Below are 1,153,433 nucleotides of genomic sequence, written 5' to 3' on the forward strand. Positions count from 1 at the left end.
CTTTTGAGTCTTGTGTTTGAATGTCAAATTTTCTATTCAGCTGTGGTCTGTGGTCTTTTCATCAAGAATGCTTGAGGCTGGCACAGTGGATAGAGCACCGGTCCTGGAGTCAGGAGTACCTGAGTTCAAATCTGGCCTCAGAACATTGACACTTACTAGCTGTGTGACCCTGGGCAAGTCACTTAACCCCAATTGCCTCACCAAAAAAAAAAAAAAAAAAGAAGAAGAATACTTGAAAGTCCTCTATTTCATTAAATATTCATTTCCATCCCCCCCCCCCGCAAAGATTTATTTTCAGTTTTGATGGGTAGGTTATTCTTGGGTATAATCCTAGGTCCTTTGCCTTCTAGAATATATCTTACACCTACTCCTTTAATGTGGAAGCTGCTAAATCTTCTGTGATTCTACCTGAGGTTTCACAATATTTGAATTGTTTCTTTCTGGCTGCTTACAATATATTCTCCTTTACCTGGAAACTCTGGAATTTGGCTATAGTATTTCTGGTTTTCATTTTTGGATCTCTTTCAAGAGGTGAACTGTGGAGTCTTTTGATTTCTATTTTACCCTCTGCATCAGGGCAATTTTAGTTTACAATTTCTTGAAATATAGTGTCTAGGCTTTTTTTGGATCATCATTTTTCAGGTAGTCCAATAATTCTTAAGTTATCTCTTTTTGGGAAAAGGACCCACATGTACAAAAATATTCATAGCAGCTCTCTTTGTGGTGGCAAAGAATTGGAAATTGAGGGAACACCCATCAATTGGGGAATGGCTGAACAAGTTATGGTATATGAATATAATGGAATACTCTTCTGCTGTAAGAAATGACGAGTAGGCAGATTTCTGAAAAACCTGGAAAGACTTAAGTGGACTGGTGCTGAGTGAAGTGAACAGAACCAGGAGAACATTGTAAACAGTAACAGCAACACTGTGTGATGATAAATTGTGATAGACTTAGTTCAGGTTTTTTCATGCTACTGTTTTCAGAGTTAATTTTAGGGGTTTTTAAGTTTCCAATGCTTTCAAGGTGGTGTGATCTGGGGAGAGGTGTGGTTTGTACTCTCCTGGTCTGTCCTCTGGTCTTTACTCAGGAAGGGTCCTTGTTCTCCTGTGCTAGTACTCCTCTTTGCTTTAGAATTGTGACCAGGGCCCCTGTTCCCTTGTGACCAACCACCAGCATTCCTCTCTGTCCTGAAACTCTCTGGGCTAAGAACTCCAGAAGCTGCCACTGCAGTGTGGTTACTGGGCTCACCCCTATCTCGGTGTCCCACACCTCTCCTGCTGACCTCCTAAGTGGAAGTGGATAAGTTCCCCTTTTGAGGCTAGTTGAATTTCAGTTGGTTGTTAGTGTCTGCTGCTGCTGCTGCCACTGAGACACAGCTATTTCCCATGCAGGAAATATCATACCCCTTCCTTCCTCACCCTCTGACTGCAGCACCAGGAGCTGTCCATATGTGAAGCTCATCTAGAGCAAACACCAAGGTGAAACTAGAAGAATGTTACTCCTACTGTGTTGAGTGAATAAAATTGTCCATGAACTCTTTCTACAAGTTTAAAACTAACGGGAAAATGGTCTCTTAAACTCTTACCTGATCATGGATTGCAGTTCCGTCTTTGCCCCCCTGGACCTTATTGCCACTGAATTGTCAAATTTTCTGGAACTCAGATATACCTCTGCCTCTGGCTACTGTTTTCTGAGGTCTCCTCCAGCTCCAGCTCCTATAACATGGGATTCAGGCAGAAAGGGGACATTCTATGAAGGAGTGTTCCAGGGCTCTGAGACAAGGGGTACCTTGAAATTTAGAAATCATTTTAGGATCAATAAAGGGAAAGAGATTCATGCTTCAGCTTGAGTCCAGCGGTCAGTACAGACTTCTTGACTGGGCATCAGGGAAGCTTTGGAGGATGGGGGTGGGCATGTGCCCATTCTATAAGGTTGACAACCCTGTCCCATCTCCCTAGCTCTAGAATGCCCAGAATGGTGAGGTAGTTCCAGGCATAGAGTCCATGGTCACTTTGAGGCCCACAGTGCTGGACAGTTCCCTTCACCCTGGTCTCTGCCCTGTGCCCCTTTCTCAGCTAATAGCCTTGGCAGGGGCGGGGGACACACATGGGCCAATGGGCCCCATGTCTTAATCCTGGGAATCCTTTTCTTTAACAATCCTTATCAATTCACCACAAAAATCCCAGATACTGAATCGACTTTTATCCTCCTCAACCTCTCTGCAGCCTTTGACACTGTCAATCACCCTCTTTCTTCCTCATGATACTCTCTTCTCTCTAGGTTTTCATGATACTGCTCTTTCCTGTTTTTTCTTCTACCTATCTGACTACTCCTTCAGATCATTTGGAGGCAGTTAGATGGTACACCTGGTCTCACTCCCTTATTAACTGTGTAACCCTGTGCTAGTCATTTAACCTCTCTCTGCCTCAGTTTCCTCATCTGTAAAATGAAGGTAATAATGGCATCTACCTCACAGGGTTGTCGTGAGGAGTAAATAAGATAATATTTGTAAAGGGCTTAGTAAAGTGCTTGTGCTTGATTAATGCTTGTTTATTTTCCTTCCCCAACAAGCTATGGGGGTCTCTCAAGGTCGGGCCCTCTTCTCTTCTCCCTCTATACTGTTTCATTTGGAAGTCTCATCTACTCCTACAAATTAAATTATCATCTCCATGCCACTGACTTCCAGATTTCTTTATCTAGCCCTAGCCTCTCTCCTGACCTCTACTTTCAAACATGTGGGACTAGAAAGAGCCTGTGGATATCCAGTTTAATTCCATACTGTCATTTCTTGAGTTCTTTGCCCCCTTACCAAATCACTAATATTGCCCGGCTAAGCCTCAACCTTGCAATACTTTGACTACCCAATGCCTTTGCTCCTACACATAAACTGCTGAACAAAAGTGGAGAAAATCACTGAAACCATACTGACTGAGTTCACTACAAATTTATGGCTCATAAGCTCAACTGGGCTCCTAGTGTCATTTGGCAATTCTATCCCTTCCAATTAATTCACTATCTCATTCATTGCAGTAGCTCTTCTAAACCTTTTCATCCCTCCTTAAATCTTCCATGCCTTCCCTCCCACCTTCTTAGCTGAGAACCTTGCTTCATATTTTATAGAAAAAGCTAAGTTCATTCGCCAAGAGCTTCCTCTTCTCTCCCCCTCTTCATCTCACATCACCCAGATGCCTTCTGCCACTATCTCCTCCTTCACCCCTACCTCACATGAAGTCATAGCCCTCCTCCTTGTCAAGGCTAACCCCTCTACATGTACAAGTGATCCCACTCTATCCTATCTTCTCCAACAGATTGCTGTCTCTCTCATTCTCACTCTCTCATTTATCTTTAATCTCTTCCTGTCTATGGGCTGCTTTCCTACTGCCTACAAACATATTCATGTCTTCCCCATCCCGAAAAAAATTCTTCACTTGATCCATACACCAAAGTTACTGTCTCATGTCTCTTCTGACTTGTGGCTAAACTCCATGAGATGGTCATCTACAATCAATAAGTGCTCCTACTTCTTTCCCTCTCACTCTCTTCTAAACTTTATATAGACTGGCTTCCAGTCTCACCATTCAACTGAAACTAAGGTCCTTTTCTCTTTTTTTCTTTCTTTTTTTGCAGGCAATTAGGGTTAAGTGACTTGCCCAGGGTCACACAGCTAGTAAGTGTCTAAGGCCGAATTTTAACTCAGGTACTCCTGAATCCAGGGCCAGTGCTTTAACCATTGTGCAATCTAGCTGCCCCCTGAAACTAAGGTCCAAAGTTATGAACCAAATCTAGTGTCACTTTTTCAACCTCCCTGCAGCCTTTGGCACTCTCTTGTCTGTAGGTGTTCAGGACACCTCCTCTCTCCTGGTTCTCCTCCTCCCTATATGACTCATCTTTTTCCATTGCCTTTGCTGCATTATCATCCAGGCCAGGCCTTCTAACAATGGCTGTCCCACAGGGCTCTGTCCTGGATCCTCTTTTCTTCCTCTATATGACTTCATTTGGTGATCTCATTAGCTCCCAGTGGATCCAATGATCATCTTGAAGCTGATGATTCTCACATCTGTTCATTCAACTCTAACTTCTCTGCTGACCTTCAGTCTCACATCTCCAATTGCCTCAAACTGCATGTCACCTATACATCTTAAACACAACTTGTTCAAAACTGAACTCTATCTTTCCTCTTAAACCTCCCTCATTCCAAATCTCCAAATATTACTTTCAAGGGCACCTCCATTCTCCCAGTCACCCAGGCTCACAACTTAGATGACATCCCTGACTCCCTCACTCTCACTCACTGCCCCCATATCCAATCCGTGGCCAAGGCCTGTCAATATTTCTTTTGAAATATCTATCATATACTCTTTCCCCTCTTTCTCCCCTCTGACATTTCTACTACTCTGGTGCAAGCCCTCATCACCTCACACCTGAAATGTTATAATAGCCTACTGTCAGTCTGCCTGACACAAGTCTTTTCCCAGCCCAGTCCATTTGTTGTTCAGCTGTCAGAGTGATTTTCCTAAAGTTCAGGTTTATGTCACTCCCTCCTGACACCCTACTCAATAAAATCCAGTGGTTCACTATCATATCCAGGATCAAAGGCAAAAATCCTCTGTTTGGCATTCAAAGCCCTTCCTAACCTGCCTCTACAGTCTTCTCACACCTTACTCACATACATCACATTCAGTGATGCCAACCCTCTTTGTTCTCCTTGAACAAAGCACCTCATCTCCTAACTCCAGGGATTTTCTCTGGGTATCCTGCATGCCTTCCTCATCTCTGCTTCTTGGCTTCTCTGGTTTCCTTCCAATCTTAGCTAAAATCCCACCTTCTGGAGAAAGCTTTTTCTGATCCCCCTTTCCTGATCATTTCCAGTTTATCCTGGATATTGCTTATTTGTACATAGCGCTTTGCAAATTATCTCTCTCATCAGACAGTGAGCTCCTTAAGAGCAGGCAGGAATTTTTAAAAATAGTATTTCATTTTATTTTTTCCAATTACATGGAAAGATAGTTTTCAACATTCATTTTTGTAAGATTTTGAATTCCAAAATTTTCTCCCTCTCTCCCTCACTTTCCTCCCCCTTCAGAAGCCAGCAAGAAATCTGATATAGGTTACGATCATGTTGAACATAATTCCATGAACATATTTCTCTGAGAGAAGACTTGGAACAAAGGGAGAAAACCACAAGAAAGAAGAAACAACAACAACAAAAGTGAAAATAATATGCTTTGATCTGCATTCAGATTCCATAATTATTTTTCTTGATGTGGAGAGAATTTTCCATTATGATTCTTTTGGAATAGGTAGAAATTTTAAAAAAAATTTGCTTCTCTTTATATTCCCACACTTAGTACAGAGCCCAACACATCATTAAGTGTGTACTAAATATTTTCTGACTGATGGCTTTCCTAACATCTTGTGGAAGCTATTTCGACCTTTGATAATAGAATCCCTCTCTCCTCCTAGTCCATCTTCTATCTTTGCTCCCACAATAATTAATATGCTATTTCTGTAGATATTCGAGGACACAAGGCTCTGAATGGCTGACCCTTGGCTTCAGACTTTTACTGATCCAGCCTCTGCCCTCAGGTGAGACAAGAGAAAGTATAATAAGTAAAATATAGTCCTTATGCCTCTCCAATGGAAAGTGGCTTAGGCTAGTGGTGTCAAACTCAAATAGAAACAGATTACTGAGGGCCTCATATAGACTTAGAAAATCACAAACTAACATTGTCTTTGTTGTACTGTATTTTTATTTATTTTGTTAAACATCTTCCAATTATATTTTAATTTGGTTCAGGCTGAACGCCAGAGTTTTGCTGGTTACATGGGGTTTATGGGTGAGCTTTATGCTCCTGTGCAAGACTAAGAGCCAGAAGGGAACTTAAAGCTCATCTAGTCCAAACATCTCATTCTAATTTTCAACATTTGTTTTCATAAGATTTCTAGTTTCAATTTTTTCTCCTTCTCTCCCCTCCCTCCCCCCTACCCAAGACAGCAAGTAATTGGATATAGGTTATATATGTACAATCACATTAAACATGTTTCTGCATTAGTCATGCAATGAGAGAAGAATCAGAGCAAAAAGGAAAAACCTCAAAAAAGAAAAACAACAACAATAACAACAACAATAGAAATAATATGGTTCGATCTGCCTCCAGATTCAACAGTTCTTTTTTTCTGGATTTGGAGAGCATTTTCCATCATGAGTCCTTTGGAACTACAACCATCTCATTCTACAGATGAGGAAGCTGACAACCAGAGAAATTCAGATATGTGCCAAACATCACACAAGTGGCACAAGGAAGAACTGGGATTTTCACCCAGGTCCTTTGACCCCGGATCTCCCCTTCCCCATCCAATGCCCATGCTGCCTTCACTTTCTTTCCAAGAGATTTAGTTATCAATTTTCCTCCCTTGTTTAACATTAAACCATATATCATTGGGACAAAACTGTCAGCCCATCTTCCCTTTTCTAATTCTTTTTTTGGGGGGGGGAGGCAGGAGCAGGGCAATGAAGGTTAAGTGACTTGCCCAGGGTCACACAGCTAGTAAGTGTCAAGTGTCTGAGTCCAGATTGGAACTCAGGTCCTCCTGAATCCAGGGCTGGTGCTTTATCCACTGTGCCACCTAGCTGCCCCCCCCTTTCCTAATTCTTGATTAATTTCTCCTCTTTTCCTATAAGCAAGCAGCTCCAGGAGGGTCATGACAGAGAAAGAGAAACAATTGTGATTTTTCAGTAGAAAAACCCAATACAATTCACAGACCCAGTGGAAGAAAGGGCCTTCGAGGATATCTAGTCTAGTACTTCGTTTTCCAGAAGAGAAGACGGAGGTCAAGAGAGCTCAAGTGACCTGCTGCCCATCACACAGGCGGAAGTGACCGAGCCAGGATTTGGACTAACATCTTTCCATCATATGAACTCTTTCCATCATACCACGTTAGCTCAAGTGTGGCTGGTAGTGAACAAACCATCTGCAGAGGCAAGCTGAGAGGCTCTCTGTTCAGACAGGTCCTGGGGAGACTTCAATTGACTCCAAAGTTCTTTCCCTGCCTACATAAACTGGTCACATAAAATTTACTGGTGCATTGATGAATACCAACTGGCATTGTGAAGGGCAATAAAGAAATAATTGGAATGTCAAAAGATAGATCACAACTCTTCTCTACTCGAAATTTATAGAAAATGACCTTTAGTAGAGCTAATTACTTAGGTGCAAAAAAAAAAATCTGTTATTAATAGATCTACTCCCTTTGGCTCACAGTCTTGCATTTAGTCATGTGATGCCTCCTCAAAATCCCTACTTTCATGTTTCATTCAACTCTCAACTCTTTGTAACTCTGGCCCTGAGAAGGAGAGGTGGAGAATCCCCTTAATGCTAGTGCTTTCTTTTTCTTTCTTTTTTTTTTTTTTGTGAGGCAATTGGGGTTAAGTGACTTGCCTAGGGTCATACAGCTAGTAAGTGTTAAGTGTCTGAGGCCGGATTTGAACTCAGGTCCTCCTGAATCCAGGGCCGGTGCTCGATCCACTGCTCCACCTAGCTGCCCCCAATGCTAGTGCTTTCTTAGTCTTGTTTTCAATTTATATATCTTTACATAAATATATGTGTCCATACCTTGTTTTTAACCTACTTGCTTGCATGTTATTAACCCCATTAGACTGAGTTTCTTCAGAGCAGGGATCATCTTTGGCCTTTATTTGTATCCCTCGTACTTAGCACAACAGTTGGCAAACAGCAGGTACTTAATAAATACTTTGTTCTTTTGCTTCTTTGGGAAGCCTCCATTCATGAGGCCAATGTTTCTTCCCTGGTGAATTCAATAAACCCTAAGACAAGTTTGATGCTCTGGGATCTGATTATTCCTACTTCACCCACATCTGTCATCCAGAAAATGTCTGCTGTTCAAGGACCAGCCTAGCCAAGGACAGAAGAACTCATTACCAGCAAGATGGACGTTAGGTGATAAATTTGGGGGGCACAAGTGACTAGTGCAAAAAGAAGATTGAAGGTGCTGCAAGTTCCATGATTCTTAGTCCACGAACATTAATTTAGTGACTGGTATTGCTTTTAGAATGTTTTCATTGATATCTTTTGTTTTTATATCATTTACATTTCCCAATGTATCCCTTCTCCTCTTCCCAGAGGGCAATCCCTTATAACAAAATTTAAAAAGAAGGGAAATCAGTTTAGTAAAACTTATCACTAGGTCCAACAAGTCTGCTGTTATATGCCACATTCCACATCCATAGATCAAAAAAAAAAGTTAGGGAAACTACTTTCTCCTATCTCTTCTCTGAGGTCATAGTTCATCATCATAAATTCATAGCATTCCATTTCGATTGTTTCATGTTGTTCTTACTTCTTGTACTTACTTCTCCATGATTGTAGTCATTGTGTATGTATATGTATATATTATATATGTAAGCATATACACATGTATGTGTGTGTACACACAAATGTGTGTATATTATAGATATACATATATATATATATAGAGAGAGAGAGAGAGAGAGAGAGAGAGAGTTCTCCTTACTTCAGAATATCGTTGATTTCATGCTGAAAGGGACCTAGTCCAACCCTCTATGTCATACAGATAAGGCCAAGCAAAGTTGTGTGTCAAGCCCAAATTTAGATAAAGAGTATAGCATCAAAGACAGGATTTGAACCCAGGTCCTCTGAATTCAGAGCCCCTGGTTTTACATTCTCCTGTGGTATACTTCACTTTGCATCAGTGGGTGATTCAGTAGCCATTTATTAAGCACCTACTATGTGCCAAGTATGCTACTAAACACCTTGGATACAAAGAAAAGCAAAAAACAAAACAAAACAATCCTTACTCTGAAGGAGCTCACAGTCTATTTGAGTAGACAACATACAAACAATTATGTATAAACAAGATATATGTGGGATAAAGTGGAGATAATCCATAGAGGATTTCCTATGTGTTTTCATGCTTCTCTAGAATAAAAATATTCTATTAAATTCATGTACAACTTGTTTATTCATTCCCCAGTCATTGAGTATCTCCTTTCTTTGTTTTTGTTTTTGTTTTTGTGGAGCAGTAGGGGTTAAGTGACTTGCCCAGGGTCACACAGCTAGCAAGTGTCAAGTGTCTGAGCCCAGATTTGAACTCAGGTCCTCCTGAATCCAAGGCCAGTGCTTTATCCACTGCGCCACCTAGCTGCCCTGAGTACTTCATTTCTTTCCACTACTTCGCTACCACCAAAAGTGAAGCTGTAAGTATTTTGGTATATGTATACCTTTCTTTTTGCTATTGACCTCCTTGGGCAGTATAACTGCTGCCATTCTTAGAATGTGATCTTTGTCCATTGACTAAGAAGTTGACATACTGAAGAAACTGAATTACAACCATATTGACATTTTCAATTTAAATGAAACCAGATGACCAAGCATTGGCAGCCAAATGTAAAAATGGCTCACAGATTCTCCTTGGAGAGGCAAATAATACAACTGGCCAAATCAGTTTCATTGTACAGCCAAAGGCAATAAGGAACAGATAAAATCATGGGGCATTTGGTCATTTTGTCTCACAGCCCTTGTGATGAATATAAGCAAACAGACCACCAAGAAAATAATTGTAGTTTATGCACCATTCTCCACTGCTGAGGATGAAATAGAGAAATTCTAGGAAGAATTTGAAAAGAATCTCCAAATTGAGTCAATATGTATTTTCATATTTTGTGATTCTAGTGCAGAAGCAGATAAAGGGGGGGATAGAAAAAGCTATGTTGGGAAATGTGATTCAGGATAAAAAATCAAGAGACTGACCAGGTGTGCAGTCTGTTCTTCATACCTGGAATGTAATCTGTCTGAACTGCCATCTCTTAGAATCCTTAACTTCTTTTAAGGCCCAGCTGCCTTACCTTGTCTCCTGCTTAAAAATCTGTCCTGGTGTTCCCAGTCATTGGTACTTTCTTTTTCCTAAGGTCGATTTTTATTTAATTATCTCTATATATGTGGTCATCACCCTACCCCCAGGAAAATGGAAGTTCTTGAGGATGATTGCTTCATTTTTGCTTCTTTTGGTCTTTCCTGTCTTTGCATCCCTAGTACCAGAGGTATGGTGGTATAGTGAATAGACAGGTGCCTAACAAGACTTGAGCTCTGGCACATATTGCTTGTTGATTACAGTCAAGTCACTTAACATCTCAGTGTTTTAAGGTAACTCTCAAAATCTACAGGTTGCATGGAAGACAATTACCTGCTCCTCTTTATGAGAGGGAGTTTTCTTGCCTGAGTGCCCGAGTACTGCCTATATAGGGGCAACTAGGTGGCACAGTGGATAAAACATTGGTCCTGGAGTCAGGAGGACCTGAGGTCAAATCTCACCTCAGACACTTACTAACTTGGTGACCCTGGACAAGTCATTTAACTCCAATTGCTTCAAATATCTGGGGCCATCTCTAGTCATCCTGATGTATATCTTGCTACTGGACCCAGAAAGCTCTAGAGGAGAGAGTGAGACCCTGGGCAAGTCACTTAACCCCAATTGCCTTAAATATCTGGGGCCATCTCCAGTCATCCCGATGTATATCTTGCCACTGGACCCAGATGACTTGCATGGCCCTCATTCACTTAAAAATCCAATTCAGTGCAAGTCATGACATCATCTCCTGATGTCACAGTCCTCTTTGAGAGTGAAGGATAAACAACAGCACCAGCTGCCTATACCAATGAAATCATAGTTCCAGTCTCTATGCCTTGCAAATCATCAACATTTAATAAAGGCTTGGTGAGTTGAATTCATTTGAATTTGAAAGACTATTTAGAATTCTCTCATCTGTATATGTTAAATGTTTTCTTTGAAAAGAGAGTGAGAAGGTATTGAGTATGCCAAACAGTCAACATCTTTAAAAATGAAATAGACTTCCTTGCCAGACAGAAAAAAACCAGTTAGCAAACCCAAAGGTCATTTTCCTTTCGGTTATTGGTGTGTGATTGGATCATTAGTTATTTACAGCCAAGGTAAAAGTAGGCACTAAAATGGATGGTGGAATGAAAATGAGAAGACAAAAACATATGTACCCACAACAGATCCAGCCTATGCTATTCAAACAAACCTTTGACTTTAGAAAATGGGAAATATACAAAAGTAAAGACATTGACTTGAACCATCACCATTTCTTAGAAAAGCTTAAAAGATGTAGATGACTCGTCACAATCAAAAAGTCAAAAGTGTCTAGAAAATATCTCAGGCAACAAACACATAGTCTCATTTCCAAGCAGGGGCATGTGGCAGCCAGAGGCCACACAGACTCAGAATCCAAGCTCATTTTTTACTGGAAATTTTCTTTATTGTATTGTAGTAGTATGCGGTCTTTATTAAATAGCATGTGGGACAATTCAGGTTTAGGGAGTTGCTGATGAATGGTCACATATTGGAATTGTTTCATGTCTATTAAGATAGAATCAATTTCATCTATGATATTGTTCAGTACTTGTTGTGTCCTGTGGTTTTTTTGTTTGTTTTTGGTTGTTTTAATGAGGCAATTGGGGTTAAGTGACTTGCCCAGGGTCACACAGCTAGTAAGTGTTAAGTGTCTGAGGCCAGATTTGAACTCAGGTACTCCTGACTCCAGGGCTGGTGCTCTATCCACTGTGCCACCTAGCTGCCCCTATGTGTCCTATGTTTTTAATGCTCTTTTTTAAATAATATTTTCTCTTTCCCCACTTATGTGTAAAGACAATTTTTAACATTCATTGGTTTTTTCAAGTTTCAAGTTCCAAATTCTATCCCTCCCTCTAATCCCCCTTCCCTGAGACAATAAGGAATCCAATGGAGGTTATACATGTGAAATCATGTAAAACATTTCCATATTAGTCATTTCATAGAGAAAAAAAACAGTAAAAAGACAGAAAGGAAGTGAGGGACACACGACAGAGAGAGAGAGAGAGAGAGAGAGAGAGAGAGAGAGAGAGAGAGAGAGAGAGAGAGAGAGAGAGAGAGAATGCTGCTTTGGTCTATATTCAGATCATATCAGTTCTTTCTCTCGAAGTGAACAGCATTTTTCATCATGAGTGCTCTGGAATTGTCTTGGACTTTATATTGCTGAGAATAGCCAAATAATTCACAATTGTTCATCTTAGAATATTGCACTCACTTCACTTTGCATAAGTTCATGTAGGTCTTTCCAAATTTTTTCCTGAAATCATTCTGCTCATTATTGTTTATAGCACAGTAATATCCCATTAAAATCATACACCACAATTTGTTCAGTCATTCCTCAATTTATGGGCATCCCTTCAATTTCCAATTCTTAGCTACCACAAAAAGAACTTCTGTAAATATTTTTGTACAAATAAGTTCTTTCCCTTTTTTCTTCTCTTTGGGATTGCTGGATCAAAGGACATGCCCCTGATGCTCTTCTAGAAGGGCATATTTCCCAAGTATAAATAGGATGTGTATAGAAGAAATTCATTCTGGAAGTGACTGAACTGTTAAGGAATTTAAGTTTCAATATCTCTAAGAGAAGATTACAAAAGAATTAAAGATCATGCATAGTGCTTCTCCTTTGGGGAGGAGGAAGATGACTGAGATGACATTGACCACGACCAATCCATCTACCTGCTTTCTCATCTCTACAAAATCCTATAATTACAGTCTATGTGTGTATCAAGAATATCCTGATGGGGGGCATCTAGGTGGTGCAGTGGATAAAGTACCAGCCCTGGATTCAGGAGGACCTGAATTCAAATCCGGCTTCAGACACTTGACACTTACTAGCTGTGTGACCCTGGGCAAGTCACTTAACCCTTATTGCCTCACAAAAAAAAAAAAAAAACAACCCACAAACGAAAAGACTATCCTCATGAAAACACAAGAAAGGAAGAAGGCTTTGAAGATGATTGTTCGTTCCAAATCACAATTGTTGAGTTAAAAAGATTACTAAGGAGCAACTAGGTGGCACAGTGGATAGAGCGCTGGCACTGGATTCCGAAGGACCTGAGTTCAAATCCAGACTCAGACACTTGATACTAGCTGTGTGACCCTGGGCAAGTCACTTAACCCCAATTACTTCACCAAAAAATAAAATAAAATAAAATAAAAAGATTACTAAGAGGAGTAGGGGACATGAAAGGCAACATGGAAGAATGGAGTGAAAGCCAAACTTAGAATCAGGAACCTGGGAGCCAGGTTCAAGTCTTGCTTTTGACACACTCTGGATGTGTGACCCTGGTAACCTCTCACTAACCTGGTATAAGACTAAGTTTCAGAGAATGTGCTGAACAACATTGGTAGAGGTAGTTCCTTATCAAGAACATCATTTCTATTGTTTTAAAATTAAGGGGGCAGCTCGGTGGCGCAGTGGATAGAGCACCAGCCCTGGAGTTAGGAGGACCTGAGTTCAAATCCGGCCTCAGACACTTAACACTTACCAGCTGTGTGACCCTAGGCAAGTCACTTAACCCCTATTGCCTCACCAAAAACAAACGAATTAAAAAAAGACAACACACATGACTTGGTAGAATAAAGTGCATCCTTGAAGGTATTTCTCATGCTTTCTCATGGGAGCTATCTCCCATATATATATATGTTTAAATTATACAGACTTTGTGACAAATGAGACTCCGAAGCTGGCTTTGCTCAATGATCTGCTAAGTATTCATATCAAATGAGATGCAAAGAATATGTTTACCTAACTTCCTGTGAAGTTCTAGCCAAAAAAAAAAAAAGATTCCTTATGGACACTCTGGCTTTCAAAAAGTTCCAATTCACAGATGACAATTGGGGTAGTTAAAAAAGAAAACCTTTGAGCTAGGGGACTCTTCTAGATGTCTAAAAGTGGTTTTTCATAGATTGCCTGTGCTCTCTATTTTGGAATCCCAGATATGGAGTGTGTGTGTGTGTGTGTGTGTGTGGGGTAGTCTGAGTAGAGATGAACCAGTTCTCTGTCACAGGAGGAGAAAGGCAACAATAGGATCTCAATCTCTGGAAAGGGAAGGATACAAGTGGGTTTCAATTTCAGGAGGTGGAGTTTCCTGGACTTGAACGTTATGATCTTCAGACGCAGCAGGCAGAAGAAAATATTTCAGCAATGATCTCATGAGAAGTCTTACTTGGATTTGCCATACACAGGTCATGCTCAGCTCTTATCTGTCTTCCTAGTTGAGGGAAATGAAGTCTGAGTCCTTTATCACCCTCATACTAGGGCAACTTGCAAATGTCCATGGGCTTTATTGAAGAGTACGATAGATTATAAGGATTGTACTTGGAGAGAGACTATGAGTGAACATAGACAAATGAGCCAAAGGAATGAGATTGGATCAGACCTGAGAAACTGCACAGTGCTCCCCATGCCAAACATGGCTGCCATGAAGGCTTGCATTTTTAATAACAGTATTCCTCTGGAAATCTCAAATGTCTCATGTTTTCCATTGGGTAAGTTTAATTGCATCAACAAAGAAAGGAAATTTCTTTTTAGTGTAACTGGCTTTATGACTATTTTGGGAAAGCTTCTAAGTTTCAAAGACTGGGACAACATTATCTTCAGAACACAACAAAGCCATCTCAAGTCAATTCTTGGTCCAAAAGGCATCAGTCTAGTTATCTCCAATGGAAACTCAAAATAAATGAAAAATGCACATTGCCCTGACTGTTACATGCAATGTGAAGGGGTGGATCTATGTACAAATCATTGATAGACCCTGGGGATCGTGCTTGGAGATGGACAATGAGAAGACTTGGGATTGGATCAAACTTGAGAATTTGTATGATGTTTATAAAGCCAAACTTTGCTGCCATAAAGGTCAGCAATTTTAAAACCAATATTCCTCTTAAAATCTTAGATGCTAAAAAATCATGAAACATCAAGCTATTGGTAAAGTCATATGGAAAAGTGATTGAAGCAACTACATAAATATCATTGAAGACATACATAGCTGGATGAGGAGGTGGGCCAGTCCTGAAGCAAAAATAAAATAATAGCTTGCAACTAAAATGGTGCTCTTGGGTTTACACACACACACATACACACACACACACACACACACAGATGTGTCCCACAAATCATTTGCATTTTTAACTTTTAATAACAAAGCTAAACTAAGACTTTGGGGACATCATGTTCTCAAAGAACTAAAGGAAAGCCCTTGAAACACTGGGTAGATTCTCTAGTGAAGAATAGTGAAAGTACATGGACAGTGACAACTGGGGATGGGATGAACCAATTGTAGTATATAAACATAATGGACTGGGGAAGTCAGATGGCACAGTGGGTAAGTCAGGAGCATCTGAGTTCAAATCTGGCCTCAGAAATTTGACACTTACTAACTGGATGACCCTGGGAAAAGTCCCTTAAGCCCATTGCCTCACTAATCATAGTCATAATCATGATCATAATCATAATGGACTATTAACAAGAATAAGAAACTACAAATATGAGAAATCCAAAGAAATATGGAAAGACATATGAAATGATTCCAAAGAAAGAAATCAAAATAAGGACAATTCTATGTAGACACTGATTATGATAATACAAAAATGTATAACTGGAATAAAATTCCTCTAAAGTACAGAAGAGAAAAAAAGATCAAAAACCAGCATGAATCACAGCATCACAGCAGACTTTCTTAAAGTTAGTATACACATTTTAAAAAACCAAATTATAAATAACTTGGAACTTTTTAATGGCATAGATTGGAATGAGATGAGGGTGAGAAGATTTAGAGAGGTTATATTCTGTACTAGGAGAGGGAATGCTAATGAAATTAAGGATGCATAAAAAAGCTAAATATGCTATATCCTAGAAATTATATATATATATGTACACACACATGCACATATATATATATGTATATAACTCTCAGTGTCAAGGAACGTCATAGTAGCACAAAATTAATTCATTTAATATTCAATTCAAAAGTGTAATATGAACTATTATTAAAGTTATATATTAAAATATATTTTATATATCTACCATATTAATGTATAATGTTAATTATATGTTATATACTACTATATTGTATCATATATGTATTATATACACATATATGTTTGTGTTTACATATATATTTTTTGCATGCCATGAAAGATGAAATCCATTATATTTTAACATGAAATGATTGATTATCAAGATTGGAGACATTTCTGAATTCAACTTGTGCATATAGTCAAACTACTGACTTGTTAGAGAAAAGATTAAAATCAATATGCAATTGTTAGAACCAAATGAAAATAAGAATCTATGGTGTGCAAGCAAAGCAAGATAGTAGAAAATTTTTGAGTATCATTTCATGACAAAGTGAAAATGGCAGCCATCAGGGTGGGAGACAAGTTTGCAGGAAACTTGGTGAGGTATCCAACTAAGCAAAGAAACCCTAACTCTAACCTTAAATTCATTATCAGTTCATCATTATGGATGTCTGGAAGGGTAAGAAATTTCAAAGATTATTATAATGAATTCCTTTCTCTATCAATTACAGTAGAGCTGCCATATTTGGACTCTAACATTATGGTCCTGGATGCTACCTGAGGAGGTGATACTATAGAAAACCAAGAAAAGAAGAACAACTGGACTGGATCTACTATTCACCAAGGAGGTCTTTGTAAGATGTCACAATGTTGAGATTTTGATTCTTAAAGAGGGAGGATACAAAAAGCTTCAAAAACATCCCAGACTTGATCACAACCCAAAAAAAGCAATCAAGAAAATGCGAGCAACTACCATAGACCCGTTTCCCCCAGTCTGCATAATTTTACAAGAATAATCTATACACTTCAAGGACATCTTTGATGAAGGGAACAGGCAACATCTTGTAAACAACATTCCACAGAGGACCACATCTTTACAGACCCACAATTGACTGAGAGATGCAGAGAATGAATTACTCCACTGTGCTGATTGTTTGCAGTTTTTAAAAACCCCAACTTTTGACCTGTCAGAACAAAATGGTGACAAGGTTCTCTTTATTTCTCATGTATTTGTAAAAATCATGTAAGATTCCTTGAAAGGTGTGACAACAGAGACAACCTTCTTCTACAACACGGTGATGATGATTAGTGTAAGACCAGGGGAAAAAACCACCCAGATGCTATGATGAAGTGAGAGCAAAGGATATCTTGTATGATCCATCAATATCTATATTGTCATGAATTCTAAAAGAAGGTCCTACGCTCATTGGATGGATCTCTTATGGAAGATTATAAGAGGACATAAGCAAGAGTCACATAAAGTAGGAAGACATGGATGGGTAGAAATCAATATAGCTGAAGGGAATACCCATACTGAGGAGATCAAAGTAAGCAAAGTATTAAGCACCTATCATATGCAAGGCCCTGCGCTGGATTGGAAGGAAAGAAGGAAGGAAGGAAGTGAGCATTTATTAAGCACCTACTATGTGCTAAGCATTTTACAATTATTATCTCATTTGATCCTCACAACCACCCTGGGAGGTAGGTTCTATTATTATGCCCATTTTTAGATGAAGAAACTGAGGCAAAGTGACTTTCCTGGGATCACACAGCTTTTAAGTGTCTTAGGCTGGATTTGAACTCAGGTCTTCCTGATTCTAGTCCCAGAGCTCTAACCACTTCTCCACCTGGATGCCAACCAGATTTAGTACTCCATGATAGAGAAAATAAAACCCCTTCCAGCAGGTACCTAGCATAGTGAACAGAAAATAGCTTTGATGTCTTTTACATGTGAAGAGAAATTCTTTCTTTGCCTCAGCTTTGGTCCCATAATATCCTGAGGCATAAGGTTTTATTACACTGATTTTTTCTTAACATAGCATTGCTAATGGAATTACCCAGGTCTCTCTGCACTGCAGCCAGGGGAGGGAAGTAAATGTCCCCAGGGGGCAGGAGAATCTGAGCATGAGTGTATATTGTATGAAGAAATAGCTGCTTCTCTCCACCCCAGATGTAGCAGAAGAGTCCTTACCATAACCAAGTGAATAATAGTGTTTTACATTTTCATAGGTTTCACACTTTGTAGTAGGCTTTTATATTCTTTAATATCATCTGAGCTTCAAAAGAACTCTAAAGTAGGCAAAGCAGGTTTCACACTTTATAGTAGGCTTTTATATTCTTTAATATCATTTGAGCTTCAAAAGAACTCTAAAGTAGGCAAAGCAGGAGTTATAATTGATGGGGTTTTGTTTTGTTTTGTTTTACAAATGAAGAAATTGAAGCTCCACACAAGAGGATCTGTGATCTCATCGATTTGAAAAGTCCCTCCAATAGCGCAGATTGCCACCCTCCCCTAATTGAGATGATATATGTAAAGTGCTTTCCATGTTTAAATGCTGGGTGTTATTAGGAGGTCTGTTATTATTATCTTATCCCTTCCCTTTCTGTTGTTTGTCCTTCATTCTCAAAAAGGACCCTGACATCAGGAAGTGATGGCATGACTTGCACTGAATTGGATTTAAGTGAGGCAAGGTCACTAACCTCACTCTCTCCTCCAGAGCCATCTGAGTCCAGTGGCAAGATATATATCAGGATGACCGGAAATGGCCCTGAGTGTTTGAGGTAATTAGGGTTAAGTGACTTGCCCAGGGTCATACCACTAGTAAGTGTCTGAGGTGAGATTTGAACTCAGGTCCTCCCAACTTCAGGGCCAGTGCTCTATCCACTGTGCTACCTAGCTGTCCATCTATGCCCCACAAGGGGTCTAGTCATTATTCTGTAGATCTTCTTTGCTTCCTCATGACATTATGAGGATACTCTGTCTGTCATCCCTCAGCTTGCCATATCAGCAGTCATCTCTCCCTATCAAATGTTTCCATGATGAAATCTCTGACTCCAGTTTTTCTATGGAGTTCCTCATTTCTTCAGTGTGGCAGCCTTTTCATACCCACCATGTGACTCCATGGTTTTGTCCAGCCATGTGGTCTCCATTCAGTCCATCACCTCTCCATTGGACAATGGGACACTACACCAACTTTGGTCTTCCCTTGCTCACCTCTAGGCCCCCAGAGTACTTCCTGGACATTTTCAACCATACCTCCACTTGGGCTATGGCCTCCATTCTTTGCTCACTAGAAAATCAGACTCTGCTCCCTTACTTTGCAGCTCCCCTATTATTGTTGTTATTGTTGTCTTCTCCCATTTGAATGTAACTTCCTTGAAGGCAGGGACTTTCTTGCTTGTACAGGTATAGCCAGTGCTTACCACAGTGACTAGGACATAATAAGCACCGTATAAGCACTCTATCATCATAGTTATCTAGATGTTTAAATGTTGTTCTTTTTAATGATGATATCTAGCATTTATATAGTGCTTTCACCTTTGCAAAGCACTCTACAACGGTATTATTATTATCCCCATTTTACTGATGAGAAAATGGAGACTGAGGGAATTTAAGTGACTTGTGATCACATGGCCAGCAATGCATGGGATTGGAACTCAGATCTTCCTGACTCCAAGTACTACACTCTATTGTGTAACATAGTTGTGTGTCATCTCTGCTTCTCTTTTGCTTTCTGTCTCTGTCTCTCTTTTCTCTGTCTCTGTATCTCTCTGTTTCTCTGTCTCTCTCCCTCTGTGTCTCTGTCTCATCTCATCCCCCACCTCCAAATCCTCATCATTGTCTTAATTTTTCACATCTCCAAAGAATGTTGTTTTCAAGGTCATTCAACCATGTATGAATGGTTGCCCAAGGTCAGAGAAAGTTAGCAGCAGGACCAGAACTAGAGTCTAGAATCTAACTCCTAATCCAGCACTTTTCCCTCTGCATTTTAGTTTTTTCCAATAACTTGAAAAACATTTATGAAATGCCTTCTATGACCAAGGTACTGTACTAGGCAGCTGGTATTCAAAGGTAAAATCAAGGGGCAGCTAGGTGGCACAGTGGATAAAGCACTCACCCTGGATTCAGGAGGACCTGAGTTCAAATACAGCCTCAGACACTTGAGACATACTAGCTGTGTGATCCTGGGCAAGTCACTTAACCTTCATTGCCCTGCCAAGGGAAAAAAAAAAGAAAAAAAGAAATGATGAGCAGGATGCTCTCAGAAGGACTTATTAAAAAAAAAAAAGTAAAGCGGCCAGGGGGCAGCTAGGTAGCACAGTAGATAGAGCACTGGCCCTGGATTCAGGAGGACCTGAGTTCAAATACAGCCTCAGACACTTGAGACATACTAGCTGTGTGACCTTGGGCAAGTCACTTAACCCTCATTGCCCTGAAAAAAAAAGTAAAAAAAAAATATTCCTGCCCTCCAGGAACTTCCCTTCTACTAGAGAATGCAATAGATAAACAGATAAGTAAATGCAACATCATTGGAGGAGGCAGATCCCTAATAACTGTGGGAGGTGGGAAGGTGGAGGTACAATCAGAAAAACCATCCAGGGGCAGCTAGGAGGTGCAGTGGATACACCACAGGCCCTGTATTCAGGAGGACCTGAGTTCAAATCTGTCCTCAAACACTTGATACTTACTAGCTGTGAATTAACCCTCATTGCCCTGCAAAAGAAAAAAAAAGAAAAGAAAGGAAAAGAAAAGGAAAGGAAAGAAAAGCTATCCAGTAGGAAATGGCACCTAAGAGGGACCTAGAAGGAAGCTAAGGATTCCAGAAGGGGAAGGTCAAATGTAGCCCGCTCCCCTGGCAGTCAATATTGTCAGTTTGTATTCAGCTGAATTCCCCTTCTTTTAGGCCCTGGGGTTGTCTGAGCTGAAAGACAGACAGCTGTGTTAGGAAGGTGCTGGAAGCTGACAGACACTCACAGCTGTTAGGAGTACTTGAAAATTCCACAGCTATTTAAAGAAGGATGTTGCTGGTCAAGTATATTTGGTTTAGTGGTGTGAGATTGATTGATTGTGAAGGGAGGCAAAGAGGGAGAGAGAAAGAAGGGGAGAGAAGAGGAGGAGAAAGGGTGCAGTTTGGTTATAGAAAAAGGATTGTAGATGGAGAAACTGAGTCCATGTACAAATTAGGAGTATGAATGAGAGGTCGGGAGGGTAGGCACAATGAGCCAGTCGGTGTAGCAAGTGTTGGTGAAAGCTGTATTGCAGAAGCTGGTGCATGACTTTGTAAGGCTGTGGAGAAAGTGGCTGTTCTGAGATGGTATGTGGCTCTGGGGCACAACGCCAACCCATCCAAGTGACATCAGTACTTGAGGAGCAGTGATGGAGACCCCTACCAGAGGCTATACCTGAATGGCCCAGTTCTGAGTCCCCAATACTCTCTGGAAAAGGGCCTCCCGCCCTTTGTAGCAGGAGCTTAGAGTATGAGCTAGGGAGCCATAGGGGTGATATTTGTAATCATACCCTCCTTAAAAAAGGGGCCAGTAGCTTACCTTTGCACCACTCTCATAAGCAAAAAAGACAAACTCTCCTTCCTCTCCACCCTGGCCTCAAGTGATCTTCATGGAGCACTCTAAGGTTTGCAAAGTACTTTATAGACATGATCTCATTTGATAACTCTATGAAATAAGTTCTGCTGGTATTGTGATCCCCATCTTACAGGTGAGTAAACTGAGGCACATAGCAGTGAAGTGCAAGGTCACAAATAGAAAATGTCTGGGATGAAATTTAAACTCGGTTCCTCCTGATTTCAGCTAATAGTGCTCCATTCGTGTACCCTGAATGCCTGTTCTCTAAGCCTGGGAGCAGAATCTGGATGACTAGCATCACCTTCCTGTCTAGTTGAGTCCCCAAACTCTCTCAAAGTCCCGCAGTGACTCTTGCTTGCCATCCTTTGAGATCGCCTTCTCATCAGCAGGCACCGGACTCCATTAAACCCTTATGTTGTGGCAGAGGCATTTAGCATCTCCCTATGTGCCTTCCCCAGATGCACTCTCAGGCACATGCCCATCTCTGGACACAGTTCATGCACCACAGAAAACTGTTTCCAGGTGGAAGGAAACTTAAGAGTCACCCAGCTGAACCTCTTACCAGATGCGAGTTTCTTTTCTGCAACATCCTTGACAGGTAGTCATCTGGTCTCTGTTTAACTATTTCCAGGGATGGAGAAGCCATTGACTTATAAGGTAGAATAAACTTTTAGGCAGTGAGGTGGCGCCATTGTGCACAGAGCGCTGGGCCTGGAGTGAGGAAGACTCATCTTATTGAGTTCAAATCCAACCTCAGACACTTAGTAGCTCTGTGACCCTGGGCAAGTCATTTAAAATCCTGTTTGCCTCTGTTTCCTCACCTGTAAAATGATCTGGAGAATGACATGGAAAACCATGCCAGTATCTTTGCTAAGAAAACCCCAAATGGGGGCCATGAAGAGTGGGGTGTGAACAACAAAAATTCCACTTTTAGGAAACTCTAAAGATTATGAGTAAGTTCTTCCTTACTTGGAACAGAAATGTCTCAGGCTAATCCATTGGTTCTAGACCTGCCCCCATCTACTACCTCCTCCAGGTGTATCTCACCCAATATTATTAATTATCTCCACAAATGGGGGCAGCTAGGTGGCACAGTGGATAAAGCACCAGTCCTGGATTCAGGAGGACCTGAGTTTAAATTCGGCCTCATACACTTGACACTAGCTGTATGACCTTGGGTAAGTCATTTAACCCTCATTGCCCTGCGATAGATAGATAGATAGATAGATAGATAGATAGATAGATAGATAGATAGATAGATAGATAGATAGATAGATAGATAGATAGATGTGAGTTAATGATGTTAGAGGGTTCAAGGTGGATAGGGCAACTGGTTCCATAGTAACAGCTTTATACTTGGTAAATATACTCCCAGGTAACCAGAATCTAGATTCTAATGTCTTTAAGGCTTTATATGTGATAAACTAAAATGCTTGGGAGCCTGACACATCAGGATAGCAGAGACATCAGAGAATCATTAGATAGTTTTCTAATGATTTGGGGCATCTGAACAAGGGAAACTGCTGTATAGAGCAATAATACTTTCCGACTGATCCAGATAACATTTGCCAACAAAGATCCTTATTTCTAAAAATATAAAAACTTTTAAAATTGGACAGGGCACTGGACTAGTCAAGGTGACTGGGGTTCAAATCCTGCCTCAGATATTTGCTAGGTATGACTCTGGGTAAATCACTTAATCTCTCTGTGCCCCATTGTTAAAAATGAAGGGTTTAGCCTTGATGGCTTTAAAGGTTGCTTTCAACTCTAAATCTATGAGTCTGTCTCCCATTCTACCTCCTTTTCCCTGTGTCCTGTTCAGATTATGTCCATTTCTCTTCTTCTCCCCTGCTCCTCATCCCCACCCCTGAGTTTTGGAGGAAAGAATATTTTGAATTAAAGGTTTGGATGATAGAATAATCCTCAATAAAGAATTTAGACAGTTAGACTGGTCTGTACTAAACACTAAGGGTCTGAAACAAAGATTCTTCAGTAATGTTATAGGGCTGTGAGTCATAGATAATCACAGACACTGAATAACTGACATTGATGATCACCCAAAGGATGATAGAAAGATGCCGGGGTGAATGCAAACAGGTGGCAGCACACTGCAGATGAGGAAATTGCATAAAGAATGTAATCAGGAAACTGTGTGCCTATGAAAGAAGGCTAGGCAAAAAGAAGAAAGAGGGGGGACCCATGTACTCTATTGGTATCCATGCAACATCAAGAGATCTAAGACCAGGGTTCTTTTTTATTATTATTATTCTGAATAGAATTTTATTTTCCAAAATATATTTAAAAACAAAATTTTAACATCAATTTTTAAAAACTTTGTGTTCCAAAAAAAAAAAAACCCAAAAAAACTTTGTGTTCCAACTTCTCTTCCCCCCTCCATTCCCACCCCCCACCCACAAGAATTCCATCAATTCAAAATAAGTTATACATGAGTAGTGATGGAAAAATTCCCATATTAGCTAGTTGTGAGAGAAAACAGTCAAAAAACCCAAAACTTCAGATTAAGGAATTGTCAAAGAAGAAATGAAAAAAAAATTTTTTTTAATGTGTTTTCATCTGTTTTCAGATACTATCAGTTCTTTCTCTGCAGATGGGCTGCAATCTTCATAACTCCCTCAGGGTTACATTGGATCATTTCCTTGCTGAAAACAACCAACCACATGCTTCCCAGCAGATCATCCCCCACTATTGCTGTTATTTTGTATACAGTACATTTCACTCTGCTTCAGCTCATGTAGGTCTCTCCAGGTTTTCCCGATAGCATCCTTTTCATCATAACCTCTATATAGTACCTTAAGCTTGACAGAGAATCTTCTTCACAAAAGCCCAGCAAAGTAGGTACCATACATTTTGCCATTATAATCAATCATCATAACTATTTCCCTCCATCCCACTCCCTTCCCATGACATTTACTCTATCTTCTTTTTACCTATTCCTCCTCAGAGGTACCTTACTTCTGACTTTCCTCTCCCTTGCTCTACACTCCCCTTTTTCACCCTTCCTTCCTTGTTCTCTTCCCCTCCTATTTTCCTGCAGGGTTAAATAGATTGCTCCTCCCAATTGGGTATGAAAGCTATTCCCTCCATGAGCCCACTCCAATGAGATCCGGGTCCCTGAGCTGATTCTGTGTACTAAATTTTTCTTCCTCCCTCCCTCTTCAACCCTCCCTGTGAGATCAAGCAATTCAATATGTCATACTGGTGCAGTCATGCAGAACATCTTCATCTTCCTTGAAAGTGTTTTGCTTTTTACTGCTCTCTCCCCCAATCTGCCCTTTCCTCCTTCCCTTCTCCCCCCCCCTTTTCTCCTTCCCCCCACCAGGGCAAAAGTATATTACTATACCTACTTAAGTATGTATGTTAGTCCTTCTTTGAGCCAATTCTGATGATATTAAGGTTCACTCACTCCCCAACTCCTTCCCCCTCTTCTCTCCTCCATAAGCTTTTTTCATTTCCTTCATGTGAAATACCTCTCCCCAGACCATCTCGTCCCTTCTCCTTCCCCCAGTTTATTCCTCCTACACCTCAACCCTATTTTAATGATGTCATCATGGATTAGCTAGGTGACACAGTGGACAAAGTACCAGTCCTGGACCCAGGAGGCCCCCCCAAGCCCCAATCCAGCCCCAGACATAAGACACCCCTCCCCATCTGCCCTACAAAGAACAAAACATAAATGCTTTACAGATATCATCCCTTCATATTCAGTTCAGCCCTGTCTTCTGTGAATTTCTTGTGAAGAATTTTTGTTTTGTTTTGTTTTTTGGTGAGGCAACCGGGGCCAAACGACTTGCCCAGGGTCACACACAGCCATCAATTGTCAAGTGTCCGAGGTCACACCTGAACCCAGGTTCTTCTGAGTCCAGGGCTGGCACTCCATCCACTGCACCACCCAGCTGCCCCTGAATTTCTTACTGAGATAGTTCTTATGATTTCAAAGTATTATCTTCCCATGTAGGAATGTAAACAGTTTGGTCATTTAATATTCCTCTTGAAGTCTTTTTCCTATTTACCTTTTTATGCTTCTCCGGGATCTTGTATTTGAAAGTCAAATTTTCTATTCAGTTCAGGTCTTTTCATCACAAATGCTTGAAAGACCTCTTTCTCATTGAAATCCCATTTTTGCCTCTGAAAAATTATACTCAGTTTTGCTGGGTACGTGATTTTTGGCTGAAGTCCCAGTTCCTTTGCCCTCTGGAATATCATATTCCATGCCCTTCGGTCCTTTAATGTAGAAGTTGCTAAATCTTGTTTTATCCTTATTGGAGCTACACAGTATTTAAATTCCTTTTTTCTAGCTGCTTGCAGTATTTTTTCCTTGACCTGGGAGTTCTGGAATTTGGCTATAATATTCCTGGAGGCTTTCCTTTTGGGATCTCTTTCAGGAGGTGATCGGTGGATTCTTTCAATTTCTATTTTAGCTTCTGCTTCTAGAATATCAGGGCAATTTTCCCTCACAATCTCTTGGAGGATGGTGTCTAAGCTTTTGTTTTGGTCATGGCTTTCAGGTAGTCCAATGATTTTCAAATGATCTCTCCTAGATTTATTTTCTAGGTCAGCTGTTTTTCCAAGGAGATATTTCACACTGCCCTCTATTTTTTCATTCAGTTGGATTTGCTTTACTGTGTCTTGGTTTCTCATAAAGTCACTAGCTTCCATTTGCTCAATCCTAATTCTTAGGCAGTTATTTTCATCAGACAGTTTTTTAATCTCCTTTTCCATTTGGCTTTTTAAACTGTTGACTTTTTTCTCACGACTCTCCTTCATCGCTCTCATTTCTCTTTCCATTCTTTCCTCCTTTTCTCTACATCTTCTTTCTATTTCTCCTACTTTCTCTTCAAAGTCCCTTTTGAGAGCTTCCATGGCCTGAGACCAGTTCATATTTTTCTTGGAAGCTTTGGATGTTGGAGCTTTGACCCTGTTATTATCTTCTTCTTCTGAAGTTGTATTGTGATCTGCCTTACCCCCAAAGAAGTTTTCGATCGTCTTCTGCTTTCTCTGCCTGCTCATCCTGGCTTATATTTCTTGTCTTTTAACTCCTTTAAATGTGGCGCTACTTCCAGGACACACTGTTCAAGCTACAGCGTGGCCTGGGGGATGGTTGGGCTTGTTCTCAGCCTGGGTGGCCTCGCTTTCATTTGATTTTAAATTCTCCACTGTGGGGGTGGGGGCTGCTTCTCGGCTCCACTCTTGTTCTCAGCTTCAGAGGGTCCCAGGTGTTTTGGGTTGGGTGGGGGGGCAGGCTTTAATCTCACCTGGCCTGTTCTCAGGTCCGGAGATAACCTCAGGCCTATTTACTAAGAAACCAACCAGCAAAGCTTTCTGTGGTGTGGTTCTCAGCTTCCAATGAGACTGCTCCCCTGCTCCCCTCCCCCACCTGGGTCTCCCGCCAATCAGGATTTCTTCCTGGTTGCCCACTGGGGTGAGACAGTCTAATCGTTCCCCCCAATCCACTGGTACCCCTGCACTTACCCCCCCAGGCCAGCCGTTCAGTTCGACTGCTCGGCCCCAGAAGACACTGGTGCTGCAGCCTAATCAGAGGCACTGGGGCAAATTCCTCTGGCGGGTGTCTGGTGTGTCGGCTCGATTGTGGGGTTAGGCTTTATTCGTAGCCCAGCACAGTCCCCTGAAATCTATCTATAGCTGGAGAAAACTCTCAGCCCGTATTTTTGTATGTTTTTCTGCCCCAAGTGTTCTTTTATTGTTATTTTTGGGGTTATTGTATCAGGAACTCTGTGAGCTTAATGTCTTTCCTCCACCATCTTGGCTCCGACTAAGACCGGGGTTCTTAACCTGGGGTCCATGGACTCCCAAGAGTTTCAGTTGGGCAAATATGTGGAGGATGGATTGGAGAAAGAACAGAATGGAGGCAGAAAGACTAATTTGGAGGCTATTTCTTTTCTTTCTTTTTTTTTTTTTGCAGGGCAGTGGGGGTTAAGTGACTTGCCCAGGGTCACACAGCTAGTAAGTGTCAAGTGTCTGAGGCCGGATTTGAACTCAGGTACTCCTGAATCCAGGGCCGATGCTTTATCCACTGCACCACCTACCTGCCCCCTAGAGGCTATTTCAATGGTCCAAATGAGAGATGATGAGGTCTTGAACTAGGTAGAGGCCATGTGAGTGAAGGTTAGATAAGAGATAAAAGAGATGTTGAGAATTGATTGGATATAGAGTTTGAGGGAAAGGAAGAATCAGGAATAACACCAGAGTTGCAAAAATAATGGGTGACTAGAAAGATGACGGCACCTCTGGATGATAGTCGCAAGTCAATGAGCTTTAATTAGTTGCCTTCTATGGGCTAAACACTATGCTAAGTTACTGGGGATACAAAGAAAAAATAAAACAGGGGCAGCTAGGTGGCACAGTGGGTAGAGAGCTGGCCCTGGATTCAGGAGGACCTGAGTTCAAATCCGGCCTCAGACACTTAACAGTTACTAGCTGTGTGACCCTGGGCAAGTCACTTAACCCCAGTTGCCTCACCCCCCAAAAAATAAATAAATAAAACAGTCCCTGTCCTCAAGTTGCTCAAGACAGGGTGAAATGTGACTATAGCCTGAATAATCAAAAGGGAGAGTCTCTATCTAGAAAATGCATCCTCTAGTCCACCTCCTTTTCATGAGACTTCCAAGGTGGAGAAATATACATTTCCTTCATTATTTCTTTTACTCAACCAATTTAAATAAACCACAATTCAGATAATTTGTTCTGTAATGATAACTGACATCCGTATGTCACTTTCTTTACTCAATATCATTTGAGCTTCACAACAACCCTCTGAAGTAGGTATTGCTATTATTCCCTTTTACAGATGAGTATACTGAGGTTAAGAAAGTTTAAGTGATTTGTCCAATATCACACATCTAATGAAAGTCAGGACCAGAATGTGAACTCTCATCTTCCTGATTCTGGGTCCAGAATTTTCACTTTGCCACACTGCCTCTTCTGTTACTTCATTCCATCCGTGAGATCCCAAGATATTTCGGAATACCAAAATGCACTGTTTCTTCCAAATCCCACTTCTAAATCCAAAGCTTACATAGCATGAATAGCTCTGAGGCATCTCAACTTTTTGTTCAGATTCAGCCTGCAAAAAATGCTGCCAGGTACCTCTGCCTAGTTTCAAAAACCATTGTGTGGGTACACCAGGAACAGATGGTTTTATATAAAGGGCCTGGACACAATTCTTGTGCCATTCTCAACATGAAAGAAGACCTATTGAAAGGTTGGCCTGTTTTCTGAGGAATGATCCAGACAAAGAGTGGACAGGCCAAGTTGGCCAACTGTGTGCCCCTATACTGACTATTCTAATAGGTCCATGTAGCCCCATGGTATCCTATCTTCTATCTAGGCCTGCTATTCACTGGGAATATTTGTAAATGGGAACCTTTATGGCAAATATTCTGAAAAAGTACTGTGATGGGGGGCGGCTAGGTGGCGCAGTGGATAAAGCACCGGCCCTGGATTCAGGAGTACCTGAGTTCAAATCCAACCTCAGACACTTAACACTAGCTGTGTGACCCTGGGCAAGTCACTTAACCCCCACTGCCCCGCAAAAAAAAAAAAAAAAAAAAAAAGTACTGTGATGCCTCAGGGAAAGACTTTGGGGTGGTGAGGAAGAAGGGGAAGCAGAAGGAGGAATTAAAATACAAACCAAGGATAAAATCAACCACAAGTCAACAAGCATTTATTAAGTACATAATAAATGCCAAGCACTTCTAGACATACAAATACAAGTAAAAAGAAACATACTCCCTAAAGAAGCTTCCATTCTAATGGGAGAAGACAAATATAAAAGGAAAAACAAAAGTGGGGAAAGAGGGAAAAGGTAGCTGTCCCAGGGAGGGAGAGAAAGAAGTCTACAGAATCAAGAGTAGGACTCAAGGGGCAAACATGGCTGGCCTGGGTACTTTCCTTAAAATAGACACTCTGGGAGAAACTGACCAATCAAAGATAGAGACCTCAAGGGCGGAGTGATCTTTTAGCATGAGAAGGTTTCTGGTTGAGAAAGAGTTCCAAGAGATGAGATCAGAGTCCCGAGAGGAATGAAGGAATGTACAGAAACCAGACTCTAATAGTCAAGATTTAATCTAAGCATGGTCCCTTCTTGCTTCTCCCCTACCAGGAATTACACTGTATTTGTTTTTGCATATGTAGTGGGTGTGTTCTGGCAGTCTACCATACCCTTCAGAGTTTCAGAAGGGTGCCCTCTGAGGGGCTGGGTCTCTTTCTCTATTTCCATGAGTTTGATGTCCCATCAGCTATTGTTCCCCGCTCAGTTGCATTTGCCCCCTTGACATCAACAAACTTGTTACAAAGAAATCTTTACTTCAAAGGATGTTGAAATGGTCCCTTTCAACTCTCCATCTGTGATCTGATGACACAGCGACTAAATGACCTCTAAAATCCTTTTGAACTTGAGTTATGCTCCTATGATCTAAAAGTCTGGAAAATGAACAGTTGAGAAATTTAGACCATACATATGTAGGTACATGCACGCAAGTGTATACATACACAGAGTAGTTCAGCAAGAGTAAGAATGTATTACTTAAGTCACTGAAGCGTTGCCAGCCATCCAAACACAAGGGAAGACATCATATGTGGCTTGCAGGATTTAGATTCACCTGCCATCCAATTTATGGAAGGCAGTCGGTGTGATGACAGAGGATTCACAATACCAAAATGGATTTTAAAAGAGAAGCCCTCCAGGCTCCTTTGCTACATGTAAATCCTTGATGGGACCCATTTAAAATGAACATGCTCATTAAAGTATACTGTTTAATGAGAAACTAAATGATGCTGCTTATTTGACTCACCGTGTTTATTAGAATTGTTTATGGAATTGCAGCAATGCATCGGTCACTAACTGTGTTCTTCATCTGTCACTTTATGGATTACCTTTGGAATGGGATTGGAGTTGCCTGTGACTGGAAAGAGAGTTCTCACAATTTGCGTAAAAAGGAAAAAAAAGAGCTGTGAGCTCCTCCATTCAACATGTATTAATTTAACCCTTTTCCCCCTGGCAGGTGTGATAACATCTGCTCTCTGTCCCAATGGTTTAAACTGGCCATGGGTGAAGATGATATTGCTGCTCCCATTGTTGACAATGGTAGGAGACAATGACCCTTGAGTTGTCTTTCTCCTATCACTGGGAGCCCCAGACGTCAAAGTATTATGGTGGAAATGAGGTCCAGAGCAAGAGAGGTATTCTGACCTTGAAGTACCCCATTGAACATGATATTGTTACCAACTGGAATGACTTGGAGAAAATCTAGCACCATACTTGCTACAATGGGCTCCATGCGGCCCCTGTGTTGTGTTGGCCCATTAGGTTTTAAGCTTCATTTTTGGACAATTTTCCCATTACACTCTTTGACAAAACCCAGTCCTTTTAGAGGCATTTGCTGTGGACAATAGGGAGCCCAGATTGGTCATGCTCTTACTTGTGGATCCACATCTGCTGGAAGATAGACAGAGAAACAGTCTTTGCCTCTTTTTGTATCTCCCATGCTTATCACCATACCTGGCCTATAATGGACACTTAATAAACATTTATTGAAATGAATTGAACCATACACAGAAACATCCCTGAACTCCAAAGCCAACAGAGAAAAGATGACATAGATCATGCTTGAGACCTTCAAGACACCAACCATGAATGTGGCCATCCAGACTGGAGTGTCCCTGTATGTTTCTGGTCATACTATTGGAATGATGATGGACTCTGATGATGGTATGACCCACACTGTGCCCATCTACAAAAGTTATGCTCTTCCCTAAGCCATCTTTTGTCTGAATCTGGCTGGCTATGACCTAATAAACTTCCTCATGAAGACCTGGACAGAGAAAGTATATGACTTTAGTAACATGAGTGAGATAGAAACCATGTGTGACCTTAAGGAAGTATTGTTATGTTGCAGAAGACTTTGAGCAAGAGATGGCCACTGCCGTATCTAGCTCTTCTCTGGAAAAGAATTATGAGCTCTTTGATGGTCAGATTAGCACCATTGGCAATGAGGGGACCAGATGTGTGTAGGCTCTTTTACAACCATCTTTCCAAAGTATCGAATCCTGTGGTATTTGTGAAACTGCCCAATCATGAAGAATGATGTTGACATCCATAAAGATCCACATGACAATACCACATTGTCTGATGGTATCTTCATGTTTCCAGGCATTGCTGGCAGAACTTGGAAGGGGATTATAGCTTTAGTCCTTCCCACAATGAAAGTCAATATCATTGGCCCCCCTGAATGCAAATTCTCTGTCTGGACTGGAGGCTCCATCTTGGTCTCTCTGTCCATCTTCCAGTAGATGTGGATCAGCAAGTAGGAGTATGAGGAATTTGGGCTCCCCATTGTCCACAGCAAATGCCTCTAAAAAGATTGGGTTTTGTCAGAGTGTGATGTGAAAATTGTTCCAAAAATGAGATGAAATCTGGTATGGGTTTGTTTGTTTTATTTCTTTATTTGGGAGGAGGGGTCCTTGACTCAGATGTGGAGCAATCCAAGCAAGGAGGAGGCAAACAGCCCCAAAGTTCTAAAGTGTGTCCTCAGGAATCTGATTGGACATTTGCAAAAAATGGTCCTTCCCAATGTTGTACAATCCATTGTTGCAAGGAGTTACTTGCCTCTGTGAAGGCTGCCCGGCTGTCCAAAAAGGAGCTAATACTTATTACATGAATCCAGACAAGGGAGGGGAGGGATGGAGTAGTGCTGCTTCCCTGTAAATTATGTAATCTTTTTGTATGTTATACTCTAAAACATGTCCCTTTTTAAAAATTGTCCATGGGGCAGCTAGGTGGTGCAGTGGATAAAGCACTGGCCCTGGATTCAGAAGGACCTGAGTTCAAATCTGGACTCAGACACTTGGCACTAGCTGTGTGACCCTGGGCAAGTCACTTAACCCTCATTGCCCCACAAAAAAAAAATTAAAAAATAAATAAAATTTTTTTAAAAATTGTCCACAAAATCGGAACCAAAAAAATGAACCATTTGAACTCAGACTCCAGAGCCATAATGGCCCCCTACTTTCCCTCCCTGCCTCCTAAATGGAGATGTAAATGGAGGCTTCTCAGGAGTTCAATGGTATTGACCAAAGTACTTGGGAGTGGTGAGCAACCTTACCTGCAAACTCACTTAAGAATTTGTGAATTTAGAGCTGGAAGGGAACTTCAGAGTCCATCAAGCCCAAGCCCTTGATTTTACAAGTGAGGAAACTAAGGCTGAGAGTCAAATGATTTGCCCAGAGTTATACAGGTAATAAGTGTCTGAGGGGGCAGAATTTGAACTCGGGTCTAGTGTACCCACCACCTGGAGTCAGAATGCATCACTAAAGAATTTGTATAAGTAAACATCTTCCATATGCTGCCTCTAATCTCTGGAAATAAGGAATTACATTTCTATGTTTGAAATAGGAAAGGACATCAGTAGGAATGGGGTGGGGAGAAGAAGGGCTGATCTGAAGGGCTAAAAGGAAGGAATCATGATTTGTGATCTATGGAGCTAAAGATCATGAGCCTCCTCAAAGAGGGGAAAGGGATAAAGCAGGGTAATATACTCGGTCTGGCTTGCAAAAGGAAATGATTCCCATTCTTGGTGATCTACATCAGAAGTAGAAGAAACATTCACATAGCACTCATCACTTCCTGGTATATAGAGGGAGAAAAAAATGAATGCAGTGTCAGATTTTATATTCTTAGGCTCAAAGATCACTGCAGATGGTGATTACAGCCATGAAATTCAAAGATGCTTGCCCCTTGGAAGGAAAGCTACAGGGAATCTAGACAGCATGTTAAAGAGCAGAGACATCACCTTGCCAACAAAAGTCTGTCTAGCCAAAGCTATGGTTCTTCCAGTAACTACGTATGGCTGTGAGAGATGATGGCCCACGAGGAAAGCTGAGCACCACAGAATTGGTACTTTTGAAATGTGGTGCTGGAGAAGATTCTGGAGAGTCCCTTGGACAGCACGGAGGTCACATAAGTCAATACTTCAAGAAATTAATTCAAGCCATTCACTGGAAGGTCAAATACTAAAGCTGAAGCTTAAATGCTTCAGTCACATAATGAGAAGGTGAGACACACTGGAAAAGACCCTGATGTTGGGAAAGATTAAAGGCAAAAAGAAAGGGGGATGCAGAGGATGAGATGGAGAGAGAGTGTCATGGAAGCAATGACCATGAGCTTGGATAGATATATGTGTGGATGCACGTGTGCATATACATGCATACGTATATCCACACATATATAATACACACATGCATATGTACATTTACATATGCATACATTGTATATAATATTTGTATGTGTATATATACATGCATGCATATATACACACATATACATGCATTCACATGTGCATACACACAATTTTATATGTATAGGGATATGTACACACACATACACATTTTATATATGCATATATGTGTATGTGTATATATTCATGCACATATATATCCACACACATACACATGTGCATGCATACAATGATGTATTTATAAGTATATATACCTATGCATATATATGCATGTATATATCCATACATATATATAATACATGCATACATACAATACATGCATACATACAATTATATATGTATAGGTATATATACACACATACACACATTTTATATATGCATATATGTGTATAGATGTGTGTCTATGTACGTATACATATATATATTAGAGAGAGAGAGAGAGAGAGAGAGAGAGAGAGAGAGAGAGAGAAGGACCAAAGGTCTTGGGATTCTATGTCACAAAGAGTCAGACATGACTGAATGACTCAACAACAACAACACAAATGTGCCCGGTCCTGGATTAAGGACTTTTTATAAATATTATCTCATTGATACCCATGATAACCCCAAGAAGGAGGCATTATTATCACCCCCATTTTACAATGCAGAAAACGGGCAGAAAGTAGATGACTTGCCCAGAGTCACAGAGCTGGTAAGTGTCTGAAGCTAGACTTGAACCCAGACTCCAGGCTCAGTCAGCACTGTATCCACTGCACCCTCAGCTACATGGTCAGTGAAGCCACAAAGAAATAATGTAGGTTATAAGATATATATCATGTACATGTGATAAACAAATACAAAACCCAGACTTTGACATCAATGGTGAGGTTATAATACTGTATAACTAAGTAACCAAGGTATCTTCACAAGAACTCCTTCTTGTTAAGGCTAAAATTCTAGCTAGTCTGTCCAAAATAGCTAATGAGTGGTCGCCAACAAATTATAAGATTTAGCAAGAAAGAGTTAGGCTTTTGAGCATTTATTAAGGAGAATAAGAATTTGGTAAAGAGAGAGAGAAGGACCTACATTCATCTATCTATTAAAGGGAGAGCGCATTTCCGGCTCCCTTCTCCACCGGAGTCCTCAGGAAAAAACGAGTCAGAGCTCCAGGCTCCCCCTTCTTCCTCCCACAAGCAAACATCACTTCCTGACGACAAAGAAAAGACACATGGTCTTGCCCTCAAAGACCTTCACCTCATGGGCGGAGCTCTTCTACAGTAAGTCTCCAGCAGGTGGCGTCATTTCAATCTTTACACTCTCAAAACTTGTATTCCTTCAGCATGTTCCTCTTTTGTGACCACTTCGGTCCCATTGGTGTCTGGTTTCCATTCTCTTTCACCCTTTCATGGTCTTTTTTCCCCCTCGGATTAATATGTTTCTCAACAACAAGGTGATGGGAGGTCAAATGGGGCTGAGTTTAAGAGACTCCACTAAACTTACAAGCATCTGGGAGAACTTGGATATGTTCTGATGGCCCATGAGGTAGCCAGAGAAGGGGGCTGAGAGAGTACAATCAGACATACCTTACCCCTTTGATTTCCAGGCCAACCAAAAGACTGGACCTCTACCTTAATTTCCTGGTCCCCCAACAACTAGTACCACTTCCAAATTGAAATTATCTACTGTGCATATATTCTCCATATGCTTACATGTGTTCATGTCTTGCCCTTGATAGAATATAAGTCCCCTGAGGGCAAGCACGGTATAATTTTTCTCTTTGTATTCCCAGATCCTAGAACAGTGCTTAGCACGTAAGAGAAACTTAACAAATGCTTGGTTAATTTCCATTGCTCTGGTCCTCAATGCCTACCAAAGCCTTCTTCCAAAGCCTGGCTTCATGTTTCCAAAATACTTTGTGGGTGATGAGGAAAAGATGATCATTCAAAGATGTATGACAAAGGAGAAATGTCCCACCCACTACCATGTTGGCTCTCTAGGACAGAACTCCATTTGTTTTCTCTTATTCATAGCTGTCTGTGCTGGCAGGTTCGTGGAGGTGGGGCAAGATTAGGTGCTTATTTCACTTTATTAACAAGGCATTTCTTCCACTTTTGTGCTTTCAAGGTATTTTTGTTTCCACTTTAAAATTGTTTTCAACCAGCAATTTAGATTTTTCAGCAACAGAATCATTAGAAGTGAATTCTCTCCACTGTTGGTTGAATGGAGCAGCCTTACCTGTCTCTACATTATTAATGCCTTCTCAGTCTTTCAAAGAATACAACATCACTTTTATTTACAGAAGCAATACCATTTGTAGTAGTTTCTTCCTTCTCCTCCTCCTCCTCCTCCTTCTTCACCACGGTGTTTTAAGGTCTGCACAAGGCTCTGAAGATCTACTCCTACTTCATCCAGGCAGAAGGACTCTGCAGTATCTATCCCAGAATCCCAGAGTGTTAAATCTAGAAGGGACGTTAGGACCAAATAATCTGAGATTCAGATCTGGAATGGACTTCTGAAAGCTCATTCTAAAGATAAAGATACTGAAATTCAGAGAAGCTCCCTAAGGTCACACAGGTAGTAAACATCAGAGGCAAGATTTGAGCACAAGACCTGTGACCCAAGAACCAGTAGTTTTTCTTCTGTACCCTGAGCTAGAAGGGATTTTATTAGTCACCTATAGGAAGCAGCATCTCATGATGACTGGATGAACTTGAAATCAGGAAGAGAAGCAGTGTGGTATAATGGGTAGAGCACTGAACCTGGAGTCAGGAAAATCAAATCTTTTCTCAGGTACTTATTAGCTACATGAATAAAGTAAGTCATTTAACTTTTCTGGACCTCAGTTTTCTCATCTGTAATCAATAAACTTTAAGGTGCCATCCTGTTCTAAATTTGTGATTTTTTAAGACCTAGGCTTAATCCCATTTGTTAGCAGTGTGACCTTTTAGTAAGTCACATATAACCTCTTTGAGGCTCAGTTTCCTCTGCTATGAAACAGAGATGACCATATTGGCCCCAAGCATACAGAGCAGTGAGAATTAATGAATGTAAAGCACCTTTTAAGCCCTAAAGGACGACAGAAATGTTAGTTATTGTTATTTTACAGATGGGGAAAATGAGGCCTGGGGAGTTAAGTGATTTGCCTAGCAGGATCCTACAGGACATAAAATAGTGTATCACTTCTCTAACTCCACAAACCAGTGCTCTTTTTACTCTGTCATAAGAGACCCACCTCCTCCCTTTTAAACATATGAGTGTAGGTGTTAAAGTTAGCCTCAGGCTCCCCTAGCAGAGCTTCCCCTCCCCCTCAGCTTCAGCTGCAGGGGGCCTCTGAGCCGGGCTAAGCTGTGGGCATGAAAAACCCCAGGCCCTGTGCATGGCACAGCAAGGCCCGTACACACAGAAGAGATGTGCACACACACACATACAAAAAAAAAAAATCTGAGGGATACTGGAGTTGGCTTCATCCAGCCCCCAGCTCAGGCGCGAAGCACCGGGCTCGGCAGGCCTGGGGTGACCAGCCCTGAGTATTGTATTGGTAGCAGTCAGATAGCCAGCCAGTCAAACATCCACAGATTAGGCCCCCACTTAGATTAAAACCCAGTCAGTTTAAAATATTTTGACATGAGGATATGAGGTTCAGAGAAGTGACTTGTCCAGGCTCACACAGTCGTAGGGCTGGGAGGGAATTTGAGATTCTGACTCTGTGCTTTTCCCCAGTTCCTCAAGCCAGAGGCAGTGGGGCATAGTAGAAGGAATACTGGAATGGGACTTGGGAAGCCTGGAGGTTATGTCTGGGTTCACAGGTTCATAGAGCCAAGGTTGACAGGAGCTATTTAATCCAATCCACTTATTTTACTGACACTCCCACCCCAGGAGTAAGGGAAATGTGGTAGGTGACTTATGCAAGGCCACACAGGTTATAAGAAGTTGAGTCAGGATTCAAACTCAGATCCAATGACAACAAGGCCAATGTTACAAGTTCAGCACTCATTCTGGCATCTTCTAGTTGTGTAGCCCTAAACAAGTCGTTTCACATTTCTAGGACTTTGGGGACAGCTAGGTGGCGCAGTGAATAAAGCACCAGCCCTGGATTCAAGAGGACCTGAGTTCAAATCCATCCTCAGATACTTGACACTTACTAGCTGTGTGACCCTGGGCAAGTCACTTAACCCTCATTTCCCCACAAAATAAAAACAAAAACAAACAAACAAACAAAAAACAAATTTCTGGGACTTGGCTTGTCCTTTCATAAAATGGAGAAAATGCTCATTGTACTGCCTGCCTCAGTGTGGTTGTGAGGAAAGCATGCGGCAAGCTTGCAAATGCAACATAAATAAATGTGAGTTGTCATTCTAATGGTTTGATGGATGCAAGATGCATTGATTGGTACTGGTATTAAGCTTCAATATTCGTGAACTTTCCTTCCCAGCAACAGAACCTGATTCTCCCCATACTGAAGCTACTACAAGCAAGTCAGTTCACAAAAAGACTTAGAAAAAAAAAAGCTTTCTGGCCTCTCTTGTCTGTGTTATCACATGGCTAGAAGAAAGAGGAATGAAACATGATAAACTGTTCTCTCTAAAGCACAAAACTGGTTGAAAGCCAAAGTGGACACAATTTAAAATGTTGGTAAATTGGGAAAGGATGTTAGACATCAGATGAAGGCTCTCTAGATGGTTCCAGAATGAGGTGAGAGTCTCATGTGGGCGATTATGGTCCAGCCAGGGTGTCGGTTTTCTCAGTCCTTTTTAGCTATATTTTTTCCACGTAATTGCTTTTCCCCCAGTGGCCAACTTACAACTAAGGAGTAATTTAAGCACTAGGAACCTCTGGTCAGAATGTGTCATCCTTATCCGCTTTCTGTCATTGCTCAGAGGCTAGATATCTTTCCTGTCTGTACTCTAAGAATGTTGGAATGAGTATTAATATCAATGCATCAACCTAAAAAGTGGGGCCAGCCCCTTAACCTCTTTCTGTTTATTTCTGTTATTCCTTTTATTTATGAAATGCGGATGACAACTAGTACAATGAAGAAGATAGACAAGGCCAGAAGTCAGGAGAAATAGGTTCTAATCTTAGCTATGCCACCAGTTTTGTGAAATTGGGCAAACCAGTCAAACCCACCAATCAGATATCAAGGATTTACTAAGCATACACTAAATGCTGGGTACTGTGCTAAAAATTAGACATAGAAAAAAGGAACAAAAACATAGTTCCTAACCTCAAAATGGTCACATTCTAAGGGGGGAGAAAACATAACAATAGCTATGTTTGTAAAAGATACACATTGTAAGAAGATGAAAAGTTCTCTGCTACAGGAAGCACTAAGGGGGAATGGGGAAAGTATCTCCCTGCCGTTGTTTAGGGAAAAGGGAGAAAGTAGGAGAGAAGGCATGGTGGAAAGAGGAGCTATTAATTAGGTACTCTCTTACACCTATAGCTGAAGTGCTATCAGTACCTTCTAAAATCACCACCCTGGGCCAAAGCCCAGATTGTCCTGTTTTAGTTAAGACTCTGCCTTCATCTAAGAAATGAGAAGAGGAAACAGTAAATAAGTCTTGGCAAGAGAGGGGTCCTGAATTAGTAGGGAAACTTGGGACATGGGTCTTACTTTGCTTTTTTTTTTTTTTTTTTTTTGGTGAGGCAATTGGGGTTAAGTGACTTGCCTAGGGTCACACAGCTAGTAAGTGTTAAGTGTCTAAAGTCGGATTTGAACTCAGGTCCTCCCGACTCCAGGGCTGGTGCTCTATCCACTGCACCACCTAGCTGTCCCCTTACTTTGCTTTTAAACAAGATTTGTATGATCAGTATTCCACCATCTGAGGATGTTCCTTCTCTGACAATTCTCGGTACTTATGGTATCTGAGGTCCTAAATTTTTTATCTATAACTACTACTTCTTCCACTATGCTGGGCATGAATCTACAAGATCACTCCCTGAGTGCAAGCTCTGGCAAGAAGAACTGAGAGACTATGAAAACACTGAGCATTTAAGTTGGGTGCACAGTCTTCACCACTGGGAGCTTGAAAGGCTAGGAAGAAAGAGCTGAAAAAAAAGGGTTATTTTATAATTCTGCCTTCAGCCCTGTCTCTGGCTTCCAGCTTAAGACAGGAAGGGATTCAAAGGCAGAATTAGCTGATACTCCAAGAGAATAATTTATGAAATTACCTAATAATTTAATTCAATAAACATTTATAAAGTACTCATTATAGAGCAGGCACTGAACCAGGTACTGATAATACAAAGACCAAAAAACAAAAACAAAAACAAAAGTCCCTGCTATCAAGGAGATTATATTCTACTGGATGGGTAAAACAAACATGCCCATTCAGACAGACAATTAATCAACAAGCATTTATTAAGTGCCTACTGTGTTCCAAACATTTTCCTAGTTGGTGGGGTTACAAAGCAAAAACCAGTCTCTGCCCTCAACTTGCTTATCCTCTACTGGAGAGATAAAATAGGCACGCGGATGATCAGCAAACATTTATATGATATGCTGAGCAAAGTGTTCATTCCTGAAGGTACACAGGTAAAAACAAAATAGTCTGCCTTCGAGGAGCTCACAAATATGCAAATACATGCAAAGTAGATACAAAGTAGATGAAAGTGATTTCAGCTTTGGAAGAAGGGAGAGCATTAACTTTTATTGTTGTTGTTGTTCTGTCATTTCAGTTGTTAATGCCCTCTGCATTTACAACTAATATAGGGGCAGCTGGGTGGAGCAGTGAATAAAGCATCAGCCCTGGATTCAGGAGGACCTGAGTTCAAATCCATCCTCAGATACTTGATACTTACTAGCTGTGTGACCCTGGGCAAGTCACTTAACCCTCATTGCCCTGCAAAAAGAAAAAACAAAACCAACAACTAATATAGATGAAATATAAGGTGGTAAATATTAAATTCGGGTAACTAGGTGGCACAGTGGATAGAATGCCAGACTTTGAGTCAGGAAGACTCATCTTCCTGAGTTCAAATCCAGCCTGAGACATTTTCTAACAACGTGACCCTGGCCAAGTCACTTAACCCCGCTGGCCCCAGTTTCCTTATATGTAAAATGAGCTAGAGAAAGAAATGGTGAACTTCTCTAGTACCTTTGCCAAGAAAACCCCAAATGGGGTCATGAAGAATCATACATGATTGAAAAATAACTAAACAGCAATAAATATTAAGGTCACTCTAGCTATATCAATGTCCCTTTTTTAAGAAAAAAAAAAGTCACCCCCTACTGGAAACATATCTCCTTGAACTAAGCATACAACATGGCTTCCAAATTTCTTGGTAGAGTGGTTGGATTTAGTGTTGAGTCGACAACGTGGCCTCTTGCATAATAAGGAAGTCCAGAGCACAACTATCACAGAATGTCAACAAAAATAGCTCATAAATTATCTATAGTAATGGACCATAGGACATATTAGAGGCCTCACAAATATGGAGAGAGACTATAAATATATATTTTTTCAAGATGATGAGCTGGGCAATTGATGGTTTTAAAATGCAACTGGGAAGTCCATCTTAGTTCAGTGTTACTGCTTTTTAAAAAATGAGGGAGGGGGCAGAAAAATAGAGCAAACTTAGGAGATTCAAAGCCTGAATGTGCTTCCAGATGGGCCCATCTTGTTGACTAATGCACATTTTTTTCAGACATCATTTCTTCCAAAATATTTGCTCTCTAGAAACCATTTAAGTAAGCTCTGTAGCTGATTAAAGCAAGACCAAAACACATTTTGCTGCCGATGGGGTGGCTTCATTTGTATTTTGTGAAAGTATAGTATTAGTACAGTAAGGAGGATGGGAATCAAATTACAAAGCCTCCACTCGTCTATGAAAGCCAGGATCCCATTCTTCTTGTTGACAGTATAATTTGGGATCCCATACCCATAATGACTTAAAGGGGCCTCATCATTCTAGAAAAACACAAACTCCCTTGGATTTTTTCTTAAGAGGGGAAATAATTATTTCAGAGAATCTCTCACTTGCCTTTCTGTGATTACTGCTTCACATTGTCTCCTACCAGAACCATTGCTCCAGGGACATCCTAATGATCCTACATGGTCCAAAGGGCTCCAGCTTACACAGACATTCTGTTCCTCTCAGAGAATGAGTTGGGAATATCACAGCTGCATAGAAACAAAGGGATTTGTAAAAAAGGAAGACTAGCACATTTCTCTACCACATAATGGTCATTTCAGACAAACCTGCCTAAGCAGGTAGATAAAGAAAGGAGAAACAGCTTCTGTAAAGGACAAGGAACAAAAGTTAAGCATATTCACACATCTTACAGCTTTCTTCCTCAAAGGATCCAGGATTGTTTTAATTGGTTCCTGGGGCATTTACCAAAGTGAGAAGGTGCATTGTAAAAATAATGGAGCCTTAGAGAATGTATGGACAGATACGACCTCATAGGAGCAAAGATTTAGTGCTCAAAGGGGACTTAGAGGCTAGCAAGTTCAACCCTTTCATTTTCAACATTTTCATTTTCTAGAAAGGGAAACAAATGACTTGTTCAGGGTCAGAAAGCAGGATTTGAATTCATGTCCCCCCCCCATTCAAAGTTTAATATCTCATCTTCTGTACCACCTAATTACCTTCAATTGGCAGCAGCAGAAGAGTTATGGGCTTATTCTTTTGGGAAAGTGGAGAGAGACTAGACATATAATTTGATCCATATAAGGGACTCCTAGTGCAGAACTTCTTTTATTAGTCAGAAGACACAATGAGTTCAAAACAAAGGTATTTTACAGAATTTAAGTTCCTTTAGAGTAGTGATGGTTTCATTTCCTGTATTTGTATCCCTCCCTCCTAGCATGGAGTTTGTTATACAGTGGGTGCTTAATAAATCTTTTGTCGCCTGTTTGAATAACATACTGGCAATAGAACATCCCCTCCCCCAGTAAACCTGGGGCCATGCTTTCTCACAAATACATAAACTGTCAGTGGAGAAAAAAGGACAAGAATAGGGATTACATATGGGGGTATACACAAAGGGAAAACTGTGGCCAGGGCAACACCCATCTCTGACACTAAAAGGCTGCAGATATCCCTTGCTGATATCATCATGCAGCTCTCTCTGCTGTGTTGAGAATATTATCTCTGATGGGAATTGCTCTGACGGGTTTGTGATCATTCCTAGATGTCACCACTGGGCTTATGATTAGGCAACTTCTCTTTGTTACCATCTTGTGGATTTTTTTTACTTCATGGCTACATATATAGTATCCAATGTGGCTGCAGTCTGCTAAAGTACAATGGCTAAAAAGCCTCTCTCTGATAAGGTCAGGCTGGCAGCTCTTTTGATATATAGCCACCATAACTAGGTAAAGGCAAGGAACAAAATTCAGGCAGAACATCTCCAGACTAAGATTAAGTCTTACCTGGCTCTGGACCCAGAAGATTTTAGTTCCTAACTCACTTTCCTCTACTAGCAATATCAATATTACTATCTATTCTCTGTCTAATTTAGGATTAAGAAAGTCCTGTTACGTTGAGGCAATTCTTAACTTGCCAACCTGAATTATCTTTCAACCCATTCTAATAACCCCCCAAAAGTATTATGGGTTTGATTTCCAGTTTCATTCATTCCCCTACAATCATAGGACTAGAGCAAGTACAAACCTCAGAGACTGACTAGTCCAATACACTTGCTCATGTTACAGATGACTAAAGTGAGACTCAGGAGAGTTAAGTAACCTCTCTAAGGTTACAAAGGAAGCAAATGCAGAGATGGAATTTGAAGTCACTTCCTCAGGTTCCAGAGTCAGAGCTCTTGCCAAATTACCTCTAGTCTTCCCACGTAAATGAATCTAAGCTATCATAAAAGTTAAGTTCTGAAGACTAAGTCATTGTCTTCCTGGCTGGACATATGCCTGCCTTTATTCCATGTTTATTGTTCTTGTGAGTAGTAGCAGCTGCCCCACTGGAGACCCAATTGGCTAGTTGCAGTTAGGTAATGCTGCTCTTTACCTCCCCCCTCCTATCTTTTCCTCTTTTTTCCTTCTTTCCTTCCCTTTTTCCTTCTTTCCTTCCCTCTTTCCCTCTTTCCTTCCTTCCTTCCCTCCTTCTTAGCTTATTCAAGCATTGCACTAAGCATTGGGGAATACAAAGATATCTAAAAGACAAGTCTCTGCCCCCAAGGAGCTCACATTCTAATGGGGGAGACACAATGCAAAAAAATTCATGTACATGCAAGCTACACTACAGGGTTCATGGGAGGCCATCTCATAGGGGAGGCACTAAGGGCCAGGGAGGCCTCTTGCAGAAGGTGAACTTTATGCTGAGTCTTGAAGGGAGCCAAGGAAGCCAAGAGATGCAGGAGAGGAGGAAGAACATTCTAGGCATGGTGGAAAGGCAGAGAAAATATTTGAAGCACAAAAATGGACTATTGTGTGTAAGGAACAGCAAGAAGACCAGGAAGAAGACAAAGACGAAGACGAAGAAGGAGAAGGAGAAGACAATGACGACCTCAAGACCAAGACCAGGATCACTGGATTGTAAAGTCCTTGGAGAGAAATAAAATGTAAGAAGATTGGAAAGGTAGGAAGGGGCCAGCTTGTAACAGGCTTTAAAAGCCAAAGATAGCTTTTTATAGTGGCTCCTGGAAGCCATAGGGAAGCAAAGGAGGTCCTTTAGGAAGATCTCTTTGGTGGCTGAGGGTGAGGGTGGATTGGAGTGGGAGGGACAAGAGGCAGGGACACCAGCCCCAGGCTATTACAACAATCCAGGTTTGATTACCGGAGCAGTAACCTACTGCTTAAGCATCACAATGAAACTGCTTTAAGGCTCTCAATGGCGACTTCATGCAGCAAAAGAACCTTTGGCTCATCATAGAGCATAGGACTCCAAGTCAGGAAAGCCAGAATTTAAATCCTACCCCGGATATTTACAAACTGTGTGCCTCTAGGCACATGTCTTCATCTCTGCGTGCCTCAGTTTACTTCTCTGTAAAATGGAGATGATAATGGCACCCACTTCCCAGGGTTGTTGTGAGCTTCAACTGTGTTTATGCACATAAAGCGCCATCTCACCTTAGTGATTAGACCATGGCTATTGCCTGACAAGGTTGAAGTATAAGCTGTTACCACTGATAAGTGCAATGTTCTTGATAAAATTAATAGCATTGTACTTTGCAAGGGAATAAATGATGCTGTGGTTGCTGGGACCATTGAGCCAGATGAGCTGAGAAGGAAAGGACCTCCTTGCTGTCTTGGGATAGAATTTAGAAGGGCCCTTGGAACAAAGAACAATCTCCTCCCTCCAGGGGCCTTTCAAAAGGAAACATAAAGCTGGGGGTAGCTAGGTGACACAGTGGATAAAGCACCAGCACTGGATTCAGGAAGACCTGAGTTCAAATCTGGCCTCAGACACTTGACACTTACAGGAAACAAAAAGCAAACAGGAGTTCCTTGACAGAATTTCACTGCTGACTTCTTTTTTATTCCTCTAAAGTATTTTTGAAAAGAAGTTAAAAATGTATCAAAGGCAATGCCAGGACAGCCAGATTAACTCAGAGTTTTACAAAGCGACTCTTAAGTCTTCCTTTGGAGGGCGTTAGAAGGCTCAGAGGATCTGAAACCTCCCGTCAGGAAGACCCGAGTTCTAATCCTGCTTCAGATACTTTACCAGCTGTGGAATTCTGAGTAAGTCATTTAACTTCAGTCTGCCTCAGTTTCCTCATTTGTAAAATGGGGATAACACTAGCACTTTCCTTCCAAGGGTTGTTGTGAAGACAAAGTGAGATAATGTTTGTAAAGTGATTTGTAAACCTTATACTGCTATATAAATGTTCACCATTATAATTGTTGTTCATTTAGAGCATCCTATTCACAGGAATATCCCTGTGAATAAGAGAGAACCTGCACTAGATTGACTTTGAAGCAAGCCGCTATGATGGGTCTCTGCTTTGGTTTTTCTCCTGTGTGTTTATATGGTCAGCTAATACACTGATGCTCACAAAAAGTACCAAGAGACCAGGGGGTATGTAGACTCTTTCTCACAGTGTCTCATGAGTCTGTAGCTGAATTGGCATTTGATATTTAGCTTGGCTACCATTATCTCAATCTGAGGGTAGACCATCATGATTCAAGGCCATTGGTCTCAGTGGAAGCTATACTTCGAATAGACCCATCATAGACTATTTCTATCATCCAAATCATGTGTCCCATGGGGGCTAGTAACTGACCTTGCTGACTTACGACTTGGCTGACTTGTTCTCTCCAAAGTTACTGGTGATCTCTTTCTACTTTTCCCCCATCTTCACCATTCTTGAACTTTCTATAGGATCCACCACTGTTGATCACCATCTCCTCCTGGGTACTTGCTTTTCTATTTTCTCCTGCTTTTCCTCCTGTCTTTCTTGGTCTGACCAGTCCTTCTTGATCACATCCTTCATTAGATCAATATTCATGTACCCCATCCTAATTGTGCCAAGGCTCTACTGGAGCCTCTTTTCTCTTTTATCTCCATGCTATCTCACTTGATGACCTTATCAGTTCCCATGGGTTTAATGATCGTCTCTAGGGGGCAGCTAGGTGGCACAGTGGATAAAGCACTGGCCCTGGATTCAAGAGGACCTGAGTTCAAATCCAGCCTCAGACACCTGACACTTACTAGCTGTGTGACCTTGGGCAAGTCACTTAACCTTCATCGCCCCCCCAAAAAAAATGTAAAATGCCTATTCATTAGTTCTGCAAACAGTGTGATTGTCTCTATGCAGTCAACCCCCAGATCTAAATATTCAGCCCTCATCCAGTTCCTGAGTGTGAGTTCTTATCACCAACTTCCTATTGAGAATTTTGAATGAGATGTCTTCCAGGCATCTCAAACTCAACATGTCCCGAACACAACTCATTATCTTCCCCCTGCCTCCCCCAAACCCATCCCACTTCCAGACTTCCATGTTTCCATCAAGGATACTTCAACCTTGTCAGGCAATAGCCGTGGTTCTAATCACTAATGTGAGATGGCACTTTATGTGCATAAACACAGTTGAAGCTCACCCCTTACTCCTTCATTCCACATTTCCAATCAGTTGCCAAATCTTGTTATTTTTACCTCCAGACCATTTCTCAAATTAATCGCCTTCTCTCCACCACCTGAGCTCAAGCCCTCCTCACCTCTCCCTCTTGCCTCCAATTGATCTGTCTGCCTCAAATCTCCCCACTATCATCCATCCTCCACACTGGTGCCAGAATGATTTTCCTAAAAGACAGGTCTGACCTTGTCAGTCCTGTAGTCAGTCAGTCAATAAACATTTATTAAGCATCTACCATGTGCTCCAACAAGTGCTGGGGGCATAATAAAGAAAAGCAAAAGACAGTCCTTGTCCTTGAGGGCCTTGCAATCTATTGAGGGAGATAATGCATATATTCAATAAATTCTAGGTCCCTATTACTTCCAGGATCAAATATACACTCCTCTGCCTGTTATTTAAAGTACTTCACTTTGTGGTGGCTGAGAACTAGAAAGTGAGGGAGATGTCCATCAATTGGGGGATGGTTGAATGAGCTGTGGTATATGATTGTAATGGAATAGTACTGTGCTATAAGAAATTATGAGCAGGATGATTTCAGAAAAACCTGGAAAGACTTACACAAGGGGCAGCTAGGTGGCACAGTGGATAAAGCACTGGCCCTGGATTCAGGAGGACCTTAGTTCAAATCTGGCCTCAGACACTTGACACCAGCTGTGTGACCCTGGGCAAGTCACTTAATGCTCACTGCCCCATCCAAAAAAAAAAAAAAGATTTACATGAACTGACACAAAGTGAAGTGAGCAGAACCAGGAGAACATTGTGCACAGTAACAACAATATTTTATGATGAACAATTGTGAACAACTTAGCTATTCTCAGCAATACAATGATCCAAGACAATCCCAAAGGACTCATGATGAAAAATGCTATCTGCCTCCAGAAAAAGAACTGATGTCACCTAAATACAGACAAAGCATACTATGTTTACTTTCTATTTCTTTCTTTCTTAATTTCTTTCTTCCTTCCTTTCTTGAGTTTTCTTGCACAAAATGACTAATATGGAAATGTTTTTACATGATCACACATGTATAACCTATATCAGATTGCTTACCATCTCAGGGAGGGAAGAAGGGAGTGAGAGAGGTATAGAATTTGGAACTCAAAACAAAAGAAAAATCCAACAAATGTTTAAAAAGAATTTACATGTAATTGGAGGAAAATAACATCTATTTTAAAAAATAAATAAAGTGCTTCACAATCTGATCCCATAATGCCTTTCCAGTTTTATTTTACATTGCTCTGATGCATTCCACAGCTCCACAGCCCAGCCCAATGGGCATTCTTTTTTAAAAAAATTTTGGGGGGGTTTGTTTGTTTTGGAGGACAGTGCAATGAAGGTTAAGTGACTTGCCCAGGGTCACACAGTTAGTAATTGTCAACTGTCTGAAGCTGGATTTGAACTCAGGTCCTCCTGAATCCAGGGCTGGTGCTTTATCCACTGTGCCACCCAGCTGCCCCCAATAGGTATTTTTATTCACCTTCGCTCAGGAATACACCGCTCCATTCCAACCATCTCTATTCCTTTGCATTAATTATACCCAGGCCTGGAATGCAATATTCTCACCTCCAAACTTAGGAATCTCTGGTTTCCTTCAGGTCTCACTTCAAGGACAACTGCTGCATAAGGCCTCTCCTGCTACCCACCCCCCATTGCTATACTACCTCCTCTGCCCACGTCTCTGCCAAATTGAACCTGGTTTGTATGTACTTATACATGTAGCTGCTCTCTCCTTAAGGGAAGGGACCATTCTGTGCTTGTCTTTATATCTTCAGGGCTGACAACAGCCCTGTTGATTGACTGAGACACCCTATACAACTTGTGGTTTCACACTGAAATGTTTCCATTGATTTCTGGTTTGGGGGGATTTGGAGATTCTTTGGGGGACAAAACATTAAGATGAAGGGGGAGGACAGAAAATGAGGACTGAATTGTCCTTAAGGATTCTTAACTGTTTCCAATATTTCATTTGCTCAGTCAGGGATTTTGAGGTATCTGGTCATGGGAGAAAAAGTAAGAATAAGAAAAAAAAAAGTTAAATATCTAAACAAAACAAAACCCAGCTCTTTAAGCCTGGGGAAGAGAAGGATCTCTTCCCCCCAACCCCCATCACCACCACCATCAAGGTACATTGTGGGTAAGATTAAGTTTGATTTTCAGTAACATAGACAATGGGCCCTGGCTTAGAGAGCATGAGATATGAGATTGCAGGAAAGCCTCGTGACACACAAACACTCCCCTGTGATATGACACTTTTAGCAATTTATGTATTTGTGGCCAGCATTTCCCCCTTCCTGGCTCCTTTTTTTGTTTTGTTTTGTTTTTTTGTGGGGCAATGAGGGTTAAATGACTTGCCCAAGGTCACACAGCTAGTAAGTGTCAAGTGTCTGAGGCTGGATTTGAACTCAGGTCCTCCTGAATCTAGGGCTGGTGCTTTATCCACTGTGCTACCTAGCTGCCCCCTGGCTCCCTCTTTTAAATGAAAAAACCTCTGAGAGCAAATGACACCTCCAGTCCCTAACTCCTAAATGTAAATTAATTTCTCAAAATCCTTTCCCTGGACTGGAGAGGTGAAGAGAGCAGGCCTATAACCTGGATGGAGCTGGGAAAGGGAAGGGAGGAATCTATGACATCAAAGAATTGAAGGTGAGAAAGTCAAGATCACATGGAAAAAAAAGGAGAGGGGATGACAAAGATGAACTTGGCTGCTCTCCCAAATCTCCTTATTTCTGGAGCTGGAAGAGGAGACCATTCTTGGGGCCACACGTCTGGGGATCAGCAGCTCATGTGAAGAGAAAGCTGGCCAGAGTTTAGGTCTCCCTCCATGCGTAATTACTGTTGGATGAGATCCCACCCAAGCACATAAATAACCATACATACACTTCCTTCCTTGGTATCCTTTAAAGCAGAGTTTTGTAACCTGAGATCCAAGGACCATGGGTAGATTTCAGGGCATCCATGAATTTGGATAGGGGGGAAAAACTACATCTTTAATTTCATGAACCTATGATTAAAATTTAGCATTTCCTTCTGCTATGAATGTGAGTCCCAAGCATTATTCTGAGAAAATGTCCATGGGCTTCACTAGAATGCCAAAAGGGACCATGACCCAAAAGAGCTTATGAATCCTTGCATTAAAGTTCCTCCATCTCTTTGTTTTGCTACTACTACTACTACTGCTGCTGCTGCTGCTGCTACTGCTACTACTGCTACTACTACTACTAATTTTTATTTAAAGTTGTGAGTTCCAAATTCTATTTCTATCCCTCCTTTCTTCCCTTCCCTCCTCCCTCCCTGAGGAGGTAACCAATCAGATACAGGTTATACATACTCCATCTCTTTGATTCTGACCTTTTCTCTCTCTGTCTAGATAGCTCAGAATCCTCTAGATAGTATCAGGAAGAAGATTTCTTCTTCAATAGGGATAAGAGGAAGAAGAAAAGGCAAGTTTTAATTGGCTGAAAAAATAAAATTTAATTATAAAAAGGATAATGTTGGGAAGGACTTGGACAGGAAGCCCAAATGATGACTCAACCCTGATTTTCTGCTTTCTCACTTTCTATTCTGGTGAAACGGATCCATGGATCAGCTTTGATGAAGTGCCCACTATGTCCCAGGTGATGTGATAAGTGCTGGGGCTAAAAATGCAAATATGAAGCATCCCCAGCTTTCACCCACAGGCCCAAGGTGATCAAGCCTGCAACAAAGTTGGCTCCAGGTATAGGCAAAAGCAGCAAGGAATGACTTCTCTGATGTTCATTCCTTAGGCTGTGCCCGACTACGGTTCTGGTGTTGTGTAAAGCCGTGCTTATCAATTAAATATGCACTTCGAGAAGAGAGCACTGTGGGAGCACTTATCACCTGGGTGACCATTATCTCTCTGGGCCTTCCTCTTCTGTAAAATAAATTCTATCCCTTCCATCGCTAGGTCTGTGGTTTTTTGCATACAAAGTAATATCTGCCTCCTAGGAAATAGAGAAATCACACAATATTCCAAGAAGTCTGGAATAGGATTGGATTTTTTAAAGATGAAAAGAGAGAGAAACACCACTAAAGATTAACAGCCAGCATTGCAGCATAAATCTGAAGAGCCCACTGGGGTCATTAGCTGTCTGTAAAACCCAGCATGTCTTGTTGCAAAGAGATGCAAGCATTTTCTGGTGAGTACAATTTAAAAAAATGTCTCTCCACCATCTTTCCTGATTAAAAGAATTCCAATGGAGTGAAAAGGTCTGTCCCCTTTTTCTTGCTTGCCAAGCATCCCTATTTATAGCTTCCCGAAATTGGCAGGTCTGGAGGAACAGAGCACTTCAAAATCCCTTTACCAGCTCTACAAAGCCATTGTTTTCTGCAGCTCACCCTTGGATTCCTGATTCCCATGGGGGCAGAGGGGAGGGAAGATGGGGAACATTCAAAGGCTGTCTCACTTCATTCAAGCTAGGCTTGCAGGGCAGAAAGGTAGGGAATTATTCCTGAATGGTGACATTGACCCACAGGGATTACAATCCTGGGAAGGGGAAGAATGCTAAGGGGTGGGGGACATCATAGGGAGGCACTACACTCCCCCACACATGGTCCTCAGCTCCACAGCCAGACTAGCAGCTCAAACGTGCAGCAAGCTCCACATTCCCATCCTAGTCCTCAAGACAGTTAAGACATAAACTTTTTTTCTTTTCTTTCTTTTTTTGGGGGGAGGGGCGGGGCAATGAGAGTTAAGTGACTTGCCCAGGGTCACACAGCTAGTAAGTGTCAAGTGTCTGAGACCAGATTTGAACTTGGGTCCTGGTGCTTTATCCACTGCGCCACCTAGCTGCCCCAAGGCTCAGACTTATATAGAGTCCTAAACAAAATATAGGCCACTGCCCCATCATCTAGGGTGTAAGGCACCAGAGTAATCAAAATCACAGAAATCTGGAGATTCTCTGAATGGCTTAGTAAGGCAGACACCCAGGAAACAAATCCAACTGTGTGATGGGAAGCATGTAGCTGGGAAGTTGGGGTAAAGCTCAGTCTAGAGTAGGGTGAGCCTTCATACACATGCATTTTGGAGGCTAGACCCCTACCCATCGAACAGATTTTTACCAGCTCACAATGTATAACCTCAACTTCTGAAAGGCATCACCGCATCATTAATTTAAAACTAGAAGGGTCCTGAAATGCCATTGAGACTAATTCCCTCATTTTACAGATGAGGAAACTGAGGTGACTTGCCCCTGGGGTCATGGAGGTAGCTAGTAAGTATCTAAGGCAGGATTAGAACCCAAACCTTCCTGACTCCAAGGTCAGTGCTTTATCCACTCTACTACATTGCACTCACAAGGAGAACTGGTTTCATCACAGAATAGATTCCTGCTTATACTCCACCTATTGCTGAAAACTCACAGGAGGAACTTTGTGCATGTCATCTCTGAGTGGGGCAGCTAGGTGGCACAGTGAATAGAGCACTGACCCTGAAGTTGGGGGAAGCTGAGTTCAAATCTCACCTCAGATACTTACTAGCTGTGTGACCCTGGGCAAGTCACTTAACCCTAATACTTTAAACATCCAGGGCCATCTCCAGGAGTCCTGATGTATATTTTGCCACTTGACCCAGACAGCTCTAGAAGGGAGAGTGAGATTGGTGGCCTTGCACAACCTTCTGTCACTTAAAGCCAATTCAGAGCAAGTCATGACATCATCCTGATGTCACTGTCCTCTTGGAGAATGAAGGACAAACAACAACATCTTTGAACTTCTCTTCCCAGAGAGGGAGGGGAGCTTCTAAGACAATGGGACAAAAGACGAGAGGTTGTTTGCTTGGGTGCCAGGAGCCAGAAAAGTTTTTTCTTTAGGGTGATGATGATTCTTTATTCATCTATCTGATCCTAGCTGTCCACAATGAATTACCAGCATCAATCTCTCTAACAATATCAGGCTTCAGAACTTGCAGGCCATATGTTCATGTCATTGCCTTCAGTAAATAGATATTCTAAATATGCATTGATCTGGCATGTTTCATGAGTATTTATCAAAATGTTCCCTTGTCTCTTCACACTTCTATTAATAATAATAATAAAGAATAATGCTGGATGCCAACCAGGCAAGGAGATTCCCAACTCCACATTTAGGCTGCAAGTTTAATGAAGGTTATTTGTAACCATTAGGAAAAGAAAGAGAGCAAGAAAGGCAGTTTTTCTGGAGGACAGAATCCTGTCTCTTTTATAGCCCTGTCCACCACCAAAGCCTAGTAAAAGAGAGGGAGAAATCCAGTTTTGCTTGATATGATTCCAGCAAGAAATATATTTTTTTCAATGACCTGGGGTGGAATGAACATTATTTATTTGGGAAACCCTGGGTGTTCTGCTGTTAAATTATGTGCACACCATATTTGGGCTCCTATTCCCTCTCCATTCCCCTATTCCAGAGAAGAAATTTAAGACCTTTTTCTTCTCTCTCTCCCCAAATGATTTCTTTCTAGGTTGCCACAGTCAACAGCAGTCATTCTGAACTTTTGAAACCTTGGGAGGAATTGTAACCTGAAGATGGCATGTCTAATATATGAAACCACAAATTATTTACCCATTTGGATTTTCTGAAGGACAGACATTTGTTTTTCCTACCACTTTTGCAAAGGAGAAAAATAATCCATGCTTCATAGGGCTTTTCCAAATATGCCGATACATTTTCACAACAGGCAGCAAGGGTGGGGTATCTTTTTGACAGTTCCCTTAATGTTCTTTTGATTCTGAGTATTACTGCATTCAAAAGGGTTTTTAAAATAAAATCTATGTTTCTTTTGGAGGTTTTGGAGACTAGATCAATGTAAAAGAACAGGTGTTTTGCTGTAACCTTGAATGAATTTGATTTTTTACTCTTTTTTGTGGAAAAATAGATTAAAATCTAAAAATTCCAGCTCTCTCTCTGATGCTAGTTCCTGACATAGTGAACCTACTCTTATAGGTTTTCTCTGTGTCTTGAAATTATTTTGCATATCCCTTGTATTTATTTTCTTGTGTTTGTCTTGTATACCTATGCTAGAATATAAGCTCTTTGAGGACAAAGACTGTTTTGGTTTTGTTCTTCATATAATCTGTCAGCAGAGAAGTTATGTCTTACCATCAGGCTTCATACAGTCATTCACTCTTCCTCTTGAAATTGCTTTCTATAGTATTTTACCTGGGCTACTTTCACAATTCCCCCTAGCACTAACAGAACTAGGTTCCCAGAAGGTAAATGACTACTGCTATTCTACCTAAGAGGTCTAGGAGTAACCCTGGAAGTCATTGAAGTTTCTAGTACTATCTTACATGAGCCCCCATGGGAGTATTTCCTGATAATTATCAGCCAGTGTTAATTGGCTTTTAGAAAGGGTATTTATTGTATAGGCATAACAAGAATAGTTGTTACTAAAACATCCCCCTAAAAAAAGGTCACCTTGACTCCTTGTACACATAAGGTCCCTGGGAAGGGTGGGCTCAAAATGAGAGAGCACAAAATGGCCAAAGGCTAAATTCACAGCTCTGAGTTATTGGAAGTCCTCTGCATCTTCATAAAGTCCTCACAAAATGTCCCTTAGGTATATCTCCTTGCTGACCTCAGAAGCTCCTGAAGCTACCTTTCTTCAGTGTGTCCAGTTTGGCCTCAGCATTTCTCTCATTTTCCAGTTTAGATGATGACCTCAGTCACTGCTGCTTTGGGGACACTGCTACCAACACCAGCGGGACCTCTAGATATTTTGACCTACCAAAGTTCATAAGATTGTCACCTTGACAGCGAGGGTCAGAGGAGAAGAGAACACATGTCTCTCTTCAAGAGCAATTCCCTCTTAGGAATTCTTTGCAGCTGGATTTGATCACTACTGAACTGGCCAGCTCCTAAAATGGTCAAATTCCAAAACTGACATCCTGTTTTATCCATGGTCCCACAGGACGTAGCTGATTCTCTTTAACCACTCACAAGATATTTCCTATGTGGCATCATCAGTTTTTATCTAATGACCCAAAGTCCTTATAATTTTTTTTTTTTTTTTTGGTGAGGCAGTTGGGATTAAGTGAGTTGCCTAGGGTCACACAGCTAGTAAGTGACAAGTGTCTGAGGCTGGATTTGAACTCAGGTCCTCTTGAATCCAAGACTGGTGCTTTATCCACTGCACCACCTAGCTGCCCCCCTATAATCTTTTCTTTTCTTTTTTTTTGGTAGGGCAATGAGGGTTAAGTGACTTGCCCAGGGTCACACAGCTAGTAAGTGTCAAGTGTCTGAGGCTGGATTTGAACTCAGGTACTCCTGAATCCAGGGCCAGTGCTTTATCCACTGCACCACCTAGCTGCCCCCCTCTATAATCTTTTCAAATTGATTAAAGACTTAATTCACACCAAGTTTACTTTTGATTGATTAATCAAATCTAAAGTCTGGGCCTTCTATAATTAATTGGATATATACATTTGTATGCGCATCGTATTTATTTTCTTGTGTTGAAATGATATCTCTCCAATGGAATGTGAACTCCTTGAGCATAGGAACTACTTTGTCTTTGTCTTATGAAACAAAAAGAGAAATAGTGAACTAAAATGGTGTTTAGAAAAATCTAACTTACACAAGGGAAGCATCGTGGTGGACTTGTGACATTTGCTTTCCAATTCCTCTAATGTTTGGGCTGACTCTATCGAGTGATAATCTGAAGAATAAAAAGACAAAGATGTAGAGGAGATGAATAGACAAGCAAAAAGAAACAGAGCCATAAAGACAGAGAGTATCCTGCCTATGCCTGTCTTTATTTCCCTGCCTAAAGTTCACAAACTATTTGTCTCAGATGAATTTTCTCAGGGCAGCCCTCAGTTTCACCTCAAAGTAGCCCTTCTGACACATGGTCCTCAAATACATGTATGTTCTCTTGCCCACTATAGGCTTAATGTACATGAGAAACATATGTCATTGTGCATAATTTATGTAAGAACATGCAAATGAGTCACCAAATAGATGCTTCAGGAAGTCCAGTACTGGATTCCTCCCACCTTCGACTGAAACCCCCGACAGAGACTTGGCTGCTGAAAATTCCATTGGGCTGATCTATCCCACATACAAACCAGCAGCCCACACACAGTTCCTGTCTCAAATATTATTTACGATTCCCCACTTCCTTTTGAACTACTCTGTGAGCAGCTAAAAGCACGAAGTTCATAAACAAGGAAGAAACCTCCTACGATGGCATGCCAATCCTGCCTTTGCCTCAGAGTAACTGGGAAGAAAAAAAAACACCCCGTTGCTCTCTTGGTGCCTTATTTTGTTAACCTGTAGAACGTACTCTAACTGTGACACTTTAATGGTTGGGTGAGCTCATGGATAAGAGTGGGCTCTCTGGTGATTGGGATTGCAACTTCTTCCTATTTGTCCATCCTATGTGATGCTTGGTCAGATCTTCCCATAAATCTCCACTGGGGGCTTCACCCAACAAACTGGAAGCCTAACTAGACCTCGATATCACAAGGGGGTGATGATGGAGTTTGTTGGCCATCCAACCCGCTACATGACATGTCCATGCACCTTTTCCAATTACATGTTTCTTTGATGATATCTTTTGTGTGACTTATCTTTCAAAATTCTTTAATGAAATTACAGGCTACACTTCTATTTTCAAGTTATCATTGAAGGATTGGTTTAGGAAAATCCCTTTAAGTTAATTGAGAGAAAAATATTTCCCAAGGGCAAACCTTATGGAGAGCAACGTGACAATGTTCAGTTGAAGGCCCCCAAAAGGGTCAGACTTTATGACCCAATGATTCCATGGATATGGAATTGTTTATTCTAAAAAAAAGGAAAAATGAGAACCAACCTGTGTAAAGCCGATAGCAAACAAACTGGCAATGACCCACATGTCCAGCATTTGGTGAATAGCTAAATAAATTATATGTTAATGGAACGGAATATTATGGTATCACCAAAACAAATGCCATGTCGCTAAGGAAAAATGCAAAAACTGGTATGAAGTCATACACGAGCAAAGCAGAACCACAGCCGTATATATGTTGACTACCACTGTATAAATGTGTACACAATTATGTATGTACACATACACAAACACATACATGTACAACTGTAAATATACATATATTTACATTACACAAAACAAGTTGCATAACTTTTTTCTCCTAAAAACAGAATATCATGAAAAAAAGGATAAACACAATAGTTCCAGAACCAAAGAAGAACTAGACATTTCCAGATTCCTTGACTGGGAGGGAGGACGTTTTTGCCTTTCTTTGTATCCTTAGTGTCCCTCAGTGCTTAGCAGAGTGCTTAGCACATAGTGTTGACTGATTAACTGGATATTATTCAGAATCTTGTCCCTGAGCAAAGCCAGAAGTCGGTCTGCTTTTGGTACCATTAGTCAATTTAGGCCTCTTTCATAGTCCACCCACTCAACAACAGACCAAGGCTTCCCTAGTCCATACCAACCAGGGTCTTTGTCCAGGGTAGCAATAAGATTAGGCCCCTGGAGTTTTAGGTGTCAGAGTTCCTCTGACCTCTGATAGCCGGGCCTGGAGACCATTACTGTGACCTTTGGGTAGGGAAATGGGCAGATTGATAAATTCTACCAACTCTGGTGCCATCTTGTCATCCCACTCCTTCTCTGTGGCTATGGATGTACCAGATCTTAGGCAGCAAGAAGCACAGGCCACATACCCATAGAAGCCTTGGAGCCAAAAACATGACAAACTCTGTAACACACAGAACCCAGGCGACCCTAAAAGCAACATGCAGAAACCACATAGACCCTCATTCCAGACTGCTGGGTCTATTCTACCCATCCATACCTTCAGCCTCCCCTGGCTCTTCCCTCTTCAACTTGATGAAACCTGCAGAAATTGGGGCTTGTGTTCCAAAAAATACACCAGCACCTTTTCCACTATTGGTGGTAAAGTCCTGAGACACTTTTGGCCAGTATGTTGGCTATGAATATCCTGGGAAGAAGTTCTACAGGAACCAGCCAGGCTCAAGATAGGTGCTTGCAGCAGCCACTGGAGGGTGGCAGCCTTTTCAGGCAGGGTCTCATAACTACAAGGCTCCCTTCTGTTGGCCCGCCTTCCCACCAGCTGCACAGTGCCTGTCTCCTTTTATTCTCTCCACCACACTGACAATACCCTCTCAGATAGAACAACAAGGAGTATGCACCTCTTTTGAAGGGACAGCCACAAGGAAGAATTCCAATACCACCACGGTTGGGGTGAAAAGGCTGAATTGAAAACCTGGTCTCAAGTTGTTGTTGCTCAATCATTTACTTGTGTCTGACTCTTCATACTGTCCGTGGGGTTTTCTTGGCAAAGATACTCGAGTGGTTTGCCATTTTCTTCTCCAGCAGATTAAGGCACACAGAAGTTAAGTGACTTGCCCAAGGTCAGATAACTAACAAGTGTCTGAGGTCACATTTGAACTCAGGTCTTCCTGACTCCAGGCCCAACCTTCTGTACACTGAGCCACCAGCCTCCTGGTCCCAAGTTACTATCTATAAACACCATAGCACTGCTTTTCACTGGTTTGTCTAGTAGGAATTCAGTGCTTATTTTAGTAATTAGCAGTAGTAAGTGATTCTCAGATCCCCATGAGCTTTGGGGAAGCCAGTTGCTAATTAATGCTAATTAATAATAGTAATAGCTAGCATTTATATAGTGCTTCAAGGTTTCCAAAGTGCTTTACAATTATTATCTCATTTGATCATCACAACCACCCTGGGAGGTGGGTGCTATTATTACCCCCATTTTATAGAAGAGGAAACTGAGACAGATAACAGTTAAGTGACTTGCCCAGGGTCACACAGCTAGTAAGTGTCAAGTGTCTGAGGCTGAATTTGAACTCAATTCTTCCTGACTCCAGATCCAGAGGTCTATCCATTGTATCACCCAGCTGCCTCATCATTATACTTTTTTTTTTTTGGCAGGGCAATGAGGGTTAAGTTACTTGCCCAGGGTCACACAGCTAGTAAGTGTCAAGTGTCTGAGGCTGAATTTGAACTCAATTCTTCCTGACTCCAGATCCAGAGGTCTATCCATTGTATCACCCAGCTGCCTCATCATTATACTTTTTTTTTTTTTTTTTGGCAGGGCAATGAGGGTTAAGTGACTTGCCCAGGGTCACACAGCTAGTAAGTGTCAAGTGTCTGAGGCTGAATTTGAACTCAATTCTTCCTGATTCCAGATCCAGAGGTCTATCCATTGTATCACCCAGCTGCCTCATCATTGTACTTTTTAAGAAAATGGGTGGAACATTTCAGTCATTCCGCCCCAAGAATTGTAGACACTGATCTTGGTGGTTCTCCTAAGCAAAGGAGTCCAGAGCTGAGCTCTGTATTACATCTGGATGCCCAGCCTTAGGCACCCTCTCTCTCAGCGTGGAGGGTTAGGAATGAGCTCCTCCAGTAGAATTGAGGTATACAGCTCTAGGCTAGAGGGGAAATGTAGCTTTATCTTCTTGTGATTCCAGAATGCATCATGGGTGAACCTGGGAGCAGTGTAAGCCATGATCCCAGGGCCAACATAGATGCCCATAAACACTGGTCCCCCAGTGGCCATAACACCCATACACACTCTGTACAAACACAAAGTTACAAAGACCACGTGGCTCCCAGTGCCACAAGGGCTGCTGCCATATTCCTTCCCATCTCACCTGTCTTCTCTGCATACACTCTGCTGACCACCATTCCCAGGCCATTCTGACCAAAGGGAAGACTACTAAACACCTCCCATGCACCAGGCTTGGTTCTTTACAACTATGATTTTGTTTGATCCAAGATGAGGCAGGATAGCACAGCGGAAAGAGTCAAAAAGTCTATGCTCAAACTCTTATCCCACGTGCCTTGGGCAAGTTCACCTCTCTGCTCCTCAGTTTCCTCATTTACAAAATGATATCGTTGGACTTGATACTCGAGTCTAAGGTCCATCAACTTCATCCTCACTTTCTAGAGGTATTTTTGCCATCACCATGGATGCCATTCAACTGCTCCACTCAGCCCCACCCCATAGGACTGTCCCAAGGTCATATCTGGGGGCTATGTCAGTTACCACCCCCATCTGCTGGCTCCATGTCCTTCAGCTTCTCAAGTACTAAACTGGCACATTGGCATTTAGCTTATAAAAAGGTTTATCGGGGCAGGTAGGAGGTGCAGTGGATAGAGCACCGGCCCTGGAGTCAGGAGTGCCTGAGTTCAAATCCAGCCTCAGACACTTAACACTTACTAGCTGTGTGACCCTGAACAAGTCACTTAACCCCAATTGCCTCACTAAAAAAAAAAATAGGTTTATCACTGAACTCCCCACTGGTCCCTCTTACCACTCCTCTAACTTTCCATACCAGAGTGACCCTCTCTGGTCAGCTTTGTGATTATACTCCCTATATGTAGTCTCTCCTTATTAGAATGTAAGCTCCTTGAGGGGAGGGACTGGCTCTGCTTTGGTATCATTTCTGTAGTGTGGTTAGCGTCATGGCTGGTGCCTACAGTAAGCATTTTAAAGCTTTTTCATGCATTTATGTACGGCATTTAGAATTGGCTCTGGGATTTAGTTTTGGCAACACAGCCCGCAAAGATACTGAAATATGATCTGAGTTTATGAGATTTTGCATGATTTACAGAACTGTTCAGATGTTCTACAATAAGAAATTAATTGGGTCTGGGTCTTTCTTGGGGAAAATCCCCACTGCTTTTATCTGTCTTTGGGTTGAGATAATTGCTAAAGCCCATGCTGGGGCAGCTAGGTGGCGCCATAGTAGATAGAGCACTCAGCCTGGAGTCAGACTCATCTTCCTGAGTTCAAATCTGGCCTCAGACACTTACTAGCTGTGTGACCATAGACAAGTCACTTAATCCTATTTGCCTCAGCTTCCTCATATGTAAAATGAGCTGGAGAAAGAAGGGGCAAACCACTCTAGTATCTTTTTGTTTTGTTTTGTTTTGTTTGTGAGGCAATTGGGGTTAAGTGACTTGCCCAGGGTCACACAGCTAGTAAGTGTCAAGTGTCTGAGGCCAGGTTTGAACTCAGGTCCTCCTGACTCCAGGGCCAGTGCTCTATCCACTGCGCCACCTAGCTGCCTCCACTCTAGTATCTTTACCAAGAAAACCTCAAATGGGGTTAAAGAGAGTTGAATGTAACTGAAAAATAACAAATAAGGCCATGCTGAAGATCTAAGCAGGTCTTAACCATTCTAAATTAAATTCTGGGCCTCTATCCTGGTGTTCCATGCAGGGTGGATCCCAACAGTAGACATAGAAAGTATTACTGTTATTAGACTCTCCAGTCAAAAATACCCCACTCCCCAGCCTGATTTAGTGTGTGTAACATCTTTAGTAATAGCATGCCACCAAATGGGCGTGGCATTGTTTCATAGAAGGGTTGTTACATTTGATTAATCATCAAGAAGCCTTTATTAAACATCTATTGTGGGGCAGCTAGGTGACGCAGTGGATAGAGCACCAGCCCTGGATTCAGGAGGATCTGAGTTCAAATCCGGCCTCAGACACTTAACACTTACTAGATGTGTGACCCTGGGCAAGTCACTTGACCCCAATCGCCTCACCAGAAATACAAAACAAAACAAAAACCCCATCTATTGTGTATAAGTGGTAGTTTGCAAAGAACAAGCAGTTCCTTCCCTCAAGATGTTTACATTCTATTTCAAGGAAAAAACATAATGGATAAGTAAGAGGAAGATTATTTTAGAAGGGGGCAGGTACCAAGAGATAAGGAAATCAGACGAGGTGTTTAAGTTGAGCCTTAAAGGAAGCTCGAGATCTTACTAATCAAAGCTGACATGGGAGTAGATTCCAACCAAGCGTGAGGGATAGATGACCTGTAAAAAGAAATATGGAACTAGGAAAAGGCAGGAGGGAGATGGAAAGCCGAGCCTGGAATACAGCAAATAGACCATTTTGTTGGAATATAGAGAATATGAAGGAGAGTGATTAAATTATCTGATTAACTCAGTGACATCCACTCGAAAATAGGGTCTTATCGGAGTAGGACATAGGAGGAGAAGAACTCAGGAATATGGACATTTTCCAGGACAGGTAAGATGCTCTGCAGGAGGCCCTGGACAAGTAGGCTCACAACCTAAGGACACAGGATAATAAAATAAAGATGGAGGGGGACAGCTAGGTAGTGCAATGGATAGAGCACTGGCCCTGAATTCAGGAGGGCCTGAGTTCAAATGTGACCTCAGACACTTGACACTTACTAGCTGTGTGACCCTGGGCAAGTCACTTAACCCGCATTGCCCTGCCAGAAAACAACAACAAACAAACAAATAAACAACAATAAAGATGGAAGAAGATGCCAAGAAATTTTAAGATGGCCAAAAAGTAGAGAAAAGATGGGGTCTCCAATGTTCAAATTTCACCTACAATGTAATTCTTGCCTTAGATCAGCTTTGTTTCCACACAAATGAAGGAGTTAATTTAACTTATTAAAAAGCAATTATTAATTGTTTACTATTTTTCATGCAATATAAGAAGTTCTGGGGACACAAATACAAAAGACAAATGGTTCCTGCCTTCATGGAGTTTAGATTCTAAGAGGAAGAGACAACACATAAAAGGGAGTAATTGGAATGGTATTGTCCCTTTTTAAAAATAAATGTGAACACTGATATTTAAAGCACCCAAGGGACTTGAAATTGAGTTCTCACAGACAATAATACCTCAATACCAGGTCTATTTACTTCCATGTCCAATAATATTTTTATTAATCCACACTGCTTCTTACTGTTAGAAAGTTTCACTTGCTGCATCCTTACCATCCCAGGTGCCATCCATTTCCCAATTGTCCACATGGAATTAAACCCCCCAAATCAGCAAACTCACTTGTATGTCTGCACTTATCTTGACAATTTCCAAGTTTCCAGAGAGCAAAGGTCAAATCTTTGATATTCACTAGAGCACCTGACAAATGATAGTTGCTCATTTAACCCAGCCTTCCATCCAACAAACCAGCCATCAATCAAGAAAGCCTTTCTTTTGATAATTCTTATAGCCAAGGGGTGGTGGCAATTATCTAGATGGTTCAGGTTATAATCCCACTTTGGGCCAATCATTGAGTTCCTGGCTTTAATGATCTCAGTACCTACAGGCAGCTAACATAAGACTGGACAGCCATCTCTGTCTTCTGGGTAATTGTCTCAACCACTTCTATGGAATACAAATAGATACCAGACCTCTCTCTTATTTCACCCATTATCCTTAGGGGACTGGATGTCACATCCCCACTTCCCCACCCTTCAAATAAAGGAGAACAGAACTGAAAGCCCAAGATGTCAACTCCATGAAACCCTTGGAGTAGACTTGGGGTCAAGGACGCAATGGAGAGTTTTCTCATTTCCTGGCTAACAAGAGTGGCATTGCTTTTATTGGCTGGGTAAAATTCGGTCTGGGAGTTATAAAACAACTCAGCCAAGTCTATACAAAATCCTGAAATATTCTCAACTCTGGAATTCCATTCTTGCTGGCTGTTTTCTCCTCAGGGGTCTTGACAATCAGGTAATATCCTGTAACTGCAAATAGATTTCAGGAAAAGATTGATTTGATTTTTTATTTAATCAATAGGGCTCAAATGCAGTTTTGATTTACTGGTTTTCAAGGCTCTTTCTGAATTTATATTAGGACAGAGGATTACAGGAAGTAAAGGCTGTCACCACTAATGGATGCCACTGCACAGAACTGTAGCTGTAGTAGTCTGTTTTTTTTTTCTTTCTCCTTTCTGGCTGTAAAAAACTTTCATCTCTCCCAGTCTTTTATGTTTACACAACACGGGAAAGCTTTCCTCCAAGTCAATATTATTGCCAAAGATTTTGTTCCCAAGTAGCTAGATTCTGTGTGTGTGTGTGTGTGTGTGTGTGTGTGTGTGTGTGACCTTTCAAAACAAATGCTTAGCATTTTAAATAATCCCTGAACAAAAGACTAAAACAAAATGCAAGGGTTTATTTACAACTGAATATGGAGCATTTTCCTGTTTTCCTGACTATCTGGGTGTGGTTTTCAAAACACTTCAGCTCCCCTGACTTCACATGCTTCACACCAACATGTTTACAGGTTCTTAATATGGTAAGGAATGCTATTTTGAACTTTTCCAAACAGTTTATGGAATGTCATCTAATGGATGAAGACACACACTGTTAACCCACTTAAAAGATTCTTTTAGAGGCAGGATGGGATAGGGAAGCAAGTACTCGATTTGGAGTTCCAAGTCTTTGACCTGCCTTGACAAGGGATTGTGGTAGGAAAACCATTTAATATAATTAAATTTCCATTTTCTAATCTATAAAATGAGACTAGCTAAAGACACTCTGCTTCTCAGACTAGGAAGGGAGTTCAGAAGTCTCTACCTTAAAATTTAAATGAATGAGTGAATGAATGAATGAATGAATGAATGAATGAATGAATGAATGAATGAAAGAAGCTTCTGCCTGAAAAATCATTCCCTACCAGCCAATCAGCCTTCCCTCAGAAAGGGGGAGCCCTCTTTGTTCTAAACCATATCCCTTCCATTTGGAGAGAGCTCTACTTGTGAGAAGTGTTTTCTACATGTAATTTTCAAAACCATCATCCTGATTGACTATCTGACACTTTTCTGTTCATTAAACAAATACTTTGGTGGGGCAGCTAGGTGGCGCAGTGGATAAAGCACTGGTCTTGGATTCAGGAGGACCTGAGTTCAAATTTGGCCTCAGACACTTGACACTAGCTGTGTGACCCTGGGCAAGTCACTTAACCCTCATTGCCATGCAAAAAAGAAAAAAAAAAAGGACAAAAAATACTTTGGTGACCCTTCCTTCCTTCCTCCCTCCCTCCTTTCTTTTGTTTCTTCCTTCTTTCCCCCCTTCCTTCCTCCCTGATTCCCTTCTTTCCTTAATCCCTTCTTTTCTCCCTTCTCTTCTCTCTCCTTTTCTAACCACCTCCCTCCTTTCCTTCTTCCCTTTCTCCCTTTCTCCCTTCTTCCCTTTCTCCATCCCTTCTTTTTCCTTCCCTTCCTCCCTTTTTTTTCTGCTTCCCTTCCTCCCTGTCTTCATTAAACATTCCTGGTCCTGCCTTCCTCCTACCCTACCTTTCAAATTAAAAAAAAAAAAGAAAATTTAAAGCAACTTGTAACAAATATTCATATGCAACTTTTTCAAATCCCCACACTATCCCATGTCTGGCCAAGTATGTCTTATTGTTTGTCTTGGGACCATCACCTCTTTCCAGGGGATGGAATATGGTTTTACCAGCCCTCACTAGGTATGTTCCATCCTTGACCTTAAAACCCTAAATTCTAGGCCACCATCCAGAAATTTCCATCCCATTTGCAGATGCCATTGTCTTAACCAGTTGTTTGTTTTGAGGATCAGCTAAAATCATGCTTATGAAGTATGATATAAATCTCTAAGTCCTCTAAGAGCATTCTCCACCGCCACTGTGTAGTCTTTAATAACCCTTTCCAGGCTCCTGATTGTTGCAGACCACATTTTGGAAGCATGGAGGGTCATTCTCAGCAGAGGAGCATTTTGTCATTTTTCATAAAGCTTCCCTTTTTATAAGGTAACAATATCATCTCATTTTTGCCTTGATGATTTCATAATGATGAATATTAATAACGGCTCCAGGTGCTGTCTCTTCTCTAGGAGGATTGTCATGTGGGTACTTTGGCTAAAGGCACATTTGGAGATTTCTGAGCAGGCTGAAAATGAGAATGTAATGAGAAAGCCAATATAGGGGGAGAGGAGGGAGAGAGGGAGGGTGGAAGAATAGGATGACAATGGGTATGAATACAGGAATCCTACAAAGTGACTCTGCTTACTTGGGACCAAATACTCAGAGGATTCCTTGACCCATTTGGGCTGAGTTTTAACCTCAAGAAGACTAAAGTGACTGGATGAAATCAGAACAAATGAGGAAAAGAATATTCATTATTGGGATGATTGAAAATAGGGAGACCCCATGAGTGTTCTGGCATTAAATATTTTACACATATTGCCTTTTCCAGTGACCGATGCTTTCAGAATATTGCATATTGATTCCATGTTGGCAGACACATGGCTGGGCACTCTCCCTTTTCCTACTCCTATAACGTGCCTTCACTCCAATGTCTCTGATTATCATGGATTCCAGGCTTATGCAAACCATAATCCAGGGTGCCCTCCCCTAGCATCTATACCCTTTACCCTCATTCCACTGCTCTATCTCTGCATTCTTTGCCCCTCTGGCTGCTCTACAATCCTGAGCAGGTGCTATCGTACTCTATTTCAGTGATCCAGGCCCCTAGCCATCCCCTAGACCTCTGGGTGCCCACTCCTATATCCATCACACCTGCTGCACCTTGGCATTCCAACGCCCCACTCTAATTATGTGCTGGTAAATGTTTAACAGCTAGCTCTCCAGGGGGGAGAGGAAAATGTACCCACAACCCACTTTTCAGTTTAATCTGCATTATTAACTTTTCACTTCATCACTTTAAGTCTCAACAATCAACAAAATGATAAATGAAGCCCTGATTTGTAGTGTTTGCCAATTTCTGAGGTGTAAATGCTCACATCGAAAATGAGTTGGCTCCAGCACCTCCCTACCCCCTACCCCCTACCGAGCTTTCATTTATAACCTCATTCTGTGGTATTAACAGACATTCATGAAACCCAGTGACTCCATCAACTACGGCATGCCTAGAAGCCATGAGACAAGTTGGGTTTCATCCAGAGGAAATTAATTACTCATATCCATACCATCCTTGGAATGGCAACAAGGAAATCAAAGAATTCTGACCTAAAGGTCAAACTATATATCTCGACTCTTCTAAATAAATGAAATCGTTTTCTTTTTCTAAGATCTCCAGAAATGGGGTGTTTACCTCCCTTTCCCTATTCCCCAGGAATAATCAAGACAAAGCACTTTGTAAACTTTAGGGAGCTATATCAGTGTTAGGTATTGTTGCTGCAAATATGCTAAAATAAAGCAAGGCTCTTCCCTCCCTAATTTCCCCCTTCAAAATAAGTATTTTAAGTCTTTTCAACTAGAGATACTTTTCACCTGAACAGATGAAAGTTATGTTAAAAGCCTATGTCAGTACAGTCCATTTTCCATTCAGTCACTGCAGCAATTTTCCTAAAGCACAGATCTGCCCATGTCACCTCCTACTCAATAAACTCCAATGATTCTCTATCATGTCCAGGATTAAATATAAAATCCTCTATTTTGTACTCAAAGCCCTTCTTAACCTAATCATCACCTACCTTTCCAGTCTTCTAATTCCAATACCTTAATTGCCCTACTCTTCAATCCAGTGACAGTGACATTTCTCATATCTGGGCATTGTTTCAGGCTGTCCTCCATTTCTGGAATTGTCTCACACCTCACCTCCATCTACTGACTTCTCTGGTTTCCTTCAAGTGCCAGCTTGTAACGATTGGAATAACGCCACCTGCTGGAGACTTACTGTAGAAGAGTTCTGCCCACGAAGTGAAGGTCTTTGAGGGCAAGACCAGGAGTCTTTTCTTTGGCATCAGGAAGTGACGATGGGTAGTGGGAGGAAGAAGGAAGAGAGTAGCGCTTGGTCTGACGCTCTTTCCTCTGGACTCTGGTGGAGAGCGGAGCTAGAAATGTGCTCTCCCTTTAATAGATAGGAATCTAGGCCTTTCTCTCTCTCTTTACCAAATTCTTATTCTCCTTAATAAATGCTTAAAAGTCTAACTCTTGCTAAAGCTTGTAATTTATTGGCAACCACTCATTAGATATTTTAGACAGTTTAGCTAGAATTTTAGCCCTTAACAAGCTAAAATCCCACCTTCCACAAAAAGTTCTTTCTAATCCACCTTAATTCTAGAGCCTTCCCTCTACTGATTATTTCCTATTTGTCCTGTTAAAATTCTACACTCAATATACCAGTAAATTTGGAAAACTCAAAAGTGGTCTCTGGATTGGAAAGGATCTGTTTACATCCCAATTTTAAAGAAGGACAATGCCAAGGAATGTCCAAATTACCAAACAGTTGTGTGATAAGTCAGCAAGGTTGTGCTTAAAATTCTGTAAGCCAGGCTTCAGCAATAGGTGAACTGAGAATTACCAGAAGTTCAGGCTGATTTTTGAAGAGGCAGAGGAACTAGAGACCAAATTGCCAACATGCATGCATTTATGGAAGAAGCAAGGGAATTCCAATAAGCATCTATTTCTGCTTCATTGACTATGCTAAAGCCTTTGACTGTGTGGATCACAACAAAATGTGGCACATCCTCAAAGAGATGGGAGTACCAGATCATTTTACTTATCTCCTGAGAAACTTGTATTAGGGTCAAGAAGAAACAGAACCAAACAGGAAACAGTTGATTAGTTTAAGATTGGAAAAGGAAAATGACAAAGCTGTATATTGTCACCTTATTTATTTAACTGATATGCACAGTACATAATGAGAAATGCCAGGCTAGATGAATTAAAAACCAGAATTAAGGTTGCCAGGAGAAATATTAATAACCTCAGATATGCAGATACCACTTTAATGGCAGAAAGTAGGGAGAAATTAAGAAGCTTATTGATGAGGGTGAAAAAGGAGAGTGTAAAAGCTGTCTAGAAGCTTATCATAAAAACTATGAACTCGGCAACTGGTCCCATCACTTTCTGCCAAATAGAGAGAGGAGAAATGAAAGCAGTATCAGATTTTATGTTCTTGGGCTCAGAGATCATTGTAGATGGCAATTGCAGTCATTAAATTAAGAGATGTTTGTTAAAAAAAAAAAGATGCTTGTTTCTTGAAAGGAAAGCTATGGCAAATCTGGAAAACATACTAAAAAACAGAAACATCATCTTGCCAAAGAAAGGTTCAAAGATATCGTATGGTTGTGAGAGTTGCACTATAAGGAAATCTGATTGCCATGTAATTGATGCTTTCAAATGGAGATGACTTTTGAGAGTCCCTTGTTTATTTTTTTTTGTTCTTTGTTTTTTGGGGTTCAGGTTTTTTTTTTTTGTTTGGTTTGGTTTGAGGGTTAAATGACTTGCCCAAGGTCACACAGCTAGTAATTGTCAAGTGTCTGAGACCAGATTTGAACTCAGGTCCTCCTGAATCCAGGGCCAGTGCTTTATCCACTGCACCACCTAGCTGCCCCTTTGAGAGTGAGTCCCTTGGACAGCAAGGAAAACAAATCAGTCAATACTCAAAGAAATGTATTCAGGCTATTCACTGGAAGGTCAAATACTAAAGCTGAAGCTTAAATACATTGGCCACATAATGAGAAAATGGAACTCATGGGAAAAGACCCTGATGTTGGAAAAGATTGAAAGAAAAAGAAACAGAGGAACTCAAGAAAATGAGTCTTCTGGACTCCAGGCCCAGTGCTCTATCCACTGTGCCGCCTTGCTGTCCCATCCATACTGGGTTCTAGGACCACCAAAATGGAGTAGTCCCTGCTCTTAAAAAACCTTATATTCCATTGGGGAAGAGATAATTATACAGAGATAAAGAAATATGAATAGGGGCGGCTAGGTGGCACAGTGGATAAAGCACTGGCCCTGGAGTCAGGAGGACCTGAGTTCAAATCTGATCTCAGACACTTGACACTTACTAGCTGTGTGACCTTGGGCAAGTCACTTAACCCCAATTGCCCTGCCAAAAAAACAAAGAAATATGAATAAAGTCATTTGGGGAAGAGGTATGAGAATTGAGAATGGCTTCCCATAGGAAGTGGTCCCTCGGTCATGATCCAAGGGAAAGTAGACATTCCATGATTAAGGGATCATAGACTGAGAACTAGAAGGGACTAGAGAAGTCATCTAGTCCAACCCCCTCCTTGTATAGAAAGGGAGGCCCAAGAAAGCTAAGCAGGGTTATATAAGTAGCGAAGCTGAGACTGGATGCCAGGTCCTCCCATTCCAATTTCTGTTTTCTTTCATAGGGGCTTAGGGATTCCAAGAAGTAGGGATGAAGAGGGAGAGAGCAATCCAGCCATGGGATATGCAGCCTGCATAGATGGGAGGTGGGCTCATATGTACCTGCAAAAGTGAGAAGGCGACTTTGGCTGGATCATAGAATGCATGAAAGGCAGTCATGGGCCATAAGCCTAGAAGGTTAAGTGGACACTAGATGGTGAAGGCCTTTAAATGCCACACAGCAGAAGAGTGTTATTTTATTCAAAAGGCAGTAGGAACCCACTGGTATTTCTTGAACAAGGGAGTGATGAATAATTTGCTAGCAAGATATTCAGGTATCCCTAAAGAAGTATTTGCCTTCCCATCCTGGCTTAGGATGTGCTCTGGGTAATGGGACTATGATCAGCCTCATCTGCTCCTCTTTCTCAGTCAGGCTGAAGCACCAGTGACCAGGCCAATGCCCAAGCTGGACTTTGTAAATGTAGGCTTCACAGAGGTCTACTCAGGGAGTACTCTGGCCTTCAAAGGCATTTTCAAAGTTCTTTGGGGTGATTTGAGGATTAATCTTTCTACATCCTGCCGTGAACTTGGTTTGTGACCGAACGATTTTTAATATTGTGTTCATAAATTAGGAATAGAAATCCAAAGGCAATAAAATGCAAATGACCATATTCTCCATTGCTCTTGTCCCCTAATCTGTTATTGACAGAAGATGCAAATGCAGAAGCCGGAGCCAAGAGGCTGACTGAGCCTGAAATGTGCCACATTTATTCAGCAGAGGTCAATGTGCTTCAGGGATTCAGGATCTGCCTGGCAAAAGCCAATTGTCAGGACTCTACAACAGCTGATGGCCAGGGCCTCACAACTTCAGACACAAGCCCACTAGGGGGGAGTTCAGAAAGTGTTGTCGAGAACACAGCTGGCCCTCACCTTATGCATAATGTCATCACTACCCAGATGTTCAGTGAATCCTGTGGTTAAGACCTGATGCTTGGGATCCAGCCCAATGCATGAGACCTTCCCCAGAGACACATATAACACATGAGGATGCAGGCCCACATGCCGGGCAAGCTGCCCAGGCAACTGGACTTCCCAGAGCTGCCCTGCTGTGCCACAGAGATCTCTCGCCTGGCTCACTTCTCTCCCTCCTTCCAATCTATGAAGCTACATAGTCACATCATAAAGGTCAGTATAGCACCAGCACAGAATCCTGGGAGAGCTTTGCTTTTTTTAAGCTGACTGTAAGCAGCTGGTAATGCACTGAAGGAGGGAGGGGGAAGGAATGGAGGAAGAAAGAGAAAGGGGGAGAGGAGGAAGAAAGGGAAAAAGGAAAGAAAAGAGAGAGGACACAAAGAAAGGAAGGGAAATAAGGAAAGGAAGGGAAGGGAAGGGAAGGGAAGGGAAGGGAAGGGAAGGGAAGGGAAGGGAAGGGAAGGGAAGGGAAGGGAAGGGAAGGGAAGGGAAGGGAAGGGAAAATGTGGCATAGCAGATACAGCACAGAATTTGGAGTTAGAGGACCTTGATTCACCTCTGCTCTTGGCTGCCTGTGTGACATTGGGCAAATGACTTTACTTCCCTGGCCCTCAGTTTCCCAAACTCTAAACTGATGGGAATTAGCTTTCAAAATCTCATCCAGCTCTCAATCTTTCATCCTACAATCTCCCTCTAGGGTTGCTGGGTTCTTCTTCTTTGATTCTGATAGCAACAATAAACATCATTTCATAGCTTAGATCTGGAAGGGACATTAAGAAATCATCTTAAAAAAAAAAGAAGAAGAAGAAAAAAGAGATCCAGTCCAAACCTCTCACTTTACAAGGGCAAACTGAGGCCTAGAGAGTTTAAATGGCTTGCCCAAGGTCACAAAAGTCGTCAGGAGAAGATTTGGAATTTGAACACAGGTCCTCTGACTAACTACAGTGACAAGGGAAGTGACTTGCCCAGAGTCACACAACTAGTAGCAATAATAGCGCTCATTTATATAGTAGCATTTTAAGGTTTACAAGTGCTTTGCCACACAACAAATCCACTAGACTGGAAGTAAGGTAGTTACTATCCCCATTTTACAGATAAGAAAGGTGATTCTTGGAGGAGTTACTTAACTTGCCTGAAGTTATACAGCTATTAGACCCTAGATCTTCAAACTTCCAGTCCAGTCATCTTTTCATTCCAGCACATTATATTTTCGTTCACTCATACGCCTCCAATCATCATAAATTCCAGGTGTGTCCACATCATGCTTTTGCATTCTCCTTCCTCAGCTCTGCTATACTTCACCTTCATACCCACCTATTGCATGTTCATGAATATCCAGAACCTTATTTTGCTGGTCCCCACTACTTAGCCCTGGGCTTGGAATCAGGAAGAGTCATCCTCATGAGTTCAAATTCCACCTCAGACACTCACTAGCTGTGTGACCCTGTTTGCCTCGGTTTCCTTATCTGTAAAAATGAGCTGGAGAAGGAAATGGCAAACCACTCCAGTATCTCTGCCAAGAAAACCCTCATTGGGGTGAGGAAGAGTCAGATTCAACAGCAGTTTAGGTTATAGGCTGGATTCAGTAATCCTACCTCTAACATTAACTAATTATGTGATCCTAGGGAAATCTCATTACCTCTGTGCCTAAGGCAATCCTTTAAGACTTATCTACTAAGTCTTAAGTGGGTCACAATCTTTGGTGGAGGGAATCTGCTGCTAACCAAACCACAGATCTTTTGTGTATTCATAGTTTGAAAGGTAGTCTTCTGAAGCAGTCAGAGATCAGATCCCACAAACCATTAGACTTAACCTTGGCCTTCACTGAAAGGAGTTAATCTTTAATCGTTCTAAATTACATGCCAAATGGATCTCTACTTTTAGAGAAATGTCTAAGTCCTGTGCTCCTAGCAGATGTCTTTCAAGTTAAAAAAAAATAGTAATTACAGCTCTGACTGTAATTTAAGGTTTTATAAGGACATTCTAAAAAAGCTCCTAAAAGGTAAAGATTTCTTACAAAACCAAGATGAGGAGAGAAATTAATTTGAGGAAACATCTGCAAAAGTTTTCCTACTCCTTCAGAATTTCAGGAATGTTTATGTAACTGATTCATCTCTGAGCAGATGAAATAAAGTGCTATGAATTATGCAGGGTTCTATAACTGAAAACTGAAGCCCTTTAGATACAATTTAAGCAAAACATTTCAGGGACTGTGGGAACCGTATGGTTCTTGTTAGAAAGTAATGCACAAGGCGGCTTGCATTAAACTTTTAGCAGCCATGCATTTTTAACCCATCTTTAAAGAGCATGGAGACCTTTAAGTTGATTATTCAGTTTATTGAAAGATAAAATAGATAAGATGCATCCAGTTTAATATTAAAGGGAAGAAATAATGACTTTTCATGTATGCTGTGATGGCATCTAAACCATAGAATTGGAATTGAGTGTAATAATATTTATTAAGCACTGCAAGGCATATGGAGGAATGGTAGGCGAGACAGCTCTCAGAGAATAAATATTCCTGCAGTGTGATATTTAAAAAAAAAAAAAAGGAAGGAAGACCTATATCCTCTTGTCTAGAAACTCACAAACTAAGATCCATAACAGCACAAAAGCTAAGGCATATGAGCCAGCACCTCCAACCATTCATTGGGCCATGCCCTTGAGTTTAGGATTGTGGATTTACGTAGGAAGGGACTTCGAAGGTAATCACATGCAACCCCTACATTTTATAATTGAAAAAGTGGGGTCCTGAAGGCTTTAGTGACTTGCCCAAAGTCTCATTGGTAGCAAGTGACAGGGGGAGATTGGAACACAGCTCCCGGGACTTCAAATTCAGTACCACTATAATATATTACTTTTAACTTCCTTATTTTTTTTCCTGCTCTCTCCTTTTCCTGCCTCTTTCTCTCCCCTAATTCAACTGCCACTTTTGTGCAGATGACTTCTATGTATTTCTTTCTGATCCTGACCTCTTCTGAGCTCCAGACTCATTTCTTTCACTGCCTCAAGGATATCTCTATTTGTCCAATTAGAAGTCCCATTGGCATCTCATACTCAACCTTCCTCAGAGTTCATTATCTTGCCCCCCTTTTATTTCATTCTTGCTACCTATGACACCACCATTCCCCAGATCCCCCTTGTTTGTAATCTTATCAAAAGCACCTATCTGTCCCCCCACCCCCACCCCCACCCACTTAGCAGCCACTTAATGAATGGTCATCATATAACACTGGAATTCAAGGGAGTGGATGAGACCCAAAACCAGGGATAATAATAGCAACTCTGCAGTGACAAACTCACCTCAAAGGGCCACCTCGTTAAAGCTAGAGGGGACCACAGAGATCATCCAGTCTAAACTCCTCATTCTGCAGACTAGGAAACTGAGGTTCCCAAGAGAAACATCTTGCCCAAAGTCACAAAGATCTGATATGACAGAGGTGATGTTCAAACAGAGGTTCTCTGACCTAAATCAGATACTATCTTTACTGATCCAGGACAGATCTACTCAACACCTATTCTCCACTACTGAACCCCATAGTTATCTATTGAAAACTTGTTCTGTGACAAGCCATAGCTGGCCACATGGTAAAATATGTGTATATACTTACACACACATGCACATTCCCTTTTAAATGAAGGTGCTTTTTATGCCCACATTGTTCATAACTGATTCCCATCCTCCCCCCTCCCCATTTCTGCCTCACAAGCTGTGAATCAGTAGGCCTTGATAGGAAAAAAGAAAAAAATCATTAACCCTCACTTGACACCAAAGAATAATTAGAAGGTAAGTCAAATAAATAAAATGTTAAAAGTTCAAATGGGATAAATGTGGGTAGTGAAAGTATTTTGTACCTCTAAGTGCAGAGGGACCATATATCTCTATCATCATCGTAGAGTTAGAGTTGGAAGGACCCTTAGAAGTCATCTCATCCTGCCCCCTAATTTTTTTTTTGGCAGAGCAATGAGGGTTAAGTGACTTGCCCAGGGTCACACAGCTAGTAAGTGTCAAGTGTCTGAGGCCAGATTTGAACTCAAGTCCTCCTGAATCCAGGGCTGGTGCTCTATCCATTGTGCCATCTAGCTGCCCCCATCCCCTAATTTCACAGATGAAGAAACCGAGGCCTCTCAATCATCAGTCAATATTTATTTTATTAAGCACCAACTATGTGCCAGATATTGTGCTAAGCACTAGGGATACAAAAAGAAGCAAAAGACAGTTCTTACCCTCAAGGAGCTCACAATCTAATAAGGAAGGGACAACACTAGGCAAACAAATATATACAAACGAGCTATATACAGTATAAATAGGAAATCATTGGCACATGGAAAGCACTAGAATTAAGAGGGGTTGGGGAAGGCTTCCTATAGAAAATGGGATTTTAGTTGGGACTTCAAGGGAGCCAGGGAGGTCAGTAGTCAGAGTGAAGGAGGGAGAGTGTTCCAAGTACACAGAATGGTGAGAGAAAATTCAGAATGGATTAAAGAAGACGTGTCAGATAGCTGGGGAGGAGAGAAAGATTGTGAGCCAGTTACTGAACTCATTTAGATAGGAAGGGGAGTGACTTGGGGATGTGTAGATCACAGCTTCCAGGCTTTTTGGATCAGGTGGTGGATATGACTAGAAGAACCTCAAAGGAGAAGAAGTTACTTTGATGGAGGTAGGGGAAGGACTTGGCAGTGGTAATGGGGAGCATTTTAACTCCCCACTTTGGCCACAAAGTTGAAAATTAGGGAAAGTGCAGCCAGTACTGGAAAGGGTGGCCAGAGAGGTTAGGTTTTCAGTAATAGCTAATAGATGGGGCAGGGGGGGACAGCTAGGTGGCTCAGTGGATAGAGCACCGGCCCTAGATTCAGGAGGACCTGAGTTCAAATATGGCCTCAGACACTTGACACTTACTAGCTGTGTGACCTTGGGCAAGTCACTTAACCCTCATTGTTCTGCAAAGAAAACAATAAATAAAAATAGCTAATAGATGGAAGGAGTGGGGGAGAAAACGATTTACGATGAAGACAGATTTGTTGCTTACAACACAGGCATTCCAGAGAGCAAAGTTGGAAGGGCTGCCTAGTATTTGGTTGAAGCTTTGGGGTGGGAGGGTTGAAGGGAATGGTAACAAAGGATTAAGGTGGAATGAAGTTTGGATAATGATTTACAGAACTTCAGAGTCGCAAAGGTATGACCAGGGTGAGAATATTTATTATCGAGTCAAGGATACAAGTCCTCTGCCCTCAGAGGATCCATGCAGCGGTAAATGGCCTGCAGTTGAAGAGAGGATTGTTCTTCTTTGCTCCAGAGGTCCTCCCCATACCAGTTAGAAGACTGGGCTGGCAGCAGGAAGCGCAAGTGGCCTTGTGCTGCCATAGATGGAAGTTTTTGCTTTGGGGCAGATGGAAGATGCTTACCTGGCCCCTAGCAGCCTTTCCTTGGGGGACACGCTGCACCTGGAAGGAAATGGAAGGCACTGGGAGCAAGCAGTCAAAGGGACATTTGCCTCCTCTTCTAGCCTAGAGAGGCAAAGGGACTTACAAATAGGTAGAATCATTGCTCCTCAGATGGAACAGACCTAAGAAGTTATTTACTCCAACTGCTTACTTTATAAATTATGAAACTGAACCTCAGTCATGTCACTTACCTAGGATCACAAAGGTTAAATACTACAGGCAAGATCAGAACTCAGGTCATCTGATTTAAGAGCTAATGGTGGGGCAGCTAGGTGGTGCAGTGGATAAAGCACCGGCCCTGGGTTCAGGAGGACCTGAGTTCAAATCCAGCCTCAGACACTTGATACTTATTAGCCGTGTGACCCTGGGCAAGTCACTTAACCCTCATTGCCCCGCCAAAAAAAAAAAAAAAGAGCTAATGGTCTTTTCCCCTATGCTATGCAGCTGCCCAGTTATTAGAAACCCCAACCCCTGCAAAGACCATCTCAAATGTTCCTTCTTCCATGAAATCTTCCCTGATTCCCTATTCCAGGGGCCCACGACACTCCTCAGTGAGCTCAATCAGATGTAAATGGAATTGGGAAATATTTAACAAAATAAAAATACAATACTATATAAAAATCCCACTTATGACCTTTGGTGTCTGTATGACCTTAGAAAAGTCACTTAGCCTCCCTAGGCCTCAGTTTCCTCACCTGTAAAGTGAGCTGGTTGGCCTTTGATGTCCCTTCCAGATCTAAATCTATGATGCTAAGACTGGGGTAGAACAACTTGCTATGAAATAATAGCAGCTCAGATTTACAGAGTGCTTAAAGGTTTGCAAGGCACTTTACATGTGTTATTTATCTATTATTCACAACAATACTGGGAGGTAGGTACTCTTTTTACCTCCATTTTACAGATAAGGAAGCTGACGCTAAGAAGTCAAATGACTTGCCTAGGGTCACATGGCTACTAAGTGTCTGAGGCAGGATATGAACACAGGTCTTTGTGATTCCAGGACCAGTCCTGTATTTCCTGTATCCTCTTACCTTTTTGTTGTTGTTGTTGTTGTTGTTGTTGTTGTTTTGGTGAAGCAATTGGGGTTAAGTGACTTGCCCAGGGTCACACAGCTAGTAAGTGTCAAGTGTTGGAGGCTGGATTTGAACTCAGGTGCTCCTGAATCCAGGGCCAGTGCTCTATCCACTGTGCCACCTAGCTGCTCCCCTCCTACTTTTTTTATATGGTGCTTTGCAAATCTAGGAGGCAGCAGGGGTACCAGATGCCTTGGAAAGGGCAGGGAGGTATCCACAAGGAGAGGTAGGTCAGTGTCCATGAAAGACAAACAATCTGGTTGAAAAGCACATATCGCTCGAATTTGGCTGTCAGATAATCAGCACCATCTCTTTCACAGAGATGAAGATCCATTTCTGTTTGATGTAAGAACATTATTGGTTTGTAATGGGAAATGTTTCTGGGGCTGTGCCTTAAACAAAACAGTTCTGCACAATCGGGGAGCCCCAGATGACAAAGATGAAAAGAACAAAATGTGATGCTGCTGATGGTATCCAGAGAGTTGAGAGAGATGATAGCCCTTCAGGGAAAAGGTTCAGTTGCTGAAAAGAGGATTTCCAGCTAAAACATAAAAGTCATAATGAAAAAAAAGGACAGTCCAAAATGTGAAAAATATAGCCATACATCAAACCACTTCCTTGCAATCTGTCCATCTTGTCTAATACAGTAACAGAAAAAGTAGATAGGAAGCTGTTCTCTGTCAAAAGCCAAGGTCAAAGAAACACTGGCATGAGGCATGTGCTCCATCTTCTAAGTCATTCATGTTTTTACTGTTCTTCTCAATTGGCTGTGCTGAAGCTTCACCAGTGATAAATTTTTCTCTTTAACAAAGTTGTGGGGTTTTTTAATTGTAAGCTTAAGAACTATCAATTAAAAATGCACGTCAAAAATAAGGAATAAAATGATACATAAAGTTGTGAATATATTATCCTGCTCATGTTTCACTAGGTAGAATTGTAAAATTCAGGGGTAGCTAGATGGTGCAGTGGATAAAGCACTGGCCCTGGATTCAGGAGGACTTGAGTTCAAATCCAACCTCAGACACTTGACACTTACTAGCTGTGTCACCCTAGGCAAATCATTTAACCCTCATTGCCCCACCAAAATAATAATAATAATTTAAAAATTCTTAAGTGAACAAAAGGTACACACCCTCATCACCTTTCATAAGAAGTCAGTGTTGGAAGGGATTCAGGGGCTATTCAGTCCAACATTTCCCTCATTTCATCTTTTTTAGGCATCCCCTAAAAGCAGTCACCCAGCCTTTGCTTAAAGACCTCCAGGGATAGGTGCTCTTGGGAAAAAAAATAAATGTATCAATAAACATTTACTGGGGCAGCTAGGTGGCACAGTGGATAGAGCACCGGCCCTGGAGTCAGGAGTACCTGAGTTCAAATCTGGCCTCAGACACTTAACACTTACTAACTGTGTGACCCTGGGCAAGTCACCTAACCCCAATTGCCTCCCTTTAAAAAAAAAGCATAAAAAACCCCATTTATTATGTAGTTATAATATACCAAGCACTGTGCTAAGCGCTGATGATATAAGAAGCAAAAGACAGTCCTTTCCCTCAAGGAGTTTGCAATCTAACGGAACTACACATTCTACATTGGAATTTGGTCCCTCATATCAAGTATATATCTTCTGCCCTGAAACATCTACCCACTGCTCCTGGTTGTACCCTTGAGGCCAAGCAGGAGAATGCTAATCAGTTTCTTCCTATTTAATTTATGCTTGCAATTGACATGCTTGTTCTTACATTTCTGCCGATCTTTTCTGTCCTTATTTCATAAAAGTCTTCCCCCGTTTCTCTGTAGTCTCTAAACTCATTATGTGAAACTTCATGGTATTTCTCTTACATTAGCATATCACAATTTGTCAGTCCATTGTTCAGTTGTTGGACAAAATCAGTTGTTTTTAAGGGTTTTGCTATTAGAAATAAGGTAGCTATGGATATGTGTTAATAATAATAGCTAGCATTCATATGGCACTCTAGAGTTTACAAAGTATTTTACAAAGATTATCTCATTTGATCCTCACAACAAACCTTGACAACAATTATTATCTCTATTTTACAGATGAGGAAACTGAGGCAGACAGAGGGTAAGTGACTTGCCCATACAGCTAGAGCTGTATTTTGAGTCAGATCTTCCTCAATCTTGGCCCAGTGTTCTATACACTGTGCCATCTAACTGCTGTTTGTTTGTTTGTTTAAAATGGGTCTCTTTTTTACATTCCATGATAAAATCTTTACAATGGACCTATTAGGTCAAAGGAGATGATAATAATAATAATAATAATAATAATACCATTTATATAACGCCTTAAGGTTTGCAAAGCAATGTTTACTGTATGTCAAATACTGTGCTAAGTGTTTGGGATAAAAGTAGAAAAAACAAGATAGTCCCTGTTCTCATGGAGCTCAAATTCTGAAGGGGAAAATAACATAGAAAGGTCCAGCTTCAGGGCAGATGAAAAAGCCCACCTAATATGCCTCAAAGAGATCAAAGAGGAAAAGGACCCAAATGTACAAAACTATCTATCATGCCTCTTTTTGTGGTAGTGAAGAACTGGAAACTAAAGAGACGCCCATCAATGGGGAATGACTGAACAAATTGTCACATATTAATACAATAGAGTATTATTGTGATAAAAAAATATTAAAAGGATGGGTTCAGAGAAACTTGGGAAGATTTATATGGACTGATATTGAGTGAAGTGAGCAGAACCAAGAGAACAATTCAACAGCAACATTGTAGAGACAAACTCAAAAGACTTAAGGAGGAAGGAAACAAACATTTATGAAGTGTCTACAAATGCCTTACAAATATCTCATTTGATACACATAAAAACTCTGGGAGATGGGTGTATATATATCTATATTTTATAATTCACATTTTACAGCAAAGGAAACTGAGGCAAACACAGATTAAGTGACTTGTCTAAGGTCACACAGCTGGTAAATCTCTGAGGGCAGATTTGAACTCAGGTTTTCCTGATTGCAGATCCAGAGCTCTATCCACTGTATCACCTAACTGCTGATCTATGCCATGACCAACCATGATTCATAAGGAGTGAAGATTAAGCCTGCTACCCATTTCCTGACAGAGAGATGATGAATTCAAGATATAGAATGAGACATACACACACATATATACATACACACATATACATAGGTATATGTTGCTACATGTATTTAGCTAAACAGCAATCTATATAGTAATAAAACCAGACCTAAATAACTGGAGAAATATTCATTGCTTCTGGGTATGCTGTCTCATTACAATAAAAATGCAACACTTACTAAGTTAATTATTCAATGCCATAAAATCAAACAACCAAAGGATTGCTTTATTGAATTAGAAAAAAACCAAACCAATGACAAAATTCATCTGGAGGAACTAAAGGTCAAGAATCTCCAGCGAATTAATGAAAAGAAAGGGGAAAGGAGGTGGCTTAGCAGTACCAGACCTCAAATTATACTGCAAAGCAGAAATCATCAAAATGACTTTATGGTGTTTAAAAATTAGAGAGGCTGATCAATGCAACAGATTAGGGACACAGCATAGAGAAGCAAATACACTTAGTAGTCTGATGGAAAATAGACCTCAAAATTCAGGTTCTGGGAAAAGGGCTCACTACTTGATACCAATCTGGCACAAATTAGTTTTAGACTAACACCTCACACTATATACCAAATTAAGCTCCAAATAAACCGGTAATCTAGATATGAAAGCTCATATCATAAACAAATTGTAGGAGCAAGTAAAAAAAAATACCTCTCAGATCCATGTAAGGGGGAAGAATTCATGATCAAACAAGTAATAGAGTATCGCACAAGATAAAATGAATGATTTTGAGTATGAAAAAATAAAAAGGTTTTATACGAACCAATCCAATTCAGCTACGATTAGAGGGGAGAGCACTTGTTAGGGATTCTTTGTAGCAAGTTTCTCTGAAAGGTCTTATTTCCAAGATAAAAAAGAAACTTAGTTAAATTTAAAAGAATAAGAGCTATTCCCTACTGGATAAATGGCAAAGAATATGAGTAGGCAATAATCATGGAAAGAAATCCAAGCTTTCCATAGCATGTCCCAAATAATTAATGATTAGACAAATATAATTTAAAGCAACTGACTTTCTATCTAATATTCATCAAAGTGGCAAGATTGTCAAAAAAAGGGGGAAATAACAAATATTGGAGGGACTGTGGGAAAACAGGCATATCGATGCCCTATTGGTGGAGCTGTGTATTAGTCCAGCCATTCTCAAGAATTTGGGAAGCATGGAAGGGTTGGGAACTGAACTACTGAAGGTAGTACCTCCACTAATGAGATTGCTGACCCGTTGAAGTCTTAAAGAACTGAAGAGTCCAAGGTCTGGAAAGCACTAAACCAAGTTGATCTGAATGAGTCTTTTCCTTCAATGATCAGTTGCTGCCTAGTCTTTATACATCTGAGTTGATTTTATACTTTTGGGAAAACAATAGTTAAGAAATACAACAGAATGCTTAACCAGAGGGAGCAATCAGGAGACAAATGAAAACTCAGAGCTCTATAATAAATACAACATTATCATTGAGTTCATCATAGCCTTCAATCATTATTAATTTTCATTCTAACTTTATTAAGCCAAAATTTAAGTTCAAGTATTGTCATAGATTCCCATGCATACAGAATAATCAATAGTATGAACATTTCTTGTCAAGTTGTATCCAGAAGAAATGCTTTATCATTTGAACTCAAGTTCTTACCCAATAAGTTGTTGTGGACTATTAATGATAATTCACATTTCCATACTGATTATTTAATCACTGGCCATTTATTCAGCACCTACTTTGTACCAGACACGATGCTAGTCTATGAGAATATAAAGAAAGGGGAAAAAAAAAACCCACTGTTATTCCCACAAAGTTTATATTCCATCAGAGGAGATGGCATGCACATCTCTAGGAATATATGGAACATACACAAATAAATATACAGCAAATTTATTGGGGAAGGAGGAAAGGACTCTAGCGATGGGTGGGGAATCACTTTGAAGTTTGTGAAACACTTCTTCCATAAGAACTCCGTGGGGGTAGTTATTATTGCACCTGTTTTACAGATAAATCAATAGAGGTTAAGTGACTTCTCCAAAGCATCGAAGTCAGAGGTGGGATGCAAAGCCAGATCTCGTCCAGTATTCTGTACCCTGCACCACAGTGCCTCTTCTCATACTGCTGGAACTGATCATGTCTCTTATTAAAAATCACTCAAATTGGCTTGATTCTCTTTTGGAGAAATGACTGGGGTTTTTTGGCTAGCAACCAGTCAAGTCAGACAGACTTTAATCAAAACACTTTAATAGTGACCAAAATAGTCACAGTCTGCTCTCTCTGTTCCCAGAAAGATCCTTGGTGGCATAAAATTTAGCTTCAGAACATTAAAAGGCATTACAGAGACTCTGGAACAACTGCCTGAAACCAAACCACTACCAAGATTTACTGCTGTTGCCTAATAAAATAGAAATTAAGCAACAATTACAACAGAAGGTAAATCAAATGAATGTAGTGGTGCTTTACCTGAATATTAATTATGAATTAGGAGATTCAATGATCAGACTCAGGCAGGATGAGTTTTATTGAGGCTAGAAAAGTGAAATGGTGAGGTTGCACATTGGCTCCAGAGTCAGGAAGACCTGAATTCAAATCCAGCCCTGAGATATTTACGAGGTGTGAGACCCTGGGCAAATTAAGTGTTTGCCTCAGATTCCTTAATTACAAAATAGAGATAATAATAGCACCTATGTTCCAGGGTTATTGTGAGGATCAAATGAAATAGTATTTGTAAAGAGCTTATTATAGCAGCTGGTACCTAGTAGGCACTTAATAAATGCTTATCTCCTTCCTATCAGTCACAACCATATTATTAGGCAGTTTTACTTAACTATTTTCAGCTAATATACTTTGTACAAGCAACTAATGAGCAAGGAGGGGATGTGGAGAGGCCTGTTGTGTCCAAAAAATATATCAAAATTAAAATAAATAAAATGTAAGTCCTTATCAGTTATGGCTGTTTGATGAGTTTTTTGGAATCTTTTCCCAAAGAAGGTTTCCATGGGAGAGGGCATGAAGACCCTGGATATCTGTGTGTTGGGGAGGAGGGAAGATTATGTTGGAGAAGGCCAGGGAATTAATCAAGAATAATAATGGATTTAATGGACTCAACTATGGCTCTCAATCTTAGTGAACTGAGTGTCTCAAAGTTCCCAGGATGGAGGAGCTGGCTGACGGTGGGCTATTTGTACCCGGTCAGACCCCATGCAACAATGCACAGCTTATACAAGTCTTGCCAATGTTCCCAACTCTAGCATAAGGTGACTTTGGAAGAAGGCATTAACTTCTCCAGATCATTAGCTCCAAAGTCTCCCAAGATAATAACAATTCCAAAGAAACAACAAATAATTTTAGATTGCATGACTTCATTCCTATTTCTACCTCCATCATACTGCCTGCTAAGGAAACCTACAGACTCTCTTTTCAAACAAGACAAAGAGTACTTAGGATGTGTCTGAGATGCACAGTGAATTTGAAGTAAGAAGACCAGGGTTTGAGATCTACCTGTGCTTCATATTAGCTGTGTGTCCTTGGACAAGTCGCTTTACCATTCCAATCCTTACTGGGTGCAAAAGGATGATAATTATGCATGCACTACCTTCCTTATAGGGTTGTCATGAGAATCAAATTACTGAACACATTTACAATGCTTTGGAATAAAAAAAAGGATCCAGTAATAAGAACTATTATTATTATTATTTGCCTGGTTTAGCCAGTATAAATCTCAGTTGTTTGTTGAGTTCATAACTGAAAAAATCCCATCCTGCTCTGAAGCATCCCTAAGTCTGCCTGGCTACTGTGGCTAAAGAAGACTCAGCAGTATTATTTTTAGGTGCTGAACTGACAAAGGACTTCAGCTAGCACAGAACATGAGTACCTAGGAAATTCTCTTCAGTGACAATGATGAGCTGTGTGTCTCCAAAGGGCAGTAAGAAGCAACTGCTGAGTTTGTAAAATTCTCTCTGTGTGTGTCTCTGTATGCATGTGCCTGTCTCTCTGTTTCTCTCTGCCTCTCTGTCTCTTCATGTCTCTTTGTGTCTCTGTCTCTTTGTTTCTCTATCTCTCTGTGTCTGTGTCTCTGTCTCTTTGTGTGTATGTCTCTCTCCCTCTCTTTCTCTGTCTTTACTCATTCAATATCAGAAAATGAAATTCAACCAGACAAAAAAGAATTGCCAGAGGGGGAAAATACCTGTCAAATGACAAGGTGACTTGTTTAAAGAGCAATAAATACCTATTCTGCACAAAATTTTCAACAATTGGGGAAGAATTATCAAATTCCTTTTATGAGATAAATGTGACCTCAATTACTAAATTAAAGTCAGAATAGAGGGAGCACTATAAACAAATATCTTTAATTAATATTGATGCAAAAAAATTTTAAATAAAATTCTAGCAAAAAGATCACAGATAAACACGCACACATCACACACACACACACACACACACACACACACACACAGGATGCACAATGGCCAAGTTGCATTTATACCAGGGAAACAAATACAGCTCAGCACTGAAAATATCATCAATGTAATTAATCATAATAAAAGCCCAAATACCAACAACCCACATTAAAACAGCAATAGGCCTGAAAACAATCTTTGACATAAAAAGGTCATTTTAACTTTATTTTTTAAAATGCTTGAAACTTTCCCAATCAATTTGAGGCAAAACAAGGATGACCACTTCCCTATTATTGGTTAACATAGTTCAAGAAAGAACTCAAAGAAAGAAATCAAAGGCAAAAACTTTGACAAAGAGGAGATGCAATTTTCCCTCTTTACAGAAATCATGATAGCTTACTTCAGTGAAGCAATAAACATTTATTAAGCTCCTACTATATGCCAAGCAGTGTGCTAAGCAGTGGGATATAAAGAAAGGCAAAAATATAGTCCCTGCCCATTCTCAAGAAGCTCATAGTGTAATGGGGAGACAGCATGCAAACAGTTATGTCCAAACAACATAGAGGATAAATGGAAGATAATCAACAGAAGGAAGTCATTAGGATTAAAGATTATGAAAGGCTTCTTTTAGAAGGTGGAATTTTAGCTGGTACTTGAAGAAAGTGAAGAAATCTAAGAGGCAGAGATAAGCAGGGAAATAATTACAGGCATAGGGTTGGAGGCAGGCAGTTAAAATGCCCAGAACCAGGAGATGGAATGTCTTGTAGGATGAGTGGCCAATGTCACTGGATCACAGAGTATATGGAACTAAGTAAAGTATAAGAAGACTGGAAAGGTAGGTGGGGGCTAGGTTATGAATGGCTTTGAATGCCAAAGAGAGGATTTTATATTCGATCTCAGAGGTGGTAGAGAGCCACTGGAATTTATTGAATAAGGGAGTAACATATTCAGACCTTCAGACCTTTAGGAAGGGTAATTTGATAGTTGAGTCAAGAATGAGTGGAGTGGAAAGAGACTTGTGGAAGAGAGACCAATTAGCTGGCTAATGAAATAGCCCAGGCAGGAGGTGATGAGGTCCTACACTAAAATAATGGCAGCGTCACATGTACAAAAATATTTGTAGCAGCTCTCTGTGGTAGCAAAGAATTGGAAGTTGAGGGAATGCCTATCAATTGGGGAATGACTGAAGAAGTTGTGGTATATGAATGTAGTGGAATACTATTGTGCTGTAAGAAACAATAAGCAGGAGAAACCTGGAAAGATTTAAGTGGACTGATGCTGAGTGAAATGAGCAGAACCAGAGGAACATTGTACAAAGTAACAACATTGTGTGATGATCAACTGTAATAGACTTGGCTCATCTCAGTGGTGCAATGACCCAAGGCAATTCCAAAGAATTCATGATGGAAAATGTTCTCCACATTCAGAAAAAAGATCCTTGAATTCTGAATGAAGATCGAACCATACTCTTTCTACTTTTTTGTTGTTGTTTTTCTCTATTTCAAGGTTTTTCCCTTTTGTTCTGATTCTTCTTTCATAACATGACTAATGCAGAAATGTGTTTAATGTGATTGTACATATATAGTCTATATAAGATTACTTTATGTCTTGGGGAGGGGGGAGGGAAGGAAGTGGGGAGAAAAACTTGGAACTAAAAATCTTATGAAAACAAATCTTGAAAACTATTTTTACATATAACTGGAAAATAATAAAATGCTTTTATGATTTAAAACAAAACAGAAAAAATAATGGCAGTGTCAGAGGAGAGAAGGGGACATTTATGAAAGACGTTATAAAGTTAAAGTTGACAAGACTTGATAAATTGAATACAAGAGGTGATGGATAGAAGAGTTGAAGATGGCAACTAGATTTTGAGTCTGAGTGATTGGAAAAATGGTAATACCACCAATTATAATAGGTTAATTTGGAATGGGAGAAGTGGTGGTCTAGAATAATGAGTACAGTTTTGGACACACTGATTTTAAAATGTCTGTGAGACTAAAAAAAAAAACCAAAACCAAAACCAAAAAAAAAAACAGGGGCAGCTAGGTGGCGCAGTAGATAGAGCACCGGCCCTGGAGTCAGGAGTACCTGAGTTAAATCCGGCTTCAGACACTTAACACTTACTAGCTGTCTGACCCTGGGCAAGTCTTTTAACCCGAATTGCCTCACTAAAAAAAATGTCTGTGAGAGATACAGTTTGAAATGTCCATATGACATTTGGAGATGTGAAACTAGAGGTCAAGAGAGAGTTTGGAACTAGATAACTAGATATGTGAATCATTAGCACAGAGATGATAATTAAATCCATGGGAGCTAATGAGATCACCAAATCAAATAGTATAGAGGGAGAAGGAAGAGGGCCCAGAACAGAGCCATAGGAAATAATCAGCATGAGAAGGGATGACTTGGATGAAACTCTAGGAAGGGAGACTAAGAATGAATGGTCAGATAGGTAGTAGGAGACCCTAGGGTTGCTGAAAACTAGAGAGAAGAAAGTATAAAATAAGTGATCCTCAGTGTCAAAGGCTGCAGAGAGGTCAAGAATGATGGGAAATGAGAAAAGGACATTGAATTTGGCAATTAAAGGATCATTTGTAACTTTGGAAAGAGCAGTTTCAATTGAATGATGAGACTCAAGCCAGACTATAGTGAATTAGGAAGAGATTGAAAAGTCAGGTGTTGAGGCATTGATTACAGATAGACTTCTCATGTTGGCACCAGAGAAAAGATACCAGATTCAGCTAGCATGAATGGGTAGATGAAATAAGATTTCTTTGAAGATGGGGGGAGACATGGGCATGTCTTTGGGCAGTGGGGAAGCAGCCAGTAGACAAGAGGAGATTAGAGATAAGTAAGAGTGGGGATGACAGAAAGGGCAATCTGTTGAAGAAAACAGGGTTGAATAACATCACTTGTGCATGTTGAGGGCTTACCCTTGGCAAAGAGAAAAGCTACCTCTTCAACGTGAGATAAGGTCAAAGGAGGATATAATGATGGAAAACATCTGAGTGATGTTAGATGAGGAGAAGAGGAGAAGAGGGAGCTCTTGGCAAATGGTCTCTTTTTTTTTCTGTGAAATATGAGGAAAAGATCTTATCTGAGAGAATGGGGAAGGGAATTATGGGTTATAGAAGATTTGAAGAAGGAGGAAAAGGTTAGAATAAGTTGCTATGTAAAATAGTGAATTGATTAGAGAGGTTAAAAAGAATTTGTCTTACTGCAATGAAAGCCCAACCACAATCATGTAACATAAAGCTGTAATAGACACTGGCAACATAGTTTAATTATTTTCTCCAGCTTCATGAGCAACACAGGAGCAAAAGCAGTGGGTAGCCAAAGTAATCCAACACTGAGTCTTGGCAGAGCAAGATTGAAGATAGATTAAGAGGACAAGAGGACAGTGTAGTGTTGACTGGTTCAGTAAGGCATCACAATGGGGAAGTGAGGAGAGTGTAACCCATGCAAGAGAGATGGCCTAGGAAAGAACTGAGGGGTCAAGGGTTTGCAGGTTATGGTAAGGACAAAGAACCCAGCGTGGGATTTGAAATCAGAGGGAGAGGTAGAACGGCAGATTTTAATCAGATAAAGAAATTTCAGAGTTCATGAATGTGAAAGTGATGCATTTGTATTTGGTCATGGGTACCAACATCTCTGTGTGTAGCAGAGGTAGAATGGAGGAGTAAGTCATGGGAAATGAGTAAGTTGAGGAATGATTGGTTAGAGTATTTGAGAGAGCATCAATATGTGTTGAAGTCCCCTAGTATGTAAAATGGGAGTAAATGGGAGGAGTTGGAGAGGAAAGATTGTGAACCAGGCACTGAACTCATTGAGGAAAGAAGGGGAGTATCCTGGAAGTTTGTAGACAATAGCTATCAGAATTTTTATCACCTCAACGAAGGAGAAGTTACCGACTGATGGTGGTAGAGGGTGAGCTTGGAAGTAGCATTAGGGCATAAGGAGTATTTCATCTCCCCTACATTGACAACTGAATGTCAAGGCATGAGCAAAAGTGCAACCAGTGCTGGCCAGGGAAGGTGTCATCAGGTTGGAGCCAAGTCACAATGAGTGCCAAAAAAAATTTTTTTTAGGAAAGAAAAAAATTTAATATAAAAGCAATTTTGTTATCTATGGAACAAGAATTCCAGAGGACACAGTCAGAGTTGGTACTTTTAGAATGGGACATTATTGGTGGTGGGAGGATGGGAATAAGGGATTAAGTAGTGGGGTTTGAAGAAAGATGGCAAAGGGGTTCAGAATCACTGAGATGGTGAGGATACCTCAATTTCCTCAATTGCAAAATGAGGATAATAATAGCAAAATAGGGTCATTGTACAGATCAAATGGGATAATTTTTTTAAAAGAAAAAATACTTAGCACAGTGCCTGGCACATAGTATTCACTATAGAAATGCTTATTCCCTTGCCTTCCCCTTCTCTCTCTCTTATTTGCTTAAGAATCTTTTCCCTATCCATAGCTATCCAAAGTACTTCCTTTAACTTTTCTCCATATTTTAACTTAGAATTTTAGATTATTGATCTGTTTGGAACTTAGTATTGTATATGGTATGGGTCATTGGTTTAAACCTAAGTATTTGCCAAACAACAGTGTAGGAGTTCTTACAGAATAGAAAGTTTTTCCTTAGTTATTTATGCTCTTGAATTGATTCAATCTATCATTTTTTCTGATGCTGGTTATCTCCATTGATCTACTTGGACATTTTAAAACTCCTATATCAGGTACTTTTTGAAGATTACCATTTTATAATAGAGTTTGAGATGGGGAAATGATATTAAACCTTCTTTCCTACATTTTCCCCATTATTTCCCCTGAGATTCTAGATTGGTCTTCCAAATATATCTTGCTATTATTTTTCTAGTTCTGTAAAATAGCTTCTAAATGGTCTTATTGGTACAGCACTAAATCTAGAAATGAATTATAGTATAAGTTAAATAATTTTAAATCTTTTAATTAAATAAAATTAATCATTTTTATTATGTTCTTGTGACCCAATCATAAACAATGAATTACTTTGGTTTTCCTATATTGCCGTAAGAATGCTAATTGCATTTATATAAATCTTAGGTGTCGTGCTACACTAACTCTTAGATAATATATGTATTTTGGAGTTATTTTCAATGAGATTCTTTTTCTATCATTTCCTCCTTGTTCTTGTTATAACTGTATAGAAATGATGTTGGTTTTTGTAGATGTATTCTGCAGACTACTAATTTATGAAAGTAATTTATTTTCTCAATTAATTTCCTAGTTGATTGTCTGGGACCCTTTCTTCCTGAAAGAGACAGAGAACAGAGTCTCCTAGGTTGGCCTCTTCCTGCTTGCAGTGAACAGATAACTCGGGGCCACTCCATTTGGTGGCAATCTCCTTGGCTGGTCTCTACCTGCTAGTAGGGGATCCTTCCAGTCTACAGAGAAAAGAGAGATGCCCCTATACTGTGTGATTGTTTTGTCTCCTTGTTTGGTCTCCTGGCCTCTAGAGAAAGGTGTGAAAAGTCACTCCTTTGGAGAAAAGTGGTTCATCCCACTGGACCTCTCACCAAAGCCACCTAATTTAGCACTGAGAAGACTCTATCCTGAGGCCATACCCATAAGGATGTTGATAATCCTTTGAACACTTTGTCAATGATTAACAAACATCTTCCTGATCATATCAGCAGAGATGAAGTGACTGGCCCATGATCACTCAGTTAGTAAACGTCTGTGGTGGGATTTGTGACTTCAGCAGTATAAAGAATTGCTAGTGTGGAAACTCCCTCCACCAGTGCAGATTGGCAACTCTTTCTTAATTTATAGTCTAAGAATTGTCTAGAATACAGAAAGTTTAAGAGCTTGCCCAAGGTATTTTCTATCAGAAGGAAGACTTAAACTTGGGTCTTCCTGATTCTAAGACCAGCTCTTGAGTTACTAAAATTCTGCCTTCTACAGGAAGTCTTTCCAAATCCTCCTTGATTGCCTTTGTCTTTCCTCTGTTGATTATTTTCAATTTATCCCATTCTTTGTACATAGGTTTATTTGTTTGTTTGTTTTGGTATTGTGTTGTATTATTTCATTGGATCTCACAACATTGTGAGACCATGGTAGGCAATATTATTATCCCCATTTAGTAGTTGAGGAAACTGAGGCAAACAGAGGTTAAGTGACTTGACCAAGGCCACATAGCTAGCAAGTGTCTGAGGCTGTATTTGACCATAGGTGTTCCTGACTTCAAGACCAGTGCTCCATCCATTGTGTCAACAACATTATGCCCAAATGGGAGAGAAAACATGCATATATAAGCATTTAAACCATTTTATCACCCTGGGACTCAGTTTTCTCATCTATAAAATGAGAAGATTAGACTAGAATCTAAATAAAGTTTTATTTTATTTAAAAAATTGAAAATCATGTACTGGCCCTGGATTCAGGAGGATCTGAGTTCAAATCTGAAATCAGACACTTGACCCTTACTACCTGTGTGACCTTGGGCAAGTCACTTAACCTTCATTACCCCACCAAAAAAAAAATTAAAAATCATTCTCAGCTCTTGAGAAACACAAAAATAACCTGGACTAGTTGGCCCCTAAGGTCTCCTCCAGTTTTAATTCTATGATCCTGAGAGGGTATGGAGAGACAAATGTAGTGTACAGAAAATTTCCTAGGAATTAGACCTGTCCAACAGTGGATGGGTCACCTTGGAAGGATAGTTATCCTTTCCACATTGTAGGAGTGAAGGGAGTGGTGCCCCCACAATGTGGAAAATTCACATAAAATTGTGTGGTGCACCCCTTGTACCAGAGAAGTCTGAATTATTATGGTATTAAAAGATAAAATATGTTGATATTATACAAAACATATATTGTATGCATTTCTGAATTTGCAAACTTTTTTGCGTTGTCTGCTTGTCTTCACATGTCATCTGCAGCTTCTGCAAAACTCCTGAAAAATTCCCATTTAAGATAGGATGGAGGGAAACAGTTAACAATAGTAACTGTGAAAAAGAGAAAAGGAAATATTTATAGCAACTCTTTGAGGTGGCTAAAAATTGGAAATCAAAGGAATGTCCATCAATTGGGGAATGACTAAACAAGCTGTGGTATGTGATTGTAATGGAATATTATTGTGCTATAAGAAATGATTTCAGGGGGCAGCTAGGTGGCGCAGTGGATAGAGCACCAGCCCTGGAGTCAGGAGGACCTGAGTTCAAATTTGGCCTCAGACACTTAACATTTACTAGCTGTGTGACCCTAGGCAAGTCACTTAACCCCAATTGCCTCACCAAAAAATTAAAAAAAATAATAATTTAGGGCAGCTAGGTGGTACAGTGGATAGAACACTGGCCCTAGAGTCAGGAGTACCTGAGTTCAAATCCAGCCTCAGTCACTTGACACTCAGTAGCTGTGTGACCCTGGGCAAGTTGCTTAACCTCAATTGCCTCACTAAAAAAAAAAAAGAAATGATTTCAGAAAAAACCTGGAGACTCATATGAACTGATGTATAATGAAGTGAGCAGAACCAGGAGAACATTGTGCACAGTGATAGCATTAATGTTCCATGAGCAATTGTGAATGACTTAACTGTTCTCAGCAATACAATGATCTAAAATTATCCCAAAGAACTAATGATGAAACACACTATCCGCCTCCAGAGAAAGAGCTGATGTTGATTGAGCACAGACTGAAGCATGCTATTTTGTGCTTTCTTTCTTTTTTTAACTTGTCTTTTTGTATAAAATGACTAATATGGCAATGTTTAAAATAGTTGCACATGTATAACCTGTATCTGGTTGCTTGCCCCCTCAAGGAGTGGGGAGGGTAGGGAATGAGAGAGGGAAAAAATTTGGAACTCAAAACTTTAAATAAATAAATAGAATAGAATAGAAAAAAATTCCCATTTAATTTCTTTTTCTTTTTCTTTTTTTTTTTTTTTAGTGAGGCAATTGGGGTTAAGTGACTTGCCCACGGTCACACAGCTAGTGAGTGTGTAAAAAGTGTCTGAGGCCGGATTTGAACTCAGGTCCTCCTGAATCCAGGGCCGGTGCTCTATCCACTGAGCCACCTAGCTGCCCCTAATTTCTTTTTTGTTGTTGCTGTTGTTGTTTTGTTTTTTTGTTTTTTGTCGAGGCAATTGGGGTTAAGTGACTTGCCCACGTTCACACATCCAGTAAGTGTCAAGTGTCTGAGGCTGGATCTGAACTCAGGTCCTCCTGAATCCAAGACTGGTGCCCCATCCACTGCGCCACTTAGCTGCCCCCAAAACTCAGATCAACTTTTTTTGGGGGGGGGCAGGGCAATGAGGGTTAAGTGACTCGCCCAGGGTCACGCAGCTAGTAAATGTCAAGTGTCTGAGGCCAGATTTGAACTCAGTTCCTTCCGAATTCAGGGCCAGTGCTTTATCCACTGTGCCACCTAGCTGCTCCCCCCCCCATTTAATTTCTTATGCCAATCTTCCATATATTGAAATCTTGATGGGGAAAGCCACAATGTAAAAGAAATAACTAGTATTGATGCTCCCTCCCTGGAGGTCTTCAAACAAAGGGAAATTATAGCAAGGATTGTTCAGATATTGGTTACATTTGGGAGCCTGTCAAGTCCTTTTCAGCTATGAGATTATGTAATTCTGTGATGTATTTTGTTATGTGTATGGTCTCTGTGCCAAATACTGGGAGCAATATGATGATCAATCAGATAAACGCCCTGCCATTATAAAGTAATACAGCAATAATGTTACCTTCCCATAGCAGTGCAAGAACAGGCAGGTAATGCCATTATCCCACCCGCAAGTCACAGTACCCAATCTCTTGGTAAGGAACCCTAACTCAGCCCATCTTTCTTCTTTCAGATTTAGAAGCAGATAAAGAAATGAATGAATGAATTAAAAACAACAACAACAACAATTATTAAAGGAACAATGTCAAGATCAACAAACCTTTATTAACCACCTACTGTGTACCAGGAACTGTTCTAAGTGCAGGATAGGCAAGAGCCTTCCTTGCCATGACTTCTAATGAGTCCACCCACCTTGATGAAGAGTACAACGCTCCCTGGTAGGCATTTCTCTCAACCCTCGGTGGGATAAAAGGGGAAAAAAGTCCAAAGAAATAGAAACAGAAAAAAAAAATTATAAGGCCCAAGTTTTCATGTCCCAAAGGTAGGAACATGGAAAGTCATGGGGCTCTCAGTAAGTTCTTAAGGTACTGTCATCCTTAATATTAAAACCTCCTCTTCATAATTTAAAATTGAAATGGCAGTTTTCAGGATTAAAGTTGTAAAGAAGAACTTTTCTTAAGCATCATCTCCAAACATAGATAGTGTTTTCAGATAATTAAATATCAGCTATATTAGATAAAGCACGAACCCTGGATTCAGGAGGACCTGAGTTCAAATGCATCCTCAAACACTTGACACTTACTAGCTGTGTGACCCTGGGCAAGTCACTTAACCCTCATTGCCCCCCCCCCCAATAAAGAAACATGTGCTGTGCTGGGCTTAGATAGTATTATCTTAGCTGGAGATATTGTCATTTCACCTCTAAGCCTTGGTTTTCTCATCTGTAGAATGGGGATAAAATATTGTACTACCTACTTCCTGGTGTAATTGTGATGAAAGTATTTATAAAGCATACATCAGGTGCTATATAAATGTCAGCCATCAACATTATAGCATTGAATTTGGTTTTGGGTTTTTTTCCTCCCTAAATAACTAAATATAGAAATGGGATTTTAGAATTCCTAATAATGTATGTGATTTCAACACTAAAAATGTAAGTAGGTCAAATATATAATGAAGCTTGCCTCTTTTTTGCTGGATATATTTGACTTTATTTTTAGTCTAGGATATTCACTGGTCAGACACTGCCCAGAGCGGGCCATAGGAGTTTGTAACCTGTGCCTCTCCCAGTCCTTGACTTGCCCTCTTTGTTTATCCAACTTCAGCTCAGGAAGGTTAACCTATCAAGAAGAAAAGTAGGTTCTACATCCTAACAATTATTGGATGCTGCCCCCACCCCAGATATTCTGGGGCTCTAATCCAAGGGTACTTCCCAGTATGGAGTGGGGGAGTCAATAAGGTATCCAGAGTACAAACATGATGAAGACATGCAACAGGTCATTTTATTCCCACACGAAACAGGGAATGCTGAGCAATAAAGAATCGTAGAATGATTAGAACAAAATCCTGTTTCTTATTACTATGAGGATGATCATTTGAGAGGCTAATATTATAACCTCTTTGGGACAACTGCAAACAGGTTCTTTATGAGAGCTGCTAATTAGCTATTCTGCATTTCTCCTCTACTGAGCACAATCTAGCAATAACCAGTGGGTTCTCTCTCTCTCTCTCTCTCTCTCTCTCTCTCTCTCTCTCTCTCTCTCTCTCTCTCTCTGTGTCTCTCTCTGTCTCTCTCTCTGTGTCTCTCTTTGTCTTTGTCTCTCTCTCTCTGTCTCTTTCTCTGTTTGTCTCTGTCTCTCTTTCTCTGTCATTGTCTCTTTCTCTGTGTCTTTCTCTCTGTCTTTCTCTGTGTCTCTCTGTCTCTGTCTCTGTCTTTCTCTCACAGCTGAGGTGACCCTGTCCTAGGCACAGGCTTGCCTATGATCTCATCACTTGGGGGCTCTCTATACAATTCCCTGGACAGTTCATCTATTCATCCTGGCACCTTGAAACTGCTAGGAAGAAGAGGGAGAGGAGACCTTTAAGGCTGGCATTACCCCTCTAGTACAGCCATGGAGTTCTGGTTTAGCAGCCAATGAAAAGACCTTCACAGCACAACCCCCTGAGTCATCATGAATGACAGGAAGGGTCAGAGGATGAAGTGGAGATGGGGGAGGGATTCTCCACTTTTATGCCCTTTCCTGGAATGTTGGCTGAGCATGCTATAAGGAAGGGGATGGGGGACAAAAAGTTTGATACATGCCTTTATTTTTGACACCACAAGCGCTTCCCAATCTACTCCCCACTTCACCCCACTTATTCTCCCATTATAAAAATAAAAGTAAATTAAGGCAAACCATTTGACAAAAATAATGTGTCTGAGGGGCAGCTAGGTGGCACAGTGGATAGAGCACCAGCCCTGGATTCAGGAGGACCTGAGTTCAAATCTGACCTCAGACACCTAACAATTACTAGCTGTGTGACCCTAGGCAAGTCACTTAACCCCAATTGCCTCACCAAAAAAGAAAGAAAGAAAGAAAGAAAGAAAGAAAGAAAGAAAGAAAGAAAGAAAGGAAGGAAGGAAGGAAGGAAGGAAGGAAGGAAGGAAGGAAGGAAGGAAGGAAGGAAGGAAGGAAGGAAGGAAGGAAGGAAGGAAGGAAGGAAGGAAGGAAGGAAGGAAAGAAGGAAGGAAGGAGAGAGAGAGAGAGAGAGAGAGAGGGAGGGAGGGAGGGAGGGAGGGAGGGAGGGGAGGAAGGAAGGAAGGAAGGAAGGAAGGAAGGAAGGAAGGAAGGAAGGAAGGAAGGAAGGAAGGAAGGAAAGAAAGAAGGAAGGAAGGAAGGAAGGAAGGAAGGAAGGAAGGAAGGAAGGAAGGAAGGAAGGAAGGAAGGAAGGAAGGAAGGAAGGAAGGAAGGAAGGAAGGAAGGAAGGAAGGAAAGGAAGGAAGGAAGGAAGGAAGAAAGAAAGAAAGAAAAAGAAAGAAAGAAAAAGAAAGAAAGAAAGAAAGAAAGAAAGAAAGAAAGAAAGAAAGAAAGAAAGAAAGAAAGAAAAGAAAGAAAAATAATGTGTCTGAGAGCACTGGTAACATTCTTGGCCCTTGCACTTTTCTACCACAAGGAGGAAGCATAATTCATAATCAGTTCTCTGGGATCGATTGGCCATTCTAATTCATCTGAATTTGCCAACCTTTCCTTGACATGATTTACATTTACATTAGTATAATCCCCTTTATATTATCATAGACACTGTGTATGTTGCTTTCTGAGTTTGGCTCTAATCGCTGCTTTGGTTCACAGAACCACAGAATTGGCCCAATTGAAGGGACCTCAGTGACCATCCAATCCAGCCTGTATTTGAAAAAGAGTCCTCCTTATACTTTACTCAACAAGTGCTCATCCAACCTTTGCATGGAAAGCTCCATTAAGGAGGAAACATTCATGACTGGAGAGAGCCCATTTCCATTTTGGATGGCTCCAATTCCTTAGGAGAGCTTCTACCCATTGCTCCTGTTTCTACCTTGTAGCACCAAGGTGGCACTGCACAATAAGATCTGGCACCTTTCTGATCCCTTCACCTCTGTTTCTGAGAATCCTTGGCTTCCCTCAAGACCAACTCAAATCCCATCTTCTGCAAAGGATCTTTCTGAATCTTCCCAAATATTATATTCATTCTCTCTAAAGTCCTTCTCCATATGCTGTATCTATCTTATATGTACGTTCTGATTTACACATTCTCTTCCCCATTAGAATAGAAACCTCGAGAAAGCATGAATTTTTTTTTAACCTTTCTTTGTATCTCTGGCACTTAGCACAATGCCTGGCAGATAGTCAATAAACATGTAATAAATGCCTATGGTGCACCAGACTCTAGGGATACAAACAAGGAAAGGAAAGATAATCCCTGCCCTCAAGGAGCTTAGAATCTAATGGAGGATGGCAGTATATAAAGGAAGCTGATTGGGGGGATGTGCACGAGAGGATGCTTAGCCATAGAGGTAGTAGAGTCTGAGCAAGCCCAGCAACTGATGGGAAAGGGAAGTTTGGGGAGTTTGTTGCTCTGCCCTCCAGTCCTTCAATTGGAGGCAATTGAGGACACTGAGGAGGTGCTGAATAGCAATACCTCTGTGAGGTAAGATTTCTGCTGAAGAGTTTATCTTGGGAAAGGCAGGATGTGTATGAAGTTGAAACCAAATCGTGTAATTGATGGGAAAATGAAATTGGTGAATAGTAAATGCTTGTTGGTTGACCTGAGGCTTGCTTTTGTACCTATTGAGGCAGCTAGGTGTCACTGTAAATAGAACACCAGCCATGAAGTCAGGAAGACCTAAGTTCAAATATGGCCTCAGACGCTTCCTAGCTGTGTGACCCTGGGCAAGTCACTTAACCCTCATTGCCCTGCAAAAAAAAAAAAATCAATGTATATATATCACTAAAATTCATTCAATATTCCATGTTTTTCTGGATCCCTCACATATGTATTTTTTCTTATGGCACTGTATTAAATTATATTCATAGACCACAATTGGTCCGTCTATTTCCCCATTGATACACTTACCCTTACTTTGTTTCCAGTTTTTTCCCACCACAGAAAGCAGCATAATGAATATTGTGGTAGATGGGAGGCCTTTCTCATCTTTGGCCTCCTTGGGGAATATGTCTGGTAGAGGAATCACTAGGTCTAAGGGTAGGAGCTTTTGGTGACTTTTCTTCCATCATTCCAAATTGTTTTCTAAAACATTTGGACCAACTCACAGTTTCCTCAATTTGTTTTTACTGAGTTCCTGAGGCTGCCACCATTAGGGGAAACAGGGGGTTCGGGTGGGTAGAAGGGGTGGCAAAGAAGGCCTAAAATTGCTTATGAGAAAACCTAAACCTTTCTGATTTGTGCTTCCATCTTTACATGTCACATTTCCCCCCTAGATAATGCCACATTTCTTTTTCCATAAAGCTCTGATAATAGACATTTGTGGTTGTTTGTTTGTTGTTTGTGGTGGTGGTAGTCATTAGCTATGTATCATGGTAGATATAGCACTATTTCTAGCCTCAGAAAGATCTGAGTTCAGATACTGCCTCATTACTAGCTGAGGTGACCCTGGTAAAATGATTAAATTTGTCTTCCTCAGTTTCGCTATATGTATAAAATAGAGATAATAACAGACCCCACCTCCCAGGGTTGCTGTGAGGATAAAAATGAACTAATATTTGCAAAGATTTTCACAAACTTTAAAGCATATTATATCAAGGCTGGTTATTATTATAATTTTACAGAATGAAAAATGTCACCCAAATATCAGGACTTTCATTTGAAACATAAAAAGGGACTCCCACCCCCCCAACTCTGCACTGCATACTGATTCAGGAAAGCCAATTTAACAAAAAAGCAAAGGCTATAGGATTAGGCATGCTACCAAAAGTCCATCAGGGAAGGAAATCTTTTCACCAGGAAAAAATGACTTTGTGTCTTCTATTTTCATCAGCCCGTCATTATAGGAGTTTGAAGTCAGCTTTTGGAATTCTGATTTGCTCAATGGCAGCCTTAGAATTCAAAACAGGAGTCCATGGATGCAGACCCAAATTACTCACCATAGTCCAGTGAGACAGTGAAACTGACTGAAAATTATGGTGTGTTCACGTACCACACACAATGGGAAAATATCTTTTGAAAGAAAGCTGATGGAAAATTCAGACTTTCACTCAATTGCTAACATAAGCCGACATCTTGATTTTTCCCCTTGCTATGAATAAACGTCTTGGTCATTTATCTACTGGGCTCAAGAGCTAGTTTTCTCCTTGGAAACAGATGGTGTTCAGACCCATCAATTAAGGTCTCCAAGCCAGTGACTATTCTGTCAAGTTAATACTTTATCTGCCATCTTCATGACTTATCTTGCCATCCTCCATAGTGCCAGTTAATTCTTGGCCCAGTTGTAAGGATCTCTTTCTTTGACCTGGTTTTCCCCAGTTGCAGAGAAAGTATAAGATCAGAGGATATTTGGCTTTTATTTTCTAAATGCCTCAGCTGGTTAGCTCTTTAGCTTCTATTATTAAGACTAAAGTCTTAGATTTAATCCAAAGTTTGATCCTAGTGGTATGGAGCAGTAGACTTGGAGTTGGTAGGCCTGGGTTCAAATTTCATCTCTGATATGTAATAGCTAGGGGACCATCAGCAAATTCACTTAACCACTAAGAGACTCAGTTTTCTCACCTGTAAAATGGAGGAGACAGTTCCTCTATAGCCTACCTCACAGGCCTAAATGAGAATATATGTGTTTGTATGTATATATGTATATGTGCATGTGCACATATGTGTGTCTGTGTATATGTATACATATATGTGTATATATGTGTGTGTATGTGTGTGTGTGTGTGTGTGTGTGTATTTTTTTTTTTTGGTGAGGCAATTGGGGTTAAGTGACTTGCCCAGGGTCACACAGCTACTGAGTGTCAAGTGACTGAGGCTGGATTTGAACTAAGGTACTCCTGACTCCAGGGTTGGTGCTCTATCCACTGCGCCACCTAGCTGCCCTGTATATGTATATATAAAGTGCTTTGCAAACTTTTTTATAAAAGCCATTTGTTGGGGCAGCTAGGTGGCGCAGTGGATAGAGCACCGGCCCTGGAGTCAGGAGGACCTGAGTTCAAATGCATCCTCAGACACTTGACACTTACTAGCTGTGTGACGCTGGGCAAGTCACTTAACCCCAATTGCCTCACCAAAAAAAAGAAAAGCAACAACAACAACAACAACAAAAGGCATTTGTTATTCTCTTATACTGTCAATATTGCATAGATGAAATTGTAGGCTGTATCCTTATCACTAACCAATTCAGTCTATCAACAAGAGGAGGCAATGTGATCTAATGGGAAGACCACTGGCACTGACTCTGGTCTCAAAGGATCTGGGTTCAAGTCCCAACTCTGATATTTACTAGCTGTGTTATCCAGGGTGAGTCCCTTAACCAACTTGGGCCCAAGTTTCTTTATTTGTGAAGTGAGGATGTTGGACAAGCTAGTCTCTGAAGTCCCTAGCTCTAGAACTATGATTCTAGGACCCCAGTGCCCATGGAGGACTTCATGGGAACCCCATAAAAGGAAGAAACCCCTTCCTTCCCATGAAACTCTAGCCCCCAGTAGTTGTATCACATATACTCTCTAAGAGGAACCACTTTCCTCTAGGGATGATCTGTACTTGTTAGAGACTATGCCCATTTCTACTGATAAAGGATGACTAAGTCTGGAGGGCTGATTGATTTCAATTGATATTCAGTTGAGGAAGCCTACTGCTAGGGGCTCATCCACAAAACCACACAATACCCAATCAGCATCATCCCTAGAACCCAAGGGTCCTCTGGAGACCCAACCTACCAGTGTGAATGAGGGTTGGGAGTGTGAGCTGAGACCCTCTGGTATACATAAACATCTAAACAAAGTGATTTCAAGGGGGTACAGAGTACTAATAAAGAAGGGGAGCAGGAAAGGCCTTTTGTTGGAGATAGTCCCTGAGCTTTGCTTTCTAGGATGCTAGGAATCCTAAGAAGTAAATTTTATAAGGAGTATATTCCAGATATATGGGAGACAATCTATGCAAAGTCATGGAGGTGACATCATAAAATGTTATGTACACAAATTAACAGCCTGAGAAATGTGAATCCATTTTTGCAATCACTTTACCTTTCAGCAAAGTGATTCTTGAAGACCTGTCATCTACTCCATTTTGTCAGCCAGAGGAAAATTATAGTAAGCCTTATAATCTGCTATTAGAATGGTTGCTCTATAACAAGCATTTATTAAGCACCTACTATATACCAGGTATTAGAGATATAAATACAAAGAATAAAACAATCTCTACTCTTAAAACACATTCTAATACAGAAATAATAAGTATATATAAAACTATACAAAGTTGGTAAATGGAAGGTAGTTGCGGGGTACTGACAGGGATCAAGAAAAACTTCCTGGAGGGAGCTAGGTGGCGCAGTGGATAAAGCACTGGCCCTGGATTCAGGAGGACCTGAGTTCGAATCAGACCTCAGACATTTGACACTAGCTATGTGACCCTCGGCAAGTCACTTAACCCTCATTGCCCGAAAAAAAAACCAAACACTCTTCTAGAAAGCAGTGCTTGAGCTACATCATGAAGGAAGTGAGGGATTCTAATGAAGCAGAGATAAGTAGAAGTGAATTCTAAGCATGAGTGCCATTCCTGAGTAACAAAGAGAAGGCCACTTTGGTTTCAATCACAGAGTGTAATGGGGGGGGGGGGGGGAAGTGACCTTGACTAAGGCTGGAAAGCTAGATTAGGGCTAGGTTCTAAAGGATTTTAAAAGATAAAGAAATGTGTGTTGTCTCCAGGGGAATAAAAGCACTGGAGTTTATTGACTAGAGGAGTGACATGGCCAGATCTGCACTTAAGATAATAACTTTGGCAGCTCTATGAGGATAGTTCAGAGTGTGGAGAGACTTGAGGCAGGGAGAAAAATTAGGAGGTGACTGCAATCATCTAGGCTAGAGGTACAGAAGGAAGGTCAAAACTAAAGTGGTAGCTGGATGAGTTGTTAGAGAATGGTTAGGTTGTAAGAAATGGAGAAGGAAAACACCAAGATTTGGCAACTAATTAGATAGTTGGTATGAGAGAGGGAAGAGTTGGGCATGATACCAAGTTTGCAATCTGAGAGATTGGCTGAAGGGTGATGTCTTTGAGAGAATAAGGATGCTTGGAAGAGGAATGGATTTGGAGGAAAATGTAAGCTTTGTTTTGGATATGTTGTGTTTTAGATGTCTTTTGGACATCAGATTGGATATATCTGATAGATTGCTGGTGATTCAGGGCTAAAGCTCATAGGAGAGAAATGGGCTAGATATAGAAATCTCTGAATCATCTATCTGCATACAGATGATCATTAAAACCATGAGAGCTTATGACAGTTATCAAGGCAAGAGGAGTGGTAAGAAGTTTTGAGAAAACGGGTAGTTATCTCCTCTCAATAAGGATATAACAGTCAATCATACTCCTCCTGACCAAACAAAGGTCTCAGATCCCTTCCTCCCCCCAGGCTAACAAAATCACATGGTTCAAGGAGCTGTGGTCTCAATAAGGTCTGCTCCAGAGTTGTGTCCATATAAGGAAGTATAAGGTCCACTCCTGAGTTATGTCCATATAAGGAAGAGGGATGGGAATACTGCTTTCCAATTAGCTAGTTTTGCGCATAGATTGTAACCCTTGAGTAATCGGATCAGTGATGAAAAAGGGGAGGGTCCATTTGCCTTAGGTACTAGGGCCTGTGAGCCCCTTTTCTTTGCACCCACTAGCTACACACTAGGGTGCCTCCTTTTCACGAGAAGGAAATAAAAGAGCCTTTGTCACATCGCTGACAAAGTTCCTGAGAATTATTGAGAAGAGGATTGTTTTCCCCCTTATAGAAGTGAAGTCCATCCAAAACAGAATCTTTTTTTTTAATAGTATGCTTTGATCTGTATTCAGACTCTATCTCTGGATGTGGAGACCATTTTCCATCATGAATTTTTTTTTCTCAACAAACATTTATTTTATTTTCCATTTACATGTAAGGGTAGTTTTCAACATTCATTTTCATAAGATTTAGAGTTCCAAATTTTTCTCCCTCCCTCCCTTTCCTCCCCCTCCACAAGATCACAATCAGGTTATATATGTACAATCCACAAGTGTTCTTTCTATAGCAGTGCATAGTATGCTTCTTCATTAGTTCCTTGGGATTGTCCTAGATCATTGTACTGCTGAGAGTAGCTAAGTCATTCACAATTACTCATTGAACAATACTGCTGTCAGTACGCACAATGTCCTCTCAGCTCTGATCACTTCACCATACATCAGTGTTCATTAGTCTTTCAAGGTTTTTCGGGGATCATCCTGTTTGTCATTTCCTGTAGCACAAGTCCATTCCACTACAATAATATAACACAGCTTTTTCCATCATTCCTCAATTGATGGACATTCCCCTGATTCTCAATTCTTAGCCTCTACCAAGAGTTGCTATAAATATTTTTGTACAATTTTCCCCCCTTTCTCTTCTTCATGATTACTATTGTTAACTGTTTCCCTTCCATCCTATTTCCTTGCCCATGATATTTATTCTATTATCCATCTTCTTTCATCCTATCACTCTTCAAAAGGGATTTGCTTCTGTCTGTCCCCTCCCCCACTCTGCCCTTCCTTCTTTTGCCCCTCTCTCTTTATCCCCTTCCCCTCCTATTTTCCTGAAGGGTTATAGAGATTACTCTACCCAATTGAGTGTGTCCCTCCTAGAGCCAATTCTAATGAGATTGAAGTCTTTGAGCCAATTTTAATGAGTGTTAGGCTCATTTACTGCCCAGATTAAATAGATTACTCCACCCAGTTCGGTGTGTCTATTAGTCCCTCCTTGAGGCAGCTCTGATGAGTTTAAGATCTTTGAGCCTTTTCTGATGAGTGTAAAATTCATTTACTGCCCTGCTCCTCTCCCATCTCTTCCCCCACTCCATAAGCCTTTTCCTGTTACTTTCATGTAGGATTTCGCTTCTGCCCTTCCCCCTCCCTCAATGAATTCCCTTCACCCCTCAATTTGACTCTAAAGATGTTATCATCTAGCTGAGTGACACAGTGGACAAATCATCACCCATGGACCCAGGGGGATCCCAGCCAAAACCTGGCCTCAGACACAAGACAGTTGCCCACTGTATGACCCCAGGTATGTCCCCCAGCTCCAATTTTTTTTTATGGTTGTCTAGGGTCTTGTATTTGAAAGTCAAACTTGCCATTCAGTTCAGGTCTTTTCATCACAAATATCTGAAAGTCTTCTTTTTCATTAAAGTCCCATTTTTTCCACTGAAAGATAATGCTGAGTTTTGCTGGGTAGGTGATTCTTGGTTGTAATCCCATTTCCTTTGCCCTTTGGAATATCATATTCCATGCCCTCCAGTCTTTTAATGTAGAAGCTGATAGATCTTGTGCTATCCTGACTGGGGCTCCACAGTACTTGAATTCTTTCTTTTTGGCAGCTTGCAATATTTTCTCCTTGACCTGAGAGCTCTGGAATTTGGCTATAATATTCCTAGGAATTTTCTTTTTGGGATCTCTTTCTGGAGGTGATGGGTGGATTCTTTCAATTTCTATTTTAGCTTTTTCTTCTAGAATTTCAGGGCAATTTTCCCTGAGAATATCTTGGAAGATGGTGTCTAAGCTCTTTCCTTGATCATGGTTTTCAGGTTGACCAATAATTTTCAAATTATCTCTCCTGGACCTATTTTCCAGGTCAGCAGTTTTCCCCAGAAGATATTTCACATTGCCCTCTGTTTTTTTATTCATTTGGATTTGCTTTATTGTATCTTGGTTTCTCATAAAGTCACTCACTTCTATTTGTCCAATCCTAATTCTTAGGCAATTATTTTCATCAGAGAGCTTTTGTACCTCCTTTTCCATTTGACTTTTCAAGCTGTTGACTTTTTTCTCATGTCTTTCCTGCATCACCCTCATTTCTCTTTCCATTTTTTCCTCTACCTCTAATTTTATTTTATTTTATTTATTTTTTTTTTGCAGGGCAATTGGGGTTAAGTGACTTGCCCAGGGTCACACAGCTAGTAAGTGTCAAGTGTCTGAGGTCGGATTTGAACTCAGGTCCTCCTGAATCCAGGGCCAGTGCTCTATCCACTGTGCCATCTAGCTGCCCCTCTAATTTTATTTTCAAAGTCCTTTTTGAGCACCTCTATGGCCTGAGACCAATTCGTATTTTTCTTGGAAGCTTTAGATATAGGGGCCCTGATGTTGACATCTTCCTCTGAGGGTGCCCCTTGGTCTTCCTTGTTACTGAAGAAACTTTCTATGGTCTTCACCTTTCTCTGTTGGCTCATCTTGCCTTTCTTTTACTAGACTTTTAGCTCCTTAAAGTGGGGCACTGTTTCCAGGCTGCAGTATCCCAAGCTTAAGATGTCCCAGGTGGTATGATTTAAGGAGAATCAGGTTCTTCCCTCGACCAGCCTGTTTCCTGGTCCTAGATGACCCCAGACCAACTTGCCAATCAACCAGCTTTGTGTGTTGTGGTTGTTAGCTCTGATGACCTGGGCCACTTCTACTCGAGCCTACCACCTGGTTCTCAGTAGGGGTGTAAAATCCAAGTTCTGCCTTAGCACCAGCATAGACCCCTATAGTCTCTCCCCTGCCCAGGGCTCAGCCCACTCCCCAGACTGTGAGCTTAGTTCCAGATGACACTGGTGCTTCAGCTGATTCAGAGGCTCTGGGGGTCTCATTCTGTGGTAAGGACTTCCTGAGACTGGATCTGTGTCAGGGTGACTGTGGGGTTGGGCCCGACTCTTGTATCAGCACAGCAGCTCCCTCCTTCTGACCTTCCAAGCCGTTCTTGGTTAGAAGATGATTTCAGCACATTCTTCTGTGAGTTTTGCTGCTACGGGCATTTTGCTATGACCTTATTTAGATGTTTTTTGAAGCGATGGTGTCATGAGTTTGGGAGCTCAACTGCCTTTCCCCAAAACAGAATCTTAGAAAACACCAGTGGTACACTAGTAAATATTTAACAACTAGCTCTCTTCTTGTCATTTTCCCCATCAGTTTCTTAAGTCTAGATAACCAACAAAACAATGAACCAAGCCCTGATTTCTTAAGAGTAATTGCTTACAATGAAAATTTAACAATGGGCTTCCCTGGTTATAGCTGACTTCAGCAAACCACTGGACATGTTCATCATTCTGATGAGCCAGCAGAAGAGTGGGAATGAGTAGTCACAAAGATAGGAGTAGAATCAGTAAACAGTATAATGATATCATAAAATGCTAGAGATGACGGTATCCAGGAGGAAAGAATGGTTGTTTCAAATGCAGCAGGGAAGTCAAGGATAAGAACTGAGAAAAGGCCATTAGATTTACCAATTAAGAGATGATTGGTAACTTTGAAGAGGCCATTTCAGTTGAATGATGTGGTCAAGAGCCAGACTTGCAAAACTAAGGAGTCAGAGAAGAGAAAGCAAAAGCACTGACTTCAGACAACTTTTTCTAATTTTTCTGAGAAATAGAAGGAAAATATCGAATTCTAGCTTAAGGGTATGGTGGATCGAATGGAGTTATTTTTTAAAGGATGATAGAAAAATGGATATATTTGGATGCAGCTGGGAAGGAACCAGTAGATAAAAGGAGGTTGGGTATTAGAGAGGGAAGGAGGGTTGATTGAGGTTGCAATCTGCTGAAGAATACAGAATGGGATGGGACCAAGGGCACATGTAGAGAGAGAAAAGAACATGGTAAGGAGAAAGATTATGTCATCTTTTGGTTAGTTATTAAAAATTAGCTTGAGGGAGCAGCTAGGTGGCACAGTGGATAAAGCACCAGCCCTGGATTCAGGAGGACCTGAGTTCCAGTGTGGCCTCAGACATTTGACACTTACTAGCTGTGTGACCTTAGGCAAGTCACTTAACCCTCATTGATTGCCCTGACTCCCCCCCCCAAAAAAAATTACCTTGAAATGATAACTATAATGTGAACTTGAATACTTGTAGGTATGTTCCAGTGAACTAGAACCAATGGTACAGGAAAAAGGAAATCTGAACCTGGCATCACAGGACCCATATCCAGCAGGAAGATGGAGAGCACTTGAAATGTTGTACTACCTGTGTGACCCTGGACAAGTCCTTTAACTTCTCTGGGCTGCAGTTTCCTGATTTGTAAAATGAGAGACTTGGACTAAATGAGCACTATGATCCTTTCCAACTTTAAATCTACACTATGATCCCATGAATCTTTGTTGTGTCTTAAGATACAAATAGCATAAGGTTGTTTTGGGGCCAGGGTTGAGGGGAGACTGAATGGAGGGTCTAGGTGTGTGATTTTGTCTGTATGGGGATCTCTCAGTATGGAAATTTCCTCCATTAAGGTCCATCTGTGATGCAGTCTTGGTGAGCTGCCTGAGCCCCTTAGAAAATCCGGTCCATGGTAATACAGCCCCTGTGTACCAGAGACAGGATTTGAACACATGTCTTTCTGATTTTGAGACTGTCCCTCAACCAACTTTCAATACATTATGTAATGGTAATGCTTTATCATTACTGCATATGATTCTTATCAAGTAAAGTCCAAAGCTGTAAATGTGTAGGCTAATTAGGGACATGTCTGTTTTCTTGCATCAGTCAATTAGTCCCATATCGAGATGTCTGTGCCCATTACTGTACATAATAATCCGCCTGACCCCAAGCTTCCCAGGCTTAGCGTAAAAAGTAAATCAGCAAAGTCAATGAATGACTCAATGAGGCCATCAATATTTCTTATGCTCTGATGTCTTCTTGTAACTAGGTAGTCAACGTGTAGCCTGACGGCTGGCCATCTGTACAACTTATTTAACTTCTCCTGTGAAACGGCCTTAGTGCTCCTTCCTTATTTATGTGAGTGAGTGAGACAGCTTCCCTCTCCATTTTAGCTCAATCTTCAGCCACTGTTTTGTAGGCCAAGAGCTGTAATGATTGCAAAAGAAATGTTTGCTGCTTCGGATGGAGCTATTAAATGAAAATTGTTCCCAAAGAAATTCTTATCTCCTGATGGGGTAGGCGAGTTGCTATAAATTATGGAAAAAGGAAATTGCTAATGGGGTTTGCTTCTCTTTTTTTATTGGAGGCATTGTTTTATCACAGCTGTCAAGGAAAGCCTACACCTATTTTGAAAGCCTTTTACAGCTTTGAATTAGAGTCAAATGGGAAAATAAGGGGCTATACAATTAGAGTAGCAAAGGGGGCTGACAGGTTTGGAAAAGGAAGGCGGGGTTTCGCTATTACCTTTCCACTGACAAATGGAACTGTCACAGGAGGGTGGGGGAAAAAAGCACCAGGAGAATAAGGGAGGGAAATTGACCAAAAGGTTCCCTGGAAATCAGGTAAGAGGATAGAGTGTTGTAGCCTTTAGAATCAGTTTATCCCTACAGGGAAGGAAAAGAGGGCTGCAGAGGACTCTAATTTGTTTCAGCTAAATAACCTCTTCCAAACAGCCACCATGGACTCAAATATTTTTCTTTTAAAATCTGATAAAAGAGAGCTATTTTACTCATCATTTTCCCCATAGACATTGAGAATATTCAATTGGCAGCCATGTACGATATAGTCATTGTTAACATGAATTCTTCAAAGCCAGACCAGCAGAGGGAGCCCAGGTTTAATGGGTGAATTCCTAGGTTTCTAAATCGAACCAGTTTTTCCTTATTCCAGGGCTAGTAAGAGAGAAATTGCATGGAATAGCCAGTTTCTTTACTTCTCAATTCTCTCTTCTTCCAACTTCCTGTCATCTTCTGCCATCTATGCCTTCAGCAGTGCCATCATTAGGGGCCTGATAGAGAAAGGGCAAGGAGGTGAAGCTCCAATACTTCAATTTGGCTCCATATTGGTCATTCTGATCCTAAGGTCATTGATTTAGAACTAGCAGGGACCTTAAAAGCTCATCCCCTTCATTGTACAGATTAGGAAACTGAAATATAGAAAGATTCAGTGATTTATCCAAAGTCACGCAGATAGTAAATGACAACACTGAAAGCTGAACTCAAGTCCTATGATTATAAATCCAATATTCTTGCCATAATATGACAGGTAGGAAATAGCATAGCAGGGTGAAAATATTGACTCCAAAGGGATTCTTGGTATCTATCTATCTATCTATCTATCTATCTATCTATCTATCTATCTATCTATCTATCTATCTATCTATCTATTTATCTCTCCCCATCTATCTATCTATCTATCTATCTATCTATCTATCTATCTATCCATCTATCCATCTATCCATCTTTCTATCTATCTATCAATCTATTCATTTATCATCTATCCATCTATTCATCCATCTATCCATCAGTCCATCATCTATCTCTCAATCCATCCATCTATCTATCTATCAAAGCCAAATGGAAGAAGGATTAAGATTAAATAAGATGTTATCCTTTCCCTGCAGGTCCTCAATATCACTTTCCTGGACAATGACATTAGTCATTTGACCTTTTACATCCCTTCCTTTCTCTCTCTCTTCCAATCTACCCTTCCTACTGTTTTCATATTAAACTCCTTTTAATGTTTTTTTTTTGGGGGGGGTTGTATTTTTTGTGAGGCAATTGGGGTTAAGTGACTTGCCCAAGGTCACACAGCTAGTAAGTGTCAAGTGTCTGAGGACAGATTTGAACCTGGGTCCTCCTGAATCCAGGGCTGGTGCTCTATCCATTGTACCACCTGGCTGCCCCTAAACTCCTTTTAATGTATGAGTTCAATCATATTACTCCTTTTCTTGAAAACCTTCAAAAGTTCTCAATTATCAGATAAAGCCAAAATTTTTAGTTTGTCAATGAACACCCTCCAGAATCTGCCATAACCCTACCCTTCCAGGCTTATCTCATGGAATTCCTTTCCACCTATGGTATATTCTTGCCACACTGAACCATTTTTGTCCTCTATCTACATTTCATGCTTTCCCACCTCCATGACTATACTCATACAATTCCCAAAGCCCCTCTGCTTCTCCTATTCCTACTTAACCATAAAGGTCCAGCCACCCCATCCCAGAAACCTTCCATGAATTTTCCCCAATTGTAATGATCTTTCCTTCCTTCCTTCCTTCCTTCCTTCCTTCCTTCCTTCCTTCCTTCCTTCCTTCCTTCCTTCCTTCCTTCCTTCCTTCCTTCCTTCCTTCCTTCCTTCCTTCTTTCTCTCTCTCTCTCTCTCTCTCTCTTTCTTTCTTTCTTTCTTTCTTTCTTTCTTTCCTTCTTTCTTTCCTTCTTTCTTTCTTTCTGCAGGGCAATAAGGGTTAAGTGATTTGCACAAGGTCACACAGCTAGTAAGTGTCAAGTGTCTGAGGCCAAATTTGAACTCAGGTCCTCCTGAATCCAGGGCTGGTGTTCTATCCACTGCCCCACCTAGCTGCTCCTGTAATGATCTTTCTAATACATGTATGACCACAGACAAGTCACTCGACCTCCCTATACCTTACTTTCCTCATTTATAAGAGTAAAGGGTTAGACTTGTTGTTCATCCTTCCTTTCAGAGAGGACTAAGGACATCATAGGGTGATGTCTTGGCTTGTGTGTGACTTGGATTTAAGTGAGGCAGAACTGCAGAAGCATCAGCCTCACTCTCTATTCCAGAGTCATCAAAGTCCAGTAGCAAGACAACAATCAGGATGTCTGGCAATGGCCTGGGATACAATGGATGACATTGGCATCTTCAATGTAGATGGCCCCTAAAGTCCCTTCCAGATCTAGGTCAATGACCTTGGGCAAGTTACTTAACTTCTCTGTCCCTCAGTGTTCTCTTCTTTAAAATGAGGGAGATGGACTAAGATCTTTTCTAGCCCCAAATCTATGATCCTATGATACCAAATTACTTTTTTGAATTTATTTTTATTTTTTAGCCTTGTTATTTAGCATTTCGCTTCTGAGATCTTGACATCCTGGGTGCTTCTCCTTCTAAATGAATGTTCCAGCCATTTGGGAGATAAAGTCCCACAGACCCCTGTGATAATGGCTTATAAGTAGTTACCACCCATTAGACTGAGAACTTCACTCAGATATTAATAATATAGTGTTTATGATTATCACTAATAATTTAATAACTATTATTTTATTATTATTTTATTCCCTGCCCCCCCATACCTAACACAGTGCTCTGCACAGAGTAGATACTATTGGTTGAATACAATTCAGTGAATTTGTAGAATTTGATTAAAATAAATGATCAGTATGACTTGAACTGTGTGAGAGCTGTGTACTTATATTTTAAATGGAGATAAAGATCAGACTTCAAAGAGCAAAGCCTTTACTCAGAGTCCTGGTCAATATTTCTATTTATAGTAAAACAATAGCTAAGTCTTCCTGAAAGCTATTGTTAAGATCATAATGACATTAACATTCTTTCTTTAACAAAGTCTACATGGAAAGAGACTTTACAGCTTAGCAAATACAACCCCCTACTTTCCCTCTTTAGGAGAACTAGGAATGCTAATTCAAGACCTCATCACCTTTTGTCCTTACTATTGCAATCATTTCCTAATTGTTTCTCTGCTTCCAGTCTCTCCCTCTGCGATCCATTCTCCATTCAGCTGCCAAAGTAGCTTTTCCTAAAGTTCAGATCTGACCATGTTACTCACTCCTTTTCCCAACAAAGTTCAGGGACTGTCCATTACCTCTAGAATCAAATAGATACTTCTCAGCTTGACTTTTAAAGCCCTTCATCATCTGTCTTCAGTCTACCTATCCAGTTTTATTTCACATTACTGTTCTTCAAAAAGTGTCTTCTTGTCAAATTGGTTTCTGTCTCATCCTTTGTTTCTTTGAATTTGTATGGGCTATTCATCATGTCTGTTGTGCACTGCTTCCTCACCTCTGCCTCTGAGAACACCTGACTTCAAAGCATCAGTTCAGGTGTTGCCTCTTACAGGAAGCCTTTCCTGATTTTGTGTGTTGCTCCTACTCTTCCAATTACTTTGTATTTCCTTATCTGTGCAAATGTTGTTTGCCCCAGAAGAGTGTAAGCTACTTGAGGATAGACATGGTTCATCTTCTTATTTTCTTTGTATCTCCTGGCATAGTGCACATAGCATGTGCTTAATAAATGTTTATTGACTTAACCTTAATTGGGATCATAGTATAAAAGCTCCGGAGCAGACCATCATATCAATTCCCAGTCATTTCCAAGCCATTCCAAGTCATCCTTCTTATTCCCCTCCCAATGGAACCCAGGCTCTGACCATGGGATCCTGATTTATGAGAGGTAAAATCCCAACTTATCTTGTCTATAATGAGGCCACCAATTTCGCAGCTGATTCCAGTTCCAAAATATGACACCTTCTATCTGCCTCACCTCCCCTTCCAACTCTCTTTAATCTGCTGTATTCCCTCAAGCAGCCAGGTGGCAGTTAATGGACAGAGTGCTGGGCTTGGAATCAGGAAGATCTGAGTTCAAATCTACCCTCAGAAATTGACTAGCTGTGTGGTTCTAAGCAAGTCACTTAAGTTCAACACATCTCAGTTTCCACAACTCCAAAATGGAGATCATGATAGCAGCTACCTCCCAGGATTGTTGGGAAAATCAAATGACAATATTAGTGCTTGGCACATAAATGCATATTCCCTTCCTCATTAGAATATAAGCTCTTTGAGGTTAAGAACTATTTCTTGTTTGTATTTGCCTACTTAGTGCTTAGGTCATTACATAATAAGGGGTTAATAAATGCTTATTTCATTCTGTAAGAAACATTTGAGACCACCTATCCAATGTCTTTATTTTACAGATGAATAAACTTGGTTCCAAAGAGGACAAAAATTGCCCAAGGTCATATAGGCAGTAAACATCTGAAGCAGGATTTGAACCCAGAATCTCTAGCTAAAGAGTCAGTCCTTTCTTCCCTGCTACATTAAATTTAATTAAATTGGATTGAGAAAAATTAAACAGAGACACACATATACAGAGACAGAGACAGAGAGGGAGGAGGAGAGAGGGGAGTAGGGAAGAGAGAGTGAGAGAGAGAGAGAGAGAAAGAGAGAGAGAGAGAGAGAGAGAGAGAGAGAGAGAGAGAAACAAAGAGACACAGAGATAGATGCAGAGAGACAGAGTACAAAACAAAGAGAGACAGAAAGGGAGACAGAGACACAGAGAAACAGTGACAGAGGGAAACAGAGAGGGACAGAAACACAGAGGCAGTCAGAGAGAAAAAGAGACAGAGGAACAGAGACAGAAAGAGACAAAGACAGAGTTAGAGAGAGAGAGAATGTGCATATACGGAATATATACAAGTTGTTCAATCCAAGGTGGCTTGGGAGGGAGGGCACTAGCAGCTGGAGGAATCAGGAAGAGATTCATGCAGAAGATGCTGCTTGAGCTAAGTTTAATTTAACCTTCTGAAGATACAAGATGGGGAGAGGGAGGGTATGAGACTTAAATGGGATCGTATGAGTCAAGCATTTCGTACACCTTAAAGCACTGTGTACATATCTGCTATTGCTTTGATGCTGACATCTTATAGCAGATGTGATGCGTACATAATTAATTACAATAATAAATGATAATGTAATGATATATTAATAGTTTAAAAGGGAAGTGCAATGAGAGACGCGAGGGCCACGTTGGCATGTCACCATCCTATCGGGAAGAGAGAAAGGCCTTGTGATGATTTCATTTCAGAACTGGATATTTACTAAACCTAGAGATAAAATCGTACTTTTTATTACACAAAGATTTTCCACAAACTTCAGGTCCACCACTCTAGTCCTTCGGACTAAAGCATTTCTCTATTAGCCTATAAATTGTCTGATTTCTGTTTCAGTCCATCTTTGGGGCCAGACAAGCCACCCCAGACAAGATTTCCCCATGCTTTTCCACAAGCTCTCAAGTGAATTTAAAGAACAAAAGGCCAAAAAAAAGTAAACACTTCTTCCTGCTCAGGGCAAGGCCTCAGCTTCTCTGTATATGCAGTAATTAATGACAGTTTTATAAGGAGTGACATTAGAAAACCAGTGTTCCTTATTATTTACTATGGTCATGTAAGCAAATGTCAAAGGTTATCAAACCAGGATATCTGTGTTTAAAGGAGGGCTGATAATAAGACAAAGCTAGCTTACTTATCTGGCTTCATTTCCCAAGTGGAGGGAAGTCTGCTAAAATAGGCTGCCAGAAATGGAAAGAACCAAGTAGACCCAACAACCAAACTGAAGAGCTCTTGGAATTGGTTTGTTTGGGACTGGTGGAGAGAAGCAAAGGATGGTCCTGTACGTGGTCTCTGTATCTCTGGCTGTCTGCCGATGTTTCTGTGTCTCTGCTCCTGGCTCTCGGGCTCTCTCACTTTGCGGTTTTTACTGAATCTATGGTTTTATTGATTTAAGGAACTTCCAGTGATAAACTTCTCTCTGCCAGGGCAGAGCGGCATCTGCTCTGAGATGTGTGATCTTAAGAGAGTGGCCTTGGGGGGCAGCTAGGTAGTGCAGTGGATAGAGCACCGGCCCTGGATTCAGGAGGACCTGAGTTCAAATGCATCCTCAGACACTTGACACTTACTAGCTGTGTGACCCTGGGCAAGTCACTTAACCCCAATTGCCTCACCAAAAAATTAAAAAAGGAGATAGATTTAAAGGACTTGACCAGATTCACACAGCTGATAGTGAACCTGATCAATCCTGCCACCATGTTACTTTGCTTCCATTTTCCAAGTTAAAGCAACTGGATAAGAAAAGAAGACTCTCTGGTGCTCCACACGTATTTCACTACAGTAACGTCCTCCTACTGTCTCTGGATACTTTTCAGGGTTGTCTCCAGGGAGTGTCAGACTAACATTTGGGTACCATCAGGCATCCTTCATGATTTTCTAGATCCTTGCCAAAAAAAAAAAAAGCCAAGTGACATAACGGGAAAGAACATTTTTCAGGCCAGGACCAATACTAAGAATAACAATCTATCAGGATTAATTTGTGAGGTCTGGATCACTTCTACCTACAGATAAACAAAGGTGCACACAGTCATAGATTGGTTACTCGCAATGGACCTCTGAAGCCATTCCTAAAGGAAGCCCCATTATTAATATTAATTATAATATACCCAACAAGGTATCCAGTGTCTGTCTGAAGATTTCCAACTAGGGGGAGCCACCAACTCTCCAGGCGGCTGTTCCACTTTTGGAAAGGTCCGATTGCTAGATAAATTTTCCCCATGCTGAATCTCTTGGCAATTTCTATCCATTGCTCCTGATTCTGCTCTTTGGGACCAATTCCTCTTCCCCGTGACAACTCATCAAATAGTTGAACACAACTACCATGTACTCCCTAAGTCTTCTCTGGGATAAGTATGTCCCCCTCCTTCTATGGATTCTCATATGACAAGGAGGAAACACATTTTTCCACCTTAGATATTTACTAGGTATGTGACTAAGCCATTGAATCTCTCTGTGCCTCAGTCTCCTTTTCTGTAGAATGGGAGCGTTGAACTTGATTTCATCTAAGAACCATTCCTGAATCTGTGAACCTGTTATCTCTGTTATTCTTCTCTAGACACTACAGCTTATCAAAATCCTTCTTAAAATTCTGACACTTTCCCATCCCCCCAACTGAACAGAGAGCTCCAGATGAGGTCAGAGGATTGTGGGCCCATCATGGCCTTATTCTCTTTTTCTTTCCTTTTTTTTTTTTTTTTTTTTTTGATGCAGTTGAATTAAGTGATTTGCCCAGGGTCACATAGCTAGTAGGTATATGAGATCAGATTTGAACTCAGGTTCCTATGACTCCAGGGCTGGTACGTTATCCACTGCACCACTTAGCTGCCCCTCATTGCCTTATTCTCAGAGACTCTTGCCTCAATGCAGGCAATATAGCATAAGCTGTTTTGATTGCCACATCCCACTGCTAGCTCCTATGGTTTTGGTCCAGGTCATGAAGAGTTATGAACCAAGCAGTATGTAAGACTAAAAAATGTGAAATTATTGACCTCTCAATGGCTCTCCAAAGTCCTATTCATATTCACCAAACCATAGACTTCATAGTTGTACCAAGGTTATGAAAACTTTAGCAAAGAGGAGAAGGAAAATAAATTCCAGGCAGAGACTTCATCTCCTTATATCCCAGAACAGGCTTTTGTGGGCAAGGGACAAGCCACCTTGAGAGCACAGGGAACTGTAGATGCATTGTTATATATCTCTACTTTATATAACACTAAAATTCAAATGATTTTTTCCAGGTTAAATGTAGGCAAAGAGAAAAGGAAAGTGAATACTAAATTTTTGTGATAGAAAATGCCATTTTTTACATTATTGAATAAGTGAGAAATGATTTTTAAAAAGTAATTTGGCTTAGCAGAAACTTTAATTCCAGATAGCATCTACAGAGTGCTGAAAGATTACAACAATTTGAGCATCTGAGTCAGTTGAGACAATATGGACACTGATCTGTTCATATATGGCCAATAATGTGTAGGTCTCAAAACGCTATGATTTCATTTTAAAACACCTTTTTTCTTTTCTTTTTTTTTAAAGGACCATACTGCTAGTGTCAGCTTTAAATGAGTTGTAAAAAATGCTTTAAACATTTATACATGAAGCATAAAAAATAATTGGTAAATTTAAACTAAGGTAATGCTATATTCGCAATGACATTTATCGACCTTGCTTCTTGCTGCTTCCCTTGAAAGTAGGTTTTTTTTTTACTCATCTTTTACATAGGTGTGATCTGACTCAGATTTTTAGCAATAGAGATAGTCAGTCTTTAAGATGGTGTTTCTATAATTACAAGTGGAAGTAATTTCAATATTCAAAATTATTGTAGGAGGAGAGTCGGGAGCAATAGCTATCAGTGACTCCCTATTACCTCTAAGATAAAATACAAATGTCTTGAACTGGCATTGAAAATCCTCCATAATTTGACTTGAACCTATCCTTCTCTAAGTTTAAGTAAACTTGGTTACTAACTGTTCCATGAACTCAATGGTCCCTGAATCTCAGAAATGTAAGAGATCTCAAAGACCGATTGCTCCAAACCATAACTAAACACGAATCGCCTCTTTATTATTGTGCCCAACAATAATTCATCTTTGGATAATCTCTAGTGAGGGGGAGCTCACTACTTCCCAAAGCAACTCATTTCACTTTCAGATAGCTCTAACCCCTGGAAAATTTTCCTTTATATTGTGAGAAAATAATTATTAATAAAGAATATCTAGGAGAAACCCAGACTTCTTAGTGTTAGCAGCTCTCTCACCTTCCCCAGAAACTGACCTGGGATGAGCCTTCAGCTTTACAAAAGGAATGCAGATTGACCTTTCTGATTAGCTAGGGGAGGAGGCACACCTGGACCACCCCCCAAGTCATGTCAATCGATGGAGCTGAATGACTGAATGACACTAGCCAATTATCTTAGATCAGTGTGTGGTGACCCACCTCTACCAAAAAGGATAAAAATTCCTGGGGACATGAGGGTAGCTCTCTTACTCTCTTACCTTGGGCTCACTCTCCCTGGTGCCCTTCCTGGGACTCTTCATGCTGGGTATGTAACTGTTCGGGCCTGTAAGGCCTGTAGCTAGTGGGGAAGTCAGGCAGACACTTGGTTAATACTTTAGTAATATGTGATCTTAATAATAAATAATTACTGCCAAAAGTGGTACAATAGGGGGCAGCTAGGTGGCACAGTGGATAAAGCACTGGCCCTGAATTCAGAGGACCTGAGTTCAAATCCGACCTCAAACACTTGACACTTACTAGCTGTGTGACATTGGGCAAGTCACTTAACCTTCATTGCCCTGCAAAAACAAAAGTGGTGCAATAGCCTTTAATTTATGAGTAGCAATATTTTTTGAAATATCAGCTAGTCCCACAAATTTCAAATGATTTCAAATAACACAATATTAATCCAAAAGTATACCTTCCCAAAACTTTCACCCATTTCTCCCAGGTCTGCCTTCTTGGGCCAAACTTATTCCTTCCTCCATGTGATGGCCTTTCAAGTACTAGAGAAAAGGAATCAAATTCCCACTCACTCTTCTCTGAGCTAACCATTCCTAATTCTTTCAACTGATACTGTGAAAGTGCAGAATGTCCCAAAAATCTTAGTGCAGTTTCAAGCTATTAAAGCTTAAATAGACTCTATCTATTAAAGCTTAAAACATCACTAAAACTTTTGGGAGACATTGTATTACCTCAAAGCCCTTTGCCATACTGGTTACCTTACTTTGGGCACTTCTCAGCTTGTCACTATCATTCCACAAATGTGGTACCCAGAACTGAATACAAGATCCCAGGTGTGAACCTAACCAGGAAAGAAAAGAACATGACTCTTGTCTCCTTAGTATTGGATGCTATGCTCCTCTTCAAGCATTCTAATATCACGTTAGCTTTTTTGGCTACCAAATCATACTGTTGATTCATAATCAGCTTGTGGTCCACCAATAATGCCAGATTTTTTTTTTCAGACTAAGTTCTGTTAAATCATGTCTTACCTGTTAACATAGAATTTTGTGACCCAAGTGTAAGATTTGACATTTCATCTCATTAGATTTGGCCCAACTTTCTGGTCTTTTTAGATCCTGACCTTGACCTCCAGAATTTTAACTCCTCACTTCCCTCCTCCCCTCTAGCTTTGTGACACCTGAACATCTGGCGAGCATGCTCCCTTTATCCAAGTCATGGGTAAAAATGTTGAAACAGCCCAGAATCAAGTAGAGATTCCCCAGGGCACTTGGCTAGAGACCTCCTTCAAAGTTGATATTGAACCATTAATGACAACTCTTTGGATCCAGCCAAACAACCTATTTTAAATACACCCAATTTTCTTATCATTTAATCAACATCACAACATCTTTTCCTCAAGAAGAAGATGAACTACTTTACTACATGCTTTGCTAAAGTTTAGCAAGATCCAACCTTTTGGCATTTATACATGGCAACCACCTTGCCCGCATGTCCTTTCTCCTCATCTGTCTTTCAGAATCTAAATGAATGAATGAAAAAGCACTGCTCAAGTATTTACTATGAGCTAAGCACAAGGGATAAAGACAGATAAACAATACAGGTCCTGATCTTCAAAAGCTCCCATTCTAATAGCAGAAAACTAGGAGGGTTTAACTACAGGGCAGACAGAAAGATCCAGTGATCCTTAGAGGGCAGCAATAAGGCAGATGGCAATGAATTTTTTTTAGTGCTATTCCCAGTGATAAAAGTCATATCTGTTTCTGATGTTGAAGTGTTTCATGATGCCAAGAATTTTGGTGGTGAGAACTTTGTTTTTCTGAGTGTTTAGACATTGCAACCGCTAAGGAAGTGGAGGCTACTGTAGCTAGAGGAAATAGTCCCCTCAGTGATGGCTTCATGGACCATAAGAGAAGCAGAGATGATTGCCTGCAAGACAACATTCTTCTACTGGGCATGGGGAACAACCAGTGCAAATGCATCAAAGTGGGAGATAGAACCTCATGTTTAGGGAACAGCAAGTAGGAATGTATGAGAGAGAGTAACCTATAACCAGCCTAGTAAGATAATAATGGAGCCATATTGTAAATGGCTTTAAATGCCATCAAAAGTTTATTTTTTAACCTGGTAGTAATAGGGAACCACTGAATCTTTTTGAGGAGAGGAGTGACATGACTAGATCTGTGATTAGAGAATATTAATTTAGCAACTGGGGGCAGCTAGGTGGTGCAGTGGATAAAGCACTGGCCCTAGATTCAGGAGATCCTGAGTTCAAATCTAGCCTCAGACACTTGACACTTACTAGCTGTGTGACCCTGGGCAAGTCACTTAATCCTCATTGCCCTGCAAAAAAAAAATTAGCAACTCTAGGAAGAAATATCTGGATAGTACAGAGACAGGAAGAGGGAGACCAGTTAGGAAAATATGGAAAAAATCCAGGAAAAAGGTAGTAAGGGCCTGAACTAGGGTGGTGGCTGAATGGGTAGAAGGGGGAAGGGGGAAGGGGGAAGATACAAGAGATGGTATAGGTGTAGAAGCTACAATATTTAACAATTGATCAAATATGAGGTTCTAAGGTAGATGCAAGAAGCAAAAATATCTTTCTATAATATGATAGCTATAACTAGGGATGTGCTGGACCTAGATTGAGCCAGCTAGAGAGAACCTATTGTTAAATTTACAGCATGAGCATTTACACCTTGGAAATCAGCAAACTCTACAAATCAGGGCTTGATTTATTGCTTTGCTGGTTGTCTAGACTTAAGAAAGTGATGGAGAAAATGTTTCTGATTCAGATTAAACATAAAAGTACACCCTTGTACATCCCTCCTCCAAAAAGCTGGTTGTTAAACATTTACCAGCACACCCACTTGGATGTGTCTAATAATATTTTTAAAAACCTAAAAACTCTCTCTAAGCTTATATATTAATTAGAATTTATCCTAAGGATATAGTTTCATACAAAGTGATAGAAGGACTTTTTAAAGTGAAGCATTACATATGTCTCCTTTAATAATACTGACATTAACCAGGGTTGGCTCAATAGTCCTTAGAATTGCTCTCCCTTCTCTAATAAATTCCCTAGTCTGATACATTTCCCCAAGATGCTCTTTTTAATCTTAGAATTTCTCTTTGTTTCTTTAAAAAAAACACATACCTCCTCCCTCCATTTATCATCTGTCTTCAAAGAGCAGCTACAGACTGTACTGATGAAATTGGAAAACACTAGATGAGTGAAAAAATGTCCTTATTCTCCTCTTGAGAAAATGGTTGGGTAAAGTCAAAAGATCAAACAGCCTGGCCTCCGTAGAACTAAGCAGACATGATTATCCTACCTCCTTATCTAAAATGAAAACTTTTCCCAGACATTATTCATTCTGCAATAAAAGTCACCCTGTCTTCTTGCTCTATTTCAACTCTTGCCCAAAAGAGGTCCATACATCAAGGAGCTATGATTTCATGGGGGCGGGAACTCCCCAAACTGATGTCAATCACAACCCATCTCTAATTCACTACATGAGTTACACCTAGTCTTAGTGAATTGCCTGAGGTCCAGAAAGGTGAACTTGTTTTCCCATGGTCACACAGTTAAGTGTGATGATCTAAATTTGAACTCAGGTCTCTCTGTTGCCAAGTCCAGGGTTCATTCCATTGTATCACATGACTCCCATGACTTATAAGATAAAACAAATAACACGTACATAGGAGGTCACATCCAAATTTTTCAACCTGGCATTCAAATTCCTTCACCATCTGGCAGAAAAATATTTTGTCCAGACTTCAATTTCCATCCTCCCTGACATAAACTTTATCCTCCAGACAAATAAGGCTAGTCCCTGTTCTCCAAAACCACCTTTGTACTTTCCTCCTATGAACATTTGCTCAAGACACCTGGAAAGCCCTTTTCCCATTGCTACCTAAAGAAATCCAGTTCATCAATCTCTTCTAGGCTAGCTCAAATGTCATCTGTTCCATCAGGAAGCCTTCCTGATTCCATGCCCCCCACCCCCCAAGTCAGAACTGTTCCCTCCCTCCTCTAGACTCCTGGAACAGCCCTGTGTCCTTTCCATACAATGCCTCTTGTGTGCTCTCTTGTGTAAGCTGTGAATGCCTCACCTGCCTCACCATATGGTAAACACCTTGAGAACAGGGATCATATCTTGGATGATTTAAAATCCCCCAAAATGTCTTTCACAGAGCTTTTGGAATATGAGGATCTGGGTGTAAATTCCAGTTCTTTTACTTACTACCTATGTGACATCAGGAAAATAGTTTAACCTCTCTGAGACCCCCATTCTCTCATCTATAAAATAAAGTTGGTTGGATAGGATAACTTCTAAAAGAAAGGTTCTTTTTGGGGGGGGGGTCAGTGAACTTATTATATATTTGTATATATGTTTGTATGTATATGGATATGTGTGTATATGAATATATATGTTTGTGTATGGCTGGATTTCAATATAATTAGTTTCTCTGTAGTCTTATATATTTTACTTTTTGAACTTAAAAGCATTATTCTGAGAAAGGATCCATAGGCTTCACTAGATTATCTAAGGAGTCCATGGCACAATACAGGTTGATGACCCCAGCCCTAAAGTCTAAGAGAAATTATTATTTCTCTCATATTAATAATCAGTTATTGAATTAGGATTAAGATTTTTTTTTTCAGAAAGCTGAAGGTTGTTCAGAACATTGAACTGAAGGAAATTATTGATGGATGAAATTGCCCAAATACCCCTGGGGTAAATGCTTTTCCATACTGGGTGGGAGACCTCACCCAACTAAAGAAGTTTATAAAGAATTTCATCTACTCTGAGGTGAATTTCAGTCCATTGTGTTCTACTCAAACTTGGGTGGGGGTAGATGGGTTGTCTAGATTGCCTGAGGCTGGGGGTGATCTGGAACCAAGAGTGATCAAAGTCCTATTCTCCAGCCTTTCATTAGAATAGGTCTACTTCTCATTATAATATTCATTCTTCGCATTAATTGTTAACCAATCAGAGTTGATTTCCACTCTCAGGAACACCCACTCTTCCAAGGGCCTATGAACATTGAGTGGGTTCCATGAGGGATCTTCGAATTCAAGAATGCCACTGACCCACTTTATAGAATAATTAATAAAATGATGAATTACCCAGAAATTGTGTCTCCCAAACTTTTTATACATTACAAGTCTCTTCCAAATAGACTGGCCCAAAGTGTTGGAAGGATGGAAATAGAGGAGCATAGATTTACAGTTAAAAAGGACAATTAGAAGTCATGTAATCCAAACCTCTTAGTTCACAGATAATGAAACCAAGGGCTGAGGAAGTTATGGAACTGTTCCAAGGCCACAGAAGTCAGCCAATAGGTCACTAAGCATTTATTAAGCACCTCCCATGTGCCAGACATTGTGCTAAGTAAGCACTGGGGATACAAAGAAAAGCAACAGTAAGTCCTTGCTCTTGGGGAGTTCAAAGTCTAATGGGGGAGATGAACAGGATACTATCAGAAAAACCTGGAAAGACCTACATGAACTGAAGCAGAGTGAAATGTACTGTATACAAAATAACAGCAATAGTGTAAGATGATCTGCTGGGAAGCATGTGGTTATTTTCAGCAAGGCAATGATCCAATATAACCCTGAAGGACTTATGAAAATTGCAACCTATGTACAGAGAAAGAGCTGATAGTATCTGAAAACAGATGGAAACACATTTAAAAAAATTTTTTTTTCTCTTTGACAATTCCTTAATCTGTAGTTTTGGGTTTTTTGACTGTTTTCTCTCACAACCTAGCTAATGTGGGAATGTTTTCCATGACTACTCATGTATAACTTATTTTGAATTGCTTGAGTTCTTGTGGATGGGGGGTGGGAATGGAGGGAGGAAGAGAAGTTGGAGCACAAAGTTTTTAAAAATTGATGTTAAAATTTGTTTTTACATATATTTTGGAAAATAAAATTCTATTAAGAGAAAAAAAGTCTAATGGGGAGACAACATACAAACAATGATGTACAAACAAGATGCATACAGGATAAATTAGAGCTAATCAAGACAGGGAAGGCTCTAGAATGGGGGGGGATAATTATCAAGTAAGTCTTCTTATAGAAGGTGGGACTTTAGCTGGAACTTAAAGGAAACCAGAGAAGCAATGGGGAAGAGAAGAAGAAGGAGAGAGTTCCAGACATGGAACATCACTGGTAAAAATGAAAGGAGTCAGGGGATGGATTATCTAATGCAAGGAACAGTAAGAAGGCGAGTTTCTCTGTTCGGGGAATAGGTGGGGGCAAGTCAGGTATAAGAAGACTGGAAGGACAGGAGGGGTACAGGTTGTAAAGAGCTTTGAATGGCAAACAAAGGATTTTATGTTTGATCCTGGAAGTGGTAGAAAGGCAGTTTTTTGAAGAGGGAGGTCAGACTTTAGAAAGATCAATTGGACAGATACAGTGGTCCAAATGTGAAGTGATGAGAGTGGTGGCAGTATTGGAGGAAAGAATGGGTTATAAGCAAGAGATGTTATGAAAGTGAAATACAAAGGATTTGACAGCAGATTAGATATGGGTGGGAGGGGAGTGGTGAGAGAGTGAGGAATACAGGATGACACCTAGGTTGTGAGCCTGAATCACTGAGAGATTGGTCACCCTCAACAGTAATAGGGGATTTAGGGAGAATAGGGAGAGGGTTTGGAGGGAAGATGAGTTTAGCTTTAGGTGTTTTAAGTTTAAGATGTCTATGGGATGTCCAGTTCAAGATACCCAATAGGTAGTTGAAGATGCAAATCTGGAGGTTAGGGTTGAACACATATATTTGAGAATCATCAGCATAAAGATGACTCTTGAATTCATGAGAGCTAATGAGATCACCAAAGTATTTTAGCAGAAGAAGTGAAAAGGATCTAGTACAGAAACCTGTATGACACTCATCATTAGTTGGAATGACCTAGATGAAGATCCATCAAAGGAGGGAGGAAGTGGTCAGACAGGTAGGAAGAGAGCCAAGATGGAATGGTGTCCCTGAAAGCTAGAAAGAAGAGCATCCAGGGGGGCGGCTAGGTGGCACAGTGGATAAAGCACCAGCCCTGGATTCAGGAAGACCTGAGTTCAAATCCGGTCTCAGACACTTGACATTTACTAGCTGTGTGACCCTGGGCAAGTCATTTAACCCTCATTGCCCGGAAGAAAGAAAGAAAGAAAGAAAGAAAGAAAGAAAGAAAGAAAGAAAGAAAGAAAGAAAGAAAGAAAGAAAGAAAGAAAGAAAGAAAGAAAGAAAGAAAGAAAGAAAGAAAGAAAGGAAGAAAGGAAGAAAGAAAGAAAGATAGAAAGAAAGAGAAAAAGGAAGGAAGGAAGGAAGGAAAAAAGAAAGAGAAAGACAGAAAGAAAACAACAAATAGAAACACCAAAGAAATAGATTTTTAAAAAGAATAACAATCAAAATTTAAAATGATATATGAAAAAAAGTAATAACTGGTAATGTTTAAATATTTGATGAATGAAATAATCTAGTTCTTTGAGTATATTGTTGATATCACATGTTTGAAGTTATAAGAATGACTAAAACTTTGGGTCTCCTGTAGCCACTTTATGAATGTGCATTGGTTTTAAGGCTCTCCTACTTCTTATGTTCATGATGTTAGTGGTGACCACATTGTTTTTTCATGTGTCTCAGTTTGTGGAAACCAGCAGTGTAGCAAAGTCTGATACTGAAGTCAGGTTTTATGTAAGAATTTTGAACTAATAGGGCCCAAGAAATAGTTCTGGCATACATCTGTAATTAAAGGAAGGGAGGAAATTCCAACTGGCATCCTCAAAATTAGGGAAACCTATTAAATATTTCAGAGGCTACAACCATGTGGTAAATTTATGTTATATGAAAGGAGACCCATTTTCACATTGAACTCTATCATAAAGTCAGATATGCCTTCTCAGAGAGAAAATGTCCTAATGGATGGAACTAAAGAGTTCTGGTGATAAAATAGTTATGGAATGGTGTCCTCATATTAGAGATTGAGAATTGTAAGAAAGCTAAAGTTCATCTAGCCCAAGAATTTTAAAACTTGCTGTCATGCACCCCTTTGCCAGTAATCTGGTAAAGGATTTGTTTGTTGTTATTTTTTGTTGTTGTTTTGTATTTTGTGGGGCAATGAAGGTCAAGTGACCTGCCCTGGCTCACACAGCTAGTAAGTGTCAAGTGTTTGAGGCCAGATTTGAACTCAGGTCCTCCTGAATCTAGGGCCAGTACTCCATCCACTGAGTCACCTAGCTGGCCTTGATAAAGGCTTTGAATTCCACCTTACAATAATATTTTCAAGTACATAAAATAAAATACATAGGAAACCAATTATATTGAAATATCGTTTTCAAAATGTTTTTTTTCAAGTTCATGGACCCCCCCCCCAGCTTTAAAATCCCTCATTTAGCACAACTTCCTTATTTTGTAGTTGAGAAAACTGAGCCTCAAAGAAGCCAAGTGACTTATCAGAAAGCTAGTGACAAACAGAGCTAGCATTCAAACTTAGAGTCTTAGCTCAATATCCAATTTCTTTTCACTATACCCACAAATATCAATAACACCAAGCATGCTGGGAATTCTTTGTAATACTCTCAGAAGTCCTCCATTGGGCTATCTCCTGTTCCTCTGTTCCCCATTCAGGTCACACACCTGCCCATGGATCCTCTGAACTTGGATCTCCCAACCCTTGCTTTTTTTTCTTCATATTTATCATTTCCAAAGAACAATAAGGTGCTACCTAACATACATATGATGAAATAGTCTAGGCTAAAAAGTCCCTTAAGGTTGGGTCACCCCTTTCCAAAAAATCAAGGAGATTCCTTTTTTAATCAATCCTATAAAAAAATTTGCCTATACTGAGTTAGAAAATGTATAGCTGGAGTTCATGAGTTAAAGTAGTGGTTCTTAACTTTGTGTTATGGATTCCATGGACACTCTGGTGAAGCCTCTGGAGCCCTTCTCAGAATAAGCCTTACAAATACAAAAAATACATAGGATTACAAAGGAAACCAAAAGGAAACCAACTCTATTGAAATGGTTTGGAAAATACTTTTTTTGTTTGTTTGTTTTTTTGCGGGGCAATGTGGGTTAAGTGACTTGCCCAGGGTCACACAGCTAGTAAGTGTCAAGTGTCTGAGGCCAGATTTGAACTCAGGTCCTCCTGAATCCAGGGCTGGTGCTTTATCCACTGTGCCACCTAGCTGCCCCTGAACTTTTTTTTAAAAAGTATTTTCCAAGGGGGCAGCTAGATAGCACAGTGGATAAAGCACCAGCCCTGGATTCAGGAGGACCTGAATTCAAATCTGGCCTCAGACACTTGACACTTACTAGCTGTGTGACCCTGGGCAAGTCACTTAACCCTCATTGCCCTGCCCCCCAAAAAAGTCATGAACCCAAGGGTAGGAACCTCTAGGTTAAAGAATACTAAGTAAAGGAAATGTTTCAAAAAAAGGAAACCGAGGCTCTGAGAGGTGTGCAATTTGTTCATGATCAGTGGTCAACATAGCTTGTAAATATCTGAATTAGGACCCAATTTCAGCTCTCCTGACACTAAGACTGGTATTCATCTATTCTCTCCACAATCATTTTATAAGGTCCCAATAATGAGTAAGCGTTGTGTTTAATACTAGGGATACAAATACAAAATGAAACAGTCATTGCCCTCAGGAAGTTTCTGTTCTGTTAGGGGAAATAATGTGTGCATATATTATTTGGGAGAAGGGAACACTAGGAACTGGGGGAATCCAGAAAAATCTCCCACAGGAGCCATCACTTGACATGAGCTTTGAAGGGAACTAGTGATTCTAAGAGGTGGAGGTATGAGGAGGGAAAGCATTCTCTACATAATACTTTATCCACTCTGACGTGCTACTTCTCATTAATTAAAATAACCTAAAAGGGACTCATTAATCAGTCTGAGCCAACTCTCTTTTATACTTATGTATGGACAAAGAAGGAGAATGAACTGGGAGAAACCAACCTGAATCAGTACTCTGAGGATCCAGGATTCTGATCAGTGTGCTTTCTCTCTTCACTGGTGCCTGGCACAATCCTCCTTTGACTTTATAGAGAATCTTCAAGAGCTATTGTTGACCTTGAAGTCAAACCAGTAAGGAATAAGTTTCTCTGAGCATGATTAGGTTAGTTCTTAAATGACAGGCATTCAGTCCATCACTGAGCCCAAGCCCAGGTTCTACGTAGGATCCACCAGAACTTCCATTCCACCGGCTCAGCCTTTGAGAGCTCAGAGTCATTGCAAGGCCATGATAAGGCTTTGGAGAAGGACTTTAGTAGAAGGGAATTGAGCAATTGTGGAATTCTTTGTATGCTCTTCAGTTGTGTTTATCATTATGTAATTATATTGTATAATATCCCATATTATTATGTCTTCTTATACCAAACAGAGGTTGTGAATAATCGATAAGTATATATTAACCATCTAGTAGCCAAGGCTCTCTGCTAGGCACTGGGAATACAAAGATATAGAATAGAGTCACTGCCCCCAAAGACCTCATACACTGTCAAAAGAGATAACATGTATGCATATAAATAAATACAAAAAAAAAGGCAAAACTTGTCTGTTTAGAAAACTAGCAGGTGGGGAAATCAGGATATAATTGAGAAGGAGACAACTGAGTAGAGTTCTGAAGGAAGCAAGGGGCTCTGAGATTCAGACATGAGGAGGGAGTACATTCCAGACAGAGAAGACAGACAATGCAAAAGCATGAAGGTGGGAGATGGAGTAGTGTTTAATCTAGTTTAGCGGAACTCATAGACTGTGAGAGGGGGAACTAATGTATAATAATGTCATAAATGATAGATTTAGAGCTGAAAGGGACCTTAGAGGCCTTCTATTCCCATTCCTTTATTTTACAGATGGGGAAACTGAGGCTCAGAGAAGTTAAGTGACTTTCTTAGGGTTATACAGCTAATAAATGTGGAGCCCACTGACTGCTCTCATACTTGTTACAAATGTCACAGGAAGGATTTGAACTCGGATCTTTCTGCTTCCAATGCCAACTCTCTATCCACTATGCAGCACTAACTCAGGTTGTAAAGGTAGATTCAGGCCCAGGTTGTAAAGGGCTCAAAAAGCCAAACAGAGAAGCTTATATTTGTTCCTAGAAGAAGTAAGGAGTTTATCCCTGTCCTGGGAAAAGTCACTATTTAGTTTGTCCCAGTCTGGGACAAATCACTATTTGACTAGTGTTCTTTTATGTTAAATGTTCAGCACAGTACTTCACCGGTTTGCTTTTTTATCATTATTATTAGATGATGAGAATTACCCCCTCAAGTTATCTAAAAGGAAGGTGGTGAGGATAATCCTGCTTAGTCTCACCAGGTGGTAGGGGAATAATTCTGGTTCTATCCTCATCTTCCCCCCAAAGATGGGGCCAAAGGCTGCTGAGCACTGCTGAGCACTGGAGGCCTCTGCTTCCCCCAACAAAAGATGGCACCCTGAGACTGGGATAGAAATAGGCTCTAAATGGATGTCTATTCCACTCGATAATGACAACGACATTGCCTGTTATTTATATTGTAATTTCCCGAACTTCTGGCATTGACTTTTCTTCTGTAGCATGCAATTCTTTAGGCTGAAAAGATGGAAGACTTTCCTTTAATAATTCCGAAACTTACCCCCAGCACAATATGCCATAACACCTTCCTATCCTCCTTCTATTTATTTTGGCTGCAAGGCTCAGTTTGACACTTCTCAGTGAATTACGTGACTTCAAGCACTTGTAAGAAACAATACGGATGACTGCTCCACTTTCCAGACTTTGTTTCTCCTCTTCTCCAGCATCTGAGCACTTTGGCCAGTAACTTTTCTAAGTGAGTTATTTATTTAATGGGTGACTTTTTTTATTTTTTGTGGTCTGCCACGGTGGGCTTGGTGGAACTTGTGAAGGAATGAAAATTGATCAGTTAGTTCCTTTTCTTCTTAAGGGCCTCCAACACAGGGACAAAAAGCCCTGTGGATTCAGCAGATGCCTGGTCAACTTGGGACAATCCAAAAGGAGACACAGCTTAGGGGTGTGTGGGGGAGGAACTGGATAGGAGTTACATGCGCCCATCTGTGGGTAAGCCATTCTCCGGGCCCGACTTCCCTCATCTATGATCTAGGATTATACAATGCACTTTTCTGTTATAAGCATCAAATGAGAGAGTGCGTGGAAAACATTTTTCAAACCTTAAAGCAAATAAAAATTAGGGCTTCATGTTAAAATATAAAATCTCTGGTCTCTAGAGAAGATAGAGGAAACACCTCCCTTCCTTCCTTCCTTCCTTCCTTCCTTCCTTCCTTCCTTCCTTCCTTCCTTCCTTCCTTCCTTCCTTCCTTCCTTCCTTCCTTCCTTCCTTCCTTCCTTCCTTCCTTCCTTCCTTCCTTCCTTCCTTCCTTCCTTCCTTCCTCCCTTCCTCCCTTCCTCCCTTCCTCCCTCCCTCCTCCTTCATCTCCCAAATCTCCCCCAGGCTGGAAGTACAAGGACCATTCATTCTCTGTGCCTGATTTCACTCCTAATCAGCTGGGAAACTTTGACCTGCTGCATTCCAAACTTAGTGGGAACACCTGACTGCCTTCAGTCCTACAAAAGCTCACAACTCCACCAGAAGCAGGGATCACTACCGGTATATACCACCATGCCCATCATCTCCCCCCCTTCTTCACAAAGGTGGGTGCCTATGAGTTCAAAATCTTGTTTACACTGACTTCGGTAATGGAGTGACTTGGTTACTTTTGCTAACCTGTATTTTTCTTTCTCTTCCTTTTTTATTCTAAATTATAAAGGATGATACCCTAGATAAGAGAGAGGGTGGAGATATATTTAGAAATGAAGGTGATATAAAAAAATAACATAATATTTAAAGTCTAATAAAATGTGTCACCTTTTGGAGGCCTACTGAATAAACCCATTTTCAAAAACCCTGGGACTATATTAGCCGCTTTTCCTCTGCAGATTTGTCAGTCAACAAGCACTTGTTAATTGCTTAGAACGTACCAGGCCTTGTGCTAAGGACTTGAGATGCAAAGAAAGGCAAACAGAGGGTCCCTTATCTCAAGGAACCCACATTATAATGGAGAGACAACATGCAGTAACTGGGTGCCTAGAAGGTATACGGAGCAGCTTGAGGGTGAGGGGAAAAGCGGAGGCATTGGCAACAAACAGACCCGGGTCAGATCTTCTGCTGAAGGTGGTGTTTGAGTTGGCTCCAGAAACACGTCAAGGGATGAAGACTCCAGAAGTGAGAGGCCAGAGCATTCCAGGCCTTTAGAATCCTAGAAGCCCAAAACAAAAGCTCTGAAAACTGCAAGAAATCATTGATACCAGCTCTCCTACCTTAAGGAGAACCAACATGGAGGGTTTTTTCCTCTTAAAAGTAAGAGGCTGGGGCAGCTGGGTGGCACAGTGGAAAGAGCACCGGCCCTGGAGTCAGGAGTACCTGAGTTCAAATCTGGCCTCAGACACTTAACACTTACTAGCTGTGTGACCCTGGGCAAGTCACTTAACCCCAATTGCCTCACTAAAAAAAAAAAAAAAAAAAAAAAAAAAAAAGTAAGAGGCTCAAGGGGCAGCTAGGTGGCGCAGTGGATAAAGCACCAGCCCTGGATTCAGGAGGACCTGAGTTCAAATTTTACCTCAGACACTTGACACTTACCAGCTATGTGACCCTGGGCAAGTCACCTAACCCTCATTGCCCCGTAAAAAACAAAACAAAACAAAACAAAACAAAACAAAAAACAAATTGAATAAGCTCCAGGAGCTCCTGATACAATCACTCTAGGTTGTCTCTAGTATAAAATACAGAATCTGCAGCCTCACATTTAAGGCCCTTTGCAGTGTGGCTCACTTATTTCACATTAATCTTGCTGTCCCCCATAGAGCCCAGGCTCTCTCCTATGTTTGGAATATCTCCCTCCTCAGCTCTGTCTCAGCATCTCCTTAGGGGCATTCAAAGTCCAGCTCTGGTACCACCTCCTCCCAGGAGGAGTGGGGTGGGGTGGGGCCTTTCCTGCTCAACTCCTGGCCCTGTGCCTGCCTTTCTGGACTTCCAAATCATGGCTTTCTGGGTGGTATCATCCTGGACCTTCCCTCAGTCCTGGGGCCTCCTCCCCCTAGAACATTCTACCACCCTAGGGGCTCTGCTCTCTGGAACATCCCTCCATAAGACCCATGGTCATTGGTAGGGCTCCTCTATTTTGGGAAGGAGACCAGGCCAGGTCCTGGCTTGTCTTCCCCCATTGGAATGTAAGCTTCCTGAAGGCAGGCACTGTCTTTCTTTTTGCTTATATCTTTATCCCTACTGCTTAGTACCGTGCTTGGCACATAATCAGTCCTTAATAAATGACTTGTTTCCGTCCCCCCACTTCCTTCCTTGTTGAAATTACCTTGTATATACTTTATCTCCGAACATAATACATCCCTCCCAACTCCTCTATTGAGAAGCTCCCAGAGGTCAAGGATGGTTTCATCTTCATCTTTGTGCCCCCGGGGCCTGGCACATACTAGCATTGAATCAATAGTTCTCAGATTTTGAATTGAATGGAGAGGATGAGCCACTGGTGCCTCTACATCTTTTCTTTCCATTCCAAAGATGGCACCAGCCTCCTCCTGGTTTTGGAAGCAGGAACCTTGTGCCCATGTTTCTTGTAACCTGGGCAGGAGTGTGGTGAAAGAATCCTGGCTTGAGAGTCAAGGGACTCTGCCAGTGACCAGCATGTCACTCTTCTGGGCTTCAGTTTCCTCCTTTATAAAATAAGAGGGTTGGACCTGAGTCCCTTTACACACTATACTTTGGGAATTCTAAATTTAACATGAAGTCTCTGCCTGTCCAGGAAAAAAAAAATCACATCAACTCTGAGGTGCCCAATTCAGAATCAGAAGGTTTGAATTCCAGTTCTGCTAAGAGCTCTGTGACTTTGGGCAAGTTGCTTAGTTTTCCCTGTGCCTCAGTTGCCTCTTTTGTAAAATGAGAGAATTAGAATAAATGACCTTTAAGGAACCTTCGAGCATTATATCTACACGCCTATGATGAAGTAACTGTCAAAGTCCTTTCTGATCCAAGATTTTCTAATCTATATAAACCTATTTCTTGTTTTGTGTTGTTTTTCTGACTGGGGCCCTCCATCTCCCCCAGGCCAGAATTACAGCCCCCCACTCAAAGGCTTGATTGCACTACTGTTTGTCACAGAAACTTTGACCTGCTCCATATCCAATTGGGGTCAATTTTCCCCTTCTTAGGCAGCCCTCAGTGATACCCTGCCCTCTCAGGGGTGTGCCATATTGATGCAAGACCTAGTCAAGACATTCCATCAGCCCAGTCCCCTTATAGCACAGAACTCCCAAGCTCAAGGGATCCACCAGTCTCAGCTTGTTCAATAGGAAGGATTATAGCAATGTACCACTGGTTTGGTTTTTTGGTTTTTGTCTTTTTTTGTGGGACAATGAAGGTTAAGTGACTTGCCCAAAGTCACACAGCTAGTAAGTGTCGAGTGTCTGAAGCTGGATTTGAACTCAGGTCCTCCTGAATCCAGGGTCTGTGCTTTATCCACTGTGCCACCTAGCTGTCCCTACCACTGTTTTTTAAAATACATTCACATTTTTACTCCATACCATTTCTTGGAGATAATGATTTCATTAAGTTTATTACCTAGTAATGGCATTAACATTAACATTCTCTTCTCTTCTCTCTGTCTCTTTGTCTCTGTCTCTGTCTCTCTGTTTCTGTGTGTGTGTGTGTATCTCTCCACTTCCTATCCTTGTTTTCAAATTTCAAGATCTAGAGTACAAATCTATGTTTAGTTCATTCACACTATTCTATTAGTTTAGAGATTTTCATCTTATTTCTTCCTGGTCCTCACATTTCCAGTCAGAGGAATCCTCATTTGTTTTTGTTTCTGTTTTTTTTGTCCTTGGAGATCATCCCTTCTGCCCCCTTCAGTGGTAAAACTAGGGTAAGGTGACTGTGCTTTTGCTTCAGGGAACTGAATGTAGAGGGTACTAAAAGTGCTAGTGTGCAACTAATTAGCTAAAGAATTCCTTAAAGTAGGAAGCTACCAGATGCCTACTTCTTACACCAGGTATGACAGCACTTTCCACCCCCACCCCCATATCCCTGTTGGATATGGGCTTTAAAGGTTGACCTGAGGGCACAGTTACTCCTAGAGAAAACAACACTGAAGCCATGACCCCTCTCTGGCTTATCTGATCCAGCTGTGTCCTGGTTTTGTCCAAGAACCTGACAATAAGGATCCTTTCATTCTTTTCATTTGTATCTTCAAAGCCTATCACAGTACCTGACGCATAGTAGGCACTTAAGAATTGTTGATTGATTGATGTCGGGCAGGGAGGGGTGAGAGTCACTTAGTGGGTCTATTTTGTTGTCTATGGTTTTCTATGATCCTATAATATATCCCACTCAGAGATTTTCTCATTTCCCGGCTGGTGTGGACCAGATGCCTTTTTATTTAGCAAGAACTGCTAAGTCAAGAAATTGTGATGCCCCACTCGTTGGGGTCTTCAATCTGCCCATCTGTATTAAGAAGGGGGGAAAACATTGTAGTGATGTATGCCCCAAAATACAAAGAGAGAAGCTCAATGTTCTGAGCTCTCCAGATGCAAAATTTATGAGTTAAAGCTGGGGCTGCTGCTGTAAGCCAATGAACAGAGTTTATGACTACAAAAATCACTCCAGGCTATTAACAAACAAATTGATTAATGAAAACTGCCAACAATAAGTAATTTCACAGAGATTATTGCCTCACTCACTCTACTGATATCAAGGCAGATGCATCTTTCAAGAGACTAAGATAAAAGCCAAAAGTAGGGGATGAGGAAAAGAAAATTCATCTTTTGATATAGGATATAAGGGGTCCTGCTGCACTCTGGAAATCCCACGGTGACCGAAAGAGACTGAAGGAGACTGAAATCACCATTTACGTGGTGACTGAAGGAACTGAATTTAAGGAAATAAGCCTTCATCATCATTATTATCACTAACAATTACACAGTGCTTTAAAATTTATGAGGATCCATCCGTGTATTATAGTATTTGATCATCACAACCTTACCGGGACGTACGTGCTTAAACAGCACCACTTTACAGATGAGGAAAATGAGGTTGAGAGAGGTTATAAGTGACTTGCCCAGGGTCACACGGTGAATACATTTCCAAGGGACAATTTGAATTCAGGCGTTCTTGATTCCAAGTTTTCCGTGGCATATACTGTGCTGACTAGCTGTACCAGCCTGAGACAGACTTTTAAAAGAAAGCCAATATATGGCCTGTGGCATAGTGGAAAGGGAGCCAAATTTGGAGTTGGAGAAAAGAGCTGAGTGCTAAGGGGACCACAAGCCCTGCAGCTTCCTCACCTTGTGGCCCTGCGCAAATCGCTAGGTGACCTCAAAAAGTCTCTTCCTATTTGAAATTGCTGCTCCTTTCACTTGAAGCTGGTTGTGGTATAACCAAGCATCTTGTAAATTAGGAGTTGGGAGAAACCACAAGGGTGATAGAGTCCAAGCACTTTTTTTTTTTTTTAAATATATGAGGATGGGGGTGGCTAGGTGGCGCAGTGGATAAAGCACCGGCCCTGCATTCAGGAGTACCTGAGTTCAAATCCAGCCTCAGATACTTGACACTTACTAGCTGTGTGACCCTGGGCAAGTCACTTAACCCCCATTTCCCTGCAAAAAAAAAAAAATATATATATATATATATATATATATATATGGAAATCTCTAGGATCAGGGAGGGAGTAACCTCCTTGGGATTACACAGGAAGGAAGTGGCAAGGTAGGATTTGAACCCAGGTCCTTGGACTCCAGAGCTACTGCTCTTTCAACTGAGAAGAGTAGAATTGCTTCACATTTTGGCAAATCTCTGGCTTGATAGAAGACATCAGGGTACTGATAACTATTTCTGCATTCAATGTGTTAGCTGTGTGATCCTGGGTAGGTCATTGGACCTCTAGAAGATTCGGTTTCTTCTTTTTGTTTTGAAAAAATATAATTATATTTTTTCATAAAAATATCATTTATGCTAACATGTTTTTAATGAATTAATAAATCCATATTTTTAATTGACTAATTTTCATTTCTAACATGGTAAATATCAATAGATATAACTGGCATCAACAAAAGCTCTCTGGGGTCCTAATGATTTTTAAGAGAGTAAATGGGTTCTGACGCTAAAAAGTTGAAAAATTGCTTTTCTAGAACATCATCTGGGAACCCCAGACTATTCACTTTTACCATTTTGCAACTTCATTATTTCCTCACAAAATCTACCTTCAGACCTCGTTGAAATGTGTGTGTGTGTGAGTGTAAGTGAGTAGGAGTGTGTGCCTATGTGTGGAGAACTATATTCACGATGGATAGTGACACAGTGGAAGGAGAGCCAGCCTCAGAACCAGGTAGACCTGCCTCTGCTACATTCAAATGTGGGACCCAGGGCAAGGATCTTCTTCACACAGCTCACACAGAAGGTATTGACTTACACTGGTGAAGGGAGTTTCTGCACCTAGGATTTCCCAATGAAATCACAGGTGTAACTCCACACATACACAAAAAGATTCACATACACTTAATACACGTATTAAGTATATATGTATCGCTATTTATATACACACTTATACATATACACATGAGACAGAGGGGCAGCTAGATGGCACAGTGGGTAGAGCACCAGTCCTGGATTCAGGATTACCTGAGTTCAAATCCGGCCTCAGATACTTAACACTTACTAGCTGTGTGAACCTGGGCAAGTCACTTAACCCCAATTGCCTTACTAAAAACAAAAACACGAGACAGAGACACACAGAGCTAGACAGAGACAAAGACAGAGAGACACTCAGAGACAAAGACAGACAGAAACAAAGACAGACAGACAGTTTTATTCCAAAGGACCAGGCTGAGGCGTCACAATCTGTAATGTGATATAGCAGGAAACGAGTCAAAAGACATTCAGATCAAATGGGATCAGACAGTTGCCAGCAGCCTGATCCTTGGAAAGTCACTTCCCAGCGTCAGTCTGTTTCTTCATCTGTAAAATGGAGATAATATTTGTATGATCTACCTCACAGGATTGTGGTGAACAAAATACTTTGGAAACTTTAACATTCTGTGTAAATGTGAGCTATTATTAGTCACCAATCTTTGTGTGGGAGGTGGGAGAGGGGAAGAGCACCTTGTGGAAAATAACATTTTTTTCTAAACCAAGTTGGGGAAGGGAAGAACTGTTCTCTCCAAAACCAGTCATTTCCTCTGTATTTTGTTATTCAGATGAAACCCATTTCCACATCTGTGAGGAATATCACTCCAATAACTTCTGGAACTTGGCATTGGTGACATGTCAAAGGCTCGTTTATTGTCATTCTTGGGAGAATGGGCCACCCCTTGTCCATCTGGTGGGTGACCACCAAAATGAAGGCTCACAGGCCTTTCATCTCCTAGTTCCTAATGCAAATGTCCCCTCTCCCTTTTCACCATTATTCCAATTACTCAAGGGTTACAATCTGCGGGCAAAAACTAGCACTATTTCTTAGGCAATGGGGGAGGTGATACAGGGACAATTCTTCAATTCCTCCCTTATATGGACACAGCTCAGGAGCAGATCTAACTGTGACCAGCCCAGGGTTTCCCTGAATCATGTGATTTTGTTTGCTGGGGGTGGGGGTGAGGGGAGGAGAAGCAGACCTTTTTCCTCAAACAGGTCTGGACTGAGAGGAGACCAATCCCCATTTCCTCACATCTCTGTCATGTTAATAGACAGAGAAACATTTGTGCCTCTGTACTTTAATTCTTAGAAGCGAAGCCTCAGTTTTTTCATTTATAAAATGGACACAATACCTACTCCACAGAAAAGTAGAAAGTGAAGCTCTCTGTAAGACTGATAGCTCTAGGGGCAGCTAGATGGCACAATGAATAGAGCACCAGACCTGGAGTCAGGAGGACCTGAGTTCAAATCCGACCTCAGACCCTTGACACTTACTAGCTGTGTGACCCTGGGCAAGTCACTTAACCCCAATTGCCTCACCAAGAAACAAAAAAACAAAAACAAACAAAAGATTGATAACATTATATAAATGTGAACTCTGATTATTCCCCAGAGTTTAATACTTCTGGGGAGAAAAACAACCAGAGGAAAATAATATCTCCTTTTAAAGCCAGTTGGGGGAGGGGTTTTGGTAGGAAATAGCCTTCTCTTCTAAACCCAACCTTTCCTCTCTCATTTGTTATTTCAAGGAAGCCCATTTCCAGGTGGAAGGAATGATAATAGTGAAGAGAAGCCTTCTTTACTTTGATTTAAAAAACTGAAACCTCAATTTTCTTACCTGTAAAATGGGGATTATGTCTACTCTAGCTACCTCTCTGGGTAGTTGGGGAATGTGAGTGAGATTTCTCCACCCCTTAGATGTAAGTGATTTAACTAAAATTGTGATTTAATATATTGAGATATGTTTATTAGTAGCTTGTCGATAATAATGGATTAAGTGAGATAGATGTTAGTAGGGCTATACAGATATCACATTGAAATGGTTCTGCAACCACACATAATTAGCAGCTAAATCCACAACTTTAAAAGGTCTACTACCAAGGATAGTAACTCCTGAGCCAGATAGACCAATCAAAAATAGTCACCTACTGAAGTGGGTAGGACCACATACAGAACCACATACTTCATTTGTGGCTGCATCTGTTGTTGGTCTTCCTCAATATTTTGCATGTGTTTTGTGACTTCTTTTAGATGTGAACTATTTTGATTGCATTAAGTGGTTTTTCTAGCAGATATGCCCTACTTTGATTAAGCTGTGTGCCTAAAATTAGTAGTGTTTAAATACTTTACAACCCTGTAGGGGTATAAAACCCTGCGGATCCCTAGGCTCGGGGTCTTTGGGTCCTAGACTTGAGACCAGCTTTATTGTGAGACAGGATCCCTCTCTCAATAAACCTATTTTCTTTTTTTTTTGGCCAGGCAATGAGGGTTAAGTGACTTGCCCAGGGTCACACAGCTAGTAAGTGTCAAGTGTCTGAGGCCGGATTTGAACTCAGATCCTCCTGAATCCAGAGCCAGTGCTTTATCTACTGCACCACCTAGCTGCCCCCAATAAACCTATTTTCTACAGCTTGCAGACTTCGCTGTTTCTTTTTCTTAGAAATTTTTGTGACAGGAACAAAGTGCTTTGTATTCACTTGTGTTTTGTTTTGTTTTTTTGCGGGGCAATGGGGGTTAAGTGACTTGCCCAGGGTCACACAGCTAGTAAGTGACAAGCGTCAGAGGCCGAATTTGAACTCAGGTACTCCTGAATTCAGGGCCGGTGCTTTATCGACTGCACCACCAGCCATCCCTGTATTCACTTTTTTTTTAAGTCTTATATTTATTTTATACATTTTGTGTACCTCTTTTTGTGTGTGTATGTCAGCTCTAATAGAATATAAATTGGGGCTGTTTCCTCATATTTGAAATGAGAAGATGAACTCCAAAGTTCTTTCCAAGTCTAGTTCTACTTCTGACCCTAAACCTTTGTCCTGAAGTGCATCCCTGGCAGCACGCCAAGCACATAGTAGGCCCCTGATAATTATTGAGTAGCTTGTTGATTGATTATAAACCCTAAAGCCAAATGAGAATCAAATCCCATTACACTATAAAACTCTAAACCTTCAATCCCAAAGAGGGATAAATGCCTTCACTGTGTCTATAGCACTTTGCACATCTTCAAGGGCTATATAAATGCAAGCTATTGTTATTGTTATCAGTAAGCCAGGTATAAAGGTGAGCTATTATTATTCCCCCAAGGTCAGTGGAGGAGGGACCCAAAGGAGAATACCAAACACCCCCTTTCTAAGTCTTCCTTCCTTCTCTAGTTTATTATTCTAATGAACTCCAGAACCCAGTCCCAGGCATGTTAATGGAGAAGCCAGCCTGCTCCTTCCCATTAGCCTGGGAGGCAGAAGCACCCATCCTGGGCCAGCTAGCTTCACTGATTAGGTGTGTCAAGAAGACAAAGGCCCTGCTTTCTCCCCTCTTCCTGGTGTTTTTCCTAAAGTGTTCCTCCCAACTCTGGCAAAAGCTCCCAAGAACCTAGAGGGGGAAGGGGGTGGGGAACAGATCAGGATCATTGTCAGGCTGATAAAATAAGGAACAGTCCAAAAACCTGAAGCCCAAATGAATACCCGGAATGCAGGTTGAGTCGGAGGCTCCCAGTCTGTGTCTGGGCGTGGGGCCTTGATGGAATCTTGGCCACTGGTATTTGTGACTGCGTGGAATTCCAAAGGACAGCCAGACTAATGCATAGTGGGGAAAAAACTTTTACTTGCTGCTTTTCCCCCCTTCAGGTCATTTTACAGTCGAAGTTGTTAAAAACCTGGATGATAGTCATGATTTCTGGCTGAACTCTAGCACCAGAACTCGGCCTAATGTGTGAAAAAAAAAAAAAAAAGGTAGAGACAATTACTCCTTTATAAAGACTAGTGGCTTTTACTGTTGGGGGAAAAAAATCTGAAATACTGTTCTTAAAGTATGAGATTCAGTTCTTCGTTCCCTTTCTATAATATTTTTGGCTTTGGTTCATTAACTTTCTTGTGACTTTCTGCTAAACTCCTATCAATAACCACATTAAAACATCAGAGCAAGTCCAGGCAGGCCATATCATCAAGTCAATGTACAATGACTAAGTAATTCTATGGGAAAGGTCTTTTGAGCATCTCTCTGCAATACAGATTAGAAGAGAGAGATAGAACAGACTTCTCTGTACCCTTCTCTTCTTTGTTCTCTATGAATTAGTTTAGAGAAATATCTTATAGAAAGCTATAGGTTGTAGCTTTAGCGATAGTAGGGACCTTGGGGGTTGTTGTAGGCTGAGACTAACCCAGAAGGACTGCTGGGTTGGGATTGGAAAAAAATGAATGGGGGCAGCTAGGTGGCGCAGTGGAGTCAGGAGGACCTGAGTTCAAATGCGGCCTGAGACACTTGACACTTACTAGCTGTGTGACCCTGGGCAAGTCACTTAATCCCAATCGACTCACCAAAAACAAAAAACAAACAAACAAACAAAGCATTTATTAAGCTCTTACTGTGGGCAAATCACTGTGTGAAGCTCTGGAGATACAAACAGAAAAGGAAGGAACTCACTCTCTAATAGGGAGATATAATATGTTAAATAAATGCCAAGTGCAGGGAAGATGGAATGGGCCTAGAATCCTAAAGGTTAAGTGGTAGGGCCAATGCAAGGCCCAAAGATCCTTAGGTTATATGAGTAGGACAAAGAACAGTATTGGGAGACTGCACGACACAGAAAGGACTGTAGGAGCAAGGCAGATGGAACAACATGCTGGTCAGTCCATCATCTCATTAGAAATAATGCCATTGGGGCAGCTAGGTGGCGCAGTGGATAGAGCACCGGCCCTGGATTCAGGAGGACCTGAGTTCAAGTTCAACCTCAGACACTTAACACTTACTAGCTGTGTGACCCTGGGCAAGTCACTTAACCCCAATTGCCTCACTTAAAAAAAAAAAAGAAAGAAAGAAAGAAAGCCACTGTTGACTCCCACCCAGTCCAAGTCCTGTGAGCAGTAAAGAGGCCTAGGCAAAGAAAGGAGGCAAAAGGGAGAGCTTCCCCACCCACAATGGGTCTTCCTAGCACCAAGCCATCTCAGACTCGATGAGACACTCAGAAACCACCTAACAGTTAACAAAGGGAGATTTACTTAGCCTAAGCAGGAAAAGGCTATTCAGCAAGGGTACAGCATTGATTCAGTTGAGTGTATCTTTCTTGGCTCTGTTGTTGGCTCTTCTGGTCCACTGGTCAGAAACCTGAGAGAGGACAGTAATTCCTACCTTCTCTTGGGCTGTTTATTTTTTTAAACTATGCCACAAGGAATCCACATCAATGGCCCCAGCTATGGTTCCCTTAGCCAATGAAGTTTTAAGCACAATTTTAATACCTTTTAAAGAAAAACTAGCTTAAGTTCAATGAGAGATACCGTCATCTAACCCAATCCCTTCTTTTTCCAGGTGAGAAAGAACTTATGATTTGCCCAAAATCGCATAGGTAAATCAGTAATAAAGTCAGGATTTGAACTTGGGTCCTCTCTTGGACTGATACTTACTATTTCATTTGTATCTACTGTGTCTATCAAGTCTTAAGTTCACTTACTCATTCCTCCATTCATTCAATCAACAAAGCTTTGAATGCCAATCACGTACAAGGCACTGGTGAGGGGAGGAGTGCAGGATAAAAACTGAAGAAGACAGGGTCCTCTCCCCTCAACTCCACCATTATTCCACACTGACTTCCAAGGTTCTGCCTCCCCACAAATGACTACTGCAGGTTCAATCGTTTTCACAGAAAAATAAAAATAAAATGGCTCCAAGGTATGGAGTTCCCCATTCATGTTCTCCAGTCTTGTGAGCCTTCCCTGGAGGGCATCTGATCTATTCTTTCCTCTAGTCACTGAAACTGTCTCTAAGACCTAGTGAAGAATTTCACTGTCTTTCCCTCCCTGGACTTAACCAGGTGTCAGCCATGCATCCTTTCTGCCAGGGCAGGGAAAGGACAGGCCTTTCAAGTACTGGGAAGTCCCAGAAGGAGACTGCCAAGTGGGCATTTCAAACCAGATGTCTCACAAGCACTTCCACCTAAATATGTCCAAAAGAGAACATCTTTCCCCCCCCCAACTCATCCCCTTTCCTCATTTCCCCATTTCTTTCAAGGGTGTCATGGGAAATAGGTGGTGGAGATCCTTAGGTATGCCTCTTCAGAGAATTACAACTCTTGCACACAAGCCAATTAGAATAAAATGGTCTTTTATTTGGGTGCTTAGAGAAAGTGACCAAGAGGGATATCAAAGACTCTGCCTAGAGGGAGGAGATGGCTTAGAGACATATTTCTATGAGACACCTTTCTCCCCAACTGAAAGGGAGTCCAAAGCCTTTACAGAGGACAGATAGGGGAGGGGGAGCAGATGGGGTGACCAGCTGACTATGGAAAGTTCCCTTTAGAGATGGGGAAAGCTCAAATGAGGAGTGGGATGGGAAAGGCTTGAACGAGGGGTGATGGTCCTGACTTCTGGAGTTATCTCTGTTCCCTGGTGCCTATCAGGCAGCAGCTATGCCTAATGTGCTTATCTCCCTTCCTTCTTAGGGGTGTTCCTCCTTTAGTTTAGCTTCTCAAGGAAAACACCTCCGAGTTAGGCCAGACCTTTATCAAGGGGACTACCATTCTTCCAGTCTCTCTGGAAATATTGGAGCCGCCCTTGGCTCTTCCCTTGCCCTGACCCTCCTTATTCAAGAAATCCACATCTAAATCTTGTTTATTCTACCTCTCTAGCTTCCCCTATACATTTTCCCTTCTTGCCACTAACTCAGATACCACCAAGTTCAGACCCTCCTCATCCCTCACCTGGACTATTGCCATCTCCTCCCAATTGGTCGCCTTTTCCCCAGTCTTCCACTCTTCCAATCCATACTCCACATGGCTGTCAAAGAGATATTCCTAAAATACTGGTCTGGTCATGTTACTTTCCTCCTCCAGTGCCTCCCATTTGCCCCTAGGATCATATATAAACTCTTCCTTCTGGCATTTAAAGCCTTTCAAAGTCTGGCTCCAGCTTACCTTTCCAGCTTGTTCTCACAGTATCCTCTGACTCACTCTACTTCCCAGCCACATTGACATGAGCTGTTCCCCAGGCTTGGGGTGCTCTCCTTCACCTCCCCTTCTTGGAATCCCTTGCTGACTTCACTATTCAAAGGCTGCCTCCTACAGAGACCTTTCTTGGTTTCCCTGGTTGTCATCACCCCCTTCTTCTGGGAATGATGACATTTATTTACCTGTACTTATATATATATATATATATATATATGTACTTCTTGGAACAACTCCATCCCCCATAGAATGTAAGCTTCTTGGGGGCAGGGACTCATTTTTCTGCTTGGTCTGTGTATTCCCAGAGTGACTTTCACTTAGCAAGAGCTTAATAAGTGCTGTTTGAACTGAGCAGAATTCGCATAGAAGGCCATATTCATAGGTCATAGATATAGAACTAGAAAGGCCCATAGAAGCCATTCAGTTTAAATCCTTGATTTTATAGATAAGGAGAGGTTGAGAGTCATCTAACCACTTTCAGTTTCAGTTTCCTCATCTATTAAAATGGGGATAATAATAACACCTACATTACAGGATTCATTGTAAGGATTAATAATAATAACAATAACTAGCAGTAAAGGTTTACAAAGTACTTCACATACATCTTATTTGACCTTCACACAAATCCTATAAGGTAGAGATTATTATTATTATTATCCCCAAGTTACAAATAAGGAAACTGAGGGTGAACCTTTAGGTAGAGAGGTGACAGAATGCATTGAAATATATATATTTTTTTTATGTAGAAAATGCAGGAATTTGTTTTGCTTGACTATATTTGTAATGGTTTAGTTTTTCTTGCTTTCTCAATGGATGGGGGAGAGGGAAGTGGAATGGAGTGAATTCAGAACTAAAAATTAGATTAAATTAAATTAAAAAGGGACAGGTAGGTGGCACAGTGGATAGAGCACCAGCCCTGGAGTCAGGAGGACCTGAGTTCAAATCCGGCCTCAGACACTTAACACTTACTAGCTGTGTGGCCCTGGGCAAGTCACTTAACCCCAATTGCCTCACCAAAAATAAATAAATAAATAAATGAAAATTAAATTAAAAAAACAAAAACAAAAACCTAAGGCTAAGATGTTAAGTAATTTGCCCAGGGTTGAACAGCTAGTAGATATCCATGGCTGGATTTGCACTTAGATCTACCTAACTCCAGATCCATTTCTCTACCCACTTTGTTACCTAGGTACCTCAAAAGAGGACATATTACATCTGCAAAGCCCCTTGCAAAACTTACAGTGTTATATAAATATTAGTTATTATTCTTGTTGTTAATTATTGCCCAGGGACATACATCTAACAAGTGTCTACAGGAACTCAAGTTTACATGACTTGAAGTAACTTGACCTCAAGTTTACCAGGTTCCCATTCCAGTCCTCCAAACACTGTGAAAAGAGGCATCAATAAAAATGTTCCCCAAGGTGCAGCTAGGTGGTGCAGTGGACAAAGCACTGGCCCTGGACTCAGGAGGACCTAGGTTCAAATCCAGACTCAGACACTTGACACTTACTGGCTGTGTGACCCTGGGCAAGTCACTTAGCCCTCATTGTCCCGCAAAAAAATAAAATAAAACAAAATAAAGACCAAAATGTCCCCCAAAACTTTCAGAAATCACCTTAGTTGAACTTATGCAAGTGGGAGGGGAAAGAGACCTTAGGAGCCTACGGAAAACTTTCTTCATAGACCCAGCAAAACCCAATCCATCCTGGCTTCCCTCAGGTGGACCAGGTATTGATTTCATTACTGACTCTGGGAAGGTGTAGTTTGATCTTGGCTAATAGCCAAGGCTTTCTGGCACATGCCTGCAGTGTCGCTTTGAAAATATGACTATGGCCTTAATTAAGTTTAAATCTACTGGATTCATATTTTATTGAGTCACAATAATTGAAAGGCAATGAAAAAGGCAAACTTCCCGCAAGGAAGATATGTCCTGGAGAACAGGATCTGTAAATATCTAAGAGTGAATAGGGGTGTGGGCAGGAAACTGGAGGAGATTCCATTATTCATTGGGTCATGTAATCTTAACGCACACTCCTTGCCAGAGGGAGACAGCCGGGCTCTTAATCATTCAGTAATGCACTTCCATTGCCTATTACAGATTTGTCAAGTGACACAAATGAACTGGAGTTTATCCGTTTTCTCGACTGAGGCTGACTATATTTTTCACCTGCGGCTTAAGAAGCCCCTCTAAGTAAGAAAGGAACACACTTAGGATGAAGACATTCATTCCAAAGACTCCTACTGGGACAGGCGGCTCTGAGGAGACCCTGACAGACAATTCCCAGTCCTGTAAGACTGGTTGTTTTTTGTTTTTTGTTTTCTGGTGGTCCCTTTAACAAAGTATAAACAGAAAGAACCATAACATTCAAAGGATTTGCACGTTTCAAATGGGAAAGCACTTTTGATAAAACCTGATTTATATTTTTTGGCTCAGGGTGGCCACACTCACTTTTCTGATTCCAGGTGGTATTTTCCTTCTGTGTTGTTTCTGTCAGTGCAGAAAACATTAGTTTCAACACATCTGGGGTTTATCACGGGGAAAACATAGAGTTTGTGGATTATGCAAAGGAACTTTTAAAAATTCCAGTTGACCTCTCTCTACTACTCAATATGGCGTTCCTAACTGGAGTTTCTCCCCTCAGACCTGTGGTAGAGCGGTTCTGAGCTCCTATTGGTCTGATCAGCCACAGTCAGACACACTGTACCTTGACTCCAACATAGAGATGTTATTTTGGTCCTCTTCCAGAACCAAGGACAACAACCTCTCCCTCTCTTGTATGTTTTCGATTAGATACATAGATGCATAGAGCCAGAAGAGACCTTAAAAGTCATCTAATTCGGGGCAGCTAGGTAGCACAGTGGATAGAGCACTGGCACTGGAGTCAGGAGGACCTGAGTTCAAATCCGGACTCAGACAATTAACAATTACTAGCTGTGTGACCCTAGGCAAGTCACTTAACCCCAATTGCCTCACCAAAAAAAAAAATCATCTAATTCAACTTCCTCATTTTACAGATGAAGAAACTGAGGCCCAGAGAATTAAGAGCCCGACCCAAATCCATACAAGTAGCAAGTGTTTGAGCGGGAACCTCATGTGTGCTGTGGAAATAAAAGCTGATTTTGTCAGCTAGTTTAAAATTAGTCTAAGCAAGACACAATTAGGAAAATGTCTTCTGTAAGTTGCATTTCCCATTTCTACAACTGTCCCTCATGCCTGGAATACATTCCTTCCCCTTAAATTCCTAGTTTCCATCAAGCTCAAGTCAGGCTACCTACCTCCCACATGAGGCCTTCCCTTCTCTCCCAGCAGCTAGTGCCTCCCTGCTGAAATTACCCTTTATTTCATGAGGTCAAGAGTGGTTTCATTTTAGTCTTTGAGAATGCCAAATAAAATCCTTATAGTCTAATTATTATTATTTTTTTTTCGGTGAGGCAATTGGGGCTAAGTGACTTGCCCAGGGTCACACAGCTAGTAAGTATCTAGTGTCTGAGGCTGGATTTGAACTCCGGGTCCTCCTGAATCCAGGGCCAGTGCCCTATCCACTGTGCCACCTAGCTGCCCCAGTCTAATTATTTTTTTAATAGAATAGAAAAAAATAAAATAACCAGATGATATATTCCAACACCAAAATACAATTGCCTTTGAATCATCTGTGGTTTAAATCAATTACCAGACTATACACTGGGGGGGGGGGCAAGAGATTTCAAGCTGAAAAGGTCATTAAAGATGATTTAATTTCATTCCCTTATTATATAGAACAGAAAACTGATGCCCTCAAAGGATAAGTGATTTGACAAAAGTCACACAGTTGAAGTAGAAGAGTTGAGATTTGAATCTGTTTTCTGATTCCAAATTCAGGGTTCTTCCCATTATATCCCATTGCAGTCCATGGAGGCTATGTTGTGTTGATCACTATATACTAAATAGCTGCTGGCACAGTACCTTGAATTTTAGAGGTAGGTACAGAGTAAATAATGTGTTGGTTGCTTAGGTGGATGGATAGATGGATTTGATGGGTGATTAGATGGATAGGTGAATGTTTGAATAGATCAAAGGAAAGAAGGAAGGAAGGAAGGAAAGAGAGAGGGAGGGAAGAAAATGAAGGAAAAGAGAAAGAAAGGAAAGGAACAAGGAAGGATGGAAGGAAGGAACAGAGGGAGGGAGGAAGAAAAAAGGAATGAGGGATGGAGGGAAGGAAAGCAGAAAAGAAAAAGGGAGGGAAGGAAGGAAAAAGAAAAAGGAAGAAAGGATGGATATATAGATGGCTAGGTGGATAAAAAAATGATGGATAGATAATGGATGAGTGAATGAATAGCTGGGTGGAAGTATGATATAGGGATGAACAGATCAACAAATATATAGCACAAATAATTATCCTGTGTTAGACATGGTTAAACAGAGAACTGAGGGAAGGAATATATCTTTTCTCAGATGCATTGTTTTAAATGGGAAAACAGAAAGCAGACCCCAGATTTCTGAGATAAACCAACTGACAGAAAGAGGCTTTACAAGAAAATGCATTCACCCTCCAAACCCCAAGAAGACTTTAACCGGCCTCCATTTTTAGGATTTACAGTGGAAAGGAAAACCTACAAGAAACAGTCCCCTCTCCCCCAAGCCAGCCTGGATATCAAGTGTCAGCTCTGGATCATGTGAAACCTAGAGCAGAGGCGAACTAAGGCAAGAAATGAGCACCAGACCCAAACTCACCTTGTGGCCATCTACAGCTAGATGACCTGAATGAAGACCCAGATCAGTGACCAGCAAAATGGGCATTGTGGGTAAAGGGAAAGCCCAAGTCCACCCCTCCAACACATTTCCCTCCAATGCAGAGAATAATTTATTCAGAAAAGCCAGCTCTCTTTGCTGCTGAGCCTCTGATTTATGGACAGTGCATCTGTTTCATATAAAGTGCCCCAAGTAGAACAACAACCTATGTCCTAGCAAAACACAGGACTATTTTCATAAATCATTTCCAACCTATCAGGTATCTTGCACTGAATTTCTCTTCAATCCAGGGAGATTTTCTCCTTCCTTAGACGGTCATGTGTGTTTGGTGCTAGAGGGGAAAAAAAAGAAAAAGAAAGAAAAAAAGGAAGAGCATTTTAAGGCTTTGGACCATTTTATAGACACTAATACCTACTGTCCTATTAAAGCCAGAAATCGAGTTCTTTCCCCGCAATTTGACCCCAATGCAAAGCTCATTTTCCACATTTCAATCAATCCCATTTAGGAGGGGAATGATATCCATGCATATTATTCTCCAGTGGTTTCCATTTTCAGGAGCAAATCACCATATGCTGTAGGAGACATAATGAGGCACTTGTTAAATGGGAAATTTACTAAATATTTCATTACCAATGATCGGTGGGTGACCTCTTGGCAGACTGCATGTTTCTCTAAATCCTCTGTTTTCCTGAGGAAGCTCCCTCCTCATCAAATGAACTTGCTGCTGTCTCTTCACAGGCAGAAAAGATAATTGTGATTGAGCAGGAAATGACTTTTCAATGGAACCTACACAAAAGGATACAATGAGGGCATTGGAGAACTGGACAATCCTGCTGCAGGCACAAGCGTCTGTTACCATCCCATAAAGCCCATGTCACCCTTTTAATGAATTAGCTACTGTGCTCATTAAGTGTGAAATTGGGGTTTTCTCCCGCTCCCCCCACCCCCCGCCACCAACTGAAAGATAATTTGAAGAAATCAGATTATGCCACCCACCAGAGGATTCTGGGTCTGTTGGCAAATTCAAAACCAGGGACCCTCACCCAATATTTCAGAGAAAGGCACCCTTCCAAAGGAGTAGTTAGCTGTAGGCAGAATTATGATGACCTGCATCTCTTGGTGACACTCAGGATTTTAGAGCTATGTACCCTTTGAGAACCTTCCCTTCACTTGGCAGATCCCACAAGAGGCAGAGCAGTATAATGGAAGACCTGGGCTGGAATCTAGGTCCCAGTTACGGGACCTTGGGAATTCAGATCCATAAATAAGGTGGGGCCACCAGGCTATGTCCCAAAGTGGGGAATATGGCTGGGTAGAGGAAGCTTTTTTTTCTTCCCAACAATAGTCTTCTGCCCAGGAAGAGAGGGGGACTCCAGGTTCCTAGCACTCCATTTAAACAATTAGTGTTTTTCACCAATTCCTAGCATAGGAAGCAGGCAAAAATGGGGGTCTTCTGTGTCTCCCCAGCAGTTTCTCTAAATAAGAGGATGTTATTATTTGCACCATGTGAGTTACAGATTTGTGGTAAGATGTCAACTCTCTTGGCTTCTCACCCCATGCAGGTCAAGTCAATTCACCTCAAGGCCAGGGTTTCATTGCCTTCCAAGGTGACCCTTCACTAATGTAACAAATGGAAAGATGGCCACCACTGTGAAAAGAGCCCTGGAGGGCAGCTAGGTGGCACAGTGGATAAAGCACCGGCCCTGGATTCAGGAGGACCTGAGTTCAAATTCAGCCTCAGACACTTGACATTTACTAGCTGTGTGACCCTGGGCAAGTCACTTAACCCTCATTGCCCTGCCCCCCCAAAAAAGAGCCCTGGAGCATGAATCAGAAGGCCTGGGTTCTAATTCTGCCTCTTTCACTTCTCAGGCTATGTGACTTTGGGCAAGTAATTGAATTTCTCTTAACGTCAGCCTCCTACTGCACAGGGGAGAGGGATGTTCAGGCTGATGATAGAGATCCCCTCCAACTTAAAGACTCAATGATTCTGTGAATTTAATACCCACAAAGCAGAGGGGCATGGGCAGAAGAACTCTCTAATCTGCTAAGCAGCACCCTCCTTGAGCTGATAAATAGACCCTGAGTACCTGAGGGATAGCTGTAGGCAGTCAGTGGCCCTGTTTAGCTCAAAGGAGTCTGGTAGAGAATCTCAGTCTAAGTGGAAAGGGATGGCAGCCACACAGCTTACAGGGGGCATGAATGCCATTTTGTGAGAGATATTTGGATGAAGATGGGGATGAGAGAGGTTGTCCCATCATCCTAGGTCAGGCCCACATCATCTCCCACCTGGGTTATTTCAATCATCTCCCGACTGATCTACCTTGCCACTAGCCTCTCTCCTCTCCAATGACTCCATTGCTCTCCTTCACAGTCAAACAGGATGACCCTCTGTGCCTGGAACTCATCCTATGCCCCTTTGGTGGAAAGTCCCTCATGGGTGAAAGGCACTGACTTCCTACTTATGGTCTTTATCATCAAGGCTCAGCTGAAAGGCCCCCTCCCTCCTAAAGCTTCTTCTGATCCTCCAAGCTGAATGCACTCTCCCCCCTCTTCAAATTTCCTTTGAGCACTTAATATGGATTTTTCATTTGCCACTTTCACATTGTACCTCAAAGCAGAGCTATTAGTTTATATGCCATATTACCCCTTGTTAGATTATAAGCCTTGTGAAGGGTGATGGTGGGGATTTTTTCATCTTTGTTTAGCACCTCTTGGGGAGTTCTACCTGGTGCTATGCTCCTGTCCCAGCCCTGAGCCTTGTACAGAATGGGCACCTAATTAATTAATGGTGGCAGAATTGAACTGAATGGCTATCAGTCCTGAAATCATAAAGGTTAGGCATCCACCCAATATAACTTTATCGATGGCCGGAGCAGCACTTATCCTTCATTTATTATTGAATAAACAGACCTGCACCAGACCTGTACTTATGTTTCATTTATTATTGAATAAACAGATCCTTATACAGGTTTGCCTAAAGAGCACAGACTCATGGGCAGTTGTTATGACTGTGTATGGCCAAGTACCTCCAGACTCAGTCATTAGCTATCCCACAGTGTTGTGGCATTGTGGAGAGTACTGGACTTGGAAGCAAAAAACCTCCCTCCCTCCCTCCCTCCCTCCCTTCCTTCCTTCTCTTTCTCTGTCTCTCTCTGTCTCTGTTTCTGTGTCTCTCTGTCTTTCTGTCTCTGTTTCTGTGTCTCTTTGTCTCTCTCTTTCTCTCTCTCTTCCCTCACTTCCTCCTAGAGATAGGGGGTGACTAGGTGGTGCAGTGGATAGAATGCCAGGTCTGAAGTCAGGAAGACTTACCTTACTGAGTTCAAATCTGGCCTTAGATACTTACTATTTGTGTGGACCCTGGGCAAGTCACTTAACCTTGCCTGCCTCAGTTTCCTCATCTGTAAAATGAGCTGGAGAAGGAAATGGCAAACCACTCCAGTGTCTTTGCCAAGAAAACCCCAAACAGGGTTCTGGACATGACAGAAATGACTAAACAACAACAACAACAACAACAAAGTGATAGGCTCAATGGAAATAAAGATGATGCAGAAAAATCTCAGCTAAGATTTTCTCCCAAGCAAGTCATTTCCCTCCCAACCTCATTTCTTCATCTGTAAAATGGGGATTAAAAATCACACTTAGGGGGCAGCTAGGTGGTGCAATGGATAAAGCATCGACCCTGGATTCAGGAGGACCTGAGTTCAAATCCGGCCTCAGACACTTGACACTTACTAGCTGTGTGACCCTAGGCAAGTCACTTAACCCTCATTGCCCTGCCAAAAAGAAAATAAATTACACTTACCTCACAAAGTTGTTATAAGGATCAAAAGGCATCATAAATGTAAAGCAGACTGAAAGCCTTAAAGTGACATATATGTATGTGTGTGTGCATGTCTTTAAGTGCATTTTTCTTTTTTTTTTCTTTTCTTTCTTTTTTTTTTTTTTTTTGGTTAGGCAATTGGGGTTAAATGACTTGCCCAGGGTCACACAGCTAGTAAGTGTCAAGCGTCTGAGGTCGGATTTGAACAGTGCATTTTTTCTATACCAGCATATACCAGTAACCTCAGCACCAGTGTGATAGAAATATTTAGTCATTATAGTCTCATGTAGGGGCATTCGTGATATACTTGAGTCCTATCAATTGGAGAATGGTTAAACAAGCTGATTATAGGAGGCAGCTAGGTGGCACAGTGGGTAAAGCACTGGATTCAGGAGGACCTGAGTTCAAATCCAGTCTCAGACACTTGACACTTACTAGCTGTGTGACCCTGGGCAAGTCACTTAGCCCTCATTGCCCTGCCAAAAACAAACAAACAAACAAACTGATTATAATGGTATATTATTGTGCTATAAGAAATGACAAGCAGGATGATTTCAGAAAAACCTGCAAAGGCTTCCATGAACTGAAGCATAGTGAAGTGAACAGAACCAGGAGACCATTGTACACAGTAACAGTAATATTGATCAGTGAAAACTGTGAATGACTTGCCTATTCTCAGCAATACAATGATCCAAGACAATCCCAAAGGACTAATAATGAAGCATACTGTCTGCCTCTAGAGAAAGAACATTGATTGAACACAGACTGAAGCATGCTAATCTTTACTTTCTTTTTTTTTCTTTTGAGTCTTCTTGTACAAAATGACTAACATGGAAATGTTTTACATAGTTGTACATGTATATCTTCTATCGGGGGGAGGGGAAAGAGGAATAGAATTTGGAACTTAAAAACCTTAAATAATAAAGGTTTTTTTTTTGTTTTTGGGGTTTTTTTTTTTTGGTCTAAAGACTCAGATCAGGGATAATGCTGATGAAGATTCCACATACATGTGAACCAGGTAAGGTGCTAAAGAGACAGTCCCTGGAGAAGCTGGGGAGCTTAGCATCTACAGCAACATAGACAAATAATCTGGAAAGTGTGAAGGGCGTGGGCTCTAGATAATCTATAAATTCCCTTCCATCTGCAAAACACTAAGATTCTTTGACTATGGGAGACCGACTTTTCAAAAGAAAACTTCTACCACTGAGGAATTACTGCAATTTCCCCATTTATACCCACACATACACATATACACACATGTGCATGAACACACATGCCATGATATATGCCCTATCTCTAACTGGCAAATTCTTTCATTTTTTATCCCAGTTTCTAACACTAAAAATATAGGAGATTGTTTAAGATAGCATTAAAGCACTGTTGAGAGGCTTAGCTCTGGAGACAGAATACCTGGGTTCAAATCCCATCTCTGAAGATTAATACTTATAGGACCTTAGTGGATAGAGCACTGGCCCTGGAGTCAGGAGTATCTGAGTTCAAATCCGGCCTCAGACACTTAACACTTACTAGCTGTGTGACCCTGGGCAAGTCACTTAACCCCAATTCCCTCACTAAAAAAAAAAATACTTATAGGTCCTTGTTTGAGTCACTTCACTTCCTGGGGCTTTTGTTTCCTCATCTGTAAAATGAGAAAGTTGGATAAGATGGTCTTTGGGGTTCCTTCCATAAGCCTATGAGGTTAATGGCTTAGATTATCCTATAACCTGCCTCCAACATTGGCACATTCTCTTGGAGTGTGCTGTTGATCATCCAGGTGTCACCTCAATAGGTTAGGCACATACTCAAAAATATAATCCTTGGCCTCTCCTAATAGTCCATGACAAATCTATTATCAGTGAAGTGAACTAAATAATGGGATCCAATTTCTATTTGGGACCTCTACCACCTCTTTTAGTAATGAGTTCTTGCCAACCAGGATGTATTAATCACTTGCTAGGAGCCAGGTTCTGTGTTAGGTCCTGGGGATGAAAATAAAAGGTAAGACATGAGCCCTCCTCTCAAGGAGCTCCCAGGTTAATTGGGATTGGGGAAGCATCATGCAAACGACCATGTACAAGTAAGATTGGAAAGTTTCAGAAGGAAGGCACCGTGATTAGGAAGGATTAGGGTGGGGGCAGCTAAGTGGCATAGTGGATAAAGCACCAGCCCTGGATTCAGGAGGACCTGAATTCAAATCCGGCCTCAGACACTTGACACTTACTAACTGGGCAAGTCAACCCTCACTGTCCCAGAAAACAAAACAAAATAACAACAAAACAAACAAACAAACAAAACAAAGGAAGAACTAGGAAAGGGTTCTTGCAGAGAATGGGGCTTTACCTGAGATTTTAGGGAAGCCAGAGGAGCCAGGAGACAGGGATGGAGAGGGAGGGAGTTCCAGACCTTGAGGACAGCCAGCGAACACGTTCAACTGGGAGATGGAACGTCTTGTGATGGGAATGGCAAGAACATCAGTGTAACTGGATTGCAAAGAGAATTAAGGTATGAGGGGACTGGAAAGGTAGGAGGGGGTCAGGTTGGGAAGGTTTGTGAATGCCAGAGAATTTAATATTTGATCCTGGAATGAATAGGAAGCGACTGGATTTTTTTGAATAGGGGAGTGGTATCTTCAAATCTGTTCTCTAGGAAGATCAGTTTGACAGCTGAGCATAGGAGAGGCAGGAGAGGAGAGAGACCCAAGGCAAAGAGAGCAAGCAGCAGATGGTTGTAAAGTTGTGAGGTTCTTGCTTTTATCTATGCTAAAGTTCCTTCTTTCTAACTCTGGGGGATCTTCCCTAGATCTAATAGTCTACAATTTGAAAAAGATATTCATGCTCTCTCCCTCCTGGATGATGTTCTGTATTCTTCTCACATATCTCCTCAGCCTTTTCCTTACCAGACAGAGAAGTCCTAAGCTTTTAAATCTTTTCTCAGAAGAGAGCTCCTTTGTTCCCTGCATCATTTTATTTGTCGGTCTCTGGACCCTCTTGAGCTGTGTTATGCATTACTTGCAGTTTAGCAAACAGATGTACATGTAATGCTTCAGATTCAGAAACCCCATCATTTTGTACACTGACAGGATAGCAATTTGAATTCGTATTTGGTGCTCTTCTCACTGCTATCCAGCATGGAGTTTTGTCAAAGAAGCCAATCGGGTTAATGTCTTCAAGGAACAATCTTTCATAACTCTTAGATAACTTTCTGGGGTTTTAAGGATGTAGCACACTAGCCACATTACTTAGAGATGTCTTTAGTTCCTCCCTTATCAGTTTTTTGTTAAGGACAGCGTCCTACATACTCTAACTACAGGGTCCATTGGCCTCTGGCACAGATACACCTTAGAGAAGAGAGATAACATCAAGGACTAAACCATTGCCTTACTTTGCAACACAGAATAACCATCACAAATACTTCAGTTCTCATAAGATCACAGATTAAGAGATAGATAGCTAGATAGATAAATAGATGACAGATAAATTATGTTAGAGGAACAGACATACAGATAGACAGAAAGATAGATGGATAGAAAGATAGATAGATAGATAGATAGATAGATAAATAGATAGATAGATAGATAGATAGATAGATAGATAGATAGATAGATAGATAGATAGATAGATGGATGGATGGATGGATGGATGGATGGATGGATGGATGGATGATCAAATAATGTTTAAGAAACAGACAGATGATAGATAAATATTAGAAAAACAGCCGTACAGCTAGATAGGCAGAGGATAGATTAATGGATAGATGGATAAATAGATGATAAATAATGTCAGAGAAGTACACAGATAGGGACAGACAGACAGATAGATAGATGAATGGATGGATGGATAAATAGGAAGATGGAAGGATGAATAGATGGATGGATGGATAGATAGATAGATAAATAGAGGAGCATTTTTGAGTGTTGACTATGTCAAGCACTGTACTAAGCAAGTAGACACACATGAAACAAAACAATTTCTGCCCTCAACAAGCTTACATTCTAAACGGGGAAAATATCATACAGATGTCTGTTGGGAAAGAGAGGAGGGAGAGGGAAAGGAGACCATAGGAAGCAATGGGGAGGGGGGGGGTGAGCTAGTTCCTGGAAAATATAGCTAAAAGTTCACCCAGCAGAGGCCCGGGGGAGCCAGAGGTGGAGTGCAAGTTTTCAGTGGAGTGAAGATGGCCAGGGAGTTTGGCCACAGTGAAAAGACTAGAAAATAACTTTGAGTTGTCATCTAATCCAAACCCTTCATTTTACAGATGAGGAACCAGGGATTTAGACAGGTTAAATCACTTGCCCAGGTAGCCAGTGGCCATTCTAAAGCCCCAGATAATTAGTTGGCAGTGTGCTCCAGAATACAGAAATTCCTCTGGGATGTACAAATGCAGACTCATAAAGAGATGGGCCACTCAGGAATAACAGTCCATATAGAGCATTGCAGGCTGAGAAGTCTCTGGCTAGCTCTTTGTCCTTCCTTCTGTCAATCACAATCAAATCTGTAGGAAAGCCATGAAAAGGTCCAAACTCTAACAGCAGCCCCCAAAACCCTACTTCTCGCAGGTATTTTTTTTTTTAGCTCATTATAAACAACACCAGCATGGGACAGAGTCTGGTATCTTTATGAGGGCCGCTGGTAGCAAGGACTGCTTTGCCAGCCCCATGGGTCAGCCGCCCTGCCTCCCTTACTATGACAACACTGCCACCCTTTTAGTGGGAAAGGATCAAAAATCAGAATCCTTAGTCTCAGTGGCTAAGGCCAGTCAATGAAGGAATGATAGAAAGCTGAATTCAGTTCATAGATCATGCTGCTTTCAAAGGACACCTACTGCATTGCTACAGAATGGTCTTTATTCTCTTCATCTTTCCTGAAAGAGACAATCAAATCCATGAAAGGACATCTGATTTAGTGTATAAAAGTCATGCCTGACTTGTGGGCAATTCCCTTGTCATTTTTCTTGATACTTTTTATAAAAGAATCATCCCAAACATATCTTGTTCAATAATGTTATCACAGGCTTTGGGACCATCATAAACATATTCATCAGCTTCATCATGAATGTGAGAAATGGGTAGTTGTCTCCTCTCAATGTGGATATAACAAGTCAGTCATACTCCCCTGACCTGTTTGTAGCACAAAGGTCTCAGATCCCCATCTCCCCCTCAGGTTAGCAAGGTCACATGGTTCAAGGAGCCCTGGTCTCAATTAGGTCCTTTCCAGAGTCCTGTCCATATAAGGAAGTATAAAGTCCATTCCTGAGTTATGCCCATACAAGGAAGAGGGGTGGGAATACTGCGTTCTGATTAGCTAGTTTTTGCGCATAGATTGTAACCCCGACCAGTGATGAAAAAGGGGAAGGTCCATTCGCGTTAGGGACTAGGGTATAAAAGAGGGCCTGCGAGCCCCCTTTTTGGGGCACCCACTAGCTGCACACTAGGGTTCCTCCTTCTCATGAGAAGAAAACAAAGGCTTTGTCACTTTGCTGCTGAGTTCCTGAGAATGATCGAGAAGAGGATGGATTTTTCCCTCACCATGAACCTTATCATCATCATCGGATTCCAAAGTGTGTGGGGCCACAGAGATCATCCGGCCTTGCCTCTCCCATTTTACAAATGAGGAAAATGAGACCTCCATGGGAGAATTTCAAGTCGACAAACATTTATCAAATACCTACAAAATGCATGACAACAAGAACACAGTGTTTAAATTATAATAAGCAGATAAAGTATTCAAAGGTACAAATGAATATGAACCAACCATGGAGAAGGAAAAGAATTTTAGGTCCACATTTGCTTTCCTATTTCCTTGTTCATGAGTCAATGATACCAAGCACATGAAAGGGTTTCATAGTTCTGTAATACAGTAGGGAAAATACTGGATTAGACCCATAAGGAACTGGGTTCAAATCCTGCCTCTGACAGTTATTAGGACTATGACCTTGGTAACACGTTCCTCGTCTATAAAATGAAGGGGCCAATCTAAATGACCTGTAAGATCCCTTTCAGCTTTAAATCTATCATCCTATGACCTCTTGAGGTTCTCTGTCAGTTCCCCACCAGTAGATATGGATGAGTTATTCTGAAACGGGAAGCTGTATGCCATGTTTCTTTCAGAACTGGAAGAGAAAGTCATGATGAGCTGATATAAAATCCAATTTCTAGCTAGATGTAGATTCCATTTCCAGAACAGAGAGCAACTGTGTTGTCTCTTTCCTGGGACCAGGTCTAAAGACAGGTAATTCCAGTTAGTGGATAATCAGACCACAGGAATTAACTGTCTCTAAACTTTGCCTGGGGAAAACAGAGTCTCCTATTGTAAGGGATTAAGAAATGAAAAACAAGCCACATGGCAATAAAAGTAATACTCTTCCTTTCTCGCACTGAATATCTCTTTATTCAAGTGTTCAGGCATGTTAACAAATTCTTCCTTCCTCCCCCCCCCCATTGTTATTCATTCTTCCTTTTAGGGAGAGTGAGTCACTGAGTATAGCTTGTTTCTCCGGAGGCCATACAAGGCCATCTCTGTCCAAGAGAAGTAGTAATATGGAATTTAGCAAATAGGCCCTTATTGTAACTAATTGTCTTTCTACAAACTCAGCGCCCTTCCAGAGTTTAGTCTGCTATTTTGTATTATCTGCATGGAGGCGACCTCCTTTGTGGTTTTGCTCTGGAAACTTTTAAATCCCAGTCCAGCTTCTTGGGAAAGGCAGGAAGGGTCCATCAAAGAGCCCGAAAGCCCAAAAAGTGTATACATACCATGCCCAACAAGTTCCTTGACAGCAAGAATGGTTCCATTTTTGTTTTTGTGATCTCAGTAGCTGGCATATGACAGGCACTTAATGAATGCTTGTTCCTTGACAGGTCACTTGAAGTCCCAGTTCTACTTGGAAGCAAGTCAATTTACCTGTCTGAGCCTCATCTGTCCAGTGGAGGTAACACAATTCTTATGGCTGACTTCACAGGGCTATTGAGGGGAGAAAGTGCCACTATCAGTGTAGCCAGGCAATTGTATTCAGCTCTGAGGGCTACAGTCTAGGAAGGGCATTGATTGAAGGGGAGGGCTGGTGGAATGTTGAAAGCCTTCAGTCTGCCCCTATGCAAGGCTTGGCTGAAGATGAGAGGGATGCTTATCCTAAAGAAGACAAGATTCAGGGATGACACCATAGCCACCTTTGCTGAGAGAGGATTAGATTTGTTTTGTCCAGAACCAGAGGTAATGAGAAAGGAAGTTTCAGAAATGCACATTGAGGCTTGATTGTCCGGATTGAGTAGAGTTGTTGCTTCTGGAGGCTTGGAGCTACTCCTCCTAGGAAAGGGCCAGTTAAGTATGCCTTTCTGTTGGCCCTAGGAGGGGGTCTCTAAGGCTCCTTCCAGCCCTAAAACTGCTGTGATTCCAGGAATGCAAACTGATTTAAATATTAATCACATTTTAATATTAATATGAATTAGCCTGAACACAGCAGAACTGTCCAGGACAATGGAGAGCGCCTTTTCCTATTCTTCCCACACTCTCCCATTACAGAAGATCAGTAATGGTGGATGACCTTGACCAAGTAAGTAAGAAAGAAGATACTGTTTGAAACCAGACAGAATTTGCTCCCAGAGAGGACTACACCCTTCTCCCCTCCCTCCCTCCTTCTCCAGATGGTCAGATTCAGCCCCTTCTGTAGAAAATCATGAATGGAGGAATCTTTTCCAAATGCATTTCCTAGAAATTGGGAAAAGTTCCCTAACCTTACTTTTGGCCGTCTCAACATTCCCAAATTTCATTCAATAAGCATTCGTTCATTAAGCTCCTATGACAGGCCAAGCGCTGGGCACTGTACATACAAAGACAACAACAAGCCAATCCCATCCCTCAAGGAGCTTATCTTCTGCTGGGGGGAAAAACCACATGCATTCTGATAAACTCTTTGTAGGAGGGGCTTCTTGAGACTTAACGTCTCCAAGGGATCTGGGTCTGCCAAGAAAGCAAATCCAAGTTGAATGTGTCATTAAGACAAATAATCTTCATGAAGATGGGCAGAATTTTCTCAGGAACAGAATATCATGTGGTTCAAAAAAAGAAAAAAAGCTAACCCTGCAATAAAGTAATTAGGATAGAACTAGTCCGGTGTGGGTGAAAAATATTTGTTTTCCTGCTAGCTTTCTCAAACCCCAAGAAAATAAGGGCCTAAAATTTCATTCCATTCAATTCAGTTTAACCAAATTTTATTAAGTGAATTTTCTGGGCAAAGTACCGTGTTAGGCACTGGAGATATCAAAACAAAAACAAAAAATAGTTCTTGTCCTCAACTTCTCCTTGGGCTTAGAGGCATGAAAAAGTGTATGACCCAGGCAGCTAGGTAGCACAGTAAGTGGATAGAGCACCTGCCCTGGAGTCAGGAGGACCTGAGTTCAAATTCGGCCTCAGACACTTGATACTTACTAGCTGTGTGACCCTTGGCAAGTCACTGAACCCCAATTGCCTCACAAAAAAAGGAAAGGAAAGGAAAGGAAAGGAAAGGAAAGGAAAGGAAAGGAAAGGAAAGGAAAGGAAAGGAAAGGAAAGGAAAGGAAAGGAAAGGAAAGGAAAGGAAAGGAAAGGAAAGGAAAGGAAAGGAAAGGAAAGGAAAGGAAAGGAAAGGAAAGGAAAGGAAGAAGAAGAAGAAGAAGAAGAAGAAGAAGAAGAAGGAAGAAGAAGAAGAAGAAGAAGAAGAAGAAGAAGAAGAAGAAGAAGAAGAAGAAGAAGAAGAAGAAGAAGAAGAAAGAAGTAGTAGTAGTAGTGCATGACCTGGGCTCAAATCCCCTCTCTGCCATTCTGTATCTGTGGGACACTCAACTCTCCTTCCTAGTTTCCTCATTTGTAAAATTAGGTGGGGTTGGATTAAACAGATGACCTCTAAAGTCCCCCTTTTTTTTTCCTTTCTACAGGGCAATGAGTGTTAAGTGACTTGCCCAGGGTCACACAGATAGTGTCAAGTGTCTGAGGCTGGATTTGAACTCAGGTCCTCCTGAATCCAGGGCCAGTGCTTTATTCACTGCGCTACCTAGCTGCTCCCCTAAGATCCCTTTTTACTCTAAATCTATGATGCTCATGCAAAGTAAGGGCATAGCTAGGTGAGTAATGCACAGGGTGCTGGACCTGTAGTCAAGAAAACCTGAGTTCAAATGGGGCCTCAGACAGATACCTCAGTGGTTAGATCGATCCCTCTCGAAATCATTTTGTATTCATTGGTCTTTGTACATTTTGTATCTCCCCAGTGGAATGCAAGCTTCTTGAGGCAAGAACTGTTTTGCTTTTCTCTCTATCTCCATACCTAGCACAGTGCCTGCAATGTTACTAGCTGTGTGATGCCGGGCAAGTCACTTTACCCTGTTTGCCTCATTTTCCTCATCTGTAAAATGAGTTGGAGAAGGAAATGGCAAACCACTCCAGTATCTTTGCCAAAAAAAACCCCAAAGGGAGTCATGAAGAGTTGGATACATCTGAAATACTCAAGAACAACAACAACAACAATGCAGAGTAATTTAGGAGGAGAGAACTCTGACAACTGGGAATATCAGGGGATAGAAGGAAGCAAGAGTTTCTACAAAGACATGTGGGTCAAGTTTCCCAGCAGAAGAGGCAGGGCTTCAATTTGCCCCGATGGAGCATCCCCCACAGAGAAATCATAGACCTTTCCGAGCTCCCGGACCATATTAAGTCCAGATACAGTGAAAAGAAGATTGGCTTTGGAGTCAGAGAATCAGGATTCATATCTGTCCTCCAACATCACCAAGCTGTGTGACCTCTCCAAATCACCAAACCTCTCTGAGCCTCAGTTTCCTGAGCTGGATACCTTCCAGCTCTTTATCTATTATGCTGTGATCCTTTGTCTATAAAACAGAGCTTGGAACATTCCTCTAATGGTTAATATACCAAATCTGCCAGGTTTTTATGCCTGAAACTTTCCTGCTACAAATCCACTCAAGTTGTAAAAAAGCCTCTGGTAAATGGTGTGGCTGACTCTCCTGGAAACGAGTGGGAAAAGTCAGTCATAATTCAGAAACCTCAGTGCCATGGGCTTAGAGAAGAGGTGGCAGGCACTTCATGAGAATCCAATGCAAGGTAATATAGGCAGCAGGATGAGTCCTGATCTTGGTACGCAGGGAATTACATACATAAACAGAACAGAATTTGATTTTATGCCACACTTCACTTCCCCAAAGTGTCCCGATGAGCTTTATAAAAGGACGGGTGAGTTAGTCAATCACCGGTGGCAGAATGTGTCTGGAGATGAACAAAGCCATCACAATGGATGGAACTACAAATCACTCGGGGGCCTTGGACAGTAGAATTGGTTCTTGGGAGAGAGGTTATGTTGACCAGGATTCCAGATGAGGGAAATGGCTGATTTCACAAATATTATGAGATATACTCTTACCCAGTAAACCACAAGCTGTTGACTTGCCTCAATTGTTAGATCGATCCCTCTTGAAATCACTTTGTATTGATTGGTCTTTGTACATTTTGTATCTCCCCAATGGAATGCAAGCTTTTTTGGTTTTCTCTCTATCTCCATACTGAGCACAGTGCCTGCTATATAGCAGAAGCTCATCAGAACAGTACGTTGAGACCTATAGCATTTTCTTATCACCCATGGTCCAGGGGACACACCTGTCCCCCATGAGGCTCCTGCCCATTCTCACACAGACTGGGATCAGTCCAAGCAGAACTCAACATCTAAAAGAGGGAGGTGAGGCTGTTCCACAATCTGGATGATTGTGCCCTCAACCCTGCATAGGACCCCAGGGGAAATTTTCTAACTAAAATTTAAGTAAGGCCTCTGTCTAAGGTCTCCTCAAAGCAGATGAATAGGGTCCATTCTAGAAAAGTTCAACATACAAATAGGAGGTATTAGATACAGAAGAGCTATTTTTTCAACCTCAAAAGAAATGTTTAAAACAAAAAAGACTTATAAAACTCCAGTGATACTTGTTTAACATATAAACTATAACGAATCACCCATTGCATTCTTTGGAAAGGTAAAATCTCGGGGACTCCTAATTAGATTTCACCCTCTCCCCGGGCTCTACTGTTGGAGCACCAGCCCAAGGTCCAGGTTTTCTAGCAAGGTAAAGTAGGGTTCATGCTCCTGGGGGTGGCCACCTCCTCCAAAACAGATGTCATTGCAGGAAGTACCCTCTTCTGTACAATCAAACACTGCAGAGCTCTCCAGTTCCCAACATCCGCACCAAGCCTCGAAACTCCCATCTCTTACAATTGCTCTTTGAGCACCTGTGCTCAGAGAAAAACAATCCGAATTAGAAAAGGTAGCCAGGGACCTTGGATTCAGTCCGAGACTCACCCAGACAAATGTGTGTCCTCAATGATATAGCTATTGCTAGGGGGAAAGAAGGGCACTGAGGTTTCCCTCCACCCTCCTGCTGAAAGTCTGAGAAAGAGATGATGTTGGCATTGTCTCAACAAGGGGGGGGGAAGGAGGAAGGAGGGAAAGAGAGAGGAAGAGAGAGGGAGGGAGAGAGGGGGAGGGAAGAAAGGAGAGAGTAAGGAGGGAAGGGAGGAGAGAGGAGTAGGGGAAGAGGGAGGGGGAGGAAGAGAATAAGATTTGGGGAGGGGGAGGAAGAAGTGGTAGTGGGGGGAAGGGGGAAGAGAGAGGGGGGAGGGAAGAAGGAAGGGAGAGAATAAGATGGGGGAAGGAAGGGGGAAAGAGAACAAGAGAGGAGAGAGAGAGAGATTGTCAGCTTTTCTGACTTGGTCCCTGATCATCTCTGACACAGCCTCCCTTATCAAAGGGACCAAGGAACCAACCGGGTTTTTGTTTCTAACAAATCCCTTTCAATAACATCCTAATAGTTTTGTTTGGACCTAATTACTGTTGCTTCATTTCTTTCCTGCAGTGTGATAGGCTCACAGATTTAAAGTTGAAATGAATGTTTGAGGCAGTCTGGTTCTGCTCCTTCATTTTACAGATGAAGACACTAGAGAGGGTAAGCAGATTGCCTGAGGTTCTACAGGTGGTAAGTAGCAGACTCAGGACTTGAACCCATGACCTCTGGCTCCAAGTACAGCGCTCTCTGAACTACCTTCTGAATAGTCAGTCCACTGTCTCCACAGATACTGAAACGTATTTAAATGGGATGGACACTCAGAGACAGGCACATTTGGAGAGTAACATATGCGGTATTTTTCTTTCTCTGGCATGAGCTGGGTTACCTTATTCACCCCAAACTCTTTTCAAAGACATTCATATGCTGTCAAGGTGGAAGTTAATAAGCAATATATCTCCATTCTTTTTCTCTGAATCTTACATCCTGACCTCTGAAATCCAGGGGGAGGATGATTAAGGCTGGCAAAATTACACAGATAGAGACATGTAAGGAGGCTGTGCTGGGAGGGAGGGGGGTGAGGTGATGGGGAAAAGTGATTGACAAAAGCCACCAGGGAAAAGGAGAACAGAGGATCCCTGAGATCTGGTGGGTAGTGTGACAATTAAGTACCTAGAAATGGTCCATCACATATACATGTAAAACAACTGTATACATCCAGCATATATATATATATAATACATATTTATACATGTATAGTATATATAGTATATGTTCAACAACATACTTCAAAGCCATATTGGTTACTTGCTGATTAAAATGAGAAAGGAGTAGATGGGGGCAAGGAGAGGAAGGAAAGAGAAGAGGGGAGAAAGGGAAGGGAGGAGAGAGACAGAGAAAGAAGCAGAGAGAAGCACAGACAGACAGAAACAGAGAGGCAGACAGACAGACAGACAGAGACAGTTAAAAAGAGACAAAGACACAGAGAAGGGGAGAATGGGAGGGAGGAAGGAAGATCTCCCAACTAACTTTGACTTCCAATCTTTCCTACCTGTGAGTGGATTCTATTTAACAAGAATTTATTAAGCACCTACTATGTACTGGGCATCTTTGTAGAGTCTGGTATATAAAGACAAAAAAGAAATTGTCCCTACCTTCTAAGAGCATACATTCTCTTATAGAGATACAAGATGTTCACAAATAAATAAATGCAAAGCATAACCAAAGCAATACAAAGCCATTTCAAGATGGAGAAATCATTAATGATTAGGGGGAAGAGGAAATGTGGGAGGTGGCTGCCCTTTGAAGGAACCTAGGAATTTTATGAGGCTGAGGAAACAAACAAAATGTAATCGTCCCTGCCTTCAGCAGGATTACTTTCTACTGGTGGAGAGACACAGCACATAGATGTTTATTTTCTCTGGAGATTGAAGATGCTCTAAGGTCTGAAGAATGGGAGAAACATCTGAGAAAGAATGGAAGAAAACTGAAGACAAGGGCCATTGTATGAGTGGGTTCTGGGATGTGTCCAAGAGGCTACAAACACAAATCACCTCAATATCTCCTGAGTGTTTAAGAGCAACTTTGGAAAATTTATGTCTCAGTTACAAAGACTCTCAGGAGCCTCCTGAAGCATCTGTCAGTCAATGACATTCTCTTGAGACCAATAGTCTAAAAGCCTCATCCATAATGGTGGTAAGGAAGGAGACTGAGCAAAAAGGATGGGAGCAAATCCCTGAACTTTAGATAAGAGAACTACTTTGGATCAATACAAAATGCCAGGGGCAGCTAGGTGGTGCAGTAGATAAAGCACTGGTCCTGAATTCAGGAGGACCTGAGTTCAAATCCAGCCTCAGACACTTGACACGGACTAGCTGCATGACCCTGGGCAAGTCACTTAACCCTCATTGCCCCACCAAAAAACAAAACAAAACAAAACAATAAAAAATGCCAAACGACTGGGCAGCCACCACATTGGACCTGTGTTATCAAGTGACTGGCTCAGTTCAGTCCTCATGAGCATAAGCAGTGTGTGCAGCTGTCCCTGTCCCCATGTAGACTCTGGAGCATGTGCAGATATTCTGTAACTGATGCTTTTCTGCTAACCACGTGATGAAGAAAAGGACTTTTGATTGGTTGCTGAGCCAGAAATGGGATGCCTTCGAAAACTATTAATTGGCCAACCCTTGCTTCCTGGATGTATTTGAGTGAGAAGACAAGGTCTGCTACAGGCTTTCTATGAGAAAAGATGCCCTGGACCTTTATCTTCTTACCTGGGCTGTCATTCTCTGAGCACCCATTCACAGACCTTCCAGAGACCAGATTTTTATCCTTGAACCTGATGGCCAGCTACAGGAAGAAGAGGCCTGAAGGGTAGAGATTGCCCCTTTGGGTATTATATGTAAAGCACTTTGTCAACCTTAAAGTGCTGTGCAAATGCCATGAGGATGATGGTAGTGGTGATGGTGGTGGTGGTGGTGGTGGTGATGGTGGTGGTGGTGGTGGTGGTGGTGGTGAGGATGATGATGCAGCACAGAGTTCCAGCTCCTCAGCCCACTCAATGAGTCCTCCTATATGACAGGAAGTGCTTCTCCATCAAGCCTCCTCAATGGGATGCTACACTCTGGCTTCATGCAATGTGGTACAGCCATTAGCTCATTGGTTCTAGAGTCAGAGAACCTTAGTTCAAATCCTACCTTTGCCACTTGCTAACTTTGTATACAGGTGGTCATTTGGTACCAAAGAGAGGTCCATGTGATGAGAATCTAGGTCAAGAGGCAGAAGAGGAAGCTGTCTGCTGGTACCATTTTGGGGGATTGGAGAATCACAGAATCATAAGCTTGAGTATCCAGGATAACTTGCCTGTGACTATGTTATCAGTAAATCAAAAGATTTTGTCTTATCGGTTTCTATAGCCTATATATACACATATACATATATAAACACACACATATGTATGTGAGTTATATGTATATATATATATGGATATATGTGGAGATATGTATGCACAACATGCATACATTCTAATTTTCAAAGTCTCTAGCTGCTTTGCATTTCACTTTGCCAACAAAGTTTAAGCCTGCAGGTCACCTTGGCTTAGCCCACACGCTGCATGCTCAGCTGATGGGCAAATTTTTCAAATCATGAGCACTTGCTCTGCTTCACACAGCAAAGTATGCAGATGGGGAAAACAATCTCACTTAACCTGCCAAAAAGGAAGGATGCCTATAGGAAAAAAGATGGCGCAAACAAGGTTGCTTGGCTACATTTTGCTGAACACCATTTTTCTCCTGGAGGGAAAAAATGAAAGGTTGTAGCTTTAACACTCAAGCAAATATTATGGGTATGTGTATGGCATTCAGTTCAACTCAATAAGCATGCTTCCTTTTTAAGTGTTTTATTGATGTTCTTTTCTGTTTCTATGTCACCAGCATTTCCCTAGCATTCAACAAAACTCCCCTTCATCAAAAGTACAGCTAAGTGAACAAATCAACACATTGGCCATGTCTGAAAAGGGTACACTGAGTTCCATAGTGAAAGTATTGCTCTTTGATCTGGGGACTTAGCATAGGGATGCCATGTGCTTGATAAATGTCTGTTGATTGATTGATCAATCAGTCCTCTGAAACCACAGCTGGATACTGTATTGATCAGGCTTCCAAAGTCTTTCAATGTTTTCCTTTACATTTTTGTGGTCATCCTGTAAATTGCCTTTCTTTGCATGTCCAGAGTTTAACAAGGTGCTTGGGACATAGGAAGTGCTCTTAGTGAGTGCCTCTGACACTTACTAGCCCTGTGACTCCATTACAAGTCTCTTAACTTTTCTCAATTCCAGTTTCCTCATCTGTAACATGGTCATAATAATAATAGCACCTATTTCCCAGGGTCAAAATGGGATAACATTTGTAAAGTGCTTTATAAACCTTAAAACACTATATGAACTATTCTCAGCCATTCAATGATCCAAAACAATCAACAAAGGACTAATGACGAAGCATGCTCGCCACCTCTAAAGAGAGAACTGATACTGATTGAATAAAGACTGAAGCATGCTATTTTTCACCTTCATTCTTTCATTTTTTTCTATTACTTGAGTTTTCTTATACAGAATGACTAATATGGTAATGTTTTACATAATTGCATATGCATAACCTATATCTTATTGCTTACCACCTCAGAGAGGGGGGTGGGGAGGGATAGAATTTGGAACTCAAAACTTTAAATAAAAGTTGTATTTTTAAAGCACTATATGAGGGGGCAGCTAGGTGGCGCAGTGGATAAAGCACCAGCCCTGGATGTAGGAGGACCTGAGTTCAAATCTGGCCTCAGACACTTGACACTTACTAGCTGTGTGATCCTGGGCAAATCACTTAACCCCCATTGCCCCGCAAAAAAAAAAAAATCACTATATGAATGCTAGATATTATTGTTGTTGTTGTTGTAGTTAACTCATTTTCTTCTTACTTCACCCCGCCTCAGTTCATTCAAGCCCTTCCAAACTTGAAATTTTCATATTCTTCATTTCTTACTATGTAATCACAATCCATTTTATTTATATTGAAGTAGCATAGTTCACAGCCAAGGCATAGATCGTGGAAAGCTGGGCTCAAAATCAGGAATACCTGAGTTCTAGTCTTGCCTCTAGCACATAATGCTGTGTGACCCTGGGCAAGTCATCTAACTGCCTAGTGCCTCAGGCAGCTCTTTAAAATGTTAAGCACTAACTCAGAATTATTCCACATTTGAAGAAGGAATGTATTCACTGAGAGTTCCCTATACCATGGAAATCTCAAGTCTTGTTAAAAAACAAAACAAAAACCATCAAACACTCATATATCCTAAATATATGTGCAGCTCTTCCCCTGTTAATGGGTGGCTGCTTTTCTTCTGGTTCTTTGGTGCTTATAAAAATGCTTGTATAAATATATTTGTATGTATTGGACCTTAGCTCCAGACATTTTCTCTGGCTTTCCCCTAGGGCTACACCTCCTGCCTCTCTGGCTTCCTTCTAGTCCCAGTTAAATCCCCATCTTCTACCGGAAGCCTTTCTCAACCCCTCTTAAATCTAGTGTTTTCCCTCTGATAATAATTTCTTCTTTATCTTATATATAGCTTCTTTGTACATATTTGTTTGCTTGCTCCCTCTCCCTTGAAGGCAGGGACTATCTTTTGCCTTTCTTTGTGTCTCCAGGACTTAGTATAGTGTCTGGTATACAGTAGGTGGTTAATAAATGTTTATTGATTGAGGGACCTCTCATTTTGTCTTTGACCTCTTTGTGATAGGGATGCTTACAACTAGGTACATCACTGAGTTAAATGGTAGGTATACATTATTGACTTTTTTTAGAATGACTCCAAATTGTTTTCCATAATGGCTGGGCTAGTTCAAAGCTACACTAATAGTGTATTATCATGTTCGTCTTCCCACAGTTCCTCCAACATCTACTATTTTCATCTTTTATCATCTTTGTCAATCTGATGAGTGTAAGTCCCACAGTCCACTAAGGATTAATTAAGTGCTTAGTAAGTACAAGGCACTTATTGAAACAGAATCAGGAATTGGGCTTATATTCTCTTCCTTTTGTCTGGTCCATGAAGCCCCTCGGGACCAAAGATTTGCTGGAGTCAGCTCAAACTAGCTAGGACAGCCAATGATTAAATTTTCCGTGTAACCATTTGAACCTCAAAAATCAGCAAATACTGAAAATCAGTGCTCGATTCATCATTTTGTCATTTGTCTAGACTTAAGAAAGTGATGAAGAAAATATTAATGATACAGATTAAACTTTAAAGTGGGTCATCAAAACAAAACAAAAAGGGGTGGGGGGCAGCTAGGTGGTGCAGTAGATAAAGCACCGGCCCAGAATTCAGGAATACCTGAGTTCAAATCCAGCCTCAGACACTTGACACAACTAGCTGTGTGACCCTGGGCAAGTCACTTAACCCTCATTGCCCTGCAAGAAAAAAAATAGCTAAAAGTAGGTCATGCTTTTCAGAGAGCCAGTTGTTAAATGTTTACCAGCATGCCTTTGCTTGAAATTTATTGTAAAATAGCAATCTGATTTATGGACTTGGGTCTTCCTGGCTTTGAAGGCAGTTCTATAAGGTCATGGGCGACAAGGTCTTTCATTTTTGTGACCTGGGAAAGTGCTTCTTACATAGCATGTAGCTTAATAAAAGTTTCTTAACTGATTGACCCCAAGTATTTTTCCGCTGCCCTTAGAATATGTGGCCACCATCTGTGAAATACCTTCCACCATATACTATTCGTAGTGACTTCTGTTTTTTCTCTTCTCAGCAGACACCTCTCAGGAGGGGCACATTGTAATGTGCAGAAACTTGCTCCAGTTCTGGAAATCCAAACATATTGCTGAAAATAGATTCTGAAGTCAAAATTGGGAGATTGCACATATTTCCTGGCCTTGGGTTTTAGGAGGAAAAAGTGGAGGCAATGGCTGGAGAAAGGTGTCTCAATGGACAGTCTAGAAGATTTGTCTTGCGTAGTATTTTCCAATGACCCTAAAATCTCAATAATTTTGGTCAGTTATGAGAAGAAATGTTCTTTTTTTTCCCTGCATAGAAAGGATTGCCAAGCAAATGAATAGTTACCGGGGGTGGGGGGCGGGGGGGGGGGGGGAAGAGAAAGAAAAGAAAATTTTTTAAAGGAAAGAAAAAAAAACTACCCCACCTCAGACTTTTCAATCAGCCAGACACTTAACAAGCATATATCCACATTCAAATAATTGACATGCCAATTACAAATCCTTTCTACACATTCATTTAACATTCTCTTAATGTCCTTTATTGGAATACTTAGATTGCCTTGTTCTCATTACAAATGTTCCTGAGAATTCAAATTGTAGCTTTCATTTACCTAATGATCTAAAGTTTGCAAAGTACTTCACATCAATCATCTCATTAGAACAACACTGTGAGCTCTGCACTCATAGGTATTATCATTCCCATTTTATAGGCAAGGAAAGTGAGCTTCACTCATGCCCACACATCTAAGAAGGGTTTTGGAATAATATTCAAATCCAGGTCTTCTAGATTCTAAGTCCATCCCTCCATTCACCATGCTATCTCAAAAATGACTAAAATGTTTGCTTTTTCAAATATTCAGTAACTCAGACCCTCCACTAATTGCAAGTCAAGATGTTAACCTCTAGATGTCATTGGTCCTCTTTGAGAATTGAAGGACAAACAACAGCAGCAGCAGCAGCAACAGCAACAACAGCAATTCAGGTTGATTTTCCAGCCCTAAGGGTCTGAATTCCTGAAGTCTGATTGTGGTTAAAAATCTGAGGGAGCAACAGTGAGATTAGACTGCTTTTTACCCTTACATCCATCTGCTCCTTCCATTCCCACTGTCTTTAGAACATACATGCAGTGACACAGCTGCTCTGTTGTGTCTCAGTCCCACAGTCACAGCCAGTCATGTTAATCACCTAAATATGGTTCTCATTGCTATTCAAGCCTGTGACATTATAGCCCAGGTATTACAACCTACCCCAATTTTGATGACACATTGGTGGCTTTATAATTCAATATTCAGATGATAATACAGACTAGGTTAAGGGGAGGTAAACTTATTATTTTCCCCGTCTTTCTAGGTGAGGGCCAGTTCAAGAAAACTCACAGAAAGAACAAAGGCAATTCTGTAATGTAACCAACCGTCTGTTACAAAGCCATTTCAAATATGTCTTCCTCTTAAATCAATATAAAGAATTTCAAAAGACTGAAAAATGCATAATAGTGAGATGATTCTCTAAAATATGTGATACATTCTTCTTCCCACCCTCTTACCCCAATTCCTCTTCTATCCTCACTACCTCTCAAATCATAAAGTAATAAAACTTGTAGGGACTGCTAGGTGGTGCAGTGGCTAGAGCACCAGCCCTGGAGTCAAGAGGACCTGAGTTCAAATCCAGCCCCAGATACTTAACACTTACGAGCTATGTGACCCTAGGCAAGTCACTTAACGCCAACTGCCTCACCAAAACCAAAAAAAAAAAAAAAACCCAAACAAAAAAACCTTGTAGTAGGCTTGCCTGAGAGATATTCAGAATAGAACTCATATTTCTCCAGAATGTGAAGCAAGAATTTAACTACTAAATGATAATTTGTAATTTATCAATCACCAAATGAAAGACACTCCTAATTCTTACCCTGGACTATGTATATATTCATATACAAGATATTTTCTCTTGTTAGGGAATTGCCCCTACCTAGGGCAATACTGCAAGTCACAAAACATAGAGATTCTTGGGAAGGCATCAGACACAAGGAAAGGGGGAGAGGTCCCTTGATTCTTTATAAGTTTGGGTGCTAGACCTTTCTCTGACCTTTATTATGTGAATAATGTTTTTTAAAGGTGTCCATATTATTTTTATTAATGTTATATATGTATGTATCTATCTATATCTATATATGTGTATATGTATCTATATCTATATCTGTATCTATCTATCTATATATATATTTGCAGGGCAATGAGGGTTAAGTGACTTGCCCAGGGTCACACAGCTAGTGTCAAGTGTCTGAGGCCAGATTTGAACTCAGGTCCTCCTGAATCCAGAGCCAGTGTTTTATCCACTGTGCCACCTAGCTGTCCCAATATTTATTATAATTTTAAAAGATAGCTCTATTATGTCAGTGATTTTTTAAAAATGACTCTAAAAATCTATGCTCTATTCCCTCTAAAAAATAAAAGTTTCATTTTAAAGTCAGGGATGTTTTAACACTGTCTCAGGATTCTCATTCATTTATTCATTCATTCATTTGATCATGTAAGGATTATATAGACCATATATCAGTTCTGGGGTCCTTATTTCAACTCCCACTTACACAGACAAATTGGGTCCTTAGACCCAATTAGAGGACAGCTATATCTCCTCCTCAGAATTCTAAGGGTATGCCTGAAGGGTTATGAGGTTCTCCTAATACTTTTGGCTTGAGTTCCAGCATATTTGCCTTCAATTGAATCACTGTTTGTATTTAGTATTTCCTTTACATCATTGACTGATCCAGTGATTAACACCCATTATCAATTTAACCAATGAAATCTGGTACTGTTTAAGAAATGGATCAGTGGTGGATCAGTGGAATAGATTGAGAACACAATGCACAATGGTAGATGATCATAGTAATCTGATGTTTGATAAACCCAAAGATCTAAGATTTGGGGGCAAGAACTCACATTTGATAAGGATTTCTGGGAAAACTGGAATGCAGTTTGGCAGAGACTAGGTATGGACCAACATCTCACACCATACACCAAGGTGGGGTGTCAAGCTGAGTATGTGATTTGGAAATGAAGGGTCATGTCATGGACAAATTAGGGGAGCATGGAGGATTTTACATGTCATATCTATTGATAAGGAAAGAGTTTGTGATCAAACAGATAGAAAGCACTGTGGCAATTAAAATGGATGATTTTTATTACATTAAATTAAAATGGTTTTGAACAAACAGGACCAGTACAGCCAAGCTTAGAAGAAAATTTGGAAACTGGGAAAATATTTTTACAGTAGTTTCTCTGATAAACGCCTCATTTCTCAAATATATAGAGAACTGAGTCAAATTTATAAGAATGCTTGTCATTCCCCCAATTGATACATTATCAAAGGAAAGGAACAGGTAGTTTTCAGAAGAAGACACGAAAGCTATCTATAGTCATAAAAAATGCTCTAAATCACTGTTGATTAGGGAAATGCAAATTAAAACAATTCTGAGGTACCACCTCACACCTATCAGATTGGCCATGGGGAAGCTACGTGGCACAGTGCATAGAGCATTGACCCTGGAATTAGGAGAACTGGAGTTCAAATCCTGTCTCAGACACTTGACACTTACTAGCAGTGTGACCCTAGGCAAGTCACTTAACCCTGATTGCCTAAAACATCTGGGGCCATCTCCAATCATCCTGATGTATATCTTGGCTCTGGAGGAGAGAGTGAGACTGGTGACTTTGCACAGCCCTACCTCACTTAAATCCAAGTCACTGCAAGTCATGCCATCACCTCCTGATATCATGTACAAGCAACAACAAACATCAGATTGGCTAATGTAAGAGAAAAGGAAAATGACAAATGTTGGAGGGAATGTGGAAAAATTGGGACACTAGTATACTGTTGGTGGAGTTATGAACTGATCGAATCATTCTGAAGACCAATTTGAAATTAGACCCAAAGGGTTATAAAACTGTGTATACCCTTTGACCCAGTAATACCACCATTAGGTCTATAGCCCAAAGTCATTTTTTAAAAAGGGGATCTGTATGTACAAAAATATTTACAACAGCTCTTTTTGTGGTGGCAAAGAATCAGAAATTGAGGGGATGTCCATCAATTGGTGAATGGCTGAAGAAGTTGTGGTAAATGAATGTGATATGAGCAATTTGTACAACAATCAACTGTGAATGACTTAGCTCTTCTGAACAATACAATGATCCAAAACAATTCTGAAGAACTTAAGATGAAAAAATGCTATGCAGCTCCAGAGAAAGAACTGATGGAGTCTAAATGCATATAAAAACATACTTAAAAAAAAAACTTTCTTAATTTTTCTTGTTTTGGGGGAGGGGGGTAGAGGAGGAGGGGTATGTGCTTTCTTTCGCAATATGGCTAATACAGAAATATGTTTCACATGACTTCATATATATAATCCATATCATATTGCTTGCCTTCTTGGGGTGGGGACAGGCAGAAAGGAAGAGAATTTTGAACTCAACATTTATTTATTTTTAAAATTCAATATTAAAAGTATTTTTTCCAGTTACATGTAAAGATAGTATTAAACATTTGTTTTTATAAGATTTTGAGTTCCAAATTTTTCTCCCTTCCTCCTTTCCCTTCCCCCTCCCCAAGACAAAAAACAATCTGATATAAGTTATATATGTACAATCACATCAAAATTTTCTGCATTAGTCGTGTTGTGAAAGAAGAATTGGAACAAAAGGAAAAAACTCAAAAAAGAAAAAAAAGTAGAAACAGTATGGTTTAATCTGCATTCAGATTCCACAGTTCTTTTTTCTGGATGTAGAGAATGTTTTCCTTTATGAATCCTTTGAAATTGTCTTGGAACATTGTATTGATGAGAAAAGCTAAGTCTATCACAGCTGATCATCACACAATGTTGCTGTTACTGTGTACAATGTTCTCCTGGTTCTGCTCACTTCACTTAGCATCAGTCCACTTAAGTTTTTCCAGTTTTTTTTTTTCTGTAATAAGGAGATTGGGATCAAACTTAAAGCAGATACTACAAAAATTTGCCCCACCAAATTCCCTTCCAAGTCTATCATAACCAATTGCCTTACTCACCACCAAAGACTTATGATAATTCATCTTCCTTGATCAAACATATCCAGGAAAAAAAGAGAAATCAAATCAGACTGTTAGTGCCCCCCCCTTTAGTACATTTACTTTTGAAAAGTTCTTTTCTTCACCATGCAAGAAGTAAATAAGCATTGGCATATAATACTCAATGCCTCTATTCCATGTCACCAGGAATTTCCCAAAGTAGGCTTCCCAAATGCACATGATCCAGGACAGGGCCCTCATTGGCCTGTTCCTCATTACAACTATATAGAACTTGTGAAGCTTTATAGATATTTTACATACATTATCCCATTTGATTTTTCCCACCAACTCTATGAGACAGGCAATGTAAAAATTATTTATTAAATTTTGCAGGGTAGAGGTTAGATGGTACCCATGGTCACAGAGAAACCAAGTGTCAGGCAGAATTCTAATCCAATTCTCCTCAGGAATTATTCTGACAACATAAGATTTGCTCAGAGATAAAGGATTAAAAATGGAAACAATACTATTGAACAAGTTGGTAAAGCAAAATATCACTGAGCAATTTAAAGGAAGAACAGTCTAGAATCATAAAATGAGTATGTTCAGAGAAATGCACTCTACTTTAAAAATGATTTATTTATTTATTTGATATTAAAATTGTTTATTTATAGTTTTGGGTTCCAATTTTTATCCTTTTCCTCCTTCCCCTCCCCTTTCCCTGAGGTGGCAAATGATCAGATATGGGTTATACATGTAAGATTAACTCAGTACTTATTAAACATATGCATTAACTCATTTGAGACTAGGAAAGAGTTACCTAATCGCTATCACTCCTTTATAAAGTGTTTTAAGTCAGAGATAAATGTTATCTGTAATTAGCAAATCAGCTGCATTTATGGATGATTTAAAAATAATTGAATTAACCATCACTTTTTTACCTTAAGTAGGTTAACATTCCCTTACAGATTGCACTTATGTTAATTTTCTTAACTAATTAGATGACAGATGACAATGCAAATTGAAATAGACTAACCTATTTCAGAAACATCACAAATTATAGTTTATCACATCAATTTATTTCTTTTTTCCATTTTATTTTATTTTGCAACTAGCAAGCATCTTTTTCTACCTTTTACTCTACCAATTAAAAAAAAACCAAACACCACACCAAATGTAGCAAATATACCTAATCAAGCAAAACCAAGCCCTACGTTTTCCATATCCAAAAATATATGTTGAACTCTCTGATTGGGCTCCCTGTACCTAAAATTCTGTTATGAAAAATATATGTCTTGGGGCAGCTAGGTGGCACAGTGGATAAAGCACCAGTATGGGATTCAGGAGGACCTGAGTTCAAATGTGACCTCAGACACTTGACACTTTCTAGCTGTGTGACCCTGGGCAAGTCACTTAACCCCATATATATGTCTCATTCTGAATCATAAATCTATTACCTCTCTGTTAGGAAATGGATAACATCCTTCTTCACCGGTCCTCTGGAACCATGGTTGACCATTGCATTGATCAGAGTTCTTAAGTTTTTCTTTCCTTTCCCCTTGTCCCATCTCACCAGTGTTTTGTTTCAGGCTACCACCTCCCTCAGTCTACCCTTCCTTCCATCAGCCCCACCTTCCTTTTGTCCTTTCCCCTTTTTTCTACTAGTTTTATCCTCCCTTCTAATAGCACCCCACCCTTTTCTTTCCCCTTTCCCCTTTTACTTCCCTATAGGGTAAGATAAAATTCTATACCCAACTGAGTGTTTATGTTATTCCCTCTTGGAGCCAAAGAAGATAAGAGTAAGGTCTAAACAATGCTCACCCCTCCTTTCTTTCCCTCTATTGTAATAGGTCTTTTGTGCCTCTTCAAGTGATGTGATTTACACCATTATGCCTTCCCTTTCCTGTTCTCCCAGTATAATCCTTTTTGTAACCCCTTAAGGTTTTTTTTGTTAATATCATCATATCAGAATCAACTAATATCCACACCTTCTGTCTGTGTGTACTCTTCCTATCTGCCTTAATAAGGAGATTTTTCTCAAGAGTTACAAGTTATCTTCTTCCTTTGTAGGGATGTAAACATTCTAACCTTATTAAATAACATGTTTTGTTTTGTTTTTTCACATTTTACCTTTTTAGACCTTTCTTGAGTCTTGTATTTGTAGACTGAATTTTCTGTTCAGTTCTGGGCTTTTCATTAGGAAAGTTTTAAAGTCCCTTATTTCATTGAATGCCCATCTTTTCCCCTGAAAGATTATTATTAATTGTTCTGGGTAGTACATTCTTGGTTGTAATCCCAGTTTCTTTGCCTTCCAGAATATCATATTCCAAGCCCTCCCATCCTTTAATGTTGAAGCTGCTAGTTCCTGTATAATTCTGATTGTTGTTCCTTGATATTTAAATTGTTTCTTTCTGGCTAATTGTAGTATTGTGTCCTTTACTTGATAATTTTGGAATTTGGCTATGATATTCCTTGGAGTTTTCTTTTTAGGGTCTCTTTCAGAAAGTGATTGGTGGATTCTTTCAATGATGTTTTTTTTTCCCTCTGGTTCTAAGACATTGAGGCAGTTTTCCTTGATAAAGTCATGAAATATGCTATCTAGGCTCCTTTTTTTGATCATGGTCCTCAGGTAGTCTGATTATTCTTAGATTGTCCCTCTTTGATCTTTTGTCCAGGTCTGTTGTTTTTCTGAAGAGATATTTTACATTTTCATCGACTTTTATATTCTTTTGATTCTGCTTTACTTCTTCCTGTTTTCTCATTGAGCCTTTAGCTTCCATCTGCCCAAATCTAATTCTTAAGGAATCATTTTCACCAGTTTTTGTACCTCTTTTTCCATTTGGCTAATTGCATTTTATAATGAGTTGTTTTCCTCAGTCAATTTTTGTCCTTTCCCCAAGCTATTGATTCTCTCTTGCATAACTCTCATTTCTTTTCCCAATTTTTCTTCTACCTCTCTTATTTGGTTTATGAAATCCTTTTTGATCTCTTCCAAGAGGACTTTTTGGTCTTGAGACCAATTCCTCTTCCACTTTAAGGCTTCACATGTAGGCATTTTGACATTGTTATCCTCCTTTTGATCCTTCCTACAACCATAATAATTTTCTATGGTGAAGGGTCTTTTCTGTTTCTTATTCATATTTTAGCCTCTTTTGTGCCTTTTAAAGTTGAATTCTGCTCCTGGGGTATAGCATGCACTGTCCCAAGTTTTGTTGTTTTTTTTTTTGCTGGGGGTCGCTGGCTTTCTGTTCTGAGGCTTCAGCTGCTTGCAGCTTGCTCATTGCACTAGAGTGGCCCATCTTAGTTGGGCCTGTTGGGTAACAGATACCCCAGCTGGCCAATTGCCTTCTGCATTGGGGCTGGGGGCCTCACAGTTGGCCTACTGTGTCACTAGCTTGCTGAGTTAGGTCCGAGGGTCTTTAGCTACTGATCTGTGCTATGATCAAGAGCCTTTTGCTGGCTTGCCCAGACGCGCTCTTCACTGAGCTGTACTCCCCTTTTATCTAAGTGAGACAGATCTTTCCTAAAGACTTTCTCGGTTATCTTAAGCCAGAAGATTGTTTCACTCCAACTTTTTGCAGGTTTTGCAGCTCCAGAATGTCAAGAGGCTTAATTTAATGTTGTTTCTGAGGGAAATTTGGGAGAGCTCAGGCAGCTTCCTGGTTTCACTCTGCCATCTTGGCTCTGCCTCTTAAATACTTTCAATATCTGGTTCCAAACTACCTTCATGAGCTGATTGTATTTCACTCCTTAAGTTTTTCAATAATTGTTTGTCTTTTCAATGTTATTCTTATTGCATAAGTTGTTTTTGTAGTTCAGCTCAATTCACATTGTATCTGTTCATATGTCTTCCTATATTTCCCTGAAACCATCTCTTCATTTCTTATATCCAATTAATATTCCATATATTCCTATACCATAATTTGCTCAGCCATTCCCCAGTTAATGGGCACTTCCTTAGTTGCTAGTTCTTTGTCACCACAAAAAGAGCTGCTATAAATATTTTTATATATGTGGGTCCTTTTCTTCTTTCTTTGATCTCTTTGAAGAATGGTCCTAGTAGAGGTATTTCTGAGTCAAAGAATATGTATCCTATGTGGCATGAGGGACACATTCCTGAATTTAGCACATCAAAATTAATGAAGTTTTTATAAATTGCTGCCTGTCAGATGGCAAGAGCGTGGATGTAGATAATTAACCCATGAAAATCATGGAATTACAACCTAAGGAAATAGATCATCTAACACCTATGTGCTATTACATATTTCAAGTCTTTAAGGATAAGAAAGAAATTTATTTTGCTGATTTAAAATTCATGGCTACCCTGAAAAAATAAACATGTTTGGATGAAATATTCACTGTAGTATAAACATTCTGACTTGTCCAGGACAACCAAACCTCTTAAGGCCAAGGATTTGAATCTGGAAGAGATCTTAGAGGTCCTGCTGTCCAAATCCCTGATTTAACAGTTTGGACAACTAAGACCCAGAGAGGCAAATGAATACACTCAAAGTCACCTTCAGAGCAAATGTAAAAGTTGGGATTTGAACCCAGGAACCTAGGTCCAAATCAGGTGTTCTTTTCATCACATCCCATGACTTCTGGATGAATTTGTCCCTCATCACAATATGGAAAGTGATTTAAAAAAAAAATGAGAAACTCATGTAGTTAAAAAGGGCTAGTCTTGAAGTTGTAAAAACCCAAATTCAAGTCCTATCTCTAACACGGAGTAGGCATATAACCCTGGGCAAGTTGGTTAAACCCTCAATGCCCCCATACGGTTCTCTAAGACCATAAATTATCTGGCTTCACAAGTGGAGTTTCTTTATTGAAGTTCCCCACACTAATTAAATCACTGATTTGCTTCTTACTCTAAAAATTTAAGAGATAGATGAATATGTTTGTATATTTAATATAAAAATGCATGTAAAATATTCATATTTTTATGTAAGGATACATATTTGTACAGGAGAAGGAAATGTCAAACCACTTTAGTATCTTTGCCAGGAAAACCCCATGGACAGTATTGGTGTGCTATGGTCTTTGAGGTCATGAAGATTCAGACCTGACTGAACAACTGAACCACAACAACAACAGCATATACTTATTTGAAATGTATATATTTATATAAATGTACTTCTATATTTTATACACTCATAGGTAATTATATATTTCCACCCCTCATATTTTGGGAGTAGAGGGTAGACTCATGATTTTATTGGCATAGAAAAATCATACCAATAAATGTGTGTGTGTGTGTGTGTGTGTGTGTGTATGATGGATGGATAGCTAGGCAAAAAGATGAATAGACATAGAAGATAAAAAATAAATAGTAGATAGACACATACATGCATAAATACATTTTTGTTGTTATTTAGTCAATTTCTCTCATGGCCATCTCTTGGTGAACCCATTTGGGGTTTTCTTGGCAAAGATACTGGAGTGGTTCACCATTTCCTTCTCCAATTCATTTTATAAATGAAGAAACTGAGTCAAACAGGGTTATACAGTTAGTATCTGAGGTTGGATTTGAATTCACAAAGATGAGTTCTCCTGACTCTAGGCCCAGCACTCTATCTACTGTGCTACCTACACAAATGTAGATCTATGGATGCATAGATTGATTTGTTAGCAAGGACTTTTGATTTCATTGGTGTGGCAAATTCCGCGTGAGAAATTGCTTCTCTAAAACTATACAGCAATTTATAGCATAGAGAGTTGTCTGGTGGATCGAGGAGTTAAATGACTTGGCCAGGGTCACACAGCCATTCTATTTCAGGGCAAGACTTGAATCCAGGACTCCCTGACTCCCCTCTCTGTTTACTCCACCAAGCTGCCTCTCAGCAGTGACATAACAATAAATAAAGAGATTCTGCTATATTCCAAAGCTGCTTACTGTTTAGCCACAGAATTAATAAGAAGACAAGCTGACAGATCCATAGCACTTTGAGGCTGTTGAAGCTCTTTAGACATATTACCTCATCTGCCAAAATTGACAAAACTGAGACTTTTCATAATCTGATATCTGGAATAATTTTTCCACTTGGTATTTCTTTTAAAATGACAATTACAAGGATATTCCTCATGATAAATGCCATAGACACAAGCATCAAACTACAAGATTTATCCCCCCACTTCCAGCTCATTGACTGCTGTTAATCATCTCAAAACAAAACAAAACAAAACAAACATTACACCAACCTTTTTTCAGTCTAAAGTGTGAATTCATAAGAGCACAAAGGCAGTGATGAAAATTCCAGGCACAACACTCTGACAGCTGAGTAACATCAAGAATGATGTCCTGTTGTGACCAGATATTAAAAGTTTAATTCTTTACTGTGAATTTCCATGGATTCAGACAATAAAATGAGCCATTCTCCGGTCCAAGGTTTTGATTGTCCTTCCCTTGGGAAAGCATCCATCCTTGGTGAAGTATTCTTTTATGTTGGCACGAGACAAATCCCCCATGATTTTACTATAAATTTGAAAATCAGTCTCTTTAGAGGGGATCCAAATATCGTTATTAGATTTCAGCATAAAGATAATCTAAGATTTTTTTTTTGTCTTTGCTTTCCTTCAACCCACTTCTACTTATAAGGAGAAGGCAGAGGTGGAGCAGGGGAGTGAGTTCCTGGTAAAACTGACAAGTTCCCCAATCAATCTGATAAAATTATAGAGCACAGGCCATTGTTAGTCCCTGGTCAAACTGAAGAGAGCCCCAATCAAACCAATGGTACTCAAGGATCTCTTTGTGATTGACTGATTGGAGAATCAAGCATTGCACCTTATATCCTATAAAAGAAATGGATGATTCTCTTTTTAGTTCTCAGCTCTGGGGGACTCACTCTTTGTCTTTTCTCTAGCCCCTTTTTTCAAAGTATAACAAAGGGGGGAGATTTCTCTCCCCTCTCCCCAACAGGAGCAGTAGTGCGAGCAGCAAAAGCACATGGCAGTGGGGCAGCTTGGTGGCACAGTGGATAGATCACCAGCCCTGGATTCAGGGGGACCTGAGTTCAAATCTGGCCTCAGACACTTAACACTTACTAGCTGTTTGACCCTGGGCAAGTCACTTGACCCCAATTGCCTCACCAAAAAAAAAAGAAAAAAAAAGCACATGGCAGGGGGAGGTATGTGCTCAAACATGCTCTGAGAGGGGAGTTCAAGAACATGTTTCTCATACTAGCCAGGCAGATGGGTCATGCAATGGATAGAGTGCTGGACTTGGAGTCAGAAAGATCTGAGTTCAAATCTGACCTCAGATACTTACTAGTTGTATGACCCTGGTCAAGTCACTTAACCCCAATTACCTCCCCAAACAATGATTTAAAAAAAAATTTTTTTTTTTAGTGAGGCAATTGGAGTTAAGTGACTTGCCCAGGGTCACACAGCTAGTAAGTGTCAAGTGTCTGAGGCTGGATTTGAACTCAGATACTCCTGATTCCACGGCTGGTGCTCTATCCACTGCACCACCTAGCTGCCCCCAACAATGATTTTTTAAAAATCAGATCTGATATTTGCAAAATGCTTCAAAAACCTTAAAGAGATACATGAATGCTTGCAATTATTATTTTGTAATGTTTCAGTTGCCTCCTGCCTCTTCTACCACAGGTGTGTTCTTCGTGGAAGGGCCTGGATCAGTCACCTCTGGTTCTTCAGACTATGCCAGCACCCCTCGGTTTAGGATTCTTTTAATGTATTGTTTCCCCTGTCAGAAAGTAAGTTCCTTGAAGGTAGACTGTCTTTTTTTTTTTTTCAATTTTCATTTGTGTCTCAGGCCCTGGCAATTAGTAATAGGAAACAATTAATGGATGCTTATCGACTGACATTGGGCTCATAGCCCTCCCCTAGATTAATCTAGAGCAGTCTCCAAATGTGGGTGGGAGATTCCCCACAAATCCTACACAGGCACTCAACATACAATATCATTTTGAGGGTATTAGAAAACTTTTTTTTCTTTCATTCTATAGGCAATGCACACATGCTAAAGACTTACAGGAGCCCATGAACAAATATAGATGTGTAAGTCATTCAAATCATCCATCTGCTTTCCTACAGAAGGGCAGTGATTTTGCCTTTGCAGTTGGGGAAGCCCATGTCATTCTCATAAGTCCCTCCCTCATTCATACAATGGCCTACAGCATTGCTCTACATTTCATAAAACCACTCTATGGTCAGGCTCCACCCCAAAAGCTAACAGGCTTTGGATCTTGCTGAGCAAGCCAACCCGTTCTTGACAGGCTCCTACTCTACAGACACTGCACTGGCTTTGCACTCCAAGTTGGATGCATGAATTGTATGCACTGTCTTCCTCCTTCAAGAAGCAGATATCAGGGAATATTAAACTTAGGAACTTTTAAACTTACACTTACCCATGAGGCAGCTCTCAGAACTGGTGCTTCCCAAGAGCTCTCCCTTTTCAGCTGGACAAATGGATTTTGAGATCATGCTATCTGAGGGATTCGAATACATTTCTCCTCTACACAAAAAGATGCAAAGGGAGGATGAAAGAAAATAGGTGTTTATTAAGTACCTACTATGTGCCAGTCGCTGTGCTGAGCAGCTTTACAAATGTCTTAGTTGATTGTCACAACAACCTTGATTTGGGTCTTGGGAAAAATCACTTGACATCAGGCTTTTTCATAATATGACACAATCATTTTTTACCTAGCAGAGAGCTAATTACCATTTCTAAAAGAAAAAAAAATATCCTGAGGCCTTGGGATGAAAGGTGTGGTGCCTCACACCTTCATTTCTCTTATGGGCTACATTTCCTTTTTCAATATAATCATCCAGAGCTGCTAGAGGGAAGTATGGCCACAGGTTGCTATTGCCTCCCCTTTTTGTAGGTAAAAACACTATGGTCAAGTTGGCTACCTATTTGAAGATGGTGGCAAAGAAATAAAGATTCAAACCAATCTAGCCAAGAAGCATTTATTAAGCACCTACTGTATGTAAAGAGATTGAGATGAGGAAGAAGGGCATCCAAGAAACAACCTAGTTATCATGAAGGAAAACCAGGCGAGAGCAAGGATTGGTTTTGGTTTTGCCTTTGTTGTTTCAATGCTTAGCACACAACTTGTTGTATATGTTCATATATACTATATTCAAAGGGATCTATGATCTCATCATTTCAGAACTTCCCTCTAATAATCAAATAGACAACCCACTCATGGCTGCCCATCTTATACTACTCTCTCACCTTCGAAAAGTTCACCACCAGGAATCCACCCACCTTACTTTCTGCCAACATAGTATGGATACCACTGGTATACTATGCCTGTCCATCTGTCATCCCTCCTTCTTACCACATTGATCAATCAATCAGTCAATAAACACTTATTAAACACCTACTATGTGTGAAACCCATCTTCTCTTCCTATCACACGACGTATTTCTTGATCACCTCCTTTACTCCTGTTCTTTGAAATCCTTCATTGGCTTTATATTGCAGCCTGATCCCCCCCCCCCCATATACTTCTCCATTGCCCTCATTGTACTCATCTTTAGTTCTGTGGTGCTTATATGTCTCACTGCCATATAACTGCCTGGCATCTAGCAGGTATTTAATAAAGGTTTGTTGAATCGTTGACTCCTTCCCCACTGAGATGAGATCAAAGAAGCTTTCTTTATTTTATGAAATATCACTTGTTTCATTGTCCAGATTGATGTTATCTTATTATATGATGATATAGTATATTATAAAATGTAATAATATGGTCAAATAGGTTGCAATCATGTATAGTTGAAGGGAAAAAAATCTTTTAACCCCCTCAACAGATCTGGATTTCTTTACTTTTCAAGAAATGAGAGGACAGTACAGAGATCCCTGGTCCTGCACTTCACTAACTAAAAATCAGTGGCCTTCTGGCTCAAAGCCCCATTGGTATTTCTTATGTCCTCCAAGGGAAGGCAAGATACAAAAATGTTGATATTAGGCAGACTACTGATCTCAGCTGTGTCTTTTGCTTAAGAGGGTAGTAGACATCATAGGGTTCCAAGCTTTAAAGGTAGAATTTTGTGGGCAGGAGAGGAGAGGAGGGAAAGGGAGGAGCAGAAATCAGATTAAAATTGATAGGAAGGAAGACTGTTGATAAAGAAATAATGGGGAGGGGCAGCTAGTTGGCACAGTGGATAGAGCACCGGCCCTGGATTCAGGAGGACCTAAGTTCAAATCTGGCCTCAGACCCTTGACACTTACTAGCTGTGTGACCCTGGGCAAGTCACTGAACCACAATTGCCTCACCAAACAAACAAACAAACAAAAAGAAATAATGGGGAGCACTGGAAAAATTAGTGTAGGAGAAAATATCAATACAGAGGCAACTGTTCCCTGTACATTAAGTTCAGGAAAGAAAACCAGACATCCATGATGTAGTGCATCTGTCTCGCTCAAAAGTTTATTAGAGAAATACAAAATGACACACTACAAACCAAATCTCTCTTGGATATCATTCAATGAGAAATGAGAAATGGAACCCAAAAGCAAAACCCAGACCCATACACCCCCAGGAGCACACACCCCTCCTAGAAATAAAGTGGGTACCCATTGATTAGGGAGTGGCTACATAAACTACATTGTACAAATGTGAGGAAATAGTATTGCACCACAAGAAATGATAGGAAGAATTCAGAGAAATATGAGAGGACTCATACAAATGATTGCCCACAAATTGAAAGTCTGAAGTCATCTCAATTCACACAATGACTCCAGTGCTGCAAACCAAAGCAACAATAAATGGCAGGCAAACTCAATTCATTGCAAAGATCAGTGTCAGCCTCAGGGTATAGATCATACTGCCTTCCTTTCAATAGAGAGATGGAGGACTATGGGAGCAAATTGGTTACATATGCATCTGATTTGGTCTTTTTTTTTCTCCATGTTTTTGTTTTTGTTGTTATTGTTATCAGGGACAATTGGAAAAGCAACATGGTATGGTGCTTAAAGTGCTAGCCTTGGAATCAGGGCTACCTGGGCTCTAGTTCTGCCTCAGAAATCTGTGAGACCTTAAGCAAGTAATATAATCTTCCTGGCACTCAGTTTCCTCATGTGTAAAATGAAGTATCTGGAAGCAGAATTGGGGTTAGAAACCGAGGCTAAAGGTAGAATCGATGACCTCTAAACTCCCTTCCAAACCTCAATCTATGATCCTATGAGTCTGTGAGAGGGAGGAGGGTGGGGATAAACTGGAGAATTGTTATTGTTGTTGTTGAGCTATGTCCGACCCTTCATGATTCCATTATGGCGTTTTCTTGGCAAAGATACTGGAGTGGTCTGCCATTTCTTTCTCCAGTGGGTTGAGGCAAATAGAGGTAACTGTCTGAGATTGGATTTGAACTCATAATAATAGATGGTCTGTCCCCCTTTATATGTTTTCTTCATTCCAGTTTTGACTGGAGGCTAGTGTCTGAGATTGAACTTGAACTCAGGTCTTTCTGACTGCAGGCCCAGTGCTCTATGCACTGAGCCACCTAGCTATCTTCATACTGGAGAATTATTGTGGTATAAGAAACAAAAGGCATCAGCATGACTTTTAAAATAAGTGGATCCAGAACAACCCCCATGAACCTCTGTCACCAAATTTCCAGAATTATAAACTCTCTTTTTCCAAAGAGACTTTTCACAGTGGTTGCTGAGTAACTTGTTATACCCCAAAAAACTAGCACTAGAAGATCAAATAAGGCAGGCTCAGATGCAGCTTGCTCTGAATTTATAGTGATTTTAAGGGGGAAACTCACAAGTTTTTTGTGGAATAAATTCAAACCAAGCTCACCCAGTTCTATTTATATTACTCTGTTACTAAATAGAGAGAAGCCACCACTCTGCAATATATTATTCTGTTTCTCTTGATACATTGTATAACTTTTTAAAGATCAATACGTTCTTATAGGTCTTTCCAGTAAAATTTATATGTAACAATTGTAGATTTATCTTTTGATGGAAATAAAATTTTCTATGGTAGTTACTAAAACATTAATAGGAGTAGAATTTGTAGTTTTCAACTCTAGAACCACAGAAATATCACCAAATCATTTTTGTTACTGATACTTGGGTCAGTATTTCCAGGATTTGTGATGATATTGTCATGAGAATTCCCTCCATTGAGGCAAATCCCTGTAATGGATTGTATTAGAGAGTTGCCTGAGCCTCAGAGATATTACATGATCTGCCTGTAGTCTTAAAGTTACTAAGTGCAGAATTTGAACCCAGGGCTGCCTGTCTCCAAGGATAGCATTTAATTGGCTAAAAATAGAGGTGTCAAACTTTCTACTCAAAGCTCCAATCTCCCAAGAGCAGGCCAAATCAGATTAGAATAAACAAAAATAAAAATGCAATAGAACATAGATAATGTTAATCTGTGATTTCCTAATCAATATACAGCCCCTAGGGATCCCTATGTACCATTTAGTGGCCCCATTTCTATTTGAGTTGTTTGTTTTGTTTGTTTGTTTGTTTTTTGCAGGGCAATTGGGGTTAAGTGACTTGCCCAGGGTCACACAGCTAGTAAGTGTTAAGTGTCCGAGGCTGGATTTGAACTTAGGTACTCCTGAATCCAGGGTTGGTGCTCTATCCACTGCGCTACCTAGCTGCCCCCTCTATTTGAGTTTGACACCCCTTGCACTGTACCATTCTCTTTCTCTTATGGATAATTATTTATTAAATATCTCCATTTTAGTATGCTGAAAATGAGAAGCAGTGTGGTGTAACTGATTCTTCTCTAAAATGGAAAATGGATAAATGTAAAGCTATTGGCTCTCTCATTATTTCCTAGACAAGTTTAACCCATGAAAAACCATTGCTCAATGAGCACAGAAACCCCTTCAGACAATAAGCACATTTCTCTTACTAAGGAGAGAGACTTTATAGACAAAGGCACAGGTTAGAGTACAAGCTCATTTGCAAAATATTATGGAGGAGGAGGGTAAGGACTAAGAGCATCATAAAATGATTAATAAAGACTTTAGAAGAAAACAAGGCTACCAAGAACTTGAGATGAGATTTAGGTAAGTCAGATAATTATTTCTAGTTACAACTGGAAGGAAGATAACATAAGTATAAAGGGGAACAGACCATCTACTGCTATGATCTATTTCCATCAGCAACAATAGTGAACTCTAGCAACATATTTGGACTCTACCACTGGGATACTCAATGTAAAGAAATGAGGGGCAGCTAGGTGGCACAGTGGATAGAGCACCCATCCTGTCCAGCCTCAGACATTTGACACTAACTGGCTGTGTGACCGTGGGCAAGTAACTTAACCCCAACTGACTCCTCCCCCTTCCCCCCAAAAAAGAAAGGAAGAAATGGCAAAGGCACATAAATGAGTAAATTCATGAAGATTAACTGTCTGGACCTGCCTAAGAATATATACAAACTATATTTATACTAGATGGAGAAAACACATTTTGGGGGGGGAGGGGGGCAAGGCAATGAGGGTTAGGTGACTTGCCCAGGGTCACACAGCTAGTAAGTATCAAGTGTCTGAGGCCAGATTTGAACTCAGGTCCTCTGAATCCAGGGCCGGTGCTCTATCCACAGTGCCACCTAGCTGCCCTGGCAAGTCTTTTTTTTTAAGTTTTTTAAAAATTGCCTCACCAAAAAAAAAAAAAAAAAGACTTGCCGCTGACTTCCATGAATGGACATTCAAGTGGGGATATGACATTTTGTTTGTTTGTTTTTTTTGGGTGGGGCAATAGGGGTTAAGTGACTTCCCCAGGGTCACACAGATAGTAAGTGTTAAGTGTCTGAGGTCCAATTTGAACTCAGGTCCTCCTGAATCCAGGGCTGGTGCTCTATCCACTGCACCATCTAGCTGCCCAGGATATGACATTTAAAAGCTAAATGAATCTAAGATCATTTAGGGAAAGAGCACTAATGCTATATTGCCAATAATGTTATCGAATTATAAATCATGGAGCACGACAATGAGCTTTTTCAAATGAAAACCACAAGTACCCCAGAGGGCCATGGAAAGAGACATGAGGGTGTCAGCAGATGGAAGCATGTTATTAAAGTCTGCTGACAGCTCCATCCAATCCTGGTGTGGGTTGTAATTTGCTATCACTTTACAGGTAAGGAGCTATATCCATCACACTTTGGTTCTTTGGTGGATGTGTGACTTCATTGATGTGGGTACATCTGCCATCCATACCTGTGAGAAGGGGCATTAAAACATCATTAAAGAGGGCACCACTGAAAAAAAAAAAGAGGGCACCACTGGAAAAGAAGGCAGGCTGAGAGAACAAGGGTCAACTGGCAGATGCACAATGAATAGAGTGCTGGGCCTAGAGTCAAGAATACCTGAGTTCAAATCTATCCTTAGACACTTAATAGCTGTGTGGCCCTGGGTAATTCATTTAACCTTTACCAGCCTCAGTTTCCTCAATTGTAAAATCAAAATAATTATCACACCTACCTCCCAAGGTTGTTGTTAAGATCAAAGCACTTAATAGTCATCACATAGTAGGCACTTAATAAATACTTATTCCCTTCTCCTTCCCTTCACTCCCAAGTGGTTTGATAGTATTTCCAACAGGTTACAAAAACCAGAGGAAGACCTCCAGAATGTTAGATGGATCTGGTATAGAAAATATACAGAAAAACATGAACAAGAATTGGACAAGAAATGGATAGGCTGTAATCTGTATATGTGGAGGGAATATATACTTAGTGAAGTCACAGAACCACCAAAGCACCAAAGGATGGTGAATATAACTTTGTGTCTAGAGCAGCAACTACAAATTGGGAACTAGACCTAGTTCATGCAGAGCTCTAGCTGACTTTAGGGTGAAAAGCACAGCAGGTAATAGAAGGTGTTTGTTTTTCAAAGAGGCAGCAATGAATTAACTCACATAAACTTTACAAGTCTCATAAATGTTCCCAAGACGTTGGCAAAATTTTAGATGAAGGTGCAAAATGGTCCAGAAACAGGCAATAAATCTCTCACTACAGTTGTCTTAGGTGAACTAAAGATTGTTCATTTTGGCTATCAATCTAGGTTTTCCATTACTAGGCAATTACAATGTTTGCATTGAATTTTCTTTTAAAAAATAAAGTGAATTGGTAGTGGTAGTTGGCCTAGGATAAAATCCTTACCAATATCATATCTGATAAGAATATGACCACTGTGATATTTAAAATTAAATGTGTAGTCTCCTTATTTCTGTCCCATTTGGGGAAAATTAGCTGGGATTTCTAATATATTTGTTACTTATAAATTAGAAGCTTTAGCACCAGTTTTGGGGCATTAAGAATTTATTAAAGCATACCAAGTATTAGTAAAAAGAGAACACCTGGGTCAGAAAGTTAAGAAAAGGTCTATGTAGCCTAGAGCTCCAGCCTGGCCTGCTTCTTCCTCAAAGTCCTCCACCATGAGCCTATCCAAAAGACCAAAGACTACTCAAAGCTTTCTCTGCGTCTGGAGGAGAGGCAGTCCTTACACACTGCTTCAAGCTAATTGGCTAGAATCACCCAAATCCACTGGTTCACTAGACTTGAGGGTGGTCCATGAGCAGAATGTGCGGAGGTCAGAGAACCCACCCCCTGAGAGCCAGCATCTCAAGTAGGTGTGGTTTCAATCAAGTCAACTTCAAGTGAGTCAATTAGCAAAGTCAATCCAATCAATCTTAATATAATCCCCTCAAACAAGGGGGAACTCTGGGCATTCCAAAACCCATTATTTTCTCACACCACTGAAGTTCAACAGCTCAGAGTATAAGATGTTCATTGGGTAGGCTAAGGGGGACTTTTCATATAGGTTAAAGAATGTATAAGATACATGGCATAGGGGATAGAAAATGGTATTTGAAATTAGAAATTCCTGGGCTCAAATTCCCCTTCATACAGTTACTAGCTGTGTGACCCTGAGCAAGTTGATTAACTTTTTCCTCAGCCTCAGTTTCCTTCTCTGTAAAATGGGGATAATTAGTAGCACCCACATCATAAGGTTGTTATGATAATCAAATGAGATAATATATGTAAAGCATTGTTGCAAACTTTATGACTCAATAGTAGTGTTAGCCATTAAGTATTTGACTGATTAAAAAAAAAGGCCCCGGGGCAGCTAGTTGGCGCAGTGGATAGAAAACAGGCCCTGGATTCAGAAGGACCTGAGTTCAAATGCATCCTTAGACACTTAAGACTTACTATCTGTGTGACCCTGGGGAAGTCACTTAACCCCAATTGCCTCACCAAAAAAAAAAAAAAAAAGATCTATGACTTCAGCTTCTGGGGGAGAGGTGCCAGGTATACTAAGCTTTTAGCAATTTTAGCTACAGCACTCTTACCACAGTACATCCTTGGTTAGCTTCCTGCATAGCATTAAAAAAGATTCTCATTGAAAAGGAGGAGGAGAGGAGGAGGAGGAAGAGGAGGAGGAGTGAGAGGAAGAGGAAGATAGGTAGAGAGAGAGAGAGGAAGAGAAGAGGAAGGAGAGGGGAGAGAGAGAGAGAGAGAGAGAGAGAGAGAGAGAGAGAGAGAGAGAGAGAGAGAGAGAGAGAGGAAAAGGAGGAGGGAGGAAGAGATCTATGGTATTTGTGGTTATGATGATATAACTCTCTACACTCTTCATTGTTCTAGTGTATATAGGATCAAGGTCATTCTGAGCCTCTGTGCAGAGACCTAAATTTCCAAATTTCCAACATCAATACTGGGGTAGATACCGTTATAATCAATGATCATTCATTGTTTTACTATGTCCAGTATTACTGAATGAGAATATATTTGTTTAAGCTTATGCAGGAGGATAAGGAAGTTTGTACTAAGATAAAGATGCTTTAGCTAAAATCCCTGAAGGATTAGTGTTTCTCTACTTCTTCCCTAAAAGACTCAAGTCACAGACTTTTTCTTTCTTTTTTTTTTTTACAGTCAAATAGTGTCTAATATTACAGTGGAACAGAGTGTATGTTGTGTGTATGTGGGGGCAGAGGGTGGCAGAGTTCAGGAAAGTGAAAGAACGGAATAAGCATTTATTAGGCACCTACTATTTTCTATGCATTGTGTTAGTACTTTACAAATATTATCTCATTTGAGTGGTTGAGAAGGGAATGTAAAGAAGGGGTTTGTTTTTTGCATAGATGTTTATTTTATAACAACAAAGTGTGAAATATCATTCTAGAGAATCCACTATTGATACTAATAAGTCACTGATCAATCCTTCATTGAGGATCTCAGTGATTTGAAATAGTATATCATCTCAGCAGCAATAGAAAATACTGGCTCAGTGTCTGACAAGTCCAGGAATGTAACTTAGTTAGAGAAGAGGCTCCTATCTGAAAAGAACTTCTGGGAAAAAAAAATAAAAGTAAATTTGCAGCAATTAGGTTTAGAGCAGTAACTTCTACCATATTCCACTATTCCAAATCTATACTTAACATGACTATATATCTAACAATACTTATAAAAGAACACATCAAAAAAAAAAAAGAGAATTTCATATTTATGACTAGAAAGAACATTCTTACATAAAGCATAGAGGTGATAATTTTTGGTTAGCTAAAATATAAAGGCTTTTGTGTGAGTAAAATAATTCCAGATACAATAAGAGAAACTGTAAAATGGGATTTAAATCTTTCAGTCAGTCAGCTAGATGGTGTAATGGATAGAGTGCTGGACATGGAGTCTGGAAGATTTAAATTCAAATCCAAATGTGTGACCCTGGGCAAGTCATTTAATCTCTGTTTGAATCAGTTTCCTCAACTATAAAATGGGAATAATAATAGCACTTGCCTTTGACAGTTGTTGTGAGGATCAAATGAGATATTATCTGGAAAAGCTCTTAGCCTAGTGCCTAGCACTTAGTAGTCACTTACTAAATGCTTGCTCTATTCTCCTTTCCCTCCCAGTCAAATATCTCTGATAAAAGTCTGATATCCAATGGAGAGTATACTGGCTCTAAAGTCAGAGGGACTGGGTTCAAATCCTATTTCTTATTCTACCTGGGTGACTTTGGACAACTCATTTAACCTCCATGGCCTCAGTTTCCTCATCTGTAAAATGAGGAGGGTTGGACTAGGTGGCCTCTGAGGTTCTTTCTAGCTCTAAGTCTATGAACATGTGATATACAGGGAATTAAGACCAATATCTAAGACTAAGAGTCATTCTCCCTAAGATAAGTCATCAAAGGATTAATGAACAGTCTTCAAAAGAAGAATTGCAAACTTTCAATGACCATATAAAAGTATGCCTCATCACCAAATATGATGGAAACAAATCAAATGAAATCAAAATAACTCTAAGGTTATCTCATACCCACAAAATTAGCAACGGTGCCCCCACAGAATGGTAATCATCAATGTAAAACAGTCTGTGGAAAGACAAATACACCAATATACTGCTTATGGAGGTATGAGTTGCTTCAAAAACAATTCAGGGGGCAGCTAGGTGGCGCAGTGGATAGAGCACCGGCCCTGGAGTCAGGAGTACCTGAGTTCAAATCCGGCCTCAGACACTTGACACTTGCTAGCTGTGTGACCCTGGGCAAGTCACTTAACCTCAATTGCCTCACTAAAAAAAAAAAAAAAAAAAGAGGAAAAAAAAAAAAACAATTCAGAATTATTCCAGAAAAGCAACCTAACATGTTTATCCATTGAACCCAATGAGCTCCTCTTCCCCTACTGATCATTTCCCCAAAGGAAGAAAGAATGATCCAACAGAGAGCAAAACTTTCATAGCACTTCCTCTAGCAGCATAAAAAAGTAGATTAGATAAGTAGATGATAGATAGATGGTAGGTGGATAGGTAGGTGGGTGGGTGGGTGAATGGATGGATGGATAGATAGATTGATAAATCATAGATAGATAGATAGATAGATAGATAGATAGATAGATAGATAGATAGATAGATGACAGATAGATGGTAGGTAGGTAGCTAAGTAGATAAGCAAATAGAAAAATGGATGTCCATGGCATAGCTAAACAAACTACTATGTGAATATAAGAGAATACTGTTTTGCAATTTTAAAAAATGATAAAGTGGAGGAATGTAGAAAAAAAAAAACATGAAAGAGTGGATAGAGCATTGGAGTCAAGCAGACCCAAGTTCAAATTCCACCTCAGATGCTGAGCAAATCACTTAAACTTTTTGAGCCTCAGTTTCCTCATAAGTCAGGACCCCAAGCACTGTCATCTGACCTCATTGATATAAACTGGATCTTGCCTAGCCAATAAATTCTGAGGATTCCTAGGTCTTTCCATAAGCTTTGTACTTGAACTTTCTCTTGTGTGTTGTTGCCCACCAATTAGAGTGTGAGCTCTACTTGTATCTTGATGCTTAGCATATAACCCTAACCCTACCGGTAAGCACTTCCATTCATTCACTCATTCATTCACTAAGAGAGTAAAAAGGCACTGATCTTGGATGTCATTGAACAACATTTTGAAAAAGCAAAACTGAAAAAAATCAGAAGGGATCAAGATAAGAAAACACTTAATTTAAGTTTAATTCCAACCCAATCTGTTTTTAAAAGTCAAGAACTCTCAGAAATGGGCAATGGAAAAAAGGAAAGTCATGAACTCTGATTATCACCATTTCTTAGAGAAATTTAACCTGTATTAAACAGTCATCACAGTGAGGAGGCCAAAAGAGGCCAGAAACCAGGTCATCCAGCAAAAACAAATGAGTTTCTAGTCAAACCAAGATTTGACAGTCAAGGATAACGTCAATACAAGCTAAACTGCAAAATGTTACCCAAGAGGAAAATGGAGGATCATGAATAATATTAACTCATAAGACTACAAAAAAAGTGAAGGGGAAAAATAAAATTTGTTGTAAATGTAGTGCCAGATGCCAAAAAACAACAATAACAACAACAACAACTGTATTTGCTCTCAAGATTATTTTTATATATGAAAGTAGAAAAAGAATTATAAATGATCATGAAATGGAATATTTGCCAATGTTTTTATAATTATTCTTCTCATCGTCCATGATGGTTGAACTACCCCATTGCGTTATAAGATTCCAGTAGCCAGAAATGGAATTTAATGAAATAAAATTGGGAACAGTGGCCAAATACATAAAGAAAACTGTGCAAGAGATGATACAAATTTTAAGCTTTTAGGGATCGATTTTCAAGTTATTTCAAGCAGAGATGATTGTAGGAGAAAGAAAAGATTGCAAAATACGGTGGATGATCGACATATTGCTCTAGCTCACCCTGACCTTCCTTAGCACCTCTAATGGCAACTAAGAAGCCAATTATTAACGGCCACTGCTCTATTTTCTCATCTCTCTGGAGAGGTAGATGTAGATATCTAATATAGTTAGCCCGATTCAAGTTCCAATTCTGAAACAAACTGGCTCTGTGACCATAGGCAAGTCACTTAATGTGTCAGTGTTCTAAGCGATTCTATAAGTTTCAGAGAAGGTGAAGATGGGTTTATACCGGGAATTTCTTCATTTAGTAGTTCTCCTTGTGAATAGACTCATAGAACTAGGCCCTACCTCTAACCTTTGTCTCTGTAAAATCTTTATGGGAAGGATTTCTACACATATGGTATCTGTGATGAAAATATGAATAACAAGGAGGCGGGCTTTTACTAATGGTTTTCCATAGAACAACAAATCTTCAGTCACAAAAGAGATTGGGAAGCATAGAGAATAAAATAAGTTATGCTTATTATTCTCATATATATATTTTAAATGTATTAAGCATTTAGATTTTTTTCTCCCTCTCACTTCCTCCTATCCCTCAGAGAGGAAAAAAGAAAAAGAGAATCTTCTTATCATACAAGCATAGTAAAGCAAAACAAATTCCCGTGTTGGTCACATCCAAAATTGAATTTCTCATGTAGTAAATCAGCCCATCATTTCTCTGTCAGTAAGTGGGTAAAATTCATCACCCGCCCTTTGGAAACATGATTCATTAAAATGATCAGAATAAAGAGTCTTTCAGAATTGTTTGCTCTTGCAATATTGATGTTATGGTACAAACTGTTCTTCTGACTTTGCTCATTTCCCTTTGAGTCAGTTCATATAAATCTTCCCAGGTCTCTTTTCATTTCAATGCACAATAATATTTCATTACAATGATATACCTTCAGCTACTCACCAACTGATGGACATTCTTTTATTTTCCAGTTCTTTGCCACCATAAAAAGAGCAACTATAAGTATTTTTTGGTGTCTTCACACATTAGTAATTTGTTAGGCACCTAAGTCTCAGTTTGTCTGAGGCAATGCCCATTCAATTACTAAAGGCTATTTAGAAAGGCCTAGGTCATCCTCTGCATACCAGACCATCATCAGTCATCTTGACTTTTGTCTGGCTACTGGATTTCAATGACTCTGGAACACAGACTGAGGTTGTGAGTGCACAATTCTGCCTCACTTAAATCCAATTCATGTGCAAGTCAAGACATCACCCATGGTGTCATTGGTCCTCTTCAAAAATGAAGGGGGAACAACACTGCCAATTTTCCAAACATAATTCGACATAGCTTTCCAAATTGATTGGACCAATTCACAGCTCCAATAACAAGGCATTAATGTGCTGGTTTTCCCATGGCCACTCCAACATTTCTCATTTTCCCTTTTTGTCATCTTTACCAATCTGATAGGTCTAAGATGGAACCTCAAAATGGCTTAAATTTCCATTTCTCTCATTATTGGTGATTTGAAACATTTTTTCATATGACTTCATACAGCAAGAATTTCTTCCTCTGAAACCTGTTTGTTCATATTCCTAGGTCATTTATCAATTGGAGAAAGGCTCCCATTCTTATAAGTTTGAAGCAGTTCCTTAAATATATTAGAAAAGAGAGACCTTTATCAGAGAAATTTGCTGCAGTTTTCTCCCCTTGCTTAGCAATTTATCTTCTAATCTTACCTATAGTACATTTTTTTTTGTGCAAAGTCTTTTAAAAATTCTATATGATCAAAATTGTTCATCTTACCTGCTGTGATCCTCTCTGTCCTACTACCTGTACATCTGAAAAGCAATTTCTCCTATCTTTAATTTTTGTTAGGTTCTATATCTATTTGGAGCTCATCTCAGTCTAATATATAAGCTGTTGGTCTAATTTCTGACTTGCTATTTTTTAGCTTTCCCAATAGTTTTTACCAAAGAATGAGCCCTTCCCCCTACTAGCTGGGATCTTTGGATTTATTCATGCAAGTCTAATAGATGAGTTTTCTTCTGTATTTTTTTAATATTCAATCTGTCCCACTGATCAGTCTCTTTATTTTCTTGTTGTTTACTTGTTTTTTAGTCATTTCAAAGTTCTGCATGACCGCATTTGGGGTTTTCTTGGCAGAGATAATGGAGCAGTTTGCCATTTCCTTCTCCAGTTCATTTTTTTTACAGATGAGGAAACTGAGATAAACAGATTTAAATGACTTGCCCAGAGTCACACAATTGTCTTGAAAAAGATACTGGAGTGGTTTGCCATTTCCTTCTCCAGCTCATTTTAATGCTGAGGAAACTAAGACAAATGCGGTTAAGTGACTCGCTCATAGTCATACAGCTAGTAAGTGTCTGAGGAAGATTTGAACTCATGAACATGAGTCTTCCTGACTGGAGGCCAAGCATTCCATCCATTTCACCATCTTGATGCCCATTTTTTTTTTTTTTAGTGAGGCAATTGGGATTAAGTGACTTGCCCAAGGTCACACGGCTAGTAAGTGTTAAGTGTCCGAGGCCGGATTTGAACTCAGGTACTCCTGAATCCAGGGCTGGTGCTCTATCCACTGAGCCACCTAGCTGCCCCTTGATGCCCATTCTTAACAGTTCATACTACCCCCAAATGGATTGAACTGTTTTGGGAGTTGGTGGATTCACCATTGTAATGAATGGTGTATGGGGAATCGATTTACCATTATATATGCTGACTAGTGCAATGTAAACACTAGATAAATTAGACTTATACTCATTGATGCATGCAATCACTCTTTGTTCATTAATGCTGGATGATCACTTGCCAGGGATAGTAGAGAGGTGATTCCTATTTAATAAAGTCCAAACCTGAACTAGATGATAACTGAGGTTCCTTTCAACTTTGAGGTACCCAATCTTGGGGACCAAAGAAATAAAATGATTGGACCAAAATCACAGAGCAAGTAAGTGATAGAACAGGGATTTAAATGCAGGTCTAATTCCAATCCTAGCTGAAAAGATGGGCTTTAAGGGGCTTATTATACATTTAACTCTAAAGTCTATGGCCAGGTACGTGGTACTGAAGTCAGGAGGACTCGAGTTCAAATTCAGCCTCAGACACTTACTAACTCTATGACCCTGGGCAAATCACTTAGCCCTGTTTGCCTCAGTTTCTTCATCTGTAAAATGAACTGGAGAAGGTAATGGCAAACCATTCCAGTATCTTTGCCAAGAAATCCCCAAATGGGGTCACCAAGAATTAGACAAGACTCAATAACAACAACTAATGTCTTTGGTTCTATTTTTACAATGAGCTGAAAGAACTTCACCTGAAGGGTGGTGCCCCAATTAACACCTCCTCTGGGAACGAAGTTCCTTTCTATGAAGCCACCCACTTAAAACAAACAAAAAAGCTTTATGAGCCATGCAAAACAGAGCTGCCTGAATTTGTCTCTCCATGACAAAACTACCTCTGGGCACAGCTTCTCAAGGTCCCACGGGGCTCAGCTCTAGGTAATGAGGGTTAACCCCAGACAAAGTTGTGAAGTCTCCAAAGTTAGTCTTTGGCTCCTGGTATCTTTTATATCCTCCTTTCAGGGCCCCTAACTCTTCTGCTTTCTTTAAGCTTTTTTTTCCTGAATTAGGCAGGGGATGATCCAAAGTTACTTCTGCTTAGGACCTGTACTCACTCCTGTGATAAAGCACTGGTCCTGGATTCAGGAGGACCTGAATTCAAATCCAGCCTCAGACACTTGACACTAGCTGTGTGATCTTGGGCAAGTCACTTAACCCTCATTGCCCAGTAAAAAAACAAAACAAACAAAAAAACCCCCACATCTTTCATACTAAAGAGTTATCTATCAAAGATGTGAATCTGAAACATTTTTATCTCTAATTATTACATGGGTTGGCATAGCTAAAGAATTCATCACCCAGGGGTCTGCCAGGTGCTGATGAGCCTTCTTAAAGATTCAATTGCATCCAACACAACAGGCATTAATTACACACCTCCTATGGTCCATGCACTGTGCCAAGTGTGAAAGATACAAGGACAAAAATTCTAATAGTTCCTGCTCTCAGGGAGCTTACATTCTAATAAAATCAATTTGTCTCCCATGCATTCTGCTAGCCCAGCCTTCCAGAGCCCAGGATGACCTCCATATTTGGCATACTGAGATGTCTCTGACTAAGGAAAGGAAAGCTTGTTAGCATTATAAAAGGATAGTTGAGGGGGGAATGAGGACCCTGAAATCACACCAAGCTTCCATTGGTCCTGAAGGTTGGCATTATTCATCTTCTTTCCTTCCTCTTCATCTTCAACATCATTCTCATAGAATCACAAAGAGGTGGGTGGAGAGCGAATAAGTATTCATTAAGCACCTACTGTGTACCTGGCACTGTGCTAAGTGCTCTATAGATATTATCTTATTTGGTAGTTGAAGTAGATTGGAGAAAGTCTCAGAAATCACATGGTTATCATTGTTTTCCTGTCTAGGAATAAAGTTCCTGTCCTATACTTGATTCATATTATACCTGGTATAAATTTTTGTTATTTCTCACTTTGGAGGGAAGTCTTCTTTCGTCTTTCCTTCCTTCCTTCCTTCCTTCTTTCCTTCCTTCCTTCCGTCTGTCTTTCATGCAGGGCAATGAGGGTTAAGTGACTTGCCCAGGGTCACACAGCTAGTAAGTATCAAGTGTCTGAGGCCGAATTTGAACTCAGGTCCTCCTGAATTCAGGGCCAGTGCTTTATCCACTGCACCACCTAGCTGCCCCCTGGAGGGAAATCTTAGGCCAGAGATATAACAAGAATTGAGAACGGGCAGCCTAATCCCCCTAGTTAAGGGAAAACTTCCTTATGAGTGAACCTGAGACAAAGTAAAATAGGGGCCATAGTGATTGCCCAAGATCACATAGGAGATAAGAAGCAGAAGCAAGATTTGGATCCAGATCTTTTATTCCAAATCCATCATTTTTAAGAGATGAGAGAAGAGAAAGTAACTTGACTTATTATTTAGAAAGTACTTTGAAAACACTAATATAATGTTCTATCCACTGTGTCACCTAGCTGCCTCCATTCCTATTGTCATTATTATTATTACCTGAAATGTAGAAGATGAAGGGCTTCCTAAAATAAACAAGTCCAGATTTTAAAATGATTCCTGTTTCCATCAGTCACTGGGTCAGGAATGAATGCTGTCCATGCTCCAGCCGCAAGGTAAAAAAGGGTAAAACTAACCTGAAAGATGCAGAAATTTCAGCCTTTGGAAAAGGACTCATTTTTAAGCCAATTTCAGCCTGTGGCATAGACTAACTCAGAATCCTAACTTAACAATTAAGATTGCTGCGCCTTCATAAGAGCTAAGCTCGGCAACTTCCAGCTTCATCTAATATCCTTGGGGGAGAAGGGGGGGTGGGGACGGGGCGGGGGCACACAATCAGACACACTGAATTTCCCATCTGGTTGCCAAAAGAACCAGTAATATCCAATACTCACGACTCAGGCTTAGGGACAGTGACTTCTAATCCTGGCTCAGTCACTGGTTTCTTGTGATTTAACTTTGGATTTTCTCTTTGTAAAGTGTGTGTGTATATGTCTGTCTGTCTGTAGTTTAGGAGGGGATCTGTTAATACCAACCAAAATTAGTACAAAGTTACCTGGAGGAATAATGAAAACAAATTGCTATTTTTTGTAGAGTTCATTTCATGGGAAAGTCTGATTGAAGGAACTTGGTATGTTTAGCCTGGAGAGAAGAGAAGACTTATTAGGACCTTGATGACTGCCCTCAATCACTTGAAAAGCCGTCACCTGGAAGAGTAATTGGCTTGTTCTGTTTGGTCCCAGAATGCAGAACTAGGAACCATGAGTTTAAGTTGTGGATTGGAAAATGTTGGCTTGCCATAGGGAAAAACTCCCCTAATCATTAGAGCTGCCCCCGAGTAGAAGGAGCTGCCTAGGTAAGGAGTAGGTTGCCCCTTTTTGGAGGCTTTTAAAAAAAGCCAGGAGGAGGGGCAGCTAGATGGCACAGTGGTTAGAGCACTGGCCCTGGAGTCAGGAGTACCTGAGTTCAAATGTGACCTCAGACACTTAACACTTACTAGCTGTGTGACCCTGGGCAAGTCACTTAACCCCTATTGCCTCACTAAAAAAAAAAAAAAAAGCCAGGAGGAACCCTTGTTGCAAAAGCAACTAGCTGGTCTCTGAGGTCCCTTGCAGATTCTATGACCTTGACTTGTATCTGATCAATAATAATTGTTTTCATTTTCACTTGGGCTTCTCATCTGGGAGGAAAGGGGGATGATTTTTCCAAGTTCAAGGGTTGCAAGGTTGCTTGATCCTGCTGAGTCACTTCACAACCATCACCCCCTGTTTACTAGTCCGTCTTCATGATAAGACAAGGATTTGCTTTATGGAACCATTTATTCACACTCTCGGTGACTTTAACTACTAGAGAAGTCTATTAATAGGCTCCATAAAGCAGAGTTTTGAGTACAACAATATGATTATAAAACCGGACTTCATCTCACACATCTTAAAATATTGTGAAAATAAATTAGGGAAGGAGGTGGCAGAGAACTCTCACCGTAGTTGTGCCTTAATTTCTAAAAGACCATATTTACATCTTGCTGTCAGCTCAATGAAAAAGTAGCCTGCACCGTGTAGTGGCTAGAGTCCTGAACCCGGGATTAGGAAGACCTGGACACAAAGTCCACCGAAGACACTTAGCTGTGTGACTATGAATAAGTGACTTAACCCCTCTGAGCCTTATGTATAAAATAGTGATAATCATATCTGTCATATCTAATTCGAAGGCTCATTGTGAAGTTCAAAGGAGATAAGGGAAATAAGGAACTCATTGATTTCTAACACTAAGTATCTCTTAGCTTTGGACATTTTCACTTGATATCCCCCATGACTGGGATACTTTCCCTCATGGCTTCATTCAGCTCCCACTTTCTACCCAAAACCTTTCCCAATCCCTCTTAATTCTAGTAACCTCCTCCTGTTGCTTATTTCCTGTTTATCCTGTATTAACCTTCTGAGCTCATACTGGTTTGATCAGCCTCAGTAAGGCACATTGTACCTTGACCCCAACATAGTGATGTCATTTTGTTCCTCTGAGAAGGAAGGACAATAACCAACCAACGAGCCAGCCATTTATCCTTTATATAGCTTGTTTGTATGTAGGTTTTCACATATTGTCTCCTCCATTAGATTGTGAGCTCCTCAAAGACAGAGATGGTCTTTTGTTTTTCTTCTCCATCCCTAATACTTAGCACCTGGCATATAGTAGGCACCTAACAAATGCTTACTTTTGGAATGGCTGTAATGGGCGTGTCTGGCTCATGTCCGGACCATCTGAGATGGCTCCTCTCTACTTGGAGGGTGCTGGGAAGCTGCTTTTGGGAGAACTGATATGTGAAAGGAAAGGTTCTTGGAGGGACAGGGACATGTGTGCACCTTGTGTAACTCACCATTTGCTAACCAAGTGATGCAGGGGAGCAACTCTGCTTGGATTTGGAGGTATTCAGAAAGGATCATCAGCTTCAGCTATTTCTTTGTCTCTTTGCTGCTCCTTGTCTGGGGGATCAAAGTGCTTCCTTTATCCAGTGAAAGATGATGAAGATCTCAGGATTTTCTTCTCCTCTGAAGCTATATGGCTCACTAGAAATAGGACAGTCTCAGCATGTTCGTTCAGTCATTTCTATTATAAGTTAAGGAGTGGAGTCTCTGATCTGGATCAGAACCTGGAAATAGGACTCCAGGCTGGGTTTTATAGCCAAAACAGTGAAAACATCCCAACAAGCAAGGAGTCGCTTTTGGGAGTGACCTTAGTGGCCCCACCTAGCCAAAGGACACAAAGAGCAAAGATACAGGCTTTGGATAGAAACTTGGTGGGACTAATGGCATGTGAAACTGAGGATGCTAGGCAATGGCTCCTAACAAATGGGAGGAACATAGGTGGTGAGGACTCTAGCCAATAGTAATTAAGAAAGGATATGCTCAAATCCCTCAGGGTACCCGAGACCCCTAAGGAGAGATATAACAGGTCTGGCCAAGAGATAGTGGTTTCATGGAAGACACATGATATAGCATAATCATTGTCATCATTGTTATAATTATTACAATAATAATAATTACCATCATGCCAACTAATGGCATAAACCATTCTGGAAAGTACAATCAGATGCCTCAGCAACCCTTCAAAGAAACATAGGATGGGATTCAGAGCATTTTATTTCATTGGGTTTTACTGAATCATTTTTGAAGTGTCTTTTTTTTCAGGGCAATGAGGGTCACACAGCTAATAAGTGTCAAGTCTCTGAGGCTGGATTTGAACTTACGTCCTTCTGAATCCAGGGCCGGTGCTTTATCCACTGTACCACCTAGCTGCCCCCCCTACTGATCATTTTTAAAAACATTCTAGTCATCCCCCTGTATTCCTCTCCCTGACTCTCTCCCCCAACAAACACTCCCATTACTGTTAAACCACTGACCAAGTTTGATGATGTATACAATATTCCACTATTACATGGCTCTCAGGAGCAAACTGAGCTTCCTCTTACATTCTCAGACCAGGATTGAGCCTTAGAATTAATAAGGGTTCCACAGCCTGGCAATGCTGCATTTGTTTGCATTATTGTTATTATTAGGTATCTTCTCTTGATTCTGCTTTCTTCACTCTGCATCATCACTCTGGAGCTAGAAGGGACCTCAGAGGCCATATAGTCCAACCCCCATCATTTTACAGTTAAGGAAACTGAGGCCCAAAAAGACTTGATAACTTGCTTGAGGTGACCCAGATAGTAAAGGTGACCAACAAGATTTTAACCTGGGTTCTCTGTCTCCCAAACCAGTGCTGTTTCTGCTGTATAACACTATCCACCATGCTTCTCCCAATTCCTCACATTTGTGCTTTCTCATGGCACAATCATATTTAATTATATTTGGACTCCACAATTTGTTCAGCCATTTCCTGAGTCAGAGCATTTTCAGTGAAAGTTGGCTGATCTCCTCCTGTGTGTATAAGCTTCAACAATCTCTGATGCCATCTTGCTATAAGGGGCTCCATCTCCTGATGGGCACTGCCAATGGCAGGATTGGCCAGACTGTGAAATCTACAAAAGAAAATTCAGGGACCAATAAAAGGGATCTTAACTGAAACCAAACTCCTAACTCTTCTTGGGTCTGGGAATTTTTTGGTTACAGCTGAGAAAGCATCCAAAGGGATAAGGATGGGCCATCGTGATAAAAGGAGAGGAATCAGAGCTTTCCCTGGGTGGCCTCCATGCTACCCAAAATGTTCCAGGCCAGTGGAAGCCTTGATGAAGATGACCATAGTGGTGATGATATAATAGATTAACCAGTCTTCAGCTAAGCCACAGCACGGCAAATTTCTTATTCTGCTCCTCCGAACCACTTACATAGTCTGAACAGGCTCTTATGGTGTTACTTAGATGATTTTTTCCCCACAGTTGCTAATGAAAAACTTAATTTGGCTCTTCTGCTATCTATTATAGCAGCAGAATGGGTTAATTTAACAGCTCCAAAGAGGTTGGTTTGGTACAGATGCAGTTTAGACATTCTCAGGAAGCAGGCTGAGAAATAACAATAGCTTATACATATAAAGCACTTTACATTTTATGAAAAATTCTACTCACCATAACCATGTTTTTGGTTTTTGGTTTTTTTTTGGGGGGTGAGGCAATTGGGGTTAAGAGACTTGCCCAGGGTCACACAGCTAGTAAGTGTCAAGTGTCCAAGGCTGGATTTGAACTCAGGTCCTCCTGAATCCAGGGCCAGTGCTTTATCTACTGTGCCACCTAACTGCCCCTATAACCACATATTTTAAGGCTTACTAACCCCATTAAACAATAACAAGAACAGCAACTCTGTGATTTCATCTTTGAGGGAGGGAGGAACTATCTCTACCAATGCAGACTAGTACTTTCTATGCCACTTGTGGTCTCTGAATGCTGCCTGGGGTATTGAGAGGTCCAGTGATCTGGAATCTCACTGATATGGGCACTCTCTCCATCAGCAAAGAGTGTAGTACTTTCTTACCCTATGTAATTCTTATCCAGATCTTCCCATAAGCTGTACTCAAGGAGTCAACCAAAATCATATTGGTTTTCCTCTAAATTTTCTGGTATTGCATAGATGCCAATGAAGCTTGCATGCTGTCTAATAAATAAATGCCTATCGAATTAGTATGAACATGGTGTTGACATGAATAGAGAAATTGATATGAATTGGCATGGAATAGTGGAACAACTGTTGGTTCTGGGATCAGAGGAGCTGTGACTTGTCAGCAATAGCTCAAGAATATCACAAGAAGATAATGATGTGTGCAGAAAGGAGACCCTTTAACACTGGAGGCCTAAGCTGCCTTGGCCATTTAAGTTCCTCACATGTGTGCATCTTTACTTGTGAATTCTTTGAACATCCACTCTTCTCATTGTTCTTGCTGATTCTGTGTGCATTTGTTGGAGAGTGTACCCTAGGTTTATGAAGGAACAGGATTTGTTTTTATCTTTCGTATTATATCATTTTATTAAATGCCTTGCTTTGAGCTAATTGTGTTTTCTAGCTGACTGTTAAAAGGTAAACATTGGTGGGGGCTTTTACTCTATCATTTGGGGATTGCAGACCCACAGGGTATTCTGATTCTTGGGGATCAAAGCTTCAAGTTTGAGTTGCAGGGATCAGAGCCCAGAAGGGAAATATACATCTTTATGCTTTCAAGGAATTTCTAAAAAAAATATTTTTGAAATGTAAAACATTTGAACCACTAGTGGTCTTCAAGATGCATCTCAAATGCCACCTCCTATAAAAGACCTTTTCCAATTCCTCCAGTTGCTAATATTCCTCCATCCAACCAAATTGCCTTGTAATTATTTTTATTTACTTATTTGTTGGACAAGGAACCCTCCTCTACAACTACCTTCCCAATGTAAGCTTCTTTAGGGCAAAGATTGTTTTCTTTTTTTCTCTAGCACACGGCCTGGTGCATAGTGAGAGCCTAATAACTGTGGAATTGAATTAAATTGTATAAGTAAAACTGTATTCAATTCATGTACTCCCTTCTCTAATGATCCCTTCCATTCAATTCAATCCAACCAATATTTGTTAAAAGCTAATTTTGTGCCCTTGTACCTTGGGGAAAAACTTATGGGAAATTGTATTCTTCACAGGTTTTCCCTGGTTTATTATGTAAACACCTACTATGTGTCAGAGAAATAAAGACAAAAAGAAGCAAAGCAGCTTCTGACTTGTAGGAGTTTATAGGGGGTCAGGACTGGGGATCTGACATATACACTTACAAGTAAATAAAACATAGATAGGAGGTAGATACAAAGTAATTTCATCTACAGGGGGCAGGAAAGGCCTACTGGAGGAGGCAGCCTAGGAGCAGAGCTTTGGAAAGGAGCTGGGGATTCTGAGACAGAAGGGAGTGCATTCTAGGCATTGGGCACAGGCAGTGCAAAGGTATAGAGAGGGAAGATTTGGAGTGTTATGTATGGAGAACAGCAACTGGGCCAGTTGAGTTGAATGGAGGAGCAGATACCATAACATTTAATAAGTGCTTGTTAATTGACTAAGGAGGAATGAATGAAGGGAAATCACATGGAATCAGCCTGGAAAGTCACATAATTCTGGTATAACATCATTTTGGGTGCTTGTCCATTTCTAATATTATCTTTAGAGAATTGCTTGCCCTCTGTAAAGTCATTTGACCTAATACTGGTTTTTCTTGGAATTAAGTAAGAATGCTAGATGGGACAGGGAAGGACTTCTGCCCTTATTTGTTTATTTTGTATTTGTTTATGTGTCTATGCTAGATCTCCTTATACCCAGAAGAAATTGATCTTTTTTTAAAAAAATATATTTTTAATATATTTTCTCTCTCCCCAATTCCACGTTAAAACTTTGTTTTAAGTTTTAAATTCTAAATTCTATCTTTTCTTTCCTTTCTCCCTTTCTACAATGGTAAGCAATCCGATATAGGTTACACATGTGCAATCATGTAAAACATTTCATATTAGTCATTTGATACAAGAAGACCTGAATGAAAGAAAAAAAAAAAGAAGGAAAGTGGGGAATAGCATGCTTCAGTCTATAGTCAAACAATATAATTTCTTTCTCTGATGGTGGATAGTATACTTCCTCATTAGTTCTTTGGGGTTGTCTTGGATCATTGTATTGCTGAGAATAGCTAAGTTAGTCATTCACAGTTCTTTGTTGTACGATATTGCCTGATACTATGTACCATGTTCTCCTTGTTCTGTTCATCAGTTCATGTAAACCTTTTCAGGTTTTTCTGAAATCATCCTGCTTGTCATTTCTTGTAGCACTATAATATTCCATCACAATCATATACCACAGCTTGCACTCATTCCCCAATAAATGGTCATCCCTTTGATTTTCAAAACAATTCAGTCTTTCTTTTTTTTTTTTTGTGGGGCAATGAGGGTTAAGTGACTTGCCCTGAGTCACACAGCTAGCAAGTGTCAAGTGTCTGAGACTGGATTTCAACTCAGGTCCTCCTGGATCCAGGGCCGGTGCTTTATCCGCTGTGCCACCTAGCTGCCCCTCAATCTTCTTTTGAGAAAGAAATAGTTGTCTTTGTGTTCCCGGAAAACAACATATACTGCCCGATGCACAATGGGAATTTAATAAATATAAATATTGGATGCTTTAAGTTGAATTGGATTAATTTGAATTCCACTTAATTATAATTATGATGATAATTTATATAGTGCTTTGAATCAGTGGTATCAAACTCAAATAGAGATAAATCTCTGAGGGTTATATATTAACTGAGAAAACCACAAATTAACATCATTTATGTTTTATAGTGTTTTTATTAAACATATTTTTAAATATTTCCCAATTACATTTTAGTCTAGTTGTGGCCACACTCAGGAGTTTTGTGGGACTTGAGGCCTATGTACAGTGAGTTTGACATTTCTTCTTTAAGGTTTTGCAAAGTACTTCAAAAGCATTAATTGATTTTATCCCCCCCCCCACCCCCCACCCCAAACCTTGGGAGATAAATAGCCATGCCTGATGCTTAAGGGCCTTCACTGGACACTTGCATTCCTGAATCTTGCGGAAAGCAATATACATTTTTCCTCTGCAAGTGTACCAAAGGACTAGCTCAGTGTTCCATTTTCATCCTCTTAGCCCATATCTGCCATTTTTTTTTAACCTAGGTTCCTTTTTATGGAAGAGTTGTCAGGGAACCGTGTTCTTTTATATTTGTATTTTCAGCACTTAGAGTGCCTGGAGCATGGAAAATGCTTGAGGAATGATTGCTGATCAACTTATTTTTATCATAAACATCTTTCTAGTCTTCTGTAACCTTTCAGAAGAAAACATGGGGGCTGTAGCAGGATAATGAAAGGGCACTAGGTTGGGAATCCAAAGACCTGAGTTCCTAGTCTGGTCCTGTGGTTGCCTGCTTCTGAGACCCCTTCCAAACTTTGAGATGTGGCAGTACTTTGAAACAAATGATGCTCTGAGCTGGGCCACTTATTGCCTGTGTGACCTTGGGTGAGCCACTGAAGTTCTCTGGGCTTCTGGAGATTGGTCACAAACTAAGTCGCTGAAATAGCTCCTTTGAGAGAATAAGCTTGAAAACCATTGAGGGAGTTCTGTCTTTCATGATCTATGTGACGTTTTGTGAGACAAAGAAGTAGATTTGAAGTCAGAAAGACCTGACCTCAAATTCCTCTTCAAATACTTAATTAGTCATGTGACTCTGGATAAGCTGCTCTATTGTTGTGCCTCAGTTTCCTCATTTATAAAATGAGCTGGCTTGGAATCATTTACCTCTAAGGACCCTTCTAGCCCCAATTTTATGACCTCATAACCTCTACAGCTAAAAGTTCTTACATAGGGATCTACTTATCTATCTATCTATTCATCTCTATCTATTATCTATATATGTAACTATCTAATCTCTTTATCCATCCATCTAGCTATCATCTATTTCTCTATCCATCTATCTGTTCATCTATCTAATCCCTTTTTATATCTATTATCTATCTCTAATCTGTTTGTCATCTAGCTGTCTGTCTGCTTATTGATCTATCAGTCTACCTGCCTCCCTCCCTCCCTCCCTCCCTCTCTACCTCCCTACATATCTCTTTACTTGCTATCCAGCAATACCTGAAGGACTTATTTGGGAAATCTCACTTTTGGGGGTAGATTTCACACCATGAATAATTTATAACCTTAAAGTTGCCTGAGGCTTAGAGGAGTGAAATTTTAGAGTCGCCTGAGGCTCAGAGAGGTTCTTACTTTGCCCAGGGTCACACAGCTAATAAATCTAACTTCAGGTTTCTAAGCTCAAGTCTTTAGGATGCTAGAATCTCAAGCAGTAACATTGACTAACAGAGGTGTCAAATATGTGTAGCAGGAGTCCCACAACACTTTCCAGTGCAGCCCAACCCACAGTAAAAAGTAATTCAGAAAAAAAAAATTTTTTAAAAAGTAATTCAGAAATAATGAACAAAACAAACAAAAATACACAGAAACATAGATAATGTGAATATGTGGTTTTTGAAGTCAATTTGAGCTCCCAGTTTGTTTAGGCATGGGTTAATGCCTCCCATTTTGAACTGAGTTTGCCCCAGGCACGTGCCTCCCAAATGGGGCAAGGCACAGGAAAATGAGATCTTGTATAGGTCGTGGCTGTTCCTTCCTCATCTAAAACTACTGTGTATATGAAAAAGTTAGTCGTTGACACATTTATTCAATAACCTGAGGACATTTGCACTTTCATAGTTCCACAGACTACAGATCTCCAAATATTTTGTAAATATTTATATATTAATCTTCATTACATTCTAGTAAAGAACTCCTATCTCTAGTGCACAGATGGTGGATGAGAGGGAAGCTGAAATCGAGTGATCCCTCATTAAATCTAAATATCTTCAAAATTCCTGCTAAAAACTTTTTAAATCTTGTGACCCTGGGACAACTAGGTGGTGCAGTAGATAAAGCACTGGCCCTGGATTTTCAAATCCGACCTCAGACACTTGAAACGTACTAGCTGTGTGACCCTGGGCAAGTCACTCATTGCCCTGCAAAAAAAAAAAAAAGGATCAGGAAAGACTTCCTCACAAATAAATAAAAATAAAAGAGTGTGACCCTGAGCAAGTTCCACAAACTCTCTGTACTTCAGTTTCCTCATCTGCAAAATGGGGATAATAATAGTACTACCTCCCCAGGTTGTTGTGAAGATCAAATGAGTTAATGGTATGTAAAAAGTTTTGCCAACCTTAAATGCTAGCTATAATAATTTATTTTACTGCTGCTGCTACTACTGCTGTTGTTACTGCTGTTGCTGCTGCTGCTGCTACCACCACCACAGCTACTTCAAGGACTCAAAAATCCTTATCAAATCTAGGAAAAAATACAAATTCTTCAGCCTAGTACTTAAAGTCCTCTACAAGCTAATATGTTCCTTTTGAGATTTATTGCATACTACCCCGCCCCCCTTCTTGTACCCACTAGTCCACTCAAACTGAATTGCTAGCTGTTCCTTGAAATGCACATACCATTCCGCCCCCTGAGTGTTTTTGCCCCAACTGTCACCCCATATGTGGCATGCAAGCCATCCTTACTTTGATTCTCAGAATGTCCACTTTCCTCCAAGGCTTAGTTTAGAAGCCACTTGCTCTGTGAAGACTTTCCTAGCATGCCTCATTGAAAGTGTCCTCTCCCTCCTGAAATGAAAGTATACTTACTTATCTAAGTACTTTTGTAGGTTCTGCCCATCTCCCAAGTAGAAGGAAAGTTTCTTGAGGGGAGGAACTGTTCTTTATTTATTATTATTATTATTATTATTATTATTATTATTATTATTATTATTATTATTTTGTATCTCTGGAGCTCAGCGCGGTGCCTTGCTTGCACAAAGTAATTGTTTAATAAATGTTTGTTGAATAGAATTGAACTCACCCTGCTTGAAAAAAAATACAGCTAAAAATAGAGCCTGTGCCTCTGCCAATGATTCTACCTTGACTCTGGCCTTGTATAATAGAAAACTGGCTGCAAATCATGGCCAGGGGAGGAAAACTACCACTGGCATTAGGCTGAATCTGACCAGAAAATTTTCCATTGGAAGATTTCTTCCAGAGGAAGCCATCTCCAATTGTACAGAGTAGCTTGGTGAAAGAAGCACATTTCCCCTTTGTTACATGCACATAGCTCATCCAGAATGTGTCCATCGAACATTCTTGGTAAGGTTATGCAGAGGGCCATTGTCAGATTTGGCAGTGTGGTGCAGTAGAGGGCATCAGGAGTTTGAATCTTTCCTATGACATTGGCTAGTTGTGTAATCTTGGGGAAGTCACTTAATCTTAGTTTTCTCAGCTGCAACGTGGAGATAAAAATATCTCCAGTACAATGTCACAGGGCTATGGTAAAAATCCAATGACATAAGGTATGTGAATATACTGGATTTGGAAGCAGAGGGTCTGGGTTCAAATTCTTGCTCTAGAATTAACCTAGGTGACCTTGGGCAAGTCCCTTACTTTCATAAGAAGGGATGAACTAGTTGGTCTCTAAAGTCCTTTCCATATCTAAATCTATAATGCCTACAAATGGGAAGCAGTGCAGTGAGGTAAAGAGAAGGATGCCTCTGAAGTTAGAAGACCTGAGTTCAAATTCAGCTTCTTATACTCCCTATATGACCTTGGGTAAGCAACTTAGCTTCTCTGGACCTCAGTCTTCTCATTTGTAAAAAGATAGATTTGGGCTTGATGACCCCTAAAGTCATCCAGTGTTTAGCATTATGCCTGGAACATAACAAGGACTTAATAAATGCTTATTGACAGCTAACCCTTAGGTCCTCTCTGACTCTAGACCCATCACCCCATGATTCTACTCTGCATTATAGAACCTCAGAGGTCATCAAATCTACCCTTTACACATAAGGAAACCGAGGCATGAAAATCTGAGGGTTCTGGCATCATAGGTTTAGAGTTACTCCCTCTTTTATAAATGGTTAAGAGACTGGCTCAGAGTCACATGGCTAGTAAGTATTGAAGGGGGATTTGAACCCCAAAGTCTTTCTGTTTTTGCAAACTTCAAAAAGCTATTTAAATGGCATCTCAAATTCTTTGGACCCAGAGCTGATCAGGATACTAAATGTGAGTCAAAAGTTGTCTACTTTGCAATTCCACTTCCCATCCCACTTTTCAGATGGGAATTAGTCAGAGGAAGTATTCCCATTGAGGAAACTGGGAAGGTAAGCCAAGAAAGAGGATGGGGGAAGCATTTGGAAACATCCCGAAATCAGTGCCCTAAAATAGGCAATCTCATCTCAGTTACTTTTTTAAAAAATATGCTTATTGTTCTCCCCACCCCCCATCTACCTCCCTCCCCTATCTCTTTATCTGGCTGCCCATATTCTGGTTTGTTTCCACTCCCTCATTCATTACTGTTTCTTTGCCTTAGATGAAAACTATGCCTGGAACCTCTCTGTTTCTTTTCTCCAGTCTGGTTCAGTTTTTCCTGGCTGCAGAGACTAAGGGAAACCAGGAGAGGGCCAGAGCACTGTGGAAGTAGGAAGCAGCCCCAGAGGGGCCTTCTGACTCCCTCAAGCTAAAGCAGTGAGGTCAGGCTAGGTGAATGTTTCTAGAACCCAGTTCTCAATTCTAGTGACAGGCAACTGGAACGTTCCCCAACGACATGAAGGAACTCAAAAGAACTGGCCAGTCTCTTTTTTCATCAAACACATGGGGGAAGATAAGGATTTAAAGGCAAATTATTCCCGGCCTTGATTTTTCATTTTCACTCTGTCTTGTTTTAATGAGGTCCTGCAAGTTGCCTAATAAATATGGAAATGTGTGCAAAGACAGTATTAATTTTGTATTCTAAACCTGAGGTGTTGACATAACATTGGAGTACTAGAATTTCACTTTTCAAAAAGGATTCTTTTACTTATTTGCTGTTTATAAGGATCATAGATTTAGAGCTGCAAGGGTCTTTGGGTGGTTGTTTTGTCAAGCTCCTCATTTTCCAGATGAGGCAATTGAGGCCCAGAGAGGTAAAATGAGTTTTCTGAGGTCAAAGAGGTCATGAGTAACAGGGCTGGGATTCAGACCCAGCTCCTGCTATGCAATACTAAAGTCAGTATTCTTTCCACTGGACCAGCTCCTATTACCTCCCATGGATTTATAATTACCATCTCTATGCTGATGGTTCTCAAATCTACCTTTCTTGCCTCGACCCCTCTGCTGACCTCCAATCTTGTATCTTCAACTGACCTTCAGACATCTCAAAGTAGATGTCCAGTAGACATCTTAAAACACATTCAAAACCTTGGTCATTATCTCTCTTCCTAAATCTTCTCCTACCTTGCCTATTATATTTTTGTTTGTTTGTTTGTTTTGCAGGGCAATGTGGGTTAAGTGACTTGCCCAGGGTCACACAGCTAGTAAGTGTCAAGTGTCTGAAGCCGGATTTGAACCCAGGTCCTCCTGAATCCAGGGCCAGTGCTTTATCCACTGTGCCACCTAGCTGCCCCTACCTTCCCTATTATTGTAGAAAGCAACACCACCCTCCCATTCCTCAGGCTCCCGACCTTGGAATTAGCCTGGATCTATCTCTCCCCCTGCATCTAAGCTGTTGCCAAGACCTGTTGATTTTTCATTTGTAACAGGATATGTTCTAGAATACGTTCCTTTCTCTCTTCTGATCCTGCCATGGCTCTGCTGCAGATCCTCATCACCACATACCTTCAGTATTGCAATAGCCCACAGGTGGGTCTGCCTGCCTCAAGTCTCTCCCCATTCAGTCACCAAAATGATTTTCCTAAAGTGTAGTTCTGACCATGTCACTCCCTCACTCCCTAAACTCCCATGGCTCCCTTTTAGCCTCAGGTATCAAATACAAAATGTTCTGCTTGACATTCAAAGCCCTTTATAACCTAGCCCCCTCCTACCTTTCCAATCTTCCTCTACCTTAACTCATCACCTTGTACTCTTTGCTCCAGTGACACCAGCTGTGCCAAGAACAAGACACTCCATCACTCAGCTCTCAGTCTTTTCTCTGACTGTTCCCTATGCTTAGAATGCTCTCCCTTCCTCAACTCTGCCTATTGATGTCCCTGGCTTCTTTTAAGTCCCTACTAAAATCCCATCTGTTACTGGAAACCTTTCCCAATCCCTCTCAATACTGTTCCCTTTCCTCTTTAATTATTTCCCATTAGACCTTGCACATTGTGTGTTTGCACATTGTCTCTCCCATTAAATGGCAAGCTCCTTTCTGGCCAGGGACTTTTGCCTCTTTCCATACCCCAGCACAGTGCCTAGCATATACTAAGTAGTTGCTTAATAAATGTTGCTTGATTGATTGGACCATGCAGCTAGGTGGTGAGGTGTAAGACTTGGAGTCTGGAAGACTGATGGTGGGATTTGAACAGACATTTTCCAGCTGTGTTACCCTGGGCAATTCACTTGAAATTTCTAAGCCTCAGTTTCCTCATTTTAAAACAGAGATAATAGTGTTTTGGGGAAATAGATGGGGGTTTGGGATCGGGCTTCTTAGGAATTTCTCTTTAAAGAATTACACCCTCTTGCACACAAATCCAACTAGAATAAAATAACAGTTTATTTAGGATGCTAGGGAAAGGAAACCAAGAGAGAAATCCTTGGACTTCTCATGGGGAAAAGGCATGGCACAGAGGCGTGGCTCTGAGATACCTATCTCCTCCAGCAGGAGATAGGCAGATACTTTTATAGAGGACTGATGGGGGTGATCATCTGACTGTGGAAAGTTCCCTTATTGGGGGAGGATCATTCCCCACTGCTGGTGGCTGGAGGAAGTTGGGTGAGGGGTGGCTTTGGATCTCTCAAGCCATCTCCCCCCCACCCCATGCCACAAAGACAGCAGCCACACCTAATCTTATCTCCCCAAGGGGTGGGGGAGACTGGAATGAAGGCTGGTGGTCCTGAAGCTAGCTCAGTCCCCATCCTGTGCCGCTTATCTCTTTAGGTGTGTCTGTCCTTTGGTTTAGTTTCTCAAGGAGAAGGTTCTTTTGATTTACCCCAGAACTTCTGGGGTACCCGGGGCTATTCAAATGAGGTACCCAGGCCCAGAACAATAGCATCTACCTTACAGAGTTGTTGTGAGGATCAAATGGGTTAACATATGAAAAATGGATTGTGAGTCTTAAAGCAAAACATAAATACTCACTAGTATTTTTGGACCACTCAACGTTGTCTTTAGGGTTTTTAGTACAAAAAAAAAAGTAAGCATCTAAAACCAATTATGTCCAAAGGTATCGGCATTTGTACTGCTGAAGCTCTAGGTGTCCCTATGAAACCATTCCCTCTTCGGTATTTTAATCTTTTCTCCAATCTCTCCAATATTGAAATGTGATAGTCTGCCCAATTTAGGGGTTTCTCGTGAGTGAGGGGTCAGGTCTGAAATGAATCACTTCTGGTTCCTTGGGATTTTTTCCAGGGAGCTCTCTCTACGTTGGCACCCCTCACCAGTGCAACAGAAATGAGTTATATAACACTGAAGAGTCCTGTATAGGCAACGATTCTGCAGCAGAGATGAAAAAACCTGCCAAAGATGATGGGTGAATGGTAGTTCGGGGGACTCTGCCAGTAAGACCTGAGACGGAGGGATGGTTAAAAACAAGATCGGTGACTGTCTTTTCCCCTGCTTACATTACAGCCTCCCTTTGCCTCATCTCCAGAGTCCTGGGACACTCATTAACAGCCATGAAAGCATTGTCTCTAAAGATTGAGTAAACCAAGGGTTCCAAAGAGCAAAGCCCGGGTTACAGGGATGGACAGTGGTTACACAGAGAATAGCAGAATTGCTACTAAACGGAAAGAGTTTATAAAAATCCAAGCTCCCATCTCCCCCCAAATGTATTTCTTCATTAGTCTTCCAGCGTCTCGGTAGGATATTGGATCTGGATCTGGAAGGGCCTTTAGAGATTTGGTCCGACCCTCTCATTTTACAACTGAAGAAATGGAGACCCAGATAGATGAGTTGTTTGTCCAAGGTCACACAGTAATCGCACATAGCCAAGTCAGGATTCGTACTCGGGTCTTCAAACTATGATTCAGAGCTTTCTCCACCGCTCTTGGAGACTTTAAGAAGTCATTTACCAACATGTGACTCTCATATGAAGCCCAGATGGGCTCGCCTTTGGTCCCCAAGGAGAACCACACCCCCGGGGATGGAGAGGAGAGCAGAGCCCAGACACCCGCCAAGGCCGGGGGCCTCGGCCACCCGGGTCCGCCTGCCCCTAAGGGCAGGGGATCAAGGCCAGGGGAAGAGGTGTATGGAGTGCGTCCGGTCCTGAGCCGGTGGGGCAGATCAGCTGGCTCAGCCTTCCCCGGGCCAGCCCTGCGCAGTCGGTCCCCACGCCTCCCCGGCTGGCCTCGGGGAGTCAGAGTCCAAGCGGGAAAGGGAGGGGCGGGCTGGGCCGGCTCCCTGACTGGCAGCCGGGTTGGCCACTGGCCAAGGGAGGTTAATAGGCTCAGGGTCGGCGTGCCTGCGCTCTGGATCTCGGTCTGCCTGTCCAGCGGCGCTGGGGGGACCCAAACCCCGGCCGCCGACCTTGGCCCAGACCAAACCCTATTCCAAATCGTACAGGTACAAAAGAAAAAAAAAGTTGAAAACAGACACTGAGCGTCGGGGCTGGGGGAGGAAGGAAAACCACAATCCTCTCCTAAGTTGCTGGACCGAAATATTGGGGGGGGGGGGAAGAGGGGGGCGAGTTTGCGCCTGGGAATGGAGCGGCGTTAGGACCCAGCGGGAAGAACTTTGGAATCTCCTCTGAAGGGGAGGGGGCAGGGAAGGAGTTAGCGGCTTCAGGGCGCAGGCGCGCGCGTTTACTATCGCCGGTCGTGGAGCTCGGTGGGACGGAATAGAATGAAATGTAACAAAACAAGCTGAGCCTTTGTAGCTGTTTAAAGGGGCCGCGGTCCCTTCACTCCCGCCTCCCGCCTCCTTCCCCTGCGACGTGCCCTGCACCTAGAGCCGGGCTCTGGGCTCTGGGGAAACTGGTCCAGCAAGGCTAGATCTTTCTGAAGCCCACCTCCGGAGGCAGCGCGACCGAGAAAAGCGTCCAGGAGGAAGACCACCGCGCAGAGAGGCAAGAGAGGGAGAGGAGGAAGGCACTAGCCCAGAGTGGGCTGCGGTCCCTGGGCGCCCCGGGCCGGCTTGCGCTGCGTGGATCTCGGGGGACTGGAATGCAAACAAAGCTGGCCGCGGGCAGGGGCGGGAGCCCGGAGGCGCTGAGAAAGTTTGCCTAAGGATGGCTTGAGCTGGGGGAGGGAGAGCCGGCAAAGTTTCTTTCGTCTGCTTCTGGCTTTGGGGGTGTCCTCTGGGGACATGTCCCTTCAGCGCCCCAGCTGATCTTCGAGGTTGGGGCCGCCGCTGCTGCTGTCTTGGGCCACCTGTTTCACATTCCTCTGTATCTGCGGGTCCGCTCGTGTGTGCGTGTGCACTCGAGTGTGTGTAGGGGGGTCGGGGGTCGGGGGCGCCACGCGCGTGGCCAGCACCATGTCGAAAGTCATCCAGAAGAAGAATCACTGGACCACCAAGGTGCATCAGTGCACCGTGAGCCGGGGGCCCCAGGGCGAGCTGGGGCTGACCGTCCTGGGGGGAGCCGAGTACGGCGAGTTCCCCTACGTGGGCTCCGTGGAGTCGGACGCAGAGCTGGGGCTCGCCAGCGGCGGCGAGGGCAGCAGTCTCAGCGAGGGCGAGCTACTGCTGGAGGTGCACGGGGTCCGCGTGTCCGGCTTGCCCCGCTACGACGTGTTGGGAGTTATCCAGAGCTGCAAGGGGTCCGTCACCTTCAAGGCTGTCAGACCAGGTGAGAAGCGGGCGCCGCGGCTGCTGGTGCCGGTGTGGGCACCTCCCCCACCCCTCCCCCCAGTCCCTACCTGGGGGTTGCGAGCCCCCCCGCCACGGGGGGGGGGTGCCTCACGTCTCAGGCCACTCTGCCCAAAAGTGGAGCCTGACACCCTGTCGTGCATCGGAGAAATCCCAAGTTTTCATCAATGTTTTAGAGGAGGTCTTACTCTGCCTGGGAGAACTTTGCGGGGCTTGGCTGATGAGCTTGGCTGAGCAAACCTGTTATCGTGCCCCAGGTCCAAGTTAGCAGCAAGGTGCTCCTTAGCCTCAGCCAGGGGGGGAGGGTAGGTAGGGATGCTGAGACTAAAGTACGCGATTCCCAGCAAAAAGTGTAACTGAGGGACGGCGTTCTTCTTCCTCCAATATGCACGATCAGAAGGAGGGGCTACCGTGTGTCCATCTTTACCTTCACTCCCCTTCCTCTCCTTTCTGGCTCTCTGTGCCTTGACTGTCCAACTCAGAGCCCTGATATCCGGTGAGGGGTAGTTTAGCTTCTCCTTATCCAGCCTCTTCCTCCCGCCTCCCCTCGCCCCCCCCCCCATCGCATCCCATTCCCCCCCCCCCCCATCTGCACAGGATTGTTCCCAATGGTCTTGCTAGTTAAAGGGTTTTTGGTTTTGTTTTTTAAATTTTTTGTTATTCCCCCAGAGAGGTCTTTCCTTCACATTACAGATTTCTCCAGTGTGGGATGGTTTTCCAAGACCATGTCTATTTTGGATTATTTCTCTGGCACATTAAAAAGCATTCAAAGTCAAAGCCTGAGGATTTTGTCTCTTGGGGGAAGCGCGGGGCTGTTTGTGCTTGGGGGTAGGTCAGGTTAGCATAAGGTGGAGGTGGTTTGCTGGAGAATGTCAGTAATCCTTTGAAAGACTGGAAAGGGGGCTTGTGGTACCTGGTGAGGGAGAGAGTCTAATGCCCTCTGTGTGCCCCTGAGTCAGCTTTTAAAGGAGCCCCGTTCTCAATTCCTCAAGGACTGACGTTAAATTGCTTAAGAGGGGCCCAGCCTCGGGACTTAGTGTGCAGTTTCGGAGTTGATCTCCAGAAGCTGCCCGTCTCCGAGGGGTAGGACTGTGTAACTCGGAAGGGCAGCCAGCCACCAGACTCCCTTGGGATGAACCGTCAAAGGAGATCGGCTTCTACCCCAACGGTGATGAAAACTTCCCCCGTGGAGATATGACAGCCTGCTTGGCTAGGGGAGGCTGGTTGCAGAGCAGTCTGTGGAATGTATGCAAGGAAGGAAGAGCCTGGACTGGGATGGGCAATTCCTCTTCTTTTTGAAAGAGGGTTTATCCAGATGAAGGGAGTGGCTGGGAAGGGAACATTGCAGCCTATTTCCCTCTGGATTTTTGAAAGAAAACCCTGCTCTGCATAAAAACCACTCCCTCCCCCCTCCCCCCCAATCTCCCCATCCCAGTATCCATCTATCCCCCTGGAGACCCGGTTAAAACAGATTTTCCTAGTTTCAGTGACACAGCAGGCTTTGAATGCCAGGAAACCTTTCCCCATGGGGAGTTATCCAGGTTATTAGGGCTAGAGAAAGTCCTGAAGGAAGGACTGGATTGCTGCATTTAAAACACTCCCGTAGGTGATGCAACTGCCTGGAGGTGATTGGGTTAAAAGGGAAAGGTGGACACCCTCTTTGACTGAGCTGGCCTGGGGGCCCCCAGCTCCTCCTCACTTTGCAAATTGCTGAGTCAGTCTTTGTGGGCTTTCACTGATGCCCTGGGGACAGGATCCTCCTGTGGGCCTTTCTCCCAATCCTGGAATGTTTAAGGCTGAAGGTGGCAAATGTCTGTCACTGCCAAACGTCTGTCACGGGGGCTGCCACAGGGAAGCCGTATGCAGAGCTATTTCTGAAGTTTGCCTAGGTCGCTTCCTAGGGGGGTATTTTTCTGGTGGTGCTGGGGTGTGGGCGTGGATGCTTTAGAATGAAGCTGTCTGCAGGGAAGCCTTGGATGACTTGTGAAAGCTAGTGTTTGTGCCATCTTCATGCAGGCAACAGAGTTGGCATAGCTGCCTCATTAAGACATAAAGATGGTTCTGAGTCAGAGCAGCAGTAATCCTCCAAACAAACCCATGCTCCTCTGCTGGCACACAGGAAGGGGAAGCGTGACAGTGGTGTCGCTGCGTGCCCTGGTTTGGCCATGCTCAGGCTGACTGGGTCATACTGGGGGCTAGCAGTGGGGAAATATCAGAGGTTCATTGGCAAAGAGGGTGGGGAACAGCTGTTCTTGGGACACCATTCTGGTCCCTGCAAGGACTCAGCAAAGTTGTCTGTGGTCTGTTCAGTTTCTGAGCAGAAGATGTTTTGTTTCCTTCATGGTGAAGGAGAGATGCTTGACGGACCGAAGCCTGGCCAAGGTGGAGAAGAGCCTAGTGTGAAAGAAAGGCTAAAAGTGAAGAAATGATGACCCTTAATTAATGTCTAAGCAACTAGGGCAAGAGTAGAGAACTACTGGATTTGACATTGGAGGGCCTGGCCGAGAATGCCTTTTTGAATTTAGGACCTGTGACCTTGGGCAAGCTACTTCATCTCAGTTGGCTTCTCATACCTCATCTGTAAAATGGGGGTATGGGAAAAGATGCCCAGGAAGGGCCATTCTAGCTTTAAGTCTTAAGAAACTAGAAGTTGGGGAGCCGAAGAATCTTTATTCCTTCCTCTTCTCATAGTCTAATGGAGATGAATAATCCTGGTGGAGACTTTGAGGGTGGGGGGTGGGGAACTGCATAAGGAAAGGGGAAGCCCATTCAATGAGAGTAAGTCATATTCTAGGAACAAGGTAAAAGAGAGATACTGAATCTTGTAATAACCTGAAGTCTAGAGCTGAATCTTGGCTAGGTTCTGAAACAGGGAAGAAGTGAGATGTAAATTTATACTTAGATATGTACCTATCTCCCCCAATAGAATGTAAGCTTTTTTAGGGCTAAGATTGTTTTATTTTATTTTTTATTTTATCTATCTATCTATCCATCTATTCATTCATTCATTCATTCATTTGCTTATTTACTTACTTATTTTTAAGTGAGGCATTTGGGGTTAAGTGACTTGCCCAGGGTCACACAGCTAGTAAGTGTTAAGTGTCTGAGGCCAGATTTGAACTCAGGTACTTCTGACTCCAGGACTGGTGCTCTATCCACTGTGCCACCTACCTGCCCCAAGATTGTTTTATTTTTATCTTTTCTATGCCCAGTACCCAGCCTAGGGCCTGATGCATAGAAGGTGCTTAATAAATGCTTATTGATTGAATGTCAGATGGTAGAGGGATAAAGGAAGCTCATGGCCAAGGAGGAGGAGTAAAGGATTTAAATGATGGCATCATTGACTTATGGAATGTTAGAGCCAGAAGGAACCAGAGAATTTATCCCACTGAAGCCCTGGTTCTACAAGGAAGGAAGCCAAGGCCTAGAGATGTGGCCAGAATCACAGATTCTGAGTTGGAAGTGACCACCCAGACCATACAGTCCAACCCACATCTGACTGAAAACCCTCCCCAAGCCATCACCAACAACTCATCCAGGGTGTGTTAGAGGTTCCCTGAGCATCCCTTTGCTTGTTGTTCAGTTGTTTCAGTAATGCCTGACTCTTTGTGACCCCGTTTGGAGTTTTCTTGGCAGAGATACTGGAGTGGTTTGCCATTTCCTTCAGCTCATTTTACAGATGGGGAAACTGAGGCAAATAGGGGAAAGTGATTTGCCCAGGATCACACAGCTAATTTGCATCTGGGCTAGATTTGAACCCAGGTCTTCCTGCCTCCAGACCTCTAGTGCTCTACCTTAACAGGGCTTCAGGTCAAGTTCACTAACATATTTTGCCCCCCACCCCACCCCCCTCATTTTACAAAGCCTGTGGGTAGAGGTGACTTGGTTAAGGTCACCTAGCCCCTACACCATAGTTCCAGGATTAGAACCCAGGTTCCTTGGTATCAATAACTTAATCAAGGTCACCCAGAGCTAGGACTAGCACCTGTGTTTCGGTTTGTGGATGACATCGTCTATAGGTATGACAGTTGGTTGTCCAAACCATTGGCAGGTACAATCCCAGATGTAGCTCATTATGTTTTAGTGGGTGGTATTGGGACAGGAGCAGATTAACACTGCTAATTCTGCTCTGCTTAGGCTGCCAGGTGATTAGTTATCCCTCCTTGTGTATGCACTGGTCCTGGGATGGGAGGCCATTTAGACTCCCCCTGGGTGGAATATGAAAGCTGGCCTGGGATTTAGCTTTTTTTTTTTTTTTTGGTAGAGCAATGAGGGTTGAGTGACTTGCCCAGGGTCACACAGCTAGTAAGTGTTGAGTGTCTGAGACCAGATCTGAACTCAGGTCCTCCCTGCGCCACCTAGCTGTCCCGGATTTAGCATTTTTTATGGTACTATCTAAGATGGGTAATTCAGATGATGTCACTGAGAATTTGCTGGTTATGAGAGATGATAAGCTTTCCTTTGGTCCTGGATTCCTGATCTAGAGATCTGTATATGAGACAGGCTAGAAAGCCCCTGACTTGAGGTGGAGGCTGGTGTGACTCCAGTGCTATGAAAAGAATGCCCTGGACTGCCAAAGAACTAGGTTCAAGTTCTACCACTTAGGTCATGGAGTCATAAATCTAGCACCTTCTGAGCTATGTGTCAAACCAGACCGAGGCTCTCATGGCCATTCCCACATTTTATGGATTAGGAAATAGACCCATGGAGGTGAAGGGACTTATCCAAGATGAGACAGGGAGTGAGCATCAGAGGTAAGATTTGAATCCAGGTCCTTTGCCTGCAGGGCTTGTGCTTTTTCCCCAGGATATCAGTCTCCTTTTTAGCATGGATCATAGATGAAGGCTGGAAGGCTTCTTAGGGATCACCCTTCCAATTTTATAGATGGAAACTGAGGAAACCAAGTTGAACTGGTTTGGTCAACATCATACAGATAGTTAAATGGCGATGTTAGCATTCAGATCCAGAGCATCAAAACCCAAACTCAGCTCTCTGCCCATTGCACTCCTCTGCTTCTGTTGACTGAAAGAACTCTGCCCATTGGACTGCATTGCCTCTTTTGACTTCACCTCCACCAGTCTGTTTCCTCATCTTGCAAAGGCTGAATTAGCTTGGATGATCACCAAGCGTAGTTCTACCTTACATTCTAGTGTTGTGTGGGTGCCAAGAAAAATCCCCAAGCCCACAAATCCCCAGACAAATCGTAGACTTTTTTTTCTTAATACTCATAGAGTGGCATGATAGCAGATTCTCCAAATGGTCTTTTATAGGTGTGGGGGGTGGTCACCTATTTTCCCAGGGGACTTTGTGGTTTTGCAAAATATACAGGAACTGAAACTACCCTCCTTGATGAAGTTCAGAATAAGCATATTCCACAAACAGAAGAAAACTCTTCCTCGACCTCATATCTTAATTCAGTTTGACACACAGGGATTTTTTGTCCTGTGTGTTTATGTGGTTTAAAAAAAAAAAAGCAACATTGAAAAAGATGACAATATCTCCGTAGCAAATCAGGTGAGCGTCTCATGTTAAATACCATGTCTTTTCACCCTCATTTTCTTATGATCACAGAAAACTATTTCAACACCTGTCCTTTTTTCCCCTCTTTTTTTTTAAATTAGGTCTCAAGTGTGTGTGTGTGTGTGTGTGTTGTTTGGTTTTTTTTTTTTTTTTTTTTTGGCAGGGCAATGGGGATTAAGTGACTTGCCCAGGGTCACACAGCTAGTATGTTTAAAGTGTCTGAGGGAAGATTTGAACTTAGGTCCTCCTGAATCCAGGGCCAGTGCTTTATCCCACTGCATCACCTAGCTGCCCCTGAAGTGCTTATTTTAGAAGCAAAACTAGCTAAGTTTGTGCCACTGCTTTTCTTTTCTGTTGCATTGGCTGCTTGGTATTGGAGCTGCTTCTTCACAGAATGATGGGTTTAGAGCTTGAAGAGACTTTAGAGGACATCCACTCCTTATTTTGTAGAGGAGGAAAATGAGGTACTGGGAAGGTAGGTGACTTGGCCAGGATCACACAGCTAGTTTATGTATCTGAGTAGATATTTGAACTAGTGTCTTCTGGACTCCAAGTTCAGTACTCATTCATTCCACTGAGCCATCTAGCTGTAGTAAAAGTAGGAGCTGCAGATAAGACTGCCAGGTCTTGGAGGGCAGGGATAATTTCATTTCTCTCTTTATATCCCTACAGGGTCAGCCATGGTAGAATGGATAGAGAGCTGTGCTTAGTGTCAGGAAGACCTGAGTTCAAGTCCTACCTCTGACAGCTAACTGGCTGTAGGACCCTGGGAAGTGAATTCTCTTAACCCCTCTATGCTCATAGCAACTTTCATGAGTTGCAGAGCTGGTGCCAACACACAAAGGCCCCCACTGGTTTGAGGAAGCCTGATTAGATCCTTATCCTTGGGCAGCTAGGGGCAGGGAGGCATTCTGGGAGCTTGGGGCACTTTTCTCCTTAAACAGACTCTTGTCTATGATATTGGTGTGAATTTCTAAATAGTGTAACTTGTCTGCCTTCTGATTCTCTCTACTCTTCTCCCCTTCCCTACCCCCACCTTATTTCTGAACAGATTCCCCCCCCCCCCCAGCTAAAATTTCTCAAATCAATCTGTTTGTAGTTAGTTGTGATGCCAAAAGATCAGTTTCTCCTGAGCACTATTTTTGGTCTCTCTTAAGGAAACTGCAACTTTAAAAAATACCAGGTACCAGGACAGGTAACCTGGCTTTGCTGTAGTTTGTAATGTACTTTTTACCATAGGCTGTGGGTTTGTTTGTTTGTTGTTGTTATTGTTTTTTTAAATGTTAACTTGACCTTATGGTGAAGCTGTGATATTGCTGGCTGTGGTATCTTCTGGCATCCATTACACAGACAGTTGCAAATGCCAGAATTGATTATATGTGCCAATGAGAGCTTAAAGGATTGCCTCACAAGGCTGTATGTGAAAATGTTCTGACATCTCTTTACCACAGGCAGACTGCTGCCTTCACAACTAGGTTTATCTAATGGAAAACCTCACCCTTGAAAAAGCTAGTGTGTCCATTTGAGTGTGTGTATACGTGTAATCTATACACCGATTTTACGTATGGGAAGAAGACAAATGATAGAATCATAGCTCTACTGCTGGAAGCGACTTCAGAAGCTATCTCGTCCAACCCACCCATTTTACAGATGAGGAAACAATGCCAGGAGACGAATAAGATGGTCAGATTTTCTGCAGGTTGGTGTTAATGTCTTGATAAATTGGATATCGCATCAACTAATTCCCCCCTTCCCCCCACCCCCTTCAGATTAAATGTGAATCCTTAGACTTTACTGAAATGTTGTTCTCAATTTCTGTGCCATGGGCCTACTTTTATGTGTAGAAACTGCCTTGAAATGAGGTCCTTTTTATACTCCATTAATCCTCCTCAGATGAGAAGGCTAAGACACACCTGCTTATACCACTGGTAGCTAATGTAATAGAACCCACATTGTACTAGAAGATCTGAGCAGAGGTTGAATTAGGGTGGGGCGACTGGGGCTTTGCCTCTGGGCACAGATTTAGAGAGTGCCACCTCCTAGAGTCTTTTAGCTGCTTAGAAACAGGAGTTAGTTGCTAGTTAACAGATTCTTGTTAACTAAAATGGAAATTATCAGATAGAAAGTGTGGTGACTCAGTACTCAACATCCCCCACCCCCCCTCTCTCCACCCACACACCCCAGGCTAATGAACGTTCTACCTTAACTGAAGGCAACTGCCTGCCGTTTGTCCCAGGCAAAGTTCATGGTACTCGCCTTAGGTATAATTCTTTGTTATGGCTCCATTCTCATCTTGGATATTATCACTAACTTTGAGTGCATAGCTTCTTTATCTCTTTCATTCTCCTTAATTCTAAAGGGAGTAGGTTGGATTTGATAACCCAGAACCTCCCCATCAGCTCTATGAAAATGGAAAGTCACTGAATTCTGGGTAGTGAGCAATGTTTGCCTCAGTTTCCTCATCTGTAAAAAAAGAGCTGGAGTAGGAAATAGCAAACTACCTCAGTATCCCTGCCAAGAAAACCCCAGATGGGGTCATGAAGAGTCAGACAAGGCTGAAATGACCAAACAACAGCAACAAAATGTAAAGATTTTGACATCGTTTTGGTGATTGGAGACCCGAGCTGATGGATCCATTAAATCACATTAATACTGAATTAATTCATACTCATATCAGTAATAGATTTGGAATCAGTGGACCTGGGTTCAAACCAGCTTCTGACACTTATTCCCTAAGTGACCTTGGGCAATTCATGGAAAGTATCAAGGACTCCCATTTTCTCATACATAAAATGGCGGGTTGGACTCAGTAAAGTCTAACTAAAGTTGCTTTCAGCTCTAAGTCATGATCCATTCAGTATCACGTGAAATTTAGAAGTAGGTCCTTGTTCTGAGTTTTTGTGTCTAGGCAGTACCTCCCAGGTAATAAGCTAGAGGAGAAGGCATCATTAGCAGCCGGGGGCCTGGGAAGGCTTTCTGCAGAAGGTACCACTTGAGATGAGATATGAAGAAAGTCAGGGATGCCAACCAGTAGAGGGGAGGAGGGTCTGCTAGCATTTTTTTTTTTTTTTAGTGAGGCAATTGGGGTTAAGTGACTTGCCCAGGGTCACACAGCGAGTGTTAAGTGTCTGAGGCCGAATTTGAACTCAGGTCCACCTGACTCCAGGGCCAGTGCTCTATCCACTGTGCCACTTAGCTTCCCCCATCAGCTAGCATTTTAATCTAGGCTTCTCACCGAGGGCTCTCCTGATGTGGAGGTCCAACTCTTCCCACTGTGGCTGCCTCTGTTCAAGGGCTCAGATGGGCACCCAGTTCGGGCACCCAGGTTGGGCATAGTCTGCTGAACCGTGCTGATGAGTCTTCTCAAGACCGACCTGTGTGTGAAAGTCTGGGGGTGTGGATGTTCTGGGCCCATGGGGGATGGGACGGCTCAGCTGATCACCCCAGTAATGATTGTGGTATGTCAGCAATGTGCAGTTTGTTCTGGAGAGGCTTAGCAGTGATAACAGTTCTGTGGAGTGCGGCTGGAATCCATGGGGTGCCCCTTTCCAAGTTTGAGAGAGTGGCTGTTGGATGACTGGTGGGAGCCCAGGCCTCTCTGTTTCTATCTCCAAGAGGATTAGAATGAGTTACAGGAGATCTAGGCATCCTCACGGTGAGGTGAGCATCACCACCCTCTTGTTAAGACAATGGGAAGCACTTCTCATTTACTTACAATATGGGGGATCTTTCAGCCTGTCATGAGACAAGAGCTGATCTAGGCTGTCTCCCTCTATTTGGACAGCAGGACGATGGTGCAATAGAGGACAATTACCGTGGAATTATAAGCAGTGTTTCAAAATTATTGCTACTTGAGATGTCAGCAGCCTTGCTGCTCTGTATTTTTCTAAAAAAGCATCCATGCTTTCAACTTCAGAGGCAGTACATAGTACTGAGAGCATTCGGTCTATGACTTCTTTTGTTTGTTTGTTTGTTTGTTTTTTTAGTGAGGCAACTGGGGTTAAGTGACTTGCCCAGGGTCACACAGCTAGTAAGTATTAAGTGTCTGAGGCTGGATTTGAACTCAGGTCCTCCTGACTCCAGGGCTGGTGCTCTATCCACTGCGCCACCTAGCTGCCCCTGGTCTATGACTTCTTGGACTATGGATCCATCATGTGGCTCCTCAGTGTCATCATCTGTAAAATAAGGGGGTTGGATTAGATGGACCTCTAAGATCTCTTCCTGCTCTAAATCTACCAGGCAATTCAGCAGATGGAGTACTGTGCCTAGAGTTGGGAAGACCCGAGTTCAAATCCAGTCTTATATACTTGCTTTGTGATCCTATGCAAGTCACTTAACTTTTATTGGCCTCAGGTTCTTTTTAAGTAAAATGAAGATAATAATAGCAGCTACCTCCCAGGGTCACTGTGAGGATCAAATGAGATATTGGTCAAATCTTTGGGAACCTCAAAGAGTTATTATGTAGGCCTCAGCCACATTATCTTCCTGTAAATATATCGACAGATTGTTTAGCTGGTAGATTTTTGATATGCTCATTGTGAAAGCATGTGCCTTGAAGTCAGAGAGATAGTGGATCCAAACCCTGTCTCTGCCCCTCTCTGTTTATGTAACCAAGGGCAGGTCCTCTTACATCTTTACAAACTCAGTTTCTTCATCTATAAAACAGGGCTATCCCATCTCTAGTACTTCCTTCATAGCAAGTACATATGGTACATAGGACTCAACTTGATTTTTTTATGCTCAGCTGAGAAAATTTATGTAAAGCACTTTATGACTCTTACCATAGCATTTAAAATATCAATTGGCAGTATCATTCATCTTGTTCTCATCTTTTATTATTTATGATTATTTCATTCTTTTTATTCTATAGTCTGTGAAGTTCAGATAAAAACGATCCTGGGATATGTTGCTTTTCTGTTTTTTAAAAAGAAATTGTTTGGCAAATTGTTGTATCAGGTAGATGTAGTGATTACCCTTTACAGCTGAATAAAATCCGTGGGGATGCCAGGCACAGACAGCATGCCAAAGATAATATGTATACCTCATCCTCTTCCTGAATATATATTTAAGGGTGGTTTTTTTTATCAGTTTAATTACAGCCATAAACTAGGTTTTTATTCTCACATTTTCTCAACAGTTTCTTCCTTAAATTTTTTTTCCCTTTCCTGCTTATTATTGTGATTATGATTTTACTGCTGACTGTGAAGTGTGTGTGTGTGTGTGAGAGAGAGAGAGAGAGAGAGAGAGAGAGAGAGAGAGAGAGCTGCTGAAACAGGTTACTAGAGAGGTTGTGAAATTTCCTTACCTAGACAGAATTTAATTCATCTGCATGATTCTTCTAATGTTCTTCCAGGAGTCAGAGATTAGATTTGTTTTCCCCCAGCTCCTATGTAAGTACCTTGTATTTCTGTAGGAACACCAATCTTTTGCATACACCAAAAAGGTCAGATTCTCCAAAGAGGATGGACCAATTGCCCTTGTTTAAGCAGCCTGAACTGTCCAGTGAGCCTGAGGTTCTGCCCCCAGCCTCCAATTCTCAGGAGCATGGCCTCTGGGGACAAAGGGTGTCCAGAGCATTGGTGAGGTCAGTAAGGGACCTCTTGGCTCCCAGACTTGGCTGACCTGCAGGTATCCTGATTCCCATTCCTTAGAAAAAGCTGTCAAGTCAGAATTAGAGGTAGGCAGGTGGCACAAAGGATAGAATGCTGGCCTGGACTTAGGAAGGCCATAGTTCACATTTGGTCTCAGAAGCTTACTAGTTGTATGACCCTGGGTAAGTCATTTAACCTCTGCTTGCCTCAGTTTCCTCAACTATAAATAGGGGATAATAAGAACACATAGCTCCCATGAAGTGAATTGATATTTGTAAAGTGCTTAGCCTTGTGCCTGGCACATAGTAGGTGTTATAGAAATGCTTATTATCTTCTCCCCTTCCCTATCAAGTGGCATTGGTTCTGTAGCCTTAGGACTTAGACTGTTTTGCCAGTATGCAGAGTCAGGAGTACTCTCTATCCCTACTTCCTATGTATCCCTTTAGTGGGGTACTTTATATGTTATATAAAATATATATATATATATATGTATATATATATATAAACACACACACACACACATATACTTGTATGCTACAATCACACACACATATTGCTATACTTGGAGTCAGGACCACCTGAGTTTGAATCCTGTTTCAGATGCTTACAAGCTGTTATCCTGATCAGGTCACTTAACTTCTCTCAGACTTAGTTTACTCATCTGTAAAAATGAAAGCATCTTGTCTCACTGGGCTGTTCTGAGGATTACATTTTATATATGTGTATGTATAGAAATGGGGCAGCTAGGTGGATAGTGCACTGGGCTTGGAATCAAGAAGACTCATCTTCCTGAGTTCAAATGTAGCCTCAGACACTAGATATGTGACCCTGGAGAAGTCACTTAACCCTGTTTGCCTCAGTTTCCTCATATGTAAAATGGAGCTGGAGAAGGAAAGGACAAACCACCTCAGTATCTCTGCCAAGAAAAAACCCCCAGTGGAATCACAGAGAGTTGGACACGACTGTACAACAAAAATGTATAGAGCTATATACAGACACATATCTATACTGTATGTGTACACACATATGTTTGTATATTTATATATGTAGAATACTTTGTAAAACTTCCAGCATTATATAAATGTGGACAGTTATTATGATTACCCTAAACCCAGAGGTAATCCACAAGCTATTCTGCCCTGGTTAGGCCCCTTAGCCATGACATAATGACAATATTCCTATGGTATAATAGCAATCCTTTTCACTTATAGAGTTCTTTGAAGTTTGCAAAGTGTTTTAATATACTATCTCATGGGGCAGCTAGGTGGCACAGTGGATAGAGTATCAGCCCTGGAGTCAGGAGGACCTGAGTTCAAATCTGGCCTCAGAACTTGACACGTACTAGCTGTGTGACCCTGGGCAAGTCACTTAATCCCAACTGCCTCACCAAAAAGAAAAAGAAAAAAAAAAAGAAACATTATCTCATTTGTGACCCTCACCCACCCTGTGATGTAGGTGTTACTATCATCTTTATTTTACAAAAGTGACTTTCCCAACGTCAAACAGCTAAGAAGGGGGCAGGTTCAGGATTTGAACTCCGATCTTCTTGAGTTCAAATAGGGCATCCTGGGGCAGCTAGGTGGCGCAGTGGATAAAACATCAGCCCTGGATTCAGGAGGACCTGAGTTCAAATCTGGCCTCAGACACTTGAACTCTTACTAGCTGTGTGACTCTGCGCAAGTCACTTAACCCCAATTGCCTCACGAAAAAAAAAACAACAACAGAAAAAACAAATAGGGCATCCTAAGCACACCATTATTATGATGCTTCTCATTGCTATTGGCTTTAGGCAGTATAGTCCTACAGAAACACTGGGCAACACCACCTTATAAAGTACTTTCAGGCTTACTGTGTCTATGCAGTCTTCACCTGGGAGCCTTCTGGAAACTGAGTTCTTCTTAACTTGATGAAAAGCTTGTTGGCTGAAAGATTCATAACTTATTTTTAAGGGAAATTAAATATACACAGCCATATGTCTGACTTTTGTATAATGATTTAAGATGGGTGTCTGCCAGTGAATGGAACTGTAAAGAAAAGCCCCACATTAATTGGGCTGCGAAGCTTCTAGGGCCTGATTTTGGCCAGATGTGCACCCTCGATAAGGTCAGCATTTATGTAACTTAGATAAGAAGGCCCAGGAATGTATCTTCTCAGCCTGATTTCAATATGATCAGCATTTCACTACCTGGATTTCTGGCCAGGCTTCAGAAGCCACATCTGATAGAGAGAGCAGACTTCCTCCTCCAGCTATCGGCCTGTTTGCATCTCTGTGACTCTGTTAGGAATTCAAACTTGAAACTGGCTTGTTAAAAAATAACTCTCTGGTGCTGTAGGAAATGCACATCTTGGGTTTTGTTGTTACCATTTAAAAAAAAATAGGAACATCTGCATAGAAGGTATTAATGGTCTTTCTTTGCCATCAGATAGTAGCCATCATGGGTCTTCCTATGAATGGAGGTGCCTCTTTAGAGTTACTCGGAAGGCAGGATCTCAGGGCTGAAAGTTCTGGAAAGAAAGGACAGGACATGCTTAGAAAGCAACACTCCGATATTAGCTGGGACTGGGGAGTGTGCTCTTCACCCGAGGTGACACTGAAGAGCAGATGGTGGCTGCCCCGTTTTATTTGCATTAATATGTGCTTAGAAAAGCTCCCGGGCTTGTGACTTCTAGTCTGGACCAGGGTTATTGTTGAGTCCCAGCTGTGTTGTCTCCAAGCTGTTTGACCTTGCACAAAGCCTCTGTCTCCTCCTGTAGAATGGGATAGTGATACTGGTACTACCCATCTCAGGGTTACTGTGAGGATCAAATGAGGTAATGTACAAATAATATACTTGTACATACTCTAAAGTACTACATAGGTAGAAGTAGTTATAGTTTAGCAAATCAACCAAGCATTTATTAAGCACCTACTATATGCCAGACAATGTGGTAGGCACTGGGGAAACATAAAAAAGAAATAAGATATGTTATTTTAGTTTTTGAGGGGCAATAAGGGTTAAGTGACTTGCCCAGGGTCACGCAGCTAGTAAGTGTCAAGTGTCTGAGGTTGGATTAGAACTCAGGTCCTCCTGAATCCAGAGCCAGTGCTTTATCCATTGCACCACCTAGATGCCTCTAAGATATGTTATTTTAAACAGAAACAAATAAAGAAAGATCCTTTGCTCTTAAGGAAATTGAATTCAAAGTAAGCTATCATTATTAAGTACTTAATAGGAGATGGTGATGCAAAGACAAAAGAAACAAAAATAGTTCCTTTCCTAGGTGCAGGCAATTCAAAACCAAAATTGAAACAGTTCCCCACATTAAAGAACTTCCGTTCAATCAGGGGATACAACAATTTCACATATAAGTCTTTGGAAATAAATGGGGCAGGGATACAGTGTTTTATTGGCATGGATAAACCCTCCTGGGGCATGTCATAACCCCTTCCTACCTTCTTATCCTATGAAAGGCTTAGCTGTGTCAGTGTGTATCTATCTATCTATCTATCTCTATCTCTATCTCTATCTCTATATCTATATCTATACCTATACCTATACATCTATATATCTATCCCTTTAATGGAGGCAGCAAGGCAATATGGGAAGAGCACCTGTTCTTAAGGTAGAAGACCTGAGTTCAAACAATGATTGCTTTCATGATCTCAGGCAAGTCACTTTGCTTCAGTTTCCTCATGTCTAGAACGAGAGGGTTGAACTCTCTGGGCTTTGATATTCCATCTGAGCCCATATCTGTGATCTATTCAACATTCTAGAGGGCTTTTTATATATTGCTCTCTCCACTGCGCCACCTAGCCATCCCCTCACTGGTAAGACTTTCAAAGAACCTCAGAGGTCATCTAGTCTAATTTGAAGCTCTCCAGGAATTCCCTCAACAACATTCCTGAAAATTTACCTTTCTGTTTCTGGTGATGGTGGGAGTGGGGGGACCTACCGCCTCCTGAGATAGCCTGTTCTGCTCTTGGATAGTTCCAAGGAGTCCTAGAGTAATGCAGGCAACAGGCTACAAGTATTTTTTTTTTCAGTCTTAAAGGTAATTTTTTTCCAGTTACATGTAAAGATAGTTTTCAACATTTGTTTTTGTAAGATTTAGAGTTTCACATTTTTCTCCCTCCTTTCCTTCCCTCTCGCCTCCCCCAAACAGAAAGCAATCTGATGCTATATAAGTGTGATCACATGAGGCATATCTCTGCATGTCATACACAACAAGCATTTAGGGAGTCCTTACTATATGCTAGGCACTGTGCTGACTGCTGAGATACAAATATAAACAAAAAGAAAGTCCCTGCCCTCAATGAGCTTAGTTTCTTTTTTTTTCTTTTTTTTTTTTTAGTGAGGCAATTGGGGTTAAGTGACTTGCCCAGGGTCACACAGCGAGTAAGTGTTAAGTGTCTGAGGCCGGATTTGAACTCAGGTACTCCTGACTCCAAGGCCAGTGTTCTATCCACTGCGCCATCTAGCTGCCCCGATGAGTTTAGTTTCTAAAGGGGGTAGTCAGTACATAAAGTCAATACATTCAGAAAGATGGCCCTACAGAGACAGGTTAGTGAAGTCTGGAGAATCAGAAGTACATAGGGGAATGAAGCGTGGCTGGTCTGGGCCCATCTCCAAAATGGAGACTTCTAGAAGGAACTCACCAATGGAAGAAGGGGACTAACATGGCAGAAGGGAAGAGCAGGGTAAGAAGACAGCTGAATCATGGTGGCAAAATCTAGAAGAGAGACTCAGAAACACAGCCAAGAAGGGATGGAAATATGCAATTAGTCCAATGCTGTTTGCAAATAAAAGCATTTGGAGGCACTTCCCATCAGTAGCAAATCTTCCTTTCACATGGCTCATACACAGACTCTATTAGTGGCAAACACACTCTGAGGAGACGTAGATGTCCCCTATTCATGCCTCAATTGTTGTCCTCACTCTTTAATCCATCCGATAGTTTTATTTTCAACCATATTTTATTGTTGTCTTTTGACTTTCTGTCAAAGCCATTTTTTTTCATCAACTCTGTCCTCTAGGTTGCACCTTGCCTTATGACAAAGAAAAATACACAAACGCATCTGAGATAGAACCCTTGCCTCACAATGTATGCACTATTATGTCCTGGTAGTCTCCCACCTCTCATGTTTACTCATGTCTTCTCTAGTAGTCCTCTATCTTTAACGGATGCACAGGACGCTCCTTACTCTAGGAGAGCATTCCAGGTTAAATTTTGTTTTGTCAAGTACTCTTCAAAGAGGAAACAAGACACCCAAAGATGACAAGCACAGTGGGATCTTCTGTTCTCCACACCTTTAGCAATGTGGCTGTAGGAAAAGAGCATATATAAGAACATGGGTGATGCATGCATAAGCTGTTGTCATTAAGCTTTTATAGAGATGAGAAAGCTTCCATATGATTGGAGACTGTTCTTTCTATAGAAGCATTGACCATTACCTTTTCCATCTTTCTTGGAATTCCACACTCTTAGACACATCTTAAAAACACTCCTTGGGAGCCTTTGAAAATGGCATCTTTTCTGAGTGTATTGGTTAAGTTCAGCTAGGCTTTCTGGCTTCTCCCAAGGCACAGTGATGTGGTGAAAAGAGAACAAGGCTTGTTGGGTTGAAGTCTCAGCTCTGTCATTCATTACCCAGCTGACCTTGGGCTAATTGCTTAATCTCACTGGGCGTCATTTTTCCTCTTTTGAAAATTGAACAGGTTGAAGTAGGCAAGCTTTCTGGTCTTCTCCATCCCATAAATGCCATCTATACTTCATATATCAGACTCTGTACCCGGAAGATCTAAATGGGGGTGGTTTGCTTCTTGTTGAAGTTGAAAATAATAGATCATTATAAAAATATCAGCAGGTCTGTTTCATTTCATACCTGTTTGTTTCCTTCCTTTACATTTCACCTAAAAAATACCCCAGGGATGGTCTGACTTGGCTGTATCCCAACCCAAACTCATTTGGAAATGACTTGGTAATCTAATCTCGTGTTAGTCTTGGCTGCCATGGTTCTTGTCAAGGAGATTAAAGGTTTGCTGCCTGCAGTGGTTTGGGGATCTTTGGGCCTACTTGTTGTGGTGATTCCTGGTTTCAATTCAATGGCACATACTAAGTGCCTAATAAATGTTTCTTTTTTTTTTTTAGTGAGGCAATTGGGGTTAAGTGACTGGCCCAGGGTCACACAGCTAGTACGTGTTAAGTGTCTGAGGCTGGATTTGAACTCGGTTCCTCCTGACTCCAGGGCCGGTGCTCTATCCACTGCGCCACCTAGCTGCCCCATAAATGTTTCTTGATTGGTTGAATTCAACCAGCATTTATTAGGCACTTACTGTAAAACTTGATGTTCCATTGTCCTGGTTCTGGAGAACCCTCTACTCCAGTTAGTTGACAAGCATCTATTAGGCACTTACTGTATGGTAGGCACATGGAGATGAAGCATTGATTTTGCTTTGTAGAATGTTTATGGTAGTCCTTCTTGATTTAAATCTGGGACTGAAGGAGTCCTCTACTTGTTGGGTGGGCATAGACCTCTAGGGTTTTACTTTGGATTGGGGCTTATTTTGCCTCTTCTCTCTTGGTAGGAGGAAAAAAAAAACTAAACTGCTTTTATTCCCTGTGACTTTGGACAAATAACTTAGTTTCCCATGGGCCTCAGTTTCCTTATTTGTAAAAATGCCCTAGTTGGATGACATAGCCTTTGAGGGCCCTTTTAGCTTCTTTGATAAAAGTTTTTGTAAAAAACTAAAGCTGTCAAGTGGAGAAGTGGAAAAACTGATGAATCTAGAATTGGAGCACCTGGGTTCAAATCCTGCTTATAGCTCTCAGTATCCATATGATCTTGGGTGAGTCACTTGCCTTCCCTGGGTCTCAGTTTCATCATCTGTAAAATGACGATATTGGACCCGATGGCTTCTCTCATCCTTTCAGACTCCAAGCCCGTGATCCCATTTGTTGTGGACATTGAACTTTTCTAGGCATGGCTTAGTCCTCTGACCCCTCTTCCCTGTATTAGCATAGCAAAACTTTCATCAATTGATTGTTGAAAACTTAAATTTGGTTTGGCTCTTCCATTTCAAAGTTCTCCTCCCTCTCACACCTGGGGCATACTTTTCATCTCAGGGCATTGTTCCAGAGTGTGTCCCTTGCTGCCTACATCATTGAAAATGGCCAGAAAGCTATAATGAGAACCCTTGAGTTAGCATGGAATTGGCTTCTGACAATTGCTTAAAACTACACAGGGTTGGGATATATAAGAAGAAGCTTCATTTCGAAGGTATTTTCAGCCAGGTTATCTTTTAAGTTGCTGAGCTGTAATTCCTTCAGAAGGATGAGTGTCTTGGCTTTGCTGTTCACAGAAATCTGGCCAAGCAGATTCAAAATGTTGACAGATCTCAGAACAATGGGAACCGAGCTGGAAGGGACCCCAGAAGTCATCCAGGCCAAACTTCTTCTGTCAAGACTCCCAACCAGTGGTCACCTACTCAGCCTTGGCTTGAAGATATCCAATGAGCAGGAACTGACCACTTTTCTTTCCATGTTTTGTAACATCTTGATCCAAGGGACAAATAAATCCAGGGGCATGGAGAGGTCATAGGACGCCCCAGAAATGCCTGAGTATTCCCTTAATTCTACAAATCACGGGAAGGAAAACTCTGCGTGGCCTTTGATCTGAGAGCTGTTCATTGTACTTGTGTTGTGAATGAAGAAGAAACATGGCCCAGATTCTTTATAAAATATGAAATCATTTCTGCCAGAAAAAATCAGATCATAAAACGTTGAGCTCTGTCCAGTGAAAGAGTAACCTGCAGTTATTCTAAGCAAAATGACTCTTAGGCCAAAACAAGACCAGTTGGAAGGAGTTTTGCTGGAGAGAAGTTGAAATAGGATCGTCCATGGCAACGGGCTCTGATTGGAGGGAGATTCTCATGGGGTTTGGTGAAAACATCATGAGTCACCCTCTTGTTCGAGGCTTTTCTCTTTTAATCTAGTAAAGGCTTGAGGAAGAAACATGGGGGCATAAGTGTGGGAGCAACTGCACAGTCAATGGCTGTGTTTCCCTTGCCAGGAGAAGAAAAGTCATGAGTATCGGTTAGACAAAGAGATATGTACGAGGTTTGGGGATTGTTGGGGTTGGGTTTTTGGTGTTTTTTTTTAACGCCCTGAAGACCTGAGTAGGCCAGCCAAAGCCAAGCGGGCAGCAGTGGTGGCCACTAGTGACACCAAACAAAGCCATTCTGAAACATGAAGCGGGGTCCACCCCCTTGGCAACAGCCTATGTAACCCCAGAAAGCTTGTCACCCTAAGAAAGGATTCAGGTGAGTGAAGTGACTTTGTTGTTCTTCTTTCACTTTTCCCAGGGGGTGAAAGCCAGTGTTTAGATGGATGGATGGATGGATAGATAAATATAGGGATAGATTGATAGATATAGATAGCTATAGCTATAGATATAGTACTTTGAGGTTTACAAATATGATGTCCTTTGATCCTCAAAACAACCCTGGGAAATAGATGCTATTATCATCACCCCTATTTTAGATGGAGAAACTGAGACAGATGAGATTACATGACTTGCCCAGGGTCACCCAGCTAGGAAGTATCCAAGGCCAGGTTTGACCTTGGGTCTTCTTGCCCAGGGCCCTGTCCATGAGTCACCTAGTCATCTCTAAATAGAGAAGGGGAATAGGGATGGGGATGGAGCCTGTGGTTCCTGTGGTGCAGTGGAGATGAATAATGGTTGAAATTTAGTCAGGGAAGTGTCACCTTCTATTTTGGTGTTTGTATTTCCATTTAAATGTCTCTATTCTACCCTTAAGATATACATGGAGTATCACAAACTGCTTTTATCAATCTATGTTATTATTTTAATAAAGCATTTTCCATTCATAGAAAAAGCATGACTGATCCTTTCTGATATTTCCTTTTCTCTCCATGGATTAGAATTTACCTAGTGAGTCTTTGGACCCATGAAGAGATACCATTCATTCATCTGATAGCAGCTATCAGACAATCAAAAGCATTTATTGAACCTCTACTGCATGTAAGGCATGTAAGACCCTGTGGTAGGCACTGGGAATACAAAGACAAAAAAGAAATAACAGCTTCTGCCCCCAAGGGGCTTCCATTCTCTCTCTTTGTATATTAATCTATAGATTATATACAAAATAGACCAAAATAGTTTTGAGAGGAAAGAAACCAGTAACTTGGGGGAGACAAGAAGAGGCTTAATTTAGCTGTAAATGTTGAACCAAGTCTTGAAGTAAGTAACCCCAGTAAAAGATCAGACGTGTGTAACCACAGTTAGTTCTTAGGAAGAAAACTGAGGTTCTAAAGTGCCGATCTTGCAGGATCAGGCCACTGAAACGTATGGCACTGCCACGGATGTGAAAGGATCGAGATTTCTGGGGGCAAATATCATGCCAATGGAAGCACGCTCAGGACACTGGTTCTGTAGGAAACAACAATAATCCCCCACCCAAATCAACAACTGTTTGGAGCCTTGAGGCTCTCAGCCTGATGCCCAGCCTTGACCATTTTGAAGGGGGATTTCTTGTAAGTGCTTTGAAGACATTGGGAAACTGAAGGACGGAAATTTCTCATTTAAGGCAATACAGTGAGAAAGGGCAGGAATGGGTCACTGACTCCAAGGGTCCTTCAAGTTTTCTTAGTCTGAGTTACTTTGGTCCACATGGATTGAAGATGAAAATCTGACATCCGAGGTGCTTTGGTTTTCTCTTGTATCCAACTTCAGCCTCATACATGTTTTTATGATTATGATGGTTGTTGAGATATACTTGAAGTGGCCTTGTCAAGTCAAGGAGTATTTATTAATTACTGCGTGCCAAGCCCTATGCTAAGCTTGCAGATTTTGGCCCATCCATTCTCCCATATCAAATATGGGGGGAGGATTCTTGAAAATGCTCCCCAAATTCTATCCTTTGAAACTTTTTCAACCCCTGTGGCCTTCTCTGATTGGCGAGTTCTTCCCTGGAAACCCTATTCACAAAAAGTACCCATAACATCTCTGCACACTCCTAATTCTGCTTAGCTGTAGACTTTCTGGCCTGCTTTTTACCTTGTGCCCATGAGGGTACCCCTACCATCAAACTTTCCAACTCTCTTTTATACGTGCTCTTCCCTATGCTTGCATTTGTGTTCTCGAGGTTGAGTATAGTGCCTGCACACAGCAAGAGCTTACTTAGTGCTTTATTTAATCTATCTAAATCTCAGCTGTATAGCTTCGAAGTCTTTGTAGTTGTTCACCACATTTCCTCAGACACTGATGCATTCGAGACCTGCTTCATGTTATTTTAAAATCTTGGTGGCCCCAAAGTATCCTTCCGTTTCTTCCTCTGTTAGTTCTCATTGTTAATCTCGGGCAGCCCACCTCCTTTTGTGTTCCCTTGTATCCTCAGTCCTCAAGTGTGTGGAGAACAGGCTGTTGCCTGTTTGTGCCCACTGTCCCCCAAGTCTAAATTTTATCTCTGGGTATCTTTCTCCACCCAGCTTCCAAAGTGACTTTTCTAAAGCCCAGGTGTATCCATGTTTCCTTCCTCAACAAATGCCAGTGGCTTCCTGTTAGCTCCATGATCAGATGTAAAGCCCTTTGGCATTACAGCTTCACAACAAAGCCCCTTTCTATCTATCCTGTCTTACTTTCTACTGCCCTTCACACATTCTACTCTCCTGCCAAACTGTCCTATGTACTATTCCTCTCACATGACTCTTAGCTCTCGTTGACTGTTGCAGAGCTTTGTGGTAAAGATGACCGCTTGCCTCTAACCAGGGAGAGTGAACTCCACTTCAATGCAGGGGCGTAAATCAGAATTTCTTTAAATGTTTGTATTTTGTTGGACATAAGATAAATCTGTCTTCCTGAGAGGTGGTAAAATTATTCTCTTGGGGAGAAGAGGTGTATAGGAAGGGAAGTCGTGGGCTGTGGAAGAAACATGGTATAGTGCAAAGAACACTGGACTTGGCATCAGCAGACCACAGAATTTGAGTGATGAAGGGCAGCTAGGTGGTGCAGTGGATAAAGCACTGGCCCTGGATTCAGGAGGACCTGAGTTCAAATTTGGCCTTAGAGACTTGACACTTACCAGCTGTGTGACCCTGGGCAAGTCACTTAACCCTCATTGCCCTACAAACAAACAAACAAAAGAGTTTGAGTGATGAGGGATCTCAGTATCTTTAGGTCTATATGTTAGGTCCAACACATAGTTACAAGAAGTGCCTTCCAGCATACCCAGTAAATGGGTATGTATTCAGCCTCTACTTGATGTCCTTCACTGATGGGAATCTACTAGCTCCTGAGCCTTCCGTTTCCAGTTTTCCATGGGGTCTCCCGCTTTCCAGAAGCTCACCCTTGTACAGAATACTTAATTTCTCTGAATTTCAGCTTCCTTATCCATGGAAGATAATAGTTAGAATTTTTACCTTGCAGGACTTCTGTGAAGATCAAATGAAGCTATGTAAAGTCCTCTGGGTTGCTATTCAATTTTATTTTTTAGAAATCCATTCTCTTTCTAAAGGCTACGAACTTCTTTTTTCAGACCTCAAAGAGCTCCCTCACCTTTAGCCTAAAGGGATCAAAGAAAGAGGAAAAGGTGCCCTAGGTACAAAAGTTTTTGATAGCATCTCTCTATGTAGTTGCAAAGAACTTGAAAGTAAGGGGGTAGCCATCAATTGCAAGAATGGCCAAACAAATTATGGTATGTGAATGGGAAGGAAGACTATTGTCCAGAAAGGACTGGGAAGACTTGTGTAGACTGATGCAGAGTAAAGGGAGAAGAACCAGAAGGACAAGTTATACTAGAGCTTCACTATTGTAATAAATGCTGGAAGACTTAAGAACTCTGCCCAATTCAGTGACCAACCATGATTCTAAAGGATTGACGATGAAGACTGTTGCTTGCCTCATCATAGAGAGATGACGAATTAAACATATAGGATGAGACATGTTTATTTGACATGACCAATATGAGAAGTTGTTTTGTTACAAAGTTTTCTTTTTTCTGTTTTTTTAAGTGAGTGGAAGGAAGTGGAAAGGAAAAAAAATAAATGCTTGAAAATTGGAAAAAAAATGTTTACTTTTTAAAAGCCCTGTTGGCCATTAACAATTGAGTTCTCTGGTATAAATTGTAATAAAAAATGGCACTTTCAAGGCATCAAAGGTTGTTTATTGTTAATGATGATGATGTATTAATTGATACTAGGGGTCAGAATTGTGGGGAGAAAACCCCTAGATTGTGAACAGTGTTGCAAAATCCTGGGAAATAAGCTGGATCTGGGGAAACTTTTTTAGCAAGTGGGCAGATTTGAAACAAGGGAGAGAACTGAGGATGCATTGATAGGGGAGAGGAACTGGGAAAGTAATAATCAATGTTTATATCATGCTTTCTTCATAATAATCCTGTGAAGTAGGTAGAGATACTTAGCCATCAGGGTCCATTGATGGGGGCTTAAGACTTGCTGAGTCATAATTAGATGAGCCAGTCAGTGCTGAAAGCTACAGATCTTTTTATATGTGTTCAAGGGAAGATCCCACGGGCTAGCTAAAGAGCATGGAGGGGGATGGCAGAGTCATCGAGGAAAAGGAATACCAAGACAATATACCAACCCTCTCATGATAGGGCTGAAGCAAACACTTCCAAAGTAGGTCTGGGAAAGGGACTAGATAAAATCAGGGATGACACCAGAGCTCTCAAGTCCATGGAAGGAGGAAGGGAATCTACCATGTTCTTCGCTCATTGTTTTTCTAGAGTATGGCACCAACCATTCAGAAAAGTACCAGGGACAAAAAAGAAAAGAAAACGCAGGGTGTGGAAAGACACACACACACACACACACACACACACATATGCACACATGGAGACAGGGAGACAGGGAAACAGAGAGACAGGGAGACAGAGACAGGGAGACAGAGAGATGCTGCTTGGGACTGGAAGCTCAGTTGAAGGAAACTGCATAAGAGGCTGGGTGCCCAGATTAGTCACAGTGATCCTGTGGGCAAAGACCCACAAATCCTTGCCAAGTCAGCAGGTCAATTGACTGTGAAGAAGGCAGTTTCAACCCAAGGCCAAAGGGGGTGGACCTAATCTTGTTTCTGTTTCATATAACTCCATCCTTCTGACTGATCTTGTTTTGTTGTAACTGGGTGGATCTTGGCTTGGACCCCACGCAGGAAAGAGCCTTACCCAGGGATCCCATAGAGTTTATGGAGAAAATCATCTAAATGGGATGATGGGTGGTGAGGTGGGAGGGAGGAGGAGCTTCATGTAAGTTGGGCTAGCAAGAAAAGACAATGACTCCAAAGGATAGAGCCAGAGAAGAGGTCCATTGGCTAAAAAAGGGGGGTGTAGACATGGAATACCAGGAAGGGACCATATGTCCAACTGACTTTAAGGGGAATGGCTAGGTACTGGGAATAAAAAACATCATCTTGAACAGAAGAAAAAATTCTTATGGAAAGAATTCTGGTCCAAGTTGTGATCCCAGTGAGAGAATAAAGCAGGTGTGGTACAGTAGAAAGGGTGTGGAGTTTGCAGTCAGAAGACATGGGTTCAAACCCTAGTTCTGGACTTAGGCAAGTCACTTAAAGTCTGGCCCTCAGTTTCTTCATTTGTGAAATGAAGGGGTGGGACTCCGGGACCCCTATGCTCCCTTCCAGCTCTTCTTCTATGAGTGTATGACCCCATGAGATCAGGTCATTTCAGAATTTATGGGAATACTAGGTGAGAAGCAGACATGAGGGAGCCCAAAGTATGGGGTCTATCCTGTGCCTGGGGAAACCAAAAGGCTGGGTCCCAGACAGTGCTCTTCTCTGCTGGTGACCTCCCTCTGCTGAGCCTCCTGGCTCTTGCTGGCTCAGCATTCCTGTAGACCATAAACCCAGGCCAAGCTGATTGAGCAAGGGGAGATGACGTCTGCTTTGTGTAATTGGTAGAAATTATCCAAGCCCTAGAATGACCCCCCTGGGTGCCATGTACTGCAGTGGAAGCTGCTAGGGATGGGTACTGCTGGACCAGAGAATGTGGTAAAAGGGTGTGATCCCCATGAAATTCCCTCCTTGTTATTTCCTGGCTGGGTGTGCATCAGAGGGGATGAGGCGGTCCCCTCTCGGGCACTCCGTCTCTGACTGCTCGGCCTTGACGACAATCAGAGGCCTTTCTTGAACCTTTCCTGAGCTGCCTTTATTCCTCACAAATCTGAAGAAGGCAAGAGGAAGCTGATAAAGCAAACACTACCGAATTGTTGAATCCTTTCCTTACCTCTTGCTCTGATTCATTTGGATCTGCGATCTCACCCATTTGGAGGGTCCCTCTCTGCAATAACCCATTCCAGTCCCCTCTTGCTCACCTACTTCTTCCCATAAGTTTGCCACAGGCTCCATTCTAGAGATGTCAGGGGAGAAGTGAGCAAGGTCTCCATTCCACTGGATGGATATTTTGATGTATTTGATCAAAATGTCTGTTATTGGATTTTCTGTTCTTATAAACTTTTTTTCCAATCATTTATCCCTTGACTGATTCTTTTCTTCTATTGAATATAGTTTCAAGTGAGGCAGTGTTGCATAGTGGATAGAGATCTGACGTGGGGGGGCGGGGTGGGGGGAGCCATCAGAGGATCTGGGTTCAAGTCCTGCCCTGGGCACTCACTGGCCAGGTGAGTCTGAACAAGTTGCTTGACCCTTAATTCTCTAAGACTCGAAAGTGTAGAGAAAGTGTTTATCTGCATTGATTGAGGGAGTTTCTTCATCCTCCTCCTTGGGTTCCCTACACCAATGAAATTGCAGGTCCTGTCCCTATCTTATATGTTGGGTTTTTTTTCAGCCACCCGTTCCCTCTGCCCTTCTCTTTTTTTCCCCTGTATTTACCCCACTGTTAGCCTGCCTCCCACAGACCTGGTGATATTACCCTGCCAGTGCATGCTACAATCATAGCTGCCTTCCTCAGACCTTTGTTCATCTACTGGCTACAATGGTACTGTTTGTGAGAGCTGAGGTCACTTGGTCCCTGGAGTTTGCAGGGAAGCTCCTAGCTACCAGATGGAACCCTGGAGTGAAGTCGGGCTTCCCTCTGAATGCACTTGACCATTAATGACCCAGATTGGACCTGCGGGACTGGAGGAGGACATCTGTCTTCTATTCAGTGTTGATTGCCAGGTAGACTGCGTTTAAGCAAGCTTGGAGTCTCCTTGGAGAGAACCCTGACAGAGACACTCTGTTTGCCTGCCTGATGCCCCACCCTCCACATGCCCAAACAGAAGTTACAGCATCACCGAGTTTTTAACAGCTGCCCACTTCTTTCTTCCTACATGCAGGTTTGGAGAAGGCGGGGCTCAAGGAGGATTATGGGAGATGGGGAAGGCACTGGCTCTGTCTGTTTCCCAGTGAGCTCTCCAGTTCTTCCCCAGGGAACAGGTGGAATGAGACTTGTCTTTCACCTTCCTTCCCCCTCTGTCTGCAACCATTTGTTTTCCTTTCCTTGGCATGACTGGGTCTCTTCTCAGACGAGCCTGGCCAGCTCCAGAGCCAGCAGCATTTATCTAGCCTTCCAGGTGAGAAGATGGGGAATGTTTATGGCTAGGAATCGGCCTCCCTCACTAACAGCCGGAAACACTAACCATGTGGCTACCTTGCTACTTCAGATGACTTCTGATTTCTGGAGCTGAGGGTGTCCCTGGTCTGGGCCTTGTTCCATATGGTCGCCATCTTTGCATTATAAACTGGCCCACCTGCTCAGTCTTATTTTCGGGAATTGTGTCTCTCCCCCTTCACCCCTTTAAAAATCTGCCAACTTTGACTTTGGGCTTGGTTGGTGGTTTTTTTTTTTTTTAGTGGGGCAGTTGGGGTTAAGTGACTTGCCCAGGATCACACAAGCTAGTAAGTGTTAAGTGTCTGAGGCTGGATTTGAACTCAGGTACTCCTGACTCCAGGGCCAGTGCTCCAAGCCTAGTGTTCCATCCACTGTGCCACCGAGCTGCCCCGGTTTTGTTTTTACATTTGAGATATTTTATCTTTTTTTTTTTTCTCACATGTGAACAGGACTGGGATAGTAGAGGGTTTGGCAGTCAGAAGATCTGTTTAAATCTCAGCTCTTTTTAAAGATAAGTACTTATTAACTATGTGCTATATGCCAGGCATATGTGAGACAACTAGGCGGCTCAGTGGCTGGAACACTAGGCTTGGAGTCAGGAAGACCTTTCTTTAAATCAGCCCTCGGAGGGCAGCTAGGTGGCGCAGTGGATAAAGCACCGGCTCAGGATTCAGGAGGACCTGAATTCAAATCCAGCCTCAGACACTTGACACTTACTAGCTGTGTGACTCTGGGCAAGTCACTTAACCCTCATTGCCCGTAGCAAAAAACAAGCAAACAAACAACTAAATAAATAAATCAGGCCTCTGATACTAGTAGCTGTGTTAGCCTGGGCAAATCACTTAATCTCCGTTTGATGTCATTGGTCCTCTTGGAGAATAAAGGATGAAGAACAACAGAAAAGGCTACAATCTGCTGGAGAAGGAAATGGCTAACCATTCCTGTATCTTTGTCAAGAAAACCTCATGGACAGCATGGCCCATGGGCTCATGAAGAGTTGGAATTGACTGAAAAACATATGCCAGGCACCGTGCTAAGTGCTTTGCAAACATCATCCCGTTTGATCTGAGGTTCTGCTGATGCTTATTAGCTGTGTGACCTGGGAAAACTTACTTTCTTTCTAGGGCCTCAGTTTCCTCATCCATAAAGTGAGGAATTGGACCTAATGCCCCCCTGGTCCTTTCCAGTTTTCAATATATGACCCACAATTCTTCCTGTTAGGCTTTAGGGCGCTAAATATTTACATAATGCTTTGGGGTTTGTAGAGCATCTTTTCAGGCATGTGAAGGAGGAGAGGTTCACAAGATCATGCATCAGACTCATTGCCCTTAAAAATGTAATTGGGGGGCAGCTAGGTGGTGCAGTGGATAGAGCACCGGCCCTGGAGTCAGGAGTACCTGAGTTCAAATCCGGCCTTAGACATTTAACACTTACTAGCTGTGTGACCCCGGGCAAGTCACTTAACCCCCATTGCCCCACAAAAAAAAAAAAAAAGAAAAAAAAAAGGAAAAATGTAATTGGGAAATGTTTAACAAAATAAAAATACAATGCAACATAAATGATGTTAACTTGTAGTTTTTTAAGTCACTATACCAGCGGGGATCTCTTTCTATTTGAGTTTGACACCACTGATATCCTGCTTTTTCTTTCCACAATCCAATGAAGTAAGTACTAGATATGCATTATTATCTCTAACTGAAGATGGAGAAAAGTTAACTATAGCTAGCTAATAGTAGGGGTCAGAGATGGGATTTGAACCCATGTTCAAAATCTTGAGTCCAAGATTTTTTCTGCTCCACCATTCTGGCCCAATTCTAAGTCATTGGCTTTTTTTCCCCCTTCTTTTATGCGATTGCCCTCAATCATTTACTTGGAGTCTGGATTTAATCACTCAACTCAAGAGCTAGGTAGGAATGATGATAGGGAGGACTTCAAGACAATTCAGTGATTCTGGCAGAGGGAACATCAGTCCTTGGGCTAGTGATAAAGATGGAAGGATAACTAGCCCTCCAGAGGCTAGTGCAACACATGATGGTGGCTTTCATGACTTTTCATGATAATTGGCCAAACAAATGACCAGAAAGCAAAGCAAACCAAATGAGACAACTGACCTACAAGGGAGTACGACTTATCAACTAATGTGATGTTCTTTATTCCTCTATTTCTGAAGATGGCAAAATGCTGGCCATAGTCACTCCCATGAGACTGGTCAAGAGGGATGCATCCCCTCTTCTTAAAGGAGGAAAGGGGAGAAGGTAGAGTCACAAAGTATGTATGATAATATAGTAAGCAGATGAACCCAGGAAAGGTGAGAGACTCAGAAAAGCCCGAGTCTCTTGTCCTTTTCTCATGTGACTGAGATAATGATTCACCCTGTGCCTCTACTACTTCATTGGAAAAATGGGGCGATCATTTCTGCCCTGTCTGACTCTCTCGGATTATTGGATCATAGATTTAGAGCTAGAAGCAGTCTCCAAGGCCATCTAGCTGTTTCAAGGGAGAGGAAGAAAAAATAGCCTCTAAAATGTAAGAAAGCTTTGAAATCACAGGTCTTTTTCTTTTTTTTTAGTGAGGCAATTAGGGTTAAGTGACTTGCCCAGAGTCACACAGCTAGTAAGTTTCAAGTGTCTGAGGCCGGATTTGAACTCAGGTCCTCCTGACTCCAGGGCCAGTGCTCTACCCACTGCGCCATCTAGCTGCCCCTTCTGTGTCCTTTCTTCCTAGCTCCCCAACCCCTTCTGGCTCGGAAACTATGAGTCTCTGACCCTCTTTCCTCCATGCCCTTTCCTCAACTACTTCACAATAAGAAAAGACCGTGACTGGAGCTAATGACCTAAGGATGAGGCACACAAAGAATTTAGAAGAGATGTTAGGATGACCTTTCCCCCTGTGTGCTATTGATCTGCAATACATGAAGCACTGGAAGATGCTCCCCAGTGAAGAAATGAAAGCTTGGTCTGCCAGGGCCAGAGTCAGCCCAGCAAAACATCCTTAGACAGTCTGATCACCTTCGCTGAAGGGGAAGGGCCAGGATTTTGCTTGTTCTCCCCTTGCCTCCTTTGGGAAGAAATGCTTTTCTGTGTGTGGTTACACACCAAGTGGGGACTTCTTCAGCTCGTGTGGCCTAGGCAGAGCAGACAGGAGCCACTTAATGTGCCCTGGCTTGGGGAGAGCTGTCTCCCAGCTCTTCTCTGTAGCAGCAATTCCATGGGTTCAGGAGTTTAGGAATCACTAGGTGGCTGCTGGCCGTGCCCTCGGCTGCCTGATTAGGGGGCGATGAAGGAAAGCTTTGGTTGTGTTTTTCACAGGTTAGTATCTGACTCTGGATGCCCAGGCCTCAGATAATGCTCTAGGAAAGATCTGCCACTCACAGAGAAACATGCTTCATTGCCTGGGGTGTTTGTCTCCGCATTCCTTTCAAAAGCCGAAGAGCCTGACCTGGAGAATGCTACTGTGAGCCTCTCATTTTACAGATGAAAAAATGGAGGTCCGGTTTGAACCTAGACACTCTGATTTCAGACCAGCCTTCTCCCCACCCCATCATGTGACCCCAGGGCTTTGATTGTCTACTGGTCCCTTCTACCTGTGAAAAGGGAGACATAAAGAAAAAGTCAAATCAATCACTTGGTGGGGGCATTTGCAAGGAGTTCTGGTAAAAAGGTTTGGTTTGGAGAAAGTAGAACACGTTGGGCTAACCAAGGGTTGGGGATTCTCTGAAGACCTTGTTTCTCATTGCCTGCCCCCCAAGATGAGGGAGGATGAAGGAAGGATTGTGACAAACCAAGAGGATAACCTACCCAATGACTACATTAATGTATAAGAAAACAGCTGCTAAAAAGCATCAGTCCACAGATTAAATGCAGGGACGAATCTTGGTTTTGAAAGGGAGATGGTAAAACTTCTTTCTCTCCTTGGAGTAGAGAGGTGGTGGGCCATGGGTGCCAAGTGGCACATGTGCTCTCAGGTGTTGCCAGTTCATTTTGCTTTATCTGTTTTTCCGTGTTTCAAGGGAGAGTTCTTTGGTAGCTGGGGTATGTATGAATGGCAAAAGGCACTTTTTTTTAGTGAGCTTTTTTTTTCTGCTTTTATTGCAAGCATATAATATTAATTGGCAAAACACTGAATACAAGCTTCACTATCATAAAATCAAAACGTTAATCAATATTCCAAAAATATTGACTTTTTTAAAAAGAGTGACCTGTAACTAATAATGCTCTGGTCCAGATGACTCAATTCAAGATCTGATTCTTCAAACATCTAACTTTTTTTTTTTTTTTGGATGCGGCAATGAGGGTTAAGTGACTTGCCCAGGGTCACACATCTAGTAAGTGTCAAGTGTCTGAGGCTGGATTTGAACTCAGGTCCTCCTGAATCCAGGGCCGGTGCTTTATCCACACCTGTCCTTCATTTTTTTTTTTTTTTAGTGAGGCAATTGGGGTTAAGTGACTTGCCCAGGGTCACACAGTTAGTAAGTGTTAAGTGTCTGAGGCCGGATTTGAACTCAGGTACTCCTGACTCCAGGGCCGGTGCTCTATCCACTGTGCCATCTAGCTGCCCCCTGTCCTTCATTCTTGAAGAAGATCAGGGTGATGTCATGACTGGCAGTGAATCGGATTTAAGTGAGTCAGGGCTGTGCAAGGTCACCAGCCTCACTCTCTCCTCCAGAGTCATCTGGGTGCAGTGGATTGGACAACTGGATATGGCCCCAGATGTTTAAGTCAATTGGGGTTAAGTGACTTGCCCAGTGTCATACAGCTAGTAAGTATCTGAGATGAGATTTGAACTCAGGTCTTCCCATCTTTAGTACCAGTGCTCAATCTACTGTGTCACCTAGCTGCCCTCTACACCACCTAACTGGCCTCTAAGACCCTAATAGTCCTAAATCTAATCCTTTCAATAGCGTGTTTTCCTGATCTCCTCTTCCCTCACTGCTCTGAGTATCTTAGCACCATCATACATATTCTCCTTTCCTCTCTTTGCAAAGACTCTCTCAGTGTGATATGTCACAAGTTTGGGGGGAGGGGTCACAGAACCCGGGTTCACAGCCTGGGATTGCCACTTATTACCTGCACAACTTTGCACAAATCACTTAACCTACCTGGGTCTCAGTTAACCTCATCCCATAAAATAAAGGGCGTTGGATTTGACGACCCCGAAGGTTCCTTCCAGCTGCACTTCCATGACCTGTATTACTTGCCACACATACCCAAAGTCCCTGCTGCATATGGCTGAACTAAACTTCTCACCCTCCCCATACAACCACCCCTCAATCTACTGCCTTCATTCCTTTGCTCACGGAACGACCTCCTTCTTCAATGTTCCTCAGAAAATCTGACTCAGTTTTGCAGGCTCAACTGAAATGCCCTCTTTCCTTCATGGAATCTCTCCAGGTCCCACAGCTCAACTTCCCAGCCACAGCCTTTCCTGCCTTTGAAGTCCCTTCACATTTTTCTGGTATCTCTCTAATGCCACTTATCACAATCTGCTTCGCATTACTGTGACTTGGGAACCTGCCCTATCTTCGCTAATGGATTTTCAACTACTTTGGAAGATAAAGAAATGAAAGTTCTTCTCTCCCTGCTCCCCAGCCCCTGGCCTTGCACATAGTAGGCACACAAGGAAATCAGAATCCAGTTTCCAAGCTAAAGTTAGGCCTAGAGGAGAGTAGTGGGGCAGCATCTTGGTTCCAGTTCATAGACTAGAATAGACTAGAAGCAGAGAGGTAGGGACTGGAGTGCCTTAATTAGCCAGCTGTCTCTCATGGTGTCTTCTCCATCTTCTCCAGGTCCAGGTAACAGCATTCCTATTTCTCATTTGGTCAGTCAGTCTGACACTAAGCAAACCTTTATTGAAATATCTCCTAGAGGCAATCAAAGGGGTTTGGAAGCCATCTGGATTCCTGTCCTGTTTTATTTTATTTGGGGGGACAATGAGGGTTAAGTGACTTGCCCAAGGTCACACAGCTAGTAAGTGTCAAGTGTCTGTCCGGATTTGAACTTAGGTCCTCCTGAATCCATGGCCAGTGCTTTATCCACTGCACCACCTAGCTGCCCCTTCTGTCCTGTTTTCCTTAGTGCCACAGGGGTTTTCTCCCCATCTTGCACAGTTCTCTCCCATCTGATCTCATCCTCCTTTGTACCTTGGATGGGGTGGCTATGCAGGCCTGGTTTTGCTTCTGGAGGTCTTTCCAAAAGGAACAGCATACCAGTGAGATAAAGAGGGAGGGAACAGAGCTGGGCTTTTTTTTCCCCTCTGGGTAGCTTTTATTCTGATCCTGTTGTTGTAAACAAGTGAAAACTGCTGTCGATTATCGGAAGAGAGAGCGGATGGTCTCTATGCTTTCCTGACTTGTTCTGCTTGGTGTCTTGGAGCTGTTTAAAAGATGGTAGTGTTGGCAGTTAGGTGGCGCAGTGGATAAAGCACCAACCCTGGATTCAGGAGGACCTGAGTTCAAATCTGGCCTCAGACACTTGACACTTACTATCTGTGTGACCCTGGGCAAGTCATTTAACCCTCATTGCCCTGCCAAAAAACAAAACAAAACAGAACAAAATAAAAGATGGTAGTGTATTAGAAAAGATTTAGATTCAGAGGTTCACTGGGTTTGGTGATGGATGTCATTTTATTGATCCATTCTCCTTCCGCCATCTGAAGAAATTAAGAGGTCAATGACTTATTCACAAAGTCACATCCAACTTCATTAGCTGTGTGATCTTGGGCAGGTCACTTGACTTTTTTTTCTGCCACAGTTTCCTCATCTGTAAAATGGGGATAATAATATCACCTCTTTCCCAGGCTTGTTGTGAGGATCAAGTAAAGATATTAATAAAATTCATTGTGACTCTTAATGCCCTATAGAAATGCTAAGCCATTATTGGCAGTAGTGAGTAGTAAAGCCAAGCTTTATAACTATGGCTTCTAATGCTAAAGTTGTCATTCTCTTCAAATATTGGCCATGTCATTTTCTGCATGTGTGACCTAGAGCTGGTAAGGAGCTCTAGACAGTTCCAAAGAGGGAGAATGAAGGGTAATTGATCGGCAGCTTTTATATTTCATTGGTATCCTTTGGGTGTCAAGAGGAGGAGAGGAAGACCTTCCTTCCTTCCCCCTCCCCCTCAGCATGGTTGCATGTAGATTGAAGACACACGGAGTGGGTGTCCAAGAGCAGGGCTTAATTCATACCTCATAAAATATCCCATTACCTCTCTCTGCCTCAGTTTCCTCATCTATGAAGTGAGAGAGTTGGACTCAGCAGCCTGGAAGGCTCCTTCCTGCTCTTGTCTATCCTTCTGTGAGTGTTTGGGTGACCTTCCCTGCCCTGAGTCTCAATGTCTTCCTCTGCAAAATGAAGTTAGAGGGCCTCAGACACTTGACACTTACTAGCTGTGTGACCCAGGGTAAGTCACTTAACCCTCATTGCCCTGCCCCGCCCCCCAAAAGATGAAGTTAAAGGATTGGATGATCCCTGAGCTCACACTCCTCTGATCCTTTGAATACCTAGAACCAAGGTCCTCCTCCTCTTCTATCATCAGCTTCAGCAGAGGGACCTTTGCCAGGTAAAGGCCTTGGAAAGGAGAGTCTGTGGGGGTGGAGGTGACGATGGGTGCTGTCCAGTGGGTCAGGCCGAGGGGTGTTGGGCCTGGACTGTTCTGGGCAGTACGACGTTTCAGGCCTTTCCTTTCCCAAAAGACAACACAGTATTATTATTCTGTACCTGTTCCTTCTGCCCCTGAGGAAAATAAAGCCAAGGTTACCCATCTGTAGCCTCTAAGATTCTAGTTGGCTAATTTTTATCTCGCCTCTCATCTGCCTTGTTTTTTCCTCATTTGTTTCAGCCTCCTCTATATTAGCATCCCTTCAGCTCTTTATAAATTGTGGTGAAATGTTGCTTCCTCTCAGCATCACAGAAGCTTGTTGACAGCAGCTGCTTAGAATGCAATTAAGGAAATTTGCCCTCAGTCTTTTCCTCTTCTTCTTTTTCCAGGTTCATTCGCAACATTTTCCCTTTTTGTTGGAAATGGACTGTGTGTGTGTGTGTGTGTGTGTTTGTGTGTGTGTGTTGCAGGGTCAGAAAATCTGGAGTCAATTCTCTAGATTTCAGGAGCTCATCATCCTTCTCTTGGATCATCCAGACCTTTTGAATCTTCTCTCCCCTGATTTTTCCACCTGCCAGTTCAACTTTCTTGCTGATCATTGATGGGAAAGAGGGAATGGAAAGCAGCCTGTCCTTGGGCCATCTGTCTGTCTCTCTACCTGTCCATCCATCCATCCATCCATCCATCCATCCATCCATCCATCCATCCATCCATCCATCCATCCATCCATCCATCCATCCATCTATCCATCCATCTTTCTGTCTTGTCTGTCTGTCCATCTATTTGTGTGTCCATCTGTCTATCTGTCTACATGTCTGTCCATTTATCCATCCATCCATCTATCTTTCTATATTGTCTGTCTGTCCATCTATCCATCCATCCATCTGTCCACCCATCCATCTTTCTATCTTGTCTGTCTGTCTACCTGTCTGTCCATCCATCCATCATCTATCTATTATCTTGTCCATCTATCCATCCATCTTTTTATCTTGACTGTCTGTCTACCTGTCTGTCCATTTATCCATCAGTCCATCTATCTGTCTGTCTGTCTATCTATCTATCTATCTTGTCTGTCTGTCCATCTGTCTATCTGTCTACCTGTCTGTCCATCCATCCATCCATCCATCCATCCATCCATCCATCCATCCATCCATCCATCCATCCATCAATCCATCCATCTTTCTATCTTGTCTGTCTGTCTATCTGTCTACCTGTCTGTCCGTTTATCCATCCATCCATCCAGCCAGCCAGCCAGCCATCTCTGCTTGTCTGTCTGTCTGTGTTTATATTTTAAAACCTCTGTTCATGGACCCCAGGTTAAGAACCCCAGATGCATCTGGCTTTTTCCTGAAGGGCAGGACAGTTCTGGTTCTATGTGGAAAGTAATAGTCCTTGGCTTTGGGGTGGAATTCCTTGTCCTGAAGTCCCAGAGGATGTTAATATTAGATTCAAAAAAATCCTGATATAGTATGAGCCAGTTCAGCTTAATATCCCATTTCGGAAAATGGGTCAGCCTTCTTCCAAGCTCATTGCCCTCTTTCTAATCAAGTTCCTTCAATCACTCCTCGGATGGCAGGGACTCAAGGCCCTTCACCATCTGCGTTGCCTTCCTCTGGATACTCTCCAGTTTATCAATGTTCTTTTCCAAAAATGTCCTTCCTCAGTTGATTGTTTTCTTTCCAGAGCTGGGAGGGAGAGCTAACATTTTGGACGGCACAACCAGGAGCCCAAAATATCATGACAAGTTAGGATGTTGGGCCAAACTGAAGGAGATGAAATTCGATAGGAGTAAATCATGAAGCTTTCCTCTTAGGAAGTTAACTTTTTTAATAAGATGCAAGCACTGAGCCAGTCTAAGTATTTTGCATGTTCTCCTGGCGGCATTAGTAAGCCACCATCTTTGAGGTTCACTCTTTAGGTCACTTTCAATTCAGCAACTATTTATCAAGCGCCTACTTAATGTGCTGGGGAACAACCAGAATTTCATTTACAGCTGTACATGTCCTATCAGGCTCTTTTAAAAAGCAGCTACTGCATGCCCAACAAAGATGTGAGCTGCTTAGCGTGATGAATTTATAATTCCAAAGACTGTGTTTTAATGTCATCTATATTATGGACTCGTAATTCAGCAGATGTTTTAAAACTGATAGGCATTCTGACGAAATATCAGTGGAGTGCTGGAAGAACCAAACTAGACTAAAACTGATGTGTGGCTATCAGGCATGGTGCCCAGACACCAGTGGGGGGCAGCTAATTGTGTTGATTCTGGGCTCAGGAAACTTCCGGGTGCTTGCAGGGTCCTATGTACCCTTATTTTTCTTAAGGATTTTTATTTATTTGGTTTTGTTTTATGGTCTAGATCTGTGATTTCACTGGCCCGAAGCCACTTCTGGTTTGGGAAACTCTTCTGATTCTGTGGAGCAACTCAGCAGTAACATATAGTCTTAGGGAACTGTCTAGGCATGGCTTGCTCAAGATCCTGCTGCCCATAGGTATCAAAGTTAGGACTTCCTGACTTAGAGGTTAGTCACCTATCCCACTGCTGCCTGCTTTAAAAAACAAAACAAAATACATTTTCTTTAAGTCAGCAAAAGTACATTTGGGTACTTTGGAGGTCGACTTCACTGTCGAAGGGATGTCAAGCACAATGGCCTGAAATGTCCAAATGACAGATTTTCCTAGCAGGTTTACCTGTGGGTCATCAAATCTACTGAGGTTGCACCCAAGCCTAGAGCATGAAACAAGTATGGCTACTAGCCTTTCTCAATCCAAGCTTCCCCTGCTTTTGTTTGGTTTGGTTTGGTTTCGGTTTTTTTGGTGAAGCAATTGAGGTTAAGTGACTTGCCTAGGGTCACAGAGCTAATAAGTGTCTAGTGTCTGAGGATGGATTTGAACTCAGGTCCTCCTGAATCCAGGGCTGGTGCTCTATCCACTGTGCCACCTAGCTGCCCCTTTTTTTTTTTTTTGGTGAACCCTGCTTTTGTCTTTTAATTATGTAGAAAGAGCAAAAGATGGCTTGTGGATGGAAATTTTTTGATGAAACTGAAGCCTATGGAGATTAAGTGACTTGTTCAAGGTCATACAGGTAGCTAATATCAGGGCCAGTATTTAGATCCTGGACCATAGATCCAAATCAAAGACTTTTTTTTTTTTCATTTTCTTTACTATTGATTTTGTTCAGCAGAAGGACAGTTTCCACTCTGGAACTTTTAGAATACATGAACATAATGTAAGAATTGAGAATCGCCTCAGTTCCCAAAGAATTAATTGAGAAGAGCCCAAACGTTAAAGGTTTGGGAGAAGTATCCTATTTCTCATAGCTTCTTGTGTTGGGGCTTGTTGGGTTTGAGCTAACTCTCAACCAAAAGAGACCCACTCTATTCTTCAGGCCACCTCAGGGGTCCAGGATCAAGCCAAACATCTGTGGGATTGACCTACTTCAAAGATTCTTAGGACAGAAGTGAAAAGTTTTGCCTCAGCCTGTGCTACTCCATCTCTCATCTCCATGCCTTTGCCACGGCCATGCCCTCTGACTGGCATGATTCGCCCCCTCATCCACGCCTTGGTTTTTCCTGATTTCCCAAGCCTCATGCAGGAGAGAGGCCTTTCCCCAGGTCCCACAGCAGCCTTCTCCTGAGATTGCCTTCCATCTCCCATGGTCTGGGTAGACCAAGTTATTCACAAGCTCCCATTAGAAAGGGGGCTCCTTGAGGGCAGAGGCTGTTTTTGACCTTCTTTGTTACCTCTTTGCTTTGCACAGTGCCTGCACTTGGTAAGTACATAATAAATGCTTGTTGAATGACTCCCCCCCCCCCTCATTTTGGGGAATCTCTGTGACAGGCTTATGGGAGGAGGAGAGCAGGTGCACAGGATGGACACATGGATTATGAGAAAGACCCAAGTTGTATTCCTGCCTCAGACACTTCTCAGCTCTGGAATACTGGACAAGTCACTTAACTTCCCTCACCTTCCACTGTCTCATCTGTTAAAATGGGGATAATAATGATACCTTCCTCCCAGGATTGTTGTGAGGCTCAAATGAGATACCATAAGTAAAGTATTTTGCAAACTGATAAGATAGATGGCAAATCCACTGGATGATCTTCTCACCTAGCTTTCCCTGTCTCCATTTGTTTCCTGAATGCCAAAATTTACATGTACTGGGGAGGAAAATGGGGCCCACAGAGCCTCAGCAGAAGCCAAATTCATACCAAGTGGAAGATGGAGCTGTTGTGGAGTGGTGGCCAAGCCTTGAAAGCTCTCTGGTGCTCAGAATAGCAATTCCAAGGACCTGGAAAACCCCTTTCCTTCCATTTCCATCTCATTAACTATCATGTATATTTGTGCATGTAAAGTATTAGAGCAGCAGAGCACTCTGTTTTGTGGTGAAATTTATCACCCCCTTTCCCAAATAAACTTGGGGAAGCGATGGGCCAAATCCTCCTCTTTCCTTGCTGCCATGCTTGGCTTCCTCTTGGTTTAATGGAGCCTGGTTTTCATTCAGAGTCATTCATTGAGGAATGAGGGAGAGGAAGGAAGAGGGGAAAAGCCCGAGGAGGAGGAAGCAAGGGAAATTGATCTCTGTGGCCCCACTATTCTGTAATCTTATTAAAGGAAGGGGGAAGTAGCCCTGATATTTAGCATTCACTGGGCTTAGTCATTTTCTCCCTTTTATTTTGTTTTTATTATAACGAATGAGTGCAGTTTACAAAGGAGCTTTAAAAAAAAAATGGGTCTTTTTTGTTTTGATCTAAACCAGGAGATCTTAAGTCATTTTGCATCATGGATCCCTTTGCCGGTGCAGTGAAGTCTATTGGCTCCACCTCAGAATACCATTTAAAAATGCATAAAATAAAATACAGAGGATTATCAAAATATATTTTTTGAAAGTTCATAGCCTCTAGGTGGACAGCTCCTGATTTAACATTGAGGTTTTAGAAATTGTGTACAGTGCTTATGTAAAATGCCCAACAGCTCAAATGGTTTTATGATCACATTCTTTTGGGAGTTTCCTCTAAGTATGCAGACGACGCCCATGCCTGCCCATTTGCGGGGGAGGGGACTCTTAGGGTCATGAGCTTATGGGGCCAAACTCTTCTTTTTTTTTTTTTTTTAAAGTGAGGCAATTGGGGTTAAGTGACTTGCCCAGGGTCACACAGCTAGTAAGTGTCAAGTGTCTGAGGCCGGATTTGAACTCAGGTCCTCCTGAATCCAGGGCTGGTGCTTTATCCACTGTGACACCTAGCTGTCCCCCAATTTCGTCCTTCATTCTTTTTTTTTTTTTTTTTGCAGGGCAATTGGGATTAAGTGACTTGCCCAGGGTCACACAGCTAGTAAGTGTTAAGTGTCTGAGGCCAGATTTGAACTCAGGTACTCCTGAATCCAAGGCCTGTGCTCTGTCCACTATGCCATCTAGCTGCCCCTCGTCCTTCATTCTTGAAGAGGATCAGTGACATCAGGGAGTAAGGGAAGGAAGGAAGAGTAAATTAAACTGGGAGAACAGATTCTGGAAGGATTCACACTGGTCAGATGGCTCCTTGGGGGTAGAAAGCTACTGTCTGTGTCTTTCAAGAGAAGATATGGAAAAGTCCAATTTTCAGAGACTTAGATTTGTTTTAAGGAACTTCAAGAAGGAATCCAAGTCTGGAACATGAGGAAGGAATTTGAAGATGGTCATGATGGTTTCCCACTTAGTTCTTAGCAGAAGGAGCCCAGTTTTAGATTAGGTGTTCTGCTTCCCCAAAATGCATTAGCTCCCGTATAGGCCAATGATATATCAGTGAACATACTTATATTATAAGATTTTGGTTAAATGCTTTGGATGAATTCTGTGGGAAGGGTAAGGACCATTGGGAGCCCCAGACTCCTTTGTTTTGTTATTTTTTCATCCATCTGTAATGAGTAATTATAGAAATCTACATTTGTGGCCCATCCCTTGCTAGACTAGGAACTCCATGAGGGCAGGAGGCCTGTCTTTTCTTTAGATATTTACCCCAGGACCTAGCACAATGTTCTGCACACAGGAGGGGCTTAATCAAGGTTTATTGAATGAAAACACAACTTCCTTTTGAAATTGTAAATGTATTCTTTTTTTAATTAGTGCCCACACCCACTCAGGGAGTTAGTTATAGCTTCAAACAAAGATTAAAAAAGAAAGAATGGGAAAAAACAATGCAGCAAACAATTTCAGCAAAATGTATCAGCATATCAACTATATTTGGGAGTATAGGCATTATTCCATACCCATAAATACAACCTTTCCCCTCAAAGGAATGCACCGTACTCTACTTTCTAAATTACTCTTAGACAGTTCAACTAAACTACTTTGTCATGACAGCTGACAATTTCACTTTCTCCAGGCTCAAGGCAAAAGTCTGTAGGGGTAATTTAAGACAGTTCAATCTGCCAACAACTATTAAGCACTTACTGTATACCAGCCACTGGGGATACTTAGACACAAACAAACAAACTAGGGAGACTATACCAATCTGCTCGACCTGCCCTGCCCCTTCTTCTCCCTGGAGTTTGAGAAAAGCTCTGAGATGTTTTTGACTTTTCAGAAATTTGATTGCATTTTTATCTTGTTTTATACAATTTCTTTTCATCTATTTCCTTTGTCATTTTCATTGCAATCTGCATTCTCTTTTAATTTCCCATTATGCTTTGTGTTGGTTTTTTCCCTTATTCCCCCTTTCTTCCCCCGCCCCCCCCCCTCCCCTGGTAGTTTTCTTCTCTTGCTTCTGATATTTTAGCAGAAAGAGAAAAATCAACATAAGAGGGAGGGAAATTGTTAGCATGACCCTGAGAAGGGGACTTAGAGGGTTCAGATGCAATATTTTCAACAGAATTTGAAATAGATACATTTCTTCTATCCTGCTCGCTTGTGAAATTCCACACAGCCCAATACCCCTGGTACTTAATTGTTGTTATAAATAATTTAAACTGAAAGTCACCTCCATAGAAAAGGGCCATTTTAATCCCTTCTTGGCAAAAATATCTTTCCTTTCACCTACTTTCAGCCCTGAGTAGAAAAGCCAGTTTCCAGCTATTGTAAATGCCCAAATCACAGGTGAGCATCTTTGTTCTTTGGCCTCCAAAGTGTTTGCCTTTCTTTTGTTCACTATCTGCCCTAGGAATCCAGGAATGCCAATGAAGGGATGCTTTGTTTCTAAGCTAAACACTGAAGTTAATGTTCTAACTGGAGAGCGCTGATGACAGTCCCTTTCTTGAGAGGGAGAGACCCTGGTGCTGGGCGTTTGTTTGCATTTATGAGGAAGGTCTTTGGGATGCTTGAGCTTATTGATGTTTGTAAAATAAAGCTGCGGGACTGTTAGTCAAATGTGGACTTGGTGTCTAGAAGAAATGAAGTAGGGATGGATTTGATTGATTAAATTGATAGTGAGGCATCCCAAAGAATTACAAGACTCAGTGACTCAGTTTCCTAAATTTTATTCGAATACTGTGAGGCCACAGGGAGATACCAAGGAGATAAGGGTCTCAAATAGAGAGAGGAAAATGGTTATATTTATAGTGAGAAAAGTGGGTTATCTACTTGCAGGAGGTTCATGGGAAGTCTTATCCTAATTTAGACTTCCTGGGGCCCTAAGATATCTTGAGGCGGGCACCTTTTTCCTTGGAGGTGTGTTTTGGCAGTTTACATATCATGAGGTGAACCTAAGGACACATTTGGTCCTTTCTGTGCATTGTCCTAAAGACATGCTTAAACTTGTCAGACCCAGAGGGTCTCTGTGTTTTTGATTATATCTTTATTTAAAAACTGGTCTGTCATCTAGGAATATTAATGGCTATTAATGCTTAATGGGTCCCTGGCTACTGTTTCTGTTGATGGTATTGGTTGACAGGGACTCAAATCCTCTTGGTTACTGTAAGAACACAAACCTAAGGTTCTCTGTTAACCCTTTTAGCTACTATTGCTCTTAGGTTATCTGTTAACCCCTTTTTAGAGCTCCGGGGTCTTAGAGCTCAGATCTTCTGTTGTCTGTTAATCCTTTTTAGCCTCCTACATCACGTGGACTATGTATGGTGAGGCCCTGGTGTGGGTGGCCTTGATTTTGTAGATTGGGAGGGTGTGTAGATAATACATAGCTCTTTAGAGGAACTGGGCTGTTGGGCTGGGAAGTATTTAAATGAAAGTGGCAACAAATGGCCTAACTTTTGCAGAAAGCATTTTGTCAGCCCTAAAGAACATGGAAGCATCTGTCATTATTCACCAATCCCCTCTACCACCACCCCTCCCATACAGATAGCTAAATCACCCCAGTTCCAAGTGACTTCTTAATAGATAAAGAAAATCAGTGAATCATAGATTTAGAACCGGAAGGGACCCCAGAAGCCTTCTAGTCCACCCTTGTCATGTTATAGAGGAGGGAGATTAGGGTTAGCCTAGGCCATGTGGGTTAATTGACTTGCTCAAGGTCACACAGCTAGTAAGTGTCAAGTGTCTGAGGCTGGATTTGAACTCAGTCCCTCCTGAATCCAGGGCCAGTACTTTATCCACTGCGCCACCTAGCTGGCCCTGGAGATGACTGAGATATTGTACATAATTTAAGTATTTTTACGTGTCAAGTCAACAAACAGTTATTAAGCATCTAATAGGTTTTCCTCCTTACCACCCCATCTCACTACTTTTTGGCAGCTATGTGGTACAGTGGATAGAGCAGCCCGCCTGGAATTAGGAAGACCCACGTTTGAAACTGGTATTCAAATACTTACTAGGTGTGTGATTCTGGGCAAGTCACTTAACCCTCTTTGCCTCTTTTCCTCATCAGTAAAATTAGGATCATCATAGCACCTGCTTCCTAGGGTGGTTGTGAAGGTCAAAGGAGATAATAATTGTAAGGCACTTAGCCCAGTGCCTGGTACATAATAAGCAGTATGGAAATGTTTGTTGTCATCGACGTTGCCATCATTATTTTATTATTTTTAAGCTAGGGATACTGGCTAGAGTTGACCTTGGAGTCAAGAAAGAACTTGATTCAAGTGCTACCTTGGAGCCTGTCTCTGCCTCCTGGATTCCCTAGATCCCTTCAAGACTCAGCTACAATTCCACTTTTTACAAGAAGCCTTCCCTGATCCCCTCTTCATGCCAGTTGTTCATCCATTTCAGTCATGCCCATCACTCTGTGACCCCTTTTGGAGTTTTCTTGGCAAAGATACTGAAGTGGTTTGCCCTTTCCTTCTGCAGCCGATTTTCCAAATGAAGAAACTGAGGCAAACAGGGTGAAGTAACTTGCCCAAGGTGTGAAGTTGGATTTGAACTCTGGAAGATGAGTCTTCCTGACTCCAGGCCTGGCACTCTATCCGCTGCAATGCCACTTAGCTGCCCTTTAATGCTAGTGCCTTCCATCTGAGAACTCTAGTCCAATACTCTCATTTTTACAGAGGAGGAAACTGAGGCCCAAGGGAGCTAAGGACCTCACCCAGAATCCCACAGTGGAGGTACAGAGCTGAGATTTGAAGCCAGGTTCCCTAAAAATAAATACATTATATCCCATAGTTCTCAGGCCTTGGCAATGCCTCTATATCTTTTTCATGCTAAGTTGTTCCTATCTCAAAGGTAGCCCAAATAGGAGGCATGTTTTCCCTGAAAAGGAGTCTTCTGCCTTTGACCATCACCTTCAGAGTCAACAATGAAAAGGCACTTATGAAATGATAGGGTGCTGAGTTCTTTTTTTTAATATCTTCTTTGTGTGTGATTTGCTATAGGACAAAATAAAGTAATTTTAACTAAAGTATGTAAGTGACCTGTAAACCTCCTTCCACGAATTGTAGCAAGTGATGGGAAGGCATTGGCAGGGACTCCTGGGAAGCCAGATTCCTTGAAAGTTTACTGCTTTAGTGTTAGAAGTTTCAAGGCTTTTTGGACTAGATGAAAAGAATCTTATTCTATAAAATCTAGTGTTTTCTGAGTTTGGAGCTTCCAGAAGGCATTTTAGGAAGGGGCATGGAAAAGCCATCAAAATCCTGATCTACAAATGAGATTTGTCTGTGAAGTCTCCTCTTAAAAACTATATAACTGGGGGCGGCTAGGTGGCGCAGTGGATAAAGCACCGGCCTGGGATTCAGGAGTTCCTGAGTTCAAATCCGGCCTCAGACACTTGACACTTATTGGCTGTGTGACCCTGGGCAAGTCACTTAACCCCCATTGCCCTGCCAAAAAAAAAAAAAAAGTAAAAAAAAAACAAAAACCTATATAACTGAGCAGCTCTTACTGAGTTATCCACCCTGTTGATGACTGATGTCTTTGGGGGCTTTCATAAGCAGCCGTTTTCTTTGTCCTGTTTTAGCTTCTCTTCTGTGTTCTGTCTTCCCCCTTTATGTCACAAGCTTTTTGAGGGAAGGGGCTGCTGCGTGTGTGCGTGTGCGCGTGTGCGTGTGTGTATGTGTGTGTATCCTCAGCACTGTGTCTAACACATAGTAGGTGTTTTATAAATGTTGATTGACTGAATGATTGGTGTGAATCTCACCAAGCAGCTTGACATTCAAGCAAAAAAGAATTCTTTCAAATAAAATCTGCCATTGGTTGCACAGAACTGTATAAATCTCTGCAAACTTTGGACCTGTGGACCAATGTGACAACAGCAATAAGCATAACAGCAACACAGGATGAGGTTCAGATGGAAATGGTCCTGGGAGTAGTCACTCTTTGGTTGTTATTCTTTCAGATTTAATGTCCTACGGATGATCGCATGTGTGGATAAAATAACTGCTTTTTGTAGCTGAATAAAAATATGAGGGTGTAAGTTCCTCCTTTATAGGATCACGTGGCTCAGGTCCAGGACCTGACAGGACAACAGGGGTGATATGCACCATAATACCTCCTTAAACATGGGATGGGGTGCACAGCTGGTAAGTGGCAGGGGAGGAATTTGGATAGTCCCAGGTTGAATCCCCACACCCAGCGTGCTTGCACTAGGCCACATTGCTACATGACTAACATTTTTCTGGTTTGGATCTTGTAGTAAAGATTCACACAACTCTGGTTACTATAACTCTGGAAGGTAAGTAACTGGTCAGTGCTCTTATGGAGGGGTGTGTGTGTGTGTGTGTGTGTGTGTGTGTGTGTGTGTTTATACACCTACTTATCCCAAATTTGAAACTCTTCCCAAGGATGTGTGAGGGAGGAACCAGATGCAGTGTAGGCTACAGGGGGCTCGCCAACACTGGACTTGGGGATCTAGCTAGATCTCTTGTTGAGGTTGGCCATATCAGGGTGTCAACATCTTTTTAGCTATGCAGAATTGTGCTTGGGGGCAGGTGGGGGAAGCAGCTGGTCCAAGGGAGGCTGCTAAGATGACATCATCTGTTACCTGGTCAGACTTGGGCAGAAGCAGGTCAATGATGTGTCCCTTGCTGCTGTAGCTTCCTGTTGGATGCTGGGACACCATGAAGCTGCCAGGGTGGGTTTGCCCCATCCACCCTGACCTGGGAGGCATGAGAGAGGGTCACAGTGTTAGCAGTGGAACGGATCTCGGAGGTCACCTAGTCCATTTTTATAGATGAAGAAACTGAGGCTTAGAGGAAGAACTGCGCTGCCCAAGGGCACATGGGGATGAAAGGGGAGAGATGGACCTGAAACCAGATGCTCCATCTCCTGGTTCTGCGTTTTCCCCACCACATGACTCTGCCTTTCTTTATAAACTGCAGGAATGTCTTGCTGTACCCAGCAGGGATTCCTTAACCAAGAGCAGGAAATGTGGGTGTTCTCCACCCAGCCCTGACAGACAGGAATGAAAAGGAGCAAGCAAGAGGAAGTCGAACAACTTCGTTCTCAGACAGACTGGGTGGGTAACGTTTGAATTGGATGTTTGGTGGTTTGGTTTGTTTTTAAAGCTTTTCCATTTACAGTGATCACTAAGTATATACAGGTGATGGCTATATCTCAGCTTGCCCTCTGCCATTTCTCTCTCAATCTGGATTGGAGGAATTGGACAGGGTTATATCACATTTCAAGTGAATCTATGGTTTTTCTGCTCCCTTCCAATAGGCACCTACTAAGTGATAGGCATCTCTATAAAGAGGTATTATGGTATCAAAGCTTTGGAGTCAAGACAAACTTAGTCCCAATTTTAACCCCTCCTGGCTGTGTGGTCCTGGGCAAGTCATTCCTTTTGTAGTGTCCCAGGAAACTTCCCAAGACAACATGTTCCCAAGAAGGTACCAATGACTTGCCTTGGTGGAAGGAGCTTCCTCTTTTGGGAATTCTGAGTACCAGGAAAATCCCAGGTCCCATCCCCATCATTCCTAGTCACCAAGGGCCAACAGTCCATGCCTTAAGGGAGCTTCCACAGAGGGGGACACCAAAAATAAATGGATGAAGTGTTTCTTGTTCTTGTTTCATTGGTGTCAGGCCTCCTGGTATGGAAATTTCCTCTGCTGATATTTATCAGCCCCTTGGTGATTTTCAGCCTTTAGATGGGGGCCCAGATGGTAGGAGACTTAGTGTGCTCTCAGGTTTGTGTAAAAAGCAGGGTGTATACTTGGGTCTTTCTGCCTCTGAAGTTGTCCTTTTATCTACCAGACCAGACACTGAAATAAACAGACATGATATTTGGGGAGGTTGAGCACACTAAGAATGAAGGGAATCCCCACAGATTCCCCATAGGAGGGGCACCTGAACTGAGACTTGAAGGAGGTTAGGGATGTAGTAGATAGAGAGGAAGAGGGGAGGGTGCATCCTAGGCATGGGAAGCAGCCTGATGAAGCAGTGGCTCAGGAGTGGGATGCTGAGGTTGGGGAATAACATTGCTCAGTATGAATCTCCACTTTCATTGGCTTGGTATTCTTGTCACTGAGGCACATCCCAGTCCCCATATGATTTCTCATGTGTACCACTCTTATCTATATCCTTCCGTGCATCCATCACGCCAAATGTATCAAATGTGCTGGGGGCCTTTCTCTAGTTCTTCTGAATATCTCAGAGATAAAGACTTAGCACTGGGACTGGCTGTCCTGGGACAGAGCTGGAAAGGGCCATCTGCTCCATCCCCCTTGATTAGGAGCAGGGAACTGGGGAGCAGAGAAGGGATGCTGCTAGCCTAAGGTGACAGACTTAGTAGGTGGCAGGACTCAGACTTTCAGAATCTGAAATCGGTTTGTCTGACCCCAGATCTGGTGCTCTGTCCACTGTACTGCACAATTCATCTCTTTTCCTCTAGTCTCTTGTTCTTGATGCATGACCTTTTTTGGGTAAACTCATGTCCTAAATGAAGATTTTAATGGAAGGAAGGAAACAAACATTTAGTAAGCACCTACTGTGTGTCAGCATGGGGCAGCTAAGTGGCATGGTGTATAGAGTGCTGGGCCAGAAGTCAGGAAGATCTGAGTTCAAATCTGACTTCAGATACTTACTAGCTGGGTGACCCTGGGTAAGTCCCTTCACCATGTTTGCCTCGATTTTATCATCTCTAAAATGAGCTGTAGAAGGGGACAGCTGGGTGGCAGCTAGGTCAAAAGCACTGGCCCTGGATTCAGGAGAACCTGAGTTCAGATCCGGCCTCAGACACTTGACACTAGCTGTGTGACCCTGGGCAAGTCACTTAACCCTCATTGCCCTGAAAGAAAAAAAAACAACAAAAAATGAGCGGCAGAAGGAAATGGCAAACCACTTCACTATCTTTGCCAAGAAAACCCCAAATGGGGTCATGAAGAGTCAGACACTACTGAAACGACTGAATAACAATATGCCAGCATCACTGGTACTGCTTGTCTGGCCAGTGGCATCTCAGACACTGAGGAGATATGTATTTTTCATCCATGTTGTCTTCTAAGTATAGATGTTTGATGAATCTAGGATCATAAGATTTAGTACTACAATGGAGCTTGTAGGTGTGAATTAACTCACTAATATTTTATTGTTTTGGGGGGTTTTGTTTTTGTTTTTTGTTTTTGCTGGGCAATGAGGGTTAAGTGACTTGCCCAGGGTCACACAGCTAGTGTCAAGTATCTAAGGCCGGATTTGAACTCAGGTCCTCCTGAATCCAAGACTGGTGCTTTATCCACTTCACCACCTAGCTGTACCAACTCACTAACATTTTAGAGGTCAAGGGATTGTTTTGCTTTGGACTTTGTATCAGTATCTAACACAATGCTTTGAAAATGGTGGGCACTTAATGCTTATTGATTGATTGATTGACCAATTGGCTAAGGGACCTTAGCCATGATGCAATCCTATCTTTTTGTTTTCTAAGTGAGAAAAATGAGACCCAGAAAAGGTTAAGTGACTTGCCCAAGGACTCACAACCAGTAAAATAGTCAGTATTTGAGCCCGAGTCCTCTGATTCCAAATGCAGCTCTCTTTCCAGGGGCTCAGTTTATACTGTGCAAGACACAAGGTGCAAGGATCATGCAATAGGAGACAGTGCTTCTGCTCGGGGGGATATTATGAATTCAATTCTGACATTGCCTTCATTCACCTGGACCCGGAGAAGCTAAGAGCCTTTGTCCTACCTTAGTGTGGTTCCTTAATGTCTTTGCTTGTGACATGGTTCATTTCCTTCAGGAGTGTGTGTGTGTGTGTGTGTGTGTGTGTGTGTGTGTGTGTGTGTGTGAGTGAGAGCGAGAGCGAGAGCGAGAGCGAGAGCGAGAGAGAGAGAGAGAGAGAGAGAGAGAGAGAGAGAGAGAATGAATTAGGTGAAGAAAGAGGGATGTGAAAAGGGATGCTTTCTAGAAGGAGCATGGGAGCCCTAACTGTCCTTGCTCCTCACTGCCATCACTACTTTAGGACTAGAAGGGCCTCTCATGGTCCCAAAGGGCTTCTTATATTTTAGTCTATTTTATGGGTCTCTGAGGCCAAACTAGTTTACTTTCTCATGGCTGGTTCTTGGACATTAAATACCATGTTTGCCTCTAGTCTAGTATTCAAAGCTTTTCTAGCTCGTAGATTCTTTTGTTGTTGTTTTTTGCTTTTTGGTGAGGCAATTGGGGTTAAGTGACTTGCCTAGGGTCACACAGCTAATAAGTGTTAAATGTCTGAAGTTGGCTTTGAACTCGGGTCCTCCTGACTCCAGGGCCAATGCTCTATCTATTGCGCCACCTAGCTGTCCCTAGCTCATAGATTCTTTCAGGTGGTTGGCTTGGTCTCTAAGCTCTCTGGCTTGTCAGGTCCATGCTGGTGGTTAGGTGGTACAGACACTAGAATCCTGGGTTTGGGCGCAGGAAGACCTGAGTCCAAATCTAGCCTTAGAGATGTCTCAGCTGTGCTCCTCTGGGCAAATACTCTGCCTTAGTTTCCCCAACTGTATGTTCCTGGAGGTGTTCTCTCTCCTTATACTCTGCTTCCTCTCCCATAGTACTTTGTTAAAACCTCCCCAGTAGCAACTGTCATATCCTGCCATTGTTTTATAGCTAACTGTGTTTGCATCCTCTCTTACTAGACTTTAAGCTCCTTGAGGGTAGGACTTATATCCAATGACTCCATTATATAGATAACAATAATACTAAAGGGCATTTGAACTCAGATGAGCTACAATGGCCAATCCTGGGCCAGGACAAAAGATGAAAAACATTTCCCTCCTTTCACTGGATGTGGGGCTAGAATGTTGCTTACTGTCACATGGGATCACTCCATTGGACAGTTTTCCTTGATCCCTTTTCTTTGCTACAAGAGAGGGTTTAACGGGGTGGGGGTGGGGGCAGGCACAGGGGAAAGGATAATTTTCCAAGTGATGCAGTGAAATAAAAAGGGGGTATTTATTCTTTTTTTTAAGACAAGGGTGTGTGTCTTAATCCTATTTTTCTCCCTTCCATAGTGTAAATGCTTTGCCTATAGTAGGTGCTTAATAAATGCTTGTTGAATGATTAAATAAAGGTCTTAAGGCATACTACCCAGTATCACCAAAGGGTGGATTTACAGTTTCTTTAAATATATATATTTTTTTAAGGCAATGGGAGTTAAGTGACTTGCCCTTGGTCACACAGCTCGTAAGTGTCAAGTGTCTGAGGCCAGATTTGAACTCAGGTACTCCTGAATCCTGGGCTGGTGCTTTAACCACTGCGCCATCTAGCTGCCCCCCAGTTTCTTTAAATATTAAGGTAACTAACATAGATGAATAATTGCAAATGGGGATATAGAGCCCAAGGTAGAGAGTGATTAAGCAGTTGGAAAAGGTTACTGAGAGGTTGTACCATGTTAGAAATACCAAAAGCTTCTGGTGACAATATATTTCCTCTGCCCTGTACCAACTTACCTATGATTGTTTCATGGGTTTCCATGGCCAAAACCCAAACCAGACTATTGGAATGACTGCTGTATGCATTTTGGGAGAGAATTATAGAATTCCTTTTGAGTATTTGAGAGGACCTCTGACCGAGGGGAAGTGGATCTCACTACATAGTCTAGGCCCTGAGTTTGCTGCTTTTCTTCTGTTGACTTACTTTATTTTTATCCTGTCTGGGGTAGGCCTTTTTCAGAAGCCTCTGAGCAGAGAATATACCCAAGGGAAAAGGGGGTGGGAAGAATGTGACCCTCTTGTCTATCCTTGTCGACTGTACTGTTTTTTGTTTTTTTTTTTTTTTAAGTTATAATTAACCTCAGGCTTCTTTGTGACCAGATCTTCCCATCTTTTAGCTTGTTCTAGGCCCCAGTGTTTGGGAAGATTTGTACCACTTACCTAATGATGACTCAGGTAATGCCTGATGATGTCTGTATGCCTGTGGGCATCCCTTAGCAGGGGATCAATCTCCCACATGGCTTACACTTGCTCTTGAAGCAATCGCTTATCTCTCTGGCCTTTCAGCACTTTGGAGAAATGTGTTGCTTCTTCCCACGAGAGCAAAGACAAGGCACCGGGAGACTCAGTGACTCATTGAAGGTGGGTCACCCAGCGGGTCTCTGCCAGGATGCAACTCATTCTTTGCCCCTTTAGCGCAGCTGTTTACTCCTTTAACTTTCTGCTTTAAAACACACACAAGGGGCAGCTAGGTGGCGCAGTGGATAGAGCACCGGTCCTGGAGTCAGGAGGACCTGAGTTCAAATCCAGCCTCAGACACTTAACACTTACTAGCTGTGTGACCCTGGGCAAGTCACTTAACCCCCATTGCCTCACTAAAAAAACCCAACAACCCCCCCCCCCCCACTCACATATATATATATATATATATATATATGCATATATATATATATATATATACACACACACACACACACATATATATTCATATGTATACACACATATATACATTCACACACACACGATGCTATATGCAGTCACAGGAAGGTGGTTAGTTACTTTTTCTGTGTAAATCTGCATATGGGACGGAGCAGGAAGACCTGGGTTAAAACCTTGCCTATTTCACCCATTAGCTGTATGGCTCTGGACAAGTCATTTAACCTCTTTCTGTGCTTCTCTGTAAAATGAAGGAGAGTGGATTTGATGGCTTCTAATATCCCTTCCAGCTCTAAATGTATGACCTTATAATCTGATGCGCCTAGATTCATGATGCTGAGATCAGAGGACAGATGAATGAATGGCTCCTCCACTGGCATGGCCACGCTTAAAGAGGGAAATCATCTTGCCATTCCCCATCAGTGCAAGGGCTTTTAACCTTTTTCTCTGTCATGAACCTCTGAAACCTATGGATCCCTTCCCAGAAGGATATGTTGTCACCTCTAAATTTCAATTAGAGATTGCTGAAAATAAAGATGTCATATTTTCCCTTTCAAGTTCACAGACCCTCTGAAATCTATCCATGGATTCCAGGTTAAGAATTTCTGCTCTAGGGGGCAGCTAGATGGCGCAGTGGATAAAGCACCAGTCTTGGATTCAGGAGGACCTGAGTTCAAATCCAGCCTCAGACACTCAACACTTACTAGCTATGTGACCCTGGGCAAGTCACTTAACCTTCATTGCCCTGGGGGGGGGGGGGAGAATTTCTGCTCTAACCGGGTTTTTTGGTTTGTTTTTGACATGATAATTTCAGTCCTTAAGCTGTGAAATGGGGGCCAGGGATAGAATTCTGGACTTGAAGTCTGGGAGACTTGGGTTCAAATCTTGCTTTAGGATTTTTATTAGCTATGTGACCTTGGACATATCACTTAACTTAGGAATATTATACAATATTGACCTCACAAAATTGCTGGGAAGCCCAAAGAAGATAATGTATGGAAACTATTTTTTAAACTTTAAAGAACAATATAAATTCCAGTTATTATTTTTGCCATGTCCTTCTGTCTTGTGGCTTCATATGCACATCCTTTGACTATCCAGGGAGATTCTAGGCACCTGGAAGTCAGGAATCACTGTGTTTCATACTTCTTTTGTGTCCACCACAAGGATTAACACAGTCTGTACTGTACTGATGTTTTAAAGTTTTAATCAACTTTAGCCTTTTTGTGTGTGGCAAGCTTGGCTAATCTTTTTGCTCACCAAGCATGGGAGGGCTTGTGCCACTCACCTAATGATGACTCAGGCAATGTGTGCTGATGGCTGAACCATTCTAGGGGCTTAGTTAATACTTGTTGAGTACTCTGATTGCCTCATGGTTCTTTGAGATGGTAACAGACTACTGTGCCAAGTGGTGACGTGCTGGGCCCATGTCTCTCTCTGAATAAAATTACTGACAAGTGCTAGAACACATCCTTCCAAGGAACGGAGGGAAGCTTGAGAGGGACAGCTGAGAATTGGATCTTTTTTAATGTGACTTCAGGTGATTATCATATTCAGACTTAGAACCAGCCATTTGGACAACTGGGGAGGGAAGCTGGAAAGAGCATACCACATCAACTTTGTCATTCATGAAAGTAATGTAAGAAGTAATTAAAAAGTCAGTTGCGTGGAAGGAGGAACTAATTATGGTAGTGACTTCTACTTTGCTAAAGGAATTGTCTTGAATTTTTTGCATCTTCTAAATTTTGGTCCCCTTGAACAAAGCTTCACTTGTCTTACCCTCAGTAATGCTCTAATTTTCATAATATGAATCCCTGTGTCTCCATTCAGAAGAGATGAGTATATTGAATGAAATAGTAACACATCCTTATAATATACTAATTGTATCCCTTTTACCACAGGGTCTGGCACATAGTAGGGATTTAATAAATATTTGTTGATTGATGGCTACTGTAATGTCATTTTGTTAAATCAACTCTTGTTATAGAATCTTTCTTTTTCTATCTTCTATCATCTACCTGTTTCTCAATCTCTCTATCCTCTCTCTTTCTTTCTCTCTAAAACTCCTTTTCAATGTAGATGAGTAACTTATCTGTAATTGATAGATCTCTAGAGGTTCCTAGGACCTGGAGAGAGTATGAGACTTGCTTAGGATATATGTCAGAGATAGGATTTGAACTCTGTTCTTTGTGCCTTGAGCCTGACCCTCTATCCACTGAGCCACATTGCCTCTTTCTTAAATTGACTATACTGATATAATTCTTAATCCAAGTCTGTTCTACTGAGGTGGGCAACACCATGGATGTCCAGACTCCTATTAGGTGGGAAGAAGGGCCAGAAATTCAATGGGCTTGGCATTTCCCATCCTCCAAGACTTGATGCTCACTTACCTGCCCAGCATTTGGTCACATTATGCTGTTGCTTCTTCTCTGCATTCCATCCAGACTGGCCTCTTTGTTGTTTGTTCTTTGAACTTGGCATTCCATTTCCATCTCCCACGTCAGTGCCTCTGCCCAGGCTCTCCCCAGGGGCTGGACTGACCTTCCTCTTCATCTCTTCCTCTTAGAATCTCTAGCCTTCTTCTAGGATCAACTTCTGGCTCATCTCCTTCAAGAGGCCTCTTCTGATCCCCTCGTGGTTAATGCTCTCATTTTCCTCACATTAGCATGTATTGATGTACTTTTTATTATTATTATTAATATTATAGCCCACCAAGTAGAAAGCAAGGTCCTTAAGGAGAGGAACTGTTTTGCGATAGAGTAGAAAGGGTAATGGCTCTGGAATCACAGGACCTGGGTGCAAGTGCTGCCTCTGACATTCACTTTGGGCAAGTTACTTAACCTCCCTTGGCCTCAGTTTTCCTTATATGTCAAAAGAGCGAGTTGGACTACATGGCCCCTGAGGATCCCTTCTAGTTCCCAAGCTATGATCCTCAGCATCTCCTCCAGGCTCTTGCGCACACAGTAGGTATTTAATAAATGCTTATTGGTTTGAATTGTTGGGGATAGAGGTCGTGCTCATGTTGCTTCTCTTCCACTTCTTCTTCCACTTGGGAGGGAACACCTTGACCTGCAGAATCATAGGTCACCTGTTGAATTGGATGTTTCCTTGTGGATAGAAACATGTGACTTGGCACGTGGTACAGATTTGTTGGGGCATACACAAACCTCTTTCCTTTCTGCTTTGCATATGGAAATGCTTGTTTTATTGGATGTTTGTGAAGTTCAGATACCATCTTAAGAAATACAATCATAGACCTTTCTAATGCAATCATAACTCAAGGGGGAGGGGGCTTTGTAGACCAGGGGAGCCTTATAGAGATAGTTTGGGTCTTTGACATGCAGAGAGGTGAGGAAATTCACCACCCAATGGCACAGAGATTCACCTCCCACCTCCTATATGGCAAACTGGACTGCACCCAGTATTTCTCCAAGTTCTTCTGTCAGGGGAACAGGGGAATTCTGTGGGCTTGTTCATTCATTGCCCAGAATCCATTGTAACAAGATCAACAGCACTGGTTCTATGGGTATGGCCGTAGCTCTGTTCCCCAGATGTCATCTCTAGTGTCATGGGGTTTGTTTTGCCTATTTTTATCTGCTGTTGAGGAAAGCTTTTACAAAGTAAGCAGAGGTGTTGCTGGAGATGAAATATAGCCTTGGCATTGGCATCAGGAGAATTCCAGATGGAATAGCCCAGGTACCTCTAAAAACACCCCCGGAGTGAGCAGGAGGACATGGTTTGTCAAATTCCTTCCTGGATTGTAGGCTCTGCCCAAATCCATTTCTTAAATAAAAATGGATTTTTTTTAACACTAAAATTACCAGTGTAGCCTGGCCCAAAGTATACCAGGTATTTAAAAGTCTATAGTTAGGATTCATCTTAAAACAGAATTCTTATGTGAATTATGCCTTAAGTCTAGTTGCACTTGTATAGCCATAATTATAACTCATACTTCCATGGTTTGTCATTCCCATTGTCTAGAGGAAGAAACAGAGTCCTGGAGAGATTGTGACTGACCCAAGGTCACGCAGCCAATCAGTGTTGGAACCCAGATACAGACCAGGGCTCCTGCCTCTAAAAACCCAGGGCCCTTTATCCCATACCATACTGATGTAGCAGGAACTGGGGTTGTACTTTATTTTGTTGTTGTCCGATGTCATTTTCTCCTGTGATCTAGGTTGGGTTGAAGAAATGTCTCAGCACGGTCTCTGAAACTCGAAGCATGTGTTTGAGATGGGCCTGACAGCTAAACTCCTGGGGTTGTAGAAGCTTCTGCCAAATAAGGACGGCTTTATTTTACTTTTTTTAAAACTGTGGGGTAATGCTTTGGCAGACAAGCTTGTTGGATGCCAGGCATCATCAGGCTGCACACTGTTTCTAGTGTCATGCAGCTCAGACCAGGAAATAGATGGATGGTAGGAAGCTGGTATCCCCTCCTCTCAATCATCTCAGAGCTGGTTCTGGTGGTGGATGTGCCTGTTTTTGTCAGTGATATGTCTTCAGCTCCAAGCTTGGGCACATTCTTGGGTCTTCTTTTTTCCTTCTCCCTACCCTTCAGTTAGTACTTAAGTCCTATGGACCTTGGATGGGGTCTCCCCTCAGTTTGCCAAGGGTTTTGAGTCGATGAAGGAACTGGAAGTGCTTAGCTTTCAGAAGAGACACATGGGGGATACCTTTTAGGTGTTTTCAAATAACTGACAGGCTATTGGGTATGAGTGGGATTAAACTCATCTAGCTTGACACGCAGAGGGCAGAACTAGGAGCATTGGGTAGAAATTAGAGAAAGAGTTAGGCTTCAGAGAGGAAAAAAAAAATTCACAATAACAAGAACTGTCCCAAAGTGCACTGGGCTGACCTTGGAGACAGTGGCCCCACCCCCACCCCACCCCCAAACTCCCCCCCCCCCCTCAGGTCCCCTCTCACATTGGATGCCTTCACTCTTGCTGGATGGCCACTTGGTGGTGGGTATGTTGTAGATGGGAATCCTTTTTTCAGGAATGGCTAGATTGTAACCTGTAAACTAGTCAGTATCTGAGGTGGAATGTGAGGTCTTCCTGACTCTAGACCCAGTGTTCTATCCATTGAGCCACCTAACTGTTGCCAAAGAAAAAAGGATTTTGAGAAGGGGAGAAAAGAAATGTGGCTGTGGCTTGACTACTAAGCTGAGGAGGGTGGGTAAACCAATTGGAGGGTAGGAAGTTGGATCATGTTCCACCCTCCCACATTTGCCTAGTAAGCTTTTCCTGTCTTGTTTTGGTTCATAATTTCTTCCACTTAACCCATAGGTAAAAGGAGAATGAATGAGTTAATATTTTTAAAAATGTTTTAAGCTTACCCGGAGAAAGGCATTCTATAAATATAGAACAATCTAAAAGACCTACTAATATTCCCCAGAGATAGGTGGGGCCTTGCACCTGGACCTCAGAACCCAGGCCAGGCTCTGATTTGAGAGTGTATAATTAAGTGGAAAAGGATGCTCTCAGGCTAGGGATGCCTAAAATTAGCTCTTCCTTTAATCTATTTCTCAGGTGTGGGGGCATCACAAATACCATACACCTCAGAGAGAGCTGGGCTCTTGTGCATGTCAGCCCCTTGCTCAGTGGAGGGAGTGAAACCTGGAGCTAGAGCATGTCATGAGCAAGGAGGGGTTACAAGAAATTAACAGGGGATGGGGAGACGATCAATAATCTTACTTCAACTTCCCTTTGAAGTGTTATTTTATTTTAAAAAATATATCTTTTTATTTATTTTATTTTTAGTTTATGGAATAAAACAAGCATTTCCATAACATAGTATAATAATAATAAAAAAAAAGAAACTGCAAATGTTCAACTCACTATTCCTTTTATTTTTAAATTTAAAAAAAATTGTGGATTTTTTTTTTTTGGTGAGGCAATTGGTGTTAAGTGACTTGCCCAGGGTCACACAGCTAGTAAGTGTCAAGTGTCTGAGGCTGGATTTGAACTCAGGTCCTACTGACTCCAGGGCCAGTGCTCTATCCACTGCACCACCTAGCTGCCCCTATTCCTTTTAAATATATAATAAAATGATCATGTAATTTCCCCCCTTTTTTTTAATCCCTCCCTCCCCCATAGATGGCTACCATTAGACACATACATCATTCTATACATAGTTCTATTTATCAGTTCTTTCTCTCAATGAGAGAGTTACTTTGGGTTATTTGTAGTTACTTTGGGTATTTGTAATAATCAAAATGACCTAGTTGCTCAAAGTTGTTTTTAAAATAATATTGCTGTTACTATACAGAACATTCTCTTGGTTCTGCTCATTTCACTCTTCATTATTTTGTGCAAGTCTTTCCATGTTTTTTCTCAGATCATTATTTTATGCTGTTCTCCTTTATAGTCCCATGATGTAGGCAGTGAAAGTCAGATGACTGCCAAGGGCAAACTGAGGCACAAAGATCCACAGTGACTCATTTAGCTAGCACTGCCTTGACTAAAACCCAAGTCTCCCAACTCAAAGGCCTCTGTGATTCTTCCTTTCCATCAGCGGTTCTTGAACTGCTGGTGTCCATGAGCTTAAAAACAAAACAAAACAAAACAAAAACCATTGATAATTGTGTTTCAATAAGATTGGTTTCTTTTCTTTTCTTTTGGGGGGTGGGGCAGGGCAATGAGGGTTAAGTGACTTGCCCAGTGTCACACAGCTGGTTAGTGTCAAGTGTCCGAGGTCGGATTTGAACTCAGGTCCTCTTCCTTTATCCACTTCAATAAGCTTGGTTTCTTATGTAATCCTCTGCATTTTATTTTATGCAGTTAAAACATCATTGTGAGACCTGGTCCACCGGCTTATTAGAAAGAGTCCCAGAGGTAGATGACACAACAAAAGGTTCTTTAAAAGCCCTGTTGTACCCCCTCCCTATTCTTCCATCTAAGCCTTGGAGGAACTCCAAGGTCAGGTCAACAACTTGACTACAGATTTGGAAACTTGCCCTGAAGTGAAGTGACTTGGTCACATGGTTGTAAGTGATCCAGGATGGATTTGAACTCGGGTATGCTAGAGTCAGCTATGTGGTGCAGTAGATAGGACACCAGGATCGAAGTCAGAATGATCTGAGTTCAAATCCTGTCTTGGACACTTACTAACTTTGTGACCCTGGGCAGATCACTTAACCCCTTTTCCCCTCAGTTTCTCATTTGTAAAATGGGGACACATTGGAGAAGGAAATGAATGGCGGACATTACTGAACTGCTAAGTTTAGCACTCTCTCCAATGGCCACAATTGAAAAGGAAGGGTGATCTGGGAGATCTGGCTTTCTGAAAATGTGATTCATAAAAACAATGCTCCTTTGGAACTACACCTAGGAATGTTGACTTAGAGATGGATGAATTTTGGGGTCCAATCCCCTATTTTTACAGAGAATGAGGGCTGGGATTCAAATTCACTAGGAGTCCTCTGATTCTAGGTCTCTTTTGAATTGAAAATTCATTAGAAACATTTTAGCTGTTATTCAGCCATGGAGGAAAACAAAGTGACTTATTTTCAAGGCTAACAACTAGATTTCTTCCTTCCTTCTAGTATCTGCCCCCCCACCCCCCACTTCCCCCTTTATGAATTTGCAACATAAACAATACAAATGGAATTCGCAACTCTTCATGGCAATTTGAAGGTTTCTATGATGTAACCTTCATGTGTGCTTTTCTAGGCTTGACTTAAGTCTTGGGATCATAGATGGAGGCTTTAGATTCCTACTCCTTCTCTCCCCAGCTTGACTTTACAGAGAAGGAAACTGGCGATGTCCAGATGACTTTGCTCAGTTACCCAGGACTGAAATTTGAAATCCAGCATCCCTCTTCACTGCATCTTTTTGCTGCTGAAGACTGTGCAAATCTTCAGACACAATAATTACCAGAAAGACAACTTCCCAGATCATTCTTCTCTCCCTTTCCCTCTGTGCTACCTAGGTAGAGAGAGCACTGGACTTAGAATCTGGATGTTTGATTCTTTCTCCAAGTACCAAGGACTACGATTTTTATTATGAAGCTAAAATAATAAGGCATTTAAAGGAAGGAAAATCAAAGTAACTCTTCTTCTTCTTCTTCTTCTTCTTCTTCTTCTTCTTCTTCTTCTTCTTCTTCTTCTAAAATTAGCACTCCCTATACTCTCCTCCCCAACATTATTTTGCCGTGTATTATGTCTTTTCCTCCATGCCTTTGCACTCGTGGAATGCATTCCCTTGTCACCTCCACCTCAGAACCCTTAACTTCTTTTTTATAGCACATCTCAGGCACCTTCATGTGCAGGAGACATTTCCTGATTCATTTTTTCTCCGTGCCTTCTCTCCCTTAAATTTACTTTGTATATAATTAATAAGAACTGACCTGTTTGCTCATCGTATATTCCACCCTTACCTCCACCCCAGAATGTAAGCTCCTTGTGGGAAGGGGCTGTTTCATTTTGTCTTTGTTCCTTATCACCTAATTAAGTACTGACACATTGTAGCACTTAATAAAATCTGTTGAGTTGTCCAGTATATGCATTCGTTACTAGATTTAGCAAGCATTAATGGTTAACAGATTTAAGTGTATTTTGGATGGTTAATTCAAAGACCATTTTATGAGTCTAGTAATTATAAATTGAGTCGTAGCTCAAGTGGCCTTTCACCTTAATAAATATCATTGACTTTCATTTATTTCAGCTGTGTAAATTTCACTGAAAAGAAAAAAACGGATAGAAATGAATTTTAAAAGTAAATGGAAAGGTCGGTCAGATTAATCAATGAATCAACAAGTATTTATTGAGCATACAAATGAGATAATATAAAGGAAAGTACTTTGTAACCGTAACCATCTGCAGCTGCTCCTGTGGTGGTTTGTTATTATTAGCCTAGCATTGTGCTAGGTGCGGTGGGCTCTAATCTGAAATGTCAGACATGATCCCGGACCTTTCCCAAGCTCTCGTCTTTAGGGAGAGCCAAGCAGGCGTTTCAGCCTCCAGACCTAGCTTACTGTTATGTTCGTGAAGTGAGGCAAGGAAAGCCGGGATTGTCAAACTCTGCCTCAAGGCATCCTGGGAGTGGTGAGAATCAGGACTCCGCTTAGGTAGCAGATCCATCTCCATGCCGGCCCCCAGAGCTTCTTTCTGCTCTGCTCAAAAAGGTGGTGAAAGGGAAATAATGATGGGAAGCCTCAGGGCTAAGCCCACCACCCAAATGATCTTCCTGCCTCCTTTCCCTCTCCCTCCCCTTTTCTCTACATGCCCATAACTGTCTGTGTAATGATAACGGTGCACGTGGATGTATTAGCTAGCTCCTAATAAGCACCTACATTTGTTGAGGTTTGCAGAACATTTTTACTGTATCATCTCATTTGATCTGATCTCATTTGAACCTCACAAACACAATAACTAATTTTACCCATGAGAAACTGAGGCAGAGAGAGTTTAAATGACTTGCCCAGGGTTACAGAGCAAATGAGTGCCTCAGGCCAGGATCTGAATTCAGATCTTAACTTCAAGTCTCTCTAGTGCTACACCTTCTATGATACCTAGCTGACAGACACATATAAGGGGTTCCAAAATCTTGGCCTACCTAGTGTTAAGGCCTAAAGCTGCACTAAGACTTTTGGGACACATGGTCTATTTCTGCACACATTTCTGTACCCATCTTTCAGGACCATGGAGAGATCTTCTCTTCCCCCCCCCCCAATTGGGGTTAAGTGACTTGCCCAGGGTCACGCAGCTAGTAAGTGTCAAGTGTCTGAGAATGTATTTGAACTCAGGTCCTCCTGACTCCAGGGCAGGTGCTTTATCCACTGGGCCACCTAGCTGCCCCAGCAGTCATTTACTATGTGATCTCTATCTCACATTTTCATTTGATAATAATACTGAGACCTAGAATTACAATGAAGGAAAATGTTGGCAATGATTCTCATATTTGTTGTGTATATAAAAAAAAGAATTGTGTCTATTATTGAATTAGATTCTGTATGACAAGCCCTTTAGAGGTGGATTGGCTTTAGAAATTGTGCAATTAATTTAATTTATTTAAAATTTTCCCTAATTAGTCTAATTCTTTCATTTTATTTTCTTCTACTCTTTGTGGTGGTATTATTTTGCATCGCAAAAGTCTCCTGTTATTCTCCCTTCCCTCATTTAAGTAAAGCCTATTCATAAACCAATTTTGGCTGTCGGTATATGCAAGATTCTGCATCCATGGTTCACCTCTCTATTGAGAGAAGGGGTGTGTATATTTCTGCATCTGTTTTTTTTTTTTTAGGACCAAGATTGTTCATTGCAGAGAGCTGCCTTTTTGTGCTTTCATCAACATTGTGTTTATTGTCCTGTTGGTTTTACTTTCTTCACTCTGAATCAGTCCGGTCACTTCTTCCCATATTTCTCTGAATTCTATCTAGTTGATCTTACAGCTGAGACCCAAGAAAGGTTAAATGACTTGTCCAAAGTCACAAGCAAAACACTCTCTGAGTCAGTACTCAAACCCAGGTCTTCATTCTCCAAACCCAATCATACCATATAATTTCCATCATACCACGCTGGTCCTACCTTCCACTTTAGGGAGGGAAATGTGTCCATTTTTGGAATGACTTAGTGGATGTATATGGTCACAAGGGATGGGTGAGTGGTTGGAATTCCTGGTCACATGCTCAGGGGCATAGGATAATAGGAATTTTGACCTCTAGAAAAATATCCCTCCTTTGGGAATTATTGCTCTGTGTGAGGTGAAGGCAATGAATCAGATGGAGGAGGGAACTGGAAGTTCCCCTTTTTTCTAGTTTTCTAGAGCAGTAGAAAACACTACAGGGGGGCCTTTGTCTCCAGATGTGGAAGGTATTGGTTTTAATGTGAAAGTGCTGGGCAGTGCAGGACTCAGTGTTTTTGATGGTGACCTAACTCCCCAGGGCTGACAGTTTGCTCTGGGATCTTTCTTTCTTTCTTTCTTTCTTTCTTTCTTTCTTTCTTTCTTTCTTTCTTTCTTTCTTTCTTTCTTTCTTTCTTTCTTTCTTTCTTTCTTTCTTCCTTCCTTCCTTCCTTCCTTCCTTCCTTCCTTCCTTCCTTCCTTCCTTCCTTCCTTCCTTCCTTCCTTCCTTCCTTCCTTCCTTCCTTCCTTCCTTCCTTCCTTTCTTTCTTTCTTTCTTTCTTTCTTTCTTTCTTTCTTTCTTTCTTTCTTTCTTTCTTTCTTTCTTTCTTTCTTTCTTTCTGTGTCTTTCAATTGTAGAAAAAAGTGCTGTCAACTTGGAGGCAGATTTGTTCTCCTCCCTATGAGAGGGGCTGTGTTGACTGCCAGAAAGTCAGGACTGTCAAAGCCTGCTGAAAGAGAGGATTTTGAATGAAGGACATGAAGGGCTGGGGATATGTGAGAAGCAGCTTCAGGCTGTGTCACTTTAGGATAAAATGTCCTCCAGGAATTAAACCCAGGGCACCAGAAGGTCTGTATTTGAGAATCTTAGCATTAGATCTCCAGTTATCCCTTAATGCTAGTGGATTGTACACTCCCTGAGGGCAGACTTTCATTTTGTCTTTGCATCTTTCCCCCACATTTACCTTGTTAGTGCCTCTTAAAGCTTAATCTAGATATACTTTTGACTTGAATATAATAGGACATCTTGTAAAATAGTAACTTTAGGATACTTAGATTGAAACCCATTAACCACACCCTCCTTGTTGGCCTGAAGTTAATTTGAAGGAAGACCTTGTTAACTACCTGAAGTTCAGTTTTCTCATCCATAAAATAGGAGTCCTAAAAGCAGCTACCTCACAAATGTTATTATGAGGAGCAAATGAATTATATGCAAATTTTACATCTTTCTTGGCTGTTGTTACTTTTTTTTTAATGCTTGTACCTCATTTTCTAGATTTGGAAGTAGTTTATCCAATGTCACAATGGATCCTGAGTAACCCAACTTTAGAGATCAATTAACTGAGGTGACAGCTGACAGCCTGAGAGAAGTAACTTCTGTGTTCATAGACTGACTTTTAATGATTCCACACTAGAACCTAGGTCTTGTGACTCTGGGGTGGGGGCAGGGGTTGTCAAACCTCTAGTAAATGTGTGAGCCAGGATTTCAACTCAGGTCTACCAGTCTCTAAGTCCAGCACTCGATGTACTCCACTAATTTCAAGTGGAATAGAATTCTGTTGATGGGGAATGAATGGCGATCCAGATTTTGTGGTCTGAGTTGTGGTCTCTTCCTTGCTCCATCTCTTTCCTCTCATCACTTCTTCCCTGAGGGATCTCTTCCTCTAACTTCAATTTGGCATGTGTGTTTGCATGAAGACCTATCATGCTGTAATCAAGAGTGCTAATCTTTTTTAAAAAATGTTTCTCAGGAAAGAAATGAACTCAGGCGCATGAATGGATTTCCTATTTGACATGGTCCTATGCAATGAAACTTGAAACATGTCCTTGAAATGTGGTCAAGCCCATCTGGGTTAAATCTTGTTTTTTTCCCTCTCCTCTCTGTTCTCTGTCTCTTCTCTCTCTTTTTCTTCATCTACTTCTCTTTCTACTTTCTCTCTCATCTCCTCCCCCTTGCTTTTACCCATTCTACTATTAAAATAAAATTCATCTGTCAGGCCTTTGAGAAAGAAATTGGTGCACAACGCTTGGGTACTGGCCAGTATTTAAAATATAGTGCTTTCAGTTTCTGTGTCACAGAAGTGGCATCATTGGCCATGTATGGTGGTACCCTGGTGAAGAGAAATCATCTCTTAGCTGAATGAAGGAGTAGCCTAGGTCATTCCTCCTCCCCCATTTCTCTCCCATTGGGTAAAACTCATCTTCCTGGTAAAGCTAGAATAGAGGTCTGTTTAACAATACAAAATAATTGGTCCAAAATGCAAAACAAAAGCAAAAACAAAACGCAGAAAGAAAGAGAGCATCAACAGAACATTTAACCACGTGTGGGAAAAAAGCAAAAAGGAGTAAGGAAAGAGTTATAAATAGGGTGGTTTTGTTACTACTGTGCTAAATTTAATACAGACTTAAATATTCCCTACAAAGTAGAAGTTCACAGTTTTACAGAGAATCATCTCTTTTTGTTGTTGTTCATTACATGTCAAAATGCTCGTGTTGGTTAAACTCTTAATAAAAAGGAGAAAACATTTTAAATGATTAGATTATAGTTTATATGCAGCATAGAGTAGACACAGGTGAGACACCAGGTCTGGAGTCAGGAAGACCTGAGTTAAAATTTGATCTCAGATACGTATTAGCTGTATGACCCTGGGCAAGTCACTTAACCTCTGCTGCCTCAGTTTTCTCATTTGTAAAAATGGTAAAGTGCTTAGTATGATGCCTGGAACAGAGTAAGAGCTTATGAATTTACTATCATCAGGTGCTTCTCGAGGGCAGGGATTGTTTTATTTCTATATCTATGTCCCTAGTGACTAGCGCAGTACCAGGCAAACATTGGGTGTTTAATAAATACTTGAATGAATGAATCAATGAATGAATGCTTTAGTTTAGAACTTTAAGGGATTTTAGGGGGTTATTGAGGATAATGCCCAAACAGATGAATGATCTCTTTCTATGACATTTCCAACCACACCTGTACATCTTGTTCTTCCACTAGTTTGCCACAGGGGTTGGTTCCATCCCATGCCTTCTGCGTCTTCCTCCAGTTCTCTTGGCATTGGGAGCAATGTCAGTGATGTACGCAGGCAGCCCATCAATTATACCTCTCATTCCACAAGACCAGCCCATCCACTTTTTCTATAATACATGTCTTTAATGGTAGCTCTAATGCCTTCTGTGGAATCATGTATTTCTAATGTGTTGCTGCCTGTTCATACCACCCATGTACTTCCGATGCTCTCCTTTGGGTATCAATCAACTTTATTTCTCTAAAGACCATAGTGTTCTATCTATCCCAAGTGCCTCATTTAACAGATTTGGAAACAGAGATCTCCCAGTCTGGAAAAGTGGCTTGCCCAAGGTCACTCATAGTACATATCAGAAGGAAGATTTGATCCCAAGTTCTTGGATTCCCAAACTAGAACTTCTCCTGCCTTTGTACCATGTTGTCTCCCCCTGGGAGCAAGTGAAGTGGCTGAGATAGTCGAGCAATGACATTTTGTTGGGTTCCATTTGTTGTGAACTTGAGTAACTTTCCCCCTCTTTAAAATAAAGTTTTAGTCCTGAACTCTTTCAGTGAAGTTCTTTTGTGGAATTTGATAAATCCAACTCCACTTTCCCCCTCTAGTCCCTGTTTGTGAGGGTTTCGAGACTATGAGGAAGGAGGCATTCTCTGCAATTTATGTGCATGGCTTTCAGGGAGCTGAGGAGAATCCACTTGGGTTAAGTATTGGGAGACAGCCAGAAGGGGAGAGCAGCATGCAGGCCAGTCTCTCCTTCTCCCTCTTCTCCTTCCTCTCTCCCCCTCCATCTCCCCCTCCACCTCCCTTCCCCTTCTCCCTCCTGCCCTGCTCCCCCATGATAACGACTGGCATAGATCAAAGGACATTCAGCTGTCTTGCTCTTCCTTTTAATTCTTTTTTTTTTTTTTTTTTTGCGGGGCAATGGGGGTTAAGTGACTTGCCCAGGGTCACACAGCTAGTAAGTGTCAAGTGTCCGAGGATGGATTTGAACTCAGGTACTCCTGAATCCAGGGCCAGGGCTTTATCCACTGCACCACCTAGCTGCCCCCTTCCTTTTAATTCTTATAGTTCCTTACATCTAGTAGGTGCTTAAATGCTTGTTGAAAGAATGAATGAATGAATGAACCCTTAAAGGTGTTACTCTTCACTGCTTTTTTTCAGGCCATTGATGACTTTGTTACTGTCTCAGGAAAGGATCCTTAACCCCACCCCACCCCCCTCTTTCTTTTGGTCTGCACTACCTCAGGCAGCCTCATGAAGCCTCCTCAGAATGTCAAGTGAAGTCAGCAAGCATTTAGTAAATCGGTTAAGCTCTTGGCCTTACTCCTCCCAACATAAGAGAAAAAAAAATTCCTTAAAACTGAACTATGCAGGACCTAGTTAATCCACTCTGTTTTAGAAATCCTGTCCTGGGGCTTAGCTGTCTTGATTGGAGAGTGAGTTCCAACTCTGCAAGCTCACAGTATATAGACCAGACCATGCTTCACCTCCCATCCAGCCACACATCCCATACCCCCTTTTTGGTCCCCCCGCCCCCCTCTACTTCCCGCTCTGTGTACAGTCATCAAATCTATACCGATATGAAACAATGCATAGCAGCCAGGTGGTGTAGTAGAGTAAACAAGATCTGAATTCAAATTCGACCCCAGACACTTGGACAAGCCACTCGACCTCTCTCTGCCTCAGTTTTTTTCTTCTGTGGGATAATAATAGCACCTATCTCACAAGATTTTTGTGAGGATATTTGGAAAGGTCCTGGCACAATGCATAGTTCTTGGTGTAAGGTAGGCACTTCATAATGTTTGTTCCCTTCCCTGCTCCTGTCCCATGCCTGCTCTCCCTTTCCTTGGTCACCATTTCTCTGAGTCTGTTGTCTTCCCTTGTTACAATGGAAGCTGCATGAGGTCAGGGACTTTGTCACTGAAACAAGTGTCTAGTGCTTAATAACAGTGCATGGCACAAAAACATGATGCTTTTCCAATCATTCATTCCTCTAGTAAAAAGGCAGCTAGTTACCAGGACTCAGTTTTCTCACTTGAAATTAAGGAAATTCAGGGGCAGCTAGGTGGCGCAGTGGACAGAGCACCAGCCCTGGAGTCAGGAGGATCTGAGTTCAAATCTGGCCTCAGACACTTAACACTTACTAGCTGTGTGACCCTAGGCAAGTCACTCTAACCCCAATTGCCTCACCAAAAAAAAAAAGAAAGAAAGAAAAAGAAAAGAAAAAGAAAAAAGAAAATTAAGGAAATTCAACTATGTGATCTTTTATTTTTGGTGTGGCAATGAGGGTTAAGTGATTTGCCCAGGGTCATACAGCTTGTAAGTGTCAAGTGTCCAAGGTCCGATTTGAACTCAGGTCCTCCTGACTCCAAGGTTGGTGCTCTATCCACTGCGCCACCTAGCTACCCCCATATGATCTTTTAAAAGATCCTTTTCAGCTCCATCATTCTATGATTCAATTAAAAAAAAAGTTTTGCTGATGCTCTTGATTTTTTTAATGTTATCATTTCCCAGTGTGCCTCTCTTCTTCCCAGAGAGCACTCCTTTGTCACAAAGAAAAACCATTAAGTAAAGCTACCCATCACAGGGACCACACCTGACAGCAGAAGCAACATTCCAGCCCTGTGATCTCACAGCTTTTCTGTCTAGAGGGCTCATAGGAGTATCTACCATGATTCTAGCATTTCCACTTCAGAGATATGTGACCTCGGGCAGGCTCCATGACCTCTAACTCCCAGCTCTAAATCTATGATGCTCTGTCCTTTCTTGGGTTATATTCCCAAGTAATGGCAGATGTTTTGACAAGGAACCTGGTGCCAATTTTGGACGTGAGTTAAACTATTGCTTTGGGGGGAGCAGCTGAAACGTATACTTGTTTCCTGTTGAAGAAAATCCATAAAATATGTGCTGTTAGGTTGGGAAGGTTCTGAGGGTGATGATGAGCCCTGGTGGAGAGCGTAGCTAGTCAAGTGAGCAAACATTGATAAAGTGCTTACAGGGCTAAGTGCAGGCGAAATAAATTCAAGTAGAAGAGGGGCAGCCCTCTCCTTGCCTTCAGAGAGCTTACATTCTAAGGGACTGGAGGGGGACATTTCTTTAAAGCAAGAAGGGGGCATAGAGGAGTCTGGAGATTGAGTAGAGAGTGAGAAGGTTCATGTGGCTGGATTGGTCATTTCCACAAGAAGATCTTATTCACCAGAGGAGGGGGCTGCGGAGGCAGCAGGATCTCTCTGGGCGGGGAGAAGGCTGCTGGGCAATGAAGAAGTCTGGAGAGCTGGGGTAGAATTGGGAGGAGGGAAGGAGTGAGCATACCTAGCCTTGCTGTGGCAGGAAGACCTTTCTCATCTATGGATTGATTGCCAGTTGCTTCTGCTCCTTCCTGAATGCACGTGGAGAAGAGCTGACTACAGATGACTACGCAAAGAGTTTCTTCCTCTAGCTTGGCTAAGCCCTCCTGGAAGCTGGGGAGATCAGCTGGAGTTGGAGGGGCTTAATGAGGCAAGGTGCATCAAAGCAGAGTTTCCTTGGGGAGTCCCAGAGAAGCGAAATCCCCCATAAGCCCTTGGATTTGCATGATTCATAGAGAGGCTGATCAGTGGGGATGAGGGTGTGAAAGAGTTTGGGAAAAAAAAAATCTGCCTTCATCTACTTAGTGATAAGGCTGTGTGATCTGGGGGAACTGGAGGGAGTGTTTTGTCTGGGGAAATAAAAGCAAACAAAGCTACCTATTCTTACCATAAAGCCATGGCTGTGATGTGTAGCCATCAAAAGTGAGCAAATTGGGGCAGCTAAGTGGTGCAGTGGATAGAGCACCGGTCCTGGAGTCAGGAGGACCTGAGTTCAAATCTGTCCTCAGACACTTGACACTTACTAGCTGTGTGACCCTGGGCAAGTCACTTAACCCCAACTGCCTCACCAAAAAACCCAAAAAACTCCCCCCAAAATCAAAAAATGAGCAAATGAAAAAAGTGATTTTCTAGGTCCTAGGGTCAGGGTTATAGACTTAGGGTTGGCCATCTACCCCAGCTCCACCATTTTACAGATAGGAAGACTGAGGCCCATAAAAGATGAAGTGACTTGGATAATTTGTGTCCTTGTATCCCCAGAACCTGACATGTTTGTTGAGTTGTTTCAGTCCTGTCCAACCTCTTTGTGACCCTATTGGAAGTTTTCTTAGCAAGGATTTGCCATTTCCTCCTCTAGCTCATTTTACAGATGAAGAAACTTAGGCAAATGGGGATAAGTGACTTGCCCAGAGTAACTCAGCTAGGTAAGTGTCTGAGGCCAGATTTGAACTCAGGAAAATGTCTTCCTGACTCCAGGCCTGGCACTCTATGCACTATGGCGCCGTCTAGTGGCTTTACATGCCACCTGACATGTAGCAGGTGCTTAATGAATGAGTTGAACTGAATGAATAAAAATATTTTAACAAATATTTTAGCCATGAAAAAATATAAATATCTAGTAGATAACATGTACTAAAGTAAATTCATGATGAGTAATAGTCAATATTTAAAAATGCTGGTTTGATTTTCCAAATTCCTGTAAATAGTAAGTGCCAGACCTGTATTTTGAACCTGGGCTTTCTCAATCATAATACTGTTGTATTAGAGGTTGGTGGCTCATTCTCTTGTTATAGAGGTGCAATTGTGTTCTCCTGATGTAGGGATGAAATTTGGAGCACCAGTAGAATTCAAGAAGCATTTGCTTCTTTGAACAGTTTGGGAACTCCATAATTTAACTGGTCATAGACCTTCAGCTCTTGTTAAGTTATTTAGAGTCTCAATATTCTCTAGTCTAGACTGAGGCCCAGGAATGATGATTTTTACTTTGAAAGGAAATGGGAACCCTCCTGATTCAATTCAATTCAGTTTAATAAGCACTTATTAATCACCTAGTTTGTGCAAGGTCAGAAGACGCTGGCAATACAGAGACAAAAATGAAGTAGCCTCTATCCACAAGGAACATATTTTTAATGAGGGAATTGTTCTTATTCAATCATGTCTGATTCTTTGAGGCCTCATTTGGAGTTTTCTTGGCAGAGATACTGGACTGGTTTGCCATGTTCTTCAGGTCATTTTACAGATGAGGAAACTGAAGCAAACAGGGTTAAGTGACTTGTCCAGGGTCACAGAGCTAGTGAGTATCTGAGACTGGATTTTTACTCAGGTCTTCCTCACTCCAGGCCCAGTGCTGTATCCACTGAACCATCTAGATCAAAGCTTCTTTTTTTTTTTTGGCGGGGCAATGGGGGTTAAGTGACTTGCCCAGGGTCACACAGCTAGTAAGTGTCAAGTGTCTGAGGCTGGATTTGAACTCAGGTACTCCTGAATCCAGGGCCGGTGCTTTATCCACTGCGCCACCTAGCCGCCCCTAGATCAAAGCTTCTTAAACTGTGGGTCTCTACCCCACATAGCGGTCGTGAAAAATTTGGCAGTAAATATTTGATTTGTATACTTATTTTATATATCAATATACCCGGAGTTGCATAAAAATTTCTTGGGTGAAAAGGGGTCACGAATGGAAAAAGTTTAAGAAGCTCTGACCTAGATGCCTCTCAAAGACTCAATCAAGGATCCTCTATTATAGAGCCCCCTTTGTGTCTGGCAGTGTGCCAGGCAATGGGAAGAAAAAGACAAAATGCAACACTCCTTGCCCTCAAGGAACTTACTTTCGCTTGGAAGGAATAATAGGAACAGACATCTGAATATATAAAGAACTACAAGATAAATTGGAGGCAGTTAATTACATACAAAATGAATACAAATTATTTTTGAGTTGAGGGGAACAATGTAAACTCTTGGTGGAAATCCATAAAGGTGTGTGAATTAGTTTAGACTTGTGATTTTATTTCAGGATGTGTGTGTGGGGGGAAATGGGGGAGGGGAATTTCTATTACTGAAACTCTACAGACTCAGATTAACAGCTCATCTGGGGTTTAGAGAATCTTCTCTTGCAATAGAGATTTTCAATGACTTGCAATCATAATATTTTATTTAGGGGTGGTGTCCAAACCTGGGATTTTATTGGTGTAAGGAATTCCAAGTGGGGAATCACCCTTCACCAAATTTTTCTGTGAATCCTAGTCTTAGAAAGCTGCTTAGTGCTGTGGCTTGCCCCTGGTCACATAATTATCATGTGTAAGAGACTGGGTTTGAATCTAGGCTTAGCGCTGTGCCTGGCACACCGTAGGCACTTAATAAATACTTATTGACTAACCGACTTATTAATCTATGCTGCCTTTCAAATGGAAGGATGTAGAAAGTCATGTAGAAAGGTCAGCTTGTATTTATTTCTCCATCTGAGGAGTAACACTAATGACACCAACTTCAGGTGTCTATCAGTAAGCATTTATTAAGCACCTACTGTGTGCTAAGCATCAGCTAATATGTTTGTTTGTTTTTTAACCTTCTAGGAAAGAGAAGAAAGGTCAAGTTATAGGGTGATCATTATGGGAATCATAAACTGTATGGCATTAATTTGCAGCAGTGGGGAGCAGGGGGCAGGATTTACCCAAATCATTTGGTACCATCTTCCATCTTTTTAAGAATCAGTACTACTCTTAAACATTTCATTTACTAGAAGACGAAATGAGTTTTCTCTGCCTGTTGTCTCTGATGTTCATTTAGACTTAACAAAATTGATTTCCTCTTATTTCTCTCCATTGTGGATGGGAAGGGGCCTCCATTGGCTTTTTATTGGGGGAGTTACTGGAAAGTCTTGGACTCTGATCTAGAGCAGTGTGATGTCCATTAAGACAAACAAAGCAGATTTGATTATTTGAATCTGGAACTCCTAATCATGAAAAGATAATGAGGGGGGCAGCTAGGTGGCACAGTGGATAGGAGCACTAGTCCTGGAGTCAGGAGTACCTGAGTTCAAATCCGGCCTCAGACAACTTACACTTACTAGCTGTGTGACCCTGGGCAAGTACACTTAACACCAATCGCCTCACACACACAAAAAATCTAGTTAGAAAAAGATAATGAGGGGAAAAGGGAGGAAGGGAAATAAACATTGATGGTTACTTTTAGCAAGCCAAAGCATGAAACTATATCTGAGGGAGAGAGAACCTAGGCGAAAGGCACAGAGCACCAATCTCTCAGGGGACTTCCCCACCCTCTGCTTTTCTTACCTATTTGGAGCTAATCTGTAAGACAGCACTTTTGTTATAATTGCAGCAAGAAACAATTTATTGCAGCATAACCATGAGCAGTGGGGGGTACCGTGGAAATTGTGCTGAATTCCAAGTCAGAGGGCCTGGGTTCAAATCTTGGCTCTTCCAACTTTGTGATCTTGACCCTAAGTTTCCTTAGTAGTGGGGATGGGATTGTGTTTGTTTGTTTGTTGGTTTGTTTTGCGGGGCAATGGGAGTTAAGTGACTTGCCCAGGGTCACACAGCTAGTAAGTATCAAGTGTCTGAGGCCAGATTTGAACTCAGGTACTCCTGAATCCAGGGCCAGTGCTTTATCCACTGAGCCACCTAGCTGCCCCAGGAATGTGTATGAGAATGACAAAAGGAATTGATAAAATTAATTTTAGAGGAGAAGGCTGAAAAATAAGAGAGGGTTGTACTAGACCTTTATGTTTTCCTCCATTCACTAACTGTAATTTATTATGAATAATAAATTAATATCATTAATCTAATTTATTCTTAGTAATAAATTAATATTATTAGTCTAAGTTATTTTTCCATTAAAGTATAAGAGATCATTTGAACTTCTTGCAAACTAAGTTGATATAATCACCACTACTCCATCAACCCCAGATGAATAGAACCACTTGGAAGGCAGGGGCTATTTCTTTTTTTTTTTTCTTTTTAACCTAGAATACTAACATGCCCTAAAGGAATGAATGAATGGATGGATGGATGGATGGATGAGTGAATGAATGAATGAATGAATGAATGAATGACTGTAAAAGCATTTATTGTTTCTTGTACACAGGTATTGTGCCAAGTGTTGAGAAAACAACCACAAAAGAGAAGTAGGTAGTTAGTGCCCTCAAGGAGCTTATATTCTAATAGGTGAAGCAATGCGTTTATATAATGCAGTGCTATCTAGGGAGGGATGTCTTGGTGTGGTAAGTCAATGGATGGTGAATGGAATCCTAGAGTAATCCACTGATCATCATGTCATTTTGGGGGGGGGGGGGGGGCAGTGTGGGTTAAGTGACTTGCCCAGCATCACACAGCTAGTAAGTGTCAAGTGTCTGAGGCCAGATTGGAACTCAGGTCCTCTTGAATCCAGGGCTGATGCTTTACTCGATGCATCACCCAGGTGCCCCCATCACATCATTTTCTAGAATGATTGTATGATTTGGATTGTTCTTCCTAGAGTAAGACGTTGAAAAATGCTAGGGGCCTACCAAGAACTGGCTTTGAGTGAGTCTTGAAATAAGCCAGCAGTGTTAGAAGGTAGAGGGGAAGAGAGAAAGAATTCCAAGCAAAGGGTCAGAGAGCCAACAAGTAGACCCCTACTGCTGGATTGCAGAATGCATAGAGAGGAATAGAGCATGAAGCCACTTAGAAGGTTAGAAGGGGACTGATTGTGAAGGGCTTTCTGTGTCAAACAAGGAGCTTTGTATTTCATCCTGGAGTGAATGAGTGGGTATGGTAATAAAACTTTTGGAAACTCATCTTTACAATCGTGTGGAGGCTGCATTGGAGTAGGGAGAGACTCAAGGCAATGAGACAATTGCCCTAGTCTTAGTGCTAAGGGTTTGAATTAGGGGAATTGCTATGTGAGAGGAGAGAAGGGCTCATCTGAGAGATGTTCTCATATGGTTTTGATTTCTTTTGTTACATCTATGTGTTTTTAAAGCTATTCATTTCACATATTTTCAAGATTATGAGTATTTGATATGGTGACATCTATTGAAAAGGTTACTCTTAAATTTTTTATGGCCCAATGTTATCTCCAGATGATTTGAGGCAACAATTTGATCTGTAATAGTGTTTCAATTTCAGTACAGATTAGTTGTTGAATTTTCCAGGATATTGTGAGGTTTGTATTTGTAAAAAGGGGGCTTGTCCTTTCTTGGTTTATGAAGGATAGCAAACTATTGATATATAATTCTGGCAACGGGGACTTGTCTCGTTGGTATGTCTATGTCTATGCAGGTGCTAAATTTTTGCAAACCAAATTATTGTTATTTTGAACAGTTTTTTTCCCCCTGCATAATTTGTAGTTTTATTTTTACGAGACAGATGAAAATATTCCTGCTAAGTCACTACCTTACTGTGAATGAATTTAGAGGGAGAGGAGTAACATGAGGAAAGGGAGGGGGAAAGGAAAGGATGGAGATGGTGCCATGTCATTATTTTTTTCCCTTTCCATTTAGAGTAAGTCCACAGGATAGGCAGTTTTATTTTGTTGTTGTTCTGAATTCCCAGTGACCATGAAACCCCATCCCCCATCCCCATACTCCTATCCCTCTGTCCAGACAGATCTCCACCTGGCCATCCTTTCCCTGACCCCTTCTCACCAAGGGATGTCAAAACCTCCAAGAGGAATCTTCAAAATGTGAACTCTGGCTTGGTCACATGGAGCTCAGTGACACAGCTCTGGCAAAGCAGGAATAGAAGAAGGAGAAAGTGTTATTTAGTGGATTCTTGTCTAGGATAGGAGGAGCTGACTGGCACAGTGACACTGGCCTCTAACTCAGATGAGCTTGTCTGGCCACAGATGGGTTGGGAATGAGGTTGTGACCATGTGTGGAACATCAATCAATCATGGCTACCATTAGGCACACACATGTGTGCATAGGTATGCATGCATGTGGTACTTCCTATGTGCCGTGCACTGTGCTAGGTCCTATGGATTCAAAGAGAACCCCTGGCATTGAAGGACTTACAGTTTAGTCATGTGCATCTGTAGATATCCATGAACATATCCAGAGCTTCAGAGGTCTGTTGCACTTCTCTGATTTGATGAGACCCAGCGTCTTGGGATATTCCCTTTGGATTTACTTAGAGGACCAGCTTGCTATGGTAGATGAAGTCTTGAAGAACCTGGGTTCCCATGGACTTTTGAGACAAATTGCTTGACCATGAGGAAGTCCCTTCATCTGAGCCAGAGGCAGCTCTCTAAGAGTTATTGACTGAGTTACAGAGGGCTCCATTGGGAGGGTGTGGGAGGTTTATATTGGCATGGGTGGAGAGAGATAAAAATCACTAGTCCTTGACCTTGTTCTTAACAAAGGATTCCATTTGGAGCTTGGGTCAGTGCCTTTTGCTGGGTATAACATTGCATGGAAAGTTTGTATTGAATGTAACATAGCATAAAAATACTGCTGACTTAACATCTTACACAGTGTAGTTAGGCTGTGTTCAGGCCCATGGGATGACTGGGGTATCTGTTAAAAATTGCTCTTGTTCCTATGAGAAAAATGCAAAAGAAATATGGTGGTGGTGCAAGCAGTAGTTGGAGATTTAGTTCAATTCAGCAAGCATCTACTAAGTGCCTACTATGTGCCAGGTACTAGACCAGATCAGAATTAGGTCATCCTTGCCCTACTGAGTCTGACCACTGGGTCTTTCCATGTCATGGGCCTGTTCCATGTTGTCTATCCCATTAGAACATGAACTTGAGGGGGAGGGAGTTTTTGCCTGGCACATAGTAGGTGCTTAATAAATAATAATAATAGCCAACATTTATATAGTGCTTGCTATGAGGCACTGTGCCAAGTCTTTATAATAATGATGCTTGTTGATTGGTTAATTAATACCATCTCCAACAGATGCAAAATAGTAGGGCATAATTCTCCTGCTATCAGCCTTAAGTTAGTAAGATGCCTGTTTCTCTTAGTCACTGGTATGAAGAATCTAATATGGAGCATTACACATAGTAGGTACTTAATTAGTGTTTGTTGAATTTCATTCTTCAAAGTTCAACTTCCCCCATGAGCCGAGTAGACTTTAGGTCAAAATACAAAATGTCTTAACCAGTGCAACAAAGAAAAACCACATTTTCAGACTCTTCCCCAGCTGTAAGCCTCTTTTCGAAGTGGATTATCGGAGTGGATTTCTTCAGTAGCCACAATAAGCTAGTCTTCCTCAAATAGAAATAGCTGGGCTGAAGTGGAAAGCGGCAAGGATGTCTCTGTAGAATGGTTGCAGCTTGTTAGGAAGTCAGCAGAGACTCATCTTTTCTGCCTGACTACATTTCCCCATGCAAATATCACCATCCTTCTTTTTTACATGAAGGTTTTATGAAGTTCCCTACCCATGTCCCCCAATGGCTCTTTATGCCCATTTTATGATATCTTGGTGTCTTCCTGAAGACAAATGAGGCCAAGGACTGGGAGCCCTTGGGTCCTCAATTAGCCCAGCTTACCCCCAGTTTATTGATCTAACTGGAATTGAACATGATTATAGTAGAAAGAGAGCTGTCATAAGAGTCACAAATCCTGGATTCAAATCCTGGTTCTGCTACTCATCCGGGGGAGGTTCACTGCAATTCTCTGGGGCTCCGTTTCTTCAACCGTAATATGGGGGGGAGTTAGACTAGAAATTAGGGGTCCTCTCCTTTTGGGGGGCAGTCTGGTGAAGCTTCTGGACCCCTTTCTCAGAATAATGGTTTTAAATGCATAGGATTACAAAGGAAACCTATGACACTTAAGATACAGTTATCAAAATATTAAATAAAACAATCAAAACTGAAGACATTCCCAGTCCCCCAGTGTAAGAACTTCAAGATTAGATGAACTTTTAGGTTGCTCTCAGCTCTATTCTATGATCTTATACTGTGAAATCAGGCAGCTTGATTGGGGGAGGGGGGGCCTGGTGGGGTGAGAAGAGGGGGGAGGGAGGGGAGGTAATGGTTCTTTTGTTTCAGAGACCTCCTGTCCACATTTATTTATGTTTTAAGGAAGGGGAAAATCATCACACTCAGAGCATGAGATTCCCAAACCCAGTAAATGTTGATGTCTGGGGTCCACCTTGTTTTCTTAGTTCTGTGATGATTTTACATCCCGTTGTTCTGAGAGTGACATCAAAGCATAGACACTGAGTGTGAAGCTAGTAGGGATGTGTGTGTGTGTGTGTGTACATGTATGCATACATGTGTGTGCACTCACAGCAGGGTAGGCAGAGAAGAAGGAAATATGCTTTGTATTGTTTCTGCCTCTGAAGATTCGGGTTTTTCCCCATTTTGTCGACCATCTGTATCCTCACCCAAACAAACAAAATTCCATCAGCTAAGCACCCAAATATGTTGTGAGCGCTGGGAGTATTTTCTTTCGCCTTCTCTGCATTAGAAATGACTAACGAGGGCAGTTTTTTAAAACAGATCATTGACTGCCGATCTGCTACTTCAAACTGTTGCCAACCCCAGAAACGAAGAGGCAAAGAAATCGCCAGGACTTAATTTGATTGATATTGAGTCGATCAGAGCAAGTTTAGAGTTGGAATGTGTCTTCGAAGTCATTTTATCTAACCATGGCATTTCATATTACTGATCATTTTGTTTTTACAGAGTGGTCATTTTCTGTTACCTCCCCTTCTCCTCCATTGAACTAATTAACTATAGTTAGAAATACAATCAAAATAATAGCTCACAGTTATATAGAACTTTCTGGTTTGCAAAGTGATTTCCATAGGTTATCTTTTTTCCTCCTCATGTGAGGTAGGTACCATAGTCTGTCCATTTTACAGATGAGGAAACTGGGACTCAGGGAATTCCAGTCACTTATTTACAATTACAGAACTCTTGTGTCTAAGGCAGGGTTTGAATTTAGGTCTTCAAGTAACACACTTGATCCACTGGAAAAAAATCCAGCTTGGTTAATGAGACTAGCACAGCAAACACATTTGATAGTGTGGGCCACCTGCTCTTCCCATAGTCCTTCACTCATCTCCATCCTCTGGGAAGGTGAGGAGAGCCTTGGGGCTAAAAGCAAAAGAATCATATGATAGGAAAAAAGGCCTGGTTTTTGGTTTCCTTGACTTTGCAGGTTTATCCTGACTCTACTCCTTGGGTCTGGACTAAACTGTTCTAGCATGCAGAAAGCTCCGTTTCATTTCAGCGGGGTTATTTAATAACCTTCTGCTCTGTGTTGGTTTTGCCTGGAATGCGAATGGAGGAATGAATAATGCCAGGATGCGAGTGATGTAACCACTCATCATAGAGCTAACAATAACCTACCCTAGGTGGAAATTTAACTCCATGATCCCCAGACCTGGTTAGTTAGCCCAACAGACCTGAGCTTCAGAATGACCCAATTCCCTCTGGCTTGTTCTCTCTCTCTCTCTCTCTCTCTCTCTCTCTCTCTCTCTCTCTCTCTCTCTCTCTCTCTCTCCCCTCCCTCCCTCTCCCCTTTCTTCCTGCCTCCCTCTTTATTCTCCTCCCCCCCCCCCCTTTCCCACAATCCCAATTCTGAGGCAAGCTGTGGGAAACCAGTGACTCCAGAGGCTTGAAAACAAAAGCGCCAACTCTAACAAATTTGATCTAGCCCCAAAAATGTTATTAGTGAGAATTTTGAAAATATTTTCTTACAGGATTATTCCCCCAAGGTTGTTAAATCTGAGCAAGCTCCAGACACATCAGGCCTGACTTTTTACCCTCTGGTGTTGGAGTGCTATGTATGAGAGGGCCTGAGTGTGGGGGCTGAGGCAGAAATAGGCCTCTGGAGGAAATGGAGTCATTCCAACTTAGGTTATAGCCACCATGGGGACTTGTATGCCTTCAGAAAGGGGTTGCCAATCTCTGTAGCCCAGAGGAGCTTTAATTGACTCCTGGAGACATTTTAAAAGTTATTATTTTTTTTTTTAGAAGGGGAGGCAGGAAATTTTTTCTATCCCTGGTGATTTTTACTCTAGTTAAAGTTTCCCTAACAAGGGTTGGTTGCCCAGATAAACGTCAGGTTACCCAAGACTCGCTTTCAGAGGTTGGCATTTGAAAACCATTTGACTTGGCATGTTCAGAAGTATCAGCAAGGTAAAATGTCTCAGCTGCCAGAAACGTTCTTATCAAGACTTCTTGGCACCTCTCGTTCAACCCTACAGACCGTCACTTGTTCACCGGAGTGGAGAATGTGGCGCCATGCACCTGTTTCCCTGGATACACCCGTAGGACTGGTTTCTCCAAGGAAGCCTTCCTCCCGAGTTGTTTAAACAGGAGGAGCTTTTCAGCCTTGGCAACTGAGGACAAACAGGAGCCTGGGCTCCCTGGAACAGGCTCTTCTCCGTCCTTCTCTCCATCTCTGTTCGGCGTCTTTCACTTCTCTCTAATCTCCCTGATGATGGTGCTGCAAAGTTGAAACTGGATTTTATCGGCAGGCTTGGGTTCTACTTGATCATACTGGGGAGATGAAGGAAAGAAAAGTTTCACTGAGAGATCAGTAGTGCCCCAAGAGGATGCCCCTTTTCGGCTTTCTTCACACTGACAGCATCTGCTTTCATTAGTTTTATTAGGAAGCCTGCTTGTCAGTGGCCCCTGATGGAAACCCTTTCTTCCCTGGGCTAGTTGATTTTCCCTGAGAGCCTTAGAGGCTTGTAAATGAGCAGAGTTCTGAGAAGCCAAGACTTACAACTGGGAGGGATTTCAAATCAGCTTCCTTGTCATTAACATAGTGGAAAACTCAGGTAACAACAACAACAATAATTGTCCCAGTAATACTGATAATGATACAATAACAATATGATACAATAAACAACAACAATACCATAATGTAAAATAATATAAAACAATGTATAACAATGATAATATAATTGACAGCAATAACATAATATACAATGACAATAATATAACATATGCTATAACGTAATATATAATAACATAATACTAGATGGCAATAATAATATACTAGATGGCATATAAGAACACATAATTACAATAACATACAAAAATATATGATAACCACAATAATAGATAATAACAATAATAACATATAACAACAACCGCAGTAATAGTACAAATGAATAGAAAACTTTAATGTGTCATCTCATTTGCTCCTCACAACCACCTTGTGAGTGGGTGGTTTGATTATCCCTGTTTTTCAGGAACTGAGGTTCAGAGGACCAGGAAGTGTTTTAGATCAGATTTGAACTCAGGTTTTTCTTGAGTCCTATGTGCTACCTAGCTGCCTTTGCAGTCTTTGGTCACTTCTTCTTTTTTTTTTTTTTTTTTGCGGGGCAACGGGGGTTAAGTGACTTGCCCAAGGTCACACAGCTAGTAAGTGTCAAGTGTCTGAGGCCGGATTTGAACTCAGGAACTCCTGAATCCAGGGCTGGTGCTTTATCCACTGCGCCACCTAGCCGCCACCTAGCCGCCCCCCAACTTCTTAGCCCTAATGGACAGATTTAGGATAAGGGTGGGGGCGTGAGATTGACCAGAAGATTTAAAGTAAATAAAAGAAAGGGCTTCCTGATCAATTAGTAAATCAATCAACAAGCATTGATTAAAGGCTACTGTGAGCCAGGCACTGTTCCATGTGCTTCAGATACAAAGGCAATGCTGAAACAATCTTTGCTCTCCATTTTACACTCATTACTTTCTTTCTGATGCCCCAAATGCTATTTGCCTCCTAAGGACATTTTGTGTTCCTTGATAGAATTCAACTCCTTAAGAACACAATGCTGGGGGCAGCTAGGTGGCATAGTGGATAGATCATTGACCCTGGAGTCAGGAGGACCTGAGTTCAAATCCTGCCTCAGACACTTAACACTTACTAGTTTTGTGACCCTGGGCAAGTCACTTAACCCCAATTGCCTCACTAACCCCCCCCCCCAAAAAAAAAACCCCACAAAACAACAGCATTATATTCCAGGGCCAGTGCTCTATCCACTGTGCCACCTAGCTTCCCCAATGCTATATTTTTTATTGTTTTTTGGTAAGGTAACAAACATTCAGCAGGAACTTAATGAATGCTTGTTTGTTTGTTGATTGACCCATTTACACAATATATATCAGCAGGAACTTAATGAATGTTTGTTTGCTTGTTGATTGATATATCTTGTACTTATATAGTTGTTTATTGTTCATCTCCCCTTTTAGAATTTTTCTCCCCAGCTCCCTTGTCATTCGAAGGTCTTTTTGCTGAGGATCATTGATTAGTATTAGAGAAGCCTACATTTAGAGCTGGCTGGGACATTAGAGGCACCCAGACCCTCTCATTTTATAAGAAATGGAAGCCCACTTCAAACCAGAGGCTTGTCCAAGGTCACACACATAGTAAGTGGCAAAGCTAGGATTTGAATCCAGGCCCTCTGACTCAGTGTTGCACTCTTTCCAAAGTAGAATGTCTCCTCATATTGGGTAATAGATCCATGATGCAGGTTGGGATTAGACTAAGTGACCCATCTCAGATTAGGATCCTTGTGTTTTTGCATAAGTGCATTTCATTCTGTTAGAAATCAAGAGGAATTTAAAGTATTATTAGTACTGGAGCATAAAGCAATTTAATTGAAATTTAAAGGAAAATAATTGGGGAGGTAGGCAGCACAGTTGGTTTATTGCCAAGCCTGGAGTCCGGAAGACGTAAGTTTAAATCTGGTCTCTGGCATTCATAGCTCAGTGACCCTGGGCAAATCACTTTACCCTGTTTACCTCACTTTCCTCATCTGTAAAATGAGCTGGAGAAGGAAACGGCAAACCACTCCAGTATCATTGCCACGAAAATCCTAAATGGGCTAACCAGTAAGGGACACTACTGAAAATGACTAAACAACAACAATTTAAAGGATTAGATGAAGTCTATAGCATTCCTATGAGGAAAACCCTTTGTTAGTCAGTCAACAAGCAGCGTGGAATACTAATGACTATGCGAAAAGTAGCATTTATACAGTGTTTTTTTCCCCACAGCAGTATTGTTTATTTATTTATTTTAAATAAACACTGTTTTGTTTTTGTTTTGAGTATACAGTGTTGTTTTAAGGTTTCCAAAATGCTTTTCTACTATTTTCAGATTTTATACACACAACAACCCTGGGAGGTAGGTGCTATCACTACCCCCATTTTGCAGATGAGGACAATGAAGCTGTTTTGAAGGGTTTTATTCAGGATCGAAACTCTTTAAAATATGAGCTCAGTTTATTCCCAAACTTAATTCCTCCCTTAAAGTCTTTTTTATCATCATAGTGTAATGGTGACCCTACCTTCTCCAAGGCTTTTGAGCACTGGAGGTCAAACTTGCACAGAGCCTACCCAAGCTGGAAGGGCTTTAAGTGTGGGCCTACAAGTGGAGTGTGTGTGTGTGTCTGTACACACATATACTTGGCAAACATTCCAAGTCTATTCACAGGTTGTGTTTGCCTCACAAGGTCATTAGAATTGTTTTATATTTTTTGGCTCAGATTTTTTTTTCTTCTTCAAATATATACTCCTTCCTGCACTTCCTGTTCCCATTGCAGTGCAAAAGTATCAGAAAAAAACAAACACTTCCTTGTAATATTGGTTTAATTGTGGTGGAAAACAGGAATTATGAGTCATAGGGTCCAAATTACCAGTAAGGCTCAGGAGTTCAAAGGACATCCCAAGAGGTGGCTCAGCCCTCCAGTGAGGCTGCTTTCTGACAGCTGGGTGTAGACAAGGTTAATAGAATGGAGTGAATTTGATAGTTTTAAAGTGTAGCTCTGGTTTAAGGAAATGGCCAGCCACTCCAGCATTTTTGCCAAGAAAACCCCAAAAGGGGTCAGTGAGAGTTGGGCATGACTGGAAAGGACTGAACAACAAATATCTGGCTGATATAAGTTCCTCGAAGGCAGGGACTGATTTTTTCCTTTTGTTTTTCTACCACCATTGTTGGTTTGGATAGGATTTGAATGGGGTAGACCCTTTTGGGTGGGGTAGAATGGAGAGTGAGCATTTTGTAGCTCTCCTACTCACTTATCTTGTATCTGGAGGCATATTTTAGGTAAGTTTCTTTGTGTGTTTGGCTAGACTCGTATTCTATCTTTTTAAGTCTCAAATTGCCTAGCCCCGTGCTTGCTGTTTGAAGACAAAGGGCTTAGGTTTTAATCACATCTGTGCCAGCTTATTAGTTATGCGATTGTGTGGGACAATCACATAACTTCTCTGGGCTTCAGTTTCCCGATCTGTGAAAATAGAGATGATTGGACTATTTGTTGTTGTCGTGTCCTACTCTTTGTGACCCCATTTTTGTTTTTGCTTTTGCTTTGTTTGGCAAAGATACTGGAGTAGTTTGCCATCTCTTCCTCCTGCTCATTTTATAGATGAAGAAACTGAGGCCAACAGGGTAAAGTGACTTGCCCAGGGTCACACAGCTAGTAAGTGTCTGAGGCTGGATTTGAACTCATGAAGATTTGTCTTCCTGATTCCAAGGCCAGTTCTCTCCACTGTGCCTCCTAACTGCCCTTTGGTTAGACTAGGAGACATCCTGATATCCCTTTTAACTTGAAATCTATGTTCCTGGTAGAAGCTCAATAAATGGTTCTTGAATGAATGTGTGGGAGGGGAGTGGGAAAGAAGAATTTTCTGGAAGAGAGTTTGTTTACATTGTTTGGATTTTTAAAAATATCTTCCTAAAGTTGAGTTATTCACATTTCTATTTACAGATGTATGTGACTAAATGTAACCTCTTTAGGATAATAGATTTCTAGCTGGGTCAGGCCTCTTAGTTCAACCCATTCATATTACAAATGAAGAAGGGTCCAGAGAGGGAAGTAACAAGTCCCAAGGTCAGAGGTCAGATTTCAACCCAGGTCTTTTGATTTCAGAACCTGTGTTCTTTTCACTCTATTACACTACAAAGTAAGAGGGGAGATTTAAAGAGGCAGTTCCCATTCAGGCCACAAGAAGATGCTCACATCCATAGGGGCTCCTGGATTTGTTTATTAGCAATGTCATCTTTGCATCTTACGGAATTTGTTTTGAAAATGATGACCAAATACCCTGGTAACCTGATTGTTCTATTCAAAACATCTTATCAGAGTTGCAACTAGGGTGGGGCAAAAGGGAGTTTGTTCTAAGGTGTCAAATTTAGAGGGAGCTGACAGCACTTGCAATCCTTGGGGAGCATAGAAAAAGTAGTGCTAAGTATCTTGTTGCCAGTAACAATTATAGCTAAAATAGAAAGCTACTAGATGGTGGGGCTGGAGTGAACTCATTGCCTAGCCTGCCTGGGGCTTCTGTGTTTGTACACCCCACCCCCCATCTTGCCTCCACCGCTGCCCCCTTCCCATTCTCCCTCCCTGATACAAATCATTCATCTTGTTTGTCTTGGACACAAACATTTCTGGCACATATTAAACTGAAAATAATCAACAGAGGGAAGGCACTTGCATTAAGTTGATTTGTTCAGTTTTTAAAAAGTTTTTTCCAACTCTTAGTGACTCCTTTTTAGGGTTTCCTTGGCAAAGTGTGGCTTGCCATTTCCTTCCCTAGCTCATTTTACAGATGAGGAAACTGAGGCAAACAGGCTTAAGTGACTTGCCTAAGGTCAACCAGCTAGTAAGCTTCTGAGGCCAGATTTGAATTCAGAAAGATGAGTCTCAGGGGCAGCTAGGCGGCACAGTGGATAGAGCACCAGCCCTGGTTTCAGGAGGACCTGAGTTCAAATATGGCCTCAGACACTTGTCATGTACTAGCTGTGTGACCTTGAGCAAGTCACTTAACCCCAATTGCCTCACCAAAAAAACCCAAACAAAAACCAAAAAAACAGTAAGATGAGTCTCCCAACTGCACCACTTAGCTTCCTGGCCTGGCTCCCTGACCCTGGACAAATCACTTAATTTCTCAGTGACTTGGGTAACTCTAAGACTCTTTTTTTTTTTTTTTTTTTTGCAGGCAATGGGGGTTAAGTGACTTGCCCAGGGTCACACAGCTAGTAAGTGTCAAGTATCTGAGGCTGGATTTGAACTCAGGTACTCCTGAATCCAGGGCCGGTGCTTTAACCACTGCGCCATCTAGCTGCCCAACTCTAAGAGTCTTAAATTGGAGAGTGGGTGATGACTTTTATTGAGAGAGAGCATGTTTCACCAGGAACTCACTGGTGAAATAAAAAATCAGGGCAACAGAAGAAGCCCCTAGCCTGGATTTCTTGATATGGTTTCTTGGCATCAACATAAATTTTCAAAGCAGAATATTCAAACTCTAAGTGGAATTAGGTATAGCTTGATGACCTTGCCTCTTAGGGACATTATAAAGTATCATGTTTCATGTGGATTTCTTGTCTACTCATGTGTCTTGTTTCCACTTTTTAAATTTAAATTCATTCATTCATTCATCCTTTCTTCATAGCAAAAGGTTCAAAAGCAGCATTTGGCTTCTGTAGATCCTGGAGGCAGAAATTTGAATTTCGACTCAATCCCTTATTTAACTATGTGACCCTGAACAAGTCACTGAACATCTTTCAGCCTCAGTTTCCCATTGGCAAAGTGGAGATAACCTCATAGCTCACTCCATTAATGTGAGGGTCAATTAAGATAGTGCAGAGCACTTGGGCAACTTAACTGCCGTCTAAAAGTGGTTCTTCTCACCTCCAAAATAGAAGGAAGTGAATTGAATGTGAGGCTCAATTTCAAGTTGCTAAAAATGAGATTTCTGTTTCCTGCTCTGATCTGGAAACTTCAATCCTTAACACAAACTTGTCATTTAATGCTTTCTAGAGATGTTTCACGATAATCTTTGAGGAAGTAGAGTTTAGATACATGTTCATAAGTTTATGTCAAATGGGAAGTAACCCTGTCCAACCCCCTCTATTTACAGTTGACGAAATCAAGGCCCAGGGGGATTCCAAGAGGAGGAATTCCAACCCCAGGTTCTGTCTCCAAAGGCTCTGCCATTTCTTTTGTACTAATAGCCTTTTCTCCTTCACCAATATTCAGGGTGTTCATTTTATCTTTCTTTCTTTCTTTCTTTCTTTCTTTCTTTCTTTCTTTCTTTCTTTCTTTCTTTCTTTCTTTCTTTCTTTCTTTCTTTGCAAAAATAACCCAATTTTTAAAAAATCTTAGTTACATCGATGGCTTTTTAAAAAAAATCTATAATATACTCTCCATTTCTGTTCCCAAATTTTGGCTGCTACTCTTTTCTTAACTCCTTGTTCTTATATTTTCAAGAACTATTTCCTGACTCTTACAGATCTTCACTGCCTTCTGCCTGGGTTCCTTGTTCCTCTCTGGCCTGCCAGGAAAGCATGCTGGGGAATAATTTTCCATAACAATAAGGAGAAAATAGTATTTATTTATAAGGTGCCCAGAGCCCAAAGGCCTCAGGGCAGCAAACTTAATACAATATAGAAAATAAACCAATTTTACTTGGCATTTAGCTGTAAATTGAAATTAATTCAGATAAAGTACCTGGGATGAAAAAAAATGTGTCCCAGAATTTGGTTACTGCCTTGTGCTGTCACTGTGTGGCAGTTTAGATTTTACATCAAAGGCACTCTTGTATAAACACCTTAGACACTTGCTTTCTCCAGCAACCTCCCTTTCCTTTCTTTTCCTTCCCTCACTTTGAGGAAAAAAATGTTTCACTCCTTAAAATTCTCTCTCACATGTTCTTTCTCTGTAGCTGATTCTCACTGGCTTTCATTTTTCTGCTTGCCTATCTTTCTGTGCTTCCGTGTGTGTGTGTGTGTGTGTGTGTGTGTGTGTGTGTGTGTGTGTGTGTGTGTGTGTGTGTGTGTGAGAGAGAGAGAGAGAGAGAGAGAGAGAGAGAGAGAGAGAGAGAGAGAGAGTGCTGCATATTTAATAAATTTAAGACAGTTACTAACTTCAGGTTTTCTCCCTACCTGTGCTCAGGTCTTCCTAGCATAGTCCCCCTTCCTTCCTTCCTTCCAACTTACAGTAGAATAGCTTTCTACAGTGTAACTAAAGAAAGAGTCAGAAATCCGGATGCAGGGAATTTGGAATATTCAGACTTGGGAAACAACTGATGAAATGGAGAAAATTCCAACTGTCAATGAGGCCAGAGGTCAGCATTAAATAACCAGAGTCCAGTAATGACTTAAAAAAAATCATGAGGGCTTCCTTCTCCAGTTGGTTCACTCTCTTTTTTTTTTTTTGGGCAGGGCAATGGGGGTTAAGTGACTTGCCCAGGGTCACACAGCTAGTAAGTGTCAAGTGTCTGAGGCCGGATTTGAACTCAGGTCCTCCTGAATCCAGGGCTGGTGCTTTATATACTGCGCCACCTAGCTGCCCCTGGTTCACTCTCTTGAGGAGAAATGCTAACTATGATCATTATTAGGCATTTATAACAACTCTGTGGGGTAGCTGCTATTGTTACACTAATTTATAGAGGAGAAAATTGAGACTCAAAAAGGATAAATGACTGGCCCAGGGTCACATAGCTATTAGGTGTCAGAGGTGGGATAATCTACTCCAGGGGTATCAATGGGGGCCACTAAATGGTACCTAAGGTTCCTTGTAGGTCACATAGGGACTGAGAAAACCACTCATGTTTATATCTATTGTGAGGAAAATGACTCCTCAGTAATTTTCTGGAACTCAGCATTGGTGATGTGTCAAAGGCTCATTTATTGTCATTCTCGCGAGAATGGCTCACCCCATGTGCAGCTGGTGGGTGGCCAAAAAATGGAGGCTCACAGGCCCCTTTTATCCCCTAGTCCCTAACATGAATGGATCCTCCCCTTTTTCATCATTGGTCCATTTACTCAAGGGTTACAATCTATGCGCAAAAACTAGCTATTCGGAACACAGTATTTCTTACCCAATGGGAGAGGTGATACAGGGACAATTCTTCAATTCCTGCCTTATATGAACATAGCTCAGGAGTGGGCCTACTTGCAACCAGCTCAGGGTTTCCCTGAACCATGTGATTTTGTTTGGGGTGGGGTGGGGGGGAGAGGAGAAGGAGACCTTTTTCCTCAAACAGGTCTGGAGGAGTGTAATTTGAATGGTGACTACTACATTCTTATTGAGAGGAGACCAATTTTCATCTCCTCATATCTATCTATCTCTCTCTAACCCTTCCTTCCTTCCTTCCTTCCTTCCTTCCTTCCTTCCTTCCTTCCTTCCTTCCTTCCTTCCTTCCTTCCTTCCTTCCTTCCTTCCTTCCTTCCTTCCTTCCTTCCTTCCTTCCTTCCTTCCTTCCTTCCTCCCTCCCTCCCTCCCTTCCTCCCTCTCTCCCTCATTCCCTCCTGCATTTGATTAGGTTGGGCTGCATTCAGGAGTATTATCAGCCACCTCTGTACTCCAACACTATGTTCCAAAGCAGGCAAATTATAAGACTTCTTCAAGTTTTAATATTTTATTATACCCTGGAGAGGACTTGCCCTTCTTTGTCTGGTTTTGCTTCTCAAAAAGAATGTCACCCATCCATAAATCCTATTCTGTCCTTGCTGGCTCAGGGCACTTTCTATTTCCTGTCTGCTTGTGTCCCACTCAATCCTTCTGGTACTTTGACCAGGGGACCAAAAGCAGCACCCATAGCTCATCTGTTTCTACACCACTCAGGATTTCTTTCTTCTGTGCCTGGAATGCACTGCCTTCTCATGTCTGTCCCTTAAAAGTCCTTGTTTCCCTCAAGGTTTAGGCGTTGCCTCCTATACAAAGCCTTTCTTGACTCCATCCTCCTTAAGACTGGACAGGATATATAAGCACAGGAATATAAGACAGAGACCTAGTTATTGGACTCAATTGTTAGAGCTTTCCCCTCCCTCAACAATCTTATTTTTATTTATTTATCTGTGTCCATGCTGTAGAAGATAAGGGATCTTAACCTGGGAGTCCATTCATTTTTTTCTAAATACCATTTTGTTAACTTTAATTCAATATACTTGTTTACCTTTGTAATCTTTTGTGCATTTAAAAACAATCTGCTAAAGTCTCTATGGGTTTTGTGGGACTGCTGGTGGGGGCTCCATGACATGAGATTAAGAACCTTGCATTGGTCATTGAGGACCAGGCTAGCACACTGCAGGCCCCAAAGAAGTATTGGGTTTTTTCATTGTTGAAAAGAGTAAAAAAACAAAACAAAAACAAAAAATGACCAAGATTTGACATAAAGACTGGGATCAATTGTACAATACAATATGCTTAAAATGGCATTAGTTCTGGCTAGGATAACTTTGTAAAATAAGATTGTTGGTAGAGAATTCCAGCATACTTGTGTTCTTTTACTATTCTATGTTATTGTAAAATAATTTGGACCAGAAGGCAACCGATGGAACTGTATTATGAGACTTAGAATCACATCATACTTATAATCCCCAGATTTGCCTCTTAATATTTGTCCTTTGTGTCATTCTCTCCACCCCCACACCCTAGCTTTATAGTTTCTTAATGATTAGTGTTGTTGTAGGAACATTTTTTTCTTCCTTGACCATATGCATGTTCATGTAAGTGATAGGTGGATATGTGTGTATATATACACACAGACAAATGTATGGGTATGGTGTCCCAAAAGTCTTAGTGCACTTCTAAGCTTTAGTAACTTCAGGAGTATAACTGCTACAAATTTATAAAATACAACATTTGCAAGGCTTCTTACCTATACTTTGGAAAATTTGATAGATTTCTTATTTGACCACCATCTTGTATTAGACATTTCTCCCATCAATTTTTCAATTTTGTAGAAACTTTTCACCAGCGATTGCTCAGTGAATAGAAGGAATGCATTTGTAATCCTAGCTTTAGGATCATCCAAAGAACAAAGTTTTGATGCATCCCCAACATTTTTTATGTGACCCTGTAAGAAAAAAATCTGATGGAGATAAGTCAGGAGACCAAATGGGCTAAGCAAGTTAATCCAAAGCATTATGCATGTGAAATGCATAATGTCCCATATTGGTTTTTTTGTTTATTTGTTTTTATTTGTTTGTTTTTTTTTTTCCCCGGGTCAATGACCCTTAAGTGATTTGCCCAGGGTCACACAGCTAGTAAGTGTCAATTGTCTGAGGCCGAATTTGAACTCAGGTCCTCCTGAATCCAGGGTCTGTGCTTTATCCACTGTGCCACCTAACTGCGCCCCGTATTGTTAAAAATTAAAATAAAAAATTTATTATTCAAAATTCACAAGATTAAATAAGAGAACAAGAAAGGTACCTAATTAAACTTTAAATAATGGTTTTTGTAAGTTTGTAGCATTTATACTTCTGAAGTTATTAAAGTTTAAAATGGGCCTCAGACTTTTGGGATGTTATATAAATAAACATTTATACTTATATAGGAATTATGTAGTATCCATAAATCATAAAATCTATGCATCATAAGGGAGAAAGCACTACAGCTTCATGGGGAGTGTGAAGGTACGAGGAAGGAAACAGCACCTGAACTGCGCTATGGGAAAAGCTGTGTGTGCAAACAAACATATGTGTGATTATAAGTACATGTTTCATACACATATGATATACACAGCACACATAGCTATCTATGAATAACACAGATATGAAATATATGTGTGAAGCATGCAAATATGATACATGTATGTGCCTACACTTACATATGCACATATGCATGCACAACTACCTACCTACACACACACCACATATATACATATGGATCACTGGGATTTTCTAGCTGGAAGGAACCTTAGAGATAATCTAGTAGCACCTGCTTATTTTAAAGGTGGAGAAACTGACTTAGAGAGCTGGTGACAGCCGACAGCCACACAGTAAGTTAGGTAGCGGCAGATCATCCACCTTCTCCTGACTCCTTGACCAACTGTGGCATAGAATCCGTTCTGCCTCACAGAATCCATAGCTTCCCCCAAAGCCCAGTTTAGGTGCCATTGCCTCCCAAGTGGCAGCCCCCAAGCCCTACTCCTCTTGAAGGTGCAGGTTTTCTCTCTCTTAAGTTAAATTATTTCATCATATACATACTAGTGTGAGTAGTCTGTCTAGAATAAGCTCTTCAAGTTTGGGCGGAGTCTGCTGTTTTTCTCTTTGATTGCCTGGCACCCAGCCCTGTGCCCTACACATAGTAGGTGCTTAATCAGTGTTTGTTGATTTGTTTCAGTGTTTTTATTAATTCTTCTAGCTCCACTGCAAGGGGATAGAGCTCTGATTATTGTCTGCGGTTATAGACTGATTGCCAGTTGTCAGAGGGAGTTTTTGTTTCTTGACTCACTTTTATAACTTCATATTCCTCTCTTGGGCTGAGCACTCTTGCTTTGTTTGTTTTTGTTTTTATGTTTGCTTCCCAAACAGATGGTATTAAGCATTAGTCTGAATGTGGCAATCCTCATGTTCAGCATCCCATGTGCTGTGATTGAATGCTTGTCCGAGCTCTTAGAGTAGATAGTAATCTGTGGGGAAATTGCATTCTTTCTGAATGCTAGCGATTTCTTTTAATATCCAGAATCCCCCAGGGAAATCCATTTCCTAAAACTTTTTTCCTTGCTCGGGAGAGAAGCCGATGACATAGGTCCAAAGTTGATTGTCACCCAACTCAGAATCAGTGGCCATCCTGGCTAATAACAGTGGACTCTTTGCCCCTGAACACTGACATAGGGTCATTTTGACTCTTACTGAGTGAAAAATGGATTGGATATTTTTCCCTTTGTTTCAGTTTTGTTTCCAGGTACAGTACTGAAATAACCTCATGATAATTTTGTATGAGAAGATATTACAGCTGTGATTTAACCTGGGTTAAACCTAGTGCTGTCATCTGGTATTTCCTCTACCAATGCAAGTTGGCACTCTCTCTCCAATTCAGGGTATGAACCAGTTACTTGGGGCAGAGTGAGTTTAAGCAGCTCACCTGGGATCATGAAGACGGGTCTTCTTGACATCAAGACCAGTTCTGTGTCCATGATGCCATCTATATAGCTTGTTTTGTATTTATTTATATATTCTTGTCTCTATCAATCAATCAATCACTCAATGTTTATTCAATTCTTACGATCTGCCAGACACTGTCCCAGGAGATGAAGATAGACAAAAATGAAATGATTCCTGCCCCCAATCAGCTTACATTCTATTTTTTTTTTAAGTGGGGCAATGAGGGTTACACAGCTAGTGTCAGGTGTCTGAGGCTGGATTTGAACTCAGGTCTTCCTGAATCCAGGGCCGGTGCTTTATCCACTGCACCACCTAGCTGCCCCATAGCTTACATTCTTTTGTTTCCTCAGTAGAATGTAACATCCTCACAGGGAGGTGACTACTTAAGAACTGAGTTGCCTCGATTCTCAAAGGATTCAGTGGGAAGGAGCAGCACACTGAAGTTTTAGGGGTCTGTCATCTTGGGGGAGGGACTTTGATTTGTGGTGTTTTAAGATCTCACCCTTACAGGGCCAATCCTATTCTTTAAGGCCACATCACTGCTCTTTATCTAGAATCGAGTCAAATATATTTTGGACTGACCTCATCAAGGATATGGATGGCAGAAGCCACACATCCTTGATGAGTCTCCATATCTGTCCTGTGGTATTCCATTTCCTTTTCCATATCCATGCCTGGCTTTCTCCAATGCCTAGAATACTGTCCTTACTCAACTCCATCTCTTAGTTTTTTCTAGCACCCCTCAAGACTTAGCTCAAATCCCACCATCTCCTAGAGGCCTTTCCCAGTCCCGCTCAGCACTAGCGCCTTCATTTTGAGATTACCTTCCATCTAGTAGCTATATATCTTGAATATGGCTAGTTATTTGGATATTGTTTTCCCTATTGAACTTCCTCAAGAGCTCATCGAGACCTCAGGCCATGATTTGTCTTTCAGCACATAATAAGCACTTAATAAATGCTTGTTTACTCTGACCTGTCTGACTACCTATGCTTTGCCTCTTTACCAAAAGAGCAAAACCAGTCAATGGAGTCTCAGTGTTGCCTCTCTTCTTATTATAAATGACTGCATAAACTCGACAAGCTTCAGAAATGTAATGCCTGTGGTTGAAGCTGGATTAGATGTGTATGTTCCTATTAGATTCCACCTGCAACAGATACCTTGACCACTTGCAGCCACTTTATCTGCCCTGTGGGCCAAGGTCCAGATGCTGTTCCCTGAGCTAGTAGGAAATGAATTTAATGAGCAGCCTGGCTCAGAAACCTTCCACCTTGGTATTAGATGTGCTGTTGTGTCCTCAGCTCTGGCATCTTTTATTTATGCTGCCTGCCTGCTCAGATTCTAGACTGTTCCCTGGCCTGGCTGCTGAGACCTACTTACCCAGCTGAGTCCCTGCCTCCTGAAGCCCTTTTCCAGTCTTGCTCTTGAGCTAAGGTGCAAACTCCATGTGGCCTAAAACCAGTGTTTCCCTAGGTTCAGCTTAAGTCTTCCAATTTTACTCAATCTCTAAAGAGAACAATACTTAAACAAAGGAAGAACAGACAGATGTAGTTAGGTGTAAGGTAGAGAGATTGATTACAGTGGACAAGGTAAAAACTTAGCCACTAGGGCTGGGGCCCAGGGCCCAAGTGGGACCAGAAAGAAGGGTGTCTGAGATAGCATTCCAAAGAGTACTTTTATTTTGCCTAGGATTTGGTTGGATTGGTGCCCAGGTGTTTGGGGGTGGGGTAGAGATTCTAAATCTGCAGGAGGAAATTAAGTGGCTTTAGGGGAAGGGATGTGGGGCCAGGGAGCCAGGTTGGTCATCAGCTTGCCTAGGCACTAGGCACTAGGGCAATGCTGAATTTCTGATCAACATAATGATCCAAGATAATTCTGAAAGGCATGATAAAAATGTTCTCTATCCCCAGAGAGAGAACTGATAAACTGTGAGTACAGATTGAAGCAGACTCTTTTGTATTTTTCTTGCTCTTTTTTTTTTGACAACATAGCCAGTATGGAAATATATTTTACATGATTTCACATGTGAAACTTATACCATGTCACTCGCCATCTCAATGGGTGGGGGAGGGAGACGACTTAGAATTCCAAACTAAAAAAAAAAAAAGAATGTTACACAATAAATTTACTTTTTAAAAAGAGGGTTAAATTTTTTTTAAAAAAGTCCTACCTATAGGGGCAGCTAGATGGCGCAGTGGATAGAGCACCGGCCCTGGAGTCAGGAGTACCTGAGTTCAAATCCGGCCTCAGACACTTAACACTTACTAGCTGTGTGACCCTAGGCAAGTCACTTAACCCCAATTGCCTCACTAAAATAAATAAATAAATAAATAAATAAATAAACAAACAAACAAATAAATAAATAAACAAACAAACAAACAAACAAATAAATAAATAATCCTACCTATAGGAGGTTTTTAAAAAAAATTCTTGTTTGTAGTTTTGCCAGTTGAGATTTCCCTCATTTCTTCTCCATTTATACTCAGTAACTGCAGTGTAGATGGCATAAAAGCACCATAAAGGGTAAGAAATGCAATTTCTTTAACTTCTATGACATGCTCACTAGTGTTCTGTCTACCTACAGTTATCGAACACATGGCCTTGACTCAGAGTACTTTCTAACTCTAGCCTCCTTCAATTCATTCTGGGAAAGTTTCTGACTTTTAACCCACAGAAATAAATTCTTTTTCTTTTTTCATTTTTTCTAAAGGGGCATGACATATCCAAGGGAGAGTATGAGAACTCATAGAGGATGTGAATAAATAAAAGGCAGTTTATGTGGTGAATTGTCATTTAACCATTTTTTTAAAAATAGAAGATAAGTAATCTCCAGAAGTTTGAAAAAGAAAACACTTTCTTTGAGGCCACTGGAGATAGGGTACTTAGTGCAGCCTGTCCATGAAGTTTTGTGGGTGTTTTTTTGCAGGGCGATGAGGGTTAAGTGACTTGCCCAGGGTCACACAGCTAGCAAGTGTCAAGTGTCTGAGGCAGGATTTGAACTCAGGTCCTCCTGAATCCATGGCCGGTGTTTCATCCACTGTGCCACCTAGCTGCCCCATGTCTATGAAGTTTTGATTCTACCTAGTTGGTAGAATCATAACTAGGGTAGAGTGATAGGGATTTCCCTCCCAGGCATCAAAATATACTAGGTGCTTAAAGCACTGGAACTCCTTGGATGCAGTTAACTGAGGTTAGCACCTTCTTAACAATATAATTAGTTAAAATTGGAAACCTCCTGGAATCTCTATCCCAGGTGGTCCTCTCCTCACTTGGCTTCCTCCCCTGTTGGTGGCTTCCCCTGCAATGGCCTGAGTCTCTCTCTTTTCTCTATGGGACCCTGTCCTAGATTCTCTTCCCCCATGGGGCCTCATGTCCTGAGGTCCAAGGTTTCATCTAATGGAAGCCTCCTTTCCTCTGAAATGAATTTGTCTGTAATCACACAGCTTATAGATTTAGAGCCAGAAGGAACCTCCAAGGGCATCTTTTCCAACCCCCCTCTTTTTACAGAAGAGGAAATTGAGGCCTGGTGAGTTGATTTAGAACTACCTTTTATGCTGCTCTCATTAGGAGTTCTCGGTCTCTCTCTGTCTATTCTCTCTGTCTCTATTCTCTCTGTCTCTGTCTCTTTTTGTCTCTGTCTCTATTTTCTCTGTCTCTCTGTCTCTCTCTATTTGTATTTGCTTCAGGCTTCACAATTATTTAGTTGTTTCTCTGGGCCTTAGTATAAATAAACAATGAGCAGGAGCAGGGCACTAACTCCAGATGCTTAGAATTTGTCCTGTAGCCCTATTGGTAACCTGTCGTCCAATTATTTCCCTAGAGTAAGTACAAGGCATCTTGAAATGTATTATTTCCTGACCCCAAAGCATGTGTGGACTGGGTGAGAATGTGCTTCTGACTCCTAACCCCAGGGCCCTATATCTAGAGATGGAAGGGACCTCATGTAGTCACTTAACCCAGGGGGTTAAGGGGCCCCAAATCCCACAGGTAGTCAAGCATCAAAGGTGGGATTTGAATCTGTCTCCTGACTCCTAAGCCAACGTGCCTCCCAGTACCCCAGGCTATGTTGTCTCTGTAGTTGCCAAGGGTATAAAGTATCCACATAAAAAGGCAGTCCCTGGAGAGTGTCCTCTGGGGAAGGCCTATCACTTTTTTTTCACTGTATAGTGTATAGCCTGGGAAACAGAACAGGGTTTTAAAAAAAAATCCAAACAGGAAAAAGTGGACCAGTAAGTTCTGTTTATCTTCATTCACAAAGCTGTCATAAAATATGCTTTTTTAAAAAAATTAAGTATGTAAGAAAGTCTTATTAGTAATGCCTTATTTTTTTTTAATTGGTTTGTAAGAAAATCTTATTAGTTACAGTTGTTTTCCTGCTGCCTTAGCATCTGTTAAATTAATGAGTTAAACATGACAGGATATCACAGCAGGAGAGGGTTCCTGCTATTAACCTCGGTCAGTGGCGCATCCTTGGTCCAGTCAATGCGGCCAGGCCTCTTTGGTACAAAGGGTGTGTAGGAAGTGAGGAGCCCTTTCTTTTGTCACCGAGGTGAGTGTTTTCCATTGTGCCTTGTCATTCAGGCACAATAAAATGACTGCGGTGATGTGGCTGATCATTTCAGGAAATGTGTGACGGGGCTCAGGGGTCCTGGAAATAAACTTGATGTCATGGTTTCCCTCAAAGCACAAATACATCCTTCAAGCCAGGGACTCTTAACCTTTTCCTGGGGAAACCTACAGAGCCCCTCTCAGAATAATGTCACATGCATAAAAGACAATACAAAGGAAACTTATTATATGGAAATGTATTTATCAAAATTTTTTTTTTTTTAAGAATCAGACACGAGTTCACAGATCCTAGGGGAAGAAACTCTGCTTCAGACCTTTGTGATTCAGGTTTCTTCTAATTCTTCTTCTTCTTCTTCTTCTTCTTCTTCTTCTTCTTCTTCTTCTTCTTCTTCTTCTTCTTCTTCTTCTTCTCCTTCTCCTTCTTCTTCTTCTCCTTCTCCTTTCCTTCTCCTTCTCCTTCTCCTTCTCCCTCTCCCTCCTTCTCCCTTCTTTCTTCTTCTTCTTCTTCTTCTTCTTCTTCTTCTTCTTCTTCTTCTTCTTCTTCTTCTTCTTCTTCTTCTTCTTCTTCTTCTTCTTCTTCTCCTTCTCCTCCTTCTCCTTCTCCTTTTCCTTCTCCTTCTTCTCCCTCTCCTTCTCCCTTTCCCTCCTTCTCCCTTCTTTCTTCTTCTTTTGTGGGGCAATGATGGTTAAGTGACTTGCCCAGGGTCACACAGCCAGCAAGTATGTGGTTGTTACTTCTAAGCACATTATAAACTCTGCCATCCAAGTAGTTGATGGACAATATTTATTGTTATGAAAGCTGTTGATGTTTTCACATTATACATATTATTTCTGGTTTTAAATAATTAGGTTTGTTTTTGATCATAGGAACATAGTTTTAGAAGTGCTCTGGGCCTCCAAGTCCTTCTAGGTCAATTCCCTCTTTTTATAAGTGAAGAAAATGAGGCAATGGGAGCACCAGGCTAATGGATTAATGGATTGAGCAAAGAAATGCAGGGATTGGTGCTTTTTGAAAGAATATCATGGTAGGTGGGATTGGTGTGACCCTCAGATGTGTTTCACTTTTTTCATGGGATTATAGATTTAGACATGGAAGGGATATTAGGACATTTAGGCAAATCCCTGGATTTCACAGATGAAGAAACTGAGGCCCAAAGAATTTAAGTACCTTGCCTAAGATAGAGATTAATTTATCCAATAGAATGTAAACTCCTTGAATATAGGGAATGTTTCATTTTTGTTTAGGTGCTTACAATGATGCCAATCCTTTGAGTCTACATTCAATGCCCTTTCCATTGGAACATCCAGCCTTCTCCATGGGCCTATACTGCCTTTTTCTTTAGGCAGGAGGGCATCCCAAGCATGTGGGAATGGAAGGCTTCACTAATGATTCTCTTAAAATGATGTTACATCTCCCCCAGGCACTTTTCCAAGGATTTGCTACCCAGACTATCAAAAAAATGGATCTTTGTATCTCACCAAATTCTCTGTACTGCAAATTGAATGTTTGTACTTTTTCTCACATGTAACTTATGTTCAACAAGAATTTGTTAAGTGAATGTGTGCCAGTCCCTAGCTGTGTGATAGTTGCTGAGAACATAAAGGGGGAAAAAATTACATGTTTCCTGCCCTCAAAAGGTGGGATGGTTGGGGAGGAAATGTGAGATGTTTCCCAGAGGAGCAGAACCCAAGGTCGAACATAAAAGAAGAAACCCTAAGAAAGTGTTTTAAGAAAATTTGAGGAGGGAGAGGATATTTGTAAGGGGTCATGTGGATCTGAGATAACTTAAGGGAAGAACAGATCCCTGAGCTGAACCTTGAAGCTTCCTTCAATTTGGAGAATTCTGAAAGGCAGGTGTAAGGATGGAGTATAATTCTAGACATGGAGACCTTTGCCATTTGAAAATGACTTGACTCATAGCTAAGCTTCCCTTAAAGCTTAGATCAAATACTATCTCCTACAGGAAGCCTTTCTTGATTTCCCTAGTGGTTAGTGAATGCTCTTTCCCCAGGAAATTGCTTTGAATCTCGTTTGGATTTAGTGAGTGAATGAGTGTGTGTGTGTGCGTGCGCGCGCACATGTTGTTTCCCCTAAAAGAATGTAAGTTTCTCAAAAGTCAGTGCTCTTTTTTATTTTTTTCCTCCCTTGTATCTCCAGTACCTAGTATACACCCTAGCACATGTAGTGGGCACTTAGTCAATGCACGTATGTTGGTTGGTTGTTGTCCTTTGTTCTCTAAGAGGACCAAAATGACATCACTGAATGCATTTAAAGTGCTTTGCAAACCTTGAAGCACTTTGTAAATATCAGTAGTTATTATTTACTAAAATAAGATATTGGGGGTGGCTAGGTGGCACAGTGGATAAAGCATTGGCCCTGGATTCAGGAGGACCTGAGTTCAAATCTGGCCTCAGACACTTGACACTTACTAGCTGTGTGACCCTGGGCAAGTCACTTAACCCCCATTGCCCTGCCAAAATATATATATATATTGGTCCAAGATTGCAATTGGGGGGGGGGGCAGGGCAGTTGACCCGGGCTGGGTGAATATAAGGACCCCTCATTAAGGGGAGGGGGAACATGTACCATTCTCACCTGAAGCTATTTCATCAGCATTTCACATTAACAATCTTTTTCTCTCTAGACAATATAAATTACTGTGCTTAGCTAGAGAATTCTTGTTTCTTAAGCCAGAAAGTTGGATGGAATTAGGAGGGGAAATTAAGTCTTTTTTTAAAAAAGACATTAGGGATAAGAGCTAGGATGTGCTGTTTTGATATGAAGCAAATCCTATAGTAAACACGCATACACCAGCATGCCACAAGTCACAGAGATTTCCTGTCGATGATCATGTGGTCAGCCCATCACAGCTTGATTTGGCTGGTGAGCTTGTTCAGATCCCCAGAGACAACCTACCTCCTCACACTGTGTACAGTCTGGCCAACCTCAGGAAAAAACTGACTTCCAAACAATTTCCTGGTGGGCCAGCTGGTGAAAGAGGGGATTTCCTTCACTCAGCTCTCATTCGCAGCCAGAAATTTAGTTAGGGTCTATTCTAGGCTAGCAGTTCTCTCTCTGGGCCCCTCAAAAGTGATCTGGCTCTTTCTCGGTGATATCTGGAGCCAAAGTTTGTGTGAGTCACACCCAGATAAAACAGTGAGATTGAGTCCATAATGATAGTTACACACAAAAAGAGAAATAGAAAATCATTAGCATCCATGAGAAATCAGGAAACAGGGACCACAAAACAGGGACCATAAAGTTGTCCTAAAAGTTGGTCACTGTTTTTCCGCCTGAGGGAAGTGACATCTGGCTGGAGATTAGAGATGATTTCATTCCCTTCTAAAACCAAAGGGACTGACCTAGGGAAGAGCAGGTTGGAACATTTTCATGTATTCCAAGGCTGGTATTAAATCTATCTGGATCATGGGGGATGTGACCCAGGGCCACACTGCTGAAATTAATGTCTGTGAGTTTGACATTTATTCATTCAAAAAATATTTATTGAATGTCTCTTATGTGCATAACACTCTGAGAACATAGGGAGGAACAAAAAAGGGACTTAGATTTTCTGCTGGAAAAGATCTTAGAAGTCATTTATTCCAACGGCCTCATTTTACAGGTGAGGAAACAGGCAGAGAAAGGTTAAATGCTTTCCCTGAGGTTACACGGGTAGCAAGTGGGAGAGGCCGCCTGACCACTTTTTTTTTTTAACTGGTTTACAAGTTTTCCTTTTTTTTAGCAAAATGAATATAATCATCTCTGATTGAAAAAGTGAGAAGGAAATCCTACAGGATTTTATTGATGATTTGATGATAATAGCTAATGTTTCTATTACATATTGAGGTTTTGCAAAGCACTCTCTATATAGGTGCATCATCTGAAAACCCTCTCCTTTTAGAAAATTAGGAAGCCAGGGGCAGCTAGGTGGCACATTGGATAGAGCACCGGCTCTGGAGTCAGGAGTACCTGAGTTCAAATCTGGCCTCAGACACTTGATACTTACTAGCTGTGTGACCCTGGGCAAGTCACTTAACCCCAATTGCCTCCCCCCAAAAAAAAGAAAAAGAAAAAAAAAAAGAAAAAGAAAATTAGGAAGCTCAGTGGTTAGAGTTTTAGGCTTGGAGTCAGACTGGAGTTCAGACCCTGCCTCAAACACTTATCTTTGTGACCAGTAGCAAGTCACATAAGCTCACTTGTAATCATCAGTTTCCTGATCTGTAAAAGGGGTTGATTGGATGGCATCCAAGGTCCTTTCTGGTCCTTAATCTCTGATCCTATGATCTTCAGAACAGACCTGTGTCACCGGTGTTAACTATTTTAACCTTTTATAAATCAGGAAACTGAGGCTGAGAGTTAAGTGACTTGCCCAGGGTCACAAAACGACTGTCTGAGGTAAGATTTGAACTCACCTTTGGTAAATTCACTCTCTGATAATAATGTATGTCATTGGAATACCAACTGCTCTTTTAAGTAGAGGCACTTTACTGTATTGAGTCTTAGTTCCTTTCACTTTGAGGTTAAGACGTTATTCTATCATGAATGCCTGTCTTGCAATGTTACCTCTCAGGAATGCACACATACAGAGGTGTGATGACCTGAGTTCTAGTCCTGCCTTTGGCACCAACTTTATCTTTGGGTTCTGCGGGTGAAATTCTCCTTGTAGCTCTAGGCCCAGGCCTCATCTAGGTGATAGGTGACAACCCCCGTATGGTTCTTAGTGATCTGAGAGTGGACCATCCCCAAGGTCCCTTTGGGCTCTTATATTCTATGGTTGGAGGATTTCTAAGGTTCCTTGAGGCTCTAAACACTCACACCGTGGGACTAGAGGCTCCTGGAAGGCCTCTTGTACCTCTCAGGTTGTCATTCAACATGTGCTGGGCACCCTAATGAGAAAGTCAAGGGAACATCATGAAGGAGAAGTGACTGGGCAGCAGATCAGGATTCAGGAAGAAGTCGAAGTTCCCTTGAGGACAGAGACTCTAGAACTCAATGTGGAAATGACTTCAGAGTCTTCAAAGTCAGAACTGGCCCCTTCAGCCCTGTCTTGAACTCAGTTCACAGTATGGGAGAAGAACGTTGGCCCCCGAGAGCAGGGCTTGTTTCTGTTTTGATGCCTCCTCCAGAACCTGGCCCAGAGGAGGCACTTCATAAATGCTTAAACTGAACTGAGGGACTCTGATCAGATCCACTCTGCAAGTGGAGAAACTATTTTACTTAGGCTGTTTCCCCTCGGAGGTTTGTGTGTCTAACTTCGATCGCTTATCAGAAATGTTTGGTTGTTTCTTTCAGATCAGACATTCCACTGGCAAACAGGCATTTGGGCTCCTGGAATTTGGCCTCCTCCCTGGAGGGTGCAAGGGGCACAATGAACCAGGGAGATTTCTCCGGGTTTTCTGCGTCATGTGGTCTGGAGTAACCTCACACTGTCCCAGAGAAGAATCTCAGTTTTTCCTTAGGGGCTTTGTTGTTGTTCAGTTGTTTCAGTTATGTCTGACTCTCCTTTGACCCCACTTGGGGTTTTCTTGGCAGAGATATTCGACTGGTTTGCCATATTCTTCTCCAGTTCATTTTACAGGTGAGGAAACTGAGGCAAACAGGGTGAAGTGACTTGCCCAGGGTCACACAGTTAGTATGTGTCTGAGGCCAGATTTGAACTCAGTAAGATGAATCTTTCTGACTCTAGGCAAATGCTAGCTATCCTTTGCCTGTTTTGCATAATACTATTCTTTTTTAGATGAGCAGTCTGTGAAGAGCTTTGCCTTCAGTCATACCAACCCTTAGTAGCCCTCCTAAACTCTGAGCCCAATTCCTGCTCTCACAACTGGGTCAGGTCCCCCAGAGCAAGGATCAGTCTCCCCCTCAGTGCTCTAGGGGAGATGGAGGGTCTGGTATGAAAAATATCAAGGAGGTCTGTGTCACTGGATCACAGAGTATTGGAGAGTGGTTAAGTGTGAGGAGACCAGAAAGGTAGGAAGGGACCAAGTTACAAATGACTTTAAAAGCCAAACAGAGGGTTTTGTATTTGAACTTGGAGCTAAGAGGGAACCACTGGAGTTTATTGGATAGGGAGGGTGATGTAATCAGACCTGCACTTTAGGAAGATCACTTCAATAGCTGAGTAGAGGGTGTACAGGAATGGACAGGTGGCCACTAACATTTGTTAGAGCTCCAAAATTAGCCTCAGAAATAAAAGAGGTAAATACAGACACCGGTAGTTAATTTTATTAGCGGTAACTTACATCATAATGAAGACTGCAGCCATTGCTAAAATAAACCATTTAGCAACAGAGAATGATTTGCATATCAACCTAAACAGATCGACCCTCTTCTACCTCCTTCTCCCAGGTTAATTGTTGTTGTTTTGTTTATTTTTGTGGGGCAATGAGGGTTAAGTGACCTGCCCAGGGTCACACAGCTAATGTGTCAAGTGTCTGAGGCTGGATTTGAACTCAGGTCCTCCTGAATCCAGGGCCAGTGCTTTATCCACTATGCCACCAGCTGCCCTCCCAGGTTAATTTTTAAGAATGAGTTGCAGAACAACTGTCTAGCTTCACTGGTAGAGAGTTTCCACCATGGGAGTTCCCAAACATACCACTCAATAGACTGGATCATTCAATTTCATGGGTAATCAGTCAATCAATCAATGAACATTTATTATCCAATCCATTGCCAAATCTTGTTTCAGTCTTTCCTATTTGTCCTGTTCTTTCTATCCCCTCTCCCCTCCTTGATGTTAGAGTCTCATCACCTCTTGTCTGGACAACTGCAGTAGCATTTTATGTCCTTTCCTCAAGCTTATTCCCACTTCAAACCATTCCCCATTGCCCATGCCATTCTCCTCCTAATAAATATCACTGGATCTCTGTTACTTCCAGTATCAAATATAATGACCTCTGTTTGGCATTAAGCACCCTTCACAACGTGGGCCCTTCCTACCTTTCCATACCTCCATGCAATCTGTGCTCCAGATATACTGACCCCATTCCTGGAATGATCTGCCCCCTTACCTTTACCTCTGACTTTTCTTGGCGTCCTTTAAGACTCAGCTCAAAGTCAACGCTTTCTTTCTCTGTCCTTCCAGTTGCCCAGTGCCTTCTTCATTTAGATTATATGCACCCTTTTGCTTTCATGTGTCCCCTATTAGAATGTGAACTCCTTAAGAGCAGTGATTGTTTTGGCCTTTCTCTGTATCCTTGGAATTTAGCTGAATTCCTGGAACATGAGTGCTAATAATCAAATATCTGCTTGACTCTTGTATTCTGTGTCGTGTCATCACTTCCAGGAGTCCCAATTCCAAACCATCACTAACTGGTGGTGTGGTATTGAGCCTGTTGGAGCAGTTCTCGTCACCTTGGATTCACAGGTGTTATTCTAATTTGAGCCTCAGTTTAAGATTCTTCATCCAAAGTGAGTAAAGTTCAACACCCCATTTTGTGTTTCCTGAAAGCCCATCTTTATTCCCAGCCCCTTGCCCACTACCTGGCACAGAGCAAATGCTTGGTGAATTGAATTGAATAAAAAGTTCAGTTCATATAGGAGAGAGTCTGAGTGAGGTTTGCCAAGGGAAGGATTCCCCAGCAGTACAGATTGTTAGAGACTGTAACAGATTAATGAAGGGACTCGTAAAGCTTCCTCCCCTTGGGGTGCTCATGAGGAAGATTGATGACTGTTTTTCAGAGATGACTTAGGTTGGGCACAGTCTTGCCGGGAGGCAGGCAGGAGTGGGAGTGAGGGACCTCTCTCTCTCTCCCTCTCTCCGTTACTCCTTCCCCCTCTTAATACAATTGGGAAATGGTGGTGAGAGATTTATTTTCTGCATTTTTTAAAAGTTAAAAATGTATGGCTCAAGTTCTGGATGGGGTAGAGATTTTCCAAAGCTTAATCAGGAAATATCCACGAAAAATGAACATAAATGTAATGGCTAGCCACAAATTTAAACAAACATGTAAAATACAGGGAGAATCCGACTCTAAACAGCCTTTAACAAGGCATAACTAAATGAATGGACACAGCAGAGAAGCAAAGAGAATGCTTTTGTTCTTCCAGATCTTTTTACCTTTGGCTCCATTTTCCCTTCCTCTTGAAAATATCTCCATCATATCTATCATCCATATATAGATCTATGTATATTTGCACATATGTACATACACATATATAATAATACCAATAGCTCACGTTTTTATAGCATTTTAAGGTTTGTAAAGCACCGAACAAACATTATCTCATTAGTTCAGGTTGTTTACTGGTATGTTTCTGCTTATTTCACTCTGTATCACTTTATTTCGGTCTTTCCACAGTCTCGTGTATACTCCAGGTTTACTACATTCTATAGTTAGGTTTGAGCAGTGGATAGAGACTCATCTTTTTGAGTTCAAATCTAGCCTCCAACACTTAATAGCTGGGTGACCCATGGTGAGTCACTTTACCTTGTTTGCCTCAGTTTCCTCATCTGTCAAATGAGCCGGAAAAAGAAATGGCAAATCACTCCTGTGATCCCAAATGGGATCATAAAGGGCCAGACAGTACTGAAAAGAACTGAATGATAGTAATAACAACACCATAATATTCCATGAGTGGAATACTCTCCTTCCTCGGCTCCCTCTACTGATTTCACAGGCTTCCTTTAAATACCAACTACAATCCCATTTTCTGCAGGAAGCCTTACCCAACCCCTCCTACTTCCAGTGCCTTCCCTTTTTAAATTATTTCCTATTTATCCCATATATAGCTTGCTTTGTATATATTTACCTGTTGTCTTCTCCATTATATTGTCAGCTCCTTGAGGGCAGGGAATATCTTTTGCCTCTTAGTGTCTACCAGTCACTTAGCACAGTACCTGGCACACATATTGGTTGATCTCTCACCTAAGATACTAGTTGTGTGTTCTTGGGCAAATCACTTCACTTCTCTCCTCCTCAGTGTCCACATTAGCAAAATGAGAGGATTGAACTTCATGACTTCTTTTTTTTTTTTTTTTTGCGGGGCAATGGGGGTTAAGTGACTTGCCCAGGGTCACACAGCTAGTAAGTGTCAAGTGTCCGAGGCCGGATTTGAACTCAGGTCCTCCTGAATCCAGGGCCGGTGCTCTATCCACTGTGCTATCTAGCTGCCCCGAACTTCATGACTTCTAATGCTGTTTCCAAGTCTAAATCTGTGAACCTGTGATCCAGCCATTTACCAGCAGGTGGACGTCAAGGTTGTCTATAGTATTTTGCTATCACAAAAAAGGGGGCAACTAGGTGGCACAGTGGAGAGCACTGGCCTTAGACTCAGGAAGACTCATTTTTCTGAGTTCAAATCAGGTCTCAGAAAATTACTAGGTATGTGACCCTGGGCAAGTCAATTCACTGTGCCTCAGTTTCCTCATCTGTAAAACGAGCTGGAGAAAGAAATGGTAAGTTACTCTAGGATCTTTGCCAAGAAAAACCTAAATGGGGTCACAAAGTCAGACAGAACTGAAAAAGACTAAACAAATCAAAAGACTAAACAAATTGGAATGTTTTTGTCTTCAAAGGTCTTGGGGGCAGCTAGGTGGCACAATGGATAAAGCACTGGCCCTGGATTCAGGAGGACCTGAATTCAAATTCAGCCTCAGACACTTGACACTTACTAGCTGTGTGATCCCGGGCAAATCACTTAACCCTCATTGCCCGCCCCCCCCCCCCCAAAAAAAATCATTGGTAATTTTAAGGAGGGCAGTTTCAGTTGAATGATGGAGGAAGAAACCAGATCTGAGCATACCAAAGGTCCTTTCCCCCCTTTTTAAAATGTATTTGGTAGTGTAATCACTGGGTCAAAAGGTTTTGTGATTCCAGAAAGCACTCCATTTACCATCGTTTTTGCAATACAAAGTAGCCTTGTAATTTCAGACAATAGATTGAAGCATCAACTGTAATTTCTCCTCCTCTCTCCTCTTTCCCCATTGACTTGTCCTAGAATCAACAACTTGTGTGTGTCTGCAAATGGTCTAATAAACAGTCTGCTCATCAAAGGCCTTTAATGATGTTGGATGTTTATGGTGTGTTTAACAGAGAACCACTGGGCTCTTTATCAGGCCAACCCACCAACCAGTCAGAGCAGGCACATGTAGCAAAAGAGGACTAAGGCACAGAAAGCAGTTCTCATAATGGGCGTGATCATCAGCAAACACATGTGGTGGGATTTCCCCTCTCACAGGGAACTTGTCCTAGAAGTTTTTGCCCAAATCTGTAACTAGGGTGGGGTAGCTGGATATTTGTGCCTAGTCACTCAATTTAGAGGGTGCTGACAATACTTGAAACATTTCAACAACATAGAAATCGGAACTTGGCACCTGGGAGCAAGAATAACTTGTTAAAATAGGAATTGACTGAACTCTTTCCTGACTTCATCTGGTTCCCCCTTAACTCCCTCCCATTGCCTTAACAGCAGTGGTCTCACACCTGTCCCCCAGAGCCTCTGTCTTCCCCTCGTGTGACAGGACTTCGCCATGCTTATATGTGATTGTAGAAACTTAATACCTTTCATTCCTGGTATGGTTTGTGGTCCTTGCCTTGGGCACAGTAATCTTCCAGTTCTAACTGTGGTTTTGCCTTAAGCAGTATTGTTAGAATTTTCATCTCAAATTCTCACATTTGGGCCAGGATGTCATATTTTAAATAGGTTAATGTTCAGTGGACATTCTCATCCGTTGACAAGACACTCCTCCAACTGTATACCCTCTACATAGGGGGGAATGCCAAGTAGTTGAAAAAAGGAGAAAACTCCCAGAGTCTTCTATTAATCAATCTGCAAGTATTTATTAATCACCTACCATGTGCCAGGCATTGAAGGGGGGGGGGGGAGGGATAAGAATAAAGAATGAAACAATGCCTGTCCTCAAGGAGTTTACATTCAAAGAGGGTGGTGGAGGAAATGATGACAACATTTAAACAAATAAGTACAACCCTTTTTCTTTCTCTGTTTTAGGCAAATTTGAGTAATTTCTAACAAGATCTAAAGATCTTGAAAGTGTCTTCTCTAACCCATAAACTTGTCTTCTTTCTTTCTTTCTTTCTTTCTTTCTTTCTTTCTTTCTTTCTTTCTTTCTTTCTTTCTTTCTTTCTTTCTTTCTTCCTTCCTTCCTTCCTTCCTTCCTTCCTTCCTTCCTTCCTTCCTTCCTTCCTTCCTTCCTTCCTTCCTTCCTTCCTTCCTTCCTTCCTTCCTTCCTTCCTTCCTTCCTTCCTTCCTTCCTTCCTTCCTTCCTTCCTTCCTTCCTTTCTTCCTTTCTTTCTTTCTTTCTTTCTTTCTTTCTTTCTTTCTTTCTTTCTTTCTTTCTTTCTTTCTTTCTTTCTTTCTTTCTTTCTTTCTTTCTTTCGTCAGTGCAATGAGGGTTAAGTGACTTGCCCAGGGTCACACAGCTAGTGTCAAGTGGCTGGATTTGAACTCTGGTCCTCCTGATTCTAGGGTCGTTGCTTTATCCACTGCGCCACCTAGCTGCCCCCTACCCTGGCTTCCTTTATGACTCAACTCATTCTATCATCTATAGTTGGACTTTTCTATTTAAATTATTATTTTCTAATTACATTCTGTTTAAATTACTTTCTAAACTTATATTGAATTGCTTGAGTTCTTAAGTGGGGGAAGGAAGAGAATTTGAAACACAAAGTTTTAAAAATCGATGTTACAGGGGGCAGCTAGGTGGTGCAGTGGATAAATCACTGGCCCTGGATTCAGGAGGACCTGAGTTCAAATCCAGCCTCAGACAGTTGACACTTACTAGCTGTGTGACCCTGGGCAAGTCACTTAAGCCTCATTGTCGTCCCCCCCCCCCCCATCGATGTTACAATTTATTTTCACATGTAAGGTGGGGAAAATTCTAAATAAACAAATTAAACTAAATTACTATCTATTTACTTTTCCTATAAATACCTAAAGAAATTTACATATAAATACATAAATAATAAATATACCTAGTTATTGATATCTTAATCTCCCTCATTAGAATGCACATTTCTTGAGGGTAGGTATTTTTGCCCATCTTTGTATTCCCAGTTCTTGGCACTGACTGAGTGCTTTAATAAATGCTTATTGACTGACTGACTACTTAATATGTCTTGTGTCTGAATGGTTCCATGCTGCCAATTAGAGTATCTAGAAATTGCCTTTCTGATCTAGTGGAAACCTGGATGTTGTATTGATCATTGCATCCTAGATTAAGCTTGAGAAAGGGACCTCAGAGGTCCCCTAGAACAACCCCCTCATTTTCCAAAGATGAGTGTCAGAAAGAAGAGACTCATCTAAAGTCCCATAAAGAGTAAGAAGAATGAGCTTCCAGACCTGGCCCTCTGAGTCCAATTCAACACTCTTCCCACTAAACTATGGAGTCATATTTGCCATACTATCTCGTATAAAGTAAGCATAAGCGAGAGTTTTTAAAGGCATGTTTTGTCCCACTGAGTCAAACACCTAAAAAAAAGGAAGTTAAGCACTAAACTTACGTGAAGTCTCCAAATGCATGTTTCTGGCTCATGACAAAAACACGAGCATGCTAACTTTATCATCCTCTCAGTAATACTTTCAGCAGGTCCTGGCCTCTTCATCCCATAATGTAAATCTAACCTTGGAAGGATTTTTAGAAGGACAGTTTATCTAAGGAGTCTTCTCATAGAGATAAACTTTAAGATTAGGGCAGTGATGACTAGCAACTTCTGACCTTAGGGGAGCGATCGAATCCTACCTATGGGATCTGTGAATTTTGTTGCAGTAACAAGGTCATCCTAACAATGCCCCTGGACATTAGCCTTGGACACTGATGCTAACTTGGGATACTTTGGAGAAGACAAAGATTTGGGAGTTTTCAGCATGAGCTTTTTTGTATGAACAGGAGTAGGGAACAGGTAGAATTTCACAAGTAATTGTAGTTCAGTGGTTGACCCCATTTGGGGTTTTCTGGGCAGAGATACTGGAATGATTTTCTATTTCCTTCTCTAGCTCATTTTACAGATGAGTAAACTGAGGCAAATAGGGTTAAGTGACTTGCCCAGGGTCACACAGCTAATGTCTGAGGCCAGATGTAAACTCAGGAAGAAGAGTCCTCCCCACTCCAGGTCTCCACTGCACCACCTCGCTGCCCTTTTCACAGGTAGCTTTTATTTTTTTAAATAGTGCTTTAAGATTTACAAAATACTTTACATTTGTTAATTCACTTGCAATTCACAATAATCCTGTGATGTAGGTGCAATTATTATCCCCATTTTGTAGATGAGGAAACTGAGGTTGAGAGAGTTTAAGTGACTTCTCCAAGTGTCCACACAGTTAGTGTCTGAGACAAGATTTGAGAGCTCAGATCTTGATTCCAAGTCTCTGTTTCTCTGTCTCTCTCTCTGTCTCTCTCTCTGTCTCTGTCTGTCTGTCTGTCTGTCTGTCTGTCTGTCTGTCTGTCTCTCTCTGTCTGTCTGTCTCTCTGTCTCTCTGCAATTGCTAGCTGCACCCCCCTCCCCCTTTTCCTATTTCTGTAGTTGCTCATAACCTCCTTCCTGACTGAGAGGCATAGGGAATATAAGCATTCTGCAGGGTCTGCTTAATGTTGGAGAAGCATTTGACTCCATAGGACAGAATGTGCCCTTGAAACGTCCTTGGTCTTGGTTACTTCTCCAAATGGACTTTTTCAGTATATGACAGTCAAGAGGCACTTCCTCCTGTGAGTTCCTTCGGGCAGGTCCCTTAACTTCTCTGAGAATCTTGTTGGTTTTAAATTATGTTTTCCTTTCATTAAATATTTCCCAATTACATTTAAAACTTTTTTTTAAACATTCATTTTTTAAAATTTTGAGCTCCAAAGTCTTTCTCCCCCTCCCCCCTGCCCCCTCCGCCACCCATTGAGAAGGCCAGCCATAGGAAATCAATTATACTTGAGAAGTCAGGACATCAAGTTTAAGAAGAGAATGATAAAGGACCACAGACTCCTGACTCTGAAAGGGAACTCACCAGGCTGTTGTAAGGACTAAATGGAATGGGGTTTTCTAGGAACCTGTGGCATGCTTTGTAAATGCAGGGTCCTTTGCTGTGTTTTAGATGGTTATTTCTTCTAGGGTGTCATTCAAAGAGAGAATAGAGACTTGAAAGAAAGGCCTGGCTGAGATTTCAACTTTCATGTAAATTGCTCAGAATTCTGGACCCTAATTCTGTTTAGTTATATAGTCCTTCCTGTATGATAATAGAATCATTTTTGAGACTCATTTTGAATTTAATTGACAAGGAAAATTAGATAAGGTTTGAAGTAAAGGACAGATGGTCTACAAATCAGTTTTCTGTCACTTTGTTAATTATCAAATAAGTAGAAAGGCATAAATTTGCTAACCACATATGCCCTTTGTCCATCTTTACCACCCCCTCCCTAAATAGTATTTTTCCTGAAGATATCTCATGCCAGTGGCATCTGTATTTAAAATAATTTGTCATTTCCAACATTCAGTTAAATGACTTGCCTTCCAATGGAGAAACATGAGGTGGGGGAAAAAAAAATTCATTGTTTTGCCCAGAGGCTAAAAAGATAGGCACACCAATGGTGTAGGTTTCATTATATAAGAACTCACATTGTTATTACTTTTGGATTTGAAAAAGGAGATTTAAAATGAGAAACCTAGATTTCTGGTTTTTTTTTTTAAAGTAAATTGGATCATTTTCTTGTAGATTAGAATGATCAAAATTGGAACTGGAGGATACTTGCAAAAACATTTTTGCAGGGATTTCCTTTCCAAGGGTCTTTCTCCTGCTTTCTCCCTTTCCCACAATTCAGTCCAATTTAATTCAGCCCAACCCAAACCAACCTAATCAAATCCAATCCAATAAGCAATTATTTCGGTGTCTCCTTGGTAAGCAGCCCAGTGTTAGATACTGGGGATTTAAGACCAAGTAACAAGTCTCTGCCCTAGGGGACTTCCCATCTCTCCTCTTTTCCCTTTTATTGTTTTCTCTCATTTCTTTTTCCTCACTTTTAAAAGAGAGGTGCAGACTTCTTCTATTTATTTATTTATTTTGCTAGAGCCCATCATTTCTAGCTATTTATTTGCTGGACAAGACAACCCAAGGCCAAAGTACCCTCTGACCCTGTGGGAGATCCTAGGGTTCTTTGAGGATATGAGGTGGACATCTCAGTTCTAACCTATCAAGTGAAAATTAAAATTAAAGTATCACAGATAATGGAAGGAGTCAAAAATGACATGGGCTCAAAAATGACATGGGCTCAAATCCTTACTTGTCACTTTCTCCCAGGGAAGTCATTTAGTCTGGGTCTCCGTTTCCTTACCTGCAAACTGTTGATGGGCTCAAAAAATTCCTTCCAGTTCCAAATAATTTGATCCTACACAAGAGATTGGAAAGATCATTTACTCTGACCTACTAAGTGGTAGGTCAGAGTAAATCAGCAGACACATATAAAAAGCCTACTAAGTGCCAGATACTTTACTAGGGGCTGGGGACACAAAGAATGACTCCTCTGCTTCCCTTCTGCTTATTCCAGGCATCCCTTCTCTATAGCTGCATGATCATCCATCCTCCTCTTGAATAGCTATTTGTAGAAGCCTGTTCCACTGTTGGATTAGGTGTGGAACCAAAATCTGCCTTGCAGTATCGGTTCTATTTCCACCATTGGAAATGAGAGAATAAGTCTCCAGAGGCAAAACAAGGGCAGGACAAGCAGACCTTTTTTTTCCAGAGCCCCAAATTTAGAGGGGCATTGACTGCACTTTCAATCCTTTATTAGAATAGGAACAACTGAGTTTAGTACCTGGTTATAAAACTCAGTTTGAAATATTCCCCGGGGGGCAGCTAGGTGGCACAGTGGATAAAGCACTGGCCCTGGATTCAGGAGGACCTGAGTTCAAATACAGCCTCAGAGACTTGATACTTACTAGCTGTGTGATCCTGGGCAAGTCACTTAACCCTCATTGCTCTACCAAAAAAAATATTCCCCATGGGCAGGTCAGCCAATGAATGGCTGTGTCTTTGGGTTTAGACTAAGCCTCAAGTTTACTTAAGTCCTAACTTCTTTTTTCTCCTTGAGCATGATAGCCTAGGACTTCCCTGTCTTATGTCTGTACACTTACCTGAAAGTGACTGCAAACTTCCTATTTACCTCCATGTTTATTCCATTAGAAATCTGGAAAATTAAAAGTTTATTTTCCAATCAAGTCATTGGCGGGGGGTGGGGGGTGGGGGGGTGGATTGGAGGGGGAGGTAACACCTAAGTCCTTCATAGGCTCACAAAAGAAAGTGTAGGGTCAGAAGTGGCTGTGGAGACTTCTGGTATTTCTGGTATGTTCTACTTTACCAAGCCGACACTCTTGGACCTGAATGAAACAAGGACATTATTATTTTTTTTTTGAGGGGAGAGGGAGTTTATTTTGGCCCAGCTGTTTAACTTGGTCCATTTGTTAATTCCTTATCAGTAACCATAGTACACTGGTTGAACATGAACAAAGGTTCCACTGTTTGTTTGTTTGTGTTTTTCTTTTTGGAAATTGAGGACTCTGTCCTTCATTCCTCCCCCCCTTTGTTTAGAGTTGTCCCTTCCTGTTCAAGGTGGTCTTTGCCCCACTGAAGCTGGGCACATTGCCTTCTATTGTTGTCGCCTGTGACCTTTGGCTCAATGATTCATGAACAAATAACACACACACACACAAGTGCCACCTGGACAGAAACCGCCCATTACACATTACCTTGGTGACAAGGGAAAATGACCAGATGAGAAAGAGGAAGTTCCAAGGTACTTCAGGTAAAAGCTCTTTGGATTTTGTTGTGTCCTTCCTCCTCATGGTGTGGGGCCATCTTGAGATTGGAAATTTAAGCAGCAGGATCAAAAAATGTAGGTATAGGAGGATGGAGCCATTTGTGTGGCATGCAGCTTCTCCCAGCCCCCAGTACAGGGCCTAGCATTGTCCTGTCTTGTACTGAAGGCCAAGGAAGGAAAAGGTTGGGATGGCCAAGTCCTGATCTTGTGATGTTGCCTCAGTTCCCATTTCTGTAAAATGGGAGAGTCAGGCTAGAGGACCCTGGACGTCCTTTCCAGCTGTAAATCTCTTATCCTCTCACAAAGTTGCAGTGAGTCTGGCTCTTGTTTTGGGAGACAAACGAGGGACAGAAGGCTGGTAATATTGAAAGGGTTCTCACCTAAGAAACTTGTTCCAGGCACTTGGGTAACAAATATCCTTCCCCCAAAGAATTTCAGAGCCCTTAAAAAACATAATAAAACAGAGGATCATAGATTATAGCATAGCAATACGACATGTTTTTATATCAAACCTCGTGCCTGGCCTGCATTTTGCTGTATTATGGGAACTTCTGCTCTTGTTCATCCTCTTCCCATCTTTGCTTAAAAAAAGCCTTCAAGCTCCAGTGGTCTTCTCAATCAATCAATCAATCAGTCAGTCAGTCAGTCAATCAATCAATCAATCTATCTGTCCAAAAGAAGGCCCTTAGGCCTTCCATGTGCTCAGCTGGGGATAGAGACAAAAATGAAAAGTCCCTGCCTGGAAGGAGTTTTCAGTCTAACCAGGGCAGATGTTATGTTACCAGAAGCTTTCCCTGCTTTCTATAGCCAGATGTGACCCCCTTCCTCCCATGACCGCCCCCCCCATCTCCCATGACCCCTCTCCTCCTCCCATGCACCCTTCCCCGCCAAGCCCTTCCAATTTTCTCTCACATTCCCACTCCACTTTCTATTATGGTTAATTTTATTAGTACCTAATTTCCCCCTATTAGATTGAGAGCTCTTTAAGGGGAGGGACCATTCATTATTTATCTTTAAATCACCTCCTGTTTCTATTGCTGCAGGACTGGATGCACACTGGTGGTGGTTCCAGCTTGAAGTACATGCTGCTCTATTAGAGAATGTAAATGAAAACATAAATGAAAATAATGGAATAATGTAAATCTTTTTTGGGGGGGGCAGGGCAATGGGGGTTAAGTGACTTGTCCAAGGTCACACAGCTAGTAAGTGTCAAGTGTCTGAGGCCAGATTTGAACTCAGGAACTCCTGAATCCAGGGCCGGTGCTCTATCCCCTGCACCACCTAGCCGCCCCGGAAGAATGTAAATCTTAAGACTCTGTAGAAATGTTTATTATTCAATCAACAGACACTTATTAAGCAGCTTTTCTATGTCTGGTATTGTTCCCACTACTTGGGTTAGAAAAACAAAGCAAGAAAAAAAAAAGAATCAGCCCCTGTCCTCAAGGTGCTTACATTGAATATAGGAATAATGATCATGATCAGACATATTATAATCATGTGATTATAATCAATGAGCAACTATGTATTCAAAGTATCATCATGTACGAATACTGCTTCCCATCCATTGGCTCTAAAGTGTTGAGGTTCAGGAGAAAGAATGCTGCAACTGGAGTCAGAAGATGTGGGTTCAAATCCCATGTCCGCCATTTGTGATCTGTGTGACTGTGAAGTTCCTTCACTAGCCTGATCCTCAGTTTCCTCACGTGTACAATGAGCCTTTAGGTCCATCCTAGTTTTAAATATGTGATCCCTTGTGGGACCTTGGACCTGACACAAGCTCTCTGGGCCTCAGTGCCTTATCTCTATAATGCTGGGCTGAACTCCAGGGCCCCTGGGAGCTCTGTGACCTGAGAATAGAATTAAGGAGTCGGCTTGTACTGGAGGCCACTTTTATCCTTACCCCTGTGCCTGTATCACCAGATTCTCTATTGAACACTCTTCTTCCTGTTCTCCATATGGGAACTTGGTTTTCTCCCCACATTTCTTCATTAACATGCCAAACATTTTTTAATCTGAACACTTCCCTTTAGTTCTCTGCTAGCACCCCCAGACAGGGTTGGAAGTCCTCACCCTGACCCTGTTTGGCTGAATGCCTCTGTAATGATTTCTATCCAGAAAATGATGGCTTCTTTAGAATCCCGATGTGGTGGAGATCCGTCTCCGTGAGATACGCTACCTTGATTTCTGTCCAGAAAGTCCTGAAGATGCAAGAACATATTTTAAAGTGGCAGGTCTAATTTTTAAGCCTCACTCCTAGTGTTCTGGGTGAAATCATTGTGGGGAGACCCAATCTCATTATTGAAACCTGGCCCCTTTCTGGCTTAGAGATTCTCAATAAATTCTCCAGGAGTCAAGATTTATTTTCAAGGAAGGCAAGAATGCCTGAATAAAGGGAGTGACCCCAGATAGTGGCAACAAAGCAGCACTGGGGAGGTGATTAATAAGGCATTTAATTATTTTTAAAAAGATGTTTACATTTTATTGCTCTTTTGTTTTTATTTTACCTTCATTCCCAAATAGATCCTTCCTCCCTTCCTGTCCCCAGTGAACTGTTTTTGTGACAAAAAATTGTAAAAAGTGGAGAAAAAAGGAAACAGGCAAAAGTAACACATCAACTGAGTCTGAAAGTATATTCCCTGTTCCACACCTGTGGACCTCCACCTCTCCAATAAAGGGAGAGAGTCAGTCACTCGGTAAACACTTATTAAATGTCTACTATGTTCCAGGCACTGTTGCTATATGTTTGGAATACAAAAAAACCCCAAAAGATAAAAGAATGCTGAGCCTGGAGTCAGGAACCCTGGAATTCAAATCTAGCCTCAGACACTTACTATCTGTGTGATCCTGGGCAAGTCATATCACCCAATTTGCCTCAGTTTCCTCATCTGTAAAATGAGCTGGAGGAGGAAATGGTAAACCACTCCAGTATCTTTGTCAAGAAAACCCCACAGACAGTATTGGTGTGCGATGGTCCACAGGGTCACAAAGAGTTGGACATGACTGAACAAAAGCCATGCTCAACATTCAGCTACATCAGGGAGAGCTCATGCATTATGGAGAAGCTCACTCTGGCCCTGGTATGCATCTGGCAATCTCACCAGCATGACTGCATGCGAGACTCCAGCCTCATGCAATCATTTCTTTGTATTTACCATGAATGTCACACATCCCAAATGTGCTCTGTTGCACATTTTTTGTTAGTGTTTCCCAGGAGGAAAAATGCAGTCTTTTCCAGCAGTATTTGATGCACCTGAAATTCATTTTGGAAATTGCTGGTGACTGAAAGTATAAGTGGATAGCAGTTGAGGACAGTATCTCCAAAGTAGCTCTCTATGCCCAACACACACACACACACACACACACACACACACACACACACACACACCCTCCTCCTCCCTTGAATCAGGGGTATTTCAGGAGGGACACTCTGGGGTTTGGAATACCTCCCCAAATCTGTTTGGACAATTTATGTTCCTTCTTTCAAGAGTTTAGTTATATGCAACACATTTTTGTTTTTTGGGGTTTTTTTTCAGGGCAATGAGGGTTAAGTGACTTGCCCAGGGTCACACAGCTAGTAAGTATCCAGGTTCTGAGACTGGATTTGAACTCAGGTCCTCCTGAATCCAAGGCCGGTGCTTTATCCACTGTGGCACCTAGCTGTCCCTACAAGACACTTTTATCAAGCATCCCTTTCCACCATTGGTCCTCCAGGGCTAGAATGCACCTCTTTTTCACCTCCTGCTGGTTTCCTCTACTTTGGGCCTTCTGATCCCAGCCAGTTGTTAGTGCTGAGGTTCCTTTCTTTCTTTCTTTCTTTCTTTCTTTCTTTCTTTCTTTCTTTCTTTCTTTCTTTCTTTCTTTCTTTCTCTCTCTCTCTCTCTCTCTCTCTCTCTCTCTCTCTCTCTATCTATCTATCTATCTATCTATCTATCTATCTATCATCTATCATCAATCTTTTTTTGGCCAGACAGTGAGGGTTAAGAGACTCACCCAGGGTCATACAGCTATTAAGTGTCAAGAGTCTGAGGCCAAATTTGAACTCAGGTCCTCCTGAATCCAGAGCTGGTGCTTTGTCCACTGCACCACCTAGCTGCCCCCTATTCTTGCATTTTAAATATTGATAATCACTTAATTCCCTCTGTTAATACTGATTTTCAAAAAATACATTATAATCAAAAGACTCATTGCAGCCTCACAATACCTTGTGAGGTAAATGTGGCCAGTATCAGCATCCCTACACCTGGGGGAAACCAAAAGAATGATTTGCCCAGGGTCACAGGCTAATTAATATAAATGTTGGAGGCTGGATTCGAACTCTCTTTTACACTGTGAGTGACTAATGAATTTATTAAATAACTGAATGAAGAAAGTTTAATAGATCAGATCTTGTTCTTAGAGTTATTGTCTTTTTTTTTTTTTTTTTAGTGAGGCAGTTGGGGTTAAGTGACTTGCCCAGGGTCACACAGCTAGTAAGTATTAAGTGTCTGAGGCCGGATTTGAACTCAGGTACTCCTGAATCCAGGGCCGGTGCTCTATCCACTGCGCCACCTAGCTGCCCCTAGAGTTATTGTCTTAATGATTGTCAATACCTTTGGACCCTACTTTGCAAAACCTCAGTATTCTGTACTGTGAATTTAAGCAACTGATAAATGATAAATTAAAAGCCCTGGCTAATGGGACATCTCTCCAAAATCAAGATAAAACATCTCTGAAATTAGAATATAAACCAGCAGGAAAATATGATCTGATAATTAAATCTGATTTAGACTCAACTGTTCTGAGACCTATTTATCTTGCAAGCAAGACACTTTATATCAGCTTTCTACCACTTGTACCAAAGCCACATTGTAGAATTTGGGGCTGGATTTCAAAGTGTAACCAAAGTTCACATGTTTGCGTTATCCATTCAATTAGAGATTCCCTAGGATTTTATTACAAGAGGGAAACTGCAATGAAATTCTTCCTTTACTCACAACCCATTATTTGATCTTTTTATTGCCAAATCTGATGACTTTTTCTCCATCCTCATCATCCTTGACCTCTCTGAAGTATTTATCATTGTTGATCACCTCCTCCTAGATACACACTCTGTCCTCTTTGGGTTTTATTTCTCCCTCTCTCCCCCTTCCTGCCCCCTCTCCCTCTCTGTCTCCCTCTCTCCCTTTCTCCCTTTCTCCCTTTCCCTCTCCCTCTCATTCCCCCCTGTCCCTGTCCCTCTTTCTCTTTTCCTATTTGTAGCCTGCTTTTCATTCCCTTTGCTGGTTGGTTATCCATCCATGTCACATCCACCGACTTTGGGTGCTCCCCAGGGCTCTACCCTAGAACCTCATCTTTTTTCACTCAATGTTATTTCATTTGCTAATCTTATTTACTCCCATGTCTTCACTTATCATCTCTATAAACTTAATTCCCAGATCTGTGTATCCATCCCTCATCTCTCTCCTGAGCTCTATAACAACAGAAAGCTAGCTATCTCTTGGACATCTTGAATGGGATGTCCTATAGGCATCTCAAACTCGATATGTGCTAGATAGACTTCATTATCTTCATAACTTCTGCCCCCTGAACCCTCACATCCACGTAAATATAGCTTTCCTCACATAGCCCAGCCGCAGGTCAGGCCCTCACCGTCTCTATCACTAAGCATGCCTTAGCCCAGTATGTTTTTCTTCCTCTGAAGAGTAGTACACCAAATTTAATAATGTTGTAAGGACTGTCTGAAAAGTATTTGTTAAGACCTAAGGATAGCGAGTCTTTCCCGTATAAATGAAGTGACAGGAGATGATGTGTGTTGACAGGAAAAGAGGGAGCCAGGATTTTACCTGACACATCTTGTATAGCTCTAAGAGATAAACCAACTGTTTGCTCCATTGTTTTGTGGGATTGCCTAATGTTGCACAGAAACAGAGGTTAGTACTGTGTGTTCTAGAATGTTTGGTTTGGGTCTTAATGACCATCTTGGAGGTCTTAGAGAAGTTACCTTTTTCTCTGGTAAATAAAATGGTTTTCCTTAAACCCTAAAGAAGGACACACTGTTCTTTTAAACACACACACACACACACACACACACACACACACACACACACACACACAATTCATATCTTGGAACAAAGGGATGAGATGATTTCTTCTTTGTAGATGAATTATCCTGAAGAAAACCCCTCATCTTTTTAGGAGCAAAGAATGGCTTTTGCCACAAGGTCTATAAATCTCCTCTTTCCTCTATCCTGCATTTTGATTTCAACTGTATATAGAATCATAGGTCTGGAGCCAGAAGTAACTTCGGAGGGCATTTGTGCCAACCTCTTCATTTTATAATCATGGAAACTGAGGTCCAGGGAGGTAGAGTTAATTGCCCAAAGTCATGGACAGCAAAGTGGCCCAGTGGGTTGAACTCTGGACCTGGAGTTAAGACCTGAATTTAAATCCTGCCTTAGATACCTTTTTTTTTTTTTTGGTGGGGCAATTGGACTTAGGTGACTTGCCCAGGATCACGCAGCTAGTAAGTGTCAAGTGTCTGAGGCCGGATTTGAACTCAGGACCTCCTGAATCCAGGGCCAGTGCTCTATCCTCTGCGCCACCTAACTGCCCCTGTGCCTTAGATACTTATTAGCTGTGTGATTTTACTTTTCTTGCCTCAGTTTCCTCATCTGTAAAATGGGGATAATAATGGTACCTACCTCCCAGGGCTATTGTGAGGATCAAATGAGAGAGTCATTATGTGATTTGCAGACCTTTCAATGCTATACGAATGTCAGCCATTATGATGAAGATGTGATAATGATGATGGTCAGTGAGCTTTGAAGTTAGATCTTCTTACTCCAGAGCCAGTGTTTCTGTGAACAGTTTGCATCCATGAGTACAGTGTGTTAGGTATTTCATGGTCAAAATGCCTCCCTTGGGGATAGGGGCACCTTGAAGGACAATTTTCCAGAAAGCTGATAATTAAGCAGCAGTGCCCAACCAAGTAAACATCTGGGCTACAGACAGAACTGGTTCTGAAAAATAGTAGGTACATCCACGGAGCTGTAAATGCCATTTTGTCATTATAGAAAAAGTAGCGATGCCCCATGTTTTGGGGCAGCATGGTACAGTGATCTTTCCATCTGGAAAATTGCATTCAAATTTGGCTTCAGACACTCGCTGTTGCAAGACTTAACCACCAAGAGCCTGCAGGTTCTTTTTTTCCCCCACTCTGGAAATCATGACATCACTCACCTCTCAGTGGACAACTGCAAAATCTGTTTATTCTGTCCTAATGTAAGCAAGACTCTTTCTCTCAGCTTTTCACTAGTGTGCTAAAGCCACATCAGAGAAGTTGGAATGGGATTTAAGGGTATATCCAAAGTTCTCATGTTTGCATTATCTGTGCAATTATAGAATCCCAGAGATTCTATTAGAAGAGTAAAACAGTCCCAAAGCTGCCCCAGAATCACTGAGAGGATCAAATGAGATGATACTGCAAATCTTCAAGGGCCAAGTGTCAGTTACTGTTATCATTGTTGAAGTTTCTGCTGAGCTTAGGAACCAATTTTTTACAGTTTTATCTGACATCCCCTATATTGTCTGTGTCAAGCCAGTGAAAATAGAGTTGGGTTGACCCTTGGAAATGAGCCAAAGTGAGTACCAGTCAAATGCAGGCCTGGGAATTGATTAGGGGGTGGGATGGAGCTGGTTCTATGATATGATAACATTTGTGTAGGCCACGCCCTTGCACAAACTCCCTGGCTGCTCCCATATTAGAGAGTTGCCTGAATCACTGGAGGTCAAGGGAGTTGCCCAGGGTCACAGGACAGCATTGTTTGAAGGGCAGGATTGGAAACAAGACTTTCTTGATGACCTCATTTCTAACAGCCTTGATGGTTGGGAATGAACTTGGCAGTCTCCTGGGAAGTGTCAGTGCAAATGTTATTACTCTCAATTGATAAGTGATGAAACTGACGTTTGGAAAAACTGAGGTCTGAAGAAGTTGGGACTTGGCCATAATTACTTAGCTAGGAAGTAAGTGCCTGATTGAAACCCAGCCCTCTCTGCTTCAAGTCTACCACTTTTTCTGCGATGGCCACATGATTCTGTCCTGAAGCAGCTAGATGGTACAATGGATAGGATGCTGAACCTGGAGACTGGAAGACCCAAGTCCAAGTCCTATCACAGATACAAGCTGTGTGACCCCAGGAAAGTCTGTCAACCTCTGTCTCATTTGTGAAATGGTATAACAATAGCACCGTCTCCCAGGGTTGTTGTGAGGTTAAAAATGAAATAGTAATGATAAAGTGCTTAGCACAATGCCTGGCATAAAGTAAGCACTATATAAGTGTTAGCTATCATCATCACTGTTATATTTGTAAAACATTTTGAAAACCTGCTGCTGCTGCTGCTACTACTACTACTACTACTACTACTACTACTACTACTACTACTACTACTACTACTACTACTATTACTGCTGCTGCTGCTTCTATTGCTGCTACTACTATTGCTGCTACTACTACTGCTACTACTACTACTACTGCTGCTACTACTGCTGCTACTGCTGCTGCTACTGCTGCTGCTACTGCTACTACTACTACTGCTACTACTACTACTACTGCTACTATTGCTGCTACTGCTACTGCTACTACTATTACTACTTGGGTATAAGGATTTCCCTAATGCCCTATGTTGTCGTTGGTCCTTCATTCTCTAAGAGGACCATGACACTGGGGTGATGCCATGACTTGCACTGAATTGGATTTAATTGAGGGAGGGCTGTGCAAGGTCACCAACCTCACTCTCTCCTCCAAAGTCATCTGGGTCCAGTGGCAAGATGTACATTAGGAAAACTGGAGATGGCCTTGGATGTTTAAGGTAATTGGGGTTAAGTGACTTGTCCAGGGTCACACAGCTAGTAAGTGCCTGAGGTAAGATTTTAACTCAGGTCCTCTTGACTCCAGGGACAGTGCTTTATCCACTGTACCACCTAGCTACCCCAATGCCCTATGTGGAGGAATGGGGTAGAATGTTGTAGAATGGAAAGCAAAGGCTAAATGAGGTTGGGAAAAGTAGCAGGGACAATGTGAGCTCTATACTTGGTGGATTTGGGACCTGGTTTTAGGTTCTTCCTTTGTAAAATGAGGGTGTTGTGCCCACTGACCTTCAAGGTCCCTTCTAGAGCTGAAGCTATACTGCAAGGCCAAGCATCTTTCTCCTTCCTCCCCTTACTTGGTGGCAGGAGTGAGTGGTGCAGGCAGCTGGCATGTTGCTTGCCTTGGAAAGGAGACACTGGTCAATAGCTTTGGGGAGCAGGTAGGGGGTTAGGTCAGCCAGATGGGCACCCCTTGTCTTGGCTTCTCTTCTGTCCACTCCTGCTGATGCAGTGTTACCTCAGGCTCCACAACAAATAGCTTCTCTTAACATGCTAGGAAGCTGGGCTGAGAATGGAATAACTAATGATGTAGAACTAAGCATTGCTTGAACACTCATCATGAAGAGCACTTTGCTTAGTACTAAGAGGGGAGTTATAAGAAACCAAACAGATTCATTGTTTCTGTAATAACATCTATAATTCGTTGTGGGGGTGGGAGGAGGCACACTGTGAATTTGAGTATAACCTTGGTCAATTCATTTGACTTTAATTCAATGAACTTATCTGGTCCTCTATTTCCTCATCTGTAAAAGGAAAGAAGTAGACTTTATAACCTTCAGGTTCCCTCCCAGTCTTTAGATATATGATTCCATAAATAGGAGGTGTTTCAAAAGTCTTAGCACAGTTTAGGGCTAACTGCACCAAGACTTTTGGGACACCCTAATGATGTAATAGCAAAAGAGGGTTCCCATGCTTTAAATGACACCTTGTAAAGTGAAGGAGTCATCTGACTACCTGGCTGGAGGAGGTAGCCGTTGGAACTTACCTCAAGCCAAGGGAGTCTTAACCTTTTTTGGTGTCACAGAAGCCCATGAAGCCCTTCTTGGAATTACATTTTTTAAATGCACAGGACCCCAATTGATAAAAGTATGAATAGGCAGTTTTCAGAGAAAGAAATCCAAGCTGCCAATGGTCATATGAAAAAAATACTCCAAATGACTAATGATCAGAGGAATACAAATTAAAACAACTCTGAAGTACCAGTCCACCCCTATCAGATTAGCTGAATTGACAAAAAGGGAAAATGACAAATGCTGGAGGGGCTGTGGGAAAATGCGTACTTTAATGTATAATGTTGGTAGAGCTATGAACTGGTTCACTCCACATTCTGGAAAGCAATTTGGGACTATGCCCCCATAGCTATTAAATTATGCTTACCCTTTAACCCATCCATTCCACTACCAGATACTCAAAATGGAAAAGCTTCCATATATACAGAAATATTCATAGTAGCTCTGTTTTTGTAGTAGCAAAGATCTGGAAACTGAGAGGTTGCCCATCAATTAGGGAATGGCTGAATAAGTTCTGATATATGAATGCAATGGGATACTATTGTGATTTAAGAAATGGTGAGGGGGATGGTTTCAGAAAGACTTGGGAAGACTAATATGAAGTGATGCAAAGTGAAATGAGAAGCCCAGGAGAAGAATTTATACAAAACAATAATCAACTTTAATCAACACAATGATCAACCCAAAGGACTCATGATGAAACATACTACCTGCCTGCAGATAGAGGATTGTCTACCTACCCCTACCCTCCATTCCTATCCCCCCTTTACCCCCTCTCTCTCCTCTCTCCTCTTCTTATCCCAGAGATTGCTTTGGATCTTCCATTCACAGCAAAATTTCCAGAAATTCAAAGTATGTGAATACTTACTAATCAGCTAAACAGCATTTTAAAGGGAAGTTGATTATGTTAAACAGTCAATAATGAAATGAACTGGAAAACCAAAATTTACTTAAAAAACCCTAAAACCAACCTTGTCTCTGTCCTTATTCCTGTCTCTTCCAAGTGCCCGGGTTTTGCCTTCTTCCCCTGTATCCACTGTCTTTTCTTTCACATTCATCTTTCATTTTATTTTCTATACCTCTTATGGACATAATTTAGAATAGAAGTACACTTTTAATATTTAATCAGACTTTAAAAAATAAATATGATGGTCCTTTTCTAAAAGGTAGATTTTCTATTTTGTTAAGAACCAAAATGGGGTGAAAAATTTTTCAGTGTCTTGAGAAATTGATTTTTTTTTCTAGTGGGTCATTGACTAATGGTTGAAAATCGATTAATCGGGCAGCTAGGTGGTGCAGTGGATAAAGTACTGGCCTTGGATTCAGGAGGACCTGAGTTCAAATCCAGCCTCAGGCACTTGACACTTATTAGCTGTGTGACCCTGGACAAGTCATTTAACCCTCATTGCCTCACAAAAACCAAACAACCAAAACCAAACAAACACCGCCCCCCCCCAAAAGAACATACATTAGCCACCATAGAGAGCCCAACTTTCTATGTGGTTAAGGGATGTGAATTAGCAAAGGAAGGGGGGAGCCTTCCAGGTGGTGAGCAAGGCAGAAACCAAGACCCAGAGGTGGAAATCAGCAGGTTAGGGGACCATAAGCAAGCTCTAGTTGATAGAGGGACCCAGCTGGGAAGCAACCAGGGACAATGGAGAAGGCAACAAGGGGTCACTTGCCATAAGGCCTAAAATACACAGCCTAGGAGTTTGGACTGAGTTCAGTAAGCTTGAAGGGAGTGTTAGGAGTGGGAGAGCTGAGAAGAGGAGGGTATTTTGAGAAAGGTTATTTTGGCATTGTTCCTTTTACAAGGCTGGGAATTTGGCTCAGCAAAGAGAAATACATTTTTTTTTCAGACTCCCAAATTGGTCACACCTAGAGAACTAAACAGACAAACAGACACACAGATAGCTAGATAAACAGATAAATCAATCAATGAATCAATAGATGGAAGGATGGATAGTTAAGATAGATAATGCAGCCCCATAGTGCCTAGAAGCCTTTTCTTTTTCTCCTTTGTGCATTCTGGGAAATAAGAGATGGAGAAATGGAACTTCCCCTTGCATCTAAATGTACGGTGTGACAAGTCAGCATTCCATCTATTAAAATAGAAAAAGACAAAATCAAAAACAAATGAATTCACTTCTTTCAGGAAAAAGCTGATGAAACTTCATTTGGTAAGAACAGTGAGAACTCAATGATATTCTCCAATCAATACTTACAGCATTATTTGGTTTCCTGGGTGATGCCCAGGTGGACACAGCTCTGCTCTGCAACAGCATAAATGCGATGGAAAGAGGGAATAATTTACTAACCCCTCTGGCCACCTCCATCCAGTGGTTCCCTAAGAACTTTTATGCGTCTTTTGGCAATAAGGGAGTTGGGCAGCAGCAATGATTTACCCGACCTATTTTCAACATAGTGCTTTTGTCCTTGACTCTTAATGAGTTTCCCTCTTTTCATTTTGCATCTTATTGTTGGGGAGTGGGGAGGGGGGGTTGAAGAAGAGAAGAATGCTTTGATGCCTTGAACTCTGCTGTACAGTGATTTGGGACTCTGTGTTCCCCTAAAATGACCTGTTTAACTATCAAACAACAGCCGGTCTGCTAGTTATTTGTTGCCAAACAGCTCAGGGACAAGAATGCCCCAATCCTGGGGCCCATGGAGGTGTTTCCAAAACATATTCAGGGCCAAGCTGAAAGCTGTGAAGCCCCACATTTTGGAGCTCCATGGACAGAACTGCAAAATGGAAATACACAAGGCTAAAAGAGATGCCTTCAATTATTTAAAGTGTCCTTGAGTGAGGGAATGCTTCAAGTTTTATTTCTGCCATCTTGGGAGTAAAACAGGCTTTGAATCCTATGGGCATATGATCTGAGATTGAGAACTAGAAGGTAACTAATGGGCTAGCATATATTTTTTAATTTTTTTGGTGAGGCAATTGGGGTTAAGTGACTTGCCTAGGGTCACACAGCTAGTAAATGTTAAGTGGCTGAGGCTGGATTTGAACTCAGGTCCTCCTGACTCCTGGGCTGGTGCTCTATCTACTACACCACCTAGCTGCTCCTGGACTAGCATATTTAACCTCTACATTTTACAGATGAAGAAACTGAGGCCCAGCAAGGTGAGACAACTTGGTCAAGGTCATCTAGGTAGTAGTAGTATATATGAGAAAGGGATAAGGGCTTAGACCTCTAATTTCATTGGCATAGAGATCTCTTGGATAAGGAAAATCCCTCTACAAACTTAGTTTCTTGGCTGCCCAGAGTACTTCGAGGTTAAGTGACTTGTCCAGGGTCACACAGCCTGGATCAGAAGTGGGCCTTGAACCTGGGTCTCCCTGACTTTGAGGCCAGCTGTTGATCTGCTATACAATGCTGCTTCTCACATATTACGTATTTATACATACACACACACACACATATTGATTACTTTTAGAATAGAAAAATCTAAAAGAATGGGCATATCTTTAAGGAGGAGAAATGAGAAATAGAAAATGCTGTCAGTTACCTGATCTTCAGCACATCTTTTTGAAATCCAAAGAATTTAGCTTTCAGAAAACATATGGGCTCTGAGCCCAGCACTTTATGACTACCCAGAATAACCTAAAGGGATGATTCACTAGCCATGCAGCTGCAAAGTTCTCTTTTAATTAGAAAGGAAGCACCTGTGTTTTATTACTCCATCAGTTCCCCCTTCCCATTCTGGGCCTTTTGCAAGATGGAAAAAAAAATACCCCAGTCATGCCCCCCAACCCCTAAACCTTGGGGTTTTAATTTTCCACCAAAAAGTTGCACTGAGTCTCTCTAAAGGAAAAATGTATAAATCACATGTCCCTCATATGTGTGAGAGAAGGAACAGTGAAGGGCAAGAATTACAGAGAGACAGATGATTGAGCACACTGCAAGGCATTTGGCAGAAGGCCGACTATTAGAATTCCCAGTGAGTGTTGGAATTTGGGCGTCTGAATTGTCTGTTTTAAAAATATTGAACAGAAATTAATGTTAAACTTTGTCAAAGCTGTTTTGAGCTTTTGACGCAGATGCAAAGAATGAGGCTACCACAACTTTAATCCAAGCAGGAAAACATTTCCAGGTGTTTGGTTGCACAATCAAGGTGCTCTCTTATGACCCTTTGAGGTCATCAGCCATTGATGAAGATGGAAGTCATGTGACCCTCCACCCCTTCTCCACTCTCCATTTAGCTAATATTTACTAATCAAGGTTGAAAGTGAAGTCTAAACTCACATTAAGACATTGGATTCCTTTTCTTACTCATGCATAAATGTTCCTCAGTATTATCTGGAAAGAACAATGGCCCTAGGGCTGGAGGATGTGGGTTCATTTTGTTGTTTGGTCCTTTTCAGTCATCTCCAACTCTTCCTGACCCCATTTGGGGTTTTCTTGGCAAAGATACTGGAGTGGCTCACCATTTCCTTCTCCAGCTCATTTGACAGATGAGGAAACAGGCAAACAGGGTAAAGTGACTTGCCTAGGGTCACCCACCTAGTAAGTGTCTGAGGTCTGATTTGAACTCAGCTCTTTCTGCCTTCAAGCCCACTATCCATTGCGCCACCTAGCTGCCCTGTGAATTCTTCTATGGATTCATATCTTGCCTCTTTTATTGACCACTTATGTGAGCTTGGGCAAGTCTCTCTCTGACTCTCCGTTTCTTCATCTGTAAAGTGAAGGGGTTGGACACTCAATCCTTCATCTGTCTTTGATCTGTGCTCCCGACTTTCCAGCCTTAATTCTTCACCATGCCACAGTAGCCTCCTCACCCTGGAAGTTCACTCCACTCTGTAGCCCTCTCACCTTGGATGATCACCTTGCCTCTGGGACCCTTTCCTCTGATTGGTCAATTCCTCTGTGAATCACCAATCTGGGGCCCAGATGGCGCCGCCCCCCCTTCAGTTTCCTCCCTCTCTTCGCTCTGCTCCTCATTCTCTCCCCTTGTTTCTTCATCCTGCCTGAGGGTGAGGAACCTTCTCTCCCCACTCCCTGCTTGTCCTCTTCCCCCATTTGACCGCGAATTCCTTGAGGACTTGGACTGTTTTTAACTTAGCTGTGTCCCAAGTTCTTTGCACTGTGCCTGCCATATAGTAAGCACTTGAGAAATGCTGTTGAATTAGATGACCTCCTAGTTCTATGATTCTGTGCTGCACAGTTTGTTATTGATGATTCAATCAGGAGATTGTTATTGTTATTGTTTGTCCTTCATTCTAGAAGAGGACTGTGACATTGGCAGGTGATGTCATGACTGGCACTGGGTTGGATTTAAGTGAGGGAGGGCTGTGGAAAGTCACCAGCCTCACTCTCTCCTCCAGAGCCATCTTAGTCCAGTGGTAAGATATAAACCAGGATGACTAGAGATGGCCCTAGATGCAGTGGGAGACCATGGCCTTTTTAAGCTAGGACCAGAAAGGACCTTCTGTGGCATTCTAGTCTATCCCTCCTCCTATGACACATAAGGATTTTGAGTCCCTGAAAGGTGAAATGTCCTCTTCACAGTCACTGTGGTGGTAGGTGGTTGGAGTCCGGATTAGAATCTGTGTCCGCCAAGCCCAAATGGAGTAAGTTTTCTACTCCAAGTGTCTCAGACACGTGTGCGTTTTGGTCTACTGGTTTCTTTATTTAAATGTATCAAAAAGTATTCCTTGCACATATAAAGTGTCTTTAAGCTTGAGAAATTAACCTTGGAGACAAAAGGGGAAGTCCAGACACAATTAGTTAATTTTAGCAGAGCCGATGAACAGATTCTAATGAAGACTGTGGCCATCAAGATAAACCACCAAGCAGCCAGGAATAATTTGCAGAACTAGACCAATAACCAGTCTGGACAGGCTCAGTTTTCCTTCCACTTCAGCCTTGTGTGCTACAGCCTACTCAAGAGAGAAGCTGGTGATCTCAAGCTAGAGAACATAGGGTTATGCTGGCATAGATTTCAGGCTGGAAAAGATCCAGATGTCATCTAGTCCAGCTTCTTCATTTTATGGATGACCAAAGAGAGGAATTTACTTGCCCGAGGTCATAAATAAGAGGTAGGATTTGAATTCAGGTCCTCTCCTTCCAAATCCAATGCTAATGCCCTTTTGGCCACATCTTATTGCTGCCCCTTTGATTGCATAGTCTGTTTGGCAAATTGAAATATTCTTACTTGCAGTTTTCTTTCTTTCCCTGTTGAGGGATTGTCTTATACCCTGGCCTATTTAATTTTGAAATTCAGCTTTTACTTTGAATCTCCCATGGAAGTCAAAGACAAGAAGCTCCCATATGATTAGTCAATAAACAGATATTTATGAAACACATACTAAGCATATAGTCCCTGTGCTTTATGAATGTTATCTCATTTGATCCTGTGAGAAAGGTGTTATAATTAAGCCCATTTTATAGTTGAGGAAACTGAGGCAAAGGTGGTGATTTTCCCAGGGTCACTTGGCTTGTACGTGTCTGAAGTTATATTTGAACTCGAGTCTTCCTGATGCACTCTCCACTGTACCACATAGTTGAGGGAGATAATATATAAATAACTAGGTAGGTGGGCTCAGTGCATAGAGCCCTGGGCCAGAGTCAGAAAGACCAGAGTTCAAATTTGACCTCAGACACTTAATACCTGTGTGACCCTACACAAGTCTCTTAGCCCTGTTTGCTTCAGTTTCATCTTCTGTAAAATGAGCTGGAGAAGGAGATGGCAAACCACTCCAGTATCTTTGCTAAGAAAACCCCAAAAAGGATCATGAAGAGTCAAACAAGATTTCAAATAACTAAACAACAGCAACATACAAGATACATTTACAAAGTATAGGAAGATACTAGCAGTTGGGAGGACTCGGAGGATCACCCTGAAGAAGGCAGGATTGGAGCTACATCTTTGAAATATTCCCCTTTTGTAGTAACAAGTAACTGGAAACAAAATAGATAGGTCATCTATTAGGGAGTGATTAAACAAACTGATACACAAATACAATGGCTTTCTGAAGGAATGGATGAATACAGAGTAGCTGGGGAAGACATCACCTGATACAAAGTGAAATAAGCAGCCCCAGGAAAACAATAGACCTCTTTGGCCACTAGGAAAGAAGAATAACAGGAAAACAAAGGAAAGGGAGGGCTGACAATGAAAATGACCAAGTTTGGATCCTTTGTCACCAAGGTGGGGGAACATTGGATTCATGGAAGGTTGGGTATATTATTAGTTTTAGGCTTTTTCCTCTGTCATTTTTTCTTGTTTGTTAAGGCTTGAGTATCTGTTAGGAAGGAACTTAAGTGTTGTAAAAAACCAAAAGTTACTGAGAACTCATTTTAAAAAGTAGACTCCACATGTCTTGCATATCTTGCTAATGAGAGATAGAGTAGCTAATGAGAAGTGTGTGTTACAAGAGGTCTCTGTTATTTGCAGTTTGTGTCTTTTTGCTATCTCAAAAGATATCCAACCGCTTGGGCTTTTGTTTTTTTACCCTTTTTGTAACTTGGGCTTTTGTTCTCCCCCTTTCTCATCTGCTCACACAAATCCATGCTTAGCTAAGCTGGCCATCTCTTCTGCACCCTGATAAGGGGCTGGAGAGGCAGTCAAGCCTTTGTTCACTGTCCAGAGTCTCTGTGTTGCCCCACAACCCCCATGATGAAGTAGGTGTTTGCTAATATTGGGTGAGACAGGAATGAGAGGTGGAATGCCTTGGCTTGCAAGGGGATTTGGTGACAGCAAAATTCATGTGAATCTGTAGTCTCAGAATCTGTGACCTGCCCCATCGCCCCTTGATGAATAATAAGCTGCCAGCTTCGTCAAGGGCTACAAATGATAACTGTGGCTATATACCCAGGACACAAGTGCTGCATTGAATGTCACTGATGCCTATAGCGGGTAGGAATAAGAAATAGCTTTGGCTCTACCTGAGAGGCTGTTCAGTGTGTGGCCTTTCTGTGCCTTGTAGTAGAGTGTCCATTCATGGCAATCTAATTAGGCTGAGACATAATAAAAATGCCTGTAATTTGTTCAATGCCAGCTCTTTCACTTTTGTCTTTGAATCTCTGGCGCTGAGCATATATGCCTGGTATTTATGTAGTAGCTGCTTAAGAAATGCTTGTTTATTCATTTATAAAAACTCGAGACCATAGGATTTAAAGCCAGAGGACCAAGATAGTAGGAAATAGCAATGGATTTGGAGTTAGCTGTCTTGAGTTTGAATCTTGTCTGTGGCAATTACTCCTTGAGTGACTTCAGGCCAGATATATAATGGCTCTGGCTCTGAGTTTCCTCATCTGTAAAATGGGGGTTTAGGGTTGTTGTTGTTGTTTGTCCTTTGTTCTCAAAGAGGACCATGGCATTGGGAGGTGATGTCATGACTTGCAATGGATTGGATGTAATTGAAGCAGGGCTGTGCAAAGTCACCAACCTTACTTTCTCCTCCAGAGCCATCTGGGTCCAGTGGCAAGATATAGATCAGAATGACTGAAGAGGGCCCCAGATGTAATGTGAGACATTGAGGATGTAAAGTAGATTATCTATGAAGTCCCTTCTACCTCTGAATGCATGATCTTGTGGTCATCTCGTCAAATTCTTCATTTTACAGATGAGAAAAGTGAGGTACAGAGCTGTGCATTGTTAACTGTCAATAAGTGACTATGAAATACTTGAGTAATTACTGTGAGTTAGGCATTGGGGATACACATAATGGCAACAAGAATGGCACCTACATCCCAGGCCTGGTAAGGATCAAATTAATTAACTCAATCAGTAAACATTTATTAAGTACCTGTTACATGCTAGGCACTGTGCTAAATAAACACTGGATGATACATAAAGAGGCAAAAGACAGTCTCTGCACTCAAAGAGCTTCTAATCTAATGAGATAGTATTTGTAAAGCACTACAAACATGATAGTGATGCTGCTGCTGCTCATTTTAGAGGTGAAGAAAATGAGGCTAAGCTATTGGGACTTGTCCAGGGTCATAGTTAGACAGTGTCTGAGGCATGATTGGGGTTCATTGTCCTCCTGACTCCAGGTCATGCCTCTCTCCACTGTACCACCTGGCAAAGAAATCAAGGCCAGTCAGTACCTCCCTTTTCCCCCCACTGCATTAAAAAAACTTAAGTAATTGTCCATCAGCTGCTTTTCTCTTAAATTGTACACAAACTTTGTGACTTGTTTTTCAGAAAATCATTGACTTTTTTTTTCAGGGCAATGAAGCTTAAGTGACTTGCCCAGGGTCACACAGCTAGTAAGTGTCAAGTGTCTGAGGCTAGCTTTGAACTCAGGTCCTCCTGAATCCAGGGCTACTACTCTATCCACTGTGCCACCTAACTGCCCCTGAAAATAATTGACTTTTTTGAGGGGGGGGGGTTGGTTGTTTTTTTTTTTTTTTGGTGAGGCAATTGGGGTTAAGTGACTTGCTCAGGGTCCCACAGCTAGTAAGTGTCAAGTGTCTGAGGCCAAGTCATTGACTTTTATTAGATCTGTCCTCATGTGGGGCCTATACATTAAAGTTAGTGCAGGCCAACTTCCCTAAATTCAGTTTCACAGTTCTTGTATTTCCAACCAAAGATAGGACTAGCACTGTCCTGGATCTCCCTGCACCCTGCTCTCCCCCCCAACCCCCCCCTCCACTATAAAGGAGAGTCAGCACAGTAATAATGAGAGGGGGCATCATTAAATTTTGCTGCTCTCTCAGCTACTGTTGACTCCAGATCCTCTCATGCTTTAAAGCAAATGACACTCTCCACTCTCCTGTTAGCTCCTTATCTGTAGGTAGCAAACCGGCAATTACAGGGGATTCCTCCTCTCTGGGCTCCTTTGCTGCTGCTCACTGGGGCATTGGAGGTCCTACTCTTTTCCCACTGAATGGAAGGTAATCGAATTGTAAAGTGCTTTTGGCCAGACCACAGCAGTGGGCCTCACACTTAGCCAGTAGCCAGCAGAGCATTTAACAGCATTAGGTGACTCCTGCCATTCCCACCCCACCAACAGTAGCAAGGAGAAGCCTTTCAAATGCTGCTTTTGCCCATTGATATGGTGGAGCTGCCATAGGATCATGGAAATAACATGTACAGGGTGTGAGTTCCTGGGTCCCAAAGTAGCATATGCTTTGTGCATGCTTATGTGCGCATATGCACACATGCATGTATATGTGTGTATGTATATATGCATGCATGCATGTAGGGAGAAGGAATGAATGTCATGCTTGGAAATGTTTTTGTTTGCATGTATGGGTTCAAGTAGGTCTTTCCACAGTGACAGGTCCCTCCAAAGTGAAAGCTCATGGCTGCTTTCTTTGTCTGAAAATGTTTTTCCATTTTTCTTTGAGGAATTTGATTATGTTCAGTACAAAAAGGAAGCACATGTTTTCTGAGGAGAAAAAGTCCAGTTTCTCTCTCTCTCTCTCTCTCTCTCTCTCTCTCTCTCTCTCTCTGTGTGTGTGTGTGTGTGTGTGAATAAATCTTATTAAGAAGGAATGGGCTTTGTGGCTTGGCATCATTCATTGGTTCAATTTGATAAAAGCATTGATCATGTTCCAAGATCTCTCATGATGTGCATCCAACAGAAATGTTGGAATCATGGTCCCTTTTCCTTTCCTGTTCTCCCCAGGACAGTCTCCTCCTTGATATTGCTATTTGTAGCATGAGAGTGAAAGGAATGCTGGTTGGGGGAGTCAGATGACCTGACTTTGAATTCCAGTTGTGGTTTTTTTCCCCCCCTTTTTGTAGGGCAATGGGGGTAAGTGACTTGTTCAGGGTCACACAGCTATTAAGTGTCAAGTGTCTGAGGCTGGATTTGAACTCAGGTCCTCCTGAATCTAGTGCTGGTGCTTTATCTACTGTGCCACCTGGCTGCCCCCATTCCCAAAGGTTTCTTAGTTAAAATAACACCTTCTAATTGTGTATACATTAAATAATTTTTTCAAAGTCTTTTCATATAATCTGTTTGATCCTCATAAAAAAAACCTGTGAGACAGGGCAGCTAGATGGCACAGTGGATAGAGCACTGGTTCTGGAGTCAGGAGTACTTGAGTTCAAATCTGGCTTCAGACACTTAATACTTACTAGCTGTGTGACCCTGGGTAAGTCACTTAACCCCAATTGCCTCACTAAAAAAAAAAAAACAACAAAAAAAGCCCCCAAAACCTGTGAGATACATGTGAAGTTACCACCACCACCACCACCGTTACCACTACTACCACCACAATGACTACAACTATGACTTTGCGACTGCGACAGCTACTGCTACTACTTCTGCTACTACTTTTTCTCCTTCCCAGATTAGGCTACCAAAGCACAGGGAATTAACGACTCAAAATGGTGGTTGGAGTTAGCGAGAGGGAATTCTCATATTAGTATAAGACCCCCTCCTGGAGCTACTTCCCAACTTCCATTCTCTTTGGTGGGCTGGGGCCCTAAAGGGCAGTCAGATTAGTCTCCACAGATTTAGGGGTAACCCTGAAGGATCCAGGGTATTCCTCTAGTACTATCACTCACAACCCTGCTCCTGGTGTGGTCCCCATTGAGTATCAGCGCAAAGCTTCTTAAACTGTGGGTCTTGACCCCATAGGGTCACATTACTAGATGTGGGAGTTGTAAAAAATGTGGCAACAATTAAAGGTTATGTATACCTATTTTATATACCTATATACTCAGGGTCATGTAAAAATATCTCCGGTGAAAAGTGGTCACAAGTAGAAAAAGTTTAAGAAGCCTTGAGTTAGCCAACCAGAATCAATTAGCTTTTAGAAAGGGGTATTTACAAAGTAGGTATATGGAACTCTGACTTTCACTAGACCAAGTTTAATGTTTAATGGCTTATCATTTCCAAGAAAGTATAGGAACTGATTATCTTATCTTTACTCTGCCCTTATTGGTAGCTTTCTACAAGAGTGAGCCTATTCTATGTTTAATGGGAAATACCATCTGTTGATCTGAAGGTTTCACCTCAGAAAAGCTTCTGAGTGGGTGAGTGAGTGAGTGTGTAGCAGCTCTTTATTTAAAACAAAACAAAACAAAACAAAACAAAAAGCAAGGAGCTCAAATTGAGCCAGATGTGATGTTGCTAGAAGCTATCGCCAACTCTTGATGAGACACATGTGGATCATCCAATTTGTGGATTATGTGTGGCAAATTTTTAATCCCAGTGTGGTTTCCTTCCACTTGCTTCTGATTTGCCTACCTTGGCAGTCAGTTACTATGGGCTAAGGGGTTCCTTCAGACATTGAACACCTTTTAAATGACAGTTTAGGGGGGAAAATCATGGCATGGGCATGGGGAAATTTGTTTGTTCTCCTAATTCTGAGTCTTAGATAGTCACTAAAATTGTTTTGGTTTTTGGACTGACCTATCTGTAGAGAGGCAGATTTATTTTTATGTAGGTAGATTTTTTAAAATTCAGAATTCATTTAATAATTTAAAAATATTTTTTATATTTCCTTTATTTTCCAATACCTTATATCCCTTTCCCCTCCTTCCAGAGAGCAGTCCCTTATAACTAAGAATAAAAAGGAAAAAAAAATGGGAAAAAAGCAGATCAGTCAAACTAATCAACACAACACTAAAAATATATGTTGTTTTCCACTCCCATAGTCCACCTCTGTAAAAGATAAGAAGTGCATTTTCATATATTTTTTCCATGACCAAACCTGACCATCTTAATTACCTAGTTTTGAGTCTTTTTTTTTTTCTGTTGTCAACAATCATTTATAAAGGGCCTCCAATGTGTAGCAGGCTATGATAAATGCTTGGGTTACAAAGACTCCCTGACTTCAAGAAAATGTCATTCTTCTAGGTTAAAAAACAAACACAAAGTTCTCAGGGAAAGTACTTAGCATCTTAGAAATCAAGAAAAGTCTCAGGTACCCGCATAGAATCTTACCTTTTAAGCTCTAAGGCAAGATAAATGTTATCTAACCCCCTGTGTTTTACAGATAGAGGAAATGGAAGCTCAATGAGTTAGAAACTGTGGCTCCCATATCAGCCTGCACAGCCACACTTTGGATTGTGACTCTTCAAGGCACTGATCCATGGTCGTCCGCGACTGGTGGAAGCCTACTACTACACAAAGTTACACATGTAGTACGGATCAGAGCCAGGATTGGAACCCATGTTTTTGGACTGCAAAGTCAGTGCTATTTCCAGTGGACCCAATACCTTGGGTCAGTGTGGCATTTCATCTAAGCTTGGAAAGAAATTAGGCTCCCTAAGAGGATGAGGGAATGTGTTTGAAATTTTGGATATTGACTGTATCAAGTTATGGAGCTGGGAAATGGAATGTCATATAGGGAGAAGGGCAATCAGTCCCAAGGATTATATTTTATCCTGGAGGGCTTAGGGAGACAATCAGGCTTCTTGACCAAGGGAGTGACAAATCTAGTTTGTGCTGGGGGCTATCAGTTTGGCAATTGTGCAGAGGATGGATTGGAGACAGAGCCAAATTAGAAATAAAGGTACCCATTTGGTAGCCATTCCAATAGATCAGGTGAGAGATAAAGCCTGGACCAAGGCTTTCCAGTTAGAAGACTGGAAAGGATAGGTGAGAGAGATGTTGGGGAGAGAATATTGGCAAGACTTGGAAGTAGATTGAATATGGTGTTATCAGATGGTGAGTAGTTCAAGATGGCTCCCAGGCAGCAAACTTGGAAAGATGGTGGTAACTTCAAAGGAAATCAAGAATTTAAGAAGGAGAATCTGTTTGTGAGGAAAGATAACAACTTGTTTTAAATATTGACTTATGATTGAGTTTGGCATTTCCCAAACTGTTTTCTTAGCGTATTGGTCTTTGGCATGCTATAAAGGATTCTGGGAGAAAACGTCAATGTTATCAGTGTTTCCCACTCAAACATATTAAATTATCCACGTATCAAAATTACTAGGGGTGGCTAGGTGAAACAGTGGATAACGAACCAGCCCTGGATTCAGGAGGACCTGAGTTCAAATATGGCCTCAGACACTTGACACTTACTAGCCTTGAAACACTGGGCAAGTCACTTAACCCTCATTGCCCTTCCCCCCCCCAAATAAAAAACCAACAACAAAAAACCCCAACATTTATAGCATTTTTTTAAAGGGAGGCAATTGGGGTTAAGTGACTTGCCCAGGGTAACACAGCTAGTAATTGTCAAGTGTTTGAGGCTGGATTTGAACTCAAGTCCTCCTGAATCCAAGGCCAGTGCTTTATTCACTGTGCCATCTAGCTGTCCCCATTTATAGCATTTTAAAAAAATCTATGAGACATGTTTATATGTTCTTTCCCTGGTTAGATTGTGAGCTCTTTGAGGGCAGGTATAGCTTTGACCATCCTGTGTGTCCTGACTGCTTAGTACGGTGTGTGGCATATAGCAGGTGCTTCATAAAAGTTTCCTTCCTTGACTTGACTTAAAGGGGTCTCTGTGTTTGAGTCTGGAATCCGACAAGGTCAATTGCTCTGGGCCTGTTTCATCACTATTTTGCTTGGGGACCTTCAGTGCTGGAGAACATCATAGCTGCTCAAGCAGGCCATTCCTTTTTGGGATAGAGCTCATTGCTAGGAAAGATTTCCTGGTATCAAGCCTAAATATATCTTTCAGAAGCCTTTACCTGTTTCTTTCAGGTCTTTCCCCTGGAGCCAAATGGAACAAATCGAAGCCCTCTTGTGTAAGACAGCTTTTCAAATACTTCCAAAGACAGCAATCATCCGCTCTCTGAGTTTTCCCAGAGGCCCCTTCTCATCCTCTCTCTCCCAGGTTTTTTTTTTTCCTCCTTACTCAAACATAAGTAAGATGAAGGAACTCGGCCATGATGACCCTTGAGATCCCTTGTGCCTTCAAATTTAGGGTTCTTTTTTTTTTTTTTTTTGCTTAAAAATTACCTTGATTGGGTGGGTGGAGGGAGCAGCCTATGTTCTCAAATACTTTAGAGTAACATTGTTTGGGTTCTGTCCAGAGTAGTTTGGGGCCCTATGGTTTTCTTTTTTTTTTTTTTAAGTGAGGCAATTGGGGTTAAGTGACTTGCCCAGGGTCACACAACTAGTAAGTGTTAAGTATCTGAGGCTGGATTTGAACTCAGGTTCTCCTGACTCCAGGGCCGGTGTTCTATCCATGGCACCACCTAGCTGCCCCTGGCCCTATGGTTTTCAGGAAGATCACCTTAGCTTTACCATATTGGGGGCAGCTTGGTGATGAAATTGCTCAGTGGTTGAGCTTAGAGTCATGTAAACACCTGAATTTAAAACCTGCTGTACTTGGGCACTTGCAAGCTGTGTGACCCTGGGCAAGACACTTAACTTTTCTGGTCTCGCTTTTGTGTACCTTCCCGTAGAATGAATGGGTTGGACTGGGTGGCCTCTGAGGTCCTTTCCAACTCTAAATTTGATTCCATTTCAACTCTGTGCCTCTGTTTCCTCCTCTGTAGATCAATGACCCTATGTTCCATGGTCTCATTTGCCCTCCTCTTTTTACCATGATTTTGTACAATTAGCTACTTCTACCAGTCAAAGGCTAGGAAAGACAGTTATTGTGTTGACAGGATTGACTTTCTTTATTTTCTACTGAATGGTTTTCTATCTTGTATACCTTATATTTTATCTGGACAAAAGCATTTGGGAACTGGACACTTTCACTATGGAACACTTAATTTGTTTCCGCTTTGAAAACCTCAAGGGTTTCTTTTTTTTAAGGACCCCCTTCTCTCCCAAGTTTGACTCCATTCATCATCACCCATTCCCTCCATTAGAGATTCTTGTACTTAGTCTGACTGCCAAAGTCATTAACAAACATTTATTTTACTGTCAGCCATTCTACCTTGTTCTTTAGGGAACACCAACATAGTGGTCATCCTCCAGCTTGGCACCCTCAGTTCTGAAATAAAAGCAGGGTGTCAGGGGAGGAGGGGCCCCGGCCATTGGCAGTGGACTCTGACAACCCCCCCTCTGACTCCTTTAAGAACATTCTGGCTGGAGAAGATCATTTTGATACTTGGCAACGGGCTCTTGGTTGTCAGTGCCGAGGGAGAGGAATTTCATACACATGAATACAATTTGATAAAAGTCTCCTGAGAAGGGATTCCAAGCAAAAAGGGTTAGCAATATGAATTCACAGACTGTCCTTGGAAATGATGATATACTCAAACTTGACTCTGCTGTACACTGGCTTGGCATCTTACCAGGCTTTTTCTGTGTAGGAAACAGGTAATTGTATCACGCTGAGGAGCAGGCTTGCTGATTTTTTCAAAGCAAAAGCTGCCCCTTGCATTTAGGGGAAAAAAATGTGATTTATATCAGCATAGTTTCATAAGAAAGAGCTGATTGCCACCTTTCCACCCCACTCATTTATTCTGTTCAACATTTACTAAATGCCTACTGTATGCGGGATTTTAGAGATGAGGCAGCTGAAGACCTGAGAGCTAAGTGACTTTCTCAAGGTCACATAGATAGTACCCATCAGACAAAGGATTTGAAGTTGTATACTTAGGAGCTCCAGAGCTAGTGTCTTTTCTACTGTAGCTGACTTCAAGTGCTGACTTGCTTGCCCCTTGGGACTTGTTCTTGAGTTGTGTATATGCTGTTTCCCTCTGTCTCCAGAAACCTCCCTCCCCCAGTCGAACACAAGACCTTGAGGGCAGGTCTACCTCTAACAGAACTGGGGGCCTAGAGTACCTCTATAAGAAACACTTGGTTTTTTTGTTTTTTGTTTTTTGTTTTTTCAGTGAGGCAATTGGGGTTAAGTGACTTGCCCAGGGTCACACAGCTAGTAAGTGTTAAGTGTCTGAGGCCCGATTTGAACTCAGGTACTCCTGACTCCAGGGCCGGTGCTCTATCCACTGCGCCATCTAGCTGCCCCATGAAATACTTGTTGACTGGTACCCATGATTTCACAGTGAGTAAGTGAGAAAAATCCTTGAATCTCAGCGCTTCTGCATGCATATTTAATGCTATGCCTATCAATAGCTGATTTCCTGATTGATCCCATGGGAAATTATTTCAGGATGTCTTGGGCTTCATCTTTTTGACTTTCTGTACCCTATGTACCTATTTATTTATTTATTTAATTTATTTATTATTTATTTTTTGTGTGCCTATGTCACTGTGAGAAAGAGTTAGGACAGGGAAGTTCTGGGAGGCAGCTAGGTAGTGCATTAGAGTATAAAACCTGGAGTCAGGAAGACCTGAGTTCAAATCTGGTCCCAGACACTTACTAGCTATGTGACACTTGTCAAGGCATTTAACCTCTGCCTGCCTCAGTTTCCTCATGTGTTAAATGGAGATAATAACAACTGTGTCCCTTTCTTGTTGTTCAGTCATTTCAGTCCTGTCTGACTCCTTGTGGCCCCATTTGGGGTTTTCCTGGCAAAGATACTGGAGTGGTTTGCCATTTCCTTCTCCAGCTCTTTTTACATATGAGGAAACTCAGGCAGATGGGGTGAAGTGACTTGTCCAGGGTCACGAAGGCAGTAAGTGTCTGAGGCTAGATTTGAACTATAGAAGATGAGTCTTTCTGACTCCAGGCCAGATACTTCACTCACTGTGCCACCTAGCACCTACCTCCCAGGGTTGTTCAAATGAGATAATTGGAAAGCACTTAACATGGTGCTTGGCACATAGTGTCACACACATATTATTAGTTAACTACAACTATTATTATTGCTGTTATTGTTATTAGTACTATTACCACTAATACTCCTTGCCTATTGTTGGTAGTACTGCTACTGTTTACAATATATGTAATTGATTACCTGTGAAAACTCCATATAAGAGAAACCAACACTTTCTCCTCACCAGATTAAAGGGGGAAAAAAGGATCCTTCTTTTTACATTTGAGTGAGGTTGGCCTGCAGAGTTGGTTATTTTTTGTTTGTTTCCTAATGGACAAAATCTGTCAGAGTCACATCTTGGTATTTTGCTTCTGGCTAGATTTTTCCCATGCTAAACACACAATTCTCTGTGGTTCCTTAAAAAAAAAAATGCAGGCTTAAAAAATGCACACTAAAAACATGATAGGTTTTTCTATGTTTCCCTAAAAAGCAATGGAGAGGTAAAGATTCAGTCCACAGGATATTATCAGAGAAATGTACAACAACAACAATAAAAACAAAAAAGGAAGAAAAAAAAGATGGGCCCATCAGTATTGAGAGTAAAAGACAGACTCATTGATATTCTATGCATGTCTACTGGTTTCCATGGTATGTCAAGAGAATGCAGTGCTGCTGGATGGACCCCTCTGGTGAGATTGTCCCTCTGTTGGTTATCTCTACTTTATCCTATCTATATCTTGTGTAAACTTAGTCCTTTACATGTTGTCTCCCTCATTAGACTGTGAGAGAGCCTTGAGAACAGAGACTTTCTAACCCTAGTGCTTAGCATAATGCCTGGCACATGGTCAACGATAAATGCCTGTTGATTGATTATTAGAAGGTTTTTCTTCCCTTGAATTGTCCACTGGTGCCTTATTATCAACAGTATTGCTATTTCAAGCTTTGAATGGGGTGGTGATGGCCCCTTAAACATATTAGAATTGTTGGGAAAAAATGGAGGAGAAAAAGTGGAAAATTGCAATGGAACACCTCAGGAAGTAATGAACTGCCCAACACTGAAGATTTCCAGGCATAGACTGGACGAACATTGATTGTACACGTTGCAGAAGGTCCCTCCATTTTTGAAATTCTGTTGTTCTGGGAAATCCAGGACAGCTTAGTAGCCTGACTCCAGGCTGACACCAAAGCAGATTCCATACTCTGGGTCTTCTTTGTGAGTATTGCCAGGCACCAATCATTGAGGCAGTTCTTTTGAAAAAAGGAGGAAGGGGCAGCTAGGTGGTGCAGTGGATAAAGCACTGGCCATGGATTCAGGACTCCCTGAGTTCAAATCCAGCTTCAGACACTTGACACTTAACTAGCTGTGTGACCCTGGGCAAGTCACTTAACCCTCATTGCCCTGCAAAAAAAAAGAAAAAAGGAGGAAGAGTGGAGCAATGAGAGGCACACTGAATTTGGAGACAGCAGCTGGGCTCTGGTCTTGGCCTTGCTACCTCAGTAGACATTTAGTGAACCCCTCTCATGTGCCATGCATTGTTGTGCTAGACACCAGAGATGCAAAGACACACATAGAAGTTCCCTCAAGGTGCTTATACGTGGACCAACCCAGAGAAGTCTAGAAAAATAGTCAACGTGTGTGTGTGTGTGTGTGTGTGTGTGTGTGTGTGTGTGTGTGTGTGTGTGTGAGAGTGAGATTCCAGGCATCAGGAACAAACAGCCTTTGGAAAACCAGGGTGGTGGAAGTCGGAATGGAATGTCTGGGGAATAGTAAATTGGTCAGCTTGACTGTAATACAGAGTGTATAAGCGAGAGTAGCATGCAATGAATTTGGAAAGACAGGTGGAGACCTAAAGGTGAAGGGCCTTCAATGCTGGCCACTGAAGTTATGGAAGCAGGGCAGTGAACTACTCAGGCCTGTGCTTTATGATATCCATTCCTTGAATTTGAGGAGCATGGATTGGCCAAGGGAGAGGATTGAGTCCTGGAGACCAATTCAGAGGCAACTGTCCAGGAGACAGGGTACAAGGGTCTGGAGTAAGGTGGAAGTTGCATGGGGAGAAAGAAGGGAGTGGTTGTGAGCTGTGTTGATGTGGACACTAAGAAAGTGGCATGTTGTAGTGGTTTGGGTATTGAACCATGAGTCAATTCAATTCAAAACATTTATTCAGTGCCTACTATGTGCCAGGCACTGTGCTGTCAGGAAGATCTGGGTTCAGAGGTCATCTCACCCAAGGTAGCTGTGTGATCCAGGGTAAACCTTTTCATTCACGAGGGCCTTCGTTTCCTCATCTATTACATGGGTGAATTGTACTTGCTGGCCTTTCCAGCTCCTTATCAATGATCCTGTGATCCTGTGATTGGGCTACACACTTGCAGAATCTTGGACAAGTCAGCTCAGTTTTCTCACCTGAAAAATGTCTCCAAGGTGCCTTCCTGTTTCACGTGTTTGATTGTAAGATGCTTCTAGCTCACAAAGTGGATTTAACCCCTGCTGGCTTGTTTGCCTGTTTTTTGTTTGTTTGTTTTTAAATTAAACAAGATCTTCCTTCTGAAAGTTTGCTTCTTGAATTAACCTGGGGATGGAGAGAGAAGGGCCATTGTTCTCTGCAAGCTAATTTCGTTCCTGCTGGGATAATTTGGAGAGTAAGTGTGGGCTTAGGTATGGGTCAGATTTAGACTTTGATGTCCTTTGACATTTTACTTTAGAGTTTAATGAAAGTCACCCTTTGTTTTTGTGATTGAGGCCTGGGGAGGGGCTCTGGAGGCCACTACAATGCCAACACTGGCGGGGGGGGGGGGGGGGGCGGCATTATTTCCTCCTTCCCTTCCCCCGCCCTGGTCCCTCAGAGTGGAAGGCGTTTCCTCAGTAGTCCATGAACACACCCAGCCTCAACTGACCTCTACACCTTGGCTCATGCCCTTTTTCCATCTGGAATGATCCCTCTGCTTGTCCGCACCCTCCCCATTCTTCATGTCTCAGCCCATCTCATCTAGCAGGCCTCCCTTCCAGCCCACAGTGATCTCTTTCTTTCGGAGTTATTGCCTAAAGTACTCATAGCAACATTTCATTTTTAATGCATGGTGGTGTTCTTCTGTAATCTCCAGTTTGCTCATTTGCTGTCTAAGAGCTGGGACCTTGTCTCTCTCACCCGCCCAGGTACCCAGTAAAGGCCTGACACTGGTGTAGGTTATGAATCAATACTTAGTGAAGTAGAATTGAATGGAAAGGAAACATGAGAGCTAAATTGATTGAAACAGCAATGGGATGACAGCATGGAGTTCTCTTTGCCTCCTTCACTCATACTCCATCCCACATTTATATGGCAAGCCAGGTTGGTAGGAATTGGTGTGGTAGGAAAAAAAAAAATTAGACCAAGAGTCAGGGGAATCCAGTCTGTGGATCTGTCTCTGCTACAAACCGACCCTGTAACCTCAGGCAAGGGACAATCATCAGAGACTGAATTTCATCTTCCCTTGTCTGTAACTTGGATATGTATCTATTTACATCCTATCTCCCTCTCTACTATGTAAACACCTTAAAGGCAGAGGCTGTTCCCCCACCCCCCCACCCCTATTTTATTTCTGTCTCCGATCATTAACAAAATGGCTGACACATAGTAAGCACTTAGTAAATGCTTAATGATTTTGGATTGACTGACTTCAGTTCCCTGTGCCTCAGTTTCCCCATCTATAAAATGGGAGTGTTGAATAAGATTGTCCATAAGGTTCCTTCCAGATCTGATGCCTCTGATTTTACTGACTCAAAGTGGTGGGAAGGGACCAGCGGGAGGGTTAGGGCAGGGTACGAACATTTTACACCAACTAATTTTGTATCTGCCCCTAAACAAGCAATCCTATTTATGAGTACTGTCAGTAAAAGTATCAACCAATGAAATAGAGCTCAGTTTTCCCTATAATTTTCAGACAACCTTTATGACAGCCTTGTAGTTGTTTCCTCTTTAAAATCTGGGCAAAGGTCCACCAAGTATTCTATCTTTTGACCTTGGTTTTTTGTAGTTCCAAGTAAAAAGAATTAATTTTTCATGTAATATAGTGACTTTAAACAGCAACAGAGATGGATCAGCTGTCTTTTTTTGTTGTTGTTGTTCTTCTATTTTCATTGTTGTAGCCATTTTTTGCATTTCTTCCCTGGTTCAGCTTACTTTACTCTGTATCGTATCTTGTAAATCTTCCCGTGCTTCTGAATTTTCTATATTGCCATTTAAAAAAAATGCAGTAACATATTCTATTAATATGCTACAGTTTATTTAGCTATTTGGTCATTGAGGGGCATCTGCCCTATGTCCAGATCTTTGATTTTATTTTCACTTAAGGAACATGCATGGTCTTCACATTACAACAATTAAGATCATCTCATCATCAGAAGTTGAAAATAAGCACATTTAGACTTGATAGAAAAAAAAATTCCCAAGAAATTACAGCTGTCTAGGCTGCTCTAGAAGCTGTCCACCCCTTCACTGAAAATCTTTAATGAGACCCAAAGCAGATGGCCTACCTGTTGGGGGTGTTGGATGGGGCTGTTTGAGGCATGTGGGCAGAATAATGCTTAGAGGGCTAGGCTTGGATCCAGAGGACCTGAATTAGAATCCTACCTCTCTCTCTGACACTTGGGAATGTGATCCTGATGAGGCAATTATCCTCCACCTGCCTCAGTTTCTTCATCTGGGAATGGCAAATTATAATAGCACTTACGTCCCAGAGCTATTGTGAGGATCAAATATATAAAGTTTTTTGCAAACCTTAATGCTCTGTATATATGCAAGCTATTTTGGTGATGTTATAGAAGAAATTCTTGTCCAAGTAAAGGTTGGAGCCTGGGCTTCTCCTTTACTTCAGTTAATTACTAACTTGGCTCAGTTGTTCAGGTACTCAATTTCTGTCTGCTTTGGCTTTTCCCTTGAGGTTAATAGTAAAGTACTCAGACTAATATGTTCATCTGGTTTGCTCTCATTCACAAAAGTAGAGTGTGGGTGTGGGCAATTATCTCAGGCTCATAACAATGTCTGGAGCATGCTCAGTTTCTTGCCTTCAGGTATGAGGCACAGAGAGAAACTTCTGTGGTCACGCCCCATTCTCATACTTGGAAAGCTTTCTCCCGCTGAGGATCCCAATTTGGAATAAGGGGGAGGGAGACCCAGGCACAGGTAAGAGAGAACAGAATCTGCATGTTTAAATCGGACATGATTCCTAAAAAACCAAAGCTTTTTCTATCCTCCTTCAGGGAAGGGAATGGGGTGGGGGGGTGATGGAAGAATTGGGGATACTGCCTTTGGCCTCCCTGTGCCACCCTTCTTCAGTCAGCGTCTCCCTGCCTTGGCTTAGCCTGATTGTCGATTTCATTGCTAGGGAGCCATCTTGGGCATTTGGTTTTTATTGTCTCTCTTGGAGTGGGGTTCTCCCTTCCCAGACTGGTGGCAGGCAGTGATCTCCTCACCAGTCATGGAAAGACCATTCAGGACCTGTCAGGTACCCTGGAGCAAATGGCCTTCTCACCTGCCTGGAAACCTGAGAAGGCACAAAACTCACAGACAGGGGTGGGAGGCTTTTTTTCCTTCTGCCAAATCTTTCTTCTTCTTGGGTTCTGATAGCAGCAAAACTCCTACTACATGCTTCTCATCTTATGGTATAATAACCAAAGCAAATCTAGGAATCCTGGGAATTTTTTTTTTAATAGAGCATTGACTTTGGAGTTAGAGACTCTGGGTTCCAACTATGCTTCTGTCACTGAGTACATGTGTGACCTTGGGTGGGTTATTTTAGTTTTTCTGAGTGTCAGTTTCCTAATTTATATAGTGTGAGAGTGAGATACAAGCTGTGGGATCTCTCCTAACTCTAAATCTGTGCTCCTCTGGTCTCATTTTAACCACGCTCTGTGATCTGTACTTGTAAAATGTCCCAAAGGAATTTATCAATGGGAAGAACTGCCTTAGTCACATTCTCCAGTCTCCTCCAAAAACCAGGAGATGTGCTATCTGTTGAGGGAAAACAGCCAGTAAACTTTCTTTATATATTGAAGAGTTTTCTCTTCCCATGCAGTGTTGGACCAGAAGGAGATACATGTGTGATGAGATGATGGATGTAGCAAAGGGCGGCAGTGTAGTGCAATAGATGGGCTTTAGAGACCTAAGACCCTGGTTCAGATTCTCTTCTTCATTACTCATGTGACCTTTTGCAAGTCACTTAACATCTCTGGGCCTTGATTCTTCCTCTGTAGAATTGGGGGAGTACTTTATAGCACTATATAAATATCACCACCACCACCACTACTACTCCTAGTTGTTGTTGTTATTTTCAATCTGTCTCCAATGAGGGCATCAAACTCCATTATGTACAACTGGAGAAACATTCATTCTCAGGACAGATGCTATCGATTAGAATGTTGATAAGGTCTGGCAGGTGTGGGGGTAACTTGTTAATCCTCAGGCTTTCCTCCCAGGTAGGAAGAATGCTATTGGGTGACATCATCTTTTCAGTGGAAGGGGTGGTTTTGTCCTTTAGGGAATGAGAGCTCCATGAATGATCCATGGAAAACAGGACATTTTGCCATAAATATAGACCATTTTATAATGACCTGGAAGAAGCCATCCTTCCTGAGGTCAGGCTAGAGCCAGGATTCTTCACCTTGTTATACATCATGGACCCACTTAGCAGTTTGGGGAAACCTATGCACCTTTTTCTCAGGAGAATGCTTTTAAATGCAGAAAATAAAATTACTCAGGTCACAAAGAAAGTCAATTCTACTGAGATACAGTTAGCAAAATATATATTTTTAAAATTCACTTTGTGGTTCCCAGGTAGAAGAGAAGGCAGTGCTTCATACCTGCATAGCTGGAATAGAAGGGTGATCTGGGTGTAGTGATCATTCTTTCCCAGTTTAATTTGATTAAAAAAAACAACACAGTGGTGATTGGAGAGAACTTAAGGAGTTCAGAAACACAAATTTGGGGTGGAGCATCATTCTTCTTTGACTTGTGGATTGTCATTGGGAGGGGAGTGGATCTCAGTTTGTTTTGGGGGAAGGGTTTTTGTTTGGCTCTCTGAGAGGGATGGGTGAAGGGAGGTGAGTGGCTCTTGTCTGTGGTTGGTCCTTTCTCTCCAGGCCTGCCTTCTGCAGGGTAGGGGCTATAGGATGACCTGAGATTGGGGATGGATGATCCCTCTGGACCACTATGGATATTTCCTCCTGAACTCCTCTCTATCACTAGGAACATCAGGGCTCCTTAAAGCACCTTTTGGAGAAGGTAGAAATTGACAGGAATATCAGCTAAACAGGAGAAAATTCGATACTGAATTAGTGAATTATGTATATGTCTGTGTGTATCCTATTTGGGGTTTCCTTGGCAAAGATGCTGGAGTGGTTTGCCACTTCCTTCTGCAGCTCATTTCTCTACTACACTGTGTGTCTACGTTTCATTCTGTCTTCCTACTGACATCCATAACTAGGAATGGGCAGCTGGAGCTTTTATTCCAGTGTGTCAACACCTGGGGCACCACATACTCCTTATAGAGATCTGAAGACCTCACATTTTGTGGTGTTCTGTGTGGTGCTAAATGAGGTCAAGTTTAAAAGTGCTTTACAAAGTCTAAAGCCCCAAGTACATTTTAGCTGTTAATGCTTTCTTTATGCGTGTGTGTGTGTGTGTGTGTGTGTGTGTGTGTGTGTGAATGGCTGGTGGGTAGGAAGATGACATAACCATTGAGCATTGAGGAGCTACTATGTGCGGAACCTCCTTTCAAATATTGTGAATGAGACCAAAGAATAATACTGATCCAATTTCAGTTTTGATTCCATTTACATTCATTTTCTACTTCTCAAACATTATTTCTCACTTATACCTCTACAGGCTTGTACAAGGAACACTTAGGACACTTTGCTAACATTTACTAACACTTGTTACCTCCTCTGTCCATAGAACTCTGCCTTGGAATAAAGAAGTTCAGTTATGTAAAACCAAAAACACGTTGGCCTTATCTGACAATCTGTCTCTCATTCCTCACCTATTGCCCACCACCTCTCTCCCCAAAGGGAAGAAAGCATAAATATCAGTTTTCTGGAAAGTTAACTGAAAACAGGGTGCTAACTCAGCACATAATAAGTATCCCCTCCAAATCTGGGTGATCTGCAGTGTGTGTGTCTATGTTTGCATACACACATGTACATATATACACATATATTATCTAAGTATACATATGTATATGCATATATGCATACATGTGTGTATGTATATCTATATGTATATGTGTATATATGTATATAATAAAACAAAGCATGGTGTTAACACAAGTACATTTTGGTTTCCTTAGAATTTTATCTACTTAATTACTCTCTTTAATTCTTTGTGTGTCTAACTACAAATAAATATACATGTCTAACCATAAGAACTCCCATTCCCTTAGAAGCAGGATTAGGGTCCAAGCATATTTTAATTCCTTTACTTTGCAATAATACATCCACAAATAATAATACATCATGTGATTTGGGCAATTAATGCATTTTGGAAGGATGATTTTTAATTCACTTTCCTTAATCCGTTTCTAGCCCTGATCCAATTCTGCAAGTCAAATTCAAAATGTAGGTGAATGTGGAAGTGTGCGACAGGCTATGTTGAGACTCTTGGGGGGTCTTTGGCGACCTACAGCAAATTACCGGAGAGGCCCATACCCTTGATATAAATGAGTTTTACTACCTAAAGGAATGAATATAGTTTCCCCTTGCAGTTGTGTGCCTAGCTAACTCTCCTCAGTCTTCTCTGCTAGTGTGACCTTGGCCTGCTTTGTACTAGCAGGGTCGTGTCTGAAAAGGCTGGTCTTCACATATGCGATGTTTCCACATCTCTCCTGATTTATGAAAGGATCTCATGTTTTCTCTGAAAGTTTACCCACCTTCTCTGGCTTCCTGTGATCTGTTTTCACTTCATGCCTAACCTAATTTCTGCAGATGAATAATCATAATGGATGGTTGCACAATACTGGGAAAGGCCAGGGAGGGAAAATGCACGAGAATAATAGTTAGAGCTTTTGATTGGTCAGATTAGAAGGTGTTAGTTCATTTTTTTCTTTATCCTCATTTATTAAAATTTAGGATCATATATGAATATGATATGACATCATTTTATCTATATGATCAATATTTTTTTAAAAGCATCTCTGTCTCTGGGCCTTTGTAGAGGTTGTCACCTCTCCCCTCCCCCAACTCCCCACAAATTTGGAGCATACTCCATCCATCTTACTGCCTCCTCCTTGGAGCCTCTCTCCATGATTCTCATATTCCCTATTTAGGCCTCTCTTCTTTTAGAAATTGCTTGGTATTACTCTTTTGTTTTGTCGTTGTTGTTTTTTAATGATTTATATTTACTTAGCCGAGTGTCCATCTCTCAATAGAATGGGAGCTCCCTGAGGGTAGTGATTATTTGTTTTTGTCTTTGCTTTTTCTTAGCCCTTGACAGAGTGACTTACACATATTAGCTGCTTAATAAATGTTTGCTGAATTGGACTGAATGATTGTATTTTTGTATTTTGAATAGGAAGTTTAGGGTTTTTTTATTTAAAAATCCCTGCATAATATTAATGCTTTTTATTTTTTTTTTGGTGGGGGTAATGAGGATTAAATGACTTGATCAGGGTCACACAGCTAGTAACTGTCAAGTGTCTGAGGCCTGATTTGAACTCAGGTCCTACCTCATAATAACACATATTATTGAAGCCAATCATAGGGTAAGATGGATGATGGACTTTTCCTCATGTAAAAATGAGTTAGGCTAGAAAGAGAACACTGCGTACATGTATGTGTATACACCTTTGATAATTCAAAGTGTTGCTATGACACACAAGTCATACAACCTTTCTGAGCCACATCAATAAAAACCCACTACACTCCCAGGGTTGACTAATGAAACACTTTATGAGCTTCTAAGTTCTTTACAGATAATAGCCTATATACTTTTGTTTGCATGTGTGTATGTATATACGTATGTGTGTATTTATTTAATGACCGCAAACCTACCTTTTCCTCTGCACGGCAGCAGATGGCAATAGATTTAATGGGGATTGAAGATCCATTTGGAAGTACAGGATAAAATAGCTTTCATCTCCCTCCTCCTCCCTGCTCACAAGCTTCTTGGGTGAGCCTTGGGTACTTTAGTGACCATGAAAATCTCATGGAAATGAGCTCTTTTCTTTTAAAGGATATTAAAATTACCTTCCAATATTCATTCTCTAAAGTATGGGTCAGTGAGCTGATTCCCCGGTAAAGGGCACAACCTCCATCTACTGGAGTAGGGCTAAACTACAGAATGGTGACCAGGACAGCATACAATGGGAATGGGCATGCTTTATATATTCAGATGAGTGATACAGGGGCAAAAAAAAAACTGCTGTAAACTGAGGAGTGAAGAAAAAGCAGTGACTTGGGGGAGTTGGATTTCATCGAAATATAGTTAAACATAAGCAGTTTCAAAGTGAACTTGACTGCATTGACATTTAATAGCATTTATAATAAACCATTGAAATAATGCTTTACCCTCAGTGAAATATTATTTGGATAGATTGAGGTCTTGATTCCCTAAGTTATTTTTTAATTATGGTTGGATTTCATGGGAGGAAAAGACCTGGCAGAAAAGTAAGGAGAAAAATCACCTGTATCCTCTAAGAAAGGTTAAGTAAATTGGTCCATCATCTCCCTTCTTTTCTGACTCATGGGCTAGATTTTTGTGTTCAGAGTTCCCATCCCTAAACACTAGGCATTCTTTGCCTGTTTGGATATGTCTTCTGTTACATTTTAGGATTTGAATAATTAGCCCTTCATTTAGTATAATGAGAAGACATTTTCCTTTGCTTTACATCATGTGACTGTAAGAAAGACAAAAATGGTGTTCTTGGTGTGTACCATCATGCTAAAATATTGATGATTCTTAAAAGGTATGAGGGACATTCTGGGATGGAAAAAATTGGCAGTGATGAAAACTCCTTTATAACTACTGTAATCGTTACCTTTTTTCCCAGGCCATTGTGTTGATTTAGATATGTGTGTTATGTACAAATAATCATTCTACCCTCTGTTTTAGCAAGTGAATTCTGAGTGATGTGCCTGTTGTTTGGGCCATGGAACATTAGTAAAGTTTTGGTGGTTGTGAATTGGGGCAGTGGGGGAGGGGTGAGTATGTAGGGAAGGAAAGTGGTTATGTTCTAGAATTACAGGTCTTCATGAAATCATTGATTCAGAGCCAGAAGCCAGGGTGTATTGCAGCCAGCTTCAAGCTACTTGCAGGAGACAATTGTGAAATTTTCACTGTGAGTATTTATACTTCAGAAATTGGCTAATACTATAAATCTGGTTCAAGTTATTGTTGTGGTTTTTTGTTGTTGTTGTTGTTGGTGGTGGTGGTGTTGGTGAGGCAATTGGGGTTAAGTGACTTGCCCAGGGTCACACAGCTAGTGTCAAGCGTCTCTGAGGCTGGATTTGAACTCAGGTCCTCCTGGATCCAGGGCCACTACTCTATCCACTGTGCCACCTAGCTGTCCCTGAGTTATCGTTTTGTGGATCGTGACTGATAAAATGTTGATTATGCAGATTAAATATAAAAGCGTGTACTATGTACATTTTTTCCCCCCAGAGAACTGGTTGCTCTACATTTGCCAGCATACCTTTAATGAGAAGGGGGCTTAGAGACCCTTCAGTCCATGACTTTTATTTGATTGATGGATGAGGTCTTTGGAGAACCTCCGGTCCCACCTCTTTATTTGATGGATGGGAAAACTGAGGCCCAGACAGGTGGAGTAACTTGTCCCATGTCAATTAGACAGTAAGTGACTTGGAATTAGAAAGTACTGGGTTCAAATTTTTACCCATTTTGCATCAGATTTTGGGCTCTTTAGACCCCAGTTTCATCATCTGTTAAATGAAGCAGTTGTACTAGCTGGATTCCAAAAGATCTTTTAACTCTAAATATGTGATCGGTGAACCTTGCACAAATCAGTACCGGTGCATGACCCCACTTGTGTTTTCTCACCATAAGCAGGAAGTATCTGTTTGATGCTATTTATCTGGGCCCTACAGCATTAACATTTTCTTGGGATTACTGAGGGCACCAGCTATGCTGTTCTGTGTTCTTGCCTATCTTGGAGCAGTGTGGAGTAATTAGGAAATTCTAGAAGCATCTAGCTATACATTCAGGACTTTCTGTTAATTTAGCAGCTTTTCAGGGAGGTGTTAATTGCTATTGTTGAATATTCTTTTTCCTTTAATTTCACCTAGAGTTTGGTTATTGGAGAAGTATTTCCACTGATAAAAGTAGTTCGAGTTGAAGGCATTAAAGGAACAGAAGTAGACTGTCCTTAGCATTAATATGGAAGGAAATTTGGCAGGGAGTTTTGATGAGATGTTCACCATCTAAATGACTTCATTTTGATTTCAACTATTAACTGCACACTTGGCACTTAAAACTGCAATGAATTCAGATTAAGTAATTCCTTTGATAGTAAGAAAGCTGCAGGGTAGAGAGATCATTAATCATATCAAGATTCTTTGCAAGGATTTGAGAAAGAAGCTTAGTTTACCACTTAAAAACAAAGGTTATATCTGCCCTAGCTTCTTCTCTGGAGTGAATTTGGATAACGGAAGTCTGGCCTTTGTCAGTGTCAGCTTTGAGGGGAACTTGTGGAGATGTCTGTCGGATGATGAAGCCGTGTCTGTCATTAGCCCATACCAGTACCTTTGAATAAGGCATTTATTAGCACCATACGGTCATGCCTTTTGCGTGCTATGGTTTCTTTCTTTAAAAAAAATTTTTTTAATGGTTTCTCTCTCTTTCTTTCTCTCTCTCTCTCTCTCTCTCTCTCTCTCTCTCTCTGTCTGTCTCTTTTGTGATATGGTTTCTTATGACAGAATGTCAGAGGAGAATGGAGCCATAGAGTCTGTCTCCTCCATTTCATCCCTGTACAGGAATCCCCTCTGTGACATCTCCAAGAAGTGGCCATCCAACCTCACTTTGATAACCTTCAGTGATGGAGAACCCCCTGCCTTCGGAGACAGCTCATGTCCCTTTGGAATAGCTCTAATGCTTTACATCAAGTCTAACTTTGTTTCTTTCTAATATTAGGGGGTTGGGGTGGGGAAATGACATTGTGTTTACCACTTGGATGGGGTCCTCTGGGTTTTGAGTCCCGATTCTGGGATGGCAGATGGCTTTGAATAGACATTTCCTGAAAAGAAATGGTCATTTTCATGCCTGACTGTTACTCAGATAGTATCTGTGTGGCCTCATGAATCAGTGGTTAGAAGGAGAACACCTGGCTTTATAGTTAAGATTATGCCAAGAGGGTTTTTGTTTCCAAAATCCTGTGTACAAAGTAGAGGAAAATTTAAGAGAAAAATGTTTATGGTCATAGCAAGATCATGAGTTGAAAGGGACTTCAAAGGTCATCTAAAACAATTCTTTCATTTTAGAGGCATAGGGTAGTTAAATGTGTTGCTGAAATATATGTAATAAGTATCAGGGGAGGGATTTGAACCTGGCTCTTTTGACTGTACCATGCTGCCTCATTCTTGGGTCACTTTTTACATGAGCTATATCCCATAGCTGTAGCCATCTCTGATTGTGGTGATGCCCGGGTCCCTTTTTGAAGGCCCAATGGCTAAGGGTTCTGTTTGTATGCATGTTGTGTATTATCTTGACCTCACGAGGATGTCCCCATGGCAACAGTCAACATTGATATTGCATGTTTTCATGAAGCCATAAATCCAGCATGGCATAAGCAGCCACAATGGGCAATAAAGGCTGGTTGTGCAATTTCAGATGCCAGAAGGGCCTTTCCCAACTTTTACACACGCTGTTCAGGCTGCCATTGTTTGTGAAGCCGGAGGACCCCACTCAGGATCTTGGCACCAGGAAGACTCTGTGGTTTATTTTATAGGGTAGGCAGTGTTGCCTGGATGTAGCCAATGCCTAGTTAATTCGCTTATTTTTTAGTCAGAGACTGTTTTTCAGAGTTATTCAGATTCTCCCTTGCCTTTACAAGGACTCTCACTTCATTCTATTTCCCCATCTTGGAATACTCCCTAAATGACAAGGAAACCTCTACTTAGTCCATCAGCTTGGAGAATGATGCTGATTGGCCTCACTCGTTGTAGGAAGTGTTTGGGATTCCTTCTAGTCACCAAATCTGTGACTTTTTTTTTTTTTTTAGTCACGCATGCTTGTCAGGATTCTTTAGGTGGAATGACAAGCTTCTGCAATTAAAAAAATATTATTTTAACAACCAACCTAAACGTGCCTTAGCATGTACTCTTCTTCAGTTTAGTAAACAACAAGAGTTCAGCCAGGGTGTTTAATTAAATGAAAACAAACTTGCTTCTACAAAACAAATCCCTGGTATCCATTATATGATACTTTAAAAATGTATTTATGTGATCACAGAATTATGATCTCATCTGGGGTCTGGAAGGGACCCCAGATATCATCTAGTCCAAACCCCCAGCCCCATTTCTGATGAAGGTGATTTGTCAGAGGTTTTTTTTTGTTTTTTTTTGTTTTGTTTTTGTTTTTTTGTGGGGCAATGAGGGTTAAGTGACTTGCCCAGGGTCACACAGCTAGTGTCAAGTGTCTGAGGCTGGATTTGAACTTGGGTCCTCCTGAATCCAGGGCCGCTGCTTTATCCACTGCGCCACCTAGCTGCCCCCTATTTTTTTGTTTTTGTTTTTCTTTTTTGTCAGAGGTTATACAGGCAGTAAGTGTAAGAGCTGGGATTCCGAATCAGTTGCGATAACTCTAAATTCATCCCTGTTTCCATTGCATCTCACTGCCTGGGGTGACAAGGGAACAATGTACAATAATAACGGCGGAAGTTAGTATAGCTCTCCTAAGTTTGCAAAATGCCATGCACTTGTTTATTTGAGTCTTGAAATGACTGTGTGAGTCAGGTCCTGTAGATATTGTTTCCACCATTTTGCAGTTGAGGAAACTGAGTCTCAAGGAGGTTATGCAACTTAGCCATGGTTATTTAGCTTTTATAGTAATAGTAATACTAATAATCATGAGAGCTAGCATTAATATAGTATTTTAATGTTTGCATAGCACTTACCCACACTATTTTATTTGAGTCACAAGAACCTTGTGAGGTAAGTGCTATTATTACCCTTATTTTACAGATTAGGAAACTGAGGCTGAGAGATGTTCCATGACTTGCTGGGGGGAGGGAGGTGGTCACACAGTTAGTGATTGTCTGAAAAATAATGTCTTGATCCTACAACATGATCTAGTACATTTTTTTAGAATCTTTTTTTTTTTTTTTTTGGCCATCTGGTGCCCTGTTCATCTCTATCCACAATTCACAGCGATACCTGAGAAATGAATTAAGGTCTTTTCTCATTCTACCCCCCTTCCCCAATTTGGGTTAAATCAGTTCAACAAAAATAGTTCCTGCTGTTCCCATTTGACATGTGCTCCTTGCTTCTCCCTTCTGCAGAGGTAGAGGATGAAACAACAAAGTTAATGGTTTCATTTCAATCAATAAATGTCAGCTGGAGGTGGGGATGACCACGATTCGTGACACTCCTGTCTGTAGAGTAATTACAGAAAAATGAGCTTCCCTTGGAGCTCTGTGGTCTGAGAAGCCTCAGGGAGGGTCCCCACTGACAGCCCATCTGGCTTGGGCTGGAACACCGGAGGCTGTGGCCTGAGGTTCTCCATGCTAATTAGGTATGCTGACTTGCTGCAAGTTGGGAATCTAATGGAAGATGGGCCTTGTTCCCAGTAGGGTGTGGTGACGCCTCTTCAGAAGGACCGATTTGTAGCTGGGCTTTGGGGATCAGGGCACCTGAGGGCAAAGAGGGCTCTTGGGTTTGCTCCCCATAAGGAGAAGGTAAAATGTTCCTTGTCATCATCGTCGTCATCATCATTGGCCTGTCTTCATCCTCAAATGAGCTGTTTGGATGGAAGGGACCCCAGATGATCTTTCTGGCTCTAGATTTTGTCATCTTAGGACCTCTATAACCTCCTTCTCATGAGCAACGCACTGCTACAGGTTTGGAGTCAGTGCATCCTCAAAGGCCTCAGTTTCTTCATCTGTAAAATGAAAGAACGGGATTAGGTAAACTCTTGGTTCCCTTCCACCTCTAAATCTTTGGTCCTATGCTTGGTTGTAGTGCAATACAGGGCAGATCTTTGAGTGTCAGAAGAGAGCTCCTGGTATGAGAACATCCCTTCCCTTCCCTCCTCTCTTATTTTCTCCCCTCCTTTCCTTCCCCCTTCTCCTTCCCTCTTTTCTCCTTTTCTCTCCTCCTTTCCCCCTACTCTTCCCTCCTTCCATCCCTCTTCTGCCTTTCCTTTTCCTCTTCTCCCCTCCCCTCTCCTCCATTATCATCCCCACCCTTAGTGGACCCTCCCCTCCCCATTCATTCTTCCAAGTTTGGCATTGGGAGAGTAAGGAAATTCTTAGCAACCACTCCATGTAGAATAGCATCATGGCCCTTGTGCAGGAAGGAAATGTTACATACCCCATATTGTGGGGACGTGTGCTTTGAGGTGCCTTTCCATTAGTGAGGATAGCTCTGCAGTGGTCAGTCTGTATTTGTTCACTAGTGGTGACCAGGCAGCCTTCTGGGGTCAGGGATAGGATTCATGGGAATACATACAGTCCAATGAAACTGACAACTAGCGCTCACACCCATCATTTTGGTAGAATGCAAGTATCGTGAGAGAGTTCTTTTTTTTTTTTTTTTTTTTTTTTTTTTTTTTGAGATATTTTATTTTTTCCGTTACATGTAAAGATAGTTCTCAACTTTTGTTTATACATGCTTTACAATTTCAGATTTTTCTCCCTCCCTCCCCTCCCTCCCCCCTCCCCTAGACAGCAGGTAATCTGATATAGGTTATATCTATATATATCTATACATATACATATAGATATATATATACACACACATATATATATATACACATAATAACATTAATCCTATTTCTGCATTAATCCTGTTACAAGAGAAAGAATCAGAGCAGTGATGCAAAACCTCAAAATAGAAAAAAAAAACAACAGCACCCAAAACAAAAGAAATAATATGGTTCAATCAGCATCTATACTCCACAGTTCTTTCTTTCTTTTTTTTTCTTGGATTTGGAGATCCTCTTCTATCATGAGTTCCCTGGAACTCTTCTGTACCATTGCATTGGTGAGAAGAATATAGTCCATCACAGTAGGTCAACACCGTGAGAGAGTTCTTAATTTTGCTTGGTACCCCTGGCACTGAGTGAGTGTGTATGAGTGTGTATGTATGTGCGAGTGAGCGAGAACATACATTGGAATAAGTGTGCAGGCCCAAATTTGTTTCTGAAGGAGTTACATAGGCCTCAAAGGGGTTGCATGACTTGCCAGTGTCCAGTAGTTCAATTCGATTTAATAAAACAGTTATTGTTCTAAGTATCAGTGGCAAGATTTGAACCCATGCCTTCCTAATCCCACTATGACTTGTTGCCTCAAAGCTTTGAACAGAGTAGCTGGTTATAAATGCTTTTTGAACAGAAAGAGAATCTTAATGTAGTGGAAAGAGCTAAATGGATTTAGAGTCAGAGGATGCGGGCAGCTAGGTGGTGCAGTGGATAGAGCACTGGCCCTGGATCCAGGAGGACCTGAGTTCAAACCCAGCCTCAGACACTTGACACTTACTAGCTGTGTGACCCTGGGCAAGTCACTTAACCCCAATTGCCTCACCAAAAAAATAAAATTAAATAAAAATAAAATAGAGTCAGAGGACCTCAGTTTGATGCCACTTGCTACCTGTGTGATCTTGGTCAAGCCACTGAATGTCATTGGGATTCAGTTTCCCCACTTGTTAAAAATTGGGGGAGGGTTGGATTCTATAACCTTCCAGCTCTAAATTTATGATCCTTTATGTGGCCCTGTACTAGTTATCTCCCCTCTCTCGGTCTCCATTTCTTCATCTGTAAGTCAAGGAGGTTGGATTAGACAATGTCTAAGCTCTAAATTTGCCATCCTATGTGCCTTATTACTTGATCATTCTTACCAATGTTAGCTGTCTAATTGGTTATGTTCAGTACTTCGTGCTTGAGCTGTGATATGGCCAGTGATCAGGAACCATATATATTTTTTATTATGATGAGTTCCTCCTGAAATACAGCCCATGATGTTGTAATTACGATAGACTGACATTTATTGCCAATTATTGATACTGTATTAGAGTGGTGGTAATCGCTGCCAGAGCACCGTACATGGGATATTAATGGGTGTGTATGCTGCTTTTGATCTTTTAATGTGATGTGTCCTCAGAATGCCGAGAGAAGAGTAGATACTCTGGGCATCCCTAGTCCATTACCGCAGTGGCTGAGCTTCTGATAACGGGGAATGCTACTGAATCATTGTGAAGTTTTGATAGCAGTACAACACAGAATGAAGATAAAAGATGAACTGGCTTAATATTTAAATTGGAGGGACTATTATCATACAGCCCTAAATTTTAGAGCTAAAATGGACTTCGGAGACAATGGAGCCCAACCTCTTTGTTTTAGAGATGAGGCACAGAAGGTTAAATGACTTTCGTAAAGTCATACAGCTAGTCAATCAGCCAAAATTCAAACCCAGAACCTCAATTCTTCAAATTCAGCTTTATATCCTCCCTCCCTCCCTTCCTTCTTTTTTTCCTTCCTTCTTTCCTGCCTTTCCTTCTTTCCTATCCTTCCTCCTTCCCTCCCTCTCTTTTATCATTCCTTCCTATCCTTCTCTCCTTTGCTGCATTCCCTCCCTCTCTCCCTCTCTCCCTTCATCTTTCCCTCCCTTCTTCCCTCCCTCTTTGTGGTTGTATTAATGGAGCAAACTCCCAGGGAGGAAATTCCTTTTACTCACACTGATCATTAACTTATCTACAATTTATAGTCTTTTTGAAAAGTATGTGAGGGTGCTAACATGTTCATTCATTGACTTGCTCAGAGCCACATAACCAATATATGCCAGAGACAGACTCAAACCCAAGGTCATCCTTACTATGATACCTGCCATTTATCCACTAACCTACACTGGCTGGTGCTTAATCATTGTTTCCTGAGTTGGATTGAATTGAATTTCCATATTTTCTTCATTGTTTTACTCCACTTCTTGCCATTTATCATTGGTGTCTCCTCATTAAATGGCACCTGAGAAAGGCAAAAGAGATTTAAAGACTGGGTAGAATCTAGTAAAGATTTAGCATGTTAATGTTGGTTGAATGCATCCAGGAGGTCATTCCAGAAATAGATCCCATTAGGTTGTGTTTCTTTCTTTTTTTTTTTTTTACTTTTATGGGCAATGAGGGTTAAGTGATTTTCCCAGGGTCACACAGCTAGTAAGTGTCAAGTATCTGAGGCCGGATTTGAACTCAGGTCCTCCTGAATCCAAGGCCGGTGCTTTATCCACTTCACAGGTTGTGTTTCAACTGAACTGTGTCCACCATTGAACTCTAGTGGTGGTGACCTTGTTTCTTAACCAATGGAAGCAGAAGCTCATGACCTCCAACCACAATATCAGCATCACTGGTGCCTTGGGCATCCATCCATCCCGTGTTTCTGGCAAGCACCACATTTACTTGGCAAATGCTGTCATCTCTCATTTTTTCTCAGTGATGCTCATCCATATTGTAGCTTGTCTATGGAAAACACTTAGTTTGACAGCTACTCATTTGCCTCATTAGAGGTGGCACCCTGATTCTATTTCTTCAACACGTGGAGAAAATTTTGGAGATCCCAACTGTTTGGCACCTGTCCTGGTTCTAGTGAAGCTTCCATGGTGGGCAGTGTACATCTGGGCACTTTCTGAGAGAGACTATGGAATGTGTTTCAGGGTAAAGTTCAGCAGGAAGCCGATCGAAGAAATACTGATTATAGCAACCTATGCATCTTTGCTACTGTTCGGTCGTTTCCCCTCATGTCCTACTCTTTGTGATCCCATTTGGGGTTTTCTTGGCAGAGGTCCTGGAGTTGTTTGCTGTTTCCTTCTCCAGCTCATTTTACAGATGAAGAAACCGAGGCAAACAGACTTCAGTGACTTGTCCAGGGACATACAGATAGTGCCTGAGGCTGGATTTGAGGTCAGATCTTCTAGTCCAGCACAATTGAGACAGATTGAAATGCATGAAGATATGATTCCTCAGTCCCATGCTCCTCTGCCCAAGCCACATGGGTGATGCTCTATCTCCAGGTATTTGTTAAATATTGGCTGGTGAAATGATAGGAATATTCAAAAGATGGTGGCCAAAAATAGCAGCCTTCTTGGATGATGTAGTCAGTATAAAGCAGGGTTTACTGGGCAATAAAGAATTCTCTAAACTAGTCAGAGTCTGATCCTGTTTCCCACTGGAGTAAAGGACCTGCCTTTGTACTGGAGTCACTATATTTAAAGTGCAAGTCATTTCCCTTGTTCAGTAATTGCACATTTTAATTATGTGTAATTGAAGTAATCTGGAATCTGCTCTGTCTTCATTTTTACCCTATGTTTCAGCTGCCCTTACTGGTCTAGCATGCATTTTGGTCTCCTTGCCACCAATTTCCATCCCAGTTCAACATCCACTCAGCTGTCAGTGATCTTCCTCAAGTGCAGATTTGATTTTCCCATCCCCATAATCTTCAGTGGCTCCCTATTACTTCTAGGATCAAATATAAAGTCCTCTATTTGGCTTTCAAAGCTCTTCATACCACCTCCCTCCTGCTGGACTTTCTTTTTCCCAATTTACTCTTTGATCCAGAGACACAGACCTCCTTGGTATGCCAACACAAAACATTCCATCTCTGGACACCAGGCATTTTCACTGGCTGTTACTAAGCCTATACTGCATTCCCTCTTGATTTCTACCTCTTGGCTTCCTTCAAGTCCTAATTAAAACCTCACTTCCTACAGAAAATCTTGCCTAATCCCCCTTAATTTGAGTACTTGCTCTCTTTTGAATATTTCCAATTTAAACCATTTATAGCATGTTTATATTCTGTTTCTTCCATTGAATTGTAAGCTCCTTGAGAGCAGGCACTGTCTTTTGCCTCTATTTGTATCCCCAGAATTTAAGAGAGTCGCTGACTCATGTTGCTGTTCAATCCTGTGTGCCTCTGTATGACTCCCTTGAACCACAGTCTGCCAATACTGTCCATGGAGTTTTCTTGGCAGAGTTGTTTGCTGTTTCCTTCTCCAGTGGATTAAAGCAAAGAGAGGTTAAGTAACTTGCCGAGAGTCACACAAGTGTCTGAGACCAGATCTAAACTTGGGTCTTCCTGACTCCAGGCCCAGTGCTATATCTACAAAACCATCTAGCTGCCTCTGCTTGGTACACAGTAGGTGTTTAATAAATGTCGATTTACCACCTAAGCAATGTCTTCTATGAGTCCTTTCCTGATTTCCACTGCTGCTAGTGCTTCCTCCAGCTGTTCCAAAATTATATTGTATTTCCTTGGCATATATTTGTCAGTTACTTATCTTACTCAATTTCCTCATCGATAAAATGTGGGACCTGGACTACATACCTTCTGGGGTCCTTGTCAATTTCTATCTCCATTCTCTCATCCAACCTGGAACTTAAGTTCCTTGAAGACAAGGGCTTTACATTTTAGTCTTTGTATTTCCAGCATCTGGCACATAGTAGGTGCTTTTGTTGATAGATTGGTTGAATTTGTCATTAGTACCATTTCCCTTTTCCCATATTTTACTTTTAGCTTAGCTCTCCATGTGTGTGTACTGTGTCTCTGTTTCTTCCAGAGTACCTGAGGCTGGCTCCACCCACACCTAGCTCCATCTCAATTTAGCATCCCTGTTTGTATCTGTAGTGAAATACTGCAGGAATGTATATGTGTGTGTGTGTGTGTGTGTGTGTGTGTGTGTTGCTGCTGCCACATGTTGATGCAGAAATCTAATTAGCAGATCACTTCAGCTTCCATTGCTTGCCTCTTTCTCGTGTGATGGGCTCCTTCTCCTAATTTATCTCACTCCTTACTTTCCCTGTTTTTTATTATTTTCCTGCTGAAAATCTTTGGCTGTGCTTTTCTGTTCGAATCTCATTTTGTTCTTTTCTGACACACTCTCACCTCTTTAGGGAATGAGTCTGAAAGAATTTCCCTTTGTTTTCTTTTTAGTAGACTGGGGAATTAAAACGACATAAAGCTCATTTTTCCCTGATACTTTCCTGATTTGAGCAGCCACATTAAAGAAATGACCTGAAGCTATTTATGTGCATTATCACCATTGGGATACAAGGTAGTGTTTGCTTCTGTTGTCTCTCTCACCCTTTATCCCCCAAGAATGGGGGAAAAGAGAGACCTGTGGGGTCTGCACCCCCCAAAAGCAGATGGTTGTACAGAAACCCCACCAGCCCTCACACAACACACAGGGCTTGTGCCCCAAGTGGGTACTTTGGTGCCATTGCTGAACCCGGCAAGCCTCACTTGAGAAGTATTTTCTCCCAAGTCGTGAGTATTCTAGGTTCTGTAACTGACACATTCCATTTAGACTGGGTGGTCTATTTACATTCCCAATGGGCTGCTACGAGTCTTTGGGCAACTCGCCAGGCTTTTGGTGGAATTCCAGAAAGACTTCATTTCATTATAATTGCATCAAAGAATTATTTATTCAACAATTATTAAACCCTTCCTAACCTTCGCCCTCTGAGCTGCAGAGCAGACAACAATCGCTCTCTCTTGGTGTTTTTGGCCATTTTGGAATGCTGACTTTCAGGGGAGATTCTGAAGGTTGTGTTATGGAAGTTTTAAACTCTCTCTCTCTCTCAGACTGTGTCTGCCTTGGGAAATCTGCCCTTTTATTTCCCCCCTTTTCACATTTTATTAATGCCTTATTATTTTTTATACCATGTTCAGATCCCCAAAAGCCACATTCCCTTACATATTCAATCAATTGCAAGCATTTATTAGGCACCTACTATGTGCAAGGCGCTTTGGTGGGCACTGGGCCTACAAAGATAATGGTGAAGCACTTCCTGCCTTTATGCAACTTACAATATGGGGGTGGGAGGATTATATGGTATCTTAGATGTAGAAAATAACTCCTTCAATTCAGATGTAGGCAGCCGGTTGTAGTGGATATGAAATCAGGAAGATTTGGGTTCAAAGTCCCATCTCAAATACTTATACTAGCTGTGTGACCCTGGGCAACTCATTTGACCTCTCTGTGTCTTCATTTCCTAAAATGACCTGATGACCTCCAATGGCCCTTCTAGTTATGACCCTATGATTTCCTGATCTTATTCTCTAGAAATTTACCTCCTAAGATTCAATTCACCAAGCAGTTATTTAGGGTCTGCTTCAATTTAATGAACATTTATTTAGTATCAGGCTCTGCTGGGCTAGTCCCTGTGGCTACAGCAACAAGAATGAAAAAAGCCTTGCTCTCAGAGAACTTTCATAATCCGGGGAATAAACAGTAGCCTACAATCTCATCTCCAACAACCAGCTCGCCAACATGCCACCACCACCACCAACCACCAGTGCCAAACTACACTAAGTATGCCAGCACGCTCTAAAAACCATATGTGGGTTTCTAGAGCATTATTTGAGATTCTGTTAGCACAAATTTCAGCTTTGATAACTATATTAAATCATCTGAATTTCATTCTACCCCATTTCCCGACTCCTCTATTCATTATTGATCCATGGTGTTTTGGGTTTTTTTTTTTTGTTTTTGTTTGTTTGTTTGTTTTTTTAGTGAGGCAGTGGGGGTTAAGTGACTTGCCCAGGGTCACACAGCTAGTAAGTGTTAAGTGTCTGAGGTCGGATTCGAACTCAGGTCCTCCTGACTCCAGGGCCGGTGCTCTATCCACTGCACCACCTAGCTGCCCCTCGGTTTGTTTTTGTTTTTGTATTTCTGGGCTGTTCTTAGGGGGGGATAGTGGTCTCGGCGGTCTTCAGTCACCTCAGCTTGGCTTATGCAATTCCAGCATTGGAATGGAGAATTTGGTAGTTGCAAGGCTATAGAAATGGCTGCTATCTTACAGACAGTTGACCGTTGACTTCATAGAAAGTGGTTTCAGTTTGGATGATGGAATCATAGATTTTGGACTGGCGAGGGCCTTAAAGGCCATCTAGTGCAGATGAATATACTGGCACTGATAAAGGTTGAGTGAAATGTCCAGGGTCACTCAGCTAGTATCCAAGGCAAGATTGGAACTCAGGTCTTCCCGCCTCTCAGCCCCGTGTCCCACCTGGTTGTCTCACTTCAGGATGGTATGCCCAGGGTGAGGGCACTGAGCTTTACTAAAGACAGCCAACATAACCTTAGGATGTATACAGAGAGATTTGGCACCCAGGGCCAGGGAGTTGTCTCTACTGCTCTACCGTTCTCTGATTCTCACATCTGGAGTCACAAAACCATACTTGGATACCACCCTATGGGAAGCATATTGTGAATTTAAGAGAGGAGCAAGGATGCTAAGAATCCTCAAGACTCTGCCATATGAGAATCAGTCAAAGGAACTCTGGGAAGTTGGAGGAGTGCCATAGTAGCTTTGAAGGCCTATGGGACAGTTAGGTGGCTCACTGGATAGAGCACACTGGCCCTGGAATCTGGAGGACCTGAGTTCACATCCAGTTCCAGACACTTACTAGCTGTGTGACCCTGGGCAAGTTACTTAACTCCATTGTCTCCAAAAAAAAAAAATCTTTGAAGGATTATTCTAAAGATCAGGGTTTAGTTTTGTCTTACTTGGCCCTAGAGAACAGAACCAGGGGCAATGGATGAGATTTGTGAAGGGGACAATTTTGACTTAAGAAAAACATTTAGAGCTACTCATATGTGTCATGGTCTGCCATCAGAAGTAATGGGCTAGGAGCAGCTAGGTGGCACAGTGGATAAAGCACCGATCCTGTATTCAGGAGGACGTGAGTTCAAATCCGGGCTCTGACACTTGACGCTTACTAGCTGTGTGACCTTGGGCAAGTCACTTAACCCTCATTGCCCTGCCTTCAAAAAAAAAAAAAGTAATGGGCTATCCTTGACCAGAGTGGCTAAGGCTGGATGACAATTTGTCTGGTAGGTTGTGGAAATAAATAGTTGTTCAGGTATGGATTGGATGAGATAGCCTCTGAGGTCGCCTCTGTCTCTGTGTAAAGATATGAGTCAAAGCTTCCCAGGATTTTCCCTTAATGTACCTCATTAGGGAGGAAATGAGGACTAGTGACATTTCCTCTGCCACCACCCTAAATCTAGGCATTTATTGCTCTCCTGGGTTACTAAAACAGGTTTAGCTGGTTTCCCCATTGTGATCTATTCTGCCCATGACTATTGCAAAAGTGTTGCCCCCCAATACTGGTCATGTTTCCTTCACATCCTCTGCCTATCCCATCTTCATTTATACCTGAAGTGACCTCTGGTGACAGTGTAGAAGTAATCCTTGACCAATGCAGCTTTTGCACTGTCCCCTTGTTTAGACCTCTGTGTGTATGTTTTTCTCTGTATCTCTCTTTCTCTGTCTCTCTGTCTCTGTCTCTGTCTCTCTGTGTCTCTACCTCTCTTTACTGCTGCCTCTCACAATTCCCTCTTCCTTTCAGAGCTCAGCACAACCACCACATCCCACAGTATGTCTTCCCAGCATCTAGTGCCTCCTCCCCATTGCCTTGGATCTGTTTTATGATAATTTTGCATACACTTATGAAGGGAATGTATCATCATCATCCCTGATAGAATGTGAAGTCCTTGCAGGCTGGGACCATTTCATTTCTGCCTTTATATTTCCAGAAGCTGAGCATAGGAGAGGCAGCTAGATGACACAGTGGGTAGAACATTGGGCCTGGAATCAGGAGGACCTTCATTTAGATGCTAGTTGTGTGACCCTGGGCAAGTCATTTACCCTCTCTCTGCCTCAGTTTTCTCAACTGTAATGTGGAGATTATAATAGAATTTGCCTCTCAGGATTGTTGTGAGGTTCAAATGTGATAATATTTCAAAAGCACTTAACACCGTGCTTAGTAAATGCTTATCCCCTTCCATCCCCTTTCCTCTGTCACAGCCTCTATTTTATATCTTCCTGTATATTTCCACATGATTTTCTTGATAGATTGTAAGTTCCTTGAAGACCGGGAACTTTTATCCTCAGTACCTAGGACAGTGCCTGACACATTGTAGTCATTTCATAAATGCCGGTTGATTAATGCATTAATACAGCATCATCAGGATTTTGGTGCTATGCCTCACTGGGTACCCTGGTCTGCTGGGGATGTCAAGTGAGTTATAGCAAGATCTGACTCATCAACACAGTCCTGAGGCAGGAGCTGGAGATGGGCATGGGCAGATGTGTGGCAGGCAGATGGTGCTGGCAGCTGCTTATTCCCTAATTCTTTATTCTTCCTAGGAAGGGCCAGATGGACACCTGGATAGTCCCAAGCCACCTCAGCATCCCAAATTCCATTTGGGACCAATAGGCTTTCTTAGAAAGTCCTTTCTTACATCTTCCTTCTGCCCATTGGTCTCCAGTGCCATGTTTGTTAAATTCATTCTCTCTTCTCTTTGGTGTCCCTTCAGATATTTGATGACAGGGTCTACAAAGCCTTCTCTTCTCCACACTAATCATCCCTAGTTCCCTGAAAGACCATTGGTTTCTATTGTAGCTACCTTGTTTTTGGTGCCTAACTTTGATTTCACCACTTCCTAGTATGGAAATTCCTTCCATAGGTGAAGATCAGCCATCCCTCTGAAACTTTCAGTCTTACTGGGAGGGAGGAGGGCACTGACTGAGAAGGCATATGACTTGGCCACAATCACACAGCTATTAGGTGTGGAAAGGCAGGACACTCATCCAGCTTTGTTTCAATCCCTAGCACTCGTTGGCTCTCAGTAAATTCTTACTGATTCACTAATAATCCTAACACTTGGGTAGTTGAGTGGTGGAATAAGGAAGAGTATAAAATTTGGAGTCAGAGGCCTTGGATTCGAATCCAGGCTTTTCTGCAATGTGACCTTGGGAAGGCTCTGTGAGCTCTCTCTTCATCAGCTTCCCCATGTTCAAAATAAGGGCTTTGGATAAAATGATATCTATGGTTCCTTCCATCTTCTAATCTCGAATCCTCTGGTCTTTGACCTCTTTCTTATTCTTCATTGTCTCCTATTGTATGACTTATTTATCATGAGCAACATTATTGAATCATTAAAATAATGTTGTCCAATATAGCATCTTGGTACTCTCAGAAGTGTTCATTTGGTGTATCCCAGGGAGAAGAAGGGGCTAGGTAGGTGGTCCATCAGAGGGATCCCCTTTGAAGGGAAAGAAATGGATGAAGACTTGATCCCTTGACAAAGACTCCATGGTAAATGACTTTTTCATGCCACATTCAGACCCAGGTTTTCAGTCACTGAAGTCATAGCTTCTACTTTGCAACAAACTATGTTGTCCTTTAAGACCAGTGATTGATTTCAAATTTGCTTGTGATGCTTCCTTGGAAGGTAAATTGGTTTCAAACAATCTCTAGGGGGTATCAGCACATATGCTGTTCTGCATAGCTTCTCCATTCAGGAGGATTATGACTGTGTAAATGATTATTTCTGGTAGCGAGAAAACAGATGATGGAGGAGGGAGAAATAGGAATGTTGGTCTTTAGCAACAGCAGCCAAGATATCTGTGAAGGATAACTCAGGGACTGACAAGACACAGCTGAAGCTTCTCACGACCTGACCAAGGATTCTGCTTTGCTCCCAACGATTAGTATGGGGCAGGGGGCAGGAGACCACACTCTGCCACATAGTAGCTGTGTGACCTTGTACAAGTTAGCCTGTTTCCACATCTTTAAAATGAGGATAATAATGTCTGTGCTGACTCCCTCACAGATAGCAATTGTTGTGTGGAATGAAGGAATACAGTGCTATAAATGCAGAGTCAGAGGACTTAGGTTCTCTGTGGCTTTGCTATTTTATGAATGAGAGGTGACATGGAACAACACAGAGAACACAGGAAGATGGAGTTGGAAGACAGCTGAGACACTATCTGATCCAACCCCATCATTTAACAGATGAGGAAACTGGGTGGGGGGCAGCTAGGTGGCACAGTGGATAAAGCACCAGCCCTGGATTCAGGAGGTCCTGAGTTCAAATGCAGTCTCAGACACTTGACCCTAGCTGTGTGAACCCGGGCAAGTCACTTAACCCTCATCACCCCACAGAGAGAGAGAGAGAGAGAGAGAGAGAGAGAGAGAGAGAGAGAGAGAGAGAGAGAGAGAGAGAGAAGGAAGAAAGAATAAGTGCTAAGTGTTAGGAGCCAAGATTTGAACTCAGCTCCACTGAGTCTTAAGTGTCTGAGGCTTTATTTGAACTCAGGTCTTCTTGATACTGGGTCCATCACTCTATCCACTGTACTACCTGACTGCCACTTCCTTGGACTTCCAGTCCTGAGCCAACTCCCAGTCTGGTTAGATTACTCTGGCTAATGGTGTCAGGGCTTGGCTGGGTAGGGTTGACATGCATTGTATTAGGGGAGGGCCATCAGTAGCACATGATAAGCCCTTTTTCCTCTGAGTCACAGCTGAGACATGAGTTGGGCACCATGGACCAGGGCCACACCAGGAGTGTAGAATGCTCTGCTGCCCCTAAGCATGAGGATCAACCTGGATTGGACCGCTGGCACCTTCGGAGGCATCTCTGACACTGCAGTATGGAGTAAAGATAGAAAACTACTAGGAATTTGGAAGCTTGACCCATGATCTTCTTGGTCTAAGGAGCTCCTGGGAAGGGAACTTCCTCCCCCAATGTTGATTGGCATCTGCTCTGCAATCTGTGGTCTTAGGTGAAAGGACATGCTTAATTCAGCCCCTCGCAGCTCTGAGGCTGGCCTTTTTTTTTTATCACCCTTACCAAACTCCATATTTTGAGTCTTCTTTCCCTCTTGCCCTGTTCCAGTTTGTATACATTCTGAGTGTAGTCCGTAATCACTGTTTTGATTTTTTCAAGGATAGTGGGGCTCTAGTGGGAACTATCTGGACCCACCAATATGTGTGTACCAGCAGCACCTTATACTAGAACAGTGCTTTGCAGGTTACAGAATTCTTCAGCAAATGGCATCTCATTGGATCCTCACAGCAGCCCATGGCACAGGCAGAAATTTTGTGTTGTCCTGCCCCACCCCCATCCTTCCCTCAGTGAAGATGCCCTAATCAAAGTCACATAGCTTGTAAATGATGGAGTCAGTACTCTTCTTTTTTTCTTGTATGCTAAATGTTTTATGTCTAACATGTTCCACTCATATACAACAGTATCGTGTTTGAGTTATTTAGCTTTTTAATTACTCATTTGCAAAATGAAAGTGTTGGTCTAACTGTTCTCTAAGCTTCATCAGAGTTAAGTAATTCTAAAAAAAGAAAAATTAGTCAAAGAAACCACCTAATTTTTTCCTTGGTTGAGATGAATGGAGATGTGGACTAGGAATGAAAGATGTCCTTAGAATTTTCTTTTTCTGACCTTTCCCCCTTTTGCCTCTCCTCTGAATCCCTCTAAATCTATAGCTACATAGATAGATATAGTGGAAGGAGCAGATGATTTAGGGTATCAACTAGACATGGGATCATGGGTAGGTCTCTTCATTTCTTGAAGTTTATTTCCTTATCTGTAAAACAGGAATAGTCACGTACTTTGTGTCTCACAGTGTTGTAGGGAGAGGATTTTTTAAAGCTGGGAAGCCCTTCCTATGAAGTGTGAGCATTTAGTGTAACTAGAGGGCGCTGGGGATGTTGATAAGCACCAGTCTTTCTATCTGTGCTGTCCTCTGGGAGTTTTCCAAACTGCTTCTATCCTCTAGATATGATGGAGGAAGCTAGGTGGATTTAGAGTCATGAAGAGCTGAATTCAAATCCTGCCTCTGACACTTGGTAGCTGTATGACTCTGGGAATGTCACTTAATTTCTGCTTGTCTCAATTTCATCATCTGTAAAATGAGGTAAATATAGTACCTACCTTTGCAGTGTTATTGTGAGGATTAAATGAGGTAATGGATGCAAAGTTTTTACAAACTTTAAAGTGCTTTATAAATGCTATCATATTATCCTCAACACCCTCCTTCTCTTCTTCATTATCATCAACACCACCATCATTGTCATCCTCCATGGGTCTGTAGTTGAAATGCTTTATTTTTCTGGGCCTCAGTTTCTTGTTGAGGCAGGAAAGGGAAGGGGTTGAACCAAATGATTTCTAATGGACTTTATTTAACACTCAAGTAACTACAATTATTTGAAGTCCCTCCTTCCTTGGTGCTATGGAGGAAATGACAGACCCAGGGAGCTCACAATTTTGGGGGTAAGAAGAATGAACTGGAATGAGTTATTGTTTAGTTGTTTCTAGAGGTGTCTGACTGTTTATGACCCCTTTTGGGGTTTTCTTGGAAAAAGATACTTGAGTGGTTTGTATTTCTTTCTGCAGCTCATTTTACAGATAAGGAAACTTGGCAAATAGGGAGAAGTGACTTGCCTAGGGTCATACAGCTAGTAATTGTATGGGGCAGCATTTGAACTCACCTCTTCCTGACTCCAGGTTGGACACTCTATCCACTGTGCCACATAGCTGCCTAAAATTTGAGTATATGGTAATAATAATTAAAATCACAAAAGCTAGTATTTAGATAGTGCTTTAAGGTTTCAAAGTGATTTACCTGTATTATCTCACTTTATCCTAGCAACAACTGGTGGGTGCAATCATTATTCCCATTTTTCAGATAGGAAAGCTGAGACTAAAATAGGTTATTCCCTTAAGGTCACACAACTAGTAAGTGTCCCAGGCAGAATGGGGATTTTCATCTTCTTGACTTCCAACACCACCATGCTACCCATTGCTCTACCAAGCTGCCTTTGTAAGGAACATACAGCTGATTTCCTTAATCATCATCATCATCATAGCTGACATTTACAGAGTACCTCAAAGTTTCCCAAGTGCTTTACACTTTTTTCATTTGATGCTCCCTACCACCTAATAAGGGAGGTGTTATGTAAAGCATTATCCTACCTGTTTTCTTGGGGGATTGAAATGTTTTGTTTTATTTTTCATCCATGTACCTTGTACACAGTAGGTGCTTAATAGTGGTGCGTGAGTGCGTGCGTGCATGTGCTCGTGTGTGTGTGTGTGTGTGTGTGTGTGTGTGTGTGTGTGTGTGTATGTGTGTGTAGTGGGGGAGGAAGATTCAGGATTATTCTCTCCCATCACTCTACCCATGTTTGAATTGTATGAAGAAACCCAAATTGCAGAGGGATTTGCCTATAATCACACAGCAAGTACCAGAATTCAAACCAAGTTCCCCAGAATCCCCACACAGGGCTCCTTGATAAATTATAGCCACCTTTACCCTCTCAGAACACTCTGTTCCCTGAGGATTCTGGTTAAGTCCATTTTTCTACTATAAATAAGCTTCATTTTATTTTCATGTTGACATAATTGGCTTCGGACAAAGCCTCTTCTCACTGACAGTGGCAAGGCCTGTTGTGAATCGGTTAATAGCGTTCACATCCATGTACTGCTTGTTTGTTCAACGATCTCTTTAACATTGATGATTAAGGCAGGAAAGCATGCAGAGATTTGATCTGTTCAAACTGAGGGGAAATCCCACGCTGATGAAATCATCGATCTTGGAAGTGTATTGTAAGACACAGTGTGAGGCTCAGTGGGGTGACAGATACAGAAAAGACCCATGTCTCAATCTGTGTACATGTAACCTCCCATTAGAATATAAGCTCTTGGAGGCCAGATTTTTCTCTCTTTTGCCACTGTATCCTGGCACATGATGTAGGCTCTTGGACAGTGTTTGTTGGGTTGGATGCTGTGAATGGGCCCCCAGGGCCTGTAGAGGCTGAGGCAGGCGAGATTGCTTCTCCTGGCAGGGATGTCAAGGTCATCCAGTGCTGTGGCATGCCACGCAGGGCCCTGTTTTCCTTTAAGTTCTTCCCAAGTTTGAGTTTTGCTTCGCATCTCCCCTCCAGGCCCTGAGGCTTTGCATCATGTTCCTTTCTTGAGTCAAATTCAGAATTGGACAATTTAGTTAAATAAGCTGGAATACCTCAGAACAATTTGGAGTTGGCAGCCATTCATCTTCTCTTTGGATCGGAGGGGCCGAGCAATTACTCTTCTTGATGCCCGAGCCTATAACTTTGCTGCTCTGTTCCTTCTGTCCTCTCACAAAGCCCCCTCTGTGTCTGGGCTGCTGGACAATTTGTCCCATGCTCAACGGGCCCAACAAGCCGACCGATTTTCCTCAGCTCTCTGGCCTCTTCCTTGGGACTCTCGCTGCTCTCTGACATCCAATGAAGGGATCCCAGCTATTGCAGGGCACAGGATTGTTGATTTAGAGCTGTGGGAGATCTTGGAGATCACTGAATCTCATTCCATCATTTACAGGGAAAGAAACTGGGGCCCAGTGAAATAAAGTGTCCAGTTGGAGGACCCACCACCTGGAAGGGGCAGTGCTGGGATTGGAGAGGAGGAATTGAACGAGATGGCCTTGGCTCCTTTGGATCCAAATGCCCCACGCTACCACTGCATGGTCCATTGCAAAGTGTTTGTTTGAGAGCCTTAGAAACCCATTTCCCTGAACATCCCTGGGCCTCAGCTTACTTCTCTATAAAATGGGGATAATACCTGACGTGGCTACCTTATAGGATCCAGTGAGAAAAGGTACGTAAAGTACCTTGCAGACATCATGGGTTCACTGTCATTTGGAAGATCAGTTGGATATTTTTCTTAATAAGTCATGAATGTGAAGTCTAAATAGGAGAGGCAGGGTGGGAGGACACTGGCTTCAGGGTCAGCGGACTTGGCTTCAAATCTCATCTCTGATGTTTACTGCCTATGCAATCTTGTGGAAGTCTCTTAACTTCCCTGGGCCTTGACTTCTTCATATAAAAAATGAAGGGGTCGACAGGATGTCTATGACCAGAGGTAGCTAGCTGGTTCAGGGGACAGAGCATTGGGACTGGAGTCAGGAAAACCTGAGTTCAATTCCAGCCTCAGACACTTAATAGCTGTGTGACAAGTCACTTAACCTTTATCTCCCTCACTTTCCTCAACTGTAAAATTTGAATAATAACAGCACCTACCTCCCAGCATGATTGTGAGTATCAAATGAAATGATATTTGTAAATCACTTAGCACAGAGCCTGGCACATTGTAGGTGATTAATAATCCCTTCCCTTCCCTTCCCTTCCCTTCCCTTCCCTTCCCTTCCCTTCCCTTCCCTTCCCTTCCCTTCCCTTCCCTTCCCTTCCCTTCCCTTCCCTTCCCTTCCCTTCCCTTCCCTTCCCTTCCCTTCCCTTCCCTTCCCTTCCCTTCCCTTCCCTTCCCTTCCTTCCCTTCCCTTCCCTTCCCTTCCCTTCCCTTCCCTTCCTTCCCTTCCCTTCCCTTCCCTTCCCTTCCCTTCCCTTCCCTTCCCTTCCCTTCCCTTCCCTTCCCTTCCCTTCCCTTCCCTTCCCTTCCCTTCCCTTCCCTTCCCTTCCCTTCCCTTCCCTTCCCTTCCCTTCCCTTCCCTTCCCTTCCCTTCCCTTCCCTTCCCTTCCCTTCCCTTCCCTTCCCTTCCCTTCCCTTCCCTTCCCTTCCCTTCCCTTCCCTTCCCTTCCCTTCCCTTCCCTTCCCTTCCCTCCCCTTCCCTTCCCTTCCCTTCCCTTCCCTTCCCTTCCCTTCCCTTCCCTTCCCTTCCCTTCCCTTCCCTTCCCTTCCCTTCCCTTCCCTTCCCTTCCCTTCCCTTCCCTTCCCCCACCCCTTTTTCCTGATGGCTTCTCCTGCCTGTTATTTAAGGGTGGACACTGTCTTACTTGATTTCCCAGTGTACTATGGTTGGGGTCCACCTCTCTGTGTTCTGGTTCCATTCTCTCCCTTCCTTCCCCTCTTCCACCCCCCTCCCCAACTCCATCAAACACATACAATCAACTTTTCTGTACCCCAGGTAGGTACAAATATTCCTAGTTGTGCCCCTGGTCAGGAAGACAAGGACAAACCTTACCCATCAAGTAATGGTAACAATCCAAGGCCCAGCCCGTCTCCTCCTGCTACTCCCTGCCTGGAACACCCACAGAAGGCACATCATCTCTGGGTTTTCTCCACTACCTTTCACTGCAGACTTTGCATCAACACGTTTGGAAAGTTTCATGAGCCATTTTGGCCTTGGAGTCTCTGGTGAATTGAAGGCACTGACTCAGCTCTCATTAAGCATTGGCTGCCCCAGAGGGAAAACTCTTGTTTATTGCAATGCTTTATTTTTTTTTTTAAAGTGTGTGTGTGTGTGTGTGGGGGGGGGCACTGATGGCATAGAAGCAGCAACAGAGTCATGTCTTGTTGACTTTCATCCCTTAGGGGCTGGGCTGGCAAAGACAACCCAGAAAGGAATCTGGAGAAGTGGAGGGTGGCATTGTGGAATGAAACAAATCCAGACCCCACCCTGTTTCCCTTCCCATCTTCCCCCCTGCCCCTGACTTTTTTCAGGCATTGTAAAGAGTTTTAAACTAGCTGGCTACTGCGAGGAACCGGGCCCTAAATCACTCCAAGGGGCATTCCTTAGGGCCCCGGTCATAAGCAGGCCTTCCAGCTATTTGTAAATTCTCTGACAGGCTCTAAGGAAGGTGCAGTATTTAAACTGTCAGAAAACTAATATGCAGCCATACTGTGTAACACATTTATTTGGTCCCTTTGGGAGTTTCTGGAAGAAAAAAAAAGGCATTTGGTCACATTACTATTTGTTCAGTTTATTTTTATTTCTTCTCTCTCATCTTTGGCCCCATTCTTGTAATGGGTATATAGATGTTGGGGGGTGAAGGGCAGAGAAGGGGTGACTAATTGGTGCTTTCTCCATTGAGTAGCTAATGGGCCTCTGTTCTTGCTTTAAGAGCCTACTGTTTTAAAGCTCTTTGCCTCTTTCCTTGGTGGTTTTATGCAGCCTGTCAAGAAGTGGAGGTTCTGTCAAAAGTCTAGGTTAATAAAGCCCACTAGCTGGATGGGCTATGACATTGGATTGGCGATGCACCAGGTGCACCAGAGGAGTGAGTGATGGACTAGGCTAGCACTCAGCCAATATTTATTTAGCAATTACTATGTGCCAGGTACTAGTGATGTAAAGAAGAACCACTTCTGGATCTGGTACCAGGGGAATGGAAAAGATAATGATCCTCCAAGTTGCTGCTTGTTGCCCTTTAAGATATCTAATGACATTTAAGGATCATCATTTTATTTTTCTTTTGGGAGCTGAAGTTTTCTTGGTGTGACTGTCTGCTGTCACTCACTCCCTGGAGTCAGACAGCATGGGTTCAAATCCCACTTCTATTGTTTAATACCCCTATGCCTTTGGGCAAGTCCCCTTATCTCTCTTGGTCTCAGTTCTAGTTCCAGTCTTCAATTCTAGAATCAAGGTATTGGACTATATGGTACTAGGATCTTCCTAGCTCTAAATCTATAATCCTGTTGCCCCTCCATCTCCAAATAATGCTGGTGGGTATTGCAGTGGAGAATAAAATTGATCCTTTCCACTTCTTCCTCCCAGTTGGATAAGGAGAGATGCTAACTCCTTCCCAAGTCTTACTTATCTCTTTTTAGGAAATGGTTGAGGGTGGTGGTGTCAATTCAAACAGAAATTGATCCACTTGGGCTCCCTTTGACTTAGAAAACCACAAATTAACAGAAATATAAACAAATGCACTATATTCTTGTTTATTTTGTTAAACATTTCCCAATTACATTTTAATATGGCTTGGGCTTTACAAAGAGTGTGAGTTTGACACCTCTGGTTTAGGTTATTATCTTTTCTTTACTCATACCTGTCTGTTCCCTTATAAGTTCTCTTCTCTCTAAAGATTAAATCAGCCAAACCCTCTTAAAATGATTAATTTGTTGGGGGGAGGTTGTTTTGTTGTTTATTGTTTTGTTTTGTTTTGTTTTTTTTGCTGAAATACTAGGGCAATATTATAGCCCTCCAGCCTATGTGGTCCTATCTTCTACTGTTTAATATAGTTTATATCTGACAAAGTTATTAGTATGATCACAATAGCTCAGAGCTCCCAGTTAGGACAATTCCTAAAATTCATATGGAATTGTTTCTTTCTCTTATCACTTAAATTGCTGTATTTCTTTAGTTAATTAGTCATATCTTTGCTTTTGAAGCAATATTAGGATGCCAGAAACCTTTAATCAAAAGAAGCAAGCAGAGTATTTTTGTTGTTCAGTTGTGTCTGACTTTTCTTGACCCCTTGGACCATAGTAGCCCAGGTCCTCCTATCTTCCAATATTTCTTGAAGTCTGTACAAGTTTTCATGTTGGAGAAGCATAGAAAAGAGAAATTGAGGGAAAAGCAGACCTTTGGGGGGGAACTTTTCTCATTCTTTGAAGAAGTGACTAAAAGCAGTAGCTTCATCATCAATCTTCTCTTCCAAAATGCCAACAGAGGCCTAATGGCCTACTTTGATTTCTCTTTTCTGCTTGAGCTCCACCCTCTTTTTGGTTGCTTTGATTGGTTGTTGTTCCTATGTTGCTGATGTTTTCCAGCTTGACTCATTAAGCCCTTGAAAGGACTGGTAACCTTTTCTCAGCTTCCTCCTCTTTCACCCTCCCATCTTTCCCAAAATGCATGTCATTTTCTTTTCTTTTCTCTCTCTCTCTCTCTCTCTCTTTCTTTCTTTCTTTCTTTCTTTTTCTTTGTTGTTTTTCTTTTCTTTTCCTTTTCTTTTCTTTTTTTTTGGCAGGGCAATGGGGGTTAAGTGACTTGCCCAGGGTCACACATTCTTTTTTTTTGAGGGGCAATGAAGGGTTAAGTGACTTGCCCAGGGTCACACAACTAGTAAGTATCAAGTGTCTGAGGTCGGATTTGAACTCAGGTCCTCCCGAATCCAAGGCCGGTGTTTTATTCACTTTGCTACCTAGCTGCCCCCTGCAAAGGTCTTTTTCAAAACATACAAGTATGATTCAAGCCTGCCTTTTGGCTCCAAGGTCTTGATAGGTCAGTTTGCTTTTAGGGCTGAGAGAGAATGAGTACCCTTTTGAATTATACGTCCCAGAGTGCCAGTCACTTCTCAAACTTTTGTAACAAAGAAACAACAAAAAAAATCATAACAAAGCACATGCAAAAATATCTGGACCAGGTTAATATGTTCCCATTTGTGTCTCTGCTAAGGCATGCAAGACTTTATCCTGAAACAATGTGAACAATACAAAACAGAGTGTATCTAATCTGCTGCCACAATTGTAGCTACCATAGCCCTGCAGACAGTACGTCCCCTGGCTGGTTAGAGAGGAGGATTCCTTAGATAAGGGAAGAATTGAGTCCCTTGTGTATTAATATTCTCAAGTTATCTGGCATTTTTTTAAAAAATCTGTTTTTATAAAAAAACTGACCCTCCTCTGTCTTTCCCCCCTGAAGTGCTCACTGCCCACTTTTTAGCTGATGACAGCCAATTAGTGGTGTGTTGTAACCAGGACAGCACTCATTAAGTCCCTGGGAAAAGTGATCTGATATGACTTCAGTGTGAATTGAGAATGAGTTTAGCAACCCCAGTATCTAGCTTTATGCTCACATGAGTGTTTGTACTTTAAGGACACAGGGATAGACTTTGAAGGCAAAGAGTTTGGGGGGGAGTCTGACTTCCCTGAATTCATCCTCATATAGGCCATATTCCTTGTTCTCTGAGTTCAGCATGCTTTGCTTCTGCCTTTCAGAAACCTCTGTATTCAAGGCTTAGATCACCTTCCCCGTCCTCTGGGAAGCCTTCCTTGATATCCCAGCTGAATGTGTGTGCTCCCTCCCCATATTTCGGAACACTATCTTTTGCACCTGTTACTCTTCCATCTTATAATACTATTTCAAACAATACAACTTATTAATAATTAATATAAAAGCTTGGTCAGTGCCAGGTATGTATATGCATAAGTAATCTCTTGGCCTCACCAGTGAAATATAAGCTAAGTGTCTCAATGGATAGAGCACTGGGCCTGGAGTCAGGAACTCTTGGGTTCAAATCTGGCCTCTGATACTTATTGTGTGACCCTGTGCAAGTCACTTAACCATGTTTGCTTCAGTTTCTTCATCTATAAAATGAGTATAATGACAACACCTGCCTTCCAGGTTTATTGTACGGATGAAGTGCTTAGCATAGTGTCTGGCATCTAGTAAGCACTCTATCAATGTTAGCTATTATTATCATTTATTTTATGTCCACAGGACCGCTTTGCACCCAGTAGCTAACTACTTGTTGGAGTGGAGTAGACAAGGGCCCTCCCTGCCTTGTAGAAAACTACTCATTAGCTTCCAGCCACTCCCAGCACAGAACCCTTGTAAATGTTTGCATGCGACTTGGATCCTGCCTGATTTTTCATTTTATTTATTGAAGTGCCCTGTCAGCATTTTTGAAATTAAGCCTGCTCCCCTAATAAGTGTTTTACTGATCATTGCAGGCATTTGTCAACATTATGGGCTCCTGTCCACTGTGGTCATAAATGTGAGGTGTCCTCACTAGAATAAATGTTTTTTTTTTTTTTTCCAAAGGGGACATGTATTTAATGGAGAGTGAATAACATGGGCTAGAAAAGGGCACACTTGGGTAAATGGCTGCGGCAACTGTTGGTAGGAATGGTGGGTCTGGAGCACAAGCACACATGGTCTGATGGGATGTGGCAAAAGGAGTGATGCCTTTGGTTCAAGTGGATGAGACTCGAGGCTAGAGGACCTGGGTTCGAATCTTGCCTAAGCCTGACCCTGAGAGAGTTAGTTAGTTGCTAGGGACCTCAGTTTCTTTCTCTGTTGAGTGGGGGTATTAATATCTGTAGCATTTAGCTGGGTAGGAGTCACAATATAAGTGAGAGGGAAGGAACTCTTCTATTTCTGCCTTTGTCTTCTCAGTGCCTAGCACAGTACCTGGCACATAGTAGGTACTTAATAAATGCTTGCTCAGTGGATTGTTTTGGACCCAAGTTGCCCTGGCTCCAAGCCCCACACTGTCCCAGGGTTATATCATCCTAGCTCTGAAGCTGGAAGGGAGCTCCCATTGAGTCCAACCACTTGTTTTGCAGATGAAGAAACTGAGGCACAGAGAAGTTCATGCATTGCCTTAGGTCCCTCAGCTAAGATTTGAAGTCTGATGCTCCTGACTAAATGCCCAGAGCCCTTGCTCTACTGTCTCTCTATTATGACTGTATCCTGTGTATAGGACGCCTACTGCTGACAGGTGATTTGGCAGACCAAGCCCCACCCCAGTGAACACTTCATATCCCAGGGTTGGTGGCCCACCCTTCAAGGCCACCTTTCCAACAGAAGCCCCCAGGAAAGAGACCCCTGGATCAGCAAATGAGAAAGCAGGAGAATCTTGGTAGAGATGCAGCTCAGGAGAAGTGACTCTCAGGGCAGCCATCTAGCCTCCCCCATCCTGAACCAGAATTATCTGGATTGTTTGTAGCAGAATGCGATTTAGCACAAAAACACCCTGGGACTGCACTGAGCTGTCCTTGAAGCCTGTGCTCTGAGTCTACAGAGCATTGGAGGTTACCTTTTAATGATGCCATTGGGGTATTCCAGGAACCTCAACCTTTTGGGGGTGCTGTCTGAGAAGGGTGGGGCTTATTCTGAATTCTCTTTCTTATGGAATGAATTTGCATCTCACGATGAGTACATGAACTTTGATAGGAAGGAAAAAAAATTATTTTCCCTAGAACTCTAGTTGAAATCGATAATTTCTTTCAGTTATTAAAAATAGGATTCTCAGGGGGCAGCTAGATGGCGCAGTGGTTAAAGCACTGGCCCTGGATTCAGGAGTACCTGAGTTCAAATCCGGCCTCAGACACTTGACACTTAATAGCTATGTGACCCTGGGCAAGTCACTTAACCCCCATTGCCTAAAAAAAAAAAAAAAAAATAGGATTCTCAGAATTCTCAGACTTCCCTAGACTGACAAAGTGATCTAAGACGGTAAGAATCACTGATTAGACTCAGGTTCCAAAGTAGCACGCTAATGTGTCACAACCCCTGATGTGTGAGAACTGTAATAATAATTATAACTGACATTTATGTAGATTTACAATGTTTGCCAAGTTCTTTTGGAGCTTAGTTGGTCATTGTAAGAACTCCAGAAGGTAGGTACTTCAGTTGTTTTAACTCCCATTTTATAGATGAGAATATTGAAGCTTACAGTGATTAAATGACTTTCTAGAATTTTTATTTTCCCAAATTACATGTAAAAACAATTTTTGATATCAGTTTTTTAAAACTTCATGTTCCAAATTGTCTTCCTCCCCCCTCCCCGCCAAGAACTCAAGTAATTCAATTTAAGTTATACATGAGTAGTCAGATTAAATGACTTCCCAGGCTCCCACCACTCTAGCAAGTATCCGAGGCAATTTAAACCCTAGGTCTCTCCCATCCTCAAGTCCAGTGCTATATTTCCTGTGCCTCTCTTATCTGTTTTAAGCTCATAAGGATATATCTAAGCTAAATGCTGTGAAAGATCAGATGGTTCTGCCTTATTATCAAGGAGATTAGGGAAGTCTTCCTGGAGGAGAGAAGACATTTAACATCTACCAGAATTGAAGAAAGGATTCCCAGGCCGGGAGCGGTGTGGACATAAGTCTAGATGTGAGAAAGCTGAGCATGTGAACAAGGAATCCTCAGTGTTCTAGCCCAGCTGATTAGGACATTTGAACTGGACCTTGGAGGATGGTGTGGGATGTGATGAACAGTACTGGAGGGAAACACGATCCTGGGCATAGGGAGCGACCTAAGAAAAGACATGGAAGTGGGAAACCATTAGGCTGATTTTGGGACTAGGAGTCAATAATACTATATTTCCTAGTATAGTGTTCTTTTTAGGCAACAACTTGGATATAGGCATTCAAACACAGGCTTGCAGATGTCATTTATCTGAGTGAAAGAAGGAAACTCCAAGGCTGTCTGGTCTAACTTACCTGAATTGAATTGAACTGCCTTCTATGGACAAGGCTGTGTGCTCCATGCTGGATAGTCAAAGGAAAAAATACCTACCCTCAGGGAGCTTTCATTCTTCAGAATTAGAATCCTCTGAACTACAGTCCTGACTCAAGTGATGATCCCCTCTCCTTAGGTAGCCCTCCAGGCTGGGCCACAGCATATGCCACAGATGCTGAGAGAAAAGCAGCTTCTTCCTGAGGCAAGTCATCCTATTTTTGACTGATTCTAATTGTCAGCAAGAGCTTCCTTACATTAAGTGTGAGCCTGCCTCTCCACAATTTCCATTCATTGCTCCAGGTTGCCCCCTCTGGCGCTGTGGAGAACAAATCTAAGTCTTCTACTAAGCGACAACCTTTCAAATACCTGAAGACAGCTCTCCTGTTCCCTCTTCCCCAGCATGTGTGTGTGTGTGTGTGTGTGTGTGTGTGTGTGTGTGCGCGCGCCCCCCCCCCCCTTATTTCAAAGATAGACCAATCCCATTTTTCCAGGTGACAGACACCCTGGGCCAGGTATACCAGAAGGTCCCCAGCCCAATCCCTAGGTGCTAGGAAACCCAAGGGAAGGTTATCTTGCCAGATTTTCTAGAGACCCAACCCCCCAAAATACATACAAAACTCTATCCCTCCTTCCCTCCTTTTCCTCTCCTCTCCCTAGTGGAAAAGAAGCAAGCTTCAGTCTGTGTTCCATCAATATCAGGTTTGTTTGTTTGTTTGTTTGTTTGTTTTGTGGGGGACAATGGGGGTTAAGTGACTTGCCTAGGGTCACACAGTTAGTAAGTGTCAAGTGTCTGAGGCCAGATCTGAACTCAGGTTCTCCTGAATCCAGGGCCGGTGCTTTATCCACTGAGCCACTGTAACGATTGGAATGACGCCACCTGCTGGAGACTTACTGTAGAAGAGATCTGCCCATGAAGCGAAGGTCTTTGAGGGCAAGACCAGGAGTCTTTTTTTTTGGCATCAGGAAGTGACGCTGGCTAGTGGGAGGAGGAAGGAAGAGACTGGCGCTCGGTCTCACTCGCTTTCCTGAGGACGCTGGTGGAGAAGGCAGCTAGAAATGCGCTCTCCCTTTAATAGATAGGAATCTAGGCCTTTCTTCTCTCTTTATCAAATTCTTATTCTCCTTAATAAATGCTTAAAAGTCTAACTCTTGCTAAAGCTTATAATTTATTGGCGACCACTCACTAGATATTTTAGACAGTTTAGCTAGAATTTTAGCCCTTAACACCACCTAGCTGAACCAATATCAGTTTTTTCTTTGGAGGTGGCTAGTATGCTTCATCATTAGTCCTTTAGGGTTCTCTTGGATCATTGTGTTGCTGAGAATAGTTAAGTCATTCACGGTTCTTCATCAAACAGTATTGCTGTCACTGTGCACAACATTTTCCTGGTTCTGTTCACTTCACTATGCATCAGTTCATATATGTCTTTCCAGGCCTTTCTGAAATCATCCTGCTTGTCATTGCTTAAAGCACAATAATATACCATCGTACACCACAGCTTGTTTAGCCATTCCCCAATTGATGGGCATTCCTTTGATTTCCAGTTCTTAGCCACCACAAAAAGAGCTGCTAGAAATATTGTTGTACAAATGGATCCTTTTCTCTTTTTTGGGATATCTTTGGGATACAAACCTAGCAGTGGTATTGCTGGGTCAAAGGGTATGCACAGTTCTATAGCCCTTTGCTCATACTTGTAATTATAGTATTGATCCAATTATGATTTATAGAATAAACTGGGTGGAGAGCAACCGTCCACCTGATCTCTTTTATTTGTAGGCCGGAAATATCAAGTCAGATAGAACAAGGTCAGCTCAATATAACAGAAAGAAACATTTATAGTTTGTGGAACTGGATTCAAATCCTTTCTTTGACCCTTATAATTTGTAAAACTTTGGCAAATTATTTTTATCTCCCTGGGTCTTAGTGCTCCTCCCCCTTCCCCCAGTTCTCTACGTACATATATACATATACATGTATGTTGTGTGGTGGTGGTGGTGGTGCCGTGGAAAGAGTTCCAAGTCTGTACTCAACTTCCTGAGTTCATATCTGGCTTCAAACACTTACTAGCTTTGTGACCTTGAGCAAGTCACTTAACCCCATTTACCTTAGTTCCTTCCTATGAAAAATGAGCTGAAAATAAAAATGACAAACTGCTTTAGTATCTTTGCCAAGAATATCTCAGCAGGTGCTGGGCAGCCTCCCCCCTTCCCTGTGGCACCTTGCTTGGATTGGGCTTTCTGGAATCCTATAACTCGTATACACAATTCTTTATTACTGTTTTCATTGGTTGTTCCTTTCTCTGATACAAGGCTCCCCAGACTCCTGTTCCAGATGAGGGAAATGAGACAAGGTTGTCAAGGGAATTTGGCCTAACGATTTAGTCATCCAGCTGAGACTGGACCGTTGTGTGGCCTCCTGGAATAATTTTATTACTGAGTGACAAGTGTATGTTGTGTGGCAAGGTAACAACAATTTCCCCCTTTCTATGTTCTTCATGGGACTTTTCCTGCTCAGGTGTTGGCTTCCTGCTTCTGGCTTCTTTTAGCCAACAATAAACTCTTTTAGTTCCTTGGTTTTCTTGTTTTACAGTCATATGATTTACATATGATGTCACTTAAGGAATTATTTGTTCCAACCTATAAATGAACTGAGAAGAATTGACTAGGAACATTTTTTAAAAAATAATGATACTTTTTGGTTTTGGGGTGTTTTTTAGTACCATAGTAATTTCTTTGTATTATGATTGTCTTCTTGATCCCTTCTTTGTATGCAAGAGAAATAGGCAAACGCAGCCAATTAAGTGATTATGCCTGTGGTATTCTGCACGAGTAGTCCCCCGCCTTTTTACAGAGATATATGTGTTACCATTTATCCTCCAGAACCAAGCTTAGCATTGCAAGTCATCTGAGTTTAGTGGATTTGTTTCTGTTGTGTTTTAGTTTTATTTCCACTTAAATCATTATAGGCATCTGCCTCTTGTTCTACTGGGCCTGCTCATTTTGTACTATATTTGGAGTCTCCCTGTCTTTCAATGAATTCCTCATGTCTCTAATGTCTTCTGGCACAGTAGCACTGGGATATAAGGAGGCAACACAGCTTTCCTATCCCACGACTTAGCTCTTTCTAAATAGGTGATACCTACTTTATTTGCAGGTTTCATTTTGTTTTTAAAATTATACTATCACATATAAGTGTTGCTATACAAATAGTTTGGGATAGGCACAGGAGCTATGATTTCACTGGTATCTGTAACTCTGGTTGAGAAAATTCCTTCTACTACCTGTGATCAGAACCTTTGATAGAACTTAACATGTTAAAAGGCAGCTAAATGGTGCAGTGGATAGAGTTCTGGGCCTGGAGTTAGGAAGGCCTAAGTTCAAATTTGACCTCAGACACTTAATAGCTATGTGATGCTGGGGAAACTCCTGAACCCTGTGTTTGCCTCAGTTTCCTGTACAATGAACTGAAGAAGGAAATGACAAAGTTCTCCAATATGTTTGCCAAGAAAACCTTGAATGGGGTCATGAAGATATGGACATGACTGAAAAATGACTAAACGACAATAAGAAAAGATTGTAAGATTTAAGGGCACATTATTCTTCACTTGATTTGGCACATAGTAGGTACTATGTATGTTTATCAATTGATTGATTGAGTTATAATGGAAAGAACAATATCTTTGGAGTTGATCTGAATTCAAATCCCATACCTACCACTTTGTGACTTTGGGGTTCAATATGCTCATCTATAAAACCATAGGATTGGACCAGATGACTTCTAATATCTGCCCCAGGTCAAAAACTATATGCCTGTCATCTTTCTTTCTTCCTTCCTTCCTTCCTTCCTTGGCAATTGGGGTTAAGTGACTTGCCCAGGGTCACACAGCTAGTAAGTGTCAAGTGTCTGAGGCCGGATTTGAACTCAGGTCCTCCTGAATCCAGGGCTGGTGCTTTATCACTGTGCCACCGAGCTGCCCCCCCCCATCTTTCTTAATCATTTCCGTTTAACTCAACTGCCATCAAGTATTTACCCTGTGTCCCTCTTCCAGCAATTACTACTCTATTCCGATGAGCTAGCCTTCTGCTTTTTAGCTGCTGAGTGTCTTCAAGTTGCTGGTGCTCTGATGAAGGGGGGTGTTCAGAATCCCATAGACATTCATTACTGTAGTGCTGTAATGACCAGAGGGAGGTGGTATATTAAAGCTCAATGTGGTTATTATGTTGGGAGGGAGGACACAATGCCCCTCTGGGTCTTCAGGAGGCCAGCAAAAGCCTAGAAAGCACAATATTCCCTTTTCTTGTCCATTGAACTCGAATGAGCTTTTCATCCATGAGGAGGGCAGATCCATGAACGCTGTCGCCCCAATTCTAGTGGCCCAATTCGGGTAACTGGAGGGATCCAATCACATCCAATTTATACTGGACACAACGTTGTGTTACTTCTCCTACAGTAGACCTGTCAGCTAAAGGGGGAATTGTGAAAACTGACTGTGAGAATGAAGAGATTCCTAAAAGGTCCGAGGAGGCAGCGATGGCATACATTGCATCCTACAGAAAGATCTTCTATCAAAGCTGGTACTATTGTGATGTGATACACAAGAGGCCAGAGGGAAAGGCCCTGAGCATCCTGGTGGTGAGGCTGGCTCACTGCATCAGGAGATCTTGACTGACCGTCTTTGGTTTATTTGGGAATCCTGCCAAGGGAGAAAGATAGGTGTGATTCAGAAGCACCGGCTAGCTACTCCTTACTGCTGCTCATTAACTTTCCTGTAACATACCTATTAAACACTGGCTATTCCTATAAGCCCACTAGAATGCAGGTGTGTGCCATGAAGCAACGGGTAAGCTCACTTCCCTCCATCCATCCATCCATCACCTTGGGCTCAGCTCTGCAGCTCTTGCTGCTGCTGCTGCTGCTGGTGGGGAAGAGATCAGGAAAAGCCTGCAAGCACAGGGTGGCCAAACCTACGTGCAGTGCTGGAATGGGGTCTTTCACAGCCCAAAAATTCTCACTGGATGCCTAGCACCAGAAGGCAAGCTCCCTGACTTGATAGCAGAGTTTTGCCAGTGATCGACCTTTGCCTCTCACCAGAGGGATGTGCAGCCCAAACAAATTCCTTTGTCTTAAATTGAAAAGGGGGGAAAAATCACCTGCAAAAATGTGGTGAAGACTGGGGTGGAAATTCTAGTTGTATTGCTTTTAACACTGTAACCTTAGGTTAATTTAATTTATTTTAAATTAGTTTTATTTGATGGTCAAAAGTTAAGTTTCTCTTCCTCCCCCTCTCACTGCTAGGGATTGGCCCATGTAGTAAATATGCAGTCAAACAAAAATAACTCTCTAAAACTAAATTACAGAGTAAGTTCCATTATTGTAGCAGTAGTTCTTGTTCAGTCATTTCAACCATGCCCAACTCTTTACATCCCCATTTGGGGTTTTCTTGGCAAAGATCCTGAAATAATTTACCATTCCCTTCTCCAGCTCATTTTACAGATGAGTAAACTGAGGCAAGTAGGGTGAAGTGACTGGCCCAGAGTGACACAGCTAATAAGTGTCTGAGGCCAGATTTGAACTCAGGAAGGTGTGTCTTCTTTACTCCAGGTCCTGCGAACTATCCATTGCTCAGGAATTTCCTCATTAGGAATTCCCTTAAGTAATGCAATGATAGGACCAGTCCAAATCAAAGCAAAACTACTTGTCTCATGGAGTTTTTGGGAGGGAAACATGTTACATTGAAGCAATTTAGATATGGGAGTTATAATCATTTTACAGATTATAGTAATCTATTCCCTGGCACCATGTTGAAATGATAGAGGGACATCCCTGAGCCCAAGTTCAAGGATATTAAGAATACCTGGGTTCCAGATCTCTTGTTGACACCTGTTAGCTGTCAGGGGACAAGTTATTCAGCCTCTCTGTCGACCTGGGTCATTCTCTTAGGCCTTAATTTACATGTGAGTTGCTGATGTGCATCATAGGAATCTCCTTTTGATAAAACCACAGAACTATAATGATTGTAATCATCACCCCTCACCTAATCAAATCTTCAACAGAGTTGTTATCAGGAACAAATTATATAGTGTATGAAAATGCTTCTTAAGTATAAAGTATGGTAAGGCTGGAGAGAGAGAGAGAGAGATTGAGAGAGAGAAAGGGAGAGAGAAAGGGAGAGAGAGAGAGAGAGAGAGAGAGAGAGTGTGTGTGTGTGTGTGTGTGTGTGTGTGTGTGTGTGTGTGTGTGTATTTGCTTGCAGGAGCATGCATATTTATTTATAAGGAAGCAACTACAAGGTGCAGTGGATAGAATCTCAGACCTAGAGTCAGGGAGACCTGATTTCAAATCTTGCCTCAAGCACTTCCTACCTATATGCTCCTGGGCAAGTCACCTAACTGCAGTTTGCCTCAGTTTCTTCATCTGTTAAATGGGCATAATAATAGTGTCTACCTCCCAGGGTTATTGTGAGGATCAGATGAGATATTTGTAAAAGCACTTACCAAGGCTTTATAGAAATGCTAAGTATTATTAAACACTAGTTACTACCATATCTCTGAAGTTATTATTAATTTTGGAATTAAGGTCTAGGTTCACATGGCCCAACCAGGTCTCGGTGTCTCTCTCTCCCTCTCTCTCCCTCTCTCTCCCCCTCTCTCCCCCTCTCTCCCCCTCTCTCCCCCTCTCTCCCCCTCTCTCCCCCTCACCCCCCCCCCATTGTACATCAGCATCTTTTGAAGAGGCAGGATGATCTCTTGGGGGCCTTGGAAAGAAATGTTGACTTGGGGATTGTCGTTCAGTTGTTGAGTTGGACTAGATGATATCTCAGCTTGATTCTAAGAGATTCAAGACTCTGAAATGGGCTTGCTGTGGTGGACTGGAAAGGGTCTAATCGAAGGGAATTCACTGTCTCACCATCCTCTAAACTGTTGGCCACATCTCACTTTCATCATTATCTATCATTGGCTCTTTATCTATTTCTGCATCTCATTCTCTATTCATTTGGAACTGTCCTGTGGACAAGGACATTTTCCATCTCTCTCCACACCCTATACAAAGACAGCCCTGAACAGGGATTTGTTGGGTTGGGTTGCATTGCCCTGACCTTAGTTGTCTTTCTAATGATGGGAAGACTGTAGGAGAACTGGACAGACCATTTCCCCTCCTATAGCAGGAAACCCAGCCCAGGATCAGGGGTAACTTGTTTTCTGTCACTGTGAAACATCAGTGAGCTGTGGGCACTGGGAAGACTGTAAACACAGGTGACAGTCTGTGGGTAATAGTCATCACCAGTTGTGTCTATGGCCACAGGGCACTAAAGGACACCTTTTCCTCTACTTAGTAAGTGCCCATTTTAACATCATTTAAGGCAAATAATGGCCATATTCCTCCCTGCAAGTTGCTGAAGGTAATTTATGGCTGGGCAACCCCCCCCTCCCCTCTCCCCAGACTCCTCTTTGCTAAAGGGTGGTCAGTCACAGTGGGGTTGAAGAAGGGAAATGAGCATAAATGAGCCTGTTCCCTACATCCGCCTCTCTTTTCCCAAGGGCCTGCATGCTCAGCCCCTGCGACCTTGAGGAGTAACTGTATCCCAGAGAGATTTCCCATGTGGCTCTCACCTGGGGATACTGTCACTATATCACATGTCCGCAGCTGCCCTGGAAACCTGTTAACCTGGGGATCCCAGCAGCTCATCTTCAGAATTTCTGGTTACTTCTTGTGGTTACTTCTCATGCCTCATTGAATTAGGATTGAAGACACTGTAATGGTATAAATTAAAGGCATCATGGTGCCTATTGTGAAGTGCACAGGGGATCCACTTAAGGTCAAAAAGACCTGGGTTCAAGTCCTCTGTCCTACCTGGGTAACTATGGCAAAGGTTCTTAATCTCTTAGTGCCCTGGACAATTCTATGAGAATATAAATTATCGAGAAGTTGTTCTGCATCAGTGGAGGGAGTATAAGTTCTTTTTATGTAAGGGCTGTTTTTGAAGTGCCTAGCACAGTGCTTGGCACATAGTAGGTATTCAGTAAATACTTGTTGATTGATTGTCCGTAGGGATTCACTTTTCTTATGAATATTGACAGATGTCATGCATCTAGAAAATAGGAGAAACATGTTTAATTTCAGGTGTGCTTAACTTTAAGATGACAACATGGAAAAATGATTTGAAAATTTGAAAATCTTTGGATAGCAGAACTGTAAGAGACATTCAAGATGACCTCCTTTTTCAGTCTCCATATTTCACACAGGAAGCCCAAAGAAGTGATAGACACACTTTAGGTCAAACAGTGGGCAAAGTCAGGATAAAGACCCAGATCCCCTGACTCTCAGGCCAGTTCCCTTTCCACTAGCAATTGGCATGTATTCTTTGACCATTTTTTATGCACTGTGCTAGACATATGAGACATACTAAACAACAAATGAAGGTTCCTGATCTCAAGGAAACGATCGAATTTTGGGAAGAAAAGGAGCTGACATAAAACAGTAGTGAAAGACAACAAAGAAGTTCTGAACTATGCCCAACAATGTATGTTTATTAAGTGTTCAATTGTGAGGACTATTTTAAAGACAGTAGGAGTTTGAGGCAACAATTTATAAGCATTTATTAAATATGTACTTTGTGCCTGATGTTGTATGGGGATACAAAGAAAGGCAAAAAGTTTCTCCCCTCAAGGAGCATATAGTCTAATGAGGAAGACAACACGCAGACCACTATATACATAGGAGATATATACAGAATAAATTTAAGGTAATCTCAGAAGAATGAGCTAAAAGTAGAGGGTTTTACTTAACTAGGGTTGGGCAGAAAGGACTTTTAAAACTGGCCAGGACAGGAGAGGTTAAAAACCTTTGCCATGTTCACCCAAGTAGTACATATTAGAGGCAGGACTTGAACCCAGATCTTTCTGACCCCAAAGTGGATTCCCAACCTGCCATACCCTGGACACTGACATTTAGAGATACTGTTCACACTTTTTTCTCCTTTCTTTCCTCCTTTCTTTCCTCCTTCCTTCCTTCCTTCCTCTTTTTCTCTTTTTCTCCCTTTTTCTCCCTTTCTTTCTCTTTCTCTCTCTCTCTTTCTCTTTCTCTTTCTCTCTCTCTTTCTTCCTTCCTTCCTTTCTTTCTCTTTCTCTCTTTCTTTCTCTCTCTCTTCCTTCCTTCCTTCCTTCCTTCCTTCCTTCCTTCCTTCCTTCCTTCCTTCCTTCCTTCCTTCCTTCCTTCCTTCCTTCCTTCCTTCCTTCCTTCCTTCCTTCCTTCCTTCCTTTCTTTCTTTCTTTCTTTCTTTCTTTCTTTCTTTCTTTCTTTCTTTCTTTCTTTCTTTCTTTCTTTCTTTCTTTCTTTCTTTCTTTCTTTCTTTCTTTCTTTCTTTCTTTCTCTTTCTCTCTTTCTTCTCCCCCCTGTCTCCCTCCCCCCCTCTTTTTTTTTTCAGAATACAAATGACTGAATTTAATAACTAATTACTATGAACACTTAAAATTGGAAGCCAGCAAATGTCGGGCTTCCTTACCTCCTAATTCTCTGGCAACTCCCTTGCCCCCCCCCCCCAACTCCATGAGTGCTTCCCAGCCAAATCATATTCTGTTAAATTTAGGACTCCGGAGGAGGGGAGCACCAGATTAAATTGTCACAGAAGACTGCGTGTTGGAGCTATTAGCCTTGAATGATGGGTGGGGGTTAGATAAACAGAGGAGAGAGGGAAAGGCATCTCAGGTCAGAATACCAGGAGGGAAGGCAGTAAGCATCCCCTGTACATGGGACCTTAGGAAATCAGCCTGACTGTCAAAGAATGTGTCTCTGGGGATGTAAGTCTGAATGGATAGTTCAGGATCCAAGAAACAGGAGCCTTGAAAGGCAGGCAGGATAGTTTAGACTTGACAAGGTAGGAAACAGGAAATCATCGAAGAATGTTGACCAGAATATTATGATGATAGCTAACAAATTATATAGTGTCTACTATATGACCAGGCATTATAATAACTAAGCATTTTATAAATATTATCTCATGTAATTCTCACAACAATTCTGGGAGGTAGGTGCTATTATTATTTTACAGATGAGGAAACTGAGGTAAAGAATGATCAAGTGACTTTAGAAGGGTCACACAGCTAATAAGAGTCTGCGACCAGATTGGAATTCAGGTCTTCTTAACTCTGTCTGGTCTGTATCCACTGTGCCATGTAGCTGTCCTGTCTGAAATTTATTTTTTTTAAGTGAGGCAATTGGGGTTAAGTGACTTGCCCAGGGTCACACAGCTAGTAAGTGTTAAGTGTCTGAGGCCAGATTTGAACTCAGGTCCTCCTGACTCCAGGGCCGGTGCTCTATCCACTGCACCATCTAGCTGCCCGATTTTTCTTTTAATGCAGTGATATTCATTAAGTAGTAACCTCCCTCCCAAATTAATTAATTAATTTATTATAGATTAACATATATTAATGTGATAATCGCACATACCAATGTGTAACCTGCATTGAGAGAGTTTTCTCCCCTGGGGGTTCCCTACATTAATGAAATCATAAGCACAGTCCTGGATCCCTATCCCTTTTCCTCCCTCTAGCTCTGTCTCATTCAGAGAGCATGAAGTCTCAGACCTTCCCCATGTAGTGAAAATGCTCAGTTTTTTCAAAAATCCCTTGGCTGAGGAGTCTGATAATTCATATTCTGATCTCACCACTGCCCTCACCTTCTTTGATGATTTTGGGCAACTTGTTTAACTTCCGGTGATCAGTTTCCTCAATGACATGGTGAGGTAGGCTGTGATTTGGAATCCCCTTGGGTTCCAAAGTTGTTTCTCTCTAATGATATTGGCTACTTTTTTCTAGAAATGAGAGGTGACAAATATGCAGATCTTTCTTGTTGAAATCAGTAAGATAAAATTTAACATGGATAAGTTTAAAGTTCTGTATTTAGTTTAAAAATAAATTGTATGAATACAAGATAGAGAAATGACCTGGTTCCTTCACTGTCTTGGATGAAGGGTGCATAGGTCGGGTAAACTTGGTCACTAAAGATTCATTTTTTGACAATATACCATTCCATGAAATTCTTTTTAAAAAAATAAAAGGCGGGCTAATGAAACAAAGTCCTCAGCATTGTGTATCTTTGAGAATCTAGATTGTGACACGATATAATTAAAAACTATGTAACTTGAAAAATTCTGGTTGGAAGAGGAAAAAAATATTTAGCTAACACTTAGAACTTTTAAAATCTTCATCTTGTCTCTGCAGATTTATTAATAGCATCACACAGCCAAGCAAAGTCAAAAATCTGTTGGATTAAAAATTAACTGAATATTCCTTTGTATAGAAGAATTCATGTATTGTTTCCATAACAACTCGCTCATGTCACCCAAGTGAGACAGGACACCTCTTCTCTGATGCTTCATCAATTACAGCATCAGCTCCCATTGTGTCAACATGGATAAATAATGACTTCAATTAATGGAAAAGCTTCCATTTGTCATGAACTTTGGCTAGATGGTGATTAGTATACTTGGGATCAGCACATTGCTAAAATTATGTATTTGTGGAGAAATGTGGGAATAAAGTCTGTCTAACATCAGATGTTCGCTACTTAATTACCCAGAGACCCAGCTCTAAGGCCATTTGGTTTCGACCTTTCCTTTCTTTCCATATAGGACATTTTAGACCTAACCGAAATTGCAAGAGGAGAATGAAGTTCAATGTGAATCAGTCTTTCCAGGTTGCCACTTCTCACCCCCAGAAAAGAGCTTTTCTTTCTTTAAACATGCCCATAACACATTTATTGCTCTTGTGTCACAACGTTTGGCCTTGCATTACTTATTTGTGTGTATGTCTTCCTAAGTTATGAGCTCCTCAGAGGTATAGAAAATAGATTATTCATATTTTCATTCCCCTCAGCTTGTGCTACTTTGCCAATTGTATACATTATAGGAGCTATGAATGAATGAATGAATGATTCATTGCATGAATGAATGAACCAGGGTTTATAAATATCTTCTAAATGTAGAGTCCAGTCAAGATAACTTTAGGTTTATAATATCTAGTTATGATAAGAAATTCAACGTGAAAAGCATCTCCAAATCTGTACTTTCCAAAGAATGGGTGAGGAAACTCAGACAGCTAGTACCACAAAGCATTTTGGTGGTAGTAGAAAGAATGGGGATGGGGGGCTGCTAAGTGACGCCATAGTGCACAAAGCGACAGGCCTGGAGTTAGGAAGACTCATCTTCCAGAGTTCTAATCCAGCCTCAGACTAGCCTGGGTGTCCCTTGCTTACAAGACATTCTGCTCAATACTGAAGGTGACCCTTGGTTACAAGATATTCTGCTTAATACTAAACAATACTGTGTGACTTTGGGGAATTCCCATAGCTTCTCTTTGCCTCAGTTTCCCCATCTGTAAAATGAGGGGATTGGGTTCAATGACTTCTAAGGTCCCTTGAGCTCTAGTTTTTTTTGAACACTTGAGCCTTGTTACCATGAGCCTGTTTCTTCAGGTTCAGACTTTTTACCTTACCTTTTGAGCATTGGTCCTTCTCACAGCATCATGACCCCTTTTATAAAATCTGTAAAAGCTCGAGTTCCAGCAGTCTTTGATTGTGTGGTTTTTTGGTTGGGTTTTTTTTTTTTTTTTGTAATCACCTGATGACAAGGTGACCTTGTCAATCTCTGTGTGAAGATCTGTGTAGGAGGAAGAGAATGTCAGACTGTACCTTGTTTGGTCTAAATTAGATTAGGCATCCAAGTTCATCAGTTCGCTGCACTGGTGCATCCTTTCCATAATAGGACCCAGAATACTAATTGTGATACCATCTGTCATCAAGTCTCAAATTCTGCCACTTAGAAGCAAATGTTACAAAGTGAGAGGGGAGTTGAGAAAGCTGATGTGTGACATAGTCCCTACACATACCATAATTCTGGGCACAGAGCTCTTTGCCAAGGCTGGTCTATACCTCTCCAGTGACCTTCCTTCTTTCAAATCCCTGGGTCATCATGCAAGGTACATCACTGGTATGAAGACAGCCCATATGTCAGGAGTCTTATTGTTGCCCATTTTTAGATCAAATATGTCTTTTTCTTGCCCCAATGCATGGGTAATGTGTATTTCAAGTACTATTCTACTGTCATGGTAGTGGCATAAGATTTTTGTTTATTCACAGGATTGAATGGCCATCTACCCTCCTGTCTTTTTTTTTAGATTTTTTTTTCCCCCCCAGGAAATCCTGAAAATTTTTTAAGGGACCATATTTTGAGTAATTTACCCTGATCTTTCTGGAAACAGGGGGCATTAGATAATGCTCTAGACTTAAAGTTGGAAGAGCTGAATTCAAATCTTTCCTCTGTCTCTTTCTACAAGTCTGACTGTGGGAAAGTCACTTAACCTCATTCAGACCTAGTTTCCTTGAGTCAAGTCAACAAGCATTTCTGAAGATTTACTATGTGCTAGATGCTATTCACCAAGGATATCCAAATACAAATGAAAAGACACTTAGTCCCTATTGTCAAGGAGATTTCTCTATGTGATAGGCATTATTATTCATCCTCATTATTATTATCATTAATAATAACACCCACTTTCAACAGAGATTGAAGATCAAATGAAATTTTACATACATACATACACACACACACACACACACACATAGTCCTCTGTAAATCTTGAATCACTACATAAATATTAGAGATTATTCTATGCACATAGGTCTTAAATCAAGCAGCAAACATTTCTTAATCTCCTACTGTGTGCTTGGTACTGTGGCTACAAAGATAGAAATGAAACCACTCTTTTTCCCCCAGGATGTTCATGGCTATTGAATACCTCAGTGTTCAGGAAGCCAGGCAGAGTAGAAAGCATTGGATTTACCGTGAGAAGACCTTGCTTGCAGTGCCAACTTTGTTGGTTCCTAGCTGTGTGACCTTGGGCAACTCACTTTACCTCTCTGGACTTGTTTCCTGAGGGCTTTGGACCACATGAACCCCAAGTTCTTTTCCCAGGTTAACATTGTGTGTTTCATAAATGGTGATGGAGGCTATACTCCAGTTGGTCCAGTGTCTCAGTTTAAAAGGCAATTAGGGGTCAGCTAGGTGGCGTAGTGGATAGAGCACTGGCCCTGGAGTCAGGAGGACCTGAGTTCAAATCCGGTCTCAGACACTTGACACTTACTAGCTGTGTGACCATGGGCAAGTCACTTAACCCCAATTGCCCCCCCCCCAAAGGCAATTAGAAAGGACTGATGAACTTTATCTTCAGGATCAAAATTGTACATTAAAAAAAGGAACTTGGGACCTTTTAATAAACTTATTGTTTTTAGTTTTGTTTTATTATTTTTTAAATTTCATTTTATTTTTTGTTTTGTTTTATTTTATTTGTTGCTGATGCTATTGATAATAGTTCACTCTTAGTTAGCCCTTTACTCCTAGATAAGTAGTGGAAATTGTATTTTCCCCATTTTTTGGGTGAACCCCTGAGTCTGAGAGTCCAGCTTTCCTCATAGTCATCCAGTCCTAAGCAGGGTCTTGAGTGCAGGTTTCTGGACCTCCCTCCATAAGAAGGGACTCTCCATTGCAGACAGTGCTTCTCAGGGAACTTCTTTCCCACAATGCCTTGCATACATTAGGTGCTTAATAATTTGTATTGGAATTTAATTGATAAGAAGCCTATTCTTGGAGAGTATCTCCTCTGGAGAGGAAATAATACAAAAAGCAGAGGCATAGTTTTTAAATCCAATCTAAAGACATAGGTGACAGGCTGCGGTGAGGAAATGTTCTTGTCATTCCTGTTGCTAACATCGTTACCCAGTTGCCCTTTTGCAACCTACGAGTTAATATTTTTCTCTAGAAGGCCAAAAAATTCAGTTGACTTTTCTCTCACCATTTGAACTAACAGACATTTATTATTAATGTGCAACCACGTCCATTGAAAGGTCATCTGATTGGAGAGTCATAGACCTAGAACCAGAAATGTGGAGAAGGTATTGTGCTACACCTAGGGTTATATTGGTGTTTGTGCACACATGCATGCACATGTGTTCATATCTAAAACATTGACAAATAAGCCAATAGACAATATACACTTTCAGAAAGGTAAGAGTCCCAAGCACGGGGGCATCATGAGAGGCTGATATAGGATGGGTTATTGGAGCTGTGCTTAGAAGGAAGTGGGGCTTCTAAGAGGACAAGGGGAAGAGGAAGAGCAGTCTGGTTGTGGAGGATACAAGTGGGGGGAGCAGGGAGGTGGAATATTGAGCTCTGGGAACAAGTCAGACTTTTGGACCCAAATGTAGGGTGTCTGAAGGAGGATAATTGTCAAATGTCTAGAAAGAGAGATTGGAGCCAGGTCTTGGATAGAGGGCTTTAAACACCAAATGGAGCAGTTTGTATTTTATACTTGGACCAATAGGGAGCCCATGAAATGATGTGAAATTAATATGAAAGTACAAAATATTCTTCATGCACTTCACATCTTACCTTGGTGCATTTTATTTTTTTAACTTTTGGTGTTGAAAGAGGTAAATGTTTATCCCTTTTGCAACTGGCTTGGAGAGAATGCTGAGAAAATCTTCACCCACGACTGCTTTAAAAAACAAAAAACAAAAAATTTCTTCCTCCTTGGCAAGTGAATTCATCAGCTTTTCAATGAAAACTTTAAATGTAGAAATGAAATGACATGAATGAAACTGGATATCCCACAAGTTGGGGGAGCCTTCCTAAGAAAACAATGATTTTCTTATGTGGCCAGCCATGCCTCTAAGTTACTTTCAATTCATTTTAATTACAGATTGCCTGTCAGCCCCTTTTGAAGTGTCTTATTATCATAAGTCAAACGGTAATGGGTCCTTGGGGAGTAGAGTAAATGTACTATAGTGCTGGGCTAGTTTTACAGGCCATAGGAGGTCTATGGAAACATCTCCATAGTACCTTGTAGAACACTGCAGGTGGTACAAGAGATCCCAGGTTACTTTCCTGAGCCCTCCAACAATCCCCCACCTCCCCTTTAATTCTTCCACCTGTTTCCTTTTTAAAATTGCTTTATCTGAAGCTATATTCACTAAAACATCCATTTCTCAAGAGGTTGATAATTTTAGAGCAGGTGTGCTACACTGAATGCTAATTTGTGCCACCTCCTCTTCCTATCTGGGGACCTCTGATTTGGGGGGAAGGGCTAGTAGGGGACTGTGATCCTGGTCTTGTTCTACAGGCTTCTGTGATCACAGAGTGAGATAGTGCACTAGGGAGGCTCGGGGACTCTAGTGGTCAAGTGGGTTTTGTGGGGGTGGACGCTGCTACCAGCTATAGAAAAATCCAGAAAACGTTTCACAGGGTAAAACCAGATGCCCCAACAACTAGCTTGGAGATCTCTGGTGTGAAGCTTCCAGATACAGCAGGGAGTCACAAATATTTAAGTCCCTGTTATAGACAAGGGTTCAAAAACAAATATAACACAGCCTCTGGCTTCATGGAGTTTATCATCCAGTAGAGGAAAGGGAAAGGTTGTGCACCATTGACTAGGATATGACAGATGGTGCACAGTAGGAGCATAGGCAGAGAGCACCGTCCTAGTTCTGAGGATGAAAAGGTCACTTTGGGGGTTTCCTTGGTGGGGCACCTCATCTACCCCTCAATCCATTCTGAAGTGCCTATACCCCTCTCTGTGACCTGCTGCTATAAACATCTCCAAACACCGCTTCTCATTTTACACACGAGGAAATTGAGGCCAGAGGGACAAAGTGATTCTCTCAAAGTCATACCGTTAGTGTTGAAACCAAGAGCAGCCTTTTGAACCTAGGCCTCTTGCCATGGTCTAGAGCCACCCTTCACATAGCATGGGGTTTGAGGCCCAGAACACCCAAGTGTGAATCCTGCCCAGTGCATTCTTCCTCTTGTTTGTTGTTAACAGCTAGCATTTATATAGCACTTTGAGATTTACAGAGTATTTTATATATGTCAGAGTCAAAAGGGCATTTATTAAGTGCCTACTGTGTGCTGGGCAGCAGGATAGGAAGAAATACCTAAGGCAGTCACTGACCGTAAGGGGGCTCACAATCTAACTGGGGAGCCTACACATAAACAAGAAGCTGGAGGTGGGGGAGAGGAGGGCTTCCTGTGGGGTCGGGTGGGGAAGGGATCCGGAGCAGCTGTGAACTTCAAAGTGGATCTTGCCTCGCAGAATGATGGGTTTCTGGAGAGACTGAAGTCCAGGAAAATAGATGGGTGGGACATGGGTTTTCTCATTTGATTATTTTTTTTTATTATTATTCTGAATAGAATTTTATTTTCCAAAATATATGTAAAAATACAATTTTAACATCAGTTTTTAAAAAACTTTGTGTTCCAACTTCTCTTCTCCTCTCCATTCCCACCCCCCACCCACAAGAACTCAAGCAATTCAAAATAAGTTATACATGAGTAGTCATGGAAAAATTCCCATATTAGCTAGTTGTGAGAGAAAACAGTAAAAAAAAACAGTTGATTCTTACAACAACCCTGGGAAGTGAATGCTATTCTGAGCTCCTAGAGGAAGAAACTAGACAGAGATTGGTGAGATGATTTGCCTGGGGTCGAACAGCTACTATGTTTCTGAGACAGGATTCAAACTTGGGTCTTCCTGCCTCTTAAATCCATCCCTCTTTGCACAGCACCAGCCAGCTGCCTACATGCACTTAATTAGCTGTGTGACCTGTACGAGTCACGTAACCTTTCTTAGCCTCAGTTTCCTCCAAACGACATGTGGAGGTGCCAGCTGGGGCTGAATTAATAAACTCTGCCAAGTTTCTTCTTCCTCCATATATCTGTTGTTAAGATCAAATGAGATAGCATAAGAAAAAACACATTGCAAATGCACAGAGACAGATGCAGAGACACAGAGACACAGAGGGAGGGGTGGGAGAGGGTGGCTGAGGGGGTGCTATGTATGTAAATTGTGAAAACCATTCCTCACTCATAAGAAATCACAGATCTTTCAAAGCATAGAAATAGACACTGGAGTCCAATGACCAGGTATTATAATGTTTTGATTGTGTTAAGGTCGACAGTGATAAGCATTTATTGTGTGGCCATGATCTGCCTTGTATAGATAAAAGATATTCCTGTATCAGTGACAGGCAGAGACAATGCAGCATTAATGTATGCCAAGCCTGCTTGGAAATCAGGAATGAATAAATGAATGGATGAAAAATATTACTTAAGAGACCTGGATTCAAATCTTGCCTTTGACACGCAACCTTGACAATTTTGTGACTAGTCATGTCATGCAAGATCTCAGTGCCCCAGGAAACTCTCAAAGACCATAAATTACAGAGAAAGTGATGATTTGCATTGGGAGAGGGACTTTCCTCACTAGGAGTTCCTTACAACCCCTTCATAATCTCATAATCTCCATCTCTGTGTCTCCCCACCCCCACCCTCCCAATTCTCCCTCTCCCAGTCTCTGGGTCTCTTGTGGCTGTGTCTCTCTTTCTCTCCTCTCTTTCTTCTTCCCTCCCTCTTCTTTCTCTATTTTCTCTTTTCTCTTATTAGTAGGGACATTTTCAAGTCTCCATAACATTAAAGAGACTAAGATGCTGCTTCAGACTGGGCTATGGAAATACAGATATTTTTTGATGACTAACCAGAATTCATGGTCTAGGGAGAGCAGATGTTCATTTCTAGAAATTTCTTTGAGAAGAGAAAAGCTAGTATGGTAATGGAATCTATTCAGGTCAGAATTACAGGATCTTGGAGTTGGCAGGGACTTGGAGACCTCCATCACAATCTGAACCCAAACCAAACCCCCGCTGGAAGATATGGCTTGGCAGTGGTCACCAGCCTTTTCTCGAAGACCACCAAAGACATGCCAACACCATTTCCCAAAGTCACTTTCCGATTGTTCTAATTGTTAGGAAGGTCCTGTCGTGGTTTGAATATCAAGCCTATATTTACCTCGTCACATATCTCCCCCATTATTTCCTTCTAGGGCAATGCAGACCAAGTCTTAGCTCTCTTCTAGGCTCATCAAATACTCAAACCCAAACATCTTCGAATAGTCTCATGCAGCATAATCTGGTTTTGTTTTTGTCTTTGTTTTGGGGCAGTGAGGGTAAAGTGACTTCTTCCCCAGGGTCACACCGCTAGTAAGTGTCAAGTGTCTGAGGTCAGATTTGAACTCAGGTCCTCCTGAATCCAGGGCCAGTGCTTTATTCACTGCGCCACCTAGCTGCCCCCCCTCCTCCCCATGCAGCATAATCTGGAGGCCTTTCACCACCCTCTCATTGCTTCTAGCTTATCAATCGTCTTTCTAAAATATGGCACTCAGAACTGAAGACAATACTTCAGATATGATCTGGTTGCTCATAGGGAAGACAACAAATGAAAGTCTTCAAAGTAGCTTCCACTGATCTCCAAAAATGGGTTTTAAGCTCTAGCTGCAAGACTTTTTTACCCTGATGGGAGTGTGAGAGAAAGCAGCTTAGCCAGGTGGAACCAGTCGTTCCTAACTGAGAGGGCGGAACACAAGAGTTCCATCTGTGTCACGAATTTCCATCCTGACCAGTGTTAACAATTTGGGGTTTTGTAGGCATTCAGTCATCTGCCTTCGATTTCATGTTGCCATTGACGTTGGGGTTGTTGAGTTTTAAATCCCCATGTGGAAGAATCTGTCTTTGATTTGTGATTGGACACGCTACACTTGCTTAGCTGATAGGATTTTTGTACTTATCATAAAGAAAAAATAAAAATGCCTTGAGTGATCATCTGGCAACTTTTTATATAATCATCTCATTTGGTAGCAATGCTCAGGGAAAAAAAAAAAAGGGCCAAACCTCAGAGCCCTAAAAAAGGGCAAGATGTAATGTTTAAAAAGTCAGAATGTGCTTAGGTTCCTCATCCCCCGCTTGGCTCTCCCATCCCACCCTTCTTCCTCCCATCCCACCCTCCTTCCCCCCATGAAATGTCATAATAGCTCACTTTTATTTAGGAAACTTTTTATAGATGCCTTTTGTCTTTTACGCTGCAGTCATATCTGTATACAATTCCTCTGTCTCCTCACCCCAAGAAAAATAACTCTTGTAAACAGAAAAACAGTAAAGCAAATATGATTAATAAAAGGACCTTGCCAACCCAGTATATATAAACTTATGTACCCCAAATCCCTAATTTTAAGAATACAAAATCGAGGGACAGCTAGGTGGCATAGTGGATAAAACACTGGTCTTGGATTCAGGAGGACCTGAATTCAAATCCAACCTCAGATACTTGACACTAGTTGCATGACCCTGGGCAAGTCACTTAACCCTTATTGCCCTGCCCCAAAAAAAAAAAAAAAGAATACAGAATTGTATTTTAAAACTTTTTATTTCCTGGACCAAGATTGGTCATTCCAATTAACCTGAACTCTTAGCTTTTGTCTTCATTTTCCTTTACATCCATCACCGTTTATATTGTTCAACTGGTTCTCCTGTCTTCACTCAAATTGGCTTCTTAGAGGTTTGCACAAGTTTCTCTGTTGTCCCTATTTTCATTATTTCTTGGAGACAATAATATTTCACTATCTTCCTGTACCAGAATTTGACTATTCTCTAGTTCATGTGGATCCATTCGGTTTCCAATTCTCTGCCCCCAAAAAGGTACTAACAAAGATTTTGTTTTATATTCAGTTTTCTTTCTGTTTTTGACTTTTAGTATATGCCCAGTAGTGGGAGAGCTGAACTAAAGATCACAAATAATTTATTCATCCCCCCCCCCCATAATTTCTAGTTGTTTTCCAGAATACCTGGCTATTGTTCAGTTGTTTTTCAGTCCTGTTTGACTTGTCTGCTACCCCATTTGGAGTTTTCTTAGCAAAGATACCGCATTGCAGTGGTTTGACATTTCCTTCTCCAGCTCACTTTACATATAAGGAAACCGAGGCAAACAGGATTAAGTGATTTGCCCAGGGTCACATAACTAACAAATGTCTGAGGTAGGATTTGAACTCAGGTACTCCTGACTTCAAGCCTAATGCCCTATCCACTGTGCTACCTAGCTACCCACAATCATTTCAACATAGCTATAAATTCCATCTTTTACCATCTTTGCCAGTTTAAGAGGTGTAAACTGGAAGCTCAATGCTGGGTTTTTGATTTTTGGTTTTTCTTTTTCTTTTTTTCTTTTTTTTGCAGGGCAATGAGAGTTAAGTGACTTGCCCAGAGCCACACAGCTAGTAAGTGTCAAGTGTCTGAGGCCGGATTTGAACTCAGGTCCTCCTGAACCCAGGGCTGGTGCTTTATCCACTGCATCACCTAGTTGCCCCCCCCAAGCTGTTTTTAATATGCATTTCTTTTGTCATTATTATTTAGTACATTTTCAAAAATCTGATTATTGGTCATTTACTGACAGTTTCTTTTGAAAACTGTTCATCTTTTGACCATTTATCTGCTGTACCAGTAGCTCATGGCCATATAAATGGGCTTAAATAACTTCTAAGTCTTTCCTAGTTCTAAATTTACAAACACGTGGCCCCAGACCAAACAAAATGAGGATTGGTGGAGAGTTAGATGAGATTCATTGTTCATCTGTTACAACAAACCTGTGGGCCCCTTCTTTAGAAATTTCAGTAAAGCTTTAGAAAAGTTCACATGTGAATATTTCCTTCAAACAAAATGTGGAGGAGACTAGCTGGAGCTGAATTAATAAACTCTGTCAAGTTTCTTCCTTCACTGAGTATGTGTGCGTGTACATGTGTCTGTACATGTGTCCTCAAGTACCTATGTGTCAATTTACATAGTTCCCAAGGTAAGGAATCTTGGGGTTCTGTGCTTGTGGGTATTATGGAACTTGAGGGAGCTGGTCCTTATCTCAGGGGAAAGCCTGTTGTCATTAGCCAGTGGTTCTACGGTGTTGATTTGTAACTATATAGGTGATTGAACAAGCAATTCTGATGGTTATTTCCAATGAACCATTTTGTTGAGTTAAACAAAAATTTAAATTGCCATACTTTTTCAAGGATACTGAAAACAAACCAAAAAATACTACCAACATAACAGTTAACATTTGTAACGATTGGAATGACGCCACCCGCTGGAGACTTACTGTAGCAAAGCTCCGCCATGAGGAGAGGGCATCTGAAGGCAAGACGTGTGGCTCTTTGGTGTCAGGAAGTGACGTTTGCATGTGGGAGGAAGGGGGGCGAGGCTGGTGTTCTTGCTCTCTTTCCTCAGGACTTGGTGAAGAAGGGAGTGAGAAATGTGCTCTCCCTTTAATAGATAGATAAATCTAGGCCTTTCTCTTTCTCTTCACCATATTCTTATTCTCCTTAATAAATGCTTATAATTTATTGGCGACCACTCATTAGATTTTAGATAGACTAGCTAGAATTTTAGCCTCTTACACATTTATGTCATACATAAAGGATTGCAAAACACACATTATCTCCACATATTATCTCATTTGATCCTGGAGCAACCCTTTGATGCAGGAGCCTTTATTAATCCCATTTTATAGCTGAGGAACCTGAAGTTTAGAGAGATTGTGACTTTCCCAGGAGCACAGAGCTAGTAAGTGTCTAAATCAGGATTCAAACTCAGGTCATTTTGATGCCCAGTCCAGTACTGTAACCACTACTCTACTTAGCTGCATCAAAAAAACTAGAAAGAGGGGGCAGCTAGCTGGTGCAGTGGATAAAGCACCAGCCCTGGAATCAGGAGTACCTTAGTTCAAACCCAGCCTCAGACACTTGCCACTTACTAGCTGTGTGATCCTGGGCAAGTCACTTAACCCCCATTGCCCCGCAAAAACAAAAACAAAAACAAAAAACACAACCAAACTAGAAAGAGTCGGTGACTGTTGATTGGAGTATGGCTGAACTACTTGTGTGGCATTCATATAATGGAATATTTTCCTGCTGAAATAACCAATGACATGTATGAGAGGACTTATGAAGAGATGCAGGATAAAGAAAACAGAATCACAGGAACAGTGTATGCCATGACCTCGGTAAGTGAAATGAATGAGAACAACACTGAAATGCAGTTAAGTGAGTCTCCTCTATTGCTTTGAATATACTCTATACATATTTTGTATTTACTTATCTTTACTCATCAATTAAGCACCTATGGTATATCAGGCACTGTGTGGGGTGTTTTTTTTTTGTTGTTGTTTTGTTTTGTTTTGTTTTGCGGGGCAATGAGGGTTAAGTGACTTGCCCAGGGTCACACAACTAGTGTCAAGTGTCTGAGGCCAGATTTGAACTCAAGTCCTCCTGAATCCAAGGTCGGTGCTTTATCCACTGCAGCATCACCTTGCTGCCCCAAGGAGCTTAAATTCTAATAAGGCAAGACCACATGTATATGGGGACTCAGAAGAATATGGGGAGAATGGAAGGGACCCACGGAGTCCTTTTTCCTGTTGGTAGATGAGGATAATGGAGGAACTGTAGGCAGCATGGGGAAGAGGTGGCCAGCATGGAAGCCTGTTTAAATATGGAGAAAGGTCACCTCTGAGGGCCACCCTTTACTTCTAGTAGAAAGAAATCCCTTGATAATAGGTATTGTTTCATTTTCCCTTCACATCACCAGTTTCTAGGGCAGTAGATGTAGCAAAATTAAGTATTCTAAATACATGCTTATAGAATGAATGAAAGATAAATTATAATGAGAAATCTTGATATTGGAGGGCTGATGAGGAAATAAACCTTTTTCCTTAGGAGAGAGGTGGAGGACTATGGATATGGAATGTGGCATGCAGTTGTTTTGTTTTTTTTTTGTGGGGGGGGGTTGTGTTGGTTGGCTTTGTTATTAGGATGGGTTTGGTGTCAGGAAAGGGGTTGTAGAAAGGTGGGAGGTGTGTGTGTGTGTGTGTGTGTGTGTGTGTGTGTGTAGAGAAAATGACTTTATCCCAAGATAAAAGCCAAGAGGCCACAATGAAACTTAAAAACAGTCTCACAGAATGGATATTGCCTTCCTCCTGTGGTTGGTCACACCCCTACTCTGTTTTGTTAAGTGGCCACACAGTTTAAGAGGCAGATCCCTAATGATACCCTCCCAATTCTACAAGGCTGGGCAGGGCCTCTGGAGAGGGTCAGATAAGTAAGGAAAAGCAGGGAGTTGGATGGGCAGGTTGGAGTGGGTGAATGAGTCTGTGGTTGGCCTCTAATTGGTAGGTGAGCTTTCCAGCTTGAAAGAGGTCAAGAGTGATAGGAGTTGAGTAAGCAGATTGCCATTTAATTTGAGATGGGAGAGGGGAGTTTAAAAGGGAGCCAGCCCAGAAGGGAAGAATTGGAAAGGTCCTTTGCCAACTCACTGCCTTGTGTTTTGTGCACATGGATTAGAAGAATAGAACATAAGAGGTTGTGAAACCAAAAACAAAAAGGAAAGAGAAAGAGAAAGGAGGGAAGAAAAAGAAGGAAGGAAGAGAAAGGAAAAGAGAAAGAAAGAAAAGGAAGAAAGAAATAGCCATTCTCTACATCTTTGCCCCTGGGAAGCCTGTGGGGTCTCAGGTCCTCTGGGAAAACAGGAAGTTGTTATACGGGAGCGCTCTGCCAGAACCAGCAGGAAATCATTTCAGGTAAAATCTAAGCATTTCTCTACCACAGCCTGGGTTGTGTACAAAAAAATGCCAACAAGTGTGAATTTATCTAGTGATGAAGTGATTTCCTGCCCTGTTTCTCTTAGTATATTTTAGACCAGGGTGTTAGCAAAATGGAGACATCGTCATCCTTTTAAGGTACGTAAAAAATACCAAGATGCCCTCCCCAAACTTGATTGTAACTTGCTCTTCAGGAAACAACAGTTCCATAATTCATAGTGTTGTGAATTGTTTTGATGTCAGAAAAATGAGACTCTAATTTGGCTGAGGCAAAATAGCATGGGGGGAAAAACCACAGCAGGAAACTCCTACCTAGTGGATTAAAAATGAATGTACTTGGCCTATCGATATTTAAATAGTTTAGGACTGGAACTGACTCCTTGTAAAATATCTACGCTCAAGTCCAAGAACAAGTGGGACCTGATGGGTCAGTTTCCCACTGGGCCTTGAGCCAGTTTTGAAGGACGGCTGAAATGACTCAGTCGCTGATCCTGCTGGTTCCCGGACAATCTGGAAACTTTGTCATATAATGAATGATCAGATTCCGGGCCTGGGTGCCAGCGTTCATGGCCCCACAGTGAGCACACTGTGTGAACACCTGCATTGGCTCCTGGCTAAGCTCATGGAGGAGAGAGGGATGGGAGACAGAGAGAGATGGAAGGTGGATGGAGTGAGAGGCAGCCAGTGTGGGATATGCCTACCCTAAGGATTCAGGGGACATGAAAAACCTGGCCTATCATCATTACACGTCTCATCAGTGAGTCTGTCAACAAATGTTTATTGTGGCCAGTCCTTGAGTTAAATAAACATTATGGGGAAAAAGAGCTACATACAGAAAGAACATCTCATCTCTCTCTCTCTCTCTCTCCTTTCCCCTTCCCACTGGCTCCATGCTTAGCTAACAAAGTGTCAGGGGTCATCTTTTTGTGTGTGTCCCCTGCATCTGGCCAAGTGCCGTGCATACATCAAGAATTGAATAAATCTTTGTTGAATTGAATCATATTGTACTGATAGAATCCCTTCGTTGTCCCATTGGTAAGGGAATGATAACATTTTAATTTGTTGAGTGGTGGCAGGAACAAAACAGTGTTAAAGATGGAGAGAATTTGTGGTTGTATTTTTGCCTTGGATCTTAGATGGGGTAAAGAAGGAAGTGGTGGGTCAAGGGAAGAGGAAGGTGAGTCCATGTTGGACAGAATGCATAGCAGATCCTAGACTAAGATGGTGTAATGGATGAACTAGTATGGTAGCTGTGGAAAACATACTAGACCTGGGTTCAAATCCTGGCTCTGGCACTTACTACCCATAATGACCTGGGGCAAATCACAAGGCAGCTTGGTATATTAGATACAGTACTAGATTTAGAATCAGATCCCGCCTCATACATTTACTCATTGTGTGACTCTGGTCTAGTCACTGGACCTCTCTGGGCTTCTGTTTCCTCATCTGTTAAAAAGAAGGGATTGGGGGCAGCTAGATGGTGCAGTGGTAAAGCACCAGCCCTGGATTCAGGAGGACCTGAGTTCAAATCCGGCCTCAGACACTTGACACTTACTAGCTGTGTGACCCTGGGCAAGTCACTTAACCCTCATTGCCCCAGAAAAACAAAAACAAAAACAAAACAAAAAACAATAAAAAGAAGGGATTGGTAGGGCAGCCAGGTGCCATAGTGGATAAAGGAACGGCCCTAGATTCAGGAGGATCTGAGTTCAAATGCAGCCTCAGATTCTTGACACCTACTAACTGTGTGACCCTGGGTAAGTCACTTAACCCTCATTTCCCTGCAAAAAGAGGGGGTTGGACTCAACCTCTAGGTTGGCTTCCAGCTCTGAATCTATGATCCTAGGTCCTCAGTTTCCTCATTTATAAAATGAGGGTGAGACTTGAGAATCCCTAACGTTCATTTCAGCCCTGTCTATGACCCAGATGTTTGGAGCTGTTTGTAGCAGTGATGAATTGTCTTCAGCCCTCCATACTCCCACCCTCCCCCTTTGAGCTAATGGTATGCATCCACAGTAAAACAGCTGGCTGCACTTAGTGGTATAGCCTGAGGCTGTGTTAGTGATGCTGGCGAAGGATTTTCCAGGGAGATATGCAGGTTTTACTCTTCTAGCAGAAAGCAAAACCTGTTGAGACTCTGAAACTATGTCTTTTAAGATTTTTAAATAGCATCAACTTAGTTCCACCTGCTTGGGCATATTTCATACAAAAGGGAGGCAGGAGATCCAGCCCCAGTTCTGTCACTGGGTTGACTGTGTGACCTGACAGATTGCTTATCCTTTCTGGGTCCAAGATGGTTTCCTCACTTCTAGGGATGCTTCAAGCTCTATGATTCTATTAAAATTGCTTTTATCTTAGGAAGGATTTGTTTTTTTTGAATGTAGAGCACAGACTTGATAAGAATACCAGTAAATTGCTGAGTCGGTCAACATAGCACTTACTATGAACTTTACAATGTTCTGGGCAGCTAGGTGGTGTGGATAAAGCATGGGGCCTGGAGTCAGGAAGGAAGAACAACAAAAATCCTGTCTTTGATATGAAGAACTCTCATTTTCCTGGGGGGAGGGGTACATAAGAGATATATACCGAGAATAGATGGGAGGTGATCTTGGAGGGAAGGCTCTAGGAGGTTGTGTAGGCACAGGGGAGAGAAGACTCACTGGGCCAGGCTTCCTGCAGAACCTGAGATTTGAGCTGAGTCTAGAAGGAGGCCCAAGAAGGCAGGAGCCTGAGACAGGGAGAAAGAGCAGTCCAGGCATGGACCCTAGATAGCCAGTACCAAGATACAGGCAGGACATGGAGTCATCCATGAGATTAACCACAATCCCTGAACCTCAAGGAGTATGCATAAGCAATAACTCACATGCAAATAGCTAGCTCTGCACTAGATTCCTGTACTGCAAACAGCAGACAACAGGAGGGAGGGCCCTAGCAGCTGGGGTAGTGGGGAGAGGGAGAAAGGGGAAGACCACCTGGAGACTCCCTCTTGAGAGTTTGAAGGCAGAAATAAAGCAGACTTTGCTCCAGAGGAAAAGCTTCCTAAATTTAAATTGATTTGCATTTTCAAATTTTACATGAGATCTTCTATCAGGGTAAGTTGCATGATATTAAAATATGAGAGAAGACAGCCTGCTCCCCCAGGGCTAACAGCTGGATTTGTTCCATGTTTATTTTTAGTAAAGGCAATGACGACCACAGGCACGGGGCAGCGGGAGGGCCGCCCCAATGGTTGACACGTTGCACAGTCCAGTGCTGAAAGATGAGTGAGGATGGCACTCTGGGAGATTTAAAAGTGATGTTTTCTGCCCCTGCAGGGCTTCTCTTGAAGTGTTCTCTCACTCCCCTAAAAGCAGCAGGTTTTCCGAGACATGTTTTGGCTGTGGCAGAGCCCAGCTGCCACGCAGACCCAGGATGGATGCATGGCCTGGGATGCAGGCACATGTTGCCTTAGAAATCACATCTGCCCACTTGTGATTGACATAGGGAAGCTGCTCCAAGACACGACACATGTTTCATCGGGACTGAAAACACTACTGTGCGTGCAGGCTGGGAGAGCAGAAACCTACCATGGGAACCTGAGGTCATGTAGTAGAAGTCCTGGTGAGAGACAGACTAGGCTAGGGGACTGAGAGCTCACCTTGCAAGGAGGAAGCCCTTGGCTCAGGTCCTGACTCGGTAGGCCCCATCACTCTGGTCAAGTGCCTGAGGCAGCTTCTGCATGGAAAGAAGATGCTTCTGCAATGCCATGGTAGCCCCCTATTTCCTTATCCCAGTTGAAAGCAAAGTCTAGTTTTTTAAAAAAAAGTCTTAGAAAACCTTTCTCAAAATGTACCAGAGGGAAGAGCCTGGCCCGAGGTCAGGCCAGTCATAAGGAGTAGAGCTGAGATTCAGACCTAAGTCCTTTTTTTTTTTTTTAAATCATAAAAGTATTTTATTATTTTCCAGTTACATGTATAGATAGTTTTCAACATTTGTTCTTATCAGATTTCTGGTTCCAAATTTTTCTCCCTTCCCTCCCCCTCCCCAAGACAGAAAGCAATCTGATATAGGATATAGGTGTCAGACCTAAGTCCTTTAACTTCAAATCTTGTTCCCTTCCCACTAGACTGTCTTGTAGTAAGGATGCCCATCAATCAATCATCCATCCCCAAATTTCGAATGAGCCCCTGATTTGTGCCCATCTTTGTCACGTCAGGGGGATCCAAGTCCAACAGGGAGACAGCTTTTGTCTGTGGATAGGCACATTTTACTCCCGACGTGAGACTTCTGTTGATGTGTGTAATGTTTTCTCACTTGGGTAACATAATTACTCTTTAATGAGTTAGCAGTGAAACTGAAGCTTGTAAATATTTGGAAAATCAAGCAGTCTCGAATCCATACATCTCCATCTTTCTTTTCTTTTTTTCTTTGGTGAGGCATTTAGGGTTAAGTGACTTGCCCAGGGTCACACAGCTATTAAGTGTTAAGTGTCTGAGGCCAGATTTGAACTCAGGTCCTCCTGACTCCAGGGCTTGTGCTCTATCCACTGTGCCACCTAGCTACCCAATCTCCATCTTTCTTTCTTTTTCTTTTTCTTTTTTTCTTTTGCAGGGCAATGGGATTAAGTGACTTGCCCAGGGTCACACAGCTAGTAAGTGTCAAGTATCTGAGGCCTGATTTGAACTCAGGTCCTCCTGAATCCAGGGCCAGTGCTTTATCCACTGCACCACTTAGCCGCCCCAATCTCCATCTTTCAAAGAACAATTTTGAGGGACCTGTTTTATGTTGAGAATGAAAATGTCGTTTAAAGCCTGAATTAAAATAAATAAATAAATAAATAAATAAATAAATTAAAAAACACACATCCTACAGCATCTCACTTATTTCAGAGATTGATTCTATTTTCAATCACTGAATGACCAGTCCTAGGTTTTTCCCACCTGGCCATTTGTTTGGCAGGATGCACCAACAAAGCTGCCTTCATGGCCCCCCTTCATCTCTAGTGTTGGCTTACCATCTGCCAGTGGGATGAGATAGATGCCATCTCGCCTGCCATCCTGAAACAGAGAGTTGAACTTCCAAGTCTGCCTGGTGTTTTATTATTTTCGTCCACCAAATGAAATGCAAAACTGAGATAAAAAGCAAGAGTGGACGGCTCTCCCTAAATCAGCGTCTGTGGGTCTGTGCACCTCTCACTGGTTTAGGTTGGGTTTTATGGATGGGAAATAGTGGGCATGTCTTCCCCTCTTGCTTTTGCTTTAACACCCTGTTGAAGCCCAGGTACTCTGGGCGCTGTTATTACTGTGGTGGACTGTGATAGGGCCTGTGACTCAGGGCTCTGTTTACCCAGAAACTTGGCGTGGTCCCTGGTAATCTCTGGTAAGCTGTTCAGCTCTCTTATCAGATTTAGGAAGCATTGACTTATTAAACTGACACTTGCTGGGTTTTTATTAATATCTGCCTGACAGAAGCGGTGTGGCCTCAATGAGGAACAGATGTGAGAATCCAATTATGATTAGAAAACATGAAGGTTTGGCTAGTTAAGGATGCTGAATCCCCAAACCATAAATTCTTTCCCCAGTGCCAATGCAGCATCTGCAAAATCAGGATTGCTGTTACTGGAGGAAAAAAAAAAAGCCAGAAGTGAAGGAAAATGTGGCTTAAGGATGTCATGTTTGGTCAGGGATTTTTTTCCCCCTAAATACCTTGATATTATTATATTAATTCATTATAATTCAATAGAATTTGATCTCCTTGGTAACCATATATATATATATACATATACATATATATTTTTTATGTTTTTATTTTTTTGGCGGGGCAGTGGGGGTTAAGTGACTTGCCCAGGGTCACACAGCTAGTAAGTGTCAAGTGTCTGAGGTCAGATTTGAACCCAGGGTCGGTGCTTTATCTACTGAGCCACCTAGCTGCCCCAATCCCATATATTTTACCTTATGCATTTCTGAACATTATTCTCAATAAGTTCAGAGCCTTTCTCAGACTTCCCAAAGGGTCCCCGATAAAACATAGGTTAGGAATCCTTGAACTAGATGGTCTGTGTGGTTTCTCATAGAGTTGGTAGCCTGTGATTCCATGTTCTTGTAGTTTAGTCATTTCAGTTGTGTCCAACTCTTTGTAACCCCTTTTGGTCTTTTCTTGGTAAAGATATCAGAGTGTGCCCAGGGTCAAACAGCTAGTAAGTGTCAAGTGTCTGAGGCCAGATTTGAACTCAAGTCCTCCTGAATCTAGTGCCACCTAGCTGCCCCGGCCTGTGATTTTTTTTTTTAAATTAAAAGCATTGCCAGAATAAAGGTTTTATTGAGATTCTTACATTGATGATCAAAGGTGAAAATACAGTCTTTTCCCCTTCCCACCTCCACCTCTGTGTAAACCCTATATTACAGGGCTAACTTAAGAAGTATCTATTCAGCAAATATTTAAGCATCTAATTGGAGCAAGCCTTATTTCTTTTTGTTTAGAAGGGTGCAAAGATGAACGAATTCAGATTTTGAAATTAAAAAAAAGATATTGGAGTGCTTTGTCATTTCCTTCTCCAGCTCATCTTACAGATGAGGAAACTGAGGCAAACAAGGTTAAGTGAATTGTCCAGGGTCACACAGCTATTAAATGTCTGAGGCCAGATTTGAACTCAGGAACATGAGTCATCCTGATTCCTTGATTGTTTGTTATCTCATAGATCTAGAGCTTGAACCACTCTGAGGCTATCATTGATGTGACCCACCCTAGATTGTTAAGTGTCTGAGGTAGGTTTGAAACCAGAACCTCTGAGTATAGCATCAGTGCTTTTTCTCCTGTAATAACACTGGAAACTCATACTTATTTATTTTTTTACAAATGAGGACACCGAGGCTCATCTGTTAAGAAGTTTAACATGAGACTCCTGAGGAAAACTCAGTACCTAGCATGTTATTGATTTCTAGACATTGACTGGCCATTTCAGTTTCTCTTACATTTTATCCTTTCCTGAAGTGGAAGTGATGTCACTACTACTACTACTACTACTACTACTACTACTAAAATAATAATAATAATAATAATAATAATAATAATAATAATAATAATAATAATAATAAAGGAGAACGCAACTTAATTCCCATCTCAAATCCTTGGATAGATGGTCATGGGTATATGTCAGGCATTAAAGTATACATCAGCATTACATTTTTATCACCTGAGAATAAAATCCAGGAAAACCTACATAAAAATGTGAATATTTAAAACAACAGGTAAAAATAAAGATTTTGTTTTAAGATTTCATTCTGTTTTATATGTGGGCAATTTGCTGTCTTTATCATCAAGGAGAGAAAGCATGTGAAAGAGAAAAGAAGCAATTCTTTAGAAGCATCTTAGAAATGGTGGCACTCAGTGCTGAGCTAGTGGGTTAGTGTGTCTTTGAGGGATGGGGGGCATGGAGGATAAGGGGAAAGCATTGGACATCTTCCAAGTGAGAAGAGCTGGAAGAGATCTTAGACACTGAGTTTATGGATGAGCTGTCTCATCCAGGGAAGGGAAGAGACTTGGCCAAAGTCACATTGATAGTCTGTTGCAGTAGTGAGACTTCTCTCCCAACAACCCCCTCGGCTGTTGGAAGAAACCCCTGATGCCTGGCCTATTGCCCTCAGGTTTTCTTCTTCACTCCTTTTCATTTGCCTTCCTGCTTTTGTGGTCAAGTGATATAGCCCTTGAACAAGATAGTTCCCAGACCTTGTATAAAATAAGAATTTATTTACTTTCTTGAGCAGCAGCATTCCTTCAACTCGGAAAAAGAAACCAGTCATTCATTTCTAAACTTCTGAATGACCTGGAGGTAGAAGGGAAAAGGTTTCCTTTGTAGCCAGCAGACACTCCTGGACTCTGTCATTTATATTGGTCCCCAAGGATGAGTGAAAAGTTCAGACAAATTCTCAGTCAAGCCTTTTACAATGGACAGTTCCTTTCTAGTCTATTCTTTGTAGAAATCGATAGCCATTCTTATTTGCGGAGAAGAGGACACAGACTCTCCAATCTACATATTGGTTGGTGGAAAAGCTTGACTCAAAGGCTGACTAACATGTTCTTACATATTTCTTCAGGCTACTGGCCTGAATAAACACGCTTCAGAATGACCTCTTCCTCTTGGGTCTTGATAATTTGATAAATGCAAGGACTTCAAAAACCAGTCACCTATGGGCCCATAATAACACTTTATCTTTCAGTTTTGTTTTTTCCCCCTCTGGCCTTAAAGATTGGCATCGGTGCCAAGTGGATTTATTGACACTCATTACCTCCTAGAGGGGTTTGTCTAGTCATAGCTGACAGTGGTCGTAAGGTCTTGAGAATTACATGAAGTAGTGTTTAGGCTTGCCATTATTTAATTTTGCTCATTTCATTGACAGATAATTATGATGACTGGGGGCATTCCTCAGAGTTAACATTCACCTTAAATAATTGTATCAGCTGATAGGGATGCAGGGGCTGCTGGGAAGATCATATCATTTAATTAAAACAGGAACAAACAAAGTGCTTAATGTAATTTGGGGGGGGCGGCAAACTAGGGTGGAGAAACAGAAGGGATTCATTCTGGCTGAGTGTACAGTGGGGGCGGGGGTGGGGTATCTATATGTGTTACAGTGGGTGCCAAAATTGTAAATATAAATCCTTAAATCTGCCAAATAATGGGCTATAAATGCTCAGTGTCAAATAAGAATGTGCTCATTTACATTTAAATAGTTTAGATTTCTTGGGGAAATGTGTCCTGCATGCTGCAAAGAATTGCAATATTAATGCAAACATTATTTGGGAACAAAAGTAAATATCACAGTCAGAGTTATTAATTTTTTTGTACCAAGTTGTCTCTGTTCAAATATTGACATGTTATAAATGGCCTTTATCATGTTTACATGTTCAGTGTCTAAAACAGACAAGATTAGAAACCCAGAAAAATGCATTGCAGAATTGTAGAAAATGCCGGGGCTTGGTCAGAGAGAGAAATGGTTTCCATATTGCTCTATCAATAGGTCCTGACTGAATGGATTCTTTATTGCTATAAACAATAAGGACCATTTCACTTTTGCTTTTCTATCTCCAGTGCCTAGCGTCATGCTTGGCACATGATTGCTTCTTAATAAATGCTTATTGAGTGATTGGAAGGTCTTTTAATACAAACTTCCCACATAGGTGGCTCACACTGCTTTCTCCCAAACTTGAGAATCATTGCTAGTGCATCCTTTGACAGCATGATTCTCCTAATTTTGCAGCTCATGCTATCTATGGTCAATTCAATCAGTGATTCAGTGCCACTCTCGATTTTATTGTGGTAACCAGTAATATATCTACTATTTAGGTTTCATTGGATCTTATATTTAGAACTGGGAAGGGGGGCAGCTAGGTGGCGCAGTGGATAGAGCACCAGCCCTGGATTCAGGGGGACCTGAGTTCAAATCCAGCCTCAGACACTTTAACACTTACTAGCCGTGTGACCCTGGACAAGTCACTTGACACCAATTGCCCCACAAAAAAAAAGAAAAAAGAACTGGGAAGGATCTCAAAGGTCTTCTACTCCAATCCCTTAAATGTACAGATGAGGAAACTGAGATATGGGGAGGTCAAGTGATTTGACCATTGGTCCCACAGCTGAGATTTGGGATTTGAACCCAGGTCTTCCTGGCTTCACATTGTGCACTTGACCCAATACACTATACTGTGTCTCAATTTAAATTCAGTTCTCCAGGAGTTTACATTCTACAGGTGTGATCTAATATAGCCACAGATATGTAAATGTAAATTATATACTGTAAAGTCGCTATCTAGCTGTACTGTCTAAAAATCTAATGAGTTGTCACCAATAAATTAGAAGCTTTAGCAAGAGTTTAGACTTTTAATTATTTATTAAAGAACATTAGGATCTAATGATCTGAGAGAAAGGTAAAAATCTAACTATTTTTTAAGAGACCCCATCATCTGACCTGCCATAGCAAGGTTAGGAACAAAAAGGACCCAAGGCTTCCTTCCTCCTCCCAGAAGTCTCGTGTCTAAACTGGAAACATCAAAGGTCACTTCCTGACTCCAAGGAACTGACGTTCCAAGCCACATGGCTTGCCTTCAGACGCCTTCTCCTCATGTCAGAGCTTTCCTACAGTATCTCTCCAGCAGGGGACGTCACTTCAATTATCACAATACAAAGTAACCCCAAGTATTTATGAACTAAGAAAAAATAATTTACAGAAGGCAAGAGCACTAGAATATTTTTTAGGGGTGGTTAGAGAAGGAGGAAATCTGCAAGGTTTTCATGTAGGAGGTGGGTGCAACCCACATTTGAGGTGGAGATGAGAAGGGAGGACATTTGGAAGATTTCTACTCCAAGCAAGTCCACATTCTGTGCAGTGTCTCTCCACAGTTGGTACCTTATGAAATCTCCCACCTCCATGCAGATGAGGCAGGGAGAGACCACCTGTCAGCCAGCCTTTAACACCATCTACTCATCTTAGCCAAAAAGGTGCTCTCACTCTCTTTTTTGTGGGGCAATGGGGGTTAAGTGACTTGCCCAGGGTCACACAGCTAATAAGTATCAAATGTCTGAGGACTTATTTGAACTCAGGTACTCCTGAATTCAGGGCCCGTGCTTTATCCACTGCACCACCTAGCCTCCCCCATGGGGGCTCTCTCAAGAGAATGTATTCTTCAGAGGCCTGGAGAGCCCAACCCAATCCAAACCATTCAAAGTCAGCTGGGAATCCTCTCAAATGAGTGGAGAGGAGTGGAAACCCCCAGCTTCCTGGGTTTCTAAACAAAGATTATTTCCTATACAGCAAATCACAAAAAGTACCACTGGGTGAAAAAAAGGAATCAGGATCATGATTCTCTATTATATATATATATATATATACGCATTCCCATTGGGAGAAGAGCCTTCAGAAAGGTGCCACATTTGATTCTTTCCAGTAGGGATTGTTTCTTTTCTTTTTCCTTCTTCCTTTTTTGTATTCCCAGCCTCTTGCACAGGTCTTGCCAAGAATAGTGAATAATTATCAATAATTATAATAATAATACATTTAAAATAATAATAAATAAGTGCTTGTATTGAACTGGGAGGAGGGCAGGGCATTCTAAGCTTGGTGAACAACCTTACAAAGCAATTGAGGCGAGAAAGGGAGGAGGCCATGTTTTAGAGCAGCAAGAATTGTTCACTTGAACATTAGATGTTTTGGCAAAGTGATTTATGGATGTTAGGATGGGATTATGACCACAAATGCTCAGCCACTCCTTTTCCTATCCCATAACTAAATATTTGTCTGCTGGGCCACATCTTGCAAACAAAGGGAGTTGACACAAAAAGTCACTGTAGATTTTGCGTGATGAGTTATCAAAGGGACACTTAAACAAGACCACAGCCTCTTAGAAAGCAAAGTTGGCTCAGTATTGAAAGGAGCCAAACTTCACAGCTTTGTCTTCCTATTTGTTAGGTCCAAGAATGTGGGAGGTATGTAGGCCCCTCCCCCTGCCCTTGAACCTTGGCCTCCTCTGTGCAACCTTCTGCCTGGCCCCAGTGGTGGGAGAAGTCTAATGTCCTGTATATAATTCCCTTTTCGGAGAATGTGTCTTAGAGGATGAGTAATGGATACATTTATTTAGGAAATGGTTTCAAAGTGGGCTTTTAATCTAGTCTGTCCTTCGGGGCAAGAATTTTTTTTTTTAATCCCTCTGGCTTCTTTGGTGCATTTGTTACCACAGTAATCTGCCATCCTGTACATCTTTCTTTTTTTTTTTTTTTAAACAACAGCAGCAACAATAACAACAAAGCACCTCAAGACCAGGAGCAATTAAATGCTTTGAACTTGCTATGGGCCAGGGACTGTAGAAAGTACTTCACACTTATTATCTCTTTTGAGCTTTACAACAACTTGAGGGGATAGGTGTTATTATTACACCCTTTTTATAGATAAGGAAACAAAGGCTGACAGAAGTTAATTAATGGACCCCAGGATTACCCAGCTAATAAGTGTCTGAAGCCAGATTAGAACTAAGGTCCTTCTCATTCCGGGTCTAGTGCTCTCTCCATTGTGACACCCAACTGACAACTAGTATCTTTCATTGATAGATGAAGTTTCCACATCAGATGTTCCCTATATAGATGGTGTCACACAAGCAGACAGGAATAAAACCAACCCACAAATAAATGCTTCTCCTCTTCCTCCTCCTCCTCCTCCTCCTCCTCCTCCCTCTCCCCCCCCTTTAATTTTTGCAATTGAGTCAAGGATTTTGAGATCTTGAAATCTCACTCAAAGAGAAAGCCCCTGGGACCCTTGCCTGCTGACAAGTGTGGCATTGTCTGCAGAGGCAAATTTTAATTTGGTTTTCCTGGTGGGGGAAAAAATCCTCTCTGTTGGATGGATTTTTTTCCCCATATTATCAGATGGCTCAGCCCAGGTTTACCTCATACTGTTAACAATTAAGGCCCTTTTGACTGAAGGAAGCCCTTGAAGAAATATGCTGCTTTTGGTTTAATGAAAAGGGCCAAAAAAGGTGCCCAGTTAGCTGTGGAGAACTGTGCTGGTTATTAATATATAAAGAGATCCCCAGTGGCTTCTCCCCACCCCCATCTCTCCAATACCTTTAAAATGGATCTCCTCTTTTGTACTGGGGGAGAATTCAAAGGTAAGGCGAGGAGGACAGCTGTCCCTTCCAATTAACATTGGGTTAATTCATATATTGCATAACCAAATCCAGTTGTACATTTCTCTTTGTGAGCCTATCATGGTTTCTAGAAAGAGGGACTTGGGAAATATTTGGACCCAGTTGCCAGGGAAAGGCATAAAATTTCTTTCTGGAAAGATAATCAGGTGTTTATTTTTAAAGATAACATTTACTGATGGATCCATAGATGATTAGAAAGATCTGAAGGGAAATTAACTTAAATGTTAGAGAAATGAGCTTTAGTGAAGTGGACTTCCTAGCACTGAAATGAGGCCAGCCCACCCCTCTTACCCAGGAGTCTCTTGGTGATGTTATGCAATATTTCTCCCATCTCCCCAACCATGCAACTGATGCCTGTCGGGGATCTTGTAAACTTCAACATCCTTAGAAGCTTGGAATTGGCATTGATTATTCAGGGACTAAGGAGTCTTCTATTTCCAGTATAAAAGATGCTAACAACTTTGGCATCTGTCCCTCTCAGTTCATTTCTGCTCCTTAAGCATACGTATTATAAGGGTTAAAGATACTCTAATGCTCAGTTACCCCTGTTTTTGTATCTTAACTAATTGAATCTGTACTAGATACTTGTTTGTTAAAGTGGCTGTGTTTTCCCCTCTATAGGGGAAGTAGAGGGAAGGGGGTGAAAAGATGAGTTTATCAAGGTGTGATGGCAAGCCAAGAGTTGAAGTCAGAGGGTCAAATGAATCATTTTCAAGAAATCATGTAATCAGGAACCTCAGAGAAAACAATCAATAAGGAATTGATGTTTAATTGAAGAGGAAAATGCTGACATTCCTGGTAACATAAGAAAGCATGATATTTAGCAGTGTGGCTTAGTTACCACTACATCTGACCTCAGAGTTAGGAAGATCTGGGTTTCAGTTCAGCAGGTGGATTGTGTGACCATGGGTAAGTCACTTAATCTTTTAGTAATTTCCTCATCAGGAGTTTCCTATGTGAATAGAATCAGAGGTCCAAGAAAAATGGATGGATGGATTAAAAAAAAAAGTTAAGAATTATTATCTCCAGGGCCATTTGGGAATAGAAGATAGTTTACTTGACATGTAACTACTGGGTAAGAATGTAAACACTATTCATCAGGGTAACATAAGATTTCTCTAATGCCCTTTACATTAATTAATTAATGTAAATTAATTAATTAATGCCCTGGACATTGTTGAGGAGGTTGGTGGTGGAGGATGAAGCTGTTGGAAGTGGGAGAAGCCTGGCTAAGAACAGGGTCATTGGTGCTGTCTAAATCAAGGTTACCCGAGGGAAAAGCCCCAGCCACTCTTGCCCAGCTATGGTAGCTGTGTCAATAAGCATAGTTTTTCATTTTATCTTTGTATCTCTCAGTGCCTAGCATTGACACCTTGCACATAGTAGGTATTTTATTAAATGTCTGTTTCATTGGATAGCTGTATATTTCTGGAAAAATTTGGGGGTGAGAACTAACTACTGGATGTCAACTGGGGCATCTTTAGATGGAAAGATCACGCCTCCCTATTTCTAATTTTAGAAAGGCCTCATTCCTGCTCCTTCATCATAATTTTGGCTTTGTTAATAGTCATGACCGCCATAGACATATTGCCTCATTTGGACAGTGATGTATCTCCTTGGAAACTTATTGGAGAAGTTGCCTGTTGCCACATGAATGAAAAGTGATAGGGGTGAAATTTGAATCCAGGTCTTTCTCAACTCTAAACCTAGCACCTATTTCCCACAGTCTCTCACAACAAAACTGAACCATGTAGTGGGAATAAAATTTCCATTTAATACCTCCCTTAGTGCTCCCTTACTAAGAGTAAAACCTGGAGGTGACTCACTTCCCCTCTATGACCCTCTGTCTCCTTTATCTTAAAATGGAGGCTGTTGTCAAATTCTAGTAATGGCTGCACAGTGACTTAGAAAACCACAAACTAACATGATCTTTGTAACATTAGCATTTCTATTTATTTTACTAAACATTTCCCAATTATACTTCAATCTGGTTCCTCTAGCTAGCCAGGATCCTTTGGAGTAGATGACCTGTAAGCTGTCTCTTACAGTTATTAATCTATAATACTTTGTCCTTTCAACGATTGTCTACCATTCCTTAAGGTGGAGAAGTATAGTATGAGAAGCCTGTAGTATAGAGAGACCCCCACTTCTCCAGATGTCTGAGTTCTAGAAAGGCAGCTGGGTGGTGTAGTGGACAGAACACCAGGCCTACAATCAGAAGACTCATCTTGTCAAGAAAACCCTAAATGGGGTCCTGAAGAATCAGACACAAGTGAAAACAATTGAACAGTAATAACAGTTCTAGAAACTTCATTAACCAGTAATACAAACTTGAGGCATCAAACCTTGGTGGAAAGAGTTTTTTGGATGAGAACCATGGGTCTAAGTGACCCTGGGCAAGCCACTTAACCTTTCCTTTCCTTTACTTCTTCATCTGTAAAATGGAGGTAATAATCCTTGCATTCTCTATCTTGCAAGATTATTGTGAGGAAAGCACCCGATAAACCTGAATCTGCTACATAAATGTGACCTGTCATAATAATCAAGCTAGAAAAGCCAGGAGGAACAGGCCTCTTTACAGGTCTGTAATGCTAGCCCTGAAGCTGTGCAAGAGTCATTCTTTCTCTTGTACAAGTCCTTAAGTTTTTTTTCAGAATGTATTGATTCTTCATTTACATATGCTTCTAACTGCCTTGACCTTCTGGTTTCTCAGAGCTTAGTTGATTAAAAGCAGTTAATGAGATTTGGGAGGACTTTGTTGAGTAGCATCATTGACAGTAGTGGAGAAAAGATAGGGGAAAAAAAAGTATTCTAAGTCACAGTTTAGCAACAGGGGTGATTTTGAATCATCAAGAAAAGGTTACATTATATTCAGTGTGCTTTATTAAAAGAAAGTATAATGCATTTCAAAAACATTTCTGCCCTTCAGTGGCTACTTTTTTTTTTTTTTAATGAAGTAATGGGACTGTTTGGGACAAGCTAGAAATTTGGAAAATTCATTTTTGAGAATGCTATGTTGCTTCCAGTAGAGGTTATACAGATTAAAATATGGTTACTATGATATGAAATAACCACCTGGATGTGATCTCTCTCTAAGTTATTCAGTAAGATTTAGGAAGTATTTCTTGAGCCCCTGCTGTGGGTAAAACACTGTGCTTGGTAGGTTCTGAGGGAGAGAGAAAGAGAGAGGGGAGGAGAGAGGAGAAGGAATAAAATCTACTGACTCTGATGAAAAAAAAAATGTCAGTTTCAGCCACAATGACCTGAATCTAATTAGAGAAAGATACATCAAAAGATCCTGAGCTGATAAATGTCAAGTTGGTTGGGTCTTTTGAATTGGTTACAAAATGTGCTAAGGGTTGAATGAAAAGGGATGGCGTCCCATGATACCAGGAAAGGACCAGAAGAAAAAGAAAATATTCACAGGGTGCATTCATATTTCCCTAAAGGTTCTGTAGGCCCCCTAGTCATACACAATTAGCCCTGGGTCATAGTATGCCTCTTCTGGCTGTGGAATGAATGGAGCTGAATAAATTAGGCAAGACAGAGGGGACCACTTACCTATTTCTCCATTATTCCCTTCAATGACACCTTTTTCTTCACCCACTTCTACAGAGGTTCATTTTTTATAGTTTATTATCTTCCTGGAAATAAAAGTGTTTTTTGCAGTTACCACAATACTTTGTTGGGAACAAAACAAAGTAAAATCCACATTAAAAAAATACATTTCTCTTTTCTACTCTTTTTTTTCCTCAGAAAAATCTTAGAATCAAAGTTTTCAGAGTTAAGCTTATTTTAGAATGTCTAATTTAACTTCATTCCTCCTCTTGGATTTTTCATTCTTTATCTGTTAGTATTATTTCTGTGATCTGACCGTCTTTTTATTATGTCTCATTTTAGGGGGAGGAGAGAAAAGGCAGAATAAGTTCTATAAATATTTAGGATTACTGAGCTGGAAAGGACTTCAGAGACCTTTTTAGTCCAACCCCCTTATTTTATTAGATGAGGAAACTGAGGCTTAGGGTGGTTAAATGATTTGGGCAAGATCCCACAGGCCATCAATCAGAATAAATATCATCATGACAATTACTGCCATTTATATAGCCTGTTAAAGTTTATATCTTCTCATTTGATCCCTAGCAGCTGTTAGAACTTAAAGGTATTCTTGGAATATCCCCCAGTGATTGGCTTGGCCAGAGAGACAAGGCACAAAGGCTGCCTATTATTCAATTGTTAATTACTTCTTGTAACCAAGGGGTTTACTTGTTTATGATGAAGCTCTATTATACTCAAATGGACTTGGTTGCTTATCTTTGGGAATGTTGCCTGCCTGGATAAGGGTGGTAACCTATCTATGCTTGCTAGATTGCCTTCGATCTATTCTATGTGGGCATACACATATGTAATTTGTGTCTTATATGTACCTGGTTCTTTGAATGTTATCACCCTCCTTAGAAGGTGAAGTCCCTGAGGACAGGGTTTGTTTCTACCTTTCTTAACATCCCTAGTACTTGACATAATGCCTGGCATATTGTGGGTGCTGAAAAAATGTTTGTTGACCAATTGATTTTGGAACCCTTATGCATAAGCCACCATTTTCTATTGGTCAGGAATCAGTTAAATATGCAAAGATGTTGGGAGACCTTGGTAAACATTGGTTCTCTTAGCAGTAATAGACAAACAATAAATAGACATTTATTAGGCACCAATATGTATTAGAGGCAGCTCAATAACTCAGCGCATAGAGCACTGGGCTTGGAGTCAAGAGGACCTGAGACTGGCCTCAGACACTGAGCTGTGTGACTTTGGGCAAGTCACTTAACCTCTATTGGCCTTGAAGACAGCTAGATGGCTCAGTGGAGAGAATTCTGGGATTGGAGTCAGGAAGACCTGACTTCAAATCCAGCCCCAGACACTTACTAGCTGTGTAACCCTGGCTAAGTCACTTTACCTCTATTTGCCTTAATCCACTGGGGAAGAAAATGGCAAACTACTTCAGTATTTTTTGCCAAGAAAACCCCAGAGATAGTATTGGCATGCTATGGTCCACAGAGTCACGAAGAGTCAGATGTGACTAAGCGATTGAACGACAAATGTTCCAGGCATGGTGCTAATTCAGGGGCATGCCAAGTTGGAGCATACACTTTATCAGAGATGGCCATATGCATAGCAAAATCATCCCAAGGTGATTTCTTTGGGGGAAAGGCAGATGGAGGATCAGCAAAGGCCTCATGGAGAAAATGAGAAGCAGTTTGACACGGCAGTTTGAAGGTCAGCTGGCCTTGGACACAGCCGGCCTGAGACACAGTATCTCTGTGACCGTGGACAAGTCATTCCCAGACAACACTCTTAGTATTGCCATGTACTGGATAAGTTACAAATCCACATCAGTGGATGTAGTTTCTATACCTGAAGCCTTCCAACAGTGATGAAGTCGCAGGTTGGAACAACAAAGAAAGAACCAAAGTCAGGATGATCTTTTTATATCTGCAGAGGTCTCTTCTTGCTAAAGAAGAATTCTCTTTGACAGAATAGAGTCCTGACAGGGAGAGGATTTTAAAAATGTTCTTTCTGCAGCAGAAGGGGAGAATGAGGCATGGAGCAGAGTATTGGGAAGGTCATTCATTTATTTATTTGGGCATCGCTCAACATTGAATGTGAGTTTGCTGAAAAAAAACAACAGCTTTGGAGAAGAACATCAATTAAGAAGAAATTTACCTTTTTCTGTTATTCTCCATCTGTTTAGAAATTATTTCTTATGGACCTATTTAAAGATTAAAGATACCATAAGGTATAGGAAAAAAATTATTACCCAAATTCACATTTTTCATATACACTCCTTTTTCTGTTTATAGTATGGATGGAGGTGCTTCCCCCAAGGATCTGGTGTTTGTTAAGTTCAGAATTTAGGAAAAAAAGAAAAATGTTTTATAATCCCCATAATTTTTAGATTTGCGTTTGAGAATACTGGCTCTGGAATCAGGTTGCCTCATCTTTGTGAGTTCAAATTTGGTCAGAGACACTTACTAGCCATGTGACCCAGGGCAAGTCACTTAATCCTGTTTGCTTGTTTCCTCATCTAACAAATGAGCTGGAAAAGGAAATGGTAAATCACTCCAGTATCTCTGCCAAGAAAACCACAAATGGCATCATGAAAAGCTGGACATGACTAAAAAATGACCGAACACCACCTTTAGTTATCATTTGCCTTCAGAGATTTAGGACTGAATGACTTGTTTCAACTTCTGTGGGATGGAGACATATGTTTGTATCGTTTCCCATTTCATGCTCTTGTCTTTTGTTCCATGTTGGAAGTCAGTCACCCAACTAACCACCTGGCAGTTCTTGGAGTGCCTAGTCTTATACCTAGCCACATCCTGGAAAATTAGGTTAATGGAAATCAGAGAGAACAGTAATTTTCCTTGTGCATGAGACAAAGAATTTGCCCAATACAATTCTCAACTGGATGTGTTTAAAAGGTGTTGGCCTTCTTGGAAGTTTCTGCTTTTCAGAAACTATTATTGTTTAACATCAAAGCGCCATATCGATTCTGAGGTAGGGCTGAGTGGAAGAGAATGAGACCTCTTTTCTAATTAAGTACCAATGTCGACAACTGGGAAAAATGGATTCTGAAAATAATTAATAGCTAAATTGGTAGCCTAATGGCTCCTGCAAATTAAAACTTCAGCAAATATCAGGTATTATGGTTATGTCATGGCAGGGTCATCTAGGCAATTCACCACCTCTGCTCCTTCTCGCCTCTGACATCCTCCAGGCTGTAATTAATACCTGTGGGCCCAGGGCTGCCCATACACAGCCTTGTTTTATACTCCTAGCTGAGAGCAAGCAAATCTATTAGGATCAGACAGAAGCCCTTGGACCACAGCTGCCACTGACGTCTTCTTATCCCTAATGCTCATATCTCTGACTATTCCCAGTGAAACCCTGGCCTCTACATGCCTAGACTTACAGAATAGTTCAGGAAGTCAATATTAGTCTGTCATGGCTGACTTCTCTGGATTTTACCCCATTGTCTCCCAGACTTGTATATAGCATTCTGTATGGTCCTTTGGAATGCACAATCTCCCTTACCTTACCTATCCATGGTGCTGCCAGTTTTGATCACTCTTGGTCAGTTGTGAGCTGTTCCCACTTTCATCCATTATATTATTCTGGCCTTGGGTTGATGATGAGCCAACCTTTTGGTATTAGAGTAGCTGTTCACACTTTTAGCTTCAGTGAAATATTTTAATATGCATGTGCAAATGTAAGAAGTCATTTTATTTCTTTTAATTTTAAAAAAATTTTTCTTTTTATTTTTTTAGTGAGGCAATTGGGGTTAAGTGACTTGCCCAAGGTCACACAGCTAGTAAGTGTCAAGTGTCTGAGGCTGGATTTGAACTCAGGTCCTCCTGACTCCAGGGCCGATGCTCTATTCACTGCCCTACCTAGCTGCCCCTGAAGTCATTTTATTTTTATCTTGCTTGCCTGATTGTTTTACGACTTGTGTATGAGTATAAATCGATCATCAGAAATGAAAAGATGAAATGACAGTCCTGTTTGATAGAAGCATGATTCAGAGTTGGACAGGCTATTAAAGGTCATCTCATCCACACCTCTTCCCATTTTATAGATGAGAAAACTGAGTCCCAGAGGGATGAAGCATCTTCCCAAAGTTCATGCTCATCCTTGGGTTTTTGTTCCCTTTTTTGTGTATGTTGATGAACAGCAAAATCATCTAATTTTAACTTTTCCATTTCTCTTTGGTAGTTCATAGGCTTTGGGGTCTGGGGATTTGGGTTCAAATGCTGCCTCTTTCACTACCCATGCAACATTGGACAACTCACTGCCCTTTGGGTTGGGTGTAAAAAGGAGATTGGATGAGCTGGTGTCTGAAACCCTTTCCCCTCTAGATCTATGAGCCAAGCATATATCCTGGATGCTTAAGAGAGCCCCTGACATCAATTGTATCAGGAGAAGGGTTACATTTAAAGAAACATATTAGTGATAATATTAATAATGAGCAGAATAGAGAAGTATTTGATATAAGCTTGATATACCCTCACCTGAAGCTTTCTCAAATTCCTGAACTTGCTGGTGTACTCTCTGTCCTCAGATTATCTTGTTTATATTTATCCATATATGTGGTATAAGTACCATTAAAGTATAATCTCCTTGAGGGCAGGCTCTTCCTTCCTTCCTTCCTTCCTTCCTTCCTTCCTTCCTTCCTTCCTTCCTTCCTTCCTTCCTTCCTTCCTTCCTTCCTTCCTTCCTTCCTTCCTTCCTTCCTTCCTTCCTTCCTTCCTTCCTTCCTTCCTTCCTTCCTTCCTTCCTTCCTTCCTTCCTTTCGTTAGTGTATACCTGGCTGGCATGATACCTTAACTGTATTCATTTCCTGAACACTTTTTGAGTTGGATTGAATTGAATTGGTTGGTAGAAAAATCTCTTAATGAAGTTGATAATCAGAAATGTGAATACCAAGTTTTTTTCAGCCCTAAGGGTAGTGGTGGGGGTTGGAATAAATGCAGTGGACATAAAAATAAATAGGAATTTTATATCCCACTATCTTTCTGGGAACATAAGGATCAAAAGACAATAATGATAAGAATGATACTAGTCAATATTTAAACAACACTGTAAGAACTGCCATGCATTTTGCTTCCCTTATCTCATCTGATCCTCACAACAGTCCTGTGACTAAGTTCTCCATCTGATTTTATTTCCTTATTTTATTTTATATTGCAAATGGAGAAACCGAGGCTCACAAGCTAAGTAACTTGTCCACAGTAGTGCAGGTAGTAAATGTTAAGGGGGAATTGAGCACATATATTTTGCCTACAATTCTATCCTCTCTGCTAAGTCATTAGTAATGGGCCCTCTTAGATCCCCAACCCCACGGGTCTTTTGGTGATCCTTTAGGTCACCTGGACTTTTGCTTCCTCCGTTAGACTCCTTGAGGGAAGGGATTTGTTTTTGGCCTTTCTTTGTATGTCTCCTGTTTATCACTATGCCTGGCACATAGTAGGTGTTTACTCAATGCTTACTAACTAGATCATTCTTCTAGGATCTTGGGATTTCCTGATTTTGAATCATATAATATCCTGAGGAGGACATGGAAATTAAAAGAAGTGGTTCTGAAGTTGAGATCCTCAGTGCCAGGACAGCCCCATCTCTTCTTTTTCAGTTCTGGGATCGCCACATTGTCCACCCACTGTGCTTGTCCCATGTGTCAATGTCTTCATTTTTTAGACAGCCATCTATCTATCTATCTATCTATCTATCTATCTATCTATCTATCTATCTATCTATCTATCTATCTATCTATTGGTGGGGCAATGAGGGTTAAGTGATTTTCCCAGGGTCACAGAGCTTGTAACTGTCAAGTGTCTGAGTTTGGATTTGAACTCAGGTCCTCCTGAATCCAGGACTGGAGCTTTATCTACTATATCACCCAGCTGTGTCCTCCCCCCCCCCCCCAGCCATTTAACACTCTATGGAAGACATTTCCAGGGAATCCCTCCTGCCAGGTAGAGAATTCCTCTGCCTTTAGCTAATGCAAGCCTTGCCACTGGCCTACTGAGATAGCAATAACAACCCACTGCTTTTCTCCCGATTTAGCCAAGGATGATGCCTCCACAGAGATGTCTCACACTGCCACTCAAGCTCTAAGGATTCTCATTTTGCTCTCGAGGTCAAAACTGGAAGAATTGTGTTGTAGAGATGGTGTGGGTAGAGCTCCCTGTAATCGACTCCGGCAGTTCATAGAAACAAATCTCCATTTCCCAAATTGATTGCAGTTAGCAGAACCCACTGTACCAAACTCAGTATAATGAAGACCGTTCAGAGGATTCTGCTTTGGTGTGATGTTAATGATATTCTGGTGTTTTTGAGATAGCAACTATTATTGCATCCCATTGTGCCTTGTTCTCATTTTCTAGGGAGGAGTTTACTTATGCACTGGTAAGGATGTGATTTGAAGAAGGGAGTCAGGGAGTAAGGTTTATTTTATGTGGCGCACTCTCTCTCTCTCCCTCTCTCTCTCTCTCTCCCTCTCTCCCTCTCCTCCCTTCCTCTATTTCTTTACTTTCAGCAACCTTCAATTTTAGTAGGATAAGATACCAACATAGTTGAGTATAATAAAAATAATATTAAGGGATAAGTCCATTATAGAGGTGGAGAACAAAGTCATAAGCATAGTCACAGCAGCAGAGACTTTAGGCAGTAATAGATTTCAGAGACCCCCTAGTCCAACTCCTTCATTTTTTTTTTTTAGTGAGGCAATTGGGGCCAAGTGACTTACCCAGGGTCACACAGCCAGCAAGTGTTAAGTGTCTGAGGCTGGACTTGAACTCAGGTACTCTTGACTCCAGGGCCGGTGCTCCATTCACTGTGCCACCTAGCTGACCCTCCCTCATTTTTTCTTATGAAGGTTCTGCGGCCTTGGGAATTAAGTTGATTTACCCAAGGTCAGGCAGGTAGTCAGGGGCAAAAAGAAGATGGAATTCAGGTCTTCTGAGTCCAAATGCAGCACTTTTCCCACTGGTTAGAGATGTTTCATCTAAGAACACCTGTTCCTAGAAGAAACAAAGGGGGGAATGTGATGAAATAATGGGATTTAGCAGATACTCAAAGACCCACCTGGAGATTAATCAAGACTGAATCAAGTGAGAGTAATTGACTGCTGATTAAGCCTACTTCAAGTTAATTGGATTGTAATCACACCTGCCTATCCCTTAAGAAGGTATTGTTCTCAGAAACTAGACTGTGAAATCAACTTGAGAACACCTTCAAAGACAATGGCTTTGGATGACGCCAATCAATCACCTTGAAGCAGTGTGTAAGGACTGCCTCTGTTCCAGATCTATAAAAAAGCTTCTACAAACAGCTTGAGGGAGAGTTCCTGATTAAGACAGGCTGGTGAAGGAGTTCCTGATTAAAGCAGGCTTGTGGAGGAGGACTTCAGGAAGAACCCAACCAAGCTGGAACTCTAGGCTAGGTAGGAATTCTTTTTCCTAACCTTCTGAACTCTTTGTAAATATCTGTATGTTCCAATAAATGTTTAATGCCCAAAGACTGGTACTGAAGCCTTTCAATTTTTGGTGACCACAATTAAGATTTTAAACATCACAGAGATTTAGTCTACACGGCCTTCAACGTGATTCAGTTTCTTCATGGAGAAAAGAAAGTGAACAAGTTGGCTTTAAAAAAAAATCACTTTCACCTTTCTCTGTCATTTACACTGGTCTCTGCCTATGGTAACAACATCTAAGGGTTGGTCTTGTTGATTCCATAGCCAATGAAACATGCTTGTCCCAGGCCTGTTGTAGGGAACGAGTAGAATGAGTTTGTATCTCAAGGGATGCTGAACAAGATCCTTAAACTCGCATGCCTGGCAGAACTCCATCCCCTTTTTCTACTCCCCCCTATAACTTGTGTCCAATGGGCTCCTGAATTATAATTTTATGCACAGCAAGTTGCCCATGTTTCTCTCAATAGCAAGCACTCCTCTTGCTCTTTTGCAAAAGCAAACACACACACACACACACAAAACTTGCTTGTGGAGGAGTAAAGATTCATTTTTGTTGAGTTGTTGATTTCTTGGCACTTCCACTAGTAAACCTCTTTAAAGGTCAATGAGCTAGCATGGATTGTGGTGACAGCTCACCTCAGTGCCTCTAAGAGGATGCTTCCTGAGATGTATGTGAATGCTTATGTCCTACATATGCTCAATGCATGTATATACAACCATTCACAACATTTTATGAATAGCCAGCAGTTTACTCTTTCTCTTTTTTTAAAGTCTAAGCAGTGCCTTAGCTTGACAATCAGTGACTGAGTATGAGCTCATGACCAAGACCATCATATACATCAAGTCAAGTTCAAAGATTTCATCCTCATGTGTGCCGTGCTATGAACTGTACCTCCAGTCTTAACCTTCCATTTTGTTTTAAATTTTATTTTCCAAATTACATGTAAAAACAAATTTAACCTTCCATTTTGTAAATGTTTTCTTTTTTTAAAATAAAAGTATTTTATTATTTTCTAGTAACATGTAGAGATAGTTTTTAACATTTGTTTTGTAAGATTTCAACTTTCAAATTTTTCTCCCTCCCTCCCCTCCCTCACCCTTCCCTCAAGACAGCAGGTAATCTGATATAAGTCATATATGTATAATAACATTAAACATATTTCTGCATTAGTCATCTTATAATAGAAGAATCAGAGCAAAAAGTAAAAACCTCAAAAAAGAAAAACAACAGCACCAAAAACAAAAGAAATAATATGGCTCAATCAGCATCCATATTCCACATTTTTTTTTCTGGATTTGGAGACCCTTTTCCATCATGAGTCCTTTGGAACATTCTTGAACCATTGTATTGGTGAGAAGAATCTAGTCTATCACAGTCGATCAACACATAATGTTGATGATACTGTGTACAATGTTCTTCTGGTTCTGCTCATCTCACTCATCATCAGTTCATGCAAGTCCTTCCAGGTTTCTCTGAACTCTTCCTGCTAATTGTTTCTTATACCACAATAGAATTCCATTACAATAAATATGTTTTCTAATATAAATTTTTGTTGATTTTTTTGGTGTTTTTAGGACACCGTTATTTCCTCTGTTATTCTTTCTTCTCCTCCTCCCTGTATTAGAGATCCAACCCCATGTGTCCCTCCCCTCCACAATAGTATTGTTTTAAAGACAAAAAAGGGGGGAAATTAGCCTAACTGATCAATACATAAAAAGTATAAAATATGTCCATTGAGTAACGCTTGTGGACCTCACACCTATGTAAAGGGCTGTGGTGGGAGATCCTTCTCCTATCTCTTCTTTCAAGACTTCCTTGTTCTTTACAATTTTGCAACATTCATTTTTGAATTTTCTTTCTTTTTCTATTGTTCCATTCCATTTCTATTGTCATTATGTGCATTGTTTTATTGGCTATCCTTTGCAAATGGGTTGTATTGGGCAGTGAGGAATGGAGGAGATGTGAGTGGTTACATATAACCCAATCCTGTACTGGAAACGGTAATGTCAAATACAAACCATGTCGGTGGGTCTGCTAACCCATCCTTGATCACAAAGTACAGTGTGATCTTTTGAACTATTTCAGGAAATGAATATTTATTCCATCAAGGTAGACTACAGGGTAGACTAGTCTAGAGTTTAACTGGTACTTCTAGAGTTAGGGATTCATTTGCAAATATTCTTAGAAAAGGAAATACAGAATAAAAATCCATAGTCCTATAACAGTGCTTACTGGCTTTAGACTTCCTTCACTTGTAGTTCACGTGTGGAAACTTTTACCTTTTTCCCTATTAATAAAAGGGGAGAATTAGATGATAGTGTGACCCCTTGTATTATTTGCCTGTCTTCTATCATCATTATGCTTGAATTTCATTTAGCCATTTTTTTAAATGACTTTTAAGGTTTGTTGTGTTTCATTCTATTGTCTGTTTCCTATCTTTGTTGGGCTAAAAAGCTCTCATAGGCCATTTTCTCCTCTTCATCGCCATTATTTTTTCTTTTCTATGAGTCTTGTGATTTCATTGGTATAAAGAGCTTCCAGTGAGGAAAGACCCTCTGCCAATACAAATCAAAACCTCTTCTTCACCTTCTATCCTTGCAGTCTGATAAGGCTGACTTCCCCAGGGTCACCAAACCAGTTTGTGTCAGGTCTTGAACCTAGGAATTCCTGGGGTTTGCTCTCTATACACAGCCAATCCAATCTAGCCTCTTTCATCACTATAAAATAATATTTATTAAATCCATATGCAGCTAATATATTGCTGGCTGTATGTAAATCAAATTCAATATCATTGGGCAGAGTTCATATCCTTGACACATTTACGGTGGCCCAGCTCATTTATCTACTAGATACTTACTTGGAAAGCTGAAATTGTTCCTGGGCATCAATTGGCATCAATTTTGGAAAGCTGTGAGAGAGAGTGTTCACATTCAAGGACACTGTAGGGTTAAATAGGAGGCCTGCCAAATGAAAAACCCATCATTTTTGGTCCCTCTGCCAAAGGTATAAGGCCTCGAACCAAGTTTTTGTGGCTGTTTGGGGTCGGTCTAATGCTGCCTTGTAGTGCTGTGCTGTACATCACTGCTGCATAATTAGCGCAGGAATGGAATTAGCAGAACATAAACGTGAAGCCATAACTGATGCTTTCCTCTGCAAATCCCATCCAGGCTGAATGTAATAAATCATTCTGAACTATCGTGGTGTACGTATTTGCAATTAGCTAAATGCAGTGCTGCGCACAGTATATCTAAATTAAATTCAGGCCCAAAAGAAATCAACATCTGATATGCAAAATCCAAATAATTTGAGTTCTATTTTTGGTACTTAAAATGTATAATTTTGGGTGACTAAATACAGAGTGTGCTTTAAAATAAATTGGTTTTATTTGATTCTGAGAAGATTTTAAGTTTCTTGAATGAAGTTTCAGGTGTATTTAGGTATCTGAAGGTTTAGAGAGTGAAGGTATGGGGTGGCCAGCAGCTGAGCTCAGTAATTTAGCATTTTTGCAGGTGTTCTCCCCCTCCCCCTCCCCCTCATCTCATGACTAGGAATCCTGTCAAGGTGTAGATCACCCAGTCAGTGAATAAACATTTCCTGAGCACCTACTGTGTGCCAACCACTGTGCCAAGTGCGGGGAATAAAAATAAAGGCAAGATAGTCCCTGCCCCGGAGGAGCTAAGAACAGAATCTAACAAAACAAATATAACCAAACAAAACAGGATAAATTGGGGGGGGGGGAGATCAGCAGAGGGAGGGCACTAGATGGGAAAGCCTGGATGTAGAAAGTGCAATGTGAATGAAGCTGGGAGTGGAGCTGAGGAAGGAGAACTTTCCAGGCATGAGGGACAGGCAATGAAAGGAGCCAGAATCCAGAGATGACATGTCTTGTTCAAGGAACAGCAAGGGGAATACGGTAATGGAAGAGTAATCGGTGTGTGTGTGGGGGGACTAATATATGAAAAGAGTAGGAAGGCAGGGGAGGGAAGATTGGTTATGGAGGGCTTTGAATACCAAACAGAGGACTTATATTTGATGGACGTGATAGGGAGTGATGTGGTCAGATGTGCAAGATTCCTGGTAGCTGAGTGGAGGATGAGTTGGATTGGGGAGGTCAATGAGCAGGGCATCTAGGTGTGTACCAGGGGGGTGATGGCATCAGATGTGTTAAAAAGGTGAAACAAGCAGACCTCGGTAACATCGGATATGGGAGGTGAGAGAGTGAGTGAGACTTTGAGGATGAAGCCTAAATGATGAGCCTGGGTGGCTGAAGGGATGGCCATACCCTCAACTGTAATAAGGAAGTAGGAAATGATGGGAAGGGGTTTGGGGTGAAAGATATGCAGCTCAGTTTTGGATATGTTGAGCTTGAGACATCTACAAGATGTCTAATTCAAAACATATATTTAAGAATCAATGAATCTGTGGGACCTGATAAGATCACTATAGAGGGAAAAGAGAGAGAAGAGCCTCCTTCTTAGTGGTTGGCAGGTATGGTCCGAGGATGATCTAGGAAGATATCAAATAAGTTGGTTGAGAATCAGGTATAGTGGAGTCATGAAAACCTAGAGACAACAGCATCAAAGAGGGTGATCACGTGGGTCAAATGCTCCAGAGGTTAAAAAAATGGTGATGGGGAAGAGGTTCTCATGTGACTTTGTGCCAGCTGCTGCCCTCCATCTCTTAGAATCCTTCAGGACTCAGATTACATGCCACCTTCCCTCTAACACCTTCCCCGACCCCCGCCAGCTGCTTGGGCCTTCTTTCCCCAATCATATTTTTGTCTTTTTGGTATGTACTTAAATGTAAATTTGCCTTCCCTGGCTGGACTATAGGTTCTTAGGGTTTGGGTGATGGGACATTTCCCTTTTTCCTTCATCTTCTAGTGCCTAGCACAGTGCTTGGCACAGAGCCGACCATGAATAAATAGGTACTGATTGTTTCTTTGCTCTAGCAGCCACTGTGTTCCCTCCTGTAGGTCTCCTTGACTTTAGTAAGATATGCCCTCCCAAGATGCCCAGTTAATGAAGCCCCGATACTGGGCAACTAACTAGTTACATACAGGACTCACCTCAATTAATCAGAGCCAAGATGAAATGGAGCTCCTGTTGCTTCTAAAAGATGTGTAAATACTATCTTTCCCCTGTAAAAGGATATTGTCACATCCCGGGGGATGTAGGGAAGTCACCCAATGGGTGTTAGGAAATGCTGCGATGCTGTTCTTGTAGGTGAGAGATGCTCTAACTCAGAGATGAAATATGTGGACTTGAGAAGCCAAAATCCAGTGAAGTTTGCTCAGTCTGGAATCCAAACACTGATGGCAAATACTGGTGTGCCTTGCTTTAAGAAAACTCATTATGTCATAGGCCTCAGAAGTCCTTTATTTCATGCAAGGTCCCCCAGAAGAGAGAAATGATGGGCTGGTCATATAGGGAGAGTATAGAATAACTAATGGATGGCCTGAAGGCTGTGTCAAAAGCATGAGTGCTGAAGATCCTCTCTCTACTCAGGATGATTTTCAAGGTGATTTAGACAAAATGGATGAAGAATGGGTGGGCTGGATGGGGAGAGTTTTCTGTGGTTGGTGGAAGGGCCAGTATCCTTGCAATCCTAGAGCTCCCCAAATAATCTTGGAGTTATGGCCAAGTGCCAGGTGAGCCTGTGTCTCACCATGGCTCCATTTAGATAGATGTAGTTTTGTTTTGTTTTGTTTTGTTTTTTGGCAGGGCAATGGGGGTTAAGTGACTTGCCCAGTGTCACACAGCTAGTAAGTGTCAAGTGTTTGAGGCCGGATTTGAACTCAGGTACTCCTGAATTCAAGGTCAATGCTTTATCCACTGCATTATCTAGCTGCCCTGATAGATGTAGATTAAAAAAAAAAAATTGGTCCTTGAAGGGAAGCGTAGATAATGATCAACTCCTGGAAGCCAGCCTTCTTCCCTTCTCTCTTCCTCCAGTCTCTGCCCCTCCACTCCCCTCCCCTCCCTCACTAACAGAGGCCAGAGTAATTCAATCTCTCCCCCCCCCCCCCAGTATTTTTGTGGAGATTACTGTACAAAACTCAAAAGGTTTCTGTTTGCATTCAGGCGTTTGTGCATATGTTTACATATATAGGACCTGATTGTATTATATCCAGCCTTGTATGTATTATGTGGCTATTTTGTCTGCTAGGCTAGAAGGTCCATGAAGCCACCTGTGTCTCTCTCATATGGTATTTCCTACAGAATAAACAATTGGTGTCTAGTCATTGAATGAATGACAATATACAAAGTATATTTGGAGCCATATGATGGGTAGGGATAGGAGAAGCGCCTGACTCCTCTACTGATGCAGGTTGGCGCCTGTTCTTTAGTTTATGGTCCTAGGAAATTGTTTGGGGGCACCAAGACCATGTAAAAATTTGACAAACCAACAATACATAAAGCCTTATGGACGATGTAGCCTGCTAGGGTCACAATCATCCAATGATTATCATAGAATCCCAGTTTTAGAAGGGACCTCCAGGGACATCTCACCTCACCTCTCCCTGAAGACCTAAGAGGAGGATGTCCCACTATTCCAGGCCATAGCACTGGTGCTCTTGGGAAGTCGAGTTGGTCTTGAGAGGAACTCAACATTCAGTTTGCATTTTGGAGTGTGGTATTTTAAGGAACAAATTGGAGCTTGAGTTTCCATCCTTCCAGGAGGCAAAGCCATGCCGTCATTGCCATATGTCATTTTGAGGGTTTTCCCACTTGGCCAGCTCAGGAAGAGAAGTGGCTCAAATCTCCATCTGTCTTCATCATTTCACACACATCTCAGCCTCACTTGTCACCAACAGAGACTCAGCCTTTGGTTGACCCATGGAATGTTGAGATGGGAAATACCTCTGAGTTCATTCAATTCTCCCCTTGGGAATCCAGTGGGGATCCATTTTGCCTTGGGTTTAGTGGTTTCTAATGTCTTGTCTAGATCAATTTATGGCTTGTATTTCTAATCAACAGTGTAGTGGATAGCACTGATCATCTTTCCTTGAACATTCATCTTTAAAAAAAATCTTTTGCAAGTTTCATTTTTTTTTCCATCCTGGGCACAGTGACTGGCGCAGCCATGCAAAGGTGCCCAGAAAGAGATAATAGAGTCTTCTCACCAGGTAGGGTTTATTTATTCATGGGGGGTATGGGGGGGCAGGATGGCAGGCTGTGCCCCAGGGTGGGAAATTGAGAGGACCTAGGTTGACAGCACTTGGACTTCTCTAAGGAAGGTGTTTTCTAGAGGAGAAAGTGAGGCTGATGAGTTCGTACAGCTCTGCCCCACTCATGGCCAGCTTATGCACAAGGCAAGACATGATGTCACTGGTCCTCTTCCTGAATGAAGGATGAACAACAACAAGGAAGGTATTAGTGGTAGGCCGGCTTTGCTGGGACAGAGCCCAGTGATGGGGTGGTGAGACGGTCAGGGGGAGAGAGAAGGCTGGCATGAGCTTAGAGGAAGGGAGGGAGCCCCAGGCTTGGGGACTCACCAGGAGCGCACACTTCCAAGTGGCAGGACTAAAATGAAAAGCTGAATGAATGAACAGGCACTTAGGAAGGTCTTACTATGCATAAAACACAAGGCTAAGTGCTGGGGTTACAAATCAAAGAGCAAGACCATCCTTGTTTTCACCTATATCTCATTCTAACTGGAGAAATAATACAGATGGAGGGTTTCAAATGCCAATCAACTAAAAAGGTCTCATGATCCTCAGGGTGAGACATCGAGACAGATGGTAATGCCCATGTGCCCAACCCAGTAGAGGTTAAGTCAACAAGGATTTATTAAGTGTTTACCCTGCTGCTCCTTGATGAGGCTGCCCTCTCTGGTGGGTTTAGGGCCAGCATGCTCCTGGAAGGACAGTCCTTTGCTTGGATTGAATCATGACAGCAGGAGTTAGTGCTTGGGAAGGGCCAGTTTGGTATTGCAAGTGACTATGTTTCAGAAACCTGGTTGAGAGACAGAAGGCCTGGGAATCAGGGGATGTGAGTTCTAGTGTCTGTTGAGACATTAACTCTGGGTTCCAGAAAATGAGGTGGTTGAATAAAGTAATCTCAGGGGTCCACTGTACTCCCGCCCTCCAGACATCGGCTTTCTTGGCCGTCAAGTATGAAGAAACAATGGTCCTGAGAGCCTAGTTAGCTAGAATAATTAGGAAAATAGGAAAGGATGAATGCTGCTCCCCAGCAGCAGCCTCATGATAGAGAGGAGAGAGAGAGGGGAGGGAAAAAAGGGAGAGGAGAGGAAAGAGAGAGAGAGAGACAGAGACAGAGACAGACAGAGAAAGACAGACAAGAGGGAAGGTGACAGAGACACACAGAGCATTTATTAGCATTTTTTTATGCTCTTAACTTCCTATATATGATATATAGGCACTATGATAAGTACAAGGCATATGCCAAGTCGGGTATTCCTGTTAAAGGAATTTATATTGTGATAGGGGAAGATGGCACATAAAGAGGAGGCTAGAAAAGGGAGGAGAGTGGTATCTGTGGGGGTTGGCATGTTATGGCATGTTATGGCATGTCATGGGTAGTGTTCTGGAGGCCCGGGCCCTGGAAAGGTAAGGTAGAAACTGACCTATGCAAGCTGAGGTTCCCAAGGCCATAGCCTTAGGTCTCTCTACTGACAGAGACACTCCTGGAAGTGGCAACACTTGTTTTCTAGTTTCTTCCTTCTTCCTTCTTCCTTCTTCCTTCTTCCTTCTTCTTCCTTCTTCTTCCTTCTTCTTCCTTCTTCTTCCTTCTTCTACCTTCTTCTACCTTCTTCCTCCTTCTTCCTCCTTCTTCCTCCTTCTTCCTCCTTCTTCTACCTTCTTCTTCATTTATTTTTATTTTTTCCTCAATGATACATAAACAATTTTTTAACATTTTTTAAAATTTTGAGTTCCAAATTCTCTCTCACTCTCCTTCCCCTTTCCCTTCCTTGAGAAAGCAATTTGATGTAGTTTATATGTGTCTATTTCTCTATTGCATTTTAGTTGCTGAAGCATCCACAAAGTGACTTCAGCATCTTTCCCTCTCCTCTCCCCTCCCCCACCTTCCACTACCACCCTTTCCCCAGCTGTTCCTTTCTGAGATGCACATATAGTGTGAAAACCTCAACAGTGTTCACATATGCTCTCTTATTCTGATTGTGTATTGGATCTATCCTTAATGTTCCGGCCAAAGTCCCTCTGGTTGATAATTTCAGCTCAGGCCTCTGCGGCTAGTCCTGATTTTTGACTGTTTCTCTCTACTGAAATAACCTCCCTTTTAGGTGTCTTCCCCTTGAGGGGTTTACCTTCCTTTTCTCTGAACAAATCTCCTTTCTGCCCCTCTTTTACTCTCTGATGGATGGATTATGGACAGGACACGTGACACACAGTGGTGTTTGTAGCACTTCTTGCATGAGCCTCAGTTGTGAATATAATTAATGTCCTTGTGAGAGAAGTCTACATTTCCTGATGATTTAAGTTTTTTCTTAAAAAAAGAAAAAATCTGGCTTAATTTATTTGGGGGGGGGGGTAGTGCTAGAAAACCCAAAATCTCCTTGAGTGTGGTCTGAGTAAGTCAGCATGAATGGAAGGGAGGCAGAACAGCCACTGTTGACTCAGGATCTGGGCTGTCCAGGAGTTGGCTTGTATTAGTATTACCAGTCCCACCCCATGGGGTGTGACCCAAGGGCCAGGCAGGGTGGAACCTCCTGGGCCTGGGTCCAGAGTTGGCTCCTGGCAATGCCATTATGGAGAACCACTTAGAGGTTGAATGTGTGCCTCAGACCACAAGGCAGTGACTTTTCCTGTTGATTGGGATAAAATTTCCATATGGAAGTTGGTGACATCATCTGGAAATCTTTCTTCTGAATCAGTGTCGTCAAATTCTGTTTTCTTTTTACTAATAAAATCCAAAGAAATGATCCATCTACTTAGGAATGAGGATTGCTGCTAAGTTTCCCCCCCTCCCCCCTTTTAATCCTCTTAATAATCCCATTGCCTGCCATGCAGTTCTCTGGTAAAATGTTTTGTTTTGTTTTTTTTTTTTGGGGGGGGGGCTGCTTCTCTATCAATCAAATCCATGAGCAACGTTTGGAGCTCAGACCCTCTATGAACATAGCACAGAAGCTCAGAGGAGGAGGAATCTTTAGAGATGATTTACCATAATTTGTAAATTCAACAAGAAATTAATCTACGCATGTTTCAAAATTGGGCATCCCATCTCTGCAATGAAGGGGAGCTTTATGAAGCCACCTGCCCATTTTACTTTGGGGTAGCTCTGATTGGGAAGAAGTTTTTCCTTGCTGAATCTGCCTCTCTACAACATCTACCCATTGCCTCTGCCCTATGAGGTATGGTAAAATAATGGAATTTGAAGAACTCTCACTGTTTAATTTGATCATTGACAATGCTATACTAAGGATTAGCAAAATTCCAGCAGTTCAACAGCTAAAGCAGTAAAAGAGTCCAGAGACAACCAGAGTCCATATCAGAGTCCAGTTTCCCTGATGACATCTCAACACTCAAAGAAGACAATATTTCAAAGACTTTAAATGAACAGTTTGTTTTTTTTTCCTTCTGTTATTATATATACCATCTGTAATATGTATTCTCTGTAGACATTGTCAAGGTGTAGGTTCATGAGGGACTGCCCCTCTGGACAAAATTGCCCCTTTCTCCCTTTCCTATATTGTTATTAACATATTGTTTGTTAGCATAGGGTATTATATTCTGGTGGGTTTTGTTTTGTTTTGTTTTTACTGTTTCATCAAGGAAACACTTGGTGTTCCTCGGGGAAACAAAGGGGGGAACGTGGTAAAATAATGGAATTTGGCAGATGCCATGGGGTCTGACTTCATTAAGTATTAAGTACCCACTTAAAGGTGATTAGATTTTAGCCACACCTGGCCTGCCCTGTTAGACCTAGCTTAATTTGGCCAACCCTGAGAAGGAGTGTCCTCAGAGGCTGTGGACTGCATCATCAACAGGGAACCAGTCTCAGCCACACTACTTGAAGGACCTCCCCTTTGGGGGAGGGAGAAAAAGGTAGAAAAAGGGACCCCAACAGGAAGTGATTCTATGTCCATCTCTCTCTGGCCTTGGAGTAGCATTCAGAGCGGACTAGATTCTGGTTGCTGGCTCCCATAGAAATTATGACCCCCTGGTGGTGAGTTATATCCAGCTCTTTGAATCAGCTGAGCTGAAAGTGAGTTTGGATTTGAGACAGCCCTTGCTAGAGCCAGGGAGATTATCCATTTTTCTTTTTCCCTATTCCCTTGTCCTTGACTTTATTAATTTCACCTTTGCTGTGTATTTTATTCCCATTAAATAAAACCTGATTTGTTTGTGGAAATGAAGCTGTTAAGTTCCTTTCTTTCTTTCTTTCTTTCTTTCTTTCTTTCTTTCTTTCTTTCTTTCTTTCTTTCTTTTATTTTTAGTGAGGCAGTTGGGGTTAAGTGACTTGGCCAGGGTTACGCAGCTAGTAAGTGTCAAGTGTCTGAGGTCAGATTTGAACTCAGGTCCTCCTGACTCCAGGGCTGGTGCTTTATCCACTGCACTACCTAGTTGCCCCTAAGCTCCTTTCTTATTGGCCTGGGAGAAATAACTAAAAAAGGTAGTCCAGAGGGGAGGGAGCTTTGGACCTAGAGCACCCTCATTATTTTCTGAACCCCAATATTTGGTGAGCCACCTAATTAACTCTCCCTATATTAAATTTGTCCCCTAGAGAGGGCAAGCAGAATGAAATCTAATCCTTCTCCTTTGACTGACCTCCAGGTTCTTGAACATGGCTCTTGTGTTACCCATCAGCCTTCTCTTCTCCAGTCTAAACATTCCTAGTTCCATCTCTTGTTCTTGGCAGTGTCACCTCAACAATAACTTCATTCTTCAAAGTATAGAGAAAGACACGAGAAGACACGCTATACCAGACTTGGTTGTTACTAAAAACAGAGATCAGTTGCCTAAGTGGACATTAAGACCAGGAGGGAAAGTACCAATTCCAGCGTTGCATTTCTGTGGTCATGGAGACAAGACCAAAATCCTGCCTCTTCCACTGGCTACTTATGTGACCTCTTGGGCAAGTCTTTTCTCCTCCCTAAACTTCTGTTTCCCCATCTGTAAAATGAGGAAGATGGACTCATTTATGACTTTAAATTCTATTCTAGAAAAGGGAAAGGAAGCAAAATCTGACTTGCTCCTTAGAGTTTTTGTGAACATCTTTCCCAGAGCCCATAAATTGTACATGACGATGGTATTCTTAAACAGGTGCATGAGAGGTGGAGAAAAGACAGGGCAGATAGCTTTCATCCGCTCACATCAATGGTGGAAAGCCATCACTTTTATTACCTTTTTGGAATTCTTCCTATAATTCTTAACTAGACTTCAACCACAGCCCTCTGGTGGCTGTTAGTAGGTGAGAGAAATGGAGACTTAACTCTTGCTGAAGAGGGTGACGAGCCCAGAAGTATCTAAGCAAGATATACAGAGACAGATCCAGCACAGGATGCTGCCAAGTTATACACAAAAGAGCAATGATTATTAATAAATAGGAAGATGATGAATTTAGTCATAGATTAGCAGGATGGAGAAATTAAAATAGACATTAAACTTTTAAAGTAAACTTTCAATGCTTAGCACAGTGCCTGACACACAAATTCTAGTTGACAGACTTATTTTCATGTATTAAAGGAAGTTAATTTCCTGGTGTCCTTTCTATGTTATTTCATCTCAGTCATAAAGTTTGACCCTTTGACAGATTTCTGTCACTGTCCCCAGCAGTCAGTGTGCTCAGTGGCACTGTTTTGACCCAGTTAAAACCACATTAGTGGGGGCAGCTCGATGGTGCAGTGGATAAAGCACCAGCCCTGGATTCAGGAGTACCTGATTTCAAATCCAGCCTTAGACACTTGACACTAGCTGTGTGACTTTGGACAAGTCACCTAAACCTCATTGTCCTGGGGGAAAAAAAAAGTTAAACCCCAGCAGAGTTGGTTTCAACTAAATTAGTTTACAATAGTTAGACTTGTTTAAGTAAAATCCTCCTCTTTCACCATTATCTTCATTTTACCTGAAACCGTTTTTCTTCTATAAGACACAGATGACTATTTATAGGCTCATAGGACCATAGAATTATACTTAGAAGGGACATTGTTTGACATCTTGTTCAATCCCCTTATTTTATTGATAAGAAAACTGAACACCTTTAGCCTTAAAGCAGGTGGGCAGCTAGCTTGAAATGCTGGTTTAATACGTATGTATGAATTAGGATCCTGCCTCAAACATTAACTAGCTGTGTGACCATTGGCAAGTCACTTAGCCTCAGTTTACTTATTGGTAAAATGAGGATAATAATAGCAATTACCTCACAGCATTGCTGTGAGCACCAAGCGAAATGACTAAGATGGAAAGTCTTGAAAACCTTAAAGTGCTATATAAATGCTAGTTATTGTTGTTCTTATTTTTGTGAAGTCACTTGCCCATAGTCACTCAAGAAAAGAAGTGGAAGAATTGGAATTCAAACCCAGATCTTCTGCCTCCATATTCAGCCTTCTTTTTCACTGTACCAGAATGCCTCTCATACATAAGCATCATTGCAGTGGCCCTTGAATCTCATAGAATGACATTACTTTCTGCTTGGCTACACCTTTTTAAAGACTGTTTTTCTTTTTTAGTACAATAGATTACCCATGATAAAACTTAAACAAATAAAAATGCAATAAAATTGGAGGAAAAACTGAGTTTATTAAATGAGAATATTTATGAGATACTTAGTAGACTTTGAGTGAAAGCTAGTCCATGGTAGGTAGATAAAAAATTATGCAAAGCACATGCATAGGTTGTATATGGAGTAAAAACTACTTTGAACTTTTCGAAGGAAGGGAGTCATTTAATCTGTAGGCTGAAATTGATGGGTGATGGATTGGTCTACATTATGCCCAATGAGGCAGGTAAATTTTCTTACTTTATGGAATTTTCAGGAATTTTAAGGAGTGCCAATAAGAGCAGGCCTTCTTGATATTGGTGACAGATTTGCCATCCATCACTGGGCTAGGAAAGAAAGGCAGAAGAGCTGGTTAGTAGCCTGCCCTTTACCCCATTGCAAAATTCAAAGGACCAAAGGTGCCCAGATGCTGACTTTGGCATTTCACCTTTGATCTTGAATGATAGGTCAGTCAGTGAGTCAACAAAGCATTTATTAACCACTTACAATGTACCAGGAACCATTATGTAAAGACAACCCCTCCTTTCAAGGGCTAATTCTCATAGGGGGAGACAGCATGTAAAAAACTAGATACATAGAAGATATATACAAAATTATTGGAAGGTAATCTAAGGGTAAGGGTGGGGGTTTGAGGAAAGATGGACAAAAGTGTCCTGCAGAGAGGATGTGAGGCTTAACTGAATCTTGAAGAAAGCCAGGGAAGCCACGAGGTGGAAATTCTAAGGGAGAATATTTCATGGGGAAAGAAAATGAAAAAGAACAGCTTTGTGATGGTTCTTTTGGGGAGTGGCTTATCTGGCTACATTTTACAGGAGAGAAATTTCCATAGATTTCAGTAGTGAGAAATACTCTTGCCCTGATTGAGAAGATATCTATATCTCTATCATTTAATGATATTTGACTTTTCTCCACCAAAGATGTGTATTGGGGCCCATCTGTCTTCAAGTCATACCTCCTCCCTTAACTCATTCAGAGCTAAATATGTTATTCCTGGACCTTGGGCTTTTGATCTGGAAATTCTCAGGAGGCTGGTATTGTCTGGATCTGTCCTTTTTTTTTTTTTTAATTTAAAAAAAATTTTTTTTTCTTCATTATTTTTGTTTAACTTAAAGGCTAAAGTTAGACATCCTGGGGAGCTATTTTCCTTCTGTTCTTTGGCTTGCTAATGCCTGTTTCTTATCTATTTTCTGTCATTGCCATGGGATCTTTTGACTTGTCTTGAATTATTATTCAATTGGAAATATTGGATATTTGACATTAACTCTGAATATCTTGACCCATAGTTGCCCTTTATGTCCCATTTTAGTTAAAGGCTAAAGTAGAAAACATCCATGCCTTGCTCTTTCTTGTTTGAGACATTTGGTTGTCTTCATAATTGCCAAGCAAGAATGTCTAGACTTCAAACAAACAAACAGACAAACAAAAAACCCCAAAATAAACTCCCAAAAAGCCTAAATGTGGTCACATACTTGGCCTAGTTGTATCCTAGAATACATGATTAAGAAAAAGGACAGCATGGGAGTGTAGAGTTGATAAGTTCCTTGAGAAAATCAAGAAGAACAGAATTCCCTGCATGTTGGAGGATTTTTTATTTTATTTTTAAAAAACCTTTCAAAATAGGAACAGCTGGGGCAGCTAGGTGATTAAAGTGCCAGCCCTGGATTCAGGAGGACTAGAGTTTAAATCCAGCCTCAGACACTTGACACTTGCTACCTGTGTGACCTTGGGCAAGTCACTTATCCCTCATTGCCCCACCCCCCCAAAATATAAAAGTAGAAGAAAACAAATTTTAAAAAAATAAATAACATAGGAAACAGCTGTTGATATCCAGGTGGGAAGCTTTGGCTTAGAAAATGGGCATCTTCTCATAGTTGACTTAGATTAGGTCAGGTTGTAAAGTCTTTGAAAACTGGAAACTACCATATAAATGCTAATGACTATTGTCATCAACAAGCATTTATTAAGACTTGCTATGTGCTGGACACTGTGCTAAATGATAGTCGTGCAAAACAGTGGTCCTTGTCCCCAGGGTGTTTCTATCCTAATACAGGAGCTTATATGGTGACAAGGAGCTTATATGAGGACAAAGAGTTGTACTCAACAGATAGATACGGAGTAGATAAGAGGTAATGGGAAGAGAGAAGGCATTAGTGGCAGGGGATGGGAGATTGGAAAAGTCCCCCAACTATTTCCTGAGTCTTGAAAGAAAACAAATGGCAAGCCACTCAAGTATCTTTGCCAAGAGAAGCCTAAATGGTGTCAGCAAAGAATTGGAGCTGACTGAAATGACTTAACAACAATAAAAAGATATGAAAGTGTAGGGTGAGTATGAATGAGGAATCAAGGAGAACACCTAGGTTGTGAGCCTGGGTGACTGGGAGGATGGTGGTACCCTTGACAGTAATAGGGAACTTGGGAAGAGAGAAGAATTTAGGAGAATGAAATGCTTTCTGTTTTGGACAAGTCGAGTATACAGAACATCTAGATTCAGGTGTCCTAAAGACATTGGGACATATGACCTCACAAAATAGGGATTTCCTTTGATTTTGTTTTGTTTTGTTTTCTAAATATACCTTTGGGTTATATTCATCTTCAGGACCCACCTCCTTATACTACTTTGAAGCTAAGGACATTGGAAGTGTTCAGGCAGAGGCTGAAGGACCATTTCTCAAGGGCCTTGTGGGAAGGGAGTTTGGACCAGATGTCCTCTATGGGTTATTGATTTCAAGCCAGAAGGGCCCTAAAGGAGTCATCTATTACTGTTCCTCTCCTCTTCCATCATGTCATATCTACAGAAACTGAGGCCCCTCTTGACTGTCCCAAGGTCACACAAATTGTAAGAAGGAGTTAGGACCAATACTCAGGTCCTTCGCCTCTCAGTTTAATATACTTTCTTGAGTATCATATTTCTTGTTTTCACTTCTTAGAGTCCTTTCTTCCTGTTTCCTGTGTCAGCTTTTCCTCTGGGCATCTTCTAGGAGTGGGAGAGGAAAGTCTCTGTTCCACCAGGAAAAGCTGAAATGCAGATAAGACCCTGTCAGATAATCAAATACATATACTCAGCACCTCAGGGTGTTAAGATGACAAGTTAGCACTTCAGGGACAGTGATTTCACTGATGTGGGCAATAATCTTGTCCAGTAGAGCAGATTGCAGCATTTGTACATGGTTTCACAAGTTGTTCTCTCCCCGCCTCCCTCCTCCCCCCAATCATGAGGACTCTCAATTACCTCCTAGATTTTTGTTCTGCTCTTGCTGCTGTGGCACCTTCCCATCTCCTTTAGCATCATGGGAACGTGGAGAAAGAGCTGGAATGGATTTCAGAGACCATTTAGTCCAAGCTAGTCATCTAACACAACACATGAGAAACAGAGACCCAGAGTGGTTAAAGGATTTTCCCTGAGTCTTAGAAATAATAAGTATCCAAAGTGAGATTTGAATACAGGTCCTCCTGGATGTCCATTGTCCCATATGCTACTTAACACCTCTTGCTCTTAGTTCAACATTACCAGAAAGGGGAGAAATATGATCAACATGGCACCATCCTTGTCTCTGAAAATGACATGCTAGTATGCTGTCCCATTGTTCGACTTACCACCCCAAGGATTCTTAGACCAAAATTCTCTTCCCTTCACCCTACTCCCCCAGTTTTGTTGTTGTTGCTGCTGTTTGTTTATTTTTTTTGGTGAGGCAATTGGGGTTAAGTGACTTGCCCAGGGTCACACAGCTAGTAAGTGTTAAGTGTCTGAGGCCTAATTTGAACTCAGGTCCTCCTGAATTCAGGGCCAGTACTCTATCCACTGTGCCACCTAGCTGCCCCTACTCCCCCAGTTTTGATGTCAGGATGTCAGATTCAGGGTATTCCTTCCCTTCCCTTCCCCATAATCTCATTTATTATAATATCACAATGGTGCTGTTGGTACAGAATTTGGAGTATTTTGTTTTTCAAAATGTCATATCTAAGAATTATTTATAAAGAATAAACTCACCCCAGGCCATGCCTCTGCTTGGCTGGCTCCCTTCTCCCTTGGGTGAATTCCTCCTAGGGCTTCTATTTTGGGGAGGGGCCTGGGCTGGCCAATCTTTGTTCCCCTGTCAGCTGTGTTGCTGATTGTCTGGACTTTAGCACTCTCTTAGTCTCTGTTCTGAGCATTGAGCCTTGTGTGCTCCCACCCTCATCTCCTAGCTCTCTTCTGGGTGTTCTCTTCCCTTAATAGACTGAGCTTGTGGAGGGCAGGAGCTGGGTTTTTTTTTTTTAATTTTGCTTCTATCTGTATCCCCAGATCTTAGCACAGGACTAGGCACATTGCAAATGCTTATTCCACACTCCTTTCCTTGTCCTTACAGGCTTTAGGGTTTCCAAAGCGTTTTAGATCCGTTGTCTCCCTTGATCCTCCCAACAGATGAGGAAACATAATATGGCGACAGTAATACAGAAGGCGCTCATAAGAAGAGTTGGGAGGGACCGTGGAGACTGTCTAGGGCAGCTCCCTTAATGCTGTAAAAATGCCATTATCACAGCACTTTAAAGAGTATAAAGGCAGAAAGAGTGCTCCACAAGTCCAGGAGAAGCTACTACAGATTCCAACTGAAGGGAGTTTTGGGAGACACCCGGTGTAGCCCACAGAGACTATTTGGACCAAGTGAATGAATCAGGAGGTGGGCCTGCTAGAAATGCAAATGTGATGAAGAATGGCTTCTGTTCAGTGTATTTAAAAGGAGACTTCAATAATGGTAGAATAAAGGAGACAACATAATTAGGTTTTCAGTTGGTTTCTAATTTATCATTTTTTTTTTTTAACAGCATTTTGAGGTCCGGGTAGAGAAGAGATCACAACTTAGGATCACAGAGTCCAAGCGCACAGGGGCTTCAAACTTCATTCACTTCAGCTCTTTCATGTGTTGTCTTCCCTATTAGCAATGTACACTTCTTGAGGGCAGGTCACCTCAATAACCTGTCTTTCTTTTTCTGCTTGTATTTTTATTACTGGTGCTTACTATGTGCCTGGTACATGCAGTCAGTGCTTAATAAGTGCTTGTTGCCTTCCTGCCCTTCCCCGTCATATTATAGAAGAGAAGATGGATACATAGAGAGGTTGTGACTTGCCCAAGGTCATCAAACTTTGAAGGAAGAGAGTGGAAACTGGAACCCAGGTCCTTTGATATTCTTTTCACTCTACATGAAGCATGTCTGTCCTTTCTTCTCCTCTATCCCAGCTATATTTTTTTAAACCAATGGACAAGTTAGACACACAGGGGTCTTTGAGTAATAAAAAGAAAATTAAACAGAGAAAAGAGTTGAAGGCAGAATGATGCTAATTTCCATGGTTAATCACCAGTGACAATATTATGGACTATCTACAGATAGCCACTTAGATGAGAAATGAGAGATGTCCCAGTTTCCCAGTTAACAGAAACTTCAAGCAAGATTCTTATCTAATGCGGATGAACAAAGAGTATAAAAGAGGGTTGTTTTTGTCATTGCAGAAAGCAGCTTCATTTATAATCTTTCTATTATTTCCTGGGTTACTCCTGGCTTCCTCATGACAAGTTTGGAGACCCCGTACTGGGTGCTAGGGGCAGGGAGAGATTCCTTCTAGCAGCTGACTCAGTCAGGGCATGGAATCTTCTTGGCTAGATTTAGGCTGCATCTCATTGATTTCCTGGGTTGTCAGGGACCTTCCTCAATACCTTTATTTACATTCTCTTCTTTATACTGCTGATTAGTTCAGATTCACTTCCTCAGTTTAGCTTAGTAATCAACTCCTGACAGGTCTGTTGGCAAATTGGGAAGAGTATGGGTCTTGGCTTGAGTATGGACTCTGTCAGTGACTCAATGAGGCACTGGGTCACATTTGCTTGGTTTCCTCACCTAGCAAATATGGATAATCCTATGTACCCCACATACCTTCCCCCAATTGTTTGATGGATCAAGGGAAATGATTCATGGAAAATGCTTTGTCAACTATAAATTACCAGTATGTTTAACTGAAACACCATTCCTTTCCCCATAATTTTTTCTTTTAAAATGTATTTATTGTTACCTTTTCCCCTCCATTTATGAATGTATACTTCCCCCTTTTCGACCCTGTGATCTGTCCCCTTTTTCTTGTGGCTGTTGTCATTCAGTTGTGTCCAACTCTCTGTGATCCCATTTGGTGTTTTCTTGGCAAGGATACTAATGTCTTACCATTACCTTCTCCATCTCAGTTTAAACATGAGGAAACTGCAGCAAACATGGTTAAGTGACTTGCCCAGAGTCACATAGCTAGTGAGTGTCTGTGGTCAAATTTGAACTCATGAAGATGAGTTGCCCTGGCTCCAGGCACTCCATCTACTTTGCCACCTAGATCCATGCCCTTATAATGAAGAATTTAAAAAAAAAAAAAAAAGAAGAGAAAAGAAAAAAAAGGAGGGGAAGAAATCAGTTCAGGAAAACTTACCAACAGTGCATACATTATTCAACACCTGCTGTAGCCCCCCACTTCTGTAAAGAATCCTTTCTATTCTTTTACTCACCAGTCATTAAAGCTATACTCGAGAAAACTGACTTCATGCAAGGTATATTCAATATCCAATGCAATGTGTAATTTTGTGATGAAGAATTGAAGAATGTTTCAAAATCTAAGGTCAGATGTTGAGTCACTTTGACCTCCCTGGCTCCCAGTTCCATGTTAGGATAGGAAGGGTTTGCCCTGTGTTGTCCTGCCAGATCTCTTCCAGCCCTGACATTCTCTGCCTCGATGGGCTTCTAAGGTAGATTTCTTTTCTTTCTTTTTTTTTTTTAAGGTAGATTTTCAGAGAATTTTCCATCATAGTCCATTATTGCAGCCCAGGCAGATTTGGGATACATTGAAAGCTTTGTTGCCGAGTGATTCTACTCTTCACTGTGGTCATCTATGTACAGTAACAATTTCTAATGATTAGAGCTATCCCAACGTGAAAAGGGCTGCCTTGGGAGGCATTGGGCTCTTCACTTGAGTGCTTCAAGGACAGACAGGATGCAAAGGACAGTTTTCTGCCCCTTCTGGTTGTCTGTACCCCATTCCTCTGTCTCAAATTTATATTGATATATCTCTATGCATATTTCATTTAGTGGAATACAAACTTCTTCTAGTCAGGGGAGGTTTTTTGGTTTTTTGTTTTTTAAATCATTCCTGTATCTTCATTGCCTAGAATTCTTTTGTGGGTAGGAGTAAAATCTGGACCTGTGATTCCATCTAGGTAAGAACTCTTTTTTATCAATATAGATCTGTAACTTCCCCAAAACTTAGAGGCTTAGAGAGAGCCACATGAAGCGATAAGTGCCTTGTCAGAGACAGGTTTTTAGTGACTCTGAAACTGGGGTCTTTCTCACACCTGGCACATAGTAGGTGCTTAATAAATAAATTCCTGAATAATAGATCATAATAATAAGTTGCACTTTCATGTGCGATCATCGATTTTTATTATACTATGTTATGGAAATCCTTGTTTTGTTCCATAAATTAAAAATAATAAATGCTTGCTGAATTCCATTGAATTGAATGGAATGAAAGCATATGAGCGCTTGTCTGGTATGTTGTAGAAGGTATTCTTGCTTAGGGAAGGGTTGAACTAGTCTCTTCTAGCTGTGAGATTCCAGAATTTTCTCTGGCCTTGAGGATAGCATGGTATAGGATAGCAATCAATCAACAAGGTTTTGTCAAGTACCTATTTATGACAACTCTTTCCCCTCCTCCCCCACCCCCACCCCCGGGGGCAAGAAGGGTTAAGTGACTTGCCCAGGGTCACACAGCTAGTAAGTGTTAAGTGTCTGAGGTTAAATTTGAACTCAGGTCCACCTGAATCCAGGGCTGGTGCTTTATCTACTGCACCACCTAGCTGCCCCCTCAAGCACCTATTTATTACGTACCAAGCAGTGAACAACACATGTTCCCATCTTCTCTATCCCATTCTCTAAGAGAGATTCCTGAGTTGTCTGCGCATCTGAGTGAAGTTAAGTCTTGAGCTGCCCCCTAATGACTCACGTGAATATTTCCCAGTCACTTAAAAGATTTCCTACATTGGCTTACCCCAGTTACCCCACAGGAATCTTTTAGCCATGAACTTCTTGTCCAGACCAGCCTCCATGCTCAGAACTGAGTGCTCAAAAAAGGGCTCTTACTCATACCTCAAAAGTTTAGGCCAAGGCCTTGATTGACTAAAGCAAGCTTCTTTTCAGCCTTTGTCAGATTTGAAAATCCTGTATGTGTCTCTCTGGGATTGGGTGGCTCAGGAATGATGCCATCCATCCACATGGTTCACAGAGGTCATCCTTGACTGTTACGACTTACTTTTGCCTCCTCTTTGTGCCAATGCCAATTTAGCCAAGTTGATAAGATGCCATCTTATCTGGCTACTGTATGAATTGTTGGCAAAATATACTGTCTTTCTTTCTGACATTTAAAGCCTTGCCAAACAATTTCAAACAGGTTCCTATCATAAAATGAAATGTATTTCAATGAGATTAACCCTTGCAATGACAAACAGATTTGGCTTTGAGTCAAGGGGTGGGGGGATTACCAGCTAACTGCAGGGCAGTGAAGAACTTTCTAATCTGAGTCTTCATTTGATTTTTTTAAAGCAGCTTTTGGCAGAAGCTTGTTCTGTGAAAATATTTTTCAGGCAGCTACAAAGAGCTCCCTTGTCCCTTTTGTCTCCCATTCCTCAATTATACGAAAGGCTGTAATTAAGAAATCAGTAAGATTAAAATGTCAAGTAAATCTCTCTCTCTCTCTCTCTCTCTCTCTGTCTTATTCTCTTTCTCTCATTCTCTCTCTCTGTGTCTCTGACTCTCTCTTTGTGTCTCTCTCTGCCTCTTTGTCTGTCTGTCTGCCATTCTCTCTCATTACCATCCAGTGCATTCTGACTTGAACAGACTAGGAATTTTGGCTTCCATCTGGTTGGGAGATGAATTTCACTCTCACAATTCATTAACTTTGCCAAGTTTCACACTTCTGACCTTTCCCCATTTTCCAAGGTCAGATGCCTTGTATACACTAACCCTTTCATAGATCCTTTTTATTTGATGTAGGCAGCATTGGTAGAAGTGACCACCAACCTACCTTCCTTGAATTGGATATAACTGATAGTAGTGATGGTTGGAGACTGGGGGGGGCGGGCAGGATTGTGTACTTCAGGAGAAGAGGGACCCAAATATAGGCAGGAGACTTTAGCGTTCAGTTGTGGACCTCTTTTCTCATTCTTGGAGATGGGCTCCTAGCAGGGAAGCCTCTCTGAGACTGCCAACTGGGGAGAAGGCTGGATGGTATAGCTAACTGCCACTGACTCCTTTCATCTCTTTTACAAAGTTAGCCGATAAGAAAATCAATGGTCCTTGTGGGATTCAGCCACAGAATGTTGCCAACCAGGGTCCCCAAGTCCCTTGTCCTTTGATTACACCTAGCCTCTGTTAACCCTCATAATTAAGGATGAAAATCTAAGGAATATAGTCCTGCTGGCCTTATAGGCACTTAAGGAATCTTTGATGATTAGATGCATGAATAAATGAATGAATGAGTGAATGAATGAATACCTACATAATCACATCCAGAAATATGGGCAAGGAGAGATAGAAAGTGAAAAAGTATACATTGGAAAGAGAAGGGAGAGCAAAGAGAGCATTAAAACACAGGAAACCAAAGAGAGAATATATGTGTATATGTGATATGTGATGTGAAATGTGTGTGTGGAGAGAGAGACAGAAAGAGACAGACAGAGAGACAGAGAGAGAGAGAGACAGACAGACAGACAAATGGGGAGAGGTTGAAGGGGCATACATCTGTCTTTCTGGCTTTTAATATTGACCCCAATTTGACTCTTCTTGAAGGTGTCCCAGATTCTTCTAGCCAGCAGTGATCCCTCTCTGATGATGACAAGGTTAACAACCATCTTTTTAATAGATCTTGCCCTAGCAAATACTTGTGATCTCCAAGCTACTGGGAATGAAAAGCTTTCAAAATATAGAGAACTAGTGGATAAAATCAAAATCATTTGGGAAGAGCACAAGGTCCTTTCATTTTCATTTTCCTTTCTGCCTCTGAAATTGACCCTAGAATGCTGCAACAGTCAGCACAATGTTAAATATAATGGAACAATAGCGGGAGTGGGGGGTGGGGTGGGGTGTCAACTCCTAGGGGGTCACATATCTTTTTCTATCTAACTACATTGAGGAAAAGGTGCCCAAATGAGATGAATAACAAAGCATGGTATTTATATACTGAACTAATTTGCCTGGAATGACAAAGCTAATAGGTTTAGAGGTAGTAATCGAATCCAGGTCTTGCTGACTTGTCCCCCACTTTCTCCCATGAACCAAATACTCATTGTGTTTTGTCTATATCTGTGTAGATATAGATATAGATATCTATAGCATTAGGGTATCGATATAGATAGATATAGATTTTTTTTTTTGAGAGGCAGTGAGTGTTAAGTGACTTGCCCAGGGTCACACAAGTAGTAAGGGTCAAGTGTCCAAGGCTGGATTTGATCTCAGGTCTTCCTGAATCCAGGGCCAGTGTTTTATCCACTGAGCTACCTAGCTGCCCCCTTGTGTCTCTCTCTTTCTCTCTGTCTCTCTGTCTGTCTGTCTGTCTGTCTGTCTGTCTCTCTCTCTCTCTCTCTCTCTCTCTCTCTCTGTCTCTCTCTCTCTCTCTCTCTCTCTCTATATATATATATATATATATATATATATATATATATATATATATATATATTTTTTTTTTTTTTTGATGAGGCAATTGGGATTAAGTAACTTGCCCAGGGTCACATAGCTGTTAAGTGTCAAGCGTCTGAGGCCAGATTTGAACTCAGGTACTCCTGACTCCAGGGCCGGTGCTCTATCCACTGCGCCACCTAGTTGACCCTGTCTATATATTTTTAATAGGCATTCGCCCTTAGCCCTGTATTATATTGTTTATGAATCTGGTTCCCTTTACCAGATTTTAAATTCATGAAGGTATGGTTCCTCTACCAAAGTCTGATTCTGAGATTTCATTACCCTTGAGACAACCCTGGCTAGACCACTCAAATCTTTGGCCAGTTCTGCCAAACTGAAAATGCTGCAGAGAACAGTCCTACTGTGGCTATGGTCATGCTGGGATTGTCACACAGACTGTCCCTGAAGACAGCATGGAGCTTTGTGGGAATGGGAGAAGGAGGAAAGTATACTCTTTCTGGGGAGGAAGTATGTGCCTCAAAGGTGGGCAACCAATGGCAAAATATTGCTAGCCTCTGACTAGTTACCCTTCCCCTAATTCACAGCAAGGAGTATCCATATTGATGAAGTCACACATCTTTGAAGTATAAATCTAATAAAATACAAAGTTACGACCAGGCTTTTGTTCTTTGTATATCTAGTACCACCTAGTGAATAGCCAGCCTCAATATAAGCCCTTGATTTCAAGAGGGAGGATCCTTGTGGAATGTAGTCAGAGACAAAAACACCACCGGGTCATGGGAAACTGCTGTGGGTGACCTGAGAGCGCTTTCCCCTTGGCTCAGGAGCCCATGTCCCATTAACAGGTTCTGTGGTGTTTCTCAACACTATTGTGATCATGAATTCTGTTTTGCCAAATCTGCCATTGTTTCCCATTAAGTTAGAATGCACACTTATGCTTGGGAACTTTTAAAGGTACACACTCATGCACGTGTGTGTGTGTGTGTGTGTGTGCACGCGCGCGTGCACACGTGTTTCTCTTTTCTAAGCAACTGAGTTCAAATCCTGACTTTCTTACTTGCTGTGTGATTCTGGACAAATATTTTAACCTTCTCCCACTTTAGTTTCTTCTGTAAAAATGCAAATAATAGCAACTGTCCCATGAGCTTGTAAGGATCAAGTGAGATACCATGTATAAAGAGTTTTGCACACCTTCAAGCATTATAGGAATGTTATTATTAGTCATCACCAGGAAAGAGTATTATTAATAATGATGATGATACCAATAACATAAAGGTTCTGGGGTCAGACTTCTAAGATCGCTTGAGCACATGATTTGGGAATGTGTCTAATTTAGCACACTGTGACTCTAGTCATTGGGTCCTAGATGTAGATATGGAAAAGATCGTACAGTTGTTGTTTTTCTTGTTCGTGTTTCCATTTGCCTTTATATCCCCAAAGACTAGTACACAGCTGGCACTTTATATAACTGTTCTCTTGGACTGGATATAGTAAAAATTTTTCATTTTACGAATGAGGAAACTGAGGCCCAGAGATGTGAAGCTGCTTCCCTGAAGTCATAAAAAGTGTAAAGTCCATTGTCATCCATAAAATAACATTCCCCACGAGCTTTTCTGAGATCAGCAAAACTTCCTTCATTTTTATTGGGAGGATATGAACTACATGAAATTAATTTTGGTTTTCTGAACTTAGTTGCCTGGAGGAAAACAAGGGTCACTGTTCATTGTATTGGCCCTTCCTTCCTCTGTCAAGGCTGTAGAAATATGAGATAGGCTGGGTGATGGACTGTGAGTGTGAGAAGGCTTCCTTTAATGAGATATCCTCTAGTGGTGTTTTATTAAGAGGTACATTGATTGAATGACTCTTAAAAAGGGAGACCAGAGGAATAAGAAAGAGGATGCCTGGGTCAATACTTAGCAATTTCACTGAGGAAGGAATAATGGCATTTACCATGTGAAAACACTCCTTGTCCTTTAACAAAAAAGTTTCTCTTCCAGTCATTTTGGAGGTTTTATTCCCTTATGTGGAGGAATGAGATTTTTGGATGTGCCCACCCCCCCCCCATGTCCCACTCCCCATGGGACTAGCTAAGAGATTTACTGATAAAATCAGCAACTGTTTAGGCTTTTAAGTATTTATTAAAGTATATTAGAGATTAGTGGTCCAGCTAGATGGTGCAGTGGATTGAGCACTGGCCCTGGATTCAGGAGGACCTGAGTTCAAATCCGACCTCAGACACTTGACACTTAACTAGCTGTGTAACCTTGGGCAAGTCACTTATTCCCAATTGCCTCACCAAAAACAAACAAACAAAAAGCCCCCTCCCCCCCCCCCAAAAAAAAACAAAGAAAGAAATTAGTGAAGAAAGAGAGTGAGCACAGGTCTCTGAAAGAATGGAAAAACCTAGCTCAGATTTATGTAGGATAGATAGGGAGAAAAATCAGCCTTCACCCAGCAGCTCATGCTTCCAAAGAGACAGAGTCCCACCCGGTTCTCCCGGAAGCCCCCTGTGGAACCAGAAGAGGGGCAGTCCCTATACACAGCTCCAAGTTAATTGGCTGGTAACATTCAAGTCCATGGATTGACATGATTTGAAGGTGGTCTGTGAATTGTGACATGACTTCCAGACCCTGGGATGACTTTAGGAAGGTCACTTCAAGTCTTTCTTGGCAGGGGGTGGCGCCCTGGTTCTCACACCCCATTGAAGGTATGTACATTTAGCTTGTAGCCACTAGTGAAAGGGTACAAGATTTAGAGTCACATCTGTTTGACTACTTAGAGCAGTGTGAACTCAGACAAGACACTTCCTTCTCTGGACTTCACATCACCTCTAAGGGCCTTCCCAGCCCCAAATCTTCTGTAGATATAAGTACTATGGAGGCCTACCATGAGGTGTTTGTAGATTTACACAGATGTTCTTAGAACATGCACTGGAGTTCAAAATTTCTGGTAGCATTTATTCTATTACTGAGTTTTTACAAATACCCAATAGAAAAAATTTTGAATGGATGAAAAAGTTTTTTTAAGTGCTTACTATGTGCCAAGCACCGAGGAAACATGTAGAAAAGCATGGCAACCCTTGCTTTCAAGGAGCAATTGGGAGCGAATTGTCCTCATCTAAGAGTCCATTGGTCCACAAAGAAGTGCTTACTATGTGTCAGGCACTGTGCTAAGTATTGAGGATACAAGGAGAAATGCAAGACATTCCTTGCTTTCAAGGAACAATGTAGAGAGAATGTCAGTCAGTTGGTCAACACACATTTATGAAGTACCTACTATGTGTCAGGCATTGTAAGTGCTAGAAATGCACACAAAAACGTAGAAAGATGACTTCTACCCTCAAGTTGCTTAGACAACACTTGAAAGGAAGCTGAAAGGGGGCTGATGGGAGGAGGGGGGGGCAAATGAGTCAAGAAGTCTGGTGGGAAATGAAGAGAGATGGTTGGGGGGGGCTCTTTTTCAATGGAGATTCTGAGAGGATTCCTCCAATCAGAGTGAGGGTCTTAGAGGCAGAGGTTATTAATTAGGTGTGAGGTCCATGATTGAAGTGAGGTGTTTCTGGGCCATGATGGAGGAGATTTAGTGACCTGTGATTTGTTCTGAAGCATTTGAAATCAGGAAAGGAGAAAAGGCAATCAGCACAGAGCATACTCTTGGCAATTTCTCCATCTAGTGTTAGCAATGTTTAATTTAAGATTCTTACGTCCCTCCCCTACTCCTTCCATGTCTTCAGGGTTTAATCACAAAGTTCTTAACCCATAGTTTATTCTGGGTTTGGCTCTTGCCTCAAAAAATACTGGCTCTAAATCTGCTGGAAACAGAAAATGGCTGGGGGAAAGTAAGGTGAAAAATGAGATCTTGGAGAGACCAGCATTGCACGTGTTAATTTCCCTAGTACCATGGTGTTGAAGTCAGTCTCATTCAGTAGCTATGGAAAAGGCGCCCTCTGGTGGGAAACTGTGGGCTTCTTTCAAATTAGTTCTCCATTAATGATGGTATCATCATTATGCAATATTGAAATAAGCTTCTTAAAATGAGCCAACATGGAGGCTGATGTATTAGCAGTGGGCACAGGCCAACTCTCTGTGTGTTGTGCTTTATTCTTGCTGCTTTAGACAGTGTGACACAATGGGCAGAGGAACAGTCTTAGAATTAAGAAGATATGAGTTACAATCCCACCTCTGACTCCTTTTGTAGATTTGGGGCCACTGACTTCTCTGGGCCTTGATTTTCTCCCTTGGGAAATGGGAATTTGAATATCTGTAGAACCTACTCTCACTGTGATGTTGTGAGGCTCATATCATCTAATGTATGGAAAGACCTTGGCACATTTGAAAATGCCCCATAATTCACATCAGCTGGAAAGAAAATGGCCAACTCCTCAAGTTTTGCCATTGGGAACTTTTCCATTTTCCCTTTCAAGAAATATTTATTTAGTATTTACTCTGTGTAAGCCATCATATCTGAAGTTATTCAGTTGAAAAATAGACCTCTTCTGAAGCTTGTGACTTGGTGAAATGCTTATAATAAAGATAGTTTTTATCACTCTCCATTGGAGAGATGGGTTGAAGGAGTTTGTACAGGGGGCAGAGCCCTGCATATAAAATCAGGCTCCCCCCCCCCCATTTATTCATCAGTTTTTCTGGAAATATTTTTTTCTTCTCTTTCTCCTTTCCTTTCTTCTTTCTCTCCCTCCCTCCATTCCTCCCTTTCCTCCCTCTTCCTTCCTTCCTTCCTTTCATTTTAAAAATATATATATTTTAGCTCCTATGGAGAGGAGAAGGGAAGGAATTCAGGGGTATATTTGGGCAAAAAAAAAAGACATCAAAATCTATTAAATAATAAAACATATTTTTTTTTCACTCACCTGTGACTTGTTAGTAATCTTAACCTTGGTCCATAGTGATAGAAACTTATTAGTTTTCATGACATCATTTCCAAAGCCAGGAGGAAAGAATTAGCGATTTGTGAAACCTGCTTCCAGATGAAGCATACTGTGCCCCCCAGCACCATCCTAGAGGAAAATTTTCCATTTTGTCAAATGGATTCTCAATTATCTGACAGTTTTGTAGATCTGCAGTATAGGAATGATTGAGGCTTGTATTTTACTAATGGTCCCAAAGCCTTTTAATTCAGAATGTTTTCAGAATTGTTATAGAATGACTGAACTTTTTAGTGTATTTTTACTCTCAGGCATATTTGATCGTATTCTGGATCTTTGGAAATTTGTAACATCTGTTTATCTGTATCCATATCTGTATCTATTTTTTAGAAAACTTAACTTGTGAGTTCTTTTGCTGTAGAGAACTCTAAGTAAGGAAACTCTTTTTAGAAATACAGATTGGGATCTGCTCTGCAATTTATAGCATTAGGCAATTGAGAAGTTAAAGGACTTATCCAAGGTCACACTATCAGTAGGTTATCAGAGTCACAGCCTGAGCCTGTTTCTTCCTGACTACTCTCCATCACAACCCAAAGCTTCCATATAGCTTTTCCTTTATATGACAACTTGCTAGGTTTTTGTTCACTTGTTTAGTCATAATGGTGATCCCATTATGAAGCTTTCTTGGTAAAGATACTGGAGTAGTCCAGCATTTCCTTCTCCAGCTCATTTTACAGATGGGTAAACTGAAGCAAATTGGGTTAAGTGAATTGCTTAGGGTCACACAGCTAGTCAGTGTCTGAGGTTAGATTTGAACTCGGGTATTCCTGATTTCAGGTCTGATGCTCTATCCTACACCACCTATCTGCCCCCAGAAGAGAAACAATGAACCTTGATGTTTAACAATTTGAGCTGCTTTTTGTTTTGGTATAAACATCCCGGAATCTTTCCCATGTTGTAACGTTAAAATAAGAGTGGAATGTAAAAATGCTTAAATTCAAAACTTATTTATCCATGTGTTAAAATACACGTTGCAATGTCTAGGTTGGTATAAGTAATTGAACCCTCTCTTGAGAAGAGCATAGATTTAATACAACTTGTAGACTTTCCTGTCTGTGCCTGGTGTATAGTGGAGAGGTTCTGGTCAGCAGAGATCTGAATCAGAATATCTTGCTTTGAGCCTCTATTTATCTCTAAAATGGGCACAATAATTCCAGTCCCTTCTGGACTGGAATCACTATTTGGAAAATGCTTTCAACAAAGGTGGACATCAGAATGCCACTTGCTAAATCTGATTTTAAGCCGACTGCCCATTAGTACTGTGTTTGCCTAATAATTGTTCTTAATCTTCACCAGCATCTTGCAAATAGGTATTTGGAGTAGTGACTCATCTAAGAATCAAATATTGACTTAAACAAAATACTTTCATATTTGGTGAAAAAAAATTAATCACAGCTCTACTTTCCCTTTTCTTCTGGTGACAATACCAAAGAACCATTTCTTACTTTTGTTGCTGTTGCGTCCTGTGGAGCATAAGAAAGATTCTATGTTTCTGATGCTCAGGTGCCTTCCTGAGGTGCTGCTCTGCCCTTTCAATGGTGATTTGTCAATTTCTTCAGCAAACTAGTCACATCTTAGGGAGCTTGAGGAGTCCTTTGACTGCCTTGATAAAGAAGTACCATGATATATGGCCTTTGGCCTCCTTTCCATGGAACCACCAGCAAATATTGCTAGTTACTGCAAGCTTATAATTAATGACTACTTGTTTTGGCTTAACAAGTTGCTTGTCATTTTAAAAGATATGTTTATTTTTGAAGCACTAAGGAGTCAAAATGGTGCCCTTCCTTGTGTGAACAAAAGCGTTCAACTGTGGATTGAAAAAATGGGCCGAGATCCCAAGGGGCTACTTAGTCATCCAAGTGGACTCATAACTTGTGCAGTTGAATTTTTCATAGGAAGGGGACAAAGGCTATCAAATTAGGGAATAAATCTCCTGATTCACCAGGTAATGGGGAATCTTAAAAAGGAAACCTTCCAGAAACCTATTTTTAAATCATCAGGCACTGAGAGAAAAATGATTGTAGATACCAGAGACCCAAGAATTGAACAATGAGCAAAAAGGGGGAAAATGGAGTTGAAGAAATATCATACTTGGAAAAGTGTTGATTGCCTCAGCCTGTGGCAAAGGAAAATGTCACCTCCTGACCCTTGTTGTCCTGGTCTAGACCCTCTCACAAGCTAATTGGGACCTTCTTGTGTCAACCTGAGTCAAGCATCAATCAATTTGTTCATGTTTAGATGGAGAATGAGGCTGCCAACATCAGGACTGGTCATGTCATGGGGGCATGATGGAAGAGGTCATATCTTTAGCCATGTGTGCTGAGGCATAAATTTAGTAAGTCCAGAAGAAAGAGGCTTGGAAAGTAACTACTCTTGGCATTTAAGAATTCTTATGCTGCTGAGGTAAATCTTTGAAATGTCAGTAATTAGAAGGAAAACAAAATATGTTGAAGAGACAAAGGAATCTTGTGAAAACTTTCAAGGGAGAGATTTTTTTCCTTTTCTTAAATGAAAAATTAAGCTAAAGATTGGCTTTTGTATGACATACAAATGTGCGTTTATTCCCAATTATTTTGTTTTCCTGATGTTTAAAAATAGCATAAGCACACAACTCTTCCATTGTCTACATATATGTTGAAGAAGTAATCCATCATTTCTACATGATAAGTCAATCAGTCAACAAACATTTATAAGGTGTTTACAGTGTGCTAAACATTGGGGATACAAAAAAGGCAAAAATGTAATCCCTCTCAAATAATTCCATTCTACTGGGTGTATTTTATCATATAAATATTCCACTGGATGCGTGATCTCTCTGATGCAAGCATTCCCTCTAACCACACAGATTGCACCCCGTCCATTCCTGCCCATCCTGTGACTTTGGGTTATTCTTCCATGTTTGCAACCATATGGGTTCTGCCCAATATACTAAAGTTCTTCATTGCTTGCTGATGGAATCACCTAGATATTAATGGTGCAAGTGGGCTCTCTTTTGGTTATCACTCTTCCTGTGTGATTGGCTCATCTTCTTTTTTGATCATAGGTTGCTTTAGTGGTATCCTCTAAACCACTTCTCTATTGTTATTACATAATTCACAAAGTTACTACTCACTACGAGTTAACCATAATACAATTTTTGTCTTTAATGGATTCTACTCTTTTAAAAATAGCATTTTTATTTTTTCCAATTGCATGCAAAGATCATTTTCAATATTCATTTTAAAAAAAGATTATGAGTTCCAAATTTTTCTCCTTCCTTCCCTCCCTCCTCCTGCTCCCCAAGATGGCAAGAAATCTGATATAGGTTATGCATGTACTGTCATGTAAAGCATATTTCCACATTAGTAATGTTGTGAAAGAAGAAACAGAACAAAAGGTAAAACACACACACACACACACACACACACACAAAAGAAAGTGAAAATCATATTCTTTGATTGGCAATCAGAGTCGATAGTTCTTTTTCTGGATGTGGAGAGTATTTTCCTTCATGAGTCATTTGGAATTGTCTTAGATTATTGTATTGCTGAGAAGACCTAGGTTTATCAGTTTATCATTGTTGCTGTTACTGTGTACAAGGTTTTCCTGGTTCTGCTCACTTCACTCAGCATCATTTCATGTAAGTCTTTCCATGTTTTTTGAAATCTGCTTGCTCATCATTTGGTATAGCACAATAATATTCCATCACAATCATATACCACAATTTGTTTAGCTATTTCCCTTTTCATGGGCATCCCCTCAATTTCCAATTCTTTGCTGCCACAAAAAGAGCTTCTATAAATATTTTCATACCTGGAATTTTATCTTTTTGATTACATTATATTCCAAACTTGGTCTCCATATTTTAATGAAATAATGAAGATTCACTGTAGCTCTGCATGATCTCAGGTGAACTGATCACTGCCAGATCTCAGTTTCTTAATCTATAAAATGGTTGGATCCAGTGACCTCTAAAGTCTCTTCCCATTGTAAACTTCTGATGCCATAGTCCTTTGAAAGAATAATCCTTTTACCTGAAAATGAGTTATCTTGGAAGTGGAATTTTATTCATCATTTCCCCTTTTAATCCACCAAGCAATTTTGTTTCCTGATCATAAATAGTTTGCTCTCCCTGCCCTCTGTGTCCAAGGAGATAGAAAAGGAAACATCCATGAAGGTGGGATGTCCCATTTGTCAAAACCACATACACCCTGCATGGCAGCTTATGCCTGCTGTATGAATGAAACAGAACCCCCCCCCCAAAAAAAAAAAAAAACCACCAACATAATATAAACAAAACAACTTGAAATCCAGGCATGGGTTTGATGGGAGAGATTGAATGACCCTTTGTTCATGGATCCCCCAAATGTCTTTCAGCTGCTCCTGGCTGGAGGCAGCTTAGATGGATGTTTTACATTAAAGCTGTGGTTAAGTGGAGGGGTACTGGTTTCTGCCGCTGTCTTAATTTTTCCCCCTTTCGTTCTGATGGCCGAAAGCTGGCATTAATTACCGTTACGGTATGCCTGCCCAGAACCAAGAAAACGAAACATTTGAGTCAAGTCAGGAAAAATCACTCCAGATGCACACGATTATGGTGGAGACATCAGCCTTTGTGAAGGTGATGTCAAATTCATAAGCCAGTGGGCGGGCTCCAGGAACATACTCGCTTTCAGTTTTCTGAACTAAGGTCCACACAGTTTACTGAGTCACAGCGGGCTTACAAACCATGAAAAATTGTTCTTGTTTTCATGATGGCCTGTCACTTTGTCAACAGTGATGCTTGTATAGTTTCATCATTTCATTCTGTTCAGCAGTTACTTATTGGCTGCCCATTGGACATAAGGCAGGAAGACAAAACCCCATTCAGCCTTGGGTATCACCAGCTGCCTAAAGGAAATACTATATTACATAGTACAGAGCAAGGATGGCTTTTCTTGGCCCCTCTTCTTCTATACCTCCCAGAGAGAAGAGTGGTATGTCCAGAAGATGCTGCATGAACGCAAGGTCTCTTTCTTCTCCTCTTTCTTTCTCTTTCTGTCTCTGTCTTCCTCCCCCCTTCCTTCCTTCCTTCCTTCCTTCCTTCCTTCCTTCCTTCCTTCCTTCCTTCCTTCCTTCCTTCCTTCCTTCCTTCCTTTCTCTTTCTTTCTTTCTGTCTTTCTCCCTCCCTTCCCCCCTCTCTGTTTCTTTCTCTGTCTTTCTACCTCCCTTCCTCCCTTTCTTCCTTCCATCCATCCATCCATCCATCCATCCATCCATCCATCCATCCATCCATCCATCCTTCCTCCCTCCTACCCTCCCTTCCTTCCTTTTTTTTTTCTTTTTTGGTCTTTCTCTCTGTGGTGACTAGCACAAGTAATGGAACATTGCGTGGTAGAGGGTAGAGAGAACCTCGGATCCAGAATCAGAAGTAATGAGTTCACATGCCACCTCTGATGCTGACTGTCCATGTGACTTTAAGAATGTCACTTACACCTGGATCTCCATTTCCTGAAATGTACAATGTAAAGGCTGGACAGGATGGCTGTGGAGGTCCCCTTCAGTTCTTGATCTATGATGCTATAAAGTGAATTATAAGGATATATTCTGAGAGATGGTTTTAAAAAACCTATTATTTCATGAAAGTCACAATATAGTTTGATGCATTTGATGTCAGATGACCTGGGTTTCAATCCTGTCCCTGTCACTTGTTACTGTGTGACACTGGGTAAGTCATTCTCACCCCATGGGCCTTGGCATCTTCATATTTTTGAAGAGGCAACAAAACCAGGTGCTCTTTAAGGTCCTCCTTCTCTCTCCTGATGTGTTACTGTAAGGCCAGGATTCTTTGACTTTCTATGGAGGATATACTTACAAGGGCTTTGGGATTCATATTTAGCAGCAATGACTCACTAAGACATCAGTATACTCATTTCCTTGACCCAAAGGTGAGTCTGTTCCATATGCATTTTTTTTTTGGCCGGGCAATGGGGGTTAAGTGACTTGCCCAGGGTCACATAGCTAGTAAGTGTCAAGTGTCTGAGGCTGGATTTGAACTCAGGTCCTCCTGAATCCAGGGCCGGTGCTTTATCCACTGCACCATTTAGCTGCCCCCCATATGTATTTTAAAAATAGGGTAGGTTTAGAGTTAGGGTTTCTGGTTCTTTAAGTTCTGTTGCACCTATTGTTAGTTATACATATTTCCTCTCTAGAGGATTTAGTCCCTAAATGCCAAGTCCAAAGACTGTCATTTCATTCAGTTGCACTAGAGAAGCACAAAAGGCATTTGAGTAAAGCAGTCAGATGTGAATGGTTTCTTCAGAAGGTGATTTGGAAATCATGTGGTAGACGGGCTGGAGAAGAGAGAGGCTAGAGGCAAGGATTCCTCTTAGGAGAATGTTGCTCAAGAAGTAATGGAACCTTAGCAGCATGGGTAGAAAAGGGATGGGATAGATGTGAGATAGCATCCATTTCATCATTTTCAGTTTTCTATCATTTCACACTGTGGAAATAGAAGGTTTTAGAGTATAACTAATCTCCACCTATCTCAAGTCCTGTGAAACTTATGAAAAGAAATGGCAATCAGGACTTCCCATGAGATATACCCACTAATGAATTAGAGAATTCTGAACTGGGTGGGCCATGAACTTTCATACAGGGTCAAAATTCTTATAGTTTGTTATTCCAACTCTGCCATTTATGATGAGTATGTCCGTGGACAAGTTGTTTAAATCCCTTCTAACTCTGTTTTTATTCAATCTTTCAGTCATATCTGACTCTTTGTGATCTCATTGTGGGGTTTTCTTGGCAGTTATTAGTTTGCCATTTTCTTCTCCAGCTCATTTTACAGATGGGGAAACTGAGGCAAATAGGGTGAAGTGCCTTGCCCAAGGTCACAGTTAGAAAATGTCTAAGGCTGGATTTGCACTCAGGAAATGAGTCTTTCTGACTCCAGGCCCTGCATTCCAGACAGCTGCTCCTGTTGTAGGACCATAAAAGAAGGGACCTTTTACAAATGGTGAACCTGGGGCTCATATAGATATGTAAATGTCTGAAGTAGGATTTGAACTCAGGATTTCCTCACTCCAAGTCTAGTGCAGTCAGTTCACATACGTATGATCCTACCAAGGAAGTTTCCTATGTAGAAAATCATGTGTTCTTTTTATAGAACACATCAGAAAGTTTCTTTATGCTCTTTTAAATTTTCTTATTATATCTTAGTAAGAGTGTTCAAGACCATCAAAAGCATTGAATAGGGGCAGCTAGGTGGCGCAGTGGATAGAGCACCGGCCCTGGAGTCTGGAGGATCTGAGTTCAAATTTGGCTTCAGACAGTTAACACTAGCTGTGTGACCCTAGGCAAGTCACTTAACCCCAATTGCCTCACCAAAAAAACCCACCAAAAAACAAAACAAACAAACAAACAAAAAAGTACTGAATAAGAGAGTCTGTTATGGTTTGACTATAGGACACAGATCATTTAGTGTTTATGAAAATGTCCCAAAATTTCTGGAGCAAGATCTATTTATGCTTTGGAATTTTCTTTCCCCTTATGATTTTCTCTTAAGATTTATTCCTTGGGAGATGTGATTCTTGTTTGTTATTCCTTCAAGACTCACAAGTAATTCCTATGAAAGGAAATGTACCAGTATAAAAAGGGATCCTGTAATTAATTAAAAAACATAACTCATTAAAAGTTAGTGGCTTCAGTATAACTAAGGTAAAAGAGGCAAATGGAATCCTGAGACTTGAATAGCTTCAGGCAATCTAGGACCTGAAAAATTTGAAATAATGAAAAACTTGAAATGATGAAATTGATTATCAAGACATTTCCCCCTCTTTTCATAATGAAATTAAAGTTCAGACAGGTTAAGAGGCTTTCCACTTGTCACACTGCTAGTGACTATCTGAGGTAGAATTTGAATTCCCATCTTTCTGAGCCCAAGGCCTATACCATAGCACCTACCTCTCAGTGTTTCTAAACCTGGTGTGACAGTTTTATGTATTTATAAATACCAGTTTATCTTATAGGGAGTCTATGCCAGAGACCCATAATTTTGTAGGCTGAAAAATTGTGTTACTTCTTGTTTGGGGATAAAATTTGATTGTTAGAGTCATTTACTCTTTCTTGGACTCTTTACTTTTTTAAAAAAATTATAGGAAATGCTTGGGCAGTAGGCATCTGTATTTATTCTTTTGTGATATTCACAGGACCTGGTACTTACAAAGTACTTGATAAACAGTTGGTAATTAATGGATCTCTTAATGCTAAGTGGCTACCCAGAAGTCATGGCCTTGAGAATGTGGTCTCTAGTTCAGAGTATAAGCCATAGTTGCAAAAGGAATTTTTTTTTTTTTTTTTTGCGGGGCAATGGGGGTTAAGTGCCTTGCCCAGGGTCACACAGCTAGTAAGTGTCAAGTGTCTGAAGCCGGATTTTGAACGCAGGTACTCCTGAATCCAGGGCCGGTGCTTTATCCACTGTGCCACCTAGCTGCCCCAAAAGGAATCTTAAAAAGAAAAATGGAAATAAATCTTCCCATTCAAGTTAAGAGCAGTAAAAGAAAGCTCATTTTAGATAGAACAATAGGTAGATAGGTAGTTGGGGGGTGGGGAGAGGGAGAGAGGGGGAGAGGGAGAGAGGGAGAGAGAGAGATGATGGATCTATCTATCCATCTATCTATCTTATAACTGAAAAGTACCATTTCCTGGTATATGCTAGAGAGGGGTCAGTAGAAATGTCACTAAGGACATTTTTGATCATTTTGACCTGCTTCCCCTCTAAAAATCACTTGGACCAATCAGTCAACAAGATATTATTTAACATGCCCATTATGTGTTAATCAATGTGCTGAGTCATATCATTTCTCTCTACTTTTTTTTCAACTGTCAGCAATAATACTTGCCTTGTCTAATGCAGCATGCTATTGTTTTGTTTTATTATTGTTTTAAAAACCACCAACAACAAATGAGATCCTTATAATGCCAGGCCTTTGAAAAATATAAATTTCCACCAGAAAAGAAAAACCTTTATTATTACTATTATTATTAGATGCAGGTCATTGTAATCATGCGGGAAAGCAGCCATTTACTTATCCAGGGGCAACAAAATAGGCATTTCTCTTCTTTCAATCCTTTCCCTGAATGCATGTCCCTCCCTTCTTTGCAGAGGTAGGGAACTGTGGGTATGGAATGCTACATTCCCTCACAGACTTCTTTCCCACATTGGTTAGTTTTGATGACAAGATTTTCTTCTCTTTCTTTTTCAATCTTTTTTTTTTTTTTACTGAAGTTGCTTTTCTGGAAAGGGTGGAGGGAAGAGAGGTAGTTAGAAATGAAGTTAATATAAAAGCAAAAAGATTTCAATATCAAGCATTAATTAAGATTTTTAGAAAAGAACAAAAAAAGAAAAAAACACCTTGCCTGGAAGGAAAATGAGTACTGTTGGGTTCATAAGAAATGAATAGAAGTCTAACTAAAAATGTAAAGATGATTTGATTTCCTCTCAGAGGAAGTCCCTAAAAGTAGAATTATTTTTAGCATTATTATTTTTTTATCAATACTTTATTGTTTTTTGGAGGGTTTTATGGTGAGGCAATTGGGGTTAAGTGACTTGCCCAGGGTCATACAGCTAGTAAGTTGTCAAGTGTCTGAGGCCAGATTTGAATTCAGGTCCTCCTGACTCCAGGGCCAGTGCTCTATCCACTGCGCCACCCAGCTGCCCCCTATTTTTAGTATTAATTATACTTAATTGATATTAATTTTTAGATTCAATCCTATTTAATTGATATTTAAAATAATTCTACATATATATAAATACTTACATATGCATGCATATATACATGTGCGTATATATATGTATGTGAGTATATATTTACCTGTTTATATGTGTGTATCCTTCAGACTTATCTTAAATATTCCTCAGTGAAGGAAAAAAAAAAAAACCAACAGCTTCCTAACATTGAAAGGAATTCCAAAGTGGACTGGGATGTTTTGCCAGGTAAATGATTCTGCCTTATTGGGTGACTTCAAAGAGGAACTGATGACCACTTGGGTAGGTTGTAATGTCAATTCTCTTAGGTTTATTAGAGGTTGGATTAAATGCCCCTTTCAACTGTGAGGTTTTGTGATTCATATATTAAGAAAAAAATACTATGGAGTTCTCTACATCCAACTTATAATGTTACACATTACACGTTGATGTTACACATTAATTTACACGTTAATGTTATCTGATAGATGATACCAACTGGTCTTTGGTATGGGGCATGTGATGGGAACTAAAAAATCAGTCATATAAGAGAATTTTTCATTTTCAGAAATAGGGACAAGTCAATGACTTTGGAGATACTTACATAGCTCTGCCAAGTACACACTTACAGAGTGCAAATCATCCATTAGAAAATTTTGTCTAGTGATAATTAAGACTTCTTTTTGGGCCAATCCATTCCAACAAGGTTTAGTACCTATTATGAACCAAGCATTGTACAAGAAATGGAAGTACAAAGACAAAAGGGAAAATGATGCCTATCTACAAAGAGCTTTCATTGTTCAGAAGGGCATTATATATAAATAGTTCTGTTTCTATTTCACAATTTGTGATGTTTATTTTTACTTCAATTTTCAAATATTTCCAAATGTATCCCTTTGTTTCTCCCTTCCCAGAGAGCAATTTTCATAACAAAGGATCAGGTGGGAGGAGAAGGGGGAGATAGTTCAGCAAAACTAGCTGAAATAATGGATAAGTCTGATATTGTATTCCCTGTTCCACACCCATAGTCCTCTTTATACAAAATGGCAGAACAGGATGCTTTTTCAGAGCTCTTTTTTGGGGCTAGGCTTGTTTGTTATACATCAGCAACTTTCTGTTTTGATTGCTTTGTTGTTATTATTTCCAGTATTGTTATCATTGTGTATATATTTTTTCTTGTTTCTACTTACTTCACTTTGCATTCTACAATTCTATCCATGCTTTGCTGTCATCTTTATCTTCATTTCTACTTTGAAAGGAAATAATATCACTTATCTTCAGGTTATTTTTATGTGAAAATATTCTTGGGGATGGGATGGTATTATTGCTAGTATTTTTTTCCAATTGTGTTTTGGAAAGTGAGTCATGATAAATCTAGGTGTTAGTGATTTGCTGAAATCTCAGAGGATTTACAGCAAGATGTCACTGGAAAGTTTGTTTTGCATCTGTGACCGAAGAGATTAAAATAAATCAAATATTGGACTCTACCTCCACTCCCAAGCCCTCAGTCATTTTCTTTGTCTCATTTTCCAAGGGACAGTTGTTCCTTTAACCAATAGAACTAACTGTAGCTTTATCTAGAAAATCATTAGTGTCAATCGGAAGCCTATTTCTGTAGGATCAAAACCTAATTGCCAATGGGTACCACTTTTGTAACTCCATGCTAAGTTCTCCATTGTTTCAGAGCTAGAGAAAAGTAGAGCTTTTTTCTTTTTTTTTCTTTGTCAATTATTTAATAGATGTGAATAAAGTCATTTCATTCCTTCGCTGAATTCATTATGTGGAAACCCGAAGGAGTGATTAGTTTTCCAGAAAGTATTTTAACTGGCTGCAGTTTGATTACAATAGGTTGTTTTATGTTCAAATAAAGCAAAAAAGATAAAAACTTGATTAAGGCAAATGGCCTCATTACCACTCCTTGAATCTGACAGAGCCTACTCATAGTAGTTATATTAATTTCATTGCTGCTGTTAGAGCTTTCCTTTTATGCAGAGGTCACTCACCTTATCACACACCTCTACTTCATATGCCAGGAAATATTATTGGGTGATGGATTCTCGCTTTGCCAAAGAGATAGTTAGAACAGCAATTGGATGACTCGATTGCCAAGAGATTCTCCAAAGAAGCAAACTTTGCAGATATTAGAAGAGTAATTTTTAATGTTCTATGTAGCTCATAGGGAGCTAATGCACTAAGTATGAGCTTCCTCCCCCCCTTTTTTTCCTTTCCTCCCATGAATATGAGCAGAATAATGAAATTGAGAATTTTAGATGTGGAAAAAATTTTTAGGATCATCTACAGTCATCTGATTTCTTCATAATTTACAGTTGAGGAAACTGATGACTGGTAAATTAAAATGACTTGCCTAAGGGACAACTAGGTGGCATAGTGGATAGAGCACTGGCCCTGGATTCAGGAGGACCTGAGTTCAAATCTGGCCTCAGACACTTAACACTAGCTGTGTGACCCTGGGCGAGTCACTTAACCCCAATTGCCTCACCAAAAATAAATTAATTAATTAAAATTAAAATTAAAAAATTACTTGCCTAAGCTCAGATGCCTAAGAATTTGCTATGACTAGAAGCCAGCTCTCCTGGATCCTGACTCCCACTATGTCTTTTTTTTGGGGGGGAGGCAGGGCAATGAGGGTTAAGTGACTTGCCCAGGGTCACACAGCTAGTAAGTGTCAAATGTCTGAGGCCGCATTTGAACTCAGGCCCCCCTGAATCCAGGGCTGGTACTTTATCCACTGTACCTCCTAGCTGCCCCTCCTACTATGTCTTAAGAGTATTGAAGGGGGGAAAGGTTTTTGTCCACTGTGGTTGTTCATATTCCGCATCTAGTCCATTATATCAAACTATCTCTAGCCTTCCATTTTTCCATGAACTTCTAAAGCTTCTGTTCCTATTGAAGTTGACAGACAACTATCATTTAGAAATCAGTTGCCCGAGTATTCTCAGACCTTTGGCTTGTTAGGAGAAAGATAAAAATCACCAAAATAGTACCAAACTGCAAAAGTGAAATTTAGGAGAAAATATGGTGAGAAATGTAGTTCTAACTTGACAAACTATTGGGTCAAAAAGATGGGAAATAGTTAGAAGAACAGGCTTTGTTGAACTCAATGCCCACAAAACTCCCAATTGCCCCAGAACCAGATTAGAATGTAATTTCAAAATGTTTTTTTTTAAATACAATACAACATAGATAATGTTGAGTTGTGGTTTTCAATGTCAATATGTAGTCTGTTTCTATCTGAGTTTATCACCACTGGTAATTGGCATATTCTATCTCCATTTCCTCCAGAATGTTGTAGAGGATTCACTAAATTGAAAAGGTCAGAAGAGTCTATGAAGCTCAGCCAAAAAGACATCTTTCTAGTGGTCATGTTTAGTTTGTGTTCTTTTTTTTTGGTATGTATTGGACTTGGTGGTCACTGAGATCTCTTTCAACTTTGAAATTATGTGATTCCTTAGTAACGAGAGAAATGTAGCATCAAGGGCCACACAATGGATGGAAAGATACAGAGAAGACAGTATCCCATTGTACTTATTGGTTTTTTCTCTTTACTATAAGAAATATTTGATAAGCAGAGTGTGGCATTTAAAACTATATGTGGTCGCCTTATTTCTGTGCCAAGTTTGGGGAAAATTAGCTGGGGTTTCTAATATATTGCTACTATGAAGAATTCCTTCCAACATGATGTCTTTCATGCTTATGATAATGCACAGAAGATTTTTTGATAGATGCAGCTACAAAGATAATTTGGTTTATGATTATCTGAACTCTGATGCCTTTTCTCCAAGATTACCTGACCCCTACTCTTTATATATCTTTTATGTACAAAGTTATTTGTCTTCCTCATTAAAATGTGAATTCTTTGAGGATCATGAACTGTTTTTGTATTTCGTTTTTATCCTTGGGTCATAGCATAGTAGCGGGAAATGTAGTAAATATTTAATAAATGCTTGTTAAATGGCTCTTCCTTAACCCATTGAATGTAAGAAGCCTGGTTATCTCAAAGAGATGTATGGCCAAAAAACGATGTGTGCCAATCATGATGCAACATGTGGACAGTTTGTCGGTTACCCTGTTATCAAATTATTGTATTTGAATGTAATGGAAAACTGTGATGTAAGGAATGATGAAGGGGATGAATTTAGAGAAGCCTCAGAAGACTTGCATGAGCAGCTGCAACAGGAAGTGAGTAGCAAAAACCAGGGTTGCATTTATGCAGTAATAACAACACTGTAAAGCCAAGTATACAAGATTCCTAAGAGTAACCTTGACTTGAAAGGAATCCCTAGGTATAACATGCCTGAAAAGTGGTCATTGGGTCTTTGCTTGACGATCTTTAGGAGAGGAATCCCCAAACCTCTCGTGGCTGGTGACCTGTTCTGCTTTTGGACAGCTCAACTTGTTAGGGAATTTTTCCTGCCATTGAGCCTACGTGACCATTTCATGATTAGCTAAGCCCTCCTGGGCCACACTGGACAAGTTTTAGGTATATGTAAAGGCAAAACTTCTTTTTAAAAAAACATTAATTATGTCATTTAGAAAGTCCTCTGAATTTAAATGACTAAAAGGCATAAGTGAAGTGTCTCAGAGTTGTACCTCCATATTAGAAAACAAGTCTGGACTGGTGTCTGGGGATATAGACAGGAGAAACTTAGGAGCCCTCTTTAGAATTCTCCTGCCTTCTCTGACTCCAATCTTGAACAAAGTGCCCCAACTCTGAGCATCTTCTCCACTTCAAATGAAGGAAAAACATCATTCACCTCATCTACTGGGCTGTTCTCTGGATTAATGAGTTAATCTGTGAAGCGCTTTGCAGAGGGAACAGTGTTAAATAGGTACTGCTTAATTAGCATTAAATATTTTAGAAAGGAGAAGGCAAATATCCATAGCTGCTAATTAAACAAGTAGAAAGATGTAAGGTTCATTTCTGCTCTCCCTGTTCAGCTCAATTAAACGAGCAGAGAGAAATAAAGTTGCAAAAATGGCCAGTGGGCAGGAAGAGCTGAATGGAGTCCCAACCACATGGATGTTCAAATTCCTTCTGTGAAAGCAGAGGTCTTTCTGTAATGGCTTAATATTATTTAGATCTTCATAACATGAGGCCCATCTTAAAATGGTTGGGTTGTCAAGGAACATTACCTCTGTTCCACCCTTCAGTAACATAGCCTTCCAGAGATACTCTTCATCATGGCTTATCTGATCCAGCCTATCCCAGAAAGCTCTAAAATCCAATGAAACAACCAGCATGGTTTGGTAAAAAGATTGCTGGGTTTGGAGCCGTAGGACCTAAGTTCAAATCCCTATTCTGCCAGTTACTAGCTTTGTGACCTTAGATAAGTCATTTCACTTCTTAATTTCTTCATCTAAAAATTGAGGGTTGGGTTTGATAACTTCTAATTAAAATTATTTTCTGCTCTAAATTCTAATGATGGCTTCCTTTATTTTGATGGTATAGACACAGTGGTAAAGGCCCACCATAATACAACCAGAGAGAAAAATACACTGTGAGACCTTAGAAACAATCCTGGTCACCCTTCTATATGGTTCTGTAGTTATTATGCCTTGAGAAACTGGACTGATATACTTCATTATGCCCACATACTCAGTCTGTTGGTTGTAGAGAGACTGCAGAGCCACAGGGAATACAAAGCTTCCCTGTGGAAGCTTTATTTTTTTATTTATTTATTTATTTATATTTTTTTTTTGGTGAGGCAATTGGGGTTAAGTGACTTGCCCAGGATCACACAGCTAGTAAGTGTTAAGTGACTGAGGCCGGATTTGAACTCAGGTACTCCTGAATCCAGGGCTGGTGCTCTATCCACTGTGCCATCTAGCTGCCCCTATTTATTTTCTTTTTTAATTTATTTTATTTAATTTATTTTAATTTTATTTTGCACCATATTTTTTACAGAGTTGACCAGTTACAACTGTTGTCATCCCAGCTTTTTCAAAGACAGCCTAGAAATGTGATCCTCCACATATTTTAAGAATTCACTTGGCTGAACCCAAAGGGAAAAATACATGGAGTTCTGTGGAAATGATGGCATCTCTCTGAGCACTCTGCCTTTGGCTTGATGACATGTCTTGCTTATTTTCCTGTCGGCTTTCTGGCTTCTGCTAATGCCCACATGAGCCAGGAATGAGATTCTTGACTAAGGTTGGTTTCCAGAAAGTGAATGAGTGCACCAGAGGTTATTCACTGCTAGATGGGCTCCTTAGACTTTAGCAGTCTCCAAGGGCTTTTCTGAATTTCAATTTAGGGGAGAAGCTAGGACTACTACCCTCTGGAGAAATTTACTAATAGAAGCTGCCGGCTGAGATTCACCCCTGATCCTTGTTTAAGGAAGGACAGCTTCAACTGTTCTTGGATTACTGTTCTAGAGGGACTTGAGGATTTTGGAGGAAGCTAAGTGGTGCAGTGGATGGAGCTCTGATCTGGGGCTCAGGAAGACCTGAGTTCAAATGTCACCTCAGGAACTTACTAGATGTGTGACCCTGTGCAAGCTGATTAATTTTTCCTTGCCTTAGGCTCTTCATCCGGAAAATGGGGATAATCATATAACTTCCTTCCCAAGATACTTGCTAAGCCCTTCCCAAGGTCATAGCAAACCTCGAAATGTATTATAGATACTCCCTATTCAAGTGGCTTTTACCCATTTAAATGCAAATATCAGTTCCAAATTTGGAGATTGGAAGAAACCATAATAGGTGGGTGTTTAATTAAGAAAAAGAAAAGGACCCTTCTTCTTTTCATCTCCTAACTCTTTTTGGCAGTCCAGGTTCCCCCATCCTATCTGATTTCTGGGGAATTAGGCCAGAAGGGGTTAGGCAAAACACCTTTTGTGGAGCTGCCCATACTATTTAAAAATAAAATGAAAAATGTGGGTTGCTATCACATCAGTCCAGTCCATTATTCATTTCTTGCTGCTCCTGCTGCACACCTGACTTGTTTTTACCAGTACTTGGGAGATCAGTAAAGCGTTGAAGGAAAAGGGGCCATGACAGAGATCACACACCCTACCAAGTGGTACCGAGCAGAGAAAACAATCAATATTATCAGCCACTGTCCCAGGCATCTGTTTTACTTGATTACTTTTCACTTGTACATTCCAGATTCATTCTCTTCCAGTTAACAAGGAGCAGGCTGGCTGACAGAATAAAGACTTCTTTTGCAAGACTGCATTTTCTTTTTGTGGGCCGTAAGAAACTCCTCTCTCCCCCTTCTTAACCATTCCAGTTTTTGGTTTTGTTTTTTGTTTTTTATTTTTACAAGAATGGATGCTAACTTAAAAGCATTTCATGAAGTCGGAAATAAAACCTTAAGTAATTGGCATAGGAAATGGTTGGACAAGAGGGAAAGGCTCTAGGTTGGGGGGGGGGGGCATGTTACAACTTAGGCTTTTGAGCTACTGGAAATAGCCATGGTTTTACTCTGCCCCCCTCCACTCCATGGTCTTACTTTAAAAAAATCTTTAACAATAGCCCTAGTGAGCTTTCCTTCCACCTCCTATGTTTCCTTCCTTCTTCCTCCTATGAAAGGTCCTTCTCTTTTTAAAATTTCCTACCCAACCGTTTTGATCACATTTGCTGTTGGCTAGCTTGGATGATCTTTGAAGTTGAGTTATTGTAAAAGTAATACTGAAATCGTTGGTTTCAAAATAATCTTTTATATCTTCCCTACCACCTACATCCAACCTTCCCATGCAGTGGTTTATTCTGACTCTGGTTGTAAGGGTGAAAATCTCAAGAGTAGCTGATGGTTTTAAGTTTCCATAGGTTGTTACTCCTTTGTCTTTTTGAAATAGGTTTTTTTGTTTGTTTGTTTATTCAGGGCAATGAGGGTTAAGTGACCTGCCCAGGGTCACACAACCAGTAAGTGTCAAGTGTCTGAGGCTGGATTTGAACTCAGGTACTCCTGACTCCAAGGCCAGTGCTTTATCCACTGTGCCACCTAGCTGCCTGTGAAATAGGTTTTTATTAATACTTTTTGTTTCTCCATTTCTAAGATTTCCCCTGCACTTAGGTTACATTTTTTTTTTGGCAAGGCAATAAGGGTTAAGTGACTTGCCCAGGGTCACACAGCTAGTTAAGTGTCAAGTGTCTGAGGCTGGATTTGAACTCAGGTCCTCCTGAATCCAGGGCTGGTGCTTTATCCACTGCACCACCTAGCTGCCCCCCACCCCCACCCCACCCCTGTTTACTTCTTAATAACATTATCAAGGACATTTCCTTTGGGGCCCTGAGGGCAAGCACTTCTGCCTTGGCCATTTCCCTCTTCCCCAAGGCAGAAATTAATAGCTGTCATCCCCCACCCTTGTACTCAGTCCTTCCATCTAAAGATTCATTCTTAGGGTGAAAGACTCAAAAATTCACTTTCAAGATTCTATAGTTTCTAATTCTAATAGTTTCAAGATTTTATAGATTACTGCCTTTAAAAAAAATAGCTTATTATCTATTTCATCAAATATTTCCCAGTTACATTTAAAGCATTTTAAACAATCATATTTTTTTTAAAAAAGTTTCAAATTCCTCCCTCCTTGAGAAGGCAAGCAATTTAAAATCAAGTATACATGTGAAGACATGCAAAACATTTCCATGTTAGTTATGTTGTAAAAGAAAACAGACAAAAATAAAACAAGAATAAGTAAGTAAAAAAGTGCTTCCATCTGCATTCAGAATTTATCAGTTTTCACTATGGAGGTGGATAGCATTTTTCATATGGGTCCTTTGGAATTGTCTTGGATCATTGTCTTGATCAGAATAGACAAGTCTTTGGACTTAGTTTCCTCATCTGTACAATGAGGGGGTTGGACTAGATGGAATCTTAAGTCCTTTATAGGTCTAAATCGATTGATAATTTTAAGCCTGGCAGTCCGTTGAGATGATGTACTAACAGACTTTATTTCCTATGCATAGTTGTTTAATACAAAAATCCCAGGGCTGGTAGTAGTTCCAATAGAATGTAAGCTTCTTGAGGTCAGACCCCCACGCCCCCACACCTTTTTTTGTCTTTGTATCTTCTATATTTAGCACATAGTAGGGATGCAATAAATATTGGTTTCACCTCTTAGGTTTCTACTTCTCTGTGCTCTATACACAGGTTACTCCCCAGTTGCTTTCTCATCACATTTGTCACTTGTTTAATATCTTCCCCCAAAAAAAAGAAAGGAAGGAAGGAAGAAAGGAAAAGAAACAAATGCAGTCACAGCCAGCTTTTTGTCATACCATCTGGCAAATTCTTGTTTGAACAGTACCATTTCCCACTGAGATTGAAATCAAGACCTTTAGAAAAAGGACGCTTTTGAAGTCCTGATGTTGGTGAAGAAAATCAAGCTGGGGTGCAAGACCTCTCTTTGGTTGACTTTCTCTTCCAAGGAACCCTGGCTCCATTTCATCCCTTTCACTCTCATGATGCTCACTTTTGCTCCAGATGCAGCTGATCACTTATTCCATGGTGCTTGTTTTATTCTCTCAGTCTCTTCTTTGTTTGAGAAACATTAATATATCAATGACCAGGGATTTTGTAGGTGTGGGAGGCACAAGGCAACTGAACTATAGGGTGTAGTCTTTGAGAGTTCACTGAGACTCAAGTTGGGGAATGTGCCCAAGGTGACTGAGCCCAGAATCAAATCAAGGTCTTCCGTAATTCCACACCAGCTCTTGTTGCCTCTTTTCTTTTAAACTATTAAAGTTTAACTTAAATAAACTTTAAAGTTTATTATTATTTAAGTTTAACTTTAAAAAACTGCACTAAGATTTCTGCATGCCACATAGAGATTTATTCATTATCATACATTAAAATGTCAATGCCCTGGACATAATAAATGCTCAATTAACAGTTGTTATCATTGTGGATGGCAATAATAATTGCAAGGTTTGATATTAATAACAGACCATATTCAAATAACAGTTCAATTTGTGTTATTTATTAAAATACAGAAATTACTCCATATTGATCATTGCACTGGCAAGACTCATTCCTTAAAGATGAAATTTATGTACTTTTAAAAAATTCTGATTCAAGTGTTTTCCTTTGTTTATAGATTTTTAGCCCTACAGCTAGGAGGGAACTCAGAAGTTGTCTTGTCCAACCATTTCATTTTTTACAGACACTGAGAACCTTGAGGCTGAGCAGTTAAGTGACTTGCCCACGGTCATACAATTATTAAGCTTTAAAAGTAGAATTTGAACCCAGCTCCCCTGACTCTAGTGGTTGTTCTTTCCATGGTGCCATGGTGCCTGTTGGTTGCTGTAGAGGGTCATTTTTTCATCAATATTTCAAATTGACAAACCATTGCAGAGTTATTTGAAAATGAGAAAACCCACTTATGAGCCTGGAAATTCTTTTCTCAAAGTCCAGCTGAAGAAGTTGAGGTTTTCAAAGTACAAGTCTATAGTGTTGCTAGCAGACTCTAGAAGAAAGACTACTTATAACCTCATGCTGCCCTACATTGATCACACCAGTGTCTTTCTCAAAATCCCCTTGGAGAAGTGGTGGTTTTTTCCCCACTTGGTCCATGTAAAGGTCTTACGAAATGCTAGCTCAGTTGATGTTTATGTTGGAGATGGTGTCTAATGGGAAGAACACTAGAGTGCATCTCCTAAGGCTTGGATCCCAAAGCTGGCTCTGCTCTTACCTCCAAGGCCTCTCTGGGCTACAGTTTCCTGATCTGTTGATTTAAGGAGTTGGACACAGCAACTTTCAGGGACTTTCTAAGCTCTACATTTCCTATATTATGATTTGAGTCAATGGAAGTGGTAGTGTCTGAAGGGAAGGATCAGCAAGAAATTTATATATGTAGTTTTATAGTGTACTAAGTATTTTTTTGTTGCTGTTTTGTCTATCACAAAATTGCTAGTGGATATAGAACTGGCCTCAAAGCCAGGAATACCTGGGTTCAAATCCCCCCTGGCAGAGTGACCCTGGCCAATTTATTTAACCTCTCAGTACTTTAAGTGTCTAAGACTGTATGTTAAAAGTTACAATCACTGTAAATAAATTTTAGAGAATACTAAAAAAAAAGTGCCAATCTACACTGGTAGAGTTTCCTGCCCAGGGAGTTCTCTAGACCAGTTGTGCCAAGCTCAAATGGAAACTGGGGCTTCTAATCCATCCATAAAGATCCTTGTGGGCCACATATTGACTTAGTTTTAAAATGTATTATTATCAATATTTCAATGTATTTTAATTTATTTTGTTATTTCCCAAGCACACCTTCAGTTAATCAATCAATCAATTAATTAATTTTAATTCAGGGAAATAATTTAATAATTTAATTTGGTTCAGGCTGTACTCAGGAGAATTGCTGATGATGTGGTCTTTGGCCCCTTTATTGATACTCTACACTAGACCAATGAAACCATAGGCCTGGATGGGACTTTCTTTTCCCCATTGTTCTCCTTGAATGTGTCACAACGATATGACCAAATAAGATTTCTTTCACACGATAAAACGGGGAGGGAAGGGTGGCCAATTGCTGTAGCAAAGAGTTCCATACTAAGATTATTTTTACTTTTTCTTTTCTATTAGTTGAAAATTATCTCTAATGGGATCAAAAGGGGAACTTAAAAATAATTTTAGATAGAATAAAATCAATAATCATTAAGTAACTGGAGAAGAATTAATGACTCCTCTCTACCATAGCTTTCCCCTTCCCCCCTTTTAAACTAATGTTCTCCTCTGAGACTTGTGTGGGAAGGACACTGTTTCAATTATTTTATTCCAAAGCAGCACTTTCTGTGCTTTTCTGAAGAGACTCAAATAGGACCAAGAGATTTATTTTCTCTTGAGGACTCTTGAAGGCAGAAAGTGTTATCTTCTATCCCCCACCCCCCTTTTTAGAACTCCACTTAATAAATTACTAGGGCATCAGGTGGTTAAGGATCCACTGTGTGTAAAGAACAAGGTGACCTCATATCAGAGATCAGGAGCCTTCAAAATGGCTTTTCCAGAGTTAAGTTTTGTGGGCTAGTCAGGGTGATCCTTTGCCAGGGCAGTGCTAAAGCCAGTTGCCAAGATGGCAGAGCTGGGAGAGTTTTCATTGGGAAAAATAGAGCTAATTTGAGTAAGTTCAGTCTAACAGACATATGGGATGTGGCTTCTCAGTTCCAGGCAGCAGGCAGCAGGCAGCATACTAGATGAAAGGATTGGGGGTGGGGGGAGAGGGAGACAACATAAAAATAGTCCTGCCCTCAAGTATCTTATTTTCTGTTGATCTGAGAATAGCATGTATACAAGGCAGCTAAGTACAGTGACATTTAGGGAAATCATTTAATCTCCCTGGGTTTTAGTTACATCATAAAGTGAGGGGTTTGAACTAGGGACTAGGAAGACTAGGAAGTCTCTGAAATCCCTTCAGATTCTAGCACTATGATCTTTGAATAAAACAATATAAAATATATATATGAAAAGCAAGTTTTAAAGGGGTGATAGAGAATAAAGAAAGGATTCAAGCAGGAGGTGCCATTGAAGGAAGTTACAGCTTCTACGATGTGGAAGAGGATATGTAGGGTGTTCCACACATGGGGAGAGAGGTAAACGGATAGGGAAGGGTGGGTAGTCAATGTATAGGCACTGATGTAAGAGATAGAATGTCATCTATAGGGATAGCAAGTAAAGTATATGAGAGCAAGTAATAGGTAATCAGTTTGGAAAGATAGGTTAGGGCTAACTATGATGTACCTTAAATACTTTCTCTTTATATGAAGCTAAGCAATTAATTCAGTTTAAAGAAAAGTCTGTTTTTAAGGAAAGTCAGTATGCCAAAAAAATCCCAAAAAAACCCTGACATATCAACTAAATAAAATAGTACATGTTCAGTAACCATTATATTGATGGACAGATTCAGAGCAGAATTCTTTGATTGTTTTTTTTTTAAAAACCTTAAGTTTTTATTTATTTGTTATTGATGGCTTAAAGAGGCAAGCAAGTACAGAAATTTAAGCCTATTCTGTTAAGAGCTCCTACTAATTGAAGAGCAATCAGGGATTAAACACATTTTTATGGTAATTAATTTTTTAAAAATGCATAGCATTTTTTGTTCACAAATGAACCCATATTCAGGTTTACTTTGGGAACCTATTCTTTACATATTTTCTATAATTTATTTAATTCTGTATGTGGAGCCTTTTGCAGAAATTTTATACTATTGGGACCACAGAAACAGCTGTAGGGCATGTAAAAATATAGGATGATGAAATTAACCGTATTAAGAAAGTTTTAAGGTTTCAGACTTCTTTGAAGAACCACCATGTTTTGCTGACTTTTGCAGAAGAGTTAATCTTGGGGGTCTAGGCTAATTTATTCAGGGTTTTTAGGTATGTATTATTCTAGTCTTTTCTTTCCCTTCTATTTTTCTTTGAGTTGTCTTGCACCATTGAAATTCAAGGATCATCTCTGTCAGCAGTTTCATCAACTGTTCTATTTTCATTACTTTCAGGAATTTTCTTGTTTTATTTCAGTGTATATGGTATTCAGAATCCTTGTATTTTTCTGGAAGGCCAGTAATTATGACTTTGTCTTGAAGAGTCCTTTTGGTTTTTTGGTTTGTAGAAGATTTATATTATATTCTAATATTTCCATTTAAAAACATTAGTTTTATTTTCATTTCTTTAAATTAAAAAAAAATGCATGAGCCTCTCTGCACTGTCCCACAGCTTTTCACTCTTATATACTTTATTTCTCATATTTGTTTTCTTGAATTCTTCTAGCAGTTTAATCTCCAGTTTTATAGCTATCACATTTTTCTTTGAATCATTTTGTCACATTTCCATAGAAGTCTGGAGCTTTGGAGACACTTCTATGCTTGTTGTTGCTGTTGTTGTTGTTGAGGCTGAATTGTTGTTATACTCTTGTTCTTTTCTTCAGGAGAATTTTCTTTTCTTTTATCTTATAGTATTTTTTCATAATATTGCTGTTTCTTTACTGCCTTTTTTCTCAAAGTTTTTTTTCCTATTTTTCACTTTCCCTACTCTTTTTTTTCCCCTTTTGGTGAGGCAATTGGGGTTAAGTGATTTGCCCAGGGTCACATAGCTAGTAAGTGTTAAGTGTCTGAGGCCGGATTTGAACTCAGGTCCTCCTGAATCCAAGGCGAGTGCTCTATCCACTGTGCTACCTAGCTACCCCCTTCTTTTTAAATTTAAACAAATATTACTTAGCATGTTGGTGGAGGTTTTGAAATGATGTAGAGCAGCTAGGCTTTGTCCTGATCCCTCTCTCAGCCTTTTGTTGAAAGTGTTTCCAATTCTATTCTTATCCTATTCTTTCTTGCCTCTCTTTGTTTCTTCTTTTCCATGATGTAATTGCCTATGGAGAACAGTCTCAAGGATGATATTGAGTTAATCTCCTGACTCTGTATCTCTCATGGGTCAGCATAAAAAGGATGGGCCTGGACACCTTGGTGTATAGTGCCTGATCTTCTGTTTTTTAAGTAGCTGGAGTGGAGAGACTTCTAACCAGGTCCTGAATCTCTTGAAATGGGCACCACCCAAGAAAAATCAGGACGGGGGGCACCTAAAGATAAGTTTCAGTGAAGGAGGAATGGTAGCACACTCACCTCTCCCCAAATTACTCTCATGCTGGTAAATGTGTTTTCATGTCAGCTTTTCTTTAGTTTTGCAATTTGCAGTAACATAGGCTGGATGCTTCCTTTGAAGAAGTGACACAAGAAAACCTTTAGTTATGACAATCTCTTTTTAAAAAAAAAAAAAAGTCCTGATTGAATACCATGCAGCACAAATGATGGTGCATTGGGAAGTACACCTCATAAAACACCATCTTTCTGAAGGTTCTGAAATCACTTTTCCACACTTGAAAAATGATGTAGGCAAAATCTCGAGAACAAAACAATTAAATGATCATAAAGTTGGGGGAATGTGTTTGAGTAAAGCTCTGAATATTAATAAGGCCTTGATGGATATTTTAAGTAGTTTTTTCATCTAGTCACTAATGATTCTTTTATTTTTTTCCCCTTTGCAACTGTCACTAGAATGTCAAGGAAAATTAATTTTTAATGTGCCGTTGTCATATCATTTTCCAAAATGCCTCCTTGATTGAGTCCTTGTGGGGGTTTGTGTCCCTTCATGATAAATCAGTTCTGCAGTTGTTCTTGGAATGATGACATCATTCTTATAAGTTATGACCCCATTCACCATCCCAGTAACATTCTCTAAAGTGCACCTGCCTCAGCCGTCACTTTCTTTTATGTATTGTTTCCCCTTATTAGAACATATGCTTCTTGAAAGCAGAACTGTTTTTGAATTTGTGTTTTTATTTCCATCTTTCAGCGACGTTTATTGTTCAGTCGTTTCAGTCATCTCCAACTCTTCATGACCCCATTTCGGGTTTTCTTGGCAAAAATACTAGAATGGTTTGCCATTTCTTTTTCCACCTCATTGTACAGATGAGGAAACAGACAAATGGGGTTAAGTGACTTGCCCAGGATCATATAACTAGTAAGTGTCTAAGGCTGGATTTGAACTCAGGTCTTCCTGACTCTGTCTGTGCCCTCCACTCTATTCACTATGCTCCCTAACTACCTTGCTTTTTTTTTTTTTTTTTTACACATAGTAAGTTCTTAATAAATGCTTTTTCTTCTATCCATTGATTTCATAGGTATAGCCTGTAAGCTTTTGGATAATTAGATTTATATTTGGAAGAGATGTTAGAGTTCAACTTTTCCAACCCCCTAATTTTACAGATGAGGAAACTGAGATTAGAGAGATAAAGTAACTTGCCCAAAGTCACATAGGTGGTCAGTGAAAGGACTAGACCAGAAACGAAGTCTTCTGAATTCAGCGACCTTTCCACTATACAATACTGTCTGACATTTCTGTTCTAAAATGCTTGGGAAGAGGGTTCATGCTGTGACATTACCTTCATCTAATCAATAATAATAATATCAGAGGCATTGTGGCATAGTGAGTCAGGATTGGACCTTTTCATTATAATGACCTCGGTTCAAGTCCCATTCCTGACATATTTTGGTTGTGTGGCCCTGGGTAGGTCGCTTAACTTCTCCTGTTTCTAACTTCTTCAGAGTTCTAGACAACTTTCCAAGACTGTGAGTTGCAGAATAGTTACTGATCTACACTGGTGGAAGTTTCTTCATTAAGATTTCTCTATGTAAATGAAACCACAGATGGGGGATATCTAACGACAATAACATTGTCATGATAGCTCTAGATCTGGAAATGTTCTTAGAGGCCATATTTTATTTTACAAATCAAGAAACTAAAGCCCAGGGAGGTTGTGACTCACTCAAGATGACATAGGTTATCAAAAAATAGGATTTGAACCCAGGTTTTTTGCACTGTACTATTAATAATACTTATCATTTTTGTAGCACTTTACAACATTCAAATGGAGGGGAAAGCAAAATAGACCCTCTCTTCTCATTTCTGTTCAGTAAATTGATACTGTTTGCTGGAGAATAGAGCCTCTCAGTAATTTGATGAGATCATTTCAAAAAAATCATTTTTGTTAGACTCTCATTTGGAATTTATTGTTTAACTTCAATGTTTCTGTAACAGTATCAGATAAACTTGAGCAGTTGAATTTTTCAGATTCTAAAATGACCATCATGGCTCAAGCCAAAGCTCTTTTGATCTGTAGCCCACATTGAATTGTCGCAGGCGTGATTGCAGCATCCCTTGCTCCGAGATGCCAGACGCCACTCTCTTTTGTCAAATAGCGGTCTTGCTCAAGTTCATGACTGAATCGAAATGATTTTTTTCCCTCCTTTTGGAAAGAGACGCACAGCTCCTTCCTAAGAAGCCGTTTAAAGAGCATCTTGTCAGAACAATGCCAAATCGTGCCCATTTCTGCAAAGGTCGGGGCAGCCAAGCCGTCATCAATCCGAAAGGGGGCACATCAGAGAAGACAGAGTGGGATACACAGCTTCCCTGTGGAGGGAAGCTGACTCCGTGCCAAGCCCTCGGCCTGGTTCTCCAGCTAGAAAAGGCTTCTGTGTGCGTGCATGTGTTAATTCGCCAGCAGCCCAGCAGGGAGCGGAACAGCTTTGTTTCAGGCTTGAGAACCTGGTCCTGAATCACTCCTCAGCTGCAGTTTGCAGCCATACTCAGTAGTCTTGCAGGGAGAACTGGATTTGGGAAAGGGCAGCAAAAAGCCATCAAGAGAGATTCTGCCTTGTTTCTGCCCCTAAAGGCCAGGATCTAAATAACCAATCTGAACCAGTCACATTTCTAGAGATTTTTAAAAAATAAATAAATAAACAGAATTACCAGAAACAAACAAACAAAAAGCATTTAAAGAAAATAAAGCACACATTAAAAATAGAAACACAAAACATTTTTGTAACATATTTAAAACCTGATTTCTTTATTTTAACACAATAATAACTAATGACATGGCCAAGTATCAGGAGTATACTGATAGATGTTTAACAACCAGCTCTCTAGGAAAAAAAAATGTACCATGACATTTTTTTCAATCAAGTGTTTCTTCCCCACCCCCCCCCCCCAATATACATGTGCACATGTGCACACATGCAAAACAAAACTTGCAATAAATAGGCATGGTCAAGCACCCTTGGAATTTTAAATTTTAATATGCATTATTATCGTTTTCTCCATCCCTTTTCTAGAAATCAACAAAACAATACATCAAACTCATATTTGTAGTGTTTGCCAATTTTTTTTTATAATAAACAATTTTATTTAAAGTTTTGAGTTCCAAATTTTATCCCTCCTTCCCTCCCTCCTCTCCCCCCTCCCTGAGGTGGTGAGCTATTGCTAATTTCTAAGGTGTAAATGCTCTCACTGAAAATTAATCAATGGGCTTTCTAAGAGCCTGGCTCCCATATACCTACCTCATGGGTTGAATAATGGAATTAGAGAAGGAAAGATCCAAGTTTGAGTCCTGCCTTAATTATCTATAAATTCCAGTTATTTTTGTCTTCTGTTCTCCATTGTCCCCCTGCCAATATTTCTCCTCTGTGTAACAATATCTTTTTGTTGTCACTGTTATTAATCATATAGATGAATAAAGGATCTATGATTTTATCAGTATAGGGAATTACTAGGTTAGAAACTCCCTCCAGCTTTGTAGATAGAATTCATCTATGACTCCCTAATTCCATCTTATTGAGTTAGTTGCCTGAGGAGCAGAGATATCCAGGACTTGCCCCATGTGTGACAACATAGCTAGTGCCAGATTTGGATACAAGTTTTCCTGACTTCCAGTCTGTGTGTTATGCCACAACTGCCTCTTCTAGGTCAAGTAACATAACCTAATAGAGTCTTTGTGCAGGATGCTGATTGTGTCATCTTCACTCTGTGTCACTTTCTCTATTTATTTGTTTTTACTTGGTCACCTTTTCCCAATGTTTATGAACCCTGATAGTTGGGATGTTTCCCCTTATAAATCACCCTAACTCCTCACCCTGTGATTAATTTCTTATATTGGCTGATAGCAGCTGGTCCCCATCCTCTGCGAGGGTGCTCTTCATACTGATGTATTCATCTAGTTTCCCATCTCTTTTCCTACTTGTGACTCTCAGTTGAAGTGTTTTATGTTTCACCAAAGCCCTTTACAGATGCAGCCTACAACTGGACACAGGTCTGACTGATGCATGGGACAATCATCCCATGATACCAATGTATGTTAATCCTAATTACAAAGTTCTATTACTTCAGAGTTTTCTTTTCGAATTTCAGAGTTACATTGTAAGTTTATGGTCCCTTTAACTACCACTGAGACTGCTAGATCTTTTTCTGTCATATTTACTAAGAAATAGTACCTTTTCTTCCTGTGGAATTCATTTTCCATCCTGTAGGTGGCACAGCAGGTAGAGTGCCTGGCCTGGACTCAGGAATATTCATCTTCAGGCTGGCCTCAGATACTTCCTAGCTGTTTGATCCTGAGCAAGTCACTTAACCCTGTTGGCGTCAGTTTTCTCATCTATAAAATGAGCTGGAGAAGGAAATGGTGAACCACTCCAATATCATTGCCAAGGAAACCCCGGATAGGATTGCAAAGAGTCAAACATGATTAAAAAATGACTGAACAACAATAAACTTTATTGAACTATGTTCCATTCCTGACAATTTCATCAATTTAGGAGATCTATTAGAATCTCAAACCTGCCTTTTAAGAGGATAGAGAAAACTTCATGAGTAACCATTACCCTTGATCATGGTGGAAAATACTGAAATGAAGTAGAATTTGATGGAATTAGTTGCATGAATGCCACATCCATCCCAATTCCCTTCTCACCCCATTTACCCACCGTTTTTCACTCTGTTCCATCTGAATGTTACCATCCCTTAACAATGAATTATAACTGCAAAACTTTTAATTCCTTTAAGTTATGAAGACCTAAATGGCATGAATGTGAGACATGGAAGAATTTAGGAACTTGGCTAAATTTCCCACATTCTGAGAGGTTTTTACTCTGTTGAAGTGATGGCAATAAGGGAAAACAATCTGGCCTTTGAAGGAAGATTAGCTGGCTTGCTTCATTTTTTTCTTATGATTTTCTCTCACCCACCCCCCAACATTAAATTCTGTACAAGCCATTAATAACATTTCAAAAGTTATATTGCTGGCATATCATACCAGTGTTGGTAAAAGTGTGCTTGGCACAATGGATGATTCTCAAATCATCCACTTGGAAACTTGGAATCAGAAGACCTGGTTTTGGATCCAAGCTCTGCTATGCACTTACTGTCTAGGTGACCTGGGCTAAGTGTTTAACTGCTCTGTCCTTATTTCCTCTTCTGCAAAAAGGAGGTGGTTGGATTACACCATCTCTAGGGACCATTGTATCTCTGGATTCTAGGGTTTGTCCCTCATTTTGTAATGCCTTTCTACTTAGCTTCATTTGAACATAGAACTGTGTGTGCGTGCATGCGCGCGCATTCATGCTCACAAGTGATTGAAGTTTTATTAATGCCTTTTGTTTTCTGCACCATGATCATTTATTGATGCCCCATCTTTCCTCTTCTCTCTACCCTTCATTCCACTGAACCCTCCCTTGTGAAGGAAGGAAGGAAAGAGAAGAAGAAAGAGGAAGGCAAGAAATAAGGATAGAAAGGAAAGGGAAGGAAAGGGAAGGAAAGGGAAGGGAAGGGAAGGGAAGGGAAGGGAAGGGAAGGGAAGGGAAGGGAAGGGAAGGGAAGGGAAGGGAAGGGAAGGGAAAGGGAAGGGAAGGGAAGGGAAGGGAAGGGAAGGAAAGGGAAGGAAAGGAAAGGAAAGGAAAGGAAAGGAAAGGAAAGGAAAGGAAAGGAAAGGAAAGGAAAGGAAAGGAAAGGAAAGGAAAGGAAAGGAAAGGAAAGGAAAGGAAAGGAAAGGAAAGGAAAGGAAAGGAAAGGAAAGGAAAGGAAAGGAAAGGAAAGGAAAGGGAAGGGAAGGGAAGGGAAGGGAAGGGAAGGGAAGGGAAGGGAAGGGAAGGGGGAAGGGGGAAGGGAAGGGAAGGAAAAAGGAAGAAAGGAGGAGAGGCAGAGGTGAGAAGAGACTACATTCTAGGCATTGGGGACATAGGAAATGGCATATCATGTGTAAGGGACAGTGAGTAGGTTGTTTTGGTCTAGACAATTGAGTGTGTGAAGTAGGGTAATATGTCATAACTTTGAAAATGAAGGTCAGAGGCAGATACTAAGCAGAGACAGTGGTGAAACATCCTATTCCTGAATACAAAAAAAAAAAAAATCTTAACTGACCCTCTAACCTGATAGGGTCTAGAAAGGTGTGAACATACACACGATGATAAATGTCTTCTCAATTATTGAGATGAGGGGACAAAATGACAGAATAATTACGATGGGCAACATTAAAAAAACACACACAACAAAAGAACTTTCAGGGTCAGGTTGGTGGCAGGATTTGGATCATGAGTCCTGGGTCCCTTTGATTTCTGATTGCTGCTCCCTGGAAGTGACTAATTACACCATTATTAATTGCTGTCAGTTCTGAGTAATGTTGAGCACTTTCATTCTGCACATTTGCATTAGGCACATTAATCATCAGTAGGCAATGGATGGGAGTGCTTACGTCTAAAGTAGTCTTAAATGGAAAAAATGCATACTGAATGAAGACAACTCCATCCACCTGCCATTGCCAAGCTTGCGTGTCAAGTAGAAACAGCTGATTAACCATGTGTTGTCAGCTGCTCCAGAAGATATCAGCTTGTGCCGAATGAATGTAAATATGTGTTATTTGTTTATGTTTTTCAGGTAAGAAATTGCGTTTCTGTTCCACATGGCTGCCTACGGTACGGGACAGATGCTGTCATCTTGTGTTCGTTTGTAAGCTGCCAAATAATGCGAAATATGCTAGTGGCAAAAATTAGGGATTTGTATCGTAAGTAAGCACCTGCCACCTTTGGGGGAGGGGTGTTGTGTATTTCCCAGCACAGTGTTGGACAAAGTCTGGAGTTTCCGGTTATGTTGAAAGAGCCTTGCCCTCATTTCCCGCAGTCTCCCAGTAGAAATGAAAGTACACAGGTAAACTGTTAGCTCCTCTTATAGCTATTGGTAAATATGACGGGCATATAATTTTTGGTAGAAATCTCTCTTGTCCTTTACTGTGGTTATATGCATATCCCACGACATGCTACTGTCAAAGGATTTATACTCCACTGAGGGAATCCAAGATGAGGACAGATAAATGAAACATATATATGAAATATTTTCTTTTTTGGTAGGAGGAGATGATGAGTGTTGTATCTCATAAATAAAGAAAGAAATATTTGGAGCAAAAATGATGCTGTGGAAAGTGTGAAATTAAATTTAACCAACCCAGAACATTTCTAGATGAAGTTATAAGGACAACAAATCAGTGGAAAGTAAAACATTTCTTTTACACACTATCTTCATCATCTCAGACAATGGAAGAACCACTTTTGGACCCTACTTTCTCAGTTCCTGTATAAGAAATAGAAGTAACACTAATGGAGATGAATCTGGGGAAAGCCCCTGACCCTGAACAGGCACATACAGAATACTTCCATATTGGAGGTGATAAAATTCTGAAGGCACTGGAGGTTTGGTTCTTAAAAGAGAGGAAGATGCTGAACTAATTCTCTCTCTCTCTCTCTCTCTCTCTCTCTCTCTCTCTCTCTCTCTCTCTCTCTCTCTCTCTCTCTCCCCCCTCCCCCCTGCCCCTCCTCCCTCCTCCCCCCTCCCCCCCGATCACAGACATTTTTTATTTTTTAAAAAGCTATGGAAATGGCATCAATAACTAATGACCCATATGTTTCCATTCTTATCTTTGTGAGAAGTTATCCATGCATTTTGAGAGAATGATTGATGAGAATATGAGAAGGGAATGAACAAGCTTTCACTAACCAGTTTCTACAGCAGGCCATATCTTCACTGCAACACATTTGACTCAAAAGTATAGAGAATCCAAAATCCCACTGTGCTTGTTGCTTGATAATTTTTTTTAATAAAACATTTGAATCAGTAGAACAGAGTCCGGCCTTAAAGGCAGTCTTCTCATAGGGTATATCCCTTGTTTGTTTTTAAATCCTAAATGATTCTTTGACTCAATCACATAAATGCTTCTCTGATTATCAATACCAAAGGAGGCATTAAATATGTGCGCTCCAAAAGGTTTTACGACTCTCATGGAAGGTGTCTGATACAAAATCTAAGTCAAAGAGAAATTGCCTGTAGTTGGGGAGGTCTTCTAGATTCCTGTTTGCCCATAATATGCTGATTGTACTAAATTAAAAAATGCTACAGACCTTCCTTAATTAGATTTTCAACCACTTAAAAGATTTGCCTAACAGTTGGCAAAAGAAAAACCAACTAGATGAAGCCTGCCCACATATTTTGGTATGAAATTGGATTGGTATTTGATTGACTTAATCTATATATACATATACTTCGGACGAATACTAAAGATACTTTGTGAGTTGGGTCCGTGATGAACTGGGAAGATGAAACTGACTAGATTGAATTTAGGAAATTCTGTATTACTTTTCTTTGCTTCATTCTGACACATAAGCCTATCATTTAATATCTGTATACCTGTGATTCATGTAATGTTTCAAACTGAAGAATCTAAAATGTGGGTGACTTAAATTCAAGGTACCCAAATAGAGATGGATGGTGGGAATGAATACATTGAGGCATTTTGCCAACAATGACTAGTATCCAAAAAAATATGGTATAAATAGAAAACTCAGGAAATGAATGATCACAATAGAAGGTTGACAAGATAATAGGAAACATGAGTGCTCTCCTAGTGACCCTAAAGATTAAAAAGGCCTAGGGGCAGCTAGGTGGTTCAATGGATAGAGTACTGGCTCTAGAGTCAGGAGGACCTGAGTTCAAATCCAACTTCAGACACTTGACACTAGCTGTATGACATTGGGCAAGTCACTTAACACCAATTACCTCTCCCCCCCCCCCCGAAAAAAAATGTAAAAAATAAAAGGCCTAGAGGAAGACTTCAGGGATATTGGACAGCTCTTCCATGGAAACTTTATAAAAGGACATGGGCACTTTCCCATGTCATGCATGTCACCATGTACCAATATGACTGTGTGTCTATGATGATGAGACTATTCTCCAACTCAATGTTGAAATCCTCAATGAATATGGGGCTTATCATCAATTTGTTTCTGTCACATGCATGTTTATGGCTTGGACTATTGCCCACAAAATCATGACCAAAAATCACCAATGGATTTTTCTGCTTTCTAGGAAAGAAACTCTAGGAAAAGGTCACAAAGGGGTAGTGTCTTAATGATATTAACAAAGGTGAATGTCTATTTGCAGGGAAGTGGAGTTCCCCTATAGCTTTATGAATACTTGGATACAAATTCTACCTCAGACACATTACTTGTGTGACCCTGGGCAAGTCACAACCTCCCTCAGCTTCAGTTTCCCCATCTGTCAAATTGAAGTAATTATAGAACCTTCCTCACCAGCCTATTGTGAGAATCTAGTATGCTAATGAACATGAAATCCTTTGGCAAACCTTCAAGAGCTATTTATTCTGTGTTGTGAAATTGGCCAAAGGGGCTGTCTTGCATGGGCTCTTCCAAGTGTGGTATTTATTTACTTCAAAACACACTTTTCAAATCTGTGCTCAGATTTTATTTGTGCAGATGTTTTGCAGTTTGTTTACCAACATTTCTAAGACATATTGTTGATCAGCAGGTTTCTTTAATTAGCAACTACTTTCTCAAACCAGTTTCTAAGGTCTGATGGACTATGTTACAAATTGTATAGAATTTTGCAGATGGAGGAATGATTATAGGTACATACAAAGTCAGCAGTAGAAATCACATGGATTCACATTACAATAGGAAGTTCAGTAGAAAGGGAGAGGGCACTGACTTTTTTGGTGTTTTAAGTTATATTAATTTATGAAGACATCAAGTGGCTAAATGGATAGAGCACAGGACTTGGAGTCAGGAAGACATGAGTTCAAATCTGACCTCAGATAGTTACTAGCTGTGTGACTCTGGGTATGTCACTTAGTCTTGTTTGCCTCAGTTTCCACATCTATAAAATAAGTTGGAGAAGGAAATGGTACATGCTGTTTTTTGTTTGGTTGAGTTTTTTTGTTTTTGTTTTTGTTTGGTTTTTTTTGAGCAGCAATGAGGGTTAAGTGACTTGCCCAGGGTTACACAGCTAGTAAGTGTCAAGTGTCTGAGGCTGAATTTGAACTCAGGTCCTCCGGAATCCAGGGCCGGTGCTCAATCCACTGTGCCACCTAGCTGCCCCCTGGAGAAGGAAATGGAAAACCACTTCAGTATGTTTGCCAAGAAATCCCCCACTATTGTCATGAAGAGTCAAACGTGAATGAACAATAAACACCATGGAAAAAAAAGGAACAGATCACTGGGTAGAGGAGGGGTGGGGACAGGGGTGGAGACAACACATAAACTTTACATTGCCAAAAAGGATTTTCTCTCTATCCCTAGAAACCTTTGGAAGTGCCCAGAGCTTCTTGACTAGGGGAATGAAGTCATTAGAACTGTGCTGTAGGAATATCATTGTGGTAGTTCAGGAGAGGGTGGGTTGACTGGATGAGAGGCGGGAGACAGGGCATCCAATAAGTAGACCCTTGCTGTAGACCACGTGAGAGGCAACCCATTTGTGGATTCCTCTGCCTGACCACAGCCATTTAAGTAAAGTGCTGGTGTATCATGATTTATGTGGTGTAGGTGAGGCGATTGAGAGACTGCAGAATGCCACTATCACCTGTTTCAAAACCCTGCAAGCTAGCCATTGGCTATGGAAAGTCTTGGAAAACCCTTCCCAAAGTTTGATCTCCCTCCCTCCCTCTCTCTCTCTCTCTCTCTCTCTCTCTCTCTCTCTCTCTCTCTCTCTCTCTCTCTCTCTCTCTTCCTCTTCTCCCCCCCCCCCCCCATTTATTAAGGGACTGACTAAAAAGACAAAGTGATCTTTGCAGTTAGGTGTTTATGGACAATAATCCATTGCTCATCCCAATAGAATAATCCCAACAGAGCAGTACTTTTGTACCAAACTGCATAGTCCTCGTTCATTACCTAGGATGGAAACTGGTTATTAGGAATAAAATGCATTTCCTAGAGGAACCTAATGGAATCTGTTAACAGAAAGTGACTATCTTTAAAACACATTTGGGGGGCGGGGTTCTAGATCTGCTATTTCATTGGCTTAGGGTATCTTCATTCCTACCCCCAATCTTTTCACCATGTAAGCCAGCAACTTGTCTGTTGTTAATTAGAGTTGCCTGGGCCCACAGAGAGGGGGAGCAACTTTCCCAGGTGTGTCAGAGACTGGACTTGGATCTATTTCCTGCCCCATAAACCTGCCCTCTATCTCCTATAATGTAACACCTCTATTGCTGTTTGTTTCCTTCATTTGCAGACTGACTTTGCACCCAGATTAAAACTTCCTAGCTTCAGAATTTAGACCCAGAACCGGACCTTCTTACTGGCATCTTGGTAACTCAAAAGGCCTCTCTCAAGTTCTCAGAGGGTTTGGAATCATTCCTTGTGCTAGGTTTCCTAGTATCCTAAAGTAGCAACTAGCCATTGTCAAGTTTATCTTTTGTCTCTTCTGAGATGGTTCATTTGTAATGTGTCCAAGAGTGTTTGCAAAGGTATTTAAAAGAATGTATTTTTAGATATATGTGTATTTATATGTGCTCATACATATATGGAGTCAGAGGACATGGATTGAAATCCTGCTTCTAATAGTTATGAACTGTGTGACCTTGGACAAGTCACTTAAGATCCCAAAGCCTCATTTTTCTTGTGTGCAAAATGGAGGATTGAACTGCATGTTCTCAAAGGTCCTGCCAACTTCTAGGTCTATGATACCATAAACCCATGGTCTTCTTCTTTTCCTTTATTTTTTTTTTCCAGTGAAGGAAGCTTTGCAATCTGAAATTACTTTACATTTGGTTTCTGCTAGACTTTCCCGTTATTTAGTTCCAAAGGAATTGGGCATGTATATCCCCTTAAAAGCACTCCCCTTCCTTCAGGAATTATCCTAGGTCATTGACTTGGTTTGTAAACAGTAAAATATGGAATTTTAAATGCTACTGAAATATAATTTTGAATCTTGGGAACAGAGGTTATGTAGATATGACAATGTATTTAACCCTCAAATGAAAAATAGATGACATTTGGCCAGGTGTTTCCAATTTCTTCCATCTTTCAGCTTTCTGGTGGTCTGGTAGCAATAGAGAAAATGTACTGAGTCCAGACTTAATTTAGAAAAAAAGCTAGCTTGCTCTGTCACTGGACTGAAAGGGAGAGGAATTGTTGTTCAGTCATTTTTCAGTCACTGGTGACCCCACTTTGTGAACCAAGTTGGGATTTTCTTAGTTAAGATACCAGAAGGACTTGCCATTTCCTTCTCCAGCCCATCTTACATATGAGGAAATGGAGACAAATAGGGTTAAGTGACTCACCCAGGTTCATTCAGCTAGTAATTGTCTATGGCAAGATTTGAAGTACAGGCTGGTGCTCTTAGCTTTGAAACACCCAGCTGTGGAACGTAGAATGGAGCTTAAATAAGCTCCAAGACTGGGAGGAGACAAAGTCAGAGTTGGGATTGGGACAGGCTCAGTTAAAACTTCTGTTTCCAAGGCACCACTTTCTCCTGTAAGAAAGCCATAATGGAAAAACCTCATCATCAAGTTAGGCAACAAGATTCTGTTTAGCACCTGTTGTGAGGAGCTGGATTGAGACTTAGAAAAATAGGATTGTCCTTCCCTCAAGGAGATTCCCTTTTTCTTGGGGCAGGAAAGGTAACAGAAACATGAATAGTTATTCTGATGTGTGTGAGGGGGGAGGGAAACTAGCTGGTGAAAGCAGGAAGAGCTTGAAGTGTATGGACCCTCCTTGAACAAAATTTTGAACTAAGTTAGGAGTCAGGCGCAGAGGTGAGGAGGGAAAGCACTCTGGGCTTGGTGGGCAGCTTGGGTAAAGTCATGGAGGTGGGAGATGAACTATCGGAAAGGAAATAGCAAGCAGGCCAGTTTGGCTAGAGTATGGAGTGTGTGATAGGGAGTAATGTGTCATCGGTCAAGAGTGGTAAGTTGGAATCAGCTTGTTAAAGTATTTGAATACCTAAAAGAGGGCTCTGTAATTTCTCATAGAGAAGATTGAAGCTTTTTAAATAGGGCAGTGATATTGTCAGACCACTATTTTCAGCCTATCAATTTTGGGAATTGTGTGGATTGAAGACTGGAAAGAATGAATTCAGGGAGACCAACCAGAAGGCTTCTGAAACAGTCTAGGTAACAGAAGACAAAGGCCTGAATTAGGATAGTTGTAGTGTGAATAGAGAGAAAGACATGAATTTGAGAGATGATGAGGAGGTAGAATTGACATGACTTGTAACTGATCAGATGTAGGGGATGAAAGAGAGAGAATAACTGAAGATGATTCCCAGTTTGAGAACCAGGGTGACTGGAAGAATGGTGGAACCCTTTACAGGGATTGGAGCAGCAATAGGGAGGGTGAATTTAGGGAGACAGATGCGTCCTGTTCTTGATGTCTATGGCACATTCAGATGGAAATGTCTATAACTGGTAGTTGGTGATGTGCGTCTGGGGAAAGATGAATGCTGGATCTGTAGGTAAGGCCACATACCTGTGGTCTGATCACCATCTTCCCTTCCGTAGACATCTATGCCTGTGGTTTGGTTTCCCAGTTGAACAGTCAGGAGAAGAATTCACTCAAATATTTGAGTAATTTTTGTTTGCGTCCTTGTACTAGATGCTACTGATTCATTCAGAAATGAAGATGAAACACTCCAATTTGGGACTGGTTAAAGATGTAAGCACTCTTCAGACCTTCACATCTGCCATCTATCCCTATTAGCCACATGTTCATTACTAGGACAGATCTCATTTTCCTAGCAATGCCACTTTCCTTCTGTTATAGTTCTTTTTAGCTTGTATTTGCCTTCTTAGGATATTCTCGTATGAAGGATGATTCATGATGGAATCACAAAGGCATGTAATTTTAGACCTCAAATATCATCTAGTCCCAAACCCCTCATTTTCTAGATGAGAAATGTAGTGAACTGACTTCCTCAAGGTGGGAGGCAGGATGAACAGGTACTGAAATTGGACTCAGAAAACTTTTGACCTCTGCAGCTTGTCTCATATAACCTTAGGAGGTCTCAATTTCTTCATCCATACAATAAGGATGTTTTTATGATCCCTCAGGCCCTTTTCTAGTTCTAGCATTCTGTGATCTTATATAGCACAGCTAATTGGATCCAGTGTAGCCATTCAGACCTAGCACAAGCATCTGGGTCTCCTGGCTCTCCATCCCAATGTTCTTCCCATCCCAATATTCTTTCTACCCTAGGCCATTGCTAAAGATTATTGTCACTGACAGAGAAAGACCTGGTTCATCTAGTGTTGCTTCTCTCTAAAAGCTTCTTGGACCACTGGACCCAGGCGCAATAAGTTAGATTGAGTGGTTGACCCTGGAATGGGTCCAATGTTGAGAACCTCTGGGAACCCATGTCCAATTTCCAGCCAGTTATTCCTTTTGACACATTTGTCAGTCATAGCACTGCTCAGTACCTTCTATTCTTCCTCATGACATTGGGTGAATAGCAATCCCATGCTATACATATCTAATATCCATCAAATCTCAACAAAGATTGATAAGAGAGGCATTTTTCAGGTTTGCTGACTCTTTATTTTCAGACATAGTCAAATTTCATTTTTCAACACATTAACAATAGTCAATTTTATTTCCATCCATGTTAGATCAAGGGAGTCAATATGAATTAAAAATACTTACTTTTTTAGAGCATAGATCTTTTGAGACAAATAATTGAGTCCCTGGCCATGATATTTCCTTATCCTATCAATCTTAGATCTGAACTAGCTGTGCTTACCAGAAACAAATGGCCATTTCTCATATCAACAAATCCTGTAGCTATCATGCTCTGGACTTCATTAGATAGTCATAGAGATATTACAGTCAGATAATGACCAAATTCTGATAACATTAAGCTTTGGTGATGATTCATGACATGTGTCATAGAGACTTGATTAACATTGAATTTTATGAAGGAAGAACACAAAGGCAGGGTTGATATATTAACTGGATTTTGGCAAAAGTCATTACCCCTTGAAACATTGATGATTGCTGGTCTTCATTGGAACAAATCAATTGTTAATAATCTTAAAAATTTCACTTAGTTCTTCTAAAAGTAGACATTAGTCAGCCTTCTTAGCTAATGTTGAGGTTAGCTAGCATTTGGACAGTAGCCAAAACACAGACATGCAATATACCAGGGCTGAACTAGCCATCATATATCCTCATAATTACTTTGCAGCTGTGGCAGACTGTTGAGACAATTTTTCCTTCCAGAGGTTTATTTACAAACCCGGCCTTTATTGGTATCAATGCTCTTTAGACTAGTTGAAGTATGAGATGGATGCCAAATTGTATGATTATTTAAATAGAGACTATGTGAGGAAACACTCTTCTACTTTAAATGTCACCAGATGCCTAACTACCACTGCCTTTTGATTCACAAGATCACAGAAATTTGGGGCTGAGAGGTGAACGCAGAAGTTATTTAGTTCAACTCATATTCTGTAGCAAAAACATACAAATCCATCTATACAGATGGCCAATGAGACAATTCTTAAACATTTCCAGATAGAATCCTCTACAGAAATACATTCTCATACCTAATAGTCCACATAATTAGCAAATGTTAACCTAATTCCCCTATCCTTTTTCTCTCCATTTTTAGAGGCACTAGCTGGTTATTAACCTCATTGGTTGTAGTGACAATATTTTCATTCAACAAGTATGTATTGGGGGCCTACTCTCTACAAGACAAAGGTGATATTTTCCATCTAAGTACTTGGCCAAAGGAAGAGAGTGTGATAGAGCCTCAGCAATTGACTGGGAGAAAATACAGGCATACATTTTCTTTTATTTTAAAAAATTGGAATGGAAGGCAGATGTTGCAAAAAATGTAATTAGGTCTTTAGAGTATGTGGCTGAGTGTTAATTCTTAATTGGACATAAGGCTTGAAAATGTTTGGCAGTAAAAAATAAATTATCAAGCATTTTTCTTTAACTAAATCATTCTGCTGTACTGATATATAAGTGAATGTCAAAGTGGGAGGTTGGGGTTACATGCTTATTTGAATTTTCTTGTCTTTGTTGCTAAGCACTTGATTTAAAATCTAGTCCAGCCTTCATGGTGCCTTAGCTGTGGTACTGTATTTACAGTAGGCTGGTTCAGAAGTTTCCCATGAGGACTATGGTTGTGGCTTGATTCCCAGTGTTCACAGGGCTTGGCAGTGGAGATTGCTCTGCCCTGATCATGAAAATTCTAAGAGCTTACTTTCAGATAATGTAAGCCCAGATTTATCTTGATCAATGGCTCCTCTCCACATAGTAAAGACTTAAAAATATTTCTCCTTCTCCTCCTTCTTCATTGTAGCCTTTAAATAGTTTTTTAAGGTTTGCAAAGCACTTTACAATCATTAACTCATTTGAGACTCACAACAGCCCTGTGTAAGGGGCTAAAATTCTAGCTATACTATCTAAAATCCAATGAGTGGCCGCTAATAAATTATAAGATTTAGCAAGAGTATTTAAGTGTTTAAGTTTTTATTAAAGAGAATTAGGATCAGAGCAAAAGGTAAAAATCTAACTATTTCTAAGAGACCCCATCATCTGACCCACCATAGAGAGCTCAGGAACAAAAAGGACCCAGCCCTTCCCCCTTCCTCCCAGAAGCCTCCTGTGAAACTGGTAACATCCTCCCCACACAGCTCCAAGCTAATTGGCTGTTAGCCTTGATTGACAGTACCCACAAGCAAATGTCACTTCTTGACACCAAAGAAAACTGCATGGCTTGCCCTCAGACTCCTTCCCCTCATGGCAGAGCTTTCCTACAGTAACTCTCCAGCAGGTGGCATCATTCCAATCGTTACACCAGCAAGATAGGTGCTATTATTATCTCCATTTTACAATTGAGAAACTGAGGCAGAGAGACTAAGTGATTTGTCCAGGGTCACACATGTGAATTTCAACTTATGTCTTCTTGTCACTAAGTAATCTTCTTGCTAATATATTTATATTTAGATAAAATAATTTCACATTTTTCCAAAGCTTTTTTTGTTTTGTTTATATAGGACTTTATAACATTGTGAGCAAAAAAGATTAATACTGTGGTACTTATTAACTCAGAATAACTGATGGGCAGGAGGAGGAAGGTGGTGAGGTGGAAGAATGGAAGGACCATTAACAAATAAACAGTTCCTGAGTACTTAGTATGTGCCAAGCACTACGCCTAGGCACTGGGGGCAAAGTAGAATGAAAGAAAAATGAAAATTAAAGGTGTTTAAAACCAAAGGCAGACTGGTTCTAAGTGCACTCAAGTGTTGTTTAGTAGACCTCTTTGGAGGACCTGCTTATCTATTGATAAGTGATTTATAATTAGCATACTAGGTAAATTTGATGAATTCATGTAGCTGGTACTCTTCTAAAGAGAAAACAATCCCTTGTAATCTTGTTTACTTTATTAATTAGCTTAGAAAACTGCTTTCCATAGATAATGCAAAACTAAACTTTATCCTTCTTCCTGACCGAATTATCACTAATTCTGAATTAGCATGGTCAGAATTAATGAGCTTTTATCATCCATTGATTTTTATCTTAATGGATGAGTATTAAGCAAGAAGAATTATAATTCTATGAAGAAGAAGCAAAAGGGAATATTGATAACAAACAAAGTAAACATTTGTTTTAATGCTGGGGATTTAATATGCTATCCGATTTTTCTAGAACCATTTTTGTGTTATGGCTTCCTTGAACAGCCTGGGGAAACCTGGTAACCCCTTCTCAGAATAATTATTAAAAGCATAAAATAAAATACAAAGGATTACAAAGAAGCCCTGAAGTTAGTCAAAATGTATGTAATTTTCTTTTCTGGTCCAAGTATAAGAGCTCCTTGAAATCCACACATGCCCTCCAGACCTTCATGCCATTGTCAGATTTATACACTGCCCCTGTAGCCCCTTCCTCTGATTGGTTGCTTCTTTCCAAAACCTCCATGTTAAGAACAACACCCAGTCAGCCATATCTTCATTCCTCTCTTGGCTCTTGGCTTTCTACCCTTTCTTTATTGAATATATTTACTCTTTCCAGCTTCCTCAGACCCACTTTCAGCTCTCTTTTATATGTAGTCTTCCCCATTAGAATATAAGCTCCCCGAGGTCAGGAACTATCTTTCTTTCTATGTCTATATGTGTTCTCAGCACTCCTATCTGGCACATAGGAAGTCCTAAATAAAAGCTTCTTTAGTTGCCTAATAAAATACTCTGTACATAGTGAATTTGTTTTAACTTGAAGTTTTACAAAAGGCTTTTCTTACTATCAGCCTTCCATAGGAAGTTTAATATTAAGGCATATATTTTCTTGTTCTGTGTAATTTTTTTTTTTTTTTTTTGGTGAGACAAGTGGGGTTGAGTGACTTGCCCAGGGTCACACAACTAGTAAGTGTTAAGTGTCTGAGGCTGAATTTGAACTCGGGTCCTCCTGAATCCAGGGCCGGTGCTCTATCCACTGCGCCACCTAGCTGCCAATGTTCTGTGTAATTTTTTAAAGGTGATGGTGTCTTGGCTGAAGATTCCACTTCAAGGTAATGATGCATTTACACAGCAGAATATCTGTTAGCTACTTAACTGGGGCACTCTCAAAGTCGGTTTATTTTCCAGGATTTGGGGTGGAGGGATAAAGGGGAATTACTGGGTATTTGGGGGCAAGAACTACCCCTCCTGTTCATACCTACCTTGTAAATATCCTAGATATGTCTCCCCTGTTTTCTTCCCACCTGAAACATTTCTGTCATCAAAAAACTTGTTTCAGGGGAGGAGAATGGTGAATGTATTAGGCAAAGTTACCTATGCTCATAATGGAAGCTGCTAAAATATGGCAGCATTAATTTATATTCTCTAGTTGGCAGAGTTGGAGGGTGGGGACTGGGGAAGGGTCACCTTTTTCTCCTATCCCATTATTATTTCCCAGGGAATATTTCACTCATTTGAAAAGATAGCCCAAGTTGTTTGTGTTTTTTTTTTAATTGCTTGCAGTAAATAACTTAGTTATTTGTTTAACTGTAGATTGTGTTTATGCATTTAAGTATTCAGATTTGACTCCCAGATAATACCTGGTCCTCAAGAGGTTCATAGGGATATAGGCTGTAGGGAAGATGTCAGCTGTCTTGCCATCTTGGAGAACACCACCTGGGAGATCAGAGGAGGCTTCAGGACTATGTATGTTATTGGATGCCATGGCATGGTGACTTGACAAACTGGGCGATAGATAATTCTGCTGCTAGGTGACTGCCTTTGGAGATTTGGAAGGGCTTCAAAACTTGTTTTCTTTGTGCAAGAAAAGATGGAATAGTAAGAGTAATTCACTGTCAGAGAATTAATGTCTTCACCAAATTGAAAAGTGAGTATCCTGGGTCCTGAATATTGCATTCCCTTCTATCCCCATTCTGACCTTAATTGAATTCAATAGCACAGTTTCTCATTGTGGAATATGAAGTGAGGGTGTTTTTTTTTTTTTGTGTGTATATATATATATATATATATATATATATATATAAACAAAACCCAACAACATTGAATTGCCTTATTCTCCTGGTGACATAGTCTAAAACAGATGGAAATGGAGAGCTAATCAAGTAGAAGGCCAGTATCTTCTATTCCATATTATATACCTTGCTTTTAAAAAAAGACACAATTCATATGCAATGCTAACTCATTAAAGCTAAACTAGGTCTGTTTAATTTTACCCTTCCCTACAAACTCATCTCAGCAGTGAAATGCTTGAATCCAAATAAGATTCTGTCATATCATCCCAGCTTCAGAAAATATTTGGGAAACAATTAGCCTGTTAGCCCATTAAATATTTCTCCTTTGATCGGTAATTAAAGTGATTTTCAAAGAACGTAGCAGCGAGAGGCATTTAGAAAATCTGGCCAGAAATCAAATTTATCGAACAGTAGAGTTTCCCACAGTGGTCTTGAAGGCAGGGGCATTTCTAAGTCAGGAGGTTCGAGTTTGGGGAATGTTGGGTTTCCCACCTCCTGTCCTTTGGTTCAAAGCTAAATATTTTGGCTGGGGATACTTTGCTTCTGGCTTTCAGTTGGCTGGAATGAAGTTTGACACCCACCTTTCTAGCACCTCAATACAGATCTTCCAAAGCCCAGAATTGATAGGAAAGGGAACTTTATTGTGTTTCAATCCCTAGTCACTCTTGTCTAGAGAACTCTAGGTTCTATTTAGAAAGCCCTGGGCTCCTGCTCTTTGCCACTTGCTATGTGGAAATGAGCCTAGCATTCTTTTTTTATCTCCCAGCCTCATTTACTCAGATGTTTGGCCAGCTTTTCTGGTTTCTAGCTTCCATTTTAAAGGAATCGCTTAGGAAATAACCTCAGCTTTCAATGATCAGGGAGATTGTCAAAAGTCTATCTTTTTGCCTAAATTGATGACCGTTCTGCTAGGATTTCTTCTTTTCTCTGTACAAATGCTCCCTAGGCATGATGGCCTAGTAGGTTTCAGACTTGGGCATTCCTGAGAAGAAAGATCATCAAGTCCCCCCAGAATCTACCCCGTTAGAATGGTTGCTTCAATCAAGAATTATGCACTTGGTGTTAGGAAGACCTGAGTTTGAATACCACTCAGATACTTAACTTGCATGACATTTGATGAGTCATTTAAACTCTCTTAGACTCAATTTCCTCATATGTAAATTTGGAGTAATAACAGTACCTACTTCCCAAGATTATTGTGAAAACCACAAGATGACAAAACCCTTTGCAAAACTTCAAGCACTCTAGAAATGCCAGTGATTATTATTTGGTGGGTCCACGGTTTCATCAATGTGGGTTCCTCCTCCAGGGGCATATTTGATAACTTATGTACTCTTCATTATCCTGTGTAGACCTTGTTCATGATCTTCACAGGGGTGTCCACACTCTAGAGGTACAGGTGCATAGTGGGGAGAGGACTAGACTTGGGGATCAGCAAGACTCTGAACAAGTCACTTGCTGTCTATAAAATGGATATCTATATGAAAAGCCCCTGCTTCACTCACGGGGAGGGCGTGAGGATACTAGTGGTTAATATTTGTAAAATGCTCTGCAAATATTAAACTGCTGTATAAGTGTTCAGCTATTATTCATAATTACCCCAGGTCTATTTCTTTAGCAACTGTGGCAGGCTAGCAATGATTGGCAAAATTAAATCATCAATCACAATCACAGGATCCAATGAGATAATATTGGTAAAGTACTCTGCAAACCTTAACATGCTCTATAGATGCAAGATATTATTATTTTGGGAGTAGGAGGTTTTTGCTTGTTTTTCTAGGGATACTTGTCCTGTGCCTAGATTGTATGGTCATGCTGATGGTTGTCTCAAAAAGACATGGTGGTTTTAGTGGAATGGAAGCTCAATATAGAAATCACATGTATGACACCATAAAGTCTGTTCTCGATTAAGAGAAGTCTGGCTGTTGCAAACAGGAAGGTGATAGTTCCTTTCCACTCTGTTCTAGGACATTGATATGCCTGAGGGCTTCCCGAGGAAGGCAGCCAGGATTGCCAAGGTCCTTGATTCCATGCCATATGAGGGTCAATTGAAGGAATTGGGCTTACTTCATTTGGAGAATACTTAAAGGAGACCTCATACATTTCTTCAAGTATTTGAAAGGCTCTCATAAAATAAAGTGACTTATTCTGTTCGGCCCCAGAAGAGAGAACAAGGACTCACATGTAGATGTTTCAGAGAGACAGATTTTACTCCATGTTGGAAAAAACAATTGAAGGAATTCAAACACGGAGTGAAATGCCTTAGGAAGTATTGGGTTATCCCTCACTAATGGTCTTTAGGCAAAGACTGGATGACTTTTGCTTGTAATATAGTAGCAAGGATTCCTTTCTAGGTGTAGTGGACCAGAGGGCCCCTAAAGTATCATCCTTCTTTGAAATTTTGGGGTTCTGAGCATGAGTACATTCACATTTGACTCACACACTATGCTTATAGCTTTAAAGCAGAAAGGAGGTTTAAGGCTATAATCCTCATCATCAAAACATTCTTGGGTAATGTTGACTTGAACTTTCCATTCAGGGTCATTGACAAGCCTAGTACCCAGTGACTTGCCATGGGTCAAGTTACACTCAAGTGATTTAAGACATTGGGTGGACTTTGTAGCTAAAATCAGAAGGCATATTTCAACCATCTTCCCCTTTGGACCCCTGGCTGTCCATTGATGTGAGTCTTTTTAAGGATGAAGGAGGAGGGAAGGAGGGAGGGAGGGAGGGAGGGAGGGAGGGAGAGAGAGAGAGAGAGAGAGAGAGAGAGAGAGAGAGAGAGAGAGAGAGAGAGAGAGAGAGAGAGAGAGAAGGAAAGGGAGAGGGAGAGGGAGGGAGGGAGGGAAGGAGAGAGAGAGAGAGAGAGAGAGAGAGAGAGAGAGAGAGAGAGAGAGAGAGAGAGAGACACTGACTTACAGGTCTTCACTGTGATGGTAAGTCTTGTTGCTATGGTAACTACCTCTCTCCTCAGCATGCCTCACCAACAGGAACTTATGCTTTTGACAAGGCAATGTGTATCTGTGGTGTTATGTGTCCACATTCAAGTATACAAGCAAAGGCCAGGGAAAAAGGTTTATTATCTTATTCCTCTTCTTCTTTTTCTTTTTTTTTCTTTTTTCTTTAAAATAAGTTGCTATCCATTATAAATCTTAGCTCCATCTGGCCAGACTGATCTCAAGATGCCTTAGGATCATAGTTCTATAGCTGGAGTGATAATAGTTTTTAACAGTAATAGCCAAGATCTCAGTAGCACTTTAAGGTTTGTAGGCCACTCTACATATATGATCTCATCTGATCCTCAAACCAAACATGTGAGGTAAGTTAAAAAAACAGTAAACAAAAGCCATTTTATGGATCAGAATGCTGAGAGATGTTAAGCTACTTGCCCAGGGTCATTCATTGGTTGAGTGTTTGAAGGACAATTTAAACTCAGGTCTTCCTGGGTAAGAGTCTGCTATCTTCCCACTATGCCATCTTACTGGCAAAGAGCCCCCAAACCAGCCAGTGCAGCCCTGCCATTTTACACTTAAGGAAGCAATCTTTGAGATTTTTTTCCCAGGTCACAGAATAAATCAGCATTAGTTGTAGGATTTGAATCTAGGCCCTCTGACTTCAGAGCCAAGGCTTTTTCCACTGTGCTGTGCTCCTAGTGCCCATGCCAAGTTTCAGATTCCTTTTTAGAAAAGAATATAGATATATAACCTATATCAAATTGCTTGCTGTCTTGGGGAGGGGGGAAGGAAGGGAGGGAGAAAAATTTGAAACTAATAATCTTATAAAAACAAATGTTGAAAATTGTCTCTATATGTAACTAGAAAATAAAAAATAATAAAATATAAAAAAACCCACAAAACCAATAGCCTAGTACAGAATAGATACTATATAAATATTAGCTCTAGTTATTGCTATTATTGTCTCTTAAACTCTTTGCAAACCTTAAAGTGCTTGTATAATTGTCAGTTAAAAAAACCGAAATGAATGTATAGAAATACTGACTTTTTTTTGGTGTTCATAGTAAAATTCTAATATTTTTTTTTAATTAAAAAAGACTCAGGAAAAGATCTTAGTCAATCTTGCCCCTCTGCTCTAAATTAAATACAATAAGTAATAATTAGATTTGCTTGTGTTATGATTTTGTGACTCAGTATATACTATGACTTCTAGTCTAAGTGTTTACCCCAAATGGCTAATAGAATATACATTTTGTGTTTTGGGACTTCTGAATTTGTAATCTTTTCCAAAGCTGCTAATTTCCCAACAGTGGAAAAAGCCAAGTAAGTAGAGGTGTGTGCCTTGGTAGCTCTTGTCAACAGTGGTTAAAATAGTTTATTCAATTATAACTATACCCTCCATAAAATGCAGTTCATTTCTTGTAAAACATTTATGGAAGGAAAAAATTGTTTTCATAGAATAAATCACATGACTATGTTCATGTTCCTTGGAAGAAATAGAGACAAAACAAAGATCTTTCTATTTATTTCTCAATTTATTTCACAAAGACCTTTCTATTTTTCCCCCCTCAAACCTGTTTTTCATCTGAGGGATACCACTATTCTTTATGAAACACCTGTTAAGAACTTGACATTGTGTTGGGGATTTGCAGGCTAGATTAGAACCCAAGAGATGATATGAATCATAGACTTAGAGGCCATTTAGCTCCAATTCAAATTTTTCAGCTGAAAAATTGAAGTGGGATTAAGTGATTTGTCCAAGGTGATACAAGTGATAAGGCAGCACTGGGGCCCAAGGTCCTCTGACCTCTGTCCATTATATCATACTGCACCCTCCTCCCCCACCCCCCCACCCCGTCTTATACCTAATGGAAGAATTTTTTTTTCTTTTCTTTTTTCTTTTCTTTTTTGGTGAGGCAATTGGGGTTAAGTGACTTGTCTAGGGTTACACAGCTAGTAAGTATCAAGTGTCTTAGGCCAGATTTGAACTCAGGTCCTTCTGAATCCAGGGCTGGTGCTTTATCCACTGCACCACCTAGCTGCCCTGAAAGAATTTCTTTAGGAATGACTGACCGATGATTACTGATTCAACCTCTACCAAATCAGCAACTCCTCATGGTGACCCATTCCATTTCCAAGCCAATATAATTGTTAAAGTTCTCCCTTAAATAGGGTTGAAATCTGTTTCCCTATAACTTGTACTGATTCAGCATGATTTTTGCCTTCTAGAGCAACATAGACTATCAACTCTTAGATTTTCAGGTCAGCTGTCATGAACTTCCTCTCCTCCCTTCAAGTCTTCTCTTTTTCAGGATCAATACCCTTAATTCCTTCAACTGCTTCTCATATGGCATCTACTCACAGCTTTTGAAGGTTTCTATACCCTTCCACGCTGTAGTTGCCCTTCGCTGGATGTGGTCCAGTTTGTTCATTTTCTCTTAAAATGGGGCACTTGCAAGTGAACATAGAACTCCAGATATAGACTGCCATGCGCCTGAGATTTCAGAAAGATTTCAAATGGTTCAGAGGAAATATAGACAGGAACCTCTCTGGGTCTCAATTTCCTCATCTGCACAATAAGAGAGAGTTGGAGTCAGTTTCCAGCAAGGTCTCTTTCTACTCTAAATCTCTAATTCTACAAATTGAAGCATTGAAAGGAAGTGACCCAAACCCATTTCTAAGTTGATGACATATTCCAGAGCTAACGCTCATCTGTGCTGGTGGTTTCCAAATAAAGTGATGGGTAATATTTCCTCAGCAAATCCCTACTTTGACAAAGGATGACTTGCCTGTCATCGACTTGAAACTCTCTAATCCAAGTTTGACAAATCTATGGTATATACAACTGTTGCTGCTGAAACCATATCGAAAGAAATATTATTGATTTTGTTTCTCTCTTTTTTTTTTCTTCTCATGATGCACTTGTCAGTGATAGTCCTCAGACCTTGTGCTGTTCTGCCATATTCTCATGCACTTCATATAGTAATATGACAGTGGTACATGACCAGAAATTTGCTACTGCCTTGGTCCCAGGAACCTTTGGATGCTCATAGCTAGTTAAAGAAACAGGGAGAATTCTAAAATCAAGTACATTGCTCCTTAACTTAATTATACGATCTCTCCCTTTTGTGGAAGCAAGACTTGATAATAAGAAAAGTACTCTTTCAAAAAGGGTCGAAAGCTTTTCCATGGTTGTACTTTCAGAGAAGACACAGATCATCAAATATTGTCAGTGTTTAAGGGCAAGATCCAGATGTAGCATTGATAGATACCTGTGTTCCCTTGGAATGATTTTTCAGGAAAGGCAAATTGGTACATTTGGTTATCTATTCTAAGCCTCAGCAAGTCCTTTACAGTTCTCTAAAGAGTTTCTTTCAGCAAGGCTGTAGACCCATTCATTCACTTTTCTTCCACATTTTGTCTTAATAGAGGACAGGCTCCTCTTTGGGAGAGGAAGCTTGTCGGCACTTTGAAGTCTGTTTGCCTGACGTCAGTATACTTTCCTTACACAACCACTTTATTGAGCTCTTATTATTTGTGAAAAAATTCTGGGAAGATGAGGGTAGTGAGGGACAAAGTTAATTAGGACATGGTCCATACTGGTTATTAAATCTCTTCTCTGCATGAGCCCTTGTCCTTGGTACTGGAGATATAGAGACTAAAATGAAGTGGTTCCTGTGCTTCAAGAGAGTAAAAAAACTACTATAAACCACATGTCCACAGATAAATAAATTAAACATTTGTACAAAATAAAAAGAATATCAGGGGAATGCAGTACACTTAATATTCTCTGATCAGATGTGTTCTGATATTTCTTTCTATCCCCCCGAATATGTCTTGTATGTGCTCCATCAGTCTAAGTTGATTGATCAGATAAAAGGCATGCTTCAGACTCTGGGCTGAAGTAAAGACAAAGCAATGATTGGTTGATTTTCAGGTCAGAAAGTCAAAGGAAAAGAACTCACACTCAGTTGAACAGATTGTAGTTTTAAAAAAGCTTTTTTTTTTTTAAAGCTTATTTTGCTGATTTAAATTAAGGGATTTTTTTTTAACCTATGGGAAACCTTAGTGTTGCTTCTAGAGCTGGAAGGGCCATCAGAGGTCAGCTAATCTAACCCCCTCATTGACAGATTGGGAAATTGAGGCTCACTGCATTGAAATGATTTCCCCAACCTTCTTAAGGTTGTGTTTGACAGTGCTAAGATTTGGTCTCAGATTATCTGAATCTCCATTCATCTAGCTCTCTTGTCACTTACTTAGCCAATCATGCCTCTTATTGGCTGCTGCTTTCACCAATCATTCCATCATGGTGCCTCTTAATGTAAAGAAATGAGAAGTGGATTATGGGGGCTCTAGTCTCATCCCTGCTTCTATCTATAATCTTTATCAAGTCCCTTGTTGAATGTGACCTTTAACAGGTCAACTTTTCTTTCCATTTTTAAAATGAGGGGCTGAGGAGTTAGTTCAGTAGAGGGGAAAGAATACTGGCCACGGATTCACAGGATTGAGGTTCGAATCCTACCTTTGATACTTGACTCCTCCCCGGATCTGAGTTTCCTCATTTATAAAATGAGAGGGTTTGACTAAGTAGGGAAGGGAATAAGCATTTATAGAGCACCTACTGTGTGTCAGGCATGCTGCTGAGTGCTTTTTACAAATATTAGCTCATTCGATGGCATGTCCTCCATGTTTCGTTCCAGCTCTAGGTCTCAGGTCCTAAGATTGTTTCATCCAGACCATATCCTGAATATTAGCACTGATTTTTTTCCATTTGTTAAAACAAATTTTTTAATTTAAATCAGTGAGATGTGATGCTATGGTCATCTGATCCTAGCTATACATTGAACATTCCCACCAATTTTTTCCCACTGTTAAATAAGTCTCTTTCATTTAAGTTAGTATGGATGTCTATTCCCTTCAGACTTCCAGCTCTAATGCCCTGTGTTTTTACATCAAATTATCAGGCCTATGACCCATGAGAATCTAGAACACCTTTGGGGGAAGCTTGGTTCTACTCCATCATCATCTTCTTCATGGATGGCTCAAGGCTGGCTTGCTAGGAAGAATGTACTGAGGGCTTATATATTGTCCCTAATATCTCATCACCCTGTATCATTTGAGTCTTGGGTACCCTGGAGGAGAGAATAAATTGTACATTTTGCATTGCCAGGTAGGCAAGTATTCATGAAAAAATATAAAAGTGGAAGCAATGAGGAAAGAAGGAAGGAAAGAAGGGAGGGAGGGAGGAAAAGAAAGGAAGAGTGAAAAAAAGAAAGGAGGGAGAAGAAAAAGAAATGAAGGATTTAGGAAGAAGGAAGGAACAAAGAAGGAAGAGTGAGAGAAGGAAGATGAAAGAAGAGAGAAAGAAAGCAGGAAAGAGAAAGAACAAAGGAAGGAAGGAAGGATGGATGGATGGATGGATGGATGGATGGATAGTTTCAAGGACCCAAAGCTTAGAGAGGAGTGCAGAGTCCTGCTAGTTCTGCTACCATGTGAATAAGCTGACCTGTCATTTTGTTAACCTAATTGCTTCTCCCCACCTCCCCCGTATACTGCACTTCTAGATAAGTGACTGGTAAATCAATCCTGTATGTAGAAGAATTGATATTTTTTTGCTCTTATTGTCCTTTCCAGGACACTTTTTCAAAATGAAATATATTTGATCCTGCAGCACCATTTGTCCTGGGATCCTGAAGCCCAGCTTGGAGCAGTATTACAATTTCCGATGGGGCTCAGAGCTTATTCGTTCACATCTTCCCTGTCTGGCTCAGAGATGCCTTCTGTAGTCTCAGGTGCTTCCTTGGACCCTTAGCAGCCCAGAGCCTAGCCTCTGGTGTCTTGTATGTAAAGAATCTTGGGTATCAGGCCCAAAGAAGGTAACGAATGGTAATCCCCTCCTTTGACAAACTCACAGGGGCCTGAATTTTTTATTTTGATATATTTTCTTGCAAGTTTTTAGTTCTCCTCTCTCTCTCAAGAGTTTCCAGAACAGAGAGAATCTATCATCTATCTGCCAAGATGGGGAGCAGGCCTTCCTGTCCTTTTGATGGGCATCTTAGCAATGCGTCCAGCTTCTTTGGGCTTTGGTTCACTAAATTAATGCCCTAGACTTGAAATGTCCTTCACCAAGCCCCAACCTGGTTCTCACCTTCTCACTTAAACTGCCCCCAAATCTTGCTCTGAAGCCTAGTACTTTACTATAATGAGCTCACATAAATATTTCATTGATACAATTATCTTTGACTCAAAATGAGTCCACAGCATGGCTTCTGCCTGATGGAAATGCTAAATCAATGTCTATTCCCAAGGGGTGGATTTTTTGAAAAATCTATTTGTTATATTTTGTTTTTAAAACATCTACATTTCCCAAAGTACCTTAAAACCAAGAAGAAAATGGAAGAAAAGAAAAATAGCTCAGCAAAACTAACCAAAATATTGAAAAAATGGTATTATACAAACTATTCCTTACCCATAAGCCCCCACCTCTGCAAAGAAGCAAAAAGGATGTCCCTTTTTATTAATACAAAATATATACAAATATAACAGGACTTTCTCAAAAGTGGATATAAGTGGGGATAAGGGGTCGGGTAACCCAGGTTGTTGGTTTACAATATCTTGTTATACTAAATAAATTTATATTTATATTTTTATATATATATATACATATACATACACACACACACACACGTGCACACACACACACACACACACACATATATATTTGGAGGAACTATGAATTTCTGGGGAAAATCAGGAAAGGCAAATGTAGACAGTGGCACTTGGACTGAGCTTTAAAGGGAGGTAAGGATTCTAAGGGGCAACTCGGTGGCTTAATGAATAGAGTATGGAGCCTGGGATCAAGAAGTTTCTTCTTGAGTCCAAATCTGGTCTCAGACACCTACTAGCTGTGTGACCCTGGGCAAGTCACTTAACCCCATTTGCCTCAGTTTACTCATCCATAAAATAAACTGGAGAAGGAATTGGCAAGCCACTCCAATATTTTTGTCAAGAAAATGCCAAATGGGGTCATGAAGAATTGGACAAGACTGAAATGACTGCATAAAAGCAAAAGCAAAAGGATTCTAGGACAAGGCTTGAGGAAGGCATCTATTCCAATCATTGAGGCATATATAGCCTGTGAAAAGATTTGGAGGAGGAGAAATGGAAGTCATATTGTAACACTTCTATCAGTCCCCATGCTTAACAAATATAAATTTGAAATTGCAAGCTTGAAGAATAGATAGTGATCAAGTGCAGATTAAGCCCACAAACCTTTTGCTTCTTAAAAATGAGCCAGTGAAAAAGTAGATTCCACAATGATGAAAATGAGGAGGCTACAGGAGAAATCCCCAAATCACCTTACTTTGAATAGCCTCAATGGAGGTGCTCCCATATATGGATGGCTGCTGTTTTGTCCTCTCCTTAAAATGATATTCCCTTGAAAAAATGTCATCCCTCCCCACAAGAAATTGCTGATTAGACTTCGTATTCTGAAGCCATTTATCTTTGTGTTTACATTTTGAGGGCAGACCTGTATCCCATGCTATTTGCACATTTGTTTTCCTCCTGATTCTGTCAGCTACTGATGAGCCAGTTGCTTTGGTTTCTCAGAGCTAGGGTAGAACCTAGATGCCTTGTGAGATGAGTTTGCTGTGGTTACAGTGCTGATGTGGAATCTGTCATCCCTTATCCACTTCTGGGTGAATTGGCAGGTGGCACTAAGGAAAAAAGAGACTCAAAATCCTTGCCCTTTCTCTACTGCAAAGGGCCAAAAATACATTTAGAAAGTCCACCTTGAAGATAGTTGGTTCAGATAGAGTATGTTGGAGGTCATCTAATGCAACCTATTCATTTTATAGATGGGGAAACTAAGGCCTCTAGAAATGAAATGGCTTATCCAAAGCCACAGTTATTAAGTGGCAGACATGGGATTTGAATGGAAGTCCTCACACTATAAATTCAGGGTGCTGGTGCCTCTTTTCTTTGAAGATCTAATTCTGTTTCTTTGGCAGGTATTTTTAGTGAATTAGATTCTGATGGCCACACCTAATGATTACCACAACAATGGGATGGAGGATTTATAATTTTCAGACAAAAATTATTCCACAGAAACCTTTTCCTCAGAGTTTCTAAGATTATAGACCCAGAGCTGGAAGGGTCGTTTCATTAAAACCCTTCATTTTGCAGGTGAAGAATCCCGAAAGCTGCTAAAGTTAAGTGACTTGACTCATATTGTGCATGTTGGTGGTGAAGTAGATAGGTTTACCAGATTTGGAGTTGGGAAGACCTGAGTTCAAATTCTGCCCTGGAAACTTTAAAGTTCTATGACCCTGAAGAAGTAATTTTACCTCTCAGCTTCAGTTGCCTCATTTGTAAAATGGGTTGTTTTGAGGATCAAATGATATAATGCACATAAAGAGCTTTATAAAATTTAAAATGTTACATAAATATTAGCTATCACCATCATCTTCAGCCTCATTGTCAATTATTTTCATCATCAGTAAGAACTGTACCCAGTTCCTTTGAGGACAGAGTCAATTATCTTTCCACAGGAATGTGTTCCCTATGGTTCATTGCTAGCCATAGGGCTCCTATATGGTCCCTACCTCTAATTTGCTAAAGTATTCAGGTATTTCAGGGGATCTGTGCATCTTAGCAATGTGGATGTTCCTTTTGTTCATCACCTCCATGCATACCCATCCTCTGGGACTCTTGGAACTATGTCTTCCCATAATTTCTGCAGAGAGGATTCGGCCAACGTGCTGCTAAGCCTTCCTCACTATCCCATGGCTTCATGAGAATATCCATGGAACATTTGGTTTGACCTCCTGTCACCCCTAGCTCTTTTCATATGATCACCTCTCATCTTTTGTCAATCATACATTTCCCTGATGACATTCATCACTTAGAAATTTCTGATATGAAAGGAATTAATCATTGTTATATGAAATTCTTCATGGTGAACTCATCTGTTGCAGGACCCATTTCCACATCCATTCTATCAGGTTTTGTTTTTAATGATAGCACCCTCTTGAGCAGGTAAGGGGATGTAGTCTCTGGGCTCTCTTCCTTTTCCAAAGTGGTCCCTAGACAGATGAAGTACGAGTACTACTGGAACGTTCCCTCGTGATCATGGAATGTAAGTACAATCAACTGAAATCCCAAGGAGATGTTGCTAAAAGAAAGAAGTCCCAGGAAATATGCAATGTTCCTTCCTTTTCAAGCTCAAAAGTCTATTATCAAAGTCCCCAGTGAGTGGCAGTGTTTGAGGTGTTTGACCAAGAATGTTGATTTTCTTCAAGTCTTGTTTCCATGGAAATGGCTACGGCTTTGATCAGGTTTGTCTGGAGGGGAAGCAAATGAAAGATGGTAACATTGCCTTAGAACAGCTGAGAACAAGCAGGTTGAAGCCGGTGCTGTGCCCACAAGAATAGATAGGTCTGGATTGATTGTCCTTTGGATTCATGATCCTCTAAAGAATTGCCCTGTTGGGCTTTGCCTCCTAAAACTTCCAAGAGAGATTTGGCCCAAATGTGAAAAGAGAGAAACTGAACTGAGGCAGAAAGATGCTTCTGTGATTCTAGTTGCTAGCTTTCTTGAATGGAACATGAGGTGTGGAGTTTATAGAAAGTCCCCAAATGGCCTTGTCTTGTGCTCATTTTCATTACTGTCTCTACATTATTTGCCACTGTTTATTACCTTTCATTCTTAGTAGCTTTCCTTCACCTTCAGGGCCAAGGTGCTCTTGTGATTCTCCTACTTCTCTGACCTTTCTTTGTTTCATTTGTTAACTCTTCAGTCTCCTCAACCTTTTAAGGGTATATCTCTTCCAGAATTGTCACCTTGCCTTCTCTGGTCTTCTAACTCTGTACTTTGTTCATTGGCAATTTTATGTCTCCAGCGAAATTTCATTTCTATCCCCAATGTCACCTTAGAGCTCCAGCATCATATTTCCCGTTCTTGGTTGGAGGCAGATGAACCTTGGGTGAATTACTTAACATTGTTAAACGTCACTTTCTTAATTCATGACATTGTAGCATTGGTCTAAGTGATCTTTAAGGTCCCTTCTTGCTCTAAATATGTGATCCTCTGCTCCTAGAGCACTTATCATCCTCATGCCTCAGCTTTCTCATCTGTAAAAGAATGGGTTGAATTAGATGGACTCTGAGATCACTCCAGTTGTAGATGTGTGTGTATATCTCTATCTATCAATATATGTATATACATATAAATGTGTGTCTATGTCTATGTCTATATCTATGTCTATGTCTATATCTATGTCTATATCTATATCTATATCTATATCTATATCTATATCTATATCTATATCTATATCTATATCTATATCTATATCTATATCTATATCTATATCTATATCTATCTTCCTTGTTCTGTTCCCTTTCCCATTCGTGCAGTGAACTCCTCATTTCCCACCCCCATCTCTATCTGTTGCCATTCCTGCCTTTTTGGGGTCCCTATTCTGGGTACCACCTCCTACATGAAGCCTTCCATATGAAAGTAATCTTTTCTTCTCAATATATTTAGAGTGCTTTGCCTTACCCCTCTTTATACTTTATACATTCTATGCTCCTTTGTATCAGTAATTTGGGCCTTCCTAACCTATCTCCTTATATATTATTTTCCTTTACTTCAATTCAATTCAATAAATGTTTATTGAATTGAAACGTTCTTGAGAATAGATTCTATGTGGTAGCTGACCGCCTCAGTTTCCTCATTTGCAAAATTGAGATAATGATAGCATCTGACTCACAGGGTTATTAGGAGGATAAAATTTGTAAGTCACTTGAATACCAGTTTTTCTAAAGCTAACCATCACAGGCTGATAGTAAGTAAGGATTGTACCATATAAGAATTGTTTTAAGGACTTGGCAGAATTTTGTCCATAGAGAAGAAAACAGAAAATGTATGGGAGCTATCTGAATATTTTTGATGGGCTTTCATATAAAGGAAGGATTTGGCTTGTTCAGATTGGGCCCCTGAGGACAGAATTAGGACGTTCCAATTAGTAATCAACTGGTTTTTATTAGGTATCTACCATGGACCAGGGATTATGTTAGACACTAGAGCAGTGGTAAAAGTTGCAAAGAGACAAATGTAGACAGTTAGCACTGTCCCAAAGTGGAAGGAACTGCCTCAGGAGGTGGCAGGTGGGTCTCCCTCACTGGAGGTCTTCAAGCATAGACTATAAAGTCACTCGTCAGATATTCTGACAATGGGGTGCTGAGTCAGGTGTGAGTTGGATTAAATGGCTTCTGAAGTCCTTTCCAATTCTTGAGTTTCTGTGAATCTGGCAAAACCTTCTCCATCTGGCTCCTTTTTTCTCTGCTTGCTATTTCAGACCCAAATTAAGCAAATACTGTTGGTGTATGCCAGAATTTCTGGTGCTTTTTCTCATGAGGGTCACTGGAGAGGAGGAAGATTTTGCAGGGAAACATTTTTCATGTCATCAGCTAGGCCCATCAGAGGCAAATGCTGTGAGTAGTTAGCCAAGTATGACCTATATCTCAAATTTGTGGGGGTGTGTTTAAAAGTGGAGAATGGATTTGATTGTTATTGAATGAAATCAATGATTTGTTTCAGTCTCAAATCTGGATATCTGGCTGGTATTCTTAGTCTTCCACCCATTTCTATTTTTGTGGTAATTCCCCAGAGTAGCTGATTTCAAGATCAACTGATTCCCTGTGAAAAGGAAATAAATAGTTGAACAGTTAAATAGGGCAAAGGCTGAACATATTCATAAATCATGTGGATAGTTAACTCAATGAGATTCAGTCAACAAACTCTTATTAAGTATCTCCTGTGTCAACCTTCAGCAAACCTCAGGACCAAGCAATTCAGGGCTTAGGAATCAGAGCTTCCTTGATATGACTTTAGTCAACCATGAGTTTGGCAGTTTCCATGAAGGGTTTTTGGGGCTCGGTGAGAAGGCAGCAAGAGCCTTGACTTTCACTGTTGAGTGAGCCACCCTTCTCCTAATTTGGCAAAGCTTCCTTTACAACCAAGTGAACTGAAAAATGCTTCGAACTCATTCTTTCCACATGGAAGCTTGCTTGAGTTTTCCTCCTGACTGATGGAATGCTTCAGCTGGCTGAACTGCTGCCCAACTGGAGATTCAAACCGGCATCAGTTTGAAACATACTGTAGAATCTGTTTCATACAAATCGCCCATAGGAACAATCAGCAAACATTTATTATGTGGATCTCCAGGAACAGCAAAATTGGCTACTTGCTGTTCTCAGTACCCAACATTCCATTTTTTTCCCTACATGCCTCAAATATCTTTCTTCCTCATTTCTATCTCTTGGAATTGTGTCCACCATTTTGTATCGTTGGACAAGCAGGTCGAACACCCGGGCCTGAAGTCAGGAAGACTCATCTTCCTGAGTTCACATCTGACCTCAGACACTTAGTAGCAATGTGACCCCAGGCAAGTCCCTTAACCCTGTTTGCCACAGTTTCTTCATCTGTAAAATGACCTGGAGAAGGAAATGGCAAACGACTCCAGTATCTTTGCCAAGAAAACCCCAAAATGGGGTCACGAAGAGTTGGACACAACTGAAATGACTGAACAACAACAATGACAACATTTGCATAGTTTCGATGACATTGCTTATTAACCAGCAATTGGTATCGTTCAATGGAAAGAGCTTGGCTCTGAAATCAGAGGATTTGCATTCAGATCCAATCTCTGATACTTAATAGCTATGTGACCTTGGGCAAATCATTTAACCTAGCTAAGAGCTCAGTTTCTCCTCATTGTTAAAGTGAAGAGGTTCGACTAGATCACCTGTGAGGTCCCGTCAATCTTTTACTATGCCATGATTTTAGCTTTTAGAGGAAATTACTTTTTACTTCTTGTCAACTTTGTAGAACTTATCAGTGTACTACTGTTTCCATGCAGTACAGTATCCTAACAATGGTTAGTTTGTACTTAGTACTTAATCTATTCTTGTTGAATTGCTATGCCTATGATATGCAAGGAGCTGTGTAAGGTTTGGAGAATTTACAACAACAAGAACAACAATCCCTATCCCATCCCCAAGGAACTTATAGGAGAATTGACATCAGAATATGAAACACGCAGAGTTGGCATCTACAGTGCTATGAGATATGTCCAGAGGGAAGAGATAACTAAGAGCTAGGCTTTATTTGGAAGTTTGTGGAAGAGATGGTGCCTGATACGAGCCCTCAGGGAAGGGATAAGTTTAATTTGGATGAAGGTTCAATGGACAGGGAAGGAATTCATTCAATGCAGGGGGCATGGTGGCTGAAAAGGGAAAGATCATGGAAGAATCATTAAAACTTAGCATGATGGGGGCAGCTAGATGGCGCAGTGGATAAAGCACCAGCCCTTGATTCAGGAGTACCTGAGTTCAAATCCAGCCTCAGACACTTGACACTTACTAGCTATGTGACCCTGGGCAAGTCACTTAACCTCCATTGCCCTACCAAAAAAAAAAAAAAAAAGAAAACTTAGCATGATACAGTTAGAGCTAGAAATGACATTATAGATTATTAGTCCATTCCTTTCATTTTGTAGATAAGGAAACTAAATTTCATCAAAGTAAAATGTGCTGCCCAGTATCACACATTTGAACCCAGGTCTTCTCAATCCCAATACAGCTATTTTTCTACTCCGTGAGGGGATTGGACCATCAGATCATAGATGGAGAACTAGAATGTGTCTCCAAGGCCATTTTGTGTGCCTGTTTTACAAAAGAGGAAGCTACGGGGCAGCTAGGTGGCACAGTGGATAAAGCACCGGCCCTGGAGTCAGGAGGACCCGAGTTCAAATCTGGACTCAGCCACTTGACACTTACTAGCTGTGTGACCCCGGGCAAGTCACTTAATGCCAATTGCCTCACCAAAAAAAACAAAGAAAACAAACAAAGAAACAACCAAAAAAAGAGGAAGCTGAGGCCCAGGAAAAGACAGCGACTTGCCCAAGGACACCATGTGGTAGTGTCTGAAGCAAGATTTGAACCCAGTTTTTCTGACTCCATTGCCTTGATGCCTTGGACTCCCTTATATTCTGCTAATTTAGAACTATTGCACTGATGATGAAGATTGATGATGAGGATAACTGTGGTTGGGCAAAGTTGCTCTGACCCTGTGTTGTCTGTGCTGAGGCACCAGTCAGAAGTCTGAGGGAAGGTCTTTCCTGCCCTTTCACAGGATGGCTTTTGAACCTAGACTTCCAGAAAGCTTTGGCAATCGCTCAGGTCTTAGTCCTCCCAGCCCAATTAAGCCAAATCCATAAGCTTTTATTAAGGACCCACTGTGTGCCAGGGCTAAACTTTGAGGATGCCAAATCAAAAAACACAAGAAAACAACAACAACAAAACCCCAAACAGGCCTTATAATCTAACAGGGGATCCAATATGCATGTCTGGCAGATAATTCCAGGCCTAACCTATGTGTCATGCATTGCTTAGTCTCCCAGGCTTGGAAGCCAGGCAGTCCTCATCATTTAAGCCACACCAAGTACACTTTTGATACTCAAGTGGGGCATGTTGAATGCCAACCATATTTCAAATAAGAGAAAAATGTCTGAGTTAAACCTGTTTAGATTCTTAACTGTTCTCTTGACAAAGCTGTTACATACTTTTTTTTTAAAAAGGATTTGCCAAATGAAATACATGAAATGAGCTCTCTTTCTTCAATCCTCATTTAAGGCAACAGGACTGGTCTTCAGTGTTGAAAGATTCCACCGCTTGTTGAGCCACTGAAAGGAAAACATTCCAAGCAGAGTGTGCAGGAGGCCTGATGGAAAGGTTGTTTTGGCTCAGAACAGCAACCATTCTGTGTTCCTCATGTCTCTGTGTCTCTTTCTTGGTCTTTCTCTTTTCTTCCAAAAGACATATGGCCTGTTTTCAAAAATCAGCTCAAATGTGCCGAACATCTCATGAAAACAAACGGAGAGGAGGCAGAGGTGTGTTAATGTTGGTGAGTGCATGAACCAACCCTCTTTTCACGGCTGGGTTTCGTGGTTCTCTGTACCTAAAAAGAGACCGGCTTTCTGAACATTTTAAAGGCAGTGACACGCAGTGAGCTAACCAGGAGCTTGCAGGGGCTCCCATATCCGCTCCCATCATCTTCATTGCCTCAGCTTTGGAGATTTGGTTGAAGGGATGTGTCAACTTGTAGACATTTTCTTCAGCTCTTTTTTCTTACTTAGAAAAGTTCGAATCACATAGTTCCATGAACTCCAGGAATATCAGCCACCAAAAAAAAAAAAAAAAGGAAAGAAACAGGGCTGGGAGAGGGGCTATTTCATTGATCATAAATCTAGAGCTTGGAAGGGACTGTCTCAGAGGTAAATCCTTAATTTACAGCTAAGGAAATTGAGGCCCAGGAAGATTAAGGGCCTTTCTTGGAGGTCAGTCAACACAGGGAATTGAAGTGTTTTATCCAGTTTGGATCCAGACCCACTAATTCCAGAGACAGAAGTCTTTTCCATTGTGAAGCCCAATTTGAGTGTGAATCTTTTGGCCTGCATTAATTTCCAATGGCTGACTCAAGGAGTCTTTTCTGTACTAACAGTTCCTCCAATGAGTCATTACATACCAAGATGTCAAGACTTTTTATCATCTTGCCCACACCTGTTTTTTACCAATGTATTTTTTGTATGACCCCATGACAGAAAATGCCTTGTCAGTCACAGAGTCTAGCTATCTGAACTTACATGGATGCTGATGTTAGGGAAGATGTGGTGCTTCTATCTAAGGCCACACAGACATTGAGTGGCAAAGCCACTATTCTAATCTAGTTTCTTGACCAAGGCTCTCTTGAACCAACCAACAAACCACCCAATCAAACAATCAGCAAGCATTTCTTGAACTCTGAACTCTTATCATGATCTAGGCACTGAACTAAGCACCAGGGACAAAAACTCAAACCTATCCCTACCCTCAAGGTAATTACATCCTTTCCATTCCTACTCTTTAATCAGCTCCAGAGACAATGAGTAGCCCAAAGAAAACCTTAGGAGTTCTCTCTCAAATATCAACCTCCCAGTGCCTTGCTCCATCTAATGTAGCTATGCTGATGTGACTATAGCCTTTTACTAAGAAAGGAGGCTCTCTTCTCTGAGTAGCTCAGTAGGTGTGCCTTCCCTGATGAAAGACCATATGAGGCCCATGATTTTCACTTGTCCCCATTGGTCCTGAAGCATGCAAAGCAGGGTGGGTTGGGAATGAAATCATGGCCAGTTGAGTTTGTAGGTTTATTGGGAAGAGACCTGCCACTCAACTTTGAAGAAGAGGAAGATCCATAACTAGGCATCTCATGTTTAGTGAATCGAACTAACCCTTCATTCAGGAGCAAAGCCTTTTAACTAGAATTAAAGATTTTAATCACTAAGGAAGCATTTTCTCTCCTTTCTGTCCATTCCCAATAACCAAATGCTGTTGGGAATTCCAGAAGGGGTATCTGGCTGGGGTTCTGGAGCTCCTTAGTGAGTGATCTTGGATGAATGAATCAACAAGCATATTAAGTCACTACTATGTGCCAGATGCTGGGACAGAGTGACAAAAGCAGACAGTCTCTGTCCTCAGGGGGCTTACATTCTATCAGACTGCCTTCTCCTCTCTAGGTGCCACCTTCTCCGTGAAGTGAGTGGGTCACTGTAAACATCCTTCTTGTGTACCATTAAGTCAAGAAAATTAGCTTGATGTTTGTGAGCCTAGGATCCTAGAGTTAGAAGTGACCTCAGCGGGCACCTAGTCCAACTCTCTGATTTTATAGGTGAGACAAAGGAGCCTCTGAGAGGCTGAGTGAAGGTCACAGAACCAGAGAATGCCAGAGGCAGGATTGACAAGCAGGTCCTTGGGGCAGTATCCTGAGGCCAGGAAGACCCTAGTCTAAACCCAAGCCCACATACTTACTAGCTGTGTGACCCTGGGCAACTTAAGTTGCTTAACCTCTGTTTGCTTGTTTCCTCATCTATAAAATGGAAGTGATAACACCTACCTCTTGGGGTCGTTTTGAGGATCAGATGAGATAATATTAAGTGCTTAGCACAGTAGCTGACACATAGTAGGTACTATATAAATACTTATGCTCTTCCCCTTTCCTCTTCCCCCTTCCCAAGTCCAGCACCCTTTCCATTGTGTCATGCTGTTCTCTGTCTGCAAAGAGTATAATGAGCTTGTTGGGAGATGACTTAGCTATGTGAATTAATCTAAAAACAAGTCCCCTATGTATAATGAATGCTAAATGTGCATCATTTATAGGATAACTTGTGCGGTAAATATGAAGATTGTGAGCTATTTGAGAACAGGGACTTTTTTTTGTGTTTGTTTCCCTAGTCATCAGCACAGTGCCTGGCACTGTGCTTAATGAGTGACAGTAGGTACATGACAACATGCTTCGTGACTTAATTTATATCAAACCCATACACAATGAGTTGTGTGTTTTTATATATATATATATATATATATGTGTGTGTGTGTGTGTGTGTGTGTATGTGTATGTATGTGTACACATTTTATACATATACACAGACCATGTACATTCATATACTATATAGAGATATATACATTTTTAAAAGTTTGAAACCTTGACTTCATTGGATGCCTACTTGGAAACTCCATTCACTGAAGTAGATCCACAACTTGTCTATAAATTGCAGTTAGAGCTTTTCTTCTGACTCTGATAAAGTTAAGTGACTTGTCCAAGGTCACTTAACTTAGTGACCTTGTATGTGTTACACATGTGACTTAAACCCAGGTCTTCTTGTGTCCAAGGCTGGCCCTCTATTCATGATACCATGCTGCTTTTGGTATAGCTGATACTTGTTATATCTGCTTTTTATTTTTCAACATGTGAGTGCATAGAAAGCCATGTATAGTTATTTTTGGGGTGGGACCTGGATCTGTAATTTCATTATGTTGACTAGGAAGTTCCCTGGTGAGAAGACTATCCCCCTCTGGCAATGCAAATGAAAACTACTATGAGGCTTTCAGCCTATGGAGAGTTGCTTGGAAGCTTATAGGAAGCAGTATACTAAGTGCTATGTTTGTGTGTGTGCAACTGCATATGGGTGTATGCATATGTGTGAATGTGTGCACATGTGTGAGTGTGTGTGTATGCCTGTGTGTGCGTGCATGAGAGAGAGAGAGAGAGAGAGAGAGAGAGAGAGAGAGAGAGAATGAGTTCCAAGTACTGAACAGAGAGAGGGGATTGGGACTAGACCTGTGATTTCTTTTGTGTCAGTTACTTTCAGAGGAGGAAGCCACCTCACCCAGTGAGGGTCTGAACCATTACTGCCATTTAAAGGAGCTGCCGAGAGCCCTAAGGGGTCTGCTGGGTTGTCTTGGTTCTTACTATCATGTTAGCCTGGGTCAAGCCATGCCCTGCTGGCTTTGAGGCCAGTTTTTTACCCACTAGACCTTGCTGTCTCCTGTTTTTCCAGTCTGTCCATCAGTCTGTCTGTTTGTAGTAAATAGTGTATGTATAGTCAGTGCTTAAATACACAAGGTATTCCAAAGATCTTAGGGCAGTTACAGGCTATTAAAGCACTTTGTGTTTTAATTCATGTACCCTATATGTATAAACATATAGCAGATGCTAAACCATATGCTGGGGGTAAAATCACATAAAATAACAAATTCCACTGTGCCTAAGCTGTGCTCTGAAGGTAATGTGGGGGTGTGGGTGAGGGTGAAGAGAGTGTTATTGAGCTTCCAGTTGATGCTTTTGGTATCTGGGTCTTCCAGCTGACTCTGGAATTTAAAGATAAGGGTCAGAACACAGACTTGGATTTGGAATGGAGCCCACGCTGTATCAGAGGACTAGGTCTCCGGCATGCTTTGCCGCTTCATCTGGAGGGGTCATTAAGTATTCCAGTGGGCTCCCGGGAGCTATTAAGAGTTGTGCTCCACTTTTGCTTGCTTGTGTCAGCAAGGGCCAGGGACTGTCATTTCTGAGTATTTGGTCCTTTCAGAAACAGGCATTCATTTGAGAAAGTAAAGATTGTTTTGGTTTTTTTAATCTTCTCGGGAAAGCCAGGTAAAGTCAGAAATCATGTGTGTGCCATCTGCCCATGGCTCCTCAGTCTCTCCTTCTGCACCCCCAACCCCCCAGTATGATAAACCGTGTCAGTGTTTCCAGGAGAGTGATCAAGGGAGGTTCAGAAAAATTAATTTATCTGGGAGTTTGGCTTGGCCTCGCTGCAGAGTTAAACAGGAAGATTACAAATGTGGACTTTTACAACTTTTCCCTGATTCAGAAGAACAGGGAATGTTTGGTGAGATGGATTCATGCACTGAAACCTTTCAGAGGAGAATTTACTGTGGATGGATTGGTAGAGGGGAGTTATAGTCAAAGCAAATTCTCTTCCAAAAATAACCCAGAGAAAAGGAAATGTATATCTACATTTCAGGAGTGTATGCAGAAGAGAGAGTGACTAGATCTTTTGAATGCCTTGAACCTGATACATAGCAGTCCTGGAGATCAGGGGGCCTTCATAAAGCATGATCTAAGCGTGTCAGTATCATTGCCTCCATCATTATAATCACCATCCATGCATATGAGCGCTTGATGTTACTTCTTTCTTCAAGAATGCCTTTGATGTTGTAAGATTGCTTGGCATTCCCAGTGGTGGGGATGTGGTTTGGATCTACTGTAAGGTTTCCAGATTTGAGAATTTCTTTACTTTGACCATCATTTCTCTTGCAGGTTTCTTGGGGTTGACTAGCAGAAGTAACTTATAATGATAATTATATAAATTGGAGAGGTGGCTCAGCAGGAGCAGTTAGCAAATTGGGCTCAATTCCGGGAAGATGTATGTTCAAGTCCTGTCCCTGACACATATTGACTTTGTGACTCCTAGTGAGCCAGTAACCTCCTCAGCATTCCAGGAGACTCTCTGAGGTATAGAGGAGACACCAAACTCTAATGGTAATGGGACATTCCTTCACTGAGATTGCCTTATATCTTATGAGGACACAGATTCAGCCTCTTTTCTTTCTTTTTTTTTTTGGCGGGGCAATGGGGGTTAAGTGACTTGCCCAGGGTCACACAGCTAGTACATGTCAAGTGTCTGAGGCCAGATTTGAACTCAGGTACTCCTGAATCCAGGGCCGGTGCTTTATCCACTGCGCCACCTAGCTGCCCCTCAGCCTCTATTCTTAATTACATAAATGAGAGGAAGCATTTATTAGTGAAGAGAGGCTGGCCTCCAAGAATGGATGGGAGTGGGTTGGGGATATACACATGTCTAGTCCCCTGATGTAGATATACAGAGATACATGTATATATGTGGATACCCATCTATATGAAACACACATGTATGTTATGCATATCACACACATATACACACACACCCTGTTATCTCACTGGGACTTCATGAGAATACCATCAAATAGGCTTGCCAAACATCCTATTTCCTATCCTGTGGCCCCAAATTCTTCATCTGGAGCTGGAAAGGACCTCAGGTATCTACCTGGTCTAACACCTTCATTCTGCAGATGCAAAAACTGAGTCTCCTAACTTCATATCTTTTCCTTTTTTAAGGTTACAATTAACTTTAATGTACATTGTTTTTTTAAATAATATTTTATTTTTCCCAAATACATGAAAAAACAATTTTAACATTAATCTTTTATTTAGTTTTTTTAAACATTCATTTAAAAAAAATGAGTTCCAAATTTTTGTCCTCCCTTCGTTAAGACTGTGAGCAATTTTATATTGGTTTTATATATATATATATATATATATATATATATATATACATATATATATATATATATATATATATGTGCAATCATGTAAAACATTTCCATATTAGTCATGTTGTGAAGGTGGAAACAGACCGAAAGAGGGAAAAAAGCACACAAAAAAATAGAGTGAAAAATAGTATGCTCTAATCTGCGCTCAGACTCCTTCAGTTCTTTCTCTGGAGGTGGATGACATTTTTCGTCATGGGTCCAAGAAGATGGGAATTGTCTTGGATCATGGATCATTGTATTGCTGAGAGTAGTCAGGACTTTCTACCTACCACTCTTTGCCGTATATTGCGCTGCCCTTAACTCCCTTCTAGTCTGTTACCCTGTGCTTGTGCCTCTGATTCTTCATCTGAAAAATGAGGGGGTTTGACTCAATGCCTTCTAAGGTCCTTTCCACTTCTAGAGATCAGGGTCCTCTGATCTTCCAGTGATCATTAGATTTAGAGTCTGGAGGAACCAGGCTCTAATCCTGTCCCTGGCAAGGCAGTTAAACCTCTATCAGGCTCCATTTCCTCACCTGTCAAATGGAGAGAATAATAGCCTCTACTTCCCAGTATTCTTGGGAGGATCAAATATAATACTGTGTACAAAGTGCTATAGAAATGTGAGTCATTGTCCCCCTCTTCCCCCACTTTCTCCTCCTCAGTTGCCTCTTTGCCTCTATAGTGTTCACATGATTCCAATATTTCTGCTAACCCCAACCACACCCTAAAATTGAACTTCTCTCTCAGAGTGTACATGCTCAAATGTTCAGTAGGCATTTATTTTCTGAATCCCTCACCAGCCTTTGAAAAGTCTTTGGGGGGGGTGGGGGTCAGCTAGGTGGCACAGTGGATAGAGCACCAGCCCTGGAGTCAGGAAGGCCTGAGTTCAAATCTAGCCTCAGACACTTGATACTTACTAGCTGTGTGACCCTGGGCAAGTCACTTAACCCCAATTGCCTCACCAAAAAAAAAGAAAAGAAAAGAAAAGTCCTTGGGAATAATGCTATGCAAGATACAATCACTGAGAGAATTACAAACCTGTCCAAGGGCCATTATGAATTTCTTGAGATTGCCTTTTTAGCTTGTATAGATTATTTGCTATAATAGACCCCAGGCACTAGAAATTTGAATTTCATAGTCATGTATATTCCCTCTATGAGGGTCCTTAGACCAGCCAAGGTGATACAGAATGAATGCCTTGATGGCTAGAGATGCCAAGAACTCTAAGGGTCACAAGTAATCCCTATATTTATCAGTGCCCCCCTATTCCAAGCAACTCTGAACGCCTCATTCCCAGAGGGAGTAACCCTGTGGGTGGTCTTGATTTTTCTTGAACTGTTGCTCTTTTTAGTGTATCTGTCTTTAATTAGAATTTCAGTAAAGATCAAATATACCTATTATCTTTTCTTTATAGACTGCTGAATTCGAATAGTCCTAGGAGCTTCAATAAGGCCATCTCAGAGTGTTTTCTTTTATTACTTAAAATAACATTTCAGCAAGGGTTAGCTATGGTTTCCCCATTCCAAATAAACCCTAATGAGAACCCAGGCTGATAGAATGCCATAAAAATGCAAATTCTGTTGTGTTTGAGAGCCACAGTGAATAAGAAGTATCTCTTCACATTGGAAAAGGGCACTGTCCAGTCTCTGGGAGAAAGTAATAGGAGATTTCGCTCTTCTGATCTTTCACCTCAGCCAAAGATTTTCAACTTGTGGCCAAGTAGAGCCAGTTTCAATTGACTGGAGATTTGGGAACGTTGGAGCTTAGTCTGGGCAGCATTGAATAGTAGCAGCCAGAGCCCAGAAATTCAAGTTAGGATAGGTGAGTAAGTCACAGGAAAGCTCATCATTTGCCACAGGGAGGGCGATTAAAGACTAGCGGGAGCCTACATCCCTGCAAGAGGGTGATACTCTCTCTTTTGTGAAAGTGAAGTGCCTCTTTATTTATATTTTCAATAAGTTTTGTTGTTTTTGTTGTTCTTGTTGTTGTTCTTGTTTTTGGTTTTTTGCAGGGCAATGAGGGTTAAGTGACTTGCGCAGGGCCACACAGCTAGGCTGAACTTGAACTTAGGTCCTCCTGAATTCAGGGCTGGTGCTTTATCCACTGCACCACCTAGCTGCCCCAATAAATTTTATTGTCATTTTTATGTGATTTTTTTTTTCTGTGTTTTGTTCCTCTGTGACAGTCCTCACCAGAAATCTCCTTCATTGTAAGGAAGAAAGTCCAATGAGCAAAAGCCCCTGATACAGTAAGTGTGTAGGATGTGGTCCGTGCTGTCTACTGGGAGGACTTAAGTAGGTTTCCATATTGGTTTTCTAGCACCAGCATTTTCAAATGGTCATTTTTGGTTTCCCTTGAAGTGGCCTTTTGATTTAGATTGTTGGAGTCATTGTGTGAGAGGCAGCCCCAAAGTCAGAAAGCTATGACTTTCATGTCTTGCTTCTGATATATCTGATTCTGCATCCTTGGGCCAGTCCCTTTACCTGTCATGGTCCCAGGCCTTCTCCACAGTTATTTTATGCATTGTTCTTTTGATTCATCTTAGGCTTTTAGATCTAGAATGGGACAAGGGCCCTCGGCGTCCATCTCATCTCATCTTTGAGGAAGAAGAAACCAAGACCCAGAGAATTTAAGTGACTTGCCCAAAATCACATAGGTAGTTGTGGCAGCTATGTGGCGCAGTGGATAGAGCACCGGCCCTGGAGTCAGGAGTACCTGAGTTCAAATCCGGCCTCAGACACTTAACACTTACTAGCTGTGTGTCCCTGGGCAAGTCACTTAACCCCAATTGCCTCACTTAAAAAAATAAATAAATAAATCACATAGGTTGTCAAGAGAAGAGGAGGGATTTGAATCCAGGTCTTTTTTTTTTAAATTCTTAATCATACTTTTATTTTTTCCAGTTACATGTAAAGATTGTTTTCAATATTAATATTTATAAGATTTTGAGTTCCAAATTTTTCTCCCTCCCTCCCCAGGATATGACAAGCAATCTGATATAGGTTATATCATATTTCCACATTAGTCATGTTGTGAAAGAAGAATCAGAACAAAAGGGAAAAACCTCAAGAAAGGGAAAAAACACAAAAAGTAAAAATAGTATGATTCATTCTTCATTCAGATCCCACAGTTCTTTTTCTGGATATGGAGAACATTTTCCATCATGAGTCCTTTGGATTTATCATCAAGGTATTTTCACTGTAGGTCCAGGGATCTTTCTACTGTACTGAACTGCCTCTTATTTCACAATTCTTGGTGTATGGTAGGTGCTTAATAAATGCTCATTGATTGATTGATTGACTCACTGAAGGCAACTAGATGGCTTGGTGGATAGAGTGCTGGATCTGCAGTCAAAAAGACCTGAGTTCAAATGGGGCCTCAGACACTTACTAGCTGTGTGACTGGGCAATGACTTAACCTCTGTTTGCCTTAATCCACTGGAGAAGGAAACAGCAAAGCACCCCAAGTGTCTTTGCCTAGAAAACTCCAGGTACAGCATTAGTGTGCTATGGTTCACAGGGTCACAAAGAAACATGACTGAACAACTGACCAACAACAATGAATTTTTGCAAATCTTTCCGTATTTCTCAGAATCCCTTATCTTTGTCATTTCCTACTGCACGATAATATCATTTCACTCAATTTCTCTGCCACAGTTTATTCACTTGTTCCCCAATCTGGGGTACCCCTTTCCCCCAGTTTTTTGATACTATGGAAAGTACTGCTATAAAAACTTTGTTTCTATTGGACCTTCTTGGGGGTGTTGTGGGGGTGGGGAGTAGAAAGGCACAATTACCATCCTTTTCTGAAAGACAAACAAACAAAAATGTATTTCCATGTGGGCATGCATGCACAGAGACAGCCCTGGCAACTGATTCAAATGACTGTGTTCAAGGAGAATATTGAAGTGACCTATAAATAACATTCCCAAATTAAAAACCATATAAGCTCCATTGATTTCTTCATCAGATGTGTGAGCTCTTGTTGCAAAGTTACAAGAGTAATGTGCCTGGGCAGAACTTCTTAGAAACAAGGCAAATCAGAGGAAAGGATCAGGAGAGTGACAAGAGACTGAAGTTTCACAGAGGCTTTTAGAAGGAAGGAAGGGAGGGAGGGAGGGAGGGAGGGAGGAAGGGAGGGAGGGAGGGAGGAAGGGAGGGAGGAAGGAAGGGAGGGAGGGAGGGAGGGAGGGAGGGAGGAAGGAAGGGAGGGAGGGAGGGAAGGAGGGGAGGGAGAAACTCAGGGAAAAAGGGAGAAAGGAAAGAAGGGAAGAAGGAAGGGAAGGAAGGGGGGAGAAAGGAAGAATGTAAGGAAGAGGGAGGAAGGAATGATGGAAGAAAGGAAAGGAGGAAGGGATGGAGAAAGGAAGGAAAAGGGGAAATTAGGAAGAAGTTGAGAAAGAAGGGAGAAAGGAAGAAGAGAAAATGGGGGGAGAGAGAAAGGGAAAGTAGGAAGGAAGGGAGGGAAGAAGGAAAAGAGAAAGGAAGGAAAGAGAAAGTAGGAAGGAAGGGAAGAAGGGGAAGAAGGAAGGAAAGAGGGAAAATAGGAAGGAATGGAAAGAAAGAGGGAGGGAAGAAAGGGATGGAGGAAAGGAAGAAAGGGGCAAGGAGGGATTAAAAAAGGAAGGCAGGGGGAGGAATAGAGGGAAAGAAGGAAAGAAAATGCTGAATTAAGTGAATTAAGTGATTCCTGGGTTCAAAGCACTGTACCAAAGACACAAATAGAAAAGTTGGACTAGTCCCTGCTGAAAATCTATTGAGGGGTGACAACAAATATGACATTTTTACTGCAAATCCAATGAAAAGGCCCCACGGTCCTTAGGGTGTCTTTAATGTCATGTTCATTAATAAAACTGCACCCATTTCTGATGCTGCATCAGTCAGCAGTGCCAGGGACTTAAGTGGGGAGAATAACCCCTCTTTCCTGGGGCTTCATTTGCTGCAGCTGCAGGAGCAGTTACCAGATCTCAGGTCTCTCCAAGCGGGGCTGCTTCCTGGGATTAGACAGAGCGGCCAGATTTACCTGATTTTGACTGCACAGGGAGAGAAGAGGTGAGAATCTCTCTCTGTGAAAGTCTACTGTGCATCTGTCTGGGGCTTTGCTGTCATTTTGATACCAACACTGTACCCCAAAGCTAGAAAGTGGTTTCTAAATGACCCATAAATGGGTTGGCTACAGGATCTACAATCACATCTGGACATGGGCCGGGACCATTTTAATTTCACTAAAGCTTTAAAGTTATTTGACAAGACAGGTAAATGTTTTCTGTTGTGTGTCCCCATTGCCTAATACAGTGCCCTACACATAACCCTTGCTTAATAAAGCCTTGTCAGAGAGGGGATGGACACCAGGTATAAAAGGAAACCCAGCCAATGGCTGAATTTGTTTTGCTTGACAAAACTATATTTATTCCTTACAAATGAGCATTTTTAGGGTGGCTAGGTGGCGCAGTGGATAGAGCACCAGCCCTGGAGTCAGGAGTACCTGAGTTCAAATCCGGCCTCAGACACTTAACACTTACTAGCTGTGTGACCCTGGGCAAGTCACTTAACCCCAACTGCCTCACTAAAAAAAACCAAAAACAAAAACAAATAAGCGCTTTTATTTTTGTTTTGGGAGAATTGTGAGTGTGGAACAATAGTGAAAACAGCATCCATTAAACATTTTAAAGATAAACTCAAGAGAGCAAAAGTATATTCAAAAGTAAAAACAGGCAGACGGATATTGCTGCTGACATTAAATTTGGTCTAGGATAAAAAAATTCCCTACTTAATACAGATCCATAGTTTCATATCCAGGAATATTTTTTAAAAATCGATTCAACAAGTATTTATGTTAGCTTTGGAAAAGTACAGGTTTTGTTGTCATCCGGATTCAAAGTTGGTCCTGTTAACAACAGTATAACCTTCAGCAAATCACCTCTTCTTCATGGGTTTCTGTTTCTTCATCTATAAAATGAAACGTTTATACTGAAGTACTTCTGAGGACCCATTCAGATCGAAATCTATTATCCTATTAAGTGTCCATCATGTGACAACTAAAAAAAAAAGAAAAAAAAGTTTAGGAAAAAAAATGCCCAGCCTGAATTTCTACTGCTTACAGTATAGATCAAGATTGCTTTTTTTTCTTTTGGTTTTGATTTTTGTTTGTTTGTTTGTTTGTTTGTGGAGTAATAAAGTTAAGGGACTTGCCTAGGGCCACACAGCTAGTATGTGTCTCAGGCTGGATTTGAACTCAGATCCTCCCAAATCCAGAGCTTGTGCTTTATCTACTGCACCACCAAGCTGCCCCCAATTCCACAATTTTTCACCTTTTCCTAGAATCCTGCTGCTGCCCAGGACATTCAAGGGGCCCTTGATCCATGCCCCTTATTTAGAGTCTATGTTACCTTTAAATTCTACTAGGTAGATCCTCAGTGCACAATCTAGTTAGCAGCAGCATTATTATGCAGAATATTGGAGCAATTGCTGGGATGTTAATCTGGCCTCTGAATCACTGACTTGGGTAGTTCACTATTTGAGGTTTCCAGAATAAACCACTTCCATTTCCACCCTAGTCCAATTTCAAAGACCTGACCCTGTTTGTTTGTATAATTCACTGGAGTGTTTCACCACCAGGTCCTTGGGAAGTTCCATCTATTTGCAAATCCCCTGGCCAGTATTTGTACAGTAAACATGAAGGCTATGATTGGAGGCCAAATGTCTCTTACAAGAATGTAAGAGAAATATGTGCTTCACTTTATAAAAACCAAATAAGCAAATACTGAACTGCGACATCTACACAGTTTCTGACCTTCAAAGTCAACCCATGTGTCTTCGAGCCAATCTCTTCAAGGCTCACATGAGGATAGATAATGCTGTTTGAAGCCCTAATGATGTCATCTTTGGCAGGCACAGATCTAAGGGATGGTATTTAAACTAATATTTTTCCATCCTCATTCCCTTCTTCAAGTCTCATTTTCTTAATTCTTTTGGCTGTGTCTAGTGGGATTCAGAGCTTCCCATTCATTGCCTTTGCCCCATATTCTACATATTAATTTACAAAGCAATACATTAGATGGTCCTGTAATGGAATGCATTAGTACATGCAAAATTGTAACTGATTGATCACACTGCTGTGGGCAAGGAGGTGAACCAGGGTCCACTATGACCCTCTATTTCAAAGGTGCAGGATTCACCTGCACTATTCCTTCCTGTGCTAATTTATAGGAGATATTTTTAAAAAAATAAATCTATAGTTATTTTCCAATAACTTTTTGCTCCTACAGAATCAGTCCTCCCTTTGTCAGTTAGTAAGCATTTATTAAGCACCTACTATGTACAAAGCACTGTATGAAGCATTGGGGATACAAATAAAGGGAAGAGCTCAAGGAGCTTACAGTCCAATAAGGGAGACAAAATGCAAATAACTATGCACAAAGAAGATATTGTTCAGTTGTTTTGCAGTCGTATCGACTCTTCATGACCCCTTTTGGGTTTTGGGTGTTTGGTTTTTTTTGTTTGTTTGTTTTTTGTCAAAGATACTGGAGAGACTCACCATTTCCTTCTCCAGTTCATTTTGCAAATGAGGAAACTAAGGCAAACAGGGTGAAGTGACTTGCCCAGGGTCACACAGGTAGTAAGTGCCTGAGATCAGGTTTGAATCCAGGAAGATGTTTTACTGACACCAGGGATGAAGTCTATCTACTCTACCCACTGAGACACCTAGCTGCCCACAAACCACGTAAATACAGGATCCATAAGCAAAACCAGTGGATGCAGCTACCATATCTAATAGGGCGTGTAACATTCAACATCCATAGCCTCCCACCTTTCATCAGTGGAGCGCTGGGTCCAAGATTAGTTATTTCATCTGATTTCCAATGTTTTCTTTACCATTGTTTTAATTGCTGTTATCATAATCCTTGTCATTATTGTGCACTGAGGTTCAAAGAGGTAGGAGACTCCCTGATTTCTTCCTGGTTATTTTACTTACAAATTGAACCAGCAAGCATAGAGTAAGCACCAACAGGCTGCATTGTTATGCATGAGATGCCAGGGCTACAAGAACCACAAAACAAAACAAAAAAAGCCCAAGCTCTTAAGGAGTTGGCATCATACACTCTACAAAGTAGGCATGGTTTTTTTTCATATTTTTGGAATTTAAATGCATTCATTAAGTGGAAATATTATAAGATACCGTTGGGCTTGCTTGTAAACACGTGTAGCTAACACAAATCTGAAACTATCCCTCACATATCATTTCCACAGCTGTCACCAGTCTCTAAGAATCTTTATCTCAGTTGTTTTCACCAGGATTTTCCCAGGGGTCCCATCCTAATGTATGAACTAGGTGGTCCATGAGTATTTTCATAGCTGCCTTGTATGAAATTTGCATATGATTTGCATATAGCTCGATTTGCATGTTTCCTCTCAGGAAATGTTCTGATTAGAATTTTACCTTTGCTTCCAATAAGGTTACTTCTGGATTCTATTGTCTCTTTTAGTCTTTTGCTCACATTCCCATTCTGGGACCCATATGTCCTCATGTTAGAAATGTCTAACAGCATCCGGGAATCCCTGGACTGGTGGGGGCTGGGGAAATGCAAAACTCCCCAGAAATGTTTAGGCACCATGTGGAGGGCTCTTTCTCCATTCAAGAGGTAAAAGGCAAATTGAGCTCATTCCTCTGAAGGGGGCTGCATTTGAGTCCTTTATCTCTGAGGCTCAGGCACTCCAGGTTCTCTTAAGCAGAGACATGTTTGAATTTGTGAGGTCCTATCTTAAGAGGTGAAGAGGACAGGAGGGTTACATAAGGAATATATGTAGAGGACTTGGATGTGTTTGGAGTTTTCCTAACTAATCCCAAAAGTCTCAAAGAAGAACTGTCTTTGAACATAGTTGGAGAGGAAGTAAAATTGTTCCATATCATCCCTGTTTTATTCTTCTTTCCAGACTCCCTCCCCAACTTCAGATGCCGCTTGCCTTCTTTTTGTTTTTATTTTTTTATTTTCAATTTTATTAATTTTTTTTGATAGTTCTTTTGTAACAAAGTAAAATAACTTAGTTTAATAATGCAATAACCTTATCTAAAAATGCATGGATAAAGTCACATCTATGTACCTTCTCCCTTCTATATTTTTTCTTTATTTTATTTTATGCGGGGCAATTAGGGTTAAGTGACTTGACCAGGGTCACACAGCTAGTGTTAAGTGTCTGAGGCCGGATTTGAAATCAGGTCCTCCTGAATCCAGGGCCGGTGCTTTATCCACTATGCTACCTAGCTGCCCTCTCCCTTCTATATTAAAAAAAATAAATAACAAAAATCTATTTTCTCTCACTCTATCTCATTAGGTGGGGCAAAAAGCTTACCCCCTTTTCCATGGTTCCCTATGGTGGCATGGAAAAGAAGGCAAGCTTCAACAGCAAGGATAATAGTGGCTATTTTTTTTTCTTTTCTTTTTTTTTTTTTTTGCGGGGCGATGGGGGTTAAGTGACTTGCCCAGAGTCATACAGCTATTAAGTGTCAAGTGTCCAAGACCGGATTTGAACTCAGGTACTCCTGAATCCAGGGCTGGGGCTTTATCCACTGTGCCACCTAGCTGCCCCCCAATAGTGGCTATTCTTAAGACATGCCTTTAAAGTTTGCACACTATGCTGTCTCATTTAAATGCTATCGCATTTGATTCTCTTGACTCTGTGATGGAAGTGCTTTTATAATCACCATTTTTCATATGAGGAAACTGAGGCTCTAATGAATGAACGAAGAAAGATTTGATCTCATGTCTTCCTGACTCCAGGGCCAAGGCTGTATGTCCCCTGTACCACCTAACTGCCACATTTGTTTGTATTGGATCTCCATTGAAGTTTGAATCCTATGGACCCTTCTAAAAATAATGTTTTTAAAAACACAAAATAAAACAAGACAGATCTGGTGGTACATATCTCTAGTTCCTACTCATGGAAAGACAAGTTTGGGAGATCCTTTCAGCTAAGGAATTCTGAGTTGCAGTAATACAAAAGCCATTTGGGTGCCTGCAGTGGCTGACACCAATAGGTTGAGGCCCAGGACGTGAGAGAGGGAAGGTTATTGGACTGCCTTCCCTAGTTGTGAAAGCTTCCATGTCAATACACTGTATAGTTGGGCCTGTGTGAGGCCATTGCACTTCCAGCCTGGTCAAAGTAGTGAGATTGTTGTCATCACCATCACCACAACCACCATCATCATGATCATCTTCATCCTCTTTCTCTTCCTCTTCATAATTACAAAGGAAAACACATCAAAATGCAGTTATTTATCAATCTACTTATCTTTCAAACTTCAATTAATAACCTATATGAACCTATATGAATATGGGTGCCGCTTTGTTTTTCAGGGCAATGAGGGTTAAGTGACTTGCCCAAGGTCACATAACTAATAAATGTCAAGTGTCTAAGGCTGGATTTGAACTTGGGTCCTCCTGAATCCAGTGCCAGTGCTTTATTCACTGCACCACCTAGCTGTCCCGGGTGCCACTTATTAATATGTCCTATTCACACTCTTAAATTTCCCCCTCTCTTTCTTATCCCACATTGAACCTCACTTGTCATGTGTCCCCACTCCATTAGGGTCATATTGTCTGTTAAGTAAAAGTTAATTGGCAAATATATGTTTATGAAGTATGCTGCCCTCAGGTAATGTTGGGTTTTACATAGGGATCTTCTGGAACTTTGATCTTAACTCAAAGGAGTCAGCATTGAAAGGTACATGATGAGTCATTGTGAATGATATTTGTAAGACTTTGGAGAGTAAGAGGAGGACCAACACAGGATGGGAGAAAGGCAGTTATAGACTGATAGAGTAGATTTTAATTCCCGGTACTATTTATTTATTTGTTTGTTTGTTTATCTATTTATTTACTTATTTGTTTGTTTGTTTGTTTATTTATTTTTGCAGGGCAATGGGGGTTAAGTGACTTGCCCAGGGTCACACAGCTAGTAAGTGTCAAGTGTCTGAGGCCAGATTTGAACTCAGGTCCTCCTGAATCCAGGGCTAGTGCTTTATCCAATGTGCCACCTAAGCTTCCCCACAATTATTTAAAAGACTATTAAAGTGATGCTTGGAGAATATTTGGAAAAGGATGGGGTGACTGTCAATATACTTTATCTGGATTTTAGCAGTGTGCTTGATCATTTCTTGTATTGTTTTTATGGGAAAGATGAAAGATGTGAGCTACATCATGTCATCATCAACTTAGACGGGATGTCTAAGGCCATGTAGTTCTACCTCCTCATTTTACAGATGAAGGGAATGAGACCCAAGAAAGTCTATTACTTGCCCAATGTCTCCCACATAGACTCCGAGACAGGATTTGAACCCAGGTCCTCTGGAAAAAATCCTGATAAAACCCCAGTGCTCTTTTCTCTCTGCTGTAATAGCACAGTTAGTAGACTGAGGTTTGTTCAAATGGATTGACCCAGTGAATTTGATGTCAGCTTAGAAGCAGTTCTTCAGTAGAGTGCCCTAGGTATCTGTGCCTAGATTTGTGCTGTTGAATTTTTTTATCATTATTATAATTTTTAAAGGATAGAGAACATGTTTATCTAATTTGAAGATTTCACAAAGATGAAATGGATAGGGAACATAGTAGATCATACATTCACATTTTAGAATGATCTTATCTGGCTAAAACTTTGGGTTACATCTAAAACAATGAAATGTAATGGGAATAAATATCAATTCTTCCATTTGGATTAAGAAAAAGTTAACTTTATAAGTGAATTTTCATCTCCTATAAGTTCCTTCATACCAGATGAGAGAGCCCGTGTGGTGCAATTAATGGTGAGTCAGCTTTTGAGCTTGGAAGGCGTGGGTTCTGGTCCCATCTCTTGACTCATCTGGGCTCTGTGAGCCTGGGCAAGTCACTCAATGTCCAGGGCTCAAAGCTATTCTCTAAGATGCTAAGGTTTAGAAAAGATACCAACCTGCATCTGTCTCATGCGTCTTCCATCTCTTGCTCTCCATGGACACCTTTCCATATGCCTGTAAACATTCTCAGGTCTCCTGGATCCTAAAAAAAGCCTTTCTTTGACACATCTGTCTCATCAGCTACTAATCCATCTGTCTCTTCCCCTTTAGTGAAAAACTTTTGTAAAAATATATATATATTTTCAACAGATTCTTCTTTCTTCTTACCTATCCTTTTGTTAACCTCTTACTAGCTGGTTTCCATTGCTACCATCCTACTGAAACTGCTCTCTTGGGGCTTGCCAGTGACTTCCTAATCAAAATAGCCAGTGACTGTTGTTGGGTTCTCATCATCCTTGACTTTTTTTTTTTATAAAAGTATATTATTATTTTCCAGTTACATGTAGAGATAGTTTTCAACATTTGTTTATATAAGATTTCCAATTTCCAATTTTTCTCCCTCCCTCATCCTTGACTTTCAGTGTCTGCATTGCTAGAATATACTTGGAATCTGGGCTGGAATAGGCAGCCATTGTGATGCCTTCTACCTTTCTAATTCTACGATTATGTGATTTGGAATTAGTGCTTAACTCACTATCCCGCATACAGTAGGCACTTAATGAATGTTCTGGATTGACTATCATTTTGTGAGGGGACAGGGTATAGACTGGGAAGTAGGTGGGAAATAAGACATGCTGTAGCATGACTGTTCCTAAGTTTTTTGATATATCAATCAAGGGGCAACTAGGTGGCGCAGTGGATAGAGCACCAGCCCTGGATTCAGGAGGACCTGAGTTCAAGCCCGGCCTCAGACACTTAACACTTACTAGCTGTGTGACCCTGGGCAAGTCACTTAACCCCAATTGCCTCACCAAAAAAAAAAAAAAAGATATATCAATCAATCAACAAGTATTTACTAAGGGTTTACTATGTGCCCAGCACTGTGTGAAGGTCAGGGGTGCAAAGACAAAAATGAAAGTGCCCCTGTCTTCATGGAGTTTATACTCTATTAGGGAAGACCAAATATGCATATATGGGGACATACAAGTTATATGCAGCATTGATACAAGATGGCTTAAGGAAGAACTTTGCGGGCAAAGATGTTCCTTTAGTTTGTCTCCCCACCTTAGAAGCTCCCCATAGGCATGTACTCCTTGCTCCTCACATCCACATAAAGCTTGAGTGAGTGATTCAGTTGAGCTGTAGATCATAGGTACCCAATTTTTCCCATATTATTCAATTAACACATATTAACTTCATTAGAAGCTATTTAAAAATATCTTCAGGTAAAGGCAATTTGTGAATTTCTTTGCCTTAATATCTGTTGGCCATTTACATTTTTTTCCATCCGTGAAGGATTTACTATATAATGCTTTAGAGTCATTAAAAATGTTGATTCCTGCTAATTATCAGAGCTGATACTCAAAAGAATCACAACATTAGGCTGAAATTATATGTGGTAGGATAGCTTAATTTATCAGCAGATAGAGTACAGCCTGATAATACTAAGCCAAATATTAAAAAAAAGAAAGTCATTGAGATACATTTCCCAATATTTCCTAAGATGTCCACTCCATGAAAATGGTAATGGAGAATCTCGTGGTTAAAATTTAAAATATCTTTTGAAGGGGCAGGGTTGCATATGGGCATAGACCTCTGTCTATGGAATCAGGAAGATTTTGACTAAGTGTATTAGCTGTGTGACTTTCCATAAGTCTAAGTCCCAGGCAGCTCCACTGGACTAATCTGGTGGGTCATAGATGAGCATCTGCCCTTAAAGCCTTCTTGGTGGTTTGGATCCATTGGCTACAAGAGCAAAGTCTGTTCCATTTAAAACATCTTGCTCAGTTCTCCACAGGACCTTTGGGAAATAGACTTAAGTGGTTAAATAGGCCTTCCCCTTATCTCTTTATGGAACTGTGTCCCTTGGTTGTAGCCATTGTTGCATGATAATTGGAGTTTTTTGTTGTAAATTCAAATACTGTTTTTCAGCAGTACTTAGCTTATTATGTCAGGATTATTCTGTGATAACCTGCCAAGATAGCCATTCCTTCAAGTGCAAGAAATGGCATTTATAGTGTCCACTGTGGTCTTGAGGGGTGAGAAAGTTATGTTTTGGGTCTGAATGGGGCCAATTCTTTTTTTAGGCACCTAAAGAAATGTTATTATACTCTTTTGAGAACCCACATCGGCACTGTTCGTGTTCCTTCCAAACAAACTCTCACCTATCCCTTCAAAGTCAAGTAAACTATTTCACTTGTCTCACCTAAGCCAATGAGAAGACGTTCTACCAAGCCCCTTTTTATAGCAGACCACTTCCTTATTTAATTCAATAAGTATTTAAGTAAAATCACCAAGTGTTTTTAAATTCCCATGATTAATGGGACTCTCCCTTTCCCTCTGTATCATAGAATTTTAGTATCTTGCAAAACTCAGCTCAAATCCCAGAAGGAAGGCATTTCAGAAAACTATGTGTGGGAGAAGGAAAGCTTTTGTTAGCTAAGCCTTTATGGAAGTCAGGTAAGGTGGGAGGCAGGGGTGAGGAGAGGGAGAATTCCAGACATATAGGGGACATTCAGTCAAAATGCAAGGCATCGGGGCAGCTGGGTGGCACAGTGGATAGAGCACCGGCTCTGGATTCAGGAGGACCTGAGTTCAAATCCAGCCTCAGACACTTGACACTTACTAGCTGCATGACCCTGGGCAAGTCACTTAACCCCCAATGCCCTGCAAAATAAATAAACGAACAAATAAATAAATAAATAAATAAATTCAAGGCATCGAGAGATGGATTATCTTGCAAAGAACAGAAAAGAGAAAGGTCCTGATCATACCTGAGCTTCAAGATTATTTTTGGCACCTGTGTGAAGGATAGATTGGAGACAGAGAGACTGAGAACTGGAAATCCAGTAATGAGGCTATTGTCTTAGCCTAGGTGAGACAAGATCAGGGTCTGAAATATAGTAATGGCTGAGTCAATGGAAAGAAGGGTCCATTGGAATAATTTTGTGGAAGTTTGATTTGATTTGGCAACTAACTAGGTATGGGAGATTAAAAAAAAAAAGAAGAAGAGTTGAAGATAATTCTCAGATTTCAAGGCTTCTTCTCAAACATAGGATTTTAAGCAGAGAAGAACCTTAGTAGTTATCTAGTCTAACCCTTTCATTTTCCATTTACGGAAATATTGACCCATAAAGGTCCAGGGACTTACTCAAGGTCATATACTTAGTTGGTTGAAGAGCTGGCATTGGAATTTCAATTCAATATGTTCCATACTCCCAAATCCATGTTCTTTCTACTGTATCATGATGTCTCTAATACTTCTCTCTCCCTCGCTCTCTTGTCTCTCTCTCTCTTTCTCTCTCTCTCTTCGTTCCTCCTTACTCTCTCTTTCCTCTCTTCCTCCCCTCTTTTTCTTTTCTCCCAAACTTCCTGTTGTTGTTCAGTTGTTCAGTCATGTCTGACTCTGTTTGATCCCATGGATGGTTTTGGAATGATATAGTTCATGGAATGCTAATACTGTCCATGGGCTTTTCTTTGCCAGTGGATTAAGTCAGTCAGAGGTTAAGTGACTTGCCCAGGGTCACACAGCTAGCAAATGTCTGAGGTCACATTTGAACTCAGTTCTTCCTGACTCCAGGCCCAGTGCTTTATCCACTGAGCCACCTCGCTCCCTCCCAGAATTCTTGTGCCCTTAATTAAATAAAAGGGAATTTGCCCGGGGAAATTTTTAGAATAAAATTGACATAAGTGAATGTTCATGTTGTATACTCTAAATGTAATTGTTTGAGGATTTTATCTTTCCAGTCTTGCCCATCAGTCTCTGTCTTCAATCAGTGCTAGTACTGTAAAATCCTCTCTGTACTTGAAGATGGGTAGCAAATTAATAAAAAAGGAATTGTTTGACCTATCTTAATTCTAAAGACAGATGAAGAAATATACTGCCCTCTTTTTTATACATAAAGAATGCCACAGGGGCAGCTAGGTGGCACAGTGGATAGAGCACTGGCCCTGGATTCAGGAAGGCCTGAGTTCAAATTCGGCCTCAGACACTTGACACTTACTAGCTGTGTGACCCTGGGCAAGTCATTTAACCCTCATTGCCCCACAAAAAAAGATATATATATTATATATATATATATATATATATATATATATATATATATAATATATATATATATATATATATATATATATATATATATATATATGCTACAGGTCTAATCAGACTTGTGCTCTGTGTTGGATGGTTTTGCTTAAGGTTTCTTCTCTCCCAAGAGTAGGTTTTATGGGGGAAAGGAATGTGGTATAAAAACAAAGGGTATCAATTAACCTTTAAAAAAGAGAATATAAATGCAAAGGAAGTCTTCATTCAACAGAAAAATAAAGCATAAAGGAAAACTCATTTCAGTTTACTTTCAGAGAACAAAAAAGCATGTCAGGAAAGAAAGGCTTAATTACTATAGTTTCTCCTGGAAGTCTTTAATTGTGAATAAAAGGTTTCTAATTATTAATGCATTCATTGTACAACTCATTAGACCATGCTTTATTTAAGAAGATAGGCAGTGCTGCAGTGGCTTATGTGAACGTAGGTTAAATGGAAGTGTCGTGGTAATGTCTTCCAGAGGAGTAAACAAATAGTGTTCAGTTGTGATTGGCAAAGAGCTGTGGCCTATTGTTGAAGTATTTTTTAGAGGTTACCCTAGCAAAGGAAACTCTCATAGATCCAGAAAACCCTGAATTTCAAAATTTACTTTAATTAGTGACTCTTTTTATTTTGCTGGTTCTTTTTTTTCCTCCCCAGAGTTCCAAGATGTTGTTTTGTTTTTTGGTGGGGCAATGGGGGTTAAGTGACTTGCCCAAGGTCACACAGCTAGTAAGTGTCTGAGGCTGGATTTGAACTCAGGTACTCCTGAATCCAGGGCCAGTGCTTTATCCACTGTGCTACCTAGCTGCCCCCCAATATGTTTTTGAACATAAACACCCAACCTACCAAAACAGAATGACTTGATCAACCTTGTTCACTTAAAAGGACAAATAATGAAAGGTACCTCCCTCCTCTTGGTAGAAAAGTAAAAGGCAATAGATGCAGAATGTTGCATACATTGTCTGATTGGCTCATTGTATTGGTTAGTCTTGCTTAACATTTGGTGGGGGGGGAGTGAAAGTTTACTGGACTACTTCCTTTGCCTCAGGTGTACTTTTCTTATGTGTCTCAAATATCTTTTCTCACACTCTTCTTTGTTAAATTCTTTTCCTTTCTATAACCCATACTAGCCCCCTTAGCCTTCAACTTGTTCTTTAAATTTGAGCTCAAACAATATATAAGATCTTTTCTGATTCTTAACCCTCCTGGTAATTCTTAATGTTCTCCTCAATTTTACAAAGCACTCCGAAACTTTTTAATGCCCTTATCATATGTTATTGGTATTTGTGCAATTGAGGAAAGACTACAGTATATGGGTGGACCTTCCCATACTGTTGAAGTTCTATCAGAGGACATGGACAAGAGTCATAAAAGATGAGAGGGCATGGAAGGGCTGCAATTTATATACCCAGAGGGTGTACCAGCACTGGGGAGATCACAGATCCATTCATAATGATTTTTTTATATCCTAGCCACCTTCTGTAAATCTGTAAGCTCATTGAGGACAGAAATAATGTCTTAAATAAACTGTGTATATTCCCCAACCCTAGGACAGTATTCTAGATATGATGGATGCAAATTATGGCTACTTTAATGAGCAGATGGAAGTCTTAATTTCACTCCCTATCTCTGTTTACCACAGGAGACATATAATCTAACTCAATTTCATGAATCCAATTTTCATTTTTAAACTCCTTCTTTAAAAAAATGACATTTCTTCCATTTGCTTCAGAGACATCCCATCAAGTAATCTAATATAAGAATATCCTCAGATGTGACAATCCATGTTTTAGCACACCTAGAAATCGATGGAAATAAGTATTTTATCACATGTTTCCTTTCAAGGTGTCAAACAGCAATTCAATAACCATTTATTTATCACCTACTATGTACAAGATCAGAGACAGACTGGCATAGTGGTCTACAGAAATGGACCTGGGCAGAGACCTCTTTGGTAAATCCTGTGGACTCCTGGAATGATGTTTTCAGATACATAAAATAAAATACATAGCATTATCTAGGAAACCAATGATATTGAAATACTATCAGATAGATGGATTGAGAGAGGATTGGGTAGGTGAATGATAGATCACACAGGAAGAAGGGAGGGAGGGAGGGGAAGAGAGAGAGAGAACACCTAGGTTAAGAACCCTTGCACAATGAATTACAAAAGATAGTCAAGATTTCACACTGGGACTTCACATTCCACTCTAGTGAAATCACAGATCTGGGTGAAAAGAAATACAAAGCAGTATACTAGGCACTGAGGATACAATGAGAAAAATGAACCAATCCTTTCTTTAAAAAGCTTAAATCCTATTGGAGGGACACAATGTAAACAATAATAGATACAAAGTACATTAAACATAACAAATTTCAAGAAGATTTGGATGTTAATAGCTGGAGAAGGAGGGGTATCCAGAGATCATGTGAGGTACCTGATATGCATCTTTTTTTGGGGGGGGGTGAGGCAATTGGGGTCAAGTGACTTGCCCAGGGTCACACAGCCGGTAAGTGTTATGTGTCTGAGGCAGGATTTGAACTCAGGTCCTCCTGACTCCAGGGCCAGTGCTCTATCCACTGTGCCATCTAACTGCCCCCTGAAAGAAGCTGCAAGCTTATAAAGGACAATTGAGAAAGGACCAATCCCATACTGGATATGAGGCAAAGGCATGGAGATCTGGATGGAGTGTGGTATTTGTGGAATGGCTAACAGGACAGGTTGGCTGGAACCGAGGGAATATGTGAATGATATTAACATGAAATGAGATTGAAAACATAGGAGGGAGGCAGATAGTGGAGGCCCTTAAATGCAAGGCTGAATAATTTGTATTGTATCTGAAAGGCAATAGGGAGCCATCTCCATTACAGATTCTTTCTCTGCACCCCTGGAAGCAGGGCCATTTTGGAACTTTTCCCCTCAGGATGCCTCCTTCAGTGTCTTTTTTTCTCAGTCTCTGCTGATTCCCGACTGGCACCTTCCCTGCCAGTCTGCCTTGAGCTCTGCAGAGCTTCTCATCTGGGGGTTGTTGGCCTGGAGTCTGGGGAAAACCCATTAGCCCATTTTACTGGTTTTCCAGCCAAGAGAGCAGAACCAGGATGGAGAATGGAGGTCCCATCTCTGGGATTCGAGCAGAAGCTGCCATAGCAACCAGGAAACAGGAGCCTGAGTCAGCTGGAGTGCAGTTCAAGGAAGCTGGTTGCCTAGGTAGGAGGTCTCAACAGAGGAGGAACACTGTCAAAAAAGGAAGAGCTTGTCTGGCTAGAAAAGAAATCATGAAAATATCGGAGGAAAGTTTCAAGTACCAGTCGGAGGGCCCTTCAGCATAAAGCGATAACCCAGGTGTGAGAAAGATAGCATTTGAGGTAATGAATAGGAATGGCGATTGGTGGAGAGGAAAAAAAAAAAGATAAGCAGTGCACGGAAAATGTAAGAAACTCATTCTAAAAATTACCTTGAAGGATGCAAGCAAGATTAGGCAGTTTCTCATAGGACAGGAATAAACAACAGCAGCCATCAAGTACCATAATGATCTAGCAAAATAGCTAAGGATCTCACTGTGCTTGTTAGCTACCTACACTGCCCCAGATCCAATTTAATATAAAGATGGCTGCCCTTTGCTGGGACACTATATTGTACAGCTTAGAGTTTTTTATTGTTAGTATTGTACAATGGCAGGGGGATGACCAAGATGATGGCCTTCTAAATTTGCTTCCACTTTTATTATATATATATATATATATATATATATATGTATATATATATATATATATATATATATATATATATATATATATATATATATATATATATATATATATATATATATATATATATATATATATTTGGCAGGGCAATGAGAGTTAAGTGACTTGTCCAGAGTCACACAGCTAGTGTCAAGTGTCTGAGGCTGGATTTGAACTCAGGTCCTCCTGAATCCAGGGCTGGTCCTTTATCCACTGCGCCACCTAGCCGCCCCCTTGCTTCCACCTTTATAACCTTACAGTCTGGGAGAAAGGTAGATGATATGGCATCCTAGCTAAAAGGATGGCTTTGGAATCAAGAAGACCTAGGACCAAGTCACACCTCTGAGGCATACTATAGCTGTGTGACCCTGGGCAAGTGAACTAATCTCTCAGTGACCCAGGCAAGAAAATAAGTGGGATATAGTAGGAAAAATAACTACTTGTGGCATCAGAGGATGTGAATTCACATTTCTACCACTGTCATTGATTACCTTTGTGACCTGGGATGATCACTTAACCTTGCTCAACCTCTATAACATGAAGTGGTTGGACTAGATGATGTCTGATCTGTATTCTAACGCCAAATCTATGAACTTGTGATTCCAAAGGACCGGAGAGATCTGCATTAGTGGAGGAGATTTACATGTCTGGGAGTCATGAAACCACAGAAGACAAGAAAAAATGTCAACAGAATTCTGTTTGTCATAAATGCTTGAATATTTGATCTTTATTAATTTGCAATGTATATATGTGCACATATGTGTGCGTATATAACACACATGCACATAAATTTTGCACACAAATGTAAAATTTCAAAATTTGTATATATGTCATGCATGTACACATATGTGCACATGCTGTTATACTGCAATTGAATCAAGACTGAATATATAGTATATATGTGCAGCTAAGTCGCCCACCGGATAGAGTGCTGTGCCTCTCTTCAGGAAGATTCATTTTTCCTGAGTTCACATCTGGCCTAAGATACTTACTAGCTGTGTGAGACCCTGGGCAAGTCACTTAACCCTGTTTGCCTCAGGTTCCTCATCCAGAAAATAAGCTGGCAAAGGAAATGACAAACCATTTAAGTATCTCTGCCAAGAAAACACCAGATTGGGGAACAAAGTGTTGGACATGTCTGAAGCAACTGAACAACATCAACATTAATAGTCATTCTTTTTGGGGGGGGGTGGGGGGAGCAATGGGGGTTAAGTGACTTGCCCAGGGTCACACAGCTAGTAAGTGTCAAGTATCTGAGGCCGGATTTGAACTCAGGTACTCCTGAATCCAGGACCAGTGCTTTATCCGTTGTACTACCTAGCCACCCCAATAGTCATTCTTAAATTTTTAATAGCAACAGATGTATATGTGTATAATATGTATGTGTATGTGTATATATGGATATGTATATATGTGAGTATATATGTATGTATATACATGTATATGGCTGTCTATGTCTATGTATGTATATGTGATACATAGTTAAATAGATCAATAGACAGATTCCTAGATTCCTTCAGGTCTGGTTGCTACCCTACCCCCACTTTTTTCCAGGGTAAGGAAGGACAAAGAAGGGGATTTGTGGTGGGTCCCATATTTTGCATGTAAAGTGTACCCATCATTGTATTCTCAAAACAGCTGAAGTAGTGTGAGAGTCACGCAATTAAATCACAAATATGGAATGTGTAAAATTAGATGCTGAATTAATTAGCTTTAACTTGGTATTTAGATATTCTGAAATGTGCTGCTTAGACTCTTGTTTTAATAGATATTTTTGTTGCTCAGGTTGGGGCTCTAGCTTCCATAAATTGGCAAGTCGAGGAAAATGGGTGAAAATGCCAGTTTTCTGAAATGATGTAGGTAAGAATATTCCCACAGCTTTCATGGTGGTCTCCATCCGCTCCCAGGTTGGGATCATCAGGGCTCTGGCTTCTTCAAATGATGGCATTCAGTGAGAGCAGTCAGATTCTGCTCTGGCCTTTAGAAACTGAGGCATGGAAGGGGTGAGCTTTGAGGGAAAGCAGCATAGCCTCAAACATCTTGTGTCAAACCAATCCCCTAGAACTGTTCTTGGTATATGAGGAATTGGGGGAGCAGTGGTTCAGAGGTGAAAATTCATCAGCCCTTAGGCTGTGGAAATTAAGAAAGAGTTGGTGGGCTAGGAATTGTGCTCCATGTTATTTGGCTTGATGGGAGAGTAGGGAGATGAGATTCCATGTAGGGGACAAAGAGGGGCAGTGTGGTGGAACAGAAAAAGGACCCAGTTTAGAACCTTTGGACCAGGGTTTGAATCTACATTTGTATGATCTCAGAAAAGACCTTTAACTCTATCTGGGCAGTTTCATCTTTCAGTAAATGAACAAATTGGACTAGATGACTCCTAAGATTATCAAAGGCAAAAAGTGTAAACTGAATAGATTATGCAGATTAAAATTTAATTGGGGGGCAGCTAGGTGGTGCAGTAGATAAAGCACCAGCCCTGGATTCAGGAGGACCTGAGTTCAAATTTGACCTCAGACACTTGACACTTACTAGCTGTGTGACCCTGGGCAAGTCACTTAACTCTCTATTGCCCCACCAAAAGAAAAATGTAATTGGGAAATGTTTAACAAAATAAATAAAAATATTGTATGACATAGATAATGTTAAGTTTGTGTGTGTGTGGTTTTTTGTTTTGTTTTTTGGTTTGGTTTGGTTTGGTTTGATTCAGTTTTTGTTTTGTTTCTGGTCACAAGGATTCTGATACGACTAAGGAACTCCTTCTACCAAAGCAAATCAGCTTTGGTATTTAAGAGATGGCTCTTGTTGTTATATTTAGAAATGTGTTGGGCTGGGAGCCAGGAAGACCCTGTTTCAGAAACCTACTAGCTGTGTGATGCTGGGCAAGACACTGTTAGTTATGCCTCAGTTTACTAATTTATACAGTGGGGATATTACTAGCACCTTTCTCACCTAATTGTTATGAGAATCAAATGCATATATATATCTTGCTTTACAAACTTGAAAGTACTGTTTTTATTAATTTCCTCCTTTCTCTCATGTATATATGTATACATATACACATATGCACACATGTATATGTGTAAATGTATATCTATGTATCTTTGTGTATGTGTAAATGTGCACACACATATACAAGGTACTCAAGTAAAGGTTTGGATAGAGTATTGGACTTGGAATTAGAATGATCTGAGTTTCAATCCTGCCTGAGACCCATACTAGCTCTGTGACTCTGGGCAAGCCATTTAACTTCCTCAGCCTCAACGCCACCACCAACACCACCACCACCAACAACAAAAACAACAATAACACATACCTCTCAGGGTTGTTCTAAGGATCAAATTGGAAAATATAAGTAAAGTGTTTAGGCAAAATCCCACTTCCAGCACTTACTAGATGTATGACTTTGGGCAAAGAATCACTTTTGTGATGACTGTCAGTTCCAGGAGGTAGCTTTCATTCTTGAAAGCAACAATATGGGAGTGCAAGCTCAGACAGGTCCTGCCAACTCCAAAGCATTCAAACACAAGCCTAATGATGGATTCAAAGTCACTTACCCAAGATCAAGTATAGAAAAAACTCACTCTCTGATTGGCTCTGGGGTGGGGTTGAATTTCCTGGCCTCAGTAATCATCACAGACACTGGGCTCAACCATATGGAGAGGGTGCCATCTTTGACAGTGGCAGCAGTATCTATAGGAAAGAAATCACAGAGGTTTAAAGCTAGGTCTTGATCGGTACAAATAATGACCCTCCTCTCCCCCCCCCCCCCACCAAGTGCTCATACTAATTGAATTCCAAATGCATATTTCCATTGGAGCTTGGAACCAACTACCATATTTTACACAATGATAACTTCAAATAGTCTAAGTATGAATGTATTCAACTACTCACTGTTCACACTGCTTGGGAACTATCTGTTACCATTAGCAAAAATAATCAGTGAACTTAGTTCCTGGAAAATACTCCAATGAGAAAGAACTAGAGTTAAAATCATTCATTCAGGAAATATTTATTAAGGATCTACCATGTGCTAGGCATTGTGTTAGACAATGAGATATGAAGACAAAAATAAAAAATAGCCCCTGCCCTCAAGGAGCTTATAGTTTATCAGGAAAATAATTTGTGTGTATATGTGTGTGTATTCGCGCGAGAGCACGTGTGTACAAAATAAATACAAGACAATTTGGGGAGCAAAACATGCAACTACATGTGGGAGAAATCAGGAAAGATGTCAGGGAGGAAGGGGCTCTTGAGTTGGGCTTTGAAGAAAAGTCAGTATTCTAAGAGGGGGGGTGGAGGTAAGGAAGAAGTACATTCTAGGCATGAGATGATTCCTAAGGCAAGAGAAGGCTGCTGAGTTGGTGGAATTGTGATTAGGCTAGATTGACTGCAATGTGGAACAGAGGACGGAAAAGAATGTGGGGGGGAAAGTCCTCTAAAAATAGGCTGGATTCAGATTGTGAAGGGCTGCGATGTCATACAGAGGGGTTCTACTAGATCATATAAAGGGGATCCACTAGATTCTAGAGGAAATAGGAAGCCGCAGAAGTTTATTGAGCTGGGGAGATGCATTGTCATATCTGTGATTTAGGAATATTTGTTAGATAACTGTTTAGGACAGGAACAGGAATTCTTAGCTTTTTTGTTTGTTTTTGTTGTTGTCGTTATTTTTGCATGCTGTGGGGCCCTGTAGCAATCTGGCCAACCCTATGGACCCTTCTCAGAATAACCTTAAAAAATTGAAGGAAATGCAAAATTTTCAGTTAGAGGGTAGTAAAAATAAAGATGGAATGTTTATTTTCTGCACCCAGGTCCACAGATTGTCTGAAATCTATCTATGGACTCCTTGCATGTCAGCGGACCCCAGATTAAAGACCTATGACTTAGAAGATGGATTGGAGAAGGGAGAAACTGGAGGCAGAGAGGTTCTTTGGGAGTTTCTGACCCTAATCCAAGTGAGAGGCAAAAATAGAATGATTTCACTTGTTGACTGTATGATTGGAGAGACAGGGGTACATGGGAGAAGCATCGTTGGAAGTAGAATTGATAAGAGCTACTATTCCATGGGAGTGATTTCAAAGGTCAAGGAAAAGTGGTATTACTTCAAATTTCCACTCTGCCATCTCTATAGTCCTTCAGTTCAAATATGTTTATAGGGATAGAAAACCTATTGTTGCCATTTCCTCTGTTCTTTAAAAACAAAAAAGAAAAAAAAAACAAATGATGTAATGAGTGAAAGCACACATCATTTGGTGAAGTGTTCAGGGTGGTTAATCACTTAATAAAAATGTTATCAGATAGCTCTTCAGGTTTTGTCTTCCTTCTGAAGACACTGGTGTGCGGGTCTCCCCAGGATTTTGTGTTCATAAATAGCTACACTCGTGGGTGGCAAATTATATTAATTTTTAACTTTAGTGACCTATTATTGTATGTAATGCTTCAAGGAGGATAAATCCAGACTGTGAAAATCCTAAAAGACAAAATATTTCCATTTCTATTTCAATCATCATTTAGTTCAGCTTTTATCCAGATCCTGAAACATAATAAAATGAAAACACACAAGCACCTTTCGATTTAAAAGTCAATAAATATGAATCAGGCAAGAAGGCTTTTGGGGAGCCTAATGCTTTTGAGATGAGACTGAGGCAGCCAGTAGAGAGTCCTGCAGGCCCTCCTGAGGGTGGCCCTAACTACATGGGTGGCTGGGCAGAGGCAATGGAAGGCTGTGGAGAGCAGCATCACACATCCTTAGCATCTTGACACTCACTGTCTCTTCTGCTTCATTGCTGTGAGGAAACAACTGGCAAAAACATCAACTGGGACTGTGGGGAATGACAAAGGGAACAACACCTCTCTCAGCCTCAATTCCCTCCTCTAGAAAAAGGAGACAATAATAGTATCTACCTCCCAGGGTTGTTGTGAGAAGCTCAAATAAAATTTGTAAGATGTTTGGCAAACCTTAAAGCACTATGTGAATATTAACTACCACCACAACTATCCACTATTACTATTACTACTGCTACTACCACAAGTAACACCACTACCACTACTACCAGTATTACTACTATTACCAGTACCAGAACAACTACTACTTCTACCTCCACTGCCACCACTACTACTACTGTAGCTGCTATTACTATTACCCTACTATTATTTTAAAATTGTTATTTATACGTTTTAACCTCAAAGGCATTTTCAGATATCATTCCACACCCCCATATACCCCTAATTTTTAGCATAAAATTACAATAATCTGTCCATCAATAGCAACAATAACTAGCTTTAAGATTTGTAAAGCATTTTCCAAATATTTTATCCTCACAATAACCCTGAGAGGTAGATTTATTATTTTTCCATTTTACAGGTAAGGAAACTGAGGCAGCAGAGGTTAAGTCACTTGCCAAGTGTCATACACCTAGAAAGCATTCAAGGCATTATTTGAACTTAGTTATTCCATTTATTAGGAAATTATTGCATAGAAGTCACTATCCCAGGTGCTTGGAATACAAGGACAAAACCCCAAATATTTCCTACCCCCAAGGAGCTTAAATTCTAGTGGGAGAGACAAGCCTCATAGATGAGATGGAAGATAATATTTCTAACCTCATTGGGTTCTTAGGAGAATCAAATGAGGTAACATATGTACAATGCTTTGCAAACCATAAAATGCTTTATAAATGCTAAGTGGTGGTGGTGTTTTCATTATTATTATTAATTATATTTGGTTAGGGGGAATCAGGAAAAGCTTCATGTGAAAGTGGAATATGAACTACATTTTGAAGGAAAAAAGGGTATCTTTTTATTTTATCTTATTTTTTAAAAAGGGTATCTTTAAGTGAGAAGTGGACAGGGGAGTATAGTTTAAGCAAAACTGGCTAAAACAGCAACCACATCTGCTCAGTTATTTGCTGTCTGATGCCCATCATTACCCTCTTCCCAAACACCCCCAGGAAAGGTTCTTAGATCCAGAGCTGGAAGGCTTCTCTGAGATCATCTAGCTCAGCTCTCTCATTTTACAAATGGGAAAACTACAGTGCAGTGGTTTGCCCAGGGTTACACACGTGGTACAGGCAGAATTTGAATTCAGACCCTTTAACTCAATTCAAGTATTCTCTCCACTGTCCCACAAAGGACAGTGGCACGTTTCCTCATCTGACAGATAGATTTGACATCATTGTTCTGCATTCAGCGGGGGCTTTTTGGAGGAGTCTGTCTAGGGATAAGAAAGAGAAGCATCAGAGCTTAGAAAAACCGCTCTCCTTCTTTGCATGTAGCCGGTGGGCTGCTTCTGTGGGCCCCCTTGGCTGCCACACTCCTTCCATGTCTCTGTTTCCAGTGGTGGGGAAGTCTTCTTTCCTGTTAGCGGAGATCTGTCACTGGCATCCTCCCGACAATAGAGTAGAGAAAGGCCGGTGATTGATTACCAGGTGAAAAGAAGTCTGGCATGGAAGACATTGCAGCTACATGCTCCCAATTCATAGAACTATTGAAGATGGCATTTGTAAAAATGGGAGCCAAGAGATTGTCTGAAAGAAAGTGGGACTGGGACACTGGAAACGATGCTCCTCTTCAAGGTATGACAGCAAGAAATACAACCTGGCTGAAAGGTTGCGGCCTCTGCTCAGCTGCTCACTTACTAGATGACATCTGCCATCAGCTCTATTATACTTGTTGACATTCTGCTGGGCTTGAGAAGCATCCGTGGATGGAGGATGGGGAGGGTGGGAGGAAGGGTCCAGTCTCTCGCTTTGGATGCATGGAAGGTGAAAACAGGAAGAATGGGTCCAGATGTGTCTCTCTTTAGCTGAGTGGACTAGAAAGAGTACTACTATGTAACCCAGAAAACCTAGATTTGGGTTGTCGACCCAAGAGTTATGGGCGGGGGTGGATAACAATGGACTTTCAGAGTCTTGTTTTCTTCCTCTACAGAGTATGGAGATTACTTACACTACCCATCTCAGGGGTTCATTCATTGTGAGAGGAAATACTTTATAAATAAAATTCTATTTCTTTGAGTCACTTGTGTGGGATAGTAGATAGAACACCAGCCCTGGAGGTTCGGACCTGGGTCCAAATCCCACTTTCGATCATCACCTTCCTGGGCCTTGATTTCCCCATCTATAAAACAAGGAGTTGGATTAGATGTCCTGTGGATTAGAAGATGGTTAACCTAAGACTATACATATTAAACTTTCATCAGTTGATACTAGTTTCCCTTACTCTGAACCTCCCCCCCCCCCCCACTCCCCGAGCTTCTGGTCTCTGGGAAGAAGTCTTTTCCAATTCCTAAGCAGGCTTCTTTTCTCCATTCCTACTCTGCTTCCAAGTTACAAAACTTCATCTGATATTTATAATTATGGCCACTGAGGAATACTAAACTGGTCTGGTCTGGTCTGGGAAGTTAGGGGGTCCATGGGATAGCGCACTGGACTTAGAGTCAGGAAGACCTGAGCTCAAATACAGCCTCAGACACGTGTGTAAGTAGGCATCACCTAAACTTTCTCAGCCTCAGTTTCCTTATCTGTAAAATGGGGGTGATAATAATAGCACCTATCTACCAGGCTTGTTGTGAGGATCAAACAAGATCATATTTATATACTATTATCTAGTGCAAATTGATATATTTATAAACTTTAAAGCTCTATAGAAATTCTAGATGATGAGGAGAAGACAACATTTTTATTATACACCCACGTAACTGATTAAATGTTTCTGGTTTCGCCACCTGAGCATTAATGTTCTTAAGGGTAATAATCTTTTTTATTTGTTTAAAAATTTCCCCACATTTATAGCCAATGGCTAACAAAAGAAAAAAGGGATCAACCTGTACAATGGTTCTGGTTCAGAAGCAAGAAGGCTTTGGGTTAGATTGTATAGACAAATCATATTCTCCTTGGAGGGCAGGGCTTTGAATGCATTGAATGTTTTCAGATTTGAGCAGACATCGAAGCATAGTGATTCCCCTAACATTTATTTAACCAGAAAGTTTGTTGGGGTTATCTTAGTGTGGGAAAAGGGCTCCTAAAACAATGTCTGTGGAGCAGGTATATAAACTGTAATGTCTGTTCTAGATGGAGACATAAACTTTAATATAAAGTATTTCTTTTTTCCTTGGAAAATGTTTAGATCATTCATTTCAATGGAAAATAAAATAACCAATGGTAAAAGTGTTAGAATTGTGTTTGTTTATCTTTGTCTCTCTGTCTGTCACTGAAGTCTACACAGTGTTTCTAGTTCTGCTTAGTGTATTTATGTATTTGTGGTTTGACTTATTAAACTGAGTTAAAGATATTAGTTATTAAAAGTGTTGGACCACCAGGGAAGCTGAGGCTTCTGGCAAGAGGCGAGGAAAAAAATCAGGAAGAAAGGTGCTCATCTCATCCATTAAGTATTTATTAAGCACCTTCTGGATGCAAAGCACCAGGCCAGATGCTGAGGATGTGAAGACAACCCCAAAATCTATCCTCTCCTGCCAGAGTCTCACATCCTCTTGTCACAATGTCCCCTTTAGTGGAGGGATTGTTTTATTCCTCAGTGACTTAGACAATGTAGGCACATTGGTATGGGATTAATAAATGCTTGTTGGTTGATTTCCCTTGGAAACCAAGACTTAAAGCTGCCCTTTCTGCTCATTCCTAATGTTCTTTAACCAGTCAGTCAAGTAGCTTTTATAAAGAACTTCCTGTGGCCATACTCTGTTAAGAGCTGGATCCAGAGAAAGGCCCAAGACCGTCCCTGTTCTCAAGGACCTCACACACAATCTATGTATGAATAAAACATATGTAGGATAAATTGGAGATATTCAATGGAGGAGGCTTTATTCCACCAATGAAATGGAAACACAGTCATTCTGTGGAGTAGGGATTCTTAACCTGGCTCTGTGAACTTTGGCGTTTTAATATGTGATTCCCCTTCAATCCTATGTGTTTTAGTTTATTCATTTTAAAACATTCTGAGGAGTCCGTTGGCTTCACTGGACTTCCAGAAAGGTTCCTCAAACAAACAAAGAAACAAAAAAGATTAAGAACATCTTCTCTGAGGGAAGCTACCTCTGCATGGCTGCCATCTTTTGCCATTGCCTCGGTCTTCCTATCCTTTTGATAATTCATCCCAGGGCTCTCCAGTGGCCAGGTTGAATTACATCCACAGAATCATGCACATTGATGAAGCATCCCCAAGGAAATTTGAACTAGAATATTCCACCCTAGTTGCTCTGGGAGTATCTGAAGAGACCAAGGGCCAATTTCTGTTGGACTAATGGAAAGCAAGTGCTGCTTTGCTAGATGTAATTCATCTATTCGAATGCACTTGAATGCAACAAGCATTTGTTAAGTGCCTACTATGTGCAGGGTGTAGCACTACAAAATAGGAGGGGAAATCATTCCTGCCTTCAAGAAATTTATACTCTATTATTCTATGTCATTTAATTTTGTGTCAATTCTAGGCCATTTCAATTCTATTTTAGAGGCTGCTAGTTGTCACGTTTGTCAGAGCACTGGGCTTGAAGGCAGAAAGACTTGAGTTAAAATCCAACTTCAGACACTTACTAGCTGTGTGACCCTGAGCTAATCATGTAATCTCTATTTGCCTCGGTTCCCTGATTTGTAATATGGGGATAATAATAGCACATAAACTCCCAGAGTTATTGTAAGGATCAATAAGATTTGTAAAATGCTTTGCAAATTTTGGAGCACTATGTGTTATACAATAATAATAATAATAATTATCACCATCATCATTATTAATTCATGCATTACATTCCTGTTGAATGCATAACATCTATAGGTCAAGGTTGCATTCAGGTTTTCCAACAGGCAGGCAAATCTTTGGGCCTCAGTCGATGTGAAGGTTCCTAGGTCACTGCAGAAATCACACCTTCATCGGAGGGAAATTACTATGTGAGTGCACAGCCTATACATAACTGAGGAGAAATTAAACAACAGAATCAAGGTGGAATATTAGAGCAAGTAGCACCAAAAATAAAGAGGGTTTTTTGTTTTGTTTTTTTCCCTGCCACGATCTGGGCCACTTATTTTGATGAAAAAGGGCTAGTTTTTGACTCTTCATCAGTGTGGCCGTGGATGCCATATTTTAAAGGTGAGCAACAGAAAAGGAAGAAGGCATTCCAAAAAGACTTGCCTATTGACACCTAGGAGGATCCCCAGAGGAACACGGCCCCAGTGCAGTATTTGATGAGCATTGATCTTCCAGCAAATTGGAGTTGATTTCTTGGTCAGTAATATACACCGTGTTATGAAAAATGCAAGAACAAAGTCATTTTCAATGTGACTTATCAGACAATTTCATCTCGTTATAAGTTATAGAAAAATAGCATGCTAAGGATTATCACAGCTCTGACTTTCTGATATTGTACCTGACCTACACCCTCCCTTCTCTTCCCTACCCCCACCTTCTAGATGCCCTTCCTGACACTATCTTCCCCCATCCTTAAAAAGTGTTGACTGCCTTACTTGCTTATATTAGCATATGTGTACCTGGCACACAGTAAGTGCCTAATAAATGCTTTCTCTATGGCTCTTTCTTTGGAGAGAACTGTTGGCTTTTATTCATCAACACCCTCTTTCTCTATATGGGGTACAAGAATGAAATTATAGAAGCATCAGGTAATTTGTCCCAGCTCTGCCCCCTTACTGTTATGTACTTGGCCAACTCATTGAACCTCTTTAAATTTAAAATTTACTTTCTTCCCTTAGAAAATGAGAGTGCTAGATTCTATGGACCTTTCAGGTGCCAAATCTGTGAATAAATTCTAAACTCCTCTAGCTGACTTTCAAAGTCCTTACTAATCTTTTTTTTTTTTGGGGGGGGGGGCTATGGGGGTTAAGTGACTTGCCGAGAGTCACACAGCTAGTAAGTGTCAAGTGTCTGAGGCCAGATTTGAACTCAGGTACTCTTGAATCCAAGGCCAGTGCTCTATCCACTGCACCACCTAGCTGCCCCCTAGTCCTTACTAATCTTTTTCTTCCCAGTCTTTTTAAACTTAATCTTGAACTATTCCTCACAAAATAAAAGCCTCTGGTGTCAGCCAGCCCTAGCCCCTTGTTTATGCATATACTTGGCCCTTTTCTTGCTTTGTGTGGTTTTCTTTTCAGCTCCCTTTTCATATCATGCCTTCCTTACCTTCCATATAATTGGCTTGATCCTCAAGGCTTAACTCTTGTCTCACCTACTCTATGAAGCTTTCCATAACCATCTCTGTTGACACTGATCTCTCCCTTTTTGAAAAGCCCCGTCGGTCATCTCATTCCAAAGGACTCATGATGAAAAATGCTCTCCACTTCCAGAGTAGAAGTGATGAGATCTGAGTGAAGATTGAAGCCTAATTTTTTTTTCCACTTTCTTTATTTTTCTTGCCTTTTTTTTTTAACAACATGGCTAATAGGGAAATATGTTTTGCATCATTTGACATGTGTAAGTGATATCATCCTGCTTGCTTTCTCATTGGGTGGACTGAAGGGAAGGAGAGAATTTGAAGCTCAAATTTAAAAAAAATATATTAAAAATAATAAATTTGGGGAAAAAAACACAAAACAAAGAAAAAAACAAAAAAAGAAAGGTCCTGTCTCTGAGCTCTTATAATGCTACCTTGTTTGACTGTCTCTTGGCTTGTTTCCATATACTGTCTGACATGGTTGTATTGAAGAAAATGAGATAATATTTTTAAAGCACTTTATAAATGCTAGCTATTATTATATTTGTTGACTTACTTTCCCAGAAAACTTCTCGGTTATTTCTTTCTTACATGCCCTTCCAGTGTCTGGTGCTGAACATGGAACAAGCTCTACATAAATACTCCTATAATTGAATATAATTGAATACACATGGCAACATCCCTTTGAATATCTCTTTAGCAATGAAGCCTGATATGTTTATGTTTCAGGGCCTAACTGGGATGTGTCATTCTGTTTTGTCATATGCAACATCATCCCTTCAGGAAAAACCCCATTGGTTCAGTGTATCTCAGTTGAAAAATATAAGGGATGCTGTGGCCATCTGTTTTTTGTTACTCTTGAGGACCCTACAAGAGTATTGGGGCAGAAGCTACAAATGGGGCATCCGTGGTAGATAAAAGGAACATTTGCTTTACAGGGGAGTTTAATACCAAATTGTATTCTCCTCTGGAGGACTTTTGGTTTCCTAATGTGTGGTTTTAAAAAAAATATTTATTTTATTCTGAACTTAAATGAAGCAAACATTTCCATAATACAGTAGAATAGTATTAGAGAACAATTCCTCCCCTTCCCCCTCCCTGAGGTAGCAAACAATCTGATATGGGCCATACATGTATGATCATGTAAAACATTACCATACTTGTCACTCTGTACAAGCAAACTAAAACCATAACAAACAAACAACTAAATAAATGCACAAATAATTAAATAAACAAATAAATGAGTGAATGAATGAATGGATGGATGGATGAAAAAATAAACAAACAAATAAATAAGTAGATAAATGAATACTACATGAATGGATAAATAAAGGAATGGATACATGTAAGAATATGAAAAATAGCATGTTTCAGTCTGTTCCATCAATATCACTTATTTCTTTGGAGGTAGATAGTATGTTTCATTAATAGTCTTTTAATATTTGCTTAAAAGACTAACATTGAACATCAGTGCAGCCTACTAAACTTGCTTAGAATCTATTTACTTTTGAAATAATTAATTTCAGTGAATAAAGTATTGAATTTTTTTTCAATCAGAGCCCATAGGTCCTCATCAGGATTCTTTATCCATTTATTCTCTTTCACTTTTTCTTTTAGTTAGTGTCTGCTCTGTTGTTCTTTGGTTTTGTTTTGTTTTAATTTTTCCAGATATCTTTGTATGCATCATATTTGTCTATTTTAACTGCCTTGTGGGATTCCATTTTGTTGCAGCTAAATTTATTCAAATTTTTTTTGACATGTGCTTTCTACATTGTGCCCCCCCCCCAACTGCATATACTACTGCTATGAAATTATTTGCACAGTTAGCTCTTTGTTATCTTGTTTTTGATAAAACTTTTAGGGTATATTCCCAATAATAAGATAATTACATCTAAGGATATGATTACTTTTCTGGTATTTTTACTGTGCACTATCAGTTTGCTTTCCAGAAATTTTGTAAGTCTGCAATTCTATCTTTTCTGCCACAGCCTCACCAGCATTGAGCTTTGTTGTCTTCATGTTTGTCCATTTGATGGGTATAGAGTGGCAACTCAAAGTCTTGTTTTCAATTTGTGTTTCTGATTATTAGAGGCTGAACATTATTGTCAAGTGATTATTGCTGCTATGTTTCCTCTAGAAGACCTTTGGGAGGGTGGGAAAAGAGTTGACTTTAGTTGACTTAGGCACAGCCCTTTGAGGATAGGGTGAAGGGCACATAGTTAGTCACTTTTCTTCTTATATTTTTATTAATTCAAGCCTTGTTCTGTGTATTTCAATGAAAATCTTAATGTGTAGCTCACACATGACCTAGGATGTATTTCTCAGCTAACTTTTCAGAGAGATTTTCTGTCACCTCTTTTTTCATTTTCTTATGGCTTGGCAGAAATTACTTTGAGATTGATGACTGCAGCTTTCTAAATTGATTTATTCTAAGCAAGTATGCACTTCGTTCCTTGAAGTTTTGTGGCCACAGGGGTTCCACTTTTAAAGTTGATGTGTTGTCTGTCTTAAATTATACTTAAAATCAAACCATATGGAAGTTTTAATTCACTCTTCGATCATTCATCCGCATGAATATTGTAATTTTATTTTTGTTCGGCCCCTTGAATTTTACCATGTCTCCCTTCTGATGGAGCTTGACAGACGGCTTCTTGTTTGTTAGGTAGATCAGAAGGCTCTGCTGTACAATGTTACTCTCTCCCCTAATTTCAACTTCTTTCCCTTTGTACCATATTGCATACCCTGCTGCTTCAGCACCTTGCCAGGGCTGCTTTAGAATGCCAATGGTGTTTCCCTGCCTCTTGTTGCTCTCCTGGATCTAGAGCATAATCACATTGGGAATGCACATTATGGAGTCTGTGAGAATTTGAACTTTATTTATTAACACTCAAATGCATCTGTTGGAGGGTAGTGATGAGATTAATCCTCATTTTTAATATTTGATTTGAGACCGATGAATAGCAGGAAGCTTTCACTAGTATTTAGTACCAGACTATTGATGGATGTACCAGGCAGGCTCACAAGAGCCTGCATTTGGGGACAGGGTGGAAGAGATCTGTCCAGGTGGGAAAATGACAACAAACCACAGCAACATGATGTGGAGGTAATAATGAAGTGTTGAAATAGTGGGGAGATCATTGGAGAAGAAGGATGAGCAGAAAGGTCAGTGGATAGAAAGAGAATAAAGTGTTCATGCCTAAAGAAGCAGGATTTCAAAAACTACTCCTTCTGCAATGTCAAGAAGGCTAGAGGTAGCTGGGAAATAACAACAACAACAACCCTGGGGCGGGGTGGGGGGGAAGGTAGGTGCTATTATTATACCCATTTTACAGTTGAGGAAACTGAGGCAAACTGACTGACTTGCCCAGGGTCACATGACTCATCAGTGTCTGAAGCCAGATTTCAACTCAGCTCTTCCTGACTCCAGGTCCAGTACTCTATCCACTGCACCATCTATAAATGCAGACTATGTCATCATTGTCCATTTTATTGAATCATTAAATCATCAGATCACAGATTGAGAACTAAAAGGAACCTTAGCAATCATGGAATCCAGTTGTCTAATGTTAGAGAGGAACACACTGAATTCCAGAGAGTTTAAGTGTTTTGCCTAGGGTCACATGGCTAGTTAGCATTTGAGGTTCTATCCAATATACCATTCCCTCCTTTTGCTGATGAGGAAACTGAGAACCCCATAGCTTAGGAGACTTTGCCAAGTGTCATACAGCTACTAAGAGGTAGGACTGTGTTTTAGTTGAAGCGAAGCTATCTATAGCTATGTCTATCTAAACCACCCATCTCCATATGACACCTATATCATCTCTATCTCTGTCTCTATTCATATCCATATCCACATCCTCTATATTTATATCATCTCTACCTGTGTCTATATCATCTATATTTGTATCATTTATATCTGTATAATCTATATTTATATCCATATCTTTATTATCTATATTCTACATATCTATAATTCTATTTATATCATTTTTCATATTTATAGAATATATCTATATATGTATCTATGTGACTATGTATGCATAGGTGTATATATCTTCTTACCCACATTCATTTACATACGAGAAAATTATGTTTCTAAAATATATTTGCCAGACTGTAGTCTCAAAAGCTTTTCCTGGATTTGGATCATGTCCATCATCACTGAGAGGTATGAAATGTCACCATGTTATAGTCATTGGCTTCTTTTATGAAAGCACATTCCTGAACTTTGTCATCTAAAGTGCTCAAGTGATCAAAATAATGACCTGTCAGACCTAATGGGATTTTCTTCACTAGAATCTTGTATCTGAGCCATCTTATGTCCAGTGCCTGAGGGAGAAGCCATGAGCCAATGAGGGAGATGATTTGTGGTTTGACCTCTGTTTTTCTTATCTTGTTGGCCAACATACTTTGAGAATCTCAAGATCTGTGACTTATATGGACCAAACCTTTACAAAAATTTTATCTGGCACCTATTAAGTTCTAGGCATTATTTCCGAGACAAAAATGAAATACTCCCTGCCCTGAGGGGGGGCTTACCTTTTACTAGGTAGATAAAATATGTAAATACAAAGTTATCTCAAAGAGGAGAAAGCAAGCATTTTGTAACCTTTTAGGAGAGTCTTGGAGGAAAGACCCCATTTAAGAAAGAGGTGGCTCCTAAAATGTATTGTAAGGACCAGCACTTCAAACATAAAGACCCCCTGTGCAAGGGTGTCAATTAAATATAAAGTAAAGGTAACTGGACTGTTCAGAGAAATCAGGAAATTTGGTAGAAAGGGAGATGAACATGAAGTCTTCCTACAACATTCCTGCATTGTTACAAGACATACCTAAAGTCCACTCAGCTAATTCCTCAGTGGAGAACCACATTTCCTATTTTAGTTAGAGAACCAGCTGAGTGCTTTGCACATTGTGCTCTGGTGGAAATGGCATTGGCTTGGGAGTTCAAAGACTTGGCTCCCAGCCCAGTTCTGCCCCCTGCATGACCTTGAGCAAGTCATTTAACATCTCTAGACCTCAAATCTTCTGTAAAATGAAGAGGTTGGACTGGATGGCCTCTGAGGTCCCTTGCTGCTCCAAATCTATGAACATTATGCATTATATCATGGCTGTGGGAGGTTTAATTGCCGCTGTTAAAACAACACAGTTCTGATTTGCTGCTATAGGTCAAACTGGCCTTCCGGCAAGCACTGGAAGTTTTAAATATATGGTCAGAATATAATTGCACAGGTATAACCTATGTCTAATTGCTTACCATTTCAGGGAGGGAGGAGGGAAAGAGGGAGGGAGGATAGCATTTGGAACTCAAGACTTTAAAAATGTTTTAAAAATTGGAATACACACACACACACACACACACACACACACACACACAGCTTGAAGTTGGTAACATCCTATAATGTAGGGGTGGGGGGTGGCGCTCAACTTGGAGTCAGGAAGACCAAGTTTGAATCTTGCCTCAGGTACTCACTAGCTGGGAGACCTTGGGCAAGTTATTTGTTTGTTTGTTTGTTTGTTTGTTTGTTTGTTTGTTTGGTAAGGCAATTGGGGTTAACACAGGGTCACACAGCTAGTAAGTGTCAAGTGTCTGAAGCTGGATTTGAACTCAGGTCCTCCTGAATTCAGGGCCAATGCTCTATCCACTGCACCACTTAGCTGCTCCCTGGGTAAGTTATTTAACCTCTCCAAGCCTCTTTTTCGTTATCTGTCAAATGGGCATAATAATAACAACTACTTCACAGGGGTATGAAGAGGCTCAAATGAAATGACTTAGTTCATCAATTTTAACGTGCTTTATGAATGCTAGTTATTTATGTTTTCCCTATTGCCCCTGTTGGCATCAGAAATACTAGAATAGCTATTGTAGACCTGAAGAATAATGAACACCATGATGTACACTGGGGGCGATTAACTATGAAACATGTAAAGGGTCAAAAAAAAGGAAAGCATCAGTGCCTCTAACTGGATTCAGTCCAAGCATAGAATCTGTTTTGTGTGTGTAAGGAGGAGGGGCAGATATTGGATTTGTATGGACACTTCTTACCTATCTATACATATCATGCTCTAAGAGCTATCTTGTATTTTGTGTTACCTATGACACAAAGGTTATGTTATAGGTTATGTGATAACCTATGAGGCTATCAGGGCAAGAATTATGACCCCATTTCAAAGATAAAGATATTCCAAATCATTCAAGATCATATCATAGGGCATAGGGCACATGGGGCTGCTAGGTGGCCCATTGGATAGAGTTCCAGGCCTGGAGTCAGGAAGACTCATCTTTCATCTTTCCTAGTAAGTGTCAAATATGACACTTACTAGCTGTGTGACCTTGGGCAAATCACTTCACCCTGTTTGCCTCAGTTTCCTCATCTGTAAAATGACCTGGAGAAGGAAATAGCAAACCACTCCAGTATCTTTGCCAAGAAAACCAAAAATGGGGTCATGAAGAGTTGCACATGACTGAAAACAACTGAACAACAATAACAAGATCACACAGTACATCAGCGTCTTCAGTGATGTAGATTGCATCCCATCTGTGTCTAGCCATCCCATTCAATTCCAATTCATTTACTCCTATAAGTTTGCCATGATGGAAAATACAAGTGGAAAACTCTGGCTATACACCTAATATCAAAAGAAATGCATCATTAACTCCCTTTGTGAGTCTGGTCAGTGGGAATCCATTCACCACATTTTATCACCCTGAAATGACTGGAAACCCTCAAATATCTGGACTCTGGAACACCAGTCCACAAGAAGCTTTCCAGATGCTCTTAAAGCTGTATTATTGCCCCTCTTCTTAAGTCCTGCTTTGGTACCTCATCCTGGCATGAAGTGTCCTGTGTTCTAGTAGGTAATCTAGTGAAGGATGAGCTCTGACAGATCCTGACCATGTCTCCCTTCCGATGACCAAGACAAGTTTGGAAGGTCTCATCACCAGGCAGATCACAAGGTCATAGACTTAGAAGCAAACTTTTAGAGGCAACCAGATCCTGCCCCTTCATTTTACAGATGGAAAAAACTGAGGCTCAGAGTGGTTGTCATTTGCTCAAAGTCTCACATGTCCTAAATGAAGTGATTTGAGGCAGGATATAACTCCAGGTCTGCTCTGTCTACTGCCCCCTCCAGCCATACAAGCCATGAAGATTCTATCCTAGGGCAATGATAAGTCATGAGGGCTTCTCACCCATTTTGGCGAGGGGCATCCTCCTACAGATGAAATCATGGGGCTCCTCGAAGTATGTTAAGAACCACAAGTACCTCCTCCCATTAGGAGAATAGCACGTATTCTCATTTTCACCTTCACAACTTCCAACACCTCCACGTCAATCCATTTTTTTCATCAATTTCTTTCGCCAACAAAGAAAAGAAAACAATCTATTGATGTAACCTGCAGATACATTCCTTTAATTCTCAACTTTGTTTGGGCAACCACTATCATCCACACAGGGTCATGTAAGAAAGAAAAATGTTTTCCGTTGTTTACATCACCAATTTCCTCATTTTCAGCTTAACTAACAAACAAAGCTACAATAACTGAATATCCTTCTGCTTGCCTGGAGGAAGGGCTTGCCAGAGCATGAATTTGGCTGGACTGAGAATGAGACCCAGGTTTGTTTTAATGAATTATTATTGTGGTTCAGGTTTTTTTTTTTCTTTTTTGCACTTAAAATGTAAAAGACAAAATCTTTGTAATGAATCCTACAGCACAAGTTGGTTCTCCACTAAGAGTTGGCCAGTGAGCTTGTTCCATGCTATTGGTCTGCTCAGAATTGTTTCATTCTTCTAATAAAATATTTTGGGAATTTTGCATCATGGAAGAATGTGTCCATTCCAGGGCTAAACTTTCCCATAGTACCCCAATCCAACACGGTACCATGGACTAGGGGTATGTTAACCTAGAGTACAAGAACATTTTCTCCCAGTCTTCCTATCTTAATTAATCCAGTGTTTCCAAAGGGAGAAGTCTGTCCTTGTATCTTTTTCAATGAGAGGTCCAGTTTGGCCAAATTGCCTGATGATTGTTGAAAAGGGGAATGGGCCATAAACATTTCATCCCTCTTGTTTTGGAATAGGATCCACATTAGGGTGCTAGCTGAAATAGGGCAGTACTTACGGATATATCTAGGTTATAAGACATGACTGGACTTCATTTTCAAGTTCCATCCTCTTTCATGCCCTTTTTCTGCCTCCCTCTATAATACCTCCTCTGTTCTGAGGGTGCAGTAATAAAATGTATCACAAACAGCCAATGCATGCCTTGCCTACCTGTTTTTCTTTAGGTCCTTATAACCATTTCAACAAATATTTATTTTACAGTCTTTGCTTAAATACTTTCAATGGCTCCCTATCATCAGTTCAGTTAGTTACATATTATTGTCTCCTCAGCTTGGCATTTATAGCCTTTTTTTTTTTTTTTTTGTGGGGCAATGATGGTTAAGTGATTTGCCTAGGGTCACACAGCTAGTAAGTGTCAAGTGTCCATGGCCATATTTAAACTCAGGTCTTCCCGAATCCAGGGCCAGTGTTTTATCCACTGTGGCACCTAGCTGCCCCCTATTATAGCCATTTTCAATGTGATCCCTGCTTACCTTTCCAGATTGATTACAAAGGCTTTGTTTCAGCCAAGCCGGCCCACTTGCTATTCCTTGAACTCTGCATCTTTTCTTTTCTTTTCTTTTTTCTTTTCTTTTCTTTCTCTCTGTCTCTCTCTCTCTCCCTCCCTCCCTCCTTCCTTCCTTCCTACCTCTTCCTTTTTTTTTTTTTTGTTTCCTTGCTCTTCCATCAACTCCAAACCATGCCTGGAAAGCTTGGGAACCTCTGCCTGTTCAGAATCACTCTGTTCTCTCAAATCCCACCTCATGATTCCCTTCCTAATGGAAACTTCTGTTAGTTTTCCTAGGTGCAAGGGCCCTCTCTTTCCTCAAGCTATCACATGTATACTCTTTAGTTTACCTTTCATATTCCCAAAGTAGGGTGTAAGCTTCTTGAACACAGGAATTGTTTTCTTTCTTTGTACCTCTGCTCCTCTTAGCAGAAGGGGTGGGAAGGAAAGGGGACCAAATAAGCATTGATTAAGAACCTACTATGTGTCATTTGATCATAGATACTTAATAAATGCTTGTCTGTATTATGAGGATCTGTGCTGGGTACTAAGGATTCAAAGTAAAAACAGCCCTACTTCATGGGAAGCATGCTGTGTCTCTTAAGAAGGATCCCTTCAAAGCAATGACTGGATGTAGCCCTATCAGCAGCAGAGCTGCTGCAATTTCTGAAAGGGAAGAAGAGATAAGCCTGAGGGGAACTAAAAGCCATTACAAGGGAATTAATTTTCAAAATACCTTCTTGGTTTTCATAATTCAACTTGGCTTGGTTTATAATCCTATAAAGAGTTGTGAATGCATAGAAAATAAATGACTTTTTGTGGTTAGTCATTTCCAAAGTAAAGGAGAAAAACCCTAAACTTAAATAAGTGACTCTCTGAGCAGGGGTGACATCTCATACTTCTTCCATATCCCACAGTGGTAATCATACAGTAGGTATTCTGTGTATGCTGGTTGTAGTTGAGCAAAAGCTTTGGGGAGTTCAGCATACCCAGTCATGGCTCTAGATAAAATTAGAAATCCTCAGCAAGTTCTGAAACAGGAAATGAGTTTTGAAAATGGAAATTATTGGGGGCAGCCAGGTGGTGCAGTGGATAAAGCACCAGCCCTGGATTCAGGAGGACCTGAGTTCAAATACTTACTAGCTGTGTGACCCTGGGCAAGTTACCCTCATTGCCCTGCGCAAAAAAAAAAAAAACCACCAACAACAACAACAACAACAAAAACAAAAGAAAACAGAAAAGAAAGTGGAAATTATTTTGTTAAGGAACCTGTAGCCGCCATTATTGTACCTATTTTATAGATGAGGAAACTGAGGCTGGGAGAGATTAAATGATTTGCCCACAGTCATACAATTGTTAAATGTCTGAGGTAGGATCCAAATTCAGGTATTCCCAACTCCAAGTCCACTGGACCAAATTGCCTTTATTTTGTATATATTTTGTATATATTGTATGAATTTATATTTTTATATCTTATATTCTATTACTCCCCCATCAGCCACCCCAGTAGAATTTGAACTTCTAGAATACAGAGACTGGCTTGTTTGTTTATTTTTTCTTTGTATGCTTAGTACCTGGCACATAGAGGTGCTAAATAAATGTTCAGTTGGATGGAATTTTTTCTCCTGTCTCAGTTTTATGTGAGAGAAATGGTACTTCTATCCATTTGTGAGCAGATATGTAGGAGATTGGCTTGTATTTGTGCCACATTGCTGTGGTGTCATGAAAAAACCACTGAACTTGGGGTCACAAGCCCTGGTGTCTATTCCAGGTCTATCACTTCCTGTGAGACTTTAAGTTTTTTAATCTGGAAAAGAAGGGATTTGGACAAATTCATCCCTGAGGCTCATTGTGGCCCAAACCTACTATCTTCTAATCTTACTGTATCCTTCCCTTTCGGGCATAGGACAATCCCGGGTTCCCTAAAACTTAGGCCTGTGCCCTATGCTCTTATTGGAGATGGTCCAAGTACCAAGACAATGATGGTCATTTGTATATGGGAAATGGAGCACACTACAGCATCTTTGGACAATGAATGATAAGAGGCACAAGCCAAAGTATGGATCAGCCCAATGTCCCAGGCCAGGAAGGCTTTGTAAGTGACTAATTGGAAGTTCTATGGACAGGAAAACTGAGTGTGAATGCAAGTTAGGTACCCCAGACCTGAGTGAAAACTTCCAAGTTCCCTTCATTGATAGATCATGCTTTCTCCATGGCTTATTCTGCACCTATATTTGGGATTTAGACCTTTGATAGTGCTACAATGACATTATAATTCCATCGTTTCCAATACCTGTGTATCTTTCAATTTCAGAAGCTGCATTTTCATAGCTAGACACCCATCTCCATGTTTGGATATTTTTTTAGGGAATTCCTTTCCTACTCTTTCCTTTCTCTCTCTTCTCCTTTCCCTTACTCATATATCTCTCTGTTTAGAACCAGAAGGAACAGGAGTGTGATGGAGCCAGCTCATAAAGGCTGGTGCCCATTGTTAAATTTTCAATTTGAACATTTATACTTCAGAAATTGGCAGCTACAAATCATTGTTCTTCTGATTATCTATATTTAAGAATATAACTGGAGAAAATATTAATAATGCAGATTAAACTTGTGTGTTCTGTACACACTGTGCATTCCTCCCCCTGCCCCTCCAAAATCTGGTTGTTAAATATTTACCAGCATATCCCTGTGAACAGGGCATCATAAATATGAATACATATTCTCAAAATCAGAAGCCTGAAAGTGGACATTAAAGCAGGTTGATAGAGGCAGGATGTCAGTAATGGGGCAATGTTGAATAATGAAGTGCCAGTAAGTTTACCTGAGGATCAGATAAACAAAGCAGCAGGTTTAAATGAGAGTGTGTTGAGCTTTAAGATTACATATTAGAGGGGCAGCTAGATGGCGCAGTGGATAAAGCACCGGCCCTGGAGTCAGGAGGACCTGAGTTCAAATCTGGCCTCAGACACTTGACACTTACTAGCTGTGTGACCCTGGGCAAGTCACTTAACCCCAATTGCCTCAACCAAAAAAAAAAAAAAAAAAAAAGATTACATATTAGAAATATCATTGTTTTGTAATTAAAATGAATCAAGAAATGAATGATTAGCCATTGAGGGATATGCGCCTATGTCAGCAATGGAATTTCATTTCTGGGAGAGTTTCTGGATACCTAGGAAGGCAGGAATTTTCTGATTGCTTATCTGGAGTCTTAATTTAGGGTTAGAGGAGAAGCCAGTCCAAATACTTTTCAAAAAAAAAAAAAAAAGATTTCTTGCTGTCCTGGGAATATATAAAATTAGGGGAAAAAAGCAAGATACCCATCCTCTCATCCCCCTTTACAATAACATTGTTTTGTGCAGCACTATTAAAGTTTACAATCCAGCTGGTGCCTTCTCTCTGTTGATAATAAGAGCACCTACCACCCAGGGCCGTTGTGAGCATCAAAGGAGATACTATTTGTAAAGTGCTTAGCATAGTGTCTGGCACATAGTAGGTGCTATATAAATGTTAACTCCCATTGTTATATAGCCTCAGACGTGTCTTAGATATGTAACCTTGGGCAAGTCACTTAACCTTTGTCTGCCTTATCTCTAAAATCTGGATAATAAAAATGCCTCCTAGGCTGGGATGTTGGGAAGATCAAATGAGATCTTTGTAAAGTGCTTAGCACAGTGCTTGACACATAGTAGGTGCTATGTAAATGTTGGCCACAATTGTTATTATTCATTATTCCTAATTTATCCTCTCTATATCTAGCTTGTACATAGTTTCACACACTGTTTCCCCCCATTAGACTTTGAGCTCCTCGAGAAAAGAGACCATGTCTTTTTGCCTTTCTTTATATCCTTAGCCCTTGACATAGTGCCTGGCACACAGTAGGCACTTAATAAAAGCTTATTCATTAACTATTCACAGCCAGGAAGAAATCAGCACTTTTCTTAGCATGATGTTGTGGAGTAAGAGTACAGAACATCTGGAGTTGAGTCACTGTCATTTGCTATCTCTGTGACCTTGGACCAGTCATCATTCTAGTCATCAGTTTCCTTTATTTGAAATGGGTATGTTAAGGTCCAACATGAAAAAGTAATTGAGCAACTATTTATACTTATGCTGTCAAGTCTAATCATTTGTTATAGGTAATCTTTTATTTTCAATTATACTAATGTATGCACTCCAATAAATTGTAGTATATAACACTGTGTTAAATTGACAGATATATGAACATTTATGCATTATGCCTTCCTCAAGAGAGATTCAGGTTTATTCAATTTATGCCAGCCACAAACAGTACTCTTATATACATAAAAATTACATTTAAGTTAACAAATGATTATCTTTTCTAGGATAATAGATAAACAGTACTCTTATTTCATAATTATGCTAATCTTTCTTCCCTGCCCAAGATAGTAGTTTTTAACTGTGAAATATACATATATAATAATAGCTAAGATTTATATAGTATTGAAATATTTGCATAGCATTTTACATAGATCATCTCATTCATATGTATGCACATATATGCATATATTTATCTACCTGTGTTACATTTACACACATACACAGACACACAGATAGGTATAGATCTTAAGGATAACTCCTATAATTCTGTCCCTACAGGCTCTAATCTGACTGCCTCTTAATTGGTCTTCTTGCTTCCAATCTCACCTCTCTTCAATCCAGCCTTCTTCATAGAAGCCAAACTAATCCTTCTGAGGTGCCAGGCTGATCATTTCACTCCTGATTGCTCAGAAACATTTCTTAGCATCCCATTGTCACTGGCATAAAACCAAGGATCCTCAAAGGGTTTGAGGGATACAGTTGGAAGAGCATTGGACTCAGAGTCATTTATTGTATAAACCCTTCTGTATAAATCTCCATCTTACAATTCCCTGTTATCCTTCATTTGTGGGAACTCACAATGGATATTACATTTAAAGGAGCCTGAAGACATAAGGTATTTCTTCACACCATATCATGGTGCCTCCTAGTGTGTAGCTGGCCTAGGTGCTGAAGGTCAAGTACAGCACTAGAGAAAAAGTCACCTTTGCCTATCTCACAGTCCAATCCTCTCTTCTAGTAATGTTCTTACCATGGGAAAATAAGTTTTCAAAGACTTTGCATGAACATTGTGGCATTATGATTCCTTCCAAGGAAGGAAGGCAAGAGCGACAGTCCCTACTAATGTTTATCTCCACTATTGTCTCTCACATTAGAATTCAAGCTCCTCCTTGAAGGCAGGAATAGCATTTTTCCCCCCTTTCCTTGTATCCCTAGGCTTAGCATAATCCCTGACTCATAAAAAGCACTTTGACACTTAGTGATTTGTTTTTCTTTACCTCTCTAAGCATTTTTAGAACCCTGTTCATGAGTTAGCAGAAAGAATAATAGATTCAAAGTTAGGAGACTTGGCTCTGAAAACAGGGGCCAATGCTTATTTGCTCTGTGACCATGGGCAAGACACTTAACTTCTATGAAACTTAGTTTTTTCATTTCTAAAATGGGAAAATACTAACAGTAGTACCTGTCTTCAGGAAGTTATCATGGAATAAATGAGTTTATTGAAAAATGAAACAATTTTTAAAATCTACACATGTTATACACATCACAGGTGGTATTTTTGTTTGTTTTTGTTGTTTTTTTGTGAGGCAGACGAGGTTAAGTGACTTGTCCAGGGTCACACAGCTAGTAAGTGTCAAGTGTCTGAGGCCAAATTTGAACTCAGGTCCTCTTGAATCCAGGGCAGGTGCTTTATCCACTGAGCCACCTAGCTGCCCCCTTCAACTCTCTATAAAATTAGGGTCATGATAGCATCTAAAAGCAGCTAGGTGATATAATGTGAAAGAAAAAGAATATAATTGGAATGTCTCCTAAAGCTCTGGCAATGCTTCAGTATTGTGGTGATATTTCTTTTTCCTTTTGGATGAGCAGACAAGTTTATTGGTGCTGATTCCAGCAGGCATTGGAACAATAATAGAACTATGGAAGGTGAAAAAGGCATTGAAAATGACCTTTCAATTCACAAGACTAGACCCACTAGATTCCAAGGATTCCTACATCATGCTTAATACATTCGTCTACCAATCCTTGTCAGAAATTCACAAATATTTTATAACAAAGTGTCCAGGCTGGAAAAATATGACTGTAGAAAAGATTAAAGAAGCAGCCACATATATCTTTGAGGCAAATGAGGAAAATAGGGATAAACAAGTGAATAGAGTGCCCATCTTGGAGTCAGGAAGACTTGAGTTCAAATCTGACCTCAGACACTTACTAGCTAGTTGACAAGTCACTTAACCCTGTTTGTCTCAGTTTCTTCATCTGTCAAATGAACTGGAGAAGGAAAAGCCACTCTAGCATCTTTGCCAAGAAAACTTCATAATGGTGTCATGAAGAGTCAGATGTGATTGAAATGACTCAACAACAACATCAACAAAGTATTTGCCTTCCAGGGTTGTTTATGAGAATATGAGAATATTTTAAAGCATTTTTCCAACCTTAAAGTGTTCTATATAAATGCTAGCTATTGTTATTATGGGTAGGAATAATGATTTAGACCACTTTGTTGTTGTTGTTGTTTTTTAAATAAAGCTTTTCTCACATCTGCCTCATTTTTGGATTAAATTCATTTTTTCAAAACTGAAAATTAGGCTAGAATTGTTTTGATTCAAAGAAGTTAGGAAAGGTTAATTGGCATGTAAGATACTGAAGATCAGGGATTGTTTTGCTGTTGTCTTTATATCCCCTTGTAGCCATCACAGGGCATGGAACATAGAATGTACTTAATTAATGTATCTTAATTGATTGGTTGAAAGGTTCTCATTGTACAAAGACATATTTTTTCCTTAAAAGAAATGCCTTAAGAAAAGCTCCATCAGCCTTCTTAAGGGAACTTTTAGCTATATTTTTGAGTAATCTGGACCTAATGTTGGAAATACCAAAATCTTCTGAAAAGTGAGTGGGGGGAAAATGACAGAGCTCCCAGCCACACTTGGAATTGAATGAATTAAGTAAATGAATGAAAAAAAAATTACTATGTGTCTGTCTCTGTTCAAAGTGTTGGGGAGGGCGTGGTACAAAGATTAGAGAAGAAATAATCCATGTCCCCAGAGATATTACATTCCTATAGAAGGCAACATCCTATAGGGGGAGAGGTAACACTGGAAGGATTTTTATTCTAAGAAGGTGGAAAGTAGGGTGAGCAGGCAGATTGTGGAAAAAAGAAAGTATTGTGAGGAGGCAGAAAGGTGAGATGGCCTGAGTGGATGGTTGGAAAGCTTCATGCGAAGTAAAGTTGAAACACCATCTGGTATCCAGGGCCAAACAAGAAATATGGTGGGCTGTGAGCTACTGTGCATGTTCAAGTGTCAGCTAATTAAGCAGGGTCCTAGGGAAGGAGTTCCAGAGGTGGATGGATTAACTTCTCAAGGGACTGAGTCATGGATTCTGAAAGATCCCCAAAATGGAGGTTCAGGTCTCAGGTCCATCTGTTTGGGAAGGTTCTGGTCCAAGTGGGAAGGAGCAAATGAGGGGCTATAGGCAGATGGTGAGATGGAGTAAGTAAATGGTTGGATGGAATTTGAAGCTATTTTTGCTGTACACATGTTGTTTATAGTAAATATCCCTAACAAATGAGCACATGCTTCTATCTCTAATGAAAAAAGTTATTAGACAACAATGCAGAACCAGGGAAAAAAGGAAGTTTTCTATGCTTTAAATTTTCCCATCTAGGAGAATTTGAAGACAAAACTTGGATTACAAATTGGGTTCATATATAATAATATAGCATGTGTTTCTTTTTAAAGAGAACTATGATTCCCTTTGTATTATTTAGATACGGAAGAGAATTTGAAAGTGGGATGGCTCATCTTGAATCATTCTACTTACCAAAAATCATGACATTAATGATGGAGTCTGTGAACAAGCCTCCCAAGGCTTTAGCATTACCAAAGTCTCTGTCTTTGACAGCTAGCTTGGGGGGGGGGGTCATCCTCCTGAGATTAATGAATAAATGAAAAAAATGCTTTTATTAAGAGTTTACTGTATAAAAAGCCTTCTGGTAAGCACTGGCCATACCAGCACAAACGAGAGACATCCCCTGCCCTCAAAGAGTTTATATTCTATTAGGGAAAGACAACATATAATCCACTAGGAGTGGGGGGCAGGGGTTGTTTTAGTTTAGAAACACAAAGGGGTGATTGGAGCCATTGGACAATCCATTATCATACTCTTTCCAGAAATACCGCTAGTGTTTGAATATTGTTGTTTGACCTTCATTTTCAAAGAGGGGCAATGACACCATAGGTGATGTTTTGACATGTATAAATGATTTTTGAGTGAGGCAGAGTGTATAAAATCATCAGCCTCACTCTATCTTCCTGAGTCATCAAAGTCTATTGGCAAGACAAAAGTCAAGGAGACTGGCAATGGCCCAGGACGCCCTGGATGACCTTGGCTTCTTCAATGTCTGAGCAAGCTCTGAGTCATCTTAAGTCACCTTATGACCATTGAAAAATTTTTCTCATATGGCTGTTCCACCAGGAGAAGTCTTCACATGATTGGGGTAGACAACGCCTAACTCAACAATGGGTGTGTGTACTTTCAGTTACCGTTACCTGGTAATTGTAAGCATTAGAAATGATATTGTCCTTTATAGATGGCTCTGGGAAATTCAGGCAGTCCATTTTTGTTAAAGCATTTCGTTGCTCCTTCTCTGTAGAACCATTGAACTTCTTTAGTTTTTATGATCTGAGATCTGGAGCTATCAATGCCTCCTCCCCACCCCTTCCCCTCCAACCTGCATTGTTATTTTAATTGCCTTCTTTTTCTCTAATTTTTTTTTCTTCTTAATTGTGAAGAGGCCTTGTGTATAATGAGATGCTTCATTCCAAATAACATCAGGTTTCATCACTTCTGCTGACAGGAAATCATTTATTCTGTAATTTACATGCAGCACTAGCCGTCTCACTTGACATTTGTTTCTCTATGCACTCATTGCAGTGTCTGAGACGCAAACTGAACAGGCTTTCAATTTGAGCAGAAATATACATACACACAATTGATCTATTTTAGAATTTACATATACATATATCAAGATGGATTGGTGCTTTCCTTATTTTCTTTCACTCCCATTGAAAAACAAACAAAACAATTATCCCCAACCCCAAGGAATTATTAATTTATTTGTAAAGGGGGGGGGTGACATGTCAGAAGCCTGTGTCAAAGTTTAAGTGATTTGTGTCCATAAGGTATGTTCAGTAATCATAATCAAGCAAGTAATAAGGCATTCAAAATGATTGAAATTTTTTTTTCCCTTCAAAACTATTCTGTTCAAAACCCTCCAATCCTAAGAAGAACTGTAGTATATTTTCTAGGATGGAAAGTGATGGTGTGATTTTTTTTTTTAAGAGCATCGATCATTCTGTTTTTAAAGAAAACATTGTAGCCTGTGACTATTGAAACTCAGAACAAGATTTAGAAGAACTCCTAAGGAAATAGAGCCCTGCCTTCCACCACTACAGCAGCCTCTAGCACACATCAGTTTTCAGCATGGTCACATGGTTTTTCATTAGCTTTCACGTCTATATGTTTTGGTCACAAATCTTAATTCCTGGAGTTAAGGGCTTGAGTCTTTGGTGTCAGATAAATGCCTCAACTGTTTTTGTAGCAGTTTACTGTGGAAAGCAGGATATCTTGTCTCCCACAGAGATGTTTGCTGATTTTTTTTAATCATTAGCAAATGTTGATTTAATCAGAGTGTGGGTTTTTTTTAACTTTCCATCAAAACAAAAGGAATCATTGGCTGATGACTGTTGTCAGGATTCTTTCTGATTCCCAGTATCCTAACTTGGCAGCTGTTTGAAATGTAGATCAAGAGATAAACAAAAGCAGGTTTTGCCTTTGGAACTGATAATTAAAACAGTAAATATGGTTGAATATGGTGGAAAACAATAACTATGCTATCAGAGTGTCATTCAACACTAAGGAACTAATATTTTATGCTTTGAATAAAGAGAAACAATTTTTAATTGGGTGGCACAGTGGATAAAGGATAGTGAGTTTAAGCCTGGCCTCATCTCTTCCTAATTATGTGACCCTGGCTGAGTTGCTTCACCCTGCTTGCCTCAGTTTCCTCATCTCTAAAATGAGCTGGAGAAGGAAACTACTGTATCATTTTTGTGAAGAATACCCCAAATGGGTTCACCAAGAGGCAGACATGACTGAAAAATGACTGAACAACAAAAATAATTTTTCATTGGAATTTATTCAACAAATGCATCAAATACTTTACGTGTCTACTATGCAACAAGGCTTTAGGGTAACAGTGATGAAAAATGACAGTCTTTGCCTTCAAAGAACTTACAGTCGAATAGCCTTTACATGGGTGCTGTGTACCCACTAGACTATTTAAAGGAAACAATTGATTCTTCTGATTATCTGCAGAGAATCCAGTGGTGTGATGTGTCATTGTGATCAAGGTAGAGTGTGAAAGGGACAGTACAAAGATTCAAGTAAATTTCTTAAAGAAAATCTGAAGAGACCTCTTTTAGTTGAGGGGATTATTGGGGAGACAGGAAAGGCTTGATAAGGAAATGGCAGCCCAGTTCAGTCTGGAACAAAGCAAAATAATTTTTACCAGTAAGAAAAGAGGAAATAGGGCATTCCAAGCATTTGGCTGGCATATGCAAATAAACTGAGGTAGGAGATGGTAGAATAGTGTAAGGGGTTAAAATTCTAGCTAAACTGTCTAAAATATCTAATGAGTGGTCGCCAATAAATTATAAGCTTTAGCAAGAGTTAGACTTTTAAGCATTTATTAAGGAGAATAAGAATTTGGTAAAGAGAGAGAAAGGCCTAGATTCCTATCTATTAAAGGGAGAGCACATTTCTAGCTCCCTTCTCCGCCAGCGTCCCCAGGAAAGAGCCCGAGACTGAGCGCCAGTCTCTCCTTCCTCCTCCCACTCGTCCGCGTCACTTCCTGATGCCTGGTCTTGCCCTCAAAGACCTTCACTTCATGGGCAGAACTCTTCTACAGTAAGTATCCAGCAGGTGGCGTTATTCCAATCGTTACAGTCCCCCCTGTTGTTCCTCAAGAAACAAAATTTTTCCTTGACGGAACAGTAAAAACAATATAATAACTATTGCTAACTAATAATATGTGAACAACAATATAGAAAAGGAAGAGAGGAAAGTTTGTCCAGAGGAGCGATTTTTTGTCCTCATGAACCGACGCTGTTGACATGAGTCTTGCAAAGGGAGGGCCTCTGCAGAGAATACATGTTACAGATGGTGTATATTATAACAGAAAGAGAAAAAAAACAACAAAAACAACAAATCAAAACTGTTCATTTAAAGTCTCTGAAAGTCTTTTCTTAGATGTCCTCTAGTGTAGTCGTGGAATGGAAGTCTTTTCAGGGGTTGATGTGTGGATGCTGGTAATCAGCCAGAAAAATTTCCTACAAAATTGAGCTTAACACAACTTTAAAATAGCTTTGTCAATAATCAAATCAAACAATGAAAGTTCTCAAAAACATGTCAAGGGAATTCAGAATCTTAGTTGTTACACATGAAACATATAATAAAACAAAAATTGAAACATTCTTAAAATTATAATATTACTATTTAATATTATATAATATTACTATAGTCCCCCCCTTATGGAGGGTAATTGAGAAGACAATTGCTGTGATATTAATTTTTCAAAATAATTTTTATCTTTGTTTCATCACTTTTTGCATCATCTGCCTAATCATCCTCATGCCATTATAGAAATTTAAAAATCTAATATAATTGGTAACAGGTGTCAAGGCCAAATTCAACACTGTATTTATCATGACACCTGAGATAATTATGGGGGTTACCATAAAAGAACAGAGAAATGATGGATATGAGCATTCCCACACTTGAGCAATATGTACTGCCCATACAGTATGCCAGGCTTAAAAATAGGTGGATGGAATATATGTCCATGCCACCGAACATATTGGAGGAAACTGAGTCAGACTTAATCAGATGCATGGGATTGAGATGTCCATGGCATCAGGCATATAGGAGGGAGCATAGAAGCCAGGCGTAGAATAAGATGGGTGGGATGAATACTTCCAGCCATCTGTACAATATTGTGGGGAAAAATAAAATATTAAACCAAGAGAATCCAACCTCAACATTAGTCAAAAGCCGTTCCCTCGGCCATACCTTGACTTCATGCATGTCTCCCCTCATGTGACAATTCAGTGTCTGCTCTTGCATGTATTCCTCTTGTGATTGGATGGCATCTTGGCCAACTGGCATCTGATAACTCAGAATAAAGGCAATTAATGTCTTAAATGATAAGTTCCCATAATCCAAGTCTCATATGGGATTTAAAAATTGAGGATAATAAATGAGTGCAAAAAATGTGAATACATCTTGACTCAGAACACAATATATAATTATGCAACAATTTCAAATAATACCCCCTTTTTTTTTACTTAGTATACAATTACTTTTTTGAAAAATCTGAACATATTTAAATAAAGTTAAAGCACAACACAATCTCAAAGACAACTTTTACAAATGTTCCCCTCTTTTTTTTTTTGGAATATGCTTATCAAAAATAATACTTCTAGAATCAATTTACACTTGCCATGGCAAACAATTTGCCAGGGAAATGCTTTAAAGAGTTTGATCAAATAATCAGTTGAGAAAAAAAATAACAAAAACAAACAACTCAGAATATGGGAGCACAATACTCCTAGAATTAACATGTATTATGAAATCTAAACCATGTTTCAAATTAGATAGATGAATGAATAGAAGAAAATACACATGGAACAATAAAATACAGTGAAATTCAAACTAAGGAAATCTAAATGAATATGAACTTAATATCAATAAGAGTATTATAAAATATAAACTTGATCACAGACTATAAAAAGCTTTTACAAATATTCTCCTTGTTTTAGAAACTAAGTATAGAGACACAATCTCAAAAGCATTAAATCTCTATGAAAATAAACCCATACCATTAATTTCAAAATGTATATGTAATAGTCTAGAAATCCTATGTAACCTCTGACTGATACTATTAATAATCTGAGTGAATTTAGAACACTTTTGATTCCGATATCTAAAATCCCCATACTCATATCAATACCTTGCTTCTTACTTCTACATTTCTGTAAAATATATATACTTCCATGGCAAAAGAAGCGGAGTCTTGAACTATGGTGATGATTGTCATTCTTATTCAGCTTAAGTTTTTCTTCTTTAACCCCTCTATATTGTCTGTCAGTCTTTTCACCATACAAATGCTTTATAAGATTACTAATTAAAGACAAAAGCAGGTTAGCAAAATTATGAACAAAACGGGCATATGTGGAACTTAAAGGGCTTTCCTAAGGTTGTCTTCAGAAGCACAGCCAGGCTGGGGAAGGGCTGAGCCTGAAGCTGCAAATGTAGTTAGAGAAAGTTGCGCATGAGCATTAGATTTCTGGACTTCCCAGGCCAGGGAAGCAATGGGCTTGGCCATGGGAGGAGTAGAGGGTGGGGTCTGGAGAGGAGGGGAGGGACCAGCGCAATTTGAATCCGACTTGATTTTGAACTCAGGCCTGGATTCCTCTTCCCCCACTTGGCCTCCAGGTGCTAGGGGATTAAAAGCTTCTAGAGGGTGGGTCATTGCCTCCAGGCATGCAAATTAAAGCAACAATTACTGTTAGAACTGGGAAAGAGCTGCGGGAATCTCTTCAGGTTTCTCTGAAAAAGCATGGTTGGGAGAGGGAGAGATATTTCCTTGTGTGAGTAAGTTGCTGGCTCTTTAACAAAAATAAAAAGAAAAATAGAAAATCCACAAAACAAAGCATTAACATGATCTTATCTCCCATTTGTCTGGTTAAACAGACTAAAATCAAAAATAGGGTAATTAGGGAGTTTAAAAGGTCCATTCGAAAAAATTTAAAGGAAAACACAGCCAGTGCGCCAGTACTTAGCAGTTAAAGGGAGAGGGAGGGGAAATTTCTTACCCAACCAGAAGATCAGAAGAAGACTGAGGTTCAGCTTTCCTCTTCGTGGTCAGCCATCTGTAAGGGGTTAAAATTCTAGCTAAACTGTCTAAAATATCTAATGAGTGGTCGCCAATAAATTATAAGCTTTAGCAAGAGTTAGACTTTTAAGCATTTATTATTGAGAATAAGAATTTGGTAAAGAGAGAGAAAGGCCTAGATTCCTATCTATTAAAGGGAGAGCACATTTCTAGCTCCCTTCTCCGCCAGCGTCCCCAGGAAAGAGCCCGAGACTGAGCGCCAGTCTCTTCCTTCCTCCTCCCACTCGTCCGCGTCACTTCCTGATGCCTGGTCTTGCCCTCAAAGACCTTCACTTCATGGGCAGAACTCTTCTACAGTAAGTATCCAGCAGGTGGCGTTATTCCAATCGTTACAATAGAATCAGGAAATAACTCCTAATTCATTTTGGCTACAATATAGATGCAGGAAGGGAGAGTGATATGAAATGAGGCTGGCAAAGTGGTTGGAGCTAGATTGTAGGTATCCTTCAATGTCAGGGTAACTATTTTGTATTTGATCCCCTGGGCAACAGGGAGCCAGTGGAAGTTATAGAGCAGGAAAGTGTCATCATCATACTTGCATATTAAGAATGTTATTGTCAGATTGTGAAGGAAAGATTGGAGAGAAGAAACATTTGAAGTAAGGGAGTGCAGTAGGGCGACTTTCATTAGGCCAGGTGAAAGGCATTAAGAGCCTGACCTGGACAGTAGTTATGTAAGTAGACAGGAGGGGATTGATATGAGAGTGATGGGAAACAGGATGAAGCAGCTGATTGGACATAGGTGGTGAGGATTCGGGAAGAGTCTATAATGACTCAAAACTTTCAACTTGCTTGGCTGAGAGATTGGCAGTGCCATCAGTAAAATAGTCAAGTTTGGAGGATGGGAAATTGATAAGATCATTGATTTAGAGCTTGGAGGACTCATGAAGACCTATCTTTGCATTTTACATGGCCAAGAGGGGTTAAGTAACTAAGGTTTACATCTTGAAGTAAATGGCAGTCAAGATTTGATCCCTTGTCCTCTTGATCCAAATCTAGTGCTCCTCCCACTGTACCACCCTGCCAAAATGATCAATTTACTATTGAGTTTGAGGTACCTGGGGGGCACAAAGATGGAGATGTCCAGTAAGCAGTTGTGAATATGGGACTGGAGTCCAATATGGGATCGGAGAGATTATAGGTCGATATATGGATAGTCATCTACATTGAGAAGATAATTAAAATCACAGGATTAGATAAGTCTGCCTACATCTAGTAAATAGGGAGATGATAATAGCAAAAATTAATATAAGCTTTTAAGGCTTGCCAAGTGATTTACTTATATTATGTCCTTGAAAAAGAGAGCTTCTGCAAAATTTTGCAAGTAACAAGATTAGAGGTCTGCAAACAGAGTTTGATGAGCAATTAAAAAAGAATTGAATGACATGAACAAACAGCAAGATAAAAAATAAGAGCGAGCCAGGTCTTGAAAGCCAATGGTGAGAAGAAGAATCCAAATAAGGGAATAGTCAAACATATCAAATTCTATAGAAACATCCACGATCGTTCACCTAGGCAGAAAGCATTGGAAGTGGTAGGATTTGAACTCACAATCTCTAACTCTAGAGTTTGTGTTCCTGACCAGAATGAGAAGGGAGCAAGGGATTTTTGCTATAGGAGTTGTGTATTTTAGTTATAAAATTCCGATGACTTTTCCTTTTAGGATTTCATTTGGGAAGCCATCCACCAAATTCATACTTTGTCATCTAATAAATCTGGACATTTTTCATTTATAAGTTATTGAAATATAGTATCCAGACTTTTTTAAAAAAAAATTGGTTTTCAAGGGTTTCCAATGATTAAAAAATTATTTTTCCTTGACTTGTTTCCCAGGTATGCTATTTTCTATATCTATCTTATATTTTTCTCCCTATTTTTTCAGTCTTTTGATTCTGTTGTGAAATTTATTGCGTCTCCGATGGAGTCATTGATTTCTATTTGGTCTAGTCCAGTTTTCAGGAGCATTTTTCTCTGAGTAAAGTTTATCACTTTCTCTACTTAGCTACTCATTCTTCCTCTTCTGATTCTCTCTCTTTTTTTTTTTTCTCTTTTTTTTTTTTTTTTTTTTGGCAATGGGGGTTAAGTGACTCGCCCACAGTCACACAGCTAGTAAGTGTCAAGTGTCTGAGGCCGGATTTGAACTCAGGTACTCCTGACTCCAGGGCCGGTGCTTTAACCACCTGATTCTCTCTTTAAGAGCTTTATTTCATTTTAAAAAAACAAACCTCTTGCTTCATTTATCATAAGTCTTTATGTAGTCCTTATGGGGAAATGATTTTCTTTTTCTTTTGAATCTTAAATTTGTAATGAAGTTAGATTTTCCATCATTTCTAATACTGGATGGTGTTTTGAATTACTTAGCTTTCTATCTGGATTGGAATTCTTTTCCAGAGTCAGGCTCCAGCACTTATATACTTTTGGGTAGGTTGGTCAGTCCTGCTTAGTCTTGACTTTCTTTGGGTCCCTTCTGTGACTTCTAGCTCTTGAGGGGAGGGGGGAGATAGGTGAAGGTAAGCCGGCAGCTAGTGCATAGTGGATAGAGCACTGTACTGAAAAATGAAAAGGGCCTGATTTTAAATCCTTCCTCAGACATTTATTATCGGTGTGACTGTTCACTTTCAGCCTTAGTTTCCTGAGGATAAGAACGCAACCTCCCTTCAAGGGTTGTCATGAGGAAAAAAATGAGACAATATATGCAAATCACTTTGTAAACTTAAAGTTCTGTGTAGATGCCAGCTGCTTTTCAACCCTTCTCCTTAAGGTGTGTAGTGCTGGATGTCTAGAGCCTTCCCTGGCATATTAGGATGGAGTGGTGAGGACTACAGTGCTTCTGCTCCTGGGCCGTGCCAGTCCGAGGACACATTCCCATCCGATTTGGGTTCTGGTCATGGTCTGTGTCTGTGGCCTTCTTGGGGGGAACCCTCCACTCTTTCTTCCTTTTACATGTCCCATGCAGGTACTGGTGCCAGCTTTGCTGAGAGGGGACTTTTTCCTCTGCTTCTTATTGACTTTTTGTGACATTCTGGGGTGGAAGAAATCACTTGCGGGACTTTCTCATCAGACCTCATGATCATTATTCTTGTTCTTCTCAAAACCACCCATTTTAGCCATCAATTTTGTCAAGCCTAGGCCTTGCATTGTTCTCTAATTATTTATGGATCTCTTCTCCCCATTGAAAATTCAATAGCTATTAGAGGGGTTGAAATTGCTTCACAAGTTTCTATTAATCACAAAACAAGCAAACAAGTATTTATTAAGCACCTGTTGTATGCAGTGACTATACAAGCCTCTGGAGATACAAAGACAGAAACAAAAGAGGCCTTGCCTCCCTAGCTTGCATTTTATCACTGAGCATCATATCCCTCACAGTGCCAAGTTTACATTCTGTAAGGATATTACATATCCCTCAAAGTCTATGGCATAGAAACACAGTAATGCCTTTTGAATTGAATTAGTCATTCATTAAATTCCAAGTTGTCACATTTCCAGTATTATTCTGCACAGATCAGGATACACGACTTCTGATCAGTGAATCAGAGAATACATTGGCGAAACATCTTTAACAAATTCCTTATTCATGGAGCTTGGAACCAGAAATGCCCATGTGTGGGCTGCCCATCAGCGTTCCCATGCTCCCATTGCCAATAAAAGCATAATGGGGGTTTGGGAGATGCCAGATGTATGTGGCACATGATTTCCACAGGTAGGAAAAAGTATTAGCTTCAGGAGAAGAGATTCTGAGAGAGTCCCCCCTTGCACTGGCAATATCCATCACTCCCAGGTTATGTCTGGTTCTTTGGAAAAATGGAGGAACCAACTCTCTGGTGCAGGACCAGTCGAAGGTTTGTGCCTCATGGCCCCATTATATGGAAATGTTCCTTTGGCCTTATGGGGCAGAAGAGTAGATGTCTTCGTAAAGATATCTCAGAACTTTGCCCAAGGATCAACACTGGATTTTGGAAGAGGGAATGTACCTGTTTGGGGAATCTTTTTTGAGCTGCTGACATGATTTGCTTCCGTCCCAAATACCATTGAAGGCTTTCACAATGGACTAGATCTTACACAGAGTGAAAGTGGTTCAAATAGAGCTTGATTGTTTAAAAATCGGCATTTTAGCAGCTCAGTGAGCTTTAACTGAATAATAAAGCTGGGCTTTCATTCCAGTCCTGACATATTGATATGGATGCAGTCCATGATAATGTTATTGAAAGTCACCCTGATATTTTTAAAAGGAAAAGTATAATCCCTGAGAGGATACACAAAGTTTCTCCAGATGTCATGCCTTTAAAAAGAGTTTTAAGCTAGCATCAACTCACTCGGTGCTGTTTGAAAACAAATTATTTTTAACATTTAATATTTGTTGAGCCTTTACCTGCAAGTGTGGGTCTATAGTCAGTATAGCCTGTATTTTGTGTGGGTTCCACATGTCTCTGAAAGTCCTGAGACCATTGACTGGAACGGTTAAATCTGGAAGTATTTTCCTCAAAAAGATCTTATTTTTACTTCTCAGTCCAATCCTGTTCAGAAAATTGTTAACATTATCCTAACATCGTTCTCCTCACCCGCTATCATTTCATGAGAGGGAGGAGGAGCTGTTTAATAAAAATTGTACTTTAAGTGCCTCCAGATACAACTTTTACAACTGAAAATGATAGAGTGGTTTGTTATTAATTTTAAATTTGCTCAATATGTTAAGTTCTATCTGGGACATTATAATAAAAATACAAGTAATTGAAACAAGCTTGATTTAGCGGAAACCCGAGTGCTGTAGTCATCTAATATTCCGCCTTATCTAATTAATCAACCAGCCAACCAATGGGTCTTTATGGAGAACCTCCTACATAATCGAATACTTTGGGAGGCCAATGGATCATAAGGGAGTTTGCAGAGTACTAGAATAAGGATACTTTGCAATCTGGTTGTGAAGACAAATCTTGTATACATATTCAGAGCTGAAATGGTCCATAAGGGCTGTTTTATACATGGGAAAACTGAGACCCAGAAGGATTAAACACCTTGTCCAAGGAGACAAAAGTAGGGAGCAGTAAGAATATTTGGATGCAGAATTCAGCCTTTTCCACTGTGCCCCACTTTCCCCTCTGGCTCAGAGCCAATTATGTAAATAGGAGACATTATATAAGAAAATATTCAGTTCTGGGGTATGGGCATTCAGTCCAGACAATAACAATTCAGTCCAATCCAGGGAGCATTTGTTAAGTGACTCTTATGTGCCAACTGTTGTGTTATGTGCTGGGGATATAAGGACAAAATGCAAAACAATTCCTGTCCTCAAAAAGCTTACATTCTTATGAATAGGTAACATTTATAGAGTGACTTGTGATCTGGAAAGCTCTCCTTGTACATCAGGTCAACCAGTCAATCAAGAAGCATTTATAATGATAATAGCTAGAATTTAACAGAGCCCCAAAGTCTTAGTGAAACTGAGAATGCCTCTACTCATTTGTGACTCCATCCACTATACTTGTAACTTACCAGATCAAAATTGCCATCTTCTGGCTACCACTCCTCTATCTGTGTTGTCGCCCTCAAGTAGATGGTGATGATAGCTAGCTAGCATTTATATATCATTTAAACCTTATAGAAGTGCCTTCTATACCATCCCATTTGACCCTCAGAACAATCCTGAAAGGTAGGTACTATTAGTATCCCCACTTTATAGATGAGGAAACTGAGGCAGACAAACATTAAATGGCTCACTTAGTTACTGTTAAACATCTGAAGAGGGATTCGAATTCAGGTCTTCCCAATTCCAGCTCTCTACCTACTATGCTACCTAATTGCCTTGGTTCCTTGATTTCAGAGACAATAGTGAGTTTTGTATTTGTACCTTAGCTTACCAAAGTTCTTCATGCATACTTGTTGTTATTGTTGTTCATTCCTTCGTGTACATGAATTAAGTGCATAGTAAATGCTGTTCATTCTTCTATCCATTCTTTTTTTTTTTTTGTGGGGCAATGGCGGTTAAGTGACTTTCCCAGGGTCACACAGCTAGTATAGTGTCAAGTGTCTGAGGCTGGATTTGGAACTCAGGGACTCCTGAATCCAGGGCTGGTGCTTTATCTACTGTGCCACCTAACTACCCCCAATCCATTCTTTAAAAATGCTGTATTTTATTTTTAACTTATGAAATACAACAAGCATTTCCTTAATATAGTAGAAAAAAGAGGACTACACATAAAACTACAACTCTATTACATACAACTTGCTATTTTAAAAATATATGATAAAATTATCATGTAAAATTTTACCTTTTTTCTTCCCTTCCCCCACTATCCTAGAGATGCCTACCATTAGACACAAATATGTAGTACATATTATACACATATTTTACATATACATGTAAAATCATTCTATGCATACTTCTATTTGTCAGTTCTTTTCTTCTTCTGCTTTAAACATTTTTAGTTGTATATACTATTTTTCTTGGCATACAATCAACAGCAAATAAACAACACATAATAACAATATCTACCTCAGAAGGTATTAATGGCAGCATGTTGTGTTATTCTCTTAGACTCCAGAAGTCATTATCTTGACCTGAAACCTGGCTGTCTTCTCAAGTTTCCTATTACTTTCTTTTTTTTTTTTTTCAGTGAGGCAATTAGGGTTAAGTGACTTGCCCAGGGTCACACAGCTAGTAAGTGTTAAGTGTCTGAGGCCAGATTTGAACTCAGGTACTCCTGACTCCAGGGCCGGTGCTCTATCCACTGTGCCACCTAGCTGCCCCTAAGTTTCCTATTACTATTAAGAGGACCACCATCTTCCTGGTCACCCAGGCTTAGAAATTCCAGTGTTATCCTTGACTCCTCATTCTCAGCCACTCTGTCCAATCTCTTGTTGTCAATCCTTTGTTTAAGAAAATAACGATGATGATGGGGGATACTGTCAATAATCGAGATGGAAAAATTGGAAACGGATTTCATACGCTGATTTTCCACCAGTTCAAAAGACTTCCATAGGCATGAGAAATTTGAAGTAATGTCTGTGTGGTTTGAGTAGAAGGACTTTTTGTTTGTTTTGTTTTATAGGTTTCAATTACACATACAGAGATGATTCCCAGATGTATACATTCCACCCTCATCTCTCTCCTGTATCCCAGGTCACACATCTCTTAAGATCCTGTTGCACTTCTTTTTCAGTGTTTCCTTGGGTTCCCCCAACTCAACATATCCAAAACACAACTGATTTTCTTGTCCCTTAAACCTGTCCTCTCCCAAACTTGCATATAGCATTTCAGGACACTACCATTTGAATTCCCCGTCATCTAGGGTCTGTAACCTCACTGTCATACTTGGCTTCCTCATGGGTAACACTTACTAAGTCTTGTTCATAGCATTTTGGAGTCCTCACTATCTCACCAGGACTGGGTGTCAATGCCCATTTGAACAAAATGTTCATTTGTAGAAAGAACTTTGATGAATCCTAAAGTGTGAATCTATTGCTTGCAGAGTTTCCTAATCCCATATGTGCCAAATGGAAGGGAGGCATCTTTGGGCTGCTTTATTTAGAGCCTGATCTGGTGTTTCCTATTCCCCATAAAAGCTGACTTAATACCTAGCCCTAACAATTCACATTTTTTTTTGGTTGTCATTGCAGCTTTTCACTAACATTTCTGTAATTCTACAAAGCACTTAACGCACATTGTTTCCTTTTCACCTTGTAACCTCCCTGTTCGGTCCCATTAACCATGACCTGTTTGACAGCAGGGACTGTCTTTTTCTTTCTTTGCATCCCACAGCACTCAGCACAGTGCCTGGTACATAGTAGGCACTTAAAAAATGTTTATTTTCTGACAGATGGACTGATAAATTCTATTGGGATTCTTATCCCAGCTTCCTGATAAGGAAATCAGAACTCAGACAGGCGGGATCACTAAGTATCCACTCCTAGGCATCAGAGGTGGGATTTTGACCCTACATCTTCTAAATCTAATGCTCTAAACTCAGGGTTAGGGCCTAAAGTTGAGAATTTCAACTGAAATGAGGAGAAATTGGCCATTCTGTGTCTGCAGTAGTTTAGAAAATCAAATTCGGTTCCTTTTATAAGAGGATCCAAGGCCGACTTTGAAAACAAATACAAGAGTTCACTTCCTTTTCAGTATGCAAACTCTTCAATGCTTGAAAGTATAACAGGAACCAAACAGATGCTTGGAATATAGCATCACATGTGGTTTAAAAAGCTACTCCAGCGCCTCAGCAGCAGAAATGCTAGGGAGTGGAGGGAGGCAAGCTGTTCGAAGTCCATAAAATAAGTGTAGCTGTGATGGCACACGGACTTTTTTTTTTTTTTTTTTGGTCTCTCTTGAGGAACACTTGCAATTAAGCAGTTTCAGAACTGTACTTTTCTTCTTGGATGCCAGCTTGATGCCTTTATAAGGATTCTGTGTGTTATGAAACAGTAATCTGAGAATGGTCGATGAGGGGAACCTGCCCTTCCACAATCAGGGATCTCATTTTTCTGGGCCCTCATCTCTCTTTGTAGCTCATAGCCATGGAAGAGGCCTGGGATAAAGGCTACTTGTTCTCCAAAATCCATAACTATCTGTAATCTCTCTTTCGCTCTGCATGACGTCGCACCGATTTCCCCGGATAAATGGTACCACTATGGAAATGCATAATTTTTCCCCCCATGATGCTGTTTTCTATTTAATAAATGTCAGAACTCTGCTTACAATGGATCCCTTTTTGCCTCCCTGATTGTATAAGGGGCAGCATTCCCAAGCCCCTTCCCCCTGCCCTGCATGGGCCAGCCTGGTCTATCATGACCTGATTTATTCTATATACTGCTATTTCAGGCATCACACTTGCCTCCAGAATACATGTGAATCTAGCATTTCACTGTATTCAGTTCAATTTTTTTTTTAATGTAAAATGAGCATCGTTATCCTATGTTTCCCTCAATTTTTTATGGTCTGGAGCAAAGTGATAGTGTCTCTTAGCACCATCCTGGGACTCACCATTTTTTTTCTTCTCCTTTCCTCTTGGTCTAACACCCTCTGTTTGCCATACTCCAGACTCCCACGCCTGTAGAATGCAGATGAGCTGAGTCCCAGAAAGAGAGCCTCCCACTGGTTAGGCCATCATGGGAGTAGAGGAACGTGCTGGAGGCAATAAAGGAGGCTTATAAAGGCCTTCCTTTAGTAACTCTTGCAGCTGTGCTCATGCTTCCAAGCAGGAGACAATTTTCACCTTTTGATAGGGACATAAAAGGAAACAGGGGAATGGCAAGGAGACATTTTCTGGGTTTTAAATTTCGCTATTCAACATGACAAAATGCATATGATCTACTCCACATGCAATCCACTCCACATCCAATCCATGCTTAAAATGGTGCCTATCTGAAATTCCTTGACAATAATAACAGTTACCTCTGCCTCAAGCAGTTCGGCTTTAACATTTGGAAACAAACAAACAAACAAAATGCAGTGGAAATGACAGGATTTGATGGCGCTGTTTTGTTTTGTTTTATTTTGAAGTCAAATAAACGTTCATTTCATGGCCTAACACAATTTCCTGCCCCAGTCCTTCAGGTGGTATTTAAGAACAGATGAGATATAATATATAATTTTGGCATTTGAAGAATAAGAGAGGAATCAAAAACTTTATTCTCTACAGTAAAATAAAAATAGCGAGTTTAAAAATATGATATGCCCTGATGTAGGTGAATATCATTTAAATATGCTTTCGGATGTTCCCAGATAATATTTTTTAATGTTGATGGAGCCATTGTTTTGAGGCTGCAAGCAGGGGTCTTTTGTCACCTACAAGTACAAAACTGCCTTATTCTCAATCTGTGCTCAGAGGGCAGATAACCAATTGACTACAAGTATTGACTCTAAGTTGTACCTGAAGTGGACTGCTAGGTGTCACAGTGGGATAGGATGCTGGGCCTGGAGTCAAGGAGACCAGAGTTCAAATATGACCTTAGACACTTGCATTCTAAGGGGATTTTGGGCAAGTCACTTATCCCTATTGCCTCAGTTTTCCTCATCTATAAAATGAGCTGCAGAAGGAAATCGCAAACCGCCCTGGGATCTTTGCCAAGAAAACACCATATGGGGTCACAAAGAGTCCTAACATGATAAAACCACTGAATAACAAGGACCTAAATGGCTCAACATTTGCCTTTTGACCCCATTCTTTTTATAGCCATAAAGTCATGGATTGAGAGCTAGAAAAGGCTTTGGAGCTCCTCTCGTCTGAGCTCCTCATAGCTGAGGATTCTGAGATCCAGAAAGATGAAGGGACTGCCCTGCCCCAAGTCACATAGGTAATAGGTAACACATGTGGTATTTGTAACCTAGCTCCTCTGACTCCATTAAACCACACTGGGGGGTCTTCTAGGTCCTACCTGCAAGATAAATTCATCTTTCTGCACAAGTGGCAATCATCAACACTGTGAACTCACACCTGTGCTGTAGTTGAAGGTTAACAAAGCCTTTTCTGTGCAGCAGCCCTAAAGCAGTATGTGGTGCAGATATAATTATACCCATTCTACAGAAGAGAAAACCAAGACTGAACATTTAAATGACTTCTATCACACAGTAGTTTCTGATGTGACATCAAATCCAAGTCTACTGACTCAAAGACACTTGTACACTGTGCAAGACTTTTGGGGGGGGGGTACAGGGAGATAAAATATATATTTTTTTTAAAAAAGACTGCTTAGAGTTAGCTAGTTGGCACAGTGGATAAAGCCACAGGCCCTGGATTCAGGAAGACCTACGTTCAATTCAGCCTCTACACTTGACCACTACTAGCTGTGTGACTCTGGGCAAGTCACTTATCTACCCTCATTGCCCTGCAAACAAACAAACAAACAAACAGATAGATAAAGACTGCTTCTCTAAGTAATCCCATATGTAGCCTGTTTTGATCTTTTCCCCCCTAGATATTGAGTTTTATTGTGAGCTTAAAAAATCTTACAGAGGGTGTTTGTATATTTCCAAGCACATAGAACCCATTATTTCATCAGAATGAGAAACTCCCTCCTTTGAAGCACCCCACAACTGTCTATGATGTAGTAAGTGAACTTCTGCCATGTGTCTGGATTTTAGCAAATTAGTTCCAGAGAATGACTTGAGAGATATATAGAGATTAAATGATTTGCCAAGGTCCCTCAGCTAGTTAAGCATCAGAAGCTTTGTTGGAATACAACTTTCTTGCCTTGGAACACCAACAATTTATTAAGCATTTATTAAGCAACTACCCTGTAAGACATACCAGTGATACAAAGACAAAGACAAAAAACTGTCCCTGTTCCACAGGAAACTTGCATTCTAATAGGAGATGCAACATGTAAATAGATAAGTACACAGGTAATAACTGGAAGGGAAAGAAGAGAAAGAGGAAGATGAGGAGAGGGAAAGAAAAAGAGGAGGAAAGGGGGAAAGGGGAGGAAAATAAGGAAGAGAGAACAGTTAAGTAATGCTTTCTGTAAAATAGTGTTGTCAAACTCAAATAGAAAAGGAAAATTTAAACTAGAAAACTACAAATTAACATTATCTATGTTATATTGTATTTTTTTTTCTTTATTCTGTTCAACATTTCTCAATTACATTTTCTTCTGGTTCAGGTGGCCCTCCAGAGTTTTGCCAATTCCTGATGTCTGTGAGACATGAGTTTGATGGTCCTATAAGACATACTTCTACTGTAAAACATGACACGCAAGCAGGACTTTGAAACTGTGGAGTTAGGGAGGGAGTACCTTCTAGGAATGACAACTGGCTTGTACTAAGCCACAGAAAAAGGAGATGGGAGTTGAGTTCAGCGATCAGCAAATTAGTGACTCTGGCTACAACATTGAGGAAAGGAAAAGAAGTTTTGTGTAATAAACCAGGAAAAGTGAGCTTAGAAAATGCCAAATGGTTCCAACATCTTGGGAATGTGGCTTGGTTGGCAGTCACCTTATGACGCTCTATGGTAATTAAGGAGAATGGCCTTAGATGGGAGCCCTTCCATTTCTGAATCAGTTTGGAATCACTTTGCCATCAGTTTCATCTTTAATTTCAAGACTTTTGTAGTAATAAAGGACAAAACAGATCCATGCTAAACAAATGAGTAAATGCTGCTGTCAGTCCAGCAGTTACTGTTTTATTACCACTGAACACATCCCTTTCTAAAAGAAGTCTTTCCTCTTTTTCCTGCCCAAACCTCAAGGATGATCCATCTGCCACTCAGATTTTAGATAAATATATGAGCAGTGTTTGCTGCCCCCACCCCACTCTCATGCTCTTCAAACTCTTCTACAGACCTCACTCTGACCATTCCTCTCCCCTTTTGTGGTCTTCTCCCATTGGTTGAGTTCCTCCATTTTGAGGAAAGGCCCCATGACCAGCCAGACTTCATTTTTCTCCTGACTGTGGTGCCCCCTTCCTCCAACTGAGCACTTTTCAGCTCCTGTTTATGTAGAATCTTCCACCACTGGAGTGTAAGCTCCTTGAAGGCAGGAACTGTCTTTTTGCTTGAATGTATATCCTGAACACTAAGCATAATTACTAAACAAATTCTCATAATAAATAAATGAAAACCTGCCCCCCTCACCCCTCTCCCCCCCACCCAACCCCAAGTTTTCACATGCTCCAAGGAGTAAAATGTGCTCCTGATTTGGGAAGCTGTCACTGCTACACTACCATAGGAAAAGGAGTTTCAGATGGATTGCCTTTTGCCCATTTCTCAGGATTCACTTGTTCTGGTTTGGCCCCTTAAAGGCCTCTGCTTTTATTTCTCAGTTACGACGCCCTTTGGCTTCAATCCTTCAGATCTGATGAGCCAGCCCTCAGTCCTGCTCTCTCCTAAATCTTTCAGTAAAGGACGATGTCATTGAGCTGGCAAATGAACACATTCTAGAAGAAGAGAGTTTTCTGATCAGTGAATGGATGGTGAAAAATGTTTTAAAATAGTGATGCATCATAGGACATAGGCGGGATCCTTTTATATACCTTCCTTATGGCTCGTAAACTTGGATCTGGAAGGGATCTCTGGGAGAATCTAGTCCAACCCCCTCATTTTATAGATGAGAACCCTGAGCTGAGAAAGGCAAGTGATTTGCCCAAGATCCCACGGTTATTAAGTGATGGAACCGCGATATCGACACATGTCCTGTAACACCAGATTCTGCCATTAATACGAAGGACAACATGATCGAGATTGATTTTATCCATTTCTTAGGCGGACGATATTGGCATTTAGCATTTTTGTTTGTTTGTTTCTTGTCTTTGGGGGGGCAATGGGTTTTGGGCAAATATTTTGGTCTTGATCTCTTGACTTCTCACTTGGACTGTTGCAGTGATTTCCAATTGGTTTCCTTGATGCCATCTTCTTTCCTCTTCAGTCCATCCTGTCATCAGCCATCATATTGATATTCCTGCAGCACAGGCCTGACCTTGCCACTCTCCTGAAACTCCAGGGGCTCCCAATTGTCTCTAAGTGAAACTTCCAAATTCCTCTGTTCTGCACTTAGAGACCTTTGCAATTTCCATTTATTTATGTATGTATTTATTTATTTATTTAGCAGGGCAATGAGGGTTAAGTGACTTAACTTAGTGATCACACAGTAGTAAGTGTCAAGTGTCTAAGGCTGGATTTGAACTCAGGTCCCCCAGAATCCAGGGCCAGTGCTTTATCCACTGCACCACCTATTGCCCATTCTGAAATGCTCTCCCTCCTCCCCTCTGGTTTCCTGAATGCCTAGTTTCCTTAAAGGGCCAGGTTTTCAAATGCCCCACTTCCCATTCAAACTCCTGACCCTCCCAAGTGCAACTGGGTTCTTCTCTCCCCCCACCCCCACTTTTTCTATTTGCTCTGTGTTGGGATTTCCCAATTTCAGCTCATAGGCTGGTACCCTTCGAGCCCAACACAGTGCCTGGATATATCCTAGAAATCTATTCTTGTTGTTTAGTTGTTTCAATCGTGCTTGACTCTTCATTAAACCCATTGGGGGTTTTCTTGACAAAGACACTGGAGGGGTTTGCCAGTTCCTTCTCCAGCCCATTTTACAGATGAGGAAACTGAGGCAGACAGGGTGAAGTGACCTGCTCAGGATCACATAGCTAATAAGTGTCTGAGGCCAGATTAGAACTTAGATCTTCCTGATTCCTGGCCCAGTGCCCCTATCCACTGTACTATCTAGCTGTCCAGCCAGACATCCTGTTCAAATACTTAGTTTATTAGATTCCTTTTGTATTTACTTCTCTACTTCCTATTGTTTCCTCTTAAGAGCCTATAAGCTCCCTAAGGCAAGAATACTGTGTATCTATTCATAGCATCTGTTGTAATGCTGAGACAAAGCAGTTGTTGAATAAATGTTCATTAAATGAGTGAAGGAGTCAAGGAGTTTTATCAGTGTAGGCTGTTCATGGTATGAAATATCCTTTCACTGATGTGGCTCATCTTTATTTATTTATTTATCTATCTATCTATTCATTCATTCATTCATTCATTCATTCATTCATTCAGCGGGGCAATGGAGGGTTAAGTGCCCAGGGTCACACAGCTAGTAAGTGTCAGGTGTCTGAGGCCGGATTTGAACTCAGGTCCTCCTGAATCCAGGACCTGTACTTTATCCACTGCACCACCTTAGCTGCCCCTGCAGCTCATCTTTAACTGATAATCTCAGAGGGAGGCACTGAGAGGCTTAATGACTTATCCATGGTCACATAGCTAGAAGCAGGATAGTGGAGATCCCGCCTGCCTGCCTGCCTGCCTGCCTGCCTTGCCTGCCTGCCTGCCTGCCTGCCTGCCTGCCTGCCTGCCTGCCGCCTGCCTGCCTGCCTGCCTGCCTGCCTGCCTGCCTGCCTGCCTGCCTGCCTGCCTGCCTGCCTGCCTGCCTGCCTGCCTGCCTGCCTGCCTGCCTGCCTGCCTGCCTGCCTGCCTGCCTGCCTGCCTGCCTGCCTGCCTGCCTGCCTGCCTGCCTTCTTTCCTTCCTTCCCTCCCTCCCTCCCTCCCTCCCTCCCTCCCTCCCTCCCTCCCTCCCTCCCTCCCTCCTTCCTTCCTTCCTTCCTTCCTTCCTTCCTTCCTTCCTTCCTTCCTTCCTTCCTTCCTTCCTTCCTTCCTTCCTTCCTTCCTTCCTTCCTTCCTTCCTTCCTTCCTCCCTCCCTCCCTCCCTCCCTTCCCTCCCTCCCTCCCTCCCTCCCTCCCTCCCTCCTTCCTTCCTTCCTTCCTTCCTTCCTTCCTTCCTTCCTTCCTTCCTTCCTTCCTTCCTTCCTTCCTTCCTTCCTTCCTTCCTTCCTTCCTTCCTTCCTTCCTTCCTTCCTTCCTTCCTTCCTTCCTTCCTTCCCTCCCTCCCTCCCTCCTTCCTTCCTTCCTTCCTTCCTTTCATTCATTCCTAGTGCCTGGCACAGTGCCTAGAATATATTAGGTGCTTAATCCATGCTGGTTGAACCTGGGTCTTACTGATTCTCCTCATGTCTGTGTGTGGAAATTGATATTTGGGACATTTCTATCTTTAAATTCCTTTAATTAAATACTTTTCTTCAATTTAATTACCTGTGAAAGCAGTTTAATGTGCATCCATAAATAAATTTTCACAGGACATGTATGCACTGGATCTTTCTTCTTTCTTTTCTAAGAGATAAACTACTAAAAGTAAATTTCAAATGTAGTGTCTCTTCGCGGGAGAGAAATTTCACTTTCATTTTGAATGATTCTAAAATTTTACTATGTGGTCAAATGAAACCCATTGTTTTATTTTCCATTGTATGAAAGGATGATTCTTTTGCTCTTATCTCACTTTCCTCCTTTTATTTTGCCAGGATGACATTCTAAGGATAGAGTGGTGGGAAAATAAAAGAAGAAGCAAAAAATTAAACATATTTACTATTTCATTTTCCATCAATTTCATCATGCTGTTGATAGATTTTTTTCAAAATTGCAAAGAGCAGGGGTCGGGTACAATGCATCCATGCACAGAGGCTTTCTGTCTTCCTGCAAAGTGCTGAATGCAATTGGGCTAACATTGCTAACATTCTGGCTACATATTTCTTATGGCTCTACTTGGTAGAGCCAGGATGCAAATATGTTGACAGCCTCATGACCAGAGACTCAGAGACCTAGCACCCTAAGAAACCTTTGGTTGGCAAACAACAGTTGATGATTGATGATGCATGTGTAGGTGATGGTACTTTGTGTTGGGGAGCATTATCTGAAGACATCCTATGGCAGAATAGGCTAATTTTTCCTTATCAGGGTATTGGAACTCTTTTGAGCTTTACTTGGCCCAAGGCTTGGGTTAATTATGTAACTTTCTAGATGCCCAACCATCAAAATGACCAGGATATAATGGCAGGCTTCCCTTGGGCTCAGAATGTGGAATAGCAGCATGACCAACAACAGAATAGGAGAGCATTTCTCAACTAAATCAAGTGTATCTGGAGTGAGCATTGCTTTCTTGATCTGAATGTCCTTCCTGTTATGGCTAAGTAAATTCTTTTTTTAGTTAACTATTCCATAGACCGTGAGTGTCTCATTTCATTCCAGTTCTAGTTGACGGCCTGGTGGGCCCTCATCTACAAGACAGAGCCACTCTGAGGCACTGGACCTACTTGTAGATGTTGACAAGAACTTGGCATAAGAGCACTGTTGGCTTTTCTACACAGTCAAAGTCTGGCTTCCAGCATCTTGGGGTCAGGATAGAGAAAAAATAGTGTTGGTTCTCTTACAGTCTATAGAAATTGTAGTCTTATACACCGTGATATAGTGACATACGATGAAGGAACTGGAAACCTTGACATGAAATGGTGAATGAAAGGCACTGAAGATGTTTAGCCTGGACTGGACAAGAGAAGATTAACGAGAGCTGACATGTGCAAGGGGGATTGACCCCAGAGGGCAAAACCGGGAACAAAGATGGAAGTGGCAAAGAAACACAATTGGCTCAGTGTCACTTACATCTGTCCCCCAGTAGAATGTGTTACCTTGGAAGGGTTGTTCTTTCTCTGTTCATTCTAACTTTTCACAGGCAGGATTTTCATTTGTCCTCAGTAGCGTAGAAAGAATGACAGGTATAGGTTGGGCTTAGGGACCTCAGGCTCCTTTCAATTGGCAGCTTCTGAAGCCCAGGGTCTCCCTCCTGTCCTCTAACATCTTGACTTTGTCTGTCTAATTAGGTTTTTCTGAGACGTACTGTTTCTTCAGTGTTTACTGTCAAGAGCCTCAGCAGTGGACTGTTTCCTTGTTTCTTAGGGGAGCTTAGCTGTGATAGTAAGCAAGATCCATATCCTTAACTCTAATGGCTTGTGGGGAATCTTCATCTCTCCCTAAATAAGATGTTCTCCCACCCCTGACATAAAAAATTATAAGAATTTGGCATCCTTAATGCTATGTAACTGACATCTTGGACTCTCCAGCATCAAGAATGCATCAAGGGGGCAGCTAGGTGGCCCTGGATTCAGGAGGACCTGAGTTCAAATCCGGCCTCAGACACTTGACACTTACTAGCTGTGTGACCCTGGGCAAGTCACTTAACCCCCATAGCCCCCACAAAAAAAGGGGGGGTTTCTTAACTCTTTATGTGTTCTGGTCCCTGATTGGGCAGTCTAAGGAAGCCTATGAACCCTTTTTCAGAAGAATGTTTTTAAATGCTTAAAATATGATATGCTGTATTACAAAGGAAACCAATTCTTTTCAAATACAGGTGTATGTACATGTATATACATGTATACTTAAATATATGTGTGTGTATATGTTGTTTTATTTAAAATATGGTGGGACTAGGCTGTGTTTTCTAAAATATTACTAACTTATAAAATCAATGGCCATAGCACCAGTTTGGCAGTAGGCATTTCTTATTAATCAATAGCATATATTAATAAAGTATTGGCCACGTATCTCCCTGACTTCCCACTAGACTCAGGCTTCTGGCCTATACAATGACATACCCACTGTGGAGAATAAAAGAGAGGTCCAGGAAGAAGAGATAAGAAAGAGCCCTTCCTGTGCTCTGGAACTTTTATTCTTTTTCTGCTAGAGGAGGGTCACCACACACTGATCCCAGCTAATCGGTCAATATCATTCAGCTCCATTGATTGACATGACTTGGGGGAGTGGTCTAGAGATCAAATCCCAACCATCTAGATGTGCTTCTTCCCATAGCTAATCAGAAGGACCAATCTGCATTCTTTTTGTTAAACTGAAGGCTCATCCTAGGTTTGGTTTCTGGTGAGGGGGGAGAGAGCAGCTAACATGAACACATCTGGGTTTCTCCGAGAAATTCATTATTAATAATTAGTTTCTCACAGTGGTGTGTGTTGTGTGTGTGTGTGTGTGTGTGTGTGTGTTGTGTGTGTTTGTATGTATTTAAGCTCATGAACCTTAGATTAAGAACAAGTAGCTAGGTGGGTACTGTGGATATATAATGGGCCTGTAGTCTGGAAGACTCACCTCCCAAGTTCAAATGCGCCTCAGACACTCACTAGCAATTTGACCCTGTGCAAGTCACTTCACCCTTTTGCCTCAGTTTCCTTAACTATAAAATGAACTGGAGAAGGAAATGGCAAACCACTCTAGTGTCTCTGCCAAGAAAACTCCTAAAGGGGTCATGAAGCATCAGACACAACCGAAAAGCAACTCAACAACTGATCTCAACTGATTTCACATTTTCTCTCCTCGTGTGCTTTTCTGTTTGAGCCGGCCTGATCTATGGACCCTTGCGGATCATTCCCACCTTTTAAGTCTCTGTTGTGCACAGGCTGCCCACACCTTCGTGGTGGGCCCCCTTCCACCTCATCAACTCCTTCCTTCAAGGCTGCCTCTTGTTCTGAGCTTCTAAGTTTCCCCCAGTTGTCAAATCCCTTGACAAAACTGGTTTTCCTCCCAGATACTCCTTTTTCTTGTGCCTCTTGAGAAAAACAGTCAGTCCTCTTCTGCTGCAAGGCATTGTGTGCTTTCTGTTCTTTGCAGAATTCAGGCTACTGGAAAGTGTATTTACGCTGACTATCAAACTAGGAAGCAGTGTGGTATAGTGGGGGCAGAAAGGCTGCCTAGAAGTCAGAATGGTCCTGTTTCCAGTCATGGCCCTGGCCAAGATCATTCACTTCTCTGTTCCCCAGTCAACTTTCAAAGACTCTTAAGTTACCTTACCCCCCAAAAAACAAAGCAAAATAAAACAAACAAAAAAAACCCAATCTTGCCCATCTGGCTTGATAAATAATTGTAGTTTTGGTGAAAGAAAGAAAGAAAGAGAAAGAAAAAAAGAGAAGAAAACTCAATCAAGTATTGCCATGTTGTGGCATCATAAACGGTCCCTTGGAGTGGGAAGGGCCAAAGTCAGCCACTTGCACAACCTGGCTCTTTGGAAGCTCTTAACCAATAGAAAGATTGTGATGGCTTAGCTCTTTTTCTCTGGATAGGAACTGATCTTAGCAGATCTTGTCATTTTTATCCAGGGGGTCAGTAAAGGGCTGTACACCTTTATTCCCACCAGGCAACCATTCCTGGGCCCAGCTGAAGCCTGGGTCAACTGACTGGTGGGCAGAAAAGGGAAGAGCTAAGGGAACACTAGTGAATATGCTTAGAACACAAGCTACAAGTGGGGAAAGTTAGAGATCCTGGTAAGTCAGCTCTTCTCTATGTTTACTTGCAGAACTGAAGCACTACTTTAAGCCAAGAAGCAGATTTTGAAAATATTTTTCCATTTCTGTTTTGTCAAATGTGTTTCGTTGGCACATTCTGCAGGGGCTGGTTCCTCTAAAGCTTAGCAGTGCCGTCTGTTTGTTCAAGTGGATTTGGGCTGTCACAACTCAAACACTAGCCCTGCGCATTAGAAGAGAAGCTGCCTCTGAGATGTACTCAAGTGTGGACTCAATCTCCAGGTTTTATTGAACAAACGAAAGATGGAAGTATTTTTTTCCTTTTTTTCCCCCCAGTTTTTCCTTAGATGTTTTCTTCCAATTCCTATTTGAGGAAAAGCTTTTTTTTTTTTTAACTTTTCTAGAAAGTTTCCCTTCAAGCAAAAGGAAAGCCGATGTTAAGCCTACCTGCTTTGATCAAGGACAAAGAAGGGAAGAGGCCCAGTGTAGCCAGTTGGTTTTCATCCTGATGCCTAAATGAAACATTTGAAGACCGTTGTGGCTATTATTAAATCATTCAACCAACTAATGGATTGCATTGATTTAATGCTGGCAAAGTACTTTATAGAAAAACATTCAGATAGATAGCGCTTTAAGATTTGCCAAGAGCCGCACAGATATTATGCTGAAGACAGCCCTGGGAGATTGTTGTTGTTTGTTGTTCAGTCATTTTTAATCATGTCTGACTCTTCCTCATCCTGTTTGGGGTTGTCTCGGCAAAGATACTGAAGTGACTTGCCATTTCCTTCTTCAGCTCATTTTACAGATGAAGAAACTGAGGCAAACAGGGTGAAGTGACTTGTCCAAGGTCATATAGCTACTAAGTACCTATGGCTGGATTTGAACTCAGGAAGGTGAGTCTTCCTGACACCAGGCCTGGAACTCTATCCACAGTGCCACCTAGGTCCCCCTGGGAAGTAGGTGATGTTTTTATCCCCCATTTTACAGATGAGGAAACTGAGGCAAAAAGAAGTTAAGTGACTTTCCAGATACACAGCTAATAAGTATCTGGCGCAGAATTTATTTCAGTTCTTCCAAACTCTAGCTTCAACTCTCTATCCACCGCCCCACTGTGTTTACAACCACTCTGTGAGATAAGTGCTGTTACTATACCCATTTTATAGATGCAGAAAATGAGGCAGAGAGACTTCATAATTCTGGGTCACCCAGTTACTAAGTGTCTGAGGTAGGATTCATACTCAGAACTTCCTGACTTTGACTATACCACCTGACTGTCCAATGGACAAGGAAGTATTTATTAAGCACATAATATATGCTAGGCATGGAACTAGAGCTAGGAATATAAAACCCGAAATGAAAGTTCCGGCTCCTGGTATATTATTTCACAAGAGGCAATTATGTATATAAAAAGCCTATATAAAAATACATCAAGTGTTAATACTAAGTTACATGTTGAAAGGCAAAGTATTTGCTAGTAGTCTGGGGAATCAGGAAGGGCTTTCAGCAGAAGGTGATGCTGGAGACGAATTTGGAAAGAAAGGGTAGCTGAGCGGGGAGTGCCTTATGGTGATGGTGATGCTGCTGCTGTGTCATTAATTATGATCTAAGTATGTGATATAATCATTAGAGAAACAGGCATTCAACCAGCATTTATTAAGCTACTACTATGAGATGAATTGAACCTAACATTTTCGTGGTACAGGAAACTCCCAGGTGATGCAAGTTTGCACATTGCCTGCAATTTCTAATCTCTGGGAGTTGCTTAGGGCACGGAGAGGTTAAAAGTGACTTGGCCAGGGGCAGCTAGGTGGTGCAGTGGATAGAGCACTGGCCCTGGATTCAGGAGGACCTGGGTTCAAATTCGGCCTCAGACAGTTAACACTTACTAGCTGTGTGACCCTGGGCAAGTCACTTAACTCCAATAGCCCAGCAAAAACAAAAAAACAAAAAAAAAGTGACTTGGCCAGGGTCATATAACTAGAGTGTCAAAGATGAGACTTGAAACCAGCTCTCTATTTTCTATATCATACTATATCTTGTATATATTGTGCTGTGTGTGATATGACATAACAGAATATTAGATAAATATTGTCAATATCAATAATAATATTGATAGCTGTATTATGGTTATATATTGATATTACCAGTACATTCATATATTATTGACATTACTACCCACTATTAATAACAATGTAGCAACTTTGTATCAATACTTGATAGCATTATCAACATATCAATCATATATTTAGGGGCAGCTAGGTGGCGCAGTAGATAGAGCACCGGCCCTGGATTCAGGAGGACCTGAGTTCAAATCCGACCTCAGACACTTAACACTTACTAGCTGTGTGACCCTGGGCAAGTCACTTAACCCCAATTGCCCTGCAAAAAAAAAAACAAAAAGAAAAGAAAAATCATATATTTATACAGAGATTATAATTATAATAGCAGTTGGTCTTTATATCAGATTCTTAGGTTTTCCAAAGTGTTTTACATATATTATTTCATTTGAAATATATTGCACTGGGAATAGTGAGGTTATCCAGGTTTTTTATGCAAACAGGTGGTACACTGGATAGTGCTCTTGGTCTGAAGTCTGGAAGCTCTAAGTTCAAATCCAGCCTTGGACACTTACCATCTGTGTGACCCTAGGAAAATCACTTAACCTTTCTCTGCCTCTTAAGACTGTTGTAGAGATCAAATGAAAAACCATTCATTGCCTGGCATATAGGAATTGCTTAATAAATGCTTTTTTCCCCCTTCCTTCATCAAAGGTCAGTACAAAAACTGGTGAAACATGAACCTTAATACTCAAGTTTGATGTCAGAATGACATGAGTGGATTTTTAAAAGTGGAGACATTTTTAGACATGTTACATAACCTTTACTAACATAATTGCCCATTTTCTTTAGGTGTTTATTCAGCCTTTGAAGAAGTGACTCAGGCACTTGGTTTGGCTGGTGTCTGTGTTGTTAAAAGGAATTGGTCAGACCTAGAGAGAATATAGGGAATTTCACTTAGGAGAATGACAACCACTCTCTGCTATTCCACTAATGGTAACTGGTAGAACTTTGTGTATTTTGAATAGCTAGTTCAGAATCCCTCCAAGGTTGAATATGGAATCCATCTTCAACTTGGTGACCTAGTTCATCAAGGGTTCATTATATTTGTGAGTGTTCAGGGGGTCTTCTGTCATTTTCCTCTTTTCTCTTGGCTAACTCTCTGTGGACTTTCTAAAGTGCTTGCATCTCACTGAGCTTCATAGTCAGGTTTTTATCTACAGGTTTTCTTGTTCCTGTTCTTCTAGTCCTAGTTCTTTTTGTTTTTGTTTTTCTTTCCTCCTCCTCCTCCCTTCTTCCTTCTTGACTTTATCTTCTTCTTGGCTTTGTCTTCTTTCTCTTCATCTTCATGAACATCTTTGTTTCTTCTTCCTCCTCCTTTCTTCTTCTTCCTCCTCCTTCTCCTCCTTTCTTCTGTCTTCCTTTCTTCTTTCTTCCTTCTCCCCAAAGTGTTTTGAGTCCATACTTTCAGCAGGGCACGTTTCTTTCCTTGCTCAAGTCAATTACAGACAGTTTGAAAGTTTAAATGCTCAGATGCCCCCACCTCCATATGTTTAATATGTGCTCTTCAAAGCAGACATACCTAAACCAATGCAAATAGCAAACAATTTCCCCAGAGAATTAGTGTGGGGGCAAACAGAATAGCAGGGTTCTATTCAGAGACACTAAGTTATAGGTCTTCCAATCACTGGAAGGATTCTACCTACCAGTGTTTGGAGTTTTCCTCCCTCTTTGAAATAAGCCAGAGGGCTGAATTCTCAATTCAACTTCTGTTGGTAGCAAGTTAATTGACTTTTAAACTCCACTCCTGTGTTCTCTTTCCCCCTTTTCTTTGGATTCTCTTTAAAATCTCTTTAAATGTACATTTAAAAAATGATTCTCTTTAACCACCTTACCCCAAGTGATAAAAAGCCACTTACCCCTATGGAAGAGGAAAAAAATCCTATGGAAGATTCTGTGAATTCAAATGTCAGAGTTGTTATGCCCTCAACAAATGATTGTCTTGTGAGTCCATGATCTATGAGGTGCATGTCTCAGAAATCATTATTTTGGGGGGTGGGGCTGCATTTGTGATGATCAATTCTTTGTGCCGAATTTGCTTCCCCCAATGTAGATCAGCAACTGGTCCACAACTTAGAGACTTATTTACTCAAGGGCACAGAAAGTGCCAGAAACACGGTTAATGTTTTGAAAATGTTGTTAAATTAAACTGAGAGGGTGAATGACTTGCTTTTGGTCACACAGCCAATCTGGGTCATAGAAAGATCTTCCTGATTCCAAGCCTATCCCCTCTGCCCACTAAGCACCCAATCTGCTGCTCTTGACTTGCTACCAAGTTTCAATTCAGAATAACTCAGCTGCACCCAGAAACTTAAAAACTGTTGGAAAAACTAGGTATCCAAAGTCATCTCCTATCTGCTTCTCCCCCTTTATTTGAGTAACATCAGGGAGGTCTCAGAATTTCCTTCCTGCTTCAACCCTTAAGTTGGAGGTGTACCATATAACTTTCAAAGGTGCATTCACTACAGAGCTGTGATTCCCAGCTCTCACTGTTTTTTCATTTTATTATTATTATTATTTTTATGTTTGTCACTCCCCAGGGAGTCTCTACTTTTAAGGGATGCTGTAAAATTTTCTAGGCTTGATGAATTTCAGTTTCTAAGAAAACAAACCCTTTTTGAAGGAGAGATTAGATGGTAGAGAAACAAATTGTGAAAGGATGTCACACTTCCCAATCAGCCCAGGCCTCCCTGGAGGAGCATGTCCCTTGGACAAATGTTGGAGAGGCCTGTGTTTGGGTAACTCCTCTGTGTGAGAGGTTTGGTGTCCTCATCCCCACTTTGGATGTCTGGCTCATTTGGTGCCTTCCTTCTAAACCCTCCAGTTTGTTATTTCAGGAGTATTTCATAGTGGAAATGCACTGGGTGGTAATTGAATGAAAAAGAACTAAAAAAGTCTTCAGTAGCTCTCCCTCCTCTGAATAAACAATCAAAATGTTTTGAATTGTTTGAACTTTTTGGGGGGTGTTGAGAGGGACAAAAGAACGAGTGAGAGTGGGCTTATTTGTTGTAGGGACCTGTTAGGTATGATACTGCTAATAATAACAGCAACCCTGTGCTGCTAACTTTGCCAACAGACTTAGAAGTCCTTTCTCAGCTGAGTCAGTCTTGTGTGGTTATCCTGGCAATAGCCCAAGCTGATATTCTGGCTTCCCCTTGGACTGGTACAGGAATGTTTGGCCAAGAAAACATTTGTTGTTATTTTTAGATGGGAAAGAGACCTTGGATATCATCCAGGTCCATTGGTTCCCAGATCCCCCCAAATCTTTGGTTTGGTCCCTAGGTTAAGACTTCTTGGCCCGAGGAATGCCTTTCCCTATACCAAATGTTACAAGTAGTAATGGATAAATGAGTGCATTTTGTCAATACCATAGGCTTTGATTAGCTTGGAGTGTCAGGCTCTGGGGTGGGAGGGACAAATGGCTTATTTAAGGTTTACTTTATAAGTTGACAACTTATTTGTAGGTCTTAGGGAGTGAGAAAAAGTCTTTGGGGAATAGGGGAAGTAAGAGACTTCAGAATGGGGAAAAATCCTTGAGGTCAGTAATCCCTAATTGAAACACCATATCCTTCAATGAACATTATTTAGTCCAGTGACTGCCTTGTATAGGATTGTCTCATGTATATTTGTGGATAAGTCCTCTGCTGACATCCTCCAGTTGCTTTAGTATGATGTTGAGGTCACCCTGGGCTCTCGGAAGCTGTCCTATAAAGCTGAAAAGGCTTTGAGTATGAGCTCATTAATGGATTACCCTTCTGTAGCCCAAGAACCAGCCAAGTTTGGTTCAGAAACAATTGGCCTCTGAGGGTTGACCATAAGGTAATGAACTTTGGGTCTACATTCACTCATGAAAATAAAGGCCTCAATGGATTTCCATCTGCAGTAGTGTAGAGAACTCCCATAGATAAAATCACTGAGCTTTTGAAGTATTGATGTATGTGATAGAAGGCCATGTGTGAAATATTTATTTAGCAACCATAGACTGGTTCTCAGCATGTGCCTTTTTATAGTAACCTAAAAAATATTGACTTTATTCTATCACAAAAAAAAATACCATTTGCACATCAAAGTACAGCTGTGCAATGCTATGCAAAGTAATAAGTACTCTGACATGGTTGAAGATGGTCATGACAATTGGTCCAACCATTTTGCAAAATCATTTGGGATTATTCAGGAAAATTACTAAATACCCTTTGACCTAGTGCACATCTCCTGAGGAGACCAAAGGCAGGAGGAAAAGTCTCATGTATCCTCAAATATTCATACCGAACACACTCTTTTGGAGGGGAAAATATGGGAACAAAGTGACAACTTATTGAATGGGGAATGATGGAGCAAATTGTGGTATGTGAATATAAAGGATTACTATTATGCTATAAGAAACAACACATCTGGGAAATTCCAGTAAACATGGGAAGACTTAAGTTAGCTGATCTATTGTGAAGTAACTACAACCAGGAGCCCTATATGCATAAGATCTACAATTTTTCAAATAAGAACACTAATGATAACTGAACTCTAATCATTTGTAATGAGCAGTCTTGGTCCCAGGGAACAAACAATGACATGTACTCCCTTCCCTTCTTTGTGAGGGAATGGAGTATTGTTATACATACTTTGTATTCAGTTGTCTCATTTTTTTTTCATAAGGGAAGATTGTATTCCCTTATAGTTTATCACTTATATGGACATAAGAAATAGAGATTAATTTCAATAGGATAATACAGTTATTTACCAAATGTTCCATGTGCCTGTGGCAAGAGTCTTGTCTCCATTGGAGTATGTGTTAATCGTCAAGTTAACTGTTAAGTTGCCCCTGTCAAGTTCATTGCTGTATGGCGAAATGATGGTGTATTTTATTTAATCAATATTTTTAGGTAAAAATGTCATATTACATATGCCTTAAGACTCAGTTGCTTTATCTATTTTTTTTCTGCTTCTGTCTCCTTTTCCTTTTCCTTCTCTCTTTTTTTCTTCTTCTCTCCCTCTCTCAGAAGATTCATGGTGGGGAGGAGAAGGAGGGATATGAGAAAATGAATATTGGCTGAAAAAAATGAGATATGTTTTAGGACACACTTCTGTTGTCCTTTCCTTTATTTGCATTCTCCTTTCTAAGAAGAAGGCTTGGTGCATTCACTTGTTCTGTGAGTCAGATTTCATGTTTACCCTTTGCTCTGTGGGCATAGAACATGACGGGAGTGAGAGAGTCATTCCATTTGTTTGGCATGTCTGGTCTGGTGTGGAAGCAAAAGATGTTGTATGTCTGCTTGCCTGCCTGCTTTCTACTCCAGAAAAATGGCCCTTAAGAAAAATGCAAAGCTATGACCTGCAAGCTATGCCAGTGATGAAACCAGCCTGGCAGATGTGACATGCTTGACTTCCATAAATCACTTTCCTTTGTCATGGTTGGCATATGGCCAGTGAGTGTCCTAATTATTGGGTGGCTTTTATAGCCCCATTATTTATAATCACTTTGTGATAGCAGCTGGAAGACTGGGACAGAATGAAACAAAATGACAGAGCGTGAAAAATATTATCGTTTGTGGAACTATTGGGATTGGGAATATTTCACAATGATGCCATTTGAGTATAAAGCTTCCAAAACGAGAACTCTTCCACCGTTTAAATACTGGGTTCTGGCATGGACACTTTGCTTATTCTGAAAAGGACCTCATGGAACCCATGATTCCTTCGAGGACTGATTTAGAAGACCTTTCTTAATCTTGCCAATCATTATTTTGGGAATAATTAGGTCATCTGCATTGTGTTTCTGTTTATTGTATTTGCTTCTCTGTGTATAAGTTGCTTCCTTTCCCTAGAATGTAAGCCGCTAATATGTAGGGACTCTTCATCTTGGTCTTCATATCCTCAGTGCCTGGAATAGTGCTTTGCACATGGTATGAACTCTAAAAATGCCTATTGGACTAGGTTGGAGTCAATTGATCATTTTAGTGAGAGTTCAAATCTTGAAAAAATTTTTTTAAATTTCATTTAGAATTTTATTTTTCCCAAATTACATGTAGAAACAAATTTTAACATCAATTTTTAAAATGTGTTTCAAATTCTCTCCCTCCCTCCTTTCCCCCACCCCTTAAGAACTCAAGCAATTCAAGATAAGTTATACATGTGTAGTCATGCAAAACATTTCCACATTAGTCAGGTTGTAAAAGAAAAGAGACCAAAAAAACTTTAGAAAAAGGAACTAGCAAAAAAAATTATACTTTAATCTGTATTCAAATACTATCAGTTCTTTCTCTGTAGGTGGATTACATTTTTCTTAAGTCCTTCAGAGTTGTTTTAGACTCAATAAATATTCTTTTTGGCGGGGGGGGGGGGGGAGGAGGGCAATGGAGGTTAAGTGACTTGCCCAGGGTCACACAGCTAGTAAGTGTCAAGTGTCTGAGGCTGAATTTAAACTCAGTTCCTCCTGAATCCAGGGCTGGTGCTTTATCTACTACACCACCTAGATGCCCCTCCATAAATATTCTTAACTAAATGCCTTCATATTGTGTCACCTGATATGACAACAATAATGAAATCAGTAGCTATAGTCCAGTGACTCACATCAAATATATAATTTTTGATGAGGCTATGGCTACATACTTGATTTTAATTAAGAGTATAGCATAATAAATTGATGATAATAATAATAATTATCATGATGATGATGTGTTTCTATAGCACTTTCAATTTTGTCCCAACAATTTCATCTGTGCCCCAACAACAACTTTGGTAAGTAGCTACTAAAAGAAACTGAGTTTCAGAGAAATTATATGATTTGCCCAGGGACACACAGCTCTTAAGTGGCATAAGGGAGATTCTAACCCATTCTCCCTGATTTCAAGTGTCACCCCACCCCTGCCACAGCAGGGGTTGCCAACCTGTTTAGGTTCCCTTTTAATAAGATTTTTAGTACCCCCTATTCAATTCGAGCCAGCTAGGTGGCTCAGTGGATAGAGCACTGGGTCAGAGTCAGGAAGACTTGAGTTCAAATTCAGTCTCAGACAATGAGTGACTGCGATCCTGAGTATGTCACTTCACCCTGTTTGCCTCAATTTTCTCATGTGGAAAATGAGCTGGAAAAGGAAATGGCAAACCACTGCAGCTAAAAGGAGTCACAGAGTGAGACACAATTGACAACAACTAAACAACAGAAACAGCAACATTCAGTATGAAAAAACACAAATCTTATAGCTTATCCCTCATAGTCACACAAATAAAGAGATTAAGTTCAATAGGATAATACAGTTATTTACCGAATATTCCATGTACCTGTGGCAAGAGTCTTGTCTCCGTTGGGGTATGTGCTAACCGAAGTTGGTGACCCCTGCCCAGTTCATTGCTGTATTTTCTGTCTCATTTTGGTGTTTGCTAAATTCATTCTTTTCCTGGAGCTGAATTTGGAAGTCTTGTAGTATTTGTTGACTCTGAGCCCCAGATGACTATCTAGGAATTTCCCTCCCAAATATCCAAGTCTTCAAAGGTGGAAAGGTCTGCTGTCCTCCCTAAAAAAATGACCTCTTCGGTATTTCTTTGCTGTCTGAACTCAGGTTTGATGATACCATCTTTATAGTTGACCTATTATATATTCTCCCAATCATTTTCTAAGTGTGGGGCTTTACCCTTCCCCCACTTTCAGAAAAAGTCGCAAAGCTCTGGGAGACAGATGGAGTGCTTTTATTTCACTGCTACCTGAGGGTCCTCTTACATCCCCCAGTGGTGGTGTTTCCTTCTTTATCTGAATCTCCAGTTCCCTTCCTGCTCTTGGACTCATTTAGATGGGGATATTTTCCCCTGTGTAAGTGCCTTGTGGGCAAGGACTGTTTTCTACCATTGTCTTTGTGTTTCTACTGCCTAACACAATGAAGAATATTTCAAAGAAATAGCATAAAGAGATTATTGGAGGGATGATTGAATATAACTAGAAAGGGACTGGTCATAGAGTAAGAAAGAAAGCAAGTTGATTGATTGTATCCTCTCCTGGTAGCCATACAAGGTCAAGATAACTGGAGGAAGCAACCCTGGATGATGATTGTACCCTCCATGGAGCGTTTACTTAAATAAAAAAATTTTGTCCCTTTGATGTAAGTGTCCTTCTTTACTTTCTTGTCTTATGTGATTTTTGATTATATCCTCCCACAAAGGATATGCTTATTATGCTTAGAGGCCTTTTCCTAGGACTTATAACATTTCATGCGTACCAATTGAGCATTCGACTTGTCCATTTGTTATTCCTTATTCTGGCACAAAAAATGCTTGTTGACTTGCTGACTATATTCCTGGCTCCTTATTTCTCTGTTGATGAGAAATGGATTCTCCCATTTCAAACCCTTTAAATGAACATGGCTGCTAGTCTATATTCTTGTGCTTATGCAGAATCTGGTTGATGTTAGACTATAAGGCTATTTTATGAGATTTTCCCAATGTTCTTAGTCTATGAAATTTTTTCTCCATGCTCCTGCTGCATGGATGTTTATTAGAGTACATTAGAATTCTGTTTATTACCTAGATGATCAATGCCAGCCTGAGAGAGTAAATTGGGGAGGAGGGTGAGAAACAGTTGTGCTAATTACTTGGAATGTCCAAAGTTGTTGAACGCCAGTTGGGTTGCAGATTGCACTTGCATAAAAACAGATTATTATTAAACTGAGTAAATGCCATGAAACCCAAGAGTAAAATGCTTAAATCCTAGGGCTATGTCTACAAGAAAGCTACATTGGAGATCATGGCTTATTAGCTACTTTCCAGGAGTCTAGTGCCATTTCTACATACCATTTTGATCTAAATATAGAGTAAAGCTGCCTCCTTCCCCCATCCCTCAGTTTTGACATCTTAACAACCTGTGTATGGCTTTAATCATAATACCACAGGGAGAGAAGCTGGGATTTAAGTTGAGTATTTGCTACACATTGGTTGCTTAAAAAATAATTCATTTTTAAAGTGCTTGATGAATTGCAAAGCTTTTTTCTCACAATTTTGAAAGGAAGGTAGCAGACCTATTATTATCTTCATTTTACATATAAGGAAACTGAGGCTCAGAAATTGGACCCCTTGCCCTTGTGGACAGAAAGACAATGACAAGCTTCTAGTAAGCACCAATACTTCATGTCAGCTACTATGTTAGGTATAGGGTCCCAAAGACAACAATAAAACATTACTTGTCCTCCAGAAGACCACATGCTGTCACAGGAAATGATATACACACAGCTCTTGGTAAATACAAAGTGCGTAGAGGAGCAATATACATTAATATCAAGAGGAAGCTAGGAGGAGTTGAGGGGAGGGCATAAGGGGTGAGGGTCAGAGGAGGCTCTTCTGCTTGGGAGGCCTGTGGGGAGTTCAACACATCCCCCTTGGTTGCCAAATCAAGTGGAAAATGTAAGTTCTCAAAAAGCAGACACAGAGCTTGTTGCCACCCTTGCACTAATAACCATGATATAGGAAGTGCCCAAGCTTCCACTTTGCTAACTTATTTGAATACATGTAGTAATGATGAACTCTATCCTAGGACTTGTGTGGGGACCCTCAGCATAAGGGGTCGGGGAGTGGGGAAAACATACTGATTTGGCCCAAGGGCTCAGACCCATCCCAGGTATGCTTCTGTAAAATATTGAGCATCATCATGGAACATGTGCTGCATGGCTCTGTCCATACATGGAAATTGGCACAGCTCAGAAATACACCAGTGGAGAGAGAGTCAGAGATATGTCAAGCAAGTAATCATGGCTAGGCTTGAAAAAAACAGTAATGGATCAGTTTCCACCAGTGTTTGTTCAGATTTAATTATTACCATCCTCCATGCTACTAGCATATCATCTTCTATCAATGGCAAGACAAGAACCAAATACATTTAAAAACCAAATATATAAGCAGACCAGAAACTAATTCTTTTTGGTGAGTGATTCAGTGTCACTACCCTAAGCTCATTAGTGTGAGCTCCAAGAGACTAATACAAATGCTTCCCCTTTGGCTTCTCGAGAACTGAGTAGAATTGGAATTCTCCCATAGTGCCAAGTATCACGCTGTGGAAGCTGGTTGTTTTTATTAAGAAATTTCAGACAAGGTAGATTTAAATACATTAAGTTCCCACCAGTTTCTGAGTGAATATATAACTAGTTAATTTGTATACTGATTTACTGTTCTCAGCATCAACCTGAAGCCCGATTCAGCTCACGTTCCTTATAAATCTGAGCTGCTGACATGACACAAATCTCCCTGCTTTAATATTGCTACTATTGGATAAGCCCATTTCTTTAGCCTTAATATATTTAGCATTTTCTAAGGCTACAAATGTTCTAGGGAGAAAGTGTGTGCTGAAGCAAAAATCACCTTAACATGTGATGTCTTTACAGATCATTAGAGAAATGGTCGCTTGTAGGTGACAAGCTGAAAAGGATAGAATGTGAAACCCAAGTGGTAATGGGATTTCCCTCTCTGGACCTTCAGGTGTGGCAGTCAAGTTATGCAAGTGTGCCATGAAAGTCACAAGTGTGGCCAAGCTTGGAGACTAACTGTAAGAAATTGGTTATATTTTGGCTCTTGGTTCAGAATTAGATTAGCTCAAGTGATAAAAAATTTACTTTCTTTCTGTTTTTTTTTTGTTTGTTTTGTTTTGTTTTGTTTTGTTTTTTAGTGAGGCAATTGGGGTTAAGTGACCTGCCCAGGGTCACACAGCTAGTAAGTGTTAAGTGTCTGAGGCCGGATTTGAACTCAGGTACTCCTGACTCCAGGGTCGATGCTCTATCCACTGTGCCACCTAGCTGCCCCAAAAAGTTTACTTTCTAGAGAGCGAAAGAGAATCCAGAATTACTTCTGATACAATCAGTATATTGGCTTCCACCAGTGGGTATAGTTATCATTGATATTACACACTAGATGGGACAGCTAGGTGGTGCAGTGGATACAGCACTGGTCCTGGGGTCAAGAGGACCTAAGTTAAAAATCTCACCTCAGATATTTACTAGCTGTGTGACCCTGAGCAAGTCACTTAACCCCAATTGCCTTAAACATCCAGGGCCATCTCCAGTTGTCCTGATATATATCTTGCTACTAGACCCAGATGGCTTTGGAGGAGAGAGTAAGGTTGGTGACCTCACCTCCATGATGTCATGGTCCTCTTTGAGAATAAAGGACAAACAACAACACCATATTAGATTCAAATAACACCTCTGAACCTTGATTTTTGACCATAGGCAATAACTTAACCTCTGAATCTGTTTGCTCTTCCATAAAATAGGAAAAATAACAGGATGGTCATTAAGTTCAAATGAGATGATATAGGCAAAGCAAACTTCAAAACCCTTCAAAATATCTGAATTCATGACAAGGAAATCATATCCCTTCACAGGCCTAACCCATGTTTTAAGCCTACTCCACAATCACTTCCTTGACATGACTTTGGTTGTTTCTCCATTTGTGTATTTCAGACCTGGGTCAGTTTTCAAGTATGGACAGATGCATGTGGCACATTTTCCATGATGGTGTTCTGTGATGTCACAGTTCAATGTTTCATACCTAGGATGGGGCTGAGCACTTGGGTCAAAGCCCATCTCTCTTGTTACTAACCTGGGCAAGCTACTCTGAGCTTCCTAACTCTAAATCCTTCCTTTGTACCATGTTTCCTGAATTCTCTCCTTCATTTCCAAGTGCAAAATTGCCTTGAAGGAAAGGCTGAAGCCTTTCTGGACAACATTCCAATTTCCTAAGTTCCTGCTGTATGTTTCCCTGGCCATTAAAACAGAAATCTTAGATTTCGAAGAAAATGAAGAAGAAGATATGTTTTTGTGACAGGCCATCACTCTTGCAATTTAATATCTTATTGGATCACTGCTCTTGACAATTAGGCGAAGATTTATAGAAGTGTCCCCTGAATAATTGGCAATTAATTTCAGATCAGATGCCAAAATGAGGATACTCGGCGGAAATGCAAAGGTTGGAATTTTTTTTTTCTCACAAATGTCATGGAGCATAGAGTAAATGTTAACAGGGCTAGCAGCATCAGCAGCGTTAACTGTGGCCTTTTATATGGCTGTGGAAAAGGGAGCATTGGGGGGGGTTTATAATCATCAGCTCTGGACTAGGTTTCCTCAATCCTTTATCTTCTTTGAAAACTTGATCAGAGGTTGGCTCAATGGTTTTCATTACTTCTATAACCCTTCTTCTATAAATTGCCTGGTTAATTTTAACCTGTGTATTACACGAATCCCAGAATCCCTTGAAGTGTGGAGGGGAACTGAATCTGTAGTGATTACTTTGATTTCCGGTTGTGAAAATCTAACCTGGCTGATTGTATACACTTTAGAGACCACGACAAGATTGAAATTAACAGATATTTTTTTGAGGGCATTCTGTATGTCTGACTGTACTGTATGGCACTAGGGAAAGTGTGAAATGTCTAGATTAGAGACAGCATGCACTCTGGTAAATACGGGGTGGTATTTTCCCTATGGATTGGACAATTTTGAGAGGGGCTCTGCCTTTGTATGTCATTTCAAGGTTGAAAAGTACTTTGTATACATTAATCTCCTTCTTTTTCAGGACAACCCCTATGAAATAGAGCTTTTCTTATCCTTATTTGACAGCTGAGGGTCAGAGAGGTGCATATTGTAGGATCATAGATCTAGAAAGAGAAGCAAACTCAGAAGTTATCTAGTTTAGCCAGATGAGGAAACTGAGACCCACAGAAGATGCCTTAGGATATACCTTGGGATCAAGTCAATTCAATTCAATAAGCCCTTAATGAGTACTTACTATGTGCTGGGTCCTATGCTGAGCACTTGGGGTACAAAAGAAAGCAAAAAAAAAAAAAGCTCATAGTCTAATAGAGAAAACACCATGTAAATAAGTAGGATCATCAATCTAGAGCTCCCAGGGACCTCAGCGGCCATTTAATCCAAACTTCTCATTAATATAGTGCCTACTATGTGCCATGACTATGGTGATTTTGTAAATATATGTATTCATGTTATTTATGGAGAGTGTGATGTTGGGCAAGTTAATTTCTTTGTACCTCAGTTTCCCTATCTCCAAAATGAATTCCAGAGAAGGAACTCCTAAAGTCCCTTCTTTGACTGTTGACTAACTCACTTTGACAATGTAATATATTTGTTAAATAGTCCAGCAGAGTTGAAAGGAAACCTGGATTGAACAGGGAGACCTGGCTGTGAGACCTAATTCGATTGCTAACTCTCTCTCTGATCTTGGCTGCAACTTAAACCCTTGTCAGTAAAGTAGGGATTAGGATATTTTTTGGCACCTAACTCAGAAGTTTGTTGGTAAGGGATAAATGAAACAATGAATACAATAGTCAATAGATATGACAAGATCTTTGTAAACAGAAATGAGGGAATGGGGAAATAAAAAAACACTTGTGAAGCTCCTACATGTGCAGTGTACTGCATGGGACAGTGCTGCAGATATAATACTCATGTGAGAAAGTCTTCACCTTCAAGGATTTTGCAGTCTGGTCATGAAAGACAACATATGCCAGGGGAGTAATGACCTGGCCTGGAAAGGAGGTTCCAGTCTGCAACAGTCACAATAATGATATGTGGAGCCATTAGGAAGAGCATCAGTAATTGTTTCCATAAGCACTGATAGTATTGTATGAAGGAGGAAGATATTTAGGTGGGTACACAATTAGACAAAACAATTTTTACCATGTGCCAGACAATGTGCTAGTACTAAGAATACAAATATAGAAGATGAAAGAGTATCCTACCCTCTAGAAGCTTATATCTAAGTAAGACTACATAGGAAGCTTAGATTCTTAACTTGGAACACAACCCCACATGGGTCATGTAACTGAATGTGTGGGTCATGAACAAATTTGGCAATAGTAAAAGGTTACAGATACCTATTTTATAGACCTGTATACCCAAGGTCATGTAAACCTTCTCAGGTGAAAAGGGCTCATGAGAGGAAAATGGTGGGGGGCCAGGGGGAATTGATGGAACCAATTAGAGGCAGTTTTGGCATGAAATAATCTAAAAAGTGGCTTAGAGTTCCAGCAAAATATGATGAAAGCTGACCTATCGGAGCTAAGAAGTCCAGGGGAAGAGCCTAGTTACAAGGGGAGAAAAGACGCGAGGTGGGGGTTTGAGAAGAGACAGCCTGGCTTGGAGCAGAAAAAAGACAACTCTAACTCTATATGCTCAGTAAATATGATTATCTTCCCATTCTTTTGATATATTGAAGAAGCGGCATGGCATAGCTGACCTCAAAGCAGGAAGACCCTGCTTCCGCCTGGTCTGTGACAGATTTACTGGGTGAGTCAACCTCTCAGTGTTCCAGGGAATTACTCTTAAGACCAAAAAGTTGAAGAAAGGGTGTGGGTCCTGCACTGGTAGGTGAAGTTTCCTCACATGGGAGTTTCCCTATACCAGTGAAATCACAGATCCAATCTGAATTAGATACGACAACAGGTACAAACAAAAGTTGGATGAGCATTCTGTGCCAAGCAGGTGGCAGGCCCTCTGGGGGGGTAGATATAATGGGTTAGTTGAGTTGACAACCACAGGGCTGAGTTCCAAAACTAAGTAGATTAATTTACCCTAGGAGGGGCTGAGGGGTGGAGCTTATCCCCAAGCCTTCCTCTATAAAGGGCTCAGAAACTTTCCTGCTAACTTTCCGACCAGCAGTTCTCCTTGCTTTCCATTCCACAAAACACAGAGTCCCTATCCCACCCCCCTTTTACACTTCCTGTTGTGTGTTGTCGTTGCCCCATTAAATCCTAAAATCCCTGAAGGCAAGGAATTGTCTATTACTCTTAGTTCCTATCACCAACACTAGCATAGTGCCCATCACAGTTTTCAGTCATTTCCCACTCTTTGTGACTGCATTTGGGTGTGTTTTTTTTGGTAAAGATACTGGGATGGGTTGGCCATTTCCTTCTCCAGTTCATTTGACAGATGAGGAAAACTGAGATAAACAGGGTTAAGTGACTTGCCTAGGTCTCACAGCCAGTAAGTGTCCTGAGGCCAGATTTGAACCAGGGTAATCCTGACTTCAGGCCCTGTACTTTATACACTGTTCAACCTATCTACTCCATACCTGTCATATCATAATAAAGTATTTATTAGCTTGAAATGGAATTGAATTGGAGGGAGTATGGTCTCTGGAATTAGTCTGGAGGGTGCTTTTCAGAATGTAGGTTAGGGAGGGAGAAAGCATTGGCAAGATGTTCGTGATGGATAGAGAAGAATTATTCTTTTTTAGGTGACTTATTTAAGTGACATTTCCTGTGGACACCCAATTCTTTTGTGTTTCATAGGCGCACTTGAATTCTTGGGTTTTGCTAACCCTTTAATTTCATGCAAAATCATGGTTGTTATTGAGATCAAACTGGTTGGCCTTATGCTATACTGGCCTGGTTCTTGGCTTCCTTCCTAAAGAAGATGATGATGTCTGATTTCAGGTCATAATGAATGGTGGCTGGACTCTTTCTGTTCAGTGATCTGGGATTGAAATGGAATCCCATTTTTCGAATTATTTTCATGTCTGTGTTTCTTTCCCCTACAGGAAGTCGACTGAACAAGGATCTGAGACACTATCTCAATCAACGTTTTCAGAAAGGATCACCTGATCATGAGCTGCAGCAGGTCATAAGAGATAACCTTTATCGCCATGCTGTGCCTTGTAAGTACTTGATGATGCCTTCGACCTTACTGGGCAAGGTTGAAGGATAAGCAAGTGAAATTGATGTTTTAGATATTTATCAGTACTTTTCACTGTTGTGCCCATATGGGAGAGGTGATACCTGAAGAAGGATCAAGAGCTGGTCTTGCTGAATTAGTATTTGGAGAAGTGGTTGTTGTCCCCAAGAGGAAGAAGGGGCATTATGTAAACCGTGAAGGACTAGAACAAGTGGTTTAAAGTGAAGGATTGGATACTTGAGAATATGGCTTGCATCTGGAAAGTGGAATTGACAGGACTTATTTAGACTGCAGGTATAGTCAAAATAGAGGCAACATGAGGTATACAAAGAGTGTGGGACGTGAACTTAAGACAGAGAAGCAAAATTGGAGTTATAACTCTTAATCATTCAACATACCCCCTAGCATTTGGTCCTATCCATTACGTGACTCATATCCTGTGTAGTACACTGCTGATGGCTAAGTGACCCAGTAGATGAAGCGATGAATACAGGAAGACCTGAATTTGAATCCCTGCCTCAGACATATACTAGCTAAGTGAACCCCAGGCAAGTCACTTAACCTATTTTCAGCCTCAATTTCCTAATCTGTCAATGAGTATAATAATACAATTTACCTTAAAGATTCAATGAGACAACTTTGTAAAGTGCTTGGTAAAGCTAGCTATTCTATATGCATCTAAAAAGGAATTCAATCAATTTCATTCTCAATAAAGATGAAAGAATGCAAATGCATCTATAGGAACGATTTGCATAGTAGATAGGACACTGGACTTGGAAGTCAGAAAAACTAGAGTTTTAATCCTGCTTTCTTTCTTATCTATAAAATGAAGGGTTGGACTCCATGACTTCTAAGATCCCTCCCATTTCCTAATCCATTGTTCTATCATTTACTTATAATCCTCCAACTTTTTCTAAATCTGCTAATTGAGGTGTGGGATTTTGCCTTCAAAACATTGCTATTCACATGCCAAAGTTAGAAGGTGAATTATAAGTTGACTGTAGTTTGCTTATTAGGAGGATATTTCCAAGAAAATCCAAGTGGCATTCACAGATGGTACTAGGGAATAATAAATGAACCCAGAGGATCTTATTTAGGAGGAGTTCTTTTAAGGATAATTATAAAGAAGTAAATGCTTTTTCCTTTGGGTTACCCTGAGAAAAAGGACCTTGTTCAGAAATTGCATTGAGCCATCAAGTGAGTAATGTGCTTTTGTTCAAATTTCAAATATAGTTGGATAGGTTAAGTGAGAGTTAAGCTTCCTAGTCTTTGGGTAGTTAATCAGACTTACCTCGTAGCTCATAGACAAGTAATTGGGGGGAAAAAAGCCATTTGTCTGTACAGTGAGAATCCCCAAATTATCAAATTTTACAGGTGGGTGGGTACCCTACTCCATTATACTCATCTTGGAACTTCAGCAAATTTTCACAAATGAGTCTGAGTGGCCAGTGACTGCTAAAAGCAAGAAGACTTGAATGGTCTTATTTTTAGCTTACACTAAGGAAGTCATGGGTACTACCATGAGTGATCTAAGGGTGGGCAAGGGCAGTCAAAATTGTCACTAGGGAGTTTACTGGAACTTAGGTCTTCAGACAGGAAAAGGCTAGGGTCGGGGAGGTGCTGCTTTCCACAATGGTCATATTTGAGGCTGCCCTCCCAACTTCACATACCATGCTCATAAAGCCAACCAGTGGTTAAATGGGTGAAGATGCCAGGGTTTTGTTTTTGCCCGACCTCTCCATCAATGACAGTAGACCAGTGGATTATCTAGGGAGGGCTTCTCACTTAGACATCTGATTGATTCCCCATCTCTGAAGTCATAGTCAAGAATATGCCAAAGATTAACTACTGGGAGAAACCTGGATTTATGAGTTAAGCACATGGGAGTCCCCAAGTATAAGTGATCCTTGGCAAGGATGACCAGTAGGGAGGTGAGAGAAGCTGGAGGACAAATTCTGTCTAAGTCAGAGTTGGTCTATCATCCATGAGCTTCATGGATCTTAGAGAAGCCCCCAAATAATCAGAAGTTAGAGATCACCTCTCTTTTAACATGAAGAAACTGAGTGGTGGAGTGACTTTACCAACAATCTGTTAAATAGCTAAGAGCAAGAAATTATCTCAAATCCAATGAGGTGAAAAATAATGGTGGATTAGACACTGAGAATCAGAAATATCCATGTTCAAATCCTGACTCCATTAGCTCCTAGCTAGGTGATCAGGAGCAAGTCATTTGACAGTTTGTGCCTCAGTTTCTTAATCTGCTAGACTTCTGATCCTATGAATTCCAAGTTCTTTCCACCTGTCACTAAACCACATTGTTAACTCTCTGAGAATATTGAATGTGAGTTTTAGACTTATTCCCAGGAATGGCAAAAATGACTTGGATCAAAAGAGAAGTTGATTTGAGGGTATAATCAATTGTTGAAAGTTTTGGGGCCTCTGATGGCCCTTATCTTTAAGCAGAGTGGTTTCATTAGGATTTCAAGTGTGTATGACATTTTTTATAGTTTGTTTTGTCTACTCCTTGATATGCTTTCAAATCCATGACCTCTCATAGCAACTTTAGCATCTGTCAAGGCTGGTGTTCTCTTCCCATAGCTGAAGAAGCTAGGATGCAAGTGAGGCCATGCAGCCAAGTAGGGAATGGTAGAAGTGGGGCATCTGCTTTCTATTCAAGGGGCTTGTCTTTTGTGCTTCCTTGAAAATAATACATTCTTTAAAGGAGAGCCTGGATGTCTTAGAGTTGGAAGGATCTCAGGGGTCATTTATTTAATCCCCTGACTTTCTAGATGAGGAAATTGAGGCCCAGGCAGATTGCTCCAGATTGCTGGAGGTCACGAAGCTATAAGGAGAGCCAGGATTCTAATTAAATTTTTTTTCTTTTTTTTTTTTTCAGGGCAATGGGGGTTAAGTGACTTGCCCAGGGTCACACAGCTAGTAAGTGTCTGAGGCTGGGTTTGAACTCAGGTCCTCCTGAATCCAAGGCTGGTGCCTTATCCACAAAACATCCTCCAAGCTAAAGTATCAAACCGAGTCATAGCAACACATTTTCCTTTGTTTGTTTGTTCTTCTATACTTGGGACTTTATCAGTATAGAGGCCTCCCTGGTGAGAAAACACCCTCTACCTGTGCAGATTAGCAGTCTTTCTTTATAGACTTAAAGACTCTTTATAGTCTTAAAGAAAACTAGAGCACTAAAAGGTTGAGTGATTTGCTGAGAATGACTCCACATGTATGAGAAAGATGAGACTTGAGTCAAGAGGGGACTGTCCTTGGCTTCTCTTTGAATCCCCACTGCATAGCACAGTGCCTGACACATAATAAGGGCTTAATAAATGGTGATTGACTGCTGACAATAATGATGATGAGCTCTACTTTACAGATTAAGAAACTGAGGCTCAGGGAGAGTCCAGGGTTTCCTTAAGATGACCAGAGTTTTATGGGATTAAGCAGTTGCAGAATCTTGCTTCTTTTCTGTTTAATTTTTCCTCTCCATAGATTCCAATTTAAGAAACTAGGAATGAGGCAAAGGAGCAGAAATTCAGTTGCAGCATTTTGGGCGTTGCCAAGGTTACATTCTGAAATGCTTTCCATTGAGTCCTTCCTGATTTATTGGACTTGACTCTAAGCTAAACTGCTTGATTTTAAGCTTACCAAAGCCTTTGATTTAGGAATTGGGTAAAAATGATTTCAGCCTTTTAGAAACAGTGGAAAATATATTTTGCCCATGCATGCATAAGGCCATCAGTATTCGGGTTTCATTTCTATGTAATGAGTAGAAAACTTGCAAAGTCGAAACTGTATCCCTGCTGAGAGGAAAATCGGGTACCATTTCATTTTAGATTTCTTTCATCAATTATGAAAAATTCCCGAAACAACTCTATTTCAGGTTTGGGTCCAGAAGCAGCTACACATGCAGGAAAACCAATGGGTGCCTGTTGGGAACCTAGAGCATCTTCTTGCTACATGCCCCTTGGTTTGGATTCCTTGGTCCATGTGGCTTATAAATCCTAAAGTTCTTGGCCAAACCATAGGGTTGATGGATTGAAAAGTCTTGTCCTCTGAATACAGAGTCCCTAGATTTTTAATAAATAAGCACAATCCAAGGATACAAGGTCCCTCAGACTGAGTATCCCCATACTGTTAGCTTCCTTTTCTTGTTATGTGAAGAGTAAATTCACCTAAATGAAGGGTTATAGCAGAAAGAGCTATGGATATGGAATCAAGGTTTCGAGTTTGGATCCTGACCTTTTGCCTAATACAAGTCACTTCTTTACTTTGGACCTTGTTTTGTCTCATCTGTAAAAGGAGGAAGAAGGAAGGATTCGATGACCTCTAATATTCCTTCCTGCTCTAAAGGTATGATTGTGTAAGTGATAAATCACTAATATATACTGCAATGAAGTGGATGGGAGGTTAGGAAAACTAGCTCATTTTTTGTTTTATTCCCTAAGCCATAGTAGAGATATCCCCAATCTTTTATGGTCTCTATACCTTTAGGTTTTTGCAGTCATTCTTCCCCGTGCCCCCATTCATAAATAAAAGGAAATCAGGGCAGCTAGGTGGTGCAGTGGATAAAGCACCGACCCTGGATTCAGGAGGACGTGAGTTCAAATCCGGCCTCAGACACTTGACACTTACTAGCTGTGTGACCCTGGGCAAGTCACTTAACCCCCATTGCCCCGCAAACAAACAAACAAATAAATAAACAAACAGATAGATAGACAAACAAACAAACAAACAAACAAACAAACAAACAAATAAATAAATAAATAAAAGGAAATCTATTCTAGAGTTTACCATCACATGTACAGAAGACATTAAGTAGGTCAATTTTTTTTTTTGAGGGACAATGAGGGTTAAGTTACTTGCCCAGGATCACATAGCTAGTAAGTGTCAAATATCTGAGGCTGGATTTGAACTCAGGTCCTCCTGAATCCAAGGCCAGTGCTTTATCCAATGTGCCACCTAGCTGCCCTCAATTTTTTTTAATCAAGAAAACTTGGCACATGACATAAAAAATACAACTATTAATATCATAAAGTTGTTAAATGTTTGTCAGAATAGTCAAAGAAGTAAGTGAGACTCTTAATTATGTTTCTTGTCAACCAATGGTTTTATTCTTGGCTTTTTTGGTTGTTGTTGTCCTTGTTTATTCCATTTTATTTGTTTTGTTTTGTTTTGTTTTTGAGACTAGGCCTCCCAACTCACCCTCTAAGTACACGGGCCACTCATGGTCTGATTCCATTGCTCATTAGTGTGGAAGCTTTGACCTGTTTTGTTTCTAACCTGGACTTGTTTGCCCTTTCCTAGGCAACCTGATGGCTCCTCATTCCCAGGATCTCAACATACTCATGCTAGACTTGGTTTATCCCTACCACAGTTCTGATCTCCTGAGATCAAGGCAGTAGCATCTGCCTCCCCAGTGGCAGGGATTATGGCAGTGAACCACCATACCCAGTTGAGCATGGTTTTAGGAAGAAATACCCACATATCAGGTTTACTCGTTACCTTGCTTTTCGGCTTGGGATATGGTAGAGGAGAGGACTCAAATTCACAGAAATAAGTTATTATAAATGGAATTAAAGCCTTGGGAGTACATTTAGTGGGAAGGAGATATGTTTCTCCAAGGGCATATAGAAAATTTTGTAACTTTATTGATCGAAAATTGATTCAGAGTTTCTGGATTTTGCAGAGATCAGCTTATCTTTTACTGGGTCATTGTCAATGATTTTTTTCCCCCTTGCCCAATAACAAAATGGTTTCATCTCCAAAAATCATTCATTTGGTTTTGCTCAGTAGACATTACACCTTCAACTGTCTCTTTTAAAATTTTCAAATGCACTATAATCTCCTTCTTTCTAACCCTACCGTTTATCTCCTCACTTTTTTCTCTCTCCTGTCAACACATTTTCTCTACTAATACTACGTCTGTTGGATTATTTCAAGTGGATAATAAATATATTTGTATACCCAAAAATCTTATATCCCCTTCACAAACTTCTCCAATCCCAGGTCATGAATGCCTGTGTTAGGTGGCTTTCCTATTTTTAGAAATTAGGAAATGCATCATAGAATCAGATTTAAATTTGAAAGATACTCATTTTAAATAGGGATCATTTCATACTTTGTAATTTGACCCATTGTAGGAGCTTAATAAATATTGATTGATTGACTTTAGAGGCCATCTAATTCAACTGCCTCATTTTACAGATAAGGAAACTGAGGCAGGTAACGTGACTTGCTCTTCACAGAGGTAATTATTGGCAAACCTGGGATTCGAATCCAAGTGCCATTGTACCACACTGTCTCCTCACCAGCCACTACCCTTGAGTCATAGTTCTTACTAATACATGAGTATTATGATAATGCTTTGAATTTTCTATAATGCTTTGTAACTTTGAAAGTCCATTCATAGCTATCTTCTCCATAGGTGTTTCTTGTCAAATAAACCACTGGAAAAAAGATAGGGTCCATGTCATCAATCTTATCTTATAGAGGAGAAAAAAATGGCAAAAAGTATTTAGAGGTTTGATCAGTAATATTTTGGACTCTTTGGTGATTGCCTTGATGAGAGTTCTGAAGGTTTTCAAAGTTGCTTATTTTTTGTTTTTGTTTGTTTGTTTATCCATGATGTTATTAAGAGTATAATTTTGGGGGTGGCTAGGTGGTGCAGTGGATAAAGCACCGGCCCTGGATTCAGGAGTACCTGAGTTCAAATCCGGCCTCAGACACTTGACACTTACTAGCTGTGTGACCCTGGGCAAGTTACTTAACGCCCCCATTGCCCTGCAGAAAAAAAAAAAAAGTATAATTTTTTTTTTCTGGTACTGCTCACTTCTCTTTGCATCAGTTCATATCAGTCTTCCCAGATCCTGTGCTCCAGACACTTATGCTAGTTGAGTATTTAGCTCAGTATTGAGCTCTTACAAGTATGATTAAGCTGGAAAGGCTTCAAGTGTGACCTCTCTATCATGTCTGCCTCACCTCTATTTATTGGCTTCCTTGGCTTCATTCAAGATGCAGCTCAAACCTTATCTTCCTCAGACTTTTCCCAGTTGATTTAACTGCTAGAGTCTTACCTCTGAGCTTACCTTCCATTTGCTCAATATCTATCTTCTATTCATGGTTTTGCTTTGTTTTTTACATGTTAGTTCCCCTATTAAAATATAAGTTACTTGAAGGCAGGGACTGTTCTTGCCCTTTTATCCCTAGTTCTTAGCACTGTACCTGGAATATAGTAAAAGCTTATTGAACAATTGTCAGCCAGCAGCTTGTTGATTGTCCTTCAAAATCAGCCTGGCTAAGATCAGTGACTTTTATCAGAACAGAGCAAAACAGCTCATGAAAACAGGTTAGCAAGATGTGGAGGGCTCACTACTGTAGAAATTATAGGTGTCATGAGGTATTGAATAATGATATCAGGAGCATATTGAGATGGAACCAAATCTACTTGCCAATGACTAAGGAAATTTAAACTGAGAAGCAAGAAAGCAATCAATGTAACAGTTTATTGTCAAAAAATGATGGGAAATGGAAAACTTAGCTTCAGATTGCTAATATTTCACTTTCTGTCATTGCCCATTGTCGTCATAAGACTGTTCAGAAAGACATCAGAATTAAGAAATCAATTATTTCCCCATCCTCAATTTGTAGGTATTTAATTTTCTGTAGTAATAGATCCTCAAGATGCTCATTGATTAATACCATTCTGTATTGTCTAATCAGTCTTTTTCTGGCATGTAAGTTTCTTCGCATTTTTTATTGTGCTGTATATTTAGATGACCCTTTTAGATAAATGGATTAAATACACAAATACAGAACATACATCTTGCTGACTTTTCTCATTTTTCGGCATTGTCTGGGTGGTTTGAATGTGTTGGAATTCAGTTCAATTCTCCAAGGGCTTAACTGCTTCATAAACCCACCCACTTGCTAAAGATCCTGTTTCTTTCTTTTTTCTTATTCTCTTTTCTCTGGGTCTTAGCTTCTTATAATAATAGCTTACCCATTTGAAGGGATACGGTAGTCATGGCAGCCATTTGGCTAGGTGTTTGAATTTCAATTGTGTTTGCTATAAGGTTCTAGTCCTACAAGGAAAAAGAGGCTACATCTTCAGCGTTTGACTTCAAAGGGAATGACCCAGGAGAAGGGCCTTGGGTCCCTAAGAAAGACTGCATTTTATTTGTCATCTAGGAAAAAAGATCCAAACCAAGGGCAAAGGACTAAGCTCCTATTCATTTTGAACCAGTCTGTCCATTTATAGCCCCACCTAATTGCAGTTTAGCTATCTTGGTGCCTCATGCAATGATTGCCTTGTCATTGCATGAGGTTTCAATGTCTTTGGAAGTCATGCGATGATAGCCTTGTCCTATCTGAAGTGACAACACCTGAAATTCTTGCTTGGGGATGCCCTTCTTCCTTGTGAAGATAAATGCACTATCTGACATACCTTGTCATTTATTATACAACTGCTGTCAAAACGAGGAAGAACTCATCCAACTGGGCTAGATACTTAGAATACTGAAGTAACCCTCAAGGACTCAGACTTCCTCCTCACTTTTCTGGGCTCAGCTCCCTGCTGTGTGTTCTGTTTTCTTTTGAAATCTCTCCTTAGGTCAAGGGCAGGTAGACTAACAAAGGCTATATGTTGGATCTCAAAGTAGGTTAAGTGCTTTGTTGATGAAGTTTCACTGTGATAATGGGAATTTCCTAATTCAATCCAGTTCCACAAACATGAGACTACTATGTGGAAACATTGTGCTAGGCCCTGGAGATCCAGAGCCAAAACAGGAAGACATCCCTGTTCTTAAGGAACTTACATTTTATATGGTGGGGGACAAAAAAAGGAGAAAAACAATACAATAACTAGGGTGTTTGTGAGGACCAGATGCTAGTGTATGTAGAGCACTTTGCAAACCTTAAATGGCTATGTAAATTTTGACTCTTAAAAGCACAATGATCATAAAATGTATTCATCATGTAACTCAAGGTATCCATTAAAAGAGTATTTTATCAGTATTTTCTTAGTAGGACACATTTACATTAATTGTGATAAGCAAAGCTCATTTGTTTGTCTTTCTTACCATGTCAAATGGAAATGGACATTTCAGACTTGATGAAATTTAACTGACAATATCATATTGGTTTTCTGTCTTGCATGTAAATATGGTGCCAATGACAGAAATGTCCAGTGTGATTACCTCTTGATATCTATGTAGCTCCAATGTTTCTACTTCAGCTAAGCTCCAACAGATATGGGCTAGAGGGATCCCTCCCAGTCCAGTTGCATCCATCCACTCAATATGGAGCATTGGCCTATTTATAAACAAAGAAACAAGGGTGATGATTTGACCTTGGAAGAAGAGCTTTCATCCTAGGAAAGATGAGTGTGTATGTCTTCATTCTCCACATTCTATGTTCATTGTCTGATAAAGGTCAGATCTCCAAAGTCATGGAGGTGAGAGCACCCTGACTTTTCACAGCACAGGTCTGATGGAAAGTCTTTGAAGAGAAGAAATTGAGACCTCTCAGAGCATGTAGTGAGAAGATAAATAATAGGTTTTGGAAGGATGAGGCAGATGAAGAGATGAAAGAAATGGCAATTCTGATATTTGATTGAATGAGATAATAGGTGCAAAGCCCTTAACACCCTTCCTGGAACAGAGAGAGTACATAAAAGCAGAAAGAAAGAGGCCAGTAGAAGACATGGCAGTTGGCAGTGATGGAGTAGAACCAAAGGTTTTGGCAGCTGGAGAGGTTCATGAACCTCCTTATGAGGCTGGGATGTTCAAAAGGCTAGGAACAGGGTCTGGCCTTGGGAGGTCATTGGTTTGGGGAACTTCTTAGTGAGAAGACTCCTTTCCTGTACCACTGCAGGTCAGTACCTGATTTTTTTTTGTTGATATCTTTTGTTTTTATTTCCAAATATATCTCTCTTTCATGTTTGTGTATGTGTGTGTGAAAGAGAGAGGGAGAGTGAAAGAGACTGACAGGAGAGAGAGGAGAGAGAAAGGAGAGAGAGAGAGAGAGAAAGAGAGAGAAGAAGAAGAATTCAAATTCAGACCTTCCTGACTCCTTCATGCCCAGTGCTTGCCCATTGGCATAGCTTTTATAAAACCCGAGCTCTCTCTCTTCCATAACAAAGTACCCAGGTAGGAATTTAGTGGAGTATTAGTGCTAGACACCTAGCAGGTATTTAACAAACACTAGGTCAGTTTTTAATAAACAATAAAGGTACTAGCTAACATAATAGGTCGATTAGGTTCACCAAGCACTTTATATAATTCTAACTTGATCTTCACAAGAACTCCTATTATTATCCCCATTTTGCATATGAGAAATTGAGGTGCATTGAAATTATTTCTCCATGGTCATACATCCAGTAAGTGTCTGAGGTGGGATTAGAACCTGGATCTTCCTAATTGTGAGTCCAGAACTCTATCGATTATTCTGTGCTGCTTTGGTAAAGATGACTTTCTCGTGCCTTTCAAATCCCACCAAGCAGGCCAATCATTTATTTTGTCTATGGGTAAGGACAGCTCTGTTTGACTCTTCAGGGAACAGTGCTGACACAAAGAAATCAATGGCTTGGTCATAATATCCAGCTCATAAACTCACATTGCAGTGTCCCTTGCATAGGATGACTTTTTTTTTTTTCTGGGTGTTTTGGCTCAAATGATGTATCCAACAGTGTGACTTCAGTTCAGTGTTTTATGGAGAGAACTGGGGTCTCCAGTTTTCCTTTTCTTTCCTGGCTCATTTATGGGATTTCCACTATTCCCTTAGGGGAGGATGATTATCTAAGTAGTTAGATCTCTTTAGGAACCTGGCTCCTAGGGACAGGTTCTTTATCCCTTTTGTTACCTCCCAAAGTGATGTACTTAACTCAGAAAAGGGAGACACAGAAAAGTGAGTTGGACGATATGGGCTGGACACAATTTTCCTAGGAGAGCCCTCAGTCAGTCAGTTACCTTGGGATTCAGGTGGGGTTTGGAGCCCCCATTGGTTCTGGATACATCACACAACATGTGGGTAGTGCACACAATGGTACACTCACAAACACACACATAGGGTAAGATGTTACTCATTTGGAATGTAGAGTAAGGGGATGGAGAGGACTGAGGTGTGGATTGAGGGGATGGCTAGCACCAGAGAAGTTTTGGGGAAGGTGGTGAAAATATTAACTAGACAACATTTTACAGTATTAATAAGTATTAGCGAACTTTGCAAGAAGGAGTGTGGCATTTTGGGTAGAATGCTACAATGGGTATCAAGAAGATCTTGGGTTTGAATCCTATCTCTGACATTTACTAGCTGTGTGATTTTAGGCAAGTCCTAATCTCTCTCAGCCTAAACAAAGCAAAACAAACAAGCTACATGTCATATAGGCTCAAAGAGGCTTCAGCAGTCATGTCATCCCCTCACTTTATAGATGAAGAAGTTTAGGCTTGGGGGAGGAGAAGTGACATACAAAATGTTGCACAGGTGCTGAGGGGCAGAGCTGGGTTTTGAACCCAGGTCTTCTGATCACAAATCCAGTGGTTGGCACATTATACCACACTTCCCTTGCTTTGTTTTAGTGGATAGAAAATTGGGTCTGGAGTCAGGAAGAACCTAGTTCAAAACCTACCTCTAACTATGTAATTCTGTACAAATCATTTGGGCTGCTAAAGTAGCACCATAGTGCACAGAGCTCTGGGCCTGGAGTGGGGAAGACTCATCTTCCTGAGTTTAAAGCTAACCTCAGATACTTACTAGCTGTGTGACCCTGGGCAAGTCATTTAATCTCTGCCTCAGTTTCCTCATCTGTAAAATGAGCAGGAGAAGGAAATGGCAAAGTATTACAGCAGCTTTTCCAAGAAAACCCCAAATGCTGTCACGGCAAATTGGGCTTGACTGAAAAAACTCAACAACAACAACAGCAAACAAAACAAAACATTTAACTTCTCTGTGGTTCTACCAACAGTAAGACTTATCTACTAAGTCATGACTGGGATGCAATCAGTCTTAGTGAAATGAGTTCTCACACCAATAAAAATGTAATCGATATAATAAATCAATTTGATACACTACATAAAATGTTTTACAGTATTTATTTTTACAATAAATGACTTCTAAAGCAGTATTGCTTCCAAGCTGCTATCTGGCTGTGCCCAGAAATGGCATTATGGTACTTGGCAAAGATGTGATAGTGATGCCCTTAGATGCACCTTGGGAAGTCTTCTTCACTTGATCCTTACATTCTGTTGGTACCTCCATGATTCATAATTTCTTAGAGGAATTTAAGGCAAAAATTCTTCATTTGGGAATCTCTCACTTTGTCCTCAGCCAATAGCTTCTGATTTCTTCATAGGTCATTCTTCTCCCCCTACCCCCCCATGTCATTCTCCCCCCCCCCCCAAGGTCATACTTGCCAGGTCTTCCTTGCCCTCACATCCCCCTCACCTCCACCCAAAGGAAGCCTGAGCTTCCCTTAGGATTCAGTCCAAGCATCACATCCTTTCAGATGCCTTCCCCGAGTCCTTCAATTGTTACTGTCCACCCCTTATTCCCCATCACCCCCCAACCCTTTCTGTTTTATTTGTATATAGAATGTATTTGCTTATCTATGGACACAGGACCATTGACCTAGAGCTGGAAGAGACCCCAGGGGGCTATCATTTAATATATGAGGAAACCTAGACTTGGGGGAGGTTAGAGAGCTTGTTCAAGATTGAACGATAATTGGGGCAGCTAGGTGGTGCAGTGGATAGAGCACAGGCCCTGGATTCAGGAGGACCTGAATGCAAATCCGACCTCAGCCACTTGACACTTACTAGCTATGTGACCCTGGGCAAGTCACTTAACCCCAATTGCCCTCCCCCCCCCAAAAAAAATGAATGATAATTGATAATGCCAGTAGAATGCAAGCTCCCTGAGGGCCAGTACTGTTCCACTTTTTAATTGGCATCCCCATTGTCTAGTGTGGCTCTTAGCTCATAGTAGGCACTCAATAAATGCTTGTCTGCCTAGATCATTCCTAAAATAATGGCTCCAGCTCATTGTACCTCTATGATGCCTAAACAAAAGATGCATGTTTATGGACTAACCCCATAGACTACCCATCCAACTTCATGCCATAATGTGGAGTGAGTGTGTGTGTGTGTGTGTGTGTGTGTGTGTGTGTGTGAATCTATTTTACCACTCCAGATAAATTACTTAGTCTCTCAATGCCTGAATTTCCTCATCATTAAAGTAGGGAATGAAAATACCGGTAGTGCCAACCTTACAAGGTTGTTGTATCAAATGAGATAAATCTAAAATGTTTTACCTGCTTGAAACTCTATTTAAATGCCAGTTATTGTGGTTGCTGTTGTTGTTTTCCCTTATAGACTGTTAGGCTGATTTCTTTTGGGTAACAATGGATCTCAGTAAGAGGATTCTGTAGTGTTCTGGGTCTTCACATAACCAGCACAAACATCATCTGCAAAGGCAGCATCCAGAACACCTTGCTATCAGTGGGACATCCTTCATCTCTTTGTTATTTGCTCAGGATGTCCTCCATGACCCTTGCAGACACATTTGATGGGTACATATATGGCTCCCTGACTTCGGCCTCACCTGATAATTGATGCTTTGCTGCTCAGTGGACCAAGTTGTCTCCTGCATGATCACCTCTATCATGGAACCTTCTTTGACTTCAACCTGCTGATGGGAGATACCTCATTGGAGGAGAGTCTTTAGGGTTACATTTTGCTTTACTGAGTTAAATTCTTTTTAGGGAATGAACAATAGATTAAAAAAAAAACAATCTTATATTCTCTGTCACCTGTTTGGCACTGACGATATTTTCTTTTTTAAAAAAATCATCTGCCTGTTTTCTTATCATATTTACATTTAGGATACCTTTGTAGTGTTTACACATCATCCTCCAAAAGATTTTATAGAGACTAGAAGAGAGACATATGGGTCAGTATTTGCTGTATCTTCTTGTTTTTTGTTTTTTAATGGAAAGGGTAGCATTATTGGATATCTTTTTCAGTATTTTGGAAATATCTTGAAAATCACTTCAAGATTGCTTTTAAAATCATGTCATCTCCAGCACTGATCTCATGCATGTATGTGTGTAATATACATATATACACACATATGTATATACATATACCCCAAAATACAGCTATATACATACACATATACATGAATGTGTGTGTATACATGTGTATACGCACACGCACACACACAGCAGCTAGGTGACTCAGGGAATGGAGCAGTGAATCTAAGGTTAGGAAGACCTGAGTTCAAATCCAGCCTCAAAACACTTAACTAGCTGTGTGACACTGGGCAAGTCACTTAACTTCTCTTTGCCTTAATCCATTAGAGAAGAAAATGGCAAACCACTCCAGTATCTTTGCCAAGAAAATCCCATGGATAGTATTGGCATACTGTGGTCCATAGGGTCAAAAAGAGTCAAATAACAACATATATATGTGTGTATTTATGTATTTTGTCAAGTCTATTCATTCTTCCCAATTTCCTCTTCTTAAGTGCCATGGACATTTCTTCACATAGCATATTGATGTCATAGAATGATTCTGTTGCTATTGTCCATAATCTATATAAAGTTTTGCAGTTGGGTATGTCAACTATCATGTCTATTTGTCAAGGAGTTCATGTTTTCTGGTTGAGGTACTTTCTATTTATTGACCATCCTCCTTGTCATGGTGACTGTATTTCATAAGTGAAACCTCTAAGAACTGGTAATAGTCAGAGTTGATATTTTTACTTTTATCCATTTCCCATTTTTTTAAGTCAATAGCTTATTGTTAAACAAGCTGGGTTCAAACTGTTATAATTGCTCACAGTGTTGTGTTTGCATCTTAATTTCTTCATCTAATTTAGTATTGATTTTGACCTTTACTCTAGCCAATCGATAATCCAACTGCACATGTTTAGCTGGTGCTAAAATTACTCCCACATTGGGAACCAGTTGTTTTCTGTCTATTTAAAATATAGTCAATTTCATCCTTGGCAGTGCTGTCTAATGCTCAGCTCATCCACTCTCTCCTTGAAAAAAAGCATTAAGATGTTCAGTACTCCACAAGACATGTTTACTTTTTAAAAATCTCGAACCATATTTTCCAACCTTTTTAGCCATCTTGCCTCTGTCCATCTTATTGAAGTCACCAAGTATCATAGTATTTCATGGATACTGTCACATTCTTAAGATGTCTCTTCGTTGTCTGTAATAGGTAGTGGCCTATAAACTCCATTTATTTTCATGGTGGTCTATTTGCTTATGTCAGCAAGTCTCCCATGAAATGTTATTCCATGTTTCCTTTGCCACCTGATTAAACCAGCTCTACTAAGGAGTGCCTGTGAGCTTCTTCCATTTATCTATAGCATTGTTGTTTCCCTGGTCTCATTCATTCCCTAAATCCCAATATGGATCCAGTTTAATTCCTCCAGGAATTTCTTCATTGGCTTGTTGGTGAATAGAAAAGGAAGACAATCCACAGTGAAATGAATTATTTTGGATGACCTGTGAACTTTGTGATTTATAGCATCTTCTACCTTTGCTGTTGCTGCAGAAGTGGAAAGAGGCCACACCAGACTGAGGGGGCTGCTTGTATTTTTATATCTTTCATGGGTTGCCATAGGCCATAGCTTTATCCAAATTTCCAGTGCTCTTGTTTCTGACAGCGCCAACCTGGGCTTTGGACCAGTCAAAGAGAAAGTACTTTTTTTTTTTTTTTCTGCTTGTTAGGGCCTCAGAGAACTTGTACTTTTCTGTCTTACACAATGACTGGCCAAGGTCAAGTCTATGATGAGGGAACCCAATGGGATTTGCGTGGAAGAAATATTTATTATTATATAATCAGTGTGGGAGCAGTGTGGAACTCTAGTATAGAGTCCTGGCTAGGGACTCCAGCAGTCCTCAGAGTCTGGACGACCTGGGTTCAGTGTCTACCTCTAATACTGACTGGCTGTGTGACCTTGGGTAAGTCATGTGAATTTTCAGTGTTGCAGTCAGCTCTCTAAGACTATTAATAGCAGAGTAGGCCCTGATATACATAAGTAGCAGGACTTTCCTGCTCTAGAATTTCTCTATACTAATCTAATCCGAGGACTCATTTTTAAAAAGTAGTGGGAGAGGGCAGCTAGGTGGCGCAGTAGATAGAGCACTGGCCCTGGAGTCAGGAGGACCTGAGTTCAAATCTGGCCTCAGACACTTAACACTTACTAGCTGTGTGACCCTGGGCAAGTCACTTAACCCCAGTTGCCTCACTAAAAAAAAAAAACCCAAAACCAAAAAGTAGTGGGAGGGGATGGATGAAGAGGCATGCCAGATTAGCAGGTATAGAAGAGACTTGGTTTTCTAATCTTCCTCTAGTCTTGATAGTTACTTGGGCAAGGATTTGTGAAAATAAGATCAGAATGAAAATCTGTGGAATTTTAAAGCTGGAAGAAAGTTTATCTATCATTCTTTTGTCCCCTCCCCTATTTTATAGAGGCATCAGGCAGCTAGATGGCACAGTACATGGAATACTGGGCCTGGAGTGAAGAAATTGTTTTTCAGTCATTTCAATCTTGTCCAACTCTTTGTGACCCCATTGGGGGTTTTCTTGGCAAAGCTACTGGAGTGCTTTGCCATTTCCTTATCCAGCTCATTTTACAGATAAGGAAACTGAGGCAAACAGGGTTAGGTGACTTTCCCAGGGTCACCCAGTTAGTTAAGTATGTGAGGACAGATTTGAACTCAGGTCTTCCTGACTCCAGGTCTAGTGCTCTATCCATTGGGCCACCTAGATGCCCAGGGAGTCAGAAAGACCTGGGTGCAAATCCTATCTTAGAGACTTCCTATGACCTGGGGCAATTCATTTAACCTCTACCTCATTTCCTCAACTATAATGTGGACATAATCGCATCTAGCTCTCAGGATCAAATGAGATAATACTTGTAAAGCTGCTAAGTGGTGCAGTGGATAGAGTGCTGGGCCTAGCATCAAAAAGATTCATCTTCCTGAGTTCAAATCCAGCCCCAAACACTTATTAGCTGTGTGACCCTGGGCAAGTCACTTAAGCCTGTTGGCTCAATTCCTCATCTGTAAAATGAGCTGTAGAAGGCAATGGCAAACCACTCCAGTAGCTTTGCCAAGAAAATTCTAAATGGGGTCAGGAATGAGAAATGACTGAAAAACAAAGAAACTTATCAAAAGTGCTTAATAAATACTTGTTCCCTCCCCACTGCCCCAGTGATTCCCCCAAGAAACTCAAGCTAGTCAGAGCCCAAGTCCTCCCATGTATCTTTTAGGTTTTCTTTTAACTAGATCACACTGGAAATCTCCCTTGAGTTGAATGTGCTCTTGCCTTTCTCACCTGTTTCCTGAAAACTTCCTTTCTTTCTAGCTTCTCTTTGAACTGAGACTGGCATTTGATTTTTTTTTTCCTATGTGATGATTTCTCTTTTTTTGTTGCTGCTGTTGTTGAAAAAACTCCATTTAAAAAAAAAAAAACCCTCCAAAACTAAACAACACAGCAATTAGCCCATGTTTGCCAAATCCATACAATGTGCTGGATGCTTTGCAAGAACATGCCTGGCACAAATTAATAATTGGCAATTTAGCCAATAATAGACACACTTGCTATGGCATATTCTTTGTGTAGTTCCAACACCAGCCAACTCCCCAGTGTTCTATTTCTGTTTTTTTAATCCAGTCTTGTTAACTCTGCTGTTGGATTTTTCAGTTGATTGTGCATGTGTGGGCTCGTGTGTGTGTGTGTGTGTGTGTGTGTGTGTGTGTGTGTGTGTGTGTGTGTAGAAGGAACCATAGAAGAGCCTAGTGCCTTCCATTGCTGGATTTCATCATGCTAGACTCGGCCTATATGCACGTTATCATTGGGAGAGTATGCTAATACTAAAGAACTGAAAATGTCAAGAGAAAAATAAGAAAAAAAAAATCAATAGGAAAATAAAGGAAAGCCAATGGTATTTGTTCATTGCAAAAACAATTCGAAATCATGCTTTAAAAAATTAGCTGAACACTACTTTTTTCAAGGCCTCCGCTTAGTTCATAGTAATAGTAATCAATAGCAATAATATATAGCATTTATAGAGCACTGTAATGTTTGTAAAGCATTATACAAGTATTTTATTTTATCCTCATAACAACCTTGGGAGGAAAGTGTTATTATCTCCAGTTTATACTGAGGAAACCAAGTGCTGGAGGCTGGATTTGAACTCAGTTCTTCCTAACTCCAGGTCCAACACTCTATTCCCCAGGCACCTAGCTGCCTCCTGCTGCTTTTTTTGATGAAGCTTTCCCTCATCTCACCAGCTAGCAAAGTCTAATTTTTATTAGGCCTTGGACCTTTCTTACTCATTGAATTATAGTCATTTGTAGACAAATAGACAAATATCTTTTGTAGTTGGCCCTCCCCAACAGAATGTAGGTCCCTTAAGGGTAGGGACCAGACGACTTTTCATCCTTGCTAGTACATCCCATAGTACATTGCATATGTTAAGTACTTAACAAATGGTTGTTGCCTTTTTGGACATTGCTTGCCTGTATTTGTTTTTGGCTTTTGAGGCGAATTTGCTTTAAAATTTTCTATAAATTCTGTGAGATAACACTTCACATGGTGCAGTTTGCTCTTTGGATAAGTGCTGGATACTAATATCTCCATTTGGCAGCCAACTTAATTTATTTAATTGCTTTATAATTTTAGCTGACATTTTCCATCAAGATTTGTTGCAAATTATAGAGCAGTTTCCACAGCGATTTATGAAGGAACGTGAAACTTTTCACAGTATCCTTATCACCTGTTAATTATTGTAAAGGGAAGTTTTACCATATTCTTTCCTCTCAAGAATGATATAAATTAGGAGGATATAGTGTAATATAGTTCCAAGAACTTCCCTTATATGGAATAAGATAAGGATGCATAAATTGCCAAAGACGTTCATATATTTTATGTATGGACTTTATGATCCAAGAGAGAATTCCCATGTCTTGGCAGTCAGACTGACCTGTCTGAAGCTGGACAGATGTGACCTGCCTTACTGCCAAAATTGGATTATAGGGTTGAAAAATGAGTTAATTCAAAAGCAAAAAAAATTTTTTTTAGATTTAAAAAGTGAAATTTATAAAATATTCACTGGTTATTAAGCACAGTAATTCTTCATAGCTTTTTAAATTCAAAAGCTTTTTTTAGTTAATTGCATTTTTGAAGTGCTGAATTAAGATCTTGTTGGTGATTTGGGCAGGTAATGTTCAGATTCTTTTATATTTCAATAATTGTGTGGTCATCCATGTGTAAGTGCTTGTTACAGACCCCAGTTCATCCACCTATTCTCAGCCTATTCAAAGAGAAGATTATACACTTTAAAAAAATTCAAAAATGTCTTATATTTAGCCTAGAGAAGAGAATATTAGGAAGCAAAGGTGCAAATGGAGTTCATGAAAATGATCTTCTAAAGATAAGAAAACTGTGGAAGAAGCATGGACCTTGTTCTGCTGGGCCAGAGAAGGCAGACCTAGGAGAGATGGGTAGGTACTTCTCAGGGAGAGAGAGAGACAGAGAGAGAGAGAGAGACAGAGAGACAGAGAGAGAGACAGAAACAGAGAGACAGAGAGACAGAGACAGAGAGAGAGAGAGAGAGAGAGATTGATTGATTGATTGATTGATTGATTGATTGATTGATTGATTTAGGATTGATGCCTAGAGAAATTTCCCAACAATTAGAACCAACCCAAAGGGAATACAGGCAGCACAGTGGATAAAGCACTGGCCTTGGATTCAGGAGAACCTGAGTTCAAATATGGCCTCAGACATTTGACACTTACTAGCTGTGTGGCTCTGAGCAAGTCACTTAACCCTCATTCCCCCACCAAAAAAAAAAAGGGGGGGGGGAGTAGGTCCCCTGCCATTGGAAACTAGTATTTATCTCTTACAAGGCAGGAAGCTGTTCTTGAAAAGATTCATTTAAGGGACCAGAATTCAACTATCGAAGTTGTTCTTGCTTACCTGGAAGCATAGAGCTCAATGGTGAAGCCATCCTTTTCCAGCACCCATCTAAACCCAATATATTCTGCTGATCAGGCACATTTCTCTATGGAGATTTATCTCATCAAACACAATTTTTATGTCTAACACTGAACTAGGTGCTGGTAATATAAAGAGCTAAAATGTTAGATATGAAGGCACAGAGGGAGAGAGAGGCTAAGTGTCTTACCCAGCACCACACAGGTAGAAAGTGGCAGAGTCACGATACTCCATCCTCTGCTCTGGATAGCTCATCTGAAGCCTCCTTGCCAACTTCAAATCAACTCTGCCATTGTTCTTGGATGGGTGTTGTCAACCAACTCCTCTATGGCCCTAGTTACCATTCCTGCAACTTTCTGGACCAAAGTGCCTCTCCATGGCCCCCATATATACTGTTTCTCCCATTAGAATGTAAGCTCCTTGAAGGCAGGGACTTTGGGAAGTGCTTGGTACATATCAGAGCTTAAGAAGGGCTTTTTCATTCATTCACAAGGAGCTCTAATTTGGCAGAAGGGAATGTGGCCACTTTTCCTAAGCTTTTTATACTTCTTGAGATGTACTTGACCCTTGGAGGTTGTAGACCCTCAAACTCCAGCTTCACCACTTCTTCCTCTTTTTCCCTTTCTTAGTGATTCTTAGTGAAAGGAGAATGATGAATCATATTCTAGCTGAGAGGAAAAGAATGGAGAGCTCTTCTCCAAGGAGAGATAATAGCAGCACCACCTTCCCAAACAGATCTTCAATAACATGGAAGGGAAGTAGAGACAGGCTGCAGGCTTTTTCTTTAACATGCATGAAAAGGTAAAGTATTGAGGATTTCTTTAGTGTGGGGACTGCGTAAGATGGCAGATTGCAACCCCTCTGAAACTTGGTACATTCATCAGTGGTATTTTATATAAAGCTTTAAGGTGTTCTACATGCAGAGATACTATATCTCTGCCCATATACACATGTATACACACTGTATGTATGGGTATATACACCCATGCATACATATTCATGTGCACACATATATCATATCATATCACATCACATCATATTGTACCATATTGAATCATATCATATCATTGTTTTCCTTCAGGGCAAGAATGGTTTTGCTGTCTTTCTGTTCTTACCACCTAGCAGAGTGCTTGGCACATGAAAAAGTTCTTAATAAAGGCTTGTTAAACTGCTTTGATTTGATTACAATTAGTAGCTGGGTCCTATGTTCTTAGGGGACATAGAGAGTGAGTGACCTGTGCAAGGTCACAAAGCCAGCATGTGTCAAAGTAGGATCTGAACTCACTTCTTACTCCTTCCAAGCCCAGCATTCACTCCATTGTACCAAACTGCTTCCTACTTTCCAAATTGAAGTCTTTTGTTGTTGTTGTCATTGTCGTTATTGCTGTTGTTGCTGCTGCTACTGTTTGCTGTAGTGGACGATATTTTTTATCTCTGTTGATGGAGATCCTGCTAGCTTTCTAAGTAAGAGATCTTAAAGAATACCAATTCTTTGCCTAATTGGGGGAATCTATGGTGTTGGATCTTTTTGTTGCTGTTGTTGTTTGTTTGTAATCAATAGCTATGTTGAAGAGGACATCCATTCCATCACTTCCTTCTAGACAGCTTTGTGGTAGACCAGCCTCTATTTCATTAGTGACTGAAAAGGAAATACATCTGTTTCACTGGGAATTTTGAAAATTATTTGAAAGTGATTTATTCAAGTGGAGGCATATAGTAAATTGCCCTTTGAAGGGATAATGTATTTGGAAAGTGAGAACTAATGTTAAGTCATCTGGCAGTGCTCTGATTCTGCTGAAAACCTCCTAGCCCTCCTGCTAAATATCCATCGTGGGCCAAACAATGCTGGGACAAGGGGTTAACTGGAGAATGGGATTGGTGGAGGGTGGGATATCATTAAGACATCAGTGGCAGCAAGGAGGGAAAAAAGAAAGGAGAAGAAATGAAAGAGAGGCAATGGATCATGAATTTATAGATGAAAGGTCAGGTACAAGATCCTCGTCATATGCATGAGGAAAGAGAGGACCAATGATCTTTGGTGACTCATCCCAGGTCGCCTAGCTAGTAAATTGTAGACTGAGGATTTATACCCAGGTCCTCTCACTTCAAATCTAGCTCACTTTTCATCACTCTGTGCTGCCTCTAAGTGAAGGGTCATTTTTCAGAGTGTCTCCATTATCACCCAGTTTGGGTGACTATTTATATAATCACCCTAGCTAATGCTCTGTCTAATCGTCCTCCATCCAAAAATTATCTTGTAGTTATACTGTATGTATTATGTGTACACTTTGTTTCCCACAATAACACATAAGCTTCCTGAGGGCAGGGGATTGTTTTATTGTTGTCTTTTATTCAGTATACCTTGTTCCTACTAGGTTCCTAATAATTGATTAACTTCTCAATTGATTAACTGATTGGTTCTTTCTTCCTTCCTACATGACACCGAAGATATGGCAGTTGCTTAGATAGGTTTAGAGACTTAGCATGCACATGTCCTCTATAGATTTGATCACGATTTGCATTTCCAGTATGTAGTTTTTAAAAAAGCAACCATGTTCGGCTCCAGGCTTCTATTGACTGGCTGGTATTGAGTGAGAGTGCTGGCTATTTATCAGTCCAAATTACTGTCAGTTAGTGGCAAAACTACATCATGTGATGGAAGAGGAAAAGGGTCCTTCTAAGGTCACTACATTGTTATACAGAAAGGCATTGTGGTTTTTGCTTCTGGGTTGTAAGTAAAGATAGTTTTTGTTACTGTATTTTATGGTCCTCCCTCTCGAAATTCAACTACCATAATGCTTGGTCTTTGGTAGATCAATTGCTCCAGAGATAAGATAGCCAACTCCATAACTAACTGCACAACAGAGGCCGAGTTATAATTTCCCAACACGAAGGGGCACTGATGATAGGTAGCATTGAAATGGTAAATGTAATTTAGTGGAGCCCAATATTCTTCCTCTCCCCCCTCCCCCAGCATTAAATCTGATCTGCTCACTGTCCATCATCACATTCAGAAAGAATGTGGTGATCCTGTGATGGGTGAGAAGCCTGGCCTGGTAGTGGACTTTGATTTCCTGGAGCCAAGCCAACAAGGCCTTCCATGTCACCATCTTTGACCTTGTTCCCGTAGTGTAGATGGGTGGCTTTTCTTAGCTTTTCGTGGCTTTTTAAGCAAGACTCTGCCACACCCTACAAACCCCCCTGGCATCTTTGAGCTGCCCTGATATACAAAGGCATTGTGTCTCACATCACATTTTCTGGTCTGTGTCACACTGATGCTTCTGGCCCTCCTTTACTTATTCATTATCACAGGCTTATTCAGGAGCTGCTAGCCTGGGAGGGGAATACAGTGGAATTGCTCAGGTTAAGTCTTTTGAATAGTGTATGGCAAGGAGGGCTAATTTATGCTCTGTAGCCAGCAGGTGTCAGAACCTGAAAGTAAATCTAAGGTATGTGTTAGGGAGAAGAAGGGATGATGGCAGAAGATGTGCTCTTGTAGGGGGACTGGACATGGTAGACTTCTATCTGATGAGTTTAAAGAGTGGATCTTATTAAGGCCACTCTTGTAATGAAATGCTGAAGACAGGGACACTTCGATCTTTGCTAGACCATATGCATAGCGATTCTGTGCTGATTACATTCATCTCAAGTTTTCTGCTTGGCTGGAACCTTGGCTGAGTGATGGGGCTGCCTAGGATTCCTGGGTGTTTTTCTCAACAATTGATGGCTTCATTGGGGCCTTCTTTCATGGGGAAGGTGGTCTTTATCTATCAGCTGGGTGGACTTAGGATTGTTGAAGCAGTGACCCTTCCCTGGATGAGCCATCTGTGTTTTATTTCCACTTCTCGGTGAGTTTATAGGCATGGGAATTCCGCTTACTCCCCAAGTTGCTGTTTCCACATGGCAAGGGGATGTGTTCCCAAATGTTCTGATGAAAACCAGGGAGGTCTGTCAGAGCTGCTTTTTCTTCCTAAGAGGGGGCACCAGCTCATGCATCAGTGGCATTTCAAATTTGAGTCTGGATGTAGAAGAACATCTAACAATATCGTGTTTCGTGATCGAAATCCAAGGCAATCTTGAGGACCATACTTTTCTGTGTGCTTGAAGTGGCTAATCTTTTCTCTTTGACGTTAGGAGAGAATAGAGAATTCTCTGTGTCAGGAAAGTTGCCAGGAACCACCAATTCAGTTAGTTGGGTATGGTGGATAGAGAGCTGCCTCGGAACCAGGAAGAGCTGGGTACAAATCCTGGATGCCTGCTGGCTGTGTGACCCTGGGGCAAGTAAGCCACTTCACCTCTCAATGTTCCAGACCAATTTCTAAGACCCTAGTATTCTCAAAGTGTAGTCCAGAGTCTCCAGAGGGGAAGGGAACAAGCATTTAAGTGCCTACTATATGCCAGGCACTCATGCCAAGTACTTTACAAATATTGATCTCAAAACTATTTTCATTGGGGCAGCTAGGTGGTGCAGTGGATAAAGCACTGGCCCTGGATTCAGGAGGACCTGAGTTCAAATCTGACCTCAAACACTTGACACTAGCTGTGTTACCCTAGGCAAGTCACTTAACCCTCATTGCCCTTCAGAACAAAAACAAAAACAAACCCATCATTAATATGAATGGGTTTTAATTTCTAGCAGATAAATATATATAGATATAAACCACATAAACTGAAGAAACTCTTTGGGGAGTCCTAAGTAATTTAAGAGTATAAGGGTCTTGAGACCACAACTCTGAGAAGCCCGGCTCTAAGGCAATAATTCCCCGAGAAAGTGCCCAACTGCTCAGCTAGGAGATCCCTCTGTTGCTAGTTTCCTCTGTCAATGAAATCACAGCTTCTGGCCTTGTCCCTTCTGCTTTCATGGCTCTTCCTTGGGCAATAATGAGGCATCAGAGCTGGAATTCTTCACTTTTTTATGTGTCATGGAAAACTTTTGCACCCTGATGAAACCCGAGCACCCTTTTCTGGAATGATGTTGTAATTGCATTAAACAAAATACATAGGAATCCAATTATATTCAAATACAATTAAAATACACACATAAGGGGCAGCTAGGTGGCGCAGTGGATAGAGCACTGGCCCTGGAGTCAGGAGTACCTGAGTTCAAATCCTGCCTCAGACACTTAACACTTACTAGCTGTGTGACCCTGGGCAAGTCACTTAACCCCAATTGCCTCACTAAAAAAAAAAAAAAACCACACACATAAACTCAAGTGAATACACAATAAATATCCGTATAAGCATATAAGCACATAGGTATGCACGTGTGTATGTGTTTACACGTGTATGAATGTGTGTATGTATGTGTGTTGTGAGAATAAAATTAGATATTAGATCATAAATCTCCCCTACTTAACTTTTCCCTAATTTATCTCCCAGACTAGTAAATGGAAGAAGCTTCTGGTTTTCTAGATAGAGCCTTTATTGTATGGTAGTCACAAGGTGATGTTGATTAGAAGGATAGGAAAATAGAAATACAATACAAATCGTCTTAAGTCTAGGCTTAGTCTATATTCCTTATAAAAACTCACCAAACCGAAAAGGCCACCTTTGGAGAGAGAGAGAGACCGTCAGGAGTCCCGCCAAGCAGGCAAAAAGGCCTACTCCCGTTCTCTCCACCCCGGAAGTCAAAAACCCGGCAGGCAGTCTGACATGCGCAGCAGGCGGACTGTTCATCTCCTCCCCAAAAGGGTGGTCCTTGAAAAACTGGCGTCTTTCAGTTATCCTAACCGACTGTTAAAAACTTTCACATTTTACCACAGTGTATATGTATGCACGTATGTATGTTTGCAGACTCCTGACTTGGAAAGACCAAAAGTTACGGTGAGAATCTTGATTCTCTTTTCTCCCTCTTGACTCCATGGTATTTTAAATTTCCATTGACTTATAGTTATCAGTGGACTCATGCAGGCTCTTGAATTCATTAGCCCTGTGCATTAAGCACAGTTCTGTTGCTCTAACCAGGGCCAGTGTACCTTTGGATAACTTTAGGATCGGCCAAGGTGACTTGGGAAAAATGATAACGCAATATTCTAGGCTATTTTTGGATATTCTTTCTGTCACTGGGAATGAAGGGGATATATCTGGAGACCCCTTGGGGAACAAAACTTCCTCTATCACCCCTGGTGATTTCAACTGTTTGGCAACTTGCAGTCTTATTGAGTCTATAAGAGAATCAGTGTAACCCAGAGTAACAGAGTCAGAAGCAAGACCTGAACCCAGGTCTTCCTGACTTCTAGGACAAGTTTCTGTCCACTACATGATACTACCTGACTTGTTGTTCTGTTTCTATCATTTTCTTTTGGTCCAAACCTGTGATTTAATTGAAGAAAAGAAGTATCTGTAAGGGAATTCCCTCCAGTAATGCAAATTTGCTGCCTTTTTTGCTGTGTATTTTCGTAGAAGGCTGCCTAGGACACTTGAGTCATCAAGTGATTTGCCCAGGGTCTCACAGCCAATATGGGTCACAGGCAGAACTATACACCATAGTCAGTTCTCTATCCATTATCAAGGCAGCTAGGGGGCAGCACAGCACACAGAGCCTTGGGCCTGGATTCTGGAAAACTTCAATTCCAATCTAGCCTCAGATACTTCCTAGCTATGTGACCCTGGGTAAGTCACTTAACCTCTGCCTGCCTCAGTTTCCTTAAATGTAAAATGGGGATAATGATAGCACCCATCTCTCAGAGCTGTTGTGAGGATTAAATGAAACAAAATGAGACATTTATAAAGTGCTTTGCAAACTTTTAAAATACTATGTACATGTTAGTGTTGCTTTATTTATTCTACATAGTAGTAACATCCAGAAACAGTACTACCAAGCACTTCAACTTTGGGATGTGTGCTGTTTCTTTGTATTCCCATCCTTAACTCCCAACCCCCTAAGACTTTTAAAATGTTACCCACATTGTTGGTACTTAGGAAATATTTGTGGAATGCATGACACCTTATATAGAACTTTTTTTTTTAAAGAGGAATCACAGATTTGGATTTGGTAGGGACCTCAGAGATCATCACATCCAGACTCCTTATTTTACAGATGAAGAAACTGAGTCTGAGGGAGGTTAAGTGATTGCCACAAGGACAGAAGTGGGTTTGATCCCCCTACTCTGACTCCAGAAGCTGTCCTTTTCCTGCTGTTCCAGGGTGCCTTCCAAATGAGTAGCTGGGTATAATTTAGTACCATTTCTCACTTTTTTTTGTGTGTGGGGCAATGAAGGTTAAATGACTTGCCCAGGGTCACACAGCTAGTGTCAGGTGTCTGAGGCCGAATTTGAACTCAGATCCTCCTGAATCCAGGGCTGGTGCTTTATCTACTATGCCACCTAGCTGCCCCACTTTCCCTTTTCTTACTTACAATTACAAATCATTTCCTTGTTTCTTTTATATTTTCAAAGAGAATATGCTTTGGAAAGACAGGGGTTAAAATCTGGACATGAAGTCACAGATCTGAGTTCAAATCCCACCTCCAACATATATTACCTATATGACCATGGGCAGGCCATTTAACTCCCCTGGCCTCAGTTTCCTAGACTGTAAAATAAAGGGGTTGGATGAGATGGTCTCTGATATTCCTTCTACTTCTAAATCTATTATTTCTCTAAAAACATGTTCTATATAGGTATCACTGATTCAACACATATTATTAAAGTCCCAACCATTTGGGTAACATTTTAAAAGTCCCCAGAAGGATTTCTCCATTTAAAATCTTGTAATGTGAGAAGGGAGGAAAGAAGGACTATTTAATTCTCTCAGATCTTGCTCATGGTCCCACTTGTCTGGATTTTCATCTTTTCTCTCTCTCTCTCTCTCTCTCTCTCTCTCTCTCTCTCTCTCTCTCTCTCTCTCTCTCTCTCTCTCTCTCTCCATGTATTGCCCTGTGCAGTATGATAATGAGGGAAGATGCTTCCTTTCTGCTATCCCTCTCCAAAGTCCAAGCCCTCCTCCCTCCCACCAGGAAGATTCTTTGATAAGAATAAACAGGAAAAACAAACAAGCCTACACACTACTCCAGGCTGAAAATCTCATAACTGTTTTTGTTCAGTCACAGAAGGGAGAGATCCTTATTCAGAAGTGCCATATCATGACCCCTCTTCTTGCTCCCTGTTTCTTTAATTGGGCACCACTGGAACTTTGAATGGAGTAGCTGCTCTCTTAGCATCTGACTGTTGGCCTAGACAACCTCACCATTTCCTCTCTTGTCTTAGGCTGACTGCCTCCCTTAACAAGGCTTTCAATTATCAAGCCTCTCCTAATGCCATTCCAATGTGGCAGAGCAAAAGGCATGAGGCATTTGCAGTCAGTGGACCTGAGTTCTAATGCCAGGTCTACCATTCTTTCCATAGCTTTGTGGTCCTGGGCAAGTCATTTTATCTCTGTTTCCTCATCTGTAAAATAAGAGGATTGTATCAAGAGGCCTCCTAGTTCCCTTCCTCCTCTCTCTGTATCATGTACGATAAACCCCATTGAGTTCCATTCATCCATAATTTATGAAGTGCCCGCCATATGCCAGGTACCGGGCCTAGTTCTGGGGAATCAAAAATAAAACAAAACAGTTCCTGCCCTCAAGAAGCTTGCATTCTTTTGGGAAAAACAACATAAATATGGATAAGCAGATATAAAGAATATACAGAGTAAATTTTTTTTTAAAGGTTTTTCCTGATATTCTGGCTATTAGTGCTTAGCTCAGTCCCTTGTGGGGAAAACAAACAAAAACTTGTATTTACTTTGTAAATGTAAATCCCATAGCCAAAAAAGTTGCCAGTACCCAAACCCAGACCTCTATGTAAACCATGAAGGAGAAGAAGAAGAAGAAGGAGAAGGAGAAGAAGAAGAAGAAGGAGAAGGAACAAGAAGAAGGAGAAGAAGAAAGAACAAGAAGAAGGAGAAGAAGAAGAAGGAACAAGAAGAAAAGAAGAAGGAGGAGGAGGAGAAGGAGAAGAAGGAGAAGGAACAAGAAGAAGGAGAAGAAGAAAGAACAAGAAGAAGGAGAAGAAGAAGAAGGAACAAGAAGAAAAGAAGAAGGAGGAGGAGGAGAAGGAGAAGGAGGAGGAAGAAGAAGACAAGGAAGAAGGAAGAAGAAGACTTGTATTTTCCAGAAAATAAAATCCATGTCAGGTGAAATAAGTGCTTGTGTGGTTTCTGACCACGCAAGCCCCAGGACATTGGTTCTGACAGTCAGGTGTGTGAGCTTTTGGTATAGACCCCGGCATCAACTTTTCACTGGACCTTTCTCTTTGTGCTTTCCCCAGAGTGAGAAAATCACAGCCTTCAAAGCGCAGCTTAAAAATATGTTGTCATTCCTATGAATTTTTTCAAACCATACGAAAGGTGTTTCTTTCTCTCTCTGGAAGCCTGGGAAGCTAACTCTATGCTTGAGTACTCCAAGCAAAAGTCTGCCTTTCTTTTATGAAGAAATAGGCTTTTGTATTTTCCCCCTTTGGTGCTGTTTCCGTGTATCCTCATCTGGAAAGAGCAATTTAATTTGCCCCGTACAATTGCTTTCTCATAGAAAAAACCTAATAAAATACAAATTCTATTTGTCAGCATTAGGTTAAGGCTAAAGGTTTCTGAAGATCCTGGTACATATGATGTGCTTCTCTTTGCTCTTCAGTTTCCTGTTGCAATTATAGGATGGGAAAATGAGGGAAATCCTCAGATCTATTATGTTCATTCCCTTTCCCCCACCCCCAAACCTAAGCTCACATTGACATTCAACTCTGATGACCTTTTCACCTTCTTCAAAGTAGATGTGAAGCCAGGATTACTGGAAGCTCAACTTTGAAACTGTGGACTCATCTCAAAAAAGCCAGGGTATATTGTCATATTTGTCTATAGGCTCATGCTATTGTTTTATATGAGGGTTCAAGTACAGTTCAGGGTCGGGGTTGGAGTTTTCCCATCTCAGCTGTATTTAAGGTTTAGCCTCTATGTTTAAGGTTGTAGTCCCATTCCCACTGTAATAGTGTAAGTGCAGGGGCTTTCACAAAAAGGGATCATTTAGGGGAAAAGATTGACACTCAAGCAAGTCAGTTCTAATTGTTTGCTATTTATTTTGTTGTAAATATAAACATTCCAGCTAGTTCCCTATAGTGGCTATGAAAGGATCGGATTTAAAGAGTATGTATGGGGGTGGGGGGGCAGCTAGGTAGCAGTGGATAAAGCATTGGCCCTGGATTCAGGAGGACCTGAGTTCAAATTTGGCCTCAGACACTTGCCACTAGCTGTGTGACCCTGGGCAAGTCACTTAACCCTCATTGCCACACAAAACCAAATAACAACAAAAAAAGCAAAGTAAAGAGTATGTATGTGTATACATAGGACATGCATGCATGCATGCATGCATACATACAGAGAGAGAGAGAGAAAGCCCACCAAAATCTTAGTATGGTTTTAAGCACTGTGACTTTTGGAACATTGGGGGGGGCAGTTCATGTGGGTACATGCATAGGTGTGAGCACACACATTAAAGACACATGTGAGGAGACATGCGAAATTTGCAAAATTCTTTATATATATATATATATATATATATATATGTGATCTCCTTTGATCTTTACAATGACACTATGAAGTGGGTGCTGTTATTATCCCCCCATTTTTTCAGATGAGGGCTGAGAGCATTCAAGTTGACTTGTCCTGAGTCACACAGTTAGTGAATGTATGGGATTCATTTTGGCATCTGCACGGTCACATTATCCATAATTACCTCCAATTCCTTGCTGCCTTTTTAACCCTCTCCCCTCCTCAAGAGTTGCTTTTGAACTGCCCTTTTCAATTATTTTGTCCTTTGCTGATGTTCCCCTCACCACTTGCATGTGTTATTTTTCTCCACCCTCTCCAGCAACTGCCAAATCTTCTAATTGCTTTTCCTCTTTCCTCTGGCTTTTTGCTAGCTCCTAGCCGGCAGCATCAGCTTTTCCCATCTCTGACTTTTGCCACCTGTTTGTTTGTTTGTTTGTTTTTCTTTATTCTGTTTTGTTTTTGTTCCTCCTGGGATGGACTAGACAGAACCTCAGAGTTGGGGGCGGGTGGGGCTTCAGAAGCTCACCCAGTTGAACCAGCGTCCTTTTACTACCATCCTTGACAAGTAATCATCCAGCCTTTCCTTGAAAGACTTTTCTTTTGTGAGGGGGAACCCACTTACCCCTCAACCCCCATCTCTTACCTAAGGAAAAAATTTGTTTTTAAAGCAAAAACACTAGCCAGCTCCCTTACATCGTCTTTCAAGAGTCATTGGACATTTTCTACCCAATGAGCAGTGTGCTTCATAAGTGTAACTGACCAAAAAAAAATCTAGAAAACTTGTTCTTCTAAATCCTGGAGGTGCTTTTTTTCCCCTTCTTTTTCTGAGAAAACGAAAAGTACCCTACAATTTCAGCTAGAAATGCAGTAGATATCATTGTAAAGTGACAATGGCAATGGTGGCTTGTGAGGTTCTTTAAAGAGCATCAGCAGCCGCCTTTGGAGTAAGACAGAGACCAACTGAAAGAGAGAGAGAGAGAGAGAGAGAGAGAGAGAGAGAGAGAGAGAGAGAGAGAGAGAGAGAGAGAGAGAGAGAGAGAGAGAGAGAGGGAGAGAGGGAGAGAGGGAGAGAGGGAGAGAGGGAGGAAGGAAGGAAGGAAGGAAGGAAGGAAGGAAGGAAGGAAGGAAGGAAGGAAGGAAGGAAGGAAGGAAGGAAGGAAGGAAGAAAGAGGAGCGCTGTTGATTCAGAACCAGAGAGCAGTGCTCTCCCTTCAGTGGCAGGAGCTTTTTGCTCCCTGGATTCTCTAAATCCATACTCCTTCCCAACCACCCCCCTTTTTTTAAAAATGAAAATGGATCTAATTGTTACCTTTCAAATTTGTTACCTTTCAAATAGCTTTGAGGACAAGGTAGCAGAAATAAGTTGATTTAGGGGGACTTGAAACCCTTGGACACCTGCTACCCAAAGGGAAACTATGTCCAGCCCCCTTATCTGGCAATGCCTGTTAGAAACCGGAGGGCTGCATTTTCTACTGAGAGGGGGTTGTTTCTTTCTTCTTTTTTTCCCCTCCTCCCAGCGCCTTGCAAATAGGGCAGTACCATTTTTCTGCCCTCCCTGGGCGCTAGCCTCGCCATCTGAGCCCGAGTGTGATAACGAAATTAAACATAAGGGGGAAAAGTCAGTGCCTAGCTAGCTCTGATTCCTCCCTCCCCAGGTGACTTTTAATCCCCCTGGCCTACATAGTCAGCAGCCTCTAGGAAGAGAGGGGCTGTGATGTAATGCCTTTTTTTTTTTCACACTCCCAGCTTAAATACAGATGGAAATTGTTGTCATGTGTTAGAAATGTCGCCAATAATATAAAAGGCGCAGGCTTCTGCATTTTCCCGTTTTGCTGTCAGCTGCTACTTGCCAGCTTCTTTCTCTCAAACCCCCTTTTTTTTGTCATGTGGCCGAAATCCCTGATGTCAGGCAGCCGCGTCCTCCCCCACCACCTACTTTAAGCTCCCTGCATTTGTGGTCCCCCGTCTGCTGCAGTGTCCGGGAGCCTGACAGCCCACGACTTGAAGGTAAGAGAGAGAAAGAGCTCACAAAGGAAGGCTTCAGTCCTTTTTGGGGGGACTTGAATTTCCGAGGACTCAGGCAAGTGAGAGCTATTGCATGGTTCCCACCCCCTCCCCATCCTCGCTCTTTCCTCTTCCCCGGTAGGCGCGAGCCTGGGAAATGGAGATCGGTGTGGCCAGTCCTAAGGGCTCGGCCACAGTGACCACAGCCAGCCTGAAATTGACCAGCCCGGGCGCCTGGGTGTCTGTTGCCCAGGAGGTTGGGAGACTCTGTGTGTGTGTGTGTGTGTGTGTGTGTGTGTGTGTGTGTGTGTGTGTGTGTGTGTGTGTGTGTGTGTGTGTATGCCTGCCTGCTTGTGTGTGTGTCTGTGTGCGCGGGCGCGCGTGTGTGAGTGCATACATGCCCAGGGAGGGGAGGCGAGGCTGCCGGATCCTTTCCCCGCCGGCGAGGACAGATGGCTAGTGCCGCCTGTTAATTCCCGCTGCCGGGCTTTCTGGGAGGCCCGGCGGCCCGCGGGCGGGCACTGAAAAGCAGGGTCAGCGGCCCGAATGGGCTGGGAGCGGGAGCAGATGCCCGCCGAACAATGGGGCTTTTGAGCGAAATTGGGGAGGAAGCGTGGCGCGCGCTTTGTATCCCCTCTTCCTCCTCCTTCCTCCCTCCTCTTCCTCCTCCTCCTCTTTTCACCCTCCTCCTCCTTCCTCTTTTGAACCTCCTCCTTCCTTCTCCTCCTTCCCTCCCTCCTCCTCTTCCCCTTCTTCCTCCTCCTCCTTTTCCCCTTCCCCCTCCCTCCTGCCTCTTCCATCCTCCTCTTCCCCTCCCCCCTCATCCTCTTCCTCCTCCTCCGCATTGCAGGTTGGAATTGGGCAGCAGCTACATTTTAATGAAGTACATTCCAAAGTGTGGTCGTCAGCTTGGGCTTGGGGGGGGGGATCGGTTGGAAAGGGGGTCACGTCTGAAAGGGGGCTGCCCGGGGTGGTGCGGGAGGGGCTGGAGAAATGAGCTCCTGATGCCTCCTGGAGAAGGAGGAGGAGGAGAATGCCCTCTTAGTGTTCAGGGCAAAAAAAAAAAAAAAATCCCCGTGCATATTAATGGACTACAGCAGGTGTTTGTCAATGTATGTTCTCACATTGTTCAGGCTTGAGCTGGGGAAAGCAGGCAGGGAGAGAGAAGAGCAGCTCTGTCTTCATTGACTACCGCTGGCTGCTAGCTCTGGATGCCTTTGCACTTAAGAAAGCATCTCCCGCTCCCAGGGAAATAAGAGAGGAAAAGATCAAGCTCTAATGACCATTTGTAGCCTGAATGTAAATGCTGAGGATGTTAAGTTTGTTCTCAGGCACACACATTGTCTTATCTAGGTAAGAGATATGTGGGTAGGTACGTGTGTATATGGATGGATGGATGGATGGGGGTGGGGTGGGGAGGAAACAGACTAGTTAGCTGTGTGATTGTAGGCTGAATGTCTATTTGGAATGCCTGACTCTTTTAGTGAATGGGCAAAGCCGGGAGACTTTCAACTTGATTTAAAGGGGCAGTAGGACTGATATCCCCCTGCCTCCTCTGCCTGGAGTGTCCTAAGCCCGAAGGACCCAGGGATGGAGAGAACAGTTATATTTGTTTAGAATGCGCTTCAACTTATGGAGGAGATAGAGCACTTGTAGTGGCAAGCTATACATCTGGCCTTAAGAGAAGCGAATTATTGGAGGGTCAGGGAACTTTATTCATCTAACTTCAATTTAACTAAAGATCCCCCAGTTTCGAGGCTTTGTCTTGTCAATGGAGAATTATTTCCTACAGGTCTTATGAACTGGCTGTTTCTCCTTAATGTGTATTTTCTTATTCTTCTGAAGCAAGTGGACATTGTAGTTATAAAACCAACCCCAAATGTTAAGGCTTTTGAATCACAGTCTTCTGATGAGGGCTTTTTTGTTGGTACATAGATATGCAGAGTTTTATGCCTTTGCCATCCATTTCACACACCCCTCTCTATGGAGATAGATAGATGTTGATGAGTTTCTATTTAAAAAAGAGAGAGAGAGATTCTTTGCTCCTGATTTTTCTTAAATCTGGCTGCTAGCTTGGGTGGGGGTTGGGGGAGATAGTTTCTGTGGTTACTTTGATACTTAATATCATTGAATGATCGGTGCCTGGAGATTCTTTGCACGTTTGATTTAAACTGGAACCAACCAACAGGGCTTGGGTCAACTTCTTTAAAATAAATTTGGGTATCTTGAATGCTCCCTGGATTCACAATCATCACCAGACTTTGTTCCTCCTTTTTTCCACTGAGCAGATAGCTGTAGTTCTCTCTGTTTCTCATGGGGTTCCTATCTTCCTTTTCCTCTGTGCAAAATGGGGAAATGGGCTGAGGAACAGAACAGGCGAGTGGGGCTTGAGATCCCATATGGGAGCCCTCTTGCTTTTCAGCTCTGGGCCTCCACTGAGTTGATGCTGTTTTCATTCCTTCAGTAAATGCTTGGATGTGGTCTCTCGGGTTAGCCATTTGGCTCTGCTAATTTCAGTTTGTGATTTTTGTGGTGGGGCTCTGTTTGTGGGTTGAACTAGTCTAATTGAGTGCAGTTTAGAGAGGGGGACACCTTTATTCCTCAGTATGTTGAACCTGCCCCTCAAATCTGTCTACAATGCCTCTTAAATTAAAGGGATACCTGCTGGTTGTAAGTGAGGCAGATGGTATGGCAGGTCTCCTTATTGCCAAGGATATTATTGTGCCCTCCAGGAAGGCCGACAGCCTCAAAGCCTCTGAATGGCCCCTGAAAGACAGGATTTTCAGTGGGCTCCTTTGGCAGACACACCCCCAGCCCCTGGACCAGAGCCCATCTACCTACTGAACATTGCCTGTCCAGCAGCTATCAGATAATAGGTTTTACTTCCACCACTCATCTAAACTTCATTCACAAAAAGCACCCCACAGCATAATGCTTGGTAAGCAAAATCCATCCTCTGAAGTATCCATTTGTTCTCAGTACCCTCAGACCTCCTTTAGAGCATTCTGTTACATTCCGCTGCTTAGCTGCTTACAGATGTCAGGCACTAACATTTTTATGCATGTGAATTGAAAACGAGAATATTCATTTTGTGCTGTGCTTAGATAGGGCAGAGCAAACAAAAATGGTGGTCACGGCTAAAACTTTTAACTCAAAAAGTAGATGCTTTGAGATCAAAGATTTTTAATGAGCATATAATTCCATAGGTACAAGCTCTTACCTTTATTTTAGCAAGTATGTGAGGGACAGCATAATTAACATAATCTCTAAGGAGATTAGCACAGCAATTAGCTAAAATGGTGATAATGAAAAAGAATATTTTCCATCCCCTCTTGTCTTACATGTTATGTTCTTTTATGCAGATAAAATATACAGGTAAAATATAGAATATATTTCATACAGGTAAAATAAAAGACCATGAGATGGGAACTCACGAATCCATAGATTTAGGGATGTTTTATTTTGGTTGGAGTTAGAGATGCAAATGCCCATAGCCAGAGGTTAGGTTTCTTTTTCAAAACACAGAAATGACAGTAGAAGGAATAGATGAATTCATCCCTCTCCCCCTGCAAAGGATCTGTTCATTTATCCTTCCTCTTGTGTTTTACATGGTCCCAACAGGTTGGTAGTGGTTATTTTCCCAGCATGATAAACATGCTTACAAAACACAACAAAACATTTCTTACTTATGTTGATAATCAGACCACAAAAACTGAAATGTAAGCACCTGCCTTACAATCCCACTGACACTCTCTGCAAGCTACAAAACTCGCCTGGCATTTTTTAAAAGACTGTTGGGGAGAAGGCAACAATCCATGGATTCAGCAATTCTGCAGACTGAATGAAAATGGGACAGCATCTCTCTCTTTCTCTCTCTTTCTCTCTCTCTCTCTCTCTCTCTCTCTCTCTCTCTCTCTCTCTCTCTCTCTCTCTCTCTCTTCTGGTCCTGGCAGCCATATGGTTAAAGATGAGTTTTTGCACCTTGTGTATGGTATTTAAAATATGGCTGGGACGGAGTCCTTGCCTTCCTTTTCTAGTCCATAGTTGATATCTTATTGACAGCTACTTGATCCTTGTCCGCCATCACATCTAGATGATTCATTTTGGACCCCGCACCCAGGGAAGGATGCCCAGGCAGTCCATTTATCTGAGTACAGCCACATGCCATTCTCACTAGTAAACATATTCAAAATATGATTCCATATTTAGAAAAAGTGACACTCAATCCCTTCCTATCTTCTACTGTGGAGAGTCTAGCACACAGCTGATGCCTGGGTCAGTGTGCTAATCCTTAGGTCTGGTCTTGCAAGCTGAGCTGCTGTTGTTCTTATACATACATCATTATGGATTTCTTCCCCCTGCCCTTCTTCCCTATGAGGTTCATTTCAAAATTTCATTGGGCCAGATGCTCTGTTTTAAGTAATAACAAGAGGACAAAAAATGTAGGCTCTCCCCCCCCCCCCATCATGTTTTGTTTTATTTAAGATAAAAGTCTTGAGAGGATAGGCTGTTTGCTGGACATGAAGTCAGAACGACCTAATACTTGAATCCTACTCCAGGCAGTTAACAGCCGCATGTCTGTGGGGAGATCATTTTATGTCTCTGGGCCTCTGTAAAACGAGAGAGTTGGACTTTGTCATCTTTAAGGTCCGTGTCAGTGATCTACAATCAAAGATAGTAGGCATAAAAATTTAAACATCATTCATTTTGGAGGAAATTAGGATTAAGTGACTCGCTCAGGGTCACACAAACTAATAAGTGTCCAAGGTCAGATCTGAATTCACGTCCTCCTCATTTCAGGGCCAGTGTTCTATCTGGTGTGCCACCTTGCAGTCCCAACATCATTTGTTTTCAACGATTCTCTACTGTCTGGAAAAGGGGCTAGAGAACCGGACCAAAAAGTTCACCGCTGACACACGCTGACTGAATGACTGTACATCCCCTGGCCTCTGCCTCTGAGCTGGTGGTTAAACATTTGCTGGCTCCCTCTGCCTTCAAGGCTCATGAGGTAGGCTTCTTCCTCTGGGCAGATACTCTTCTCTATAGTCATTGTTGGTTCTCCCTCCTCCTTTTAAAATTATCTTGTATTGACTCTGCTGTTTACATGTTGCTTTCCCCAAAGGAGTATATTATCTCCTGGAAAACAGCAATTGTTTTGAATTTTTGTCTTTCTATTCCTAATATCAGCACACAGTCTCCTTCATATAGCTGAGGCTTAATAAACACTTCTTGAATTGAATTGTTACCCATTCGTAAATTATGTTTTTACAATGTAGCTTTTGAAGAAAGTTATGGGCATGAGGGCAGCTAGGTGGCACAGTGGATAAAGCACCAACCCTGGATTCAGGAGGACCTGAGTTCAAATCTGACCTCAGACACTTGACACTTACTAGCTGGGTGACCTTGGGCAAGTCATTTAACCCTCATTGCCCCGCCCCCCCAAATAAAAAAATAGTAAAATGAAAGTTATAGGCATATAAGGTTGAAGCAATTAGCTAAAGCAATCTGTGGGTTTTAATTTCTAGATTTTGTCTGTTGATGTTTTCTAAATTAGTAATTATTAAGCACCTACTGTGTGTCAGGCACTGTTCAGGGTATATGAATAAAATAAATGAATCAATTCCTACTTGCCATGAGCTTATAGTATAATGGGGAAGGGGTTGTGAGGGAAGAGAAATACGTGTAAAAATGTATGCTACAGGGGCAGCTGGGTGGTGCAGTGGATAGAGCACCGGCCCTGGAGTCAGGAGGACCTGAGTTCAAATCTGGCCTCAGACACTTAACAGTTACTAGCTGGGTGACCCTGGGCAAGTCACTTAACCCCAGTTGCCTCACCAAAAAAAAAAAAAAAGTATGCTACAAAGAAATAAATGCATTTAGCTAATCAATGTGTACCTCATACAGGTAATTTGGAAAGGAGGGCACTAAAAGTTGGGAGGGAAGGATAAGAAAAAGAAAGGCTTCATGTAGAAGCTGGTGCCTTAGGGGGGTCTCAGACTTTGGGACAGTCTCTAGAAGGTAGAAGGAAGGAGGGGAGGAATTCCAGGCATGGAGAATAGCCAGTATAAAGACAGAGTGGCGAGGGATTGAGTATCTTGACTGAGGACAGGAGAAGGCCAGTATGTCTGGTCTACAGAATATAGTAGGGAAAGTGATGTTTGAGGAGACTGGAAAGGAAGAGGACTCTAAAAGCTAAAGAGAGGAGTTTTATTTTGTCATAGAAGCGAAGGGAATTTGTTGCGTAGGAGAGTCACATGATTAAATCTGTACTTAAAAATTGCTTTGGCAAGCAGTGAGTGGGCTGGACTAGAGTAGGGAAAGACTTGGGGCAAGGAGGTTAATCAGAAGGCTGTTGCCAGAATCTGGGTGAGGTAATGAGGGTCTGAACTAGGGCAGTCGCCATGTGAGTGAGATGTATAGGAAGGTCGAAAAGGCAAGATCTAACAACTGCTTGGATGTGTGTGATTAGGGAAAGAGGAGTCCAACCCTAATCCTGAGATTATGTCATCGAGGTACTGGAAAGTTGGTGGTGTCTTTGGTAGAAAGTCTAGAAGAGGGGATGATTTAGGAGAAAGAAAGATGAGTTTAGTTTTCAGTGTGTTGGGTTCAGGATATCGCTGAGACATCAGTTTGAAGTGTTCTAGTAGGCATTTGGTGAAACAGGGCTGAAGGTCAGGGGAGAAGCTGAGGCTGGGAATCATCTGCACAGGGATGCCACTTAGACCTATGGGTAGGGGTGGTTATGAGATTACCTAGAGAGAGTAGAGGTAGGAGGGTAGAGGGCTTACACTGGAATCTTGGGCAATATTTGGGGAGCATGATGTGAAAGATGAGCCAGCAAAGAAGACAGAGAAGGGGTGGTCAGACAGGTAGGCAACAAACCAGTAGAGACAGTGTTATAAAAACCCAGAGAAAGCCAGTCTCTATGACAGAAGGGTAGCTAATGATATCAAATGCAACAGATCTGTTATGAAGGATTAGAAGTGAGGAAAGGCCCAGCAGATTCAGCAGAGTCATCTAGTCCAATTCCCAGATGAACTAGAGTCCCCCTCAACAATATCCCTAACCAGTGGTCATCCAGCCTCTGATTGGGCCCCCCAACATGAGCGAACACCCTGCCCCCTCAGGCAGCCAGTGCCAATTTTGAATAGCTCTCATCATTAGGCAATTGTCTTAGACTTAAATTGAGGTTTTGGTTTTTGTGACTTTATATATACCTTGTTCCTACTACCCCCTGGGACCAAGTAGGGCAGTCTCTGTTATGAATTATCCCTTTATATACAGGAAACAAATACTCAAGTACTCTCTAAGCCTTTCTTCTCTGGGCTACACTTCCACACTCCCTTAATCCAGTCATTCTGACTTGAATCTCCCCATTGAAGTTATCTTCCAGTCTACCTTCTCTAACTTAATGTCCTTCTCAAAGTAGGCCCTGGCTTGCTTTCTCCTCCCCTTCCACCAGTGCTTTATGGGAATGGCATTACATGTTAAGAGATGGGGAAGGGAATGCATATTCAGTTCTGAATATTTATATTCCAAAGAGGTGCTTATTTCCTTAACCAACAGATATGACTAGGAGAGGGAGCCAGTGGTCAGGGATTATACTGTGAGAAAAGGTCATTAAACATAAGCTGGTATTATGAGTAGGTATTCATGTTTTTAGGGTGTGAAACCAACATTCTTAGTAAAGTTTCTCCACTGGTTTCAAATCATGCCAACTCTACCCTTTCCATCATTCCTACTTCCTTCCCACAAATCCTAGAACTCTGCCCCTGGAGCCACCATGGGCTCTGATAGGTGAGCTTTTACTTTTTCTCGTAAAGGCCTGGAGCCAGGCCTTTCTACAAATATCCTAAGTCTTATATCCTCCACCATCCCCTTTTCCATGGCATATTGTCTTTCTCACATTAGAATATGAATGTTTTGGGGGCAGCTAGGTGGTGCAGTGGATAAAGCACTGGCTTTGGATTCAGGAGTACCTGAGTTCAAATCTGGCCTCAGACACTTGACACTAGCTGTGTGATCCTGGGCAAGTCATTTAACCCTCATTGCCCTGCCGCCCCCTCCAAAAAAAAAAAAAAAAAGAATATGAATGTTTTGAGGGCAGAGATTCTTGTCCACTTGAATTTGTATCCCCAGTGCTTAAATAGTACCTGGAACTTAATAAATGTTTTCTCCCCTTTTCTAAAATCCATCCCCTATGCCCATCTGCATATTTCCAACATTTCAACAGTCACAGTGACTAAAGCTCTGTAGCTAGAGTGTCCTTCCTTTGGCTTACTCATGACTCATTCCCAGTGCCATCATCCACGATGGGTGTAATTCTGGGAAGTTTAACACATGTCATTACTAATTAAAACAATATCGTGAATTAGTCGTTCAAATGTGTAGCACAATCTGATCCTAGCCTCCCTCTCTGGTCTTATGTTATGACATTCCCTTTCATAAGCTCTACATTCTGGGCTCTTCTCCACACCTGGCAATGCATTTCCCACATAGGTCATCCCCCATGTCTGGAAGGTTCTCCAGCCTCAGTGGCATCTCTCAGAAACATTGATGGTACCTCCTTGATGAAGCCGTCTTTCCTCATCCCCATTATACCAGTTGGTTGTTCCCCCCACCTCTCTCTCTGCAGATTACCTTGTAATTTGCAATTAGATTAATTGTAATTTGTAATTAGATGTTTCATTGGTGTATTGTATCTGCAATATTGTATTAACCCTTTAAGGACAAAGACTGTTTCTGCATGGCCTTGGCATCTATGCCCAATGCCCAGTTTAGTAACATGCAAATGGAAGTTACTTCATCTGAATTGAAGAATGGAAGCACTAGGCCACTATAAACATCATTGAAATTAGAGTTGGTAGGAAGCTTCAAAATCATTTAGTCTGTTTCTCTCATTAGATAAATGAACCTGAAGCCCAGAGATTATCATAGATCATCATTGATTTTAAGGTAGAAAGGATAATGAAGTTCTTTTGTTTTTACCAATGGGGAAACTGAGGCTTTAGTTTCACTAGCACCCCCAACAAAAAAGGTGAAATGACTTGGACAACACTACTTGGGTGCTAAGTGGCAAAGCTGGGAATTAAACTCAGTTTCTCTGACTTGTAATACTTGCCTTTTGTTAACACACTTACAGCTTCTTCCTGCCATGCTGGACAGGTAGATGGGGGAATGCAAAGGAGAGAAGGGGTGACTGAATACAAATGGTGCACAACCTGTGCTTTTTACATATTTTGGGCAGTCCTTTTGTACTGCTGCTCTGCTAAGTCTTAGAACTTTTTTCATTCGAGGGGGAAAGAATGGCTTTTTTTTTTTTTAGATAAAATTTGGCCTCCTCTCCTAGATTGCTGGGGTTTCCATAGAAACTGCCCTTAGAAACTCTTCTTCCCTTCTCAGGAGTCATGGGGATTTGCCCAGCATGCATTTGGGGACCAGGCTCCTGATGTCTCTTACTTTCCTCAGGAGAGGGGATTGATTCAAGCAGGATGTGTCAGAGAGGCAACTTGTAGCTGAGCCTGAGGACATGGTCTTCATCCTTTGTGAATTTTCCCGATGATTGTCAGGTTGAGGCATATGAGCCAGCTTCTTCTTTAGGACTAGAGAAATGAAAACCCCAAGACGTTATTCTCCCAAGAAAAATAGAACCATTAGGAATACCTGTTTGGTACCTAAGCCAACCTAGTGTGAATGCCCAAGGACCTGGGTTCAGATAATGACTTTGGGTAAGTCATTTCACATCACTGGCCCTCAGTTATCCCATCTGTAAAATGAAAGATTGGGACTAGATGACCTTTGAGATTCCTTCTAGCTCCTGATCCTGAGATTTTTTTTTTTCTCACACTCAGCTGCAGGGAACCTGGCTGCTATTAATCCTTCTTCATGGTATTGTCCCACCTCAAGGCGGGTAAAGAAGAAAGCCAGGGTAAATCAGGCAGGCCAAATGGGCTCTGTACAGGCTCTTTGAAAGACCATGTTATATATTCACCAATGTTCAGGCAACTAATTAAAAGACTAATGGGTGGAACATTTAAGTAATATTTTTTTAAGTGCACCTTTTTAAGCTGGAGAAATCTGTAATTATAGCCTGTGAAAGAAAAGTTTGTTTCCATATTCTGAAAACTTTTAGTAGCAAGTGTTGAATCAAATAGCTGGCACAACCAGAGCAGCACTAAGGGATTGAGTAGTTCAGATTTCTGTGATATAATGCCGAGTGCAATCCAACCCGTCTTCCCCACGCAGCTGCCAGAGTGAATTCCTCAAGCACCGCTCTCTCCATCTCACTGGCCTCCTCAAGGAAAGTCAATGTCTCTCTTGCTTGGAAGAAAAAAATTACAAACTTTGGCCTTTGAAACTACACCATATGGATCAGATCTTTCCAAACGTAGATGGATGGATGGATGGATGGATGGATGGATGGATGGATGGATGGATGGATGGATGGATGGATGGTAGATATGCTCAATTAGATAGTTAAATGATAGGGATGATTGATAGATATATCAATTAGATGAATGATAGAGATGATAGATTGCTAGAGATAATAGATACATAGAGATGAGCAATTAGATAAATAAATGATAGAGATGACAGATTGATAGATATGCAGAGATGATATGATAGGGAGATAGATCTTTAAATATATGATAGATTGATAGAGATGATAGGTAGATAGATGATAGATAGATAGATAGATAGATAGATAGATAGATAGATAGATAGATAGATAGATAGGCAGGCAAGCATTGGCATTCACTAAGCCCTCACTATAATCAGTCAATGTGCTAAACTCTGGAAATGGAATCAAATAGATAATCCCTGCCCTCGAGGCTTATATTCTAAGGGAGGAAGACAACTCATGAAGGGAAACTCAAAAGGCAAGGGGAAGAGAGGTTTTCTGTAGGGTAACAATGGCCCAGTTGAAGAGGAGGAGGAGCCCATGAGAAAGAAAGTCTAATTATGAATGATGTGAAGCATAGGTGAGGTCTTTCCCAAAATGGTGGCCCTACAGAGGAAGCCACCAAACAGGAGAGAAGGGCCTCAGGTTGGAGGATTCTCCATGTTGGCAAAAGTGACAGTTGTGGAGAAACTTACTTTCCATTACTCTACCACAGACTGTTATTCCATGTAAACTTCATTCATTCTGTTCCCCACTTGCTGTAGCCTATGCCTGCAAATATTTTCCATCTTCATGTTGCCTTTTCTGATCTCTAGGCCGGGGCTTCATTAACTTTTTCCACTTGTGACCCCTTTTTGCCCATGAAATTTTCATGCGACCCCAGGTATATAGGTATATAAATTAGGTATGTATAACCTTTTACTGTTCCCAAATTTTTCACCATCCCCACATTCAGTTAAACAATGATTGTGACCCACAGTTTAAGAAGCTTTGTTTTAGGCCAATTCAAAACTAAGCTCAAGCACCGAACTCCAAAACTCAGTTTTGAATCCTTTTCCCACTTAATTACTATTAATTTTTTAAATGTCTTGTATTTACTTTTCTGTGTTTTATCTCCCCAATCCCTTAAAAAAAAAAAAAGAAAGTAAAGAAAGATGCCAGTTTCCTGAGAGCAGAGACTATTTTTATAGATGTAGAGTTTGGCTAGCGCTCAGAAGTCAATTTAGTTCAATCCTTTCATTTTACGGAGGAGAAAAATGAGGAACAAAGAGTCCGAGTGACTTCCCACAGTTCACAGGGACAGCGAGAGCAAAGGTAGGCCAGGTCCCGACTCCAGGTTCAGCATCGTCCCCCTTTGCCAGGCGGCCTTGCAGAGAGCTTTGCAAAGCTTCAAAGTGTTCTGACAAAATGAGTTTCTTTTGTCTTTCCTTCCCCAGTTCTTGACACTGCTTTAACAATGGCTTGCACATAGTAGGTGCTTGATAAAGTGCCTGTTAGACTGAAGTACCACCTTTGAAATGTCTAAATTCTTCACCATCTTTAGGATTCCCTTAATCTGATTATTTTAGAGGCTCATAGAATGTAGGAGCTGAAAGGTGACCTCATCCCACCCCTTCCTTCCTTCATTTTAGAGATAGATAAGAGAAACCCCAGAGAGAGTGGGGAGACTTGAGGTCATATCATTCTGTCTCTCAAAAAGTCAAGGCTTTCCGGGATGTCACAGTGGGTACAGTGATGGATTCGTCCATCAGAAAGCCCATTTTGAAAGTCCGCTTCGGATACTTACTAGTCATGTGACCATGCATGAGTCAGTCACTTTTGCATTCTGAGCCTTAATTTTCTTGTCTGTAAAATAAAGATAAATGTAATATCTGCTTCAAAGGGTATTCTTGAGACTCCAGTCACATAATATAGGGTGAGAGCTTTGTAAGCTTTAAATCACTATCATCGTAATAATAATAGTTACATTTATATCGTGCTTTAAGTCAATGCAACTTTTAACTTAATATTCTACATTATTTGAATCGTGTTTTTTTTTTCATTTGCATGTTATTTGTAATATATTCTATAAATTTTTGTCTGTATGTGTATTAATTTGATCAGTAAAGTAGGGGAGATTGTTATCCCCATTTTGCTGATAAGGACATTGAGGCTAAAGGTTGTTCAATTCCTTGCCCAGGGATTTGAATTCTGGTCTTCTGTATCCCAAATCCAGTTCTTTCTCCACTAAGGCACCTGTCTGCTGGTGAACTATTATTGTCTTTCCAGTTGAACAGATTTTATTCATTTCAGTTAAAAAACTATTCATTCACTGGTTTTGTGCCTTCTAGGAAGTCAGTTTATTATTTTGCATTATAGAATAATAATTTTCATTTACATAGCACTTTAAGATTTACATACTTAATCTCATCTTTACCTCACCCTAAGTGCTTATGACCTTCTTACCTCCAATTTACAAATGAAGATATTGAAGATCTCCTGGGGCTTGTGACTTCCTAGTGGCTGAGCAATTCAGAAATGCCAGAGTCCCCTGGATTGGAAAGCTGATGTTTCCTGACTCTCAGGTTTTGCCCTATTGACCCTATCCCATGTTGCCTCTCCACTGTCTTCCTCTTATTTCTAATACCAAACTGCCAGTCTTTCTTTTACCTAGTATAATCCTAAGGACTAGATAGGATCAAGTCCAGATGTGAAAGGTTCACTCTGGCCCCAACACCCCCCAACCCCCACCCCCCGCCATGCAACTCATCAACATCTTTTTTCTTAAAACCTCATGCAGAAAATGAGAGAATATAATGTCTCTAGCAGGGGGATAGTTACAAGGACTGAAAGCATCGATTTTCATTTCATGCTTGGGATTGTCCGTAACACAGGTTTTTAGTGAATCTTATTTGGCAGATGAGCCAAGGTTCTTGGGCTTTCTTTGCTGAATGAGCCTCACTCAGGAGAAGTGAGAATCCCACCCCCCCACCGCCCAACCAAAAGTTGGTTGAAGGTAATTTTACAACCTCCCCTGCCACGACACTGTACTCTGCTGCTGGTTAGACATTGTGACATCTCTCCTAGATTATCTGAATACCTATTTTGTAGAAATATTTTTAAAATGACTAGCCTAATTTGGGGGGCAAATCTGATTGGGGTACTTAATCTGGGACTGTTGACTAACTGGCTATCTGACTGCTATTAATTTAATATGGGCTGTTTATAAAGTTCCACCACACTGCTCCACTCCCAAATTGATAAGCAAAATATTAAGAAGCCTCTTAACCAAATAATCAAAGCAGAATTTATTTATGAGATACTATTGAAAATTAAGAATACAGGGAAATGGGGGCAGCTAGGTGGCGCAATGGATAGAGCACCAGCCCTGGAGTCAGGAGTACCTGAGTTCAAATCTGACCTCAGACACTTAACACTTACTAGCTGTGTGATCCTGGGCAAGTCACTTAACCCCAATTGCCTCACTAAAAAAAAAAAAAATTAAAAATTAAAAAAGAATACAGGGAAATAAAATGTACAACCTGACTGCATTGCAGTGCGTCTCTTTCCACTGCACCTCTTTCCCACCTGCTGTGCCTTGAACTTTTTTAATACAATAAGGGCCTTAGCCTTCTCTTGTCTCAGGGCACTCACTTGCTCAGCTAATTTCACTAACTCCACCTCTACCCTTTCACTTTTTAAATCCCCCTGCTTCTAACTTTCCTCTCCTTACTGCCACTGCTGAACCCCTGTGTTTCTCTCTCACTGACCCTCTGTCTGTCTGCTCTGTCAGTCTGCCCTTCGGCCTCTCTTTTCCCGGCTCCTAGTCCTTCTTGTCTTCTCCTGCGTCCTAGTAGCCCCATCTCTAGTCTGCTGCGCTCCAACCTTTCTAATCTCGTCAGCCGCTGCTTGACCTCTTTTCCACCTTGTCTTGTCCGCCGGAACTGCTCCATCCTTGTCCGCTCTCGTCCATCCGAACCTCTCTAATCTCCTCAGCGCCCCCTGCTGTCTAACTCCCAGGACTATATATACCTTTTCTTCTCTCCACTCAAATCTCGGGGCTTCTCGCACCCACACAGACCAAGCTAATCCACTAGCCAGGGCTGCGGCTGGTGGTGGTGGGAGGCGGCAGTGAGCTCCAGCTTCATGTGCCTCAGCACAGGCTACACCAGAACCCAGCATCTCTCAGATACCTCCGCTCAGGTTGGAGGGAGCTGGGGGCTTTTTCACCCCAGCTGTCTGACCTGGCGTCTTGTACAGCCCACAGGGCTTTTTGGCTTAGCTGAAGCTGAGGAGGAGGGGCACCAGCCCCTCCCACACAGAAGAGACCCTGAGGTCCTAAGGCTTTCCAATCTCAGCCCAAAGGTAGGGTCCCCAAATCAAAATAAATTTCCACAATTTCAAACACTACCCCCTACATGTTGCCTTTCTTAACTATCTCTTCTCCCACCCCACCCTCCATCTATTAATGTCCTTCCTCAAAATTGCTTTTTATTTTAACTTATGTGAGTCTGTATATATGTTTATGTAAATACATTATCTATACACACATATGTCTATGTATGTATGCATTCATATGTGTGTATGTGTGTGCGCATATGTGTGTGTGCACGCATGCGCACATGTGTGTATACACTTGGAGGCAACATAGTATAGTGGAGAGAAAGCTGACCTTGAAATGAGGAAGCTGTAGGTTCAAATCCTGCCTCTGTCCAACTGGCTCTGTGGCCCACTTAAGCTTTCAATCCCCCAGCAAATTCTCTAAGACCATAAATGGCAGAGCAGTTACAAATCTGCATTGGAAGAGGTTTCCTCACTGGGAGTTCACTATGCCACTGAGGTCTTTGATTTGTTTTGCTTGTTTTTTTTTCTCTGCCATGATTTGTGATTCAGTGTAAGGGGACAAGGTCTCAGGGCACCGTTGATCACGGAAAAGTAGTGAAAAGACAAGAGAGTTGTGGCATGGGGAAAAGAAGATGATTTTGGATCCCTTGCTAGCTCTGTGACTCTGGGTAAGTTTCTTTACCTCTCCAGGACTCAGGCTCCTTATCTGTCAAATAAAGTGGGTAGACTCGATGACGTCCAAGGACCCCTTCCTTCTCTAAATCTATGGTCTTATGAGTCAGGGTCTCAATGCTGAGGGTAACTATTGCCATCATTTGACCCAGCGGGAACTCAAGGGAATAACAGCTTGGACTAGTTGACCCCATTATTCTTTCCAGGGTCTCCTTGTTAATGGGAAACCAGCAAGCCTTTTGAAAATTACAGGGCTATGGCTATTTTATCTCTGTAAAAACATACATTATTTCCAGCAATTTTTTTTTTGTGCAACTTATTGTAGGTTGGAGAGAAGGAGTCTTTGCAGTCCCTGAAAAATCCTTTGCTCCTCCTTCTCTTCTGTATTTGCCAGCATGTAAAATAAAGGTGTGACAGCTAACAGCTCTTCCTGCCAAATGATAGATACATGTTGAAAAATTGCCTGTGTGTTCTCTCTTGCTGATTCAAAAATACATACAGAACCTTCTTTGGGGTTTCATTTTTTAAAAATATACCACCTTATAACCCCCCCCCAAAAAAAAAAAGGGAAAAAAATTTTGTTTGAAAAATTCAGCTTTGGACACGTTTAAGTTTGGTGTTTAAGATGAATAATGACCAGAGCAGCCAATCATTAGCAGGGGGTATCATTCTCTTAGTGCATCCTTAAAATGATGCCCTTATCCTTGGTCCTGATCTGGGACAAAAGGAGGAGGGAGAATCAGAATCTTAAGGTAGGAAGGAGCCTCAGGATAAGTATTCCCATCTTTCTCTGCTTTGGACTCAATAAGCAGGGTCCAGCTTTGTTCCTAGACCTCCTGTGAAGGGAAACCCCTCCCTCCTAAAGCAGTCCATTGCCCTTTGAGATAGCTTTTATTAGCAAGCATTTCCTTACTTATAATCGTCTCTTTGCAACTTTCATCAATAAGTCTGAGTTTGGTGCACTTTCTGCAAATGTGCAACTTCTTTGCACAAGGTATTGTGATGAGCAGTAAAGACAAAGATGAGTAACAGCCCCTGTCTTCAAAGAATTTCTGTTTTATTGGGAAGATACCACATATATCCAGAAAAGAAAATCCAAAACCCATAGAAAATCAGACAAAGTAATTTCAGAATGGAAAAAACACTCATTACTCATTAGTGTAATCTTTGCCACCTAGGGAATCTTTTCCGGGAGGCAGCCTTGATGTCTGTCAATACTGGATTTGAATTTAGGAAGATTGGATCTGAGAACCCATCTCTGATATTGACACTTTTGAGTCGTTCTGGGCAAATCACTTAACCTTTCAGCCTCATTTTCCCCTTCTGTAAAATGAAGGGGTTGGATTCCTTGGCTTCCAAGTTCCTTGTAGCTTGTAATCTCTCAGTCTAAGTCCTTGAACACAGCAGATATACCATCTCTGCATCTTATCTTCTCATATGGCATGATTTGGAAACTCTTCACCATCCTGGTGCTTACCTTTGAACACTCTTCAGGCGATCATCCTCCCTTCTCAACTGTGGTACTACTACTGAACACAGTATGCTCCAGTAGTGGTGGGACCAGGGCAGTAGACAGTGGAATTGTTGAGGGGCTCCCCTGTCTTGTCTGGGCATTATGTCTCTGTTAATGCAGCATGTCTTGGCTGTCTTATCCCTCTGATCCCTCTTTATACTCCTGGGCACCTAAAACCTCTAGGTTTTTTTTTTTTTCTTCAGATGAATGCTGTCTAGCCACATCAATAAACAAAGAATAAAAAAAATGGTACCTGTTACCATTATGCATCTGAACCTATAAGAGGGATACTGAAGTTTTAAAAACAGACAAATTAAAAGTCAAGGAAATATAAGGAGAGATGCTATCTGCATCTAGAGAAAGAACTGATAAAAGGAAGTGTGCATAGAATAAATTTACATATATGTAAATATATGTACTATATATATATTAGACACAGATACATACATATATATATATATATATATATATATATGTATGTATGTATCTGTGTCTAATGGTAGCCATCTCTAGGGTGGGAAGGAAGGGGTGGACAGGAAAGAAAAAAGGGGGAAAAAAAGAAATTGACATAACTTGTGTATTTGTAGGGAATAGTAAGTTGTACCTAGAAGATTTGAGGTTTCATATATAATCTTTTTTTATTGTTGTGTGCTATGGAAATGCTGTTTTGCTGAATTGAAAATAAAATAATTTTTAAAAATAATGACTACTGAAAACTAACCCAGGTTCTAGCTTCTGCAAAGGCCAAAGTTTCTTATTACTGCATATCGTCAGAACATATGTATTTTCGATTTGACCGACCTGGATCAGTATTGACCTAGACGGAAAGCTCTGTATTTTATCTAATGGGTTTGCTGAGTTATGCCTTTATTAAATGTTCTCTTCCCTTCTACCCTGTCATACCATAGTGCTCTCATTACTGATATAACTTTGCTCCACATGCTTGGATTTTGTTTCTAGGGAAGCCTCAGGGAGTACCATATAGGACCAGACAACCCTTTCATTATCCTTTCTGTTTTCCTATCCCATCCTATTGGGTCAAGGATGATGTTTTTGGATTAGGCTAAGGCTTCTTTTCCAGATGAGAAAGGTACCTATTGGTAATTGCAGAAGCTGATCAATTACATCTCAGCTCACTGCCAAACATAACCAATCAGTGGCTGGCACTGGGGTTGCTGCCAGCTATTTCTTGGCACTGTCTAGGTGAGTGGGTGTGTTAGAGATGTATCTTCCTTCACTCCCAGGAAGCCCAGCCAGCTGACACAGAGTCCAGGATCCTACCACATGACCCCATTTTTAAGTAATTATTGAGTGAAGCAGACACTCACCAACTGCACCATTACCCTCGTGACCTGCTGTTCCTGCTGTGACTGAGTCAGCTTTTATGGCAGGATTATTCCCTTGCAAAATCACAGTCCCACCTTTTATAGCCTGATCTAACGTATAGGATTCAAAGTAGATACACTTGGAAAACAGTCTTTAATGAAACTGAAAGTTTTGGACGACTAGTCTATCACAGTTCTGTGGCAGGAGTAAAATGTGGAGAGATGCTGTTTAAGGCGTTAATTATTTTATGTTCAATCAGAACACAAATTTCATACTCTTCTTATGATAGAAAAGTTCTCTGAATTGAATTGCTTTCCTTCCTTCCTTCCTTCCTTCCTTCCTTCCTTCCTTCCTTCCTTCCTTCCTTCCTTCCTTCCTTCCTTCCTTCCTTCCTTCTCTGTCTGTCTCTCTTTGTGTCTCTGTCTCTCATACTGATGATCTGTCTCATCTTCCAAGAAATAGTAAAAATAAGCATCCCACCTTTTCTTCTTAAAATTTTTCAAAAATGTTTTACCTCTTAATGCTATCACCCTAATATATTCTCATTAATGGGGGTAAAAGAAGAAGAGTGGAATGGAGAAATGTGTATACAAAAAACTGAGTAGATAGAAGTTAATCAAACCCTGAGTGAACCTTCTTCTAAAAACTCAAAGGGGCCAAACTCTTCCAAGCCCCATTCTATATGCTTCCATTAGAATACCATGGTTGACCCCCAAGGCTTTTCATATAACTAGAGCAAAAGTGTATTTTTATTTCTTCTTTCATCCGTCTCATTTTCTATTGTGGTGATTTTAGTGCTAAGAAAGAAAAAAGAACGATACACTCTACTGACATTAACACCATTTTAAGGGGGTAGTGGGGAGGGAATTTACAGGGACCAGAGAGAAGGAAATGGTTAGAGATAGGAATCCTACCAGTGACAGACTCAGTCTTGGGACCCAAGAGAAACTGACATTTCACCTGTTATATGCTGAGCCTATCCAGAGCATTGGTTCATCATTTCTAAGTCAGTCATCCATGCTGGAAGTGGGTTGTGGAAGTCAATGAAGTTTTCAGCTCACTTCTCGTAGTCTTCATAACTGAGGTTTTTCTTTTTTTAATTTTATGATCATTTTATGGACAAATTGGCTAGTGATGATAGGTCTTTAAAATGATGGATTTCCTCCCCATCCCATAGGATTTTGAGAGATGATCTCATCTTTGTTTGACTACATAATTCAGTTTGCTTCTAATCAATAAATGCTAAGCACCATCTAAGAATGGGGAGAGTTGCAGTTTTTAGCTAAGATAGTCCTGGCTCTCATGAAGGTTATTATCCATTGGGGGATGATGCAGGGGCAAATAACTCTATTTTCTTTTGCTTTTACAAATCAAACCTGTTATTTCATTGATTGGGAATTGGGTTTGGATTGGGGCGGGGCGGGGCAGGAATCCTTCTATCAATATATAATGTTTTATGTATACTTATAGTCTTTTTTTTTTTTTTTGGTGAGGCAATTGGGGTTAAGTGACTTGCCCAGGGTCACACAGCTAGTAAGTGTTAATTGTCTGAGGCAGGATTTGAACTCAGGTACTCCTGACTCCAGGGCCGGTGCTCTATCCACTGCACCACCTAGCTGTCCCTACTTATAGTCTTAATTAGTTGCCTGGGGACACTGAGAGGTGAATGGACTTAGCTGGGGTGCTGGTATATTACAGAGGATGTGCTTGAACCAAGGGTCATATTTTTTAAAAATACACAATAAATGTATGAAAAATGAAAATAGTTTTATGTGAAGTTTGAGCCCAAGAGGAAAGTCATTACTAACTGAGGGTTGGCTGTCATGAGAAGATTTTGTGGAGGAGGTAACTTTTGACCTGTGGTTCTAAAAAATAGGTTTTCAGTTTTTAGAGATAGGTAGGGAGAACAATCCTTCCAGTGGGACCAGCAAGTAATCCAGTGAGACTATAACCTAAATGTAGATAGATGGGAGGAATGTGAGATAAGAATGAAAGAATGGGGGGGAGGGGGAACCAGACTGTGGAGAACCTCACATGTGAATGTAAATCTAAAGAATATGAACTTTGTTTGGCCTTCAGTAGGAAGCCTTTGAGACATCTTGATAAGAGTAGAGACATTACTATATTTGTGTGCATTTGTTGTTACTGAGTTGTATTTTAGTCATGTGTGACTCTTCTTGACCCCATTTTGGGTTTTCTTGGGAAAGAGACTGGAGTGGTTTGCCATTTCCTTCTTCAGTTCATTTTACAAATGAGGAAACTGAGGCAAACAGGCTTAAGTGATTTGCCCAAGGTCACACAGCTACTTAGTGTCTTTAAATCTGGCAGTTGTATAAAGTCTGGATTAGAAACACGAAAGAATGATGGTGCGAACAGTTAGGAAGGCATTATAATTGTCCAACTAGGTGGGGAAAATGGGCTCTTCTAGGGTGATAGAGTGCACATAGAAAGCAAGGGACATAGGAATAAATGAAGAAACATTTATTAAGTACTTAACATGTGCCAAGCACTGAGCTGAGTCCCAGGGAGTCAAATACAGAGGGAAGACAGCCTCTTTCCTTAAGGTTCTAATGGGGAGAGAAAGCCTATGTACACGTTTCCTGAGAAATATTGTGAAGGCAGAAACCACAGGGCAAAATCTGGTAATTAATTAGGTTAGGGAAGTGAGGGGGAGTAACAAGTCCAAGGTAACTTCAAAATTGTCCAGTAAAACCACTGAGCCAAAGAGACTAGTCAACAAGTCTTTATTAAGAGCTTATTTGGGGGCAGCTAGGTGGCGCAAGTACCTGAGTTCAAATCCGGCCTCAGACACTTAACACTTACCAGCTGTGTGACCCTGGGCAAGTCATTTAACCTCAATTGCCTCACTAAAAAAGAGAGAGAGAGAGAGAGAGAGAGAGAGAGAGAGAGAGCGCGAGAGCGCAAGCGAGCGAGCTTATTTGATGGAACCACTGACAGAATAGACCAATCAGAAGAGAAAGCAAGTGGTGGGGGCAAGGTGGAGGAGAAGCTAAGCTTGGTTTTAGCTACATGGAACTTAAGGTGTTCGCAAGAAATCCAAATGGAGAGATGTTTTGTCAAAGGACTACCCGATTGTTCTACCCACCATCTTTGTGACTTTGTAGACCCATAACTTCCTTTCCTGACCCCCACTCCCTAGTATATTATTTCCCCAACTAGGATATAATTTCCTGGAGGTCAGAGGTTATAGTTATATTTTCCATGCTTAGTATGATGTTTGGCACATAGTAAATGCATAATGACTTTCATTCCTTCATTTATTATAGGCATCTGGAGATGCAGAATTATAACTCAAGAGGGGTCAGAGCTGGATGTCCACTTTAGAGAATTATCTGCAAACAAGTGAGAATTGGAAAACGAGAATAAACAAGATTGTTCAGTTCATAGGGAGATAGTGTCTAGGGTAAAGAGTGGAGGGATGATAAAACAACTTTGGGCACCACTCACTTTAAGGGGTTGAGAACAGGATAAAGAAGAGAAAGAAATAGAGAAGGAGCAGTAAGAGACACAGAAAAAGAAGTAGTAGAGGCTCTTATCCCTGAAGCCACAGAAAATGAGAGTATCCAGCAACGGGAGTGGTTACCAGTGTCAAACATGGCAGAAAGGAGAAGGGTAATTGACACAATGCCAGACTGTAGTTATTCCAGGACTGGGGAAGGATGTTAATGTCATCTTTCTTTCCAAAGAACAGTGTTCTTTCACTACAAAACGTGACGGTTTCTGTCTACACCCATATTTTATTAATGGATCTTTAATCACTGTGCCTTCTTAAAGTAGACAAACTATCAGAAAATAGATGATTTTTCTTCCCTTGTACCAAGTCAATACTGTTTTGCAGATCATAACCCTTGAAAAAGAACATTGCTTGCAAGAAAGCTGAAACACCAAGAATATGAATAAAATGCTCAATTTTCCAAAGTAATTGGGGCTTGGGGGGATTAGGCACTATATTAGAGGAAAGGCACTCTTCGTGAGAGAAAACCAGGGTCATTGATGAGTAGACCTTACTTGTGAAAAAAAGACAAAGGGCTTACTGCTAGGCATCTGGTGGGGGACTCCCCTCCTTTTCTTAGCTGTTGGATTTATGTGGCTACTCTAAGGATTCAGTATAAATTATGAAGTAATTAGCCCAGAATTTGGAAGTAAATTCCATCATTTTTTTCTCAAGGTTACTTGTTTTCCATTAGAATCTTAAGTCTCAGTTTGCTCAGAAGGGCATATTCTAAATGGGTCAGTGTTGGTGGAAAGCAACTGTTTGATGGGACCTCTCTCATCCTAATGCTAATATTGGCCCCACAATTAAACGCTGCTTAGATATTTAATAAGATGTCCTCTTTCCAAGATCTTACTAAAAAGATTGAGAGAGTGACCACACACATGTCAAAGCAATTACCACTGATTTTCAAAGTGGCCACCAAGATGACTGGTAAGTTGGTAATGGAAATGCAGGTATTAGTTATTGGGTAACATAGTTACAGAAGTTCTCTGACTTATTCATATGGACCCCATAAGCAAGACTACAGTTTTAACATGTAGGACTTGTTCTTACAATAAGGGTCTAATAACTCTTAGTTTGAATGGTGTTGAACAGACTTTGCAAATATCAGCAGAGGCACTTCGAGGGTCTTTCTTTTTTTTTGTCTATCTCCAAAGCCTAGTGTAGTGTCAGGAGCATAGTAGGCATTTCATGTTCACTAATTAATTACATGCTGACTCTTTCTAGAGAAAGTTACCTCCTTGAGAAAAGCTATAGGCTAAGGCTTGGTACTGACTAAATAAATGTGGGAGGTGAGGAAGGAGAGACAAAGACGACCTTGAGTTTGTCTATGAAACTGGGAGGAAGTCCCTACCACGTTGTTTGTAACTTTGTATCACCATTGGCAAACATGATAATAGGCACGGATTAGAACTCATTGAGATAAGTTGAATTAAACGTAGGTAATGCCTTGTTGCCCCACATCGAAGAAAAGTATAAACTGTAGCAAAATTTTGTTGGTATCAGAAAACCATCACCTTGAGGAGCAGTGTGGTGTAGGGGAATCAGGAAGACTTGCTTTAGTGTTTATCTCTGCTCCAAGCCACGGGACCTTGGGAAAATTACTTTAGGTCCCAGCTTGTTTTCCACATATATAAAATGTGGACCTAAAGTACAAGTTTGTTGTGTAAAAGGTGTTACATGGTTTAAAATGTTATAGAATTATCATATTATCTTTTCTTCATAATATAGTTCAAATGTGGTCTTGGGATGGGTTACTATCCCATTTTTATTTGCCATTTAATGTTCAGAAAACCTTTTGTACAGACCAGTGTGTGTGTGTGTGTGTGTGTGTGTGTGTGTGTGTGTGTGTGTGTGTATTTAATTCTGGTAAGTGAATAAGAGTATTGGATTGTAAACTCATCACCTTTAGACTCGTTGAAAGCACTTTCATGACAATTTAAATTGCAGACAAAATGATCAGGGTGGTTTGTGCATAATTCTGTTCCCACATGGTTTTGATTTCTCCTTCTGGGTCATTTTATTCTGAAAATGTTTCATTCCATGTATTTTAGAGATTTTTAGAATTCAGTATGGTGACATTATTGACAAAATTTATTAAATGTGTTTCTGCATCATTGCTATGTCTGGCGATTGGAAGCCAGCTTTGTCTGTGATCATGACCTGATTCTGGTACGGTTTATTTGTTGAATTGTCAAGGATCTTGATGATTATATTGATGGTGGTGATTTTTGAGGCAGCCAGTATGGCCCAGTGGATGGAGAGCTGATCTCTGTCACAAACACTTGGGTTCTAGACTCGTCTCTTCCTCATGCCGGCCTTGTGATTTTTGGACAATTTGCTCACCCTCCCAGTGGCCCCAGGAAGCTCCCTAAGATTATAAACAGAAAATCTGTTTTGCTAGAAATTCCCTATAACCCCCAAAACACTGAGATGTATTTGTATGTGCATGTATACATGTATATTATGTGCATATATCTATAATATACACATCTACATATGTATATGTATATGTATTGTCTATGATCCACACTTATATATATGTATTTATACATACATCAGTCAGTCACTAAATATTTATTAAGCGCTTAATGTATGCTAAGTCCTGGGGTTACATTATAAAACAGTCTTTACCCCTAAGGAGCTTACATATGTATATGTGTGTGTGTGTGTGTGTGTGTGTGTATTCTCTCTCTTTATATATATGTGTGTGTGTGTGTATGTGTGTGTGTAGAGAGAATTTTTATGTGTCTGTATATTCATACATAGATATGTATCTACTGTATTTATATATCTATATACGCATACTTAGGAATGAGCTGGAGAGGGTTGGCATTATGTTCTCCTAGTCTATCAAGGAAGCATTTACTACTCTGTCCTGGGAGCATGTCCATTAGCTTGCTCTGAGTCCATGTGGTTGTGTGTTCATGTGTCTCGCCCTTGCATGCACATGAGCTAAAGTATACAGCCCTGAAGGTAATACTATGAAATAAAATCAGTGATGCTTGTAGGAATCACTTGTCGGCTTTAAGAACCCAGCAGCACTTAGGAAATCTAATATCTCATTCTTTGTTTACAGTCCCATCTTTTGGGTGGCCTTTCAGTTCAGGTATGTATCTCTTGTCTAGTATGAAACAACTGTGATTATTTTTTCCTGGAAAAGAACAGGGCAAAGCTCAAAGACACTTCATCTTCCTGACTTTCTCCAAGGTTGGCCCCAAATCATCCATTTTTACCTCTAATATTTCCTTTCTTGAGAAAATGCTTTTATTATTTGTTTTGTATTAATATGTATAGATTTGTGGTTTTTCCCTGTATGGAGCATTTCCCCCCTACTGATTGAGGTCATTAATAGGTATCTAATTCAATTTTTTGGAGTTGCCTCAGGCAAGGGACTTTATTGTTATTCATTCATTTCAGTCTCATCCAGAGTCCTCATGAACTCTTTTGGGGTTTTCTTGGTAAAGATACTAGAGCGGTTTGCCATTTCCGTCTCCAGATCGTTTTACAGATGAGGAAAGTGAGGCAAACAAGGTTAAGTGACTGGTCCAGGGTCCCACAGCTAATAAGTATCTAAGGCCAGATTTGAACCCAGGAAGATGATTCTTCCTGACTCCAGGTTGTCTAGGTGTCCAAGGGACTTTAGAAGCCATATGGTACATCCCATTTATTATGGGATCATCAGGATACTAAAGAAATCGGGTAATTTACCTGAAGTCTCACAGGTTCTAAATGGCTGTTCAGAGGCTAGAATCATCACAGGCTTTGAGCTGGAAGGGACCTTGTAGACTTTCCATTCCAACCTCCTCATTTTACAGATAAGGAAACCAAGGCTCCAGTGCCTTGCCGGAGGTTCTCCAGGAAGTAAGTGGCACAGCCAGAATTTGAATCCGGGGCCCAAAACTCTAAAGCTGTTTTCTTCTCCTTTCACCTGTCTTTGGGAATCACCAGGTTAGAATTTAGGTGATATGACCGTTCTGATTGACCCTGAGAGTATCTGGCAGATCCAGCATGTGAACTCGGGTCTGGCTGCCCCTGAGGACTTCCTCTCAATGGGTCCAAACCAAAGGCCATGTATCTCCCTGATCTCCTGCCCTCTCTTATCTTTTTTGTTTGTTTTGTTTTGTTTGGGTGTGTGTGTGTGTGTGTGTGTGTGTGTGTGTGTGTGTGTGTGTTTGTTTTGTGGGGCAATGAGGGTTAAGTGACTTGCCCAGGGTCACACAGCTAGTAAGTCTGAGGTCAGATTTGAACTCAGGTCCTCCTGAATCCAGGGCCTGTGCTTTATTCACTGTGCCCCTTAGCTGCCCTCCTCTCTCATCTTTCACTGAGAAAGTCGATGAAGTATAGAAGAGTGGGGACCATGGAACAGACTTCCTTCTGGCTCCTAAACCTCTCCTTCACATCCATGGCCTCTTCCCCATCCCCCTGGGGACTTGGCCGTTGATACCCTGGGATGTAATAGGTCCAGGCCAGATGGCTTCAGCTCCCCGAAAGCTTGGAAATGCCCTCTTCCTATAGCATTTCTTTATCTGGAGCCTCGATTTTCCCAACTATTTTTGTTCTGGCCCACCATGAATATAATTAAGCATCTGCCTTTATGTCACCAGTGAAACAGTGCTAAGTTGCTACCTATCAGTGACCCAAATAACATGCACAACTTTGAGGAAGCAGGCAGACAGTGCCTTAGTTTGTTGCTAAGTGACTTCGGATGTCAGGGGAATCGGTTTCTGTTTGGTTCCTTAGTGGACAGCTGGTCAGAAGCCTGGTGTCAGGAAGAAGTGGAGAGGGTAGGACCTTCAGTTTATCTTCTTCATAGCTTCTGTGATATTCTCAAGACATAGGCCTGACCATATCATTTCCTCTACTCACTCACCAAACTCGAGTCGCTTCCAGTTCCCTGTGTTTGGCATTGAAAGACCAGTGCAAGGTGGCGCCAACCTACCTTTCCAGTGATTCTATTGCCCTCTTCCCCAGACTCTTCTGTCTCACCAGACTGTCCTTTTTGTTCTTCCACAGGCAGAAAATTCCATCTATTTCTTCCATGCAGTTCTGGACACGTCCTCGCTCCTCTCCTCTGTCTCTTAAGAGCCCTAGTTTCTCTCAAACTAAACTCCCTCCTTGTACACGTGGCTTTTTTTGGTTCTCCCGGGTCCTGGTGCTGCCGTAGGTGTACACATGTCATTGATCCTGAAGCATGTACCCTGCCTATGAGCGGGGACTGTTTGGGGGTTTTTGTATACACAGCACTTAACAAAAGACATGATTTTTATCATAGGCATTTTGCTATTTGATTGTTATTCTCCATATCTGGGACCCTAGGAAGGGAGAAGGATGGATGGATGGATGGATGGATGAGCAATTGTCTGCCTTTTCTCCAGACTTGGAACCTCCTGCACCTGGTATTTTCAAACTCTTTCTATGGAAATGTTGGTATTTTGACTCCCTGCTAATTTGATCAAATACAGCCTGGCCAGGAACAAAACAGAACCATGTTTCCCTGAGAGCTTCCTGGCAGAAATGGCAAGATTTCATCTTTGGATAGGACTGTGGGTTTGTGGGAAGACAAGAATCAGCATGGGTTTGGCACTTAGTGTAAGGAAGCAAAGCGCATGCAGCTCCTTGCCAGTGTTTTGGAACTGTGGGGGCTTGAGCCTGTGGGAGTCCTTGGAACCTGGGGCTATTCAGTGGGACCTTAGCCGTTGTGTACCTAGTCCAGTCTAGACCACCTTTGATCTAGTGCTTAGTGACTGCTATAGGCAATTGTGGGATCCTCAGAAAGTCATTTAACCTCTGTCTGCCTCTGTTTCCTTATCTGTAAACATGAGGGTAAAAATAGCACCTACCTTCCAAGGTCATTGTGAGGATAACATGAGACGATTTGAGGCCCCTGAGGAGTTCAGTGGATAGAGTACTGAACTTAAAGTCAGGAAGGCCTGAGTTCTAATTCTACAGGAAAAAAACTTAGAAGCTGTGTGACGCTGGGCAACTTACTTAACCTCTCTCTGCCTCAGTTTCCTTATCTATTAAATGGGGAAAATAATAGTACCCACCTCAGAGGGTTGTTCTGAAAATCAAATTAAATAATCTATTTAAACTAATTCATAAAGCTAGAAGTGCTATGTGAATGCTGACTTTATCATTAATTATTATCATCATAATGGGGCAGTTAGGTGGCGCAATGGGTAGGGCAGTGGACATAGAATCAGAAGACCCGAGGTCAGTTGCAGTCTCAGTACTTTCTAGCTGTGTGACCCTGGGCAAGTCACTTAACCTCTGTTTGCCTCCAGCTTCCTCCTATAAAAACTAGGATAATAATAGCACTTACCTCCAGGGTTGTTAGGAGGATCAAATGAGATAATATCAGTGTAAAGCCTTTACAAATCCTAAGACATTATATAAATGCCATCAGCATCAGCAGCCACAAAAAGAGGTTAAAAAAAAAATCAGCTAGAGGACATGGCATTGATGAGGAATTGCTATGAAATCAAGCAGGATGAAGTTAAAGTGACACTGAAGAAGATGGCAGGCGGTACAATGGGCATTCATCGAAAGTGGGGCGGAGGTGCTCCTGGATTCTTGGATTTTGTGGCCATTAACTAAAGAGTTTGAAGGTCTTGCCATGTTGGAAAGGCTTTCCATATAACCTGGTAATGGGTTGTGGGTCTGTCAAGTGAGAACTAGCCTGGTTAAGTTGGGAAAAGTTCATAGGGAAAGGAAACGAGCATTTATTAAGTGTCTGCTGTAACTAAGCACATTACGAATTTGATGTGATCCGTACAACAACCCTTGGTACTATTATTATCCTTGTCTTACAGATGAAGAAACTGAGGTCTGCAGAGGCAGTTTGACTTGTCCACAGCCATTCAATTAATAAGTATTTCAAGCCACATTTAAACTCAGGTATTCCCAACTCCAAGCCCAACCTAGATGGGTGTGAATTACTTTTGACCCTAAGAAGTCATGAAGGCTGTAATTACATGAGAAGCCATATGGCTGGATAGAATGAGGTCCTTTAAGGAGAGTTGGAGTGAGAAAGCAGCATTTACATCAATAGCTGCATGGCCCTGGGAGGGGTTTAACACCAAGAAGCAGTGCCCCGAGGCAGAGAACTTGACTTCTAAGCCTACTTCTTTATCTGTGTAGGGTGGGCAAGTCACTTAGCATCTCCTTGGCCTCGGTATTTTCATCGATAAAAGGAAAGAGTTGGTCTGGGCATGGTGGCAAACACTCATATCCTTGCTGGGGGGTGGGACTGCTACTGGAGCTCTAGGCTGCAATGGGCCAAGCCAAACAGGTGTAAGTCCGACATCAGTGAGCGAGCCCCCCAAGTTGGTAGGAGGAATGATACCTGCTTGATTAAGGGATGGGGGGAAGGATGAACCTGCTCAAGTCTGAATCTGAGTATGAAGTAGCTTATATTCTGGGCAAGATAGGGAGACATGAATGAATGAATGAATGAATGAATGAATGAATGAATGAATGAATGGGACAAATGGCTGGGAGGGAAGGCAAATGGGAAGGCAGGAAGGAAACAAGCATTTTATTAAGTGCCTACTATGTGCCAGGCATTGTGCTAAGAGCTTTACAAATATCTCATCTCACACCAATCCTGGGAGGTAGATGCAATTATAATTATCCCCATTTTGCTACTGAGAAAACAGGAAGAAAGAGGTCGTGTGACTTGCCTAGTTATTGTTAAAGTTCCTTCTAGCTTTAGAATGTTATTCTCTGAGACTCAGTTTTCTCTTCTGAAAATGGGGAATAAAAATAATACCTATAATCTTCACCCACAGGCTTGTGGTGAGACTCAGATGAGATAATGTCAGTGAAATGCTTTCCAAACCCTAAAGCACTTTATAAATGCCAGTTATTGCTACAGGGTCTGATCTTTTCTCCCTTATATTATCTTGTATGTGCACTGATGTTCTTTTAGCTGAGCATTTTAATAAAAAGTAGCAAAGAAACTAGACGATTATTATAGATTCCCAAGCTTCCACTGGATGACCCAATAAATAGTCACTGTTTAACAGATGCCGGTCTATCCACCCAGCCACCCTTGCGAATCAGAAGAAACCAGCAGTTAGAGACCAACCTGGAAGTTGTAGTAATTCAAGTTCCCTCTTCTTAATTAAAGGGTATGAAGTCAGTATTGGGACTCAGTATTGAGACTGCAAGGCCGAGAGCAGGGCTTCTTAAACATTTCCTACTTTCAACCCCTTTTTGCCTGAGAAATTTTTATTTGACCCCAGCTGTATATCTATAGAAAAAAGGTATACGGAACCTTTTACTGTTGCCAAATTTTATTCACAGTTTAAGAAGCTTTGGCCTAATGGATAGAGAGCTGGCCTCCCAGCTAGGAGGACATGGGTTCAAGTCTGGACTTTGACACATACTGATTATGTGACCCAGACCTTCCAATTGATCTCTGAGCAGTACTTTAAGCCCATAATTTACAGAGAAGATACTAATGTGTATTGATCAGGGCAGTTTCTTCCTCTGGGAAATTCCCTATGCCAATGATTTCACAGGTCCAGCCCCTCTCCCTATTAAGTTAATAAGAAATGTAAGGAGCTCAGCATCTTCCTCTAAGGTGGTGGAATGGATGGAGAGCTGGCCTTGGAGTCAGGAAGACCTGGGCTCAGTCTCACCTCTGACACTGACCATGTGACTCTGGGCTCCTTTCACCCACCACTACCCCAAGTCAACTCTCCAAGCCTGCAAACTCAGAGAGGGGATAGGTCTTCAGTGGGAGGAGAAGTTGCTCACTGGGATTTCCCTACATAGATGAACTCCCTGGCTTCAAGAAAAATGTATGCATACATTCATACCTACATACACAGCTGTGAATATGTATGTATTTATAATATATGCATGTAAGTAGCTAAGATACCACTCTTTTACACACTCATGTATGTATATTGAATGGCATAAGGGAAAACCCACCAGATTTGGAGTTAAGAGTTCTTGAATTCTAATTCTGGTCCTAATTCTAATCCTGGTGAGCATGTCACTCAGTAATTGAAAAAACTTGGAAGAGGTCACTAGCTTTTTGTCAGGCGGTGGAACGGTCATATGCCCCTTCAGCTAACCCCTCCAAGCATGTGAGCATCACTCCTGGGCATTCGTGATCCTGGTAAGGTGCCTTGTTTGGCACTTGGCACCCAGTGAGGGGGAAACAGATGTCGATTGAAAAAGCATATTCTGGACTCCACGGGTGTGATGCCTCCCCACTATCTCCCATGTTGCTTTAAGTATGAAGTCAACTGGGGAAGCAAAAGCTAGATCATGAACTGGCCAGCTACAAACACATACATGCATACACACGTACATACATACGTACATACATACATAGCATTCTTTATTCAATTACTGGTTAGATTCTTGGTCCTCTGGGGTTCCTACTAGCCAACAGAGCTTGCCCGCTCAGATTCTACTTTCAGCAGGCCTCCATCTATTGGTGCCTTTCCTTTCCAGATCCACCTACTGTGTATCTTGCTTGTACCTACCTACTTATCTACATATTTTCTCCCCTATTAGAATGTAAGCTTCCTGAGAGCAGGGACTGTCTTTGCCTCCCTTTGTATCCCCAGCACTTAGCACATTGCCTGACTCCTAGTAAGCACTGCATTTGTCATAACTTAATAGGGCAGCTAGGTGGTGCACTAGCTGGATTCAGGAGGACCTGAGTTCAAATCCAGCCTCAGACACTTGACACTTACTAGCTGTGTGACCTTGGGCAAGTCACCTAACCCTCATTGCCCCGCCCAAAAAAACCACAAAACAAACAAAAACCTTAATAAATATTTGTTGAAAGGAGCCAAAATACTATAACAGGAAATCCAGTTCTCTTCTTCAATGCCTTTTCAGCCAGTCACTCACCCAGATGATTCTATTATCTAGAACATTTTGAGGGCAAGTGTGAAGACTTAGCAGACAGCCCCTGTTTTGAAGAAATTCTTTTGGTTTCAGGTTGGGAAGAGGGTTCAGCTTCCCTGACCAGGATTAGATCATTGGTTTTCCAGGCAGAACGTTTTGTTCTAATCACAGGGCAGTTGGGAATGGGGCTGAATAACCCAAACACAGACTGAGCAACCCCCTAAGCCGTGCCCCTTTTCCTGCCAGTACAGCTGTTTTTGCTCTGTCCGAATGGTGGGCTTCAGTTCTTTTCCCCGTGTCACCCTCTTCCCTGTCATTTTGGCTAATTGCCCCCTCCTAGGCATTTGGTTGCCTTGGCAAAATAGGCTCCCTCGGGCTCTCTTAGAGGCCCAACGTTAGTGCTAACACATTTACTGCCATCAAGATTTATGGTAACTCGCAGCTTTGAAGGCAGCATTTGGTTGCTGAACACATTGGCCAAGGGAGTAACTGCCCAGCACCAATAAAATGTAAATAGGACCTACCAGATGGGCTCTCGTGCTAGGCTGCTGCCAGTGGGGCTGGACCCTTTCTCTTTTCCCTCCTGATCTCAAATAGATTAGGGCTAAGGGATGGGATAAAGGCCTGCCATCCAACCCTTTCTGTTGAAGATCATCAGTAGTGAAACTTGGAGAGTCAAGCCCTTGATGGACTTACTGGGATTCTGGCCAGGGAGCTAGAAGGGACCTTGTGACCTATCCAGTCCGTTCCCCCAGTTCCACAAATAAGGACACTGAAGACCCAGATTCACACAGGTAAAATATATCAGAGACAGTGCTTGAGCCAGGGGACCTGGGCATTATATAACATGTCCGTTTACATCTCACTTTTTGTCCAGTGGAATGACAGAAGGGAGATCTGGAGTGAGGGAGGCAGGCTAAAAATCTTGGCTGTGACATACTATCTTTGTGACCTCAGGAAAGTCACTGGAATTCAGATTACTTTTTCACCTGTAAAAGGAGAAGATTGAACCTAGATTAGAGTTCTCAACCTGGGGTCCTTGAACTTTTTTAAAAAAATCTTTTGCCAACTGGATCTCAATATAATTGTGTTCCCGTGCATTTCTATATAGTTTATGCCATTAAAAACATATTATTCTGCAAAGGAGTTCACAGGTTTCACAAGACTACTGAGGGGTCCCATGACACAAAAATGATGAAGAATCCTTGACTTGCATGATCCCTAAGGTTCCTTCCTGTTCTAAGTCCTAGGAATCTACCAGGCAAATTCATGGGTTTAAGTGAATAGCAGCAGCTGGGTGCTGAGTGGGTGTGGAATCAGGAAGACAGGAATTCAAATCTGGCCCCAAGGCGGGTTACGAAGAATTGAACATGACTGAAACAACTGAACAACAACAAATTAAATGAATGAGAACAAAGAGCAAGCCGGTGCAATGATTGAGGACAAAAACAAAATGCTTAAAGCTGCTCATACTGGACCAATCTCTGAAGCAGGAAGTATCTGTAGTCATTCCATCCTTTTTATTAAATAGAAGACAAGGTTACATTCTGTACTCAATTCTCATATCATTTGCGGTAGAATCAGAAACCACCATCCAGGACTGTTCACTGTTTGGTTGGCAATGCCAGTTTGAATAAGCAACGGCCTACATCCCACTGTTGAGTTAGAGAAGAGAAAGATTTGAGATTTTAGTCTTGCGTAAATCACTGGAATTATCAGGTCAGATTCCCAGCCAGCTCCTCCTAAACTAACTATGTAGGTAACAGTGGCTGACTCTCTGGGTCATACTTGTCTGATGAGACTTTTCGTGTATTAGATTTGCCCCACCCTGTACCCTGATAGCATAGTACATTGCAACGGTCATAAAGGGTGTTTCATATTTAATGTGTGGGAGACGGACAAAACAAGCTAGAAAGATTGGTGAATCCTTAAAGGCCCTGAAGAAATCAGACCAGTGGGGTTATTGTATCTGGCTTACTCGAGATGGGTACATTTATGTAAACGAAGCCTGACTAGCATGTTTGTGCTTAGTTGGAGGTAGAAGGGAGAGTGGTCAGCCAGGCCAGCCAGAAAGGCCAGCCCGGTTTCTGATTGGACCGTATGTATGTCATATCAGAGGATCAGGCCACACGTCTGGGGTCAAACAGAATGGTGCCCCAGTAGTGGCCACAAATCCTCAGATCCTTGCTATATCCTTCATTTTCATATTAATAAATAATAATTAGGTGATGTTCCCTGACTGCGAGCCCTGTCCTTTTCCAGTGAAACCATAATTCAACTGTAACAGTATTAGAGGCAATTATCCCGATAACTAATTCAAGCTCCAAACATCTGATATTGAGGAAAAAAGGAGTGGGGCAGGATTTGTCTTAAATAATCCAGATTCCCTCTCCAGACCATCTGTCAGTCGATAATTGTTCAACCCTTCAGTGAACTCTGTGTGTGTGTATGTGTGTGTGTGTAGACACAGCCCCAGGACGAACTATCCTAGACAGACCTCAGCAGTTCAATCTGCCCTAGTGTGGGTCCTATTATTTTTATGATACCCTGGGGAATCCAGCCTTCTGAATTCTTACACTGGCTCATCTCTATTTTTAAATTATAGTCTCACTCTTCCTAAGCATCGGGAAAAAATACAGTTTATTCCCCATTAGTGAATTGGTTGGCGATTATAGGCAGATAGGTTTATTCTTTAAAAGGCCCTTAATGATAAAGCAATAGTGATATCAGTTAAAAGCATTTTTGACAAATGCTCCCTTGGCCCCAGGGTGCTGCAAGTTAAAATTGCCGATTGTAATTTTTTTTCCCCCTTAAATAGTAAGCAAATAAATCTTTTAAGTTTAGTTGAGAAAGAGAAAAGATGTCGACTTTGCAGCTGGAATTCCCATGATCACCAGGGGGAATAAATAACCAGAGCATCTTCCACTGTCCTTCCTGGAGCTAGGTGCTGTTAGAATTGTAGATTAGATGACAATTCATTGTCCAGGATTTCTGCAGGGAGTCATTTAGGAGGGATCTTCTGGTCTTCATCTCATTTACTCTTGTGCAATCTAATGGTCCCTCAGGCTTGGCTGGATCTATTCAGAAGCAGAGAGAGAGAGAGAGGGGAAAAAAAAATCCAAAATAGACATGGAAGAAGGCCAAAAACAGTGGCTGAAGATGACAGGGGAGATAATAAAATCCTGGCATTCTGAAGCATCATTGTGAGTCCAAAAGGGAAGAGTTTATTTAAAAATAAAAAAAACCTTCTCCTACATTTTTAGCATTGTTACCTATTTTTAGAGCTGACTGGAGCAAGGGTAATAATGTCGTTTTTAATCCAAGTGGTTTGCCAGCCCCACCTTCCCCTCTCCTCTCTTCCCCTCCACCTTGATTGCAGCCTAGACTACAGTGGGAATAGAATACAGCTTGTCTGCCAAACACCATAGGGCTTCCTTCTCACCGGGGAGGCCTGGCAGACCTCGTGGGTCTGTTTGTTGATTGGTTATTCTGAGCCTAAAGATGAAGCAGGGGAGGCTGCATTTTCTATACCATTCCTTCACTTGGGAGCCGGGGACCAAGGGTCCTGGAGTGTCCCCCTTCCAGCTTTCTTTTTGATCCCTCTCCAAAGGGACAGATGGGGAGCATCCAAGCTCTACCAATGAGCCGGAGAAAATCACTAATTGAAATTCCCCTGCTCAGGGGCCGTACCATACGGAGAGGGCACAAAAGGAGTTACCAGAACTGCTGCCCTCTCACCTTCCCCAACTCCCCCAGCCCAATGGATACCTCTGCCTCTCAGCCTAGGAGACTGACTCCAGGTCTGGTAATTAAATGGAATATGTCTAACCACCTTCAAGCAGCACACCAGTTAAATTTTACTTATCGGATGTGTTAAACGTTGACTATTGAGTTCGAACACAGCGGTGATTTATACTAATGAATCTTCATTCAAATAGGAATACAGAGCTAGACTGGATTTTTGTGCTAACTGAAGATTTGCTTTGTCTGTTTAAAAAGTCTTATTTTGAACTCATGCCCCTTATTTTGCCTGATGGAGAAATCTAGTCTTCTCTGCACTGACTAAAGATTAAGACTTTCCTGTCTGGCTGTCTGTTCCCTGGGCAGAGTCCTCACCCACTGTGAGAAACCTTTTGGGTGCAAAGTTAACAAGTGAAAAGAATTCCAGGCTGAAGCCAACTGAGGTTATAGGGCCCGCTGCTGTTATAGATTATGAGACAGGATGTTCATCTGTGAGGACCAGTGCTCTATCAGGAGAGCAGGATGCAAAGGAGCTTCTGAGTGTGGGGGTGTGGTGGGGGAGGGAGGGTTCCTATTCTGTTTAATAGCAATCTACTAAGTCAAGGACAGCTAGGTGGGGCCTGGAATCAGGAAGACTCATCTCCCAGAGTTCAAAGGTGACTTCAGAAATGTCCTAGCTGTGTGACTCTGGGCAAGTCACTTCATCCTGTTTGCCTTAGTTTCCTCATCTGTAAAATGAGCTGGAGAGGGGCAGCTAGATGGCTCAGTAGATAGAGCACTGGCCCTGGAGTCAGGAGTACCTGAGTTCAAATCTGGCCTCAGACACTTAACACTTACTAGCTGTGTGACCCTGAGCAAGTCACTTAACCCCAATTGCCCACCAAAAGAAAGAAAGAAAGAAAGAAAGAAAGAAAGAAAGAAAGAAAGAAAGAAAGAAAGAAAGAAAGAAAGAAAGAAAGAAAGAAAGAAAATGAGCTGGAGAAGGAAATGGCAAACCACTCCAGTATTTTTGCCAAGAAAAACCCAAATGGGGTCCTGGAGAGTCAGACACAATTGAACAACAACAACTCTACTAATTCAGGGTTGCAATGTAGTAATGGTGGTGGTGGTGGTGGTGGTGGTTTGGGTGTGGGTGTGCACCCCAAAGCTTGCACATAAGCTCGCTCACCAGTGCTCCTGCAAGCACGGGTATTCTGAGTTCAATAATATAGGTGCTATTACCATTCTTTGAAAGGGAAGTTATGGGTCCAGTCCTATACACACACATACGCATATGACACTCTCATATGTGTTCCGGAATGTGTAAGAAGAGTGTTCTCTGGACCCATACATGTTCTTGAGATTCTTTATGCAAATTCTTCTGAAACAGTTTTGCCTGGTAATGTGCCACAGCCTATTCTTGTCCACAATGAACCTCTCTGACGCCCTTTGAGAGCCTTGCATCCTTGGAGATTGTGGAATTCCATGATTCCATCTGTATAGTATCATCAAAAGGAGATTGATGGTGAAAAGCTGGGCCTTTGTTTCAGTGAGAAATTGGCAGTTTTGAAAAGCTCCCTTCTGTTCCCCAAGTGTAATCTAGAGCTGCCTTTTTTGTCCTGTTCACTTCTAGCCTGGGCACATTGTCCTTCCTCTGTGTCTGCCCAAGTCTGTGTATGAGGCATCCAAGTGGCACAGTGAGCCGACTGGGCTTGGAGTAAGGAAGACCAGAATTCAAATCTTGCCTCAGACACTTCCTATCCTTTTGATCCTGGGCAAGTCACTTAACCATACTGAGCCTAGTCTCCTCATGTGTAAAATAAGGGATAGTAATAGCACCTAACTCACTGGGCTGTTATAGGGATGAAATGAGATGACGTTTGTAAAGCACTTTGCTAACCTTAAAAGTGTTACATAAATTGTATAAGAAACAGAATAGTGTATGCAAATGATGTAGTGGATAGAGAACCCAGAAAGAACTAGGTTCAAGTCCTAACTGTGATCCATGTTGACTATGTGCTCCTGGCTAGTTACCCATAGGGTGACTGTGGGTGGAGAGCTCCTCCCAGAACTTCCATTTAAGGAGAGTGTTTCCAGGTGGATCATCTCTTCATTTCCCACCAAGCTTCACTCCTCTGGGCTTCTCCATCATTCCTGGGGAGTGTATCCTCTCCTCCCCCCATTTAGCTTTAATATATGCCATGTCCTCCTATTGGAATGTAAGCTTCCTGAAGACCGGGACTTGTCTGTATCAACATCATCCTTGTATTTGTATTCCCAAAGCTTATCACAGTGACTGACACATAGTGTTCAATTAAGAAATGCTTATTGATTGACTAACTGGCTTTATGCTCTCATCTAAATTCAAAAGAAAGTTGTTCATTCTAAACACAGCATTTCCTTTTCATTTGAAATTAAACATAGAGCTTAATTTAATAGGATATGCATTTATGTGTATATCCTCATCCAGGAATCAATTCTTTATGTTAATGAAATCACATGTCCGATCTATAAATCTATTCTCTATTCTCTCTCTCTCTGTCTCTCTCTCTCCCTCCCTCTCCCTCTCCCTCTCCCTTCCTCCTCTTCCCTCTTTTTCTCTCTTTCCCTGCCCTTCCCCTTTCCTTCTTTCCTTTTTTCCTCTCTCTCCTTTTCCCTCTCCCTCTCTCTCTTCCTCTCTTTCTCTTCACCCCTTTTCCCTCTCCTGTCTCTTCTATCTATTATGGGCTGTCCATCTTACTGTGTACCATAACCTAGATAATAAACATTCTTCATCCACTTGATTTTTTCCTGTGTAGATAGTCAGACTGAATTCATTTGAGTGATTGCAAATCTCATCTAAATACTCTTGCAATGTTCTGGGCTTGATGCAATTAGCATAATGTCATCTACAACCAGAAACCTTCTGAGTACCTCCCTAGCTCCAGCCCCACCTCCCTCTTTAATTTGTATTCCATGTTGGGTAGCCCTCTATGATAGTAGCAATGCCCTTGGCAAGACACAGCTCCCTGTTTTATACCTTAAATCAAGGTAATTAATAATAATAACAGTAAAAACTTTTTATACTGCTTAAAGTTTGCAAGGCATTTTGCATATATTACTCATTTGATCTTCATTACAAACCTGTGAAATCAATGAATCGGTGCTATGATACCCATTTTCTAGATGAGGTAATTGTCTCAGAAGTGCTATAATTTGGCCAGGATAAGACAGCTAGGAAGTGTCTGAAGGATTTAAACTCAAGGCTTCCTAAGACCAAAGCCAAGTCCAGGACTCTAGATGCTAGGGTCCCCTTGTTGCCTCGGGCTGTATATTATTTAGATCATTGATTCCTGGCCTTTAAGCATGTGAAGTTTGTCTTCATCTCTTCTGTGCTGAGCCCACCCTTTAGGCTACCCAGCTTGCACACAAGAGTTACCCGTGACAAGACGTGACAGCCCAGTGCTTTGTAAGGGCAGAGTGGATTGTGCCAGCAGCACAAGTGACCACCACAACCAGCTAATTAGGCGATCCCCACCTAAGCTAATCACTGAGCAATCTTTAGCTCTGGACTTTTCAAGTGTTGAGCAATTTGGTGGCAAGATTCTCATTGACTGTAATGAGAATTATTTCAGGAAATTCTCTCAGCAGGCCCACTATGCCTGCTATCATTGGGATAGGAATTAGAGCCCTTGTTGGCCGTTCGTTCGTTCGTTCCTTTCTTCCTTCCTTCCTTTCTTTCTTTCTTTCTTTCTTTCTTTCTTTCTTTCTTTCTTTCTTTCTTTCTTTCTTTCTTTCTTTCTTTCTTTCTTTCTTTCTTTCTTTCTTTCTTTCTTTCTTTCTTCCTTCCTTTCTTTTTCTTCCTTCCTTTCTTTCCTTCCTTCCTTCCTTCCTTCCTTCCTTCCTTCCTTCCTTCCTTCCTTCCTTCCTTCCTTCCTTCCTTCCTTCCTTCCTTCCTTCCTTCCTCCCTCTCTCTCTCTTTCCCTTCCTTCCTTTCTTTTCTTCTCTTCTTCCCTTCCTCTCCTTCCTTCCTTTCTTCTTCCTTTCTGCCTTTCTTCTCTCCCTCCTTCTCTTCCCTTCCCTTCTCTTTTTTCTTTACTTCTTTCAATCTTTCTTTTTAAAATAATTCTTTTTCTGTAATAGCACATCAGCAGTTTTCTAGCAACTGAAAAGGACAGAAAATATATCACAGTTCCTGTAACCCTGATAAATTAACTCCCATGATTAACTTCAGGTGATTAAGAAGGGATGTTGCATTTAGAATTAACATTATAATTTGGAGTAGGATGGTAGTTTTTCTCATTTTTTTTTTTGGTAGAGGATGACACATATAATAAAGAGATGACATTTCAATCTATTCATGAACCACCTGCTCTGTATCAGATTCTTTGCTAAGTACTTGGAACACAAAGAAAAGATAAAAAATTGCTAAAAGAAAAACCAGTCCCTGCTCTCAGGAAGCTTATGGTCTATGAGGAATGTTTATCCAAACACTGGACTTTCAGTAACATATAAGGGATGAAGAGTCAAATAGATGGGATTCACAGTTTTCTGGAATGCATCAAGCTCCAGGCTTAGAGTCAGGTCTTTTATCCCTTTGTGTCTCCATCTATGTGACCTTAAAGCAGTTCACCAAAATCCCCGGAACCCCAAGCTTCTCATCTGTCAAATGGGGATAAAAATATTTGCACCATCTGACACTTAATAGTTTTGGGACCCCGGGCAACTCACTTAAGTACTTGGACTTCTGTTTCCTTATCTATCAAAATGAGGGGTTTGGACTTGGCGGACCTCCATGGGTCCCTTCAAGCTCTTAAACAATGATCCTGTCAAACTATCTTAGGATGGCTGTGGGGAATCAGTAAATTTATTTATACAGTGGATAGAGTGCTGGGCCTAAAATCAGGAAGACCTGAGTTCAAATCTGGTCTCTGACAGTTAATAGTCAGTCACTTACTATCAAGTCACTTACCCCTGTTGGAAGACTTATGGGGATAATAATAACACATACCTCCCAGGGTTGTTGTGAGGGTCCAAGGAGATCATCGTAAAGCATTTAATATAGTGCCGGGAACATAGTAAGAACTATATTCATTGTTATTATCACTACAAAAGTTTTGAAATCTTAAAATACCATGTAGATGTCAGCTAACAGTATAATGATTATACAGTTCTTTCTTTCACTAGAAAAGTGGTAGAAAATCCTCAGGAATAGTCCACGGGAGTCATTTACCTTTCCAAAGACGGTTAATCTCTGTATGATTAGATAGAGTGCCTCAGAATGATGCAAGGTTTGTTTTATGAATACTGCAAACATTCATTAAGCACCAGTCATATGCCGAACTCCAAGTTAGAGTCTAGGAGGAATCTCAAGTTGGGATAGGACAAAGTTGTTGCCCTTAAGGAGCTTATAGTCTAATACAATATATTTGCTTCCTCTTTGGCACTATTTTTTTTTCCTTCGCATTGGTAATTCTCTCTGTCTCTGTCTCTCTCTGTCTCTCTGTCTCCCTATCTCTCTCTCTGTCTCCCTATCTCTCTCTCTGTCTCTCTCTCTCCCCCCCTCCCCCCCACACCCGGGGGCAATGAGGGTTAAGTGACTTGCCCAGGGTCACACAGCTAGTAAGTGTCAGGTGTCTGAGCTGAATTTGAACTCAGGCCTTCCTGAATCCAGGGCTGGTGCTTTATCCACTACACCACCTAGCTGCCCCCAATATAGAAATGTTTTTGCTTTTTGTTTTTGATTGAGCTCAGATAGTTTGTGAAACAGAACCCAAACACCAATTTTCTAACTAGAAACCCCAAGACTGCCCAGGACACCATTCTTTGACCTTTGTGTTGTTGCTTAATCCCACCACTTCAATTGATCTCAGCATGAAGTACTTCACCTTGGCTACTTTAATTTACATGTGACAGATATGAGCCATCTCAGAGTAGCATTGTGCAGAACCAACTTAATTTTTAAGACTATTTTCACCTCAAAAATACTTTGGATTTTTCAAATGCCATTATTCTCTCAGGCTGCCTCATTCCCAAAGCTTCAATTAGCATCTGTGAGATCACAGCTCATTACAATTAAAATGAATTTAGTCCACACCTGAGCCCCTTTGCCCTGAGATACACTTCACTCCTGGAGGGAGGGACATTTCTTCTCAAATTCCTCTTTCTGAATATTAATGCCTTATGTAGTCTCCATCCCCCCCAACACACACACACACACACACACACACACACACACACATCCATGCACACATCCATACACACACACACACACACACACACATCTACACACACATACACACACTCACACACATACACACACACACACACACACGGATTAGAGACACCTGTGTGCTTTTTGGTAGTGAAACTATTTTTTTAAATGTATTTTATTTTATTTTTAAATTACTTTCATTTTGAAAAACCTTAAAGTGCTTATAGATGATGGTGATGATGATGAGAAAGCCATCCTGCTCACCTTGATTTCATTTTGAACTCTGATCCTCAAATAAGAATAAGAATAACAACAAAGATAGAAAAAAATCAGCTTGGGGCAGCTAGGTGGCGCAGTGGATAAAGCACCAGCCCTGGATTCAGGAGGACCTGAGTTCAAATCCAGCCTCATACACTTGACACTTACTAGCTGTGTGACCCTGGGCAAGTCACTTAACCCTTATTGCCCCGGCAAAAGAAAGAAAGAAAAAATCAGCTTAGCAAAACTAATCAAACATCAATCAAGTCTGATAGCATACACAATACTCAAAACCCATAACATCTTCCTTTTTTCAATAGCAATTCAAATTGAGCCCGTCAGAATTTATTAAGAACCCACTGTTTGCAAGGCTGTGAGGATATAAAGACAACAGTGAACTATTCCTAGCCTCAAAGAGCTCATATTGTACAGGACAGAGACATGTATATAGATAAAGAAAGACAAAATGTATACAAAGGAATTTGAATAACAAGAAAGTGAAAAACACTGATAGATACTGCTAATTATGAAAGCCTGATAAAAAGAGAGAGGGCCTTTCACAAACACATGATTCCAAATGAAGCAAGATCCCAGACTTCTTTGAATACTCAGTCTTAGTAAGACATGTAAGAAGGTCCACAGGGATTGGAGGTACGCATCCTTTGGTGTGTACTGGTTGCTTACTGACCCATCAGATACTCTTAGACGCCTGTGTGTTCCTCATCATTCCTTTGGAAGAAGGAGCCCAGTCTCACCAGTCTTCTTCATTCACTCTGAGTACAATGGATAGAATGTAAGTGAGGTAAACTTATATTGAGGTCACCTATCAGAAGAGGTATAGCAAAAGTATAAAGGGGAAACAAAACAACTGAAAATGACGTTCTCTAGAATATATTAAGGGGATTCTCCATTACTGGGAGTCTTTGGCCAAAATCTAGATGGCTACTTGTTGGGGTGGTGAGTAGAAGAAGGGATTCTTGTTCAGATGTGGGTAGGGTTAGGTTGTAGCTGAGCTCTTTTTTCCAAATCTGTGATGCAGTTGTCGTAATGCAAAGAAAAAGAAGGAATTGAGCCTTAATCAGAAGTTCTTTTTTTCTTTTTTTAAAGGTGATGGTATTTTTTGTTTTTGTTTTTATTTGTTTTTAATTTTTTTTTAGCGAGGCTAAGTTAAGTGACTTGCCCAGGGTCACACAGCTAGTAAGTGTTAAGTGTCTGAGGCCAGATTTGAATTCAGGTACTCCTGACTCCAGGGCCGGTGCTCTATCCACTGCGCCACCTAGCTGCCCCTTAATCAGAAGTTCTTAATCTGGTCTGATGTGTGCATGTATATGTTTATGAATATAAAACTGTTTGAATATTATTATTTCACTCTGTAATCCTATCTGCTTTTTAAAATACATTTTAAGTCACTTAACCCCCATTGCCCCGCAAAAAAAAAAAAATGCATTTTAAAACACCCTTCTGGACAGTCAGTAGCCTTCTATGGATTGCCCAAAGGGATCCATGACTCAAAAAAGGTTAAGTATCCTTGGCCTAAATGGTCTTCATGGTTATTGTGTCAAATTCCTCCAAACTTCTGCCCTCACTACATCCCTTAGAAAACAGTTCTCTGAACGCCTTCATTCCTTTTGGCCATAACAGCACTTTCACTAAATACCACAGCCAGTTCCAAAGGCATTACTGAGGTAGCCAGCCAAGTGCCCATCTTTTCTCGGGCATAAAAGTCCCCTAATTAAAATGGAAGCTCTCATCCAGAAATAGGAAACTTTATCTTTAGTTTGTGCTCAGGGACCTTGCCACCTCAAGTGCTTTGCAGAGTCTTTGTACATAACTTGGAGAAAGTTGATAATTATCCTTCAGGGGTGAGATGCCCAGTTAGCTTCCTGCTCTCCCATATTTCTACAAGCCAGTGACAGGCTAGATTGCAATCTGGCCAGACCTGGATCAAGTGTGATTTCAGTATTATTAATTGACCCCTTGGGTGAAGATGCAGTTGGGTGCATGTTCTGTGTTGTAACCCCACTACAGGGTGAAGTTAATAGAGGTTAAGGCTGTGGGTTTGGAACTTCTCTGCCTGGACAGCTCATATTCATTACAACTGAGTATCAGTGTTCCCATTAAAGAGAGTTTCTTGATACCAGTTTCAACCTTAGGGTACTTTGGGTTACTGAAAGGGCAGAGGGTGGGGGTGTTGATGAAGACAACTTATTAGTGGTGGAACACATTACTGAATCGGAACCAAGGGTCAGAAATGCCCCATGATGAAGAACTCTAAACATGTCAAGGATATTTGATATATCTGATTCTGTTCTAAGCTAAGAAAAGCATGATCGTATTCTGATTTGCAAAGACATCCTATTTTTTAGAGCAAGCTCTATGACAGCATTTGTTGTGTGATTGTTTTATGAATACTTAGAGACAGGATAGAGTTGACAGGTAATTTTTGGTGTTTCTCCTCTGCCTGTCAATTCATGTCTTTTATTATTTTTTGTTAAAGATATTATGAAATCATTTAGGTCTCTGCTTAATTTTAATTTATTTTCCAAGTGTAAGGTTCACTTGGGAAATTGTATTCCTCTAGCACATTTATTACTTTTGGTCCCTCATCTTCTCCCCCTTCCCTATTATTAATTTCCCTATGTGACCTGGGGGCAAATCAGTTAACCACAGGTGGTCTCCGTTTCCTCATGTAAAATGAAGTTAGTCCTAGATGACCCGTAAGATCCTTCCCAGCTCTTGACCAGTCCAGGCTACTGTTGGATGCACCAATCCTGGGTAAGCCAGATCAGGAAGCAGTAGATATACTGACACATTACTCTCTTTGTTTATAAACTCCATTGAAAAGGTGAGAATGAGATGACATTATTATTATTATTATCATCACAGCTGATATTTATAGAGAGTTTTTCAATTTGAAAGCACTTTTTATGAAAAACTAGGTGATGTCTGAGGTCCCTTCCAATCATGTGGTTCTTAAACAGCATAACCACTTGCTTTCTGCTGTGTTGGTGGAGATGCGGTTCACAGACCTGAGGATTGCTCTAGGTCACTTTGAAGGCCTTTCTTTATTTTTCTTTCTTTCTTTCTTTCTTTCTTTCTTTCTTTCTTTCTTTCTTTCTTTCTTTCTTTCTTTCTTTCTTTCTTTCTTTCTTTCTTTCTTTCTTTCTTTCTTTCTTTCTTTCTTTCTTTCTTTCTTTCTTTCTCTCTCTCTCTCTCTCTCCCCCTTCCTTCCTTCCTTCCTTCCTCCCTCCCTCCCTCCCTCCCCCCCTCCTCTTTTGGGGCAGTGAGGGTCAAGTGACTTGCCCAAGGTCACACAGCTTGTGTGTCAAGTGTCTGAGGCCAGATTTGAACTCAAGTGAAGGCTTTCTTTAGGTGGCAAATGGGACCTAGTGGAGGCTATATGGTTTTAGGTTGGTTCTAAAGCCACCCTGTACTTCTGGAAATGAACCATATCTAGAGAGAAGAAGGATTTTCTGAGAATGCTTCTCAAGATTGGCTTTCATTGTTTGTACCAGTCACATCCTACACAACACAGCTCATCAATTTGTAACCAAGCATCACCCTTTGGAAATAGGGGTGTCATTTTCCAATGCTCCAGATTCAACCCTCTTTATAGGAGATTGCCACATCCAATGGGCTCTCCTTGCTCCCTAAATAGGCTTGCAACAAATCACAGTGGGCTCAGTACATAATGAATGTACTGAATCCAAATTAGAATTTTGAAGTTAAGAGATAAGAACATGTCTTCTCTCTAGATAATATTACCTAGATAAATACAAATTGAGCTGGAGAACACATACATTGTAATAGAAAAATACACATAGCCACCACATGCAGAGAAAACACCATGAGCTCAATAAGAGCAAAAAATAGAACATTTGCACATCACCGTTGCAATTGCAGCTTGACCATCGATGCGTGTTTTAGGAGAATGTGGGCTCTACATCTGTTTTTTCTCTTCTGATGTTAAATGAGTTTCTCTTGTAGTCAGTGGAGAGGAGAATGTGCAAAGGACTTTATTTATGTCTTTATGGACATACATGAATATTAGAGCCCTGTGGAGAAACTGATATTCACAGTCTTTCTAATTTAGTGTCATCCCTTTTTGTTTTGTTTTTAATAAAATATTTTAAAGTAGGTGGTTGGCTGATTGCAAAGAGCATTGTACCATATGAGAAACAGGAAGGAAAGGCCACTACTCCTGCCTTGCTGTGTGACAATCAACAAATCATTTCATTTCTCTGACTTCTACTTTCCTCATTTGCAAAATGAAGCCAATGGAATGACCTACGTGTTACCTAAAATCCCTTCCAGTTTTGAGTCTATGCTCGAAGTATGGTAATTCTAGTCATCGTCGTCGTAGTAGTAGTGATACATAAGTGTTCTTTAAAATACTTTACTGAAAGAAACAATGTAATTAAAATAATTTTATTGATATCTTCTATTTTTATATCACCTAAATTTCCGATTGTATCCTACTTACCCCATCATAGAGAAGCATTCCTTATAATATTTTTAAAAAAAGAAATAAAGGAGGGCAGCTAGGTGGCGCAATGGGTAGAGCACCAGCCCTGGAGTCAGGAGTACCTGAGTTCAAATGCGGCCTCAGACACTTAACACTTACTAGCTTTGTGACCCTGGGCAAGTCACTTAACCCCAATTGCCTCAGTAACAAAAAAAGAAAAGAAAAGAAAAGAAAAGAAAAGAAAAGAAAAGAAAAGAAAAGAAAAGAAAAGAAAGAAATAAGGCGGGGGGGGGGGGGTGTTTCAGCAAAACCAATCAGTTCATCCAAAAAATAAAATAAAATATGACATTCTGTGCAAGGATCCACACCCAGACCCCCTCTCCATCACCACCACTTCTGCAGAGGAGTAATGGGAGAGAGAGTATATTCTCACATCTTTTCTTTCCGACCAAGCTTGTTCTTTGTAACTTTGCAACATTCTTTTATTGATGCTGAAGTCTGCTCTCTACCTGCTGCATATCTGTTTACTTAATATTGATGGCAATACTGAATACATTTCCCTAACGACCATTTGTAGATCCTTGAAGATAAAGTTAGTTATACTATCAATCTTCTGATATATTCCAGACAAAAATAAACCTTGGGTATCCCAGGATGTTTCTTCTTCTGTGAACTCATTAAAGGTGAATCACACATCATCTTGGTCTTTTCATAGAATTCGTTGACTTCCAATGACATCTTGCCGTTAATGATTCAAAAAGTATCTGCGTGTGCAGCACTAGGGATGATATAAGGACAAAAATGAAAGCCCTTGTCCTCAAAGAGTTTCCCTTCGACTGAGAGAGAGGGACAGAGAGAGAGAAAGAAAAAAAGAGGTGGGGAAGCAGAATTTGACAGTGTGCCTTTAAGTACAAAGTCATTTCAGGAAGGAAAAGAGAGAAGGCTCATGATTAGGGTGGGGAGGGGGAGGAGAATGGAGAAGAGGGAGTTCAGGGAATGTTTTCTCTAAGTTGAAAAAAAATTAATTTCCCAGTTGACATCATTTAAGTATTATTGATGGGGTTGAACATTCTGTGCTAGGATTATCTAAAAAAGATGGGATACATGGGGCAGCTAGGTGGCACAGTGAATAAAGCACCATCCCTGGATTCAGGAGGAACCGGGTTCAAATCTGGCCTCAAAAACTTGACACTTATTAGCTGTGTGACCCTGGGTAAGTCACTTACCTCATTACAGGGCCCTCCAAAAAACAAATTTAAAAAAAGAAGATAGGGTACAGAAAGTGGTTCTTGGTATTTTAAGTTAACAGTGTCTGTGAGCCATCTCTTACTCATTTCAGACTGCAATTTTCCCCTTATTTCATGTATCTAATATTGGCCAAATGCTATGGGAAAGTCAAATGAATTCTATCACAGAACCCCTGCTATCCAGAAGCTTATGATTTAGAATGATAAAATGATAAAATCCAGAGTCTTTGGTGTTGGAAAGTGCCTCAGAGTCCTAGTCCTACCCATACCTGGGGGAAAATCCCATCTTCTTGGGGCAGCTATAGGTGGTACAGTGGATAAGCACCAGCCTTGGATTCAGGAGGACCTGACAATTGACAGTTACTAGCTATGTGACCCTGGGCAAGTCACTTAACCCTTATTGTACCACAGGAAAAAAAAATCCCATCTTCAGGTTCCTGAGTCAATAATGAGGAGTTAGTTCCCAATCACCCAAAGGGTCTAATTCTCCTTTTGACAATATCTAATTTTTAGGGAGTTTTTTTTCCCCTCTCCAGAAGCCTTCCCCAATCTTCCTAGTGACTCCAGAAAGCACTTTTATAATTCTGCAATGAACTCAACATACACTCATATATCACTGGTGATGCCATAAGCCCCATGAAGTTATGGGCTGTCTTCCCTAAATTCTATGGGAGCAACACCCAGCGCAGGGCTTTGCATGTAAGATATTACCAATAGATAAATCTGCCCCTGTAGCTTCCACTCATTGCCCCTTGTTCTATCCTCTGATATTAAGGGGAAAAAAACACAAACAAACAACTAGTGTTCTGCTTGAAATGTGTTAAACATTTTAAGGACGCCATCATTTTTTCCTGCCCCAGCGAGTCTCTTCCAGAAACAACACCCTGAAAGTCTTTCATCTAATCATTCCTCTGGTAGCAGGAAGAGCTGGATTTGAATCCTGCCTTAGACGCTTATTATCTGTCCCTGGAGAAGTCATTTGATAGCAGTACCTGCCTCATAAGGGTTGTTGTGAGGATCAAATGAAATAATACATGTAGAAGCCATTGCAAACCATAAGGCTCAATATCAGTATGAGATAATGGTGATTGTTGTCATTTTGAATTGCTTTCCTCTATTAATTATGTTTGTTCTGTTCTTTCTTTGGTAGAGAAAATGAACCAAAACAGGAGCTATAACTCTTCTCTCCCCTGCCCCCCCTTCTCTGTCGTCATCATCATACCGTATACCCCAAGCAGCATTCTTATTCATTATGTGACCTCATATTCTCATGCAGTAACTTGGGATGAATACATGATAAATGCAGCCAGTTAGACAGCACAGTGGACTAAGCCCTAGAATAGGAGTAAGGAAGACCTGAGTTCAAATCCTGCCTAACACATTTACTATCTATGTGACTTAAACCACTCTGAACCTGTTTTCTTAGCTGTGAAATTGGGATATCATTAATAGCACTTCTTCATAGGGTTACTGTGAGGATCAAATGGGAGGAATTGTATACTGCTTTGCAAAACCTAAATTAAAAAAAAATATTAGCTGTAATCATTATTGATAGTAATAAATATCTGAGGCTATAAACATTATTACTGCCTCTCTTCTTGGGTAGCTTTCCAAGGGAATTACTTGGTGCTCCTACTTCTTGGTGCTGTCTTACTCCCTATTACCAGGATTCAAAGTTGGCGGGGGGGGGGGTATTTCCTTTGTCCCCTTTTACTGTTAATCTAAAGGTCTCTTGATTAGATCTGTAAGTCTCCAAGCAGAGATATTCTTCCTGACCCTCATTAGATATACTACATCCCCAGCTAAGAGACTGTAATTTCTTAAGCCTCGTTCTAGAAATCCAAATCCCATTCTCAGCATCGCATCCAACCATCTTCTTGGCCAGCTGTTCACTTCCCAAGCCAGTATTTTCTGGGTCAAAAGAATCTCCAATCAGCATAACTTCAATGTATCTGAAGAGGAAGAAAACATTAACAAGCCAGAGAATTAGAAGAGGTTTTTTGGAGAAGGGGGCACCAGAGGAGAGCTTTGAAGGAAGTCATATGTTTTACATTGATCTGTATACATGTTGTTCCCATGTCAGGATGAGGATGGAAAGCATTGTAGTCATATTAGACAAACTGCAAAGGGACCGAAGCCACCAATGGGATATCTCCTGTCTGATGGAATTGCCATCTTTATGACAAGAAACATACCTCAGTATTTGAAAAAACCCATTATTCCCTTGGTGTGGGTACTCCCTCAACCAATGATGACTTCAACTCAGCCACACATTTTTTGTCTGTAAGAATCATACCTACCACATAGAAAATAAACCCTGGGTGGCCCAGTTGAGTTAGATATAAAAAACCAAAAACCAAAAAACAACACCCTCAAGCTAGTCAACCCTCAAATTTATACTTTCATGTTGTTATGCCACGCATAACTGATAGAGATTAAATCAGGCTTAATTTCCAAACTTTCTTCAAAGGCCTTACATATGCTATTTGTTGAGACAGAGCTAGGGCTAGTTCATTGATACTTAAAGACAGAAGGGACTCTGGTTCCCAAGATCTTGACAGTACTATTTGTTTACATGTGAATATAGATGGAAATTTGTCTTCTTGCTACTCTGTGACATCTACTCACTTCATAGAGAAATGATAGTGTCTTGTCCTGAAGAATTCTTTGGGGAAAACCTTTTTTTTTTTTAAGTCTCCAAAATCAGCCTAACTGCACCTTATAGCATAAGGTGATTGCTAGTTCAAGATGTGGCATCTTTTTTTTTTTTAAATATATATCCAGGAAAGTGTTTCTGAGATGTTTGGATAGTAGTAGAAGGTTTTTATCCTCCTGGGAACATTTAAAATTGCTCACTCACCATAAACTTTGCCCCCCTCCTTCCCCCCCCCCCCCCAATCTCCCAGCATTCTGATAGCAGAAGATCATTCATTCCTCACAATCTGGCTTCCATACATCTTTCCATTTTGATCTCAGGAAGAATATTCTTAGTGTCCCTTCCAGAGGGAATGAAATCTCTGACCCTGTTCTCATTCTCTTGCTCTCTTGTCCAGTCATTTGGCTTACTTGCTGTTACCTGGACAAGAGATACATTTCCTGTCTCCATGTGTTTGCACAAGTGGTTATTTAGGTCTGGAATGAACTCCCTCAGCCTGACCTGCTAGTAGTTCCCTGGACAAGGGATACTATTTCCTACCTCCATATCATTGTTCAAAAGTGTCATCCAAGTCTGGAATGAATATCTTCTGTTCTTTGATTTGTAAAATTTCTAACTTCCTTCTAAGCCCAGTTCAGGCTTCATCTCCTATGGGAAGCGAACCTTATCCCTCTCAGTCTCCCTTAGTTATTTTGTGTTCCCTTGTTTAGTATCACTCCAGTATAAGGTAAAAGGTTTTTAAGGACATAGACTTTGGTTGTTTTTTTTTCTTTTTGTCCTTACGTCCCTGGCACCTGGCACGATGCCTGGTTCATAATAAATGCCTCTTCATGAAAAGTTAGAAGGCTGGTCCATATTTTCCAGGAGCCTTAGAGAAACTTGCTGTTTGCATCTGTTTGAGAAGAAGCTTTGGAATGTTGGTACAAGTCACAACTTATCTGCTTATCAGCGTGATGTCAATTCCAATTTCCCCATGCTAGTCCACAGGCAAAATAATTCAGGGGCTCTGTAGGAGAAAAAAGGGGGATTTACTCCAAGGAAGCCTATTTTCATATATATGAGTGGGGGCAGACAAAAGAATGATGACATCATTCCAAAGTCCTCTTTCCGTTGATTCTAGTAGCGTTTAACCACAGCATTGAGAAGGCGGCTAAGAAAATCCAACACAATGGGAAATGAGCTGAGTGAGTCTTCAAGCTCAGAATCTGAGAGTAGTTTGCATTTTTTTCTTTTTTTTTCCTTTCTTTTTGGCTGATTCAAAGCACAAGATATTTCCCCCGTCCCACCTAAAAAAAAGACAAACTTCTAGGGATTTGGATTTAAGCTATCATTTCTTAAATTAACATTTTTAGAGAGTTCTCAATCTCCCCATTTTCCTTTATTCCTTATTCATTCCCTGACACACACCCCCAGTGCAATTCAAGGCTATGATGATGGAAACGGGGGTGTCGGTGGGAAGGCAGGAAAGTGGTATAAATGCTGCTACCCCCTACGTGTGCCCACCTGTGCCCACCTAACAGCACTCTGCTTTCCCTGAGAAAGGATGCATCATAGATCCTAATGATATGGTTTCTTCCTTCTGATATGGTTTCTTCCTTCTAACAATCCCTTCTAGGGGACTGTCACAGCAGGAATACTCAAGTACTGTAATCAGTTTCCAGGATTGAGTGAAACTCACCTGTGCTGTAACAGACATTTCATTCTTCTTCATTCCCCTTGGAGTTACCAGCTCAGACATTTCTCTTACTTTACCCCTGAATCTGGTAAGAGTCAGATCTATTTCCTCCTTGTGGTGACATCACTGGAGTTGGCTTTGAGGGAATTTCTGGTGTCTTCAAATTTGCCATTCAAATTTATTCAGTGATTCCCTGATTCCAAATCTGTTCCCTCCCATTCCTCCCACCCCCAAAAAATCAAAGTAGTTTGCTGTTAACCCTTGCTTTAGATAGTGTATTTCCTGGCATGATGAGGGTCCTTTTTGAAAGTTTAAAGCTACTCGTTCCCCCTCTTGTATAGGTGATTATTCTTTCCTACAGCTTAAAGCAGCAAATCATTTTTAAAAAACCTAAGTTATGGTATTAAAAATAAGTCAATTAACACTTACTAGCTGTGTTACCCTGGGCAAGTCACTTAACCCCAATTGCCTCACGGAAAAAAAAAAAAAGTCAAGAGGGGCAGCTAGGTGGCACAGAGGATAAAGCACCAGCCCTGGATTCAGGAGGACCCGAGTTCAAATTTGGCCTCAGACACTTGACACTTACTAGCTGTGTGACCCTGGGCAAGTCACTTAACCCTCATTGCCCCACCAAAAAAAAAATAACAAGTCAAGATTGGCTTTCTGATTGGCAGGTTTGCTATCATTATTTAGGGAAACACACCAAAGACCATTTCCATTTAGTTAATTATTTTTCATTAATGTCTGTGCTATACTCAGACATAGTAAACTTAAAAGTGCAACTAAAATAAAACTTTCTTAGAAAACAAAGCTGGCCTGGTTATAAAAAAATTTCTTAATTAAAAAAAAAATGTTGTTAGGATCAGCCAGTCCTGGATTTATAGCGGAAAGGTTTCAGAGAAGTCATCAAGGTCATCCCTCCCAGATTTTACAGATGAGGAAACTGAGGCCTGGAAAGTCAAGTGATTGCTCATGATCATACAGCTAGTAAGGGAGAGAGGCAGAATTTGAATCCAGGTCCTCCCATTCCAAATCCCTTGCAGGTATCCCATGAGGCATGCAACCAATCATGGGATTACAGATATCATAAGCCTCATTTTACAGACAATGAAACTGAAGCCTGCTGAGATTGAGACTTGCTCATGGTAGAGTATAGGCAGCATTTTGACCAAGGTCTTCCTTGCTCCCAGTATGACTCTCTGACCACTGCTCCACACTACCGAATTAAGAAACAATCGTCTGGGACCATACCCACCAGGCCCCCCTTGACCAGAAATGTGGCTCAGACTGGCTGAACACCCACCCAGGACCCAGCCCAATCATTTACAATTAAGGTACTTGCAAGTAGAAGCAGCTAGGTGGCACACCGGATAGAGAGGCTTGGCCTGGAGGTAGGGAGATCTGAATTTAAATTCAGCTTCAGACAGTTCCTGGTTGTGTAGCCCTGGGCAAGTCACTTACCTCTCAGTTTCCTCATCTCTCAAATTGGGGATAATAATGGCACTTCACAGGGTTGTGGTGAGGTCCAAAAAAAAAGTGTTTGTAAAAGGCTTGGCACCTAGTAGGCACTTTAGAAATTCCTTCCTACCTTCCCTCCATGCATGATACCTTTTCCATTTATTCGAATTTGGGATTGAAGGAGACGGGAGCTCTTCAGGCCCAGCTATTCCTCTTGACATTATCTTACCATCTGACTCCAGGGAGGGCCTTCAGGGACCCAGGGGGCAGTTGATTTCTGTGTGACTGTCCTCCCTTCCCACCCACCCCCCATCCCCCCAAGACTGTCGGCCGTCAGCATCACGTGGGCCGCACAGTGGGTGGTGTGAAAGCCTTGTTTATCCGAAGGCCATGTGGAGATGGGCGGATGCACACCAGGGGGAGAGAGGGACAGCAGCAGAACTGGCGGAATAGCAGACGTTGACTAAGCTGTGGAACCGGGCAGGAGGACTCGTTTGTCGTGCCTTCGGGCTCGCTCAAAGCAGCAGCTGCTAGTAAGGGCTTGCTCAGATGCCTGGAGATGTAGCTGTGGCTGAACGGCTCGGGGAGCTGAGCTGATCTCCACCTCCCTCCTCCATCTGCTTCCTTGGGGCTGGTAAGGGCTTGAGTTCTGGCGTTTCTGTCCTTGGTTGTGGGAGTGACAGAGAGATGGGGAGAGAGGAAGGAAGGAGGGAGGAAGGGAGGGAGAGGGGGAGGACGGATGAATGAATGAGCGAACTACCGGAGCGGGGGCTCGGGAGGGATGGCCGTCCTCGCTTCCTTTTGCCATCGGAAGCGCATTAACTCGATTCTCCCCAACCTGAAAAGCCGAGTGCTGTGATGCTATGCAGCTGGTCCCAGACGCACACGGGGAAATCTTCCTGGGGACTGAAGATGCCTAAGCCGCCGCCGCCGCCGCTTGTCTGGATCTCATCGTGGACCAGCCAGCCATGTTTTCTGTGCAATTATATCTCCACGCAGGGCCAGCTCGTGCTGAGAATGCCGGGCTGTTCGCTGCCCCTTCTAATCGAAGGGAGCCTTGGCAGCTGCCCCACCTCCCACCACCCCTACCTGCTTGTAAGAGGGAGACAGGAACAGAAAACAAGCAACTATATCACTGCGCTCATCTTGCTTTTGAGGGGTGGGCTTGGGAGGATTTCCCTTGGGTGGAGTACTATGAGAGCAGGGGTCCCTTTCCCTCCCTCCTCGCCCTCCTGCCCTTCACTCCCAACTCCATTTGATGATTTCTAGTTAATTAGCAAGTGGATTCCTCTCCCCGCACCCCCTCCCCTTTGTAGCTTGTATTTTTCTTATTCTTTTAAGTGGTGTTTGAATGAAGCTGTGGCTCAGCTGGAGAAGATGGAGACATAGAAAGGATGAAAAGGGTGGCCTTTTGTGTTGGGCTCTATTGTACGGCTCGTCAATCCCCCTTTCGCCCCTCGTTCCCCAGCAGAGCTGTGGCAGGGAGCCCCCTGCTCCCCCTAGTCGGATGCCCATAGCCTGCAGAAGCAGGTCCCCAGCATGGAGAGCTAGCCTTCTGTGGCTGCTGACAGGTTGGGAAAGCTGCTGAATGGGATTCAGACTCCACGGGCTGGAGAATGCTGTCCGACCGAGCCCAATGCGGATTACCTGCCGGGATTAACCCTGCTCGCCTGGCCAGCCACCTCCTTTAAAGGGTTCCTGCTTGCTAGCATAGCGGTAGGGCTGGGTTTAAAAGCATGCATGCCTTTAACGAGCAATGACATTGGCTCGCCTTTTCAGACTGAAGCCAGTGCAGTTCGATAATCATGCTAAAAAAGTGCTTCCATCTGAATTGTGACTTCATTGGAGACACCGATAGATAAATGCATGTGAGCCCGGGCTAGTGTACCTACTGATCACCCCGGAGCATCTGTTGAACTCTTGCCCTTGACTGGCTAGCATGTCACCGTGCGGTGTGTCTGAATCCCAAATGCAGTGGAGAGGAAATGAAGAATTGGGGATTATCTGGGAGAGGTTGTGGTCATTTCATGGCGGTGTGACTGTAAACAGGGACCAAGGCTGTCTATGAACAGTGAGCGACCTGCTCCCTTCCTCCCCCCCCCCCAACATTGAGAGAAGACAGCAGTGGTCTTCTAGATAAAATGTTTGTTTGAGTTGACGCAATTTTCCTGGCAGGAGAGCTGAGTTCAAGACCTGCTTCTGAAGTGCTCTGGCCGTGTCGTGCTAGTCAAGTCAATCAGTACCCAGATGATTCTGTAAGATGAACAGGAGGGAGAATAGTACGGTGGAAACAGAACAGGGTCTGGATTCTGAGGATCTTGTTTGGAATCCTGTCTCTCATGCTCACTAGCTGTTTGACTTTGGATAAGTCACTTAACCTCATAATACCCAGCTAGCTTTCTAAGGCAGAGGGTCTGAAACATTTTCATTTGGCATGTTATGCCCCACCCACACAACAGCTGCCTTACCCCTCCTGAGGATAATTCTATTCTGACTCAAGAATTGCTGGTAATTCCTAGTTCTGAACCAGCACAATATCAGACATCATTTCCCTCTCAGTTTATTCACAGTCTGAACCACCTCTGGACCTCCATGTCAACTGCCTTACTCAATCCCCCTTTCCGACTCTCCTTTAAGTGTTTTCTGCTGTCATTAGTATGTAAGCCCTTTGAAAGTAGGCACTACCTTGTTTTTATACTCCTAGTGCTAGAAAACATAGCATGTAAGTGAATAACTACTATCTGTCTATCCATCCAGCCATCATTTATCAAGTTATCATCTGTTTCTCCAACATCATTTATCTACTATATAGTAGATCCATTTATTGATAGATCTATCTATTCTATGTGTGTAGATGTGTGTCTCTCTATCCCATGTATGTATGTGTGTATGTATGTGTGTATGTATGTATGTATGTATGTATGTATCTATCTCCCAGGAGCGCAGACCCCAGATTAAGAACATATGTTTATGTTTTTCACATTATTATGCTTATCCCCACAGTACAGAAAAAAGAATTTGGGGTCTGGGGTCAGAGAACTTTGGTTCAAACCCTGCCTCATACACTCATTTACCTGGGTGTCCTTGGGAAGGAACCTCAGTTTCCACATGTTAGAGGGTTGGTCTTGATGGCTTCTGAGGTGCCTTCTGGCTTGATATCAGAGAACTGGTTGTAATTAAATAGAAGGTGTTGAGGAACCTTTGAGAATTGATTTTTTTTTTTTAAACTAGGAGCTTTCTACATTACGTAGATGAAATCACAAGTCTATTTCTTTTTTAAAATTCCCTCAATTAGCGCTCAGGCATGATATACAGTGTTAGCTGTTAAGCCAGTTAGGGCTGTTCTGGTGAATGCCTTTTATAATGTTATTTCTTGATTAGCTCAATGAGGATGAAAGTTTTCTTAGTCTTTAATAGGTAGTCTATATTGGAAAGTCTGTGTTTGAAAGTTCTCCATCCCCCCTTCCCCCCTTGAGGCTTTATTAATTCAATAATTATTTTTGTGCCCACCCACCCTAGCTCAAGTTGTATTTCCTTTGGAAGTGAGATTGCTCTGGTTAGGGGGATTTCTAAGTTAATTTGAAAGCTTTTCCAAGAACCAGCTGGAGAAATTAGAGCCACACCTCCCAGTTGGATGCCTGAGAGAAAATTGGAGTAGTGGAGATGACATTTGCTTTCTTCCTCATCTCTTTCGAAACTGTAATATACTAAGTTAAACTGTTACAAATAGAGAAATGGAGACTCCACTTAGTTAAACTCTTCTTGGATGAGGCTCTGCATTGAAACGTGGCTTTTCTCGATATGTGCAAGTGAATATGAATCATGGAAGGTAACATTTTCTAAACATAGCCTTGACAAGCCACGCATTTGAAATAGCAGTTCTTGGTCTGGCCAGACATTCTTTCCCCCCATGCCAACAAGGGATCAAAAAGCTGCAGGATCTCTAAAGGAAATCTAGTGTAAGGACTACCACCTTCCAAGAAGGTTGCTCTGAGCTCTGGACGTTGCCCATCCATCAGCTGTGATGAGCCCCATGTTTGCTTCACGTCCTTAGGTGGAGGAATGAAGGAACATCCATCATTAACAGGGTAACAGAAGGGCATTGGTCAAAGGACTTCCCTGGGGAAGAGCTTCAATAGGTCTTAGGGCTTAGAGCTAAGTGGAACCTTGGATGATTCTTTTGCCTTCAGGGAGATCACTTCTCAAAAGTGTGGGAGAGTGTTAATTCTACTGCCCTGGTAGTGAATTCACTGGTATTCTTATTTTTTTTTTTTTAGTGATTCTTATTTTTTTTTTTAGTGAGGCAATTGGGGTTAAGTGACTTGCCCAGGGTCACACAGCTAGTAAGTGTTAAGTGTCTGAGGTCAGATTTGAATTCAGGTCCTCCTGACTCCAGGACCTGTGCTCTATCCACTGCACCACCTAGCTGCCCCTACTGGTATTCTTATTAAATGAACGGAAGGTGTTCTATAGTCTGTAAAGACCAGAAGTGGGGAGATGATGGCTTGCTATGGCACATGGGGTCGTGAAGAGTCAGACATGACTGAACAACAGCAGCAACATCTGCATATGTTTGTGGAGAAGAAAAATGTCTAGAGATTTGTGCTTTTGTTGATGTAGGGGCCTCATCAATAAGGAAACTCCCTCTATCAATGCAAGTCAGCACTTTCCCCCAAACTTCAGAATTTGAGTGAATGCTGAGAGGACAAGTGAATTGTCTGGATGTATCACAGGCAGAATTTGAACTCAGATCTTTCTGGCTTGGCATCAATGCTCGATCACTGTGGCATAGTTCAATCTCTCTAAAATGTAGATATAGATATCTTGGTATAGATATAGATAGATATAGATATATAAAGATACATCTACACACACACACACACACACACACACACACACATATATATATATATATATATATATATATATATATATATATATATATATATACACATACACATATAGTGTGTGTGTGTATGCCTGTGTGTGTATGTATAGACATATGCTTTGGTTTGGTTTGGTCCCAACTTGTGATTTCATGGATATGTTGAGTTCCTGATGAGGAAAGTTCCCCTTCCAAGTCAGAGCAGCTTATAGCCCTGGGAGTTACCCATTGCAGGAGATATAAATCATTTGTCTGTAAAGTAGTTTGTCCATTTTAAAGCATTTTAATAGCTGTTAATAGCTGATAGCTCTTTGTGTGCACGAACAGTTTCTCTTTTGTTTTCATCTCTCATGGGCCTAGCACAGTGCTTGGCATACTAGGGCCACTTAATAAATGCTGTTGATTTATATGAATGTCAGTAGTTACATTCTTCGTCATATCTTCACAACAACCCTGGGGTGTAAGGGCTGTTATTATCCCTGCTTCACAGGGAAGGAAACTGAGTCTAGGGGAGGTTAAGTGATCTAACCAGGTACTCTGGGTTCAAATCCTGACTCTGCTATATATTGCTTGCGTGACCTTGGCAAACTCACTTAAAGGCTCCCTGCACCTCAGGTTTCTTCATCTGCAAAGTGTCTGGTCTGGATTGCATGATCTCTGGGTTTCCATCCAGCACTAAATTTATGATCCTATATATCCACCCACATAGACCTGGAAACTTCAATGAATCTGTGATCTTGTCAGTGCAGATCTTCTCTCCAACAGTGAAGATCACAACCCATCACTTTCTTTCCATCCTTAGGGATTCTTGGCCATGTTCTTTCATAATCCCCAGGTGGAGGAGCTGCCCAAACCTACTTCCTCTGCTCTTTGAACATATCCTAGATAATAAAACAACACATCTCATTTTTAAAAATAGTGGTCTTTTTTTTTTACCCTGCCTTCATTTACTGATTGAATCCTCTTTTGTAACTAAGAACATTTTTAACATTTAAGTAAAATTGGAAAAAAAAAAAACAAAACGAAACAAAACTTGATATGATGACAGCACACACCCAGGAGTGCATCTGTACTTCCACCTACTTTGCTACCAAGGACAGTGGGCTGTGCTTTATCAGCTGTTCTTTGGAACCAAGAATGCTCATTATAGTTCAAGTGAGATAAGTGGCCTTTTAGCATTGGTTTTGTTTATATTATTGTTATTTGGATGCAGTTGTCCTGGTAATGCTCACATCACTTCATCGGGTTCTTCATTTACCAATTCTTACAATGCAACAGTTTTCATTATATTCACAGACAATCTGCAGTCTATGGGTACTCCCATTTTCCTAGTGTTTTGAGGTTATTTGCTTCCTTAAACCAGTAACATTTTATTGTATGTTGGCCATCTGCCTTGCCCCTAACCAAATATACTCATAAGATCTTAGACTCAGAGCTAGAAAGGACTTAGAAGGCATCCATTCTAACTTCTTCCTTTTACATATAGAATAATGGAGGTTTTAAGTGTCTTGCCCAAGGTCATACAGGTCACACGACCAGTCCACCTCATTTTCTGATTGCTCATTTCTTTGATGATTAATGTACATATTTTAAATCTGAATCACACATTTATCTCAGGGTATATATGAGCATTGAATAATCTTGTGTATATGTTTATTATAATACATTAAAAAATTGAAAGTGCATTTTATCTTTTAGACCTGGTTTTAAAAATATATATTTCTGTCACATTCTTTTTTTTTTTTTTTTTTGGTAAGGCAATTGGGGTTAAGTGACTTGCCCAGGGTCACACAGCTAGTAAGTGTGTAAAGTGTCTGAGGCCGGATTTGAACTCAGGTCCTCCTGAATCCAGAGCTAGTGCTCTATCCACTGTGCCACTTTCTTAAGATGATTATTCAGACTGTTCATCCTTTGATGCTCTGGAAGTGAGCCCTATGGTATCCTACCATGGACTATATTTCCTATATTCCATCTTGGAATATATTTACTATTCAGACTCTGAAGTATAATTAATAAAGTTTTTTTCCCCCTTAAAAACCAATAACATAGGGAGAAGCAGCTAGGTGGTGCAGTGGATAGAACACTGGCCCTGGATTCAGCAGGACCTGAGTTCAAATCCGGCCTCAGACACTTGATACTTACCAGCTGTGTGACCCTGGGCAAGTCACTTAACTGCAATTGCTTAAAGAACAAAGCTGATTCTTCTGATATTGATTTGCAAATGTGAAGACTGCCAGCATAATAATAGATACCCTTGTTGCTCTCCTTGCCTCACAGGTTACTTTTATATAATTTTGTATTTACTCATGTGTATATGTGCTTTGTGCCCCAATACAATTTAGGCTCCCAGAGAGCAGTAAATGTTTGTCTTTGTTGTTCCAGAGCCCAGAACTGTGTGTGGCACAAAGTGAGCATTTCCATGAATTAAAAATAAAATTTAAATTAAAAAAAATATAAATCAAATTGAATTGAGTTGAATAACATAATAGCTGCTATTTATATAAAGCGTGAAAGTTTGCAAAGAACTTTGTCCCTCTTTTATTGTGGGTAGGACATGAGATTGGCAATTAACAGCTTGGGTTCCAAACTATAATACTTGGTAGTTACCAGAACTTAAACTCTTACTTTTATTATATCTTATCTTGTATTTATAAATTATTTTTTCGATCAGTATTAAGAAATTTACAAGAATTGCAGCCTCAGAAAGAGATGTGTGTGTGTGTGTGTGTGTGTGTGTGTGTGTGTGTGTGTGCAGTGAGGGTTAAGTGACTTGCCCAGGGTCACACAGCTAGTAAGTGTCAAGTGTCTAAGTTCGGATTTGAACTCAGGTCCTCCTGAATCCAGGGCCGGTGCTTTATCCTCTGTGCCACCTAGTTCTCCTCAAATAGAGATTATTGCATTTATTATAGGGCATATGTCAAATGATGGGAGCCATGGTCCAAGGTTGAAGACCACTTTTCTAAGAGCTTTGAAGAGAATCTCTTCACTTAACCAAATGGGAACATCAACTTCTTTGTTCCAAAAATGAAAAACTAGAACATCAACCAGTTCGTTACGTGGCAAAGTTCATTCTACCTTACCCTTTCCCCCGTCACTTTTCCCTTTACCACTTCCAAAGAAAAACTTTATAGAATATCCCCTCATTCTTAAGAGGTAACTTAGAAACCGTATGATGAATAATAAGACATAATGTGTTAATATGTTTAACACCATCCCTCTGGTTATGCTGAAATTCATGTCCATGTCCCTTTTTTAAACAACATTATTAGGGACTGGCAAGAAAACTCACTTGAATATGTATTATTTTCAGTTCGCTAAGTACAGCTGAAGCTCATCATGGGCAAAGTCAAGAACAGTTTAGGGAACATCTATTTGGAATCACTTTTGAGTGTTTAGTTTTTGGAGCATCCAAAGAATGTGAATGAAGCATAGCTTTATGTGTAAGACATTCCTCAGCATGGCACGAGACAATATCAATAAAGAGCCAGAAGTGCCCTACAAGATTGGGTGTGACCCTCTAAGCATGCCTAACTCACAATCTAGCAGAGTCTCAGGCATGTGGCTCCTCTGGTGCCAATATTATTTGGGTAGCTATAAATAATGCATGTTCCTCATTTAGACTATAAATTAGAAGTTACAATTTATATCTTGTTGCTCCATAGGAAAGCCAATGAGAATACATCAAAGAATCATTCTTACCATGGAATTAATAATGAGAATCATAATAATAGCTGTATTTCATATTCACACTTTCTGGTTTACAAAGCATTTCACATATATTTTCATTGGATACATTATAACAATGACCCATAGGTTACCTGCTTTTTTTTTTTCTCATTGGTTTTCCCTCGGTCTCAATAACCTATACAGGTAATGGGACACTATGGATGAAGAGCTGGTGTAAAAGCTAGCAAGATCTGAGTTCAAATCCCATCTCTCATACTGTCTATGTGACTGCAGTCACTTGAGCTTTCCGTGCTCTTGGAGAATATTTATTGCACAGAAGGCTGTTTTCCTGCATTGGTAGATGGCGATTTAATCACCCAGTAGTTCCCTTTACCAATTTAATCACTATCCCAATCCCTATCGCTACTCTATCATCTGTAATGATACTGGCTAGCATTTATATAATGCTTCAGAGGTTTCCAAAGCACTTTATGTGTCCTCTTTCATTTGCTCCTCCCAAGAACCCTGTGAGTCTTTTACAGAGAAGGAAACGGAGGCAGAGAAAGGTGAAATGACTTGCCCAGGGTCAAGGGTCTGAGCCCACATTAGAAGTGGAGTCTTCCTAACTCCAGGCTCTTATTCTGCACTCATTCCAATGTGGTTCCTAGCTTATCTCTGTACTCTTTTATACTACATACATGACATCTGTGAACAGCGTCTCCTTTTTCTTTATTCTAAAAGTGACCATGCTTATTTAGCACCTACATTTCTTCTTGAAGGATGTTGGTGCTACTTCTTCATTATTTTTCATGTTAATTCAGACCCATCTAATTGCCTAATCATTTGTTTATTCAGGTTGGCATATGCATGAAGAGAAAGGATTTGCAAAATTTCTATTAGAAATTTTGAGTTTGGTGAAAATGTTTGTTACTCTCTGGAATGCTGCTATGGGAGTGACTTTGTGGCATTTTAGATGATGTTTGAATCAGAGAGAATGGGTTAGAATCAAAACTCTACTGTATCTGGAGTTCATTCAATTGACCTGCATGGTCTCTACAGTCTTGTACTGGCCCAAATCTTCTGATCTAAAAGGACCTGGGTAGGGAACTTAAGCCATTTGAACAAATACTTTTCATTGTTTCATAACTTCCAGGGGAATTTGAATTTATTGGTATGGGGAAGAATTTTGTTTGTTTTAGCACACTGAAACCCAAATATCAGTAGATGGGCAGAGAAGTACTTGGAGGAGAGGGTGATATTGACTCTTTCAGAGAGGCAAAGCTCTTACATTGATTTTATTTTTCTTTTAAGATAAGACTGGAAAAGGACACAGGCCTTTTACTCTTTGAAATTTGGTTTACCTAGGAAGCTAATTTTATTCCACAAATGCCTACTATGCTCAGAGCAGTATGCTAAGTCTTGTGGTACAAATCAACCTTTTCAAGGTGTTCATAGTCCTAGCAGGCATCTAATTGCAATGCGAAGAGGCCTAGATGACACAACAGTTCAAATCTCAGCTCTTCCGTCTGACTTTGGAAAAGACATTGAATCTCCCTGGACCTGTTTCCTCCTCTTTAAAGAAGGTATTTGGACAAGATGATCTCAAAATTTCCTTCCATCTCTGAGGTTGTGTATGATTCCTATCCGACATAATCATTACATGGAGGCTACATTTCTATATTGCTTTGCGCATCTCTCTTTTGAGCCCCTCAGTCATCCTGTTAGGCAGACACAATGATGCTTGAATTAGTCAGCTAGTATTTATTAAGTGAGTACCATGTGCCGGGCACTGTGCTTAGTGCCAGGCATACAAAGAAAGACAACGGTCCCTGTTCTCAAGGGCTAACATGGGAATCTAACACAGGAGACATTATGATATATAAGCAAGACAGGATAAATAGAGGATCAACTCATAGGAAGGGTACTAAGACTGAGGACGGTTGGGAAAGGCTACTGACCAAACATGGGCCTGAAGCTCAATCTCAAAGGAAGCCCAGGAAGTCAAGATGTAGAGATGAGGAGCAGTGAGGAAGAAGAAGGTAAGAAGTGAAGTACTTCACCCTTCATGTCATAATTCAAAAATGGATAAGCTGAAACTTGAGCCTGTTCTCATTCCCAGTCCAATATAACTTCCACTTTGCCGTATGACCTAGAATGTGGTAAGTGAATCATTTAATCACATCACTAGTTTAATTGAAGAGAGTGAAGAGAGATGTGGCCATTCAAAGTAAGTTTAAGGGAATGTCTCATGAAATTGATTTAATGAGTTAAAAAGTTTGTGAACTACTGTAGGAGAGTTGGATAATTTTGGAGTAGGAAAGCTTATTGTAGATTATCTGGTCTGGATGGATGGATGGATGGATGAGTGAGTGAATATTCCTTGGACTCAAGAAAAGTTGAATATTCTGAGAACTGAGTCTGAAGTCCCTGAGTCACATCAACATTTTCTAAGACTTGAAATTTTTGTTTGAGAAAAAATCGGCCTCAGGGGCAGCTAGGTGGCACAGTAGATAAAGCACTGGCCCTGGATTTAGGACGACCTGAGTTCAAATCCATCCTCAGATACTTGACACTTACTACCTGTGTGACCCTGGACAAGTCACTTAATCCTCATTGCTTTGCACCCCTCCCCCCCAAGAAAAGATCGACTTCATCATATATACTTATCACATCTCTTGGCAGACAAACATACACAAAGATTTGGCCAAGGTTGGCTTTCTCATGTCCCTACAAAAGATCAGCTCTGTTGTACAGGATCCTTGCTTCAATACAACCCTTCAAAGCCAAATATGGCAGTGGTGAGAATTCCTAAGCATCTCTGAGTAATTAATTATCTTTGAATCTCAGTAATAGAAATTCCAGGTTCATTGCCTCTGAGCTGTATATTATTCAGGTTTTTTAAAGTACAAAAATAATTTGGCAGTCTTCACTCATTCATATCCTTTAGGGATTCTCTAAGCAGTCTAGAGCTATCTTTCCTTGAGTCTTCAGGTCATCAGCATCCATTTCGTATTTGGCAATTTCATGCTAGGGCTTTCCCATAAGACAGCTGCAGGACTCTATGACTGATGTCTGGCAATATTGAGAGTGTCTTCCAGACATGCAGCAAGCCCTTGGTGCTGCTTCTCTTTAAATTGGAGGTTAATGGGAAGGAATGAGTGACTGCACTGGAAACTGGCCAGTCCTTTAAGCTAGGTCCTATAGAGAGAACTTAGGAACCCAATGGGGGAAAAAAAAAAGGGGAAAGGTTTACTAAGTGTTTTCTTTCCAATGACTCTGTGAAGTAGGTAATACACATTACAAAGAGGATCTGTTTCCTCACTTTTACAATGGGTAAGATAATTGTGCTCCATGTCCAAGTCACATGATGATACAATAAAGGAAAGATGGATATTTAGCTTGAATGGTGGAAAGAGGGAGCTAAGATTGGGGTCGATGGTTATCTTCAAGTACACATACAAAGTTGTTGTCATTTGGGAAAAGGGGGCTATACTCTGTTTGGCATTGCAAGGAAGAACTAGAAGCAGTGCGTAGAAGTCGCAAACATGCAAATTGAAATATGATATGGGGAAAAATGTCCTGACAGAGCCATTCTAGAGATGAAAATGGACAGTGTCAGGTGGTATTGTGGGTTTCCCCTCGTGGATGTCTTGAAATAAAGGCTAAATGACCACTTGTCAGGGTGTACATTTTAGTGGGGTCTCCTCTCCTCTCTTTTCCTCTCCTCTTGCTCTAACTCTGAAACACTATAATTTATTTTTTGAAAAACAAGAACTACCCACACAAGATTTATGGTAAGGAAGAATAGTGAGTTACTTTACCCTTCATATTTCAATGAGATTTATGTAGCTAATTGGCAGCTTTTGATCTCTAGAAGGCCATGATTACGCCTTCTATTGATCCCCTCCAATTTATCCAGTAAGTAGCTTTGTTGCATGTAGTCGTGTGCATTTTGTGTCCCCCCATTAGACTATGAGCTGTGCTTAAGAGCTGGGACTGCCTTTTGACTTTCATTGTATCCCCAGGTCTTAGTACAGTGCCTGACATAGTAGGTGCTTAATACATGGCTGTTGTCTTTCGTTCTTCAAGAGGAATCAGCCTGTAAGGGTTAAGGTACAGTGCGTCCAACCATGGTTGATCAGATGGATATAGCCCTATCATATGGTGAATGCTTAATATCGATGGACATACTGATCTTCATCTATCAAATAATAATGGTGATATTAGCTGAACGTTATGGTTTGTAAGTGTTTTCCATTCCTGTTCTCATTCAAGCTCCCACCAACCTTAGGAGGTTGGTGTCACCAGAATTCCTGTCACCATTTTACAGATGACTTGCAACTTCACACAACTAGTAAATATCTGGGATATATTGGCAGAGCTAAATACTTCATGACAAGTAACAGAGGAGGAATGAATTATTCAATATGATCTGCAAGAAGCCTTTTCTTTATTCTAAAACTTAGAATGCTTAGTACCTACATTTTTTCTTGAAGAATGTTGGGGCTACTTCTTCATTATTTTTCATAGTAATTCAGAACGTAGGAATTTTAGTTGAGATTTGAAGGAAGCTAGGCAAAAGTAGGAGGTGGAGATGAGGAAGGAGATTGTTCTAGGCATGAAAACAGATCTCTGAGGGAGTATCATGAGTCCTTTGGAATTAGGGGGCTAAATTGTATTGATCAGAATTACCAAGTCTTTCAGAGTTGATTATCTTTACGATATTGCTATGTTATATATTGTTCTCCTGGTTTTGCTCCCTTTGTTTTTTTTTAAAGGGATTCCCTTGATATTCTTGATCCTTTATTCCTCCAAATGAGTTTTGTTATTATGTTTTCTAGCTCTGTAAAGTAATTCATTGGTAGTTTGATTGTTAAGACAGAATAAGCAAGTTAATTTAGGTAGTGTTATCATTTTTTATTACATTGGATCTGCCTCCCTTTGAGCAAATAACATTTTTCCAATTATTTAGACTTGCCTTTATTTGTGTAGAGTGTTTTTAATTGTGTTCATATAGTTCCTGACTGTGTCTTGGCAGGTAGACTCCCATGTATTTTATATTGTCTGCAGTTATTTTAAATAGAACTTATCTTTCTATCTCTTCCTCCTGGGTTTTGTTAGCAATATATAAAAATGCTGCTCATTTGGGTTTATTTTATATTCTGAAATTTTGCTTAACTTGTCCATTTTTTCAACTAGTTTTTTTAGTTGATTCTCTAGGGCTTTCTAAGCATATCATCATATCATTTCCTCATTGCCTATGCTTATTCAAGCTTCAATTTCTTTTTCTTCTCTTATTTCTATAACTAGCATTTCTTTGTGTGTTTTTTTTTTGCAAGGCAATAAGAGTCACACAGCTAGTAAGTGTCAAGTGTCTGAGGCTGGATTTGAACTCAGGTCCTCCTGAATCCAGGGCTGGTGTTTTATCCACTGTGCCACCTAGCTGCCCTCTAGCATTTTTAATATAATGTCGAATAATAGTGGTGATAACGGGCGTCCTTGCTTCACTGCTGATCTTAATGGGATGGCTTCTAGTTTATCTCTATCACATAATACTTGCTCTTAGTTTGAGATTTTATCAACATCTTATCATTTTAAGAAAAGCTACATTATTACTATGTTTTCTGTACTGTTTTTTTAAAATAACAATGAGTGTTGTACTTGGTCAGAAGTTTTTTCTGCATTTATTGAAATGCCCCTGGAGTTTATTGAACAGGGGGTGCACTTTAGAGGGGAAACAACAATTCCTTACTGAATTGAAATGTAAAGGATTACAATATCATGTTTGTTTTTGTCCATTCGGCTACCAGTTATTTTGCATAACCCGTCAGCTGTGTTGTCAATGGTTATTTTCCTTCTGATGATAACACACTGAGAATACCTGGACGCAGGAAGAAAAATATCAAACAAAACCCAAAGAATGGGTACCTCTCCTTCCTTTTCCACCACTCTCTAATTCCATTGGCTTTGGAAATTAATCATATTATGTCTAACTTTTGGTGTAGTTGATCTTAAAGAGAATAATATTGATTATCTTGTGACTATTACTTCTTTTTAGATCAACTTCTTTGTACAGAGCTAATATTCAGTTTTTCAGGCTTGTAAGAGTAGTGAGAATATCTTCCTTAGAGTTAATGTCCTCTGGTGTAAAACTGCCTTGTGGGAATTTCTGAATGTGAATATGCATTCAATGGAATATAGCCTCCTTGCAGGCAAAGGGCCAAAGGACCTGGCCCAAAATGAGCCCCTGATAAGTGATTATTGGATTGAATCAATTTCAGAAAACTCTGTCATTTACTGGAAACATATTTTTAGAAAACAGAGAGAGCAATGTTGTTTCATTGGATGGAAACAGTATAAATACTTCGAGCGCCCCCCAGCCCCTGCCAATCAGTTACCCTTTCAGCTTATCCTTGTCAAAGCATTTATTCTTCATTGTTGATGATGGTTGTAATTTGTGGGTATTTGGGTCATCCTGCTCTGCCTCCTGGGGTTCAGAGTTGCCCTGCTGGGAATTTTATTTCTCTTCCTCTCTCTGTAGTTCAGGAAACTGGTTGGGGAGAAGCTGGATTCTCACTCTTCTTTTTGAAAGATCATTGGTTTCATGACTGGTTCTCTTAGATGGAACATTTTCATGATTTGGGAGGGCATGGATTCCTGGAACCCATGATTTGCCTACCCAGTGGGTATGCTTGTGGATCTCAGAGGCCCTCCGCTGCAGAGTAATTCATCAATTTGAGGAAAAGGGACAGAAAATGAATTGCCTGGCCAAAACCTGTTAGTGTGGACCTGCTTCTGTTTTGTTTTTGAGGGGAAGAAGAATGGGACTCCACTTTATATTGAGATCTAGCTAGGATTTGACTTGATATAGCAGAGATATCATTGGATTTGGAGACAGAGACCCTGGGTGTGACTTTACTTTTCTGAACCTCCCTTTCTCCATCTGTAATGATAAGAACAACAAAGCTAGCATTCCTACAGCATTTTTTTTTTTTAGGTGAGGCAATTGGGGTTAAGTGACTTGCCCAGGGTCACACAGCTAGTAAGTATTAAGTGTCTGAGGTCCGGATTTGAACTCAGGTACTCCTGACTCCAGGGCCGGTGCTCTATCCACTGTGCCACCTAGCTGCACCCCCCCCCACCCCACCCCCCGCCCAGCATTTTTAATTGCTTGACAAACTTACTGGACCTTTATCAGTTACAAAGATGATGATGATAATAGCCATTATTTATAAAGCTATTAGGTGGCTGGGGCCAGGCTAGAGCTCAGGTTTTTCTAAATCTGGGTCCAGTGTTCCATCCTCTAAGCCCCCTGGCTGCTTCCTTATGTAAAAGAACATAGTCTTACCTCTCTCTCTCCTTCTACTCATCTTCCTTCTCAACCAAATCTAAGAGTCCATGAACTGGTAAATAGAGCTTCTTAATCAGGAGGCCCTGAACTTTTAAAAACATTTTAGTCACTGTATTTCTTTTTTTTTTTTTTTTAAGTGAGGCAATTGGGGTTAAGTGACTTGCCCAGGGTCACACAGTTAGTAAGTGTCAAGTGTCTGAGGCTGGATTTGAACTCAGGTACTCCTGACTCCAGGGCCAGTGCTCTATCTACTGCGCCACCTAGCTGCCCCCTAGTCATTGTATTTCAATATGCATGGTTTACTTTTTAATCCTATGATTTTTATCTTCTGCATTTAAAAATATAATTCTGAGAAACAACCATAGACTTCTACAGACTGCTAAAGGTGTCCATGGTACACAAAGATGGTAAAGAACCCCTCTTTTTTTTTTTTTTTTGGTGGGGCAATGAGGGTTGTGACTTGCCCAGGATCACACAGCTAGTTAAGTATTAAGTGTATGAGACCGGATTTGAACTCAGGGCTGGTGCTTTATCCACTGTGCCACCTAGCTGCCCCCAAGAACCCCTCTTTTTAACCCTTGGTATCTACAGTGTGGCCTCCAGCCCTTTCCATTAAGGAGATACTGTTATCATCAAAGCTTGGCTTATTTGATGCAGTGACAGTAACTTCTGTTACTCTTTGAACTAGATCCTCAGTCTCTTGGCTTCTGACATTCTCTCTGGCTGTCCCCTATACCTAGAAGGCTCTCCTTCATCATTTACATTTTCTGGCTTCCTCTAAGTCCTAGATAAAATCTCACTTTCTACTAGAAGTCTTTCCTGATCCCCCTTAATTCTATTGTCTTCCTCCAGTTGATTATCTCCAATATATCCTGTATGTATCTTCTTTACTCCATTAAACTGAGAGTCCCTTGAGAACAGGGACTATCTTTACCTTTCTCTTTCTCTTTCATATTTAAGACTACAGGGTGCCTTGGACTTAGTAGACACTTCCGAAGCTAAATGACTAATTAACTGATAACAGTTGAGATCTTGCTTGAGCATTAGCTCTTCCTGAAGATTAACAGAGTATGATTCCCATACCTTTCCTTGAGCCTTCAGGGAGCAGATCTTGTGGGAATTCTTGCCCCACTTTCGTTTATTCCATCTCATGTTACCAACTCATCTTTCAATTTACTGAATTTTAATTTAGTCTCTAAATAAAATCTTGGCTGATTTTCTCTACTTGGTGTCCCAGTCAATTAAATAAATGGTTTTCATCAGAATGAATGGTTTCATTTGTAGACCATGGATGGTTTCATTCCCTGAAAACAGATTAAAACGACCACTTCCATTTTCAGGATTTAAAAAGATTGTCGGGGGAAAAAAAAAAAAAGATTGTCGGGTATCCTTACTTCTTTGCTTAGTGAAAAGAGGCTAAATCTAAATGCATGTGTGAAAAAGTTCATCAGAATCTTAACGCTTACTGAAAGATGCTCTTTCTATGTTTCCCTGCTCTTTTCCTTAAATACAGACTTTTCTGACTTGAAATCAGTAGGGCCAGGACAGTTTTCCCCCCTCTTTTTCCTCTCTCCTCCATTTATGTAAATTCAAGCTGAAGGCTAAGATCATAGAATGTTCCAGCGGAAAGGTTCTTTTAGCTCCCTCATTCCAACCCTGTAATTTTGCAGACAAGGAAACCAAAGTCGTTAAGACTTACTCAAAAGAAGTAGCGATGATCCAGTCCTAAACCCAATCTCTCCCTTTGAGTTCTGTTTGTGCTGTGCTGAGCAAAAGAAAAATTGTTTTAATGAGTTGGCATGAGGCACATCCGTGATGGTCAAACTTTTCTTTTTGACTTGATTCTTGTTGTAGGACCTATTCGGATTCTTAGGGAAAAAAGTCAATAAATTCTTGGACACCTCTCCTGAAGAGAGCTTTACAAAGAAAATTGCTGATCCAGGCCGACTTTTGTTGGGAACCATATTGGAGTTTTCCCTGGTTATTTCTGCCCTTGGCAGTTTTCTTCCCCTCTAATTGCAGGGCACTGTGGTGCCTCATCCCCTGCCTGCAGAGTTGGCACTTAGCTCTTTTGTATAAGTGCTGTCATAATCTGCTGCACAAATAACCAGCCAGAGGGGCTGTGGTGGAACAAAACCCTAACCCCCAGGGCCGCCCCAGATGCTGGGACAGATTTCCCCAGGTCTGAGAACCAGAACCTAGATTCCAAAGCTCTTGCCTGCTGATCCTTTAGATAAGCTAATTACTGGTCAGGAAGTTTATTTGGCAAGTATGTAAACCCCTCCTAAATATTCTCCTTCCTATTTCATAGGCAGAACATTTATTAGGATCCAGAGTTTAAAAGGAAGAGCATTTCTGGCCCCAGGGAGCTTACATTTTATTGGAGAAATGTGTAAACAGATCAGTACATACATGGATATAGAGATATACGCATGTTTATAAGCATATTATATGTGTTTGTATGAGATTATCTGAAGAGCAAAAGCAGGAGTTCTTTTTTCTTTTTCTTTCTTTTCTTTTCTTTTTTTTTTTTTTGGCGGGACAATGAGGGTTAAATGACTTGCCCAGGGTCACACAGCTAGTAAGTGTCAAGGGTCTGAGGCCGGATTTGAATTCAGGTCCTCCTGAATCCCGGGCCAGTGCTCTATCCACTGTGCCACCTAGCTGTCCCCCATTAAATACTTTAGAAGGAGATATATGGGACTATTAGGAATATCATTGTTTTCTTTTAAATAAAAAATGAAACTAGCATATTTCTGTGCAGAATATCAAGGTTTTCCCAATATGCTGAGTTTTCAGTGGGCATAACCATTATGCCTCAGTCAATCTTCCAGCAACTTACAGCCTCTATGTTCTTTTTTTTTTTTTAAGCCTCTATATTCTAAAATGCTACTAAATGAAGAAGTTCAAAAATCTCCAAAAAACATCAAGGCTAAATTCCTTTTTTAAAATATTATCATGTTGTCATGTCTCCTCTTGGGAAAAAAGATACAAGGGATAAAATCATCCTGGCAATAAGGAAGAGTTGTTTTCATATGTCTCCCTTAACTCCTCAGTGCCCCAGGCATTTCAGATCCATCGCCAGTCATCTTGATGTATATCTTGCCACTGTACCCTGCAGGCTGCAGAGGAGAGAGTGAGGCTGGTGACTTTGTCATACTTAAATCCAGTTCACTTGCAAGTCATGACATCACCTTCCTGATACCATGGTCCTCTCGGGAAGGAAGGAGAAAAAACAACAAGATCACATGTGATCTGCTTTGTGGAGAAGAATTCCTTACCAGGAGTTCCTTTATGGATAGAATCAAAGGAAAAATTTAGAAGATGGTTAGAAACTTATCTGTTGCCCATCATGAGGAGTAGCTGATGTTTCTGAATTTAGGAAATAGATATTTTTTGGAGGGGAAGTTGCTAGGATGAAAGATTCTATTGAATTTGGATTTTTGATGCTTTGTGTTTAAGATAATAGCAGCGGCACAAAGGCAAGAATTGTACCTCTCTTTATAATCTTCTAAAAATTGGATCTGAAACTAACAATGTCAGGATACTCTGAACGTTTGGATATTTACTAGGCAACTGTGAAAAGAGGATACTAATAATAAATAATAAATGGTATTCAGATGTTTGTCATGTCTGATTCTTTGTGACCCCATTTGGGGTTTTCTTGGTAAAGATGCTATAATGGTTTGCCATTTTTTTCTCATTTTACAGGTGAAGAAACTGAGGCAAATGGCATGAAATGACTTCTCCAGGGTCACACAGCCACTAAGTGTCTGAGGCCAAATTTGAATGCTGGTCTTCCTGTCTCCAGGCCAAGCACTCTATCTAGTACATCAGCTAGCTGCCCCTAGTAATTCAAATACTATTTGACTTTAGGCAAATCACTTAATTTCAGCAGGCCTCAGTTTTTTCATTTGTAAAATAAGGCTCTTAGACTATATAATCTTGTAACGATTGGAATGACGCCACCTGCTGGAGACTTACTGTAGAAGAGTTCCGCCCATGAAGCCAAGGTCTTTGAGGGCAAGACCAGGAGTCTTTTCTTTAGCGTCAGGAAGTGACACGGGCTAGTGGGAGGAGGAAGGAAGAGACTGGCGCTCAGTCTCGCGCTCTTTCCTTTGGACTCTGGTGGAGAGCGAAGCTAGAAATGTGCTCTCCCTTTAATAGATAGGAATCTAGGCCTTTCTCTTTACCAAATTCTTATTCTCCTTAATAAATGCTTAAAAGTCTAACTCTTGCTAAAGTTTATAATTTATTGGTGACCACTCATTAGATATTTTAGACAGTTTAGCTAGAATTTTAGCCCTTAACAATCTCTAAACTTCCATCCCAACTCAAAAGTCCACGATTTTTTTAATTTTAATTTTTTTTGCTTGGCAATCGGGGTTAAGTGACTTGCCCAGGGTCACATAGCTAGTAAGTGTTAAGTGTCTGAGGCCAGATTTGAACTCAGGTCCTCCTGACTCCAGGGCTGGTGCTCTATCCACTGTGCCACCTAGCTGCCCCTAAGTCCATGATTTTTTAAATACCATGATCCTATGGTTATTTTCTTTCCAAAGTTTCAAATACCCAAAGAGGGCCTTTGCTGAATATTTCTGGAGTCTTAGTGTTCTCCTTGTAGTCATGGTAGAAACAGGAAAAGGGAAGAAATGGCAAACAAGGCTACTGGTAGTTAACCATGAAAATCAAAACCCAGTGGATAGCTTGTTGGTTCTACAGAGATTCTCGAGCGCAGTGTTCAGCAGTTTCTTGGGGAAATCTTGTGAAAGAGAGGCAGAAATTTAGCTTATACTCAAAACAATCTTGGTTCCCCAGACATGGGGTGACATACTGGCTAGGGACTGATAGCAAAACTGTAATGCTCTGAAGATGATTTTTAACAAGTGTGTAAAAAGATAACCTCTGGAATATTATCTTTCCTGGAGTATAAAGACCATTGGAAGAAGTCAACTAGTATTTACTGGAAACCAAATGTATGGGAGGAAGTATGCATGCCTAAGCAATGGGATGAAGAAGAAAGAGTAGAAATGGGAGGAAAAACCAGATTAGTTCTAGTGTTTATGAACAAATGGAAGGGGTCAAGGAAGACTGAGAACAGGAAGACAAGTGGAGAAAATGGCTGTGTGTGTGTGTGTGTGTGTGTGTGTAGGGGGTAGGGATTCTATGTTTGCAGTGCAGGAGTGTTTAATGTTTAACTTTTTCTTTCCTTAGATATTGGTAGAAATTCTACTGATGGTTTTCTTTTGTTTAACCTGAGCCTCAGTTTCCTCTTCTGGAAAATGGAAATAATAATGGTATCACAGGGCTGCTGTGAGAATCAAATGAGATTAATGCATGTGAGATGCATCACCAACCAATCTTTTTTTTTTTTTTTTTGGTGAGGCAATTGGGGTTAAGTGACTTGCCCAGGGTCACACAGCTAGTAAGTATCAAGGGTCTGAGGTCGTATTTGAACTCAGGTCCTCCTGAATCCAGGGCCGGTGCTCTAACCGCTGTGCCACCCAGCTGCCCCTCACCAACCAATCTTTAAAGAACTATACAAAGAATAAATATTATTTTGTCCCGAGTGTGATAGATTTTAGATTCTGGCTAGTAAATGAGTGAAGGTGTGCAAAATATTTTGGGTATCCAGACATGGGTTGGATAAACAATATCACATATTAAAAAAAATAGGGGAAGCTAGGTGGCACAGTGGATAAAGCACCAGCCCCAGATTCAGGAGGACCTGAATTCAAATCTGGCCTCAGACACTTGACACTTAGTAGCTGTGTGACCCTGGACAAGTCACTTAACCCTCATTTCCCCCCACCCCATTGCCCAACAACAACAGCAAAAAGATCCTGCCTGGGGCAGGAGTCTGTTAATCAAAACCAGAAAATGTATTCCATTGGGTTAAGTTGTTCAGTACTTGCCATCAAGCAGGTTCAGTTGTTTTGACAACAGGAAATCAAAAAGTGAAGTGGAAATTGTATAGATTGGTATCTCTTCTTAAGACAAAAGGTGATGGGCTCCCCAAACTCTCTGCGCAATTTGCCAGATAATTGTGGAAGGAAATTTCCATCTCATTTCCAAATTAACTTCGTAGAAATGTTTATTCTATTTATCAAAAAGATATTTTCATGATAGATTTATAGAAATAGTTAATTTCACTCAACATTCTCAGTTGCTCTAAGTTATATAATTACATTTGAAACCAGTATTGCAAGAGGCCAGGACCCCCAAAATCAGATCTGTTTCCCAAATCTAAAAAAGTTCTTAAGAAAACAAAGAATTAGCTCACAGACAGTGCTGGTGTTGCTGGATGTGAAATGTGGCTGCCAAGTTGGGAAAGGCAAAATTGCTTCTCCTTTCATAGCCCGCAACACCACACACACAAGCCTGATTTATGTTCCCGGAGCTATATCCTTGGCAAAGTGTCTAAGAGTGCTTGAAAATCAGGAGAGGATGAAAAGGGTCATATGTGCACATTAGTCTTTTTAGAAGTATGATGTTGGGGATCAAGGATTCAGAAGATCCTTTACATGGTTTTAGTTTTATGTTGCGTTCTTCTCATTGCATAGCATTTATTAGACCTGGAATACATGTTGGCTTTCTTCATGTCCTCTCACTCCTTCCCCTTCTTTCTCAGAAATGCTTCTGGTAGGTAGGTGGAACAACGAATAGAGGGGGTACCGCTGGACCTTGGAGTCCAGAGAACTGAAGTTCAAATCTGACCTCTGGTGCTTCCCAGATGTGTGTTCCTGAGCCGTTTAACCTTGCCTCAGTTTCCTCATCAGTGAAATGAGATAACTGTAGCCCTCACATCCCAGGACTGTTGTGAGCATCAACCAAGGTACCTGTGGTCAAGTACTTTGGACACCTTAAAGCTCCCTGTTATTATTGTTAGTTGGCAGTAGTTGCCGACTGATGTGAAGGCTCTGAGCAAACAGCTGTTTGCTTGTTGATTCTGGTTCATCTCCACACCTTTCCAGCATGGTGGGAATAATCCCTCACCAAGTCACGTACGATGTCCTTAGGTCCCAGTGGCCACTAGGGCAATGGCATGGTCTGGTACCTTTGAAGAGCGGGAGTTCAGAGCCTCACCTCCTGGCTGTTAGAATATTTATTTAAGGGGAAAGGAAGACAGGCAAATTGTAGGGTTTGGACAAATGGAGGGATATGAATTTGGCTCCTCTGTTTGGGAGCAATTGTATGTATGTGTAGCGTGTTATTAAAGTAATTGTACCAGGTTTCCATAAAGAGGACGGCTTCATTATAAAATTCGTGTTTTAATACTGTCATTAGAGCAGCTGTGTAACATATGAACTCATTTGCATGCAGATAAGGAAGGCCTGACAGCTTGGAAGCATAATTACTGCATAACATACGTTAGGAGCAGGAGCTTGGAGCTGTTAGGAGAGGTGTGCTCGTGGGACCCATCTCCCAGACTTGGTGAAATTTCAAATGATATACAAGGAAGCCAGCAGCAGACATCACAGTGATGCCCCATTTATTTCACATGCAGCAACCTTCTTTCCCTTACCTTAACCACCACAGCCATGCTCACAAACTGGAACATGCTAGGGAGTCAGCCCACCGCCATAGTCAAGGTCACTTGAGAAAAACAAAGGACAACCTCTCAGTGAATCTTTGCCCGGATGTCTAAGTGAGAAACTGCAGGTTGGGATAGAAATGAAAACCTTAAGATTCTTTCCTTCTTTCCTCCTTCCTTCCTTCCTTTCACACCCATTCATCCTATATCACTATCAGCTATGCATTCAATTCAGTCCATCAAGTATTTAAATAATTACTCCTTCCAGATGTGATGCCTGGTGAAGGGAGAGGTGACAAAAAATGAAATCAGTCTCTGCCCTTACAGAGTTTACATTCCTCTTGTATTTGTTGCTGTTTGCTCCCTTCCTGTAGGTGGCCTTTGCTTACTGAGTGACCCAGCTGCTTAGTACAAGAAGCATTTTAGTTCAGGTAACCAGACTGTATTTTCTTGCCATTATTTAGAAAGGACATATTTTCAACCAGGAACCCTGTCCATGACTATAATAAATGGCTCCATCTCAGAATACAATGCAGTAAGACCTGGGATAAAGTGGTACAATGTGTATCCCACACTCAGATCTATGTAATTTGAATTTTCTTTTTTCTTAGAATTGAAGACTGGGATTTCTGAGACAAAGATTAGACCTTGTCAATATGCAATATTTAATCTTGGGACTGTGGAGTTTGCCATTTCATGGATTTATCTTAATTCTACTCTTTTAATTAGATTTATTATAATTTGTTTAGTTGTACTTTAGTAATAATAATAATATGAATAGCTCTCAATTAAATGTCATTTTAATATTTGCAAAGCACTTTACATATGTTATTATATTTGGTTATATTAGAATGTATTTCAAGAACCAGGAATACTTTTCTTTTCAATTTGTATCTCCAACCACAATACTTGTCACATAACATATATTTAATAAATGCTCTTTCTTTCTCTCTCTTTCTTTCTCTCTCTTTTTCTTTCTTTCCCTCTCTTTCATCTATCTATCTATCTATCTATCTATCTATCTATCTATCTATCTATCTATCTATCTATCTATCATCTATCTCATTCACTTAAAGACTATTGATAATGTTCCCAAGAGTGTGCAGATTCAGCCCTCCATTGCCTATGTTCTGTATAACTTGAGAATCCAATCCCAGATTGTTCTCTCTTCCATGTGGCCATGGAGCCCCATAACTTAACAGGGAAGTTAGAAGGAGGGGAAAGTATGGGAGGAAAGATTAAGTGATAGACTGGGTTTTACCAGTTAGAGGGGAGTAAGGTTCAGAGGATGATGGGCCACTGTGCTGATTAGGGGAGTTAGTCTGAAAGGAACATTTTTTTTCTAAGGAAGATTATACATGTACAAAGAATTGACTTTCACTCTAGCTCAGGGCTTCTTAAACTTTTCCCACTTGGTACCTCTTTCCACCAAAGAAATTTTTACTCATATAGGTTTATAAAATAGGTATACAAATCAAACATTTACTACTAAAATCTTTTGGGACCCCCACATTCAGTTAAAAGGGATGCATATGGATTCGCCACCCACATTTTAAGAAGCTTTGCTCTAGAGCATTTCCCGCTAGGAAGGGTTGAGAAAGCTTCCCTGGAACTCAGTGATGAATTGCAGAAATCTGGAACTGGGACACTGGCTCATTGTCACAAGGTTATGACATAAGAATTTGAGTCTGGGGGCTCAAATCCAAGGGGATCATTTTGTACAGTGAAGCTGAAGAGGAGAGTAGAAGGAGAAGGGAAAGGAAGAACTGAAGAGGGAAATCTAGTTATGCCTACAATTCTCTCGGACTTTGGAAATCTGAAGTTCTAAGTTCTTTTTCAAAAGACACTTTAGGAGCATTGCTTCAATCAGTATGGTTTTGAAGGATTTATCTGAATAGCACAGCTTTCCCAATATTGATGGTTGGAGTGAGTGGGGTGTGGTTGGAGGAATGGGCACAGAGAGAGGGTGTGTGTGTGTGTGTGTGTGTGTGCATGCGTGTGGAGCCCACGCCAATTTTCCCATTATGCTCCCTGGCAAACAGCCAAGAGCTTTGTGGATTGTGACCTACATAGAGTACCATTGGTAGTGATCAGTGAAATGTAAGTAATCAGAAGGAATACAGCACAAACTTCTTCACCCAGACCTCAGCTGGGCAGATTGAGGGGTTATCTGGCTGCATCTCTCCCGTTCAAACCTGCTAAGAATGATGCCAAAGACAAAGACTAATCAGAGTTGCAGGGAATCTTTGGGGTCATTGTCTAGCATTCTCATTGTATGGGTGAGAAAGCCGTGTCCAGTTCTCTTCCCTCTGTTGGTCTTTTCCAGCTGATTGTTGGAAGTTTCCACTTACATGGCCCAGAGACATCTCAAACTCGCCATGCCCAAAACAGGACTCATTATTCTTTCCGCCTACTCCCTCCTTCTAATTTCCCTGTTTCTGGTGAGGACAACCCCATTCTTCTAATTATCTGGTTTCGGTATCTCATTGTCCTTGAGTCTTCACTGTAACTCATTGCTGGGATGGTTTCAGTAATATCTTAATTGGTCTCCTTGCATCCAGTCTCATTCTCTCCAAACGTTCCCTCATAACTGTCCATATGATATTGCTAAAGTACCAGACTATGTTACTCTCCTGCCCCAAAAGCTCCAATAGCGTCTCACCCCCACCCCCAATAAATGTAGACTTTGCTTTGGCATTTAAAGTGATCTTTTGACAGTCTTGGTGACTCAGTGGATAGAGAACTAGACTTGGAATCAGGAACTCATCTCCCCTGAATTCAAATCTGGCCTCAGACACTTACTAGTTGTGTGACCCTTTTTGCCTCAGTTTCCTTCTCTGTAAAATAAGCTGCAGAAGGAAATGGCAAACCACACAAGTATCTTTGCCAAAAAAATCCCAAATGGAGTCATGAAGGGTTGGACATGACTGAACATACTTGACAGTCTGACTGACTAAGCTTCTCTTTCCAAGAGGACTGCTGATTCTTCATTCTCATTTGTTCAGCCTTGCAGCCAAACTGGACTATTTGATGGCCCCTCTATATGATGTTTCATCTCTTTCATCCATACCTTGACATGGACTGACCATGTGCCTGTCCGCTGCCTTTTAATGATTTGTAGTTTCCAAAATATTTTTTCTTATAACAACTTTATGGGCTGGGTCATACATGGATCACCATACCTACGTGACAGAAGAGGAAATTGAGGACCAGATTAGGAGCCAAGTTCCATGACCATCTGTAGTTTCTGCTTGTGAGATATTCCTTAGTATTCCATAGCATACCCTCTTGAGCCCACCATGGTATATTGATTCTATGAGATCAGGCAATGAAAGTCAGTGAACATTTCTCAGGTGATACCATGCTGGGTGCTGAAGACATAAAGACAGAAAAGAAACGGGGCCTACCGTCCAAGAGCTTTCATTCTAGTGCAGCAAAGTACAACTGGGAGACAGGGTGCCTGGACTATCTCAATGGACTTTCTGGATTTTTACATTCCCAGGGGCTGGGGGGAACATTGCACCAATGAAAATAGGTTCACTGAACTCTCTCAGCCTAGATTGGGCCACCTGTTAAATGACAATATCATCATTCTGAATGGCCTAATCAAATTTGAATGAGCCTATTTAGAAGTTAACACTCTTGTCATTCTTGCCTATGGCTAATTGTCTCCTATTGCAGAATGAAATAAAGACAACCTTGTTACAAGGTAGAATCCTCAGAAGTTCTCTAAGGATTTCAAGGGACACTGTGTTTTCCATTGGCTAGAATTCCGTTATTCCATTTCATTAATGTCACTCAGAGCCTGGTCTTCAAAAGAATATTTGTGTGGCCTGAATGTTAAAGCACATGGGGATTAGAAGGGGTGAATATGACTGGAGCCCTCCAGCCATGGATTGTTGCTGGGACCATTATCATTATGCCAGACAACCTAAAGGTAACACTTCCATCTTTAGGTAAAGGATAAATTGACTTGCTCTTTGAAGCAGTCAGTCAATAAGCATTAAATTTTTTTTTTGCAAGGCAATGAGGGTTAAGTGACTTGCCCAGGGTCACACAGCTAGTAAGTGTCAAGTGTCTGAGGATGAATTTGAACTCAGGTACTCCTGAATCCAGGGCCAGGGCTCTATCCACTGTGCCACCTAGCTGCCCCAATAAGCATTTATTAAGCACCTACTATGTGGCTAGTGCTGGGCATTCAAAAGAAAGGCAAAAGACAGTGTTTGTTCTCAGACAGCTCAGAATCTATCAGGGGAGACAACTTGCAAACAACTATGTACAAATATGCTATTGACAGAATAAATTAGGGCTAGTCTCCGAGGCAAGGGAGGTCAGGAAGGGCTTCTTTTAGCATATGGGATTTTAGCTGTGACGTGAAGGGAAAAACCAGGAAAAGAGATGAGGTAGCAGAGTGTTCCAAGGATGAGATACAGGAATTGATAATGCCTGGAGCCAACAGGTGGAGTTGGAAAATAAAGACTCTTGTTTGAGGAACCTGGAGGAGGTCAGTGTCACTGGATAGGAGGGTGTATGGGGGAAAGTAAGATGTAAGAAGAATGAAAAGATAAGAGGGGGCCAGCTTGTAAGGACTTTGGATACCAAAGAATTTTCTACTTGGTCCTAGGGCTGATAGGTTGCCACAGAGTTTATTGAAGGGGCTGGGGGCAGGGTGCCTAGGGCAGATCTGTGATTTCAGATTTATTTGACAGCTGAGTGGAGGAGGGAAGAGAGTGGGGAGAGACTTGACCAACTAACAGTATATTGCAACAGTCGAGGCATGAGGTGATTAGGGTAGTGGCAGTGGCAGAGTAGAAAAGCCACCATGAAGGTAAAATTTATAGATCTTGGCAACAGATTGAATATGGAGAGTGAGAGAGTTAGCAGTTCAGGATGACACCTAGTTTTTGAGCCCCATAGAATGTAAGGATTGTGAGAAAGAGTCTCCTAGAAACTTTTCCACAATTTTGTCGTTCAGTTGTTTTTCAGTCTTGTCCAACTCTTTATGACCCCATTTGGGGTTTTCTTGGCAAAGATACTGGAGTGGTTTGCCATTTCTTTCTCCAGCTCATTTTTCAGATGAGAAACTGAGGCAAGCAGAGTTAAGTGACTTGCCCAGGGCCACACAGCTAGTATATGTTTGAGGCCAGATTTGAACTCAGGAAGATGAGTCTTCTTGACTCCAGACCCTGAACTCTATGCCCTGAGCCACCTGGCTGTCCACTGCATCACCTAGGCATAGTGGGTCTGATTTATTCTCTTAGCTATTCTCTTATTCAGGGATACTTCTTTCTATAGCCTGAGGTGGTTGTGGACCACAGGACATAGGGGAAAAATACTAGGTTTAGGATTATAGAACCTGGGCTCCAGTCCCAACTCTGCTGTTTCCCACTTACTACCTGTGTCATTTTGAGGAGAACCCTTCACCTTGGCCTTCATTTCCTTATTAATAAAGTGATGGAGCTGAATTAGATGATTTATAAAGGCCCTTCCAAACTCTCACTCTCTGATCCTTCATCATGGCCCATTTCAGGACATGCACCAGTTTCCCAGAATTATGCTTTCCTAAATGAATATCTTTTGCTACTTCAAATGTTCTGTGGTGGTATTGAACTGGATTCTGACAAATCTCCATCCCTCAACACATTAATAGATGATCTTAATGAAATGCTTTGGCCAAAAATATTCATCACCTGGTGTCCAGCCTTGTTGTTGAGTATGGTCTTTGGATGTTGGATACCTGGACCATCTCCCACTTACCAGAGCTCCTATGTCACTGGCATTGCCTTCTGGAACCCAGACTCACCCCCACAAAACAACATCAGAATGGCATCAGAATGGGGCATTCATTGAGAGAGTTTTAGATTCTTGCAATGTAATTTTTTTTTAAAGTGAGGCAATTGGGGTTAAGTGACTTACCCAGGGTCACACAGCTAGTAAGTGTTAAGTATCTGAGGCCGGATTTGAACTCAGGTACTCCTGACTCCAGGGCTGGTGCTCTATCCACTGTGCCACCTAGCTGCCCTTGCAATGTAAATATAGTCTTTTAGAGGACTTAAAAAACCCTTTATGATTGGTTTCTGCCAATAATTCTTATATGTAGTGTATACATCTTCCATGCTGTCCCTTTGGAAAAGTTGTCTCTATGCCTGGAATGCGCATCCTCCAGATCTTGGCTTCTTGGAGTCTTTCCTCCAATGCTCTAGTTAAATTCTGCTTCCTATGGGAGGCCTATCTTGATTCCTCCTGAGTTACTGGCATCCCCCCTTATCAGGGAATTTGTTCCTTCCTTCCTTCCTCTCTCCTTCTCTTTTTCCTCCTTCCTTCTCTTCCTTCCTTCCTTCTTTTCTTTCTTTTCTTTCTTTATTTCTTTGTTTCTCTTTCCCTTCCTTCCTTTCTCTCTCTTTTCTTCTCTCTTCCTTCCTCCCTTCCTTCCTTCTTTCCTTTCCTCCCTACTGTCTGTCTTTTTTACTAATGGATGTTTATGTTGTTTCCCTCAAATAGAATATAAGCCCTTTGAGGGCAGGACTTTTTTGTATGTCTTTGAATCCCTAACACCTGACACTTCATATCATAGGACTTAAATAAATGTTGAATGAATGGATTATGATCCTCAATTCCTAGGTCTTAAAAACATTGCAAGAAAAATCAATTCTTGGCTAGAATTCATATCTACCCTTGTTTGTTTATTTTGTTTTCATGACATACTCATTCAGTCAATCTTGCTCCTTCAGCCTTGCTTACTCTCTTATGTGTCACCAACTCTACATTTTTTATTGCAGTAAAGTGACTCTGCACCATTTGTTATTTCTAGCAGAAATTTGGCAAATAAAAATGGATTCTAATATTGGCTCAGTTGTTATTATTCAGTCACTTTTCAGTCGTGTCTTCGTGATCCCATTTGGGGTTTTCTTGGTAAAGATACTGGAATAGTTTGCCATTTCCTTCCCCCTCCACCTCAAGCCCATTTTATAGATGAAGGAAATGGGAAATGAAGCAAATAGGGCTAAGAGATTTGGCCCAGGGTCACACAGCTCCTAAATATTTGAGGCCAGATTTAAACTCTGGAAGATGAATCTTCCTGACTCCAGGCCCAACACTTTATCCACTGAATCCTGTAGCTGCCCAATCTTGGCTCGGTAGTAACCTGGCTATTAGATTAAAGGACATGCCTGAGACTAAATACCGTCCAGAAGTCTTGCTTGGGAAATTCTCTTTTCTTTGCTGTTTCCACCAGCGATAGATAGCCATTCCTCTTTAATGGGGTCTCTTCTATAGAAGTGAGTGGACTGATCATTCTTTTAAGTTTCTTTCTAGGTCTTTGGGGTTTATCTCCACATCTGAATTAGAATATTTCTTGACCTCTGCCTCAGGGAATGGAATTTGAGCTTCCCTCAAAGTACCATAAAAGTACTTAACTTCTTACCAACCACTCCCCTTCCTGCCATTATTATTATTATTTCTAGCAATTACTTTTATATCACTTTGTCCATATTTTCTTTTTACTTTGTGCAGATCCATATCTCTAAATAGAATCTATGGGTCAGTTTCATTTTTGTCATTGAATCTCCAGTACTTAGCACACAGTGGGCACTTAATTGTTTGTTTAATTTAATGGAATTCTGTTAGATATTCTTCTTTCTTTCCTTTGGTACCTCTCTGGAGCCTGGGAATCATATTACTGAGTTAAATGATAATGGAAAAGGACAAATAATGGAAATAAAGAAAAAAAACCACTCCCCAAATAAATTAAGTACTCTATAAATGAGAAGGAAGAATGGTCATTACCGATGATGATAATAATAATAATAATAATAAAAAGTAAATGGGACACATTTCATATCACGTACCACTTTCCAAAATGGAGAGATTGTAGCCCATTAGCTGGTAATAATCTGTAATGCATTCCAGTATTTTAGAGTTAAGATGAAAACTTTGCTCTTCTTAAAACCCACAGTTCATCAGTGCACTCATTAACATCTGGCAAGGAGTGTGGAGATTTACTTTGTATGCATTCCAATAGCACAACCACCACAGAATAGGAAGCTAAGGCACTCAGGATTCCAAGGTGCACATTTATTTTCACATGCAGGTTTATGCCCCCTGAAAGTTTAGTTCAATGTTTATTTACTCTGAAAGCAAGCCTACACTACTTGGATGTCATTATTTTTGAAGGACGTAATTTACAAGCTAATGAATTCAGTGTATTCAATGGATTCAGTTCTACTGTTTAAACCAGGGGTGGGGTACAATGGCCTTTAAATCAGGAAGACCTGGATGTACCTGTGATGCATATGAATTGTGTGACCCTGGACAAGTCATTTTTCAATGCCCAAGCATCTTTCTAAAACAATTAAGTTTCAGAACAGTTTCCTTATGTATTAGTAGAAGAAATTTCCTTGCAGGGAGTTCTGTACTACAATAAAATAACTGCTTCAGACAAAAAAAAAATTAAGGTAGCATTTTGTTGTAGAAAGAATGCTGAATTTGCCAGCAGATTGTATGGGTTAAAAAATGTAGAGTCATCTGCTTATCTACCTGTGTGACCTGGGGCTAATCACTTTACTTTTTTGGGGGGGGGGGGGCTCAATTTCCCCATCTGTAAAAAGAGGTGTTTGGACTGGATTGTGCCATGGACTCTTATGGTAGTTGGGTGAACCCTTGTGCACCTCTCTTCTCAGAGTAACATTTTAAATACTTGAAGGAAATGCTAAATTTCAGTTAGAAGTTAGTAAAAAGAAAGATGAAGTATGTTTAACATGCAAGTCAACAGACCTCCTGGAATTTATTCATGGAGTCCTTGGGTGGAGTCTTGTTGACCCCAGCTTAAGAATCCCTGGAATAGATGATCTCAAGTAGATATTTCCAAGTCAAAAATCCATGATTCTGTGATTTTAGGACTGAGCTCTTGACTTAGATTTAAGAAAACTTGGGTTTTATTCTTGACTTAGACCCTTACTAGCTGTGAGACCTAACTCACCTTCTCCCCCCCCCCCATATCAGTTTCCTAATCCGTAAAATGGGAATAATAACAGTACCCACTGCACAGGTGTGATTCAAGGAGATGATGTCTGGTTGGTTATCTTTCCTTCTCAAGAAGGACCAAAATTATTTCACTATGTTGGGGTATGGTTTATAATGTGTCTGACTGTGGCTGATCAGAGCAATATGAGCTTGGAAGGCTCTATATAAGGTTGGGCATACATAGCCCATTTGAACATTTGGAGTGGAGATGTCTCTGAGCATGTCTGCTATACTCTTTGTTAACAGTAGCCTACTGGATAAACATGAGCTCTTTCTGTCTTATGTGATCCTAAATCATGAACTACTAATATTTTAAAGGACTTTCATTTTAATTTGTCTCCTGCTTTCATTTCTCCTCATTGCCTCCTCTTCTTACCATATCTCTTCTGTCCCTCAGAGCCTCCTCCATGCCCCACCCCCAAACTCATTATGGCAACCCTCTACTAAGTTAAATGTCTATGAAGCCCTAGGAAAGAATTCTATCTCAAACTCAGTGCTTCTTTGGTCTGTTTTGTTCTAACCATTGCATAGGTAACTGCTTATTTTAGTTTCATCACATCTTTCCTATGTATAAAACATAAGAGCTTTGATCGGGCATGTAGGCTTTTGGAGATGTGGAAGGGGGGGGGCTATTTTTCCTTACATTTTGCACATTCAGCACCAAGAACAGTGGCTTGCACCCAGAATGGAAATTTGATGAATGTTTGTTAACTTGAATTGGTGGTGGTCATGGTGGGAGTTAACTATTGTTCTCCACTTTTCTTTCTTTCTTTTTTCTTTTGGTGAGGCAATTCAGGTTAAGTGATTTGTCTAGAGTCACACAGTGTCAAGTGTCTGTTGCCGGATTTGAACTCAGGACCTCCTGAATCCAGGGCCGGTGCTCTATCCACTGTGCCACCTAGCTACCCCCTCCACTATTTTTTTTTTTCCTGGCAACACGCCTTGGAGTCTGGGCTTGGAGACACAAGGTCATCTGTCTGTTTTGTTTCTGCTGTTAGGTCAGTATCATGATGTTATAAGCCAAAACCTTTTCAAAGACGTTTGTCATCAGAGTTGGTCTTCCATCTAGAAATACCCATTCAGTAGTCTAGAGATGAGATGCAAATATAGCTAATTACTGATCTTATTATCAGGCCTCTGTGAATAAAATGGTTACATGAGCCTTCTATTTGAAGTTGGACACTGAGATGTGTGGTGGAGATTAATTCTCACCTCCGGTGTTCATAATGGTGTTTGCCCTGATTATAATCAGCAAGATGCTGGCTGATATGATACAACCATATTCTCTCCGACTGTTCCTTCCTTTGTGTATTTACAGGGCCGAATAAATTAGTGCAGTAATAGTTCGTTGAGCTCTACTGAGGTGAATAAAACATTTGGCAGAGTTGCAGTGATGGTCCTTAACTTTTGGAAAGGTATTGAATAGGGGGTAGGACTCCTTAGTTGACTTTTTTTTATGCCATATGATGAGATTTCATCAATTCGAAGATTCTCAATGAGACATGATTTGGCAGATAATCATATGAGATCTTAATAAATACCTCTGGTGCCTGGATGAAGGCAACGCGTCAGTGGCACTCAATTCTCCTGTGACTAACTCTCCATGCAACTGGGCTGTTGGTATAATTGAAATGAGCGGGCCATGTAACACAGTCTTTCATTCAGATAATACATAATTGTATTCTGCTGGATTGGGCTGGAGGTGGGAGTGGATGGGAAGCTGATAGGAGACTTTTCCCTGTCCCTTTCCTTCTTGGGTTTTTGGGATACTGTTTTCTCTTTGTTTTCTTCCTACCTATCTGGTTACTCCAGTCTTTTCTTCTGAAAGAAGATACTTTTTATTAGGGTATATGAAAGGGAATGGCCATGGACCCTGTGTTCTTTTATCTCATTCTTTTGGGGTGATTTCTTCTGCTCCCATTTATTTATCATCTCCACGCAGGTGACTCAACAATCTACCCATCTAGCCATCACATTTTTCCTGACCTTGGATGTCCCATTAGGAATTGCAAGCTGTTCGTGTCCAAAATGGGACTAATTATCTTCCCCCACAACTTTTTAACAATTTCCTTCTTTCTGTCAAAAGCATCATCATCTTGAAAGTTACCCAAGTTCCCTGCCTTATAGTCATCCTTGCCTCTTCATTTCTCTCAAGCCACCTGGAGGCATGGAGTAAGTAAAGGGGAGAGCTTGGAAAATGAAAGGAAAAATGTTCCTGACACTGTTTCCCTTTGGGGGTTTGTGTTTCCAGCCCATGAGCTTTTTCAAGGAGATGAAAGCTAATGTAGTCTCCCTACAGTGGCCACTTGTATATTCTGTCAGAACCTTTGATTTGCCGCCATGTTTTCTTCAGTATTTACACAACTCCATAACATTAATGAGATTTAGCTTAATGGCGCTGAAAGAAACAGCATCTTTTTTTGCCCATACATCTTTTTGAACATGCCTCTTGAAGGTTGATCATGCTGTTGACAAGCAGCAGTTAATAACAAATGCATGACCAAGCCTTCAATGGAGAATTCCAAGAGTTTTACAAGCTTTAATCAGTATACATGCATTAATATTAATCCTCTTTCTCCTCGCTCCTCCATATGGTCACGGAGGCCTATTATCACCAGTGATGCTACTGCCTCCAGTATCCACTCACTGTGAAAATCTAACACGTTTCTTGTCTAGAACATGTTAGCCCTGAGTGGCTTAAACCAAAGACTAAACAAGGCTCACTTCCTCTGTGAAATCCGTCCCTTCCTCTTCCCTTCCCTTCCCTTCCTCAATCCCAGCCACCTTCCTTTGCAATAGTGAAGACAGAGTCACCCACCATGGTGACCAACCATATCTAAATGGGTTTATTACATCCCATACCCATTTTCCTTTTTGTTGTTCTTGTTCAGTGGTTTTTCAGTCAAATCTGACTCCTTGTGACCCCATTTGGGGTTTTCTTGGTAAAGATATTGGAGTCATTTACCATTTCCTTCTCCAGGTCATTTTATAGATGAGGAAACTGAGGAAAACAGGGTGAAGTGACTTGCCCAGGGTCATACAGCTACTGAGTGTCTGAGGCCATATTTGAACTCAGGTCTTCCTGACTCCAGACCCAGTGCTATATGCACTATGGCGCCCTGGAGCCCATCTTCCATTACCCCTCTAGAAAAGCCTATGGAAGAATTTTATCAGCTGTCCCCTGGAACCAGTATTGGTCTTTGTAGTTCATCTGAGTTCACTCCATGTCTTTTATTTGTATATTCATTTTTGGATCTCTCTCTCTCTCTCTCTAACTGTATCTATGTATCTATGTATCTTTATATCAAGTATGTATATTCCCCCTCATACTCTCCACAGTGAGCCTTCCTTTATGACATTTGTAAAAATTCTTTTATGGGAAATTGTGGTTAAGTGACTTGTCCAGGGTCACCCAGCTAGTAAGTGTCAAGTATCTGAGGTCAGATTTGAACTCAGGTCCTCCTGAATCCAGGGCCACAGCTTTATCCACTGCGCCACCTAGCTGCCCCCCTTTATGACATTTTAATAAAAACAGTTCATCTAAACTAACCAACCCAGTGCCCATCCTTCACTGCTTCAAGGAAAGAAGTCCTCACAGAATCTTTTCTGACTCTCTTAGCCCATCGGCATTTCCCTTTCCTCTGAACCCTTCTATAGCATGTTCTTAAGCTGGCTTATTTTGAATTCAGTCTTGTAGGGTCATAGATCTTATTATCTAAAGGACCCCAGAGGTCATTGAGTCAAACACCCTCATTCTGTACATCTCTGAGATCGCTGAGCCCAACATCACACAGCTAAGATCATCTCATCCCAAGTGGGATTCGAACTCAGGTTCTTCTAATTAACTCTGTGTTCATTGGTATAGCCAGGATCGACTCTACCAGAGGTGTCAGACTTACCAATACAAATCTCCAGAGCACCAGTGGGACTAGAATAAAATGTAACTGGGGAAAAAAAATGTAACTGGGAAATTTTTGACAAAAATAAAGAGAAATGCAATACGACTGAGAAAATGTTAATTTGTGTTTTACTGAGTCAATATATGGCCCTCAGGTTTCTATCTGAGTTTGATGGTGCCACTGCAGATCATGCTACTAAGAGTTAGGAACTTAGAGGCAAGTTTGCAAAGCAGATATTTCGATTAATTAATTTATTTTTGCGGGGCAATGAGGGTTAAGTGACTTGCCCAGGGTCACACAGCTAGTAAGTGTCAAATGACTGAGGCCAGATTTGAACTCGGGTCCTCCTGTATCTAGGGCCAGTGCTTTATCCACTGTGCCACCTAGTTGCCCTTGATTTAATATTTTTAAATAGGATTTAATATATTTTCCAGAGAAATCACAATAGGGTTTGGTTCCCAGGCTAACCTGCTGAAGCATGTTTCACTCCTAGTGCAGTTGACAGACCTCCACTGACTTACTGTCCCCATGTCTCATGGCAACCTAGAGTCGATCCTTGGGTCTTGATCTATTCCCAGAATGTTGAAAGTCCCAGCAAAGAGGAAAAGAGTCAGTGCCCAGGAATGTACGTGATTTCTGTTTGGGGAGAATTCAGTTCAACTCAGCAAGGGTTTAACTAAGTGCTTCCTGTGTATATAAGAAGCAACATATATATTATATACACTTACTATGTAAATAAGAAGCCAGAGTGGGTAAAGAGGTGGCCTAGAAGCCAGTAAGAACTAGGTTCAAATCTCACTTGTGATTCAACAATCTCTTTGACCCTGGACAGTGCTTCAGGTAACCTTCTAACACTATAATATGTTTCTCTCTCTCTCTTTTTGGTTGGGCAATCAGGGTTAAGTGACTTGCCCAGGGTCACACAGCTCGTAAGTGTCAAGTGTCTGAGGGCGGATTTGAACTCAGGTCGTCCTAAATCCAGGGCCAGTGCTTTATCTACTGCGCCACCTAGCTGCCCCTCTCTAACACTATAATATGGAGAGGCAGTTTAAGCTTTCTCTTATGGAGGAATTTCTTTTGCTGATTAAATTGCAGTTCCTGTCTCTTTTTTCGGGGGGGCTGGGGGGGGCGGGAAAGAGAGAGTTAAGTCACTTAACCTCTCCTGGCCTCAGTTTCCTTGTCTATAAACTGGGGATAATGATAGCACCTGCTTCCTAGAATTGATGTGAGTCTCATAGGAGATAATACTTGTAAAGTTCCTAGCACAGCCCCTGCACATAGTAGACACTGTATAAAAACTGTTGTTGTTGTTATCATTATTCCTACTAAATAAAAGGGATTTTTAAACTCCAGAAGCTCAAAGAAGGACCACTCCCTGTCCCCAAGGATCTTACTTTCTCCCAGGGATAAGTCACTTAAGCAAATTAATCAACACAATATAATTTAAGGAAGGAGGAAAAATCAACATGGTGAACTTGAGGCTCATTTTCCTCTCCCCCATTGGTCCTATGGTAAAGACGATTTTTTTTTCCCCAATTATAGAAAATCTAGAAGATGAGCCACCAAGGCAGAGGGGCTTCTGTCTTCAGCAGCAGAGGGAATCTTCACCAGACAAAATGACAGATTCTTCAGAAAGTCCTATAGCCAAAACATCACATATGTGTAATGGGAAAAAGATTTGAAAACCGTTTTTTACACTAGGAACAGTTTAGAAAGAAAAACAGGACAAAAAGTTGTAAAATCATCTAAAAGATTTTTCCTTCTGTGTTTAGAATTTGGGTATTTGAAGAAAAGTTTTACTTTAGGAAGAGAGAGACTTTTGTGGAAATCCTCACAAGTGTGTCTGGGTCCTTTGCAAGGTTTTTGAGATGGATGGCCCTGGCTTCCTATTAGAACCAATTCTATTGCCAAGATCTATCACTTTCCATTTCCTCAATACAAGTCTATCACTACTATGAGTCTTAAACTAATCAGCCATGATTTGTGTCATTTGGGGCCTCCTCAATGGAAGCACAGAAGAGTAAGAAGGAGGGAGTGAGAATTGAGGAGGTTGAATAGATGGATTCTAAGGTCCTTTTCAGCTCAAAAATTCAATAACTCAAGCGAGATTGTCATGAGATAACTTGGTAAGAATTCGAGAGAGTGGAAAGAAAAGCAGGAGCATGATGGGGAAGCTTTTGCTGTATATTACAGACAGCTCTGGAGTTTAGGGTTCAATAGCAACTCATTGTCCTGACCACTTACTAAAGTGACTGGGTGGGACCATATGACTTTTGGGAACTGGTAGAAGTGTGGAGATCTAAGGCCCTAAGAAAGGAGTCTTTAGTTTCTATATAGCCCTTTAAGGCTTGCAAAGTGCTTTACGTTTTTTATTCCAATCCATCCTTACTGGGAGGTGAATGGAAACTGAGGCAGAAAGAGGGAGAGGGAGAGGGAGAGGGAGAGAGAGAGAGAGAGAGAGAGAGAGAGAGAGAGAGAGAGAGAGAGAGAGAGAGAGAGAGAGAGAGATTAAATACCTTTCCCAGGGCTGCATAGCTAGTAAGTGTCTGAAGTGGGATTTAAATCCACCTTTTCCTGACTCCATATTCAGGAGCCACAGTAATACAATAATACAGTGTCTTCTATGTTTAGCTTATGCTGTACATTTATAGCAAGCATCAGCTTTCTCATAAAAAATAATTATGTCTACTCTGTGGACCTGTGGATGTTTAAGTAGAGTTCAGATTTACTCTCTCTTTGTAGGTCTGTCTGTCTGTCCTTTCTTCCTACCCCCTCCCTCTCTCTGGCCCCCCTTCTCCATCCCTCCTCTCCTCTCCTCTCTCCTCTCTCCTCTCTCCTCTCTCCTCTCTCCTCTCTCCTCTCTCCTCTCTCCTCTCTCCTCTCTCCCCCTCCCCCCCCTCCCCCCAGTAAAATGCAAGAGTCCCTCCAGGATCTAAATCTATGACCCTGCAAATAAGCATTTTTCAGGAAGATCCTGCAGCTCCCTCCCAGTAGCACCCAAACTCCTTCCAAAGACAGCTCTATTGTACTCACACATTCTCTGCCAACAGACGGCTTGTGACTGCTCTCTTTCAGAAACTCTGTCATCCTGAAGGTCTAGGAAGAACCCCAGCCCCTTCAAGTGGGAACTGCTTTGTTTGCATGGTCTCCCTCTGAACATTTAGATGACTTAATCCCCCCCTCCTCCCACCCCTAGCAAATAGCTTGCCAACCTTAAACCTTTCTCTGTCTGTGTCTATGCATGTGTGTGTTTCATGTCAAATAGCATGCACTCCCTGGGAAATTTCTGATTCAGAGGAAACATTATATTGATCGATACAGTCCCGAAACCCAGAGTAGCAATGATTACACCAGGTCCGAGACTGATCAAAGAGTCCTGGGTTTAGATGTGAAGGAAACCTTAGGAATCATGTTATAGAATCTCATTTTACAGATGAGGAAAATAAGGCCCACAGATATTATTGACAACGCACAGGTAGTGGAGCTAATGCTTCTGATGTCTTTAATAAGCCTTAAAGCTCTCTGTAAATTCTATACTCCACTACTGCTTCTGCTACTTCCACTACTGTTCTGTTCCTATCGTCATCACCACCACCATCATTGTCGTTGTCATCAGTCAATTGACTTAAGCATGAAGAAGACAATGGGCAGGCCCAGACAGCTTTAAGTCTTTATCATTGGAAAGAATACCCACAGTGATGAAATCATAAGTTTGCCTTTTTAGTTTTTAACCTTCTAACTGCCCTCTGGGCCAAAATGCAGATTTCACAGAGGACAATTCTGGTGGCTCCTAATAATAACTATGAGATGATGAAGAAGGCAAGAATTTGTGTGCAGTCTGTCCATTAGAGAGGTCTCTGAGCCTCTCTCGGGTCAGTGGTCATTTTTTTTTTCCTTCATAAACACTGGTGACATTAATGGAAATTGTTCCCAAGTGTCAGAATTTAAAACTAAAAAACACGAAAGATTGTCTTTTAATTTGTCCTTGCTCAATGACCTTTTGAGAGATGACTGAGGGGGGAAAAATGTACCTCAGTAGAGAAAAGAAAAAAAAAAACACAAAAAACCCACAAAAAACAATTGGAGTCGAAGGAAATCGGATTAACACTAGGAAAACTTTTCATTATATCTACTATTTGTTGACCCACCCTATCTTTAAGGGACAATAATAATAATAAAAATGACAATGACAAGAGAAACAATACTAGCCAGCTCTCTAAAGCTTTTCCATGTCTTACCTCCTTTGAGCCTCACCCCAGCCCTCAGAGGTAGATAGCCTGGGTCTTTTCACAGTTCATTTTATAGATGGGGAGCTTGACTCTGAGAGCCAAAACAGCTTGCCAGGCTAGTAAAGATAAGAGGTGGTATTGCAGACCGGCTGCTCCAGCCCCAAGCCTGGTACCCACTCTACTGTGCCACGCTTCCTCTCGTTCTTTGAATGGCCATTTCTTATTAAATGCTATCTAATGAGCTAACTTTTAGCAGAGAACTCATCTCAGGTCTAGTTTAAAGGAATGAAGAGTAGCCAAGCTTCATGTATCAGAAAGACCTTGTGTTGGTATTCTTGATCTAAAGCAGATCCAGTCAGCTTAAAGAAGTGATAGAATGGGTGTCTTTGAAATGAACAGCATTAAAGGGGAATTTCCTCCAAGTGTGTATGATGCATATACAGTGTTTTGGAGCCTGAAGGGAACTCAGAGGTCATCTCATCTTCCCCCTCCTTGTTTGACTGATAAGCAAACTGAGGCCCAGAAGGTCACAAAGTTCATAGAAGCAGGATTTGAGTCTAGCTCCTAGGGCACCAGAGCCAAAAGGAGCTTTCAAAGATGCAATTTCTGATAATTGCCTGTATCACAAAATGTGTTTGGCATAATTTTCATTTTAATATGAAATTCTTATTAAAACTTAACTCCCACTGGTTTTCTGAGTAATCTCTCTCCTGTAGCCTGGGGCAAGAGATAAACCAGCCTTGGAATCAGCTAGACCTGAGCTCAGCTTGGGCCTCTGACACATTAAGACCCTGGTCAAGTCACAACTTTCTAAGTATTTAGGTTACAGATGTGTTCCAAGTTCAAATATTTAGAGCTGCATGAGATCTCAGACACCATCTAATCCAGCTACCTCATCTTACAGATAAGGAAACTGAGGTTCAGTGAGAATAAGTGATGGGGGCAGCTAGGTGGCACAGTGGATAGAGCACTGGTCCTGGAGTCAGAAGTACCTGAGTTCAAATCCGGCCTCAGACACTTAACACTTACTAGCTGTGTGACCCTGGGCAAGTCACTTAACCCCAATTGCCTCACCAAAAAAAAAAAAAAAAAGAATAAGTGATGATTAAAAGGTCACAAGGCCACTCACAGGCAGTAAGCATCTGAGGTTGGATTCGACCCCCACCCCATGCCCCCAACTTTAGTACCAGTATTCTTAGGATTTTACCATGTGGCTGATCTGCCTCAGAGGGGATGGACTTGGAGACAGGGGTGGGTTTTTACATTAGCAGTTCCCCACCTTTATGGAATCATCTGTCCAGACCCAAAACCCCAACAAATTGCCTCAAGCCTGGATTTAAAGGTCATGCAGAGATAGTCTCCAGCTCCATTTTGTTGAGATATAGCCAGTCCTTGAGTAATGAGAAGATGCAGAGGCCAGTATTTTTTGACTTTATAAGGAAACTTTTCTTTCTCTGGTGACATATATCTCATATGTGTATACATATGTACATCCATGCCTATACATATGTATATCTATATGTGTATGTGTCTATACGGAAGGGTAGCTGGTTGGCACAGTAGATAGAATGCTGAGCCTGGAGTCAGAAAGACACATCTTTCTAAGTTCAAATCTGGCCTCACACACTTACTAGCTGTTTGACCCTGGGCAAGTCACTTCACCCTGTTTGCCTCAGTTCCTTATCTGTAAGATGAGCTGAAGAAGGAAATAGCAAACCACTCCAGTATCTCTGCCAAGAAAACCCCAAATGGGGTCAGGAATAATCAGTCACGACTGAAACAATTCAACGTCTACACACATGTATCTCATATATGTATACACATCTACATGTGGTATTTATGTGTATATATGTATATATATACATATGTGTGTGTGTATTCTTTCCCAAGTAAATGTTTGGAAGCATTAATAATAGTTTTTTCCTCTTCACCTCTAAACGCTGCCTAATTTGGCTTAACAGTCAGAGTGAAAAATAATAATTAATGTGACTCATCCATCTCGAAACTGTAATGTATAACACAAAATGAGCCATCACAGTGGCAGGAAAAACACACTTGATCACATTGGAAGACGATTTCCCATTGAAGAATGGAATGATCAGGACAAGGTCGACACCACTTAATCAGCTGGGCTGAGAGCATTTCCCACTCATTCGCGATCCACATATTTTTTTATTATGACTTATTACTTTCCATAATAATTGGCAAACATTAGATAAGATAATGATCATCCCTGAGCATCTACCGGGCCAGAATTCAGGTCTCTGCCACTCTGCAGATGTCATTGAGTGTGGGAAAAGTGACTTATGAATGCTAGGCAAGCCCTCAGAGGAGATCCAACTCAGTGCTCTATCTGAGAACTGCTGCATATTTTAAAAAATAGGCTTTCTTGCCAGGGATATTGCTAAGTCAGCAGAAATAACTCTTGCCTATCAGTGGCTTTCTATTACCACTGGGATAAAATAGGAAATCTTGAGCCCTTCACCACCAGGCTTTTATGTGTCTCTATGGTGTTATTCGCCAGATTAGTCTAGGGTCTTTGACGTCTTAGCTCCCACCTTCACACCTTCAGCCCAAACTGAAATTGAAGTGAAATGCCATTTTTCATGAGATAGTATGTTTTGTGGACGTGCTTACATCCACACCCCATGTAAGAGGGCATTCAAACACGGAGAGCCGCAGGTCTCTAGACAAAGCAGAGATCCAAAGGTTTCATCCTGAGTGTGTAGTACCAAAAAAAGAAAGGAAAACATGGACAGGAAGCTGAGATGACGTGTGTTCATCAGTTGATTGTGCGCTCAACACAGAAGGAAAAAAAGGCTTTTCTCTTCCTGATTCACTGACTATATTAGGACAAAGTTCATGGAACGAAACGATTATAGGACATGGTTAATGGGGAAGAGAAAGGGAAGCTACAGGACCATAAAAATAACCAGGCATCAGGCTGGCTCATTATGTGCCTGAATGTTTGCTGTGATTTTCAGAAATTTGGTATTTTTATAAAGCAATAAGACAATGTTTCAATGAAGCGTACTTCTATGGAGGATGCTTTCGGAATGATCTGTTGTAAACCAGTGGAATGAGTTCATGTAATGCCAGAGACAATCATAGGAATTTAATTTTGTTGTTTTTCTGAACCTGTGATTAAATAGGAGGTGTGAAAAGTCCTTTCACAGATGTAGCTCAACTTTTCTAGGACTTACAGTCTTTTTTGTTTGTTTGTTTGTTTGTTTTGTTTTTGTTTTTGTTTTTGTGAGGCAATTGGGGTTAAGTGACTTGCCCGGGGTCACACAGGTAGTAAGTGTTAAGTGTCTGAGGCGGGATTTGAACTCAGGTACTCCTGACTCCAGGACCAGTGCTCTATCCACTGAGCCACCTAGCTGCCCTGACTTACAGTCTTAAAGAGGTAGCTGGGGCCCTGTGGAGCTAGGTGATAGGCCTATGGTCACCTAGGTGGCATATGGACATATTCTAGGTCTTACCAGTCTTGGGCTGGAGCTAGCTCAGATGGGCACCATTGCAAAACTTTCAGTGTGGGCATTAGCACCCCGGAAATCAGCCAATACTACAAATAAAAATTTTATTGATTGTTTCATTGATTGTCTGATCTTAAGGAAATGATGGTGGAAATGGTCTGAATGGAGATTAAACTTAAAAGTGTGTCCTGCAATATCTCTGTCTCTCTCTATGTCTATATCTACCTCTATCTCTATATCATTTAAATCTACATCTATATCTATAATACATGTATATATATATATATATATATATATGTCTGTGTGTTTGTGTATATGTTTTTTTCTTCTGAAGAGGTAGATGTTAAATATTTATCAGCATGCTACTGCACTTAATAAATCCCTCTTGGGGCAGCTAGGTGGCACAGTGGATAAAGCATCGGCCCTGGATTCAGGAGGACCTGAGTTCAAATCTGGCCTCAGACACTTGACACTTACTAGCTGTGTGACCCTGGGCAAGTCACTTAACCCTCATTGGCCCCTACACACAAAAATTAATTAATAAATCCCTCTTAATTTGATTTGTCCCAAGTATGAGTTGAACTCAAGCTTTTCTTGTCTTTTTATCCCCAAGGCCATGTTTGTGTACAGAATAAATACATAAGGAGAAAATGTTCTTTAAGTAATGATAGCTAGCTCCCATTTATTTAGGATTTTGAAGTTTCAAAAAAAGACCCTTCCCAAAACAAACCTTAGAACAGTGGAGATAGACACTTTACCCAATTATTATCTCCATTTTACAGATAAGAGAATTGGGCCTCAGCTAAATAAAATAATTTGCACAGTGACAGTAAGTGATAGAAGCAAATTTTAAGGATCAAACCTAAATCATGATTCCAAGGTCCCTGCTCTGCCTTTGTAATGTAGTGTCTAGATGTACATTTATTAAAATTGTTTTAAAGTGTGTGGCATTCCCATCCTCCCAGATTCCCCTTTGAAAATAGAGGGATCAGGGTAGCTAGGTGGCGCAGTGAATAAAGCACCATTCCTGGATTCAGGAGTACCTGAGTTCAATTCCAGCCTCAGACACTTGACACTTACTAGCTGTGTGACCCTGGGCAAGTCACTTAACCCTCATCTTTAAAACTTGTTTCTGGAGAATCAATCATCTGGTGTTATAATCTGGTTCTCTAACTGGCATGCTCCTTCTGGGGTGCCTTGGCAATTCTGTTTGAAGGGAAGTTTTCATTGTAGTTTAAGGAGTCTCTCTTCATTGGTCACGTGGTTCTTATGACCTATGTGGGGAGAAGGAAGGAAGCCTTGTGAGAAATGTCCCATCTATCTATCCAGCCTATGGAAGGGATTTTCTATAAGGAAACCAAGTGTCCCAAGCGTGCATATTGACAACTTCACTGATTGTTGTACCATGGACCTTAAATTAGCAGGCATTGTCTGCTCTCCTTTTTCTCTTTGAAAATTGAGTGCCCCTGTGGTACACTGACTGGGGAGTAAGAGGAACTGGGTTCGGATTCCACTCTTGATGCTTACTCCCCATGTAGCCTCAAGCAAGTCACTTACAAAATCTTGGCTTCAGTCTCCTTCTCTATAACAATGAAAAGATTAAACCAGATGGCCTCTACATTCCCTTTCTACTCCAAATCTATATTCCTCTGGCCCTTTAAGCCATTAGTCAAACCTCTTTGGCTAGAGGGCCCATGTTTCCATTGAGTTTTCATTATCTCGATGTCCTTGCATGACAACATGAAAGCTCTGGAGGATGGGAGATGTTGGCTGTTCCTTTGGTGACCTCAAGTCATAGCCTTCAAGAATTGGACAGCGTACATTTAGAGCCCAAGGAATTCAGAGAGGACATGGGATTTGGAATCACTGATCTAGCACTAGAAAGGATCTCAGAGACCATCTCATCCTACCTCCTCATTTTATAGTTGATGCTGTGGCCTAGGGAAGGTGATTGGCTTATCAAACAGAAAAGGGGATTGTCCGAATCACCCAGTCACTCCCATCTTCTATTCATTTTAATTGTCTGGCATGATTTTACAGTTGAGGAAACTGAGGCGTAAGGAGAGGAAAAATGACTTTTTTAAGGTCACAGAAAGAAAGCATCAAAGTTTGACTGGATCAGTGCTCTTTCCACTTGGGTTCAAGGAATGGGGACAATTTCACTATGCCAGAATGATGTAAGGGAGGAAATGCTAGATTTACCATCAGAGGACCTGGTTCTAGTATTAGACGCTGTGTGACCTTGGACAGATCTTCCATTTCACCACTCCAGGCTTCAGTTTCCTTCTCTGCAAAGTAAGGAGGGATGATGGGTGACTTCTAAGGTAACTTCTAGTTCTAGATTTCTGATTCAGTCATTTCAGGTTAGAGAACTGGTCCTGTGGGCTTAACAGCCCCCATCCTGAATCACAGGGGTCTAAAGAAAGGATTTTTATGTGATAACATGAAAGCTAGGCCTGCCATTCTCATTTGAAGGCCCATGTATACAAATATTTTTATGTGCATATATACAAAAGAGAGTTTATGGAAATATGCAATTTAGGAAGCCTTGAAATAATTAAACACTTGCATGTTCAGTTGCTGTGAGTTTAATGGATCACTTTGCTAAGTCTCAGGCTTCAACTAGAACTGAACTCAGAACTACAGAGTTGAATGATTGTGAGGCCCTGTTCCCTTTAAGCTTCATGGGGGACAAAATAAAAACCAATACAAAGTCATTCATCCCAACCACATGCAAAATACTTTAGGAATGGTGCAACTTTGGTTCGTTCCTTCCTTCCTTCCTTCCTTCCTTCCTTCCTTCCTTCCTTCCTTCCTTCCTTCCTTCCTTCCTTCCTTCCTTCCTTTTTTTTGGTGAGGCAGTTGGGGTTAAGTGACTTGCCCAGGGTCACAGAGCCAGTAAGTATCAGGTGTCTGAGGCCAGATTTGAACTCAGGGCCTTCTGAATCTGGGGCCTGTGCTTTATCCATTGTGTCACCTAGCTGCCCCAACTCTGGTATTTTCAACAATTATTCAACACCTACTTTGTACCCAGTATAGATAATATCTGGCAAACCTGGATAGAGAGATGCCAAATGAGAAGGGTCTGCCCTTAACCTTTCTTTGGGCAGAGGCAGAGAGGCAGGGGACCAACAGATCAGAGGCATCTAGCCAGTCACAGTTCTATCCATGTAAGAGTTAACTCATGCTATCCCAGGTAGTCCCTTTCAGTGTCTGACCTTGTACTTGCTTCTGAGATCTATAATTGAATAAAAGATCCATTATTTATGAAGCATAACAATTTCCCATGCCCCATGTGGTAGAGGTCTAAACTACACCCCCCTTATCTCTCTACAATTAACAGAATATTAAATAACAACTTAGCAGTCATAGAGGTGATTTTGCCTATTTCAGCTGCCCGTATCTTGAGTGAAGATTTGTGCACAGAGGGGTAGCCCATGTGAACCTTCCAGGTGGTAAAACTCAGAGTGGCCTAATTCTTAGTAGGGTGACGCTAGTGTTGATCTAAGCTTTAGTATTTTAGCTTGGGGCTAAGGGAGCTGTCCTCGAACAAGGTCCAAGAAGACAGAGGCATTTTCAGTAGTTTGAGAGAACTGATGTAGCTAGAAAGGGGTAAATGTATTGAAATCTAAACAGACTTTGGCTGGGTAGCAGGCACCTTGGCCTGACCTGGTTTCAAATTCTACGTTTGGCTCTTACTCACCATGTGGCAGAGGGCAAGTGACAAAGTTTCTGAGCTCCAGCTTCTGCATCAGTAAAGTATAGTACCTGTGGCACCAATATCAAAGCATTTTTGTAAGACTTGAAATAATGTATGTAATGCCCTTTGAAAATTTAATGCACTCTATAACATCTGTTGTTTTGTTAGAGAGAAGCACCAGCCACAGTAAAGAGAATGTTTCATCAAATGTAGGAATGGATTTCAATAATAGATCATTACACATAGAGAGACTACCTGGGACATTAAATAGAGGGCCAGCCTTGGAATCGGGACAATCTGGGTTCAGATTTTGCCTCTACCATATATTGGCTACATGGCTCTGAGCAAATCATTTATGCTCTCTGGGCTTCAGATGAATTTCTAAAACTTCAAGCTTTAGAAGAGTTGCTGATGTGTATCAGGAGCCCAGGGAGTTTTTATACATATTACCCAAGCAAATTATAATTATAATAATTTTTTAAAAAACATACATTCTGCAAAAATAACATGATACCAAAGAGAACCCAAATCACTCCATGGGAGATTCTCTGTTTAAGGTACAGCATTTGTGTGCCAGATAAATCACAAGATAAAATGAATAGTAGCCTGATTACCAGTCAAATAATAAGCGTTTATCGAGAGCTCGTTTTGTCTGTGATGACTGTGATATTCTAGACAGAGAAATTGACTGAGAGGCTACTCCAGCAGTTGTTTTGCAAGAAGAGAGAGAGTTACTTTTGACACCAAGGTAATTGAGGTGACTCTGACTTCTCAAAGTTCCATTTGCAATAACATTAGATCGCAATAAGCAAGAATCTGATTAATTTAACAGCATGCTGTTGATGGCTATTACCGTGTTAATCTGAGGTCCTAATAGAGTGGTAAGGTGATAAAGAGCCTTAGATTCACATATTAACAATCTGGTTATAGGGTCCTTCAGACTTTCACTTATGGCTTACTCAGCATAGATGCCTTGTGGGTAATCAAACAGGAACAGGAACAATTTCAGCCTGGATGCTGAATGGGTTGCTTTTTTTTCAACCCAACAGGATGCTTTTTCTTGTATCCAAATGTGACCTGTCCTATGATAATGTCTGTGTAACACAAGGAGGGAGCAAATGAGTACTGGGGATTGCCCAGTGGGTAGAATCATTGTCTGTAGAGTCAGACAGCAAGCAAGGTCACTTTGAGCCTTTTCCCCAACGTGGATCACTTCTAACCAGATGAATTCAGAGTTTATGAACCTTAAAGTGTACACAGAGAGCAAGTAACCACTCACCCCTGGCCCTTTTGACCTTTTCTGACATTATTAATTCAGACCCAGTTGTATAGAAGGGCAGAGCTCAAATTATTTAGTTGAATTACTGTCGAATGAAAGCAAGATTGGATACTTTATCCAGTCCTTCAGAAGCGTTGTGTTTCCATTGGGCTCTCCCCACAACAGCCCTATTCACAACTCCAACATATAGTAGTAATCGTTGTCACCATCTTTGTGAGGCTCAGATGTGATAATGTACATCAAACACTTTGTAAGCTTGTAGAGATGGTCTTTGGAGAATCATGGCCCTGAGCTCAAGTCTTGCCTTTGAAAGACCAATACAATGGAAACAAGCACTGAATTTGGGGTCCAGGGCCTTGAATTCAAATCCTAATTCTGCCATATCTTGTATGATGTTGGGCTCTTATGGGAGGGATCCTTTCCAATTTGGTGGGAGCTTTCAGCCTTTAGTCATGATTGTCAGGGCCACCCCCCTTAGCTTCAGAGCTCTCTCAAGTTACCTAGTTCAGCCTCCTTATTCTAAAGTTGGGGAAGCTGAGCCTGAGAAGGGTTCAGGGACTCATCTGTGGTCATAATGCCTCCTTGGAGGCAGATTTGTTACCTCTAGATTTATTTCAGTGCAGCTGTGGCCTCGAAATAAATGGACTCTTCTTCTGAATTTGAGCATTTTATTGAAGAGAATCGGTTGTACAAATTCTCTCTTCGCCTCTTGATGCCCCCCACCCAACCCACCTTGGCCTTTTCCCTTGTGCTGGGCTCCTTAATACCTCCTAACAGTAGTCACAGGAATGGGTAGTTAGTGTTCCCATTAGTTTCCTGACTTGACTGTGACTCTTGGCAATTGGTCGTTTTTTGATCCCATTTGGACTAATGATTCTCTACTTTGGGCACAAAGAGCTGGTTAATGTTCACCGCAAGATATGCAGTAAAACTTAACCCTTTTTTTGCGGGAGCATTTGCTGTTTCCCACCAGAAATACCTCTCAGAAGAGAAAAAAGCAAATCTAAAAGTAAAACATGCGAGTTCAAATCCTGCCTCTCTATGATTTTTGGATCAGTCACTGAACTTCCCTGACCCTCAGTTTCCTCATCTGTAAAAGAAGGTTGGACTAAATGACCTCTGAGGTCCCTTTGAGCACTAGATGATGCTGTGTAAGGAAGCTTTTAAGGGGAAACTGGAGAGGGATGGAAGGAGGGGACCAGTTAACATCTAAGTATAATTGAGCCTATTGTAAATTTTGTGTGTGTGTCAGTAATGTGGAAGCCCAGAAGTATTTAAGAGGACAACATCCAGCACAGGATGAGATGTGTTAAAAAAAAAAAGACTATTCTTTGACAATCTGATTTCTCTCCCATCATGTATTTGATTTAATCACAGCAGAGCTCTCCATGCTGTGTGATATTTTTATGCCTGTGTTTATCAGCTAAAAGCTCCAGGATATCAGTGGCCAAATCTCTAGCTAAACAAGTAGAAGGCTGCGGTGGGATTGTATGAAATCTCCATTTGTAAGAGGCTGGTGATTTTTAATGCTGTGTCCCTGAGAAGAGAAATAGAATTTGTTTTACTTCTCCTTTCTGTCAGGAAGTAACCCTTCTGGCTTTGTTGTAAGTGTGGTTTGTAATAATTGTACACATCCCAGATGTCTCATGAAAGCCCTTTGAAATGCCATCTGCCAGGCGTGTGTCCAGCCGGCAGCTTGTCATTCTGCTATAAGAAAAGAGAAGGCGGGCCTTCTCTCCCCTTTCCCTCCTTATCGCCTCATTGAATGAAGCTTGGTGACATCGGTTCAGACTGAAGGCGGTTTTCTCAGAGGATAACAGAACAAACATCTGAGAGTAATCCTTTTGCGAGACAACAGCATGGGAAGGCTTTGCCTGGGTAATAAGCCCTGGAGTTGTTGGGGCGGGGGGTGGGGGGGGTCCTTCCCCTCTTTCACCCCCCTCGGCTCATGGTCAAGATATCAGAAAGGAGAAGAACATTAGCCTTGGTTCTTTCCTCCTCTAAAAGCATTTTTGAGGACATTTACTGTTCTCTAGGCAGATGATGAGCTCATCTTTACTGATTCCACGGAATGCTTTCTTTGTCTTGCTGTTTATTCTGTTTTATTTTTACACATTTCATTTCTTTCTATTGACAGATTGTGTTTTCACACACAAGACTCTTCCCAATCAACACCCAAACAACCCCCCTTTCCGAAGGACATTCTTCCGAAATGAGTTAAACAAAACCGTATAATGGCATAATTGCGACTGGTATCATATGGCAATTTCTACTTTTGTAATTTACCAATTTGTTAACAGAAACATGTGTTAAGTGGGGGCTTTGACTTCCACAGCGCAGTACTGATGATGGCCGTTGGAGCTGGCCATGAGGTTCTTTGAAAAATTAAAACTAGTCAAAATAAAATTGTCTGGTAGTGGTATGATAGGGCAGGAGTCAGGAGGACCTGAATTCAAATCCAGAATCCTGTGACCCCAGGCAAGTCACTTAACCCAGCTTGCCTCAGTTTCCTCATCCGTAAAATGAGCTGGAGAAGGAAATGGGAAACCACTCCAGTATCTTTGCCAAGAAAACCCCAAATGGAGATTTGGGTGTGACTAATTGACTGAACAAGTAAGTGTCTAAGGAAGGATGTCAGCTAACCTTTCTTCCTCCCAAGTCCAGGGTTCTCTATACTATACTAAGCTGCCTCTCCAGCTGTAGCTGACATTTAGCTTCTTGCCTCACGTTGACATCAAGTCTTAAGGTTTGCAAAGCGATGGACAGACATTATTTTACTTTATCCTTACAACTACCAGTCTAGGATGATACACTCAGAGCTTGAAGGAACCTCAGAGAGACTAGTCCAAGCCCTCATTTTACAGACAAGGAAACTGAGGCCCCAAAAGGTCACCCTAAGGTTTCTAAGAAATGTCTGATTCTGTATCCAGAACTCTCCATGTGCCGTGCTGTCCCAAAAGATAATGGTAGAGTAGCAGCCTCAAGAGCAGTAAAATATTATAATGAATGGCTAATTATGATGTAATTAATAATAATAATATTATTAGCTCTGTGAAGAAGAAACCCTTGTACATGGGGAAATAGGCTCAGAGTGGTTAAGTTAATTGCCCCAGGTCACAGAGCTAGTAAGTATCTGAGGGAGAAGTTAAGTGCAGCAGATTTTCCTTATTCTTGGTCCCTTGCTCCATCCAGTATAGTTAGAATTAAAGGAGGAAACATTAGCAGTAATCAGTATTCATATAGTGCCTTAAAATTTCCCAAGTGCTTTGCATAGATAGAGCACTGACTTTAGAGTCCGAGGACCTAGGTTCAAATCTCAAATCTGATAATTTCTCATTGTGGGCAAGCCACTTACCTTCCCTAGGCCTCAGTCCCATAATCTGTAAAGTGGGGAGATGAACTAGAGAGCCTCCCACATTCCTTCTAACCCTAGATCTATAATTGCTTACCAAGGATTTGAACTCAGGTTCCGTCCTATCATATTAGCATCATGTCACTATTTTTAATTTATTTTTTAGTGAGGCAATTGAGGTTAAGTGACTTGCCCAGGGTCACACAGTGACTGAGGCCGGATTTGAACCCAGGTACTCCCGACTCCAGGGCCGGTGCTCCATCCACTGCGCCACCTAGCTGTCCCCATCATGTCATTATTATTATAATTAATTGCATCATGATTGGTGACACATTATAATGTATTACTGCTACCAGTAAACTCTTTAAATTATGTCATTCCAAAAAAGTTGTTGACAGTAATATCAGAAATCTTGCACATAAGCTTTGCCTGTCATTGAATAAGTCTTAGGGGGGAAAAGGTCAATAGTGTTTTTCTTTTCTTGTCTTTTTTTTTTTTTTTAAACAAACCAAAAAAAGGAAAGAAAGAGGTAGAAAGAATATAATTCTGTGTTTCCTATCAACTCGAGTGTGCCAAACACCTTCTAGACCATATGTGGGTCAACTATTTTTATAGCTGACTTTAAGGAGGGTCATTGTGTCAACATTCCATCGCAGCCTTTCAATTCTTTTTCTTTTTTAATTAAGCTCCTGTCACTCAGCTGGAGTTTGGAAATAGTTTCACCATACGAAGATTTTCCTTGTAGGGGTTGGTACCAATATTGGCATTCATTGTTATGGAATTTGTGTTGTGAAAGACTTAATCCCTGATCTCCAGAAAGACCTAACATACATCGATAGACAAACATATCATTCATTTCTTTAAACACTTTTTAAAAAAAATTATTTTTATTATTATGAATAGTATGAAAATGTCAATATTTTTATTGATCTTATTATAGTTTTTTTTTTGTTTTTGTTTTTTTAGTGAGGCAATTGGGGTTAAGTGACTTGCCCAGGGTCACACAGCTAGTAAGTGTTAAGTGTCTGAGACCAGATTTGAACTCAGATAGTCCTGACTACAGGGCCAGTGCTCTATTCACTGCACCACTTAGCTGTGGTTTTTCGTCATTGCTCTGATTCTTCTCTTATAACATGACTAATGCAGAAATATGTTTAATGTTATTATGTGTACATATATATATATGTATACACACACACACACACACACACACACACACACACACATATATAACCTATATCAGATTGCCTGCTGTCTAGGGGAAGGGGGAGGGAGGGAGAAAAATCTGAAATTGAAAAGCTTGTATAAACAAAAGTTGAGAACTATCTTTACATGTAATGAGAAAAAAAATACTTTATTAATTAAAAAAACTTTGAGTTGCTTTCTTTTATGACTTTGTTTTCATTGTGTAACTTGTTGTCTTGGTTCTTCCTACTTCACTTGACTTCAGTTCGAAAAAGTCTTCCCTCCCAGGTTTCTCTGAATATAAACTGAGTGATCTATTTTTTTTTTACACATTATTCATTTCTCTTAATTTTGTATTGAAATTTTTACAATCACTAACAGTCAAATAGCCCTTTAAGGTTTACAAAGCACATATAATTAGATGGGGTGGTTGGTTTCTTTCTGATGTTCCTGTGTTGCTGATTTGAGCATGATATAAAAGAAATTCTATAGTGGCTGTTGGGATACCTGCCTTCCAGTATGGACCCTGATGGCTGAACTGAGATAGGCAGAGTGACTTGTCTAGAGTCACACAGCTAATAATTCTGCATGGCTGAAGTGAAGTAGAGAAACTGATAGTGTGATTTGATAGGAAATTGAGATACTAGTAGGACATCTGAGGGAGAATCAACATGATTATTGAAGACTCTTAGTTAAAAGTTGGAGAGGAGAATAATAAGCTACAAAATGAACTCGGAAGGAAGGAAGGATGACCTTGGGGCTGGAACTCAACAGCATCAGGATCTGCACAGGATCAAAAAGTTTAATATAATGATCCTGAAATGAGGAAAGGATGCTAAAACATGGCAGCAGAAGGTGATTGTAGAAGTGACAGTGGAGAGTGAAGATTACAGCTCCCTCCCCTTTTGGGGAGGAGAAGAGTAAATAAAAGAACAATGCCTATGTTGGAGAGCATGCCTAGGGATGCCGTGTCATTGAAGGTCGTGCAGGAGATGGTCAATAACAAAAGTGAGACAAGCTCCTGTGGTCTGACCGCAAGTCTAGTGTTTTTATACTATTTTCTCCTGCTGTGAAGTACTGTGTGAGGTGGGAATGACAGCAAGGGTCTTTCTAACAGTGTCAGTCTGATTTCTCTAAATGGATTGTAGAATTCGTGAGGGCAGGATCCGTTCTTCTGAATCTTGATGTCCTCTCTAATGGGTAGCATATGCAGGGCACAATGAGATAATGAGTGTAGAGCTCAGTGCATCAATCGGCACATAGCAAACACTTAATAAATGCATGTTGGCTTTCCCTTCCTGTCCCCACAGGGTAGGCACCATTTAAAGGACTTTGGATTAATATTTTTTTTCCTCTTTAAGAGTATCAGATGTAAACATACATTCCGTTTTTTAGCATCTCAGTATGAAAGTTATTTCTAAGAACATGGTTGGAATTTATCTAAAGGATTTTGTTTCTCAGCCCAGGACCTTAGCTGAATTGCTTTTAGAGAAAGCCTAAAAGCTACTTATCCCTGGATGAGGGGAAGTGCTACATTCAGTATCCAGAGAGCAGGAAAGACTGGCTCCTGAGAGGAGAGTTTTGTTTTGTTGTTTTGTTTTTGGAGAAAAAATGTCAGCCCTGCTTAGGCTTCTTATTTCGATTCTTTATCCCTTACATTTGTTCTTTACAATCAAGATGGTAACTTTTTATGAGCATGGGTTAGACATCCTAGCAAGAGGCCCCTTGTGATAGCATTTCTTTCTATCAGACATTTTCACAGCCAGTCTTTCTTCAGCTTCCTTAAATCCAATCAACCAAGAATTTATTAGACATCTACCACGGGCCAGACACTGTGCTAGACGTTGGGGATACAGTATAGTTCCTTTCCTCAAGAAACTTATGTTTGAAGGACCTGCTGCTTTAGATGAAGTCTTGAAAGTGTATTTGAGCAGACTTTTGTTGTTCTGAGTAATAGAAATGTAAACTCTTTAGATTCTGAGCTGGTGGGTCATTTCTAGATGTTGCCAAGAGGTTGAAAAGCTGATGGTTCTCTCTTTTGCTTAAGCCTAAACCTAATGCTTCTCTCTCTCTCTCTCTCTCTCTCTCTCTCTCTCTCTCTCTCTCTCTCTCCCTCCCTCCCTCCCTCCCTCCCTCTCTCCTTCCTTCCTTCCTTCCTTCCTTCCTTCCTTCCTTCCTTCCTTCCTTCCTTCCTTCCTTCCTTCCTTCCTTCCTTCCTTCCTTCCTTCCTTCCTTCCTTCCTTCCTTCTCTCTCTACCTTCCTTCCATCCATCCATCCATCCATCCATCCATCCATCCATCCATCCATCCATCCATCCATCCATCCTATTGGTACATTTTGGGAAACATCAAAAATACAATAGTTGTCTGGGCTTTTTCTCTAATAGCTCTTATTTTCAGTGTCTTTGATCCAGGAAGTAGAAAGCACAGGTCTGGTGGTGGTGATGTTGGCAGAAGGGAGTGCCATGATGCTGAATGGTAGTGGCTACACTGCGAAGTCTCCATGTGGTGCTAGATTTGGTTCATGTATCAGGGGTTGATGTTCCTCCCATTGAGCCAAATGACGCCATTTTATGCTTTTGTCTTTCTGCTACAGGCACAACCCGACCTCCAAGAGAAGGAGAAGTGCCTGGGGTGGATTATAACTTTTTGACAGTCAAGGAGTTCCTGGATCTTGAGCAGAGCGGGACTCTCTTGGAAGTCGGCACGTATGAAGGTAAGCTGATCTTCTGAGGACCAAGCAGGTGGAAGCAGGATGAGCTCAGCCCCTCTGCCAAAGGATTTCTTTCTCCAGCTTTTTCTCCTCTCTCTCTATTTGCACTCAATGTTTCTTTCCAAATGGGGATTTGCTTGTTTTCATAGAATTGCATTGATACGCCCAAAGTGACTTTGCATGGAACTCTCCTTGTATTTCAAAGTTTGTGATCGTTTTATCTTCTAGGACTCCTAATTTCATGTCTAACCTCCGGTTCTTTTTCCAGGTGAACTTTGAGAACAATGAATCATATGGCATAATTGTTATTTGGCATTTGTCACTGCCTGATTAGCACATAGCACATTAGCTCATTGGGTGCATGTGTGTGTTTTTGTATTTGTAAATATACACTTATATTGACGTGTGCATATATCATTTACTTATACGCTTATCTCTTTATATGTATATACATATCTGCGTGTGTTGGTGTGTATACAAATATGTGTATCTATGTGTATATCGCCTGAACAGCGTCTCTCAGTAGTTAATGAATTAGTAGTTGGTGTTCGTGCCCACACGCTTCTGTTCTAAAAATGATAGTTTATTTAGCTGATCTTATTAACTTACTAGCCTCATTAAACAGCGAGAGGTAGGTGGAGGGAAAATCTCATTTACAGAAAGCTTTGATGAGAAACCAAGTGAAGCCGAATCATGCTCCAGGTGTGGGATAAAACTGGAAGCAAGACAACAAACAAGTGGGAAAAAATGGAACAATTCTGGCAAGACTCTTATCACAAAGTGTTTTCTCTGACATTGACGGTGGACATGCTATATTTGGACTCAAATATGCCAGTCCCTAATGAATGGGGAAATATAAATGGAACAAGAACATCAAGAGGAGTGCTGTAAGACCAGACCAGCTGTAGACAGAGGAGGTCTGTGCTGGAGGCAGCAATCTTTAGAGCACTGAGGAATGCAGTTTTAATGTAACTGAATGAGAGGACACTTAAGGCTTGTGGGAAAAACAAACATTACTGCTGCCCAAATCAGTAACTACTCAGTCAATCAGTAAACATTTATTAAGCACCTACTGTGTGCCAGGAACTAAGCTGAGTGCTGGGGATGCAGAAAGACAGAAGACAGTCCTTGCCCTCAAAGAGCTTACAATCTAATGGGGGAGATAATGCGTAAAGAAATATATATGAAGCCAGGATAAATACGAAATGATTAGCGGAGGGAAGACAATGTTCTAGGGGAGCATTTGGAAATGGTTCAGTAGATAGAGGGCTGGACCTGAAGACAGGAAGTCCTGAGTTCAAATGTGAAGGGTTGGAAAAGGCTTATTGTAGAAGGTACAATTTTAGTTAGGATTTAAAGGAAGCCAGGGAGGTCAGTAGTTGGAGCAGATCAGGGAGAGCATTCCGGGCATGGGGGACAGCTAGAGAAAATGGCCTGGAGCTAGACAGTAGGAGTATTGTGGAACAGCCAAGAGGCCATTGTCCCTGTATCAGAGAAGTACTGGACCATATTGTAATTTCCCCAACTTAGTCTGTAACGCCTTTGGGAATACAATCTACACATGGTCCAAGGGCATCTTCAATAAACACAGGAGAAGAGGACAGGCAGGCTTTGGCCAACAGTATTTTATAGAGGACAATTTCTTTGCAGTCACTCAATTCATAGAAAGGAGCAGAGTAGGGTTTATAGTTTCTTGAATATAAAAAAAAAGGATATGATTTGATTTGATAGATCAAAATCTGAGAAGAGCCTTTAGGAAGAAGCTAGGAGGCATTAAAATCACAGTGCAGTTTCTCAGATGAATTTAGCCTACTCTTTTACTCCTATTCCAATGTAAATTCCAGTTCATGGTCCATTTGCTACATCTGTGGGAAGGATGGTGGGGTGAAGAGAATTCTAGATTCAGAGCCAAAGGACCTGAGTTCAAATCCACTTTGTCTATAATTATCTGTGTGACATTGAGCAAATCACTCTTGCTCCACTCTCTGGGTCTCTGTTCTTCATCTATAAAATGAGTGGATTGGGCTGGATAAAAGTCCCTTATATCTCAAAATCTAATATCATCCTATTTACCAATGGACCAGATTATATGGGTTGCTTAGCCAACCATACGTCATTAATTACCATCTTCTTCTATGGAATGGAGGTGATTCCATTTTCATTCTGTTTATCTATATCCATATCTATTTTATCATACAAGCTTCCCTGAAATGAGTATCAACAGAAATAACTTTGCTCGATAGATTTTTGCTTAATGATATCAAGAATGACATAGAACAAGGAGATAGATGCTTTTGCCAGATTTGTTTACCATTTCCGTGGAAGATGCTTACCAATATGAAAAAGAAATTCCTTGTAATAGGGAACGGAAGGAAACATTTAACTGCCTACTATGTGCCAAGTACTGAGCTAAGTGCTTTACAAATATGTGACAATAAAGAGTAGGAGACATAGTTTTTTGGGTTATTTCACCATTTTATTAATAAGGTTGGTGGGTCATTTGTAAAATGTGGTCTATGGCTGCCTCTCTTGGACTAAAGACCCGTAATGACATTTGGGTCTTGGTCCATATACCCTTCCCACTATAGGAAGTCCATCAAACAGCAATCAAATCTAATTGGTTAACATCATTCAAATCTAATTAGTTGACATGGTGGGAGATAGGTTATATTAAAATGAAGTCTGGGGAGATGTGGTTGCTCATCTCTTAGGGAAGATGATATCACAGAAAAGAATGTAAGACCTCCTTCCCTCTCCTCCCACCTCAATCTGATGAGGGCAAAATTATTTCACCCCCTCTCCACCCCCCCCCACTCTCAAGATGATCAGGGCAAAATTATTTCATCTATGTGTAGTTTAATCGCATCAGTAGTCCTTGGGCTATCTAGACAGAAGGATTTGTCTCTACCCAAGACTCCTTTGTTAGCTTGGGTTTGGTTTCAAGATCTTAGACCTTGAATTGGGGTAGAAAAAAGGACTAAGAAAGAAGGGGAGATCACTGGGTCCCCCAAGATATCAATTATTATTAATTATTTTTCATAAGTATAATTTCATTTCATCCTCATAACAACCTTGGGCTGTAGGTACTTGCCCAAGGTTATATAGCTCCTTAGCGTCTGAGGCCAGATTTAAACTAGGATTTCCTATCTTCAGGTCCAACTCTCTGTCTACCAAATCACATCCAAATGCTCCCCTAAAAGAATTCAGATTCTCCTAAATGAGATCCATAGTCACACAAAAGAATTTACTCTAATTAGCCCCCAGGGAAAACCAAGCGGATAAAAAATTATTGTTGTGCCTACTGTGGACAGCCTATGGAGCAGGTCTATCTATCTGTCTGTCTGTCTGTCTGTCTGTCTGTCTGTCTATCTATCTATCTATCTATCTATCTATCTATCTATCTGTCTGTCTGTCTATCTATCTATATCTTGGACAGGCAAGGCATATTGAAAAAGAACTGGGCCCAGAACTAAAGCAGAAGAAGAGAACAGGTTCAGTTCATTGCATTTGGAAAACTTCAGAGTGTTGTTTGTTTTTAATGACCCTGAGGTCCGCCATGAAATAGGTCTGTTTCTTTGGTATGACTTTTTTTTTGTGATTCATATGGCTGGAAATCATGAAACACTAAAATACTTGAAGAATTAGGCTTTGGGTCACCTGTTGGATAATGAAGGACACGACAGGTTCCAATGAGCTTTTGCTTATCACTAATGAAGAACTGTGCACCCAAAGTGGTATTAAGAGCATTGTTATGGAGACATAGGATGAGTGCCAACCGACTAATAATTCATGTGCTCCTTTGACGCGCATGCAAAGTCCAAAGAATTAGAAGGGCTTGGAGCACTTAGGGTGGAATTCCATGAAAGGTTTACAAGAGGATATGGTCATGGATCACATGAGATAGGAATGTGAGGATGAGTTGAAATCTGCACCTCCAGAGGGTGTACCCACCCCCATCGATGGTATCACATTATCCAAGTATCTACCATTAGAAAATTTGGAGGTTTTAATTGAATGATTAACCTTAGAAATAAGACTCAGCATAAGTATGAGTTATCCCTTTGCCAAGTTCAGCACCCATATGATGTGCTCATTGCTCCTGTTTCAGATTGTGTGCATTTATTATCCATTAATCCTGTGATGTTTCTAATTTGGGTCTTACTAGTGAAAAATAAATGCATTCTAATGCCTGCTGTCTATAAGTTATCTCTTTGCTAAGTTCAGCACCCATGTGATGTGCTTATTGCTCTTATTTCAGATCATGTGCATTTATTATCTAATAATCCTGTATTGCTTCTAATTTGGAACTTACTAGTGAAAAATAAATGTATTCTAGTGCCTGCTGTCTATTCCTTGATCATTAATGGTCATTGGTCTCTGATTGAATTTAGTCCATACCTCGTTTGTCATCTCTTAAGCATACCCTCCCAGGACACAAGAACAAGTATTGACTTTGCCGTCCGTGAGTATTAAGAGGCTAGAGGATTGTCTCTTAAAGAGGTTTGTCCTAGAATAGCTAAAACAAACATTGTCCCTGGTGCTCTATGATGGGCAAAAGAAGGAAAAGACTGAACCCTGAGTGCCAAGGAGATATTTCTCCATCTTAACCTCCCTCAGGCTCAATCTCAACAACTCCAAACAACCAATGTGGCTGGGAAGGAAGGAGGAGGTTCCCCCTGGTTAGCAAAAAGATAATGAAATTTACTCAAATCTAAGCACCGTGCCCATCACAGAGGCTAACCACCAGCAGAGCCAGGCAGTCAAAGGATGAAAAAAATGAATGAAAAAATACAATGAGTATAGTTTGGGTCTTCCTACTTATTCCAGTCCTTTTAGTATTATCTGGGGCTAGGAGTCCCCTCAAAGAAAAGCTCCCTGTGTTAGAGTCTTTTGATTCCAGCATCAATGACTTCTGCCTTGAGGGAGACTGGAAGCCAAGTGTCTTGGATTCTCATGATGTGAACCTGTATAAGAATATCCAGAAACAATGTGCATTCAGCACTTGGCATAGAACAATACAGAAGCTTCCCCCTCCCCTCAAAACAAAGGCTTATTGGATAATGCTGCATAATTGTATTTTTCTGAGACTGTTGTATGGTAATATTTCGAATTCTTGTAGTTATGTTTGTTTTGCTTGTCGAGGTAATAAGCCTTTCCCTGTGCACAAGGTTGAATCAATGTCATTCTTTTGTCTGCTCCTGACTATATAATGTTCAGGTTTTGGGTCTTTGAGTCAAGTGTTTTCTCTAAGCATTGAGAATATTTTGTCTGTTACAGGCTAAAGAGAAGCTTTGAATTGGGAAGGTTAGCCTGAAAAATGGCTCGGGTATTTGATAATTGGGTTTTTATTTAATAGCAGAACCAGAGGAGCTTTCACTCATTACTGCCTGGTTCTTTGGCATACTCTTGCCTCCCTTAGCTCATGCTGCTTTCCAGTTTCATGTCTCCTCTTACCTGCTTTGGAGAGGGAGCATGTTCTAGTGGCTGTTGTCATAGAGACGTTCAAATCTGGCCTTGGAAACTTACTCCCCATGGGACCCTGGGCACTACTTTTAGCCTCTCTGATCCTCAGTTTCCTCACCTGTAAAATAGCAGTAGTAAGTCCTACAGTGCCTGCATGGCCAGGATTTTGAGAGGCTCAGGTAAGAGAATGTATGCAAAAGCTCCCAAAACCTAAGAGAACTGTATTTTTTGGTGCATTTTTTTTCATGCTGAACTCAACAAATACCAAATAAAGTTTATGTTTTCATGGACGTAGTAGAATAGAAAAAAAGGATTTCACATAGAACTGCAGGTCTCTATTTTATATGGCTTAGTTTTTTTTTTTGAGGTATATAATGAATTCCACCTGTGGCTTTCAAAGCTGACCTGCTTATCTGTACTTTTTTTCTGGCGTGCTTTCTGGTTCTTTGAGACTGATTTGGGATGGATGTTTTGCTTAGATTAGTATAGTAAACTCTAGGTAAAGGAACTCCCTCTACTAATGCAGGTCTGCACATCCTCTGTATCTTCATTTTAAAGAGTCTTCTCTGGCACTGAGAGTTGATTGACTTTCTCAAAATCACACTGCCGATGTGAGTCAGTGGTGAGACTAGAACCCAGGCCTCTCCCTGCCTAGTTTTACTTTTTCTTTTATTCACCTAGGCCTGTGTTGCTTATAAAGTTAGAGTAAAATTAAGATCTATAACAAATATCTTTAATATCTTATAGGAATAGAGTGAGCTTGGGGAACTGGAGTCCACAAAGAATCCGGAGATAATTAGAATCTAGAGTTTATATCCTTTTCAGCCTCTTCTTTCAGGAAAACTTGACAGAGCTACATGTGGGGTCCCCTCCTGAAATGAAATTGACTCAACTCTCCCACTATAGAATGCATACTCCTTCAGGGCAGGGAGAGGTTTGGTCCTCCCCCCTTTATATCATTAGAACCTAGCACATAGTAGGCACTTTATACATGTTCCCATATGTCCGACTTACTTCTGAATGCTCACTCCCAGAAAGAAGGGCTATTCTTATTCTTATGTCATGTGTTCTAAACAGCACACCGAGAGACAGCATGACCTGATGGTCTGATGAAGGTCTGCCTCGGGGTCAGGAAGACCTGGGTTCATGTCTCTCCCTCTACCACATACTGGCTGTGTGGCCCTGGACAAGTCACTAGCCCATCAGTGTCCCAGACAACTCTAATCCTAGAGAGGTTTACAGACCCGCAGTGCTAGAGGGAGCTTCTTCAACAGGAGTCAGAGTTGACTGCCTCATTGATGGTTCATGTGGACAGTAAGATAATGCTGGGTGGCACAGTGAATAAAGCCCTACTCCTGAAGTTGGGAGTACCTGAATTCAGAATCTCACCTCAGACACTTACTAGCTGTGTGACCCAGGGCAAGTCACTTAACCCCAATTGCTTTAAACATGTGGGGCCATCTTCAGTCGTCCTGATATCTATCTTGCCACTGGACCCAGATGGCTTTGGAGGAGAGACCTTGCACAGCCCTCCCTTGCTTAAATCCAAGTCAGTGCAAGTAATGACATCACCTCTGATGTCATGATCTTCGAGAACGAAGGACAAACAAGGTGGAAGCAAAACAGTCATTATAATCACTCTCCAAATGTCAGGCTCTTAGAACGGGGAGGGACTTTAGCATCAGTTTCTTTTCTCTTCTTTTTTTCTATAGGGGACAAAATGACGACACAGAGAGTTTGGGAAAGTGGGCTGAAATCATGCAGAATTGGGACTCACCCCCCAGTTTCCTATTTCCCCACCTGGTGCCCCACAGTGCACCATCTCTTATTTTCCTCAGCTTTCTCCAATAGCTGCTCGGTAGAGTCTGGGAATTTCTTTCCTTGAAGTCTCTACCAAGGGCAGAGCTCACCCCTTCTCAGAAGGGCCTCCAACAGCTCAAGACCACCCTGTATTTTGCCCTGCAGCCTGGCCCCATCCCATCAGGCATTGGGTGGTGTGTGGGTGGATCAACAGCTGGGTTTTCTGCTGCCCTTTGGCCAGCTGACAAAAGCAGATTACATCATTGCCATGGAGAGATATCAGGAGACTTCCAATAACACTCTGTGTGTGTCAGTCTCCCCTCCTTTGTAATGAGTGATCAGAGATCTGGGGCTAGAAGGAATCGTATGAGTCATCTGGTCTAGCCCTGTTATCTCAGAAATGATGCCCAGGTCCCTCCTGGCCTAACATTGTGTGGTTCTGATGGAAAACTGAGGCTGAAAGTGATTCAGTGACTTGTCCAAAGTCACACATGCAGTAGTTAACATAGATGGCACTGATTCCAATCTACTTCTCTTTCCACTGTATCACCACTAGTTTATTAGTTGTGACTTTCAAGATCAGCCCAACCATATCCCTTCTTGATCTCTGGATTCTTCCCTATTCTCTGCTGCTTAGAGCAGGCTAGCTGCTGGGTCTCTAGCAATGGGGCCCTGCAGGGGGAGGGAGGGAGTTTACAAATCAGGAGATGGGATGAGTTCAAAGCAGGCCTGCTTTACAAATGACTGTGGGGGGAGATGAGACTGATTACACTGACCCTGCATTTGAAAGCCCTTCCTCTCTCCAAGCATCCCAGGCTGTGTGGCCTGTCTGATGAGACTCATGGCTCTGTTATTTAGGAGTGAGCTAGTCAATGACAAGAAGTTTCCTTCTGGAAGGGCTATACCCCTCGGGAAGAAGGCTTTGATGGGGACAGAAACAAAGGAGAAAGGCGAATAGTATCTGGTCCAGGAGTCCCCATTTTTGATTACAGAAGACCGAGCCAGCTGTCCCCCATCCTGTTACCAAGACATTTGGAGACATGTTCCTTGGCAGACCCCAGACACCCACCTGATGCACTTAGCGCTGCTGGCAAGACCAGGGGGACAAAGACCTTGTTGGTATGCATTGAGAAGGAAACTAGCAGCTGTCAAATATCACTCAAACTGCTTATCACTTCTTCACATGAATGCATTTGTTTGTGTAAGACTCTACAAAAGGATTCCTCATGCATATGTTTTCGAAACTGGACAATCCTTCACATTTATCATGTACCTGAAGGCGTATGACCCATCCTTCCCCCACCTGAAATTTCATCAGTGTAGGGGACTTCTGGTATGGAGCAGACCTCTTGCTGTCTAGTTTGGTAGCTTAGCTCCACCCTATTTAGTTGCCCGAGGCAATGAGAAGTAGAGGGGACTTGCCTGAGGTCCTATACTAATATATGCCAGAGGCACAATTTATACCCAAGTGTCTTTGTGAGTGGGAGTTATTTCATTTATGGTGTCTGTCTCTCTAGCACAGATCACAGTGTCTGTCCCAGACTCTGTGCTCATTAATTGTTGATTATACTATACTATACTCATGAATTGTTGATTAATTCCCGAATCCATAGCTGGCCCTCTCTCCAACTGATCACATTGGCCCATTATCAGTGACACATGAAACCACTTAGCTATTGTCCTCTAAGAAATGACAAACTGAGGCAGAAAACCAAGGCAATGACACCAAAGAAATGACACTAGATGTTAAACAGAGACATAAGTGAGAATGATTTAGAATATGTACAAGCATACCTTTTAGAGGCCTTTCATAGCATCATAGACTTGAAGATGATAAGTGCTTCCAAGATCATGAAATCCAGGAGTTCTTAACTATTTTTATTTATGTCCCTGACCCCTTGAGCAATCTGGTAACTCCTAGGGACCCTTTCTCAGAATAATGTTGTTAATACGGAAGATAAAATGCATAGAGTTTGAAAATCAACCTTCATCAGGTTCCTGAATTCAGTATGCCAGACACTATGCTAAGCATTAAGAATATCAGGAAAGGAAATACAAAAGAAAGAAACAAAAAACCAGTCCCTACTCTCAAGGAATTTACAATCTAATGGGGGAGGCAACACGTAATCAATTCTGTGCAAACAAAATATATACAGGACAAAATAGAGATAATACTGGAGGGAAGGCATTAAGATTAAAGATGACTTGGAAGGAATTCTTACAGAAAGAGGAACTTTAGCTGAGACTTTTTTTTTTGTTTTATTGTGTTTTTTAAGTTTATGGAGGGGGTAGCTAGGTGGCCCGGGATTCAGGAGGACTCGAGTTCAAATTCAGCCTTAGACACTTGACACTTACTAGCTGTGTGACTGGGCAAATCACTTAACCCTCATTGCCCTGGGATGGGGGGAAGTTCGTGGCTCCCTATTAGAACTTTGGATCTTTTAAAAAAAAAAGTTTGTTTTGTTTTGTTTTTTAAAGAACTTCTGATCTAATCCATTCTACAGTTGAGACAACACTTCCATAAAGGTTTTAGCAACTTTCATGGCCACCCGATTTGAGGGGCACAGTCAGCATTTGAACCCAGTTCCTCTCATAGCAAATCCAGTACACTTTTTCAGTGAAAGGTTGGTGACTGAAGAGACAATCATAGGACTTGGAGATTCAGAGTGGAGAATAAGCGATATACAGTAATGATGCAGATCCAAAGCAGTTCATCAAATTGACTGTTTAGGGAGCATTTCTATGAGTCAGGTTATTACCTCCCCACATACACACCCACACACAAAAATGTCCATGCAATATTGGCAGTTTTGAGTGCACATCTAGAGCCTGATATAAAAGGGAAACTGACCCAGCCATCCCCTGGCTAGATATTCCTGATAACACGGTACCAGCTGATCCCAAGGATCACTAGCACAGGAAGGGTTTCTAATATTTTCTTGACCATTGTAGTCCATTAGTCTTACATCCTGCCAGCTCCTTTGGTAAGTTATTCTACTATGATATTAGAAACATCGAGGAAGAAGGAATGCAAAATGAACACTGATCCCAAAAAGCTCAGCTGATACTGTGCATCTTATACATAGGCTCCCATATAGACTGATAGGGTATCTCTTCAAAGAGCCACTTATTAACATTGATTAATATTGAGTCATAGGTCCTGGGTTCAAATCCTACCTTGGCAAGTCCATTACCCTTCCTTAGTTTTGTTCTTTATAAAATGTGGGGGGTTGGATTCGTTAGACTTCAGTCCCTTCGAACTCTAAATCTGTGATCCTGTAATCCTGAGAATAAATACAAATAAAAACAAAGTCGTTAAATTCAAGGGCAGTGTATTCCTGACTGCCTAATTCAATGCCTGCCACATAGGATGGCTTCATAGATATTGGTGACATTGACATTAACATTGATGAGCCTTGTCTGGCTTTCCCTCCCCAAGAACATCACAACACTTGATTTCCCCCTCTTTTTCTTTAATAGCCTTTCACCATCTCACTAACTAGGCCCTTTCTTCTATTGCTGGCCTGTTACATTAGGAGCATAGAGATCAGATTCCCCATCCCCTTGTCATGAGTACATTGGTATGGGCCAAAATGGAAACATCAGGGCAGGAATTCAGCCTTGAACCCACCATCCTTCATCCTCTTCTGTTCTGACTTTACTAGTCAGAGAGGGAGGTGAGATTATTCCATTTCCATCAGCATAGGGCTTTTCTGTTTGTTCAAAGATAGATTATTAGAGTGCTCTAATTTAATTGTTTGCATTTAGTTTTATACTATTACAATCATAACCATATGGTGAGGAAGATACAAAAATACCGCAAGGGAGTCTCATAACAGTGGCTAAATGGGAGGCCTTGGATGCCGCCCACATTGTGCCCTATTTGGGCTCATGTTCTGGAGCTGTTGTACGTAGCTCAGAGCTCTGGGTTTACCAGGCCATGGTAAGCGAATCATCCTCAGTGGTCCCATGTTGCCCAGGAAGTTGGCACTGGGAAAGCGACATGAAAGATGTACCCTTTCTACACCATGTCCCTGTCAGAGGAACTCAGCACCTGAATTGGAAAATATCTCAAATGTTATACAATGTCTCCTATAAGTAAATTCTCACCCTCAGTGGTAAACTCAGAAAAATTCCTAGGGAAGGGATAGACCCTGCTAGTCCTCTTATTCCTCATAAATGATGAAAAGCAACATTCAAGTGATTTTTTTTTGTCAGTCAGCATGCATTTATTAAGTGATTGCTGTATTCCAGGCGCTATGCTAAGCACCAAAGATACCAACCCCCCCCCCCCAAATCAAATAAACAAACAAAACAAAAACAGGCAAAAGCAGACTATACCATCAAGGAGCTCACTACCAATAACATTGCATATAAGATCTAGACACCAGGTGAATGGGAAGTAACATCAGAGGTAATGCACTAACATTGAAGGGGACCTGGGGAAAAGGCTGCTTGCAGAAAAAGGGATTCTGGTCTAGACTTAAAGGAAGGGATTGAAGTCAGGACATGGAGGTGAGGAGCAAGAACACCCCAGGCATAGATGATGGCCAGAGAGAATGGGCGAAGCTGGGAGATGCAGTGTGGTGTGCAAGAAACATCAAGGATGCCAGTATGACTTTACTGTAATTAGGGAGTAAAGTGTAAATGGGCTGGAAAGCTAGAGAGGCGACAGGTTGTAAAGGGCTTTAAAAGCCAAAGCAGATTCTCGATTTGATCCTGGAGACAGTAGGGAGTCCCTAGAGTTTATTGTGTAGGGGCGTGATTTTTGGAAGATCACTTTGGAGATACAAGTGCCGAAGGGACTGGAATCAAGAGGCTTGAAGCCAAAAGACCAACCAAAGAAAGAAATCTCTTTCTATATGATGCAGACCCCCTCTGTTTTCTCCTTGTAGCCCCAAACTCATTTCAGCAGAGGCTACTTAGCTGCCAGTGTACTTAGCCATGAATGCCAAGGCAATGGCTGATCCAGGTGTGGTGGTGGCCTGGTATGATGGTTAGCAAGCTGGAGCTGGTGTCAGGAAGCCCTGAATGGAAGTCCCCTGTCGGATATTTACTTGCCACGTGACCATGATCAGTTTGCCTCTAGAATTTCCTATCACTTACCTCAAAAATGGGCATAAAAATACCTGCAGTTCCCTACCTCTTCTAGGCTGTTGTGAGGTTCGGATGAGCTAATGTTTGCAAAGTTCATCGCAGTCCTAAAGCTCTCTATACATATCAGTTTTCTAAGCCTCAGTTTTCTCATCTGGGAAATTGAGATAACAACATATGCCACACCTCACTGCCACTTGGGGTTGTTGAGCCACTGGATGGGAAATGATACAAACCCTTTTAAAAAGCTCTATTTATATGCACCGTTGTCATCATTTTATCAGGCTCAGGCTCAGGTTGGATTCTAGGTCCCAGCCCTGTGACTTCCTTGCTACAGGTGAGGAAAATCCCTCCCCCAGTGCACATTGCTACTTTCTTTCAGTGTATAGGAATAGAGAGTTTCCCCAAGCTCTAAGAGTGACTTACTCTTAGGGTCACACAGCCAGAATGGGTCTGAAGTAAAATTCGAGCCCAAGTCTTCCTAACCTCAAGGCTGACTCTGCCCACTCTGAAACATTTAACAGGTAAACGTTCTAAATACCATTGAGTGCTCACGTGCTCTCTCGCTCTCGCTCTCTCTCCCTCCTCCTCCCTCCCTTTAGAAATGGGGGCCCCTCCTGTCCACCCAGCAAGGCCCCTATTTTGTTGTCATGCAGTGAAATTAGGATTGTGGTTTTTTTCTTCCTTTTACATAGACCCATGCAAGGGAACCACTGATAGATAACTCAGTCTGAGGCTTGCCTTTGGTTTTTTCATGTGCATGTTCAAGTTAATTCTCACAAAGATATCCCTGACCACATAGCATCGGGGAACACATCTTCCCTCCCTCCCTCCCCACCAGCATCTTGGACCAGGTTTCCCAAGGGGAGCTGCATGTGGACTCATTGCTGTGTCCCCAAACTCTTAGTGAAGTCTTCAGATTTTATTATTTAAAATTGCACCTTATAAGACTTTTGGGACACCAGGTAATATATAGCTAACTTTCAGGGAGGGGATATTTTGAGGGGGAGGGCAAGGAATTTAGAATATTTGTGAAGAATCTAGGTAGGAGGACACAAGTGAGCTGGGAAGGTTAGATTCAAAAATTAAAATGGAGATTATTTATGGACTTACAAACTCATTGTTAAAGAGATGAAAGGAACCTTAGAGCCCATCAAATACAACTCCCTTTTTTATAGGGAAGGAAACTGAGTCCCATAGAGAGAGGCTGAGTGACTTGCCCACAATCCTACCACTAAGTGTCTGAAGCAGGATTCTGAACTCAGGTCTTCCCAACTCCAAGCCCAGAACTCTGTCCACTAAGCCACCTAGCCACTTCTCCAACTCACTTTGGTCTGATTTGATTTTGGCTGTACAGACCTGGGATTTTGTGATTCCATCTCTTTGAGAAGCTCCCAGTGTGAAAATTCTGTCCACAAATGCTGATTGTCTGCTCTGTTATAACACAGTCTTAGGCAGTGTCCTAAGGCACCAAGAGGTTATCAACTTACCCGGCCTTTTGTGGGTTAGAGGCTAGTTTCTTTCTTCTATTTTATTTTAATTAGATATTAAAAATAGAGTTTTATGGGGTAAATACATCGAGGAAAGGCTGCATTAGGGTCTGTGGGATTTTGTTTTCCTTTTTTTTCCTAAAGTGGATGAAGAATTTTGCTTCTTCATCTTAGGGAAGTTCCCTTATAGGATGCAAAGGCTAGTGGTCAAAGGATTTCTGCTGGACCTTCAAGGCCCAAAGGTGAGTGGGAATTCTGCTCGTGTCAGTTCAATCCAAGAAGCATTTATCTGATACCTGCTGTGTGTGAGAAATGTTGTTAAATGCATATTATATGCCAGGCACTGTGCTAAGTGCTTTACAAATGATATCCCATTCGATCCTCACAACACCCCTGGGAGGCAGGTGCTGTCATTATCCCATTTTACAGTTGAGGAAACTGAGGCAGCTAGAGGTTGTGACTTGCCTACTGTCTGAGGCCATATTTGAACTCAGGTCTTCCTGAACCCAGTCCCAGTGCTCTATCTACTTAATCACCTAGCTATTTACTTATACAGAGAAGTAAATGTCAGATGAATACCAAATAAATGCAAAGTGATTGGAGGGTCAGAGGAGTGCTCATTTTTCAATTCACCAGGTATTTCTTAAGTGACTGATCTATCCTGCATACACCATTGCCATTTTCAGGGTGGAGATCACCCCAGCTTTGGGAAATATAGGCGTGCCATTGGTGTACACCAATGTGGACTTGTCATTGGTCTGAATCACTCCTCTCTTTGGTCTTAGTGAAAGCTTTTCTATATAAGAAACAACAGTAGAAATTTATGTGATTATTTGGTCTCTAAAATTAGTCCTCTCGACCAGGCCAATCCAACAAGCATTTGTTAGTTTTTCTGGATGACTAGCACCTCCAGTGTGAGGCCTTACCAAGCCTTTTCTCAGGGCTGCTCATCCACTTTTGGTGTGCACCCGATTCACCCATCTCTCACCTGTGGCTCCAAGAACCTGTAGCATGCATAGGGGCCACAGCCCAGTAAATTGTCTTTGCAGGCGGGCTAAACTAGGTTGAGGGTAACTGTCAGGCCTCAAACCTGTTGGTGAGTTAGGGGCTTGTCTACCCCAAACATGGTAAAGCTTTCCCTGACAAAGTGGAATAATTTGTCCCAACATCCATGAAGGCATCTGAAGGAAGGCTTAGAGCTTGGTCAGTCATCGGAGATGCCACCAAGGCCATCCACTGCATCTCAGGCCATTGCCAGTCATCCTGACTTCTGTTCTGCCACTGGACTTCAGTGAGAAGAGAGAGTGAGGCTGATGACTTTGTGCAACTCTGCCTCACTTAAATCCAGTTCATGCACAAGTCAAGACATCACTGATGATGTCATCAGTCTTCTTCAGAAAGGAAGGACAAAAACAATTATTAGGTGCCTACTAGGTACTTCATCTCCGGATACAAAGTTAAAATGAAAAACAGTCCCTAAACTCAAGGGAATTTATATTCTGCTGGCTGGATGACCCAGATACAGTAAGCCCTATGTAATAAATTGGGACATTTTATTGGAGTAATCTTTAAAATGGGCATAATAGTACATACTTTACAGGGTTATTGTGAGTCTAAATGAGATAATCCGCACAAATACCATAAACATTAGCTATTATTAATATTATTGTCTCATTTTCTTGACTTTATCCAAGGATAACTCAAGGGATTGATGGTTCCCATTAATATTCTTTGCCAGTTCATTGGATAGCAATTTCAGCTGTCCTGCAGGTTGAGTAACCTGTGAATTAAGCTAAGTAAATAGCATAATAATGCTATTTTGTACTTAACCCTCTTCAAAGGGAAGTGATTATATTCAGGTTAAATATGGACCTGCTTCAAGCTACCAAACTATATAATGGATCTCTTTGCTGGAAAGCACTTTCTCATGTATCACCAGGAGTGTATAAACATTGTCAAGATTTTGCTACTTTCATTGAATGTTGTTATTCCCTTGAATTAAATTCTAAGGATCAAAATTTCATGTGGGAGCTAGTGAGATTTCTGGCCAATTAACCAGGGAAATGAATTAATCAGAGATCCCAACAGTGACCCAATTGGGGTCCTAGAAATCAGCATGTATTTTTATGAATAGGGTAATCAGGTATAAAATCACACAGTATAGTTACAAGATTCAAAACTTGTTCATCCCATCCTGAAATTGATGGCGACTCTTGCCACAGTTCTTAAACCTTTGACAAGGAGCTCAAATTAATTTGCTATGTCATGATTTGCTGGTAGGGGTCCTATTAATCCCCTTTTTCTTTTAAATCTGTGATTGGGGGATAAATGGAAGACAGAGCTGTGGTCTGCTGACTTCCATCATTCTTGATGTCCCTGCTTCATCTGACACTATTCCCCACACACACACACACCCTCCTGAATGCTGTCTTCTTTGGGGTTTCTTGTTCCTCCTTTCATCTGAGTGCTGTGTCTCAGTCTCTTTTTCTGGATCATCATCCATGAGGTTCATATCCCATAGTCTTGGGTATCTATGATCCAAGGCTCTGTCTTGGACCCTACAGGAACAACATGGGGGAGACATAGTTAGACAACACTTTTGTCTGAAAAAAAGTTCTGAGGATTTGAGTGCACTGCACGCTCAGTATAGGTCAATATTATTCTGTGAAACCAAAATAGCTTCCAGGAATAAGGAGATGAGAGACCCGTTGTACTCTGCCCTAGTCAGCCCTTATCTGCAGTGTTCTGCTCAGTTTCTAGGTATCAAAGTTTAGAGACAGCCTTGGTAAACTGGAGGAAAAGGCTTTCCGAGTGCTGAAGAGCCTTGAATGCTTCCTTGTTATGTAAGGATTGTTGAAGTAACTGGCCTCTTTAACCTCGAAAACAACAACAGCAATGACAACTAACACCTATACAGAGGTTGCTCTATGCCAGGCACTGTGCTAAGTACTTTACAAAGTATCATTTAATTTGAAGAGAAGACCAGGAGGGATGGGGTAGCCATCTTCAGGTATTTGATGGGCTGTCATAGGCAGGAGGAATAGACTTGGTCACTTTGTTTTGTTTTGGTTTGTTTTTTTGTGGAGCAGTGAGGGCTGAGTGACTTGCCCAGGGTCACACAGCTAGTGTCAAGTGTATGAGGCTGGATTTGAACTCAGGTCCTCCTGAATCCAGGGCCACTGCACCACCTAGCTGCCCCCAACTTGTTCACTTTGGCCCCAGAGGACAGAACCAAAAGCCACGAATAGAAGTTGCAAAGGGGCCAATTTAAGCTTGATGTCAAAAACATCTTCCTAACAATGAGAGCTGTCCAAAAGCAGAGTGGGCTGCCTGAAGAGTTGGTCAGTCTCCTTTCCTGGCAGGTCTTCAGATGGCAGCTGGATAATAATGGCTGACATTTGTGTAGTGCTTTTTTATCCTCACAACAACTTTGTGAGGCAGGTGCTATTATCAGCCCCATTTTACAGATGAGGAAAATGAGGCTGAAGGGAGTTAAGTGGACTAGAGAGAGGTCACACAGCTAGTAGGTCTGAGGCTGGATTTTTAAATTAAGGATCTTCCTGACTCCAAGTGCCCCGATCCACTGCACCACCTAGTTGCCAACCTCCCAGATGACCCGGATGGATAACTGCTTATTGGCTATGATATGGTAGGGATTCTTTTTGTGTTAGTGTTAAGCTAAATGGTTAATTAGGTCCCTTTGAACTCTAAAATTCTGGGATTCTGTTCTTTAATACCTGGAGGCTAGAATACATGCTGAGATACAATATGATCCTCTCTGTTTGGTATTCAGTACCCTTTGTTACAAGGCCCTTAGTTATGAGGCTTTCCAGACTCATCAGATATTACTCCCCTTCCAGACCTCCACAGAAGGACAGACATACTGTGCCTGTCATTATACACACAAAGACGCACACACACTTTCTGACCCCCATCCCCTCCTCATCTGTGCCTGTCAAAATTCCTTGTTTTCTTCAGGAAAGCACCCCTTTCTACATGAAGCCCTTCCTGTTCCCTCTAGGGAGAGTGCCCTCTCTCCCTCCAATCCCCTTGTATTTCTTTTGTACGTAGTCTATCCATATTGTTAATTGCCAATAGAACATAAGCTCTTGGAGGGCAAGAAATGTGTCTTTTTTTCTTTTTTTTCAATCTTTGCATCTCCAAGCACCTAATAAAGTGCCTGCCACATAAGAGGCACTTAATAAATGCTTACTAATAACTGACTGAGTCTCTATTGTTTATGGCCTCAGACTGTACCCTACAGATGTCAAGGTCAGTGACCGATGCCCCTACCTTTTTTGCGGGGTGGGGGGGTGGGTGTCAGGATAATGAGGGTTAAGTGACTTGCCCAAGTTCACACAGCTAGTAAGTGTCAAGTTTCTGAGGCCAGATTTGAACTCAGGTCCTCCTGAATCCAGGGCTGGTGCTTTATCCATTGTGCCACCTAGCTGCCCCACCCCTAACTTTTTGTCATAGTCTCACAGTCTATGACAAGGACCTCTGATGCTACCTACTTCAACTCACTCCTGATAGAAGTCTTCTCTACAATATTACTGATGTGTAATCTTTGAACTTCTGCTTAGAAATTTCAGTGGGGGAGGTGGGGAGGGTATCCTCTCCCAATGCCATCCGTTCCATTTTTGTATAACAAATTGTTAGGGAGCCTGTAGCCCCACGAACTGAAGAATTTATTTTCTAACTCTCTTTCTTTTTTATTCTGTATTCATTGTTCTTTGAGTAAAACATCTTCATTTTAAAATGATCAAGCCAATTTGTTCTATCTTCTATAATTTCTAAAATGTTTCCGCCACTCCATAATTGTTATGTACAGAATCTTCCATTAACTTTGACTTTTTATGTATCTTTAAAAAAAAAAACTACACATACATACACATTTAGCTCAATGATCCATTTAGAATTTATTGTGTTGTATGAAATGAGATGTGGATGTATTCTCATTTTTCTCCACACTTCAGTATATAATGATGAAGTATAGTAGGGATGAGAGACTTAAATGATCTGAGTACTTTCAAAGGTGTTTTCTCACCCCTTGCTCAAAAAAGGTAGGCAGCTAGGTGGGCAAAGCAGTAGACCTGGAGTCAGAAAGACTCCTCTTCCTGAGTTCAAATCTGGCCTCAGACATTTACTAGCTGTGTGACCCTGGGCAAATCACTTCACCCTGTTTGCCTCAGTTTCCTCATTTGTAAAATGAGCAGGAGAAGGAAATGACAAATAACTCCAGTATTTCTGCCAAGAAAAACTCCAAATGGGGTCACAACTGAAAAATGATTCAACAATAACACCCAAAGGAGAGTAGTCAACAATTTATTGATTTGCCTTAATGATTTCATTTTGCAAATGGTAGAGGAACCGTATAGGGAAGCTTCATTTTGGTACTGTTCCTCTAAGGAGAAACTGGTTGCTGGGGTTGAAAATGGTGGGGATCTTGGGAGGAAGTGATCACTTCCTCTTAGAATTACTTGTTAGAGGTTTTCATTTATGAATTATTAGTCTGAACTCTCACGGCCTATCAAATTCCACTTCAGAGTCAATACTGAGGCCTACAAATTTTTTGTAGAATAACCAGTGTGATATACTGTTCTGGAAACATGCATTAATAATGACATGAGGGAATCGATCGATGGCTTCAAGAAACTATGTAGTTTGCCAAGTGGGAGTCCTAATTAATTAGTATTTTCTGTGAATCAAAGCACATTCTTGCCTGATTTTTATTTAAGGCTTAGGGGTCTTTTACCAGAGTCCATGGTGCTCACCCGTCTTGTGTTCCTGGTCCCTTGGTTTTGGTGGTTGGGTTCCTCACAGCCATGGAAAGATGAGGCAAAGGGCCCCAAAGACATACCATAAAGAAGAGGAAGATTTTACAAAGCCCAATAAACAACAAGCAACATTGAACAATGAATAGGATTATAGACTTTTTTAAGGAACCTTAGGCATCATTAAATCCACCCCTCCATTTTCTGTATGATTGAACTAAGGCTTGCCCAGGGTCAAACAGCTAGTATGTCTGAAGTAGGATTTAAATCCGGGTCTTCCTAATTCCAAGTCCAGCCCTCTGTCTCCTGTGTCACTGGAAATAATAAGGAAAATCACATTGGATTGGATCTAAGAATAAAGCTACAAAGGATTGAAGACATGCTGAAGAGAATGAAGAATATCAGGAATTTTAGAGTGGAGAATCCTAGCTGTGATCTCAAAGTAAGGCTTTTCTGTTGATCTTCGGTGTGATTGTGTAGATCTGGTGTTCACTGTAAAGAGTGTTTTAAACTTTGGAGTCTTAAGCCTATGCTAGGAATTTTGGGATACCTCATATAATGCATATGGTATAAGATATGCCATCCTGGTTGGCTCCTCCATATCCGTATACCATGTGGTCATGGCTCCACTTTGGGTTTTGGTCTTCTTTTATTAGTGTCATGGGTGTCTAATTCGTACTTGAAAATGTCCTCATTGAATTGGAAAGAGTAGATGCCCATTGATTGGGAGATGACTAAACAAATTGTGGTAAATGAACGTATGGAATAGTACTGCAGCCAAAGATATGATGGGCATGAAGAGCTCAGACATGTGGGTAGACTATGAGCTGATGGAAAATGAAGTTAAACAAAACCAGGAGAAAACTGTATATGTAAAGACTACAATATTGAAAATGAAAGAATATCAAAAGTGACAAAATCAAAGCTGACTCTCATAATTATAATAACTAAGATTTTCTTCAAGGTAAAAATGAAAGAACCCATCTCCTTTGCTAATCCGTAGAGGTGGGTGACTGTGGGTTTGGAACTCAGCATACACACTGTCAGACCTGGTTGATGTGGTGTTGGGTTTTACTTGGTTGCCTTTTTTTTTCCTTCTTTCTGTTTTACTTTTTGTTACAAAGGTTGCCTGGTGTGGCAGCACAAGGGAAGGGGTATATTCTGAATTGAAGGGAATGTGAGAACAAAAGATATCAATAAAAATAAACAATTTTTAAAAATAAAGAGGAACTTAGAACCCTTAGAACTCCACCCTTGAAAAGAAAATCATCTTTCATCAGCTTATGTCCAGAAATTGGTTAATAGCTTAAAAAATTCATTGTTGGTGTTTTGGTGAAAGAGATAATAATGATTCTATGGTTGGAGTCTAACGTGAGCCTCATTGAGGCTGATCATTGTTTATTTTTTTTAATCAACAATTTAATTTTTAGTCAACAACTTAAAGTCACACCAGGTCTCTCAAAATGTGTATAAATTTAACACTTTCAAACGAAAAAAGTGGAACCCCAAATCGTCAATGTTCTAATTCATCCATGCTCAGCTATCTCCAGTACTTATAGGTATGTACACATGCATGAACATACTATGCAAAGAAGGTGATAGGCCTGTTCACATCTGGTGTACTTTAGTTCATACACTAAGTTTCAACCTCTCAAGAAAAGAGGTATCATAATAGCTAATGTTTATATACCGCTCACTATGAGGCGGGCACTGTGTTAAGAACTTTACAATTATTATCTTATTTGATCCTCACAACAACCCTGAGAGGTAAGTGCTATTATTAGCCCCTTTTTGCAAAGAAGGAAACTGAGGCACAGGCCAAGTGACTTCCTCAGGGTCACACAGCTAGGAAGTGTCTAAAGTGGGGATTTGAACTCAGGTCCTCTTAACTTCAGACTCCGCACTTCCTTCACTGCATCACCAGCTACTCATTTCACCTTCACATTTATTTCTGCCTGTGCCTAATGTACTTCACCTAACATTTTGCATGTAACACCCTTAAAAAATATATACATGTGTATGTGTGTGCATATATATGCATATGCATAGGTGTATATATTTTGTTGTTGTTGTTCAGACACGTCCACTTCTTCATGACCCCATTTGGGGTTTTCTTGGCTGAGATACTGGAGTACTTTGCCATTTCATTCTCCAGCCCATTTTATAGATGAGAAAACTGAGGCAAATTGGGGTTAAGTGAGTTGCCCAAAGTCACACAGTGTCTGAAGCCAGATTTGAATTCATGAAGATAAGTTTTCTGGTTTCTAGCCTCTATGTGTTTATATCCATATATTCCTATACATACCTATACATATGTGTGCATGTATATTCTCTCCACATATATTTATATATGGGTATATAAATGGAAAGGTGTAAGGTCAATTCAACAAACATTTATTAAATGTTAACACATTTAATGGGTTTAATGGGTATATAAATGGAAAGGTGTAAGGTCAATTCAACAAACATTTATTAAATGTTAGCACATTTAATAAATGTTGAATTGACCTTACACCTTTCCATTTATCTTTGAAAACTGACATTAATAGGTCTGTGTATTTGCTAAATCCACTATTTGTTAAGCAATATTAAAATGCCTAATGATGAAACATTCACTCGTTAACATCTTGACCTATAAAGACATAATCGGTTGGAAGTCAATTTAGTTGACCCGTGTCACATGCAACCTCGCCTGGCTCTTCTTTGTTTCCAGATTAACAACAACTGCACAGTTTATTTAGCTAATTAGGCATAGTGGAAGGAGTTGGGAAGATATGTGTTCAAGTCTCGCATCTGACAATGGCAGCAAGAGCCTGGTGAAGAAACTTACTCTCTTTGAGTTCTCATGCGAACCATGGCGAAATGGGAGCGGTGATAGCTCCGACTCACTCAAAAGCGTTTTGCCAAGTTCCAAGCACCATCAGGACAAGTGGGTGCATCTCTTCTCAGGTCTCTGTACTACCCTCTCAGTCGCCATATGACACAGATCACACACCTACCTGCAGTAGAACGGCGTATTGGTAGAAGAGCTTTCTCCCTGGGAACCGTCTCCATCAGTGAAATCACAAGGCCATCGGTCATTGTTATCATCATCATTGACATCGTCATCATTGGGGTGATGACGAGGACGATGATGACGATGACGATGATGACGATGACGATGAGTCTCGACCGAGAGGCCCCTGATCCCCAAGAAATCTGGGAACGGCCTTCGTGAGGTCTGTAAACCTGGACATACTTTTATTGCAATGTAATCACTCATTTTGTAATTCTGTATGTTTCATTTTATGTACTCAACACATGATTCTGCGAAAGGTTCCACAGGCTTCACAAGCCTTCCAAGCGGCTTCACGATACACAAAAAGTTAAGAGCCCCTGGTGGAGAAAAGACAGTGCTTTTGGAATCTTCCGAAAGGCAAATGTAGAGGATGTATGATTTTTTTTTTTAATTCTCTGCTTTTGTAGAACCAAAAAGGAATTACAAATGTTATAGGACCACACAGGGTCATGGGTTAGAACTAAAAGAGACCAGAGAGATCATTTCTTTGCACTCTCTCATTTTTATATATGAAGAAACTGAGACCCAGAGAAGTAAACTGACTAGACCAAGTTCCAATAAAGCCAGGATTCAAACTCATGTCCCGTGACTCATTATACAAGTCCATTGCTCTTTACATTGGACCATCCTGTTTAGGATTTATTCAGTGGACGTACGCCATTTTTCCTGCCCTCCCCCTTTTTTTAATATAGTCAGGTCCCGATGAGTATGAATCATATATTCTGGGAAGGGATCACATTGTTCAAATTCTCACTGCTCATATTCTGCAAACGAACAGAATTTCCATTATATCCACGACACTCCATGTTTGCTGTGACTTACTAGCCCTCTGTGACGCGTGGTATTTAAAAATGGCTGCTCCAAGGGGCACCATCGCCAGCGCACAAGGGTTTCCCTTTGAAGCCTTGGTATTCCTCTCCTAACTGACCTGGAAGCCAAGCCTACTGCTCCATTAAATAAATGCCACGTGGCATCTCCCCCTTTGCCTTTTGGGGAATGTTTCCCATAAAGAAAGATTACTTTTTCAAAAAAAATGCTCCAGCCCCTCTCTGCAATTCCTCTATTGAGAGAAGGTCATCCCAGCCTTTCAGGCCACCTCAGGGTAGGAGCAACACTGTGGTTTTTGCTTTTTCATGGGACTCCCTCCAAATGGCTTTGTACACTATGTTGGTGCCTACATGTAAAAAGGTGACTAATTAAAATTCACATGTAATGAGATGAAGTTGAGGGTTCCAGCCCAGCTGCCTTTGTTTTACTCCCCGCATGCTGTCTGAACCTAAACAATGCGGCTCTCATCCTGCCTTCTGAATTCACCCTGTCTAGCTGAAGAGGAAAGCCATCTTTTTCTAATCCATCCCAGAAAAGAAATGCTGGCCGGTTGGGTTTTCCAGCTTAATTTCTTTATGTTCAGATGGGGTTGAATGCGAAATCTTCACCCCCATCTTTTTTTTTTCTTTTTTTTGGTTAATTCTCACCGAAACATGCAAATGTGTCTCTATCGCCTAGGTAACTATTATGGGACACCCAAGCCTCCCAGCCAACCCGTCAGCGGGAAAGTGATTCCCACTGATGCTTTACACAACCTTCAGACGGGCTCCAAGCAGTCAACCCCGAAACGCACCAAGTCCTACAATGATATGCAAAATGCTGGCATAGTACACGCGGAAAATGATGATGAGGATGATGTCCCTGAAATGAACAGTAGCTTGACAGGTAAAGGGGAGAGAGAGCTTCTCTTTCTGGAAGGGAGTTGGGGGCTGGGGAGCGGGGGAGGAGAGGTCTCTTTCTTTCTTGGCCCTTTCCAGTAGGGAATCTGGCAGAGATACCAGAGTTCTCAGACTAACCACAGTCATTTTCTTTTTCACTGTCTACGCGTTATTCTCCCCACCTCCTTTTATTCACAGTCTCTGTCCTATCTAGCAGGTTGGTTTGTTTTTTTTTTAAAGAAATCTGAAAAATGAGTTGCAGAAAGTGGAAATTGAGTAACCTTTATCACCCCTCTACTCCCTTCTTTCAAAACGCTACCCATGGGTTATCATTATCATTATTATTATCACCACCACCATCATCGTTATTATTATTATGTGCCTCCAAATGCTCCACAGATGCCAGTGGTCTCCTATGGAAAGAATAATAGGATTCATCTGACAGCTTAATATCAAATACCACTTTATTGACAAGAACATCTTATCTTTTTGAGGCAAACCACCACAAATGAAGATAGATGGTGAGAAAAATTGGAATGGCATATTGACTCTTAAGTTTTCACCAGGCTTAAATATTTTCTTAAATATCGTTAACAGTACTCATTATCCCATCTGTCAACACATGAGGCAGCCGTCTGTCATGGTGGGGTTGGCTTCGTAATATGACTGTGCTTCCGTTATTCCTGCCATTTCATGCTCTGCAGCAACCCCCGCCCCCAACAAAGGGACATATTAGAGCATTAAATAGATTTTGTTTTGCCACAAGAGATATCCAGGAATGGGAGGGAACTGTGGGATAGGTGAGAATGTATCATTACAAACCACAGGCTAATAATATGGACATCTGTGTGATTTTTTTTTTTTCATGTTTGTCAACTTCATTTCCTGATAATGATACTAGTTAGATTTGGCAAGATACAACAATGCTCAGAAGGTATCTGGCACCCTTTTTACGCTTCCATACTGAGATGAGTTGAATGGTTTAGGATGAAGAATAAGCTTCCTTAGATGGATCCATTGTTCTGTCAATCAATAGGAGCCTTCCTTTTACTGGTGAAGATGCCAAGTCATTTACTATTTTTTATTCCCGCATTTCTGGTCCATGTCCCAACATCATTCTACTGTAAAGACAGGGGAGAGAGGGGAGCGGGGAAGGAAGCCTATGAAGACTGCCAAAGGCATTCCCCTCATGTGAAATGGGTGGAAGAAGCAAAGAGGAAATTTTAGGCTCCGGCACAGGGTAGACTTTCTAACAGTTCGTTGCTTAAAACCAGAAAGGGCTTCTTCAGGAGGTAGCAGGTCCCCTCTCACTTGAGGTCTTTAAACAAAGGCTCTATTGACCAACTGTTCAATATATATCTTTTAGAGGGAATTCCTATTCAGGTACATTTGACCTGGGGACAGTTAGCTGGTGCCATGCTGCATAGAATGCCAGGCCTGGAATCAGTAAGACTTATCTTTGTGAGTTCAAATCCAGCCTCAGACACTTACTAGCTGTGTGAGCCTGGACAAGATACTAAATCCTATTTGCCTTAGTTTCCTCATCTGTACATTGAGCTGAGAAGGCAAGCCACTCGGGTATCTTTGCCAAGAAAACCTCAGACGGGGTCGAGAAATATCAGACACAAGTGACTGGCCAACAAAACATTTGGCCTGAGTAGCCTTTGAGGTCTTTACCAACTCCAAGATTCTGTGACTGACCCATTCTTTGAACGTTCTGTGGCTCTCAGAGCAGTCCTTGGGCTTCCTGTCTGTTTTCCCTCTCTCTTGCTATGTGCCTGACCCACATCCTCTTGTTCTTGCTCTTGATCATTCATGTCTTGATGATATCTTTGCTATCACTTCTTATGCATAAGAAAATGGGTTGCACCCTATTCCTACACAACAGGCTCCTTTCTGTTGGCTCAACTCACTGTTCCTATGCCTTTCTACAAGGAAACAACCCTTCCTGGCCACCATTTCCCACATGTGCTGTCTTTGTTAGAATGGAAGCTCTTTGAGGACAGGGAAGGTCTTCACTTTTGTATTTGTATCCCCAGTGGTTGGCATATAGTGAGTATTTAGCAAGTGCTCTTTCATCCATTGCTTCCTTTATTCAGTCATTCATTCCTTGTTCAGGACAGCTTCCGAGAAGATGAAAGACAATGTGGCATAGTGAATAGGGAACTTGTCTTGGGGTCTTGGATTCTAATCCTGATTCAAACTGGCTGTGTATCCCTAAGAAAGTTTTTTTCTCTTTTATGTACCTCAATTTCCTTAGCTAAAATAAGGGGTTAGACTCAGTGGCTTGGTGGTCCCTTCTAGCTCCCATGACACTGACAAAATGTTGGCAAGCAGTGAGCCATAGTAGATAGTGAACTGGGCTCAGAGTCTAGGAGCTTGGGTTCAAATCCTGTTCCTGAGGCATACTGATTTATGACTCTGGGAAACTCATTTCAACTCTCATTGACCCAGGCAACTCTCTAAGACTAGGAGCCACAGAGCAGGTACCAGCCTGCACTCGTCATGGGAATTTCCTTACTGGGAGTACCCCTCACCAATAAAATCATAAATGTGGTACCCCCCCCCCAACCAAAATGTCTCCTGTTCTGGTAACTGTGTGTTTCCTGTTTGCTAAACTTCTTTCATTTTTATTTTCTCTACTCCTAAATTAACATCATCTAACTCTCTTCTTGAAGAAAAGTATTCACGATGTACAAGTGTGAGAGTCTTCTACCCAAATTAAATGTTAATTGATTGGCTGATGGATCTATAAGTCTATAGCAACTTTCATTTCTTCACACAGAACCAGTCTGTCCAACATGTTTCCAATATGTATTTGCATTCCAAGAACTGCATATCAAGGACTTGGATTTAAGAAACCATGGCTGACAAGCTTTTCATAGGAGAGTGCTACTTTTTCTTCCTTTCCAGAAGACTTTGACTTAGAAGTAGCGTGTCTCTTCATCATGGTCTGTTTATACTCATCATGATGACTGTGAGAGGAAATGACCAAATGTGTCCCCCAAAGTGATCTTTTTGCCTTGGGACACCAATGAAACCAGCTCACCCAAATCTTTTCTTCACCTCTCCAAGAAAATCCTGTGGGTCATCCCATTTAATTGACAATTGTTTAATTTCTCATTTATAGTAAGACTGTCACTATAGATATGATTCACTTACTCCAGTATGGGCCATTGGAGAAGGAGCTCAATTTTAGGGTTTCTGCACTTAGTTTCATCTTTATTAGATGGTCTGATCACTCCATGATTCTTGGCCTGTGACTCATTTTCCACTGCTATCACTAGAATTCCAAGGAGATCTGGTAACTGCTTTGTCTTTTTATATCATCACATCACACATAGCTTCACACACAGTAGGTACTTTATAAAAACTTGATTTCTCATGGGTCACTGTGGCCAGCCTTCTAAGAATTCACCACTCTGTAATTAGTTTAACTCAAATAGCCGATTCAGCTGGTCCCTAGGAACATATTCAAAGGTAATCCAAGGCAAAAGGTCTTGAGTTCCATTAGCATAGCCCCAGGTCCTATAGTCACCTTCCTGCCACAGCAGAGTCATTGGAGTAGGAGCTCATTAACAAAGCGGGGCCCCTCAGTTGTGTACAACAGAGTTCCTATCCAGTTTTAGCCTCTATCATCATTTTGTTTTATTTTTTTTTCATGGAACCAACTAATGAGAAGTAATGGATTCTATTTAACCATATTTGCTCAATTTCCTCATCTGTAAAATGAGCTGGAAAAGGAAATGGCAAACCAGTCAACTATCTTTGCTGAGAAAACCCCAAATGGGGTCACAAAGATTCATACATTAACTGAATGAACACTGTATTCCTGTATTTCTTTTACTCCAGTGTGTTCATTCCCTTCCTGTATGGAATGCCAAATAAATTGCTCTTGTATTCAAGGGCAGATCTGGGGATGCCAACAATCTGTCACTACCTGGCATCAAACAAAATGCCTGTAGAATGATTAGGGCTATACAACTGATGGGGGGGGGCGGTGTGTGTGTGTGTGTGTGTGTGTGTGTGTGTGTGTGTGTGATTAAGCTCTTCTCTGGACATCAAAATGATCAGCAGATGTGTTTGGGGGAGTATGGAAGCCATGTTTATCCTCATGTGAAATCCTAGGCATCATCATGGCGGCTCCATTTTTGAATCCTTCATTCTGCTGCCACTCTAGGCAATAAAATGCCCAAAGAGTGGACACAACTATAGGGAAGGACCAGCACACCTACCAAAACCTAAAGTTCTGATTGTTTGAAGCATCTACCACACACAAGGTGCCATGTTAAGCATCAGCAATACAGATAGATACTACTACCCAACTGCAAAGAGATTACAATCAATTATCAAAGAAAAGACTCATGACCTCAGTAAGGTATGAGAGACTGTGGAGTCCAGAACCACCTGAAGTTCCCCAGAGGAGATGAGACTATAGTCAGTGATGCTACAGTTAGGTCATACAGTGGATCGAGTGCTGTACTTGGAGTCAGGAAGACCTGAGTTCAAATCTATCCTTTGACATTTAGAGGTACTTTATAAATACATGTTTAATTAAATTGAATAAAAAGTATTTTCTTGAGAGATATTTTGGGACCTCTGGCTCATCATGTCTGTAGATTTTGGTGCTATAATAAAAAAAATACTAACAATTTCATAGGAAGTCAGGTTCTGGGAGAATAATGTAATTCCCAATTCATTGATAATTCAAATAATATGGATTTATTGTATGTCAGAGGTAGTGCCTTCAATTTTTAACTTTTTGTTTTCATTCAGAAAAAGCGATTGATTAGGACTTTGACCTCAAAGGGAGCATTCAAGGTGCTTTTAAAAATATTTGGATAATTTAAAAGTAATTCAATTGTTGGAAAGATTTTCCATATGAAATTAAAATTCTCCATTATGTAGCCAGCATCTCTATCTGAATATTCTAGTTCTTCTAGGGGAAGAAACGAGGAATGATCTTCTGCATTTTAATTGGTAAGTGGCATTTTAGAAAGAGAGCTGAGTTGTATACCCCTTCATTTTGTTTTTATCTTCTCCAGTATTTTATAGCAAACTAAAACCCTCTTAGTTACCTTTAGTCCTCCTGGGGAATCTGGAAATGAATGCCATTTGAAGACTGAGAATCAGAAATGTGATTTTCTGATAACTCATCTTTGCTATATCTCCTTGATGGTTGTTGTTGTTTAATACTCCACATATGGGGCTTCTTTTCTCTGTAAGACATGCTGGTCATTGGAAGATTTAAGTGTCAACCAACAAATCACCCCTCAATCCTAAAAGTAAGTCATCTCAATCAGTGCTGAGCAATTACTTAGAATCAACATATTTCCATCTTTAGTCTATACCCAATTAACTTTTATTTTCCTCATCTGTTGTGTCTCTAAGCACCTTTTGATTGCCTCGTGTACATCTACTCTGTGATACACATTGGAGAAGGATGCAAGGACCCTTTCTTTTTTTGTTTGTTTGGTTTTTTTTGTGTCTTTTTTTTAGTGAGGTCATTGGGGTTAAGTGACTTGCCCAGGGTCACACAGCTAGTAAGTGTTAAGTGTCTGAGGCTGGATTTGAACTCAGGTCCTCCTGACTCCAGGGCCAGTGCTCTATCCACTGCACCACCTAGCTGCCCCCAAGGACCCTTTCTTTTGATCCTTGATCACCTTTCAGAAAATTAGTAATCTGTAAGCAGTAGGTACAAATTGGAGTCAATGGCAGCTAGAGGGTTGACCTTGAAGCCAGGAAGCCTTGGATTTCAACCCTGACCTCTCCAAGAATATAAATTGTAAAGAAGTTGGTAACTTCCATAGGGTAGAGATAGTTTCCTTATCTGGGAATTCCCAACACCAGTCAAATTGCTGCTTCATTCCTTATCACCATCCTAAGGGTTACTTAAGAATAGGGTGGAGGGACAAGAGGAGAAATAGAAAAAAGTCTTTATTTTTTTTTAAATTCATTCACTGCTTGGCACAAAAGTGCTTAATAAATGCTTGTTGATTGATTGAATCAACTTAATTTGGGGGCTAGTGCAGTGGAAGTGGCAAATCGGAGACTAAAGTCCAGTCTCAGGTACTTACCAGCTGTGTGACCCTGAGGAAGTCACTTAGAATCTCTAAGCTTCAGTCCCTTCTTATGTAAAGTGGGAGAATAATATTGTTCACCTCACAGAATGGTCACAAGGTTCAAATGAGATGATAAATATGTATAAAGCAGCTAGGGGCAGCTAGGTGGCTCAGTACATAGACAGTGCCTGGCCTGGAGTCAGGAAGATTCATCTTCATGAGTTCAAATCTGGCCTCAGACATTTCCTAGCTGTGTGACCCTTTTGCTTCAGTTTCCCCTTATGTAAAAATGAGTTGAAGAAGGAAATGACAAACCACTCCAGTATCTTTGACAAGAAAACCCCAAATGGTGTCGCAGAGAATTGGACACTAAAACCGCTCAACAGCAACAAAATATGACCTATTCACAGGATGCCAGCATTTATTTTCGTCAATCTATTACAATGCTAGAGAATATATAAAGCAACATTTAGGGTAGCTTAGAGCACCAGTATCCATTCCTCATTCCACACACTTAAAAGTAATTACCTTTGTTAGATAACACCCCTTATTAATTGACTCACTCAATCCAAACTGAGTTAAAGGAGCCATTAAACCTCGTTACATTGTGTGAGAGAGCTGGTCATGTCCTAAAGAATTTGTGTAAAAGGAAAGGAACTTATCATAGAACCAGATAGAGATTCTAAGGGGTTGGACAGATAGACAGGAAGAATTGAGGTCATACAGAGTTAAGCCAAGAACCAGCAGCCCCAGAGCAGTCAGCAGAAGGATAAGAGAAGCTAAGACCCAAGCTACAACAGAAGAGTATAGAGGGAAGCCTTGAGTCCAAAAGTGCCTTTTTTGAGAAGACACAGGCTGACATCACCAAGTCTTGAGAAAAGGTTTTCTCTTTCCCCAACTTGCTCTCTAGGTGTGTGTCTATTCCTAGATGGTAAAATATAATGCCAAACCTTCCCAGCAACTTGAATTTTAGTCTCATCCAAGACCAGAGAGCCCAAATTCTACCTAAATGTTAGGAATTTTCCTGACTGGAGGCTCAGAGCAATTCTGATTGAATTCCCAATTTTTTTTTTCTCTCAAATAAACTACTTAACATTTCAAGGAATCAAGTGGATTTTAGGAGCTATAATATTATATGTAGGCTCAAACTAATTGTTTATATTTGTGTGTATTTGTTTATACATACACATACACATATGTATATGTATATGTCTTGAGAGCAGGAGTTGTTTTGCCTTAGTATATACACAGCATGGTTATTTTGTTCTTCTCTCCTCCTTTCCCCCCCCTCCCCCATCTGTGATTTCATCATAGGATCTTTCTCTACCAAAACAGATCAAGACTTTGTCTTCAAGTTGTCATCTTTGGGGTTTTCCAAGAATATTATAATATCATCTCCCTTCTATTTCTCTTTCTTCTTTTATCACTGTTGCTCGGATTTCCAACATAATATTGAATGATGTTAGTCATAGTGGGCATCCTTATTTCACACCTGATCTTTCTAGGAATGCTTCTAGCTTATTCCTATTCCAAATAATTCTTGCTGAGGGTTTTAGGTAAATGCTTTATATTAATTTAAGGAAAAATCCATTTATACCTATACCTTCAAGTGTTTTTAATAGAAATGTGTTGTTCTTTATCAACAGTTTTTGTTTTATTTCTTTAGTTGAAAATAATAATAATTTTTAAAATTTGACATCTTAGAGGCTTGGCTGGGGCCCCTACAAGATCAAGTGACTTGCCCAGGGTCATTCAGTCAGTGTTTCAGAGGCAAGATGTGAACCCAGGTCTTTAGGTTCTGAGGCCAGCTCTCTGTTTACCATACCACTCTCTCTCTCATTGGACATAAGACCCAATAAAGACTTGACCTAAAGTAAATTGAGCTGAATTTAATGTTATCTCAGAAATGATCAACTGGTCTAACTGCTTACCTACCTGAGTCCCCTATGTAAAATACCAGAAAAAGGATCATGCAACTTTTGCTTGAAGACCTCCCTAAAGGGCAGACCACTCGGGAAGTTCATCCAGCCTACTCTTAGAAAGCTATGATTGTCAAGAAATCCCTCCTTGCTTCAAGCCTCTGTACATCATGGTGGCCTCCCCAAACAAGAAGGCAAAAAGACTTGCTAGCTTAGAGTACTATATTCTAAAATAAGTCATAACATTTATGGCATGATAAGGGCATACAATTGCAAAAGAAAAAGGTGGTCCTAGCAACTGCCTAATGCAACAGCTTCATTATATGGATGAAGAAATGATGGGCCATTGGGGTCAAATAATTTGCTGAAGGTCACAGAGGTAATACAATATGAGAGCTAGGATTGGAATCCAACTCCTTTTTTTTTTTTTTTTACTCTAAAATAAGGTTGGGTTGTGTTTTTTTGGTTTTTAAATGACAGCATGTAGTCATCTGCCTTCCGCTGAAATAACTAGTGATACAGGTTTCCCTCTGTCCTTCGGAAAGAAGCTTTGAAATTGAGTCATTGAAATCCCGTCTGCATATTTTTTTCTTGTTTGTATTGGCCATCAGAATTCATAAGCTAGTCTTTCCTTCTGGCCAATATCTACTAAAAATATTTAAATGAGCTAATGCAAACAGTGGCTAGTGAGGGCAGCACGATAGTGCTTTCTTTCCCTTTCTTTTCATCCTGTTTTCAAAAGCAACTTTTTTCTTCCGAAAGAATCTTCTGACTTAGAAAGCTCCTGCATGTGGAAGGCCAAAGCAGCTGGAGGTCGTGTTTTGCTGGGCTATTTTGCTTCAGAATCTTTGGAATTGGAGTTATGAAGGTGTTTCTTTTCCTTTTAACTAACCAAGTTTTGAGAGAGTGAGATTGGAGCTGAATATATTTTCCAACATCTTTCGTTTTGAAGGAGCTGATCTGACAGATCGTTTTGATGCTTTCTGCCAAATAAAATGTAAGTCAGGCAGGCAGTCAACAAGCATTTATTAAACTTTCAGTGCCCAGAACGGTTTTAAACAATGAAACCCAGAAAGATTTTATTTTCATTTTTAAAGCCTAGCCTGTGTGAAGCTGGAATTCCATCAGCCATTAAGGGAGTTGTGGCATTCATGACTGTGGAGGAGATAGGACTCAGTTTTGGTCAGGGTATGTCTGGAGTGGTGTGTTCTGTTATGGGCTCCTCATTTTGGGCAGAACCTTATTAAGTCTTGGAGAACATCCAAAGGGAAGTAACCAGTATGGGGAAGGACCTTGAGTTCATGACATGAATATTCGCTGAAGTGACTGGGATTACTTAGCCTAAAAAAGCAAAGATAAGAGAGTTGCCTTCAACTCAGTCATTCTACTTGGCCCCAGAGCACAATGGGTAGAAATTGCAAAGAGACAGATTTGGGCTTGATATGAAGGAAAACTCTCTTACATCAGAGCTTAATTTAGAGTCTGAGTCATGAGCTACCTTAGGAGATATAAGTTCTACTTCAATGGATGTATGTAATGGCTAGGAAGGCCACTTGTTGGGTATGTTATTTGTTTTTGTTTTGTTTTTTGTGGGGCAATGGGGGTTAAGTGACTTGCCCAGGGTCACACAGCTAGTAAGTGTCAAGTGTCTGAGGTCGGATTTGAACTCAGGTACTCCTGAATCCAGGGCCGGTGCTTTATCCACTGCGCCACCTAGCCACCCCTGTTGGGTATGTTATAAAAAAATATGGGTTGGGCTACATGGTGTCTGAGACCCCCTTCTGCCACTGAGTTACTGAATGCAATTTCTCTTACCCTGCTTCTTTTCTTTTTTCTTTTTTGTCTGTGTTCCACAGATTCTGGAGAACAAGACGAGCACAATCCCCTTAGGACAAGAGAGACAACCTTGCCGTCTGTGAATAATAGCATCACCACTGTTCCCATCACGGAACCATCTCAGAAGCTCCCTCAATACCTACCTCTTTGTGCAGAGGAAAACTTAGGTCCTCTACCTGAGAATTGGGAGATGGCCTATACCGAAAATGGAGAAGTCTATTTTATAGAGTAAAGTATACTCCCACTTCTTCTCTCTGTGTATGGGTGTCTTCTGAGGCTGCAGAAGTCGGAACCAACTGATTGACTGCTGGGCAGTTAGCATGGGAAGATCAGATAGAAATGTATGTCTTTAAGAGGTTTTTCAGGAGCTTTTGCAGCTCACCCAAAGAATGAACAGAGAACTCATTCTGATCTTTTCATTAAGTCTGAAGAGACTGTGAGAGAATGAGGTTAATCGTTTACCAAAAGAAAGAAGGCCTCCAGTGGAAAACTGATGACTGGGCACTTTGGGAATCAGGAAGCCCTTTGTAGAAAACATAGTTTAGCTATTAGGGGAATGGCACCTACAGCCTCCTGTGAGAAATCCATCATCATCCCCTCCCCACCCCCCCCAAATAAAAAAAAGCAGAGGGAAAGAAATGTTGGTCCTTTTTCTTCATCCTCTGGAAGCAGGGTAGTGCATTGGAAAGAGCAGTGACTCAGGATTCAGAGCACCTGGGTTCAAATCTGCCCCCACCCCAACAGAACCTGTTGCTTCACCTCCATGGGCCTCAGTTCTGTCATCTCTAAAATGAACAAGTTGCACCAGATAGCTTCTGACTCGGCTTACACTTCCAGATCTATGATGCTTTATCAAGATTTAGATAGGAGTAATATCTGTTGTTGTTCGGTCTTTTTTTTTTTTTTTCCAATCATGTTTGACTCTTCACGACTCCATTTGGAGTTTTCTTGGCAAAGATACTGGAGTGGTTTGTGATTTGCTTCTCCAGCTCATTTTACAGAAGAGGAAACTGAGGAACCAAGTTAAGTGACTTGCCCAGGATCATGCAGCTAGTGTCTGAGGCTGGATTGGAACTCAGGAAGATGAGTTAAGGCCCAGCACTCTATCCACTGTGCCAACTAGTTGCTTTTATAGGATTGACAAGTTGTCCAGTAATCATCGCTAGTTTTTCATGAGTATTATAAAGGTCATGCAGCTACTGAGTAGCTTAGTGGGTATGGAGGATCAAAGCCCTACCTATGGCATATATTGGCTATGTCACTCTAGGCAAATCGTTTAACCTCTTACTGTCCCCGGACAACTCTTTAAAATTATAAGTGAAAGCAGAGTCGCTGATCTGAGTTATTGGGGACTGTTCCAAACGGGGATTGGCCACCCTGATGAACTCAGGTCCACGTTTTTAAAAAAAAGCTACCACTCAATGAATTAAGAAGACCCACTTACTCAAAACCTAAGCATCACCTGTTACGTGGGGTCTAGATGTTGATCTGGTATTGTAATACTGCGGCTTCTACAATGCCTGTTTGAGCTCTCAGACATCAGTGCCTGTGCCTTTAATGGTTTTTGTCTCCCACGGTGGACTTGAAGTCTGGGAAACCTGAGTTCAAAATCTGCCTCTTACATTTGTTACTTATGTGACTCTAGGAAAATCCCTTAACCTGTCTGAGCTTCTGGCACCTCTTTATAAGTTAAACATGGATTGTATCTGTTATGAGATATCCATCAGGCCATACCCAAGTCACAGGGCCTTGACTTACTGCTTCATCTCCCCCAGTGCATAGGACAGTGCTCTGTGCAGAGCAGATGTCCCTTAAATACTTGCTGATTTAAATAGAATGACATTTGGAAGGAAAAAAATACAAAATAGCACCAGTGTCATGAAAGTTTTCCTAATGTAGAAAACTCTTCTCCATAAAATCCTTGATCCCATTTGCTTAGATCAGGTTGAAAAGAGGGATATTTGGTTAGGAAGGCTTTGCTGCTGGGAGCTAATGCTAAATCAGTAACCTGAGTACATTGGAAGTACTTGGCTCACCCATCATAAGCAGAGCTGGCCTTTGGCTCATGCCATTGCCATTGTCCAGATGACTTCATATATTATAAGAATTGTACCAAGTAGTTGACTACTGCTGCTGATGAGGACTAGAAGGTGCCACCTTTATTAGAGATTGTAGTGTTTGAGGCATGCTGTTTATTTTTATTATTTATTTATTTATTTATTTATTTATTTGTTTATTTTGTGGTGCAATGAGGGTTAAGTGACTTGCCCAGGGGTCATACAGCTGGTAAGTGTCAAGTGTCTGAGGTCACATTTGAAGTCAGGTCCTTCTGAATTCAGGGCCAGTGCTTTATCCACTGCACCACCTAGCTGCCCCTGGCTGTTTATTTTTAAATGAAATTTCTTTCTGAGCAATAAGAGTTTTTTGGTTCATGGTGTCCTTCATCCTGAAACACTGATCATCATCTTAGAACTTAGGTTCAAAATTATATTTTTGATAAATCTGAGTCCAGGGACTCCTTTCTCTCTCTCTCTCTCTCTCTCTCTCTCTCTCTCTCTCTCTCTCTCTCTCTCTCTCTTTCTTTCTGTCTCTGTCTCCTTTTCTGTCTTTCTGTATCTGTTTTTCTTTGTCTTTCCATCTTTTTTTTGATCTTTCCTTCCTTCCTTCCTTTCTTCCTTCCCTTTCTTCTTCCCTCCCTCCCTCCCTCCCTTCCTTCCTTCCTTCCTTCCTTCCTTCCTTCCTTCCTTCCTTCCTTCCTTCCTTCCTTCCTTCCTTCCTTCCTTCCTTCCTCCCTCCTTCCTTCCATTCAGTGTTGAAGGATTAATTATATTTGATGACAGAAGAACTATGAGACAGTGTTCATTGATTGATTGATTAATGTGTGGTGGAAAGTACACTGGATTTGGCATCCAAAGACTTTGGTTCAAATCCTGGCTGTTCTACTGCTTTTCGATCCATTAACCCCTCTGGACTATAGATTCCTCAACAATAAAATGAAGGGGTTGGATGAGGTGACCTCTAGAGCACTGAGATCCACAGATAAATTTCCAGGGACAGGGGTGGAAGCTGTGGGGTGTGTGAACCTGCATGGGAGAAAACTTGTATCTTTTTCCTCTGGTCAAAACTTAGCATTTCCTTCAATTATTTTTAAAAAGCCATCCTTATGAGAAGGGTTTCACCAGGCTGCCCAAAGGTGAAGAACAACTCTCAGGTCTTTTCTGTATTTAAAGAGAAATGGCAGCTCTGGTGGTGCCATGGATAGAACAGGGCTTGGAGTCCTGTACGCCCAGTTAAAATTCAGCTGCAGACAGTTAATAGCTGGGTGACCCTGGATGAGTCACTTATTCTCTATCTGCCTCTGTTTCCTTATCTGTAAAAAGAGGATGAATAACCTCCACCTCCCAAAGTGGTTGTGAGAATAAAATGAAGGAATATTTGTGAAGTACTTTGCAAGCCATAGGACACTCATGTCGACCTTTAAGAAGTCATTTTCAAGGCCCAGACTTTCCTCTTAAATCTCCATGAGAGGGGCAGCTAGGTGGCGTAGTAGATAGAGCACTGGCCCTGGAGTCAGGAGGACCTGAGTTCAAATCCGGCCTCAGACACTTGACACTTACTGTCTGTGTGACCCTGGGCAAATCACTTAACCCCAATTGCCTCATCCCGCCCCCCCCCCCCCCCAAAAAAAACAAAACCCTGCTTGAGGACAGAGACCTTAACCTCTCCATCTTTATCACCTTTGCCTTAGTGCCTAACAGCATTCCCTGCACATAGTAGGCACTTTAACAACTGTTTGTTGAATTCAATTTAATACATCCTATCAGCAGCTCTCTCAAAGACTGACAGAAGAATAAATAATTGACCTCCATAGCTTGCCACTTAACTTGTGGGTGGATCACTTAGCCTCAGTGGATCCTAGCTTCCTCATTGGTAAAATAAAACAAGAAGATTTGCTACTTTCAGAGGTCCCTTTTACCTCTAAAGCTGTGATCTAATGTGGTTTCATATTAATGACATGTGGCACTTTAAAGTTGATAAAATACTTTTCTCCCAGTGATCCTTTGAGATAAGTAATGTAAGTATTACTAGACCCATTCTATGGATTAAAAAAAAAAAGTAAGGCTCAGAAAAGTTACTTGGCTATAGTTAAACAGCTAGCAAGTTCCCTAACCTGGGATTGAAAGTGCTATCTCTGGACTGCAAGTAGTTCTTTTCAACCACACCAGACTTCATTCTGTACTGCTAATGTAATCCAAGCTGGCAAGCAAGAGAGCTGAAAGATGTATTGTGTTCCCACTATGGCCAATATGTTTCTGAGAGATTTTTCTAATGCATTTGAACCTTGACTGAATCAAGCCCCTGTGACAACCATCCAGTTTGGACTGTGCCCCTTGGAAAGCAATAGGCCTGGAGGGTTTAAATTCCCCAAACTTTTTTAGCTAAGCTCCTTTTATTACGGTAATTTTGTATTGCCTGCAATGTTTCTAAGTGCAATCTAGAGGTCTGAGATTAATGAAAGACATTAGGGTCTTTGAAGTACAAGAATGAATTAAAGTGCTTTCATTCATTCTTCAACAGAATTGCTATGCAGCATAATAAGGGAAATAACCAGGCCTTTCATCCAAAGTCCAACCTCCTGGTTTTAAGTCAGAAGGTCTACACACACACACACACACACACACACACACACACACACACACGCACACGCACATGCACACACACTACGCACAGGCTGCAAGTCTGCAAATAGCAAAGGCCTCTACATATCCCAGCTAAAAGGAATCTCATTCTAATGGTTCTGCAGAGATGAAATTGATATTTAGACTGAGCCCATGGGTGAGATAGAACTGGGAAGAAATAGTCATCTTAATTGTTCTTTTGGATTGGATGCTGCCCTTGGAGCCGGGAAAGCCAAGTTCATGTCCCGTCTCTGACACATGTGCTAGCTGCATGATCCTGGGCCAGTCACCAAACCTTGGTGCTCAGAACAATTCTCTACGCCTATGAGTGGCAGAGAAGGTCCTGGCCTGCGTGGGTGGAAGGAGCTCTAATTCTGAGCTCCCGCATAGTAATGAAATCCTACACCAATTTCAGTATAGTATACAAATCTTGTTCATGGGGTTTTCACATATTTTCTCTTTTGATTTTCACACAAAACGTTTTGAGGTAATACCTACCTTCCAGAGTTGACAGTGCCCAGGGGAGATTATGTATGTGAAAGCATGTATTCAACATCTGGTAAATATCTGCATGCAGTTGAATGATGGGAAATCTTTCACTTTGACCTGATCAGTAACTGAAGTGGGCTCTTGTCTTTCACTCTACAGCATGTCCCATGGGGATTAAGAAGTGGGGTCTAGGGGCAGCTAGGTGGTGCAGTGGATAGAGCACCGGCCCAGGAGTCAGGAGTACCTGAGTTCAAATCTGGCCTCAGACACTTAATACTTACTAGCTGTGTGACCCTGGACAAGTCACTTAACCCCAATTGCCTCACAAAAAAAAAAAAAAAAAAAGAAGTGAGGTCTAGAGTCAGGTAGGTAGGTGGTCCAGTGGATAGGCCTGGAGTCAAGAAGACCCGAGTTCAGATTTGGCTTCAATCACTTCTTAGCTGTGTGACCCTGGGGAAGTCTCTTAATAAGCTTGCCTGTTTCCTCATCTATAAAATGAGGATAGTAAAAGCACCTCCCTCCCTCCCAAATTGTTCTGAGGACCAAATAAGGTATTTGTAAAGCAGTTTTGCAAACTTTAAAACACTATATAAATGCAAGCTATATTATTATTTTTTTAAAAAGACCATTTTAATTCTAATTGGACTGTGTGAGAGTATAGTTCTCCTTTCTTTCTCTCTCCCTCTTTCTCTCTTTCTCTCTCTCCCTCCCTCTCTCTTTTTCTTTTTCCTTTCTTTTTTTTTTTTTGAGGGACAATGAGGGTTAATTGACTTGCCCAGGGTCACACAGCTAGTGTCAAATGTCTGAAGCCAGATTTGAACTCAGGTCCTCTTGAATCCAGGGCCAGTGCTTTATCCACTGCACGGCCTAGCTATACCCTACTCCATTCCTTTTAAGGGAAAGTATGTTAATGGCATTGATGTTCCTACAATATTCTTTATACTGATTTTTTTTAAAACTACTCTTATGATTTCATGCTTCCCGATGAGGAATTTCTCCTACCAATGCATATCTGAGGTCTTTCTTCAACTTAAAGTCTTAGAATATTGACTGGGATAATGAGAGGTTAAGTGAATGTACCCCTACACGGGTCATACAGACAATATATGGCAGAGTAGGTCTTTCTGACCCTGGGTCTCCATTTTGTCCATCATTTGCTTCAAACTGCTTTTCCTCAAAGACCCGTTACCTCCTCAAGACAGAAGTCTTCCCTTAGGGGTGTTTGAAAGAGAGTTAAGATAGCAAATACCATGACCAGTCCCTCTTTTCCTTCCTCCTCACCTCACCAAGGAAGGAAAAGAGTTAAATAATTCTCCCTTTGTTCACTTTCCTCTTTGTTGTGGTTGCTGCTGTGATTTGGGTTTTAGATTAAATTTATTACAAATGTTTTCTTCAGTTGACTTCTACCCCTATCCCTTTTATGGAACACAGTATCTAGCACTTTAGACTGGGTCATTAGGGCAATGTGTTTGTCTCTCCCATCTAGAATGTGAGCTCCTCAAAGGAGCTTGGGTTTTTACCTTTTGGTATATGCCCAGCTTGTAGAACAGTGCCTGGAACATAGCAAGTTCTTAAATTCTTCTTGATTCATTGATTGATTGATAAAATAAAAGTAGGGAAAGCTAGATATTCTCTCCTCACAAATTCAACATCACTTTATTGACAAGGGTCCTGTCTCCCTCTTTGCTTTTCAGCCACAACACAAAAACAACATCTTGGCTCGACCCTCGGTGCCTGACCAAACAACAGAAGCCTCTGGAAGAATGTGAAGATGATGGTAAGGGGTGATAAGGGGACATTATGCTTGGCCATAGTAGCTGAGGTTTGAAAAATGTTTGTGAAAGAATGTAGCAAGCAACATGCATCTGTGTTGTTGGAATTGCTTCTTAGAGAAAAAAATATTGTGAGTCTGGTCTATAAGTGTATTCATAGTTTTCCCGAATCATGATTTTTAAAAAATATATACAGTAATTGATGAATTCTAAAGCTATAGGATATCAATCTAATAGTATATTATAAATTTGACAATTATTTGTTTTCATCCATTTCGTTTTTGCTGTGTGAATGATTAAGCCAAACTCCTTTGAACTCTTACGGACCTTATCCAGAATTCATAGGTCTCAATGAGTACTTGAATTGACCACTGCCTCTCTGTACCCCTGACCCATTGTAGCTTTTCATCCACCTAATTCTATGGCTTCACACTCATCTCCAGGGATACATAAATATTTGAAGAATCTGTGGTTTTATCACTGAGAAGAATCCCTGGTGTGATAAGTTCCTCTACCAATCCAAATGGCAACTCTTCTGACTTAGTAGATAAGTTGGAGGGATTTGTTTAACATACCCAAAAGTTCTCTCTAAAAAGTCAGATTTTTCTCAACAGAATAACCTCATTAGGACTAAAGAAAGGCCTTGACGAGGGCATCTAGGTGGCACAGTGGATAAAGCACTGGCCTTGGATTCAGGAGGACCTGAGTTCAAATCCAGCTTCAGACACTTGACACTTAACTAGCTGTGTGACCTTGGGCAAGTCACTTAACCCTCATTGCCCTGCAGAAACAAAAACAAAACAAAAACAAGAAAGGCCTTGACAAGTTTTGGTATCTGTATATCAACTGAGAGAAAGTCTCAGGTATATGAGAAATGGAGTCTTTTGAGAAAGCAGCTGAGTTGTTTCCAATTAAAAAGTAAACATGGCTTATTGGCTCAAGAAGTTTGTGATGAAAATGTGTGCTTGGAAATGTTATGGCTTGAGTTTCTTTGAAAGGAAATCCTTAGTAAGACAGAGTGGTCTGTTTGTTTTTAGTGCACCAAAGTCTATTCTCCACATCACATTGTTCTCTTTTCAACACAAAGGAATTAAAAAGCTGATGTGTTGGCTGGCGGCTACTTGGTGTCAGATTTGAGCTTACAAATCAGTGGTATAATTACCCCAAACACATTGCACCAAGGGATAATGGAACTTTCTGCAATAATCTTCTTTATATTGTCCTCTGAGTCTTAGTAGAAGTTACAAGGCAGCATTGCATATGTATAGAATATAAATTCATAAACTGCGATACATGACATTATCAGAAGTCTATTTTCCCATCAAAAGCATAGAGAACTCTCAGGGTGGAAACTCCATGCACCAAGAAGATTGACCACTAACTTATATAGTCTACAACCTCTTAGAGTTGCAGTGAGAGAGAAGAATAAATATAAATGAATAGAAAGTGGGGTAATGAGAGGTAAAATCAATAGTCAGGAAACATTTATTAAACACCTACTATGTGCCAGGTACTGTGCTAATTGCTGGAAATACAAAAAGGGCAGAAGATAATCCCTGCCCTCGAGAAGCTTACAGTCTAAAGGGGGAGACAACGGGCAAATGACTATGTTCAGAAAAGATATAGACAAGATTGGAAATAATCAATGGAGGGAAGGCATTAAGTGGGATGAGAAAAGGCTTCTTCTAGAAAGTGATTTGTTCCTAGTTACAAATCTAGAATTGCTAGATAGGACCTGAATCCGCATCTTTCAGATTCCAAGGTGCGGCACATCTCCCTGCTGACGTACCCTTGGCACCAAATGAACTATCCCAACCACTGCACTCTTAGAACTTGGAAACTAAGGTAGGCAATACTGGTAAAAATGAGTACAAGAAGAAGAAATGAAATGAGGGACGTAAATCCAGTATTTACAAGATGCGCAAGCACCTCAGGAGGGCTATCTCAATCTCATAGATTTAAGCTGAACACGATCCTTGAGATCACCTCACACAACCTCCCTCATTTTGAAGATGAAGGAACCTAGGTCAAAGGAGTTCCATGACTTACCTAAGCTCACAGTCTGAGCTAGGTCAGGATTTGAACAGGCACCTTTTGACTGTACCACACGAGCCTCAGCAACTTTTTGCTAGAATAAAAAGCCCAGTGAGTCAGTGCCATATTGTATTTGAGTTGTTTTCTTGGCTTTCTCTACGATGATGAGATGTCAGGAAAAGAGCTATTTGCCCTTTGATAGAATGGGGTGTCGTGGCGATTCATGTATGTTATATAGGATGTATATTTCCTTATACAAGATGTCCCAAAAGTCCTAGTGTAGTTTAAGGCATTGCTAGATTTAAACTGCACAAAGACTTTTAGAATGCCCTGTGCTCTTTTTTTTTTTTTTAGCTCCCCTCCTGCTCTCTCCCCTCCCCTAAAGTCCCATTCCAGTGTTTCATTTTGATGTGGAAGCCTCTAGGGTTTCAAAGAAAATGCCAGTGGTGGGTAAACCTTGGTGAGTCCCAGGGATGGGCTCCATGCCTGTTGTCTGAGGACCGATTTCAAGTTGAGAGAGACTCATTCCCTGCTTGGCTGTGCAGTAATGGGCTCCTCAAGCATGGCCGCTTTGAAGGACTGTCTGCTTAAACATAGAGGGGTGATGACCTGTACCAGTGGATGGAATACAATGCCCCCACCAGTGAAATCATGGCAAGGTAAATAAGTACACTATGTAGAGAGAGTTCCAATTTTTAAGGACATGGAAGGCAATAAAATCCACTCAGCTATGAAAGCATACTGAAGATGCTCTGGCTTATTTATTTCTCATAGCTGAGAATTCTAATCATACATGCAGCCTGTGCAGTGGCTCACGGTAATCATCATGGACGCTGATTACCGCAGCACTGAGGTGCATGATAACGCTAGAGATTTCCAGCTAACAAAATGCCACATGACAGAAAGTTTCCAGAGAAGTTGAACTGAACAGTAACAATAGTCAGGGATTTCCATTCAGAGAGGGAGTATGGTCCATTGGACCTGAGGTCACCTGCACCTCTCATACTACCTGCAAGTCACGGTGTCTCTCTGAGCCTCAGTTTCCTCACCTGTAAAATGAGAAATTTAGACTCCATGGGCTTAGAGGTGGCTTCCAACTACAAATGGTGATTCTATGACCCTTGAAGTACTCAATAGGCTTCTGTTTGCTTGCTAGCTCCCTAGAAAGATGAAGTACTTCAAAGGGCCTGTGGAGATTAGCCTTGTTTTTTAGATGAAACATCAGTCCAGTGATATGGTGACTTCTTCAAAGTTACCCAGCTGGTCAAGCCAGAACTAAAACGAGTTCTTTCTACTACAGGACACTGTCCCTTGTTGCCATTTATTTTGCAGTGAATGTATTTTGATTTTTAGATTGTGAGCTCCTTGGGGACAAGAACTGGTTTTTACCTTTTTTTTTTTGGTATTCTCAACACTTAGCACAGTACCTGACGTATAGTAAGTGCCTAATAAATGCTTATTGACTGGCTAACTGAAATAAAAAAGAAACCTGAATAAATACATAGATACAGATATAGATATATGTGTGTGTCCATTCTTGTACCTTTGTACACAAACACTTCTAAAATCAAGCTTGTAAATATGCATATATGCACATGTGAACCACTAGTAGCAAGACTGACATCTGACCGTACCCAGTAACACATTGGTCATCTGTATTTGTATAAAGTTTCCTAGTGTACCTCTGGCATCATGACATGAATGCAGTGTGTACACAAACTAATATTGTACTGTTGGTCACAGTGGGTCCCTTACCTGTTATTGCATCTCTTGATTTCATACAGTGATTCTGTGAATGTACTCTATTATCTGAAAAGCATATCAAGACACCTTTTCCTAAAGTCCAATGTCTGAGACACAAGGACCTGGTCTAGTCGGCTGGTCTTTTGTCTGTGACTGGAGTTTCATTCCGGGCATGTAACCCATTTGGACCGTGTTCTTTTCCCAATCATTACTCAGAGACACTCACCTTGATGCTGTGTAAATCTAAAGAACCTGGGGTGTATCTAGAACAATGTGCATAAGACTTTTGTGTTTCCTTGAGGTATCCTAATTGAGTAGAAGTACTTTTTAAACCATGCTTTGGATTCAAGTTCACGCTACGATCTGCCTTCTCAATTTGACCTCGCCTTTTATTTTCAATCACTGATAGTCCTTAAAAGTTAAGTAATGTCTTTATTAGGAGTGTAATTGCTTAGCTGATTAACAGAATATTGAAGGATTAAAAGGAGTGAGATATTAAAAGGCCTGGCAGCTTTATTCACTTGGAATAAGATCCGTAATAGGTGACTCTCACTTAGGAACATGGAAATTGCAAAGTCATTTGTCATCTTTTACAACCAATCAAATCCTATTTTGACATGCAAGGAAATGATCCCTATAATTATTTTGCCAATACAAGCACTTGACGTTTCATGATTTACATTGATTGGGGTCTGAAGAGTTCCAAGGGTGGAAATGAGATGAGCCGAGAGCAGGTAAGGTCCAGATAACAAAATCGGGGTGTGGGCTGCTATTTTTTTTTCTAAAGGGTGTTTTCTTTCTTGGTGCTGGTGTCTGAATTTTTCTTTTCCTCTTTTCTGTCTCATTTCCTGCTCTTCCTTTGGAGAAGAAGGGGTACACACCGAGGAATTGGACAGTGAACTAGGTAAATCTCTTTCCTATCCTTCTGTTTGCTCCACGCTTTAGATTATATTTTTTTATGTCTTTAGTGAATTGCTTAATCCTTCTGTTTCATTATTTTGCACCTTTCCAATTATGATTTTTGTTTGGACTTAATCATCAAAAGGTCAATTTGATAACCAAACACCGCTGACTCTACAGTTATAATGAATGGATTCTCTACAGAAAAGTTCTTAGTAGATGAGGCTTAAGAAAGAAAATAAAACTGTGTCTGGAAGAAGAACCTAGAAAGGGCAAGGAGAGACCCAGCATTATATTCTGATTTCTTTGACTGACTGAGAACTCTGGAATGATTTGCCTTGTTCTTCTTGCCCTTATTTTATTTTATGTTTTTCCCAGTCTGGGTCTCCCTTTATTGCCCAGGCTAAGGCTGCTCCTGGTCTAAATCCCACTAGTGATCAGCACAGGAGGTTTGACCTGTTCTGTTTCCAACGTGGGCTGATCTGCCCTTCCTTAGGTAACCAGGCAGCCCCCCTACCCTTAGGGGCTCTGTCATACCAATGCTGAATTGAGGGTGGACAACATATTCATGGCCCACTGAAGGTCAGAACTCCTAAACTCGAGAGATCCACCACCCTCAGCCTTCCTGGCAGCAGAGATTACAGACACAAAACCTGGCTGACCTCATCTTTGAAAAGGTGATGTTAGCTATGTTTTCCTATCAGAAAAAGCAGCTGGGGGCAGCTAGGTGGCGCAGTGGATAGAGCACTGGCCCTGGAGTCAGGAGTTCCTGAGTTCAAATCTGGCCTCAGACACTTAATACTTACTAGCTGTGTCACTTAACCCCAATTACCTCACTAAAAAAAAAAAAAAAAACAGAAAAAGCAGCTGACTCATAAATGCTTGATGAACGAATGAATAGGAGGAGAGAAGTTCAGAATTGGCTTTGTTTCCTGATTGGATTGCTGGATTTCCCATACTTTTGGAAGTGACAGTCAAGAAAGGATGGTGGCCCTGTTGCATTGCAGTTGTGGTTCCTGGCTAGACTTTGCTGTGGTTGTAAATTAAGAGCCAAAAGGAACTTTGTTAGTCTGTGTTCATATAGCTCATCAGTTCTTAATTATAATATTGGAGCTTACTTAGGACCAACCAGATCGGCAGATAAACCAAAAAGATTTTATTTTGATTTTTCAATGAAGTTGGACTGCTGTTTGCTTCGGGCATGAGGGGGATAATTGGTAACACATTAACATTTTTATTATGTTGAGTTTAAACAACATTGAAATTAATATGTAGCCTCTGAGTGCACACCACCTAAGGCTTAGATGAGAAAACTCGCTGATCGATATTGGACTTGTAGGAGGCCAGAGAAAATTGAAAATTGACCAGGATAGTCATCTTAGATTCAGAAGATCCTTTATGTATTATTGCCTCTAATGGAACTATTTGCCATTATGGCCATAGATTGATTAGCATATAAAAATATCTTAAAGTTATATGTAAGTACATAATATAGACCTTTACCCCCTCTGGTTTAATTCTAATTTTTGTGGGGGGGGGGGATGATAGTCACATGTTTGTCCAACACCTCGGTTAGCCAGGGTTATGCTACATGGATCATTTATGTCTGGTTTTCTTAATGCCTTCCATTGGGGATTGATGTGCCAGCAACAGTCAATAAGCTATCGACCAATCTATTTTTAAGACATTCAAGAAACTCTTCTTGTGGTCAGTGTGGGAGGAATGACACTGAGGCTAATCCTATATATTAAGACAATTGGAGAGAAATTACACCAAAACTAATTGGCTTATTCTAACAATATATGACTAAATCCATTAAGTGGGACGGTGCAATGATCCCATGCCATGATGGGTTATGGGAATTGTTTGTTGAAACAGCCCAAACCACAGTCCTTGGTGCCTGAGCAGAAAAGAAATGATCTGAAGGCAGTCAGGAATAGGGAGAACAGTGATCGGCTTTACTGATTCAGATCTGAAGTCCTTATTGATCTGAAAGAAGCTGGGACATTATAGTTACAGTCAAATGGAAGTTTATAAAAAGGGAAAGGAAAGCACCAAGTCTCCACTGGATCACTGAAGAGTTATAGGAGCCACTGTGCTATCCAGTGCAAGATGAATGATAAAGATGGGAAAGTAATGGAGGAACCCACCCACCTCCATCAAGGTTATATTTCTATAGCCCTAATATTTTTATGATTCTTTCTGGACACACTGGGGCCACTAGGTGGCGCCATAGTGCACAGAACTCCAGGTCTGGAGTCAGTGACACTGATCTTCCTGAGTTCAAATCTGGCCTCAGACACTTATTTGCTGTATGACCCTGGCTATGTCGCTTCACCCTGTTTATGCCAGTTTTCTGTAAAGTAAGCTGGAGAAGGAAATTGCAAACTGCTCCAGTATTTATCTATCTTCCTTCCTTCCTTCCTTCCTTCCTTCCTTCCTTCCTTCCTTCCTTCCTTCCTTCCTTCCTTCCTTCCTTCCTTCCTTCCTTCCTTCCTTCCTTCCTTCCTTCCTCCCTTGTTCGTTTGTTCGTTCCTTCCTTCCTTCCTTCCTTCCTTCCTTCCTTCCTTCCTTCCTTCCTTCCTTCCTTCCTTCCTTCCTTCTTTCTTTCTTTCTTTCTTTCTTTCTTTCTTTCTTTCTTTCTTTCTTTCTTTCTTTCTTTCTTTCTTTCTTTCTTTCTTTCTTTCTTTCCTTCCTTCCTTCCTTCCTTCCTTCCTTCCTTCCTTCCTTCCTTCCTTCCTTCCTTCCTTCCTTCCTTCCTTCCTTCCTTCCTTCCTTCCTTCCTTCCTTCCTTCCTTCTTTCTTTCTTTCTTTCTTTCTTTCTTTCTTTCTTTCTTTCTTTCTTTCTTTCTTTCTTTCTTTCTTTCTTTCTTTCTTTCTTTCTTTCTTTCTTTCTTTCTTTTTCTCTCATTCATTCATTCATTTATTTTATGGGGGAGTGAGGGTTAAGTGACTTGCCCAGGGTCACACAGCTAGTAAGTGTCAAGTGTCTGAGGTCAAACTTACACTCAGGTCCTCCTGAATCCAGAGCCCGTGCTTTATCTACAGCACCACCTAGCTGCCTCCTCCAGTATCTTTGCCAAGAGAATCCCAAATGGCTCATGAAAAGTCAGATACAACTGAAATGACTGAATAACAACAAATTCTGGACACAGCATAGCCTTAGTAGTTAAAGTACATGAACTATATTATTTTAAGATTTTCCCTGAAAGGGACACATAGGAGAAATGCAGTATGAAATAGTAAATAGGAAATGGTTCTTAAAGTCAGGAAGCCTGGGTCTGAATTCTGCCTCAGATAGAATAGCTGTGTGTCTCTGAGCAAGTCACTAAACATCTCTGAGGTTCACTTCCTCATCTGTAAAACCAGAGGGTTTAAATCATTACCTCTTCCATCTCTAAATCTGTGATCCTAGGAATATACCCATATGATAGTATAAGCATGATTCAGATTTCTATATGCTTTTTTGTTTTTGTTTTTGCTGTTATTTAGTTGTTTGTTTTTTCAGTCATGTCGAAGTCTTTGTGACCCGTTGTGGGGTTTTCTTGGCAAAAATCCTAGAGAAGTCTGCCACTTCTTTCCTCAGCCCATTTTACAGATGAGGAAACAGGCAAACAGGGTCAAGTGACTTGGCGAGGGTCACACAGCTAGTAAGTGTCTCAGGCTGGATTTGAACTGAAGTCTTCCTGCTTCCAGGTGCTCTATCCACTGGGCAACTTAGCTGCCTGTCTCTATACTACTAATTAGAATTTAGCTATGGCTGAGGATATGGGGTGGGGAGATGGGGGGGGGGAGCGGGAGGGAGATGGAGAGGGAGGGAGAGAGGAGAGGAGAGAGAGAAAGGGGGCAGCTAGGTGGCGCAGTGGATAAAGCATTGGCCTTGGATTCAGGAGTACCTGAGTTCAAATCCAGCCTCAGACACTTGACACTTACTAGCTGTGTGACCCTGGGCAAGTCACTTAACCCCCATTGCCCCGCAAAAAAAAAAAAAAAAAAAAAAAAAGAGAGAGAGAAGGAAAGAGAAAGGAGGAAAGTATGTATGTATTTATATATCATATTCAGTGTACTCTCATTGATATGTATGTACACGGACACATAGTTATTCCCTTACACCTCCTCCACCGTTGTCCAATGTAGCCTGTTTCCCTGATAAATCTTGATTTTTAAAAATGGACACTATCCTTTTGGACTAAGAATTTTAAAAAGCAAAAAATAAAAATAAAAATCTAAAGTTTCTTAAAGTATGCAAGTCACTTTACATGGGTTATTTCACCTGATCCTCGTAGCAACTGTATGAGGCAGATGCTATAATTATTCTCGTTTAATAGAGGAGGAAACTGAGGCCAGTAGGGGTTAAGTGGCTTCTGCTGTGTCCCGAAGCTAGGTTTCAATCTACATCTTCCTGACTCATCACTGCCTAACCAGGCTGCCATATCCCAGAGTGTCGCTTTCTAATCTGCCTCTAAGAATGCTGTCCCCTCCGGTGCCTTTTTGACCCATGTGACCATGTGATGTGATTCTAGAATTGTCATTTCTGAACTGGGTTGTCAAAGCTGAATTGAGACTTCTAGTATGCAGTTGCCTTTCAGAATTACCAAAGGCCCCTGCAAAAATCTCCCAGCAAACCATATTCTCAACTAGTATACCCTTGTAACCCATATTCTGAGTTGTGGATTGTTTTAAGTGAAATAAACTGGCATTGGGGGATGACTAAAAGTTAATGGATTTTGGTCTGAAAACGTGAATTCACTTCATATGTTGCATTTGAGCTTTAAAAAAGAAAGCCACATGGCTGTTGTGATTTTACAATTTTGCTGCTTTTGATGTGAAGGGCACTTAAAGGAGGCCCCCAGCCATTGGCTATTCTCCTCCCCTCCCCCCATAAATATCACCCAGGAGAGGGCAGGCATGATTAGGCTGTGATCTCCATCCTGGAAGGGAAGAGTCACATCGATCCACTGAAGTAACTTCCATGTCTAAACATTAGACTGTCTAAAGTCTGTCATGGTGCTGACAGAATGATTTGGAGCACAGTTTTGAGACAAATAGAGTCTTCAGATACAGGCTGGGGCCTGTCCAGGAGCCCTCAAATCCCTCCACATAGATGGCTGGCCACCACTGTCAGAACTCACCAGGAATGACTAGTCAAATGAAAAAAAAATGCTTTAAGTCACTATTAGAGAAATGTAAATTAAAACAACTCTGAGGTATCACTTCACACCTATCACACTGACTAATATGACAAAAAAGGAAAATTATAAATGTTGGAGAGGATGTGGGAAAAATGGTACACTAATGCAATGTTGGTAGAGTTGTGAACTGATCCAACCTTGGTAGAGAGCAGTTTGGAACTATGCCCAAAGGGTCATAAAACTGTGCATATCCTATCATATATCTTTGCCTCTGGAACTTGGCCATGTTCCCAGTCAATCTTCTTGGTCTTATTTAATAAAATTAATAGTAACTAGTAGTGTTGCTTATTAATATTAAATAAAAATGTTGATATCAAATGCTATTAAGAATATGGAATAAAATAATTACTATTAAATGATAGATTTAATGATAATATTAAATAATAAAATAAACTATTACTTTTACAGTGCTTTTATAGTTTCTATAAAGCACTTAATAGACATTATCCCATCTGGACCTCACAATAACCCTATGAAGGAAGAAATGTAAGGATTATTACCCCCATTTGACAGATGAGGAAATTTATGCTCAGAGAACAGTAATGAGATACCCAGTGCCTCACAGCTGGACTGCTCCATGGGCTTCCTAACTCCATGCCCATTGCTCTAGCTCCTATAGCCAGAGGCTGTTGAGTGCCTGCTATTAAGTAGAAAAAATAAGTGAACTTTATTGGAGGATGCAGGAAGACCTCTAAAGCTTTTTGGTTTTCTTTTAGAAATTAAACTGTTCAGTTTTTAAAATGTACATATATTCAGTCTGTTCTAAAAATTAACATCACTCCTTTAAGAAAAAATCAGCCCCATGTTGTTACCTCTACATCTCTTATCATCCTATTTTATGGGCAAATGACCAGGCAAAAAAAAAAAAATAATAATTTAAGTCACCAGTGTTGAAAAGTTGTGATTTCTCCCCATGAAGCTGTATTTCTGAGTGCACCTTTTGCCTTATTCCCACATGTTTAGCATTTTCATCTGCCCCATCAAAGAATAAGCATGAAATCAAGTGCCACATTTTACGTTTTTTAATTTCCTGATCCGTCTCTTTGTTCCTAACTGGTTGGAAACATTCTTCTGGCTTGTTTTTATTTAGATGGGAATTTTCAATGTTCTTTAGGCAAGCTGTTTCCCAAGCCTTCCTGTTATAAAGGTCTCCAAGCCTCAGTTTATGAGAATGCCAAGTGATGCCAACATCTGCAGAGGGGCCCTGGTGTACACTTAGCTGCTTAGGTTTGAAGGATTTCAAAGACCTTGAAAACCTGCTGAGTGTTAAATAAAAAAAAAATGGGGGTGGGAGGGGGGCCCTGGCTCTTTGTTTGCAAACAACTCACATGTGGAGCAAAAGCTGTGAAATGAATGTCTCTTGATGTTCAGCCAAACCTGAAAGCAAATGTAAACTAAGAGTAATTAGGCTGCCTGCGTGTGTGTCTCTGTGTTTGCTTCCCATTCTCCTAGACTCCTGGTCAGGTAGCTGAATTTGATAAGTGATCTCTGTGATCTTTAGCTAAGCTTGTCTCATGAGTAGGGTTCCCCTTGCTCATGTCAGCTACATAACTGTCTACCCTTAATGGGAGGGAGGGAGGGAAGGAAGGAAGGAAGGAAGGAAGGAAGGAAGGAAGGAAGGAAGGAAGGAAGGAAGGAAGGAAGGAAGGAAGGAAGGAAGAAAAAGAAACAAGAAAAGGAAGGAAAAGAAAGAGAAAGGAGAGAAGGAAGAAAGAAAGAAATGAAAGGAAGGAAGGAAGACAGGTTCCAAAATGAATAATATTTAAAGTTATTTGTCTTCAAGTTAGGTCTTCATGGCTCTGTTCGGAAATGATATTCTTTGTCGAAAGATTTTAATATGAGCTTATCTTAGTTATAGAATGTGAGGGTTTAAGCAGTCCTACTAAGATTGGATTTAGTCATTTCTCTAAGGAATAAAAAGATCACAGCGTAAAATATCTCAGCACTTGGTTGTCTAAGTCATAATTATGTTTAGAGAAAAGATACTGTTTTACGTTCTTCAAATGAATTTATCTAGAGAATTTCCCTTTATTAAAAAAATAGAGATAAGGTAGAATCATGTTAAAGAAAAGATTATTACTTCATGGAGATATTTTGGGTCAAATACTCTAGAGAATTAAAGCTTGATATAATAGAATTGGGGAGCTAGGTGGTGCAGAGCCTAGAGTCAGGAAAACACATCTTGCTGTTTTTAAATCTGGCCCTTGATGCTTACTAGATTTGTGATCTTGGGCAAGTCACTTCACACTGTTTGCCTCAGTTTTCTCATCTGTAAAATGAGTTGGAGAAGGAAATGGCGAACCGCTCCAGTATCTTTGCCAAGAAAACGTAAATGGGGTCAGAAAGAGGCAAATGCAATATAAGAATTATTTTTCTTTTGGTGGGGCAATGAGGGTTAAGTGACTTGCCCAGGGTCACATAGCTAGTAAGTGTCAAGTGTCTGAGACTGGATTTGAATCCAGGGCCAGTGCTTTATCCAACTGTACCACCTAGCTGCCCCCCAGATGCAACTTAAAATGATTGAACAACAATGAAATAGAATTAGCTTGTATGACATTGTGATGGTTAGTGCTGGTCCCCAACACCATCTTTACTAAGAAAGTCACACTACTTGGAATAACGCCTTACAAATCTACAGAATATAAAGGACCTGAGGACAAGGGCTGGAGCAAATCTAGAGTCAAAGTGTAATGCTCTACACTAGAGATTGAGTAAAATTTTTTAATTGGCACAAAATCATGTCTATATTTTTGTTTTAGTAGTAAATGACAACAAGAAAGTAGTGTAGTATAATAGTTAGTGAGCTGGCTGTGGTATCAGGAAGACCTGGATATATCCTGGCTATGTAACTTTGGGTTGGTCATAGGTCTTTCCCTTCCCCTTAAAAAAAAGGGGGAAAAAATGAAATCAAAGGTGCAGTCCTACATGCCCCCCATCCCCCAAGGAAATCAATAGAAATAGAATTGAAATTACGAATAAAACAATATAAGATTCCAATTGTATTTTCTCCTCAGAAAATAAAAATAATAGCCCTGGGTGGGTTGGTTGGTTGGTTGATTGGTTGGTTGGTTTGCAAAGGGAGATGGGGGAAAAGATTTAATTTCTCCTACATTTTTTCTTGTCCTATAAAGACGTTAAGAAAAAGAGTGGAGAACACTATAAATAATATGAACCAAGAAATATAAGTTAAAATCACAGTGGTAGATTTTTCCCCCTAAAAATGAATGTGACAGGGACAGCTAGGTGGCACAGTGGATAAAGCACTGGCCCTGGATTCAGGAGGATCTAAGTTCAAATCCAGACTCATACACTTGACACTAGCTGTGTGACTCTGGGCAAGTCACTTAACCTTTATTGCCCTGCAAAAAATAGATAAATAAATAACAAACTAAAAAAAAAAATGAATGTGACAGGTGAATTTAGAATGAAGGAAATCTGGGACTGCCTTTCAGGATCCTCTCCCCTTCAGCCCTCCTGTTCTGCTTAAAATGTAAAGTTCTTAAATGCACTTCACCTAAGAAAACACAGTTATAAAAAATAATGCCGGGGCGGCTAGGTGGCGCAGTGGATAGAGCACCGGCCCTGGAGTCAGGAGTACCTGAGTTCAAATCCGGCCTCAGACACTTAATACTTACTAGCTGTGTGACCCTGGGCAAGTCACTTAACCCCAATTGCCTCACTAAGAAAAAAGAAATAATGCCTACTTTCATTAGGAAATATATTTTTAAATGGAATGATGGCTTCCTTCCACTTAATTCAACTGTTAAACACATACCCATCCCTCAAAGTTCCAATCTGAATACTAAGAATGATTTTTTATTTTGTTTTCAGAATTGCCTGCTGGTTGGGAAAAGATTGAAGACCCCGTATATGGTGTCTACTATGTAGAGTAAGTGATAATTTTAAAAATCAGATTTGCATTTGCAAAGTCTTTTGTTTTAATTAAATGGAATTTTCTTTTTTTTTCATGATGATTCTTTTCCCTGCCATCTCCCTCTCCCCTCCCATCCCCCCCATAGAGAAAGAATGACAAAACTTCTCTTATAAAGATGTAGCATCCAGCAAAACAAATTCTCCTATTGGCCATGTCCAAAAGCTATGTATATTTCGGAGTATTTGAGATTATTTCCTACAGCTGGGCAGATGCAGATTCCCACTACACTGTGATGATGAAGGGGAGTATTTAGCCAAAGATGGAGAAAAACGCTGTGTTGATGGAGACATCCATATTCTCAGGAGGGGAAACAACTTGTTAGCCTCCTTAGGCAAGATGAAAGGCGATCTTGTATCTTCAGAATGAGGGCCCCTCCTGCCCTCCATTTTAAAGGTCTAAAGGACCGCTGAATACTAACGGCCTCCCTCCTGGCATGGCGAAGAGTAGGCCTAGCTGAGCTGGCCTAGTGGTAAATAAACGTCCGTGGTGTCTGAGGGATGTGGAAAAGATGGAAGAATTCCAAGTCTAAAAACTTCTGTGATTTTATTGGTAAGAGAGAACTCTCAGTAGTCAATTGGCCCTTTCCATCACCTCAGGACCAGGCATGTTGTGGTTTAAGAGAAGGAATGCTGGATTGACCTTTCATTGTATCCAGCACTTAGCACGGTGCCTGGCACATAGTAGGCACTTAATAAATGTATACTGATTGATTTGGAATCAGAGGATCTGGGTTTGGATCTTAACTCTCTTTTATGCTACTTTCTGTGGCCTTGGACAAGCTGTTTATCCTTTTGGGGCATCGATTCCCATCTCCATGACTTTGCCAAGGCTGTTCTCCCAAACTTGGAATGTGTTCCCTCCTAAAGAGTCCACTTCCTTCAAAACTCAGCTCAAACATCACCTCTTACAGGAAGTCTTTGCTGATTTCCCCAGCTGTTTGGTACTTTTCCCCCATCCTCAAGGGTTCCCTTCTTCCTACTTGGCATATCCATATATGAATAGTCATTTCCTGCAATAGAATGTAAGCTTTTTGAAGACAGGGACTCTATCTTTGTATAGCTAGCATTTAGCACATTGAAACTGTGTAATTTAAGATTCTAAATGTGGATTCTAATCTGTTCCCCCAGTTTGGGGGGAAACTGACTAAAATCACTGATAAAATGAGTTTAGGTTTTTAAGGGTTTATTGGAAAATAGAAAGAAAAAGATTGAGAACAGAATTCCAACAGCCTGGCATTCCTATCTTTCCTCAAATTTCCTGTGAAGTCCTCTGCCACCACCACCACCAAGTCAGGAACCCTAAAGCCCCAGAGCTCTCCGCAGGCTCCCTTTCCTCCTTCCTGTCTCCTCCCACAAAATAGGAGGCTCCTCAAGTTGATTGGCTGGTAGCCTTGATAGACAGCACCCATGAGTAAACATCATTTCCTGACGCCAAGGAAAAGCCACAATGCCTCTGAGACATTTTCCTCATGGCGGAGCTTTCCCACAGCAAGTCTCCAGTAGGTGGCATCATTCCAATCATTACAAAACTTAGATGCTTAATAAAGGTTTATTGATTGACTGATCCAGGAAATGAGGGGGTTAATCTGGATGATCTCTAGGGCCTTTCTTTCTCTAACATTGAGATCCCATTTTGTATTATTACCCCCTCAAGGCAAGATCCTTAATTTGCCAACACCCTTTCTTTTTCCTTTGTACCTAAAGTAATGAGTATGTACCAGGCTAGCATTCCATCCCCCCACCCCCGCCCTGTGGAATAGACAGGTATGTAAATAAAAAAGCTGAGAAATGAGATGTTCAGAAGTAGCCTTGATTTTTATTACATCTGAATATGATGAGAAATAATGAATAAATGATACCTTGGAAGAAAAGAGGGTCAGCTAAATGTTTCGTAATAATCCCTGCTAACAGGAAGATAACCAGCATGCGATGTGGTTTTTGTTTTGTTTTTTCATTCTTCTGGTATTGAGGCTTTATCCACTTCACATCTTGATGAAGGGAACTTGTGATGGGAAACTGTCAATCATGAAATGTTCAGCATCTTATTATAAAAATTACAAGCTCAGTATATAGCAAGGGTCCTAGCTACAATGATTGGTACCTTGGAATCTCAGGGATCTAAGCATATTCTCTCTCTCTCTCTCCACCCTATCTATCTCTTGTATTTCCTCTCCCACAAAATTAATTTTCATCATGCTCAAAGGCTTGTTTGATTGATTGACAGACAATAAGCAACTGGAAGCTTTGAGCCATTTTCCTGTTGAAAACATGGAATGGAATTTCTGTCCATTTGAGCTTGTTTTTGTCTTGAAAAGGCAAAATCAGGGGCAGCTAGGTGGCACAGTGGATAAAGCATCGGCCCTGGATTCAGGAGGACCTGAGTTCAAATCCAGCCTCAGACACTTGCTAGCTGTGTGACCCTGGGCAAGTCACTTAACCCTCATTGTCCTGCCCCCCCCCCAAAAAAAGGCAAAGAATAGCAATCAGTCAAGAAATATCAATTGAGCTCCTATGTTCCAGGCACCATTAAACATGGTAGGGATCCAAATAAAAAAGTGAGGCAGTCCTTGGCCTCAGGGAGCTTATATTCTTCTGGAAGCAAAAGGAATAAATGACTGCATCCAGTAATCTTATTTCTCTGCAGTTGGAGGGGGGAGGAGGGATCAAGGGACAGGGCTTGAAAGAAATTCTTTATCATTTATTATGTGACTTTTATAGGAATCCAGCTTCATAGAAATCTTATATTTAGAGTTAGAAGGAACTTCTGTTGGTCAGTCAATAAGTGTTTATTAAACACCTGCTATATTCCAGGCACTGTGCTGGGAATCCAAGGAAAGGTCAAAGATAGTCCCTGGTCTCAAGGACCTTCCAGCATAATAGGGAAGAGAACATATAGCCAACTATGTACAAACAAGCCAACAGAGGGAAGGTATTGGAATTCACCTTAGAGCCCATCTTGACCAATCCACTCACTTTATGGCTGAGGAGATGGAAGCCTAGGGAAGTCGTGACTTGTCCAAGGTCCTAAACATCAGATTAGCATGCCGATTGTTTTTAGACTAAAGATGGTGACTAGACTTATTTCATTGGCATAGGACACTCCCAAGTGAGAAAACTTCCTCTACCAATGCAGGTTGTCACCTTTGCTGCAATTTACACATTTAGATTGCTGCCTCAGACCCTGAGCCAGCATATGTAGGAGGTAACGCTTAAACCCAGGGCAGCTAGGCGATGAGATAGTTTGAGTTCTGGACTTGGGATCAGAAAGACCTGAGTTCAAATCCTTCCTCACATATGTAGAAGTAATGGACAAAATTAGATAAATCACTTAAAGTCTTTTGGCCTCAGTTTCCTCATCTGTAAGATGAGGGTAATGATAGTGGCAAACTTGTGGGATTGTTTTGAAGATCAAATGAGATTACATACGTAAAGATTTTTGCAAACTTTAAACCAATCTATAAATGCTAGACTTGATTATTATTATAATTTCTGGCTCCCAAGCTGTCTTTCTTTACTATGTCTTACTGATTTCCAGTTAGTTGTTATCGTTATAATAATCATCATTGTTCATATTCAGTAAGTTCATGACTGTACTTTTCTGGAAAGATAGTTCTGATTTTTGAAATTACCTTTGCATTGATTTTCCTGTGACTCCAGATTATTTGAAAGCGAGCTTTTACCTCTGTCACTTGAAAGACAATTCACTTATTGCCCAAGATAACTTCATCTGTTGCTACCCAAGGCTCATACGGTCCACTCAACATTTCATATTGTCCATTGAGTCAATAGCGGATAGATATTACTATTTCCCTTTTAAAAAAGTTCATTGAATTTGAGGATGGTTATTCCTTGGCAAATTGCATTAAACTAGAGGTGGTGGAGATCTCCTTTATACCTTAGAGATTGATTCCCCCTTTTATCTTAGAATCATTTTTTTCCTGGACTTTATAAACCACTTATTATGTAGGATCAAGATACCCATTCCAAACCCAAAAAACCCATGAGATGCCATGCTTAAATTTTCTCTCTGTCTTTGTCTCTCTGTCTCTGTCTCTCTCTCATTCTCTCTCAACCAAGCATTTTGATAGGAGGCAATATTCAGAGCCCACTCCCTCCTTCAAACCCCTGATCCTCTTGATCCATTTCCATTCAAGGGACTACCCACTTGGGCTGAGGTCATCCCACTTAGTCTGAATGCTTCCTAAGTGAATAGTTTGTCTCTGTCTTCTCCTCCAGCCATATCAACAGGAAAACACAATATGAAAACCCAGTCTTGGAAGCCAAACGGAAGAAACAGCTTGAACAACAACAACAACAACAACAACAACAACAACAACAGCAGCAGCAGCAGCAACAACAGCAGCAACAGCAGCAACAACAACAACAGCCAGAAGGTTGGCACTCATTGGGAGCCTTCTGCTGGGGATGCCGGCCATCTCTGGCACTAGACATCCCCAAGAGGCCAGAGGTGTCCATGGGGAAGGCACCTCTTCTAGGGCCCCAGTGTTTCTTAGAAATGGCCATCAGAGGCTTCAGAGAGGGTGGGAGTGGCACCTCCACCATCACCCTTCTGCAACCTCAGGACCCCTTAAGAGTAAAAGGACCCTTTCCTTTGATCCCAATTCCAATACCACACCTTGCTCAATCTAGACCCATTGTGGAATGGTTTTTCCTTTAACAGGACTCACTGGTTATAAACCAAGTTTTTCAATTTCCATTCTGTTGTATATGACAGTCAGAAAAACTCCTTTCTTTTCAAAATGGGCATAAAACCAATTGGAAGGACAGTGACTGTTACTTGTGTGGCCAAGGAAGGAGTTGGAAGAGATAGCTTCTATGATCTTTTCTAGCTCTAAATCTATGTTCCTAAGAGGAAATTCAGTATCTCAGGTGTTTGTTTGTTTGTTTTTAACACAGATATTTGGAGGTTTTTTCATTGGACCTTTGAGTCTATTTGAGTGTATTTGAGAAAGTTCCCTTTAGCTGTGTAAACAAGTACCTTCTCCACATTTTAGAATCTTAGAGACTTGAGGAAATTGCCCAGGTTCACCTAGGGAGTGCGTATGTGCCAAGAACAGGACTGGAATCCAAGTCCAAGGCAAGCTCTTTCTTCTACTTGCCTCACGGAGTGAGTAATAGACATGGGACCAACAAAACATGGTATTAGATGGACAGGGAGCAGGACCCGGCCGAAATCTTCTAATGATTCCCAACGTGGACATGCCTGGGTTCTTACAACCTGGTGTCAGGAAGACCCAGACACGAATTCTGCCTCTGACCCAGACTGCTTGTGCCACCCTTGGCAAGTGAATTAAACAGCTGGAACTCCTCTTTTTTATCTCAGATCTAGGGTACTGTGATTGACCTCTCAGTAGATCAGACAACTCTCTAAGGCGATGAACTATCAGCAAGTTGTTGATCTGTGTTGGGCAGAAGCTTCCCTTTCCCATTGAAACCAAAGTTCTGGCTCTACCTTTCCAAACCCTTTCTCTCAGCCCCTCCCCCCACCCCCCAACCCAGTGAAGCATATACAATTTTTAAAATAGCTTTTATTGTTGAACAGTCTGAAAAGGTCTGTTGTTTTCCTTGGTCTTTTCTATTTCACCTCAAGGTGATGAAAACAGGAAATGTCACAAGTGAAGGCTGAGGAAGAACAGGGTGCTATTTGATGCATTCGACTGAGATAGAAGCTGACTCTGGGGAAAGTTTCCAGGGTCATTCACTCGGAGCTATTTTAGGGTCTTCTACTTGAACAGGACCAAACTTAATAGTTCAGTAGCTTTGGCAAAGCATCCTTTCTGTATGGTACTTGGAATGGCATTAAATGGTACCTATTAACTTCTGAAATGCAGACCCATCCGCATGGGACAATTGTTAGTAACTCAACCGAATATGTACTTGAGGGGAAAGATTCCCTGGAATTGTCTAAAAGAGAGGAGAACTGATTCTGACCTCTTTGAACCTGGTTCTCAAGATGGAATCTACCCCTGTGCTGGATCTTTCAGTCAATTCCATTTGGGGTTTCCTACTCAGCGAGACTATGGGTTTTTCATTAGTCATCTTCCCAGAGGATATGAGCAGCAATACCCTCAGATTTTGTGTTGTACAGGGGAAAGTGCTTTGGATTGGAAATCATGGGACCTAGATTCAAATGCTACCTCTCCTTCTCACTAGTCCATGTGACCTTGGGCAAGTCACTCACAATTTCTGGGCATCAGTTTCCTCTTCTGTAAAATGAGCAGCTTTGATTAGATGACCTTAGAAGTTCCTTCCCATGTTAAATCTTTGGACAGTTTTATTTTTGACTATCCCATGGTCTCTACTGTGGAATACTAGAGTTTTTGTTTTGTTTATTATGTTTTTGTGGGGGTATGTTAATTTTTTTTAATGTTAATTATTAACCAAGGAATTCACTGAGAGTTCCCTATAAAATCACAAATCTAGACACCCCACTCTCCTGTCCCCCACAAAAATAGGAGCAGGAAATTTTTGAACATGCCAAGCATCCCTTTCAAATACAAAGATTGACCACATTCCTTCCTTTTTTTTTTTTTTTTTCTAGAATGGGCAGAAGACCATTCATGCCTCGCTGCTCCTGTTGTTCCAAACCATCCAACAAATAACCAGGAGCCTGTTAGAGAACTTCCACTTCAGGGTAACGTTTTCTCTCATCACCTGCTAACTTCAGCCCTGTTGTTGACTTATGAAGCAATAATCTTGGTGCTCTAGACATTTAAGGGAGGCTCTAGGGCTTCCAACCTGCTCATACACACCTTCTCCCACTTAAGCCTCCCTTCAGTCCTAGGAGATGAGTGCTAGAGATATTAAGCCCATTTTATAGATGAGGAAACTGAGGATCAAGATAAAAGCTAAAATGATTTGCAAAACTAATAAATGTTAGAGGTGGGATTTGAACCCGTCTTCCCATCTCCAGCACTCTTCCTACCATATCACACTAAGTCCTGGGGGGGTAGGGTGGGACATGAATAAATATATATGTACATGTGTATGTGTATATGCGTGTATATGTATGTATATGTGTGTATGTATATTTGTGTGTTTGTATATATGTATGTGTATATATATATATATGCATATGTGTGTATATTTTAAGGGATACTATTTTTATAATTCTGAAGTAATTTCTTTGGCTATGGGAAAATATAAAAACATGAGAGTCCAAAATTTCTCCTAATTGGGTTTATACCTGGGGGTGATGAGAACTATTAAAGACATGAATAAATTTATTCATGTCTAAAATTGGTGACTATTAATGTCATTTTGAAGGTGGAATATATTGCCCAATATTACAGATTATTTGATTAAATAGAACTCCTTCAGACCTCCGGAGGAGCAGAATTCACTGGCATGAGTACACGATTCATTTAAAACAACTTTGTGGGGCAGCTAGATGGCGCAGTGGATAGAGCACCGGCCCTGGAGTCAGGAGTACCTGAGTTCAAATCCTGCCTCAGACACTTAACACTTACTAGCTGTGTGATCCTGGGCAAGTCACTTAACCCCAATAGCCTCACTAAAAAAAAAAAAAAAACAACTTTGTATCAAACTACTTTGGATACATTTTTATTTATGCTCTTTATGTTTATGCTATGTGTGTGGGTGTATGTATATATATTTATATATACACATCTATATATGTATTTATACATATGTACACTTGTATGTATATGTGCATATGTGTGTAGACAGAGACATACACTCATTTATATGCTTGTTATCTCATTCCTGTTATCCCCATTGGATTGTCAGTGCCTTACAAGTAGTGATTGTTCCATTCTTTATTTTTCTATCTATAGAACAGTGTTTGGCAGGAGGAAGCATTTAAATACTTATTGACATTCATTCATTTAACAAGCATTTATTAAACACCTACTATATGCTGGAACAGGGCATACAAACAAAAAAACCAGATCACTACCCCTCCACAATATGTTTAATGAGTGGCTGTTATCAATAAAATCCACCTAGAGGTCATTCAGCCATCTCTGCATTCCAACTCTTCAGATGTGACTAGGTTGTTTCTCAAGCAATATAGTCCACTGAAAAGTCCATGCTCAAAGCCTTTTCTAATTGCTAGAGGTCTTTCTATAGTTTATTCCCTGTTGGCATATCCTTCGCCAAGCCAGGGTCAGGTTCAGGCCAGGATGGGGCATGGGAAGAAGGACTTTGGTGAAGGTTTTTTCTGAAGACGTTAGCCCAAATCATCCCATGGACTGAGGTGGTTTTTTGATTTTGTTCTGTTTTTTGTTTGTTTATTTGTTTGTTTTTGTTTTTTCCTGTATGGGAAAATAGCTTAGTATTCTTGGCTTCCAAGTTCTGGTCCCCTAAACAGTTGCTATTCATACCACAATTTCAAAATGCATGAGTTTTAAAAAAAAACAACAACCAAAAAACCTACCTCTAAGTGTGTCTCCCTAGCATTCATTCACAAATAGGCACCTGAAAGTGTCTTATTTTGAAAATTAGGAGTTTTGGAAACCTGCTATTTCCAGCCCTCATTACTCCTCAAAATAGGAAGCAGCAATTCTTAAGAACAAAGGAGGAGCTGTCCAAGTAGAAAGGGGATGAGAGAACTAAAGAGTAATTGTGATCACCATCAGTGTAGGTGGGGAAAGGTCTGTGGAATAAAGCCCAATGAAAATCTTGTCAAAGTTTCTTCCTTTCCTACTGCTATATCTTTTTTTTTTCTTTTTGCTTCAAAAGAACTGAGTATAATTGAAGAAGTGATTCCACTGGGAGTATAAGTTAGATTTAATGTCCAATAAGGTCCCTTCCAACTGGAATTCTCTTGACACAGTGTAGTATAGTGGAAAAGAGCTCTCTGCCTTTGGGAGTCAGAAAACCTCGGTTCAGATCTCACTTTTTAAAAATCTATTCATGTGACCCTGGGCAAGTCACTGAAACTCTCTGAACTTTAATTTTTTCCTCTGTATGATGAGAGAATTAGACTAGATACACTTTCAGGTACCTTTCATCCCTACACCTGTGACCTGATGATGCTATAATTCTGGGAAGTTAGACGTGGATATAAAATCAGAGATGTGGTGAATGGTTTGTGCTGAAAATTGTGTGGTCTCTAAGAGCAGGGGAATGGTTTAGAGAACTGCCCAAATGCCTTCTGACCTTCCGGTTCTGTTTTTTTACTTTTTTTTTTTTAATTCTACCACCTGACAGCTCCCATTGTTGGCTAGATGGTGTTATTCATGACTTCTTCCAGTGATGTACCCTGGTGCTTAGGACACAGAATTATTTCACATTAGGAGGCAGGAGGTTGAGGTACCAGGGCTAGCTCCACCATTTGCCAAGTGTGAATAGGCTACTGAATCTCTGTGAACTAGAAGCTGGGGTTGGCAATGCCTTCCATGCCCAGGCCTCAGATTGTTACACAGCTGATGTGATGATCATGTAATAATAATGTTCAGTCATTTTTCACTGATGTTTGACTCTTTGGGATCCCATATGGGATTTTCTTGGCAAAGATATTAGAGTGGTTTGCCATTTCCTTCTCCAGCTCATTTTACAGATGAGGAAACTGAGGCAAAGAGTGTTAAATGACCTGCCCAAAGTCAAGATTTGAACTCAGGAAGTTGAGTCTTTCTGATTTCAGGCCCTTCCCTTTATCCACACCTAGCTACCAACAATAGGAATAACGAACATTTATATAGCATCTACTATGTGCCACGCACTGTGCTAAATACTTTACAATTATTATCTTATTTGGTATTTACAGTGCTCCAGGCAAGTATGTGCTATTATTATTTTCATTTACAGATGAGAAAACTGAAGCAAAGAAAATTAAATGTTTAATTTAATCAAAAGTTAAATGATTTGCCTGAGGTGATATAGCTAGTATCTGAAGCTGAACTCAGGTCTTCCTAACTCTAATCCCAGTGGTCTATCTGTTCTGCCACCTAGCTGCCCCACATTCTATTTTGATTTAAGCCTAATTCTATCTCTAACCATCAAATGATGTGCTCTGAGTTTCTTGAGGTTAGGGGCTGGATTTTGCCTTTTTCATACACACACACACACACACACACACACACACACACAAACACTCCCCTGTTTCTAACACATAGTAGAATCTTAATAAATGCTTATTGACTGACAGCTATAAAATAGGAAGACTGATTTTTGTATGTGCAGTATCTATAATTATTTCCATTACCATATGTTGTTGCTAATAGTAATAGCAACAGCAACAATAAGTGATAATTCTTCAACACAGTGGCTCTTGAGGTCCATGAATAGATTTCAGAGGGGTCTATGGGAGAAGGGGGGTGGGATTTTCCCTAACCTTTACTTTGTAATCCTATGTATTTTTTTTTCACATTTAAAAATGTTTTATTCTGAAACAGGGTCCATAGTGCTTGCCAGACTACTTGAGAGGTCCAGGATCTTTGCTCTAGAGGCAATGGAGCCTTGTACAAAGAACCAGCCATGGAGGCAGAAAAAAAAAATGAATTTAGACTCCATTTCTGCCCCATGCTAACTGTGTGACCCTGGACAAGTCATTTAAACTCTCAGTGTCTGCCTTGTGACTTACTGCTGTTGAGTTGCCACTTTGTATGGATGAAATCATGACCCAAGGCCCATGTCCAAAACCAAAAACCACCCCCCACAAAAAGTTAGTCTTAATGATTTTTATTTAGTTAGTTTTGATATTGTTCAATATGAAAAAGGCAAATTAATGGGTCAAGTGTTTCTGGCAGATATATATATACTATACAACTGTGTGTGCCCAAAGATAGATCACTTCTTTCTTGTTGGACCCATCTAACAGTATCCTTAAACTAATTCCTCTTACTCCCTGTTTGATTATAGGCCTCATTTTCCTCATCTGTAAAATCTGGGTATTGGGCTAGATGACTCCTTATTCCAAATCTAGGATTCTAGATGTGAAATATCCAAGTTAAATATTTAAAAATAAATAACATCTGGAAAGCATGTTCAGATCCCTTTGGGGGGAACTCCGCTTTCATATCTTTATATTTGAATGCCAGTGAGTACATTGGTGAAGTCCCTAGCGTCTATAGCGGGAAGCATTCAGACACTCTCTGAGCCAGGCTTCAGTACTGAATACTTCTAAGAAGATATATTTCTTTCTTTTTTTTTTTTTTTTTAAAGATATGGCTTCAGGCTCAGTTTGTCATGAAGGACCCTTGTACTTCAGTGTATAGATAGAAGTGCTCATGATATTTAAATGAGCATCAGGAGCTTTGTTTCAAATTTTTCTTGGAGGGAGGGGGGTGGTGTACATATATGTGTCCATAAGTTTACCTAGTGGGTCTCTCCATGACCACATCTCAAAGCTAACCATTGGCTTCCATTTGCTCACTTGCTCTTCTGTGCCCTCTAGTGTGCACATCGAGGCTTTGCCAGTGCTCACCCACTTAGACGCCTTCATAAATCTGGCCGGCATGTTTCTTATCCCAAAGATTAATGAAGCCTACAGCCCTCACCCTTGAGGCTTTGCAATTTAGGCTAAACTCCAAAGAATGCGGAGTAGCTACCTACCATCTTATAGTTACTTGTATTCGGGAAAATATTGTGTTTTTATATGTATGTATATATGCAAGTATAAAGTGTATGCTCTTAAGTGTGTTTTAAGATTATGTGTGTTTGTACATGAGAGAGACAAACCTTTTCCTTTTAAAAAAAATAGGAAATACAACATCAAAAAAATAACGTATTTGCCTTTCTCTAGAATGCAAGAGAGATTTCAATATAGATTTTTTTAAAATATTTTTTTAAGTGAGGCAATTGGGGTTAAGTGACTTGCCCAGGGTCACACAGTTAGTAAGTGTTAAGTGTCTGAGGCCAGATTTGAACTCAGGTACTCCTGACTCCAGGGTCAATGCTCTATCCACTGCGCCATCTAGCTGCCCCAAGTTCATTTTTTTTTTTTTTGTCGGGCAATGGGGGTTAAGTGACTTGCCCAGGGTCACACAGCTAGTAAGTGTCAGGTATCTGAGGCTGGATTTGAACTCAGGTCCTCCTGAATCGAAGGCCAGTGCTCCATCCACTGCACCACCTAGCTGCCCTCGATTTTTTTTTTTTAAACTAAACCTGTGATTTCATTGGGGAAAGGGGGATAAACATTTATCAAGCTCCTACTATGTGCTGGGCAATGTGCTAAGTGCTTTTACAATAATATCTCATTTGATCCTCACAACAACCTACAAGGGATGTAAGTACTATTATCAGCCCTTATTTGTATTCCTTGGCCAAAGTCACACCCTAACTGGACTCCTTTAACCACAGACCCCCTAATTACCCTAATCTGCTGTTTGATAAATTGGTGGGGCAACTGGTATTTATTAAGCACCTACTATCTGCCAGGCACTAGGCTAAGCTCTGCTGATGTAAATACAAAGAAGGCAATAACCTCTTATCTCAAGGACCTAATTCTCCAGTGGGATGGGATTTGACCTGAGGTCTTCATCTGATGTCTCATCTTCCTCTACACTTTCCCACGCTACCCCCTCCTTAGGAATCCTGTAATTTCTGGCTGAAACTCCAGAGTTAGTTGGAACAAGCAAGTGGCTTTTTGAAGGAAACTATAGGACAACCAGGTGATATCTTTGGGATCCTCCCTTTGCAGTTACACAAAGGAAAAGTGTGAGAGCTGGAACATGTGTCTCAGTACTTTCTTTCATCAAAGCCCTCATAAACCTTTGCATTCTGGGTGATTCTTGTCTGTGGTTTTCCATCAATCCCCCATTAGGCAGGCGGGTTTTGGCTCCTGCTCAGCCATCCATATGACTACAGCAAATCACCTCCTCTTCTGAAGTGGCCAGATAGCACAATGGATAGACCACTTCACCTTGAGTCAGGAAGACCTTATTTGGAATCCAGCCTCTGGTACTTACTAGCTAGGTGACCCTGGGCAAGTCACTTAACTCTGTTTGCCTCAGTTTCCTGATCTGTAAAATTATCTGGAGATGGAAATAGCAAACCACTCCAGTATCTTTGCCAAAAAAAAAAAGAAAAAGAAAAAGAAAAAACCCAACAACCCCAAAATCACAGAGTTGTGCATAACTGAAAATGACTGAACGACAACAATTATACCTACCTCCTGTGGTTGTTGTAAGAATCAAATGATATCATATTTGGAAGGCCTTAAAGCTCTCTATAAATTCTAGCTACTACTATTATTACTATTATTGTTGTTGTTGATAATATCATTATTATTAATTTGTAAAAATAAGGGGGTTAGACCAAATGGCTTCTACCTTACAGCTTCAAAGTGTTCTTCTCTGAATGATTTTGGGTTTGGGGAGTATTTGCTCTTATCTGCTCATCTTTCCCTTGTGCTATGTGACCATGGCATATTAGATAGAGTACTGGAATTGGAATTAGCTAGAGATTATCTAGGGATTAAATAGAAATCCTTGCAAAGACATTTGCTGGTTGTGTGACTCTGAACAAGTCACTTAACTTCCCATGGCATCAGTTCTTTATCTTTGATTAGATGATCTAAAAGACTCTTCCCAGCTTGAAATTGAGGATACTAAGTTGCAAACATGGAGCTGGGGAGGGTGATGGATATCAGTGGTTTTCAAAACCTCATGCAAACAAACCTTTCAGCGATGCTTTGACGACCTTCTTGCCCACAGTCCTTCACAGCCCTTGACCTCACCTGGCTGACTTCCGATACACATGTTAGTGAGGCAGGGTCTGGATGTCTCCCATAGAGATCCTCAGTGTAAGAACTACTTCCCTCCCCCACGTTGACAAAGTCATAGTTTATCCAGCTTTCAACAGGACTTGTGCCTTGAAGCTACCCTAGAGAGAAGGGTCCTGAATAGGACTACCATTGTAGGCAGTTTGAAAAAGCTTTTTAAAAGCAAAGAACTTTTAAAAATATGCAATTAAAAATTGTATGGGTGCCCAGAGACCTTTTAAAGGTCCTGAGTACATTTAGAGATCTAAAATTAACTCTCGCTGCTGGGTGCCAGGTTCTTCATTAAGGGGTGCATGATTTTTAATAGTTTTGGGTGGAAAATTAGAAGAAAAAAAAGGGAGCTGGAAAGATGGGAAGAAAAGGATTCTGGGACATGAGAGCAATGTCTTCAATGTATGCTAGAATAAGAATTCCTCCATGACCCACCTTCCTCCTGACCTTTATTGCTGAGAATCGTATTGATAAACAGAAGAGATTGAATCCATCTAGGTGGCAGACTGTGCCAAAAAAGATAGATCAGACAGAATCAAGGACACAAGTTAGGGCTGAAGAGTGTGAGCTAAGTAGATTTGGAAATTGCCACACACCATGGCTCGATTTTAATCTGATGGGTTGAAGGCAACTTTGCTTAGTTTTCCAACAATATATGCCTGCATCTTTCCAACAAGGATCCCACATGTGTCTTTGCTGAAAGCCAGATGGCAAATATTGTTCTCTTGTAGAGGAATTAGACGAGTGTGGTAGGAATGTAATCCAAAGTCTTGGGTTCAAAACCTGGCCCAGCCACTTTGTGTGTTCTTGAGCAAGTCATATCATAAGATCATAAGAGCATAGATTTCAAGCTAGAAAATCTTAGAGACTTTTCTAGAAGAGGGAATAGGCCTAGAAACATTAAATGCCTTGCCCAAGGTAAGTCACTTATAAGCATTAAGCATCTGAAGTAGGAACTCACCCCGGGTCCTGGGACCTGAGAAGTGATGCTTTTGTTCCCTTGTAACATGCAGAGCTCTGAAACCAGGGGTCTGGGGCAATGTGATCTGAAAGGCTGCTTCCCCTCCTGAATCTAGAAATCTATGATGGATGCAAGTTTAAGTACCAGTAAGAGAACTTTTCACTTTGCAGGGTATTTTCTGCATGCTTATGTAATTGTTCTTTAGGGCCTCGAAAAACAATTTGTAGGGTTATGCCTAAGAACTTTTGAAATAAATTCTCCCCATTTGATTTGAAAGTAAGGGTTTTGTTCCAACTGAACACGCAAATAAATGAGAGCCTAACTCAGCTGACATGAAAAGGAGCCAAATTGTGGACAAAAAAAAACAGAACAAAAACAGAAAACGCTGCTTTTTCTTTTGATGACTACTATGAAACCATGTGAATCCAGCCATCAAGAAAAAACTCTGTAGAGTAAAAACCACATGAACTGACATGGGGGAAACTGTCTGGTGTGGGAAGCTCATTTTGACTGTCTTAATAAATGTTGACTTGGCCAACCAGGCTGTCAGCACATATGTATGGTCCATGCCCCATTTTGTCTCCGCAGAAGTGCGAGGTAAATGAATAGAGAAGCCTTTCCTAAGACTGCCAAAAAACGTCTCTGGGGACTGGCACAGATTGTTCTATTGTTCTTATTAATCCATTGTTCTATTATATAGGTTATTATAATGTTTACCATAGACCTAATAATGTAGATTTTTATAATACAGATTTAATACTGTAGATTATCCTATTGTCCTGTTAGGGAGCAGCCTGATACAGTGGAAAAGTTGGTGGGTTTGGTGTTGAAAGGCAGGGTCCAAATTGCAACTGCCATTTGCTTGTCAACTTTGAGAAAATCAGCTTAACCCCTGGGGGCTCAGTTTCCTTATCCAGATGATGAGAATCAGATGTGGCCTATGGGTTACCTTTCCAGATCTGCGGGTCTGTTTCTGTGATGAAGGTCTCTTCGATCTTTAATCTGTGATCCTTTATGATTCGCTCTTTCTTTTTTCTTATTTGCTTTTTGTCTAATCAATCAGCCAACATTTATGAAATTCTTACACCGTGCAAGGCACTGGGTTAGGCTTGAAACAAATGAACAAGTCACAAGCACCTTATATTGTAATAGGAAGGACAATTTCTGCTTGCATTTATATTCCCAGCACTTTGCAGAGTCCTGATACATAATAAGGATTTAATATTTATCAGTCTGTTACTGTGATCACTAATATTACTGTTAAATTTGTTGACTAATTGACTTGAACCATACGTATCAAAACATTTGCACAATAGATAGAAAGAGGATAAATGCAAAGTAATTAAATATGATGTGGGCAGCTAGGTGGTATAGCGTATAAAGCACTAGGCCTCGAGACGGGAAAATCTGAGTTCAAATCCAGCCTCTGACACTTACTAGCTCTGTGACCCTGGGCAAATCACTTAACCCTATTTGCCTCGGTTTCCTTATCTCTAAAATGAGAAGGAAATGGGAAACCACTGTGGTATCTTTGCCAAGAAACCCTAAAAAGGGGTCATGAAGAGTTAGACATGACTGAACATGACTAAATAAACAGCAGCAAATACAGGGTAATTTGGGAGGGAAGGAACATTGAAGGAATCATGAAAGATTTTTTTTTTTTCATAGAAGAGGATGGTTAGGCTGTGTCTTGAATGAAGAAAGGGGTTTTACGGGGTAGAATTGAGCAACGAGTACAGCCAGGGAAAAGGGATGGAAATGAGAGTTGGACTCTCATGTGTGAGGAACAGGGAGATTGGACAGGGTGGGATGGGAATTGACGTACAACCAGGCTGAAAAGACGGAGCTAGGCTGTGAAAGGCTTGAAAGACTAAGTAGAATTTGTATTTGATCCTAGAGGCCATAGAAAGACACTGGTGTTTATCCATTGGGGGAATGACATGTTCTGATGAATGCTGAAGGGAGAGCCCTTTGAAATCAGTGTGAAGGGTGGACTGAAGTGGGGACAGCCTTGAGGCAGGGAGACAAATGGAGAGGCTATTTTAACAATCCAGGGAAGAGATGATAAGGACCTGAATGAAGATGGCGGCTGTGGGAAAAGAGCAAAGCGGGCAGATTCAAGAGATATTGTGGAATCATTGGGGGGGTTTTGTTTTTAATTGTTCCTTCTGTTTGAAACCAGGTAAACCCTTTTTTACACGAAACCCATCTGAGTTGAAAGGCAAGTTCATTCACACAAAACTGAGGAAAAGCAGCAGAGGCTTTGGTTTCACTGTTGTTGGTGGGGACGAGCCTGATGAATTCCTCCAGATCAAGAGTTTGGTGCTGGATGGGCCTGCTGCATTGGATGGCAAGATGGAAACAGGTAAAGGCCTCTGCCATGAAAAAAGATGGGCTAGTTGACCTTGGGTCAGAGGACCTGGGTTCAGATCCCAGCTCTGGCACTTACTACTAAGGTCAATAGCCTTGGACGAGTCACTGTCCACTCTTTTTTTTGTTTTGTTTCTGTTTTTTGTTTTTCTTTTTTCAGGGCAATGAGGGTTAAGTGACTTGCCTAGGGTCACACAGCTAGTAAGTGTCTGAGGCTGGGTTTGAACTCAGGTCCTCCTGAATCCAAGGCTGGTGCCTTATCCACTGTGCCACCTAACTGCCCCACACTGTCCACTCTTGACCTCAGTTGCCTCATTAGTAAAGTGAGGGTTTTGGACTAGATTCTCTTGAGTCTATGATTCTTCCTAGATGAGGACATTTTATATATTCGGCAGCTTGCTAAGCAGTGCATACAATGATCAAATATCTATAAAATGTTCTGCAAACTTAAATAGGATTATTATCATTATAATAATTAGTAGTAGTGGCAGCAATGGTAGTATCAGGGACAGGGATGGGACTTGTGATTTCACTGACAGAGTGTGAGGAAATTCTCTCCCCCAGTGCAAGGCAGCACCTTCTCTAAAACTTACCGTCTTAGCACAACAGTTCATAAGCTGGCATTCATGAACTTTAAAACAAATCTTGATGAATATTTCAATATAATTGGTTTCTGTGGGAATCGTATATATTTTAAAGCATTACTCTGACAAGGGACCCACAGACTTCACCAAAAAAAAAAAATCGGGTCCTCACTGATCGTTGTGTGTATGGCCAAGCAACCTGGAGAAATTACCTTTCCTCATCTGGGAAGAATCGAAGGTTTAGAATTGGAAAGGAATTTAAAAGCTGGCTGTCCCCAAGTCCCTCATTTTACTAATAAGACAACCAAGGCCTATGTGCTTTAGGGTTTCATCGAGTACTGAGAGGTCAGGCACTTATTCTGCTTTCTATATACCTATAGATGAGCATATGTTCATATATAACTAAATACTTCCACGAGTAGAGTATCTAGGGCAGCTTGGTAGTGCTGCAGTGGATAGAGCACTGGGCCTGAAGTCAGAGAGACTCTTCTTTTTGACTTCAAATCCAGCCTTAGACACTTACGATCTGTGGGACCCTGGGCAAGTCACTTCACCTCTTTGCCTCAGCTTCCTCATTTGTAAAATGAACTGGAGAAAGGAAATGTCAAAGTCTATAGTGTCTCTCCTAAGAAAACTCCTAATAGGTCACACAGTCAAACACAACAGAAAGGAATAAACAACAAAATTACTACAATATAAAGAGAAGAACTGGACTTGTAAATTTCACTGTTCTAGGGAACTCCTAGATGAGAAAACATTCACCAGTCCAGGTGGGCATTGTCCCTGCAACTTACAGTCTTTGGAAGCTGCCTCAAGCAAAGAGAGTTTAAGTGATTAATGATTTAGGGTCTGACAGCAAGGATGAGTCAGTGCCCTCCGCTGGTCACATATATTCTTCCATCTCCCTAGTACAACTATATCTAAATGAATCATCAAGCACATATGAAGGGCTTACTATGTGTCAGGAGCTGTGCTAAATGCTAGAGAATCCAAAAAAAAAAAAAAAAGCAAACTTGGTCCTTGCCTTGGAGAAACTTAGATTCTGATGGAATGTGGGTCTGCATATATATATTTGCACACACGTATCAGGCAGCTCTATTTACCCATCACAGGAGCAATTACCTCATTCTACCTTCTTTTAAAAGACACATTCCCTTTTTTGGCCTGTGAGGGCACTCAGGTATGTAAAAGAGGTAATTTACTAAAAGGGTAAATAAAGCAATTATGGACATGCATAGTTGTGCAGAAATAACCTTAATGTTCTCAGGATGGTGATTAGCCCCATTCTGCAATGAAGACATAAAACACCAATGGAGAACAATATTGAGTATTAAGAAAATTGGAGAACGATTCCTCCCCAGCCATCAAGTCTGCTTTCAGCTGTCTCATTTCGATGTAGGGTTGTATGTTAATGCTTAAGGTAATAAATTCTCAGCCTATTAACTTTTTTTTTTCCCCAAAAAAATATTTCCTCTCCAGGGGACGTGATTGTCAGCGTGAATGATACCTGTGTGCTGGGACATACACACGCTCAAGTTGTAAAAATATTCCAGTCCATTCCCATTGGTGCCAGCGTGGACCTTGAACTCTGCCGAGGTTATCCGTTGCCTTTTGACCCAGATGATCCCAACACAAGCCTGGTGACTTCTGTGGCCATTTTGGATAAAGAACCCATCATTGTGAACGGTCAGGAGAATTATGACTCCCCAGCCAGCCACAGTAGCAAGACGGGGAAGGTCAATGGTATGAAGGAACCCCGACCCAGCAGTCCTGCCGAGGCATCTTCAAATGGTTCCCATGGTTACCCCAATGATACTGTTTCTTTGGCCTCTTCTATAGCAACACAACCAGAACTCATAACTGTTCATATAGTCAAAGGACCAATGGGTTTTGGTTTTACTATAGCGGACAGTCCTGGCGGAGGAGGTCAACGGGTCAAACAGATTGTGGACAGTCCGAGGTGCCGAGGCCTAAAGGAAGGGGATCTCATAGTTGAAGTGAATAAGAAGAATGTGCAGAACCTCACCCATAATCAAGTAGTGGATATGCTGATCGAATGTCCAAAAGGGAGCGAGGTGACGTTGTTGGTGCAACGAGGAGGTACGTTCAATGGAGTCACATTTTTACTTTACTTTTGTTTTTCTTCTCTCTTGATTCACTTAACTCATTGCCACTGGTCTATTTGGGGCCCGCTCACATTTCTTCTTTTAGGTAAAGAGACATGGTTCATTGGTTTTTTGTTGAGGTTTTTTTCTTGAAAGTAGAGAATCCTTTCAGAATTTCTTCTGAGCAGTCTGAATCCTAAATCTTAGTTAGGTTGTGTGTATATTTTTGTGGGATTGGAATGATTGGAATGATGCTACCTGCTGGAGACTTACTGTAGGAAAGCTCCAACATGAGGAAAGGGCCTCTGAGGGCAGGACCATGCGTCTTTTCTTTGGCGTCAGGAAGTGATGTTGGCTGGTGGGAGGAAGAACGGGGAGGCTGGTGCTCTGACTTTGTCTCTTTCTTGAGGACTCTAGTGGAGAAGGGAGGTAGAAATGCACTCTTCCTTTAATAAACAGATGAATCTAGGCCTTTCTCTCTCTCTCTTTACCAAATTCTTATTCTCCTTAATAAATGCTTAAAAGTTTAACTCTTGCTAAAGCTTATAATTTATTGGCGACCACTCATTAGATATTTTAGACAGTTTAGCTAGAATTTTATCCCTTGCAGGATCATGTCTTATTTTTCTTAAACTACTAGAGGTCTCTTAACAAATGTGCTTCTCTCCCTCTTAGCTGCCCACACATCCACAAACATTGGAATAGGGGAGGCAGTGTGGGGCAATGGAAAGATCTGGGGCTGATGGTTCCAGCATCAGAGGACCTGGGTTCTAATCCACCTCTGGTGCTTACTACCTGTGGGACCTTGGGCAATTCCCTCAGTTTCTAGAAGCCTCAGTTTCCTCAGCTGTAAAACGACAAGGTTAGACGAGATATTTGATGTCTGAGACCTTCTGTAATCCTGTGATCCCCATGAAATGATTGAGGCATTCTCATTGGTTTCTTAAGAAGAAGATAAAAGGCAGCTTAAGAGAGCTTTAAGGTCTTGAAAATGTAGTATCCTCTTATACATCTAAAATTCTTGCCAAAGTAGTCATGCATCAAGATGCTGGCTGTCTGGAATAGGCCCCTGGAACCATCCACAAATGGTGGCCTTCCATCCTAGGTCTGTGAGCAGGCATTCCAATCTCTCCTCCAATATGACCAGCTTTTTTACACCTGTGTGGACAGATGCAGAAAGAGAATGTTAACGAGACTCTCAGTCCTTTCATTTATTCCGTGGCAATAAATGGGCTCATCTGCACTTGAGGCTTTGGAGGGCTCACGTCTTTTCATGTTTTGAGGTTGAAATGATTGTAACTGTGTAAGAACTCCAGAACAAGCTGTTGGTGTGAATAAAAACTACTCTTTCAACCCTGACTTCCACTAGGAAACCCTCAGAAGGAAATTTCTTCTTAAGAATAGATGTCATTTGTATGAATAAAAGTATGAGGAGTCACTCTCCCATCTTTATCATCCTCTAAAAACCACATACGCATCATAGAAAAGGGATGACCGTAGCATGAAACCAATCGGTGGTAGGTCTTGGGAATAAAGCCGGGCCACTGAACTTCTGAGCCAGTGCCGTGTCCTACTTAATTCTGAATGACACTGGCTGTTCCTTGTTTGCCCACTTATCCAATTGGTAACTTGGAAACTTTCAAAGGGCTCTGGGCACATACTAAGGCCATCTCTAATTCCGTCTCAGCTCTTTCTGCCAATGCGTTCATTTCACAGAATAAAGCCACTGTCCTGAATTGTATGTTTCCCCTTTCCCTTTTGCTAAGGTTCTGAAGAGCTTTTATAATTGGTTTAAGTTTGGTAGAGTAAAAGAAATCTAACTGTATGCCCAGCAGCACACAAGTAATGCCAGAAACAATCTTTCTTTGCATTTTGGCTTCCCAACATTAGCAAATAGAGCTGGTGATGGGGGATGGATACCATTTAGTTTAGATAGTGTTTACATCCTAGATCTCAGGGAAGAGAACTTACAGGTCTACCTTTAGTAGAAGAGGAACCCAAGCCCATAGAGGTAAAGTCACCTACCCGAGGTAACACAGCTAGCTCATTGCCAAACAAAGACTAAGAACACATGATCTTAAATTTTGAGATAGCTGGGCCCACACTAGTCATCAGTCCAACCTGTTCATCTTAGAGATGGAGCAGCTGAAATCCAGAGAGCTTACCTAACTGGACCAGGGTCACATGGCTTATGCAGTGGCAGGTTCCCAGGATTTGAACCCAGATCCTTTGACTCCTGATTCAGTGCTTTTTTTCTACTCTACTACACACACACACACATTTCTTCCAGTTTAGTTATCCATCTCAAAACTTTTTTTAAGTTACTCTTAGCACCATGGGATTGCATGACAGTAAATTAAAGTGGAAATATCTAGAATACTGAAGCACTGGTTGACACAGTGTTTACCCCAGAAACTAATTTAAAATCGCTCCAACATTAACAGTCTTGACAATATACCATATGCCTTATGTTTGATTTATATGTAGAGTAGAAAGTTTGCAAATCAGAAGTTGGCAGACTAGCACCAGATACTATTAATCTTTCTGGAAAAGAGTATAAATATGTGTGCTGTGGCCATTCATTAGTTATTTGGATCATAGCTGACGTTTAATTATCCCTCTTATGTTGCATGGGTATAATGAGAAAGTTTGATCAAGGAGGAAAGACAGTTAGTTTCAAGCGAGAGAGTCTATGGTCAGTTGACTTCCTCTGCCTAATGAGTTCCATTTCTGTCACCATGCCAAGTATGTAGATTGATAAACTCATTAAATCCAGATTGCCCAGGAGTTCTCAGGTACTGGAAGTTTCAAAGCCTGCAAGTATCGGTTATTCCTAAGATCTTTCCCAGCCCAGCCTGTCTAATGCCTGGTGCAGACAGATCAGAAAAGAGGATGGAAACCAGACTTTGATTTCTCCTGAATGTTATCCTAGCCCAGCTAATGCTTCTGGCTCTAATTTGGGGTTTGTTTTTGTCAAGGTTCAATCGATTTTGAGTTGAACACATTCGCTTGCTTTAAGTTTTCATCCCCAAACGAGCCCAGAGCTGAAATGTAGCCTGGAAGATTTCAGAGGACAGAACAGTTTGGTAGGTTAGTCTTGGGAATGTACCAGTGGCTGCTCTCCCCCTTCCAGAGGAAGGGAGGAAATATGGTTGGGGGGTGTTATATGCCCCTGTGCTGCTGAGAAGAGAGCCCTGTGTCAGTTGTTACCTGCTGGCTGATCCATGACATTTCCTGAAAAGGGCTGCAGATAGTGAGAGCTTATCAGGAAACTGCAAGCCAAGAATAATGTCCTAGTTATCAGAATATCCGAGGTTCACGTCTTTAAGCCCTTATCCACATCCTCATTTTTAAAGAACCTTTCTTTTTCCAGTGGTATCTTATGGGAATTTTAGGATCTGATCCCCACCCCACCTTCTGTCCATCATCAGTTTTTCTGCTTGCATTCAGCAAGTTTGCCACACCTCCCTCCCTCCCTCCCTCCCTCTCAATCTGTCTCTGTCTCTGTCTCTCTCTCTTTCCCCCTGCCCCAATCCCTCCCTCTCTCATTTTCCTGCCTGTGCCTCTGTTCTTCACATCTCTCCTTTGATTGTCCTTTCCTCCTTCTCCCTCTGCTGTCCAGTGAGGAGATTGCGAGCCCTTGCTGCCAGTGGGCTTCTGGGCATCCTGGATCTGTGGAGCTTCCGCCTTTTTTAGTACAAACAGGTGCCACAATGACAGGTGTCCAGATCATGATGTCAGAGGTCAATCACTGAGCTGGCAACAGATGGGGGATGGGGGTGGGTGGGTGGAGAGAAATGGACTCTTCCAGAGAGCATGATTCTGTGTGTGTGTGTGTGAGTGTGTGTAATGTTTAGAATGTTGGAATTCAATAGACGTTTATTACACATCTCTGGTTCTAAGTGCTGGCAACACAGAGATGAATATGATGTCATCTCTGCTCCAAAGTAGCAACCAATTGAATGAACAAAGATAACTCACCTACCTATAACAATTTAAACTTTAAAAATCACTTTTCTCACAAAAAGGCTGTTTGGAATAACGGAAAGAATCTTGGGATTGGAGACAAAAGGCCTGGATTCAAATCCTGGTTTTGCCACTTATTGCTTAGATGTAAATTTGGGTAAGTCACACATATTCCCTGGGCCTCAGTTTCCCTATCTGTAAAATAAGGGGTCTGGAATCCATATCTAGTAAGCTTCCTTCCAGTTCTAAATCTGAAATCCTATTGAGGTAGGGAGCAAAGGTATTCTGAGTTTCCACACAGGAAAACTGAGACTGAGACAGTCTCAATTCATTTTCTAAATTCACATCTGCCAGAGCTGGGATTGAGAGTATGGTCTCCTGGCTGTTTAGTTCCCTAGTTTCCCCACTACACTATGGCTCTCTGATGAGCCTCTTCTCTATTGGTTAGGATTCTTTTCACATCTCTTATTCCAGCCCATTGCTGTACTCTAACCATTTTTAAAATGGGTTAAGAACTAGTCAGAAGATAGTCAGTATATCTAGAGAACAATAAGCAATAAGGGCTGACTTTTACACTCAAAAGTTTGCAATATGTTGTCTTACTTGAGGTTCACAACAGCCCCATTCAGTAGTGACCAGACAGATCATAATTCCCATTTACATATGAGGAAACTGAGGCTCGGAGAGGTTAAATGTGACATATTCATGGTCCTGCAGCTGGTGAGTGTTGGAGTCAGAATTTGAACCCAGGTCTTCCTGATTTCACATCTACCATTTTAACCACTGCCTCATGATGCCTCCTTAGTTGGGTATTAAGTGGCAAATGGATGCTCTGCGCTTGTACAAGAAAGCTATTTGAGACCTCCATGGGGATCAGTGGTCTAGACCCAAATCTACCCCTTGATGATTGTGACATCAAGTAAGTCATCTAACCTCTGTAGGCATCGATTTTCTCAGGTGTAAAATAACAGAACTGGAGTGCGTGATTTTGAAGTTCTTGGCTTGCTCTGTGAGTTGATAAACTAACCTCGTAAGAGGAAAAAACTAGCAAAGGAAAACCTCCATCTCTCTTCCAGATTCCTCCTATATGTTGTTCTTCCAACTAGAATGTAAGCCCCCTTGAAGGTAGGGACTGTCTTATATTTAAATCTCCTTAGCTTAACACTGTTCCTGGCACATAGTTCATCCTTAATAAATGCTTGTTCTCTCACATTGTATGTCCATCCATCCATCCATCCATTTATTTATCTATATGTATATAAATAGATAGATATACACCTACCTACCCACCCATCCATCCATCCATATACATACATACATACATGCATACATTTATATATCCAGCCACCCATCTATCTATACATTCATCTATACATCTGTCCTTCAACAAACATTGAATCCTAGTCAATATTCACTTAAGTGCCAACTATGTGCAAAATTATTTTATATTAGGTATGTAACGACCATCAACAAAAAGAAAAATGCAAATATTCCAAGATCCTAATTGGAGTTAGTAGGATGAAATGGGATAGGATAAGATAAAATTAATTTTAAAAGGTTAGTAAGAGCATCTTGGTGAACCAAACAGAAGGGAGAGAGAAGCAAATAAAATGCTATTGGCATAATTTCATAAAGGTTAGTATATATATTCCCATTATAAACTGCAAATGGCTCCTAATTTTAGGTATATTATTTTATCCTATATAATCCAATTAGAATATTAGAATATTTGGATGGTTACTTTTGGTCGATGACATTAAAGTAATCATTCTGTAGATAGTAAGCACTAAGTGAATGTTGAGTAGGATTCAATGTACATTGAACGAAGTTGTATTGAAGAAGACACAGTTTTTTCCTACTTATCAGCCAAATGGACCCTTCCTTGTAGGATCTCTTAGAGGGAAAGAAGTCATATTGTAGACACTAATTTTGAGGACAGTTCCTGTGTCCTTTTTGCATGTTGATGAGCAGTAGTGTATGCATTTGATTTCTGGTTCCTGCACCCAACAAACATCGTGAGGTGTGGCTATCATTAGTGGCTAATCTCTCCTTATTGTGTACAAAAGAATAGCAGAGAAGATGAAAGATTAAAAATTGACTTCAGATTGGCAATAGGTGTTTCTTAATCTATCACCAATTTGCTTTTTGCTCCTGAAATGAACATGCAGTTCCACAGGAGCCATTGTAGATACCTTTCACTATACATGGGTGAAACTGTCTTGACTTTTGACATATCGAGGGATTTTTTAAACGTATTTTTGACTTCTTAAGATTTTGTTACCAAATCTGGCATTGCACTGAGTTGGGACAAATCATCCGATTTCTTTGGAAACTTGCATCCAAGAGTTAAACGGAGTCATTTGTTTTCAAGAAAATTCTCCATCACAGTAACACTTCAGGAGTTCCTTCCCTACATAAAAATGAGCCTTCTGCCTGAACGGATGAGCAAGGGCTGAGGGTACATAGAACAAATTGGTGTTTCTTCATTCACCATCAAAAGTACTAAAGATGCTTAGTTCATTAAGTCTTAATCGATCCAAACAGAAAAAGCAATATCTAATCTCACATCATTAGCATTATCTCTCCTTTGTAGTTTTTCCTCCCTAACGAAGCAAAACCATCATAATTAGACTGCAGTGAGCTATTTGCCAAAGAGTTCAACTCCGGTGAAGACGCTGCTCACTTCAGTTCATCCTTTAGTCTCACGCTGGAGACGACAACGTGGAGGGTTTAGCAGCCAGAGCATCCCAGACAGCACAGAGTGGATGGCAATATCTGATGGGAGGTCCTGGAGGTTATTTTCATAATCAGCTCACAGTATATAATCACAGTTATCATTTACATATATGTAGAGATTGAAGGATTCCTAAGCATTTTTCATTTATCTCACCTTTTGCAACATCTCTCAAAAATGCCCCCTCCTGTCCTCCAACATGGCCACTACTCTACAGCAGACTCTCATCATCTCACACCTGGATTATTGTAATAGCTGATGGTGGGATGGACTGCCTCAAGTCTCTCCCTCCTCCATTGCATCCTCCATCAGCCACTGAAGTAATTTTCCTGAAGCACAGGTTGGACCTGCCTTGCTCATGAAACTCCAGTGGCTCCCCATTGCCTTTAGAAGCAAATAGAAAACACTCTGTTTGGCACTTGAAGCCCTTCATCACCTAATGGCCATCTACCTTCCTGTCTTTTTATACCTTACTCTGTGACACATACTCTTCAGTCCAGTTTTAGGGCTTTGATTCTAGGGTTGTTGGGTGGCACGATAGTGCACAGAGCGCTGGGCCTAGAGTCAGGAAGACCAATCTTTCTGAGTTCAAATCTAGCTGCAAATACTTCTTAGCTGTGTGACCCTGGGCAAGTCATTTAACCCTGTTGGCTTCTGTTTCATCTGTAAACTGAGCTGGAGAAAAAAATGGCAAACCACTCCAATATCTCCACCAAGAAAACCCCAAATGGGGTCACAAAGAGTGACCACTGAAATGACTCAACAACAACTTCCACCACCACTACCAAAACCCAATCCTGTTGACTCCATTGAAAAAGCTTTGTAGGATGGTAAGACCTCATATTGCTCTTTTTTTTTGTTGTCGGCTTGACAGGTTTCCCTTTCCTGTTCAGTAACAATGTGTTGGATGTCTGCCCTGATCCTTAGATCTTTAGAATTGTAAGGTCATCTTGTCCAACCCTTTCCTGAAATATGAACCCCTTCTACCATGTCTCAATGTGTAGTGATCCAACTTGTTTTTGAAGATTGCTAGTAACAGGGAACTATTACTCCCAAGGAAGCTTGTTACACTTTTAAGCAGCTGTAGTTCTTAGGAAATTCTTCCTTATACTGAGGGGAAAAAAAAAAGTCTGCTCCCTATAATGTCCGAGGATCACAAATCTAAGACTTGAATGGATTTCAGAAATTATATCTAGTCCAACTGCCTCATTAAACAGATAAGGCAATGGAGGCCCAGAGATGTTGAGTTCAGAGTCATAGATATTGGAAAGCATCAGAGATGAGTTTTGAACCTGTCACTGGCCCCAAGGCATGAATGTAAACGCTTATGATCTTAAGCAATTTATCCCTCGATAAGCAAATGCAGAATACATAGGTGATAAATACACAGTGATTGTAGTAATGGTAATAATTGGGGGAATCAGAAGAGGCCTCTTTGAGGAGGTAGCCCTTGAGCTGAGCCATGACTGGAGCTAGGAGATCAGATGCTATAGGGACCACTTTGGCTGGAGAGGGGGAAAGGTTCCACTCTCACTGTCTTGGGAAGCCAGGCACAATCTAGCTTCTTCCAATGCAAAGCAGAAGAGTTGATATATTACTTTAGGAGGCAGTGGGGAGCTAGTTGGAACATCATGAGCCAAGGATTGACATGGTCAAATCTGCACTTTAGGAATATCCATCTGGCAGTGGCATAGAGGATAGCTTCAAGAAGAAAGAGCCAAAATGAGTTGATTGATGGATGGATTGGATGTAGGGAGACCAATTAGGAGTATTGCCGGAATGTAGGTGAGAGATAATGAGGGCCCATACCGGCAGGGGATTGTCGTCCTGGGAATGAAGAGAAGGAGATGCATGTGAGCAATGGTAATGAGGTAGAATCGGGGTGACGCGACAATTTCTCATTCTGTTTTCTGAATCTAAAGAGAGTGAATCGAATCCCTCTTGTACACAGCAACCTTGTCATGTCCCTTTAAGTCTTCACACCAAAGGCTAAATACCATCAGTTTCTTCAGCTGAGTTCTGTATGGCATGATTGTGAGGACTTTCATATATTAGTCTCCCACTTCTATATGCAGTGTCCCAGGAAAAACAGTCATTGGGTAAAGTCATCCACAGACTCTTGGCCACATCCATTCAGTCCTTTTGATGAATGGAGAGCAAGAGAGATAGACACACTGGTGTGTGTGTGTGTGTGTGTGTGTGTGTGTGTGTGTGTGTATCCTCCTCTTCCATCATCATCATCATAGCTAATATTTATGCAACATTTATTATATGCCAGACACTATGCTAAGTGCTTTACACTCATGATCTCATTTGATTCTCACAACAACCCTGAGGGGTAGGTGCAGTTATTCCCATTTTATAGTTGGGGAAAGGCTTAAGTGACTTGCCCAAGGTCACACAACTAGTAAGTCTTTGAGTCAGGGCTTGAAAGTAGATCTTCCCAACTCTAAGCCAGGTTCTTTATCCACTTTACCACTTGTATGTATGTGTGTATGTGTGTGTGCATTTGTACGTATGCATATGCATGTATGCACAGACACATATATGTTGTGCCCGCATGTATACATGGCAGTGTATATATTCCCCTGTATACATATGTGTCTTGTGTATTACCATATATGCATATGTGTTAATATAAATCTATATTAAGTATATATATATATTATTATATATCTCTCTCTCACTTCCTAACACCCTTCCTAAAATGTACTGCTCAGAACTCTGGCGCTTTAGATGTGTTCTGATCAGGGGAATCCCATAGGATCACTGACTCTATGTCAGAGATCCACAGTGTGGGAAGTCCATCCACAGACACAAATTCATCTCATCTATCTTTATCTCCATCTCTATCAAGTCTGTCTATACACATACATACATATATATGTGTAGCATGTGCATATATTGTATCTACATGTATGGGTATGCACACATGTACATGTGTATGAACAGAATGTGTACAAATTCCATCTCTAACTTCATCTGTCTCCATCTCGAATTCGATCTCTATCCATAGCTATCCATATGCATACATATATACATACTATACACACACATATATAACTCATGTTTATATACCCATATATGTATATATACCATATACTTATGTTATACATATGTATGTATGTGATATGATTATGTACAATGTGTGTACATATTACACACACACACACACATATATATATATATATATATGATATGTATACCTATGTATAAATGTAGATATGGATAGAGATAGACTTGGAGATGGAGATAGACGAGAGGAAATTAGTGTCTGTGGAAGGAATTCCCACATTGGGAACTCTCACAACATGAAATTGTAGATCTAAAACATCCTGTCATGTTGGATTTGATACATCCAGGGCTACACCATCACACAAAGACCTCTATGCAGAAAGAAAGCCATGGGGGCTGAGGGGGGGCGGCACCACAATAGGGCTAGAGAGGTGAAATACAAAGACTTTTTTTCCAGAGAGAGAGAGAGATTGATTGAGTGATTTTCGAGACTGGATCTGCCTATCTTGCCACTTCTAGACCTGGCTACTCACTGGCCTAACCACTCACCAGCAGGGAAGTTCTAACCTATTCTGTTTTGCTGACCTGTCCCCACTCCTTGGTCCCAGACTTGATGCAGATACCTGGTTCGTTTTAGCCTTAGGGCAGCTCAGAATGCCCAGACCATGGGAATCTACCTTCCTCATCCACCCCAACATCCTAGACTTCAGGTGATAACCCCCACAGTCCAGCTACAGCTTATCTTTTTAGGGAGTTGCCTGAGGCTCAGTGAAATTAAATGACTCAACCATTCCCCAACAACCAGTGAGTTTCAGATCCTTGCTGGCTTTCTGACGTCCAGCCCATCACTCTGCTATCCGATGTCGCCATCCTCGACCCATGCAGGGGCTAAGAGCAGCAGTCAAGAGAGAATCCTCAGACTCCAGTGAGTTAGCTCAGATGTCTAATGCGCATTTTTTATAAAATTATTTCTGATTTTTTTTTTTAACTCGGCTACATTGCCGCTCTGCTTTACATCTGGCTTGATTAGTCTCATTTATTCCAGAAGAACAACAGGAAACAGCTGGAATGATAGAGGAGAGGAAATAAGAAGGATCACAGCATTTGATCTCTGTAATGAGAAACTTGTTGAATTCCATCATTACATTTTGTGTTTAATGGACACTTAGATATTTCATGGCTCGCCATGAATTTCTCAGCAGTTTCTCTATCTTGGTGTAAATGAGAGTCTTCAGTGTGCTCCTTCAGGGCAGTCTATCATTTTACATCACATTCCCCATTTCTTCATCCTTGGCTCTCTCTGCATCTGTGCATCATAAATGGGTCCAGCATTTAAGAGTTAAACTTAGGTGGCACAGAGCACTGGCCCTGGAGCCAGGAGGACCTGAGTTCAAAGCCAGCCCCAGACACTTAACACTTACTAGCTGTGTGACCTTGGGCAAGTCACTTAACCCCAATTGCCTCACCAATTAAAAAAAAAAAGAGTTAAGCCTAAATGAAGATTTAGGCCTGAGTAAAGAGAGAGGAGAAACTGATTCACTTAGCCTGCCTTGGATGGGCTGAAAGACATCACAGAATCAGACCTGAAATTAAATAGTCGAGCAAATTTTTTTTTTTCTGTAGCTGCCCACGGTTATAGCCATCCCAAGGCAGAGCTTCATTAGAAAATTGCAAAAAGCCCAAGAAAAGAGCTTTCTTTCATCTCTAATCCCTGTAATCATTTAGGCCAGAACAGATATTATATCCACCAGAGGAATTACAAGAAACTTAATATCTGCATGGGAGGGAAAATGTTACTCAGAACTCTCTTTGTGCCTCTTTGGAAGAACCCATCTCCTGTATAAACGGCCCCTTCCCAGAGCAGGCTGGACACCTGGGGACTGCCTTGCCCCGTCAATTTGTATAAAACGGGGGCAAGAGATTCCTTGGCTGAACTACCTTGTCATTGTGAATTGGGGCTCCATGGATTTTCAGTGAGATCAGAACTGATTCTACGGCAAGAGCAGAGAATGATTGCTATGGTTTGGGGGGCGTTGCTGCTTCTGCTGCTGCTGTGACTAAAGTGATTTCATCTGTATAGAGAACTCCCATGTGAGAGAATCCCTTCCATCAATACAGGTTGGCACCTTCTCTGCAGCATATAGTCTCCCACAGTACAAGAGGTTTCCTGACTTCCCCAGGGCCATATAACCAGTGAGTGTAAGAAGACAGACTTAAATCTGGATCTTGTCTTTGATGCTGGCTCTCATGCCTAGCATATAGGGAGAGGCAATGGGTAAAGACTGGACCTCTGATTTCATCAGGGTGAGAAAACTGTCTCTAAGCAGTCCTGGACAGCATCTTCTATAACCTTAGTTGTTGTAGGTGCTGAAAAGTTTAATTTCCTTGCCTAAAATTATACAGCTAGTAGGTATACAAGGCAAAACTTGAACCCGGGTCCTCTCACTCCAAGGCTGACTCTCTATCCACTCCTCTATGTTGCCTCATACATATATGCAGTCATATATGAGTACAGGGGATAGACCTGTGATTTCACTGGAATTGGGACCTCCCAGGTGAAGGCATTCCCTCTACCAAACCAGGTCAGTACCTCTCTCGCAGCCTGTAGTCAAAGAGAGTTGCCTATCAAACTAAGCTTTAAAATTTAAGCCAGTTGAGAATCATTCCTGAGTGAATAGGTGCAGAACTGACTGATGTGACCCGCCTGACAGAGAAGGTGGATTGACCAAGGAGACATGAAAAATCAGACCTGAAATCAAATAGCAGATTCTGAAGCTTCCCACAGCAATCTCCAGCCCTGGGTGGGCAGCAGCACTTCATCAGAAAACTGGAAAAAAGCCACCATCACATAGCCCATATGTGGCAGCAGTGGGACTTGACCCCAGGTCTTCACTGTCTTGAGTGTCACCTCTATTCCCTCACTGGCATCGATACATCACTTTTTAAAATACTTAAAATGCATTCTCCTACTTAAGCCTCACAACAAGGAAACAAAGTACTGCAGGTATCATTCCCATTTCACAGATGAGGAAAGGGAGTCTCTGGTGAAATGACTTGTCTGCACCACACAGTTACTAAATCTTGGGAGCAGGATTGGACCTAGGTATTCATGTCTCCAGGTCCAACATTATGTCTCCTTCCACTGCCCTGTTTTCATAACTAATTAGAATGACCATTGAAGAATGCACCCGGGGGCAGCTAGGTGTCGCAGTGGATAGAGCACCAGCCCTGGAGTCAGGAGTACCTGAGTTCAAATCTGGCCTCAGACACTTAACACTTACTAGCTGTGTGACCCTGGGCAAGTCACTTAACCTCACTAAAAAAAAAAAAAAGAATGCACCCAGGGTTCCAGTAGGTAACTGTATGCCAGCCTGTGCCAAAGGGCAGGAATGCAGATGTCCATCTTGGATTAAACTCCATTAAAATCACTTAAGTGATCATAATAGAAAACCACCCAAAACCCATTTCTCTAGGATTTTGTGACCACTTGTGTTTTGACTGGTAGTGCCCAATACTGGATCGAATTGCATTTTTTCAAAATGATAATGTAGTCATAATACATGCATTTGTTTTGGCCCATAAACCCTCCACCATCCCCCAAGGATGCATTCTTTGATTGTGTCTGTAAGGTTGTGTGGGTGTTCTTCCTTTTCTTCGCTTGGGCAGCCCCGGAGCCTGGGCAGTCCTGTTGGCCAGTGCTGCCTGTGATTATAAAAGAAGGAACAGCAGAGGGCACAGCTGAACCTTGTTCTGGGCATTCCTCACCAGAGGCAGCCCTAGCTTCAGCTGAATCAAGCAGCCACTTGGGAAATCAAGGAGCCGGCTTAGGACCAGGAAAGGTTCAAGAACAGGGGTAGAGATGAAAGGAAAGATTCTCTTGCTTCCTCTCCTTCCCTGGGTCAAACCCTCTGTAGCCGGGTTTCCTCCCTCTGGCGCCAGAAGCAGGAAACGCAGGGCTATACCCTCCCTGACTCCACCCCACTCTGCATTTTGGTTGCTAAGGAAAGACTTCAAGGGCTCCAGATAACCCCCATGGTTATAGGATCAGTCAATAAGCATTTATTAAGCACCTGCTGAGTTGACTGCCTGAAGGCTACAAAGGCAAAATGAAATAGGAATTTACAGTTCTGCCCAAGACAACAGTGCAAGTGTATCAAGGCATACACAGAATAGATATACAGTAATTTGTGGGGAGGGGAAGAAACTGAGGGCATCAGGAAGGCCTTCATGGAGAACATGGGCTCCTGACCTGGGAGCCGTAAACTTTTAATTTTTTTTTATTCATTCATTCATTTATTCATTCATTTATTTTTGTGGGGCAATGAGGGTTAAGTGGCTTGCCCATGTTCACACAGCTAGGAAGTGTCAAGTGTCTGAGGCTGAATTTGAACTCAGTCCTCCTAATCCAGGGCCAGTGCTTTATCCACTGCACCACCTAGCAGCCCCTAAGCCATTAACTTTTCAAAGTATTTTGATAATATTGATTTCCCTTGTAATCCAATGTAATGGATTACAATGTAATCCAGTATAATGGATTATAAAATGATTTTACATATTTAAAATCCTGAGAAGGGTAACGTGACACACAAAATAGGTGAAGAACCAGTGATGTGGAAGGTGGCATTTCTTGAAGGAAACTAGGGATCCCAAGAATCCAGGAGTGAGGAGAGAGATCATTTCAGGCGTATGAAAGGCAGGACTGGAAAGATGAAAGATGGAGTGCTGTTTGAGAGGAATTGTAAAGCCGGTTTGGCTGGACTGCAGTGTCCACAAAGAGGAGGCATGCATGATAAAATTGGAAAGGTGGGTTGGGGTCAGGTTTGTCAGGCATTAAATGCCGCCCCCCCCCAAAAAAAAGATTTTAGATTTGATTCTAGAGGTAATAGGGAACCACTAGAGTTTGTAATAAACTTTAAAACCACCAATCTGAAAGAAAAAGGTTCAGACATGTCTTAATGTAGCTTCTCTGCCTCAGTTTCATTTTAAGGAATACCTGCCTGTGATTCAGTAGGTAAACCCTGGGGACTTGCCTGATACACAAACCGATAAAAGATTTGCCCCAGTCCTAGGATCATCAAAATGGAGCTGAAGGCATAGAGTTCAAAGGGGCCTTCTTAATTATCAAGGCCAAGCCCCTCAGTGACAGATAAGGAAAGTGAGGCTCAGAGACATTTCGCAAAGTCACATGGCTAGTAAGTTTCAGATGGGATTTGAACCCAAGGCTTCTTGGCTCCCATTATCACCATCCTCCTCACACTTCAATAAAGGGTCCATGACTGCTTTCCTCAGGCCTCTACAAGGGCATTCTTTTTCCCTGAGCTATTTTGAGCCCCTGTTACATAATTGCCCCTATATATTATAATGCAATTGGAACTCACGCCTTTGCCTCCTGGCCTGGAAGCCAAAATAATTACCCCAGGGGCTAGCTGCCCAGCCGCAAGGAGGACTGCAAATGGTCTCTCTTGTCCCAGGAGGCCACCTAGGTGCTGGGAATGAGAGACAGAAGGAAAACGGTTGACAATGTCAGCATTTATTCATTTACATGGAGAAACAGCTCAGGCTTGCAAGGTGGCTTGGTGATTGTCAGCTTGGGAGATGAGAAGCTGCCTCAGATATGGACCCTTCTGTGTCGAGGCCAAGGCGGGGACTCTAGGCCCAAACTCTCTGAGAGGAAGGAACATTTTAAAATCTAGAGTAAAGAAAAGTAAGCCTGCCTGATTCTTGCCTTCCAGGGGCTCACAGATCTAGAAGTTAGAAAGCCTCTCAGAGAACACTAATTCACATTTTACATCCCAATAGTAGGTAAACTCTGGAGGGTAGAGACTGGGTTGTTGTTTTTTTTACTTCCTTTTGCCTTCTAAATGTGTGTTGATGGATTGATTTAATCCTCTGGCCTCTCTCTGTGCAGGATGGAGGGAGAGGGAAGAATCATTTCCTCAGTGCACGAGAGGTTTCACTCCCTTTCTTTGCTGCTGCAAATTAGCAGAACCATGTTTGAGTTCTTTTCTGAAAGGTTAATACCTGGCAGATCATAAAGGACAAGATTGTTTTCTACAGCCTGTGCTAAGTGATCTGCCTGTGGACTTGTGGTTTAATAGGAAACCTATCTGGACTATTGAGATTATGATTGTCTGCTAATGCACATACCCAGGTTACATGCCCAAGAACCGGATCCGATGCCTGAAGTTAATAGTCCAGCCACCACCCTGAGTTTGAACCCTTATCCCCTCTCACCTGGACTACTACAAAAGCCCCGTCATTGGGCTCCTTGCCCCACAGTGCTTCTTTCTCCAATCCATCTTCTACCCAGCTTCCAAAGGGATTTTTCTGAAGTACAGGTTCGACCACGACACTCTTCCTCTCAATGAATTAGTTCCCTATTACCTTTAGGCTCAAATGTAGACTCATCTGTTTGATACCCAAAGCTTGGGCTTATTCTAAATTATTACTGACCTTCATGAACTCCACTGTCCAGCCAAATGTAGTGCTCCTTCTGCCGTACCACAGGCTGCTTGCTTTTCCTCCTACCAGCCTTTCCATTCATATGTGTGTGTGTATGTATATACTTATATTCATACATTCAATGGGGATGTCCCAGGATGAGAAGGCCTCTAGCCACTACTCCATGCTTCCTTTACTAGCATCAGATAATAATACTAAGGCATTGTAAAAGCTGGTTTTAAAAGCATTTTCCTTCTTGCAATGTTTCTAATAAACACCTCTCAAATACTACGGGAAAGATGGTATATTGAGAAGTGTTTAGTGGGGAGATAAAGAAGACACTTGTTTGGGCTTTATAGCTACATTACAGCTCGGCTGCAATTAGATAGTACATAGGGCCTAGTAAATATGTCCTGAGGAGAAATAGATGGCGCCCCAGAGCAGCAAAGGCTAATGGCGTGTCCAGCCTTTCACCTTAATGTCATGAGCTAGGTCTGGCCCATGTGAGAAAAGCAGCAAAGTCATTAACATCGGAAGGCTACTCAAAGCTCTAGGTAAGATGAAGAGGTTGTTCTCATCCAGTTCCCCAGAGATAAATGATGACTTTAGGAAAACCGTCTTTGAAATCAGTGGCGTTAAGTGTCTTTGGTGGCTTTATAAAAGACCAAATCTACAACAGAGCCGGGGATGTATGGATGAATGGATGGATGGATGGATAGATGGATGGATGGATGGATGGATGGATGGATGGATGGATGGATGGATGGATGGAGCATTTATTAAGCACTTACTGTGTACAAAGCATTGTGCAGGTGATACAAATAGAAAAGTAAGGCAATCCTTACTGTTGAAGAGCTTACATTCCAATGTGGGAGACAACACATAGGGAAAATTTCAGCTACAAGTCAGATAGAAAAGTCCCATGATCCTTAGGCTATAACAGCAGAGCAGATGTTAATGCCTCTTCTTTGACAACATTCCCACTAATAAAATCGATCAGTTTCTGATGTTGAACCATTTGACAGGTCCAAGAGTTTTGGCCACCAGAACTGCCCTTTTCTGGGTTGTGGGTCTTCAGTAGCTGGTTGTGCCACCCTCGGGTTGCATCTTTACAGTGGCTGCAGACACTGGGCTGGAAGCATCACTATTCCTGAAACCCCTAGGTTCATAGTCTTGAGCTATCTCCATCAAGGTCTGAGGAGGGAAGATGGTGGATGAGGTAGTTATGGTGGTTTTGATTTGCCCTGGGAAACTGATACCATGGGCTTAATGAAGACATTAAATTGCAGAAGGCAAAAGAGAAGGAAAATATCTTGCTCTTGTTCAATGTACCCAAAATGGGTCCTATTATTCATCCTATAAGTTTATGTTTTGTTCTTATTTGACCAGGACCCCAGTGTCCTTTAGTATAGACCATTTTGGTTTTTTTCAGCTTAAAACTGACCTGGCCCAGATAAACACAGAGGAGCACCCCCTTCCCCCTCTCACTCACACAAAGAGGTCCTTACTTCTCCCCCTTAGGCTCCCTGGAGGTCCCTGGTAAGATTGGCTGGGGATTTCCTTTCAATTCCTTTGAATCTTCTTAAGATGCAACTGGTTTAGTGAAGAAAACTAATTTTTCCCTGCATGGTTTTCTTGCTTCCATTATTTAAAAAAAAACAAAAACAGATGACAAGGAGTAGGACGGCTTTTTTTTTCCTTTTGTAAAAAAAAGGATTAATGGTCACTAGAATTAATTATTTAGAGCAGTCAGGTTTATTTTTTTTTAATCTGCAGATCGATTTTTGTGTTGCCAGGCAAATCTCAGTTTGCTGTTGGCATCATGTCTTTCCTCCATCACTAGGCATTTGTATTCTGGTGGATCTCTAACTGTTTTTATTCAGGACAGCCTAAAAAAGAAAAAAAAATGTAACACTACTCCTGGGCTCATGACTTTTCATGCAGCATCATTTGGGCCAATAAATATTGCCCTGTGATGGAGCCTCTGAAGGGTTTTCTCCACCCTCCACCGCCCCTCACCCACTTTATATTTTGATTTCTTTTCAAATCTATGCTTTCCCAAAGTGACACTGTCTTTTGCCACCTGGAGCCCTGCCCGGAGTAGAGGAGAAGCAAGGGAGTGACCTTCTCCAACCCCCGTCTTTGGTCCTTCCCATCAGCTGGCCTCTATTTGCAGATGCTTAATGAGCTGCACTGATTGGAATGAGAATCCTCTGCCACCAGCAGGTGGATGTGTTTGTTCTTCCTTGCCTTTCTTCTCTAATGCCTCTGTTCCACTGGGGCTGGGCATCGGGAAGATGAGGCCAGAGGTAGAGATTAGACTCTGTGAGAATCACCCATCGGTCTCTCTGCTGAGCCCATCCCTTAGCCATACACACAGATCCATTGGCTGGATGGACCAGCACAACCCAGAGCCTCAGTTTTGTGGAGTCAAACTCATGTGAAAATGGTGGCCCCCAAGTAGCAAGTAAGGATGCCTTTGGGATGTTTCATTGTATTTTTTTGGTTTGTTAGATATTTACCAGTTACATTTTGATCTGGTCCAGGCTGCACTCAGAAGTGTTGTGGGCCTCCTGCTGCCCACCGGCTGTGTGTCTGACACTTGTGCCTTAGAGGGTTTTAGGCTCATCAGAGAGGGCTGCTGGGACAGGAGGTGTGGTTAGGCTACCATTTCCCTTAACTCTTGCAAAATGGCTTTCACCATTCCATTTGGGCTCGGTGCTTTCATTTTGAAGAGGAGGAAGAATCAGACTTTTACATAATATTCCAGGGGAAGGATGAGCAGGGTGGCCTCATACATGCAATTCTGGGAGTTAGAGTCAGGCAGTCTTTGCTCTGACACTCACTGGCTATGTGACCCTAGACCCATTGCTGGACTTCCATGTGCCTCAAGTAAATTACAGAAGTCCAGAGTTGGCAGGGCCATCAATGCCCATCCAGTTCAATTCTTACCAGGACTTAACCTGTCAAAAAACAAAAACAAAAACAAAATTCCCACAGCAACACAGCTAACAAGTCCTTACTTAAAAATTCCCAGTGACGGCAAATCTGCCTTGTCTCAAGGATTCCACCTTTGGGTAGCTCTAATTCTTAGCAACTTTTTCCTTATATCTCCCCTAAATTTGACCTTTATTTTTTTTTCCCAATTTCTAGTCACATCTTGACTCATAGTAGCTGTGTGATCTTGGGCAAGTCACTTAACAGAAGTAAAGTTCTTAACACTTAACAGTTTTTGGTTTTGGTTTTTTACAAAAAAGGTGCCTGATACTTATTGGTAGAGGAAATTTCTTAGCAATGAAATCACAGATCAAGTGCTTATCCCTAGCCTCTGACCTAGGGGGCCAAATAGAAAAAGGCTAATCCCTTGAATTTTTTTTCTTCTTTTTGTTAATGTTTTGTTTTTCCCAAGTACTTATCTACCCAACAGAATGTAAGCCCCTTGAAGACAGGGAGTGTGAGTTTTGTCTCTTTATCCCTAGTGCCTAGCACACAATAGGTGTTAAATAAATGCTCCTCTGATTGAATCGTATTGGATTGAATGACTAAGTCTCAGATGGGCCCCCATCTGCATTGGTGGATGGGGTTTTCATAGCAGGTGCTGATGAAATCACAGATCCCTCCCATATTCATTGGGGGCGCCTTGGTCTCAGTCTCCTTCATAGGAAATGTTCTTGCTTGGGGAAAGGCAGAACATGAAGAGAGATGCTGGATGCTGACCCAGGGATTACACAAATATTATTATTAACTTGGATTTATATAGTGTCTCCTCGGGAGCTCCAATTGAGTACCAAGGAAAATCTCTCTGATTCTCCCCTCACTGTCCCTGAGAATAGGAAAGGGATGGTTAGAAATATCCCTTTGGGACATTCCAGTCTGTCTCATGATCATTCTACCTCCCAGTCCTACTACCTCTGGCTTCCACATTCCACAACCACCCAGGCTGGCCACCATTTTTCTCAGTGGCTGAATTAAAGGGTGTTGCTGCTTCCTATGCCTTTATCTTTAGCAGAAGGAGACAGCCATTTGGTCTGTGGAGTTCGGAGGGAGGACCAGCTCTGTGATTTCCTTGGCAAAGGAAACTCCTCCTCTTCTTCCCCATGCAGTTTGACATCTGTCCTGCATCTTCAAGTTTTAGAGATATTTCTGGGGGGACTGAGGGGCTAAATGATTTGTCATCCCCTCCCTCCCCACCCCTCCCAGTAGGAATGGTTCTAGAGCAAGGTCTTTTAGGTCCTAAGGCAGTTTTTCTTTGCTACATCCCAGTTGCTCTTAGTGGAACTAGCATGAAATCCATAAATAATCATCAGAACTCCTCACCTCATTTTATTTGTTTTCTTTTTTTGTTTTGTTTTGTGGGACATTGAGGGTTAAGTGACTTGCCCAGGGTCATACAGCTAGTAAGTGGCAAGTGTCTGAGGCCAGATTTGAACTCAGGTCCTTCTAAATCCAGGGCCAGTGCTTTATCTACCGCGACACCTAGCTGCCCCTTCCTCACCTCATTTTAGCCCAAGGTCTTCAATGATTCCCAGATTCAGGGGGTTTTGTTTGGTTTCTTTTGTTTAGCTTTTTTGGTCTAGGCTTCAGATAATTAGACTGATAACAGCTTCAGCTTGGGAAGCAAGAGCAGAGAATCACAGTCTTAGAACTGGAAATTATCTATATTCTCATTTTACAGATGAGGAAACTGAGGCAAACAGGGTTAAGTGACTTGCCCAGGGTCACACAGCTAGTAAGTGTTGGATTTTAACTCAGGTCTTCCTGCCTCCAGCCTCATGCTCTATTCACTGGGCCACCCAGCTGCCCTTAGTCCAAGTTTTAGAGACCAAATACTAAGGACAGTGTGGCAAAGTGAATAGAAGGCTGGTTAAGAAGACCTGGAATCAAATGCTACCTCTACAAAGTAAGATTATAGGATCTTTGGATGGTAGCTTTAGAGATGAAAAGGACCTCAGAAATCCAACCTACTCATTTTACAGAGGAGGAAACTGAGGCTAGAGGAGTTAAGCCACTTTCCTGAGGTGACACAAGTACCATGAGCTGGGGTTTCAATCGAGTCACTCAATAAGCATATATTAAGTGCTTGCTGTATGCCAGATACTGTAGTAAGTGTTAAACATACCAAGAAAAGCAAACAACTGTCCCTGCCCTCAAAGAACACAAATACTAGTGGGAGAAACAACATGTAAGTAAGGAGGCATTTTAAAGATACAGGCTGAGCAAATAGAAGGTGATCTCAAGGCCTGGGGGAGTGTGGTCAGGTAAGGATAAAGATATACACAGAGAGATCAGCACAAGCTAACAAGAGAGAGGGAGAGGAGAGAGAGAGGGGAAGGGAAGGAGGGAAACAGAAGAGGGAGAGAGAGAGAGAACAAGAAAACACTAATGAACTAAGGACTGGCTGGATCTTCGAAGTCTCCACAGAAGAGCTAACATGGCAAGATTAGAATTCTGAGAGGCAGAAATGAGGAGTAGCATGCCTAACAGGGAGGGTGTCTCATGCAAATGCATGAAGGCAGATGAGGTGCCAGGACTGGGGAATGTGGGGAATGGTTAGTAGCCTGGTTTGTTAAGAGCATTAATGTGATGGAAGGCACATTTGTTTGGTGAAAGGTATTTTGGAGCCAGATCTTGGAGGGTCTTGGAAGTAAGCCTGACCAACTTGCCTGAAAGTAGATGTTTTCTATGAAGTAGTTTATATGACACTAATTATAGTGTTGCCCCTCTGTGAGTTATTGGTAGTATTTTTCTTAGGTTCTGCCAGTTAGTGCTGTGTGGTAAGTGGGCATGATTGCTCTGTCCTGGTAAATATGAGGAGCATGAGCCTAAAAGAATTTCAAGATCTGCCCCCAGTGTGACCTTTGTCCCTCTGCTTGGCCTCCATCATTTTTCCACCCAGGATTGGCAGCTTCTTACAAGTTTTCCCTTTGCCATAAAAAAGAACCCCCACTGTGGCTCTATACCATGGAGGGCAATGAAGGCAATCAGAAAGACCCCAAATCTGCCTGGCCTCTTGGAAGTCCACTTTGAGGAGTGGGCCCAGGTAGCAAAAGAAAGTCCATAGCTGCGGTCAAGGGGAGGAGAAGGACAGGATCTGGAAGATTATCATGCCATCATATTGTTGAAAAATCAAATCATTTCTCTTTACATTTTCTTTAACTTTAAAAAATAAAATACCTTTAAAAATTAAAAACATTCATTTTAATTTAATTTAAATATTAAACATTTTAAATCTTTAACTTAAAAAAATAGTTTATAATAATGATAAAAAAAGAGAAAGATTTGTCCCTTAATTTCATTAGTTAAGTTTTAATCAACAGCATACAATTTATCATTTGGTCTCCCCCAAAGGAAATATTTTAGCAGTTTGGAATTCAGTCTTTTCTGTACCCTATTCCTCAAAAATCTTATTCCTTTGCCTCACTGTTATAGAGATCATTGGCCACAGAAGCAGCCAGTTGGCATAATGGATAGAGCATTAAGATTTGAGGTCCTGAGTTCAAATCTAGCCTCAGGTGCTTACTAGCTGTGCCACCCTGGGCAAGTCACTTAACCTTTATCTACTTCAATTTCCTTATCAGTAAGATGGGAATAACAATAGCACCTTCCTCAAAGGGTTGTGGTGAATTGTTCATGGTTACTGTGTTGATGATGAAGATGAAGAGGACAGTGGTGTTGATGCTGGTGGTAGTAGTGGTGGGAGGTGATGATGAGGATGGTGATGGTGATGGTAATGAGTTCTGCTTCATTTTTGTCTTTGTATACGGTGCCTGACACTTCACTTGATAATAAAGCATTGTTGACTGACAGAATTAGAATTGTGAAGGACCTTAGAGAGAAGTAAGTCCAATTCTTTCACCTTACAGATGAAAAAACTGAAGCTTAAACAGTTTGCACAAGGTGACACCAGGTAGTCAGTGGCAGAACCAGAAATTGAACCCACAAACTAACTCCAAAGTAGGGGCCTTTGTAATGAGCCACCCTGTCTACTCAGGTCATCCTGAGGTCTCAGAAACCTTGCTAATGGTGAGCAAACTCCCCCAAGCACTACCAGATCAGAAAGGTCTGTAGTAGGGGCCTGTCATCAGGTTAGTATTGGCCTTTCAACTCTGGCTAATCACCAGAAAGTAGTGCTCCCCACCTCCACCTATTGTATTTTTCAGTCGTACTAACTTGAGAAAAAAGCTGCAAAGATGTGAAAAGGATAGTGAGTGTCCGCAGTAGAACAAACTGATGAAATCTCCATTCTTTTGAGCCTAAATAATTGACTGGTCTTTGAACACATGCCTCTCTTTTGAAGTACTTTGAGACATCTTTGAAGTGACATTTCCCTTTAGGTTCTAAAAAGCCAATAGAAGCTCGGGGTCTGTCTCTTCTGTGTTTGCCTCTGAATGAACCAACTTAGCCTTCAAAACAGCTGCTATTTATTCCCTTCTACCTGGATTGGAATCGGTAGCATGAGTCACACAGAATGGTCTTGCTTCTAAAAAAGAGGTTGTATATTCCATCAAAAATAATAATAACACAGCTACCGTAAAAAAAGCCAGGGACAGTATGCCACGGTAGAGGGCAGATCCTGGTGGCCGTAGGACTTGGGTTGAAGGCATGTTTATGGCATATAGTAGCTGTGAAACCTTGAGGGTCACTCAGTCTTTCACTGTAAGGTAACTAAGACCATAATCACAGAATTTCAGAATAGGGAAGGAGCCTCAATGGTCACCAGGTCCATCCCATTCCTGAGAGAAACCCCAACTCTAGTACCACCTGTAAATGGTTGTTCAAAGCTCTGCTGCAGGACATCCAAGGAAGAGGAACCCACCCCCTCCCAAAGCAGTTCCTTTCACTTTTTAGAATTTCTAAATTTTTTTTGCAGTTCTGAGTTCAAATCTTATCTCAGATACTCAACTGCTGGCTAACACCAGGCAAGTCACTTAACCTCTGTCTGCTTCAGTTTCTTCCACTGTAAAATTAGGGGTCAGGTAGGTGACATAATGGAGAGAGTTACCAGGACTGGAATCAGGAAGACTCATCCTTGTGAGTTCAAATCTGGCCTCATGAGCTGGAGAAGAAAATGTCACACTACTCCAGTATCTTTGCCAGGAAAACCACAAATGGGGTCATGGAGAGTCAGATGTGATGGAAAACAATTCACCACCACCAACAACAACGACGACAACAGTATGAGGAGATTGGACTCCATGGACTCCAATTTTCTTTCCAGCTCTAAATAGATGATCCTATATAATGCTCTGACTTGCCCATCCACATGGGTGGGGGAAATTTCCCTGCCCAAAGTGCCATACACCAATGACATCACAAGTCTGGGCCAAAACTATAGTACCTTAAGGTCTACAAGAATGAGCCAGTGGCATGCTTCATATGTGATAGACACTGAGGTCTGTATCCGTAATCCTAAAGTTATTTTATTTATTTATTTTTGGGTGAGGCAATTGGGGTTAAGTGACTTGCCCTAGGTCACACAGCTAGTAAGTGTCAAGGGTCTGAGGCCAGATTTGAACTCAGGTCCTCCTGAATCCAGGGCCAGTGCTCTATCCACTGCACCACCTAGCTGGTCCCCCCCCCCAAGTTAATTTTTACCAAGAACAATTATCCTTGGAGATCTTAAAGGGGTCTTTTAAACAACAGCCTTCCTGTATGTTTCCTATTAATATCCCAGTTGTTTTCAATATTTCTGAATAGACCTAACTAAAACAATGGACAGGTTACAATAGGAAGACTGTCTCCAACTCTTTTGTTGGTTTAATTGAGAGGAGGAATGCTTGCCTAGGTCTTCCCTTAAGTCATGGTAAAGTTCCTTTAAGTAAACCAATCTTCCTAGATGAACAAAAAAACACCATTCAGAGGTGGCTTTTGTCGTGTCATCTCCTGTTTCTTATGGAGGGTGACTTGTTCAAATCTTTGGGACCACAGGCTACATGAAGGCCGGTCAGACAGAATTTAGACCTGGCTTTCATTGGGTTAGTCGCAGCAGTGTTGCCTTATTCCCCTCTGATGAGCTGTCAGTCATCTAAAGTGAGCAGGCTGAGCGCAAGCAGTGTGGAGGTCGTCACGATACTTCATCCTCCATTACCATCAGCTAGCATTTCTATAGGACTTGAGAATGTTGGCAGACTACTTTCCATGTCATCTCACTGGATCCTCACAGCTAACCCGTGGAGCAGGATCCCTGTCTTGGTGATCACAGGGATGGTGATTGGATGGAGAAAGGAGATGAAAAAAACCACAGATAAGTATTATGGCGGATAGTGTCGGATCTCAGATCAGGGTTTGAATTCTGCCTTCCTGGCTGCGTGATGATGGGCGAGTCACTTCATCTCTGTCTGCCTCCATTTTCTCAACTATAAAATGGGGGTAATAACTCCTGCCTCTCAGGGTTGTCGCAAGGATCAAATGAGAGAATATCTGCAATCAGGGCATCCTACCTTCTTAGGTAGGATTCCCACACAGGTCTCTGCCTCCAAGTCTGACACTCTCTCCACTGTACCACCCATCTGCATTTCAAATAAGTCAAAACATCCTGGAATGTTTGGAGTATGGGCAAAGCTAATTGCAGTCAGACCTTAGAAAGTCTGATGAACTCATATCATTGTAGACAAGATGGAGGGATGTGCCCTGGATGATTGTATCTTTTAGTGAATTGGTAGCTGGCTAGAGGACCAGATTCAGAATGTCAGCTTAAAGAACTGCTATTGGGGGAGGGGGGGGCATCTAGGTGGCGCAGTGGATGAAGCACTGGCCCTGGATTCAAGAGGTCCTGAGTTCAAATTCAGCCTTAGACACTTGACACTTATTAGCTGTGTGACCTTGGGCAAGTCACTTCACCCTCATTGCCCCGCAAAATCAATCAATCAATCAATCAATTAATTAATTAAATAAAATTTAAGAATGACTATTAACCTGGATGGACGCCAGGGTTTAAAGTGTTTAACAGTGGTTTACATGAAGAAACTGAGGACATGTTGATCAAATCTGTATATGATTCAAAAACAACACAGAAGAGAAGCTAGTTCCAAAATGATCTCCCCAGGCTCGAATGAGAGGCCAAATCTAACAAAACGAAATGCACTGAGGATAAATATAAAGTCCTGGGTTTAAGTGAAAAGAACAGCTGCACAAGTGCAGTGTGGGAGAGTGCTGGTTTAACAACATTTCTTGTTAAAAAAAAAATCAGAGTTTTAACGAATTACAAGCTCAACATGAGTCAGCAGTGTGATGTAGTCCCCCCTCCTCCCTCCCCAAACAATGTAAGCTCAGGCCATGGTAGTGGGAGGCCAGACCACACCAGGAATCACTTGTGTGTGTAATCTTTTCAGAGGGATATTCACAAACTGGAATCCATTGGAATTCTTCCTCAGTCAGACCACCCTCAGGGTACTGTGCTCATCCTGGACATGAGCAAGCTAGAGGAGGGCAGACAGTAAGGGTGGTGAAGGGCATTGAGGCCACAGCATAAGGGACTCAGCTGAAGCAAAAGAGAAGGCTTGGCCAGGGGCTCATGGTTGCTGTGTTCAAGTATTTTGATAGTCCATTGGCACAAAGATCTAGACTTGAAAGAGTTCTCAGAAGCCATCAGACTCAACCCCCTCATTTTATAGATGAGGAAAGAGAGATCCAGGGAATGATTTGTCCAAGGTAGTAATGGCCAGTAGCCAGATTCAACTTTCTACTGAGCCACATTCTGGAAGAGGAATTGGAGATATTCTGCTTGGCCCTGGAGGGCAAAACAAGGAGCGATGGATGGAAGATGGCAAGAGGCAAATTTAGCCTTGATGTCAGGAAAATCCTGCTGATAATTAGATCTGTTCAAAAGTATAATGTGCTTCCTTGGGAAGTAATGGGCTCCCCCTCTTTAACAGAGCCTGAATGACCACTTTCTGGGTGTTTAACAGGGGGTTTCTATGCAGATATGGATGGGACTCAATAAGTACTGAGCTCCCTCCCAACTCCAGAGGAAAGCAGTCAATATGGTGAAGGGACTGAAAATCAGGTCCTAAGGAGGAAGTGTCGGAAGGAACTCAAGATATTTACTCCAACCCCATCCTTTTTAAGTCATGAGGAAACTTACAGTACTTGCCCAAGGCCTCACAAGTAGTGAGCATCAAAGGGGAGATTTGAACCCAGGTCCCTTGATTCCAGGGTCAGTAGCCTTTCTCCTATAGCAGACTGCCTCCCTCAATTTACATAGCCAACTTTCAGATGATCCAATAATGCATGAGAGATGACAGCATAGCCTTTCGGAAGGGATGGGTCCTAGGAGGTATCATCCCTGGGACATTGGGTTTAGAGCAGATGCCACTGGAAATGGTCATCTAAACGCCTTTCTCTTCACATTCCCGCTTCAGTGTCTGTGTGTGTCACTTGTGTTAAAGTTAATCTAGTTCACAGTTTAGCAAGTCACTTGCAGAAGAGTTGGACTCATCATGTTGCAGAAGGGGGACCATGAATCATTTTCTAAAAAAGAAAGTCGAAGTTTCCAAAGCAAATTATTCAGATTTTTGAAACTGTGTCCTGTGTGTTCCATAGATATCATCTGAACTGAGCTTTCATACCCCAGCTCAGAAAGGCCGCCATGTGTAAATCATTGCTTTTCAGGTGCTAAAATGAAGGAAGCAAATGAACATTTGTTAAGGGCCTGCTATGTGCCAAACCCTTTCCAATTATTATCTCAGCCGATCCTTTCAACAGCCCTGAGAGGTGGGTGCTATTATTGTCCCCATTTTTCAGTTGAAGACTGAGGCAGTGGTTAAGTGACTTTCCTGTCGTCCCATAGCTAGTAAGGCAAGATTCAAACAAAGGTCTTCCCTCACTCTGTCCAATATATTTATCCACAGAGCTGCATTATTTCATCACCTTTCTCAAACCAATCATTATACCTGTGATGACCAAAAGAGCTGTCCCTGGCCACCTCTATGTTAATATATATTTTTTAAATGCAATGTCCCTTTATTTTTATTTTTTATTTATTGGGGGGGGGCTGGGCAATGAGGGCTAAGTGACTTGCCCAGGGTCACTCAGCTAGTAAGTGTCAAATGTCTGAGGCCGCATTTGAACTCAGGTACTCCTGAATCCAGGGCCGGTGCTTTATCCACTGCGCCATTTAGCTGCCCCGCAATGTCCCTTTATTAAAAAAAAAATGTTCCCTTATTAAAATGTCACTCTTGTGAGGGCAGGACCTCTCTTTCACTTTTTTTTTTTTTTAAGTGAGGCAAATGGGGTTAAGTGACTTGCCCAGGGTCACACAGCTACTAAGTGTTAAGTGTCTGAGGCCGGATTTGAACTCAGGTACTCCTTACTCCAGGGCTGGTGCTCTATCCACTGCACCACCTAGCTGCCCCAGGGCAGGACCTCTCTTGCTTTTTGTATGTAAATTCTCTTCTTAGCACAGTGCCTGACACATAGCAAATGCTTAATAAATGTATTTTTCTTTCATTAATTCATTGTTTCTTTCTTCCAAGGTTTTCTCTAACCAAGTAGTAAGTCAGCTCTTAATTGTCCTTAAGCACGGTGGCAAATAGTAGGTGCTACAATACATGTGTGTTGACTGACTGACTGACTGATGTGACTCCTTCAGATAGGGAGCATCACCCCCTTCACATTTAATATGTGCACCAAGTCTATCCTAATGTGGCCAGACAAATTATCCAGGACCAATTCCCTTTCCTTTTTTAGCTCTCTTCGCATTCTTCCATTTTCATTACTTCCTTTTTGTCAAGGTCTGTGAAGATTCCCTCTCTCACTCCCAAACTGCCCGATTCTCCCTCTAGAGCTAGTTCTAGCCAGAGCTCTTCCTAACCTGGATCAGCTGAAATGGGTTGGGTGACTGACAGGCAGTAAGACGTGTGCTGTATGTGCTGATCTCTTCCAAAAGGCTTGGATCCCCAGCATAGACTTTGAGTAAACTTGGGTTTGTGTTCATAAATTATCTTTTTGTGCTAGAAACATTATCTGTCTTGGATTGGGTGGTTCAGGCTGCGCTGTTCATCTGAGGCAGACGTGCATGTGTGATCCCCAAAGATAAATGCATTTTAAGAGGGTCCAATTTTAGCGTGCGCTTCTTTTTAAAAAACAAACATGTTTTCCTCCTGCTGTTCTGATTGGTGTGATAGAATTGACAAGCAGATCGCGTCAAAAGGAAATATCCGGGGCTTAATTGTAAGTTAAGTCTCTCTTAATCCAGGGGAGCATTTGAGATTCTGTCCAAGTGTTCAATTTCCCAGGCCGCTGAGGTCTGTGAATTTCTTTCCCCAGCCTCCAGGCTGCTGCAGCACCAGTCAGCATAGCTAATGCAGACAGATCTCCCTGCCTCTCTCTCCCTCTCTCTCTCTGCTTTGATTCGATATGAACAGACTGGTAACTCCAGTGCCAGAGAGGAATCTGACATAACTCTGCAGATGGCTATGTTACATTGATACACCTGGGGATTTTTCTTTAAGGAAAAGGTAACATTTACATGCTAATGATTATTTTTTTTCCCTTGTTGCCATTTTTTCAGGACTGCCAGTCCCAAAGAGGAGCCCAAAGTCGGTAAGGACTTCTCATCTACTCTGGTGGGAGGGAGGGAGGGTTGGGGTGGTGACTGGGGGGAGGAGGGCTAGGGATGCATTGGTTTGGGGGCTCAGTTTTATGAACGGTGCTTTGTGGTGGGTGGGGGATCCGAGGGCTAAGGTTGCGATCCTTTAAGTTCTGGATTTCTATTTGGTGCAGCAAGGATTGTCTAAAACTGCAGACTGATTTGTGGGCAGGCTTCAGCAGTCCGGTTAAAGCATGTTTGAACATTTTTGAAAAGGCACTTAAAGAAAAAATCCACAACTGTTTCAGTGGGTGACTTTCTTAGCTGTTTTAACTTGAAATAAATGTCATTGTTTCCTTTGAAAGAGGCTCCACCTTCATCCTCAGTAGCATTCCACCCTACCCGGTCTTCCTACCCTCTAATATTCCCGTACTCCCTCCCCTTGCTTTTTCTGTGCACCAGGTGATGAATTATTTACAAAATATAAAGCATGCATGTTTAAGAAAGAACCCCACTGTTGGTGCCTGGATTTACGTGTCCCTCTATAAAGCTCGGGCTGTTTGAGGGATGAGAGTAAGACATTTCCTTGCTGGGGAGGTAGCCTTTGTTGTTTCCAAGAGATTTGAGCAGGGCTATACTGCAGGTGTGCAATTCTTTAAACTCATTCATTTTCTCTCTCTCTCTCTCTCTCTCTCTCTCTCTCTCTCTCTCTCTCTCTCTCTCTCTCTCTCTCTTTCTCTCTCTCTCTCACACACACACACACACACACAATCAATATTTTGCTGTCCCTTCTAATCTGGCTTCCCTTTAGGAGCATTACCTAGTTGATACGTTAGCTAATAGCTTCGAGTTTAAGATGGAGAGCTTGGTGGCGAAAGCTTGGCTCGTGTGGAAACAAATTTAGAGGCTACTTTACAACTCAGAATTGGAAACTCTGTTGCTTAAGGAAATTGATTGGAGGGACAAGGCTTCTTTCTATTTTATTAAAAACAAGAGTGAGGTGAGCATAAAACCTGGCTTAGAAAGCTTCAATAGGTATGGTAAGAATTCTCCTTGGCTCTAAGACCCTCTAAAACTTTGCAAAGGGTCTGTTGCCAGTTCAGACATCTGTAGCTCATTCTGTCCCACCTGTCTGAACCAGCTCCTTGAGAAGGGGTGGTGATTCCTTGGGGAATTCAGAAGGGGAGATGTCTTAATGAAATTAGAGGGAGCCTCCTGCTTTCTTAAAGCTTCTCTGTAAATTCTTGTTTCCTCCCAAGGAAAAGAAAAAGAAAAATCTCTGTAATAATTAATGCAATTCCAGTGGCTGGGAGCAGTGCTGATTAAAGGCACGTGACTTTGGGCCGCTACCACTGTCAGCTTGCATTAATGTGGAGCCCCAGAAGTGCCGCTCTGTGCTCACACTCAAATCACAGAAATGCCCGAGTGAATGTGTGTGTCCGTGTGCATGTGTGTATGCGTTATCCTTGTCACAGGCAGAGACTCATTTGGCCTCCAGTAAAATAGAAACAGGTCTGAGAAAATACGTGGGAAGAGCCCAGGCTGTCCGAGCCCCCACTAGCTTATTCTCCTATAGCCAAATAGCCTATTGTGTTAACTGGGATCCTATATTTATGATGCAGCTCCGGTGATGAACAGATTCAACATGGGAGGGATTCAGATACTGGGGAGAACGGACTCCTATAATTTTACAGCTGGCTCAGCCTCTGCCTAGTTTAAGTGATTCATGGAAGTTCATTTGCATGTTTCTGCTCCACGGAAAGTCCTCCGTACTCAGAGGATACCCAACTGGTGGAGAACAGGGGCTGTGCTCTGGGCTCACTATGGCCGGTTAATTTCCTATGCCAATTTCCTTTTGTGAAAGTGATGTCTTTAACAGCAAGCCAATAGCTTCTGTTGTACTCCTGGAAAAAGTCGCCTCCGTTGCTTTGTCTCACTCGGCTGGCTCTCAGCCACCATGACCTGGAAGTGTGCTCTTGTTGGTCTAGAGAAGGGAGAGATCCCCAAGAACAGGTCCTTTCTTGGCCATTGTCCGTGTCACTTCCGAGATGGCTATTGTCATCGTGTCTCTTCCTCTCATCTAGCCTGGCAGCTGCTTTTACAATACACTCCCTTCAAGGGAAATTAGCAGGTCCCCTGTACGGCACATAAGACTGCCCTTGTCATTTGCCATGAGCGCAAAGCACTTTTTGGGAGGATATCTGTTTCGATGTCACACCCTTGTCCCCTGACTTTTACTTTGTGTGTTTAATGATAAACTGTTTTTGGAAAAAGAAAAGAATTTGGCTTTGGGATTTGGATTTTTTTTTTTTTTTGGATGAGGTGGTTCACAGACATTGAGATTCTAGCTGTCAGGATATCTGGAGGCCAATGAAAGGACAACTTGAGACCAATCACGGTTGCAGAGACCACATGATTGAGTGTCCTAGGATCATGTCAGAACTATTTATAAGGATCATAGATCTTGAGCTGGAAGGAACTGGAGAGGTTGTCTAGCACAAACCCTGTCATTTTACAGATGAAGCAAATGATCCCCAAAGAGTTTAAAGGGACTTAAATGTGTTCCCAGAGCCAGATTTTCCTCCCCTCAAGTCCAGAAGCTGAATCAATATGCCACACTGATCCTAGCCTTAGATTTGTGAAGCCGACTTTGTCCCAGTGACCATCCCTTTTGGCTCAGAAACCATGGCAGAGTGTTGGTTTGAGAGCATGGTGGCAGCATTTCCTTTGCATGGGCTTTTTTCATCATATTTTCAATAATTTAGAGGTTTTGATGAGATCAGAAAAGCCTACCTCTTTGATCTGCTTTTTCCCACCCAGAAACTTCCAGTAGCTTTTTCTTAATAAGGAATTTTACCTGTTGGATTCAGCTTTAAGTATTGAATTTGTGGTTTGGGTACTCACCCAGGCCAGTGCTAGTGTCGTAAGTATATTTAATAGGATCCACAATGAGGTGATTTGAGTGAAGCCCATGATTTTCCTAATAAATGGCAGAAACAAAGCCAGGTCAATTTCAGTGATGTTCATGGTCTTCCTTTATCTGGTCACTTGGACCAGAAACTCATTTTTTATTCATTCTTATTCTCCTTTATTCTTCTATATTCAATCAAGGATTAGAGAAGAATAAGAAATGGAAATCCAAGAATAATCCCAAACTGTTCTTATTAGCTAATCATGATTTCTCTCCCCACACTCCTTCCTCCAGTTCTCTGAGTTACTGAAAATATATTAATAACAGCAAGGCTTTCATCCCCTCCCCCCCTAACTCTTTTTTTTTTTTTTGACTCTCTCCATCCTCTGGAAGGTAGGCATTCAGTGGAGGGCCCAGTGGGGTATAAGGGCAGTTGGGGGTTCAGGGTCAAAGTTCTAGTGGTATAGGGAATTTGTTTGGTAGGCTTTTCTAAGAATTCAGTGTATTTCCAAGAACCAAAATTACATTTTCTTACCTCACCAATTTTTTTTCCCTTTTTTCCTCATCAATAATCAGGACCCCCTTTGAAGTACCCCTTTTTCATCCACAAATGAGCTGACACATATAAAATTCTTTGTCATCCTTTCAGCACTATATGAATGCAAGCTATTATTGTTTCTACTAGATCCTAAAAAAAAGATAAGACACCCAGAGTAAATAATTGTAACTTGAATTTATATAGTCCTTTAAATTCCGTAAAACTTTGAATCTGTGCAGTCAGGAATGTGTTGTTATTACAAGCATGTTTCATAGATGAGGCATCTGAAAATTGGGGAAGCTAGGTAGTACAGTGGATAGAGCTCCGGGAAGACCTGAGTTCAAATCCAGCTTCAGACACTTACTAGCTATCTGACCCTGAGCAAGTCATTTCACCCTGTTTGCCTCAGTTGCCTCATCTGTAAAATGAGCTGAAGAAGGAAATAGCAAACCACTACAGTATCTCTGCCAAGAAAACCCCAAATGGAGTTACAAAGAGTTGCGCACAACTGAAAGGACTCAACAACTGAAGACTAACAAGGTGAAGTGACTGGTCCATGGCCATATGTTTAGTAAATAGTAGAGCCTGGGTCTGAACCCAATAAAGTAAGGAAGGTGAAGAAGATCTTTTCTTTGTTGTTCCCTGAGGTTAGACGGTTCAGTTCTTTCCATTCAACCTCTGGTGACACATGGGCCTAATTACCGATGAGTGCAAGTGTTTATTTTTTTTTTTCCTGAATGTAGTGTTAAGAGCTGTTGTAGGCTGAGGCCTCAGCAAGTAAGTGAACGGGAAATAATAAGACCTAAATATGACAAATTGATTCATAATTTTGCTTTAAAATGGATCGATTTGTCATATTTGTGCCATAGCAATTCTTTTTATCATTTAGGCTCCTAAGCATTGTCTATATTCATCTGCTTTTCAGAGAGAATATTTTCAGTTCTTATTACAGATATTTCCATTTGTAAGGCACTCAGCGACATACTGATAAGCTGATTTTCCCCTTGTACTTTTTCCTTATTACTGCCTCCTGATTTGACTGTTCTCCCTGAGAGCAGGGAGTAAATAATAACAGTGACAACAATAATTATAATAATAGCTGTAGTGATTCTACCATTCAAGCAGTGGAGAGATAGCTGCCCTTGGAGTTGGGTCCTTTCTCTGCTACATCCTGGCTTTGTGACCTTAGGAAGCCACTGGATGGATCCCTCAGAACACCAAACAATTGTCTAAGCCCAGAAGCTGCAGAGCTGACACATTTGGTCTTTGGAAATGCACTAAATTCATTGGTAGGGCGAGTGATCTCACTGAGAGTTTCCTGGAATGAAATCCCAAGTCCCATCCAAACAAGGAACATGCCCAATGATCATTAATATTCCCAGATTTGCAGAACACTTTACCTTCATTAAATTAATTCATGTGTTCCTTATAGCTATAAAGTGAGGTAGGTATTGGGGTCTTCTTATTCCCATTTTACAGATATGGAAACTTAAGCTTCATCAAGGTTCAATGAATTATCCTTGTCAAATAACTAATATCAGGGCCAGGTTTCTTCTGACTCAGAGCTAACCTTCTCTCTGCTAGACTTTGGTTCTCTACTATACTCCACTGTCTACTCAGTAGATAGCCTTTGGTTCTCTACTATACTCCACTGTATACTCAGTGCATAGCCTTTGGTTCTCTGCTATGCTCCACTTTGTACTCAGTGTATATATAGCCTTTAGTGTTCTTGTAGTAAGCCAGTGAGCAATGTGTATCCCGATGGCCTGGGACGGTCAATAAAGTTGTTCTAGATGAGGCCAGTTACCCTCTCCCCCACAAAATATGTCCCACTGAGTTTGGCCACTGAGGAACAGAAGTCTGCCTCCAATTTGAGGTCTTTCTCTTCTTAGCGCTATTACTCTAAATGTTGCTATTGTTGCTTTTGGTTCATCAGGAGGATCCTCTTTAGAACCGCTTAGAACTAGGTGGGACCTTAGAGATCAGAGATTATAGCTCCCTTGTTTTATAGATGTGGAAACTGAGGCACAGAGAAAGAAAGCAGCCATTACCAAAACATGGCTAATAATAATAAAAGTAATAGTAAAATAATAATAATAATAGATGACAATGATGATGATAGTAGCAACTTTCATTTATATGGCGTTTATAGAGATTCAGAAGGTACTTAGTATAGTAGATAGGGCCCTGGACTATCCTACCTCATACCCTTGAGCACTAGTTCTTCCTGACTCCGCAGGCTAGTTCTCTGCCCATGAAGCCATTCTTCCTCTAGAACCCAAGCCAAATGACCCTTCCCCTTGCTCCCTTTCCCCTACATCACCCTGGCTCTCATGACCTCACTACAGCCAATTCCTAGGCAGGTAAGGAGACCCCGTCACTAATGCCTCATTACCAACATAGGCTCGTTGAAGTAGAGCTGGAAGGGACCTCAGAACCCTCCCCCCTCACTTGACAGATGAGAAAACTGAGGCTCACAAGCTAACACAGAGTCTGAGCCGGAGCTGGGAATCAAAGCCTTGAGCTTCTCATTTTATAATCAAGCAGACACTGTGTTCCCTGCCCAAATCTGTCCATCAGCCCATTGGCTGTGATCCAACAGACCAAGTCCTTATTCTCGAAAAGTCAGAGGGGACAGGATCTGTGCTACATGTGGAAGATCCCAAACCATAAATGAACCAGCCCCTGTCCTCAGAAAGCTTACATTCTTTGTGCAAAGACTGTTATATACAGAACACATACCAAATAAAAGGGAGTTTAGGGAGCACATGAAATGAGCTGAGACCTGGTATTTCTGATGAGTTTGGATGGTGGATATACTCCAGGGTCCACGCCTCCTGGGAGATTTTACACACTCCTGAAATAGCAAACAGTGACCTTTATTGGAGAGTTGTATAAATATGGCCTCTATTTGTGTAAGATTCATGACACTTACTCAGGAAAGGATTGCATGCCCTGACTAATGAGCATATTCATGTCTTATCCATGGTGGGTGTTGAACCTTCTCTACTCCCTGCAGATAGCATCATGTCCTTAGAAAGCCAGAGTCTCTAGCAATATCTTAAACACAGAATAGGTTTTCAAATTAAGTCATTTTCTTAATTGAGATCCATAATTTTAAAAATGAAACAAGGCTATCTGCATGAAAACTCTTAATTGGGGGGCGGGGCAGGGAAGTGCAACTTAGAACATGCCACTCGGTGGTATTCCTGCCGGGCTCTGTTTTTATAACATATCCTTGTGATGCTATTTAATTTTTATCTTCCACAAACCAAGGGCAGATTTTAAAAGGAGTATGCAGAGGTACAGTTTGGCTGAAATCCTACTTTGCCAATCTCTCCAGAAAGCAACTATAATTATCCAGAAAATCAGTCATAAAATGAATCCTTTACTGAGGTGGTGGAAGGACATAATACACTGGGGGAGAAGAATGGTCTAATCCAACCCAATGGACTGTTCCCAAATGTATACCTTGCCTGAAATTCACAATTCTCTTGGCCTCTCAAAGGGAACAAGGCCTTTCAGCCCAAGTTTGGTATGGTAATAGAATTGTCCATAGCTTGATATAACTGCCAGAAGATAGCATGTACACCCACTTACCACTCTGGGAACAGGATGATGAGAAGTGAGAAATCAAATCACCAAAGAAAAGCTTTCTTGAAATTCAGTTCTATAGGACATTTTCCTCTCTCTCTCTCTCTCTCTCTCTCTCTCTCTCTCTCTCTCTCTCTCTCTCTCTCTCTGTCTCCCTCTCCCCCTCCCCTCACTGTGTCCCCTTCTCTCCCCCTCTTCATTGTTTCTCTCCCCCTCTCCCCTTTTTTCCCTGCCTCAATTCTGAAATCTGGGTTCCCTATGATATGAGGCCAAATCCTGCCTCTGACACTTACCAGCCATGTGACTCCAGCCAAGACATTTAACCACTGTCTGCCTCAGTTTCTTCATCTGGAAAATGGGGATAATAAAAATACCTAATTCACAGGGTTGTTGTGAAGATCAAATGAGATCCTTTTTTAATTGCTTTGCAAACCTCAAAGCATGATCTGCGTTTTGGCAGTTATGGTGGTGGCCATGATACCAAGCTTGCCTCTCTTTATTATGTCATTTATTCAAATTGGGTTTAGCTCCCAAGAAGCCAGTCATGTTGCTGAACCTTTTATCTGAATGAATATGTGCAAAAAAACCTCTTTCTTCCCCTTTTAGGCAACTGTTATGAAACGAGTATGCATTGAGAAAGAGGCTAGAAATTAAAGTGGACACAATACGTGGAATTTCTTCAAAAAGAGAATGAAAGAGTAGGGAAAAGATCATAGGATTTCTAGCCTAGGACAGGAAGGCATCTTAGACATCATCTAGCCAAAGATGCCCATTTCGCAGACTAGAAAACCAAGGCCCAGAGTGATTGGGATTTGGGCTTATCCCAGGTGCTGTGACTCCCAAGTGTAGCTCTATTTCCTCTGCTTGACAAAGTAGAAGTGAGGTAAGATTGATCGCTATACCTCAGGGACCTCTTGAGAAAAGGCTGACTGCAACACAAAGGAGCAGCAAGATGGGCCCAAGGCGTCTGGTACCATTACTTAACTCTGGGATTAATTCACTCTTCATGGGCCCCAGCTGGATAAATGACACTAGACTCCTGGGTCTGTTATTTCTCTCTGAAGCTGAGACAGGTTGAACTTCTGAAGTATCAGGGCAGGACAGAGCTGCAACTTCTCAACCAGCTGTCCCTTGATTTTAAATGAAATGTTAATTTTTAAAAATCGATTAAAAAGCAATTATTTGGGGGCAACTAGGTGGCACAGTGGATAAAGCATTGGCCCTAGATTCAGGAGGACCCGAGTTCAAATCTGGCCTCAGACACTTGACACTAACTAGCTGTGTGACCTTGGGCAAGTCACTTAACCCTCCTTGCCCCCCCCCACAAAAAAAAACCCACCAAACAAAAACCAAACCAAACAAAACAAAAAAACAATTATTTTCTCTTTCTTCTACTTCCCTTGGCCAAGGGGTGGGGGGAGGGAGGAAGAAAAGAAAATCTATGTAATAAATAGGTTCATTCAAGCAAAACTAATTCCCACATTGGCCATGCTCCCAAATTTCTATGTCTCCTTCTGCACCCTAAGCCTACCACCTCTCTGTCAAAAGGTAGTTATCAGGCTTCATCCAAAGTCCTCTTGAATCCGATACCCTAGTAAAAGACTTTCATGTATGGGAGGGAATAGATCCCTCTGAACCTATTTACAAGAATTGGAGGATGGGAACTTTAACTGGTATTAAGATTACAATAAGTATAATAAGAAATAATATTTATATCCATAAAGTTTTGAAAAAACGTTTGACAGCATGTTATCTCATTTGGGATATGAACTTTATTTATCTCATTTGGGCCTCAAAACAACCCTGTGAAGCAGGTGGCATTATCCACATTTTCCAGATGAAAAAACTGAGGCTGAAAGAGTTTTAAGTGATTTGGTGAGGGTCACACAACTTAGTGTCAGAGGCAGGAGTTGACTCAGGTCCTCCTGACTCCAAATCTACCCACAATATTACCTAGATGAAATAAAATAGAGTTTCTCTGTCCTCAAAAGTCAAGAACTGCTCAACTATGACCGTGTCAGTTCTCACCAGATATCCCAAGGAGGTGCTAAGAGGGCAGTCACTGCTCATCTCATTCTGGAACCTGAGGCACAGCCATACATAGACCTGTACATAAACAGATACATAGACCTGTAATGTAAGGAGTCAGACTCTGCATGGATCCAATATATCAGTAAATATTTATTAAGCACCAATTGTGTTGTAGGCACTGTTGTTGTTCTATTGTATCCGACATTCCATGACCCACATTTGGGATTTTCTTTTTTTTGTTTTTGTTTTTTTAGTGAGGCAATTGGGATTAAGTGACTTGTCCAGGGTCACACAACTAATAAGTGTCTGAGGCTAGATTTGAACACATGAAGATGAGTCTTCCTGATTCTAGGCCTGACCCTCTATGCACTGAGCTACCTAGCTATCCCCTGCAGGCACTTGTCGGAAAAGTGGACCAAAAGAGCCTCTGGCAGAGACTGCGATGATCAATCTCTTCTCATGGGTCATTTATCAGATAGCATCAGGGCCTTGATTACTCCCTGCTAACCTGAGCCATGTTGGAACCACATTCCAGTAATTGACAGATTTCGGCCCCTTTTCTAAAACATTTTGATGGCATTAAATTGCAGAAAGGATTAACTTTTTCCATGCAGTTTTAGGAAGAACTAGATGCTATCTCAGAATGTTTTCTCAGTTTCCCTAAAGCTTTTATTTATTTATTTAAGTTTGGTTGATCTCTGCTGCCTTTCCCAATAATCCTCCCCTGTCCCTAAAGCTTTTTATTCTTGTGAGCTAGCAAATAGCAGTGGGATAGTGGAGAGACTGGTCTCAATGAGGGAGCCCTGGATTTGAAAGTTACTTCTGACAATTCTTAGATATGAGGTCAGTGATAAGTCACTTGCTTAATAATAGAACGATTTGATGAAAAGAGTCAGGGTGCCAGGCTCTGCAAATGCTTTCTCTGACACTCTCTGTGTGATCTTGGCCAAATCACCTGACCTCCCTGGGCCTCAGTTTACTTATCTATAAAATAGGGCAGTTGAATTAAATGATTTCCGAGGTCCCCTCCACCTCTGGGTCCCAGATCCTACGGCCCTGTATAGTGCACAGATACAGAATCCTGCACAGAGATGTTGTGAGGCTCAAGTGCGACAATGAGTGTAGACGACTTTGAAAACCATAAAGAGAGATATTCATATCATTTATTGCTTTTGTTACTGTTACCAAAATTGGATTTAGCTCCCAAGAAACTCTTTAGCTTGTCAAGTCAAGCTTTTCATCTGTCTCAGGATGCACAAATATTCTGATGGTTGCACGTCTTCTCTTCCTTCCTCTTGCATTCAGCAATTGGGATCTGAGGAAGCAGAGAAAAAAAGGGTGAACCTTGGCAAACATAGTGGAAGAGAGGGGGGGAGGGGGGGAGGAGAGAGGAGAGGGATAGAGGAGAGAGGGGGAAAGAGAAGAGAGAGACTAGGGAAGGAAAGAGAAGAAAGGGGAGACAGTGAAGAAGAGAGATAGAAAGAGAATAGAGGAGACAAGAGAGAGTGAAGAGGGGCAGCTAGGTGGTGCAGTGGATAGAGCACCGGCCCTGGAGTCAGGAGGACCTGAGTTCAAATCCGGCCTCAGACATTTAACACTTACTAGCTGTGTGACCCTGGGCAAGTCACTTAACCCCAATTGCCTCACTAAAAAAAAAAAAAGAGAGAGAGAGTGAAGAGAGATGGGGAGAGAGATAGAGAGAGACAGGTAGTAGGGATACAGAAGGAAGAGAGGAAAGAGAGAGGAGAGAGAGGAAAGAGAAACAAGAAGAAAGACAGAAAAGAGGAAAAAAGCAAGGATAGAGTACAGGGAAGGAGAGACAAAGACTCTGTGTGTGTGTGTGTGTGTGTGTGTGTCCTCCTAGGAAAAAGAATGGGCAGAGACAGGCAAGAAGGGGGCTTGCTAGAATTTCTCAGTACTGCAAGATGGATATTAGTGATGAGGCTGCTTTGACTCAAAGACCTTTTTGTCTTCTTTTTTCAAAAGTTCTGGAACCATGAGTCTGGACATGGGAACCACTGCTAATCCCCAAATGCTTTCTCCTTGGTTCATGCTCATTTACTGGACATTTATCTTTCTAATTGTATTTTACTTAGGATCATAGGTTCAGAATTGAGCAGCCACTTAGAAATTGTCTAGGATAACTCTCTCATTTTACAGACAGGTAAAATGAATTTTCCAGTGTCACCCAGGTCACGGGCAGGATCAGGGCAGTGTGCTAACAGAAGAAAGAGTTGTGACCTTGAAGTCACACAGCCTGAGTTTAAATCCTGGCTTTGCTACTTATAAATCCTGTCTGATCTTGGGTAGGTTGCTGAGTCTCAGTTTCCTCTGTTAAAATGAAGGGAGTTAGGGCCAGCTAGGTGGCACAGTGGATAGAGCACCAGCCCTGGAGTCAGGAGTACCTTAGTTCAAATCTGGCCTCAGACACTTAACACTTACTAGCTGTGTGACCCTGGGCAAGTCACTTAACCCCAACTGCGTCACTAAAAAAAAAAAATTAAAAATTAATAAATAAATTAAAATAAAATGAAGGGAGTCAGCTCTCTAAGATCCCTCTCAGATCAGGAGCAACAACCCATTCACGAAGGGGACTAGCATGATGACCATTTGACACATGCACATTTACCAAGATTCCCTTATGAGAAAATGACAATTCTAATTCATTCATTCAATTCAGGAATTCTTTATTTAGCACCTATCACATGTCAGATACTGGCTAGAAAGGCAAAACTAAAAAATAGCCCTTGCCCAATTGTACACAGAAAAGTCACTAAAAATTATGTGCCAAGTAACTTCAATGTAATTTAGAGGGGGGAGGGGTGATAAATGCTTGTTGAATGAATAAATGTGTCCTGTGTTTGTTTTTTTTCTCCACTCTACTCTGCCCCCTTTTCCTTTCTCTCCACTTCCTGTTCCCTCTGAGGTTAAGAGCTTTTCTTAAAAATGGGCAAGCCCTTGACTAAATAGGTCTTTTGCCGATTTGGCTTTAATGAATTTCCCCACTAATGGAATCTAAGCAGAACTCTTTTGCCTTAATCCCATTTGTACTTCTGACTTCTATAACCATAATTGCAAATCATATATTCAACAAACCGAGTTGAAATCCCCTTAAGCAAAGCAAATGAGGACGTGAGGTTTCATTTTGGATGAAGTGTGGAACATTGGTAGGTGAAACTTCATGCGAGCCTAATTGATTGGGGAAAAGGCATCCCTGTTATTGCAACATCCTTTTTTCTTTATTTCCATCAGTTCCAGTAATTACATCATGTTGGCCTGGGTGTAGTCAATTCCATCTAACTTGGTAGCCTTTTTTAAAGTGCCTACTATGTTCTAAGCACTAGGAATCAGAGGGCAAAATAAAACCCTCCTTTGTGGGCCTCATGTTCCAGTGAGGAAAACTTCTGCACACAATGTGTCTGTTTTATACCTATCCACAATTAAAGTCCTGTTGCGTATCCTTGAAGGCTTGCCAGCATCATCTATGGGGAAGCAGTCTATGGTAGTGAAGGTAGTGAGGTAGCCGGCCTCAGAACTAGAAAAGCTGAGCTAGAAAGTCCTGCCTTTTCAACCGGAAATGGGATCCTGGGCAGTTCACTTAATTTCATCTCTGTCTCGTGGCTCCCTTTGCTTCCTTCTTCAGGTCGCAGCTCTAATCCCACTTTCTACAGTCCCCCCTTTCCGAATCCCTCTTCACGCTCCTGCCTTCCCTCTGTGATTATTTCCTAGTTATTTTGTCTGTTTCTTTTTTTCGTGTGGTTGTTTGCATGTGGTCTCCCTCATTAGACTGGGAACTCCAGGAGAACCCAGACTGTCTTTTACTCTTCTTTATATTCCTAGCAGTTACCACCTTGCCAGGCACAGAATAAATGCTTATAGACCTATCTTAACTTAACCTTTGGTGTTCTAGGAAACTCTTAAGCAATGAGTTCAGAGTTGATACCAGCTCTGAAGCCAAGAGTTTCAGAGAAGATACCAACTTTCATTGGTAGAGAGATTTCCTTCATTCCTGTGCCAATGAAGGGACAGGTCCAGTGCCTATCTCTGTTTACATATAAGGAGGAAAGAAGTTAGCAAGTGTGTTTAACAAAACGTGGGCAGCGAAAGTGATCTGCGGGTCCAACTGGAGCCCTAGTTGCATTTTCCCCAGATTTTACAGGCCAAATTTAAAATATTCATAATATTTTTGGCAGCTTACCGTCTCAAAAGTAATAATATTAAAACAGATGCCTCTCTTTGCAAACCTGCCTGGTGTCTAAGGAAACTCTAATGAAAATTTGATTTGTTTTCTGTCATAGTAAGTTTTGTGATCCTATCCTTTCCGTTTTTCCTGCCCATCTCTTTCTTTGCCTATTGGCAGGGGATTTATCTGTACTCAGCATTAACTGGAGGAAGGTGGAAGCCAAAATGTTGTTTATATATTTATATATGTGTATGCAGAAACGCTGAACAAAGAGAAAATGATGGGCAAACACCCACTCGGAAGACCAATAATAACCCTCTGTTCTTTCCTTTTCTGACAGCAACCACTGGAGAGGAAAGATAGCCAAAACAGCTCTCAGCATAGTGTCTCCAGCCACCGGAGCGGACACACAGCTTCCCCCAGCCATAGCACACAGGCGCTACCCGACTTCCCTCCCGCTGAGGCCCCAGCAGCAGACCAAATAGACAGCTCTGGACAGAAAAAGCCAGATCCCTTCAAAATCTGGGCTCAGTCCAGGAGCATGTATGAAAGCCGACGTGAGTACCGAACCAATCCCTGTTTGTGATTCTGGTGGCAAAGGGACACTTCCTGGGCCGCTCAACTTCCCCCTCTCTAATGTTTATTGAAAATATAGGGTTTTCAGTTTGCTAAATGGGTGCATGTAAATTAGGGATGGAGGAGAACGCTGCCGAGATCAGCAAGTCGAATCTGCCGGACGTTTATAAGGACTCAATTATGTCTTCTGTTCAAAAGAGAGAGAGAGAAAAATTGATGATGCTTAAAAAAAAAAAAAAAGCCTGGATGAAAATGGATTTTTCCCCCCTTCAGTTAAAAGAACCTGAAGATAAGAGATGCTGTCTCATTAATTCCTTCTTGAGTGGAGATTACTGTGTGCCCTGAGCTCAGAATCCCTTCTTGTGCAGTAGCTATGCTATACAATAGGACATAAATGTGATTGGCTTAGATTGCTAAGATAATGGGAAGAAATTAAATGCTTTCTTAGCGCCTTCTTGATTTTTCAAAATGGGAGTAGATTTTAGGCCATTATCTATTCTTCTAATCATCCCCCAAACCAATAGCTACAGTAAGTAGCTTTCGCTTTCATTATTTACAAGGGTGTTTGGCATGACGCTTTGGCTTGAGCCTGTCTCCATACACCAGCAAGGAAGCAGGCTCACATGCTGGAGATGTATAGGGCTCTTAACAAGGGCACAGGCTCTTCTGCCTAACTGTAATTTCTCTTGTCATTACAAGGCAATTTGCAAAGAATATTAATCAGAAAGAGCATTCATTTTGGGTAGGAATGGGAAAATGACCTAAAAAACCTGGGAGGCGGGTGTTAAATAAGTTCCCATTGTTGTAAAAAGAAGTTTTGCATGATGAAGAAAGACTGAAGTGAGTACAAAGAGCTCAATTCTCACCCTAGCATGCTATGGAAAGTCCTGTCATAGATGTGAGACAAAGGAGAGGATGCTGCTAACATCCTTCCCTAGTTCCTTGCTAAAGGGTAGTTGAATGAAGGAAGAGGAGAGGAACAAACTACTCTCCTTCCCTCATAGGCATGATGGAAATGGAGAGAACTGCTAGAGTTGGAGTCAGGATCTGAATTCAAATCCAGCCTCTGCCATTTGACACCTTTGTGATCTTGGCCAACTGTGACCTCTCTGGACCTTCATCTCCTCACCTATATTATGAAGGGGTTGAATGAGATGGCCCTGAGGGCCAGACCCCAATCCTAGGAACCCTTTTTTGGACAATGCCCCAAGAGAGAATGGGCAGGGAAGACAGAATTGCCTCAGTGATTTCTTCATAAACACAGTGCCTATAAGTAGACTCCCTGACTCCGTCCTTTTGAATGTGGGTAGAGTAGGATTCCTTTGCTCATAGTGACATTCCAAAGCTTAGATTCATCTTGTCTGGAACCAGAAGAAAACCAAAATGTGAGATGACTGATCCTGTCCCTAAGAGTGAGTTGTTCCTGGGCTCTAAGGACCCAATGGTTATTCAGCAAAGCAAGATGATCTTGAAACTCTGACTTTTCAGGGTGTAGGGGTCAAGAGTGGATCTGTCAGAATTCTCTTCCCCCCTACTTTCTCCTTCAGGGGACAAATAAGTGCCACTGACCCTTTTTATAGTGACCATTCTTAAACACCAATGACTTTTCTTATCTAGAAGAGCTCAAATTAAGACTACAGAGGTAAGAAAGATGTTGGCCAGAAGGAGAATTCTATTTTTCCACTGTGATAAACATTTGATGGAGAACATGAGACTACCACTGAGGCCCAACGTCAAGAAAATAGAATTGCCTTAGCCAGCTCAAGCCATGGTGATGAATACTCTCTATCCATGGTGCTGCCTGATATTTTGACTCTGACACATGTCCAACCTTCCCAAAGCTAGCTGGATAGTTTCATTTTCAGCATTTTGATTGCATTGTCTTGGGTACTTTCCACTGACCAGTTGATTGGGGAGCTTTAAATCTACAAAATGCACAGGAATTGCCTTTCTGTACCTCTATTCTTGGGATTAGAAGGAAGCTAAGAAGAATATGAAGGTAGACGGATGTGGGAAAAGTAAACTACCACAGAAGATGACAAAGGGTAAATCGCACAGTGATTTGGGAGTCAGGAGATTTGAGTCTAAGTCCTTCTTCAGACATTTCCTAGCTGTGTAATCCTATAGATCCTCTGAGTCTCTAACCTCCACTGGTATAGTGAGCTGAGTTTCCATACCAATGGGATCATAGACGCAGTTCTCATCCCTATAATTATGACATCTCAGCATTGAGAGAAACAGACTTCCAGATCTTAGAATTGCATATTAATGCAAGTTCTTCTCATTACCAAATAGCAAATTAGTGTTTGATTTGCAATATTCCTGTTGTGCCAATAAATAGGTCACTGTTGTGGCATTTTAGAATTGGAAGGGACACCTGGTCAAACTCATGATCAAAGAAGACTCCCCGTTTCATCATTCCCAACAAGTGGATGTGCAGCATCTGAGTGAAGGCATCCAGTGAAGAAGAGTCCCTCATCACCTTCCATTTTGTAGTTAACAATTTCTTGTTGACAGTTTGCCTCCTTGCCACTTCCATTCACTGGTTTCCAGACAAAATAAGTCTAATCTTTCTTCTATGAGACTGCCTTCACAGGTTTGAGGACAGCAATCATTTCCCTAGCCCTCATCCTGCCCTCTGAGTCATCTCTTTTTCAAACTGAGCATCCACAGCTGCCCTCGGCTGATCGTCTTAGGTCAGGGGCTCAGATATCCGCAGTCAGATGAAGATAAGAGATTCCTCTTTGATTTCAGTACCAGAAAGCTTTCCATTGACTTCTGTGGTCCGTCTACCAGCTCTGAGCTGAAGCACTTAAGAGGAAAGATTTCCTAAGAAGTAGTAATTTCACTGTGACTTCACTTTCCTCACTAATTGTACCTCCCCTTTTCAAGAGGCACATTTCAGTTCAATGGCTCTACCTCACTTGAGATGGAGCTCTTGTTTCCCTGACCTCATTCTGGGTCTGTAAAGTACACCGGCATGGATGTACATCAGTATATGATCCACTCAGAAAGGGAATCTTGCCTTGAGGTGCTAGCATTGGTCCAAGTGGATTGATGACAGCTCATTCTTGAAGAGTTCACCTCCCCAGTGCCATTAACAACAACAAAAAAAAATTCTGGCATAGTGCAGTGGAAAGAGTGCTGCACTTGGGTTCTGAAGATCTAGGTTTTAGTGCTAAGCTTGACACTTTCTACCTGGGTCAGCTCTGGCCCTCAGTTTCTTCCTCCATAAAATGAGTTGGCTGGACCACATGGCTCTCTTAAATAAGATCCCATCTTAAAGTCTGTGATGCTTATGATCTGGAAATGACATTCAACTTGAGGTCTAATATTTATTGGTTTCCTTGGAAAGAAATTAGTATCGCCTCATCACCAACAGCTTCCTTTTCTCTTGAACTTGTGTCAGGGACAGTAAGTAGGGTTCCATTTTGGAATTAACAGTGCCAATCTAATGTCGCCTTCAATTTCTTTACAGCCCTTAAAGAATAGATGATTAAAAAAAGAAGAACATCCCCTTCTTACTTAGTGATCAGAGACTAACTCTTTAGGTGATAATGACAACTTAATTGATGTTCAGGTTTCATAATGTGATTTAGCTAGTAGAATAATCACCACTGGGGCAGCTAGGTGGCACAGTGGATAGAGCACCAGCCTTGGAGTCAGGAGTACCTGAGTTCAAATCCGGCCTCAGACACTTCATACTTACTAGCTGTGTGACCCTGGGCAAGTCACTTAACCCCAATTGCCTCACTAAAAAAAAAAAAAAAAAAAGAATAATCACCACCAGTCAATTTACTAGACTGAATAGTTTTTGCTGTTTTAAAAATCCCTACCAATGAAGAGATGTTGGTCTAGTCTTCTGATCCAAAGCACAAAAAACTTTTTAAGCATATGCTATGTGTAGCACACTGGATAAAAAGAATAAATAATAAATACTCCCTGTCTTCAGTGGGTTTCTAGTCTACTTGGGGAATGTTACCTTGACTGAGTGTGGCTCTATATCTGTCATCCCTTTCCAACATGCCTTAATTATGGACCCAGTGTAGAATTTACTGGGCCTCCTGGGTTTGACATTCCCCCCCCTCCCCCAAAAAAAGAGCAAAGCACTCTACATAGACTAAGATAATTGCAGCAAAAGTGCAGTCATTATAACACATCATCCCTCTCTTTGTTGAGAATTTATTTTATAAGCTGCCTCTTACATTTCATTTTATTATTAAAGTTAGCTTGAAGATTAACACAATCTGCTATCACATTTTCTCACATGGCCTGGATGCTTTGCAAAATTCCTTGTCCACCATACGGCCATCTGTCAAAACAGCAGTGACAGAATGAATTAATCTGAATTGCAGATGTGTTCACGAATCCCTTTGAAGAGCTTAAATGTTTAATTAAAAGTAAAGATGAGAACTATAAAGCAGTTTTGGAAACCTTTTTGGGAAAAAAAAAGTCTGTCTCTAGTATTTGGACCTCATTCTTAATCACGTACTGATTTCGTCAGTTCCTCCTAGACTTTGAGGCTATTTAAAACAAATGTACTTTTTTTGTTTGTTGGAATGTTTGTTTGTTTTTAATACCTCTTGAAAAAAAAGCCCGTATCGAATGTCTGGTGATTACAATTTGCCTTGAGACAAAGTAGTTAGAAAGAAAAAAAATGCTTTAAGCTTTCATATTAACAAAACACTCTAATCATGCTCCGACCCAGGAGACCCATGCCTACAGGTGTAGAATTGCTGAATTCACTTTTATAAGATGTTGTAATGTCTGGTACATCTGTTACCTATTGCTACTTATAGACTTGCCCAAAACTTCAACAATGTTAACGGTATTAGTCTTTCAACACCAGACTGTGGGATTCGGCAGTCAGGAATTCACTAGAAGAGACATTAGTACAAATCCTGAGAGAGTATTCCCATCCAACAGGGATTCGAGATTCTCTTTACTCGCTCAAACATTCCTCTTGGGTAATGCAACCAAGTGTAAATGAAACAAATCTATTGTTTTAACCTGTTGGTAAGTTTTGATTGCACATAACAGGCCCTTCCCACATACCCCCAAAAAACCCCTTGCAAAGTATATTCCCCAAGAAAGTGTATCTATAAACAAGTCTATTTTTAAAACAAACAAACATTTTTTAAAAAATTATATAAATCTCAGGAAAAATCACTAATTAATTGAAATCAAATTATTTGGAAACATCAAATTTATAATTTGCCAGTAATATAAGAAACCTAATGAGAATATAAGGTTATTTGACCTTCATTATTTTATGGTATCTTTAATGGTATAATTGTAAATTCTGGTTTTTATCTCCTTCTTACATCTGAAAGAAAATACACAGACACACCATTTACCATGAAAAAAAATAGTACTTCTTTTTAAACTAATTCAGTGTCATCAAAGTCATTTTACATCCAAGGCAGCTATAACCTTTACTGTGCTATGTGTGAAAACTGAACTGCATGTTCCCTTTATCAATCAAAATTAAATTAAAATGAAGTGCAAAGAAAGCAGATACATTAAGTGTTGCAAAATTGTAAAATTAATATTACAGCTATGTCACCTTCGCCTGCATCAGGACTGAGCAAGGGGGAAAGAGAGAGAGAAATCAATTCCACGAATTTTGGAGAATGTAAGAGTAAGAACAAGTTGAAAACTTTTATTTCTGTATCGTCTTGCATCCTGTTTGATGTTCCCACTACCATGCATTGGGGAAGAAGCTGAGTAACTGGGGGGAAAGAAGGGAAGGAAACAACACCAAAGTAATTAGGGGATACATATGCCTCAGATCTCTTGTTGACAAATTAGAGACCAGAGGTAAGAGTTGTTGATATGGTGCACATCTGTCTTGTCCTGTTAAGTGAGTGTAACACTTCAGGGATGGAAACACCTGCTCAGGGTTACTCCCTCTGAGCTGGTCATTCCCATCCTTCTCATTACCAAAGGAAGTCTTTTCATGGCTTTTTCCAATTTTTATGGTTGTAAGATCAAGTGTTTAGTCTTTGGGTCACCCCTCTCAACAAGAACTTAAAAAAAAAATCAGAAACTTTGACTCACCTCTTAATTAGTTCTGGCTAAATTTCATGGCCGTTAGCTCAATCATTCAATTACTGAGCATTTATTAAGCTCCTACTATGTACCAGGCATTGGGGATACTAAGACAAAAGGAAAAATAGTCCCTGCCCACAAGGAGTGTACAGTCTAACCTGGGGAAATAGCATATGTAAAGGTACATGGGAAGTAAGCACAAGGTGATTTTAGGGGGAAAGGCAGCAACCTTCAAGGAGATCAGGAAACACCAGACATAGGAGGTGGTAGTTGAGCTGTGCTTTTAGGAAAACTGGGGATTCTGAGAAACCAAAACAAAGAGAAAGTGTATTCAAGGGATGGAGCAGAGTCGGTGCCAAGACAGGAGATGAAGTGCCTTTTCTGATGAGTGGATGGGAGCAACATACCAGAAAGCTGGAAATAGAGTCTGGGGCCCAGTTGTGAAGAACCTGAAATGCCAAAGAGAAAAATTTCTGTCTGATTCTGCAGTCCCTTGAGAGATACTGGAATTCACCGAAGAGGAGGAGGACCTGGCCAGGCTTGTTCTTTAGAAAAATCAGTTTGGCAGCTATGTGTAAGATGGATTAGAGAGGGAACCTATCCATGGAAATCCTCATTGTAACTAAGAAATGAAGAAGAGATTTGGGTGATGAGACCGTTCTCAATGTTTGTCTTTGGAAAAGTGGGAGAAGAGAAGTGAGTGTGTGTGGTATAGAAGACACACCAGCTCCAGACTCAGAGATTTGGAGTGAAAACCTTGGTTCTGCTGCTTATTATCTGTTGAATGGCCTTAGATGATCATTTAACTGCTTGGAGACTCAGTCTCCTTCTAGGATAGAGTGAGAGAAATGTAGGGGCTCTTCCAGCTTTACATCAGTGATCTGGGAATCATCCTCATCTGTAAAATGAGGAAGAGAAAATCTCTTAGGTCCCTTCTGGCTCTAAGTTTCAGAGGACTCAAGAGGACAGAAGCAAATGCCAAATAGCACCATCTTTTCATGCAGCCTGGTGCTTTTGGTCTATGGATTTTCACTATTTGTGGATATTGGTTGCCCCAAATATGCATGTGTTTTACCACATCCCTTCATTAACTGAAACTGAATCAGTAGGGTCAGTGTGTCAGCAGTGCAAGTTTGACAGTGGTTTCTTTGCTGATTGGCTACCTCATGTACATTTGGCTAAATTCAGCCCCCTGGGAGGATTGGACTTGGGTGCTAGAAAAGCACATTGTTCAAGCGATGGAAAAAGCCCTGAAAGATGACTTGACAATGAGTCTCTGTACACTGATATGTTGTGTGTGTGCGTGTTTGTTTCTGTGTCTCCTGTTCTCAGCATTCACCTTCCCCGTCATCATTTGAGCACTTCCTGTTTTTGTTTTTTATAAAAACTTACCTTTTTTAGGTTAAAGTTATTCAGCGATGGACAGCCTTTTTTGTTTCTCTGGTCTAGATCACGTGATAAGCCCCAACAGGCTCTGCTTCTCATAGTATGGTATCCAGTTTTGCCACATTTGGCATCATGATAATGTGGCCAAATGGGCATGTGTTAAAAGACAACAAGAACACGGGTCCGGGTGGAAGGTCTGCAGAAATCAGGGTCAATGTCACAGACAAGCTTTGACCTCTGAAGGGTTTAGCCACATCCTTTCCAGAAACCCAACAATGTGCTAGAATTCTTCGGTGGTATATTGTGGTTATATTCATAAAGCAAAAAAAGATGTACCTATTTGTTGTCAGAACTAGGCTATTACCACAAATATCCCAATGAGTTAATGTGAATATAAAAATATTACTGTCATCTTAGCATGCTCAAGACCATATTATTCTCTAATTGTGTTTAGAACAGTTTCATGCTGTCACTTCGATTTACATTCCTTAGAGGTTTTTAGCTTAGCCTTTGCAATTAAAATAAGAAGGCATTTAAAAAAAAATGAGAATATAGGTAAATCCTTAGTATTAACATGGCTCAGGCAAAAATTTCAGATCCAAATACCGATGACTTAGTTTTTACTCTTCTACCTCACAAATTCATATTTCATTTTAAACTCTGCAGTGAGTCATTGAAAAGGGAGCATCTAAAACCAACTGTAAGATTCAGCTGCCTTCGCCCTGCCCCCCCAATGCCTCCTCCTCCCACCTCCCAGAATTCACAGACTTAAAATGGACCAGACTGAAGTCTCCTGGACCACAAGTACTTGTAGCATGCAATTCAATTATTTAAAGCAACTTAAAAAATATCCAGGACATGTGTGTGTATACACACACATACACACACATACATATACACACACACATATGGAGTGAGACAGACACGCAAAGAGACAGAGAGGTATAGTTGTAAATAGAGATTCATACATGCATATATATGTATCTGTATCTAAATCTTCTATCATATATATATATATATTTATTTATTTCCTGATGTATGCATATGTGTGGCATACATTTATTTATTTAGATGCACACAAATATATATATTTCCTGATGTATACATATGTATGTCATGCACACATACACACACACACTCACCACATATATTTTTTGATGTTTGTATATATGTGGCATACATTTGGGTTGATGGATGGATGGATGGATGGATGGATGGATGGATGGATGGATGGATGGATGGATGGATAGAAAGACAGATACTCCTGGAGCTTCAGTCCAATAAAATGGTACACTCTCCTTCCCCCCTACCCCCAAAAGCCTCATTCTGTAGACTATACAGCAGGCCGTGAATGCTTTAAAGGATGAAATAATGACTCAATAGAAATGTGGTTTCAGTACAAATGGAGTCTGTAGAGCAACAAGAGGGGAGTTAGGTTTATTATGTGGAAGCTGGTTTCCCCAAACCGCAAGATTTAATACCCTCTTGCCCCACCCTTCCCCCACCCTCTGTCATTACTGATTTTTAGTGGCGGGATTAAAAACATGATCAGCACCGAATGGCAATGCCACTCTCTACACATTCAAGGTTAAACTGATGAATGGCGGCAGAGACCATGACAGAAATGCAAATCACTAACCAGAGGGTTGGTTTCATTGTACTTCAGGGCAACTTTTAGATTTGATGCTTGTGTCATGGTTGGAATTCCATCATTTCCCAGGATTTCAAAAGACATCCATGTCTCATCCAGCAGAAGCTCGATAATGTTTTCAGCATCTCGTACGAAGTCCAATAATCCATCTTCTTTGTAAAAGTGACCGTAACTGAATACAAATTCTGACATAATGGTCCTTGATTGTTTAGGCAAAAGAGAGTATTTCCATGTTTGTTTGGGATTTTTTCTTGGGGGGGGGGAAGGTTTGTTTTCTAATAATCTGACCCTCTTTTTTTTTTTTTAATCAGAAGACCAAGTCCTTTACTAGCTTCTGAATTGTAAAACACTGTTGGTAATAAGTAATAAAAAAATCAGTAGAGAATATTAAATGCACTAATTAGGACTTTACGGGTACTCTGACTTCCAGGTGATACACTTCTTTTAAATTACATCCAACTCTCAGCAGCTAAAGATTTAATGATCCCCTAACCCTTCTCCCAGCAACAGCGACTTCAGAGAGAGAGTATTTTGAGTAACAGAATCGAGGCAGAATAAGAGCTCTTCAGAGAAGTATTTGTTAGAGTTTGATGAGGAATATCTAACTTGGACCCGTCCATTAAAAAAGGATATGAGCAGGGCCTCCATTAACTCCTTTGCTAGGAACTTGCATGCTTCCTTTCATCCATGAACCTTCATTGATTCACAGTCACTCCATTTCTCTTCTGCTTCTGCATTGCCAAGCTTTAATCTATTCAAGTGCCATCCTTATTAGTCATGTAATTTTATTCACCTTTGGATAGGGGAAAATTGAGAAGCAGCTTAAAAGCATGACTCCTTTTTATTGTTATAAATTCTCTCTCTCCCTTTCTCTCTCTCCTTCCTCCCTTCCTTTCTTCCTTCCTCCCTCTTTTCTTTCCCTCCCTCCCTCCTTCCTTTCTTTCTCTCTCCCTGCAGTTCCAGATTTCCAAGAACAAGATATCTTCCTATGGAGAAAAGAAACGGGATTTGGCTTTCGAATTCTAGGTGGAAATGAACCAGGAGAGCCTGTAAGTGTTTCTTGTCATGGTGGGTGTTTGGTCACCATTTTCTCCAGAGTCTTTGGCTTGTCTGAATCACACATGGAAAGGTCTCACTATGCATTCATTACTCTGCTTCCAGACCTCTTGTTACTGTTTCATCACGAGGGGTAGATTAGTTATTTGCTAGGTTGGAAAAACTCCTGTTGGTTATTGGAAAAGGTTGTCGCTCCTTCTTGGGCATCGCAAATACAGGGGAAATGGTAGCTGTGAAATTCTAGGTACTGAGCCCAAAGTAATCACCATTGACAATGGTGGGAAATTAGATGAAGTCAGAATAATCATCAGTGGATGGAATGATGCTCTAATGAAAATGAGCACTATGCTAAAAAAAAACCAACCTGTTACTAAGGGGACATTGTTTACCACGCAAACCCTGTGTGTGGAATTGGACAGAGGAAGCAGGACTACTGACCTTAAGAAGTTTCCAACAAGTTAGTAACCTGTTATAATTGTAAATATGAAGGACAAAGATATTCAAGGGAGGGCTTTGAAATCAGGAAATGGAGTGATCTAAAGGGGGCCAGTTTCCTTTGGTGGTTTAAGATGTTTTCACAGAACAAGATGAAAAGAGACATCTTGGAATTGGTGAGGAGAGAAAATACATATTATGGTTCTGAGATACAAAAAGGGAGAAAGCAGGAGCTCTAGTTATTCACATAATTGTAGAATGTTGAAGAGTTGGAAGGGATCTTAAAGGTCATATACTCCAACCTTCTTATTTGACAAATCAGGAAACAGGCTTAGAGAATTCAGGCAATTTGATTGAGGATTACTTAATATCCAACAGTATAAATACTACCAGCCCTTCCATCAAACCTCTTCATCAATCCCACTGAACAAACCTTTATTAAGCACCTACTGTAGACAGGACACCTAGTAATTTAGCCAACTTATCCCCTCCTTGGTGGATAACATTCCCTCCATACCCTCATTCAATTACTTAACAGATTTATATTGGTCACATCGTACCATTGGGTGCTGCTGATGCAGATGGTCGCCTCAGGTCTGGAGATGAGCTAATCTGTGTTGACGGGACACCAGTGATTGGAAAATCTCACCAGCTCGTGGTTCAACTTATGCAGCAAGCTGCCAAGCAAGGCCATGTCAACCTCACTGTGCGGCGTAAAGTGGTCTATGCGGGTAAGTTGCAAATCCCAGAATCTGGATACTGGCCTCATTCATGGGTGCTCCCCTAGATTCTCATGTTCTTCTAAAGAAAAGGAAACAGCCCCCTTTCTCAAGTCTGCCTCCTCAAGCATCTCTTTTAGCAAATGTTTGCAAATTTGATCAAGCTCAGAATTTCCAAATGGTTTACTTTCTTACAACTCTGCAAAACCACTGGCATTTTTAAAAAAGTACTTTCATGTGGCTTTAGTGGATTTTCTATGGAGGGAGGCTAGTGGAATATATATTTCCCATTTCCCCATGGACTGATAGCACTTACTCATCCTCTTCATTTGATTATAATTCTCTGCAGAAGGAGGTGTTACATAGGCTTTGAAGGTCATCATGAAAGTCAGAAAAAAAAAGTGTGTCAAATTAGAAGTCAAATTAAAATAATAAATAAAACCATGGGAAGAGAAGCTCATGGCCACAATCATCACCACAGACAAAATAGCCAGAGGCATAATTCACTGGGAAGCTTTTGATAGTGAAAACTGACATCTCCAGTGAGAAACTGACATCCTGGTATCTTTAGCAAGGATGCCACTTTAGGGTAGTGAAAAGAACACTGGATTTGAAGTCTGAAGACCTGAATTCAAATCCTGATGGCTTTGGAGAAGTCAGGCCTCATTGGACTAGGTGATTTGCGCACCCTTTTAAGCTCTCAATCCTATGATCCTATGTGCAAGATATGATGTTGCTAACTTTTTGGAAGCTAAGGGTCTTACTCTAACACTGACAGATTCTCTCTCTCAATTTTGGTCAGAATCTTGACAGATGAAAGCATGTGGAGGCTGCCTGAAGATGGTGGGATGGTCTTCTTCTTTGTCCCCATTTAATTGACCAAATTTTGTCTATTTAATGTTTACAGGTTTGGGTTAATGGTACTTTAAATTGAAAGGGCAAGACCGTCTTTGGACCAGAATGTTATTTTTGTTCAAAATCTCTCCAGACCTTTTGCAGTAAGAACAAAGTCATATACTGCCTCAACATTATAATAGTCACTGGCATTCATGTAGTTCCTGAAGATTTACACACTGCTTGCCTTACAGTCGAGTGAAACAGGCTGGGCAAATATTATCCGCCCTTTTGTGAGAGATGAGGAGATAGAGGCCCGGAGAGATGTGTGCTCAGAGTAGCTATAAAGCATCACAATTGAGAAACAGCAGGCAAAAAAGGCTAAATTGGAGTCAAGAGGGGACTGAGTTTGGATGTGGCTCTGCTACTTACTAATGATGTGACCTTGGGCACATCACTTCACTGCTGGGCCTCAGTTTCTCAGTTTCATCTGTAAAGTAAAAATGTTAGATTAGATAACCTCAGGCCCCTCCAGATCTAGAGCTTATAAGCCTATCAACCAGGGTCTTCTAACTCAAAATCCTTTGCTATTCCCTCTATGCTATCCTAGCTGTCTGGGCTGTTATTATGAATTTGTGTGTGAAGACCAGAGCCTCCTGTTTCCTTCTGTGGCTTATTGATGGGTGAATATTACAAGGAACAATCAGAAGAAAAACTAACATTTCTATAATATTTCAGATTTCCAAAATATTTTATTCACATTATCTTACTTGTTCTCTGTGGCAGTCTCATGAGGGTTGTTATTGTCCCCATTCTATAGAGAAGAAAATAGAAAGTGAGAAGTTGAAACTTGTCCTGAATCAAATAGTTAGCGAGTGATCATATGGGATTTGAACTCAGGTCTTTCTGACTGTAAGTCCATTATGCAGCGCTACCTGTCAATGAAGGGGGCCAGATTTGTTAAATAGAGCTCCATTATGTCTTCCATGATCCCAAGTCGAAAGTGCATACTATTTGCCTAATCTTTGGATTAATTATTAATTATTATTAATATCGATCATGAGGGAGGCTTATTCCACATTATATACATTAAGTTGTAGGCTAACTGGCCTAATTGCCATTGCCCATATGTGATGAAGGAGGGAAGGGAAGGGAGGAAGGAAGGAAGGGAGGAAGGAAGGAAGGGAGGAAGGAAGGAAGGGAGGAAGGAAGGAAGGAAGGAAGGAAGGAAGGAAGGAAGGAAGGAAGGAAGGAAGGAAGGAAGGAAGGAAGGAAGGAAGGAAGGAAGGAAGGAAGGTAAATGTCTCAAGAGAAACTTTCTCTTTCTTTTTTCAGTCCCCAAAGCAGAGAATGAGGTCCCTTCCCCAGCATCTTCCCATCACAGCAGCAACCAGCCGGCTTCCCTGACAGAGGAGAAGCGCACTCCCCAGGGCAGCCAGAATTCTCTGAACACCGTGAGCTCGGGCAGCGGCAGCACCAGCGGGATAGGCAGTGGTGGTGGCGGGGGCAGCGGAGTGGTGAGCACAGTGTTGCAGCCCTATGATGTGGAGATCCGCCGGGGGGAGAACGAAGGCTTTGGATTTGTCATCGTATCATCTGTGAGCAGGCCGGAGGCGGGGACCACTTTTGGTAAGCACCAAATGAGCAAGCTCCGCTTTGCCACTGAGCCCTGTCATCTCACTGGAGAAAATGCCCACTGAAGGACCTTTAATGCTTAACTGGAAATTGAGTTTATTTAGGAGGTGTTCCCCTCTTAAGAATGCCCACACCACACACCTGGGCATTGACACATTGAGTGGTGCCATCCTCTAGAACAGTGGCTGTCTCTGGGCATTGGTCCAGGCAAAGCCTGTAGTGAAGTCCTTTCTGGTTTATCACTAGTAACAGCAGCATAGGTGTGTCTGAGACAAGCAGTGATGCTTATGTTCCAAAAAAACCCAAACCAAACCCAACCCCAATATAATGAGTCAAAACAATCCATGGCCTGAATCCCTCCTTGCCTTCCCCAAAGTGTTACCATTGTGCTAATAAGAATCATTCCTCCCCACCCCCAGCCCCCTCTTCTCCACTCCTGTGTTAGTACAGCCAATCTTTTATGTAGTGTTTGGAAGCTGACAGGACTGGCAGAGCACAGGCAGCCCCTGGTGGGAAATCATCCATTAAGTTAACTCTTAGTGTTCTTTCTTGGTGGAGTGGGACAAATCAGGAGGACAAAACATCCCCAGAGGACCAACGGTCTCCCATCCACTTATGACTGTTATCAGGATGCAGTCAGTGTATGGCTTTCAGAGTTTTCCCATCCCTTACACAGGAATGACTGTCAGAGATGGGCCAGAAACCAAGGAACTGCCCTTTCTTGCCCAGTGCTACCACCTGGGATTTTGTTCTGTCCTCTCTTCTCTTGAGATGCAGCCTGGTGGAATGGATAGAGAACTAGGCTAGGAGCCAGGAAGGACCTGGGTTCAGATTGTACCTCTGACACATCCTGGCTGTGTTACCCTGGGCTAGTCAGTTATCCTCTCATTGCCCCCAGGCAACTCTAAGATGAGCTGTAGAGAAGGTGCATTTCCTTCTTGGGAAGTTCTGGATAATAATAAAAACTACTATGCCCATCTTTCTCTCCCCTTACCTACTCTGCAAGGACTTGCCCAAGTCCTCAGATATCTTTCTTTTCTCCCATCCCTCAAGAAATCCTCGATTCTCACCTTACTTCACCTCTGACTCTTATGCTGCAAGACTAACGGTGAGGGAGAAATGAGGGGGATAGTAAAGCCCCACCATCAAAGGAGAAGAAATGATGTTTTGTTGTAAAAATGGGTCAGAGAAGGAGAGAAACCTGCTTGAAAGCAAAAGTCAGTGATAGCAGAAAAAAGAAAAGCAAGGAGGTGAATCCTTAGGTCCTGCCAAATGAAAGAAAAGGGAAAAGAAAATCTCAAATCTGGGTCTAGAATCACAGGCTCTGGATTCTAGTCCATTTTCCAGTATTTACCACTTACTTGACTATGAGCCAACTTAACTAACTCTTTGGCCATCGGTTTCCTCATGTCTAAAATAAGGGGATTGAATGACATGGCCTCAGAGTCTTGTTCTGTTTCTAGCTCCATGATCATTTGATCATTCCAAGAGGCTCTAGTTCTCTAGGGTCCTTAGCTCTGACCTTGACCCTCCGCTGAACCCCCAACCTCTATTCCCATCTATCACCAATCCTTCCAGCTCTACCAGGACCCCCTATCCCAGGCCAACATAGCTCATCTCTGTGCCCAATGCCTGATGGGAGTGAGGAGGAAAAGAAGTGTCCTTGAATTCAGTTTGAAATCCAGATGGCCAGAAACATCATTACACATGGGGATTATGTTCCCTAGACCAGAGCGTAGACTTAGCATAGCCTATAGATGCCTGCCTTTGAGTCAGGAAGGCCTAGCTTCAGAAAGTGCTTCTGATGCGTACCAGCTATGTGAACCCAGGCAAATTAGTCTCTCACTGCCCCAGTCATCTCTATAAAACTGTAACTTACAAATGAGCTGCTCATCTGCAGTGGTGAGGTAGTTTCCCCACTAGAAATTCCCTCTAGATCATTAAAAAAAATAAAATTTAAGGAATATTATGAGTTAAATGGGGGATTTTTTTTTTGCTAGACTTACTTAGCAACCTTAAAAGACTGTTTCATTAGGAAAAGGCATTTGGAGTGCTTGACAGCTAACTTACAAATGACTTTTGGAACCCAAACTGTCTGTAAGCCTGGGACTGCCAATAGCTCGTTCCAGCTAATGTTTCTTCCAGCTCAATCGCTTCCTGTTTCCTGAGCTTGCACCTTGATTAGTTCTAGGAGGGAGGGAGTAACTAAGGGAGAGCAGGGATGCAGGATAGGAAAAAGGCTGCCTATGGTTTGAGATTGGCTGTCGATAATGTACATACTAGACTGTCTACACCCACGGTGTCTGATGACTTCCAAGACAAAGATCACACAAGCCATGAGTGCTGACTTACAAGGTTGCCCCTTGCTACCTTTTGCATCCTGACCAAATCAAGCATTTTCTCTGTAGGGTAACAAAATAGCAACCCTTCTCACCATCGGCACTCTGCTTCCTTGTCGTACTATTTTTTTTTTTTTGTAACTCATCTGAAACGGATGAGTCAGCAAGGCATACACATGTGTTTGCACTAATGAGTGCAGTGTTACAAGCAGCACTTGGTTAACTACTTTAAAAGCAATAATGTGCGATTTTATGGATAAATGATTTGAATTCCCAGTAGATTTTTTATTGCTCAGATTCTTATTCCTAAAAAATACATTCCAGGTCTCAGGATCATCATTTCCTAAAATAATCTGTCCTTGGAATGCTCTATACTATATCCTTTAAAAATAAAACAAAAACCTGAGTGGAGCCTCCATGTTCAAATCCATAGGTGGCAGGAGCCAGTGGATGTGTATTGACCAGTTAGCCAGACAGTTCATGTCAGTATGATAGCATCTCTCCCCCTTCAACTTTTTGCTCACTCATTTTGTTTGGAGGCAGGGGACTACATGTGGAGCAGCAAGGGGATGCTGTGAAGTCTCTTGTCTGTTCCAGATAATGTGTGAAGCACTTTGCAAACCACAGTGTACTATCTAAATGTGAATTATAATTCTTAATGATAATATTGCCGTGGTTATCATTATTATATGATGTAGAAGTTGGGGCAGGGGGGAAATCCCTGGGTGTCTCAGCACCCGCAGTCAGAGTTGGGAAGAGGAGAAGCCCTTTGTGGGGATTTTCTCATAAAACCCCCTTTTTGGTCCCATCCTGCAGAAGCAAACACTCCCAATGAGCCCAAGTTGGGGAAAATGCCTTGCTTGACTTTCTCCTAGAAAGTCCTGCAGATAATGTATTTCTCTGACTTGCCCCCCGCCCTCATTCCCCACCAAAGGTCTCAGAATTCTATAGCATTTCTATCTGCCTTGGAGGTAGAAGTAAGTAAGAGGCCATGTTTAGAGGCTGGCAAGCCCCATCCCCCCACTTGTTCTATTATGATGACTATTAAATGTCTTCACGGATGTACTTTGACCAAACTCTTCTCCTCTGACTATGGCAATGAGTAAATCAAACTTTCCCTAATACTTTGCATGAGAAGCTTGCACTCAGCTGTGCCGTGCTCAACATATCCATGCCCCTGCTGGTTTAGAGCTTTTCCACACGGGGGAGGTTTAGAGCTTCCAGATCTTTACTTTGAGCCAGGAACGAAGCGGGTGCTACTTGTCTGTTTCCAGTGGACAGTGTGATTCTGGTGTTTATCCATCCCATGACATGAATACAGGTCGCTCCTGCTGACATTCAAAGATTTTTGAATGTGTCTTTACACATATCCATTCATTTCCATTACGATGAAAGTAATAAACCAACAAGCACCTACTATGTGCCAGCCATTGTGATAGGCACTGGGGAAATCTGTTCACTTGACCTTATTGTTCTCTTAATAACCTTTTCCACCTCTTATAGAGAAGTTCTTAACTGGTGGAATATCTTTAAAGGTACCAGCAAAACAAATTCTTTAGACTATGTCTAGGCAAAATATTCTTTGAAAATTCATGTCATCCAGCTATCCTCATGGCTTTATTCATCATGACTCAAGTATTTATTTAAGTACTTTCTAAGTTCCAGGCCACTAATTGCCAGAAGCACAAAGACAAATTCGAGCCAATGCCTACCTTTACGTAGCTTACATTCTAGTAATATTTTATGCCTCCTATCTAGTTTTACCTCTGAATCTGTTGGCTTGTTGCTGTTTTTCATCCTTCCTTTTCAAAGAGGACCAGTGCTAGGGCAGCTAGGTGGCACAGTGGATAGAGCACTGACCCTAGATTCGGTAGGATCTGAGTTCAAATTTGACCTCAGACACTTAACAATTACTAGCTCTGTGACCCTGGGCAAGTCACTTAACCCTAATTGCCTCACCAAAAAAAAAAAAAAAAGAGGAGCAGTGATATCACAAAAGTGATGTCTTCACTTGCTCATCATTTAGATTTAAGTGAGGCAGAGCTGAGCAGTCTTCAGCCTCGCTTTCTCCTCCAGAGTCGTTGAAGTCCAATGGCAGGACAGAAAGTCAAGATGCCTGGAAATGGGTCGGGATGCAGGATGACCTTGGCCTTTCTAAATGAAGATCTTTCCCAGGTCTCAGTTTGTCATCGAGTCAATTGGATATGTTTTGGCTGAGGTATAAAGCCTTTCCCAATGCAAAATAAGCCTCATACTTAAAATACGTATGTTCTCTTTTGCTGAAAAAGACAATATCTGAGAAAGGTAGAAATCTTTGACTACAGACTGTTGGAAGAGGGTCAGCCCAGTACTAAGGCCATAAAATATTATTCTTTATGTATGCCCTTAAGGTGGATGTTAGATATCCACATTTATTCCTCACCCCTTTGGGTGGGAAGAGAGGAAAATTCTAGAGCTATTCAACACCAGATGGAGCCTTCCCTAAAAGGTTTTATGAGTGAACAGAGGTCATTTGTGAGAAGTCCCACCAGAGTCTGCGATGGTAGCTTGGCCCTTGGTGTCTCACCTAATGCTACCTTCAAGACAGAATTTCTGCCTCTTAACCCATGTGGCATTTCCAGGGTGGATCTCTGTGGTGCTGGTTTCATATCAGGCATAGAGTGATGATCTTTCTAAATGGAGAAAGAACAAAACATTGGCAGAATCTTGGACAGCATCTGGCCAAAAGGGAGGGAGGAGTCATGGCAATGATACAAAGAGAGTGAGAAAATTCACTTGCAACTCTCACGTTCATAGTCCATAAATGAGCCACTGGTGGCCAGTTATTTTTTGGACTGTCAAGTGTTTTAGTAATTGCTAGTTATTCTACAGTTGATAATCAAATTAAGGAGGAAGGGGGAGTCTACCCCGACTTCATCATTAGCCAGAGGACTTGAAGTTAAGTGGCAGGATTAACGTGGTTGTACTTGCTCTCCATGCCATGGGATTGCCAATGTTTTGACCCATCAGTGCAAAACTTTCCTTTAATAACATTTGCTTAATGCTTTAATGAATTAACCCTTAACCTTCTCTTTCCCTTTTCAATCCTTTTTCTCCTCTTCCCTTCACTATGTTCCCACATAATTTTTTAAAAAATTAAAAACTCACTACAAAAGCAGGAAATGCATGTGTGGCCATGCCCCACAAAATAGGTCGGATCATTGAGGGGAGTCCTGCTGACCGCTGTGGCAAACTGAAAGTAGGAGACCGGATCTTGGCTGTGAATGGATGTGCTATCACCAACAAATCCCACTCAGACATTGTCAACTTAATCAAAGAAGCTGGAAACACAGTTACTCTCCGCATCATTCCTGGGGATGGTAAAGTATATCTATATTCTCTCTCCCTCTCCCTCTCCCTTTCCCTCTGCGTCTGCCCCCCCCCCCCATCTTTCCCTGCTTTCTCTCCCCCTTTCTCTTTTTCTTTTTTTTCTTTTTTTTAATGAGGCAATTGGGGTTAAGTGACTTGCCGAGGGTCACACAGCTAGTAAGTGTTAAGTGTCTGAGGCCAGATTTGAACTCAGGTACTCCTGACTCCAGGGCCGGTGCTCTATCCACTGTGCCACCCAGCTGCCCCTCCCCCTTTCTCTTGTTCTCTTCTTTTTTCTTCCCACTTTCTCTTCTCCCTCCTCTCTCTCTCTCTCTCTCTCTCTCTCTCTCTCTCTCTCTCTCTCTCTCATTCATGTAATGAAATGTTACCATATCCATCCCTAACCAAGTAAATCTCTGAAAGCTTCACTCCCTTGTTAACTGCATCTCTTCCTCTCACTGAAAGATCTGCACTCTGGCCCTGCTTGGGTTCAGGGGTGAAGATCTCTGAAAATCTTCAACTTTCCTTCATTCCTCAGCTCTCAGCACCCTCTTCATTAAAATGACTAAGTCTGCATATTTGAGGTGCTTTGAAAGCATAGCTGGAAACAGCTATGGGATTTCTAACATGCTATCCCTGAAATTTAACCAACATCCAGAAACTTCATAAACCTACAAGATTACAGTCTAGGCTGGCGCTCAGAGCTTGTTGGAAGGCCATTTTATTTTAACTAGAGTGTTTTGTTTCTCGATGGAGTGATTGATGGTAGAGAGGGTATCTCAATTCCATTCAACAAACATTGTTAACTCAACAAACTTTCTCATCTATGTGAGTGTCTTAGAGTTTGTGTTCCAATAATAGGTTCCTGATTCTTAGAAATAGAGATCATGTCATTTTCGATCATCAAGGATATATAAAGCACCCAGAAATGGACAGACACTGGACTAGGTCCTTGGAATACAGAGTCACAAATGAAATATTCCCTCTCTAGAGGGGACTTATATTCTGTTGGAAGTCAGTGTGGGAATGACATGGGCGTATATGATGGGATCATTGTATTTGGGTTCAGAGGACATGGCTTTGAATCCTGGTTTTGCCTCTTACTGTCTCTGTGACCTTAGGCAAGTCATAGGGCCTCTCTTGCCCTCAGTTTTCTTCTCTGTAAAATGATGACATTGAAAAGATGACCTCTGAGTCCCTTCCATCTCTAAATCCATAATCCAGAGATCTCTCAGGTTCCTCCCTGTTCAGAAACCAGGAGCTGATATTAAAGATGAGGAAGGAACAAATTCTCTAATGCCCTGAGGAAATAGGTTAAGATTAAATGGAGTTGTCCCCCTCCTTGCCTCCTGGCTATGGCTACTTCTTTTGGACCCACTCTTACTGATATTTAATGGAAACCAAGGTAAATTTTAATGAAAGATGTTGAGTCGGACAAGCACAATTTGGTGATCCCAAGGACTGCAATCTGATGTGGTGGTTCCTGACTGCAAAACCTTCCTTGGGGAGGAAAAAATAATTCTTTGCCAGATATTTTTGGTGATCTTTGCTTGTTCATGAACTGAATGCAAAATTATGTTGTAAAACATTTCTTTTTAATGAAAGGGAAATGTGTCGATGGATAAAACTCTTCAATTTCTATCCTATAGTTCTGAAAGACATGGAAGCTAGAAATGTGATAACAGTTTATCTGAGGGTAACGTCACCTAAATGGATATTTAAAAATACTTAATGTTAGAAAAGTGAATCCTGCAATTCACGTGGAGTGCTGTATGACCTTCACAAGAAAAAGAAAACCCAATAGCTCTATAACCAGTACTTCTAGGAACTGCCGGTGCCTAGCCCAAAGAAAAGCAAATCTGTATGGCCACAGAAACCCATGCTATATAGAAGGAGTGGACTAGTTCATAGCCTGCTTCTCCCATTTCAGTGTTTGGCTTTGCTTTTTTTTTATTATTTACAATTCAATCTAGAAGTCTATTCTACTTAATTCATTAGTCTCCTAAGTCATAATGGCATGTTTTTTTAAAGTGATCTGGAGATCATACACTTCCATGAAAAAGAATAAAAGGAAAGAGAAAAAATAAAGACATAGACCTGGGAAAAATCCTGCTATATGCTGTAGGGAAAGAAAGGAGAGGCAGCAAAGCATGGTGGGTAGAGACCTGTCCAGCCTCAGAGTGAGAAGGATCTGAGTTCAAGATCCACCTCTAACACATATAATTGTGTGACCTTGGGCACGTCACTCAACTTCCCATTAACCCCAGGCAGCTCTAAGATAATAATTTATAGACAAGTTGCTGATCTGCTTCAGTGGAGGGAAGACCTATACTGAGAGTTCCAGCCCTGATGCCATCAAAGGTCTAGATTAAGAAAGGGAAAGAAAAAGAGCTTCCATCAAGGAAGGAGTGACAAAACTACATAGCCCTAAGGGATTGAATCCAGAGGCCTACTCTCTTGCACAGGATAGGAAGGAGAATCTAAGACAATGACTGACCCTAGACTGAACAGAGAATAAGAAAAACTAGACAACCAAGTTGGTATCGAGGGTTGAGCATGACATGATGTAGACCAAACACAGAAAGTAAAACACAGACAAAAAGGAGAGACCCTTTACACACATCAAAAAGAATTTTAAAAGATTGTTTAGCCAAAGGTAATTACCAAGAAATATGATGCCACCTAATTAAAAGAGAAGTGAGATCATAGTGCAGCATGACAGAGCTTCAAAGTTAGGAAGGCTCTGACATACCCTGGCTGTGTGAATTGTGAATCTTGGTAAATCACTAAGTCTCACCAAGGTGGTAAATTGCAGAGTGGGTGCTGATCAGTATCATCTGCATCTTTCCTATTTCAGTAAAATTAGAGATTTGGTGCACACTCTCATCCCCCACCAAAAAAATAAAAGGAATTAACAATAGATGGCTTCTATTTTTAAAAAGAGACTTTTCTGCTTTTCAAAGTCAATCATTAGGGGCAGCTAGGTGGTACAGTGGATAAAGCACCGGCCCTGGATTCAGGAGGACCTGAGTTCAAATCTGGCCTCAGACACTTGACACTCACTGGCTGTGTGACCCTGGGCAAGTCACTTCACCCTCATTGCCCCGCCCCCCAATGTCATTGCTGATAAATTTGGGTGTCCAAACCACAAAATATCTGGTTAAATAAGAAGGAATAATCAGAAGAAAGAAATAGTGGGAAAACATGTTTCTTAGAACCACATGCCTGTGGATCATGCCATGGTATCACTGAGGGGTGATAACAGAGGTGGTGGATGTGGTTGAAGGGCCCTCAGGGGTTTCTCTGCAAATGCTTTTCAGGCCAGGACAAGACCCTGACGTGAGCTAATTGAGAAGGTGTAGTTGATACCTTTGTTTTTGTTTTGTTTTTGGTAAGGCAATTGGGGTTGACTTGCCCAGGGTCACACAGCCAGTAAGTGTCAAGTGTCTGAGGCTGGATTTGAACTCAGGTCCTCCTGAATCCAGGGCCGGTGCTCTATCCACTAGGCTACCTACCTGCCCCTAGTTGATGCCTTTGTAAAAGGAGAGGGAAATGCTCACTCAAAATTATAGGTTCATTGGCCAAAGTCCCATTGATGAAGAGATACAGAGGGAAACTATCAGGCAATTTGCCAATATCTCAAAGAAAGGGAGGTGCTGAGTCAAAGCCATAACAACTTGGGGATGAGCAAGTGATAGCAAAGATACTGAATTTTCTTTGTTGAAAGCAGCTGTGATAGACCTTCCTGATGAGAAGAGTAAGAGATAAATACGCTAACTAAACCTTCAGACTTCCGAAGATCTCTTCTTCCACTCTGATGTGCCAACGTAGTGCACCAAGAGCATCAAAGATGGGATCTTCATTTCACAACAAGAGGAGGCGAATGAACCCCCTTAAATCAGAGAGGCTCATGATGTCTTCAACCAAAGCAATGGTGTCTTTCATGCCACCTTCCAAAACCTTGCCAAGAATATCAGGCTTGCTTATGCTCTGGTGTAGACAACCACTAGGAATTACTTCTCTATCCAGTGCATTTCAGGACATGGCTTCAGGGCTCTTCTATCCATCCTCCTGGGTGGTTTCCTCCCTCTTCCTCCCACTAATTGTCTTCATTCTAGTTCTTTCTTTGGCCCCACCACACTTATGTTCTACCCACTCCTTCTCGCCTCTTTCCCCATCCTCTCTGACATAAAGCACTTTGCAAACCTGAAAGTGGTTAGTGAATGTGTATTATTATTAATTTTAGAATAATTAATTTTACATAATTAGAATAAATAAGGAATATGTTATTCCATTATAGATTTTATAAAATTGTGGCATATAAATATTATATTAAACTATATAATATAAAGTCATTATTTTTATACTTGTTTCTCCCTCCACTCATGATGAGACCCCTTGAACAAGCCCATACAAAGCCCCTGCTCTATCTTGCTCAGTATGGCTGCTCAGATATAACTGCAACTTGAGCAATTCAGAGGAAGGTACAAGTCTGCCATTCTTTCCACCTTCAATAATGAGGACAGTGGTGATGATGGTGATGGTGATGGTGACGATGGTGATGGTGACAACATCTGTGGAGCTTAAGTCCTTTGCATATTTTTCTTTCTTTTTTTTGGAGATTTTTATTATTTTTTCCTTTTTCTTTTTGTTCCTTTTTAAAAAAATTTCCCCATATAAGTATTTTATTATTTTCCAGTCATATTTAGAGATAGTTTTCAACATTTGTTTTTATAAAATTTCTAGTTTCAAAATTTTCTCCCTCCTTCCCCTCCCCCCTCCCCAAGGCAGCAAGTAATCTGATATAGGTTATATATGTACAATCACATTAAACATATTTCTGCATTAGACATGTTATGAGAAGAATCAGAGCAAAAAGGAAAATCCCCAAAAAAGAAAAACAACAAAAAAAACAATAGAAATAGTATGGTTTGATCTATGTACATTTTCTTAATTGGTCCTCACAAACATCCTCTGGTATATGCTATGGTTTCCCCCATTTTATAGATGCAGATAATCCGGCTGAGAAGATAAGTAACTTCTCCAGGATCAGATATTAGTAAGGGTCTAAGGCAGGATTCAAATTCAGGTCTTCTTGACCCCAAGTTCCATGCTCTCCCCCCTGTACCATCTGGATGCCACCTTATCTGTGAGTTAGCCGTCCTCTTTCCTCTGAATTTTAGGGAAAGGAGAGAAAGCATATCATGAGAGTGCCAAAAAAGGTCCAGGGAATCTTCTGGTCTCCTTCAGTCTCAACCTTGACCTTGACCCCTTCATATATCCCAAAGTCACCCTTTGTTTACAGCATTGCCAAATGAATCCTGGGAAGAACTGAATCAACGATGATTCCTCTTAGAGCTAGAACTTGGCATTGTAATATGTCTGGCAGAGCTGGGCTAACTTCAATATAATTGAGTTTAATATTTATTAAGGGCCTACTATTTGCCTGACACTGAAAATACAAAGACATCAATGAATCATTACCTGCCCTCAAAGAACTTCCATTCTGCCTTTCAATTAGGATGAAGTTCATATAATGAAAATACATAAAGTATTCATGAAGATAAAAAATTACTGAGTACTCACATATATGAGTTTCTCAGATCTAGGGTCATAGATTTAGAATTGTAAAGGACCTTAAGAGATCTATTGGCCTCATTTTACATATGTTGAAACTGAGGCACAGAGACGTTTAAGTAAGTTGCCCAGGGTCATACAACCAGTAAGCAGCTGAGGCAGGATTTTTGAACCCAGGGCTTTCAGATTCTAGGCCCAACACTCTACTACACCATTCTAAATTGTACTCTTAGGCTTTAACCAAAGAGGTTAGGTTAAAGTTGACCCAGGAAGTAGTGTTAGATTGTACTTACTGTTTCACTGAAAAAGCTATGAAGTCAAATCAATGCCCATTCCTCCCTTCAGAAGAAGGTCCCAAGGCCTGATAAATAGTCTCTCATAGGCATAAAGAAAGGGGTCAGGGGTATTACAACCATGCGATTTTAGAAAATCTCCCAATACTTTTCAAATATTCATGGCATTCAAATTTTTAATACTTACTCAAATATTTATTACATATATATTTATGCACTAAAATATTCATGAGATGAATAATTTTGCCCTTTCTTTATTTGCTTGGCTTTGTAACAGGTTCCATGGCTGAGGTTAGGGCAAGTGCCCACCTTGCTTTATGTCTGAAAATGAAATCTGGAGACCCTGTGTCCTAAATTGTGTGGATGCTATGACAATAGCCTGAGCAATATGGCGGGCTATTCTTGGCAAACTATTTCTGTGATAGCATAGCAGGAGCTATTCTGATTTGCCCAAGAGAACTCAAGTCAGTGTAAATAACATTTCAGGAAAAGATATAAGATTCTTAAGCCCAGGAATGACCATAAAAATAGCCTGTCTCACCAAGCTTCCAAAACTATTCAGGTTCCTTAAAGTAGATAAAAAATGAAGGATAGAATTAATATGGTGTAGTGACTAGAAATCTGGCCCTGGTGTCAGGAAGACCTGAGTTCAGGTTTTGCCTCCGACCCCTTCTGGCTTTGTGACCCCAGGCAGGTTATTTAAGCTCACATTATCCCCAGGAAACTCTAGAAGTTGGAGTCAGAGGGTTTGGGTTCAAATTCTAGCTCTGGCACTTACTAGCCATATGACCTTTGCCAAGTCACAACCTCCCTGGGTCTCAGTGTTTCCTCATCTCTGAAGTGAGAGGTTTGAACTCATTGTCCTTTATGGTCTTTCCCAACTCTCCATCTATAATGTGTAAGATGATGGGGTCTGACCACATCTATTTTAAGCTCTAAATCAATGTTCCTATGACAGATGCAAGATTTGTCTATAAGGAGGCAGGTTGTGTGTCTCCATGTACAGTGTCATAATGGGCCATATTACACAGCCTTCAGCTTTGTATTAAGAAACAAGGTCTATTTTAAAAGCATTTTGTCAAACACTCTGCCTAATTAACAGAATGTGTAATGCAATGTTTTGGGTTTTTTAATTCTTTTTTTCTAAATCTTCTGCTTGTCTTTTTTTTTTTTTTAAATGTGGGGCAATGAGGGTTAAGCGACTTGCCCAGGGTCACATAACTAGTAAGTGTCAAGGATCTGAGGTCAAATTTGAACTCAGGTCCTCCTGAATCCAGGGCTGGTGCTTTATCCGCTGCTCCACCTAGCTGCCCCCCAATGCAATGTTAATTAAAATAAGAAGAAATTTATCAATATGGCGGAAATGTTACAGGAATGTAAGATACATGAGCACTTGTGGCATTCCCAAAGTGGCCAGTAAAAGCTAGAAAATTCCAATCCCCTCTTAGCCACTTTAATCATCTAGTATTAATTAAAAAGTTGGGAGCAGGAGGGAGTTGTGAACTGAAACTTGGTCTTTTATTTCTGAAGACACTTCATTGAATTGTTAACAGTTATGTAGCAGAATATCAAAGTTATTTAAAAAGGGAAGTTCTTGATTTTAAATTGCAAACAAGTTTTTGCTTCCCTTCTGCATGAATCACCCATTAATGCAGAATTAAATGATGAAAATCACCAGAGAAGAAGAAATCAGTTCAATTCAGAATGCCATGTGAAAAGTCAATAAAAATTCATAATTGCCTCCAACCTGCAAGTCTATATAGTAGAATACAGAAAATGGCAACTGGACCAGAAGAGATACAGAAAACTGCTTCTGGGTGAGAATTAGGCTGTTAGCTTTTTGAGTACCCTGAAAAAGATGAAAACAAGTGACAAATATGAAAAAAACAATTATGACATCTGAATCTGATACAGGTGGGAAGCTCTTGGGTTACAGTGACACAAAAGAAACCTGAAATGATATCACAACACAATTCAGTGATTGTGTTTATTGTTAATTACCAAGAAACATTGTCCCTGATGCCTTGTCAACAATTTCCTGGATGGGTTGCCGGAATCTTGTGCTTTCTTTTTCAACTAGGCTCAGCATAATTGCAGTGAGAAATAGAGAATAGGGAGAATAGGAATGAAGCAAGTGGCTGCCAGAGTACATGGATAGTCCTGATGTCCATGTCTTAGTGTCCTTGATGTTACAAATGAATGTGGCAACAGGATGGAGCCAATTGGGTCTGAGAATCGAAAACAAAACAGCCCTGGGTTTAAATCAAGCCTCTCTGACAGTTCCTATCTGTACAATTGTAGAAGAGTCATTTCAACTCCAAGTCTCAGTTCTCTTATCTGTCAAATGGGTATAATAAATGTTGGAGAGGTCATCTGGACATCTATATATCTATATTTATATCTATATACATACATATACACATATCTGTTCCCTATGCAGGTATGTGTATGGGTGTATATATCCCTATCCATATATGTATGCATTTACAAGCATATACTTATTATATATACACATTGTTATTAATGAGAGGCAATATGTTCTCATGATTGGAAGGCAACCATGAACCCAAGCAAGTCCTACATTCATATCCTGCCTTTGGCAATACTGTATTTGTGTGTTTGTGTATACACATGCATACAAATCTCCATCTACACCCACACCTCCATCTCCATCTCCATGCTATCCATGCAGAGGAAAGAAGTCTCAAATTTTCCCTGAGCTTTTGAAAAATACTCAATTCAACAAGCTTTTCCTAAGTCCCTCCCCTGTACCATACACTCTGCTAACTCTGGGAATAGCAAATCCAAATGAATCAGTCAGTCCCTGCCCTCAAGGAGGGCACATTCTTTTGGACAAATGTATTTTTCTCTAAATCCAGGGTGCTTGCATTACTCACCCATAATTCTTTTGGTCACAATCATCACGGACAAAGGAGATTTTTTTTTTTCTATTCAGAACAAAGGACTTAGAATCAACACACAGACCCATTGCTGTGTCGATAATAAACCCATGCATGGGGAGTGTTTTCCAAGCTTCTGCTCTGCAAATTTCTAGAGATTTTAATGAAGTTGCTTCTGAATGTGTCTAGTGAAAAGAAAAGCCAATTTACATGAGAATTGTACTCACATTCAGAGGCTGCTTGGTATATCCAATTTACACTTGCAGTCTCTGGCTCTTAACAATGCAGGTTTCAAAATTAATCTTTCACAAAGAGTCCTGGGTAAGTCTTCTGGAGAATCCAGTATCTTCTTTTGTACCCAGTAAAGAGAAGTGGAGACATGATGTGATGGGGTTTTTTTGGTTTGGTTTGGTTTGGTTTTAGTTTTAGTAGAGTGTTAGGTTAGTTCCCTTTCACTATTGACAATCAATAGTAGGAAAAACCAAATGGAGACTGGCAGTCAGCTAGAATGTGTGTGCAGACAGGGTTGGGGTCATGGTGTCAAATTCCAACAGGCCACTTTTTCTTTAGGACCGTGTCTCAGTGGGACTTAAAAAATTTTTTTTCCCATTTAATTTAATTTGAAAGAATACCCAGGATTCCCCAGCTCTCCTAGGCTGGATGCACAGTGACTACAAATAGCTCAGATGCCATTCTGATGGTCTTTGAACTTCTCTGTTTCTGACCTGGGCTAGTTTATCCCTCCTTAGGCAATCTGGTGGCCCCTCCATTCCTGGAGGCACACATATTAATGTCAGATCTAGTATAGGTCCCTGATTGGCTTAGTCCAGTGCAACTCAGAACTTCAGAGTATGAGAGATCAGCCAGCCTCAGCTTCTGCAGTAACAACCCAGGTGTGCACCACCATGCCCAGCCAGACTCTCCTAATATGCTCATGGAGATGCCCTTTTTTTTTGTAAACACAGGTTGAAAATGATTAAATAGAGGCATACTGGCCCATTTAGCCATTTCTTTAGAATCAAGCAATCAGTAAACATTTGTTAAGCACCTTATATGTGCTAGGCACTGTGCTAAACATTTAGAAGCTGCTTGCTCTCCTGGCCTAAGACTCATGGGGTATCCTATCAGGATCTCTGCCAAGAGAGGCCTAAATGGGGTCACAAAGTGTCAAGCATGTTGAAAAAGATTGAACAACAACAAAGAAAAGTCAATAATAAAGTCATTTTTAAAAGTCAGTCTTTTTTTTTTTTTTTTTTTGCGGGGCAATGAGGGTTAAGTGACTTGCCCAGGGTCACACAGTTAGTAAGTGTCAAGTGTCTGAGGCTGGATTTGAACTCAGGTCCTCCTGAATCCAGGGCTGGTGCTTTATCCACTGCACCACCTAGCTGTCCCAACATAGGTCCATTTAAAAAAAATGCACCAGGAACTGTTGTAGGTGCTGAAGATGCCAGCCTTCATGTAACTTACGTTCTTCCCCCGGGGAAATAACAGGCACCCAGATAAATAAATACAAACTATGCACAAAGTAAATGCAAATAATTTCCGGGTACAAGTCTGTGTGCAGAATACTAGTAATTGGTTAGCCCAAGACAGGACTAGAGGAAGCAATGTAACTCTTTCTGTATCTCCCCTGCAGAGTCCTCAAATGCCACTTTGCTGACCAATGCTGAAAAGATTGCCACCATTACCACCACGCACACTCCTTCCCAACAAGGAGCCCAGGAGACCAGGTCAGCTGTCCCACATGCAGATGTCCTTTATGTTCCTTGATCATTTCTGACCCAACCATTGATGGCCCTTGATTCTTTCCCAGTTTTCCCATGAGTTGCTCTTTTTTTTCCCCCTCTTCCTCTCTTTTCATTGAACAGGAACAATGCTAAACCAAAGCAGGAATCGCAGTTTGATTTCAAAGCCCCCCAGGCTGCACAGGTGAGCTCAGTTTCTTTCATTTGCTTTGTTTACCTGGTACTCCAGCTTCCAACTCATGCAGGCTATTTTTGTGAGACATTCTAAAAATGGGGTGTGGGTGTGGGGGGAGAATAACCCCTTACAAGATAATTATTTACTAGCCATAAACCCCCAGATCCAGTTGTTTCAGAAATGAGGCTTTTATACTTTGCTTTTAAAAATATGTCAGAGTAGCCTTTTTAATTTTTTTTAAAATTTTCTGGGAGAAAAAGAACAGGAGCCAAATATAGCCTCTAGCAAAAGAGCAAAGCTTCCAGTAGCCAGTGATAGCAATCATAGAAGGGTCCATGGCCCCAAAGTTCATTTTGCCAAGAAGGAATTAGTTTGCCAATGTTGAATGGCCCAGGCACCAGACTTAGAAAAGAAATGGTGCACCATATTAATAGATTTTTAAAATTATTTTATCTTTTTATTAATGATGTTATGCATATACTAGACCCTTAGTATATGAATTATCATGTGATTAAATGGCTAAAATGAATGAATGGATGGCTAAGATGAATGGATAGATGGGTGGGTGCGTGGGTGGTGGATGGATGGATAGATGGCTAAAAAATACTTGGGAGCAACCTGAATTTAACCAATGGGCTTTAAAAATTGTTCCATTTTCATGTCTTTCAGCAGGACCAAGATTTCTATACTGTTGAACTGGAAAGAGGAGCCAAAGGATTTGGTTTTAGTCTTCGAGGTGGCAGAGAATATAATATGGATCTCTATGTGTTGCGGTTAGCTGAGGATGGTCCAGCAGAGAGGTGTGGAAAGATGAGGGTATGTATGAAGAGGGAACTTAGGTTTGCAGTGACCAATGATGGCCCTAGAGAATAGTTAATGCAGCAGATCTTCTTTTTTCTCTGCAAACAGGTGGGGACCCACAGGTACAGAGTGTTGCCTACATCAAAAGACAAGGTTGTCCTTTGAGTTAGTTTTGTTTAACCATTTTTATTTGTTACCAAAATAATCCAGTGCTGGCTGGGGTTAGAATGGGCTTGTATCCAGAAAGTGCCAGGCTTGAAGTCAGAAAGACTTATCTTCATGAGTTCAAATCCAGCTTCAGACACTTACTAGCTGTGTGATCCTGGGCAAGTCACTTCACCCTGTTTGCCTCAGTTTCCTTATCTTTCAAGTGAGCTGAAGAAGGAAATGGCAAACCACTCCAGGATCTCTGCTAAGAGAGGCCCAAATAGGGTCACAAAGTGTCAAGTGTGTTGAAAAAGATGGAACAACAACAAAGAAAAGTCAATAATAAAGTCATTTTTAAAAGTCATCTTAAAAAGTTACCTATAAACCAATACAGTCCTAAAAGAATTTTACTATATCTAAACATTGACCCATTTTGTAAGGATAAATCCACTTTCTGGGAATCAAGAAGCCTAAGGGTCTTAGATACTCATCATAAGACCCTACAGCTTAGTTTTGATGGAAAGCTGGGATGTTTCAAAGAGAGAGATTCCATTCATGCAGTTGAAAGGAACAAGTAAAATCTGCCCCCAATGCAGGCAAACGGGGGAGGAGGTGGGGAACACTGGGTTAGGAGGCTGGAGGGAGGAGGTTCTTTGTCCTGATTGTACAAACTTCTTGTGTTGTCCCAAACTGAACTTGAACCAAGCTGTTATAAAAACAGAACCTAAGATCTTACACTATATTTTCCACAGCCTGTCTTGTAAGATTCTGGGGACTTCAGAATGCCATCTAAAGCAAACAAAGAAAAAACAATTGACTTGTGATTTGTTCCATGTTGCTGGAAATCTTATAAGTAATGATGACATATGCTCCATATGCTCATGCCCTCTTTTTTTTTTTTTTTAAATTTGGTAGATTGGTGATGAAATCTTAAAAATCTTTGTAACCCATTCTTGGGCAGAAAATACAGAGTTTCACTAGCCCTGACATTCAAGGCAATGACTAGGCTTGGATTCCCCAAGATGCCCAGGGTATTTTTTGTAGAGTTGCAAGGTTCCTTTGCGTAGGATGGACCTCACTCTACCTGCGTGGTAAATGGGCAAGCTATGCTCACGTATATGAGACTAAGGCACCAAGGAAGCTATCAGATAAAGGCATACTGGAATATTAGTCTTTTAATTTATTATAGAGAAGCAACAAGGTTTAGTGGCTAGGCCAGCTTTGTAGCCAGAAGTGACTTTGTGACCATTACCTCTCAGGACTCAATACCTAACGTTATAAGGTATATAAAGATGAGTAGCAAATCTTCATAGGTGAGGGAAATTTCCTTATGAAAAATTCCCTTTACTGGTAAAATCACAGGTCTAGACCAAGAAAAGAAAAGAAAAAAAAGTTAAAAGCTTATGATGAGAAATGGAATAAAGCTGCCTCCTCATATAAGCTTCCAACTTGTCAGGTGAACCAGAAATGGTCTTGATTCTACTCTTTTTTTTTTCCTTTCCTTTCCTTTCCTTTCCTTTCCTTTCCTTTCCTTTCCTTTCCTTTCCTTTCCTTTCCTTTCCTTTCCTTTCCTTTCCTTTCCTTTCCTTTCCTTTCCTTTCCTTTCCTTTCCTTTTTTTCTCTTTCTTTCTTTCTTTCTTTCTTTCTTTCTTTCTTTCTTTCTTTCTTTCTTTCTTTCTTTCTTTCTTTCTCTCTCTCTCTCTCTCTCTCTCTCTCTCTCTCTCTCTCTCTCTCTCTTTCTTTCTTTCTTGACTTGCCCAGGGTCACACAGCTAGTAAGTGTCAAGTGTCTGAGGCTGGATTTGAACTCAGGTTCTCCTGAATCCAGGGCCAGTGCTTTCTCCACTGCGCCACCTAGCTGCCCACAAATGGTCTTGATTCTTATGAATTATCTTGGCCTACTGGCTAGAGGACTAGGACTGCAGTCTAGAAGACCAAAGTTCACATTTTCCTTGTTGAGTTTACTGCTTTATGTTCTTGGGGAACCACTATGTCTGTTAAGCATAGCTTAACTCCCTGTGCTTTCTAAAGGATGCTCCTAAAAAGTCAAAAGACCCAGATTTATCATTCGCTAGCTGTATCATCATGGGCAAATGACTTAACCCCTCCCAGACACAGTTTTCCTCATCTAAAAATGAAGTGGCCAGGTTAAATGACCTCTAAGCACTCTTCTAGTTCTGCATTTAAGATGCCATGATGTTAGGGAAGACATTTTGTTAGTCACTATATTTTATAATTGTAAAAATTGTCTGTCTGTTCCCACACATGGTCCATTTGTCTTCTCACATCTTCCCTCCATCACTGAAATTTGCTCTCCTTTAAAACAAAAATAATTTATGTAAGTTACATATTATATGTGTGTATATATATGTATATATTTATATATAAACATACACATATATAATACTTTGGCAGAAAGTTTCTAATTCAGTATGTGTGTACAGATATATTTATGTGTATGTATGTATATATGTGTATATATATGTATATACAGAAAAAAAGGAGGAAGGGGGAAAAAGAGAAAAGGAAGAAGAGGAGAGAAAGAAGTGAAAGAGAAGGAAAGACGTTTCAATTGCTTGCAACTATAACCTAATGAGCTCCCTGCATATTTATAAGATCAGCATCATCTGAATTATGGGCCAATAGCTCTAATTAGGGGTGGTACCTAATTAGGGAGGTACCCTAATTTAGCTTTCCCACACCTGGGTTCCATGGAATTCCTTTATGTTCCTTCCCCATAGTTTCTTCCCCAAACCAGGTGACTCATGTCATTTGAGGGTGGGTGGCTCTGTCACCTATAATAAGTTCCTACTCTGACACAATGTTTTTTTTTCTTCTTCTTCTTTTTTTATTTGGTAGATTGGTGATGAAATCTTAGAAATCAATGGGGAAACCACCAAAAATATGAAGCACTCTCGGGCTATAGAACTGATTAAGAATGGCGGCCGCAGAGTTCGTCTATTTCTGAAACGTGGAGATGGCTCAGTACCGGAATATGGTGGGTCAAACTATGAAAACATTCCTTTCTTTCCTGGCATCACTCCATGAATTTGTCTCCAGAGCCGCAGCGGGAAATTCCTTTTGTTTTCCTTTCTCACCAGTGTCTTACCAACCTTTTTGCAACACGTGATGAATTGCCTCGCTTGTCCTGAAATCTCTGCACATTTCATCCTCTTTGCTTGCTTCCATGGACTGGGGCGGAGAGTTAGGCAACACCACTGTAGCCCCCCTTTTCTGGTGATCAGAGAGAGAACATTTTGTCTAGTCCAACCAAGAAAGAAGGAATGTTTGAACTGTGCCAAACTGTTTCTCAGTGGTTCCATTGCTAGCACAAAATGACACTGTTCTTTAAAGAAGGAGGAAAGCAGGTTTCTTGAGTGATATGTTGAGGCACAAATACTTTTTTTGGTTGTTGTTGAATTTGTGTCTGTATGCAGAGACAGAAAATTCTCAGCTCCTCTAAATCTCTGTATACAATCACTCCTTCTCTTCCCATCCAAATTCAGACCTTCTGAGCCCACTGTTGTTTAAAAAAAAAAAAAGTCTGTTAATACTTAGTGATATATTTTTAAATGATAAAGGATGAAACACATTTCCAGTGCTCATCATGGGGGAAAGTTGCTACTCTACCTTTCCTGTAAGGAAAGCTAAATGCTACATTATCGTTCCTTTATCATAGCTAGAGACACGAGTTGAGTGGACAGCACTGATCTTGATTGAGATTAGGGTGATGATGGGGAAAATATTGTATATTATGATAATTGTGTCCTATTTATTTGAAATAATTGTTTTACAAAATTATGCCCTAGATGTAGGGCTCTTCCCAACCAAAGGTCTTCAAAGTTTCTATAGAAACTGTGATCGAAGGATACCCTTGAACTTGGCTGCCCCTTATTAGGGATACTAACTACTATTTAGACCTCCTTTCTGAAAGTCGTTCTGCACAATTCACAGTTGAATTCTGGGACTTACTGAGATGTTCGAATCAAGTGCCACTCAATGTGATCACTCACCTTCCCAGTGGCGCACGCCATGTGGCAAGAATACTCTGGGTCAAAACCAGGAGGGTCTGATGAAGGCCCCTTTAGGAAATCACCCGATGGGACTCTGAATTCCAACTCCAGTGGAGAAATGTTTCCACCATTCCCACGCGGTGGCTGGGCACACCTTTCTGTACTCAACCTCTTACCACTAGGTTCAACGATGGCACTGAAACTGTGTGGTATTCTGTCTTCCTCTTTGTCTTCCCTCTATGCTCCTCTTGTTTGGATGTACCATGTCTTTGGGGACCCGTTGTAATCACCCTGTACAGCTTCACATCTCAAAGTATATGTCTGTTGCACTGAGGATGAAACAAAACAAAACAAAACAAAACAAAAAATCCAAGATTCACAAATGTTCTTTGGGCTAAAAATAAAGATCATTAAATATGCAGTTTCAAAGGAAGGGTTTAATCTACTGGGCTCATGCTGCTGTAACCATTTGCAAGTGTCATTTGGGCTTACACCCCTCAGCTCTATCAGTGAGAGTCACAAGTGGGTTGGTTATGCTATGTTCCATTCCAATATTTTTCTTACTCGATTGGCGCCCACTCCTCTGTGAGGCTATTTTTGTAATGAGTTTTTTGTACTTAATTTCACCACCGTCGCGGTCTTCAGGGGGGCGGATGGGACTCTGGGTTTTGCTTTGGTTTTTTTGTTAATTGTCAATGCCTTTTCTATACCAGCCTGTGTCATTATTCTGGATGTTAAAAAAAAAAATGGATGCATTCATTGTCTTTGGTTTTTAAGTCACCTTCTGGCTGTCTAATTATGCTACTATCATAATTGCTGTCTCCCCAGCCTTATTTGGGTGTCGCCTTAGACTGTCTGACTGGACAAATAAACTTTCTTTGCCCTCAGATAAGCAAATGAAGATTTATTACTTTTTTTTTTCTTTCACCTTTGTTATAGGGAATCTAAATGTTCAACTTTTCTCTCTCTCTCTTTCTCTTTTTCTGACTGTTCTTGGTGCTGGGCTCTCACTTCCTCAGCGATGATCCCTCCTAACATCGCTGCATGTATGAGAAATGACAAGCTCGGGGAGGCTTGCTTCTACCTTATGGGCCACAACCAAACTACGGTTTGTAGCCAAGTCAATCCTAGGTGTTTCTGTGCTGTGGCCTAATTCCCTCATTGCTTCTGCTTTGCTCTATACTGATGTGTATGGCAATTCATTCTGAGCGTTCCCCTGCCTTCTTTCAATTGTAAGTACATGACCTAACCCGTTCAAGCTTTGATCTGCCTGGGAAAGTAAGTAGGTAACCAGGATCCCCAAAAGACCTTGGGGGCCAGCTAGTCCCATCTCTACCTCACTAAGTATCCCTTCCCACCTAGAAGAAGCTCGATGGCACAATAATTAAAGGGCTGATTCTGGCGTCAGGAAGACCTGAGTTTGAATCCAGCCTTAGACACTTACTAGCCATGTGACCCTGGGCAAGTCTTAACCTCAGTCTTTCTTAGTTTCCTCATCTGTAAAATGGGGATAATGATTGCACCTGCTTCCCAGAGTTGTTGTGAGGATAAATAATATTTGTAAAGTACTTTATAAACCTTGAAGTGAATACATGTGCTGTAGCATATGAATGCTACCTATTACTATTTTTTGTTATCATTTTTAGTATTAGCGTCCCCATCCTCCTTGACAAATGACCATCCAGCTATCGCTTAAATGCCCAAAGTGGAAGAGAACCCATTCATGTTTTTGAGGCAGCCCATTCCACCGCTGGCCACCTCTCATTACTTTTTGTTAGATTAACCCTCACATATTGGGTTCTCTGCTAATTCTACCCATTGCTCCTAGTTTTATTCCCCTTGGAGTCAAGCAGATTTAGTTAAAGTAGGTGACCTGTAAGGCCCCTTGTGGTGTTTATCCTGTAATTCTACTGAAAGCTCATTTACAGGTTCACAGATTTAGAATTGGGAGGAGCCTTAGTCACCTTTAGGCACATTGTGTGACCTTAGGCACGTCCCTGACCCTCAGTTTTCTCATCTTTGAAATAGGGAAGGGGACATGGGGTGGGGGCGTGGGTTAGAGAGCCTCGAAGGTCTCTTTCAGTTCTAAGCCTGTGGTGCTAAATATAATCCCTCTTGTTGGGGGGAAGCCCTTTAGGTATTTAAACACAGTCAGTTATCATGGGCCCTCATGAGAAAACTATTGCTGTACAAGTACCAAGTAGTGATGGGAAACCCCAAACTCAAGGCTTTCCACAAAAGTGTCTCCCCACTTTCTGTAACCTACATTTCAAAATGAGCCATTATTAATCTGCCCCATGGTAGCTGCTCCTTGTAATAGTGAATGAATGAAGCTTTGTAATCCTCATCCAAGTACCTTAAATGGGGTTTGGGGAAAGGAGAAGAAATGAGATTACTTATCACAAAACAGGCTACTCTAATTTGTAATCCCCAGCAAGATGGCTAACCATCCCAAATGTGAAACTCCAGTGGAAGTTGGGGGTGGAGGGGACAGGGCAGAGCAGGCTTGACAGTTCATGAAGGGCCTTGAGTGTCGATAATGTGGACGTTGATGCCTTATGAGGGAGATTTACTGAGAACATCTGCATTCTACTTTTTCTCTGCAATGGTCATGATGATTTACTGAGGTAGAAGAAATCATTCATGAGCATCTGTCTCAAATGGTGGTTTGTGCATGCATGTGTGTATGTGTGTGTGTGTGTGTGTGTGTGTGTGATTTATACTTAAGTAAACCAAATTTCACTGTGTTATATGGAGGTGTGTGTAGCTAGCTGCAAAGAATTGTGGGATGTCATTTAAAATGTCTCCACACCATTTCAGATGACTCTTTTAAGGATCCTCATGGTCAAACTCCTTAATAGTAGTAGGACAAAGAAAAGAATGTTAGCTAATTATTCTCTAGCACTTGCACACTTTCCATAAGAGTGCTCATGGCCTTCATGAACAAAAGCCCTGTAAGGCAGGCTTTATGGGTAAAATTATCCCCGTGTTGTAGCCATGGAAACAAAGGATCAGAAAAGTTCATTCATTTACCCCCGATAGCAGCACACAGAATATTAGCTCTTGTAGATTCGCCCTTAGTTGTACTTAGTAACAAAAGAATCTGAGAGCATTTCTGGTCCCAGAATTTACCAGAAACAATTATTTTTCCATTTCACTCCACCCCAACCTTGAACCCCTAAGCCCTCTCCCATCCTTCCCCCAAAATAACCCCAACTTTTCAAAACAACAATTATTTAAATGAAAGGAAATTTTTAGTTTTGTTTAGTTGATGCTCTAGTCCATCCACTGCCCTTCAGAAATTGAAATCATGACTGATACTCTAATTATTGAGATGATTCATGCCTAGGCGAGTTTGCAGATGTTAGGAACAATGGGGAACAATAACAGGCTAGCTTCAGAGCATCCCAAGTACTAATCGATAACTCCCCTTATTTGTAGTTACATTTAAATTAACAAAGCTTGAGTTGGCTTCCATTACTGACTGTGTTAACAGTTGTTTGTTTTTGTCCTTAATGGAGTCTGAAATGTAGTGAGTGGTATCTGAGGTAAAGGACTCTTGTACCAAACTTGTTACTTTCATTTCTTCCAGACCCCAGCAGCGACAGGAACGGCCCCCCCACAAGTCCACAAAATGTACCGGAAATGAAAAGCGGGCCATCCGATCGGCGACAACACCCATCATTGGAGTCCAGTTATCCACCAGATCTTCACAAATCATCACAACATGGGGAAAAGCGGGCATATGTTAAAGACCCAAAAGGCAGCAGAGAGTATAGCAGACAACTCAACGAACACCACACTTGGAATGGAATTTCTAAAAGACCTGAAGGGGTCGGAGCAGGGAGGCCAAAGGACCGAACACCAGAGGGAAGGAGAGAAACCCACCAGGAGAGGATGGTGATAAATGGACCAAAAAAGAAGTCACCTGAAAAGAGGCGAGAGGGAACAAGGAGCGCGGACAACACTTTGGAACGCAGAGAACGGCATGAGAGGAGGCGAGAGATTTCTCCTGGGAAGAGAAGAGAACGGTCACCAGGCCACAGAAAAGATGGTTCACCCAGCAGACGGAGAAGATCCTTGGAAAGGCTCTTGGATCAAAGGAGATCTCCAGACCGAAGAAGAGAATTCTCACCCGAGAGGAGGGCCAAGTCCTCTGACCGAAGGAGAGAACGGTCCCCAGAGAGGAGACGAGCACGGTCACCAGAGAGAAGGAGAGAAAGGTCACCTGAAAAGAGAAACCGAGATGACAAAATCAGTCACAAAGAAAGGGAAGGCCCCAATCAGAAGCCAGAGATGAGCAGAAGTTCCAGACATCCCCCCGAGCAGAGAAGGAGACCTTATAAAGAATGCAGCACTGACCTCAGTATCTGAGCCTTTTTGCAACACGTTCCAGCCTTTACAGGGTTAAAGATTTTAGGAGGGTAACAAATTATTTAGTTTCTTATGTAACAAAGTATCCAATACCTGATGATCTTAAAGAATAGCAACAAACATTTTATGCAGATGAAACATATAAGAAAAATATATGAAAAGTGTTGTGCCTGATGTATCATATTAAAGAAAGTATTTTTAAATGTATACTTTTTTGAAAATTATTTGCCAAATGCTGTCCCTAAAGGATATAAATTTTGTTTCTACATCCAGTGTAGAATCACGGAGAATCATCCTTGACCGGGCAGCCTGTTCCTCTCATAGTCATATGGGGCAGTCAGTAATTCCTCTAGGGAAGGAAGTTTATTGATTTCATTTAATTAATCAGATCCAGACTGTTATTTAGTGATTTCCTGCTATACTGTATCTAGGAGTTTTGAAAAGAAATGGGGAAGGGGAGGGGGGTAAAAGCATCACACCAGTAAGAGCCGTGGACTCTTCCTGAAGAAACAGAAAGCAAGCTATCCTCAAAATGAATTAACTGTTTGGAGAGACTACTATTACGATGAAGGATATTTATATGAAGACTAAGCAGCACAAAGAGACGTATTTGATTCTTGGTTTAGCGTTGGTTCAGCCAGCAGCTTGTATCTTTCATGTCTGGTAGGAGATAACAAGACAGGAGCTAGGGCTGCCACACCCATGATGCAAGTGTAGACCACCAAGCTCATTAAGAATCCTCAATACCTACCAAGGTCACCTTAAGGCAGCGCCACTGCAGTTTAGCTCAACAACCAGAAGCAACTGGACCAAATGCCAAACGTGTGTTATATCATCTTCTTAGAAGTAGGATGCCAACTAGAAAATGGGGGTCCACGCACAGTATAACAGAGGCATTTGAAATCCCCACTATACAGTAGGTGTATTCATTCTGCTTAGTAGAAACCGGTTGATATTCTTTGTCAGAATTTTGAATTAAGGGAGTTGGGGAGGGGAGAAGGATGGATTTCTGTATTTGATTTTACTGTTTGATTCTTCCTGAGACAAGCAGGATATGCCTTGTGAATGCAAGAGAAATATCCCCAGGATGACCAAAGAAGCCATTGGGAGAGTTTGCCCAATCTGTTTGGGAAGCTTCAGCCCTGGTGACTTTGCCGCTTGAATAGCTCTGGACAGCAGAACAAACTACGAGGTTTTTTTGGGGGGTGGGGGTGGGCGGAGTAGCTTTCTTTCTTTCTTTCTTTCTTTCTTTCTTTCTTTCTTTCTTTCTTTCTTTCTTTCTTTCTTTCTTTCTTTCTTTCTTTCTTTCTTTCTTTCTTTCTTTCTTTCTTTCTTTCTCTCTCTTCCTTCCTTCCTTCCTTCCTTCCTTCCTTCCTTCCTTCCTTCCTTCCTTCCTTCCTTCCTTCCTTCCTTCCTTCCTTCCTTCCTTCCTTCCTTCCTTCCTTCCTTCCTTCCTTCCTTCCTTCCTTCCTTCCTTCCTTCCTCTTTTTATTTCTATCAAGTTGTAATTGTTCAAGATGCAAGTAGTGTGGTGACGTCTGCTATGGCCGTGGTTACGGCTGAAATGGATTACTGCCTAGCTGAGCCAAAACGTTTGCCGTTCCCTTTGGACCACTCGAGTAAACTGCTGCTTGTGGCGTGTTAGTGTGTCCATGGTCTACTGTTTCACATCTTCCATACAGACACCAAGCATTGCGAGTCAATCACTGTCATTCCTGTGGTACTGTAAAATAACAAACAAAAACAAAAAATATTAAAAAACAAAAAGAAAAACAAAACACCAACAAAAACAAACCAAGATGGCCAATCATTGTGTGTACAGAGTTTAAATTGTAATGAATAGAGCCTGTTGAAACACAAAACAAAACTGTTGCCTTTTTTCTTGTATAAAAGAGAATTTATGACAAAATTTAGTTGTGAGGAATGTGATTAAGTGTTTATATTTCTGAAAATGAAGCAAATCAATTCATGGGGATATATTTTAATGTACACTGAATCAGGTCTGTAAAGCCGTTTTCAAATGGGAGCCTCTCTATGTAATTCTCAAGCTTTCATTTCTCCCATCAGGGTGGGCTTGCCTTTGGAATAGGAAGCCCTTGTACACATCCTCTGTTCTCCACTCATTCCTTCTTGCTGTGTGCTGTAGGCATAATGCTCTTTGGGTGTTGATGAAAAGCAGTATGTGGGCCAATCTTTTTCTAAAACACTATGCATATATAAATACAACATTGTTCATAGCTTTATTTGACTTTTGGATTTATCCATGTTGTGGGTAGGAGTCAAAAGTAGATTGGGATTTACTCAAAGCCAGCTACTTTCCTCGACACTGACACAATGTATGTTGTTATATCATAGAAGGAGAAAACCTGTGAAAGCGATTTTATTATTAAATATTTTTTTTCCATACAAAGCATCCATGCAATTCTACTAGTCAGATTCAGGAAGAATAAACCCGAATCATGCTGTTCTCATCCAGTATGTTTGATTTTCCCCGTGCTAAGGCAAAGAAACTGGATTCCACCTAAGGCCCTGCCACTAGGAGTTGATTTCTGATTTCTAACCAAATACATCATGTGAAATGCCTGCTGTCCCCAGGTAAACTCAATATTTATTTGTCTCTCATCAAGGTACAGCTTTGAGTAGATCCCAAAGTGAACCCATCTTAGGATAACTTATTGTCAGAGGTGATATTTAGAACTTAACCATCTGTGTGTAACCAACTGGAGCCAGCCAAAAGTCTCTGAAGACTTGGGGTGTGACACCTTGGTCTTTATAACCCAATTTTGAGTTTTCCTTTGGAAACACTGTACTGTATGAGGACTATGCTTAAAGTCGAAGGATACAGTTTTCTCTGAACTGCTGTACTTTACATTGGGTACTTCTTACTGGTTCACTGCTCTAACTAGCACACAGTTCAATCAGTGTCTTGATGGGAGACGACCAATGAGTACATTTTGTATGTTCAAAATCGAACCATTTAGAATTATTTCCCCCACTACACAATCAATGCCTGGAAGAATGTTAGGGTGAAAACCAAACACCCTATCTGTATTTTTTAAGTTTGAGTCTTTTGTGAAAGATTTTTTTAATGCATTTTTACTGTAAAAAAATACACAGAAAATGTATGCATTCCATAACAATTACTGCTTCTGGATTTGTATTGTTGTCGTCTCTAATTTCTCGTCTCAACTTTCTGAATACATTTGGGTCAAGTCTTCAGCTGGAAACTTTCCAAGACCACACTTGTTTCAAAATCACTAAAACATCAATGTATCGCCACCAAGCTAAATGAGTACTACACTAGTTCCATGTTCATCTACTAAGAGGAGGAGTATCCATTTGCACCATAAAATTTCTTTAGAGAATCTAGCAAGCTCCCCAGATTCCTCTGACCACTTCTTTAGTTCCCCATTTCTTTTCTATAAAACAACTTAGGGGGCAGCTAGGTGGCACAGTGGGTAAAGAACCAACCCTGGATTCAGGAGAACCTGAGTTCAAATCTAGCCTCAGACCCTTGACACTTACTAGCTGTGTGGCCCTGGGCAAGTCACTTAACCCTCATTGCCCCACAAAAATAAATAAACAAGCAAGCAAACAAACAAATAAATAAAAAATAGATGCAAGAACTTTCATAAGGCCACACAGCAAGTTAATGGCTGAATCAGAACTAGGACTCCAGTGTCTCGACTTTTACTTCTCTATTAAAAAAATTATGAAATTTTAGAGTTGGTGGATTCAAATACCACCTCAGTCACATAGCACAATGTCTAGAATTTAGTTGGCCCTTAACAGTTATTGCCTGAGAACTACTTGTGTGACCTTGGTAAGTCACTTTAACTACCCGGGGCCTCAGTTTCCTCATCTGTAAAATGAGAGATGGACTACATGGCCACTGAGGTCCCTTTAACTTTTCTATAGGAGATGCTATGATTCTGTGATTCGTGGCTAGTGAGTTTTGTGGCATCAAATTCAAATAGAAGCAGGGGCCACTAAAAGAGAAATAAGGATCTCTGCAGGTCCACATACTGCCTTAGAAAATGATTTCTAGTGGGTTTTATTTCTTAAATAGCTCCCAATTACAGTTTAATCTTGTTCAAGCTGCATTTGTATTAGACACCTCTAATCCAATCCAACACATGCCCCTCCCTCAAAAAAAAAAAGTTCTATAGAATTCTAAAGGGGTCATTTATTCTCTGCTTTAATACCTCAAATGAGGGTAGAATTCATTGCCTCTCCTGACATGCCATTCCACTTTTATATAGCCCCAATTTTTAGGAAGATTTTCCTTCTGTGTAATTTAAATTTCTAAATGTAGGTTCTAATCTGTCCCCCCAGTTTTGGGGGGAAACTGACTAAAATCACTGATAACGGAGTTTAGGTTTTTAAGGGTTTATTGAAAGATAATAAAAGAAAGAGAAAGATTGAGAACAGAATTCCTACAACCTGATAACCCTATCTGCCACCACCGGGATGTCAGGAACCAAAAAAGAGCCATCTCCCTGCGCAGGATCAGCTTCCCCTTCCTGTCCCCTCCCAGCAATGGGAGGTTCTTCAAGCTGATAGGTTGACTGGGCCAGAAGGTGGTCTAAGTTCAAAATTGTTTGCTTCTGAGAACCATGCTTTCTTAAGTACTCTCAAGTACCAGACAGATGTGCTTAGAATCTAGTTAACTAGAAGTCAGCCATTAATCCAGTCAAGAGTCAAGTCCAATTAAGTCAGTTCAAATCAATCTCCAGGTGGGCTCCTGAGTTTCTGCTAAATCCATTATCTTAACACACTTCCATCAAATATAAATGTGCCTTTATCTCCATGGTCCAAAATTTGGATTGTCTTGGATGCCCTATCTGGGCATCCATCATGAAAAAAGTAAGAAAATTGGACTGGAGACTATGGCCCCTGTTAGGTCTAAACCTATGATTCTGTTTCCACCCATTGTTATAATCATTGTTTGTACCCTGAACAGGTAAAATCGAATCCCTCTTCCACATGATATTCCTTCAAATTCCTGAAAACATCAATGATGTACCCTTCTCCACCACCCCCAGTCTTTTCTTCCCTGTAACTTCATCACATTCCTTAATAAAAACATTAAATTTCATCCCCTAAGGCCAGAATTTCTAGTTTCTTCATCAGAACCTCTTCGGTCCTTTCACCATCATCTTTGCCCTCCTCCAAATGATCTCCAGTTGGTCAATTCTTCCCAAACAGTGGTGCCAATAACTGAACACAGTTCTCCAGGTGTGTAGTCAATCACAGTAATCAAAAATAATTATCTGGCACCCTGTTGAAAGAGGTAAAGGAGGTCCCCTCTTGCATTTATAAAATTAGTGAGCAAATTGGAACATGGTACTTCCCATGTATAGTTTTGCTCACTGGTATTTGGTCATCCCAAGTGGAGAGGCTACTGCCTGGAAGCTTTTGGACCAGAAAAGGGGAACAACTTAGCTTCCTTGTGATAGATGAAGCTCACTCCACTTTGGAACAGTATTTAATGGTTAGGAAATTTTTCCTGATACCAAATCAAAACTTGTCTCTGAAACCCTCATCCATTTTAGCTTTGTAAAATGGGGAAGAGTTAGACATGCTCCGTTGTCTCACCTGACAAGATGATAAAACTAATCAATGTTTCAATACACTTCCATGTGTATGATTTAGCTGCTTAAGACTTCAATTTTCATCAGCCATTTACAAAAATCACTTATCATTGGCTTGATTCCTGGACATTCCAGTGGATATCCTGCCATTCACGCCCCTTGCTGAACTTTCTCTTGCTTTATTTTGTCACACAAATAGCAATTACAAACACTGTGCTCTTCCTTGTTTTCTTAAAAGAGGCACCCCTGTGATGGCCTGTGGCTCAACGGACAATTGAAACCTTTAATATTGTGCTTTCTGACTCTCATAATTAGCAGTGCAAAACAAAAGATATACTGCAGTCCAATTATTGAGGCCAGGCTCTCTCCTATAACAGGAGTTGTTACAGGGGCTCTGAAAAGTGGATACTAGGACTGACCTAAGCCCTTTTATGATTCCTTCACACAAGTTTTCTTGTGACAATACCATCAGTAATATTGGTGTAGTGTGTGAGAGCGGCTCCTTACTCTTTGAACATGTGGAATATTAAAATATGAATAGAAAAAAATCCTTCACAGTATCTATTTGGAGGTGTTTTCAACACACTCGAGTGTGTTGAAGGGCACCAAGGAACCAAGGATGCAGTGGAAAGTGAAAATACAAGGGATCTTAGTTCAAATCCTGTCTCCATCTTACTTGTGTCACTTAGAGCAATTTATTTAACCTCCCTAGGCCTTAGTTTCTCCCTCTATAAAATAAGGTGAATTCTTAAGTCTCTACAAGGAGCAAATAACCATTCATCTAAATTTCACATTTAATATTTCAACATTGATTTTTTATATAGTATGGGGCAAATCATGTCCCTCTAAAATCTGGTATGCCCTTGACCATCATCTCCTGAGGCAGTTTACTCCACTTTGGAACAACGTTCAATGGTTAGGATAATTTTCTTGACATCAAGCCAAATCTTAGCTCTTTGAAATCCGCATCCATAATTCTTGTTTTGGTCTATTGGGGTCAAGCAAATAATAGCCTAACCCCTCTTACTTGTGATAACCCTTCAAATGGATGAAGATAACTATTATGGGAGGAGAAAAATGAAGATTGGAGGATGTAAAGTAATTTATCAAGAACACAGAGCATCTCAGTGTGCAATTTAAATCTTCTGTCTCCCAGCCCATCAAGTGCTTTGGTCAGGATTGCCCATTGCTCACTTCTTCCAGGTAGTACACCACTACAGATATAGTATTTTCAAACTGGCATGGCACATCCCTATATGAATTCTGTACATCTTTGAGGAATTTAATGTTTTTACCCTCTCTTTTTTCTTTACATTTATTAAGTAGCTTTGATGACAAGATAGTAGTAATATGGTATTCTCAAAGCCCTTTTCTGCTTCCTTCAAGGAGTGGTCATTCGAAGCAGAGCCTTTATGGGCAATTGTTTGTCCAGCTACCTTACTTAGAAATTTTACCTGGCTCAAGGGAAAGTTTTCATCTTTATCCTTAATAAACCTTAGAACTGGAAGAGGAAAGGAATGATAAAGATGTTCCCTATTCTATTTTTAGGTAACATGTGAGACACTATGAGCCTAATCACCCCAGAGAGATGAGCTTTTTTTTTTTCATTTTAAAAGCTAGCAGCTCCTCATTTCCAACTCTCGGTGTTGTTTTGTTTTTGTTTTGTTTTTGTGGGGCAATGAGGGTTAAGTGACTTGCCCAGGGTCACACAGCTAGTAAGTGTCAAGTGTCTGAAGCTGAATTTGAACTCAGGTCCTCCTGAATTCAGGGCCAGTGCTCTATCCACTGCACCACCTAGCTTCCCCTCTCAGTGTTGTTTTTTTTTCTCTCAGTTTAACCCAAATCCCTCTTCACTTTCATGATAGATGCAGATATCTGTGCATCAGCATGGGTGGATCTTGTCAGTTTAACTTTCTACCTTGTTTTCTGCAGTATTGCCGTCTCACTTTCATGAACCCCTATAGAGCATCTATCTAAAGAGACCTCAGAGGTGATTGAGTCCAACCTTTGTGCACAGGAGGAAGCTAAGATCAGAAGCTTAAGTGACTTGCCTCAAATCATGCAGAAAGTGAAGTCTCAGAGTTGGGATTGAAACTCAAATTGTCCAATTCCAAATCCAGGGTTCTTTCAGGAGGAGACACTTAATCTTTAACTATCATGGAGATTCTCTCCCAAACCCTCTTGAAGTTTACTGTGCCTGTGAGTCACAGAGGTCAAAGTTCACCCTGCTCAGGAATGGTTATATTTTTCCTTCATGTGAGTAGCAGACTCACCTGGTGATTTTTACCTGCTGTGACTTCTATTTTGCAAGGCAGTGCTGATATCACCTAATGCTCACCTCTTCTCTGTTTTGGGCCCTTCCTATCCATTTTCTCTGCCATAATTTGGAATTACCACAAACATTCAGTTTCTCCAAGATAGTTGCGGATGACCTTACTCATCTTGTAACAACAGAGAGACCTTGAGTACAGTATCACCATTGCTTAATTACCCCGAAGGTGATCATTCGTGCTGAGGCTTATTCACAGCCAAGCTTTAAAGTCTCAACAGGGTTTGAATGAGACACGATGATCATGTTTGGCTTTCAGTTCCTTACTTGACACTAATAATGGCAAAATAATGCCTTGCTGGTATATAGCCTTTACCATTTCTTTTGTCTCCTTATTATCCTCACCACAGTGCCCACTGTTGCCCTTTTCTCAGCCCCAAACCTAACTTGATAGAATAGAAAGTTTGAGATTCCTTTCCCACAAATAAATCCAACATTTTAGAAGAACCTTTTGATACAAAGCAATTATTTTGCCTTGTATCAAAATGTTGGGAGCCCAAGGAACAGCAAGCTTAAAAAGAGATCTGTTTGGGTTGGCATTTGACATCCATCTTAGAAATGCTGCCATCCCTCCTCCACATGGGAGTAGGTAACATGGAGGACTTAAGCCAGGGTCCATAGCCAAAGAGGGTCCTTTGGTTGCACCCATATTTCCAATGACAGTGCTTGGGTCTGAAGGATGTAGATATGGGGCAAATGGTAAGGCCTGGAGGACTTTAGGAACCAGTATCTGGGCAGATGATGTGGCCTGCTGGTTTTCCATTTCACCAGAAGGAATAAAGTTGGTGACTCCCATTTCATTCAAGCAAGTGGTCTGAATGGGGTCTGGGTACCCATGCTGGGAGAAGAAGTGAAAGGAAGGCAAGGGGATGGGTAGGCCAGGAAGGCCTAAGTTCAAGTTTTGCCTCTGATAAACACTGGTTGCATAGCCCTGGGGAGGTCACATCACCACTCAGTACTTTAGGCAAATCTCTGAGAATTTAAGTTTTAGAGAAGGTGCCAACCTGCACTGGTAAAAGGTGTTTTCTCACCTGAAAGGTCTCTGCATCAAAGAAATCATAGGATCTGTCCTCCCCCCCCCCATCCTATACAGTTTTGTACCATCCATCTGAGCTCTGCTTCAGACCACTTTAGCTCAACATGAAGCCAACTTTCTACCACTAGAGTTGGCCCCAGAGGGACCAGGCTACCTCAAGAGATGGGGAGTTCAGTCTCTGGGACCCAGAGTTTATAAAAGAGGTGGTTGGGTGGACAGTTAGTGAGAGAATCCTCTGTAGCCATCCACCCTCCATGTTTTATGAAGGTCTTAGAATAAATGATCTCTGAGGTCCTTGTGAATTCCTCTTGCAAACAAGTCCCAAAGCCCATTGATGGGAGACTCTGCAACTGCTAGAGACAAGGGATAGAGATGATGAGAAGCACTAGATTCCAAGATTCTCGGGGGTATAATTGGTTTTGAATTACAAAGAGAACATCCTAACCATTTACATTGACACTATTGCAAATTCCCAATCATCTCTGCTAATAAAGGGTATCTTCACTGAAGACCTATCACTACTCATACATACACACAATATAGAGTATAATTATACACACACATACCTGTTGTATACATACATATACAAGATATATACATGTACATGTATTTAATATACACATGCATATATATAAATATAAATATATATATGGAGAGGAAGGAAGAGAAAGAGGGAGAGGGGAGAGAGACAGAGAGACAGAGAAAGAGGGAGCAGAGGAGAGAAGGAGACAGAGAGACAGAGAGAGACAGACAAAGAGACAGAGACACACGCAGAAAGACAGACACAGAGAGAAAGAGAGAGACAGAGAGATCTGGTCCTTAAGCATTTTGTAGGCTAAAGGATCAAGGATCACCTTGTGTCATGGGTTCCAAGCCCTTCCCATTCCTGGTCACCCTTCTATGGACAGACACCAGTCTCTCAACATTTTTCTTCAAATGGGATTTTCCCAATCCCATACAGTGATCCAGTTGTGCTCCAATCAAAGTCCTCCTCCCTTACACTGGGCTGGCCCCTCCCTTACACTGGGTGCTAGACTTCTCCAGAGACACTGGAAGATTGAATTAGTATGTTTTAGGTGCTGCCTCACAGTGCTGAATCTTACCAAGTTCAGTGCTTAGCATGTTGCCTAGAACATAGAAGACACTTAATAAATGCTTATCAACTTGACTTATAATTATTGAAGCACCTCGGAATACACACACACATTTATATACACACAGACTACATTGCATATAATATATGTATGTGTGCTTACTGCTCTCTGCTTTTCTCTCTTAGTCCCTTATTTATTCAATTTTTGTTTTTTTTTTTTTGTTTTAAGAATCTAAATGCAGGGGGCAGCTAGGTGGTGCAGTGGATAGAGCACTGGCCCTGGAGTCAGGAGGACCTGAGTTCAAATCCAGCCTCAGACACTTGACACTTACTAGCTGTGTGACCCTGGGCAAGTCACTTAACCCTCATTGCCCCGCCAAAAAAAAAAAAGAGAGAGAGAGAGAGAGAGAGAGAGAGAGAGAGAAGAATCTAAGTGCAGGACTTTGCTTTTATCCTTGTTTAATTTCACCTAATTGGAACTGGTACATCCTAGTATTCTGAGATCTCCTGAGGATTCTAATTTTGTTCCATTTTTGTGGGCAAGACTTCCGATGCTTCCATTAAAATAGAACTTAGCGTGTTTGGAAACTGAAATAAAAGTAGTGAGATTGTGGAGAATCAGTGATGAGGAAAAAATGGAAAATATTAGCTATTTTTTCATGCCTTTTTAGATTCTCAAAAATGTACAGTGCATTTTTTTCCCCAAGGGTTGCTTTGGTCTTGTGACTTTTAGACTGAAATTAATTGTGTCTGGAGACGACTAACTGGAGTGTGACATTCCTCTGACCAAAATAACACATGGGCCTGAAAATATGGGAAAGAACCTGACAAAGGTGCTTTGGGGGCATAAATGCAACTTGCTTAGAGACACTAGTCCCAAGGGGTTTTAAACCATGCAAGCTGAAGTCCTGGGTACTTTTATGTCTGTGACTATGCAATGGTAGAGACTGTGTGTGTGTGTGTGTGTGTGTGTGTGTGTGTGTGTGTGTGTGTATGTGAAGAGAATATGAAGGATTATGGACTTTTTTCAGAAGTAATTATGGAACCTAGAAATGTGTGACACCCTAGTTCATGCATTCACAGTTTCAGAAATGAAATGCACCTTAGAGGCAGAGCTGTAACTAGGGTGGGGAAACTATAGCTTTGTCACTGGGTGCCAAAATTTAGAGGATGCATGCAGCATTTGTTCTTCTTCCCAGAAAGAAATAACTGAGCTTAGTGTCTTGTTAATAATACTTATTTAAAATTGGAATAAATTTCATTTCCTTCCTACTCCTTACTCCCAACAGCCATTTTCCAGATGAACTCCTCTCTGGTCCAGCTATACTTCTCCAGTCCCTTCTACATTAGCAGCAGCCACCTCTCTAGCAGTGGTTGTCCTGTGGGTGTCTTTAGGTCTCTATCTCTCCACCGCAGGTTTAGAATGCTGTGGTCTCTTCTATCTTCCCCATACCCTGAAAGCCCTGCTAACCTCCATGGAGCCAATATCTCAAAAGCGTTTCCCTTGCCCCTACTCAGTGAATTTGTCCTAAATCGATTTGAGAGTACCTTTCACACATTTACCCTGGAAGCCTCTCTGTATCCTAGACATGATTCATCACCTACCCACTCCCTTGCCTTCCTTTCACCTCTTCTCCCAGCATGGGCTACCCAGACCCCATTTAGACCACTTGCTTGGATGAAATGGGAGTCACCAACTTTATTCCTTCTGGTGAAATGGAAAACCAGCAGGCCACATCATCTGCCCAGATACTGGTTCCTAAGGTCCTCCAGGCCTTACCATCTGCCCCATATCTACATCCTTCAGACCCAAGCACTGTCATTGGAAATATGGGTGCAACCAAAGGACCAAGAGCCTTTGCAATCAGTCCAGATCCAGCACCCATTAGATTTCCCAAACTTTCCCTCTGCCCTAAAGCTGAACTGTCTTTTAAGTGTTGCTCCCCTCACTTAGAGCATCCTTGAGAGACAGGAGTGATGATCTTACTTTTCCAATTTGTGCCCCCAGCACCAGCACGATGTTTGGCACAAAGTAACACTTAATAAATGCTTTCACATTCATTCATTTCTAGTCCTGATTCTTAGAGTTCAACCTCCCCCAATGCTATCATTTTACCAGTAATGAAACTGAGGCCGTAATCACGCGGTAGCTGGGTTTGGATTTGAATCCAGGGCCTTGATACCCAAATCCAGCAGCCCTGTCAGTGACTTCACCAGTAGGGTCAAGATTACAGGGCATTTCCTCCCCAACCCACCCCTCACACAGGCCCTGTAAAGTAGGTTATCATGCCCTCTGCACCATATCCGTGCCTACCCGCCGTCAGTTGTGATGCCTCTTCAGGGCAAGGGCTTTCATTAATTCCTTAGAAAACATCTACAGCAAAGGTTTGTGGCTCTTTCTGGGGCAGCAGGCAAGGTGGGGGGGAGTGAGTGGGAAGTAAGCTGAAGTCATTGCCATGGAAAAGCAGGGAGAGCAGCAGGCAGCTACCCACCCAGCAGGAGAATGATCGATCACCGCATGCTTGACCAATCCTTGGATCCTGTAAAATAGCTACAGACACATAAAGGGAGAAGCAGGTTTCAGTCAGCCATTTTTACTAGGGCCATTTTTACAAAGGAGGAAACATGTTTATTCATCCTTTAAGTGCCTGAAATGGGTTATAAAAGAGACAGCTTATAGTGTGACTCCCTTAACTATCGTTCCAGGTGCCTTAATGGGTCTCATTATTGTAAACTTGTAATAGGAGGGAAAATTGCCTGTAAAATGGGGGAAAATGATCGAGAAAAGTCACAGCCACAACTAAGTCATCTAGTCATCTCTGTTCAGTCCTGTCTTCTTGGTCCTTCCTTCCATGGGTTCGGATCCTGCTTAGGGGCAAATGTAAGCAAATAAACATTAAATAAAGAGATAGATGAATAGATGGATGGATGGATGGGTGGATGGACAGATAGATGAGACAGAGACAGAGACACACAGAGACAGAAACAGAAAGATAGCAACAGATACAGAGAGATAGAAAGAGACACAGAGAGACAGACACAGAGAGAAATCGAGAGAGACACACAGAGAGAGGCAGAGACAGAGAGATAGAGACAGAGACAGGGAGAGAAAAAACCAAACATTCCATATGTTTAGCAGCAAAAATAAGTAAACAAACAAATAGGTAAACAAACAGATGGTGAATTTTGTTTTTATCACCTTGACTTGTAATAGGATTTTTTTTTTTCATCTGGGAGGTGGATTGGTACAATGGAAAGAAAGATTTGGAATCATAAAAGTGGAGTTTAAATCCTAACTCTGCCACATGCTCCCTGTGTGATCTTGGGCAAATTACTTAACCTCTTTGTAGATGTTTCCTTATTATAAAATGAAGGAACCAGACAAGGTGCTTCCTCAAGTCTCTCTTCTATCTCATTTTTTTTTTTGGTGAGGCAATGGGAGTTAAGTGACTTGCCCAGGGTCACACAGCTAGTAAGTATCAAGGGTCTGAAGTCGAATTTGAACTCAGGTCCTCCTGAATCCAGGGCCAGTGCTTTATCCACTGCGCCACCTAGCTGCCCCCTATCTCAAATTATTTATTCTGCAATCTCATCATTTGAAAGAATAATTTATCTTCCAGGTAGATTTTCCTGAAAATAAATTTGAAATAACCAAAGAATGGTCTTATAGACTGAAATTAATTTTAACATACCTATCTATCTATCTACCTACCTATCTATCTATCATTTATATATCTGTCAAAGAGAGAGGGATGAAGAGAAAGAGAAAGTGTGTGTATGAGAGAGAGAGAGAGAGAGAGAGAGAATGAACTTATATTTTGCTTTCATGAGTAGATCCTTTTCATCTCCAATCAGAAGTACATTTTCCTTGGATCTAATGTTTCAGGAAAGTTTGTCTCCATTCTTCTTTGCTCTTTTCTAGAGCTTGTTGGTCTTGCCCTTTATAGGAAATTTGTTGTCTTAATCGGCATGTCCAATGGCATATGAGCATCAAATTTTGTGAAATGTTTTATGTTCTGTGTTTTTAAACAATTTTTAATTTATCCAAGATAAATGTCAACGTAAGTTTATTAAGCATCCACTAAGGTACAAAACATGGTGCTAGATACTGGTATGCAACAATGAAAATCAACACTGTCCCTGCCCTCAAGGAGCTCACCATGAACAAAATTGAGAAAATCCAAGGTGATTTGAAGAGGGAGAGAAATCCTGGGGAAGGGGCACCTAAGCTGTGCTTTGAAGGAAGATTTGAAGGAAGGATTCTATGAAGTAGAAGTGAGGAGTGGACACCTTGCAGCCATGGAGGACAGTCTGTTCTCCATCTCTTGAAGAAATGGAGAAGAAGGAGACAATGTCATTTACAATGAACAGCTATTAGGCCAGATTGACTGGAATGTTAACAATGTAAATATAAATAATGGGCATCCAGATGATACAGTGGATAGAGTCCTGGGCTTGGAGTCAGGAAGTCTCATCATCTTGAGTTCAAATCTGGATTCAGAGACTGGGTGACCCTGAGCAAGTCATTTTACCTTCTTTGCCTCAGTTTCCTCATCTTCAAAATGAGCTCCACTTCAAAATGAGCAAACCACTCCAATATCTATGCCAAGAGAACCTCAAATGTGGTCCTGAAGTTGGATACAACTGAAATGACTTAACAACAATCGGTGTGAAAGTGAATTATATTGGGGCAGCTAGGTGGCGCAGTGGATAAAGCATCGGCCTTGGATTCAGGAGGACCAGAATTCAAATCTGACCTCAGACCCTTGACACTTACTAGCTGTGTGACCCTGGGCAAGTCACTTAACCCCAATTGCCTCACCAAAAGAGAGAAAGAGACAGAGAGAGACACAGAGAGAGAGAGAGTTATATTAAGACTGGAAGGTGAGAGCCAGATTGTGGAGAGCTTTAAATCCAAGATTCAGGATTTTTATATTTTAACCTAGAGGAAATAGGGAGCTAGTGATGACTTTTGCGTAGGCAGGATCATGGCCAAATCTATCCATATAGCAAGTACATGAATAATGGATTGGTGAGGGGAGAGACTGGAGGAAGGGAGACTAAATAGGAGGCAATTATGATCATTTAGATGAAAGATTTTATAGGATTGTAGGTGTTCAATTTGTTATTTAAATCTAATTTAGTTACGGGGGAAAGCTGCATTGCCCTGTTTGGCCTCCAAAGGTAATAATTTACTACATGCATGCCATTTCAGTCTATGTTTTTAGCCAGCGTGCAGATAAAGGCTAGTCCATTCATTCATTCATTCATTCATTCATTCATTCATTCATTCATTCATTCACTTATTTATCCAACTATCCATCCATCCATCTATCTATCTATCTATCTATCTATCTATCTATCTATCTATCTATCTATCTATCTATCTATCTATCTATCTATCTATCTATCTGATTATTTATTTTGTGAGGCAGTTGTGGTTAAGTGACTTGCCCAGGGACACACAGCTAGTAAGTGTCAAGTGTCTGAGGTTGGATTTGAACTCAGGTCCTACTGAATCCAGGACCAGTGCTCTATCCACTGTGCCACCAACTGCTCCATAGGATAATCTAGTTTATTAAGTTTCTTTGCCACGAGAAAATCATCTGTCATGATTTTCCATCCAGCAGTTAGACTGTAACTATAGGATCATAGATTTTGAACTGAGAGGGACCTTCAAGGCCATCTAGCCTAATTCTCCCATTTTATAGATGGAGAAACTGAGACCCACTGAGATTGAATGATCAAACCCAATGTCATTTAGGTAGTAAATGACAGAACTGGGATTTAACCCTACCTTCTTTGACTTCAAGTCTCACACTTTTCCCAATATGCCAAATGTGCCAGAGAAGTCAAGTCATCTGCCCATCATCACACAGCTGAAGACCATTGGAGCCAAGACTGATCCCCATGTCCTCTTGCTTGTCCTTTGCCAGCTCTGTGCCTCTAGTCTCTTTCTCAGCTGAATCATTTCTTACTATTAATTACCCCTGATTTCCCATCTTGGCTATCAGCTGTGCTTTCTCCCCAGGCCCAACCATGATACCAGTTTCAATGAATTGGTACAGACTAATGAGTTAACATTGTAAGAAACTTACAAGATGCAAAACTTCCTTCTGAATTCTACCTATTAAAATTAAGCATGCTATCTACTTTCTAGCTCCCTCTGGGCACTTTGACCCTGCCCACCTGCTCTGGTGGCCCCCTTGCTGCAGGCTCTGATGGAGGATATTAGACTAATTATGGGCTAAAGAGAAATAAATTAAACCTCATTTGTGTTGGCTATTTTCAGGTTTTCTTGTAATTGTGAGGATGAGAGAAGCCATCCTGAGAGAAATCCTAGTCCCTTAGCAACAATGAATATTCTCAAAGTCTTCCTTCTGTTAAGGGCTAAAATTCTAGCTAAACTGTCTAAAATATCTAATGAGTGGTCGCCAATCAATTACAAGCTTTAGCAAGAGTTAGACTTTTAAGCATTTATTAAGGAGAATAAGAATTTGGTAAAGAGAGAGAGAAAGGCCTAGATTCCTATCTATTAAAGGGAGAGCACATTTCTAGCTCCCTTCTCTGCCAGCGTCCTCAGGAAAGAGCCCCAGAGTCAGCGCCAGTCTCTTCCTTCCTCCTCCCACTTGTCCGCGTCACTTCCTCCCGCCAAAGAAAAGACTCCTGGTCTTGCCCTCAAAGACCTTCGCTTCATGGGCAGAACTCTTCTACAGTAAGTATCCAGCAGGTGGCGTCATTCCAATCATTACAGTCCCCCCTGTTGTTCCTCAAGAAACAAAATGTTTCCTTGACGGAACAGTAAAAACAATATAATAACTATTGCTAACTAATAATATGTGAACAACAATATAGAAAAGGAAGAGAGGAAAGTTTTGTCCAGAGGGGCGATTTTTTTTTTTGTCCTCATGAACCGACGCTTTGACATTAGTCTTGCAAAGGGAGGGCCTCTGCAGAGAATACATGTTACAGATGGTGTATATTATAACAGAAAGAGAAAAAAAACAACAAAAACAACAAATCAAAACTGATCATTTAAAGTCTCTGAAAGTCTTTTCTCAGATGTCCTCTAGGTATAGTCGTGGAATGGAAGTCTTTTCAGGGGTTGATGTGTGGATGCTGGTAATCAGCCAGGAAAATTTCCTACAAAATTGAGCTTAACACAACTTTAAAATAGCTTTGTCAATAATCAAATCAAACAATGAAAGTTCTCAAAACTTTCTAAGGGAAAACATGTCTAAGGGAATTCAGAATCTTAGTTGTTACACATGAAACATATAATAAAACAAAAATTGAACCGTTCTTTAAAATTATAATATTACTATAGTCCCCCCTTATGGAGGGTAATTGAGAAGACAATTGCTGCAATATTAATTAATAAAAATAATTTTTATCTTTGTTTTATCACTTTTTGCATCATCTGCCTAATTATCCTCATGCCATTATGAGAAATTTAAAATCTAATATAATTAGTAAGAGATGTCAAGGCCAAATTCAACACTGTTATTTATCATGACACCTGAGATAATTATGGGGGTTACCATAAAAGAACAGAGAAATGATGGGATATGAGCATTCCCACACTTGAGCAATATGTACTGCCCATACAGTATGCCAGGCTTAAAATAGGTGGATGGAATATACGTCCATGCCACCGAACATATTGGAGGAAACTGACTTAATCAGATCCATGGGATTAAGATGTCCATGGCATCAGGCATATAGGAGGGAGCATAGAAGCCAGGTGTAGAAGTGAGATGGGTGGGATGAATACTTCCAGCCATCTGTACAATATTGTGGGGAAAAATAAAATAAAATATTAAACCAAGAGAATCCAACCTCAACATTTGTCAAAAGCCGTTCTCTCGGCCATACCTTGACTTCATGCATGTCTCCCCTCATGTGACAGTTCAGTATCTGCTCTTGCATGTATTCCTCTTGTGATTGGATGGCACCTTGGCCAACTGGCATCTGATAACTCAGAATAAAGGCAATTAATGTCTTAAATGATAAATTCCCATAATTCAAGTCTCATATGGATTTAAAATTGAGGATAATAAATTATTGCAAAAAATGTGAATACATCTTGACTCAAAATATAATATATAATTATGCAACAATTTCAAATAATACCCTTTTTTTTACTTAGTATACAATTACTTTTGTGAAAAATCAGAACATACTTAAATACAAGTTAAAGCACAACAGAATCTCAAAGAACTTTTTTTTTTTGAAAAAAGAAAACTTTTACAAATGTTCCCCTTTTTTTGGGGGGGGGAATATGCTTATCAAAAATAATACTTCTAGAATCAATTTACACTTGCCATGGCAACCAATTTGCCAGGGAAATGCTTTAAAGAGTTTGATCAAATAATCAGTTGAGGAAAAAAAAATAACAAAAACAAACAACTCAGAATATGGGAGCACAATACTCCTAGAATTAACATTGTATTATGAAATCAAAACCCTGTTTCAAAATTAGATAGATGAATGAATAGAAGAAAATACACGTGGAATAATAAATGACAATGAAATTCAAACTAGGGAAATCTAAATGAATATGAATTTAATATTAATAAGAGTCTTATAAAATATAAACTTGATCACATGACTATAAAAAGCTTTTACAAATATTCTCCTTGTTTTAAAAACTAAGGATAAAACACAATCTCAAAAGCATGAAAATCTCTATGAAAATAAACCCATACCATTAATTTCAAAATGTAGGTGTAATAGCATAGAAATCCTACGTAACCTCTGAACTGACATTAATACTCTGAGTGAATTCAGAACACTTTTGATTCCGATATCTAAAATCCCCAACACTCATATCAATACCTTGCTGCTTACTTCTACATTTCTCTAAAATATATACCCTTCCATGGCAAAAGAAGCAGAGTCTTGAACAATGTTGATTGTCATTCTTATTCAGCTTAAGTTTTTCTTCTTTAACCCCTCTATATTGTCTGTCAGTCTTTTCACCATACAAATGCTTTATAAGATTACTAATTAAAGACAAAAGCAGGTTAGCAAAATTATGAACAAAACAGGCATATGTGGAATTTAAAGGGTTTTCTAAAGTTGTCTCAGAAGCACAGCCAGGCTGGGGAAGGGCTGAGCCTGAAGCTGCAAATGTAGTTAGAGAAAGTTGCACATGAGCATTAGATCTCTGGACTTCCCAGGCAGGGGAAGCAATGGGCTTAGCCATGGGAGGAGTAGAGGGTGGGGTCTGGAGAGGAGGGGAGGGACCAGCACAATTTGAATCAGACTTGATTTTGAACTCAGGCCTGGATTCCTCTTCCCCCACTTTGCCTCCAGGTGCTAGGGGATTAAAAGCTTCTAGAGGGTGGGTCATTGCCTCCAGGCATGCAAAATTAGAGCAACAATTAGTGTTAGAATTGGGAAAAGCTGCAGGAATCTCTTCAGGTTTCTCTGAAAAAGCATGGTTGGGAGAGGGAGAGATATTTCCTTGTGTGAGTAAGTTGCTGGCTCTTTTAACAAAAATAAAAAGAAAAATAGAAAATCCAGAAAAACAAAGCATTAACATGATCTTATCTCCCATTTGTCTGGTTAAACAGACTAAAATCAAAAATATGGTAATTAGGGAGTTTAAAAGGTCCATTCGAAAAAATTTAAAGGGAAAACACATCCAGTACACCAGTACTTAGCAGTTAAAGGGAGAGTGTAGGGGAAATTTCTTACCCAACCAGAAGATCAGAAGACTGAGGTTTAGCTTTCCTCTTCGTGGTCAGCCATCTGTTAAGGGCTAAAATTCTAGCTAAACTGTCTAAAATATCTAATGAGTGGTCGCCAATCAATTACAAGCTTTAGCAAGAGTTAGACTTTTAAGCATTTATTAAGGAGAATAAGAATTTGGTAAAGAGAGAGAGAAAGGCCTAGATTCCTATCTATTAAAGGGAGAGCACATTTCTAGCTCCCTTCTCTGCCAGCGTCCTCAGGAAAGAGCCCCAGAGTCAGCGCCCGTCTCTTCCTTCCTCCTCCCACTTGTCCGCGTCACTTCCTCCCGCCAAAGAAAAGACTCCTGGTCTTGCCCTCAAAGACCTTCCGAAGGCTTCATGGGCAGAACTCTTCTACAGTAAGTATCCAGCAGGTGGCGTCATTCCAATTGTTACACTTCCCAAGTGCCCACAAATACTTGGGAAAATTCCATTCTTTAGCTTCTCCCCACCTCCCTTACCCACACTGTCATTTCCCCACTCCAAAATGCTTGTGAGTAACACCTTTCAAGAAAGAGATCTTGCAACACAAAAGGTTTTCCCTTTTTAGCTAATTACTCATTGTTGTCATTGGGGTTGAGATAGCCAAGACTGAATTCTTAAGAACACAGGTCTAGAGTTGGAAAGAACCTTACAGGCCATCTGGACAAAGTTCTCCTTCCCCCTTTTACAGATGAGGAAATGAAGACCTTAGTGAGGTTAAGTGATTTCACCACCTGCAAGTAGTAAGCACTTAAGGAGGAATTTGAACCAAGGTCCTCTGAAGACAACACTAGGATCAACTCAATCCAGTAAACATCCAGTAAGGACCCACTCTGTGCCAGGCACCGAATGAGGTTCTGGAGAAATAAAAACAAGAAAATAGAACAGTACTTTTCCTCAAGGATCAGATGGAGCTGGAAGGGAGGAACTCCAACCACTGCCACCATCCTGACCTCCAACTACTTACCAATTGCCAGGGAAGGAAGTTCCCTCCACCAAAATCCATGGTTCTATCAAATGGTTCAACACCAGAAAAAGATATGGTGTTATCAAGGGAAATAACATTCGAGAAGATGCACTACCATCTGCTTTGCTGCCACTGCACACAAAGGACCATCTGAATGGCAGCTGAGAGTTGTTGTGTCCCTCAATGGAGCTCCTCAGGATGATTTCAGAAAGGCTTGGAAAGACTTGTGTGAACTGAAGTAAAACGAAGTGAGCAGAACCAAGAGAGCATTGTGCCCAGAGACAGCAGCACTGTTTGATGAAAAACTATGAATGACTTAACTATTATCAACAATGCAACATCCAAGACAATTCCAAAGGGCCATTGATGAAAGACACCATGCACCTCCAAAGAAAGAACTATATTGATGGAACACATCATGCTATTTTTTGCTTTCTTTCATTTTTTTCTTTTAGTTAAGTTTTCCTTTACAAAACAACAAATAAGGTAATGTTTTACATAATTGCACATCTATAACTATAAATAAAAATGTTTATTATGTTAAAAAAGAATGTAGTAAGCTGGTTATGTTACAGAAAAGGTGTTGACTTGCATTGTTAGACTAAGCCATTGGGGATTTCAATGAAATTTCATGTCCTTTATCTTCATGCTGCCACTACTACCACCAGCAGCAGCAGCACCACCACCATCACCACCACGATCATCATCGACTACTAGCATTTATATATCACTTCAAGGTTTGCAAAGTTCTTTACAAATGCTATCTCATTTTATCCTCAAAGGAAAAAAACAACCTTGGAGGTAGGTATTATTATTATTATTATTATTATTATTTCCATTTTACAGAAAAGGAAACTGAGGCAGACAAAGGTTAAATGACTTGCCCAGAGTCATACAGATAGGAAATATTTGAGGCTGAATTTGAACTCAGGCTTTACTCCAGTTGCAACACTCTATATCCCAATCAATCTAGGGCATTTCCTTCACATTTGCTGAGCTGCTGATATGAAGCAGTCAAAGTGAAAAATCAAAGCTTTTTTGCTGATGCTAAACTAGGAGTTATTGACTTTGTTGAAAGAATCATACAGTAGCCCTCTGGCTAAAGAGACTGCAGTGCCTTCCCACCAAGGCAGTTAGTAGAGGTGGAACAAGATTCTAGCTGCCCAATGGCCGTGGAATCCGGGGAGTGCAGGATGCTTTTCTCTGTTAATGGCTCTTGAGTTACCAATGTCTTGAGAGTATTCCAGCCCCATTGTGCTCCTCTATCCTCCATTTAGATCCCCAAACTGTAGAAAGCTCTATTTAATGTCTAACTCATGTATTCTGATTGGAGCCACCTAACACTAAAGTCTGATTCATTAACACAGGGATATAGACAAAGCAGAGCCTCAGCTGTTGTTTTAGGGCTGGAGATGCAGAATTCCACAGTTCCTAAATGAAAATTGAAACTTATTTTAAGGAGTAGAACAAGATTGTTGATTTGTTTTTGTGTTCTAATGTTTTTTTCAGACACACAGACACTTGCAATAATATGTTTTTACTTAATGGGTCTTTCCCCCTAGAATTAAATACACTTAATCCTCCAACCTGAAACTTGAAAGAAAAGGAAATTTTAAGGATAAACTCCATCTTTCAGTTTCTTGCAAGACACTTCCTTCTGTACCTACTTCTCAGAAACATGAGGAGTCATTAAAGAAAAGGAAAAATTTTAAGGGTTAGAGATAACACTTAATTTACTGATTAACTTTGCTGTTCTCCAGCAAATAGAATGGGGCTCCTAAAAGATTAATGAAGGTTACCAGCACCCAGATGCTCACATAACTCCTCACATCTCCTACCGATTTTAGACTAAAAATGTCAAGAGGAAAAAGGAGAAGTTATGTGAATAAATAAAAGATACTCCAATATGTATAAATAAATGATATCTTTCTCAAAAGCTGCACATAAACTCTCCCCCCTACTAAATTGAGTCATACTCAAGGAACTAAGTATTTAAAGCAACCCAGCAAAAAAGCCTTTGTAAAGAGGAGAGTCCCCCTCTCCTTTTTATTTATTTAATTTATTAATTTTGTAAGTTTGAGATCAAATGAATTAATTTTGTAAATTTCAGAGTTTTCTTAAAATGCCTTTGATGATTGCATGCTTCTGATTATTTCAGTTTCAACTATATTTTTCTTCTTTTTATAGAAGAGTGAAAGAAAAGGCTAAGTTGGCATATTCCAAATATCTTGGGTGAATAAACTGCTTTGACTTTTATGGGCTGATAGCACCTTTGAGAAAATCTCTTTGGTACTTAGCTCTATGAACAGTCTGGACTTCTATTTCCAGCTGGATTGTTGTAGAGCTTTGCATCTGCCTTACCCAAAATCAATTGAAGGTACAGCATGAAGGTGAAATGGAAAACCATTTCGCTTGAGGTATGAAAATTACAGGATTGGCCTGTGGCACAATACACATGACCTTCATCTTTTATTGTTGTCATTGGTCTGTAGTTTTACCATTCACATATAAGTCTTTCCCTACTCCAGTCTATCCTTCCTCAGCTGTCAAAGTGGTTTTTCTAAAGCTCAGGGCTGACAATGTCACTCTTCCTACTCAATAAACTCCAATACCTCCCTATCATCTCCAGGACCAAATAAATGTGAAATCCTCTGTTTGGCATTCAGAGCCCTTCATAATCTGCCCCACCACCTTTCTTGTCTTCTTACCCCTTACACCCCTCCCATACTGGTTTCCTGGCTGCTTCTCACACAAGGTGCTCCATCTCTGGTCTCTGGAGCATTTTCACTGATCATGCCCCATGCCCTTCCCCCTCTTTGCCCCCTGGGTTCCTTGGCTGCCTTCAAGTCCTACCCAAAATCCAATTTTCTACAAGAAGCATTCCTTAACCCCTCTTAATTATATCTCTTTTGCTATGTTGATTATTCTCAGTTTGCCCTGCCTATAGCTTGTTTGTATATACTTATTATTTACATACTGCCTCCCCTATTAGATCAGGAGCTCATCAAGAATGGAAACTGTTATGTCTTTCTTTGAATTAACAATTTTTAATACAATGCATGGCATATAGTAAGTGCTTAATAAATGTTTGTTTATGGACTAAAGCAGATAAATTTATTTAATTGTAGCTGACTCCAGCTACAATTCCTAGCCCTAAGATTGAGTTTTCTTTCCTCTTTTTTCAAAAGCTGAAACCTAGTTTTTGAATTCCAGGTCTCATTTCCTTTTGTCTATCAATAACCATTGCTATGTATGCTTCTCATTATCAGTCATTCCATTCATTTGTGTTAAATTAATATGCCATTTCCTAGGGATAGCTTACTATATTGCTCCAGATGGTAGCTGCAGGTACTGGCCCAGAGTGGCATCTTGTTCCTACTAGGAAAATGTTGCAGTGGAAAAGGATAATTATATGCTTTTCTCAGTGATGTTCTTAAGGGCATTATTTGTTCAAGGCATTGGGGCCCCTTCCCAGTGATGTTGTTGTTGTTGTATTGTCCTTTGCTTTCTTTTTGGTTGTTTTTGTTTTTTTCCCTTTTTTGCAGGGCAATGAGGGTTAAGTGACTTGCCCAGGATCACACAGCTAGTAAGAGTCAAGTGTCTGAGGCCAGATTTGAACTCAGATCCTCCTGAATTCAGGGCCAGTGCTTTATTCACTGCACCACCTAGCTGCCCTGTCCTGTGCTTTCAAAGAGGACTGATGACATCACAAGTTTTAACTCATGGGTGAAATGGATTTAAGTGAGGCAGGGTTACACGAAGTTGTTAATCTCACTTTCTCTTCCAGAATCATTGAAGGCCAGTGTTGAGACAAAAGTCAGGATGGCTGGTGGTGACTTGGGATGCAGTGGATGACCTTGGCAGCTTTTTTTTTTTTTGGTGGGGCAATGAGGGTTAAGTGACTTGCCCAGGGTCACACAGCTGGTAAGTGTCAAGTGTCTGAGGCCAGATTTGAACTCAGGTCCTTCTGAATCCAGGGCTGGTGCTTTATCCACCATGCCACCTAGCTGCCCCCAACTTTGGCATCTTGATTGATTATTTGATTGACATCCTCTGCTTAGGTCCTTTTAAAAAAATCCTCTCATTTGAGATTTTGATCATCCTCTGCACCCTGTACAAGTGATCTGCCCACTTCTCCTTCTAGCTGAGAGACAGTAAGGGACTTGCCTAGAGTCACACAGATAGTAAGTATCTGAGGCCATAATTAAACTTATCTTCCTGACTCCCTAACCCATATGTCTGTCTACTGGACCTACCTACCCACCATCAAATCCAACTCAACTCGGCTCAAATCAACAAGTATTTATTAAGCACCTACCATGTGGAAGGCACTCAATGTTAAGTTCTGGAGACACAAAGAAAGGTAAAAAAAACCCCAGTGTCTGCTCTCAAGGAGCTTATAGTCTAATGGAGTCAACATGCAAACAACTGTATGTGAACAAGATCTGGATATATATAAGACAAATTCAAGATAATATAAGAGGGAAGATGCTAAGATAAACAAGGACTAAGAAATGTTTCATGCAGATGTTTGGATTGACCTGAGAAATGAAAGGAGCCAGGGAAGCCAAGAGGCAGAGATGAAGAGGAAGAATGTTCCAGGCATGAGTGATAGCCAATGAAAATACAAAGAGTGGAGGGCAGGTAGGTGGTGCAGTGGATAAAATGCTGGCCCTGGATTCAGGAGGATCTAAGTTCAAATCTGGTCTCCGACACTTGACACTTACTAGCTGTGTGACGCTGGGCAAGTCTCTTTGCCCTGTAAAAAAAAATACAAAGAGTGAGAAGATGTATTATCTTGTGCAAGGAACAACAAGGAGCACAGTGGGACAGAGCCCATAAGGAAGAGGAAAGGCAGTGACTTACCTGAGCTCTCCCCCAAACCTTTCCAAATATCAAATATCTTTAAATAATGCCATAAGACAATTCCTGAAGCAACAGAATGCACAGAGGGTCAGGGTGAAATAATTTTCCAGCCAAATGCAACTAAGAAGGTCTGTAGGAAAGGTCTATTATACCTGGGTGAGAGTGGAGTGCAGCCCAGCACAGGCCACAGCAGTGTAAACCCAGTTCCAACAATCAAGGAGCAGGCCTTGGGAGGCACTGAATCAGCAGCAGAAGCAACTGAGTCTGGAACTCTCAGCCCAGAGACTGTGAGGAGGTCAAACAACTGATCAGAAGGAGATTACAGGGTTATCTTTGCTATCTGGGTCCCAGACATGGGGAGAGTCCCAAGGCAAGGAGAAACACTACCACACCAGAGCTTACAGCTCTCCCAGTGGAGCAGGAACCCTTTTCATAGTTCCAGGGCAGAAAAGAGGGCTTGTGGTCACTCACAGACCAAAGCACAGATCTGGAGAGTGGCAAACAAACCTCTCCTTAGATTGTACTACTTTGGAAGCACTGAAAATTTGCAGGTCCCTAGAAATGTCTCTGAAAACAGCTGCACAAAAATCTTGAAATTTGGGAGAGTGTGACCTTCACTCTGGAACAAAGCACTACTTTAACAAAGAGTTAAAAGTCAAGAAATAACCTGGGTAAATGAGCAAACAACAGAAAAAATTCTGATTGTAGAAAGCTACAATGATGACAAGGAAGATCAAAACATACCCTCCAAAGAAAATGGCAGTCAAAACTCCTACAACCAAAGCCTCCCAGAAAAATATGAAATGGGCTCAAAAAGGACTTTGAAAATAAAGGGCGGGGGGAGGAAAAATTGGAAAGAGAAATGAAAGTGATACAAGAAAATAATGAAAAAAGAGTCAACAACCTGGTAAAGGAGACAGAAAAAAACTGAAGAAAATAACACCTAACAACAGATTAGGCCAAATGTCAAAAAACATACAAAAAGCCAATGAGGAGAAGAATGCATTGAAAAGCAGGACTGACCAAATAGAAAAAGAGACAAAAATACACTGAAGGAAAAAAATCTCCTTAAAAAGTAGAATTGGCCAAATGGAAAAGGAGGTTAAAAAAAAACTCACTGAAGAAAATAATTCCTTAAAAGTTAGAATTGAGGAAATGGAAGCTTATGACTTTATGAGAAATAAAGAGACAATAAAACAAAACCAAAAGAATGAAAAATAGAAGAGAAAATCTACTTGGAAAAACAACTGACCTATAAAATAGATCTAGGAGAGATAATTTTAAAATTATTGGACTACCTAAAAGCATGATTAAAAAAAAGAGCCTAGACATCATTCAAGAAATTTTCAAGGAAAACTGCTTTGATATTCTAGAACCAGAGGGTAAAATGGAAATTGAAAGAATGTACTGCTTACCTCCTGAAAGAGATACCAAACTGAAAACTCCCAGGAATCTTATAGCCCAATTCCACAGCTCTCAGGTCAAGGAGAAAATATTGCAAGCAGCCAGAAAGAAGCAATTCAAGTACCATGGAACAACAGTCAGGATAACACATGATTCAGCAGCTTCTACATTAAAGGATCAGAGGGCTTGAGATATGATATTCAGGAGGGCAAAGGAACTGGGGTTACAGCCAAGAATCACCTTTCCAGCAAAACTGAGTACAATCTTTTAGGGGGGAAATGGGCATTCAATGAAAAAAAAAGGACTATCAGGCATTCTTTTTTGTTTGTTTGGTTTTTGTTTTTGGTGAGGCAATTGTGGTTAAGTGACTTGCCCAGGGTCATACAGCTAGTAAGTGTTAAGTGTCTGAGGTCAGATTTGAACTCAGGTCCTCCTTACTCCAGGGCTGGTGCTCTATCCACTGTGCCACCTAGCTGCCCCATATCAGGCATTCTTGATGAAAAGACCTGAGCTGAATAGAAAATTTGACTTTCAAATACAAGACTCAAGAGAAGCATAAAAAAAGGAAACAGGAAAAGGAAATCATAAAGGATTTTGTCTCTTTTCTTTCACAACATGACTAATATGAAAATGTTTTGCATGTCTACACATGTATAATCTGTATCGAATAGCTTGCCTTCTCAAAGGGGGGGAGGAAGAGAATTTGGAATGCAAAGTATTAGAAATAGATGTTAAAATTTGTTTTACATGTAATTGGGGAAAAATAAAATTCTAAAAACCAAAGAAACAAACCAAGGAGGGCAGTATCACTGGATTACAGAGTATATTGAGGAGGAGTAATGTATAAGAAAACTGGAAAGGTTATGAAAAGCTTTAAAAACCAAACAGGATTTTATTTGATTCTGGAGGTAACAGGGAGCCAATGGAGTTGATAGGCAGGTGACTTGTATTTTTTTCTTACAAATGAGAAAACTCAGACTTATAAATGTGATGTAACTTGCCGAAGGTTACAAATGAAGGGTATAACATTTTTTTTTTTTTTTAGTGAGGCAATTGGGGTTAAGTGACTTGCCCAGGGTCACACAGCTAGTAAGTGTTAAGTGTCTGAGACCGGATTTGAACTCAGGTACTCCTGACTCCAGGGCCGGTGCTCTATCCACTGTGCCACCTAGCTGCCCCCAGGGTATAACATTTTAAATTACTAACATATCAATTGATATAGTCTCAAAATCAGAAAGGACTTCAGAGGTATGAGTTACCTAACGTATGAATTTCTATCATGATTGTATCGTTATAAGGAACTTTTTGTTGAGTCACTTTTTATTTGTGTCCAACTTTTCATGACCGCATTTGGGGTTTTCTTGGCAAAGAAACAGATTGGTTTGCCATTTCCTTCTCCGGCTCATTTTACTGATGAGGAAACTAAAGCAGCCAGGTGTCTTGCTCAGCATCACACAGCTAGTAAGTATCTGGGAACAGATTTGAATTCAGGTCTTCCTGACCCCAGGCTCAGTGCATCATACCCCCACTGTTTCCTAAAGAATCTGAAGTTGACATTGACATTACTTGCCTAGACAGATTCAAGGTTTTAATCAGTAAACAGCTCCACCCCCAACTCTTTCTAGGAAGAAGACAGTACCTGTTCATTCTAGGCATTAGTTGCTATTATAAAACGTTAGTTATGGAAGGGCACTCAAGGGTGTCTAATGCAATGCCTTCATTTTACAGATGAGAGAAATTATAGACAGAGAAATGAGCTATCTTGTCCAAGGTCACCCAGCAAATTAGAAGCAGAGGCAAACTTAATTCTCCAAGTCCCACTTTCCACCATACCACATTGGGTCTCTGCTAGATAGGCTGTGCAAAAATTACAGCTGAAAGGGTCTTTGCATTGGTGCAAATTAGATGACTTTGGGCACTTTATAGATTTGTTTTTGTTTTGTTTTTGTTTTTGCAGGGCAATGTGGGTTAAGTGACTTAACCAGGGTCACACAGCTAGTAAGTGTCAAGTGTCTGAGGCTGGATTTGAACTCAGGTTCTCCTGAATCCAGGGCTGGTGCTTTATCCACTGCACCACCTAGTTGCCCCTAGGTTGGGTTTTGAAAAGGACATTAGTCTTTGGGCTTCATAATTATGTTGGCCCCCATGACTATGACCTGTTCTGATTGAAAAGGAAACTGGGAATAAACACAATAAATGACTTCCACATAGAACCTGATGGAAAGTTTGAATGGGAACAGTAGCTAAATAATGTATATTTATCAGCGGGAAATTTTAGATGTTTGTCAAAAATATCCAAAATATTTTATCAAAAAATTTATAAAAATTTTTTTTCTCCTCTTTTTCAAAAATTTCCATTACCTTCCTCTTGCCTTTGCCCTCGGACTTTGGAGTTTGGGAACATGTTACCTCTATTTTTAGTAGTCATTATATTTCCTTCTCTTTGTAGTGGTGAGAAGAATGATGAGTATCTTTTTCATCATTTGAGGATAAAGATAGTCTTTGTCCTCTCTGACAATTAATGAACCTAGAAAGGATTGCCTTCAAGGAACAAACTTAAGTGATGGAGGCCACAATCCCTGAACTGGGCTCACCCTTTGGGAAAGGACAGTAACCCTTTTTTTTTTTTTTTTTTTTTTTAGTAAGGCAATTGGGGTTAAGTGACTTGCCCAGGGTCACACAGCTAGTAATTGTTAAGTGTCTGAGGCCGGATTTGAACTCAGGTACTCCTGACTCCAGGGCCAGTGCTCTATCCACTGTGCCACCTAGCTGCCCCGACAGTAACCTTATTGCTGACATTCAGGAGAGCATCAGAAAACTAAAACTGTGGGTCTTGGCCAAATTCCTTTTGCTTATTGTTCTCTTTAATTTGAGACAGATAACACGTGCCCCAGGGTAACAGAGAAACACCTTCCCCCCAGATTTCACTTTCTTGACTGTCTTCTCCAGGCACAGACAAGAACATAGAACTGCCCCAGAAAGGAAGACCCCTTGGGCTAGTGTGATGGTGGTGAAAAGCCAGCTAAGAGATCCTTTCCAGTTCTTTCTTCCAATTATACTTCATCTCAGAGGTATCAAACAGGTGTGTGTGGCCTGGAACACTCCTGAGTGAAGCCTGAACCAGATGAAAATGTAGGTCCTATTGGATTTTAATGGGTTGAGGCATTTAAAAAATACATAAACATGTGTGGTTTTCTAAGTTAACATGTGGCCCACAGGGGGCTTAAGAATGGGTTAGTGGCCCCATTTCTATTTGAGTTTAACACCACTGCTGTACTTCAATTGGTAGAGGCTGAATAATGGTGGGAGGTTTAGGGAGCACCAACCCAAGGTTAATCACCAAATGATGTTCCCCTGAGCTCAGCCTATCTGGTACACATCCATTCCACAGATACAGATTGGGCTGCTGCCATTGGCCCCAGACTATTCTCTGGTCCCAGAACAAAGCCTGCATCACCTGCATATTTGCAAAAAAGAATTCCTTCTAAACTCTAAATGGTGATGAAGGAGAATGGAGAGTTTTGTGTGTGTGTGTGTGTGTGTGTGTGTGTGTGTGTGTGTAATGTATTTTGGTGGCTAGTGTCTGGAGGACAAAACTAACATTTGTCCATCTGTGATTTACATGCATTGTATCCACTTGATACTCAAGTAAGGTTGTATTAGGGGCCTATTGTGTGCCAGGTGCTGGGTTGATTTCTGGGAATACAAAGACATAATTGAAAATGGACCCTCCCCTCAAAGAACTTATAGCTTCCTGGTGGAAGAACAAGAGGTAGAGAAATAAATAAACAAATCTAAAATATGTATGAAATATTTAGGGGGAGGGGGAGAGGGAAGGAAGGAAAAAGGACAGAGAGAGGAGACAGAGAGAGAAAGAAAGGAAGATAGTAAGAGGGAGGGGGAGAGAGAGAAGGAGGGAGAAAAAAGAGAGCAGTGGAAAGGGGGGAGAGAGATAGGGGAGGTGAGAGAAGCATTGACAACTGGATGGATTACATTAGGTTGGATATACAGGGGGTCACTTGAGCCTTGAATGCAGCTAGGGGTCCCAAGAGGTAGAGGTGCTACACTCACATGCATATAAACACACAACACACTCAAATATATAAATACATGTAAAGAACTAATTGTGATTTGAGGTTTCTATAACCCCATCTTTGGCTAAAATTAGAAACCCTAAGTTCCCCCTGGCCGGCCTGGCAGGCATGGTGCTCCACCCACTGGCTGTGGCCATCTCCATGGCATTGCAGTTCATGTCATGACCACTCACTGACGCCTACATAGGCCTGGCCAAATTACCATGACTAGAAGCCTGGTGAGGACAGTCAAGTGACCTTCAGCATCCGGAATCTGGGAAGGCTGGCAGATCTATAGCTGCCTGTTAATTCTGTCAATCAGGGCTGCCAACCAATTAGCTTGGGGCTGAGTGTGGATGGCCCAGTTTCCTGTTGTGAGATGAGTTTTCTGGGAAGGAGAAGGGAGGAGAGATTCATTCTGGCCTGAGAGAGCGAGAGAAATGGGATGCAGCTGTTTGCTCTTTGGGAACTGCTGAGCCCAGGTGGTGATGGGACTGCAGGTCGTATAATTTTCCTTCTCCTATTCCCTTTTTCTTTGTCCCTATTTTTATTAACCTTATTTGTGTTTTAAATTTGTTCCCATCAATAAACCCTGTTTTGTTTTTGAAAGAGGTGAGCTGCCCAATTAATTCCCCCATATTAAATTTGGCCCTTACATACATAAACATATATACACATATACATATATTTGCATGACATTACTTTTCAAAGGAGGGGGGAAGCAGAGAACAGAGGCAAACATGATAGAATAAATGCAGGAAAGATATTTCTTGAGAAGAATATGAGGGAGTTAATGCTAAACAATAGTGTCCTTCGTGGGCCCAGTGTCTTGAGGAGAGCTCCCGGATTAGAATATTCCTAATATTCTGAGGTAAGGAGTGCAAGATTTATTATGCCCATTTCACAGATGAAGGAAGTAAGGCTTACAGAGCTTGTCCTTGACCAAGGTCACACATGGAATGCAGGTTTCCGGCTGACATCTTAATTGGTTGGCTCTGGGAGGGCCCTTAGAGATCTGTTGTCTCCTATTGCCTGCAATTGGAAGGGAGGAAGTTCAGTTTAACGGAGTGATGGCTAGTCTCGGAGGCAGGACTTCTCTTTCAGATAATCTGAGCATAACTCACCATGGGATCTCAACTAAGTTGCTTTCAATGGTCCTGGTTTTCTCACCTATGAAATAATGGGTAGACTATTATTATTATTGTTATTATTATTATTATTATTATTATTATTATTATTATTATTATTATTATTATTATTATTTAAGTCACTCAGTTACTTGGTGCCTAAGAGAGTTCATTGGAAAGATGTCTGGAAGGAATCATTTGCAGAGATAAAGGAAGAGCTAATTAAGAAACATCATGATATTAGGAGAAAGCAGGTAATTGTGTGATTGATAGAAGTAACCTTAACTAGTGAAAAGGCTCCTTATTAAAATATGACCTTCTGAAAAGGGGGGGGGGTATTCCTGGGGCTGGGAAAAGAGACGGGGGAAGTGATGGTACACTCCAAAGTAAATACCGAAGCTTAACTGCTAATTAAAAGAGACTCTGAGCTGTTTTTGCAATGTTCCCCTAATTTGCTTCTTTGCTTATTTAGCAGGGTTAAAATTAGGTCAGATTCTACTAGTAGCTTGTTGAAACTGTAACTCTGATGTTAGCCTGGAGCAATCTTAAGGTCTGTTGTCAATCACGAAATATTTACAGTCTCTTGGATGAATTCTAGGAAGCCTTATAATTAAGCAAGACAAGGGAGTAAGTAAATAAGTGTGTATAGGAAGGTGAGGGGTGGGAAGAGGAAGACCCAGAGAAACACTGGCAGACAGACAGACAGGCAGACAGACAGAGACAAAGGAGAGAGGCAGAGACAGAGAGGGAGATGGGGAGAGATAAAGACAGATAGAGAAAGGGATAGAGATAGAGACAGATGGATAGAGAGGGTGAGGGGGAGAGATAGAGACAGACAGACAGTGATAGAGACAGAGGGACAGAGACAGAGAGGGAGAAGGGCAGAGATAGAGATAGAAAGAAATACAGAGACAGAGACAGAGATAGAGATAGAGACAGAGGGACAGAGACAGAGAGACAGACAGAAGGAGAGACAGAGAGAGAAGGAAAGGGGAGAGTTAGAGACAGAGAGATATAAAGAGACAGAGATAGAGACAGAGAGATATAAAGAGACAGAGATAGAGACAGCAGAGACAGGGATAGAGACTGGGGGACAGAGGGCGGGGGGAGAGACAGAGACAGAGACAGAGACATTGATTGACACTATTCCTGAAAGTGATAGCTAACAAATAACCATTATAAACAAGCTTGTACTGAAGAATTGAGACAGTTTTGAAAGAGAATGATATTTCCTCGAAAAGGAGAAATTCCTTCCTAAACCTCAGCAGGTGACCTGGTTGAACTTGTTAGAGACCAGGGGGACAAGGCCTATGTGTGGGTCTAAGTGAGTGGGAGCCAGAAGCAACGCTAGGGTGGTGTGACTGGAATTTGCCACAGGGTGCTGAAATATAGTAGGTTCTGCAAGTATTTAGACCCATTTAGCTGGAGAAAACAAACAAAAAAAACTGAGTTCCTAACTTGTTAACAAGAATACTGAAATGGGAAGCCATGAGCTGACACTTCTTCCCCAGGGTGTCCTCTCTCCCAAGGTGTCTTCCTTCCCAGCTTAACTCATCCTACTCAATTCCTTATTTGTCATCTCCCCACAGGGGCGGTATCCTGGGGTCTTTCCCTTATAGGAGCAAAGATTCTCAGATCTCTCTTTCTCTGAAATCTACTTTCCTCAGGCACATTTTGGGGTGATTACTCAGGCCAAAATGACTGGTTACAGTTCAAGCACTGGTGTTTATTATGAAACAGAACACGTGCTCCTTTATGCATGGAAATGAAAATTGATGACCTGACCTTTAGCATCTCTGATCTTCTTATCAGGCCGCCAGAGGATCTTGTCATAGCTATACCGTGTATCTATTGCATGCATCTTTTTTGACATCCCCATTTTGAAATGCCATTCAAAGCTGGTATTGCATTGCTGCCCCTGCATATATTTTCATAATGTCTGCCTCCCCTTCTGCCTGATCTCTTGTCCTCTATTCCCATTTCTGCCCCTTGGGTCAACTTTCTTATTTCTTTGGAGCTAAGTGAAAAGGGCAGTGTTGCAAGCACAAGCAGTCTGTGTTTAACTTGCACTGTTTAGGAGAGTAACACCCCCTATCTCTGGCTTGCCATTTTCTAGCAAGTTCATCTTACAAATAGGGTGAATATGCAGGCATCACACACCATACATATCACAATTTTTGCATGTGTGTCTTCCCCCAGTCTTTCCCCAATTAGATCTGTAATCTCTTTGATATCAGGACCTATGTCGTAGCTGTTTCTGTATGCCTAATGTCCAGCACAAGGATTTGCACATAGACTTGAACTTGCTGTATCTGATTTGTATGCGAAATGGATAGCATGAGAGACAATTTTAAGTGAATGTTCTAGACATGGAGTAGAAATGGCATTGGATCTTCGGGGGGTATTTACTAAAACATTTCCTCCACTGGATAAGAACCCAATAAAGTAATTGTTACTGATCTCTACCTCCCTGAGGACAATGAGGTCACCGGAGTCTATTTTTTGCTTATCCTTTCTCCTCTTCTCTCTCCCTACTAGTAATTCTTTCTTTGTCCAGCTCAGAATTTGAACCAGTGCTTGAACTAAACATACCTGAGAATAATAATAGCTTACCTTGGATAAGACTTTTAACTTTTCAAAGTGCTTTCACATCTCTCGTTTCTTTTGATCACAAGCTCATCTGCCCACTCGTGGCATCTTGAAAAGATACTTTCAACCTTCTCCAGCTCCCCTATTATTATGACTGTGCCATTGTATTCCTATTTTCCCAAGACTCTAATAGAATGCTATAATGTCCAAGCAGGAAGGGACCTGGTCCAATCCTTTTTTACTATAAAGGAAACAGAGAGGATAGTGACCTTCCCAAGGTTACCACAGCTAAAGGGAAGCTGTTACTACATGCAAAGAGCCCTTCTTTCCAGTCATAGGCTCCTTTTATCATGGCAGTCAGTACTCAACCACTACCCTAGGAGATCAGCTTCAGTGCTTTGCCATCTTTCATTCTCCATGTCCAATCCATCAGGAAGTGGAGACTCATGTTGCATGGTAGCTCCTTCTCTGATATCACAGAATCTCAGAGCTCTAAGGGGCCTCAAAGGCTGTAGAGTTCAACTCATACCTAAAAAGGGAGTCTCTCTCCAATACACCCTCTTTGTAGCCTTTGCTGAGAGACTTCCAATGAGTGTGAACTCATTGAAAAAAAGGGTCATTTCCCTTTGTTAAAGAGTCCTGACTGTTAGAAGAAAGAATGACCCTGTTATTCCCACCCCAACACACACACACACACACACACACACACACACACACACACACACACACAATTATTGAGGAAGCTTTCTTTGCATCAAGTTAAACTTGCTTCCTTATGACAGCTATCGAATGTTCTTGGATTTGCCCTCTAGGACCCAAACAAAACGAGTCTCATGCAGTTTTTTTTTGATGACACAGCTATCATATGTCCCGTGGTTTTTGTTACTCAGTATCCCCACTTTCTTCCAGGGATCTTCTTATGCCAAGTACTGGATTCCCCCTCCTGGCTTCCCACAAATCTTCTTAAATTGTGATTCCCAGAACTGAATACAGTGCTCTAGATATGGTCTAATCAGGGCATCCTCACCCTAAGTTCTGGACACTATAACAACAATGATGATGATAACCGATATTGCTTAAATATCTATGGTGAAAGATTTTTCCTCACAGTAACAACCTTAATGTACCCTAAGATTGCATCAGTTTTCTTGACTGCCAAATCTCACTGTTAAGTCCTATTAAGGGGAGCAAGGGAAGGAGGGAATAAGCATTTATATATAAATTTATTATATTATTATATACATTTATATATTTATATAGCTGCCAGAGGGCAGCTAGGTGGTACAGTGGACAGATCGTCAACCCTGGAGTCAGGAGGACCTTAGTTCAAATCCAGCCTCAGTGAAAATACTCAATCAGGAGATGGAATATTATGGAAGGTAACCAGCAAACAAACAAACAAAACAAAAGAAACAAAAAACCAAGCCATCAAACTTTTATTTTTATTTTTTAAAGCAGGCCTTCACTGGTTTTCTGATGCCTGAAAGTCTTATTTTAGAGATTGATTCCTTTGGTTAAGACTACATTACCCAGGGCAGCTAGGTGGCACAGTGGATAGAGCACCGACCCTGGATTCAGGAGGACCTGAGTTCAAATCCGGCCTCAGACACTTAACACTTACCAGCTGTGTGACCCTGGGCAAGTCGCTTAACCCCAATTGCCTCACTAAAAAAAAAAAAAGACTACATTACCCTCTTCAATAATTAGTAATCAATAATTTAGAATAATATTCTATGTAAAGTAATACTTTATCCTTCTGTAAAGATCCGGGGGTTTTAGTGGAAGACAATCTCAATATGAGTCATCAGTGTGAAGTAGCAGCCCCCCAAAACTAATGTTCAGCATAACTTCCAAGAATAACAAAGTGATAGTCCCACAATGCACAGCCCTAGACAGAGCTCCTAAGGAATATTGTGATTGGTTCTGAGTGCTCTAGTTTAAGGAGGACATTGATAAGCTTGGGAGCGTCCAGAGTAGGATAGCTAGGATAGTGAAGGGCCTTGAGTCTTACATCATGTGAGGATGAGTTGAAAACACTGGGCGTATTTGCTCTGAAGAAGAGAAGGCTCTGCAGAATCATGAATTTCCAATTGTGTAGCTGGTGAAGACTTATGAAAGTTCCTTGGACAGCAAAGAGATAAAATCAATCAATACTTTTTTTTTTGAGGGGCAATGAGGGTTAAGCGACTTGCCCAGGGTCACACAGCTAGTAACTGTCAAGTGTCTGAGGCTGGATTTGAACTCAGGTACTCCTGAATCCAAGGCCAGGGGTTTATCCACTGCGCCACCTTGCTGCCCCCAAATCAATCAATACTTAGAGAAACTAATTCAGGTCACTCACCGGAGGGTCACAACTGAAGCTGAAGCTTGAATACTTTGGTCACATAATGAGGAGAGGGGGCTTAGGGGAAAATAGACAAACGTTTTGGGAAAGACTGAAGGCAAAAGGGAAAGGGGGCAGCAGAGGATGCAATGGATCAATAGTCTCATGGCAACAATGAACATGAGCTTGGACAGACTTTGAGAGATGATGGAGGACAGAAAGGCCAAATGTGCTATGGTCCATGGGATCATGAAGAGTTGGACAGAATTGAACAACTGAACAACAACAAAAACAGCAAGATAAGACTTGGAGAAGCATGGTACCTGTCTTTAAGGGTTTTTTTTTTAATATTAGATTTATTTAGACTTAAAGCCATTCTTTTAAAAATTTTTTTAATTTTTGTGGGGCACTTAGGGTTAAGTGACTTGCCCAAGGTCACACAGCTAGTGTCAAGTGTCTGAGGCTGGATTTGAACTCAGGTCCTCCTGAATCCAAGGCCAGTGCTTTATCCACTGAACCACCTAGCTGCCCATTCTAAAGTGGAATGGTCTACCTTGGAAGGTGGTTAAGTTCCCTCTATTTGTAGGACTTCATGCAGAAGCTGGAGGACCAATTGCATCTTGGGTTAGTATAATAGAGATTCCTTTTGTGTATAGGTTGGTGTACTGTAGATGACTGATAAAGTCTGGTCCAACCCTCACATTTTATGATTCTAAGAGAAAAGGACAGGGAAAAATTGATAGGAGAAGAGGAGGACTATGAGAGATGGGGGTGGTGGGAGGGAGAAAGGACAGAGAGGAAGGAGATAGAAAAGTGAGGTGAGAAGATCCTGGAAAGAAAAGAATTTTTCTGAATTTTTTCTCTCAGAAAGGAACTTTCTCAGAAACAGAAAGCTTCGATGTTTTCAGTGGCAGAGAGGACAAGGTATCACAGGTCTTGAGCTTAATAAAGCTATGTTATTTAAATTGTAAGCTCTACTGATTTCAAAACTGTCCCTTTTTGAAGGTGGAAAGAATACAGTTTCTTTAACACAGGAAGGATGATGGGAAGCTGAAAAAAGCCCATGATTCTGCTGTGGTAATGTGGCTGTTCTTGAAGGGCACAGTGCCTCTCATACTAACTAATGGGACTCTTGATAGGAAATGTTCTATGGACAAGATCAAAGGGATTAGCCTCGGTACACAGTTATGGGAAAAAAGAGATAACCGTGGGGCCAAAGCAAGAGATAGAAGATGTCATACATCAGGAGCAAAGTTATCATCAGCATTAGGTAGATGTATTGTAATGATCTTTGCCCAGTAATAATAACTTAGACAGGCAGAACATTTTCTTCCCGGGCAGCTGGAAGGCTACATTTTTGTTTTTCCTAGAGATGGTTTGTGAAGACACAAGGACTTACAAAAAGATCATAATAAAATAGGCTGAATTTTTTAAAAAATGAGTTATTTTCCAAATTGTTTAGATTAATATTGCTAAAAACCTATTCCTTCTTTTCCTCTCTGGCCTTTCCCCAAACTGAAAATGCCCCTTTGACCCTCTCTTTTGGCCTATCTTTGTTATCCGTGTCCTTGTCAATCCATTCTCCACACAGTTGCTAAACTGATATTCCTAAAACAAAGATCTGACTTCATCATCCCCTCACTCAAAAGTCTTCAGTAGCTCTCTACTGTGATAAAAAAACAAAAACAAAATCTGTCATGCTCAGCACTCTGCAATATGATTCCTATCCACCTTTAATCTTGTTTCATATTATTTCTTACTTCATACTCTTTGTCTTAGTCAAAGTGGTCTATTAGTTATTCTTTGTACAGGACATTTTGTCTCCCACCACTATACTCTAACATAGGCTGTTCTCTTTGTCTGCAATGGACTTTCCAATCAGTTCCCCTTCTTGAAATCCATGGCTTCTGTCAAAGCTTTGCTAATGTGCCAGGCCCTATATGAATCTTTTCCTGATTCCTCCAAATTTTAATGCTTTCCCCTTCCCCAACCAGGGAAATTAAGTGTCGTGGAGAATAGAGCACTGGACTTGGAATCAGGAAGATTCATCTTGCTGAGTTCAAATCTGGTCTCAGAAACTTACTAGCTGTGTGACCCTGGGGAGGTCATTTAACCTTGTTTGCCTTAGTTTCTCACCTGTAAAATGAGCTGAAGAAGGAAATGGCAAGAAAACCCCAAATTGGATCATGAAGAGTTGGAAATGACTGAAATGACTGAATGACAACAAATATGAGTTGGAAAAGGACATGGTAAACCATTCCAGGATCTTTGCCAAGAAATCCCCACATGGGGTCATGAAGAGTAGGCCATGATTGAAACTGCTGAACAACAATTCCCCCACCCAATTATTTGGTAATTATTTGTACTGCCATTGTATTCACCTATCTGAGAATATATTGTATCTTCCTATTGGAATTGAAACTTCTTGAAAACAGGAGCTTTTCCTTTGTTGACTTTTTTTTAGCCCCACCCCTCTACTTCACTCCCAAGCACACATAGCAATGGAAGCTGCATTTATTAGGCATTTTTTACATGTATTGAATTGACATATAGTCTCCTCTGGGGTAGAGACTGTGTCTTATTCATTTTCCTTTATCCTTTCCATGGCAGAAGATACAATGTTCATAGTAAATACTCAGTAAAATGTAAACTGCATAAATTTTTTAAAAAATGAACTTGGGCTATCTATTTATTTGTGAAGCAATTGGGGTTAAGTGACTTGCCCAGGGTCACACAGCTAGTAAGTGTCAAGTGTCTGAGGCCGTATTTGAACTCAGGTCCTCCTGAATCCAGGGCCAGTGCTCTATCCACTGTGCCACCTAGCTGCCCCAACTTGGGCTATTTATTGAAGCTTTATGCTCAAAATTGGAGTTTCTGTTACATACCCATCCATCTATTGTTAGAAATTATGGTTTGACACGTAATTATGTGTACACTCAAGCCAAGGGATCTTTGTCAGTATGAGATCAAGGAGATGATAAAATCCTAGAAACTTAGAACAGCAAAGAACCCCAGTGATCTTCTAGTCCAATCCACTCATTTTACAGATGAGTAAACCAAGGCCCAGAGAAGTAAAGAAACTTACCTAGGGTTGCACAATTAATCAGCTGCAGAGCTGTCATTCAAACCGGCATTCTCTGAAGTCAAATCCTCTTTTTACTATACCATGCTGACTTCCTCTTAACTCAGACTTTGATTATACCCTCCTCTTCTTTCCCTTCCTCTCCAACAAAATATTTTTAAAAGGCACAGAGGAAAAGAGTTACCAATATTAATCTCCAGTGCTGAGATAAGAGACATAGAAACAAATGGATAGCTTCATTCGAATTGAGTGAAACTCAGGCCACTAAGAGAACTGCAGTCACTTTCCGGCAGGTTAAGCAGTGGGGGCCAGACTAATTAGCTGCTTAACAGAGTGAGGCAAAGCCCGGTGGATGCTGGGGAAGCTTTTGTGCAAGGACATCAGGCAGAATTATTCAACCACAGCCAGCATGGTTTGAAATACCAAACTAATAATTTGTCAGAAGTCTAAGTAAATAACACAAATCTATTCCCGAGGAAACAGGGACCTTTGACACAAATATGTTTTATGGAAGAGAAAGAGACAATGGATGCAGGGAGAAGGAGGATGAGTGAAACGTTGATTTGTATTTTCCAGCTCAGATAACTCAAACCTTGATGGGACTGGTGGCCTTCTCTGGTACTCCATCTTCCTAGGACAAATGCTTCAGATTGCTTCTGCAACATCCATGCCAGATAAGCCGTGGCAAATGACTCCTTGGAGAAGGTCACACTGGATTTCACACTGATGGAAAAAATGAACCCAAAATGGGCCACTTTCTAGCATTTTGCCATGTGACTACCCTTCTATTTTTTCATTCTTTTGATTCTGTTTGACTGATTCCTGGTGTCTCATGGAGTCATTAGCTTCCAACTGTCCGATTCGAATTTTAAGGCATTGTTTTCTTCAATGAGATTGTGCACCTCCTTTTCCATTTGGCCAAATGAATTTTTTAAGGAATTGTTTTCTTCAGTCAATCTTTGTGCTTCCTTTTCTAAGCTACTGATTCTTTTTTCATAATTTTCTTGTATTGCTTTCGTTCTCTCCCCATTTTTTCTTCTACCCCTCTCAATTGATTTTTTTTATTTTATTTTTATTTTGGTGAGGCAATTGGGGTTATGTGACTTGCCCAGGGTCACACAGCTAGTAAGTGTTAAGTGTGTGAGGCTGGATTTGAACTCAGGTCCTCCTGAATCCAGGGCCGGTGCTCTATCCACTGCACCACCTAGCTGCCCCACTCAATTGATTTTTAAAATCCTTTTTAAGCTCTTTCAAGAAGCCTTTTAGGTCTTGAGACCAATTCATCTTCCCTCTTGAGGCTTCACATGTTGGTCATTTAAGAGTATTGCCCACATCTGAGTTTGTGTTTAGCTCTTACTTGTTGACACAGAAGCTCTTAATGGTAAGAGCTCTTTTTTGTTTCTTACTCATATTGCAGCTTATTTATTTAAAGTTGAGGTCTGCTCCTGGGGCACCAGGGCCCCTGTTTTAAGCTTCTTGTGCTGGGGTATAAGGGCTATGTCACTGGCTTTCTACACTGAGGTCTCTATGACTTGTGGATTGCTCACTGCCCTGGGCTTGTTCCCTGTGCTTTCTCTGGCGTTCTAGGATGGTCAGGCTTGATTGCGCCTGTCCTGTGGGTAGCCTTTTATTTGGCAGCCTGCCCTCTCAGCTGGTGCTGGTGGATCTCACCACTGACCTGCTGTGCCACCAGCTTGCAAAGTCAAGTTCAAGGGGCCTCGGTTGCTAGGCTTCCTGCTGACTTGCCCCGACCCCTTCCACACTGCTGAGGGGCTCTACGCTCCCTTTTTCCCCAAGTGAGACTGACCTTTCCTGAAGACTTTCCTGAAGTCTTCTAAATTATCTCAGGTTGGAAGATTGTGTCTCTCTTTTTTGTAGGTTCCGTAGTTTCAGAATCCATGTAGAGGCTTGATTTAATGTTCCTTTTTTTTTTTTTTTTGGTTGGGGCAATGAGGGTTAAGTGACTTGCCCAGGATCACACAGCTAGTGCCAAGTGTCTGAGTCCAGATTTGAACTCAGGTCCTTCTGAATCCAGGGACAGTGCTCTATCTACTGCGCCCCCTAGCTGCCCCGAATTAATGTTCTTTTTGAGGGAACTGAAGAAGAGCTCAGACAACTTGCTGGCTTTTCTCAGCCGTCTTGGCTCCACCTCCCCGTTCTCCATATGACTACCCTTTATGGACTCTATAGTCTAGCTACATTGGCCTATTTGCTATTTGTTACTCACAAAGCTCCATCTCTCATCTCCCTGCTTTTGCACAGGCTGTGCCCCATACCTCCTAACCTCTGTCTTCTGTATTCTCTGATTTCCTTTAAGCACAAGTAATGCTTAAGATGCTGATGTCTTTGTTCAAGGGCTTCTGAGAATTCAGTTATGGCTATCCTCTCTACTAACAGGATAAATTTGAATGGCAAGCCTTATCCTTTCACCTTATCATGCGTTTAGAGAGCTATGTAAATCAGCTCGGTTTCAAAGCTAAATTTCCTTTAAGATTCAGTTCAAGTATCCGCTTCAGGAAGCTGTTCATGGTTCCCCCAGTGGCAAGTGCACCACCTACCAAAACAATCTCAGGTATATTTTGTACCTATTGAGAGAAGTGCTTATTTGTCTCTCATATTAATAGACAATTATTAAAATTGGGGAGTTGCCATTGAAATAAAAACTAGTTGTCTTTAGAAGAATTTCAAATTTTCTAAGACCCTTCAAGCTGATCTCATTTGGTCAAATTGATCTAATTTGTTCTATATCACAAAGAGCAAATGCATCGGTACAGTGTCCTTGGCTCTCTACTTTACTACAATTCCATCAAAACCTCTCTTACTTCACCTTACTCCCCAAAGAAGAAAATAATACCCCTCGTCCTATTTCCTTGTCTAATCTCTCAAGGACAAGGCTGATGGAAGATATGATTAACATTCTCCTCCTTCTGGGTATTGCTACTCTATCCAATAGAGTTCTAATCTAGAGGGAAACTCTGGGGGGCAGCTAAGTGGCCCAGTGGCTAGAGTGCTGGCCCTGGATTTGGGAAGACCTGAGTTCAAATCCAGGTTGAAACTCTTGAAACTTACTAGCTATGTGACCCTAGGCAAGTCACTTAACCCTCATTGCCCCACCAAAAAGAAATACATAAATAAAATAAAGGGAAACTCCCTTCTGTTTAGGCTTGGTTGGGGGATAGAGATTCTTTGAAAAGATTGCCCAAGGCATTGGGTGGTCTGGATAAAGGGATAGTGTCTCTTTGACATGATGTCACTCTTAGCCTCTCATTGTAATAATCATTTTATTTTATTTTTTTTTTGCAGGTCAATGAGGGTTAAGTGACTTGCCCAGGGCCACACAGCTAGCAAGTGTCAAGTGTCTGAGGCTGGATTTGGTCTTCCTGAATCCAGGGCCAGCACTTTATCCACTGGGCCACCTAGCTGCCCCTGTTTTAAGGTTTTGCAAAGTGCTTTGCCCATGTTGTCTCATTTGGTCCTAACAACCACCCTGGAGGTGCTACTATTAGTTTTCCCATTTTAAAATAAGGAAACTGAGGATCATGGAGGATAAATGACTTGTCCTGGGTCATGCACATAGTAAGTTGTTGAGGCAAGATTTGAACTCAGATCTTTCTGCCTCTAACTCCTGTACCCAATGAACGGTGGTACCCACCTGTCTACAGAGTACAGCTTAGACCCATGTCTTCTTGCCTCGGTTCCAGGGCTCCTTCCAGTATTCTGCTTTCTTGGGTCTTATCTACAAATAGCGCATTTAAAAAGTACCTGAAGATAAGTTATCTGTCCATGATCTTGCTATGCAAAACATGAGGTAGAAAGTTTTTGTTTGTATTGATATTCACATAAAAATCCCCATTTCCATAGGACTTTATGGCTTACAATATCCTTCCATTTAGGAATTTGATGAGATTGGCACTATAAGTATTATTTTCCTCATTCTACAAATGAAGAACCTGAGGCTCAGACTGGTGAAAGTATTTTTCCCATAGTCACACAGATCATAAATGATGCAAAGAGATAGTCAGCTGAGCCACAATGGAAACCTTTGTGAAATGCTCTGGCTCAGGAGTTAGACGATCAGGGATAAATGCCAACTCTGATGGTTAGCACTTATACGACTTTGAGTGAGTCATTTAACTTTCTCATGCCTCAGTTTCCTCATCTGAAAGGGTTGGATTAGATGGTCTTTGTGATCCATTCTAGCTCTAAATCTACAATCCTCAGAATCAATTAATTATGGCATTAGCAATATCGTATGATGAAGAACTGTGAAATTTGACACTTACTAGCTGTGTGATCCTGGGCAAGTCACTTAACCCTCATTGCCCCACCAGAAAAAAAAACACAAAAACAAAAAACAAAAAACAAAAACCAAAACAAAACTGTGAACAGCTTAGGTTTTCTCAGCAATACAATGATACAAGACAATTCCAAAGGAGCCATGATGAAAATGCTATCCATCTCTAGAGAAAGCACTGATGGAGTTTTAATGCACAGCAAAGCATACTTTTTAAAACTTTCTTTATTCTTATTGGTTTGGGTTTTTTTTTGTTGGTTTTGGCCTTTTACAAGATGAATAATATGAAAATGTTTTGCATGACTGCACATGTATAATCTATATCAAATTGATTGACTTCCCAAGGAGGAGGGAGGGGGAGAAGAGGAAAGGAAAGCCCATGGACTTCAACATTTTAAAAGATGAATGTCAAAAATCTTTGGAATCTAAAATTTTTTAAAAATCTATGATCTTTTTATGATTTCAGGCAAAAATGAAGAAGATAATTTCAATGATCCTTTCAAGGATGTGGCCAGAGGGCATTTATCTGGGTCTAATTGTCATTAAAATCAAAATTAGTTGTCTTTAGATAGGGTTTCAAATTTTCTAACACCCTTCAACCTGATCTCATTTGGTCAAATTGATCTAATTTGATCTCTATCACAAAGAGCAAATGCATTGGTACTGTGTCCTTGGCTCTCTGCTTTACTACAGTTCCATCAAAACCTCTCCTACCGGGCAGCTAGGTGGCACAGTGGATAGAGCACTGGCCTTGGAGTCAGGAGTACCTGAGTTCAAATCCGGCCTCAGACCCTTAACACTTACTAGCTGTGTGACCCTGGGCAAGTCACTTAACCCCAATAGCCTCACTAAAAAAAAACCAACCAAACAAAAAAAAAACAAAAAAAAACCTCTCCTACCTTTCTAGTCTTTTTTCACCTTACTCCCCAACATATACTCTTTGAACTTGTGACACTGGCTTCCTGGCTATTCCCTAAGCAAGGCATTCCATCTTTTGACTACAGGCATTTTCTTTTCTTTTCTTTCTTTCTTTTTTTTTTTTGCAGGGCAATGGGGTTAAGTGACTTGCCCAGGGTCACACAGCTAGTAAGTGTCAAGTGTGTGAGGCTGGATTTTTTGAACTCTGGTCCTTCTGAATCCAGGGCTGTGGCTTTATTCACTATGCCACCTAGCTGCCCCAGACTCCAGGCATTTTCTCCAGCTATCCTCCATGATTTCTGTTCTGACTAATGACCTCTCTGGCTTCCTTTGAGTTCCAACTAAAATCCTACCTTCAGTGCTTTCCCTCTTAATTATTTCTTATCTACCTTGTATATGCCTTACTTTGTATATATTTGTGCTCCTGTTGTCTCTGCCATTAGATTGTAAGCTCCTTGATGGCAGGGACTGTCTTTTGGCTCTTTTTGTATCTTTAAAACTTAGCATGGTACCTGACATATATTGTGTTTGATAAATATTGATTGATTAAGCTGAGGAGAAATGTTTATGAAATTTGAAGATGACACAAAGCTGTGTGAAATAAATAGCACAACATCTCAAAAGATGCTGATAGGTTAGAATCTTGGGCCCAGTCTAATAAGATTGAATTTAATTGGAACAATGTAAAGTATTATACCTACATCTAAAAAGAAATCAACTTTACATGCAAGATGTAGGGAGAGAGGACTAGGAAGCATTTGGAAAAAAAATATGGCCTTTATCATGTACTATCCACTCATGAAAAATTAATAGTCTGATTTGGCAGTCTGGAAACCTAATGAAACCTTAAATTGTAATGCTTCCAGGGATAAAGAGGTAATAGTCACTAGCCATGGCCAGACTGCCCCTAGAATGTTGGGCTCCTCTTCTCTGCTTCTTAGATTCCCTCCCTCAAGTCCCAACTAATATCTTACCTTCTGCAAGAAGCCTTCTCCAGTCAGCCTTGATCTTATTGCCTTTTTTTTTCTGATACTACCTACAACCTGTCCTCTATATATCTTGTTTGTAGCTAGTTGTTTACTTGTCTTTTCCTCCAATAAACTGTGAGCTCCTTGAGAGTAAGGTCTGTTTGGATTTTTGTCTTTCTTTGTATCCCCAACTCTTAGCATAGTGCCTTGCACAAGTAGGTGCTTCATAAATATTAGCTGACCATTAGTTATTAGTGCCACATCTTAGACAAGCCATTCAACACCTTGAAAAAGGTGTTCATTGAGGAAAGGCCTCAAGTTTATGTCATAAGAAATTAGAATAAATGACTTGAGAAGGTTTAATACTGAGACTTGGGTGAATATAATGACTGTCTTCAAGTATTTGAAAGACTGTATTTTGAAAGACAGGGTAGCCAGGTGTTACAGTGGATAGAGTGCTGGGCCTGGAGTCAGGAAGACTGGTCTTCCTGAATTAAAATCTGGCCTCAGATGGTGGCTCTGTGATACTGAGTAAGTCACCTAACTCTGTTTGCCTCACTTTCCTCATTTGTAAAATAAGCTTGAGAAGGAAATGGTGAACCACTCAAGCATCTTTGCCAAGAAAACCCCTAAATGCATCATGAAGTGTTAGACATGACTGAAAAATGAGTAAACAACAAATATGCATATAATAATATGTAATAAATAGGCATCAATTTGCTCTGTTTGGTCCCCAAAGAATAGAGACGCATTTAGCCTTTAGGTAAGGAATAATTTCCTTGCAATTTGAGCTATTTCAAAGCAGAATGTGCCATGTCTAGTGGTAATGAGTTCCCCCCTCATTGGAAGTCTTTAAGCCAAAGCTGGATGACTACTTGTCAGGAATGTTACAAAGAATATTCTTTTTAAGAGGAATTTGGACTATATGACCACTGAGATCCCTTATAGTTCTGAAGTTCAACAGTACTATAAAATGACTCACTAGAAATTACACAGCTAATTTGTGGCAAAAGTAGGACTTGGAGTCGGATCTTTCAATCTTGATGCTCTTTCGAATACATCACACCGCCTTTTCAGCCTTCAAAACCATTCTCATTATAGGTGTGTTGTTAGGTGAGAAATGATCCTTGTGGAAATAGGCAAAGTGGGTGCTGATAATATGATATGAGAAAAGACCCTTATTTCATTTGACAGCTGCTGAAAAATGAAAGGTTTTGGGGTAAAACTATTTTCTACTGTGAACTCCATGAAGCTGGTAAAAAGTGAATCATGAACCATGTTCACTGAGTTAAGTTTATGTCATGAAATGGAATGTCCACTGCATTTGGAATCAGAAGATATGGGTTCAAATTTGTGTTCTGATATTTCCTTACCTGAATGATCTGGGAAACTCACTTAGTCTCTCTGCTTCTCAGTTTCTTCCTTGGCAAAATGAAATTATTGAACTAGATATTTTGCAGCTTCTCCAAGTCAGATTTTGGGTTCAAAGAACTCCAGGGAACTGTCCATTTTTTGTTGTTTTTTGGTATTGAAATTGACATAATACTTCTTGTAATTCTTTAATCATTAGCTGAGACATGGAAATCTTTACCCCCTTGGTTCTACAAAGATTTTTATTGTCCTCCTACAGTAGGACACAGAATACTGGTGTGGAGTTAATTACAAGGGTATTGTTCACATTATATGTGTGCTTGAAAGAGAAAGAGATGCATTCCACATCTCACTGAGTATAATATGTATATAATTCATGTCAGAAGAAAAAGGAATATTCAATCAAATTCGAGCATGAAGACATTTTCAAATGCCAGAAGTGAATACCAATATCTATTAGACACAGGATTTGGCTTCCTAGAATCATGGCATCGCTGAGGACTTTAACTTAAAGATGGATTTGGGTTGTGGTGAAATTTGATCCAATTTGTGATTTGATATTTGAGTTTGTAGTTTGGTGGCTAGACAATGGATAGAGGCTTGGAATCAGGAAGCCGTAAGTTCAAATCTGATCTCAGACACTTACTATCTTTGTGATCCTAGACAAGTCACTTAACTTCTATTTGCCTTAATCCTCTGAAGATGACAATGGAAAACCACTTCAGTATCTTTGCCAAACCCCCTCCCCATCAGCTAAACCCATGATGGGGTCATGAAGAGTTGGATATGACTGATCAGTTAAACAACAAGAGATTTAATCCATGTGCATATTTCTGGTCGAGAGATTGCTATCATTATGTCTCATATTTATATAATGCCTTTGAATTTATAAAGCATATTCTTCATAATAATCATGAGAGTTAAGCATAGGGGTTAAGAGAGAAGGCCAGAGAGGCCACATGACTTACATTCAAAGATCTGAATGAACTGATGTATAATGAAGTAAATAGAATCTATATATAATGGCTACAATATTTAAATACACCCCTCCCCCCCACACAATGTCAGCCAAAACCTGGTTAATCGCAACTACCAATCTCAATCCCAAAGAATCCATCAATCAATAAGCATTTTTATTAGCTAGTTAGGTACCTATCAGGCACTATGCTAGGCACTGAAAATACAAAGACCATGTCCACACAGCTTGTGAGTTTCAGAGCAGGTAGTTGAACATAGATCTTCCGACTGTCTCTGGTGTTCTTTTCCTTATTGTATGTTATCTCTGTGTCATTAAAATAAAGGACATAATCATTCCAAGTAAGTTTTTTGTTGTCCAAAACATCAGGCATTTTTGAAGAGCTTGAAATTAATATGTTGCGTGCTAACATTTGTTATAAGATGGCGCCCGAACCAGAATGAGCTGATGCCTCTTCATTCTCCAATAGGTTTTGTTAATTTTTTTTAAAAGATGGCTCTTGTTTTCACACCACAGTTATTTACCAAAAATGCCTTCCCACCACAACATCTACTGACACAGCATCCAAATCTGACAGCATACTCTACATTCTGTACCTGAGTTCCTCCACTTTTCCAGTGAGTAGGTGAGTTGATTCCTTTATGGACTCTATTTTGCTAGGACATAAATTGCTTGAGAGCAAGCGTTGTTCATTTTTTATCTTTGTATCTCCAATGCCAAATACACTACCTGATATGTATTTAAGAATCTAATAAAAATGTTATTCATTGATCTCTTCTTTGGGACTGAGATTGATAGTTAAAATTAATTGGGATTTGGCTGTCTTTTTGCCTATTTTTGTACTTATATTTTGTAGTCATTATGCATATTGTTCTCTAAGTTTTATTTAATTCACTTTACATCAGTTCATTCAAGTCTTTTAACGTTTCTCTGAACTTTTCATAGCTGTTATTTTTTGTTTGTTTGTTTTTTGTTTTGCAGGGCAATGGGGGTTAAGTGACTTGCCCAGGGTCACACAGCTAGTAAGTGTCAAGTGTCCGAGGCCGTATTTGAACTCAGGTACTCCTGAATCCAGGGCTGGTGCTTTATCCACTGCACCACCTAGCCTCCCCCAAGAGCTGTTATTTTTTAAAGTATTATAGTCCTCTCTTACTTCTATCTACTATCATTTACTCAGCCATTTCCTCAGTTGATTGAAAACAATTTTGCTTTCTGTTGTTTTTGTTACTACAAAAAATCTGGTATGAATATTAGGGTATTTGTGGGACCCTTATTTCTGCCTTTGAACTCCTTGGCCTATGTACCAAGGTGGTATACCTTGGTCAAATGGTATGAACAATTTAGTTACTTTTCTTGTATGATATACAAATTGATTTCCTAGCAGATGGACCAATTCATGGCTTTACCAGGAATGCATCAATGTCCCTATCTACCTAATGCCCCATCCAATATTGATTTTTTCCTTCTTTTATCAGCTTTGATAAAAGCTGATTCATCTTCCCCACTGTGAAGGGAAGAGGTGACATTAAGTCTCAGAGTTGTTTATGTCTGCTTTCCTTATTAGTGATTTATAGTAACTTTTCATCTAGCTGTTAGAAGTGTGCAATTCTTTTAAAACTTCATTTTCTTTGACCACTTGTCTATTCAGGAAAGGATCTTGGAATTTTCTGAAAAGTTTCACTGAACTTTTGGAAATGTGTTTACCTCATATCTCTCTATGAGAAAGAAACTTTACATCTAAAACAACTCGCTTTGAAAATTTTCCAGAAAACTATGCTTTTTCCTTAGCACTGGGTCTTTGAATGAGATATAAGGGAAAAGGTCAGATAAAAAGATATTCTAATAGTCTTTCAAGGGATTTCATCTAAGGCTGATGTTAGAGAAGAGTGAAAGCTTGAAAATTTGGTGACAACATCTTTTGATGTGTGTGTGAAATGATACCTCAGTTTTCCATATAACAAACGACATTTCTCTGCCATAATTCATGCAGCAAATGGTTGATGTCTTTAATGTTTTGTAACATGAAAGTATTTGTAGTTTAAAATCTTGCTTGGAAATGATAGTTCATTTTGTTCTCTTATTACAATGCAACTGATAAATATGTGCTTTGAATGAGTATTCAGACCATTTTTACCCACATATGTTAATGAAAACTCTGAAGAATTTACTTGAACATTTTTATGGGTGATTATCACATTTAACTTGTACCTAATACATGGTAGAAAAATGAAGTGTCATGATCAGACCTCTAAGGGAATAATTTTTCAAGTATCCATATTGAAAATTAATATCTGTGACCTCCAGTTTATGGTAAAAGTGGGCTGGAGAATAACGCACAATTCAAAATCTTTAAAACTCTGATACCCTTTTTGGATACCACAGTGAATCTATGATCTCATTCATGTGTGAATTTTCACTAACATTAACTACCGTGACTACATCCACACATACTCTTGTTTGATTCTTGTCCATGCCATTCCATAACTCCTACAAAGGAGACTTCCCAGCGTGCTAAATTTTTCTTCTATGATTCTTGAGGTTTTGTGCATGCGTGTGTGTGTGTGTGTGTGTGTGTGTGTGTGTACTATGAGAGCATATGGGGTTTTCTATTAGTTATCTTTCACTACATGACCAGTCCACTTTTTTTGGGGGGGATAGTTTTACAAAATACATTATTATGGATATCCACCAACATTTTCCACTGTATCTCACCTCCCACTCCAACAACCAAAAATGATAATATTGATACTTTCCTTACCCTTCATCCTGGTGTATCACTCTTTCTCACCCTTCCATGACCCAAGTAGATTCCTTCTAACTTCCCTAATGATGATAATATTCTTAAGGGCTAAATATATCATCTTCTCAGATGAGAATGTAAACAGTTTAAACTTGTTAAATTATTATGATTTCTCACTCATGTGTACCTTTTTATGTTTCTCTTGAGTCATGTTTTAGAATGTCAAATTTCTATTCATCTCTTTTTTTATCAGAAATGTTCTGTTTCATTAAAGATCCATTTTGTCCCCTATAGGATTATATTCAGTTTTTAATTCTAGCTTCTTTGGCTTTTGGAAAGTCATATTCAAGGCCCTCCATTCCTTTATAATGGTAGCTGCTAAATCTTGTGTAAGCCTGACTGTGACTCCAGAGTATTTTAATTATTTATTTCTTGCTATTGGATTATTTCCTCTTTGACTGGGGAGCCCTGGATTTTTGCTATGATACTCCTGGGAGTTTTCATTTCGGAATTTCTTTCAGGAGGTAATCTTTCATTTTCTACTTTGCCCTCTAGTTCTAAGATTACCGGGCAGTTTTCCTTTATATTTTCTTGAGATATGATGTCTAAGTTGTTTTTCTTTTATCATTACTTCTAGTTTGTCCAATAATTCTTAAATTACCTCTTCTTTATCTTTTTTCCATGTCAGTTGTTTTCCCTATGAGATACCATATATTTTTTCTACTTTTTCATTCTTTTGACTTTCTTTTATTGCTTATTGATGTCTTGCAGAGTCATTAGTTTCCACCTGACCAATTCTTATTTTTAGGAGCTACTTTTTTTTTTTTTTTTTACCATTTGGCCAAGTCTGATTTTTAAGGAGTTATTTTTTATGTTTTGAATAGAATTTTTATTTTCCAAAATATATATAAAAACAAATTTTAACATCAATCTTTTAAAACTTTGTGTTCCAACTTCTCTTCCTTCCTCCATTCCCACCCCCCACCCACAAGAACTCAAACAATTCAAAATAAGTTATACATGAGTAGTCATGGAAAACATTAAAAGCTTTTTGGGGGTCTCTTTTTACCCAACTGTTACTTCTCTTTTCATAATTTTCTTGTACAACTCCCATTTATTTTCCTATTTTCCTCTACCACTCTTATGTGATGTTAAAAGTCATTTTTGGGGGCTCTTTTTATCTCTTTCTTTAGCTCCTCAAAGAATTATTATTTGGTTTGAATCCAAACTGCATTTTTCTTTGAAGCTTTGCCTGTGGGTATTTTCAAGACATTATCTTCTTCTGAGTTTGTGTCTCACTATAGTAACTTTTTATGACCAGGTTCTTTTTTATTGTTTTCTCAGTTTTCCAGTCTACTTCTTGAATTTGAACTTCATGTTAGAGTTGGGTTCTGATCACTTATGCGGTGTGTGTGTGTGTGTGTGTGTGTGTGTGAGACTTACCTGAGCTTCTGTCTATTATTTTCTTCTATTTTCATAACTAGATCTAGGGGGCTTTATACTTTTGTTGACTTTAAAGTGGTGTGATGTAGGGAAAGGTCTGTTCTCTGCCTTTCTAGTCTACTCTCTGCTCCCTACCCAGCTAGGGCCCCTCATAATTGTTACCATTCATCTCCAACTGGGAATATGACCTAGAATTAGGTAATGGGGGAAAGAGGTATCAAATGTCACTTGATCCTTCAATCCATGCTAGAACTGAGGTCCTTTGGAATCTCTGACAAAGCCTACAATTCTCTCATTGTCCCTTGGTGTCATACCACTGTTGATCATACTACTACTGTTGGTTGCTGCCACCATTTGGTGGTATTGCTTCTGTCCTGCCACTCCACTCCACTCTGTCATGTCAACCTCCACTCCAATGTCTGCAGATCTTTCTTTCTGTCTTCCTAAGCTGGCCTGGGCTAGAAAAAATGACTTACTGTAAATTTTTCTTGACTTTCTCATTTAGAATTCTGTTTGATATTTTCTATGGTCATTTTGTAGGAGAGGTTTTTGGGGAGATTTGGCAGTTGTGACCTTTCCCTCTGCCATCTTCTACACCTCATATTTTGGTTCTAAATCTCCCTGATAATATTCTTTACATTGCTTACCTCATGTGTTTCTTTCTTGGTAAAAAGTTGTATATTATTTATTTCCACCAAAGCTCTGAACTTGGAGTCTGGAAGACAAATTCAAATTTAGAGTCAGACATGAACTGGCTATGAAACCCTTAGCATATCACTTAACTTCTCTGTTCCTTCAGTGGCTTTTCTATCAAAATGAGAAAGTTGGCCATGATGACCTCTAGTATCTATTTCTGCTCTAATACATATGATTCTTTGATCTTATGACTATATATGCCTTCATTGCTGTTTGGGTAACCTACAACTTTACTGGAAAAAAATTCATATAAAAATAGGTCTTTGTCATATAAAAAAGTGTTTTGTTTCTTTTCCCAAAGTTCATTGTGTTAAATGTGCAGACTACTAATCATTAAGAAGCTAATTGTTCTCCCTTATAGATAGTACCAGTCTTTCTATCTTCCAGTTGTTTATTTGTTCAAATGTATTTATTTTATTCTGTGTGTTTTCTGCCATTTTGAATGCAAGTCAGTGTTATTTATCTTTGACAACAAGCAATCTCTTAGAGCACAGGATTAGTCTTAAAAATTCTCTTTGCATTACATAGCAAAATGTGCAAATTAGGCTTTTAGAAATGCTCTTTCATGTTGATAAAACCCACTTTCAAAATTGTAGAAAGAATGAGAGCCTTGTGTGACCTTGGATAAATTACTCAACCTCTTTGAGCTTTTGTTTCCTCAACTGTAAAATGGGAATAATAATAATTATCCTATCCACCTTCCAGGGTTGTTGTGCTGTTCCAATGAAGCAATAGAGGTGCAAGTGCTTTATAAACAACAAAGAAACATTAACTGTGTAAGTATGATTTCCTCTCATCCATAAATAAATGCCCTTTAGAGTAATCATTAACAGAATGCAGGGTGCAGTGTCAACTAATCAAAAGGAAATACAACTTCAAATCATGAGGACATTTGTAAACACTGATGAATTACATGACACTATTTGCATCCTTTGAGGCAATTGGTAGTATCTCTTTGTTGAATGGAATCCAGAAGAACCCAAGGTTCCTTTGGGAACAATTGTAAAGAATTCTCTGGGGAAGAGGATGATTGTTGTCTCTCTATTCCCAAGACTTTTTTTTTTTTTTTTTTTGGTGAGGCAATTGGTGTTAAGTGACTAGTAAGTGTCAAGTGTCTGAGGTCGGATTTGAACTCAGGTCCTCCTGACTCCAGGGCCAGTTCTCTATTCACTGTACCACCTAGCTACCCCTATTCCCAAGACTTTTAATGTAGTGGGATACTTTAGGAAAGAGCAGCAGCCATAGGCTCTAGTTGTCTCCTTTTTTTAAAAAAATAGTTTCTACATAATTTAATTAGCATCACTTCCAGCTGTTCTTTCTTTGGATTTGGGGGACATGGGAGAGTATAAGGAGGGAAGCTGTTTATCACATCAGATTACTCACATGTCTGTAGTTTTTACAATTGCTATCTCTGACCACCCCATGGTACAGTAGACAGAGCAGGCAAGGGAGGGAGGCAGCTACACACTCATATCATCACAAAGTGGAGGATGGATGACCCATAAAATCTCAGCTGCTTAAATGAGTAATACAAACTATTACCAATATTGCAGCCACCTCTCTGGACAGAGTTCTGGAACCTCTCTTGGCTGTTTCTTCTTCCCTGTGGAATGATATTTCTAGTGTGCTGGATCATTTTGTTAAGGCCATTCCTACTCATCCTTGTTCTGGATCCCCAGTGCCTATCATGACCTAATGCTCTTGATTACTGTACTCACCTTATCACCACTGCATTCTGTGTATCAAGGGTTTGCTTCATAGCTGACTTTGCAAGAGGTTCTGTTGGCTACCATATCATTTCATCTCTCATTTAGCTTTGAAAGAGGAGTCTCTGTAGTGATCATTTTGTGTTGATAGAACAGTTTTGTGCTATAGTCCAACTTAAGAAGGAATAGAGGAGTCTGTTGTCATTGGTGTGGTCCTCCAGTATAAATACATCAAGATCTTGAAGGTATTATTTCCACCATCCTAGGTAAGCCAATGCCAACTGAAGAATTGAACATTATGAGGCAGGACCATTACCCTAAAGGAGTCCAACACCTGGAATTCAGAATAGGAACCTGGATCTATATCCCCTATAATCCCCTTTTCAATGTTCCAATAGACCCTGGCCAGGATACTTTCACACTAAATGGGGCTAGATAGAGTTTGTGTTGTTCTAAGTTACTGGATAGGGGGGTTTCTGGGCAGCATCATATATTTGATAAAATTATCCACTGCTGGGTAGCATTAAGACCTGCAGGGGGAAATGCAGATGATTTAAAGTGCACTCCTCTGAGCTGAAACTGAGAGCTATGAGTGCCAATTTGCTGAGGGTTTATACAGTCTGATCAGGAATGAACTGGCTTAGGTGAAGAACATGACCACCCAATGTACCTTCATACAAGAATATATCCTTCCTATGCAAGCTCTTAGCAGCATGTCAGTGAGACACTGGCAGATGCCACCTAACTCACATAACTGGGTGAGGACACCAGGAGAAAGCTCTAGACACACACTGCAGAAGGGCATGAAGCTGGTAGAGAGTAGTAGTATGAGAGGTCTGGGTCTCATTACTTATAAACCCAGGGCCCAGGGCAGGAGCTAGAGCTTGGTGTGGACACTGAGGGTGGAACAGGGAGGCATTAAATGCAAGTCAGTACCCTCTGCTCCCAGGTCTCTCTCCCCCTCTGATTGGAGAGTGGGAAGCCCTTTCCAGAACCTTCATTTGGGGAGCATTCAGACCAGCTATCTTGTACTCCTCTGGACTTCTCCATTATCCCCACCACCCCACTGAGGACCCCCCCCCCCTCAACCCCTGCTTTTCAGCTTCCTTTTGTGCAGTCTTCTCCCATTAGATTGTGAGCTCCTTCAGGGCACAGATTGTCTTTTGTTTTTCATTGTATCCTTGGTGCCTAGCATAGTGCCTAGCATGGTGCCTTGGACATAGTAGGCCCTTGATAAATTATTGATGGACTATACACACACACACACACACACACACACACACACACACACACACATTTGTTATAAGGATTTGGTTTTAAATTTTGTTTTTCAATGGAAGGAGATGTAGGAGAAAAATATTTTTAACAAAAAAAGAAATGGTTTAAAATTCTGAGACCATTTGATTATCTATCTCCATAATAATAATAAAAAAGATCTTTTTACTCTGTACTTCCTCTCAGACTAAGGATACTAGACCACATTGTAGTTCTGGATCTCCTTATTCCCTAAACCCCCAAGTCAAGTTTACCATATGCTTCCTTCCCCATCAATCTGTCTCACTTCCTGTAGGGCATTGAATATAATTCCCTAACACTAGGAGCTGAGATCCCCTTAAAACTTTTGGGTATGTTACCTGTGATTATTTTTTTCCTGCCCAAAGAGGGGGTCTTTGGGTGATCATTTAGTGCCTTAGAAGTTTTCCAAAGAAGTGAGTTTCTAGCATCTGTTCCTGTCCAAAGTTAGCAACATAAATCGGAACTAGGATCTTCAGGTGATATGTGCCCATTTTAAGAAATCTGAAATGATTTCTGACTTCTCCCCATTTCTATTTGCTTGCTTGAGAGGCCCAGGGAAACAAGAACCAGAAGAAGGTTAGCAAAGGGTCATCATCATATCCATTAGTACATGGGCTATGTTACTCGACTTTCCACAGGCCACATTACTCACCTAAAAGGCCAAACTTTTCACAGGAAAGTTCCCAGTGTCACCTGATGGAGTGAACTCACCTGGACATTTTCCAAAAGACCCTTGTGTGAGAGAAATGTCTTTATCTAAAAACCAGATGTATTTACTTCAAAGCTGACAGGAAGGCTGACTTAGAGGTGAACCTGCTAGCTGCCTCTAACTGTCCCAGGAGATGCTGAGTGCCTTGGCTTTCTCAAAATTCTCAGCCTCAGGGACCTCACTGTTTTCCTGATGGATAACCCTTAATTGGCAGGCTTCTTCCATTCTCCAAGGAATCACAATCAGTTTTGTTCTCTCTGTGGGAATGTTAAATATTGCTGTGTGGCTTTCCTTGGAGTTCCAATTTATGAACAATTCCCTTTTTTACCTCTTAAAATGTCTCACATGACCTAGATGTTTCCTATTGTTTGATAGATACCCTGAGGTTTTCCCATCCTAGTAACCAAACAAGCCTTTTCTATAAACTTGACTCTCACTTGCTCCACCCAGAGATTTGTCTTATGGAAACTGCCTGGAGTCACTGGCTGGGAACAGCATCACAAAGAGAATGACTCACTTCTGTTGCTGCTGCTGCTGCCCTGTCCTGCTTACCCATTCTCCTGTTTGTCCCTGCTCAAGAGTTATAGATCACAGGCTCAGTCTAAGACTTGACTGATTTTTCACCATAGTTAAACCTACCAGAATACAAGCATAACCTGTGAGAGCTCAGGATGACTTATTCCCCAATGAGATATCACAGAACTTCTATGAAACTCTCTATGGGAGATAAGTAGAAATAAATTAAAAGATGCTTTTTATTATGATAGGAATAGAAAATCAAGTGGTCTCATCATTTTAAACATATTATTTCATTTTTTTCAAATAACAAAAAATATTTTTCTCCCACATCTCCTTCCATTGAAAAACGAGGTGGCAAAGTGGATAAAGCACTGACCCTGGATTCAGAAGGACCTGAGTTCAAATCCATCCTCAGACATTTGACACTTACTAGCTGTGTGACCCTGGCCAAGTCACTTAACCCTCATTGCTCCACAAAAAAAACCCCAAACAAACCCAAATCCTTATAACACATACACATGTTATATAATACATATAGATGTATATATGTGTATCTATCATTTATCTACCTATCTATCTTCAACCAATCACTTATTAAGTGTGTACTATGTTCTAGGTACTATGGTAGGCACCAAGGATACAATGAAAAGCAAAAGACAGTCCCTGTCCTCAAGGAGCTCACAATCTAATGGCAGAAGACAATGTGCAAAAGGAAGCAGGAGTTAGGGAGGGAAAGTTCCCAGTGGAGTAGCAGGGATAATATATTTGAATTGGCATATGATTGAAATAGGAAAATAAACATTTAAAAGTTGCTAAGTGGATGCAAGTGAAGTAAGAAGAACCAGGACAACTATACCCAATGATCACAGAAATGTAAATGGGGAGAACAGCCTTCAAATAATCAAAACTGAGACTGAGCAATGAGCTTGAACCAAATTAGGCCCCAAAGAAGAGATATGTGCACAGAAAGCAGACTCAGTGGCTGTTTTCTTAGTTTTGCTGAATATTTCCCCCTTCCCTTTATTCTTTGTTGTAAAGGATAGCTTTTTATTCTTTGGTAATAATAGAGAGCTATCTAAGTTAGTGAAGGTGATATTTAAAATAAAAAAGCAACAAAATATATCAATAAAATTTAAACTTACAAAAGGTTGTTAAGCCCCAAAGAAGCTTTTGTTCTCATGTTGAACTCAGACTCCAAATCTTAAATGATCAGGACTGCCACCAGACAAGCTTTTATCATTGCATACTGGCCAAGTTTTCATTAGAACCATTTCCTGGGACCTCTTTCACCTTTCATATAATTGCAGAGTAATTCATGTGTCTTTATTGGCAATTAGCTAGGCAGAGTTGGTCTGCCCTAGTCTCAAAACCTCTCCAAAATACAGGTTTTCAAATGACAAGCAGAAATGGATAAAGATACCATAAATTGGTCAATTGCATTCTTTTGTTGTTGATTTTGTCAGTTTCTTAAAGAATGGTGAAGATGTTATCTCTGCTGGACAAGTGAATGACTACCTAATTCCTTACTTCTGTAATCTGTTCATCAAAGAACTTTCCTGAAACAGAATATCCTACTGTAATTACCATCCATACTCCACCCCCTTTTAAAGGCTGAACACTTTTCTCCATATAATTCCCTAACTACTCTTTGATTTCCCATATCTGTCCCCAAAGAAAAGTCAATAGATTCCCTGTCCCAAGCTGGTGAGCATCTGAAGATTTGTTAGCCTCAGCTCTTAAATTCCTTTCATTGCTTTTCAATTTATGTCTGGCTCAGTGTCGTTTTATTCACCTTCTGATATTTCATCCTGTGCTCTAACGATGGAAATAGAATGTGTGTGGGTTACTAAAATAGGAGGGAGAGGGGAGGAAGAGAGGCTCTGTAGTGCCAATATGTTTCCTTTGGCTATTCTCAGAGAGACTGAGAGGGAACTTGAACCTGGTGCCTGATTGGAGTTAGAAATATCAAGAAACTAAGTGGGGAGGAAAATAGAAATTGAAACTTAGCACTCCCCATGCAGAATTCTCAAGTGGCAATTTCATACTATCTTTTGTGGACTTAAAAGCCACTGGTTTCTTTTGTGCAAATCTCTAAAGTCATAGAATTATAGAATTTCAGAGATGGAAGGTGCCTTGGGGATCACTTATCTCAGAAATTCTTAACCTGAAGACCATGAAATTTTTATATGTGTATATGTATACGTATATGCATATATATATAAAAGTATATGGGTATGTGTATGTGTATGGATACAGATATGGATATGGTACATATATATTACATACATATCGGTCAATTGCTTTCTTTTGTTGTATATATATATACATATATCATATATAAACATATACATGTGTGTACATACACACATATATTTGATGACTGTCTTTCAATATAATTGATTTCCTTTATAATATTATATATTTTATTTTATGCACTTAAAAACATTAATTGGAGAAAGACTTCATACCAAAAGATTCCTTAAATGAAAAAATAAAATAAAATAAGACTCCCTGACTTAGTCCACATTTCTTATTTGATATATAAGGGTGGGAGTCTTCCTCTTGAATTAAAGAAATAACAAAAGGACCAGAGAGCTGGATTGAATCAATTCCTCAAAGGTATAAACTAGGCATAACAAACCCTTAATCAGTTTGGGAGGAATAAAATGCTTTGATCACTGGATAAAGACATACAGTACAGGAACAGAGGAATATCTTGTGATTGGTCAAATGAGTCAGCCACACCTCTTGTCTTATGTATAACACAACAATCTATTTCAAGGGTAGAATTCCTGCAGAGGATCAGTTAGGTGGCAGTGAAGAACGCCTCCAAAAATTTGCCTTTTTTTGGAGGGGGAGGGGAAGGATTGAATTTCTTTTCCTCTCCTTTTTCTACCTTCCTCCAATCTGCCTAGTAGTGACCACATGGACTTTCAAAGTTTGGAGAACCTTGTCAGTGGCAGTGTCCCCAGAGTAGGAGTAGCTGATGACATTTGCATCAAGACATGAAAGACACACCAAGAACAAACTACAAAGAATGAGCACAAGAAGCTTGAGGATTCTTTAAAGGCACCAACTTTCAGAGACCAGAAGAGACCTATTACTCAAGAGCAGTTTCATTTTATTTCCATGAAGGAAGAAAAGGACTTTCCAGTAACCAGGAGTTATGAGTTTATCTTTTGGTTACACATGTACTCCAAGTGTGAGCCTACTTGGCTCAGCGTCCTTCTCTGAGCAAAGGGAACATGTGCCCCTGACTTTGGGGGATTATTTTGCAACTAATACTCTTGCTATACCTTCTAAATAAATGATTTTTAAAATAAAAGCTTGTAGAATTCAAATGGTCAATCGACAGTGGCTGGGGGGGACACACACTGGATAGAAACTCATAAATGACTGTCCTAGAAACCACAACCCTTCAGGGTTAACCCTTATGGACTTAAGGGGAGTAGTAGAAAATCTCTTCCTGGGGACCCAACTTGCTGTGATGAGTCTGAGTTGGGTGACAGCTATGATGAAACTGAACTCTGAGTAATTAATTGTAGTAACCAATCTAGAGAACAGAAAATTAAACATATCTCAGTATATGAAGCCAAAGACCGTAGATACAGAATGTTACCAACACAGTGATGCATGCTTACTTTGGGTATAGCTTCTGCTTAGCTATTTTTGTCCATTTGCTAGTCAGTATTATACAGAAGGGTTCAGTTCCCGGGGGTGCAGTGTGAGGGTTGTTTCATCTAGAAATGACTGATAGAAAAACAGAAGGAATCTAGAAATCATTTTCTATATTTCAAGTTTATTAACTGATTCAACTCTGCTATAATAGCAAAGCCCTTATCAATTCTGGTTGCCCTTCTCTGGACACACTCTAGCTGAGCCAGATTTAATATAATACTCCACATGTGGCCTGGTGAGGGAAAAAGACAATGGGTCTAACCTCGACTCTTTTCTCAATCTTGAAAGAAAGCTCCACTCCCCTTTGGAATTTCTCATTCTAAAGACATGGCACCTCAATATCTGTATTGTTTGAATAGTGTTTTGTTATCATATTTTAATTTATTGAGTTTAATGTCCCATTGCCCATTGCTATTAGTGCAGAGAAATGGCATAAATGCTCTCCTGACTAGAAGATTTTTCATTATATACCTTAAAAATAAAGAACTGTCTCTGTTTGAATTTTTTAAAAATATATTTTTATTTATATTGTTAAACATCTCCAAATTATATCTAAAATTTTTTTAACATTCATTTAAAAAATTGTGGGTTGCAAATACTTGTCTTCCTGCCTCTCCTCCCTTGATGTGATATTGGTTATACATGTGAAGCCATGCAAAACAGATTTCCAAATTAGCCATGTTGTAAAGAAAACACATATAAACAAACAAGAAAAGTAAAGTTAAAAAAACATCAATATGCTTCAGTGTACACTAAACATTCATCCATTCTCTTTCTGGATGTAGATAGCGTTTTCCATTATGGGTCCTTTAAAATTGTCTTGGATCATTGTCTTGATCAGAATAGCTAAGTTTTTCATGGTTGATCATCTTTACAATGCTGCTATTACTATGTACAATATTCTCCCAGTTCTGCAATTCATTTTGCATCAGTTCATATGCCTTCTCAAGTATTTCTGAAACTATCCCTCTCATTTCTTTTTTCAATCTTAATAGTATTTAATTTTTTCCAGTAACATATAAAGATAGTTTTCAACATTTGTTTTTATGCACATTTGAGTTCCAAATTTTTATCCCTCCCTCTCTTCACTCCTCCCTCCACAAGACAGAAAGCAAGCTGATATAGGTTATATATGTATTAAACATTAAACATATTTCCACATTATTCATGTTATGAAAGAAGAATAAGAAGAAAAGGGAAAAGCCTAAAAAAAGAAAACAAAACCAAACAAAGTAGAACAAGTACGGTTAGATCTGCATTTAATTCCATAGTTCTTTTTTTCTGGATGTGGAGAGCATTTTCCATCATGAGTCCTTTGGAATTGTCTTAGATCATTGTATTGCTGAGAGGAGCTAAGTCTATCACAATTGATCATCACCCAGAGTTGCCGTTACTGTGTACAGTGTTCTCTTGGTTCTTCTCACTTCACTCTGGATCACTTCATGTAAGTCTTTCCAGGTTTTTCTGAAATCTGCCTGCTCATCATTTATTATAGCAAAATAGCGTTCCATCACAATCATATATTACAAATTGTTTAGCCATTTTCCACTTAATGGGCATTAATTTCTAGTCCTTTGCCACCATAAAAAGAGCTGCTATAAATATTTTTGGACAAATAGGTCCCTACTCCTTTCTCTAATCTCTTTGGGATACAGACCTAGCAGTAGTATTGCTTCATCAAAGGGTATGAATACTTTTATAGTCTTTATGCAAAATTCCAAATTGTTCATCAAAAAGGAGTCCATGATTCCACTAACAGTGTAATAGTGTCCCAATTGTTCCCCATCATCTCTGCTGGAGCTTTAATAAGCTCCCAGAACAGTCTTATCCTTTAGCACTGACTGACAAATGAACAGGAAAGTAAGATTATAAGGCCATAGAGCAGAGATGGAAGGGACTTAGATTCTAGTTTGTCCAACTCCTAAACTGAGACTCAGAGAGGTTGTGAAATGCTCAAGTCATGCAGGCACTAAGCATGGGGTGTGGGGATAAGAGGGATTTCAGCTGAGGTTTTTTGACTCCAGGGCCAGTTATTTTTCCAGAGCTGTGATTTTGGCAAATCCACTTTATCTCTTTATTGGAGTCACTGAATATGTAATTCTTCTGGCTTCTACTTAATTCACTTTCCATCATATCACATAAATCTTCCCATATTTCTCTGAATTTCTCATTTCTTACTGCACACTAAAGTTATCTAGAGAAGGGAATGGTAAAGCACTCCCAGGACCTTTGTCAAAAACAGAAAGCAAACAACAATAGCAATAACCAAACCAACCAACAAACCAAAACCAAAACATAAAAAAGTACAAACTGGGGCCATGAAGAGTCGTACACAACTGAAATGACTGAAAAAATACTCTGTGATATTAAGATACAATGGATTGTTGGGGGGCACCTAGGTGGTGCAGTGGATAAAGAACTGGCCCTGGACTCAGGAGGACCTGAGTTCAAATCTGGCCTCAGACACTTGACACTTATTAGCTGTGTGACCCTGCGCAAGTCACTTAACCCTCATTGCCCCACAAAAAAAGAAAGAAAAGATACAATGGTTTGTTCTGCTGTTACCCAATCAGTGACATTCTCTCTCACCACCTCTTTATTTCAAAGGACTAGAGATGTTTAGCCAAGAGAAGAGAACACTTAGGGGAGACGGAATAACTGTCCTGTGGTGTACAGGCACTCAGTACAGTGGCTACCCCAGATACAAGCATCTGAAGGAAATTGTTGTGTCCTTCCAAGTAGACTTTCTGCAGGACGCCAACAACATGACACAGTCAACAGATCACTGAATTTGGAGTCAGAGGATGGGTATTTGAACCCTGGCTCTGCCATTTAATATCTATGTAAGCATGAACATGTCACTGAGTCTCTCTAAGCCTCAGTTTCCTCAACTGGAAAATGAGAATGACCTAGATGACCTCTGTAGTACCTTCTAGTGCTAAATCTGTGATGCAACCATCCTCCTAGAATATGGTGAGTATATTTGGTGCACATACATTTCTAGGTCTCATACCTCATTTGCTATTGATAATTAGATGAGCATTGACCAAAATTGTCTGTGCTTGCAACTCTTAAGGAATTTTTAATTCTGCACAGGAGACACTTTGTTGGCCAAGAGCCTCTGAGGTTGTGTTTTGTGTTTTAACAAATAATATGCCTTTTCTGCAATCATAAGAGAGGGGAAGTTTCCCTGTAAGGAGTCTATAAGTCTAGGTCCAATTTTGCTGACTCAGTGTGAGCTTAGACAAGCACTTAGGCACTTCCTATGCCCATCACCACTCCCATGATTTTAATTATTTCTCTGGATGGGAAAGCACTTTCAAAGACTGCCATTTATCCATCTTGGGTACCTTTCTTGTTATATTCTGGACAACCCCCAATCATAGTGACACATGGCTCTGAGCTTGGTCTCTTCTTAGACTTCTCCTCTCTTTCTCCATCTCATATGACCAAACGGAAGTACAGTATCTTCTTGAGATGTTGGGAAGTTTCATGGGAGAAATTGGGTATAGAGGATTAGTTTTTGGCCTTTCTTTGTATCACCAGTGCCTGTCATATAGTAGGTGTTTAATAAATGCTGATTGACTGACTGGTGGACTTTGGGGAACCTCGATGAATAATCAATGAAAAACATTTAAGTGCCTACTGTGTGCAAGGCACTGAGGCTACAAAGACAAAGAGGAAATCATATCTTCCCTCAAGCAGCTTATGTTTTAACAAGGAGATAACATGTTAGAATCTAGATCTTAAGAGACATTTATGAAGCAGATATGAGGCAATGTTGGCAGGGAAGACAATATGATCTTAGGAATAGCTGTGGGAGAGGGACTGAGAAAAGCCTTCATCAGTAGGTGCCTCTTTAGATGAAAACAACTCAAAAGATTTGAAATATCATACCCATACTCAGGGCCCATAGTGGACTATGGACAATAGTTCAAAGATTACAGAGCCAGGGTGTTAGGCCTCATGCTGATGATGACCATGATGGGTCTGACTGGAGAGTGGAGACCAGAGGCTTCAATTCATTCCTTTGAGGGTCATTTTATGGAAAATTTAATGAGATTTTCCTAACCAGATGATTGGAATGGAAGATTATCCAGGGGCAGCTAGGTGGCACAGTGGGTAGAACACCGCCCCTGGATTCAGGAGGACCTGAGTATAAATCTGACCTCAGACACTTGACACTCACTAGCTGTGTGACCCTGGGCAAGTCACTTAACACCAATTGCCTCAACAAAAAACAAAAACAAAAACAAAAATGAAAAACACCACCACCAACAACAAGAAGATTATCCAACAGGCTGCTTCCTATAGGGGTGATTATGATGGAAGAGTCCATTGTGTCCTGAAAATGTGGGAAGCCTGATACTTTGGAGAGATTGATTGGAGACATCATGGCTCTTGGTTGCTGTGGCCCAGTTGGCTTCTGTGCTATGAATGATTAGGTGGCTTCTGGGCTCCCTGTTTTCACCACTACTCAGCTTCTCCATTTTCAATAATTGATAGGCTTCATTTCTTCCCAATTCTAGAAGAAGAGCACTTCATAGTTGATAGGGCTCTTTCAAATACATTGCCTTAATGAGTATTTTTATCTTTTTAATAGAAGAAACAAATTCACAAAGGTTAAGTGACTTGTTCAAAGTCATAAAGCAAATAAGGGTTGGAGCTTAGATTAGGTCCTCTGAATTCTTGTTAATCATGAATTCTGTCTCATTGTGCAACTGTTGACATCTTTTTTGTTGTCGCTATTTTGGTTAAAGAACAGTATTGTTATTGACCTCTCCCATGCCTTTGTTCAGTCGTTTTCAGTCATGTCCAGCTCTTCATGACTCCATTTGGAATTTTCTTGGCCCAGAGATGGGAATGGTTTGCCATTTCCTTCTCCCATTCATTTTACATATGAAGAAACTGAGGCAAACAGGGTTATGTCATTTTCCTAGGGCCAAATAGCTAGTAAGTGTCTGAGGCCAGATTTGAACTCAGGAAAATGAGTCTTTGTGACTCCAGGCCTGGCACACTATGCACTGAATCATATAGCTGCCCTACCATCCCTTTAAGCAAGAGGAAGGAGTATAGCTAGCACAAGCCATCCCTGCTATGTGCCATGCAAGTGAACTGTCATTCCTCAGCCAGAATCATAAACTAGCATATAACTAGTCAGGGCAAAGTAGACTTTGTTTCAAGATGCTGATGTTGGAGTGGGTGACATGCTTCCTCCTAGGAAGGAGGTACTTACCGCCCCTAGCCCCTCTTTGAGTCTGCTGCCACCTGCAAGCTTAACATCACTTTAATAATGGTACAAACTTTCCCCAGGCACCATCTTAGCCCATTCTTTCAGGGCCTGCTTTCCCATCCAAAACTTATAGAGCTTGGACCCCTACCCCATCCTGCTCTCCTCTGGATAGATGCCATTCACTGTTGTCCTCTTTCCCATCCCAACACATACTGAAATGTTTTGTCCCAGTTACCAATCTATACTTTTCTCAGATTTCTGTAACATTTCTGGCCCTTGACTCAGTATCTCCCCCAGCCCTTCTCTTGTCTCTTTTGTCTTTGATATTTCATGATACCTACTTGGTGTTTTTTTCAATCTTTGGTTTAAAGACCCTTCTTCAAACTCAACAGGTTTTCATCACAAAATGCCTTCTATCAATTTGGATGTCTGGCTCCCTTCTACCAAAAGAAAAATAACTTGTGCTTGATGAACAAAAGAGCCCAACTCTCAGACCTGGTAACAGTCATAGTTATTAACCTTTGTTTTCCTTCCATTTGCTTATAGACGACCAAGACAAAAATTTTCTTCCATTCAGGAACTGGTGGGTTTGGAACTTTGTATAGAAAGTAATAGGAATGTATAAGGGTCAGACTTGGTCCTGGAAAAAAGATGAGAAAATGTGCCTTCTTCCAATTTTTTGTGATGCTGGGTGACTCTGGCCATAGCACATGATATAAGTGGTCAGATTCTAAGTGTTGACTGATTTTTCTGAACTCTTTTATCTCCTTTTTCTTTTCCATAAGGGATAGCTCTCTGAATAGGAGGTGGCATAGAGAAACACATTTGGAAATGAAGGTGATATTTAAAAAGGGGATCAATAAAATTTTAATAAAAATAAAGTTTAATAATAATAGCAATAAAATTCAGTTATCTTTGCATGTTAAAATGGTGGGAAGATGGAGATTCTTGTCCTGAATGAATAAGGGTTGTTTAAAAAATTTCTAAAGTTACAAATATAGTCATAGTTTTCATAGGATAGAGAATTAAGCAAATTCTGTGATATGCTTCTTTTTAAAAATTGTGTATTGATATCTTTTTGTCTTCATATCACCTTCATTTTTCACCTAAGGGTGGAATTTCTTTCTTTTTTTCTTTTTTTTGTGGGTGGAGCAGAGCAATGAAGGTTAAGTGTCCCAGGGTCACACAGCTAGTAAGTGTCAAGTGTCTGAGGTCGGATTTGAACTTAGGTCCTCCTGAATCCAGGGCTGGTGCTTTATCCGCTGCACCACCTAGCTTCCCCCTGGGGTGGCATTTGTCATGCTGGTTTGCCCTTGGATTTCAACATCTGAGACTCTATGAAATTAAATGACTTGCCTTTCCTCATACAGCTAGTAAGTATTTGATGTGGGATTCAAACAAAGGCTGCCCGGTCAATGGGCAATCATTCAATGGTCATGCCTCATTCTCATTCCTTTACCTGCCCATTTCCTTTTTTTCCATTTACTTTTAGGACCACATAATACATGAATAATAATTTTTACATCACTTCTTGAATATCTTATCTCTACTCCAAGTGTTTCATGCCTACCATATGACTCTCCACTCAGTCGTTGATGATTGTATTTTATGGTTTCTAGCCATATGGCAAATCAAATCTCAGTGTTAAAAAGACACTGGTGTTTTTTGGTCATGGAGCCATCTTAGGCTGTTGAAAGCGTTGGACAGTTTCCCAAATGCAATCCAGCTTGTTGTCTTCTATAGTTCTGAATGTAGCTCGTTGTCCAACTGCAGTGTCTCTCCCATGTAGAACAAGTCAATGGGCTGTCTAATATAACTATATCATCATCTATAAAATGGATATTTTTTCACCATTTTGTTTTTACCTGTGTGGATTACTTAGGTCAAACTCTTTGAGGTTAACAGAGCATGGTTGTTCTGCAGTGCTGTGAAGCAAAGAAAAGATGAATAGAGAGAGTATAGAGACCACAGATCATAGACTTTGGTTTTTTTTTTTGTTGTTTGTTTGTTTGTTTTTTGTTAGGCAATGGAGGTTAAGTGACTTGCCCAGGGTCACACAGCTAGTAAGTGTCAAGTGTCTGAGGCTGGATTTGAACTCAGGTACTCTTGAATTTAGGGCTGGTACTTTATCCACTGCGCCACCTCGCTGTCCCAATCATAGGCTTTGAACTGGAAGAGGCCATTGAGCCCAACGTCATTTTATAAAAGAGGAAACTGAGGCACAAAGAGGTTGCATGACTTGCCTAGGGTGACACAAAAGTGGCTCAAAAGTTATTTGAACGCAGATCTTCCTGACTCCAAATCTAGTGCTGTGTCCTTCTCAATACTTTATTACTGGGGGTCGATAAAACTAGGAATCTGATGCATTTGCAGCTATGAATCAAGTGGGGGAGGACTGCAGATAGCCATGTTTCTGCTGTGTGTGTGTGTGTGTGTGTGTGTGTGTGTGTGTATGTGCCTACAATGGCTTTGAGCACAGCCTGTTTGCAGAGCCCCATCTAAATATTTGATGATCTATCACCCCCAGCTGAATCCTGGCATCAGTCAAATAGCTCAGTTATTGCTCCTTGTCTCTGGTTCATTGTTAGGGGAACAATGTTCTTCAGAAACTTGTCTAAACATGGCCTCTTGATGCTATAGGTAGGCAGCGGCAGGGGTGACTTCCAGGATTTTTATCTGGGGAAGGAAACAATCAGTGAGCAGCAGGCAGGCTAAATTTCATACCATTTCCCAGCCCAGATTAAACATTCCCTGGGTTCCCATTGACTCTGGGGGCAAGTTGATCTGTTGCCTGGGTTGTTGACCTATTGCATGCTGAGTCAAAGTTTCATTTGAGCCATTTTGTGACAGTGATAGTGAGAGAAGTAGAACCTTTGTCATAGCGGTTAGACTGTAACAACAATCACATTGTCAACAATAATAACATTTTAAGGAAAATGGCAGGAAACTTATTTTTAAGGAAAGTTCATTTAGGGAGGTAGAGAAAATTCCCAGAAATCACCCTGGGAGTAGGGAGTCAGAGTTCTTAGCACATGACCCCCATAGGTAGAACTCTGGGGATGTAAGATGGAAATCACTTTATCTCAATGGGGATATCTGGGTTCTTTCTGCCAAGAGAGAAATAATTTTTGAGATATCTACTGCTGAAAAGAGCAGGTGTGGAATAAGGAGGAAGAGTTCCAAGAAAGGATGGGGAACAATCGAGAAAGAATCATGACGTTTACAACTTCCTGCAAGACTTCACTGAATATGTGACCTCTTCAGTGTGGACATCCACCACCACCATCACCATCACCACCACCTCCACCACCACCACCTCCACCACCACCACCACCACCTCCACCACCTCCACCACCACCACCTCCTCCACCACCACCACCACCTCTACCACCACCTCCACCACCACCACCACCTCCACCACCACCACCACCACCACCTCCACCACCACCACCTCCACCACCACCACCTCCACCACCACCACCACCACCACCTCCACCACCTCCACCACCACCACCTCCTCCACCACCACCACCACCTCTACCACCACCTCCACCACCACCACCACCACCACGTCCACCACCACCACCTCCTCCACCACCACCACCACCACCACCACCACCACATATTTATTCAAGATGCTTTCTATGTACTAGTTACCATGCTACAAAGAAACAAATGCAAACTGTCTTCAAGGAGCTCACATTCCAATGGGGGAGATGTTGTGCAATACAAGGACATTTGAAAGGTCTCTCTGAAGAACTTTGGTATGAAAGATGAGACATGGGACATTGGCACAGGACCATCCAGCTTGGCCTGACTGCCTGAATTGTGCTCTATGAGCAAAGCAGAATTGTGATAGCTCCAAAGAAACATGAGATGTGCCAATTTAGAGATATCTCCCCTCAGATGGTCATAAGGGCTATTGGTGCTCAACCTGTAGTAGAGCCTTCTGACCACCTTGACCACTCTCATTTTGGTTCTCTTCTAGTATGAAGGGCAATAACCAACCAACTAACCATATACATCACTATCTATCTACTTATCTATTGATCTACACACATACATACAAACACATGTACACAATACACATATGTAGTAAATGGAAGATAATCTCAGAGAGGAAGGCTTGAACAGCATTGGGGACAGGGAAAACCCTCCTAGACGGGGTAAGATTTAAGCTGAATCTTAAAGGAAGTGAGGATGTGCAGGTGAGGGGCAAGAGCACCCCAGGCCTAGGGGTAGCCAGTGACATTGTAGCCCATCCATGGTAGCACCCCATGCAGCTCTTGGTCATTTATTCCCGTTAGTGTGCCAGAAAATCAAGTATGGATCTTGTATGCATTTCCTTGACATCACAAGGATAACAGTAGAATGTTGAGTCATAACTTGTCTCATCAAGTCTCACTTTGTGACTCACCTTATTTTAACTAAGTAGCTTCCTATAGTAACTAATTATTCTCACTAACTAGGGGCTCAACCTAGTTGTTTCTATGCTACTCATGTATTTCTGAATGCTGTCTGTGTTTTCGAAATTTTGACTCTCTGGGGGCAGCCACCTCACCTTAGGCATGGCGCTGATTACAGATCAACCAGGACTCAATAGAAATACTGGTGATCACTTTTGTTTTTGTAATTTTATTACTGGACTGGTGATTTCATTGGTAGATAGGTAATTCTTTCTGAGGAATGTCTTTCTGCCAATCTGCAGGTTGGCACCTAATCTGCCATTTATAGTCTAAACTAAGAGATTTGTAAATTTCTCAGGGTTACACACCTCTGCTTTGTCAGAAGAGGAGCTGGAACCCAGGTCTTCCTATCTCCAAGGCCATAGGCAAAACTGATGTTATCTGTAACAAATTTGATTCTTGGCCAACATCCTGAGAGCAGAGTTCCTTCTCAATATTTCTGAAAATCAAATAGAGCCCTTACTTGTTCTCATTTAAATATGTTTGGCTTCAAGCTTGGCAACTCAGTGGTTAATTCCAAGTATCCAAGGGAGAAGAGACCTTTCACCCCATTGAGTCCCATAGCATTATTTCTATTATCTCTCTGACAGTGGGAATGAGAGCCTTTTCTACTCCAAGTAGTGTCCCATGGTGACCTAAGGGTCAGAAATGGCTAATAATGAAAGGCATAGCACACTCAGAATGAGAGGGGGGAAGGAGAAGGGAGTACCAGGTCACAGCCTCCATCAACTGGGATGCTTTAGAGAATAAGTGGGACAGTTGGCCACCTTCAGTTGGTAGTAGAACAGAAATGATCGATTAAATGTTTCCTAAGTTCTGGGGAAAAGCAAAGCTCTCAGCTTGCGTGGATACAATTTGCAATACAGTTTGAGTTCCTATAGTGGAGATACAGTCTGCCACAAGTAGAATTTAATTGTATAATGAACATGTAGGCTTTGAGGCTGTATTCTAATACAGCCTGTATTCTAACATGCAGTAGGCGAACAGCTTTAATGAGACCTGCCAACATCTGGCCCGAAGGAGGTCGATCTTTGTCCTGGCCACCCTAACACTAAGAAGATCTATTCAAAATCCTCCCAAGTCTTCAAATCCTAGTTCCAATTCCCCTTCCTCCATGAAGTCTTCATGACTTCTCTAGCCCACACTCACATCTTCCTCCTCTCATTTTTTTCCTAGGGCACTTATCTATTGCACACAGCCAAGAACTTCCTTGTATACGATTTTTCAGGTCCTTATGAGAAATGGGTTGGTGTATTTGATGGCATAATGAGCTTCTTGTACTCAGGAAAACATGTGTTCGAGCCCACCTCTGATGCTTAATGGATGTGTGATCCTTGGAGAGTTACTTAACATCTAGGTGTCTTAGACAAATCCCTGGGACATATCTATAAAGTTATGGTCAATTTACCATTTGCATCAGGGTAGGGAGTTCCCACATTAGGAAAACCACTGACGAAACTATAGTTCTTTAGAATTTTAGGGGTAAATTATATGGTCCCAAGCAATTTAAGTTACTCCAGAGAAGTGACCTTATTTTATGCTTTTCCTGTCATTGAACAGGTCAGAATAATTGTGGTAGATGAGGTCAGTGTTTCTCCATGTATGGGAGAATATGATAGGACTTAGCAGAAATAAATATAAGCAGGAATAGCAATTCTCTAACAAAGGGAAAGTTTCTTCCCTGCACAGTTGAGAGGAGTAAAGTGGATACTTCATTTGTGTCTCAGTGGGTAAGAAGACGTGTACCTGAAGGCAACATCTGTGTTTCCATAGCAATCAAGGCAATCAAATAGGTTGATGAAGAAAGCCCAGTGCACAGCTTCCCTCTATTCTCTATGATTGTGTTTGGCTGAAGGCTGGACAAGTCTCAAGTGCAGCAATGGTTTGGCCACACACAGGGCCAGCTTTTTCGAATTTCTTCCCAAAGTTACTCTTTGAAAGACCGAATGAGTCTGTGTCAGAGTATTGATTGGCACTGGCAATCTGAGAGCAGGTCAATTAGTTCTGGAGTGTGCACACAGAGGACGCACAGTACCACAAAGGCAGCTTTACTGCCTTGAGGATTAGTGGGCAGCTAAACAGAACTTGCTTAAGTTGGGTCAATCAGGGAATTTCTCTCTCATTACCAGAGTAGGCCATGCTGAATAAGCAAGGCAGCTCTTGACTTTTATACCCACCTTAGGTCCCGGAACAGTTTGGGGCTCATAGAAGGTATTTAGTAAATACAAAATTGATTGATTTTTGGAGAGAAAACTTTCCAGTTTGGGTTTGTCAAAGGCTTGATTCTTCAACATCATCCATGTGGGGCATAAAATGCCCTGACTAACTTTCTGGGACAACTGGACATTCCTGTACAAAGCAATATGCATGGAAGTATGGGTGATGCCCTTCTCACTACTCTGGACGTGAATAAAAACTACTTGAGCACTAGCATGCTGCAATGAACTAAACATTGGAAAATCCTGAGAGCCCTGGATTTGAATCCTGCCTCCAATGATAATCATGTGACCATGGCTCAATCACTTTACCCTCTTCCTCATCCATGAAATATAATGAAAATTGATCTGAAAGTGCTACATAAATTTCAACTGTTATTTTCTGCACTCTATATGCAAATTCTCACCATTTTCTTTTGAGGAACAAGCTCCCAAGTACCCCTCTCATGGACCAAGGTGTGAGATAGAGAGCTTGGCATTAGATTTCAAGAGATCTGAGTTCTAGTCCGGTTTTCTTTCTGTCTACCTGAATCATAATATGGTTCCAATATGGTTGTAATATGATTCCAGGCAATCCTGGTAGAGTAATTGCAGATTGTCCCCCTCACACATACTGTGTTCCCACTCAACTGGCCTACTTCAGTTTAATTCATTGAATAAGCAGTTAGCACCTTATGCATCATTTCATCTCCAATCTCTGGACCTTTGAATAGGCTGTGCCCCCTGCCTGAAGCACTTGTCCTCACTACTTCCTCTTGGAATCCCTAACCCTATTCACATCCCAGCCTAAGTGCCATCACCTGTACAAGGCTTTTTCTGATACCCTCCCACCCCCCACACACAGTTGTTGGTATTTCTCCTACTTTGAAATTATTTTATACAATATCTATCTATGTGTTGGTTCCCATTATGTAGGCCACTTGAGTACAAGAGGTGTTTTTCATATCTGTCTTTGTTTCACTCAAGCCCAGCACAGTGCCTGACATATAGAGAACAATTAAGAAATAATTGTTCAGTTAAATGGGACTGACCTGTATGAGCCAGCAACATAAATTTGGGCAGTTTACTCAGTTTTTTCATTTTTCTCATCTATAAAATGGGAATTAGAAGTAATATGGCAGAGCTGAGAAATCTAGCCTTGGAGACAGAAAGACCAGGGTCCCGGGTACTACCTCTGACTCACAATAGCCATATGACCTTAGACAAGTCACTTAAGCTTTTGGTGTTCTAAGCAAACTCTCTCTGACTCTAAGTTTGAGAGAAGGTGCCGACCTGCACTTGTAGGAGGAGTTTCTTCATAAGGAGTTACTAGGTGTTAGTAAATCAAGTATGTGATACAAAATGGAAGATTATGTCATATTAGCATGTGACCCATGTATAGTTATATTCCAGTTAAGTATAAGAACTATAAATTGCCAATTTGCATTGGTAGAGGACATTTTCTTATTGGGAGGTCCTCATAACAAATGAAATCACAGTTGTTTTTTTACAAAAAGGTTTAAATGGGGTTAAAAAGTTTACAAACAGATTTTTAAAAGGGGGAAATATATAATACTTGCTTTTAGATGGTTGTCAAGATAAAAAATGAAATGGCATTTTTAATATATATTATTTTCCCCAGTTACATGTCAAAACAATTTTTTAAACTTTTTTTTCAAGATTTGAGTTCCCAATTCTATCCCGTCCTCCCTCAGGTGGTAAGCAATCAGATCTAGGTTATACATGTGCAATCATGTAAAACCCTTCCATATGAGCAAGAAAACAGGTTTTTTTGTTTGTTTGTTTTGGGTTTTTTTTGGTGAGGTAATGAGGGTTAAGTAACTTGCCCAGGGTCACATAACTAGTAAGTGTTAAGTGTTTGAGGCTGGATTTGAACTCAAGTCCTCTGAATCCAAGGCTGGTGCTTTATCCACTGCATCACCTAGCTGCCCCAAGAAAACATATTTAAAAGGATATAATGTTGTGTAAAGGTGAGAGATTGCTTTAGGGATAATCCGTCACTGGGAAATTAGGACACTTCCTTTGATCCTCAACTGTGTCATCTTTGCCCATCCTCCTTTTCTCCCTCCCCCTGACATGGTGGGAGGGTAGGGAGGTTTATTTCTGCTTTCTTCCCTCCAGCATCTTCCTCCATAAAATATGTACAATTGTCCTTTCGGTGGGAAGAGGAATCAGTCGACCATCCCCGAAGAGTGAAGCCTCCCTTCTTCCCTGGTCCTCAGCTAGAGAGAGCCATCCTTGAGAAGACACACTTTCTTTTCCTGAAGGAAATAAGGGCCATCTGAAAACAGCTTTCCCTTTATCTGAACATTCTTCCTGCCCCAGTCATGAAGCAGTTTTGACCACACGAATAGCCTTTTTCAGGCCACATTTTCCCCTGGCATTTTCTGAAAGCTTATTGCCTGTAATGGGGAAAGAAAGATGAGGCAGGCAGGCAGACTGTGTGTGTGTGTGTGTGTGTGTGTGTGTGTGTGTTTGAGTGTGCATGCATGTGTGTGTGTGTGTAGGGGGAGCTGGAATGGCAGCTGAGAGCCTGAAATCTCAGCTCCACTATTTTCTTTTCACTTATTACTTACTTAGCCATGGCAAAGGGGAAGAAATCACCTTGGTTGGTGAGGACACCAATGCAGATATCCTAGAATCAGTTCTCTGAATTTCTACTTTGGGATCAAATCTTGAGCATTCCTGATAGAGCCTAAGATTAACTGAAGTGTCTTGGAGAGGGCAATTAGTGGGGTTGGTCTCCAATAGGCTCATGTTCTCCTTCATGTGGTTGATCAAAAGAACTAGGGGCAGCTAGGTGGTGCAGTGGATAAGAACTGGCCCTGGATTCAGAAGGACCTGAGTTCAAATCTGACCTCAGACACTTGACACTTACTAGCTGTGTGACCCTGGGCAAGTCACTTAACCTTCATTGCCCCACAAAAAAAAGAAAAAAGAACTAGACCTCATTATCTGGTAGGATGTATGGCCAGCTTTTCTGATAGATTTATCTGTCTGCTTCCATAGAGCTATGATATCGCACGCATATACACACACACACACAGAGTGATGTCCAGTTGCATTGTCTATGCGAGGGGACTAGGAGATGTTTAATACAGTCCATTTTCAAAGGATCATGGATTTAGAGATGGAAGGGACCCTGGAGCCATCAAATCCAACACCTTTACCTTGGAGCTGAGGAAACAGACCCTGAGAAATATTTACCTAATTTGTTTAGGGTCACCCAGCTTGTAAGTGTCTAAGGCAGGATTTGAACTCAGATTTTCCTGATTCCAAGCCCATGTTCCATCCACTGGTATTTCTAAAGAGTCCAAAGAATAGGAATCAACAGTGCTGTAGAATCATGCATAAAAGTGCACCATTTGTGGATGGCTCACTATATTCTGAGTGCAGCAGAACAGTGATAACAATGAGAGCTAATAGTGTAAGAGGCTTTCCATCAAAATCTTCACAGGTCCAAGAGAAGACATTCTTAGACTCTCTCTTCCTGGGATTTGATTCAGTTTCATGCATTGTACAATGGAGTGAGCATTGGCTCTAAAGTCAGAGAACCTAGGTTCAAAGCTCATTTCTTACACTTACTTGTGTGACTTTATGTAAGTCAATTCCCTTCCTTGAAGCTCAGTTTCTTCATTTTCAAAATGAAGGGGTTGGACTTAGATGACCAGCCAGAATTATGATTTCTGAGTCTAAAATGGAATACTTGCTAAACATGGCTTTCTTCTTATTTTCCCATGATTGAAGCCTGGCTGCTTTTGAACATACAAGTTTAGAATATTAGGGATAATTTAATAAAGATAACATAGAACTTGTGTGATGTTCCATGTGTATTTGTTTCATTGGTCAATGGGCTGATACCCATTGGGACATTCAAGAGAGGAAGTGGGTCAGTCAATTAGTATGGGCAAACATGGATAGATTGTTGGTCTACAGCATTTATTCCAGCAAGCCTTTCTTTTTTTGATTATGCAAAATATTACCACTTTTGTCATTTTGTACAAGAAAACTTGATTAAAAGAGAAAATGAAAGAAAGTGAAAAATAACATGCTTCAGTCTGTCCCTCAATATCAGTTCTTTCTTTGGAGGTGGATAGTATGTTTCATCAATAGTTCTTTGGGATTGTCTTGGATCATTGTATTGTTGAGAATAGTCAAGTCATTCACAGTTCTTCATTAAGAAATATCGCTGTCTCTGTGTATAATGTTCTCTTGGTTCTGCTCACTTCACAATACATCATTTCATGCATGTCTCTCCAGGCCTTTCTGAAATCATCCTGCTTGTCATTTCTTATAGCACAATAATATTCCATCACCATCATATACCACAGTTTGTTTAGCCATTCCCCAATTGATGAGCATTCCTTTGATTTCCAATTCTTAGCCATCAGAAAAAGAGCTCAGCAAGCCTTTAAAAAATATAATTCAATTAAAAATATCAAGCATTAAAAACCCACAGAAGAATGTGCCGAAATCATCTTCTAACCAAGAATGGCTTGGAAGGTCAGAAGGAGGGAGCTGCTATGCAGAGGCACGAGTAGAGCCCAAGCCCACAGTCACCCTGGCACGGATCCAGTTCCAGGAAGGCCTCACCAGAGAAGGAGACCCCCAGAGCCTCTGAATCAGCTGAAGCACCAGTGTCATCTGGAACTAGACTCACAGTTTGGTGAGAGTGCTGAGCCCTTGGCAGGGGGGAGACTATAGGGGTCTATGCTGGTGCTGAGGCAGAATTTGGTTTTTCACCCCTGCTGGGAACCAGGAGGTAGGCTTGAGTAGCAGTGGCCCAGGTGGGGGAGGGGCACAGGCTCGTCTGAGCTGACAACCACAACACACAAAGCTAGTTGATATAGCAAGTTGGTCGGGGGTCATCTACAGACCAGGGAATAGGCCAGGTGAGCAAAGAACCTGATCCTCCTTAAATCATACCACCTGGGACTTCTGAAGCTTGGGAAAAATATCAAGCACTTTTTTCTCCCTCCTACTCCTCTCCTCACTGGAAAAGAAAAAAAGAAAAATAATACTTGTAACAGTTAAGCAAGGCAAATTCCCATGTTGGTCATGTTCAAAAATGTGTGTAGGGGCAGCTAGGTGGTGCAGTGGATAAAACACCGGCCATGGAGTCAGGAGTACCTGAGTTCAAATCTGGCCTCAGACACTTAACACTTACTAGCTATGTGACCCTGGGCAAGTCACTTAACCCCAATTGCCTCACTTAAAAACAAACAAATAAATAAATAAATGTGTGTGTGGGTATCATTGGTCATCATTTCTTCCTTTGGAATCATAATTGGTCTTTTAAAAATTTCATACTATAATTTTTATTTTTCAAATAATATTTTTCCAATTACATGTAAAGATAGTTTTCTACATTCATTTTTGTAAGATTTTGAGTTCCAAATTTTTCTCCCTCTCTTCCTTCTCTCCCCGCTGAAGCCAGCAAGCAATCTGCTAGAAGTTATACATTAAAATCATGTTAAACATATTTCCACATTAGTCACAAGAAACAAGAAAGAAAAAGAAAAAAACAAAAACAACAAAAGTGAAAATAGTATCCTTTGATCTGAATTCAGACTCCATAGTTCTTTTTCTGGATATGGAGAGCATTTTCTATCATTAGTCTTTTTGAATTGTCTTGGATCATTGTATTGCTGAGAAGAGCTAAGTCTATCACAGTTGATCATCATACAATGTTGCTGTTACTGGGTACAATGTTCTCCTGGTTCTGCTCACTTCACTCAGAATCAGTTCATGTAGTTTTTCCAGGTTTTTCTGAAATCTGCTTGCTCATCATTTCTTATAGTACAATACTATTTTGTTACATTCATATACCATAACTTATTCAGGCATATCCCAATTGATGGGCATCCCCTCAGTTTCCAATTCTTTGCCACATAATTGATCTTTGCATTAATGAGAGTTCTTAAGTCTCTCAAAATTTCAACAAGCATTTATTAAGCACCCCTTATGAGTTGGTCAGTCACTGTACCAATTTCTAGAAATACAAAGACAAAACAGTCCAAGCAGTGGAAATGCTGGGGGGGTGGGTGGGTGGGTATAGATATATGCACACAAGTATGTTATAAAAGATGTAAAAATTACTTTGCGGGGAGGAGATGCCAACATAGATGAGATTACAGTTCCATTGGAGTATTGAAAGCTAGCTGTTCTTTCAAATTATTGCTTTGGGAGAGGCTGGGTTCTTTTTGGGGGGGCAGATTTTCTTTTTCTTTCAACAACCCTTATGAGAGCAAAGACGACACAGCAGCACCAAAAGCAGCAGAAACACAGCTGCCGGCAAGAGGCAAAGTGGGCTGAGTGACCTTGATGTGCTTGCCAGAGTTGTTATGGCAACAGGGAAGTGAAACTGTGGTTGCTAAGGCACACGGAGCTAGAGCAATCTCCATCCCTTTGCTGGTCACTGTACTCCCCAAGTACAGAAAATCTATCTCAAGCAAAAACGAGTCAGCAAAATAGACTGGGAAGAATGAGGCAAAATGGAGCAAGCTCTGTTTCATTGCATTTGCTCTTGAAGAAAGTCTGAGGACTCTGCAATGGCTGGGATATTCTGGTCTTATTTAGGCATTTTAAGTAGGATTAACTGTTCACAAATGAAAATGGAGTGTCCCCAATCCCCTTCGACTTCATCAGCTGTTTCTGGTGCAAACAGATGATTTTTAAACAGGTCATGTATTCACATTGTAAATCTTTGCCTAGAAAAAGGTCAACGTAATTAGTGAAGCATCATCCCGGTCTATTCCTGGAAGTGACAAATGGCTCATTAAGCAGAGTGATGCCCTGTGCTCACCTTAGGAGAATAGCCAGGGACACAAGTAGCCGTTTCTTCTAGCAATGATACTACTCTGTCTCTCCTTACTTCCTTCAAAACCTGGGCCATCCCCATGGTCACAGGCAGACAGAATCACTGTGCCAGCAAAGATACTTGGACATCCTGATTGTCTCTCTAATTAACCCCTCTCTCCATTTCAGCACTCATCACTGAAGGGAAAGAGAAAGCCATACTTCAATTTCACTTTGTTAATGATAGAAAATGGCATACGTTGGTGCTAGCCTACAAATAGAGTTTCAATTCTGTGGTTGACTAACTCTTACAGCTTGCTCAAGAGATGCTGTTTGGTTGTAGGATCATAGATTGGGAGCTGGAAGAGACCTTAGCAGTCATTGAAGTCAAGCTCCTTATTTTATAACTGAAGAAACTGAGGCCAAGAAATAGTAAATGGCTTGATCAAGGTCACATAATAAGTCCCTGGGAAGGATTTGAACTCAGGGTTTTCTGACTTCAAGTCTCCTACCCTATTCACCATGCTACTTAGCTGAGAATTTCTACTGTCAAATATTTGCATATTTGTGCATTTACTCTGCTGTGAGGAAAGTGACTTTGTATAATTTTGTTCCCTTTGGTCTCCTGATTTCTTTTCTTTTCTTTTTTTTTTTTTTGTGGGGCAATGAGGGTTAAGTGACTTGCTCAGGGTCACACACCTAGTAAGTGTCAAATGTCTGAGGTCAGATTTGAACTCAGGTTCTCCTGAATCCAGGGCTGGTGCTTTATCCACTGTGCCACCTAGCTGCCCCCCTCCTGATTTCTTTTTGAAATATTTTTATGTGATATGCTTATGAAGAAGTCCCACTGATTATATGTTCAAAAGAAATTGGGTGACAGAGACAAATAAATGTCCATTGCACAAACAAAATAATCCACATGTTCCTCATGCTCATCCTTACTTAAAGGGCCTTCATAAAGGGTGCATGGGCTGCTAGTCTGTGGAGTAGCAATGAAACAGGACAGTTTATTAAGGTTAGGGATGTGGTCCTGTGCTTTGCCAGCATGCACCTATGACATATAAAAAGTGTGAGAGACATAATTTCTGGGCAATTAATTATTTTATTAATTATTGCTAGTGAATAATTAATAAAAGTATTGGTCAGTTGGCTGTCTCTTATGGAACAAAGATGGATCATGGCAGGCTACTGATTATATGCCCTTGGAAGAAAGGGTGTTCCTGACAGATAGCAATCAACTCTGATAGGTTAACAATTAATGAGAAGATGAATATTATAATGAGAGGTGGATTTATTCTAATGAAGGGCTGGGGGACATGACTGATTATGTCACTCTTACTCTCAGACCTTAATCCAGAGAAAGGACCTATGGCACCACCCCCCCACACACCCCTAAGCTTCCCCACTTGGGTGGGGGTCTGAACAAGATTGAGGAGAAACTTAATCTAATCTCATTATCAGTAATGTTAGGTTTAAAGAATGAGGAAATAGAAAGGGAAAAAATCCCAAGTCTCCCCAATAGTAAATGGTTATTAATATAAGAAAAAAAGAATTGTTTCTCTCACACACACCTATAGTGCCTGGCACAGTGCTGAAAACTCAGTGATCATATCATAAATAGTTGCTAATTTATTGACAAAGAAAAAATGGCTTCAGTGGTAATACTAGGAAAGAAAATTGTGTAAAGAGCTGTCTGCTGGGTTGGATTAGTTAGCAATCATGACCAAAAATCCAAATTCCCCTAGTTAAGTTAACCAACATTTAAAAAAGTGATTGCTGGGGGCAGCTAGGTGATGCAGTGGATAAAGCACTGGCATTGTATTCAAGAGGACCTGTGTTCAAATCCAGCCTCAGACACTTGACACTTACTAGCTGTGTGACCCTGGGCAAGTCACTTAACCCTCATTGCCCTGCAAAAAAAATTGCTAATCTTTTTACCCTTTTCACTGAATAGTGGGACAGAAGCCATCTCATACTTTGTAATTTTTTCATGTGAACTACACTGAATAATAATAAAAATAAGAACAAATGGGATCTATTACCCCCAAGGCACCTTAGAAAGGTGGACAATTTCTATTTGACAAAAATGAGAACAAGAATGATAGTGAGCTAGGAAGACTTGATCTCAAATCTTGTGTCTGACACATAGTGACTATGTGACCCTGGGCAAGTCATTTAAGCTTTTGGTATGTTAGACAACTCTCTAAGACTATAAATGGCAGAGAAGGTGCCAATCTGCTTTGGCAATATGTGTGTATAAGTATTATACACACATACAAATATATACATATATACACACGTACAAATTATATATGACATATACAGTTGACCCTCATTATTTGGGGATTCTGGATTTGTGAATTTGCCTACTCACTAGAAGTTATTTGTTACCCCAAAGTTGATAATTTCCCCCTTTTTTAAAAATTTATTTATTTATTTAGCATTTCCCCCTAGTTACACATAAAAAAAAACCAAAATTTTTTCACATTGATTTTTTCACATTGATTTTTTTCTTTCTTTTTTTTTTCAGGGCAATGAGGGTTAAATGACTTGCCCAGGGCCACATAGCTAGTGTCAAGTGTCTGAGGCTGGATTTGAACTCAGGTCCTCCTGAATCCAAGACCAGTGCTTTATCAACTGCGCCACCTACCTGCCCCCCACATTGATTTTTAAAACTTTGTGTTCCAAATTTTCTTCTTCCCACCCTCCCCACCCCTCCCTAAGAAATCAAGCAATTCAATAGAAGTTATACATGCACAGTCATGCAAAACATCTCCACATTAGTCAGGTTGTGAAAGAAAACAGACAAAATAACTTTAGAAAGAGGAAATAACAAAAAAACTTTAATTTGTATTCAAATACCATCAGTTCTTTCTCTGTAGATGAAATGCATTTTTCATAAGTCCTTCTGATAGTATCCTGCTTATCATTTCTTTCACAGTTACTATTGCTAACTGTATTACCCTCCATCTTATTCCCTCCCCTTGATATCTACTGTTTTCTATATTCTTTCACCTTATCCCTCCTCAAAAGTGTTTTGCTTTTTACTGCCCCCTCCCCCAATCTGCCCTCTCTTCCTTCACCTCTCCCCCCTCATCCCCTTCCCCTCTCACTTTCCTGCAGGGCAAGCTATATTACTATACCAACTTGAATGTGTATTTTATTCCCTCTTTCAGCCAATTCTGATGAGAGTAAGGCTCATTCACTCCCCCACTCCTTCCCTATCTTCCCCTCTACTCCTTAAGTTTTTTCTTGTTTCTTTTATGTGATCTACTTTACCCCATTCCACCTCTCCATTTCCCTTTCTTCCAGTGCATTCCTCTTACCCCTTAACTTTACTTTAAAGATATCAAAATGGGGCAGCTAGGTGACACAGTGGACAAAGCACCAGCCCTGGGCCCAGGAGGCCCCGAGCCCAAATCTGGCCCCAGACGTAAGCCACCCACTCTGCCTGCCCCACAAAAAAGGATAAACAAAAAGACCAAATGCTTTACCATTATAATCTCTTCTTTTCAATTCACAACCATGCCCTCTGTCTAAGTATATTCCTTTCAGGTGCCGTAATATTGAGAAAGTTCTTATGAGTTAGAAGTACTATTGTCCCATGTGGGAATATAAATAGTTTTGCCTTTTAACATCCCTCATGATTTCTTTTTCCTTTTTACCTTTTTATGCTTCTCTAGGGCCTCGTAATTGAAAGTCAAATTTTCTATTCAGTTCAGGTCTTTTCATCATGAATGCCTGAAAGTCCTCTTTTTCATTGAAATCCCATTTTCCCCCTAAAAGTTTATACACAGTTTTTGTGGGTAAGTGATTTTTGGTTGTAATCCCAGTTCCTTTGCCCTCTGGAATATCATATTCCATGCCCTCTGATCCTTTAATGTAGAAGCTGCTTGTGTTATCTTCACTGTAGCTCCACAGTTCTTGAATTGTTTCTTTCTAGCTGCTTGCAATATTTTCTCCTTGACCTGGGAGCTCTGGAATTTGGCTATAATATTCCTGGAAATTTTCCTTTTGGGATCTCTTTTAGAAGGTGATTGGTGGATTCTTCCAATTTATGTTTTACATTCTGCTTCTAGAATATCAGGGCAATTTTCCTTGACAATTTCTTGTTTTTGTTGGTGGTGTTGTTTTTTTTTTTTTGCAGAGCAATGAGGGTTAAGTGACTTGCCCAGGGTCAGACAGCTAGTTAAGTGTCAAGTGTCTGAGCCTGGATTTGAACTCAGGTCCTCCTGAATCCAAGGCCAGTGCTTTATCCATTGTGCCATCTAGCTGCCCTGACAATTTCTTGGAAAATGAGAGCTCTTTTGTTGATCATGGTTTTCAGGTAGTCCAATGATTATAAAATTATCTCTCCTATATCTATTTTCCAGGTCAGCTGTTTTTCCAAGGAGATATTTCATATTGCCCTGTATTTTTTTATCCATTTGGATTTGCTCTATTGTGTCTTGATTTCTCATAAAGTAATTGGCTTCTATTTGCTCTATCATAATTCTTAAGCAATGATTTTCTTCAGAGAGCTTCTGTGCCTCCTTTTCCATTTGGCCAATTTGGCTTTTCCAGCTGTTGACTTTTTTTCATGACCCTCCTGTATCACTCTCATTTCTCTTTCCATTTTTTTCTTCTACCTCTCTTACTTTTACTTCTGCCTCTCTTACTTTATCTTCAAAGTCCTTTTTGAGCACTTCCATGGCCTGAGACCAATTCATGTTTTTCTTGAAAGCTTTGGAAGTAGGAGCTTTGACTTTGTTATCTTCTTCTGAGTGTATATTTTGATCTACCTTTGATCTAACTTTTGATGGTCTACTGCTTTTTCTGCCTGCTCATCTTGCCCACATATTTCTTGGCTTTTAATTCCTTCTTATAGTGTAGCACTGCTTCCAGGATGCACTGTCCCAAGCTTCATGGGGTCCCAGGTGGTATGATTTAAGGAAAGACTAGTTCTCAGCTTACCTGCCCTGTAAGTAACCACAGGCCATCTTGCTCTTTAACCAGGAAGCAGAATTCTGATTGAAATCTGATTCTCTGTAGTCACAAGCATCTCGTGCCTATGCCCCTCCCCAACTAGGTCCCCGCTCCTCAAGTCTGCTTCCTGAACAAATCAGCAGTGTTCCACTTCTGCTCCTGCAGAGACCCCTTCTATTTCCCCACAGACAACCGCTGGACCCCCTCACCAGTCTGTGAACTGAGTTTCCAAAGTAGCCACTAGCACTGATGATTCCAAGGCTCTGGAGACATGACTTGCCTGGGGCTGGATCTGTACCATGTTCTGTGCTCCTCTCTTGCCCTGGTACAGCCGTCCTTTCCTGTCACCCTTTTAGGCTGTCTCTGGCTGGAAAATGATCTCGCTCTGTTCTTTTGTGGGTTCTGCTGCTCCAAGAATTGTCTTATAGCAATTTTTTCAAGGTATATGGACAATTTGTGTTGGGAGCTCTGAAAGTTACAGCCTTTCCCCCACCATCTTGGCTTTCTAGAGTCAATATCGATGTAGCTTTAGTGGTCATTTGCAGACATGTGCAGAGCTGCAAAAAAATTGGAGTCACCCAATGCACACACTCCCAGATTGAACAAGGCAATGCTCTGCCATCTTTTTTCAGCTCTCATCCTGTAAACAAGTGACTTTTTCATGGTCTATTTAGTGCCACTTATTTTTGCATCCTTATTGGTGATTTAACTGTTTAAAAAGCCCCCCCCCCCCCTCAGAGGCCCCCAAACATAGTGCTAAAGCCATGTCTAGTATTCCTAAGGACAAGAGGTCTATGTTGTGCCTTAAGGAGAGAATACATGTTAGATAAGCTTTGATCAAGCATGATATCTAATGTGCTTGGCCATAAATTCAATGATAATGAATCAACAATATAGTACATCCAAAAAAAGAAAGAGGAAATTTATTGATCTGTACATAAGGCTATTCCAGAAGTGCTAAAGTAAGTGTTGTGACCCGAGATTCAAAGGAAACAAACTCTGTATTTCCCCTAGGAGCAGTCATTCAGTATTCTCTAATTCATTGTTCATGACAACTTTATCAAACAAAACTAATGCAAGTGACTTAAATCGACCGTATGTATAAATACATATAGAGAGATACACACAAACATATAGAGAACAAATCAGTTCTGGACATGCAGCTACCCAATTGTTAGCACTTTTCCCTTCAACCCAAGCCACATTACTTTGCATGTGTTTTAAATATATTTCTATAACATTTATCAAATAAATATATATGTTTACATCTTTTTTAAAACTTTTTTTACATACCCCCCCCCAAGTAGAAGGTAAGTTCTTTGTGAATAAGGACAATTACCATATGTGTGTTTATGTCTCCACTGCCAAGTCTAGTGCTAGACACATAGTGTGAGTTTAATAAGTGGGAATTGAATTAAACTGAATTGAATTGAAGGAAGGAAAGAATAGATTCCTTTTAAGAACTTGATTAATTGGACAATTGAGTTACCTGTTTTTGTCAAGGAGGTGATTTCTGATATATGCTTTCTCTCCATCCCATCAGACTCAAAATCTCATTTGCAAAAATGAGTTAGCTAGCAGAAAAAAGAAAATTTCATTCATCTGATTAAGTGGGCCAGCATAATCAAGCAGGAAAGATGGGAGGTTGCTTCCATGCATATTAAATGCAACCTGTGAAGGGAGGCAGCATGAACTCTGAAACAGATATGGAGATGAATGTGCCAAATTTGGTGGCAATTCAGCCAGTGATGCTGGAGTTATCAGCAGAGTCAAAGAGAGGGGGCATGTATAGAACATGTGATGAAATACTCCAATCAGAGATTCTTACCCCTCTGGGCAAACAACCTGGGAGGCAGGTGATGCTGGAGGTGACTGTCAGGTGTCAATTTCCAGATGTGGAGTGGTGGTGGTGGTGGGGTTATCTAGAAAGGAAGGATCATGAAGAGCAATAGAAATTGTTAGTGCCAGGGACAAAACAAATAGAAATCTCTCAGGGGATGGTGGAAAATAACGGAGACAAGAGGCTAAGGCAGAGACAAAGAAATTGATGGGTCTGCCTACTCCTCATGGACTAACTTTGACTCACGACAAATGCAAAGGCAAAAGTCTATAATGAAAGAGCAGTCAGAAGGTAACACACTATGACTTCCTACATGTCTCCAAGAGCTAAAACGTGCAGCCCCAGGGCATGATTCAGTGAAGCTTAGCAAATTATGACTTAATAGCAAGATCTCCAGAGGGTCTCGGGAAATCGAAGATCTCACTGAATCAGGTCATATACAATGGGGCACTCTCCCAGCATTAGATCATTAAAACTTAATTAGAACATACTTAACAGAGCAAAGTTGTGCTGTGGACCCAAATATGCTGCTAAATGACCTCTTCTTATTGACAGACACAAAGGACAGTCCAATAAAGTGGCTTCCTGCCATGAAGTTATCAGTCTTTTCTGAGCATCCTCATTGATGGAGATAGCCGATTTCAGGAGGAGATGGCCTGAGGCTACTTTATTTCTCACTGACATTTGAGGACACTGAGAAGCCAAGAGTGACTAGGAGTTGGGTTCCATTTCCGTATGGTTGTTCCATGTTGAGATCATGACGTAGGAGTGCTGTGGAAAGAAATTGGGCCCTGGGATTTGCTTCCTCCAAGTAAATAATGAAAACAAGGCCAAAGTCATTGACCGATATTCAATATCACCCAACAAGTGATATACTGAGGTGCCTGGCATCATTTATTCTTGGTCTAATTTTCATTCATTGCCACAAGAATGAAAACACAGTTGAGCTAAGACAGTCAAGATTCAGTGTGATATGACTATTTCTCAGTGATAGACACATTGTGGTGTAGGCTCAGGCTTTCCTTGTGAGTAGCATAGTTTGATCAGGAGTTATGAAGAGATGCTCAGTGATGTGGAAGGCATCATCAAATAAGAGATAGAAGACTCATCCTGGAGTCAGGAAGACTTGGGTTCAAGTCTTATTTCTGATATGTCTTAGCTATGGAAGTATGGGAAAGCCACTTACCCTCTTCATGCCCTTGGTAGATTTTTAAAACTATAAACTAAAAACAGTTGGCCCATCTGAATAGATGGAGAGGAATACTTTCATACTGGTTGGACCTTTTATATTGGGAGAACCTTATGCAGATGTATTCATTCTTCAAAACAAAGAAACATACATACAAGGAACATCTTGTCTTTAATTACTTTTCCCTCCTTTATGCAAAATTGACCTGGGTTTTCTCAGCAAGAAAGGACTGACTTCTTGGAAACAAAGCTTGAAATGAATGAAATACCTGACATGTCACTGAGCAAGTATTCAATAACAAAAACAACTAACTGAAATAACCTCTATTTAGACTACTTTTGCCTAGTAATATAGTTCTTCATAGTTTGCCATGTGGGAGGAAGGTAATAAAATATTATTCATTCTAGCTTTACATCTATGATCTTAGTCTCATTTTAGTGAGTTAGTTAGTGGGTTTTTTTCAGACTGAAAAGTATGCTAGCAGTTTGCTGGGTATTGCAGCCCCTATCGATCTACTACACTAGATTCAAGATAGTGAACCAAGTATGCCAAGACTGAGATTTCTGCCAAAGGCTAGCACAATTAACAGAGGAGCTGAAAGTAGAAGGGATAGTCCCTTTAAACATGAAACATTGGGAGCATTGGGAGCAAGGTACTTGTCTTAAACAGACTGAGCAACAGGAGACAAAGCTGATAGTATTCTTCCCTTGGGGGAAAAACTGATTTCTTTTGTTTATGGATCACCTTCATCTCTGAATGTCAGTCTTCCCTATTTCATCCCCAGAGCGACGTTCTTGGCAACAAAGAGTAAAAAAAGAAGTAGGGGGGGGGTGTAGAAATGCAGTTCAGCAAAAAAAAAAAAAAAAAAAAAGCAATGCATCAATGGATTCCGACAGTACATGTACATGTCGTATTCTACACCCATTATTCCCCACCTCTGTAAAAAAGAGTGCCATTAATTAATCCAACTATTCTTTAGGGTGGTGGTATTCTCCAACATTATGTAATTGGTTCCTGAAATTCTGATATTCTCTAATAGTTTCTGAGTGTGCCACTGCAAGCAGAATGATAATATACTTATACGAATATTAAAAGTATAATAAATGCTTATTAGTTGATTGATTTCAAGTGAGGGAACAGAAAAATATAATTGCTAAAAGAGGGTAAGAGAGAGTGTGGGAAGAGGCTGTTTCCACAGGGGAGGTTGTTCCCAGAAGCATGATTGTTTTCAGAGGGGAAGCTGGCTGTTCCCAGAGGCACGGCTCTCTTTGAGTTGAGCTGGTTTCAGCACTGCTCACACTCACATTGATGCACTTAGTTTTTGAACAGTTTTCCCCTGATTCTGCTTTCTTTGTTTTGTTCACAGAAATCTCCCCACATTTATTTTTTTCTTCCATTTTTTTGCCGAACGTATTGCCATGCTTGTCTCCAGACTTTAGGCCTTGAAATTCAATGAGATCGAAAAACACAAGCGCCAAATACCAAGGTGGCTGGCACCAAGCTGGTGATGAACAGCAGCAGCCCGTGTTTCTCTGAAATGCTTCTATTAATAATATTCCATTGTATTCATATACTCCAGTTTGTTAGAACATTCTTCAGGCACCAGGTACCAACTTTTATCTAGTTTTTTTTCATTTTCTTCTGTAAAAATGGCTGCTATGAATATTGTAGTATAAATAGGAGCTTTTCTTCTATTAGTAGACTCTTTTGGTATACCACTAATTTAATAATAGTTCTCACCCATGGCTCCAAGAAGGTGTAGCATGCAGAGTGACCATACCCCAGGAAAACCATCTTGACAGATGGGCTAAACCAGGCCGCAGACCTGTTGGTGAGTTAGTGAGTAAGCATACAAACATTTCCCTGGATGGAATGGGATGATTTATTCCAACGGCCGTGACAATGACAGGAGCAAGTTCTGTGGAGCACTTAGAGTTCAGTCAAATACTGAAGATACCAAGGTCATCCATTGCATCCCAGGCCATCACCAGTCATGCTAACTTTTGTTCTGCCACTGCACTTTGAGCACTCTTAAAGAAAAAGTTGAGGCTGCTGCCTTTGTGCAACTCTGCCTTATTTAAATCCAATTCACATGCAAGTCAAGACATTACCCCATGGTGTCATTGGTCTTCTTCAAAAGTGGATCAGAAGGATCATTTTGTCCAGAACTTTGGTTTGGTGACAGTCAGAAAAAGAGAGGAAAATAGATAGACTTTTGTGGTGTTACGGGATTCCATGTGTTGTCTTTACTCTTTAATAAATCCTTAAAAGCCTAAACTCTTTCTGTATTTATCAGTAAATCTTAGCTAGTTTCCCCCCAAAACTGGGGAGACAGATAAGGACCCACATTAGATTTTTTTTTGGGGGGGTGAGGCAATGATGGTTAAGTGACTTGCCCAGGGCCACACAGCTTGTAAGTGTCAAGTGTCTGAGACTGGATTTGAACTAAGGTCCTCTTGAATCCAGGGCTGGTGCTCTATCCACTGCACCACCTAGCTGCTCCCCACATTAGATTTTAAACATCACAGAGGTCCTGTCCAAAATTTTAGGCTTTTTCATGCTACTATTCAAAGCTTGTTCTGGGAGTCTGAAAGTTTTCAAGGTGGTGTTTTCTCAGGAGAGGTATGGTCATTGCTCTCCTGATTTGCACTTTGGTTTTTATCCAGAAAGGGGCCTTATCCCTTGCAACCACTAGCATTCCTTTTGGCCCTGGAACTGTGACAAGATCTCTTGTTCCCAGGAAGTTGTAAGTGCTAGTGCTCTTCTTTGCCTTGGAATTGTGACTAGGACCCCTGCTCCCCTGTGACTGACCATAAGCACCCAGTCTTGTAACCATGACCCAGAACTACATATAGACAATAGATCTGCCAATCAGATCTAGTTGCATCCAGTACCAACAAAGGGTCTCCTTAAAAATCTCTTTCTGACCAGTTGTCTGACCCCCTTATCATTGTCTCTGGGCTGTGAGCTCCCAAACCTTCTGTTTCTGCTGTCTTAACCACTCCGAAGACCACTGCTGCTATTATTGCTGCTGAATGTACTTCAGACTGGCCCTGAGCCCTGTGTCACAGACTTCTCCTGCCAACCTCCTAAGTTGTCTTAGCTTAGAAAAATCTCATTTTGACCTTTTGTTGGCTTTGTCGTTCCAAAATTTAATCTGAGGGGATATTAAATTTATTTGGAGGGGAATGTTGGGAGAGTTCAACTAGGTTGCTATCTGTACTCCACCATCTTGGCTCCCTCCTCCAAAAAAAAGGTCACATAGAATTGCTAGAATTTTAAGCTTCCCCTATGCTGTTCTTCAGAGGAGTGGCATAGTGAGACCTAGTACTTTAGTAATGTCAATTTGTCAGTTGTGTGGAGGAGAGACTGAACGTAGGAGATGACCAGGGAGGCTATTGCAACTGGTTAGATAATGGGTGATGAGTACCTGAATTAGGAAAGTGGCCTTATGGAGCCATATGAGCAGAGAGATAGGAATGGATGCTAGGGATATGTTGAAATTGAATTGACAGAATTGTATTTTATTGCCAGGCATTTTGCTAAGAGTTGAGAGTACTAAGAAAGGCAAAAATAGTCCTTGCCTTATAGGTGTTCCCATTCTAACAGAGAAGACAGAATGTAAATCACTTGGTACATAGAAGATATATACAGAATAGATAAGGAAATCCCATAGGAGAAGGCATTAGCACCTAGCAGGATCAGGTAAAGGAAAGGGCAAATTGAGGATGACTCTCAGATGCCAAACTTAGGCTAGTTACAGAAGCCCTCTATTTCTTGCTAAACCTTTTATCCTTCTTCCCACCACCCAGGAAGAAATCTACTTGGATGTTTCAAGCACCTTTGTTTGCAGAGAAGAAATAGGCTCTTTTCCTAGGGATTTGTGACCCATGTCAAGATGGTAAAAAACCCAGTTCCCTTGTTTTTCTGTCACCAACACATGTCCTGCTTTTCTGGCATTGAACATGGCCCCTGGAATGATTTAGCAGCTGCTCTCCATGCTCATATGAATGCAGTGCATGTTGATTGCCTTAAAATCAAATGATTGTCCAGAATTTAAGGTACCTTTAGCATAATTTCAATTAATGTGGTAGGGAGCGCTCACATTAAAATGGCCAGGCACAGCCAGCATTTAATTGATTTAATTTGCAAGTCTCATTTTGAAAGAATGATATGTTGTAAATCTCCCCGCTGCCAGTTTCTGACCATTCTTTCAGACTTCGTGAATGCAGAATTCATTTCCCAGAAGGCTCCCCACCCTACCCTGACCCTCCAGCCTCCCCCACTCTCTTCACCTCAGGTGTATTTAGAACATGTAAGTATTTTCAATGAGATCTCAGAAGAGAGCTTTGATAATACCGGGGATACTGAGGCTGATTCTGGGAGGCCCTTTGCTAAGGGTTTGAGGGAGGAACTAGTGTCCTTGATCCGATCTCATGCTTGAGCCTGTCCAAAGCAAAACAGGGTCAAAGTCCTAGTGTACCATAGTCAAGGTAAGGAAAACGCACCCTCTCTGTGTTCTTCAACTGAGGCTTTGACTTGCAATGTCACTGTCTCATGACCTAGCACAGTGTTTGGAACTTAGTAGGTGTTTGATAAATCCCTGTATATTGATTGATTGTTGTTTGGATTCTTGGCTCTCAGTCACCTAATTTCACAGAACAGTGGAAAGTTCAAAGGTTTTGAAGTTGCACTTGAGGTCAACTCTAACCTTTCTCATTTACTCATTTTGTCAATGGACTTGGAGTCAGAGGGGATGGTTTCAAATCCTAATACTGCCACTTACTACCCACATGACTTTGAGTAAGTCACTTAAATGTAGCTGGGAATCAGCTTTCTTATCAATATACTGAGGAATTTGGACTACATGGACCCCGTGGCCACTTACAGCTTTAGATCCATGACCCTATGAACCTTGAATTTTCTCTCTCTCTCTCACCCACCATATCTAATCAGTTTCCTAGTCTTGTGGATTCTTTTCCCCCAGCATCTCATTTCTGTCCTCTTCTCTTTTTTGGCATAGCCATTGCCCTGGTTTTGTCCCTCATCATCTCTTACCTAAACTATTTCAGTAGCCTCCTAATGGGTCTCCCTGCCTTCAGTCTCTTTCCTCTCCATTTCAGTCTTTATACATTTATTAAAACAATCTTCCTAAAGGGCCGGTCTGACTATGTTATTCTGCTGCTCAAGAAACTACACAGGCTCTCTCTCAATTCCTTGTAAAAAAAAGGAGTGGGTAAAATGAATTTGGGTGGAAGGGTGGGAGAGAGAAGATAAGTAACAGGGATTGTGGTGGCAAAGAAGTGGAAATTGTAGGGACCCCCAACAATTGAGGAAAGGGTGAGCAAATCATGGTATATAGTTGTAATAGAATGATGAGCTCAATGATCTTAGAAAAACATGGTAAAACTTGCATGAAATAATGAAGAGTGAAATGAGCAGAGCCAAGAAAACACTATATACAGTAACAGCAATATTATTTTAAGAACAACTTTGAGAGGCAGCTAGGTGGCACAGTAGAAAAGCACTGACCCTGGATTCAGGAGGACCTGAGTTCAAATCCGACCTTAGACACTTGACACTTGCTAGCTGTATGACCTTGGGTAAGTCACTTAACCCTCATTGCCCCCCCCCAAATAAAACAAAACAAAAAACAACTTTGAGTTCCTAAGTGACTGAGTCATTTTGACTATTATAAATACACAAATTAACTATAAAGGACATATGAAGAAAGAAAGCCACTGCATCCAGAGAAAGAACTGATAAGTGGAAGTATGTGTAGAATGATTTGACATACACACAGTTATTTGGGTATAATGGTAGCCATCTCTAGGGTGAGGGGGAAGGAAAAAAAAGAAATTTACATGATAATTTTGTGGTATATTGGAAAGGAATGGCAAGTTGTGCATAGTAGATTTGCAGTTTCATGTACAATCACCTTTTTTATTGTACTGTGTTATGGAAATACTTGTTTCACTCTGTGAATTGAAAATAAAATAAATTAAGAAGAAGAAACTAGGGGGCGGCTAGGTGGTGCAGTAGATAAAGCACTGGCCTTGGATTCGGGAGTACTTTAGTTCAAATCCGGCCTCAGACACTTGACACTTACTAGCTGTGTGACCCTGGGCAAGTCACTTAACCCCCATTGCCCCACAAAAAAGAAGAAGAAGAAACTACACAGATTCTCAATTCCTTCCAAAATAAAATACAGGCTCTTTTACTTTGTATTTATGGTCATTCAAAGTCTGACTGTAGTCTGTTTTCAATGATCATTGAGTCCTATTGAGCTTGTCCATCATTGGATGCACATTGCATGAGTATAGGCTCCTCTCTCTACATCATATCATAACCTTGTTATTGTGTATTTCTCAACCATTCCCCATGTGAACTTTTCCAAATTAACATGGATCTCATTGAGAAGGGCCCATAATATTCAAGGACTCAATGAAATCAGGAAAATGTTCCTTGCTAACAACCCAAGGTCCTCCATCACATTGCAACTTAATGAATGTAGCAAAATATATACATAACCATGAAGACTGGAATTTTCTGGCATTTTAAACATGCATCCTAGATCTGTGGTTTTATTAGTATGTGGAATTCCCAGTGAGGTACACCATGTACCAATGCATTTTGATGCCTTCTCTTCAACTTCTCATCTTAGAGACTTGCTGAAGCAATGAGAGTTTATGTGATTTGCCCAGGGTCACACAGCAGGGCTTGAACTTAAGTATTTCTGGCTCTGAAACCAGTTCTTTATCCATTAGGCCATGAGGCCTTTTGCTCCTTTTTCTTTTTGTGGGGCAATGAGGTTTAAGTGACTTGCCCAGGGTCACACAGCTAGTAAGTGTCAAGTGTCTGAGGCTGGATTTGAACTCAGTTCCTCCTGAATCCAGGGCCAGTGCTTTATCCATTGCGCCACCTAGCTGCCCCCTTCAGTCCTTTAACAGATACTATTAAAAAAGCAAGCAAGCAAGCAAGCTAGGATTCTGTGGTTCATCACTTGTCCAAGGAGCCATATGGATAAAGTCAATTGAAACTCAACTAATATGGACCAACCATGGAGAAGAGTAGGCAGAATTTACAGCATGAGTGAACTATAGAATCTTTTGAAAAATAAATGTAACTTCATTATTTTACTTGGTATTTACATCCATTCAAATCACTAACAAAGTTTTCCAAGTAGGGAGCCAATTTAAATACACCATAAAGCTTCATTTGTAAGGAGCAGCTGAAGCCTGTAAAGAGAATTTGTTCTTAAGTCAGCGACATATGCTCTTAGTAACCTGGGCTGCACTATTCATCTTGTGAAGCAAATACTTGCTTCATAAATAGTCATCAGGATGGCATTAAAGACCCTCTCCAATCTGCCTCCATCTATTTTTGCTACCTTCTTTCCCTCTACACCCTTTCACATTCTCAACGCTCCAGCCAAACTAGCCTATTCCTCATTCCATGTTCATGTAGATGGGCCTATCAACTCTTTCCTCCCAATACTTTTTTTCCTTATCACTCACTTGCTGACTCCCTCTCCTTTAATTATGGTTTCCATGGGAACTGGATCTCAAAGTGTCTCAGATTTCTCCCATAACAAGCAATTCAGTTTACCCACTGAGGTCTCTGACTCAGTTGACTTTTGGGTGATGAGAACTAGCCCCAGCTGTGCTCCTCCCTCAATCTTGGTGGAGTTCTATATGGCCTCTCATGTGTATAGTGTTCTATTATGCTTACATTCCCTCTTCTCCTCAGTCTTCTGCCCTGGTACCAGCAGGTCAAAACCCATTTTCCTGGCACTAGCCATTCAGAGCTTTGCAACACTGGTGTCATGGGGTTGCCACCCTGGAAGATTTTTTTTTTTTTTTAGTGAGGCAATTGGGGTTAAGTGTCTTGCCCAGGGTCACACAGGTGTTAGGTGTCTGAGGTCGGATTTGAACTCAGGTCCTCCTGACTCCAGGGCCAGTGCTCTATCCACTGCACCACCTAGCTGCCCCCACCCTGGAAGGTTTTTGCTCCTGAGGGGCTGCATCAGCCTTGTCTGTCTGTTGTGGACTAGGCTTTCATCTGTAGCTTGTAGGGAGGGTCTCCACAGCACTGGAGAGAGAAAAGGGGCTGAACTATGAGGTAGGCTTTGTTGTAATCCTGTGTCCAGTCCTTGGATCTATGAATACAGCCTCCATGTTGGTAGTTTGGGAGCTAGAGGGGGGTACTGAGTCGGCTCATGCTCATTGAGTGTCACTTCCTTGGTTTTTCACTTTTTATGTTCTTTGGGATTATTGGTGTCTTAGATCACAGAAACAGCTCAAGTGGCTTTATCTTCGGTACATTTTTTTTTTTGGAGAGGTTTGTGGAAACTGGGGGAAATGTCCATGATCTTGTTGCCCATTGGTAGAAAATAGTCCACCATTGTGTCACCCATGTGACCCAGAAGTCTAGGCCCATTCACTTCTACAAATCTTGTTTTCATTTCTGCCTCAATGTCTTTGTTCCTATTGTTCCTCATAGCTAGAGTGCCCAACACATTTCTTCATTAAAATCTTGCTAATCCTTTGAGGCCAAGTTCAAATGCTCCCTCCTTTGTGAATCCTTCCATGATTCCTTCTCCCTACCTGGAAATATTTACTCCTGCCTCAGAGTCCTTGTAACTTTTTTCCTTCATGTTTCTTTTGTTTAGTCAATCAGCCAATTAGGATTTATTAAGTGCCTACTATATGACACACACTGTGCTAAGAGCTGGGAATACAAAGAAAGTCAAAAGAAGGGAGCTCATAGTCTAATGAAGAGTCAGCACGTAAAGAATTATGTGGAAAAAAAGATATATTCAGGATAAATTGGAGATCATCAACATAATGGAGGACACCAGCTTAAAGGGGGCTCAGGGAATGCTTCTTTATGTACTAACTACCTTCTGCTTTGTATTACAATAATTGTGTCCTGTGCTAGGGGCAGACTATCCTCAAGCAAGGCTCTTTAGTGTAGCTTCAGGTCCACAATGACAAGGCAGAAAAGCTGCTATTCATCTGGAAGAGTCAAGGATATCAGAATCCCCAGAGCATTGTGTTAGGAAGAGAGTATATCAGACAGTGGAAACTTGGAAATGAAAGAGATTAAGAGCTGTGAGAAAAAGAGAATAAGAGATGCAAATCATCATGGAGAGGTTCAGAGTCCCTTAACTTCTAGAATATTTCAAAGCAATTGTGAGCAAGATGAAGTTGAAATGGAGAAACTGAAGTGAGGAGTGCAAAGAGTGTCACTGCCGTCCTGCCCCCCAAATGGAGGTCCCAAGGGACTTTGGAAGATTCTAGTCTGTCCTGAGAGATGAACAAATCTGTGTACTAGCTATTAAAAACATACCAGTAGGGGACATGTTATTACCTCACCCATTATGTACTGCTGGATAGTTTTTGTACTCCCTCAAAAGTTCTTCTTGAGAGTCACTGCAGTGCAGTGAGAGGCACAGAATCGCAGTGGTTAGAGTACTGGGCTTAGGGCCAGGAAGATGTCAATTCAAATCCTGCCTGACACTTGTTACTTTTATTACCCTGGACAAGTCTCTAAACCATGCTAAGCCTCAGTTTTCTCATCTGTGAAATGAATATAATAATAGCACTTACTCCCACAGGGTTGCTTTGGAGATAAAATGGGATAATGTATGTAAAGCACTTCACAAACCTTAAAGTGTAGTATAAATATTATTATTATTTACTATTATTATAAATGACATATAAGTTTCCATAAATAAATGATTATTCTCCATCAGAGGGAAAGTAGGAGGTTATATCAGACAATTCCTCTGGTACTTGGTCGTCTTTACAGTTCTTTACTGTTATTTACAATGCTTCTATATTCCCACTCAATGATTTTCTTATTACCTCTAGCATGGTTTTTGTGGGTACTTGAGCAGTGCTGTCCAGAACTAATTAGCCTCTGTCACCTCGAATTTGAGAAGTAGCAAAGGACACAAGAACTAGAGTTCTCAGAAATTTCAGGTGTCTCATGTGGCAAATCATACTGGAATTTCAGATCTTAGCAGAAAGGAACAGGAATTTGGAAGATCTTGCTGAGTGCATTGGTAATATGGAATCATGGAATCTGAGTTGTGATTGACCTCAGTGGCCATCTTGTCTAATCCAATCCTTTTACAAGCATACCTCCCCAAATGTCCATTTTATGCTTGAAGCTTTCCTCTTAAGATGGAAGTCTCACCCTCCTGAATTGGCACATTTTATTTCTGGGTAGCCCTAATTGTTAGAAATTTTTTCTTTATGTCAAGATAAAGCTACTCCTGCAATTTCCACCTATTGCTTCTTGTTCTGGTAACTGAGACCAGGTAATATAAATCTAATATGTCTTCCACAGGGCATCTCTTCAAATACTTGAAGGTAATTGTTTTAAGACCTTTGAATCTTCATGTTAAATGTTCCCAGTTTCTTCAAATAATACCCATATGGCCTAAGTTCAAGCTTTGTCATCTTCATTGTGTTCTTCTGGATGACATCCAGCTTTGTTTTTACTCTAAAAAGTTGTCTTTAGAACTGAACATAATGCCTCAGATGTCATGACTAGGGAAGATCAATGTGAAAATATCATCTCCTTAGTTCTGAATTCTAGCTTTCTCTTTTGTAAAACTGTGATATAGCAATATTGTATTGTATTAAGTTTGGCCAGCTTAGGTGAAATGTAGGTAGGTGGCCAAATGTAGACCTGACATGAAAAACTTGTAATGGACTATTTTCTTTTATTACTTTAAAAAAAAGGAATTTTATTGATGATTTTTATTTTTATATCACAGTCATTTCTAAATAAGTACAAAGAAACACAGTTAAATGACCAATATAGTCACAGTATATATTAATGTATGCAACATTCTATACTCATTATCAACTCCCTTCCCCAAACCCATACTTCTATCGAAAGGAGAGAAATGCTTCATCATTTCTTCTTCAGGACCGAGACTGGGCACTACATCTAATAGGCATACATGGGTACTATTTTCATTTCCATTACAACTATCATGATGTGTATTGCTTTGGTTCTGCTCACTTCACAGGATCTATTCACACAAGTCTTCCCCATGCATTCTTCTTCATTTCTTGTGACAAAACAATATTCCATTGTTCACAATGTGGTCATCCATTCCCAAACTTATAGATACCCTATTTCATTCTAGTTTATGTTTTTATCTATCTATCTATCTATCTATCTATCTATCTATCTATCTATCTATCTATCTATCTATCACCTATCTATCATCTATCTCTATCTATCTATCCATCCATCCATTTAGCTGTACTAGAAATGCCAGTATGGACATTTCTGTTGTATACTGGACCTTTCCCTCTCTCTTTGGCCTCCTTGTGATATTCACCTATTGGTAAGAACTCTATTTCAAAGAAGATTACAGCATAGTAGTTTGTTTTGCATAATTTTAAACTATCTTGCAAAATGATTGAACCAATTCTTAGTTTAAGATAGGTTATTTTCCAAGGGTATTTATTTGAGGGGTGACAAAGAGCCTCTGAAGACCAAGTCATCCCGAGGACCACTGTCCACCTCCGTGAGTCAGGTGAGAGTGAACAGAAAACTTTATCAGAAGAAGCCTGGAAAGCCTAGACATCCCCAGGGGTTGAGAGGAGTACCTTAGAGGGTATGTGCAATGTTTTCATCACTGTTGCTGATTGAAGGTGAAGATCTTGGAAGAAGTTAAGGTGTGGAAAATTACTTAAAACTTAAGATATGATGGTAGAGCAGAATCTAGCTACTCTTGATAAGTTCAAATCCCTTTGTCCAGAAAAAACTACATCCCAGGATACTAAAATATTTTTGAGAATTGTGGGAAATGAAAGACATGTGATGGAGGGGGAGACAGGTTACAGTGGCCTGAATTTCAAAAAGGAAGTCCAGATTAGGTATGTCCTATAGTAAGCCAATGGACTTGACATTGATTCTTCCAAAATTCTAAGATGTATTTTTGCAGATTGTGAACACTCAGAAAGGGATACAGAGCTTACTGTAATACAACAAGAGTTCATCAAAAATAAATTATGTCAAATGAAGTTCATTTCTTCTTTTGACAGGATTAATGGACTGGACATCAGGGGCATGACTGGATTTTGACAAGATATTTGACAATGTGCTCACAATATCCTTATGAGGAAGAGAAATCATAGCAGGTAGGTGGATTCAGTCCTGATTAAATGGTTAGGCCCAGACATCTTGGCCAATTCATCCATGTTAACCTGTGGGAAGTTTCTAAGGAAGAGTTGCAGGGCTATGCCCTCAATTCTGTTCTGTTCAATATCCTAATCAATGCTGTTGGTCTAGGAGGAATAACTATCAAATTTTTAGATCCTATGAAGCTGGGAGTGACTTCTAATACATTAGAGGTTAGAGTTAGAATCCAAAAATATCCCACAATATTAGAATGATAGACTCAATCGAAGAATAAATTTAATTGGGAAAAAAGCATTAGCTGTACACGTAATAAATGAGCTATAAAACAATTCATGTGAAAAAGACTTGAGGTTTTAGTGGGCTACAAGGTCACCATGGGCTAGAAATGTGATATAGAAACCACAAAAGTAAATGTAATTTGAACCTTTAAAATTAACTTTAAACTTTTAAAATTTAAGACACAGTATCCAGATCAAGGCATATGCCAGTCCCACTGTACATCGTGAGACCCTTTCTGATCTTATTGTATCCTGTTCTGGGTGCCACATTTTAGAAGTGACACTGACAAGTTGGAATGTTTCCAGAGGAGACAGACAAAAATGATGAAGGAATGTGAATTCTTACTAAATTTAAAATGGCTGCAGAAACTAGGAATATTTATGCTGGAGAAGAGAATACTTGGGGAGCATTAATAATTGTCTTTGAATATCAGAAGGTTTGTCATGTGGAAAAGTGATTTTATTTGTTTCCCTTGGCAGAACTGGATCGCAGAGCTATGATAGATGGATGAAAACTAAAGAGAAACAAATTTTTATTCAATCTAAGGATGGATTTCCTGGAATTAGAATGATTAAAACATGAAATGGACTATCTTGGTGGGTAGTGAGATCCCTGGTGCTGGAAGTCTTCAAGTGGCAGCTGTAAGAAGGATTATATCATATTACCTATAGGACCCCTTCCAACATCAGACTTTTAAATTATAAGGAACATTTTTGATGGCATATCCTACTTAGTTCTATTTTTAAAATAATTATTTTATTGACTCTTTTTTAAACATTGTTATCACTTTCCACTGACTCTACCTTCCTCCCCACCCTTTCCTCAAACCTTCCCTTGTAACAAAGAAGTTCAGATAAAGCAAAAATTAAAAAAAAAAACACCCCAAAGAACAGCCTTTTGGTCACATCTGATAACATATACTTCAACCATGTAAAACATTTTTAACATTTAAAAAAATTGAGTTTGAACTCTTTCCCTCACACTCCCACCTCTTACCTTTCTTTGAGAAGGCACAACTTGATCTCGATTATATATGTGAAATCATGCAAAATGTATTTCCATATTAGCCATATTGTAAAAGAAAACACACATACAGATAAAAAAGTAAAAAAGAGCATGCTTCAGTTTATTTATTTAGTTTTTGGTTTTTTGGTGAGGCAATTGGGGTTAAGTGACTTGCCCAGGGTCACACAGCTAGTAAGTGTTAGTGCCTGAGTTCAGATTTGAACTCAGGTCCTCCTGACTCCAGGGCTGGTGCTCTATCCACTGTGCCACCTAGCTGCCCCTCAGTTTATTTTTATAGCTGATTAGTTGTCTCTTTGGAGATGGATAACATTTTTCATCACAGGTCCTTTGAAGATGTCTTAGATCATTTTTTTGATCAGAGTAGCTAAGTTATTCACAGTTGATCATTGTACAATATTGCTGCTACTTTTTAAAACATTCTCCCAGTTCTGCTCACTTCACTACACGAGTTCAAATAAGTCTTTCCAGGTTTTTCTGAAATTATCCCCTTAATTATTTCTTATAGCATAATAGTGTTCCATCACAATCATATACCGCAACTTATTCTGCTCTTCCTCAGTTGAATGGGCATCCCCTCAGTTTACTATTCTTTGCCATCACAAAAGAACTGCTATACATATTTTTGTATAAATAGGTACTTTCCTCTTTTCTTTGATCTCTTTGGGATATAGGCCTAAATACTGGGTAAAAAGGGTATGCACAGTTTTTTAGCCTTTTGAGTGTATTTCCAAATTGTTCTCCAGAATGCTTACATTAGTTCATAACTCCAATAGTGCAATAGTGTCCCATTTTCTCACATCCCCCTTAGCATTTGTTATTTTCCTTTTCTGTCATATCGGTTAATATAATAGGCATGAGATGGTACCACAGATTTGTTTCAATTTGCATTTCTCCAAGCAGTAGTGATTTGGAGCATTTTTTTCATGTGACTATTGATAGATTTGATTTTTTCTTTTGAAAACTACTTGTTCATAATCTTTGACCATTTATCAACTGGGGAGTGACTCATATTTTCATGAATTTGGCTTAGTTCTCTATATACTGTATTTGAAAAATGAGGACTTCATCAGATAAACTTGCTGTATTTTTTCCATTTCCTGTTTTCCTTCAAATTTTAGTTGTATTTCTTTCATTGTGCAAGAGCTTTTAAATTCATTGTAATCAAAATTATCCATTTTTATTTCCCATGATCCTCTCCATTTCTTATTTGGTTCCATTATTCAAAGATCTGACAGGCTCAATTTCCTGTGATGCCTTAATTTACTTATGATACCGCTCTTTATGTCTAAATAATCTAACCATTTTGACCTTATCTTGGTATATGGTGTGAGATATTGGTCTATTTTTTCTACCTCTAGAAAAATTCTTTAGTAGTTTGATTGGCATTGCCCTGAAGAAACTAACAAGTAAGTAGACTTATAATTTTTTATTATATTGGCTCAGCCTACCCATGAGCAATGAATAGTTCTCTAGTTGTTTAGATCTATCTCATATTAGTCCATTTCATCTCCAAATATACTTTCATCTGAAGAAGGAAAGAGAAGACACAACAGAGAAACAAACAAAAGTAGGGTCATTATCGCACAGGAGTTAGGGCCCAAGTCAGAGTGTTGGTCAACCACGTCTCTACCCCTCTCCAGTCTTCACTGTTGGCTTTCTCTGCCATATAAGAGATAACTTGGAAGCTCATTCCACCCCTGAATGCATTTTCACATCATGGACAGAATAAATGTTTCAATGAATTAAATAGTTCAAAATAAAATATTTAGTACCTCCTTTCAGCATAGTCAGTTATGTCAAATTAGTGATGACTAAAATAACAAAGTTTTTACTTTTGTGGCAAGGGTCAATCCCTCTCAACTCTAGCCCCTACTATATTTTCAATCCTTTCTCTTCATGGATAGCAGAAGCTGTGTATTTCTAGTGACTATTTCTTTTGGGAGGACCCTTATCATCTTCTATTTATATATTTGGACAATATAGATAGTTCACAGATGCTTGAACTATTTTCAATCAGAAATCACCTTTCCTTGGCCTTGATGCAATAGAAGATAATCTTTCTCATCCAAGGCATCAATTTGAGAAGGTTAACCTAAGTGCTAGATTTAGTGTTCCCTGATATTTATTTTCTATGACTTCCAACTTTGGAACCCTTCAACCATGTCTTATTTTTCCCAACATCATTTCTCAATCAATAAGTTACAGGGGTCTACAGTTAACAGCAACAGCCCTCCAAAATTGCTCTTCCGTTTTCTATGTAAATTTAGGAAGCATCTTTCTTTAAGAAGCATATCTCAAGGTTTCTGTGCAATTTCAGAAACCCTGCAACCAATACTTCCTTAATGTTCACCCAATAAGTACCATCAACACTTCCAGTGTTTGCATTGCAGGAAAATTCAAAAGTAATGAATCTATCTACCAGGGGAACAACCTTGAAGAGCCAGCACTCTTGCTGACTAGAATGAATAATTTTGCACATAAAGCATATCCAGAATATCTGGGGCTTCCCTAGATGCCATTTCATGATTTTTCACCTGCCAAATAGCGTGAAGTTCTGTTAAGTCCATCTTTCAGTATCATGGCAAGAGCAAAATAATTTCTCAAGTAACTGATAAGAGATCCCATCTTGGACAGATCATAATTTTAGAAGAGAGGAAAAAAGCATAGATAAAAACCTCTCTGGAGGAAACTTTTTGCACAACACTTTTTAAAAAAAGCAAGTTAATAAGTCAACTTGTTTTTTATTCCAATCCTCTAAGTTTACTTGTATCAACCCCTGCTTCTCTATCACCCCTTATTTTTATTTTATTCACTAAGGGAAAAGTTGTTTCCTTGAAAACTAAAACTGTCAGCTTTGGCACAAAATATGAAGAATGACAAAGTGAATTCTTTAGGTGAATCATCCCAGACTTTATTGGTTCGCTGAATGTGAGGAAGAAATATAGAAAAACAACTAAGAAATTGAGAACTACAGCCCTCTCCCTGATATATACACCCCTTGTGAGAATCCACCATATCATTATGCAAGAGTAGTTATTGGCTGCAAGGGGTTCTTCAGTGACTATGAGAAGATAATAATAATGTAAGACCTCATCAGAACCAAGGGTTACTCTAGACCTCTTAAATTGTCCAGTCATTTTCTCTCCTGGACATATCAACATACTATTTCCATGGATCAAGCAATAAAAAAGAATTTATTAAATATCTTTATGTCAGGGGCTTTGCTAATCACTGGGAATACAAATTCAAAATGGAAATAGTCCCTCCCTGTAATGAACATGTAATGAACAAGAATTTGTCGAAGTTCTACTATGTGTCAGGTAGTGTTCTAGACACTGGGAATAGAAAGCAAACAATGAAACAGTTCCTACCTTCATGGAGCTTACATTTTTTTTAAGTGAGGCAATTGGGGTTAAGTGACTTGCCCAGGGTCACACAGCCAGTAAGTGTTAAGTGTCTGAGGCCAGATTTGAACTCAGGTCCTCCTGACTCCAGGGCTGGTGCTCTATCCACTGTGCCACCTAGCTGCCCCAAGCTCACATTATATAGGAGTAAATGACATCCCTACAAGTAAGTATATGAAAAATATATGTAAAGTAAATGCGAAATGACATATTTGACCTGACGCTTGATGCTCTAAAAAACAAAAAAAAAGGTGCCTAACTTATCGACAGGAGAGACTAGACTTGGAAATATAGTCTTGAGGAGGTGCAATGTCCAAATTCCACCTTCATCCTGCCATAGTCTTTTAGTGATTGGCTAGAACCTTTAGAGGGCAGAGATATTTTGTTGAGTATTTAATAATTTGAAAAAGAATTAAATTAACTCAGTTCATATTTTTTACATGACTAGAATGGGCTAGGTACCGGGCACACAATGACAAGAGTGAAACAGTCCCTGCCCTCAAGGGATTTATATCCTTAGCATGCAGAATGCAATTTATACATAAATAAGTAAATGCAATATACAGGCCATCCCTAAAGCCTTAAGATATTAAAGCTTGCTGATTTTAGGTTACTAAGTAAGTCTTAGAAAAATTCTGAATATATAGTATAAATGAAGGTAATTTTAAGAGTTCAAGAGCATGGAGAACTGGAAGTAACATCATGGAGGAAACATACAAGAGATGGCACTTTAGTTACAATTTTAAGGAAGCTAGGGATTTAGAAAGGTGGAAGTGAGGAGAAAGCGGATTCTGGACAGGAGAGGAAAGCCATTCCAAAGCATGGGATTGATAGACAGAAAGTAGAAATTGGGGAAATGCCAATTGAGCCATTTGACTGGAATGGAGAGTACACAGAGAGGAAAAAATCCAAAATAAGAATGGAAAGGTAGGTAGAGCTTGAGAGAAAGAAATCCCCACTGAAAATCTAGCAGAAAAAACCCCAAGATGCAAAAAACAAATGTTCCCCTATACACTAAAGTATTTGTAACAGTACCTTTTGCAGTGGCAGGAGACTGAAAGTAAAATAGATGAGTGGTGATTGGGAAATGACTAAGGAAATTGTGGTGCATCAATAAAATGCAATACTTACTACATCATAAATGATATATGAAGAATTCAGAGAGACTTGGAAAGACATATGAACTGATGGAAGTTTAATTAAATAGAATCAGGGAAATAGTATTAATAATAGCTAGAATAATGTTAAGTAGAATAAGAATAAAAGAATTTTTAAAAAATGAAACTGAATGTAACCTGGTTGTAATGATTAAGCTTTACTCCAAAGAAAAGAAGAGAAAATGCCCCTTACTCCCTTCATTGGAGAGGTGGGGAAATGGGGGTGTATAATACTGATTATAGTGCTAGATTAATTTGGTGCATTGCTTGGTTTTGTGGAATGTCCTCTCTCTCTCTCTCTCTCTCTCTCTCTCTCTCTCTCCCTCTCTCCCTCCATCCCTCCTTGCTACAACAGATAGCTACATAAGTAGGGAGTATATTTGGAAATTATATTACGTAACAACAAAATATACCTTTAAAAATCATTAAACAGAAAGATAAAAAGGAAAAAATGAGTTGAGAATAAAAAAATGAGCAAAGAACAACTTCTAATATAATACTCGTGGGGTATTTGAACAGCATATCTTATAAACTGTTACAGTACAAATTATTCTTAATTTGTTATAAAAACATTTAGAAGCAAAGCATCCATTAAAATAATAATAGCTGATATTTATATGCCACTTTTTAATTATCTCATTTGAGCCTCACCCAAACCCTCTGAGTAGATATTATTATCGTTTTCATTTTACAGATGAGAAAACTAAGTCTCAAAGTTAGGGAACTAGCCCAAAGTCACATGACTCCTAAGTGTATATAATGGGATTCAAACACAGGTTTTGATAGTGCTACTGTCCTCTGCCCTGGTCCAACCGTATCAGCAGGACTGTGTTTAAAAGTTCTAGGTACCATGTTTTAGGGATGACATTGACAAGTTGGTGTGTATCCCAGAAGGGGGACTGAGATGGTGAGTATATTGAAAACCATGCCATATATGGAACAGTCGAAATAACCAGAGGATGTTTACCTTGAAGCGGACAAAGCTTGGGGAGTTGGGGAGAGACCATGATAGCTGTCTTCAAGAATCTGAAGTGCTGTCATATGGAATAGAAATTAGATTTGTTCTTCTCGGTTCCAGGACACAGAATGAGATAGCTATGAAATATAACTCTCTGGTGAATCTAGGAGAAAAGGATGATAGAAGAAATTCCAATTCAGAAAGAATGGTTTCTCTTCTGCTATAATTCTCAACAGTTTAAAACATCTCAGGTCCTCTCATTCCCTGGTTCCCTTTATATATAATCAAAGATACTGTTCTATTATCCTAAGTATTAAGTATTAATAAGTATTAAGTATTAAACATAAGTATTATGAGCCCCTCATGTGTGTCTATGTATGTATGTACACTTGGTACAATGGGGAATTTCCAAGTATAAAATAGATACATGTAATACTCACTAAGGGTATTACCCTAGCCTTCATTTATAGGTTTAATTCCTAGAGGTGGTGTGGATACCTCCATGTTTAAGATACTTTGTGGGTCAGTTCTTCTAAAACTATAGCTCACAAGCCCCTATCAGTGTACTTGCTTTTAAAAGTTAGTCAGTAGGGGCAGCTAGGTGGCACAGCCGATAAAGCACTGGCCTTGGATTCAGGAAGACCTGAGTTCAAATCCAGCCTCAGACACTTGACACTTACTAGCTGCGTGACCCTGGACAAGTCACTTAACCTTCATTGCCTTGTAAAAAAAGAAAGAAAGAAAGAAAGAAAGAAAGAAAGAAAGAAAGAAAGAAAGAAAGAAAGAAAGAAAGAAAGAAAGAAAGAAAGAAAAAAGTTAGTCAGTAGACACAATTATCTCAAAACAAAGAGTAACTGAAATGGCATGGTAAAAAACTATAATGGGGGCAGCTAGGTGACACAGTGGATAAAGCACAAGCCCTGGATTCAGGAGGACCTGAGTTCAAATCTGACCTCAGATACTTGACACTTACTAGCTGTGTGACCTTGGACAAGTCACTTAACCCTCATTGCCCTACAAAAAAAAAAAGAACTATAATAGAAAAATTATTTACCCATAGACCTGTGTCATGTTCTCCCACAATTGTATACTGCACCAGTGGGAATAAGGGACACACACTTAGACCATATTAATAAAACCATGCAGTGAATATTTTTGGTCAAGGTAATTCACATCTCTGGCACTGTAGGACCCTGATGTTTTTTCTTTTCTTGCATTCCACTCTTTGGCTATAACATCCAGATATGCCCAACAGATTGGACAGATTGCTCAATTTTGCTCCCTGGGCCAGTCACTCTCTTCAGCTCAAGTTCTGGTGACTTGCCTTCTTTTCAACTAGAGGATCTGACACTGTTCAAAGCTGTTACCTGCTTTGGATTCTGGGTACAGTCCTCAATGGGCATATATTTCTATTTGGACAAGTAGCCTATTACTGATGGGAACTGAGAGAAAATCCAAAGGTTAGAAGTTATTTCCTTTCAGGGTCTGAGAGGCATTTCTTCTATGGCTGGGTCTCCTTGCTGCCAGTGGTTATTCTCAGAGCTGCTTCCTGCTTCCTCCCTCCTTAGAGTGTGTATTTTTTAAAGAGCCATTAGCACCATGGCCAATCCTTTACCATCCAGTGGCTGTGGCCAACCCTTTGTTATCCAATAGCTATCTGCCATTCAATTTCATCCACTTTGATGAGAGGATTTCTTTACAAATCGTAAAGGGGTACCAAAGTACAAACCTTTCTTTCTACTTCATTTATAAACTTAACACCCCATTAACTCTGTATCTCACCCTTTATCTCCCATTATTTTATTAAAAGAGCTGAGGAGAAAATTATACCCTAACTAGCTCCCTACTTCTTCTCCCCTCCCATTACATACACACTGCTGTTTGTCTTTCATTCTCAGAGAGGACCATGACATCAAGGTGATGTCATGACTTGCACTGAATTAGATTTAAGCCCAGGGAGGGCTATACAAGGTCACCAACTCTCCTTCAGAGCTATCTGGGTCCAGTGGCAAGATATATCTATATCTATATCTATATCTATATCTATATCTATATCTATATCTATATCTATATCTATATCATCTATATCTATATCATCTATATCTATATCTATATCTATATCTATATCTATATCTATATCTATATCTATATCTACATCTACATCTACATCTACATCTACATCTATATCTATATCTATATCTATATCTATATCTATATCTATATCTATATCTATATCTATATCTATATCTATATCTATATCTATATCTATATCTATATCTATATCTATATCTATATCTATCTATATAGATAGATCAATACAACTGGAGATGGCCCCAGATGTTTAAGGCAATTGGGGTTAAGTGACTTGCCCAGGGTCACATAACTAGTGTCTGATGTGAGATTTGAACTCGGGTCCTCCTGATTCCAGGGCTAGTGCTCTTTATCCACTGCACCACTCAGCTGTGCCACATGTACACTAACACAAGTGACAGTGAATGAGAAGTAGTTGGGTGTAATCGAAAGAGAACTGGGATTGACATCAGAAGATCTTGGTTCTGATCAATTAATTAGAATTTATTAAGGTCCTACTATATGGTTTGCTCTATGCTAGGTCTTGGGAATTCCCTAAATGGAAAAGTCCCTGTCCTCATGGATTTTACATTCTATTGGGGGTGGGGGGATTATGTGTAGAGTACAATTCTTATAATCGGGGTTTATTAAATGCTAATCGCTAGATTGAAATAATAAATAAGCCCTGTCCGGGCTCTAAAAACCAGATATGGGACTGTGATCAAGGATCTTTACCTCTTTAAATCTCCATTTCCTGATCTGTCAAATAGGACTAATAAGACTTGCATCATCTGCCTCAGAGGATTGGTTTTGACAAAGATGCTTTGCAAACTGCCAAGCCCAATCTCCATGTAGCTTTCTGTGTTCTGCTGAAGATAGAAGCGTAAATCAGGGCTGAGTAATGGAGGTGGGCATACTGAGCAGCTTTCTAAGTCAGGCCCTTGGTTTTATGATCCTTTGACTAAATTATTATTAGACTGTTATAAGACACAATGGTTGTTGAGCGGAGCATAGGCGGGAGCTATGTAACCTTAGTAGAATACAATATGACTTGAGAGATGTGGTGAGTCTGAGTCACATTGGCTTCCTAAAATAACTTTGTAAGGCATAGAGATGGGTATTTCTAGACCCTGTTGCTTTTAGAATCATTAGGAAGGGCCTACAAGAAGCTGCTCCTGTTTTCACTTCCTATTTGTACTCAGCAGCCTGATGAGGGCCCTCCTGGTTACCCATGGCCTTGGGCGGGGTCCTGCAGGCCTTACTAACACACTTGAACACCGATGGCCTCCAGCTTTTGGTTCTTGTACATATTTCTGTTCTGGGCTGAGGGTCTGGTTTGAGACCCTATCACTTGTTCTGTACCTCCAAATTTCAGTCCCATCTTCAGGCCCAGGTTCAGCATTATAGAATCTCTGGCTCTAGTTTTGCTTTAACTTCCCCAGACTTTGCACCTTCTATTGCCTCCATGATCATGACAGTTATGTCAATGGATTGTGGTGAGTTTGAGTGATTTCTTTTTTTAGTTATGCCCCAATCTTCTATGGCTGTAAGACAACAACTGCCTAGACACAACCTTGAAAAAGGTAACATTTTTCTTCACCATGCCTCACTTCCTTTTTTACTCTTTTTTACTCCCACAGGAGAGTCCAGGGAGACAGTTCTGAACACAAAAAATGATTTGATAATGAGAGGATTTTCTGGCACTATGGTACCTGGACAGGGAGATATTTGGGGGGATGAGGGAGGAGAACCTTGTTAGCACCTTTTAAATCAATAGTCTTTTTTTTTTTTTTTCAGGACAATGAGGATTAAGAGATAAGTGTCAAGTGTCGGAGGCTGGATTTGAACTCAGGTCCTCCTGAATCCAGGGCCAGTGCTTTATCCAGTGCACCACCTAGCTGCCCCCTAAATCAAAACAGTCTTGCATGTGCATTGTCCTTTAAAATTTATGAAGCATGGATAGGCAGAGCTAATATAGTAAACATGACAATTTTACCTAAATTAACTTACTTATTCAGTGCCATACCAATCAGACTACCTAAAAATTATTTTATAGAGCTAGAAAAAATAATAACAAAATTCATCTGGAAAAACAAAAAGTCAAGAATATCAAGGGAAATAATGAAAAAAAATGCACGGGAAGGTAGGTTAGCTGTACCAAATCTGGAGCTTTATTATAAAGTGGCAGTCATCAAGACTATCTGGTACTGGCTAAGAAATAGAGCGGAGGATCAATGGAATAGGCTAGGCACAGGAGACACAGTAGTAAATGACATTTGTAATGTAGTGTTTCATAAACCCAAAGACTCCAGCTTCTGGGATAGGAACTCAGTAATTGACAAAAACTGCTGGGAAAACTGGAAGATAGTATGGCAGAAATTAGGCATAGACAAACATCTTACACCTTATACTAAAATAAGGTCAAAATGGGTACATGATTTAGACATAAGAGGTGATACCATAGGTAAATTAGGAGAGGAAGGAATAGTCTACCTTTCAGATCTTTGGAAAGGAGAGCAGTTTATGCCCAAAGAAGAGAGAGAATATTATGAAATGCAAAATTCTCATGATGCCTCTTCTAAGTCATGTCAAGTCCTATCAAGTCAACAGGCATTTATTAAGTACCTACTATGTGCCAGGCACTGTGCTAAGTGCTGGGAATACAAAAAAAAGACAAAAACCCCTCCAGTCCTTATTCTCAAGGAGCTTACACTCTAAAGAGGAAGAAAACATGAAAACAACTGTCCAAACAAGATATAGAAAGGAAAAAAAATTGGTGATAACCAAGAGAGGGAAGGCACTACATTAAAGAGGGTTGAGAGGGGCTCCTTGTAGAAGGTGAGGTTTCAGCTGGGACTTGAGGGAAACCAGGAAATCCCAAACTGGCTCTTATTGAAGTCTCTTTGTATTCTTTGGCAAATGCTCTGGACTTACTGAACTGCATACATACGTCCCTCCAGGACAATGGAAGCATCTGAACGGCAATGATATTGATTGATTGATTGATTGATTCATTTATTTGTTTGTTTGTTTGTTTGTTTGTTTATTTATTTATTTATGCAGGGTAATGAGGATTAAGTGACTTGCCCAGGGTCACACAGCTAGTACCTGTCAAGTGTCTGAGGCCTCAGGTCCTCCTGAATCCAGGGCCAGTGCTTTATCCACAGCACCACCTCGCCCTCCCCCCAGAGGTTCACTTTCGATGAATTAAATCTCCAATTTATTTGAACTCCAGCTAATGAGTTCATTTCCCCTGGCTATCCAAGTTTGGGTAGGAAGTTCACAGTGCCCTCTGTTGTCTTTAAGTTGGTAGGGAAGGACTGAGGGGTCAGAAGCACCATCTGAACAAATGCTTTTCATAGGAGCCGGAGCTCTTCCTATCTTGTTGGTGAAGTAGCTGCATTCATAAAAAAAAAATAGCTATCATTGATTTATCGCTTTAAGGTTTGCAAAGTACTTATTGTGCACTTTATCTCATATTATCCTTACATCAATCTGGTAGCATATTATTATTCCCATTTTCCAGTTCAAGAAATGGAGAAAGTGGGGGTGGCTAGGTGGCGCAGTGGATAAAGCACCGGTCCTGGATTCAGGAGGACCTGAGTTCAAATCCGGCCTCAGACACTTGACACTTACTAGCTGTGTGACCCTGGGCAAGTCACTTAACCCCCATTGCCCCGCCCCCCCCCCCCCAAAAAAGGAAATGGAGAAAGTCTCAGAGCTGTTAAGTGACTTGCCCATAGCCATATAGGTAACGATTGTCTGAGTTAGGATTTGAACCCAAGTCTTCCTAACCCAAGTGTAGAACTCTTTCCATGGCATTACTCTGCTCCTCTAAATTATTTTATTGCCTCATTTGAACATCATGACAGCCCCTTGAAGTAGGTTCTGTGGTTGTTATTTGTTGTTTTTTCGTAGTGTCTGGATCTTTGTGACTCCATTTCGGGGTTTTCGTGGTAAAGATACTAGAGTGGTTTTCCATTTCCTTCTCCAGCTCACTTTGCAGATGAGGAAACTGAGGTAAAGAGGGTTAAGTGACACAAGGTCACATAGTAAGTGTCTGAGGCCAGATTTGAACTCAGGAAAATGTCTTCCTGACTCCAGGCCCAGTGCTCTGTGCACTCTGGTGCCACCTAGCTGCCCCAACGGATGCTACAACCCTCATTTTCTGACTCTCGCCCTAGGACCACATATTCATGGATGTACAGCTGCAATGGACCTCACAGGACATCTGTCATTTTACAGGTGAAGAAACAGCCTCAGAGAGAGTAAGTGACCTGTACTCCCCTAGATAGTAAGAGTTAGAGTCAGAATTTGAAGCCAACTCTTCCAGACTGGAAGTCCAGAGTTCTCTCTACTCTGCTCACAATATTTAGTCAAATGCCCAAATGGCTGTGGGAGGCCAAGAAGGTGACTTCAAGGACCTTCAATTTGATAAGGGTGTCGTCAATCCAGACCTCAGGGCTCCTCTTGTCTAATGCCCTCATTCTTCAGAGGAGCAAACTGAAAACTAGACAATGGAAAAGAGGAGTCCAAGCTCCAAAGGCTTGTAAGTTTCAGAAATGGGTCCTCTGATGCTCCAAATTCAATGCCATTTTCAGGACACTGTTCTGCCTCTTGGCAGCTAGGTGTGCTACAGTGCCTAGAGCACCAAGCCTGGAGTCAGGAAGACATCATCCTGAGTTCAAATCCAGCCTCAGACTAGTGGTGTGACTCTGGGCAAGTCACTCACCCCTGCTGGCCTCAGTTTCCTTATCAGTAAAATGAGTTGGAAAAACAAATGGCAAAACATTCCAGTATCTCTGCCAAGAAAACCCCAATTAGGGTCACAAAGAGTGAGTGAGACAGGACCAAAATAACTCAACAAAAACAAAATATTGCCTCTGGTTGATTTGACTCTAAATGAATATTCTTTGAGAATTCTCAGGGCTGACCATAATCCAGCCGATCTGATGATGAATCTCCAGTGATAAAGCAGTTAGGTGGTGGAGTGAGCCAGGCATCAGGATAATCTGAGTCCACTTACCCTACACAAGTCACTTCAACCCTATCTGCTTCAGTTTACTCAACTATAAAATAGGCAGAATCAGAAAACCTACCTAATAGGGTTGTAAAGATAAAATGAGCTAAAATCTGTAAAAGTACTTAGGATGGGGGACAGCTAGGTGGCGCAGTGGACAGAGCTCCAGCCCTGGAGTCAGGTGTACCTGAGTTCAAATCTGGCCTCAGACACTTAACAATTACTAGCTGTGTGACCCTGGGCAAGTCACTTAACCCCAATTGCCTCACTAAAAAAAAAAAATTACTTAGAATGGTGTCTGGCACACAGTAGGCAATTAATAAATGCTCATCCCCATTCCTATCCCCTCTTAATTTGCCTAGCCTGGTCCTGAGTTGACAGGTCTGTCCCCAGTGCCTCAAAGCTAGCTTGGTTTTGCATTGTTGGTATTGTCTCTGAGAATCCAGGCTTACCTTCAAGCCATATAAGGTATTGTAGAGAGGTCTCCATGGAGAAATTAAGGATATCTTAATAACTATGTTTCAGAAAATTGACCTTTGGTTTTCTTTTATATGCTGGTTCTTTGCCATCATTTCCATGCCAACAGTAACAATGGGATAAATCCTGCTCTTTTAACCACACTTTGCTATAGCTAGTCTGAGTATCTGCCTTCTTCAAACAATGATTTTTCCCTTGTGCTATATGCACATGACCCTTCTGATTCAGCTGGGAATCCAGGAGAGGAGAAAATGGAGCAAAGAAGAAACAATGATGATTTTGGGGAGGGAATGGTCTCTCTATCTCTTCTGGTCAATTCTTCTCTCTCTTTTCTTTTTTGGTGAGGCAATTGGGGATAAGTGACTTGCCCAAGGTCATACAGCTAGTAAGTATTAAGTATCAGAGGACAGATTTGAACTCAGGTCCTCCTGACTCCAGGGCCAGTGTTCTATCCATTATGACACCTAGCTGCCCCTTTTCTTTTCTTTTTTATTAGTGATAAGTCTGATGATAGAAACATATTTGTGTATATGCATTTACATGTATATACATATATATATATATCTCAATATGAATTTGTATTTATAGAATTGGCTAATCTCTGGATGTGTACTGAATATGCTATGTTGCAATGAATGCCCAGATCAGTCCTGATGGAAGAAATTCCTTACCAGGAACTCCCTATACAAAAGTTTTTGATGTATTGACATATAGACAAGAATATGTGAAACACTGGTGAATTTATCAGCACTGGAAGTCCTGGCATGGGCAGTCCCTTCAGCACAGACTGATCATGTGTTAGACCTACTTGCATAAATTGGAGGCCTCTAGGAGAGGTAACACACTGTAGTGGTTGAAGAATCACCTTGTAATTTTGAAGACAGGTGAAGTTCTGCCTCAGATCCAACCCAGCAGCCTGACCCTAAGAAAGTTACATGTCCTTTTCATCAGTTCCTTCAGTCAACTTTCTAAGACTAAGTTACAGAGCAGACAATGATCATCATTAGCCTAAGGGTTTTCCATATTGAGAGTTCCCTAACAATGTGAAATTCTCAGGACTGCTCTAAAAGAATATATGTGATTATGATATGTTTTATTAATGATCATAATAAGAATATACCTTATGTTGGAGTAAAAATTTTTGTCTAGCTCAGTAAAGAACCATGCCTAGATACTTGACTTTGCTTTGCCTTTCAAGGTTTGTAAAGTACTTATTGTGCACTTTATCTCATATTATCCTTACATCAATCTGGTAGCATATTATTATTCCCATTTTCCAGTTCAAGAAATGGAGAAAGTGGTGTCTTTTGCATATTCTTCCCTGAGTCCATCTGTAGGGTTCATTTTAATTTAGAACACCATAAATTCATGTCAATCAGTGGAATTGAATGATGCTGACCAATTAGCTTTTTTTTTTTTTTTGTGAGGCAATTGGGATTAAGTGAGTTGCCCAGGGTCACACAGCTAGTAAGTGTTAAGTGTCTGAGACCAGATTTGAACTCAGCTTCTCCTGACTCCAGGGCCGGTGCTCTGTCCACTGCACCACCTAGCTGTCCTTACCAATTAGCTTTGATCAATGTATAATGACTCACCACTGTGATAAAATAATGGAATTTGGCAGACTCCCAGGGGTCCCACCTGATTGATTTAGTATTGTTTGAAAAACCAACTAAGTACCTACTTATGATTAGATATAGGCCACACCTGGCCTGCCCTGAGTGACGTATACTGCTGACATCAGCAGGGGGGACCACTCTCAGCCATGCAACTTGAAGGACCTCCCTTTTGAGGGAGGGAGAGAAAAGGTAGAAAAGAGAACACTGAATCTGGGAGCTCTTTTTTTCCTGTTGGTGAGCTTCCAAGAGCTAACCGAAGAGGAGCTGCACAGCTGACTCCCATAGAAACTACAGACCCCAGGTGGTGAGTTAATAGATATGATGCCAGCTCTTCGAATTATCTGAGCTATAAGCAAGTTTGGGGATTGAGTCAGTCTTTGCTAGAGCCAGGGAGCTTATCCATTTTTCTTTTCCCCTATTCCCTTGTTCCTGGCTTTATTAAATTCACCTTTGTTATATATTTTATTCCCATTAATAAAACCTGATTTGTTTGTGAAAAAGAAGCTGTTAATCTCCTTTCTTATTAGCCTGGGAGAAAAAACTGGAAAAGGCAGTTTGGAAGGGAGGAAACTTTGGACCTTGAGGTCCCTCATTATTTTCTGAACCCCAATATTATGGTGAGCCACCCAATTAACTCTCCCCATATTAAATTTGGCCCCTTCACTTCTACCAAAAAAGGATAAAACCCTTGGATATGCCAGGGTAAGAGCACACTGTTCCTCTTAGGACAATGTAGGTCTGAAGGCCTAAGACCATGAGAAGTTAGGGAGACATGCAGTCAATACCTTATATATATATATATAAAATTAATAATAAATGCTTACTGCCAAAACTGGTGCAAGAGCAATTAATACATAAATAGCAATAAATAGCTATTTAATTTATAAAACATAGTAGTAGCTTTAATAATAATTTTAAAAAGCACAATATTGATGTGTATAAGTGTGTGCATATATTAATATACACATATGTGTATGTGTGCGCACTTCTAGTAGTGAGCCTCAGTGCATTTGTCTAGGCTGACCCCTGAATGACAGATATGTTCTCTGTCCCTAGGTCTCCAGGACTTTTATCCTATCCAGCTTTGTGGGACCCATAAGAGCTTGTGGTGAAAGGCATAGCTTTTGACAACTGAGGGGCACATCTAGGGTATGATGAGGCATCAGAATGGGTTTGCAGTGGAAGGACAGTAAGATTGAATGATACATCTCGATTCACAGAGTTTTTGAGTCAGAGGAGACCTTCAAGGTCATCTAGACCAGGGTTTCTTCAATTTTTCCATTTGCAACCCCTTTTCACCTGAGAAATTTTGATTTCTGTTATATAGGTATATAAAATAGACATAAGATTTAACTGTTGCCAAATTTTTCACGACCCCCACATTCAGTTATGCAATCCCATGTGGGGCTGTGACCCACAGTTTAAGAAGCTTTGATCAAGTCAAATGTCTTCATTCTTTGTTGCTATGCCTACTTGGTGTCAGGTACCATACTAAAAGCTGGAAATACAAAGAAAGGTTGAAGACAATCCCTGCTCTCAGTCCAGTGAGGGAGACAACACTCAAAGAACTGTGTTGAGCTGAGCTGTATAGAAAATAAATTGGAAATGATCAATTGAGGCACATAGAGAAATGATTTGACCTGTCCTGGGTCAGAATGGGAGTAAAATATGGAGGCAGTGACAGAGCCCACATCCTTGTCTCCCAATAATCTTCTTTTTCCTTATGTCTATTATATGAGAAATAAAACTAATGGAAACTGGGAATGGTATTGTAAAAGAAAAGAATCCATGTTTTGTGAAATAAAATGATATTTTTCTTCCCTGAGATTTAATTTGCAGTACAAATTTCAGAAATATTAAGTGGATTCAAGACCATGAATAGTTCAGAGAGGGATATTTCCTTTCTGAATTATATTTAACAAAATTTCTAGTCTAGTAGAAAAGAGCTCAGTAACAACCTCTTAATCCTTTGCTCTTTAGACAAATTATTCAGTCCAATGAGATACCTCACTTTCCATCTCACTCTGTGATTTATTAGGCTTGATAGTAATCAGGACTTGCCTTACAAGTAGGGAGAGGAGACTTGACTGTCTTTGGATTTCAAAGATATTGGCAGGGATGCCCAATCAAAAACAATGCCTCTCTCAGCAGTCCATTATTACTTGAAAAGTTGAGTTAGAGATCTTCTCTTTTGTCTATTCTCAAAATGCCAATATTTTTGTGAGAGGTAATACATGATGTTGTCAGTTATTTACACTTTAGTGTGAATGGCTTGAGAGATGATGTGGAAAGAGCACCAGCTTCTAATCAGGGGATTTGAGTGTGTCATTCTGTCTCTGTCATTAACTAGCTATGTGACTTTGGGGAAATTACTTAATGCTCTGATCTTCATCTCTAATATGAGAGAGTTGGGCTATGTAATTACTAAGATCCCTACTATAGGGTTCAATATTTGATGAATCTGAGCCCATTCTCCAGAACAGGTTTCAACATAGGGGAGAGGATGATTAAGGACAGACATTATTGAGTGGGAGAAAAGGACTGAAATTTAGTATTGATCATACTCATAGGTCTCTATTCTGTCTTCTCTGTCTCCCTTAGTTGCCAGCTAACATCCCCTCTTTAACATTCAAGGAACTGACACAACAAAATAATGTATATCCCCAAATGGAGTCTTTTGAGAATAAAGAGGAATTTTAATTTTATTTATTTATTTGTTTGCTCACTTATTTATTTATTTATTTACTTATTCCTTTACACATCTATTCATTCATTCATTTATATATTTATAAATATTTATTCATTCATTTATTAACTTATTTATTTATTTAAGCATCTATCCATTCATTCATTTGTATGTTTATTTTGCAGGGCAATGATGGTTAAGTGACTTGCCCAGGGTCACACAGCTCGTAAGTGTCACTTGTCTGAGGCTGCATTTGAACTCAGGTCCTTTTGAATCTAGGACAGGTGCTTTATCTACTGTGCCACCTAGCTGCCAAATTTGAATGTTTTAAGGACAATAAGCATTGCCAAATTTTTTCCTGTTTAATTTGAGCTATGAAATTACCGTTTCTGGGTCTCAGTTTCTTTGTCTGTAAAAATGATATGGTTGGGGGGCAGCTAGGTGACGCAGTGGATTAAGCACCGGCCCTGGATTCGGGATTACCTGAGTTCAAATCCGGCCTCAGACACTTGACACTTACTAGCTGTGTGACCCTGGGCAAGTCACTTAACCCCCATTGCCCCGCAAAAAAAAAAAAAAAAATGACATGGTTGGACTAAGTGATCTTTGAGGTCCCTTCCAGTTCTAAATCTATGCTTTTCCCAGAAGATCATAGAATTTTCTGCAACTAGGAAATATTTATGTCAACTCTTATCCATTGACAAACTTATTGCATCTCTTCTCCCACTTTCCCCTCTAATTCCACTAGCAGGGGAATAATCCTAGAAGGAAGTAATTATGTGAGTGATTCCTTGTTAGTTTAGAGGCAATAAAATGATTGGAGAAGTGAAAGAAAGAGTTCCTTTCCATTAGTGGAGAAAAAGTCTTCACTGAGAAGTAGCTTATATAAGTCAATTCTGTTGCTTTTATAAGTTATGACAAATAAAAAGTGGGAACCCTGTTTGGAGTTTATTCACCGTTCTTGAAATTTTATGTGTTTATGTAGTAGGTGGTAATGCTGAAGTGTTATACAAATGCCAGGAGTCAGGTCAACTCCTTCATAAATGGACTAGGTATCAATTGGCTTAAATCCACTTTCTATATGCTAATAATTGCTATATATGCTAATTATATCCCTCTCCTTCAGTAACTATGTAGCTAATTCACTAGCAATAAAGCAACATCAGTGGTTATTCCAAGGGTCTCCTATACAATAAGATTTATCTTAGGGGACTTATTCATAATGTATCTAATGTAGATTAGCTTAATATAGACTCTGAAAAAAGATAACTTTAAAGAGAATAGCTGTCAATTGAACCCTGATTACACAAAGCCTGGTAATGGATGAGTCCCAGTGGAGTTCAAAGTAATAGGCAGAAGTTATTTATCTAGTTAATTACCTACAACTATCACTTCTGATAATCAATCAATCAATAACCATTTATTAATCCAGGTGTATTTATTGTTACAAGTGCTGTGGTAAGGGCTGGAGATACAAAAAAAGGCAAAAGACAGTCCCTGCCCTCAAGGAGCTTATAATCAAATGGTGAGCATGGAACCTTCCATTTGAGAAAGGTTCATCTCTTTTGATCATTTGCCACCAATGCTCACATTTAGAAGAATATTGGAATTTATAACTATCACAATCATGAGAGGCATCATGGTGTACTGATTAGAAAGTTTGCCATAGAGGCATGAAGACTTGAATTCAAGTCCTGACTCTGATACAGACATGCTAACTATGTGACCCTGGCCAAATTAAGTTTTTGGTATACCAGGCAACTATTTAAGTTTATACATTACAGAATGGGTGTCGATATGCATTGGTAAAGGGAATTCTTCATTGAGAACTTCTCATACCCATGTCATCATGGATCTTGTTATAGAAAAACATGCAGCTACAAGAATGGAGTTAAGCAATTGCTGCTCACAACTATACAAATGGAAGGCTCTTGTCCAACATGGATACCTCTCAAACCCTTGGGGAATGAAAGCTTCTCTATGATAATTTCTACCATCTTTCCAACCAGTAGGTAAGATCGCCTTATAAGGTAATCACTGTTAGTGTGAATCGACATCAGAAAAGAGTGAGGTCACTGTCATTGGAGGTGTTTAAAGATGACCTGTTTTTAGGTTTCAATAGGAAGGATTCCCACATCAAGGAGTGAAATAGACCCCAATCCCCCTAAATCAAAGATTCTATGGTCCTGTAGGAAAATATAAATGGTTTCCAAGAGGACTCTTTAGTGTATCCCAAGATCTCTTTTGTCTTAGAGACTGGCTGAACAAGAGAGTAGATCGGACAGAGTGGGCCAGTTACACAGTCCTTCTTCACTTCACAAATAATGGAAGATGGATTTATCCTGGCACTGGCAATCAAACAACTGATAAGCATTTATTAAGTACTCATTATGTGTCACAGTGCTAGGCATTGGTAAAACCAACAGGAACAGCATGGTCATCATTAAGCTCATGAGTAACTTTCTCAGGTCAGTCAATCACGGTAGGATCATGAATTTAGAGTTGGAAAACAACTCGGAAGTCATCTCACCTAACCCCCATATTTTAGAGATGAAGTAACTGAAGCCCAAGAAGGTCACATGATTTTCCTAAGGCAACAGGGCTAATAAATTGCAGAGGTCAGGTTTGAATCCCTATGATTAGCCTGCACACCCAGTGCTCTTTTTCTATTATACAATGCTGCCTTGCCCAGGTAGATTGGGTGTGCTTGTAAGGTACTGGGAAGCTACATGCTATACCAACTTGGTTATGTAAACCAGAGCAGGGTTTGGGAGACGAGGGGAGGAAGGCTTTCCTGCCCCCCACCCCAACCCCCCCACCCCTCCACCAAGGTATCAGACAAACTGCCAGACCTTGAGGCAGAATTAAATTGCACAGGTTTGGGATAGAGGTAGAAGTGAGAAATGAAGAGGGAGATGAAACTACAAAGGAAAGGGTGTGCATTATAGAAGAGGATTGTCTGTCATTTCTTCCACCATCAGGCACACACATACATCCAGACAACCAGACACTTAGATAGTGACCACCATCAGAGACATCAATTTCAAAGCCCAACACCATTGGGGATAAGACCATGCCTTAAGGCTGTTTATGAATAGAAACAGCACAGTCTTCATATTCTCTACTCTGGCTCTCTGTAATTGGCCCTGGCAGGATGAGTGGACATGACCACATAGATACAGTTTTTGAAGTCCTGTCTTTGTTATCTTGTCCAATAGGTTTGGTAAAACTGGGCAAAGGGCTTCTTTGGGGCTCATCATCTTGACCATATTTTTCTTCCTTTAATTAATTTAAAGAATCTTTCAGCTTCCCAGCATAATGTTTTTCTACCTCTAAAGGATTATCTTGAAATATTAATTTCCCTAGTCTTTTGAGGAGAATTAAAAAAAAAACAAAAACAAAATCAAAGACATATGACCTAGTTATATACCACAAAATTACATGATGGGTAAACAAATGGTTTAATAATAGCCTCTTGAGGTCAATTAGTATAATCCTTTCATGATAACAGATGAATAAACTGAACACCTGAGAAATGACAGGATCTGTCCTATGTAAGCCAGATAGTAAGAGTTAAAGCTGGGATTCAAACACATGTCCTCTGAGCCCCGATCTAGAATGCTCTGCAGTGTGCCATCACTGTCTCTTAAATTAAGGTCTCCAGAAATGGCTCCTAGAGAATTATTTGGGTTCATGCTCTGCTCCTTCTTCCACATAAATTTTTGTTGCTGCTGCTGCTGTTATTGTTTTAGTAGCCATCACAAGCCACCCTGGGACAGTTGAGCTTCTGTTTCATGAAATGAAAGAAATAAACCAAAAAAAACTACTTAAATATGAAAAAAAAAACCCAAAGCAGTGTATCGAGGAGGAGTGAGACACATGGTGTCCAGGGAGAAAAAGGAATGGGTTTTTGTCCCCAGAATGATCCACTGAACAAACAACCCTCTCTGTAAGCTTCATCCTGCTGACTCAGTATGTTGGCTTGGCATTTGATTTGGGAACGGGAAGAGTAATTTATATGTGAACATCCAACTTGATGATATGGAAATGAACTCATCGGAGAAAGAATTAATGTTCTCACTATGGTTCTATGTACTTTAATAGAGCCTCTTGCAATGGTTAAACTAGCTTTAGCAAGTCGATTCAAGAAATACTTATCTAGTACCTATTATGTACAAGGCATTGTGCTGGATTTGGGGGATATAGGGGACAAATTAAAAAAAAGTCCCTCTCCTCAAGTAACTTGTATTTTATTGGGGCATATAATCCTATAAATAAATCAAAGATCATTTGGGGAAGATTGAGAGTATTAGCAAGTCGGAAGATAAAGGAAGGTTTTGTGTAGAAAATGGCATCCGAAGGGTCTTGAAGGAAGCCAGAGATTCTCGATGACAGAAGGGAAGAAAGAGGACAAAGACTTGAAAGATGGAAGACCAATTTTGATAGTCATCAGATGAGGCAGGATAGGTAGAATATATGAAAGAGAGTAATGCCAAATATCCCAGTGGATTAACTCTGTCCCCTGAATGTCTCCCATTACTTCTTGCTCCTTTTCTCTAGACCCTCCCACTTCTCTACTGCTCTGTTTCGATTCCATCACTTCCCATTTCTTTGACATGGTATTTTAGAAAAATCATCTGTCTGTTTATCTTTAAGTTTATGTGAGTGTAGACTTGGCTTCCTTGACTGTCAGCTGTCATGGACAGAAATCAAGCCTGACCACCTGCTTTGCCAAGATAACAGATTGGGGGACATCCAGCAGAATCCTTTCAGCCTGACAAACCAAGGAAACTGATTTCATTGTGGGTTTTAACAAAAATTACAATAAATCCTTTTTGTAAAGGCCCCTTATGTGGCTAAGCACAAGAGGGCAGTGTTACGTTAAATTAGACCTTATGAAGATGTGATTAGCGTGGGAGGCCAGAGGGCTGATTAGATGAACCATAACTTTGGAAGAAGATGAGTAAACTAGTAGTGACTGTGGAAAGCAGGGCTTTCCTTTGGAGAAGGGAAAAATAGAAAAGAGGTCACTGTTCATCCCCCAGTGCTCACCATAGGGACTGCATCTCCTGGTATTGACCAGAGGTGTCTTGGCCAAGAGAGATATTGAGTTATTCATATAGAGCCTCTCTGGTTCAGTGTTGATTTTAGCTTCCTACTCAATAAATACAGAGACTTCTATTTAGATAGACCTGTACAGAAGAGGAATAGGCTTCTTAGGAGGTAGTAGATTGGCCTTCAATGTACATATTAAAACAAGAACAACAGCTAGAATTTATATAGCACTTTAAGGTGTTCAAAGTGTTTTATGAAGATCTTATTTTAACCTCATGACAAATCCTGGGAAGCAGGGTCTTATTATCCTCATTTTGCAGATGAGGAGAGACTGAGGCAGATAGATCAAGATACTTAGGTAGAATCACACTTCTAGGCAGGGTCTGAGGCATAATTTCAACCTGGGTTTTGCTAAATCCAGGTTGAGCATTCTAGCCACTTCTCCAATTAAATCCCAAACTTGATGATCATTTGTTGGTGTTGAAGGTAGCATTTTTGTCCTGATATAGGTTGGACTACACAACCTCTGAGGTCGTGTGTGTGTGTGTGTGTGTGTGTGTGTGTGTGTTGAATTATCCTGCATTTTCCACCACCTGTAAGACTATATTGACATATGGATAGCCCTAGAAATGTAGGTAAAATTATCCAATCCCCTTCATTCTTTCATTGATCAAACATTTCCTAACATATTGTACGGTCTTATTTTAGATGCCAGGGATACAAACAAAAAATATAAAATAATACTAACCCTCAATACTTGCCCTTAAGGAATAGGAATTTATTGAGAGTAGAAGATAGAACTAATGCTAATAAAAGCTACCCCTTAAATAGGATTTAAAGTTTGCAAAGAACTTTACATAATTATCTCACTTCCAGAAAGGTAAGCACTCTCTATTCAAAGAGATCTATGATCTCATCAGTGTGAAAATATTCTTCAACATGTAGGTTGCCACCCATCCATGGCAAGAAGAAAGGCTCCCTGTGACAGGAGGCACTTGAGTGGAGTCTTTAATTCAGCAAACAATGATTAAGCACCTACTGAGTTTAAGGTATGCTGCGGCAGGCTGGAGATTCAACTATTTTATATTTCCATTCTCTCCTCCATTGAAGGACCTAGCTCTGCCATGTTAGCTCACAGCTACTCAAAACTGAACCCTTCCGGCTCTTTCTATTATGCACAAGATCCTTTCTTTCCTTCTCTTGATCTCTTTCCTATAAATTTATCCTTTAGATTCTTGCTTTCTGCTTGAGCTATAAAGACAAAATATATGATTGGAGCAAAGTATCTATGGCTGGTGATGGCCTCCTGGTTTTCTTGTTCCAGAAAAGATGTACATTTTCTTGTTATTGTTCATCTTTTGCTCTTGAAGAGGACCAAGGACATCACAAGGGTATTGTGAAGTAAGTGAGCAGAACCAAGAGAACATTGTACACTGAGACAGCAATATTGTTTGATGAAGAATTGTGAATGACTTGACTATTCTCAACAATACAATGATCCAAGACAATCCGAAAGGACTATTGATGAAATATAACATCCACATCCAAAGAAAGAACTGATATTGATGAAACAGACTGAAGCATGCTATTTTTCACTTTCATTTTTTTCTTTTAATCAAATTTGCTTGTAGAAAATGACAAATATGGTAATGTTTTACATAATCATACATGTATAACCCATACCTGATTGTTTGCTGTCTCAGGGAGGGGGAAGGGAAGGGAGGGAAAGAGGGATAAAAATTGGAACCCCAAACTAGAAATAAAAAAGTTTATTATTAAAAAAAAAAACAAAGACATCACAAGGGTGTTTAATAGCTACCTTTAGGTCTATACTCAGAGGAATGCTGGAGAATGTTTAACAATCAGCTCTGTGGAGAAAACACACATATGTATATATACATATATAATATCACACCATACTTTTTATTATAAAAGTATTTTATTATTTTCCGGTTACATGTAGAGATAGTTTTCAACATTTGTTTTTATAAGATTTCTAATTTTGAATTTTTCTCCCTCCCTCCCTTCCCTCCCCAAGACAGCAGGTATATAGGTTATATATGTACAATAACATTAAACATATTTCTGCAATAGTCATGTTATAAGAGAAGAATCAGAGCAAAAAAGAAAAAGCTAAAAAAAGAAAAACAACAGCAACAACAGCACCAAAAACAAAAGAAATAGTATGGTTCAATCGGCATCCGTATTCCACACTTCTTTTTTTTTCCTGGATTTGGAGAGCCTTTTCCATCATGAGTCCTTTGGAATTTTTTTGTACCATTGGATTGGTGAGAAGAATCAAGTCTATCACAGTCACAACATACTTTTAAAATAATAGTATTTTATTTTCTTTTATTTTTTCCAATTACATGTAAATATAGTTTTCAACATTCATTTTGGTAAGATTTTGAGTTCCAAATTTTTATCTCTCCCTCCCTTTCCCTCGCTCCTTCCAAAGCCAGAAAGCAGTCTGATACAGGACATACATTACAATTATATTAAACATATTTCCACATTAGTCAACTCACAACATCCTTTTAAATTTAATTTAAATTATTAGCAGTTTCTCCATCATTCTCTTAAGCCTGGCCAATAAACAAAATGATAATTCAAACCCTGATCTGTACTGTTTTGTAGATTTCTGAGTTGTAAACGTTAAAATGGAATATTTAACAATCGACTCTCTCTAGTCAATAGGAGCTGGCTTCAGCACATACCTGGCTGTCACTTAGGAAACCATATATTAACATTAGCTATATTCTATTGTATTTTTATTTATTTTATTAAATATTTCCCAATTACATTTTTTTTGTGGGTGAATGAGGGCTGAGTGACTTGCCCAGGGTCACACAGCTAGTATGTGTCAAGTATCTGAGGCTGGATTTAAACACCTGAATCCCTGGCCTGTGCTTTATCCACCGTACCACCTAGCTGTACCCCCCCTCCAATTACATTTTAATCTGGTTCTGGCTGCTCTGTTTGATATCTCTGCTGTAGGCAACTCTCTAAAAGTTGCAGAGAAGGTGACCGCTTGTATTGATTGAGGGAGTTTTCTTATTCAGAGAGTTTACTATAACAGTGAAATGACAGGTACAGTCCTTATCCCAATCACTTATTTATATATGCGTATATACACATTTGGCTCTCTGTGTGTAAGCTCCCAGTAGAATACAAGCTCCTTGAGGGCAAGAATTGTTTCATTTTGATCAGTGTATACCCAAAACCTAGTATGATGCCTGTCACATAGTAGCTGTTGGACAAGTGTTTGTGGAATTGACTTGTATATAGAGAGATGCCCACATAGTTCTGGATTAACTCAATGGACTGCTATTCCACAAGTATCATCACATGGTCAATATGACTTTCCCAACCCTTTTAAAATTCACAAAAATAAGGGTGAGATACATAAAAATGTGAGTGATGTGGGGGGCAGGGAGGGAAGGAGAGAAAGAAGGCTCCTGACATGGGCATGATTACATAGGGCAATGTCTCAATCTGTCCCTTTCTGGGGAGTAAGTTCTTTTTACCAAAGATAATCACTGAAAACCAGGCTGGAATCCTTGACTGTGAGGCATATTGTCAGCATAAAATATAGTGTGATGTGGTGAACAGAGCTGTGGACCAGAAGGCCGCAGGTCTAGGGCTGGAGCCCCAGCTCTGCCAATAACTTGCTATGTGGCCCAAGGTAAACTGAAGCTTGGTTTCATTATCTGTAAGATGAATATATCTAAGATTCCTTCCAGTTTGAATGGTGCATGAATAAATATTTGCATCATATCCTTTTTTTCTTTTCTTTCTTTTTCTTTTCTTTTCTTTTTCTTTCTTTCTTTCTTTTTTTTTTTTGTGGGGCAATGAGGGTTAAGTGACTTGCCCAAGGTCACCCAGTTGGTAAGAGTCAAGTGTCTGAAGCCAGATTTGAACTCAGGTCCTCCTGAATCCAGGGCTGGTGCCTTATCCACTGTGCCACCTAGGTGCCCCTAGAATAGTCTTTTTTCTAAGGATGTTTTTCCTATAAGATAAAAAGTATGACAGGAAATGGGTAATTATATGGCTTTCTAATGACCCACAGTGTAGGTAGGTATAATTCAGCACTGCCCAAATACCTCATTTCAGTGATTATATGATAATAAAATAGAATGATCACATATAAGCATGACCCCTTGGCTTATCCAAAGACATCCCACAGAGCTCATTATAAGTATGGATAATTACACAGTCTCAGCATGGTACAGTAGATGGAGTCCAGGTTCAGAATAGAAAGAGCTGTGTTCGAATCTTGGCCCTGGCCCTTATTGGCTGTGTGACTGTGGGCTAGTCACTTAATTTGTGCAGTAAGCAAGTCTGATGAAGCTACAGAGAAGTTGCATTTTTTTTTGTCCATAGATAGAATTCTGAAACTGGAATCCTTCATGTATTTCTGTAATCACACAGAGAACTTGACTGTTGATGTGACCAAGGGTGTAGGGGGTGGGGAACCAGCTGATTCTGAAAGAGAATGAAGCTACACACACACACACACACACACACACACACACACACACACACACACACACACACATTCCAAATACATTTCTATTTTTCCAATTCTCTTAGAAGACAGGAAAAGGTATATGGACCTAACCTGAGGCTTGGCTTCTGAGGGATAGTGGAATGTAAATGTGTGTAGAACTGGCTTCCGAGTGAGAATGTTTTGGGTTCAAATCTCACCTCTGAAACATACTGTTTTGTGACCCTGGGCAAGTTCCTTAACCTCTCTTTGCCTCAGTTTTCTTATCTGTAAAATGGGGACAATAAAAGCACCTATCTTGCAAGATTGTTGTGAGGAACAAATGAGACGTTATTTGTAAAATGCTTGCTATGCCTTAAAACACTATATGAATTATAACTCTTATCATGATGTATTACAAACTGCAGAAAAGTCACTAACCTCAACTGATGGAGAGTCTCTCTCCATCAAAAATGCCACAGGTTTGAACAAAAACAATAAAATAGAATCACAGACCAGGAGTCCAAAAGAACATTAAACATCATTGAGCCAGAGCACCTCTTGTTCCATGATGCAGAGAAGTTAATTCGTAGAAGAGCTGATATTCGAATCCAGATCCTCTGTTATTGAATTGAGTTCTTTTCCTTATGCCACATCTGTTCCCACATAATACTGTAAGTGAGAAAGAGAGGCTGGATGTGTAATCTCACTGACATAGGGAAGTTCCTGGATGAGGAAACTCCCTTCATCAGTTCAAGGTTGGCACCTTCTCTTTCACTAATAGTTATAGGGGGTTTCCTGGGCCACTGAGAGGTTATGTAAGTTGTCCCAGGTCCTTCAACCCTAAGTCACACAGTATATGTCAGTTCTAGCCCTAGCAGGCCTATTCTCTATTCACTACTTCATGCCTCATCCAGGAAAAAAAAAGTTCCCTTTTATACTGCAGTAATCAATTTAACTCAGCTTTGCAGCAAGGTGACAGATGATATTTGGTATCATTAGCAAGTAATAGGAAAATATTTATTTAAAGACCTATCATGAGTTTATTGCTTAGAAGGCGAATCGTGTATTATGCACAGGCAGATATGTTGGCAAAAACAAATGAGCTCAGAAAAAAAATCCCTGGCTCTCTTTGTGCCAGCCCCAAACCAGCCTGAGCTCTCTGCTGTGCCCATCCCCCGAGCTTTGTCTTCTGGGGGCTGCTGGCTTTTTAAATGCAGCCAACTCTCATCTGCAGCTCTCTGTGGCCTGGAGTGGGATGCTTAGGATTCAATCATCTGTTTGGTAAGTTAGAAAAGTTTCTTCAAATTTACTGCTGAGTGCTTTTGTGTCTTCTTTGCCTTCTCCTCAGTTTTCTGCCTTTCATGACTCATTCTGCCCTGTCCAAAGAATTTTCATATGCTCTCAACTGACTTTGAGTTTCTCTTCTGCCTGGATGCCTCCGCCATCTTCATCTCTGCTCCTGGCTTCTCATCTGCATCCTAAACCTTCATTTCCAGAGGCATAATGGACAATTTGTTTTGGATGTAGGGCCATGACAAAGTGAGTCAATATGTTCCTATACAAAGATAGAAAGAGCCATGGACTAGATATCAGAAGATTTGAGTTCATCAGTTGTTAAGGCAGTCCAGTGACACTCATTTATTAGGCACCTACTATATGCCAGACACTATGCTGGATGTTGGACATCAAAAGACCATAATGAAACAGTCTCTAACCTCAAGGAGTTGACATTGTATGGGGAAGAGGGGGCATATGCATATTTAAGTATACAAAGAACAAATAAAAAATGATAAGAACAAAAATGCAAAGAATGACTCAGTTCCTACTATCAAGGTGGTTTTATTCTATCAGGAGAGATAAGTGTATACAGGTTGTTCCAAAAGTCTTAGTATGGTCCTAAGCCATTAACACTTAAATAAGTATCTACAATTGTATATACTTATATAGGTATATGCAAAAATAAATATAAAGATGGTAAATATGGATAAATAAAAGATAATTAATGCAAGCCTGTTAGGGAGGGAGGGTGCTAGTTCCCTCTGAGACCAAGCAAAGCACAAGCCATTGTTGACCTGAACTTACTTGACTATGGTCTACTGAAACTGCAGTTGGCTGCTATTTTTCTAGTTGTGTTTACCTACTTTCTCCTTTGTAATTTGTTCTGATTATTAAAAGCAGCATTGCAAGAGCATAAATACATCATTCAGATTACTATCAATGCTAATACTATCTTTATGCTAATCTAAGGCATTGTACATTTTAATCTGGAGATTTGGGGATTGGGATGTGGGGATGTAGGGATAAGGAAAGGTTTCTTGCTAGTGCCTGGGCAGTTACTTAATTTCCCTGGGTCTCAGTGTCCTCACCTGTAAAATGGGGGTATTGGATTAGATCAGCAATTCTAACACTAGACACTAGCAGAAGACATAGAAAATAACAACCAGGCAGGCCCTATGGTCTTTCCCATTATTCCTTAAAATACTAAGTTATATGTATTAGACTATATCTAGGTATAGCTAATATAATGTAGAAAATTTATATTATATATATAATATATGTATCTTTGTGTATATTATATCTATATTTGATATATGTATAAAATATAATTATATATCACAAATTTTTAAAAAAATGGTCCATGGTCCTATGAGCCCTACTTCTCTATAGTTATGTTGATGGAGTGGAGAAAAAGGGGAGTAGAGTTCACTAAAAACCAATGGATTTTAGGCTACCTAGAAACACTAATTTATTTAATAGAAGGTTCTGGTCCAGAGATAAAGTGGACATACCACAAGAGGAACTGAATTTCATCAATCTTAACATTCTAGAGAGATGACAACTTTGATAAATGGGGAGGGGTATGGAAAATGTACATGTCACCATACTTGTATCTCTTGCTCTTACAGAATCAGTGAAAATCAAATCAGTGGCCTGTGGTAATCAGTAGCTGATTTAGAGTAAAGAATTCACGTTAACAACCAAAAAAGGAGGATTTTCCTGTCAAAAATATTCCTGATGTTCAGTTTTCAGGACACAAAAGATCATACTCAGTCATAGAGAGTAGTCTTGAGTCATTCTTATCTATACTTTGCTGGTGTTAGGTTAAAAATGGCCTGGAGAGAGACTTGGATGCATAGTCCCACTAAAAGGCAAGTTGTGGAGGAAGCATGGTACCCTAGAAAGGGAACCTCAATTTTGTTGAATTAGAGATCCAATACCATCTCTGATACTTTTTACCTGTGTGACCTTGGGCAAGTCATTTAACCTTAAGGACCCCCAGTTTCCCCACCTATAAAATCAAAGTGTTGGTTAGATGTCCCTTAAGATCTAAATCTATGAGTCTTTCTTTGCTTTTCCTCAAAGAATTATGCTTTGTGAGTTTCTTTGTTCTCAAACTGGTGAACTCTGTAGAAGAGAATGAATGATTTGCATACCTGGGCTAAAGGTAGGGAATGGGGGAAGGGAAATTGCTTTTGAGTTTTTAAGAAGGTAAGGTAAGGACTTGAGATTTTTCTTGCCTTTATCATCATTTGTAATCAATCAACCAGCAGCTATTTATTTTTGTAAATAGTATTTTACTTTCCCCAATTATTTGTAAAGGTAGTTTTCAACATTTATTATTGTAAGATTTTGAGTTCCAAATTTTTCTCCTTCCCTCCCTTCCCTCCTCTCTCCTGAAGCCAGCACACAATCTTATATAGGCTATATATTACAATCATGTTAAATATATTTCCACATTAGTTATCTTGTGAGAGAAGAATCATAACAAAGGAGAAAAAACACAAGAAAGAAGAAACAAAAAAAGTGAAAATAGTTTTACTTCAATCTTCATTCAGACTCCACAGTTCTTTTTCTGCATATGGAGAGCATTTCCCACCATGAGTCTTTTGGTATTGTCATGCATTATTGTATTGCTGAGAAGAGTTAAGTCTAACACAGTTAATCACCACACAATGTTGTTGTTACTGTGCACAATGTTCTCTTGGTTCTGTTCATTTCATTCAGCATCAACTCATTTAAGTCTTCCTGGGTTTTTCTGAACTCTGCCTGCTCATTATTTCTTATAGCATGACACTATTCCATTGCATTCATATACCACAACTTGTTTAGCCATTCCCCAATTGATGGGCATCCTCCCAATTTCTCCAACAGCTATTCATTTAGCAACTACTATGTGCTAGGCACATTGGATACAAGCACAAAAGATGAGACAATCCTGATTTGCAAGGAGCTTACATTCTAAGAAATCAAACATTCTTAGGCTTTGGTCCTGCTGGATTTGGGGGCTATGCATCAATGATGGATGTAGACTGAAGGGATAGTTGCAAAGAATCCAACAGGGTGTCTTATACCAAAGTAACTTTTGGATAGTCATGGGTCTAAAGACTTAATGCTGAGTGAGAAGCCATTTCCACTCTGTACCTAATGTGCCACTGTCACCCATTTATTAATCCCTGCATGTCTTCTTTCAACAAGACAAACTACTTCAAGTTATCCTGTTATAATTTCTCAAATCTCTAGGAAGCCATTTTCTACTGTTCTCCTGGTCTCTGAGTGAACTCCCAGTGATTAGATTGCTATTCTTGTGGACAAATCACTTTTACTTTCTGAGGTGCATAATATTCCATAATTATGTGCTGTATAAATGATGCCACTCATTATGACTGATAGGTCTTCTGGAATTGATATAAATAACTTTTTCTTGAGAGTTTCTTAAAAGTACTAAGTAATGGTTTAAGACCAATACACACACGCAAACAGTATCTTTTGCTATTATTGCAATTTAACTTGCTTTACACAGTTTGAGTCTTGTGGTTTCTCTTTGGGTGCATCCTATCTGCCCAAATGCAGCATATACTGTCCCTCTCCTCTCCAACTCCCCTTTAGATTCACTTGCTTCACAACTAATTGACAATATCTCAGTTGCTTTTATCTAGTGCTAAATCACTAGGTGTTACATTAATAAGACATTCTAACTTTCTTCCATGCTATTAAACTCTCTCTCCAGCACACTTTGTTGGCTATTAGGAAGGAAGGAAATACAACCTTTGTAACCAATCTCAAGACCCCCAAGTGCCTTAAGATAAGAGACAATATGTGTTTGAAGTTCAACAGAACATAGTTTACTAATGATTTAACAAAAAACCCAATTACTTTGGAAAACCTAGAGTTGGTCAATAACTGCAAAATTGGTATTTCCTCTTTAAGGATGGAATGGAAGCTATAGCTATATAAGAGTCTTTTATGCTTTTCTTTCAAGGCTTATAAAGGCAGCAGAAGGGAATCTTTGAAAGTATCTTAGGTGAGCTGTAACAATATTTAGTTTTATAAAGGTTTATTACATGGTCATAATGATATATTATAGACCAATTATGAAATAATATTGTGAAAATAATTTCTGATTGGGAGACACCATAACATTTATGCACTTGCATGTATCACTGTGGCCCTGGGAATATGCCTAGTATTTGATCTAAGAGTGAAGAAAATACTCTCTGAGGAATATACCACCAGGGACAAACTGAGTTGAAACCATGCCCACATTTCATGTGATCCTTCACCTAAATACTCTAAGCCACACACCCCAAGGAGATGGATTCCTTAGTTCCAACATATGTTGTGATCTCTGTAGAACAATATTGTACCATTGGGTGGTTTAGCATTTTCCTAGGGTCAGGCCAGAGTGAGTTAAATAGAGTGCTTATAAATATTTAGGGCCATCTCAAGACTGGTATCTTCTTTCTATTGCTATGTATCCTCCAATAATACCATGCAAACATGACTTTGGGCCATTGTGTCAATATACACGAAGCTAGTATCTAGACATCCTGGTTATTCTCATTATTTTACCACTCTTAACCTATCTTTCATTCTTATTTTAATACTCACCATACATTTTTTTCTGCCCCATTAGAGACAATGTGGTATAGTGGGTAGAGAGCTGGCTTCAATACAAGAAAAACCTGACTACAAGCCCTGCCTCTGCCCCATTCTGGCTTTGTAATCCTGAGCAAGTCATTTCATCTCAGTGCTCTAGGAAATCTGCATTGATTGGAGGAATTTACTCCAATTCCTCTGTAATGTCCATATAGTAATGAAGTCAAAGGTCTAATTCCTACCCACATTTCTCATTGCTCGGCTACATGAATCTTCCACTCTAATCTATCTCACCAACATGTGAACCCTTGAACATACAGTGCTTTTCCACATCTGGACCTTGCTTTGTGCCATTCCCTTGGTATGGGATTCCTTTGTTTTTTCTTCCCATTTACCTAAATTCTACCTGTGCTTGAAAATAGAAGTCTAACCTCCTCTGTGAAGCATTCAGTCAACAAGCATGTACTAAGCATTTAGTATGACTCTGGCTGAGTACTGCAGTCAATAATGATTTTTCCATCCTTTGAGTTCCCATAGCTTTTGTTGATAACAGTCCTTTGGCATTTACTGCAGAATGCCTTGTAATGTCAGCTACTCACTTATGTGTGAACCTTCTCTTTCCAAAATTATTAATTGAAATCATGTCAAATTTGCCTCTGTTTATCTTCTACCCACTACTCCTGATTTTGCCCTCTGGGGCCTCTTTTCCACATGTTGGGTTTTCTAAACATTTTCTTCAACTGGTCTTCCTATGTTATGATCTCAGGGTCTTTCAACATCTTCGTTTCATGACTCTGAATAATCTCCAGTTTATCAATGTCCTTCCTAAAATGAGGTGCTCAGAATTGAACCCAATCCTCCAGAGATGCTCTAAAACAAAGGGCCTGATATCTTAATGGGAAAATTTTAAAAGGGATTTGGGAGAGGAGAGTTTCAGTCTGATTCAATCAGCTCCCTCTTGTCAAATCCTGATCCAGGGTGAAATATTGTCATAGGTAGTATCCCTGTCTTTCTAGACATTCCTTTCTCTGACAATCTGCCTTGGATCCCTTACTACCTCCTCTCTTTCTACCATCTCATTCCCCCCAGTGCACCCAAGTCTCCCATTCCTCAAGGCCTGCCCACATTCCCTGTTACCTTTCCCAATCACAGCCACACCCTCTCCTGGCACCTGAAATCCCCCATTGCTTTCTTCAAGTTAATAAAAACAAATTATATGACAGCAATTTTGAGAGAAATGCTTCCTGGGGGAACTTGCAGGACTCCAGCATTTTCACAGGCACTGCCTGTATGCAAAGTTATTCCTCATCTCTTCATCTCACAATGGAGAATAGAGTGGGTGGTCAGTGAGCTCCCTGAAGCCAAGGGTATGCATGACCTGTTGTCCAGCACCTAGGACAGTGCTCCATTTGAAGAGGGTTCTTAAATACTGCAAGTCAGTGACTTAGTGAGTAAATAGGCTTAAGAGAAATTTTCTTATTTTCTTCTAGTTCCTTTTTCAGTCACTGACATTTTTCTCTATCTGCCAGCCAGTTCTGTCCTCTGAGGCACCAATGACAATCCAGAGTAAGAGGTTAATAGATCTTAGGAGCATAGATTTGGAGTTAGAAGGGACCTTTGAGGTCATCAAATTCAATATTCTCATTTTACAGATGAGGAAATCAAGACACAGAGTGGTTCAGTGACTTTCTCAGTGACAATTCTATCTGGGATAGAATTTAAATCCAGTTCTTCCTTTATCTAAGTCCAGTAAACTTTCTACAATCCCATGTTTTGCCATGGGGGAAAAACATGTTCACAAATAAGTAAATACAAATTATGTACAAAGCAATTACAATTTTTTTGTTGTTAGTAGAAGGGGCAACAAGTGGGGAGGATTAGAAAAGTTTCAAGAAGTTGGAGCATCATCTGGTATCATACTTATGAAGGTAAAAGATCCTTGTTTTCTCTATGAAGTAAATCTCAGTCAACAAGCATTTATGAATCAACTACTAACTGCTGTCCCAAGTGCTGGGATACAAAGAAAGGCAAAATCAGTCTCTTCCCTCAAAGGGCTTACACTCTAATGGCAGACAAGAAGCAAACTCTTTACATACAGGATCTATATAGTGGAAATGGGAGGTCATCTCAAAGGGACAGCATTAGCATTGACTAGGGAAAGTCTTCCCTGCTGAAGATAGGAATTTAAAGGAGTCTTGGAGGACAGCAAGAGGTTAGTACAAGGAGGATGTTCCGGTATAGAGATGCCTTCCTCAATGTCCTGCTCTGTGTGAACAAGAGAAGTGAAAAATCTTGCCTATATCCCATGATCTTGGCTATTTGTAGCCACGGAGAGACCATATTTGATCATTAGAATTATTTAGGCTGTGTTTCCTGTAAGGCCCAGGATGACTTGAGGGATTTGGGGTCAATCTACTGCCTTTTTATACTCAGATTCTACCACAGAGATGCCAAAATGGTAGTTTTAAAGCACAGTTCAGATCATTTCAGTCCCTTACTCAAAAATTTCAGTTGCTCTATATGGCCTTGGGGCGGGGGGTGGGGTGGGGGAGATAAACTCCTCTTTATAGCATTTATAATCTTTCACATCTGGCTCCGGCCTATCTTTCCAGACTAATTTTACATTGCTTCCCCTCACAAACTCTACATTTCCATTAATCTGCCCAGTTTCATAGTATCATAGCTGGAAGGGACCTTGTAGGTCAACTAGTCCAAACTCTTCATTTTACAGATGAAGGAACTGAGGCTGAGTCAGTCAGTTAATAAATATTTATTAGGGACCTACTTGGTGTCAGCCATTGTGTCAAGCGATATGGCACTTAAGTAAGTATCCCAAGGTCACACAAGTGACTAAAATTCAAAATCAGCTCTGGTCACCCCAAGATGAACCTTTCAAGATCATGTTGCCTTCCCATATATGGCATTACCCCTCTTGCCTCCATGCCTTTATGTAAGCTCTACCTGTTGGCTTAAGTGATTTTTTATTTTTCCTCCCTTAAGGCTCTCAAACCTCACCCTTCAAACCTCACCTCCTACATTGGCCCTGTCCTGATATCTTCAGATGTTAGGGCTCTTCCTCAGCTCCCCCAATTATTTTTATTTTACTTAGCATATATTTTATGCTTACTCATCTACAGGAACTGTTTCATTTTTGGCTTTATATCAGTGGGGACTCCTTCTGGGCCAGGTAAGTGGTATGTGCTCAATAAATGTTGGTGGAATGGGATAGAATGGAATTACAGCTCTGGAAATAAATGTGAATGGGCTCTTGTTGTCCTGGAGCTGCTGTAGGGACAAATAAGGTAATATTTGGGAAGCACTTTGGATAAGCCAGGTGAGAGGGCCTTGGGGGAGAATAAGGGGGTGTTATAATCCCCCTGTCAAAGTCTTTCCAGGAAGAATTCAGGTGCTAGAAATTCCATAGATGAAATGTCAGGAAGGGTGGCAGGTCTTCTTGCCTTTGCTGGTTATTTACTTGGGAAGTCAATGGTCACTTACCAGAACATGAGGCTTTTGGTCAGCTCACCATAAAATGATTATTTTGAGGGGGTTTGAGAACAATTTGACCCACATGGAACCTGTACCTTTTGCTCTCCTAAATCAGCCAACAGAGCTATTAAATTGTGTTTAAGGTTGAGACCATTTCTAAATATTTTATTTGGCACCAAATTAATAGGTTTGTAACGATTTTATATTAGTAAATCTGATCTAAGTACCTTTGAGAAGTCCTGAATTTCCTCTCTTTAAGGAATTCTTTGTTTATCTGAGGCTTGATTTGATGGGATGCAATGTCTGCTTAACATACATTGTAAGTTAATATCATTAAATGTAGCTGATTTTAGGACATGTGGGAATCCAGGGGCCAGAACTTCCATTCTAGATTGGAATAACAGACTTGATACCAAAAAGACCCCCATATCTGTTTTATAGAGTGAACACTAAAATCTATTTATGATTGGTTTCATTGCTTGTAGGTGGCTGATTTAATCTTAGGTACTCTGAGTGAGCTTTTATTTTGCTGAGGAGGTCAGAGCATTGTTTAACATCTCAACTCTGACCCTCTTGGTAAATTTCCCTAGCTGCAAAGGAGGTAAAGGGAAAACAGAATTTATAGATCAGATTAGCTATAAAATATCAGTCCAATCCAACAAGCATCTATTAAACACCCATTATGGAAATTATGTTAAACATGAGTAACACATCTACAGCCTTTAACTCAAAGATCTCACTGCTAGACATGGATCCCCAAATCAATCAATTATTTAAAACAACAATCTATTAAGTTAGTTATGTTAGTACCCTTCCCTTTGCATTTGCCTCTCACTTCCTTGGGTATCTCCAGATAAATGAAGTGGGCTCTCATGTGGGACCTCTCCTTAAACAAAGGCTTCTTGCTTTAAGCACCAACTGACTCACCGATTCTCCTGAAAAGCTCTTTTTAGCCTCAGAAATGTATCTTGACAACAGCTAAACTTTAAAACCTACTAAAAATCTACTAAATTGAAAATATAGCCCCGGGGCATTTTTATTATGTACTCTTCCCAAGTACCATTTTGAAAGCCGATTTCCCTGAGCAGAAACCATCTCCAGAGATATTTGATGTAAAAATCTGGGAAGGACAAATTCAATGAGAAGAATTGGGCCACCTCACTGCTTTCTCAAACCACTCCACCCTCATTTCTAACCTCAGGCTCAGTATGGTGGGAAGAACATTACATTTGGCATGAGAAGACCTAATAAGGAGTATTTCTATAGAGGTTTAAGGCTTGCAAAGCACTTCACAAATAAGATCTCATGGTAGAAGCTGTGAGGATTTTACAGAAGAGGAAACAGAGGCAGGTAGGGGTTAACTGACTTGCTCAGGGTCACACAGCTAGTAAGTGCCAGAAGCTCAGCACTCCCTGACTCTATGTCCATCCAGCTATGCACTACTTTTCTTCTCTGTAAAATGAAAGGGCAGATTTAGGTGGTCTCTCATTCTCTTTCTTACTCTAACATGGTATACATGGTTCCTGCCTCTTGGCAGAGAAGATCAGATTGAGGAAAGCACTGGAGGATCCAGCCATTGTTTCATTGACTTTACTTACCTCTGCTTTATCCCAACAGGACACTCTGGTCTCAGATCCAACCCCAGAAATTTAACCAGCTGTGTGGTCCTGTCCAGGTCACTGAACCTCTATCCATTTCAGTTTCCTCAGCTGTAAAAGGAGGCTAATAATAGCGTTTAGCTCACAGGTTAGTTTTGAACATCAAATGAGATAATATTTGCTGAGTGCTTACTTACTGCAGTGCTTGGCACATAGTAGGTGCTTAATAAATGTTTATTCCTTTCCCCTCTTACAAAGGGGAGAGGGAAAGAAATCATGGGATTCTCCCTTTGGTAAGAGGTAAGTACAATTAAGCCCAACAGATCCAGTTCCTAATTAGTGATATCAATGTTAAAAAGATCCTCAATAAAACATTTTAAAAGAGATAAAATAAGGTCAAGAATCATACAACATAAGCAGATGTCAAGGAGTCGAGATTTGTACCAGTGGAGGGAATCCATTGAAGTGTAAACATTGAGCAAACAGGGCTAGCTCCAGGGAAAAAAAAGTGTTTGAGCTGTCTGCCTTCCTTATGACATTCAGACCATTCTCCTCCCCATGCTCTCAGTGATCTCCTGTTGATGGTTGGAGAGAACCCTCTTTCTTCCTACCTTTTTTCCCTCCCAAGCTCCCTCTCCTCACATACTCATATCCACTCATCCCTGGCCCCCTGCCTCCCTCCCCCACCATATACACAGTGTGATGGGCTGCCTTCACTTTATCTAACTAGGGATCTGCTCAAGGTTACAAGTTCTGTACCTTATTTCCTCAGTGTCCAGGTCCTGGTAGGAAAAACTAAGGTCTCAAACATCAAAAAAGGCTTCACATCTTACCAGTCTTGGACAACAATGCCAACTGTCCATGACAAACTGTCTCCAAAGCTAGAACCCCAAAAAGGATGGGGAGAGTTTGGGTTAAATAGGGCATTTCCTGGTGCAGTTCAAATAATACTATGCAGGTATCTGCCTAGTCTAGTTACATATATAGCCATCCCTTTTAGCCAGAAACAGCTTTAATTTTGAAAATCAAAAGCCAAATAGTCCCAGGTGGTCACCAGGAATAATGGATGCTTAGAATTGTCTGCAGCTGTTTGATGCCTTGGCATCTCGTAATCTATAATTCTGTTTTGTTTTGTTTTTGCCTTTTGCTTTCAGGCTCTTTCCTGATGCTATCCTTTAGAATGCTCCCCTATCTCCCACTGCTCATCTGATATGTTTCTTGTTTAGATGGATACGTCAAACTGCTTGACGGTGTCTTCTCTGCACACTCCCTCATGCCATGCCCTCCCCCCAGTCATGAGCTGCTGATAATATTGTATTAAGCATTAGAAGGCAAGTTTGGCTATTGACTACTATGGCTCAGGCCCACAATTGAAAAGCTGATTTCTATCTCTTTCCCTACAGAGAAATTATAGATTTCATTCCCCTCAGACTACACTGGTGAGATTTAAGGATGTTTCTGCCTGCAGGGAGGCTGAAATAAAGTCTTCAGAGATGAGAAGATTCCCTAAGCAGGTCTAGGTGAATAAGTATTGTTTATTGATTTTCCACAGGTCCAGGTCATAGATACAGCCTTATTTATTAAATGTCATTCACTTCTCTCTTCACAGCAGGACCCACTCATTTCAGTTGAGGGGGTAGCATTGGTCTGTAATAGCATTGTGAAATCATTGATCTAGAACTGGAAGAGACTTCAGGGGACATTGAGTCTGACTCCCTTATTTCACAGAAGAAGAAACTTTAGCCAGAGTGGTTAAGTGACTTTCTTATAGATCTAAAACTAGTAACTATCAGAAAGAGTCTGAAATCACATCATCCAAGTCCCAAGATGCATGCTGCTTCTCATCAGGGAAGGCAGAGCTCCGCATCCATTGGAACCAGCACAATCTTTGAAATAGGAGAATGTTCACTAGCTGAGATCTGGGGCATCCAAGATCAATCAATTGGCAAGCATTAAGTAAGCACCATATCCATTCAGGTAAGACAACACATATACACATACTATATATGTATAGACATATATGTCTATATATTTATATATGGGAGGTTTGGGGGCTGTTTAAAGATCCAGATCTTTATGTTGCAGGTGACATAGACAGATAGATATAACCTGAGGTTTGGCTCACTTTTGCAGAAAGTAGTAGCAATGGCTGAGCTATCAGCAGCCTAGCCAGAGGTGGGGGGGGGGGAGAGAGACAGGATCTAGGATCACCAGAGGCTCAAGATTTCTACTCCAATTACTAGCAAAGGTATCAGGAATATACGTGCTATATGTGTGTATACATCCCTCCACATATATGTGTACATATGCATATATTTGTATGTATATATATACATATATACCTTATAATAATATAATATTGTATTGTGTTGCATACATTGTATGTCATTATATTTTAAAGTTATGTTGTATTATATATTTGTGTTGTGTTAAGTTGTGTTATATTATGTTGTTACATGATATGTTATTATGTGGTGCAATATATTACATTACAGTTTATTATTATGTTGCATTGTGTTATCTATTACATTATATTATTATTACATTACATTGTATTATTACATTATATTAATTATATTGTATTATATTATATTATTTCTATATTTTCCCCTTAAATATCTCTAGTAAAATAGGTTTGGAACAAAAACACTTCCCTGATCACTCTCAAGGGGGAGGGAAGTCCTTCGCTTTCACTCAGCATCTTATTCCCTTCCCACCAAGTGCTATTTACAAAAATAATCATCACAAAACTCCATTTCCCCCAAAAGAACAGAAAACAGACATGGGGCTTCCCAAGATTAGAATATGCCAAAGAATACGCAATAGTACGGGAGCTCTGCCATTGGGAGTGGGATAAGACCTCAGCTCTCAAACTAGGAGAGAGATAATGATCTTCCCTTGGGAGCTCCCATCTTGGCAATCTTCAGTTTTGTTGGCACCAGAGGTCAAGGAATATGAGGGGGCTGGCCTCCCATCCATGTCCATGACTCACAGAGCTCCAGGCTACCATCCATTCCTTGACTGCCTCCCTGGAGCTTCTCTTCTCTGTGTGCATCTCTGAAAACTAGGCAATGAACTGAAAGAAGTCCCTTCTGTAGGCATGCAGTGCCATGCTCAGCATCCTCTCACTAAATCAGGAATCACTTCTCCCCCAACAAAGGAGGAAGTTTAGACTGTCCCTCTGCAAAGTTTCCCTAGGCATGGGCACCAACATGGCTATCTGTGTAATAGGTACAGGTGCTTTTTTTGTTTGTTTGCTTGTTTTTTGTTTTGTTTTGTTTGTTGGGGGGGGATGGGGGAAGGCATTAACCACTTGGAGAGGGGGAGTTCAGGGAAGACCTCACATAAAAGTTGGCATTTAAGTTGAGACTTGAACAAAATTGGGGATTGTAATAAGTGGATTTAGGGAGGGTGTGCACCCACAGAATCAACAGGATCACAGAATTTGAGAGCTGGGAGGGACAGCCTATCTAGTCCAACCTGTCTAGTCCATGCAAAAATAATCACCATTGTAACACTCCTGACAAAGTGCAGAAGTGTCTCCTCAAAGACCTCCCATGAAGGGAACCTCATCACCTCTGGAGGACGCTCATTTCACTTTAAGAGCATTTTAATTCATAATAACTTCCCCTCCCTGATGTCAAACTCTTTCTAGACAAGAGGGACATCCAGTGTGAATGAACATAAATGGAAATTGAAGCATCTCATCATTTCTCTAGCCCGAGGGCAAAGGTTCCTTGGAAATGACATTGAGACAGCAGCTTTCAGAGAAGCAGACACCAATGGAGTTGCAGAATTTGGGCCAGTGGTATGCAAAGTATATCTAAGGAAGGAATAAGCATTTATTAAGCTCCCACAGCATGCTGCTGGCTGATAGGCATACAAAGGCAAAATGCTAGAACTGCTTTTTATAAGTATACAATTTTTTTTATTGCCAGAAAATTCTGTAGGCTGGTATTTAATTTATGAAAAGTCAAACACTTTGGTTAGACAATTACACAGAGAAAGAGCCATTTTTAGCCTTTGCCTAGGGCACACTGAGTCTCTGTCCAGTGTCAGCTTCTCTTCTGATCTGCTGTCTTGAAGACTAGTCCTATTTTTTCTTGGTTAGGGAGATGACTGTTTTTTTCTTTAGAAATCATTATTTTTTAACTCAGGAGGAAGTTATCTTTGATTTATCAGCAATGATGGGACACAGCCACCACATTTCCCAAATTTAGGGAGTAACTGCAGCTGAAGCATCATGATTCAGTTGGAAAAAAAATATTATTTTTGGAGACATTGAACCTGGCCAGTTGAGTATAGCGGAAATCAGCTGACTTCCCAGACCCCGTAACTTACCATCTGTGTGACCTTGGGTCAATCACTTCCCTCTTTTGGTCTCAGTTTCCTGATATCCAAAATGAGGGAGTTGGACTAGCTGGGCTCTGAGGAACCAGCCAATTAGAAATCCATGATCTAAATTGGGTCATCTCTCTGGGTCTTTTAGTTCAAATATTGGATTTGAGCTAGTTCATTCCTTAATTCCATTTAAATTCTAAATTTTAGGATCTTATAGTCTTACTGATGTTATGGGAAAGTGGGGAAGAAAGGGGAGAAGGAGAAGCTCCTCTAAAGATCTGTTCTTCAGAACAGGGAAGTGGTGAATGTAGGCCAGAATGGAGGGCAGCTCCAAGTCTCCATTGTCATCCCTATAAGAAAAAGAGATATGAGTAGGGAGCACCTGCTTTGGCACCTATTCAACACATAATCTGAACAACATACCTGACAAGGGGCCATCAGACATAGCTTGAAGATTCCAGTGATGGAGGGAGCCCCTTATTTCCCAAAATTATCCATTCCTCATTGGGATGGTGAAAATTGGGAAAATTTTAGAGGAAAGATGGTATGTCTTAGGTGGATGGAAGAGTTTTAAGCTTTAGAACCACAATAGTCCCTGAGATCATTTACAGCACTGGCTTTCTATGTCACTGATGTTCTCCTTGTTCTTTTCCAATCCCACCTGGGTTAGGTAAGTTCTCTTCCATTCCATTCCAAAAGCATTTTTTTAAGTACTTGCAATGTGCCTAGGACTATAGGTATAGATAGATATGTTATCTATCTATCTATCTATCTATCTATCTATCTATCTATCTATCTATCTATCTGTCTGTCTGTCTGTCTGTCTGTCTGTCTGTCTGTCTGTCTGTCTGTCTGTCTGTCTATCTATCTATCTATCTATCTATCTATCTATCTATCTATCTATCTATCTATCTATCATCTATCTAGGTACAATTACCTATGTATATCTATCTTGTCTATATTATCTATCTAGTCTGTCTACCGTATCTATCTATCTATCTATCTATCTATCTATCTATCTATCTATCTATCTATCTATCTAGTTGTATGTGTGTCCACACACACACACACACACAAATTAAATTTGAAGTAACTGGACAGGGGAACAATAACAACAGGAAAAATCAGGAAAATTGGGAAAGACCCTATGTAGGAAGCATCGTTTGACCAAAACTTAAAGGGAACTAGGAATTCGAAGATGCTGGGCAGAGGAAGAAGAGTATTCCAAAGTGAAGGCTTGGATAAGTAATTATTTAAGGTGGACAAGTTTCCTTGGCTTTAAACTAGGATTCTTGGGCAAAGTGGTGGCTAGCCTAAGGTATAGCATAATGTGTCAGCAAATCAGGTGAGAGGAAAAACATAGTTAAAACACAATAATGCATATAAAATAAAATTGGATGTTTTATTAGGAAATCTGTGCTGATTGGCAGAAATAAGACACAAGCCCATGTTTTCTTTTCATCAGAAGGCATAGATGGTCAGGTAAGGCTTACTGACTTGAACAACGGTGTCTAAACATATAATTCTGCCATCAAGATATTAATACACACACACACACACACACACACACACACACACACACACACACACCCCAGCCTCCCATACCCACAAAATCATTTCTAACAGCTAACATTTAGCTTTAAGATTTAGCAATAGCTTTAAGATTTGCGATTTGCTTGATACCTTTTATTTCCTGAGATGTTCACAGTAACCCTCTGGAGTTGCTGCCATTATTATTCCCAACTTAAAAAGTGGGAAAACGAAACCCAGAGAATCTGTGTCTTGCTCAAAGTCACACATTTAAGTGTCAGAGGCGAAATCCAAATCTAGGCCATCCAGATTGCAAGGTCAGTCATCTTCCTACTACAAAATAGAAGATATTCAAGCATGCCAAATAGAGATTCACTTGAAACTCCACCATGAAGTGGCAATATTGAGTAGAAATCATTTCCTTACATTTTAATTTATCAACTAGATTTTCTTTTTAATTCCACCATATTTTAGTTCTATTTTATGCAGAAAAGAGATAATAAAATGAAAATGACTGACAACAAAGTGTCCCCTCTTAGTATATATGATAGAGCATCTAAAAGGGTCATTTTGCATACAATTCCTAATTCAATCACATCATTGAAAACTTATTTTTAATTTTTTAACAAATTAATGAGTGTTTATTAAGTGCCCTCCTATGTATCAGGCACTATGCTAAATGCTTTACAAACATTATCTCGTCTGATCCTCCCTCTAGGAGTTAAGGTGGTATTGTGATCTCCCCTTTAAGTTGAAGAGGCTGAAGAATACAGGAAAAGAGATTTGCCCATTGTCACACAGTTAGTAAATGTTTGAGGTCAGAGTCACCTTCTGGACTTCCTGACTCCAGGTTTATCTATCGCACCATCCAACATCTGTTTTAAAAGATGGAAGCCACTAAGTCTTCATTTGCACAAATGTTCTACATATAGGATTGGAAGAGTAATAGAAATGATACTTTTCAAAAGACTTGGGGGGCGGCTAGGTGGCGCAGTGGATTAAGCACTGGCCCTGGATTCAGGAGGACCTGAGTTCAAATCCGGCCTCAGACACTTGACACTTACTAGCTGTGTGACCCTGGACAAGTCACTTAACCCCCATTGCCCCGCAAAACAACAACAACAAAAAAAACAAACAAAAAAGACTTGGAATGCAGAATTCTTTTCATCAACCTTTCAAATACAGGCACTTCTTGCTTTACATAATTTCATATTACACAAATTCAACTTTATGTAAAGTATTTTGAAAGAAATTTCAGCCAATCAGCAGAGATAAAAGCTAGATGTCATAGATGGGGAAGGTGTACCATACTGCACATCTGTGTGAACTCTACTGTATGGTAGGGTGCTTAGTTTATCAGTAGCTTTAACTTTCATTTCATAATTCTGTTTATTATCATGATACAGTAATATGTCTGCATTTTTATATATTTTATGACTTATTTTGCATAAGTCTTTGTTGTAACGATCAAATGAAGTGGGCGGCCACAGACAAAGTCTAAGCCTAATGCTCAATCCACCCCCAACACTATCCCTAACCCTCCACCTCTGACCCTTACCCTAAATTTGTCTCATTTGCATTGTGAAAAAATTGCTTTACCTAGATAGCTGAGGGACTTATATATAAAGCAAGAGCTATCTATAAATACCCCAAATCTTCTAATCCATACAGTGAGCTAACTAGGCTAATAATAGTAACATTATAATTAGAGTAATAATAAACATAATAGGCAGCTGGGTGGCACAGTGGATAGAGTATCAGGCCTGGAGTCAAGGAGAGTCCTCTTCCTGAGTTCAAATCCAGCCTCAGACACTTACTAGCTGTGTAACCTTGAGCAAGTCACTTAACCCTATTTGCCTCAGTTTCCTCATTTATAAAATGAACTGGAGAAGGAAATGGCAAACCACTCCAGGATCTTTGCCAAGAAAAACCCAAACAGGATCATGAAGAGTCAGACACAACTGAAATTTACTAAATAAACAAAAAAATAATAATAGCTCATACATACAAAATAATGTAATATTTGCAAATAACTTTATATACATTAATTAACTTGTTCCTGCACTTTGGTCAAGCTACATAGCTGCAATGACACACATAAAAAATGAAGTTTTGATAAAGTAAACAAAATGAAAGTAGTTATGTGCAAGGCTAATGTAATGAAACTCATGGTCTTTTTATTTCTCTGAATTCCTATAGCATAATTCTTTGCTGTTTCATATTGGTATTATATCATGGGGAATTAAAAAAATATTCCCCAGAAGATGTTTGATCTGCCAAAAGAGTAAAAGTTCTTAGAAAAAGGAAAATGGAAAATGTCTGGATTTGGAATTAAGGGCCCTGAATTTGAATGGTAGCTTCACTGCTTACTGCCTATGTGACCTTGGAAAATTACTTAATTTATCTGGTTCTCAGTTTCTCTTTTGTAAAATGCAATCATCGGGCAATTGATTCATAAGATCCTTTTTAGCTCTAAATTGGTGTGTGTGTGTGTGTGTATGATTAGAAAACGAGATAGGTTACTCATGTAGCAAGATATATGGATAAACATGAGGGATGTACTGGTACCCATCAAATGTCAAAAGAACTTCTAGAGGAAGCATATTGGGTGGAGCCCATATGGAGGACTTATGGATGGATGTGGATAAAAGTTACACAGCATAGAAAGCATGGATGGGTTGTATTTTCTATCACATTGGGGAAATCATACATCGATGAGATCCCTTGAAGTACTGAAGAATTTATTGTTCTTTGGACATGCAGGTCTTCTGGCCTCAAGTTGATTGGACTCTTCTTGAGTTCATGCATATGCTATTTGCTTCTTTTTGCCACCATCCATCCCTAGCAGAATGCAGAGGGAATATAAGTGCTTAATAAATACCAGTCATATTGGCACAATGAAACTAAAAAAAATATAACTTCAATAATTTCTGTGAAACAGGACAAGGCGGTGGGATTTTCTGGGTCCCACTATTTACTTGTGCCATGATGCCTATATGCTTTGAATATCTTCATGAATTGGGGTGGTGTCTCCTTATCATCAGATTTCTGATTCTGAACCTCTCTGAAGTAAATTAACTAGGCTGGCCCTCCAATCTGTCCATTGTTGGGTTCATACTCAAAGACCTTCAAGTTTGGTTGGATGGGCTAGTTTCCATCTGTTCTCATAGCCCATGAAACCCAAGAGCCACCTTTATGCCACAATGAACTTAAGATATTTTCTTAGGCATCATGTAATCCCAGTGGTTTAGGCAATGATTGTGTTCATCTGCCCATGATAATTTTCTATCGTTGACCAAATTTTAACCATTCACACTTTAATTTAAGTGTCATTTTAACTAACACTAAACATATCCTAATGAGTATTATGGAGAGAAGACTGGACTTGGGGTTTGGGTTCCAGCTCTGCCATATACCGAATTTTGTCTTCATGTGGCCATCTTGTTTTGATTTCTGGAGGGTCATCATTCTCATTTACTGCCTTTTCTTTCTCATTCCATTCTACCAAATCCCAGGGTAAAAGAATTTCCCTTGATGAAGTATACAGATCATGTTTTCTTCACTGACATATTAGTAAGTGGAGTAATATTGACCGGAAGACAAACATTGTTTTGTCCCTGTGATGGTGGATGCACTTTATTTGTTCATTTGACAGGCCACCAACTCTTGTAAGACACTTTACTGGACACGGCATACACAGAAAAAAATGAAAGCCTTTGACCTCAACAAACATGTTGTACTGGAGGGAAATGTATACAGGTAAGTCAATATAAAATCTATAGATAGTGAAGCCAAAGTTGGTAAGAGTGACTAGGAAAAATTGGAATAGCTTTATGCAGGAAATAGCACTTGAGATGAATCTTGAAGGGATATAGGGATCCCAAGATTCAGAATGGAGCAGGAAATGAATTACAAGCATGGGGGTATGGGGCAGGGAAAAGAAGCCTATGTCAAAGCATAGAGGCTGGCAATGGAATTCTGGGTATGGGGAAGCAAGTAAACTGTTTGAGTGGAATGCAGAGTACATGAGATGAAGTAATAAGAGACCAATCTGGAATGATAGGCAAAAGGGATCCTGTAAAGGGCCCTACATGTTATTTTATCCTAGAGACACGAGGAAGCCACTGAAGCTTCTAGACCATGGCTTCTTAAACTTTTTCAACACATGACCCCTTTTCACTGGAGAAAATTTTACATGACCCTGGGTACATAGGTATATAAAGTAGGTATCCATAACCTTTTACTGTTGCCGAATTTTTGTGAACCCCGCATTCAGTTATTCAATCCCACATGGGGCCTCCACCCACAATTTAGAAAGAAGCTTTGTTCTAGATTAAAGAACGGTTAACATGATATGACCTATACTTTAGGAACTGGCAGCTAGGTGGTGCTATAGTGCACAGAATGCCAGGTCTGGAGTTAAGACTCATGTTCCTGAGTTCAAATCTGGCCTTAGGCACTTAACAGCTGTGTGACCTTGAGCAAGTCATTTAACCCTGTTTACCTCCATTTTCTCATCTGTAAACTGAGCTGTCGGAGGAAATGGCAAACCACTCCAGCGTCTTTAACAAGCAAACTTCAAATGGGGTCACAAAGAGGCAGACACAACTGAAAAAAAAAATAAAAAGGAATGTTTTAGGAATATACATTTGGAGAATCAAAAGTCAATGAGGCAATGAGAAATGTATGTGATGTAAAAACAAAATATAGAAATAAAATCTTATTAAAGCAAAGCCAGTGAAGGAGAAAATATATTTATTTAGTTCAAATGTTTCCTTTAGAAAGACCTTGAAATGGGGGGAGTGATGAACATGTTTTAGCTTCACAGGCATAGGTCATTTATTGCATTTATTGGATGTCTCATTATGAGGCCATTTTTCTTTCTAACTACCATAGATAAGGCTAGTTTATTGGCTTCTGTTATCTTTGATTGGTTTGGGATTTTAATTTTGCCTGCTTTACTCCAAACACCTAGGAGATCAATTTATGGAATATAATGATGCAATTAGAACTCCTTCTACCATTGGGAATGTTCTGTATCTTAAAGAATTTATTTTAAACCATAAATTGTGATCCAGACTACTCAAGTTTTTGGCCAAGTTGAACAAAAACAAAATCTCAAATCAAACCCCTAAAAAAAGCCCATTTTGCAATTTAAAATTAGATACTGCTGGCCTCTTTATCCCCTCCACATATACAAGATGAAAGAAAAACAATAAAATACCAAGCCACGATCGGCTGACCTGATCCAGCCTAACAAATTTTTATTGAATGGTTACTAAATGTCAAGCACTGTGCTAGGCACCAGACATAGAAAGATGAAAAATCAGCATTCCCTGCCCTCCAGGAGTTTACATTCAATCATGGGAACATTACATGTAAAGAGAAAAGTACAAACAGGATCACTGGAGGAAGAGAGAGACATGATGGATAACTCCAAGTTCTGGTGAAAAGAATTCTGGGAATTAGGGTTGAATTTTGGTTATGATTTTCTCATGACTGAGTCACAGAGAGTTAGAGAATCTTCTCTAAGGTTATAACCACGCTTAACCAAGACTTGTTATCCCACAGAGAGCTAATTACAAGGAAGTTAGTTAGTAGGGATGGCTCTAGCAATGCAAATAGCAATAGTATGACAGGAACACCACCACCAATGAATGGCATATGGCAGTTTGAAGTCTAAGTGATATTTCACATTCATTATCTTTTTGATCCTCTTAACTCTGTGAGGTAAGTGTTACAAGCATTGTTATACCCATTTTTCAGATGAGGAAACCAACGTTGCCCAGGATGACATAATAAGAGCCAAAAGCATGATGTGAATCCAAATTTCTCTTGATTGAGTCTAGGGCTCTTTCATCATACCATAGAATGTTCCAATAAGATTATTTTATTGCCACAGAATCTGACTGCCAGGAAGGACGGGGATCATTTCCAAGTGTGTTTTCACTTTTGCTGATTAGAAAATGATTGGGTTCTATGATAAGTTTAGAAATCCACTCTCGTTAGCTGGAAGAAGGATGTGCCGATGCTCCCTGCTCCCGGCTCCTGACTCCCACTTGCACACATTCAGCAAATGTACTATAATTGGAGGGCTGAAGAAATTGCTAAGAATAGGTAACCCAGCTGTAATATGTCAAGTGTTCACCAAGCTGATTCAACAGTCATCAAGTTAACGAAGGATGATAGGCTGAGGGGGGGATTTGGCATCTGGCTTGTTTCTGGCTCTTTGTTTTTGACAAATCATGAAGTCCTAAGAGCTCCTCACATTTCTTCAAAGCACACCCTGAGAGCTCTTAAGCACCAACATGCTGAAGCCAGCTATTGCTTTATTAACCATCTTTGGAAATCTGAATCCATTCTTTCACATGCCAAAGAAGGGTCCTTTGAATGATTTAGCTAATAGATGTGAGCGGCACAGTGATAAGGCCATTACCTAGCCCATCTAGAGCAATTTCTCATCGATAGAGCATTGATTTCCACTCTTTACTTCTTTTATAGACACTAAAGTTTGCCCATCAATGGTAGGAACAGTCTATTGATTCACCTATTGTGACAAGAGTATATAGCAAGAGGATGATAGTGGGAATTCAGGGCCTGACCTTTACACAGATTACATGCAAGTTTCAATGTGATTTAATTCAGGGGTGCCAGGGAAATGAATTAATTTATCTGAGAGAAAGGGTAGTAGAATGGAAAAACCATCACAACAGCTCATGTTTGTGCAGATTAAATATCACAGAGTGCCATTGCATCCATGATTTCAATAGATTCTTTCAACTTCCCTGAAGTGGAACATGTAAATATCATGATCCCCATTTCACAAATAAGTAAACTGAGCCTCAGAACATTTGTATTCCTTGCTAGAAAAACATAGCTGAGGCTGAAACTTTGGATCTTGGGAGAGTTAGTCTAGTGATCTTGCTACTACAGTTCAAATCCTCAAAGTACTCAAAGAAATCTGTGCTATTATAGCAGTGGACACTTCCTCCAGAGATGCAGATTGCAATCCACATATATGAATCTGGCTTTTGTCCTCCCTTGAATTCTGTCCAATGAGTTTCTTTGCTTTCTCTCGAAATTGGAGAGATAGCACTGAAGCATGCAAGTTGTCCATTGGTTATCTCTTGGGCTTGCTACCACACCTTAATCTTCTGGGAGCTATAGATCATTGTTCTACAGCCAAAAGGGACTTTAAAGTCATCTCATCCAATCCCCTCACTTTATAGATAAGAGGTTAAATGACTTCCCCATCACTGCATAAGTATTAAGGGAAAGAGTCAGCATATGAACGCAGGGCCTACCATTTTTTCTTCTTTATTTTTCAACACTCAAACATTTGTTTTTCTCCCTACCCCCTCCCTCCACACACTAGGAGAAAAGAAAAAGAAAGAAATAAAATGTAAGAAACATAGAACCCTTGGATTATACTAGCATAATCAAGCAAAAAAAATAATTCCCACATTGTTCCCCAAAACATGTTTTTCATTCTGCACATCATCTCTCTGTCATGAAGAGGGCAGTGTTCTTCATAATCTTTCCCTCCCTCTCTACTAATAACATATTTTTTGTTTCCTATTTTCTTGAGAATAATAATAACATGGATATGGATAACAACAATCATGGTCAGTGAAGGACATGGTCCATTAAAGTTGCCAAATTCCTGCCCATGTGTTGTCTTACTGTTTCTCACAGCAACCTTATAAAGAAAGTATTTGGACTATAAAGTGATGGCCCAAAGTCACTCTAGGGTTGAGTATTTTATATCTGCATTTCAAAGGTCATGGATGTAGCTAGGTGGTTAGAAGAGGCAATGGCTTTGATCCTCATACTTAGCTTACCTTACCTATGTGACTTTACCTACTCAGGTAAGTGGGTGAACAGATGAGACAAAGTTAAAAAGTTGGGAACCACATTCCTTCAAATCCAAAACTGTTTGATAGTTATTGGGTAAATCGGTATTACTAGGCTTATAGTGTAAAAATTGGGACATTGGTAGAATGCTCAATGTAGTCAAGGATTAAGCCTCTGACAAGGGGACCAAAGCCTCTAGACCTGAAAAAGGAGTCACCCTCTCAAAAAAGGACGATTACTATTACTAATAAGGATTAATGGTGATGGTGACAATAATAATAGCTACCTATTTAGGGTTTTATTTAGTGTTATATTTATTATTTTATTTAGTGTTTTGCATACAGTATTGCCGTAATCTCCTTTGATGACTAAGCATGAGGACATTAGGTAACTGGGCAGACTCTGCTCTTTGTCCCAAAGGTTTAGCTTTGGAACTGACCAGCTGTTGTTATGTTGCTGAGAGGCTTCAGCAGCCAAGATTTGGAAGGGGAAGCAAGTAGAATCTTCTCAAGAGGAGGTTTGGGTTTTTTGGTTTTTTTGGTGAGGCAATTGGGGTTAAGTGACTTGCCCATGGTCACACAGCTGGTGTTAAGTGTCTGAGGCTGGATTTGAACTCAGGTCCTCCTGAATCCAGGGCTGGTGCTTTATCCACTGCGCCACCTAGCTGCCCCTGGGTTTGTTTTTTAACAAATTTTCAGGTAATAATTTTTTTTTTGGCAGGGCAATGAGGGTTAAGTGACTTGCCCAGGGTCACACAGCTAGTAATCCAGGACTGGCGCTTTATCCACTGTGCCACCTAGCTGCCCTATTTTTACCTTTTCTAAAGGAGTTGGGAAAAAAGCCAGGGGCTTGATAAAGTGGGACAGCAGCATCCTTTCTTCACTGGAACAGATAAGAAAGGATTTCAGGTAAGTCAGAGTCTGAAGACTACACACTTGGCAGACTGGCATTTTCCAGAGTATTCAAAACTATTGGGGAGCAAGTCTGGAGGGAAGGAAAGGAGGAAACAAGCATTTATTAAGTATCTACTATGTGCCAGGCACTAGGCTAAGCATTGTATAAGTATTATATCACTTGAACCTCACAATCCTGAGAGGTAGAGGCTATTATTATACTCATTTTGCAATTGAGTAAACTGAGGCAGACAGAGGTCAAGCCACTGGCCCAGAGTTACAAACTGTTAAGCATCAGAGGCCAGATTTGAACCCAGGTCTTCCTGACTTCAGTCCCATCACTCTGTGATTCCCCCTCCAAATCGCACTAGCAGAGTGATGACCTCATTAAGACACAAAAGTTGAGTGCAGAAGACATAAGCAGTATTCGGAGTGTGAGTTTCCTTTTCATAGAAGTGTCCTAGCCACTTGTGTTACCCCTGTGCATCCACTCTTCCCATTTCTGTTGGGAGAATGCACCCTGGGTTTATGGGATAAATTTCAACTACATTTTCTTACTATGTCACTTTCTTAAAGGTCCTTGCTTTGATTTGATTATGGCCTCTAGGTGACTATTAAGGGTGAACACCTTGCTGGGATGGGAGGGGAGGGTGGGCTAGTTTGTGAGCTGTGCTTTCAAAGGATTTAGACCCAGAGTGCTCTGGATGGGGTAGCCATCTGCTGGGACAGCTGCTTGTGAATTAGGAGAGTTTACCAGATACTAGATAGTTTTGTTTTTCTTTCTTTCTTGTTTTTTAAGTGGAGAGGGGGAGAGGAGTTTGGATCTCTGATTTCATTAGAGGAGGAAATTTTAGAAAAATCTAGAAACTTCCCCTACTCATGCAGAGCAACAGCTACCAGCAATTTCTAGTTGAAGAAAGCTTGCCTGGGGGCAGCAGGAAGGCAAAGTGACTTGCCCTGTATGTGGTACAGATGGTCTTTGAATCTAGGTCTTCCTGACTCCAAGGCTGCTGTGCTGTCTTTCACTGCAGGTACTCATCCCCAGTTTATTGATAAGGAAACTGAGGCACAAAGAATTTAAGTGACCTGCCAGTGGTCATGTGCCTAGGAAGTACAAGAGATAGAATTTTAACCCAAATTTTCCTGGTAGCAAGTTCAGCATTTCTTTCACTGTTCCCCACACCACTGTCTCAAACAATTCTTTTTTTTTTCTTTTTTTTTCTTTTTTTTTGTGGGGCAATTGGGGTTAAATGACTTGCCCAGGGTCACACAGCTAGTAAGTGTTAAGTGTCTGAGGTCGAATTCGAACTCAGGACCTCCTGAATCCAGGGTCACTGCACCACCTAGCAGCCCCTGTCTCAAACAATTCTAAAGCTAACCAGATGACCTCTAGAAGAGACCCAAGAAGGATGGGGAGTAAAGAGAGGTTTCCAAGTGGCCACAGGCCACCAGGGCTGCCACAACACAGCCCCAATGGTTCTCTTCACAAAGTCAAAGAGGAGACCTGAAGTCACAATTCCTCCTTTAGCACCCTGACGTTCTTTCCAATTAGTCAGTGACAACTTAAAAAGAGGTCAGATCTTTGGCCTCAAATATTCGGTGGTGACCCTATAATTGAAACCAGTTCCTTGCATTCTCTTTAATTTGGAAAAAAAATCATTAAAACAATAAGCTCAGATAAGCCACAGGATCCAAACAAACAACCCTTGGTCTTGTTGTTGTTTTGGTTTTTTGCTTTTTTTTTTCTTTTCCTAAAAATGAGCCACAGTCCTGTGGGTCAGTCTTTCTTCCCAGGGTGCTGCCATCCAAGCTGAAAGGATCCCCTCTGTTTGGGAAACCACTTTTCTTCGTGTCTTTGGCTCTGGATCTCTTCACCAGCAGACTCTTTCAGAGCTCACTTCTCTGCCCTCTCCAGGGGCTGCCCCTTTGCGACCCTGGGCAGGCTCAGCTCCCATAGTATGGCCCACACCCTAACTAAAAGGTGCACCATTTGATGGTTCAATGAGTTGGAAAGAGTGGTTTCACAGTCGTTGTTTTCTGAAGTCAAGACTGCCAGGAAAGAGTTGGCAAGAATGTGCAGTCTAAGGTATCTTGCCTCAGGCCATTATGCAGCCAGCTCTTAATATTGGTCTCCTGATCTAAGAAATCTGAAGCCAATTGGGTGACCTTGAGACTTTGCTAACTAGGTTTTTTTTAATATTAATTTTTCTTTGAGATATTGGAGGCAAATGCCATGGGATGGGAGATAGAATGTCCTGTACGAGGCTTCTGGGAGGCTAGGGCTGTTTATACCTTTCTTTATAGTCTCCGATATTTAGCAAGGTGCCTGGCTCAAGTAGCTGACACCATAAATGCTCATTGATGGACTGACTATCAATATTCTGAGGGGGACTCTGACCGTCTCACCCAGTGAACCAGAGCAGAGATGTGCTGTGCATTAATTCAACAAATTCAATTTAATTCTACAAACATTTATTAAAGCATTTAGTCATTCCCAAGTGGGATCGCTGTTAGTGAGGAAGACAAGTAGTTTGAATCAACGTGCCCCTTGGCTAAGACAAGCTTCCAGGGGCCGGGGAGATCCTGTTCCCTACAGCTCCAGAGTGGTTGGAGAATGAGTTCAAATCCTGATTGCCACTTGCTACTTCTGGGACCTTGGGCAGATCATTTAACACAACATATGGTCTTTAAGGTCTAAATTTTAATGACTTTTTCTTTTTCCTTAACTGCAAAATGAGAGGAGTTGAATCAGATGACCTCAGTAATCCCTTTCAGCAAGGGAATATCTGAAATCCAGTAGGGATTTGTGAAACTCAGAATAGTGTTTAGAAGCCTTTACCTGCATTCAAAAAGACCTGGGGCTAAAATTTCACCTATGACACTTGTGTAACCATAAGCAGGTTATGTTAACTCTTTGAGCCTTGATTTTCTCATCTGTTAAATGGAAGTTAACAATCACCAGCATTCCCTCATAGGGTTCTTATGAGGACTGAATATGTGTGTACATATATACAAATGTATATATATATAAACTATACATATATAGTCTCCATAGAGAACACAGACTATTGAACGATATATAAATATGTTGTTGTTGTCATTGTTGTTCTTAATTTCCAGGACAATGGGTTGGACTAGAAACTTCCCCTACTTGTGCAGACCAACAGCTACCAGCAATTTCTCCAGTCCTAGGATAAAAACTTTAGAAGTGGAAGGGACCTTAGAGCTCTTTTACACATCGTACAGAGGAGGAAGCAGACCCATTGAAGGCAAAGTGACCTGACCAATAATACCCAGTGTTGGTGAGTGGCATAGATGAAATTTCAAGCCTTATTCTTTTGACTTCCCTTCAGTGGTTTTTCCAGTACAGTAACAAATTCATCCATGTGACAGGGCTAAACTCCTATGTAATAAATAGATAGGTATGAGCAAAGGACCTGGAGTTAGGAAGACTTGGGTTTGAATCTTGCTTCAAGTACTCCCTAGCTATGAGACCCTGAACAAATTATATTGCCTCTTTGAGTCTCCGTTTCCTCACCTGCAAGATGGCAAGAATAGCACCTAGTTCACAGGATGGGGTTATTATGAGACCCAAATAAGTTGATCTTTGTAAAATGCTTTGCAGACTTCAAATGAAATTGCTACATCATTCTTAGTAGCAAATCTTGCCAGGTAACTTCTCATGAGGTCTTTTGTGAGACTATCTATTTATCTTCAAAGATAGCAGCCCTCTGTGATTTCTTGATCCCTATTCCTCATTTTTGGCCCTCCTCAGAAAAGTGGACATTAGTCCAGAGTTAGATTTCGAGCCCAAAGTGTGCAACACATTGTAACACACAAGCCGAATTCTGGGGCAGTACCTCCATGCTTTTTAAGACAGATGAATCAATGGACCCCCTGCCCAAGGCTAACCACAGAGAGGTGGAAATTCTAGTTTCTTTCCATATTCTGACACCCAATCTAAACCAATAAACAGTTGTCACGTGCTCCCTATATAGAAGTGACTGGGCTAGGTACTTACTGGGGCTACCAAGATAAGACAGAATAAAACAGACCAACAAGGAACTGTCCCTCCCTTCATGGTCTTACATTCTACTGGGAGGATACAACATGTAAACTGCTATATACATGAACTTCTGAGAAGGGAGAGTCATTGAGGATTTGAGGAAGCACTGGGGTTCTTCACTTTTTTGTGTGTAATGGCCACCACTGATAGTTGGTAAAGCCAATGGAGCCTTTACGTGACTATAATGAAAACTAATTATATTGAAATACAGCTATGAAAATATTTTAAAAACAAATTCATGGACCCCAGGCTAAGGACTCCTGGTAGAGGGATCAGGAAAGATTTCCTGTAGGAAATAGCTCCTGAGATGAGCCTTAAAGGCAGCAGAGAAAGGAAAAAAAAAACAGCTAATGTGGAAATAGTCATTCTTTGTGTGGGCCTTTGTCTAAGAAAAGGTGAAATCTGCTTTGGAATAGTATATCCTGGGGAGTTGGACAAACGCCTTGATGCATAACCTTTTCCAAGGGCCAGCCCAGGATTTTTTTTTATTGACTCCTTCTTTCCTTTGTGTTAAATGAGCATAATTATGGCCCTTTTTGAAAGCTCGACAAATCGCTGGCTCTCATGGAGCAGGTTTGTTTCCTTGGAGTCATTTGGCTGGAGAAATATGTTCATAATCAAGGAACTGGGATTTATAGAGTCATTAGTGGTTGGGAGAGAAGCTCATAATACACAAGTCTTTCTTGAAATAGGATGGGAATGCATACTACTGATAAATAGATATCCCAGGGACTCATGCCATCCCCTGCACCCAATTCAACTCCATTTATTTCAGTGAGCACTTATTAAGCCCCTACTCTATGTTAAGGAGATTACCACCATGACACCCCCCCCCAAGAAACAATCTCTAACCTCAAGGGGATTTCATTCTACATGGAAAAAAGAAGAGCGACATAAAGAATACAAATTAATTAGGTGGGGGGGGTAGGGATGGGGAGAACACTACCAAGTATTGAGGAAGAGGATTGGCTTCGTGTAGGATGTGACAACTGAGCTAGATCTTTAAGGGAGCTGGGGATTCCAACAACCAGAGGTGAAGAGGAAGAGCACACTCAGCATGAGAGCCCAGCCTATGCCAAGACACAATGCCCTGTAGGGGGAACTCAATAATTTACTAGGGACTTTGTCCATCTTACCCAGGGACCCAATTCAGAGGGGTGGTGGGCATTAATTCAACACATTCAGTTTTTAAAAATACTAAATATTTAAAATTCTCAATTTGGTTTTCTGGTAGTAAGGGGGTCTAATAGCTTGGATCCACATGGCCCTATTTAATATGGTCTGTGCTTGTGGTCAGTGATTTAAGGAGCTGGGAAGGAACTATGGCCCCATGAACTCTAGAGCAGTAGAAATTGTGTTGGCTCTGAATCAGGAGAGTTAATTACTTTTTTCTATCTGTGACCTTGGACAAATCACTTACTGTCTCTTAGACTCAGTTTCCTTAACTGTAAAATGAGGGGATTGGATTAGTTATCTTCAACAGTCCCAGTTTTAAATTTGTGTTCCTGATAAACTTTCTGTGTCTATGGCCTCCAGCACAGCCCATATACGTTTCTTACTATTGTGTCAGAGAAGCCATGCTTATAATTTTTTTCCCTTTGTAACCAGAATTTTTATTTTTTAACTTTAAAAAATTTTTAAACATAATTTTTTTTGTGGGGCAATGTAGGCTAAGTGACTTGCCCAGGGTCACACAGCCAGTGTCAAGTGTCTGAGGCTGGATTTGAACTCAGGTCCTCATGAATTCAGGGCTGGTGCTTTATCCACTGAATGATCTAGCTGCCCCAGACTTTTTATTTCTAGGAAGACCTAAGTTAAGATGGAAATACCCCTGGAAAGGTCACACCTTCAGTTATCATCCATCACTTAGTAAATCCTTATTGCTTGATTCATTCTTTTAGAATAAGAGGGACCTCAGAAAAGGCTCAAAGCAGAGAAGTTGAGAAAGAGAGATGCATCTATATGGAATGTGTGGATCAATGGAGCAAGACCTTCAAGGAGAGGACAAGGGGTTGATATCAGAGGCATAGTTTGAGTTGTTTCCCTTCACAAGGAGGAGGACCAGTACTACCCCCAGAAAGGTAAAAGAAAAGGACATTTCATGATATAGAGGTGTTACAGGTGCCAGTGATGAAAGCTGGAGAAGGTCACATCGGATGTTCTTGACCTTGACAGTAGAATGGGATGTGAGCTCATTTGCTGAGAGAGAATAGTGGGTATAGAAGTAGCAGGGTCTCCCTCAGTATAGTCCATTGTGGGTTAAAAATGAGTTATTAGAAATTTTACTATTGGATTCGTAGTACTACTAGTAGAAGAAGAAGAAGAAGAAGAAGAAGAAGAAGAAGAAGAAGAAGAAGAAGAAGAAGAAGAAGAAGAAGAAGAAGAAGAAGAAGAAATGAATCAGAGATGAATGAAAGCAATACTTGAATCAGGGTGATCCCAGAGAAGGTAAGAGAGCATGACTTTTAGCAGACCAGATGAATACAACTTCTTCCAGGTATACCTAGCAATTTAAGAGTAGGAGCGGAGAAGGTGTAGGTAAGTGTGCACCAAAGGTGGGCATTTAAAGGGTAGGTACAGTAGAAGAACATATCAACTTTGCATGTCCAAAACAGAACAGAACTCATTGTTGTTGTTGTTGTTGGTATTATTTTGAGGTGGGGGCAGCTGGATGGTACAGTGGGTAGAGCTCTGGGCCTAGAACCAGGGAGACCCGAGTTCAAACATGGCCTCAAAAACTTACAAGTTGTATGACCTTAGACAATCCTCTTAGGCTCTGCTTGTCTCTGTTTCCACGTCTGTAATATGGGGATAATAATAGCACCTACTTCAAATGGTTGTTGTGAGGATCAAATGAAATAATAATTGCAAAGTGCTTGGCACATAGTAGGTGCTATATACATTTTAGCTATTATTTTTAGAGTAGCTATTATTTTCCATCACCAAAAAATATCCTCCCTTCTACTGAACTTTATTTCTGTTGCCAGCTCCACCATCCTCCCAGCCCCTAGGTATAGATACACTCTACCCTTCATTCTCCCTCACCCCATATATCTAGTCACTCAACAAATGTTCTAGTTCTACTCCCACAACATCTCCACTCACACAGCAATGTCCTTTTTCCTATTCCTAGAGGCAATTTCCAATCATCTGTTTCCCGTTCTTCTCTCCTCTCACTTAGGTTACTGTAATGGTCTCCTAATTGATCTCCCTGCCTCAAGTCTTTCACCTTTTCAACCTGTCGTGCAGGGCACAGGGTCAGAATGGAGCCTATTTTTTGGACATTTACAGTGTGGAAATTAGTTTTGCTGGACTAGATATATTTGTTACAAGGGTATTGCTTTTCTTTCTTTCCCTAGTGGTGGGAAAGGATAGTAGGGAGAGCAAAATCAACTTTTGTTAATGGGGGGGGGGAGTAGTTAAAATGCAGAGTAAACTAAGGTGAAACAGCAAAATAATTTATACAGTGACAACATTTTAAAGGACAATGACTTAGAAAGACTTTAGAGTGATAGTCAGTGCAATGATGAACTATGATCCCAGAGGACCAAAGATGACATGAGCTCCCCTGGAAGGGAGGGGATGGGCTTCAAATGCACAATCCCTGACTCCAGGAGAAGCTCAGTGGTGTAGTAGATAGAGTGCAGAGCCTGGAGTCAGGAAGACTTGAGTTCAAATCTGGCCTCAGACACTTATTAGCTGTGTGACCCTGGGCAAGTCACTTAACTCTGTTTGCCTCAGTTTCCTCATCTATAAAATGCGCTGGAGAAGGAAATGACAAACCACTCCAGTATCTCTGCCAAGAAAATCCCAGATGGGGTCATGGATAGTCAGGGATGACTGAAATGACTGAACAACAACATCTTCCTCACTCCAGGCCCAACACTCTCTAATGAGCTGCCCAGCTGCCTCTAGTGATAGTGAAGTTTAAGGTGCGGCTTCCCCTCTGGCACAAGGTCATGGAAGTTGAAGAGGTTCTGCGGCTCAGAATCTGGGGTGTTATTATCATCAATGGAAATATTGAAGCCATTAAGGATAATAGGGCAGGCATTACCTCTGTGTCCTGGAGCATGTCATAAATTTGGATTTTCTCTTCTCCCTCTGCCCTACCCCCATCCCTCTACTGTAATGGGGTCCAGCAGACATAAGAGAGCCAAGCACCATAAATAGATAATAATAGCTCTAGAGCCAGATGAGTCTTTGCAAGCCATCTAACTGCAATAGTCTTCCTTCCTCCTACAGAGAAGAAAATTGAGGCCCAGAGAGGTGAAACAATTAGCCTAAGGTCACAAAAACAGCAAGTAGAAGAGCTGGAATTTGAACTCAAGATCCCCTGGCTCAAAATCACACTGCTACCTTCTAAAAAAACAAAACAAAACACAGTTAGCCCTTGAAGCGTTGAGAACCAGCTATTCAGAGACCCGGAGCTAGAAGGAGCTCTGGCTCCCTAAAGTGGTACAGAAAGGCTGGTTCAGCAATGCTGAGATGGAGCAAGTCTCATGCATCTTTCAGAGGCAGTGCCAAGTTCACCCTGGGGCAGACCCTGAAGCCTATTGCAGAGAGAACACAATGTGACTTACTTGGTGGTTGGGGGTGGGCCACTGTGTAGGGTTGTAGTGGTGTGTGTGTGTGTGTGTGTGTGTGTGTGTGTGTGTGTGTGTGTGTGTGTGTGTGTGTGTGTATGGTGGAGCGTGAATTCCATCTCCTGTTTCTGATGGCCAACATCCAAACAAGTAGCTTCCTGCCTCGCCTGGGGACGACTGAACCAAGCTGCCTTTGGGAGGCCCAGAGAAGCCTGCCCTTAGTAATGGCATTATACCAGACATTTGGAATAGGACAAGCTGACTCCTGGCTGGGCCTGTCCACATCTCTTGAAGCTCTCCTGGTGTATGTCCTGCCTGTATCTGAAATAGAGAATGAATTACAGCTGACTTGTCAAACAGTGTTTTCTACAGAAAATGCCTTTAGATTCTTGGGACATTTCACCCTCTTCTTATTGTTATCAACTGTTAATGAAATGGCTCTCATTCCCTGTAGGTGTCTCCTTGAAATGGAGTTGAAAGTGTCTGCGATTCTGCCAGGAGCGACACTCCAACAGATAAGATGCTATGTGTGCCAAGATGAACAAATAAATCCAATCTCTAGCATAGTTACCCTATTTACTTAACATGACCCCAGTGATCCAGTATAAATTCATTACTTCCATGCTCTCAGGGTCTTCATTCTAATCCAAGTTGAACATTCCAAGGTTTATGGAACTGCCTTTTGTAGCTGATTTTCCCTAGATTCCTTGGGGGCATGGTAATTTGCATAACACTGGGTCAAAAGTCCTCAGAGAATGTGGTTACATGGACATTTTGTAGAACAGATTTCTCCTCCTGCTATGAAGGAAACCAGACTCGTAGACAGCCTGTCCACACTGCCCCAAAGTGTCACCCCTGGGTGGCCTCTGTTAGCATCTCGGTGCTTTCCCCTGCTTCCCCCACCCCTAAAAACATTGAAAGTGGAGATGGAGGCAGTGAGCAGTCAAAAGACCCATTGCGGCTGGGGTGAGATATAGACCAGGCATTGTCAAGGTAATAGAAACTGGAATGTTTCTCTGAAGATTGCTTGCATTGGTTAAGTGTAAAGTAATTATGATTCACTGGCTCGCTGGGGGTGCTGGGAATGGCAATGTAACAGGAGGCACTGACCCACAAGCCTATTCCAGAAGTCTAGAATTCTCCCTGCTCTTCACTAAAGAAGCCCAGATTTGGAGCGGATTTTGCTTTTTTCTGCCTGGTCCCCCCAAGCCCACTCAGTCCTGGTCACTGAGGAGGCCTTTGGGATCAGGAAGCACACATGCCTACCCCTTCTGCTTCACAGCCGCCGCCGTAACATACCCTGAACTTTTTAATGGGTTCTGTCAGTAAGCAATTGTACTGTGGAGATTAAGAGTAATTGCCATATTTATTATTTTTATAGCAGGTTGTTAGCAAAATATATGTGAGTTTATATGTCAAATGAAGATCACCCCTTCCAACAGCTGCTCTCGGGAAAACTTTTAGCCAAAAGGCTTTCTGTCACATGCCTCTGATATTGGGGATTGGATTCAACCTAAAAGAGAGCCTTGATCAGAGATGAAATCAATTGAGCAGAGAAGAAACACATAACAACAAATGAAGCCATCAGTTGTGTTATGTATACTTAAAGAAACACACACACACACACAGAAAACCGCAGATCTTTAAAAAAGGGGAGAAAAAATACTGGATTTGGATGCAGAAGATCTGAGTTCAAATCACAGTTCTCCATAAACTGAAGGCCTTTTAGGTTTCATCCAGCAATAGATCTTGGATCATGGGAAGAAGGCCAACATTTCTTGACATTTCTGTCAAGAGCAGGGGACAGAAGTCATGAGACCTGAGTTCTATTTAGAGCTCTTACCCAATCACAGGCCTAGGAAGACTTGTGGGTAAAAGAAGTTTGGACAGCTAGTGATGATGGTACAGCTTTGCTTATATAACATCCTGTCCTCATGCTGGGGGTAAGGGGCAGGAGAGGAAGGGTCTGCTATGACAAAACAAACTAGTGGAAGGTCAGTGAGAGGCCTCAATCTAGTAGAGCTGGTTAGGAATTTCTGACAAAAGTGTCAACGTGGACTAGTGTAGGAATCAAAGGTCAGAACAGATTTAAAATGGATAGATGGAGGGGGCGGCTAGGTGGCGCAGTGGATAAAGCACCGGCCCTAGATTCAGGAGGACCTGAGTTCAAATGTGGCCTCAGACACTTGACACTTACTAGCTGTGTGACCCTGGGCAAGTCACTTAACCCCCATTGCCCCCCCCCAAAACCAAAACAAAAATAAATAAAATGGATAGATGGACAATACTTTATGATGCTAACTGATGAAATTATCAAGGACAGTTACCAAAGTAATCTAAGAGATGTATGGGCAAGGTTCAAAGTGGATAAAGACAAAAAACAAACAGGCAATGAATAAGCAAGTTGCCCAAATAGTGGTCCCATGTTACCAAGTGAGGGCCATTGAAAGGTACACCAGATAATCCTAGGGGTGGGGATTGGGAGACTGGTACATTTTGATTCAGGTTGTCAAGTCTGAGAGCAGTTGGGGTAAACAGTGAACAGTTCCTTCCTGGTGTACATGGAGCTTAGTTAAGCTTTTGTATATCATGGACCCGTTGGACAGTTTGATGATCCCTTCTCAGAATCATGTTTTTAAATACATGAAATAATTTGTTGTTGTTGTGCAATTGTTTTCAGTTGTTTCCAACTTTTTGTGACCCCATTTGGAGTTTTCTTGACAAAAGATACTAGAGAAGTCACTTTACGTATGAGGAAACTGAGGCAAGCAAGGCTAAGTAATTTGCCCAGGGTCACACAGCTAATAAGTGTCTGAGGTCAGATTTGAACGCAGGAAGATGTCTTCCTCATTTTGGGTCCAATACTGTGAGTAGTATTATAAAGGAAACCAAATTTATTGAAATAGTTATCAATTCTTTGTTCACAGTCTCCATGTAAACTCTTCAAATATAGTGGGTCAGGTGGGTCATCTGACACATCAAAGAAGTTCTCAGTCTTGGTTGATAAGATGACAGCTCAAAGAACAAGGAGGTGGTAGGGGACTCATGAATCCTAATTGTCATTAGGAGTGAGTCTTGGAGGGCCTATAGAAGCGCATTTAGACTGTTGGCTGCTTCATAGGGATACAATAAAGTTTGGGGCCCTCACTAGGGACTAGAATGTATAGTCTTCCCAGACAGAGAAGTGATTAAGCTCTGTATTTTATTTTGTGCATCTAAAAACATTATTCTGAGGTATCCATTAACTTTACCAGACTGCCAATTCATGCCCTTGTGCATGTTTCAGTCATTTCACAAAGAAAGGTGAAACACTTTCTGACTAAATCATTTCCAAGGTCACTTCCAGTTCTAGCCATCTCTAATTTAACATGGTGACCACTGAATTGAGGAGGGAACTCTTGGGTCTAGCCAAGGTTAGTTAAACAACCAATGTCCTCCCCAACCTCCAAGCTGAACCCTCAAAAAATGTTTCTGTGAAAACACAAGTGACTGCCAGCCAATTTCTCCATGTTCATGTGAATATTTCTTTTAATAGGTTTCTAAGAATGCTTTAAACAGTGTTCCTGATTGACTCCCAGGATGACAGGCTCCTGTGGTTTTCATTTTGAACTTTACTTAATCAAAACAATCAGGCCAATGAGAGAGAGAAAATGAGCCCGGCTCCTCCTAATTTTTCTATTGTGCAGCCAGCTTACTGTTGCACATCTGAAAGAATTTCTTAAAATAGACAATGGGTTAAAAATAATTCAATGTAGAAATATGGGGTTGGGCTAACTTTATATGTGGTAATCAAGCATGAAAATGGAGTGAGGCTTAGGAAATAGATTTTTCTCTTCTCTAGGATTTTAGAACTCATGAACATGGCACATAGGTCTTGAGTGTCCAGGGCATGACCAAAGCAGTTCCTTCCCCCCCCCTCAAAAAAAAAACCCTCATGAAACACACATTAGCAGGTACTAAACATCAAGAAGAGTCTTATGTCCCACCCATCCCCATTTTTTTTTACGAGATGGAGAAAGCTAGAGGAGTTTAAAGCTGGGAGAGAGATTCTGAAATCATTTGGTCATTTTACATATGAAGAAACTGAGATTAAGGGAAGATTGCCTAAGATCACTCAGCAGGTTAGTGGCTTAGCCTCAATAGGACCTTGGGTCTCCCTGATCCTCAGCTGAGGGTGCTTTCTACTATTTAGAGCTGCCTCCCTTCTTGAATCAGTTGTTCTTTTTCTGGAACACAATGATCATATTTTTTTGTCAGAGCAAGTCAGTGGGATGGAATTGTCAATGACCACAAAACTGCTGCTTCCAAAATGTCTTCCACTGCCTTGTTAGAATGAAGAAAATTATGACATTAGTCACTCTTTTGTTTTAAGGTATGGGAAGGCTCTTGTTGAAATGTCAATAACGTGGCACATTAAACTGTTAACACTTACTTCAGTAATATGGAATCCATAATCCCTCAAAAGCATTCATCTTAATTAGCCACATGAGAAAAAAAATTAATGAATTTTTCCAGCATATGATATGTGGTGGTATGGATAAACCATGAAGTTCCACCATCAGTACATTTATCTCAGGCTGACATTGCAAATGGATAAAATCCACACTTGGAATTGACCAGAAGGCGAGTGTATTGGCTTGCTTTGGGGAAATTGTCAAGTGATGTTAATGGTATCCAAGTTATCCTTGAACAAAAGGCCCATCTTTTTAATACTAATAATTTTTGGATGATATTGTATAGGTTGGAATCATTTCTAACTAAGTATTCAGATTTATGGGGCCATATGGTCACATAAAGGCCCTGAAATCTATCTGTGGGGTGTTTGAGAAATGCAGTTCTGAACAGACAGTGCTGTTTTCTCCCTACCCTGGGGGAGAAATTCTGATAAGGGAGAAATTTGTACTCAGACCAAGATGTGGTGATGGAAGCACAAGGGAGGGAGAAAAGAGAGGAAGGAAGTAGAGGAAGGGAAAAGAAGGAGAGGGGAGAAGGAGAGAGAGACAGAGAGAGACAAAGAGAAACAGAGACAGAAGGGAAACAGAGAGACACATAGAGAAAAACAGAGACAGAGAGAAACAGGGGGAAACAAAGAGAGACAGACACACACACAGAGTGAGAGAAAGCAAGAGCGAGAGCGAGAGAGCGAGAGCGAGAGTGAGAGAGCAAGAGCGAGAGAGCGAGAGAGCGAGAGAGAGAGACTCTTTAGGAGATGTTTTAACAATAAACTTCAGAGACTAATGTCTACTAGAGTCTGAATGTTGCTGACTTGGCTTGAGAAATCATAGCCTCCATCCATGAGAAAACAACTCTGAGGAAAGTGGCTGGAGTGGACTAAGACTGATGGCTATTTCCCTTCTTTCAAGTTAGAGAAATGAAGGTCAAGGTTGAACTTCCCTTCCTCTTCTTTCCTTATATACAGGTGTTTTCTACGTGGTTTCTCTATTTCTTTAAGCTTTTTCTAATTTTTGATTTATTTCATATACAAATATGATTGATCATAATTTGTGTTTCATGACTGTTAATTAATGGAGTATGGGGAGCTTGTAAGAAAGGAGCTAATGAGGGACATGCAATTTCCTAAATTACAGAGATAGACAAAGCACGAGACTCATCTGGAGATTATTTGTTCTTAGAAGATGGAGTCACAAGTAATCCATATTCAGGTGGCTTAGCACAATGGGCATCTCAGAGAGCTCTGGCATCCAGAGGATAAAATAGATTAGAGGCATGGACCAAGGGCAAATCTTGGACCAACTCCCAGTGGGAGGAAGGAGATATGTGGTCTAGAAAGAGTGGGAAGAAAGCATTTGCTCTGCTTAGGGCAACCTGTCCCCTCCTCCAGATTTCAACAGACCAGGGTCATTCTCTCAGCTACATAGCCTCAAACTCTCCCTCACAGTGTTATCTGCAGGTTGCATATCTAATACAAGTTTCAATAGAACTGAGCTTATGGCTCACTCAAATGGCAATGGAAAAGTGGATGGTAGTTATAATATAGACAAGGAATTGTGCAGGAGGTTCATAGAAGAAATAACCTGGGCTAATTGCATAGTAAGAATGAGAGATCACAGATAGTCTGTGTGTTCCATTAAATCCATACAATGTCAAGAAAACTAGTAGAAGGCTCCCAACATGATGGGGAAACCCTCTGTGGTGTATTTATGGGAAGACTTACAAGAACCACATTGGACAGGAATGGGCAGTCATTCCAGGGCTGTGATCTGCCTAATGGGAGGGAGTATTCCAATTGATGAAATTATAGAGAAGAAGATTGAGGAAAACCCAATTGATTTTTTTTCGTTTCCCAAGTTTTATTGCAACACTGTGGGTGACCACAGGGAGGGCACCATGGTAGCGTCTCTCCCCAATTGATTTTTTCAGGTTAGCTCTGAAACAGATAAAACAATTGAAAACTTTATCTAAAAAGCAGGGATCTGATGTGTATACACAGGTACAGTCAAGTTGAGAAAGGGTCTGAGGATAGAGGGGTAGATGTTGCTAGAGAGTAGCTGCCGGCAGAGAGGTACCAAGGCAACCATTGATTGATAGCAACTGAACACTTTGTTGTCCTCCTGGAGAATTTATTCAAGATGTGAAAGAGAACTTCACCAAGACTTGTCAGATCTGATAACTATCAACCATTTTGGGTGATTCACATGGGCACAAATGATTCTTCCAGAAGGAGTGGATAAAACACTGCTAAAGAGTACAAAATATTGAGTAAGAAACTGAATACCTTAAAGCCATAAATAATATTTTCCTTCCTGCTGCCATTCTAGAACGAGGATCTCCATGGTAGATTTGGGAAGTGAGCAGCTAATGAAGAATATGACGTCTGAAAAAAAAGAAATATGATGTCTGAGAATGGGATTTGGATTTCTGGATCATGCCTTACCATTGGCAATAACAGCCATTCAGGAATAGCGTGCACCTAAAAGGGGCAGTAAGAATGTATTTGCCTAAGATTTGTAGAACTATCCAAAAGGGCTTTAAATTGCAGAAGGAAGTGGGTGGTGGTGGTAGAGGTAGTGGTGAAGAAAACTATCTAAGCTATGAACATCAAGATAAATACCAGAGAGAGTAGCTCTAATGTAAATTCAGCAATTGAGATGCTCATAAGCTCAAAGGAGACCAAATCTAAGAACAGATAGTAACAAAATCCATGGCCTCAGATATTTACACTCAAATGAGACAAAATATGGATAGCAAACAAGTTAAACTAGAGTTCCTAATGTAATAAGGTAGAGTAGATCTTACATCACTGAGATGTTGGGATCAGATAGCTCTGGAAGGATATAACTTATTTGAAAGAAACAGCAAAATTCAAGCTGGTTAAACCAAGTTCTTTCCCAGAGAAGGAGGAATGGAGACATGTAGACAGAAACACAATGATGGACACATCCATAAATTCAGGCCTTGACATCAAAGGAATTCTATCAGTTCTTGTGTTTACTTATCTGACCTCATGATTAGTATTTAGAGGTGACTGAGGTCTGTTGACCCCAGATGTGTTTATTTATAAAAGTCCCCACCCTATCTTTCTCCACAATATAAAAACACATAGAACATAAGTGCTTTGGGCTTGATCTGACTTGATCTTTTGTTTGGATAGGACAAATTTCATGGGTTGCACTTATTTGTGTGGCTTCATTTCCCAAAATGAGACCAATACTGGTAATCAAGGGTATTGGTGAAGTACAAACACATGTCTCCTTGTTTCCTTTTTTCTGAAGTGAATATTTCACTTGTATTTCATGGTATAAAGCTTTTAGTAAGAATAAATTTTGGTGAGGCTGTGCGTCAATTCCTTGAGGTGCAGAGCCAGAATAATGAAAGGGGATAAAAAAAAAAAAAACTTATGGGTTTAGAAGTATAATCATGTGAGGAAATTCAGAAACTGGAGGGAGAAGTATGGTAGAAGGCATTTTGGTGAAGGTCAGTCAAGCAAAAACAAAAGCAGAATAGATAATCCAAATATGCTTCAGACCACCTGGGCTGAAGGAAGAAAAAGATACCACAGCCTAAACACATGATAAAATAGTAGTGGAAGAACTTCTAATATTTTGATATTCACTGGAGTTCTCTTGCTTTCAGAAGCAAAGCAGTTAAAATTGACTTGCTTCAATGATTATTTCAATAAGTACTGTTGCATTTATTCTCACTAAGGAGGAATTTATTGCTGAATAATGATAATGAAATAATACGTGTGGTTGAGTAAATACAGAGAGTAGGTGATATGGGGTGAAAACTAAGTGTATGTAATTTGACAAATACCTTAGACTTTAGGTTAAAAGATTCCAAAGAGTTCAGAACAAGGATAGGTAGGATCCCCCAAACTAACATTGGCTCAGAAAGAAAAAGAATTTTTCAAGAATGACACCAAGGGGCAGCTAGGTGGCGCAGTGGATAAAGCACCGGCCATGGAGTCAGGAGTACCTGAGTTCAAATCCGGCCTCAGACACTTAACACTTACTAGCTGTGTGACCCTGGGCAAGTCACTTAACCCCAACTGCCTCACTAAAAAAAAAAAAAAAAAAAAAGAATGACACCAAGAGCATCAATCCAATGAGGAAGGAAAACACGAAATTATATAAAAGGACCAAGATGGATCCACAAAGATCTCACTAACATAGATTTTAAAAAATAAAGGAAATATGCAGCAAATAGAAGCCAGGATAGACCAGTGTAGTGAGTAAAATTAAATGTGGTCACCCTATTACTGTACCAAGTTTAGGGAAAATTAGCTGGGGTTTACTATATATTAGTTACTTAGGAATTACAGGCTACTGCACCAGTTTGGGGGCATTAAGCATTTATTAAAAGCATATTAAGTATTAGTAAAGATAGAGCACATGGCCCTGAAAGTTAGGAAAGCCTTGCTAGGATCTAGGCGAGATAATTATTTGTGCCATGCCTCCCTGAGCATCCCAGGGCCAGGAGATCAATCAGAGCTTACTCTTTGAGGGAAGGATGAGAGGTGGCCCTTACACACTGCTCAAAGCTAATTGGCGGGGCAGTTAGGTGGCGCAGTGGATAAAGCACCGGCCCTGGATTCAGGAGGACCTGAGTTCAAATCCGGCCTCAGACACTTGACACTTACTAGCTGTGTGACCCTGGGCAAGTCACTTAACCCCCATTGCCCTGCAAAAACAAAACAAAATAAACAAAAAAATTAAAGCTAATTGGCTAGCAACATTCAAATCTATTGGTTTACTGGATTTGAGGGCGATTCAGTGTAGTGCATGCTGATGCCAGAGCGCAGAGAACAGATCCTCTGGTGGGAACAAGGTTTTCAGGTGGCTGTGGTTTTGAGTGAGGTAACTTCCAGACTAGGCTTGCCTTAAGAAATGTCAGGCCAGGCTCTCTCAGCGGGGGCCTCTGAGAGTCTCACAGAACACCTAAACACCCTATTAATAATTTGTTCACACCAGACAGGATAAAGACAAGAGTATGACAGGGACCTGTGCGGTGTCAGGAGTGTGGAAGCTCAGGATGAATTGGAGCTGTTGAGGAAATAAGAATAACTAGCATTTACGTAGCACTTCAAGGTTTGCAAAGCACTTTACAAATATTTTCTCATTTGATCCTCACAACTACTTTGGGTGCTGTTATGACCCCATTTTATAAAAGAAGAAACCAAAATAGAGGTTAAATGATTGGTCCAAAAATGTCATGCCGGATAATAATTGTCTGAGGTAGGATTTGAACCCAAGCCTGATGCTTTATTCACTGGTACCAAGGACATCAAGAAGGAAATGTTAAACTCTATTGGGGGAAAGAGAAAGATAAGTGTAGGAAAAGAACAACTGCTTGAGGCGGATGGGAATATCATAATTGATAACAGAGAGAAGGAAGCTACTTAATTATTATTTTGCTTTTTTTTTTTTCTGACAAAGAAAATAACCGTGAACTGGAAAGACCAGGAAAAAGCCCGGGCTAAAAGAGGTGATACTTAAGATAAACAAGCATAAAGTAAGAACACAGCTGTCTGTGATGAATTCAAATCACTTGATGCAGATGAGGTACATTCTCACAATGCAGGATATGATTGCTGAGATAGTGTAAGTAGTATCTCAAAGGCACTGGAAGATGGGAGAGGATGGGAGAAGGGTGAATGTTATTCTGATTTTCAAAAAAGATAAAGAAAGAGAGTCTTCCAACTATGCGGAAAATTCTGGGGCATATTATTAATAAGGCATTTAATGAACATTTTGAAAAGGAGGGGATGAGGAGAGATGATCCAGTATGACTTCATCAAGGAGAATTCATGTCAGACTACTCATTTTTTCCAATAAATTACTAATCTAGTAAATCAAGAGAATCTATAACTAGGTTTCAACTACATTTTAGCAAAGTGTTTGATCAATTATGCTCTACTATTTTTGTGGATAAGATGGAGCAAGGTAGGTTGGGGGATAATATAATTTGATGCACTCAGATTAATAGATTAACTCAAAGAGTAGCCATTAGTATCTCTAATGTAATTTGGCAGGTCTCCAATGAATAGTCTGAGGGATTTGTGTTTCGTTTTTTCATTTTTCATATTTTTAATCAATGATGTGGTATGGGCATAGATGATACTGATATTATCAAACGTGCAGATGACATAAGACTAGTATAGTAGGCCTCCACCAGTTGCGGCCAACCATGGATCAGCACCTTGAAGAGCCACAGGCCACAGTGTGGCTGGGCAGTCCGATATGGGAGCCACAGCTCCTGAGTGATTTATAACCGGTAACTGCCGCATCCCGTGTTGTATCTACCCCATGAGGAGTAGCTGACAGCTAACACATTGGATGACAGTCAGAATCCAAAAAGATTCTGGCTAATAAGATTATAGGGTTGGCAGAATCTAATAATAGGACATTTGATTGGGATGTGTGGGATATCTATCATACACTCGGTTTCAAAAAAGCCAACTTTACTAGTACAAGATGGAGGAAGCATATCAGTTTGTCCAAAATGATCTGGAGGTATTACTGGGCTACAAACTTTATATAAGTCAACAATGTGATATTTCAGGCAAGAAAGTTAATGTAATCTTTTTTTTTTAATTTTTTAAATTTTTTTATTTTTTTAGGCAATGGGGGTTAAGTGACTTGTCCAGAGTCACACAGCTAGTAAGTGTCAAGTGTCTGAGGCCGGATTTGAACTCAGGTACTCCTGAATCCAGGGCCGGTGCTCTAACCACTGCGTCATCTAGCTGCCCCCAAAAGTTAATGTAATCTTAACATAGTTAATAGAGACACACTGTCCAAGTCAGTGGAGGTGATATTCCCAGTGTCTTCTCTCTTGATCAAACCACATCTGAAATATTTATTCAGTTCTGAGATCATATTCAGGAAGGTCACTGATAAACTAAATAGTATTCAAGGAATAAAACACAATGTTAAAGGGCATCAAGATAATATCATGTGAGGATAAGTGGAAATAATTGAGGACGTTTAGCTTGAAGAAAGGGCAGCAAGATGGCATATGGGATCAAACAACAGGCCTGGAGTTAAAAACGCTCCTCATCCTGAGTTCAAATCTGGCCTCGGATACTTGCTTTATGACCTGGATAAGTCATTTAACCCTGTTTTCCTCAGTTTCCTGATCTGTAAAATGATCAGGAGAAGGAAATGGCAAACTACTCCATTATCTTTCCCAAGAAGACACCAACTGGGGTCATGGAGAGTCAAACACAACTGAAAATGACCAAAAGACAAAAAAGGTTGAAAAATGAACACTTGAGGGAGGGGAGGATATTTCAGAAGTTCTCTTTACTACAGAGGACAGTCATGTGATGGAAGAATTTGACTAGCTCTACTAGATCAAGGTTGGCAGAGTAAGGCCTATGGCCTGGGTTGCCTGGGGGGGGGGTGGTCTGTTTTTATATGGCTCCACAAGTTAACAATTGTTTTTACAGTTTAAGATGCAATTAGTTGTATTTGCATTATATTGTATCATTATTCAATGAATTGTGTTTTAAAATATGAAAACCATTTTTATCCCACAGATGATAGAAGATGGATGGGAGGTTGAACAACAGTAGTTTATCAACCTCTAAGTTAGGTCACTGAGGTGTGAACTAGCACCATACCTGGAAATTGTAAAGAGACATTTTTAGTTCAGGGTGAAAAACTTAATTTTCTAACAATGATAATCATCCTAAATTAAGATAGGCTATCTCTGGAGATAGAGCATTTCCTCTTATTTAAGGTCATCTCACAAAGATTGGACGACCATTTTTTGTGGTATGATGTAGAGGCAGCTAGGTGGCACAGTAGGTAAAGGCTGGGCCTGGAGTCAGAAGATCTGGGTTCAAGTATGACTTCAAATGGTTATTGGTGCTGTGACCCTAGGCAAGTCATTTCACCTTTGTGTACTTCGATTTCCTCATGTGTAAAAGGTGGATGGATAGTAATAGCATCTACCTCCCGTGGCTGTTGTGAAGATAAAATATTATTTGTAAAGTGTTTAGCAAACATTAAAGCACTATATACATAATCAAGGAGGGGGGCAGAGCCAAGATGGTGGAGGAGAGGCTGTGACTCCCACAAGCTCCAGTTAAACCTGTCCACTCACTCCCAAATAATGAAGTAAAAACAAAAACAACAACAACAAAAAAAACCCCAGAGTAGCTTAATGCGCATAAGAACAGAGTGAGACTATTTTTCAGCAAAAGAGGGCAATTGCAATCACTTGCTGATCAAGCTGAACAACTTAGCGCATGGTCCGGACAGACAGTGCTTCCAGCACACTTCAGAGTCTTCAGCACCAGCAGCAGCTTCTTCTGAGGCTCAGATCACAGACTGGTGAGGGGGTTCAGCAGTAGGCTGGGGTGAAGTGGAGGCAGTCTCTGCTGGAGTTGGGGAGAAGCGCCCTCATTGTGAACCAGTGGGCTGAATTGAGTGGTGGTGGCCCAGTGGGGGCGAGGTACAGGCACGCCAAGCTTCCGACCATAGAGAATCAGAGTTCAATCAGACTTCTGTTTCTGAGTCAAAGAGAAAGAAGCCATGGTTGCTCACAGGTCAGGCAGGCTGAAAAGAAACCCAGTCACCCCCTGGGCAACACTGTAACTTGAAACAATGTGTCCTGGAAGCAGCAATACTTTTTTTTTTGGTGTGTGTGGGGCAAATGAGGGTTAAGTGACTTGCCCAGGGTCACACAGCTGGTGTCAAGTGTGTGAGGCTGGATTTGAACTCGCGTCTTTCTGAATCCAGGGCCGGTGCTTTATCCACTGTGCCACCTAGCTACCCCAGCAATACTCTTTAAGAAGGACTTAAAAGCCAAGAAATAGACAGCCAAGATGAGCAGGCAGAGAAAGCAGGAGACCATCGAAAACTTCTTTGGGGGAAAGGTACACCAGAATAAAGAAGAAGAAGAAGAAGAAGAAGAAGAAGAAGAAGAAGAAGAAGAAGAAGAAGAAGAAGAAGAAGAAGAAGAAGAAGAACAAGAAGAAGAAGAAGAAGAAGAAGAAGAACAAGAAGAAGAAGAAGAACAAGAACAAGAACAAGAACAAGAACAAGAACAAGAAGAAGAACAAGAAGAAGAAGAAGAACAAGAACAAGAAGAACAAGAACAAGAAGAAGAAGAAGAACAAGAACAAGAAGAACAAGAACAAGAACAAGAAGAAGAAAAACAAGAAGAACAAGAAGAACAAGAACAAGAAGAACAAGAAGAACAAGAACAAGAACAAGAAAATAACAAAGTCAAAGACCCAATATCCAAAGCATCCAAGAAAAATATGAATTGATCTCAGGCCATGGAAGAACTCAAAAGGAACTTTGAAGAGAAAGTAGGAGAGATAGAAGGAAGATTTAGAGAGATGGAGGAAAGAATGAAAAGAGAAATGAGAGCAATGCAGGAAAGTCATGAGAAAAAAGTCAACACTTGGAAAAGCCAAATGGGAAAGGAAATAGAAAAGCTCTCTCAAGAAAATAATTGCCTAAGAATTAGGATTGAACAAATGGAAGCTAGTGACCTTATGAGAAACCAAGACACAGTAAAGCAAATACAACTGAATAAAAAAAATAGATGGCACTATGAAATATCTCCTTGGAAAAACAGCTGACCTGGAAAACACATCCAGGAGAGATAATTTGAAAATCAATGGACTACCTGAAAACCATGACCAAAATAAGAGCTTAGATACCATCCTCCAAGAGATTGTTAGGGAAAATTGCCCTGATATTCTAGAAGAAGAAGGTAAAATAGAGATTGAAAGAATCCACTGATCACCTCCTAAAAGAGATACAAAAAGAAAAACCTCCAGGAATATTATAACCAAATTCCAGAGCTCCCATGTCAAGGAGAAAATATTGCAAGCATCTAGCAAAAAGGAATTCAAATACTGTGGAGCTGCAGTAAGGATAAAACAAGATCTAGCAGCATCTACAATAAAAAACTGGAGGGCATGGAATATGATATTCCAGAGGGAAGGAACTGGGACTACAGCCAAGAATCACCTATCCAGCAAAACTGAATATAATCTTTCAGGGGAAAAAATGAGACATCAACGAAAAAGATGAAAAGATGAAAAGACCTGGACTGAATAGAAAATTTGACTTTCAAATACAAGACCCTAGAGAAGCATAAAAAGGTAAATAGGAAAAAGAAATTATGAGGGATATTAAAAGATTAAACTGTTTTCATGCCTACATGGGAAGATAATACTCCTAACTCATAAGATCTTTCTCAGTATTAAGGCAGCTGAAAGAAACCCACTGCCCCACAAAAAAAAAAAAACCCAAAACAAAACAAAATAAAACAAATCAAGGATCAGTTGTATTAGATGGGTGCTGAAGTTCCTTGTACCTTTGAGTCTGCCCATAGTCTGCCTGTCTTAGATACTCTCACTAGGGATGGGCCTCAAGAAAATGGACACAAGACAGTTATGTTTTGAAGGGGGATGTTTTATACTTCGGGGATACAAAGCAAAAAAACAAACAGTCTCTGATGTCCAGGAACTTAAATTCTTTTCTTTTTATTTAATTGTTTAATTTATGGAACAAAGCAAGCATTTCTATACCATAATATAAATTTTTAAAAGATAAACACACATCAAATGGCAAATCCATTTTGCTGTTCCTTTTAAATATATGATCAAGATGTTATATAAATTTCTTTTTTTCTAATAGGAGATGAAGAGATAAATGAAGCAATTATCATCATTGTTGCTTTTGGAGATGTAGTCCAAACAACTCTGTGTGTGTGTGCATACACACATATACATATACACACAAATATATACATATATGCACATATGTATATATACTTATATAGGTATGTGAAAAACATACGTATGCATACACACATATATGAATACATACGTGTGTGTATATATATGTGTGTGTGTATATATATATATATATATATATATATATATATATATATATATATATATATATATATATATATGGATACACATACTTGTGCACACAAAGTGAGATGGGAGATATTGAATGGGTGGAAGGCAAATGGCATAAAATAGTTGTTTCATAAATATTAGTTGACTGTAGGTAGCAATATGTGATGCTAAATTAGGAATCAAAAGAATTGGGTCCTTATTTTAATTCTTATTTTACTGTGTGGTCTTGGACCCTAACTTCTCAGAACCTCAGTTTCCTCATCTGGAAAATGTGAAGAACACTATTTGAACTCATATCCTCACAGAATAGCAAATGCCCTGTGGAACTGGAGTCTGGAAGAGTCATGAGCACACTATTTGGAGATGTAGGGAGTTATATGCCCAAAGATCAGAGAAATATACAGAAAATGACATTTCAAGCTGGAAAGGGTTAATGTAATTCCTCCACTACACTTTCTCCAGTGCTTCATTGTGCAGCATGGACATAACCCAAGTTCTCCAAGGGTATTACAATAAAATGCTGTCTCTGGGAGGTGTTGCCTAGCTGGAAACCACTGACAGACTGTGTGTCTGCTTCCTGAAGAATCATCTAAATTTGGAACCAAAGAGTTGGTTACCAGGTGATGCATTCTTCTCATTAGCCCCAGCAACTCATAAAGACCATCTGTTGAAGCTTGGGGGGAGGTGGGGTGGTGATCTCTGTCAAAGGAAGGGGGTGCTCACACGGATCCTGGATTTTTATTCAGATCAGTTTTATTCAACAAACTATTATGACTAATACATGCAATGTAGGTTGCTAAGAAATGAAGGATTGAAAAAGCACACACAAAAAAAGGAGTCCGTTGCTTGCATAAGATTGGGAAAGCCAGGGCAGATTGCAAAGAATTGAGAACTGAGTTGGCTGTGAAGAAGTAATGGCTAAAAATAGTTGTCAATATTGATGTTTTGGAAGTATACTCCCCCCCAAAAACTGCTACTTTCAGGCATATGGAAGACCATATTTTTCTTTGTTTTTTAAGTTTTCTGACAAGTTTTGCTTCTATATCATACTCATAGAGAGACAGACAGACACACAGACAGAAAGATAGTTAGAGAGACAGACAGAGAAATAGACAGAGAGATGGGGGGGGGAAGCGAATGATCCTAGTCAAAAAAGAATCCAATTTGATATTTCCAGGTCACTAAACCCATTCTTTTAAAATAAAATACTGTAAATCAAAGACCCCCAAGAAGCAATTAGTAGGAATCAACTAGTCCACCAATAAGCCTTTATTAAATGTCTGCTATATTCCAGACACTATTCCAGGTGCTGAAAGTACAAAGATAGTGAGATAATTGTCTTTATGTGCATGGAGCTTATATTCTATCCAGTGTACACAAGAAGAATTATTCCACTTGAACACATTACCTGTTTGACCTTGGGCAAATAACTTAGCCTCTAAGGGTCTCAGTTTCCTCATCCATAACTTCTAGGAGTTGAATGAGATGCCCTCTGAAATACCTTCCAGTCTAGATCTAAAATGCCATAATCTTCTAACCAAGCATAAGAATGACCTAATGACCCTTCTCTAGCCCCCTAGTGGCTGGAGGCCCTTCTGCTCCTCACTGTCCATCTCTGTTCTCTGCCGAAGGGTGGAAAAAAGGTCCAAGCAGTAGGCAAGAGCTAATCTTTCTTGTAACTTCTCCAAATCTCACCTTGTTTCATAAAACGTTTTCTTTAATGAAAACTTTTCTGCCAAATCTGAACTGCTTCTAAAAGTCAAAGAGCGAAGAGAAAAGTGAACATAAAATCATATTTATCTTCTGATATCTAACTGTCAGATGAAAAGTATTAAGATGACTCTGAAATGGGAGTTTGACCTCCTCCCCAAAGAGTGACATGGCACCTTTGACCAATTCCAAATGGATTTTTAAAAATGATGAATAATGTAATAGGAGTCATTGAGCATGTCCAAGACTTGAGAAAATTCAGTGGTAAAACTAAAAGAAAAAAATCAACTTATGTCATGTTTCCACAGAAGCATTTCTAAGCTGTCCTGAGTTATTAAACATTTTCCACATTTTTTCTCTCTCTATAAGAATGCTCAACTGCCCATCGACAAGATTTTCCTTGACAATGGAGGCATTACATTGCAGTAACAGAGGCATTCAGCAGCCAGTTTTCCATTGGCACTCTATCTATGTGGTTCTTGGGGTCAAGCGGGATTTGATTTTTCTTTCCGTTGAAAAAAAGAACAGCTAATCTTATTACATAGCAGCATAGCAATGAGTGAACAAGGTCCCTGTTTCAAAGATGGACTTTCATTTGAAGGTCACTCAAGTCCCACTGCTAGGAGCCAGCTAACATTTTGGATTCAGTGACAGTATTCATGTTTACACAAATAGCTGGTAGTGAATGAACCTCAGAGAGCTCGATGGTCCAGAAAGATTGGCTGTAGGTCTGTATCCATTGCTAAATTTCAATTCAATCAAGAATTATCAAGCACTATGCAGGGCTTGGGGATATAAAGATGAAATAGACCCTGGTGGCACAGTGGATAGAGTTCCAGGTATGAATGAAGTCAGGAAAATTAATCTTCCTGAGTTCAAATCTGACTCCAGACAATTACTAGCTATGTGATCCTGGGAAAGTCACTTCATCCTGATTACCTCAGTTTCTTCATCTGTCAAATCACCTAGAGAAAGAATGGCAAGCTACTCTAGTATCTTTGCCAAGAAAACCCCAGATGGAGGTCACCAAGAATCACACATGACTAAAAAATACCTAACAAACAGGGGGTTCATATTCTTTTTTAAAATAAAGAATTTTTTGTTGTTGTGATAGATATGTGCAACATACCTGCTTTGCATCAAACCCTGAGATAAAGGTTGATATACAATTACTACCAAGCATGAGAGTCTCTTACCTCCAGAAGCTTTCATTCTAATGCAGGAAGACAACCCAGAAAGGAGAGCTAGATAGTAGGGGAGGGCAGGTGTCCTAGTTTGGGAATGGTGAGGATACTGGGAGAAAGGTGCATGGAATTCTAGGGCCTTAGCAAAGTAAGGCAAAAAGCTCATATAACAGAGCAGGGAGAGCCAAGGGTGGAATCCAAGTTTCCAATATTTCATATCAAGAAACATGAACAACAAACCGAGGACATAAGAGGGAGCTAGATATGAAACCATGACTACTTGTTATTTATGGTTTCTTTTAAGTGTATATTAAGTTCAACATGATAATAAAAGAAAAGGCAACTTAGCACAGGAGATAGAGATGTACAGAAAGCCAGGAAGACTCATGGGGAGGAAAGATGGGAACGGAGAGATACTGGAAGGAGGGAGACCATATGTAGGAGGTAACTATAAAATAATCCAGGTGAGAAGTTTGATAAGGGCCTTAACTAGGATCAAGAGAAGGGGATATGACAAATGATGTGGAGACAGTAAGATATGATGATGATGGGGGATGATGATGATGGCGGCTTATATTTTTTAGCACTTTAAGGTTTGAAAAGCACATTACAAATGTCATCTCATTTTATTTTCACAACATCCCTGGGAAGTAGGAGCTACTATTAATCTCATTTCCTATGTCTTTATTTTAATTTCTCCATGAGGAAACAGGCAAACAGAGGTTAAGTGCCTTCTACGGGGTCACACTGCTAGTAAGTGTATTGGCAGTAGGTTGAATGGAGAGGGCAAAGGAGAGAGAAGAGCCAAGAATGACTCTGAGATTGTGAAGCTGGGTGACTGGGAAGGTAATAATGCATTCATAGAAATAAGGAAAGGTTGACTGAAGTATGGATTTAGGGGCTGGGATGATAAGCTTCATTTCAGACTTGATGAATTTGGTGTCTATGGTACATCCAGGTAGATATGCTCAACATATAGTTGGCAGTGCATGTCTGGAGTTCAGGAGAAAGTATAAGACTGGCAATCTAGATTTGGAACTGAGACATAGAAATGAAGGCAGAGATGTGGAAAGAGCACTAATTTTGGAATCAAATAATCTAGGTTCATCTCCTGTCTCTACATTTAATTGTCTGTATGACCTTGAGCAGACATTGTACATATTATATATATTGAGTATATTGTTATATATTAAGTATATTGTGTATATTATATGTATTTAGAATATTGTGTATATTGTATATATTGAGCAAGACTTGATTTCTTTAGGCTTCAATGTCCTCATATGTAAAATGATGTGATTGGACTCAATGATCTTAAAGATGCCTTCAAATTCTGAAATATAGGTAAATCTATGGGAGCCTATTAGATCATGAGGGGAAAGATGGGATTGGACTGAAGACAGGGCCTTGAAGATCACTCAGATTTAACGAGTCAGAGATGGATGATGAATGAGTAAAAGCAGCTGAAGACTGTTCTGCTAGGAAGGAGAACAAGGAGAGAGCAGAGTTATGGAAGCAGAGAGGCTAAATCATAACGCTGCCAAAGTGAAATTCTGAAATCCCAGGTCTGATGATGCTATCCATGGTCAAGAAACTCCAAGGGCCTAAAGAATAAAAATATAACTTTCTGTCTTTGGCAGTCACATCCCCCATAAGCTGATTCTAATGAAACTTTCCAGACACATAACTCATACTCTTCTTCTCTATGATTCAGTGGAGCTGGCTAACTTACTCTATTACTTACAAGCATCTGTCATTTCCTTACCTTTGCAGTAGTCCTCTCTGCTTAGAACAAATTCCTTGATCACTTCCAACTTTCAGATTCCCTACCTTCCTTCAAAGCTTAGTCTAACAACTGCCTTCAACATAAAAGTTTTCTGAATTTCCAATTTCTTCAGCTCCTGATGAAAGTACCAACTTTTGATTTGGTATACATTTTGCATATACTTGGGTGTGATAATGTCTACTTCCCAGAGTTGTTGGAAGGATCAAATAATATAATATTTTTACGGTGCTTAGCATAGTGCACATAGCCCATAGTAGGCACTATATAGAAGCTAACTATTAATGTCATCATTATCCATATATGTGTTGTTTTTCTGAAAGAATATAAGCACCTTGAGGTCAGGCACCGATTCATTTTTTGTTTTTATTTCCTCAGCAGTTAGCACATATTAGGTAGTACTTTATCAGTTGATAGATCCAGGAAGAGCACATAGATAACAGAACAAAAAGCCTGAGGTCAAAGAGGGTGAGGGCACAGAAAAATCACTAGATTTTAGAGTTAAGAATTCATTGGTAACCTAGGGGAGGGCAGTTTCAGTAGAGTGGCCAACCTTCAATGGCTCCCCTCAGGGTAAAATACAAACCTCAGTGGAGTTCATACCCTAAGACCCAGTCATGGCATGAAGGTGAAAGTTTCCAAAATTATCATTTAAAAAATCACTCAAGGAATTAATAAATGGTATTCAATGGTGAGATGACCAGTTTTCGAATCAGAATTCATTGTTTAGTCATTTTTCAGTCATGTCCAAATCTTCCCGACCTCTTTTAGGGTTTGCCTGGCAAAGATACTAAGGTGATCTTCAATTTCCTTCTCCAGCTCATTTTACAGATAAGAAAACTGAGGCAAATGAGGTTAAGTGATTTGTCCAAGGTCATACAACTAGTAAGACAGATTTGAATTCAGGAAGATGAATCTTCTGACTCCCGTTCCTTAGCACTGTACACTATGATGCCACTTGGCTGCCCTTAAAATCAGAATATTTAAGTTCACATCATGGTTCTGCTACTAACTACCTATCTATACGAATTTGGTCAAGTTATCTGGCAGCCCTAGGCCTAAATTTTCTCATCTGTAAAAGGGACACATTGAGCTAGGGGACTGCAAAGATCCTTTCTCGTTCTAAATCTTTGATTCCGTGAAGTTAAGATAACTTTTTGTGCCTATTGAAGGACAAATAAATCATCAAGGGGAGGGGTCAGTTGAAGAAGCTTGTCTCTAAAAGTCTGGCCAGAAGGGGCAAACTTTTTCTGGCTACAACATTCAGTGAATATCTATCTACTTACTATCCAAGGTATGTAGAACCAGTCATCTGTGTCAGATATTTTGAGACATTGAAATATAACTTAGTGAAACCTCTTTTTATTGTGGTTTTCAACCATTTTAAATGTAAATTCTTGTGTTTTTTTCCTATAGATTTGGGGGTGGGATATATTTTATTTTTGAAGTAGCTAGATGGCTCAGTGGATAGAGCACTGGGCCTGGAGTCAGAAAGACATCATCCTGAGTTCAAATCTGACCTCAAACACTTAGTAGATGTGTGACCTTGGGCAGGTCACTTGACCTCTGTCTTAATCCATTAGAACTCTAGTATCTTTGCCATGAAAACCTCATGAACAATATGGTCCATGGGGTCACAAAGAGTTGGACATTATTGATCAGCAAACAGAAATATTTTATTTAAGAAATAAAGCTTTTCTTTCATGGAATTAATCTGCAGACCTTTTTTTCCCACTTAGAAGTAAAAACTCTTTTCCCCCTTTTATCTTAGAATCATTTCATCCCTGTTTAGCTACAGCTCAATAATTTTATTTTTCATTTCCTCCCATTGTATTCTCTCTAGTCCTCATCCCATCTGTTGTGAGGCCCAGATAATATGTAGTAATATTTCTGATTTATGATGAAGGAAAATCTGAATCAGGTGGTTTGAAGCCAAAAAAAGGGTCTTGTAACTATTGAGATTTTAGGAAAATCACATGTGGTTTTAGGAAGCATAGTGGGCTCTCCTCATGATGGAAAATAAGGGAGATAAGGGTGAACAACCTTAATTTTTCTTTTACTTGAAAATTTTTGCTGAGTAGGGTCACACGCTGACAAATAATGAAGCCTGTGGGAAAACCCTAAAGCCACAGTCTGTGCAAACTTATTTTTTTTTTTTAGTTTTTTAGCTAGTTGTATTTCCCATGAAGATAAAAGGCAGAATTTCAAAGGCAGAGTTCTCATTTTTCTCTGAGGAAATGGTGCTGGCTCATTCTATTGTTAAAAAATTAAATCTTATTTTTTCTTTTTACAGAATCAGTGGAGTTTTGTTGTCAATATCACAATTCAATTTTAAAAAGTACAAGGTCCTCACAGTCTTACAATGAATATACATTTCAGGAAATCAATGAGAACACCCTGAAATTAATTAGAATGATGGAGACATGTGAGAATGGAACCAAGAGAACCTAGGTCAAGTCACGGGGGCTTATGAACCCATTTCTTCAGGGTGAGTGGATGTTCTTGTTAGTCTTCATGACATCATTGGCTTGGACTTTAGGGATCGTCTAACCCAACCCTCGCCTTTGATATATGAGGAAGCTGAGGTTCAGAGAGGCAGAGGAGCTTACTCAAGGTTACACTGGTTCTAGATAGCAGAGACAGTATCTAAACCCAGACTTCTGATCCCAAATCTAGTCCACTCCAACACCCTGCTTCCCATTTAAAGACTCGTCCCCCTTTCTGCTAATATTTTTTTAAAAAAGGAGAAAATCACAAAAACCACAATAAGACTGAGGTCCATTTTGTGCCTTCATCCATTTCATGCATCACCTTGCTCAGAGAAATTCTTTACCTTGCTGGTTGACTTTCTGGTGTATTTGCTTTTTATTGTGAATTAGTTGTTCAATTTACCTTCCTCTCCATGGGAGAGATCAGATAAGATTACTAAGGGAATTCATTTTAGGGGAGTTGAGGAGGATTGTTTGGGCAGTGGAGGTGGGAAATTTTCCAACACAGGGGCACTGATGGCAAAGAGTATCTTGGGGAGAGCAGAACCAGGCCTTATATGGGCACAAGATTCCTGGGGGATGACATTTGAGAAAGAAAGAATAGCAAATTTCTATGGGTGGCAAGAAGGGCCCCAAATAGGAAAATGAGGGAAGGCACTAAAGTAAGACTTTCTGTGCATCATAGCTCTGCCATAGCTGATCTTGAAAATGGTCTCCAGTTCTGAAAGGGGAAACTGGGCCTAAAAATTCAAGTAGTTTGCTTATCAGTTATTGAGCTAGAAGGGTGACACTGAGAATAAGGCAGTATATTCCTTGGCTCCTGGTTATTGTTTCTTATTGTTGTTCAGTTGTCTCTGACTCTTCAAGACCCCATTTAGGGTTTTCTTGGCCAAGAAAGATACTAGAATGGTTTGCCATTTCCTTCTCCAGGGCTAAGTAACTTGCCTGGAATCACAAAACCAGTAAGTATCTGAGGCCAAGTTTATTAATTCAGGTCTTCCTGACTCCAGGCCCAGTGCTCTTTCCATTGAGCCACCTAGCTGCCTCCTATTTCTTAGGCCATGCTAAATCCAGATAAATTCATGTTAACACTCTATGAACTCATAGCTTCTTGTCTTACTATGTAAAATATATATATATATATGTGTGTGTGTATGTATATATATGTGTGTATATATATACATATACATATACAGATATATATATATATACAGATATATATATATATATATATATATATTTCTAAAATGGTTCACATGGAAAGAACTCACAGAACCCAAGTATTTCAGGACTAAAATCCACCTCCTTCTCTAGGACAAAGAAGTGAGAAAAGCAAACAAACATCATTTCCAAAGGAAATTTTTGTATGAATGTGAACCCCTGCAAAAATATGGAAGGAGCTCCTACATCCTCCGTCCTCTTCCAGGTAGCTAATGAGAAAATGGTATCTTACTGAGTGGCTCCAGTCAGCAGAACCTACAGGACATGTCCCATGGGACAGTGGAAGCACGCTGCAGTTGAAAATCAAAAGACACGTGTTCAAGTCTTCTTAGCTGGGTGACTTTAGCCAAATCACTCTACTAAGCTGGCCTCAGTCTCCCAATCTGTAAAACAATCAGGTTGGACTCAATGATCTCTACTGAACTTGGATGGTAATGAATGGTATTTCATTGCTATGATACAGTAAGCTTGCTTCTTTAGAGCTCATTCCTGAAGTTGGGAAGTAGGTCTAGGTGTATCCTTCTGGTACTTTTTACTACCTGATGTTCTATTTATATGATTTGATAACTCTGGAAGAAAGGACAGTGGAGGAAGGGTAAGCTATACCAGCATTTTAGAAGATTGGTCCAAGCCACATTCCAAATCATATACTTCTGAACCACACATTTGTTTTCACTAGAATGCTGTCCCTGACTTAATCCCACTTGATATTATGCAAGACAAGAAAGAAAATTGATAGGAATCATTAGTAATAAGAAGTTGTATTGAAATAGTAGTGATGTGGCTAGGCATCTGTAAAGATTTGGGCTCCGTTATTAAAAATATCCAGTGTTAGCTGCACTCTCATTTTGATCAAAGGTTGTCTATTCTCTTTCTTTCCCTGTCCTAATTTTGATTTGTTTTCATCAGGCAAATGCCAACTTGGTCTACATGAAAGAAATTGTTTTCACAAAAGGCTCCTCCTGTTCACTCCTTAGAAAAGAAGAAAAATGGTGAGTACAGTTTAATCTTTTGCATGTCCTAGATACGCTTAAGTGAACACTAATTTGAGGGACTTTGGAAAGAAGTGCATGGCTTTCTTATCTCATTTGGCTCACCCGATCATCTGAGTTGTATCCACATTCTGAAAGACTGAGTCTGCCCAGCCGGCTGTTCTGAGGATGGCTGGATTGACCATATCTTATGAAGTTGAATAATTGTCCTCTTTGAGACTTCTACCATCTCAGTTGTTCCAGAAATAGCTTGATGCTACAGCCAGAAGTGAAACTCTAAGGAGAATAAACTAGTTGTCATTCCCCTAAGAAGGGAATGGCTTGGATCATTGTGGGGGGTTTTCTGCTTAATATCAAAATTGAATGTGACTCATGTGTGTGTAGGTGATTGGTTCAGTGACCTGGTCAGTGATCCATCTTACATTTGTGATATCTGTAACATTTCCCTCTAAGCAAAACTGAGAAGGATTCAATGTGGTATTCTTTTGGTGTCTCTCCTCTACCCTTAGCAACCCAATACCATCATGACCTCCAAGCTATCCCCTAGGGTACCTAGGTCCCAAACCTCTACCCAAACTTTATTATCCTACATTCAAAGTCTAGAAGGGCTAACTTTCTTGTCAGCTGACCATAAGGAAAATACCTCTGCTATTTATCAGAAGCTACCCGGGAACAATATTGGGTTCATGGGGCCAAAACTCAACCTCCAGAGGATTTGCCTTGACAATTCAACCTTATTTTTTAGGGGAAATGAACATTAAGATGACAATATTAGGTAAAAGGTTAATCCAATCTACAAATCTCTGCCAACTTATTTTGTTATTGTTTTTCAGTCATTCTCAGTTGTGTCCCCATGTGAAATATTCTTGGTAAAAAGTTTGTGATGCCATTTGAGTTTTTCTTGGCAAAGATCTTAGAGTTGTTTGCCATTTGTTTCTCCAGCTCATTTTACAGATGAGGAAACTGAGGCAAACAAGGTTGAGTTACTTGCCCAGGGTCACACTGCTAGTAAGTGCCAGAGGCCAGATTTGAACTCAGGAAGATAAATCTTCCTGACTTCAGGACCAGCTCTCTATCCACTGCACCACTTAGCTGTCCTTGCCAACTCATACCCTCCCAGGTAAAAGCTTATTATTCCTTAGGGAATAATTCTGACTTTGAATTTCAGGAAGAAAGCAGAATGATAGGATGATAGGACTTTCCAATGCTCTTTAAAGCTCACCCTACAAGCACTTATTCTCCCTACTCTGCTCTTACAGAAGTGTTTTTTTTTTATTCCTATCACACAAAGATGTGCTAGGAACTTCAAAGGCCGCTGTTCAGAGAGGAAATCTCTCTCTCTCTCTCTCTCTCTCTCTCTCTCTCTCTCTCTCTCTCTCTCTCTCTCTCTCTCTCTCTCTCTCTCTCTCTCTCTCTTTCTCTCTCCCCATGCAAAGCCCAGCTAGAGGAAACAATGAGGTCAGATAAAGGCGTTTCTTTATTTTTCACTCAAGAAAGTCCTAGCTGTAAGAGAAGAATTAGCCCTGATCGGATGCGATGTTTTTGGCAATCGCCAAAGGTCAGAACTTTTGTAGGAGTCTGTTGTTCCTTGGCAACCTTCTAGCCTGAAGGCACCAAAGAAAACCAGCCCCTTGTGGTAGCTCTGTAGGGAAAGGAGGGTACCCGAGTTTGGCATTTGTGTCATCGGTTTGGACTTTATGTGGAATCTTGAGATGTGTAGCATTTATGGCTCTCTTAGCAAAGTCTCTGCCCAGCTGAAGTTGAATTTGTAAAGGGCCCATTTGCCACAAGCGTCCTGGGGATTCCAAGAAACCTGACACTTTGAGGGGCTTACATTCTGCCTGACTAGGGAGACAAAATGCAAGGAGCCCTTAAGGGGAAGAGACTCTGATGTGTAATCCAGTGGCATCTTCTAGGGTCCAGGAAACAAAAGGAGGTGGAGTTCAGAGCAGGGAGAGATGAGCGTGGAGCAGGGGCATTTCTATCTCTTGTTCTTTTCCTGCCCCGACTTCATGAATTCAAAAAGTGGAAGTTCACCCAGGTGGTGATTTTCAAGGTATATTCTTTCTATCATTCAGCTAGAAAGGGGTGTGTCCATGCATGGCATCCATGCTGACACAACCCTTGGGGCCCACAGCCTCATGGGTAAGAGGGTCGACACAACCCAAAATTATATATGAAGGCTTCATAGTGTGGCAATGTCCCCTCACACAGAGCAAGTGGATAGTTAGGCCTCTAGCACACCCAATTTAAAAGTCTGCAGGACAAAGAGGCTGGAAGAGAATGACAGGAGAGATGAGGAGAAAGGTCATGCCTACGTCACGCTTCTGAGATACACTTTTTTCCAATTATATTATGTTAACTTCTTATCATGGTATTTTATGGAATAACCATATTAAGAAAAGTTATTTCCTCCATATCACCCCCTAAATTTTTTAAATTGCAGTTTAGAAAACCTTTACTCTATATTATTGACTTGAACTGAGTACCCTGAAGCAAGGCAATGGGACTTATTAGAAAAGGAAGAACTCGTATGGAATGGTGTTCAGGAACAGAATAACAAGAAAGTAAATGAGAAATTCATCTGGCATTTTTCACACCAGAAATAGAATCAGATATGCTAGCTGAATTAATATTATCAGCACCGGGCTGTGCAATAAAAGTGGCATCATTAATTAGCAAAAAATCTTAATAGGCTTTTCCTCACTTTGCTTTTTTTCTTTTTTTTTTTTATCTGTGGGTACCTAAACTGGCAGCATATTTATAATAAGGCTAATCCAAACACCAGGTATTGGGCCTAGTGATGTTGGATGCTGGTATAAAATATTGCAATAGCAAAAATAACACTATTAATATATTTAGTGGAATTATCTCCAAAGGGCATTTTTACCCTCCTTTGCATCATTGCTAGAACTGCTAGGAAACACTCCTGCATTTCAGGACTAATTTAGAATGACAGAAGCTTTTTGAGACAAAGGACTGTTTCATTTATGCCCCAGTCTCCTGCACATAGTAGGTACTTAATAATTGTTCATTGAGTAACTGGTTGAAAAGGTACTATTTAATACACAACAGCCTCCTAGCTCATGTGAGTTTACACTTCCAAAAGGTTGTGTTGCTCTTTGGTCTATTCTTCCTGGGCTAAAATCACTTAATGCTTTTTCCTACGGAAGCAAAGAAAAGTGTCAGGGCTCCAGTTAGGGTTTGGGGTTGGAGAGGGATGGGATAAGCAGATTGAGGTCACCCAGTCATTTTAAAGACAAGAACTATAACAGCTCACATTCATGGAGTGTTTTAGGGCTTACAAAGCACTTTCCGAGGAAGCAGGTTGTACAAGGTTTAGTATCCCCATTTTATAGATGAAGAAATTGAGACAGAGATACAAAGTGATTTTCCCAGAGTCCTAAGCTAATGAGTTGCTGGAGCCAGTATTTGACCCTCCTTTTCTAATTCCAAGGGTGGTACTCTTTCTACCATTGAGACTTCCCAGACTGAGGCACATAATGGGTTATTGTAGCATGCTAGACTAGAATAAGAAAAGGAAGACATGTTGATTGAGAATTATCTTCAGAGATCATAGTTGAACCCATGGGACCTGTGTAAACTTGGACCTCATAAAACTTTTGTAGGCCTCAGTTTCTTCATCTGTAAAATGAAAGAAACAAATTAGATAAATAAACAAATAAACAAATTAGATAAGTTTAGAGTCTTTCCAACTCTAAATTCCTATCATTCCAATATATAATTTAGAGCAAGATAGCCACATCATTAATTGTACAATTATATACTGTTAGTGCAGGAAAGGATCATAGAGTCACAGGGCAGTGCTATTTCAGAGTTGGAAGAGACCTCAGTAAGCCATATTGTCTAACCCATTATAGTATAGCTAACAAATATCCAGCCTCAGCTTGAACACCTCCAAAGAGCTGCCCATTCCACTTCCATGTGGAGGTAGAAGAAGGTAATGCACATTTGTTTTTCTGTTTGTTTGTTTTTAGTTTTCAACATTTGTTCTTATAAGATTTCTAGTTCCAAATTTTTCTCCCTCCCTCCGCTCCCTTCCCCCCTCCCCAAGATAGCAAGCAATCTGATATAGATTATATATACAATCACAAATTAAACATATTTCTGCATTAGTCATCCTGTGAAAGATGAATCAGAACAAAAGAGAAAACCCTCAAAAGAGAAAAACAAAAAAAAGTAGAAACAGTATGGTTCAATTTGCATCTAGATTCCACAGCTCTTTTTTTTTTTTTAATTTCGAGAGCATTTTTCATCATGAGTCCTTTGGAATTATCTTGGACCATTGTATTGCTGAGAAGAGTCAAGTCTACCACAGTTGATCATCAAACAATGTTGTTGATGCTGTATACAATGTTCTCCTGGTTCTTCTCATCTCACTCATCATCAGTTCATGAAAGTCCTTCCAGGTTTCTCTGGAATCCACCTGCTCATCATTTCCTACAGCATAATAATATTCCATTACATTCATATACCACAACTTGTTCAGCCATTCCCCAATTGATGGGCATCCCCTCAATTTCCAATTCCTTGCCACCACAAGAAGAGGAGCTATAAATATTTTTTACATGTGGGTCATTTTCCCTTTTTTATGATTTCTTTGGGATAAAGACCTAATAGTGGTATTGCTGGGTCAAAGTGTATGCACAGTTTTATAACCCTTTGGGCATAGTTCCAAATTGTTTTCCAGAATGGTTCGCTCAGTTCATAGCTCCAACCAACAATGCATTAGTGGGGAATAAGCATTTGTATAGTACTTACTATATGCCAGGCACTGCGCTAAGTACTTTACAAATATTATTATTTATTCCTCACAATAAACTTGAGAGGCAGGTCCTATTTTACAGTTGAGGAAACTGAGGCAAAGAGTAGTTATGTGACAGCTTACATAACTAGTAAGTACCTGTGGTTGGATCTGAACTCAGGACTTCCTGACTCTAGGCTCAGCACTCTAACTGCCTAAGCTCTGTTTAGCTCTAATTGTCAGGAAGCTTATATAAAATCTAAATTTGCTACTGAAATGACTATGTCCATTACTTCTTTTTCTGCCCTTTGAAGTCACACAGCATAAGCCAGATGCCTCTTCCCTGAAACAGTGCCATATGGCCTGTGAGCCTTCTCTATACCATGCCCAACATTTCCAGTTCCTTCAGTTGATCTCCTTAAGACATATACTCCTAACCTGGATGCTTCACAGGTTACCAACGTCTTCCATCACCTATGGTGCTGTGATGTTTAAAATCTAAATTGTGGTCACTTTAAATTAGAAGCTTTAGCACCAGTCCTTGGGCATTAAACATTTATTAAAGCATACAGATATTCCCATGGAGTTCAGAAAGTTAAGAAAAAGAAGTCCTACCTAGCATAGAGTTCCAGCCTGGTTGGGTTCTTCCTCAAGTCCTCCTCCACCACCCTGCTTTAATCAGGAACTCTCTAGCAAGCTGATTGTGGAAGCTTTTTATAGGTCTGGAACAGAGGCGGTCCTTACACACTGCTTCAAGCTGATTGGTTGGCATCATCCAAATCCATTGGTTTTGAAGGTGTTCTCAAGTTAAGTTCACAGTCTAGCTTCTGAGAACAATACCTTCTTAAGGACTAGCCAGGTGTGATTACAATCCAGTTAACTTGAAGTAGGCTTAATCAGCAGTCAATCACTCTCACTTGATTCAATCAGTCTAGATTAATCTCCAGGTGGGTCTTTGAGTATCTGCTAAATCTCATTATTTCATCACAGTGCCTAGAACTGAAAACAATATTCCAGATGTCTTCTGAATAGCACAGAGTACAGAGAGGGTATTGCCTCTGAATCCTTCAAGTTATGCCCCTCTTAAAGTGCCCAAGATCATATTAGCTATTTTGGGGTACCCCCTCATACAGTTAATTCATATTGAGCTGATAATCCACTAAACTCCCATCTGTTTTTGTTTGTTTTTGGTGAGGAAATTGGGGTTAAATGACTTGCCCAAGGTCACACAGCTAGTAAGTGGTAAGTGTCTGAGGCCAGATTTGAACTCAGGTCCTCCTGAATCCAGGGCTGGTGCCTTATCCATTGCATCACCTAGCGGCCCCCAGGAAGTTTTTTTTTTTTTTTTAACCCAAGAGTAAGATTTTACATTTAGCCCTATTGTATTTAATTAAATTTGGCCTGAAGCTCTAGTGGGACAAGATCCTTTTGTCTCCAGACTTCTCATCCAGCTTGTTAGCCATCCCTCCCAGCTTCATGTTTTCTGCAAATTTGATAAGGATGCTATTGGGAACTTTATCTTTATCACTGATGAATTTTAAATAGCCCAGGGTCAAGCACAAATCCCTGGTGTCCTTCCCTGGAGAAGTCTTAGCAAGTTGAGAATGAATCACTAACCACTACTTTCTGAGTCTGGCTATTCAACCAGTTCCAAATATATCATGAATTCCCTATCTCTCCATCTTCTCTCTAAGTTTATCTTGAAATATTTTATCACAGGACCTTGGAAATCATGGTAGTCCAATCCTTTCATTTTAGTGAATTAGACAAATCTTTCCTACAGTTGTTTAGAGCTTATACTTTTTCTTTTGATAATATCTTTTGACTATCTATTGGAAAATGGTCTTACATGTTTGATTTAACTTCCTATATGTCTTTGATACCAGACCCTAATCAGACATTTGATTAAAATAATATCCTTTTTCCTCTATCAATAGCTACAATTCTTGTCCTGATTACATTGATTTTGTTCATGCAAAAGCTTTTCAATTGATCACTGAAATGATCTATTTTTTTTTCTTTTGTATCACCTCTATCCTTTGCCTCATTAGGAATTAACCCCAACTGTAGTTGTGAAAGTATCTGACTTAGTTATCTTTTATTTTTTTAATATCAACCTTTTCATTTTAAAGATAAAGAAACTGAGCTGTAGAGAAATTACCTCACTTTCTCCGAGTGAAGCCTGGAAGATAGTGTCAGATCAGAACCTAAGCCTGTGTTCTTTGAGCTGTGACTAGGAATGATAGCATTTACCCTTCCAGTTAGGAACATTTCTTTAATCATATGGGGTTTATTTATGACTCTGAGACCCCCTATGAATATTTGAATTAAAGGTCCTCATAGGTAGATCCAACCCATTACAGGATTCTTAAAAATGACCTTGGGGGGGGGCGGCTAGGTGGCTCAGTGGATGGAGCACCAGCCCTGGATTCAGGAGGACCTGAGTTCAAATTCGGCCTCAGACACTTGACACTTACTAGCTGTGTGACCCTGGGCAAGTCACTTAACCCCCATTGCCCCGCCAAAAAAAAAAATGACCTTGGTCTTTTTTTTTTTTTTTTTTGTCTTTTGGTTCTGTTCTCAATTGATGAAATTCCAGATTTGCTTAGCTGGGATCAACTGCGATTAATGCTTTGGAGTTTGTATCATAGCCCCAATGAGGAAAAGTCCTAAGTACATTTTCTTTCAGTTCTCAGGGGTTGTGTATCTTCCCATGGAGGATGATGGGAAGATCCCAGCCATGTTACCTTAAATTGACCATTGCTCCTTCCTCATTACCTTTTGTCCTGTAGAAAGTGAATTTCACTGCTGCCTCACTAATTTTGTTTTCTCCTCAAGTCATACATGTAGAAACATGTCTACCATTTACCTGCAGTCAAATGATATCTAGTATACATAGGGTTACAGGATTACGTTGTTTTGGCTATTTACAAATTTGCAGATTTTCGTAGATTATAGGAGTTAGATGGGACCTTGGAGATTATTGAATCTAATTTCCTTAGTTTATAGAGGAGGACACTGAAGTTCAGAGTGGTTTACTGTATTGTCCAAGATTACCCAGCAAGTTACTGTCTTCTTTATGAAACTTTGTTTTCCCATCGGTTTCCAAAATTCAGCAATCTCATTCTACAAATGTTATAATAAATTCATGCACCATTTTATAATTTATAATTTTTATTGACATATTTGGCTTTTCCTTTCTGAGTGTATCCCTCCTTTTCCCTCCCTGGTGAGATATTCCTTGTAACAAAAGCATAAAAAGAAGAGTGAAAAAAAACAACAATTTGGCAAAACTACCCAACACATCGATCAATAAACAAACATTTGTTAATTACCTACTGGTTATCGGACACTGTGCTGAGTGCCAAGCACATCAGCTGAGTATGACAGGGTATGTAATGATCTGCAGTCGTGGTCCTCGACCTCTGCAAAGAAGAGATGGAAGTATATTTTCTCACCTCTTTTGGGGGGTAGGGGAAAGTTTGGTAATGATACTTATACATCATTCAGCATTTGATTTTCTTGGGTGGGGGGTGGCATGCCACTCACCTCCTGGCAGAGAAGTGGTGGTCTCAGAGTATAGAGTTCAGTATTTATTTTTTGGACATGGGCAATGAAAGAATGTATTTGGCTTGCCTATATGTATTTGGTATAAAGTGTTGCTTTTTTTCAATGAGGATAGTAAAGGTGAGAAAATTATTTTTGTTCATAAAAATGAAATTTAAATTTAAAAGCACATTTAAATACAACATGGCAAAGCTGTTTTGGGGGGGCGGGGTGGAGCGAGAAGCTAAAATCATTTCTTCAGCTTTGTTCTGCAGCATCTCTGGCCTGCAGGCTGGTTTAAGGTCATGGGGATGGCTGAGTGTGTGGTTGCTCTAATTTTAACTATTGTGACTCTTAGAAAACTCATTCTGATCCAGTGGAGAAGGCAGAAGAGAATTGTGCTTGTTGATTCTGCTCTCTGGCAATGGCTCAGGGAGAAAGGATCTGTAGAATATAGAAACAGATTGCACTAGCCACTTGGGAATTTTGCCCCATGGGCCCTATTTTCCTTAGGTTAATTCCCATTCCAATGGGGCCTACTCAACTTCTGAAAGAACTGACCCTGGAGCAATAGAGATAAGGGAGAAGGACCTGGCCATCTGTGCCCAGACTCTGGTATTATTTTCAAAGCCTTCTGTAGGTAGAAGCCTCTCCAAGAGGACCCATTACATTTTCAGGGTGGGAAATGGCAACTTTAGGCTTTCCCACCATCTATATCAATGCATCCATTGCCCTTTCCCCAGATGCAACTCCTAAATCTGTTTAAATTTACTTGCACTGAAGGGGGAAAAATAGATGAAACATTTCCTGTTTATGAGTTTTATTGCCCGTGGTGAGGGGGATAATCAATTTTTTTTTCCCATTGTAAAAAGTCTTTATTGAAACATCCACATTCCTTTAGATTTCCCCAGTGGTTCTTCCTCCTGGGTCTCATTGGCATAGTAAGCGCAAGACGTGGCGCTATAACCTGCAGTGGGAATAGCCCGATCATGGTGAGATGATTCTGGTAGCCGATGAGTGATGATCATCTCCAAACACTGAATTCTAACAAGGCCGCAGTAGGGTTTATTTGTCTGCTGCCTGCAGCCGATTCTCTGTTCCCAAAGGATGCTGCCAGCCGGGCTCTTATTCTGCCTGTTGGAATGAGCCTGACAAACATAGTGGCAAAGCTGGTCTGTCACCCATTCCCATTTAGGTAGCCGAGGCACTCCTGGTGGACTGGCTCCATCCCAGATGCCTCAGTGGTTTGATCTCTTGAGGAAAAAAGGGTTTGGTTTTCTTGGATGCAGTCCCCTAATCTCATATGGCGGTGCTGCTAGCTACTGATCTTTAGCTGTCAGCAGCCCGGCTGTATTCCTCTAAATTGAGATCCTGCCCCCCCACCCAAATCAGCATCTAGTCTCATAAACCGCTAGTTTCAGAGCTTCCTTCTTTTGTATCATCTCAGCTCTTTCAAACCCTGCTCCCAACCTAAATCTGCTTCCCTCTTCCCCCTTCTTAAAATCTATCCTGTTTCAGTAACAAGCATAAGGCTATAGTCTGCACACCTTGGTTCAAATCCTGGGCCTGCCATTTACTGCTTGTATAATCTTGGGTAAGTTAATTAACTTCTCTGAGCCTCAGCTTTCTCAATTGTAAAAGGAGAGAGTTGGACTATATGACCTTTTATCTCCGTGAGACCCAGGGCTGTCTTTTGCCTTTCTTTATATCCCTAGTATTTAGCACAGTTCCTGGCACATAGTAGGTGCTTAATAAATGCTTAGTGACTGCCTGACTTCTTTTTTTGCTTGCTTTTTGTTTGTTTGTTTTGGCGGGGCAATTGGTGTTAAGTGACTTGCCCAGGGTCACACAGCTAGTAAGTATTAAGTGTCTGAGGCCAGATTTGAATTCATGTCCTCCAGAATCCAGGGCCGGTGCTCTATCCACTGCGCCACCTAGTTGCCCTGACTGCCTGACTTCTAAGGGCATCTCTCTATTCACCAGGCTACCTAGTGTCAATGGGAAGAACACTAGCTTTGGAGGCAGAGGAACTGAGTTGAACTCCTGACCCTGCCATTCATCATCATCCATATAATGTTTGGAGTTTCTTAATCTCTCTGAGCCTCAGTTACCTCAACTGTCAAATGCTGGGTAGATGGGGACGAGTTGGACCAGATGACCTCTAAGGTCCCTTGTGGCTCTAAATTTTTGAATGTGTGTTGCACTGGACATGAATAGATTTTAGAGAGAACTAGGGAATGGGGGGAGAGAGAAAGAGAGAGAGAGACAGACAGACACAGACACAGAGACAAAGAGACAGAGACAGAGTGAAAGAAAGAGAGAGACAGAGAGGTGTCAATGTTGCTTCCACTTGATAGGCAAGCCAGCTTTCAAGAGATAACTGGTACATTTCCCTACAACTTACCCCCTATTTCCAAATACTTCGCTTTATCAATTATGGACTTGAGTTGAAATAAAGAAAAATAAGAAGGGCATAAGAAGCAGAAGGCTTAGTTACACAGAGCTGGACCTTCTTCCTGTCTTTGTCCTCTCTTGAACATTGATTTAGATCACTACTGGTGTTTTTTATATCCCCTGTTCCAAAATCAGGCTTTTATTTATTCATTTTTTATCAAATGTGCAGGCAAGTCATAGATTTCTTCAACACCTAGGCAAAAGGAACCCTCAAAGTCAGCCTTCCCAAAGGACCCTAACCCAAAGGGTGAAAGGTAAGAAGAATGTCCCCAAAGTTCTGAGTGCACTATCTGAAGCTGAATCCTAGGAAGAGATGGGAATTGGGCAACTGAACAGGTGGGTTCCAGTGCTAAGTACTGAAAATGTATGCTTGAACCAGCTAGAAGGGCATGTGAGACAAAAGAGGACATCAGCTTAGCAGACTATATAATCAAGAGATCAGCTGTGTAGCAGGCAGCAAACAGTTTTATCTATTAGTAGTAGCTACGTGGCTCAGTGAACAGAGAACCAGGCCTAGAGTTAGGAAGACTCTCCTCTGTGAGTTCAAATTCAGCCTCCGACATTTACTAGCTGTGTGACCCTGGGAAGTTGCTTAACCCTATTTCCTCATCTGTAAAATGAGCTGGAGAAAGAAATGGCAAACTATTACGTTATCATTGCCAAGAAAACCCCAAATAGGATCACAAAGAGTTGGACATGCCTGAAAATGACTCAACGAGAACAAAAGCAGGAAATTTTAGAGGGAGGTATTAAAAAAATTCAGTCCTGCCTAAAAGGAAAATAGATTTTCAAAATCTCAGTGAGACAATGGGTATGATTAAGGGGCCTAAAAACTTAAAAATGGAAGAGAGATAAGAAAAGGTGCTACGTATTTAAAATATGAAAGGCTAACAAAGAGATTTATGGGGCTGCACAGGGAGCTCTCTAAGGTGAAAAAGGGTAAAGAATCCAAGGAAAAAAGGTGAAAAAAGGTAACATATCCAAGGATGAAAACAAGAGTAGCCTACAATGGCCAGAAGCTGAGAATGAGGTGAAACTTATTGGGTTGTTTTTTGTTTGTTTGTTTGTTTTTTTAATAAAAAACTTATAACAAGAAAAAGATTTAAAAAGCTATGTTCAGAGCAGACCAAAAGACAGTGTAAGAACTAGCTCGTACTGAGCTATTCATGTACTAAAAGGGCAGCTGCTTAACTCAAATGTTGTTTTGGTGTTCTTCATGAGAGAAAATGATCTTAAAGTGAGGGGGCAAAATAAATGTAGTTAAGAAGAAACAGAAATTCAATATAACAAAGTGAGTATATGGTAAGAGAACACCTCACTATTTGCTTACCTTATCCAAGAGGCCTTTCCCAGTCTTCCTTAATCTTAACCTCCTCTCTCTGAGATGATTCCCAATTTATGCTCTATATTTCTTGTTTTGACATCATTATTTGCATGTTTTCTCTTTTGTTAGACTGTGACCTTCTGAGGGTAGAGACTTTTTTTTTGCTTTTTTTTGCATCCCCAGAACTGAGCACTTATGTGTCCGGCTTGGTACATAGTAGATACTTAATAAATGCTTGTTGATTGATAATTTAAATGAGATCACATCTATCTCAGAAGATTTGACTTTCTGAGATACTGAAAGAACATGGATCACTGAAATACCAAGAGGAGAAGTGTTGAAGGAAAAATGTCTTGTTTTCATAAAGGGGGAGGAAGGTAGATTCCACAAACTACAAACTGATGAGCTTATCATCTGTCTTCAAGGAACATTAAGTGGATTTGTACTGAGCACTTAAGGGAAGCAATGATTATAGATTCTTTCATCTTAAAAATATTTCTCGATATCTATTGCTTTTATATCACCTAAAATTTTCTCCTCCCAGAGAGTCATGTCATATAACAATGAACTTGATCATAGAGTCTTACTTATAGTTGGAAAGAGACAAAGGATTTATTTTTAGCAAAGCATGGGACAGTCTCACACCTGATTCTTATATAGAATGTGGAAAAAAGATGGGCCAGATGATTGTGCAATTCAATGAATGAATTTAGAACTGGTTGAATGGCTAATGATCAATGTGTTGATATGAATTTGAAATATAATTTGAAAGGAATTTGTCCTTGGTCATATGCTATTTAAATTTTTCTCTAATGATTTAGCTGAAGGCATATGTGATATGATTGTCAAAATTTGCTGGTGACGCTAAGCTATAAGGGATAGCTAACACATTAGCTGGAATCCAAATCGAAGTATTATTAATGGACCAGAATGTCATGTCACATCTAATATGATTTAATTCAATAGGAATGAATGTAAAGTTCTACACAGGATCAAAAAACTAATCTCACACAGTAAAGATGGGAGAAGGGGGGCTAGATGCTTAATGTGAAAAAACAGGAATTGCAGTTTACTATAACCTTAAAATGAGTCAACAGGGTGACGTGACAGTCAAGTTGATCAGACAATGCTGAGTAATTCTCTCACCAGAGCACATCTGACGTCATTTGTTCAGTGTTTTCCACCATTATTTAGCACATCCCGATTGTGAAGCTTCCTTAGGGTCATCTATGTCATGACTAGAGATTTGATAAAGACAAACAGATAAGACATTCAGGAGTTTATCCAGAAGCCATTGATTAGGATCTTGAGGGGACCAGAGACCACACCATAGAAGAATCAGTAAGTACTTGGATTTATAGATGGAGCAGCACGAGTCATAGGAAAATAAGAAAACAAGACAGTCTCTGCTCTCAAGGAGCTTTTTATTTTTTTTGGGGGGGTGAGGATTAAGTGACTTGCCCAGGGTCACACAGCTAGTAAGTGTCAAGTGTCTGAGGGCGGATTTGAACTCAGGTCCTCCTGAATCCAGGGCCAGTGCTTTATCCACTGCACCACCTAGATGCCCCAGGAACTTATGTTCTAATAGAGAAAGATAAAAAAAAAGGGAGTTGGAAAGGGGGAGGAGAAATGGCATGATGGAGGGAAGGTACTTGAGTAGGAACAGGGTAGCTTGTGGAGGTGAAGCAGACCCAAGAGTGAGATGGTGATCAAAGAGATGGGCATGTTTACTCCTATAGAAGAGAAGTTTGGAGGGGCAGCTAGGTGACGCAGTGGATAAAGCACCGGCCCTGGATTTAGGAGGACCTGAGTTCAAATCCGGCCTCAGACACTTGACACTTACTAGCTGTGTGACTTTGGGCAAGTCACTTAACCCTCATTGCCCTGCAAAAAAAAAAAAAAAAGAGAGAGAGAAGTTTGGGAAGACGAATGATAAAAGTCTTCAAATACTTGGAGGCCTGTCTTGTGGAGGAGGAATTGTTCAGCTCAGCCCCAAGGGCAGAGCTCAGCCAACATAAGGAAATTGTAGACTATTAGGAAATGCCTCCTAAATGTTACTCCTAAGGTAGAGGGAGGTGATGAGGAGCTTCCAATCTGACCTCTAAGATTCTAGGAATCCATGATGAATAAAGTACAGCTTCCTAGCTGATGAATGACTCCCCTCCATAGTAGCTCTAACAAGAAGTCATCTAACCTCTTCTAAAACACCTCCAGATGGATAAAGTACCTGCCCTGGAGTCAGGAGGACCTGACTTCAAATCCAGCCTCAGACACTTGACACTTACTAGCTGTGTGACCCTGGGCAAGTCACTTAACCCTCATTGCTCCACAAAAAACAAAAATAAAATAAAACACCTCCAGAGATGGAGAATTCAACATCTTATGGGAAGGCTGCTTTTGGCTGTGGTTGGATTTAATCACTAGGATACAGAATGAAATCACTAAAAACAAGTCATGCCAAAATAACCAACTTCCTTTCCTTTTGTTGTTGTTAGTTAATAGACTTCTATAGCAGGAAGATGTACAGCACATGTCAACTTTAGAAAGACATCCAGAAGAGGTGGCTAGGTGGTACAGTGGATAGAGCACTGGGATTGGAGTTAGGAAGACTTCAGTTCAAATCTAGTCACACATACTAACTAGCCGTGTGACTCTTGGTAAGTCATTTAACCTCTTATCTGCCTCAGTTTTCTCATCTGTGAAATGAGGATACTAATAGCACGTACTTCCCAGAGTTGTTATGAGGTTCAAGTGGATAAAATTTGTAAAGTGTTCTGCAAACTTTAAAGTAATATATAAATACTAGTCATTATTATTAGCAATTATGATAAATTGGACCAAGTTCCCTTTTAAATCTGTAATTCTGTGGCACAAGCCAAACTTGTAAAACTTGATTCCAGTCTGGTTTCTGCTACAGACTGTGCAAAGTATGAGACCCTATGCAAATCCCAAACTCTCAAGGCTCTGGGAAACTCTGTTGACACTAAGTTGCAGAGAAAATATCCACCTGAATTGGGGAGTTTCCTCATCAAGGAGTTTCTTACAAGAATGAAATCACAAGTTAAATTCCTATCCCAATACAGATTCAAAAAGACCTGGAGAGGTAGGAATGATTCAATGAATGGAATTATTATTCAAGTGAGACTGGGAAATTATAGGCCTGGAAGTAAATCCATCTAGTTCAATCCTCTCATTTGATATAGGGAAAAAAAAAAAACATCAACCATGAAAATAGGTAATTTGTCCAAGGTGACATAATTAATAAGGGGAAGAGCCATAACCCAAATCTAAGTTTGAACCGAACCACGTCACCTCATAATTTGTAGGGGAATGTAATGTCTGTTGGTAAGTGAAAGGAAATAATTTGCAGAACCCTAGCATGCCATGATAGCAGTTCCTATACAAAAGCTGGGTAGGGCTTAGAATGGCAGATGAAGATACTGAGTAGCCTGTGGGCATTAGGGAACTACTCAAGGTAGGTGGGAGATGAATGCTGTTTTATTCCATTTATTGTCCCAGGAGTTTTATCTGGTATACTCCCCCTCCTCCCCTCTACTGATCTCTCTTGCTTCCCTTTAGGCCCAATTAAAATGTCACCTTCTACAGGAAATCTTTCCCATTATCCTCTTACTTTGAGACTTACCTTTGTTAATTATTTCCTATTTATGCTGTATATAGTTTGTGTATATTGTTTGGTTGCTGTTTTCCCCATTCAGTTGTGACCTTCTTAAAAGCAGGGGCTAATGTTTTGTTTTTGTTTGTTTCTGTTTGTTTTTTTTTTATCTCTTTGTATCCTCAGTGCTTAGCATGGTGCCTAGCACATAGTAGGTGCTTAATAAATGTTTATTGAGTGATTTTAGGCAGGTTAATTTGAAATAAGCACACAAGGACAGACTAACTGGGAGAGACTAGAATTGCAAGAGGGCGAAATGGAGAGGAACAGATTGGGGAAGAGACAACATAGAAGAATTGACAGAACTTGGTGGGGGATTAATATGGGAATGATGGGAAATAGGTCATCACAAAAAAAAAACAGTTTCTGATCTCGGCTGGTGAGAAGAATGATGGAGCTGGGGAATGAATTTAGGAACTTAGGATAAGCAAGGAACAAGGGGAAAGTGAAGTCTTCTTTAGATATGCTAACTTTGAAATGCCATCACAGGTAGAGATACCCAATGGATATTTAAAGACGTTGGGACTGGAGTTTGGTCCATTTGTAGAAAGGTTGGCCTGGAATTATTGACTGAGGAATCATCTCATAGGACCATACATGATGATCACATTAGAAGGCCAGATAGTAAATGGATTATATAATAGACTTAGAAATAGAATAGAGGCCATCTGCTCCAGCCCTTTCATTCTACAGATAAGGAAACTGAGGCAGAGGGAGGTTAAATGACTTAAGCCAAAGTCACATAGATAGTGAGTATCGGAGGCAGGATTCAAACTCAGGTCTTCCTGACTCCCAAGCTCTACATTCCAGCTACTATAACACATAACTGTCATCCTCCCTGTGGTGAGACCTTCTCAAGGTCACGTTACCTCTCTAGGCATCAGTTTCATCATCTACAAAATAATGCAATCGGACTGTGTGGCCTTGAAGGGTCTTCCATCTCTCAATCCACAATGCTTTACCAAAGGCAGGAGAGCTCTCTCAGCACATTTTCCATTACAGTGTGGCTCCCTCATGAGAAAATGAGAAGAGTTCTCTGACAGGAGACCGTGTACCAGGGGATGCATTTTTGACATTTGCTAATGAGCTCCCTAACTTGCTCTGGAAAAAACAGTGTGCAAGATTGTCCAATCCCAAATCATTTCCCAACACGTTTTATTAGCTTTCATTAGGCATGTTTAGCACTATTAAGACTCTTGTCAGAAATCATTTCAAAGTGGAAACATCAATAGAAAAAAGGTGATTTGCAAGAAAAGAATATTGTATTTTGCGTATTTATATATGCAGAATGCAGACTCTCAGGGCTCCAGGGTTTGGAACTTTTCTTTTTAATATCCTTTGCAGAAATCATTTTGGTGACTGGGAAGAGATTTAAATTTTTGGAGTGTAGCTATATACGTTGAGTATTTGGCTAATCTCTAAGGAATTAAATTTTGTTCTACTTTCTAAGTTAAACAAAATCCTCTCTCTGAAAGGAAAACATTTAAATGGAGATCTAAGATATAGATAGGAACTAGCTTTCAGAGGAGGACCAGAATCGATTTTTTCCAAGGGGCAATGAGTTTTCTCGTACAGAGTGACTGGTGTAGGAGGCAGCTTCACGTCATGAAAAGAGCTAAGAGGCAGAAAGGGTCTTAGTGCCTCTCCTGTTACAATCTGCTTCTGTGCCCTTGGGCACATTACCAAACCTTTCTGGGTGTCAGTTTTTCTTTGTTGGACTCTTAAATGAGAGAACTGGACTCAATGCTTTTCTAGCTCCAGGGACTAAGATTAAGTGAACTAAAGGAATATCGAACATTAGGGGTACTACAGTGTATGCCCCAGCCTTGGATTCTTTGACCACCTTTTCTTCCATCATTCATGATGTGCCAATCCCCTGCCCTGAAGTGTCCTATCAACCTTGCCTTCTTTATTTTTTCTTGTGCTTCTCAAGGCTACTGGATGAAACTTGCCAATTGAATTCACTTTATATTCATACCATAGACCAGTGACTTAAACCTTCTCTGGGCCTTGATTTTTCATCTGTAAAATGAAGGAATTGGCCAATGGTCTCTAAAACCCCTTCTAGCTCCTCATCTGTGATCTTATAAACTGAGCCCTCACTATTGTGTGGCATTTTCTTTGACTCATTATCCCAATATCTTTTTTTTTTCTGAGGCAATTGGGGTTAAGTGACTTGCCCAGGGTCATACAGTTAGTAAGTGTCAAGTGTCTGAGGCTGGATTTGAACTCAGGTACTCCTGAATCCAGGGCCAGTACTCTATCCACCGCACCACCATTATCCCAATATCTTAAGCAACCATTCCAAACCTCCTCTCTCATCTTGATAAACCCTACTCTTCTCTCAAGCAAATGACCTTGCATCCTGTGATGCAAGAAAATAGTAGCCATGCTGAGTGCCCTCATAGCCCTGAATCCATACATCATAACCCTCTGATCTTGCCCTCCCACCCCATTCCTTTGTCTTTTATTCCAGTCTCAAAGGAACATGGGATTTATCTTTTTCTCCTTCATTACATTTTTTAAAAAATATTTTTAAGCTATGGAATAAAATGAGCATTTCCATAACACAGTATAATAAAAAAGATGATTGCACACAAAACTTAACAAGGCCAAGCCCTCTATCTTTTGCGGGGAGGAGCACAGTAGAAAGATAGTATCCATTTTATAGTCACATATAAGTGACTTTTTCAAATACATTCTATTGATATGTTTTTTATATTGCCTAAATTTCCCCCTGTATCTCTCTTTCTCCTTCCCTGAGAGACATCCTATATATATGAAGGGATTACCATAGATGATCTCAAAGGTCCCTTTGAGTTCTATATCCTATTATTGGCCTTGAAGTCATGATCCATCCCTGAAAAGTGGGCACAGTGCCTTGGATAGTGGTCCTGGGTGGCCATGTGACCTAGAAATAGGTTAAGGATAGTCCTGGTTGGCAAGGAATAGTGCCAAGCTTTGTATAGGCTAAATGGGTCACAGTGTCCCTGATGGGATTTAAGAAGCATGACAGAGGATCCTATCTTTACTATCTTCCCAACTGGGCCTGCAATGAAACTGTCACTAACCTGTTAGCATGAAAAGAAGTAGCTGTCTCCAGAGATAACAGAAATCAGGGCTCTGAGGCAATGCCACATAGGGCAAATCATGTTTATAGTAGGTAAACTCAATGTACCCCAAACAGAACCTGACTATGCCTTCATCCTTTCTTCCACCAAATCCTACTCTTGTCTAAACGTTCCTAAGGGAATTGCTATTCTTCCAGTGTCATTCTCTATTCTGCTCTCATTTTCATCAGACATATCCAGTCTGTTACCCAGTATTGTAGTTTCAACTTTCATGACAGTGCTCCTCTATCTGGGTGTGCTGGAGCCAGCTCACATCTGCAAATGAGAGCCCACTGTTAAAATTTCAGTGTGAGCCTTTACATATCTGCAACTGGCAAACTAGAAATCAAACCTTTATTTATTGTTTAAACTTAAGTAAGCGATAGGAAAAATGCAGAGTAAACTTAAAAATGTGTTAGGCACACATTTCTCTCCCCACCTCCTTCCTGCAGAGATGGTTGTTAAACATTTACCAGCATACCTCTGCCTCTCCATTCCAACAGCCACCACACTGGTGCAAGCTCTTATACCCTCACCTCTGAGTAAAAGCTTGCTGGTTGTGGTCTCCTTGCCTCAAATCTCTCTCACTCCAGGCCATTTTCCACTCAGCTGCCAAAGCAACCTCTCCAAAGTGAAGTTCTAACCATGTCACTTCCTTAACTGTATAAACTCCACTGGTTCCCTATTACTTCCAGGTTCAAATATAAAATCCTCCGGTTTTAAAGTCCATCACAATCTGACACCGTCCCAGATTGGACTCTATAATGCACAGACACTGGCTTTGCCCTTCCTTGCCCAGAATATTCCATCTTCTGACTGCATTTCTTCCCTCATACTTAGAATGTTGTCCCTCCTTGTCTCTACATCCTAGCTTCCTTCAAGACTCATCTCAAATCTCACCTTTTGCAAGAGGTGTTTCCAGATCTTCGGATTACTTCCCATTTACAGAGTCAGAGAGCTGATGCTGGATAGAGTAATGCACTTGGAATCAGGCAGATGAGTTCAAGTCCTACCTTCAGATATTTTCTCCTGTGTGACTCTAAGCAAGAGTAACTTTACCTTTTTCAGCCTCAGTTTCTTCTTCTGTAAAATAGAGGTAATAACAGCATCTAACTCAAAGGTGATTGTGAGCATAAGATATGTAAAATATTTTAGTGCTAATTATTAACATTAATATTGCTTGGCACACAGTAAATGCTTAGTGATTAGTTGCAAGATTGAGCATGGGGTTTAGCTCAGAAGATCAAGGTTGCTAAAATAAAGAAAAGGGGGATTGAGAAGAAAGTGTGAAAAGTACCAAAGGAGAAACTCCCCCAAATTCTGTCTTGGGAAGTGCTGACTCTGGTGGTTTTAATTAATTGTTGTGACCCAATAATCACCTGGTGGCCAAACCTTTGGTGTTCAGAGTTTTGACAAGGGAACATAAATTGTAGGGGGACAAGGGAAAAATATGATTATTTGTGGTAAGGTTTTTTAATGGGTTAAGTTGACTTTGAGTTAAGCAAATATATAATCTTTTAGAGGATTGTTTTCTTTCAACATCTTGTTCATCACTTTAATAGCCGTAGACTATTTGGACAAAAACTCAGGGCCTCATTGTTTATTGGTTGGCTGTTTTAAGTGATTTTTCATGGTTAGATGATGCTAGAGTAGGTTGGGGAATGCTATGCTCTTTAATAATATATCTCCCATAGCTCTCATGCCATTGTAATGCATCTAATGAAATAGTGGCATAGAGTCCCTAGCCTTGCTAAGTGTGATTGCTCACATAATCAATGAGGATAGCATATTTTACCACAATGGCATTGACAAACTTTTCTTGGTTCTATTCCTCATATATATCTTTCTAAAACTCAGTTCATGCCTTACAATTCCCCTCTCATTGCAAGGTGATGACTTCAGCAGACAGTATGCTTTGAAACAGGAATTGATTATCTGTGGAAGAACAGCTACTGTGCCTATTTTTCAGTATAGAACAGAATAACTGGCATTTGTATAGTAATAATAATAATAAAGACCTAGCAGGGGAGATAAAAATCATGCAGGCATAGAATGAAGTCCACATTATCCCTGCTGTCCTTCTGATATTGGAATTGTACCAAGGATGCTTGGTATAAGCTTACAGAAGATGGCTTACTTCATCTATTCCACTACCCAAAAAGCAGCTATTTTATTCTCCTGTTCAGTAGTCTAAGAACATCAAATATAAAGAATAATATTAGGTTAGTCATAGCAGGATCTGCAACCATCAAAAAGATGAGAACAAGATGATAATAATAATCATTCTGTCAAGTGTCTGAATGAGATCCATCTATGGATGGGACCAACAAAATGGCAAGGATACAAGAGCTGAACCAAAAGGTTCTGCATGGGCAACACCCTCATAAGCTCAACCAACAACATGGCAACGAAGACATTTTAAACAAATAACCATTCCCTCCTTATGGATTGATTTATAGAAACAAAGAGGTTTGTAATGGCCATTCAAGGTCAGGTCATCACTACAGGAAATGACAAACAAGTTATCTTTAAGGGCCCTGACTTAGCAATCGAGGCATATTAGTCAAGGAAATGGAAAGAAACTGTACTACACACCGCAAAAATTTAGCATATACTGAATGCCTAGCAAGAAGTGACCCAGTTTCTACTAGAATCATTCCTAAGAAGTTCAATAACTTTCAAAGACAGATGATAAATCCTCATCCTGCAAATATAGTCCTCAAAATATCCTTGAGAATGCAACAAGTGGAGTATATTGGAATTAGAGCATCAGTACAGATAAAACTGCTGCCCATAATGACCCAGGAAAAGCATTGATCCATAAAAATTTAAGAGGAAGCTTATTAATTGTTGTTGAGTCACTTCAGTTGTGTCTGGTTCTTTGTGACCCCATTTGGGGTTTTCTTGGAAGAGACACTGAAGTGGTTTGCCATTTGCTTCTACGGCTCGTCTTATAGGTGAGGAAACTGAGGCAAAAAGGGTGAAGCAACTTGCCCAGGGTCAAACAACTAGAAAGTGTTTGAGGCCAAATTTGAACCCAGGTCTTCTTTACTTCAGGTTTAGTGCTTTATCCTCTGCACCATTTAGCTGCTTCCTTATTAATAGATGTTGCCAAAGCAACCACAATCTCTAAACTAGATGGAATAAAAGGCATTGAAAATATCAAGATCTAGCAGAAGGGATGAAAATCACATGAAAATGTGATAAAGGGGCAGCTAGGTGGCACAGTGGATAAAGCACCAGCCCTGGATTCAGGAAGACATGAGTTCAGATCTGGCCTCAGACACTTGACACTTACTAGCTGTGTGACCCTGGGCAAATCAATTAACCCCCATTGCCCAACCCCTCCCCCCCAAAAGAAAAGAAAATGTGATAAAAAAGCATCATCATCATTATCCTATTTGGTCTTGGAGGTGTACCCAGGATGCTTTCAGTCAGTGTACAGAAGACGAGGCTGAACATCCCATTACTTTAACTCAGTTACATCACACAGTTATTTTATGCTTCTGTGTAACGAGCCACAGAGCATCCAATATAAAAGATGTCAGCAGCATACCGACTTGTTCTGGGACCATTTCTATATGAACTTCATTGAAAAAGAGGAAAAGGCAGAAAAGAAGATCAACCTGAGCAATGAAAATGATGATGATGTAAAATGAGAGAAGAGGGGTACTTGTGAAGCCAACCTTGGAGTTGAGGAGACCTCGGTTCAAATCTAGTTCTGACATGTACTAATTGTATAGCACTTAGAAAGTTATTGACCTAGGGGGCAGCTAGGTGGCGCAGTGGATAAAGCACCAGCACTGGATTCAGGAGGACCTGAGTTCAAATGTGACCTCAGACATTTGACACTTACTAGTTGTGTGACCCTGGGCAAGTCACTTAACCCTCATTGCCCCGTGCAAAAAAAAAAAAATAGTTACTGACCTTCTCAGTTGCCCAAGAATCTCTCTAAGACTATAAATTGAAGGAAAAATAGCAGGTCTTCACTGGTAGGGGAAATTTTCCTACCAAGAGTTTACCACTCCTAGGAAGTCATAGACCAAAAGATTAAATAAACACAATAAATGAATTAAAAATTCAGCTTTTAGCCTTTAATGTTGGAGGCACATATTGTCAATTTTGGACAACAACCTTATGACCTAGGTGCTATTATCGTAGTATTTTAAGGTTTACAAAGCACTTGCAATTTAATTCAATCCAAGAATCCTTTATTTAAGCCCTTTACCAAAGACAAAGCACTGTGCTAGTCCTTCGCCCATCATCTCATTGGACTAACAAAACAATCCTGGGCAGTATTAAAGTTACATTTCCATATCATTTTACAAATGAAGGGAAGGTATCAGAGAATTTAAATGACTTGTCTAGGGTCACACAGCTAGGGATCTGAGAACTAGCACAGTATAGAAAAGGAAGGCCTCTAGGAAGAACCAGAGATGCTTCTGAAGCTGCTGAATCACCCGGCTGTACCCTCAGCCACATGATTGATCTCTGGCGAGTCTGTCCAGTCTAAATTTCTGGACTCTGCTCATCCTCAGGGCTGGACAGAACATTTGCTAGCATACAGTTCCCAGCAGAACTTGCATCATCCCCGGCCTCCACTGGCTGGAGACTCAGAGCCAATACGTTGGTGCCTGGTAGCCCACTTTGGAGCTGACGTGCAAAGCGACGGTCCATTCCCAACAATGTCACTAAGGGATGTGGCTGACCATGCTGGGAATTCAGTGATGTCATGGGGAAATTGTGGAACTTGGCGGTGTGACAGCTGCTGTCCTTGGCAGCTCCTCCTGGGAAGTGAGGGAGGGGCCCTGTCAGTCTCTGGGACAGAGAACTATCTCCTCACCTCATGCCTTTTACAGAGAACAAATCCCAGAGGATGCTCTTTGGGGGCAGTGTATCTTCCTTCGCTGGAAATTCCCTGGGCACCTGAGAAAGGATAAAAATTTCCCCTGGAAGTTCACCCCATCCTCAGTTGCCCTTGTTCCTCCTCCTCTGAAATACCAGGGGTAAGATGGTAACTGGAAAGGTCAAGGGGGAATTGCACTGCGTGGGGCCTGGCTACATCTCATCTAGGCGGCGGCTACCCTTCACTAGAAGTTGCACTGATGCTGTGGGGGGGTCATCAGGCCTGCAGGGGGAGCTCTTTTATTTTGATTGGGAGGCCTCCCTCGTTCTGCCGTTTCAAGGTCATTTCATTAATGGAGAGGCTGGAAGGGATATTTGAAAGGGGATGACTTAGTGTGTCCCGTGCAGGGGATGGGAAAAAAGAAAAAAAAGAAAAGAAAATGATTTGGTTTGGCTTTGGGGGAAATTATTAAAAGTGCCCTGGTTGGGTGGGGAGGGGGATGGTAAATCATCATGTTGGAATAATAATAACTAATATTTATTCTGAAGTCAGAGGATCTTGATTAAAATCTCAGCTGCCCATCTGTGTGTTAAAAGTCAATTAACCGGGGGCAGCTAGGTGTCGTGGTGGATAAAAGCACTGGCCCTAGATTCAGGAGGAGCTGAGTTCAAATCTGGCCTTAGATACTTGACACTTACTAGCTGTGTGACCCTGGGCAAGTCACTTAACCCTCACTGCCCTGCAAAATAAATAAATTAATTAATTAATAATTTTTTTTAAAAAGTCAATTAACCTTGGGGGTATTTTCCACATCTGTAAAACTGGGCATTGGACTAGAATTGCCTCAGCAGTCCTTCTATCTCTAAGCCTATGATCTTTAATGGTGTTTTCAAGCTTGCAAAGCCCCTCCTAGGCAGCTAAGTGGATCAAGTACATAAAAGCACTGGATATGGAGTCAGAAAGACCTGAGTTCAAATTCTGCCTCCTACCCTTAATAGTTGTGGGGAGCTTGGACAAGTCACTTAATCTGTGATCATCAACAAGAGATCAAAGGAAATCTTTGTAAAGTACTTAGCACAGTGCCTAGCAAATGCTTATTTCCTTCCCCCCACTTCTCCTACATCTCAGTTTTCTCATCTGTAATATAGGGATGATAATAGCACCTACTTCACAGGATTGTTAGGATAAAATGAGATGCTCTTTGCAAAATGTTTTGCAAATTTTAAAGTGCTATGTAAATGATTAGCATTATCCTTTATTATTATTATTAATCTTTTAAATCAGAAATCCATAAACAGCAACCCTTTAAGGTATAAAATACAGGTATTATTTTCATATATGTTATATGAAAAAATATATTTCCCCTTTATATTATGTATATATTTCCCCGTATTTATATATACCCTATAAAAATTTCCTTTATTTTTATCTGTGTGTATGTATATACTTCCCCATGTATATATAGATATATTTCCCTGTATATGTATATATATAGTTCCAATATGTATGCATAAATATAGATAAATATGCATGCATTTCCCTTTATATATTTCCCCTTAATACTTCTATATAGTTCTTCTCTCTGTCTCTGTCTCTCTCTATAGTATTATTATTATTATTATCCCCCTTTTTAAAGATAAGGAAACAGCCCCCAAGAGGGCGAGGACCTTGCTTGTTCAATGCTTTTCAGTCCTAGAATCAAAATGAATTGTGAGTAACCTGAACCTTTTTAATTAGATTTAGTTGTTGTTCTCTCCATTTCAGATTAAATGGACTTGACAGTGTCTGGATAAGTAGCCATAACAAGTACAGTCACTTAGTGCTTTCTGTTTCCCAAGCTCTTTCCCACCTATTGACTCCTTTGATCCTCACACAACCTCATGAAGTCATCCTTACGGGGGGGGGGGTGTATCCCCATTTTCTTGCTGGGGAAGCTCTGAGTGGTCGAGTGACTTCCTCAGGGTCACACAGTGATTGGCATCAAGGCTGGGATTCAATGCTGGTCTCCCAAACTTTGTAGCATTCATTTTGTAGCTTTAGAGAGGGAAGGTTCTCCAAGAGGTCTGTCCTCTAATTGAATTTCCCCATTTGACGGATGAAGAAACTGAGGCCTAGAGAAGGGAAATCACTTGTTCTAGATCATACAAATCTAAGATTTGAACCTGTTTTCCACCTCATTACCACTCTTCAACTGATCATTATGCCTCTATCTAGTCAGTCAATCAACAAACATTTATTGCTTGTTTGTTTTGAAGAGCAATGAGAGTTAAGTGACTTGCCTAGGGTCATACAGCTAATAAGTGTCAAGTGTCTGAGGCCAGATTTGAACTCAGGTCCTCCTGAATCCAGGGCCAGTGCTTTATCCACTGTGTCACCTAGCTGTCCCAATGTCTTTTTGCTTATTTGTTTTTAAGCATTTATTTCTTAAGCACCTACCATGCCTCTAAGTCTAACATTCTACTGACTTTACCACCAGGAGGGAGGGAGTGCAAGCATATCTCTGCATCATGTCTCTATGTTAATCTCTAAATTACATTTCTATGTTACAGATAAAGAAACTGAGACAAGGACAAAGAGTGACCAAGGCCCCATGACTAGTCAGTTACAGCAGAGGACCTCAAAGACAAGTCACCTTACAAAGTTGAAGGAGTTATTTTGCGGTGCCTTTGTTAACATGCCTAACTGAACCCACGGGTTTATCCTCTGGGAAAAGACTTTAAGATCCACCTAGTCTAACCCCCTCATCTTGCAGATGAAGAAATCAGAGCTCACGAAAGTTAAGTGACTTATTCAAAGTTGTAGAGGGAGTCAGCATCTGAACCCAGATCTGAATGCGGGTCCTGCGACTCCCACACCAATGTTTTCTGCTGTTTCCACGCTGCATCGTGTGCACAGGTTTAGTGAAATCTTGTCGCTGTGGAGCAGAAATAGTGAGCTCCTCCTTTTCCTCACTGGGTGTCTTCAAGCAAAGGCCTTGGAAGAGATCTTCTGATGCATTTTAGAAAGGTCACATGTCCATATGTGGTCTGACGAGAGCTGTGGTCCCCTCTGACTTGGAAAGTCTGTGAAGTCCCTTGCAGCACCAAAGGGCCACCTTGAATTTTTTTGTTTGTTTGTTTGTTTTTTTGTTTTTGCAGGGCAATGAGGGTTAAGTGATTTGCCCAGGGTCACACAGCTAGTTAAGTGTCAAGTTTCTGAGGCTGGATTTGAACTCAGGCCCTCCTGAATCCAAGGCCAGTGCTTTTTCCACTGTGCCACCTTGCTGTCCCTGGGCCATCTTGAATTTTGAATACACAGTCTACCCTGGAAACTGGGAGGACTCGTGAGCAAAGTTCAGCTGCCGTTCCTGCCATCTTCCTGCGCCTTTTCTATTAAGACTCAAGTGTGCATTTCTCCAGAGAACCATTAGGACAACTACACCTGCCATTCCTTGATCCCTTTGGGCTGAGTGGATGCTTGCTGAACAGCACAGAAGTGGATTTCCGTACACAGCTAGGGTACATCCTCCTCTCAGTAGCAACCTTTGTCCATTTAACACAGTAAGTCCATTTGGAAGCATTTTAGACAGTTAGCAGAATAAAGCTTTTACATTAGCTTTCTGGAACTATGGAAAGATTGGTGCCTTGGATATTACAAGATGGACCTGACACTGTTTTTCATTATAACTGGCTAAATCTTTGCACAGAACAGAGAAAAAAAAAAATATATATATATATATATATATATATATATATATATGTATAAGGGAGTTTTGCAAGGGGTGGATATTGACTTGAAATAAGAAAAAAAACTTACTAAGATTTTTTTGGGGTATCCCTTTGGGGCAACTTATGGGCACCTTAACATCTAAGAGAGTACCTGGGGCACTAAGAGATTAAATAACTTCTCCAGAGTCATAGAGCTGACATAGATAAGCGACAGCACTTGAACCCAGGATATACTGACTTACTCTGTCCCCTATGCTATGTTGCTTCTCACTTCTAAGAATTAGAATTATCTTGAAGTATAATAAGAAGTATAATTATACCAAAGTACAACAGGATTCCTGAGGAGGTAGTGGGTTTCCTTTCACTAGAGGTCATAAAACAAAGGCTATAATACTACTTAGAAGGCATATTCACAGTGTAGATATCCCTCAACCAATCTGCCCTCTCATTGACAGGCTGATCCCTTTGGGGGGACTAAATACTACTTCCCTCAAAGTTCTAAGGGGAGGATCAATGAGGAATTTTAATACTATGAACCATGAGCCCCTATTGGTGTGTTTACTGTCATGTATCAGTCAGTGGTATGGACTAGCTTTTAGCAAAGATAGTTAAGAACAGTTGGTATAAAGCATTTCCCCCCAAAAAGCCTGGGATGCACTTTCCCACAAGTATATACTGATTTCAGAGGAAGAGTAGATTTGCACTCGTAGTACAATGGTAATGAGGCACCTATGTGGCCAAAGGGCAAACTCAAGACTCTTGGTTAGTGGAAGTCGTTTTGAGAATCCAGCACACTTTTTTGGTTCAAGGAGCCATACAACTTGAAGCAGCTTCTTTCCTTGGGTGACTCCCTTCTGTATCTATCCTGTGTCTGTTTGGCTTTGGTGAGTCCCTCTCTACTCCTGTTTGGATATATTCTTTCCAAGCAGTCTAGTCTCTTCGATGACATGGTCAGTGTGAGGAGAGGCATAACACTCCCTCTGAACGCACTCTCTCACCCTTGCTGTCCTTCGGTACAGGCACAAGTATCTCCATTCTTAAAGTGCTCCTGAGCCTGTAAGCTACCAAACCTCTACTTTTGGACTTAACAACTACTACAATTCTTCAGCTATTTAAAGCCCCCTGAGGCACAGTCAACATTTTTAGTCAGCCAAACACAACAGTCACTTCTGTCTCTTTCTAACTGAATGAAAGAAAAATAAACGTCATAAGGGATAACATGATGTAAAACTTCCTGTTCATCTGTTTGAAACTTCTTCGTTCACATGCATCATTCACATTATAATAATTGAAAGCGAGGCCATGGAACCCTATCACTTACAGTGGAATCATAACTTTCAAGCTGGAAAAGACCTTAGAAGCCATCGAGTACAACTTCCTTATTTTTACAGATGAGCAAACTGAAGCACAAGCCCCAAAAGTGACTTGCCTAGAGTCACACAACCAGATATTTGGTCAGAATAAGGTTGAACCAGATGCTGAGGTCTCTTCTATCTCTGATTCTGTGAAATAAAATTTTCTCAAGTGCCTGCCAGTGAGAAAACAATGAAAAAGTATTGTGTCTAGTCCTTTCTCTCTCGTGGTAAGATCTGAGCAGTGACTTGTGAACAATTTCCGAAAGAGAGCATATTTTCCTGCTCACAGTGGCTATATCTCAATAGAAGTTCAGGAACCGTTATATTACTTACATAGACATAATATCCAGCTCACGTTAAACTTCCTGCAAAAGCAGAAAGACAGAAGGTAGAATAAACCTATTTTTCTGCTTCCATCAAAATAAAATTGTTTGTGAATTCATCTTCTATATCCCAGATATAATATGGTGCCTGGCCAAGCTGACTATTGGTCCTTAACCAATAAATGGAAACTAGGGAGTAAAAAAAACCCCAGCAACACCAAACAATTATAGATCTAATAAAGACCCCTGCCTTATATTATTGAGGGTGGTGGTTGATCTATGTATTCTTCCTCCCTTTACCCCAGGATGCTGGAGCATATTAACAAGGTTCCTCATAGAATAATACCTTCAAGTGATTATCAGGAGGTTAGTCCAGAGTATTATCTCTTAATCTTTTTCTTCCAGATACATTTTTATAAGATAAATCCATATTTGAAGAAATCTTGGCATTTTATAAATTTAATATGGTTTTCTTCTCAACCTTCATTAAATTCAACTCATCCTCAAACCTACTATTAAATTGATGGTCATCTAAGCTAAGTGACACAGTGGATATGGTAGCAAACCTGGAGTCAGGAAGACCTGAGTTCAAATTCAAGTCTCTTACCCTTATTTGCCTCAGTTTCCTCATCTGTAAAACGAGGTAGAGGAGGAAATGGCAAATCACCCCAGTATCTTTGCCAAGAAAACCCTAAATAGGATCACAAAGAATCAGACATGACTGAACAATGACAACAGAGTATTAATGATGTCACACCGAGCTGGTTCTTCTTAGTACTTGCACTATTTTATGGTTTAAAACATATAATTTGGGGCAGCTAGGTGGTGCAGTGGATAGAGCACCAGCCCTAGATTCAGAAGGACCTGAGTTCAAATCCAACCTCAGACACTTAACACTTACTAGCTGTGTGACCCTGGGCAAGTCATTTAACCCCAATTGCCTCACCAAAAAACAAAAAAACAAACAAAAACATGTAATTAACAGGGAAATGTACTAGAATATTAGCCAATGGGTCCCATTCAGCATGGAAAATGTCAGACTGCTTTCCAGACCTTGTTTTTCTTCCATTCTTGGATCATAGTTGTAAAGTTGAAAGGAATCTTCAAGGTAACTGAGTCTATGACCTCCATTTTACAAATGAGGTAACTGAGGTTCAGACAAGTAAAGTGACTGGGTAGCCTCAGACACTACCCAGTGCATTCCTTTCATTTTATTTATTTTATTTTATTTTTAGTGAGGCAATTGGGGTTAAGTGACTTGCCCAGGGTCACACAGCTAGTAAGTGTAAAGTGTCTGAGGCCGAATTTGAAGTCAGGTCCTCCTGACTCCAGGGCTGGTGCCACCTAGCTGCCCCCTTTCATTTTATAATGAAGACACAGGTGTCCACTGAAAGAGAGTTAATGACTTAAGAACACACACACACACACTCACACACACACACACACACACATTAAAA

The 1,153,433-nt window shown here is 40.9% G+C and overlaps 1 protein-coding gene across 14 annotated transcripts; it reads left to right on the forward strand.

Annotated features, from left to right (window-relative positions):
• Positions 1-216,190: 216,190 nt before the first annotated feature.
• On the forward strand, positions 216,191-936,551 carry MAGI1 (membrane associated guanylate kinase, WW and PDZ domain containing 1). Of its 14 annotated transcripts, none has more exons than XM_043993677.1 (25): positions 216,191-217,183; positions 635,349-635,465; positions 777,506-777,625; positions 801,808-802,014; positions 811,845-812,052; positions 818,687-818,769; positions 823,410-823,445; positions 832,465-832,522; positions 836,803-836,960; positions 839,129-839,221; positions 849,409-849,591; positions 851,660-852,280; positions 881,952-881,983; positions 895,567-895,783; positions 901,360-901,443; positions 905,848-905,939; positions 906,920-907,112; positions 909,270-909,563; positions 915,067-915,267; positions 925,663-925,756; positions 925,895-925,955; positions 926,619-926,762; positions 929,753-929,891; positions 931,926-932,014; positions 934,499-934,687. In XM_043993677.1, the coding sequence occupies exons 1-25, from the start codon at positions 216,871-216,873 to the stop codon at positions 934,553-934,555; spliced, it is 3,894 nt and encodes a 1,297-aa protein (XP_043849612.1). In that variant the 5' UTR covers positions 216,191-216,870; the 3' UTR covers positions 934,556-934,687. The 14 variants fall into 14 exon arrangements, with proteins under 14 accessions (XP_043849612.1, XP_043849604.1, XP_043849608.1 ...); XM_043993669.1 differs by having other exon boundaries at positions 216,193-217,183; positions 915,064-915,267; positions 926,616-926,762; XM_043993673.1 differs by having other exon boundaries at positions 216,193-217,183; positions 915,064-915,267.
• Positions 936,552-1,153,433: the final 216,882 nt, after the last annotated feature.

The sequence above is a fragment of the Dromiciops gliroides genome, chromosome 1, assembly GCF_019393635.1.
Source record: "Dromiciops gliroides isolate mDroGli1 chromosome 1, mDroGli1.pri, whole genome shotgun sequence".
In the NCBI taxonomy this organism is placed as follows: domain Eukaryota; kingdom Metazoa; phylum Chordata; class Mammalia; order Microbiotheria; family Microbiotheriidae; genus Dromiciops; species Dromiciops gliroides.

Bases quoted from the DNA above. Each gene is read 5' to 3' on its own strand.
- MAGI1 (XM_043993628.1), top strand. From the start codon at position 216,871: ATGTCGAAAGTCATCCAGAAGAAGAATCACTGGACCACCAAGGTGCAT. The intron at 901,444-905,847 runs GTAAGAACAAGT...CTCTCCCTGCAG, and splicing joins GAATTTTGGAGAATGTAAGA to TTCCAGATTTCCAAGAACAA. The intron at 915,268-925,662 runs GTAAAGTATATC...TCTCCCCTGCAG, and splicing joins CCGCATCATTCCTGGGGATG to AGTCCTCAAATGCCACTTTG.